This window comes from Dama dama, chromosome 11 (assembly GCF_033118175.1).
Source record: "Dama dama isolate Ldn47 chromosome 11, ASM3311817v1, whole genome shotgun sequence".
Lineage (NCBI taxonomy): Eukaryota > Metazoa > Chordata > Mammalia > Artiodactyla > Cervidae > Dama > Dama dama.
Genome location: NC_083691.1, coordinates 97,031,657 through 98,185,089, shown reverse-complemented (window position 1 = coordinate 98,185,089; position 1,153,433 = coordinate 97,031,657). Strand labels below are relative to the sequence as shown.

The following is a 1,153,433-nucleotide window of genomic DNA, read 5'->3' as shown; positions in this document are numbered from 1 at the left end:
GTAAGAACAATTAAGATCTAGTCTCTTACCAATTTAGATGTGATACAGTATTGTTGACTATGATCACTGTACCATTTATTGGATCACCAGAGCTTATTCATCTTCTAGTTGCAGGACTGTGCCCTTTAACAATATCTCCCAAATTCCCCCACCCACCAGCCCTTGGCAATCATCATTCTACTCTTTAAAAAAAAAAAAGAGTTTGGTGTTTTTATTTATTTGGCTGTGGCGTGCGGCATGTGGGATCATAGCTCGCTGACCAGGGAGCAACCCTGACTTGGGAGTCTTAACCACTGGACCCCCAGGGAAGTCCTGAGTTGGCATTTTCAGATTGCACATATGAAAGATATCATAGTTTATCTCACTCAGCATAATGCCTTCAAGATCCATCCATGTTACTGAAATGACAGGATTTCCTTCTTTTTTGATTTAATTTTCTTAACATCAAAAACATTTAGTATTGGGGTATAGCCAATTAGCAATGTTGTGATAGTTTCAGGTGGACAGCAAAGGGACTCAGCCAGACATACACATGTGTGCATTCTCCCCCAAGCCCCCTCCCATCCAGGCTGGCACATAACATTGAGCAGAGTTCTACGTGCTACACAATAGGCATTTGTTGGTTATCCATTTTAAATATAGCAATGTGTACATGACCTTCCCAAAGTCCTTAGCTATCCCTCCCCCCCCAGCAACCATGAGTTCATTTTCTAAGTCTGTGAGTCTCTTTCTGTTCTGTAAGTTCATTTGTATCACTTCTTTTTCGATTCCACATATAAGGGATGTCATGATTCATATGATATTTCTCCTTCTCTGACTTACTTTACCTAGTATGACACTCTTTATGTCCATCCATGTTGCTACAAACGGGCTTATTTCATTCTTTTTAATGGCTGAGTAAAATTCCATTGTGTGTGTATACATATATGTTATATTATATATATATATATATATATACATACACACATATATATGTATACACACACCACATCATCTTTATCCATTCCTCTGTCAATGGACATTTAGGTTGTTTTCATGTCTTGGCTATTGAGAATAGTGCTGCAGTGAACATTGGGCTGCATGCACTCTTTAGGGCCCTGTCTTTCTTTGGATACATGCCCAGGAATAGGACTACGAGGTCATATGGTAGTTCTAGTTTTAGTTTTTTAAGGAACCTTCATACTGTTCTCCATAGTGGCTGCACCAGTTGACATTCCCACCAACAGTGCAGGAGGGTTCCCTTCTCTCCACACCATCTCCAGCATTTGTTGTTTGTGGATTTTTTTAACGACAGTCATTCTGACTGGTATGAAGTGATATCTCATTGTAGCTTTGACTTGCATTTCTCTAATAACTAGTGATTTGAACATCTTTTCATGTGCTTTCTGGTCATCTGTATGTCCTCCTTAGAGAAATGTCTATTCAGGTCTTCTGCCCATTTTGAGTGGATTGTTTGTTTTGATGCTATTACATGTCATAAGCTGTAAATTTTGGAGACTAATCCCTTGTCAGTGACACCATTTGCAAATATTTTCTCCCAATCTGTGGGTTGTCTTTTTGTTTTGCTTATTGTTTCCTTTGCTATGCAAAAGCTTCTGAGTTTAAGTAGGTCCCATTTGTTTATTTTTGCTTTTATTTCCATTATTCTGGGAGATGTATTTAAAAAGATTTTGCTGTGATTTATGTCAGAGAGTGTTCTGCCTAGGGATTTCCTTCTTTCTCCTGGCTGAATAATACTTCATTGTGTATATATGTAATATACATACATACATATATACATAGTTTATACACACATCTTTATCCACTGACAGACACTTAGGTTGTTTCCATATCCTGGTTATTGTGACTATTGCTGCAATAATCTTGAGAATGAAGATCTGTTTTTGATATCCTGTTTTCATTTCCTTTGGATATACACCTAGAGATGAGATGTCTGGTTCATATGGTAGTTTTGTTGTTGTTTTTTGCTGACCATGCTATGCAGCATGCAGAATCCTAATTCCCTGACCAGGGATCAAACCTGCACCCATTGCATTGGAAACGCAGAGTCTTAACACCAGACTGCCAGCAAAGTCCTCACATGGTAGTTCTGTTTTTAATTTTTTGAGGAAATTCCATATTGTTTTTCACTATGGCTTCACCAATTTACATTCCTGCCAAGAGTCTAAGAAAATAAAAGTGTCAGTTGCTCAGTCTTGTCCGACTCTTTGCAACCCCATGGACTGTAACCCACCAGGCTCCTTTGTCCAAGGGGATTCTCTGGGCAAGATTACTGGAGTGGGTTGCCATGCCCTTCTTCAGGGGGATCTTTCTGACCCAGGGATCAAACCCAGGTCTCCTGCATTGCAGGCAGATTCTTTACCATCTGAGCCATTAGGGATGAACATCTTTTCATGTGCCTGTTGGCCACTCAGATGTCTTTGGACATTTGGGGAAATGTCTATTCAGTTCTTCTGTCCATTTTTAAAATTGGATTGTTTGTTTTCATGTTATTGAGTTAAACAAATTTATAAAATATATTTTGTACATTAACCCCTTATCTGATACATGGTTTGCAACTATTTTCTCCTATTCCATAGGTTGGTTTTTCATCTTGTTGGTGATTTCTTTTGCTGTGCAGAAGCGTTTTAGTTTGATAGAGTCCCACTTGTAGATTTTTGGGTTTGTTGTTTGTGCTTTTGGTGTCTTAGCCAAAAATAATCATTGCCAAGGCTAATGTTAAAGAGCTTCTTCCCTGTGTTTTCTTGGAGTTTTACAATATTGGGTCTTATGTTTAAATCTTTAATCTACTTCAAGTAGTGAGTAGAGTAAGATAAGTAGTGTAAGATAAGGATCTAATTTCATTTTTGTTTTGCATATGGTTATACAGTTTTCCAAACACTATTTATTGATTATCCTTTTCCCATTGAATGTTCTTGGTTCTCTTGTCAAATAGTTGACCATTTATGCATGGGGTTTATTTCTGAGGGATTCCCTAAGAGCTCAGTTTGTAAAGAATCTGCCTGCAATGCAGGAGGCCCCAGCTCAATTCCTGGGTCAGGAAGATCCGCTGGAGAAGGGAAAGGCTACCCACTCCAGTATTCTGGCCTGGAGAATTCCATGAATTGTAAAGTCCATGGGGTCGCAAAGAGTTGAACACGACTGAGTGACTTTCACTTTCACTTCACTTCACTTTATTTCTGAGCTCCCTATTTAATTCCATTGGTCTATGTGTCCAGCACCATGCTGATGTAATTATTAGTGGTTTGTAGTATAGTTGAAGTAAGGAAGTGTGATGCTTCCAATTTTCTTCTTTCTTGGGGCACTTTGGCTATTCAGAGTCTTCCATGATTCCTTACAAATTTTAAGATTGTTTTTTCCATTTCTGTGAAATACGCCATTGGGAATTTTGATAGAATTTCATTAAATCTATAGATGACTTTGGATGGTATGGACCAAACACAAAATTTAAATCAATGATAATAAAATTTTAAAAGAGGTCAGTTATGTTTCTGTATACTAACAATGAAATATGTCCCAATTACAATAGTATAAAAAAACAATACTTAGGAGTAAATTTAATCAAGGGAGTGAAAGATCAGGAAAATGAAAACCACAAGACTTTGAGAAAAGAAATTTAAGACAATGTAAACAGATGGAAAGAGATCCTGTGTTCATGTATCAGAAGAATTAATATCGTTAAAGAGACCTGGTTTTGATCCCTAGGTTGGGAAGATCCCCTGGAGGAGGGCATGACAGCCCAATCCAGTATTCCTGCCTGGAGAATCCCCATGGACAGAGTAGCCTGGTGGGCTACAGTCCATGGGGTCACAAAGAGTTGGACATGACTGAGTGACTAAGCACAGCACATAAGTGATATAATATAATATTTGTCTTTTTCTTTCTGACTTATTTTACTTATCGTGAGACTCTCTGGATCCATCCGTGTGGCTGCAAATGGCATTTCATTTTTTATGGCTGAGTAATATTCCATTACACACATATACCATACCACACACACATATACTGTGTCTTCTCTATCCATTCATCTGTTGATGGACACTTAGGTTTCTTCCATGTTCTGGCTATTCGAAATAGTGCTGCTTTGAACATTGAGATGCAAGTAATTTCTCAAATGAAAGTTTTCATCTTTTCTGGGTATATGCTCAGGACTGGGACCTGGATCATGTGGTAACTATGTTTAATTTTAGTTTTTTAAGGAGATTCCATACTGCTGTCCATGGTGGTTACACCATTTTACATTCCTACCAATAGATTGGGAAAGTTCTTTTTCCTCTAGCATTTACTATTTGTAGACTTCATAATGATGACCATTCTGACTGATATGAGCTAATACTCATTGTAATTTTGGTTTGTATAATAATTAGAGATGTTGACCATCTTTTCATGTGCCTATTGGCCATCTGTATGTCTTCTTTGGAGACATGGCTATTTAGGTCTTCTGTCCATTTTTTGACTGAGTTGTTTGGTGTTTTGATATTGAGTTGTATGAGCCATATGTGTATTTTGGAAATTAAGCCCTTGTTGGTTGCACTGATTGCAAATTTTTACTTCCAGTTCATTGGTTGTCTGTTCATTTGTTTCCTTTGCTGTGCAAAACCTTCTAAATTTGATTAGGTCCCATTGGTTTATTTTTTATTTCTTTTGCCTTGGGAGATTGACTTAAGAAAATATTGCTATGATTTACAAAACATTTCAAAGAATGTTTTACTTGTGTTCTATTTTAGGAGTTTTATGGCATCATGTCTTATGTTTAAGCCATTTTTAGTTTATTTTTTGTGTATGATGTGAAGGAGTGTTCTAATTTCATTGATTTACATGCAGCTTTCCAGCCTTCTTAACACCACTTGCTGAAGAGACTATCTTTTCTCTATTGTATATTCTTGCCTCCTTTATTGAAGATTAACTGACCATAGGTGTTTGGGATTATTTCTGGGTTCTCTATTCTGTTCCATTGATGTATATGTCTATTCTTGTGCCAATACCATGCTGTTTTGATTACTGGAGCTTTGTTTATTGTCTAAAGCCTGGAAGGGTTATACCTCCAGCTTTGATCTCTTCCCTCAAGATTGCTTTGGCAGTTTTGGTCTTTTGTGTTTTCATATAAATTTAGGAGTATTTGATCCAGTCCTGTGAAATATCATGGGGAATTTGATGGAAATCACATTAAATCTGTAGATTGCTTTAGATAGTATGGCCATTTTAACTATATTAATTCTTTCACTTCAAGAGCATGGGATATATTTTTACTTCTTAAGATCATCTTTGATTTCCTTTATCAATGGAAACATAATTGATTTCTGTATGTTGATTTTTATATTCTACAATGTACTAAATTTATACAGTTCCAGTTTTTTTTTTTTTTGATTGACTTTTTAGGATTTTCTTTATAAGAGATCATATGTGCATGCTCAGTCATATCTGACTCTTTGCAATACCATTGACTGTAGCCCGCCAGGCTCCTCTGTCCATGGGATTTACCAGGTAAGAATACTGGAGTGGGTTGCCATTTCTTGCATCTCCTGCCTTGCAGGTGGATTCTTTACCGCCTGAGCCATTGGAGAAACCCACAAGCGATCATATTGTCTATGCTATGCTACTGTGTTCAGTTGCTTCAGTTGCTTCCAACTATTTGTGACCCCATAGACTGTATTCCACCAGGCTCCTCTGTCCATGGGATTTTCCAGACGAGAATGCTGGATGGGGTTGTCTGTTCCTTCTCTAGGGGATCTTTCCAACCCAAGGATCGAACTCGCGTCTCTCACATCTTCTGCTTTGGCAGGTGGATTCTTTACCACTAGTGCCTCCTGGTAAGCCCCATATTATCTATAAATAATGACTTTACTTCTTCCTTTCTGAATGAATGCCTTTCATTTCTTGCCTAATTGATCTAGCTAGGACTTCTAGTATTATGTTGAATAAGAGTGGTGAATGTGGGCACTTGTCTTGTTCCTAATGTTATAGGAAAACCTTTTTTTTTTTTTTTTTTTTTTTTAAGCTTTCAGTCTTCCATCACTGATAATGATGTTAGCTGTGGGCTTGTCATATATGGCCTTTATTATGTTGAAGTACATTCCTTCTATACATAATTTTTTTGAGTTTTTATCATATGCTTTTATTTTTCATTCTATTAAAGTGTTATTTCTCATTTATTGATTTATGTATGTCAAACCAGCCTTGCATCTCAGGTATAAATTCCACTTGGTCATGGTGTATGATCCTTTTAATGTGCTATTGAATTAGATTTCTTAGTACTTTGAGAATTTTTGAATCTATATCCATCAGGAATATTGGTCTGTAGTTCTTTCTTATAGTGTCCTTATGTGGCTTTGGTATCAGGGTAATGCTAGCCTCATAAAATGAGTTTGAAAGTGATTCCTCTTTGATTTTTTGGAAAAGTTTCAGAAGGACTGGCACTAATTATCCTTTATATGTTTGGTAGAATTTGCCAGTAAAGCTTTTTTCCCTCTGGCTGTTTTTAAGATTCTCTTTGATATATGACATTTTCATTGTATCTTAGAGAAGAGGTTAGGGGAGAAAAAGAAAAAATAATGCGGCTAGATCATTAGACTTTCCTCATTCTATTTTCTTTGTTCTCCACTAACTGTGTTATTTCAGAGTTCCAATCCTTTGGCTCACTTTTCCTGTCTTCCATTAGATCTACTTTGCTGTACATGTTTTATATTGCATTTTTTATTTTGTTCATTGATGTATCACCTCCAGAATTTGTCTGGTCATTTTTAATGATTTCTGTCTCTTTGTTAAATTTCTCATTTTTCATGTATTTTCCTGATTTCACTGAGTTGTCTGTGTTTTCTTGTAGTATACTGGATTTTCCTCAGAACTGCTGTTTCAAACTCTTTATCAGCTTGATCTCAAAATTCCATGTCATTGAGTTCAGTTACTGGAGGATTACTGTTTTCTTTTGGTGATGATACATTTCATGCTCCTTGGAGGCTTGCAGCTTTTGCACTGAAGTAGTTGCTGTTCGGTGGCTGAGTCTTGTCCAACTCTTTATGACTCACAGCTTATGGCGAACCGTGAATGCTGCCGCCAGATTCGTGGTCTTCAAAGGAGATTTAACTCCAGGACCAAAGAGAGTCTCAGTCACTCAGAGCTTTTTGTAGATTTTATTCAAAGTGAAAGTGGCAGAAAAAGCTTCTGACTTAGACATCAGAAGGGGGCAGGAGAGTACCCGCCTCACTAGTTTAAGTGGGCCTTATATACTTCTCAACTAGCTGCTGAGAATAGGTTAAAAAATACCTCAAGACTGTGAGAATTTTGCCCAGACCCTCTCCTGTAACATACATCCTGGGATGACATCAGCACGAGATTAGCCAGAAGGAACAGGTTAACCCAGAGCTCAAGGCTGTGGAAGTTTTAACCCAGAACTTCTCCCATGACATACACCCAAAGCTCAAAAAAAATGGAATGTCCTTGAACAAGAGATACTGCTGCCTACGAGGCCTACTTGTCTAAGGCAAAAGAATGTGAAAAAGAAAGAATGTTTACCTCCTCCTTAAAGGGGCCTTGGGCTTGGACTCCTTGTCAACCTGCTGAAGTTAACTTTCTCATGACCCCATGAACTGTAGCATGCCAGGCTCTTCTGTCCTCCACTATCTCCTGGTGTTTGCTCAGATTCATGTCCATTGAGTTGATGATGCTATCTAACTCTCTCACCCTCTGCCGCCCCCTTCACCTTTTGCCTTCAGTATTTCCCAGGGTCTTTTCCAATGAGTCGGCTCCTCCCCTCAAATTCACCAGTCACCTTCAGGTTGGATATACTGTTCATTGTCCTGTTACATCTGGATTTTCTCTGACCCTGTCTGGGTGCACCTGCTCCACACTTCTTTCTCCCTTTTGTGATGGAATTGTTAAGCTTTTATGCCCTCTCTGGTTCTTACAACTCATCAGGTTGACCTCTGGAAACCTTTCTTTGTTTGCCAGAAGGTGGCACTACAGCACAAGATTGAGGTTCTTGTCCACAGACCCTGGTCAGATTTTTCTGACTGCAGTCAGTAGCACACACAGTGTCCACGGCAGAATAGGGGTGGAGGGGGGAGTGTGAGTCTAGCACTCAGGGCTTTGGGGCTACCTGCGGGTCCAGTGGGGAGATCTTCAGGCAAGTCTCCCAGAGGCTCATGAGGAGACTTCCTGCCGGAATCCTGAGCACAGTCAGTGGGAACCATGTCCCTTTAATGCTGTTTGATACTCTTAAATTTTTTTTTATTGGCGAATAGTTGATTTACAATGCTGTGTTAGTTTTGGGTGTACAGCAAAATGAATCCATTATACATATACATATATCCACTCTTTTAAAGATTCTTTTCCCATATAGGTCATTACAGAGTGCTGAGTAGAGTTCCCTGGGCTGTTAGTGCGTGTGTGCTAAGTCGCCTCAGTCGTGTCCAACTCTTTTTGATGATATGGACTGTAGCCTGCCAGGCTCCTCTGTCCTTGGGATTCTCCAGGCAAGAATACTGGAGTGGGTTGCCATGCCCTCCTCCAGGGGATCCTCCCGACCCAGGGATTGAACCCGACTCTTAGGTCTCCTGCATTGGCAGGTGGGTTCCTTACCACGAGCCCCACAGTAGGTCCTTATTAGTTATCTATTTCTGTTTAATATCCTTATCTGCCTCTTTTCTGATTTCCTTCATCTCTCCTGTCCCGGAGGCCCTGCCTCAGCACTCGAGGTACTGCTGGAGAGAAAGGGGTTTGTCCAGCAGTGTCCCGCACAGCCAGGACACCCAGGCGCTCACGCACTGCTCTCCTTTCCCCTGGGAGAGAGGCTGCTGTTGGTTAGTTCAGCCCTGCAGGGCACTGCTTTGGGAGGGGCAGCACTGGCAAAATTCTTCTCACCCCCTCCAGTGCATCCAAATCCATCCTTCTTTTCTTTTTTTCCCTCCAGCAGTGTGTTGGACTCTCTCCTCTGGAAGGTTGGACATCCGTGGGTATCTGCCCAGGTCAGCACTCTGCAGGTCTTGCCTGACCGTGGCTGGGAGGGGTTGGGGCACGTTCCCCAACTCTGCTGGCTCCACGGCCTGTACCAAGGTCTGCCTATTACCAGATGCACGGGCAGCGAGACTCCTCCTGGATCCCTTGGCTTTCGGTGGTGGAGCCCACAGCTCCCACAGAGGTGCTTTTGTTTATGGATGGATGGGTAATTAGCTGTTGTGATTGTTTTTAAGTTCTTTTTTTTTTTTAGGGTTTATTTATTTGGCTGTGCTGGGTCTCTGTTGCTGCTCAGATTGCAGTGCACGGGCTTCTCATTGCACTGGCTTCTCCTGTTGTGGAGCACAGGCTCTAGCGCATTCAGGCTTCAGTAGCTGCAGCATGTGAGCTCAGTAATTGTGGCTCTCAGGCTCTAGAGTACGGGCTCAGTAGTTACAGCGCACTGGCTTAGTTGCTCCATGGTATGTGGGATCTTCCCAGACTCGGGATTTGAATCTGCGTCCCCTGCATTGGCAGGTGAATCCCTTACCACTGAGCAACCAACGAAACCCAGTTGTTTTATAAAGGAACAGAAAGGAGGGACATCTTATACCACGTAATGCTGAGGTCATTTCCCATTTCCAGTTTTCACAATCAGGACTTCTCCCTTACGAGATTCAGCCTGCTTTAGTTTTATTTTTGTCTTTCTGAAGGACCACACTCTTCTTTTTTCTGTGCAATTTGAAACACACAGTTAGAAAAACAGAGTTGTAAATAATGGGTTTCTTTACAAGGATGGTAATGACTAGCACAAAATTATTTAAGTCAGATGGCTTAAAAATACATGAAACAAGAATTTATAACATATGTAAGAAAAAGGGCATACCCCTCATTACACTTAACGGAAGAAAGATTAGAAAAGTCTAAGAGAGTCTCATGAAGGGGGGAGTGTATTAACTTGTTTGCTTGGAGGGATCTGGAAAGAGGACACTAAGGAAACTGGGCCACTCACAGAAGGGGTGCGAAGTGGAGAGGAAAGATCTTGGCAGTGATCTGAGGGTAGGGAAGCCTTCTAACAGACCTGCACTGTCCAAGAAACCCAGAGAGCATGTGTCCTCTCCTACCTTACCAACGCCTTCCCTCCAAACCAACATATATCCCTTACTCTGTTGGCTGTTTTCCCAATCACTTGAAATATGACACTTTAAAATTGGAAGTACTGGAGAGCTTTCTTTCTCAGTCTTGACTTTCTTATTAGGAAAGGTAAATTCAGTAATGCTTCTATCAGGCAATTAAAAACTTAAGATAATCTCTGAAGACTATTTCATAGTGTATAATATGTGCTTTACATTTTTATGAGCATACAAAACCTGGTACTTTTCTCAAGATTGTTTTTACATGGAGATGTCATTTAGAGATTTGGTTTCCTCTTCCTTAAAAATAATTTTTAAAATTTATTTATTTTTGGCTGTGCTGTGTCTTCATTGCTTCAAGTTTTTCTCTAGTTGTGGCAAGTGGGGGCTACTCTCTAGCTATGGTGGGGGGCTTCTCACTGTGGTGGTTTCTCTTGTTGTGGAGCACAGACTCTAGGGCGTGCAGGCTTCAGGAGCTGTGGCACATGGGTTTGGTAGCTGCGGCTCCCCGGCTCTAGAGCACAGGGTCCATAGTTGTAGTGAGTTGTGCACGGGCTTAGTTGCTCCGAGGCATGTGGGAGCTTCCTGGACCAGGGATCGAACCCGTGTCTCCTGCATTGGCAGGTGTTCTTTACCACTGAGCCACCAGGGAAGCCTTCCTCTTGTTTTATGAAAAAGAAAGAACAACATTGTTGAGGTTTCTGGCCCAGAGCAGTCCACATTTTATTTCCTATAAAGGACTTGCCCTGTGCCATTCGTTTCACAAGATGAGAATTTGCAGGGGGTGTTAAAAAGAAAGGGGAGGGTTTTCTGGTTCACATTTGCCTGATTAGGAACCATTTTCATATGCAGCTTCTGTACAATAGAAGACTTTGTATTCATTAGAGAGACAGGTAGCTCTGTACATATCACTATGGGACAATGTTCAAGCTAGTAGTTAAGTGTGTGTTTGGGGGTGGGGGGAAGAGGAGTCCATGTTGTAGGAGGCTGTCCTGACTTCAGATTCTTATCACCGAGAACAGTCCAGTTTGCTTGCTAGTGACAACATAGAGTAGCTTTTCTGTCCCTTCTAGGCTTTTCTAAAATTATTCATATCCCTTAACTTTCCCTTCTGTCTTTGTGACCCCATGGACTGTAGCCCGCCAGACTCTTCTATGATCTATGAAAAATCATGGGATTTTTCAGGCAAGAATACTGGAGTGGGTTGCCATTTCCTCCTCCAGGGGATTTTCCTGACCCAGGAATGAACTTATGTCTCCTTTGTCTCCTTCACTGCAGGCAGATTCTTTACCCACTGAACCATCAGGGAAGCCCCATGTCATCCCTAAATTCCCCAGTATTTGGCTTCTGTCCCAATCACAATGGTGACAATACAAAACGGGGTTTTACACTTAGGAGTTTGATTGCTGAGTCACGTGGTGTTTCTGTTTAACTCTTTGAGGAGCCCAGAAAGTGTTTTCCATGGCAGCTACACCATTTTATGTTTCACTGTTGAGTTACAAGGGTTCCACTCTGTATCTATCCTAGCACCTGTTCTCTTTGAATTTTAATTAGTCATTCTAGTGGGTAATGAAGTGGTATCTCATTGCAATTTTGATTTGCATTTCCCTGATGACTTATGTTGATTATTTGTATATCTTTTTTGAGGAAATATCTATCCAAGTCCTTTGCCCATTTTTAGATGGTTTGCCTCTTTAAAAAAAAAAAAGAGAAATTTACTTGGCTATGCCAGGTCTTTGGTGCTTCACATGGTATCTTTAGTTATGATGTGGGAACTCTTGGTTGCGGCCTGTGGGATCTAGTTCCCTCACCAGGAATTGGACCTGGGTCCCCTGTATTGGGAGTGCAGAGTGTTAGCCACTGGACCACCAGGGGCCTCCCTGCCTTTTTGCTGTTGAGTTGTAATTTCATGTGAATTTGAACCGGTCTTTCCATTTTTGCAAAAAAAGGCCACTGGAATTTTCATAGGCATTGTATTGAATCTCTAGATTGCTTTTGATAGTATTGTTATCTTAACAATATTGTGTAACTCATGAACCTGAGATATACTTGAATTTTTAAAATAAATATTCATTTACTTCAGTGATGTGTAGTTTTCAGTGTACAGGTACTTAATTTCCTTGGATAAATTTATTCCTGATATTTTATTCTTTGGATGCTATTGTGTGTGTGTGTGTGTGTGTGTGTGTGTGTGTGTGTGTGTGTGTGCTTGCTCAGTTGTGTCCTATTCTTTGCAACCTCATGGACGATAGCCTGCCAGGCTCGTCTGTCCAAGGAATTCTCCAGGTAAGAATACTGGAGTGGGTTGCCATTTCCTACTACAGGGGATCTTCCTGATCTGGGAATCAAACCGTCTGTCATGCATCTTCTGCATTGGCAGGTGGATTCTTTACCACTGTGCCACCTGGGAAGCCCCAGATGCTATTGTAAATGGCATTATTTTCTCAATTGTTTTACTGCTTGTTCCTTGCTAGTGTATTGTAAACACAAAACTGATCTTGTGTGTTCATTTTGTATGCTGCATCTTTGTCGTATGCAAACTGAAATTCATTTATTCTAGTAGTAAGTTTTCTCTCTGTGTGTGTTCTTTGGGATTTTCCATTTACAGGAGCATATCATCTGCAAGCAGAGGTATATTGATTCTTCCTCTCCAGTTTCGATGCCTTTCCTTTTTCTTACTAAATTACTCTGGCAAGAACTTCCAGTCCAGTGTGGAATAACAGTGATGAAAGTGGGCTTCCTTGTCTTGTTCCTGCTCTAAAGGGAGAAACTGTTACTGAATATGAAGTTAGTTAGCTTTGTGGTTTCAGCTGAATCATGAGGAAGTTCTCTTCTATTCCTAGTTTTCTGAGTGTTATTATCCTGCAAGGATGTTAGATAATTTCAAAAGCTTTTTCTGCATCTGTGAAGATGATTATGTGGGTTTTTCCTTGGTTCTATTACCATAGTGGATTATATTGATTTTTCTTATTTTGAACCATCCTTGCATCCTAGAATAAATCCTATTTGGCCATAGTGTATAATATTTTTGATATGTTGTTTGATTCTATGTGCTAGTATTTAATGAGGATTTTGCAACTATAAGTGATACTGATCTACAGCTTTCTGTTCTTTAGGTACCTTTGTATGGATTTGGTATTAGGGTGATATGACCTCACAGATATTAAGAAGAGGTGGCAAGAATACACAGAAGAACTATACAAAAAAGATCTTCACGACCCAGATAATCACAATGGTGTGATCATTCACCTAGAGCCAGACATCCTGGAATGTGAAGTCAAGTGGGTCTTAGAAAGCATCACTATGAACAAAGCTAGTGGAGTTGATGGAATTCCAGTTGAGCTATTTCAAATCCTGAAAGATGATGCTGTGAAAGTGCTGCACTCAATATGCCAGCAAATTTGGAAAACTCAGCAGTGGCCACAGGACTGGAAAAGGTCAGTTTTCATTCCAATTCCTAAGAAAGGCAATCCCAAAGAATGCTCAAACTACCGCACAATTGCACTCATCTCACACGCTAGTAAAGTAATGCTCAAAATTCTCCAAGCCAGGCTTCAGCAATACGTGAACCGTGGACTTCCAGATGTTCAAGCTGCTTTTAGAAAAGGGCAGAGGAACCAGAGATCAAATTGCCAATATCCGCTGGATCATCGAAAAAGCAAGAGAGTTCCAGAAAAACATCTATTTCTGCTTTATTGACTATGGCAAAGCCTTCGACTGTGTGGATCACAATAAATTGTGGAAAATTCTGAAAGAGATGGGAATACCAGACCACCTGATCTGCCTCTTGAGAAACCTGTATGCAGGTCAGGAAGCAACAGTTAGTACTGGGCATGGAACAACAGACTGGTTCCAAGTAGGAAAAGGAGTACCTCAAGGCTGTATATTGTCACCCTGCTTATTTAACTTCTATGCAGAGTACATCATGAGAAATGCCGGGCTGGAAGAAGCATAAGCTGGAATCAAGATTGCCGGGAGAAATATCAATAACCTCAGATATGCAGATGACACCACCCTTATGGCAGAGAGTGAAGAGGAACTAAAAAGCCTCTTGATGAAAGTGAAAGAGGAGAGTGAAAAAGTTGGCTTAAAGCTTAACATTCAGAAAACTAAGATCATGGCATCTGGTCCCATCACCTCATGGGAAAATAGATGGGGAAACAGTGGAAACAGTGGCAGACTTCATTTTTTTGGGCTCCAAAATCACTGCAGATGGTGACTGCAGCCATAAAATTAAAAGACACTTACTCCTTGGAAGGAAAGTTATGACCAACCTAGATAGCATATTAAAAAGCAGAGACATTACTTTGCCAACAAAGATCCGTCTAGTCAAGGCTATGGTTTTTCCAGTGGTCATGTATGGATGTGAGAGTTGGACTGTGAAGAAAGCTGAGTGCCGAAGAATTGATGCTTTTGAACTGTGTTGTTGGAGAAGACTCTTGCGAGTCCCTTGGACTGCAAGGAGATCCAACCAGTCCATCCTGAAGGAGTTCAGTCCTGGGTGTTCATTGGAAAGACTGATGCTGAAGCTGACACTCCAGTACTTTGGCCACCTCATGTGAAGAGTTGACTCATTGGAAAAGACCCTGATGCTGGGAGGGATTGGGGGCAGGAGAAGGGGACGACAGAGGATGAGATGGCTGGATGGCATCACCAACTCGATGGGCATGAGTTTGAGTAAACTCCGGGAGCTGGTGGTGGACAGGGAGGCCTGGTGTGCTGTGGTTCATGCGGTCGCAAAGAGTCGGACACGACTGAGCGACTGAACTGAATTGAACTGACCTCACAGAATACATAAGAAATTGCTTCCTCTTCTCCTTTTCAAAGAGTTTGAAGGACTAGTGTTACTTATCTAGACGTTTGGTGGAATTCACCAGTGAAGCCATATGGTCTTGGATTTTCTTTCCTGGGTGGCTGCTTCTTTTTAAAAAACTAATTCAACCTCTTTATTCACCATAGGTCTTTCAGATTTTCTATTCCTTCTTGAGTCAGTTTTGGTAAGTTGTGCCTTTTCTAAGAGTTGGTCTATTTCTTCCAGGTTATCTAATTTAGTATACAGTTGCTCATAACATTCTTTTATAACCCTTTCTAATTCTGTAAGGTCAATAGTAATATCCCAGTTTCATTTCTGATATTAGTTGTTCGCAGGTTTTCTCTTTCTCAATCTAGCTAACAGTTTGCCATATTGGCTAACAGTCTCAAAGAACCACATTTGGTATAATCAATTCCTTTTAAAAAATTTTCTATTTCATCTGTCTCTGCTTTAATCTTTATTAGTTCCTTCTGCTATATTTGGGTTTAACTTGTCTTTCTGTCTTCCTTAAGATACAAAGCTAGCTTACTGAGATTTTCCCTTTTTAAAAAATATACATTTTTAAGAGCTGTTTTCAGTTCAGTTTAGTCGCTCAGTCGTGTCCAGCTCTTTGTGACCCCATGGACTGCAGCTCCCCAGGATTCCCTGTCCATCACCAACTCCCAGAGCTTGCTCAAACTCATGTCCATCGAGTCGATGATGCCAACTAACCATCTCATCCTCTGTCGTCCCCTTCTCCTCCTGCCTTCAATCTTTCCCAGCATTAGGGTCTTTTCCAATGATTCATTTCTTCACATAGGTGGCCAAAGTATTGAAGCTTCAGCCTGGAAGCTTCGATCCTTCCAATGAATATTCAGGACTGATTTCCTTTAGGACTGACTGGTTTGATCTCCTTGCAGTCTCCAGCACCACAGTTCAAAAGCCATCAATTCTTCAGCACTCAGCTTTCTTTATGGTCCAACTCTCATATCCATACGTGACTACTGAAGAACCATGGCTTCTGCTGTTTTAGGTTCATGGGAAAATTGAGTGCAAAGTGCAGAGATTTATCATATATTAAATGCTCCCACTCATGCATGGTCTCCCCCATTCTCAACATTCCCAACCAGAGTGGCACACTTGTGACAATTGGTCACCTACCTACCTTGATGCATCATTATCACTCAAAGTCCTTAGTTTAGGGTTCATTCTTATTGTTGCTGTTTTGGATGTGGGCAAATGTGTAATGTAAACATGTATAATGACATGTATCTGCTATTACAGTATGATTCAGGGTACAGATGTCCCTGACCTGTGATGATTCAACTTAAAGATTTTTTGACTTTATAATGGTGTGAATGTAAATAAGCATTCAGTAGGAACTGAACTTTGAATTCTGACCTTTTCCTGGGCTAGTGCCCTGTTGGACAGAACTCTGGCAATGCCAGGCAGCAGCAGGGAGCCACAGCTCCAGTCAGCACATGATTACCAGGGTAAACAACTGACATGATTATAACCGTCTGTACCTAGACAACCATCCTGGGTTTTTTCTCACTTCCAGCACAGTATTTAAATTACATGAGATAGCCAACACTTTATACAACAGGCTTTGTGTTGCATGATTTTGCCCAACTGAAAACTAATGTGTGCCCTAAGCACATTTAAGGTAGGCAAGGCTAACCTATGATGTTTAGATAGGTTAGATGTATTAAAAGCATTTTTAAGTTATGGTATCTTCAATTTATTGTGGGTTTATCAGGCTGTAACCTTGTCATGAAGTCCGGAAAGATCTGTAGTTTCACTGCCCTAAAAACCCTATGTGCTTCAGCTTTTCATACCTCACTCCACTTTAACCCCTGGCAACCACTCATCTTTTCACTGCCTCCAATATTTTAAGATCTATTTATTTTTGGCTGCCCTGGGTCTTCGTTGCTGCATGCAGGTCTTCTCTAGTTGCAGTGAGTAGGGGCTACTCTTTGTTGCAGTGCACAGACTCTAGGGCATGGGCGGCAGTGATTATAGCATGCAAGTTCAGTACTTGTTGCTTGCTGGCTCCAGAACGCTGGCTCAGTACATGCCGTGCATGGGCTGAGCTGCTCCGCCGCGTGTGGGGTTGTCTTAGGCCAGGGATCGAACCTGAGTCTCCTGGCAGGTGGATTCTTAACCACTGGACTAGCAGGGAAGTCCATTGCCTCCAATATTACCTTTCCTAGAATATCACATAGTTGAAACCATACAGTATGTAACCTTCCAGATTGGTATCTTTCACTTTGTACCATGCATTTAAGATTCCTCCATGCCTTTTCAAGTCTTAATAGCTCATTTATGTTGAACACTGGATACTATTCCATTGTCTGAATGTACCACAGTTTACTCCATTCATCTACTGAGACATCTTGGTTGCTACCAAGTTTAGCAATTATGAATAAAGCTGTTGTAGGCATTCATGTATAGGTTTCTGTGTAGAAATAAATTTTCAACTTATTTAGGTAAATATCAGGAGTGCAATTTCTGGATCATCTGGTAAGAGTGTTTTGTAAGTAAGAAACTGCTGAACTGTCTTTCAAGGTGGCTGTACCATTATTACCAGCAATGAATGGGAGTTCCTCTCCCTCTGCACCCATACCCGCATTTGGCACTGTGGTTTGCGTCTTTGGTCATTCTAATCGGTGTGTAGTGGTATCTCAATTGTTTTAACTTGCATTCCCCTTGTGACATACAATGTGGGGCATATCTTCATGTACTTCTTTATCTTCTGCATATATTCTTGGGTGAAGTGTCTGTTCAGGTATTTGGCCCATCCTTTGAGTTGTTTTCTTATGGGTTGTTGTCTTGTTAAGTTTCAAGAGTTCTTTTTATATTTCAGGAGTCTCTTATTATATTTTGCAAGTATTTCCTCTCTATGACTTGTCTTATTTTTTTCACATTTGTTTTCACAGAGCACAAATTTTTATTTAATAAAGTCCATCTTAGCCATTCTTTCATTCAGGGATTTTGCCTTTGGTGTTGCATCTAAAAAGTCATCACCACACATACCCAAGATCATCTAGGTTTTCTCCCTAAGTTATCTGCTAGGAATTTTAGTTTTCTGCTGTTACACTTAGTTCTAAAATCTATTTTGAGTTAATGTTTGTGAATGGCATAAAATTTGTCTGAATTCTTTTTTGGGAGGAGGGCATGCGAAGGTCTAGTTGTTGTAGCACCATTGTTGAAAAGGTTATCTTTGCTTGCCTCTGCTTTTCCTGTCAAAGATCAGCTGACTATACATACAATATGGGTTTGTATCTGGGCTCTCTATTCTATTTGTCCATTCTTCTGCCAACACTACACTGTCATTGTTGTTGTTGATCAGTCACTAAGTCATGTCCAACTCCTTGTGACTCCATGGACTGCAGCATGCCAGGCTTCCCTGTCCCTTACTAACTCCTGGAGTTTGCTCAAACTCATGTCCAGAGTCAGCGATGCCATCCAACCATCCCATCCTTTGTCAGCCCCTTCTCCTCCTGCCCTCAATCTTTCCCTGTATTAGGGTCTTTTCCAATGAGCCAGCTCTTTGCATCAGGTAGCCAAAGTATTGGAGCTTCAGCGTCAGTCCTTCCAATGAGTATTCAGGGTTGATTTCCTTTAGAATTGACTTGTTAGATCTCCTTGCTATCCAACTGACTCTCAAGAGTTTTCTCCAGCACCACAGTTCGAAAGCATCTATTCAGTGCTCAGCCTTCTTTATGTCCCAACTCTCATCTCCATACACTGCTACTGGAAAACCCATAGCTTTCACTATACAGATCATTTCCAGCAAAGTGATGTCTCTGCTTTTAATATTCTGTCTAGATTTGTCATAACTTTTCTTCCAAGGAGTAAGCATCTTTTAATTTCATGGCTGCATTATCCATGTCTTTTTGTGTGTGAAATTTGAAGAAAATATGTACTTTCATTAACACTGTATCACATTAATTTCCTGGTTTTTTTGGCAACATATTATTTCTTTATATTCTCAGAACTGGATTAGAAGGGTCAAGCATCAAATTCTTTTTGAAAATCATTAAGGTAATAAAATTTCTAGACTTTTAGCAGTAATACCAGATGCCAAAATACACAGAAGTATATTAAAAGTTTTGAGTGAACATAAATTAGAAATCTAGCATTCTATTCATCCTAAGTCAAACAAGTGGAATCACAATGCCATAAATTTCTTACCTAGGCAAAAATTCTTAAGTTTTCTAAAATATATATTACATTATCAGTTCAGTTCAGTTGTGTCTAGCTCCTTGCGACCCCATGGACTGCAGCACGCCAGGCTTCTCTGCCCATGACCAATTCCCACAGCTTGCTCAAACTCATGTCCATAGAGTCAGTGATGCCATCCAATCATCTCATCCACTGTCATCCTCTTCTCTTGCTTTCAATCTTTCCCAGCATCAGGGTCTTTTCCAATGAGTCAGCCCTTTGCATCAGGTGGTCAAAGTATTGGCACTTCAGCATCAGTCCTTCCAATGAATATTCAGGGTTGATTTCCTTTAGGATTGACTGGCTTGATCTCCTTGCAGTCCAAGGGATTCTCTGGAGTCTTCTCCAACACCATAGTTCAAAAGCACCAATTCTTTGCTGCTCAGCTTTCTTTATGGTCCAACGATCACATCCACACATGCCTACTGGAGAAACCATAGCTTTGACTATATGAACATTTGTTGGTAAAGTAATGTCTCTTTTAATATGCTGTCTAGGTTTGTCATGGGCTTCCCTCGTGATTCACAAGCTTCCCTTGTGGCTCAGCTGCTAAAAAATCTGCCTGCAATGCAGGAGACCTGGGTTTGATCCCTGGGTTGGGAAGATTCTCCCGGAGAAGGGAAAGGATACCCACTCCAGTATTCTGGCCTGGAGAATTCCATGGACTGTATAGTTCACGCGGTCAGAGTCGGACACGACGTAGCGACTTTCACTTCAGGTTTGTCATAGCTTTTCTTCCAAGGAGCAAGTGTCTTTTAATTTCATGGCTGCAGTCACCATCAGCGGTGATTTTGGAGCCCAAGAAAATAATGTCTGTCATTGTTTCCTCATGTATTTGCCCATATTACATTATACCTACTATTTATATATATGTGTATAGAAAAGCTCTTCTACTACATTTGAAAAACAAGGAGGAAAAAAAGATGGAGAAATTGGAAAACATAAACTAAATGAAATGAGAACGCTGAATATGAAATAGAAGTGAAACAAACTAGATTAGATTTACCAGAATTATGTTGGAAGTTTTTGAAAAATATAAATGCCCAGGTATTGCTTTTTTTCTCTGAAGTTCCAGATGTATTTCTAACTAGCACTCATGTTTTAAAAAGTGCTTTTTAAAAGGTATGATAAAAAGATATGATGATCTTTTATTATAAGTCTTAAAGTTGGGTAACGTCAGTCTTCCAATTTTGTTGTTCTCCTTCCATACTGTGTTGGCTGTTCTGAGCCTTTTTCTTTTTCATATAAACTTGAGAATGTCAGTATCCATGAAGTAAGTTTCAGGGATTTTGACTGGGATTGTGTGGAATCTATGAATTAAATTTATGAACCTGTGAATCAAGTTGACTGTAATGATTAACTGACATCTTAAATATTGAGTCACCCTATCCCTGAACATGGACTGTATCTCCATTTATTCCTTAATATCTTTCACCTGTTTTGTTTTTTTCCCTCAAGTCTTATACATACCTCATGTCCATTTCATTTCAGTCAGTTCAGTCGTGTCCGACTCCTTGCGACCCCATGAACTGCAGCACACCAGGCCTCCCTGTCCATCACCAACTCCCAGAGTCCACCCAAACCCGTGTCCATCGAGTCGGTGATGCCATCCATCTCATCCTCTCTCGTCCCCTTCTCCTGCCGTCAATCTTTCCCAGCTTCACGGTCTTTTCAGGGTCAGCTCTCTGAATCAAGTGGCCAAAGTACTGGAGTTTCAGCTTCAACATCAGTCCCTCCAATGAACATCCAGGACTGATCTCCTTCAGGATGGACTGGTTGGATGTCCTTGCAGTCCAAGGGACTCTCAAGAGTCTTCTCCAACACCACAGTTCAAAAGCATCAATTCTTCGGTGCTCAGCTTTCTTCACAGTCCAACTCTCACATCCATACATGACTACTGGAAAAACCATAGCCCTGACCAGATGGACCTTTGTTGGCAAAGTAATGTCTCTGCTTTTTAATATGCTGTCTAGGTTGGTCATAACTTTCCTTCCAAGGAGCAAGTGTCTTTAGTGCTAATGTAAATGGTAGCATCTTTTAATTTCAAATTTCAGTTGTTCATTGCTGCTGGTATAGGAAGACAATAGACTTTTGTACATTAACCTTGTATTCTGCAACTTTTGTTGTATCTTTCATTAGTCCCAGGAGGGCTGTGTGCTTGTTTTTGTAAATTATGCTGGACTTTCTATTAATACATAATCATGTCACTTACAAACTAACACAAGTTTACTTCTTCCTTTTCAATCTGCACATATATTTTTTCTTTCCTTTTTGTATTAGCTAAGAGTTCCAGTATGATACTGAAAAGCAGGGATGAGCTGGGAAAGACAATTTGCCTTGTGTGTGATCTCAATTGGAAAACTTGAAACCTCTCCCATTAGGTGTGATATTAGCTATAGGTATATTAGTTGTAGGTTTTTGTAGATATTTTTAAAAAATCAAGTTGAGGAAATTCCCTTCTATTGTTTACTGAGTTTTAATCATGAGTGGTATTGGATTTTGTCAAATGCTTTTTCTACCGATAAGGTTATGTGATTCTAATTCTTTAGACTGTGATTACATTGACTTTTCAGGTATTGAAACAGCTTTGCATACCTGGGATAAATCTCACTTGGTTGTGGTGCCTGGTTGTTTTTTGTATACTGTTGGACTGATTTGCTAATATTTTAAGGATCTTTGCTTCTGTTCAAGACAGATTCTGGTCTGTAGTTTTCCCATTTTTGGCATCAGAGTAAAGCTGGTCTCAGGAGTTAGGAATGAGACCTAACTCATTCTGCTTCCATCTTTTGAAACAGACTGTAGCGAATTAATAAAACCTCTTCATTAATTAATGTTTGCTAGAATTCACCGGTGAACCCACGTGGGTCTGGTGCTTTCTGTTTTAGAAAGCTAGTAGCTGTTGATTATATAAAATAGGTCTATTCAGATTGTCTATTTCTTGTGTGAGTTTTAGCAGGATCATGGTTCAAGTACCACAGAGACTCACTATTCTTCCCAAGACTGAGTATTTTCTTGAGTGTTTTTTGTTTGCTATATGCTCTTATGACAATTCCCAGAGACTTTAATTTTTAAAAAAATATTTACCAGTTATGGTTGTTTCACTGTAGATCATGCTGCCATTCCCAAAGTGCTTCTTGCCTGATTAATGCACATCTTAAAATATAAGCAATCAGGACCTTTAAATAAGGCAGTATGTTCACAACCTGAAAAAGCTTCCTGATGCCATCAGCTGGTTCAACAACACCAAGCAGCTTACAGAATAAATAAACAGTTCTTTAATAATTATTTAAATATATTCCAGAAGTGATGAGTGTTTCTAATTCATTTACAAGTGCTATCTGTTACACCAGTAAATGTTACTTGACCTCTTTATAAAGTAAATAATGCTGCGTAAGAATGAGTCCTGGAATAGTGTGCTGAATTTCTATTTTCAATTCAGTAGATTAAAAACACAATTGTGAATGGTATAAAAACGTAAGAATCATTGTGATAAAACCAATCTCAAAAATAGAGAATCCGGACTCTCCTCAGATTATTTTAGAACTCAAGACGTTTTCTTCTATTTAAACACAAGCTCCACATAGAAAATATTAAAGATGTTTTTCAACATGATGCCACTGCATAAAACTCTAGAATGTGACCATCAGGAGATGAACATACTGAAATCAATGGAGTTTAGAAAACACATCTAATTGTGAAGTAAGGAGAAATAAAAAGACGATTTACAAAGAATTATAACTGATTTCTAATCATCATCAGAGTCTGAATCATATTTCTTTCCTCGAATAGTTTTCTTTTCCAGCTTTGTGAAGTTTGTTCCAAATTTCTTTTGGCTCTGAAATGGTGGCTCCATTAAATTTCCACTAAAAAGAAACAAATTTGAAAAACACTTAATTCTCTATGATTTAGTACAGCTGGTATACTAAACTACACAAAAATCTATCTTCACTGTAACACATGGAATAGAGTAAAATTTTCTTTATAATGCTGGTGTTGAGGAAGAGGTACTGAAAATTAATACTGAGAGTTAATAGTTGATAATGATAGTTAGCAGTTTTAAACCTTACTTTGTACTACTAAATGCTTTTGACTAGCATTTTATTTTCTTATCGTTAATTACTGATTAGCATTTCATGGAATGTACCAACAAAATCTCTGATTGAAAACCACAGGAGGAAATCAGTTATTTTCATGTTTTGGGTATGCCGAATCTGTATTAGATTCCTATCCCTGTGAGAATGACAGGAAAATCGTGCTCTATTTTCGATAGCCTGTTACGGCCAGTTCGATCCTATTTAACATCTTTTAATGTTTAGATCACTAGAGACAACAAACTCATGGAACTCATTATCATTAACCCTGAATTACTATGGAAAGCTTTTCATGATACCTGAAAAATAAGATCTTGGTTTTGAAATATCATTTGTCACTGAAGGGAATCATGGCTTCTCGGAGATAAAGTCAATTCCTATGGAGAGTACAACACAGGTCCCCCTAAAAGATCTTACCTGCACCAGAAAGAAAGTGCTCAAAGGATTATGGGGACGTGTCAAGAACACACAGAAGTCAGTATACAAGGCTCTCACTGGGCAAACGTGAGGCAATCTGAGCTTCAAAGTAAATAATAACAGTAATATTCAATAATATATCCCATTGAGCAAAACAATCCATAGCCCATTCTAATACAAATAAATGAAAAAGTAAACTAATGTGGGATCTGGAAAAGGTCTTCCTTAAATTACCAGTTGGCTTGGTAGACAACTGATTAGCCAGTGCTCAGATAATACTGCCAGTAATGTGAGAAACCACCCTAGGTCTCCTGATATGGTACAATGAGAAAGAAGAACACATTGCTTCCATATTACACCTGTGGAAAAGGTGCAAAACCTGACTCTAACTGTGCAACATTAGATGAACCCAAACTGGGAGATGCTCTATGAAATAACTAGTTTGTTCTCGTCAAAAGTGTTAAACTATCGGAAAACAAGGGGAACAAGTTGCTACAGGCTAAAGGGAACTAAAAAGTCACAGTAAGTACTTGTGACTCATTTCTTCAGTAAGGAGGATATTATTGGGACAATGATGGACTTTGAATAAGGCCTGTAAACTATGTATTTTGTGTTTTAATAATTTTACTGTGGATGTATAAGAATGTCCCTTAGGAAATGCAAACAGAAATATTTAGGAGTAAAGGGACAATACATCTATAATATCCAGTCAAATGGTTCTGAAAAGTTTATATATACCCAGAAACAGAATGATAAAGCAAATATAAAATATTGAAAATTGGGGGATACAGGTGAATGATATATGAGAATTCTTTGTACTAGTTTCCAACTTATTTAAAATTGGAAGTCACGATTTAATATTAACATTTTACTTAAGAAAACAAAACCTGGAACTTCAAAATCAATTTCTACAATATAGGAATGACTTATACACATGTAGGAGAGATTCAGAGAAAAAGGAGGAAGGAAAATAAAAAGATGAGGGAATTTTCTACTTATTGAGAGGTACTCTGGAATAACTGGAAAATTTAACCTATTATTTTTGCAAATAAAAAACAGATACATAAGATGATGTGCTCTAATCTGTGAAATTAGATAAACTGCCTGGAGAAGTGAACAAAAAGATGAGTGGAAAATGGAAGTTGGATTTTAGATCATTTTCTATTGAGACTGTTCTTTATAGGTAAGTAATTTAAGCTTAACATAGAAATGAGATGTGATATAGTTTATCAGAGTCGACAAGTGATACAGGAATAACTACATTAAAAATCTAATGTTTGAAAATAAGTCATTATCAATTTGAGTAAGCTGGGTTCAAGCAGGAAGGAGTCAATTCTTCTGGAGTGTCATCCTGGGTTTCCAGATGAATACCCAATTAGATTTCATAGGATCTGTTTGAAAACTTTTAGAGTTAGGTGGACTCTAGAACCCAAGATCAACTTTATTTGGAACTCTGATTTTGCTGTAAGATCATACTAAGGTACACTTTAAGAGATACGCTTTTCCTGTGTGGCAGTTTTTCTTCATCTCCAGCTTCAAGATAAAGCTTATAGAAATATTTCCATAAAATAAATATTAACATTAAAAAATTATCTAAAAACTTCAACTGAATATGGCAGTTAAAATAAACTGACAGTTTGCTGAAGGTTACCTGTAATTAAGAATATCAGCACAACCCAGCCTCCACTCCAAGGTTTCTGTGGTGAAGTCATCTGTATTTCCTAGGTCAGAAAATCCAACAACAAAATCCTGTGTTTTTCCATCTTTCACCAGTGCTAGTGTGGGGATGACTTTGATACGCAGTCTCTCACAAAGGAAAGGTGCTTTTTCCACATTCAGTTTCAAAAATTTGGTCTCAAGATGTTTCTTGGACAATATCACCAAATGTCTGTCTAGTATTTTACACCTGTAAGTAACAACACATAGAAAACCAAAAGCTAAAAATGACAATTTCTTTATCAAAATAAATATTAAGGCACATCTTAGTTTTTACTTTTTCTGAATCTCATAATCTGCCAGTCAACCTATATATCTATCAGATAACCTTATTTCCATTTCATAGGTTAGGTACCTCTTTTTCTACCTCTTATGATACTGTAGTCTAGAAGGTTGGATCTCCCTTAATGATAAATATAAAGAACAAAGTATTCAACATATGACTTAAGTCTTAAGTGGCTCACAAAGCTGTCATGTTCATTGTTAAGAATAAAAAATAGTCATTTTCCTTATGCATATTTCCTGCCATTTCATAGAAAGAGAGAAACCTGAACTTGACAGAGCTCAGAAGACACCTCTCAGAATTAGAAATATACAGGTGGTGGTGTACTTGGAAGTCACTAGGAAAGACCAAATGTGTCACTGAGAAGGAACCTTTCCAACCGTACAAATTCTGTTAGTGTGAAGTCTGTCAAGGTTAAGGGCTACAAATATATGGTCATTATGGTCCTAAAGAAGTGCAAAATTCCAGCAGTATTTTTATTAAGCCACCTGAAAAGGAAAAGTGGTATTTTCTTTAAATTATACTTTAAACTGGCCAACCCTTTAGTGTATCTGAGAGATAACTTATAGTTGAGCAGTTGTTCTTACCCAGAGGTGATTAGTACAATCAACTTTTAAAACATACAGATGAATCAAAATTCTCTGGGACTTGAGCTGAGAAACATGCAGGTGATTCTCACGCTCAGTGAAGTTTGATAACTACTCTGCTTTCCATGATTAAGACACCAAATTAAGACACCAAAATCATAGCTGATTTTACCAGCAGGTTTTTGGGGTACTTCTTGGTAGTTTTTCCTGAGTTAAGTTCGGGTCCACTGAGTTTCTTATAACCTTGATGCCTCACCACCTCTGAGTGATTCTTTTTATATATCACTCATGCAGTGCAGCAATGGGATTTTATTAATAGTGAAAACTGTCAGGAGAGAATATGTGGTTTCTGAATGAAGCTCCAAAGCAGTGACAGATCATTTGGAGAAATACGTTCTTGAGGATTTCTACATCAATCAACTCCACGGTTTTACTGGAATAATATGGAATCTATTTTAAATAAGTATGTCCCATTGGCCAATTAATCCATTTTTTAATCGAATTTTAAATCCAATTTAAACCCAGAGGTAGCAGTCATGATGTAGTTAAAATAGCATTAAGCTGGGCTCAAATCTGCTTTTATCATTTAGCAACTGAGTGACATCAAGCAGGTCACTTAATTTCTCCAAGTCTTGGTGTCTACACACAAAAAAGCATGGGGATTATAAAGTGCTTACCTCAAAGGGAGACTGTGAATGTTCCAGGATCTTATATCGCCTGAAGCATCTAGCATTACCACATGCTAAAAACTTTGATATCTACCTGTCTATATTTATATCAATTCATTCAACCTTGACTTTATTTTCTTTCATTTGTATTCTATTAGTTAATAAATCCCAGGCATTAATAACCACGTTGTTGGGTGAAGAGGCAAAGACAGGTGCCAGGCAGACTATGGAGATGAGAGAAGAGGGCAGGGTTGGGGGAGACTCTGGGTGGAGTGTGAGTTTCCACAGGAGCTACTCAGCATCAGCAAACTGCTTTCATACAATTCTAGGTCTGTTATCACATCATCTGATGTTGGCAACTATTCAAACTTTGGAGCTAGGAAAAAAAAAAAACAGGCTTGAGCCATCTGGTTTAAGATATAACCTCTACTGGGGCTATTTTTACTGTGAGGGATCTGCCTCCAAAGAGAGGTTGGCAGACCTGGGCTCATCTAAGAGAAATTACTTTCTCTACCTTCCAGCCAAACCTGAAGTCCCAACTCTGCTTCTGGAGAAAGGCCTCGTCAAGCCATCATCCCCCTGTGAATTGCCAGTTAAGAAGTGACTGAATTCAAACTTGGTGTTCAGGTGTTGGCCCCATTTCCAACACTGTGGCTGTATTGTAATAGTAGGGACAAAAGCAGAACTCTTGGAATTGATATTAAAAAAAAAAAATTTAAGTGCTCATTGCTAAGATGTTTCTAAAATTAGCTAGCGAAAATATCATTCAGAAAATAGCCACTTCTATGAAAAAACTGAAATCCAATAATTTATACTTTTTTATGTCACTGGTTTTTAAGTTAATCTTTGATGACTGCTTAATTTTAATATACAGACTTCCAGTACAAAGGGACAACTAAGGAATTAGTTCCTTTCACATTTTTCTTAATTTCTCTATTAAGTCAGGGTACCTATTCAACAATCTCTTCATGTTTAAAAACAGTCACTGAGGGGAAACAAAGTTACCTGAATGTGGAGTCTCTGTAGAAATGGCAAACCACTTTTTTACTCTCCTTGACCTCTTGAAAAAAATCTCTTTCACTAGGGATTTCTCTGTACTCCCCATGTCCTTTTGAAAGCCATTCCTAATTTGAAAAGAGAAATATCACACATTCGAAATCTCTTTCAATGTCACTTTACATCTTATATCCAAATCACTAAATTATTTTGTAATTAAGTCGATTTTATCTTAGAAATGAATTCTTCTTGGTGATGTACTTTCCTATCTTTCTAGTGTCAATGCAGAAATAGTCTGTGGGCCACGACTATCTCCACAGCATGGCTTGTAATTATCTTGTCTTTGTAACTTGAAACACATGTTTTCCTAGAATTTTGAAAATAAAAATTTAGACCATAAAGATTGAGAATGTAAACATCTACTTAATTTCTTTGCACTTAAACTACTAAAATCAAAAGAATCTGATCCAAGTTACTACAAAGCTTTAAAAAAGAACAGCTGTGAGATAAAGCCAATTGATTTTTGGGGAGGGGGCGGGTACTGCAGCTTTGAAGCTGAGGAGCCCTGTGTACTTTTGATGACCACCTCAGAGACAGCACTCTTCTAGCCCGGCCACCCACGGATAGTATCCAGTGAAGAAAAAGGGGTTTTCTCACATGGTATCCAGAAAAAGGGACCCACAAGTCCATCTAATCCAATTCTCCACATCACTGTCTCGGCCCTCATCATCCATGTTGGACAGGACAGGTATTTCAGTTTCCTGTACCTTTCCCGTGGCAGGAAGCTGACTGCCTCAAGTGGAAACTTGTTTCCTTTCTCAAGACTTCTACTGTCACTTAACCTTTTTTTTTTTTTCCCCCTCTATTTCTTTGCCCTTCTCAAGACTTGGTTTTAATAAAAAGGAGGACTGGACTTGCAGACAGAAGGACTTGAATCACTGCTCTACCACTCATTAGGCTGTGAATTCTCATAACCTTTCTGAGTCTCACATTCCTCATTTGTAATGTAGAGATCATAAAACTATCTCACTGAGCCACTGTGACAAGACAACATGAAAATAACAGACTGGCTGGCACATCACATGTGCCTGAAAAGCATTAATACATGCATTCTCTAGTTCTCAGAAAAGTCTTCTCACGCTGACTGAAATATATCCTGACCTTTCGTCTGTGGATCCCAGCCTGGACCTCAAATGAGAGAAGTTCTAATCTATCTTTCAGGTCAGCCCTTCAAATATCACATGATGCTTACGTCTGTCCTCTTCTACAGGGAACATTTCTGTTTGCTTTTGACTTTCTCATATGAAATGACTTTTAGACGTCCTCATCCTCTGAACGCGCTCTAGAAAGGGGCAGGAGCGCAGACTGCATCCCTAGTTTTCCTATCTGTTTCATGTTGGCTTATGCGGAGCTACAGGAGGCCCTGGTATTTTTACCTTATTTCTTTGATAAAGCTTCCATAAAGAGTTTAAACTCCTTAATGACCCACTTCCTTTGAGCACAGACAAATCATGATGGGCTTTCTCGTAACTCTACCTGAAAGGGAACCTGCTGATCCCTGTTTCTCCCAGTGTTCTTCCTCATCCATACTCTCCTCAACTACACAAATCTGAGCTCAGAAAATTATCCTGGGCCAGGTGTTTCTTGTATTTGACTGAATTAACACTGAGCAGGCTAACTCGGAATGTGTCTTTAAAAACTATCTTTTCCCCCAGGGAAAATTTTCACTGGCATTAGGTACTTTTGAGGCCAAGCAACCCTAAAGACTGAGGACTGAAATGTGACTACTGCGGCACGTGTATATAGAAGTGGTTAGAAGCATACTGTGAGAGCAATTTCAGAAAGCAGGGCAGAGAGGTTACTTGTTTCTGCTGTTGAGCTTTCTTCAGAGCCTCGAGTCTCTTTTCTTTGAGGCGTTCCAATTCATCCTCATCCATCTGATCTAGTTTCTGAATTTCCGAATCCAAATGTTCTTCCACTAGTTTGGTGGTTTGAAGCAACTGATTCTCTAGGACTTTTGAAAACATGTCAACAGATGCGTTCGCTTCCATTCTTCTAAATGGTACGGTACAGCCTTGACGCTGGGGAGAAGGTTTACAAAGTTGGAGAAAAGAAAAAAATAAGACAGGAAACTTTTCTCTTAGTTCCCAAAATGCTAGCAAATATATAATTTGGAGTTCACAAAGTGTTCTGCTGACAACCAACCACGTCATGTTAAGAATTTTTACTTAAATGTTTTAAAATTTAATTTTCAACAGGTTATAGTCACTCTTGTGTGGTTAAGTTGCTTCAGTTGTGTCTGACTTGTTGCAATCCTATGGACTGGAGCCTGCCAAGCTCCTCTGTCCATTAAAACTTGTGTAAAGAACTCTGCCTGGTGTTCCCTAAGCTCTAGTTTCCAATTCTGTTCTCTCAGTAACTAATAGTCTATAAGCCCACAAAGATTGACACTAGTATTGATTTAGGGACACTCAGTGCTTGTAACTTTGATGTCAAACAACATAATACTCCAAATATTAAAAGTATATTGATTTTACCATCACTCCTCTATGTAAGATAGGAGTTTAAAAAAAAAAAAAAAAAAAAAGATAGGAGTTTAAAAATACTCTAAAAATAGACTCTAATTCAGATTAGAAAGGCAGATCTCAATGACTTAGTCTATTTATTTACAATTTTTATTTTATATTGGCATATAGTTGATTTACAATGTGTCAGTTTCAGGAATATAGCAAAGTGATTAATTTATACATACTCAATTACCTTTTCAAATTCTTTTCCCATTTAAGTTATTACAGATTACTGAGTAGTTTTCTGTGCTATACAGCATGTCTTTGTTGGTTATCTACTTCAATTGTATATTTTAAAAGAAATTATTTTCTACCAGCAACAATTAGATGGTGATTTTATGTGTACTCCTAGGTTATTACCACAGAAATTTATAATTTTTCTGTCAAAACAGGAGTCTGTTGATCTCAACTATGATATGTTTCAACTACTACTGAAGCACTTTAAAAAAATCTGAATAAACTTGTGAGCTCACTTGCCCAGCTTCTGACACACAGCCTGGCCCACCAGACCCCCTATTAACTTTGAACTGAATTGAAACAGTCTTTCTGCAAAATTCGCCTCTGATTCCACTTGTTTCCCCCACATGAAAAGCAGTCGAAAAGCACACTGGATTTTATCTGTATTCCTGGAGCTAGCAGTGTTGGGAACACTGCAGGTGCGCAAAAAATATTTGTCAACGGTAGAAGTAGCATGTGTCTAGCTATTGTTCAAATTATGGTTATGTTTCAAAAGTATTTCTGGGTTTTAAAAACCAAAATGTAAGTTCCCCATATGCGATAAAATTTTAAAGGAGCTGTATTTCAAATACAGGAAATGAATTTCACACTCCCTACTTCTCAAGAAAAATTTAAGGCTATGACGCTCAGGATTGGGGCCGGATGAGACAGAAAAGTATTCGTTAAACACTGACTTGCTTGTCAGACCTTGTTCTTTACAAGGGGCGTAGCGGATGCTTGTCCCTGGAGTTTTACAGGCTGAGCTCAGAATTTAATTCTGGGATAATTGGGAGGAGAAGCGATTAACAAGAGCTGTTGTGGGGGGCAGGCTGTGCTGGTCATCGCCTTCACAAAGGGGGGAAGGAGATGGTGCAGAGATAACTTCATTCTCCAAACCACAAGCTTCTGATTCTTTTTTCAGTTTAACTGAATGGTGGGCAGGGACGTGTCCTCAAGTTACCTAACCATTTCCGCGATTCCCCTGCGAGCACCCGCCAAAACAAGCAGAGGGCCTCACCGTTAACCGCACGCCAGCCGCTTCCCAAAAGTACCCTCGCCACTCCCCGCGCCCCCGGGGACAGACGAGGGCAGAGGCGAGGTGGCCCCAGCTTCAAAGCCTCCCCGGGCGCATGCGCCAAAGCCTCCTCCGTGGCGGGGACTTCGGAGCCCGAGCCGCGCCCCTCCCCCGCCCAGGCAGGATGCTGAGCACTCGGGTGTCCGTTAGCACCAAGATGCATGGGCGGTGTTTTCACACCACCCTCTGCCTCACCTGAGCTCTCGGCGACACCTGAGATACGAAGACACAGCTTCTCCAGAAGAGCAATCCTCTCTGGCTTCAGCCTCCAAGCAGCTGCGGGTAGCTGCGAAGCGGCCGTCACTTCTGCCTCCTCATTGGCCGCGGTTCTCACGCGATAGTATCTGCGACGTCCCAGGAAGTGGAGGTAGTGCGGGGGAGGGGGGAGGGAAGTGCGCGCGGCGAGCGCTTCTGCGCGTGCGCCCTTCTGCACCTTTCCGGCGCTCCAGCGCTCCGAACGCTTGGCCTAGGAACCTTTCCCTCCCTCCGAGTAAACAGCCCAGAGGGCGGGGGAGCGAAGTACGCTGGAGATTGTAGTTTCTTCGTGCTCAGCCTGGAGTTGACGTTCTTACGCTCTGACACATGTTACATCAGAAAGGGAATAGCTATGCTCCTGCTCGGGAGTGGCACTCCAATGTTGTTTCCATTCGGTTTATTGAACAATTCCCACCTTTAAAAAACAATTAAAGTATAACTTACGTGTAAGTTTTTACATAGTTCACACATAGTGTCGTTGTCCAGATCCGGATATAAAACACTTTCACAACCCTAGTATGCTCCCTTCGCAACTTCCCTGACATAAATTTTCAGAGCTTGTTCTCGGTTTGAATGTAAAGATCATGATCTATTTAGGAGAATTAATGGGTGTGTCCTTTTTAAAAGAATGGTTTCTGTTTATTTGTTTCGGTAATTCGTGGACATGACTACGAGGCTCAATATTGTGGATTTCTCTGTCTCCCTTTGGAACACCCAGACGGCTCACCAGTGGTTCACTGTGCTTCTTTATTGAACTTGACGCAGCTGAGTACAAAGGGACAGAGGTTAAAGGTGGAAGGGAAGCCCAAAGTCTACTTTTGAACTGAGATCCAATTCCCCAACTCTGCGTCCCCCTGCAGGGAGAGGGGCCGACGGGGGAAATTTTCAACCTTATTGTCCACCCCCGGGTTCTAGAATCTTGAAACCTCGCGGACCTCGGAGCGCCCCTGACGCTTGCCGGAAGAGGGCGCTCGGGTTCCCGCCTGACGGGCGGGGTCACTAGAGACGCTCTACCCGCGGCGCAGCTCTCGATGAGCCGCGCCCTGCGTCCCCACGCCGAGGCGGCGGGGCGATGCGCTTGCGCACTCGGAGCTCACACCATATGTGCCCTGTCCCAGTGCGCGGGTCTGTGGAGAGCCGGGTGCGAGAGGCGGCAGCGCGAGGGGGACGGAGCCGAGCGGAGACCGAAGTCAGCCGAGGGACAGCGGGTCTGTGAGGGACCGAGTCGAGGGGCTGGGGCTGCGAGCGCCGCTGACACACGATGGGGAAGAAGCAGAAAAACAAGAGCGAAGACAGGTAGCTAGTGGCGGGTTCTCACGGCGGCGGCCGGCGCGGCTCAGGGGATCGCGCGGGTCCCGCGGGCGCGGGGCGGACTCGGGTCGAGGCTCGAGAGCGGCCCCCCGAGGCACAGGCCGGGACCCAGAGTGGGCAGCACGGGCCCGAGACCCCAGTTCCCGGCGGGCTAGGAGGGCCTCGGCGGCGAGCGGGTTCCCAGCCGAGACTCCGTCCCCTCGCCCGGCTCGGGAGAAGGTCTCCGGCTTGAGGAGCCCGGAGTCGTTTTGGGTTTCGCGGTCCCGTGGGGCAGGGCTCGGGCGGCCTCACGGAGCCGGGGGCCGCTTGGCCACCGTGGCACGGGCGGGTGGGAGTTGTTGCGGCGCTGCTTTTGGCGGCGGTCTGGAAGAGTTCTTTTTCATGCCTGTGTACCTATGAATTCTTGGGGAGAGAAGGGTTTGGAATGCGATGTGTCTCCAGCCAGGTGTTCTCACTCTCGGAGCCTCTCAGGCACGTTAGAGACAACGCGAAGAGCGTAGCAGGTTGCTCTGTCTTAACTTCATTTAATTTGGTTCAGCTTTCAATTACTTACGGGCTGATTGTCCAGACTCCATGCTTTTCGCGTTCCTTCTTCCGGCCTTTTGGTCATTTCTTTACTCGCTAGCACCTCCCCTAAGAAAGGAGGAGATGAAACAAACCAACCAGGGTCGCTCTTTTCTAACCACTTAAAAAGGCTTTGGGGGCGAGAGAGCTTAAGGATGTATGTAGAGTTGAGTACCCCGAGATTATTGTAACATTCCTGGGTGTCATATTCGGTGGAGTTCTTTACCCCTCTTCATGGAAAGGGCTTACTTCCTGGGAGTGAACAATATATGTTATTTTTCACCTTTGTAAACTACTCACCAGACTTAGTTCAAATACTGGGTGTAGTAAGAGGAATTCAAAAGACAAAAACAACAACCTGTGATAGTTCATTTTGACTCAAAACGGATATTTGCTCTTGAAGTTTGAATAAGTTGTGATTTGGAATCCTGGGTCGTTTCCTGACCTGGCCCTCACCTAGCTGTTGAATGGAGTTAAAAAGACACCAAGTGTCTTGTATTTCAGTTAGAGGTCTATTGGAAGAAGTTAATTGGTTTGAAGAGTAGCCAGATAAATAAGAAAAAATAAGAAGAATTCTGGGGTGATTTAGTGGGCAAAAATTTCTATGCTTTTGACAGGATGTTTTGGTGCCTGAGATACTTCTTTTTCTTCAGCCTTACACAAGAAATGGAGAGATGAGTGTAATAAAGCTTCCTGTACCAGTTACCCAGCTTCAGCCATTGTTGTCACGTGACTGGTCCTGTTTCATCTACCTGCTGGATATTTGAAAGCAACTCTGAAAATCGTTTCATGTGTAAATCCTTTAAGTGTATCTGAAAGGTGAATCCTTGAGGGAAAAAAACCACAGAACACAACATAAAGTACAAACACAATGTCATTAAACCCAAGGAATACTAGCAATGATTTCTTAAATACAGTCAATTGTCAGTTTTCTAATTTCACTGATCCTTATTTTAAGAAATCTTTTTTTTTTTTTTTTATTTAAACAATTGGTTTGTTTGGATCAGGATTACAGAACTCTATAGATAAAAAACATGTATATGTTATCTTAGTTTTTTTACTTTTCAAGCTCTTTTGCATTAGAAAAAAGCTATTCAGAAGAGAAATATTTATTCTTGTGTGTGTATTTTTTAGAGAAAAGTGTTACTGATTCACAACGTTGTTTACGGATGACATAAAGTTTAAATTGCAAACACTAGAACCTGTTAAATGATTGGTTTGATAGTATAGAAAGAAGGCTGTTGGATTTTTTTCCCCTCAGACTAAATCTGCAGGCTTTATTTTTTGGCTCTTGTTGAAGGAAAAATGGTGGCAATGTCAGTGAAAAACACATTTTCTCATAAACCAGTATCCAGTTTCTTTGTTTTTTAACGCTTTGTGGAGACTTCCCACCTCCCCTTTCCTTCCCAGTTGTCTTAAGCCAAACATGTTTCTCCTCAGGAAGAACTGGGTGAGAAATGAGCACCTGCTCATTAGCTATCAAGTTAAGGCATTGGGCCACTTTTCAGTTACTGGAAAGAACATAAAATACGTGACTATTTTAATCCTTATATTGTTAATTTTAAATTTTTAGCCGCTCAGTGTTCATTTAAAATTAGATTTTACTATCTAATCTGAGGGCTCCCAGGTGGTAAAGAATCCACCTGCCAGTGCAGGAGACACAAGAGATGTGGGTTCAGTCCCTGGGTCGGGAAGATCCCCTGGAGAAGGAAATGGCAACCCACTCCAGTATTCCAGCCTGGAAAATTCCGTTGACAGAGGAGCCCTGGTGGGCTACAGTCCATGTGGTCACAAGAGTTGGACGTGAGTGAGTGCGCACATACACATCTAATCTGAGGGATCTTATTTGGATTACATATGTTTTGTTATATCAGTGACTGACCTTTGTTTAAACATAGAGTTCTAGAATTTTGTTTTAGCTTATGAAATTCTGAGTGAGATTTTGGTAGGTGTTAAGTAAGTTTCCTTTTTCAGTTGACTGGGGTAAGATTCAATATTCACAGATCATACAGACAAAATACATGGCCAATATTTTCGTTTCTTCCTGGGCCTCCCTGGTGGCTCAGATGGTAAAGAATCTGCCTGCAATGCAGGAGACCCACATTGAATCCCTGGGTCGGAAAGATCCTCTGGAGAAGGGAATGGCAACCCACTCCAGTATTCTTGCCTGGAGAATCCCATGGACAGAGGAGCCTGGCGGGCTACCGTCCATGGGGGTCACAAAGAGTAGGACATGACTGAGCGGTTAACACCCACACATAGAACTTTCTGGTCATCAGTTTATGTGACGGGGCTGCATCTCACGGTGCCTTGTGTGCTCTAGCAGTGCCCTGCTGTTTCCATTTACACAGCACATCTCTTTTTAGTATGTGCAGAGAAAAAAATGATCCTGATTATCTAATTTTTCACAGTTAATCTCCAATTCATCATTTTAATCCTTTTTTTAAAATCCCCCAAGTGTGGTAGTTGTAGTTTTCAGGTTGTAAGGAATGTGTTCTGTTGCCTTATTTAGAAAGATTAATACATTTCCATTCCGTCACACAGGCTGTAGAGCAAAGAAAGATCATCATTTCACTTATCTCACAGTCAGACATGAAGATGGGGATGTCATTCAGGAATTAGGAGTTGTTTCAGAATTGAGTGGGATTCCCTTGTGGCTCTGCTGGTAAAGAATCTGCCTGCAATGTGGGAGACCCGGGTTCGATCCTTGGATTGGGAAGATCCCCTGGAGAAGGGAAAGGCTACCCACTCCAGTATTCTGGCCTGGAGAATTCCACGGACTGTCTAGTCAATGGGGTCACAAAGACTCGCATGTGACTGAGTGACTTTCTCTTCACTTCAGGATTGAGTGCAGTTGTGGGGCATCTTCAGCTCTGACTGTTTGCTGGTGGTGAGGTAGTTATTGTTGTTCATTTACTAAGTTGTGTCTAGCTCTTTTCGACTCCATGAACTGCAACGTGCCAGCCTTCCCTGTCCTCCACCATTACCTGAAGTTTGCCCAAATTCACTTCCATTGAGTCAATGATGCCATCTCATCCTCTGTTGCCCTCTTCTCCTTTTGCCTTCAGTCTTTCCCAGCATCAGGGTCTTTTCCAGTGAGTTAGCTCTTCACATCAGGAGGCCAAAGTATTGAAGCTTCAGCTTCAGCATCAGTCCTTCCAGTGAATATTCAGGGTTGATTTCCTTTAGGATTGACTGGTTTGCTCTCCTCGCAGTCCAAAGGACTCTCAAAGAGTCTTCTCCAGCACCACGGTTCGAAAGCATCAGTTCTTTGGCTCTCAGTCTTCTTTATGGTCCAACTATCACATCCATACATGAGTACTGGAAAAACCATAGCTTTGACTAGATGGACCTTTGTTGGCAAAGTGATGTCTCTGCTTTTTAATAGGCTGTCTAGGTTTGTCATAGCTTTTCTTCCAAAAGCAAGAGTCTTTTAATTTCGTGGCTGCAGTCATCGTCCACAGTTATTTTGGAACCCAAGAAAAGAAAAGTCTGTCACTGTTTTCACTTTTTCCCCATCTATTTGCCATGAAGTGATGGGACTGGATGCCATGATCTTCATGTTTTGAATGTGAGTTTTAAGCCAGCTTTTTCACACTCCTCTTACCTTATCAAGAGGCTCTTTAGTTCCACTTCATTTTCTGCAGTGGTATCATCTGCAGGTCTCAGGTTGTTGATATTTCTCCTGACAGTCTTGATTCCAGCTTGTGATTCATCCAGCCTGGCATTTTGCATTATGTACTCTGCATGCAAGTTAAATAAGCAGGTGAACTAGTACAGGAGCTCTTTGCTTTTAATGATGTATAATGCTCCTGTCATTCCTGGCAAGATTCCTGCCTTTAGGGGAGTTCTGGCTATCTCTGAGTCAACTGTCTATGTTCTAGACTTTTGTCTTGGTTTCACACATTCACCTTACTCAGGTATGATCACAGGGTGGCGGGTCCCTCCCCTGAGATAGAAATGTGGTGATCTGCTTAAGGAGCCTGTGAGCATAGCAGGTACTCCAGAGCTTTCCAGAGGAAGTAGTCCAGTTCAACAAAGAAATTTACCTCTCATTTGTGTATTTTTTGAATTAACAATAAACTATTTGCATACATTAGATCAAAAAAGAAAAAAAGACCATTCTCTTGGCATACCTTGTTCCTGTGCTGATACTTCAGGTGATTGATACCTGAAAGGAGGGGAAGATGTCCTAGTTAGTCATAAATGGATAAAAAACGCAGATAATAAACTTGTGAGGTTCTGGTAGCCTCTTCAGCCTTCTATACTGGTGATCTCTGAGGAGCTTATGTAGGGTGCTTTTGATGTTGCTTACCAGCTAGTTGGACTTGACTTATCCTTCTGGGTTTATTCCAATTTGGCAGTTGGGCTGTACATTGGGCAAAGCATTGTTTAACTGAGGAATGGAGTGTCTGCTTAGGTTAGAAAAGCAGTTCTCAAACTTTCTGGTCCTAGAACCTTCTTACACTCTTAAATTACTAGGGAACCCAAAAGGCTTTTCTTTATGTGGGTTATATCAATGTCTCTGTGTGTGTTAAGTCACTCAGTCACATTCAGCTCTTTGTGACCTTATGGACTGTAGCCTGCCAGGCCCCTCTGTCCATGGGATTTTCCAGTGGACAAGAATACTGGAGTAGGTTGCCATTTCCTCCTCCAGGGTATCTTCCCTACCCAGGGATCAAACCTGCATCTCTTGCATTGGCAGGCAGATTCTTTACCACTGAGCCACCTGGAAAGCCCATATTATTGGATACCACATTACAAATTAAAACTGAAAAATTCTTTGAATATATTGATTTAAAAATAAAAACAATAAGCATCACATATCAACGTAAAATAACATTGCTGAATAATCACTTTCAAAAATTAATGAAAGTAATGGTGTTAAATGGTTTGTAAACCTCCACAGTCTGGTTTAGGAGAAGATAACTTGATTCTTACCTGCTTGTGCATTCAGTCTGTAGCAAATCACACACCATGTGGCCTCGGGAAAACACTACTATACAGTCGTGAGGAAATGAGAATGAAAAAAGGCCTCCAAGTATTATGTGGAAAATAGTTATGATCTCTTGATTTAGTTTAGATGCCCTGAATAAGTCTTGAGGGGAAGCTACCTTGAGAACTGTTTATTTAGGGCTTCCTAAACTTAAGAGTTAGACATTTGTGAGACATTCTGCAAGCTTTTTGACTTCCATTAATGTTTGTCCAACAGGTGCTTAGAATGCTTGAGTATCACTCAGAGGAAAACTTAAGATATTTGTGGGCATGTTCATGCTCTTGATAGTTTAGGCATTCATAATTTTATTTTTTTATGTAATAAGTGAGTTTATCAAGGTCTATTAAAAATCTCTTGGGACTGATTTTAATTAGGAATCTCATTACGTTTTTAAATTATGTGGTACACTTTTATCTTTCTGGTATTGAATCATTCCCTTTGAGAAATACATTGTCTTAAGTTTTTAAATGCCAAATATAGTGCTGAAATATAGTGATAAACAAGTTAGTAATAACATTCTTCTCTGGTTAATTATCAGCAATATTATTTTCTTCATTTGCACCTTTAGGATATTTCTTGTTTGGTTTCTTTCTAGGTATCTTGCAGTTTTGGTTGCTGTTAATATATGAAAACTTCTTGAGATGATCTGACCATCTTTGTGAAGGATGAGGCCTTCACTTCTTAGTTTGTGATAATATGTGATAGAGGGAAGAGCAAGGAGAAAAAATTAACATAACAGCACAAATGACTCCTTTTCCCCTCCCTTTCTAACTTTTATTGTTGTTCAGTGGCTAAGTTGTGTCTGACACTTTTCAACCCCATAGACTGCAGTACGCCAGATTCCTCTGTCCTTCACTATCTTCCAGGGTTTGCTTGAATTCGTCTCCATTAGTCGGTGATGCTGTCCAACCATCTCAACCTCTGCCTTACCCTTCTTTTGCCTTCAGTCTTTCCCAGCATCAGGGTCTTTTCCAGTGAGTCAACTCTTTGCGTCAGGTGGCCAAAGTATTGGAGCTTCTAGTGATTCTAGAGCTTCTAGCTTCTAGGAGCATCAGTCCTTCTAGTGATTCAGGGTTGATTTCCTTTGGGATTGATGGTTTGATTTCCTTGCAGTCAAAGCGACTTTATCTAAAGTCTTCTCTAGCACCACAGTTCTAAAGCATCAGTTTTGCTGTGTTCAGCCTTGTTTATGGTCCAACTTTCACATCCATACCTGACTACTGGAAAAACTATAGCTTTGACTATATGGACCTTGTTAGCAAAGTGATGTTTCAGCTTTTTAATACACTGTTTAGGTTTGTCATTCGCTGTCCTTCCTTTTGTCAAATATGTACTGTTAAGAAATTTTAAATCAAGTAATTTGAACTGTTGTTAAACAATATTGAAATAAACACAGTATAGTACTTGCCCTAGCAGTAATCACAGAATTTACATAATTTTAATAATGAAAACACTTAATGTAGAGGCAGTAAGTATGCTGTAACTAGTTTGAGAATCTGGAGGAAGGGAAAGGTACAAAGAGATAAGAACTACTCTGTAACAAGTAGTGGAGGAAACAGATTTAGCATAATAATGTGCTTGCGGCTCACAGCCTCTCAGCTGATAAGGCAAATGGGACTCCAGAACCTGTGGTTAAGTGTGCCAAATTTCTTTCTTACTTAACTTTAATTGAATAATTACCTGTTTCATAGTCTGTTTACCATGAAAGCTATGATGATTTGATGTTTCATTCCTTCCCATTTCAGACATGATACAGAAATTTTCAGGTGTGTTTTTTCAGAGGAATCCCTACTTTTCACCCAGGTAGCAGTCCTTTTTTAGAATCATTTGTTTTCAGACCAAATACAAAATATTTGTTTTTTCTGTTTTTGAAACTTGTTTCATACCATAAACTTCATATGAGCAGTCTCCAAAAACACAGTAAGTACTGTTTCAATGAAATTAAATTTGTGTCATTAGGTTTTAGGTACCGAGCTCTGGTGAAACTAGTAGATGTCATTGATGATACTGTAGTAGTTGGAATTTAAGTCTAGAATCACATGCCCTCAGAATTCATTGTATGAATGTGCCACATTTTATTAACCCATCCATATATCAGTTAGTGGAGATAGGGGTTTTTCCCACTTTTTGACTCTTTTGAATAATAACCATTATAAAAATGCGTGTTTAAGTTTTTGTGTAGGTGTATGTTGGAGAAGACTCTTGAGAGTCCCTTGGACTGCAAAGAGATCCAACCAGTCCATCCTGAAGGAGATAAGTCCTAGGTGTTCATTGGAAGGACTGATGCTGAAGCTGAAACTCCAATACTTTGGCCACCTCATGCAAAGAGTTGACTCGTTGGAAAAGACCCTGATACTGGGAGGGATTGGGGGCAGGAGGAGAAGAGGACGACAGAGGATGAGATGGCTGGATGGCATCACCGACTCAATGGATGGTCATGAGTTTGAGTAAACTCTGGGAGTTTGTGATGGACAGGGAGGCCTGGCGTGCTGCAATTCATGGGGTCGCAAAGAGTCGGACACGACTGAATGACTGAACTGAACTGATGTCTAAGAGTGAAATTGCTTGGTCATTCTAGATTTAACTTTTTCAGAAACTGTTGAGTAGGTTAACTTGTTTTCCAGGAAGTGTCAAAGCTGCTGCTCCGTTTTTTATTCCAACCAACAGTGTATTAGAGCTTCAGTTTCTATGCATCTTTGTCAGCACTTATCATCTGACTTTTTGATGATAAGCCTTTCTAGTTGGTGTGAAGTGGTATCTTATTGTGACTTTTGGTTTGCACTTGATGATGGCTTAAGGTGTTGAGTATCTTATGTTTATTAGACTTTTGTATTTGTGTATCTTGTTTGGAGAACTATCTGTTCAGATCCTTTGCTCATTTTAAAATTGAGTTCTTTATTATTGAGGAATAAGAGTTCTTTGTATATTCTAGAAAAACCACTTTATCGGATATGGCTTGCAAATACTTTCTCTCCTTCTGTGCATTATCCTTATTTTTCTCCCATAGGAAGTTCTTTCAGTTTCTTGGTGGTGGTGTTCGTAGCACAGAAGTTTCTAAGTTTGATGAATTCTGATTTATCTATTGTTTTGTTTAGTTGCTTGTGCTTTTGGTGTCAGATCTAAGAAATTATCACAAAATCTAAGGTCATGAAATTTTACTGTTTTCCTCTAGGAGCTTTATAGCTTTGGTTCTTACATTTGGATCTTTGAGCCATCTGGGGTTAATTTTTTTTCTGTTGTCTGAAATCAGCAGTAAAGAATCTCAACGCAAGAGACGTGGGTTCAATCCCTGGGTTGGGAAAATCCCCTGGAGGCAGAAATGACAACTCACTCCAGTATTCTTGCCTGGAAATCCCTTGGACAGAAGAGCCTGGTGGGCTACAGTCCATAGGGTTGCAGAGAGTTGAACACGACTGAAGTGACTTAACAGCAGCAACAGGGAACCAGGTTCATTCTTCGCATGTGGACATTCAGTTATTAGGTTAATAACATTCAGTTATTCAGTTAATAATAGGACAGACAGCCCTATTATTTATTTTATTAAAACTCATTCTTTCTCTAATTCCTTGTTCACATCAGTTGACTGTGTGTGTCGTGTTTTATTCTGGGCTCAGTTCTGTTCCATTGGTCCATGTGTCTGTCCTTATGGCAGCGTCACACTGTTTTGATTACTACAGCTTTAGTATTAAGTTTTGAATTTAGAAAGTGATTGCTCTTTGTTCCTTTTGGAGCTGTTTTTGGCTATTCTGGGTTCCTTGCATTGCTATACAGATTTTATGGTTAGATTCTCAATTACTGGCCCCCTCCACCCCCCGGCCAAAGGAAAAAAAAAAAGAAAAGGCAGCTGGGATTTCAATTGAGATTGAATTTCTTCTGTAGATTGATTTTGGGAGTATTGCCAGTATTATGCCTTCAAATCCATGTACATGGAATGTGTTTCCATTTATTTAGGTCTTCAGGTTTTTTCCATTGATTTTTTTTTTTTTTGTAGTTTTCAATGTATAACAATTGCAACTCTTTTTAAAAATCATTGTGACATTTAATTTTTTTATGCTGTCATAAATGGGATGATTTTTAAATTTCATTTCCAGATTGTTTATTGTACAGTTTAAATACAGTTGATTTTTATATATCAATCTGTTGTTCTTGCAAGCTTACTGAACTCCTATATTATTAATAGCTTGAATGTTTGTTGTGTATGTGGATTTCCCTGGTGGCTCAGTGGTAAGGAATCACCTGCCAATGTAGGAGACCCAGGTTTGATCCCTGGGTGGGGAAGATCTTCTGGAGAAGGGGATGACATCCCTTCCAGTATTCTTGCCTGGAAAATCCCATGGACCTTGGAGCCTGGTGGGCTATGGTCCATAGGGTCTCAAAGAGTTGGACACTACTGAGCAAGTAAATAATCATTGTGGATTCCTTAGTATTTTCTGTGTATGTGGTCATATCAGCTACAAGTCCAGACAGTCTGCTCTTTCTTTTCCATTCTTTTCCTGTCTCAGTGGTTTATAGTTCTCTGGCTAGATCCTGCTGTCCACTGTTGGATAGAATGGGGAGAATGGGCATCCTTGTCTTGTTTCTGATCTTAGTGGGGGAAAAAGGCTTTCAGTTTTTCCCAAGAATGGCTGTTGGATTTTGTTAAATGGTATTTCTTCATCTGTGAGATGATTATGTGATTTTGGTCTATTACCCTACTTATACATGATGGATTACATTAATCAGATTTCATGTGTTGAACCAACTTGCAGTCCTGGGATAGATCCCACTTGGTCATGGTGTGCAGTCCTTTTTATATGTTTCTAAATTTGGTTTGCTAGTGTTTTATTGAGAATTTCATTTTTTTTTCTTTTTTTACTTTTAACCTTTCTATGTACTTGTTTGAGTTCTTTAGAAAAACCTCATAGAATTGAAATTTTATTAATACAATTTGATAATATCTCTGAGTTACTTATACTTGGCTTGTGATTATACATCCGTGTTAGTGGCTCAGTTGTGTTCAACTCTTTGGAACCCCGTGTGGTGTAGCCCACCAGGCTCCTCTGTCCACGGAATTCTCCAGGCGAGAGTAATGGAGTGGGTAGCCGTTCCCTTCCCCAGGGGATCTTCCTGACCCAGGGATTGAACATGGGTCTCCTGCATTGCAGGCAGATTCTTTACCATCTGAGCCCCAAGGGAAGCCCGATTAATGATATATTTGATCTTATTTCAGCCATCCTGGTTTGTTTTTTGTTTGTGCCAGTTCTGCAGTTCTTTGTTTCTATTTTTACCCCCTCTTATCTTGGATTAGAATTTATACATGCTGTTTCTATTTTTTTTTAAGTGATTTGACTTAAAATTTTACTTTGGTTTGACTTAAAATTTTGCCTTGCATATGTATATAAAGCCCTGTAAACCTATAAAAAGGTAGATTGTTTCTTCCTTTTGGCTGTTGAGGGTTTCCCTGGTAGCTCAGTTGGTAAAGAATCCACCTGCAATGCAGGAGACTCTGGTTCAGTTCCTGGATTGGGAAGAAAAGTGCTGCTCTGAACATTTGTTTGTGGTTTTGTTTGGTTTTGAGTCCCAGTTTTCAGTTCTTTTGAGTGTAGTATACACCTGGGAATGGAATTGGTAGGTCACTCAATGTTTAAGTTTTTGAGGAACCACCAAACTTTTCCACCACAGCTGCACCATTTTACATTACCACCAGAATGTACAAGGGTTTTGATTTCTTCATTTCATTGCCAACAGTTCTGTTCCTTTTTTGTTGTTGTTAATAGCCATCCTAGCAGTTGTAAAGTGGGGTCCCATTATGGTTTAATTGGCATTTCCGTGGTTACTGATGAAGTTGAACATCTTTTATGTATTCACTGGTCATTTGTATTGTTGTTGGTTAATCGCTAAGTTGTGTCCAACTGTTTGCGACCCCATGGATTGTAGCTTGCTAGGCTCCTCTGTCCATGGGATTTCTGAGGCAAGAATACTGGAGTGAGTTGCCATTTCCCTTTTCAGGGGAACTTCCTGACTCAGGGATCAAACCCAGGTCTCCTGCATTGGCAGGTGAATTCTTTACTGCCAAGTCACCAGGGAAGCCCAGTCATTTTTTGTATCTTTGGACAAACATCTGTGAAAGTCCTTTACTCATTTTTTTTTTTTTTTAAAGATTTATTTGGCTGTTGTTCAATCTTAGTTGTGCGGCGTGGGCATCTGCAAGATGAGGCATGTGGGCTTAGTTGTCCTGGGGCATGTGGGAATCTTAGTTCTCAGACTAGGAATCAAACCTGCATCCCCTGAATTGCAAGGTGGATTCTTACCACTGGATCATCAGGGAAGTCCTACTCATTTTTAAATTGGCTTGTTTCTCTCAGGTTGTAAGAGTTATTTCAGGATGCTTGATCTTTAACAGATTTGTAAATACTTCTGCCGTTGTGGGGGTTATGTTTTGACTGTATTGATAAGGTGTCATTTTTACAAAACTTTTAAAAATTTTAATAAAATTTAGTTTTCTTTGCTTGTGTTTTGGGTATTCCTTGCGTATCAAGGAATCTACTGCTGAGTCATACCAGGTCATGAGGATTCACCTGTACGTTTTCTTAAGAGTTCACTTGTTTTAGCACTAACATTTAGGTTATAACCCATTTTGAGTTAGTTTTTCTATGTAGTGTGAGGTAGGGGTCCAACTTTATTCTTTTACGTGTGGAAATCTAGTCCCAGCACCATTTGTTGAAAAGACTGTTTCTTTCCCTAGTTATTGATTTTGGCACTGTCACATCAGTTGACCATGGATAAATGGGTTTATTTCTGGACTAATGGTTTTATTCTTTTGTTTTTTATGTTTATCCTAATAACCAGTACCACATTGTTTTGGTTACTGTGGGGTAAATTTTCTTAAATAAAGAATTTCAACTGTATACAGAAGTAGAACAGTTTAATGAACACATCTGTCCACCACTCACCTTCAAATATTATTGATTCACAGATTACTTTGTTTCATCTACATTCTACTCATTCTTCTCCTCACTCTACCCATTATATTGAAATAACCCCAGACATGTGTAAATATTTCAATAGGTTATATAATTAGAAAAAATTATATATTTATAGGAAAGAAAGCTTTACATCTTAAATATAATTTTTAAAGAATGGTATGTTTTCATTCATATGAAAAATTCACATAGAGTCCTTGCCTGTGTTAGATAAATGAAATATTGTGGTTTTCTCTCAGTGGGATTTTTAAATTGTTGTTTGAATCTGTTGTCTCAGAAAATTCAATTTGGAAGTTTACAGTGATCAAAATACAGTAATTGTTACGCTGGTAGCAAGGTTTTTATTAAGCTCAAGTGATGAAACTGGTGAGGCTTGCCTGTGGTATGCAAATTGTGGTAGCCATTCCAGAATAGGGTTTTTTCTTTAATAGTGTCTGTTAGGAATGTGTTACATTCCCTGCTGGTTGCAAGTTGTAAAAGGTAGGGAGATGAATTGAGCATACAAAAAGACATTTTGTGTTTTCAGAGGACCTTACATTTTAATATAGCAAATAGGCACAATATAGTGAGGAGATCTCGAGTTGCTTCACTGTTGCCTGTACTCATGTGCAGCCGGACCATTCTAATGATGGTGGTGGTCAGCACATGAGAAGTTCTGTCTCCTGAGAGTAGTTACCTACATCGAAATTTTATTAGTATTTGATTATGCCAGGTGAGAATAACCTTTTAACAGTGATTAAGGACTAGAGTTCTTTTACAAAGAGATTGAGTTTGCTATCTGTGAATGCTGAAAGTATTCAATTCAGTCAATTAATTTTGAGCATAAGTTGTGTCCTTAAGGTGTTAATTGAGAATGTCGACTTAAATTATCAACACTGCTTATATATATATATATCTTCAAGCTCAAAACTAAGTATAAACTCTGATGTGGTTTGAAATTGTAAATACTCATATCAAATAGAAACAAAGGTAAAAGTTTCTGACATTCAGATTTGCAGCATCAATGTGAAGAATGATACTTTTGTTGATTCTAAACCAGTACTTCTGATATTCTAATGTGCATGTGATTCACCTGTAGGTCTTGTTAAAATGGAGATTTTGATTCTGTAAGTCTTGAGTGAGACCTGAGATTTGGCATTTCCAACAAGCTGATGCTAATGCTGCTTATCCTGGATTTGTTCTTTGAGTGGCAGGATCTGAATGACCATTTTATTGTGAATGTATTGCTTCCTATGATGGCAAAAGTTCAAAACCTAAACTTGAGTTCAACATGCCTATGCTAGTAAAGGCTCATTTTTTATGATATCTTTTTCAGTATGAAATAATGACTTTCAGTTTTGCTTTATAGCACTGTCTTGGGAAAAATGTTTAATTTCCACATTAAGTTTGCTTCTGATCTTTTACAGTAATGTGAAACAACTTAGTAGAGGTTTGTAAACAAAAGCCTTGGCTGATGTTCTGTGACAGTAAACTGTGATAAAGTGGCAATCCATGTAATTCATGGAATGTTCAACTAGATAAAAGTCACTGGGGACAGTTTTCAGATTTCTCAAATTATCCACAACCCTGCATTTCCCCATCCTAACCCATCCCACCCAACCCTCCTTTGAGGGTACTTGTTTCAGTTTGAAAAAGCTGCCCTAAACTGATGACATAGTTGGACATATTGGAATCCATAATAATGTGTGAACTTAGATATGTATGTTTGGAAGGCTACGAGATGGTGCTTGTTCTTGCTTTTGCTTTTGTATTCTTACTACTTCAGTTATGAGGCATTTAGAAAGTGGAGAATTAGGCTGCATTTTGTGGAGGGTAGTAAGATACATTCTGTTTGCTTGCATTGTGTGACGCGGTATGGTTTCATATCCCTTTGAAGGGCATCAAGACTCAGTGCATAAGGAAATTTTAAGGTTGGAGGGGCTTTTCGTTTTTCTCTAAGACATGATTAGGTACTTCTGAATTTATTAATGAGTTTTACCTAAGATAGAACTCCATTGAGGGAGTGGAGAGTGTTGGGTTCTGTGGTTGTGCAAGTGGCGAGAGGTAGTGAGGAGCAATGACTGCTGGACTTTTTCTTGTTTTATCTTTGTTTTTCCTGTTTGTAACTGTTGTCAAGGAGTGCTTGACAGGTGTTGAGATAAGAAGAGATGGAAGTTGGAGGAAAAGAAATCTGAAAGGGGTCTTAAGGAGAAGGCAGGACTAGATTTCCCTGTTTTCCTTATTGGTAGTGGTACTGCCGAGATAGAGTTGGAAATGAAGAAGGGAGTCTTTATGGTTTCTGTCTTGTTTGCTCTTATTCATAAGCTGGTTTAATGGGAGGAGCAGAAGCCAAAGTAAAGTGAAAAGGGTTAGTGACCACTATGCCTGCCCTCAGTACTTATAGATTATGAACTTTTTTTTTTCTTTCCACCTGGGTTTGGGGGAGGGTCAAGTTCTGGGTGGGGAGAGGAAGGACTGGTGTGGTTTGGATTTTACCTTCTTCCATCACTCTGCTTTCTACTTATAGGTCCTGGTATCCTATTAGGAACAGAAAGAAACATGTGAGTGCTTCAGTTATTATTGTATCCTAGCAAGTCATTCCCATACTTAGTGGTTTAAAACACTGAAAATAATCGTCTCTCTTGGTCCTGAGGGTTGACTGGACTCAAATGGGTCTTGCTTGGAGGTCTCCATGTGGTTGCAGGTAAACGATGACTGAGATGGAGTCATCTGACAGTCCCCTCACTGGCCGTTGCTTGCTTCTGGTAGTTGATGGTAACTGTTGGTTGGGATGTCAGCCTGAACACCCACCCTTGGCCTCTCTATGTCGTCTGGACATCCTCATTAGCTTGGCAGTGAATATCTCAAGAGCCAGGAAGTAGAAGGCCTGGGCTCAGAAATTGTAGCATCATTTCTGCCATATTCAGTTGAGCAAACATACAACCGTGTATTAAAAGGGAGGGGCATAGATCCCTCTTAGAATGTCAGAGAAATTTTGGGCCAGGTTGTAAGACCTCCACAGAGGGTAAAATAAAGAGGCGCTGGAGAAAGGGGATTATAGTAGGAGAGAATCCTTGGGAGCTGGCAGATTTTGAATTGTGGACTAATTGGGAGGGGATTGGATTTCCTGTGTTCTTATCTAACTTAGACAACTTTTTAGTGGAACATACATGTCATTAATAAATCGAATTTGCCCAGTTCAAAATTGAGAGATTTGTAAATAAGTTAATTTTACTTCTTCACAGTAAACTTTTTTGAGTGGGGTTATATTGTGTATAATTAAAAGGCCTTGGTGTACTGATCTCAAAGTGAAGTGTCTCATTTTAAATTTTTATATGTGTTTTTTGACTATTCCAAAAAGCCAAGCACTGAAGTTGATCACATGCTTTTACATACAGTTAATAAATAACCATGTTTTTTAAAAGACTCCTTCACAGTAATATCATTTTGGTTACATATTACATTGTGCTAGTAGAGATTAAGGTATTATAAAAATATTATATGTTGATTTTTTTTCATAACTTATAAAAATGAATAAAATGACATATTATATATATATATATAATTTTAACTTCACTGTTTTCAGAAAATTGATAAATCCATTCTGTATCCTCTCAGCTGCTTTTATAGCATTCCTAGAGATTTAAATTCTCCTCTTTGAGGTATAATTGACACAAAATAAAATACACAGATTTCATATGTGGAGTCAATAAGCTTTGGCAAATTATACAGTTGTGCTTCTTCACCAGGGCTTCCCTGGTGGCTCAGACAATAAAAAATCTGCCTGCTGTGTGGGAGACCTGGGTTCAATCCCAGGGTTTGGAAGATTCCCTGGATGATATTTTATATTTTCATTAGCCCTAGAAGTTCATGACCCTTTGTAGGCAATCCTTTCAGGCTAAAAATAACTGTAGCTTTTGTTTTTTTTTTTTTTTTGTGGGGGGACGGTTATTGTAATTTTCCCTTTTCTAGAAATTCATGTAAATAGAATCAGAGGATGTAGCCTTTATTGACTGGCTGGGTTTCTTTTAAAGCAGTACTTTTGAGATTCATCTGTGTTGGTATGTATAATATTAATTCTTTATATGTTTATTATTGAGTAGTATTCTATTATGTGGGTGCCGTGCCATGCCTAGTTGCTCAGTCATGTCTGACTCTGAACCACATGAACTCTAGCCCACCAGGTTCCTTTGTCCACGGGGATTCTCCAGGCAAGATTACTGGAGTGGGTTTGCTATGCCCTCCTCCGGAGTGTCTTCCCAACCCAGGGATTGAACCCAGGTCTCTCGAACAGTAGGTAGATTCTTTACCATCTGAGCCACCAGGGAAGGGTAGCTGGATATTTAGTTTTTATTCCAGCTTCTTGTGATTACGACTAAAGCTGCTATGGACATTTGAGTACAAGTCCTTGTGTGGATGTGTGTTTTCGTTTCTCTTAGGTAATACCTAGGATTGAGATTGCTGGGTCATATGGTAAGTGTGTATGTTTAACTTGAAACTGACAAACTCTTTTCCAAAGTGACTGTGCCATTTTTGCATTCCCTCCAGGGGTGTGTTCCAGTTGCTCCACATCTTCTCTCAACACTTAGTATTATCAGTCCTTTTAGTCGTTCTGGTGGTTGTGGAGTGGCGGATCATTGTGATTTGACTTATGTTTCCTTATGAGTTAATGGTACTGACTGTCTTGTCATGTGTTTGCCATTGTTATATCTCATTTGGTTAAGTGTTGAAATCATTTGCCTGTTTAAAAATTGTGATCTTTAATGTTGAGCTGTAGAAATTTATTATAGACAGATATTTCATTAGATATATTATTGCAAAATCTTTTTCTCAGTATAAGGTTTGCCTTCTCATTTAAACAGTGTTTAGTTTTGTTAATTAAACTTTAAAGATTATTGTCCATTCACATGTAGTTGTAAGAATTAATAGATTCCTGTATCTTTTAATCAGTTTTCTTTAATAACATCTTGCAAAACTGTACAGTATCACAACCTGAATATTGACACTGATACAGTTCACTGATCATATTCAGATTTGCCCAGTTTCACTTGTACTAGCACACGTGTGTATGCTTGTGTTTAGTGTTATACAGTATTACCACATTGGCAGATTTGTATTTTCATTGCCATAGTCAAAATACAGAACATCACTGCAAGGATCCTTCATGTTGTTCATTAGTAACCATAATCATCTCCTTTCTGTGCACCTCCCCCTAGTAGCCCCTAGTAACCCTGAGTCTGTCTATACTTGCATAAAATCTTTTATTTTCAAAAATTCATATAAGTGGAGTCATATATGTATATAACCTTTGGGAATTAGCTTTTTTCCACTCAGTCTGATTTTCTTGAGATCCATCCAAGTTGTTGCATGTATCAGTGAGTGAAGTGAACGTCGCTCAGTCATGTCCAGCTGTTTGCGACTCCATGGACTGTACAGACCATGGAATTCTCCAGGCTAGAATACTAGAGTAAGTAGCCGTTCCCTTCTCCAGGGATCTTCCCAACCCAGGGATCAAAGCCAGGTCTCCTGCGTTGCAGGCCGATTCTTTACCGGCTGAGCCACAAAGGAAGCCCGCATGTATCAGTAGTTCATTCCATTTTGCTGCTGAATAGTATTCCACGGAATGGGGTGAACCACGGTTTATTTAACCATTCACCCATTGAAGGACATACGGGTTATTTCCAGTTTTTGTTTATGCAACAAACATTTGTCTGCAAGTTTCTGCATGAGATGTATTTTTTGTTACTCTGGAATAAATGAGCATGAGTGCAGTTGCTGGATCATATGGTGAGTACGTTTTTAGTTTTACAGGAAAATGACTGTTTTCCAGAGTGGCTGTACCAGTTTGCCTTTCCACCAGCAGTGTGTGAGTGATCCAGGTCCTCTATGTCCTCAACCACTATGGTTATTATCAGTGTTGTTTGGAGAGAGGACATTCTGATGGTGTGTAGTGATAGCACATCGTGGTTTTAGTTTGCATTTCCCAAACAGCTCATGATGTGAAACATCCTTTATTTGTCATCTGTAAATGCTCTTTAGTGAAATATCTTTTCATGCCCTTTGTCCATTTTCTTTGTTTGGATTTTTACTGATGTGTTTGGAAATTTCTTTATATAGTTTAGATACTAATTCCCCTCCCTCCGCCCCGGCCCGGATATGTACTTTGCGAATACTTTCTTCTACTTTGTAGCTTGTTTTTTTACATTCCCTTCATGTGGTCTCTTGCATAGTAGATATTTTAAATTTTGATGAAGTCCAGTTTTTTTTTTTTCCTAAATTGTACTTTCAACTTCATAACTCCATGCTTAGTGCAAAGAACTAATAAGCGAATTCAGTAAGTGGGTGGTTGCAGTATACCAGATCAGCATAAAAAATTCAGTCACATTTTTGTGTATTAGGAATGAGTATGTGGAAACATATACTGTGTGGATAAACATATAAACGCATAAACCTAGACTGTGTGGATCACAACAAACTTGAAAATTCTTAAAGATGGAAATACCAGACCACTTTACCTGCCTCCTGAGAAATTTGTATGCAGGTCAAGAAGCAACAGTTAGAACTGAACATGGGACAACACACTGGTTCCAATTTGGGAAAGGAGTACGTCAAGGCTGTATGTTGTCACCCTGCTTATTTAACTTATATGCAGAGTACATCATGAGACATGCTGGACTGGATGAAGCACAAGCTGGAATCAGGATTGCCAGGAGAAATATCAATAACCCCAGATATGCAGATAACACCACCCTGATGGCAGAAAGTGAAGAACTAAAGAGCCTCTTGATGAAAGTGAAAGAGGAGAGTGAAAAAATTGGCTTAAAACTCAACACTCAAAAAACTAAGATCATGGCATCTGGTCCCATCACTTCATGGCAAATAGATGGGGAAACAGTGGAAACAGTGACAGACTTTATTTTGGGGGGGCTCTAAAATCACTGCAGATGGTGACTGCAGCCATGAAATTAAAAGATGCTTGCTCGTTGGGAGAAAAGCTATGACCAACTTAGACAGCATATTGAAAAGCAGAGACGAAGATGGCGGAGGAATAGGATGGGGAGACCACTTTCTCTCCTACAAATTCATCAAAAGAATAACTGAATGCAGAGCAAACTTCACAAAACAACTTCTGATTGCTAGCTGAGGTCATCAGGCGCCCAGAAAAGCAACCCATTGTCTTCGAAAGGAGGTAGGACAAAATATAAAAGATAATAAGAGAGACAAAAGAGCTAAGGACGGAGATCCGTCCCGGGAAGGGAGTCTTAATAGAGGAAGTTTCCAAACACCAGGAAACCCTCGCACTGGCGGGTCTGGGGGAAGTTTTTGAATCTCGGAGGGCAACCTGACTGGGAGGGGAACAATAAATAAAACCCACAGATTACGTGCCTAAAAGCAACTCCCAGCAGAAAAGTACCCCAGATGCCCGCATCCGCCACCAGCAAGTGGGGGCGGAATGGAGAGGAGCGGGCGGTATTGCTTAGGGTAAGGACCAGGCTGGAGTGCCCTGAGGACAATCGGAGGGAGCTTTTGTGAGTTACCAACTTAAACTGTGGGACAGCAGAAGAGAGAGAGAAAATTAACCGGCCGGCAGTTCCGGCCGTTCGCAGAACAAAGGGACCAAGCAAGTCCAGAGAAGAGCTCGAAGGCTTCGGACCGGCCCAGCCCTGCCTGAGGCTGGAAGCATGGGGGAGGGGAAAGGGGCAGGCTCGGGCCCCGAGGACCGCATCCCCTACTGCATGGCAAACAGGCCTCCAGTTTCTAATCAAAGACCTCCTGAGATTCTGGATGGTTGACATCTGCCGGGAGGGTTGCAGAGAGACACAGGGCGCAGGCACCCGACTAGCGCGGGCGGGGACTGGGGCTGTGGACACAGGGCAGAAAGCGCATGCACCCGACTGGCGCAGGTGGAAACAGAGACTGGGACCGCGGAGGGGAGAAGGCGTACCGCACCCGGGGAGAGTGCACCAGTCAAGCTCCTGGCTGCCTGAGCCGCTCTGGCGGGGAAGGCACAAAAAGCAGGCGCAGCTTTTTGTTCCGTGCTTTAGTGGAACACCCTAGGGCTGGAACCGCGCGCAGCGCAGGGCACGCTCCATATAGAACTGCCGGGAGCCTGAGCAACGTAGACGGGGGAAAGCAGCGCCAGCCCCTCCCCGCAGCGCGACGGAACTAGCAACCTGAATAAGAGTCCAGCGGGCGGAAGTTGGGCACTGAAGAGACCGGCAAACAGAAGGCAGATAAACAAAGGGAACCGCTTCAGAAGGGACCGGTGCAACAGATTAAAATCCCTGTAGATAACACTGACTACACCTGAAGGGGCCTGTAGATATCGAGAACTGTAAGCTGGAACAAGGAGCTATCTGAAACTGAACCGAACCCACACTGACCGCAACAGCTCCAGAGAAATTCCTAGATATATTTTTACTTTTTTTTTTTTCAAGTAAGAAACCTAACCCCCATTACTCCTTAACTTTCATTTTCTAGATTTTTATGATTTTTTTAATTAGGAAAACTTTTCTTTTCCTATTTTTTTTCTTTTTCTCTTCTATTTTCTATTTTTCTTTTTCTCTTATTTCCTTTTAAAGTCCTCTATTACTCCTCTACTACTCCTTAATTTTCATTTTCATTACACTATAACCTTACAAAAAAAAAAGAGAGAAGCCCTATTTTTAAACCAAACTTCATATATATTTCTAAAATTTTTTGTGTGTTTTGGTTTTTGTTTTTAATATAGTATTTTTAATAGTCTAACCTCTACTCTAGACTTTTAATCTTTGTTTTTCAGTATATGATATAAATTGTGGACATTTAAGAATCCAATATTCAGTTCCCATTTTTATTCAGGAGTGTGTTGATTATTCTCTCCCAATCTTGACTCTCCGTTTTCTACCTCAGAACACCTCTATTTCCTCCTTTCTCCTTCTGTTCCCAATCCAATTCTGTGAATCTTTGTGGGCGTCTGGGCTACAGAGAATACTCTGGGAACAGACAACTGCGTAGATCTCTCTCTCTCCTCTTGGGCCCCCCTTTTTCTCCTCCTGCTCATCTCTATCTCCCTCCTCCCTCTCCTCTTCTTCATGTAACTCTGTGAACCTCTCTGGGTGTCCCTAACGGGGGAGAATCTTTTCGCCATTAACCTAGAAGTTTTATTATCAGTGCTGTATAGTTGGAGAAGTCCTGAGACTACTGGAAGAATAAAACTGAAATCCAGAGGCAGGAGACTTAAGCACAAAACCTAAGAACACCAGAAAACTCCTGACTACATGGAACTTGAAGTAATAAGAGACTGTCCAGAAGCCTCCATACCTACACTGAAACCAACCACCAGCCAAGAGCCAATAAGTTTTAGAGCAAGACATACCACGCAGATTCTCCAGCAACGCAGGAACATAGCCCTGAACGTCAACATACAGGCTGCCCAAGGTCACACCTAACACATAGACCCATCTCAAAACTCATTACTGGGCACTCCATTGCACTCCAGAGAGAAGAAATCAAGTTCCACGCACCAGAACACCGATGCAAGCTTCCCTAACCAGGAAACCTTGACAAGCCAATCGTCCAACCCAACCCACTGGGTAAAACCTCCACAATAAAAAGGAACCACAGACCTCCAGAATACAGAAAGCCCACTCCAGACACTGCAATCTAAACAAGATGAAAAGTCAGAGAAATACCCAACAGGTAAAGGAACATGAAAAATGCCCACCAAGTCAAACAAAAGAGGAGGAGACAGGGAATCTACCTGAAAAAGAATTTAGAATAATGATAATAAAAATGATCCAAAATCTTAAAAACAAAATGGAGTTACAGATAAATAGCCTGGAGACAAAGATTGAAAAGATGCAAGAAATGTTTAATAAAAACCTAGAAGAAATAAAAAAGAGTCAATTAAAAATGAATAATGCAGTAAATGAGATCAAAAACACTCTGGAGGGAACCAAGAGTAGAATAACGGAGACAGAAGATAGGATAAGTGAGGTAGAAGATAAAATGGTGGAAATAAATGAAGCAGAGAGGAAAAAAGAATCAAAAGAAATGAGGACAACCTCAGGGACCTCTGGGACAATGTGAAACGCCCCAACATTCGAATCATAGGAGTCCCAGAAGAAGAAGACAAAAAGAAAGGCCATGAGAAAATACTCGAGGAGATAATAGCTGAAAACTTCCCTAAAATGGGGAAGGAAATAGCCACCCAAGTCCAAGAAACCCAAAGAGTCCCAAACAGGATAAACCCAAGGCGAAACACCCCAAGACACATATTAATCAAATTAACAAAGATCAAACACAAAGAACAAATATTAAAAACAGCAAGGGAGAAACAACAAATAACACACAAAGGGATTCCCATAAGGATAACAGCTGATCTATCAATAGAAACCCTCCAGGCCAGAAGGGAATGGCAGGACATACTTAAAGTAATGAAAGAGAATAACCTACAACCTCGATTACTGTACCCAGCAAGGATCTCATTCAGATATGAAGGAGAATTCAAAAGCTTTACAGACAAGCAAAAGCTGAGAGAATTCAGCACCACCAAACCAGCTCTTCAACAAATGCTAAAGGATCTTCTCTAGACAGGAAATGCAGAAAGGTTGTATAAACATGAACCCAAAACAACAAAGTAAGTGGCAACGGGACCACACCTATCAATAATTACCTTAAATGTAAATGGGTTGAATGCCCCAACCAAAAGACAAAGATTGGCTGAATGGATACAAAAGCAAGACCCCTATATATGCTGTCTACAAGAGACCCACCTCAAAACAAGAGACACATACAGACTAAAAGTGAAGGGCTGGAAAAAAGTATTTCACGCAAACGGAGACCAAAAGAAAGCAGGAGTTGGAATACTCATATCAGATAAAATAGACTTTCAAATAAAGGATGTGAAAAGAGGCAAAGAAGGACACTACATAATGATCAAAGGATCAATCCAAGAAGAAGATATAACAATTATATATGCACCCAACATAGGAGCACCGCAATATGTACGGCAAACGCTAACAAGTATGAAAGAGGAAATTAATAGTAACACAGTAATAGTGGGAGGCTTTAATACCCCACTCACAACTATGGATAGATCAACTAAACAGAAAATACAAACCTTAAATGACACAATGGACCAGCTAGACCTAATTGATATCTATAGGACATTTCACCCCAAAACAATCAACTTCACCTTTTTCTCAAGTGCACACGGAACCTTCTCCAGAATAGATCACATCCTGGGCCATAAATCTGGTCTTGGAAAATTAAAAAAAATTGAAATCATTCCAGTCATCTTTTCTGACCACAGTGCAGTAAGATTAGATCTCAATTACAGGAAAAAAATTGTTAAAAATTCAAATATGGAGGCTAAATAACACGCTTCTGAATAACCAACAAATCATAGAAGAAATAAAAAAAATCAAAATATGCATAGAAATAAATGAAAATGAAAACAACCCAAAACCTATGGCACACTGTAAAAGCAGTGCTAAGGGGAAGGTTCATAGCATTACAGGCTTACATCAAGAAACAAGAAAAAAGCCAAATAAATAACCTACCTCTACACCTAAAGGAATTAGAGAAGGAAGAAATGAAGAACCCCAGGGTTAGCAGAAGGAAAGAAATCGTAAAAATTAGGGCAGAAATAAATGCAAAAGAAACTAAAGAGACCATAGCAAAAATCAACAAAGCTAGAAGCTGGTTTTCTGAAAAAATAAACAAAATTGACAAACCATTAGCAAGACTCATTAAGAAACAAAGAAGAACCAAATTAACAAAATTAGAAATGAAAATGGAGAGATCACAACAGACAACACTGAAATACAAAGGATCATAAGAGACTACTACCAGCAGCTCTGTGCCAATAAAATGGATAACTTGGATGAAATGGACAAATTCTTAGAAAAGTATAACTTTCCAAAACTGAACCAGGAAGAAATAGAAGATCTTAACAGACCCATCACAAGCAAGGAAATCGAAACTGTAATCAAAAATCTTCCAGCAAACAAAAGCCCAGGACCAGATGGCTTCACAGCTGAATTCTACCAAAAATTTAGAGAAGAGCTAACACCTATCTTACTCAAACTCTTCCAGAAAATTGCAGAAGAAGGTAAACTTCCAAACTCATTCTATGAGGCCACCATCACCCTAATTCCAAAACCAGACAAAGATGCCACAAAAAAAGAAAACTACAGGCCAATATCACTGATGAACATAGATGCAAAAATCCTTAACAAAACAGAATCCAACAACATATTAAAAAAATCATACACCATGACCAAGTGGGCTTTATCCCAGGAATGCAAGGATTCTTTAATATCTGCAAATCAATGTAATACACCACATTAACAAATTGAAAGATAGAAAACATATGATTGTCTCAATAGATGCAGAGAAAGTCTTTGACAAAATTCAACACTCATTTATGATTAAAACTCTCCAGAAAGCAGGAATATAGTAAAGTTGCAGGATATAAAATTAACACACAGAAATCCCTTGCATTCCTATACACTAACAATGAAAAAACAGAGAAATTAAGGAAACAATACCATTCACCATTGCAACAAAAAGAATAAAATACCTAGGAGTATATCTACCTAAAGAAACAAAAGACCTATACGTAGAAAACTATAAAACACTGATGAAAGAAATCAAAGAGGACACAAACAGATGGAGAAACATACCGTGTTCATGGATTGGAAGAATCAATATTGTCAAAATGGCTATTCTACCCAAAGCTGTCTATAGATTTAATGCAATCCCTATCAAGCTACCAATGGTATTTTTCACAGAACTAGAACAAATAATTTCACAATTTGTATGGAAATACAAAAAACCTCGAATAGCCAAAGTAATCTTGAGAAAGAAGAATGGAACTGGAGGAATCAACCTGCCTGACTTCAGACTCTACTACAAAGCCACAGTCATCAAGACAGTATGGTACTGGCACAAAGACAGAAATATAGATCAATGGAACAGAATAGAAAGCCCAGAGATAAATCCATGAACCTATGGACACCTTATCTTCGACAAAGGAGTCAAGGATATACAATGGAACAAAGACAACCTCTTCAACAAGTGGTGCTGGGAAAACTGGTCAACCACTTGTAAAAGAATGAAACTAGAACACTTTCTAACACCATACACAAAAATAAACTCAAAATGGATTAAAGATCTAAATGTAAGACCAGAAACTATAAAACTCCTAGAGGAGAACATAGGCAAAACACTCTCTGACATAAATCACAGCAGGATCCTCTATGATCCACCTCCCAGAATATTGGAAATAAAAGCAAAAATAAAGAAATGGGACATATTGAAACTTAAAAGCTTTTGCACAACAAAGGAAACTATAAGCAAGGTGAAAAGACAGCCCTCAGATTGGGAGAAAATAATAGCAAATGAAGCAACAGACAAAGGATTAATCTCAAAAATATACAAGCATCTCCTGCAGCTCAATTCCAGAAAAATAAATGACCCAATCAAAAAATAGGCCAATGAACTAAACAGACATTTCTCCAAAGAAGACATACAGATGGCTAACAAACACATGAAAAGATGCTCAACATCACTCATTATCAGAGAAATGCAAATCAAAACCACAATGAGGTACCATTACACACCAGTCAGGATGGCTGCTATCCAAAAGTCTACAAGCAATAAATGCTGGAGAGGGTGTGGAGAAAAGGGAACCCTCTTACACTGTTGGTGGGAATGCAAACTAGTACAGCCACTATGGAAAACTGTGTGGAGATTTCTTAAAAAACTGGAAATAGAACTGCCTTATGACCCAGCAATCCCACTCCTGGGCATACACACCGAGGAAACCAGATCTCAAAGAGACACGTGCACCCCAATGTTCATCGCAGCACTGTTTATAATAGCCAGGACATGGAAGCAACCTAGATGCCCATCAGCAGAAGAATGGATAAGGAAGCTGTGGTACATATACACCATGGAATATTACTCAGCCGTTAAAAAGAATTCATTTGAATCAGTTCTAATAAGATGGATGAAACTGGAGCCCATTATACAGAGTGAAGTAAGCCAGAAATATAAAGAACATTACAGCATACTAACACATATATATGGAATTTAGAAAGATGGTAATGATAACCCTATATGCAAAACAGAAAAAGAGACACAGATGTACAGAACAGACTTTTGGACTCTGTGGGAGAAGGCGAGGGTGGGATGTTTTGAAAGAGCAGCATGTATATTATCTATAGTGAAACAGATCACCAGCCCAGGTGGGATGCATGAGACAAGTGCTCGGGCCTGGTGCACTGGGAAGACCCAGAGGAATCGGGTGGAGAGGGAGGTGGGAGGGGGAATCGGGATGGGGAACACATGTAACTCCATGGCTGATTCATGTCAATGTATGACAAAACCCACTGAAATGTTGTGAAGTAATTAGCCTCCAAGTAATAAAAATAAATGAAAAAAAAAAAAGCAGAGACATTACTTTGCCGACAATGGTCCGTCTAGTCAAAGTTATGGTTTTTCCAGTAGTCATGTATGGATGTGAGAGTTGGACTACAAAGAAAGCTGAGTGGTGAAGAATTGATGCTTTTTAACTGTGGTGTTGGAGAAGACTCTTGAGAGTCCCTTGGACTGCAAGGAGATCCAACTAGTCAATCCTAAAGGAAATCAGTCCTGAATATTCATTGGAAAGACTGATGCTGAAGCTGAAACTCAAATACTTTGGCCACCTGATGTGACGAACTGACTCATTTGAAAAGACCCTGATGCTGGGAAAGATTGAAGGCAGGAGAAGAAGGGGATGACAGAGGATGAGATGGTTGGGTGGCATCACTGGTTTGATGGACAAGAGTTTGAGCAAGCTCTGGGAGTTGGTGATGGAAAAGGTAGTCCTGGAGTGCTGCAGTTCATGGGGTTGTAAAATGTCAGACACGACTGAGTGACTGAACTGAACTGATGTGGAAACAAAAATACCAGTTCAGATTACTTTAAAAATGAAATACATACACTGATGAAAAAAATCAAAGAAGATTTAAATAAATTGAGAAATACTGTGTTCACAGATTGGAAAACTGAACATAGTAAAGATGTCAGTTTTTTTAAATTCATGTACAGTGTATGCAGTTGCTATTAAAATTACAGCAAGAATATTCTAAAATTTATTTGAAAAGTCAAAGGAATTAAGAATAGAGAGAGCTATTCTGATAATGAAGGGAATCATTCCATTTCATTTCAAGATTTATAGCTACATTAATCATGACAGTTTAGTAGTGTCAGAGGGAAGGACACATCAGTCAATAGAGCAGAATAGAGGGCTTAGAAATAGCCCCATCCGAGCACAGCCGAGTGGTTTCTGACAAAGGTGCAAAGGCAATTCCATGTTGAATGGATAGTTGAAATGTTGCTGGAGCTGTTGGCTACCCAAAGGCAAAAAATCAATTAAACATTGAAATACCCAATGTTTGGAACACAACACAGTTAAAAATCTTCAGGACCTAGGAGTTGGTGAAAAGTTCCTTTTCATGACATCAAAAGCATAAAGAACAAACTTGATAAATGGTACCTCATGAAAATTCAAAATTTTTGCTCTGGTTCAAAACCCTGTTAAGTGGATGGAAAGACAAGCTACAAATTGGAAGAAAGTATATACAAACCATATGTAAAAGAGTTCTGAAAACTCAACATTAAAAGAAAATCATTACAACTAGAAAATGGGTAAAAGAAATGACATTTCACTGAATGTGTGTGAATGGCAAATACATGAAAAAATGTTTAACTTCTCTAGCCTTCAAGGAATTGAATAGGAAGACTTTATCACCACACATCTACTAGAGCAACTTAAAGGAAGAGTAGCTATAATACTAAATAATAGGCTGGCGTGTGGGAGAAAATGTATATCTCTGTGGAGATAGTGTGGATATTGGTGTATGTATGGAGATACATCAATATTGTTGGTGTGAATATTAAATGGGAAACCACTTCAGAAAGTGGTTCAGCTGTTTCTTGAATTGCACATGCAATATTGTTAATAGCTTCAGTATTTTAAGGCCATTCAGTTGTAACATTTTTTCTGTCTTGACAGAGGAGTGTGGCCTCTGAAAACAGTGCCTTGATTGAGTACCATGGAAAATTGCCTTTTATTTCTGGAATTTTGCAGTAAGTTTGGAATAAAAGATTAGGAGCTATAGGGGAAATATTGGTAGGAATATTGGTAGGAAGCTTTAATAAAGGAAAAAGTGCTCTGCGGAAAGATATACCTACGGAAAAATACTCTTACAGATTCCTTAAAGATTTTAAAGTGTTCATTATCAGCATGACTGGATTTTAGATTTGACTCTTAGTTCATTAAAATCTTCAAGCTGTAATGTGTATGGACAGGTAGAAAAGTAGGACTGAAATGTAGACCGTATATAGAGTATGATTTAAAGTTTCAAGTTAGATCACTGGCACTAACGTCACTTTCATGTCTTGTAATAGGATTGACATTTTAGGACATTCTTTTGAATCAAGGGCAGGAAGTTCTGTATACATTGAAAGAATGCTTTAAAAACCACAGTAATGAAGACTGTTAAGCATTGCTATATCATTGATATATTTTGTAGTTGTATTTGGATTTCTCAGATACTTTTCAGAAACTTGATTACTGAATTTCCCATTTTCTAGGAAGTCACTACAGTTTTGGTGTCAGATTTGGGCTTGAGTTCCTGGTGTGTGAGTTTCTAGCAGGATGCTTTTTATAAACTGTCTGTCATCGTGAAGCTTAATTGAATAGAGTTGTTAAGGAGTATTAAATGGCATAACAAATAGTGTGTCTGGTGACTGGGTCAGCGCAGTGCCTGAGACACAGAAAGCACTAAGAAGCCGTTAATTTCTCTTCCTACCCAGGAGCAGCTTTTCAGACTCAGTGGCATACAGATGTAGTTCTGTGTTTTGTTATTCTAGAGCTATTTGTTAATGAATATTGTGGCAGTATAGCCAACCATAAGCTGCTTTGATTAGATGAGTGAGGGCTGACAGTTGTGGAGGTGAGGTGCCAAGTTACAGCATTAATCGCCTTCACCTTCCCTTCTCACCCTGTCAAACTTCTGTTTTGTGAAATGTTGGCAGGGCTGCCTTTGGAGATAGTGCTGCTTGATCTCAAGCTGGGCCAGATGGCTGATGCTGGGCCAGGCTTAGGTTCCTGTTACCTGATGAGACCTGAGATTTGTCCTTGATTCTTCCCTTCCCCTTTTTGTATACATTCAGTTGGTCACTGTGTTGCTGATTGATCCCCAAGTATTTACCTGACTCATATGTCTTCATCATGCCTGCCATTGCTGCATGTCAGGAGTTTGTCATCCCAATTAACTGTAAAAGCTTCCTACCTTCTCTTGCTTCTTAACTAGTTGGGATTCTGCCCTGTAATTTATACCAGAGGCAGCTTTCTAAAATGCGAATTTGATTATGGCAGCAGGGTTAAGACCTTCAACTTCAGAATCAGAGCTTCCTGGGTTCAAATCCCATCTCTGCCTTGTCTAATTCTGGACAAGTTCTCTGTGCTTCAATTTCTTCATTTACTAAAAAAGGAAAAACAATTCAAATCTGACTTGCAGTCACCTGGAAAGATAGCTAAATGTACACTGCCTGGCTCCCACCCTAAATTCTGGTTCCCTTGAGAAATTAATAGCCTGTAAAAAGCTTCTCAGTTGATTCAGATGCCCTTTTTTGAGTCCTCCTGAGGCCCTGTGCATGGTATCACCCTTAGGCTTTTGTGCTCATTGTGTCTGATACATGAGCCTCCTTTGCCTGGTTAACTTCTTTTTTCCTTCCGAAACTCGGGTCAGAGTTTCCCTCAGCTGGGAAGTGTCTGACTTTCTCTTTCTTGATTTGGTGCTTTGGAAAGTCACCTCCAGTACAGTGGTTTTGTATTCTATGTGAAGTCACTCAGTCGTCTCCGACTCTTTGAGATCCCATAGACTGTAGCCTACCAGGCTCCTCCGTCCATGGGATTTTCCAGGCAAGAATACTGGAATGGTTTGCCATTTCCTTCTCCCTAATCTCCCTCAAATACACTGTGTAAAATATAGGACCAAAGAGAACACATTCAATTCTAATGTGTCACTTAAAGGCATTAAATTATTTTGTGGCATTTAGCATTTTGCAGTTCCTGATTTACTCATTTTCTCTCTCTCTGTCTCTCCTTGAAGCTTCTTGAGTATAAATTCTGTGTCCTCAGTGTCTTATTACATAATCTTAAAATTTGTTGTTGTTTAGTTGCTAAGTTGTGCTTGACTCTTTTGTGATCTCATGGACTGTAGCTCACCAGGCTCCTTCTTTCCATGGGATTTCCTAGACTAGAATACTGGAGTGAGTTGTCATTTCCTTCTCCAGATCTTAAAATTACATATTTCATATTAGGAATTGTTTTTGTTGAAGTGAAACACCTTTGCAACGAGGCACCTACCAGTGGAGGCCATGTTGCATGAGGCCCTTGTTTTCTTATTGCATCATTATTTGAATTCATACACCTTTTCTACTTGTGTGTTTCAAACTGACCTCCTTTGTTTCCTGTAGGTTTTAATTGAATTTAGTTTGTTTTGCTCTAAATAAAATAATATTGGCAGATGAAGATGTTGGGGGATGGAACCAGAAACGAAACCAGGAATGTAAAAGACTGTGAGCAGGTTTGGTTCTGGATTTGGGGGCTGTTTTATGTGTTTTATTTACTCAGTCATTCCTATTTAGATTTGGATGTGTGGTCATGAGTTGCTGAAAGTACTCAAACTTTTTGCATCTTTGTTTCCCCTCAGTGAAACTTCCTTTCAACTCTAAAAATTTCTACTTTTCCAAATAAAGCTACAAAGATTTCCAAATATTTAGGTTTTACTGATAATCAAATAATAGTATTTTTCTCTTTTAAGTTCTTTTCATTTTATAAATAACTCCATTCAGATATTCACACACACAAAAGAAACTTTGGTGTCAGCAAAAGTGAGTTTTCTTTTCTTCTTTAGGGTTACTTGAATACAAGCATGACTTTCCTTTTCTTGATTACCTAGATTTTCTCCCTGGAGCTCCTCATTACAACTCTTTCTGGGTTTGAGTGTAACTCAGACTTCATTGAAGATGCAGAGAGTCTGAATAAATACAACCCAAGTGTTGTCATGAAAGAACTTGTCAAGTGAATTTTTTTTCACTGGGCTGCCAATGCATGAAAAATGCTAAAATGAAAAGAAAAAATGTTTTCTGTAAGTGAATATGGTAGATTTATTATTTTGGTCTTGAGTAACACTTGGGTCTCCTTTGCTTTCATTTAAGTGCCAAGGATGATATTGATCTTGATGCCTTGGCTGCAGAAATAGAAGGAGCTGGTGCTGCCAAGGAGCAAGAACCTCAAAAGGCAAAGGGGAAAAAGAAAAAGGAGAAAAAAAGACAAGACTTTGAGTAAGTAGATTTTAAATATATTTGATTTTTCTTAGCTTTGGTGCTAAATTTACTTATTAAACTGAGTCAGTGTCTCAAACTGTATTTTAACCCATTTCCAGTGAAGATGATATCCTGAAAGAACTGGAAGAATTGTCTTGGGAAGCTCAAGGCATCAAAGCTGACAGAGAACCTGCTGCGGTAAAGGTGAATACAGATCACTGTTACTTGTTCATGCTTCTTCCTAGCTCCATTTTTAGGGACTGCCTTTGGAAATTTGTGAGCAATATATGTATGTTGGTTAGAAGTTTCTAGCTGATGCCAAAGGGGGAAAACAGTTTTTAGGAAAGCAATAATGAATTTTGAAGTCTTTCACAGATATAAAGATGTTTTATTTCGGAATCTAAAGCTGTTTCACTTTATATTGCCAGTTTATAAAATTGGTACATTTGGAAATGCAACATTTCACAACACTACCTCCATATTCTATATTATTTCCTTTCCATCCTTTGAAATTGGATAAGCCTCAGAGTAATGAGAGAGGGGTAGATACTTTTTCTTTCAATTTTCCCCCTTAGGTTTTTTTAATGCCATGTGAAGAAGGTAGTGAGGTGGACTGTGATTAGTGTCTACTTCAGAGCACCTGAGTTCCAAAACTTACAGTGACTGTGAGATGTGCTTGAGTCCTAGGCCAGCTTCTGGTACTTGCTTGAGTTTTATATTCTTATGAAAGAACCATATTTTAAAATTCTTTTGATAGTTTTTTCCATGTGTACTTAATGAAGTACATGACTTTGAACAGCTTCAGTTATTAAAAAAAATAAAATATAATGCTGTTAATATTTCTAACAGTGGACATGTTTTAGCCAACAGAAAATAATGAAGATGAACCCATCTCAAAACAAGATAAGAAAAAGAAAGGACAGAAAGGCAAAAAACAGAGTTTTGAAGATAATGATAGTGAAGAATTGGAAGAAAAAGATTTAAAATCAAAAAAGACTGCAAAACCCAAAGTGGAAATGTACTCTGGGAGTGATGATGATGATGATTTTAATAAACTCTCCAAAAAAGCAAAGGGGAAAGCTCAGAAATCAAATAAGAAGCGTGATGCATCAGAAGAGGATGAGGATAACAGTAAAAGAATTAAAGAGCGTATGAGAGCACATTCTTCTGGTGAAAGTGGTGATGAATCGGATGAATTTTTGCAATCCAGGAAAGGACAGAAAAAGAATCAGAAAAACAAGCCAGGTCCTACTGTCGAGAGCGGGAATGAAGATGATGACTCCTCCTTCAAAATTAAGACAGTGGCTCAAAAGAAGGCAGAGAAGAAAGAGCGTGAGAGAAAAAAACGTGATGAAGAAAAGGCAAAACTGCGGAAGCTGAAAGAAAAAGAAGAGCTGGAGTCTGGTAAAAAGGATCAGGGTAAACCAAAAGAATTTCAGAGGAAACTTGAGGAGGAACCTGTGAAATCCAAAGTGACACTTGACTCTGGAGCAGCTCCTGCCTCTGAAGAGAAAGGAGAGGGTCCCACAGGCGCAGAAGGTTGGTAATAATACTGACGGAAGGGTCAGAGGCTTGGATTCATAGTTAGTTCCTTTATTTGCTGTGCTGGGTTTTTGTTGCTATGCACAGGCTTTCTGTAGTTGCAGTGAGCGGGGGATACTCCCTTATTTGTGGTGCATGGGCTTCTCATTGTGGAGGTTTCTCGTTGCAGAGCTCAGGAGGTTCTAGGAGCTTGGTTGGGCTCAGTGGTTGTGGAGCATGGACGTAGTTGCCTCGCAGCGTGTGGGACCTTCCTGGGCCAGGGATTGAACCCTGTCCCCTGCATTGGCAGGAGGATTCCTAAACACTGGACCACTGGGGAAGTTTCCAGTTAATCTGAATTTTGATTGTTATGCTCCAAAGTCATTTTGTTATTTATCTTTGGTTATAAGGGTACTGAGTTGTAAGATGCATTAAAAAAAATTAGTCTGAGTACTCTTTTTAAATTGATTTTTGTTGTTAAACATGTATACAGTATAAAATATCTTTCAAATGAGTTGTACACAAAGTAGGATTTTCGTGGAATTTTACTTTGGAAAACAACTTTTTGCTGCTGATGAAGACTGGAAGTTGCTTAATGAAAAATTTATTGTTCCTTTTGATAACTCAGTGTGAGATGATACCTGAATTCTCTCCTGTTATTAAAAACCTAATTCAGGTTTTCAAATGAAAATGAAATGAAAAAACAATATACTAAAATTAGTTAACGTCTTTTAAGCAATAGTGAGCCATGTTTTTGTACTGGAACCAATTAACAAAAAAAAGCTATCTAGCTAAACTTCCCCCTCTTATTCAGAATGAAAACAAAGAGCAAATGATTTACATAATTTTTCTTTTAGACTGGAAAACTTTTGATGGGAAGATTGGCATAGCTTTTTAACCTCTCAAATTCTTATTGTCTGGGCATCTTTGAGGAGAACCATCATGAATGTAGCTTCAGAAGCTTTAATTCTTTAGTATAATGCTGTAGAGTTCTTGGAACATATTTGTATTTTTGTGTTTTATCCTAATATCTGTCCCCTTAAGGTAGACTTCTTATCTCCATCCTACAGAAGCATTAGGTACGGTGTATCTTCTCCCTTCTGACAGCATCCTGTGTCTTCTTGAATCCGTTAGGATAACTCAGAGTAACACCAACATCATAGGCTTCTAAGGAAGCCAGCTGGGTTGTTCTGAGCTACTGGCTACTCCCAAGTGCTCAGGAGGCCTTGATGCCTAAAGACCTTAGTCTGCTGCTGGCCCATTGCAGTCCCTGGATTCTAGGGTTTGCTCACCACTGTTGTAGGAAATGACTTAAAAATACTCTGCCTCTTTTTTTTGTAGATGACAATGAAGGAGACAAAAAGAAAAAAGATAAGAAGAAAAAGAAAGGAGAAAAGGAAGAAAAGGAGAAAGAAAAGAAGAAAGGGCCTAGCAAAGCCACAGTGAAGGCCATGCAGGAAGCCCTGGCTAAGCTTAAGGAAGAGGAGGAGAGACAGAAGAGGGAGGAGGAGGAGCGCATAAAACGGCTGGAAGAGTTGGAAGCCAAGCGTAAAGAAGAGGTGTGTTTTTGTGAAGCTGCTGACATTGACACTGTGTCACTTAAATCCTCTTCTCATGACACATCTCTAGCATTCTAATTGTAAAACTTTCTTAGTTGCATGGTAGTTCAGTTACATTATTGTTCAGATATAGATAATAAGATCAGTACAGAAAATCCTGCCTTACTTCCTTGGGTACAGACAGGAGTTGCTTTTGCATCATTACCAACACATAGTCTACCCTCACGTGATACTAATTATGCTCATTATGTACAACATTTAAAATACTTTCATTTGGAAGTTCCTACCATAATACTCTGCATGTATCTCAAGAGCTTTGTTAGAAATTTGGCATGTTTGCTTTTAAATTTTGTAATTTGTTAAGCCAATACAGTTTTGTCTGCTACGTTTTCTTTTATAGGAAAGATTGGAACAAGAAAAAAGAGAAAGGAAAAAGCAAAAAGAAAAGGAAAGGAAAGAACGCTTGAAAAAAGAGGGGAAACTTTTAACTAAATCCCAGAGAGAAGCCAGAGCCAGAGCCGAAGCTACCCTTAAACTTCTACAAGCTCAGGGTAGGTTGTGTTCTTAATTAACTGAACAGTCCAGAGAGTTCTCTCAAGCAGTTATCTCTGTAGTGGTCAAAAGGAGAATTGAATTGAGACAGAAGAATGTCTGTGAAAAGGCTGTGAAAAAGTCCAGTAGTGTAAGTAGGTGAGATAATTTCATTATTTCAGGAGATGAACTCTATGCTGTGATAAGTTTGCATGTAAGTGATAGTATTTCCGTAAATGAAAGTACAGAATAGTGAAACGAGTCCCCATGTATGCATCACTGTTTTAACACTTAACCATTCTTGTTTTGTTCCCCTCCCTCACCCAACCCCAGAGTATTTTAAGGTGAATTCCAGAAGTCAGTATTATTCTACTCACAGTTTACTTTAGTATGTGTCTCTAACAGATCAAGGAGATTTTCCTTTTTAACATAGTATAGTGTGTATTATTATATTTAACAAAGTTCCTTGATTTCTTGATTTTGTCCATGTCTGTTTGTTTTTTTTTTTTACTTGTCTCCAAAACATCGTTTATAATTGATTTGTTCAAATCAGGATCCAGATTAGATTCAAGTATTGCATTTGGTTGGCATGTCTCTCATTGATACTACTTCCACCCTCTGTTTTTGGCATGGATTGATTTATTTGTTCAAGATACTGGATTTTTTTTCTAGAATTTTCCCTGTTCTGAATTTATCTAATTGCATTCTGCTGGTGTTGGCTAATTTATTTCTCTATACCTTATAATTTTTTAGATCTAGTAGTTTGGCTGCTACTTAGCAGTGCTGTGTGGCACCGAGTGCCTCATGTGAGTAGGCGTATGATCTGGTTGTCTTGCTTCTAATGATGTCAGGATTGATCATTGAGTTTAACCTTTGGTAGCCTTGTCCATTACAGAAGTACTTCATTGACTTTTCATCTAATAATGTAAATTCCAATTGGTGATCATTGCCTATGTCTTGTATTTCATTAGGAATTGCAGAATTGTGATAGGAAAATCAGGAAATATGCTTAATTCTTTCCCTTTCTTTACTGACTTACAAAATAATAATTTGCAGTCCCCACAACCTCCAAAGCTAACCAATGAGTTTAATTTTGTTTTGGATGTAGAACACTTCATCTTAATGGAATTTTATGTATTTGATATGTTTTCATCTCCTGAAGTTATTTACATTTTGGATATTCTAATTAGATGCTATCTTTGGCTCGGAGGAGGTCAGTCAGGTTGGTCCCTGTGACTTTTTCATTTGACTACAGTGTTCTTGGGCCCTTCCTTGCTTCTTGACACCACGAGATATCTCAAGTTCACCTTGTAGATGTTCTTCTCTAGACCTTAAAATCAACGGTTTACCCAAGGAACTTGGTTCCTTTTAGTTTAGATTCTATAATATGAACATTTCATTAATTGTGCCTTTGACAGGTAAGATGATTTAAAACAGTGTCTTTGCTCCATTGAGAAGAATGTTTTGGGATTTCTCTTTATGTCCTGCATTCCACAGCTTTTATATTATAGTAATTTTGGTGCTTATGCTATAATTAAAATAATAGCTACCATTTATTAATGTATTTAGTATATAACTGATGCCATTTTTGACATTATTTCTTCATAAAAGTCTTCATTTCCATCATATAGATGAAAAAATGGAGACTCAGGAAACTTGAACAGCTTGCCGGAGGTCCTGGAGCTGAGGTTTAACTTATCTGTGGGACTTCCTCTGTGCTATGTTCAGGTGGAAGCAGTAAATTTGGAGAAGCACAGGACTGAGATCTCAGAAAGTTTTATTTTTAACTGGTGATAGAGCTTTTTAAAACATGAAACTAAAGAACAGATTCGAGTACAACTAGCAAATCCAAATATTGGACTTAACCGATGGCTGTCTAACAGACTGGAAGACAAACTTCTCATGGAGAAGTTGGGATGGGGCCATGCAAAGAGTAGTATGCCAGTCTCGGAAATGCTATTTTATGGAGTAGTTTGACTTGTGTCTATAAGATGAAAATTAAAATTATGAACTTGGCATCTGTCTTCAGGACAGGCTTGGAAGAGGTGGTGTCTCGTGTGGCATCTCTAGCCTCAGTCTCCTTCTTTATTCTTCATAATGTTGCCCAGTGTTTGCCTTTGTACGGGCTCTGTATGGTCTGTTAATAAAAAAAAACCCAAACTTCCTAGCCTGGGATTAAAGGTCCTCTACAAGTCTGCTCATTGAGTCACTTCAAGGAAGAATTACTACATGTTATGTCTGACCATATCTTTTGAAGCCACCTTGTTAGATAAATATTATTTACTATCTTCATTACTTAGAATAATATATATAAACTTATTCATGGAGCTCAAAAATGTGTTCTAAGAGAGTATATCTGCAGTTATTTTCAGATAATGACCTTGAATTGTGTAGCAGGTTACCTTTTTGGTCTGTTCCATAGCCTTTAGCCTCTAACTACTGAGCGTATAGCAAGTACACATTCCTTAAAAGACACAAACTACCAAAACTCAAATACATAACCTAGATAGTCCTATATCTATTTAAAAACATACTGATACCTATTTACATTTTAGCTTAGCTAAAAATTTCCAATAAAGAAGACTTTATGCCTCTATGATTTCACTTGGGAATTCTAACAAATATTTAGGTAAGAAATATTGCCAGTTAGGAACATTATCTTCTAGAATCACCCAACTCATGAGGACAGCATTATCCTTATGTCATAGTAAGACTGGAGAAGGCGATGGCACCCCACTCCAGTACTCTTGTCTGGAAAGTCCCATGGACGGAGGAGCCTGGGAGGCTGCAGTCCATGGGGTTGCTACGAGTCTGAAAACAGCTGAGCGACTTCACTTTCACGCATTGGAGAAGGAAATGGCAACCCACTCCAGTATTCTTGCCTGGAGAATCGCAGGGACGGCAGAGCCTGGTGGGCTGCCGTCTATGGGGTCGCACAGAGTCAGACACGACTGAAGCGACTTAGCAGCAGCAGCAGGAGCATAGTGAGACAAAGGCATTACAAGAAGGGAAATTGTAGATCAATATCCCTCAACAGAGATGCGGATTTCTCAGCAGAGTATTAGCAGTGTGATTCCAGCAATGCAGTTGCCCCTTGTGCAATCTAGGAGTCAGAGGCAGCTCTCCATGCAGTCACCAGTGTGTGGACATTTATAGTTGGCCCTCTGTATCCACGGTCTGTATCCACATACTGAACCAGCAGTGGATCTTGTAGTACTGTAGTATTTAGTGAAAAAAATGTGAGTCCAAGTATCCATGTAGTTCAAACCTGTGTTATTCAAGGGTCGACTATATAAATATATGTTGCATATATTTATGTATATATTTAGGGACAGTTTGTCATGACCAAGGATTTTATCCTGGTAGTGCAGGGGTGTTCAGTATTTAAAAATCAAGAAATAGTTCACCTTATTAATAGACTAAAGAAAATCTACATGATTGTCTCAATATACAGAAGTATCATTTCACAAAATTCAGTATTCATATATAATAAGAATCCACAAACTGGGGATAGAAGGGAACTTCCTTCCCTGATATAAGACATTTACAAAAAATATGCAATTACACTTACTTTTAAATGACTGAAAACTAATAAACTCTAATATTGTGATTAAGGCAAAGGATATGCACTCTCATCACAGTCATTCCATATTGGTCTGGAATGTCGTGATTCAGGCAATTAGGCAAAAAATAAGGCCTGCAGATTGGAAAGAAACAAACTGTCTATTCATAGATGCCAGTTGTCTACGTAGAAAATTCCATGCAGTCTATCCCCCACAAAATCCTATAGTTAGTAAGTGAGGTTAAGAAGATTATAGATAGGCCAGTATGCAAATATCAACTGTATTTCTGTATGCTAGCAATTAACATATAAATACTAATAGTATAAAATAACAGTGCTATTTGTAGTAGCGCTCACCCATAAAAGAAATTGAAATACTTGGTTAAAATTCTAGTATTTGTGGAATCTATATGCTGAAACCTGTAGAACACTGATGAAAATAATCAAGGCCTGTGTAAATAGAGAGATGTTGCTTTCGCAGAGCCAAAGGTATGATATTGTTAGGATACCAGTTCTCTCAAACTGATTCATAGATTCAGTGCAATCTTAGTCAGAATTATAGCAGAATATTCTGTGGATATCTGTCAGCTGTTTCTAAAATGTATGTGAAAAGATAAAGGAATTAGAATGACTGAAGTATTTTTGAAGGAACCTTGGAGGACTCGCAGCATCCGCTTTCAAGACTGACTGTAAAACTACAACAATCACAGTGTGATGCTGGTTAAAGGGTAAACAAATCGGTCAGTAGGACAGAACAGAATAGTCTGTCTGGTCAGGTTTTCTTTGTGTCATCAGTTCCGTTCAGTTCAGTCACTCAGTCGTGTCTGACTATTTGCGACCCCATGGACCACAGCACGCCAGGCCTCCCTGTCCATCACCAACTCCCAGAGTTTACTCAAACTCATGTCCATTGAGTTGGTGATGCCATCCAACCACCTCATCCTGTCTTCCCTTTCTCCCACCTTCAATCTTTCCCAGCATCAGGTCTTTTCAAATGAGTCAGTTCTTTGCATCAGGTGGCCAAAGTATTGGAGTTTCAGCTTTAGCATCAGTCCTTCCAGTGAATATTCAGAACTGATTTCCTTTAGGATGCACTGGTTGGATGTCCTTGCATTCCAACGGACTCTCAAGAGTCTTCTACAACACCACAGTTCAAAAGCATCAATTCTTCGGTGCTCAGCTTCTGTATAGTCCAACTCTCACATCCATACGTGACCACTGGAAGAACCATAACTTTGACTAGATGGACCTTTGTTGGCAAAGTAGTGTCTGCTTTTTAATATGCTGTCTAGGTTGGTCATAACTTTTCTTCCAAGGAGCAAGCATCTTTTCATATCATGGCTGCAGTCACCATCTGCAGTGATTTTGGAGCCCCCAAAAATAAAGTCTGTCCCTGTTTCCACTGTTTCCCCATCTATTTGCCATGAAGTGATGGGACCGGATGCCATGATCTTAGTTTTCTGAATGTTGAGCTTTAAGCCAACTTTTTCACTCTCCTCTTTCACTTTCATCTGGAGGCTCTTTAGTTCTTTGCTTTCTGCCATAAGGGTGGTGTCATCTGCATATCTGAGGTTATTGCTGTTTCTCCCAGCAATCTTGATTCCAGCTTGTGCTTCTTCCAGCCCCGCATTTCTCATGATGTACTCTGCATAGAAGTTAAATAAGCAGGGTGACAATATACAGCCTTGGTTTACTCCTTTTCCTATTTGGAACCAGTCTGTTGTTCCATGTCCAGTTCTAAGTGTTGCTTCCTGACCTGCATACAGATTTCTCAAGAGACAGGTCAGGTGATCTGGTAGTCCCATCTCTAAGAATTTTCCATAGTTTCTGGTGATCCACACAGTCAAAGGCTTTGACGTAGTTAATAAAGCAGAAATAGATGTTTTTCTGGAATTCTCTTGCTTTTTCGATGATCCAGCAGATGTTGGCAATTTGATCTCTGGTTCCTCTGCCTTTTCTAAATCCAGCTTGAACATCTGGAAGTTCATAGTTCACGTATTGCTGAAGCCTGGCTTGGAGAATTTCGAGCATTACTTTACTAGCAGGTGAGATGAAATGCAATTGTGCAGTAGTTTCAGCATTCTTTGGCATTGTCTTTCTTTGGGGTTAGAATGAAAACTGACCTTTTGCAGTCCTGTGGCCACTGCCGAGTTTTCCAAATTTGCTGGCATATTGAGTGCAACACTTTCACAGCATCATCTTTTAGGATTTGAAATAGCTCAGCTGGAATTCCATCACCTCCACTAGCTTTGTTTGTAGTGATGCTTTCTAAGGCCCACTTGGCTTCACATTCCAGGATTTCTGGCTCTAGGTGAGTGATCACACCATCATGATTATCTGGGTCATGGAGATCTTTTTTGTACAGTTCTTCTGTGTATTCTTGCCACCTCTTCTTAATATTGTCTGCTTCTGTTAGGTCCATATCATTTCTGTCCTTTATTGTGCCCACCTTTGCATGAAATGTTCCCTTGTATCTCTAATTTTCTTGAAGAGATCTCTAGTCTTTCCCAGTCTATTGTTTTCCTCTGTTTCTTTGCACTGATCACTGAGGAAGGCTTTTTTTATCTCTCCTTGCTATTCTTTGGAACTCTGCATTCAAATGGGCATATCTTTCCTTTTTTTCCTTTGCTTTTCGCTTCTCTTCTTTTCACAGCTATTTGTAAGGCCTCCTCAGACAGTCATTTTGCTGTTTTGCATTTCTTTGTGTCATAGGAAAAGATGATTCAGTAGATAAAATACAGTGTTTGCTACAAGTGATAGTGGAATAATTAGACATTTATGTGCAAAAAATAAAACTCAAAATGAAAAACCTAGCCCTCAGTCCCACTCATTATATAGAATTTAACGTGTAATGGATTGTAGATTTAAATGTGAAATATACAACTGAAGAACTTTCAGAGGAAAACATAGAAACTATGAGTTTGTGCTAGGCAGAGAGTGCTTAGTTACAACTTCAAAAGCATAATCCATAAAAGGGATAAAATCATAAAATTGAGGAAGTCCAGTTAACAGCTTCTGCCGTTCAAGAGACCATTGAGAGAATATCAAAGATAATACCTAAAAATCACACATTTGAAAATTGTGTGTGTGTGTGTATATATAAAGATAACTCAGAATTCAACAAGAAAAGCAATCCTATTTGAAAAGGGGCAAAAGGTTGAAGAGATACTTCACTGAGATACTATAAGCATGTTGAAGGAATGCTCGACACCATTGGTGGTGGTTTAGTTGCTAAGTCGTTTCCGACTCTTGAGACCCCATGGACTGTAGCCTGGCAGGCTCCTCTGTCCATGGAATTCTCCAGGCAGGAATACTGGAGTCGGTTGCCATTTCCTTCCATGGGATCTTCCCGATCCAGGAATCAAACCCTAGTCTCCTGCATTGCAGGCAGATTCTTTCCTTACTGAGCTATGAGGGAAACCATTAGGAAAATTCAAATTAAGACCACTATGAGGTATCCCTAACCATTTATTAGAATATGTAAATTTAAAAAAACCCAGCATTTGTCTCTGCCAAATGCTGGCAAGAGCAGTTGGAAGTCTCATATGCTGCTGGTGGGAATGCAGAATTGTAAAGCCACTACAGTTGGCAGTTTCTTACAGATTTAAATACAGTTGACCTCTGAACAACATGTATTTGAATTGTGAGGGTGTTTTTCAATAATAAATACTACAGTACACGATCTGTGATTGGTTGAATCGAAGAATTCGGAACCATGCATACAGAGGGCTGACTATAGGTTATATGCAGATTTTCAGCTACATGGAGGGTTGGCAGCCCAGACCTACATGTTTTTCAAGCGTCAATTGTATGTATTTAATGTCCCATCCAGTCCACAATGTGTATCCCAGAGAAACATTCACACAAAAATCTGCGTGCAAATGTTGATAGCAGCTTTATTTGTAATGTCAAAAACTAGAAATGACTCATGTCCTTTAGCTGTCTATTGAATAAACAGACTGTGGTCCGTCCATAAGTTGGACTACTATTCACCATAAGATGAAACGAAGTATTGATACATATAGTAACGAGGATGATTTGGATCCATTATAATGATAGCCAGACTGTAAAGCTTTATTTCTGTGACTTTCTGGAAAGAGAACATCTTAAGGGATAGAGAACAGATCAGTGGTTGCCAGGGGCTTAAGGATGTGAATAGTGACCTCCCAGAGCAGTCTGGGGTGATGGAACTGTTATGCATCTTCATTATGGTGGTACTTGTGTAACTACAAGCATTTGTCAAAAGTCAAAGAGCTAGACACCAAAAAGATGAAATTCTAATGCATGTTTAAAATACCTCATGTTGAAAAGAAGGTTTTCCATGAATGTTCTTTATATTTTAGGGTGTGTATCTCTGAGGTGAATAAAATGTTACCTTCTTAAATAGTATTTCTTAGGTGACAAGCAAGTAGTATAAACCCTGAACTTTTCCAATTTTATCCTTCAGGTGTTGAAGTGCCATCAAAAGACTCTTTGCCAAAGAAGAGGCCAATTTATGAAGATAAAAAGAAGAAAAAACCACCACAGCAGATGGAAAATAAAGGTTTGCATACAAAACCTGTGATTTAGAAACAGTTTTGCTTGCCTTTTCCCCATAACCTTCAAAATAGAAGTCTTAAAAAGAAATCAAATCAGAATTGCATATTGAAACCAACTTCCTGTACCTTGTTTCATATTAATATCATTCTCCACTGATTCAAATGACAGGTTAATGAAAAAGGACATCTGTTTGTAAAATCTGGGTCCTATGCTATGAATAACTGTTCTTGACTGAAAAAGCATAATTATCATTTTTTTTTCTTTTCTGTTTCCTTCTCAACCTTCTGTAATTATATAGTCTTGTCAGAAAGAAAAACTAGTTTCCGGTTTGTAAAAAACCATAGCTGGTATTAAATGTTTTGTAAACTTACTAAAGAATTTAGATCGTGCTACTGGTTTTTATTCAGTACTTAACAGAGTATCCTAACAGAAAATGCACTGAAAAGTATTGTTACGTTGGTTTCTGTTCCTTTTGTCAGTTTCTGAACCAGTGGAATTAAGCGCTACTGTAGAAGCTGTGGAGCAAGGAGGACCCGAAAAAGAGGAGACACCGCCCCCTGTTGAACCAGGCCAGTAGTGCTCCTGTGTCATGCTTGTCTTGGCTATCACTAGTTTGCGGAAACCAGGTGTCTGGCAGAATGGCCTTCTTACTTTATAGTTCTTTCTTTAAATTATTTCATTTCCTCTGAAAAAATTGTATCGGTGAGACTTGAATCACTTTTGTTGTTTACAGTAGTGTTGGAAGTGTTTTATAGAAAGGATAGAGGTATTTGGATTTTCTCTGATGTTTTTATTTATGGGTCAGAATTCTTAGGTGGTACCAAAAAGACCTAAAATTCTTTGTTTAAATCCTTTGGAAGCAAATTGGGAGCACTTTTGATTAGACCTTTTACTAAGAATCATAAGAATTGGCATTTTAAAATCTTTAGAGGTCAGCTTCTGTTTACTAAATTAGTAAAGAGGATTCAGTTTACTCATTCTATGTGTGTATTTTGAGATTAGAGAACATCTCTGGATTTTTTTCTTTTCTTTAAACATTGTTCTAATTCATGAAACTAGGTGTTGCTGGGAGAGCCAGAGGCTGGCTAAATTGTATGTTTGGTAAAATCAGGAGAATCTCTGGTGTTTACAGATAGGAGTAGGAGTTCCTTTAGAGAACGTTAAGACTGACCCAGACTGGGGAGAGTCTGGGGGAGAGTGGATTCATATATATGCATGGCCGGGTTCTTTTGCTGTCTTGAAACTATCACAACATGGTTAGTTGGCTGTGCCCCCAATACAAAACAAAAAGTTCTATCTTTTTTTTAAAAGATTGACCTACACTTGTGAAAGATACTGGGTTGGCCAATAAATTCACTCAGGGTTATTTTAAGATGTTAGGGAAAAACCCAAATGAACCTTTTGGCTAACCCAGTATTACTGATCCTTTTTTTCTTCCCCTCCTATTCTCAATGTAAAAAGGATTATTTTCCTCAACACACCTCAGCTTAACCTGACATTAAACCTGAGATCAAAGACATTCATGTTGATAGACTTAATGGGAGTTCACTACCTTAGGTGGCAATTTGTAGCAGTAGAAAGAGTTACTAATTTAGGAGTTGTTTAGGGTTCATGTTTCTGACTCATTTCCTCCTCCTCAGGAAAATGTATCCAGGCTTGTTGGCAAGCAGTAATTATGACAGGGAAACAAATACCCCATGTTCCACCCTCCTCATCCTTTCATTTGAGAATAACTTTGCTTGACTAGATCTAAGTAAAAAGAGAGTCATTTTTGTTAATAAGGAAAGTTTATAGTCTTTAAATTCAAAATTATACCTTTCTGGCTATTTTGGGGTTATAAGCACAACATGCTCTTCTTACTTTCAGCTGGAATAGAACTGTAGATTTGTACCTCCAACTGTGTAATTTAAGTAGTACTTGTATGTATTTGAAGAGGTTAAAGCTAAATAAACAGTACAATCTTATGTATATAGTTTGAAGATCAAAAAGAAGATATATGCGAAATTCCATTTGTCCTCAAGAAATGAATGCCATCATGTACCCTCTTCAAGATCTAAAGGAACATTTCAATGAGTTGCTAATATTTTGGACACGACTTAGCGACTGAACAGCAATATTTTACCTCAGATATGAAATCTGGGTTAAGTTTAATATATTGTATTCAAAACATGAGGAAATTGTGAAGCATTTAGTGACAGTAAAGGATTTAGCATGCTAGGTATGTTGAAAAATAGTTGCAAAGAATGAAATTATATACATCTTTTTATAACTAAAGCATTTTTTAAATGTCAGTATAGTTTTCTGCATTTGTTTTTCCTAAAAGCAATCTTAAATGTCTAGATAATTTTTATGTCCTTAATGAAAACTTTGATCCACAGAAGAGGAAGAAGAAACAGAGGATGCTGGGTTGGATGACTGGGAAGCTATGGCTAGTGATGAGGAGAGAGAAACAGGTGAGTAGCTCCTAAGTAAGCTACTGGTAAGTCCATTGGCTCTTGGTGATGTGTCTGTATTTAAAGGAGTAGTCTGTTGATTGTGAAAGCTGCACGCACATTCCTGGAGATAGAGGACAGTCTGGCTCTTTCCATTGCCTTGATTCCTAAATCCTCCACTGGATCCTGATTTTATTAATAAATGGTTTTTCAGAAAGTGACTTGTAGGATAGTTGCCTAGGATTTAGAATGCATTTTGTCTTAGAATGGTGATTTTTACAAATGAGAATAGGTTATTAAAGCTCTTTAACTTAAAACAGAATAATACAAAGATAATACAGACAAGATAGTAGAGTTCCTCTTAATCACTATGAACAAAAAATGATTTTCCTGGTCATTTCTTCCTGGCTTCTATTTTAGGGTTTTATTTGCTGGCTTTCTCCTAACTTTTTGAAGTGACTATTTGGCTCTTTGTTTTTTCAGTCTTTTTTTAAAACTACATATTTTTCTCTAAGCCTGGCTTTAGCCAAATTCTCTAAGTTCTGATATATTGATATTTAAAATTTTCTATTTTGATATTTTAGCCTGTAATTTACTTAAAGTTTATTTCTTAATTTATGAAAATGAGGACTTTACATATCTTTGTTATTTCTTTGTGATCAGAAAAACACATGTTTCTGTCCTTTGAATTGTGTTGACTTAATTTACAACCCAACAAACGGGTGGTTATTTTACATATTTCATGGGACTGGAAAGAATTTATATTCTGCATTAGTTGAGGGCCTTATTATCTATATTTAGTTTGCTAGTTATCTTGTTCAGCTTCTGAGTTTTTTTTCCTGGTATACTTTTCTCTCTCTTGCTGAGGGTGGTATACTTAAATCTCCCATTGTGCTTTTTCTCTGAGATTGTCTTTTTCTCTGAGAGTTATGTTAATTTTTGCTTTATGTATTTTTGTGCTGTATTATTAAATGAATGTAATCTTACATCTTTCTGGTGAATTGACTTTTATCACTTATTTCTAGTAATGTCTTTTTTCTTAAAGTCTACCTTATCTGATGTTAATATAGCTATACCAGCTTTAATTTACATGATTTTTTCTGTCTTTATTACACTTTCTGTATCCTTACACAGCATATAGTTGAGATTTTTAAATCTAGTTTGTCACTTTTTATTTTACCTGGTGTACTTAGCCAATTACATCTAGCATTTAATACAGTTAATGAAGTTTAGTGATTTTATATTTATCATCTTACTCTTCTTAATTGTTCTATTTCTTTTTCTCTCCTTTCTAACTATTTTTTTGGATTATTTGATTTTTTTTTTTTTTAATTCCTTTTTTTGCCCTTTCATGAGCTTGGACGTTTTGTACTTTTCTACTTACTTTTGGTGGTTACTCTAGACAGTTTTAACGTGGACTTCTGAAGTATCAACGTCTATTACCTTCTTTCCAGGCAAGATAAAGACCAGAGAATACATAAATTACATTTGAACAGTTCTCAGTTTATATACCATTGTTCTCATTTACTTTAATTCTCGTTTTAAACGCCAAAAGCTTTAAAACACACACACGTTACAACAATGGGTACATATTGAAGTTTACTCACATTCTTAGCTTTTGTGGTGCTTCTTTTGTTCCTCAATCTCTGACCTTCTGTTGGGGTCATTTCTTCCAACCTGAAGAGTATCTTTTAGAATTCCCTTCAGTATGAATCTGCTACAGAGACTGTCCATATTTGTTTTCCTGAAAAAGCTTTATCTCATCTTCATTCTTTTTTAAAAAAATGTGTTTTCGGCTGCGCTGCGTTTTCACCGCTACATGGGCTTTTGTCTAGCTGTGATGAGCAGGGGCCAACTCCAGGTGGCGGTACACAGGCTTCTCACTGCGGTGCCTTCTGTCGCGGAACCTGGGCTCTAGGGCATGGGGGCTTCGGCGCTTGGGGCTTCTGATCTTTGGAGCACAAGCGTGATAGTTGGAGCACACAGGCTTAGTTGCTCTGCGGCATGTGGGATCTTCCTCAGTCGAACAGAGATCGAACCCATGTCTCCTGCTTTGGCAGGTGGATTCTTCACCTCTGAGCCACCAGGGAATGAATCCCTCATCTTCATTCTTGAAGGTGACATACTAAATGAGAAATTCTTTGTTGTAATTTTATTAATACTTTGATGATACTAGTCCCCTGTCTTGGCTTTTATTGTTTCTGTTTAAAAGTCAGGTGTTGCCCTGAAGTTTCCATGTGTCTTTGTTTTCATCAGTTTTGTTATGATACAGCGCGGTTTGTTTTTATTTTCTCCTGAGTTGTTTGAAACTGTAGAGATAATTTGATAGCAAAGTTGGTGTTTTCTTACTCCAGAGAGAATTTATATGTACATTTACCAGGAGTCTGAGTGAACTAGCAATATAGAATCATCTTATTCCACATTTGGAATTTAGAGAACCTGGAGGTGATCCGTCAGTGATGGGGAGGTCCTGTTTACTTCCTGTTTATCTTTACTTCCACAGTCGAGTTTTTCAGGATTTCACCCCACAGTAAGGACATTACCCATTGTTCGTCTACCTTGCCCCCCTGAAATCCTTGGTAGGCCTGAACCCCCAGTGCCTGGACCCTTGAGCTTTGAGGGGCCTTTAAGAGCACTGCATAGCCTTTCAGCTGCCTCCTCCAGGGCCCGCAGATGACCCTGGGAGGGAGGAAGTACTGAACATTGTGTCCCCCTCCCTGGGTTGCCGTCCTCTCTGGGACAGTGTATCCTGGCTGTGTCCTGGCCAACGATGCTTTGCTTTTTTTATTAGCTTAAGTATGGTTAATGCATTAAATTTTTACTGTTAAAAGGCAGCCTTTACTGTAGTATGTAGACAAAACACTTTGCGTTTATGATGTATGAAAACATTAATTTGGAATTATATAGTAAAATGTTACTGCCTTATTTAGTACAGTTTCGGTATTATTTTGTCTTTAAGGTCTCTATCTTGATAGAAACCTCATTTTTAACTTTGGTTTATTTTGAAATGTCTTTTCCTGAAAGAAGAAAACACGGTGCATATAGAAGTAAAAGAAAACCCTGAAGAGGAGGAAGAGGAGGAGGAGGAGGAGGAGGAGGAAGAAGAGAGTGAAGAGGAAGAGGAAGATGAAGGAGACAGTGAAGGCAGTGAAGGTGAAGAAGATGATGAAAAGGTGTCAGATGAGAAGGATGCTGGGAAAACATTAGATAAAAAACCAAGTAAAGATGTGAGCTCAGAATCTGAGTATGACTCTGATGACGATCGAACTAAAGAAGAACGGGCTTATGACAAAGCAAAACGGAGGATTGAGGTATTCATTTTTCCTCTTCTCTAACTTCTTTCCTCCCCTTTCCTCTGTGATCATTAGAACTTTACAACTAAGGCTTCTATTGAGGAGCAATTTAAAAAATAGTCTTGTATTGGTATCTGTTCAGTTTTTGTGATGCTGAGACATAATAGGTCCTTGACACTGGTCTAACCCAAGGACCTCACTGTTTGCTAAGATGGAATGATGACTGCTTTATCAGTTTTTCCTTTTTTAATCCAAATTTTAGTGTGCTCTTTGAGAGATTTTTTTATAGGTTTACAGAGGTATTCTGAGCTTATGCGCTCTGAGTGTTTGCCTTATGTTTAGTCATTCTGACGCATGTAGTCCCTTCAGTTGTTTAAATCAGGTGGGTTAATGAAGCTTCCGTTTAGTCAAGTTCACATAGCCTGCCACTTACTGTTTTCCCTTCTTAATGCAGTAGACTTCTGCTACTACTGCTAGACTTCAAGAGAAAGTTTTCTCTAGTTATGTCAGCTTAGCATAAATGATACACTAAAAACTAATTTGCTTTGAGGAGGCTAAACTATTTTAAAACTAAACATTGTTTTTAGCTTTCCTTAATTTTTTCATGTGTAATTCTAGCTTTCAGTTTGTGTTTTAATACCTCTGTGTCAGTATTTGCCTTTTCCTTCTGTAAAGTTTAGTTAGGAATACATTTTCCGAATTTCTAAAGGACTAGCAAAGTCTGTTACTGTTAATTGGGATTTCTCAGCCTCAGCACTATTGACATTTTTGGGCCTAAGAATTCTCTGTTGTGGGGGACTGTCCTCTTCATTTTAGGATGTTGAGCACCCTCTAGATCCCCTCCCTTCTGCTGCTTGTGTCTGCTTCTTCCCACAGCACCTGCTTTGGCCAGACATTGTATACTGTGCTTGATGATTTACAAATAGAATGGGTATAATCAGAAAGTAAGAGTTCCCTATTTCTCACTCCCTAGTGAGATAGAAGAACTACCCTTGGCAGTGAATCTGTTTATGAACCTCATGATTTTTTTTTAAATAATTAAAAATAAAGTAATAAATTTAGTGGATGCATTCCACCTCCCGACCCCACCCCACCCCCCGACATTTAACAATATGCTCGGGTCCTCTTTAGCTCAACAGTTTAAACATCGTTCTTGGCTGCACTGGGTCTTCGTTGCTGTGCTCAGACTGTCTCTAGTTGCAGCTCATGGGCTTAAGCTGCTTTGTGCCATGTGGGATCTTCCAGGACCCGGGATTGAACCTGTGTCTCTGCACTATATGGCCGATTCCTCTAGACCCCCAGGGAAGTCCTAGCCTTTTTTAAACGGCTTGGTTGAGATGTGATTTACATACTGTAAAATTGACCCATTTTAAGTTTACAATTCAGTGACATTTTGTAAATTTACAGAGTTGTGCAACCACTCCCATAACTCAAGTTTTAGAGTATGTTCATCACCCCAGAAAGATCCTTGTACCAATCTCCAGTCATTACCCATTCCTGCCCCCAAGCGACTGCTCACCTGTTTTCTGCCTCAGGAGAGCATCTTCTCCAGAAACTTCTTCATAAGTACAGCTTTATATTATGTGGCCTTTTGTGTCCGGCTTCTTTCACTTGAGCCTGTTCATTTGTGTTGCTGTTCTGTCAGTACTGTGTTCCTTTTAACTGACAGTAGTCTGTTACATATAGATATTACCACATTTTACTAGTGTCCATTCACCAGTTAAAGAACATTTGAGTTGTTTCCACGTTTTGGCATTTGTACTGCTGTTACAAAATGGTCTCATAGGAGTCTGTGCGTGGAAATATATTTTTATTACTTTTGAATAAAAACAATTTTTAGGAGTGAATTTTTTAAATCCTAGAAATTTAGCAATTTCTAGGAGTGAAATTGCTAACTCACGTAGTAAATTCATGTTTAGCTTTTTCAGAAACTGCATTTTCAAAGTGGCTCTACAATTAAAGATGCTAACCACTTGAGGGTTCTAATTTCTCTGCATCCTCACTAATACTTGTTATTATCTGCTTTCCCATTGTAACCATTCTAGAGGGATGTGAAGCAGTGTGTCTAACTGTGATTTCAATTTGCATTTCCATGATGTTAATCATTTCTTTGTATGCTTTTTGGCCATTCCTATAATCTTAATTGTTGAAGCATCTATTCAAACTTTTGTTCATTTTTAAATTTTGGAATTTGTCTTTTTATTATTGTGTTGTAAGAGTAGTTCTTTTCATTTTTAGCAGTTTCTTTTTGAAAGGCATACATTTTTAAGTTTGATAACATCTAATTTATTAAGTTTTTCTCTTACTAGAGCGTAAGTTATTCTTCTGGTGTTGTATTGAAGAAATCTTTGTTGAAACCAAGATCATGAATAGTTTGTCCTGTGACTTTATTCTTACAGATTTATACTTTTTGTTCCTTGTATCTTTATGATCTATTTTAAGATAATTTTTATGTAGGGTGTAATGTAAGGACTTAGGTAATTTTTTTAATGATAACTAGCCCTGTTGGTTTAAAAGACGACTCTTCCCCTCTTTGTGTTGCTTCCTTGTCTTTGACAAATCAAGTGGCCAGAAGTGTGAGGGTTTACTTTTGAACTTTCAGTTCTGTTTCATTCATCTGTACATCTTTTCTTGTCAGTACCACACTGTCTTGATACTGTAGTTTTTATGATAAGTTTTGAAGTTGGGTAATGTAAGTCTTCCAACATTGTTCCTCCTTTTTTAGATTGTTTCAACTTCCTAGGTCACTTGCTTTTCGGTTCAGATTTTAGAATCAGCTTGTCAGTTTTTGCAAAAGTCTTCTCATACTTTTGATAGAGACTGCATTGAATCTATAGATCAATTTTAGGGAGAATTACCATCTTATTAATACTGAATCTGCCAATCCATGGAAATAGCTGTCTCTCCATTTATTTAGATCCTTTGAAACTTCATCCAGCAATGTTTTGTAGTTTCAAGAGTATAGGATTTATTTTTCTTTTGTTAAATTTATTGTCACATATATTGTTTTTTTGATGCTCTTGTGAGCAGAGTCACTATTTAATCTTCCATTGTTAGTACAAAGAAACGCAGTTGATTTTTATAGATTGATCTTATATGCTGCACTACACTGAAATTTTTTTACTCCAGTAATTTTTCATAGATTGTAACTAAGCTCATGATGTTTGCTTTTGAGTCATACTTTTTTTTTTTTTTTTAAAGATTTTTATTTATTAGTTTTGGCCGTGCTGGGTCTTCATTGCTGCACACACTTTCTCTAGTTGCAGCGCACAGGCTTCTCCTTGCGGTGGCTTCTCTTGCTGGGGAGCAAGAGCTGTGGGTACATACGGGCTCAGGAGTTGTGGCATGTGGGCTCTAGAGCACCAACTCAGTAGTTGTGGGGCATGGTCTTCGTTGCTCTGCAGCACGTGGAGTCTTGCTGGACCAGGGATCAAACCCTTGTCCCCTGCATTGACTGGTGAATTCTTAATCACTGGACCACCAGGGAAAGTGAGTCATAAATACTGTGAAGCTGTTGTACTGCTCTTTGCTAGTAAACTGCATCTCTTTTTTGGCATTCCAAAATATTTTTTCATTACAGTTTCTATAGAAAGATTCAGTGTCTGATGCTAGAAATGAGAATGTTCTTACAAAAATGGTTTATTAGACAGAAAATAGTTTTGTAAATGACATTACTTCAGACTTCTTGTAGAAGTCCTCCTTCATTTGCATGCCAGCTTTACTTGAAAGGCTGTCGTTTTGAAGAGGAACTGCTGCCTTGTGTTTTTGTTTGGTTCTCAGAAAACTGAAGTATTTAGAAATAAATGCTTCAATAAACACATTGTGGTTCAAGAGGCTTTCTCGTGCTTAGAGGTACCTTAGGAAGGTGGGAAGTGTCATCTGGGTGTCTTAGGCTGAAGCTTGCAGTAGCTGTGTACATTTGTACACTGGATAGAGTTTTGAAATACATTGCTTTAAAATTTTTAACAATTTGAAGTGAAATTTTTTTGAATGCTAGAGTATACCTCTTTTTATATACAACCCCCCCCCTCCCCCGCCCCTCCACAGGGCTTCCCTGGTGGGTCAGCAGTAAAGAATCGACCTGCGTTGCAGGAGACATAGGTTCGATCTCTGGTTTGGGAAGATCCCCTGGAGAAGGAAATGGCTGTCCACTCCAGTATTCTTGCCTGGAAAATCCCATGGAGCCTGGTGGGCTACAGTCCATGGGTCATAAAGAGTTGGACATGACTTAGCAACTAGACAACAGAAAAACAACAACATAAGTTAGAGGTTTTACTGTATAGTAAGTGTGAACAAAATATTTATTATATTCCATTAAATTAACCATGTACAAAAGTGTTCAGGAAGTTTGAGCCAGTATTTTACATCATTCTAATCCATAATTAGCAGTGCTGCTCTGAAATCTAAACAGGTGTCTCCTTGCTCAAAGACTGTAAAGTTCACATTGTAAAATGCAGTTACATGTAGTTAAATCAGCAAACAACTTGTATGCAGGTTGTGGCATTCTCTTGCAAAGGCAAACTAAAGGAAAATGGTAGTGAAGGTTTGAAATATTTAATTTTGTGTGTGGTTTTTTTGTTGTTGTTCCTAGAAACGGCGACTTGAACACAGTAAAAATGTAAATACAGAGAAGCTGAGAGCTCCTGTTATTTGTGTACTTGGACATGTGGATACAGGGAAGACAAAAATTCTAGATAAGGTAAGAAAATGTTGTGTGCCTTGATACATAACTCTTTGAATAACTGAATGATACCTTATGAAAAGCTAATAGAAACTATAGCACACATGGGCAGTTCTGTTTACAAAAAGTAAGCTGCTGTTTTACTGCTTTTGCTTCTTTTTGCATTTTGAAATTTGACTTGGCATCTGCTCTCTTATCCCAGCTCCGTCACACACATGTACAAGATGGTGAAGCAGGTGGTATCACGCAGCAAATTGGTGCCACCAATGTCCCTCTTGAAGCTATTAATGAACAAACGAAGATGATTAAAAGTGTAAGTGCACTATATTTCGTGTGTCTTAATCTCTGACAAAAATTGTTATAAATAATTTTACATATAGAAAAAGGAACAGAATAGTATCACAGACCCATAAGCTCACCGTTCATAAGTAACAAATGCCACGTTGCCCTTCAGGTCTCTTTTAAAGACATAAAGTATTAAATATTGTAGGAATCCTCCTTCCCTCTTGCTCCAAGAGGCAGTTGCTTTTCTCTGTTAAAAGTATGCCATTTCCTTGTTTTAATACTTTTATCATGGGTCTCCATGTTTAAACATTGTGTTTCCTCCCCCACTCTTCTGATTTTATCTCCTATTTCTCAACTTTGGAAGTACTCAGTTTTTATTTATGTTAAATATAATACGAGAGAAAATCACATAAGATTAATGTAAAGCTTAGTGAATCAAACATCGTTTGTGTTACTCAGCTTCTGGGCAGAACCTTGCCAGTTTGTTCAGAAGCCTTGTGTCCCTTTTCAATCCGAGTCTTCCTCTCCCACCCAGGATTAGCTTTTAAAGTCATCTCTAAATGTTGATATTCCAACCCCATTATTTGATTACTTCTGCAGAGTCCTTATCTACTGTTCGGTTTCAGAGTGATGGGATGTGGGGGAAAGGCCTGATCCTTCACCTTTAAGTCCCAGCTTTTCAAACAAAGAGTGGTTTGGTTTTATATTATTATAAACTCATGGATTTCAACCTCTTTATACTGTGTTTTAATCCATTTCAGTTTTTACTATGCCAAGGTAGTTCCATCGTTCCAGGAGTGATTGGCTTCTGTGTTTTTGATACTGTTCAAGTGGTCATATTTGTCTTTGGTGGCCTCCATGCGCTCTGACGTAACACAGCGTGTTGTCACGTGCTGGGGTCTGTCTCCACTCTTTGCTCCATCTCAGCTCTGTGTTTAGAAAGGCTCTGAGCGGGTCACTGCAGTTTCTGTTCTGTTTGTTGGAAGTGGTTTTATGAAGCTTCTTTTCTGGTAGATTCCTAAAGGAGTAATGGGAGTAATATTGCTTGAGTTCTTTGAACATTGAAGCGTTACTTTGTGGCTTTCATCCTGGAAAATCAGTTGGCTGCATGTAAATCCTTGGTTCCCTTTTTCTCTCCTTAAATGTATTGACTGTTATTCCAGTTTCTTCTCACATAAAGCATCACCTTTCTTTTTTTTTTTTTTATTAAAAAAATTTTTTTTCCATTTATTTTAATTCATTGGAGGCTAATTACTTTACAATATTGTAGTGGTTTTTGCCATACATTGACTTGAATCAGCCATGGATTTACATGTGTTCCCCATCCCGATCCCCCCTGCTGCCTCCCTCTCCATCCCATCCCTCTGGGTCTTCCCAGTGCACCAGCCCTGAGCACCCATCTCATGCATCCAACCTGGGTTGGTGATCTGTTTCACCCTTGATAGTATACTTGTTTCAATGCTGTTCTCTCTGAACATCCCACCCTTGCCTTCTCCCACAGAGTCCAAAAGTCTGTTTTGTACATCTGTGTCTCTTTTTCTGTTTTGCATATAGGGTTATCGTTACCATCTTTTTAAATTCCATATATATGCATTAGTATACTGTATTGGTCTTTATCTTTCTGGCTTACTTCACTCTGTATAATGGGCTCCAGTTTCATCCATCTCATTAGAACTGATTCAGATGAATTCTTTTTAATGGCTGAGTAATATTCCATGGTGTATATGTACCACAGCTTTCTTATCCATTCATCTGCTGATGGGCATCTAGGTTGCTTCCATGTCCTGGCTATTACAAACAGTGCTGTGATGAACACTGGGGTACACGTGTCTCTTTCAGATCTGGTTTCCTCGGTGTGTATGCCCAGGAGTGGGATTGCTGGGTCATATGGCAGTTCTATTTCCAGTTTTTTAAGGAATCTCCACACTGTTCTCCATAGTGGCTGTACTAGTTTGCATTCCCACCAACAGTGTAAGAGGGTTCCCTTTTCTCCACACCCTCTCCAGCATTTATTGCTTGTAGACTTTTGGATAGCAGCCATTCTGACTGGCGTGTAATGGTACCTCGTTGAAATGCAAATTGATTTGCATTTCTCTGATAATGAGTGATGTTGAGCATCTTTTCATGTGTTTGTTAGTGAGGTTGCCTTTTAGTCTTGACTCTGGAGAAAACTTAGCTCCTTAAAGCATCACCTTTCGAGCTTTAATATAAGCTGGCTTTCATCCTCTTATAAGCTGTGTGGTCTTTTGCATCTTGGTATGGTTGTTCTGGGTCAATTTTCTAGTTATATGGTGTTCCTTTTTAGTATATAGTTGAAAATTTTTATTTTAGGATAGTTTTCTTGAATTGCAGTTTTCTGAATTTGTAATTTAAATTTGATTCTGGTGGTGTTTATCTGTTACCTGTCTGCGTTAGCTCCTGAGGAATTATAATAGCTTATTCCATCAGTTTTCTGAACCTGAAACCTGGTGTTATTTCAGAACATAGTTAAATAGCATGATTTTTATTAGGTCAGTATTAAAGTTCTCAGGATAACCTTTATATGACAATTGTAATTATATTGTTTGTATTCCAGACAGTGAACTGAAAGTAATCATGGCACATTTTGATTTAAGACCACCAGAATGCAAAATTGAAATGTTTTGTATTTGATTCATTTTGACCTAGATCCCTAGATAAGGTTTTGGAAAATCATTTCAAGATGGACAAAAGTATAGATAAGCAAAGTGAAAAAAGTTCTGTGTGTGTGTGAGTGAGAGATTTGTTGGTCGGAGCTACTGTTCAGGTTAAAAGAGGATGTCCATATCTCAGTTCAGTGCAGTTCAGTTGCCTAGTCATGTCCGCCTCTTTGAGACCCCACGGACTGTATCACACCAGGCTTCGCTGTCCATCACCAACTCCTGGAGCTTGCTCAAACTCATGTCTGTCAAGTTGGTGATATCATCCAACAGTGTCATCCTCTGTCATCCCCTTCTCCTCCTGCCTTAATCTTTCTCAGCGTCAGGGTCTTTTCTGATGAGTCAGCTCTTCACAGCAGGTGGCCAAAGCGTTGGAGCTTCAGCTTCAGCATCAGTCCTTCCAGTGGATGGATACTCAGGTGTAATGCTGTTTCCATTCGTTCATGGACTTTTGTTCAGAAAATCAAGTCTTTATAATGACGTTTGAATAAAGCAGGATATGAGCGTAATTCTTTACTGTTTTAATATACTAATTTTCTTTTAAAACATACTTTGGGGTGTTTTTCAGACTTTATAATTGCTCTAAAATTGGACCAGATAAATTTTCCAAACACTGAGAACCTCTTCTGTGTCAGCTTTTTATAGATAATCACTCTCAGATGACTCCTCTGTCATTTGTTCCTTACGAGTAATCTGTTCAGTTTTAGACTACATCAAAGTTAACTTAACAAGGGGACTTTTTCTCATTTCACTTTTTTTCCTGCAAAACTCCTTTTCATATTAATGAAAATGTTAACAGTTGTGCTTTGCTGGTTGACTCACTATTTTAAAGCAGTTCATTTGGAAAAGGAAGTGCTGTTATTTTGAAGTTCCTGGCAGAATAATTGTCTTGTAAAGATGCTTTTGTTGTTTTGGTTCTGTGTTAAGTAAGCTCTCCACTTTTCCTACTTTTTCTAGTTTGATCGAGAGAATGTACGGATTCCAGGAATGCTGATTATTGACACTCCAGGGCATGAGTCTTTCAGGTAAGAGTGATTTGTGTCTTTTGTCAGCAGGCACACTGCTTGAAACCATTAAGTCTCAACACTCAGTGAGTGAGGACTTCTAACTAGTCATTAACCTTTGTGTGCTACTTTGGTTCTGCGGTCCCTGTAACTGCCAGCCCTCACAAGTCAGTGCGTCACTCACTTGTTAGTAGCACTTTATTTGGGTACTTGTTTTTTGTAGAGAGAAGTCTTTTCCATTTTGAAAGAGCAAATCTTAGTACATGCCTGGTCTATCTCCTATGAAACCTGTTACAGGTGGAGTTTTATTCTGTTGCCTCTTGACCATGTTCCTTAGTGCAAAAAACTTGGTCAGTTAAACTGGCAGAAATAATGGAGTAATTTCTGAAACTAAGTCATTGCAACTGATGGTCAGTTCACTGTCAGATAAGCATTTCGCAAGTTAAGGGCTAATGCCACTTGAATTTAATGCATGTACTTCATTTTGTTCTTTTTGTGTAGGTTTTACAAATAAGTGAAAATTTTAAATTTCTTGGAGTAAAAGTATTTAATTTCAAGATTTCTATTTATGTGTCCTTTTCCAACAGTAATTTGAGAAACAGAGGAAGTTCTCTTTGTGACATTGCCATTTTAGTTGTTGATATTATGCATGGTTTGGAGCCCCAAACAATTGAATCTATCAACCTTTTGAAATCTAAAAAATGTCCCTTCATTGTTGCCCTCAATAAGGTAAGCTCCTCTTCTGAAAAATTAAGTCGTGAAAATGTGCTTATTTTTTTATGGTTAAAATAACATAACTTTCATATAAGAAAACACACTCATGGTAAGTGTACAGTTCAGTGTATGTGGACAAAATTACACACACATACAGCCACCATCATTTAGAATATAGACTTAATGTCCATATTCCCAGAATGTTCCCTCATGTTCTTTTAAGTCAGTGCGCCCCTTCTACACCCCTGAACACCAGCCTTCTTTCTGCCACCATAGACTAGTTTCGTCTGGTTTATAGTTTCATGTTAATGGAACTACACAGTGTGTGACCTCTTTATCCATGTTGCTACATAGGCCATAGATTGTTCTTTTTATTGTTCAGTAAGATTTTATTACCTGGTTAATAACGTCTTCACCATACTTCATCCATGCATCTGTTGAAGGATTCTTGGATTGATTATAGTTTTAGGTTATTAATGAAGCAGCTATGAACATTTTTACACAAGTCTTTGTGTAGACATTTATTTTCCTTTACTTGTTGTAAATATTTAGGAATAGAATTGCTGGGTCATATGGTAGGTATATATTCAGCCTTATGATAAAATGACACATTTTCCCAAAGAAATGGTACCAATTTACATTTTTTAGCCAACAGTTAAGAAGAGTTTATTTCTACACATTCTTGCCAACACTTAACCCCTGCCTGCTGCCACTCTGATAAGTGTGTAGTGCCAAAGTGTACCGTTTCTGTTTGCATTTCCATGATGACTAATGGCATCAAACATCTTTTTGTATACTTACTTGATTTCTCAAGTATCTATTCAAAATCCTTTGCTCATTTTTTATTAGATTGTCATCTTGCTCAGTTTTAAGAGTTCTTTTTATCATTGATATAAGTCCTTTGTCAGTTGTGTGTGTTGCAGATATATTCTTATAGTCAGACTTCATAGTTTTTTTTTTTAATGATGTTTTTTGAAGAGAAGAAATTTGTAGTTTTAGCAAAATTGATTTATGAGAAAATTTTTTATAATTTGTTGTTTGTATTCTATACAGTAACCTTTTCCCACCCCAAGTTCATGAAAATTTTTTTCCAGTGTTGCTAGATACTTAGCATTTAGATCTGTGACTTTAATTTTGCATGGTATAAAGTAGAAATCAAAGTTCACTTTTTTCAAAATGTATATCCACCTCAAAATCCCCTTGTGACAAGGTTATTCTTCCCCCATTGAATTACTTTGCAATCTTTGTTAAAAATGACCAGGTACACATTTGTTCTTAGTATTTCTCTTCTCTTCCACTGACCTCTATGTCCCTCCTTACGCCACTGCTTCCCTGTCTTGATGATTGTAGTTTCATAGTGATGTCATGAAAGCAGATGGTGGTTAAGTTCTTCAACTTCTTATTTCTCAGATTTGTTTTGGTTATTTCAGGGTCCTTGAATTTCCATATAAAGTTTAGAATCAGCTTGTTATTTTCTGCAAAAAACCTTCTGGGATTTTTATTGGGGTTGTATTTGTAGGTAAATTCTGGGAGAATGGACATTTTAGCAAAGTTGAGTCTTCCAGTCAGTGAACACGGTGTCTGTCTCTCCAGTTACTTTCTCTCAACAGTATGCTATAGTTTTTTATGGTCTGTGTGTTGGTCATATTTTACTAGATTTTCCCTAATATTTCATGCTTTTGGTGTTACTGTAAATAGCTGTTTGGATTTCTGATCATCAGTTTTAAATAAAAATACAGTTGATTTTTATATATTGACCTTTATCCTGTGACCTTTTAAATTCAGTAGATTAGGCCTAGGGGCTTCTTTTGTAGTTCATGTGGAATTTTCTGTAGTTTGCCAAAAAGTTCATTCAGGTTTTCCAGGTTTGGGGAAAACCCAAATGAACTTTTTGGTCAAGTCAATACATGATTATGTAATCTGCTGATGAAAACTTTTATACTTTTTCCCTTATCTGTATCCTTCATAAATTTTTTTCTTCTGTATTGCACTAACTGGATCTTCTAGAATATTGCTGAATAAAAGTGATGACAGACATCCTTGTTTCTTCTCCATCTTAGGGGAAAGTTTTCCATTTTTTACCATGAGGTAAAAAGGACATTCCCTTCTATTCCTAGGTTACTTAGTATTGTTTTTTGTTTGTCTTGAGATGGTTGTTGATTTTTGTCAGATGCCCATTCTCTGTCTCTTGATAAGCTCATGTGGCTTTTCTCCTTTATTCAGTAACAGTGAGAATTCCTGTTGATGTGGAGATTGGGGGACTTGACTTACTTCTTGTTATTAAAACTTTATTATTTTTAGAGCACTTTTAGATTCATAGCAAAATTGAGGGGAAAGTACCCCTGTCTTCACACATGCAAAGCCTTCCCCATTATTGACACCCTGCACGGAGGAGATACCTTTGTTACAACTGATGAGCCTCCGCTGACGCATTATCACTCAGACTTCATGGTTCACTCTTGGTGGTGTTATACTCTCTGGGTTTGGACAGAGCTGGAGGAGACTGACCACTAAGCCTTCTTCACAGACCCAGCCTCACTAGGTGACATTTGGAAACTGAATTCTAAGTTCATCACTTTTTTAGAAGAGATATAAAGATTCTCATTAAGCTCTGATCAGTACCAGTTGTAAGATGGAGTTGTTTTGTATCTTTTCTAAGTCATAAATCCTGTTAAATAGTAACAATAAGAATTTAGTGAGTGCCTGCTGCATACCCAGCCCTTACCATATATTCCAACCACTGTGTTAATTTTGGAGAAAGACTGTTTTGTGGGTTGCTTAGTTCAGTTTGAACTTACAATAGTGTCCATGTCTTTTACTGTATAATGTGCACACCTGATAGACCATTTCCTTCCACTTCATTTTGTTAGTTTTTTTCCTTCTAGGAGTTTAACTGTGTTTAATCCAATTTCCTTAATTTATTAAGGTCATTTGAATGTTGCTTTGTTCAAATGCAGGCAGGTCCTCCCTTAGGAGTTTTCTCCCAGACCGTACAAGCCTGTGCTTTTGACTTCTCACCAGAACGTGGTTTGGCCATTGGTGGGCAAATCTGAATTAAGCAAGCACAGTGACTCTGGTCTTGTTGTGTCCTGGAAATCTCTATTTGCTCCTTACTCCTAGAACTTTCCTAGAAAAACTGACAATCTTAACAGGACCTCAACCTGCTCTTCTGCTGTAGGCACCACCTTAGTCAACTGACTGTGTTTTGTTGTTTTGTTATTTCTGGAGAAGCAGCATCCTGAGAGCTCGGAATTGCCAGAGTGGGACAGTGGTTAAGAGCTTGGCATTCAGGGTTTGAATCCTGGGTTCTTATCCTGGCTTTACCACTTCAGACTTAGAAAAATGGCCTTAATTAGCCTCTTTTTGCCTGCAGAATAGAGCATTATTGAATTTTTGTAAGAATTAGAGGTGATAAAATATGTCAGGTCTTAAGACTAGTATTTTATCAGAGTAAGGTTCAAAATAGGTTAATTATTATCAAGTGGAAAAGCTGTAACATAAGTATTTTTATTCTTTCTATAAATTTGCTTTTTCCTTATTTTTAAAGTGTTAGTCATTCAGTTGTGTCTGACCTTTTCAACACCATGGACTATAGCCCGCTAGGCTCCTCTGTCCATGGAATTTCCCAGGCAAGAATACTAGAGTGGGTTGCCATTCCCTTCTCCAGGGGATCTTTCCAACCCAGGGATCAAACTCCGGTCTCCTGTATAGCAGGAGGTTTCTTCATTGGGCCACCAGGGAGGATTGAGGTAAAATTTATATACAGTGTGAAATTGAGTTTTGATAAATGTATTCATAGATACTTATCTGTTTTTCTTTAGTCACTAAGTTTTGTCCAGCTCTTTGCAACCCCATGGACTGTAGCCTGCCAGGCTCCTCTGTCCATGGGATTCTCCAGGCCAGAATACTGGAGTGGGTGCCCATTCCCTTCTCCAGGCATCTTCCCAGCTCAGGGATTGAACCCAGGTCTCTTGCATTGGCATGTGAGTTCTTTACCCCTGAACCACCAGGGAAGCCCACATCTTTGTTAAATAGCCCAAATTAAGACATAAAACTTTCCATCACCTCAAAAGTACTAGCGTGCTCCACTCTAGTCTAATTCCCAGCCCCTTATAGCAATCACTGTCCCAAATTCTATGTCCATTGATTAGTTTTGCCTGTTCTTCAATTTCATGTAAGTCAAATTTGACAAAATACAGTCTTTTGTATCTGGCTTTTTACATTTAGCATTATGGTTCTGTGAATTCATCCATGTTTTTTGAGGGTGTGAGAAGCTTATTGCTATTTTTAAAATAAGTCTTAATTTTTTAGAACAGTTTTAAGTTCACAGCAAAACTGAGGGGAAAGTAGAGATTTCTGATACACTCCCTGCCCCCACACATGCATAGCTTTTCCCATAGTTGTTCCCATGATCAACATACCCCACCTAAGTGCTACCTTTGTTGCAACTGATGAACCTGCGCTGACACACTCAAGAGTCCATAGTTTACCTTAAAATTTACTCTTGTTATGGTGCGCGCTCTGGGTTTGCACAGGTGTGTCGTGTATCCACCAGTATAGAATCATACATTGTTTTCACTGCCCTAGATATCCTCTGTGTTCCACCTGTTCGTCCCTCTGCCTCCCACCCCTTGTCAACCACTGATCTTACTGTCTTCCTGGTTTTGCCCTTTCCAGAGTAGTCATATGGTTGGAATTCTATAGTATGTATGTAGTCTTTTCAGATTATCTTCTCTCCGTTAGTAATGTGTTAAAAGTTTCTTCCATGTCCTTTTTCTATGACTTGGTATAGTTCTTTTCTTTTTAGCACTGAATGATATCCCATTGTCTAGATGACCCATAGTTTATTTATCCATTTACCCGCTGAAGGACATCTCAGTTTTGATAATTAGGAATAAAGCTGCTATAGCCATTTTGTGTGTGCATAAGTTTTCAACTCTTGGGTAAATAACAGTGGAGTGTGATGGCTAGGCTGTTTGGTCAGAGTGTTTAGTTTTTGTAGGAAGCTGCCTAACTGTCTTCCAGAGTATCTGTAGCATGTTGTATTTCCACCAGCAGTGGAGGAGAGTTCCCATCGCTCCTCATCCTCACCAGCCTTTGGTGTTGTTTTGAAATTTGGCCATTCTAATGGGTGTGTGCTGTGCTTCGTCGTGTCCAAGTCTTTGTGACCCCATGGACTGTAGCCCACTAGGTTCCTCTTTCGATGGGATTGTCCAGGCAAGAACACTGGAGTGGGTTGCCGTGCCCTCCACAAGGGATCTTCCCCACCCAGGGATCGAACCGGGTTCCCCTGCACTGCAGGCGGATCTTTACAGCTGAGACACCAGGGACGCCCAGTAGGTGTGTAGTAGTGTCTTGTTTCAGTTCGTATTTCACTGGTGACGTAAGATGACATCTCTTCATGTACCTGTTTGCCATCTGTGTATCTTTTTTGGTGAAGTGTTTGTTAAGCATTTTGGCCCATTTTAAAAATTGGATTCTTTGTTTACTTACTGTTGAATTTTAAAAGTTATTTGTATATTTTAGATATTGTTCCTTCATCCACATGTTATTTTGCCAATATTCTCTTCTTTGTTATCTGTTCTTTGTTATCTCACTGTCTTGACTCTGTTTCACAGAACAAAAGTTTTTAATTAAGTCTAGATTATCAGTTCTGTTTTTCATGGATCATGCCTTTGGTGTTGTATCTAGTCATCACCATGGCCAAGGTCATCTGGGTTTTCTCCTGTTTAAAGAGTTTTAGAGTTCGGTGTTCTACATTTAGATGATCCCTTCTGAGCTAACATTTTTGTGAAGGGTGTGAGATTTGTGTGTCTCTTCAGTGTTTTGCCTGTGGACATCCAGTTGGTCCAGCACCATTTGTTCTTTACCATTGCCTTTTTAAAACATTAAACCAACTTTTTCATTACTTGAACAACACCCATTTGGTCATAGTATATTTTTTATGTTTTGCTGGATTTGATTTGCTAACTTTTTTATGTGGGAAGATTTTTGTGTCTGTCTGTGAGTGATTTTGATGTATAGTTTTCTTCTAATATCTTTTGTCTGGTTTTCAGAATAATGACCTTATAAGATGAGAAGTATTTCCTCCTCTGTTTTCTAAAAGGGTTTGTATAGAAATATTATTCTTTAGGTATTTGATAGCATTCATTAGTAAAGCCACATCAGCATGGAGTTTAAGTAAGCTGAGTTTATTTATTTTTATACTTTCCTTTTGTTAGTATAGAAATCTGTGTCTTTCAGAGAACCAGCTTTTGGTTTTATTGATATTCTGTACTGTTTGTCTGTTTTGTATTTCATTGATTTTAGGGGTAGGTAATTTTTATCATTTTTTTTTTCTTTCTGCTTACATTTGTATTCATTGTTCTTTTTCTGGCTTCTTAAAATGGAAGCTTTCAGATATTTTTTTCTTTTCTAACACAAGCCTTTAAAGATATGCTTAGATGTACTGTGTTTTTATTATCACAGGTAAAAATATTTTACAAATAGTTTTGTTGATACAGAATTCTAGGTTAAAAAATTTTTCTTGCCCTTCATCATCATCACTTTCTGGCTTTTATCTCTACTCATTCTTTGTTCCGCAGTGTGTAATGTGGGATTTTTTGGATTGCTTTTTTTTTTTTTTTTGGAAATGAAATTATGGTTTGTTAATTTACATAAAAATATACATTAATGAATAAATTTTCAAATTTTTAAAAAAACAAAGTCTGAAGCTGTCATTATTGGGATTGCTTTTAAAAAGGCTTTTTAAGAATTTTGTCAGTGAGATTATGTAATAGTTTTCTTTATCCTTCAGTCAGTTTGATTTCCTTAGAAAGTTCTTGGTCATTATTTGTGCAGTTATTTTTCTGCTCTCTTCTCTTATTCTTTAAGTGTTTGATAGAATTCTAGAGCTTCTCTAGACCCTGAGTTACTTCTGTTAATATTGTTTTATAGAAGTTTTCTTTTTCTCCATGATTTTTTTTCTATGTGCCTCAGTTGGGGTAGTTTTTATTTGCTATATCTTATTTGCTGATCTTTGGCATTGTGTCACCTGCTTCAGTTCAATCAGGGATTTTTTTTTTTTCTTTTTAGTTCAGATTTTATATATGTATATATACACTTTTTAGCTCTACGGGTTTCCTTTAAAGTCATTGAGTATATTTATAATAACTGTTTTAAGGCCCTTGGATGCTAGATGGGGGGCCTCCCTGGTGGCTCAGAGGTGATGCTAATTATATTTCATCGTTGTCATTTCTGGGTCTGTTTCTACTGATTTTCCTTCTTGTTAACATTCAGATTGGTCTGCTACTTTGTATTATCACCCTAGACTGAGCCAACATATGATGGTTTTTTTGTTTTTACTGTTAAATAATCTTCCTCTTTATACCCATTTATCACTCTTGAAAAGTGAGAGAACATAGATTATTAAACAGATTTAACCCTAATTTGAGCAATAAAACAGGTAATGGTGGAGTGTTCTCTGAGGTAGGAAATAATTATTGTCTATTTTCCATGTTTTTCATATGTCATTTTCCTGGTGATGTACTTGGCTATAATTAATACTTTTTTCTGTCAGCTACTTAACCATTTTGGAATTCCAGCATATGTTAATGTTCCTAGGATATTTTGGAATAAATGGCAGCCTCTCATGAACTGGTTGGAAGCCAGGGCAGTGTGGTACTTCAGTTTCTCATTAAGAGGGGGTGCAGCTAAGCACATGATTGAGACTTTTGGTTCCATGAAATGTCTGAGTAGTACACACTCTTCCACATGTGTGTGATACACATTTGGATTTCCTGGAGCTTTTACATTAACCTTAGTTATTAACTTGCTGAGCTTTGTGAGTGCTTTAGAAATGGTTCTTACATAAAAAAATGTTCTAGATCGATAGGTTGTATGATTGGAAAAAGAGCCCTGACTCTGACGTGGCTGCTACTCTGAAGAAGCAGAAGAAGAACACCAGAGATGAATTCGAGGAGCGGGCCAAGGCGATCATTGTGGAGTTTGCACAGCAGGTCAGAAAGCTTCCCTTCTTTACAAGAGAGCACATCATAGGAGATTTTTTCTTCTTTTGCCATGTCTTTATAATCAGGCCAGTACTTTGATTGATACTGGTTCTGTTTCCCTATGAATGGCATGTAGCATTTTTCATTCTCTTCTCTTCTCCAGTCTCCTTTTAAATTCTTTATTTCAAAGACCTCTCTTTGCAGTCTGAATTTTTAACATTTAAATAAATGTTAAAAACCAAGCTGATTGGAAAGAAGCTGCTTTTCTGTACGATGATTAATACCTCCAGGGTTCATGTGATCCAGGTGTTGGTGAGGAGTTTTCAGAACGAAGAGCCATTGTTCATCCAGCTTCCAGCTAGTGGTTTCTGTTCTGGAGACCTTCCTCCCCAGCTTGGCCTGTACCAGTGACTTTGCTTTTATGTCTAGGGGCTGAATGCAGCTTTGTTTTATGAGAATAAGGATCCCCGCACTTTTGTGTCCTTGGTACCTACCTCTGCACATACTGGAGATGGCATGGGAAGTCTGATCTGCCTTCTTGTCGAGTTGACTCAGACCATGTTGAGTAAGAGACTTGCCCAGTGTGAGGAGCTGAGAGCCCAGGTGATGGAGGTAATGCCAGCTATTCAGTTTAATCCACCCCGCCGCACCCCCCGCCCCCAGCAGGGGTTTTCAGGTGGGGCCGTGGACTGCTCTCGATTTAATCAGTGTGGTTCATTGTAGCCTGTGTTTCACCCCATTTACAACAACGTCTCTTAGGTTAAGGCTCTCCCGGGAATGGGCACGACTATTGATGTAATACTGATCAACGGGCGTCTGAAGGAAGGAGACACGATTATTGTTCCCGGAGTAGAAGGACCTATCGTCACACAGATCCGAGGCCTCCTGTTACCTCCCCCCATGAAGGAGTTAAGAGTGAAGGTGAGTCAGGGTGGTGAGCATCGGCACACAGGACTTGCACAGAGAAGTTCTGCTGGGGTTGTTCCTCCCTTTGAGAGCCACCTACTTTAATACACACACACACCCCTCACTGGTTAAATTCCAGGTGTCTTCATACAGAAAGGACCTTCTATTAGAGTAGAGATTTGAGAAAGTTCTTACTTAACAGCAGAGTTCCTCATAAAAATCACAAGCATGTTGTTTTGGTTCCACATAGCTGCTATCTAGTTACTAGCATTAACTAGATAAGTAATTAGCAGTAAGTATTGTGGCATTTTCTGCTGTGACTCGTTTGTTTACTCATTCTGTGGTATCTTTGGAATCAGCTTACTTAGCTTTAATGTTGACTTTATCAGTCTTTGATTTGTATTTATTTCTTTATGCATGTACGTTAGCAAACTCTTCCTGTCCCAAAGTCATGACAGTATCATCATGACAGTGTCCTTGTTCCCTGCTAGCCACCTTTCATGTAAATGTAGTAACAACTGTTTTGATCTCTGTAGAACCAATATGAGAAGCATAAAGAGGTAGAAGCAGCTCAGGGGGTAAAGATTCTTGGAAAGGACCTGGAAAAAACATTGGCTGGTTTACCCCTCCTTGTGGCTTATAAAGAAGATGAAATCCCAGTTCTTAAAGTAAGTTCATTTATTTCTTCCTCCAGTGATGTTTTGTGTTGTATATTGTGTGAGGAGGGCACATGCTGAGAATGAAGAATAAAATAGGCACCTTTGTCTTTGTGGAGACTTCTCTGGGCCTCTTAACAAATGGTTGATGGTTTAGAATTACTTCCGTTCGTATAATCACAAATTGGCATAAATGATCATTTATATACATTAAAGTTAGAACATTTTATTTAAGAAATGAACCAGGGACTTTCCTGGTGGTCCAGTGGTGAAGACTTTGCTGCGGGTTCAATCCCTGGTTAGTCCCACATGCCTCATGGCCAAAAAACCAAACATAAACCAGAAACAGTGTTGTAACAAATTCAGTACAGATTTTAAAAATGGTCCACATCCCAAAAAAAAAAAAAAAGAACCAGAAACTGGAAGTTCTCCATTCGTGTTTATTTTTTTTAAGATACTCAGTTATATAGACTGGGCTTCCCTGGTGGCTCAGATGGTAAAGAATCTGCCTGCAATGGAGGAGACCTGGGTTCAATCCCTGGGTTGGGAAGATCCCCTGGAGAAGGGAATGACAACCCACTCGACTATTCTGGCCTAGAGAATTCTATCCACAGAGGAGCCTGGCGGGCTACAGTCCGTGGGGTCGCAAAGATCGGACACGACCGAGCCACTTTGACTCAGTCGTAGAGACAGAACTAACGGATCTCTGACTGGGTTCTAGAGGTCCTTTTAAAGCCCGTCTGCCAGGTGGCGCACCTGAGCCCAGCGGGGCTTCACAGAAGCAAATGCTGAGACATGACTGTTCTCTCATGAAGAGAAAAATCCCCTGTTGCCCGCACAGGGCTCCCGTGTGCTGGGGCCGCTGTCCTTGAGGCAGCACCCAGGCACTGTGCTCAGTCAGTCGGCCACTTCAGGGCCAGTGAGGACAGGGCGTCTCTCTCGCCAGTCTCCGGGAGGCCATGGACGGGGCTTGCGTGACAACGACAGGGTGGTTTTACTGACCTCTGGTCAGAATCTCTTCACCTTCTAAGGAACAGTGATGAAATAAAGGACTGTTGAGATGAGGGGGTTTGACCATCAAACCCGCTGGGCTCAGGACTCCTTACCACATTACATCAGTACTTTTATCTTCCAGAAGATTATTATGTCATTCCTTTCATCCATCTGCTTTATATCTACTCTGCCAGGGTACCCTGGTGCAGAGGTTTCACACGTCCCAACATTAATCAGCCTAACAGCCCAGGTCTGCACCCACGTCTCTTCTTCCCTTCCCGCACAAGTTTACCATGCCTTGCCCGCATTCAGCCTTGGGTTCATATTTTCAGATGAACACTTAATCAAAAAGAGAAACAGTTTAATTCTAGGCTGCTGAGATAGTGGCTTATTTATAACCTTGTCAAATGTCGTTTATTCTCAAGGATGAGCTGATCCACGAGTTAAAGCAGACACTGAATGCTATCAAGTTAGAAGAGAAAGGCGTCTACGTCCAGGCCTCGACCCTGGGATCTCTGGAAGCTCTCCTTGAATTTCTGAAGACATCAGAAGTGCCCGTAAGTCATGGGGCTGACTGCCCAGAACTCAGTGGGAGGCGCTGTCTGGGGGGGCTGTCCCATCACCTAACATAGGCATCTGAACTGGGAAACCCCCTTTTTACAGTATGCAGGGATCAACATTGGGCCTGTCCACAAAAAAGATGTCATGAAGGCTTCAGTGATGCTGGAACACGACCCTCAGTAAGTCACTTCTCTGCGCTGAAGGCTTGCATGCTGCCTGTTTGATTGAGTAGGACTGTTAAGACACGATCTGTATTTCATCAAATAATCCTTGATGTGTTTTAACCTTGCAGGTATGCAGTGATTTTGGCCTTCGATGTGAGAATTGAACGGGATGCACAAGAAATGGCTGACAGTTTAGGAGTTAGAATTTTTAGTGCAGAAATTATTTATCATTTATTTGATGCCTTTACGAAATACAGACAAGACTACAAGAAACAGAAACAGGAAGAATTTAAGTAAGTTGGTAATTGTACCTACTTTGGATCTGTGCTAACACAGCTGATGATGTGACTGTCTACAGTACCAGACAGCTATGTGTGGGCAACAGAAGCATGGCACTTGATCTCCTGGAGGCTGCGTCCTGCGGAGATGTGTTAGCACAGATCAGGCCCACCTGAGACGCACAGTGTGTGAACCCACGCTCTCTTTAACGTTTCTGTTTAGTGTTTGGTTTTCCAGTCGGCAGACCTAGGTTGCATTAACGGGCTGGGGATGCATCTTGCTGGGGTCCTCATCTGGGGTCACGTGGACCAGTGTGAGTGGGGAATTAGAAAGTGAAGGAGCCCTACTCCTCCAGCAAATCTCCAAGGGCGACCCTAGCAGGTCCCTTCTCTTGGAGCTCAGGGCTAAGACAAGCAGAGAACACGGGAGAAGCTGGGAGAAGCAGGGTAAAGCAAGGAAGGGCCTCAGGCGAGCTGAGGTTGACAGTGTGGCTGGGGAGGGGGCGGCGGGGTGAGAACAGCCCTGGCCACCAGGATGAGTGCTGGGGTGGAGGCACCGGTGACCTCGGGGAGAGCGACGGGAAGCACGTGCAGAGAAGCGGGCAGTCCGCGTAGTCCAGGCGGGACGTGGGTGGGGCTGGCCAGCAGGGCCTGAGTGGGGGCCAGCCTACCTGCTGCCCTCCCCTGAGGGGAGGGGACGTCTCATGGTCACCTGTGCTTGCTTTTTCTTGCATCTTAAGTGATTCTGTAAGCTCAAAAATTCTTGGGTTTTATTCTTTTAGGCACATAGCAGTATTCCCCTGCAAGATAAAGATCCTCCCTCAGTTTATCTTCAATTCTCGGGATCCGATAGTGATGGGTGTGACTGTGGAAGCAGGGCAAGTGAAGCAGGGGACACCCATGTGCGTGCCCAGCAAAAATGTAAGTTCTGGGTGTACTTAGAAAAGTCTTCTCTTAAAGCAGTCCTGGTAGTTCGGGAGTGACGACAGAAAGCCCAGCAGAGCCTGTCCCTCACTGTACGTTATTCCTTGGTGCCGGTTCCTTATCAGTGTCAATTCTTAGCTCCTGGTGTCAGTGCTTGAAGCAACGAAAGCTGCAGAATTATCAACCTTGATACTTCTAAGTCTGGGAGAAAATTCAGACTAGACTAATGAACACGCATTCATCTTTCCTCTGGATTAGGGTCATACCTAAGGAAAAGTAACATTGAGTAAAACCCTGTAATTCACAGTTCTCATTCATACTTCACCAATAGTGCCCAAAATGTCTTCGGTCATGTTGTTTGCTGATCCGGCCCAGGGCTCCGTCCAGAGGTTCGGGGTCTGGTTATTAGCACTTCGATCTCAATCAGGAACAGCCCATCATCCTTTCTGAAGAGTCCAGACCAGCAGTTTCACAGAGGGCTCCTCAGCCTGGATTTGTCTGGTGGTTCCCATGTGGCTGGGTGCAGGTTACAGTGACTGGGAAGGCCACTCAGCATCTCCGTCGGGGACAGGTTTGCCCCACTTAGCACTCACTGTCCTCCCCTGGGCAGTGGTTATGCCTTCTCCCCACCCTGGACTTTGCTTCAGGCATCTTGTACAAAGGGTTTGTCTCCCTTGGTACCCCAGTTATCCGGTGTTTGATCCTTGTGTGCTTGCCCTTGGCACTTGGAGCCTTCTCCCCCTTGCTGGTGCACTAAGGTGCCCCAGGAGGCCTGGCTCCCGAGTGGGCGGGGGACCTGCCGTCCTCTGCACACCGTGACTCAGCTGCTCCTCGGGGTCATTGCTCCTGCACCGTCTCAGTGGGCTGAGCTGGACACTTCCTGGCAGCAGGGGCCCCTGGTGTGGCTTTAGCCAGACTAGACTCCGTTTTCACTCGTGTTTTCCTGGGTAGGGATCCAGGCAGCAGAGTGGTGCTGTGGCTGCCCTCACTGTGGCTGAGGGCAGCTGGCTCAGCGCTCGCCCCACGTGGGCTCCTGCCCCTCACCCCAGGCTTGTTTCTATCCCCCCTCCTCCGGCAGCTGTCACGCAGAGGGCAGGGTAGAGACAACTCAGTGCCTCCGCTCACACTGCAGTTTCTGTTCTTTACAGTTTGTTGACATTGGAATAGTAACAAGTATTGAAGTAAACCATAAACAAGTGGATGTTGCGAAAAAAGGACAAGAAGTCTGTGTCAAAATAGAACCCATCCCGGGTGAATCTCCCAAAATGTATGGACGCCATTTTGAAGCTACAGACATTCTCGTCAGTAAGGTAAGCCGCTCACTCAGCAGTTGAGGGAGGGGGCTGTCAGCTCTTCCGATGACTTTACTCGGGAGCGGAGGGCGGATGTTTAGAACCTGAAGGGACTGGATTCTTCATTAAGGCTTGGCCTGGCGTCCAGCCGCCTCAGAGCATCTGCTCGAACATCTAGGTTGGGTCCCCTCTGCCCGCCTTGCCGAGCAGAGTGGGGGGCACTGGGCCTCTGCCTTGGTTAAGTTCCGCCTGAGCTTTCTTGGTGACGACAGCAACTGGCACTCGTCGGGACGTGGTTTTGTTTACTGTCTACCTCGGGCCTTGCAGATCAGCCGGCAGTCCATCGACGCCCTCAAAGACTGGTTCAGAGACGAGATGCAGAAGAGTGACTGGCAGCTTATTGTGGAGCTGAAGAAAGTGTTTGAGATCATCTAAGTTTTCCACCCCGGGCAGGAATTGGAGTCAGCGTAATAATATGTGGTAATATCACCAAGAAAAACAAGGAATGGACCTGTCGGAACACTGATTGACCTTAAGTATAGAAGGAAAAAACTAGGTGTATAAAATGTTTTCCATGAGAAACCAAGAAACTACACTGGTTTGACAGTGGTCGATACACGTCCCCACAGCTCCGACGTGCCTGTTCACTCGCCCACGCCCTCCCCAGCCCCTCTCTACTGGCTGCTGTTTTAAAGTCTGCCCTTCCTTCCCCAAATCTGGATTTTTATTACAGATCTAAAGCTCTTTCAATTTTATACTGATTAAATCAGTACTGCAGTATTTGATTAACCAAGCTTCTGCAGATTTTGTGATTCTTGGGACTTTTTTGAGGTAAGAAACACGTCTTTATTTATGCATATCCTTCCCAGTGATTCTTCCAGCGTTCTTCTGCCATATGCCCTTAGGAATTTTTTAAAATAGAAAATTAGGCTTTCTTGATATTTCTTTATCTGCTTTGTGTGAAACCATGGTGTCAAGCATCGCCGGCTGCCCTTTACTGCTTGTGTGGTCATGAGAGTCCACAGTTCTCAGCACCGTCCGCAATTCCAAGAAAGAACCCAGAGGCTGCATAGTTGCTCTCCCAAGTCTCCTTCTGGTATAGCACGTTCTCTCAAGGACAGGAACTGTCTGATTAACTGTTAACATGAGGGGTTTTTATACATCAGTCTGGGTCTGTTTTGTCCTAGCAGGTTCTATCATGCATACATTTTCTGATGAGACAATCAGTAGGGTGTTGATTAACTGTCTGGACTTTGTAACAACTTAGAAATACTGAGACATAACAGTTTCTTCATATTAGTAATTTGGTGGTAGCTAGTCCCCTAAGGTTTTCCTGAAGAATATGGGAAGTGGGTCCCTGAGATAAGCAGTCTGTTAGCATCAGACTAGTACCTGACTACCTTCTATAGCACAGTGTTGAATGAAGTCAGTGTGGGTGTTGGATAGCAGGTGTTCCCAAGTATTCACTGGCATAGAATTATAAACTATATTTTTAAAGTATTATAACATATAGCATAGACGAATACTTTTATATACATTTGAAAATCTGTACCATTCATTCTTCATTATTATTAAAGTTTCTCAAGGGCCAGTAGAGGCAAAGACAAAAAAAACCTCTAAACCATCTGGGGGACGTGATTTTCCCAGGAAAAACTTAGTCTTCATTGTGTGTGTGTTCTAATTCAGAATATGTAAATTCCTCCACTTGGAAGAAGTAAAGGAGATTTTCTTAACATGGTCCTGTGTTGGTGCTTTGGGTTAGGAGTGAGTGCACGCTTTCTTTACCCTTGCTTGGTTGGCACAAGTAGAACGCCAGTCAGAGCTCTCAGGGATTTCAGAGCTTAGCACGGAGCCTGTAACCGTCCGGCTGGGAGGGTTTTCAGCCTCTTTAAGTAGAATAGTTCAGGATTTGCTTCCTAAAGGAGTCACAAAAAGGAGCCTGTACAAAATATACATACAGTTCTTTATTAAACAACTGTAAACACTTCACTGTAAAAATCCATAAAACTTTATAAACAAACATTTTGTAAATAGAATCTATGCTACAGTAAAAGAACACAATTATTTACATGCAATACTGACAAATTTGGCACTTACTGAAAAGAAATGTACAAAAACACTTGGCTTAAAAAGAAATTTAAAATTATAAAACTCAGAGCATTACTATCATGCACTTTGCAAATACCTCACGAGCACTTATGGCACAGCTAGTGGAGAGCGCCAGGCTCCCTGGTAATTCATCTTCATGTGACTTTTAATGTGCTTCCGTACGTTTGCTGTAAAACCACCTGAACATTGTCGAGAATAAAGTCAAATGCCATATTCCAAACCGACTCCACCGACTGCTGCATCAGCCTACAGGCAGGAGAGGAGAGGTTAGCGTATATATATGAAGGTTAAGGGCTTTAACGTCTTCAGTATAGACTTAAATTTGAGAGGAGGAATCTCGTTTTGACCCCTTTTACTCCCCAGTCACTATTAGCTGGTGTTCAAAATGAACTTACCGCTCTCACATCAGTACCTCCGAGGAGCACAGTTATTAACCTAAACCTACGTGATGTCCAGAAGGAATGCAGCCTGCTTGCGCCCCCCTGCCACCCTCCCCCGCCCCACGAGCCGTGGTGACAGACATGTTGGTAAAATCCTGAGTAGTTTACCTTTTCATGTATTTTATAACGAGGTCCAATTTTTCCAAATCCTTTTCCTCTATTAGATCAGTGCAGTATTTTACAACTTGCAGAATGTCTTCCTCCATCGGATCTAGAGCGGGGAGAGCACGTGTGAGGACCAGCTTGTCCTTCTGAAGGGGAAGGCCGCACTCAGTGGGGACGGTGGGGAGCCCTCACCCCGGGGGGGCTGCAGTGAGCGAGGCTGCAGAGCCAACCCCACAGTGCAGAAGACGGGGAGGTGGGTGTCAGAGGCTGGCTTATCAGACCTCGGAAACGAGTCCCTCCCTCTAGCTGAGTTCATGCTCTGCACGCCTGCGAGGCTGGCACATCTCAGGACCAACACCAGCGCCACCAACCTGAGATGGTGGTGATCCACTCTCTGAGCAAGGTCTTCACGTCACTGAACTCCACGGCTCCAGCCAGGTTGGGCGCGGGGGGCCTGACACTTGTGGACACGTCAGGCTGCAACCCAGAAAGGCCAGCAACACCTGAAGTGGAAGCAGAGAGTTCTCCCTGTTAAGAAAACAAATGATAACAAGTGCTGGGTTTACATAACATCCGGTACAGGAGGAGCTGATGAAGGAAGGGGTCAAGGTTTAAAAAGTGCAGAGCAGTTACCAGAGCTTTCTCTGATGTGGAACCTTCCTGTTTTAGAAACCCATCAATGAGCTTCTGGGGACTTGTGCAGGCCCCTGGCTGGGTCTTCGCCGGGCTGTTAACCAGCGTGGTTTTCAGAGGGCTCTGAATCTTTCTTTGGGGGCTGAGGGGACTTTTCTTCTTGTTTCTTTTCTTGTCTTTCGCCGCTGCTGGTTTTAGCTGCAGTAACGGGTTCTTTGGCACTAGAGGAAGATGGATGTAAGACCCTCAACAAACATGCCAGAGGGGGGAGCGCCGCAGGCCCCTTTTCTGCACGTGCAGCCCTGCATGCAGGTGTGGCCCAGCCTGAGGGCGGCCGCTGACAATGGCCCCAGTTCCTAGGGTTTGCTCAGCCCGGTGCTCACGGCCTCTGCTTATCTATCTGGGGGCTCACAGGAGTCAGTGAAAACAGGTGAATTACTTCCAACAGTTCAGCAGCACTACCATTCCGTTTTCATTTTAACAAGTTCTTATTGAAATGACTTCTGACCAGAGACTTAATGCCTTTTGTTATTGGAACGGAATGTTACTGGCCAGAGGTATTTCAGTGTTCACTTACATAACAAATCACTCACTGCAAAAATCCTCAGGTCAGTGAGGTGTTAAATGTGGTGTTTGTGATGCATGTTCAGAAAACCTTCAGATTCTGTGCTTTAAAGCTACATCCCTACAAGGAGCAGTCTCAAAGGATAACAGATAATTCAGAAGATTTCCGGGTGGTATCTTATTCAGATGTAAGAAGTTCCAGGTACGAATCCGCCTGGGACTCTGCGGCCTCCCCCGGACCACGTGCTAGTCCCTAGTCCTGTCTGAGGTGAGGAGCATGAACAGCACTGACCGACTGCCCCAGGCCCTCACACCCGCCAACCCAACCACACGCTCACTTCTCCCAGCCTCACTGCTGGCCCGGGAAACCTGCACAGCTCACCGGGGGCGCCGGCCGGCTGCTGGGGAGGGGCGTGCTCGCCCTGACGCTGCCTTTGGTCGTAGGCTGCTCTCAGCTCCTTCTGAAGCTCCGCAGGAAGAGCCGAGAACACCTCTGGATCCACCTGGCGGAAAGGAGAAGGTTCAGTCAGGCCTGGGCTGGCCACAGGCAGCTGGTTTATGTTCTTCACTAAATATTTCAAATCATACTGTTCTGATCTGTATGAATTCTTAATAGGTCCTCACTATCAAAGCTCATTACATTCTCACAAAGTTTTAGGCTGAGAATAAGGAATACAACTTTGAATATGAATTGATGAACAAAAACAATCAGGGCAAGAAGCATTAGTAGAAAAAGGGGAGCAAACTGCAAGAAAACAGGTGTGTGTAATGCTCCTGAAACCTCAAACCCTGACTGCTGTCGTCCCTGGTGCTGAGGGGGCCCAGGAACAGCAGACTGTTCTTTCTTTGGGGGGAGCTCTGGGCACCCCCACACCAGAGCCCCCCTCCTCTCCGCCCTGGTGTCCTGGCTGCTCTGTCAGCATCTGTCCCGCGGGTGATGTGGAGGCCGGCCGGGCTCTGCTTGGGAGGGGCAGAGGAGAAGAGAAGTGCTTGGGGCTGAACGGCCGCAGAGACTCACCTGGGAAAACGCCGGAAGGGCTATTAAGTTAATCCCCGTGTCGCTGCTAGGGTCTTGAGGTGCCGGTATCTGGAGCAGCACAGTCCCCACGGGCTGCGGCAGGATCCCTGTGCTGCAGCCGTTGATGGGCTCTCTCAGCCGCTCGCCCCGCGGTTCTGCCTGCTGCACCGCGCACGCCTGCTCCACCTGCTCCCGGAGGTCGGGCGGGAGCGCCTCCAGGACGGAGCGATCGAGCTGTGAGAGCAGACATGCTCAGAGACCACATCTCCTCTGGACACGGGCAGCAAACGCGAGGTACAGGTGCCCGGCTAGCAAGGCCACCCCCCAGACAGACCAACTTCTGCAATGTCTGGGATTTCGGCCATTGACGCCCGGCTCGTCCGACGTGGACTCGATATGACCAGCGCGGGCCCCTGGCTGGTTCCCAGGGTCAGCTCTGCCCCACCTCTTCACCGGACATCCTGCTCAGGGGCGGTCGTAGACCTTGCCCTGGAAATAGCCAGAGCCCAAGGCACATAGGCATTTCTGGGATGGGTCAGGAGTCAGAGGTTTGAGTTTCAGACAGGAGACTGCCTGCCTCACATCTATTTGAGAGCAGCAACCTAGAAAAAAAGGATTCTAGAAGCTTAACTCCGCTCCAGCCTACACACCAGAACCCCTGCCCGTCCGTGACATCCCCACAGGAACATGACTGCAGACACTGGGCAGGCCAGGCTGCCGTGCTGGGAGCCACTCCCCGGGGAACTCACCAGAAACCCGAGCCCTCCCCCGGCCCGTCACACCCCCTTTCCCTGGCCTCACAGCCCCCACTACTCAGGGGAACAGAGAAAAGGGATTTCCCCAACACAGCTTCCAAACAGCAAACACACCAATAGCATACCCTGCTTACAGCCCACATCAGCTGAGTGAATAGCTTGTGTGAGGAAAATCATCCACCCTACAGAGCGAGCTGCTTGCTAGGGCTGCAAGAAAAACCTCTGACATAAGGCCTCTGGAGCAAAGCTGTGCTGTTGACCAGGGTGAGTCACCACGATTACGTCTGGTGGCTGCTGATGGCGACAGCTCAGGAACTGGCTTTCATCCGTGCTGCATGACCTGCAGAGCGGCAGGTCTCCACGGGAGCACTCCTGCCTCTTGGCTGTTTCCCACTGGAACGAGCAACTGAATCCTCCCCGACAGGTAGCCCTTTCTTGGCCGTTATTGGTAAAGAAAACTCGCATTCCTGCTGTAAAGCTACTCGGGCTGACCTCACGTCGACAACCCTGAGCACCCACCTGGGAAGGTGACGGGACCTCGATGCTCAGGTTGAGTCTTGACTTGAAGCTGACGGGAGAATGCAGCCCGTTCCACTTGCTGGCACACTCGGCTTTGCTGGCACTGACAGGCGCGGCGCCCGACGTCAGAGGCAGAGACGGCACAGTGCAAGATCGAGAGGCAGCTGGCACTTCCAGATCCACAGCAGCCAGAAATACTGGAAATACAGGAGAGGTCATAAAATAGCTTCTTCACGCACAGAAGGCCTCATTACTCACGTAACTCGGCGTCAGGCTGCTGTTGAGCGTCGCGTGGAGCCCGCCGGCAGCACTGACCTTGTGCGGGCTCCTCTTCGGGGGGCTGCCTCGCCCGCTGGGCCTGCAGGAGCTCCAGGACCGAGGGGGCCCCGCCTGAACCGTGGCTGGGCTGGGCTGCTGTGCGGCTGAGGCACGCGGGAGGGTTTGGATTCGTTGGAACCAACTGATTCACATGAATCCCAACCTGGAACCAGAATGAAACAGGTTTCTAGGAAGAAAGGTTAAGTGAAAAGTATTCAAGCAGCCTTTTATATCATTTATTCCAAAACTACTTCTGCAGTAGCTGGTGAGCAGTTGAGTTCAACAAAATTTAACTAGGGGGCAGTCTCCTTGCAGCCCGACTTCATCTCTCATTTTTGGGGGGGCGGGGAGTGGGTGCACTGCAGGGAAGTGCAGGTAAGCAGCCCCGCCCTGGGGAGCACTCATTCAATTACTCCAGTGCTTGGGTGTGTGTGTCGGGGGGACTCTTAGCACCCCTACGGACATTTCAGTCCTTCCACAAAGCCCACACCATGCCACTAACTACTGTTGACTCACACGTGTGCACACACAACCTACAAAGGTTAACCTTTAAGAAAATTGAGGTTTTTACATCTAGATGCCCTCTCACCATCTGTTCTCCAAAGGTATCTTCACCTGCCTGGAGTAAAGTCTCCCTGCTAGGTGATCAGACCTCAGAGCAAATTTCTGACAAAAAAGGACCTCAGAGGTCAGAACATTTGCAGCCTCACAGTCCCCCCGGCCCTGCCCATTGCAGGGACCAGAGCAGCGGTCCCTGACTGTTTAACAGAAAAACGCTTTGAAAATTCAAGACCATGAGTGGGTGAAACCCTACACCGCACCACGAGCACCCTCAGATGAACCCTCAAGTAAGAAAAACGTTCCAGTCTAGGGTTTTACCTACTCACCCCTCGCATATCAGATATGTTGAGTTTCATCGCATGAAACATGTTCAGCGCGGCCGTGCCAATTAGTTTCGCACTGTCTGTTGCCTGGTCAAGAGTCACGGTCCTGCAAGTGATAGAACCAACTCTTTTGAAGAAAAAAAGCTACATTCCATATGTGTTCCCTAGTACGTATGTGGTACAGAACTGTTTTAAAAGATTAAAGTTGTAAAGAAAGTTAGCAGAAGCTTTAAGTAAATGGGATCCTTAAAAAGGAAGGTGTGTCTTCCTTCAGTGAAGGCAATAATGTGAAATCCATTATGCTGGCAACAAGGGGGAAAGGAAAATCAAGAACACTGGGACTTTCAGAGACCTGGTCAACTAAAAATACGCAGAGAAAAATGTCTCAGAGAAACTGTATTTTAATGTATATTTAATATCGGCACATGGTGCTGCTTCTAAACCATGAGTCTAAGTACAACGATATAGACTGCAACAGAGCTTTTAGGTTGCAAGACTATCTATGCTGACTTACGGTTACTACTCACGAGAGAAAGATGACTCCTGGATTCTCCTGACTGTTTTCAACATGTGAACATGCCCAACATAACTGTCCTTTTCTCCCAGAGGGTCTCCTAAGTGGACACAGAATGTGTGGACAGCTCTGACAAAGGAAGTGTGGTGGCTCCCTGTCTAAAACCCAGACTAGATTGTATAATTCTTACATCTAAAGACTCCTCAAGGAGGACCAGAGAATGTGCCAGCATTGGTGGTGGTGGTTTAGTTGCTAAGTCGTGTGCCTCTTGCAACCCCACAGCCTGCCTGGCTCCAATGTCCATGGGATTCTCCAGGCAAGAACACTGGAGTGGGTTGCTGTTTCCTTCTCCAGGGGATCTTCCCAACACAAGGATCGAACCCAGGTCTCCTGCACTGCAGGCAGATTCTTTACCAAGTAAGCTACGAGGGAACTGTGCCAGCATTATTAGGTGCCAAAAACTACCTTTACTCTTGATTTTTTCCATACCATGAATGCATCATGTTCTTATTTAGGAAAAGTCCCTGTTTCTTTAAAGAAACACATTTGCAAAAAATTTCCACTGATTACCTAATGGTAATCTTAAATGTATTTCACACAAATCAATAGAGAATAACTTAAAAGCAAAATTTGCAGGGGACTGTGGTGGTTTAAACATGTTTCTTTCCAAAACAACACTAAAACGGACTTGAAATTCCTTCCGAATGGTATAAACTCTTGAATACTGAAAGCAAATCAGTAAGTGGTAAGTTACCAAATGCCTGTTAAATGTGTAAAGCAAGGCACCCACTTTAGAAGCCAGTTCACAGTACAGAACCTCGGATGGCTCAGCAGAGGTATGTGTGCGGGGGGGTGCCTCCTCCCCTGACAGCTTCCCAGAGACGGGGATGGTGACACAGAAGCTACAGACTGGGGCACAGCGAGGAGGAGCAAGGCCCCTCTGCAGCACAGGACGCCCCCCGAACCCCTCCTGAGCACCCAGACACCAGCTGCATGGCCCACCTTCTCGCCCACCCAGGGCTGCACGGCTCCCAGGAAGGATGGCAGACACCGCGCCGCCTGGTGAGTGACCGAAGACACGGCCCTCCATCGGCTCTCCCTGGCTGCGTGTCCTACTGAGAGTCCAGAGGCTCCCATGTTTCAGCAGTTCACTTACAGACGGTCAACAGCTATCAGGTAAATGCTTGAAGAAAATCTCTATTATGAAAGACAGCAACCGAAACTGGAATAAAAGGAACTTAAGAAACAGACTGATACTGGAACTAGAAGAATCTCCAGGAGGTGAGAGAAATTCTCTCTGTGAAGAGATACTGTAAATACTTAAGGTCCAAAGAATAAATTTAAAAACTAAAAATGTTAGTAGAAATGAAAAGTTTAGTTAGTAGAGATGAAACGTTAAAATCCACTGACAAAGTATGGGGCACAAAGACAAATGAAGACCGCTCCAGGACCCCTGTGATAACGAGGCAATCGGGGCAACCGCACCCCGAGAAGACGGTGGCAACGGAGCCTTTCTGCGTCTGAGGGAGGACAGCTGCTGGTCATGTCTATACTTCCGGTCAGCAGACCGCCGAGTACGAACAGAGATGGGTGTAACCCGTGAATTCTTGCTCAAGCTCTGAGCAGACCAGGGGCCCAGGGAGACGGATCCACACAGAAAAAGGACATCTCACAACTCCCAACTGTTCAGCAACTCTTAAAATGAATTCCGACTGGAGTAGCAGGCTGGGCTGCCCCGAGAGACAGGCCAGTAAGAAAAGACGTCAAAACCAGTAACGGACCTGCTGATGTGCTGATACAGAGTCACACTGGAAGGGAATTTGGGGGTACACTCAGCGGTAAATTCACAAAACAGCAAAACCAGATGCTCAGTAACTCGAGGAGAAACCATCAAAAGGAAAGAGAATGTTAGCCTAGTGGACAGTGTGGGGTATGTACAGTATATGCACGTCCTAACAGTGGAACACTGGATGGACTGAACAAAACCCACCAACTCTAGCAGGGGCAAAAGAAAAACACGTGCGAACAGCAAGAGGCGACGGAAGAAAGTGATCCGCTCTCTCCTACTGCACAGCCAGCTGACATTTTGGAAAACTATGGATGTGAGCATCAGAAGAAACCACGAAAGCACAACGGTGCTCGGAACCAGGGAGAAGAAAGGGGCAAGGGGGCTCGAAGCTGTTATTTGACCTTTTCAATTAATCACTTTTAAAAATACATATACAATTCAAAATAAAAACATATACACAAAAGAACCCCAAGAAGGAAAACTTCTTTTTCCAAAAGGAAAACTGTTATGAGAAAAATTTCCCTAAGTGGTAATGAAGTCACAGATCTCAATCTCCACGCGGCTCTCTGGCTTATGAAACTTTTGGCATTGCATTGACAGTGTCCTAACACATCTGTGAGTCACGAGACTGCAGGGAGTCTGAGGTCACAAAACGATCACTGAATTTAGCAGGCACACAAGACTCCAAACTGCAACCTTGTGGGAGCTTGCACTCTGCCGTCTCTCACATAGCCTCTATTTTACACAGCCTTTCAGATAAAAATCATTCTTCGTTACCACAAATCAAGTAAAAACAGGCCACAGGCTGGATGTGGGCCTCAGGAAGTAGTTTATCATCCCCTAAGTTAGAGGAAATACAGGATCAGTATTATAATATTTCAGAAGCTCTTACCTAAAGCTTCTCTTAGGCAGTTATGTTAGGCTCCCAAAATGTTAGGCTGAAATTAATGGCTTACAATTGACCAACATCTTATATTTATAAAATGACACTACTTTCAGTTAAAAAGTGTAATTATCATGCATTATCATGTCTTACACAAAGGTGAGGGCCAAGTGAAGCCCCCTGGCCTGCGTGTCCTACTAAGAGTCCAGAGGCGCCCGCGTTTCAGCAGTTCACATACAAACAGTCAACAGCTATCAGGTAAATATTTGAAGAAAATCACGTCTTACCCAAAGGTAAAGGGCGTGGTGAAATGAGCACTTTATTGCCAGCAACGCAGGCAGCTTTTGAACTGTCCTGTGTTTACTAAACCAGGGTCTTGTCAGAGATAGACACCTAGATACCCGTGGAAGAAACGGTCCGGTCTCTGAGAGTCACTTCAGAATAGCTGGGGACAGGGGAGGGCTGGTGCAGGAGCCCAGCAGCGACCATGGAGCTCAGGGGGTGGGGTGTGGGTTCAGGACGCTGCTCTCTACTTACACATGCATACATTTTCCAAAATAAAACTTTTCAATAGGACAAAAATGAACAAATACCAGTAACAGCAAGCAGATAAGTGTACATCAAAAATGCTGAATGAATATTATTGTTGAACTGGAGGGTGGGCTTATAGTTATATAGTTATAGTATAGTTAAAAATCCCATTTTTTTAGTGTTGTGTTGGTAACTAGATTTTTTGGAATATCTGGATTTTCCAAAAAGGCTTAAATGAAGGCAGATTTTCTTACTGAGCTTAGACTCAGCCCCTAGGTACACCAAAATACAGAGTCCTAAGAAACTGTAAGGTATTTAAAATTGAGTAGAGAGCAAGAAGAAACTACTACAGTGTATTTTAATTTACCCATCAGTCAGCCAAAGCTTTACAACAGTGTCCTGTATAGTATAAGTGGCACACAAAATTAGGTGTTTTCACACTGGCCGCAGATCTTACATCAGTCTTATATTAGTGGCCCTCACATTAAAAAAAGATAGGGTTTTAAAATGCTTTCTACCAATTTCCAGAGACTATCATGATTAATCTTTTCACAAAAAGGAAATCACACCTCCCTAAATGAAGTCAAGTCCTCACTGCAATCATTTTCTGAATGACTGATGCTTCCCCACGGGACCTTCCCACCAAGCCCACAAGCATCCCCCTTCCTGTCCCCGCACCGAAGCCCACGGCCTGCAGACCCCACGGACAGGACAGCCTGCCCCGTCGGGACACGCCGACAGGCTGGGGCAACCTGGCCCGGCAGGGCCGCTCCACGGCAAGGCCCGAGGCCTGGCTCTGCACATCACCCAGGAGGGTCAGTGTCTGCAGTTCTCTGGGCACACTTTTCCTTGGGTTTTTTTTTCTTTCCCATTTTCCATTCATTACAATGACCTGTAATGAAATATTGATATCTAATGTCCTTTTTATTAATAAGCTTACCTGGTGGTGATGTCACAAATGCCATGGCCTCCGTATTTGGCCGTTTCTACAGGGGCCCCCGGCTTCCGTACCATGATTTTGAGAGTCAGGCGTTTGCCCTTCATGCCCACAGCTTCAAGGCGCCGCTGAATTTCTTCTGAAAGACTCAGAAGAAAAGCTTCTGCTTCTTTTGGCTACAGAAAGACAAACATAAAAAATACCCATGTTATTTTCCTCCGCGCCTAATGGTTCTTCTCAAGTATATTAACCTTCCAGTATTTAATATGTGATTTACTGCACTGTCTGCTCTATTTAAGAACATACGTTCTGCCAGCTCTGGGAACAGCAAGGGTTTTAAGGCTTCATTTTAAGTATCAAGAGTCACGGTCTAGCTGGAGAGACAGGACTATGTGCAAATACGAAAAACAGAAGCTGAAACCTGTGAGGAGATCAGTACCTGGGAAAACCTTATTCCATAGTTGATCTCAGCTGAAACAGATTTTCTTTCCTTTTCAGTGCGAACTGGTCTGTCGTCCAAACCTCGGCAGAACCTATAAAGCATCTGACCAGTTTTGGGACCAAATTCTTTCTGGAGTTTGGCCATGGTCATATACTGCAAGTCTCCACACGTCCTAATCCCCAAAGACATCAGCTTGGATTCCATTGAACGTCCAACTCCTAGGAAAGGGACAGTTCCTTAATTCTGCATGTAAACTGTTAAAAACAACTCAGCGACACAAACTGCTAATGCACAACTAGTTTAAAATAATCTCCCTTATAGTTCTGAAGTGACATAACTGAAGCATCTCATAGATTAAGAATGTTTTTTAGTGCAAATCGTACTAGGAAAGTTATTTCTGGACACTGCTTCTCAATTTGGACTCCCCCTACAGGTGCGCCAGAACTTCTCAAACGGGTATTAGTAAGTTTTCCAAAAAATGTGATTTATTTTTATTACTGAGTAATAAAGTTTTCTATCTTAGTCACAAAATCAACGAAGTTACACACTGGCTTGAGGTGGTTCACAGCACGACTCAGACATTCTAGGAGACCAGGGAATGTGAGGGACTCTACCATGATTTCGGCGGTGACCAAACTTTGCAGTGGCTTCAGCCACGTTTTCTTTGAATGGGAACTAGAGTCAGAAGTCATGACAGGCCCATGCCCACATGCTCTCATACCAAACAAGGTGGCACAAGTGATGTGGGATAGTGTTTCCTGAGCCAAGTGGCAGCGAGCCGAGGACAGGCAGAAGTCTTCTACAAACGAGAACTATCTCCCTAGATAGGCAGCCAGTGTCCCGCGGCCAGCCCGGCACCCAGCAGCCCCCTCGTCACTGTCTGCAAGGTGGAGCCTCAGCCGAAGGGTGCTGGGCTCCTATCAATGTGGTCTCCACGTGCCGAGGTCAGTGAGCCCCTCAGAGACTCAGACTGAGGTTCCGGTCTCCTGGCTCCAGTTCTGAGTGGCCTTGTGGAGATAAGCAGTCCGTCCAGGTTCTGGAGGGGAACCTCTTATAGCTGTTGTGCGGACACATGGCTAGGAGGGAGGTGGACAACCTGATAAAAGGTATACAGCCACGGAAGGGGGAGGGGGACAAGTTTAAGTCAAGAAAATCTGTCCCCTGATGGAAGTCAGACGAGAGGCGCTAAGGGCGCTGCATCCCATTTGCGCCACTTTAAAGTTCAAGTCAGAACAGAGACCAAGCACAGACAGCAGGGTCTCAGTCAACAACCGGAGGAAGGGCAAGTTACACACTGCGCACCCTGTGCGCAGAAAGACAGAATTTTAAGTGAAACCTAACTGAATATAAGGGAAGGTTGCCGTTCCCTTCTCCAGGAGAGCTTCCTGACCCAGGGACCGAACCCTCGTCTCCTGCACTGCAGAAGGATTCTTTACTGATGAGCCACTGGGGAAGTCCTAGAGAGAGAAGGATCAGGCAGCAGCAGGCAGTGCGTGCGTGTGCGCCAAGTTGCTTTAGTCGTGCCCGACTCAGGGGCCCCATGGACTGTAGCCCGCCAGGCCCCTCTGTCCGTGGGATTCTCCAGGCAGAAGACTGGAGTTGCCAAGTCCTCCTCCAGGGGACCTTCCCAACCCAGGGATCGAACCTGCGTCTCTTGTGTCTCCTGCACTGGCAGGTGGGTTCTGTCCCACTAGTGCCACCTGGGAAATGACTAATTTTTAACAAGATAAACAGCTGCTTCCTTGTCAGAATTTTCAGAAACGTTTACTGCCTAGTCTCCTGTACATATGTGAAACCCATTTCCAAAGGAACAGCTCATATTTTAGATGGGTTACCAGCTCAGGGCAGGGATAACCACCGAAAATGCTGACATTTTACATACTAAAAAGTTCTAAAACCTGTCCAATAATAAATTGGGGACTTTTATAAAAGTCAGTAGTGTTATATGTCAGAGAAGGCAATGGCACCCCACTCTAGTACTCTTGCCTGGAAAATCCCATGGATGGGGGAGCGTGGTAGGCTGCAGTCCATGGTGTTGCTAAGAGTCGGACAGGACTGAGCGACTTCATTTTTCACTTTCATGCATTGGAGAAGGAAATGGCAACCCACTCCAGTGTTCCTGCCTGGAGAATCCCAGGGATGGGGTCGCACAGAGTCGGACACGACTGAAGTGACTTAGCAGTAGCAGCAGTGTTATATATAAAAATCTCACTGACAATTCTGGGTGGCCACAGCTGGCTACAAGCCGGTTCTGAAGGAGAGAGGAGCAGTGTGAGAAGGTGCTTTGTGGGAAGAAGTCCATCCTGGCTGCCAATGCTTCCCCCACATTTCAGCTGCCTCTTAGGAAATTCAAGGCTGTGCCAAAGGATTCAGCCAGGACACATAACTGCACACTTGCCCTTCAAAACATCAAGTCCTTTTGACCATGAAGCAAACGAAGGTGAAAGGTAAACTCTCTATTTCTGTGTTTAAAAAAAAAACACCCAAACCCAACAAATAAACTTAACAAAAAAGATCCAGTATGAAGATGGTGCTACGGATGGAACTGCATCCAGAATCTCAGGATTGCTATGCTGAAATCTTAATTCCCAGAATCTCAGAACACGACTAACTGGAGAAAGGTCCTTCATAAAGGTAATTACGGTAACAACAGGTCACACACGCGGGCCCTAATCCAGCATCCCTGCTGGCCCTGTAAGAGACCGGGACACAGACACGGAGAGTGAGCACCACGCTGAGAAGACAGCCACCTACAGGCCAACAGAGAGACCTCGAAGAAACCCGACCTGCTGACAATTCAACTGTGCACGTCTAGTCTCCAAGATCTTGAGGGAATAACTATCTGCTGTTTAAGTCACACAACCTGTGGTATTTTCTTATGGCAGTTTTAACAAACTAAAATAGATAACCAGTATCATAATCTTCAACTCTTAGATTTCACAGGCACTTTAAATATACTGGTTTCTTCTTATATATAACTGCAATAAGATGTGTTAGAAAAATGCTAAACTGTGTTGTCTAATAAGGTAGTTTGCTAGCATGATTTTATAAGGCTAATTACTCTTCAAATTTAACCTCAAACTGACCACCACAATGTTGTATTCCACGTTTCTGATACTAACACATTCTTCAGTTCACTCAGTTGTGTCCGACTCCTCATGACCCCATGGACTGCAGCACACCAGGCCTCCCTGTCATTCACCAACTCCTGAGCTTACTCAAACTCATGTCCATCCAGTCAGTGATGCCATTCTCTATCGTCCCCTTCTCCTCCCACCTTCAATCTTTCCCAACATCAGGGTCTGTTCTAGTGAGTTAGTTCTTCCCATCAGGTGGCCAAAGTATTAAGAGTTTCACCTTCAGCATCAGTCCTTCCAATGAATATTCAGGACTGATTTCCTTTAGGATGACTGGTTAGATCTCCTTTCAGTTCAAGGTACTCTCAAGAGTCTTCTCCAACACCACAGATCAAAAGCTCAATTCTTTGGCACTCAGCTTTCTTTATAGTGCAATTCTCACATCCATACATGACCACTGGAAAAACCATAGCCTTGACTAGACGGACGTTTGTTGGCAAAGTAATGTCTATGTTTTTTAATACGCTGTCTAGGTTGATCATAGCTTTTCTTTCAAACAGCGAGTGTTTTTTAATTTCATGGCTGCAGTCACCACCTGCAGTGATTTTGGAGCCCAAAAAAATAAAGTCTCTCACTGTTTTCACTGTTTCCCCATCTATTTGCCATGAAGAGTTTGGACTGGATGCCATGATCTTAGTTTTCTGAATTGAGTTTTAAGCCAACTTTTTCCCTCTCCTCTTTCACTTTCATCAAGAGGCTCTTTTGTTCTTCTGCGCTTTCTGCCATAAGGGTGGTGTCATCTGCACATCTGAGGTTATTGATATTTCTCCCGGCAATCTTGATTCCAGCTTGTGCTTCCTCCAGCCCAGCATTTCTCATGATGTACTCTGCATATAAATTAAGTAAGCAGGGTGACAATATGCAGCCTTGACGTACTCCTTTTCCTATTTGGAACCAGTCTGCTGGTCCTCGTCCAGTTCTAACTGTTGCTTCTTGACCTGCATACAGATTTTTCAGGAAGGTCAGGTGGCCTGGTATTCTCATCTGTTGAAGAATTTTCCACAGTTTGTTGTGATCCACACAGTAAAAGGTTTTGGCATAGTCAATAAAGCAGAAACAGATGTCTTTCTGGCACTCTCTTGCTTTTTCAATGATCCAACAGGATGTTGGCAATTTGATATCTGGTTCCACTGCCTTTTCTAAATCCAGCTTGAACATCTGGAAATTCACAGTTCACGTACTGTTGAAGCCTGGCTTGGGGAATTTTAAGCATTACTTTACTAGTGGGTGAGATGAAATGCAATTGTGCAGTAGTTTCAGCATTCTCTGGCATTGCGTTTCCTTGGGACTGGAATGAAAACTGAACTTTTCCAGTCCTGTGGCCACTGCTGAGTTTTCCAAATTTGCTGGCATATTGAGTGCAGCACTTTCACAGCATTATCTTTCAGGATTTGAAATAGCCCAACTGGAATTCCATCACCTCCACAAGCTTTGATCGTAGTGATGCTTCCTAAGGACCACTTGACTTCGCATTTCAGGATGTCTGGCTCTAAGTGAGTGATCATACCACCATGATTATCTGGGTCATGAAAATCTTTTTTGTATAGTTCGTCTGTGTATTCTTGCCACCTCTTCTTAATATCTTCTGCTTCTGTTAGGTCCATATCATTTCTGTCCTTTATTGTGCCCATCTTTGCATGAAATGTTCCCTGAGTATCTCTAATTTTCTTGAGGAGATCTCTAGTCTTTCCCATTCTATTGTTTTCCTCTATTGCTTTGCACTGATCACTGAGGAAGGCTTCCTTATCTCTCCCTGCCCTTCTACGGAACTCCGCATTCAGATGGGAATATCTTTCCTTTTCTCCTTTGCTTTTCACCTCTCTTCTTTTCTCAGCTATTTGTCAGGCCTCCTCAGACAGCCATTTTGCCTATTTGCATTTCTTTCTCTTGGGGATGGTCTTGATCCCTGCCTCCTGTACAATGTCACAAACCTCTGTCCATAGTCCTTCAGGCTCTCTGTCTATCAGATCTAATCCCTTGAATCTAATTGTCACTTCCACTGTATAATCATAAGGGATTTGATTTAGGTCATACCTGAAAGGTCTGGTGGTTTTCCCTACTTTCTTCAACTTAAGTCCAAATTTGGCAAAAAGAAGCTCATGATCTGAGCCACAGTCAGCTCCCAGTCTTGTTTTTGCTGACTATATAGAGCTTCTCCATCTTTGGCTGCAAAGAATATAATCAATCTCATTTCAGTGTTGACCATCTGGTGATGTCCATGTGTAGAGTCTTCTCTTGTGTTGATGGAAGAGGGTGTTTGCTATGACCAGTGTGTTCTTTTGGCAAAACTCTATTAGCCTTTGCCCTGCTTCATTTTGTACTCCAAGGCCAAATTTGCCTGTTACTCCAGGTATTTCTTGACTTCTTACTTTTGCCTTCCAGTTCCCTATAATGAAAAGGATATCTTTTCTGGGTGTTAGTTCTAGAAAGTCTTGTAGGTCTTCATAGAACCATTCTACTTCAGCTTCTTCAGCATTACTGGTTGGGGCATAGACTTGGATTACTGTGATATTGAATGGTTTGCCTTGGAAACGAACAGAGGTCATTCAGTCGTTTTTGAGACTGCATCCAAGTACTGCATTTCAGACTCTTGTTGAATATGATCGCTACTCCATTTCTTCTAAGGGGTTCTTGCCCACAGGAGTAGATATAATGGTCATCTAAGTTAAGTTCACCCATTCCAATCCATCTTAGTTCACTGATTCCTAAAATGTTGATGTTCACTCTTGTCATCTCCTATTTGAGCACTTCCAATTCACCTTGATTCATGGACCTAACATTCCAGGTTCCTATGCAATATTGTTCTTTACAGAATCAGACTTCACTTCCATCACCAGTCATATCCACAATGGGGTGCTGTTTTTGTTTTGGCTCCATCTCTTCATTCTTTCTGGAGTTATTTCTCCACCGATCTCCAATAGCATATTGGGCACCTACTGACCTGAGGAGTTCATCTTTCAGTGTCCTATCTTTTTGCCTTTTCGTACTGCTTATGGGGTTCTCAAGGCAAGAATACTGAAATGGTTTGCCATTCCCTTCTCCAGTGGACCATGTTTTGTCAGAACTCTCCACCATGACCCATCCGTCTTGGGTGGCCCCACACGGCATGGCTCCTAGTTTCATCAAGCACATTCTTAGATTTATTTATTAGGGAGCCAAGTGGCTTTAGAACTAATCCATCATAAAATGGCATTTGGGTCCTTTAATAACTTTGGCCTATAACAGATACTTTTATGTTAGTTCAGGTATACTTTTCTTAGGCTCAGGAACATGCATTCAAAAACACCACTGAATCTACTTTCAACAAACATTCACTAAAAATATACTGTCTTGAATGTTCATACTACAAATACACAGGAGTTTTGTGAAGCTAACACAAGCTGCTTTACAAAAACTGGAGAGGATAATCTGAAATGGAATCATGGATTACTATAAGGTTCAGAGAAATTTTTTTTTAATTTATTTTTTAATTGAAGGATAATTGCTTTACAGAAAGAACTTTGTTAGAAAGAGGCATCACCATAGAAAGCAAGTCTAAATATTTAGTAAAAGTGAAGTGAATTCCCTACACACAAAATTTACACCTGATCAAGGGCCCCAAAGGGCAATGATTTTTCCGTTATAGTCGATGACACTTGATGTTTTTCCATAGAGAAAGGCCTCTGCATGCCAGGTGAGCTAGCCACACTACACAAAACAGTAAAACCACTAGCCGTGCTGCCCAGGAGGGGAGAAAGGTATGCCCCTCTAGACACTTCACTCCTGCCTGAGTTAACAGAACAGAATACTTCAGTTTAGGTTTTCTTCTTCCTGATATGCTTCAAACATTTTCTACTTTTAAAACAACTTGCTGACTAAACTCAGAAACATATCACTAGCTTGGCAGGACAATTTTGTAAACAGGGGAATCAACTGTCAAAACTTTATCTTGGGACTAGATGTACATTATTTCAATTCTGATTTATTTAAAGGATCAAAAGTCAGTTTCATCATATTCTTTTATATATGTCTTCTTAGAACTCCTTGACCTTGGTACTTCAGAAATACTTAAACACTTGAAGTAAAACACATGAGCAGCAAAGCTAAAACATTATATCAAGGTTCTGATAAACAAATCGAAGGGGTATTTACTGCAGTGTTGTAAATTTTGTTTACCATGGCACTCAATAAAGATTAAAAAAATTTAAATCATGTTTTGGAAAAGAGAGATACATTATACATCTATACAAAGCACCAATGAATATTTACAACAAATAAAAGAAAGAAATGCTCTGTATTTACCTGGTAGGTTAGTAACGAGCTGACCTCTGATAAAATCATCTACTTCTTCCGGTTTTAAGTGGTATTGGCCATCTGGTTTTGCCTTTCTAGTTGCCATTCTAGCCAGCAGAATATTAGAACCTATAAAAATTTGTTTTTAAAAAACAAAGAAGTCATTTAAGAAATAGTCACAATTATTTTCAAAATTTCCTAACAAAGACATCTACAGATAGGTTATCTATCAAGTTTCTAAAAAGAATAAAAATAATCTGCAACTGTGGTAACTTTGAGTTGCATCTCCCACCCAGGTGAAGGAGTAGAGAAAATAATCCTAACCAAAGATGAGAGGGTTACAGGCAGGCAATCATCAGCAATCAGCTCATTTTACCAAACAATCTTTGTGTTTCTGGCCACACCATGCAGCTTGCAGGATCTTAGTTCCCCAATCAGGGACTGAACCCGGGCCCAAGGCAGTGAAAGGTCAGAGTCCTAACCACTGGACCACCAGGGAAGTCCCTCATTTTACCAACCAGTGAATCCACACTAGGGAGAAATAAGGCCAAAGAAATGCCATTGGACTTGGGGTGGGGGGGAGCCCCAAGAACCAGATGTCTCACTATATGATCAGAATACGGGTGCAGAACTGCAGGCGTGAGTGTCTTAGAAAAGAAGGCAGATAGGGAGGTCCAAGGTGTGTGAGTGGACACAGATGCTAACGCAGAGCAGACAGAAGGCTACCGGCGCCAGAGAAGGTGTCAGGCAGCTGAGAAACATCTCAACGCGCGTCAGATGAACTTCCATGTAAATAACAAAATCTCCACAAACTACAGAAGACTTCTATAAAGGACATATATCTTAGTTTTATGGGAAGCTTATTTAAAAACAATGTGTTTTCCTAGGGTAAATGTAAAAATATTCATTGAAGAGAAAAAGTACTGCAACTTCACACCAAAATGATAAAAGTGGTAAGTTGTGAAGAAAAAGAGGGCTGAGAAGTAGAAACATCATTTGGGACTTTTGTCTTAATAATGTGCTTGAACTTAAAAGAACATATTCATATCATCCCACTTGTAAATTTAAAATAAATACAATTAAAAACGAAGAACTAAGCCAGTGCCTGATAGCAGACTCCAAGAGGCAAGTCCTAAACGAATGCTGAGGGGGGTCTCCAGGCCACACCCAGGAGCCCAAGAGCAGGCCTGCTGGAAAGCGGAGGGATGCTGTTGACCTGCTCTGCATTGGGCGGGCCAAAAAGTCTTTTCAGGTTTTCCTGCTACAGCTTATGGAAAAACCCACACAAACTTTCTGGGCAACCCAGTATCTTCTAGGGCTCATGATGTTCTGACACCTTAGAAGTCCCGCCTGACGGGAGCACCTGCCCTCCCAGGGCTGGTTCACTCCTGAAGATGGCAAGCTGCTTCCGGTTCCTGGGAGCCCGCCTCACACACCCGGCAGAAGCTCAACCTCCTAACCACACTCACACAAACCCCAGCAGAGGCTCCACCGAGGAGCCTGTTCCCTCCCACTCTGCCTCCAGATGGAGACCTGGTGCTCCGTCAGGTCACCCTGCGAGGGCCACACAAGCAGTCGAGGTCTTCAGTCAGCAGAGGCACTGGGTGCTCAGAGAGGGGCAGGTAGGCAGGGGAGCCGAGGGCGACACGGGGGACTCAGGGCACACAGCGGGGGAGTCCAAGGCAGCACAGACGACCGGGGTGGGGGCAGCCAGCGGAGGGAGGCACACGTCAGCACTGTGACTTCTGCAGACCGTGGAGGCAGGGCTGGCTGAGGGGCCCGGGGAGCTTCGGAGGGTAATCGAGTCCCTACAAGGCTCATCAACACGGAACTCCAAACCCAGCCCCGCTGCACGGCTTTAAACACAGCCTCTGTTCACGTGAGAAAAATAACATTGCTGACCAATACTGAGTTCAATTCTCTCCATTTCTGAGGGAAAAGAAATATTCCAACTTGTATACTCTACAGATGTTATCAACCATTTACTAACACTTCCATCAGTTTGATCTCGGGCTTTGCCTGTGAGCCATGCTAAGTACCGTCTCAGAAGTGGAGGTCTATACATGAAAGTGATAAAAACAAAACCTAAAAATTACTCCTAAAGTTAAGTAGGTTTCAGTGCTCCTAGAGCGAGGCTCTGACTAAAATGAGCAGTACGAGAGACGCCGGCTACTGACCGATCCCCACAGAGGCAGCACATTTAGTCTGGTCCTTAATCTCCATGCGGACAGCGTTGGCAAACTCGTCAGGCGTGAGCCTGGTCTCCGCGAGGATCTCGGTGATGTCCACCAGGGCCTCATCACAGCTGACGGCTTCGATGTTGTGTGTGTAGCTGCCGACACAGAGCAGACGCGCGAGTCACAGCCGTGCTTAGCGTCACGCAGGCGCGCCCGGCCAGCAGGCTTCCCACAGCCGCCTTCCCAACATCCCCTGAGACTGAAGGTGCTAGAAGTGCTACCATTGAACTGAGCTGGCTCAGGTCACTTCACCTCTAACTGCAAAGTTAGTTCATCAGTATTTTTTTCCATATTAATTACCAAAAATACAACAGAAATGATCACTTCAATTTCTCTACACTGAGAACACCTCCATAAACCTTTGAATATCTGCAAAGTATTGAGTCAATTAGAACTGTCACAACATTTAATTTTAAACATATTCAAACATGTTTTACCAGAATCCCTGAGGAAGAAAAACCACACAAATCAAACAAGCAATTGATGGTCTCCTGAATACAAATGCCCGGGACAGAGCAGGATATGACGGCCGGTCAGCCACGTGCCCGTCTAGAAGGACACCGGTGACATTCTCTTCAGATGGAAACACTTTGGGCTTTGGTTTTGGTTGTTGCTGTTTTTGGTCATGATCTACCTACACAGAGCACTGTTTCAGTTCACCAGAGGAGAGGAAAGGGGAGAGAAGAGTTGTTGTGTGGCTCTGATGTTCATTAAATACGTGGACCACAGGCCAGCGAAGGCCTCGGGACGAGAAACGGATCTTCAAACATCCACCTGGTGAAGTATCAGGGGGCCAGCCCTCCACCTCTCACCCCAACTCACTGCAGGCTGTAGATCAGACTAATTACTACCAACAATCATTTAAGAGATGAGTGGTCTGTCTTGGATTAACTCCAGGGAGCCATCTATCAGAGCAGAGTGTGTCCTGATACTAGAGCTGCCCTAAGGCGGGATTTCCAAAGGTGGCAGGAGAATAACGAGGAATCTTTTGTTCAAAGCACAGCCACATGGCCACTGAAAATGTCTCCACCAACCAAAACTGCGTGACCGTGTCCACGAACCGTGTCCACGAAGTCCCCGCCCTGCGGTCCAGGCTGCTGGCCACTCCGGCTTCATAACCACAAGCAGCAGCACCAGCTCAGGCCCACCTCCAGCCCCCGCGGGCAGCGGCCGACCACAGCTCCGGAGGGGACCCAACAAGCGCACACCCCACCTGCTAACAGGGCGGGCCCGTGTTTGGGGTCTTAGGACAGCTGTGTGAGAACGGCTTGTCCCTCAGCCCTAAGTCCACACACTGATGGCAGAGAGCTTCCCTGGCCCTCTCAGGTTCTCTCTCCGTTAGAGGAAGCCCCCCAAAGGCAGGGCTTGGATCTGACTCCTCTCCTGCAGGACTGGCAGCATCGACAGTTGTCTGCACGTGGTAGATGCCCTGTAAGCAGGCGAGGATGAAGTGACGAGAGAGGCGAGCATCTCCCTCAGAACTCCTTCAGAACATCGGTACAGCCTAAGGGCTGGCCGGCGTCCACTCACACCTTGCCCGCGGCGGCTCCCGCTGCCCTCAGCAGAGCTCAGAGGCTGGGACGATGACCTTACCTGGACTTTTATAGAGAGAATATGGCAGGCCCACATACTTATTTAAAAGTTTGAGTTTTGAATTAACATTAAATATATGTATACTGTAAATATTCAAAAAACAAAATCTCCTTTTCTCAAGCCGTCTAATCACCTATCTTGAGACTATGGGCGACCCTTGAACAACAGCGGTGTGAACCTTGAGGGATGGCTCATGCATGGGTTTTTTCAGTAGTGAATACGAAGAGTGCTACGTGATCATGACCACGGAGAAGCCAAGGGTACAGACAGCTGGCTGTGGGCTACACACGATTCTGCACCTCGTGAGCACAGCTCCCCACTGCCACCAAGTCGTTCAAGGGCCAGCTGCATCACTAAACGTTTTTATAAAAGCTAACATCTGGCACGCCTAATGATTTCAGAGGACAAAGGATTCGAAAGAGTCTCTACTTGTGAACCTACAGTTCTAATTTTCAACAAAACTATAGCTCGTATGTAATAAAAGAGAATAACCAGGTTAAAAATGCCCATCTTGCATCCGTCTGGTCCCATGAAGGGAAACTGGAGCCACTGAGCAAACGCCACGTGGACAGAAGGTGAGGCCCGCGGCAGCACCGGCGAGCGGCTCAGGCCCTGCCGCACAGAAGTGTCCCGCGGCCCGAGCCTCGCCCTGGGGGTGCGCACGGGAGGAGCGGGCCGGATGCTGGCGGCGGAGGAGTGGGTTTCCACCAGGCCTGAGGCAGCGGGTCCGTCCTCAGGATTAGGTCTGAGCAGCCAAGGGACAGAGGAATGAGCATGGCGCACATACCTGGCCAGCGTCTCGTACATCGTTCGTGCAACCTCTTTATACGCATGGAAATCGTAAGGGACCGCCTGGAGACTGGGACAAAGCTGCTTGGCTTGCCCGAAAAACATTCCATTCCTAATGCCAACTTGTCTAGAGAAAGAACAGAATACAGGGGAGGTTAGACCTGAAATTTTTAAAAGTCAAATCAAGTATCAAATATTGCTATCTCCCCAAGCCACTGACACACAATTTTCATTTAACTCCCCTCTCAGGAGACGTAAAAAACAGGCAGTGAGAAAGCTTACAAGTTTGTTTCCCCACAAAGGAGAATCCCACAGTTGTCAGGTAAGTGTAAGTGACACAGCAGACACACACAAATATGTTATTCAAAGACACCTCCCAGGCCTCGTACCTCTGACCCCACTGCAGATGACAGAGCGTCCCCAGCCATGCCACAACCACCACAGAGCGGGACCGTGCTATGGAGGTCTGCTGCCCCAAAAGAGGGCCTGGCTCAGCCACGGTTCATCCCCCAAAGACAGAGAACCACGCAGGACAGTGAGCGCTGCGCGACAGGCAGGCAGGAGGCACTCATCCCGTCACCACCCAGCTCCCCCGCGACCGACTCCAAGCGCCTGTGTGGGTTCCACGGTGGCCGAGATGCCGACAGCGGTGGCCACGGCGGGACGTCACCCTGGCAGGAGCCGGGGTCCACAACCGTGAGGGACCTGGTTGAAAATGGTACATCTCAAATCTCCTACATGTCTCTGTGCCCCACATCACCTTTGATATTTAGAGCATTCAGCACAAAACTGTAATTATGGGATTATGCACAAGAGTAAAATTCCATGTTACTACTCTGCAATGGATCAAGAAAAAAAATCTTACAGTAAAAACATAAGCAGATGACAATAAGCAGTGTTTCCTGAGATTACATACTTGTAGGTAAATGCATCACATGGTTACGTCATGTTTCCACTCAATAAACACGTACTCACTCAGTACTCAGTATTTAGTACAGAGGTGTCCCTGTTTTTAAGAAACACGGTCTTCAACAAGCAGAGGCCTGCGGCTCCCTGACTATCCCAGACCAGCAGTGAGCAGCAAGGAGGAAAAGAATCCTCCAAGCTACTGACATGAAATGACATACTTTTTAAATGTATATAAAACAGTAACGGATGATCAGACTGCAAAGCCCAGAGTGGATGAGAAGCATCTCATAGGAGGGAAATGACAGGAAAGGACGAGACGACTAACGAGTCACGGGAAAGAGAACAAAGCTCTCCTTCATTCAACAAAAATCTGTGTCTCAGGCACCATGTGAAGTGGTGGGTAGAAAACAGTGAACAAAACGGACCCCATGACGTCCACGAGGATGACCCGCAGAGGCCCACGAGAGAACGGGCTCGAGCCCACGGGCCTTATTATGAGGCAGGGAAGTGCATGCATAATAGTTTACAAGGCTACGTAGAAGTACACAAATAGTTTAAAACATGATAGGTAGATTCAACATGTAAAAGCTAAACTTACAAATTAAAGGCATGTGTTACATAATTCCTATAAGTACTATATTCTTATATTTACAGTACTTTCATTTTCAAATTTTTTACCTACACAAAAAATTCCACAGGCATATTACTTAGAAAATTATATCAACTTACGTACGCAGGCATACCTATGTCCCAGCGAGAGATGCTTGGGGATCACTAGACACTGTGAGGAAGTTATGAACAAAAAAGGAAAAACCTAAGAGGCCTCCCACAACTAAGGGAAGTAAAACGCTCCTGGTCGGTGGCTGGGAAAGGAGGCTTGTTTCATATAAAACAAATGCGCAGGACTTCCCTGATGGTCCAGTGGTTAGGATTCAGCGTGCTCACTGCCAAGGGCCCGGGTTCAATCCCTGGTCAGGGAACTAAGACCCCACAAGCCATGCAGCATGGTCAAAAAGTAATAACAAACAGGTAAAGACAATTACACGGTGACTTCACCACACTGACATCTCTGCCCACCAGCTCAAACACCAAGCAGGACCAACACCAGGACTTCACAGGCGCCCACTGCTAGGTTTACAGGGAAAGCAGCACATGCCGTCTTCTCTGTGCTATGTGCTCAGGCAAGGGTACCTGGGTTGCATTAGATAATGTTAAAAAAAACCCAGCTATTAAATCGCTGTCATTGTCAATTCAATATTCTGAAGGACATCCACATCACTAATTCAGGATTGTAAAGGGTGAAAACGGAGGTTTAGAAATTATTTGCTCCTTAAAATCGCTAACTGTAGGATATATGTATATCATTACCTATCCATCCACATATCTGCCTTCTAACTTAGTTATGGATAAAGCTATTACTAGTTCTCTATGGTGGTTTAGTCACTAAGTTGTGTCCAACTCTTGAGACCCCATGGACTACAGCCTGCCAGGTTCTCTATGGTAAATATAAGTAAAGATAACAGGCATGCAAATCTCGACTTGTGGAATTAGATTCTACCTTCCTATGGCTTCTACGGTCATGTTCCATACTTAGCTAACCCCATTATTATAAGAACCATGTCTACTGAAAACTCTCCAGTGCCTAAAACTGGGATGACTGTCCCTACAACCTAGTCTCCAGTCCAAGTCCAGAAACATTTCTCTGATGCAACTTTGTATACATTCATTAAAAAAAAAATCTCACTGAAGGAAAATATAACTGTTAGATAGCCTTTAAAAAATAGGATATCCAAGAGACTCTCATTAGGAGTAGCCTAGAAAATGAAAAAATTACAATTAAAGGACAAAAACCCCATTGTTGTGGGTTTCATGTTTTCTTTCCCCCCAACTTACACTCAAATTCATTTTCACCACTTTTCGCATCTCCTTCAACATTTGCCATCTAAGTGACCCTTAAATGGCTTGCTGCACAGCATTTGGCCCTCATATATCATCACTCCAATTATTCTGTAACATATTCAGCTTGACAATCACCATCTGTGGTACAATACAAATGCCCTATCCAAACACCAACAGAGGCCTGGAGTCCAAAACCACCAGGAGCTGGCAACACTCCTAACTCTGAGGCGACCTTGGCACTCACTCCCCAGCCAGCATCCAGCAGGGGGCGCCGGGTACGGGGGGAGACCCGGCAGAGGCAGCACAGGAAGGCGGCTCCCACGTCACCCACAGCCAAGACCAAAGACTGGGCAAGCATCCCTCACAGCTTCGAGATGCAGAACACGACGCCCAGTCACCAGAAGCATGCCGTCTGTCACCACCCGTAACTCAGCAGGGGGAGAAGACTAGCCCACTGCACAGAATCAGCTCTAAACTTCCTGCACTAATGAAAACATAGAATCCACAATGCATTCAGATCTAATTATCTTTTTCATTAAAGAAAGTTTCAATTCCTTGGCGACATGATCAACGAACAATGAAAAAGATTAAAACATAACTGTCAATGAAAAAAGCAAAGTCAGTCGGGGAGTAAAGCCTGGCGTGTCATAAAGGATTTGAATATAATCCTTTTTTCTTAGATATCCTTTTAATAAAACAATTGGCAAGATTTTAAGCAAACTATTCTGGTTAGATGATGATGTGTCAAGATACTTTTTTGATCAGATTAGACTTGCTTGAATAACTCCAACTTTAAATCACGACTGAAAAATGTAATATATATATCAAGTCATTGTTGTATACTGTTAATGTTACATGTCAATTATATCTCATTTTTTAAAAAGCATGAATGACAAAACCATTAAGACACTACCAAACAAAAACAGGACTGAAAAGTGTGCCCGATGTGACCTCAGCCTGCTTCTGTAATTAGTAAACACTCCCACACTTGCCAGCGGTGTGTAAGTTAAGTGCTTTGCTGTTGCTGCTCCGTCGCTCAGTCGTATCCGACTCCTCATGACCCTACGAACTGTGACTCACAGGCTTCCCGGTCCCTCAGCACCTCCTGGAGTTTGCCCAAGTTCATATCCACTGAATCAATGACGCCATCCAACCATCTCATCCTCTGTCACCCTTTTTCTGTCTTCAATCTTTCCCAGCCTTAGGGTCTTATCCAATGATTCACCTGTTCCCATCAGGTGGCCAAAGTACTGGAGCTTCAGGTTCAGCATCAGTCCTTCCAAAGAGTATTTCGGATTGATTTCCTTTAAGATTGACTAGTTTGCTCTCTGTGCTGTTCAAGGGACTCTCAAGAGTCTTCTCCAACACCACAGTTCGAAAGCATCAATTCTTTGGTGCTCTGCCTTCTTTATCGTCTAGCTCTCACATCCATACACGTCTAGTGGAAAGACCACAGCCTTAACTATGTGAGCCTTTGTCAGCAAAGTGATGTCTTTGCTTTTTAACACACAGTCTAAATGCTCGCTGTGTTATAAAGTGTCTGTGTTCAGTTAGCAAGGAAGAAAAAAATAATGAATGCTCTTTAAATTAATCACTTAATCATTAATCACGACTCCATTTTTACAACCCGAATAATCGATTTCTAAAAACATCTTTCTAAACTAGGAGGAACGTGTGGGATGTATCTGTTTCCTCCAGAACTGACACAGCCGGCAGTAATCAGGCTTCGTGCTGGCAGGCCAGAGCACTGCGACTTGAAGTGAGCAGATGACCAGGCGTGCCAGGGCGGGACTGCTGGGTTGTGACCTAACAGGCAATCAGGTTTTAACATAACTTAAAAAAATGCTGAGTACCAGGTTTAAATAACAAGAGATATTTCCTGGCAGAAAGAAATAACGATCAGAGTAGATGACCCTAAGGCCCTCTTCCACCCCAAAATATCTAATTCTTTAATCTTATGCTTTGAAAGACGACTGAAAAATGACAATGTCCAGCTTCTTTTGGTTTTCATCACAGAACCTATTGCTTCAGCAGGACACTAAGGTATTTATTTAAAGTTACTGAGCATTTGTGAAGGCAAAAAAAGGAAACGGAAGGGATTAAGGTTAGAAAGACTTCTTTCTTTATTTGTTACATTCAAGTCACAGGTTTGACTAACCCATCTAAATCCACTTCAAAAGATTATATAAGAAATGAAGTCAATTAATTATTCAACAACATCTTTAATGCCTACATACCTGGCTTCATAACTGCAAGATGCGATTTCAGCCTTTGACAAAACAGAATCAGTTCCATTTATCTGTGCGGAATCTTGACTCTCCCACGTTGATGGATCTGGTATTTCTGCTTCAAAAATAAAATTGAATGATTTTATGTTAAAAATGATTTTCCTTAACTTTCATTCAAGAAGTTTGTTTACCATTCATTTCATATACAAATGTTCAATAAATTCCAAGTAAACTGACATTTACCCCCTAATCATTTAACAAAAGAAAATCTAAAACTCTAAAATAGCTTACTTTCAGTATATCCTTTACTAGCAATCAAGAACTTATCATAATACATACAGTTCTATCTTAATAACAGTTTGAAGAGACATATACCGAAGGATAAATATAAACCATCCCTTAGGTCTCTGGAGACGCACAAGAATAATGAACCCCTTCCTACAGCCGCAAAAGGATGACACAGCTCTCCCAACTTTCAGCTTCACACAAGAACACCAAAGCACACAGTCTAGACAGCCTATTGACTGCCCGTCCTATGATGTGACCAGCAAGTGAGAGATGGGTTAAAACACAACTTCAGTTACGTCTCTTGGGACACCACAGAATTCCCAAAAAGAATATGCTCTAAAAAAATCTATTCTCATGGTTCTACTATTCTGAACAAAAAATACCATGAGTCAGTAAAATATGACTGAGAGTGCTTGGGCTAATTCTAGACAAATACATTAAGAGCACGACGTTAACAACATCACTAACAAGCTCAGGATCTCTTTCCTATTTATTTCAGAGACATAACATTCCATGAAAAATCAGCCAAGTGAAAAGCACTGCCAGGTAAACAAAGATTTATGAACAACTCCTCCTGATCTGACTTCGGTGATCCTCAACACATGTCACCCAACTATGCAACACATACAAGTAAGTCTGGGTTCCAGCACCCACATACATGAAGCATAAATGCAAATCAAAGTCTGAGGACTGGCATATTCATGGGGTCAAATTCCACTTGCATCCAAATTAAAAACAGCAGAGCACACAACCTGAGTCATGATTTCTGATACAGCATGAATAACATGTGCTATACTAGGACAAATTAAGGGCAGAATGCAGAGCAGTCGACCCAGTGTCCTGAAGGGGTTTGGAAGGCTAAATATCAGCTTTAATAGTCCATTATTCCAAGCTGGAAATCTGTAAGGATTTCAGGGTTGTTAGTATGACAGTTCAACGGTGGCTGCTACTAACCCAAAAGAGAAGAGCTGAAGCCGGAACAGCCACAACCAGCTGCCTTTCAAAGGAGCACCCATGAGCTATGCCTTAAGAGCTGGGGAGTCAGGGGACTTCTATTCCAAGGGCTAATTAACCCACCTACGGGAAAAGTCCCACTGCTGCTGAGAGCACTGTCCATGGCTCCTGCTCCCAGCAGCCTGCCGGGGGAACCTTGCAAAGTTCTCTCCGCTGGGTGGACTGACCCAGTCCACAGTGTGCCAGGGCAGTGCCTCCGCAAGCGGAGCGAGCTGCTCCGTGGGCGGTGTGGGGAAGTGCAGGGACACACTGTCCTCTCCTCCCTGGAGGGCAAGGGAGAAGGCGGCTCGTCAAGCCCTGACAAACCAGATGGGCACATGGAGTACGCGCAGGGATGGCTGGAGAAATCAGGAGAGGACCCACATCTGTGAAAAAGAAATCGCTGAGAGTAAGTCTATGACTAATACAATTTAAAACTTCGGTCGCTCTTTAGAACGAACACTGAAGTTGCTGATGGGATAGGAACACCTGCATTCTGGAATCTGGGAAGGGAGAAAAGGCCCAGCCAGGAAATCGTAGTATACACAGATTCCAAGTTTAAGACAAGGCCCACTGCTGAGTATGGCTCAGGAGAAGCTGCAAAGAAGCCAGGGGTGGAGACCCTGGTCACGCTGGTCTGATCAGACAGAGTCCCTGAGTATGACAAGAAAGAAACTGAGGTCCTATAAAAGGCTAATGATGTGTTGGCTCTAATACCTCGCCTAGATGTACAAGACAAAACATTAGAACTGAGTTTTATTTTTTCTAAGTTATGGTACAGAAGGCAAAGATTCTAATTCCTAAATTGATCCTCAATGTTTTAAAATTTGGTGTCGTATCTAATAACAGGACCCAGGGAAAGAAAGATCAAAGAATAAAAAGGAAAGAGGAATGAAAGCACTGGAAAAACAAGTTCCAGGTGTGAGCTTAACTGCAACTGCACTAACAAAGGCCATCTATTCACATTATATGCAGCAAATATTGTTAAGATCCTAACAGGTCAAAAGGTTCAGGACACACATAAAAGTGAACGATGTCAAGTCAGAGAGAGTGTAAAATATAAAGTATCGTATTCTCTTTTTCTAGTGACAGGAAAATCTAGTTTTGACAGTTTTCAATGGCAAGTCCAACATCAATACTTCTAATATTTACCTCTGGTTTACCACTCATACTTAAAGAGGCAGAGAGAATGTGAGCTATACAAGCTTATGAAAATCCAGCAGCTACACCGAGGAAGACAATTAAGTTATTACAAAGGTCAGAATTCTGCTTACAAACTGCTTATGGTCAGATCATTGGTGACAGGAGGAAAGACGTGAGAGAACAGCTCTCCACTCACTCTGAGGAAGGCATGCTTGCCAAGACCAAACCTCTGGACGTACACTGCATAACAGGGGCAGACACAAGTCTACCCACAGGAGCAGCTCTGAGCACCGGGGAACTAAGAGATGCTACGAGCAGCGTGCACAGGGCATCTTCCCTCTTTAAAGCTCATTCGGTATTTACTGAGCGCCCAGTGTGACAAGTGCCGTGCATTCTCTTAAGCTACTTGTTTACCAGAATCTTAGATTTCATCTTTAACACCACACAGAAAAGACAGAAAGGAAAACCAACCTACCACAAAACCAAGCTACCAATACTTCAGCTACCCACCTTGTCAAATACCACAATACAACTAACTCTCAACAAGTTCAGAATACCAACCTCAAGATCTACTCACTTCACACAAAACACTAGAATCTCAAAAACTCTCTTATTAAATGACCAGGAAAAGGTTCAGGAAATCTGGAGAATACAAGTACACATGAAGCATCAAAATGTAGCTATAGATATTCTCCTTTGTATCCATGGCATGTAAACAGATGATCACAACCAGCAAGAAAAATGTAATCCCAAGAAGGTCCTCCGAGACATCTACTGGCGTTCCTTTCATCTTAATTTCATTGAGGTCATTTCTAAAATAACCCCCAATTTTTGTAACTGAAAACTAAGAACCTGAAGTAACTGGGACGAAATTTAACTGCAAGCCTTCCAGACTACTACATATCTAATCTCTATTTTCTGAAAAATTAATTTTAAAAAATTTGCAGACATCCATGAGAAAACTGACCAATGTCAAATAATTACTTAGTAATTACTAAGCAAATATTTCTCAGGGAAAACTGTGGGGTGGGGGTGGGAGGAGGAGGGGAGAGACATGAAAATCTTAAACAGTAATGTGATTAGTGTAATTTATATAATTTTTGCTTATTAACAGCCAAAATTTAAAAGCCAAAGAGGCAAGAAAAAAGTTTCCCATATGGAACAGGTGCAACAAAGATGTGGGGGATGATTGCTGGCTTTATCTTCTCACTCCAGTAACTAAAACCTTAACTGTTCTTCAGTCCACTGATGCATACACATCTTCAGAAAACAAACTTCAGTGTCCTTACTTGGATCAGAGCCCAAAACAACAGGTAATTAACTTTCAAGTCTAGAGGTTCCTACAAAATGATGTCCATGATTTTCCTCCCCAAACTAAATCTATACAATGCAAGCTAATCATGCCTTTTAAACATTCTTCACTCTCTTTCCCAGGAAAGTATCATTATCCAATTCAACAAAGCCTAAGTATAAACCACTCATTTGTATTATGTTCAGATTTTGCTTTAAGATGTGACTGACGCCCTTAAAACCACTGCATGAAAAAGCTAATTGTTTCAACTTTGCTTTTATTTCTGTAACAACAGAACCAAAGCAAAATGCAGAAGTCTTCGACAGGTGCACTAGGACTTTGCAGCTTGTATCTGTACCTGCTTTGCCTCTCAGGATCTTATTCTGATAATACTGCCACTCCAACTGGGGGTTAGCGCCAGGACGCAGAGGGGCCCTGCCGGTGCCCCTGTTACTTGTAACAGCCACTGGTTTTCCTGTAAGAAGAGTACGATTAGTTTTAAACCTAAGTACAGGAATGTTAACAACAGTAAAAAACATGTAATGGAAAATTTTTCAAAAGACGTAAAAAAATATGACATTTTTCTTTAGCTTTATTCAGGCATTAGTCCCTAACGGAGACAGGAGCTTTAAAGATTATCAACTGCTATGCGAAAGTCATCTAAGAGTCTCTGCACCCCCCAAAGTAAACTATTCATGACAATTTTGATGCATTTATTCAATTTAAAAGCAACACTATCATAGCTTCTCGTTGTCTCTCTGGTTTCTTAAAGTAGAAAATAGGCAACACAGAACCTCAATTAAGAGTGGCAGGGTGAGGAGAGAAAGAAAAACTGTATCTAGGTTTTTTATAATTCTGGTATCAAAAAGTAAGGTAACATCTAAACTAATCTTTATTTTTACAGCAAGAAAAAACTAATCAAAATATATATGCAGAGGAATCACAACCTGACCTACTACAGAACAAAGGTGAGTGTATACGGTCGCGAAATTTTTGGTTTACAAAATCTTTCACACACCATTTCCTTGTATGCGTATGTGTCAGAAGATAGCTCTAACTCTGTAAACCAACAGCATGGATAATTCATGTTTGTGTGTGTGTATAAAAATATATTTCACTGAATGCATTTGTAGTGAGGACAAAGAAAAAAAATGCATCAATAAGCCAGTATGGGCTAAAATCAACTCTTTACAATCTAAACACCTCTATCGGAGCTCAAGCAGCAACTACTTGTGATAAAAATAAAGCCCTATTTTTATCCCCAGAAGCTTCTGTGCTTCTCTTACACGAAAAATACTCTTGGAAGAAAAGGCTAATAGTTATCTCTTTCAGATCTAAACTTCTGAAAAATCCAGAACAAATATTTCCAGAAGTACTGACAGGTCACAAATACCTAAAATTTCCATTAAAACAAAGACTGCACAGAGGACAACATTTTAACAATGTTCAATAACACAAAATTATTCTACAACCAAAAAACTTAGAATGTCCCCTAACAGAAGGATAGTTAAGCGATTCACTCAGGAGAAAGCATGGTGACCCAAGTTGCAAAGACATAAGCTGCCATAAAATTTCCATTTATTGACAAAAAATAATAAATATAGGTTAAAAACATAGAAAATGCCCTAATCTTAGATGATAGATCCTTCAACTGAAGAGGAGTATTCTTCCCTGGGCTTGGTCTCTACAGGGAGGAAAACAATTTTTTCTAACTTCCCTCAATCTTTCTTTATTATGGAGTACAGAAAATTTGGAAGCAGTAACTGATTTTGCCAAGGAAAATCAGAATGAATATTTCTTAAAGAGTATGTTGTGATCCCTTAGAATATATATTTGTAACAATATATCAATTTTCTTAATACATAAACAAGAATACAGACCTTTGAGATCTGGTCTATTTCGTATACCCACTGATACAAAGAAGCAATCCATATCAACATGCATTATACAGCTCTGATGTCTGGGTGAACTCAATACTGACATATTTCCTAGAAGGAAAAAAAGAACGTTCAAACCCCAAACTCATCAATACTTTTTAAAATATCAGGTCTAGTTAACTTTAGAAATTATATTCCTAAATGCTTACAAGCAGAATAAAGTTTTTAAAACAATACAGATTCTATAATTGATTATTTATATCACCTCAAGAGAAATCAAAGTTCAGTTTCTTTGTCTCTAAAAATAATTCAGAGATACAAATTTAGTTTCCAAACATAATTTAAAATCAATCGTGAAGACATCATGTTTCCTAGTCTATATTCTAACAAATCTCTCAATCTGTCTAAATACCTATCTCAAAGTTATTTCTGTGTGCTGAATGGTATATAAAAATGTACAGAGGTGTGTTCATGTATTTAGCCCCAGGGAGCTAAGTAACTTTAGCGGGCACTACTCCACGTGGTGACAACACTCCTTGGTAGGACAGCCATAAACACGGCTACTGTTATCCAATGCTTAGCAGTAGGTGTTAGGCACTGTTTTAAGAGCTTTACATGTATTAATTTAAACCCTCACAACAACATTATGAAAGAGGTGGTAAGATTATCCCCATTTTTCAGAGTAATAACTTCAGTCACACAGCCAGTAGGAGGCTGAGCTGGTATTTAATCCCAGGGCATCTGATTTCAGAGCCCACAGGCCACCACCCTTGTAAAAAGCATGCTCTCATAAAGGAATTTTCCTCTGATAGATTTAAGAACAACTGTACTGAGGTTAGTCTTCATGACAGGCTCCTAAAAACTTACAGTTAGTACCCAAAAGGTTGAGACAACTCTATTTAGCAGACTGTGACTATGAGCACGTTTCCCTTGTTCCCACTAGGGCACAGCATGGGGCCTTGCTCCTGCCACCCTCCTGGACCATCACTCGTCAGCCAACAGGAAACAGGCTCAGAGAGTGAACTCACACGCTACTTCCCGAGAAGGGTGCAGCCCGGCTACGCGCGACTACCTGACTCCAAAGCCTTGGACTTCCCTGCTGCTCTCCCTGTTACCTCAAGAAATAACTTATAAATCTTTATTATAATCCTGCTGGATAAGAAACTATCATATAAACATAATGTAAACAACTCAAAATAATGGTTTTAAAGATTCAAGTCATATGGAAGGCACGTACGAAATGCCCACTGAATGCTTTCATACAATATAAAAATCTCTCATCTTGGAAAATTCCCACTCATAGAAATGATTCATAATTGCTTTTGGAAGCTTTCTAAATTAAATGACCTTTAGGTAACAAGACCAAGGCATGATATAAGGAAAATCTAATACCTATAACCATTATTTTGAACTATTTTATAAATAACAAAAAGCACCTGGAATAATTAAACAGCAAAACGTAACAAAAAATCCACATGTAGCGGCTCTACCAGTCTGGGAGACGTGAGCTGCTCTCTGCACCTCACCTTCCACGGCTATAAACGAATGGTAGTATCAGCTCATCTTCAGGGAGGAACCATGTAAGCCACAAAAAGCAACGAAAGCCTCACACTAGATACCAAACACACTGACAGGCACAGAGATACAGCCTGTTACTGTGGTTTTGTTTTTGATGACAAGAGAAATATTGAAATATAATATACAATTAGCCAATCTACTTATGTGAAAATACTTAACCTCACTAAAAGTGTACCACTATAATTACAATAGCTATTATGTCAAAGTTACTGAAAGACTTAAAAATCATTATGACGCAAGCTTTTAAAAATTAACAGTTACTCTTATCAAACCAATTCATTTTTACAGGAGATTAAGCACTGAATATAAACTATGCTATATTTTACAGTTCAAAACTTCAACAACTGATAAAGTCTACAGGAAGAATGAATGCTCAGAACCCCAACCTTGGACCTATTCAAATTACTTAAAGATTTTCAGTTAGCCACACTCAAAACTAATTTTGTAAAAAATACTTTAGTAAGAAAGCTTTTCATCATGTGTTATACTTACTGTTACTTACATAACCCGATACTCCTCAAGGCTGCCATGTTACAAGAGCTTAGTACTGACCAGAACACCAGTGACAGATTAAGAGCAAAACGGTAAGCATGACTGTTTCTTAGAAAACGATTGTAGTTGAGTATCTACCTGTGTCAGTTACAACAAGTGCAGACCTGCCTGCTTTCATTTTTTTTAACTTTTCCCTTCCTGGAAAGATACCACTATTCTGCCTCTGCAGCATATTGACAAACTCAGTCAGTTCACACTTCCACGTGGATATGTGGTGCAGTCTGGACCGGGAGTAGAAGTCCGAGATGAAGTTGCAGTCCGAGGGTCGGGGCGGCCCCGAGGGCGACCCCCTGCCCGGGGCAGGTACTGACGAAGTGCTCTTTGTGCTTGAAGGCCCCTGAACGGTGGAGTGGTGAGCACCGTTGACTCGAGGGTTGCTGTGCAAAGACGGCGAGGAGAAGGGCTTAGTTCTGTGTGGGTCCCGCAGAGCGTCCGCGCTGCAGGTGCTCTGCTGGGCCGGCTGCACGGCGCAGTCTCTGAAGGCGCCGCGGCTCCTCTCGGGCCCAGCGGCCTCCTCCCGGGCGGGCTCTGCGGACAGCCTGCTGGAGACACCGCTGCCCGGGGGCGCCAAGCAATCCAGGCTCTTTAAGGCACCGTGAGAGCTGTGGGCGTGCCCATTACAAAGGGCACGGCCATCTCTGGGATGCGGAATGCCATTCTGTTTCCTTCCTGGGAACACAGGCTGCAGCCCCACAAAATCAAAGTCATTATCTGCAGCTTCCTCATTCCAGCTGTTCACTCCATTGACTCGGACTTCACTTTCCGTCTCGATTTTCTTAATTATGTGATTTCTAAAGCAGGAAAAGAAAAAAAATTTTGTTTAAATGAATAGTGTCTGACTTTCAAGCTGAAACAATTTTTCATGTAAACTTTCTTACTGATACACACTTTAATATCCCCCCACCCAAATCTGAAAGATTAAACCATGACTTGAATTACTGCTCTTCCAACAGAAGATAATTCTTTGCTAAACTGAGGGAGCAAGGTACTAGGAAAATTCTAGCATATTAACTAACAGTCTTTTAGGTTTTGTTTCCTTTTTAAAAATTTCAGATACTCCCAAAGAAGAAATAGAATGGGATATTCTTCAGATTGAAGAAAAAACCAAGAAACAATTTTCAATTATTTTCCCATTAAAAATTGTCATCTATTGATATAAGTCTGAGTCACAGTGCCTGGCATACACTAGTAGTCAAGCATTTGCTCAATTAATACAATATGAATAATTCCTGTAAAAATGGGTAAGAAACCTCATGTGAATTCTTACTGCTATGTTTATTTTCAGTTTTTTATGTAAGGTACTATTCAACACATTAAATCCAATACTGCTGCCCTCCTGAGGCTGGTTACTTTCCCTCAGGAAACAACCAACATACTATATTCATTAATCCATTAATAGGGTCAACTGGTGTAGATAAAAAGTAAAAAAAGAAAGTCAATGTGTAAGGTTAATTCAATGAAATTTATATCTAGAAAAATGAGGATGTTTGCCCTATTGACAGGGAATTAGTGTTTCGATTCTAAGAAATGCATTATTTAGATGCCAGGGTGGTAGGTCCAAGGCAGTCTGGACCCAGTGCCCTGATGACAGATTTATAAATGCAGGAACTATGACAAACGTTACACTAAATTAATCATTCCTCTAATGATTCCCGGTAATGCTCTGTAATAAAGAAAACAATAATTTGTATTCAAAAGGATCATCTAAGTAACAAAAACAAGAGTCTGAACCACAAAGCCGTAATTCACTCTACTTAGGAAAGCCCACAGCGTTAGCCCAGTTACAGTTCAGGCTCCAGATGAGGGCATGCACAGCACCAAGGCACATGTTAGACTACCACCCCATCAACAGGTTTAATCTCAAGTTTCTCCTCCTAATACCAACTGGGTCTATTAGTAATGCCAGTCTGACTACACAGGAAAACCACACATGAGCTGGATCCAAACATCACCTCCCATTTCTGGGTTGGCTCTGGCTGATCAGCTTGTGGAATCTGACCGCCAACTCTGGGCAGGTCCAAGCCTCACAAGTGAGCACACCAAAGAGAGAAACAGAAAACCAGCCAGAGACGATTAAGAGAGGAAGGGAAGAAAACCTAAAGCGAGGCAAGACAGAGAAAGTCTGGCCCCTGAGACAAAGAACAAGGGAGCAAAAGGCGACATAAAGGAGCTTCAAAAAAAATTTATAAAATGCACGGAACATGCCAAAAAATCATCAAGAAAGAAACAAAAGTGCAATCAGAAAAGCCTTAGATCTCATTTTCTGTGTTATAAATACTAAGACTTTAAATTAATACTAGCAACACATGCAATAGAAATGCACACACTGGCAATAAAACACTGCTCACGGCCCTCTTTCTGCACTGCGGTGTTCCAGCCTAGGCAATCGGACATCTAAAGTGGCTGGACTGGAAATACACCATGAGTGGATAATATATTCACTAGGCAACAACATAAATGGATCAATAATTAAAATCTAATAGGCAAATTCTTCCTAAAATCGACACAGAGAAGAATTTCAAAACACACACACATAGATATTTTATTAGTGGAATAAGAGAAAAAAAGATGAAGTTGTGCATTCAGAAAGTTTTCTGATATTGCCTATACACATTGATGGTACTAAAAAAACAAAATTAGAAGTTTTAGGTAACATGAAAAGCAACTTATGTAAGGGAACACAAGTTAAAGAACAAACACCAACAAAACTACTGAAGGTAGTGACATCGGATCCCCCCAGTGCAATTAACACTCCTGGTGTTTTGGGAAAAAATATATCCAACTCCCAAAGCAAGCAATTTAAATAAATAAGGAGAAGGCTCATGATAATGAATCATGATGATAAACCACCTGATATACAAGTTAAGGCAACATACCAATTAACTATAGAGCCAATTTACCTAGGGTTACTGCAATTAAAACTTAAATCAAAATATTTTAAAAACACATGGAATAAGGCCTAGATTCATCTCTAATTCTATAACCTTGAGGGTCATCAACTAAATTTTCACCAACATAAAATATTTATGTTTTTATATTGTTACTGACTTAGAATTTTTCAAAAATAACCTAGAAGTGTTAACATTTTATCTATCTTTCTGTGTAACAGTGCACAACAAATGTACAGGTGGCATAGCTCAGTTTTTGAGAAGGTAATATTCTACAGCAAATTACTTGTGTCAAAAATTATTACTACCATGGAAAATCCATGAAAAATTTTACTTCTAGTAACTTAACAGCCATTGGTTCAACATGGAAATCTAATGTGAGTGGAAAAGTTTTCTTGTTTACATTTTATTTATGAAACTGTCGTGATAAAAATAATTTTTAGCTAAGACACCCACCCCTATACTTCGACAGCATTAACACAGACGAGTAACAAGGTTTCACGTGTGCCTCTAGCTTGCGTAGAGCAGGGCCATGCACTGCCACACTCCCGCTCCGCAGTCTCCCAGCCCAGGCGCACTTACACCCTGTCGCTGAGCTGCTGGGCGATGCTGCTGGGGCCGGGGAGGGGGTCCTCAGGCTTGCACACAGGACTGAAGTTGAGGCTTTTCTGCACGGAGGACTGCTTGCTGTACAGCTGATACGGAATGTAGGACAGCAGGCGTCCAGCTTTGATGCTGAAACGAAAAAGTCAGACCAGTTTAAGGGTTTAATACTGGGGTACACGAGCTTCACAGAAAATGAACGTTCTCAAGCACAGGAGTGTTCCACCAACAGCATGCCACTGCTCTTTCTAGTTTATTCCTTCCTCCTTCGTTTTAGTGGTCCTAACACAATATAATTTTAGTTAAACATGAAGAGATGTGTCTGAAACTTTAAAAACCAGTGGCCAACAATCTCACATTGAGGAAGGGAAAACTAGAGAATAGGATGAGAAAAGTTTAAATACAGAGCTGGACTAGTCAATATTTTAATCATCATGACTTTAATATTAACCACAATCTTTCCCCAAAATTGCTACAAATGGTGACTACAGCCATGAAATTAAAAGCCTGCTCCTTGGAAGAAAAGTTTTGACAAACCTAGACTGCATATTAAAAAGCAGAGACATTAGTTTGCCAACAAAGGTTCATATAGTAAAAGCTATGATTTTTCCAGTAGTCAAGTACGGATGTGAAAGATGAACCATAAAGAAAGCTGAATGCTGATGAACTGATGCTTTTGAGCTGTGGTGTTGCAGAAGACTCTTGAGAGTCCCTTGGACTGCAAGATCAAACCAGTCAAACCTAAAGGAAATCAATCATGAATATTCATTACAAGGACTGATGCTGAAGCTCCAATACTATGGCCACCTGATGGGAAGAGCCGACTCATTAGAAAAGACCCTGATATCAGCTGGTAAAGAGTGAAGGCAGGAGAAAGGGACGACAGAGAATGAGATGGCTGGATGGCATCATCGACTCAATGGACATGAGTTTGAGCAAACTCCAGGAGATGGTGAAGGGCAGGAAGCCTGACATGATGCAGTCCATGGGGTCACAAGGAGTCGGACACGACTGAGCCACTGAACAACAACTACAACAACAACCTTTCTCCAGTTCCCACACAATCATCGAGGTTTTCTCAACCCATCTCACATGGGTTTCCCCAGTGATCCCCCATTCCTAAGATTCATGTCAGGTCTATTACATGTGAAAGCATGTAATGTGAAGGCCAAAATAAAGAACCTCAACTTTAAGAGAAGTAACTTGTACTGTTTTATATGTATAAGTGTGGTAGAGACAAGGCCACTAGAAGACAGGAACTAAGAGCAGCTACCATATACATCTAGGTATCCTCTTCCAAACGCTCACTATCTACATACCAACCACCACTGCGGTCAATCAGGGGGCGTGAGTAGTATGATGCTAGACAGCCAGGCCCATTCACAGACATTCCCAAACACCTGTTATAACTAAGAACTCAAACCAAGGTCGTTAAACTAATATTTGCTCTCTAATAAACTGAGTTATATATGGTAACTGTGCCTTTAAATATATCATTTTCAATTCAAAATTGAAACATTTCAAAGCACGTGTGGCTTTAAACCTAAACTACATATTAAGAAAGCCACCCTTCAATTATTTAGGAAAAAATGAATAAAGAGTAAAATATTTTTCTTAGTATCTGACAAATTCAAAAGTTTTGACGTTTTCCTCAAAGGGCACTCCACAAAACTTAAAAAAAAAAAAAGTAAGAAATTACTGAACTGGCTTAAACAAACCATTTCAAAATATTGAGTCAACAATTGTGAATACTGAAAAACATATGATGATATCCTAAAAATGGAAATATGCCATGTTACAAACTAAGTCCTTTATGTAATTATATCAGTATATAATGCCCCCATAACACCTTCAGCTTTAGGTAGCATTACTAAATATGCTGAAGTACTAAATTACGACAGTGGAGAACATTACTGCTGACAACACAATTCTCATTTACCAAAATAAATTTACCATCAGGCTAAAGTTAGTTTTTATCAAGACGACAGATTACATGCAAATAAGAGAATGAAAATCCTAAAACTGGACTATTTATTAATCTCCTTTATTCTTCTTCAAACTAATTTTGCTTCCTTTAACAACTGGTCTCCGCTGCCTGGCCACAGATCTTTGTCTTCTTAGCCTCTCCTGTCCTACCTGCTCCCCCAGCCCCAGCAGCGGAGGGGCTTGGCCCTACCCTGAGCATCTGCCGGCTCCATCACACACAGCACAGCTGGGACTGAGGGCTGAGTGGAGATTGAAACGGTGCCCGATGTGCCAGGGGCACGTCAGGAGGAAGACCCAGGTGCAGCAAAGCCAGGACATGCCCTGCTGTCATGCTGGCTTCTCCCAGCCTCCTGACAGTGTGCTGGCTGACCAGACCCTGGAGGTGCTATCTGTGGTCGACACTGATCACACACGACCCCTGTGAAGACTGCGGTCACCTGGCAGAGCCTAAGGCCTATATAACTCAGCCCATGGAGGCTGATGAGAGACAGCCAATTTTAATACTGCAGGTTTCTAACCAGACATCCTCAGAGATGCCCAGTAAAAGCAACTAACACCCAGCACACTATAATAATGTTAGACAAGGAATTTTTAAAATTTCAAACCCAAACCACTACACATCCACTGTACACTCCTAACTGTCAAGACTTACCCATCTGTCCAACTACAGACATGGCAGAAGCATTATCTGAAGGAATGTTTTTAAAAGATCTTCTTTTAAGAAATCTCTCAGGGATTAACTTGTAACATTTTCTAATTTCACTGCTTATCCTAAGCACAAAGAAGCTGTATATTTTCTACTATTTTTAAGAAAAAAAAAAAAAAAAAAAGCTGAATACCAAGTATCAAAATCCAAATTTCAAGATCAAAAGGAGTTTCACTTTACCAAAAGATATTACTACATGATTTCTTTAAACAGTGGACTTCCTTCATACACTGAAAATAGACTCTGGTATATATGAAAGAGACTACATTCTAGTCAGTGTATCAGACGCATGCTCATTGATATGAAACATTCACTTACTTTGGGGACTCTTAACTTGGTTTGTCCTCTAGCCCCAGTAAACTTATCTCTAAAGTAGAACTTTGCTTCTAACAATCCTCTAAATCATTTCCTATGCTGACACAATGAATTTACACTGACAGTTATAACCAGAATCTGGAAAATTTTGTAAAAATCGAGATATAAAAGTCACTACGTTGATTTCTATTTCAAACTCTGTAGTATCACTGTAGCAATACTATCTTCTTTAGAAATGCAATTCTGCTCATCAAATGTCATACGGTTCCAGTCAACATCCCAGTCATTCTCTATTAGAAAACCCCTAACACTGTATATTCATCTGCCCATCCAATTCAGGCATCTGTCTTCTTCCTCATTCAAAAGTAAATTTAAGGCAAGAAAGGAGTGAATTATGTGCTAAGGAAAAACAGAACTGTTTTGCCTTATATTCTACCACTAAACAAAAATTCTCCATTCATTCAACATTAAATTTCCTCTGTCCCCACCTCCCTGATCACCTAAGCTTTCCAACCACTCACCAAGATCGTACAAGCTCAAAAAAGGAAATAACAGGTATGAACACACACATATATATATAACTTGTTGTCCTTTATCCTACAGGGCCCAAACTGCTTTTTATTTTTCACTACAAATATTGAGAGTTAAGCTATTCACAGTCATTCTTTAACTCCTGAAAACCAAGAATATCAGTTCAGTTCAGTTGCTCAGTTGTGTCCGACTCTTTGCGACCCCATGAATCGCAGCACGCCAGGCCTCCCTGTCCATCACTAACTCCCAGAGTTTACTCAAACTCATGTCCATCGAGTCAGTGATGCCATCCAGCCATCTCATCCTCTGTCGTCCCCTTCTCCTCCTGCCCTCAATGTTCCCCAGCAGCATGGTCTTTTGCAATGAGTCAGCTTTTCACATCACATGGCCAAAGTACTGGAGTTTCAGCTCCAGCATCAGTCCTTCCAATGAACACCCAGGACTGATCTCCTTTAGGATGGACTGGTTGGATCTCCTTGCAGTCCGACGGACTCTCAAGAGTCTTTAACACCACAGTTCAAAAGCATCAATTCCTCGGCGCTCAGCTTTCTTTATATTCCAACTCTCACATCCACACATGACCGCTGGAAAAACCATACCCTTGACTAGATGGACCTTTTTTTTGGCAAAATAATGTCTATGTTTTTTAATGTGCTGTCTAGGTTGGTCATAACTTTTCTTCCAAGGAGCGAGTGTGTTTTAACTTCATGGCTGCAGTCACCATCTGCAGTGATTTTGGAGCCCAAAAAAATAAAGTCTCTCACTGTTTCTCTATATATTTGCCATGAAGAGATTGGACTGGATGCCATGATCTTAGTTAATGAACGCTGAATTTTAAGCCAACTTTTTCACTCTCCTCTTTCACTTTCATCAAGAGGCTCTTTAGTTCTTCTTCACTTTCTGCCGTAAGGGTGGTGTCATCTGCATATCTGAGGTTATTGATATTTCTCCTGGCAATCTTGATTCCAGCTTGTGTTTCATCCAGCCCAGCGTTTCTCATGATGTACTCTGCATGTAAGTTAAATAAGCAGGCTGACAATATGCAGCCTTGATGTACTCCTTTTCCTATTTGGAACCAGTCTGTTGTTCCATGTCCATTTCTAACTGTTGCTTCCTGACCTGCATACAGATTTCTCAGGAGGTAGGTCAGGTGGTCTGGTATTCCCATCTCTTTCAGAATTTTCCACAGTTTGTTGTGATCCACACAGTAAAAGGCTTTGGCATAATCAATAAAGCAGAAGTAGATGTTTTTCTGCCACTCTCTTGCTTTTTCAATGATGCAACGGATGTTGGCAATTTGATCTCTGGTTCTTCTGCCTTTTTAAAATCCAGCCTGAACATCTGGAAGCTCACAGTTCACATACTGTTGGAGCCTGGCTTGGAGAATTTTAAGCATCACTTTACTAGCACGTGAGATGAGTGCAATTGTGCAGTAATTTGAGCATTCCCTGACATTGCCTTTCCTCTGTATTGGAATAAAAACTGAACTTTTCCAGTCCTGTGGCCACTGCTGAGTATTCCAAATTTGCTGGCATATTGAGTGCAGCACTTTCACAGCATCATCTTTTAGGATTTGAAATAACTCAACTGGAATTCCATCACCTCCACTAGCTTTGCTCGTAGTGATGCTTCCTAAGGACCACTTGAGTCCGCATTTCAGGATGTCTGGCTCTAAGTGAGTGATCACACCATCGTGATTATCTGGGTCATGAAGATCTTTTTTGTCTAGTTCTTCTGTGTATTCTTGCCACCTCTTAATATCTTCTGCTTCTGTTAGGTCCATATAATTTCTGTCCTTTATTGTGCCCATCCTTGCATGAAATGTTCCCTTGGTATCTCTAATTTTCTTGAGGAGATCTCTAGTCTTTCCCATTCTGCATTCAAATGGGAATATCTTTCCTTTTCTCCTTTGCCTTTTACTTCACTTCTTTTCTCAGTTATTTGTAAGGCCTCCTCAGACAGCCATTTTGCTTTTTTGCATTTCTTTTTCTTGGGGGTAGTCTTGATCCCTGCCTCCTGTACAATGTCACAAACCTCTGTCCATAGCTCCTCAGGCACTCTATCAGATCAGATCCCTTAAATCTAATGTCACTTCCACTGTATTATCATAAGGGATTTGATTTAGGTCATACCAAAATGGTCTGGTGGTTTTCCCTTCAGTTCAGTTGCTCAGTTGTGTCCGATTCTTTGCGACCCCATCAATCACAGCATGCCAGGCCTCCCTGTCCATCACCAACTCCCGGAGTCCACCCAAACCCATGTCTATCGAGTCAATGATGCCATCCAACCACCTGATCCTCTGTCATCCCCTTCTCCTCTTGCCCTCAATTTTTCCCAGCAGCAGGGTCTTTTCCAATGAGTCAGCTTTTCACCTCAGGTGGCCAAAGTATTGGAGTTTCAGCTTCAGCATCAGTCCTTCCAATGAACACCCAGGACTGATCTCCTTTAGGACGGACTGGCTGGATCTCCTTGCAGTCCAAGGGACTCTCACGAGTCTTCTCCAACACCACAGTTCAAAAGCATCATTTCTTCAGTGCTCAGCTTTCTTTATAGTCCAACTCTCACATCCATACATGACCACTGGAAAAACCATAGCCTTGACTAGACGGATCTTTGTTGGCAAAGTAATGTCTCTGCTTTTTAATATGCTGTCTAGGTTGGTCCTAACTTTCCTTTCAAGGAGTAAGCATCTTTTAATTTCATTGATGCAGTCACCATCTGCAGTGATTTCGGAGCCCAAAAAAATAAAGTCAGCCACTGTTTCCACTGTTTCCCCATCTATTTCCCATGAAGTGATGGGACCAGATGCCATGATCTTAGTTTTCTGAATGTTGAGCTTTAAGCCAACTTTTCACTCTCCTCTTTCACTTTCATCAAGAGGATCTTTAGTTCTTCACTTTCTGCCAGCAGGGTGGTGTCATCTGCATATCTGAGGTTATTGATATTTCTCCCGGCAATCTTGATTCCAGCTTGTGCTTCCTCCAGCCTAGTGTTTCTCATGATATACTCTGCATATAAGTTAAATAAGCAGGGTGACAATATGCAGCCTTGACGTATTCCTTTTCCTATCTGGAACCAGTCTGCTGTTCCATGTCCAGTTCTAACTGTTGCTTCCTGACCTGCATACAGGTTTCTCAAGAGGCAGGTCAGGTGGTCTGGTATTCCCATCTCTTTCAGAAGTTTCCATAGTTTATTGTGATCCACACAGTCAAAGGCTTTGGCATAGTCAATAAAGCAGAAGTAGATGTTTTTCTGGAACTCTCTTGCCCTTTCAATGATCCAGCGGATGTTGGCAATTTGATCTTTGGTTCCTCTGCCTTTTCTAAGACCAGCTTGAACATCTGGAATTTCATGCTTCATGTATTACTGAAGCCTGGCTTGGAGAATTTTAAGTATTACTTTATTAGCATGTGAGATGAGTGCAATTATGCGGTTGTTTGAGCATTCTTTGGCATTGCCTTTCTTTGGGATAACCAAGAATATATTTTCTTATAAATATTATCTACAACATGGGGTGGGGGGGACTGAAATGTGTGTACTGGGTAGTTGGCCAAGTAAAAATAATTTGAGAAGAATTCTGTAGTGTAATGAGAGAAAAAAGTAAACACTCAAGGTAAAAAAAATTTTTTAAATGCAAATCTAGACTAGAAATGAGAATCATGCATATTTTCTATTAAGAATTGAGGCAAGACACAGAAACATAAGGGGGAAATCATGAGATAAAATTGCAGCCAGCTTATATTTGATCTCAAAAGGCACTCTAATAATTACGTTGAGTGTAATTAGAAACAGTTTTATTCCACATGAAGCACGAGGGCTTCATGGCATCGCAATTATGTGACAGACACACAAGCATGTGACGCTCAGGAAGGGCGTGCTGCCTGGGAGCCAGTTCCTCCCATGAGAAGACCCTGTGGGCTGGCATGAACAGGACCCTCTCTCCTCGCAGCCCAGCCCGTGAGAACCAGGCTCTCTCGCCATGGAGACTTGATGCAAAGTGGACGACGAGAACAAAACCATGGTTTCTACTGTGCTGCGCCCTGATGAGTCAGAGGGGTGACCAGAGCGGCTTCTGTAACTACTTCACACTTCAAATTTCCACATCAAATTTCCACATCAAAGGGATTAACAAAAATGTGAAAATCACAGACTCATACTATACCATAAACAACCGTAAGATTCACAAGGCAAAGCCTTCAGTAACATAACTCAGAACTTAAACTAATGCACACAGGCTTCTCATTAAAGAACTCCCCTGCCTCTTCGAAGTCGTGACCTCGTAATCATGCCTGTATTAACTCAGGTTTAATGGCACCTACACAGGCACCAGGGAATTTGAATCAAAGTAATCAACCTGCACACTTAGAAGTGTTAGTCACTTTTCAAACTGCTCAAACCAAAAACAGGAAAACCAATTATAGAAGAGAATACCACATATCACCCTTTAAATAGCTAATATAATGTTCAAATTTTTAAGTATAATAAACTCTCATTAAAGCACTGCAGAGGACAAGAGATGAACAAGGCTGGGATTAAGAGTGTGGAAGCAAACAGCTCTGATTTACCCTAGAGAAGCCCGTGCTTATGACATTACAGACACCGGGCATTTATGTCATCTATTAGGGCACAGCGCCGACTGATCCATTTCTATAGAGATGAGTGAGCCAGTTCTCCTATAATGACTTAATTAAATGGCAAAGAGCAGACCCAATGATGAGTCAGGAATCTGGATTCTGAATTCTGTCACTTGGGCAAATTGGTTAACCTTATCTGTCCTGCCTTCTCATCCACCACATAAAGCAAATACACCACATAATCATGATTCCACAGTCACTTCAGTTATTTAAAAACAGATCATTAGGTCTGAAGGTGTATTTTATAACTTGTAACTGCCTCAGCTGCATTTATTATTGAATTACCCATCTAGCTGCATTCAGCAAAAAAGAGTCATTATAAAGAAAGAGCTGTCATGAAGAGCACCATTTTCTAAACACATCAACTTACACCCAGCCAGGGCCCTCTTCACCTCCCTTTCCTATCATCCACAATCTCCCCTATTCCTCCCAAAGCCAAACTAACACCCCCAGATCAAAATTCCAGCCCCAGCACAATGAAATGACTGTGTATAAGTGCCCACACACAGTGGAACTCTGAAATAAAACTAACCTCTTATAAAAAAATTTCACAATCCCTTTTTAAGAAGACACACCACTAAAACCCATGTGGATAAATCCTATATAATGAACAGTGACTGGGTCCTCGGAACACAGCACAAACATGTTCCAGGGATGAGTCTTCAACTCAATACAGCAAGACTTAAATTAAAAAACCCCCAGTTTATATGAATAATTTGGCTTTCTGGAAGCCAAATGCACTTTTTCCCTAAATGTACCTTTGAGCTTCTGGAATTCATTTTTCTAATACTTGGTCATGTTTATAGAGTAAAAATAAAATAGCACAGCAGCAGCAGCTTCTTCCGTATTATGCCTCTGTAATATGTGAAGCATTGTGCTAGGTAGTTTGCATGAATTATTTCTAGTTTTCACATAACCCTAACAGGTAGACAGTGATCTTCTACAAATGAGGAGACAAGGTTCAGAATGGCGACACCCCCGCTCCTGTTACCATCCAAGATGCAGGAACCCTGAATAGCTGAGCTGGCACATGAACCCAGGTCTGTTTCCAGAGCCCAGCACAGCCTTTCCACAATATACTGCCTGGTGTGAATCTATGCTGCTGGATCTGCGATACAGAAGACCTGAACAAGTCTAAATCTACCAAATAAATTAGTTTATGGTGTCAGAATTAATGAAATTTGGGTAAGAAAAGCTTTGGCAGTTGACTTAAATAATTTCTAAGTTTGTGTCATTAACACTCCACTATATAATCTGACCATTCTCTCATATACTGATTACAATCCATTCATGCATAAAATTATGACTTTAATACTTTCACTTTTAACTTTTTTTTTTTCACTTTTAACTTTCAATCACTCATAAATTACATGTGAATCACTTAAATTCTAGCTCATCCTCAAATTTCAGATGATGTATTTTATGTTAGGAAGTTACTAAGAATGGCCACCACTGATTTAGAACACACCAGTTCCAAACAATAGCCAAGGAACTGGAACAACTGAAAAATAGGTATTAATAATACTGCAAACTGCTCCCCTCTCCAAGAACTTCAGGTCCACATTATCCTCATCTTTTCCCCCTTAGCATGTACTAAATTTTAACATATGATATAAACTTACTCACATATTGTTTATTATCTATTTCCCCCAGTAGAATGTAAGCTCCAAGAAGTAGGGGAGGTACTCTGTTTTGCTCAATGATGTATTTCCCAAATACAAAGAACACTGCCTACTGATAACAGGTGCACAAACATTTGCTGAATGAGTAACATGCTTCATCAAGCCCTTCCATCACTGTCTCCTGCTCTTCCTTGAGTCGTCTTCCCTAAGTTCGGGGAGCTGAGGATGCAGGAACACTGACCTCAGACCACAGGCACCTGAACTACTATGCAAGGCTAAGGAGTACAGTTGTTCAGTTGCTAAGTCATGTTCAGCTCTTTTGCGACCCCAGGGACTGGAGCCCACCAGGCTCCTCTGTCCATGGGGTTCCCCAGGAAAGAATACTAAACTGGGTTGCCATTTCCTTCTCCAGGGGATTGACCTGACGCAGGGATTGAACCTGTGTCTCCTGCATTGGCAGGCGAGTTCTTTACCACTGAGCCACCCAAGGAGCAGAGCCGTGTTGTTTAAGACATTGGTTACTCTTCACCCTTAAGTTAAAAGGCACCGCAGGTTAGGTAAGGGTTTATAGTACAAATAAGCATTCCAATTTCTAAAAATGGTTTAATTAAAAATTAAACTTACCTTTCCACAATCCATTCTGGTCGAATTACTTTTTCTCCCTTTAACTCTTTGATTTTGGCATTAGGAAGATTTGTGGCAATGATGTGTGTTGTTTTGGATCTGGAATAATACACGTGATATTGGCCTCCATGCAACATCATTAGCTTTCTCAATTCCTCAGCAGATGGGTCTGTAAAATTAATAATAAAACATGCTGAAAGTTTTATACCTAAGAAAGTAGAAGTAGAGCACTGGCTGAACAATCCCTTCAACTGGATGATTTAAAGAACACATCACTGGTTCACTTTCTCCTCAGCTGTGCTGTGATAGAGCTATTTTGCATTATTCAGCACAGCCTGAATTCTGATTCTCCTGGCTACTAATAGTCAACCAACACAAGAACATGCACTGCCGGCTTCCTTGGTGGCTCAGTGATAAAGAACCTACCTGCCAGCGCAGCAGACTTGGGTTCGATCCCTAGTCTGTGGTGATCCCACATGCCACACAGCAACTAAGCCCATGTGCCACAACTACTAAGTCTGTGCTCTAGAGCCCGGAAGCCGCAACTACCGAAGCCCGCTCACCCTGGACTCCGTGCTCCACAAGAGAAGTCACCACAAAGAGAATCTGTGCACCACAACTACAGAGGAGCTCCCGTTCAATGCAATGAGAGAAAAGCCCATGCACCAACAAAGACCCAACGCAACCAAAATGAACTATTTTTTAAAAACTCATCCACATAAAAAAAAATCTTAGAAAAGCAAAACCAAAAACATCTACTGACAAGAGATGCCTAAAGAGCAGACAGGCTCCTCAAGTAATGAATCTGATACTGACAACAGTGCAGTATTATGAAACAGTGAGGATTTTTACCACAGCTATATGACCGTGATATTTTTGTTATGCTTAAAAATACTTACTATAAGCAGACTTACTGTAGGGCTTGTTAAGACTTTACTCCTATGAAGCTATCTAAAGTTTTATTTAAGAAAATATAAGAAAAGTTAAAATAATCCTATTTGGTTTCCTAATATGAACTTGCATCAAAGCCAAAAATTAAACCAAACCAAATAAAAAAAAGGAACTGCCAACCAAGAAGCACTGTTTTATCACCAATTCTGTTTCAAATTATTTCATTCTTAGTAAAACTGCAAAAAAATAAATATGATTCAATGTGGTTTATGCTTTCCCATAAAAATGTCTGACTCACTAAAGTTATGTTATGACTGGCATTACTAGTATCACATTAAACTAATTATTTTCAATAGCTCTTCTATTTCTTTTAATTTTTATCCTAAGAAAAGGAAAGGAAAGTGAAAGTCACTCAGTCATGTCTGACTCTCTGCGACCGTATGGACTATACAGTCCTTGCAATTCTCCAGGCCAGAATATTGGAGCGGGTAGCCCTTCCCTTCTCCAAGGGATCTTTCCAACCCAGGGATCGAACCCGGGTCTCCCGCATCACAGGTGGATTCTCTACCAGCTGAGCCATAAGGAAGACTCTGCATCACACCTCCCACAGCAGTAGCTATTGGCGGGGTGGGGGCGGGGGTGATATCCACAGGAAGCTTGCGTATCTTCTTGGTTATTCAAGCAATAAATTGTTTTTAAGCACAAATAATACAAATCCAAGCACTTAAATGAGTACTTTTATTAGAATAACTAATTCGGTGAGTTTGGGTCTTTAGAAGAAGAAACATGTTCCCTTAACAGGAGTTTTGGTAAGGGTTTTTATCATGAACAACCTAACCTTACACCTAAAGTAACTAGAGAAAGATGAACAAACAGAACTCAGTCAGTAGAAAGAAAAAAATCATAAAGACAAATAATATCAGAAATGAAAAAAAGTTAAAATGGACACCATGGAAATACAAAGACTCCTAAGAGACTACTGTGAGCAGCTATACATGAATAAAATGGACAACCGAGAAGAAATGCACAAATTATCAGACAGGAATAATCTCCCAAGACTGAACCAGGGAGAGACAGAAAACATGAACAGACCAATTACTAGTACTGAAATTGAATCAGTAATTTAGAAACTCCCAAGAAAGGCTTCTCTGGCGGTCCAGTGGCTAAGAATCTGCCTCGCAGAGAGGGGACACTGTGAGCCCACGTGCCGAGGAGCACCTGAGCCGGGAGCCACGAGCAGGGAGCCCGCACGCCTGGAGCCCGCGCTCTGCCGGGAGAAGCCACTGCAGTCGACACCCGCAGCCACAAGGGGAGAGCAGCCCCACTCGCTGCGCCGGGACAGAGCCCACCCGACAAGCAAGACCCAGGGCTGGATGGCCTCAGGGGGATCCTACCAAACACCGGGGGAGGGCTAGCACCTGTCCTTCTGAAGGCGTTCCCAAAAACTGCAGAGGAAGGAACACTTCTTAACTCCTTTTATGAGGCCACCATCATCCTGATAACAAAGCCAGCCAAAGGTATCACAAAAAAAGAAAATTACAGGCTGATATCACTGATGAGCACAGATGCAAAAACCCCCAACAAAGTACTAGCAAACCAACTCAAACAATACATTAAAAAGATCACACAACGTGATCGAGTGGGATTTATCCCAGGGATGCAAGTATTTTTCAACATTCAAAACTCAGGCATCAACAAGCTGAAGCATAAAAACCATATGATAAATATCAACAGATGAAGAAAAAATTTTTAAGAAAATTCAACATCCATTTATTATTAAAAACTCTTCAGAAAGTGGGCACAAAGGGAATACAGCTCAACATAATAAAGACTGTGTATGACAAACCCAGAGCTAACACCATATTCAATGGAGAAAAGCTGAAGGCATTTCCTCTGAGATTAGGAACAAGACAAGGATGCCCACTCTAACCACTTTTATTCAATATAGTCTTGGAAGTCTTAGCCACAGCAATCAGAAAAGAAAAAGGAACAGAAGGGACCCAACCTGGAAAAGTAAAACTGTCACTATCTGCAGGTGACAGGACACAATTAGGATGCTACCAGAAAGCTAGCAGGGCTCATCAGTGAATTCGGTAAAGTGGATTACAAAGTCAGTATAATGGAGATCCACTGCATCTCTGTACATTAGGAACAAAACATCAGCAACAGAAATTAACAACCCCATTTACCATCTCATCAGAAAGAATAAAATACCTAGGAATAAACCTACCTAAGGAGAAAGACGACCTGTACTCAGAACACTGTAAGACGCTGATGAAAGAAACTGAAGATGACAGAAATGACGGGATGACACACCATGCTCTCAGTCTAGAAGAATCAATATCAGAGGTGAGACTGGATGATAGTTAAGATCCCTTACAAAGCTATCATACAATTCTAGGCACTAAAACCATTATCTCCAGCAAACAAAATCTGGAGACTAAAAGCAAAGCAGGTCACATTATGCCCAATTTTACAGGTAAAGGAACAGAAAGCAGAATAATGTAAATGATGGAAAAAATACATATAAATTAGCAGGACATCAGAAAAAGTAGGTCAACAACTCACATATCCTGCCTATCGAATAAACTACAATGTCTTATACACTTAACAAGTACAAAACTGAAGAAGTTTAAAGTCACACAACAGAAAGTACTTAAAAGCAAGCAAGGTCTCTACTCGTGGCAACACAATGTGGTACAGGGCAAACAGTGCAGGAAGTGGAAGTCCTGAGTGCTAGCCCGGCTGTGAGAACTAGCTGGGTGACCCCCACACAGGTTTCCCACCATCTGTGGTTCAGTGTGATGAAGGTCAAATGGGATAAATGGAACAAATGATCTCTAGTATTCCTTTCAGATTTAAAACATAAGGAATTTATTTAGCTTTTGGACAAATTCTCTATCATTGCCTCACATTCTGTTACAAATAGATTCCATTACATCAAATACCACCATGGAAAACAAAAATCAGTATTACAAAGTCAATTCTACAACCAAAAAGAAAAAAGTAACGACCTGGTTAAAATAAACCATCTTTTATGATACTTTTTTTCCAGACTCCTGCTTCATTTAGTTTGTCCTCTATAAAGGAAGTTCTCCATCTGATACTATTGCATGTAAATAGTATTTGTTAAGGGGATCAAAGATTCAAGGGGTCTTCACTGATATTATTCCCTCAACAAGCAATATTATCACCATTATCATTACTCTACATGTATTCATTATATATTTAAGTGTGTTTATATGTGTACCATCACACACCCTGAACTGCCAACATCAACTCCCAAACTGTCCACTAAAATATCAGCCAGTAGGGCTTCCCCGGTGGCTCAGTGGTTGCAGAACCCACCTGCCAGTGGAGGAGACATGGGTTGGACCCCCGGTCTGGAAGATTCCACATTTGGAGGAACAACTGAGTCCGTGCACCCCAACGACTGAGCCCGTGCTCTAAAGCCCAGGAGCCACAGCTACCAAACCCCATGAGCCCTAGAGCCCGTGCCCCACCCAAGGGAAGCCACAGCAATGAGAAGCCCTTGAGAGCAGCGAGAGCGCAGGCCCCACTCTCCACAGCGAGAGAAAAGCCCAGGCAGCAGCAAAGACCCAGAGAGCCAAAAAGTAAATAAATAAAAGAATCTCTTAAAAAACAAAAAAAGAAACGATTAAAACAAAGTACCAGCCAGAAGATCAAAGACAGATTTGAAAAGTGTAATTTATTCTTTTCAACTGCAGCTTCACTATGAGGAAAGGCAGTGGTCGGCAAAAGCTACCACGATATATGAGCAATATGCTCAGGAAACCTCTTAAGAAAGCAACTGGGAAATCATGTGGAATTTCACGACTTTTACTAGCAATAATTCTAAATATTTGATATAGAAATTTAAGATCAGTTGACAGTTTCCCTAAGCCATTATATTTAACAAAATGTCTGAACAGCAATTTACACAATACTTTGCATATCCTGAAACAGAGTATGTGCTCTCAATACATGATTTCATGCATGCTAAGTTGCTAAGTCATGTCCAACTCTTTGTGACCCCAGGGACTGTAGCCTGCCAGGCTCCTCTGTCCATGGGATTCTCAGACAAGAATACTGGAGTGGGTTGCTGTTTCCTCCTACAGGGGATCTTCCCAACCAGGGACTGAACCTGTGTCTCCTGCATTGGCAGGTGGATTCTTTTACCACTGAGCCACCTGGGAAGCCCCAATACATAATTCCTGCACAAAATAACAAGGGAACGTTTTTACACATGATCACAGTAAGAATTAAACTTGAAAATATTATTTTTTCTTTCCTATAGTCAGCAGATACTTAACATGTGTCCATTCTAGTAGCACCAACATATATATATATATATATATCAATTTGATTAAAACATACCACCTCTCTGCTGAACAAAATGAAACTGTCATTTCCTGTTTTATAGTCATAAGCAGATAAAAAGAACTGAGGAAAGAGAATTCACATTAATGCAACACCTAGTCAGTCATGTACTTCCACACTCTATCTCACTTAATCCTCACTACTGGTGATTCCAAGATTGGAATTCAACAACAGTCTTGGCATACATGTTCTTTGCAAGGTTATTAATGTCACTGCAATGTTATTCTTACCGAAACCAAAACAACAAGCATGTTCTGGATAATTTGGATAACCATGACTTCTGTGCAGGTTTTATTTATGGAGGTACTGGGAATGCTTTAAACGTCACATGCTAATGAAAAGAACAGAAACCAACGTAAGGTACAAAAAATGCACTTGCATCAAATGAAGACCAAAAACATCAAGGTACACTATTTAAATGTTGATTGTGTAGTGATAGAACAGAAAAAATTAGTGGGGGAAAAGGGTCAATAAAAAACACATGTGGGGATTTCCCTGGTGGCGCAGTGGGTAGGAATCCACCTGCCAATGCAAAGGACATGGGTTCAATCCCTGGTCTGGGAAGACTGCACATGCCACGGAGCGAGTGAGCCTGTGTGCCACAACTGCTGGAGCCTGCACGCTCTAGGGCCCTCGAGCTACACCTACTGAGCCCGTGGGCCCTAACTACCAAAGCCCACACGCCTAGAGCCTGCACTCCACAGCAAGAGAAGTCACTGCAACGAAAAGCCTGTGCCCTGCAACAAAGGGCAGACCCAGCTTGCCACTACTAGAGAAAGCCTGTGCCAAAAAAAAAAAGCAACAAAGACCTAGCACAGCCAAAAATAATAAATAAAAAAACCAACACATCTGCCGGATAGCCACGGGCAAAAGAATGAAGCGACTTTATAACATAACAAAAATTAACTCAAATGGACTAAAGACCTAAATGGAAGAAAACACAGGGGAAAAGCTTTATGACACTGGATTCAGCAATGATTTCTCAGATACAATGCCAAAAGCACAGGCAACAAAAAGAAAAGCAGATAAACTAGACTACATGAAAATGCAAAACTTCTGTACATGAAGGACACAACCTGTGGGACTGGAAGCAATATCTGCAAACCGAGATCACTCTAAGGAGGAGTTAATAGACTATATAAAAAAGAACAGAAATTCAACAAGAACAAAATGTCTAATTTAAAAATGGCCAAAGGACTCTAAAGATGATATACATATGGCCAACAAGCATATGAAAAGACACTCGACATCACTAATCATTAGAGAAATGCAAATTAAAATCCCAATGAAACATCCCTTTAAACCAAAATTCTGAGCTCCTTCAGCATCCTGAAAGATGTTTCTACAAAGGAGACCAACTTCAGGTAAGAGGACTATAACACAGCAACATTTCAAGTTTTAAAAAATCTAAAAACAAGTTCTAAAATGTCTCTTATAGGTTGAACAACATAATACACCTTTCTTTTCTATGTTACATGTATCCCTGCTTGACAAACAAGATACATCAAAGAACATTTGATCAACTAGAAAATAATTTATCTAAGCTATCTATATTTCTCACTAAATAGAATGGCACAATTTTTAAAACTTACAAATATTTTATAAAGAATGCTTTGCAAATCTGTAACAATTATATTCTGTAATACTCCTACTGTTAATTTTACAGAACATTCTTCGGGAATATTCTGTATGCAATCAAAGTTTAACATTAACTAAAACCAACCATATTAAGAAACAACTTAAGCATAGAAAAGGTAAAAGGACCACAGTTTAGGCCTAAAGCTCCACATGTGAAATTCCGCCACAGTAAATGCCATCACGTAACATCAGAACAGCCACTGAAGACCACTGGCAAGTCTCTGGGCACAACTTATAAAAAGGTTGCTCACTCGGCTAAAACATATCCTATAAACAAACACATTCTATAAATTTTAAAATCTTGTACAAAAGTTTTCTTTGATCTTTATTGAGAAAACAGTCTATGCACACCATTTCACTCTGCACATCCAAAGAGCTTGACTAAATACTGGCCGCGTCACATGCAGGATAGGAAGAAGTAAGCCAATAGCTGTTTACACCTCCTATGGTCTTACAGTAGGTAACACCCTTCACTATTTCATTTGAGTTTCACAGTCCTGTAAATGAGAAAGACAGTTTAGCAGTGTGTTGACTGCTGAAGAAATGAGAGGATGTATCCACAATCACCCACCACTGTGCAGACTCTTGGTCTTCTGAGCTCTGTCCATCATGACTTTCTCCAGTAGCCATCCACTCTCCTCAGCAAGTGCATCAGACTTACTACCAAATTCAGCTAAAAGCCACATACACTCAACCAAACAAAAACGGAAGAAAAGTTTCAAAAGCCTAAAGAACCTCTAATAGGAGCAAATACCTTTCAGACTCTGGCAAAATTACAGGGAATGGTATAAACTAACACAGTAAGTCTCTCCCACATAGGAGGTTAAATTCCTCCATTCCTGGATTCACAAGATCAGAGTCCCACAGGAAATGGGAGGAGACAGCATGTATGGATCCACAGAAAATAACTCCTGGAAGGCATCCATTTCAAAAGAATTAGTTCAGAGTATTAAACGGACTCTGTCCCTAAGTCACATTTGTATGCTCAGAAAACATCAATGTTAAGGTTCAGTTTTCAAACAGATCTCTACCACTTAGAACGTCAGTCTGTTGTATGTGTATATGCCCATTTCATTTTGCAGTCATATTTGCAGAATGTCTCTGCCTGCCCCATTTTTCCACAGAATTCAGTAGTGCCAAAGTCCCCAGACCTGGTCTCTGATCCACCTACTGAAAAAGGCAGAAAATTACCCAAACACTTCTTTCCGTATTAACTATCCTGATCCAACCTCACAGAAGAGCAATTACAGCTCCCTATATCTGAAGCACTAGCTGACCCAAGCTTTCACCAAGATAAACACACCCAGGGCCCGTCTCCGAGAGATTACAATCCAGTAAGCCTAGAGTGTGGCCAGTGTCTTATTTAAAAACTAGAGACTTAAGAAAATGGGAGTTGAATTAGCACATAAGTGAACACATTTTAACATTCTGATGTGCAAGCATGACACCCTGGCACTCATTCACACACTCAGCTGATATTTACTGAGATCTCACAACATGCTGCGCAAGCTCCGGGCCCTTGGTACTCCCATTGGAGCTCCACTGGGCAGACAGAAAGTAACTCGGATAAATACCAGTTCAAGTGCAAGGAAATTCTAAGAAGAGCAACATAGCTGGATAAGAGATGAGAAATTTATTTTAGACAAGGCTGATCAGGGAAAGTCTCCTGGAGAAGGTAACATCTGACCGAGGCGTAAATGATCAAGACTTGGAGGAGGAAGGGCTGAATGGAGGCCCAGGGGTCACTATACAAAACGGGCTTTCTGACTCCCCAAAACTTAATACATTTAGAAACCTGACAAAACAAAACGACACTCAGGTGTTTTGTTTTCTAGCCAAAATGCTCTGAGATGTATACACTATGGACCAGCTTAGGGAAGGAGGCAAATCTAATTAATGAATGAATCTGACTCCAGGTTACAGAAGTGAGGCGAGGAGCTATGATCACAGTGACAGCATGAACAGCAGCAGAGGGAACTGAGATGTCAGAACAGCCCTGCTGACCACAGTCAGAGGGTGTCAAGGTGAAAACGGAGGTGAGGGTCAGGACAAGAATGCCTTTACCCAGCTTCATCCAGAAACATCGATTTACCCAGAACCAGTTTAAAAAGTCAATTCTACCTCAAAGGCTTACTTTTGTCTGTGTTGCCACCACTTGCCTCTGTCCATATCTAATGTTCAGAAATTGACTTTTTCATCACAAAATTCATATTCTCCACCATTGTCATCTCTGTTCAAACACAATTCCTAACACACAAGCAGCATAAAAAATATATTTGCTTAATTAATCAACGTAGAGTAAAATGGGATGAAAGGTTTAAAGACTGGAATACTTAACAAGGATGTCAATTCTTCCTAAATTCAACTATAGGTTTAATGTCATTCCTATCAAAATCCCACCAAGGCACCTATTTTGTAGACACAGGAAAAACTTCCCCTAAATTTTATGTGGAAAAGCACAGGCTCAAAAAAATAGCTAGAACAATCTTGACAAAGAATGAAACCACAATAATATACCTGATATTACAGCTTACCATATAGGACCATAATCAAGATTATGTGGAACTGGTGAACAGACAGACGCATATTTCAGTGGGGCAGAACACAGAACCCAGAAATAGACCCACCCAAATACGGCCAACTGATTTTTGAGAAAAGTACAAAACGGAGGAAGAACAGCCTTTTCAACAAACAGTGCCAGAGCAAGTGGATATCCACAGGTCACAAAAAACAGAAATAATCAATATGGTCCATGAGTTTAAATATGAAACATAAACCTGTATAATTTTTAGAAAAAACTAGGAGAAAATCTTTAGGATCTAGGACCAAGCAAAAACTTTTGACTTGAAAGCACAATCCGTAATAAAAGTAGAGGTTGATAAACTGGATCCCATCAAAATAAAAAACTACTGTTCCGCAAAAGACTGTGTGAAGAGCGAGAAAGACAAACCACAGACTGGGAGACAACATTTGCAAACCACGTATCTGACAAAGGAGCAGTAGTGAGAACAAAGAACCCTCAAAATCCAACAGTAAAAAACCAAGCAATTCAACTGGAAAACAGGCAAAGGACACGTACAGACAGTTCACTGAAGGGGATCGGCAGGTGGCAAAGCAACCCATGCAAGGAGGCTCGGCATCACGAGCCAGCAGCAAACACAGACTAAAGCCACGAGATGGACTGCACATCCGTTAGAATACCTACATTAAAACCACAAAAACCCAGCCTATCTTTACAAAATGCTGATGAGGATGTGGAGCAACTGGAATACAGACTGAAACCACAAAGAGATATCACTACATACCTATTAAATGTTTAAAACAAATCACTAAATCCTAACAAGGATGCAGAAAAACGGAATCGCCCATAAATTGCTTGTGGGAATGTAAATCGTACAGCCACTTGGGAAAGAGTTTGGCTGCTTCTTAAAAAAATAAAAACCACGCAAGTTCAACCATATAACCCAGCAACTGCACTCTTATGTTCACACAAAAACTCGTACATGAGTGCTCACAGTCAAAAAGAGGACATGATCCAGACATTCTTAAATGGGTCAATGGTTAATCTGTGGAAACATTCATACCATGGAATACAGCTCGGTAATAAAAAGGATAAAACTAATAATAAACACAACAACTTGGATGACTCTCCAGAATATTATGCTGAGTAAAAAAAGCCAATTAATTCCAGAAGGTAACGTACTGTATGTTCTATTTATGTAACATTGTTGAATTGAAAAAGTACATGAATGGTGGCCAGACTAGCAGTCCCCAGGTGCTTAAGGAAGGAGCAGAGTGGCTACAGAAGTGAAGCACGAGGATCCTTGTGTGAAAAGTTCTGCATCTTGACTGTATCCATATCATCCATACTCTATCCTGGTTGATAACAGTACTATCTTTTTTAAGATATTACACTGTGGAAAAGTGGACAAGAGTCATGGTCTCTCTCTGTATTTTTTCTGTGTGTGAATCCACAGTCAAAAAAATTTTTAATTAAAAAAAAAAGTTGGAAGGCAAAGAAGTGAACTTAGAAGGGAAAAGATGCTGTTTGGGAGGAAAAAGAGAAGAGAGAATAAGTTAACAGAGGCAGAGTATCCAGAAGATGCAGGATCTTCTCTCTAAACTATGTTGGAAGGGATGGGGGTCACCAAAGAGAAGCTCATATGGCAGAACAGGGAGCTTTAAGGAACCAAGGAGACCTGGAACATCAGTTAAAGTCTGTGAGAAGCGTGAGTAAGAGTCAGCATTATCACACAGTCCCCGCTGTCTCAGTGAACCCAAAGCACTGGTCTTCACTTGCTGAGTCACCACAGAGGTCTTAGATTCGGTTTCACCTATGAAGCTGCAAAGCAGTCACTGCAAGCGGGAATTTTTTCTAAAAACAATTATACCACCATAACTTGCATATCCCTATAAAAGTCAACTTAATGGAACTTTCCTTATGGAATTATAATGTAATCCTAACAAAACCAAGAATAAAAACTATATTATTATCCCTATCTTAAAGGAAAGGACAGGGATAATAAAAGGTCCAAATAAGAAAATGTCGAACAGTCACATACAAATTAGTGATGAAAGTAAATTGGAATTCCAAATTGTCAACCATGGTAGTGATTACTACAACATTCATTTTCTTCTCCCTCATACAAAGAATCTCCTCTTCTTCCTCTTATGTAAATGAGGGTGCCTCTGTAAACTGGAGACTTCCAAAACTGGCTAATGTAACAAGTAATGTTTATGTCTTTTTATTAACATCTTCAGTCTTTTATAATGCATCTCATGAAAGTCTGTGGAGTTTGAATGTTCTAAGATGCCTATGTAGAAAAGCTGCATGTGAATTTTCCCAAAGTTGCAGCAGCACTGGCTTTGAGTTAGCATTCCTAGACTAAATTGTCAATGATGTCTGATAAAATGCAACCAGGCAACATTATTGCTTAACTGAAACCTAACTTTAATCAACAAATACCCCAAGTTACCCACAAGACTGCAGGGGCACCAAGGACACAGGAGTAGTGAAATGTGGAAATGGCGCTCTTGCTCCTGTCTGTAAACCGGCAGCTACAGTAAGATCCAATAAACGCCAGGATGTGAATAAACGCAAGGAGCCACCCCCACCAAGAGCAGGGAGAGACAACCAACAGGAATTGGTTCACGGAGACCTTAAAAACAAGTAGCTAACAGCCAACTAAGAAATGGAGGGGAAAAGTGGGCCCTTGGATGGCTGGTAAAACAGGAAGCTGATGGCTGACATTGTAAACTAAAATTCTCAATCTCCTCTCCAACTCACAGAGAAAAACCATCCTGTCCCTTCTAGACACTGGACTCAATGACAACAGGCGTGGCAGGAGGAGAGGAGGGACACAGAGAAGGAAAAAGATACAGCAGGAGAGTAAATGAGATTCTGCTTCCTAAACAGTGAGAACTGGGCCCTCACCTTTCCTGTTGGCAACCAGATACCAGCTGCTGCGTTTACATCCTTCTCAAGACGGGATGCAGAGAGCCTGACACACGCCCCACCCACTCCCCCACCAGCCCCAAAGGACCTCTGGACAATTACAGTTGAAGAGCCCCCAGGGAAGGGTCCCTACAAGGCCCCCCTCTTCAAGGCTCACAGTTTACAAAGCCCCACACGTGTGATGAGCTGTTTAAGCAGGAGGACTACAACTTTTCATTTTAAACTTCATCTGACTTTTAAAAAAACCATGTGCTTTGATAAAAATTAAAATAAGACCATGGCAAGCCGAGGGGAGATGGAAAGAAAGCGTGAGGAAGGAGTATCTAAGCAGAGGGTCTGTCTTCTATCTTTTTTATATGCAAGATAAACAATTAAAAACAGAATTTAAAACAAGTCACCCCAATCCTAAAAAAAGGTACACGCCAAAATGAGATAAATAAAAGGTAAGATGCAGTCAACCTGTATATCCATTAACATAGATGGCGACTCCACTAAAAATTGTTGATGAAGTTCCGTCCTTCTGGATAGCAGCGTCTGATCGAAACTGTTGCTCCAATTTCTGCACCTTGGCGGCCATATACCCACCCTAGAATTCAAGAAAAGTAAACTAATCATAAAAGTTTTATTTCCTTCCCACCTCCCCATTTTAAAATGAAATTAAAATTAAAAAAAAAAAAAAAGTCCTTACTCTGTGACAGTGATCAACATACAAGGATGACATAGGGCATAATGATAACATAAACCATAATTCACGGTTATACAACAGGCAGGTCAAGGGAGACTTTTCCTGTCAACTCGAGTTTTAATAATTCTGTCCGTAACATTGTAAAGCAGTTACCTCCAATTAAAGAAAACTTCTATCACATTCTTACAACAGTAAGTACTATGTTAAAAGAGGAAAAAGGTAAGTCTAGAATAAGTGTAATATCACAGAATATTGCTCTTATCTACAAAAGTTATGACAAAGTTTAAACCAATTAAAAATTTGACAAGTGGTCAATTAAAGAGTATATTTTAGACTGGCTTCCACTATCTTCTCTGTATAGTAAGCTTAACATCAAAAACTTCAAGTAAAATGAAGCTGTTTGACAAACCAACAGAGTTACCCATACATGTGGATAAGAACACAATAAACAATTCAGTGGTTAGGTTCTGGATCTAATCAATCTGATAGTAGTACTAAAATTTATAACACCAACTTAAAAAAAGAATGTAAAAACATTATTACCTCTGCTAAAGACATTTAGAAATCTATGAATTCAGCTATACCTTTCCTGAACACTGAAATAATTAAGCTAAATCTATTAAGACTTATCAATCTCACTTTATTTATAAGTCTTCAAAGTAAAATTGTAGATGTCTAGAAGTGGTATATATTTTTCCCAAAATGGAAATAACTTTTAATACTGTTTTTGATTATTCAAATATCACATGCCATTAAAATTTTTTTTCTTTTCCCAGAAAAGAAGAAAATTTAAATTAGCTGTGATCCATTCAGTGCTAACAGTATGGGATCTTACTTTCAAAGCTTATTTCTGTGCCTCAGAACACAATAAGTTTTACACACACAGGATCACATGTAATACTTCTTTATACCACAAGACCATCCTGCCAGGTTAGCACACAGCTAAATGACGGGTACATACTCTTCTTTGCTACAGAAGATAACTTACACACCCAATCCCCTGTTACTGGATGTCTATGTCTTCCTGTTATCTAGGATTATTAGCAAATCTGTGATAAAACGATGATATAATACATTCTGTGCACTAGAACATTTATTTCCTCAGGACAAAATTTCTCAAAGTTTAAGCTTTCAATATACTGTGAATACACACACAGAGTTGGTATCTAAAGCAATTTACAATTTAGAAAAGACCTTAAACCACATTATAAACTAAAAGAAGAATGAAGAATACCTAGACAGTTCAATATAATTATTTTTATTCTTTTAAAACACACCCATTTTTCCCAGTCATCTTCAGCTCTCTTCCTCCATCCACCTCGTCTCATGGTGGAGCTTCTGTATTAGGGGGGAAGAAAAAAAGAAATACTTCAATTTCTTAACAGACTGTACTACTAATTGATACTATATTTCAATATAAAGAAAAATGAGAAAGTAAAATAAATTCAAATGTTCAATTCATTCAAGTTGAAAGTATAAAACTGAGGAAATTTTTCCAAGGTGTATCATTCTCCTACTTCACCCCAAAACTCCTTGCAGATAAATATCAGGTTGAAATATCAAACTTTAATTACAACTCATTTTTATTTTTGGCCATGCCATGCACATGTGGGATCTTAGTTTCCTGATCAGGGAACAAGCTCGTATCCTCTGCATTGGAAGCACGGAGTCTTAACCACTGAACCACCAGGGAAATCCCTTCAATTTTAACAGGAAAAACTTTTATGCATTTCTGAGCATCAATCCTAACACCCACTTATATAAAGCATCACCAAATCCAACTAATATACTGTGTTTACTTGTTAACATTAATCAGTGTTAAAAGAACCTAAAAAATCATTTCCCTCCATAAACTGTCCTAAAATATGGCTTCTGAATTTTGTATTTTTAAAAAATTTATTATTTTATTTTTTGCTACACCACATGACATGCAGGATCTTAGTTCCCCAACCAGAAATTGAACCTGCGCCCCCTACATTGGGAGTGCAGAGTCTCAACCACTGGACCATCAGGGAACTCCCTTGACTTCTGTCTTTGCTATTACATACTGCACACTTAAGAGTGCAGTCATATGACTAAGCACACACACAAAAAAGAGCGCAGTCCCAGTATAATTCATCAATTATGCAAAAATCCTAAAAGAAGTCAATCAAAGCAGTGTAATTAAGGGACATGATGCAGAAAGATTATCACTGATAATAAATTAGTAACTCTAGCATTTTCCTTAAGGGAACACATGACCAGCTCTACCATAAAGCCACCAAACTGGCTCATCTCAAGTGTCAACCGGCTTACCAGTGATAAAGGTATAAATCAAAGCAGGCACTACATGAGGCTCGTTGTAAAGTCAAATTCTTCTCATTCAAACAGCTACATCCTGGGTGGGACATGACTGCATTATCCTTCACAAAATTAATGTGAGCTCCATTTTTCTCGTTTAGTAACTATATAGGTTAATACCGAATGGTTACCATACACCACTGGAGAAGTCATACAGTATCCAAGTTAAACTGGTTCTGATACGGTTTAAAACAATCTTTTATTGAGTAACATTTTAAAATAGCCACACTTTATCTACATATATCACCTGATATTTTCCTTCAAATATTTCTTTCTTAGTATATACAGGATTTATAATATCTACTTGGTGACTCTGTATTAATTACAAATTTTTACTGCCTACTCTAAAAGGCACCTGAAAGACATGCAGAGATAGTCTCAGAGTTAACTCCAACAGGGGGACAAGGGGCAGGTGGGGAGGCTCTGAGAACAGGAGGCCAAGTGGCTAACCCTGAGCAGGTGCGGTGCGCGCAGGAGGGGAGGGTGGCTGTTTTGTCTCCGACAAGTAAGGGCGTGTGTTCACCCTGAGCGCCGGGACAGCCATCAGTGCTGTTTAATACTTCTTCTGGTCTCAACAGGCTCACTCTGGCCAGGCTGCTCCCCCAAGACCTCTCTCTTATCTTAAAGGAGTCTGGGAAATGTGACCACATAGTTCTTGACTAACTCTGACTCCACACATCTGCTCTTACAAGTGAAAAGTGTGGGCATTCTGGTCACTGTACATTAAGAACGAATAATAACAAAAATTATACAAAACCATTAATCTGTTACACAAAGGTAAGTTTAAGAAAACACATTTAAAAAGTTTAATTCACCTGACCATTTAAGAGCCTCATTGTAAAAGGTCAATACGAAAATCCTTATTGATGGCTTAATGAATGAGATCTCACTGACACAAAATTTCTTTGAAGAAAAGTTTTAAAGAAACTTTTAAGCTTCCCAAATAAAGCTACCCCAGACCAAGTTTTGAAAACAAAAAGCAATGAAGGGCTGAAAAGGTAATTTCATCAAATTTCGAAAAATGTAATTTGACCCATGTACAGCAAACTCCTATTGGCCCAAGATTCAATAAAAACCAAGAAAAGGGAAACGGAAGCAAGAAACACACTTCATTTTATTTTATTTTTACACACTTCACTTTTTACATTCAAATTCTACTCTGAAAAAATTTCAGGACAAATAGTAAATTTGGTTATTTGGACCAACTCCCTGCGGAGGAGGAGCAAAACTAGACAAAACATTGTTTAAAAAGATAGCCTCAAGGCACAGAAGGCCGAGCAAACGATGAAAAATTACTGGGCCAAGACTCGGCAGCTGACAGAGGAGACCTGCTGCATCACATCACCTCCCCAAGCCGGGTGGCCTTCCCCTCTGGCTGGGAACACACAGTGAGCACTAAGGGAGTGCCAGCCGGGGCTCAGGGTCATCCTAGGACAAAGCTCTTCACATCTGGGCTGAGGGTCCCAGGGTCAGGGTCAACTGGAGGCAGGCAGTCCAGAGCACCCTGCCCGGGGTCATCCCAGCCTTAAGAGCAGACCCAGGTGACCTCGGCTGCCCCACGGCGCCTGGCAGAAGGAAATGTGGATGCTCTGAGGAGACAACTTCCTAAACTTCATACATCTCTACACACGAGCTTGCAAATACAGTATCTGGCACATAAAAATAACCAGGCACACAAAGAAATGATCACACGAACCAAGAGAAAAAATAAATAAATAAATAAACAAACCTACCAGATTCTAGGAAAGGAAATTAATGTAGACTTTAAAGTAACCGTGTTTACTTTGCTCAAAGAGGGGAAAGACAAACTTCAGACTATTGGTAAAGAACTGGAAAATATCAGAAATAACTAGACAGCAACTCTCAAGTGAAAAGATAAAATATTAGAAATTAAGAATGTAATGAACAGGTAAAATGTCCAGATATGGAGCATATGGACAGAAGGGAAAGAGATACAGAATATACATAAGAAAGTCTAATTTAAGTAAATTGTGGGGGTAAAGAGGAAAAAGAGAAGTTATGTTTAAAGAAACAATGGCTAAAACATAGTCTAAAACTAATTAAAGATATCAAACTACATATTCAAGAGGCTCAATGAGTCCCAAACTGGAAACAAAACATAAAGAACCTACATCTAAACATATAATAGTAACACTATGAAAAACTAAAGACAGGAAAAAAAAGTCTTAAAAGCTGTCATGGGTGGGAAAAAGAGATCCCGTTCAAAATACGGTAATGAGACAGCTATCTTTTCCACAGAAACAACAGAAGCAGAAGACAACAGTGCTGAAAGGAAATGATGCTCAGAATTCTATACCCAGAGAAAAATTCAGCCAAGAGAGACGAAATACAGGCTTTTTCAGGCAAATAAAAAGAGGTTAATATCACCAGCAAAGTTGTCTAAAGAAAATTAGAAAGTATGTCCCTTAGGTAGAAAGAAAATCCTCTCAGATGGAAGATCAAAAATACAGGAAAAACAGACACACACACAGCAAGGAAAACAGTAAAGAGCTGCATGAACCAATGTCAGAAACTGACTTAGTAAAACCACATGACAATCAGATACTGTCTGTAGCGTAATGGTCAGAACATACGAATCAAAAGATTATGAATGAAAGACTAGGGGTAAGGGACTTATTTCTAATCCAGGCTCTGCCTCTGACTTCATTGACCGCTGGTCAACTGCCATCTCTCTGATGGAGTCTCAATGACTATATTATTGGGGTCTCTTACTACCAGGGGTTCGGGTAGTTGACTACTAGAGTTCCGCTCGGGCGCCCTACAGAAGACACACTAAATAACTATTTTCAGAAATGAAACATAAAAAATTAAAGAGAAACATCATATGACATCCCTTATTTAAAAAGAATCTAAAAAGAAATGATACAAATGAAACTTTTACAAAACAGGAAGAGACTCACAGACTTAAAGAGAAAGAACTTTTGTTTACCAGGGAAGGGATCGTTATCCAGTTAGACATGTACACTGCTATATTTAAAACAGGTAACCAACAAAGACCCACTGTAACTCTGCTCAACGTTACCTGGCAGCTGGACCAGAGGGGAGTTAGGGAAGAATGGATCCAAGTGTATGAATGGCTAAGGCGGAATCACTTTGCTGTGAACTGATACTGTTTCTGCTAACCAATAAGGATCATGGAAAGAGTCTCTGCCTGTGCTCAGAAGCTCTATCATGAAAGGAACTTCCACAGTAGAGGACTGATCTGCTTCTTCAAACAGGACTTTCCCCAGAATGGGAACCTTAGCTTGACAGAGAGAGCAGCCCTCAGACGTAACACATCCTCTAGGTTCCAAGCAACATTCTCAATTACAGTATGTCCTCTCGAGAACACCCTTTAACAAGCCATTCGGTTATCAAGCCAGACTTGTACATAAAAACTGCCTTCTGGTTTTTAAATGAAACTTGCAGACTGGGTTCCCAATCTAGTTCCATTGTACACAGTGGCCTTGAAGAAAGTGTTACACATTGCTGAAACTGTAATGTACAACCTAGAATAACCATCCAACCTTGCCTTATTCAAGCATTAATGTAGAAGCCAATTTCTGGGTTTTTAAAACTTAGTTTAAAAAAATGGATAAAGAATGAATTCATGTATGCAAAAGTACCCTGATCTCTAACACTGAGGGGGTGTGTGCTCAGTCATGTCTGACTCTGTGACCCCATAGACTGCAGCCCCCCAGGCTCCTCTGTCCATGGGCTTCTCCAGGCAAGAATACTGGAGTGGGTTGCCATTTCTTCCTCCAGGGGACCTTCTGGACCCAAGGATCCGGACCCGGGTCTCCTGCATTCAGGCAGAGGATTCTTTACCACTGAGCCCTAGCTATTATTATACAAACCTACTCTACCCAGGCCACAGTGTGAAAATCAAATGAGACCACATATGTGGAAACTGCTTGAATAGCACATGTCTTTCCTTTAAATAAGCTATCTGTGGTCTATATACAACACAGTAGATTTACTGACACGAGACCTGAGCTCTAACCCCAGCCCTGCATCTCCCAACCTGCATTGCAGGAAGATTCTTTACCAGGAAAGACCAAATTCACCTATTAGGCTTCAAGTAATGAAATCAGAAAGACCACACGGGAGGCACCGTGCAGCCCCGCCCTCTATATATGCCAGCAGCTGCCAGATGAGGCAAGTGTGAGGCCAACAGGAGAGCAGCTCCAGGAGCCCAGGAGCCCTGGGTGCCCACGATGCAGAAGATTTCCCGACTCTCTCATGCTCTTACCAGAGATACTCAGAACACTATGAAGAGTGTCAGCACGGTCCTACTTACGAAAATGATACTGAAATGACTGACACACCATTTCACACCTGCCGGAGCACACTGTCGTCAGCTCACTCAGGACTTCCAAGGCGTGTCTTACGAGGCTAGTCAAGTTACCACTGCAAAGAACTTCGTTCTGTCTTCTTTCCTAGGATCACTGGTGGATTTTAGTATCTCCCCACAGGATGATGTTCATCACCAGGAGCAACTGTTTTCAAGCAAAAGTGGTATTTATCTATTTGTTAAAGAATCATTAATATTCTAGATAGTTCAGCACACACCAGCGAAATTCCCACTACATATCTAGAAAATGCCCAAATACATATTAATGTTACTCTACTGGTTACGTATTTGTAACCCTCAAGTATATTGACTATTAAGTCATGAAACTGACATTGAGTGGCTTTTATTCAGTCTCATTACTCTTGCCCCTGGTGGCTCAGATGATAAAGAATCCGCCTGCAATGCAGGAGACCTGGGTTTGACCCCTAGGTTTGGAAGACCCCTGGAGGAGCGCATGGCAACCTACTCCAGTACTCCTGCCTGGAGAATCCCATGGACAGAGGAACTCGGTGGGCTACAGTCCATGGGGCTGCAAAGACTCAGACACGACTAAGTGACGAAGCACAGCACACACATACATGGATAGGTTTATCTTATCTTCATTTAATAGTTACTTAAGAAATAGTTGACAAATGAACTAGAATATACAGATATACAAATGAATACACAATGGATGAATGAATATGCAAATTACAGTAGCATAAGAATCCGTGACTGACACACATGCAGAGAGCAGCCTGTGGCCACCCAGACCGTCACCAGGCAAGGTCAAAATAAAGCGAGTTTCCCTGTGGCTCTCACCATGTCACTGTGCAATGCCTCTTCTCCTTCAGGGCCTCTTTCTTTACGTCAGTTAGCTGTCAATTCTCTGCTTACAATCAACAAGCTGCTTGATAAACGGCTTAAAGTATGACCACCCCAGGGACCTGTGTATTTAAAAGGACTTCCCTGTGACCATTCAAAGGGGGAAAGCACATCTTTCTGATACATGGAGTTGGGATGTTCAGACACCCACATGCAAAAGAATGGACCTTTGTCTTACACCATATACAAAAATTAATGGACAGTGGATCAGACTTTAATGGAAGGCCTAAAACTAGAAAGCTCTTGGAAGAAAATAGGAGAAAAGCTACATGGCACTGGATTTGGCAATGATTTCTTGGATATGACATCAAAGCATAGGTAACAAAAGAAAAAATAAACTGGACTAAACCAAAATTTTAAAATCTGCATCAAAAGGATAAATCAAATGAGTAAAAGGCAACTCAGAGAATGAGACAAAATATTTTAAAGTCATCTATCTGCAGAGGGACTAATAAACAGAGTATATGAAGAACTGCTACAACTTAATAAAAAATACACGGATTAAAAAATGGGCAAAAAATTTCCATAGACATCTCTTTATAAAGAAAATATACAAATGGCCATTAAGCCCATGAAAAGATGTTTAACATCACTAACCATTAGAGAAATGCAAATTGAAACCACAATGAGAACCATCTCATACCCATTAGGATGGCTACTATCAAAAAACCAGAAAATAAGTGTTAACAAGCATTTAAAAAACAGGAACCCTTGTGCACCATTGGTGGGAAATGGTGTAAATGGTATAAAATGGTGTAGCCATTATGAAAAATGCTATGGTGGTTCCTCAAAAAATTAGATACAGCACTGCCACATGATCCAACAATTCCACTTCTGGGTACAAAACCAAAAGGATTGAGATATTTGTACACCCATGGTCATAGCAGCATTATTCTCAAAACCCAAAAGAAAGAAAGAAACCCAAGTGTCGACTGACAGATGAATGGATAAACAAAGCATGATATACATAAAGTGGAACAGTATTCAGCCTTAAAAATGAAGGTGGGCTTCCATGGTGGTCCACTGGTTTAGAGTCGCCTCGTGAAGCAGGGGACACCAGTTTGATCCCTGGTCCAGGAAGATCCCACATGCCTCGGGGCCACGACTACTAAGCCACAACTGCCCTAGAACCTGGGACCCGCAAGTACTGAAGCCCGCACCCAGAGCCTGTGTCCACAAGAGAGGCCACCACAATGAAAAGCCCTCACACAGCAACTGGAAGCCCCTGCTTACCGCAGCTGCAGGAAAGGCCACGTACGACAACGAAAACCCAGCGCAGCCAAAAATAAAAATAAATAAATATTGTTTAAAAGAAGGTAATTTCAACAAATGCTGAAAAGAGGTGAACCTCGAGGGTATTATGCGAAGTGAAATAAGCAAGTCACAAAAAGGCAAATGCCATACGATTTATATAAGGTATCCAGAGTGCACAGATTCACAGACACAGAAAGCCCAACGGGGAGGAGGGGAGCGGGGAGCTACTGCTTACTGCATAGTTTGAGTTATCCCTGGTGAAAATCACTCCGGGAAGACGGACGGTGGGAATGGCTACACAACAATGGGAAGGTGCTTAATGCTGCTGAATGAAGGGCACACTTAAAAATGATTAAGATGGTAAATTTTATATGTATTTTACATACAAATTTAAAAATAATTTTTTAAAAATAAAGAAAGACCATAACACTGGAAATACTCCGCAGGCAGTTGGGTTCTCAGGGACTGGCAAGTTGCAGCGAAGGGTAACAGAATGTCCACTGAGAATACAAAGTCTGGTAATACGAAGCGTTTCTTCTCTGGGAAATCTGCAGAGCATACCTGGGATTCTTTACCTCAGGAGGGCAGTGGGCAGAACTAATTAGGGCCAAGTAGACTTAAATTGAAAAAAGTGGGCTATTAAGGTATGACCTAAATCAAATCCCTTACAATTATACAGCCAAAGTGCCAAAAAGATTCAAGGGATTAATCCGATCTCATAGACAGAGTGCCTGAAGAACTATGGACAGAGGTTTGTAACACTGCACAAGAGGTGGTGATCAAAACCATCCCAAAGAAAAAGAAATGCAAAAAGGCAAAATGGCTGTCTGAGGAGGCCTTACAAATAGCTGAGACAAGAAGAGAAGTGAAAGGCAAACGAGAAAAGGAAAGATATTCCCATTTGAATGCAGAGTTCCAAAGAATAGCAAGGAGAGATAAGAAAGCCTTCCTCAGTGATCAATGCAAAGAGATAGAGGAAAACAACAGAATGGGAAAGACTAGAGATCTCTTCAGGAAAATTAGAGATACCAAGGGAACATTTCATGCAAAGATGGGCTCAATAAAGGACAGAAATGGTATGGACTCAACAGAAGCTGAAGATAATAAGAGGTAGAAAAAATACACAGAACTACACAAAAAAGATCTTAATGACCCAGACAACCACAATGGTGTGATCACTCACCTACAGCCAGACATCCTGGAACGTGAAGTCAAGTGGGCCTTAGGAAGCATCACTATGAACAAAGCTAGTGGAGGTGATGGAATTCCAGCTGAGCTACTTCAAATCCTAAAAGATGATGCTATGTAAATGCTGTCCTCAATATGCCAGCAAAGTTGGAAAATTCAGCAGTGGCCACAGGACTGGAAAAGGTCAATTTTCATTCCAGCCCCAAAAAAGGGCAATGTGAAAGAATGTTCAAACTACTGCACCACTGCCCTCATTTCATATGCTAGCAAAGTAATGCTCAAAACTCTCCAAACTAGGCTTTAACAGTACATGAACCAAGTACTCCCAGATGTTCAAGCTGGATTTAGAAGAGTCAGAGGAACGAGATCAAATTGCCAATATCCGTTGGATCATAGAAAAAGCAACAAAATTCCAGAAAACCATCTACTTCTGCTTCACTGACCACGCTAAAACCTTTGACTATGTGGATCACCTTAGAGAGATGGGAATACCAGACCACCTTACTTGCTTCCTGAGAAACCTGTATGCCTATCAAGAAGCAAGTTAGAACTGGACACAGAACAACAGACAGGTTCAAAATTGGGAAAGGAATACATCAAGGCTGTATATTGTCATCCTGCTTATTTAACTTATGTGGAGAGTACATCATGAGAAATGCCAGGCTGGAGGAAGCAGAAGCTGGAATCAAGATTGCCAGGAGAAATATCAATAACCTCAGATGTGCAGATGACACCACCCTTATGGCAGAAAGCAAAGAGGAACTAAAGAGCCTGTTGATGAAGGTTAAAGAGCAGAGTGAAAAAACTGGCCTAAAACTCAACATTCAAAAATCTAAGATCATGGCATCCAGTCCCATCACTTCATGGCAAATATATGGGCAAACAATGAAACTAGTAACAGATTTTATTTTCTTGGGCTCCAAAATCACTACAGATAATGATTGCAGCCATGAAATTAGAAGATGCTTGCTCCTTGCAAGAAAAGCTATGACCAACCTAGACAACGTATTAAGAGGCAGAGATATCACTTTGATAAGAAAGGCCCATTTGTGAAAGCTATTGTTTTTCCAGTAGTCATGTATGGATGTGAGAGTTGGACCATAAGGAAGGCTAAGTGCTGAAGAATTGATGCTTTTGAACTGTGGTGTTGGAGAAAACCCTTGAGAGTCCCTAAAGGAGATCACTCCTGGGTATTCATTGGAAGGACTGATGTTGAAGCTGAAAACTCCAATACTTTGGCCACCTGTTGTGGAGAGCCCACCCATTGGAAAAGCCCCTGCTGCTGGGAAAGACTGAAGGCAGGAGGAGAAGGGGACGACAGAGGATGAGATGGCTGGATGGCATCATCGACTCAATGGACATGAGTTTGAGCACCCGGGAGATGGTGAAGGACAGGGAAGCCTGGTGTGCTGCAGTCCATGGGGTCGCAAAGAGTCGGACAGGACTAAGCAACTGAACACCCCCACCACCGAGTACTGTCCTCACAATACGAGAAGATGGGACAGTCACTACGAAGTTTAACTAGCTGCTCCAACGGGTTCTCGCTTGTCCTTAAATGGGAAAGGCTTCAACACCAAAGACCTGTTTTGAGGTTTTGTTTTGTTTCTGTTCAACCATAGAGACCCTCATTGTCTAAGGCTATGATCATTCTCAGATCACTGAGGTTATAAGAGCACAATGGAGATTCTTGGAATTCAAAACCCAGGGAAGCAGAACCTTATTCTAGACCCATTAGTCAGGTTGCCAATTTGAAGAGACTCTCACCAATGTTATTAGAAACAAAAATCAGATAACTATGTGCAGGGCATTATTATGTCTTTGTAACACTCTTTTGTCTTCACCATATACTGGCTTTTAGGGATTCTAAATTGAGCTGACAGTTTATATTCTAACACAGCATGTATTTCTTACCTTTAAAATACCTTTGAAAAATATACAGAAACAACATCAAGATATTTAGAACAGATATTACTCCCAATCTAACAGAACTCTTAAAAAATTTTTTTTAACCTGGTCTCTTCACCTTCAGTACAGTGAAAGATTTTCCTATTATCAGTTATTTAAACGTGCAATGAAACAATTCCTGTACTACAAGATACCAGTCTGATCAACACCACACACACACAGACTTCAAAGAATTTAACCCACAAGCAGAAGTGGCTCAATATACAGGCATTCTCTAAACAACAAACTGTACATGTGGGTACAAACGACTTTTCAAGAAGTGGACCTGATCTATTTCTTCTCAAGGCATTCTCTATTACCCTCCAAATTCATGGTTTGTGTTTATACACTGCTTTGTCAGATTGCTTGTATTCAGTTGTGCTAGGTGTCCATTTTCAAAAACAGTTTTTCCTTCTATGTAAAAGCACTATATGTTTACTGCAGAAAACTGAGAAACTACAGGGAGCAAAAAACGGAAGGGAAAATTATCACATTTCTACCTTCTTAAAAAAAAAATCACCTGTTGACTGACACTATTTCCTCTTCAGTATTCCTTAAATTTTTAACATTGAATTTTAAATGTTAAATGTTAAACCATATTATATTAAATGTTATGCTAAATTGTTATTTAAATTTAAATGTTAAAAATTTAAACACACCACTGTATCTTACCACTGCATTTCCAGTGTCTTACTCCCCAAGGAGGTCTGTACATCTCCTATTTATCTTGACAATACATCTATGGAATAGGGAGGCCAAGTACTGATTTTTTCACACACAGGAGCCTTCTAGGTAAAAGGGCTAAAATGTTTGATAAGGCTGCATGGCCGGTTTGTGGTGCAAAACCACACTCATCTCGTACAAATGTACGTCTCTAAATCTCCAATGGAGAAATGAACAATGCTATTAGTGTAACAAACTTCTGAAAACAACACTCCCACTGAACTGAGCCAGCCTAACGCGGTTCCACAACACAAGACGCTTCGACTCGCCCCGTCCGGGTCAGCAACGGTAGCTGCCGGACCTGTGACAGAGGACTGCGGAGGGACAGGCCCCCGGAACAGCCTGCATCCAGACCCCACTGTGCGCCCAGTCACGAGCGGCAGAGGCCCGGGAACAGTGCCCCCTTCAGCTGCTTCTCTGGCCTTAAGCCCTCAGTAGTTCCTGCATCTGTGGACACAGCGGGGCCTGACAAACTCTAGTCTCTGACAGTTTTTAAAGATTATGATTCTATACATCTATCCATTTATTAAAAAGGCTTTTACAATGAAAGCACACGTATTGTGCTACTCTGTTTATACGTCCAGGAAACAAAGGCTGTGCACAGATGTGGCTCTAACAGTAAGTAATGAACCCTGCTCAGTGAGAGGTCTGGCCTTTGCCCCGGCTTGCCCCGCTGATAAATGTCTCCTTTTACCTGAGGGTTAACTGTCACTTCAGGTAGTCTAACAAAAAGATTTACGGTGGAGGCTTCGGGCCATGCGCCACTAACCTTCTGGGGGCTGGAGACAGAAGGTCAACCTCATCTATCTGACCAAACTCCAATAAAAACCCTGGCCACTAGGTGAGCTGCCCTGCTTGGCAACACTTCTTGGGTATTGTCAACTGTCATTAACAGAAGTCACCCCACCTCAGACTCCAGCGGTGCGGCCAAAGTTCCACATGGAACTCCCCCGTGTGGCCCATGCCCTTCCGGCTTTAACCTCATCTGTTCACTGCAATAAGTCACCACCACGATGACCACAGCAGCTCCCACGAGCTCGGAGTCCTTCCAGTGAGCTACTGCACCTGAGGTGGTCCTGGGGACCCCCAAACTCTGGAGCGCCAGAATGACAACAGTCTCCCAGTATTCTTTCTTTTAGTAAAAGAACACCTCTCCTAACCCATCTTAGTGGTGAGCAGGGCTGCAAAGGGAGGCTCCATTTCCTCAGCTCCTTTAAATCAGGAGTGGCCATGTGACTAAGCTCTGGCCCGTGAGATGAGAGCAGAGTAATGTATACAAAACATTGTGCCATTTTTCTGAAAAGAAGTTGTTTACTCTTTTTTGGAATGCAGCTTTGAGGTGACCAAGCTTCAACCAACAGAACAAGGACAGGGGATGGCTAAGAAAACAGAAGGAACCTGGGCCCTCAATGACCTAAAACAAGCAGTCGTCCATCAGCTGTGACCTGCCGCCATCGCAGGGGAGAGAACTGTTAATACTCTGTCATCGCCCACATCACTGCGCTGTAAGTCTCGGCCACAACCTTATACCCTGGTACCGTGTTACCCTGCACCCTAATGAAGGTACCTACACTTCAGTGTTTGGGTATTATGACTGAGAATCAATTATTACAACAAACTACACAGAAATAGAGACAAGCAATAAGATAGAGAATTAAAATTTATGAATATACAGGTTTTGCCCCCCTTTTTTCTAAAGTTTACTTTGCACCACTTTACTCTTATGAAAGACCTACATCAGTACACGTTTTTGCTAACCAAAAGAAACCCCAAGAGGAATTTCACTTTTACAAAAAAACGGGAAAGCAAAAGCAGCATTTGGCTTGCTTTGCAGCAGCCTGTTACCAAGGGAGTGTGCACCCAAGCACTGCCCGGCTCCTTCTCCAGGAACCACGCTCCATATCACAGCATCAAGCCCCCATTGTGATGGACCAAGTCACTGGGTCTGTGAGCATCTGTACTCCATCTCAGTTTATATTTTGCACCCATTGGCAAGACAGTCCTATGGTAATTGTTTCTTTGCTTTTGGCCATTTCAGCTTAAGAAAGGTTTCACAGGGAACACTCTACTCAGTCAGCAGGGGAAATCTGTATTCAAACTGAAAATGGGTAACATATTTGTAATGTCCTGTTTGAGGCTGATCTTGCTAAAAGCAAATTTTCTATCTCAAACCATTCAATATAACAAATTTCTCTCTTATCCTCTTGGTTATCCACAACAATGAAAATACATTCCCCTCCCCCCACAAATGACTGATCTAACAAAATCAGTCATTTGAAAACAAAGTGTTCTAAAAGAATCACTAATAATTTTCTTCCCTGTCATTACAGATTTCCATAGAAGGAAACAAAGACACAGTTGTAATAAAGTACAAAGAACCGCCTCCTCTGGTTTTCAAAGGTGTAGCAACATTAACTGGTTTCCTAATACCCTCCCTCATTAAAGTATCTCCACTAGGAGGTCCCACCTGCTTCTCAAAGTCAGCATGTCCAAAAGTAGGGATCAAGCTACAAAGGAAAATGAAAGAATGTTCTGGAGATGATACGATTTTAGAAAAGAGAGTCAGCAAGGAGTGATTTCACTAAGGAGAAGCTCCAGTCTCACAGGAAAGCCAAACGGACACCTGGAGGAAGTTCAAGGTTGCAGGAAATCAAGCACTCCCAAGGCCACTGCAGAAGGCAGGGAGAGAATTCAGCCAGAGAACAAAGGAGTCCCGTCAGAGAAGAGGGCGGCCTGCACTCACACTGGAGCTTCACCAGCAGCTCCTGGAGGGCGTGTCAAAACACACGCTGGGCCCCAACTGCAAGCTCCTCACTCTGTAGGTGGGTCAGGAGTGCGGCTGGGTACCTGAATTTCTGAAAAGCTCCTGGGGAACGGTGTGCTGGTGTGAGGCACGGGCTTTGAAAGCCACCAGCTTTGCCTACAGTGCACCTAGGGTGGTCAGAGGACAGAGACGAGTGCAAGCGCAGCTCAGCGGTGATGAGACGGAGTCCACCGAGGAGAAAGGATGCCGGGACCATTTGCACCAGTGAAAGAACTTCACCACAGAGTGAATGCAGCTCAGCAAGAGGAGGTCTGGATTAGATTATGGGTAACAAGATCTTTCCTGTCCTTCGCCTGCTCCCTCTCCCCGCAAATTTCAGGTCTGATCCAATAGTTTACTCCACAATCACTGAATATTTACTGTAATTTGCAGTTTTCAAGATGAATAAAGTATAAACCACAATTCAAAATTATCTTTTAGAGAAGAAGGATTTGCACAGACCTGCAATACTGGAGCCAACAGTAGCAGCACCGACAAAAAGCAACAGACCCCCAGGAAGACAGCAGTAGGTAGCGCTCTCGTTGGGGACTAGATCCAAGACCTCACTGAAAAGGCACATATGAGCTGAGGGCAATGAATAAGATTTTAACAGGCAGAGGGGAATTAAAGAGTGATTTCAAGAAGAAGAAAAAAAATGTGTTCAAGGCAACAATCTGGGGCTGACACATGGACAGAGCCACTGACAGATGAACTAACAAGGCAGGTAAGGGAATATTAACAGTAGGCCCTCAAAATCATAAGAAGTCTGAACCTTCCTTTGTGAAAGTGAGGGAAAGAAAAAAGTTAGTTGCTCAGTCATGTCCAACTCTTTGTGACCTCATGGATTGTAGCCCGTCAGGCTCCTCTGTCCATGGGATTCTCTAGGCAAGAACACTGGAGTGGGTTGCCATGCCCTTCTCCAGGGGATCTTCCTGACCCAGGGATCGAACCCTGGTCTCCTGCACTGACAGGCAGGTTCTTTACCATCTGAACCACTGAACCTGTGAGTATCAATGATGGGGAAGGTAACGGTTGCACACAGGGGCGAGGTTCCAGCTACCGAGCCTCCTCTACACCAAGAGCTCATGTTTGCCACCCACACAAAGCATTAGAGCTCCGAACTCATAAGGCAGACGTGGCGACACACACTAGAAACAAATCCTCCTGAGTAACCGCAATTCAAAAATAAGGTCAAACCCACTCTAGTCTAGATCTGCTATCAGTTCCATCTGTCACAAACCTCTTCTCTCACAAATCCTTATGTTAATGCAACTGCAAGTGAAAATAGAGTGCTTAAGAAACAGCCACTGCATTACTTTCTGGCCTCTTTTCTCTTGCTTTGTGACAGGAATTCCCTATGTTAAAAACAACCAAAAACAACTCCACTACTTTCTAGGATGACAGGACATTTTACCAAGCTACTATATTCATCATAAGACACTAGAAGTCTTCCTCAAGACAGTTTATTTAGGTTCTATGCCTGCATTAACAGATTCTATTTCTGAGAAACCCTCAGTGAGCTCCAAGAGGATATAATAACCTTTAAGGGACAATCAGAGATAAGATGTTCCATTGGGCATAAATAATATGCCAAAAAATTAACCTTCAACACTGTAAACCTAGCAACTTCAACTCAAGATCTAAAATTCAAAGTGCCAACCAAGTGGCTACAACTTAACACCTAACAACTCTAACACCACCACTTCCACCTCAGTAACAAGAATCCCGTGTCATAGATTTAGGTCTCTTTTCAGTTAACAATAGTAATAACCTAAGTTTAAAATTACAAATTCAAAAAGAAACCAAGAGTAAACTTTTTAAGAGTTAAAATTACCGTGCTTTTAAAATACCAAAAGGCATGTAGTTTATAACCCTACCTACAACACAATTTATATAAATAAAGTATTTAACTCAAATGAACCCAGGTTTCAAATGCCATTATTTCCATAAGAGAAAATGCTATTTTCAACAGAAGGCAATCTTTCTACATACATAAATACATTCAAATGCAACCCGCCCCCATTTCTAGTACACTGGAGATCTCCAAGTTACCCCTGCAGAGCTGTATCCAAGACTGAGCTGTGACAACAGGGCCTCTGTCCGCACTTCTTGAGTCTGTGAGAAAGAATCTGGCTGGCCTTTGTCCCAGGTTCCTGGGAGACTCTAAACCCCTGGAATTTCACAACTGACAGCAGTCTCTATTACCCACAGCGGACCCCAGGACCACGTCTTTTATATAAACGGGTGACTCCCAGGTGGCCCCTTATTTCAAGCTGGGGAGGCCATGCTGGCAAGGCCAACCAAGTGATTAGAGGCTTGGCTCTGAGCCACACGCCATCAGCCTGACCTCCTGGAAGAGGGGTCTGCAGATGAAATTCGGCCTTGTGGTCCATGATTCAATCAATCGTGCCAATGTAATAAAAACCCAATAAGACCTCTGGACTCTGAGATGCAGGTAAGCGTCCCTGGTAATCATAAACTGACGGGGCAGGAGGGTGAGTCCTGAACACGGAATTACCGGGTCTCCAGTCTCTCTTCATTTGGAAGATGCTGGTTTGTATCCTTTGTAACAATGTTAATTCTAAGTACAGCACCTTCCTGAGTGCTGTGAGTCATTCTAACAAACGATCAAATCTGAGGGGGCAGTGGGAACTCCCAAATATGGGGCCAGGTGGCCACAAGTGCCGGGGGCCTGCAAGCCCCAAAGCCTGCAGCTGGCATCTGAAAAAAGGGGAGGCTGATGCCCTTAACCTGTGGCACCGGGATGGCTGCCCCAGCGCTGGGCTGTTAAGAGCCAAAACCACACGGTGCACATGAAGCAGGACATACAGCCCTGCCCCTCGTCTCAGGACTTAACAGAGGCTAAATGAGAAAAAGTCGAGTGAAAGCACTTTTTAAGGCCTGTGTTTAGTTGCTCAGTCGTGTCTGACTCTTTGTGACCCCATGGACTGTGACCCACCAGGCTCCTCTATCCATGGGGATTCTCCAGGCAAGAATACTGGAGTGGGTTGCCATCCCCTTCTCCAGTGGATCTTACCAATCTAGGGATCAAACCCAGGCCTCCCCATCTTGAGCCACCAGGGATGCCCTTTTAAGGCCTAAAGCATTACAAAAAGGGACTTTTTTGGTTATGTGCTCAAAAAAATTAGAGAAGAAATTATTAAAATATTTTTAAAATTCATGATTCTTCAGCTTAAATTTCTAACAGGCTTAAAATATCAATAAATAGCCAATAAGTTACACAGAAATAAAGTTTACTATAAGATAAAACTGAGAAATTCAATGAAAAGCATTTTAAATCTCAAGTATAGAAACGATGCAGTTTAGAAAATGTGAAATTCAGCTATTATATTCTGATTAAACCTCCCAAAAGCTCATTTTAGCCTTGATTCTGATCAGGCATGATTGAGAACAATAAGCAACATTTTGCCTACTCATATACTGGGCTCAAGCAAAAACTATTTACATCATAATCAACTTTATGCCCATCCCCAACTGATCTTTTAACTTAAGGATAAGACTATATTGGTCTTTAAAAAGTTTCTCAAACCATCCCAGATGCATATAGCAGAATATACCATTCAACTCTACCCTCTTGAACCTAAGATACTAAGCATACACTGGTCTTTGGGTGATGAAGGGGGAAATTTAGGGTATCAGAGAAAAATGGCTTTAGAGTTTAAAGACACAAAAAATATCCCAACAAAACTAGATTCTAGTTCTATTTCTCCCCTCGATCATCAAATAATTCTCTGGGTCTCATTTTTTCTCCAGGAAAATACAAGGCCATGGCCTACAGAACCTTCAGGGTTCATTCTAGCACTGGCGTTCTGAATCGACTTAAGTGTTGAGAAGTCAGCAACTTAGAATTTAGATATTCTTCAAATTTTAAAAATGCCACAAAGTGATGTCAAAAATCATTAAAGCTTACCATGGCGTAAAAATGTTCTACACCAATGTATGCCTCCTTACTAAAAACAAAAATAACAAAGGTCTGCACCACAATCAACAGAAACACATGTATTTACTTGCCATCTGAAATCTATTTTATTTTAGCCTTAAGCAACTTTAAAGACAGTCATATTTTCCTAAATCTGATACAATCTATGACATGCAAAGCCTTTTCAAAGGAACTACAGAGCTGACCTACCAGGACACACACGATGCTTTGCCTTATTGTTAATGACTTAATAATTCTGCATATCGTCACCCTATTAAAATGTTTCACACTTATAAAACACAGACATTTAAGTATAGTGCAGATGGTCCCTAACTCATAATGCTTTCGTTTACAATTTTTCGACTTTCTGGTGATACCAAAGTGACACACATTCAACAGAAACCAAACTTGCCCTTCTGACCTCTCCCGTGTGATACTCTGCTGGTGCTGGGTTGGGGATCCACATTTCCCAATCAGCCACCCAGTCCTGAGGATGGACCACTGACACACTCACAACCTATTTTTCACTTTCAGTATAGTATGGAGGCTTCCCAAGTGGCTCAGTGGTAAAGAATCCACCTGCCAATGCAGGAGATGCAAGAGACACAGGTTCAATCCCTGGGTCAGGAAGATCCTCTGGAGGGAATGACTACCTGCTCCAGTATTCTTGCCTACAGAATTCCAGGGACAGAGAAGCCTGGCGGTTATAAAGTCCATACAGTACATGGGGTTGCAAAGAGACAGACACAACTGAGCACGCTATAAGCTCTACCTAAGAACCACACACATTTTTCGGGTGTGGAACCCATCATGAAAGAAGGCAGAAATTGAACATACTAAAGATGGTGAAAATCTCCCCTTTCCCAACTACAAGACTTGTACTTCAACTGGATCTCAAGGATTTTCCTGTCTTCAGCCTCCAGCAAGTCCTTTCATCACCACAATCACATCTCCAGCTGAACTTCAAAGAAAAAGATATAAAAGCCACTCCAGTGGATGACTGTTGAGATAATCACTCTTAGCATCTTCCACAGATCTAAGAATAAAGCTGACTCACACCTAAAGACCAAATACTCGTCACCATTCTCAGCAGTTTATTTTTTAAATCCATTCTAGACATCCACAAAATGTATTTATTTTAAAGGGAGTTCCATAAATATAACTTTGGTAGCCAGAAAAATTCAGCAAAATAAAGATAAAACTCGATGAACTGCATTTTTACCTCATGCAAAAACACAAAAGTCCTAAGTGAATACTCAAAGCTAATTTCAAGTAGTGGCTTTCAAAACTGTGAAATAGCCCCTTCTAAACACTTTATATATATTAACTTGATTATTTCTTAGCATAATCCTATAAAGTAGGCATTACTGTCCCATCTTACAAGGAAGGCAAACTAAGGCATCAAAAGATATTCCCTTGCCCAAAGCCACACAATCAGTAAATGGTAGAAGCCAGGCTGTCTTGACTCCAGAACTAATGTTTACATCAACTATATACCACTCATTCACTTAACAAGTTTAACTGAGAGCCTACTGTGTGCCAAGCACCCTTCTAAGCACCGGGGACAGAGCCATGAACAAGTCAGACAAGGCCTCTGCCCTCCAGGGGAGAAGAGGTCTTGGAACAAACAAGTCTTATGGGGGAAATGGATACATGAAGAACCGTTATCTTACCTTGTAATAAATGCTAGGAAGAGAGAAAAAAACAAAATGAATCGAAAGTGACAGAGAGAGGGGCTGGCTTCATTTTAAGGGGTGAGAGAAGGGATCATTTTGATGTGATGACATCTAAGCAGCAAACGGAAGACATCTGTCAAGGCAAGATCACCACCAGGAGGAAGAGGCAGGCCAACTTAAAGAACAGAAGATATAACATCCCTAAAACAGGAATAGTGTGATTTGTTCAAGAAACGGCAAAAAGTTCTGATTCAATTCTAAGGGTAACAGGAAGCTTTTGGAAGATTCTGATCAAGAAGAATGATGGTGTGATTTATGTTTTTAAGAAGACCACTCTGTTACTTTGGGATCGGTCAGTAAGACCCAGAAAAACAGGGTCACGGGGGAAAGCACGGTCACAACCGTCTGAGATACCTGAACTAAGATGAGGATCCATGTATTCTTTATCAGTAGACACTAAAAGTGATTCTTTTTATTTTTTAATTTTTTGGCCATGCGGCATGTGGGATCTTAGATCCCTGACCAGGGATCAAACCCACGGACCCTGCAGTGGAAGCCTGGAGTCCTAACCACTGGACCACCAGGGAAATCCCCAGTAGACACTAAAAGAAGAGCATGCAACCTACTCATCCCTGAAAAAGACTTTCTTAAAATAGTCCTCCTTCCTCATCGCCTGTTCCTGACTTTTTTGGGGAAAAAAAAAAAAATCAGTTTTCTAAAATATCCATGTTAATGCTTTAGTGGGTACTGTTTTAGGAGGAAAATAAGGTTAAAAGGTATTTCCTTCACTTACAAACATACTCTTATGATTTATCATATGCCACACACACCATACATTCCTGAAAAGCAGAAACAGCTTTACTGCTCTTTAGTTCAGGGCTTGTTCATTTACTTGGAGACAAGAAGTGGCAGCTCTTCTGATCAGCTTTCTTCTCACACTTCGTCTCAGCACATCCCAGTGCATACTATTAACAGGTTGTGGACTGCAATGAAGTACACCAAAGGGAATAACACGTATTCAGGGAGCACCACTATGTACCATGGACTCACTAGATGCCGCACATTTAAGAACTCATTTAATCCTCAAATACCCCAGGTAGGAAGTAAAGTCTTCATTACACAAAGGAGAGGAAAAAAAAAAAAAATCCGAGAGATCAGTAACTTAAATTGTCCACAATAATAACAAGCAGAGCCAGGATTTAAGCCTACATCTAACTCTGAAGTTCTTGTCTTTCTACTACAGCAGCTATCAAAGACAGGACTATAAAATATATATCACATGTAGTCTTTCTAGCTTCTTATTACTGACTACCTTGTTGGTGGGGCTGGGTTTCTTTTATGAAGAATCTGAGTTTTGAAGTTGGGAGTGCAGAAGATGAAGTGATCTGACATATTCAAATACATTATTTTGAAAAAGTATTTTCCGCTTGAGATTTCAAAGAAATTAATCATAAAGATTCCCCACCTTTAAAAAAAAATATCTTAAATATCAATCGTTTACCATGAAGTAGGAGTAATGCTCTCTGAGAAGTCTGGTACAGATTCTGCCCTCAAAAGACCTACAGATAAAGACAGGAAGCAAATAAAAAGAAAATCATCAATAATACCTGAGAAGTGGCAAAGAGCCTAAGGAGTGAATGAAGAGCCTTCTAGATCAGGGAAGGATTGCTGGAAAAAGAGGGACTCTAGGTAAGCTTCCCTGGAGAAGGGAATGGCAACCCACTCCAGTATTCTTGCCCGGAGAATTCCACGGACAGAGGAGTCTGGCGGGCTACAGTCCATGGGGTCGCAAAGAGTCGGACTCGACTGAGCCAGTAACACACACAGGTGAGCTTCCCAGAGTCTAGCAAGAACAGGGAGGGGGCAACGCTCTAGCAGCACCCGCTCCGCCTAAGACGAGCCTATGTGCAAAAGCAGAGATGGAAGTTTGGAAAGCAGGTAGACGGTACCTAAGGTTACCTACGTTGCACACTAAAGAGGAAAAGGCTAATTCTCGCAGACTATAGTGGACAGGCTCGGCAGACAGACAGAATTAAGAATCAGAATTACCTCAACTCCTTACCAGCTAGTTACAAGCTCTTTTATGGTACGCGCTAGTCTAGTTATTCTCATTTAAATGATACCATCTCTACGCTGGACGTGACCTGAAAACATGCGGAAGGCAGAAATTACAGTAGACTCAACACCTGCAATCTTTTTTTTTTAAACCAGAGGTGGGTGGGGGGGTCAACTAAGGAGTGATACACTAACATTTCTTTCCCAACTGTTTTGGCTGTAAGAGCAGGGAAACATGGAGGGAAATGCCCCTCTCCGTCCACACAGGTGCTGAATCATTTCACAAGGAGTGCAGTGGGCGAGGGGCGCTTGTCAGGACAGTTGGGGACAGGTGCCCGCGTATTAAGGCAACAGATAAGTAACCAGGAAAAACAAGTGAGTAAAAACTGTCTTCGGGGAGTCCGACACCGATTCCCAGGTCCCGCGGGGCGGAGGGGAGACGCCACGGCGGGAGGCCGGGCGGAGGGTCCGGCGCGGGGCCCCGGCCGCCAGCCCGCGCCGCTCCGAGCGCGGCCGCCCGCGCGCACGAATGAATGGCGCGGGGCTGAAGAGCCGGCGCGGCGCCCGCGCAGCAGCCGGGAGTTTGCGGCGCGGTCCGAGCGGGGCCGGCGCGGGGCGCGGCGGAGAGGGCCGCCGGCGCGGGTCGTCGGCGCGGCGCCTCCGCAGGCGGCCGAGCGCGGGCGGCGACGGCGGGCCGGCCGCGCCATGGCGGAGGGGGAAGGGGAGGTCACGCGTTACATAACCCGGCAGCTGCCGCGCTTCGGGCGCCGCGGGCCGCCCAGGCCGCGAGACCAACGGCCGCGGGGCCCGGGCCGGCGCGCCCGCCCCCGCCCCGCCTCAGGCCGCCGCGCCGGGCGACGCGGGGCCGCTCCCACCCCGCCCCCACCCCCGCCTCCGGCCCGGGGTCGCTCACCTTCAGCCCTGCCCCAGACCACCATGCCCGGGCACGGCCGCCTCCTCCGGCCTCGCGGGCCCCGGAGCCGCCGCACGGTGCCCTCGCCGTGGGCGGGGAGGAGGGCCGGCGAAGGAGTCGCACCGCCGCGCCGCGGTCCACGCTCGCCCCACGCTCGCGGCGGCCGGCCTGCGCGCGCTCGGCGCCTGCTCCGCCCCTCCCCCCCGGCGGGCGCGCGCGCCGCGGCTCCGCCCCGCCCCGCCCCTCCCCCTCCGGCAGCCGGCGCGCTCCCAGGCCCCGCCCCGCCCGCGGCTGCTCGCGCTCCGCCCCGCGCGGCGCTGGCGCCCGCGTGGAGCACTGCCCCGGGCGATGCCGAACCGCGGGCGCCGAGCCCCTGCTGTCCCCGGCCGGCCCGCAGCGGCCGCGCCTCCCTGGCACATGACCGTCTCGCTCGCGGGGGCAGAGAGGAGCGCTGCGCGGGCCCGCCTTCCGCATCGCGCCGCCAGCCCTGCACCCCGAGCCCGGCGCGTCTCCCGCTTGGGTCACGTAGCTGTCCTGGCCTCCGGGAGGCCCAGCCCGGCTTTGCGCTCCCCGGTCCGGGAGGGCACAAGTCAGGGACTGACCATGCTGGAAACCCTGGAAGATCCGTAAAACACCGGGGTCCCCCGCCACTAGCCGTTGACTCACAGTGACATCTAGTGACGGAAGGGACACTCGCGAACTAACACTTTGCTGTGTCAGGGGGCGACCGGGAACCAGGGCCCACGGACGTTAGTGGGAAAGAAAGCTGTGCCGCCGGGGGGGTGAGCGTTGCCAGCTCCCTTGGGGGCTCGAACACTGGTCCCTGCGCGACCAGGCTCGCCCTGCATTGCACCTGGATCTTTGTAAACCTGAGGCAGGTGGCCCATCCCACATGCAGCACTGGGGTTACACGTGAAAGCAATTTGATACTACTGTCGAAAAAAAAAATTATATATTATGTATGCCTAAATACAATCATAATTGAGGACCTTCTGGCAAAAGACAAGTTGTTCCATAAGGACCATTTTCCCCCTCTTGGCAATTTTGGTTTGCCAGGAGATCATCCCATATCTCTATTACAATAGTCTTTATTGTTGCAACGCACAAGCATGAAGCGAACCTCCCAGCAAAGGCTCAACACTGTCCATTTATTCCCTTACCTGAAAGACTTGAAGAGTTTGCAAGTGCTTAGGAAACAATTAGTACTCTTTTTCAAAACTGATTTTGCAGAGCAGAGGCTTGTTTACTGGTGATTCAGCCAGTATTCAAATAACTTGTTTCCTTTTTCGAGTCCCTTTGTTTTTGCTACTTTATAGACTTCTATAAATGCACTTCAACTTGAGTATTCTTGTCTAACCTTGCTGAAAATGTTCTTCTGAGAAGTCATATTTTTTTTCATTTATTTTTATTAGTTGGAGGCTAATTACTTTACAATATTGAAGTGGGTTTTGTCATACATTGACATGAATCAGCCATGGGGTTACATATATTCCCCATCCCGATCCCCCCTCCCACCTCCCTCTCCACCCAATTCCTCTGGGTCTTCCCAGTGCACCAGGCCCGAGCACTTGTCTCATGCATCCTACCTGGGCTGGTGATCTGTTTCACTAGAGATAATATACATGTTTCGATGCTGTTCTCTCAAAACATCCCACCCTCGCCTTCTCCCACAGAGTCCAAAAGTCTGTTCTGTACATCTGTGCTAAGACGTCATAATTTAATAAAAACGGCATCATTTCAACAGGACCACAAACAGGTACTTCAGGGTATCACCTCGTGAGATGCCACAGAAAACCAGTGGCAGCCCCTTATTATTTTTTTTAATATAAATCTATAAATGTCAGTATTCTATTAACATGAAATGGTAAAACTCGATTTTCAAATTGAAGAATGACCTGTGAACTCTACAGGAACAATACTCTTATATTTCAATTTTCTTTCCCACTCTCTTCTATCCAAGTCAAAGATTTTTTCCCCCTGTATTTTCTCAAGAAAGAAACACAGACATTGAGATAACTGACCTCAGCAATACCTTAATAGAATATAGTGAAATGGTATTAGCTGCATTTTAGTGCAAATTAGTAGGCAGTCTCCAATAACAAGGGAGAAAAATCAGTTTGCTCTCTAGATAAAACAGGCCAAAAAGAGAGATAAAAAATAGATAAATAAAATGTACATTTTATACCTACACATTTTGTATGCAGATATACACAAACCACAGAATCCTCTGATACAATTTTGTCAAAGTTTTCTTTTGCCCATTCTAGAATATTCTGTTATGCTATCCCATAATATATTGCACAGTGCCTAAAAATCCTTCTATTTCAATTTTATCCAGTCACCTACACTCATTCATTCATTTATTTACTTCCATTTATTCTCATGAGGACTATCTTTCCCAGTCTGAGGAGAGCGGGCCTCACCTTTGGGTAAAAGCAGCTGAGAAGCCCACTCAGGACTCTCTCACATAGGGGAGCCCTTTGGGGGCACTGCACCTCACTCCTCTTTTCTGAAATTTATTAAAAATCATTTTTGAAAGGTCTAATATTAATGCCATCTCAAGATCCTATGAAAGTGTAGACCCCTGACACCTGTAGGGACAGCCCTGGATAAGGACATGACCCTGATATCTTTTAACCTCCATATCCAGCAGTAAGCTCTTCTTGGAAACATCCACCTCTGGTTTCCTCACATGCCAAAAACAGAAAATAAGAACATGGAACCATTAAAAAACACCAATCTGTACTTAAGTCCCTTGGGTGAAATACACACTGTAACTCATGTATATGCTCTTAGGAAAGAGTGATCTTGCTAATTGTTATAAGGCAATATATGCTTTTATGCTATAAGGCAATTTATGCCGAAAGACAAAATAATAAGAAGGAGCACAAGCCCACAGAAATTTTGAGAGGAAATTGGAACCAGAATTGGCTAACAAGACTTAATTCTTCTAAACACAGTATCTGTTTTTACAGAGTAAAGACACACCATGGACAGATATGTATAATATCAGCCCTCCTTAAGGGCAGAATTCCATCTGTAACTGGGCTTCCCAGGTGGCGATAACAGTAAAGAACCCATCTGCCAATGCGGGAGACTCAAGAGATGCAAATTCGATCCCTGGGTCAGGAAGATCCCCTGGAATAGGAAATAGCAACCCACTCCAGTATTCTTGCCTGGCAAATTGCATGGACGGAGGAGTGTGGCGGCCTACAGTCTATGGGGTCGCAGAGTCGGAGACGACTTAGCACACACAGTGCCACTGTAACTGACTGGATCCATCAGAGTCGGAACTGTGGCTACAGCGGCCTGACTGTACCACATTGTGTTATATAAGGGGCTTGGGCCTCTGGGGATGCTGGTATCCGAGGGGTTCTGGAATACATCCAACATACTTAAATAGCATAGTTCACAAGATTCGAGATGATGCAATAATGACTTACGATGAGCATTCTGAGTGCCAGTCACCGTTGTGTGAATGGTGAACATACTGCATGTCCTGCCCTTGACCAGTTTCCGGTGTAGCGAGGGAAGCAAATAAACACCACACACTTGCAGTACAGGCTCAGAGCTGTTGCCAGAGCGTGGTCCACGGAGCACACACGGAGGGTGTCTGGGAGGGTTCCTAGAGAGAAGGACATCCCAGGAAGGACCGAGAGACAAGTGAGATACCATCAGGAAGGACCGAGAGACAAGTGAGATACCACCGCCCATGGAGGGAGCAACACGTGTAACGGCAGAGAAGGGAGGGAGAACAAAGAACATTCCAGAAACTGCAAAGTGTGAAGTACAGAGGGGCATGGGTGGGGGTGGGGTGTGTGCTGAAAAAGGAGGCTGGAGAGGCAAGCAGGGGTCAGGGAAGGGAAGGGCCCCATAAAGTGTATGACTGAGTTTTGACTCTATCCTAAAGGCTTTAAGGGATAGTGTGACTTTAGAAAGTCACTCTGTTTGCTGTATGGAAAACAGGTTGGGGAGGCAGTCAGGAGGACTTGTAATAGCCTAGGTTTTCAGGTGCAGGCTTAGAGGAGGCAGGGGTTGCATCTGGCCTGAGTAGGGATTTTGCAAGGCAAGTATAATGAAGAAAAGGGCAAATGCAAATCAAAACTACAATGAGGTACCACCTCACATGGGTCAGAATGGCCATCATAAAAAAATCTATAAACAGTAAATTCTGGAGAGGGTGTGGAGAAAAGGGAACCCTCCTGCACTGTTGGTGGGAATGTAAATTGGTGCAACCACTATGGAGAACAGTATGGAGGTTCCTTTAAAAACTAAAAATAGAGCTCTGATATGATGGAGCAATCCCACTCCTGGGCATATACCTGGAGAAAACCTTAATTTGAAAAGTTACATGCAGCCCAATATTCATGGCAGCACTATTTACAATAGCCAGGACATGGAAACAACTTAAATATCCATCAACAAAGGGATGGATAAAGAAGATATGGTACATATATACAGTGGAATATTCAGTTCAGTTCAGTTCAGTTGCTCAGTCATGTCCGACTCTTTGCAACCCCATGAACCGCAGCACGCCAGGCCTCCCTGTCCATCACCAACTCCCGGAGTTTACTCAAACTCATGTCCATCGAGTCAGTGATGCCATCCAGCCATCTCATCCTCTGTCGTCCCCTTCTCCTCCTGCCTCTAATCCCTCCCAGCATCAGGGTCTTTTCCAATGAGTCAACTCTTCCCATGAGGTGGCCAAAGTACTGGAGTTTCAGCTTCAGCAGCAGTCCTTCCAATGAACACCCAGGACTGATCTCTTTTAGGATGGACTGGTTGGATCTCCTTGCAGTCCAAGGGACTCTCAAGAGTCTTCTCCAACACCACAGTTCAAAAGCATCAATTTTTCAGCACTCAGCTTTCTTCACAGTGGAATATTACTCAGCCATAAAAAAGAACGAAATAACGCCATTGCAGCACCATGGATGGACCTAGAGATCACCACACTTAAGTAAAGTTAAGTCAGAAAAAGGATAAAATCACATAGTATCACTGGTATATGGAGTCTAAAACAATGATACAAATGAACCTATTTCCAAAACAGAAAGACTCACAGACAGAAGACAAACTTATGGTCACCAGAGAAGAAAGGCAGGGAAGGGATGAGTGAGGAGGCTGGAATTGACAGATACACATTATTACATATAAAATAGATAACCAACAAGGACCTGCTGTATAGCACAGGAAGCTTTACTCAATATCTTGTGATAACCTATAATGGTTAACATATGATATTGCTTATATGTGGAATCTACAAAAAAGGATACAAATGAACTTATTTACAAAACAGAAACAGACTCACAGACATAGAAAGCAATCCTTTGGTTACCAAAGGGGAAAAGGTGGAGAAGGATGAATCAGGAGTTTGGGACTAACATATACACACCACTATATATAAAAAATGGATACACAAGAAAGTCCTACTGTGTAGCACAAGGAAAGATATTCAATATCTTATAGTAATCTTTAATAGAAAAGAAATTTTAAAAGAATGTTTAGATATAACTGAATCACTTTGCTGTACATGTGAAACTAACACAACATTGTAAATCAACTGTACTTCAATTTTTAAAAAAATCTCTTTATGGTCATTTTTGTGAGATTTGGAAGAAATAATGTGTGCTTAAACCAGAAAGTCTCATTGAATTATTTTTAAAATTAATGAATGATTATTTTTCTGGTTTGCTTAGGTCAGTTGTTCCTTCCTGATGTTTATATCAGATGTTTCAGAGCCTGTGTTTTCTATCTGAGATCGATCAATAATCTGAGTGATAGATTTTCTTCCTGCTTTCTTCCTTTCCCTTTCTCTAAATCTCCTTGTGCATGAAGCAATGCATTTTATTTATGAATTGCCTGGGAATACTACCACTGGATACCAGCCAGGAAAAAAAAAGCATGTAAAGAATCTGACTGCAATGCGGGAGCTGCAGGGGACTTGGGTTCAATCCCTGGAATGGCAAGATCCCCTGAAGGATGAAATGGCAACCCACTCCAGTATTCTTGACTGGAGAATCCCATGGACAAAGAAGCCTGGCAGTCTACAGTCCAGGGGGTCACAGAGAGTTGGACAAGACTGAGCAACTGAACTGACAACCACCATTTAAAACTACAAGGAGTGTTTCCTTAGACAGTGTGTGTGAGTGTGTGTGGGTCTTTGTGCATGTTTGAAATATAGGGTGTGCCCTTATGAACAAGTTAGAATCACAAAGAACCATGCAAATGTAATTGTACCCCACCTCCATTTATCTTGGGCCCTGGCTAGGGAGTTTGGAATCAGAACAGAGAGAGGGTATCCCTGGGTGACACAGCCTATGGGGAATTTCTGGGCTGGGTGCCAGGAAGCCTCTTCTTGTGGATTCCCAGAACAGATTCTTAGAGCAAAGCAGCTGCCATGGACAGAACTCCTCTTGGGCTCCCCTTCAGGGCTTTTCCAGGCCTTGTCAGCCCCGGCTCTGTGATAGGCCTGTGTCCTTGAAGCTGATTTCTCTGTCAAGTGTGAGTTGACTCAAGTTGGTTTCAGTAACTTGCAGCCAAGCTTACTAAGGGCTTCTCTGGTGGCTCAGACGGTAAAGAATCTGCCTGCAATGCAGGAGACCCAGGTTCGATACCTGAGTTGGGAAGATCCCCTGGAGAGGGAATGGCAACCCACTCCAGTATTCTTGCCTGGAGAATTCCATGGACAGAGGAGCCTGGTGGGCTGCAGTCTGTGGGTCACAAAGAGTCAGATACGGCTGAAAGACTAACACTTTCACTTTCAAGGATACTAAGATTAAAATCTGTGTTTCACTCATCTGAAAGGTTGATCGGACTCTCTTTGGAGAGTTAAAGCATTTCTCCCTACTAACATCACAAAGAACCAAGGTCAGGGCTTAGGACCAACAGCTCTCAACTCAACTATCCTGGGGACCAGCAAATTCCCATGATTTTGGACTTTAGCAGAACTTGATCTCAGGGACTCACTATGTGCCACCACATGGAGAAAACAACATAAGGACACAGGCTTAATTTATCGGCCTTGCCCTTTTCATTAGAACAGTAAGCAAACCCAAGGAACATTCTAAATTGCCATGAGCCTTGGACTGAGTGGGAGAGAATGAGAAATGTACTCTTAATTAGCACGAGAGGTGGGAAGATCACATTTTTGGAGGAAAATGTGAATGCCCAAAGTGAATGTCCTAAATGATGCTGTATATCTTGTTTTTAAACTCTCCTAGATGAGGTTTTTCTTAGGGTCTGTCTGTAACTGGAATCCATCACATTAGCAAAGCCCAAAGGGAAAATACAACTGAAGTTATATACCATATCGGCAGGAAAGCTGAAAATAAAGCATGGGGACTTTCACTGCCCACTCTGTCAACAATGAGTCAGGGACCTGCAGGGACCTTGAGAGATGGAGTCTGTTTCTGAATTTTATTGGGTGATTTCCCCTTTGTAGGTGTTAAATACCGGAGGAAAAATAATTAATCCACAAGTTGTGAAAATGATGACTTAGGCCGATGGTATTCAAACATAGATGCCACTTTAAATGGAGACTAGGTTTTGTTATAGAAACATCACTGGACCAGAAGATAAGGACCAGGTGTCTGGTTCTGACACCAGCACCAATGAGCCACTTAATCTTGGACAAACAGTTTAGCTTCTCCAAACCTCAAATTCCTGGTCTGTTCAATGAGTGGACTGTGATAAATGGTGTTTTCTCTAGTTCTAACACCCTATGAAAACACTAATATTTTAAAAAGTTTTACTTCATATTGGAGTGTAGTTGACTTACAATGCTGTGTTTTAGATGTTCAGCAAAGTGATTCAGTTATAAATATACATATATATCTGTTTTTTTCCAGATTCTTTTCCTGTATAGGTTACTATAGAGTATTGAGTAGTTTCCTATGCTGGACAGTAGGTCCTTATTGGCTATCTATTTTAGATACAGTTCCGTGTATATGTCAATCCCCAATTCCCAGTTTCTCCCTCCAATCTTCCTCCTTTGGTAATCATAAATTTGGAAAACATTCATATTAAAGGTTTAAAAACTGAAAAAAGTGAATTGGACTGATGGTTGTATTGTGCAGTCCAAAATATTCAAAAGAATGCAATTCACCAAATACAATTTTAAAAAGCTAAATGGTTAAGAAATATATTCAATTAAGGATACAAAGAACAACAGAGAGGCTTTTGTTTCTATCTCTTTTTTTTTTTTAAGGACAAGAGGAAGTCAGAATAGAGATAAGGGGATTATAAAAGACAAGCAGAATTCATCATTATATGAATTTAATCAGAGAAAGATTTTAAAAAACTAAGAGGCTCAATACTGCAAGCAGCATTCATAATCGTTGGCTTTTAAACCACACATACGAGACATCAAATGTTTTTGCATGGGGGGAAGAGTGGCTCAGAGTACAAAAGAAATAAAGACTAGTTTTTTAGAAGACAATTTCATGACTCACAGAGGGAGAGTGAAGAATCGCCAAAATCTAGGAACAACAGTTGATGTTCAGGAGGAGACTGAGTGAAAGGGCATTGGTAGAAATGATTATTAACAGGTGGAATGCATTTCAGCTAGGCAAAGCACCAAGCTCAGACAGTATTGTCTCAAAGGTGTCCAGCAAAGAAACAGAGATATAGATAAAACTTGAAAACAATTATGAAAAAAAAAAAAAACCAAACCAAAACCCAACCAATGTGAAGATTCCAGAGTAGGAAGAAGCACAGTTACCTTGAAGGAAAAACAACAAAAAAACAACTGAAAGACGAAGTCACAGCAGACAATAGTTGGTGTGCATGCGTGCTAATTTGCTTCAGTCATGTCCGACTCTGTGCAACTCTATGGACTGTAGCCCACCAGGCTCCTCTGTCCATGGGGACCCTCCAGGCAAGAATACTGGAGTGGGTTGCCATGCCCTCTTCTACAGGATCTTCCCAACACAGGGGTCAAACCCACTTCTCTTATGTCTCCTGCACTGGCAGGTGGGTTCTTTACCACTAGTGCCACCTGGGAAGCCCAGACAATAGTTTAGGCAAATGCAAAATCTATTGTGGGAAAATGGCCAAGAAGAGAGCTATGGAGGGACTTCCCTGGTGGGTCAGTGGCTGAGACTCCAAGCTCCCAATGCAGGGGGCATGGGTTTGATTCCTGGTCAGGGAACTAGATCCCACATGCCAACTGGCATGCCCCAACTAAGAATTCTCATGCTGCAACTGAATATCCTACATGCCGCAATGAAGACCCAGCACAGGCAAACCAATGAACTAGTTAAAAGAAAGCTATGGAAAAGCAACTTGAATTTTGAAAAGGACCATTTGGTCTCATTCTCAGACATGAGCTTAACCATCCATCACCAAATTTTGGGCATTTCTGGAGGTTACTTCTGTAATGATGAAGTAAAGCTAAGGGTTGGTTCTGTGCACAATGATTTTTAGTAGGGAGTATTTGAAATTCCTGCAGGGGAGATCATTTCAAATGCTGTGCCAGAGGCTAGCAAGTTGCCCCCTTATAAGCCAGTAAGAGGTCGAAGGGTGGCTCATCAGTGTCCTGGAGTTAGAACACCACTGCTCAGAGAGCCCAGATCCCCAGAAGGAAATGGGAAGGGCAGCAGGAAAGAAGAAATGGGTGAGGAGAGGGGCTCTAGGGGTGAGCAGCATCTGTGCAGTTTGGTCCCCTCTGCAGTGGAAGTCTTCTCTTGGCCTCCAGGTCACTGGCCTGCTTCCTCACCAGTGTCACTTAGGGGCACTCTCTCCTTCACCCACCACTCTGCAATCAAACTTTGTGCCTTTCCTCAATTCTACCTCTGGCTCTTCCCCTCTGTCCCTCTGTCCAAAATACTTCCAAGCTCCCTGTGTGGCCAGTTCCTGCCTCCCGTTCAGACCCCAGCTCATCACTCACCTTGGCAGAGTGACCTTCCCAATGACCAGCCTGCCCAAGGTGTTGCCACCATGCTTTCTGTACACTTTCCATCACATCCCTGGCTCTGTTGTCCATCTCCTATCTTATCTCGTGCCCAAATACTCTCCATCTCACTGCCCTCACTGGAGTATGAGCTCTCTAAGAGAGATTTGGTTGTCTTGCTCAGCAGGCATTGGAGGCATTGGTTGCCTGGATAAAAGAATGATAATTACCCAGTTCCCACCAACTTTTCTTCCAAGTGTCCCTTATCTCTTCATCTTTATTCCAATGACTGTAGCTCATCCCTTTCCTTTCAGACTCACACAGTTGCTTCCTAAAAAAATCACCCTGCCCTTTTCTCTGGCCCCTCCCACATGTTAGTTTCAGATGACTCTCCCTAAGATATCATCTTTGTTATGACTCTTCCTATGATGAATTTGTCAGTGCTTGCCAGCCAAGGACCACTGGGGACATACCTGTAGTTAGCAATCTAGTTTATTACTCACTGGGCTTCTCTGGTGGCTCAGTGGTAAAGAATCTGTCTGTTGATGCAGGAAATGCAGGTTTGATCCCTGGGTTGGGAAGATCCCCTGGAAAAGGAAATGGCAACCCACTCCAATATTCTTGCCTGGAAAATTCCTTGGACAGAGGAACCTGGCAGGCTACAGTACGTGGGGTCATAAAGAGTCAGACACTAGCAACTAAGCAACTACAACAACAATTATTACTAGCAATGGAGGACACACAGTATGTGTGTGTGCAGCGGTGGGACTCTCTCAGGAAGACTGAGAGGAAGAATCTACTGTAAGATTTGTCTTTGGGTGGGTGATTTGGAAGCAGGTTTAAGGAAGTGGGGGTACACTCTAGACTGCATGTCAGAAAGCAGGGGTAATTCTATGATTGCTTGTCTTAATAACTCTTACCTGTGGGGAGAGAAGATCAGAAGGAAGACAAAGTTGTAATTAGTAAAGGAACAGAGTCACTCACTTGGTTGAGACAGGAGCTGTTTGGTAATTTTGAGTGGCAGAGTGACCTCGGTTTTTCCATACTTAAGCAAAGCTATGAAGTGACCTTGCTAGGTCTCATTTCATCACGGTCTCAGAGAGACCTTGTCTGAGAATGGGAAGCTGTGAGATGGTTTCTTTCTACTAGAAGACTTACACACCTTGCTGTAACAGGCCAGTTTCTGAATATCACAAGCTGCTCTGTTCTTTTTATTTTTTTCTCTCTCTCTCATTCACTTTGGTCAAGGGCAGATGAAGTCAGGCCATGAAACATCAATCATGATATCCAGATTGTTACCATTGCCAGGTTTTTGTTGATTATGATCAGAAAAGTGTCCTTTGAATGTAGTCTGTCATTAATCAAAGGTTAATCTTTCCTTCTTCTTTGTAGGAGGAGTTGTTGAAATTCTTAAGTGACAGTGGCTTTGCAGAAGCTTTAAAGACTCTGGACAGGCTACATCAGCCAACTGCAACACAGACAATTATCAGAAGTAGCATACTATTAGCCTTTGGAATTGGGTTGGAGCCAGGTCTAGATGATGAGACCCAGGCAATGAAGGTGTATCCCATAGTCCACCAGAGTCTCTTCAAGAGAGCCAGATAGCTTTTTCTTCTAGCTTACTCAAAGCTGTTCTATGTACACTTGTGTTTATACAGGTGCAACCAAAGTATTTGCTATGGCACAAACTTCCCCTTGGCTGGTTAAGGGGAAATCAAGGGCTACATGGTTGTCCATGACGACTCTAGATGCTGAATTAGACTGGCTTTTGGGATTCTGACTACATATATATATACTTTGAGCTGGAAAACATAAATCTAAGATCCAATACCTTGGGGGTTTTTCTGCTATTAACTGACATGGTCCTTTCACTAAATCTCCAGGTCATAGACCTTGCAGAGACTCTTTGCTGTTGTTTAGTCGCTAAGTCATCTCCAAATCTTTTGTGACCCCAGGTTCCTCTCTCCATGGGATTCTCCAGGCAAGAATACTGGACTGGGTTGCTATGCCCTCCTCCAGGGGATCTTCCTGACCCAGAGATCGAACCTGTGTCCCTGATGTCTCCTGCTTAGACATTGAAGCTAATGATAATACTTTAGGTTATGGGAGTTAAGGGTTTCTGAGAGCTTTGCTAATTTTGTTTTAGAATTCCTCTACTCCCATTATTATTATTATTGCAAGAATTCTGGATCATTAGTTTCACACTAGAAGACAAAACTTTATGAAGTTATTTAATAAAAATACCAGTAAAATACATGTCCCTCTCTTTAGAGAAATAAGTGAAGACAAGTTGGGAAAACAAAGCAGGTAATTTCCTTTTTTCTTTTTAGTTCAGTTCAGTCACTCATTTGGGTCCGACTCTATCTGACCCCATGGACTGCAGAAGCCAGGCCTCGCTGTCCATCACCAACTCCCGGAGTTTACTCAAACTCATGTCCATCAAGTCAGTGATGCCATCCAACCATCTCATCCTCTGTCATCCCCTTCTCCTCCCACCTTCAATCTTTCCCAGCATCAGGGTCTTTTCAAATGAGTCAGTTCTTCGCATCAGGTGGCCAAAGTATTGGAGTTTCACCTTCAATATCAGTCTTTCCAATGAATAGTCAGGACTGATTTCCTTTAGGATGGACTGGTTGGATCTCCTTGCAGTTCAAGGGGCTCTCAAGAGTCTTCTCCAACAACACAGTTCAAAAGCATCAATTCTTCGGCACTCAGCTTTCTTTATAGTCCAACTCTCACATCCATACATGACTACTGGAAAAACTATAGCCTTGACTAGATGGAACTTTGTTGACTAAGTAATGTCTCTGCTTTTTAGTATGCTGTCTAGGTTGGTATTAACTTTTCTTCCAAGGAGTAAGCATCTTTTAATTTCATGGCTGCAGTCACCATCCGCAGTGATTTTGGAGCCCAGAAAAATAAAGTCAGCCACTGTTTCCATTGTTTCCCCATCTATTTGCCATGAAGTGATGGGACCAGATGCCATGATCTTAGTTTGCTGAATGTTGAGTTTGAAGCCAACTTTTTCACTCTCCTCTTTCACTTTAATCAAGAGGCTCTGTAGTTCTTCTTCACTTTCTGCCATAAGGGTAGTGTCATCTGCATATCTGAGGTTATTGATATTTCTCCTGGCAATCTTGATTCCAGCTTGTGCTTCATCCAGCCCAGCATTTCTCATGATGTACTCTGCATATAAGTTAAATAAGCAGGGTGACAACATACAGCCTTGACGTACTCCTTTTCCTATCTGGAAGCAGTCTGTTGTTTCATGTTCCCTTGGTATCTTGAGGCGATTTAATTTTCTTGAGAAAATTAAAGGAGATAAAGGAGATTAAAGGAGATAAAATTCTTCTAAATTTCTTGAGGAGATCTCTAGTCTTTCTCATTCTATTGTTTTCCTCTATTTCTTTGCATTGATCACTGAGCAAGGCTTTCTTATCTCTCCTTGCTATTCTTTGGAACTCTGCCTTCAAATGGGTATATCTTTCCTTTTCTCCTTTGCCTTTTGCTTCTCTTCTTTTCACAGCTATTTGTCAGGCCTCCTCAGACAGCCATTTTGCCTTTTTGCATTTCTTTTTCTTGGGGATGGTCTTGATCCCTGCCTCCTGTACAATGTCACGAACCTCTGTCCATAGTTCTTCAGGCACTCTGTCTATCAGATCTAATCCCTTGCATCTATTTGTCACTTGCACTGTATAATCGTAAGGGATTTGATTTAGGTCATACCAAAATGGTCTAGTGGTTTTCCCTACTTTCTTCAATTTAAGTCTGAATTTGGCAATAGGAATTCATGATATGAGCCACAGTCAGCTCCCAGTCTTGTTTTTGCTGACTGTATAGAGCTTCTCCATCTTTGGCTGCAAAGAATACAATCAATCTCATTTCAGTATTGACCATCTGGTGATATCCATGTGTAGAGTCTTCTCTTGTGTTGTTGGAAGAGGGTGTTTGCTATGACCAGTGTGTTCTCTTGGCAAAACTCTATTAGCCTTTGCCCTCCTTCATTCTATACTCCAAGGCCAAATTTGCCTGTTACTCCAGGTATTTCTTGACTTCTTACTTTTGCCTTCCAGTCCCCTATAATGAAAAGGACATCTTTTTGGGGTGTTAGTTCTAGAAGGTCTTGTAGGTCTTCATAGAACTGTTCACCTTCAGCCTCTCTGCATTACTGGTCAGGGCATAGACTTGGATTACTGTGATATTGAATGGTTTGCCTTGGAAACCAACATAGATCATTCTGTCGTTTTTGAGATTGCATCCAAGTACTGCATTTCAGACTCTTGTTGACTGTGATGGCTACTCCATTTTTTCTAAGGGATTCTTGCCCACAGTAGTAGATATAATGGTCATCTGAGTTAAATTCACCCATTCCAGTCCACTTTACTTCGCTGATTCCTAAAATGTTTTTGTCTGATCTTCTTTTCTTTCTCTTCTCTCTTTCCTCCCTTCCTCCATCTCTTTCTCTCCTTCTTTCTCTCTGCCCCACCCTGCCATGGTTAGAGCAGCAGCTCCCAAAGGAGAAGCATTAATCTTTTCTTAGAACAAACAGGCAACAACCAGAATAGATTCACAACCCAGGCAGGAGGCTTTGACAGAAAGGCCATTAGGAGAGTTTAAGGATTCCTGAAGTTTGGTTCCTATCCACATCTGGTCTCCAGAGTTTTGCTAGGATTGTGTCACTAGCTGGTGGGAGGTGTTTTGGAAACTTCCTCATTATAAGATTACCCCACTAATGTTAGTCTAACACCCCTGCCAATTGATTTTTGCTATTATGTATAATACCATAGGACTTCCCTTGTGGCTCAGCAGGAAAGAGCCTGCCTGCCAAAGAAGGAGACATGGGTTTGATCCTTGGGTTGGGAAGATCTCCTGGAGAAGGAAATGGTAACCCACTCCAGTATTCTTGTCTGGGAAATCCCTTGGACAAAGGAGCCTGGTGGGCTACAGTCCATGGGGTTGCAAAGACATGGCTTAGTGACTAAACAACAACATAATATAATAAAACATTTTTGCTAAGCTTCATTAAAATTTTCTTTGGCACAACCAGAGAGGGTGCCAATTTTTTTTTTTTTTTTTTTGGCTCATCCTGAGAGTGCCAAGTATTATCTAATTAGTTAGCATCCTAATTTTTTCCACTTACATTTTTTGAATCAGGGGCTGGTCTCTCATAGCTTAATCACCTCTTTGAATTCCTCCAACACCTATCTTTCCTGTATGAGTGCATGAGCAGTTCTCTTAGATAATGCTGCCCTTTTTCTGGGCATAGTGGTCAGCTAGAGCACTACCGGGAGATTCAAGTTCTTTGCATTTTGAGTGACCTTCCGCTTTTATTAGAGCTATTTCCTTAAGTGAAAGCAAGGCATTAAAAGTTCTTTAATTTGTTGCCAAATTTTTATAAGGGATCTTGCCGATGTAAGAAAGGCTTTCTGAAGCATTCTGAAGTCATAGACTACTCTTAAAAATATATTCATTATCAGTATAACTGTTTGCTCTTTTATTCTTTTTCAGCTGGTAGAGCCAGGTAAGGGCAATTATATCTGAGCTGATTTGATTTGGCAAGTAGCTTCTCTTCCAAAGGTGAATTTGGGTTTGTGGTAACATAACCTCCTCGACAATTTCAGGTTTCTGTTTTTAAATAAGAGCCACCCACCAATAAAATCAGCTTAGGGTTACCCAGAGAATCTGTAATAAATTGGTAGGAGACATAGAAAATTCTTGAAGACACACAAATAATCATAAAGTTCTCCTTTAGGTGAAGGAAGGGGAGAGGTTGGGTTTCCTGTGTTGTAGCAGTAGATAGTAATGTTGAAAGAAAAAGAGTAACGTTTCATTGGATGTGAGGCAGCGAGTTGAGAAACACTGTCTGCTTTCCATATGTAAAGGAGTCTATTCACGGAGAGCCATTAAGTTTGGTGGAGTCCCTACATCTAAGCCAGCTGAGGCTGCCGAAGCTTTGATGCTGCCGCTTTGCTCTTCTGTGTGTATGTGCGTGTTTAGTCGCTCAGTCGTGTCTGATTCTTGGCGACCCCATGGACTGTAGCCGCCCAGGCTCCTCTGTCCATGGGATTCTCCCAGGAAGAATACTGGAGTGGGTAGCCATTCCCTTCTCCAGGGGATCTTCCCAACCCAGGGATCGACCTGGGTCTCCTGCATTGCAGGTGGAGTCTTTACTGTCTGATCCACCAGGAAAGCCCACTCAATTCTTAGATGAGGTAACTGTGTCTTAGCGGCCAGGTCTAAACGACGATTGAAATAAGCTATGGGCCTCTAATGACTCCCAGGTAATCGAGTCAACATTTATGGTTTATGACAACTAGGCAACCCAGGTTTGAGGTTGTTGCGGACCTGTTCTTAGGTGTCAGAAAGTTTATTCATCTTCCAAATATACCTTCAAGGTCTGAAGATTTAGTTCTGAAAAGGAGATTCAGTATTAGACAAGCTTGGCACGCAGTGTCTGCAAGAAACAATCATCCTTGCTTGTTGTTCAGTCCCTAAGTCATGCCTGACTGTGATCCCATAGACTGCAGCGCGCCTGGCTCCTCTGTCCTTAACCATCTCCTGGAGTTTGCTCAAATTCATGTCCATTGAACCTGTGATGCTATCCAACCGTCTCATCCTCTGTGGCCGCTTCTCTTTTTGCCTTCAATCTTTCACAGTATCAGGGTCATCCTGCTGCTGCTGCTGCTAAGTCACCTCAGTTGTGTCCGACTCTGTGCGACCCCACAGACCAACCAGGCTCCCCTGTCAATGGGATTCTCCAGGCAAGAACACTGGAGTGGGTTGCCATTTCCTTCTCCACAGGGTCATCCTAGGAGTCCTCAAAGTTTATTTTAAAAAGTTGGTCTTGGAAAATTCGGAATAGTTTGTCATTTTCAGTGTAGTGAGAGAGTTATCTTCTTGTGATATTGTCTGCCATAAATAATGAACTTGTTGTTGCAAAATTGAATTTCTTTGAAGGGTGTAAGTCTCTTCTGGACTAAGGTCTTTAACAAGTGGTGCTGGGAAAACTGGTCAACCACTTGTAAAAGAATGAAACTAGAACACTTTCTAACACCATACACAAAAGTAAACTCAAAATGGATTAAAGATCTAAATGTAAGACCAGAAACTATAAAACTCCTAGAGGAGAACATAGGCAAAACACTCTCCGACATAAACCACAGCAAGATCCTCTATGACCCACCTCCCAGAATATTGGAAATAAAAGCAAAACTAAACAAATGGGACCTAATGAAACTTAAAAGCTTTTGCACTACAAAGGAAACTATAAGTAAGGTGAAAAGACAGCCCTCAGATTGGGAGAAAATAATAGCAAATGAAGAAACAGACAAAGGATTAATCTCAAAAATATACAAGCAACTCCTGAAGCTCAATTCCAGAAAAATAAATGACCCAATCAAAAAATGGGCCAAAGAACTAAACAGACATTTCTCCAAAGAAGACATACAGATGGCTAACAAACACATGAAAAGATGCTCAACATCACTCATTATTAGAGAAATGCAAATCAAAACCACAATGAGGTACCATTACACGCCAGTCAGGATGGCTGCTATCCAAAAGTCTACAAGCAATAAATGCTGGAGAGGGTGTGGAGAAAAGGGAACCCTCTTACACTGTTGGTGGGAATGCAAACTAGTACAGCCGCTATGGAAAACAGTGTGGAGATTTCTTAGAAAACTGGAAATAGAACTGCCATATGACCCAGCAATCCCACTTCTGGGCATACACACTGAGGAAACCAGATCTGAAAGAGACACGTGCACCCCAGTGTTCATCGCAGCACTGTTTATAATAGCCAGGGCATGGAAGCAACCTAGATGCCCATCAGCAGATGAATGGATAAGGAAGCTGTGGTACATATACACCATGGAATATTACTCAGCCGTTAAAAAGAATTCATTTGAACCAGTCCTAATGAGATGGATGAAGCTGGAGCCCCTTATACAGAGTGAAGTAAGCCAGAAAGATAAAGAACATTACAGCATACTATCACATATATATGGAATTTAGAAAGATGGTAACGATAACCCTATATGCAAAACAGAAAAAGAGACACAGAAATACAGAACAGACTTTTGAACTCTGTGGGAGAATGTGAGGGTGGGATATTTCAAAAGAACAGCATGTATACTATCTATGGTGAAACAGATCACCAGCCCAGGTGGGATGCATGAGACAAGTGCTCCAGCCTGGTGCACTGGGAGGACTCGGGGGAATCGGGTGGAGAGGGAGGTGGGAGCGGGGATCGGGATGGGGAATACGTGTAAATCCATGGCTGATTCATATCAATGTATGACAAAACCCACTGAAATGTTGTGAAGTGATTGGCCTCCAACTAATAAAAAAAAAAGATTAAAAAAATAAATAAATAAATACACACAAATCAATCTTAAAATTTTGCTCATTTTTTGAATGTAGTAAAAGATCATCCACATATTAGATTAGAAGAGAATCACAAGGAAATCTCAAATCTTTAACATCTCAATTAATCTGAGAGAAATAAGAGGGGAGCTTCAGCAAATTTCTGAGACAAAATAGTCCAGGTGTATTGTTTATTTTCCCTTGAGAAAGGAAATAAATATTGACTGTCTAGACCTAATAGGATGCTAAAGAATGAACATAAGTCCATCACAGTGAAGTGGGTGGTTTCGAGTAGTGGTGAAGACAAAATTGAATTGCGGTTAAAGACTACTGGGAAAAGAGGAATCACCATTTTATTTATGGTGGCACAGTCTTGCATAAATCGATATCTATGCCCATGAGGCTTCTTACCAGGCAATCCTGGAGTTTTATAAGAGCTGATGCAAGGAATAATGAATCCCTGATTTATAAAATCTTCTGTACTGGGTCTCAATCCTTCCTTAGCTTCAGGCTTTATAGAGTATTGAGCAAGAACAGGGCAGGGTTTAGAAGAGTCCATTTCTATTTTGATGGGTTTGGTCTTCAGAATTCTTGAGTAGGTCTGTTGGCCCAGAGAAAATTAGGGCTCATATAATTGCTCAAATTGAGATTCAGCTGGATTTGTAGGTATAGCAAGGGTGCCATCTAAATTGCACTATTAAAGGATTATGCATAGGAGGGACTTTGGGTGTTTCCAGCAATAATCTGAGGAACATTTGAATGGGTAGTTCCATTTACATAAAACATCCTTGCCAATAAAATTTACCGGTGTGGTGTCAAAGAGAAGAAAACATGTTGACTAGTGAAGGGTCGAGAGTTACAGTCACAGGCTGGGTAATGGGAAGAGTTTGAGCGCTATTGGAAATTCCTAAATGGTTTGATGCTAGAGACACTGTGGTAGAATTTACATTGACAGAGTAGCACACATGTTTATCAAAAAGATTTGCTTTTGTTTTTTATTATTAAAGATAATTCTCCTGGTTGATTTAGAGGAATCATTGGAAATTGGGGACTACAATGAAGGGACGAGTCCCTTCATTGTTCCTGTTTGGAATAACAAGGGGGCAGTGTAGTTCTGTTTCATTTTTTTTTTTTTTGACCATGCTCTGAGGCATATGGGAATCTTAGTTCCCCAACCAGGGATCGAATCCCAGGCCCCTACTTGGAAGCACTGACACTTAACCACTGGACCACCAGCGAAGTCTCAATTCTGTTTCATTTTAGTTCAGATGGGGTAGATATTTTTTCAGGGCTCCCTTCTCCCTCTCCACTCCTTTATTTTACAGTATTGGCAAGTAGTCGTTGTCAAGGGAAAGTTTTTGTTGTCTCTTGAGGGAGAGGAGGGTAGATTTAATTGCTTTCATCAGAACATTATGTGCTTTGTTTGTTTACTGGTTTATTTTTCTTTTGGGTACCTAGAGCCTTTTCAAAATGTTCAGCCAAATGTTAAAGTTTATGAAAAGGGGTGAACTGCAAGTCAATTTTTTTTAATGAACCAAATCTGCAATTTCTGCCTTTAAATCACCAACAAAGAAAGGTGGACAGGGCATTAGAAATGATATCAGGAGCTGAACCAGGATATTGTCTAAGTATGCTGATTAGTCTGCTGATGAAGACTCTTTGGATTATTTCTTTTGCTATTTGCAAGATGGAATCAAGGTCCGTGGTTTTTTGTTTGTTTCTTTTGTTTTTGTTTTAGTAAGAAAGTCTTGTGTTACAGTTTCCAAAAGGTTCTCATCCATTTGCTGTACTTTAAGATGTCCTGACTGAGTAAAAAGTATCTCATTATTTTATTAAAGTTTTTTTTTTTTTTACTAATAAAAGTATAGATCCTCATGTACTTATAAGAAGTCATACAGAGAGATCCCTTGTATCCTTTATCTAGTTTCCCCAAATATCTTGCAGACTGAGGTACAATTTCTCAAGGATATTGACGATCCACCAACTTGTTCACATAGCCCCCGTATTACTTGTAAACGTTTGAGTGGACATGTGTACAATTTTATACCTGGTTAGGTTGATGTACTCACCACCAACAGTCAAGATATAGAACAGTTCCACATTGCAACAGCCCCTCTTGTTGTCCCTTAAACATTACATCTACCTCCTTCAAACTCCTTTATCCCTGGAAACCAATGATCTCTGTTTCTAAAATTGTGTTTTAGATGTTATAGAAATGTTACATAAATGGAATCATGCAACTTTTTGAGATTTTTTTCCCACTTAGCACAGGTCTCTGGAGATTCAGTTGTAGCAGTTATCCATAATTCATTCATTTTTAATGACTGAATAGTATTCCATTTTCCTCATTCACCCACTGAAGGACATCTATGTTGGGCTTCCAGTTTTTTAGCTATTACAAAGAAAGCTGGTATGAGCATTCATGGACAGGTTTTTGTATGAACACAAGATTTCATTTATGTGGAATAAACACCTGAGTGCAACTGGTGAGATGCAAGCTAATTGCATGTTTAGTTGTATAAGAAACTGCCAGTTTCCAGAGAGACTGTACCATTTTATATCACCACAAACAACGCACTTTGTCCACATCCTTGCCCACATATAGTGCTGTCTTTATTTAGGTGCTTCAGGGTTGGGTACAATTTTGGCCATTCTGACAGGTATGTAGAGGTATATCATTGTGATTTTAATTTGCATTTCTTTGATGGCTAATGATAAACTTTTCATGTTCTTATTTGCTATGTATTTGCCTTCAGTGAAATGTAAATATTTGTCTCTTGTCCATTGTTTGATTGAATTTTTTTAACTGTTAAGTTTCAGGATCTTTATATATTCTAAATACTAATCCACTGTCAGATGTGTCATTTGCAAATATTTTGCTCCCAGTTTGTAGCTTGTCTTTTTCATCCTCTTATCAGAGTCCATCACAGAGAAAAACTTTTAAATTTTGATGAGGTCCAATTTATCAGTTTTTCCTTTTATGGACTGTATTTTTGGTGTCAAATATAAGAACTCTTTACAAAGGTCTAGATCCCAAAGATTCTCTCCACTGTCAGCTCCAGAAAGTTTTCTAGTTTTTCATTTTACATTTAAGTCCATAATTTATTTTGAGTTAATTTTTGTATAAAGACTAAGGTTTAGGTTGAGGTTTATTTTCTTTATTTTGCCTGTGGATAGCCAATTACTCCAATGCTGTTGGTTGAAAAGGCCATCCTTCCTCTATTGAATTGCTTTTGTATCTTTGCTAAAAATCAGTTGAGTGTATTTGTATGGGAATATTTCTGCATTCTAAATTTTAATCCATTGTTCTATATGTATCTCCCTTGCTAGTATCACACTGTGTTTTTTACTCTAGCTGTAAATTAAGCCTTCATATTAGAGTGATTTCTCCCACTGCATTTTTCTTTGTCAAGATTATTTTTGCTCTTCTATAATCTGCACCTTGGTGGCACTAGTGGTAAAGAACCTGTCTGCCAACGCAGAAGACATAAGAGATATGGGTTTAATCCCTGGGTTGGGAATATCCCCTGGAGGAGGGAATGGCAACCCACTCCAGTATTCTTGCCTGGAGAATCCCATGGACAGAGAAGACTGGCAGGCTACAGCCCATGGGACTGCAAGAGTCAGATACAACTGAAGTTTTCTGAGGAACTTCCAATCTATTTTCCACAGTGGCTGCACCAATTTACATTCCCACCAACAGTGTAGGAGGGTTCCCTTTTCTCTATACCTTCTCTAGCAGGATATTGCATTAAGAAAAAAAAAAATTAGAATATACATTCTTTTCAAGTGCACAGGGAACATTCTCTAGGATTGACCACATACTAGGGCACAAAACTAACCTTAACAAATTTAAGAGTACAGAAATTATTTCAAGCATCTTCCCTGACCACAATAGCATGAAACTAGATATCAACCACAGGAAAAGAAATGAGGGGAAAAAAAATGACATGAAGATTAAACAAGATGCTGAAAAGTCAATGAGTCAATAAAAAGGACATTTAAAACATATCTTGAGACAAATGACAATGAAAAAACAACTATTAAAAAATCTATGAGATATAGCAAAGGATGCTCTTAGAAGTTCATAGTGATACAGGCCTTCCTCAAAAAAACCAGAAAAATCTCAAATAAACAACCCAACATACCACTTAAAAGAATTAGAAAAAGAATAAACAAAACCTAAAGTCAACAGAAGGAAGGAAATAGTAAAATAGAGATTAAAAACATGATAGAAAAAGTCAATAAAACCAAGAGCTGTTTCTTTGAAAGGGTAGACAAAATTGACAAACCTCTGGCCAGGCTCATCAAGAAGAAAAGAGAGTGAACCCAAATAAACAAATTAAGAAATGAAGAAGGAGAAATCTCAGCTGATACCACAGAAATACAAAAAACCATAAAAAAATACTGTGAACAATTATATGCCAACCAATTGGAAACCTAGAAGAAATAGACACCTTTCTAGAAACACACAGCCCAACAAAATTGAATCAAGAAGAAACAGATAATTTGAACAGATTGAATACTAAAAATGAAAAAGAATCTGTAGTAATAATAATAGTAAAAACCCCTTAGAAACAAAAGTCCAGGACCAGATGGCTTCACAGGCAAATTCTACCAAACATACAAAGAAGTTGTACTGATCCTTCTTAAACTTTTCTAAAAAGATTGAAGAGGAAGAAACACTCCTCAAGAAAAGTCACTTAGTCATGTCCAACTCTTTAGAACCCCATGGACTGTAGCCCACCAGACTCCCCTGTCCATGGATTCTCCAGGCAAGAATACTCGGGTAGGGTGCCATGCCCTCCTCCAGGGGATCTTCCCAACCCAGGGATCAAACCCAAGTCTCCTGAATTGCAGGCAGATTCTTTACCATCTGAGCCATCAGGGAAGCCTTCTATGAAGCCACCATCACCCTGATACCAAAACTGAAGACAGCACTAAAAAAGAAAATTATAGACCAATATCTTTGATGAATACAGATGTGAAACTTGTCAACAGAATACTCGCAAACTGAATCCAACAACACATAAAAGACCACACACCAGGGCCATGTGGGACTCATCCCAACTTCACAAGTATGGTTCAACATATGCAAATCAATCAATATGATACACAAAATAAACAAAAGACAAAAGCCACATGATCATTTCAATAGATGCAGAAGAAGCATTTGACAAAATTCAACATCCATTCATGATTAAAAAAACCTCACATATATAATTTAAATTTTTCTAGAAATTTTCCACATTTAATAAGTAAAAAGCAGCTGAAATTAGTTTTAATAATATTCTAACCCAAGGTATCAAAATATTATCATTTCAACATACGAGCAATAAAAATGTTAGTTGGATAGTGTTCTTTTTTTTTTTTTTAATGCTAAACCTTCAAAATGTTGAGGGCATGTTTTACTTACACACATCTCAGTCCACGCTAACTTCATTTCAAGTCTTCAGTACCACCCCTTCGCCCCTGCTCTTTTGCTTGACAAATTCTTCCCTTGAGACAATGAGCACAGAATAGCCTTGAATGCTTGAATTCTAAGGACCAGGAGGTGATAAGTTAGAAAGTGGGAAAACAACTGGCAAATATCTCAAAAAGTATTATTCCAGGAAGAAAAGGAAGTCTTCCATTCATCTGAGAACCTTGGCTGATTTTCCGTATACTCTTAGATTTTTAAAATTTGTTCATCCATGATGACTTTTCCATCCCAAATACAAGGCTTAGTTTCCCTGGTGGCTCAGATGGTAAAGAATCTGCCTGTAATGCAGGAGACCCAGGTTTGATCCCTGGGTTGGGAAGATCCCCTGGAGAAGGGAATGGCAACCCACTCTAGTACTCTTGCCTGAAGAATCCCATGTACGGAGGAGCCTAGTGAGTTACAGTCCATGGGGTTGCTAAGAGTTGGACACACTTGAGTGACTAACACACATTTTTTTACACTATACTTTTAAAGGAAGATGATCCCCAGCTCTAGGGAAGCCAGGAGATTAAGAGCCAGTTTTCTGCTCAGAAATGCATCAGCGCAGCCACTTCTAGGAGCCTCCTGCACATTTCCTCCTTTAGGATCTAATGGACAGGACAGAGGAAGAGGAACTTCATTTGCAGCCTTCAAAGGGATGTCGAACCCTTCATTGACAGAGCCAGCAGAGGACCAGAATAGCTCAGAAAGGAATGAGTGAACTGCATGGTCAGAGGGCAAAGGGTGAATCAGGGGTCAGGGCAACTTCAACACCATCAGCAAGGAGGGACATCCAAGAAGGGCCAGTGTTTGAACAAGGACCATCTGGGATAAGCAGTAATCATTGGAGAGAGGGTAAAGTACTTTGCCTGAGATTAAAAAAAAAAAAAAAAATAGCCCAGCAACTGATGTATGTGCTAAGGGCCTCCCTTTATTGATATACATATATATGGTTTTTATGAGGGACCAGCATTTACTTTTATGGCTGAGTTAATGGACTTCTAGAAATAAAAATTGAACGCAGAAAGCAACATTTACTACTCCTGTAACATTAGGAAAATCTCCAGCAGCCTTTCTCCTTCTTTCTGTCCTTCCTTCTCCCCCTGCATCCCTCCCTCCTCTCAAGCTCATTTACTCAGCATCAAGCCAGGTACTGCAGACAAGGAGAGGAAAGACAGGATCCCACCCTAACGAAGCAGACTAGCTCACACTCTGATGCCATAAAAGTCTGCACCACGTAGTGCAGGAAGGGGCTGGGTGGAGCTCTGAGCAAGGTGATTCCAGGGTCCGAGGCTGGCCCCTTTCTCAGAAGTCAGGAGGTAGAGAAATAAATGAAGGTTGTATCTAGGTGGGGGGAGGGGGCAGTGGTGGTCTGGATGATGCCTGTCTGAGGTTTGAAGGCTAATAAGGGATTGGCTGAGTGAATTTGGAGAAAGAACATCTAGGAAGTGGGGAGGAGGTGTACAAAGGCATGGAGGTGCTGGGTTGGGACTTGAATCCAAAGATCTCAAGTGGCCTCAGCATGACTGGAGCCCTCAATGGGGACAAGTGAGAGGGCTGAGATCAGACAGGCCAAGGCCAGATCACTGAGGGTCTTTATATATCAAAGATGCTGGATTATCTTCCAAAGCAGTGGTTCTCAATGTGTGGAGATTTTTCCCGTCAAGAGACTGCTGGTGACGTCTGGAGATGATGTACATGGTCACCACTCGGAGAGCGGTGCAACTGGTATCATTTAATGGGTAAAGGTCGAGAACACCACGAAACATCCCACAGTTCACCAGACAGCTCCCCAGGGCTGACGCCTTACCTTGCAAGGTCCAAACGAGAAGATGACTTTTGATCTAACACACACTGGCCAGGGTTCCCTTTGACCGTGCTATACAAATGCTCGATTAGTTGTGTCTTGGTCTGCTTCCCCCGTGGCCTTCCCTGGTGGATCAGACAGTTAAGAATCTGCCTGCAATGCAGGAGACCTGGCTTCAATCCCTAGGGAATGGCACCCTACTCTAGTATTCTTGCCTGGAGAATCCATGGAGAGAGGAGCCTGGTGGGCTATAGTCCATGGGGGCATGAAGAGTCAGACACGACTGAGACACTTTCACTTTCTTTGCTTTCCCATTTTAAATGTTTGGAGTGAATACATTCTGTTGGAAAGTCTTACTTTCTTGGGGGGGCAGGGCTAGTTCCATGAATTAACAAACTCATCAGAGTAAGAAATATTATTTTTCTAGATAGTAAGTATGTGGACTGAAATGGGTGAATTTAACTGAAATGACCATTATATCTACTACTGTGGGCAAGAATCCCTTAGAAGAAATGGAGTAGCCGTCATAGTCAACAAGAGTCCAAAATGCAGTACCTGGATGCAATCTCAAAAATGACAGAATGATCTCTGTTGGTTTCCAAAGGCAAACCATTCAATATCACAGTAATCCAAGCCCTGCCCAGTAAAGCTGAAGAGGCTGAAGTTGAACAGTTCTATGAAGACCTACAAGACCTTCTGGAACTAACACCCCAAAAAGATGTCCTTTTCATTATAGGGGACTGGAATGCAAAAGTAGGAAGTCAAGAAACACCTGGAGTAACAGGCAAATTTGGCCTTGGAGTATAGAATGAAGGAGGGCAAAGGCTAATAGAGTTTTGCCAAGAGAACACACTGGTCATAGCAAACACCCTCTTCCAACAACACAAGAGAAGACTCTACACATGGATATCACCAGATGGTCAATACTGAAATGAGATTGATTGTATTCTTTGCAGCCAAAGATGGAGAAGCTCTATACAGTCAGCAAAAACAAGACTGGGAGCTGACTGTGGTTCAGATCATGAATTCCTTATTACCAAACTTTAAATTTAAATTTAAATTAAATTTAAATTAAAGAAAGTAGGGAAAACCACCAGACCTTTCAGGTATAACCTAAATTAAATCCCTTACAATTATACAGTGCAAGTGACAAATAGATTCAAAGGATTAGACCTGATAGACTGAGTGCCTGATGAACTATGGACGGAGGTTTATGACACTGTACAGGAGGCAGGGATCAAGACCATCCCCAAGAAAAAGAAATGCAAAAAGGAAAAATGGCTGTCTGAGGAGGCCTGACAAATAGCTGTGAAAAGAAGAGAAGCAAAAGGCAAAAGAGAAAAGGAAAGATATACCCATTTGAATGCAGAGTTCCAAAGAAAAGCAAGAAGAGATAAGAAAGCCTTCCTCAGTGATCAATGCAAAGAAATAGAGGAAAACAATAGAATGAGAAAGACTAGAGATCTCCTCAAGAAAACTAGAGATACCAAGAAAATATTTCATGCAAAGATGGGCACAATAAAGGACAGAAATGGTATGGACCTAACAAAAGTGGAAGATATTAAGAAGAGGTGGCAAGAATACACAGAAGAACTATATAAAAAAGATCTCCATGATCCAGATAGTCACAGCGGTGTGATCACTCACCTAGAGCCAGACATCCTGGAATGCGAAGTCAAGTGGGCCTTAGGAAGCATCACTATGAACAAAGCTAGTGGAGATGATGGAATTCCAGTTGAGCTATTTGAAATCCTAAAAGATGATGCTGTGAATGTGCTGCACTCAATATGCCAGCAAATTTGGAATACTCAGCAGTGGCCATAGGACTGGAAAAGGTCAGTTTTCATTCCAATCCCAAAGAAAGGCAATGTCAAAGAATGCTCAAACTACTGCACAATTGCACGCATCTCTCATGCTAGTAAAGTAATGCTCAAAATTCTCCAAGTCAGTATTCAACGATATGTGAATCGTGAACTTCCAGATGTTCAGGCTGGATTTAGAAAAGGCAGAGGAACCAGAGATCAGATTGCCAACATCCGTTGGACCATTGCAAAAGCAAAAGAGTGCCAGAAAAACATCTATTTATGCTTTATTGACTATGCCAAAGCCTTTGACTGAGTGGATCACAATAAACTGTGGAAAATTCTGAAAGAGATGGGAATACCAGACCACCTGACTTGCCTCTTGAGAAATCTGTATGCAGGTCAAGCAGCACCAGTTAGAACTGGATATGGAACAATAGACTGTTTCCAAATAGGGAAAGGTGTACGTAAAGGCTGTATATTGTCAGTCTGCTTATTTAACTTATATGCAGAGTACATCAGGAGAAATGCTGGGCTGGATGAAGCACAAGCTGGAATTAAGATTGCCGGGAGAAATACCAATAACCTCAGATATGCAGATGACCCCACCCTTATGGCAGAAAGTGAAGAAGAACTACAGAGCCTCTTGATGAAAGTGAAAGAGGAGAGTGAAAAAGTTGGCTTAAAGCTCAACATTCAGAAAACTAAGATCATGGCATCTGGTCCCATCACTTCATGGCAAATAGATGGGGAAACAATGGAAACAGTGAGAGACTTTATTTTGGGGGGCTTCAAAATCACTGCAGGTGGTGATTGCAGCCATGAAATTAAAAGATGCTTGCTCCTTGGAAGAAAAGTTATGACCAACCTAGATGGCATATTAAAAAGCAGAGACATTACTTTGCCAACAAAGGTCCATCTGGTCAAGGCTACGGTTTTTCCAGTGGTCATGTATGGATGTGAGAGTTGGACTATAAAGATAGCTGAGCACCGACGAATTGATGCTTTTGAACTGTGTTGTTGGAGAAGACTCTTGAGAGTCCCTTCGACTGCAAGGAGATCCAACCAGTCCATCCTAAAGGAAATCAGTCCTGAATATTCATTGGAAAGACTGATGCTGAAGCTGAAACTCGAATACTTTGGCCACCTGATGCAAAGAACTGACTCATTTGAAAAGACCCTGATGCTGGGAAAGATTGAAGGTGGGAGGAGAAGGGGATGACAGAGGATGAGATGGTTGGATGGCATCACTGACTCAATGGGCATGAGTTTGAGTAAACTCCGGGAGTTGGTGATGGATAGGGAAGCGTGGCTTCTGCAGTCTATGGGGTTGCAAAGAGGCGGAAACGACGGAGAGACTGAACTGAACCGAACTAAAGTATCTGGAGGGTAGGAATTATCTACAATTTCACTCATTCACTTACTCAACAATGAAGGCCAGGCTCTCTGCACACTTTGCACACATCTGCACAATTCACCATTGCCCTTCACATAGGTTGTGAAGATCAGGATGGTCCACAGAACTTCCCAAAGTCTGAGAGGGTCCAGGATCACCATTCCTCATGCAAAACCCACATCTGTGAGTTTGTTTCCAGGAATCCACTTCCCATTCAGGGTCCTCCCTGCATCATAACTTACTCACGTTCTTAGTTACAGACATCACTCTTCTACTTTCCAGCTGTTCACCTCAGATGCAGAATTTTTCAGTTTACAGAAATGATTTAGAGATTTTCAGAGCCAACCTGTATATTTTCAGAATGAGTCTCTCATGGAAAGATAAAGTGTTAGTCCAGTGGGAAAGGATGGACGGGTATAGATTCAGACCTTCCTCCTTGTCAGACTATCAGGATAGTATCACTGATGGGAGGGACTTCCTTGAAAGTGGGGAAGTTTTTTTGACCTCTGACAGACATTCATCTGAGCATAGCCTGTGGCCCACTCCCCCGAATCTTAATGGATCCATATGAATTATAAGAAGGTAGACAGATATATAGAGTTTATTCAGCTATGCATGTCTCTTCTTCCCTCCTTTCCCCTCCCTCTAGGAATAAGGTGTATGACAGTCAGAAGGCCTCTTCTATGAGCCTGAGTAGGAGGGAAAGAGGCTGGGACCACAAAGAGGAGGAAATGGGAAGAGAATTGATGAAAACCTCCAGCAGCTCTTAAGGTTCCCTGGTGGCTCAGATGGAGAGGTTTTCCATCCCTGAGTCGGGAAGATCCCCTGGAGTTAGGAAATGGCAACCCACTCCAGTATTCTTCCCTGGAGAATCCCATGGACAGAGGAGCCTTGTGGGCTACAGTCTGTGGGGTCATAAAGAGTTGGACATGCCTGAGCAACTAACATGTTCACTTTCCAGCACCTCTTATTTCCTGATCAGTTTGAGGTTGGGTTATGTGGCTACGGAAGAGAAATGGGAAAGAACAGAACCCGTAACTGCTTCCCTTTGTGCTTTCTGTTTGTGTCCTGGAACCTCGTGAGCAGAGGGGAGGAGAGCTGCCGCAAGCACCGCCCTTTAGTTGTGTAACCTGGACGGGTTGACGGCTCTGGTTTCAGACAGGGTACGGAGACCTTAGCACCATGTCCCATGTGTCAGGAGGGCTCAGTCCGTGGCAGGCACATACACATAGATGTATCACACAAAATGCCAACAAGGGACTAGAGGGATCATTTATCCAACTGGTCAACCTCCCAGATGTGGTGGCCATGGCCCAGAGAAGTTAACACAGTTTTTTGAGGGTCACAGGCAGTATGATCCTTGGAACCAGCCTCTGAGCCTCGGATTACTTGGCTGAAATTCTTAATGCCAATCACACCCTTGGAGTGAATAAAGAAAAACCTGTATTCTGTCTTGCAAGTGTTCTTCAGCATCTGTATTGGCCATTGCTGAACTTAGCATTTGAAGCTATCATTTTCATACAAAAGCAAAACGGAATAAAACAATACAACCCATTCACCATGATTTACAAATTGAAGACACCGAATACTAATACCTTGCACTTCCAGAGAGCTTTTTATCTACGGAGCTCTTCCTAGACAATAAGTAATGAATTCTCCAACTCCCCTTAGGAATAGAGACACACATCCCCTCATGCACCAGCAACTTAATTTACATGAAACGAAGGAAAAGACATTCTGAAGCCGTGTTCCGCTAAATCATAATTACAACCCTGAGCCCAAGATAAACATGTTGAACTCTCCCAGGAAGGCAGCGACGCTTACCCATGGGGGACTTTCCTCTTAGATTCCAGCCCTGCCCGTGAGGGGAGGACAGTTTGGGAGTGTCCACATAGAGCTGGCCTCCCTAGGGTCACGGTCTCCTTGTAAAGGCAAACAACCTCAGGCAAATGGCCTGTTGGGGGCAAGCACTGGTGCAGTGGTCGGGTTTGACTTTGGGCCTTCCTCCTCCGCTGAGCAGCCCCCTCGCCTCTGCTGGGCCTCTCTGGCCCTCCCTGGCACCCCCGCCTCTTCATCGTCTCCTCTCGGTAATTGAGGGAACCAGTGTCCAAAGGTGTCACGGTGAGTCAGGGGCTGCCTGTGAGACACCTCGTGGGAAAACAGGCATTTTACAAAGAAGAGCCTGCAAGTGGATGCTCAGGAGCTGTCAGTCACCAAGGGAGGTAGAGTTGTCTTCCCAGCGCCCCGTGAATCACACTATCTGGCTGTCACCTGCCTCCACCTCCCCAAGGAGAGGGGCCTGTGTCCAGGCTCACATGTCCGCCTGTGTGTTCAACCCCCTGGACCTTTTCCACAGTCTAGCCTTACTTACCTTGCTTACTTGCTTTGAGATGACACCAGCCTCCACAGAGGTGTCCCCAAGTCCCGTGTTAGAAATGTCCAGGCTAAATGACTCCTGTAGGGGCGCAGCGGCTGAGTGCCACCTGCTGCCCTCCAGGTCAGCGGGCTCTGTAAGAGTCGTTCTAGTGGGAAGCATGGACTCCCTTTACTTGTCTCTACCCCTCATCCCCTCCCTTCCCATGGCTGAAGCCATGAGACCTCCAACTGCAGGCCACCCACTTCATTCTCTGAGCCGCCCTGAGTCAGGAGCCACAGGTCAGGGTCCAGGCAGCTCACGGGCAAGTTCCCTTGGTTCTGGTCCAGCTCTTCTGTCCCAGCACTGACACCTGATCTCTGCTATTTTTCCCGGGATGGGTCCCTGGTTTACATTCAGGGTAGAAGGTGCTGTGTTGACCAGCAGTGGATTAGAACTGCCTGGTTTCTGGGTGTGGCTCTCTGAAGGCCAGGGTAGAAATGGTCTCCACATGGTCTGTGATGGAGAAGACATCTCTGCTCTGCCTCCAGGGAGCATTGTTAAGGCCAAATTAGGGGTAGGAAAAAAAAGCACCCCATACTAGACTGATGTATATGGCAGAAGCAACAAAGGCCAGAAACAGCCAGTAGGAGGAGGGACCTGCCAGGGGTCCTGCTGGATGTACTGACGAGACGTGGAGAAGAGGCAGCAGGGCTGAACGGCAAAGAGGTTCTCAGGGGAGGCCTGAGCAGTGACTGAGCCACAAAGGCCAGGATAACCAGAGCTGGCTTGCCAAGGAGGTGGCTGCTGGTGGGGCTGCAGCCTCAGTGAGCTCCTAGCAACATGGAGTCTAGAAGTCCAAGGCAATCTCAGAAAGTGAGTTAGATGGAAGAGGGAAGAACGCAGACCACCAACATGTTGAACCACTGGTAAGGAAGCCTGAGCTGCATCAAACCTGTATGAAATGCTCCTGTATGAAATGATCACAGTATGGAAATGCTCCTGCCACTGGGAAACACCCGGGCTTGGTTTTATTAAAGGAGAGAAAGGATCAAGATGGCCAGAGAGATATAATCAGCATCACCACCACCACCATCATCACCACCATCATAATCATCACCATCACCACCAGCACCACCACCAATGCCACCATCACCACCATCATCATAATCATCACCATCACTGCCATCACCGTCATCACCACCACTGCCATCACTGTCATTACCACCACCATCATAATCATCACCACCACCACCACCATGGCCACCACCACCATCATCACCACCACCACCACCATGACCACCACCACCATCATCACCACCACCACCACCACCAATGCCACCATCACCACCACCATCACAATCATCACCATCACCACCACCATGACCACCACTACCATCACCACCAGCATCATCACCATCACCATCACCACCACCATCACCACCACTGCCATCATCATCAAAATCATCATCACAGTCATCTTCATCATCACCACCATCATCACAATCATTTACCACCATCATCACCATCACAGTCATCACCACCATCATCCGCAAACTGCACTAAAAAACTACAAGCAGTGCCTTAAAAGTTCCCGGAACTATGAAGCATCTCTGAGGATGAAAGGATCATCATGAAGAGGAAAGCACAGTTCTGAGGTTGTGCAGAACTGAAAAGATAGAGGGCTGCTCTAGAATGTGATGAGCTTGGAGATCAAGAACACTGGGAGGATCCGGGGAGGGGAGTCACTTTGTTCACCATAGTGGAGCTGCCACCTCTCCACCCTGAAGGTTGAGAAGCTGGCAGTAGAGGTCTCAGTCCCCCAGTATGGAGCACTGGGTTCAGACAGTCATGATGGGGAGGCCAGGTGAGGCCCTGGCAACACCCAGGAGGGATGGAATGCTCTCTACATTCAGGAGACTAGATGCAGTGAGTAGGAATTGGCAGAGAGGCTGAGAACCAGATGTGAAGTGGAGCAGGCAGCCAATGACCCCTAAACATTTGAAAAAGCCATGAAAGAGAGGTTACAACCCCAACAAATGGAAAAGTTTACACCCACAGAGCAGAGTTAATAGAGCAAACAGAACAAGAATTTGGCACATATATAATTAGAATCCTCAGAGAGAAATAAAATGATATTGCACCCATAAAAAGGAATGTTTTAGAGATCTTGGAAATGAAAAATTTGATGATTGAAATAAAATTCTCAGTAAATGGGCAGAAGCACCGAAGCTGATAAGAGAGTAAGTTGAAAGGCTGAGCGTAGGAATGCTCTCTGAATAGCAAGAATGGACAAGGATACAGAAAGGATAAACACCGGTTAAGAGAATGGGAGGACTAACCCCACAGTTGCCAATGTTCATTTAACCGATCTTCAGGAGATAACACGGCGGGGAGAGGTCACTCAGGCAGGAACGGAAGGCAGATCCCAGACTGAGGACAGGTGTGGGTCCTGGAGACAGCTGAGCAGAATCAAGGTCAAACTGAAGGAAAGACTCTTATCAGCAATTTCACAGTGAAATCTCTGAGCTCAAGCATAAAGACCAAACCCTAAAGGCTTCTGGGAGTAGGAGGAGGAGGGTAGAGAAGGGAGCAACTACATAACTACAAAAATAACATTGGATACGAGGAAAAACTAGGGAAATAGCTTCAAACTTCTGAGGAAAATCCTTGGGAATCAGTATCCCACAAGTGTAACAACAACACAAGTGTGAGGACCCAAAATGAGATGTTTTTCAGACATGCAAGGATTCAAGTATTTGACATCTCAGACCTGATCTGAAAGAAGAATTAATTCAAGGAGTATGATACAAGAAGGACTTCCCTGGCAGTCCAGTTTTTAAGACTCCAAGTTGCAAATGCGGGTCAGGGGCAGGGGTTCAATCCCTGGTTGGGGAACTAGGATCCCACATGCTGAAAAAAAAAAAAAAGAAACCACAAAGCAAATGGAGAGTCAATACCTTAAACATAGAGCTATAATTCACATACCACAAGATTTATCCTTTTAAAGGGTATGATTCAGGAGACTTTAGTGTCTCCACAATGCTGTTCAACTGTCCCCAGGGTCTAACCCCAGGACACTCTCATCGCCCAGATAGAAATTCCTGTGCCCGTCAGCGGTCTTGCCCCAGGTCTTCATCCTAATTTAATGGGATGTTGAAATAGGGTTCCTTTCCTCTCTTTTCTGCGGAGTCCTTGAGACAGTAGGAGAAAGCAAAATAAATACCACTTGATCCATCCAACAACAGATAGAAGAGAGAAGCTACAGAAAACTGTGGCAAATGAACACACAGTGAGATGGCAGGTCAGTAAGTCACAACCAATCTGACTCTGTGAAATTCATCTATTAAAAATCTGGAGGTGCTCACAGTGGGTAAGCCCTACATTCAACCATATGCTGTTGTAACCATAGGTGAGGGACAAACCTAAAGCAAAACCACATAGGATAATAAGAGATCCTAGGACGGGAAAAGATACAGGCAAGTTATCATAAATGATGCATTTCCATATATAATATATGGTGCTATAGAAATGTAACATGGGGCAAAATAGAATTTGAAGCAGAAGCTTAAGAAGACCATGAAGTATATTTCATGTAGATAAAAGGAATAAACTGTCAAGAAGATCTATCAGCCATGGATGTTTAAACATCTAAAATATAGATTCAAAATCTGTTCTGTGTCCCCATATACTAGCAATGAAGCAAAACCCACATCCTTGATGATCACAGGAGAATCTGTTAGACTCCAGAGAGATCAGGAAAAGTGACCAGAAAGACATGAACCACGTATGAGGCAAAAGTCCCAGAGAGGCGTGGGGGTCAAGCCTGCCTGTCAAGCACTGGGAAGTCTGGTGGCCTCGGGCAGACCGACCCAGATAGCATCTTTTGAGTGGGACAGAATGGCCAAGGTACCAGGTCCACACTGGGTGCTGGGGTGTCTGAGCCCAGAGCACTGGGGCAGAAAGGGGCAGCAGGACTCTGGAGGCACAGAATGTCTGGAACAACTTTATACCTCTACTGTACCCGCAGAAACACTATTACGTATATCAAATGCTCCAGCTTGGAGCAGGATACCCACATACCAGCCCAAGAACCCCAGTGTGGGCTACATCTCTTGGAGAAGAGGGACTGAGAATGGGCAGGCTGTGGCTGGCTCACGAACCCACTCTGCACTTTTCCTACAGTTCCTTCAGCCATGAGGCTAAGGCACACATTATTTGTTTTTCAACTGGGCTAGATGTCGCCTGATTGAAACAAGTGCATTTACAGGAAGTTTAATTCATAACTGATGGTTAAATAAGAGGCCACTTTCAGCCTATAACAACTTACAAAAGAAGAACAAAGCTGGAGGACTCAGGGTTTCCAATTTTAAAAATTACTGCAAAGTTACAGTAATTGAGACAGTGAGGTGCTGCAAAAGGAAAGACACAGGGGTCTTAAATGGTCTTGTCATCCTTGTCTGAAATCAAGTGATTACACACTAGAAGGTTTATTTCTGGGGGTGAGAACAGTCTTTTAAACAAAGAATACCAAGACAATTGGATATCCACATGCAAAAGAAAGAAGCTGGACCCCTTTCTCATACTATATACAAAAACCATCTTAAAGTGGATCCTACATCTAAATTTTAGAGCTAAAATTTTAAAATTACTTGAGGAAAATAGAAGAGTAAATCTTCATGACCTTGGGTTAGGCAAACCCTTCTTATATATGATATGATGAAAGCACAAGAGACAAATTTCAAATAGATAGCTTGCACCTCATCAAAATTAAACACTTCTGTACCCAAAAGGATACTATCAAGAAAGTGAAAAAATGACCACAGAAGGAAAATATTTGCAGATCTTACACCTGATCAGGGACTCATATCCAGAACACAAAAGAGATTCTTACAACTCAACAAGGCAAAAGGCAAATAACCTGTTAAAAATGGGTAATTTATAGGCGTTTCTCCAAGGAAGATTTTAAAATGGCCAATAAGCACCTCAGTATCAGTCACTGGATTCTCCCTGGTGGCTCAGATGGTAAAGAATCTGCCTGCAATGCAGGTGACCTGGGTTCGATCCTTGGGTTGGGAAGAATCCCTGCAGAAGGGAATGGCTCCCCACTCCAGTATTCTTGCCTGGAGAATCCCATGGACAGAGGAGCCTGGCGGGTTACAGTCCATGGAGTTGCAAAGAGTTGGACAGGACTGAGCGACTAATGCTTTGACACACACACATCATTAGTCATTAGGGAAATGCAAGTCAAACCCACAATCTAACACTTGGTAGAACAGTCACTATAAAAAAAGATGGTAACGTGTGTTGAGGATGTCGAGAAGCTGGAACTCACATATACTGCCGGTGGGAACCTATAACAGTGCTGCTTCTGTGGAGAATGGTTCAAAAGTTCCTTAAAAAGTCAAACACAAGAAAGAAAAGGGAAAAAGAAATGTAGGCTTACGTTACCTTTCAGTTCAGTTCTTTAGTATGGACCATTTTCAGTGTTTGTGCCGTTTTCAACCCTTGTGCAATTTTCAACCATTGTGCCGTTTGTGTTCGAACTAAATCACATAACAGCCAATAAACAAAGCTCGGACATATAAACAAGCAAACAATAAACAACAATCAAAAACTCTCTTAGCAAGATGATTCCAGACTCCGTCACAGGTTGCTTTATTTTTCACTTTGAACTAACACTTAACTTCTCCTGCCAAAAGCATTATTAGATCAGTGCCCCTTTCTTTAAAATGCTTTTATCCATTCTTCCAGTTCAGGGGGCTTCAGACTTTTGTAGAGGAAAAGACAGCCTGTGACAAGTGGATGACATTTAACACAAAATCCTGTAACACAAGAGAAGGGACATTTTACTTGGAAGAGGTTCTAGGAAGAGACAGTAGGATGTTTGTGAGACAGAGTGATGTGGATTTCAAGGTTTAATGAGATATTAAAAAAGTACTTTTCACTGATGCATCAGTTTTTACTGTCAAATATAAGTGCTTATTCTCACAAATCCTTAAGGCTCATTCTGTTAAAGTACAGGAAGACGCTTCCCCATTTCAGAACTGTGCCACACGCGTTTCATGTGACTTACAGACATGGCAAAACCTCCATACAGTCAAATAAATGGCCAACGAATCCATCATCCTTGCTTGTGCTCGTCAATTTAAACTCAGACTAAACATATGATCCTCCAAATCCTTAATATTAGTTGTTCTCCACTCCTTCCTAATATCTTGCCCAAATAAGTCATGATTTGAATGTGTACTTCTGTTTATTTGCAATATGATAAAATACAGCTGTGGGGGGGGGGCAACTTTTTTCTTTAATACAAGAGGGAGACAATTTGCATTTCCGTAAGCAGATCCGAGCAACCAGCAAAGGAGAGAAATTTTACCCTCCAGGACTGTAGACGTCTTAGAAGCAGCTGGGAGATGAGACCTCTCTGGAAAAGACAGAGCTCTTGGTAACTTAGGGAGGGTCCAATGGGATTTCCTTGGAAAAAGTGTTCACGAATTTCAAGAAGAAAACCTGGAGGAGGCGTTCCTTGCTAAAGCCACCATTCTTTGTTAATTTCTTGGGTTAAGATTTAAAAAAAAAAATCACATTATTAAAGATGCACTTGAAAGCACAAGATTTCATCAGGAGTAGGGTGTGTCATGGTGATTCTTAACAGATCATTATGACTACTGGATTAAAATAGTGATGATCAACACAGATCCTGAGCTTTTTACCCATGTCAAATGCTCTCACAAGAAGTCCCAAATGAATATCACATAACAAAAATGAACTTAAGCTCTTTTAATAGTGAACAGCTAGACAAAAATGAAAACAGTATTTGATGTTAATAAATATAGCACTCTATAATCAATGCTACAATATATACATTTTTACAGCATATATTACTGTATAGAACTGTCTGACTTAAAATCCTCTTCAACTGTTGAAATAATCCTAAAACCAATTCCTGTATGAGAAAATGAAGGCCCTTTATTTTGGTTTGGTGGCTGCTTCAACTGGATGGCAGGAGATGTCACCAGGGGATGAGCTGGTTTCTAAGTGGCTGGCAGCTTTCCCAAGACCAAGATGCAGAATTTGAAAAGGTGTTTAGTGTGACACACCGGGCCTCTGATATTCCCACACTGAAATCTTGAATTAGAATTGCCAGCTCCATGAATAAACATCCAAGATGACACAGCAAAAGGAAAAGGGTGGAATTAAAATTCCTGCTCCGGCGGAGGCAAACTGTGTGAGAGCGACTTTGAGCTTGATTTCACAGAACCTTGGCGGTAACCTGCTGTTGCGCTGTAGTAGGCCTGTCTGTTCCTTAACATCCTGCCTGAGATGAGATGAAATCTGAGTGTCTAGCTGGTGAATCTCCACCTCCTCATGCTAATATTAATCTAAACACTTGGAGTCTACCTTGGTGTTGTGCTGCTGGGAAAAGGGTACTGATATTATTTGGGCTTAAATCAGGCTGGGACTTTGATGACGGTCAGTTGTTGCTCTTTTGTCCTAAAGAAAGACTAGGAAAGGGTTTCCAGTGAGTATGACAAGAAGGGGCCCTTCTGAATGAGCGTTTCATGATTGTTTCGGTTAAGCTCAAAGCACTCATTGTGGGACACAAGGAAGCCCCCATGTCTAAATAATAGAAATATTAGGTAAAAGCTGAAAACCTCAACTGAACATTTATGCCTTGACCTCGGTGATGACAGTCAGGTCAATGGTCAGATTTCCAGTCTCTGTCTTGATGCTTGAAGGGAGAGTGGTCATTCTCACAAAGTCACTGAGTTCTCAGGCTGACGCTCCCTCTCCAGGGAGCCTGACTAAGGGTTAGCCTACAATTAAGCAATAACATTGAGGCAATTATCTAGCCCACTAGAGGGAAAACCCCGCCTTTCCTCAGGAGGGGTCTCTGCTTTCCTAAAGCTTGTGACATATCCTTGTGACCAGTCCCTTGTGACAGGTCTCCTTTCTCAGGGACAAACCTCCCAGAGCAGCTGTCCTCCACCCCACCAGCCCCAAACAACAAAAACAATCACCACCAGAGGGGCAGGAGTGTTCAGAGCCTGGTGGTCTAGAGGCAGGCTGTGTTCTCACTGAAGAGGCACCCACGGGGAGCAGGACCCCATGTCCCTCCTTCCCCTGTTTCTTAAGGCCCGGACGGGACGAGGAAGAGGGTGGTGGGATTATACCCCTACCTGCAGGGGACCTGGCATGGACAGACCCCTGCCCCCTCACCAGTCTATTAGAGCCCTGCCTACCAGCAGGTTGGACTCAAAAGTGGTAACAGCAAAAGCTTGGGGGTCCCATGGAGACCCCACTGTCATCCTCTTGGTTCCAGAGAACCGGGTTGGAGCTGGGACCTTGCACATCACACGCCTTTGCATCATGGTACGTAGAGAGACTGGGCTGCAGGTGCCTCTGTTGTGACAGCGATGCTAACTCCAGCTGCCGGCGACAGCTGGGGTCTCCAACTGCTGCTCTAATCTGGTGATCCGCAACTGGGTCTTTGGGACAGCAGTTAATTGGGCTACATTTCACGTAGAGGAAATGGAATTGTGGAGAGGGGCTTTATCCAAGATCCGGGGGCAGCAAGCAAAGGAGGAGTGTGTCTGGGCAGCCTGATTTACCCCTGACCCTTCAAACTTCAACATCATCAAGTTCCAATATTGAATCTGTTTGGTTAAAGTTCCCACTGTCTCTAGTAACTGTTCTTCTAAACAGTCAAGATACAGAATCTGACTGATAGAAGGAAAAAAAAAAAAACACAAACCCAAAGGAACGAAAAAAAATCAAGTCAACTCACAGAGAAGGAAATTTTGGGTTGAGTTGGCAGTGCTGGGGACTTCAGGGGATTCATAACCAGTTTGCAAATTGCTCAGAGGAAAGTGTTAATATTGTTTATTTGCCCTACAAACAGATCCCAGAGATAGCTGGTAAGGCTAAGGAAGCACCTATCACTAAAGATGAGTGTGTCACATGCTTAGGATTTTTGACCCCTGAACTATGTGGCCATACTTCAGCCTTGGTGATCATTCACGCTGTAGATGAAGGTAACAGGAGACTCAAATAATGTTCTTTAAAAAGCCACATACACTTGGCTACTGCAGGTAGACACTGCCCAGTCAAGTAACGCACATTCCTCAGTGGTAAGTATTTTCTTTGCTCATTTGGGCATCTAGAAATAAAGAGAAGATAAAATACTGGAGGGAAAAAAAAAAACCAGCCCTGGTTTATGAAAAACTGAAAAAGCATTGGAAACCAATACAGATATAAGAAAATTGTGATTATTTTTTATAAACAAAGAGCACTCTTTGATAATTCTAAACATTGGCATTATCTTACATCATAGCTGGATGTAAGCATTTTCTGATGAGCTTTTCCTATGTTAGAAATGAGCCTGCTCCGGCTTTTCAGGTCTCAACATTGCTTCCTGATGCTTAAAGACAAATGCTGATCCTTGTGTTGACTGGCAATTAGTACCCTGAATTCATCCCTCAGAGCAGTGTGTTCACAATTGGTCATAAGAGGTGGATTTTCAAAGTAACGCAGAGGGATTTAATCCCTTGATTCCCATTACTACGAGTAAGAGCTGTGAGCCTAAATCCCCTTTCAACTGACCCCAAATTCACCCCATGCTGCCTCAGAGCACCAATTAAATAATAAAACCCAAACCAAACCATGGTCAGATGTGTTTCATTTGAGAACAGAGTTTTATAATTTCCCTTATGCCAAGCAAACAAACCCATCTGATGACATACAGAAGGATTCAGTTTGAACAAAGAGAACACGCATCTCAGAAGTCTGAACATTTCTTGTGCTATTTGTTAGGAAGTTTGTAATGTTGAAAAACTGTGCTCTTCTGGGAATGGGAAGACAAGGAAATAAACTCTGGCTCCAGATTGCTGGAAATGCAGTTTATGTTGTTGGTTTTTTTTTTTTTTTTTTCTTCTCTTTCATTAAAAAAAAGATCTCTTAAGACTCCAGTTGATTCAGTGAAATGTCAGTTGCTCAGTTGTGTCCGATTCTCTGCGACCCCATGGATTGTAGCCCTCCAGGCTCCTCTGTCCATGGGATTCTCCAGGCAAGAATACTGGAGTGGGTTGCCATTTCCTTCTCCAGGGGATCTTCCCGACCCAGGAGTCAAACCTGGTCCCCTGCATTGCAGGTAGATTCTTTACCTTCTGGGCCACCACTTCTTAAAAACAGGATTCTGATGGGAACAGAGTTCAGCTGAGTAGTAGGCTAAACTGCATAAGGGGAAGATAGTTCTTGAAAGACTATTGGACATTTCTTAGCCCAAACCACCTCTGAAAGAGTGCCAAGTTCAATAGTCTCTGGAGCAAGCAAAGCCAAGAACCCCACTCTGGTCATCTTTGAGATGAGGTGGTCTTCATGGTGACCAGAGCTAGGGTTCTGCTGTCGTATTTGAATATAAAGATATAGGCTGGGCAAAGTGAAGTAATTGTTTTACTTCTGTTACTGTTTCTGCTTCTATTTAGTTTAATTTGGGGAGGAGAGGAATGAAAAAGGGGAGAAAGAAGAGTAAAAAAATATGAGGCTAATAAAAAATGCTCTCACATGGAGGAGATATGTATTATGGGAAGCCACTGGTCTAATATCTCTGTCTTTGGTAGTTCAAAATTCTCTCATTTCACTCAATAATGCTGACATTATTCCACCATGTTGGTTAGAGTTGGAAAAACGTGGTAGACACAAGTGAGGGAATTAACTTCTGTCATTATGGAATGTTGAGTAAAACGGTGTCCTGGGGCTGCTGGTTGGACAGGCATCAGTGTAGCTATCAAAATAACCCCTTAAGCTTCCTATTGAGCATTGTCTGGGACACTGTGCGTGTGTTCTCACACACATGTGTATAAATATGCTGGGAAATGGCAAAGACAAGTAGCAAACTATACTTCCAATAATGAAAACATTACCTTTTTCCCCCATGAAAAATATCAGACTTAGTAATGATAATATATTGGAAGCATCATTTAAACATTTTTATGAAACTACAAGGTCCATTCTAAAGAGATTATGAACTGGGGACCAGAATGCTTATTTGAATATATTTTGAGTCTGAAGTTTCCTTGTAAAAATATTCACAGAAATTGGTGGACATTTTTTCTTTTTTTACGTACAACTCGATGTCTCTCATTTACAACATAAATCATTTAATGTAACATTTGCAACCTTAGAAAGGCAGACATAGTTAATCCAAGTCAGTTTATAAATTCCAATTTCACATGGATTAAAAACTGCAGATAAATTAAGTCACAATAATATCCTGTACATGCATTAAGGCTGGTGACTCTAAAGTGTCTTGGGTATCTACAAACAGGAAATCACACACAGATTACTGGGTTTGGAGAGTGTCTACATCATTAAAAAAAATCTTGCTTTTTTTTTTTTTTTTTTTGGTGATACAGATTTCAACAGTAACTCTGGAAAACTGTGAAAAATGTTATTTAAAAATATATATGTATATACTACTGCACAGTTTCAAAGATGTGGTTCATAAATAAGGTTGGCTGCACTGATTAATCTGATAACAATTACTGCACTTCCGAGGTGATTTAAACACGCAGTGACTTATACTCAACATTAGGCACTGGTCATATCCTTCAAGCGTACTACAGTTTTATGGTAGCTGTACTGTACATATATATTTTTAAATGTATGCATTTATACAAACTGTGTATATTATGTATGGGATGTCAGAAATGTACACATCACTGTTATGTAATACACACATCTTTGTTGTAGATACGAGGGTACGTTTTAGTGCAGAAAAGCTCACTGCGTTGATTCCACATGTTCAATCCAATACACAGTTTGTCAACTTTTCAGATTTTTTTTTCCAGTACATTTCTCTTTAGACAGTGGGTCCGACTTTCCGTTTGCAATTTGAAAGTTTCCAGAAATAACGTTTTAACCGAACCTCTCTTCCCAAGCACAACTCTGCATGTAAGTCTGATCTGTGTCGAATTGTAACAAATCCCACACTTTAATCATGAATATATTTGGGTTCCTCTCTTTCAAAGATATTTCTAACAATTGTGATCCAGGTCCATTCAGGTCATGGAGGGATAAGGCCAGTTGAACTTGTACTGAACTTCTGAAGAAATAATGTCTTCAAATAGAAGGAAATGATGATAGACATTCTACATTTAAATGGGAGACTCTCCCGAAGGATATACAGGGAAGGGTGAGCAGTGCTGTCTCTGGGTACTTCCTACTTTACACTTGTCTGTATTGTTTGAATTTTCACCATGACTGTCTGTTAGTTTCATAATCAGAAAACACAAGAAAGCTATTTTTACTTTGAACAAAACTAAAGAAAAGGGACCAGCAATGATCAGAAGAAGATGCTTCCTTATCAAAAGCACTGATGCCAAAGCAAGGAACAACCACTGCCCCGACATGCTCCACCAATGAAATGAGACAGAGAAGAACGGCATGCTGTGACTGCCCCCAGTTAACTGGTTTCACGTTTTGTTGGAAACGACCGTGGCTCACGGCGTTCTGATACAGTGCTGGGGCACAACCAGCCAGAGACAGCCTGTTACATGTGAGCACACCACGTGGACGCCACCATGGGGCCTAGGGCTTAACGGTGGATAAGATCAGAAAGGCACCCAGGGATGCCCGAGGGACACTGGGGGGCCGTCCTTTTATGTGAGAGTCTGAACATTTCATCAGAATTCAGCAACAGTGAGTAGAGCTAAGCCTCAGTCCTCCAAAAAAAAAAAAAAAGAAACAAACAAAAACAAAAATGTCTTAAGTGAGACCCCAATGGGAAGGGGAGATTTAGTAATAATTACTGAAAGGAATGTCAGAAGCACCGCAGTTGGATAAATGTGAAAAAAGAAGTATTGTTAATATTTCCAGCTGCTTAAAGGCCAACACCAAATACAAATTTCACAAAGCCTTCACTTGTTCATTGAATGAATTTCAAATCGCCAAAGCTGTTCAATCACTTGCACAGTTTTGAATCAGTGCTTAGAGCTAGGGGATTACAGCAATCTGATTTCCCACCCACAGATCAGGCTGATGAAAATGTTAACATTGCAACCAAACCAGTGAGACCATTAGCATCTGATATAAATGTTTTACATTACCACCACCTTGAAAAATGGATTATTCCATGTACCCCATCATCTGTCTTTCTCAGGCTGTCATGGGGTAATTTTGTCAAGTGAGAGGCATCAAGGTCATTATTTTTGTTTTTAAAGCATGACAAGGTATATCCTCCTTTCCAGGAGTTTTTCTTTTTTACCAATATCTTTGTATTCAAATATATTTAACAGGAACACTAAATCTAGGATATGACAAGAGACAATAAAAGAAATAAATTTCAGACAACAAAAGAAATTTCAGACAAACACTGTAAACAAAATGTTGAAAAAACTAAAATGTAAACTTAATTAAACAAAACAAAAAAGAATCGGGGGAAGACATACACGTACCAGATGCACGGGGGCTTAAGCATGATGTTCGGGTCGCTGCTACCCCAGACAGAACCGCAATCACTACAGGGATCACCTGCTCTGTGGTGGGCAACCTGCTCATCAGACCCTGACATACATCCCCCCAGGTCAAAAATGCATTCAAGGTCTGCACGGCACTTTGTCCAAAGACAGGATTAGACAGAATCATGGCAGCAAACAGTTCTTGGCCTGACAAAGCAACAGACAGATTCCGAGGGAAGGGACATCCGAGACAATGTCCTCATTTGGCCAAGAACATGGGTAAGAAAGCTCTCAACGGAAAGAAAAGACTTGTTGAAAAGTATCGGCTGACAAACCCACGGGGCTGCACAGCCCCTGGGGTCACAGTGGCGGGAGGAAGGAACACACGTGCCGGGGGGCTCCTGGCATGTGCGGGGGTCAGTTCCTCGCCGAGCCCGGGGACACAGCTGCTGCTGCTTCCATGTGGGTGCGTTTTCAAAGACACAGAGTTTTTTTGTTTTTTTTTATTCCCCACCAAATCTCAGGGTCAGGGACATGGTCATCCTATTTTGGGGGGCAGGGAAGGCCCATGGGAGTCGACTCATTTGCGTCTAACACGTTTAGTTAATAGCAGAGTTAGATAGAGAATTGGATGGAGGAGGGAAGGGACTAGACAAAAAGCAGGGTATTTGGTAACATGCAATCTAGTAAACGTCCAGCACAAAAATAACTGACTTATTTTCATTATTCAAAAACCCATTAATACAGACAATAAAAAAATAATGGGAGAAAAGTATATTAATACTGAAAGGAATCAATAGTATAAGAGCTGGGTTCATCTTAACTGGCAGTCAAGCTTTTGGTGTGCTCTATTGCACCTGGTTCACTAACCCATGAGATTTTGGTTGAATATTCTAAGAAGTCACGGTTGAGCTTTGAACTAGAAAATGTGTGTGTGTGTGTGTGTGAGTGAGTGTGTTTTCTCTAATCAGAAACGTCAGATCACTTTGTCTAGCCTGGGATGCTGGAAGCTAGACAAAGGAGATGTGTTCTAGAGAACTGTTGTGTCTTACACACCTCCACCGGCAGCTTATTCCACACCCACACACACAAACACACACGCCCTGGGAGAACAGACTGCTGTTCGATGCTGAAAAATATTCACCGCCTCTCGAGAAACGCTGCGGCCGGGAAGGTGGGGAGCACAGTGTCCAGAAGCGCTGGGCCGTCCTGGAGATGCGCCCGCCGCGGCCGGGGCGGCCTTCAGGCCAGGTGGGCGCTGTTCCGCAGCCAGTGCAGGCCCTGCTGGGAGTACTGGACCAGGTGCTCCATGCTGCTGTGCAGCGTGACCGGCCCCATGAGCAGGTCCAGGTCGTTGAAGAATTCTGGTGAGACAGACAGGGTCGTCAGCGGGATACACGCTCAGCGCCCGGTCCCGCCACGTGACGTGAGCCCCCCGGCAGAGAGCGCACCTGCGTCCCGAGAGTCCCTCGACTGGCCACTTCTAATTCAAACCAACGACACCTATTCAGCCAGAAAGCAAGGAAAACTGACTTCCCCGGGTGGCATTCTCCTTTCTGCAGTGACACCTCTCACCCTGAACTCGGCCTGAAGCTCTGTCAGCCTTTACACTGTACTCAACTGTGCTAGATGCTGAGCCCCTGGGGGAGTCCGGGGCTCCTGGAGGCAAATCAGGGATGGAATTTTTTTGGCTTTGGGAGCAATCAGCTTGTATAAACTGTCTTTTATTTTTATTCTGTCGGAGAAGAGTTGATTTCCAATGTTGTGTTAGTTTCAGGAGTACAGCATAGTGATTCAGTCATATGTGAAATAACATTCAGCTTCTTTTCCCTTATAGGTTATTGCAAAATCCTGAGTAGAGTTCCCTGTGCTATAGTGTAGGGCCTTGTTCACAGACGGGTTCTGAGACATATCTACTGAGGTTGCCAGCCAATCTGTGAACCTTCTCTGGGTTTGTCCTTGCATTAAACATATGATCACTGCCAAGGCGCTATGCTAGGGGCACAAGGGTGGAGGCAGAGAGGACACCAAGATGAAGAATGCATAGGCTCTGCCATCTCAGAGACTGCAGTTTGGCAGCTGACAGAGACAAATCCATTCACGTGGCTGCCATGGTGCACTGTCCAAGACCACTGAACAGCTCTCTCTGGAAGTGAGAATCTGGGGAAAGTGTCAGGCGCTCAGCCGTGTCCGACTCCTGGCGACCCCATGGACTGCAGCCCGTCAGGCTCCTCTGCCCATGGGATTCTCCAGGCAAGCATATTGGAGCGGGTGGCCATTCCCTTCTCCAGGGTACCTTCCTGACCCAGGGGCTGAACCCCGGTCTTCTGCATTGCACGCAGATTCTTTACTATCTGAGCTACCAGGGAAGCCCGAGGACCTGGGACGAGGTTCTGAAAGGTGCTCCCGGATGTGCTGAGTGAGGTCCCACGAGGGAGGCTCAGAGAAGAGCCAGGGTCCAGGTGGCAGGGAGGGCAGCGTGGCAGGAAGCCAGGAGCAGAGCCGGAGGCGAAGGGCAGGTTGGGGGAAGCCAGGTGGACTTCAGACTGGATGTGTGGCTCTGCTGAGGGCCAGGTGGCAGCTGGTGGCACCATCTGGAGCCTGGCCTGCTCAGGTTCTCCCAAACCGGCCATAGAAACCTTTGTACATTTGTACTTGCTCTTTTATTCACCTGTGATATCCACCCCGACTCCATCTCAGCTACTCGACCACTATCTGCTTTTCAAAACCCTGTTCTGTGCCAGCTCCTCTAGGGAGCCTGTCCTGCTGGTCTTGGCCCCCGGCCCTGATCTCTGTGGCATCCCCACTGGGATTTCTGGGTGCACCATCCCTGAGCTGCTACTGTGTCCCGTCTGGTTACACCATTGGTTTCGTGTGCTCAGCGCCCAGCTGCCTCTCTGCCACTGGTCCTCATCTCACCGTGAACTTGTCAGTCTCAGCCTCAGAAGCATGTTACCATGGGAACAAAGCTCTCACTCAGCACTGGAGAAAGAGCAGGAACTTGGTAGGGAGAAAATTAGTAACATATATACCAATCAGGGCTTCCCTGGTGGCTCAGACAATAAAGAATCTGCCTGCAAAGCAGGAGACTCGGGTTCGATCCCTGGATCAGGAAGATCCCCTGGAGGAGGAAATGGATACCTACTCCAGTATTCTTGCCTGGAGAATCCCGTGGACAGAGGAGCCTGGCAGGCTATAGTCCATGGGGTGGAAAGAGTTAGACATGACTAAGCGACTAACACTTCACTTTCTTTCATAACAATGCATGTCTTAAAGAATCTATACCTGTTGACCTCAACATTCTATTTCTACAACTCCCTCCTGTCAGAAGATAATCAGAAATACGAACAATGATTTCTATGAAGATATCTGTCATACTGTTATTCGTAATAGTGGAAGAAAGTGGAAGTAACATAAATGTTCAACAGCAGGGGAATGGTTTGAGAAACTGTGATACTTTATGACTGTATAAAGTAGCTCAGCTCCCTAGTAGCTCAGACAGTAGAGCTTCCGCCTGCAATGCAGGAGACCACGGCTCGATCCCTGGGTTGGGAAGAGTGCCTGGAGAGGGAAATGGCAAGCCACTTCAGTGTTCTGGCCTGGAGAATCCCATGGACAGAGGAGCCTGGCAAGCTACAGTCCATGGGGTCACAAAGGGGTCACACGACTGAGTGACTAACACACGTGACTGTATAACCACTATTATGACAGTGTTACAGAGCCATCATAAAGGGTGTTTTTGAACTAGTTAGTGACATGAAAATATGCCTGATATAATGTAAAATGAAAAAAAGGATGTAAAACTGTACATACACTATGATCTTATTTTGGTAAAAACCATGCATGTTTGGAGAAGACTCGACGACGTTTCAATAGAATGTTAATAGTGCTATTTCTTAGTGACAAGATTGTTGCTGCTTAGTCGCTAAGTCGTGTCCAACTTAGCGTCCGTGGACTGTAGCCCACCAGGCTCCTCTGTCCATGGAATTTCCAGGCAAGAATACTGGAGTGAGTTGCCATTTCCTTCTCCAGGGGATCTTTCTGACCCAGGGATCGAACCATGTCTCCTGCATGGCAAGTGGGTTCTTTACCACTGAGCTACCAGGGAAGCCCGTGATAAGATTACTGATAATTAAAAAATTTTTTCTCTATTTTCTGTACTTTACAAATTTAGCCATAGTTTACATACATACAAGTTTAAACATGCTTTTATGAGTAAAAACAAACATTATTTAAAAGAAATACAGCTACTGTATAGCTCAGGGAACTCTACCAGGCTCTGCGGTGACCTAAATGGGAAGGAAATCAGAAAAAAAGGGATATATATATCCACACGGCAGAAATTAACACAACACTGTAAAGCAACCATACTCCAATAAAAGTTAATTAAAAAGAAAGAAATACAGCTTACCCATAAAAACCTTTTTTTCAGTAGTAACCAGCTATCATTTGAATAGGAAGTAACATTCACATGTGTGTGTGTGTTAAGGCACTTCAGTCGTGTCCAACTCTTCGAGACCGTATGGCCTGCAACCCGCCAGGCTCCTCTGTCCAGGGATTCTCCAGGCAAAAATACTGGAGTGGGTTGCCACGCCCTCCTCCAGGGGATCTTTCTGACCCAGGGATTGAACCTATGTTTCTTACGCCTCCTGCATTGGCAGGTGGGTTCTTTCCCCTAGCACCACCTGGGAAACCCAGGAACATTCAGATCCGTAGCTATGTTCTAGGCACTGTGCAGGTCTTACGGTTACAAAGTTGAATAAAATGTCATCCCTAGTCAAGGACCTCACTGTCTAAAGGAAAAACATATGTGTGCATATCTTTAAAGCCTGTATCTATGTCATTGGTACCTGTATCATCTCTAACCCCATCTCTATCTCTGATCTTTCCCACAGTAACGATAAAGATAGGCAAAGGCCCTGGAGGTGCTGAGCAGGGGGAGCAGTCAGGGAAAGTTCACTCAGGTGACAGCTTCTACTTCAGTGAATGATAAGGTCTCGCCGGTGATGCCCACGGATCAGGCTGCCTCCCCGAGCTGTGGCTGGCCCGCGCACGCCTCCCCCAGGGTGCACGCACCTCTGTTCTCCTTGGCCAGGTTGTCCGCCATCTCCCAGTAGTCGTAGCTGTGCAGGATGCTGTTGGTGATGCTGACGTGGTTGGCTGCCATCTGGTGGATGCGCTGTGGGATGCTGACGATGGTTGATGGGGACAGGGCGCTGGCGTTGGACAGGCTCCCCTGAGAGCCCACGGAGCCGGTGGGGGACGGGTTGGGAGACATGGGGGATGGGGTTCCAGTGCTCCTGGAAGGGGAGAACATGGAGAAACAGGAGAGGTTAGTACCTGGTGAGGTAGGGCGGCCCCTCAGGGCACTGTCAACTGTAGCGCGTTGCCCAGCTTCCTGTGTGTGTATGTGGGTATGTGTTTGGGCTGGGAGGGCTCAGTCGTGTCCAGCTCTTTGCAACTCCATGGACTGTAGCCCACCAGGCTCCTCCGTCCATGGGATTCTCCAGGCAAGGATACTGGAGTGGGTTGCCGTTTCCTCCTCCATGGGATCTTCCCGACCCAGGTCTCCTGAATATCCTGCATTGGCAGGCGGGTAATTTACCACTGAGCCCCCAGGAAGCCCTTGCTCAGCTTCATGCAACATCTCATTTATCACCTTCACTTTGCAAAAATGAACTTACTTTCCACTGGCCCCCCATGGAGATGGGGCTTGGGCAGCTTTAGATGAATTCTGCAAGAAAACAAAAATGTTGACGGTGAGTACCATCTGCTTAAGTTTAAACAGCCCACAATAACATGTTCTTAGGTGACCGCTGAGAGAAGTAATGGCAGACACTGTAGATAAAATGCAGGTTCAGAGAAACTGGATCTGGGAAGTTATAATTACTAAGCTATTGGCTTCTGGCAACCCCCCTCCCACACATACACTGAGAACATCTTATATTAAATGTAGGGCATATTTGCAGAACTGTTGACATACATTTAATGCCTGAAAATATATGAGACATCAACTGTTACTGTTTTAACTTACAAAGCTTTAAAGTATTTCTCTTATAGGAGAAATTGAACAATAGATTGCTCTTGAACAATAGATTAAATGTATTTCCTTAACAGAGAGTGAATTCAAAAATTCTGTTTTATTTAAATATTCTGATTTAGGATTTGTTGCCTGAGCCAGTTGTTTGCATCAGGCATTTAAAAGACATTTTGCCTTTGGCAAGGAAAGTTTCTAAATGTACAGAAGATTTCCTCCCTGAGAGTCCAATGAAGCTTTCTTGGACATAAGTCTGTGAGATTGTTAAGGAAAAAATGGTCTTTATGATATGGATGTGAATGTTCCCTTCCAGAAACAAGAAAATATAATAGCCTCAGCGTGGTTCCCCAGAGACAAAATGTTTCTTTTGGTTAAAAAGAATTTTATGAAGTGGTGACTGATTTTTTAGCTTTTAGTGGAGGTGTTATCAAAATGGTAAGAAATGGCCTTACCCATGGGAATTGCGCAACATTGCCTTCAGTCCTCTTTCACTACAACTGAGGTCCCGTGGCTATGAAAAACACGCGTGGGGGCAAAGTCCTGTTTTTCAGAGCCAGTTGTACTGATGAAACTTATTTTTTATGAACCAACTATCATTGTTTCCTGCTGGCTCAGATGGTAAAGAATCTGCCTGCAATAATGAAGACCGGGTTCAATCCCTGAGTTGGGAAGATTCCCTGGAGAAGGGAATGGCAACCCACTCCAGTATTCTTGCCTGGAGAATCCCACGGACAGAGGAGCCTGGAGGGCTATAGTCCATGGCATCGCAGAGTCAGACATGACTGAGCAACTAACACTAATCATTGTTTCCTAAAGTTTTCATGATCTTTGAACTTTAAGTAGTATTGAAATAGCCTTTGACTTAGGGTATCTACCAGGAACTTCTGGAGGGGGAGTTCTGATCTTTAAGTTAACGTTCTCTGTTCATTCTGTACAGTTTCACAGACAATCCACATACATTAAGAACTTGGATCTCTTAAAAGTTCTGTGGTAAGCTCTGTGGCTTAGAGTTCGGATTCTTTCTTTCTTTAAGTGCTTTGCTTTACTATAATAACTCCTAAGTAATAGCTCTTCAGTCAGTTCAGTCACTCAGTCGTGTCCAGCTCTTTACAGCCCCATGGACTGCAGCACGCCAGGCTTCCCTGCCCATCACCAACTCCCAGGACTTGCTCAAACTCATGTCCATTGAGTCAGTGATGCCATCCAACCATGTCATCCTCTGTTGTCCCCTTCTCCTCCTGCCTTCGGTCTTTCCCAGCATCAGGCTCTTTTCCAGTGAGTCAGTTCTTCACATCAGGTGGCCAAAGTATTGGAGTTTCAGCTTCAGCATCAGTCCTTCCAATGAATATTCAGGGTTGATTTTCCTCTAGGATTGAATGGTTGGATCTCCTTGCAGTCCAAGGGACTCTCAAGAGTCTACCTCTACACCACAGTTCAAAAGCATCAATTCGTCAGTGCTCAGCTTTCTTTATAGTCCAACTCTCACACCCATATATGACTTCTAGTAAAACCATAGCTTTGACTAGATGGACCTTTGTTGACAAAGTGATGTCTCTGCTTTCTAATATGCTGTCTAGGTTGGTCATAACTTTTCTTCCAAGGAGCAAGTGTCTTTTAATTTCATGGTTGCAGCCACCATTCACATGGCTGCAGTGATTTTGGAGCCCAAAATAGCTCTTAGATTCTAAATTTTTGAAAATGATTCATCTTAAACTTAGGCACCCAAAGTAAAGGGAGATTCTTAGTGTCAGTACTTGTCATTATAACCCATGATTGTCAATGGACTAAGACAGTTACCTTTTTGACTTAGCACCTGGATACTCTACATGCATGGCCAGGCTACTGGATGGACATGGCCCACAGGACCTCCAACACAGCCGGGCTGTCAGAAATCATCTCCAAGAAGTGGAGGTTGGGGATTAAAGATCAAAAATGATGACCGTGGGGACCTCCCTGGTGGTGCAGTGGATAAGGATTCGCCTGCCAGTGTGGGGGGACATGGTCCGGGAAGATTCCTGGTCCGGGCATGGAGCGACTAGAAGCCTGTGCACTGCAGTTTCTGAGCCCGAGCGCTAGAGCCTAGGAGCCGCAACTGCTGAACCTGCATGCTGCTGCTGCTGAAGCCCAGGCGCCTCGGTCCTGTGCGCTCAGCAGGAGAAGCCACCGCAAGGAGAAGCCTGGGCACCTCAAGAAGAGCACCCCCTGCTCGCTGCAACTAAAGAAAAGCCCACTCAGTAACAAAGACCCAGTGCAGCCAAAAATAAATATAAAATGATGGCTGTGTATCTGATAAAGATTGCTGGAGGCAGAGATGGTATAATTTCTTGTTTCTATAGTCAAATGGTCAGTGAAGAGGCAAAAAGTCTCTAATAAATTATGATGTCACGTCCACTTCACAACAGAACACAGAGGTTTTTTTTTGTCTCCCCTCCTCTTTCTTCATTCTCCCAATGAAAATGATTTCATTCCATAAAAAAGCACAGTTTCCAATTCTATCCTTTTATGTGCACAGTGCTATTCTAGTGCCTCTGGGTTCTACCAAGCCATTTCTTATCATTTAAAATAACACCTTTATTAAAAATTAAATTAGTGACTGGAGATAGCAAAGAGGAGTTACTTCTAAGGAGCTACTTCTAAGAGGAAGCTCTGAGTGAACACGAGGAATTTATGTTAGCTATAAAGATGGATCTCCTAGGACACTGGGGTGGGTAACAGGATCTTCTTTCTCTAGGGGCTATAAAAATACTTGGACACAGGCAGGGGGATAAATTAGATGGGTTCTCTGAGCCCTGAAATGCCATGAGTAGGTCGTAAATGGGGTTAGTGCAGATATCAGACGTCTCCTGTATTAGCCCCGAATCAGTGGATTCTACATTGAACATGTCCTTGACAGGGAGAAAACTGCATACAACATTCTGCCCGTTAGCCAGACAGTACCTTGAAATAGTCGATAAGTGCTTTTGAATACTTCACAGCGTGATCCCTTTTGAGTCGAAACATCCGCCAGTACAGAAGAGCCAGGCATCGGTAACTGCGGCAGGAAGAGACAAGTGAGTGGCCCCTGTGCCAACAATCTTGTTGTTCCAATGCACTCAATGTTCATAGCATGATTATAAAAATATTAAGTATTTCTATACATGCATATATGTCTGCAGGTATCTGACCTTCCTATTTGTTTGATGTGATTCAAAACTTCAGTTACTCCATTAAAAACATCACTTCATGTATAAAGAACATATATACATAAATAATATAAATATGAATCAATAAACAATGTGTGTACATATATAAATAAAGAATGGAAGTACAAACAGCTTTATTGCGTCTTCGTTGGGACTAAGCAGCTGGCCATTTTCTTCTTCCACCACTAGAGGGCAGTCTCTCTCCACAAGAGGAGTGAGAAGCTCTAGCACCGCGCTCTGCTTTCTGGGTAAACTTCAGGGCAGAACTAATTTACTCTGATTTTCCTCGGACATCTTGAACTTCTGGCCGTGGGTTTGTTGAAAGCACAGCCCTTCTACCTGTTTTTGTCACCTTCCCTTTTAAGCTGCTTTACTGAGAGAGAATGGATACATGTGTATGTATGGCTGAATCCCTTTGCTGATCACCTGAAACTATCACATCACTGTTAAGCGGCAACACTCCAACATAAAACAAAAAGTTAAAAAAAACCTACTTTACTGGACTATGATTAGTTCAAATAAAGTAACAGATATGAATGTGTTTTATAAATAATTAAAAACTATGTTGGGAGTAGTTATTATTTTTATAGTTTATATCTTTGTTATTTACATACCAGTAATCCCTCTTATATAATATGAACTAATCATAGTTAATTTATTAATCCTAACATGAAAGTTAAAGTTTGAAAAGAGCATAGAAAGCATTTCCTGAGCCATATCAACTATTCCTTGGTGCTTTTCACTCATAATTATTTGCTAACTCAGATATGGTATTGACATAGTAGAATACCAACCTAGAAAATACAACTTAATGGTCTCAAACTTTATCTTTTTATTTAAATTTTAAAATTTATTTTTATACAATTTTTAAAGGTTACTTTCTATTTACAGTTATTACAAAATATTGGCTGCATTCATTCCCTGTGTTGTACTAATACAATGTATCCCTGAGTAACAGCACATCAAACTCTACATGAAGTGGTGATGCAAAACTATCAGAGACCCTCTCCTTTGTGTCTGTCACTGTTACTATGATTACTATTACTATTTCGAGATTCAGTTCTATGACTTGCAAATCCGGTTCTAGGGTGGAGTATGAACCGTCAGAGAGAGACATCTTGGTTCCTTATCACAGCAGGAACTAACAGAGAGGTGTCCTGTAATTTGATAGAGTTGAGTGAGGTGTCCTGAGGAAATGTCATGGGGAAAATTATTATTATAATCACATAATCATTATAATTTCTGTTATTATAGAAAAAACCTATTACATGTTGATTAACATTTAAAAAGTCTTTGATTATCAAAGTGCAAGGAACGGCTCCTCAGGTTAACGTGTTGAGAACATGAACATACCGTCTTGACTCAGCCCTACTAATCCCACACGTAAAGAGACACATGAATCATTTTGATTGCATCCAAAATGTTAAATATGAGAGATTACATTGGGCACAATTCACATTCAAATGATTAAAACACAAACTTACCTGATTTTAACACACACACACACACACACACAGAACGAGTCCTTGTGTCACGGACCTGTTCACTTTTAGTCATGAATTCCCCTCATGCATAGGACAGCAGGGTGCAGGCTCTCCATGGCCACCTCGAGATATGCCATCAGTTTGGTGTTAGAAGCACTGTGAACACGTCATGCACTTTGGGACCAGGTCACCAGGTTCGCCAGTGGAGACGTACAAGGCTGGGGTGGCTATTTTAAGCCGATACGGTGCACTTACCATAATGCAGCCAGCTGTTTATCCTCTGGTGTGGCGTTGGGGCTGGAGTGGGTTTTTAGTCTCATGGCATACCTTAAAAAGAAAAAAAAAGGAAAGAAAAAGAGATAAAGCTTTCTTATTAGCCATCGAACATCTAGGTTGGTGGTTCTCTTAGTTTTTCATGGTGCTTGCGGATTTTATTGTTATTTAGTCACCAAGTCATGTTCCACTCTTTGTGACCCCGTGGACTACAGCCTGCCAGGCTCCTCTGTCCGTGTGACTTCCCCGGCAAGCACGCTGCAGTGGGCTGCCACTCCCTTCTCCAGGGGATCTTCCTGACCCAGGGACTGAAGCCACATCTCCTGCATTGGCACGCGGGTTCCTTACCACTGAGCCACCTGGGAAGCCCTGACAGTTCTTTCTTGCAAGCCAACTGGGGTTGCCCCATTTCGCCTAACCATGACATTATTGTCACAACTAGAACAAAATGACTTTGATGACCATCTAGCTACTTTCTGCTTTTTAACAATACAAGTCCAAATTCTACAGATGGTCAAGAGTGTTACCTATTCAAGCATTACCCGCGTATATGGTGATGCATCCATTTTTACAAATTCTGATCCATGGCTGAGTGGCTGAGAAGATGTTGGTAAAGTTCAACCCTTTTGGACCAATCTCCAGAAAAATGTTTACTCTTTGTCCTCAGATGAATGCGTGGGTTTACCTTTTTTTTTTTTTAATTGTTACAAAACTCTTATTTTGACAGCAGTATCCTGGATGCATAACTAGTAGATTTTATGAACTTTACTCAATCTCACTTATTTCTCTGAACCAGCAGTCCATGGTCATTCCTTTCTCCAATAATACACCAAGTTACTTGCAGATCCTTGGAGAGGCCTGAGGCAGGCTGGGGAACCGTCAGGGAGTTCTGGGTTCAAATCCCAGATTAGTCACTTATTAGTCAGGGGAGCATACACAAATTAACATCTTTAAGCCTCCTTTCCCTTATTTATAAAGTAAGATGAGTACATTACTGCTGATCGCATAGCATTGCTGTAGAGATTAAGTGAAACAGCATCTGTAAAACTCTTAGCATAGTGGGCTGGCTTGTTGCAAGCTGCTCAAGAAATGATACTGTAATAACACTGTCTCCAACACATGTAGATTTGAGGTGCTTTTAAAACTTTTATTTATTTATTTTTTGATAGGTAAGACATGGACTTATTCAGATTCAGAGAAAAGCAGACTGCACAGACAGAGTGTGGGCCATCGCACAGGGCGAGTGTGTAAAAATCTATTCACTTTTAATTGGAGGATAATTGCGTTACAATGTTGTGTTGGTTTCTGCCATATATCAACATGAATCAGCTGTAGGTACACTTACGTTCCCTCCCTCTTGAACCTCTTCCCTTTTCGAGTGTATCCCTTTTGCTTAGTTCTCATAGTTGTTGCTCACAGTTAATTGGTATCAACATTTTCTACTCTGCATGAAGAGTACCAACCTTACTTCCATGTTTATGCCTTTAAATACATTGCCTTGAGCATCCGATGGACTTCCCTGGTAGCTCAGGTGGTAAAGAACCTGCCTACAATGTGGGAGACCTGCTGGGTTCGATCCCTGGGTCTGGAAGATCCCCTGTGAAGGGAATGGCACCCCACTCCAGTATTCTTGCCTGGGAAATCCAGGGACAGAGGATCCTGGTGGGCTACAGTCCACGGGGTCGCAAAGAGTCAGACACGACTGAGCACTAACAAGGTGCACTGATCACAGATGGTGGAATGGTTTTTGTTTCGCTCACTGAGCACTCTGCTTACATAACTTACGAGGAGGGTGGTTTATTGCATGTGCCCACAGTCCGTTGCTTATGTTGCTTTTCCTTTCCTCCTCTTGGTCTGAGATTCCTTCTTTTGCTGCTTCCTTTCTGTTTGAGAAACTTCCTTTAGCCAACCTTTAAAGGTAGGTCTGTTAGAAACAAACTTCATTTTCCTTAGTCTGAGAATATTTTGATTTCCTCTTTATTCCTGAAGAACGAGGTCTCCCTGAATCTAAGTGGTAGTTAGACAGGTTTCTTCTTTCAGCATTGGAAGCACGGCATGCCGCTTCCAGCCCCCATGGTTGCAGGCCGCACGTCTGCTGTTACCAGAACTGGTGTCCCGATAGGTAATGTGTCATTCATCTCTCGTTGCTTTCAGGACTTTGTCTTTGTTTTCAGTTGTCAGAAATGTAGTTTTGATGGTGTACCGACATGCAGTGCTTTGGCTTTAGGCTGTTTGGAGCTTTCTCTGCTTCCTGAACCTGTAGGGTTATGCCTTTTGCCAAATTTGGCAAGTTTCAGTCATTACTTCTTTTAAAAAACATACTTTTATTTACTGATTTTTGGCTGTGCGGGGCCACTTTTGCTGCGTGAGCTTTTCTCCAGCTGTGGTGAGTGGGGGCTGCTCTCGAGTTGTGGGGTGAGGGCGTCTCACTGCTGTGGCTTTTGCTGTTGTGGAGTGCAGGCTCTGGAGCATCTGGGCTTCAGCAGCTGTGGCTCCTGGGCTCAGCTTCTCTGAAGCATGTGGGATCCTCCTGGACCAGGGATGGAACCCATGTCTCCTGCATTGGCAGGGGGATTCTTTACCACTGAACCACCGTGGAAGCCCTAGCCATTACTTCTTTAACATATCTTTCAGTTCCTTCTTCTGGGACCCCAAAGATGACCTGGCAGTTCTATTGTCATTGTGCTTGAAGCTCTCCACTTCTTTTTCAGTCTGTTGTCTTGGTTGCTTAGGTTGGGGGTAGATTCTGTTTCTTGTTCTCAAGTTCATTGATTCTATCCTCTGTCATCTCCTCTCTACTCCTGTGCCCCGCCAGTGAGATTTATATTTCCGTTACATTTCTCAGTTCATAATTTCCACTTGGTTCTTTTCCAAAATAACTTCTTCTTCTTTGTTGAGACTTTGATTTTTTTGTTTCAAGGGAATTTGTAATTGTTTGTTGAAGCACTTTTATGATAGTTGCTTTAAAATCGTTGTCAGATAATTCTAACATCTGATTCATCCTGGTTACTGGTGTCAACCAACTGTCTTTTCTCATCTTGGCTGTGATTTTCTTGTTTCTTGGTATGATGAGTGAATTTCTACTGTGTGTTAGATATTCTGGCTATTATGTTAGAAGATCCTGGGTCCTGTTTAAATATTTTCTTTTAAAAGGAAGTCATCCTGTTTAGGTTTAGCAGGCAAGTCCTAGCCTACTTCTGTGGGTTGTGGTTCCAATAACAATTTAATTTTCAGAGCCTTTGTACTACAATTTTTTCTTAAAATTTTGGCATGTGGGATCTTAGTTTCCTGAAAAGCGATTGAACCCATGCCCCCCTGAAATGAAAGCGTGTAGTCTTAACCACTGGACCTCCAAGGAAGTCTACATGGTGCAATTTTTGGTTTGAGGAGGTGGGGTTCCACTTGCCAGTGTCCCCCAGGCACTTTCTCCTTGGTGGAGAGAGGAGTTCTCTCACACTGTCAGCTGGGCATCTGTGGCAGGACCCCCCACCCCTGCCCCCAACGGTGTTCCTGGCTCCCCAGAGTCTCTCAGTGGGGGAAGGGAGTCTCAAACCTGGTGGGCAACATGCAGTTTCAAGCAGTAAATTAATGTTATCTTCTAACTCAGATAAGAAGAGCTCTTATTTTAGTTTTCAGAGTAGCTTAAGGGACTCGACTCAATCATCTAAAAAATGGACTGTATTCTCCACCCACGCCAAGTCCCATCCCTGGTGAGAGCAGGTGAGCATGTGAGCACCTCCAGTCGTATCTGATGGAATCAGGCAATTACTGCTGTTTGGGTTTGTTTGCTTGTTCTTAAAGTGCGAATGCCTTAAGCAGACCACGTACACTCCAGTTCACCACAGGCCCTGTGACCCGCTGATCTGTAATGTTGACTGAGTGCGTACTATGTTCTGGGAACTCCTCCCGGGGCTATGAACACATTAATGAACAGATCAGACAAAGCCCCCAAACCTCTGTGCTCAAGGCACTTGCGTTCTAGGATCCCCCACAGCACTGTGCCTGTCTGCTTCCTTCCACTTTCTTCCCTGTCTGCCTGTGGGCGTCCATGTCTGTGCCTTATTCAGAGGACGAAACATTAGAAACTAAGGTCTCCATGGACGTGGGTCTAAGCAAACTCCTGGGGACGGTGAAGGACAGCCTGGCACACTGCAGTCCACGGGGTCGCAAAGAGTCGGACAAAACTTAGCAACTGAACAACAACAACAAGATCTCTTAAAGTAATTTTAAGTTTTTTTTTTTTTTTTAATATGGCAATTTCTTTTCTTCACAGTCCAAAATACTGTACCAAATAAGAAGACAGTATGAAGGAATCACCAATGCATTGGTGTAGTAGAAATATTTTAATAAGAAAAAGGGCTGGACAGTGTTGACTTCCAAAACATTCTTGAAAAGTGCATTTTGCAGATGATGTGTTCTTGATGTTGGGATGACAATTTCAAAGACTGTCATCCTTTTCTGAATCCTGAAGGAGAGTGATGAAAAACATCGCTGACTTGGGTCAACGCATACCAAGAAGATTAAATTTAGGATGATTAGAAATCTGCCAGGACTTCCCTGGAGGTCCATTGGTTAAGAATCCGCTTGCCAGTACCGGGGACATGGGTTCCAGCCCCGGTCTGGGAGGAGCCCACATGTAGCAGAGCAATTACGCCCGTCCTCTGAGATAGGAGGGGGCCCTGTGATGAGTGGCCCCACACCCCGTAACAAACAGCAGGCCCTGCTCTCCGCAATGAGAGGAAGCCTGTGCCCAGCAACGAATACCCAACCCAGCCACAAATAAATAAGACATTTTCCATCTGGAATAGTGAGGCATGGTAAAACACAGCTACTCTCAGGTGGCCTAGAATTCCAGAATTAGAAAAATCTCTTAAAGTTAATTTTGGGAAGGGTTATTTCATATAATGCATATTAGACGTTATTCCGAGCAGCTGAACCAGCTAAAGACATAAAACATGACAAAGGCTCTCTCAGAACGATTAATGGATGAAATTCCCTTAATGGTTCATTAGCGACATGAAGGATGTGCCTTTCCACGCAGCCCTCGTGGAAGGCAGGCGTCTCCCGCCCATGGCCCTGCTGTGCCCCTGTCACAAAGCCTGCGTTTGTTCGCCTCGTGGTCCTAACTCAGGCTGGGGGATGGTGCTCAGGTCCAAGTCTTAGACCAGAACAAGCCCAGTGCCTTTTCAGACAGAGTCTCATCAGATGGATTTCCTTTCCGAAAGTCCCCTTGCACCTTCTTTTCCTGTTATTAAATACTCCCGAATCATTTATTGATTGGAGTTAGAATTTAGATTATACAAATCTAAATAATATTGAGTCAGATAATAATAATAAAACCACAGCACAGAGGTGAAAAGAGTTCAAATTCTGCCACTTCCCAGCAGGTGAAGTTGGCAACTCATATCTCCTTCAGACAAAGCTTCCTTCCTGCCAGTGGGGTTGGAGGAGCTGTCCTCCCAACCCTCGCTCACACAGAGATCAAAGGAGGCAGGCGATACCAAAACACATTGCAAGATCGTCCATCTTATTTGGGGGATGAACACTGGCTCTTGGTAGCTGACAGTGTGATCTTTTTTTGTCCCCCAAGAATAATTATAATAGATATTTATTTCAAGTACTACAGTTATAGCACAGATAGTTCTACAATGTACATTTCAGGCTTGAAAGTGAAAGTGTTGATCATTCCATCGTGTCCAACTCTTTGCAACCCCATGGACGGAAGCCTGCCAGGCTCCTCCGTCTATGGGATTCTCCAGGCAAGAATACTGGAGTGGGTTGCCATTCTCTCCAGAGGTCCTTCTTGACCCAGGGACCGAAACTGCATCTCCTGCATTGCAGGCAGATTCTTTACTGTTGAGCTACCCGGGAAGCCCACATTTCAGGTTTAACCAACTTTATAAAGATACTTGAGGGCAGCCACATCCACAGATTTAGACTGCATGATTGTTTCATGATGATTTCTTCTCTCTCTTTTCTTTCCCGAATACCCTCTTTCAGGGTGTGGCTCAGGGTAGAATTTATCCTCCTCGTATTCTGTCACTAAAGGCAAGACCTGTTTCCTCATGCTCAGGTCCAGCGCTCTCTTAATATGTACCCCCTGTCATCACAAAAGCTCAGGAAGCCTTCTCGTGGCTTCTTTTACATTGTGTTTCTCATATACTGTATCAGCTCACAGTAGGCCCAGTGCGCTGAACCCGACAGCATTGTAATACCATTTTCGCTTACCCTCCAGCACCTGCTTGATATTGCAACGGCAGGCCTGCTCACTATTTTGACCCAGATGGTGTGATCTTTTCTGTGTTCACAGTGCTTATACATATATATTCTTCCCTCCACCTCCCTGCACTGCCCCCTTGCAAGAAAATGCAGCGCTTACCTGATGAGCTCAACTGTCTCTGAATACATGGTGTAAGGAGATTTGGACTCCATGGGGCCCTGTTCCATGGCATTTCCACACTCAATGAATGACAAGGCTGCTTCTGCATAGTTCAGAGCCTTTCCAAACTTTTCCACCTGGTCAAGACAGTGAACAGTGTCTTCCTCAAGAAGAGTTTTTCAAACAGCGTTTTCACAAAATCTACATACTTCGAGAAACTCGACTTTGAAGTTCCAAAGTCTTGCGAATGGAGCCCAGAAAAGGTAGAAATAGGGTATAATTCCTTCTCTAGTTATTTTCACAGATTCCTGCTGGTTTAGGGCAAGTGAGTGAATGCTTATACAGAGTTATGCCAAATCCACATCACAATCAGAATTGCACAGAACTTCACGGCTGCTTTAATTTCTATTGTCCTCTTTCTTAACTCCTAACGGTCAAATCAACTTCACCCCTTGGTCCTTGCTGTTGTGCTAAATATTAATATATGTGTAAGGTGATGGGTTTGACTCTATGTAAGAGTTTTCACATTTTTATGGTATACTCCTACTTGGACAATTTAAGGCCTTGCTTATTATCTTTTGCACTGTTTGTGACATCTATTAGGATGGCCAAAAAGTGCATTTGGGTTTTTCTGTAACATCTTACAAAAAAAAAAAAAAACCCCAAAAACTTTTTGGTCAACCCAATACATCTCCATGTCTTCGTGTAGTTATGAATTTTTCAGTTGTTTCATGAATAGGACTCCGCCCTAAGGGTGAGGAAAGAAAGGGAGAGGAGGTAAAGCTCAAGGAATGATATCAGCTTGGACACAATGTTGAACATTAATAGAACTGATTTGGGAGGATTTGTTGCTGTTGTTTAGCTGCTAAGTCCTGTCCAACTCTTTTGTGACCCCATGGACTACAGCCTGCCAGGCTCCTCTGTCCATGGGACTCTCCAGGCAAAGATACCGGAGTGGGTAGCCAATCCCTTATCCAGGGGATCTTCCTGACCAGGAGTTGAACCTGTGTCTCTTGTATTGCAGGTCGGTTCTTTATCGTCTGAGCCACAGGGGAAGCCCTTGCAGGAGACTGTAGACCGTCTAAACTTATGATAATCTTTCCCTATATCAGCTTTACATTCTTAGGTTCTCATAAATCTAAATGTATACATCAGATTCGTGGTTCCATACATTCTTACTCTCGATGGATAACACATTCTAAATTGGGATTGGAAAATCTGCCAGGTTTTCAAACATTCATTCACCAAATAAAACAGAATTACAGAGACTCTTAACTACTGATCTAAGTCTTGCCTCTAAAAAAAACCCTCTCATTATTCATGACACCTTAGGAAACGGAAATGTAAGATAAAACTCTCCTGTGTTAGCAAATCAAGAATTTAAACAGCTTGAAACCTAAGAGGAGTATTTCTTGGCAGTGCTTTTAGATTAAGGAAGTCATTTCTTTCAACAAGTATTTGCTGAAGTACCCGATTCTGTGTGATTTGCACTTGACACACAAAAGCTCCTTCTAGGAACATGTATTTAGAGAGAGAAAAAATGTGCACTCATGAGATAGCTCAAAGTGCAAGGGAGTCCATGATTAACTAGTGAAATGCAAAGGGGTCCAATGCCAAAGGGAGGGCAGGAGGGAGCAAGTGACAGGGCTACAGGGAGGCTGGGTCCTCAGGGAGGAGACCTGAAGGGACCCAGAAGGTGACCCAGGAAGGGAAAGTATGATCTGGTGGAATCTGGGGAGCACACTGAAGGTGTGAGTATGCACGACAGTGAGAGTGTGTATGTGTGAGATACTGTGAGTGTGCCCTCTCCAGGTGCAAAGCCCACCGGCTGGCACAAGTCAGGTGTGCTCAGAGGCAGCAGGGGGCCAATGTGGTTGTAGCAAAGTGTCACTGGGAAAGGCCAGGCTGGGCAAGGAGACACGGAATGAAGAATCCTGGTAAACCTTGGACGATTCAGGCAGGAAACTTCCTGCTTTAAAATTCAATGTGACCATGCATTGGCTTCTACTGGCAACCAGACCTCTCCATCACAGAGGTCCCCAAACTTTTTGGCACCAGGGACCAGTTTTGTGGAAGGCAATTTTTCCAGACTGGAGTCGGGGGATGGTTTTGGGATGATTCTCATAAGAAGGGCACAACCTAGATCCCTCAAGCTTGCAGGTCACAGTAGGGTTCACACTCCTAAGAGAATAGAATGTTGCTGCTGATCTGACAGGAGGCAGAGTTCAAGTAGTAATGAGTGACGAGGAGCAGCTGTAAATACAGATGAAGCTCTGCTTGCCTACCACTCACCTCCTGCTATGTGGTCCGGTGCCTAACACATCACAGACTAGTAGTGGTCTGTGGCACATCGGCTGGGGACCCGTGCTCCATCAGACTGTGGGATTGTGAGGAGGAGAACTCTACCTCCTACTTCCCTTCTGTATTTTCTGATACTCTGTGATTGTTTCCCCTGTATACCAGTGGACCCAGGAATTAGCTTTATACTAATAAATGCTTGGTGGGCAACCTCAGTAGCATTGGGGAGCGTGAGGTTACAATTTATGCACCTGCAACCCTGGAAGAATAATACTCTGAAGGTCATTTGAGAGTCCCTTGGACTACAAGGAGATCCAACCAGTCCATCCTAAAGGAGATCAGTCCTGGGTGTTCACTGGAGGGACTGGTGTTGAAACTGAAACTCCAATACTTTGGCCACCTGATACGAAGAGCTGGCTCATTGGAAAAGACCCTGACGCTGGGAAAGATTGAAGGCGGGAGGAGAAAGGGACAACAGAAGATGAGATGGCTGGATGGCATCACTAATTCAATGGACATGAGTTTGGGTAAATTCCAGGAGTTGGTGATGGACAGGGAGGCCTGGCACGCTGCAGTTCATGGGGTCGCAAAGAGTCTGACATGACTGAGGACTGAACTGAGCTAAAGGTCATTTGAGATGCCTAACTCATCTCTAGTGCCCTGATTTCAGTTATGAACATTGGAGGGGAGCAGAACTGAAATGACCAAGGAAGAAGGGGTCCTTTAGGATGAGACTTTCAGATGGAACCACCATATGATCTCTTACAGAAGAAAATCAGGCCTTCTTGCCTGAAGGCATTAAGCTTTCCCAAATAAGAAAACTTATTCTTTGAAACCATCAAATCATAGTAACTTTATGGTCTTGTGTGTGTGTAATAGCTTCTTGGTTGTCCAGTTTCAGAGGAAGTATTTATTTTGGCAGGTACACATGAAGAACAAAAGTCTTTTTGAAAAGGGATTTGATCCTGGGACCAAGCCAAGGATTGGCTAGGCTAACAAGGGAGAAAAATGTAAACCTTTTTTTTTTTTTTAAGGGAAAAACACCCAAAAACCTACCACCCACTGACTCCATTGCCTCTGGTTCCCATTCAAACTTTAGGACTAATTGAAATATTTGTTTATCCAGGGCTTCCTCCAAGTCAGACATTATTAGTTGAGGTCATAATTTATTGGGCCATGAGCCCTGGATTATATAAACACTTCTGCATTTAACAGACCCAGCCATCCTTGTAATAGATTTTATAATTATCCTGGCTATGCTGCCCCAGCGATGAAGCTGCGGTACAAACGTAATTTGGAGGAACAGATCTGGAGAGAAAAGGTCTTACCATCGCATCTGCTTTATGCTTCATTCGCTTAGCTTCTTGCATAAAATAATCTGCACTCCGTGGCCTACGAGGAGAGAGCGACATGAAATATCATTACTGAGCAAGTGTAAGATATTCAGCAAATATTCTTTCCTTTGCTTAAACTTCAACCACAATTTCAAGACTCTGCTTAAGATGGAATCAGTATTTTTTTTTTTTTTTGCATTTCCAAACTACTGCCGCCTATATGTAAAAGACCACCATTATATTGCTCTTAAGTTAGCAATTCAAAACATGCTAAATATATGTAGATAAGTATATATGTTTACAGTGATTTTTTAACATGGATCCCCAGCGCCTAATTTGTAAATCAGATTTTTTTAATTTCATGGTTAAGAAAATGCAAAATCTTATTTCACATGACACTTACGTAAAACAATCTGTTTTTGGTACAAAGATGGCAAAGATATAATAATTGTATAGATGTACATAGGTGTATGTCTTTGTCTAGCCTTATGAAAATCAGTGTTGTCTGTTTGCATAACTGGTACCTAAAGTTGTATGTGTCTCTATAATTATTTTAAAGCTTTGCAGTGAGAAATGAAAAGAGGTGACGCTGGAATGTTTGCATTCCAGTTGTAATGAAGCTAATTGTAAAATGATGTCTACCTTGTATTCTCTTGAGTTCTGATTAGCTGGCTGGTAAACATTTAATCCCAGGCATGGGCATTGTTAAAGCAATAACCTGACTCTGCTGCAAGATGAAGGTAATTTATCCAGGGACGAATCTGGGAGTGTGAAATGACCCCAAGTTACACTAAACCACTCATCAGACAGCACCTTTAAGTACTTCGTCAGGTGGATTTTTAAAAATCTACATAGTTTAGGAACCATCAGTATAAACCTTTTGTGTATTATGGGTCTTTATGTAATCAACAAACTTGACCTATTCATGAATACTCCACATAAGGCAGCACACCCTGATGGGAGATAAGATGTTAGTAGTGATATTAATCATACACTGTGTAGTCTATTTAACACACTGATTTTGAACTGCCTTCTTTCCGATTCTAATGAGTCTTTTTCCATACTACAATATTAGGTAGCCAGAGCATCCTTTTTTATCTAAGGGGTCAAAATGCTTAAAAAAATCACACAGATCGGGTCAATGATATTACCATCCAAAACTGTGATCCTCATTTGAATGGTTTAATCAGTCAAACAAATGGACAAACCAGGATAAAAGCAAATACTTAATCTTGGGTCACAAATCACAGAAGCAAGAGAAAGACCTTGGTTTTCTGTCTCTTCTTCCCCATAAATTGTCGTCAGCACTTGTGGTAACATGCTGGGAATATTTAACTTTCCCAACAAGGAGATAGGAATGTGGCTGCAGGGCCCTCCTATGTTTATGATGAAACTCCTGTCTCTGGGTCATGATCCCTTCATGTCTTCCCTGCCACACGGGCCTGAGCCCTTCCTTTCATCCTGACGGGTCTGCACTGGTGGGTGAAGCCTGTGGGTTCCTTCAAAGGAAGGCCCAGCTTCGACCATCTCTTCTTTCTCTAATTTATTTCCTCTATGTTTTATTCCATTTAATGACGTTTTGGTTGCTTTTCATGGTGGTTTATTCTTCTTTGTCCACAGATTGACCTTTGAACACATACTGCCTATCTGTTGGGTCTTTGATGCCAACTCTGGCAATTTACATTATTTTTGTTCTTGTTTTTTAATAGACTGTCAAGTTTTCTGAGCAGTTTTAGGCTCAGAGCAAAATGAAGTAGAAAATACAGTAGAAAGTAGAAAAAACCATAAACCACTTGGTTCTACACGTGCACAGCCTCCCTTACTACTAACACCCCTCGATTGAGCAGCCCATTTGTTACAATTGATAAACCTAAACTGAGTGACTTCCTTGATGGTCCAGTGGCTAAGACTCAAAGCTCCCAGTGCAGGGGGCCCAGGTTTGATCCCTGGTTGGTGAACTAGATTCCACATGCCACAACTAAGAGTTTTCATGCTGCACGAAAAGATCCCACGTGCCGGCACAGTCAGATTGAAAAAAAAACAAAACCTAAACCAACATGTCATTATCACCTGAAGTCTGTAGTTTACATTTGGATTCACTCTTGGTGTGGCACATTCTATGGGTTTTGAAAACTGTATGATGACGTATATTCACCATAATAGCACCATACAGAATAGGCTCATGTCTTAAAAATCCTCTGCAATATTTTTTGTCTTTTTGCTGAATGCCCCAGAACAGAAGACCAGATCTACCGCTAGCTGGAAGCCAGGTCTGACTCCTGAGTTCACATGGGGTCCTGGAGCCTACCTGTTCAGGAAAGGAGCTCCCGTACCTCCATCCCTTTCCTCCCTGCTGTTATCACATGCTATGAAGGCTTCCTTGTCAATATCCCCTTCTTTCCTCAAGGACCACATCCACCCAGGTCCAGGCTTTCAATACCTCTCCCGGCCTCAAGTTTCACTCCTGTCCCATCTCTCCTGAGCTTTAACTCTTGAGCGACGTTTGTAAAATATGTCTTTCGTTATATATCACCACCCTACTCACAGATCTAAAATCAAACTCCAGGGCCTCTGAAACTGAATCTCAGTTCCGGTCCCTAATCTTGCCTAACCCTCTTCCCTGCATTACTTACTCACCCAGTCTCTCAACCACAGTGAGTGGTGTCCTCACTGGCTGGTCAACGTTTCAGCCCTGCTCATCCCTTCCCTCATCCCTAGAACACCCTCCTCTCTGCTCCTTCATTAAATGCTTACAGTGAGCCAGATGTTGCTTGTGTCTCTAATTCTTAGACCCTAAGGCCTTTTTGCTGGGAAAGATTGAAGGCAGGAGAAGAAGGCCGCAACAGAGGATGAGATGGTTGGATGGCATGACCGACTCAACGGACACGAGTGTGAGCACACTCTGGGAGATGCTGAAGGGCAGGGAAGCCTGGCGTGCTGCAGTCCATGCAGTCACAAAGAGTTGGACATGACTTAGCGACTGAACAACAACAAAAGGCCTTCTTGGTAATTTTGGCTCAAGCTCAGCTATGTCTTTCCTGATCTCGGATACCGCTTCTTGTTCACACTTCACTTCCAGGCACTTAATTACCTTCTGAGCTGTCCCGGGCTGCAGTCATCGCATGTGTGCAAGCTGGCAGCTACAATATTTTCAGCGTGGGCCCTGCCGTAGACCTCTTTGATCTTTCCACCTTGTTTTAGGTACATGGTAGAAGAGAAATGAGTCCCCCATGCATTCACATTTCGAGTTTAGAAGAGAGAGTGTTGGCTTCTGATGGGGTGCAGCCTCGAAGCCAACGAGCCAGAGAACATCTCCATGGCAACCTGATAGTCTCCGCATCATTATCGGTCCCACACTCGAGTAGAGGAGTTTGGTCATTTTTCTCTTGCCCTCTTTTTTGTAGACCTCTTCACTGACAGATCATCATTTTTTCAAACGCATTTTGTTTTCATGAAAGAATTCTGGTAATAAGCCAAGGCATCTTTGTTTTTACTAGCCTTTTAAGTTATCCCTGGGGTGTCAGTGGCATCGAATTCCCCATATGGATATCGCCATCAGGGCTGCTTTTATGTGTAGTGATTAAATATATTCTTTAAACCTGGGATGGAGGCTGAGTCACAGACTCTCACAATAGCGTATGTGGATAAGTAACACATCTATTTTCTGCCTGTATCACAGGAGTGACAACATTAACCTGAGATGCTGAAGAAATGTACTCTCAGGGCCTGTTTAGGAACACATGAGAATTCTCATCTTTGCATCTCACTGCACTGAGTCACTGGAGACTGCCTGGTGATTGGCCCATTTTCTCCTCTCAGGTGATCTCTGGAGCCTCGGTTCCAGGTCAGGTCATTATAAAAGGCAACTGGATGACGGGACATCACCCAGATTGCCCGGCAACGCCATGGACACGTGCTGTCAGGGAGGCATCACTCTGGTGGTGACCTTCAAGTCAGCAGGAAGATAAAACTGCTGCCACCACTGCGGCAGCTACAGAACGTAAGACTGCAGAGGCACTAAAATGAAACCTAATTATCTCAGTGCTCAAACCGATTTTTCCTCCAGTCTTTTTTTTTTTTTAATTTTTAAATGTGGAAAACCTAGAGTTTTGCTTTTCATTGTGATAATAACATTCTTCACATTGTTTCTCAGGGTGATGGTATTTGATGCTAATCCATGAGAAAACCTAAGAAAAGTACAGTTAAACATCATGCATGTAACTGACCGCATCTCTGGGGCTCTTTAGAACCTAGGCTTGGAGGATCTAAAAACCTAGGCTGAGCCACATGTATGTTTGTTATAAGAGCTCTTGGCACCAAAAGTAATGTGAGCACTGGATCCAGAGAGCAGTGTCCTTCTCTCCTCCCAGCGCCCCCACCAGCACGCCCGTGGCCTTAGATCAGCAGCAGTAGGTCTGAGCCACCCTCATGTTTCTGCTGGCATGGGAGTATCACAGCGCCCTGATGCTTCATTCTCCTGTGAGACCGAGATGGAACTGAATGCCCTCCCACGGACAGGCTGGCAGGCAGCTTTCTGTGACTCCTACCTCTGTGAAACGCCGGTACCCCACCACCACCCCCAACCCGGCAGAGCCAGCCTGTTTTGTGAAAACTGGCAGAGATGGAGAGCCTGACGTGTCTGAACAAACAGGTTCCCTGGCACCGCACAAGTCGAGATAATTTTCTTAGGAAGTTGGAATCCAAACCAGACAACGAGGCAACTGCACACCAGATGAATTCATCATCTGATAGCCTGTCAGCTTGTCATCTGATAAGTCCTGGAGGTGCTACCATGGCCCAAGCTGTGAGGTTCTTTTTTCCCTAAGAACGTGTAAGAAGTGGAGGAACTGTGTTCCACGCACTAGATGAGTGCTGTGGGTGAGGGCACTTCATAGCCAGGGGCCCCGGTGCTGCCATTGGCTTTATGAGTGCTTCCAGAAAGAAGTGAGAAGGATGCTTACAGCTTCCCTTGTGATTCAGACAGTAAAGAATCTGCCTGCAATGCAGGAGATATGGGTTCGATCCCTGGGTCAGGAAGATCCCCTGGAGAAGGGAATGGCTACCCACTCCAGTATTCTTGCCTGGAGAATTTCACGGACAGAAGAATTTGATGGGCTGCAGTCCATGGGGTCATAAAGAGTCGGACATGACTGAGCAACTAAGCACATTAACTTTTAAGCACAAGGATTCAAATGCAGCTTTTGTTTCTATGCCCTTGATGTTGGCTGGGACCCCTAAATCCCTGGCTTCTCAGAAGCACGAGCGATGACTCATCGTTTCTCCCACAGGTCACAGGCTCTCACAGGAGACTCCTCTCCTGGCCACACTTAAAAAATAACACATGCTTTCCAGGATACGCAGGCTAAATGTGCAGGTTTTTGTCATTCTATCGTAAGCAACTTTCTGTTTAAGTGGAAACTCATCAATTTGATTGCTGTTCTTCTCCAGATGTCACAGGTAAGATAAAATCATTTTACAAAGCCCTTAAAAGGATCAGAGGGCTCAGATTTCAATCAGAATGATCTGAAAGGCCCTGTCCACCATTCTTGCCCTCCCAACCTCTGACCAAATCCTTTTGTTCTTTCTTTCTGTTTTGACTAAAAACAAACAAACAAAAAAAAACCTTGGCTGAGAGGGATTTCATAAGGGAAAAAATTCCATATGAAGAAAGAAAGGCGCAGGAATGGTATTATCAGGAAGGGTGGGGCCCAGCTTTGAAGCAATGGGAGGCAGAGGGGCCCCTTGGGAGGGGAATGGTCATGGCCAGCCCACCACAGGAGTGCCTTGCCTTGATCTAATATCACCTACATAAGGATTTCAGTCGGGGTCCTTTGAATAAATCACCTGACCTTTCACATACAGGAGTCTTCCATTGTCTATAAAATTAAAATCCTTCCAGCTATAAGAATGCGGAGTATCATTACATCACAAGTGCCAACCCCCTCTTCCTGATCTGCCAGCCACACGGCACAGGTCGTGGCTTTAGCATCGCGTGGCGTGGGGGTCTTTTCTCAGCGTCTGGAGGTTTCAGTAGCCGGGCTCCTATAATTGATGCCATGGGGACAGATGGGGCGTTTGGAGGCTTGGCTGAATGTGATGATCGTGACTGACTCTTCCTTGTGAAATGTGGGCAAGAGAGTCAGCACATCCTTCTGGAAGCAGCAGGCAGGTTGGCATCCGGGGTTCTCTGGCTCCCCGGCAAAGCAATATGGCACGGGGGAAAGCAGGCCAAGCGCTTCACCATCAGCTGTGCTCAGACGTCTGCACTGAGGCCTTCGTGACACAGCTGTTCTCGAGATTTTCCACCGCCAAGAACTCTCCTGTCACTAGTGATGACACCAAGCGATTTATAGCTCATGGCTTTGCACTAATAAGGTCGGTTTCTAGGCTTCGGGTTGAATGAAGTGCTGTTACTCATGGATATAAATTCCTAACAGATTTTTGAAATAAAAGTTTGGTAATCACACCAGCATCACCTTAAAACCAGAGCTGTCCATTAAAATGAATGAAATAATGCCATTTGCAGCAACATGCATGGACCTAGACATTGTCATACTGAGTGAAGATAGTCAGATAGAGAAGGAGAAATATTGGATGACATCCCTTACATGTGGAATCTAAAAAGAAATGACACAAATGAACTGACTTATAAAACAGAGACTCATGGACTTACAGAATGAGCTCCTGGTTGCCAGAGGGCAGGAGAGGGATAATTAGGGCGTTTGGGATCCATATGTACACACTGCTATATTTAAAATGTTGTGTGTGTGCCTAGTTGCTCAGTCCTGTCCGACTCTTTCGGGCTTCCCAGGTGGCACTAGTGGTAAAGAACCCACCTGCCAATGTAGAAGACATAAGAGACGTGGGTTTGATCCCTGAGTCGGGAAGATGCCCTGGAGGAGGACACGGCAACCCATTCCAGTATTCTTGTCTGGAGAATCCCATGGACAGAGGAGCCTGGCGGGCTACAGTCCATGGGGTCACAAAGAGTCGGACACGGCTGAAGTGACAGCACGCACGCACACGTCCGACTCTTTGCAACCACATGGACTGTAGCCCACCAGGCTCCTCTGTCCATGGGATTTTCCAGGCAAGGATACTGGAGTGGGTTGCCGTGTCCTCCTCCAGGGCATCTTCCCGACTCAGGGACCAAACCCTCATCTCCTGTGTCTTCTGCATTGCACGTATATTCTTTACCCACTGAGCAATTGGAGAAGCCCCATCATATTTAAAATGGATAACCAGCAAGGATTACAGCACAGGGAACTCTGCTCAGTGTCATGTGGCAGCCTGGATGGGGGGGGAGTTTGGGGGAGAGCGGACACAGGTCTATGGATAACTGCCTCCCTTTGCCGTTCACCGGAAGCTATTACAACATTGCGAATCGGCTATTCCCTAACACAAAAGAAGAAGCTTGAAAAAAAAAAACCCCGTTGAGGATTGAAAGTGGCACACGGCTAAACATCACGGGAGGAGGAGGTGCAGTCATACTGCCTCCCATCTGAGCCTGCAGGACAGGCTGATCTGGATCACATTTTTAAAATAAGTTATTCTGTTCAGGTCTATCTGCATTCTGAAGGCACCACCTGGTACCTGCTGAATTGGTAAGTAACCTAGGAAAAGGGGCTGGAAGACTATGAATTTAAATTGACTTGCCTGTAGTAATTCCTTACATTCACGGAAAAAAAAAAAAGGAAAAAAGATGCAGGCACTACCCCCTGGCCCCTGCCAGACAGGCTTCCCTAGTGGCTCAGACGGTGAAGAATCTGCCTGCAATGCAGAAGACCTGGGTTCGATCCCAAGATCAGGAAGATCCTCTGGAGAAGGAAATGGCAACCCACTCCAGTATTTTTGCCTGGAGAATTCCACAGACAGAGGAGCCTGGTGGACTACAGCCCCTGGAGTCACAAAGAGACAAACATGACTGAGCAACTAACATTTTCAACCCCACCCCCCCCAGAATGTTATTCCATTTAGGGTCATTCAACAGTTGTTACCGGAGTGCCTGCTGAATTCTGACTGTTGTCTGAAATGCAAGTTTATTCAACCATTAACGAGTATTTATAATACAAAAGGATGAGTTTACTATTTTTTTTTTTTTTTAAAGCTATGGGATGTGGCTCTAAAAGTGAAATGACAGGGTGGCAACTGTTACTTTGGGGAGTGCGATAACTGGATTTCTATCAACTCTAAATCATTTTGGTGCTAATTCTCTAGTTCCTTCTTTCCTTCTGGTGATCTCTCTTTGTTCATGTCACTGCCTGTTGACACCTCCAGTGAGGACAAGACAAGGAAAGTGACAGGAGCCAGGTCATGGTCCTTGAAGCCGGTGCAGAGCGGAGAAAGCAGGAGGAGGCTGAGAACTGTGATCGCAGAGGAGTTTCCTGCAGAGGCCGCCCATGGACCGCCATCTTCCCTGAATTAATAACGGAATGAATGAAGCATACACCCCCACTCCCCCCCTGGACCTCAGCACATACCAGCTGAACACTTTACACACTTTTAGGTGACTTCCTAGCCCAGTGATCTCTTAAGACCCATATTTTTATTGTTCCGAGGAAGAGACAGTGCCTGTTGTTGCTTTTCAAGCTTGAAGAATTTCCCCATGATTTTCTCAGTTCAGTGGCTGAGTGGCTGTTTGAGCCGCGTGTTTCTTTACTGTCATGGATTTCAAATCAATTGGGACACATGGCAATTGGAAGATGTCTCTCTCTCCATATGATGGATATGTAAGAGGGCTTTTTTTAAATTCCATCTATATCCATAAAAGGAGAAACAGTTTTATTGTAGCTGTCAGCCAGAAAAATCACACAGTTTGCTAATGGGAAGAATGCATGATAACAGCCTCTTGGTTTGATACAGATAGGGACAAAATTATATTAGCCGCCGTCCCAGCAGATTGAGAGACATTTCCTCTTGTAAACAGTCCAAGGAGCTGCGTGCGGGTCCATGTAAGACCGTTTAGCTGTTGCTGTTTTAGACTTAGCTTTCTGGTCTATACATTGGAAAATGCCTTACATGTTAACTTCCCATATGTGTGTGTTTAAGCACCACGCCCTTGATATGTTTGATGATCCAGGTACCTTACTGTTGAATGTGTGTGTACGCTCACTTTGTTAGACTATGACTTCTTCCTCTTCTTTTTTTGTTTCCTATCACCAGATCTTTATTGCACTATCTGCACTATTATAATATCTGCATTATTCTTTTTTTAAATTTACTTTTTATTGAATACAGCTGATTTACAATGTTAATTTCTGCTGGACAGTAAGGTGACTAGTTATGCACATATGTATATTCCTCTTCATATTCCTTTCCACTATGGTTTATCCCAGGATAGAGAATATGGTTCCCTATGCTATACAGAAAGATCTTGCTGTTTATCCATCCTGTATACACTAGTTTGCATCTCCTAACCCCAAACTCTCAGTCTATCCCTCCCCCTCAGCAAGCTTCTTGAGATGGATAGGGGGGGTTTGGGGCCCAAAACCTCAGCAAACTTGGTTTGAATGATGTATAGAGCCACATTTCCATTCTTATAAAGACTTGACTTATAAGACAAGTATAACTGTTTTTCATTCCTCAAGGAACTGAGTTACAAGTTGAAGGATACAGAGGCTGACCCATCTGTATCTACTTTATCTTCAATTTGCTTCTTAATATTAGGGACAGCATCCTTAATTAAGATGAAAATCAAAAGATTCCTACATCTCCCAAATGCAAATTTCCACACTGTCATTAAATACAATTCCAATTGCCTGTTTTTATAAATGGTTAACGCTCCCTTTGAACAATTTACACCACCAAACACTAATTGTACATGGAGTTGACTGTCGGATTGGATTGTACTCCCATTACACGCCCCTCACCCTGGGGGTTAATTACCACTTCTCTGGCTGCCCAGGGCAGTGAGATGAGGGAAAGCGCAGCCGGCGAGGGTCAGGGAGAGCATGTGTGGGGTTGAGTGCAGGTGCGATCACAGGAAGAGGAGAAAAACGCACGTTCTCCTGGGCCACCCTTACGCTTTACTAAACTCAATCATCTGGGAGTGTGTCCAATGAAGAAACAAAAAAGCTGGATTTGGCTCTCAATCCCCGAAGTCTATCTCCTTGTTAGCTTAATGAAGTCCAAGCAGGGCCTGAGGGAGACAACTTGGTATTCCTGTTTCTCAGACATGAAGAAACAGACCTTGTCTACACTTTTGGTAAAGACAGGGTGGGACAGAAGGCTGGGAGGAAGATGAGGGTGAAAGAGACAGCGTTAAACTCTCCAGGTGGTCACACTGAGAAGGGGCCATCTCACTGGGTCTCAGGGGACCCGCCAGGAGGCCAGGGTCATGACTCACTTTTTCTGATTAGGAAGCAGGGACTCAGGGACATTTAGCACCATTTTGGCTTTTGACTGTGGGTGGGGTGCGCGGTTTACAGTCTGTCCCCTCAGCTGGACGGTCAGCAGTCAGGGGGCAGGGGGTCTCTCACTGTTGCCTGCTGCTCCCTGCTGGGGATTTAAGGGCATGACTCCCACAGATACACAACTGTATGCTTGCTGAACAGTTGAAAATGGGATTCAAGCCAAACTCTTGAAACCATATCTCCTGCCCTGGAGGCTTGTCCTTGACACATATTTTTTTCCCTAAGAGCCTAAATAATTTTCAGTATCATTTTATCATTTCTCATGTGTCATTTTTGGCATCTCCCGAGCTTTCCGGGATGCTATATTTATTCATCTTCTTCTTTTGTTTCTCCGCCTCTTAAGTTGATGCTGGGAATGAAATACTTGGGTTTTGGCACTATGATGGGGGGATGGATGACAGGATATTTTTTCCTGTATAAGAATTATTTATACCTTTATAAAGACTACAGCATTTTAGAGAACAGAAAGCTTTCAGGAGCGAACCACTATTTTTCTTTGCCTGTTACAGTTTATAAAGACAGAAACGCCTCTTTCTGGTAGCATACAACCTCAAATGCAGGTGCTCAGAAATATAAGACTCCTTGATGCCATTTGCCTTAGTTTTCTGGCATCCTGGGTTCAACCGTGCTAGCCCTGGTTGTTCCATTCATTCAAACCACTGCCCCGCAAGGGCGCAGGGGGTGCACTCAGCAATTTCCCTTGAGAGGGTGACATTTAACTGACTGGGTCACATGACAGAAATGGCCCCACACTATGGTTTACATGTGTCTAATACAGACATACACATATAAACCATCTCCCTGTTCCCACTTATCTGGGCTTCCCCACATTAACAAGACTCCACACTTACATATCATCGAAGATGAGTTTCTGCCTCTTGCAGTCCCGGTGGCCGTTGGCGCCTGGAGACCAGGGCTCTGTTTGCGGCCGTGACTTGTGGAGAATGCTTTCGGAATTGTTGTGAGCCGCTTTCTAGACAACAAACAAACACACCCACCTTTGAGAAACTGGCCCTCTGGCTGAAGCAGTAACCCCTTAGAATTGCTTGGGTTCTAGGTTAGACATGATAGCGCTTTTTGTTTCAATTAAGAAAGAGAAATACATGCATTTCAGGTCTCAAGCCGGAAGCTTTTACGTGTGTGGTCAGATGTCATCCCCACGACATCACCAGGGAGGTCTTAGTCTTGCTCTCGCACATCCAGATCCTGAACCTGCCGAAGCTCAGACGGCTACTGTGGGTGCCGGCTGCAGGCTAGGACTCAGGCTCCTACTCTTGCCGGTTGCTAGACCCACGGTTCTCCAAACTGACCGCATCAGAATCACCATTAACGCACAGACAGCTGAGACCACGCCAGCATCTCCATCTCCGCAGGTCTGGGGGAGGGCCTGAGAACACGCATTCTGCACAAGTTTCAGAGTGCTGGTCTAGGACCTGAGCTCTCAGAACCACCGAGCTGTGTTCAGGTCATGGTTCTCATCAGCTGTCTGTGCCGGAAAGGAAGAGCCGATGGGTGTTGCAAGAAATTATTTAAAATGTGCTTTAAAAAGGAACACTCTCTATCTGGGGAAAAATTTAAACATCCTTTTTTTTTCTCCTGGAGATACAGATATTTAGGGAGCACCTACTGTGTGCTGATCATTTGGATCATAAAACACCCTGTCTTTGGTTAGGAAATTCAAATGGATTCCTCTGAAGTAATTAAAGTGGACTAGATACCAGTGCTTCTTTAAGTACGGGCTGATTTTATGTGCGGATCAAGCCTCTTTGTTATGAGAGCCTCTAGGACTCTGGGCATTTCTTTTTTTGGCAGGCAGAGTAGTAAATTATGGATGTGTGTGAACCCTGGTCTAAGTGGCTCTCCTCAGCTAGACTGTAAGCTTCCTGCAGGCAGAGATTGAATCTGTTAGATCATCAATGCATCTCTATTGCTTAGCAGAGTGCCTGGGACACAATAAGTACTTCCTTGATAAACACCTGTTCAGTGAAAGAAGGTCTAAATAAAGTCTGTAATTGGCTAAAGATCCTCTGCACATCATAGTTGCTTGTGATAGAAGGATCTAGAGGCAAAGAGAAGTTGTGTTTGGTTTAAAATTTGAATTGCTTGCTTTTTATTTCCGATTTTCCTAATAATGATCTTCTCAGATTCTTGTATCCTAGAACTAAAGAGAATTGCTCTCAAATGAGGGTGCCTAAGAGGCTTAGTTTCCTGATGGTTCAGTAAGATTGAGGCTCTTGCTGGACCTTAATAACTTTTTTTGCCTCTTTGATTTACTGGATAAAGCAGGAAACGCTGCCTCCCCTGTTTGTTTGCAGAGTCCTATTGCCAAGTCTCATTTCTCCCTGCCTCACAAAGCCCTGCTGGTTTTGAGAAGCACAGTGGGGAGAGTTTGAAATTAAATAAAGTACTCAGGGATGCCCACTCTTAGAGAGTGTCCGTAAAGAGGAACTCACATGCAGTGTGAGTGTCCACAGGGTGGACCTGGGGTGTACCCGGGTCCATGCGGGGCCATGGGGAATGCAGGGTGTTGGAATCACCCTTGTTAAGGTCACTAGGAGAGGAGTGGTGGGCGACAGTCTCACACTGGACATCACCTTGGTGACCTTGGGCAGCAGGGAGCCCTGCAGCTTTGGCCTTGAGCTCTAACCCCAGGCTTGACTCTGCCCCAGGGCAAGAAAGATATCAAATGTAAAGACTGGGTGGCCCTAGACTCCCAATTTACTTTGTCCTGGGAGAATTACTTTAGGGTTATTTCTTTTCAGAATGGAAAATGAGGTCCTCCAAAGAGGTTCCTAAGCAGAAGAGGTTTAAAATACCGCCTCTTAGTCTTCGGCCACAGCCTGTGCGAGAGGCAAAGGGCAGCTCTTGCTGGGTCTTCCCAGAGCAACATTCAGGGCTGCCTTGTGGGGCCCGGAGCTGGAGTTTAGACTGAGCTGGGTTACAGGAAGAGTACGGGGTGCTCAGTTTCATTTCTGTGTTAACTGGGACAGGAGGGCATCAACCTACCGTGAGGTCCGCGGCGTGGGTCTGCAGCTGGCTCTCCACCTTATGCTTTTTGTTGGAGGAGGTGGAAGTGAACAGACCGTTGCTGTTGGATCTGCTGGAGGAAGTTAAGTCCTCGCCGGAGAATTTGTGTTTAGATGCGTCGGAGAGGGGTGAGATGGGCGACCGGAGCATTTTTTCATTTTTATTTATTGGTATTGCCAAGCTGAGAAAGGAAGTCACAGTAATGGAATGTCACACACTCAGCACAGAGGAAGGAAAATGTTTTATATATGACCCAAACCTCCCATTTAAAACCTGCTGGTAGGAAGACATTTACTGGGAATTATTATGCCAGGAAACAATTTTATGGCATTAGGACCGTAACAAACAATAAACACATTTTGTTCATTGTTTCTTTACTTATTCTCCCAGAATTAATAGTAATTCTGAAGCTAAACAACTAAGAATAATACTTTCATTTCCCAAGCTTTTCATCCAAGGATCTCAAAATACAGAGCAAACCACTTACTGTTTTCCTAACAAGTGCAAGCAGCAGGTAATGGGAAACTCAATTAAATGATACATGAGATCTCTACTTCCAAAAGGACTTTTGTTAACACCTGAGCTTATATTAATTATTACACAGAGAATAACACAATTGTAGAATAATCAAGCATGAAGCCACCTTCCAATTGTTAGGCAAGCAGGCATTGATCAGAATACAAAGAACTGAAACGGTCGTTAGAAATGACATTTTCTGATTCCTAGTTCCTTATTTTACCTTCAAAACTATTGTCTCTGCCTGAATACATCCCAGCGGACCATCACAGAAGGGAGTCACTTATATCTGGGTCTTTACAATGTATGTAATGTGGATAGGGCTCTCTCTATTACTTCACTTTGAAACAAAAAGAGTAGGAAGACACATTAGCCCAAAATAAACTCAATCATTGCTAACTTGGGATGGTTCTAGAAGTCACCTGGTGGAGTCAGTTAATGTAAGGTAAATTCACTGGACAAAGAGTTAGTCATTATCCCTGCATTTATGACTTCTTCATTGCATGTGCTGTTGTAAACAAGCCATTAAGGTCACTTCTTATTTTTTAAGCAATATCCTTCGTTGGTGGTCACAGTGTAGAAATTACCAATGTAGGCCTCTAGAACAAATGAGAAACCAAGATGCTTAATGCTATGCAAACACATTTGTGTAGGGAGAGAATTTCTGATGACAGCTTTCTGGTTTAAAAAGCACTGTGCATCCAACAACTGAGAAGTGAGAAGCTGTGTTCTAGAAAACTGCCGTGGGCGAATCAGAAGTCGCTCAGCCAGTGAGGATGAAACACTGAAGCTGAAGATGGACGTTAACTGTCTGAACGTAATGGTTCCTTGACACATGAGTAAAGAAACCCTATTTCTAAGTCTCTATTATTTTACATACACTACTCTGGTGGTGCTGTACTGGTAAAGAATCCACTTGCCAATGCTGGAGACATAAGAGACGCCGGTTTGATCCCTAGGTCGGGAAGATCCCCTGGAGGATAAAACGGCAACCCACTCCAGTATTACTACCTGGAGATCTCCATGGACAGAGCAGACTGGTGGGCTACAGTCCACGGGGTTGCAAAGAGTTGGACCTGGCTGAATTGACTTAGCACTCATGCACTCAGTCCAGTCCAGTCGCTCAGTCGTGTCCGACTCTTTGCAGTCCCATGGACTGCGGCACGCAAGGCTTCCCTGTCCATCACCAACTCCCAGAGCTTGCTCAAACTCATGTCCATTGAGTCAGTGATGCCATCCAACCATCTCATCCTCTGTTGTCCCTTGTCCTCCTGCCTTCAATCTTTCCCAGCATCAGGGTCTTTTCCAATGAGTCAGCTCTTTACATCAGGTGGCTAAAGTATTGGAGTTTCAGCTTCAGCATCAGTCCTTCCAATGAATATTCAGGACTGATTTCCTTTAGGATGGACTGGTTTGATCTTGCGGTCCAAGGGACTCTCAAGAGTCTTCTCTAGCACCACAGTTCAAAAGCATCAATTCTTCGGTGCTCAGCTTTCTTTATGGTCCAACTCTCACATCCATACACGACTACTGAAAAAACCATAGCTTTCACTATACGGACCTTTGTTGGCAAAGTAATGTCTCTGCTTTTTAATATGCTGTCTAGGTTGGTCATAACTTTTCTTCCAAGGAGCAACTGTCTTTTAATTTCATGGCTGTAGTCACCATCTGTAGTGATTTTGGAGCCCAGGAAAATAAAATCTGTCACTGTTTCCATTGTTAAACCATCTATTTGCCATGAAGTGATGGGACCAGATGCCAAGCTCTTAGTTTCTTGAATGTTGAATTTTAAGCCATGCACTATATGATTTTATTTTATTTTTTAAAAGACTTTTTGATGTGGACCATTTTAAAAGTCTTTATTGAATTCATTACAGTATTATGTTTTTTTTCCTGCCACAAAGCATATGGGGTCTTAGCTCCCCGACCAGGGAACGAACCCACACCCCCTGCATTGGGAAAGTGAACTCTTAACCACTGGGCTGCCAGGGAAGTTCCTACTGTATTACATGAATATTACATTAAATACTGTCAAGCACATACAATCTTTTCTTCTTCATCATAAGTTTATCTATTGAAGTTGACTAAAGTGATTTTGAAACATTCTTGGGATCATGTCTTTGGGACATGCGATTACCGTATATATATAGCATTGTCTTATTACACTGGTACAGCTTGACAGAGGTAATCACAATTTCAGAGATACACAGACCACTTTGCCTAGAAAAATTCAAAGCTCTTTCATAGCGGCATTGAGTCCCTACTTAACATAAGTGAAACTATCACAGCCAGCAGGCTCTGCCAAGCAAAGGGTCTAGAACAGGGGTCCCCAATCTTTTTGGCATCGGACCAGTTTTGTGGAAGACCATTTTTTCACGGGCCAGGAGCAGGAGCAGGGATGGTTTTGGGATGATTCAAGTGCATTACATTTAACTGTGCACTTTATTTCTATTATTATTACATCAACTCCATCTCAGATCTTCAGGCATTCAACCCTGGAGATTGAGGACCTCTGCTTTTATCCTGGGGTCCCTGAACTTGCATGGAAAAGAAATTACATCTTCACTGTCATTAACCTCTCACTGACACGGAACATTTCCTTTAATGATGAACGAAGGCAGGAAAGCAGAGGAGTGGTTTAGCAGGTGTGCTACTAACAGTACCTGTGATTGTGTCACCGGTGGAAATCACAGATATTTTCATGTCATATCAGTTGTTACAGACATCTTCAAATATTATTTAGACTCATCACTACTAGCAATTATAGCAATTACAGCAGTTACGAGAGCCAGCAGACAGGTTATTTAAGGCATCAACAAAGAAGCACATGTGTAACTCAGCCACACATATAAAAGACACTTTGGAGCCAGATTTTCTCCATTCACACGTCCCCAGTGTTTTGGGACACCACCTGCCGGGCACAGAGGACTGTGGGCTTGGCCAGCTTGTCTTTGCTGCTCCTCCTCACTCAGCCCTTCCAGAGCCCCGGGCCTTCCTCCCCAAGGTGATTCTAACACCGCAGCGCCTGCGCTCGGGCGCCCATGCTCTCTAATTTCCTCTCCGGGCTTTAGTGCTGCTCTACATCTTCTCCTAACCTTTCAGCTTACATTTTTATGTGTTGCACTGAGACATTAATCTCCCCTTAAAAATCCTATGTACACAGTTGGGGAGAGTGAAGAGTGTCTGAGCAGAGGGAAAGTGGTTTCTGAGCTGTGCTGTTTCTAAATGGAAAGAGCTTCTATGACCGATGATGAGCTCCTCGCTTATAATAAATATCTGGGGCCTTGCTTTGCCAGGAAGCCGTTTGTCATGGAGCGGAGTCACTGCCATGCAGGTCCCTCTGGTACCCCTTTGAGGAGGGATGGGGAGGGGCTCTTTCACCTTGGAGACCCCGATCTTGTCTATCACCACAAATTCAGTCCATAGCCAGGATCTTCAGGTGTGTTGTATGAAGAGTCTGCTTATTATACCTGAGTGATAAGCTTAATGTTCTCATGACTCTTAATTCAGTTTTTTGGGTCTCCCAGGTGGCACTAGTGATAAAGAACCTGCCCGCCAATTCAGGAGACGTAAGAGATCTGGGTTTGATCCCTGAGTTGGGAGATCCCCCGGAGGAGGGCATGACAATCCAGTCCAGTATTCTTGCCTAGAAAATCCCACGGACAGAGGAGCCTGGTGGGCTACAGTCCATGGGTCACACAGAGTTGGACACTGCTGAAGTGACTTAGCACACATGCACAATTCAGTTTTTAAATTTTCAGAGTGGAGGGTGTGTTTTTGAAAGGATAGAACGTTCTGTAACTGGTAACTGGTCTTTTGTTACAAAGCAGCACTGCTGGTGCACCTGGAACTGGGGCAAGGAGTGCACGCCCAGGCACGCTGGTGAGCCTCGCGTGTGCTTAGCCACTCAGCCGTGTTCGACTCTTTGCGACCCCTTGGACCCACCAGGCTCCTCTGTCCATGGAGATTCTCCAGGCAAGAATACTGGAGTAGGTTGCCATGCCCTCCTCCAGGGGATCTTCCCAGTTCAGGGATCAAACCCAGGTCTCCCGCATTGCAGGCGGATTCTTTACTGTCTGAGCCGCCGGGGAAGCCCAAGAATACTGGAGTGGGTGATCTATCTCTTCTTCAGGGGATTTTCCCAACCCAGGAATTGAACCAGGGTCTCCTGCAGGGCAGGAGGATTCTTTACCAGCTGAGCTACCAGGGAAGCCCTGTGTTAAACCAAGGGGAGCAGGTCTGCAAGAGACAGGCTGGGACCCTGGGATCCTCTGCTTCAGCGCTTGCCCCTGGACACATGTCTCTCATAGCAACAAAGTACAAAGCAATTATAAAGGACTAAGGGCTTCCCTGGTGGCTCAGATGGTAAAGAATCTGCCTGCGACGCAGAACCAGGGTTCGATCCCTGGGTTGGGAAGATATCCTGGAGGAGGGCATGGCAACACATTTTAGTATTCTTGCTTGGAAAGTCCCCATGGACAGAGATCCTGGTGGGCTACAGTCCATGGGGTCGCTGAGAGTCGGGCACGACTGGGCAACTAAGAGCAGCATGAGGGACTAGCAACAACTGTGAGCGCATGCAGGTGCAGCAAGTTACGAACAACAAGATACAAAGAGACCAAAAACCCAACTGCCAATTTTGAGGAACTGGGAGCAAAAGCAGGTCCTGTACATGCGCCGTGCACACAAGACCACCAAGGGGGTGGGCAGACCACCTAAGTCCCCCGCTCCGGCACAGCCCCTGGACCCACAGCTTCCCTCCTCACATTTAAGGAATGGGCTTGCCCCCATCAGAGAGAGAGCAAGGGAAACTGTTACTTTTCCCTCACTCCTTTAAGCTGCAGCCTGAGCCCCGACAAAGCCTTGGCTGGATTTCTCCTCTGGCCTCTTATCAATTTCTATTGATTAAGGAGTCCAAGAACCCTGGTCTGGAGACCCAGAGCAGAGAAATCATTAAGAAAAATCTGACTCTCCCCCTGCAAACACGTGCCTCTCAGGCCCAGGCATGCCTCCACCAGCCCTTGCCTTCGCAGGAGCGCACGTACCTGTTGATGTTCATGCTGCAATGATTTGCGGGCAAAGCACTGTTGGCAGAGGCGGTCAGTCGTGAGGCGCTCTCCCTCTCTCCCGGGGCCTTCTTGATCTCCCGGTAGTCGTCTTCGTTGTCACACTGCATGGAAAGAAGCAAAAACCAATCAGCTTTGGATTTCGAGGGACCACAGTGGGCTCCCATCCCACCAGCTCAGGGGGCTTCTTTGGACAAGGTCCTGAGCACCGACACGATGGGAACACCCTCAGCCCTGGCCTTGGTTCCCCGTCAGCTCCTCCTCGAACAAGGACGAAATCTGTCGTTTTGACTACTGACAGCTTACTGAGAGGAAAAGTGTGACACCGGGATCAAAGTGCAGGAGGAGATACTGTGACGGATGAAAACTGCTCAACCAATGGGCTGGATTCTACCCTCCAAAGAAGACCTGCTCTGGAGCCTCACTGCAGCTTCAGCATCCCTTTCTTTGGCATTTCTTGGTACCCAAACAAGGTATAGCAAGCGACCTGTCCCGGGCTTCATGCTGTGGGAGCAGTGACAAGCTCAGGCTTTTCTTCTGAAATTCATGGCCTTGAAGGATCTTTTCATAAAACAGCAGTTTGACTGGATTCTTCTTTCCACGATTGTATTTACTTTAGACGTGTAATAGGTGTGATGCAGGCCTCCCAGGTGGCACAGTGGTAAAGAACCCACCTCCCAATGCAGGAGACAGAGCAGACTCAGGTTCAATCCTGGGCCTGGCAACCCACTCCAGTATTCTCGCCTGGAGAATCCCATGGACAGAGGAGCCTGGTGGGCTACAGTCCATGAGGTCACAAAGAGTCAGACATGACTGAAGCGACTTAGCAAGCACACACGCAGGGGTGATGCACGTGCACTCAACCAAGCTGTATTTTTGCTGAGATCGCAGCAACACAGCAGAGACACATTCAGGACTCTCAGTGGTGTTTCCAGGAGACGGGCCCTGGTACTGAAGACAGAAAGACTCTGACCTTCTCTTTCTAGCTGGGATATCACACAGCCTCTGGAGGAAGGACCACAGATGCTCACGTTGAAACTATGCCCCATGGAGGGTCCAAGCCAGAGCTCTGAACCCCCTAGTTCTGGCCCCCAGGGCTCTGGCAGGGCTAGACTCTGCACCCTGGGCAGCCAGGTATATGATGTCCTACCTCCTGCACCCAGAACTGGTGGCTTCACATGCCAGGTGATGAGTAAAGAGTGCTGTGCAAATGCTCTTTCCCTTCTCTATGCATGTTCACCTATGATTCAGTAGATTTCATGAGGAGAGCTGAGTGTTGGGCTGAGTGCAAATGAAGTTTCATAAGTTAAGTTTAAAAAGTCCAAGAATAGTAAAATTACTTAAATACAGAATATGATGAATTATACATGTCTCGGTTTTTGCACATCTCTATTGACATATACCTATGTAGCTATATATATTTCCAATCTCTATATGTTTATCAATTTCTATCTCTGAAACACCTCTCTCTCTCTCTTTATATCAGCCTGTCCATTTATCCATCAATCTCCAGATAACTGATTGATTTACTCATTAATCAATTAATCACCTGGGAGTTGATGGATAAATGAATCTGACAAGTAATGAAGAGGGCAGGGTATGCAAAGGAAAACAGAAGGAAAAGAGGGGCAGGTGTGTAGCAAGCTAACCTGTATTACTAAATTATATCATTTAAACCTAACAACATCCCTGTAAAGATGTCACCAGTTTACAAATGAAGAAACACAGACGGGAAGGTCACCTGATCAAGTTCACCTAGGAGGTCAGGGCTGACCGCATGATTTGTGGGGTTCAGTGCAAAATGAAAAGGCTAGGCCCCTTATTGAAAAAGCTGGAGAAGATGCTCGATGTCAGTCTTGGTGTTGATTTCCTTGGATTTAACACCAAAAGCAAAAGCAACAAAAGCAAAAATAAACAAGTGGGACTATGTTAAACTAAAAAGTTTCTGCAAAGTGAAAGTCGCTGAGTCGCATCTGACTCCTTGCGTCCCCATGGACTATAAAGGCCATGGAACTCTCCAGGCCAGAATACTCTTCTCCAGGCCAGAATTCCCTTCTCCAGGGAATATTCTCAACCCAAGGACTAAACCCAAGTCTTCGGCAGATTCTTTACCAGCTGAGCCACCAGGGAAGCCTGCACGGCAAAAAAAAACCATCAATAAAATGAAAAGGCAATCTACTGAATGTAAGAAAACATTTTCAAATAATATATCTGAGAAGGGGTTAATATTCAAAACACATAAAGAACACTTGCAATTCAACAACAAAGAAACAAACAAAAAAATCCGATTGAAAAACAGGCAGAGGATTTGATTAAATATTTTTTCTAGAGAAGACATACAGATGGTCAACAGACACATGAAAAGACGCTCAGCATCACTAATCACCAGGGAAATGCAAATCAAAACCACAATGAGATATCACCTCACACCTGTTAGAATGGCTGTCATCAAAAGACTAGAAATAATACATGTGTGAGGATGTGGAGAAAAAGGAACCCTACTGCACTGTCGGTGCAGCCACTGTGCAAACAGCATGGAGGTTGCTCAAAAAATCAAAATAGAGCGACTGCATGATCCAGCAATCTCACTTCTGGGTATTTATCCAAAGAAAACTGAAACACTAATTTCAAAAGACCCCCATGTTCACTGCAGCATTATTTACAATGGCCAAGACAAGGAAACAGCATAAATGGCTATGGGTGAAGGGAATTGTGGCATATGTATGTATGCAACGGAAGAAGGGAGTCTGGCCGTTTGCAACAACACGGATGGACCTGGAGGGTATTACGTTAAGTGAAATGAGTGGGATGTGGGTGTGTTAGTCACTCAGTCATGTCCGATTCTTTGTGATGACAAAGATGACAAAGACCTTAGGATCTCACTTAAATGTGGAATCTGAAAACCAAAATCAAACCAGTCTGGGGTGGAGAGGGGGGTACAAAACGAAGGGGTGAAGGAAATCAAAAAGTACAAATCTCCAGTTATAAAGTGAGTAAGTCAAGTGGATGCAGTGCAGCGCTAATAAACAGCATGGTGAGTATAGTGATAATACTGCAGTACACCTCTGAAAGTAGCTAGATCTTGAAAGTTCTCACAAGGAGAAAAAGACATTTGTAACTATGTATAGTGATGGATGTTAGCTGGACTGATTGTGGTCATCATTTTGCAACACAGGTAAACCAATATTGAATCATTATATTGTATAACTGAAAATAATATAATGTTATGTCAATTATACCTAAAAAAAAAAAAAGCTGTTAAAGAGTAACATTATAAAGTACTAAAGTCAGGAACACTTTCCTGTCTTTTAAAATTGGTCTCTTAACCTGTCATAGAAGTGTGTTTATTTGCTGTTTTACATTGTGCTTCTTGAAGCATGGGGATACTTGGCATGTGCTGACTCTCCCGAATGCCAGGCATGCTGGCCTGAGACTGGGCACGTGCATGCAGCCCAGCAAATGGTTTCTGTCACCTGCCAACTGTGGGTGGAGGGGTGAGGAAGTGCAGTCAGGCATCACCCCTCCCCCAAGGCCACCTGGAGTCTCTCCTGGGGGACCCCTCAGTGCCTGGATTGAGGGTGGGGAGATGCTGATCCTGACCCCGGCCCCCTGGATGGGGATGCAGAGCGGGGAGGCTGCTCCCGGCCAGGAATGCAAAGGGGCCATGGGGCAGGCAGAACCCATCCTGGGGAACTGGGTAGGAGGTGGGACCAAGCAAGCGCTGTTGTCCCATCACCTTCAATTACAAAAGACAGATTCAAAGATAAAAGGGAGAATTCCAAGATGGCAACCACAGGCATTAAATTCCGGGCATGGAGTCTTCTGAGCGGGGGCCATGAGGCGAAAGTACTACACAAATCTCCGGCTGGTTTCTTATTGGGAGACCCTACAGCCAGAGACCTGACTTCATTCCCAGCTCTGTCCTTTCTCACCTACACGACCCTGCAGCAAGTCACTTGAGGCTCTCTGAGCCTTGGTTTCCTCATCTGTAAAAGGGGTATGATAATAATATTTGCCTGATAATGTCGTAAGGATTTTATAAATGATTCAGCACCCTCATGGGGACATATACATGTATTAACAGTTGTGAATGATTTTGTCCCAAATTTGGCGCCATCCATGATGACTATAATCTGGTTTGTCACCCATTGTGTTTTCTGCTGTGGTCCTATTTACTTTTGAAGATGTAGTAACAGGAGGCAGTAAAGATTCTCAGAACTGGTTTTAAATTATGATTAAGTGATTCTTGTGCTCAGAAATTTTTTAGAAACACCTGAATGGCCAAGTGTTTGGGTCTACTTCTGGACCCTTGTCCAGCTCTCCCTGCACTTAAGTCCCTGCCCGCTTCACTCTGTTCAATCCCTCTCTGTTCAGCTGGCTTCCCAGCTTTGGCAGCAAATCCTCTGAGTACTCAAAAGTCCCTCCTGCTTAGGGCCCTGTTCCCAGCTTGTCTCCACCACAAAGTCCTGATCAATACCATGGGGAGCACCAGCCTGTGGCTCCCATGCCACAGGCTGGGGTCCCCTTCTGGGGTCCTGTGCCCACGATCCCCACTGGTCACTTCCATATTCATGCCTCACCCTAGTCACAGCCTTTCTCAACTCTATGAGGCAGCTGGCTTCTTAAGTCAATGAATGACCCCACCTCTTCCAGCAAAGAATGGGGTTCACCCGTGTTTAGTTTTCCTCACTGGTCCAGCCTCTAGCTCATTCCCTGAAGACACTCAATGAACATTTCCCAATTGCCTACTTCCACATGCGGTGGGACAGGCCTTAATTATCTATCACATGGGAATAATAGCTGGTCTTCCCACAATGGGCGGTTCTAAGGATGTTTAGTTAATATGTGTCAAGGACTTACACTGGGCTTCCCTGGTGGCTCAGATGGTAAAGAATCCGCCTGCAATGCAGGAGACATGGGTTCGATCCCAGGTTGGGAAGATGTCCTGGAGGAGGGCATGGCAACTCACTTCAGTATTCTTGCCTGGAGAATCCCATGGACAGAGAAGCCTAGTGGGCTACAGTCCATAGGGTTGCAGAATGTCAGACAGGACTGAAGCGACTTAGCAGGCTCCTATGCACTTACATCGGTATCTGTACATGTAAAGTGCTTTATGAACGTTTGCTGAAGAAGGACACATAAACTCCTGCTCCTGGAACATCCCAGACCAGTGGACCTGCCCACAAGTTCGGGGAGGGCCCTCCCTCCCTCTGTGCCTTCAGCCCCTCGGGTTTCCAGGCCTACCTTGCGTTTCCTCTTGGATTTTGGCAAGGTCTTTTCCACGGGCGCCTCGGATGCGTGGCTCGGGGGCGCGCTCTCAGAGTCCTTGGCCGCGGGAGCACTCAAGACCCCCGGCTCCTGGGGCAGGTGTTCAGGGATCCTGGACAGAAGTGTCAGGTCAATTTTGACCCAGAGTGACCGGACCTCGTCACTGTCCTTCAACGGGGAGAGAAGCTCGTTGCGGCCGAAGGGGACCAGTGTGTAGAACTGCTCCTCCAGCTCCTTGGCAATGTCGCTGGTGGTCCTGGCGTTGATGGAGCCCACGGGAGCGCGGGGGCCGCCGCCGCTGATGCTGCTGGGAGCCTCCTTCAGCCTCGGGTCGTTCCCGGAGGCGGCGGCGGCGGCGGCGGCCACGGCCTTGGACAGAGGGTAGTCCTCCTGCTCCGACTCCAGGTCCGAGTCCGAGGAGGAGGACGAAGAGGACGACTCCGTCTCGATGAACTCCTTGGATTTCGGGACGATCCGGCTCAGCCCCCGCGTGCGGCGCTTCTCGCAGGTCACGGCCGAGCGCAGCTCCTTGCGGTGGTTGGTCCTGCTGTTGCCGCAAGGCCGGGGCTTGGGGGGCTCCGGGGGAAGCCCCGCGCTCGCCCCCAGCGCCTCGGCAGCCACGGGCTCCTCGGGCCGGGGGCCGCTGTCGCCGGCCGAGGTCCTCTCGGTGCGCCTGGCGGGCTTCTTGCCCGCGGACCTCCGGGCAGGCGCGGGCGCGCTCTCGGCGGGCGCGCCAGGCACCGCGGGCGGCGGGGCGGCGGCGGCGGCGGTCACGGCCACGGCCACGGCCGCGGGCGGGGACTTCTGCTTCACCCCCTTGCTGCCCGGGGCCTTGTTCGCGGTCCTCGGCCTCTGCTCCTCCTTGCAGGCGCCCTTGATGTCCTTGTCTCTCAGGCCGGGCGGGCAGACGTCGGGGAGCTTCCCGCAGTCCTGCGTGTCCTCCTTCACTGGGGTGTAGTACTCACTGCTCTCCGGCCCGTGGTGGCTTTCATTTTGGATCAGGACAGGGGGCTTGTGGTGATTCACTTTGTTTAGCCATTTATCCAGCTGCCATTTGTTAGAGGACGCTGGTTCCGCCTAAAAGCAGAAAACCCGCAACAAACAAAACATCGTTTAGGACAGACTCACTTAAACGCACCTGGCTGTTTTTCTCTTGACTTGCTCCTCCTCTAGGTGTGTGAGCAGAAACCTGATGGGCTGGAAACTCAAGGATCATGGAAGCAGTGGGTGTGTCCACCCACGGGGCTTCCCAGGCGGCTCAGAGGGTGAAGCACCTACCTGCCAGTGCAGGAGACCCGGGTTCGATCCCTGGGCCGGGAAGGCCCCCTGGAGAAGGGAATGGCTACCCACTCCAGCATTCTCGCCTGGAGAACTCCATGGACAGAGGAGCCTGGCGGGCTACAGTCCGCGGGGTTGTAACGACTGGGACATGACTGAGCGACTAACACTTTCCTGGCCCCCCACACTGAAATGCCAGGGCAGCAGTTTGAGAAGTGAGAGGACACACTATTCCTCAATAGGACCCATTTCCAGCACTTTTGAGTGTTACACGGTGTATATTTTTTGCATTTATACAGACATGCATAAACTTGAGAGCCCATGAAAGTTACCTGGGGTGTAGTTAGGAGACCTTGAGTGTTGAAGTGCACACTTTTTTGGTGAGACTTGTAATTTGGGGAGAAATTAGAAAAGGGGGCCGAGTGGACCCTGCTGGACTTGGTTCGTCCATCCTCAACCTGCCTCCATGACACTTTGCCTGAAATGTTCCAGACGAGGAGGTGATAATGAAAACCTCTCCTGTAAACAGTTTTGCTAAATTAGAGAAAATCCTGGGCATTCCAGGTCTTAAACTCTGACCCACAGACTGGCTCTGGGGGAGGGTGGAGGCCAGTGAATGCCCTGTAACAGAATGTCAAAGGTCATTTAGACACATTTTTGGGAGAGAGGGTCATAGTTTGCATTTACCTCTCTAGGGATCTATGTCTTATTGAAAGGTTAAGAACTGATTCTCTTACAGGGAGTAAATGTTGATTTCTAATAAAAGTCCATTTATCCAGCCTCTCTGATTATTAGTAGAAAAGAGATATATATTGATAAGTACAGAACTTTGTTGTTGTTTAGTTGCGAAGTCATGTCTGACTTTTTGGCAACCCCATGGACTGTAGCCGGCCAGGCTTCTCTGTCCATGGGATTTCCCAGGCAAGAATACTACAGTGGGTTGCCAATTCTTTCTCCAGGGGGTTTTCCCGACCCAGGGATTGAACCCACATCTCCTGCATTGCAGGTGGATTTTTGACTGCTGAGCTACCAGGGAAGCCCCATAGAACTTTAGCTAGAATGTTTTTAATTTGTGAGTTTTAATTTGTGAAATGGGGGAAAATTTTGGCATGATTAAGATGGTGTGTGTTTCCTTCCCTATGTCCTCCACTCTATAAATTCATGGCTTCTGATGACTGGGTGAGGTGGGGGTGGTGGAATTAGATAGATACCTCCTAGAATAAAGAGGAATGGCTTAGCTTTGCATTTCATGTTGGTTTGTTAAAGCCCAGAGCAAGTCAGGCTCCCTTGCAGGAGGAAAAACACTGTTCTTTAACATCATAACTTCTGAATACTTGCTTTTAGGTGCCAAGATTTGGTTTTCAACAAAGAGGTTGGTGTTAAGAGCAGAACTTGGGGCACAGCCTCATGCAGAAAGGATCCAGTGGCAGGGCGGCGAAGTGCAAGGAGGGCAGGCAGTGCTTTAGACCCAGGGGTCCTGGTTGAGTCTGGGGCACAGCTCAGGGAGACGGGAAGCCTTTAATGGGCCAGCAGGGCCTGGGGCCAGGATGAAGAGGCCACAGAGTGTGGACAGCGGGCACTGGACCTGTGGTAGGGACTGTGGACATTCTACTGGTTCCCTCCAAACAGACGAGACCAGCTACACTTCAGGGAACCGCAGCACACGGTGTGGAGGGACTGGGAGCGACAGTGACTGTAAGCAGAAAATGACCCGGCAGCACATCAGTGATCACTCCAGTGACTAAATCCTCCCTTTGCTGGGAAGGCGCCCTCCGGGAAATCTTAGTGGGAGTCTCCTTGTGAGGCATTTCAGCGGAGGCCAGCACGGGGATCCCAGGCCCTGCTCCTGGGGCCATGAGGATGGGGGAGCATCCCCATGGGATACAAGTGTGGAAGGGGGCTCTCTCATGACCCTGATAGGGAGTCTGGACTCTGACTTGATGTTCTGCTGTATTTGCTTTCATGCCACCCATCGGACCAGGGCTCCTGAACAAGAGGCAAAAAAACAAAATGATAAAATCTTTTTTTGGGCCCCTGAGTTTTATTTTGTAAATTCTGACCTTGCTTTAATGTGGCACCTCCAGAGACAGGGAACAATGGAACCTGCAGAGCCCACCTGACCCGGCCCTTCCTGCAACAGTGAAGTGACAGAGGAAGCAGGGAAGCAGGACACAGAATGGCTTCCTTCTTTGCCAACTTCCTTCTTTGCGGAACTCTCGCCCGCCCTGAGGTCAGCTGAGGGTGACCAAAGGCTGCTTTAAACAAATGTATTTATTTATCCATTTTGGCTGCACCAGGTCTTAGTTGCAGCACTCGGGAGCTTCGATTTTTGTTGTGGCATGCGGGATCTCCAGCTGGGGCATTCGAATGCTTAGTTGCGGCATGTGGGATCTAGTTCCGTGACCAGGGATTGAACCCCAGCTCCCTGCATTGGGAGCTCGGAGTCTTAGCTACTGGACCACCAGGGAAGTCCCCTGAAGGCTAATTTGGTGGCAGACACATTTATGGCTTTGGGCTGTCTCCTCCCCAGGCCCATTTCTCTCTGACCCCTGGCTGGGTCAGTGACTTCTGTTCCTCAGCTTCCCCAGATAAACGGGGCCCAGTAATGTGAATGGATACTGAAGGCGCCTTGCAGACGGGGACGCACACTGGCCAGGGTGGACACATTTATGGCAGCATCCGCCACTTACCACCTGCCCTCCCCTCACCCCCCAGGTCATCCTCATCCCCACCGTCCTGAGCCTTCCACACCTCACATCTCTTACATGTGAGAGCACAGATGCTTGCCTGGAGCCAAAACACAGTGGCTTACAGTGAGACTCCTACTAAAACTCCCTGGTAGGGGTCTTCACAGCGAGGGGAGGATTTAATCAATGGGGTAAGGGCCCGCTGCCCTACGTGCCACAGAGTCATTTTTCTGCTCTTCACAGCCAAAGAAATCAGGACCATTTTCAATACATTGCTAAATCACATTCCCTTTCTCAAGGATCTACAATGACCTCCTCTTGCCTCTTGAACAAAATCCAAACTCCTCAGGCAGCCATCATCTTACAGGCATCTTTCATTGCTGGAACACCCACAGTGTGCTCCCATATTACATGTATCATCTCATTTAATCCATAGATCAGAGGTACTATCACCCTTAGTTTTTAGATGAGGCTCAGAGAGGTTATAAAAGCTGCAGAGCTACCAGGCACCAGCAAGACTAAACCCACACTTGTCAAAGCTGAGAGATCCGATTCCCTTCCCTGTTGTGTTGCCTAAGCTCCCATTACTCTCTGGGGAAGCCTCATGCAAAGGGGACCTTGTTTCATTTGAGAAATGTTAGGTTTTCAAATGATAGAATTTGATCTGACTTTTGGAGAAGACACCACTAACTCTCCAGATAATACCTGTTGCCTTCCATTATCCTCAACGGCATCATCTTTTGATATCCACATCTGTTTCATGTATATGAATCTGTGTCTTCAGCAAAGACAAACACTGCTTTCCGGCAGAGGCCAGGTTTCTGCTTCTTTGTATCCCTCGCAGGACCCAGTAGGTGAGGGGCAGCTTGCTATGACCCGGTTGCCACCAATGACTCACAATGAGCTGTCACTCCCTGTTTGTCACTTACTCCTCAGAAAAACCTCACAGATTAGACAGTGTGAGATCATCTGCCATTTGGGGGGATAAAACTGTGGCCAAGGAAATTTAAACAGCCAAGAATTAGGTGGCGGGAGGAGGGCAGACTTGGGGCGTGGAGCTCCTTGCCTGGCAGGCTGCTGGCTCTGGTTTATTGTCTGAGCCATCCAGTGGGGTTCTGCCCAGCGCTTTTGCTTGTCTGCTGGCTTGCAGTGTGTATTCCCAGCCAGGACTCTCCTCTCTGATCAATCTTCCCTCTGATTCATGCACAAGCTCTCCAGGGTATACTCTAGTCTCTATTTCATCTACAACCTTCAGAGCACCCACTGCCACATACCCCATAGATGCCTAATTAAGGAGAAGCTTGTTGAATCCATGAATAACTTGTATTTCTGAAGATTTTCAAGAATGATCTAGGGCAGCATTTTCCAAAATGTGTTTTTAGCCCATGAAGAAAGCCTACCATGGTCGGACATATCTGGGAAACGCCACAATGGAGAACACTGTCTACATGAGTGATGTTGAGGGCTGAGTGATGCCCTGCAGTAGAGAAACGGGTGGAACCTACTTTATCCTGGCTCTTCTCAAAACCCTGTGACCAGGGACTGCCCTGGTGGCCCAGTGGATAAGACTCTGTGCTCCCAATGCAGGGGGACCGGGTTTGATTCCTGGTCAGAGAACTAGGTCCTACCTGCTGCAACTAAGAGCTCCCATGCCACAGCTCAAGATCCCACATGCCTCAACTATGACCCTGTGCAGTCAAATAAAAATAAAGTCCTATGACCAGTCTCTTTCTTGTCCATATAGCAAGTCATCCCTTTACTTGGAACACTGGTCTAAGGAGCCCTGTGTGCTGCTCTAAATGTGCTAATGGAGGGCAAAGCGCCCCCCCAACCCCTTCCTGCTCCCTGGTCAAGCTCTGGTATAGGGGATGTCCCAGACCAAGAAAGAAAAAAGAACTCAAATGAAAAAAATTAGTCTGCTGACAAGCAAGCAAACCTCAGGCCACAGAGATGGGATCTTCAGCAATGGAAACACTGAATCCAGTGTCTCTTCCATGCCCGCTTGCAGACAAGGGGTTTCATTCCATGGTGATGCGTGTGAAAGGCAGTGGCTTTCTACCACCAGGGCCAGAAACACAGCTTGGATGAGACTCAGGAGAGCCAAGCAGGTGCCCAGTGCTGGCACGTTGCGGGGGGAGGGGGGAATGCAGGTGTCTTGGGACATCATGAGGGTCTCCTGCTCTCATATCAGAACATTTCTGGGAGGGGAAAGAGGGCCAGATATGTTTTGCTGCAAAGCAGCAGGAGCAGGTCTCTGTGGTGGAATGGGAGGTGTGTGGCTATGAAGAGCTGGGTGGTCCTGTGGGGACAGGGAAATGGGTCTCCCTGCTCTCTCTCAGGGGACCTGGGCCAGCTCAGGGCAGAGGAGAGCAGGGCTGCCATAGAGTCGGCCCGTAATGCTGCTTTCCCCTCTTTTCAATGTTCATTCTGCAAACTCATTGTAATTCTTTTTTTTTTTTTTTTAATTAAAAATAACATTTTTGGCCATGCCACATGGCTTGTGGGATCTTAGTTCCCCGATGAGACACTGAACCCACAATGTCCTTGGGAGTGCACAGAATCCTAACCACTGGACCACCAGGGAATTCCCTCCTTGTATTTCTGAAGGGCGTGTGTCTGTAGTCATCTTGGGAAAAAATGTTACAAAAGAAAAAAACAAGGCCCAAACCCCTTACTTTTATTCTAAGGAATACATTCCTTTCCAGCAGAGAGAAGTCACATGCTCTGTTGCTACACCTGTCACTTCTGCACTCCCTCTGCAAGGAGAAGCCAGAAGTTGAAACCTACCCTCGGCCTCAGGCAACTTAAACTCTAAGGCCTGTGTTAGCAGATTCCCTTCCTCCTCCTCCTCCTTCTCGGCTGAGGGCTCTGATAGCTGCTGGAAGAAACGACAAGTGCTTCTTTTCATCACCAAGAAGTTTGGGTCTTTGTAATTATTTCAGTGACATTTGGAGGGAGTCTGCTCAGAGCCCTTTTTAAATGTGCTTCTCTGAGGCTGGTTTAAACCTCATCTAGAAACTCCAGGAGTCACATTTCAACATGCAAATAATATTTAACATTCCTGAATTTAACCTTCAAAGTCACGAAGAGCTGGGGATGGGGGCTCTCATTCACAGACCCTAAGGCTTTTAATCCACCGCCACTGTCCCCCTTGGCCCTTGCAATGTCCCTGAAACACAGTTCTTCTACTGCATATTCTGGAGTTTTTCAACAAACTAGATCATAAAGCTGGCTCTGAAGAAGCTTGGTTAATGCCTCTGTTTTTTTTTTTTTTTTTTTTTTGCTTATTTGTTTCAAATTATTTTCATTAGAATATCAGGTCTGTATAGGCAGGAATCTTCTTTGTCAGATCATTGCTGTCTCCCAGGGCCAATCTGTGGCAGAGACTCAGTAAATATTTGTTGGAAAACCATAAATGAGTGAATGAACAGATGAATGAATGAAATGATGGAGAAGGAATAATTTAGCTTCTGGGGGAAGTCAGGGTTATATCAACATGTAGCTTTTATAGGTTAATGTTGCTAAGGGCCTTTCCCTTACTTATACAGGAAGATAGAGATCGCTAGATAGACAGATCAAGAGAGATGGAGGGAGAGAGAGAGACAGAGGCACACAAACTGGAAATGTGAGGCTGGCTGGCCCTTAAAGGTGCTCTCTTTTCACCATCAAGGTTTGCACGTGTGGGTTTGTTTTCATTTTAGAGCTTATTTAGAAATTTGGGCCCCGCAGTGATACAGAGGGTTGCAGGTTAAAAAAAAAAAAAAAAAAATCCTATGACCCTCAGTAATGTGAACTGTCTATACACTTAAGAAGACGTCTATTTCATTCCTTCTTTAGAAATCAAAGTCTTCCCTTACCAACAGAAACTGGACAAGTGTGTTCTCAGTTCTCTCTCAAGGATCCATGCTCTGAATTACTATTTAATTTTCCCCTTTAAAGTAGAAATAGCAATGGCTTTTATCGGGACCATATCATATTTTTATATGAGGCACCTAAATCTTCCACACATAGATACTCATAGATACTTCCACATAGATACTCATCATACCTATAAAAGCTTTCATTATTATTTTCAGGTTCATGCTAATTTTTCTCTGTATATTTTCACAAAGAAAACACAGTTAAAAAGGTTTTATTTATACTTATATCCCGTGTTCTTCTAATCTGTGACAAACTGCAAAAAGGTAAGATTCTAGCCATGTCTAATCCACAAAACTCCTTTCTCCATGATTTACAAGGGCTCACACTTCAGGTTGGAGCTGCCCTCTCTGCTTATTGCCTCGCTGACCCCAATCCTCAGGTTATTTCCAGTCAGCGATGTTTACAGCATGTTTGTAAAGTTCTGGAAGTCAAGATAGAGATTTTCGGACTGTAAGAGATGAAGTTTCTAGATCTCAAAGGAAGCTCTGTAGCTAGGAGCACTTTGAGGAGGAGGTTGGGGGAAATGAGCCCCAATCAACCCTGGCAGGCTGCCTGGGAGTGGTGGCCTGTACGGGTCAGGGCAGCTTGCAGGCCACGGAGGCTGGGGGAGCGGGAGGTGTGAGAACCACACTGGGAGGAGGCCCGACAGTGCTCCCCGGGGGAGAAGAGGCCCACAGGCACTCACCTCGGGACTGGAGTAGTGGGCAGGCTTGCTGCCCTCGCTCTCGCTGGAACTGCTCTCCGTCTCCGAGTCGGACCCCGAGCTGGTCTCCGAGTCGCTGGAGGAACTGCTGCCGCTGCTGCTGCTGCCGCTGCTGCTGCCCTTGCTCGAGGGCGCGGAGGCCCTGCAGTCGGCCGGCTGGAGTCCGGCACTGCCCGCCCGCGAGGAGAGAGAGGGAAGGGAAGCCGAGTGAGCGCACGCGGAAGCGCCGCTGAGCGGGCCCGGCAGCGCGGGGCCGCACATCTGCCGGCCGTCGCCCGGACGGAGCCGGCAGAGCCTCCGTCAAGGTCACAGCGGCCTCCTGGTTAAGACAACGGAGGCACAGAAATAACACTGGGACTGAAGGCTGGTGCCACCTGGTCGCCGGGCACCGGGTGGTGGGGCTGGTCTGTGTGCCCATTTCAGAAAAGGAGGTGACGTCGCTGCAAGAGGACTGTCCCTGTTTTGCTGCTGTTTCTGGGAATGGCTTTTCAAATGCATCCCCGATTCCAATCATCGACCAAAAAAGCCAGGAAATCCAAAATGCTTGAAATACCTTGCAGAACGAAAAGGTCTGTTTGCTTTATTTTAGGAAGTGGGCTGTGAGGAAGGGCGCAGTGTCCTGCTCTGTGCTTTCACGGCCTGCTGGAAGGTTCCAGACACAGAGGGACCGACCAAGTTGTCTGGCTTCCTACCTCTCCCCACCCATAGACTCCAGTGCTGTCGTCTTTACCGCAGCTGGGCTGCTGTCTAAACAGTACTTTTCCTTTGAGCCTTTTATTAGAAAACTGGAGATCCCTCACTCACACAGTTTTTATTTATTCTCACTTTAAAATTCAACTCCAGTGCAGTGGCATAGAGCAATACCACTTCAAATTATACTTGATGTTCATATCCACGCTGAAATCTGCCAGAAAGTTCTATACTCAAATTAGAAACTCAAAGAGAACAGCAAACACGGATACTCCTCATGGCAATTAATTAACCACAAAAATGCAAATAACACACATCCACCCAAACAGTGAGCCATAAAGAAAGTTCTGGTACTCACAAAATAGCCAACATCTTCAGTGTCCGTTATTAATTGCATTGAAACACACCTGACTGTCCTTTTTGAGGTCAAACTCTAAACCCAGAAAATGCAGTGACTACGTTTTTAATGTTGAGTCAGCACATATCGGCTTGCTTCTCCCACTTGTGACCACCATTTCGGCAGGACTGCATGCAAGTGAGCTCGTCAGAGTTTATGGTCTCAAGTGCAAAAGCAGCTAGGGCAAGGTAAAGGATCCTTCCCACCCGCCCCTTAGATCTTTGACAAATGCTTTGCTGCGGGACAGAGTCCCATAAATCCTCAGTGGACGTGCCGGGGGAGGGGGCTAAAATGCATTGGGATCTTGCTTTTCAGAAGAATGATAAGACAAGAAATGATCTTGCCGGGTGGACCTACAAATCAAAGCACTGTTTTGAATTGCAGGTTTAAGGAAAAGGGGAGTTTGAACATAAGCTTCCCCAGGGGTTTTTATTTCTTCTGCCAGTGTCACGGTCTGTACCCAAACAGTCTGACAAAATTCTTCACTGTCAGGCAGCATCTGCGGCTCGACACCTTGCCTGAGCTAAAATGATTCCTTTCCCAGCCTGCTATTTGTTCCAGTGTTGAGTGAGGAATCCTGGATCTTTAGACAGAGGCTGGGAAGAAGCGGTTAGCGATCAAAGGGTTATAATATTTCTTTCTTCCCTTATGAATTAAAATCCATTTTTCCTAGGGGCCGAGTCAAAATGACTACTATCAATGGAATCATTAAAAAAAGGCTGTTAGATCCTGAACTGAACATGAACGTTTGGGATCCATGTTAACGGTTTGTCAGTAGGTCCCCAAAACACTGGGGAAAAACTCCAAAAAACCAAAAACCTTCCCAAACCCAAACCAACACAAACCCAAACCTAAAAACTCCCCAAAGCCAAAGAACACACATTGGAGGAAAGAGATTTGCCTGCCTGCCACACTCTGGAATGACATCTGCTGAAGTCCAGGAAATTAAGAGAAACAGAGAGCATTTTGATTGGTTTTATATGATGGTCAAAGGCTTTGATCACCAGGTAGTACATTCTCCTGCTTTCATCCCCACAACAAAGGACGTGAGAGGCTGGCGCTGTGTGCACCTGGTGTTGTGTTTGCAGCGGAGGCAGCAACGTATGTGGAGTTCCCCGGGGCCTGCACCACGAAGTGGCTGTCTTTTGAGGAGCGGCCCTTTAATTTCTGGGAAAATGTCCATTAAACAGTTACTGTGCCGCCTTCCTTTATGACTGCTGTCCTGTCGTAATGAGACCCACTAGCCCAGGGAGACAGTCTCTGATCTGAATCAGATTGGCAGAAAAGCCTTAAGAGTTTTATGTTTTCCTTCCTTATATTAGGAAATTCACTTAAAATGACAGTTTTACTGGCATAACTATTATTTGCTTTTGAAACAGTCGGGAGAGCCAAGAATTTTAGGTTTTCTTCCTGCCTTGCTTTGAAGGGCTGTGAGGCTCTTGTTGCCTCTGGGGTCAGGACTGAATACATCCGTGTTTCCGTGGTCTGGGTAGAGACTGCATGGCTTTTGATATAATAATCCATATCAAGGATGGAGGCAGGCCTGTCTGCAAGGGCTCTGGAGGCTTCGGTTGTTGGATTAAGGTAATTGCCCTGACCTCCATAAAACCTTCTCCACTAACTAGCCTTTTTGGGGGCCACTGGGGAATGCTGGTCATTTCAGACTCAGTGTAGTGACCGTCTTTGATAAGTGGAAGCCATGGTGGCAGCCAGGGTGGCAGAATAAAGAAGCCGGGGATGGTCATCACAGCAGATGAGAATTAGGGTAGTGGTGGTTTAGTCGCTCAGTCATGTCCTACTCTTATCACCCCATGGACTGTAGCCTGCCAGACTCTTCTGTCCATGGGATTCTCCAGGCAAGAATACTGGAGTGCATTGCATTTCCTTCTCTAGGGGATCTTCCTGATCCAGGAATCAAACCCAGGTCTCCTGCATTGCAGGCAGATGCAAGAGAAGGATGGACTCACTTAAACCAGAGAAGCTCTTTGGAGTAGAAGCTGGAAAAAGACATATTGAGCATACCCTCCTGCAAGAAGACTTCAGGCTTTATATATTTAAAACTGCAAACTGTGAATTTTAGTGTGCTGACTAGTTGTCATGTTTCCATGCCAAAGACATTAACAGTTTTTTCAACTTAAGTTAAAAAGTAACTTTTTCCTGAAATGATAACATGGATCGACTGTCGGTGATGACACAGCATTGGACAATTTTTAGGAGAGTTCTTGGACCCTATGCCATTTCTGGATCATGGTGCCTTTGAAAACATGTGGACATGAAGATATTACTGAGATCATGGAATAAAAGCCTTTGTGTCAACGAACTTCACACAGTGCCTGGGACATAAGTGATCATATGTGACTACTGAATGAAAAAAGTCAATAGAAAAAAAAAGGATTTAACCTTTCAAAAAGGTTACAAACTCATTGGAAAATACCCTGATACTGGGAAAGATGGAGGCAAGGGAGGAGGGGGTGACAAAGGATGAGATGGTTGGATAGCATCACCAACTCAATGGACATGAATCTGAGCAAACTCTGGGAGACAGTGAGGGACAGAGGAACCTGGTGTGCTGCAGTCCATGCGGTCGCAAAGAGTCAGACATGACTTAGCAACCAAACAAGAAAAACAATCTCTCTTCTCTATTTAAAAAAAAAACAACAAAAACAAGTAAGGGGGTTTCAGCCCCTCTCATGCTTCTCCAGTGTTAATACCTCTCCTTGAAGAGAATGTCTTTAAACGTATTCAAAATTTCATTTGCTATGTAATGTGAGCCCAGTTCTCCCCTGGATGGTTTATTTCCTTTTGGTATTTTTATTTCAAGAAATGTTTTGCCTGCTTTGTGGAGTGGCTGAGACCAAATACCCACTTGCGGTGTCTTAGATTCACTCTAAACAAACTGCCTGTCGTGCCCCTTCCTTTGGCTGCAGCGACTGAATCTGGCCTGGGCTGAGTCTGACTACAGACGGTCAGAGACGAGATCTGGAGCCCAGATGCCTAGATCTCACAGCACAGGTCCTCCTGCCAAGGGTACTGTGGGGCCTCCAAAGTCGTTCATGAGCTTTGAACTAACAAGGAACGTGGAGGCTGGCTCTGTGCCTGCTGGGCACTGTGTGGGTCTCTGTGATGCCCAGCATGCCGTTGAGATGGGTTGAAGGATAATAGTTTAGGAGAGGTCCCGCTCCTTCTCACTCAGCATTCTGTAAGAACTAACACACGCTTGATCTCTAAACCGTCATCAGTGCCCTGGCGTTGGTCCTCCTTTACTGATGGTGTCTCTATGGATACCAATTGATCTAAAACTATAACCACACTGTTGTTTAGTTGCTCAGTTGTACCTGACTCTTTTGTGAACGCATGGACTATAGCCTGCCCAGCTCCTCTGTCCTTGGGATTTCCCAGGCGAGAATACTGGAGTGGGTTGTCATTTCCTTCTCCAGGGGAGTCTTCCTGACTCAGGGATGGAACCCGATTCTCCTTCACTGGCAGGTGGACTCGTCACCGCTGAGCTACCAGGGAAGCTCCGATAACCACATTAGGAGAGGTGAACGTGGAAAGGCTGGCCTGAGGAGGTCTGCTGTTGTTGGAATTATCTTCCAGAATATGAAACTGATAAGACTGTTGGTCTTGTACTAAAAGTTTTTGTTAGCTCTGATGCTGGGAAAGATTGAAGGCAGGAGGAGAAAGGGATGACAGAGGATGAGGTGGTTGGATGGCATCGCCGACTTGATGGACATGAGTTTGAGCAAGCTCCGGGAGCTGGTGAAGGAAGGGAAACCTGGCGTGCTGCAGTCCATGGGGTCGCAAAGAGTCAGACACGACTGAGCGACTGAAGAGCAACAAACCTCTGTAACGCCTCTAGGAACAAGTCTTGCATTAAACATGGCTTCTGAAGCTCTTCATGGTCTGGCCTTAATTAAATTTCTGGCAATTCCTCAATGGGTCCATCCCCAAACCTCAGCTATAATAAATCTCATCCCTTTGACAACCTGGGTACACTTGCATGTGCTATTTTCTGTATCAGAAAGCCCTTTCTCCCTTTCTTCCTCTGGTTGCCTCGAACTCACACTCCAGGAATGAGTTGCAACATCTAAAAGTTCCAGGTTGCCAGCTTCTCCAGCTAGTCCAGGCTACATGAGGAATCATGAAAACCCAGAAACCCCACGGACAGAGGAGCCTGGTGGCCTACAGGCCCAGAGTCCTTGGCTGACCTGCCTTCTCTCCCCCTTTCAGTCTTCTTACGATATTTTAAGATATACTACCTGAAGATTTTAGCTATGCTTTGCAAGAGGAATAGAGAGAAGTATACCAGCATCTTATTCCAGAATAGGAACCACTGAATTAACACTTGTCAGGTGGAAGCCAAGACATGGATACAACCTAAATGTCCATTAACAAAGGAGCGGAGGAAGACGACGCGGTACATGTACACAACGGAATGCTACTCAGCCATAAGAAGAAAGAAATAATGCCATCTGCAGCAACGCGGATGGACCGAGAGATCGTCATACTGAGTGAAGTAAGTTAGACAGAGAAAGACAAATATCATATGATGTTGCTTATATGTGGAATCTAGAAAAAAAATAGGTATGTATGAACTTATTTACCATAAGAAACACAGTCACACATGTAGAGAACAAAGGCGGAAGTTACCGCCTATGGTTACCAAGGAGGAATAAACTGGGAGGTCGGGACTGACACATACACATTAAATAAAAGAGATAACTGATAAGGACCTACTGTACCACACAAGGAACTCTACTCAATACTCTGGGAAAACATATGGGAAAAGAATCTAAAAAAGAGTGGATGTGTGTATGTGTAACTGACTCACTTTACTGTACACCTAAACTCACAGCATTGTAAACCAACTACACCCCAATAAAAATTAAATGCAGTATTTATCAAGTCAGAAGGAACCCTTTCTCAGTCCTTCCAAACTCCAGCACTGTTTAACTGTATTAAAAACCGATGTGTGGAACAACAAGCAGGTCTCTTCTACACTCACCGCCCATTCTATCACCCAAGCAAATCAGGCATTCCTTAATCTAGTCAAAAGACATTTATTGTGGAAATTAAGCTCTGATATTAAAAGTCTGTGTACTAAAGCTAGAAACAACATGTACATGGAGAGTCTTGTGAGAAAAACGACTCGAACTGAGATTGTAAAAATGTTAAGGATGAAAAGGAGGGCGTGTCTTTAAATTTATGTTCAGAGTAAGTGGCCTGGGGTAAAGGATGCTCCTGTGTGACCTTTGTTGAGAATTCACTTGGTGCCCGGTGCCGCAGAGCTATAGCGTGTGCGTGTGCGGTCTGGGGAGGAGGGAGCTGACGGACACTGAGCCAGGCAGAGAGCCTACCACAGAGACGGTTTCTCTCAGCTTCTCCAGGGAAGGAAGTGAACCATCGGAAACCGTGCATGTGCGCGTGCCTGCCTGGTCGCTCAGTCACGTCTAACTCTTTGCAACCCAAAGGACTGCAGCCCACCAAGCTCCTCAGTCCGTGGAATTCTCCAGGCAAGAATACTGGAGTGGGTTACCGACCCAGGGATCAAACCCACATCTCCTGTGTCTCTGGCATTGCAGGTGGCTTCTTTACCCGGTAAGTCATCAGGGCCATATAGAATCATAAAGTACATGAAGTCAGCTATAAAAAAAACTGTAATGCAAGTTATGATACCACTTGTTGACAATGCAAAAACTGCATATTTTCCACTAATATACAAAATCAAACAAAGGAAAGTTCTACAAATAAATCAGAATGGAGCACGCAGACCCCAGGGGAGGACAATAGCCATACCCCCAAACAGGAACTCAGGTCTTAAGACCTGAGACCCTGGGTTTTCTTTCAGTTACTTTATGCCTCTGTCTCTTTCTTAGAAGGTGGGTATTATTCTGTCTCTTTCTAGGTAGGGACAACAAAGTTCCTAATAAGGGACAGAGCTGAGATTCTACTTCTAGAAAAGTATCCAAGAAAACAATCAGGGATGTGTAAAACACATATCTACAAGGATATATGCTCTTGTGTTACTTGCAATGGGCTTCCCTGCTGGCTCAAATGGTAAAGAATATGTCTGTAATGCAAGAGACCTAGGTTTGATCCCTGGGCCCGCAAGATCCCCGGGAGAAGGAAATGGAAACCCACTCCAGTATTCTTGCCTGGAGAATTCCATGGACAGAGGAGCCTCGTGGGCTACAGTCCATAGGAAAGAATTTGTAAACAACCAAAATGCCCATAAACAGGAGATCAGTTAAATAACTATACACTCTTATGAGGGAATGTAGTACTATGCAGTTATTATAAACATATAAACATATAATACGCATATAAACATGGCAGAATATTTACTGCCATGAAAAATTCTCACTCTGCATTTGTGAGGCAATGGACTTTCCAGTAGGCCTATCATCTGAGGGCAGAGAAATGGACCAGGAATACCTATGTGCTAACCCTGCTTCTTCCCCTGGAAAAGAGAATAGGGTTTTACTGACTCAGGGTTTTTAAGCTCAAGAATCAGAGGGTCCCACTTGTCTATAAACAGGTTCTGACATGGGTGTATTAAGGACACAGACTGTGTAAGTCTTTTTGAGGGGGTTTGTGAGGCCCAAGCATAGAAGCACTGTGATGTAAGTACTTTGCTACAACCTCCAAGGGCACCTGGGGTGCCCCTGTGATAACTGTGGGGTACCGCTTTCTCTGCTGTGTTTCTGAACGCTTTGCCAAGTCAGTGAAGGCCGTCATCTAACCTCACATGATATATGTCTGCCGTCTTTCCTGGAAAGTCTGCTGGCTACAGAGTAGCATGATCGGAAGTACATAAAATATATACATATTACATATACAGAGCAAAACACTGGAAGGATACATATGCAAATGTTAACCGGATATTTTCAGAAGGCGGAATTATCTGGAATAATATTTTTCGAACATTCCTATTTTTTCCAGTGCTTCATTTTTTCACCAATATAACATGCTTCCTTTTTTTTTTTTTCTTTTTTTAACATGCTTCCTTTTAAATGTCAATTACATTGTGGAACATTGTTCTACTACTATATTATTGAATGTAGCTTGCTAGTATTTTAGTTAGGATTTTGGGAGGACCTATATTTATAGATAACCTTGACATATATTTACATTTATCCATTTCGTGTTTTATGTTCCCTGGTAAAAAAACCTGCTTGCAATGTGGGAGACCTGGGTTTGATCCCTGGGTTAGAAGATCCCCTGGAGGAGGGCATGGCAACCCACTCCAGTATTCTTGCCTGGAGAATCCCACGGACAGAGGAGACTGGCGGGCTAGTCCATGGGGCCACAAAGAATCGGTCATGACTGAGTGACTAAGCACAGCACACAGCATTTCATATTTTGGGAACAATTTTTGGCAGATTTTACATCATGGTGGTTTTAGCTTTAAAAGAATATATTGGATAGTGTTTCACCTTTCATAGTGTCCCATCTACAGTAAAGCTTACATAGTATGAGAATTATTTGTTCCTTGAAATTTTAGAACTTATCACTTAAAACTTACCACTTTTGTAATAACAAAAGTCTAAAAGGGGGTGCAGGGAGGCAGGTCTGTAAATATCACTGGGAAGCAGAGAAGTATCTGCACCTCTTGTTTGAGTATCAGACAGGATTTAAGCTGGGAGGCCTGGTGAGTTAGGGTCTTGGAGGACACTGGGCTTGCCCCTTCATGGAATGCTTCTCCAAAAGCCTGTTGGCTGGGCTAGACCGTCTCTGGACCTTCCAGCTAAGCAAAACCAGCATGCAGCTGCGTTACCGTGCAGCCCTTGGCACCGTTTAAGAGACTTGCCCAGAAACTGCTGCCTTCTGGTGATGCAAACTTGCTCCCCTTTGAGTCAGGTGGGTGGTCCTGCCAGTGAAGCTGAGTTGAAAAATCTTTCTTGGCCCAGAGAGCATTTCAAAGCCAAGAACTCAACATCCTTCTCTTCACAATCGGGACTGGAGTTGCAATGCAGCAACAGCTCACTTTACGGGAAGCCAGAAAGACCCCCAAGCACAATGCCTCCCCTGGCAGAGTTACTATCTGGATAAATTCCCATTTATATTTTATTAATTTATTATTAATGTAAATATTATATTAATAAAATTAACATAATTTTATTACTATCTGGATAAAAGTCAGATATACAATGTGAAAATATTTTCTCCTGTCTGGGTAGTCTTTCCCCTTTCTTGATGATATCGTTTGCAGCAAAACACTTTTAATTTGGATGTAGTTGATTAGCCTATTTTTTTGTGTGTGTGTGTAATAAAGTTTTATTAAAGTATAAAGGAGATAGAGAAAGCTTCTGACATAGGCATCAGAAGGGGGCAAAAGAGTACCCCCTTTGCTAGTATTAGCAATGGAGTTATATACTCTCCAATGAATCCAAAGAATGTCTGGAGGTTGCAAAGACCTCACCAGACCTACTCCCATAATTTACATTTTAAGATAACAGAGTTGGCCAGAAGGTTTAATCCAAAGATTGTCCTCAGGCAGGATACATCCTTGTAAAGACCAGACCTACTCCTATAATTTATGTTTTAAAATAACAGAATTAGCCAGAGGGTTTAATCCAAAGGCTGTCCTCAGGCAGGATACATTATTGTTATATAATCCTAAGGAATGTAGAGGAAAAAAAGTAAAAAAAGTTTGTCCTTTCTTCCTCCTTGAATATCCCAGACCTCTCTCTCCTTGGGGACCCCTAGAAATTAGCCTATTTTTTATCCTTACTTGACTATTTTTAATAACAGATGCTTCAATGTATATGGTTTATTACAATTTTTCAAAGCATTTTCTTTTTAGATCCCTCCCCTGAGCCTCACAATAACCCTACGCATCCCGTCCTCTTTACAGCACAGGCGCACGCTGGGTGGAGAAGGGAGGCTCCGCCCCAGACCCCAGGCTCCTCAGGCTCACCTGTACTCTCTGAGGACCCAGACCTCCTCAGTGACTAGGTTAAATTATCAGCCTTTCTGGCCTCAGGCACATTAGGCACATCTAGAGAATTCTTACCATGTGAGGCAGAATACCGTGTAAACCTCAGAACTGGACAGACCCAGATGGACATCTGACCTCCTCTGCTTGCTCGCTGTGTGGCCTTGGGGAAGTTGCTGACCCTCTCTGAGCCTCTCAGCGGCCTCACTGGATTAAGGGGGTAATAACAGTGTTGGCCTCATAGGGTTGCTAGGTGGACTAGATGAGAACATGCTTGTAATGTTCTTAGCACAGTGCCAAGTATATAGCAAGTGCCCAATACCTAAGGTTAACGCTAGTCTCCTTTAATTTTTAATAACTCTCATACTTATTCCAACATGGCAGCCCAAACAGATAGGAATTCTTCCAGTCTACTGGCATTCTTAACTCATATTACCCATCTCTGGTCATTTCATGGGATTATCAAATGTGTGATCAGGAAGGAACCTGGGAGATTAGCTACTCTGTCTCTCCAGAAAAAGAATGTCGAAGGTGACACAGCAAATGAGCTTTCCAACATGACTTCTTAGAGGTCTCCTATTTCCATAAACTTTGCTGTTTTAGTGCAGAGCTCCAGACAGCTAGGACCTTGAACAAGGTCAAAGGCAGCTCCCAAGGGAGGCTGTTGGGGCCCAGAGAGATTGGCAGTACCCAGTTGGAATCAAGTATGTCTCCTGAAAACCCTCCCCCTCCCCTCATCTCCGTCTGAATACATCAATCCCATTTCTCTCCTGTGTTTAAAGCGAATAAACCAAGCTTCTTAATGTCAGCATGACGTGGTGTTTAATTTGCATCTCACCAAGGAATATAAGACTTAAGAATGACAAGTACAAGCGGTTTTTATGGGAACCAAATGACAGTATGTGGACCCAGACTTGTGGCCATTGCCCACTCAAGCTGTGATCTCGTGAGCCGCTGTCAACCAGGCTGGATTCGCTCCCCGGGTGAGGACTCTCAGGGCAAACGTGTCAAGTATTATTCAGGTGTTTCTGCAGGAAGTGCTCTTCAGAAGGGCCTTTTGAAAGGCTGTGTAACAGAGCAGAGCTGACAGACCACGTCTGGTGACAGGGAACATGGACAGCAATTAAAATAAGCAGAAACCTGGTAAGGAAGGACATGCAGGCCTCACAGTAAGAAGACCCCAAAGAGGGGAGTTTACGGGACCGGCAAATTCAGAGACTCTGAGACCTCAGCAAGGGCCCAGTTTCTTTCCGTATCCTCTCACCGCCTTCCTTGACTTGTCTGCAGGCCGATGCTCCTCTCTGCTCCCAGATGGCTGCTACAGTCATCACACATAGCTGTCCACGTCCACGAAAAGGGATGGTCCTATCTTATTTCCCTCATTGCACAGACTACACCTCATGTCAAGCTGGCTTGAACTGCATCATGTGACCATGGTTAAACCAGTTCCACAGTAAGCATGATAAGACCACAAAGATTGGGTTGGACCAATCAATAGACACTTCTTACGGCTGGCGCCTAACCAACTTCCCCTGAAGAACCTGTGGTTCAGTGTTAGGTGAACTGAACAGAGGGTTCTCTTTGTAAGGAAGTGAAGACCATCATGCAGAAAGCCTGCACTATCCATGTGATCCTGACTTCTCAGATACCTGCCACATGCCCATCAAGGTAAGCTTGATTAATCAATCCAGCTGAGGTTCAGGGAGAGTGGGGCAGCCTGGAAACCTGCAATCCTGGGTCATAGTCATTCCCTGGAGGTCTCCACCTCCCCATTGATTAAGACATGGGCTTGGATCAGATGATTTCTAAGGTTTCTCTCACTACTAATATTCTCTGATAAACCTATAATTAATAAAAAATCCAATGATCCTCATTTTAGTTACTTATCCTGAGAAATGTCTAACAGAATTCTAACGAGATGACATGCTCCTTTCTGGGCTTCCTAGGTGGCGTTAATGGTAAAGAAGCCACCTGCCAATGCAGGAGATGAAAGAGATGTGGGTTGGATCCCTGGGTGGGAAAGAGCCCTTCAGAAGTAGGAAATGGCAGCCCACTCCAGTATTCTTTCCTGGAAAATTCCATGGGAAGAGGAGCTTGGCTGGCTACAGTCCATGGAGCCACAAAGAGTCAGACATGACTGAGCAACTGAGCACACACAGTTCATTTCTATGGAATTCTTTGCCTTTCCCTCATTCAGGATGATGTGCCACAGTGGGGTGGCGGGTAAGAGAAAACCAGAGAACACTGGCCCCAAAGCCACAAAGACTCCTCACGGCTGGTTAGTCCTGAGTGGACTCTAATATGCTGTCCCTGTGTTTTCTTCCTGAACGGGCATGGAGGTTTCTATATAACGGTTGAGCACATGTGAAACACCTACCTCTACAAGCCCAGGTGATCACAGGCATTCTCTTGACGACTATGTACTGAGCCTCTGATACGTTAGATGCTGTGCTGAGGGCTAGAGATTTCTTAGCTTGCTGTGTGTTGACTTCCAGGATAAGCTGAAGGCATTACCTGCCTGAATCCAGCCACATCCAGGGCATCTTCCTCTTGTTTTAGGTCAGCAGGGTTCCTCTGCCATTTAGAGTTTGCCAGGCTCCTTCCTTGCACTGTGGGTCTGCAGCCACCGCTGTCTGGCGTTGTTCTGAGCATGGCGGGGGCAAAATGCACCATGCGAATCCACACCCTCTGATTTGGAGGGCCCAGATCAAGGCTCCAAACAAGACAGTGTATGTCAAGTGTTGAATTGTGTGATAAAATCCTTAGGGCTGACAGTTGAAAGACCAGGGGAATAGGGAGGGCCAGAGTTTTCAGGGGGGTCCCCAGAGAAGTGGGAGCTAAGCTGAGTGCTGAACACAAGGTGGGATTTATCCTCTAGAGCAGAGATGGGGCAAGCCTTGGGCAAGGGGGTCGAAGAATGGGTGTGAAGCCAAGGCCAGCCAGACCCATCAGGGCGGGTATCAGGGCGACCCATCAGGGTGAAGTGAAACAGGCTCACACCGGAAGTGGTACTATTTATCCTTCCTCCTAGTTTCCAGAGTCTGGTATCAAGTAGCCCTTTAATTAATTACTTAATTTACTTTGGTCCCAGGGGCCCGCGCCTGTGATCCTGGCTCTTGATAATTGGGACCGGTGACCAGGTTCGCGGGAAGGGAGGAGCAGAGGCCCTGTGGCTTGCGCATGCGCAGTTCGCTCCTGCGCGCCCTTCCCCCAGGTATCTGGGTTCTCTAGCACCACGTGGACAAGATGGGCTCCTCCCATCAAGCCTGGTTCTGCAGATCTCTGCACTCTGGCCCTTCTATTTAGGCACACGAATGATGATGAACAGTGCTAGAAAAACAGACAGGGACTGACGGATTTCCTGGACTGCAAGAAATGAAATTCTATAAGCAAATGTTCTATGTCATTTAAAAGAGCAAGGCTATTCTGAGTGGGAAGCTCTTGAGAAAAACGCTGGACCAGGGCTCTCCAGGCACACTTCGGTGTAGCCGCAGCTAGAGGTGGGGCATACAGATAGGGAGGTGGGCTCCTCTCCAACCACCTTTACAGTGTGGCCCTACAGATAGACTCTTCAGAGGCGGTGCCCCCAAGAGAACACTGAGGGAGACCTCAAGGCAGAAAGCAACCCCCATGGACAGGGGCAGGGAATGAGAGACACCCAGCTAGGGGGAACACCACAAAGACATTCCAGTCGAGGAAAGACATGTACACATTGGTATATCTGAAATGGATAACCAAAAAGGACCCACTATAGGACGGGACCCCGTATAGCATGGGAAGTCTGCTCACATGGGAGCTCTGCTCAATATTCTGTAATAAGCTAAATGAGAAAAGCATCTGAAAAAGAATAGATACATGTATATGTATAACTGTATTACTAAGCTATTCATCTGAAACTAACACAACAGTGTTAATCAACTGTGCTCTGACACAAAATACAAATTAAAGAAAACACAATTTTTAAATGGCCAAAACCAGCAAAGATGTTCAGGCCATGCCTTTGTTTCTTTAAAGTTAGCTGAACAATGAAAGGCAGTTTCATTGCCACACTGATCGAAGAGGGAGAACAGTGGAGATGGGTAGGTAAGAAAAGGAAAGGGGAATGCAATGAACTAGAATGTGGGCAATATATTATAACTTTATTTGCTTTATCATTCCCGAGTATGGCTTCCCAGACAGTGCAGTGGTTAAGAACCCGCCTGCCAATGCAGGAAACATGGAATTGACCCTTGCCTGGGGAAGATGCCCTGGAGGAGGGCATGGCAACCCAGTCCAGTATTTTTGCCTGGAGAATCCCATGGACAGAGGAGCCTGGTGGGCTACAGTCTGTGGGGTCACAAGAGAATTGGACACAACTGAACGACTGAGCATGCATGCACGCGCGCACAGTGCCAAGTAAGTCCTGTGGCTCTCCAGCGCCGTCCTGGAGGAGAAAGTGAGCAGTCCTGCTCCCCAGATGTGCAGCCCGATGACAGGAAGAGCATCCCCAAACATCGCACCACAGGCCAATCAGATTTTCTCATCCCTGCCCAATGAGATGATTTGTTCTGGGAGGACCTGAATGGGCCTGTGCATCAGCCATGGTTGAGCTAGGCCTGCAGGGCCGCAGTGTGTCCTTTCCCTGGACACCAGGATGGAGGCAGGAGGGGCAGTCTGGGCCCCAGCTCGGCTCTGGTGAAAGGCAGAGAGCCTGCAGCTTGTCCAGGGGAACGGTTCCTGCCAGCAGGGAGCTCCCGCTTCAGACCCGTGTGTCTCCTTGATCAGAATCACTCTGCCTCAAAGGCTGTCTCACTTTTCTTTTCCCAGTGAAGGAAAAACGAGCAAGGGGGATCAGAGCAGGCAGGAGGAAGAGAGGGCAGGAGGAAGGTCTGATGTCAGAGCACGGCTGGCAGCGTGCGCCTTGGGCAAGTCCAAGGAGCAGAGCACATGTGGAACCTCAGAGTGTCACCTGAAAGAACACTCCCCAGGAGGATCTTAGGTTAAAAGATGAGACTTGCCTTATGCTACATAAGGCCAGGACCTGGCTTCCCCAGGCCCTGGAGCCAGGACCTGCCACTTAATTTGCAGGGGCTCACTGCAAAACGAGTATGTGGGCCTGTTATTCAGGAGGCGGGAAACTAGTGTCATCACAACACTACAATACAGCGCCCCTCTTTCCTTCTGTGGCCTCTCAATGGGCCACAGCACTTTCTCTTTGCTATTTCACACCATGCTCTCTGAGCCCGGGGGTACCTGTGGGGTGAATATAAGCCCAGGCACTGGGGGTCTTACCAGGTGGCGCCCTGGCTAGGGGGTTGTGACGTCGAGCCAGGCACCTCCCTCCTCATACGCCCACAACCCCAGCCAACACGGGCAGGGGGTGACCTCAAGGGTATTGTGGCCTGTGCAGCAGGACACATGAGGCACTGGAGTCAGGTTGGGGGAGAGGCTTGCCCCCAGACAGCTGCCCACTGAACAGACCCCAGGGCTGCCAGCTCGGGTGGAAAGGGCTTTGCAGTGCCCGAGGCATGCTGCCCTCCCGACCTAGCTGTGTCCATGCCCTGCTGGGGGTATGAGATGGCAGCAGTAACTGTGCCGAGTGGAGCGGGGAACACTAGGTGGGATCCAGGGAGGCAGACTCTGAGAGCCCGTCATAGGGAGGTGGTCTACCCAGAGCCAAGGGCCCCAAGCCCCTGCTGCATGCCCCATGGTCCCACTGGACTTTGCTTACAAAACACAGATGCAAGGAACAAACTCTTCAGAATTTCAAGAGGACAACTGCAGAGCATTAAACCAAGCGTAGGCAGTCTGAGAGTGGGGCTGAACGACATTGCACGGTCAGTGGCCCGTGATGCTGGTCCTGCCTAGAATGTAGGTTTCTTCCGCCTCTGTCCTCCTCTGAAACACAGGGCTCAATGCACAGGCTGTCTTCCAGGCTCCTGTCAGGGGGTGGGAGGGCAGATCCTGCCTGTAATCTACCGGTAACCGATCTGCTCGAATACCCCTACTTAGCTCACTGCTGTAAAGGTGGAAGAAAATTCTGCAGACTATTTCCAGGTAACCAAGGTGGTGACAGCTTTGGAAGCTCAGAGGAGGCTCTGTAGAGAATGGATTTTTAAATAAGTTGGAGTCCCATGTAATTAAAATAATCTCGAATAAAAATTGCCACTTCAGTAATTGCTTTTATATTATAATATTTACTACTATTGCCGTTGTGTAACTTATCTCATTAATTACATCTGGAAGAAAGTTAGGCAATGAATAATTAATGAGATGTGATAACCAAGGGAGTAATGGGACTTAAGACATAGAGCTTGGAAGTGTCACCTGCACGCGGTCCCATTAATGAGAACCTCGCAGCCTGAAGGCCACATGCTGGCAGGTGATGCTCTGTGCCCGGCCCCCGGAGTTCTTACAGGTCAGCACAGAAATCTCTGTGGCTTCCTCCCAGACGTGGAAACAGGTCAGGAATTCTCCTCAGTGGCAGCAAGAAAAAGCTTCCACTTTATTGAAAACAGACAGTCCTTGGCACAGATAACTCAGCAAAATATAAATCAGAAATGGCACCAAGGGGTCAGCACAGTGCTGAGGCAGCGGTCTGCGCCTTCGATAAAGTGGAGCCTGATGTTCTCCATCAGGACGTGGATGGTGGGCAGGGGATGTGGGGGAGGAGTAGGAGTACAGTCAGATGCCTTTGATCTGCAAGTGGTACCCCCACCCCCCCACATGGATTTCCAAACAGACCAACACTTGCTCCAAGGACGACACACTCCGCAGGCACAAAGACACACAATCGTCTGGAAAATCAAACAGAATCCTTGTGCACCATCCTACTGGGAGTGAGGTGCTTATCCTATCGTCTGAAAAGAGAGAAAATTAGTTTTCAAAGAAGCACTCTTGGAGAGTGAGACAGAATTGTGATTTAAGCTGCACTGATAGTTTGTATGCACGTGGCCCTCCAAGATCTGGACATTTTCTGATGTAATTTTCAATGAACATCAGATAGTTTCACAGATTACTTTTTAAATGGACTTTTGATCAAGATATGCTGTCTGTGGGGTTGCCACATAAAATACAGGGCACCCTCTGAAATCTGAATTTCAGATAAACAATGAATAATATGCAATATTAGGGATATACTTATCCCAAAGTTATTCCTGTATTTTTATTTGCTAAATCTGGCAGCCTAATGTTTGTGATCTTTCTAATCCATCCGATGTAGAAATGTGTGGTGCCAAGCATGGAGGAAACACTCCTGGAATGTCTGTGAATGAATTACTTAAGGAAGATGCATGGTCCGGCATGTCTGGCAAACAGCATCACTATTAAATAACATGTAGGGACTTCCTGCTGAAAGTTGTGCACCGTTTCTTCTGGGTTATTTGGCAGGATCCGAGATGGGATAACACATGAGACGATTAATTACAGTTAATCACAGATTGGGAAGTTGGAGGATCTGGGAGTTCATACTTCAGGTTGCCTAAACTGTATTTTAAGATCAACGTAATACAACAGACATTTTCATGGAAGAACAGTATCAATGAAAAAAAAATGTTGCCGTATCAGTAAACAAAGGGTGTTACAGCCATCAACCATCACATTAGAGCTGTTTCAACCACCCAGAGAGTGCCCCCCCCGCCCCCCCCGGCCCCGAGGAGACTCAGGATGAGAAAACGCAGGATACTGGCTCCAGTTAGCTGAGGGGCACATCAAAGGAGTGATTTCGATGAGCCCCTGACTCTTGTATTTTGCCATGAACACAAAAGTGCTAAATTTTTAAACTTGAGATATCTGATTTTCTTTAATTAAAACAGTAATCTCTTGAAGTTCTGACCACCTGGTCTTTGTTGCAAAAATTCCTATATATCCTGGCTCCTTCCTTAGCCCGTTGGAGCAGTCCCCTCAGAGCTATCTGAGATGCTGTGTCCCGGGCTTAAGTCCTCAGTTTTGTCTGCTGAATAGAACGTAATTCTCAACTTGTAGGTTGGGCATTGGTTTTTAGGAGACCATAGTCAGAAAATAAAAGGATGATACCATCTGTGTCTATTTCAAAGTCACAAAATTCAGGGTTACAATGTTACCTTTTAAAGCTTTTGAATGAGCTGAAAGGGATGAAAAGTAAGCCTTATGTAACCTCTTTCCCAGTGAAGCAAAATTTGTTTACATCTCCACAATTGCAACACTGCCAGCTAACTTAGAAACCTAATGTGGCCATAGTTAGAGATTAGAATTTCTATAAAAAGCAAACGCATTGAACTGGTTTCCAGAGCAGATGCAGAGAGTGTCCACACCCAGGGGCCTTTTGCACATCCTGGCTGACAGGGTTCCCCCGCCTTAGCTGTGTGCTGCTGCAATTGGACAACAGACGGTGGAAAATGTTGTTTTGTGCAACACAACAGGCTTGGTGATAATGTTGGATTTAATAAGTACCTGCCCTCTTTGGGTGTTTCACAGAAAGAAAGTGGGATCTTTAAAGCTAGAGCTGATTTCCCAAGCTTGCGTTCGCTGTTGTTTCCACTTTTAATCTCATACCACAGGCAAGGTAGAAAAGTCCTTTGAAAAGCAATTCTACTCCGTCAGGCCTTATTGGACCTTCCTACTGCCCTGGATGGGCTTCCCTGGTGGCTCAGACGATAAAGAATCTGCCTGCAATGCAGGAGACCAGGGTTCAATTCCTGGGTTGGGAAGATTCCTTGGAGAAGGGAATGGCTATTCACTCCAGTATTCTTGCCTGGAAGAATTCCATGGACAGAGGAGCCTGGTGGGCTACAGTTCATGGGGTCACAAAGAACTGGACATGACTGAGCCACTAACACCGTCCTGGATGCAGCTTACCCTTTTTAGAACATGTAGGGAGGATGGAGAGGTAGGTGAGGTCGACAGCTCACACCAAGTTTCATTCCAGATTCCTCTTAGGGGGCTGCTGATGGGGGCAAGTGACCCAACCCCTCAGAAACTCTACCCTTGTGAGGGGTGAACTCATTAAGACCTGAGTTTCGTGGAGAAGCCTGCCTTGACTAGGGTTCTGGCATTAAGACTGCCAACAGGGACTTCCCTGGTAGTCTGGTGGTTAAGACTCCACACTTGGAATGCAGGGGACTCGGGTTCAATCCTTAGTCAGGGAACTAGATCCCGCATGCCAAGACTAAAGATCCTGCATGCTGTAATGAAGGTTCCATTTGTCACAGCTGAGACCTGGTATGGCCAAATTAAAAAGCAAGAACAAAAACTTCCAACAGATGATCTTCCTCAGAAAGCTAACACTGGAGCTACCATGATGATGCATTGCATGAAGCTTAAAAAGGAGAAGGTTAACAAGTAGCATGCTAAATAGTAACTAAAGTCACAGCAATGGTGATAGCAAATGGAAAATGAACTACAGTGACTATTCACTGCTGGTGTTCAAGCACCTGTCATGGAACCAAAGACATTTCAGATCCCATCGTCATACTTCCCTCCAGAAGTTTATCAGCTAATGAGGAGATGAGGCCAGTGGAGGATGGTGGCCTGGGAGAATCAATGGGAGAATCAATGGGGGCACTCTCACACAGGAGTGACACAGCAGAGGGATCCAGACCTTGAAGGAAAGGTGAGTCCTGGGCTCGCCTCATGGAAGGGCTGACTTTTTAGGGGACCCAGGGTTTCTTCTTTTAATTTCAATTTGCTTGCTTCTTGGAAGAAAAGTTATGACCAACCTAGACAGCATATTAAAAGGCAGAGACATCACTTTGCCAACAAAGGTCCACATAGTCAAAGCTATAGTTTTTCCAGTAGTCATGAATAGATGTGTGAGTTAGACCAGAAAGAAGGCTGAGTGCTGAAGAATTGATACTTTCGAACTGTGGTGCTGGAAAAGACTCTTGAGGGTCCCTTGGACTGCAAGGAGATCAAAACAGTCAATCCTAAAGGAAATCAACCCTGAATATTCCTTGGAAAGACTGATGATGAAGCTAAAGCTCTAACACTTTGGCCACTTAATTTGAAGAGCTATCATTGGAAAAGACCCAGATGCTGGGAAAAGTTGAGGGCAGGTGGAGAAGGGGGCAACAGAGGATGAGGTGGTTGGATGGCACCATTGACTCAATGGCCATGAGTTTCAGCAATTTCCGGGAGACGGTGAAAGACAGGGAAGCCTGGCGTGTCCATGGGATCACAAATAGGAGGACATGACTGAGTGACTGAACCACAACAGCGTTTCATCAGGGATGGTAAAGTGGAAATGGAAGAGGGCATGTCAGAAGGAAGCAGCCACAGGCTAAGTCTGGAGGACAGGGGAGGCCTGCGGGGTGAGGTAGGCCATGGAGGAGGGCTCAGTCCAGGGGCGAAGGCTCCTGGGAGTGGCCTGGATGTCTCAGCCTCTTCCTTGGCCCCCTGATTAGCATTCTAGAAACTGCAGGGAGCCTTCTTTCCCAAAGAACTGCAGCCTCGAGTCAATGAAAGGATGAAGTTAGATTTCCCCTCACTGGTGGCCTGATTCTCGTGTGAACTGCTGCCTATCACCACCCATTCCAAACAAATGCCCTTTCAACTCTTCCCCATCTGCCTTCATAACCAGAGCTCTTATTCCATAGTTGGAAATGAATGGTTTATGTCGAAAATGTTTCCTAACACTGACACATATTCAGAATTAGTTATAATTAGTGTGGATATATAGTTTATGGTCTAAACCAGGATAATTTGTTTTTTTAAAAAAAAATTTGGTAAAATACACATAAAAATAAAATTCACCATCCTATCTTAGTCATTTTAAAATGTACAGTTCAGTAGCAGTAGGTATATTTGCATTGCTTTGCGAACATCACCACCATCCATCTACAAAACTCTTTTCATCTTACAAAACTGAACCTCCATTCCTGTGAGACACGAACTCCCCATCTCCCACTCTTGCAGCCCCTGGCAACCACCATTCTGCTTTCTGTCTGGATTTGACCACTCCAGATGCAGTTTTTATTTTTTTGGAACTTGTTTCACTTAGCATAGTGTCCTCTAGGTATGCAATATCCTCAAGGGACATGTTAGAATTTCTTAGTCTTTTTTTTTTGAAGCTTTTTGGCCACGCCATGCAGTATGTGGGATCCTAGATCCTTGACCGAGGACTGAACCCACACCCCTTGCATTGGAAGCAAGGGGTCTTAACCACTGGACGGCCAGGAAAGTCCAGAATTTCCTTCTTTTTAAAGGCTGATTAATATCCCATTGTGTTACGCAGAGACCACATCCTATTCATCCATTCATCCATCTATGGATATCTGAGTTGCTTCTACAGCTTGGCTATCATGAATAATGCTGCTATGAACATGGGTCTGCATACCTCTTGGGGATCCTGCTTTCTCTTCTTTGGGATACATATCCAAAAGTGGAATTGCTGGATCATGTGGTAATTCCTTTTTCATTTTTTGAGGAGTTGTCATTTTTTTTCTTCTGTAATGGCTGTACCATTTTACAGTCCCACCAAGAGTGTACCAAGAGTTCCAATTTCTCCACATCCTCGACAACACTTGCTGCTTTGTTTTTGTCATAGTGGAGTAGTGGTAACTCATTGTGTTTTAAGCCGGAACACTCTCACCAGTGAGGGAGACACAGCCCGTCACTACCCTGGGGTGCGTGGCGGCTGCAGCTGCCCTCAGCCTGGGGAATGACGCAGGAAGTGCTGCTCTGCTGACCTTGGATCCGGGGGCAAGGAAGCCAGGCTGCAGCGCTCTACAGAAGAGCGCGCGCCAGTCTGCAGAGGGGCCTGTTCCTCCCTGTAATCATCTGCTGGCATTCCCAACTTGCGTAGGTAGAGGAAAATGTTGCAGATTCCTGCCAGGTAACCAAGGCGGTGACAGTTTCGGAAGCTCAAAAAGGCTCTGTAGGGACACGATTTTAAATAAGGTGGTGCCCCTGAGCACTGTTATTGATTGCATAGTAAACACAAAGAAAATTTAGGCTTGTCGAAACACTCTGGTTAGAAGAGTGGGCATTTGGACCTGGCTGGGCTGATAAAAAAAAGGCAATGCAGTTAACTGCTATGCTATACTCACACAACTAGTTAGCTATGTGCTTCAAATAATCCACATCTCTAACTAGATTTATGTATATACCTGGTCATTTGACTTTAGATTAGGGTATTTTATATGATAATTTTTGTTTGTGATGTCTCCATTTATGTGTAAAGATTTATTATGTAGGCCAATATTGATTGTGAGTAAAGCTTTAGAGATCCTAATAAAATATAGATGCATCGAACAGAGAACAAATTAGTGGTTACCAGAGGGAGCAGGGAAGGTGGAATGTAGGGGTGGGCAGAATTTATAAAAAGGGTTATTATTGGATTTATATGAAATCATGTGTGTAAAGCTTTTGAAAACTGTAAAGCACTACAGAATTTAAAAAACTTTTGATAAAAAATTAAAAATAATACAGATACTAATGTAACTACTGAGAAATTAAACAGATGAGTCAATTCTTAATATTGATAAGACTCTTTGCTTTATCAACAACAACAACAAAAAATATAGATCCATAGATTGCTACCTGATGTGAAGAACTAACTCATTGGAAAAGACCCTGATGCTGGGAAAAATTGAGGGCAGGAGGAGTAGGGGACAACAGAGGATGAGATGGTTGGATGGCATCACCAATTCTATGGATATGAGTTTGAGTAAGCTCCGGAAGTTGGTGATGGACAGGGAAGCTTGGCGTGCTGCAGTCCATGGGGTCTCAGAGTCAGACACGACTAAGGGACTGAACTGAACTGATAGACTGCTACAGGAGACCAGCTCATGGGAAAGCTGGATTTAATGAACACAGAAATGGCTCAGGATTAGGTGGCAACATGGTGATCTTGGTGATCCAGGATATTCATGGGAAAAGAGATTATATCAGAGATTTACAAAGATGTTGTTCTTTATCCTGAGTATCTAATATTCCAGGTTCCCATGTCTAGTCTACTAGGTGCGGCAAGTAAAGAAATAGAGTCACAATTTTAATTTAAAATATACAATTTTAATCTTTCCTAAGGAGATGCAAGAGACATGGGTTCAATCCCTGGGCTAGGAAGATCCCCTGGAGTAGGGAATGGCAACCCATTCCAGTGTTCTTGCCTGAGAATTCCATGGACAGAAGCCTGGAGGGCTACAGTCCCCAGGGCCGCAAAGAGTTGGACTTGTCTGAGCGACTGAGCACGCACCCACAATTTACGTATTATTTTTATAACTTTAACCAAATCTACACGAACGAAAACATTTTCAAGGCTTTACAGTGGAGTATTCAGATTCTATTCTAAGTATAGAAAAGGAGGAAACTACTATTAAGGTATTTTTCAGCCAACACCATCCTACTATTAAGAGACAGTTCTGTGAGGAAGGATTGTAGTTCTGACATAGCCAATGGTACTTAGCTATATCACAGCTAAGTCTTAACCACTGGACTGCCAGGGAAATACCCCCAATAGCATTTTAATAACAGATTATAACTATTACTATAATAATTGATGACTTTAGCAACTGGGACAACTAAAACTTTTCCAGAAAAGCAACTGGGTATCAATAGCATCTAAGTATTGGCTTTGGATATATTCAGTTTATGATATACATTTAAAATCATTATATTTGATGTCATGTTTGCTGTAAACCACTTGAAGTAATTCTGTCTCTATTTCACGTGATGGACAGGGAAGCCTGGCGTGCTACAGTCCATGGGGGTGCAAAGAGTTGGACATGACTAAGCGACTGAACTGAACTGATTCAACAAAAAAGGAGAAAAAGTTGGCATAATGGTGAATATTTTTGAATTAAAATTGCCACTTCAGTGATTGCTTTTGTATTAGAACATTTACCACCATTGCCCTTATGTAACTTATTTCATTACTTTTGGAGAAAAGGAGCCGCCATGCCTAGGTTGGGATGTAAAGGGTTAAGGATGAAGGAGGGAATGGGGTTCTTTTGACTTTACCCTTTATTCCTCATCAAGAGCAAGAGCTTTTCAAGTGGCTTTTTCTTTTTCTTTTTTTTGCAGCAACTGTGTTACTAAACAGTGGGCCATTTGTAATCAGTCTTTTTTAACATAGTTCTCTGGCAAAAATAATCTCTCAAAGCCTGACAACAAGGCCTTGAGACAGATAGAATGAGCACTACTATCTCCACTTCACAGAGGAGAAATTAAGCCCCTGTTGGTGTGACATCCCTTCTGATGTCCAGGGAGACCCATGTGGTCTCCACTACCCAGGAACTTCATCTCACTTGCTTGAGGCAAGGAACTTGGAATGATGGATGACCAGTGCCCAAAGGAACAATACATAGTCAGAGAACGCAAGAAATTCAGCAGCTCGTTACCAGTGACGAGGGCCACACAGGAGGTGAGCAGAGGGTGCCATGGGGGCGGATGGCAAAGGCAGCAAGGCAGGGCATTTCGGCAGTGACTAGAAGCATGGATAGGGGTAGCGAGGCGTGTCTGAGGGAGGAGAGCAGAGGAGAGACCCTGTTCCAGGCAGAAGGAACAGCGTGTGTTTCGGGGTAGGGGAATGAAGACTCCTGTGCCTTGACTCTCGAAATGAGTCCCCAGGGGCCCCAAGGCCTCCTGAGAGTTGAGCTCCTGCTGTGACACCTCTGCTTTTTCTTTTCCATTATGCTTTATTATGAGACACTGAATATAGTTCCCTGTGCTATGCAGTAGGACCTTGTTGGTAATTTGCTTTATACACAGCACATTGTGTCTATGGATTCCAAACTCCTAATTGATCCCCGTCCCCCGCCCCGCAGCTTTCATCTTCATTAATCACAACTTTGGTCTCTATGTCTGTGAGTCTATTTCTGTTTTTTAATATAAGTTCATTTGTATCATATTTTAGATTCCACATGTAGGTGATATCCTGGTATATGTCTTTCTCTCTTGACTGACTTCATTTATTATGATCATCTCTAGATCCATCTCTGTTGCTGCAAATGGTATGATGTCATTTTTTTTTTTTTTTTTTTTTTTACTGCTGTGGTGGTTTAGTTGCAAAGTCATGTCCAACTCTTGTGACCCCATGGACTGTAGCCTGCCAGAATCCTCCGTGGGGATTCTCCAGGCAAGAATATTGGAGTGGGTTGCCATTTCCTTCTCCAGGGGATCTTCCCGACTAAGAAATCAAACCTGGGTCTCTTGCATTGCAGGTAGATTCTTTACTGACTGAGCTACGAGGGAAGCCCCGTTTATCGCTGAGTAGTATTCTATTACTTATCTGTTCCATGTCTTTATCCATTCATGTCGATGGACATTTAGATTGCTTCCATGTCTTGCCTTCTGTAAATGGTGCTGCTGTGAACATTGAGGCACACGTATCTTTTGCACTAAGAGTTTTCTCTAGATATATGCCCAGGAGAGGGATGGCAGGATTATATGGTAGCTCTCAAGTTTTTTGAGGAACCTCCATACTGTATTCCATAGTGGCTTTCCACCAATTTACATTCCCACCAACAGTGTAGGAGGAAGGTTCCCTTTTCTCCATGCCTTTTCCGGCATTTATTGTTTGCAGACTTTTTGATGATGGCCTTTCTGACCAGTGTGATACATCACTGTAGTTTTGATTTGTGTTTATCTAATAATTAGTGATGTTGGGCATCCTTTCACGTGTCTGTTGGCCACCCGTATTTCTTCCTTGGAGAAATATCTATTTAGAGCTTCTGCCCATTTTTTGATTGGGTTCTTTGTTTTTTGATTATTCTGTTTTATGAAGTGTCTGTATGTTTTGGAAATTAAGTCCTTGTTGGCATGACATTCCTTTTGATACCCAGAGAGATCTGTGTGGTCTCAACCACCCAGACCCTTCACCTCACTTGACTGAGGCAAGGAACTCAGGACGATGGATGACTGGTGAGCAACGGAACAATATAAGGGCAGGTTCACATTTTAAAGACTCAAGCGAGGGTAGAGAGTTGCTGTCAGGATGTGAGCAAAATTTGGCCTGTATTTTGAAATGTTAGCGAATAGCTAATATTTCTCTGGCCAGTTGGAAGGAAAAAAAAATCTTCAAGAAATATAAGCCTTAGGCAATCATGCTGGCTTGGCTCTCCTTTACTCATCATATAACTCCGTCAAAGCACGACCACAGCGCTTTTCAAGTTTTCCATCATCTTCTATTTTAAGTGCAGGACACAGCAGGAGGTCTGAAATCCCTAGAAGTGCTTGCCCGGAGAAAAGAGAAGTGGATTGAGGTCTGTCCTATGTCCTACCACGCAAGCCCTCAGCGGGATCCTTCGTGGGCCTGTGTTCGTTTCCATTTCACGTGCAAACGTGGAGTGGACAGAGACGAAGCGTGACAAAGCGTGCCTCTTTTCTGACACGTGGGCAGGGGCAAGGGCAGCCTGTGGTCCTGCATGAGGCACTTGGGCCTGTTCCATGACCGTGAGGCCATGGGTTTTGTCCTTTTGGGGATTCTGTAGGCAGAGCAAGGATGAGGCCCTTTGCCACCAAGCAGGTCTGCCAGGTTCTCCCCGCCCTAGGCTATGCTGCCTTCCAAAAACTTGGGCTCCACCCACCTTGGGCACCTGACTCCACCCTCCAGTCCTCAGTTTCCCCACGTGGAAAGTGGGGACAGTGATTCCTACCCCAGAGGACAGTCGGGGGGATGAAGTGGGATGACAACATCAGGTCCCAGCAGAGGACTTGGTGTGGCAGCCATGAGGTTCCCAGAGGCCTGGCGGTGGCCTGAAGACCACAAGCCTTTCTCATTCAGTGTTCTGCTCATCCTCCAAAAACAGCAAAGGCCCACCAGGCTGTCCTTTTAGATTCCACTGAATAGCTCAGTGGCTGGGCAATGACGCAAAGAAAACAGGGCCTCCTTCACCTAGTCCTGCAAAAACTAATAAACACCCCAATTCTCTGAGCCTGTGCAGCATGCATGGCTGAAAGGGCCTCTACACATCCTATCTGCCTTCTCTCCCCGGACCAGGATTCGGCTGGCTGAACAGGGGTTTGTTGTTCAGTCACTCAGTCGTGTCTGACTCTTTGCGACCCCATGGACTGCAGCACGCCAGGCTTCCCTGTCCTTCACCATCTCTCGGAGCCTGCTCAAACTCATGTGCATTGAGTTGGTGATGCCATCCAACCATCTCATCCTGTCACCCCCTTCTCCTCCTGCCCTTAATCTTTTTCAGCATCACAGTCCTTTCCAATGAGTTGGCTCTTCACATCAGGTGGCCAAAGTATTGGAGCTTCAGCTTTAGCATTAGTCCTTCCAATGAATATTTAGCGTTGATTTCCTTTAGGATGAATGGGGATTATGTCTTCATTTTAAGAAGAGGAACCGTGGCCTAAAGAGGCTTGCTGGCTCCCTTATGGTGAACAGGGCAAATGGGGCCACCGGAAGGCCAACTGGGGCCTCTGGACTTCAGGTCTGCGCCGGGCTTCTCAAGTCTCTGTCCAGTTAGCAGCGAGGAGCCAGTAAGCCGGTGGACCTGGTCTGCAAGAAGGAAAAAAGGGCCACAGCCTTTCCCTTCCCAAGTAGTTGGTTTCGTATCAACATTTAACCCAACTGACCTGTACTTAATGAATGAGCATGGACATTCCAAATGCTGCCTGTCAGGATGGAGGAGCAGTGAATACAGGGCAGTGTGAAAAGGGAAACTCAAGGCCAGAGAAAGCTACAGGGAGGGGGAGGAGAGGCTCAGGAAGGCGCTCAGAGTTTGGCAGCAGGTTAGATGGCTGTCCTTGAACAACAGAGATGCAGACGGCCAGGCTCTGATGCCGGCTGAGGAGAGCAGAGGTGGGCACCATATTCTGCTGGCCAATAGGAGGACCCGGTATGACGGTTGGCCTGCCAGCATCTGGCCTGGGAGCCAGCACGGGAAAGGTCAGCCTGCTCCCCTCCAGGGGGAGCACGTTAACCTTTCAACACCAGCAGGGGAGCTCATCGGGCTCCAAAACACAGTCGGCAGAGCCAGCAGGCCAGCCTGCCAATGCTGGCCCAAGGCTGCCTGCGGAGGACGTCAGAGGCAGGAGTCAGAGGAGGTGAGTGGCAGAGAGGGGCCGAGAGTGGCGGAGGGACCGGCCCGGTGCCCAGAGTTAGCAGCTGGCTGGGCAGCTTGCTCCAGCTGGCTCAGCATCCTAGGAGTGAGCAGTGAACCGCCTGGGTGGGGCCGCCTGGCTGCGGGTGGGGGAAGCAGGGAGACAAGGGGGTGGGAGGTGCTGGCCTGAAAGGCTCTGGGAGCAGAGAATGAAGGCTCCAGGCCTTTGGCTAGTTTTCTCCACTAAAAGGAGATTAAAAACAAAACAAAAAACAGCTGTGGTGTCACAATTTAAATAAACTTCCATCAAAAGAAGCTAAGAAGTTTGGTTTTAAATAAAACAAAACCCCACTAATCTACTAGTTTTAAAACTACCCACCCACCACAAAAGTTTCTCCAGCTGGACTTCCACTTATTAAGGGCACAGACACAAGTGAATGAGTTATAAAGACACGGCGGCCTCAGTGCATTAAGAAATATACATGGGAGATTTTGCTGGTGGTCCAGTGGTTAAGGGGCTTCCCAGGTGGCACTAGTGGTAAAGAATCTGCCTGCCAATGCAGGAGACGTGGGTTCAGTCCTTGGGTCAGGAAGATCCTCTGGAGGAGGGCATGGCAATGCACTCCAGTATTCTTGCCTGGGAAATCTCATGGACAGAGGAACCTGATGGGCTACAGTCCCTGGGGTCGCAAAGAGTCAGACATGGCTGAGCATGCACAAGCAAGAGCAGTGGTTAAGAATCCGCCTGGCACTTCAGGGAGCAAGGGCTCAATCCCTGGTCCAGGAGGATTCCACATGCCTTAGGGCAACTAAGCCCACGTGCCATAACTGCTGACCACGAGAGCCTAGAGCCTGAACGCTCCCAGCTACTGAGCTGGCAAGCCGCAGACAATGTACCCTGTGCCCAACAAGAGAAGCCAGTGCAGTGACAGCCTGCTCCCTGCAGCTAGGGAAAGCCCACGTGCAGCAGTGTAAGGGCCCGTGGGCCACGACGGAGACCTAGCACAACCATAAATAATAAATACATAAATTAAACTTTTCTAAAAGTTCGCTTAAAAAACTTCCTGTTACCAGAGGCCCCTCTGGCTGCATCCTCCTGGCTCAGACCTCAGGCGGTGGGTTCGCAGGAACCCGCAGGCTCCCCGCTCCCCCCACCAAGTCACTAAACCACCTTAATGAGTAATTAGTGGTTTCAAACAGCTTGTTATTTATTTACTCGAAAGACCATTAACAGTTTCTTTCAGGCTGCTCTGTTCTGTTGCGTAAAATACATGTTTGGGGCCTTTAAAAATATGCCTTATTTACCTGGTAGGACTGATTGTCTTCTCTGGAGTTGTTACGTTTTATGGTGGCAATTAGTACTGGGGGGCTTTTTAGAAGCTGGTTTTTAGACTCGATGGCCTGCTTCAGCTATGACACTCGTGCAGACAGCTGCACGGGCAGTCAGCGGAGGGCAGTCAGGGACAACCGCAAGACGAGTGTGTCCGCTCCGTGAGTGTCCATGGGCGCCACTGACCCCGTGGGAGAAGAGACCCCACAAAGAGGCTTAGTGAGCACTTTCCCTCTTTCCATGGCCCCCAAACAGATCTCTACTGGGATCCGCCAGGTTACCTGAGAGTCACTGTTTTTGCAATAAGGATGATTTACTTTAAAAATAATAAAATGAATCAAATTCTTTAGAAATCAACTGGGAAAGGTGTCAGGAAATGACCCAGGGTGACTTTTGTAGGTGAGTAAAGTAGGACTGACAGGGGAGGCAGGTGGCAGGCTCCGCAGGGGCCGGGGTGAACTCACCCGGCACCCAGGGACCCACAGGCTTTAGATGGGAGAATAGGCGAGATTAGAACCTAGAAAAAGCTGGGAGGAAATGAGCAATGTAAGGCATAGTTCTTGGGCTTTGTTGATATTTATTTTTCTATAATGTCAAAGTAAAAACATGCTCCATACTATGATTTGTTCATGGTTCCATAAATTAAATCCACTCTGTCATATTTTCCTGTGTTCCTTTTTAAGCTTCTTGGCAGGACTTAGAGAATATCTCATGGTACTTTGATTAGTGGGCTTTCTTAGTGATGCAATAGGGTAATTACTATCATATGGATAGACTAACAAAGCACTTTTTCTATTTATCACCTCATTTAATCTGACCGTAAACCTAACAATGAGGGCATAATTACTATCCTGTTTATGCAACTGAGAAAGTTCAGACTCAGATGGATAAATACTTTTCCCAAATTCCAGCCCAAGTTCAAGGATTCAAAATCCAATGCTTGCTTCATGATGTCTTACAAAAGAAGAGAGGAAGTCAGGGAAAGCTGGGCCAGATATATGGTGTTTCTCCTCCTCCTTATGGGAGCAGAGATGTGTAGCATAATTTGAACTCACGGCCTTTCATGTTTGAAAGGCATTAAGTTATTATTGAGCAGCCATTCTTTTTTCTCTAAATAAGTTTATTTATTTACATTTACTTTTGGCTGTGCTGGGCCTTTGTTGCAGCGAGGCCTTCTCTAGTTGTGGCAAGTAGGAGCTACTCTCTAGGTGTCGAGCACAGGCTTCGCATTGCAGTGGCCTCTCTCATTGAGGAGTGCGAGCTCTAGATCGCTCTCTAACTTGGTGGGGTGGGAGGATGTTACTGAAGCTGCTAAGAGCATCAGCTGTAGCATCAGCTGGAGTCAGACAGGCCGCACTGAGGCTTTTCAGCCGTTAGAGTGTGGGTCAGTCACGTGTCTCTGGAAACCCAGGTTCCCTGGGATTTCAGAGAGGATATGTGGAGAATGAAATGAAATAAAAATTCATCTCTTTAGGCCCTAATGTTGAATTCTTCCTTCTTGGCTGAGTGGAATAACGACAAGTGATACACATGAAATGCTTGGTGTTGTACTTACACATGTCTGTTGTACTAACAAGTCCCAGGACCACACAAGCACATGCCGACATTTAATACACACAGTAGGTCTGCATGTGTCTATGTTTCCTCTGAAAATGAAAGTGTTAGTCACTCAGCTGTGTCCAATTGTTTGCGACCCCATGGACTGTAGCCTGGCAGACTCCTCTGTTCATGGAATTCTCCAGGCAAGAATCCTGGAGTGGGATATCCTTCTCCAGGGGATCTTCCTGACCCAGGAATCGAACCCAGGTCTCCTGCACTGCAGGCAGATTGGTTACTGTCTGAGCCACCAAGTTTCCTGTACCACCCTGTAAACTCCCAGAGAGTGGGATACATGGGCAAAACATTTTTGTGTCTTGCATAGAGACTGACTTGACACCTCACTCATTGTGGGGTCTCTATACTGCAAACGTGCATTGAATGAAGGAAGGAAAACAGAAACACGAAGAATTGGTAGAGATAGTATGGGAGAGCATCTTAAGATGTGCCCATAGTGGGAAGCCTGGCAATGAGGAGAGGGGAGAAAGAGACAGGGAACAGCCAGAGATCATGTCTAGGTATTAACAGAACTATGGCATCCTCCAGTTCTCTCTGGTTACTGATTTCTAATTTAACTCCACTCTAATTGAATTGCACTGGATGGTTTCAATTTTTTGAAGGTTTTTTTTTTTTTTCTGGAGACTTTCTTCCTCCTTTTGGACTGTTTAAAAAAGAAATCATTCCATTTCCCTGTCCCGTGTGGCAGTTAATAGTACGTCTCAATTTTATAGCATCTTTTAGGTGGAGACTCCTTAGTAATAAGCCCCTGACCATTAAGCTCTGCTTCCTGTAGTGCTCTGCTGCCATGGTGAACAGGCACCATTTCAGCAAGCAATTTTCTATTTTAAGCCCAAAGTTGCATTTGTTGTGGTCATTCAGTCGCTAAGTCGTGTCTGACTCTTTGCAACCCCGTGGACTGTAGCATTCCAGTCCTTCACTGTCTCCTGGAGTTTGCTCAGAGTCATGTCCATTGAGTCGGTGATGCTATCTAACCATCTCATAGCATATCAGACACCTTCCGAACTGGGGGCCTCATCTTCCTATGTTGCCTTTTCATACTGTCCATGGGGTTCTCTAGCTAAGAATACTGGAGTAGGTTGTTATTTCCTTCTCCAGTGGACCACGTTTTGTCAGAACTCTTCACTATGACGCATTCATCTTGGGCAGCCCTGCACAGAATGGCTCATGGTTTCACCGAGTCATGCAACATCCTTCACCAAGACAAAGATCCATGAAATGCGCAAAGTTGCCATTGCTTAACCACGAAACGTGGGACCTAATTAATTCATTCATTTGTTCATTGTTTTCTTCATTCATCAAATGACTTCTGTGTCTCCTAGTTGCCAGGAAATGTGCTAGGTGCTAGGGATTAAAAAAAAAAATAGCTAGGCCAGAAATGTAAGGATTATTATAATCATTAGTAGAGACAAAGGATCTACTAATGCTACTAGCTACTAAACAAAGTGCAGATGGAGTAAGCTATTAACATTTGTTAGACTATAAGACATGGCGTGAACCACCAGCCCCTGACCCCACCCAAGCCTGCTTCCTTGCTGCGTGATGGGGATGAGAGAACCTGGACTGCAGTCGCAGCTCTAGCACTTGCTATTTTGTGACCTTGGGTGACTTCATCGGCTGTCTCAGGTTCAGTTTTCTTATCTGTAAAATGGGTCCCTTCTATCTCATGGGGTTGTTGTGGGATCATAAAATCAGACAGTCAACGAGATAGGGTTTCTAAACTCTAGAGCTCTTTAAAGACGTTTTGCATGGTATACCAAAGTGACTTTATCGTAAGAAGCTGTTGCGTTGGAGAGACTGGAGACCACTGTGGGGCTCGAGGGCGAGGCTGATACTTCCCCTCCTGCTGCTTTGTCATTTTACAGCTTGGAAATTTGAAACTTTCTTACAAGCCTCTCCTGCTCCCTTTTCGGACCCTTTGAGAAGAGCCCAATCGTCACCAGTGCCTGGCAACTGTGACTTTCTTCTCCAGATTTCAGGGACGGTGTGTAAAATGTGACCGGGAAAGTCTCCCTGCAGTGCGGGTGGCCACGCCCAGGACACTCCCCTCCGCTTGACCGAGGCTGGTCCACTTGGCGACAGGTCAGGAAGGTGAGGCTGAATGCAAAGTGCACACCCTCCCGCCCCGGGCCGTCAGACACCTGCCCTTCCCTCCCCAGTGGTGCCGTGTCCAGACAGGATCACACTCAAACGGAGGTAAGCCCTTCATTCTAGATGAGTCCTCACTTACCTAATTTCATTATATTCTCCCTAATGGAAAGAGGAGAGTTGATGGGTGAGATTTATTTGAGGAAGGGCAAGATTGAGGCGAGCAGATGCATGAGGCTAATGAGGGCTTTCTCTTCACAAAGTCAGCACCTCTGGACCCTGGACAGGGGGCCCTGAGAGCAGGTGACAGGCTGCTCCTCCCCACGGCCTGCAGGCACCGGCCCAGGGCCCGCTGTGCACACAAGGCACTTCAATAGAGCCTCATGGCACCAGTGAATAAATCAACGGCAGTTGTTGAGATTCCACTATAAATGGATCTTGGACCTGAGATACTGCCAGATGGGCAGACCAGGTTACAGTCTGGTGATGCGTCTCCAAGGCTGTAAAAACGGAGCCATTTCTGGAGTCGCAGGATGACATTTCAGAAGATGATTACATGCACAATTTAACCATACGGCCATTCATGTCCTCCTAGCCCCACGGCCTTAACAACTGTTTTCATGTTGGCTTTCTTGCTTGTTCTTTTTTTTCCCCAAAGTTAAGCACAATCTTTCCCCTGCCCACCCCCCTCCCCCCTGCCAGCTTCTCATCTTTCTTGCTGAATGTGATTTATTCATATGAAATTATGCTCCATTTTTATAAAACCCAAGTTACTGCAAATGAAGCTGGAGGTTTCACAGAAAATATTAATTCCCGATCTACAGCTATAAAGCATCCTGGCTCGCTCTGCAGCGGCTCCGTTGCTCCGAGACGGATGGAAGCGGTCCAAGGGCGTGATTAACTTCTCAGCCCTGCCAACTGCCTAGTGCCCCTCTTGCCCTGGGTTTCCAGATTGACCTCTGCTCCTCTGCCAATGTGCAGTTGCTCAGCTTGATAAATCACTCGAATCCTTTTTCTGATCACAGTTATCTACTATTCACTAGCTAGGAAGGGAAGTTAACGGTATTCAGAGGCACTTTACCTACTGCACACACACCCTGTTTTCTCCTGATAGCACTCTGCATATTCTCCACATTACCGGGGAAGCGGCACCTAAGACGTGCCTTTAGAAATGACCCACTGGCCAATTAATCCCAATTCTTCTCTGCCTCTCTCTGCCCCACCCAGCACAATGATCGGTAGGAAGAAGAGATCCCTGAGAGGCACATTATAAGGAGTGGGTAAGTAAGAAGGAGCGTGTCTCTTTGCAAAGGGTGGTTTTCTTGTCATTGACCGGTTTACCTTGTTGAGAACTTTGCCAACCCTTCCAGATCTTTGCCTTTCCATTATTCGGGGGCATTGGCAGGCCTCTCTAGTAAGCCAGCTGCCTCTCAACAGCATAAAACGGACAGATGAAAAATTCTGTAGCCATCAGGAGAAAAGAACAAAACCCACCCACACCATCTTCACTTACCCTTCCCATCACTGCAGGGGGCACGGATGAACTGGGCCAAAGCCTGTCTGGACTTGTGGAGTACTTGGGGTATTTTCATTCAGCCCTAAATTAAGCCCATCACTCAGGCAAAACCAAAGAAGGCGACAGGTTTTTCTTGGATGTTTTTTAAATTTTAGTAATGGCAATATCACGGTTTTTTGTTTATTTTTAAAATATATTTTTGGCCACCCAGTGTGTCATGTAGGTTCCTAGTTCCCTGACCAGGGATCAAACCTGCTCCCCCTTGCGTTGGAAGTTCAGAGTCCTAACCACTGGACCACCGGGGAAGCCCTGGCAATATTGGAGATTTAATTGATCAACATTGTGTATTGACTGGCTTTCCCGATGACTCTGCAGTAAAGAATCCACCTGCAATGCAGAAACTGCAGCAGAAACAGGTTTGATCCCTGGGTTAGGAAGATTCCCTGGAGGAGGGCATGGCAATCCACTCAAGTATTCTTGCCTGGAGAATTCCATGGACAGAGGATCCTGGTGGGACTGCAAAGAGTTGGACACGACTGAAGTGACTTAGCATGCATGCTCGTGTATTGATTACGGAGAATTCACTGAACTTTAAAGCATTACAGTCTCAACTGTCAGATGTTGGGTTTCTGCTAAAATGTCCCTGGAAACCAGGAAGCTGGAACAATGAAAAGACAGACAAGACTGACCTTCAGAAAACATCCGGATGTCCTCCACACTCTGACATTCCATGTGGATGAGATTTCCACCTGACCTTAGAAAGGAAAGAGCAAAGCCTGTCCCGTGAAGGGAGACTTTCTTACGGGGAAGCAGGGGACAACTGTCTCGCTACTGTGTAGACTCACACCTCTCCAACCCACATCGAGTAAACTACTTGATCATCAGGCTGTTCATCTTGAGGCAAACGACTCTACTCCTGCATCAGAGGTCCCGTGTTCACCAGCTAATGGGATGGACGTGGGATCACAAAGGGGCAAATGAGCAGGACACCTCAGTGTGACGTGGGGGTGGGACACAAACCAGCCTGGGCTTCCTGTCCAACTCCCAGCTCCCAGAACTCAGGAAGCAACTGTGAAGGCCCCCAAAGTGCTTCTTCTAGAACAGAAACAAAAGTGCCTAATCATTATGGAATTTTATATCAAGAGGTGATAACAGGCTGAAAAAAAAAAGTTTAGGAAACCAGAATAGTTTGTGTGAATGGATGTAGAAAAGATCACCATCAGGCTGTAAGGAGTCTGAGGTATGGGGTTAGACCTCTACTTTGGGAAGGTCACAGCCTGGGGTTTTGGGGGGATTTTTACTCAATTCCATTCCCACCCTGAGGCAGTTCTGCAACAAAAGAATTCTAGGCAAGTCATACAGTGGCTGGACCCAGAGTCACATTTCTCATTTTCTAGAAAAGGCTAGTTTATTCCACAGAAGACGTAACGTGACAGAAAATGACATCTGCCATGTGATAAGCTAGCATTCTCTAACGTAAGAAACTGGAAAACATGAGTCCAGTTAATTCAGTAGGTGTTACAAGTCCTTATTTTGAAGAAGGGTTTTTTGACTGTATCTCCCAACAATTACAGATACTTCTCACTCATGGAAATACTCATGTGGCCCTGAATTAACAGAAAACAAAGCAGGAAAAGCACAGAGGAGCAGCTTTACACGACTGCGCTGCTAGAACAGGAGGTGGAGTCAGCTCACTACTTTGAAAGGCCCTGACTTCCTCGCATTGTGAACAGGAAAACTGCTAGATTTAGAGGGAAATGCTCAGTTACATTTGAAGACAGAGAAATTCGTAAGAAGAGCAGTGACAATGGGAACCTCTGTTTCCAGGGAATGGACTTTTTTCCTTAGAGTTTCTGCACTTAGTGGTTATATAACAACAAGGGCTAAGATTCTAACTTACAAGTCAATTAATTATTGGGCTTCAGGAGAAGTTTCTGAGAAGATCAGAAAATGTCAAAGGTACTAGTGTTGCTCATCATGAAAGTCCATACCCATCTTTTACCCAGGACAGAGTCATGTGTCTTTTGGGGAGAAGCCTTAGAATATACCAGTCCTAGTTTCTGATGATTTGTCTTTGTATACACAACCATGTCTTCAAAGGGAGTCCATACTTTTAAAAAATAGTTCTTGATTCATTCTACCAAAGGCCATAAACAGATTTTGTGTCTCTATATAGTCGTTTTATTGAAATGTAATTGATATACCATAAAGTTCACCCATTTAAAGCATGCAATTTGGTTGTTTTTATTATATTTACTGGGTTGTGAAATCATCACCACAATCTAATTTTACATGATTTTTATCATCCCAAAAAGAAACCTTGTCACTACTGGCAATGGCATAGCATTGTAAATTGTGGGCTTCCTCTTGCTTCTCAATGTATTTTGTTGAAGGAATCACTTAAGAAGAAGAGTCAAAGAGAAAAAAGAGACATGTCGAGAAAAGGAATTAATGTGTCAGATTTTAAATGTGTTTTGATCCAGTCTCTCTCCTCCTCCTACCAACAGACTCAGAGGTGGTACAGTTACCAGCTTTTGCAAAAGTCACAGAAGCAACCCCAGAAGATGACGTGGCAGCCACTCTTCGAGCACACAGGCTTGTGTGGTTGTCATGGGGAAGGCTTTTCAGCTGAAGTCACAACACTGCAGCTCAGCCTGCCACCACTGAGAAAATGCTTTTCATCTATGTGCATGGATAATTCGCCTAAGTGACAGATTTTTCCTTGGAGAGGCACTGAACTGAGCTGGTTTACACAGGCAATTACAGCTCATTCCACACACACAAAAAAAAAACTGGGAAGGAAAGGAGTGGGGTGATGGTAGCTAGACAATGCCAAGGTGTCTGCTAGCCTGCTGAGTGGGACGTCTCCTCCAGGTCTTTCTAACTTTGTAAGAACATCACTTGTGGACAGAAAGAAAACAAGGCTTCATCTTTACCACCTGATAGTTCTTTAAAACACACACACACACACACACACACACACACACACACACCCCTTGGCAAATGAGAAATAAAAAACCAACCCAAACCAATAAATGGTCAAGTCTACTCTAGGAAGTAACTTATTATATATCCCAACTCAACTATCTTTACATAGCCTTATAGGCAAAGCAAGATGTGAAATACAGTTTGAATATGTTTACTGATTAGGCTTCCCTATCTCATTCAATAACACAAGTCAGAAAAGACAAGCCAAAGTGAGGGGTAAAAAGTCAGGCACACAGCACGATGAACTAGGTTCCGCGCATAAAGTATTTCGAGAGAGAATCTCATCAGAAGACAGACAGCTCTTGGGGAAGTGATATGGGAACATGTCTGAAGAGAACACCCCAGAATAAATGAAGTACTTATTGTTGAAAAATGAGCTCAGATCTCAACCAATCCCAAACTTCAGAATTTACTGCACCGTTCAGGACTTTCCTTCCACGTTTCTTGTCTCCTGTTTCATTGCACAACGAGGGATTCTCCATACTTTCTATGAAATACAACACGGCGATTTTTGCAGTAATAAACTCCACACATGCATGACAAATCGAAGCATGCAAAATGTTTAACATCCCAGTTCACAGATACTTTAGGGACAAAATCCGATTATGAATTATATGCCACAATAAATAGGGCTCAATGTTTCATAAAGCAATTTATGGTTCATAAAAATGACAAAATGTACCTGTCAGACAGAGCGTGGAGGGCCGTTCTCTGGGCTGCCTGCTGGAAGAAAGGGCAGAGATGTTTGTTTAATATTCTCGCTTTTAAATTATGCGCTCAATCAATACTTAAAAAAAAACCCCTGTGTCACCCACATTTTTTGCCAGGTGGCCAAATATGAAATTACTAGTAACATAGTAGAGAACCCTTTTATATTATTAGGAATATTAGAAAATGAACATTTCTGAAGTTAACTAAAGCCACCCGCTGGGCACACCTGCCACCAGGGGGCGAGCTTGAGGAGGTTGCACATGGCACCAGTCAGACCTATTTCATTTTTACTTCCTGAAATCATTTTTTAACACTATTTTATTCTAGTTTCCTGTAAGAAAAGGATCTGTTTTGGTTCCGTTGCCATTACTTTCCCAATGAAGATATAATTTTACTCCCAGTTTTCAGATTTTTTGATAAAGTCATCACAACTGGATATGGGAACACTGAATGGCTTTGAGATGATATTAGGTGATTATTGATATGTTTTAGACACAGTTAACATAATTTCTAAAGAGTCTTTCAGAGATTCGCATTGAAATATGTATGAATGTAATTACATGATGTTGGGATTTAAAATAACATAACCGGATGGGAGAGAGAGGGGGTGGGCATATAAATGAAACGAGACAGCCTTGGGTTGATGACTCTTGAAGCTAGGTGATGAGCTCATTGGGGGAATATTACAGTATTCTGGGAAATCTTGTATGTGTTTTAAAATTTCCACAATGAAAAATTAAAAGAAAAAAGAAAACAAGGAGGCCTCCACTGCTCCTTCAGATTCTCCCAGTTGTCCACTCACTTTCCCTTTGCCTGTTCTTTTTTCTGCCCACTTGCCTTCCCCTGAATCTATGGAAGGCAGAGAGCACACTGTCTTCTCCGATGAGAAGTCACATGGGGAGGGGATCAAAGCGTGGCCTCGAAGACCAAGGCCTCCTCTGGGTCCACAGAGGAGACAAGCAGTGTACATGGTCCGTCTTCACTTTTGACCCAACAGGTGTCAAAGTTTACTGTTTATCAGAGACAATAACGTCTCCCATGCTCTTCTTCTTCACAGGAAGCAGACAAAATAGAATCTTCAGATTAGAAAAAAGGACACATCAGTACCATTATCCCTATTACAGAAATGAAAGCTACCCCTGGTGATAGTAGCATATCCGTGGATCAGTCAGTCAGATCAACACTCACTGAATTCCTACTACACAGAAGATGACTGCCCTGGGCGCTAAGGGGGACAAAGGCAAAAGCAGAAGAAGTGGTCACTGTCCTGGACAAGCTGAGTCTCCAGACAGAGAGTAAGAATGGAGGTCCAGGGATGACTTGCAGACATTGATGAGATAACATGCAAATAAAACGGTGAAGGTTGTTGTTGCATGGCAGAAGCCAGCCCAATATTGTAAAGTGATTATTCTCCAATTAAAAATAATTTTTTAAAAAAGGTGAAGGTAGGACAGAGCTAAGAAGGGGCGGACATGAGTGATGACTAATGGCTGGTGGATCTTTAGTCACTCAGTCGTGTCCAACTCTTTGTGACCCCACCGACTGTAGCCCACCAGGATTCTCTGGTAAGAACACTGGAGTGGGTTCCTATTTCCTTCTCCAGGGGATCTTCCTGACCCAGGGGTTGAACCTGGGTCTCCTGCACTGCAGGCAGATTCTTCACCATCTGAGCCACCAGGGTTCTACAGATCCTCAAGCAGTGTGTGCAGTTGTTAGCAGGTGCTCTGGGGATATCTGCAGAGGAAACGCCAACGAATACATCCCGTAGGGGACCCTACCCACTGAACTGTGGTCCGGGGGGAGGAGGCGCTGCTGGTCCCGGACTGGATGGCAGAGGAAGGGCCTGTCTGAGCCCAGCAGAGGTTCTCACCTGGGCTCCCCTCTCCCAGTGCCAAGAGCGTCCGGAATTGAGCTGGGGGTGTTTCTGTGTGAACCCCATGAGGGGTTCACTACTGGCATTTAGCGCCTGCCCTAAGGGTGCGAACGGCTTTTAAAAGTCAGGGGCGACCCTGGTAGGATCAGAAACTCTCCCCTTAAAATGACAAGGGTGTCTCCGTGGAGACACTGCAGCAAAGTAGGAATGAAAGGCAGATTTCAAAGGAAGAGCCCAGGGAACATGAGCTCGGGGGCCAAGCACCAGGAACGGAAAATATGATGAGAAACTTAGATAAGTCTGCAAGGGACACAGCCCCAGTGAGTCAGAAAAAAACATCACATCTGTTGAACTGGGAATGGAGAGTCTTATGCCCTGGGACGGGCTCTGCCTTTCATTTATATTATGGACCTGTATTCTGGTCCTCAACCCAGACCTTGGTGTTCAAACGACCCTTACCCTCCCTGAATGGATGCTGAGGGAGCCAGTCGAGGTCCAGGTCCTGGGGACAATCCGCGGGGCAGCTGCCCCTTCCTCCCTTCCTGGATTCCAGGGAGTGAAAGCCTGAGTGTCCTGGCATTCTAGGGTCACATCATCCATTCAAGACGGGAAACAAGAATGTGTGCTGCGCGTTCTCTTCCTGGGGACACGTGAGGGAGCGGAATGAGGCAGCGGGGAGAGGAGAGAGGCTGGCGGAAGGTCTGGAGTCCCGGCTCCCCCTGGGATACCTCAGAGAAGGCACATCCTTTCCCCTCCTCTCTCTCCTTCCTCTGTGAGGGCCGCCCCAGGAGCACATTCACAGATCACCCAGCTGGTGCCAGGCAGCCACCGCTGTTCCCTGGTTTGTCTCCTAAAGGGGTCTCTCCTCACTCAGCAAGATGGTCTGCATGTTGGAAGGTATCCCTGCAAAGAACTTCACTCTCTACTCCTGACTCTGTTTGGCTAAGTATACAAAAAAGCATCTGGAACTCCCCAGAGGAAATATGGCACATATTATTAGCACAGTCTCTCCACATTGTCTCAGTAGGAGGCATTGGAGATGGACTCTTCCTGGAATAACAAAAATCACAGGAGATGTGACTAGAAGTTCAACAGAAATCTCTCTCATGGCATCTGAATTTTCCCCCAGCCCTGGATGTCCATTTTTAAAAAAGTCTATTGATTCCTTTCTCTCCTGCCTGCAAATACTTCCCACTGGCTTTTGTGATAAGGAAAACACAGCGCTTGTTGATATGCAATCTATAAGAAGATGACTTAAGAAGCAGAAGCAAAGCAAAACAAACCCCCAACAGAAAACTCAGATGCCCATCACTAGAATACCTATGAATCGATGCTTCCCAGGTGGTAGTACCTGCTGAGAATAACTCCATAGGACTGATGTGGGCGAGGCCTCTAATGGAAGCTGAGCTGAAGCTGGGAATGAGGGCTGCTTTCCTTTAGCAGATAGACATGATCCTGGGACCAATAGGTCCTTCTAGGATCAGACATCATGCACCTAACCAGTCACTCTGCAGTCTGTCCACACAACTGCCTGCACCACTATTTATAATGCCTGCTTTTGATTGTGTTATTTAATTTGTAGTTATTCTCCATCATTAAAAAGTTAATAGAAGATGGCTCATCATCCATCAAGAAAGGAGATGAGAATATATTAAATGTTTTAAATAACTCCTTGAGGAAAAAAAGCTTATGGCATTAAAACTCTATGTTATATGCCAGAGCAAAGACCACCAACTTTTTTTTTTTTTTTTACTGCATTAAACTTTGGCAGTTGCATACTATTTATTTTATTTTACTGTTGGAAAATAATAAAATAAATAAACATTGGAATTAAACAGCAGAGAAAAATTACTTAGGTGACTCATGATTGAAGCCTGAAAAACTACTCATAGTAAACTAGATGAATTGCCCACTTTCGTTTTCTTAAGACTTGTACATTACAGCAACCGTATTTCTCTCTTCCTAAATCATCTTCTCTTGTAACTTTCTTTTTATTCAGCTCTCAGCAGAATAGATTGAGAGGGTTAAGAGCATGCATCATTGATCTTTCCTGAGTTCATTACTCATTCATGAATGACTCTGAAGGGTAAGTCTATGAGTCAAAACAAATTTTCTGCCAGAAATAATCATTTTCCAGGTTCTCTTCAAGAGATGACATCTTTTCTCTGTCTTTATTATAGTAAGCTGGTGCTTGGGAGCCTAATCAGTAGACTTGCAGGTTTCAATGTACACTAGATGAGTTACCAGTCACAATCTGTTATCGACAGGAAGTTAAAGAGGAAATTAAGTGCTCTTACTGTCACTGGGTCGAGTGGTGAATAAGTTCATGGATACTGGAGTGGGGAGAAAACAAAGGGAAAAGACTGGAATTCAGTGAGGTCTCAGCATGATCCAGTTTCCTTCTTAATGACAGAAACAGAACTAACATGTGAGGAGTACTGTAAAGCAATCTGATGTACCTGTTATGTGCAGGTACTGGGCTTGGCTTGGGTGACAGTCAAAATAGACAAAGCTTTTGCAACACTGTACTTAGAATCTCCAGGTGAGCCAGATGCAAACGGTTAAACACACAGAAGCATTCTAATGACGAGGGCTATGACGGAAGGGGATAGGAGCTGTGAACCAGAATGTGAAGGGTCCTTGTTTGGGATGAATGTACAAGGAAGCCTCTCTAAGCAGGGGTAACATTACTGAATAAGAAAAGTATGAATGCAGAAGGAGGAAGGGACAACTGTTTAGTAGCAGAGGCCCGAGGCAGGTCTGGATCCCTGCTCAGTTGAGGAGCTACAGCAAGGTTGCTGTCAGGCACGTTAGTGAGCGGTGGGGACAGTGGCAGGTCTCAAGGGTTGTGGAGGTCAGGTTAAGGATTTTGGACATTATCCACAGCAACATGAAGTCACTGAAAGGTTTACATGAGGGGAAGCTGAGAGAAGGGTGTGTGGGACCTTTTTGTACATTATTTGCAACTTCCGGTGAATCTATAATTTAAAGAAAAAAAGAGTAGGGAGAAAGGCAATATGACTTACACTTTTCAAATACCCCTCTGCCTTTTGTGTGGCAAATGGATTGGGAGAGGAAGGGACAAAGTTGAAGGTCACTTGCAGTGCTCTAGGCAAGAGAAGTGCATGGAAGCAGTGGAGATGGAGACAGTTCATGTTACATTTTGGAGGCAGGCTTGAGGGAACTGTTGACTGATTGAATGTTGGGGAGGGTGTCAGGAATGAGTCCCAGGTTCCTGGCATGAGCATCTGGTATGGAAGGAGAACCACTGACTTGGACAGGCAAGATGGGGGCAGAAGCAGGACAAAGGCAGAATTTAGGTCTGGGCGTGTAAAAAACTCTAATTCGAAAAGAGGCATGCACCCCAGTGTTCAGGGCAGCACTATTCACAATAGTCAAGACATGGAAACAGCCTAAATCTCCATTAACAGATGAAAGGATAAAGAAGAAATGGTACGTGTATATGATAGAATATTATTCAGCCATCAAAAAGAATGGAACTTTGCCATCAGCAGTAACATGGATGGACTTGGAAGGCATTATGCTTAGTGAAGTTAAGTCAGACAGAGAAAGACAAATATTGTATGATGTCACTTACACATGGACTCTAAAAAAATCAAGAAACTAGTGAATATACTGAAAAGGAAACACACTCAGATATAGAGAACAAACTAGTGGTTACCAGTGGGAGGGAGGAGGGGGATGTATAAACTACTGGGTGTAAGATAGGTTCAAGGAGGTTGTACAACATGGGGAATACAGCCAATATTTGGTAGTAACTGAAAAGGAAAGTAACTTTTAAAACTGCATTTAAAAAATGCTAAGATCTACCTACTGCCCCTCCAAAAGTTTGGGTGTGCAAAGTTCCAGTTGCTTATGGGATGTCAAGAGGAGATGTTGAGTAGACAGTTCGATTTGTGAGACAAAACTGTTAAATGCCAGCTAAGAATACAACATCAACATGTTTTTGGCAAGTGACAATCACAAGGAGAGAGATGGTTTGATTTTCTGGATCTGCATTTTGGTATTGGCCTAAGAGAAGCAGATCTAGACTCCAGCTGGGGAGGACACACTTTTGTCTCTGCACTTCCTGTGGGCATGACCTCCATCTGCTACACAGCATCAGGTTTATGACCAGGACAGTCAAGGAGGTACCACTGCAGCAGTAATTACGATCACATCACATCATTGTGTTAGGGTTGTCTCCACCTTTAATTACTTGAATAAACACGATCGCAGCTAATCTTAGTTCATTTGTGTTTGGCTGTTATTGAAGCAGGCTATGAAATTGACATGGACGCTCACATCTTTCTAGGAATTCTGGCTGGTAAGGCCTAGTGTCTTCTTGCCATTCTTCTTCAAGTTGAAACTTGCATTTGTTAACTTATTTCCCTGTTTAATTTCCTTCTACCTCTATTAGCACATTTTATGTTTCATTAACTTAATTTTTATGCTGTTGTTTTTCATTTTGGTTCTAGTTGATGAGTGTCTTTAACTTTATGTTGTGAGTTTCCATTTGGTGTTTTCCAATCCATTTAGCAATATTTGCATGACAAAGGAAACAGTCTATTTCTTTTTTTTTTTTTTTAAGTAATAATGAGTACTTGGCATTTTTAGATGTCTAGAAATGCTGTCTAGGAAGCATTTTGCTCAGTGGACTTTGACCTTATCCTGTTCTCTACAGGGGTCAGGCAGAGTTAGGCATGACACTATGACTCATCATCCAAATAAGAACAGTTTTGAGAGTGAAAGGGGATGCTAACCAAATGGGTGTCAGGGACAAGAGGAGAAAATCCTGCTTTCTTGGGGCACAACATACGGTCACTTGAATAAAGATGACTCTACAAATATAAACATGATCAGGATGAGCAGCATAGAATTTCAGGAGCTGAGGAACTTGCCAAAAAAGAAAGCCAACAGCTGAATGTGGTCACTTGTGGACAAACTACCCCGACTCTTGGTGTCTCTTTAAATCAAGTCGGTGCTTCTCCTGTTCTTCCTCCAGCTTGTCCTCTGTTTGGAGTCTGCCTACAACCTGAGGGCCTTTTTATGAAGACTGCCTTGACCACTCAAGCTCCTGTTGACCCTCCACTCTCAGAGCTCCTGGTCAGAACATGGCTTAGCGCTGGGTTTCTATTCTTTCCTGGGGGACTTGCCATCTGCTTCATAGGAATTTTAGTTTTGGCTAAAACTCAAGTCCCTTGAAGATCACTAAAGGCAGAGATCTCAGCTCATCCTCACTCTGCTGGAAAGAGCCTCCCTCGGATGGACAGCAGCTGCAGTGGGATTTGAGGTAGGATGTGAGTAGTAACTAACTTCTAGCGATAACAAATGCTACTATGTGCCACGGCTCCAATTTCAGAGCTTTGCTGAAATACACTTTTTCCTCTTAGCTGTATATTCTTTCTCTATTTTACTATCTTGAAAAACTAGGATACACTTTTCTTCAGAGAAATTTTGACTGGTTGTTTTAACTGCATGGCTTTGATTTGCATATGTCTACCAAGGATTTGATACAGATAGCAACTGACACTTATTAGTATTTGTTATATCCTATGGGAAGTGCTGATTAGACTTGATGACACCAGATGGTTTGCTGGATAACATTATCTTAAAATGTGGATTCTGTTACCAACGCACCAATCTGGGGGCCTATTTAAGGTTGGTGGCCATCCTAACTTGGCAATTCAAACCTTCTGAGTGGGATTAAGAGGCACTCTTGTCTTCACTGAGCATTTCCAGGACATTTTACTCTAGAGACAACTCTATGAACAATGGTGACATTTGTCATGCTGCCCCTTCTGCATCCAGGAGGGGTTTGCCATCACAAGAGAAGAGTTGGGGGCAGCTGCTAAGAGTTAGGAGAAAGAAGGGAAGGTGTGGGGATAGTGTGAGCACATGCCCCAGGGGCTGTCCTCCAACTACAGTGACTGATGTCAGATTCCTCCCAGGAGGCGATGGCCCTGGGGAGGGCCTGGGATGATATAGGCACCCAGAGTGATGGGCCATACAGACCACCACGAGGGCAACGTTATGGGTCAGAGAGTTCTGGTAGATTCCTGGAGGAGGTCTGTGTGGTAGAGGGGGTGGTATATGGTGCTAAGAGGTCAGTCTGAGGTGGGTGGGTAATGGCAGGAAGACCCACAGCCATGCATTAGGCTATTAGTGTGGTGGGGCGGTGGGGGGCCAGGCAGAAGCAAGCTGGGTGACACTCAGCTTCTTGCCAGGTCTTGGGGAGCAACTTGTGCTTCAAGAGCTGTGGCATCACTGTCCTAGAGCAAGTAGCCTCTTCTACCTGGGCATCTAGGAATTCGCTCTATAAAGGCTAGACTGAGGGAGGCTAGACACCAGCTCCTTAAGGACAGGAAGTGGGTACCAGTTACATGACTGAGCAACTCTTGGTACAGTACAAGGTCTACCAACAGCACAGGGCACATAGATACTTGACAAATACAATGTCCTGAGGTGACCAAGACATGCTGGTGCCTCTGCCAAAGCCCTGACGGAGGATGGGTTAACTTTCTCTCATTCATTCATTCACTCAGTTTGACTTCATCGCTAGAAAGATTTGTGTCAGAGGATGAGAACTCAAAATCAGCAACAGATTTAAAAGTCTCTCACAGATTTTAAAGTTTATTCACGCTTTTGTTAGTACGATTACAAACCAAAGAGTTTTTTTTTTCTTAATTTTAAAAGAACGAGAAAGTCAGTCTTCTGTGTTTAAACCGGCGTTACCCTTCAATTGCGTTACTCTTTTAGGTAAGCTGCTGTTGTTGTTTAGTCTGTTAAGTCGTGTCCAACTCTTTTGTGACCCCATGGGCTACAGCTGGCCAGGTAAGATGATATGAAAAATCTTTGCTGAACTATTATTTTGTTAAAAATCAAAATGGCATGCTCTATGTACCTGCTTTCTTACAAGAAATTCATTTTGGGGTTTCCTTGCTGGCTCAGTAGTTAAGAATCTGCCTGCCAGTGCAGGAAACATGGGTTCCATCCCTGGACCCGGGAAGATTCCACATGTATGTGCGTGTGTGTACACACTCAGTCACTCAGTCATGTCCAATTCTTTGTGGCCCAATGGACTGCAGCCTGCCAGGCTCCTCTGTCCATGAGATTTCCGAGGCAAGAATACTGGAATGTGTTGCCATTTCCTTCTCCAGGGAATCTTCCCCACCCAGGGACAGAACCTGAGTCTCTTATGTCTCCTGCAGTGGCAGGTGGGTTCTTTACCACTAGCGCCACCAGGGAAGATCTCACATGCCATGGAGCCACTAAGGCCATGTGCTACAACTACTGAGCCTGGGTTCTAGAGCCTGGGAAACACAACTAATGAGCGCATGTGCAGCAACCCTGAGGCTTGCATGCCCTAGAGCCCAGGTCCTGCAACAAGAGAAACCATGCAAGAAGAAGCCTGCACACTGCAAATATAGAGTGGCCCCCACTCGCCACTAGACAAAAGCCTGCATGCAGCAACAAAGGCCCGGCACAGCCAAATAATAAATTAATTACATTTTAAAAAACCTTGCAAATTGACCTTGGAATGAATTAGAATGCTGTAAGAAAATGTATAAATGAACAACATAAAGAAAGTCTGTTCCTCCCCCTTCTTCTTAAAAAAAAAAAAAAAAATTCATTTTTTTCCTTGTGGCATTTTTCAGTAAAAGCTTCTATCAAGGTACTAAATCAGAGATTGTTTTACTCTATGTGACTCCCCATCTCTGGACCCCTCTCCCCCAAATCACCAGCTCACTATTCTCACCTCCTCCCCTGACTTCTAGATCTATTCTTCTATCATTAGCTACTTGCCTTTACTTAGATAAATCAATTTTCTGGCTCCTTCCTGTACTCCTCTCCTTTTATTATCTAAATAAGCCTAAAAAATAATGTAGATGCCAACTTGGAGACTGGGCGAGAGGGGTCAGCTGGGAGAACACAGGAGTCCGCACACTTACCCCAGGCCTCACCCTGTGCATGGCTTCCACTGGACTATTACTCTTTATAACAAAGAGAACAAGCCCTGAGCCATTGGAGTGAGAGCACTGACTCCAAGACCCTAGACTACCAGAGAACTAACCCTAGGGAGTATCAAATAGTGAGAACTCACACAAAGGAAGCCACTTGAACACAAAACCTGGCATCACCCAACCACCAGCATCACCCTGTGAAGGATGCTTCATATGAACGACAAGCAAAACAAAAACACAAATCCAATCATCAGCAGACGCTGAATGAGACACCACTTCACTCAGCCTTGCCCATCAGAGGAAAAACAAACAAACAAGAAAAAACTTAGCACAAATCTCACCCTATACAAAACTTACAGAAACCACTGGAACAAACTTAGGAGGGCAGAAACCAAAAGAAAGAAAGAAAGTATTCAACCTTGAAGCCTGGGAAAAGGAGACTCAAACACAATACGTTTAAAAAAAATAATGAAAAGGCAGAGAAATACCACACAAGTGAAGGAACAAACTAGAAACACCAAAGTCCAAATAAATGAAGAGGAAATAGGCAAACTACCTGAAAAAGAATTCAGAATAATGATAGTAAAGATGATCCAAAACCTTGAAAACAGAATGGAGAAAATGCAAGAATCAATTAACAAAGACCTAGAAGAATTAAAGAATAAACAAACACACAACTACTGAAATTAAAAATACCCTAGAAGGCATCAATAGCAGAATATCTGAAGCAGAAGAACGAACCAGTGGGCTGGAAGATAAAATGGTGGAAATAACTTCTGAAGAGGAGAATAAAGTAAAAAGAATGAAAAGACCTGAGGGCAGGCTCAGAGACCTATGGGACACTATCAAATGTACCAACATTCGAATTATAGGGGTCCAGAAGAAGAAGAGAAAAAGAAAGGGTGTGAGAAAATTTTTGAAGAGATAATAGTTGAAAATTTCCCCAACATGGAAAAGGAAATAGTCAGTCAACTGAAAGAGGCGCAAAGAGTCCCATACAGGATAAACCCAAGGAGAAACACACCAAGACACGTACTAATCAAACTAATAAAGACTAAACACAAAGAAAGAATATTAAAACCAGCAAGTGAAAAGCAACAAGTAACATACAAGGGAAACCCCAAACGTTTAACAGCTGATCGTTCAGCAGAAACTCTGCAGGCCAGAAGGGAATGGCAGGATATATTTCAAGTACTGAAAGGGAAAAATCTACAACCAAGATTACTGTACCCAGCAAGGATCTCATTCAAAATTGATGGAGAAATAAAAAGCTTTTCAGACAAGCAAAAGTTAAGAGAATTCAGTACCATCAAACCAGCTTTACAACAAACGTTGTAAAAGAGAAGAGAAAGATCTGCAATATCAACCCCAAACAATTAAGAAAATGGCAATAGGAACATATATATCAATAATTACTTTAAATGTAAATAGATTAAATGCTTCATCCAAAAGACAGAGACTGGCTGAATGACTATAAAAACAAAACCCATAAATATGCTGTCTACAAGAAACCCACTTTAGACCTAAAGACACATATAGACTGAAAGTGAGAGGATGGAAAAATACATTCCATGCAAATGGGAAGCAAAAGAAAGCTGGAGTAGCAATCCTCATATCAGACAAAATAGACCTTAAAATAAAGAATATTACAAGAGATAAGGAAGGATATGACGTAATCATCAAGGGATCAATCCAAGAGGAAGACAGAGCAATTGTAAGTATCTGTGCACCTAACACAGTAGCACCTCAATACATAAGACAAACACTAACAGACATAAGAGAAGAAATTGACAGTAACACAATAACTGTAGGAGACTTTAACACCCTACTCACATCAATGGACAGATCATCAAAACAAAATTAAGAAGGAAACACAAATCTTAAATGATGCATTAGATGAGATGGATCTCATTGATATCTTCAGGACAGTCCATCCAAATGCAGAAGAATACACCTTCTTCTCAAATGGACATGGACCATTCTCCAGGAGAGACCACATCTTGGGTCACAAATCAAACCTCAGTAAATTTAAGAAAATTGAAATTGTATCAAGCATCTTCTCTGACTACAATGCTATAAGACTAGATATCAGTTACAAGGAAAAAACCATAAGAAACACAAACACGTGGAGATTAAACAATTAAACAATCTAAATAACCAATAGGTTATTGAAGAAATCAAAAGGGAAATAAAAAATTTCTAGAAACAAATGACAATGAAAACATGACAACTCAAAACCTATCAGATACAGCAAAAGCAGTTCTATGAGGGAAGTTTATAGCAATACAATCCTACCTCAAGAAACAAGAAAAACATAGAATAGACAACCTAACTTTACACCTAAAACAACTGGAAAAAGAAGAACAAAACCCCCCAAAATTAGTAGAAGGAAAAAACTCATAAAGATCTGAGCAGAAATAAAAGAAAAAGAAATGAGAGAAACAACAGGAAAAATTAATAAAACTAAGAGCTGGTTCTTTGAGAAGATAAACAAAATTCACAAACCTTTAGCCAGACTCATCAAGAAAAAAAGAGAGAAGAATCAAATCAACAAAATTAGAAATGAAAAAGGAGAGGTTACAACAGACAATGCAGAAATACAAAGGATTATAAGAGACTATTATGAACAACTGTATGACAATAAAATGGATAACCTGGAAGAAATGGACAGATTCCTAGAAAAGTTCAATCTTCCAAGACTGAACCAGGAAGAAATGGAAATTATGAACAACCCAATTACAAGCACTGAAATTGAAGCTGTGATAAAAAATTTCCCAAAAAACAAAAGCCCAGGACGAGATGGCTTCACAGGAGAATTCTACCAAACATTTAGAGAAGAGCGAATGCCTATCCTTTTAAAACTTTCAAAAAATTGCAGAGGAAGGAACACATCCAAACTCATTTTACAAGCTCACCACCACCCTGATACCAAAACCAAAGACAGCACCAAAAAAGGAAAACTACAGGCCAATATCACTGTTGAACATAGATGCAAAAATCTTCAACAAAATTTTAGCAAACAGAATTCAGCAACACATTAAAAAGCTTATATAACATGATCAAGTTGGGTTTATTCTAGGGATGCAAGGATTCTTCAATACATGCAAATCAATGTGATATATATTAACAAATTAAAAAATGAAAACCATATGATAATCTTAACAGATGCAGAAAAAGCCTTTGACAAAATCTAGCACCCATTTATGATTAAAATTCTTCAAAAAATGGGCATAGAAGGAACCTACCTCAACATAGTAAAGGCCATATATGATAAGCTGACAGCAAACATTATTCTCAATGGTGAAAAACTGAAAGCATTCCCCCTAAGATCAGGAACAAGACAAGGGTGTTCTGGAAGTCCTAGTGACAGCAATCAGAGAAGAAAAAGAAATAAAAGGAATCCAGATCAGAAAAGAAGTAAAGCTCTCACTGTTTGCAGATGACATGATACTGTACATAGAAAACCCTAAAGACAGTATCAGAAAATTACTAGAGCTAATCAGTGAATTTAGCTAAATTGCAGGAGACAAAATCAATACACTGAAATCGCTTACATTTCTATATACTGACAATGAAAACTCAGAAAGAGAAATTAAGGAATCAATCCCATTCACCATTACAACAAAAAGAATTAAATATCTAGGAATAAACTTACTTAAGGAGACAAAAGAACTGTACACAAAAAATTGTAAGACACTAATGAAAGAAATCAAAGATGACATAAACAGATGGAGAGATAGTCCATGTTCCTGGGTAGGAAGAATCAATATTGTGAAAATGACTACACTACCAAATGCAATCTATAGATTCAATGTGATCCCTATCAAATTACCAATGACATTTTTCATATAACTAAAACAAAAAAATGTCACAATTCATATGGAAACACAAAAGACCCTGAATAGCCAAAGCAATCTTGAGAAAGAAGAATGGAGCTGAAGGAATCAACCTTCCTGACTTCAGATTATACTACAAAGCTACAGTCATCAAGACAGTATGGTGCTGGCATAAAAACAGAAATATAGATCAATGGAACAAGATAGAAAGCCCAGAAATAAACCTATGCACCTATGGGTACCTTACTTTTGACAAAGGAGGCAAGAATATACAATGCGGCAAAGATAGACTCTTCAATAAATGGTACAGGGAAAACTGGACAGCTACATGTAAAAGAATGAAATTAGAACAGTTCCTAACACCATAAACAAAGATAAAATGGATTAAAGACCTAAATGTAAGACCAGAAACTATAAAACTCTTAGAGGAAAACATAGGCAGAACACTCGATGACATAAATCAAAGCAAGATCCTCTATGACCCACCTCCTAGAGTAATGGAAATAAAAACAAAAATAAACAAATGGGACCTGATTAAACTTAAAAGCTTTTGCACAGCAAAGGAAACTATACACAGTGTGAAAAGACAACCCTCAGAATAGGAGAAAATAATAGCAAAGGGAACAGCTGACAAAAGATTAATTTCCAAAATATACAAGCAGCTCATACAACTGAATACCAGAAAAACAACCCAATCAAAGAGTGGGGAAAAGTGAAAGTGATGTAGTTCAGTCGGGTCCAGCTCTTTGCGACCCCATGGACTTTAGCCTACCAGGCTCCTCCGTCCATGGGATTTTCTAGGCAAGGGTACTGGAGTGGGCTGCCATTTCCTTCTCCAGGGGATCTTCCTGACCCAGGGATTGAACCCAGGTCTCCTGCATTGCAGACAGACGCTTTATCATCTGAGCCACCAGGGAAGCCCAACCTAAACAGACATTTCTCCAAAGAAGACATACAGATGGCTAACAAACACATGAAAAGATGCTCAACATTGCTCATTATTAGAGAAATGCAAATCAAAGCCACAATGAGATACTACCTCACACCAGTCAGAATGGCCATCATCAAAAAGTCTACAAACAATAAATGCTGGAGAGGGTGTGGAGAAAAGGGAATGCTCTTGCACTGTTGGTGGGAATGTAAACTGGTACAGCCACTATGGAAGAAGGTATGGAGATTCCTTAAAAAACTAGGAATAAACCCACCACATGACTCAGCAATCCCACTCCTAGGCGTATACCCTGAGGAAACCCAAATTGAAAAAGATACATGTAACCCATTGTTCCCTGAAGCATTATTTACAATAGCTAGACTACAGAAGCAACCTACATGTCCATTGACAGATGAATGCATAAAGAAGTTGTATTACATATACACAATGAAATATTGCTCAGCCATAAAAAGGAATACATTTGAGTCAGTCCTAATGAGGTGGATGAACCTAGAACCTATTACACAGAGTGAAGTGAGTCAGAAAGAGAAAGATAAATATTGTATTCTAACACATATATATGGGATCTAGAAAAATGGTACTGAAGAATTTATTTACAGGGCAGCAATGGAGAAACAGACATAGAGAATAGACTTATAGACATGGGGATAGGGGAGGAGAGGGTGAGATGTATGGAAGGAGTAACATGGAAACTTACATGACCATATGTAAAATAGATAGCCAACGGGAATTTGCTGTATGGTTCAGGAAACTCAAATAGGGGCTCTGTATGAACCTAGAGGGGTGGGATGGGAGGGAGATGGAAGGGAGATTCAAAAGGGAGGGAATATATGCATACCTATGGCTGATTCATGTTGAGGTTTGACAGAAAACAACAAAATTCTGTAAAGCAATTATCCTTCAACTAAAAAATAAATAAATTAACACAGATGTATAGAACAGTCTTTTAGACTCTGGGAGAGGGCGAAGGTGGGATGATTTGGGAGAATGGCATTGAAAAAAAAAAAACAAAAAAAAAATAAAAAAAACTTCCAGCAATGTAAATAAAGAACATTTGTGGAGAGAAGGGGAAGAGGAAGCAGAGGAAGGGAAGGGGAAGGTGTTAAAATATATAGTTTAATAATTTTATGCAAATATCTATTTATATTAAAATACTTCTAAAAAATTGAAGTATGGGTGATTTACAATAGTATTAATTTCAGGTACACAGCAAAGTGATTCATACACATATATATTTTATACACAAATATATATGCATATATATGTATTTTCAGATTCCTTTTCATTATAGGTTATTACAAGATACTGAATATAGTTCCCTGTGCTATACAGTATATCCTTGCTGTTCATCCATTTTGTATATAGTGGTAAGTGTCTGTTAATCCTATATTCCTAATTTATTTCTCTCCTCTTCCCATTTAGTAACTACAAGATTGTTTTCTATGTCTGTGAGTCTGTTTCTATTTTGTATATAAGTTCATTTGTATCACCCTTTTTTAGATTCCACATGTAGGTGACATCATATGGTATTTGTCTTTCTCTGTCTGACTTACTTCACTCAGTATGATCTCTAGGTCCATCCATGTTGGTTCACATGGCATTATTTCATTCTTTTTAATGACTAATACTCCACTGTGTATATATACCACATCTTCTTTATCCATTCATCTATTTATGGACACTTAGGTTGCTTCTGTGTCCTGGCTATTACAAATAGTGCTGCTCTGAACACTGGGGTGCATGTGTCTTTTTCAATTAGCGTTTAATCTTTTTCAGATATATGCCTAGGAGTGGGATTTTTGGATCATATGGTTAATCCTATTTTTAGTTTTTAAAGGACTACATTCCCACTAGTAGTGTAGGAGGGTTCCCTTTTCTACATACCCTCTCCAACATTTATTATCTGCAGACTTTTTGATGATGGCCATCTGACTGATGTGAGGTGATACCTCATTGTAGTTTTTGATTTGCATTTCGCTAATAATTAGCAATGTTGAGGATTTATTCATGTGCCTGTTGGCCATCTGTATGTCTTCTTTGAAGAAGTGTCTATTTAGGTCTTTTGCCCATTTTTTTTTTTTTTTTTTGATTAGGTTCTTTGTTTAAAAAAATTTTTTTAAATCTACTTTAGCATTTTTGTCTACTGACATTAAGATACTGAAACAGAGGTTCACTAAAGGCTTGTTTGTGGTCACAGAGTCAGAAAGTAAGACAACTGGACATGCACAGTGCCAGAGAGCACCCTGGTCCTGCCTTTGTTGAGCTGTGGACTGTTCAGGGCAAAAACTGAAGGGAAGGGGTCCATATGCATTTTGGTTTTGGGGCAAAGACTGAAGGGAAGGGGCCTAGATATATTTTGGTTTCTGCCCGTCCCAGCCAAGAGGACTGGTGGGACACAGAGTGGATGTGGACAGACCTGGAGATGAGAACTCTCTGGGGACGCTCACACAGGAGTCATCTCTTAAGTGTCTCCCAAAGACCTAAAGATGGGAGGGCTTTATGTTTTTGAGACTAATCTTGATTCCTCAAGAATGGTATGCTAGGCAGAAGCATATTGGTTATTTAGAGCCTGCAAGAAACTCCCCAGGGAAGCACTTCTTTTTAATCTCCAGGGCTCACTGTAACAGGACTGCATATGTAAAGGGGGTGCCTGCCCTTCCAGGTCTGGTGCTGTTGGTCGAAGGTGAAAGAGCCAAGCTCAGTGGTCAATTCTCAGGTCAGTGAGAGCGGCAGAAGCGTTCATTCTGGGACAGTGTTGGCAAGGCAATAGCACCTTTCACATGAGTGAGTCCGTGTGTGTGTGTGTGTGTGTGTGTGTGTGTGTGTGTGTGTGTGCGCGCACGCGTGTGCACGCGCACATGTTTATCAACTTCAAAGTAAATGCAAATAAGATCAACAACTAACTGATGGCTGAGCTGCCCCAAGACCCTCTCTGAGTAGGACATGAATTGCAGTTTCTGGTTCTTGGGAGTGGGAGGCTAAATTGGGAGTGTGCAAGGTGATGCAATCCAGACCTTGTGGGTTCTATGTGGCTGCCTGGCTTTCTGGCCTGCTCTTCAGGGCTTCGGTCAATCATAACTCCTCGAATCTTCACACCAGGCAGTTTCAGTGCAGGCCAGACCTTGAGTGCAGCCAGGATGACGACGGCCCATTAATAACTCATCTTTGGCAGAGTGGGCGGACACTGGGATTGCTCACCCCCTGCTTTGAGGGTTTGCCAAATGCCTCTTGGAGCTTTTAACAGAGTCCTTACTCTACCTTCATTTGATGCTTTGGTGGAGTCCCATTCACACTTCCCCTTGCTGCAGTACATGGTTCGTCACTATGAATGCAACCCAGACCCAGGGGTGCAGAAGATAGGTGTTACTTTGTTCTTGTCTGAAGACAAGACATACATATTTTGATGGTTTTCTTAAAAATGCAACCTGTGCTTGAAGAACCAAAATCTAAGTCTGGCTTTCTGTTTCACAACACATCCTGTTGAATTAGACAAAGTAGCAATATTTGAATGTAAAAATGGGTTTGTCACCATTAGGAAAGAGCCTCATAATTCCACTTTGCAAGCCAATTAGATAACATAAGAGAAAGCTGAAGCACTTTTGATTGTTTTACTATTGGTGTTAGGATTTTCACCTCTCAAGTGACCACTGCTTGATGGTTTATACTTGAAAGTCTTTTCACACATAGCATGTGTAATTGCATCTTTTTCCTTCAACTGCCTCGGACTTTTAAGAATGAAGTCCAGTTAGAGATGAACTTGTTTGCAAAGCAGAAAGAGAGACACAGATGTAGAGAACAAACTTTTGGATACCAAAGGGGAAGGGAAGGTGGGATGAATTGGGATATTGAGATTGACATATATACACTACTGAGACGATGTGTAAAATAGATAGGGCTTCCCAGGTGGCACTAGTGGTAAAGAATCAGCCTGTCAATGCAGGAGACATGAGATTCAGGTTCGATCCCTGGGTTGGGAAGATTCCCCTGGAGGAGGAAATGGCAACCCACTTCAGTATTCTTGCCTGAAAAACCCAATGAATAGAGAAGCCTGGCAGGCTACAGTCTATGGGGCTGCAAAGAGTCAGACACGACTGAGTGAACACCATAAATTACCAATGAGAACTTACTAGAACAGGGAACTCTACTCAATGCTCTATGGTGACCTAAATGGGGAGGAAATCTAAAAATGAATGCATGTATATGTATCAGGGATTCACTCTCCTGTTCAGCAGAAACTAACACAACATTGTAAGGCAATAAAACTCCAATAAAACTGATTAAAAAAGGAACAAAGTCCAGGTAGAAAGGAGAGGCACCCAGAGACGTCCCCAGAGGGAGATTCCGGCGGCCTCGTACGCTAGCACTTTTCTATGAGAAGAGGACCATGTCTGATGACATTTCAGAAACCGTCTGGTCTGCTGCTTTTTTTCTCTCCTTGGCCAGGCCCTGTGGAATGCGGCATCTTAGTTCCCTGGTCAGGGATAGAAACTGTGACTCTGGCTGGGGAAGCACGGAGTCTTAACCACTGGACCACCTGGTAAGTCCTTGATCGGCTCCTTAAAGATCGTCTTGTTTCACTCAGCACAATCTTTCAGCTACAGATCTGGCCAGGATGGAACTGCAAGTGCCCAGGGGCACTGAATTCCCGCGGATGATTTTGTTCCCTGTATTACAGAAACAAGAGCCTAAGACAGTCTCCTGAGGAACGCTGTGCTTCTGAGATAACCGGCCCTACTTGGAGAAGACTTGGAAAAACACAAACACAAATAAAACTTTCCAAGCGCATATCTGGACCAGAAACATGAATGACTGTAGGGAGAGCCTCTCCCATGTGAAGGCCCCCAAGGCTGGGTATGAGTGATAGCGCAGACTCCAGGGAGCATCCACTCTTGAATGGCTGCCCCTCTGCAAATGCTACTGAAGGAAAAAATCCATAAAAGTCACAGGACAAAGGGCTCTCCCTCAGAGTCCTTTGGAGGGAGATTTCCACTTCCTCTGCCAACCAGTGCGGGGCTAGCGACTTCATTTGACAAGAGCATGCCTATCTTCTTCTGTTTTCTGAATGGAGTCTCTTTTGGTGGTTCTGATATCCATTAAAAAAGCCTGGCTTAGTTTCCAAAATGTAGCTTCCTCTGAATTCTTCAGCTTAACAAAGCCATGCTTCTCCATTTTTGTGTTAATTGTGTGTTTGCCCAAATTGAAAGGATCCCCTTTAAATTTCTACATAATTTTCTCATTTTCCAGATACCCACTGAGGATCCTCAGGCTGAAATTAGTCACATCCCATGGTCCAAGCTGAGTGGACACAGCTAAGCTTCCATCAATCTCAGGCCCCCAGAGGAGGTTTGAGAAAAAAAAGTTAGAAGACAAGATTGTGGGCCTTGGTATATCTGAGCTCCATGACATTTAGGTTGGCTGGCTGTTTCAGTTTTGGAAATGCCTGTTGATTAACATAAAACAGATTTAACTACATTCTTGTGTATCCCCATCTATGCTTATGCTGCTCACAAATGATGTTTATAAAGACTGGCATCATGTTAACCAACAAGGACCTACTCTACAGCACAGGAAACTTTGCTTGATGTTATGTGGCAGCCTCGATGGGAGGGGCGTTTTGGGGAGAACGGACATGTGTATATGTATGGCTGAGTCCCTTCACTGTTCTACTTGAAACTGTCACAACCTTGTTAATTGGCTATACTCTGATATAAAACAAAAAGTTAAAAAAAAGAGTGCTATCATATAATAAAACTGGCCATCTTAAAAGAATTTTGCATTTGCTTCTGGTGATAGTAAAATTTTATGTATAAAAGATTACCTAACTAAACTTTAGGGCCATTAAACAAATAAACAGACAAAAACCTCCTGTTGAGCACTGGTGTTTCACCGACTGTGACTGAGGTTTGAATGATGATTACTTCATGTGACCAAGATCTGATCATTTTCAAAGAGAGCTACTGTTTTGTTTCCATATTAACAAGAAACCAATCTATCAGTATAATTAAACTGGATAGTTAGCTTAGGTACAACATTAATGAAAGACTAAAAATAAAAACAAACCTAGACTACTCCTTTTTTCATTTTTGCTGTTAGATTTAATACATGTAATATTTTATATACATTCCCTGGTAGCTCAGATTGTAAAGAATTCACTTGCAATACGGGGAACCTAGGTTTGATCCCTGGGTTGGGAAGATCCTCTGGAGAAGGGAACAGCTAACCACTCCAGTATTCTGGCCTGGAGAATTCCATGGATGGAGGAACTTGGCAGACTACAGTCCATGGGCTTGCAAAGAGTCGGCCATGACTGAGCGACTCTCACTTAATATATGTAATACATACTTTTTTGTATAGTCATTGAGAACAGGGCATTTCCCAGCATTTAAAAAGTACTTTGGAATTTTGAGGTTAAATGATCATAATGAATATTACAAATGTGTAATTCATCAAGACTGACAAGCCAGCATCTTGCATGATATCTGACATTTAGTAGGCATTCAAGATTGTTCTGAGAATGACTTTTATGGAAAAATGTTTTAGTTCTTGTTGGCTACAAATCCCATCTATGATACAGGTCATTTCTAATGTAGCAGAAACTTGATTTTGGAGCCTCAGCCCTCAAACCTGGTCCTGATTACTGCTTCAACTCCTGTTTATATAATTCTACACAATTTTGGCAGGAATCAAGAGCACATACCAGGGTGTTGGCTTTTATGAATCTCCTGAGATGTGAATGTCAAGTTGACTGGATGAACTCTGGCCACAAATCCCAGACAAGCACAATGACTCTATTTATTCAGACTTGGCCGCCTGAATGCAGATTGACTCTGCGGGTAATAAATTTTCACAGGCCAAGAACTTCAGCATCCACCAAGCTGATCCTGAGAAGAAAAATGCACCCAAGGAAGTGGAGCTGGGCTGCAAAAACGTCCTGTATTTTTACTTCACATCTGCATGTCATTCAGCTGATTCATCTGGTGACTGATGGGCATGCCCTGCTGATGGCTTCAGAGGTTCTGAAAAGCTCTGCTTTCTGTTATGCAATTGTCATATTAAAAAGGAACAAGGGAGAAAATGAACAGCGGCCATTACAATTGGCAATCTGCTTTTAATATCACACTCAGAGCTGATGTTACTTACCCAGTGACCTCTACAGTAAAGAGCAGAAAATTGAGATGGGAACGTTCTGCATGTTTCTTCATAAGAAACCAGTGTTAACAAAAAGCAGTAAGAACTGCAATTCGGCACTCAGAGTGGCCTCACCTATAATCCTGATACCTTGATGAGCGAAACTTTAGCATTTTTCTCAGAGGACTAGATTCTTTTTGAGAGAGGTTATTAGCACTCTATGCATTAAGAAGAAGCAAATAACTGGCTCTTTAACTTGCAGATTTATGTTAACTACGTGGACATCTATTAAATTAATTGTGGGCTCTCCAAATATTGATTGAGGATTAAAAGGTAACTTTTCTTCATTGTGAGAAGCAAATGATGCCAATAGGAAAATTTCCCTCTGCAGATTATATCCCATGATCACTGCCTGTAAAATTAAAACTGTCAGTTTAAGTGGATAAACCATGCTCATTTAAAGAGAAAAATGCAGTTATATAATTAAAATGAAAAGACTGCCTAATATGTGTGGATAATGTAATTACTGGAAGCTGCAGGCACACACATAGCCATTCAATTTGGATCCCTCTGCCTTACTTCCCTGAGTTAATGTATTTGTCATCTCTGAAACACTGTTTGCAGTTGACACCATCTCAGCTGCTCCTTGTTGAATGTTTTAATCACGTGGCCTTGTCTTTACATCTTAGCTATAATAATTTCAACTAAGTACTTGCTATGTCCGACTGCCCAAGCTCACCCTCCTCACATGAGAGGCAGAACTCATTTTTTAAACTTGCCTTTTATTTATTTACTTTTATTTTTGACTTCAATGAGTGGCATGCAGGATCTTAGTTCCCCAACTAGGGATTGAACCCGTGCCCCCTGCAGTGGAAGCATGTTGTTTTAACCACTGGATCTCCAGGGAAGTCCCAGAACTCATTTTTTCACTGAATGGGAAGATATGCAATATAATTCATCTCTCCCTTCCAAATCCACCAAAAAATTCCTTTAGTACTTAGTACTTTCAGGAAGCACTTTGTCTTAAATCTTTTAACTCCATCACTTTCTTCCAAAGGAATACTGGTGTCCAGAATTGTTAAAGCCAAGGGTCACAGACAAGGAGGTGCCACACATATTCTGTGTCCTTCCTTAATTTGCCCAAACAAGAAATCTGACTCTCAAATCATCTGTCTTATTTCCAGTTTGAGAGTCAAAAGTATGAGAATTATAAGAATAAACATGAGACTGAACATCCATTTTTCTTAAACCTCCAAATTCATTAAACCTGGTCACAATTCTGGATCTAGAGATTACAGTCAAAATTCTACAGTGTGTGAAAGGGGAGGCTGTGAAGAAATCCATTCTCTTGGTTTTTGGAGATTTCTGGAAATAACTAACCTCAGTATGCCCTGGCACGAAGCTGTAGGCTTCCTAGGTGGCTAAGACAGTAGAGGATCTGCCCGCAATGCAGGAGAGCCGGGTTTGATCCCTGGGTTGGGAAGATCCCCTGGAGAAAGGCATGACAACCCACTCCAGGATTCTTGCCTGGAGAATTGCATGGACAGAGGAGCCCAGCAGGCTACAGTCCATGGGATGGCAAAGAGTTAGACAGAACCGAGCACAAAGCAGTTGCTGACGTTTCTACAGAGACTGGATAAATGTTTTTCTCCTAAATAGGTAGGTGAATTGTGTATTTATCTACAGACAATTTTTGACCTTGGGTCTGTGCTTTTTGTCTTCTTTGTCAACGTCTTTGATCTTCTGATAAGACTAATTTGAAAAATCACAGTGTTTAATAAAAGAAATAGATGGAAAGTCATCCTTGATACTTAACAATAGGCAGCAGGAAGTATTCTTAATTCAGCTTAACATTATGCATCATTCACATATCCATTTAGCAAGTACACAGCACCTCTGCTCTGCCAAATACAGTTCCTTCCCCTCAGGAAACCTCCAATCTGGTTGGTAGAGATATTTTTAAAAGTAAATATAATATATAATTAAAGTTATGATGAGACCTAAGAAGAAAGATTAGGTTATGATGACAGGGATTAACAAGGGGCCCAAGTTAGACTACTGAAGGCTCCCTGATGAAGTGAAATTGATGCTGCACCTCCTAGATGAGTAGGTATTAGCGGGGCAAAAAATGAGGGAGGAGAGGCCTATGGAGGCCCTAAGCCACCTGAGCTCAACTTCCTGGAGGAGCTGAAATAGGACCCATGGAGTGGAAATACCATGCCCCATCTCAGTGTGAAGTGAAGCGGAAGCCCTGAGTGAAGCCAGCCTGTGTAGGGTGCTGTCAGCTACATTATGGGCTTTGGATTGTGCCAAGTGGAATGGGAGATTAAGGGATCTGACTTTGATGATCTGACTTGATCTTTTTAAAAAGATCCCTGTGTATTATAGAGGGGTAAGAAGGGAGATATGCTGGTTCCTACTAAACTGGTTTAGACTAGCCAGGATGGAAAGAGGTAAGATGGATGGACTAACAGCTGTGAATTTATAGGACTTGGAGATAAAACTAACATTGGAGTGAGGAACGGGGGCGTCATCAAGGATGAGTCCGATGTTTCCAGACTTGAACAACTGGGTGTCTGGCAGTTCTAGGTTAGAAATGGAAACAATCACAAGGGAACAGATTTGTGTGTGGGTAGGGAGAGGGGTGGCAAAAACCAGAACTCCAGTTTAGCACAAACTGGATCTGAAATGCCTGTGGAAAAATCAAGCAGGTCTGTGGTTCAGAAGAGAGCTCTGTGCTGAGGATATAACTTCAGAAATTGTGAGCGTATAAAAACTGAAGGTCATGGGAATTGATGAGCTCACCCTGAGAGAGACAGACAGACAGAGGAAGTGGGGAAGATAAATCAGGAATAAACGATGAAAGATTCCAACATTCAAGACTGGCTGGAGGAGGCGCAGTCAGCAAAGGAGTCTGAGAAGAAGACGGGCAAGAAACAAGGAGGGTGTGACATCAGAAACCTCCAGAAAAGTGGAATAACCAACAGTTTTCAATGCTGTAAGTCTCCTGAAAAGAGACTTCAGAAGGAAAAAGCCTGAAAAGAGCCCAGCACATGTGGCTCTGAAGAACCACTGCAGACACTGTGGCCCAGTGAGTGGTTCTGGTGGAGAGCAGGGCAGAAAAGGGTCCAAGGAGTGAGTCCCCAAGCACCTGGGAGGAAATCTTGATAGGAGGAAGGCAGTGTCCTCTTGTAATAGGGAGAGGGGAGGAGATGAACGGAGGAAAAGGTAGTTGTGTCCATCTGGTTACAGGAAGATGATGCTTTCTGGCTAGATGCCAGTCAGCATGGTATGCAGTAGGGAAGTAAAGATGAATAAGGCACAGAATAAGATTCAGGTCATTCACTCAAGAAGTCAGGAAGATAGATAACTAAATCTCATATTATCAATTCTGTGATGGAGGTAATTACAGGATCCTAAGGGAGAAAACTTAAAAATTCCATCACCAGTGAACTGTTACGTTTATATAATGTAATACCTAGAACAGGCACTAAAAAAGCTATATGAAGAGATCCACTCAAAAATACCATACATAAACAGAAACAGAATTCTATAAAATGTTCAGGGAACTTATAGGAATTCAGGAAAAAGAAAACAGAAAAATGAAAAAATAAAGAGAACAAACAGAAGACAAAAAATAAAATGATAAAGATTAAGTCCTGTTAGAAAGTGTTCTAGTTTCATTCTTTTACAAGTGGTTGACCAGTTTTCCCAGCACCACTTGTTAAAGAGGTTGTCTTTTTTCCATTGTATATCCTTGCCTCCTTTGTCAAAGATAAGGTGTCCATAGGTTCGTGGATTTATCTCTGGGCTTTCTATTCTGTTCCATTGATCTATATTTCTGTCTTTGTGCCAGTACCATACTGTCTTGATGACTGTGGCTTTGTAGTAGAGCCTGAAGTCAGGCAGGTTGATTCCTCCAGTTCCATTCTTCTTTCTCAAGATTGCTTTGGCTATTCGAGGTTTTTTGTATTTCCATACAAATTGTGAAATTCTTTGGTCTAGTTCTGTGAAAAATACCGTTGGTAGCTTGATAGGGATTGCATTGAATCTATAGACTGCTTTGGGTAGAATAGCCATTTTGACAATATTAATTCTTCCAATCCATGAACACGGTATGTTTCTCCATCTGTTTGTGTCCTCTTTGATTTCTTTCATCAGTGTTTTATAGTTTTCTATGTATAGGTCTTTTGTTTCTTTAGGTAGATATACTCCTAAGTATTTTATTCTTTTTGTTGCAATGGTGAATGGTATTGTTTCCTTAATTTCTCTGTCTGTTTTTTCATTGTTAGTATATAGGAATGCAAGGGATTTCTGTGTGTTAATTTTATATCCTGCAACTTTACTATATTCATTGATTAGCTCTAGTAATTTTCTGGTAGAATCTTTAGGGTTTTCTATGTAGAGGATCATGTCATCTGCGAACAGTGAGAGTTTTACTTCTTCTTTTCCTATCTGGATTCCTTTTACTTCTTTTTCTGCTCTGATTGCTGTGGCCAGCACTTCCAACACTATGTTGAATAGTAGTGGTGAGAGTGGGCACCCTTGTCTTGTTCCTGATTTCAGGGGAAATGCCTTCAATTTTTCACCATTGAGGGTGATGCTTGCTGTGGGTTTGTCATATATAGCTTTTATTATGTTGAGGTATGTTCCTTCTATTCCTGCTTTTTGGAGAGTTTTAATCATAAATGAGTGTTGAATTCTGTCAAAGGCTTTCTCTGCATCTATTGAGATAATCATATGGTTTTTATCTTTCAATTTGTTAATGTGGTGTATTACATTGATTGATTTGCGGATATTAAAGAATCCTTGCATTCCTGGGATAAAGCCCACTTGGTCATGGTGTATGATTTTTTTAATATGTTGTTGGATTCTGTTTGCTAGAATTTTGTTAAGGATTTTTGCATCTATGTTCATCAGTGATACTGGCCTGTAGTTTTCTTTTTTTGTGGCATCTTTGTCTGGTTTTGGAATTAGGGTGATGGTGGCCTCATAGAATGAGTTTGGAAGCTTACCTTCTTCTGCAATTTTCTGGAAGAGTTTGAGTAAGATAGGTGTTAGCTCTTCTCTAAATTTTTGGTAGAATTCAGCTGTGAAGCCATCTGGTCCTGGGCTTTTGTTTGCTGGAAGATTTTTGATGACAGTTTCGATTTCCTTGCTTGTGATGGGTCTGTTAAGATCTTCTATTTCTTCCTGGTTCAGTTTTGGAAAGTTATACTTTTCTAAGAATTTGTCCATTTCATCCAAGTTGTCCATTTTATTGGCACAGAGCTGCTGGTAGTAGTCTCTTATGATCCTTTGTATTTCAGTGTTGTCTGTTGTGATCTCTCCATTTTCATTTCTAATTTTGTTAATTTGGTTTTTCTCTCTTTGTTTCTTAATGAGTCTTGCTAATGGTTTGTCAATTTTGTTTATTTTTTCAAAAAACCAGCTTTTAGCTTTGTTGATTTTTGCTATGGTCTCTTTAGTTTCTTTTGCATTTATTTCTGCCCTGATTTTTAAGATTTCTTTCCTTCTGCTAACTCTGGGGTTCTTAATTTCTTCCTTCTCTAATTGCTTTAGGTGTAGAGTTAGGTTATTTAATTGGTTTTTTTCCTGTTTCTTGATGTAAGCCTGTAATGCTATGAACCTTCCCCTTAGCACTGCTTTTACAGTGTCCCATAGGTTTTGGGTTGTTGTGTTTTCATTTTCATTCATTTCTATACATATTTTGATTTCTTTTTTGATTTCTTCTATGATTTGTTGGTTATTCAGAAGCGTGTTGTTTAGCCTCCATATGTTTGAAGTTTTAACAATTTTTTCCCTGTAATTGAGATCTAATCTTACTGCACTGTGGTCGGAAAAGATGACTGGAATGATTTCAATTTTTTTGAATTTTCCAAGACCAGATTTATGGCCCAGGATGTGATCTATTCTGGAGAATGTTCCGTGTGCACTTGAGAAAAAGGTGAAGTTGATTGTTTTGGGGTGAAATGTCCTATAGATATCAATTAGGTCTAGCTGGTCCATTGTGTCATTTAAGGTTTGTGTTTCCTTGTTAATTTTCTGTTTAGTTGATCTATCCATAGTTGAGAGTGGGGTATTAAAGTCTCCCACTATTATTGTGTTACTATTAATTTCCTCTTTCATACTTGTTAGCGTTTGCCGTACATATTGCGGTGCTCCTATGTTGGGTGCATATATATTTATAATTGTTATATCTTCTTTTTTGATTGATCCTTTGATCATTATGTAGTGTCCTTCTTTGTCTCTTTTCACTTCCTTTATTTGAAAGTCTATTTTATCTGATATGAGTATTGCGACTCCTACTTTCTTTTGGTCTCCGTTTGCATGAAATATTTTTTTCCAGCCCTTCACTTTTAGTCTGTATGTGTCTCTTGTTTTGAGGTGGGTCTCTTGTAGACAGCATATATAGGGGTCTTGTTTTTGTATCCATTCAGCCAATCTTTGTCTTTTGGTTGGGGCATTCAACCCATTTACATTTAGGGTAATTATTGATAGGTGTGGTCCCGTTGCCATTTACTTTGTTGTTTTGGGTTCACATTTATAAAACCTTTCTGCATTTCCTGTCTAGAGAAGATCCTTTAGCATTTGTTGAAGAGCTGGTTTGGTGGTGCTGAATTCTCAGAAACTATAAAACTCCTAGAGGAGAACATAGGCAAAACACTCTCCGACATAAATCAAAGCAAGATCCTCTATGACCCACCTCCCAGAATATTGGAAATAAAAGCAAAACTAAACAAATGGGACCTAATGAAACTTAAAAGCTTTTGCACAACAAAGGAAACTATAAGTAAGGTGAAAAGACAGGCCTCAGATTGGGAGAAAATAATAGCAAATGAAGAAACAGACAAAGGATTAATCTCAAAAATATACAAGCAACTCCTGCAGCTCAATTCCAGAAAAATAAATGACCCAATCAAAAAATGGGCCAAAGAACTAAACAGACACTTCTCCAAAGAAGACATACAGATGGCTAACAAACACATGAAAAGATGCTCAACATCACTCATTATTAGAGAAATGCAAATCAAAACCACAATGAGGTACCATTACACGCCAGTCAGGATGGCTGCTATCCAAAAGTCTACAAGCAATAAATGCTGGAGAGGGTGTGGAGAAAAGGGAACCCTCTTACACTGTTGGTGGGAATGCAAACTAGTACAGCCGCTATGGAAAACAGTGTGGAGATTTCTTAAAAAACTGGACATAGAACTGCCATATGACCCAGCAATCCCACTTCTGGGCATACACACTGAGGAAACCAGATCTGAAAGAGACACGTGCACCCCAATGTTCATCGCAGCACTGTTTATAACAGCCAGGACATGGAAGCAACCTAGATGCCCATCAGCAGATGAATGGATAAGGAAGCTGTGGTACATATACACCATGGAATATTACTCAGCCATTAAAAAGAATTCATTTGAACCAGTCCTAATGAGATGGATGAAGCTGGAGCCCATTATACAGAGTGAAGTAAGCCAGAAAGATAAAGAACATTACAGCATACTGACACATGTATATGGAATTTAGAAAGGTGATAACGATAACCCTATATGCAGAACAGAAAAAGAGACACAGAAATACAGAACAGACTTTTGAACTTTGTGGGAGAATGTGAGGGTGGGATATTTCAAAAGAACAGCATGTATACTATCTATGGTGAAACAGATCACCAGCCCAGGAGGGATGCACGAGACAAGTGCTCCGGCCTGGTGCACTGGGAAGACCCAGAGGAATCGGGTGGAGAGGGAGGTGGGAGGGGGGATCGGGATTGGGAATACATGTAAATCCATGGCTGATTCATATCAATGTATGACAAAACCCACTGGAAAAAAATAATAATAATAATAAAAAAAAAAAATTAAAAAAAAAAAAAAAAGATTAAGTCCTAACATAATTATCATTAATGTTACATTATGTTACATTAATTAATATTGATTAGTTACCTTAATTATCAACCAGTAATTACATTAAATGTAAGTGGTCCAAATACATTGAATTAAAAGACAGAAGTTGTGAAGAGGATAAAAGGTATGACAACCATATGTTGTCTATAAGAAACTAATTTCAAATATAACAATATAGGTAGGTTTTAAGTAAAAGAATGGGAAAAGTTATATCATGCAAACATTAATTAGAAGAAACCAACAGTTGCCACACTGATATCAGGTAAAGTAGACATCAGTGCAAAGAAATTTAGGAGAGCTAGAGTGGGACATGTGTGCCAAGTTGCTTTAGCTGTGTCCGACTCTGTGCAGCCCTCTGGACTGTACCCGCCAGGCTCCTCTGTCCGTGGCATTCTTCAGGTAAGAACGCTGGAGTGGGCTTGCCATGCCCTCCTCCGGGGGGTCCTCCTGACCCAGGGACTGAACCCAGCTCTCATGTCTCCTGCGGTGGCAGGCAGGTTCTTTACCACTAGTGCCACATGGGAAGCCCAGAGTGGCACTTACATGATGACAAAAGGTCAATCTACCAAGAAGACAAAGCAATCCCAAATGTGTGCGCAAAATAACAGCAGTAAAGCATGTGAAGTGAAAACACTGATGGAATAGAAAGGAGAAATAGACAAACCCACAGTTGTAGTTGGAGGCTTCAACACTCCTCTCCCAACAATGGATAGAGCAACTAGACAGAAAGTCAGCAAGGATACAGAATAACTCAAGGACGACATCAACCAACAGGTTCTAATTGATATTTATGGAACACTCCATCTAATATCAGCAGAATATACATTCTTTCAAGTGCCCATAAAACATATATCAATGTAGACCATATCTTGGGCCATAACAAGTACTCAATATACTTACAAAAACTGAAATCATACAGGATGTATTCTTAGACCACAATAGAACCAAACTAGAAATCAATAAAAGGAAGATCACAGGAATTCTCCAAACACTTGGAAATAAAACAACACAGTTCTAAAAGCATCAGAGAGGATGTCTCTCTGAACTCAATTACAGTGAAGGTACAAACATAGAGAAATTTATGACATGTAGCTACAGCATTGCTGAGAGTGAGACGTATAGCACTAAATCATTATTCTTAAAACAGGACAATCACAAATCAATAATCTAGGCTCCCTCAAGAAAGTAGAAAAAGTAGAGCAAAATAATCCAAAACAAATGCAAGGAGGGAAATAATAACGGCAAGAAATCAATGAAATTGAAAGCAGAAAAATAGAGAATATCAGTGAAACAAAAAGCTAGTTCTTTGGGAAAAGCAATAAAATTGACACCCCTCTAGTAAAACTGACAAAGAAAAGAATAAAGATCAGTGTTAAGAATGAAACAGGGGCAAGGATAAAGAAGTTGTGGTACACATATACAAAGGAATGTTACTCAGCCATAAAAAGAACACATTTGAGTTAGTCCTAATGAGGTAGAAGAACCTAGAGGCTGTTATACAGAGTGAAGTAAGTCAGAAAGAGAAAAAAAAATGTATGCTAATGCATTTATAGGGGCTTCCCTGATAGCTCAGTTGGTAAAGAATCCACGTGCAACGCAGGAGACTCTGGTTCAATTCCTGGGTTCAGAAGATCCTCTGGAGAAGGGATAGGCTACCCACTCCAGTATTCTTGGGCTTCCCTTGTGGCTCAGCTGGTAAAGAATCTGCCTGCAGTGTAGGAGACCTGGGTTTGATCCCTGGGTTGGGAAGATTCCCTGGAGAAGGGAAAGGCTACCCACTCCAGTATTCTGGCCTAGAGAATTACATGGACAGTCCATGAGGTCGTAAAGAGTCAGACACAACTGAGTGACTTTTACTTTCATGGAATCTAGAAAGATGGTACTGATGAACCTATTTGCAGGACAGCAATGGAGACACAGACATAGAGAACAAACCTGTGGACACAGTGGAGGAAAGAAAGGGTGGGATGAATAGAGAGAATAGCATGGAAACATATACATTACCATATGTAAAATAGATAGCCAGTAGGAATTTGCTATATGATGCAAGAAGCTCAAATCAGGTGCTCTGTGACAACCTAGAGAGGTGGGATGGGGTGGGAGGTGAGAGTGAAGTTCAAGAGGGAGGGGACACGGGTATACCTATGGCTGATTCATACTGATGTATGACAGAGACTAATGGCAAACAGATGGGGAAACAGTGGGAACAGTGGCTGACTTTATTTTTCTGGGCTCAAAAATCACTGCAGATGGTGATTGCAGCCATGAAATTAAAAGACGCTTACTGCTTGGAAGGAAAGTTATGACCAACCTAGACAGCATATTAAAAAGCAGAGACATTACTTTGCCAACAAAGGTCCATCCAGTCAAGGCTATGGTTTTTCCAGTGGTCATGTATGGATGTGAGAGTTGGACTGTGAAGAAAGCTGAGCACTGAAGAATTGATGCTTTTGACTATGGTGTTGGAGAAGACTCTTGAGAGTCCCTTGGATTGCAAGGAGATCCAACCAGTCCATCCTGAAGGAGATCAGTCCTGGGTGTTCATTGGAAGGACTGATGCTGAAGCTGAAACTCCAGTACTTTGGCCACCTGATGTGAAGAGCTGACTCATTGGAAAAGACCCTGATGCTGGGAAAGATTGAGGGCAGGAGGAGAAGGGGACAACAGAGGATGAGATGGTTGGATGGCATCAGCGATTCGATGGACATGGGTTTGGGTAAACTCTGGGAGTTGGTGATGGACAGGGAGGCCTGGCATGCTGCTGTTCCCTGGGGTCACAAAGAGTCAGACACGACTGAGCGACTGAACTGAACTGAATGCAATAGTGTAAAGTAGTTATTCTCCAATTAAAAATAAACAAAAATTTTAAAAAAGAGTTTAAAAAAAAGAATGAAACAGGGGCTATCACTATAGATCCAGACTGCAAACAGACAATGAAGTAATACAACTCTACACACATGAGTATGACAATTTAAATGACATCGTGGGGACTACTTCCCTAGCAGTCCAATGGTTAAGACTTCACCTTCCATAAGAATATACAATGGAAAAAAGACAACCTCTTTAACAAGTGGTGCTGGGAAAACTGGTCAACCACTTGACCAGTAAAAGAATGAAACTAGAACACTCTCTAACACCACACACAAAAATAAACTCAAAATGGATTAAAGATCTAAATGTAAGACCAGAAACTATAAAACTCCTAGAAGAGAACATAGGCAAAACACTCTCTGACATAAATCACAGCAAGATCCTCTATGACCCACCTCCCAGAATATTGGAAATAAAAGCAAAAATAAACAAATGGGACCTAATGAAACTTAAAAACTTTTGCACAACAAAGGAAACTATAAGCAAGGTGAAAAGACAGCCTTCAGAATGGGAGAAAATAATAGCAAATGAAGCAACAGACAAAGGATTAATCTCAAAAATACACAAGCAACTCCTGCAGCTCAATTCCAGAAAAATAAATGACCCAATCAAAAAATGGGCCAAAGATCTAAACAGACATTTCTCCAAAGAAGACATACAGATGGCTAACAAACACATGAAAAGATGCTCAACATCACTCATTATCAGAGAAATGTGAATCAAAACCTCAATGAGGTACCATTACACGCCAGTCAGGATGGCTGCTATCCAAAAGTCTACAAGCAATAAATGCTGGAGAGGGTGTGGAGAAAAGGGAACCCTCTTACACTGTTGGTGGGAATGCAAACTAGTACAGCCACTATGCAGAACAGTGTGGAGATTTCTTAAAAAAACTGGACATAGAACTGCCATATGACCCAGCAATCCCACTTCTGGGCATACATACCGAGGAAACCAGATCTGAAAGAGACACGTGCACCCCAATGTTCATCGTAGCACTGTTTATAATAGCCAGGACAGGGAAGCAACCTAGATGCCCATCAGCAGACGAATGGATAAGGAAGCTATGGTACATATACACTGTGGAATATTACTCAGCCATTAAAAAGAATTCATTTGAATCAGTTCTAATGAGATGGATGAAACTGGAGCCCATTATACAGAGTGAAGTAAGACAGAAAGATAAAGACCAATACAGTATATTAACGCATATATATGGAATTTAAAAAGATGCTAATGATAACCCTATATGCAAAACAGAAAAAGAGACACAGATGTACAGAACAGACTTTGGGACTCTGTGGGAGAAGGTGAGGGTGGGATGTTCTGAGAGAAGAGCACTGAAACAAGTATACTATCAAGAGTGAAACAGATCGCCAGCGCAGGTTGGATGTATGAGACAAGTGTTCAGGGCTGGTGCACTGGGAAGACCCAGAGGGATGGGATGGGGAGGGAGGTGGGAGGGGGGATCGAGATAGGGAACACATGTAAATCCATGGCTGATTCATGTCAATGTATGGCAAAAACCACTACAATAAAAATAAATAAATAAATAATACTTAGAATAAAAAAGAAAAAAGACTGCCTCCAACCCAAGGGGCGCAAGTTCAATCCCTAGTTGGGGAAGTAAGATGCCTTGGGGCCAAAATCCAAAACATAAAACAGAAAGACTGTGTAAAATAGATGACCAGTGCAAGTTCGGTGCACGAAGAAGGGCACCCAAATCCAGTGCTCTGGGATAACCTAGACGGATACGGTGGGGAGGGAGGTGGGAAGGGGGGACACATGTATACACATGCCTCCTGATTCATGTTGATGTATGGCAGAAACCACCACAATATTGTAAAGTAATTATCCTCCAATTAAAATACATTAATTTAAAAAAATGGTCCATGTCAAGAAATCTTAAAAAAAAATGACACAATGGATTAATTACTTGAAAAGCACATCCTACCATAACCTACCCAATGTGAAATGACCTAAATAGCCCTTTAACTATCAAGAAAATAGAATATTTAAGTTTCTAAAAGTCTCCAAGCCCACATGGTTTCCCTGGAGAATTCTGACAAACATTTAAAGAAGAATTAACATTAATCTTATACAACTGCTTCAAGAAAAAGAAGAGCAGAAAACACTTAGCAATTCATGTTATAAGCCAGCATTACCCTTATGTCAAAACCAGACACAGACAATACAGAAAAAGAAACCTTTGGACCAATATTCCTCATGAATATAAAAAGACAAGCACGTGAGGAAATGTAGCGCAAAAGGAATTCTGTAACATTGCTGGGGGCAGAGTCAGAAGGTACAACCATTTTGGGAAAATGGCTTGGGATAATCTACTTAAATTGAACATCCTACAGCATTTTTACTCTTGGGGACAGACCCAACAAGAATGTTCCCACATGCTCCCCAAAGACTTGTACAAGAACGTTAGTAACAACACTATCCCAATAGCCCTAAATGCCCTTGTGCCTGTCAGCAGTAGGTTGGGTAAGCAAATGATAGTATATGCACATGATGGATTAGGATCCAGCAATGGAAATGAGCAAACTTCACTTATATGCAATATCATGCATGAGTCTTACAAACAAAATGCTGAGTGACAGAAGCCAGACACAACAGCATTCAGTCAGAATCCTACTGATGTCAATGTGAAAGACAAATGCAGTTATGATATGGTGTTAGAAATCAGGAGTAGTTACTCTGGAAAGAGATGAGGGAGACCCGAGAGACTGGTCATGTGTGTGTCTTGATTTGGGTGCTGGTTACATGGGTGTGGTTTATGAATACTCATCAAGTCATACTCTGAGGTTAAGTGAAAGTGAAAGTGAAGTTGTTCAGTCATGTCCGACTTTTTGTGACCCGTGGACTGTAGCCCACCAGGCTCCTCCATCCATGGGATTCTCCAGGCAAGAATACTGGAGTGGGTTGCCATTTCCTTCTCCAGGGGATCTTCCCGACCCAGGGATCGAACCTGGGTCTCCTGCATTGCAGGCAGACACTTTAACCTCTGAGCCACCAGGGAAGCCCTTATGTGTAACTTTTATGTGCATGAGTGCTAAGTCACTTCGCTTGTGTCCGGCTCTTTGCGACCCCATGGACCTTTGCCTGCCAGGCTCCTCTGTCCATGGAATTCTCCAGGCAAGAATACTGGAGTGGGTTGCCATGCCTTCCTCCAGGGGATCTTTCTGACTCAGAGATCAAACCCACATCTCTTATGTCTCATGCATTGGCAGGCAGGTTCTTTACCACTGAAGCCACCTGGGAAGTCCAACTTTTTGTCTGGTATATTCAACTGTGGTGGTTTAGTCACTAAGTTGTGTCCGGCTCTTGCAACCCTATAGACTATAGCCTGCTGGGCTCCTCTGTCCATGAGATTCTCCAGGCAGTTGATGTAAAAAGAAGGAAAAAGCCTGTTGGACATGGTGATATGAAGGTTACCGGTGAGCACAAGTTGTGAGGAGATGGCGGGCTGTGGGGATCTCATGTCAATTCCAGCTCTGCAATGAGCAGCACTGGACGCAGAGCAGCTCGGGAGCTGGGGCCAGGCTGCAGGGTCGCGGGGGCAGAGCAGGGAGCCAAGGCCAGGGCTGCAGGGCCGCCGGGGGCAGAGCAGGGAGTTGGAGCCAGGGCTGCTGAGCCCGCGCTCACTCAGTAAACTGGCCTGTCTCTGATTTTGAGAGCAGAGAGGCTGCGAGGATAAAGGAACATTAGACAGGAATATGCAAGTGCATCTGAGTCTGAGGCTACTTTCTGAACAACAAACAGCTGGAGCAACTCTGTGCTCTTGTGGGAGCCCCTTTATCACAGCAGCTACACAGGCTGGTGACCGACAGTCACAGGACAACCTGGTGTCATGTCAGAAAAGGCCAAGGATTTCAGTGCACTGTACTTACCAAGGCCGGGAAAAGTTCTTGAAAGATTTTGGGCTAAGGGACAGACTCTGATTATATTTGAAAAACTCACATATGTAAGATGCTTATCTCTCCATGCCAGAGAAAGGCAGATTGTGTATGTGTGCTGTATGTGTGCAAAGCCTCCACTCTTTTAGGGGCACAATCATATTTTGGTCTTGAAGAGAAAACACAGTTCTGTATCATCAGTCTTTATTTATCTACTTTCCTTTTTTTCTTTTGAAAACCTTTATTATTTATTTATTTGGCTGTGCCAGGTCTTAGCTGCGGCATGTAGGATCTTTAGTTGCTGCCTGGGAGATCAAATTTGGGTGCCCTGATTGGAAGCGTGGAGTCTTAGCCACTGAACCACGAGGAAAGTCTCATTAGTCTTTTTTTAAAAGCATGAGAATTATAATTTTGTGATTAGGCCAGGAGATATATATATATATATATATGAAGGCCAAGCTCTACACACACACACACACACATACACACACACACACACACACACACACACACACAAAGGATAACATAATCAGTGTTAGGACAATCACTAAACTGCCATATACAAAACCACTGTCTGGAGTCTTAATTACAAGGGAGGATTAGGATATGAAAATCGTTCATTCTTTCATTGCAAATGACAGGACGATGTATAAACGTAGGGACCAAAAGCAAAAAGAAAGACCTGACCAGTATATTCACAGAACAGGATTTTCCATGGCTACAGAGTGGAAAGGAATAGCTAATAAAGCAAAATGGGTAAACTAAAAGTTTCCACTGCCTTAGACAATTTGTCTGGTCCATCCTTGAATTTTTAAACTGTGTTTTCAGTAGAAATATTTTCTGGAAATAACCCAGGAAATTCTTTCCAAATTAACACTTGCTGAATGAAACAGTCTGTAAACCACTTTTCCAATATGAAGTATACACAATCTACACATTTGCTGTTCATTCCACATTAAGTACATTGTGCAATGTACTTAATCTGAATGTCCACTGGGGAAAAAGACACAAGAGATGAGATCATTTGCTTATAGATACAAAGATGATGACCAACATGACCAACTCACTCCCTAGTTCTGCCAAGATCATCAGGTTGTGGATGTCTGGCCTGCTGGGTGCACCCAGAAACAGATGGATCCATCTCTTAACAACCAAAAGCCTGAGTGGTCCTGCTTGCTCAAAACTCCTTCACGTGGGCCTTTCTTGGCTGGCCCATCTAGTTTCAAACTGCACTGACCTCTGTCTTGTCCTCAGTCCCTTCTTCGATGCCTCACCTTCTCTTATGGGGTGTGAGGCTCTTGTGTGACCCCACAGCTCAGATGCTCTTCCTGGATGTTGCCTTTGACTTTGATCTCTCCTTGGCACACTCTCTTGGTACCTTATTTGCATTTGGATGTCTAGATGGCTGCGTGACCTGAGTGGCATTCCGTGATACCTCTGCATAAAATTCACTATCCCAAGATCAACTGAACAGTGCATGTGTCTCATATCACATGTAAAAATGACACAGAAAACCTCTCTGAATTGTCTTTATACCGATCACATTTACCCCAGCTTGACACAATACAAAATAGGTGATGAGAAAAAGGAAACAGAAGCAGAGGAAAATCTGTCTTCCAAGTTTTCAAACTTGCTTTAAAATACAAACATTTCCTGAAATGCAGAAGTGAAAGTGATGAATGTTAAGTGGGTATTTTTTCACCTTAACTGACTGATCAGAAGAGTATTTATAAACCCCTGACTGATGTCTGGAGCTGATAAATCAACACCAGAGGAGAACGTTTCAAGCACATTTATCACTTAAGACAAACAGGCTATTCTGAGTGTGATTATTTTTTATTCATCACTTTAGCTTACCTCTGCATTTGCTTCTGCTCAGTGTTAATAGTATCTGTGGAAGACTTCTCAATATTTAATGCTACAGCATGCTTACTGCATGCTGATGAGGTGAAACTCACACGTTTGATCTCCAGAAAGCCAGTAACCTTTCCAAAAAAAGTTTCTATCTCACACTGAAGCCTGATCCCAGGTGGCTTCCATGTAAATAGCTGCTGATGGCTTCAACGCCATGAAGATACAGAATTACAGTTTTAAGGGAAATTAAAGGCCAAGATATTTATATTTGAACAGACTTGCTGAACGGCACAGAATCCCATCATCAGCAGAGGACACCCAGCAGCCAAGTGTATTGCAATCCAGCATCCATACGACTCAACACCCAGGACCATCTACTGGGTCAGCATTACCATGTCACATTCAAGGAACTACAACATGAAAGGAAATCTTACCTGTTCATTCTCCTCTTCATCGCTGCTTAGCTTAAGGTCATCCTCTAGCATTCTGAAAGAGGGAACACAAAGGTACAGATACTTAGCAAATTCAAGAGACTTCAGCACCAAAATACCTGTGTTAGGGCAACGCTTCAGTGATGAGTGTAGATTTTGTTGCTGTTCAGTTGCAAAGTTGTCTCCGACTCTTTGTAGCCCTATGCACTGGAGATCAAACCAGTCAACGCTAAAGGAAACCAACCCTGAATATTCATTGGAAGGACTGATGCTAAAGCTGAAGTTCCAATACTTTGGCCACCTGATGCAAAGAGCTAACTCATTGGAAAAGATCCTGTTGCTAGGAAAGATTAAGGGCAGGAGAAGAAAGGGGAGACAGAGGATGAGATGGTTGGATATCATCATCAACTCGATGGACATGAGTTTGAGCAAACTCCAGGAGACAGTGAAGGATAGGGAATGAGTGTATTAGATTTCCTCATTGGAAAAATGTTTCCTTTTGAGCCCTTTACCTCCAATGCCACTTTATGAAAATGAACCCTCAGGACAGCCATAGGACATGACAAGATGCTTCAAGAATATGAGGCTTTAAACAAACAGAATCAAATGGGTGCTTTTCCTTGTGATATTTTAATTCCATAATTATTTGTTCATTGTTTCCCATGTGGCAGAGGCTCGGCCATATCTCTATTATTACTGGCAGGAAACAGAGGAGGAGAGTGGGCAGAACTCTGCCAAGAGCTAGAAAATAGTAAACTTGAGTTCTCGGTGCAGCTGTTTGATGTTCCCCGTTGGAGATCTGGAGAAGAATCACTATCTGACCATCCTCCTGGATGGGAAAAATCAAGTAGCAGGAAACTTTCTGAAATATCTCATCCCTCAGGTGCGTCCTGACAGACCCAGTGGGAAAGCACATTTTTGGGTCCATGAAAGTTAAATCCATGCTTTCAAACTGTGGTGCGGAGAAGACTCTTGAGAGTCCCTTGGACTGCAAGAAGATCAAACTAGTCAACCCTAAAGGAAATCAACCCTGAATATTCATTGGAAGGACTGATGCTGAAGCTGAAGCTCTAATCATTTGGCCACCTGATGCAAAGACCCAACTCATTGGAAAAGACCTTGATGCTGGGAAAGATTGAGGGCAGGAGGAGAAGGGGACGACAGAGGATGAGATGGTTGGTTGGCTGGCATCATTGATTCAATGGACATGAGTTTGAGCAAACTCTGGGAGATGGTGATGGACAGGGAGGCCTGGTGCACTGCAGTCCATGGGACACGTCTTAGTAACTGGACAACAAAAAGTTAAAAGTCAAAAATTAAAAAAAAAACCAACCTGAAAAAGAATAGATACATGTATATGTAAAACTGAATCACTTTGCTGTACACAATATTGTGAATCAGCTATACTCAAACATAAAATAAAAACATAGGAAGATGATAGATATGTAAAAAATTAAATTTTAAAAAGAAACAAAATTCAAATGTTATTATTTCTGATGATGATGAAACTATATTCTTATCAGCATTGCTCATTTATTTCTTTATAGAATAATTGTTTTCACAGGACGTCATTCAAAAGAAATCTCACTAAGAAGCACATCTAAACACAGATGAGTGCGAAACTGCTCTGCCTGAAGCAAGGGGAAGAGTCCATCCTGGGATGGGCACTGGGGCTCCAGGGATCAGTCTGGAGGCCCCTGAGTCCTTGTGCTCGAAAGGCCTCACTGTCCTGTCTGAAGTTACCTCCAAAGTCCAAAGTCTGGGACTCCCCTGGTGGTCTAGGGGCTGAGGCTCTGTGCTCCTGAGGTGGAGGGCCCAGGTTCCACCCCTGGTGGGGGAGCTGGATCCCACATGACACAACTAAGGTTTCATATGCTGCAGCTAAGATCCACTGCAGCCAAATAAAAAGTCCAAAGCCTGACCCCTAAAATGTGCTGTTTCCTTTAAAAGCTAATTATAGGCCTATTGTTGATAAATTCCTCTCAATATTTAAAGATCTCTTTTTTGATAGAAACCATTTAAAAAGTGTTTACTGAATTTGTTACAATATTGCTTTTGTTTTATGCTTTGCTGTTTTTTTTTTTTTTTTTTGGCCATGAGGCATGTGGGAGCTTAGCTCCCTGACCAGGGATTGAACCTCCACCTCTTGCCTTGAAAGGCAGAGTCTTAACCACTAGAAATGGAAGTCCCTTCTGAATATTTTTAGTAATTTCAGTGACTTTTGGGGTAAACTTGGGGTAACGATCTGCCAGGGCAGGGTGTGGGCTCAGTTCTGCCCCAAACAGCCCCTCACCAGCCCCATTTCCCTCTTTGTAAAGTGAAAGGTTATAAAACTGGACATCTGCAAGGTCCAGTACTGCTTTAGATTCTTTGAGTCTGCAAAATGAATTTGCCCCTCATTTCCTAAAGTAGAAAACCTCCTGCATTTGTTCTAAAGAGCACGACTGTGAACTTTCCAGGCAATTTTCCTGTACCATTTAAGCCATAACCATGAGGGCACCAAATCCCCTCCCAGTTATGGCCATTCTATCAGCAGCAAGTGGCATCCTTCTTTATTACCTAAGCCAGAAGCAAACAAGCCAAGTGCCAGCAAAGACTGCACAGTACACTGTAACTGCCTTTACCTCCGTGTGGCTTATCACTCATTTCCCTCGACCTCAGGAATTCGTACGTGGGCTTCACAAAGAAGACACACATTGGGATTTATTAGAGCATTGCTGGGAAAAAACCCAGGAGGGGACTGTGTGTCCTTGGTCCTGGGAACCTAGTGGCCGGCAGGGTGATGGGACAGGGTACAATACCCACTGGTTGCCTGGGCACCTATCACAAGATGATTTTCCTACCTAAAGGCATAATTCCTTTCTGATGAATACGACAGTTTCTGTTCCCCCACTACCTGTCTTGGGGTCAAGTGTCAACTGAAATTTGGTTTAATCTCGAGGACTGCTCTGTAAGCACCGGATGTTCAAAGTGTGCGTGGGAAGGTGGAGGGAAGGACACAGCATCATGGTTAGGAAGCCCTTGTTAGATGGAAGTTATGTCAGGGGTGACTGAGGAGTTCATCTCTGTGTGGACAGCAGTGTGTACACATTTGAAGACCACTGTCAACCAGAGGAAGACACTCTGACACGCCCCAAAGCCAGGGTTTTTAGCTTGATTGCACACCAGTCTTATGTGAGTTGGTCCCTGGGAGCTGTGCAGAGAAAAGAATATGTGGCCGTTTGCCTCTGAGAATCCAATTAAACTTCAGAATGTCTAGGAATAGGAGAAACTGGCAGTGGGAACACCGAGTTCGACAGCTTATTCACACTGCATAGTACCCCGGGAGCCGGCTGCCACCAGCACCTGGGACCGCAGTTCTGTAATAGTCACCACCGGCCGGAGCTCAGATGCCACATGCTGAGGTGACTCAGGCTCAAGGCCCCCAAGAACACGCCCGGCCTTCTGCTTCGTTCTGGCCGCAGCAGAGTCCCTGTGACTGAACTTCCAAAGCACAGCACTTGTCCCTTTCAATGCTGGGAACGTCAACGTGGCTTCTTAGAGAGCCTGAAGAGGAGCTGAAGAGTATCTGAGGTTAGAGAAGAAAAGAGAAAAGCTGGGACCACTTAAGACCCTCAGAACTGTCCCCACTGGGTGCAGACTGTGGCTGGAGGCCACCCTCCACCCACATCCACACGCACCATCAGAGCAGTCTGTCCCCAGCTCCAGCCCACCCATTGACAACGTATTTATCATCTATTTTCTAAAGGAAATAGATGAGCTTAAGCAAGTTAAACAACAATAAATAACAATAAAAGCTTTAAACCAAGAGTGAAAGAAAATGCAAGCTAAGCGTTGGTGAGGACTCAGGGCAGGGGTGAAGGAAGGAAGGCCGACTGCAACACTCTGAAGCACTGAGGTCGGTGACTGGGATGGAAGTATAGACTGCATCTCTAGGCCCCTCCATCTGAGCCCCACCAGGCTCCTCCCTTCCACGTCCCTCGGCTCCTCCCCTATACATCCCTGGGGTGTCCTCCTAGGTGTCCCAGCTCCTGTCCAACAGTAGCAGCTCCCAAGGTGCCAGGCCTGCTGAGCACTTTCTAGACCTCATTCTATCCCACAGCATCTCCTTGAGGTGGATGCTGCCAGGACAGCGGTCCTCAGAAGTCAGAGGTCAGACCACCCTGGGAGGAATCTTGGCTTTGCATTTAGCTAGTCCTTTCTCAGTGGGTTTCCTGAGAAATCATTACACAACCCTTGGAAAGTGCTTAGTGCAGAAGCTGGTCCAGAACCAACATTCAACACATGTTCATTTTTCATGAATATTCCTCTTTTACCTCTGAGGATAAAGCCTTGGAGCATTTAAGAAACGTGCATGTGTCAACAATTTGGGACAGAAGATGTTTCAGTAATAATGCCTTAAAACTAAGCCATTGCTCTATTTTCAGGCCATCTTGAGAAGAAAAGATGATGTTTTCTAGAGATTGTGGAGAGGGAACATATTTTAGGATATAATTGCTGCCATGGTTGATGGATCTGATGTGCCTTTATGTCTACAGAGGGCAAAAAACACAGCCAGCAGTCTGAGTGCACAGGGGATGTGTCCTGGAGCCTCTGGTTGGCCACATGACAGAGTCTCTTAGCAGGACTCACAATCTGATGACAACAGGGATGCTGAAATAAAACAGCTGATAAAGTAAAACGCTGCGAATGAAGGCCAGAGAGCAGAGGTGCAGCCAGAGGTGCAGAGAAACCTGGACTTCACGCCCTGAGTGCCCGAGGAGCTGTCACACTGTGTCTGGGCCACTTCTGATCAGTATCTGGTGGTGACTTCACGGTGGAGTCTGGTCAGACAGCTGAGAACCAGCACCCGGACAGGACTGAGGCAGGGCTTTGTTTTAAACATGCATCTCGGTGATTCAGATTCTATTCATTTCTCACTGGCACAACGTGTAGACAACAGTTTCTGAACATTATTGTCCCAGGAGCAGCTGGTGTGTGTGCATGCTCAGTCGGGTCGGACTCTTTAGCGACCCCATGGACTGCAGCCCACCAGGCTCCTCTGTCCACGGGATTTCCCGGGCACTCTTCCTGGAGTGTTTTTCCTCCTCTAGGGGATCTTCTCGACCCCGTGATCGAATCTGTGTCTCCTGCACTGTTTTACTGCTTTCCACCTGAACAAAGGGTCCTCTGGGGGCTGTGCAGAGAAAAGGGTGTGTGGTCGTTTGCCTCTGAGTTCTGATGGGGCACCCAGTACAAACACTTCCCTCCACAGTTTGCCAAGTACCACCTCGGGTGGACCGCTCTGTTTTTGGAAGTGAAGGATGAGTGAAAACACTGCCTCACCACTGTCAGCAGGATTACCATCCAAACTCCCAATCACCTACTCATTCCATCTTCTGCATTCTTTCGTGGTGGGCATGCTGTCTTCCAGGGCTGGTTCTTCTCACACATTATGTTCAAACCAGTACCAACATTTTTAACGGCCTTAAAATTTTGGAGGTCTGGCATAACTAATTCTCATGGAACTCAACTGCCTCATCTGAAGGTAAGGCTCTCAGAAAAGTGAGCATTTCAATACAACCCTTGCGATTTGGACAGAGGAGCCTGGCGGGTCGCAGTCTAGAGCGTTGCAGAGTCAGACATGACTGAAGTAACTCAGTATGAAGCATGCACTTGCAACTTTAATATTTGAAGATGGTAGCTCTGGCTCAGAGGTAAAGAATCTGCCAGGCAGACCCCTTGGTGGGGAAGATCCCCTGGAGGAGGAAATGGCAACCCACTCCAGTATTCTTGCCTGGGAAATCCTACGGACAGAGGAGACTGGCGGGCTACAGTCCGTGGGGCTGCAAAGATTCGGACACTACTGAGCTCTCACACACACACAACTTTATGTTGTGGCTGCTGCTTATACTTTTGATATCCACAATTCCTCAGGAAGCAGAAATAGTAGCCCACCCTTCACAGATGGCCAGCTGCTCCTAGGGCTCATCTTTTTACACAGGTATTGCAAACAGCCACACTAACTACCTTCAAATATGATGGCAGTCATTTCACACAGCAGTGGTTTTTAATTAATAGTATTTCCTGGAATTGCTTGTCATTTGGGGCCTTTATCAGATCTGAATCCTTTAGTCCTTTAACATTCATTTCATGGTCTTAATGGCTTCTTAAAAATCGGAATTTTAATTGGGCTGTTTGGTTTGCAGATTTGTTTCTATAGCTGGTGCTTCTATGATCTCCACCTGTTTGAGATTTAAAGCCAAAGACAAATGCTTATGACTCCCTATTAAACATATTCATATATGCAAATATCTACTGTAACAATTAGCTGTGGCATGTTAAACCTGCCTGTCATGCAAGTTCATCCCTCTGAAGGAATTCCCTGAGTCTTCCACTCTGCTGCTTGGAACACAGGAGGGGAACTTATGAACTCCTCTTCTTGTTTCTGAAGTCCACTGCTCTGTCAAGGTTAGCGCTACCACCTGCCTGGGCTTATTTTCATAAACAGGTGACACCCTTCCTCTCTGCGTTTGTTCAGAAGAATTCAGCTTGTGCTATTCCCCAGTTAACTGAGAACCCAGGTGGCCTAGGACAGGCTCAGCCAGAGTTGGGGATGTAGTGCATCCAGGTCACAAGTCAGGGAACTTAGTCTGGAAGCCAGTGTAGAGATCAGGAACAAGACAAAGCGTGGTCTATACAGACGGCCTGAGACTTTTCCAACTTTGAGTCTATCCTACCCAGGTGTCATGTCGACATCTTTTGAAGCAATGCTGGTTCATGGGAAGATGGCATCTGCTCATACAAGTCTTCCTGGATCCCCTCCTTCCAGGATTAGTCCTAGCTATTCATGAAATCGCATACTGTCTTCTGAGCTCTTTCACCCATGTTCACTCTGGGGTGAAAGAGTCCTATAGCTTTTCTGTGTATGGCCTTATTTTTTCTTAAGGACATTAAGTTTCAATGGTCCTTTTCTTCTATTGAGTCTACCTGCTGTCTTGATACAGGCCTGTCTTCCCTAGGGGACAGCATCTCATTTCCTACCACTTAAGACCCTTGCAAAAGCCAACCCCATTTAGGAATCCTGCCCGACCCTGGTGAGACACGTTTGTCTTCGAAATCTCAATCAAGCAGATAGTCTCGTGTGTGTGTGTGCTTAGTTGTTCAGTCATGTCTGACTCTTTGCAACCCACAGACTGTAGCCTGCCAGGTCCTCTGTCCATGGGATTCGCCAGGCAAGAATATGGAGTGGGTTGCCATACCCTTCTCCAGGGGATCTTCCTGTCCCAGGGATTGAACCCAGATATCCATTGCAGGAGTATTCTGTACCATCTGAGCTACAAGGGAAGCCCGGGAAGTCTAATATCTAGTATCAATACATAAATATAGAATAAATGGAAATCAAAGGAAGGTGAAAATCAACACGAATAAAAGGACATAGTCCGTGGCACTAGAGTGTGGGGTGGTGGAATGGGGTTGGCCAGCACTGAGTCTGAATTCTGTCCCTAACCAGCTCTGTGAACTTGGGCAAATCATTCACTCATTCTGGACATGGTTTCCTCAGCTCTAAAAGTAAGCTGGGATAAAATGACCTCTACAAACTCCTGTGGCCCTAAATTCTGACTCTCTGCCACTACCAACGGGTGGAAAGTCCAGCTAGACTGGGAGTTTAGAGAGTTCCCTGGATCTGAGTTGACATGACTCATTTAAAAGTAAAACTGCCAGGTTGGAATTTGATTAAATGGCCCAAGTTCCACACTGGAGCCAGGAGCCTGGAGTGAAGTCCAGTTATTTCTTTGAATGCCTACTTTCTCGCATGTCAGGTGAAACATTTCACATGGTTCTTAAATTTACATAAAAATGAACATGGCAGTGCTTTTAGATGGTAGAGTGCTACAGAGTGTTTGACATTTCTAGAAACATCTCAGATATGCAGATGACACCCCCCCAATGGCAGAAAACAAAGAGGAACTAAAAAGCCTCTTGATGAAGGTGAAAAAGGAGAGTGAAAAAGTTGGCTTAAAATTCGACATTCAAAAAACTAAGATCATGGCATCCAGTCTCATCGCCTCATGACAAGTAGATAGGGAAAAATGAAAACAGTGACAGATTTTATTTTCTTGGGCTCCAAAATCACTGTGGATGGTGACTGCAGCCACAAAATTAAAAGGCGCTTGCTCCTTGGAAGAAAAGCTCTGACATACCTAGACAGCATATTAAAAAGCAGAGACATCATTTTGCTGACATAGGTCTGTAGAGTCAAAGCTATGGTTTTTCCAGTAGTACGTATGGATGTGAGAGTTGGATCATAAAGAAGGCTGAGCACCAAAGAATTGATGCTTTCAAATCGTGGTGCTGAAGAAGACTCTTGAGAGTCCCTTGGACAGCAAGGAGATCAAACCAGACAATCCTAAAGGAAATGAACCCTAAATATTCACTGGAAGGATTGATGCTACAGCTGAACCTCCAATATTTTGGCCACCTGATGCCAAAATATTGGCATCACCTTTTCCTCATTGGAAAAGCCCCTGATGCTGGGAAAAATTGAGGGCAGGAAGAGAAGAGGGTAGCAGAGGATGAGTTGGTTGGATGCCATCACTGACTCAGTGGACATGGGTTTGAGGAAATTCTGGGAGACAGTGAAGGACAGAAAAGCCTGGTGTGCTGCAGTCCACAGGGTCACAAAGAGTCAGACACAACTTATCAACTGAACAACAATAAGAAACATCTCTCATGTGATACGGTGTGAAGGACAGAGCCTCACCTGCAAGCACCGGCTACACTGAGTCTGTAATAACTGATCATCTTCCCAGGAACAAAGGCTCTTGTGCCAGGAGGTCACGAGAGCTGGACCGGGAGGTAGTGGCAGCTCCCGACTGGGGCTTGAGACCAGGGAAGTGTTCTTTCTTCTGTTATAAACTAACCTGTTGTCTCTAGATATTTTCTAGATTCTTCCTTATTATATTGGAATGTGATCCCAAACACACATCTAACAGCTCTGGGGTAGTTTAAAAAAACCAGACTCATAGTTTTCTTTTCTCCTAAGGGCATCTACAAAGAAAATCAGATGACACACATGCTAAATGATGAGCAGAGCAGCACAGAAATTTGCCGAGAACCCCCATCAAGCCTTCGCCAAGTGCTCCAGGCTCTGTTCTGTGCAGCACTGGAGGCACACGTCCTCTTAAACACTGTGTCTGCAGGAGACTTCATTCTTTCTAAGGAACAATGTGTCCCCGAGCTCCACTGCAAAGGCACATTTAGGAAAGCACGTGGTCACAGGACATTCTTCCAAGTAACGGGAACAAGGAGCTGGCGGCCAAGTGTACTGAGCCGTTAGCTCCTCACCAGATCGGTCTTCCGGGGCAGCAAGAACCCCGAGGTGCTGCAGCAGACTGTTTACCGAGGAAAGCGGACTCGGCAGGCCGGCGGCTCTGACCTCCAGCGCCTAGGGCAGCAGGAAGCTCCCCGCACAGGAGCCTTGGGAGTCAAAGCTGGACCAGTGGTTCTTAGACACCTGAGGGCTCGTTAAGACACAGGAAGCTGGGCCCGCCTCCAGGTGTGGGAATGGGCCCCCCCATATTTGCATTTATAAGTCCCCGGGTGATGCAGAGGCTGCCGGCCAGAGGCCACACTTTGAGAAGCACTGGGCTAGGCCGTAACCTCCTGCCCACAAAGGTTTATTACATCTCGAGTCAGCCACTGAGCGCAGAGAGCCTGTGGGATGGTCCCTCGAGGCTCCTCTGAGGACTTACTGGGGCCTGTGGTCTGGGTCGGGGGTCCTGCGGCCCTGACACTCAGGCACACCCCAGTGTGGATTCCTCCCCAGACCTCTCCCAGTTTGACCTGGGCCAAAGGGTGGGATCCTAGAGAGAACCAGGGAGAACGCCTCTCACTCACTCCCACATCTGCTAAGGAAAAGAGCTCATTCATCCGACCAGCTGAGCCTGACTCACTGGATACAAGCTCCCAAGGCTCATACCTGCCCTCAGAATGTTGGGTTAGCCAGGCATGGGGACCGGTGACCCAGTGAGCCCCCGAGCAGAGCACTACAGGAGGAGGACTGTGCTGGCTTCAGGCTCGTGCAGGGGTCAGATGGAGTCGAGGAAGGGGATCCCCAGGCCTGGCGGGCCTGGGGGTGGAGGTAGATTATACCCTGCAGGCCCATGGTGCTCTTTTTGAAAAGTGACACACACAAACAGTACAAAACTCCCCCTAAAGATAAACTATCCAGGGAAATGCCTCCCTCCTTCCTGTCCCTACCTACTCACTTCCCGGTCTTGCCCCCCAAAGTCACCACCGTCTGCAGTTTCTTCTGTATGACTTCAGAGCTTCTTTAAGCATTAACCAGCAAATACGAATGCAGCACCACGAGCCCCTTAGAGTTGTGCTTAGTCGTGTCTGACTCTTTGCCGCCCCCTGGACTGTAGCCCGCCAGGCTCCTCTGTCCATGGGGTTCTTCAGGCAGGAATACTGGAGTGGGTTGCCATTTACTCCTCCAGAGGATCCTCCCGACGCAGGGATCGAACCTGTGTCTCCTGTATCTCCTGCATTGGCAGGCAGATTTTTTACAACGTGAGCCACCTAGGAAGTCCCAATTCAAGCCTAACAGGTCATTAAAATGTTGTAGTAGCCATGTTAAAAAAAGTAAAAAGCAGGTAAAATTAATTTCACAATATATTCAATATATATAAACCAATGTTATCATTTCACTGTGATAACATACACATTTCCAGGGCTCAACAATCATATGTGGCCAGTAGCTGCCAGACTGGACAAGATAGGCTCAGAGCTTCTGCAGATGAGGACTGTTTGTATCCCGAGGAGGTTTCACATCCCTGCCCCCTCCAACCTTCAGCTCCTCTTTGCCTCTTTCAGGGGTCACTCTTCTCTACATTTCTTTCCTCACAGGGTACACTGGACAAGCCTGTGAAGCTAAAGACCCTGATAACTCAAGAGCGTGGAGGAGTTGAGCGGAAGAAAGGCCAGGCTCTGGTCAGAACCGATGCAAACGTGCACCCCTGTTGACAATTCCTGGTGGGGTCAGTGACCCACCTTGCTCCCAGTTCTGAGGACATTCTCTGCTCGGGACCTGACACACCACTGCGTCTTATGGAAGACCTGTGAGGAGAAACCAGTGCACAGCTGTGGGCGGTTCACAGAAGGATGTGCTCAGGACGGAGCATTCAGGAGCCACGGCCTTGGAAAACAGCTGTGCAAATGCGCTGCGTCAGATGCTGACCGCCTGGCCAGGGGAGTCTGTCTGCTCTCTCCTCTCACTGATCATGTCCTCGCTTCTCTCAGACGTGGCATGGACCCATCTTACCAAAGTTGTTTGAAATAGCCCAGTTTTTGTTTGTTTTTTGCTTTTTCTTTCTTTTTTTTTAGTTACCTATTTTAAAAAGTGAGCTGGCTGTTCTTTTTATGTGGAATTGCAGTTCTAGCGAGGGGGTCTGGGCAGCTGGGCCCAGTTTCCTTGGTTCGGGCCTCTTTCCACCCAAAGAGTTGTAAGCACACCACACAGTTGGGATGATTCTGAAAACAAGAAAACACTCCCTCTTTTCCCTTCAGGGCACTGTAGATTATAAAGTAGCTTTCTCAGAACTATTAGCCTCGAAAATTGCTTCCTCCTGAAAGAATTACAGGGAAAGAGGGCTGGCTGGACTCGATCATCTCTATCAAAATCAAGCTGGACTTTAGAAAGAGTACTTTAATAGGGAAGGCTTGCTTTTCAAAGCTGGTTTTAAAATTCTCAACTTTGTCTGTTACAAGGACTTTTAGAAAATTAGCTTCTGAACTAATGTTTTTGGTAGTAGAGGATTCTAATAAAGCTATTTCTAATTAGAGGTTTCTAAGGCGTGATGAATTCAAGTTCTGCAGACCTGGGAGAGAGGTCAGGGGACCCTGACTGGGAACTTGGAGTTTCCTGTGCTGCCCAGACTTGACCACGGGCATTTCTTTACATGAACCTCTTAGAAGGGGATTGTGTACCTACCCCGAGGGGAAGGAGAAAAGAGGTCTGCACAGATTGGGCTCCAGTCTGTGATGCCAAATGTTGATGGTCAGAAACTGGGTTGCCTATTCTGTTTCCTAACTAGTGGTTTGCTTATTTCATTCATAACTTTTGACAGGAAGGATGTATTGAATCTGGAAGGGTCATACATAGGGCAGGCAGGTTAAGATGTGTTCTTTTGTTCACAATACCAGTTTTAGCATTTTTGTGGCGATTGCTAATTGACAAGCTGACTGCTGAGACAGCCCCTAATTAATAGATTTATTTGAATAGATATACTGTGAAGGTTAGAAAACAGAGTCACGCATAATCTCCTAATAAGTAAAGGCAGGCAAGCTGAACTACACTCACGTCACATGTTCCCTGAGTGTGGCCTAACACAGTGGTTTCTAGACTTTATTACACAATGGAATCACTTGGGATCTTTAAAAAAAATATTAATGCCAGGCTCCCACTCCACCCCCACATTCTGATGTAATAGATCTGGGATGTGATCTGGGCATCCAGAATTTTAAAAGCTCCCAGGATGATTCTCATTTATAGCCAAACATAGGAACCACCATATAACACAGCGAACTGGACAGTCTGCAGAGGGGAATATCTTGAATAGCTCTGGTCCCTGGAAAAAGTCCCAAACTCTGAGTTTTACTCTGTCCACTAATAAAAAGGCATGAAAGTCAAGACACAAATGAGACGATACAAGTGAATGCACACTGGAAACTGGAGAGCCTCCTAGGGGTTTCTCATCCGTGAGGTCAGCATCACCTGGGTGTTAAAGCACTGACTCCTGGGCCTCTTTCCCAGAGATGCTAATTTAATTGGTCCTAGCTGGGCACCAGCGTCAGTACTCTTGTTTTGTCATGCCGCACAGTATATGGCATCTTAGTTCCCTGACCAACGATTGAAACCGCACCCCCTGCATTGGAAGCATGCTCTTAATCACTGGACTGCCAGGGAAGTCCCAATATTGATATTTTTGGCAAGTATCCCAGATGAATGTACTATTCAGCCAGGGTTGAAAACCACTACCTAATTCCAAATAAATGCTCACCTTTTCATTAAAGCCGTCTGCAATCTCCACATCTTATCTGACTTTGTACGGAACTAGTGCATTGTATTAAGACCATGTATCAACTCAACTGCCTTCACCTTTCCCCCAATTTCCATTTGAATACGAATATTTCCAGGGAGGTGGGCATTTCCTGAATGCCTAGGGTAAGGCACAACTCACCCTTACTAATGAGTTAATGGATTATCATTCTGTGTTTTAGAATTCTTAGTGGTTGTTTTCAGCAATGATGGGCAGTGCTAGGGCATCTGAGATCATCTTCTGGCTTGTTCTTCAGCCTCTGGGATGAAATAGAGATGCTTCCATAGGTTATCCCACCTTCCAAGGTCTCTGGAGAAGTCCCCAAACTTTCTTCAAGACAGTACAGCATAGTTATTGCTGTTGTTCAGTTGCTAAGTCGTGTCTGACTCTTTGTGACGCCATGGACTGCAGCACACCAGGCTTACCTCTCCTCCACCATCTCCCAGAGTTTGCTCAAACTCATGTCTATTGAGTTGACAATGCCATCCAGCCATCTCATCCTCTGCCTGCCTACAGGGCTTTGGGTTAGATGTCACCAGTGAGAGGTGCCTGCATAGGATTTGGAAGGTGGAAGGGTAACAGAAGGTGTTGCACTGGGGCAGTGGAAGCAGGTGTATAAGCTACAGCAGGTGGTAGGTGTAAGGCTCTTCCAGAGGCTTCCAGGATCCTTCTGGGAATAACACCTGCAGATGCCAAGACGTCTGAGATGACTGTCGGCAGCTTTCATCCATGGCTTTCCAGAACTGATCACTGATTTCCAGCTGGCCCCTGAGCTAGCTTACCTAACCCTCCTGATGGACTTGGAGGTCACTCATGTCCTGTGTTAAATGTCTTCCTACTTGAAATACCTCAAGTGGCTTCTCTTTTTCAGATCAAATTCTAACTGGTATGTACAGTAATTACTTACTGGTATGTAAGTAATTAAGGCTTTCTTGCAGTCAGAAAGCCTGATTGATGGATCCCTATGCCTGTTCTGCCACATATGAGCTGTGCACCCTTGTGCAAAGAACTCAGAGTTGCTCTCTCAGTTTCCTCATCTTTAAAATGGACAAACAAACAATGTTCACCTCCTAGGAATGTGGGAATTCTATGGGGGGAAATGCATAAAACATTTTATACAGTGGCTGATATGCAGGAATTACTCAATATTCAATATTACTATTGGAATTTTATTACCCATTCTGTCTTATAATAATACCATGGGATAATGTAAATTCTTTTTATTTTTTCTAAAAGAGAACATAAACTTCTTAATTTGTTGACCACCTCCAGTGAGCCAGGTACGTTCTAGGTGCTAGAAATAGAAAGTTGAAAAGTCTCTGCCCTTATATGGCTCATAAAGGCAGAGTAATAAACCTAGTGAGGTGAGTAAAGAGTGGGAGCACAGATCCCCATCTTTTTTCCTTGTCAGACGGCTCTGCTCCTCTTTTTCTTTCCTCGTAGATTTTATTCTCCCACGTCTCCTGCATTGGCAGGCTGATTTTTTTTTTTTTTTACCTCTGAGCAACCAGGAAAGCCCCAGACAGAGGCTATGATATGAATCTACTCACCCTCTCTGCCACAAACCTGATAAGCAGATCGCTTAAATGTAAGGAGAAGGAAAAGCCATCTATGTTCCATGTTAAAGCATCCTATTATCTGTTCATTGAACTGGTTGGGGGATTGGTAGATGATCGTCAAACCAAGGCATTTAGTGAATTCACCTTTAATGCTACCATTTTCATAGTACTTTGCATAATACCTCTGATGCTTCTAGAATTTTTCACTATAAAACTTATCCAGGTGGTCTGAATACATAAATCAAATAACCTCAATTAAAAAAAGTTCTCATACATACTAAGACTAATTCACCACTTTTTTTAAAGTGAAAAGGGCTGAAAACTAGGTCAAGTATATGAAATGTTCTATTTATAATTTTCAGGTATACACACTGGCTTTCGCAATGGGAACTATGATAACCCATTCAGCATGCATCTCTGGAGTTCCCTGGTGGTCCAGTGGTTAAGAATCTGCCTACCGATGCAGGGGACACCAATCTGAACCTTGGTCTGGGAAGATTCCACATGCCACAGGGCAACTAGGCCCAGGTGCCCCAACTACTGAAGCCCACATACCCTAAAGCATGGGCTCAACAACAAGAAAAGCTACTGCAATGAGAAGCCCTTGGGTCACAACTAGAGAAAGCCTATGTGCAACAACAAAGACCCAGCACAGCCAAAAAAAAAAAAATTAAATAAATAGATCAATATAACCCCTGCATCTCGATCCACCAATGACATCCTTTGGGGAATTGCTCTCATGGTGATAAAAAATGTATCAAACAATCCATGCATATCAAACCCTGTCAGCCTATTGAAAGAGTATGGAGGGTCCTTAAAAAATTGAGTTGCCACATGGTCCAGCAATCCCACTCTTGAACATAGATCCAGAGAAAACTATAACTCAAAACGATACATGTACCCCAGTGTTCATAGCAATTACAATCCAAGACATGGAAGTAAACTAAATGTCCATCAACAGATGAATGGATAAAGAAGATGTGGTACACATATACACAATGGAATATATTTTCAGCCATAAAAAAGAACTAGGAGGAGTTCCCTTGTGGTCTAGTGGTTAAGACTCTGCCTGCCCACGCAGGAGACACTGGTTTGATCTCTGGTCTGGGAAGATTCAACATGCTGCAGGGCAACAAAAGCCTGTGTGCTACAACTACCGAGCCTTCACGCCACAAATACTGAAGCTCGTGCACCCTGAAACCTGTGCTCTGCAACAAGAGAAGCCACTGCAGTAAGAAGCCCCCACACAGCAACTATAGAGTAGCCTTAGCTTGCTGCAACCACAGAAAGCCCATGAACAGCAATGAAGACCAAGTGCAGCCAAAACATTAAAAAAAAAAAGAAAAATGAAGGAATTCGCTGGTGGCCCAGTAGGTAGGACTTGGTGCTTTCACTGTCAAGGGCCCAGGTTCAACCCCTAGTTGGGGAACTAAGATCCCACAAGCCTTGGGAGCCATGGCATAGCCAAAAAAAGAGAATGACATAATGCCATTTGCAGCAATGGAGATGGACCTAGGGATGATCATACTAAGAAAGTCAGAAGGAGAAAGGCAAATACCATATGATATCACTTTTATGTGAATTTAAAATATGACACAAATGAATTTATTTACAAAATAGACTCATAGGCACAGAGAACAGATTTGTGGTTGCGAAGGGAGAGGGATGGATTGGGAGCTTGGACTTCCCTGGTGGCCCAGGCGTTAAAACTCTGTGCTTCCCATTGCAGGGGGCGTGGGTTCAATCCCTGGGCCCCTGGTCCACAAAGTTGTGCATGCCATGCCGGTGTGCCCCCCAAAAATGTACTAGACTGAGTAGTCTGTAGACACAGCTAAGGGGTGGAGCTGCAACGTGTCTTCATGATAGCTACAGGCACAAATCAAAGGCTTGTCATTATCTGTGCAAAAGTGGTTAAATTCTGGCCAAATAGTCATTTTAAGTCCTAACAAAGCATTCATATTCTTGACCAGCAAAAGTAGAATTTTTTCCAGGTGACAGATATCTGCATATGCAGGCACAACCCATTAAGGGTATAGGGGACACCCTTGTTTCTTGGTCTTGCTTGGTCACTCTGACTTATGTGACATTTACGTGATACTCCTTCTTAGAGATGCTCCGTGCATGGCTCTCTGGCCTCTTGAGGGTCTCTTTAACTTTGGACTTCCTTGATGAATCCACCTCTTCTGGCCACTCCTCAGAAGCTGATGCAATGCTAGGATCCTGCCCGCTCCCACTCTCTGATCTTTTACACCCTCTCATCTCTTCATCTGCTCCCAAGGATGACCACTGTGACCTTATCCTCCACCGTGATATGCCCCAAACCAGATCCCACTACCTCCCCACCTAAAATCCAACATTCACTGCTGAATTCCATGTCCACCTGCTCACCTGCATGCGGGGTTTGGCTTCCCCTCTCTCCTCCTTACAGCTTCTTCAGCTTTCTCTTGAACCCATTTCTGTCTCCATCCCTTCTCTCACTCCAGGTCTCACTGTAATCGACTCCCTCCCCCCTGTCATTCCTCTAGATTCCATTTCCCACCTTGCTTCAGTCCATCTCATATCTACGTTCATGGTCCCTGCTGCTTCTAAAGTACACAAACCTCCTCATGGCCTGGCCTCAACTCATGGCAGTTGGCTCCCCTGTACTCACTGGGCGCTGACCTCGACTGTGGCTTAGAGGGCCAGGCCCTCAGAAAGCTGAGGCTGAGCAAGTGCCTTCCAGCCCTGGCAGGCCCCCTCACCGCCCTTTTCCCCTCCCCATCGGACCATCGGAGCCAGACTTCCCTCCCTCCCACCTGCACTGCACTCCCTGTTCCAGGGAGATCTCAGGCTGCCCGATTCCCAAGGCTGGTCTCCCACACCAGAGGCTCCCCATCACAGCTCTGTCCCCCCAGCTGAGTGTGAGTTTCAGGAAATTTTAGAGTTTCGGGGTACTCTGAGAGCTCCATGAGGGATCTTGCAATATATCTGTGCCCAAATTATCTTCACGAAAGATGCAGACACCGTCACGAAACTCCACCTGAGACACGTGTAGGGGCCCGACTCCTGCAGCCTGTGGTCCAGGGCAGGGCTTTATTTTGGAGCATCTGGTGACAGAGTGCCCTTGTGTCCTTTCCCCCCACACCCCTGCCCTGGACTATTTGTCTGCTCCTCTGACCTGCCTTCCCCAAAGACATTTCCCTCAGGCTACAGTTAGGGGACTGAGGCCGTGAATGAACTTGTGCACCAGAGAAATCCTCTGCAGAGGGACTTCAGGGGCGTTGGTGACAACAGACAGCAGTGGTTGATAAGCCGCACTGTCACCGGCAGCCTAGCCCTTTTAGCAGAGGAGAGCCTGTGCAGGAGGGCAGGGCCTCAAACGTCTCAGCAGCCACCCTAGCCCCCAGAGGGAACAGGCTCGTGACAGTGCATGCAGACAGCCCTGCAGGGTCAGGAGAAAACCCGGCTTAAGGGGAAAGCTCCCTAGGACGAGGGCTGTTAGATAAAAAGGTAGAAACTCATTCTGAGGGAGGTTGTGCTTCAGGAGGATGTTTACTTAGCGATAGGGAACCAGGGGTGGCTCAGACGGTAAAGAACCCGCCTTCAATGCAGGAGATGCATGTTTGATCCCTGGGTCAGGAAGATCCCCTGGAGAAGGAAATGGCAACCCATTCCAGTATTCTTGCCTAGAGAATCTCCATGGGCAGAGGAGCCTGGCAGGCTACAGTCCACGGGGTCACAAAGAGTTGGACATGACTGAGTGACTAACAGTTTCTCACTTTCAGGAATCAGGGAAAGGCTAAGTTCATTCAATTAACTTAGTATTTAACATGGGGTTAATGTTATCTAGAATTCAGAAGCCTTTAAGGACATTTCAGCATAGCCTTCTTCCCTTCTCCTTGGGAACTTCTGGAAGCAGTGACTGGTCATCAGTTCCTGAGGCCTGGCTGAGCTTGCTGGAGTGCAAGGTCAGAACAGCTTTGCTGAAACCTAGGGAGGGTGTGGCCATCGCTGCAGGGCCCACACCCTACCTCTCTGGGCCCAGCCTGCCTCTTGAAAATCTCAAGCACTGTTAACTCTTTCCCCTGCAGAACTGAGTCCCAAGGCATGAAAAGTCCCCAGCTGTTAAATCCAATGTTGGCCTCTGTAGAGGTCTCCCATTAGCCCAGGGGGCGCCTCCGGTCAGGGGACAGGACAGTGTTGATTCCTTGGTCTTGATCCCTTCTTCAGCAGCACTGTTCCTTATTCTTGCTCTTATGTGTCATCAACCGCAGTGAGGGTTGGGAAGAGCTTATCAGTTTGTTGTGGTCAGAGGTGGGGATTGTGCCTGGGAGGTACAGGTAGCATAAGGAGGACGGGCTGATGAAGGCCCCGGAGGAGTTTTCAAGGAGAGGGGAGGAGGAGCAGCAAGTCATATCCTACAAATCTCTGGGTGCTGCGTCCTCACCTGCAGCCTGCTCCCAACCTCTGTCATTTGAACTGTACACACCTCTGAGGGTCCACCTCAGATACGCTCCTCTAGGAAGCCACAGGCAGTCCACCTGCTCTGGTCTCCCGTCTTTGAGCACCACCACGGACCCTTGTCCTGGCTGAAGGACCAAGATGATGAATGAAACTCCTCACATCCTGTGGACCAGTCAGGTGGTCAGTACCAGGTGAAACATGGTGCGAGGGGGCTGGAGCTGCTGCAGCTTTGTGGGGGCTCCGCGCCCATCCCGACGCACCCCTCTCTCATGGCTCCTGACAGCTTGCACAGAAATGCTCTCTCTCCATTTCACCCCCTAGCCCCACAGGGTCAATGTCATTTGAGCAGGGGCTGAGAATGTCATATTCCCATGTTCACAGCCATGTCCAGGGCTGAGCATGGGGCCCCTGACAGAGAAGGAACTTAACTGGACAGATTCTCAACTGAACCAAATGAACAGAAATAGACCACTGTGGTTACAGAGGAACAGCTGGGCAGTAGAACAGGAGAAAAGGGCTAAGACGACGTCACGATGAGAATTCCATTCTAACTGCAACTCAAGTCTATTAATTGATAGGAACGTTAAGATCATTACTCCAAATGGGTACCTCTAAATGTGATTGTGCAAGAAAATTGTATTTTTCTCTGTGTATATTTCAATCATATTCTTGGAAAGAAACCTTCTTCCCCCTCTTGGATAGTGCAAAAACCGGATGTGCTCAAATCTAATTTTCATATGGAAAGAGTTTATATACCATTAGGATTTCTTACCTAAGATCATCATTTACAGTAATTCTAAGCTTTTTCTATTAAGGAAAAACACTTAAGCTTTTCCTTTTTTCAGAAGCCAGGGTGATTTCAACCAAAGAAAAATGAAAGCATTAGTGGATATTACATAAATGGCATTGCCTCCTAGATCCTGCAGTTTGTAAGTCCTACGTTTATTGCTGGTTCCTTGACAACAGGGAAATGACTTTTTAAATCTTATGACACCAAGTAAATACTTCCTTCTACCTTTCCCTTATTACTCAAAAATAAAGTCATTAATTTTTTTTTAAAGAATGAACATGAAAAAAATAAAAAAGAATGAACATGAAAGCCAGTGATTTTTGGTGCCTTATTTACATTTAGGTTGGTAATAAGTAAAGCACTCACAATACCTCTTTCTTTTCCCATCATTATTTCCAATGTTAAGGTATCTTACATAAATAAAACCCAGCCTTTTCATTGTGTACATATGTGCTTTTCAGAACTCTGCAGGCAAGGATTTCCCTGGTAGTACAGTGGATAAGAATCCTCCTGCCAATGCAGGAGACAGGGGTTCTACCCCTGATCTGAGAAGATTCCACATGCCTCGGAGCAACCAGTCCGTGTGCCACAGCTACTGAGCCCACACTCTCGGGCCCGGGAGCTGCAACGACCGAGCCCAAGTACCACGACTACTGAAGCCTGTGTGCCTAGAGCCTATGCCCTGCAAGAAGAGAAGCCACTGCGATGAGAAACCTGTACCATCTCAACAAAAAGTAGCCCCCAGCTCTCTGCAGCTAGAGAAAGCAACTAGGCTCCAGCACAACCAAAAAAAAAAAAAAAAAAACCCCTCCGGCCAAGAAATTGGAGACGGGTGCTTTAAACACTCAAAGGATTTTGTGGGCTCAAGGTCAAATTCTGAAGGATGACCCATTTGGTTGTTCTCACCCCACTGATCTGGTGGCTCAGATGCTAAAGAATCTGCCTTTAATGTGGGACACCGAGGTTCAATCCCTGGGTTGGGAAGTTCCCCTGGAGAAGAGAATGGCTAGAATCCCATGGACAGAAGAGCCCAAGAGACCAACTTTTTCACCCCACTGATCAGGCAGCAGGTGTAAACACAGGGCGCTTATGTCAGAGTGGACCCCGGGCAGTCAGCCCCTGGGCAGCCCAGAGGAAGCTAGGGGCTTGGTGTGTAAGCGATTCGACTTCTGGCTCTACTTTCTAGGGTTCTTTACCAGCTTGGTGATCTGGTGGTGATACTTGCTGTCCATGTCCACCTCTATAGAGGAGAATACAAAATACTCTCTCAGAATGGTATATTTGAAAGAAAATATGTTGAACAAAGGCTTCTGTATTCCCAGGAATGAAACATTATCAAAAGTTTATTACTTGGTTATGAGAATTACTAGAATTACTAGTTTCGGATCTAGGGGATTTATCCTCTAAATACTTACGCACAACTGCCCGTCCCCCACGTCCCCACAAGAGGGCATCTCCCTTCATGAGCCAGCACCCTGGATCACTCTTGCTACGCACAAAGTATTTTCAGCCTCCCCTGATCCGCTCTGCCATTTCACATGGTTGGGTCAACCTTTCCTTCACAAATTTGGGGTATCATTTTGATTTTCAGCCTACTTAAGATATATTAGAGAAAGAGGCTAAACGTTGTCAACATTGCTTTAAGAAGTAATAAGAACAGTTGCATTTCTGGGTCAGTTGTGAGCAGGCCTCCACACCTCCTCAATGACCTTCGAATGTTCAACTTATCTCCTTAAAAGAAAGCTTTGAATTCCTCAAGTTATGTATGATGTGAAGAGGAAGTGGCTGACACCTATGCAGGAAAAAGTGCTGTGTCTGGAGTTAATTTTTGACTTTTAACATTGTCACTTACTTACTAGCTCTGTGGTCCTGAGCAATTTAACCTTTTCAGGTCTCCACTTCTGAATATACATTGAGAATAAATAATACACCTCTCCTCAACTTTAAAGGGTTGAGTAAGATAATGTAGATGAAAGTATTCTGTAGATTTTAAATCATAGTATAAATGAGGGTTTTAGTGTAGGCTCGGAGCCTCGTATAGAGTAGGGTCTCAATAAATGGAAACTGCATTGCAGGGTACGAAAGAGTCACCACTAATTCCTATGGCAACTTGAAGAGTAATCCAGGGGTGAGGGCAGGTGGGAAATTCCGTTGGCAGATTATACTTGGGCTTAGCACGCTCCAATCTGCTTTCTTAACTGACACCAGGACGGAAGTAATGAACTTCAACATCTGGTTATATGGCACTAAGGAATCAGTTCAAATGAACAAACACAGGGAATTCATTTAATTCTCGATGGCATGGGCCCCCTGGAAAGGCAGGCAATAGGCCTGCCCTCAGTGAGTATCTGGAGAGGGCAGACGTCCAGCTGAGGGACCGGGGGACTGCACCCCTTCCCTTCCCTCTCCTGTCCCCTCACCCCCATCCTGCACCTGCCCATAGCCTGCCTGCCTGCCTCCTCCCCATGCCCGGGACCTGGGAGCCCAGGCTGGGTGCTTCTGGCCTCTTCCTTCTCTTCTTCTGCTTGTACCTGTAGCTGGTTTCATTCACCTAGGCACTTAATTTTTCTACTGTTCACTATATTTCCTGGAGCTTTACCTCTCTGATTTGAGGTCAGAGATGGTATTTCAAGTGTCTTTTGAGTCCCCTCAGCCCCTGTCTGAGGACCAGGTCTGCAGCAGGTGATAGCTGATGAGGAGCCCAGACACCTGTGAAGGTGCTGGGCTCTGGTCCTGAAGGCTGCGGGCATCCTTCAAAGGACTGAAAGCAGGACAAGGACCTGCCTAGCCCTGTCTTTCAGAAAGATGATCTTTAGGGTGGACTTGATGGGAGGCTGGGAGAGAGCAAAGCCAGATTTTAAGGGAAAAACAGGTCCACAATCCTTATCTGAAACCCTCAGGTCTGCATGTGTTTGGGGTTCAGAACATCTCTGTATTTTAGGAAAGCAAACCAATGCCTATACCGCACAGCCTACACCATCCCAGGCAGGGTCTGGGTGCTCTAATGACTAGATAGTCTCAGGGAGTGGGATAAAAGCTGCACATCACTTTCAATCGGTTCTGCCAGAGGAATTTTTAAGAACCTCAGGTGTTCAGAGCTTTTAAAGTTTATGGATTGAGAGAGAGCCTGTGGGTTGGTGTTTAAAAGAAAGCCTTCTAAGAGGGATGGTCTTGCGGACCAAAGACACTTGTGTTTTGCTGAGTGCCTGGAGTGGATCAAGTGGAGCGGTCAGGGAGAAGCACTGCTCAGCCCATAGAAGGCAGGGTGTCCGGACTGTGGGCAGAGATGGGCAGAGGGCAAAGAGGGGGGCCAGCAGGCTGGTGCGGGGTAGATGCTGAAGCTACCCAAGGAAGCCAGGCAGAAGAAGCTGGTGGGGCAGACAAGGGTTTTTAAGAACAGAAATGCCAAGTCCTCAGTTTTAAATCATCTGCATTGTTTTCCATAAGTCCCCCCACCGTCCGCCCTCACATACCTGATGCCTGCCTACAATAGGACTGTCTAACAGAAGGATCAAGTGAGCCACCTAGGTAATTTTAAAATTTCTAGTAATAGTGCTAAAAAAATAAAAAGAAATAGTGTAATTGTAATAATATACTTTATTTACCCAATACATCCTAAATAGTGTCATGTAATCAATAAAAGGGTTTCCCTGGTGGCTTAGATGGTAAAGAATCTGCCTGCAATGCAGGAGACCTGGGTTCAGTCTCTGGGTTGGGAAGATCCCTTGGAGAAGTAAACAGCTACCCACTCCAGTATTTTTGCCTGGAGAATTCCATGGACAGAGGAGCCTGACGGGCTACAGTCCACCGGGTCACAAAGAGTTGGACACGCCTGAGGGACTAACACTAAAAATCAATAAAAAATTACTGAGACCTTTCACTTTTTATTGGTACCAAGTGTTTGGAATTTGGAGCGTATTTTACACTAACAACCTTCTCAGTCCAGACTCGCCACATCTCAGCAGGCAGCTGTGCCTGGCGGCTCCTGGACTGGGCAGTGCAGCCCTAGATTCCCCAGGGGCCTCAGGGTTGGGTGGGGGGGGCGGGTGGCTCCCAGGCCCTACTCCCAGCTCTGTGCTGGGTGAGTCTCCCTGGTGGGACTCTCATAGATTCAATGCTTCTAGCCCTGGACAATCTGACTCCCAGGGGATTTAGGCCAGGTGCCTTATCTATGAGCACGAACACGTTCTTCTCTAGTTAGATCTTTTAAGAAAGGCTGGAAGCATGCCTTGACACTGCAAGGGAAAATCTGGAGTACGAGTTTTCCTGTAAAAACTCTGATTTTACATGCGTGCCCATAGCTTCAAGGCATGGAGCAGGTGGGACTATCCTTGCCCCCACTCTTTTCATTATAAATGAACACGTTTAGTTTCGACAACCGTAATAAAGAGATTTCTCACACTAACAACAAAGCCCTACATTTTCACTTGTTTTTATTGGTCAGAGATTGGATTTCATTTGTAATGATTAATCCTGAGACTCTGCGAGCACTTATACACACTTGAATGCCATAAAATAAGGGAGCTGATGAAGAAGCTGAAATAAAGTATCTGCAAAAATAAACATCACAGGGTCATTTTTCTCTGGCTCAAGAACTCTCCAGAATCTCTGAAAAGATGACCTATGTGTGTGGGAACAGCCCAAACCATACCAATAAGGCACTTACTAAACATGAGTCATCCAGAACTTGGCCCCGCCGTGGAGGCACCCACTCCTCAAAGCCTGGTGCCCCCCGCCCCAGTTAGCCATCCAAGCCCATTCAAACAAAACTGATTATTTTTTTAGTGAGGGATGTAGATAAAATTCTCAAATGAATTGCCTGAGAAGTCTATTTGACATATGATCACCTAAAATCTTGGCTTCTCAGAAGAACTATAAAAAATTTCATTAATGTCACACCAATCTCCAACGTCCTCCTACCAGCATCTTGTCATTTAACAGCATCAAGTCTCAGGTGGTTTATACACAAGAAGCTAAAGTGACTGCATCTCCGCCAAATAGTATGCAATTATAAACCAAGTTTATCCTGTATGCTGTCATTTAAACTTTAAGTTGCGTTCCATAGAAAAGGTATTATGCATTTCATAATCCAGGGAGTATGTCAGCAACACGCACAGTTACATCTACCCTCACTCTGTTTTCTACAAAAGAAAGAGAATCAAGTTATGCTTGTTACTGTTCTATATTGTTCTCCCTTATGCACCAGGCACGTGGTCTCTAGAAGCCCAGAACTTGGACTAATGAAAGGTCTACATGTGGTATGACACAGTGTGTAATTTCTATGTTCTGGTAGGATTACTGACGGCCGTGGAGAAGAAGGCGGCCAGCCTCTCTGCTCTTTGCTCTTCTCTCCCACCATCTATTTCTTCTGAGATCCCTGCCCTACCATGGAGACTTGTAGGTCTCTCAACTCAATTTTTCTTCCCACCTCCAGGAAATAAAGCCCACCTGGCTCTTTCTAAGTAGAGACTGGAAAAAGGAGGGGAAAGCAGGTGAGGGGTATGTTTCACAAGTTCAGGTCAGGTTCCTGCAGATCTGAGAATACTCACGGCCATGTGGGGTCCTTCCTGCCACATATGCAGCTGAGTAGACCTGTCTGTGGCATGAGATGGCCTTCTGCCCATCCCTGACCTGGGTGTGGGAGTGGCGTGTGTGTGTGTGTTTGGAATTGTGGATATTCTACCTTGAAATAAACTTTCCAACTCAAAGACTGACTGTTAAGAGTCCAGAGTTTTTATAGAGAAAGAAAATATGGAAATTTCAGGTCTACAAGGAAAATGTGGTAAGAAAGAGCAATGAATAAGATGATGAGTTATGCTTCTAGACATACTTCTACTGTAAAGGCTACTTTTGTTTTAGATAAGCAAAGCGTTCTGTTCTGAAAGAAAGGTCCTTGGGATGAAAATAAGAGAAAAAATAGGTCCTAGTAAGGATCCAAGTCCTGATAACTGTTTTCAGGGTCTGGCAGTTCTGCCACATGTTCAGAGCTGATGACTGGTAGATCTGAGGATCTGAATTCTCCTCCTGGTTCTAATGTTAACTATTTAGCCATAAACTTCCTTGTGGCTTCTTTATAATGGGAATAAAGAACCCAATTCCCAACCTTCTTTATAGGTTGTTGTTGAAGAAAATGTGATAAAGTGCTTTGAAAGACATTATTTTATGAACATAAATGCAGTAGTAAACAAATACCTGACTATGAATTTGCATGCCATTAAAAGACACCTACTCCTTAGAAAGAAGGTTATGACCAATCTAGACAGCATATTAAAAAGCAGAGACATTACTTTGCCAACAAAGGTCTGTCTAGTCAAGGCTATGGTTTTTCCAGTGGTCATGTATGGATGTGAGAGTTGGACTATATAAAGACAGCTGAGCGCTGAAGAATTAATGCTTTTGAACTGTGATGCTGGAGAAGTCTCTTAAGAGTCCCTTGGACTGCAAGGAGATCCAACCAGTCCATCCTAAAGGATATCAGTCCTGGGTGTTCATTGGAAGGACGGATGTTGAAGCTGAAACTCCAATACTTTGGCCACCTGATGCGAAGAGCTGACTCATTGGAAAAGACCCTGATGCTGGGAAAGATTGAGGGCAGGAGGAGAAGGGGACGACAGAGGATGAGATGGTTGGATGGCATCACCGACTCAATGGACATGAGTTTGGGTAAACTCCAGGAGTTGGTGATGGACAGAGAGGCCTGGTGTGCTGTGGTCCATGGGGTCGCAAAGAGTTGGACACAACTGAGCGACTGAACTGAACTGAACTGAATATAATATATCTACTGCCTGTATGACAAGGTCTCATCTCTAACATTCTATGTATGTTTTTTCTCTCTAAAACTTCTCTGTATATTCCCAGCCTGTTCAAAATAGAATTCCAAGTGCGTATCATCTGTAGGACTGGGCAATGCTATGTTGTTTCTGGACCTAACCCAAAGTTCCAAGAACCAGACCATCTCTAAACTTCTTCCCAGTTTGAAAACTCATCTAACCTAAGCAACAACAATCTCTAGCCAGGAACCTCTCTTCTTTGCCTTTGGACTATTATTTTAGCAGCTTATTATTATTTTTTTAAAGCTCATTTCTCCATCCCATGGCTACGTGTCTTCTGACACCACTAATGATGGAGTGCTGGGGCCAACCTGGGCATCTCTCCCCTGCTGACTGTCCAAGAGCCTGCCTGTGACTCACGCCTTGGGCTATCCAGCACTGGGGTGCTGGGTGGCTGTCACCATAATGTTTACAGGATTTGGAAATTCCACCTCAAGCTCTACTCCAAGGGTGTTGATCCTGGCTAGCTGCTTTCATGAAAAACAATCCAAGCACCCTGGCTCACTTGGGGAATCTGGCATTCTTGGGCTTTTGATACTGAGACAGTGGAAAACTTTATCAGTATCCATGCTGCCAATAATTTTTATCCATTTGAGCACTTAATCTTTTACACATTTACCCAGCAATTTCCAAGGCTTACTATGGATCAGAGTTAGCACTCTTCTGCTAGAAGAGAATACCTCATGGTTCTGATAGACATGTTCGTAGGCAACATGTGAGAACGTTTTAGACATTTAGGCATCAGCATTTTATAATGTCCATCGCAGAGTCCTTGTACATGTTTTGTTGGAATTACACTTCAGCATTTCATTTTATTTGAAGCAACTGTAAATAGTATTGTATATTTTAATTTGGTTTCTACTTGTGGTCAGCATATACAAGCCTAACTGATTTTTGTGTGTTGATCTTGCATCCTGTAATATTATAGAACTTATTCATTAGTTCTATTTGATAGGTTCTTTGGGATTTTCTATATAGACAAGCATGTTGTCTTCAAATAGACACAGTTTTATCTCTTCTTTTCCAATATATGTCTTATACTTATTTTTCTTGCCATATTTCAGAGGCTAGAATTTCCAGGATGACACTGAATCAGAGTGATGACAGCAAACATCCTCATCTAGCTTTCACTCCTAGAGGGACAGCATCCGCTCCTTCACTATTAAGTATGATGTTAGCTGTGGTTTGCAGATGTTCTTTGCAAGGTTGAGGAAGTTCCCCTAGAGTACTGAGAATTTTTATAATGCATGGGTGTTAAATTTCATCAAATGTTTTTTCTGCATCAATTGATATGATCATATGCCCTTTCTTCTTTAGCCTGTTGCTATAGTTGATTACACTGGTCGATTTTTGAATACTGAACCAGTCTTGCATACCTGGAGTAAATCCCACCTGGTCATGAGCATGGTCTTTTCATACAATGTAAGATTTAAGTTAACATTTTCTTAAAGCTTTTTTTAAATGTCTAGTTTATGGGAGATATTGGTCTGTTACTTTCATTTTTGTCTTCGCCTGGCTTTGGCATCAGGGAAATGGCCTCATATGATTTGGGAAGTGATTCCTCCTTTTTCTTTTTCTGGGAGAGTGTATAAAATTAATGTTAATTCTTCTTTAAATATACGATAAAATTTTGCAGTGTAACCATCAGAACCTGGAGTTTGTTTTTTTTTTTCTTTTTCAGGGTGGAAGCAAATTTTAAACAACAAATTTCTTAAATAGTTACAGGGCTATTCTGTTCAATCCCTGGGTTGGAAAGATCCCCTGGAGAAGGGAAAGGCTACCCACTCCAGTATTCTGGCCTGGAGAATTCCATGGACTATGTCCATGGGGTTGCAAAGAGTTGGACACAACTGAGTGACGTTCACTTCACTTCATTGTGGTTAAGTATTTCAACTTGGCTGAGTTTTGATAATCTGGTGTTTCCAAGAAATTGGTCCATTTCACATAAATCATCAAATTTATGTGTGTAGAGTGTTCATAGGATTATCTTATCCTTTTGACATCTGCAGGGTCTAAAGTGATACTCCCAATTCACTCTCGATACTGGTTATTTGTGTTTTCTCTCTTCTCTTCAATCATGCTAGAATTTTTAAAATTTATTCAAAGAACCAGCTTTTTGCTTATCAATTTTCTCTGTTGTTTTCCTGTTTTTTATTTCATTGATTTCTGCTCTCGGCTATATTATTCCCTTTCTTTTGCGTGTCTTGGCTTTTCAAGTTTCTCAAAGTAGGATTTAGATAATCGACTTCAGATCTTTACTCAATTCTAACATAGTATTTAGTGCTGTGAAAGTGAAGTGAAAGTGAAAGTTGCTCGGTCATGTCCAATTCTTTTGCGACCCCATGGACTATACGGTCGATGCAATTCTCCAGGGCAGAATACTGGAGTGGGTAGCTTTTTCCTTCTCTAGGGGATCTTCCAAATCCAGGGATCAAACCCAGGTCTTCTGCATTGCAGGAGGATTCTTTACCAGCTGAACCACAAGGGAAGTCCATTTAGTGCTGTAAATTTACATATTGGTGTTGTTTTAGCTGTATCCTACAAATCTTGATATGCTGTCTTTTTTGTGTGTATAATTTTTCTTTCTATGTATATTATAAATTTCCTTTGAAATTTCCTTTTTGACCTATGAGTTATTTATTTAGAAGTGTGTTGTTTAATTTCCAAGTGCTTGGGAATTTTCCTGTTGTCTTTCCATTACTGACTTTTAGCTTGACTCTGCTTTGGTGACAGAACACACTATGATTTCAATTCTTTTAAATTTGTTAAGGTTGTTTTTTTTTTTATGTACCAGAATAAGGCTCATCTTCATGAATGTTCCATGGGAGACTGTGTATCCTACTGTTCTTGGGTGAAGTGTTCTATCAATATCAATTAGATCCTGTTGTTTGATGGTATGCTTCAGTTCATCTATATCCTGTCTAGTAGTCTATTAATTGCTTAAAGTAGGGTTAAGTCCTAACTATAATTGTGGATTTGTCTATCTATCTTTTCAATACTATCAATTTTTGCTTCAGGTATTTTGAAGTGCTATTATTTCTTCATACACATTTCCAATTGGTATATCTTCTTAGTGGGTTGACCCTTTTATCTTTATGTAATTTCCCTATTTGTCCCTAGTAATTTTATTTGCTATAAAATCTACCTTTTAATATTAATATAGCCACTCTTGATTTTTTAAATTAATTTTTACATGATGTATTTTCTGATATTTTTACTTTCAATCTACCTATGTCACTATGTTTGATCTGAGTTTCTTGTGGACAGTAAATAGTTGGGTCATTAAAAAAAAATCAACTCTACCAATCTCTATCATTTAGTTTCTGTATTTAGACCACTCACATTTAATGTGATTATTGAAAATGTTAGGGCATAATTCTGCCATATTGTCTATTGTACACTGTTTATTCCTTTTGCTTCCTATTCCTCTTTTTCCCCTTCAATGGCTCACTAGTACATTTCTCGGAGCTTCATTTTGATTTATTCATAGTGTTTTTTTAATATGGTACTTTGTATAGTTTCCTTAGGGGTTGCTTTAAGTAGTGCCATACACTTAGATAACTTATCAGTCTACTGGCATCCACTTTGAAGTGTAGAAACTTTACCTCCATTTAAGTCCCTTTATCCTACAGTTTACCCTGGGATCAGAATATAGCTTTAGAAGTCTGGGTCCAAAATATGAGGCCCTGTGGTTCCTGAACTTGAGGTGTGACCTTGAGGTCTCAAGCCATTCCTGTACCAATAACATCTTATTTGTATAGGCACTGGGCTTGCAGGTACTTCATGTAACATGAATTTAGTTTAAAGAAACATAAGAATATAACCATTCACTATAGCTCAGATCTCAGATGTCTGATAAAAACCCTAGGCAGATGGTCAGATTCAATATATAGCATCATACCTGTGGCTATAATTGGGTAAAATGAAGTACTGGTCTCAGAAGCTGTGGATCCCACCATGAATAGCCACTCCACTTTTAGGATTTGTTTTTACGCTAAGTCACTTCAGTTGTGTCCGACTCTGTGCAACCCCATCGACTGCTGCCTTAAAACCAACAAGCAACTAATCATGTTTCTTGCCCTTTATTGCTTTTCAAGCCCCTAAATCATCCAGTTAGTAGAACAAAGTACACAGTTCTAGATCATGGAATGTATTATGTTTCCAGGTCAGTGTGCTAATCCCTGGCTGACTCACATTTTGGCATGATCAGAAATGTACTTTAGATAAATTAATCATATAGTTGGAATGAAGAAACTGGTAGCAGGAAGATCATGCTTCTATAGAGACCTGGGAACAAAGCAGGGAAGGCCTGAACAAAGGTATGGCTACAGAGACATAAAGGAATAGAATTATTATACGCAGGAGAAGCTGTGGAAGTAGAATGTGAAAGGATACAGCAAGTGACTGGGTTCTGGAGCTAGGGAAGGAGACAGAGTCCATGGTTTTGACTCTGGGTGGCAGCACTAATGAAAGAGAAAGAGCCAAGGGGTGTGGTGGAATGGAGAGGAATGTGAGGTTCTGAACACATAAGAGTGTGCGGTCTTGGTGACTGGCTGGAAAGACTGGTTAGGAACTCGAGGAAGACATCAGAGTTAAGGATCTTGATTTGGGAGGCTCCTGGACAGAGGTGAGAGTAAAAGATGTGGGAATGGATGACATCACCATTAGGAGGCTGCTGAGAAAAAGAAACATATCAAAGATTGAACGTTGGTAAGAAAAACAACAACAACAAAACAAATCAAGGGAGTGTAGCTGGATAGCAAAGAGCAGATGGTTCAAAGCAGGCATGAGCTGCAGGCATAGTCTGCAAAGACGCCAAGAAAGTCAGGGACTGGGAAAGGGCCACTGGTCGGGCCCAGGACACGGAGGTCATGGCGGCACACAAGTCTAGATGCCAGAAACCAGACGTAAGGGACAGGAAGGCAGAAAGGAGGGCCCACGGGAGGTCTGAGGATGGGAGAGAAAGAACAAGCAGGAGAGCCCGGCAGCCACAACGCTTGACGGGTGTGGCTATTTGGTCTGGTTTGGGAAAACACCAGAATGTTGCAGGCTGGGAGGAAGAGTACCTAAGGAAAGAATGAACCGGGGCTGGAGAAGGACAGAGGGAGGAGATGAGGTCAGGGAATCAGAAGGGAAATGGATCAGGCATTTCTTCCTCTGGGATGGGAGGAAGCAGCGGGGCACAAAGGTAGGGAAAAATTTAAGGTGGAAACAAAGCAAGTACAGGATGCTGCTCCAAAGCCTCCGAACACACGGTTACTCTTCTCTTTAACCTACGATGCTTCTCTTGTTGAAATCTGTGTGATTCCGCTGGGGCCTAGGGGGTTTCCAAATCTGACTAATCAGCAACATTAACTGGGAAACTTAAAAAATACAGATTCCTAGGCCCAAACCCAGCCCCAGTGAATAAGAATTTCTGGTGGAGGGGGCCTAGGAATCTGCACTGTAAAGCCTCCTCAGTGATTCCTATGGTGATCTGGGTTTGAGACCTCCAAGCATGTTTTTAACCAAAGACGCGTATCAGAATGACAGGGGCAGGCGCTGAGTCCTCAGCACAGCTACTGACATTTCCAAAAACTCCCCGGGAGATCTGGTGCGCACCCTGGTTAAGAACCACAGTGAGGAGATGGGACTGAAAAAGCAACCTGGTCAGGAAGAATACTGAAGTCACCATACAGACTGCTTCTCTGTTCCTGACATCACCTGACAATTTCCTGTGGACATTTTCCCTATCAAAACAGCGCCTGCTCCCAGCCTGGCTGTTGCAGGTGGACTCATATGATTGCTTGCGACTTGTCAATGCATTTCCGAGGCAGCCAGGCCGGTGGGGAAGTCAGCTCTGCTCGTTGGAGAGAGACTGGCTTTGGAACTGTTTTTGCAGCTCCTTTAAGTGAAAGCATATAGAAAAACATTGCTCTTTCTCTGAACTAACCACACACTGAACCTTATGAAAGAAACAGTAAGATGCAGAACAGAGACGAGGTGGCAGAAAGAGCCACATTTCACTAATTCAAACAAAAATCTGATAAGTAGATTCACAATTAATTTGGTCTGAAAATTCCTTGCCCTCTTCTGTTGATTTTTTTTTTAAAGCAGCAGCAACAATACAACAAGTACAGAAATGAGAGCCTGACACATGCTTGTCTGGCTTTGAGAGAGGCTGCAAGCCCAGCCCTTTTAATACCTCCCAGAGAAACATTTTCTTTTATCCAAAATGGTGGTGTGATCCAGTCCCTGCTCCAACAGCCCCAGTGCCTCATCTGTCGGAGTCTTTTAAGTTTACGGCACAGACGGAAGCTGTCAGTTTCTCTCTCTTTTTATAGGACATTCACATTTGCATTCTCAACAGACAGTACACGCCTCAAAGGCCATATTCCCCCCAACATAATAATCCTACGCTTGAAATATGAACAAGATAATAGTAGCATGAAAATATTCTTACCCCGATGAAGGCTGGCTCCAGCTGTGGCTTAGTAAGTCAAAAACTAGTAAACTTGCTTGTAATAACATCCTAAAAATTCCAAAGGTTATTTTCCCTCATCCACAGTTAAAAAGCCATCTCCTACAGAACAGTGTCATGTCTGTGACGTGTCCAGGATTAAGGCAAGAGAGTTCTTGGTTATAGTAATTTGTCTGGTTAGAGATTAAAGAAAAAAAAAAAAAAAAAACTTGACTTGAGCTGTCAGTTAATATTTTTCACTTAACAACAACAACAACAAAAAAGCCATTTTCACGCTTCACAGAAGAACTGTGTGATTTTTAAACAGGTAAATTCTCCTCCGTCTCTGGCATCTGATAGTTTTTTTGCATGTCAGCGTAAGCAAGCAAGCAAAACACGACCGATGAAGTTTCAAACGCGTCTTAGTTACATAAACGGAAGTTAGCTTTCTTAGATATAGAATTACCGAGGCATCTCACTGAAAAAGCAAAATCCTCCTTGCAATTAATAAAGAACTGGGGTATTCTAACCAAGCTGAAAACTAAGAACCTTCAAATTCCAAATCTTTCCATTCCTGGATGAGCTTTGGTATTCACATGTTAATAGGATGCCTGCTTTTTTTTTTTTTGGCCAATGTTCAGGCCAAAGAGTCTGTGAAACAGACTTTTTCCATCTTATGACCTGTTTTAGAATTTCTTTCTTGCAAAATGTTAGTTATTTTGCTTGGTAGATTGCCTGAATTCATTCTTATTTTCTCTTTCTCCTATTACTTTATCTCCCTCCTGTCTCTCTTTTCTCCCACCTTTCCTCTCTTTTTCTTCTATTCTTTGATAAATTATATATTTAAATTAGAGTCCACTTGGACCTACAGTCTATGTCTGACTTGGCAGGGTTGCTAGAGTTAGCAAATAAAAATACATAATTCCCAGTGAAATTTGAATTTCAGGTAAAAAATACGCACCCCCCACCCGTTTTTTTGTTTTGTTTTGTTTTTTTAAGTGTAAGTATGTCTCAAATGGGGCTTTCCTGATAGCTCAGCTGGTGGAAAATCCACCTGCAACGCTGGAGACCCTGTTCGATTCCTGGGTCAGGAAGGTACCCTGGAGAAGGAACAGGCTATCGACTCCAGTATTCTTGAGCTGCCCTGGTGGCTCAGCTGGTAAAGAATCTGCTGCAATGCAGGAGACCTGGGTTCAGTCTCTAGGTTGGGAAGATCCCCTGGAGAAGGGAATGGCAACCCACTCCAGTATTCTGGCCTGGAGAATCCCCATGGACAGAGGAGCCTGGTGGGTTACTGTCCATGGGGTCACAACGAGTCGGACATGACTGAGCGGCTAAGTCTCAAATACTGCATGAGACATACTTACACTCATAAACTATTCCTCATTCATCTGAAACGCAAATGGAACTGGGTGTCTTGTGTTTTATCTGGCAATCCTAGTTTAGAGGTTAAACAGAGGGACATGAAACAACAAAGACTTCCATTTACAACTCCTGGCAGAAGAGACATTTCCACTCCTGTCCTTCTGAATGCCTTTGGTCTAGGTACAGCCTTCTCCGTGGCATTACTTCAGTTTATTTTTGATCAACCCAGTTTGAATAAAAGATCCACAGGGGGTACCACATCCTGACACTGAAGGAGTCCACTCAGAGCTCCAGGGCTGACCCAGTATCACCGGAATCCAGAACTTGTGAAACTGGTCCCTCAGGCAACACGCGATCTTAGTGCAAGCAGATACCATGCAAACACTTGAGTTTTAATGGCTCACTTTTCTTCCAAGTTTGAACCTCGCATTTAATGCTTTCAAAGGCACTGGTTTCTGCTGTTCTGACTCTGAGACTGTACAGCATGATTGGGAACGGTATGATTAAAAAAAAAAAAGAAGAACAATTCAAATGTACTTCAAAATGTAATGAAATGATCACCTCTTGGACATTCTGAGGGGAAAATAAAAATAATGATATGTTACAGACATTTAAAGATAAGATAAACACATTATGCTAATTCTTAATTCAAGTGTATTTCCCAACATCTAAGTACTCCCAGGGGTATCACACAATTTAGAAATGCTGTTATCTAGTTTATAGACACAGTCATATTCAGTATTTGGAAATAATCTGAAGTCTAATAGCGGAAATGAAGGCTGTAGAGAAGTGCAGTTAAAAGCATGAGCTCAGGTGGCAAAATGAGTTGAAATCCCAGCTCTGTCACACAATGGCTGTGTGACTCTGGGCAAATTACTTACCCTCTCAGCGCATCATTTCCCTTATCTGTAAATGGGGATAACCATCCCAGAGAGCTGTGAGAATAACATGAGTAAAATCTTAGAACAGTGCCTAGCACATAGTAAATGCTCAGTAACTTTAAGGGGTGACAGTCATACGACCTAGCCAAAACTGTCAGCAGGAAAACAAAACTCACAAAAGTAAGAGACTATCTCCATTTTCACAAGTGACTAGTGAGAAAAAAAAAGATTTTTTTGTTTTTATTTTTGTGGTCAAATGGATAACATCTATTTTTTCAAAATTAAAAATAAAGATATTTTATGCATTTACTCATTAAAAAGTCCTCTGTTTTTAGAGGAATCTGCTTCTGAAACTAGCATCACCCTGTTTCAAGAAGTAAGGCTGTAGGGTCACCAGTTCTACCCAACTACTGGTTGTTCTTCTCGTCTCACCCTGCTTATTAATTTTCCTTACTTGCCAAAACTCCAAAAGCAAATGAATAATACCCTCTCCCCCATCCCTACAATCCAATTAATCTAACTCAATCCTCTCAGTTTAGTGTTAGACAGACTTTCAAATGAAACAGTCCCCAGTTGCCGGGTTTCCTGCCATCTGGTGACGCAGAACTTCATTTGTTTGTGTTTGGAAGCGGCGGCTGAGCCCGTGTGCTGAGGGCTCCAGCTCAGCCCGTGCTTCTGCAGTCTGAGGCGGTGTCAAAGAAAGGGTGCCTTCAAGTCTGACACTTGCAGGGGAATTTCCTTGCTGGGTCACGCTACCTGTGTGAGCTCTCTGAGCCTGGGTTCCTTACCAATAAAAAGGGAGATTCTAATGCTGTCAATGTTTTCGAGTTGCTATGAGGATTCAAAGAACCGACTCGCCTACAGGGTGATCCTGTGTTCAGTTTACGCCAGCTGTCCCTGCATCACTGTTATATATTGTACAACCCTCCGAGTTTTAGAAAGCATCAGCACGCAGTCTGGTCTACAGTTAGTGTTCAGCATTTGTAACCTCTTCATCATGATAAATATATACCCCCATGGTACTATTTGAAAGAAATGCTTTACATCCTGCAGAGCCGTCATTTTTAAAGCAGGAATGGCCTTCTTCACACAGAAGGGTGAGTGCATATGTGTGAACATTTTGTCACCTGTCCATTATTCCTACAGTCCCTGTCCCTTTCTATGTGTGTATGTGTGTGTGTGTCTGTGTGTGCATGTTCAGTTGTGCCTGACTCTTTACGACCTCATGGACTGCAGCCTGCCAGGCTCCTCAGGCTCCTCTGTCCATGGGATTTTCCAGGCAAGAATACTGGAGTGGGTTGCCATTTCCTCCTCCAGAAGATCTTCCCAACCCAGGGATCGAACCTGTGTCTCTTTCATCTCCCACGCTGACAGGTGGATCCTTTTCCACTAGCGCCACCTGGGAAGACCATTTGTACTGCTCAGTCATTTAAGAAGCTCAAAGTGGAGATGGAATTCTCTGTGGCAGAAACTTGAGGGCAGAGGCTTAAATACTTTACATGCTTCAGGGGGATCATGTGAACACTGCTTTACCAAGACACACTCTGCCAACAGCAGAAGGCCCTTTGAGGTGAGCAGGTGGGCCAGGGCTGGGGAGCTGTCCTTTGATGTCTGCCAGCTTCTTGGACTGTCAGATGAATTCCAGACTCCAGCCCCTGCTATTTCCAAGACCTCCATCGCTGTGCAGAAACACCACCGTGACTCATGGCCTGTAACCAGGCTTCCTCCTGACTCTGCCCGCAAGCCTCCTCTGGGCTCTGGGGCTACAGCGCTCTAAACTGTACGGTGGGAGAGCAGACAGTCAGGGCTTTTAGGGAGATGCCGGCCTTTTGCTCAGAAACAGGATTTCTTTCTTCCTATCCTACTTCATGAACTCTCTGCACCAGACCTAAAGCAGTGCCTCCAACAGGGATCTCAGCTCTGTCACTGCCAGCTTGGGAGGTCTCACTCGCTGAGACCTTGCCTTTCCCATCTGTAATATGAGATGTAGTAACGTCACTGGACTGTTGTGAGACTGAAATAAGACAACGTGTCCGGCAGAGTGCTTGGCACTAAACAGCCACTGAATGCATGGGAGTATCATGTTGGCACCAGGCTGCCTGAGAAGGGACCAGCGTTAGAGAGAGGCATGGAGTGCAAAGAGAATCTGTGATCTGGGGGTGGGAGGGATGGGGAAAACTCAGGTTGTAAATATACAAGCTCTGCATTTTGCAGATTTACATTTGATTAAAATCCACAGAAAAGAAAGAGCAAATCAAGCTAATGGTATTTCTGAAAGAAGATATACGAAATACACAGTGGATGTATTCAAACCAGCCTCTCTGTTACCCTACATTTATTCATTTACTCACACTAATAATCTTTTACTGAATAAGTATTATGTTCTAAATGCTGGGCCGGGCTTCAACACAAGAATGTGAAGCAGCTTTATGAAAGAAAACATTTGGATGAAGCATAATCACTCTGTTAATGTCAGGCAATATTTATTGATTATGTACTGCCATCAATACATATGGTAATATTTATTGATTTACCACAGTCTCCCTTGGCCAGAGTGACTCAGAAAAATACTGCCATCTGCTACAACCACACTGAATACAGAGACGCTCCAGTTTACTAATGAATGTCTCTTTGGACTGAATGAGCTCATTGCAAAGGTGCCAAACTCACTTCCACAGACTGTCCACCTTAATCATCAAGTGAAATAAGTAGTTGCTTCGCTGGTTGAGTTAGAGGTTGGTGAAAAATAACCCTTCCCGTACAGCATTCACCCCAGATACATGCTCCGTGAGGCTGTGAATGGGTCCTGAAATTTTCTGAGTTGTCACTCCCTTGAGTCAGAGTTTTCTTTGGCTCTACTACAATGCCTCGGGTTCTCTGAGGGGAGTCCTGCAGGGCTCCCTATAAACTAGCCTGTCAGGCAGGGTGGGCCAGAGAGAGGCCCCCCAGCAGACAGACTCCGTGGAGGCAGATCTTTAGACAAGCCTGGTTTCCTCCCCTGTACAGTGGGAAGGAAGAACTCTCTCTCCAGGCTGTGAGGAGGCTGGAAGAGCTCACCCTCATCAGTGACGAGCCGGGGCTACAAACACGGCATGTCCTTTTCTTCCCTCACCCCCTCGGCACAAGTTATTAATATCTCGTTTGTTGGTCAGTAACCTTTACTATGCTTTGTGAACCTGGGTTGACAAAAATGAATTTGTGTGGTTTGACTTGCATTAAAAAAAAAATACTAAGAATAGAAAATGTCAGTTTCATGGCGGGTAATGTTCTGTGACACTTTTGTTTGAAACATACACTCTCACAGGATGTGATGTATGGCTGACTGAGAAGGTTATGTTTGAAAATTTGAGATGTGTGTATACTCCGAAGAATGAAAGCAGGAAGGGATATTTGTATACTCATGTTCGTAGCAGTGTAATTCATAACAGCCAAAAAGGTAGATACACTTCAAATGACTATTGATGGATAAATGGATAAATAAAATGTCTATACACACGATGGAATATTATTCAGTTTTAAAGAAAAAGAAAATGCATTTTTAAAGAGGAAGGAAATTCTGACACATGGTACAACACGGATGAACCTTGAAGACATTATGCAAAGTGAAATAAGTCAGACATGAAAGGACAAATATTGTCTGATTCCACTTCTATGAGGTGCCTAGAGTAGTCAAAATTATAGAGACAGAAAGTGGAGTAGTGGTTGCCAAGGGCTAGAGGGAGGAGGAAACAGAGAGATATTGGCTACAGCAATTTATTAATTTGGTATTAATGAGAACAGAGTTTCAGCTTGGGAAGATGAAGACCTCTGGGAATACTTGGTGGTGATGGTAGCCACAGAAATGTGAATGTACTTAATGCCTCTGAACTGTACACTTCAAGATGCTTAAAGTGGTAAATTTTATGTTATGTGTATTTTATCAAAATTAAATTATAAACCCTTTAAATTACAAAAAAAAAAAAAAAAAAGCTTGAGAAACCCTGACCTAGTTGACACCTTGAGGAGAGATATGCTTGGATGAAATCCAGGTATAGAGAAAACAGAAAGCATGAATCCAGGGGAACCAAACAGGAGATGGGATCAGACTTCCTATTTGGTCGAAGAATTTTCTTTTATGATCTCTGGGACTATGGGCCTTTCAGTCTGGTGTAAGGATATGGAAGTTAAGGTTTGCAGTCTTGTTCTGGGATGGCATAAGTTCCAATCTACATTTCTGGATTCATTTAGTATTTTAACCTGAGAGTACAACTAACACAAAGTGAAAGTGAAAGTGTTAGTCACTCGGTTGTGTCTGAATCTTTGTGACCCCGTGGACTGCAGCCCACCAGGCTCCTCTGTCCATGGAATTCTCCAGGCAAGAATACTGGAGTGGGTAGCCATTCCCTTCTCCAAGGGATCTTCCCGACATCCTCTGGGATCACAAAGAGTTGGACATGACTGAATGAATAACAACCAACACAAAGCAACATCTAATTTCCTTCTCAGGTAGAACAACTTCCTGACCCCTCCTCCCCTTCAGCAATGTTGCCCATTCCCAGTTGGACCAGTTGGTCCCTGAAGGCCGGGTCAAGATCTTCCCTCCATATCCACGGGACACACCACACCCCTCGAAGGCCTTCAATCTAATTTCATCTGTGTAAGGAGGGAGTCCAAGGAGCCCTAAACGGCCTTCCAAGGTTATTTTTCATTCTGTGCCTAAGAGTTGGAGAAACGGGATCTGGCCACTTTTCTCTAGACAAAGGGCCTATACTAGATTTCTCATTTTCCTAGCAGACAGGATCCTGGCAAATGACTTAAACAGATATAGAAAGGAAGTCTCTCGGGAAGGTACCTCATGGGCTAAAAGAACAGTCACAGTTCATCATTTTAGACACGGACTGCTACAGCCAAAATAAATATCAGGAAGGTTTCAGATTTCTCTAAAAAGAAAATAACCTCTTTTGGTAACAGTTCTCAAATCGACTTTGATCTCTCAAATTCCAAAACCTATTATATGATTAGTTTCTATAATCTTATTATTAAAAGCACATGCATAAGTGAGAGATCTCTTCATACGTTTAGCACATAACTGTGCCTTTGTATATTTTTCCTCCATATTTAACATTTTCTAAGGTAATTCTACAACGGGCATAAGACATGTTTATTAAATAACTATGGGCTGTGTCCCCTCTCCCAAACTTATATGTTGAAATCCTAACCCTTTATGTAATGGTATTAAGTGGTAGGCCTTTGGGAAGTATGAGGTCATGAAGGTAGAAGCAGCACGAATGGGATTAATGCCCTTATAAAAAGAAGAGACACAAGAGAGTTAGCTTCCTGTCTCTCCATTCTTTGCAGTGTGAGGACACAGCAAGAAGATAGCCACCTGCAAACCAGGAAGTTTTGGCTTTGGCACTGAGCCTGCCGGCACTTGATCCTAGCTTTCCTAGCCTCCAAAACTATGAGAAATAACTTTCTGCTGTTTATATGCCGCTGAGTCGATGGTGGTTTGTTATACAGTAGCCTGAATTGATGGAGTTGATATAAACTCATTGATATAACATGGGTCACCTCTCACCTTTATAAACGACTCACAGGTACACATCAGACACCTGGAAAGGAGCTCTGGATATCATTTAGACCCACTTTGTTCCACCTGTCTGTGATACCCAAGTCTTCCAAGATGTTTAACATTAGCAGCAGTGGAGGTGAATTCTCCAGCCAACTCCTGGCTTGGAGTTTACCTCTGGGGAGAGGTAAAGCCATGAACTGTTGGCCTCTGGTTCTGTAGTCTGAAGGCTGGGGGAAGAGCACATTCCAGCTGACATTTCTGGAGAAAACTGACTACTCAGCCTTTTCTTCACAGCCTCAGCTTCACCAGGAGAACTTTGTAAACTTCTTGCTGCTGTTCAGTCACTAAGTCATATCAAACTTTTTGCAGCCCATGGACTGCTTTCCTGTCCTTCACTGTCTCCCAGAATTTAAGTCAAATTCATGTCCATTGAGTCAATGATACAGCTAACCATCTCATCGTCTGTCACCCTGCTTCTTCTTTTGCCTTCAATCTTCCCCAGCATCAGGGTCTTTTCCAGAGAGTCAGCTCTTTGCATCAGGTGGCTAAAGTATTAGACATTCAGCATCAGTCCTTCCAATGAATATTCAGGGTTGATTTCCTTTAGGATTGACTGGTTTCATCTTGCTGTTCAAGGGACTCTCAAGAGTCTTTGTAAACTTAACCCTTTCTAATTGTGTTATCTTTTTAAAAGGAGAGATGAAAATTCTCATTAAGCGCTGATCTGTACCAACTGCAGAGATAGGGTTGCTTTCTCTCTTCCTCTCTTTTCACCTTCTCTCTCTGTCACATATGATTACTGCTGAATAGTAATAATAAGGATTTACTGAGTGCCTACTAGGTAATGGGCCCTTACCATATATTCCAACTACTGTATTAACTTTGGAGAAAGAAGGCTTTGTGGGTTGCTCTAGTTCAGCTTGAGCTCATAATAGTTTCCCAGTCTTTTATTGTACAACGTGAACACTGGGCAGACCACTTCCTTCCACCACATTTTGTTATTTCCTTTTCCTAGGAGTTTAACTCTTTGTGTTTAATCCAGCTTCCTTAATTTATGAAGGTCATTTTGAATCCTCATTTATTCTTTAAAGTTATCACTATTTTGTTCAAATGCAGACGGGTCCTGCCTTAGGCCTTTTCTACAAGCCTATGCTTTTGACCTCAGACTTGAGCATTGATTAGTCAGTGGTGGGCAAATCTGGATTAAGCAAGCACAGTGACCCTGCCAAACTGCAGTCTTCATTGTGTCTTGGAAATCTCCAGTTGCTCCTTATTCCTAGAACTTTTCTAGTAAAGATGTAGAATCTGAAAGGATTTCAGTCTGCTCTTCTGCTGCCCGTACCGCCTTAGTCACCTGCTCTAAAAAGTCATCAAGGTCATGGAGGTTTTTTGTTTTTCTTTTCTTTTGGCTGTGCCATGCAGCATGCGGGATCTCAGTTCCCTGACCAGGGATCAAACCCATGCCCCTGCACTGGGAGAGTGATGGAGTCTTAACCACTGGGCCATCAGGGAAGTCCCCATGTAGGTTTTCTTCTATGCGAACTTCCAGGAGTTTTACGGTACTGTGTTTTACATTTAGGTCTGTGATCCATTTTGGGTTAATTTTAGTGAGCACTGTAAGGCTGTGTCTGGATTCATTTTTTAATATGTGGATATACAATGTTCCACCACCATTTGTTGAAAAGAGCATCTATATCCATTGTACTGTCTTTAATCGCTTTTCTGAGACCAGATGATTATATTTATGTGGGTCTGTTTCTGGGCTCTCTGTTGTGTTCCATCATATACTTATCTATTCTTCTGCTAAATACTGTAGCTTTATAGTAAGTCTTGAAGCTGGGTAGTTTGTGTCCGCCAACTTTGTTCTTCTTTCTTATTGTATTGGCTATTCTGTTATCGACTTTAGAATCAGTTTGGTGATATCCACAAAATTACTTGCTGGAATTTTGATTCAGATTGCACTGAATCCAAAGATGATGTTGGGGAATTTGTTAATTTTTTGTTGGAAGTATTCCATTATGTTCCCAATACATTGGAAAGTATTTCAGTATTCCAATATGCCAGAATTGTTTATCCATTTACCAGTTGATGTATATTGGGGTTGTTTCCAGTTTCTGACTATCAAGAATAAAGCCAGTATTAAAATTCTTGTACTGATATTTTAAATGACATATGTTTTTCATTTTTCCCATGTTAATAATTACAAATGGAAGTGTGTGCCTAATTGCTGGGGAATGCAATAAATGTGTGTATAAGAAACAGTTTTTAAAAATGGTTATGTCATTTTACACTCACAACAGCAATATACAAGAGTTTCAATTGCTTCATAACCCGTGACTATTTGGTGGTGTTGGTCTTTTCAGTTTTACTCATTATAGTGAGTATATAGTTGTATTTCACTGTGGCTTTAATTTGCATTTCCCTGAAGATGAATATTATTAGTAAAATGAATGTTTTCAATTCCTTTTTGGCCACTTGTATATCTTCTTTTGTCTGTTCAAGGCTTTGCCCATTTAAAAAACCTGTGTTTTCATCATTTTGTTATTGAATTGTCAGAGTTCCTTACATATTCTGGATACAAAGTATTTGTCAGGTATATGTACTGTAAATACGTTCTCCCAGTTTGTGTCTTGTCTTGTCATTTCAGTGACCATAGATTTAGAATTTTGATGAAGTCAAATTCATCAGGGTTTTCTTTTCTATGGTTTTGTGGTTTCTGTAAGAAATCATTGCAGGTTATAAAGAAGTTTTCCTATGCTTTCTTCTAGAAGCTTTGCAGGTTTGGGCTCTTTATTGAGGTCTGTGGTCCATCTCCAGTGTGTCTGGTGTGAGATTCATGTTTCCCCAGCAGCTGCTCAAGTACCATTTGTTGAAGACTTGGCTTTCCCCACTCAACAGCTTAATGTCTGTATCAAAAATCAAGTGACCATATATTTGTGGGTCTATTTCCAGACTCACTTCTGTTCCATTGATTTATTTATCTGTCTTATGTCAATGCCACACTATCTTAATTACTTTAGTTTTACAGTAAGCCTTGAAATCAGATACTGTAAGGCCTCCGAATTTGCTCTTCTTCAACACTGTTTTGACTACCCAGATCTTTTGCTTGTCTATAAAAATTTGCAAGGCAACTTGTCATTTTCTATAACAGTGTCCTATTGCACTTTGATTAACATTGTGTGTACTAATATGAGAACTGACATATTAACACTCAATTAGCCTTCCAATTTATGAACTTCTCTCCATCTATCTAAGTCTAAAATTTCTCTCCTCAAGGTTTAATGACTTTCAGTATATAAGTCTTATATGTCTTTTGCTAAATCTATTAAGCATTTTATATCATTGTAAACAGAGTGGCTTTTATTTTATTTTACGATTATTTACTGTTTATTGCTATTAGAAACACAATTGAGTTTTGTAAACTGATCCTTCTAAATTCATTTATTGGTTCTAGTGCATGTGTGCTAAGTTACTTCTGTCATGTCCAACTCTTTGGACTCTGTAGACGGTAGCCCACCAGGCTCCTCTGTCCATGGAATTCTCCAGTCAAGAATGCTGAAGTGGGTTGCCATGCTCTCTTCCAGATCTTCCTGACCCAGGGATTGAACCTGTGTATTTTATGTCTCCTGCATTGGCAGGCGGGTTCCTTACCACTAGCGCCACCTGGGAAGCCCTAGTAGTCGTTTATTAAATTTCTTAGGATTTTCTCTGTAAGCAATCATTCATAAAGATTTTTCCAAAAGATTTTTCAATCTTTATGTCTCTTATTTCCTTTTCTTGCCTTATTGCACTGACTAGAACTTCCAGTGCAATGCTAAATAAAGGAGATAATGCAGACATTAATGCTATGTTCTTGATCTCAGGAGGAAAGTGTTCGGTATTTCACCATTAAATATGATGTTAGCAGGAGTTTGGGAGCAGATGCCCTTTGTCAGATAAAGTAAGTTCTCTTCTTGTCCTAGTTTGCTGAGAGTTTTAAAAGTCATAGGTGGGTGTTGAATCATATCAAATGCCTTTTCTTCATTTATTTAGAGGATCATATGGTTTTCTCCATTATTTTATTAATATGGTGGATTATATTAATTATGTTTTCTAATGTTAAGTCAACTATTCATTCCTGTGATAAACACTACTTGGTTATAATGAATCATACCCTTCTCGTGTCTCATTGGATCATACATACTAATGGTTTGTTAAGAAGTTTAAGTTCTTAATGTTTATAAGAAATATTGGGTGATACCTTTCTTATTGGTGATAACTTTTTTTCTTATAATCCTACGTCATATTTTGGTATCAAGGTTATACTGACTTTATAACAATAAATTCAGTAGATTTTCTTCCTCTCCTATTTTCTGAAGGAGTTTGTATAAGACTAGTAGTTCATTTGTTGGTGTTTCATTGGTAGAAACATTTCTTACTTAAGTTTTGATGGAATTTGCCAGTGAAACCACCTGGCTCTGGAGGAATTTTCTTTGTGGAAAAGTTTTGAATACAAGTTCAAATTCTTTAATAGTAATAGGGTCATTCACATATTCTATTTTTTTCTCATGACAGTTATGATAAATTGCATTTTCTGTGGAAATTGACTATTTCATCTAAGCTATCAAATTAATTAGCAGAAACTAGTTCATAATATCCAGCTACTACTGTTTAAATTTCTGCAGGATATGCAGTGATGACCGCTTTTTCTTTGCTAATGTTGGTAATTTATATTTTTTCTCTTTTCTTCCTTGATTAGTCCTGTCAGTGTTTTCCTAATTTTACTAAATTTTTAAAAGAAACAAATTTTGGCTTTCTTAATTTTCTCTATTGTTTTAAAATTTCTACTCCTATTGTTATTACGTATTTCTTCCTAATTATTTGGGTTTAATTTATTCTTCCTTTTCTAGCTTCTTAAAGTGGAAACATAAATTACTGATGTTCACCTTTGTTCTCTTCTAGTCTAGCCATGTAAAGTTATACATTTGTCTTTTGCTGTGCATATTGTTTTAGTGAATCCAATAAAAGCTTATAAATCGTACATGCATTTTCATTTAGTTAAAATTATTTTCTAATTTCCTTAGTGATTATTCTATTTAGGAATGCTATTTAACTTTTAAATATTAGAGGTTTTCTGGAATTCCACTGCTATTGACTTATAATGGAATCATGTTGTGATCATAGAACATATTCTTTAAGATTTTAATCCTATGGAATTTATTGATACGTCTTTTACTGTGCACAATAAGGTCTATCTTGGTGAGTGAATCATGTGTACTTGATTAGATTATATCTTACACTTTTTGGGTAGTGTTTTATAAATTTCAGTTAGAACAAAGTGGTTGTTAATGTTCAAATCTTCTATATATTTCCTAATATTTTGCTTATTTTTTTATCAATTACTGAAGAAAGAGATTTAAAAAATCTCTATTTCTCTATTGTTGTTCTGTCAGTTTTTGTTTCATATATTTTGATGATCTATTAGTAAATACATACATATTGTGACTGTTATGGTTTCTTCATTAACTAACCTTTTTAGAATGGGAAAACGCTCTCTTTACCTCTTCTAATACTTTTCATCTAGAACTCGATTTGGTGGTTTAATAGGGTCACACTAACCTGCTTACACCTACTATTTACACAGTCTACCTTTTCCTCTTGGCTACAACCTACTGGTTTTTGTATTTAAACTGTATATCTTAAAGGCAGTAGGCAGCCTTTTAAATCCAACCTATTTTGGTATTTTATTTTAATGCCTCCAATGACACTTATGCTCTTTTGGATATTTTTTAGTGGTATTTCACTATGCATCCTTAACTTACTGCCAGTCTCCTTGCATTTAATATTATTATATATCACTTCACATGAAATGTAAGAATCTTGCAGTCATGCAGTTCCATTTACCCTCTCTTATCCTTTGAGCTATTTTGTCATATATTTTATATTTGCATACATCATAAATTCCATAAAACAGTATCTTGTTTTTAGCATTAAATAATCTTTTATATTTACACATATCTTTTTCATTTCCTGTAAATACTTCCTTCATGTAGGTTTGAACTTCCACATGATATTATTACCCTTCAGTCTGAGAAATTTCCTTTATCATTTATTGTAGTGCAGGCCTACTGGAGACAAATTCTCTCAGATTATATAACATCAAAAACAACTTTATTTTACTTTATTTTGAAGGATATTTTAGCTAGATTTATAATTCTAACTTGACATTTATTTATCTTCTTTTTTTTTTTTTTGTCTTTCAGCACTTTAATGATATCTTTGCTTGTATTCCAGCCTCTGTACTCTGTAGTAGGAATCCTTTGGTTAACTGCATCACTGATACCTTAAACACAGTATGTCATTTTTCTCTAGCAATGTTTAAGATTTTAAAAATCTCTTTAATTTATGTTTTAGCAATTTTACTATATCTTTCAAGGTGTGGTTTTACTTTTCTTTATCCTGTTTAGAATTTGTTGGGAGAAGGAAATGGCAACCCACTCCAGTGTTCTTGCCTGGAGAATCCCAGGGACAGAGGAACCAGGTGGGCTGCCGTCTATGGGGTCGCACAGAGTCAGACACAACTGAAGCGACTTAGCAGCAGCAGCAGGATTTGTTGAGCTTCTTGTAAGTTAATGTTTTCAGCCAGTTTAGGAAAGTTGCAGCTATTAGTTCTTCAAATATTTTTTCTGATCTACTTTTCTGTCCTCTCCTCTGGGACCCCAATTACATGTATATTATACTGCTTGGTACTGTCCTATCTGAGGCTCTGCTCATCGTTTCTAACCATCATTCTCATTGTTCTTCATATTAGATAATGCTTACTGATCTGAAGTTTATTTACCCATTATTTCATCATTTCCATTTTTCACTTAAGATTATCCAGTGACATTTTCATTTCAAACATGTTACTTTTCAGTTCCAGAATTTTCATTTGGTTTGTCTTAATCATTTCCATTTCCCTGCTGAGAGTCCTCTTCTTTCACTTATTATGACCATGTTTTTGTTTATGTTCTTGAACATATCTTAATATCTGCTTTAAAGTTATTGTCTGAAAATCCCAACATTTAGGTTACTTCAAGTTCTATTATAGTAATTACTTTTTTTCCTTGATTATGGATAATAACAATTTCCTATTCCTACACATATTCTTTAATTTTTGGTTAGGCAATAAATATTTTGAATGGTACGCTATAGAGGGTTTAGATTCTGTTTTATACCTTTAGAGTACTAATATTTTTGTTCTTTCAGACAAATCACTAGCTGAATTTGTGAATACTTAGGATTACATTTTGTTATGATCTACTTTGGTTTGCCTTTAAGTTTTAGGGTGAATCCTTTATTCTTAAAGGCAAGGCCTTTCTGAGGTTTCAAGCAAAAACCCAAGTGTTTGCCAAGTGTTTGCAATGATTTACATTACATTCCCTATAACTTGGGTGAGATTCAAATTCCATACACTATAGACAGTCGTTGTAGGCAGTAGACAGATGTTGAAATCTCTGATCAGCTTTTCAGTGGTTCAGTTATTGTTTTCCACTGGACTCATGGGCCTTTTCCCCATACATATGCAGTTTAGAAGTCATTCAAGCATGACAGGGAATTTAAATACAAAAGTGGAACTCTCTTCTGCATGGCTGCCTTCTCTCTGGAATTTCCTCCCTTAAATCCTAGCCACCCTTGAACAGCCTTGAACTCCATCTTCAGACACTTCAAGATTATATGATTATGGCCTTGAATTGCAGTTGCTCTTTGTGGAATGTGGAGTGCCCTCAGGGGAGAAGCTGTATAAATGTAGATCTCATGCTTTCCAATTTCTTTCTTTCAAGGGTCAAATTGCCAACATTTTCTGCCTTTTCTCGATCAGACTCTAGTGTATTCAAATTTTAAGTTTTGTTTTTTTAAGAATATTTCATCTGGAGTTTTCAATAGTTATCAACAGGAGAGTTAATCCAACATAAGCTTCTCTATCACTGAGAACACTGGCACCCTATCACAGAAATTTTAATTTGTGTGTGTGCTAAGAATAAATTGTACCTCTCATCCTTATGAATACTCAGAAAAACCATTCAATAATATATCCTGAAGGGATCCTCAGGTGTTATCCATACTACTGTGTCCTATAAGGCAATCCCTATACATGTATTACATATTACGTATCATGTATTACGATTAACCCCCTGCTCTTACTTGTTTCAGTAAGTAATGCTTACTGATGTAATGTTAGTTACTAATGTTTCAGTAATGATTCCATACAAGTATATACTGCAAAATGATCACCACAGTAAGTCTAGTTGACATCTATTACCACACATAGTTACACTTTTTTGTGTGTGTGATGAGAACTTTTAAGCTTTACTCTTAGCAACTTGCATATACTTAATACAGGATTATTAACTATAGTCATCATGATTTACATTACATTCCCAGGACTTTTTTATTTTATAACCAGAAGTTTGTACATTTTGACCACCTTCACCCATTTTGTCCACGCCTCACCCCCAGCCTCTGGAGGCTACTAATCTGTTCTTGGTATCTATCAGCACTGTCTCTCTCTCTCTTTCTTTTAAAGATTCTACGTATAAGTCTGGTCATATGGTATTTGTCTTTCTGTTGGACTTATTTCACTTAGCATGATGCCCTCAAGGTCCATCTATGTTGTCACAAGTAGCAGGATATCCCTCTGTTTAAGGCTGAATAATATTCCATTGTGTACATATACCACATTTTCTTTATCCATTCACCTATCAATGAACACTTAGGTTGCATCCATGTCTTGGCCATCACAAATAATGCTAATCTCCAGCTCAGTTGGTAAAGAATCTGCCTGCAATGCAGGAGACCTGGGTTCGGTTCCTGGGTCAGGAAGATCCCCTGGAGAAGGAAATGGCAACCCACTCCAGTATTCTTGCCTGGAGAATCCCATGGATAGAGGAGTCTGGCGGGCTACAGTCTATGGGGTTACAAGAATCAGACATGACTTCGTAACTAAACCACCTCATTTTTAAAAGAGGCCACTGGAAAATTGACAAACCGTTAGCCAGACTCATCAAGAAACAAAGGGAGAAGAAACAAAACAACAAAATTAGAAATGAAAATGGAGAGATTACAACAGACAACACTGAAATACAAAGGATCATAAGAGACTACTACCAGCAGCTCTATGCCAATAAAATGGACAACTTGGAAGAAATGGACAAATTCTTAGGAAAGTATAACTTTCCAAAACTGAACCAGAAAGAAATAGAAGATCTTAACAGACCCATCACAAGCATGGAAATTGAAACTGTAATCAGAAATCTTCCAGCAAACAAAAGCCCAGGACCAGATGGCTTCACAGCTGAATTCTACCAAAAATTTAGAGAAGAGCTAACACCTATCTTACTCAAACTCTTCCAGAAAATTGCAGAAGAAGGCAAACTTCCAAACTCATTCTATGAGGCCACCATCACCCTAATACCAAAAGCAGACAAAGATGCCACAAAAAAAGAAAACTACAGGCCAATATCACTGATGGACATAGATGCAAAAATCCTTAACAAAATTCTAGCAAACTGAATCCAACAACATATTAAAAAGATCATACATCATGATCAAGTGGGCTTTATCCCAGGAATGCAAGGATTCTTTAATATCCACAAATCAATCAATATAATACACCACATTAACAAATTGAAAGATAAAAACCATATGATTATCTCAATAGGTGCAGAAAAAGACTTTGACAAAATTCAGCATCCATTTATGATAAAAACTCTCCAGAAAGCAGGAATAGAAGGAACATACCTCAACACAATAAAAGCTATATATGACAAACCCACAGCAAGCATTACCCTCAATGGTGAAAAATTGCAAGCATTTCCCCTGAAATCAGGAACAAGACAAGGGTAACCACTCTCACCATTACTATTCAACATAGTTTTGGAAGTGTTGGCCACAGCAATCAGGGCAGACAAAGAAATAAAAGGAATCGAGATAGGAAAAGAAGAAGTAAAGCTCTCACTGTTTGCAGACGACATGATCCTCTACATAGAAAACCCTAAAAACTCTACCAGAAAATTACTAGAGCTAATCAATGAATATAGTAAAGTTGCAGGATATAAAATTAATACACAGAAATCCCTTGCATTCCTATACACTAACAATGAGAAAACAGAAAGAAAAATTAAGGAAACAAGAGCATTCACCATTGCAACAAAAAGAATACAATACTTAGGAGTATATCTACCTAAAGAAACGAAAGACCTATATATAGAAAACATTAAAACACTAATGAAAGAAATCAAAGAGGACACAAATAGATGGAGAAATGTACCGTGTTCATGGATTGGAAGAATCAATATTATGAACATGACTATACTACCCAAAGCAATCTATAGATTCAATGCAATCCCTACCAACAGTATTTTTCACAGAACTAAAACAAATAATTTCACAATTTGTATGGAAATACAAAAAACCCCGAATAGCCAAAGCAATCTTGAGAAAGAAGAATGGAACTGGAGGAATCAATCTGCCTGACTTCAGGCTCTACTACAAAGCCACAGTCATCAAGACAGTACGGTACTGGAATACAGACAGAAATATAGATCAATGGAACAAAATAGAAAGCCCAGAGATAAATCCACGAACCTATGGACACCTTATCTTCGACAGAGGAAGCAAGACTATACAATGGAAAAAAGACAACCTCTTCAACAAGTGGTGCTGGGAAAACTGGTCAACCACTTGTAAAAGAATGAAACTAGAACACTTTCTAACACCATACACAAAAGTAAACTCAAAATGGGTTAAAGATCTAAATGTAAGACCAGAAACTATAAAACTCCTAGAGGAGAACATAGGCAAGACACTCTCTAACATCAATCACAGCAGGATCCTCTATGACCCACCTCCCAGAATATTGGAAATAAAAGCAAAAATAAACAAATGGGACCTAAAGAAACTTAAAAGCTTTTGCACAACAAAGGAAACTATGAGCAAGGTGAAAAGACAGCCTTCAGAATGGGAGAAAATAATAGCAAACGAAGCAACTGACAAAGGATTAATCTCAAAAATATAGAAGCAACTCCTGCAGCTCAATTCCAGAAAAACAAATGACCCAATCAAAAAATGGGCCAAAGATCTAAACAGACATTTCTCCAAAGAAGACATACAGATGGCTAACAAACACATGAAAAGATGCTCAACATCACTCATTATCAGAGAAATGCAAATCAAAACCACAATGAGGTACCATTATACGCCAGTCAGGATGGCTGCTATCCAAAAGTCTACAAGCAATAAATGCTGGAGAGGGTGTGGAGAAAAGGGAACCCACTTGCACTGTTGTTGGGAATGCAAACTAGTACAGCCACCGTGGAGAACAGTGTGGAGATTCCTTAAAAAACTGGAATTAGAACTGCCATATGACCCAGCAATCCCACTCCTGGGCATACACACTGAGGAAACCAGATCTGAAAGAGACATGTGCACCCCAATGTTCATCGCAGCACTGTTTACAATAGCCAGGACACGGAAGCAACCTAGATGCCCATCAGCAGACGAATGGATAAGGAAGCTATGGTACATATACATGATGGAATATTACTCAGCCATTAAAAAGAATTCATTTGAATCAGTTCTAATGAGATGGATGAAACTGGAGCCCATCATACAGAGTGAAGTAAGCCAGAAAGATAAAGACCAATACAGTATACTAACGTACATATATGGAATTTTAAAAGATGTTAATGATAACCCTATATGCCAAACAGAAAAAGAAACACAGATGTACAGAACAGACTTTTGGACTCTGTGGGAGAACGCAAGGGCAGGATGTTCTGAGAGAATAGCATTGAAACAAGTATACTCTCAAGGGTGAAACAGACCACCAGCCCAGGTTGGATGTATGAGACAAGTGCTCGGGCCTGGTGCACTGGGAAGACCCAGAGGGATGGGATGGGGAGGGAGGTGGGAGGGGGGACGGGATGGGGAGCACATGTAAATTCATGGCTGATTCAGGTCAATGTACGGCAAAAACCACTACAGTATTGTAAAGTAATTAGCCTCCAACTAATAAAACTAAATGAAAAAAAAAAAAGAAAAAAAAGAAACAAACAAACAAAAAAATAAAATAAAAGAGGCCATTGAGGAAAGATGCTTCCTTGGAAAATGAGCTGTATGGAGGCTCAATTTTATACTACAATTTAAATCCATAAAATACATTTAAATAACTCACAGTTCATGGAACTATACAGACAAAGGGATGTAGAGGCATTTTGGAAGTTGACATTTTCCCACCAAACCACAAATGTGGAAGATATATCTTTCCCAGTGCCTGTGTCGATGTTATTGACAGTTTTCTTTGCTCTGTTTCACCCCTTCAGTTCCCATGGAGTTCATAATTTTGGTCTGTTTTATCAGGTTATCTCGGCTTTCCTGGTGGCTCAGATGGTAAAGAATCTCCCTTTAATGCAAAAGACCTAGGTTCAGTCCCTGGGTGGGGAAGATCCCCTGGAGGAGGACATGGCAACTCACTCTAGTATTCTTGCCTGGAAAATCCCATGAACAGAGGAGCCTGGTGGGGGTCACACAGGGTCGGACACGACTAAGGTGACTTAGCAGATACACATCAGGTCCTCTCAGCTTGCTCCATCTTTTGGCATCTGTATACTCTGATTCTGCTGAACTGGCTTCTAAATCACTATGATTGTCCTGACCCTTAATGTTGAGTATCCTCTGAAAATCCACATGTTGAAGCCCTAACTTCCAGTACTCCAGAATGTGATTTTATGCAGAGACAGTCTTCACCAGGGTAATGACATTAAGATGAAAACATTAGGGTGGGCCAAAATTCAACATAACTAGTATTTTTATAAAAAGGGGAAATATGGACATACAGACAAGCATAGCAGGAAGAGGATGTGAAGAAACACGGGGAGAAGATGTTTATCCACAGAACAATGAATAAGACCTAGAATAAGATCCTTCCTTCAGAGTAGAAAGAAACCCTAATGATAATATTGGGTTTCTAGCTTCCAGAACTCAGATAATAAATTTCTCTTGTTTATGGGACCCAGTCTGTGCTATATTGTTACAGAAGTCCTAGCAAACTAATATGCTTACCATTTAACAAAGAAATAGATCCCCATTTTTATACTTGGTTTGACTTATGACTTTGTCTCCTAAGATCCACTCACCTCCTCATCATGGTAAATAGCCAAAAAAGCAAAATATCCTAAGATTTGTGTCCTATTTTTATCACTTAAATTGAATGACTCTTCTGATCCTTAGATTCCTTATATAAAAAGTAAGGATACTATCCCTGCCCTACTTATCTGTCTACATAGATAAAGCTCAGACAGGGTACCACATAGAGACTAAATCTCTACCCAAGTCTAAGACAGCCTGAGTCCTGCTCTTTATTCGTAATAAGCTATTCCTCTTGCCTAATCATAACAGAACAGAAAGAGCTAGAGGGCTCTTTGAGAGGATCAAGCTCAGAAGTCTCCACTTTTAATAGAGATCCAACCTCAGACTTTATTTGTGCTATTTCCAGTTCAAGAGGCAGGATGTGAGCAGATGAATACGGAACTGCTTTGTTCAGGAATGAGGTGATGCTTCAAGCTTTCACTATTCACAAATCTCCGGAGGGTTTAAAAGTAATTTCTCCGACAACACGTTGATTTTGTTAAGGTAATAAGTTATAGAAACTAAGACTTTTCAGAAATATATAAGGGAAGGAGAACTTTAGTTGCACATCAAACTGTGTTAACAAAATTTGAGTCTATCGAATGTGGTTTTTCTTTTTCGGTTGCTCTGTGAAGTTTGTGGAATCTTAGTTGCCCAACCAGGAGCTGAACCTGGGCCCTGGGCAGTGAAAGTATGGAGTCTTAATAACTGGACAGCCAGGGAATTCCCATTGTATGTGATTTTAAATTTGAAAAAATTAAATGTAGGATGCTAGCTGCTTTCCAGCATATTTTGTATGTATCTTTGTCTGCTTTTAAAATGATTTTGTTGAAAAATGGTTGCTTCTATAATAATTAACATTTTATAAAACTAATTATAAATATATAACTTACTCTCAAATAGTTTACATTTTAGTTGCATAAATTTTTTTCTAGTCTCAAACGATGCTCAAAAGAACTACATTTAAAAAAATGACTCTACCCTTTTCAGTTCTCTAGAATGCCTCCAGATGGCATTAAAACCCTTTCCTATTTTATATAGTAAAAAAATTAAAAATTAGTAATATTTTAACAATTTAAAACCAGTCACATTCATTATATCATTAGAAATCATGACAATAGAACCATTTATAACTTTTAGGATAATATCTTAAGAAAGACCAGCAAATAATCACAATCGTTATGAAATAAATAGTCATCCTATGCAAGCCAAAGACTCTTCCTAGACTGAGAAACACATCTTGGACAAATACACTCAATAATGTTATATCACAAGCTGTCATTTCTAATGGCTAGAAAGCACTTTAAATGCTTAGTAAGAAGAACACTGGTCCAAATATAAATATATTCACAAAACTGTCTTATAATAAGAAATCACATCTAACTCCTCAGAAATGATAAAATTAATGATTTTTAAGAAAAAAAAAACCTGTGACTAATTACTATTCAGCCAAAATAATTTGTTAGCTCATGAGTTATGTAAACTTTGGCACATAAATTTGGCATCAAATTAATCATCAAAACATTTTTCGACTGCTTGAGTATTGAGAGGAGAAAGATGAAATGTGGAATGAAGAACGTGTTTAAAAAGAGCCCTTTCTTATCTTTTTACAACTGTGTTTGTTAACTCAGGAACATGAATAAACCCTTCATGGTCCAGAGGTGTCTATAATTCTATGTTTCACATAATTCAGAGGTGAGGTTGCAAAGGGTGGGCTTTAAAATGACCCTGGTACTTCCCAGGTGTGTAGGACAGACAATCTCCCAGTATGTGAGAAATGTTCTTCAATTATTTATGACAGTGATAGAAGTTGCTGAGCAAGTTCCAAAAGCTATCCTCTCCTCCTCCACCCCATAATACCATCAAATCTCATTACATCTGTACATTATAAACAGGAGCCTTGTGTTTTCAAGATTACTCTTACTGGGCTAAAGCATTAGAAAGACCTCAAAATGCAACTGCATCCAAAAGCATTTAAGCAGGCATTATCATGAGAAAGAGAACCACAGACTTCCTTCCATTATTATTATTACTATAACAAGATATTTGTGCTGTTTTGTATTATAAGCGTATTAAAGAACTTGGGATAGAAACAGGAAAGAGACTTACGATGTATTCGATGTGCAATTGTCTGGACTCTCTGGCTCGGCATCACCTTTCTCTTAAAAAAGGAAGCAGAAAAAAAAATACCAACATATGAGTGTTACAGCCTTTAAGATTTAAGAGAGATTCAATATTAACAATCATTCAAAATGTGCAGCAGGAGGCTTTAAAAAAAATCTTTTTATTGTTCAAGAACTGGATTTGCAAAATAGTTTCTTCTCTGTAATACAATTGCCTGGGCATGGATCTATGAATAGGTGCGAAGGAGCTGTTTGCAAACAACCAGGGCTCAGAGTGGAGACCCTGCCAAGAGATGAATCTCTTACAGATGCAACCTGTTTTCTTCCCCTTCATTTTACAGAAAATTTCAGGAAATAAACCCCATTAGCATTCTAGATGCAAGGCACTTTGACCCTTTCTGCCATATGTGTGCTCAGTCACTTCAGTCGTGTCTGACTCTTCGTGACCCTATGGCTCCTCTGTCCATGGGATTTTCCAGGCAAGAATACTGGAGTGGGTTGCCATGCCCTCCTCTGGGGGATCTTCCTAAACCAGGGGTTAAACCTGAGCCTCTTATGTCTCCTGCATAGGCAGGCGGGTTCTTTACCACCAGCACCACGTGGGATGGTGGCGTTTAGCTTGTGTTTAGCCCTAACACAAGCTCAACCAGGTGGGCACACCAGAGCTTGGACAAGAGTACTGTACACAACACTGAGGTTGCACCCCCACTTATGAGATCCCCAAGAATGACACTCCACAGATAGCCCTGGCAGCAGATTCTGGGGTCACCCTGTTAACGCAGAGTAAGATGCAAATCAGAAATCCTTCCTGACCATCTGAGAGGCCACTTAAGCCACATTTCTGCCGTGTGTAGTCAAGGATTGAATGGGTCCATTTTTTGGAGTTTTAAAGGGCAAATTCCTCTTACAGTAGATATAATTCTTAGATCCTCAACCACTGATGGTTTGAAACTATACATCCTCATATTACAAGGTGCTTCTTTTTATTTCCTTGAGGCTAGGAGATAGAAGAAGGGCTTCCCAGGTGGCTCAGTGGAAAAGAATTCACCTGCCAAGCAGGTGACATGGATTCGATACTGGGGTTAAGCAGATCCCCTGGAGCAGAAAATGGCAACCCACTCCAGCATTCTTGCCTGGTAAATTTCATGGACAGAGGAAACCTGGCAGGCTATAGTCCACAGGGTCACCAAGAGTTGGACACAACTGAGCAACTAAACAACAACAGAGGAGACAGAAGGTCATGACTGCCATTGTGAGTTAGCTGTGGTTATACACCGCTAATAGTTTAACAAACCCCAGACGAGATTATGAGTTGCAAGAGATGGGACTGAAGGTGGCAACTTGCTTTATTTTGCTATATCAAGTCAGGCCTGGAGACCTCATAGAATCCCTCAGTCTATCATTAAGGACTTCAGGTTTATGCCCTGTACCAAGCCCCTTTTTGACACCTAGGCTCAGGAACGACCTCCTAAATCACATGATGAACACATTCCAAAGACACTGTCCAAGCTGAACTCAAAAGTAAACTTCTTTTTTCCTTACAGGAAAAGGAACAGTTGTGAGAGAAGGAAGACCGCTATATATGGTCCACGCATCTATCTCAGATGTGACTGCGCTAACGAGTGCCCACATAGTGCTTTGGAGCCTCCAGGAAGGGCAGCCACCTTGTAAAAATGCCACAACACGTGTTTACCTGCCTCAACAGCAAACACTGGTCAGACAGAGCCCCAAACACAGGAAATCACGGTGAAGTAAAAGTAGAGGCAGCAAATTAATAAACTTTGAAGCTCATATTTCCGTATCATATTTTGTCTTCCAGGCCAGATCTGTTGTGAACTCATTGAGAGACAGGCAAGACCTTGTCAACTACTTTCATGCTAGAAAATAGCCTAATTTGGTAGCTTCCAGAATTACTTTCCAATAAGTAACCACAATTCTTGCCAGAATCCCCAAATACAGAGTTACAATAGCTGCATTAACTAAGACAGGTAGAAACAACTAGCTGCTGCTGTTGTTCAGTTGTGTCCAACTCTTTGCGACCCCCATAGACTGTAGCCCGCCAGACTCCTCTGTCCTTATCAAGATTGCTGGGTGAAACATCAACAACCTCAGATATGCAGATGATACCAGTTTAATGACAGAAAGTGAAGAGGAAATAAAGAGCCTCTGGATGAGGATAAAAGAGGAGAGTGAAAAAGCTGGCTTAAAACTCAACGTGAAAAAGACAACTAGATGGAGGTTTAATTTTTCTTAAACACAGTGACTTTTCCCCCTTTCATTTGGAGAAACTGGTTATGTTTCCTGGTCTGCAGCCACCAGAAGTCACCCCATGTCTCATCATCATCAGGAACATGAACAGCAGGCAACAGTAAACATTTCTGAACAAATTATGTAAAAAAAAAATCAATACGCTATATGAAGACATTATTTGGATGCTTGAATAAATATGTTTTACCTTGATCAACAATGCTGCCAGATAATCCGTGGGCTGGGGGACAGAGGCCTTACTGCACCTGGGATCTGGGGGCTGCAGAGATCGGGGGCCGGATCAGCGCAGGCACAGAGCTGCAGCTGATTACCTCTGCTCTTAGCAGCACTTATGTTGTGGCAACAGGGAAAACAGAACAGTTTCTGGCAAACAGGAAGGATGCAACAGGGCCAAACGAGGCATTTGTGAACAGTCTGGGAGTGAATGTTCTCAGCTGATCATGAATTAACCTTTCTGGGGGAAAAGTAAGCTCAGGATAGGGTCAGGAATGAAAACTATGTCTGTTCATCAGAAAGAATGAAACACAAAATTCTCCCCCAATATCTGGAAATTTTAGGTGATGCAATTTCTGAAGTTAACTTGAAATGTCCTACAAGCCAGGAAGAATCATAGGCTCTTTACCAGGACCCAAGGGAAACATGATGAATGTAAGCCAGAAAAAATGCTCAGGAAGAGACTTTTCAGTTGGGTGCTCAGGAGACGTTTCCTTGCCACCACCAAAGAGGACTACTGGGGGTTGTTCTGACTATTTCAGCTGATTTCACAATAGATTCCACATTGCTGTCCTTTGAAAGGGACCTGAATTGATCTTTTGAAGACACTAGGCATAAGAGACAGACTCAGGTGCACCATGGTCATCTTGATGAGGAAATACAGTTACAGATAGGAAGAGAGAAAAAAATGAGCCATAGGAAGAAAAATTACACACACACACACACACACGTGTATACATATTTATACTCACACATGTAAATAGGTATGTACATGTGTATCTATATTATTTGTGTTTTTTCTTTTTAAATATATTTTTAACTTTTTATTTTATGTTGGAGTATAGTTGATTAACAATGTTGTGTTAGTTTCAGGTGTATAGCAAAGTGATTCAATTATACAGATACATGTAACTGAAGCTGAAACTCTGGCCACCTGATGTGAAGAGCTGACTCACTGGAAAAGATCTGGATGCTGGGAAAGATTGAGCGCAGGAAGAGAAGTGAGCAACAGACGAGACGGTTGGATGGCATCACCAACTCAACAGACATGAGTCTGAGCAAATCCGGGGAGACAGTGAAGGACAGGGATGCCTGGCGTGCTGTAGTCCATGGCATGACAAAGAGTCGGACATGACTTAGCGACTGAGCAACATTCTTTTTCAGCTTCTTTTCCTGTTTAGGTTGTTACATAACGTCGAGTACAGAGTCCCTGTGCTATACAGCAGGCTCTTGCTAGTTATCCATTTTCAATACAGCGATGTGTCCATGTTAATCTCACATGTGTTCTTTCAGCTTGTTGCTCTGTATTTGTCTTCCACAGGACCAAGCACATATTACACACTCAGTCTATGTCCGCTGTCTGATGACCTTTCATTAGTCAGAATCCCACGCTATAGTGGGAAAGAGGGGAGTGGTGCACCCGCATGTTCCACTGAGGTAGATACAGACTTCCGCGTGTGAAAGTTTCGAATCTCCAATAGGCCACTTGAAAAGTTACAGAAGCTACATGTTTAATCCAATAAATGTACCAAGGGCTTAAATGGTGTGTACTCTGTCTGGGAAGATAGATAGTATCTAATTTAACTGAAAATGACTGCACTGTTGGAGTGCTGCACTCTACATAAGTTGTACTGTGAAAAGGAAATCAAAACAGACCTGGGCTGCATTCTGCTTGGAAGGAAACTTATGCTACATTACAACATTTCTTTATAATAAAAGTAATCTGTGCTCATGGTAACAACCATTATGCTAAATAATACGCTTATTTTTAGATGAATCAACTTCAGAGACTACATAATAATTTCTAATATGAAAAATGAGAGAAGATATTTAATATACTTACACGACCACCTCCCTTCTTACAGTTGTTGCCAGTTCTTTAACTATTTTTAATGTCTGTGCTGTGCTTAGTCACTCAGTCGTGTCCAACTTTTTGTAACGCCATGGACTGTAGTCCGCCGGGCTCCTATGTCCATGGGGATTCTCCAGGCAAGAATACTAGAGTGGATTGCCGTGACCTCCTCCAGGGGATCTTCCCAACCCAGGGATCAAACCCAGGTCTCCTGCATTGTTTTACCATCTGAGCCACCAGGGAAGCCCTTTCAATGCCTTCCAGGGAAGCCCTTTTAATGTCTAGTGGGTATTTTAACTTTAAGTAAATTTAATCTTCTATTTTTTGATTAATCAGCTTCTGACAGTACTTTTTCTTTTATACTATGTGAAGTGGAGAAGCTCCCCCCATTTATTCTTCCCTCCTGCTCTCCCCTCTCTCCATCACATCCTACTCTGCACAGCTACACCTTTCTTCCTGCATAGCTGAGGTTTAAAATATTTATACTCTGTTCAGTATTATTGAGTCATCTCATTAATATCAATTTAATTAATAATTTAATTTTGGGAAGTGCCTATAGGCCAATGAGAAAAATTATATATGATAATGGAATTTACAATATTGTAACAATATAAATATTAGTGTCTAAGAAACAGTTAAAAGACTGGACCTGTGCAGAAGGACTGCCACTAAACTTGAATGAAGGCAAGGGTTCCCAGCATCTACGTCAAATGGATTCTCATTCTTATATCTCACTGTGGCATAGATTAATCTGTCTCAGACAAAGGCTATGCTTTTCCTAAGAAGAAGTTCAATAGAGCATGCATGTAATGTGTGTAAAAATGTGTGTGTGTGTGTATATATAGGCTTCCCAGGTGGTGCTAGTGGTAAAGAACAAACCTGCCAATGCAGGAGACACAAGAGACGGATCCTTGGGTTGGGAAGATCCCCTGGAGGAGGGCATAGCAACCTATTCCAGTATTCTTGCCTGGGAAATCCCATGGACAGAGGAGCCTGGTGGGCTACAGTCCATGGGGTTGCAAAGAGTCGGACACAGCTGAAGCGACTGAACACACACACACACACACACACACAGTTTTTAAAAAGTAAATTGAGTTAATTGTGAAAGCACCTTGCAAGCCTAGAAATAGGACATTGACAAGAAATAACCCAGAATGCTCCTAGGCCTGCATCCTATTGAGTTCCAGTTATCGAGTGGTGGAATCTTGCATTAATATTCCAATTTTTCTTGACAGTTTTGGCTGTCCTGTATTTACTTGTAAACAAAACAGTCTTCAGTTTTTCCTGATTTTAAATTTCACATGAATGGAATCGTACTGCATGCACTCTTCTGGAACTTACTTCTGTCATTCAATAGTATGATTTTTAGATTCGGCCAACATGATGCACCTAGCTTTGGTTCATTCATCCTCACTGCTGTGCTGCATCCCTTTGTTCAGTTCAGTCACTCAGTCGTGTCCGACTCTGCGATCCCATGAATCGCAGCACGCCGGGCTTCCCTGTCCATCACTAACTCCTGGAGCTTACTCAAACTCATGTCCATCGAGTTGGTGATGCCATTCAACCATCTCATCCTCTGTCATCCACTTCTCCTGCCTTCAGTCCTTCCCAGCATCAGGGTCTTTTCCAATGAGTCAGTTCTTCACATCAGGTGGCTAAAGTATTGGAGCTTCAGCTTCAGCGTCAGTCCTTCCAATGAACACCCAGGACTGATATCCTCTTTAGGATGGACTGGTTGGATCTCCTTGCAGTCCAAGGGACTCTCAAGAGTCTTCTCCAACGCCACAGTTCAAAAGCATCAATAAAAATCTGCTATTTTCCTTTATTTGACACTTCCTTTTGGTGTTTTACTTAAGAAATATATCAGAAAGATATTCTCTATACCCTTTTGAACATGTATAATTTTACTTGTCACATTTAGGTCTTTTACAAATACCTGGAATAGTTTCTATATGTGATGTGAGGTAGGAGTTAACTTCCTTTTTCTCCCTGTAGATTACCAGTTATTTTGGTATCTTAATAGAAGCCCATTCTTTCTCCATTGATCTACATTGTTAGCTCTGACATGAATCTAGTTTTCATATATCTGTGGGTCTGTTTCCCCTATACTGTTTCACTGCTCAATTTGCCTATTATTATCTTCATTACTTAGTTTTGTTGTTGTTCAGTCACCAAGTCGTGTCCTACTCTTTGCAACCCCATGGACTGCAGCACGCCAGGCATCCCTTAGCTAAAACATTCATTCATTCATAATATTGGTAACACAAGCCTTCAGCCTCGCTCTTCTTCAAAAGAGTATGAGCTATGTATTTTTGGCCCTTTGTAATATCGAATAAATGTGAGAATCAACCTTGTCAGTTTCTACATACAGAAAAATGAAGTTATAATTTCATTGTCTCCTGGTTCCCACAGCTGCTGTCAAAAGTTAACTGGAAGTTTAACTGTTGCTTCCTTATTAAATGGTATTTTAAGAATTTTTCTTTATTTATGAGGTTTGCAGTTAACTACTATGTGTCTAGTGTGGACTTATTTTTCTTTATCCTGCTTAATATTCATTGGATTTCTTGAATCTGCAAGGTACAGTCTTTCACTTGTGGAAAAATTTCAGCCATCATCTCCTTTAACATTCCCTCTCTTTCCTTATCTTTTTCTGGAATTCTAGTTAAGTATATGTTAGACCTTCTTGCTTTATATCCCAGGTCTTTAAACTTCCTTTCTTGACTGCACTCTAGGTAATTTCTTAAGTTCAATTTCCCGACTCATTACTTTTTTTTCACCTATATCTAAACTACAGTTAAACCTAACCAAAGAAATTTTAATTTCTGTAGAGGTTCTGATTAGTATACTTTCAAATACTTTTGCTACCATATTTTCAATTTTCTCATTTTTGAAAATTAACGTAAACATTCTTATTTTATGTTCTGGGCTTGGTAATTCAAGTATCTGAAGTCCTTGGAGGTTTCTTTAATTCTTGGCTGTCTATTGTTTTTCTTTGCTTTTGTTCAAGGTCTCTTGTTTTCTTGCATGTAAATATTTTTGATAAATAAGCTCTCATTTCCCTAGGGATTCTCATTCTATTATTATTTGTTCTTCTCTATTTTCTTTGTTTTCTTTTTGAGGTATATTCTAAATAGCCAGGTTTGATCTTTCCATTATGACTAATCTTTATGTACCTTAATTTCCTTTCATATTTTTCATCTGTCTTTTGCTTTATATTCAGAAAAAAAATGTTATCAACCTTATATTTTAGACCTCAGCTATTATCTATCATTTCTATTAAATTTAAAAATTTTGTCAACTTTATCTTTGATTCTCAAGTACTCATTTGTTCTATAACTGCTTCTTTTTCATACCAATCTGTTCTTTTTATTTGATGCAAATAATTTCAATTGCTTCTAAAGACTGCAGTCACATTTGAAATTTTTTTCTTCTGTTTCTTGAATTAAGTAGATTTCCTCTGGGTCAGTGTTTTTCTTTGTTGCTCATGGCTATGTATTCACCTCTTTGAATGTGATTTCAAACTGGTTAAAAAGGTACTGGTGTGGATTGTCTGTATTAGTATATGATCCATTTTGCTAACATATGTCTCCCTTGTAGGGAGGGGCTGATTTACAGCTTTTTCTAAATGGACAGAGTATGTTAATTAGAGTTCAAGAGAGAAGAACTCTCAAGACAAGCTGGGAGGCCTGACTGTCCTCTGAACCCCTAGCAAAAATAGGAAGTAGTTTATTCTGGGTGTACAGCATTTTGGTTTATTTCCCTCTTGAGAAAAACTTACTTTTCTTCCACCAACCTTAGATGTTGGAGAACTCTTGAGAGTCCCTTGGACTGCAAGGAGATCCAACCAGTCAATCCTAAAGGAAATCAGTCCTGAATATTCATTGGAAGGACTGATGCTGAAGCTGAAACTCCAATACTTTGGCCACCTGATGCAAAGAACTGACTCACTGGAAAAGACCCTGATGCTGGGAAAGATTGAAGGCGGGAGGAGAAGGGGATGAGAGGATTAGATGGTTGGGTGACATCACCAACTTGATGGACATGAGTCTGAGCAAGCTCCAAGAGTTGGTGATGGACAGGGAAGCCTGGCGTGCTGCAGTCCATGGGGTCACAAAGAGTCAGACATGACTGAGTGACTGAACTGAACTGAACTAAACTATGGATGTCTATTTTTAAGGTTTGGTATTATCTCAGAATCTACTCTGCTTCTCTCTTAGATGCATGCATGTGAGTGTGCTTAGTCACTCAGTCGTGATAGACTTTTTGTGACCCTACGGACTGGAGCCTGCCAGACTACTCTGTCCATGGGATTCTCCAGGGAAGAATACTGGGGTGGCTTGCCATGCCCTCCTCCAGGGGATCTTCCTAACCCAGGGATCAAACCCAGGTCTCCTGCATTGCAGGTGGATTCTTTACTGTCTGAGCAGGCAGATTTTTTATTGTATGAGCCACCAGGGAAGCCCAAGAATCCCTTCTCCAGGGGATCTTCCTGACCCAGGAGTTGAACCAGGGTCTCCTGCATTGCAGGCAGATTCTTTACCAGCTGAGCTACGAGGAAAGTCTCTCTCTCTTAGGTACCAGCTCCCAACTAGAAGTTCTAGATAACTGTTCACTTTCTTGGCAAATGTTACTTTTTTTTTTTTTGTACTTTGGTGTCTGGGGGAGGAAAACCAGACTGACAGCTCCTTATGAAAACCTGCCAAGATGGGAGTGGAGGAGAAAAGGGTGGAAGAACAGGCACGTACCCATCACAGTTTACAGTCCACACTTCTTTGTTGGTGTTGAGAGGGAATTGAGTTTCTCCTGAAGTGAGCTCCTACGGACATTCCCATCACCACTATGGCTTGTTCCTGTTTGTTTCATTATTTTCCTTTTTCTGAGCCATCACCTTCCCTGCCCAGGATTATCTAACAGCACAGTCCCGTCCAATCTCCATTTTCCAGAAACTCAGCTGAATTTCTGGTTTGTTAATGAAATCCTTTCCTGTCCTCAGGGCTATTATGGATTTCCTTCCTTCACTACTGCTTTTGGTTATTTCAATGCAGATTCAGAAGGGAGGGGAAGAAGTGCTTATGCTCAGTCTGACACACGAACGGGACATTCTCACACCTTTAAGAAACTATGAACATGCATCTCCTATTTTAATGTTTAAGTTTCTCAGTACTCAATAAGCTGCCATTTTATAATATTAAATTAATTGGTAATCAGCAAGCTTGCTAAAGCAGCTCTCTTTTAAAAGATTTGGATTAAAAAATAATTTTGTTTAATTTTTACACTCTTTTCTCTTAGTATCTATGTAACATAGTTTTCTAATTTCAAAAATAAAAAAAGCACTGACCTACAGTGGGGAAGATCAGTCCATCAAGACACATTTTGTTTCTCTGAAATTCAGTGTTTTCCTATTTTCTACATACTTAGTGGAGTCATGATTCCCCAAACTGTAATTATTTCAAACCAAATGCAAGAAACAGCACAGGAAATGCTGGTAGGACCAGCTCTGAAAAGTTTCCAGTATGCTATAATCCACAGAGGACACTCTGATTTTTATTTTTTTCCATTATGATTTCTTACAGGATTTTGAATATAGTTCCCTTGTGCTATCCAGTAGGATCTGTTGTTTGTCTATTTTACATACATAATAGTATCTGCTAGCCCCAAACTTCTAATTTGTTTCCCCCACTTTCCGCTCTGGTAACCATAAATTTGTTTTCTATCTCTGTAACTGTGGTTCTGTTTTGTAAATAGGTTCATTTGTGTCATATTTTATATTCTACCCATAGGTGACATCATGATATTGCTCCTCTGTCTGACTTACTTCACTTAGCACGATAAACCCTAGGTTCACCCACGTAGCTGCAAATGGCATTATTTCATTCTTTTTTTTTTGCTGCATAGCATTCCATTTTGTGTGTGTGTGTGTATGCACACACTTGTATACATATACATACCACATCATTGATTTTTAAATAATATTATCTTTTTTTTTTAATCGGGGAAGCTTTATTTGGAGAAAAAAAAAAAACAAAAAAACCTTACCCCTAGAAAAGAGAAAGTCAATGACAAATATCCTTAGATGATGAATTGCCAGAATGTGGTTTATGCCATATCATGCAGGTGCCACTCACAATTCCAAAGAAGGTAGGCGTGCTTACATAATCTCAATGGTAGGATCAGCAAGTGAATGTTACGCCGTGCCAAAAAACAGGCCAGATGTAAACAAGAATCTTGGACAGGAATTTAATCTCACACTGAAGGGATGGAAGCAACCTTTCTGGGGTCAAGGTTATGGGAGGGAAAGCCTATTGTCTTTGGGATAGAGATCCCTGAATTCGAATCCTGTCACTGTTTTTAAGCCATGTGACCATGGTCTAGGTATTAACTGCAGAATCTCATTTTCACCCTGTGCAGAATGGGAATGCAATGCCTACTTCATACAGCTATTGTCAGGATTAAATGAAAGAGCAAACATAAAGAAGCGACTAAACACAGAAGGGACTGAACAGCTATTTCCTTTGTTCTTCTTTATGTCAAAGACTCCAAGCTGAGGGGAAGTACATTTATTCTATTATATCTATTGCCTGCTCCCTTTACCCTGAACTGTGTAAGTTGAAATGGAAAGAAATGGTGAGGAAAGCAAAGCCAATTCTGTATGCTCGCGTCTTCATATGATGCCGATGCCTGCACACCTCACGAACTTAACCACGCGTCTCCTGATTCCTTTCCTTACTATTACATTAATTAATTTCTATAGATTTCAAGTCCCTTAGAATTTCACCTATTCCCTGGTGCTTGTGCTCACAGCACATTCCAACAGAGGGTGGGATAATTAATGAGATTGCCTATGCACCATTATGCCACCATCCCCCTCCCCTGACCTTCCTCTAGCTGTGCATTAAAAGTCTAGGGCTTCCTAATGCATTTGTTCCGATGTCTTTCCTCCATAATCTTTCTGCCCTCACAGATGCTCAGTGAGTGAGCCCCAGACACATCTACTGGCTCAGAGTGATTTTCACGTTCAAACATAGCTTTGAAATTTGCAAGCAATGCTCTTTAGCCAACTGGCTGGTCAACAGACTAACAAAGCACAGTCTCCGTGGGTGTGATTACACGACATGGATGGAGTGGCTTATGCATTTTTAATGCTCAAGAAAACATTAATACCAATTAGCCCTGCTGAAGAAGAGAATTAAAACAATACTTCATGGAATGATATTCTCTGTTTGGTGATGAAGCCCCAGTGTTTTATTAGACACTGGGTTCAACAACGAAATTCCTTCCAGGACACTTTAGTTTGTTTCTCCCTAGAAGAGGGCATGGTTTCTTCGTGGATTCTAAGAACATTTATCATGAGACCTTCTGATTGTTCTCTTTGCCCACCTATTTTCTTTTAACTTAGGTAACTCATTAGTTGCCTTTAAAAATATTTTCCCCTCATACACACTAGAGGCCAACTGTAAGAAAGGATGGTATTCCTTCCTCCTAGGGCTACTTCGAAATTCATCATTTTATATTTTGGCCCTAAGTAAAAAGTGTTGGTTGCTCAGTTGTTTCTGACTCTTTGCAACCCCATGGACTGTAGCCCACCAGGCTCCTCTGCCCATGGAATTCTCCAGGCAAGAATACTGGAGTAGGCTGCCATTCCCTTCTCCAAGGGATGTTCCTGACCCAGGGATCGAACCCGGGTCTCTTGTATTGCAGGCAGCTTCTTTACTGCCTGAGCCACCAGGGAAGTCCATATTTTGGTCCTGCTGCCCTTGAATAAAGATAGAACATTCAAGGTCACGATGTACCTTATCCGTGTGGGCAGCACTTTAACAATGACCCTCATATCCCCACTTGATTTTGTCCTAGTGAAGTTCATTTAACCCTATTATATATTGCATGCACGCCCACTCTTCACCCACTCCCACCCCCACATATGAAGCTACAGAGAGAAGCATTTCTTACTTGGATTATTGTGTCCAGAGGAGGCAAGCTGAGAGTCCTAAAATAAAACAAGAATTATCAATTAATTTTCTTATTTTTTTCATTAGACTTTGTTCTTCATTTCACTAACATTTTAATATTGATTATGTATTGAAACAATACTCTTTTGTTTATATGAGATTACAAAAATTACATGAGAAAATTATTTTTACATCTTTATTCTTACAGTTTCAATGTGGCTACTATGAAATAAAAAATTATATGTGTTTATATTATATATCTGTTGGACAGCACTGCTTTTGAGGAATAACAGAATGACTGGATATCTAATGGAAAAAAATAACTCTGACCTTTATATGAATTAATCTTAAAATCACTCTAATCAAATCATAGATCCATGTGTAAATACCCAAACTATAAGAGGTCGAGAAAAGTAATCTTTTTATTTTGACTTTCAAAGTGAGATATATTATTGGTCGTTCAGAACCTAATCACTGATCATAATCGCTATCAGCTACCATAATGAAAAACATTTACATGTTCCTTAAGCAGTTCCGGTATACAGCTCATAATCACTTCTATGTTGTATTGTGGACTTGTTTTGTTCACTGAAGTGAAATTCCTATCACAAAAAATCAAGCACTTTAAACTGAACAGTTCAGTGGCATTGCGTACAGTCACCATGTATTAAACCACCACTTCTAATTGCAAAACATTTCTATCATTCCAAAGTCAAATTCCTTACCCACTCACCACTTTCCCCATTTCCCCTCTCCTCAGTACCTGGTACCCAGCAGTCTATATCCTGTCTTTATGACTTCTTCTGTTCTGGGCATTTCACATTAATAGAATGATACAATATGTCACATTTTTTGTCTTGCTTCTTTCATTTAGCTTAATGTTTCAGAAGTTCACCCATGTCATAGCATATGTCAATGTTTCATTCCTTTTTATGGCTGAATAATACCCCATTATATACGTATACACACACACAACAATTTGTTTATCCATTCATCTGTTAATGGACACGTGGGCAGCTCCCACCTTTTGACTTGTGAGTAGTGCTGCTAAAAACACAATTGCACATGTACTTGTTGAATCCTTCTTTTTCAATCCTTCGAGTATACATCTAGGAGTAAAGTTGCAGGGTCACATGCTAATTCTACACTAAACTCTCTGAGCAACCACAGTGGCTGGAACGTTTTGAGTTTCTACCAGCAATGTATGAATTTCAATTTCTCCACATCCTCATCAAAGCTTGCTATTTTCTTTTAATTAAAAAAACTTATTATAGGCATTTAAGTGGGTATGCATGTAGTAGTTTCTCATTGTGGTTCTGACTTGCATTTCCCTAATGACAATGATGCTGAACATCTTTTCATATGCTTTTTGGCCATTTGTATACTTCTTTGGAGAAATGTGTATTCAAATACTTTGTCCATTTTCTTGTTTTCAAGAGTATCAAAATTATCTTTATTTTTTCATTGAAGTATAGTTGATTTACAATATTGTATTAGTTTCTGGTGCACAGAAAAATGATACAGTTATATATATATATATATATATATATATATATATACACACACACATATTCTTTTTTATATTACATTGTCCATTTTTTAATTGGGTTGTTTGCCTTTTTGTTGTTGAGTTAAAAGAGTACTTCATATATTCTGGATACCAAGATAAGTGATATGCAAATATTTCCTCTTCTTCTGTCAGTTGTTTTTTCACTTTATTGATAATGTCCTTTAACACACAAAACTTTTTAATTTTGATGAAGTCCAATTCATCAATTTTTTTCTTTTGTTGCCCATGCTTTTGGGGTCATCTCTGAGACTCCACTGTTAAATCCAAGGTTGGAAATATTAATCTCTATGCTTCTTCTGTGAGGTTTATGGTTCTAGTTCTTACACCTGGGATCTACTGTGTTAGTGGCTTTTAATCTAACCCTTCAGTATCACCACCCCTTTCTGCGGATGAGGCTGGCCACCACCCTCGGGGACGTCCCCCTGCACAGCCGCTGCTGGTTTCACACCGGTGGACAGGAGATGACTGCAGCTCTCCACACGCCTACAACGGCAGAACGCCAGTGCTATGCAGGGTCTGATTTCAGTTACTGATCAGGTAAGCAGTGAGTGAACCTGGTTTTATTTCCACTAAAGTGAAATGCTAAATTCTGTTTTGGGAATTTACACCCTCTTTCCTGGCAAAGGGCTTCCCGGGTGGCTCAGTGGTAAAGAATCTGCTTGCCAATGCAGGAGACTCAGGTTCAATTCCTGGGTTGGGAAGATTCCCTGGGGGAGGAAATGGCAATCCATTCCAGTACTCCTGCTTGGGAAATCCCACGAACAGAGGAGCCTGGTGGGCTATAGTCCACGGGGTAGCAAAGAGTTGGACACGACCGAGAGACTGAGTACCTCCCTTGCAAGATTCCTATTTAATATGAATTATAAAAGGGAGTTATAAAACAATGCATTGAGATGGTAGGAATGTAAAAAACCCATAAAGTCCAGTGAAACTCATTTATAATTTTAGTGTGTGGGACAAAAATCCAATGAAATGAAGTTAACTTCTATTTTACGGCTTCTTTATTATTTTAAACAGCAGTGAACATTTTATTTATTCTTTTTTATTATTTTAATTTTACTCAGATTGGTAGGTGGGGGTTGGGTAAGAAATTTGGATTTCCACTCTACTAAGCAGACTGAGTCATACACAGATGCCTTTAATGTTAATGTTGATAGAAATGAGCTATTCACCTGAAGAAAAATAATAAGCTCAACTCTCAACCCAAGCTTCGGCTTTTGGAAACAGTGTATTAAAGATAAAATATGGTTCCTGAGATGATGGGCTAAAATGTAATCCTCAGAAATGATTTTGGCCAATTTGATTAGGTTGCTGTTACAAACAGGACATCCATAGTTAACTTCCCCAAATGGACTGAGATATTTCTCACTCCTTCTAACTAATGTAGAGTTTACATCTGAACATGAATTAGTGTGAGCTCTTATACGTGAAAAATACTTTGAGTCTCATGTAGTTGAGTCCCTTGAGCCACCTGCAGATTTTGGCATTTTGGAGATGTCTTGTACCAGAGTGGTGAAGACTCATTTACTGTCAGATGAAGAAGAATGGTAACTGAGATAGTTTTCAACATTATGGCCATTCTTGGGGGAAAAAAAACCCCCAAAACAGTACAAATTTTTGTGAAATTGCTTGCTGATGTTATTGGGACATAGATCATTTTATAGCTTGATGCACTGCAGACATCCACAAACCCAGATGATGACCACTGACCACAGGCTCTTGAGACCTGAAAAGAGCTTACAGAGAACCTGAATGGTAATTACACACTGCAAGAACATGTGTTTCATAAGCAGTAAATTTCAAAATTTAATGAACACATCTGTGTCATTAATGATGATAATTTCTGTTTTGGATGGGGGAGTGAAAAGAGGCAGAAAATGGTTAACGTCATTGGTTTAAAAAAAAATCACCATCGAAATCTGCTGTCTGGAGAGAAAGAGACTTTTGGAGAGACACAATAAAGACTCTGCCCCTGATGTGTCATCTCACGTCTCCAGCTGACATCCTCTGGATGGTGGTGCCCTGACCACAAATGGAGCCCGTGTGCCTAGACTGGACCACGCTGTGGGTACAGATGATGCCCCATTATCCTTCTTACTGATCTGGAGAGTGCATCACTTGTCTGCTGGTGGAAGGTGTAATGAGGCTCCTCCCAAGTTTAGGTCACAGGGCCCTGGCTGCATTCTCATTAGTTCTCTGCTGCCAATGACAGGGCCCATGGTTGCTGCCTCTTGAAGCAGTACTTCCCTGCCCAGCCGGCTGCAAGACTGGCGGGTGGAAGCAGGGGCAGAGGGCACAGAATATGCAGATCCTTCACCCCTCACTGAGCCAGAGCCTGGCTGGGCTCGGAGGGAAACCAGCTCCAGACACTGAAGTCCTCTCCATTTTCGTGTCTCCTGCTGCCCAAGTCAGACACTCAGACGCGCTTACAGCTACAGCTTCCGTCTCAGAGGCTGCTTCTCTCTCTGTGAACACCATCCCTGGGGAGCTGCCTGGAGAGTAGTAAACGCTGGCCCCATCTGGGCACTGTCATTTCAGCCTCCTCTGGGAGCATTCCACCAGACCTGCAAGGCTCTCTGTCAGGTCCTCGGGGGTTACAGAAGTGAGGGTACAAAGTCCCTGCCTTCCCCGCCTGGGAGCCCGGTGAGTGGAGGAGATGCCCAGGGAGCAGAGGAGATGATGTGTATACAAGTTCTGATAACCCAGGGCGGAAAGGCACGTCATGACTGCTGTGTGGGAGTGCTTTGAGTTTTTAGAGGCCGTCCTCATCCTTGGGTGTGTGTCCTGCCATCTTCTGTTTTCTGCCTGGAAACTTCATTCTCCCCTCAAGGCTCAGAACAAAGGAGCTCAAGGGTATCTGTTCTTTGAAATACTCCTGAATCTCAGAAGGACTTATTTGCTTTATGCTTTCACTACACAGTGTCAAACTTCCATTATAAAAATTGTCTTTTTGACTATGACTCCTGTTTTAAAAATAAAGCTTTATCAAGGTATAAGTGATATAACATAAACTGTACATATTTAAGGTATTCAATTAGATAATAAATATATAATAAAAGAATGTTACTATTATTATCTTGACCCAAGGATGGCTCCATCTTATTAAATAGCATTTGCTATTTAAACAACAGCAGTTTCCTAAAGGAAATCAAACCTGAATATTAACTGGAAGGACTGAAGCTGAAGCTTCAATATTTTGTCCACCTAATGCAAACAGCTGATTCATTGGAAAAGACTGAGGGAAGGAGAATGGGGCAACAGAGGATGAGATGATTGGATGGCATCACCAACTCAGTGGACAAGAGTTTGAGCAACTTCCGGGAGATGGTGAAGGGCAGGGAAGCCTGGTGTGCTGCAGTCCGTGGGGTCACAAAGAGTCGGACATGGCTGAGCGACTGAACAACAATAACGAAAGTAACATTAAAGAAAATTCAGGAAAACAGGAAAGTATAAGAAAAATTTCCTGTATTCCTATAACAGGACATTTCTGAGGTTACTCTGGTGCTTTTAGTTTTCCACATTCATTCATGAAGCATTGTCACTCTGACGGTCATGTGCACAGAGGGGAGAACTACCTCTGGTTCCTTAGGATATCTACCGCTGGAAACTTAGGCTTCTCCATCTTTAAATCCTGAATTCCCAACACCTAAACTATTGCTGGGTACAAAGAAATCCCAAAACTTCTTTAAAGGTGGTAATGAGTTGGGAAGTAAAGTTTGTACAAATCATTTTGCTGAAGACAGAAATAGCTGAGCATACTAGTGGCTGAGAAAACCATTCGAGGAAGCATTATAATAAATGCCATATTTCATCAAAGGTAGCAAAACTGTGTAAGGCTGCATTACCTCATGCATTACTGTTGAAGAGAATTGCTGCCAATTAATTGTAAAATGCCATCAATGTAAAACACATCCTGATACTAGGATCTTAAAATGTGAAAAAAAATATGCATGTTAGACCAATAAAATACAGCTGTTCCTAAGCTATGTTGCTGATGGAAGGGAGTCCTTATCCTGTGAAGACACTACTGGAAAGTGATTTTGGTCTCTACTCCTGCCCTGAAAATACGTTTCTCTGTACCACTTTTCTAGATTTCATACTATACTCGTTGTTGTTTTTTTTCTGACTTACTTTACTCTGTATGATGGTCTCTAAGTCCATCCACATCTCTACAAATGATTCAATTTCATTATTTAATGGCTAAATATATATTCCATTGTATATATGTACCACATCTTCTTTATCCATCCATCTTTTGTTAGCCATTAAGGCTGTTTCTGTGGCCTGGCTATTGTAAATAGCACTGCAATGAACAGCGGGGTACATGTGTCATTTTGAATTATGATTTTTTCTCAGAGTACATGCTCGGTAGTGGGAATAACAGCAGAAACTAACAGAACATTGTGAAGCAATTATACTCCATTTTTTAAAAAAATGGCTTTTTGGAACCATCTGAAGACTGCTGTCCTCATATGTCCTCTTGCTTGTCCATCGATCCATCATAGGAATTATAAAAGACAAGAAATGGAAATACAGCTTCTTTGCTTTTCAGACCCCCACATAAAGCTAGTTACTAGAGGAAAAAGAACACTTGCTGTGGTTTGGTTTTCCTTCTTCCCCACCAATCACCTTCTTTTCTATGAAGCTCAGAACAACTGAAATAATGCAAATTAAAATCAATTTAAATGTTTACTTTGAGGTAATGAAGTAAAAGTGAAGTTTTAGCCCAAACATTTTGTGGTCATTTCTAAAGCATGCCAGGAACCCAAAGAGAGATATAGATCATAAACTTTTCAACTTCAAAGTGCTTTCCTTCATGCTTGCTGGCTTTCATTCTCCTTGTACTATATAGAGAGAAAGGCAATAGGGCTCTCATTTCTCCAATCATGCTAGAACTCTTCTGCCTAATGCTTTAGAAACTGATCAGCAAGAACAGTTTCAAACCAGATCTGATCCCATCAGTTTCGGCATTCATTGCCATGTGAAATGTTTGCGAAACGCCATTAGATTTGCACAGATGCCTTTTGGGGATGAAGAAAGTTCTACAATTTTAGTTCCCTATTTGCATTTCAAAACTTATTAGACTGCTCTGGAAATCAAGGGAAAAGGACAAAACAGATTCTTTTTTTTTTTTTTTTCTTGGTTGAAATACCTGCTAATGGCATGCATTCTTTACCAAATTCAATTACTTTTGAGATTTGAAGAATAAGGCAGACACGTCTGGTAGTGTTTGTCTAGGGAATTGTGACTCGAAATTAAATCTTCAGAGAATAGAAAAAACATCCAAGTTCAGTATCAATTGACTTTATTATATGTTATGTCCTTCAATACCCAGACAAATGGGGGAAATTCTCGGAAGTATGTAGCTAATTAATTTAGCGCTACTGGTAACTCAGAAAGCACATTTAAATCGACTTTCCTTTGAGATCAAATTGCTCCTTTAATCTCAATAAGGGCTTAATTTCATTATTTATTAGTCATTTTGGAGATTTTGCCCTGCAAGTTCCATAAACAATTCTAGCTCCTACACACTAGCAATCATGATAATCCCAAACATTAATAATCTAATTAATGAACTGCAAGCCTCCAGCTGTCAGAATACTAATTAGTGGAGATACAGGTTAAAAGAGAATTAGTGAGGTCTTTGCAGTAGGCAGGACAAGGGCTCCTCCAAAGACGTCTGCATCTTAATTCCCAAGCCCTGTGAGTATGCTACTTCTCATGGCAAAAGGGACTTTGCAGAAGTGATTAACTATTTTGAGACGAGAGATCATCCTGGACTATCCAGGAGGCCCAGCATCATCACAAAGGGAAGGGAGGTGGCAGGAGAGTCAGGGAAGATGTGACAAGGAGGTTAGAGGTCAGAAAGACGAGAGCCATGAGCTAAGTAACAGGGGCAGCCTCTAGGAGCCAAGAAAGACAAGACAGCAAATTCTCCCTTAAAACATTCAGGAGAAACAAAGCTCTGCTGACACCTGGATTTTAGCTCTGTGAAACTGATTTCAGACTTCTGACTTCCAGTGTTGTAAGATAATAAATTTGCGTTGTCTTAAGTCACTAAGTTTATGGTGATTTGTTATAGTAGAAATGACACTAATGCAGTCTTATTTCATTGGCATGAGATAAATCACCAATACTTATTGTGAAATGTTTGAAAGAAAGGCATTATTAAAATCATGCAATGTTCCTACACTTCACTTATTTATTTAATTTTCGGGGCTGTGCTGGGTCTTTATCACTGCGCGCAGGCTTTCTCTAGTTGCGGCAAATAGCGGCTCCTCTTCAGTTGCGGTGAGCAGGCTTACTGCTGTGGCTTCTCTTGTTGCAGAGCATGGACTCTACGGTATGCGGGCTTCTGCAGTTGTAGCACACGGGCAAGGTAGTTTTGGCCCATGGGCTTAGCTGCTCTGTAGCATGTGGAATCTTCCCCGACCTTGGATGTATGTCCCCTGCGATGGCAGGTGGATTCTTAACCACTGGACCACCAGGGAAGTCCAATGTTCCTACACTTTGTAAAGTCACCTATTCTTTCTTGAGAAAAACCAAAAGATCTAGAGCTGAAATAGCTCCCCCAAAATTCTATAGTAATCCTAGAGAAGACAGGATTGCCCTCTATGATGCGATGATGGGGAGAAACATTTAGATTCTAGACATATTTTGAAGGTAGGGTGGATATGATTTAATGAGGGGTTGGATGCATGCCATGAGGGAAAGAGAAGAATCAAGGATGGTGTTGAAGAGCGTCCCCCAGAAGCTCGTGTCTGCTCACAACCTGTGAATTTGACCTTATGTGGATAAAGAGTCTCTGCAGGTAAACTCAAGTTCAGATGGTTGCTGAGGGTGGGCCCTAAATCTAGTGACTGCCAACCTTGGAAGAGGAGGAAGACTTGGGGAGATGGCCTCATAAGTGTAGAGGCAGACATCAGAGTGATGTACCTACAAGCCAAGGGGTGTGACCTGCTGTCATCAGTCACCAGAAGCTGGAAAAGGCAAGGAAGGATTCTTCCCTCGAGCCTTCAGAGGTAGCATGAACCTGTTGACACTTTGATTTCAGACTTCTAGCCTCCAGAACTGTGAGAAAAATACACTTTTTCTATTTTAAGCCACCTGGTATGTGTACTTCATTACTGCTGTTGTTGTATAGTCGCTAAGTCATGTTCTGCTCTCTGGGACCCCATGGACTGCGGCATGCCAGGCTTGTCTGTCCTTCACTATCTCCCGGAGTTTGCTCAAACACACATCCATCAACTCGGTGATGCCATTCAACCATCTCATCCTCTGTCATCCCCTTCTCCTCCTGCCTTCAATCTTTCTCAGCATCAGGGTCTTTTCCAATGAGTCAGCTCTTCCCATCAGGTGCCCAAAGTATTGGAGTTTCAGCTTCAACATCAGTCCTTCCAATGAATATTCAGGGTTGATTTCCTTTAGGATTGACTGGTCTGATCTCCTTGCTGTCCAAGGGACTCTGAAGAGTCTTCTCCAGCACCACAATTTGAAAGCATCAATTCTTTAGCACTCACCCTTCATGGTCCAACTCCCACATCTGTACATGACTACTGGAAAAACCATAGTTTTATAGGTACCTTAGAAAAGAAATAGAGATGGCTCCAAGATTTTGACCTGTGCCAACTGCAAAAATGAAGAAACCACTTATTGCAAAACACAAGATAGAAGGTTAGTGGGAAGAGTAAAGGCTCAGTTTTTGATATGTCAAGCTTGAGATGTTTGTTAGATCCCCAAGTGGGGATGTTGAGTAAGTAAACAGAAACACAAGTATGGAGCTTGGGGAATGGAGAAGGAGATAGAGATACAGATTTAGATGTCAGCTAGCTGAGCATACAGGGTATTTAAAACAAGAGACCAAGACAAGAGCGCCAGGAGAGTGAACCAGCAGAGAGGAGGGAAGTCGAAGGACTAAAGGTAAGAACAAAGAGTGATAATCAGAGACTTTGGATCAAGACTGGACCGGAAACCTGATAGAAAATACACCCCAGCAACACAATAAGCATATCTTAACAAGCAGAAGATTTGAGACACAATAAACCTTGATGAATTAAGAAACTGACAAGTCATTGTGAAGGCATAATGCTAAAAAATAGTTACAAAATGATTGCTTGAAATACTGTCCACTTACTGCTACTGTTGAGAAAAATTAAAAAAATCTCTATATGCTCACTTGGAAAGACTTCTAAATATACCTTATTAAGAGAACTAAAAGTCAACTTTTAGGACAGAGTTTACCATTGTGATAATTATAATGAACAATTATTTTGATAATTTACTTTAGAAAATTGTGATTTAACATTTAGCAATGACATTTGTGCATTGTGTGTATCTGGAAAAAAACCAAGTTTTAGAAAAAGTACTTTTAGTACTATACCATTCAGGACTTAAAAAAAAAAAAACTGCATATACACAAATGTGTATATAATGCACAAGAAAAAGAACTGAAATGGTATACACCAAACTCTTGATGGTAATTTCTGGGTAGGGAAATAAAATCTGGACAAGAATGTGATAAACTTTCATATTTTGCTTCTTCTATTTGTATAATTACAACTTTATAATGAGTATATAATTATGTGTTGGTTATATGATTAAAAAAATCAAAACTTGTTACACTCATGTATAATTGAAATACATTTTGTGACAGATATTTTGTGTCTGCTAGATCTCAGAAAATCTTTTTTATTAAGTCCTAGAAAATATTTTCAGCTTTATAAAAGATAACTAAGAAATTATATACTTCATGTCCTTAATTCTAAGACACTGATTTTAAGATACATCATTAATTTAATAACAGCTTTTCAGAAAGAAAAACAAGGTATACAATCACACTGAATGCATAAAATGATTATAAGATGCATTTCAACTTCACAAATGTTTCTAGATAAAATGATAATTACAATATTCATCATGTTTTGTAGGAAGTAGGAAAGTGGAGGTAAGTATAATAGGACTGTAAGCTTGATATTATCCCTTGGATGAACAGACCTACACTTGCAAATTGTTGAAAATCAGATCCATGTGCCCCTGCCAGGAATATTTACACAGGGAAAGACAATAAGGGAAAGCCCACTGTTCACTAGAAATCTTGGGTGAGTAAAGTATACTCATCCTGAGTGATGCAGGATCTCACCTTATTTGGAAATGGAAACTTGCTTGGTTCCACTTTGCCAGGTGGTTGAATAGCAGCAAGCGGTGGAGGCCAGGTCATCTCCTAAAGGGAGGGAGAAAAAAACAACACTATCAAACAGAGAGCATTTGAAGTAGCACATAAAACAGTTTCACAAGCCGGTCTTAGTAAGGCATGGGAGGGATAAGGAGTGAACAGAGATAAATAATAAACGAAAGGAACTTTTTTTAAAAAAGATCTGAAACACACTTTTATGATTTCTTTCCCTCATCTACCAATTCCTGGTTCCATGGCTATCTCCATCAGTGCTTTCTACCTTAGAAAGATCTACTAGGCTATCCTATTTTCATTTCATTTAAGCTCCTTAGTAAAGGGATGACCCACTGGTAAAGTTCTACAGAAAACACCATACAAAGGGGGCTGCTTCCAACAAAGTTCACAGGGTGTTTCTGAAGGAATGCACAAAACACAGAGATCATTATTTAGAGGGGCTATTTATTTTATTAGGAGCAGTATAAGTTTCCAGTAAGTCCAAAAAATCATTTTGGTCTTCATAGAAATGTCATTCATGGAGAAGTGAAAAAACAAAGAATACAACTTTAGCTCAACATGTAATAATACTTCATCTGCTTTTTGACATACACCCTCACTAAACTGTGAGAGACAGAGAGAGTGCAAGGTGACAGGGGGACGGTGTTTGTTTCATTCATATCTGGTATTTTTCTCCAGTTCCATCTCCTGGAAAATATTTGCATTCACTAAACGATTGTGGAATTCAATTGAATCCATTTCTGATTACCAAGAAACTGACCTGGAATTTACAAATCAGTTCTGAACCCTATTTCTTGATTCCTTCCACTTCCAAACCTAAGTGACAAGCACTGAGGCAAGAGGTGATTTATTTTGAGAAATAAACTCAACATTCAGAAAACTAAGATCATGGCAGCCGGTTCCATCACTCCATGGCAAATACATGGGGAAACAATGGAAATAGTGAGAGACTTTATTTCTCTGGGCTCCAAAATCACTGAAGATGGGGACTGCAGCTATGAAATTAAAAGACACTTGCTCACTGGAAGAAAAGCTATGACCAACCTAGACAGCATATTAAAAAGCACAGATATTACTTTGCCAACAAAGGTCTGTCTAGTCAAGGCTATGGTTTTTCCAGTATGACTGTATGGATGTGAGAGTTGGACCATGAAGAAAGCTGAGTGCCGAAGAATTGATGCTTTTGAAGTGTGGTGTTGGAGAAGACTCTTGAGAGTCCCTTGGACTGCAAGGAGATCCAACCAGTCTATCCTAAAGGAAATAAACCCTGAATATTCATTGGAAGGACTGATGTTGAATCTGAAACTCCAATACTGTGGCCACCTGATGGGAAGAACTGACTCATTGAAAAGCCCCTGATGCTGGGAAAGATTGAAAGCAGGAGAAGGGGATGACAGAGGATGAGATGGTTGGATGGCATCACCGACTCGATGGACATGAGTTTGAGTAAGCTCCAGGAGTTGGTGATGGACAGGGAAGCCTGATCTGCTGCAGTCCACGGCGTCACAAAGAGTCAGACACGACTGAGAAACTGAACTGAACTGAACTGATTTTGAGAAAAGCAAGAAATTCTCTGTTTAGGTGAACACATTTTCTGGAAGTCCCACCCTGGAAGGACTTACTGACTCTATGTCACCTCTCACCCACCGTGACACATGTGCCATGGGGCGGGGGGACGAAACTCTTGCAGTCAAGGTGTCCCTTCTCTATCCTGCTGTTACCAAGGTTTTCTAAAAAAAGCAAAGGAAGACCTAATGTCCCCTTGTGACCTTCTCCCCTCTGTTCCCCAAGCATCTGCCTGTCCTATCATGTATCAAATCATGTTATCTCTTTTAAAGAGATTGCAAAGCAACACTGCTGAATTTGTGTCTAGGGACAGCATCAGTTCAGTGCATTTCTTAATTCGTATTCTTGCAACATATCCTTGCAACATCTCAACCTTTCCACTTACCTGAACTACCATTCTAATCACACCTTCACTATTTTTAACCTGAAAGATGTTAATGCTTTCTGATGGTTCTTTCTACTGTTGTTATTAATCCTTCCCACACATCTCTGCTGAATTAATTTTTCTGAAGTGCAGATCCACAGGAAAAGCTCGCCTGGTTCCACAGTCTTCATATACCATCACGGACACAGCCGGAAGGGCTTCCCAGGTGGCACCTTTGGTAAAGAACCCACCTGCCAATGCAGGAGACAAGTGACTCAGGTCCAGTTCCTGGATCGGGAGGGTCCCCTGGAGCAGGGAATGGCACCCCGTTCCAGTATTGTGACCTAGGGAACCCCATGGACAGAGGAACCTGGTGGGCTGCAGTCCATGGGGTTGCAGAGCTGACCACAACGGACAGACTGAACACACACGCACATAATAGAGCTGCTGGTGACGCCACGGGCTGTGCTCCACGGTTTCCAGGGTGCTAGCTCCATTCAGGTTTACACGCAACCCTGAGCGTGATGATTACATCCCCATGTTACAGGTGAGGAAGCCAACGTTCAAAAGGATTCATTGCTTTGCCCAAGTTCAAAAATGCCACCGCTGAAGTGCGCACATCTGTCTCCTTAGCACAAATCCAGTATCTGTTTTCACTCTACCGTGTTTACTAAGACATCATCCCAGTGTTCAAACCTTCTACAAAAAGATTCCGATTTTCAGCCTTGTGCCTTTTTGTTAAACCATGCACACTGCAGACAGGACGAACTACTCTCTCTGCTTTTACTTACAGCATTCTCTTCGTGTGTGAATGCCCTACCACCACATGCTTTTTGGATTTCTAGCCACGCGTGAAGGCTTGTCTTAAACATCACCTCTGTCATGAGGCCTTTGCTGATTCCCCTTCTATTCCAATACGATAAGAGAGCGCCCTTTTCATTCTCCTCCAAGGCACTTTTCTCCTCTCTCTTTTTCATAGTAACTGTTATGTTCCTTTTTGTGTTGTAGTTTTGTGAGTAAACTCCTCAGTCTGCATTCAACCATTTTCCCCTCTTCTGATACCATTCTCCCAATGGAGAATAAAAATCATGCTGAGGAAACCTAATGTCTTTCAAGAACAGTCTTCTAAAGAAGGACCGAACATTTCTTTCAATAGGGATACTGTCTACTCATCTTTGTGTGGACTAAGTAAAACACCTTGCTCAAAATTACCTTGTTGAGTTGAAATGAGCACCTATATGTCAATGAAAAATTGCTTGCTAACATTAATTATAGTTAAATATTTCCATGTGATTTTTCCACCTAACGAGTACCACTAAATTTACGAAGGAATAGTAAAGATAATAAGTCCATCCGACTCTTTGCTACCCAATAGACTGTAGCCTGCCAGGCTCCTCCATCCATAGGATTCTCTAGGCAAGAATACTGGAGTGGGTTGCCATTTCCTTCTCCAGGGGATCTTTCCAACCCAGGGATCAAACCCAGGTCTCCTGCATTGCAGACAGATTCTTTACCATGTGAGTCAAAACGAAAGTCCAAAACAGTTTATTAGAATTTCCCTAAACATTTAAATATACTTGTTTTTAATTAATGTGGAATGACTTTCTAAGACTGATTCATTATATTAAAATTCTCCATTAGGGTTTCATGTGAAAATTGAGGGCAAAAGACTATTTTCATTTCCTCTTCAGCCACTTACTAGCTCAGTGAACTAGTAAGTCACGTCTTCAGCCAGTTGTAGTGATTTCAAACCATCAGTTTTGGAAGCAACCAGATCTCAGCTTGTGGTATCTTTGAAACAGAGGGAATAGAGATGCTAAGTATTTCATGGTTTAATCATGAGGATTAAATGAGACTTTATAGATATAATATGTGTGTGTGTATATATATATATCATGAACTCTACATGTGTGTGAGTGTGTATATACACATATATGAGCATGGTTCCCTAATGTTTAATCATTCAATAAAAACAGAACTGATGCTGATTAGTAGCAAGCTGAGTTTCAGAATTCTCTCTAAAATGAGAGGTAGAATTTCTCTCTGTTTTAGATGTCGGAAATCTGAGATGACAGAGTATCTGGGAAAGTGTTTTTATAAAAGAATGAAGTATTGTGCAAATGTAATCTATAATTAAGTTAGCAATGATTAATAGAAACTACATAGTACTAAAACAGAAAGTTATTTAAAGAGATTATTATGATTCCTAAGTATGATTTGTACTTTATACTGGAGAAAACCTCCTTAAGCTTTCTCATCAGAATAGATCTCTGACATAGTAATAAAACCAGTGGGAAAAGATGTGACTTTAAGAAAGTGTTTCATTGGTACCTTATTTCTGGGAGTGATTTAGATGTAAGCAAAGGCGTATTTTCTCATAACTGCTAAACATTCACTTAGTATGCCTCAGATTATTTTCTCTACAAGGAAAGGACGCTATGTCCCATTGCCAGACCATGGACCATGGACCCCACGCCATTGCATCCAATAGTCCTCAGCCCTGCCCTGCCCCAGACCTCCACACCTCAACCATCCCTTCATCTTCCCATCCTCACCCCCACTCAGCTGTTCTTTACCCACTTCCTGGACCACAGATAAGACAGGAAGAGAAATACAAAGCTTGAAGCCAATTACTCCAAACTCTAGCCAGGTACTTTCTGATAAACTTTTCTGCTACGGCTTGCATCTGTCTACCTTCTTTCCTTTCTGATTTTCCTGTCACTTAGGAATGACATCATACCCTGTTCCCCAGTAGCTGGGAGGTCCTCAGTTAAGAGCCTATGCTTCTTAGCCAACTGATGGGGTAAAGAATCTAGAAAAATGATACAAATGAATTTATTTACAAAACAGAAGTAGACTCAGAGACATAGAAAGCAAACTTGTGGTTACCAAAGGGGAAAGGTGAGGGGGAGGGATAAATTAGGAGTCTGAGATTAGCAGATATTCACTACTATAAATAAAAGAGAGAAACAGTAGAGAACTACTGTATAGCACAGGGAGCTATATTCAATGTATTGTAATAACCTAGCATGGAAAAGAGTCTGAAAAAATTATTGTATATGTGTGTATATAACAGAATCACTTTGTGGCACACCTGAAACACAGCATTGTAAATCACATATATGTCAAAAAATTTTTTGAAGGAAATCTGCTTTACGTTTTTTGTTTTATTTTTTAATGTTTACAATGCTGTGTTCGTTTCCGCTGTACAACAATGCAAATCAGCCATAATTATACATATATCCCCTCCCTCTTGTACCCTCCTCCCCACCTCTCCCCTATCCCATCCTCTAGGTCATCACAGAGTGCCAGACTGGACTTCATGCGTCATATAGTGACTTCTCATCAGCTATTTATTCATGTTTTACACATGACAGTCTATATATGTTGAAGCTACTTTCTCCATTCGTCCTGTTCTTTCCTTCCCCCACAGTGTCCACAAGCCCCTTCTCTACGTCTGTCTCCATTCCTTCCTTGCAGATAGGTTCATCAACACCATTTTTCTAGATTCCATAGATATGCGTTAATATCCCAATGTTCACTGCAGCACTATTTACAATAGCCAGGACCTGGAAGCAACCTGAATGTTCATCAACAGATGAATGGATAAAGAAGATATGGTATATATACACAGAGGACTATTACTCAGCCATAAAAAGAACGAATTTGAGTCAGTTCTAGTGAGGTGGATGAACCTACAGCCTGTTATATAAGAAGTAAGTTGGAAACAGAAGAGCAAAAGAAATTTTAAGTATATATATATATATATATATAAATTATATATATAAATTACATATATATAAATATATAATATATTTATATAATATATATATACATTGGAAACATATATAAGAAACATATAAAGAAACATATATAAGAAACATATATTGGAAACACATAAAAATATATGTTGGAAACAGAAGAGCAAAAGAAATTTTAAGTATATATATATAATTTATATATATTTATATAATATATAAATAAAATATATAATATATATTTATATAAATATATAAATTATATATATATATGTGTATATATATATATAAAAAGAATCAATGTATCTGTGTTAACACAGCCTCACCAGTCCCATCTCCCAAGGGAAGATGTCTAGTTACCCAAGGGATATATATCAGAATATCTTCTTATTTCCTAGACAGACTTTAAATGTCAAGTCTCTATATAGCAAATATACTCACTTCTGTCCTAAATGAATGAACAGATAAGGTTAAATAATAGGAGTGTAGAAGGTTGTCTTTCATGAACTGTCCAGCCTTTTCTCTCTCCTCCATATACCAATCTACAGAAGCCAGGGGTTACACAGGCCAGTTTCCATGTTCCTGCCTATTAGAGAGCAAGACTGATCATGGGTCCCAGGACTCTGCAGCGTCAAGGTGAGAGGACGCTCATACACGCATTCTGCACCCCTGCCCCCCCACCACCATGTAGCTTCCACTTGCACTAATATCACCTGTATCAGCCCATCTCAGGACAAATGGCGGGAGACTTAAAGCGTCCATTCAATAAGTAGCACAGCTCATTATCAAAAGAGAGAAGAAACAAAAATTTGCATTTTACGCTGAGGTCTAATAATCTTAGAGTTCAAAACATGCAGTTAGGAAGACCTGCAAAGTGTTGAGCTTGCAAAAAGATGAAACTAGAAAAAATTTAAGCTGTATCTTATTCCTATTAGATGCATTGAATAGAAAAACAACTTTCCCTGGTCTCTGTCCCTGGTTACTGTTTCCCTGTGCAATCTACCTCGGTCACAGGCACAGAAGTGTTTTATCTGAAACTGACCATGCCACATGGCTTCCGGGACCTTGCTCCACACACTCAGGATGCCCCATCATAGGATGCTATCAAGGCACACTGCAGTGTTACTCTACATTGTCCTCCTCTAAGGTTGATGGACTTACTTCCTGTCCTGTCCAAGCTTTTCTTGTTCTGAGTTCTTTCAATTTTCATTTCATGTTATTCCAGCCTCACTTACCTCTTCATTCTCTCTCACCCCCACCTCTCTTTGAATCAGGTCACTGACCAGTGCTGTCCTCAGCAAGGGCTGCCCGGCCTCCTTTCTCTCACCCATGATTTGTGTCATTTCTTTATGGTTTACAGGCTACTTGGGGCTGAGTTTTCCTTTTATGGGTTATCACTATCAGATTGTAAACCTTTTATTCCCTACCAGAAGATAACCTCTTGGAGGGAAAGGATCATGTCTGGTAACTCCTTCAATGCCTACACAATGGGTAAAATAATAGGAATCTATTTAACCTCTCTGAGATTCTTTTTTGCCTGTAAAATAACAACAATAAATTATACTTGTCCTACCAAACACATATGACTGCTGCCAGGATTGCTGTTCAATTGCTAAATCACGTCTGACTCTTTGCGACCCCAAGGACTGAAGCATGCCAGGCTTCCCTGTCCTTTACCACCTCCTGGAGTTTGCTCAAATTTATGTCTATTGAGTTGAAGATGCCATCCTCTCATCCTCTGTTGACCCTTTCTCCTTCTGCTTTCAATCTTTCCCAGCATCAGGGTCTTTTCCAATGAGTCGGCTCTTCGCATCAGGTGGCCAAAGAATTAGAGTTTCAGCTTTAGCATCAGTCCTTCCAATGAATATTCAGGATTGATTTCCTTTAGGATGGACTGGTTTGATCTCCTTGCTGTTTAGGGGACTCTCAAAAGTCTTCTCCAGCACCACAGTTCAAAAGCATCAATTCTTTGGCACTCAGCCTTCTTTATGGTCCAACTCTCACATCCATACATAGATGAGAGAGATTAAATTACATTAAATTAAATTACTTATTTCTCTCTCTCAGCATAATGTCTCCACGTTTGCTCCCAACGGAGGGTCCACCTCTACAGGCCTGGCCAATGACCACAGTGAACTCCAGAATGCTTTGGGCTCAGCAACTGACTCTTTACAAAATAAAACACTGGGTTAATCCTGTCAAACGCTAAAGGGCAGAGTCGATTTTTATCTGTGGCAGGGGCTGCTGCAGATCAGAGCATGATTTTATTTTCAGTTTCCATATCAGAATCATCACTCAGCATTGCAGTTCTTTCACACATATTATTCATGGTATTACACTCTTATCAGGTAAGTGCCACCAGCAATGGAACCTGGTAATTTTGATTACACTTGCATATGCTTTTAATGCTGGAAGCCAACAGGAGCACCGTATCTGGTGAAAGGGAGGCGTTACAGCTGGCCTGTACATGGCAGACCTGGAGTTAGATGAAGTGGGAAAACCATGCTCCTTCCTGGACAGAACTAGAAAGAACTTTCTAGTTGACAACCCATTCCTGGACTGTAAACACAGACTCCAGGTCAGACTTGAAGCCTAGGCAAGCTTGAGCTTAGAACAAGGAGGTTACTGTCAAAATCACCAATTTGGGCTTCTCTGGTGGCTCAGACAGTAAAGAATCTGCTTGCAATGCAGGAGACCTGGGTTCGATCCCTGGGTCGAGAAGAACCCCTGGAGAAGGGAATGGCTACCCGCTCCAGTTTCCTGCCTAACTGCAGAATTCCATGGAGAGAGGAGCCTGGCAGGCTACAGTGTATGGGATGGCCAAGAGTCAGACATGACTGAGCAACTAACACAACAACAACTCAACAAATCTGCAAAAAAGCCAAACACATCTTCATTCTGTTACTACAGCAGAGGGACCTGTAGTCTGAAAAATAATAGGAAGTACAGTGCATTCAAAACAACCGATGGAAAGCTTTCGGAAAAGCAGTAGCTGCTGAAAAATAAAAATACTTTTCTTATTAAGACTTTTTACACCTATTTTTCTTTTTCAAAAAATGTATTCTATTGAAGTATAGTTGATTTACAATGCTAATTTCTGCTGTACCGCAAAGTGATTCAGTTATATATACATATACACACACACACACATATATATGAATTCTTTTTCATACGCTTTTCCATTTTGGTTTATCACAGGATATTGGATTTAGTTTCCTGTGCTATACAGTAGGACCTTGTTGTTTATCTATTATATATATGTATATATTTAATATATTTATGTATAGTGTTTGCATCTGCTAATCCCAAACTCCCAACCCATCCCTTCCCTCCCTTTCTTTCCCCATGGCAACCACAAGTCTGTACTCCAGATCTGTGAGTCTGTAAAAACCTATTTTTCTTAGTACAACTCAGGCTACTAAAATTAAAAATATGCAAATAACCAATGGAAATCTGTAAAAATAGGGTTACCAAAATCATCATGAAATCTCGTTCTTTTAAACTGAAAACCCAGGCATATGTCCAATATAAACTAAAACTGGCCTGAGAAGGGGATTCCCAGTTGGTGTATGTGTATTATCTGGTCTCACACACCCTCCCCCACCAGGGGGTGGGTGGGAGACTCTGACTGGAACACTGACTAATCTAATTCACTGCAATGCAGAGCTTCTAAACTTGTCGCTGCCCTCTGTTCTCAATGAAGTTAATCACCAGTGGATACAACAGAGGGTACACCATGTAGGTAAAGATTAATGGAATCAATTCAAGAAGCAGCTTTTAATTCAGGTTTCATAGACTGGAGAACACGTGCATGAGAGGACAATATAATCCCATGGGCTTTCAGCAGGAAGGCAGGCATTGGGCACTGACAACAAAAGGAAACCTTCCCAACTGGAAATTCGAAGGGTGCCTTAAGACCTGAGCCACACACTCACTCCTATAACTCCATATGACTTCCAGTTCTCACAAAGCTAAGCCCATGTGGTGTATGGCCTTTCCTTATTGCCTTCACACTGTGAAAAGCGTTATTCATTGTAAGGCAATCAGGCCCATTTGCTGGAGACCCAGACCCCTCACCTCTCTGACTTCAGCTGTCCTTGAAAACTCTGAACTCCTTGTGGAAAGGATAAGAGCCTTGACTGAAGTTTATATAACTGTCACTCTTGAAAAAATTATCTCATGCTGGAAAGTGAAAGTGTTAGTCACTCAGTCATGTCCAACTCTTTGCAACCCCATGGGCTGTGGCCTTCCAGGCTCTTCCGTCCATGGAATTCCCCAGGCAAGAATACTGAGGTGGTTGCCATTCCCTTCTCCAGGGGCTCTTCCTGACCCAGGGATTGAACCTGGGTCTTCTTTGCAGGCAGATTCTTTACCATCTGAGCCACCAGGTATATAACTATCATTCTTGAAAAAATTATCTCATGCTAGATCCCTGCATTTTGGACTTTTCTGAAGATTTCTTGTTCTAGATGCAGTTTTGCTGTTTTCTTGTTTTATTTCGGAACAGGAAGATGGACATGATCTGTCTTATTCTCCTATCCCTTTGTGTTAAGTGCATTCCCCATTCTCTCTGTGTATTACTTGGGACCTTCCAGAACAATAAAAACCAGTTACTTCTAAGGTTCATTTTAAATGAAATCTATTCACTTAAGATGAATATATTTCAAGTTTATTGTCATTCCCATTCTTTGATTTGGGGATAGCTTCTAGGACCTAAGAGTGTGTTAAGATGTGAAAATCTACATCAGGTTCTCAGAATGTAAAGGAGATGGTTTGATGTTGAGTGCACAACTACAGAAACTTCATGGCTCTTGTTAAACCCAGGTGACAGTTTCACCCCTGAATTCCTGCTGGCATCACACAAGTAGATACCTGCTAGCTTTGTGCATTCTTACAAACCCTGCGCTCCAATGAGAAGCACTCACAGGTCTAATCATAAATTTAAAAGACGTTTTCAAGGAGAGACTGAAGCATTTGAGGAGCATTAAGAGGGTTTCCCACATTTGGAATCTTGGGCTGGTATTTTCCTGCACTCTTTCTGAGAATAAACCATATTAAACCTAGGTTTACAGGAAGAGGGCCACATTTCTGACCAGCTCATGAGAAAGGCCATGTTAGTAATGACGCCACTGTCACCCTATTTCTGATCTACGTTATACCTCTTATTGGAGATGCAGACACTCAGAAATTAGCCCTGGGAAAGACATATAAATTATAATTAATCTCTGAAATAACTGTGGTTTGCAGTAATCAAGCTGCTCTTTCACAGTGGCTCAGTGGTAAAGAAACCACCTGCAGTGAAAGAGACGTGGGTTCGATCCCTGGATCAGGAAGATCCCCTGCAGAAGGAAATGGCAACCTGCTCCAGTATTCTTGCCTGGAGAATCCCATGGACGGAGGAGTCTGGCAGGCTACAGTCCATGGGGTCACAGAAGAGTCAGACATGACTGAGCAACTAAACAACAAAAACAAGGGGAAAGATGCTATGCTCTGGGACAGAGAGGAGGGCGGTGAGGTTAGAAGGAGAGGAGAGTCATAATTATGTTCTTGGCCATGTTTTTCACTTTATGTGTTCCGAACCACTTTCCACAGACAGATAATCTGGAAATGTACTTTTGATGAAGCCTGTGTCCCAGTTATAGAGAAGCATAATGGTGGAACAGAACAGACTCCAAGTTGGCATTTAATATTGGCCAACCTTGCCTAATACTTGCCCTGCCATGGACCAGCAGGACGACGCTGGGCAACTTTCCTGTTTTGATTATTGGTGTCCTCATCCACAATTGGTGTTAATAACCTTCTCTTGCAGGATTACTGAAAGGATCAGTGACAGACACACAAAGTACCTAGCGTAGGGTCTGGCCTGGAGTCGGTGCTCCCTGGAAGGTATTCATTGCCGTGTCGCTAACTTTAGGATGCGTGTTCCAGCTTTTGGCGTAGACTTTGTGAAGGGATGGGATGAATACAGGAGAAGACATTTATGAGTTTTTTTTTTTAATCTATCTTACTTTGTTAATTACTTAATATTTAACTGGTTAATTATTCCCAGTCAAATAGAAGGCATAAAGAACATGTGCGTATTAAACAATAATTTGCTTCCCTAACTCCCTTGCCACTAAAGCACCATGCCCACGGGGGATGGGCGGGGGATGTGCCATGTCAGTGACTGGTGTTTTTCCTAAATGGGACAATTATGAGTAACCAGGATGTGTCCTGCTTCCAAAAGTTGGTTTTGGGTTCCAAAGAGTTCAGACACTTTGCCTTTGTGCCTACAGATTCCTCCCGGGACAGCAGTGAGGGTTGTCCAGCTGGCATGCTGGCCTGAGAGCTCATCTCAGATGAGTTGCAGGATGGAGTGGGGAAAGTGGACATAAAGGAGGAAAGCTTCTGTGGGGTGGGGGGCAGGACTTAGCATCCAGGCAGGGCACATGCAAAGCGGGCCAGAATGGACAGCAACAGACCCTGGAAGCCACTGAGGTTAAGATAAAAAGTCTCTGGTGTGGCAGGATTTCTGGTTCACCAGAGGGAAAGCAAATCTACTGCTTCACTGCTGTGAACCTAACCCTGTTGAAGGCATGCGTCTTTCCCTCCTTCAAGCCCTATCCCAGCTAACTTCCTACCAGACACCAGGCTCCTGTCTATGAACTTCACTCAAATATCTCTTCTCAGGTTGAAAAGTGATTTATAAATCACTGGTTGGCACTGCCCAAGACCAGCCAGATGCTCCTGGACTTAAGGATGAATGTGAAAAGCAGGGTGACTTCATAGGAGACAGAAAATGTCTACTGCAGTGCTCCATATATGGGCAGTCAAATCCAGAGACTGGGAGAAAGCCGGTTAGCTCCAGAGAAACTTTTCTTTTTTTTCACCATGAGGCTAAAATATCCTTAAAAAAAGGAGAAGCAAAAGATTAAAATGTTTTCCCTCAGAAGTTCACAGGTCTTCAAGAAGAAGAGAAGTTGGGGTCAAAAGAAAAATAGGATAACAGTTACCTTTATTAGAAGAAAGGAACAACAAAAAAGACTGAGCTTAGTATAGCCTGATAAGAAGCTTACCCCTTGGGAAAAAATACTCCGTGAAAACAGAGAAATAAAGATAAAAGAGGAAGACACCAAACTAATGATGTCTAAAAAAGATAAGATTCAGAGCTCAGTTGCTAAATGTGTCTTTACACGAGGAAAGGAAGAAAAGAATTTTAGGAGGAAATTAGAAAGCAAAGATGATCTTGCAGCAGTCTCTCAGGAGGGGGAGAAAGTGAGAAGGTTCGGAATACACAGGGCAAATGGATAATTTACAAATTTCAGACAGATGTTTCTCTTCTTTGATCCCCGCTGACAACACACAGCTCCATGTCAGGAGAAGGGGTCTCCAATCAGCTGAATAGTTTATGACTCAGTAAAGCCAGTCGGGTCAGTGTCTACTAATGCACCCAGATGCGAACTCCCCCAGACACATATTTTAGCCTCACACTATGTGCCAGGTGCTACTTTAGGTCCTGGGAATACAATGCAACAGACATGGCCCCTGGCTCTTAGGAAACATGAGCATCCGTGGGAGAGCCAAGTAATGAACAATGAACAAGAAATATAACTACAGCAGGCCCACACTCCTCATGCTTGCCGAGTTTTGTTTTGTTTTCTGATAGGGCCACCCCAGTCACCAGTGCCCATCCTGCCTTAATGGGTGCTGGTTGAGAAACCGTATTCCTCAAGCTTGCTGCATTGATCTGATGTGTCTAATTAAAAGAAAAGCATGAGAGGAGTCAGGATTGCTGTTAACAGACATCTGAGGGGCCACCTTGTAGAAAACACATTTTGTGTGTCCTATGGAGACAAGAAGCACGAATGGAGTCAAAGCTATAGGAAGGAGCTTGGTTTTTTATAAACTTTCTAATGAATCTGTCTCTGGTGCTAAATATTCCACAGGTGCTTTGTGTTAATAAGCCCTGCTGTAAGAGCTGGAAATAAAGCTGAAAATAAAGTCAACATCCTCATGGAGGTCACCTTCTGGCCAAAATGAGACAATACTTTGTAACACCGTACAATAAAACACAGTGTAACTTAGCATAATGTAATAGCATAATAATGAAACACAGAAACTATTCAATAATAGCTGGCCATCTTAAAATAGTGAGCTGCTTATCTTGGAAGTTTCAGGATCATACAGAGTGAGAGGTCTCTGGGAATTCAGTCTGGAGCATCTGCTCTGTTCTGGCTTTGGTGGGACCACAGCCGGGTTTGGGGCAACCCCTGCCCCCTCCATTTGTCTCTGATTCCTGACTCAATGAATTCTTAACTATCTATGTGATCACTGAAAGGCTGGGGATACATGATTCTGTTTTAATTTTTGATTTAACTGAAAAGTATCCTCACTACATCGTTTGGCTTACATAAATAGTACATGATTTTTGTTAAAAAGTTAAACACTGCAAAAATACAAAATGCAGGAAAGTGAAAGCCAGCCAGGATCCTAAGATGTAGAGATAATGCCCACAGTAAACAGTTTTAAGCCCTGACTACTTATCCAGTTCTTATATACATATACTAACAGGGGGATTATATGTACACTTCTAATAAGGTCACACTGTCTAGTGACTTAATCTTTTTCATTTTTCATTTCTTCTTTCCCCAAAGAACGTATAAACCTACCATCTTTTTAAAGGCTGCATAGACCATTGCATTGCCTGGAAGAACTATAGTTTATTTAATCAAGTGATGTAGAGTTAAATTGTGGCTAGTTTTCATTACTACAACCATGCTTTGGCAAAAATGCTTGTATATTGATTTTTTTCATGGTTCTGTATTTCTTCAATAGGATTAATTCCTGGATTAATTGATTTTCTAAGTTAAATAACATAAATATTTTAAATTTTCATATATTGTCAAATTGTTCTCAAAAAAAAGGCCTATGAATTTATATTTCTCCAACAGTATATGAGTTCCTGTTCCTTTACTAATATTCTTTTTTTTTCCATTACTCTTTTTTTTTTTTTTTTCATTTATTTTTATTAGTTGGAGGCTAATTACTTCACAACATTGCCATGGGTTTTGTCATACATTGACATGAATCAGCCATGGAGTTACATGTATTCCCTATCCTGATCCCCCCTCCCACCTCCCTCTCCACCCGATTCCTCTGGGTCTTCCCAGTGTACCAGGCCTGAGCACTTATCTCATGCATCCCACCTGGGCTGGTGATCTGTTTCACCATAGATAATATACATGCTGTTCTCTTGAAACATCCCACCCTCGCCTTCTCCCACAGAGTCCAAAATTCTGTTCTGTACATCTGCGTCTCTTTTTCTGTTTTGCATATAGGGTTATCATTACCATCTTTCTAAATTCCATATATATGTGTTAGTATGCTGTAATGTTCTTTATCTTTCTGGCTTACTTCACTCTGTATAATGGGCTCCAGTTTCATCCATCTCATTAGAACTGATTCAAATGAATTCTTTTTAACGGCTGAGTAATATTCCATGGTGTATATGTACCACACGACTGAGTGACAGAACTGACCTGAACTGAGATAGGTCAAAATAACAGTCATAAAGATGCTCACCAAGGTGAGGAGATCAGTGCGTCAACAAAGTGAAAATTACAACAAAGAGAAAATATTAAGAAGTGTGAAAGACAATTTGTATGGAAATACAAAAAACCTCGAATAGCCAAAGCAATCTTGAGAAAGAAGAATGGAACTGGAGGAATCAACCTGCCTGACTTCAGACTCTACTACAAAGCCACAGTCATCAAGACAGTATGGTACTGGCACAAAGACAGAAGTATAGATCAATGGAACAGAATAGAAAGCCCAGAGATAAATCCACGAACCTATGGACACCTTATCTTTGACAAAGGAGTCAAGGATATACAATGGAAAAAAGACAACCTCTTTAACAAGTGGTGCTGGGAAAACTGGTCAACCACTTGTAAAAGAATGAAACTAGAACACTTTCTAACACCATACACAAAAATAAACTCAAAATGGATTAAAGATCTAAATGTAAGACCAGAAACTATAAAACTCCTAGAGGAGAACATAGGCAAAACACTCTCCGACATAAATCACAGCAAGATCCTCTATGACCCACCTCCCAGAATATTGGAAATAAAAGCAAAAATAAACAAATGGGACCTAATGAAACTTAAAAGCTTTTGCACTACAAAGGAAACTATAAGTAAGGTGAAAAGACAGCCCTCAGATTGGGAGAAAATAATAGCAAATGAAGAAACAAAGGATTAATCTCAAAAATATACAAGCAACTCCTGCAGCTCAATTCCAGAAAAATAAATGACCCAATCAAAAAATGGACCAAAGAACTAAACAGACATTTCTCCAAAGAAGACATACAGATGGCTAACAAACACATGAAAAGATGCTCAACATCACTCATTATTAGAGAAATGCAAATCAAAACCACAATGAGGTACCATTACACACCAGTCAGGATGGCTGCTATCCAAAAGTCTACCAGCAATAAATGCTGGAGAGGGTGTGGAGAAAAGGGAACCCTCTTACACTGTTGGTGGGAATGCAAACTAGTACAGCCACTATGGAAAACAGTGTGGAGATTTCTTAAAAAGCTGGAAATAGAACTGCCATATGACCCAGCAATCCCACTTCTGGGCATACACACTGAAGAAACCAGATCTGAAAGAGACACATGCACCCCAATGTTCATCGCAGCACTGTTTATAATAGCCAGGACATGGAAGCAACCTAGATGCCCATCAGCAGATGAATGGATAAGGAAGCTGTGGTACATATACACCATGGAATATTACTCAGCCATTAAAAAGAATTCATTTGAATTAGTTCTAATGAAATGGATGAAACTGGAGCCCCTTATACAGAGTGAAGTAAGCCAGAAAGATAAAGAACATTACAGCATACTAACACATATATATGGAATTTAGAAAGATGGTAATGATAACCCTATATGCAAAACAGAAAAAGAGACACAGAAGTACAGAACAGACTTTTGAACTTTGTGGGAGAAGGTAAGGGTGGGATGTTTCGAGAGAACAGCATGTATATTATCTATGGTGAAACAGATCACCAGCCCAGGTGGGATGCATGAGACAAGTGCTCGGGCCTGGTGCACTGGGAAGACCCAGAGGAATCGGGTGGAGAGAGAGGTGGGAGGGGGATTGGGATGGGGAATACGTGTAACTCTATGGCTGATTCATATCAATTTATGACAAAACCCACTGAAATGTTGTGAAGTAATTAGCCTCCAACTTAAAAAAAAAAAAAAAGTGTGAAAGAGAAATCACAGGCCTGAAGAATATAATAAATATAATAACATGGACTGTAACTCACCAGGCTCCTCAGTCCAAGGAATTCTCAAGGCAAGAATACTGGAGTGGGTTACCATTCCTTTCTCCAGGGTACCTTCCCAATGCAGGGACTGAACCTGAGTCTCCTGCATTGCAGGCATTCTTTACCATCTGAGCCACCATGGAAGTCCCAAAAAGTTCAACAGAAAGATTCAAAAGCAGACTAGATGAAGTGGAAGAGAGGATCAGTGAACTAGAAGGAAGGGCAATGGAATTCATCCAGTAAGAGGAGAAAAAAAAAATATTGAGAACGAGTGAAGACACTTATAGGACACTAACAAATGGAACAGTATATGCATGTGGGGATCCCAAGAGGAGAAGAAAGAGAGAAAGAGGCAGAAAGCTTTTCAGAGAACCTGGGGAAGGAAACAGACATTCAGATCTAGGACTCTCAGAAAGCACCACAGGAGACTCATACTGAGATGTTTTACAATTAAATTGTCAAAAGTTGAAGACAAGGAGAGAATCTTAAAAGAAGTAAGAGAAATGCAACCTGTTTATGCACAAGGGAGCCCCTTGAGGACTGTGAGCAGATTTCTCAGCAGAAAACTTGCAGGCTGGAAGGTAGTGGGATTATGCCCAAGAACACAATACCCAGCAAAGCTGTCCTTCAGAATTGAAAGACATATAAAAAGTTTTCCAGTTAAACAAAAGCTGAAGGCGTTTATTACCATTAGACCAGCTTTACAATAAATGTTAAAGGGACTTCTAGGAGTTGAATTCAAATTAGTAACAAAAAACATATGAAGGTGTAAAAGTCACTGGTAAGAGTAAATATATAAATCTGTAATACTCTAATATTAAAATGATGGTGAGTATTAACAAGGGAGGGGATAAATAACTTACAACTCTAATATAAAGATGAAAAGAAATTATTTAAAATAACTGTAACTATAATAATTTGTTAATGAATATACAATAGAAAAATATTTAGATTGTTACATCAGAAACAAAATGTGGGAAAGGGAGTGTAAAAATAAGCAAGCAGGATATCAGCCAAAAACAATTCTGCACAGCATAGGAAACATCAACAAAATGAAAAGTTGACTCATGGAATTGGAGATTTGCAAACCACACATCTGATAAAGGGTTAACATCCACAACAGACAAGGAACTTATACAACTCAATAGTAAAAAGCGAAACGACCCAATTAAAAAATAGGCAATGGGCCTGAAGACATTTTTTCCGGAGATGACACACAAATGGCCCACAGGTACATGGAAAGGTACTCAACATCACTAAAGGGTAAGGGGAATGCAAATCAAAACCACACACACCTCGGAACTTCCCCTGGTGGTCCAGTGGTTACGAGTCTGCCTTCCAACGCAGGAGACATGGGCAGGGAACTAAGGTCAACGAGTACCCATCAGGTTAATTCCCAGCTTAAAACAATTGCCCTTTGTTGAGAAGAGCCCCACCCACAGAGGTGGACCTGGAGTAATGATGTGCAAGGTCCTTGCAACTTAACCCTGACCTCTGGCCACTTACTAGGGGTGGACAACTGATCTATGCTGGACCGAGATTTGAAACTTGAACAGAGAGACTGAAGCTGGCTGAAGCTGGTACCTGGATGGCAGTGTCCACGTACTCCAGTTGCTAAGGCCTCCATAGTCTGCTACCCATGAAGCGGACTGCCATTACATTGCAGAGGCAGGGGTGGGGAAGGGGTTCCCACTGTCTCAAGGCCTGGGACCAGCTAGCTGGCGGCTGTGATGAGGGCTCTGGAGCCCTGCGGGACACAGCCCTCAGCCTGTCCCCGGCCCACAGCTCACCCACAGGCCCCGAGGCTGGAGGGCCCGTAGGGTCCCAGGGAGCAGGCTACCATCCACCTCCCACAGCACCCTCTGTCACGAGGGCAACCACGAGGCTGACCACGAGGCTGACCCTTAGCAGAGCGGGACCTCTAACTGCCGCACTCACTCTCGCGATAACTGTCCTGTGCTAACAACTATGCCCTGACCTGCCCTGTTACAGAACTACCACCCGATCCAGCAATCCTACTTCTGGGTATATATCCAAAAGAAACTAATCATCATCCCAAAGAGACATGGGCACTCCCAAGTTCACTGCATTATTCATAACAGCAAAGGTACGCAAAGAACCAACGTGTCCACTGGCAGATAAATGGAAAAACAAACTGTGATATATATGAATGTTATTTAGCCTTAAAAAAGAGGAAAATTGTGCCACTTTCAACAAATGGATTGACCTTGAGGACATTATGCTAAGTGGAATAGGTCAGACAGCAAAGACAGATACTGTGTGGCATCACTTTCTGTGGAGAAAGAAAGAGGAATGCTGACCGCCTGGGACTGGGGGGTGGGGTAAACAGGGAGAGATTGGTAAAAGGATGCAAGTGAAAGTCATTCACTTGTGTCCAACTCTTCGAGATCTCATGGACTATACAGTCCATGGAATTCTCCAGGCCAGAATCCTGGAGTCAGCAGCCTTTCCCTTCTCCAGCGGATCTTTCCAACCCAGTAATTGAGCCAGGGTCTCCCACACTGCAGGCTGATTCTTTACCAACTGAGTTATCAGGAAAGCCCTGAAGGATGCAAACTTTCAGTTAGAAGAGCAATAAAGTCTGAGGACCTAAGTATAGCTGATAATAAGATACTTACAGTTGTAATGATTCTGCTGTACTGTACAATTGAAATATGACAGAGGAGCCTGGCGGGCTACAATCCATGGGGTCACAAAGAGTCACACACAACTCAGTGACTAAACCACAACCACGACTGAAGCTTGCTGAGCAGAATGGAAGTGTGCTTACCAAAATAAGGAAGATAAATATATGAGGCGGTGGATGTGCTAACTACCCTGATGGTGGGGATCCTTTCACAATGTATCTCATACCATCATGTATACTTTAAATGTATTGCAATTTTATTTCACTATACACAATTCATTATACCTCAATTAAATACATTTTTTAACTCACTGCCAATTTCACAGGAGAAATGAACTGTTGCTTTAATTGCATCCCTATTAGTATAGCATATTTATTAGATGCATTCTTTTCCTATTTCTAGAATATCTGTTTATATCTTTGCTCACTTTTATATGAGAATATATATTTTTATTATTGTTTAAAGAGTGCTTTGGTTATTTGGGAAATTAGTTCTCTACCTCACCTCTTAGGTTGTCCCACAAATATATTTACCATATCACATCTCTATGGGTAGAATTCCTGAAATAAATAGGAACAAGAAAACTGGAAGGAAAAGCAACTTTTTAAAAGAAAAGGTGAGCCATAAAATTTTATCTTTGAAGAGTATTCCATATAATCATTAAAGTATGTGGCGGACAACTTTTATTATATAGCAGCAAACTTTTCTAAATGTTGAAACCTTATTGCTAAAAATATGTTGTTGTTTAGTTGCTAAGTCACATCTGACTCTTTGCAACCCCATGGACTGTAGCCCACTAGGCTCCTCTGTCCAACAGATTCTCCAAGCAAGAATACTAGAGTGGGTTGCCATTTCCTTCTCCAGGGATCTTCCTGATCCAGGGATCGAACTGGTGTCTCCTTCATGGCAGGCAGATTCTTTACCACTTCCCCGTTAAAAATACGTGTTGTACTAAAAGCCTAAATAGGGCAAGGTATCAATATTCTAGTTGAACCATCCAATGTATAAGAGTGTGTGTGTGTATATATCTGTGTGTGTGTGTGTCTGTGTGTGTGTGAATGTTTCTATATAATGGGTATGAGGGATCTTACTGGGTTGATGCAATCTTCTAAAACTATATTATGATGATGGTTGCACAAATCTATAAATTTACTACATATCATCGAATCGCACACTTGAAATGGGTTAGTTTTTTGATATGTAAATCACACCTCGATACAGCTGTTAAAAAGAAGACCTAGAGATTGCTCAATTGCATGTGCAGATGGTGAGTGGCAGAGGGGTTCTGAGACAATGAATATCCTCTGGACTCAGGGAAGGAGTAGTAAGCTTCTGATGAAGGGTCCAGACCCTCCTCAGCAAGGCCCTCCTCCTCAGAGGACCCCAGCTAAATGTTCTTATCATTCTTTGACAAACTGAAGGGATACTGAAGGACACAGAAGCCCTGGTTTCACATTCCAGCTGAGCCCCAGAAGGACTGCTGGCTTTGGGCAGACAACTTCTCCAGGTCAAGACCTCTCATGTGAAAAGTAGTAACACTGCTCACTACAGTGGCCTCTGCCCCCAGATTCCAGGGTTCCCCGTGGCCCTGGGACCAGACTCACCACTTCCTCATTCCAAGTCCAGGGCTATTCCTACTTCCTTACACATAGTTTCGTGTCTTTGGGGGCCCTGAAATACTGGGGAAGGCATATTTTTAAATGCCAGGTGCCTCTGGGCCTAACAGCACATGTCCTGATGCCTGCCCCAGGAGCATCTCCCTGGGGTTCAGGCAAGCTGGGTTCCCACTGCTCCCACAGGAAGGAGGCTCATGCACTCGCCCCCCACTTGAGGCTGCCCGGATGTCTGACCTCTGTCGTCATGTCTCTGTCCACATCCTATCCTTTCATCACATTCTAGCTCATGACCCCAATGGTTCAGGAACATCTCACAGCCTCCTTCGTTTAACTCTCCCTTTCTCTGAAAGCCTAGAGCACTAACAGTTTGTAACTCAGTCAATATTGACTGAGACCGCGGTCAAGCCCTCTGAGGGCAGAGACCCCCACCTTGTGTTCATGACTCCATCCCCAGGGTCTATCTCAGCGCAGTGCCCAGGCCAAGTACTCAGAGAACGGTTGCTCAACAAGTGAGGTGTGATGCTGTCCTGAAGCTGTTGTTACAACCTTGCTAATTCAACACACATGTGTATCATTTGTTGTTGCTGTTTGGCAGGTGGGTCTTTCTTTCCACCAGGGCTGGGGCAACTCAAGATCATTCTGAAATTCCTCTTTGGGAACTAATGCCTCTACATCACAGGCCTCTGAATTCCTGGGGGATGAAGGGTTGGGCGTGTCAGCGTTAACTCTCTCAGAGAGAGTCGGAAGTGGTTCAGAGTCAAGCTTCAAGAAAGTGAATGAGTAAGCTAAGGAGAGCCATTCTGGGTCATAACTCAACTCAGAGCTCATCCACTTCGTTCTCAAGAAGAAAGTAGTTCTAGGAATACTTGTGAGATGACGTTACTAAATCGAGTTATTTAGTGTCTCAAAATGACTTTTTGAGGGACAGTGAGTAATCCCTTTGAATGCATTAAAAATACTCCAGATGTGAGTATTTCTTTTAAAAACAAATCTAGCAACTAAACACACAGTAGGAACTAATTCAACACTGACTGATCTCGTCTTATTTACAGTTGTGGCAGAACACTAGTTTGGTTCTGAGCAAATATGAACTTTGAAATAAATTTGACGTTGAACAAAAACCCAGCATCTCCAGTAGAACAATAAAATAATACAACAGTAGGGGACACAGAAAAATACATAATGACCTCTCAGAAGGAAGGAAAATGTGCAGAACTTGCAAATTACGACTCTCAGAGGGGTTTCAAATAACACTGGGCAAAAAAGAACACTCTAGTTGTTTCTGGAGTTCCTTATAATTGTGTATTTTTGGCTCCTAACAAAGAATCAGCAGCAGACTATGGATTATTCTGGATAAATTTCAAGAAATTAAAACAAAGGTTTAAAAAAACAGTAAGAAGAATAGAGGTCAGTCTGTTTACCTAGCACAGACAGATGGCTGTATTTATGTAGTTAGAGGAGTATGGCAGAGAGACTTCCAAAGTTCCATGAAGCACATTTGCCAAGAAAATGCTTCAGGTTGGCAGAAGGTAGAAACCCAGTATTGGGTAAATATTTAGCAACACTGACGAATTTTTAACACTAATATCTCTTGTGCAGCAGAACGTGCTTTATAGTCAGAAATCGCTCTCTCCATTCTGTTTTGCAAATGATGATACAAATCAAAACAGAGTCACCTGTCGAGGATGAATCCTGCACCTGTGAAACTGTATTTCAAACAAGCCAACTTCCCAATTACAATGGAGAGGAGCTGGCAGCATGCGCGCTCCCTGCTCCTGTACTGGGCTCCTTGCTCTCACACAGAAGGGCTGTTGGTGCCACTATGAACAAACCACTGAAATCACCTTTTATTACTGCTGTCTGCACAACCAGTGTTCTGTCTGGGCTCCGTGGCAGACTCTGGCCCAAACCCGAGAGGGCTCCACTCTGAGGCATCCTCAGTGGCTCTGCCTCGGGTAGAAACCAGACTTCTGGGAACACCGTGAGAACAGTCTCCAACCTGGCTTCAGGGCGAGGGAGTGGCCCTGAGCTGTGCTCGTCAACGGGGCACAGAGAACAGGGGTCCTGGAAGGGAGCTTACAGGACAGCCGGGGAGACAGGAATCCGCAAACGCATGAAGGCACAGGAAAACAGTCCTTCAGGCATGGCTTGCAGTTGCTGTTGCTTAGTCACTAAGTTGTCGTGTCCAACTCTTTGTGACCCTATGGACTGTAGCCCACCAGGCTCCTCTGTCCATGGGATTTCCCAGGCAAGAATACTGGAGCGGGTTGCCATTTCTTTCTCCGAGGATCTCCCCCACCCAGGGGTTGAACCCATGTCTCCTGCATTGGCAGGCGGATTCTTTACCACTGAGCCACCTGGGAAGTCCTCAGACATGGGCAGCAGATTCCAAATTCAGGGCCATGCAGTGACGCAGAGCTCACCATAAGCTGGCATGGCCAGGGCTGCATGAATCTATTGTCCAGAATTTACAACAGAAGGTGAGAGTTGGGTGACCCCAGGAACAGGCTGGTGGGATAGTCTGAGCTGGGACAAGGGAATGAGTAGAGAGCAGAGGAGGGTAATGGGCAAGGTCTACAAGGGAATTTGAATGTCACCTTGAGACATGGAGGGTAGGGTCTGGCAGTGGGTGGGCAGTGAGGGTCTAAATGTGGAGGGTCACACATATCTGGTGCTGCTTTAGAGTGACTTGGCAACAGTGGGCCAGACAGTCTGGATGAGGGGACAGTGGAAAAGAAGGTGACCTTTTAAAGTGATGAGAAATACAATTACAGGAAGGAGGAGATGGCAGGCTCTAGGAAAAAATCAGATAATTTGGCATCAGAACAAGGAACTGGTTTTAGAGGACAGAAGAGTCTGCAGGGCCAGCTTCTGATCTCAGAACAGGTTTCTTTGGAGGTAGCTGGAGCACCAAAGTGTCCCAGGCCCAGAAGAATGACTTGGGGGCGGCCATGCTCCACCTCAACTCCTGGACCCCTTCTGTGCCCCGCCCTGTCCAGCCTAGGCACCTGCAGGACACAGGGAGCCCCCTTCACTCTTCTGAATTCTCCGTCACTACAGCAGAGAGAAGGGAACCTGGTCAGTGTGCCCTCAAGTTAAACAAACGAAAACTGTGTATCGACCCACCTGATTTATCCAACTCAACCTAGAGTCTTCATACAGTCTTTGCTCAGCTTCTGACCATATAGAAGACATCAAAACCACAGTCTTTCCCCTCAGGAGAATCACGGTTAGAAGTGAAGATGTGGGACTTCTATGGTGATCCGGTGGCTAAGACTCTGAGCTCCCAAAGCTGGGGACCTGGGTTCAATCCCTGGTCAGGGAACTAGATCCCACATGCTGCAACTAAGACCCAGAATAGCCAAAAAAAAAAAAAAAAAAAAAAGTGGAGACACAATGCATGCATGCTCAGTCATGTCCTTTCTTTGTGACCCTATGGACTGTAGCTTGCCAGGCTCCTCTGTCCATGGGATTTTTCTAGGCAAGAACACTGGAGTGGGTTGCCATTTCCTCCTCCAGGGGATCTTCCTGACCAGGAGATCGAACCTGCATATCCTGTGTCTCCTGCATTGCAGGCAGATTGTTTACTGCTGAGCCATTGTGGAAGCCCATGATGAACACATATGAATTAGTGAGCATCACAGAATGGCATGTAATTCGCATTTTTAGAATGGCAACATTATGCATTTTAGATCACAAGGGTTAGATGAGTTGAGAGGCATTTACAATCAATGACTAAATAATTTCAAAAAAGCGTAAGAGTCTGAAATGAGCACAGCAGCCTTGCTTTAAAGGACTCTTGCTCTTCCTTACTAAGGATGACTCTAAGACAGAACGAATGCTGGGCTTTGAGAAAGAGAGAAAATATCTGCGTGGATGTATGAAAATTAAACAATGACCAGCGTGATCACCAAGTCACCTTTAACTGGAAATTTCACATTTAAATCTCAGTTCAAGTGTGAGACTAGCTGATTCAGTTCCTTGGGCTACTGCTGATCAGAGCATGGACACCTAATACATTTTCAAAGGTGTTGAGTATAGAACACACTCGCCCAGGTCTCCTTCTGCATGGCTCTTGCAGTCCTTAGAACAGCATGAGGTAAGTGCTACAGACCCATTTTACAGATGAGGAAACTGAGGACTTGAGAAGTTAAAGAACTTCCCCAAGGTCACACGGCCAGGAGGTGAAGGAGCCACACCTCCACCTGCCTCTGAGCCACCCTGTCTCTATGCTCACCTTCACGGGGAAGGGGCTGCTCAGTTCCCACCCAGAGGGACTGGCTGCCAGAAGTGCTCCCATGCCCTCAACAAGCACCTTCTGCTACTGACCAAGCCCTGGACAGAGCAGTAGAGCAGAGCAAGGCTCTCTGAGGTTCCATGAGAAATGCTTCCAGAGGGGATGCAGGCCCTGAGCTGCTGCTCACTCTCTGAAACATGGGTAGTTTGACAGTGCAGGGGAAATCTATTTTGCACTAGTATAATTTCATAGGCATAACTAGTTGCTGAGAACTGGGTATTTCCAGATAGACTGTTTGCTGGGGTGGCGGATGTGATGGTAAAGGGGGAGTCCTCGCCATAAAGTAATCTTTGGCCCAGAGCAAGGCCTCTGATAAGGGGGTCTATGCTTTTCTTAAAAACAAACAAACACACCAACAATAATAGACAAACAAAAAGCACACCATTCAGGCTTTCAAGTCAGTTGTGGTTTTAAACAAGCATCTACGGAGAGCCTCCTGCGTCCACGCAGAGTCCTTACACAGGTCCTGTCACGGACCTACGTCCTTCCCAGGCACGTCTGAGGACAGTGCACCAGGCATCTGCTGTGCTTTCCACACAGAGGAGGCCTCTGTTCCTCCAAAAGCCTTGTCCTGGTCCTTCCTGACCCAAGCCCCATCCCTCGCGGGCCTTAAACCAGCTGATGGCAGATGGTGGCTGGGATGAGCCCAAGGGCCAACTGCACACAGCAGTGGGCCTCAGACCATGGGGGTCTGCGGACAGACCAGGTGGGGTCCCTGGCTTGAACTCTGAGTCCTAGGGATGACTGGCCAGGGGAGACACCGTCCTGGCTGCCTGGGTCTTCGCTTCCTGCATGGGTTTAGGCATCCCACTGCCTGGCCTTCTACGCTTCTCTCGCAGATGTAAGTACACAGCTCCTCATTACGACTCTCTCAAACCCCCTTATTATAACTCATCAGGATGCTAGCTCGGCAACTCCAGCACCTGGCAGGCTCTCTACTCTGTTCCTGTCCTTTTTGAGAACATGAAACTGCCCTGGAAAGCTGGTCTCTGCCAGGCTACCTCCCTGTAGCCTGAAGGGCTACTGAAGGGAGGCAGTTCCCTTCAATAGCTCCCCAGGCTGCCCAGAGGAGAGGCCCAGCGCTCCCCCAGCAGGCCCCTAGGGTTACTCTACAAAACCCACGTCTGGGAAAATTAGTTCCAGCACTGCTGGTTCAAACAGGAAGCTGGTATGGCCCTCTGACCTGGTCCCTACAGGTCTGTGTAATAAGGACAGATTGGCTTGTCCCAGGCTTGAGGGGTTCTGCAGCAACCCGTGTGCCTGCCTTGTGTCCTTGGCCAGAGCGGCCCGGTGCTCCGGCGGCTTGCAGCTCACTTCCTCTTCCCTGGCTTCTGGCCTCCTCTTCCAGCTCCTCCTGCAGGTTCAAGGCCATTATCCGCAGCTCACGCAGCACTGGCACTGAGCTTGGGGGCATATTTGTTCAATGAATAAAAGGATGGACCGTGGATCTAAGGAAGGGGTGAAGCCGTGGGTGTCTCAGACAGACAGTGACTGGGATGGGAGGTGGAGGAAACAGGCGGCTAAGAGCAGATTAGAAAGCAGAAGAAGGATCATGCACACATATGCATTCCAGCATGGTTCCCCTACATGCATGCTAAGTCACTTCAGTCATGTCCAACTCTTTGCGACCTGACTGACTGTAGCCTGCCAGGCTCCTCTGTCCATGGAATTCTCCAGTGAAGAATACTGGAGTGGGTAGCCATTTCCTTCTCCAGGGGGTCTTCCCAACATAGGGATTGAGCCTGCATCTCATATGTCTCCTGCACTGGCAGGCAGGTTCTTTACCACTAGTGCCACCTGGGAAGCCCCATGCCTCCCCTACTCTTAAACAATAACCAGCCGGGGCAGGATCGAAGTCTGCCTCTCCTGCTCCCACATCCATTTCCCTTTCGTGTGAGCATCACTGGGATCCACAGGGAAGCCCCTCTGTCTAGGTATCTATGTATCCATCTGGCAAGTGTGTTCTTGCCATACATCTCTGTGTATGCTGTACATGTGTGTCCGCCCCCACTCACCACACATATAAACATGGAAAGAAGGAGCTCAGAGAAGTCATCTCCATTTAAGTGGTCCCTCCTCAAAAATTTCAATATAAGGATAACTTTTGGAAGTCAGAATTTGGTAGACTTGTAATTTTTAGGGTATAGTGACCGTGAAATGACTAAAAAAGTTATCCTAAATTCAGTATCACCTTTAAATGAACACACCACATTTAATAATCAGGAAACAATGACATTTAAAAAAAAGTATAGCCCCTCCTTGGGCTTCTAAGGTGGCTCTCCAGGTGAAGAATCCGCCTGACGATTCAGGAGAAGTAAGAGACTCAGGTTTGACCCCTGGGTCAGGAGGATGCCCTGGAGAAGAGCATGGTGACCCACTCCAGTATTCCTGCCTGGAGAATCCCATGGACAGAGAAGCCTGGCGGGCTGCAGTCCATGGGGTGGCCAAGAGTCGGACACAGCCTCTCCTTAGGGATCATCATAAACGTAATGATGAGAAAAAGAGACGAGAAAAATTCTCACTGGACTCTCACTGATGGGAAAGTGAGATGAATTATAGACTCTACTGGTGGATCTTCAGATATTCAGCGATGATGATACTAAGATTTTCAGTTATTTTCACTTCTAATGGCTAGAAAAACATGTTGATTCATGATTCCCAGAACTTGAAATGTAGATAGGCTTTGGAGAAAGAAGAAGATAACGGGGCTTTAACACTACATTGACTACTATGTTAGGGTAATAGGCATGTATCGCAGAACTTGACTATATTTCCTATATGGAAGCTCTTTTTTTAAAATCTAAACTGTCTACTTTCACAATTTAAAAAAATCTTTTCCTTTTAAAGTTTTTTTTTATGTGAACCATTTTTAAGTCTTTATTTAATTTGTTACAATATTGCTTCTGTTTTATGATTTGGTTTTTTGGCCTGGAGACATGTGGGATCTTTGCTTATCTACCAGGGATCAAACCCATATCCCTTGCATTGGAAGGCAAAGTCTTAACCATTAGGCTGCCAGGGAAGTCCCCTACCCTCACAGTTAAAAGAAAGAAAATAGTAGGAAAGAAAGACATCTGAGTTTGTGTGTGTGCGTGTGGATGAGTGGGTACGAACGTGCTAAGAAGATGCTTCTTGTGGAGAACCTGGCCACTTTCCAATAAGGTACATACTACAGTTGTATTTTTCTGGCACCTCAGAGCCTAAAATCGCTATTGCATTATTTTTACTAGGAACTACAAAATCACTTTCTAAAAACTGACATAAAACTCACATAATATAAAATTCACCATCTTAACCATTTTAACATGCACAGTTGAGTCGGTTATTAGTTATTCACAATGCTGTACAATTGTCGTCCATTTCTAATTCTAAAACATTTCCACCATACTCAAAAGAAACCTTGTACCTTCCAATCCCAGGCTCCTCCCACCCTCTGGCAACTCCTGCCTACTTTCTGTCTCTATGGATTTACCTATTCTGGACATTTCATGTAAATGGAATCATACAATGTTTGGCCTTTTGCGTCTGGCTTCTTTCACTTAGCATAATGTTCCCAGGGTTCATCCTTACTGCAATCTATGTCAGTACTTCATCCCTATTTATGGCCAAAAAAGACTTCATTGTACCATAATTTGTTTATCCACTCATCAGTTGATAAACATTGGGGATGGTTTCAACTTTTTGGCTATTATGGATAATGCTGCTATAAACATTCATGTAACAGTTTTTGTGTGAACATGTGTTTTTAATTATCTTGGATATATACTTCAGGGGGAACTGCTGGGTCACTGGTCACTTTATGTTTAATTTTTTGAGAAATTGCCAGCAGTTCTCCACAGCCCCTGCACCATTTTATGCTCCCACAGCAATGTATGAGGTTTCTGATTTCTAAACATTGTTGCCAATACTTCTTTTATTTTTCCCTCATGGGGTATGACGGAGAAGGCAATGGCACCCCACTCCAGTACTCTTGCCTGGAAAATCCCACGGATGGAGGAGCCTGGTAGGCTGCGGTCCATGGGGTCGCTAAGAGTCATACGTGTCTGAACGACTTCACTTTCACTTTTCACTTTCATGCATTGGAGAAGGGAATGGCAACCCACCCCAGTGTTCTTGCCTGGAGAATCCCAGGGACGGGGGAGCCTGGTGGGCTGCCGTTTAAGGGGTCACACAGAGTCAGACATGACTGAAGCGACCTAGCAGCAGCAGCAGCAGCAGCCTGGGATATGAAGTGGTAACTCACTGTAGTTTTGATCTGCATTCTGCTAATGGCTAATGATAAGCATTTTTTTTCATGTGCTTTCTGACCAACCATTTGTAATCTTCTTTGGAGAAATGTCTATTCAAATCCTTTGCCCATTTTTTAAAGTTTTTTTTTTTTTATTGTTGTAGTCTAAGAGTTCTTTATAAATTCTGGATAACAGATCCTTTTTAGACATATAATTTGCAAATACTTTCTTCCATTCTGTGAGTTGTCTTCTCACTTTCTTCATAGCGTCCTGTGAGGCACAAAATGTTCAGCTTTTGATAGGTGCTAATGTAGCTATTTTCCCTTTTGTTTCTTGGGCTTTCTGTGTAATATTTAAGAAGTAACTGTCTAATCAGAGGTCACAAAGATTTGGGCCTATATTTTCTTCTAAGACATTTATAGTTTTAGCTCTAATGCAGATCTTCAGTCCATCTGGAGTTAATTTTTACTTAAAAAAAATTCTTTATTTACTCTTGGCTGCACTTGGTCTTCACTGCTGTGCCCGGGCTTTCTCCAGGTGCAGCGAGCAGGGGCTGCTTCTCCTGCTGTGGTGTGCAGGCTTCAGACCGTGGTGGCTTCCCTTGCTGTGGAACATGGGCTTGGTAGCTGTGGCCCGTGGGTTTAGTTGCCCCGTGGCATGTGGAATCTTCCTGGATCAGGGATTGAACCTGTGTCCCCTGATTTGGCAGGTGGATTCTGGAGCATCAGAGAAGTCCGAATTAATCTTCATATATTGTGTGAGGTAGCTGACTTCAGTCTTTTACATGAGGTTGTTCAGTTGTCCCAGGACCATTTATTGAACGGACACTTCTCTCATTGAACGGACCTGGTATCCTCGTCAAAGATCAACTGACCATAAATTCATGGGTTTAGTTTTGAACTCTCAATTCTATTCCATTGATCTATATGTCTATCCTAATCTCATCACCACAGCACCTTAATTAAGTATGATTGTTTTGTAGTAAGCTTTGAAATCATCAAGTGTGAGCCTTTCAACTTTGTTCAATATTTTCTTTAGGCTTTGGAGGTCTCTTGATTTCCGTATGAATTTTAAGATCAACTTGTCCATTTTTGTAAAAAGGGAAGTTGAACTTTGATGGGGATTGCACTGAATCTGTGAGTCAGTTTGGGGAGTACTGCCGTCTTAATGTTATTCTTCCAGTCCATGAACACAGGATATCTTTACATTTATTTAGACCTTGAACTTCTTTCAACATTGTCTTCTAGTTTTCAATGTACAAGTACTGCATTTCCTTGGTTAATTTTACTCCTAATTTTATTCTCTTGATGCCATTGCAAATGGACTTCTTTTCCTAATTTCACTTTCAGATTGTCCATTGCTAGTATAGAGAAATATTTATTTTTGTATAAGATCTTATATCCTGCAACACTGCTACTTGTTTATCAATTATAATAGTTTTGTGTACATATATGGGGGCTCTTTAGGGCTTTCCATATAGAAGATGATGCTATCAGTGAATGGAGATGGTTTTACTTATTCCTTTCCAATCTGGATGCCCTTTATTTTGTTTCCTAATTGCCTTAGATAGTACTTCCAATACCATGTTGAATGAAGCAGTGAATGCGGACATTCCTATATAGTTCCTGGTCTTAGGAGAAAGTTTTCAGTCCTGCACGATTAAATATGATATTAGCTGTAGGTTTTCCATAAATATTCTTACTGGTTGAAGAAGTTCACTTCTATTTCTAGGTTGTTGAGAGTTTTTATCATGAAAGGGTGTTAGATTTTTGTCAAAAGCTTTACTTTTTAATCTATTAGATGATAATAGGTTTTTAAAGATCATTTATTCTATAGTTATTACATTACTTGATTTTCATTTGTTGAATCGATTTTGAATTCTTCGGACAAATTCCTAAACAAAAGTTTTAAAACAGCAGGAATGTGATCATTATGCTTATAGTATCATGTACCAGTGTTGGTAATTCACATTTTCATGGGATTTTCACAAACAAAAAATCCTGGGAAAGTGACCACACAGTTATTATTTTTAATCTTCATTTTACAAGTGAAGAAACTGAAGCTTAGAAACTTGCCTAGAAGACCATGCTGGCATATGATACAGATATTGAACAAACTTGTTCAAATTAATGAATGAATACATGAAAGAGGAAAAGAAAAAAGCAAGGAAATGGGGTGAAGAAATATATCAAAAGGGTATTTGCATTTGTTAGCAACTTAACCAAGTCTAGCAGAATACAGAAAGGGATTTGAACTTAACAAAATCCAAACATATGTAACATATATTTTATAATTCTCTTTCCTGTAAGCTGGAAACACAATGCATTTTCTTTGATGTGAGGAGAGAGAAAGGCTGAGAGGGATACTGGGGGCCGACATGTCATTTAAACTCATGGAGAACTTTATTACTTTGGAGACTTCATTCCAAATAATCAAACACACACACACACACACACACACACACACACACACACACACACACACCAAAAACTACTGCTTCAGAAACCTAAAAGGAAAGTTTTTTTCCTTTCTCTTCTTTAAATTATTCTGGACAATGTTTTGATTTTTCATTTCCCTTTGGGCACGAAGACAGTTGTCTTTGGGATTTAGGGTCTTCACATTGTAATAATTGTAAACAGAGTGCACTTGAAAGGCTTAATGTACACGTTACCAAAAGCCCTGTAGCCCAAACATCTGTAAATGCTAGTGAACATTATAAAATAAAGAAACAGAATTCCAGGTTTATGATGCTATTTTTCTAAGGCACTAATTCTGAGAAAAAGAGGGAGGAAAAGAGGGAGAGATAAAGGAACACAACCTGAAAGGTTAAGGTAAGCATTAGAATTTTAAAAGGCAATACAGTGTCCCCACTGAACACTCAGGGGACATCCTGCCTGACCATGACCTTTGCTATAGCAGTAGGACTGCCACTGACCCTGCCAAGGTTTTCTGAGGTGATCTATTTGAAGCTGCTCCTGAAACTTTTTATTTATTTTTTATGAGTAGCATATTTTAATTTATTCCCTTAAATTCATTAAACTGAGTGGACTAAAAGACATATAAACAGAGAAAATCTTAATAATATGATGTATGTAGCATATCTAATTAACATGCACTGAGCCCTAAATTTTTTTTAAATTAATTTATTTATTTGAATTGAAGGCTAATTACTTTTCAATATTGTAGTGGTTTTTGCCCATACATTGACATGAGTCAGCCACGGGTGTCCATGTGTTCCCCATCCTAACCACCCCCCGCCACCTCCCTCCCCATCCCATCCTTCTGGGTCATCCCAGTGCACCAGCCCTGGGCACCCTGCCTCATGCATCCAACCTGGACTGGCGATCTGTTTCACATATGATAATATACATGTTTCAGTACTACTCTCTCAAATCATCCCACCCTCGCCTCCCACAGAGTCCAAAAGTCTGTTCTTTACGTCTGTGTCTCTTTTGCTGTCTCGAATATAGGGTTGTCATTACTATCTTTCTAAATTCCATATATATATGTTAATATACTGTATTGGTGTTTTTCTTTATGACTTACTTCATTCTGTATAATAGGCTCCAGTTTCATCCACCTCATTAGAACTGATTCAAATGTGTTCTTTTTAATAGCTGAGTAATATTCCATTGTGTATATGTACCACAGCTTCCTTATCCATTCGTCTGCTGACGGGCATCTAGGTTGCTTCCATGTCCTGGCTATTATAAACAGTGCTGCGATGAACATTGGGGTGCACGTGTCTCTTTCAGATCTGGTTTCCTTGGTGTGTATGCCCAGCAGTGGGATTGCTGGGTCATATGGCAGTTCTATTTCCAGTTTTTTAAGGAATCTCCACACTGTTCTCCATAATGGCTGTACTAGTTTGCATTCCCACCAACAGTGTAAGAGGGTTCCCTTTTCTCCACACCCTCCCCAGCATTTATTGCTGGTAGACTTTTGGATAGCAGCCATTCTGACTGGCATGAGATGGTACCTCATGGTGGTTTTGATCTGCATTTCTCTGATAATGAGTGATGTTGAGCATATTTTCATGTGTTTGTTAGTTATCTGTATGTCTTCTTTGGAGAAATGTCTGTTTAGTTCTTTGGTCCATTTTTTGATTGGGTCGTTTATTTTTCTGGAATTGAGCTGCATGAGCTGCTTGTATATTTTTGAGATTAATTCTTTGTCAGTTGCTTCGTTTGCTGTTATTTTCTCCCATTCTGCAGGCTGTCTTTTCACCTTGCTTACAGTTTCCTTCATTGTGCAAAAGCTTTTAAGTTTCATTAGGTCCCATTTGTTTATTTTTGCTTTTATTTCCCTTACTTTGGGAGGTGGGTCATAGAGGATCCTGCTGTGATTTATGTCAGAGAGTGTTTTGCCTATGTTTTCGACTAGGAGTTTTATAGTTTCTGGTCTTACATTTAGATCTTTAGTCCATTTTGAGTTTACTTTTGTGTATGGTGTTAGAAAGTGTTCTAATTTCATTCTTTTACAGGTGGTTGACCAGTTTTCCCTGCACCACTTGTTAAAGAGATTATCTTTTCTCCATTGTATGTTCTTGCCTCTTTTGTCAAAGATTCCTGAAACTTTTTAAACCTTGACCTGCAGTGATTGTTCTCAGGAGCTCCAACTTCAAATGCATTCGCTCTGGGCTTTACTTTTGGTGTTAACATCCAAGGACTGATCGGGCCTCACCCGATGTTTGTTTAAACGGATAGTTACATTTGTGGACAAATACTTCTGCTCTGGTGTGCACCCATGCGTGCATGCCCCCCACCACCATCACCACCACACCCACTAATGGCAAAATCAGAGGCAAGACTTCTGAAGGTAAAATTAGTGCTCCAAAGCCCCATAAAAGACTCAAAATATTTTAAACTCATGACATTTAGGTATCCAGAAGTGAAAAAGACATAAATGCTTATTCTGGCCCACGAGTGCGTAGAGGGTCCATTTTCTTAAGTTTGAATATTTGTCACAGAAATAATTTTCAGCATCCAAAAGTTTGTTCTGCTCTGCTGTTTTTAGGCAAGTGCCTTGAGTTGCAGGGAGTTACGTGGCAGGCAGAGACAGTGAGTGGCTGCTTAGAACCTGGGCCCAACCCGGCTTTCTTTTCTCTAGGTACTTCTTTTGCAGAAGACAATGATGGCTAAAATCCATCCCTCACAGGAGGAAAATGGACAATGAGCAAAGATTTCCATGAGAAAACTTCGCTATCTACCCAACTTTGAAATGGACAGAAAGCTTTGGCTCTATCTCCAAGTTTTTCATAGCTGCCATCTGTTGCCAGTTCCTCCTTCTAAACCACCTCCTCTTAATACCCTCCTCCAGACTTTCAGGATGGACATTCCCTCCATGCTTGGCCCCAAGCGTGGGAATCCCGACACACTGGGGCCTCTAACCTGGAGTCCGGGTGCTCTGAGGGGGCTGGTGTGTTGTCTGTGCCCAGGGCTGCCAAGGGAAGGTATAAATGTCAACTCTGCAATTTCATGCCAGTAGCCAAGCTGCCCTGCAGCGTGAGAGAAGCCGCACACCCTCAGAAGGTGTCACTCAGGACTCTGCTTCCCAGGGCACTCAGTACCTACTCAGCAAAGATGCCATGTGACAGCAAGGACTGGACGACCTGAGAGGGTTCCTGTCAACCCCACACTGTCCTAAGGATGAAGTCCAGCTTGGTCACTGACAAAACATGCGTTCTTTTTGAAACCAAAACATTATCTGTCATAAAGCATTTAGCCTGACTGTCTTTCTAGAATCTAGGCATACTCTATGATGTGGAAGGCTGTCATTAGGAGGAACTTTACTCCAGAAAAAAAAAAAATGGTGAGAGACCTCCCTGAAGATCTAACACCGACCACTTTCCTAAGGTATTCTGTTTTGCTCCGACTGCACCAGAGAGGGAGCCCTCGTAGCGAGGGAAAGTGACCGGGGAGGGCATAACGTGTCTGATTAGAGGACCCACTCTGTACCAAGCTCAGACTGTACTCTGTCAGCCAGACATCACTCATTGCAAGAACCCGGGGCAGCTGCATTCACTCTGATCTGCTTTCTGGGTGCACCCAGGCATCCCCCATAGCACCAAAGAAAACACTCGAGGAAACCTCCTTGTATGCCTGGCTGAGAAGCAAGGACTTAGCTCACCAGCTGCTCTGGCCCGAATGATTAGCGAGGGATTTATTTAAGCCCTCAGCCCCTTAGGGAACTGGATTCAGTCCAGAGAATCTGGAGGCAGTATCTGTTGATCAGAACCAGGCCCGCACAGCCCGTGTTTCCAGGACCCCGTCCTCTCCAACACCTCCCTGCCTGGAAACAAGACTTCATCGGGGAGCTGCCCCTGGTCTGCAGTCTGGGATGGTGTGTGTGTGTGTGTGTGTGTGTGTGTGTGTGTGATGGTGTGTGTGTGTGTGATGGTGTGTGTGTGTGTGTGTAGTAATACCCTGTCCAGCCTCAGCAGTGTGTGTGTGTGTGTGTGTGTGTGTGTGTGTGATGGTGTGTGTGTGTGTGTGATGGTGTGTGTGTGTAGTAATACCCTGTCCAGCCTCAGCAGTGTGTGTGTGATGGTGTGTGTGTGTGTGATGGTGTGTGTGTGTAGTAATACCCTGTCCAGCCTCAGCAGGCTCCAAGTCTGACAGATGCAGACTCATACCAAGAACCATATCACAGAACAAGTATGACAGACAGACAAGGCCTGGAGCTTCCATCTCTGCAGGGGCTGGGAACAGACTTGGAGCAAAGAATAGATAGAAGGCCAAGGCACTGGCCGACAGAGCTACAGACACCAGGAGATTCTATTCCTGCACACGACATACGGGGCTTCCCTGTAGGCTCAGATGCTAAAGAATCTGTCTGCAAGGCAGGAGAGCCAGGTTCAATTCCTGGGTCAGAAAGATCTCCTGGAAAAGGAATGGCTACCCTTCTCCAGTATTCTTCCCTGGAGAATTCCATGGACAGAGGAGCCTGGTGGGCTACAGTTCTTAGGTCACAAAGAGTCGGACACGATTGAGTGACTAACACCTCCACACTTTTCACATGACATATGAGACGATATTAGGACAGGAGAAAGCTCTGTGCAGTACTAAGACACTGCTTCTCAGCTTCAGAATCTTAGGTTGTTAGCATGTGGCAAGCAAGCTCTACATGGCATTAGACATGACAGCAATTTTCTTCTATTGAATAAAATGAGCTTCAATCCTCTTAGATGCTTTTTATTTTGGGATCTGATGTAAGAATATATCCATGTAATTGTTACTGTCCTCAAATTCAGTCCATACTCTTTCAATTACCTTTAGAGGCAGTTTCTATCATGAGTACATGCTAAGTTATTAGAGTATAAAAATTCATAATGGTCCCATCAGACGGCTATATTAGTTTTCTTCTTTGGAAATGTGCTCTCTGTACTCTCTCTGCATATCTCCTCAATCCTTAACCTTAGCTCTGAAATCGTTGAGGGAATCCTAACCACAGTGTGGGAAGCTGCCTGTGTCTTGTTTGGTGGGTACGCACGGAGGTAATGCGAGTACCTTCTGAGGTTTTCTCTACTTGATCCTCATGTGCAGCTCTGCTTGTGTCCTGACATCCAAGAGGCTGGAAGATGCAGAATGAGTCAGATGCTGCAGCTCAGCGTGAACTGGTTTGTCTGTTTGTAACTCAACACAGGAGGCCTGGGTTTGACCCCTGCATCGGGAAGATCCCCTGGAGAAGGGAATGGCTACTCACTCCGGTATTCTTGCCTGGAGAAGCCCATGGACAGAGGAGCCTGGTGGGCTATACAGTCCATGAGGTCACAAAGAGTCGGACTCAACTGAGCAACTAACAGACACACACAATCAAAGTCTCGCTAAGCCACCTCAAGCCCTAATCTATGTGGATCTGTATAATAGCAAGAGAGAAAAACAGAGGATAGAGGGTTACAGTAAGACTCTATGACTTATGAAATTATGTATCACTGGGACTTTCCTGATACTCCAGTGGTTAAGAATCCACTTTCTAATGCAGGGCTGTGGGTTTGATGTCTGATCTGCGAACTAAGATCCCACATGCCCGGGGGCAACTAGAGAGCCCTCTCGCCACAGTTACTGAGCCTGTGTGTTCCAGAGCTTGCGCACCACAAAAAGAGAAGCTGTGCATTGCAACAAAGATCCAGTGCACCCCAAAAAAAAAAGAAATTATACATCACTACCTTAGTGCCCACTCATATTAAACAGCCATTTCTAAATCTAAAATAATAGCACAGAGGTAGATTCTATCTGCCTGTAAAAGGAGAGTGCTAGTTCAAAAACTATATTCAAATCTCCAACAATTACCTGGAAAGGTTACAACTGCTAAAGATAGGATGACTGACTAGCTTAGAAAGAATACAACTTTACTGTTGTCTTATTCCTTTCCTCTCTTTATAATGGAATCTTATAAGTTCTCTAAGGGCAGTAAAAGGGGACATCTCCTTTCACTTCAGCTTTCTGGGAGACAGTTAAGCTAAAAGTTCTTAAACATATTGCAGATGAAAGGTTCATTTGCTGTTTCTTATTCTGTGATAGACAAGAGTTTAGAACTCGTCAGAAAACTTCCAACTGTTTCCATATTACTCAAGAAATTCTGAGACTTGGAGTCAGTGCAAACATTTCAGTTCTTTAAGACGTTATAGTCTTTAAGAAGTTACAGTCTCTTCGCTCCATCCCACGGATATTAATCAAGTTCCTGCATTTGAATTTCAATTGAGTTTCACTGAGTGACATGTGACACCCAGCCAGCACAATGTCTGATATGTTTTGCATAAGAACCACAGGAGGGAAGAGTCTGGGCTTTGTAATGTGACCCTGGTGGGTCTGAATCTTAGCTTGCTGCCTGAGCTCTGCCTCCTATGGAGCCTCTGAGGTCCAGTTTCCTCATCTGTAAATGGGGATTGATGACCATACTTGACTCAGGGGGCTGATGAGAGGCTCAGATAAGACAGGAGCACCAACGCTCCCATCAGCGTTGCATGAGCTCCTTGTGTCCTTAAATCTCAGTTGCGGCCAATGAGATTTTGTGGGTTTTTTTGGGGTAGATGCTTTCTTTTCTTCAATTAAAAAATTTTTAATTGGAATATGGTTGATTTACAAAGTTATTAGTTTCAGCTGTAGAGAAAAGTGATTCAATTGTACATATATATGTGTGTGTATGTATACATATATTTCAGATTCTTTTCCATCATAGGTCAAGAGTCACAGAGAATTGGACAAAACTGAGCAACTGAACAAAAAACATGATAGTTATTATAAGATATTGAATATAGTGCCTTGTGCTATCCAGTAGGTTCTTGTTGGCTATCTATTTTATATCTAGTAGTATGTATCTGTTAGTCCCAAACTCCTCATTTATCCCTCCTCTGCCTTTCCCCTTTGGTAACCATAAGTTTGTTTTCTATGTGAATCTATTTGTGTTTTGTAAATAAGTTCATTTGTAGCAGTTTTTTAGATTCTAAATATAAGCAGTATCATATGATCTTTGTCTTTCTCTGTCTGACTAATTTCACTTAGTGTGATAATCTCTAGGTCCATCCCTTATGATGTAAATGGAATCATTTCATTCTTTTCTACAGCAGCAAACAGGGCTCAGATGGTAAAGAATCTGCCTGCAATGTGGGAGACCTGGGCTCAATCCCTGGGTCGGGACAATCCCCCAGAGGAGGGAATGGTAACTCACTCCAGTATTCTTGCCTGGAGAATCCCATGGACAGAGGAGCCTGGTGGGCTATAGCTGATAGGGTTGCAAAGAGTCAAGTAATATTTCATTGTATATATGTGCTGCATCTTCTTTATCCATTGAAATTATCATTAAGGATAAAAACAATATATCATATAATAATAATACTCATAAAGTGAAGGATATAGTATTGGACAGTCAGATTAAAAAATGTTTCATCTTCAAAATCACAAATTTTTTTTAAAAAAATTTAAGCTTCCCCACACTCTGTTTCTTGGTCCTCTGGGATAAAAACATGAGTGTAACTCTGCACTGTGATCAAGAATCAGGCAGGTAAGTCTCTGATGCTGCCTAGAAATTGGGGGTGCTGGAGCCAGAAAACAGAACAGATACTGGAAAGCATCTGTGGTTTTTATGCCACAGTGCTATAAAGGAAGATAATAAAAATATAAACGCTAACTCCAAATTAATCCTTTTACACCAACTTGCTCTAAAATATTTAGAGGATTCAGGCTGGCTTTCGTGATAGATTTAACGTGTCAGTGGAACTCTGTCCTTTCCGGTGCTTTTAGCTCCAGTGGCTGGATTCCCACCATACCATCTGTTCCTGACACTTGGTCTCATTAGCACGACTATTTTTATTGATACGCACAGCAATGCATCTCATACCATCTTAGCTAAGCATTATTTATTGTATCTATATATACAACAATATTAACACAGTCAAGCACCAGGATCGGCCCTTGAGGGCATCATTAAAATCAGCCAGTGTTCAGCGAGAGATTTAATGATGGATTTAATGGTATTAAATGGGAAAAAATGCCCTTGGCCTTTACATTCTCATTTAAAAACATATAAAAGAGCAGTAATTCAGGCAGTTATACTTCTCTCAAAGATTTTGCTCTAAATCACAGATGGCCATGGGAGGCCGTGGCGGCGGCTGGCTCACACCCACGCACTCGACTGCAGCCAGAAGTGCCTCGTTGGGTCATAATTAGCAAACTGCCTGCAAACTCAACTCTTTAAATCAGAGACCAGCAAGTGCCAGGCTTAAGCACAGAGGGAAGAAAATGAGCAAAAACGACCTTCTTGGTATTCTCGGGAAGCTTCCTTCTCTGGATACCTGCAACCCTTCATTTCACACTCATGCCCTGCAAAGTGGTGTATTTGCTTTGTAAGAAAGCCTCATGGTTTGGCTCTTTGCTTAAGGACTTCGAGGAAGTATGCTTCCCTGGACCAGTTCCTGTCCACCCCTCTCCCAAGACAGGTTACAAGTTTATATTTCAGAATCACATCACTTGACCAAACTCACTATCATTTCCATAGGATTGGGTACCCTGGAGAGCTCTGATCAGGGGCTGCTGGTCTGAAACATTTCTGATTCGACCATTTGTCTGGGTTTCAAATCTGGATGGAGATGGTTTTGGTAGAGCAGGAAAAAAATCCTAAACGTTACTCAGAGGATTGGCTTTGCATTTGCTGGGTTCTGAACCTGCTCTGTGACCGGGGCCAGACATCCTCTGAGTCTGTTCTGTAAGACTCTGTTATCTGTAAGATGCCTCCCAGACCTGGTATGATACGTCTCATAGAAAACAACTCTCATAAAACAATTAGCTAACACTTGCGAAATGCTTTGTATAAAGCTTAATATTTTATTTCTTACTAAAACACTCAGAGTTTTAGTAAGAAATTGCTGGGACTTCCCTGGTGGTTCAGTGGCTAAGACTCGGTGCTCCCAATGCAGGGGGCCTGGTTTCAATCCCTGGTCAGGGAACTAGATGCCACATGCTGCAACAAAGATCAAAGATCCTGCGTGCTGTGACTGAGACCTGGCAAGCCAAATAAACAAATAAATAATAAATATTTTTAAAGAAACTGTTGATGAGGGGCTTTCCCAGCGGCTGAGACGGTAAAGAATCTGCCTGTAATGCAGGAGATCCAGGTTCCATCCCTAGGTCAAGAAGATCCCCTGCAGGAAGAAACGGCAACCCACTCCAGTATTCTTGCCTGGAAAATCCCGTGGAGAGAGGAGCCTGGCGGGCTACAGTCCGTGGGGTCACAAAGATTCAGATAGGACTGAGTGACTAACACTTCCACTTTCAAGCAATAAGTATTGCTTTGTTTTCTAGAGGCCCTAGAAACCCTGGAAAGTGTGCCCAGAATGACAGTCCGGTTGCCCTCTCTTGGAACTTCCATCAGGCCTCTCTGATACCAGCTGGGATTAACAAGCAGTGGGTGGCAGCTGCATTGCTCTTGCCTCTGGAGTCACGAAAGACTCATTTTGGAAATCCTGCAAATCAGCACGGAGAATGGGTCCTGGGGGAGAAGCCAGAGAGGAAACTGCCCAAGGACTCCGGCTGCCTCAGTGGGAAAGCTGCAGCGCTGGGTCCTGCCCACACGTTTTACAGTCTTGTCAGGAAAAATAAACATTAGTGGCAGAAGCCCAAGCTCTGCAAATTAAAATACAGCTACAAGAGGATCTCCTTTGCATTTTAAAGCCAATTACAGAATCATTCAACTAATTTCAACAATGAAAGGAATGTAGATCCCATCAAAATCTCACACACACACACACACACACACACACACACAGACCCTGGTGATGATACCTAAAATTAGATTCTTGGGGGCAGCTCCTGCAAAAATAAACACAAAGCGATTGCTCATCAGAAAATACATACTTTCCCATGCAAAACTCTTTCGCCTGTGATAAATTCCTCCAACAAAATGACTACTCAAGCATTTTCAACTTGCTTTGAAAAATACTGCAAGCTAACGTTTCTTGTCCAAAATGTGTACACAGCATGGAAAAGAGAAGAAATGTGACAGCAACATCAGAGTCTTGAACTGTGTGAAAGCCAATACATAAAAGAAATGTCACCAGAACTGGTTGAAATTGACTAAGAACCAGGTAAACATGGTAACCATGGTGTCCAACAGTTGCAAAACAAAACCTCTAAAAACCTATTAATAAGCATATTACCATCTTCTCTTCACCATCAAGACACAATGGGCTTAACGCTTTGGAATTTTTGAATAAAATACACTAAATAGAATCTTCTGTGAATGAACGAGACACCAAAGATCTGCTTCTCCCTGGTAAAGGAACTCTTAAGAAATACTCATCTGAGGATAAAATGCTTCCTTCAGGGAGCACTGTTTGCTTTTAGAGTTTTAATTATCAACCTGCACTAAGTCGCCGCCAAATTCTATAGTAGTTTTCAATCCGGAACAAGGTCTGAAGGCATTTTTTTCATTGTCACAACTGAGGGGGTGCTACTGGCCTGCAGGGGGCAGAGGCCAGGGGCGCTGCTGAACATCCTATGATGCGACGGGCCCTCAGAACAAAGAGTCCTCTGGCCCCAAATGTCAACAGTGCCAGGGCTGATAAACAGACAACCCAGAGATTCCCTAGGTATTTACCCAAGATAAACAGAAACACATGTCCACAAATCAAGAGCCATGAATGAATGGACACAAATGAATAGCCAGATGAACAGATGCATAGGATGAGGTCCAGAAGATCCTGAGGAGGAGTTTCGAGTGAGCCACCCTCCCAGCACATGGATAAGTTCTTGTTCACCAACCTGGAAGGTCCCTGAACCCCATCCCTCTGGAGTTTTCTAGAGGCTTCATTTTGTAGGCATGATTTGTTAAATCATTGGTCATTGGTGATTAATGCAACTTTTAACCTCAGGACCCTCCCTGGTGGCCAGGATGTAGGGATGGAAATTCCAAGCTCTTAATGACATGGTTGGCTCAGTGTTTAAGAATCTGCCTGCAGTGCAGGAGACATGGGTTCGATCCCTGGGTCAGGAAGATCCCGGGAAAAGGAAATGGAACCCACTCCAGTATTGTTGCCTGGAGAATTTCATGGACAGAGGAGCCTGGTGGGCTATAGCCCACGGGGTTGCAAAAAAGTTGGAAAGAACTGAGTGACTAAACAACAACATAATGATAGTAACTTTCTGTCTACTTGTTCTATCAAATAAGGAGAAAAAAGTTTTGAAATTTACAACTAAAATTGTGAATTTGTCAATTTCTCCAGGCAATTCTACCAGTTTTCACAACATACAATGTAAGCTCTTTTATTAAATATATACATATTTGAGGTTATTATGCACCTTTGATAACTTATTATGCAAACTTTATCATTTTAAAACACACCACTACATCCTGGCAATATTATTCTGAATTCTACTTTGGCTGATATTAATATAGACCCTCAGTCTTTCCCTAGATTAATATTTGAGTATATTTTTCATCCTTTCACTTTGCCTATCTCTGTTTTTATATTCCAGCAGTGGCCACGGGACTGGAAAAGGTCAGTTTTCATTCCAATCCCAAAGAAAGGCAATGCCAAAGAATGTTCAAACTACTGCACAATTGCACTCATCTCACACACTCAAAATTCTCAGTCTTCAACAATACATGAACCATGAAATTCCAGATGTTCAAGCTGGTTTTAGAAAAAAACAGAGGAACCAGAGATCAAATTGCCAACATCTGTTGGATCATCAAAAAAGCAAGAGAGTTCCAGAAAACATCTATTTCTGCTTTACTGACTATGCCAAAGCCTTTGACTGTGTGGATCACAATAAACTGTGGAAAATTCTGAAAGAGATGGGAATACCAGAGCACCTGACCTGCCTCCTGAGAAATCTGTATGCAGGTCAGGGAGCAATAGTTAGAACTGGATATGGAACAACAGACTGGTTCCAAATAGGAAAAGGAGTACGTCAAGGCTGTATACTGTCACCCTGCTTATTTAACTTATATGCAGAGTACATCATGAGAAATGCTGGGCTGGATGCAGCCCAAGCTGGAATCAAGATTGCCAGGAGAAATATCAATAACCTCAGATATGCAGATGACACCACCCTTATGGCAGAAAGCTAAGAAGAACTAAAGAGCCTCTTGATGAAAGTGAAAGAGGAGAGTGAAAAAGTTGGCTTAAAGCTCAACATTCAGAAAATAAAGATCATGGCAACTGGTCCCATCACTTCATGGCAAATAGATGGGGAAACAGTGGAAACAGTGTCAGACTTTATTTTTTTGGGGCTCCAGAATCACTGCAGATGGTGACTGCAGCCATGAAATTAAAAGACGCTTACTCCTTGGAAGAAAAGTTATGACCAACCTAGACAGCATATTAAAAAGCAGAGACATTACTTTGCCAACAAAGGTCCATCTAGTCAAGGCTATGGTTTTTCCAGTAGTCATGTATGGATGTGAGAGTTGGATTATAAAGAAAGCTGAGCATGGAAGAATTGATGCTTTTGATCTGTGGTGTTGGAGAAGACTCTTGAGAGTCCCTTGGACTGCAAGGAGATCCAGCCAGTCCATCCTAAAGGAAATCAGTCCTGAATATTCATTGGAAGGACTGATACTGAAGCTGAAACTTCAATAGTTTGGCCACCTGATGCAAAGAGATGACTCATTTGAAAAGACCCTGATGCTGGGAAAGATTGAAGGCGGAAGGAGAAGGGGATGACGGAGGATGAGATGGTTGGATGGCATCACTAACTCAATGGGCATAAGTTCGAGTAAACTCCAGGAGTTGGTGATGGACAGGGAGGCCTGGCATGGTGCAGTCCATGGGGTTGCAAAGAGTTGGACATGACTAAGCGACTGAACTGAACTGATATTTTTCATCCTTTCACTTTGCCTATCTCTGTCTTTATATTTAAAGTATGTAGACAGAATATAGTTGACATAGCTTCTACTATATTCATTTAAAAAATCATGGTCAAAAAAAAAAGAAAATCTTGGCCTTTTCATTTAATGTAATTATGAATTACATTAATTTAATGTTACATGTACATTATCTTGGACTTTTAAGTTTATCTTGGTAGCTGCTTTCTATGTGCCCTGTCCTTGGTTTCTTTGCTTCTTTTTTCCTGCTTTCTTTTGTATTAATCGTGGCTTAGCTGGTAAAAAATCTGCCTGCAATATGGGAGACCTGGGTTCAATCCCTGGGTTGGGAAGATCCCCTGAAGAAGGGATAGGTTACCCACTCCAGTGTTCTGGCCTGGAGAATTCCACGGACTATATAGTCCATGGGGCTGCAAAGAGTTGGACACAACTGAGCAACTTTCACTCTCATTTTGTATTTATTGAATCTTTCTTGTATTTCCCCCCCCCCTTATTCACTTATTTGTGATATTTCTGTTTACTTTTAAATTGCTGCTTTTTAGTTCATGATGTGTATTTTTATTATGGCCTGTCGTAAAGTAATATATCACTCTATTTCCAATGTAAGAACTTTATAGTAGTACCCTTTATTTCCCTGTTCAGTCCTTTGTATAATTGTTGCCATTCTTTCTATTTTTACACAGACACTTGAATAAATTTCTATCTTTGGTTTTAGATTACCAGTTATCATTAACATAGAATGAAATTAGGAAAAATATTTTATATTCAATAACATATTTAACATTCCTGGAGCTCTTCACTCTTTATGTATTGAGTTTCCCTCTGCTACTATTTTTCTTAAGCCTAAAGACACTTCTTTAAAATTTTTTTTAGTCCAAAATGTTGGCAATGTCTCACCTTTTGTTTCTTTGAAAAATTCTACTTTCCTGCTTTTTTGAAAGATATTTTCATTGGATATTTATTTCTAGGTTGATTTATTTTTCTTTCAACCCACTTTGAAAATGTTATTCCATTGTGTTATTGTTAGTATTATTTCTGGTAATAAGACTGTAGTTATGTTTTTATATTTGTTCCCCTGTATATAGTGTTCCTTATCCTTCTCTGTCTAAGACTTTTCTGTTACTCATTTTTAGCATTTTGATATGATCTACTTTGATTGTTATGTTCTTTGTATTTATCCTACTCAGGATTTGTTAAACTTTCTGGATCTGCAGGTTTATAGTTTTCATCAAATATAGAAGATTGTAAGCCATTATTACTTCAAAACATTTTTTTCTTAATCTTTCTCTCTTCTCTCCTTCTGGAATTGCCTGGTAAACTTACACTAGCCACCTAGATAATGTGACACAGACCACTGAGTCTCTGTTTTATTTCTTTTGTAATCCTTACGCTTTATTTTGGATAGTTTCCATGGTGATATCTTCCGTTTCACTGATTTTTATTTTCTGAAACATCAAATTAATGGTAAGTCTATTTGGTGAGTTTTAAAATTCAATAGTATAGTTTCAGCTCTAGAAGTTCCATTTTTATATCATCAGTGTGTTTCCTTATTGTGTTATATCATCAACATTTTATATCATCATCGATTTCTTTCCTTATTGTGTTAGTCTTTTCCTTTAAATCTTCAAGAGCATTTACATTAACTGTTGGAAAGCCTTTATCTGATAATTCCTTAATATTTTCACTTCTAGGGATGTTTCTATTGACCAATTTTCCATTCGTTAAAGGTCACATTTTGCTTCTTTTTATGTCTAAACAATTGGAATCAATACTTAACATCATAAATGTTACACTGATAACAGTTTTAACCTTTTTTTCTTCAAAGACAGGTGAAATTTGTTACTAGTGAATAAGGTGTATCCTTCCAAGGATTAATTTTAAAGATTTTAGCATGTGTCCAAAGTAACCTTTACTCTGGGGATATTTTATCCTTTTTACTAAGGTATGACTCTTCTGGTGTCTCCAGTTATTGGTGGCCTTTTGATTTTTCTTTTAAAGAGATTTCTCCATTACGGTTTGTGAGAATTCAAATACACCTCTGCCTTGTATGAGCTTTGGGAATTGTTCAGTTTATAGCTCCATGGAAATCTTTATTTGCATGGCCTGTGGAGTTTCACATTATGTATGCAAGGATTAGTATTCAGTCAAAGACTCAAGGGATTTCCTATGCAGATTTCTGAAACTCTTTCTTTTAATGCCTCTACTTTTGTATTCTGCCTTGCAAATTCCTGTTCCCTGGGCCTCTCCAAAGGTTGTTCTCTCCTCTCAACTTGGCAAGACTTCCAGATTCTGCTTGAAGCTACCTCTCTCTACTGCAGTCTGGAAAGCACTTCTGAGTATAAATTTGAAGTGGTTTCAGTAGTCACCTAATTTATTTTTCCTTCTTATAGAATCACAAGTCTGTACTGACGGTGTTCCAGTGTCTAAAAATAGTTACTTCATGTATTTTGTGCAGTGTTTAGTTATTTATGGCAAAAGGACAAATTTTATGCTGTTTATTACTTCATCAGTGGAACCAGAGTAATCATTCCAAAATACAAGCCTGATGATGGCACTCTCTGACTATATAACTTATTGTCCACATTGAGAGATTTTGGTAGTGCTAAAATACTAATCAAAAGGGGGTTTTGTGATAACTGGCGTAAAGGCAGATGATCACAGGAAAACTATAACACTCTGCCATTGTCGTGCATCTTGGCTTAGCTTCCGAGCTCTTATTACCTCTAACCAACCTCCTTTTCCAACAACATTTATTCCTTACGCTTTACTAACTTGATGATGCTCTTTCTTTTGCTTTTGACACCTCTCTTCTCTTGTCCAACTAGTAAATTATTCTTCTGCCCTCCAGGTGGTAGAAACACTATCTTCCTCTAAATCTACATAGGACATTGTACCTTATTTGGCAGGTACCTCATGGCATTGCATTAATTTGTTAACATTTTTCCTCCTCTCATGAGCTAGACTTTTGAGGAAGTACAAAATCAAGAAATATATCTTTGAAAAATTAATCTAGAAGCAGTATTTGTGAAATATTGGATAAAGGAAAAGTGATATGGGTAGGTTAGGAGATAGTTCAATATCTATAGTCTGAAGTTAAAGGGCTTCTGTTGTGGTTTAGTTGGTAAAGAATCTACCAGCAATACGGAAGACACAGGTTCTATCCCTGGATCTGGAAGAATTCCTGCAGAAGGGAATGGCTACCCATTCCAGTATTCTTGCCTGGAGAATTCCATGGACAGAGGAGCCTGGAGGGCTACAGTTCATGGGTTCGCAAAGAATTGGACAAGACTGAGCAACTAACATTTTCACTTTTTGAAGTTAAAGAAGCTCAAAGGCCTCTTAGCACCAAATCATTTTATTAATCTTAGACTCTGAACAACAGTCAAAATCTGTTTAGAAAGTCAAGATTTTAAAACCTGAAAATATCAGTATAGAGGTTCTTTATAGTTTATGATCTAAGTAAACCTGCCAAAATTTGATGAGTTTCAATGTTGGGAAAATACCAGCAATTTCCCCACTGTACTATATTTAATAGTCTACTACAGTACCTACTGCAGCTGACATACATAAACTATCATGCCCATAATCTCACTATTTGATGCAAAGTGAAAGTGAAAGTTGCTCAGTCGTGTCTGATTCTTTGCGACTCCATGGACTATACAGTCCATGGAATTCTCCAGGCCAGAATACTGAAGTGGGTAGCATTCACTTCTCCAGGGGACCTTCCCAACCCAGGGATTGAATCCAGGTCTTTGATCCCTGGGTTGGTACAAGACTACAGTTAAATATGGTGTCATGAATTTTTTTTCCCTTTTATGAACATTTATTTTAATTCAAAAAGTTTCCCAACTGGGACAAACACATAAAACAAAGATTTTTAAGACTCTTGACATTGGACAACCAACAACACTGATTCTTAGGAGATGGAAAAGAAGTAAGGTAAAGCTGTGCGTTACGCCAGGTTCCTGTACTGAAAGTTTCCAGACTATGGAATTGAGAGGATAATTAGAGTTATCACTAGTCCAGTTAGAGCCCAGTGACCATCCTGAGCTGAGACTCTGGGAAGACAAGTCAACCAGAGGTTGTAGGACAGGGTGCCAGGGAGGAGACTGCTACATGCAGAGAACCCTGAGACCTGAGGAAGGTCCCCTTGAGGACTCAGAGTCCTGTGCAACAGAAGAGTGAGGAAACAGCGTGAGGCTGGGGAAAGAGTCATCTGAAATGAGCAGAAAGAAAACACCAGGGGTTCACAGAGAGCCAGAAACAGCCACTGTTCTCACTAGCTCCAGTGGAAAACCTCATCATGAACAGGGCATTGGATATCGCATGCGAAAGAATCTTGTCTCAGCTCCGGGGAGCAGTCAGCCACAGACTAAATGCTGCTCTGCTCTCGCCTTCAAAGTTGCAAAAACAAGACCCCAAATGATCAAGTTGTTTCCAAGTAACTTGACTGCACCCTAGAACAAAAGCTCAAGAAGATGCATAGAAATACAAAAAGGCAGAGTTCTCACTGTCTAATATGCAACTAAAGACTACTAGACCTACAAGGAAGCAAGACAGTGCAACCCACAATGGGGAGAACAGACACCAAAAGCAATGCAGAACTGACAGGTATTAAAATTAGCAGCTAAAGATATGAAATAGCATTATAATTGTAATCTATATGTCCTCAAAGTAAGACACAGAATATATACAGACGACCCAAATCAAACTACACAAAAATGAAACACAGACCAAAAAAAGTGGTTAAAAAAAAGTAAAAATAGTATCAATAAACTATAGGATCACTTCACAGATGTCTTAATGTACATGAAATTGGAGTTCCTAAAGAATCAAGGGATGAAAGGGATAGAAAATATGCTTAAAGAAATATAGAAAGAAAAAATTCAAATTTGATGAAAACTATAAATTCAAACATTCAGGAAACTAAATGAACACGGAATCACAAAGAAAGCTATGCGAGGACACAGTGTAATCAAGTTGCTCAAAATCAGTGATGAAGAGAAAACATTAAAGCAGCCAGAGTAAAATGAAATGCAGATTTTTGTCAGATTACAGCAGATTTTTGTTGTTGTTGTTGGAAACAATGCAAGTGAGAAGAGAGTAGAGCAACATCTTTAATATGTGGAAAGTAAAGAGATACCAACTCAGTAACACATAACCAGCAAAAATACCTGTGAAAAACTAAGGTAAAATAAAGACATTTTCAGACATATTGAAACTAAAAGAATTCATAATCAGTAGACCGGCATGTCAAGAAATGTTAAAGGAACTCCTATAGGCAGAAGGAAAACAATAGTAGGAGATATAGACACACACAAAGGACTAAAGAGAACTGGAAATGGTTAACTTCAGAGGTCAAGATATAAAAATATATTTTATTATTTAAATGTGTTTAAAATATAATTGTTTCAACAAAAATAATAATTAATGCGGAGTCTATAACATATACCAGCAAGCCACATAACAACAATAGCATAAAGGTGACTGGGAAGTGAATGCATCGTATTGCAAAGTTCTTATACGGTATATGCTTGCTAAGTTGCTTCAGTTGTGTCTGACTCTTTACCATCCTATGGACCACAGCCCGCTGGGTTCTCTGTCCATGGCATTCTCTAGGCAATAATACTGGAGTGGGTTGTCATGTGCTCCTCCAGGGGATGTCCCCAACCTACATCTCTTACACCTCCTGCATTGGCAGGTAGGTTCTCTATCACTAGCACCATTTGGGAAGCTCCTATACAGTATATGAGTAGCTTCCCTTGTCTCTCAGTTGGTAAAGAATCTGCCTGCAGTGCAGGAGACCTGGATTTGACCCCTGGGTTGGGAAGATCCCCTGGAGAAGGAAATGGCAACCACTCCAGCTCCATGGACAGAGGAGCCTGGTGGGCTGCACTCCATGGGGTCACAAAGAGTTGGGCACGACTGAGTGTCTAGGCTTAACCTTAATACAGTATATGAAGTGGTATAATATCTCTTGGAAGTAGACTGTGACAAGTTGAAGATACAAACCCTAAAGCAACCATTAAAATGACAGAGTTATAGTTAGTAAGACAGCAAATAAAAAAAAATGGAATAATGAAAGAATAAAGAAGGCAGAAAAAGAGGGAAGCAAAACAAACAAAAGACTGAATGAATAGAAAATAGCAAGACAACAGATTCAATCCTACACATATCAATAACTACATTAAATGTAAACATCCTCAAGTCTCAACTGAGAGACAGAAATGATGAGACTGCATAAAAAAGCATGACCTATTATAGGCTGTTTATAAGAAACACACTTTAGGGACTTCCCTGGTGGTCCAGTGCCTAAAACTCTGTGTTGCCAGTGCCGGGGGCCCATGGTCAATCCCTAGTCAAAGAACTAGATCCCACATGCTGCAATTAAGACCCAGCACAACCAGATAAATAAAAAATTTAAAAAGAAACACACTTTAAACATAAAAAACAAAGAGATTAAAACAAAATGACAGAAATACATATTACATGCTAACATTAGTCAAAAGAAAGCTAGAGAGGTCATATTAATATCAAAGTATATCTCTGTGCAACTAGGGAAAAGATGGTTATATATTAATGTTTAAGGAATTCATTCATCAATAGGACACTACAATCTAAATGAATGCATACCTAATAACAAAGGTTCAAATGTATGAAGGAAAAGTGGATACAATGGCAAGAAGAAATGAACAAACTTCTAATTATAACTATATTTCAATATCCCTCCCTTAGTAACTGACAAAATAGGAAGAAAATCAGTCAGGATGCAGAAAATCCAGTAGAATCTACAAAATGCTAGTAAAATTAACAAGTTAGTTTCACAGTGTTGCAAGATAAAATATCACTAAACAAAGATCAATTTTATACCTATATGCTAGCAACTAATAAACAGAAATGGAAATTAAAAAAACAAATGCCCCTTTACAATGGCAAAATACTAGGGACAATTGTGATAAAAGATACTCAAGTCCTGTACACTACAACTGCCAAACATTGCAGAGAGAAATTAAAAGAGATTTAAATAAATGGAGATATATACTGTGATCATGGTTTGAAAGAATCAGTATTGTTAAGATGTCAGTTCTCTCCAAACTGATCTGCAGATTCAATACAATTCTGATAAACATCCCAGCAGGCAATTTTTTGGGGGGTACAAATTGACAAGCTGATTCTGATATTCACAAGGAAATGCAAAGGTGTTAAAATAACAAAACAGCTTTGAAAACCAAGAACAAAGTTGGAGAACTAACAGTATGTGATAGGAAATCTCATTATAAAGCTACAGTGAACAAGAGTGTGTGATATTGGTGTAAAGACAGAGATAGGAAGAAAATACAGAATCCAGAAATAGACACATGTGGACAACTGATTCTTAGCAAAAGTACAAGGATAGTATTTTCAACAACTGGTGCTGGAACAAGTGGATATCCATGTGCAAAACCTGAACTTCTATCCATTATTTTAAAGTATGTAAAACCTAAATTGCAAAAATTTTCAAATATAACATAGGAAAAAATCCTTGTGACCTTGGATTAGGGAAATGTTTTGCAACTATGACATCTAAAACATGATACATAAAAAACTGATAAACTGAACTTCATCCAAATTAGTTTTTTAAAATATCATCTTCAAAAGACATTGTTAAAGTAAAGATGAACTCCGTACTTACAGAAAATATTTGCAAAGTATGTATCTGCAAAGTATGTATACATATAAATACTTTCACGTATATAAAAACTTTCAAAAATCAATAATAAGAAAAAAATCAATGCAATAGAGAAGTGTAAAAGTTTTAAACACTTTGGCAAAGGAGATATTAAAAGATGCTTGCTCCTTGGAAGAAAAGCTATGACAAACCTAGGCAGCATATTAAAAAGCAGAGACATTACTTTGCCAACAAAGCCCATATAGTGAAAGCTATGGTTTTTCCAGTAGTCACGTACGGATGTGAGAGTTGGATTATAAAGAAAGCTGAGTGCTAAAGAATTGATGCTTTTGAACTGTGGTGTTGGAGAAGACTCTTGAGAGTCCCTTGGACTGCAAGGAGATCCAACCAGTCCATCCTAAGGGAGATCAGTCCTGGGTGTTCATTGGATGAACTGAGCCACTGAGCAACAGAAGAAGATATATAGATGAATAACAAGTGCCTGAGAAGATGCTCAACATAATTAGTCATTAAGGCAACATAAATTAAAACCATGAGATACCATTACAAACATCAGAATGTTTAGATTTAGAAAGACCAAGTGCTGGCAAGGCTGTGGGGGAGCTGAAACGCTCACACCGCTGTTGGGAATGAGAAATAGGGTAAGTGCTTTGGCGGACAGCTGGGGAGGTTTCCTAAGATGCCAAATATACTGCTGCCAGTTGATCCAAACACTCTACCCCTGGATATTTACTCCAGGGGGGAAAAAAGCACAATTCTACTAAAAGACATTTTGTGTGTTATAAACATGTGCACAAATGTTTATAACAGATTCATTTGTAATAGCCAAGAAATAGAAACAACTCAAATGTCCTTTAAAAGTCAATGAATAAACAAATACAGTAAATCTATACATTGGAATTCTGCTCAACAGTAAAAAGAGAATGAATTATTGATACAAGCAAAAAGACAGATGAATCTCAAAATAATTATGTATAGTGAATGAAGCCAAACAAGAAAGAATACATACTGTATGATATTATGCATATAAAACTATAAAAAGAACACAAACTCATAAGGAAATGATACTTAATACCATATTCTAACACATATATACGGAATCTAGAAAAATGGTACTGAAGAATTTACTTACAGGGCAACAGTGGAGAAACAGACATAGATAATAAACTTACGGACACGGGGAGAGGGGAGGAGAGGGTGAGATATATGGAAAGAGTAACATGGAAACAAACAAAAAAACTAATGAAAATACAAAAACCTGGCTTTTCTATTAAAGAAAAAAACTCACAAAAGTCTGGTAATACTGAATTGATATCTTCATCAGGTATCTGTGAGCTGGAGCTGAGTAACACCTGACTTTTTAATAAAGATGGGTCAGGAGAGCTTTCCACTGGTTTGCACACTTATGTTACCCACCAGGTCCTATAAGCATTTGCATAATCAAAATCTCTGTCTGAAAGAACTTGAAATCTGATCTAGGAATGGAAGTAGTAGCAATAAAATTAATATCAAATAAGAAACTCTTTTCAGACCCTGGGATACTTCCTTTTACTTAATAAAGAGGTTTATGGTGCGTGTGTGCTAAGTCACGTCAGTCGTGTCCAACTTCTATGCAACCCTATGGACTGCAGCCTGCCAGGCTCCTCTGTCCATGGGATTCTCCAGGCAAGAATACTGGAGTGGGTTACCATGCCCTCCTCCAGGAGATCTTCCCGACCCAGGAGTTGAACCCATGTCTCTTATGTCTACCTGCATTGGCGGGTGGGTTCCTTACCACTAGCACTCCCTGGGAATCCAAAGAGGTTTATACTACATTATTATTTCTTTTTAGTCAGGCTATCAGAAATTTTAGATGCAAGTATAAGCAAAACAGTATACTTTCTAATTCACTAGAAATTGTATCTATGCCTTTAATTGTAATATTTCTATAAATTTTGTTTGGAAAAGGAAAAGAATAAAACATGACTCATAAATAAAAGTTAGCCGATGGTATTTTGAACAAATAAATAAATAGAACACAAACTCATCTATAATGACAGCAAATCAGTGGTGGCCTGGGGATAGGTGGGACATGCAGAGACAGGTAAGAGGGGTGAATGAAAAGCAGAAAAATCTGGGAAGTGATGGATATGCTCATTATCCTGATTGTGGTGATGCTTCTACATGAAAATTTATGAAGCTGTCATTCTAAACATGTGCAGATTATCGTATGTCAATTACACCTCAGTGAAGAAATGCAAAAATAATATTTCCTATTTTTCCCCAATTCTATGCAATTGAGACTTCACACATGCCATCCTTGCTATATGCTCCAAGTAGTATCTCTTTCATCAAAACAAGCCCAATAATTTTCAAGAAAATTTTCAGAAAATCTTCAAGTATGCTAACTTCAGTTATTTCTTGTCATTTTATAAGTTAACTTTATCCTTTAACCTTTTTCTAAATGTGTTGAAAGGTATTTTCTCATGTTTTCATTAACCTGGTCTTCGGTGTCATAGACTCTGGTGATTGTGGATATTTTAGGTCAAGAAAATGAAGCCAATGGCATTGTTGATCGGATGCCTAAGTAAGGCAGCCACTGACCCGGCAGGACACTCCTGAGCTGGGCGTATAGCAAGATCCTGCTGCTGCACACAGAAACTGGGCTTCTTTTCTTCAGAACACCTGCATGAAGGCGGCTGCTCTGCTGAAAAGTCTTCACCAACTGTGCCCCTGTATTAACACCTGGTTGTGGGATCTCTCACCTTCAGCAACCCCCCGCCCCCGTGCTCCAGTTCTTCAATTTATGCATTCCCTCTGATCATAAAAGCAGTTGTGAACACACACGCCATAGCATCAGTGCTCTCTATATTATTTCAAGTCATTAATTAGCCAAGTTCCTTTATTTTCTGTAAGTCAATCCTTTTGCGGCCCTTCCCGTAACTACCTCCCCTTAGAACTATTTCCTTTGTTAAATATGTGCTTATACAAGTTTCTGAATGTGTATTATGTATCAATTATATAATTACATAATTACAGTAATCGGATTTAACTGCATAATTAGAATGTGTAATTACATAATTAAAACATGCAATTACCAAGTTAAAAAAATAATATGGAAATTATTTTTTAAATGAATAATGCATGTATGAATAGGCAGCTCTCAAAGTTCACTACTTTAGCGTTCTAAAAATCATTTTAGCTAGAAACAAACTTAGAATCCAGCAAGCAGCTATTTCACTCGACGGGTTGAATATTTTCAAAAAATGTAATAGATTTTGATTTTATTAAAATAGTAAAAACATTTAAGAGTTCATAATTTGGATGCAGGAGAAAGACAAAATAGTAAGTAGTGATAACTGAGTACGAAAGTCGTAACCCAGCTGGGATTTTGGTGAATCCATGAGACAGTATTTCTGATTCTGTCCCAAAATTCTATGCTTGGTCTCAAAGGTACAATGCTAATTTTAAAAATAAATGTTGATTATACATGGGCTTCATAATAAGAAAAATCTACCTCTATCCATTTAATTTCAACTTGAACAAAAATTTTTTTTAAATCTAGAAGTGTATTGTCTGAGTGGTATAATGATGATGGTTCAGCTATGCTAGGTTGGAGATGCAGAGAGGGATCAGATGAGTTCTCCAGATTTACGCTGTTCAGACAGATACCTAGCCAATAAATAAAACACAGAGAGAATATGGGCAGTAACAGCTTTAAAAGACTTTAAAAAAAAATCTAATAAGTCATAATTTGGTGCCTAAGGAAATAATCCTCATCGTCTAAACCGGCAATCAATTGCTGATTTTTGTGATCCAAATCAACACAGCAGTTGATTACTTTCTTCACAGGAAAAATCCCTAAGTCCTCTTCAGGCCCATAACACTTTGTACATGCTTAATAATACAGCACTTAATCCCATTATCTCATAATTATGTTTACGTCTGCCACTTCTTCAGAATGTGAGTTCTAGGAGAGCAATCACTCAGCGCAGGAAAGATTTCTCACACATGTTGAATGCCTGCAGGAGTCTTCTACACACAGATACATACACAGGCACACATACAATGAAGGCATATTTGCCTGTCTTTTTCATGGGGACACAGAATGAATCTGTCTCTTGACAACACATGTCACCAGCACATCTTTCAAAACCCAACAGTTTCACTTGCAAATACTGCTAAAGATCATTCTCAGATGACAACTTGTTCTTGGACAGAAAAGGAAACACAAACATGAAATAAGAGTATGTTGCACAGAGATGGCAAGAAAAAATTAGCAGAATAGTTACAGTAAATCACAGCCTAAAGCTTGATATTTTGCATCACATGACGTTAGAGGACCATTGTATTAGTAAGTGTGTATCTGTTGGATCTGATCAGTCTGGTCTTCACAGTTGCCCCATTTCAACAGACAGCTCCATCACTCTTCACCTTATGAATTCATCTGCAGCAGTTTAATGTTCAGTTCATTAGTTCATTATCTGCAGCAGCATTTCTTGGACTTCTGTTTACTTTATGTGAAGCAGTGTGCTGGTATGAAAGATGCAACAAAGAGCAGGAAGTAGCAGCCCCCGCCCTCACGGAGCTCATGCTCCAGGAACAGGACAGACGCAGAGGCAAACGGCAGTGCACATGCTCAGTCTGCGGTCAGAGAGTGTGCCAAGACCCAGGGAGTGTGGAGAAGAAGAGCGCACCGTGACAAATTCCGCACATGGCCTGAGGGATCGAGCTCCTTGGACCCTAACCATTTCAGAGCTTTGCAGATAGTCCAAGTTGAACTTCATACACCAGAGCAACTGGCTTAGAATGACTCCAACATCCCAGATCCTAGAGTTGGAAGATTCATTAGTCTCAGGAACCCCATTCTCTCTAAATACACCCATCCCCAACTCATCCACCCTCACTCCAGGGTAAAAACTGGCAAGCATTGTTCTCAGTCTGTTTTTGTTGGCAAACAAATCAGTAGGTTGGGGTTCAACATGTGTGTGCATGCGTGCATGTTAAGTTGTCTCAGTCATGTCCAACTCTTTGTGACCCCACGGACTGTAGCCCACGAGGCTCCTCTGTCAATAGGTTTCTCCAGGCAAGAATACTGGAGTGGGCTGCCATTTCCTTCTCCAGGGGATCTTCTTGACTCAGGGATCGAACCCGCATTTCTTATGTCAGACAGACCCATTCCCCCAAAGATGTCACGAAACGCAGTGTCCTCTGTCCCACAAGTAGCTGTCTATCCACACCTACTGGAAGTTTCCTGAATCAAATGCCCTATTCAGCAGAAAATAGTTTGTAATGTAATGCATGCATGCTGTTGCCTCAGTCATATTCTACTCTTTGTGACCCTATGGAGCCACCGGGCTCCTCTGCCCATAGCATTCTCCAGGCAAGAATACTGGAGTGGGTTGCCATGCTCTCCTGGGATGCTCCAGGGGATCTTCCTGACCCAGGGATTGAACCTGTGTATCCTGCACGCCTGTATTTCAGGTGGATTCTTTACTGCTAAGCCACCACAGAAGCCCCTTGCAATGTAATACATGGCCCTAAATGGAGGAGTTAATGATCCTGCCTAACAGCAAAGAAGAAACTTGCAAAAATCATGGAAGCATGCAAGTTCACAGATATTCACATAAATACAGTTCAGTGTGGTGTGAGGCTAATCGGGAAGGTTTGGGTTTTGTTTCCTTGCTTTTTTTGAGGAAATAGGTTCCTCCTCAGCTACTTGGGACCAAGTAGCAGCCATCTCGGAGCCTCCTCCACAGCTGGATGTCGGTCACAGCCAACCAAGAGAGAGGTGCCCGGTGACTCTGAAGACAAATCCTGCCTTGAATTTCAGCCTCGCCACTGACTAGCTGAGCGATTCTGGGTAGAGCACCTATTCTCACTGAGCCTATTTTCTGTCTCTATTAAAGCAGGATGAGCTCAGTCTGACTCTTTGTGACCCATGGACTATGGCCCATCAGGTTCCTCTGTCCATGGGATTCTCCAGACAAGAATACTGGAATGGGTTGCCATGGTCTCCTGCAGGGGATCTTGTCCACCCAGGGATTGAACCCAGGTTTCCTGCATTGCAGGCGGATTCTTTATTGTCTGAACCACCAAGGAAGCCTACAAGGAGGATGAAAGGGGACAGTATATGCGAAGCCCCCGCTTGGTGCGCACATGCCCCCCTCCCCACCTGACGGAGCAGCGGCCACAGTTAGGAGTGAGGGTCTCAGCTGGCCGCTAAGAGTTCAGCACCTCAGAAGCTGCCTTTTCTTCTCCACTAGCCCTGCCGTCATTCTCCCTTTCTGCCCTGCCTTCACTCCCATCTCCAAGGTCAGACCTTGGAACCTCAGAGGTTTTCTGACTTCCAGAAGCTTCCTTCATATTCCAAAGAAAAAAATTTTAAAACTCATCATGAAACACCAGTGTTTCACGTTAATTTCATCATCTGTCTTCCCTTTAAAAGCCCCACATGAGACCACTTCTTGCCTGGTTCTCTCACCTTTTGTAGGAGAATTTCCATGTTTTAATTCACTGCCTTTTCTATCTATTGAGTTCTCCTGCCCAGGCAGTGAACCTGTGAGCTTAAAATGGAAACAGAGAACCTCCTCCCTTTTCTGCAGCTGCCGCTTCACTAGTAGTCATTAAGTAGAGTCAGTGTTTTAACGCACTAACAAAAACACATGATTGTTTAACAGAGTATATTATGGAAAATGGCAGTGTTAATAGTCTCCGTGGAGTTCTAGTTGGGGAAAAGTACATTATAGCCTTGCCAAGGCAGGGGGCTGTTTTTGTACGTGAAAATAAGTTACCGACATTGTATATCATTTTTATATCTTGTTGCTAGGCAACATCTAAGAATGTGGTTATTGCAAATGTGTCTGCTTTCTTGTTTAAAAAAAATCCACTTCTTAATTCTGTTAAATTAGCCCCGTTATTGATTCTGTGGTCTTTACTGAGTATATTGATTGAGGTTCATCCATTAGCTTGGGGTGAGAGGCGGGGAGGGCAAGGCAGGCTGGTGTCTGTAACTAGAACACAGACATTAATACTAATCATTAGTTCTCTTGTTTGTCACTCTTTGTTTTCATACACAGACAGGTAGAGTTCTGGTACCCAGAGATGCGGTCTTCAAAGGACGAGAGGAAGATGGGGACAGAGTCTGCCAGTGAATGAGGTAAGTAATTACATGTGTTTTCTAGAGTAGGCTTCCTATCACCGATGGTCCTGAGGCCCCAGAGTATTCCTTTATTTTCTTTCTCTTGAAGTGTGACTCTTGACCCAGCCTCTGTTTACTCATTCTTGCTTCCTGCTGATGTGGCACATTAGAGCCATATCCCCTGTCACTTAAGAGAATGGGGGAGGGGTATTCAGAGGGGGTGGAGAGGGTAAGGAAAGGTGACTGGTCATTTCCCATGAAAGCATTCTCCTGGCCTCTCTCTCACCCACTCTTCCTGGACTCCTGCTAACGGGAAGTGTCTTCTCTTCACCCTGCTGGTGAGGGAGGGACCCTGGCCCTACAGTGATGGGGATGCAGAGTGTGGTTTTCCCGAGGCTAGGCAGAGGCGATGGGCAGCAGCTTATCAGTCACATTTATCCTCAGCTTGGGGAGAGGCTCTCAGGGCGTAGAGTGAATCAGCAGGGGCTGTGGGAGGCAGGCAAGAGGATAGGGTGACCCTACCGGGGGGACCTTGGCTTGTTCTACTAATTCCACAGGCTGGCAGGGAACTAGACTCCTTCCGTGGGGATGAGCAGGAAACTTCGATAAGGAGGGCTGTTTGGGTAGGAGACCTTAGCCATGAGGATGGGATAGGTGGGAGCTTGTGGTTAGATCATGTGAAGCCCTCCTGGTTTCACCAGCTGTCAAGGGAGCACATAGTATTGAATCTCAATCTTAGTTAGTCCATCACAGAGATAGACGATTAGATTGGCTTTTCCGATTTCAGGGCAAAAAAAAAAAAAAAATCCAGGACCGAGAAGTCAAACTCATAGTTGCGGCTGATCAGGAAGACCTTTCTATCAGCTGAGAGACCAGAAAACTAAAGGGTCTCTTTGGGTACATCACAGCTCCCCACCCAAGAAAGAGCAGAAACTTTAGCAGGGGTTAAAGTTTAGCAGGGATTGCTGCCTTCTTGCATGGAAAATTCCATGGCCAGAGGAGCCTGGTAGGCTACAGTCCATGGGGTTGCAAAGAGTTGGACATGACTGAGTGACTTCACTTTCCTTTCCTGCCTTAGGTTCATGGACAGTCCTTCTAAGGGGGATTCTGTGAACTTTGAGGAAAGAACCAACAGACCAGGTAGCAACCCATATACCAAGCCATTTTCTCTCGCCTGTTTTGTGTTCTCTCCCCTTCCACCAGGATCCTAATTCCTTCTGTGACTGTTGAGGGTGCAAGAAATAGCCCTGAAGGTACCAGTCGCCCCATCCAAACAAAGCAAGGAATGTTTGGGGGTTAAACTAAGATTTAGGCCTCAGCTGAGCTTTGAGCCCTTAAATATGGCTTTGATAAATTCCTGAGGTCATGATCGAGTCCATGATCTGTGAGAAACCAAGAGGTTTCCATGGACTACTACATTCCATCAGTATGTCTCCCAGATTCATCTATATCTCTCTTTCAGAAATGATGAAAAACTACTGAAATAGAGAAACCCACTTGAATGTATAAGAGACTATAAGAGACACCCACGTAAGGATTCAGCATTCAAAATGGAATGCTTGTTACTATTTGCAAGATGGTATGCTGGACCCCAGGCTTCCCAGGTGGTGCTAGCAGTAAAGACCTCTCTTGCCAGTACAGGAGACATGCACATCTTTGGGGGAATGGATCTGTCTGATTCATGGTGCTGGCTTCAGTACATGTGCTGAAACAGAGTAAGCGCTCACTGACTTTGTATAAAATGAACTTTAGGCACTCATGAATTTCAAGGCTTCCATAATAGGCCAGTGATTTTTCACTCATGAGCCTCTGGAGTTTGACTCAATATTCATCTATCTATCTATCTATCTATCTATCTATCCATATAAAGCCCAGGATGAGAAAAAGGTCTGTTATCCCTGGAGGGAATCTGGAGTGGAATGAGTTGTTTACTGGGAAGGGCAGTGACTGTAGGTGAGGATCACTCCAAGGCAGCTAGGCATCCTTCAGTTGCTATGCAACCCCAGGCATTTTCCCTCATCTTACCTGGTCTTTCTTACCTCACCTGGTTTCCTGTCTAGGAAATAATTACAACACTTACACTGTCAGACAGTCAAGACGTAGTTATGGAATACCCACAGGGCACAAAGCAATAAACTTATTGCTTATTTAAGTCAGAAAATAAAGCTAAAGCAAAGGACAGGATTAGGCCAAATACCTGGGCAAACCAGGCTCAAGTAGGAGCATTAGACTCTTACTGCCTCCAGGCAGTCATGGTCATATGCAGTCTTGGCTTTGGGGTATTTAAGAGCAGTGTTTGAAAAAATCTCATCTACCTACTTTTGTCAAAATCTGTTTATATGCTTGTGTTGGTTTTTATTATTTATTTTATTGCTGCTGTAACAAATCACTTCAAAATTAGTGGAATGCGAGTCATTCCACTCCAGATTCGCTCCAGGAATAACAGACCTTTTTGTTTATCCTAGGCTTTGTATGGATAGAGAGATAGAGAGATAGAGAGAGTATTGAGTCAAACTCCAGAGGATCATGAGTGAAAAATCACTGGCCTATTAGGGAAGCCTTGAAATTCATGAGTGCCTAAAGTTCATTTTATACATAGTCAGTGATTAGTGTGTGTGCATTTATTATCTTACAGGTCAGAAACTTGGGAGCCCAGAATTGGCTAGAATCAAGGTAGTGGCAGGGTTGTGTTCTGTTTTGGACGCCCTAGTGGAGGATCTGTTCCCTGCCCCTCCCAGTTTCTAGAGGCTGCCTGCATTTCTTGGCTCATGGCTCCTCCTTCCATCTTCAAAGCCAGTAAAGGCTTTTTCACACCCCCATCTCTCCGGTTTTCTCTCTTCAGCCTCTCTGTTCCACTTATAAGGGCACCTGTAATTACGCTGCACCCACCCAGATAGTCTATGATCTTTCACCATCCCAACATCAGCTGCCTAGCAACCTAATTCCTTTGTTCCCCTAACTCCCCTTTGCCACATAACACATTCCTATATTCTGGGGATTAGGAATGTAATTCTAATTACATTAGGCATGACTCTGTCCCCCACAGTGTATGCATATGATTCATTATCTGCCTATCAAGAGCAATGACGAGGACTTCCCTGGTGGTTAAGAATCTGCTTGCTAGTGCAGGGACAAGGGTTCGATCCCTGGTCTGAGAAGATCCCACACACCACGGAGCAACTAAGCCCATGTGCCGCAACTACTGAGCCGATGTACCTACAGCCCATGCTCTGTACCAGGAGCAGCCACCGCAGTGAGAAGCCTGCACTATGCAACTGGAGAGTAGCCCCTGCTCACTGCGACTAGAGAAAGTCCATGTGCCACTATGAAGACCCAGTGCAGTCAAAAATAAAACACACACATACATAAAAAAAAAATTTTTTTTTAAAGACTAATGATGGGTTACGAATTCTATGGGTACAGCCCAGCAACCTGTTCAAGGCTGTTTATCACCTTGAGAACCTTGCATTCTAAGGAAGGTAATGCATAAAGTATTAATTACCATGAGAAAAGAACCCTAGCATTTATAACATGATTTATAGTTGCCAAAAGACTTGGACATATATATTTCTTATTAAATCCTCATCACTACTTTGCAGGACATGTAAGGAAAGTATTATTATCTCTGATTTACAGGTGAGTAAACTGAGGCACGGAGGAATTTTTTTTTTCTCTTAAAGTCATAGAAACAGCAGATTTAAACCTGTGTGTGCAAGTGTGCTATGTCGCTTCAGTCATGTCCAACTCTTTACGACTCCATGGCCTATAGCCCGCCAGGCTCCTCTGTCCATGGGATTCTCCAGGCATGAATACTGCAGTGGGTTGCCATGCCCTCCTCCGGGGACTCTTCCTGACCCAGGGATCAAAACCATGTGGGCGCTTTACCACTAGTGCCTCCTGAGAAGCCCCGATTCAAAGGTAGATGGGCAGAATTCCAGCCCAGCAAAACCTATTCACGCTGCAAAACCCTGACAGGATACGTCATGTCAACATCTACTGCCCAGAGAAGTGGGAAGAGATCCTATTTCTACTGTATGAAAGGAAGCCCAGGTGTGGGGCTGTCCAGAAACTTTATAAGGAACACAGAGTACGCCTACACCTCCCGCAAAGCCGACCTTCTCCCTGCATCACCCCAGAACTTATCCTGGGTCCTCACTGTAGACAGTGATGTAATGATGAAGGGCTACGTAGCCAGCCAGCATGACCACAGGGCTGAGGAGCAGCAGGGCAACGTGCGTACTTCACACCCAGAGCTGCAAGCGGCTACTGGCGTTAGTGTTCTGTGTATTAATCAAAGCAGCAGCTGTGAATGGCTGCAGCCTGCCATGCCCGCTGGCAACTAGGTACCTGAACACATATAACCAGGGAGGTGGAGGAGTTTTGTTAAAAATCTGGCATTCCTGCCTGCCACTCTAGGTTCTTCTATTCTCCAAAAAGGTACTTTTTTTTTTTCATGGAGAATCCAAGGTCAGAAACCTGTTTGCTTTAATGATCTCACAGATGGGTTCTGATGTCTTAACTTAAAAAATAAAGGGACTGATTCTCATGCTCCACCAAAGAGATGGACGTCTGTGAAATGTGGCCCCTCCATAGACCATCTATAGTGACTGCTTTTTGGTCACCATCGCCCACTCTCCCCACCTGGAGGCAATCCACAGAGGCCATGAGAAATGAAATCTTTTCCCGGGATCTTTGAAGAAACCCCTGTAGGTTAAAAACTAACAGAAGCTGAAAAGTCATGCTCGCCTGCTGGTGGAGCCCCGGAAAGTCTCAGGGAGCACACTGGGTGTCCCGTTGTAGCATCCTCTGGAGGTAAGACCTGCCAGGTCCCAGACTGCTCACTGGCCACCACCTTAAGACGTGACTTTGATGGTTAAACTGGTAGAGGGTGAGGAAAAAGAGAATCACTGGTAAAGGAAAACACACAAATTCGAAGGCATAAAGGAAGCCCAGAGTGACTCCCTTTCTTAATTGCCTAATACAATTCCCACTAGATGCATAAATTACAGTTCCTATTAACAGCTCTATGAATAATAATCAGTTTACTTTCTGACTTGTACCTAAATATACTTTCTATATGATTTCATCTTTTATTCAGCTGTTTAAAAGCAGAACATCTAATTACAGTTCCTATTAGTCAACATCATTTTTTTTTTCGTCTTTGCCATGGAGCATGTGTGATGACTGATTTTCTAAAAACAGAATTCCTTAGCATATGGAACAAATCGTGTTATTATTAATGCATCCCCAAATGACTCTGCATTTCAATTCCCTTAATTATTTAGTCATTGCTGATTATGTCTTTTTACAATTCATTATCGCATTTCTCGCAACATGAACATTTTAGTCATTAAGTGTCAAAATGAACGGTTTGACCTCATAAAAAAGACAGTTTTAAAAGTCCGTGCTTCTTTTCTTTAATGTTTTCATGCTATATGATAACGTGGCACTAAACAGAAAGCTTTTTTCAAGGACACTGTAATATACACCTAATCTGTTTACAGTGACAGCCGTTGTTGTCTGACCTTGAGGGGAAGTGAGGAGGTGGGCTGTGGAGCTGCCCCTGGCACATCTCTAAAGATCAATCCAGAATAAATGAGGAGTTTGGGATTAACATATACACACAACTATCTATAAACAGATAATCCACAAGAACCTACTGTATAGCACAGGGAACTCTATTCAATGTTTGGTACAACTTATTAAAATTCTCCAAGCCAGGCTTCAGCAATACGTGAACCAAGAACTTCCAGATGTTCAAGCTGGTTTTAGAAAAGGCAGAGGAACCAGAGATCAAATTGCCAATATCCGCTGGATCATCGAAAAAGCAAGAGAGTTCCAGAAAAACATCTATTTCTGCTTTACTGACTATGCCAAAGCCTTCGACTGTGTGGATCACAATAAACTGTGGAAAATTCTGAAAGACATGGAAATACCAGACCACCTGACCTGCCTCTTGAGAAACCTGTATGCAGGTCAGGAAGCAACAGTTAGAACTGGACATGGAACAACAGACTGGTTCCAAATAGGAAAAGGAGTACGTCAAGGCTGTATACTGTCACCCTGCTTATTTAACTTATGTGCAGAGTACATCATGAGAAACGCTGGGCTGGAAGAAGCACAAGCTGGAATCAAGATTGCCAGGAGAAACAGCAATAACCTCAGATATGCAGATGACACCACCCTTATGGCACAAAGTGAAGAGGAACTAAAAAGCCTCTTGATGAAAGTGAAAGAGGAGAGTGAAAAAGTTGGCTTAAAGCTCAACATTCAGAAAACTAAGATCATGGCATCTGGTCCCATCACCTCATGGGAAATAGATGGGGAGACAGTGGAAACAGTGTCAGACTTTATTTTTTTGGGCTCCAAAATCACTGCAGATGGTGACTGCAGCCATGAAATTAAAAGACGCTTACTCCTTGGAAGGAAAGTTATGACCAACCTAGATAGCATATTAAAAAGCAGAGACATTACTTTGCCAACAAAGGTCCATCTGGTCAAGGCTATGGTTTTTCCAGTGGTCATGTATGGATGTGAGAGTAGGACTGTGAAGAAAGCTGAGCACCGAAAAATTGATGCTTTTGAACTGTGGTGTTGGAGAAGACTCTTGAGAGTCCCTTGGACTGCAAAGAGATTCAGCCAGTCCATCCTAAAGGAGATCAGTCCTGGGTGTTCATTGGAAGGACTGATGCTGAAGCTGAAACTCCAGTACTTTGGCCACATCATGTGAAGAGTTGACTCATTTGAAAAGACCCTGATGCTGGGAGGGATTGGGGGCAGGAGGAGAAGGGGATGACAGAGGATGAGATGGCTGGATGGCATCACCGACTCTATGGGCATGAGTTTGAGTAAACTCCGGGAGTTGGTGATGGACAGGGAGGCCTGGTATGCTGCGATTCATGGGGTCTCAAAGAGTCAGACACGACTGAGCGACTGAACTGAACTAAACTGATTTGGGTAAAGAGTATGAAAGAGAATAGATGTATATGGATAACTGAATCACTTTGCTGATACACCTGACACTCACATATCATTGCGAGTCATCTATACTCCAATATAAAATAAAATTTTAAAAAAGAACCCTAATTCAATCACACTGGGATGTGCTCATTTTAAACAAACATACTATCTGTGTAAGAAGATTGTTGTACTAGTTTTATTCACAAAGCTAAAACCAGCTTTTTGGGAAACTCCGGATAAGAAACATTTACTAAAATGAGAACTGACTCTTAATAAGAATTAACTGTGCCTTCTGGATGATCCTCCAGAACTTATAGAACCAGATTCTGACCTGGACTCTTTAATAAGGCTTGGGCACTAGGACCCCCATGCAGATGTTGGCTCATGATTTCAGGGAGGTCCGTATACCTAGTCTGAGGCCAAATTCACTGTAAAATTTTTTTAAAAAGGCAAAGGGAAAATTGGAGAGGATTAAGAAGGCTGAGAATGTGAGGGAATTAAAGGAAAACAGACATGCTTATTTCCACCTGGCTAAAGCCTTGTCTCTGAGATGTGAGATTTTCTTAGATTTGTAACCTAGATGGTAGATACTACCCTAATGTAAGGGCTCTCCTGGTGGCTCAGACAGTAAGGAATCCGCCTGCAATGTGGGAGACCCGGGTTTGATCCCTGGGTCAGGAAGATCCCCTGGGAGGAGGGCCAACCCGGGGATCAAACCTGGGTCTCCTGCATTGCAGGCAGACACTTTACTGTCTGAGCCACTAGGGAAACCAAGGCCATGGCTGCCCACTCCTGAATTCCTGCCTGGAGAACTCCATGGACAGGGGAGCCTGGTGGGTCACAATCCATGGGGTCACAGAGAGTCAGACAGGACTGAGCGACTAACAAAATGGTAAACCTTTTCACTAGGTACACTTTCTATTTCAGCAAGTACCTCCTGGTCATGCTAACACTGAGTCCTACTGAACGGGACGTGACAATGGAACTTGTTTTTGTCTTTGTCTTTTGATTTAGAACAAGCAACAGATGCCATATTGTCAAAGGGAGGTGTGCCTAGACAGGGCAGAGCTCGAATCAAGTGACAATCCTTCATACATGGTATAAGAATATCAACCCATTTCCTTTCTCATTTCTTCTTTTAAGGGTCCATGTGGAAGCTGGAGATTTTCTTTTCTTTTTTTTTTTTTTGATACCCCTTTAAAAAATTCTTTCTTTCCTTCTTTATTTTTATTTTTGTTGGCTGTGCTGGGTCTTTGTTGCTGTGTGCCGGCTTTCTCCAGTTTTAGAGAATAGTTGCCCCTTTTCACTGCAGTGTGCGGGCTTCTCACTTGATGGTTTCTCTTGGTGCACGGGCTTCAGTAGATGTGGTGACAGGCTCAGTTACCCCGAGGCATGTGGGATCTTCCTGGACCAGGAATCGAACCCATGTCCCCCCGCACTGGAAGGAGGATTCTTAACCACTCAACCATCAGGGAAGTCTGAAGTTGGGGATGTTCTGAACCTACCTCTTTGAAGACTCCCGCTACTTTAACTGTTCCTTCCAAGCCCAAGTAGATTTCTGTGTTTCACACTGCTCACCTCAGTTGGATACGTCTTAACGTGGGTTGGATTTATATTTAAGTAGGAGGGTTCTATGTCATTTGCCAATAAGACAGCTGCTCCAAGCAATCTACCAAGTTTATTCCGATGTGAAAATACCGCTGTAAGTTAGAAGCTATGCATAATTTTTAATCCTTTGTGAGCTCTGAGAAGGAGTCCTTAGAAACACAGTAGACTAGAACATATATTATAAAAACTGCTTTGCCTGGGTAATCTGATTCATAATTAGGCATCATTGGTATAACCATATACTTGTAAAAGCAACGAAAGGGGCATAAATCCACACAAATGAATGTAGTATTACCATAACTAAGAAGGCAAAGAAATTTAAATGAGCACTTTAACTGTACTTAAAGAGATAAAAAACCATCAACCACCTACAAACAATGTTCCACCAGGGGGTGTAGTCTGCATTTACTTGCTTTGTGGCTGCTTTGCAAATGTATGCACCTGAACAGTTGTTTTAAAAGACAGAATTTTTGTAAAGTGATTTATAATGTCCCACTGGCTTTGATATTTATTCCGAGGAAGTATTGTCTTTATATTGTATTGTTTGCCGATCAAACTCAAAGTGATTCCAATGCTTTTGTTTTCTAGTAATATTACCTTGTAAAAAAAGCTGTAAGCAGACACCTAGACTCTGGATATCTAGGGGAATTTACTATTAATCCTATATTAATCCTTTCCTGTAGGCAGGACTCCTTCAGCAAAGCAATGATTTCCTAGCTATAAAGATAATCTCATCAATACTCTACAACTGGATTTTACAGATGGATATTTCCTTAAGTGAACCTCATCTCTAATGAATTTGAAACTACTTGATTATCCTAACGAGAATAATAGCAGCTAACAGTCATCAGTTTCAAAATAAACTGTTTATCTCAATCACAGCTTTGCAAGATTGGTTTACCTCCAGAACTGTGTGTGATGAATGAAAACATTTGGTTAGACATGTTGACTCATGAAGAAGTGTGTATCCACAAATTTATCTGGCAATAGATGTTACAACCACATCACATAATGAGTGAGAACAATGCCTTTCTTCTCTGCGAAATGCACGCTGTATTGAAATCTCTATTGACTGGCTGTCACCAGGCTGGTCAGTGGCAGAGCTGTTGTTGAACAGAGTGTCTGATGCAAGAGCTCCAGCTGCGGTGAAAACTCACACCCTGGCCGGCAGGGGTGCAGGCTGTGGCCAACTGGACCTCTTGGGGCCTCTGACGCTCCATCTTTGTCCACCCCTCTCCTGGAGAGGAGGACAATGTTGACTGCTGGAGCTCTTAGGAAGAGTAATGTGGGCAGGTGGTGTCAGTAACAGAGCTTTATGGAGGGAGGCAAGACACAGGCTGATGCAGAAGAGCCCTGTGCTTCAAGATGCACTACTCATAACTGGGCAATGCATAAATACATGCTAGAGACCAATCTGTAAGGAACTATCAAATGTTCTTTTTGAAAAAACTTATGTGTTTATTTGTGGCTGCGCTGTGTCTTCATTGCTATGCGGGGGCTATCTCTAGCTGCAGTGAGCAGGGGCTGCTCCCTGGCTGTGGTGCACGGACTTCTCTTGTTGTGGAGCACAGGGCCCTAGGGCATATGGGTTTCGGGAGTTGTGGTGCATGGGCTTAGCTGCTCCATGGCACACGGGATCTTCCGGGCCCAGAGATCATGTCTGTGTTCCCTACATTGGCAGGTGGATTCCTAACCGCTGTACCACCAGGGAAGTCCCTCAAAAGTACCCCTGTGCACCCCTTTGTGCCACATGTCAGGTATCAATCCTCAACCAAACTGCTGGAAGCCCTGTACAACTTCTTCCCACTGAAGCAACAGTGGCAGCCACGAGCATCCTTTCATATCCTCGAGGCCAGGAGAGAGAGGTGATACAAACACAAGAGTCCAGATGCATCCCCACAAGGAGAATTTGCCTAGTCTTATGTATTAAAAAATCACTCTATCTGGTTTATGAACTTAGGCTCTGGAGTCTGGAGTTTAAGCCCTAACTGTGTCTATTATTTATTATGTGTTCCCCTCCCCTTATCTCAGTTCCCTGCTCTGGAAGGTGAGGATGACTTCATCCAGGGTTAGAATGAGGATTAAAGGAGAGAGCACAGAAAGCCATCGATGCGTGACACGCCATGCTACCGTCATTGCTTCTGTTGCTTTAGTTCATGCAGTCTGCTCTGGTCCACAGAGTCTATTCAGATCCCTGCACCTTCAAGAAAAGGAGGCTGTCATGCAATGTGACTCTGATGGGCTCTTTATCATTTTTGGTAATAAAAGTTCCAGCACATGTCCTGCAAGTTTTCACATCCTGAGTTTTCCCAGCACTGCTAAGATCTTGGGGTGGGGTAGGGGGTGGGTGGGAGGTTGGGTGGGCAGAAGGAATGCATTTAAAAAATGCTCCAACCAAAGTTATTGCTAATCTTATCTCCAAAACATGTGTTCTAATACACCAAATATTTTGCCCACTGCTTTTTCTTTCCATTTTCCCCCATGAGCACGTGCTTGGCTTTTGATGTGGCATGCACTTTAAAAACACATTATTAAGCATACAAGTCGGTCACCCCTGGAGCTGACACTCTGTCCCCTGCTTATTCTTAACAAGTCTCCTTTTGTGCTGAAGTAATTAATCATTTCAACTTTCTAAGGATTGCTGATGGTCTTTCGAGATGACTCCAGTTACCAAGGCCCCCCACCCCCATCACCATCTACACTGTTCTGCACATGTCAGGAATCTGCTCCTGGGTCTGTATTCACGTCACAGTGGGCTCCTCATCTCATATAACAATAACCTCCAACGTCCAAAAGAACTTAGCGTTCACTTGCCTTTATCCAGAGTCTGGGCTTGCGGTGTGGGTGGAGGTGTGAGTGAGAGACTTTGGTGAAAAAAACAAGGAAATAGAAAGGGAAAAAGAATGGTCAGCGCTGATTTTGCAGCCCAGAGGGGAGGTTTTCATCTCGGGGTCCTGGAGGGAATCTCTTAGGACACCACCTTCTTCATGCATCGTGGCTGAATTTTCTTTCTCCCTTTTTTCTCTTTCTCTCTGGTTTATTGGCAGCTGAGTTTTCAAAGGGCTTTCCTGTTTGAAGCTGAGTCTTTGACTCACCCGGGTCAGAGAATGTCATTTGGTTTCCAGGGTAGGTTGCGGGGGAGTTAGTCATTTTTTAAGATGCTGTATCAACAATTTTAGCTAAATTTAGGTTCTATTTTTAAAAGCCTACCCTTTCCTGTCCTCCACCCAGGTATCCACTGTTAAACTGAATTCAAAAAACAGGTTTAAAAATGACCAAAAACACTATGAGATCACAAGTTATTGCCAGAGAAGGGAACACAAAAATGATTCATAAATTAAATATGCAGATATAAATATACCAATAATGTTGAATTAATTAATATAGATTCCCAGGGTGATTTTTAGAAAATATGCACTTTATAAACAGAGAAAAATCTATATTTGAGATCATTAAAAAGATATTTATGAGTAACTAAAGAATAGAGATGTAACTGAAGAATAGAGAAGTAACTGAAGAATGATCACATGGACCACAGCCTTGTCTAACTCAATGAAACTAAGCCATGCCGTGTGGGGCCACCCAAGACGGCCGGGTCATGGTGGAGAGGTCTGACAGAATGTGGCCCACTGGAGAAGGGAATGGCAAACCACGTCAGTATTCTTGCCTTGAGAACCCCATGAACAGTATGAAAAGGCAAAAAGATAGGACACTGAAAGATGAACTCCCCAGATTGGTAGGTGCCCAACATGCTACTGGAGATCAGTGGAGAAATAACTCCAGAAAGAATGAAGGGATGGAGCCAAAGCAAAAACAATACCCAGCTGTGAATGGGACTGGTGATAGAAGCAAGGTCTGATGCTGTAAAGAGCAATATTGCACAGGAACCTGGAATGTTAGGTCCATGAATCAAGGCAAATTGGAAGTGGTCAAACAGGAGATGGCACGAGTGAATGTCGACATTCTAGGAATCAGCGAACTAAGATGGACTGGAATGGGTGAATTTGACTCAGATGACCATTATATCTACTATTGTGGGCAGGAATCCCTTAGAAGAAATGGAGTAACCATCATAGTCAACAAAAGAGTCTGAAATGCAGTACTTGGATGCAATGTCAAAAACAACAGAATGATCTCTGTTCTTTCCCAAGGCAAACCATTCAATATCACAGTAATCCAAGTCTATGCCCTGACCAGTAACACTGAAGAAGCTGAAGTTGAACAGTTCTATCAAGACCTACAAGACCTACTAGAACTAACACCCAAAAAAGATGTCCTTTTCATTATAGGGGACTGGAATGCAAAAGTAGGAAGTCAAGAAACACCTGGAGTAACAGGCAAATTTGGCCTTGGAGTACGGAATGAAGCAGGGCAAAGGCTAATAGAGTTTTGCCAAGAGAACACACGGGTCATAGCAAACACCCTCTTCCAACAACACAAGAGAAGACTCTACACATGGACATCACCAGATGGTCAACACCGAAATCAGATTGAGAATATTCTTTGCAGCCAAAGAGGGAGAAGCTCTATACAGTCAGCAAAAACAAGACTAGGAGCTGACTGTGGCTCAGATCATGAACTCCTTATTGTCAAATTCAGGCTGAAACTGAAGAAAGTGGAGAATACCACTAGACCGTTCAGGTATGACCTAAATCAAATCCCTTATGACTATACAGTGGAAGTGAGAAATGGATTTAAGGGACTAGATCTGATAGACAGAGTGCCTGATGAACTATGGATGGAGGTTCGTGACATTGTATAGGAGGCAGGAATCAAAACCCTCCCCAAGAAAAAAAATGCAAAAAAGCAAAATGGCTGTCTGAGGAGTCCTTACAAATAGCTGTGAAAAGAAGAGAAGTGAAAAGCAAAGGAGAAAAGGAAGGATATTCCCATTTGAATGCAGAGTTCCAAAGAATGGCAAGGAGAGATAAGAAAGCCTTCCTCAGCAATCAATGCAAAGAGATAGAGGAAAACAACAGAATGGGAAAGACTAGAGATCTCTTCAAGAAAATTAGAGCTATCAAGGGAACCTTTCATGCAAAGATGGGCTCAATAAAGGACAGAAATGGTAGGGACCTAACAGAAGCAGAAGATATTAAGAAGAAGTGGCAAGAATACACAGAAGCACTGTACAAAGAAGCACTGGTGTGATCACTCGCCTAGAGCCAGACATCCTGGAATGTGAAGTCAAGTGGGCCTTAGGAAGCATCTCTACGAACAAAGCTAGTGGAGGTGATGGAATTCCAGTTGAGCTATTTCAAATCCTGAAAGATGATGCTGTGAAAGTGCTGCACTCAATATGCCAGCAAATTTGGAAAACTCAGCAGAGGTCACAGGACGGGAAAAGGTCAGTTTTCATTCCAATCCCTAAGAAAGGCAATCTGAAAGAATGCTCACACTACCGCACAATTGCACTCATCTCACACGCTAGTAAAGTAATGCTTAAAATTCTCCAAGCGAGGCTTCAGCAATATATGAACTATGAACTTCCAGGTGCTCAAGCTGGTTTTAGAAAAGGCAGAGGAACCAGAGATCAAATTGCAAACATCCACTGGATCATCGAAAAAGCAAGTGAGTTCCAGAAAAACATCTATTTCTGCTTTATTGACTATGCCAAAGCCTTTGACTGTGTGGATCACAATAAACTGTGGAAAATTCTAAAAGAGATGGGAATACCAGACCACCTGACCTGCCTCTTGAGAAACCTGTATGCAGGTCAGGAAGCAACAGTTAGAACTGGGCATGGAACAACAGACTGGTTCCAAATAGGAAAAGGAGTACGTCAAGGCTGTATACTGTCACCCTGCTTATTTAACTTATGTGCAGAGTACATCATGAGAAACGCTGGGCTGGAGGAAGTACAATCTGGAATCAAGATTGCCAGGAGAAACAGCAATAACCTCAGATATGCAGATGACACCACCCTTATGGCAGAAAGTGAAGAACTAAAGAGCCTCTTGATGAAAGTGAAAGAGGAGAGTGAAAAAGTTGGCTTAAAGCTTAACATTCAGAAAATAAAGATCATGGCATCTGGTCCCATCACTTCATGACAAATAGATGGGGAACAGTGGAAACAGTGTCAGACTTTATTTTTCTGGGCTCCAAAATCACTGCAGATGGTGATTGCAGCCACGAAATTAAAAGACGCTTACTCCTTGAAAGTAAAGTTATGACCAACCTAGACAGCATGTTAAAAAGCAGAAACATTACTTTGCCAACAAAGGTCCATCTAGTCAAGGCTATGGTTTTTCCAGTAGTCCTGTATGGATGTGAGAGTTGGATGGTGAAGAAAGCTGAGGGCCGAAAAATTGATGCTTTTGAACTGTGGTGTTGGAGAAGACTCTTGAGAGTCCCTTGGACTGCAAAGAGATCCAACCAGTCCATCCTAAAGGAGATCATTCCTAGGTGTTCATTGGAAGGACTGATGTTGAAGCTGAAACGCCAATACTTTGGCCACCTGATGCGAAGAGCTGACTCATTTGAAAAGACCCTGATGCTGGGAAAGATTGAGGGCAGGAGGAAAAGGGGACGACAGAGGATGAGATGGTTGGATGGCATCAATGACTCGATGGACATGGGTCTGGGTGGACTCCGAGAGCTGGTGATGGACAGGGAGGCCTGGTGTGCTGCGGTTCACGAGGTCGCAAAGAGTCGGACACGACTGAGCAACTGAACTAAACTGAAGAATAGAGTTTTAAATTAGCACATAATGTATCAATAATAATGCTGATCTAAGGTTTTTTTAATCAGGTTCCAGAAGCCTAATCAATGTTCACAGAAAAAATACCTTTTTTTTTTTAAAGGAGTAGAATATAAAATGTTTAGTAGTTTTAATTACATAGAACCACAGAATTCTTGTTATTTAGGACAACATAAAAATAAGGCATTAAAATGAAAACATTGTTGTGAAAAAGTTGTACTAATAAACATGGGTAATAATAAACCACCCATGAGTTACACTCCTATAACTTTTTAGGCAATTCAGGGGAGAAAGATATCCATTTGGATAAACAGATACACCTTTTTAGTGGGAGGCTAAAGAAGAGGAAACTCTAATAAATAAAATAGGTCATCTAGTGTCAGAATACCCTGGTGGCTCAGTGGTAAAAAAATTCTTCTGCCAATGTAGGAGACGAGGATTCGTTCCCTGGATCGAAACTATCCCCTGTAGTAGGAAATGGCAACCCACTCCAGTTTTCTTGCCTGGGAAATCCCATGGACAGAGGCTCCTATAGGGCTACAGGCCATGGAGTCACAAGAGTCAGACACAGCTGAGCGACTAAAACAGTAACAACAGTGTCAGGATATGACAAATAGTTTCCAAACCAAAACAGCAATCCCCTCTTATCTACGGGGGAAACATTCTAATACCCTAGTGGGCGCCTGAAACCACAGAGAGCAATAAACTCTGCATACATTATGTTTCTTCCTATATATGTTAATACATAAGTATGGAAAAGTCTGGGCTTCCCCGGTGGCCCAGATGGTAAGGAATCTGCCTGCAATCCAGGAGACCCAGGTTTGATCCCTGGGTTTGGAAGATCCCCTGGAGAAGGGAATGGCAACCGACTCCAGTATTCTTGCCTGGAGAATCCCATGGACAGAGGAGCCTGGTGGGCTACAGTCCATGGGGTTGCAAAGAGCTGGACACGACTGAAAAACTAACACACACACACACACACACACACACACGGGATAAAGTTTAGATATAAATTAGGCACAGTCAGAGAATATCCGAATTGCTAGTATCTACCCTTACACTGTTGGGCCATTATTAAGAAAAATTAGAGCCACTTGTGTACAAGTACCGAGACACCAAGAAGACTCCAAGGTCACTAGCGGGCAGGCTGCACTGGCCGAAGAGATGGTTCGCATCCCAGGTGGGATGGAGTGAGGTGGTGCAAGATTTCATCACGCTGTTCACAATACCATGTGATTTAAAATCACATGGTAAACAAATTGTTTATTCCTGGAATTTTCTATTTAATCGTTTCAGACCTCAGTTGACCACAGGTAACTGAAACTGCAGATAAAAGAGGACTGCTGTACCTGGAGAGACAGAAAGGGGTGTCCTTTCCCTAATTTATCAACAGAAATAAAAGTGTTAGGAAGCAGGCTGAGCACAGTGAATCTCCAGAATTTCTCGGCTACACGTGGGCCCAGGAACGGAGCCACAGACAAATGCGAAAACGCCTCATGTGCAAAATTCAGTTAATTTGGAGCCTAAAGAATGTTGAGACTGGATTTCCTATTCTGACATTGCGGCTGTGTGTGTGGACAGCTTTCAAAATCAGAACAAAATAACATGTAGATAAATAAGGGCGCATGTTCTAAAAGTCATGAAAAATGTCCTGAGTCTCAATCCCTATGTTTTTACAATACTTACATCTCACTGCCTCCAACAACTATTAAAAAAACAAGAACTGCACAACTATAAATCAAATATGTCAGAATTTACAAGACAACATACACATGAAATGGCAAAAAAAAAAAAAATCAGGTTTCTGTTTTTTTTTTTTTTTTAATGTTATAATGTCTACATGGGCTTCCCAAGTGGCACAGTAGTAAGGAATCTGCATGCCAATTAGGGGACTCAGGTTCAACCCCTGAGTTGGGAAGATCCCCTGGAGGAGGAAATGGCAACCTGTTACAGTATTCTTGCCTGAAAAATCTCATGGACAGAGGAACCTGGTGGGTTACTGTCCATGGGGTCACAAAGAATAGGACACGACTGAGCACACACAGCAATGTCTAAATAATTATGAGTGTAAGAACTACAGGTAATTATGTCTTATTTAAAACACGGATGGACCTGAAAACACTATGGTAAGTGAAAGAAGCCACACACAAAAGACTATATACTATTTGATTCCATTTCTATGAAATGTCCAGAATAAGCAAATTTATAGAGACAAAAGGTGGGTTAATGGTTGCCTAGGGATGCAGCGGATGGGGAAAGAAGAGAGGTGGGGGTTATTTTTTGGGGGTAATGAAATGTCCTAAAGGTAACTGTGGTGAAGGACACACAATTATATGAATGTACTAAAAGCCAGTGGATCGTAAATGTTCAATGGGTATGTGAATTATTCTCAAAAAATTTGTTTAAAAAACAAACAATATGATTAATATCTAGATAGATGTTCTAATTTTCCAGGCCTGGATCTTGTCAATCCTCAAATGATCATTTTCGATCTTAGAAATTATTTAAAACTTTCTGGTGAGTATGTAATAGTAATGTGCAGCACATCAGTGTAATATTACAACTCTGCATGTGAAATAAAGAACACTGTGTGTGATTTTCATGATAGTAAGTACAGTCTTAAAATGCACTTCTTGAGTTGATAACTTTGGGTAGATGTGCTTTAATTGTTCCACGAATGGCTTTAGATGGAGCATATTAGTCATGGAAATAGCTTTGACTTCCCTCTCCCGATGCCATGATCAACATCTTAATTAACTGAATTATCCCTGCAAATTTATTACCTTGATTTCTTCAACTTGTAGATTCATCAGATATCAGAACAGAAAACTCAGTCTCATGAAAGATCATCAGACTACAGTTAGCAGATGTTACACAAAAGGTCGGAGCTTTTCTGGTGTGGACATCAGTGCTATGTCCTTTCCACTTCCAACCCTCATGAGTTATTAAGTGAATTCTCATCTCTCTTGAATGTATCCCAATTGAAGAATGTTTCCTAATGCTCCCAGGTAACCCAACAATCTTGACTGTCTTTGGAGAGCTTATGTTTCAGGTTATGCTTCAAGCTTATGCTTCAAAAAAGCACTTCAGTCTTTTTGGGGAAGGACAACAGGGTAGAGAGCAAAAACAGACATTGAGCAAAAGGTCAAAGTCATTCATTCATTCATTATTCCTTATCCATTTATTCAGCATTAATTAAATATCCATTATGTGCTAGTTGCTTGCTAGCCTGGAGATAATGGTCACTGCCTAATGGGACTTAAGAAAGACCATATGAGTCCATACAATAAGAGCTGTGATAAAAGTAAAGGGTCCCTGCAGAATATAGAACAGGAGCATGTATTCAGATTCTGCCAATCAGGAAGGCTTCCTGGAGGCAGTGGCATCTTAAGTGAGGCTTAGAGAAAAAGAAAGAAACACTTGGATGTTTGGGGAGTAAGCCTGGAGGGGAAGGAGACGGCTGTGGTATTGCTTACACAGAAGTCGTGTACAGAATGGGAGGTGGCCAGCGGGGAGAGATGAGGCTGAACACCCCAGGAGCCGGAGCACGTGTGGCTCTGTAGACCACATCCAGGAACCTGACCATGTCCTGAGCCTGGGGAAGCCACTAATGTGTTTCCAGCAAACGTTCTTTAGAAAACTGATTCTGCCTGCACTGGGGAGAGCTAGGGGGAGGCAGGAGACCGGAGGCCAGAAAGGGGGTCTCTGGAGTAATCAAGGTGGAAAGGGATGGTGATGGGGACAGGAAGAAATGGACCCATTAGGAGGAGATTCAGGAGACAGCTGGCAGAGAAAAAGCCAACTGTAGTGAGAGGCGACCTCAAGGCAGAGATATTACGACACATCTGGTGGGGCGACCTGGGAGCATGGGATAGGTGAGCATGAAAATCAGGAAACAGAGCTTGATAAATACACCTGATACCCATCTCAGCACAGATGTGAACGTGAACCGAGGAAAGCAGCCTGTGAGAAGGAGAGCGAGCCGGGGCAGGAGACCTCCACCTAAGGGACAGTTACAGGGAGAGACGTCCATGGAGGAGCCTGGGAGGGAACGGCCACCAGGATGGGAGTAAACCCAGAGGGACGCGGTGTGAGAGATGGCACGTTGAGGTGGGAGTGGTGGTCAGTGGCACTGAATGCCCACCAAGGGCTCACAACAGTGCAGTGGTAAATCTCATTCATGGAAAGAGACCAATAAGGATTTGCACAGGTGCCAAGTTCAAGTGCTTATCTTTATGAGAATGAAGACCCACTGAAATATAAAGAAGCAAAATACTCTGAGACGTTGTGAAAACAGGAGCAGACACACAGCGCTGTGTAACCCAGTGGACCCCGCGGCTGGCTCCGTCACACCTTCTACATTCTTGTGTCGCTGGGGCTGAACCACGCATACCGCCTTTCAGAGGAATGCATCTCTGTTTTCTTGTCCACATTCTCTCTCTGTAACCAACTTGTCCTGTAAGTGCGGGCTGAGCTCCTCCTGTGAGTCTGGCTGGCGTTCTAAAGCACCGAGTAAATCTGCTTCTTTTTGAGTCCCATTCAATCTTATTACCTTTCTGGCTTTGTGGATGTACCTTGCAAGGCTAGAGCAACAGAAAACTTTAAAAATCCAGTCTATTTAACGCCCTGGTCCCCTCATGTAGTGCTGAAGTTCTCCCAGTATCCTGATGTGAAACGAGGAAGCTGTGTCTTTGGCCTTGTTGGGAATCCCACCATCATGCAGTCTGGCTACTGACATGCAGACCTGGCCCAACCTGGGCACTGCAGGAGGCACCAGCGCCCGAGCTTCCTTGACAGCCCGTAGCGTCCAGCTGTTGTTACTATTTGTGGACCTGCTCCTTTCCTCCAGGTGGCCCCGTCACAGCAAGATATTGACAAACATGGGAGCAAAGCTATTGACTATGGTATCAGAACACAGCCGGGACTGTGAGGGTAGAGAGTGTATTCCCACACACCGCTGGGCCTGCTAACATCCCCTTGTGCTTCTCCACTCCTGGTTCTGTAAGCCTCCGTGATGTCTAACCATGCACATGGACAGGTAAACACAGAAAGCCAAAGTCATTCACTCCGGACAGGAGCCTCCAGACCCCCGAGGTCCCTCTGGCCATTGCCCCGAAGCCTCTGGGCTCAGAACAGATTCTGAATTACAAAATTCTCACCCCACTTCTGTTAGAAACTAAAGAGTTTTGGCATCCCCACAAAGCCTACAGAGTATAGCCCAATAGCCCTGAAACTAGCAGCAGGCTGCTGGATATCCCTCATAGGCACCAGGGTGCCTCAGGCAGAGACATGGAGCCACTTAAGTAGGGCTTCTGGTTTCAGCCAAAAGGACTAATAACATCTAGCAAAACTGCAGCTTCAGATTAAAATAAGATATTTTACATGGTGTTTGTGTCTCTGTCCATCCAGGGCATCACTGTTCAGTCTCTCAGCTGTGTCTGACCCTTTGTGTCCCATGATTACTGAATGCCAGGCTTCCCTGTCCTTCACTAACTCCCTGAGGTTGTTCAAATTCATGTCCATTGAGTCGGTGATGCCATCCAACCATCTCCTTCTCTGCCGCCCGCTTCCCCTCCTGCCCTCAGTCTTTTCCAGCATCAGGGTCTTTTCATCCAGGTGGTCAAATGAAAAAAAGAAAAATCAAAACAAGACACTGCCAAGTGAAACTCACATATCTTGGATAAGACATGCAGTTTGCTTGGTGAATTTCTCCAGACCTCCATCACTGTTACTTTTGCTTTGATTCTACTTTACTATACCACGTAATGGGATATGTAAATGGGGCTCCTCTGCAGTTATGCCCAGCCTGATTTTGCCATTTGTGGGCTTCATTTTGTCATGAATAAAATCCTTCCTACTTGAAACAAATGAAATAATTTACAAAGAAAACAACACGAGGCAGAAAATGCCTGTCTGGTCGGAAACAGGGCAGATCTGACCTCGTTCCAGTTCTGCAAATGACCCAAACAGATCATTTAAAACAAGAGTTTCTTTGTTTTCTAGTTTCTCCAAGAGGGGTTAATGCATTTTTGTGGCACAGTGGTAAAGAATCTGCCCGCCAATGCAGGAGATGCAAGAGATAGGTTTTATCCTTGGGTCAGGAACATACCCTGGAAGAGGAAATGGCAACCCACTCCAGTATTCTTGCCTGGGAAATCCCATGGATGGAGGAGCCTGGCAGGCTATAGTCCATGGTGTCTCAAAGAGTTGGACACAACTGAGCACATACACACACATGTATTTTCATTTGGATTAAGGAGCATGTAGACATTTGAGCATCAGGTTTCTCTTGGCACACCAATCAGGGCCTGGTCATGTTGAGGTGGCATGATGATGTACTTGGTATGTGATGGTAACCTCAGCTCTCTCCTCTTTCACAGACCTCCCAGAAACACAACAGAAAATCTTGTTGAGGAGGCTTCTTAGTTTCTAGAAAACCAAGGAAATTGAGTTCCCTCTATTTGCTGGACACCTGACCACCCACAGTGTCAGGAAATTGGTATAGGTCTCCAGAATTTAAACAAGTCCCAGTTACCCACTTCATACAGCAGAAAGGCAACTCTACGTACATATCCACCATGAATATTTCGCAGGAAATTGGAATTAAATTAGTGACTAAAGATGAAAGCCAAGAAGATAATCTGCTCAGATGGTGCCCTGAAACTGTCTGTAAACCCATCCTTTATATCCAAACCAGATCTTGAACACGGGTCTCTTATTACAAAAGCTCCCTACATTATGAAGGGTGCCTCTAAATAACCACCATCTAAAGCTGTCTGGCATCAAATCTGTGCATTCTAGTTTCAGCCCCGCATGACCCCATTACATTGTAAATGGATTTTATTTGCTGAACAAATGTTAATGCCATTCTATGTGAATGGATAACGCTAGGAAAAGCACCTAAGTATTACAGCACTGGAGCCTTTAAGGATGAAATACAGTGTAACTTAAAAAACTGTCTGTTAAAAACATATGTCAAGCCAGGAGGACTCTCAGCCCTTGGAGCTCATCTCCATAGAACTCTGTTATAATTTGTCTCTTGGTTAAATGAATGTTGCCATAATACATAGATTTACTAGGTCCCAGGAATGAAATTCTCTGAGTGAGGATAAAAAATAATTGTACTTGAGAACATAATGTAATATTCAAATGACTGGAAAACAGTTACCTCAGCAAAAATAAGAGAAGGGAGAGGAAAAAGAAGTTTAAAGGTGAGATAGCTAATGTTGGCCATAAAACCTCCGTGAGTTCAAGTGCACGCACGCGTGATCAGGCGCTTTTGGATCACAAACACGTGGGAGCGGGAAACCTCCCTTTTACGGCAAAATGCCTGAGTGGCTTCATGAATGAGCCGGGGCGGGGTGGGGGGGTTGCTTCTTGCTTTAATAAGACAGCACAGCGGGTGGGGGCGGTGCTGGTCCCAGACAGACCTGGTCAAAAATCCCAGCTCTCCTGCATGGCAGCTGTGTTTAACCTCCCTCTGCCTCAGTTTCTTCCTCTGTAAAATGGGGATGATAATAGTTCCCAACTATACAGAAGGCAGCTGTGATGGCCCAATGAGAAAACATAGGCAAGAACCTTAGAAGATGTCTCAGACATAGTGAAAGAAAGTGAAGTCGTTCAGGCATGTCCGACTCTCTGCGACCCCATGGACTGCAGCCTACCGGGCTCCTCCGTCCATGCGATTTTCCAGGCAAGAGTACTGGAGTGGGTTGCTATTTTGTTCTCCAATAAATGTCAGCCCATCCTTGTTGGTGGTCTTTATAGAATTTGGGCTTCCTAGGTGGCACTAGTGGTAAAGAATCCACCTGCCAAGGCAGGAGACGCAAGAGATGCAGGTTTGATCCCTGGGTTGGGAAGATCCCCTGGAGGAGAGCATGACAACCCACTCCAGTATTCTTGCTTGGAGAATCCCAGGGACAGAGGAGCCTGGAAGGCTACAGTCCATGGGGTCACAAAAGAGTAGGACATGACTGAGCAACTGAATACACACTCACATAGAATTTAGTGGAAATGAAGAGCATGAATGGAAACCAAGGCCTCTCCTCATGAGTGGTTTCTAAACTCAGGGACCCCACCCCAGTTTTCTCCAGTCTGGACTCTGCCCCCTCTCCCCCACAGAAACGCACCCCAGCAGTCCAGTGGTTGACTCCAAGCTTCCAATGCAGGGGGCACAGGTTCAGTTCCTGGTCGGGGAACTTTAAGATCCAGCAGGCGGCATGGTATGACCAAAAAATAAATAAATGAAAATAAATTTAGAAAGAAAAAAGAAACAGCACTCCATAAGGTCACCCATGACCTTTCTTTCCAATCCTTTGGGTGGTCTTCCACCCTCCTCTCTCTTTTCCTCTGAGAATTTCTGAGCCCAGTTGAATGGAAATTCTCTTGGCTTCAACTCTGTGACTTTTCAGTCATGATTTTTCCTAAGGTTCTCTGCTGACTCCCTCTCACATGCATTTGCCAGTGGCTATTCCCTTGCCTGGCCTTGAAATGGTAGACTTTAGGTTCTCATTGCTTCTCAGCCTGTAGTTCCTCTCCAGGCAAATGGACCCATTTCTGTAGTTTTACAACCAATGTGCTAATTCATCCAAAATGTTGGCCTGCCTTTCAGACCTCTGTTCTGAGCTTATGCACATTCTCCACATCTACCTGAATATCACAAGGCACCTTAAACTCAGGATATCTGAAAATGATCGTGTGATGTACTCCCTCTTCTTGCCCAACACTTAAACGGGGCAGGACCCTATGGTCCTTGCCCACTCCCCACCCCACCCCACCCCAGTCCTCTGCTTGCCTTTTGCCTGTGGAAAACTTTAGTCAGAGAATAAGCTTAATCAGAGAAATGAGAAATGCAGAGACAAAACAAAGGAGACCAAATAATAATAATGTAGTCATTAAGCACAGTCAAGGACTTTTAGCTCCTTCTCAAGGGCTATAGATAATATTCTGAGCCATACACTCTGAGCTGTCTTATAGATACTGAAACCCCAGGTAGAAGAAGCTAACTACATAATGACCGGACTATACCCATGACATTACATTAGCTGACACAATTCTGAGAACCGGCCTCAAAGAAATGGGGACAAACCAATCGTAGAACTGAAGATTAACTGTACCTAAAACAACCAAGATGACGCTGGTCAGACCCCCGATGACCAATTTAAAGATGACTGTCAGAGCTGACTGTGCTGTTTCTGCATGTACACCCCCTCCCCTGCTTCTGTCTATAAAAACTCCTGCCTTTGTACAGATGGCAGCCCCCCTCTGCCAGTTGCCAACATCTAAAATAAAGCAAACTGTCCTCTCCACCAGCCTGGCCTGTTTATTGGCTTTCAGTAACCACTCTTTTGGTAACAGCATCAGCCTCTCCCTCCATCTTCACAGGTCTCTACCCAGCATCACTGCCCTGGGACCTGCAACAGCCTCCCCGTCCTCCTCCCTCTCCTCCCCATGACAGCCAGTCTGATCACATCCCTCCCAGCTCCGATCCTTCACCGGCTCCCTGGTGCTTAGAGGTTCCTGAGTGTGGTTGAGAAGGTGCCGAACGAATGGCCTCTCCTGCCCGGCTTTTCCCATCCGCCCTCTGGCTGCACGGGCCTCCTCTTTCCTTCCCAGGTCCCTGACAAGCCGAGCTCTTCGCCCCTCCTGATGGGAAGCCCCACCATTTTCTTTAGGTTGCTTTCCTATTCATCCTCCAACTCTCAGCTCACAGGTTGCTTCCTCAGGGACACTATTCTTGATCACAAATTAGGTAATAAATGCTAGAGAAAATGTTCAGGAAACCCTGAGTATTTATCACAAATAGCAGGACAGGTTTATTTAAGAGATTTAAAAAATAATGTAGCATCTATCTCTTCCAGCACACTGTTGCTTCCAAAAGGGCCAGGGTCACATCTGTCTGAAACCTACCACTGATGCCCAGTACCTCCCATATGGAAAGGGCATGCTAACGCTTGTTTAATGACTATCTCAATTTTAATTATTTTAAGGCATTTTTCATGACCCTCTTCTTCCTCCACAAGAAAAGAAGCCACTGCTTTTCAGACTGAGATGCCTGCAAATTATAATTACCTCTGGTGATCTTGATGACATCAGGTTTGCCTGAGTTGATCCCAAGGGGAGAGAACCTGGTAAGGAAAACTGGGCTCCACAAAGAGAGTCCATAGTAACCCACCATTAAAAAGGCCAATACACCTCTTTTTTTAAGGGGGAGGCATACAGCATGTGGAATCTTAGTTCCCTGACCAGGGATGGAACCCATATCCCCTGCTTTGGAAGCTCAGAGTCTTAACCACTGGACTACCAGGGAAGTCCCATCCAATGCATCTTGTCCATGATTTATAGTGAAGGGAATCTGCTTGTGAGCCATCACACTGATGCTCACCATTCTCCTTTAGAGTATTCTTTCACTCACTCACTCATTTATTCATTCATCCCACAAGATCATGAATTCTAAAGTCTAGACACTGGGGCCGCCATGTGGGAAGGACACAGATATATGATGGACACACAACCAACCCAGCAGGCTGTACCTGAGAAGGAATCGTGCATGTGTCTGCAGGAAAGGAGATGCTTAGAAGAGGGCAAGAAGATCCTGGGGATTCACGCTGTGAGAAGCAGGTGACGGCCAGGAAAACACTCCAGGCAAAGCTGGGAATACCCACATGCTCTTCGAGGAGCTCCCGAAGTACCACCGGCCACTCTAACACCTTAGACGGCCAGATAAGGGGCAGGAAAATGCTCCCAGGACAGCACCAGCACCACTAGCACCATCTACACTATCTCCTCACTGGTTGTTCCTTGCGGCCTTTAGGAAGTGCATGACCTAGAGCTCAGCTGTCTTCCAGGGAAGGCAGCGTCCCCCACCCCTGACCCTGCACATGTGCATAAATCAATTATCTCATGGGTCCAGGCTTTCCCTCTTGTTCCACACCTGATCTGAGATGGGCAGGGGAGGCACCCATGGCACGATGGGTTAGGGGTCAGTATTGTAGGGAGGCAGGAGTGAGGCGAGGCTGTGAACCTCAAATCAGCCCTCTTCAGAAAAAAAAAAAATGATGGTTTAAACACTTGACTGCAGTATCCAGTTTTAAGTGATTTTCGCATTATCTAACACATATCCTTCTGGTATGAGAACTACTCAAGCTCTTTATGAACAAGCCTTGCCTGGACTATAGAACAGGCAGGTCCAATGACAGAGCTCTTCCACATCCTCAGAAAAGACAAGAAAGGATCAGAAGCGGCAGGATTTTTAACACAGTGAAACCAATAAGAGGACTGGTATGTTGTGATCTTCTCATTTTTCAGACAGACGCCAAAACCAATTGAAGGAAGATGGCTTCAACACTGAATACTGGGACCCAAAACATGAAAGTATGTTGAAAGAGAAAAATAGGACAAGTACATTAGCATTTTACACTATTTGCATTTAGTCTGAAACAAGGCCCCAGGAAAGAGAATTTATATATAAAATACAATGTGCATTTTATTCAACATATACTTAAATGCCAGGAATGAAGCTGCCACACTTTTCTGATAACTGTTTTCTCTATAAACCTCTGCCACAAAAACAAAAATCATTACAAATTCAACAAACCAAATTTCAATTTATTATTTTCATCAATTCTACAGTGAAGAGATTTGTGAAATAATGCTTTCCAGGAAGAAGAAAAATATTCTACCTCTGAAAATGATTTGACAGTCAATGTAAAATTTTAAACCAAATAATTGTATTATTGTAGTTCACAAGCAATTCAAGAAAAAATATGTAAGGTGTCCAAACATTAAAAATATATTAAAATAAAGTTATTTTTTTATTTATAGGGAATTGCCACACCATCTGGTCTGCTTTATCCTGGTGTTTTGCCCAGTGTAATATCAGCTTTCTGAGAGCCATAAATTATTAGGTTATTCCAATGAAAAAATCTGAGTGAAGAAAAAATATAGGTTGAAGAGGACATCCTGGTTATAAGTCTGAATACTCAGGAGAACACTAACATGGCAGAACAGCCCAGCCTAAGCGAACCTGTGCATGAAACTAGTTCACAGAAGGTGTGCGTGTGAGATGATGATGATGAAAAGGACAGGCTTACAGAGAGGACCAGGCGAAATAATAATGTGCGTAACAATATAGAAATAAATCTTCAGCATTGAGCATTACCTCTTTGTCAGAGTGCTTCTGATTCTAATTAAGTTTGGGAGAAAAATAACCAGGCAACCCCTGACTGACTGGGAAGCATGGACTATTAAAAGACGCTTTTAAATAGTAGGGAGATGAATGGGGGCACCCAAACGTGAACACGGCCATATTTTTCATCTCAACTCTGCAGCTCTATCTTCCAGCTGATCCCCTTCATACAGCGTCACCTCAGCCTGTGCAAAGGGACCAGATGGAGGTGGAGCTCCTAGGTTTCTAAAGGAAGCATGGTTTTGTAAAGTCTTATTTAGGCAACTTGGGTGATTACCCTCTGAAAGGGTAAAGATCAAACAACACACGAACAATGGGCTCACTCTGATACTAGCTGCACACCTCCCTCTGTTTAAAACCTACATCAACCAACTGGTAAAAATTTTAAAAGAGTATCCTTACCCGAATGATTTCTTCAACACAGCTGTTCGTTTCTCCAGATCGACTCTCCTGCAAGCAAAGGGTAAAAAACTTTAGGCCTGATAGAACAGTCTTATGGTTACAATGAAAAGATGGCACGTAAGCCTCCAAACTGAATAGAGTTTGGACAGGGTGCCATGCCTCACAGGGGACTTACAGATGAGCTCTTTTCCTTAAGGGGACAGCACCCATCACAGCTGAGACCACCCCCTTCCCCAACTGCTGCACCATGGACAGGGTGGCCAGAGCATCGCACACGCCCCAGAGTTGCAGCATTGGACCCCCCAGCCTTGTCAACTCTAAGCAGGGCAGGATCCTCAGGAGCACAGCACACACCTGGCAGGTGTGCGCTCCGTGCACCTGGGGCTCCATCAACGTGTGGAAGGAAAGGTGGCCTCTGCTGCAAAGGTGCATCTAGTCCACCCACTGGATACATGCAAGGGCCCTGCCAAACACAAGCACAACTCTGGTAGTCGTATCACTCCCAGAGCCTAGATTTCCAGGGTGATGGGCTGCAACCCGAAAGACCAAAAGGAGACACATCCTGCAAGGGCAGGCTGGCTGTCACATCACCCACACTGCCCTGAGCTGAAGACGGTACAGGCTCCAAGGAATGGGGACGTCAGGTCACAGCCGACTCTGGGGACCATTCTAAGCTTCAGAGATGCTGTGGGGTTACTACTGGGGAACATACTCCCAGAGCACAGGAGGTGGTTTTATGGGGACGTGAAAGCAGCGTTTGCTGGCAGAAGTGCCCACTGTGGTCTCAGTGAGACACTTCTCTGGCCTTTGATTCAATGACATTGACCAGAACTCGGCATGACCTCCCAGAATGAGGCTTTCTTCACGATGTCTTTCCCAAGACTACTCTGTTCTCTTTCCTTCCCACGGTTCTTTCTCCCCGACGAAGGCTGACTTGCATATTGCTGGTTTTCCTCGTTTGCTCTAACTCATCCTTCAGAGGGCAGGTGTCAACCGTGACTTCCTCAGAGTAGCAGCCCTGGCCCTGGGATATTCAGCCACGCAGCACTTGCTTCTTCTCCAGGGCACTCAGCAGGATGATAGTTCACACAGCACTGACTCCCCTTGCAGTGTGCTCACCATGATGGCAATTTATGGACAGGCCCTGGAAAGAGCTCTCCTCCCTCCAGGACACATACTCCACCCAGCTGGGGGCTCTGAGTCCTTCGGCACATGCTTCATATAGCCTTAAGCATCTGCAGTGAACCGGGATCTGTCAGGAAGGCACGAATGAATCTACTTCTTGCCATTCCCGGGGATAGGAACGCTTACCACAACCCACTCGAGGACTTTCCAATATTACAAAGGTTCTACCAAAAAGTGTACCTTCAAACCCCAGACCTCCATGTATGCCCCCCACTTTCTCTTCCTGGTGGTGGAATATTTTATCAGAAATATTCCACACTTCACACTAGGTAAGGAGCATGGGTGAATGAAAGTATGTGAGGCTTGAAAAGGTCCTATACATGATTGAGATTTTTCCTACTCAGATATAGATGATTTGTCCGAGGCTCCCAACTGAGGCACAGGTTTACATGACTTGCCCTCAGGCCACAGAACAGCAGGGCTTGGACCAGGAAACAGGACTCCCAATCCTCAGCTGTGTACAGAAGCTTTCCCCGATCCCAAAGGCTGTGCTGGAAATATATCCATTCCCAAACCTGAGCTCACGTGTTTGTCAAAGGTATTTCATCAGCATGGTTTCCAGGAGTTTTCTATAGCTTGCAAACTTTTTTTTTTTTTTTTAAATTGTGGTAAGGTAAAATACACATAAAATAAGTGATTTTAACCATTTTAACTATATATGGCCTTTAACCATTTTAAGTATATAAGGCCTTTACTGGCCTTAAATGCATTTATAATGTCACATCTGATTCTAGAACATTTCTGTCACCCTGAATGGAGACCCCATGCCCCTTAAGCAGGAACTCTTCATTCCCCCCTCTCCCCAGCCCCTGGTAACCACTAATCTTTTTACTTTCCATCACTATGGATTTTTCTATTCTAGATATTTCATATAAATGAATTATACATTATGTGACCTTTTGTGTCTGGCTGGTTTGTTTCACTTAGAATAATGTTTTCAAGGTTCACGTACGTTGTAGCTTATGTCAGTACTTCATTCCTTTTTTGTGGCTAAATAATATTCCATTGTATTTTAATATTATCACATTCAATTTATCTATTCTTCAGCTGATGGACATTTTGGTTTTTCCACTTTGACTATTGTGATAGCAGTTCTATAAATATCTTTGTACACGCTTTTGTTTGAATACTTGTTTTCACTTCTTTTGGGTTATAGACATAGGAGTCTAATCGGTGGGTCATATTGCAATTCTATGCCTAGCTTTTTGAGGAACTGCCACAAGGTTTTCCATAATGGCATTTTACATTCCTACCAGCAATGTATGAAGGTTCTAATTTTTCCACATCTTCACCAAACACTTGTCATTTTCTGGTTTTGTTTTGTTTTGGATAATAGCCATTCTACTGGGTTGAAATGGTAACTTATTGATGTTTTAATATGTATTTTCCTAAGGATTAAAGAGGTTGAGCATTTTCATGTGAATGTTGGCCACTTAAGTTTCTTTGGAGAAATGGCTTTTTCCCAGTTTTTCATTGGGTTGTTTGATTTTTTTATTGTTTGGTTGTAGAGTTCTTGATATATTTTGGATAAAGACTCATATCAGAGACAAGATTTGCATATATTTTCACCCATTCTGTGGGTTGTATTTCCACTCTTCATAGTGTTCATGGACACACAAAATTTTTAATTTTGATGAAATCCAATTTACCTTTTTCTTTTTTACTTTGCTGTTGAGGTTATTTCTAAGAAACCAAAGCCAAATCCAAGGTTATGAAGATTTCCCCATGTGTTCTTCCAAGAGTTTTACAGTTTTAGTTTTTACATTTAGGACTTTAATCCAATAGTTTGAGAATTTTTAGGTGACGTTTATTTCCTTACAAATTATTTGCTAAGTTTTAGTTAAAATAGGAACACTATTTTAGTTAAGATAGGAAAACTATCTTTGTATAAATGGTTCCTTTCTAGTCGCATCATTAAAAGATCGATAACAAAATGTGTAAAGCACAACTATTGTGCTAACAGTGAATTAACATAGTATATATGTCTATCCCTGTAAAAAGCAGTGGTAAATATCAAGATAAGATTAGAAGACCCAATGCTTTCACTAATATCTCATTCTTCTTTCCTATATTCATCCCTTCTTCTGTTTTCCCAAAAGTTCTCTTTTGGCAAAACACATTGACTACATCCCACAACTTCCATTTCCAGTGCCTTATCCCAGGACTGCTCTGGAAATGTCACCATCCTGATACTTCAGTCAAATTAGATCAGAGAGTTCTTTTTGGAACAGACCTAAACCCTATGTTCTTTCCAGGGCAGCCAGAGGCAACCATCATGAAGGCCTCAATGGTCCTTTGAACAATGATCTCCTTTGGAGTTCAGGTGAGAAAGAATGGATGCATTGGAAAATGTATCTTCAGACCCATCAACCACTCCTCTTATCCCACTTCCAAATTCCAACCCTAAATTGTCAATGTATTTGCTATTTTCCACCTTAAAATCAAACAGCCAAGGAAAACGTGACTTTACACTCTCCTGGTGGACTCACTGAGGCACACAACTTATTACAAAAACTCTTTCTATGTTTGGTTCCTTAAAGTTAAGCTTACCCTGAATACCACACTTTAATTTCATTTGAAGTGATTTATTTCAATGACAGGTTCCCCTTAGTATCTCACCTCATAATCCTATAAATTTCCACTACCCTTCTCTGAAAATAGAACACCCGGAGAGGGAAACAGTATAGAAGCCTTGTTAAATACTTCCCTTGTCAATGTAGATGAAGGACATAGGATTATTACATTCAGTCATCTCAATGGGAACTCCAACTGTGAGCTCTGAGGGTCTGGCCAAACATCAAGTCCTTCCTTCCTGGGAGGGCCTCTCACCCAGCTGAGAAGGTGCCAGGAATGAGGCCAGGACAAAGGCCTTCCAACAACAGTCTCAGGGAGTCCTAGCTTTAAATTACAGTGCTGGAGGGGCTTTGGCGAGGAACACTTGGAGCTTTTTCTGGAACATCTCTGACTCTGGGGGGTCCCAAAGGAAGGCACCACATCGGGTTTGAATTTCCCAGATCCTATGTGGATTGGAGTGGATCCGTGAGGCACGATATTGTAGACAGTTTGAAATGGAAGGAACCTTAGTGCTTTTTTTACCCAGTTGGATGACTTCAACAGATGAAGAAACTGTGACCCACAGAAGTAGAGAGTCTTGCCCAAAATCATTTTTGGCAGCAAGGGACAGTCAGGGTAGAACCTACACACATCTGTTCAACACCAGTTTAGTGAATTTTACTACCTCATGCAATCTCACCAAGCTCAACCTTCAGAACTGGCTCAACTTGAGGTCACCATCATGCTTACTGTATAGAAATGAAAGAATCTGGACAGTAGTCAGGTAAATTTCCTCCTTTCTTCCCATGCTGCAAATTATCCAGTACTTAGTCACTCTGGATCTTACTCATTAACCTCAAACATCACATGGATAAACCAAAAGTGGAAGAGACAGGAGAGGAAGTGGAGAAAAAGGGTTAATACAACTATTTCTTCTGTGACATTAACACATCAGAGACAAGGATTTGTGCCCTCAGAAACTGGAGGACAGAATTCTACTTCACCTTTTCCAAATCTACAAAGATTGGGGTGGGTATGTAGGGTTGGAATGAGTTAGGCATGGGAGTTAGGGAGACTGGGGGAGCCTTTTACCTGCTTTCTTTCTCAAAGTCTTTCTCAAATATGGTTTCAGCTGCAGTTGTACACTTTGATTATATTTACATTTTTAAAACTTTCAGTGTTTACGAACAAGATTAAAACATGCATGTAATTTACATCTCCAAAGTTTTGTTTATATTTTTCACAATAAAGTCATTGCTTTCCTTGGAAAGGTACCCACTGAGGAGCACGGCTGCACAATGAAAATTTGAATTACTCTGTATTTTGTGAGGGTTTGGAGCTGTTACTTCATGCTGGGTTGCTGAGCTGTTGCTCCCTATTTACTCTGACTTTGATGAACCCACGCCATTTTCCTATCATTACATTTTGAAAATCTGTCATAACAGCCTCACCTCATTGAACCTCCAACTAAACTTCAATTAAAAGCGAGCAACCCCAGCTGATTCTTCTTCTCGACAGTGTTGTCGATCACGTTCCTTTTTCACAGAACTGCTTTCCTCAAATCTTTACTGCTTGAAAACACACACCACACACTCCCAGCACAACGTGAGGGACAGAGCTGTGGGTAAGGAGAGCTCAGCAATATCCAGGAGCATCCCATTTCTGAGAGCCTAAGCCCCTAATTACCATGCCAGGCACACAGCCCTGGAAGAAGCAAGCCGAGCTGTAGGAGAAAAGGCTCGAGCCAATCAGTGGGAAATGGCATTTCACTACGGAGGAGATGAAGCTGTACGCATCCTATTTTCAAAAATAGTTTAACTCTTCATCAGACGCATCGAAGGAGGAACTTTCATTCTAAAATAACACTGTTTTAAAGTCACAGTACCTCTGTCTGCAAGCACTCAAAAGGTCCTCAAACATTCAGGAACTGTTCACCACATGCAGAGTATTAAATACTTCTACAAAAGTATTCTTAAATGTCTTATGGTTTTTTTCAGAGCAGCATTTTGCATATATTTTATTTTGCTAATGTTTTTTTAGTTGTGGTAAAAGTCACATAATAGAAAACCTACCATTTTAACCATGTGGAACTGTACAGTTCAGTGGCACAGTGTACATTCACAGTGATGCAACTCTCACCATCATACACCTCCTGAATTTTTCACCTTCTTCTAAACTGTAACTCTGCCTCCATTAAACACTAACTCCTCTTGCCATTTAACAATGTCTTTCTGGCTATGAGTTTGACTGTTCTAGATACCTTGTAGAAGACTAATCAAACCTGATTCAGAGGGAAACTGAGATACAAAGAAAGGACGTGTCCTGTCACTGCCACCAAAGCAGGGACAGGATCTGAGCTCGGACCCAGGGGTGTTCATGTTCACACATCTGTGTGAAGCCCCACGCTCTGACTGTATCCCTGGCCAGGCTCATCCGAGGGCAGAGTCACCCAGCCCGTGCTCTCCTCAGCAGGTCTTACATCAGACCTGGCACCACCCCTTTCAGGCTACCCTCTGCTCCAAGTCACCCGTGGGAGGCTGGCCCCATCCCTCCTGGGTGTCCCTCCTGATATCCTGGATGTGCTCAGCAGATCTGTTCACCTCTTTTTCTGCTGCTGATATCCCCCTGTTCCTCTCAGAACTCCGGTCACCACCATCACTGAGACATTGACTCATTGAGGGGAAAAAAACACAGAATAATAAAAATAGAAAGCTGTATTTCAAGAATGCAAACAAAATGGCAGCAGATGGTAGCAGCATTATTTTCAACTAAAGGACAGTTCATAAGAAAAATAGAGCATCAAAATAAGGTACGCTATGAAAGAGAAAAAATAGTTATTACGGTTGGATGTCTTTAACCCACTTCTGTTTTCCCTAATAGACAAAGGATACCAAAAAGAAGACCCCAGCTATATAAGGGGGGATAGAGAATTTGAGAATAAAATTAAATAAGGCTAAACTGAGAGATATAATGAACCTAGACAGTTATGAGGAAACCCCAATGTTTCAAGTATATGTGAGATGGCTACTGAAGTGGTTACACTGTGAGCTACAAAAGAGCATCAGAAAATTCCAAAAAGCAGTTGTTTTATAGTCCAGACGCTACAGTCTCAAGTTATCAAAACAATTAAGCTACAAATTAAAACAGTAGACATAAAAAACTCCTAGAATTCTTGTAATAAAACAAATACCACACAACTATAAATAAATCTTCACATTTACAGGAAAATAAAATTATAATACTGCAAAGCAAAATAATGGGGTATTATTAGAGCTAAATTCATACACTAAAAGCTTTCATTCTTTTTTAAATAAAATGTATGTGCTAAGCAATCAATTAAAAATTTAAAATAAAGGAGACATACAAAAGGAAAATAACAAATAGAGAAAACCAATGAAATATTTATAAAACAAAAGTCACAATTTATAAAACAAAAATATAATTTCTTAAAACAAAAACACATTACTCAAAACTATAATAGAAAGTCACTTAGAAATCTATTCAATAAAAAAAGCCCAAATAAACATAATGTGTTATAAGAAGGAGATAAAATATATGGAAGGGCTTGTAATCGTAAGAAAGCATTGATGTTAACATTAATATAGAAAATAATACTAATAAAGTTTGATGAAGTTGGTAACTTTCTGGGAAAAAAGCTGATATAAGAAATAAAGAAAAATGAGGTTAGACCTATAAATCTGAGAATGCAGATTAAATTAAAAATTATCTTCAAATAAGGCTTTAAGCCAAATAGTTTTAAAGTGAAGGACTTTAAACTTTCAAGAAAGAACTAATTTCCACGTTTATTCTTCCAAAGTAGAAGGTAATGGAGAGCTATGTGATTTATTTTATTAAATTAGTACAAAAACCTCACATAAGAAAATAAATCAATCCTCATCTCAAAATCTGTGTAAAATCCTTAATGGATTATTTGTAAATATGATTCAATAAAATATTTTAAGAATTAGTGGAAACTTAGTGGGCTCTGTCCCAGGAATGCAAAAATAGTACAATCCTGCTGCTAAGTCGCTTCAGTCATGTCCGACTCTGTGCGACCCCATAGACGGCAGCCCACCAGGCTCCCCCGTCCCTGGGATTCTCCAGGCAAGACCACTGGAGTGGGTTGCCATTGCCTTCTCCAAGTACAATCCTAGGGCCTCTTTAAAGTAATGTATCACTAGGGAAAACATGTAAAACTGTGATCATCTCAGGTTTTTTTTCTGACCTCAAAAGACTTTTTGATCATATATCTAGAAAAGTCCAAAGGAGTCCACTGTTACTGTTATTTAAAAGGGAGGTTTAAAAGTGGTTGGCTATTAACAGTCAAAGCTCAATAGCTCTTCTGTGCAGCAGCAATAAACACTTTAAAAATATGAAAAAAAATCCCACCCACACTATCAAGAAAAATAAATGAGGAATAACCTTAACGAGACATGTTGAAGATCTGTAAGAAAAATTTTCAGAATTCTACTGAAAGATGAAATGCTTGGAAGAGACCGCTCCTAGCTTCTCCAACACCTTTCAACTCTATTAGACAATACAAAGCTAAATAAATGTGTCAATTAGGACAAACTGCAAAGTGTATTATCTAAAAAAAAAAAAAGGAGGTGAATGTCATGTAACAGAAAACTAAGCATTTTAAAGTGTACAGTTTAGTGGCCTTTTATATATCCATAGTGCTGTGAGTCATAGTCACCTCTGTTTAGTTTCAAACGTTTCCATCATCCCAAAGTGAAACACTGCATCCATAAAGCAGTCTCTCCTCAATCCCCTTCATGCTAACTTTTCACTATGATTGTAGTAGAGTAATGAATACCATACTGAATTGAAAAGAACAAAATGAGAAAAATGTTGATGAGTATCATTTACTTGTATTAGCAGATTTTACAACTGGATATGTTATCTCTCATTTATGTGTTTATGACCAGTTTCTGGCAGAGTACTTGGCACAACAGAGTAAGCACTTGAAGACGTTTGTTGAATGAATAATAAATGGCCAATGTACTAAAAAAAATGAAAAGACTATTAAAAAAATTAAAGTCTTACACTTTAGTATGATTGGTCATCTATATTACAATGTCTTCACTTTAATGGGAAAAAAAACCAGAATTACCTTAAAGACAAACTCTTAAAATATCAACATTTATATACTTTTTTAAAATTAAGCATATACCCATTAATAGAGAAATCATTAACAAGTCATTTGGCTTCCCTAATCTCCACATTTGTATCTGTAAATTAGGGAACAAGTATTAGCCTTCTATTAACAGGCAAAGTTGTTAAAGAGTTAATAATTGATTTTTTCGGTCAGATTCCTAGCCACAGGACAAGATCTTTCAATCATGTTGCTATTTTTATAATGAGAATTAGTGATCTCAGTGAGAGCTTGTAGTTAAAAATGCATTTGGTTTTCAGGAAGTTAAGTGGTCTGTCAGTGCACTGACCTTGTCAAATGCCTGCTGATGGCACAAAGAGATTAAAACCAGAGACAGTGGTTTTACATCCTGATCACTAATTGATATTGAGTGCTTTTCCAGGGGGTCATGTCTCAGTACAGAGCCCTGCGCTGTATACCAGGGCCACGCTCCACACTGTCCTGTCCTAACTGGGGACAGAATTCACAGACAGAATTCACATGCAAGTCCCACCTGCGGCCTGACTCGGACAAGACCACTCCAAGACTGTTCTTCTCTCTGTGTTTCCTCATCCACAACTGTGTGGTCGTTACTTTTAGTGAGAGGAAGACCACACAGGCTCAGGTAAGAGTGACAAGGCTGAAGGTATTTGACCCTCCCATGTCAGGCATTCTTCACAGAGACTTCTAAATGCACCATTTCCTTTTTAATCCTGAATCTCATCCAGCATTCCATCTATATATTGTTGACTGCTGAATAACATGGGTTTGAACCATCTATATGCCTATTTTTTCCCAATAAATATAGTAACTGTGTTTTCATTTTACATATCTTTAAGTGAACTGAAGGTAGGGGAAAGTATGTGTTTGGAGAGAGATCACAAGATGTGGAATTCAAAGAACCCAGAGCCGAGTCCTGATTCTATCCACACTGTTTCCTGTCCTTGGGTGATTCATTCATCAATTCATTTGTTTCAGAGGCAGAGATAGCAGTAAGTGAATTCTGGATTGTTCAAGGGTCAATTGTAATCTAATAACACATGTTATTTGTAGGTAGCAGAAGGCTTACTAATAGGGTAGTCCTATAATCTATCCTTTTTTTCCCCTTAAAAATGGAATGAAATGTACAAGAAAAAACATTTGATTACTGTGTACAGTGAGAACATGGTTTTTGTTTCTAGTCATGAAATTCTGAACACAGAAACCTGTAAGATGGAGAGAGTAATCCAGAGGGCCTGAAGAAATTAACCGATTAAAGAGACTTAGGGCTGCTCTGATTTGTGTCCGGTGGTAAGATGGATAATCGATTCTCTTTTAGCACTGAACTGAAATGACTATCGGAAATGGTAAAAGTGGGGCTAAGTATTTGGCAAAATTCTATGTGACACAGTCTATTAATTTTACCTAAGCATTTTGCTAAGAGAAAGAGAGATTCACAAATAACTCTTAACTCATTACAGACCAGGGGATTTTTGCAAACTTAACACCTGTGGCCGGCAATTTGTATTCTGGCCAGTCAAAAATTAATTCTACTACTTCACTAATGGTTTGCCAGTTATCACATTCAATAGTTACACCTGACACACCTGTAAAGTCTTCTCCAGAAAGGTGAGTTTCATTCTGACTTTCCATATCAGAATCAATCACTAAGGTTTTTTGTCTTTTTGGTGGTCTAAGACTTACATCATCTGAATCAGAACTATATTCTAAAGAACGATCATCTTCTGAGACACTAGTATATATGTTGCTTGGACAGTCAGACAAAGTATCTGCATAAATTCACTGAAAAATTCTTCTTCACTCAAAATGTTGCAATGCATCATCTTTGAAAATTTTACAGTAATAAACTTGCATTTATAATACACACAAGGTTGGAACAAAAATCTAATGGAGCAAAATGTAAATGATAACGACAATCATAAGTTGTATAATGAACCTTTCATCCATTTTAAGCTTTAACAATTTTGCAAGGTATTGTTAATTGTATCACTCTTTAAGAATGTACTGATACATCTCTGGTTAATAATGTGTAATATATTAAAGTCCCTCATGAGTTTTTCTCTGCATTATCATTTCACTTTTCCAAAAAGGTTTCATGTCATCTGGCCCTCAGAACAGGGTTCATCCTGTGTGTACACTTAACATAAACTCTTTCTATGTATGCTCTTGGAGGAGATATGTTATAGATATGTGCTGAATTAAGATACCCAGCTGAAATCAGCTGGGATAGGGGAGAAGATTCACCTGCCAGGAGGAAGCAGGTAACCTTGGAGAACATGAGTAAGAGATCAGTATGCATTTTGATTGGCTGGTGAGAATTTTTTAATACTAGGAAGTTTTCTTTTCTTAAATTCTATTCTGTAAATCTATCTACAATGCCATGCTGCTGCTATTTAGCCACTAAGTCGTGTCTGACTCTTTGCGACCCCATGGACTGTAGCCCGCCAGGCTCCTCTGTCCATGGGATTCTCCAGGCAGGAATACTGGAGTGGGTTGCCATTCCCCTCTCCAGGGTATCTTCCCAACCCAGGGATCGAACCCATGTCTCCTGCTTGGCAGGCAGATTCTTTACCACTGAGCCACCTGGGAGGCACCCTACAATGCTATATTTAAAGGTTTTCTTCTTTTTTTTCATTTATGCATATTTAACAGCATTTTCATTCTTTCTGTTAAGTCATCCTTTTTAAAAAATTTATTTTTATTTTAATTTATTATTTGTTTATTTGGCTGTGCTGTGTCTGAGTTGTGCCATGTGGGATCTAGTTCCTGACCAGGGATGGAACCCTGCATCGGGAGCATGCAGTCTTAGCCACTAGGCCACCAGGAAAGTCCCAGCATTTTCATTCTTGAGTCTGCTGATGTAGTTTTACTGGTCATCTTGGAACATATCTGCAGGCTATTGCAACCTAACAGTCACAGTAGGTTTTATCTTTTCCCTTCCACTGCCATAAAATGCTTAGTTACTTCAAAACCTGTGTGTGTCACAGGGTAAGGCAGAGTGAGTCCATTGGCCTGTGCAACCATTGGTGCCTGGGGCTGAACCTGGATATGAGTCCAACCGTTTTTCCTTTCCTTTACCAGGGCAGGTCTCAGAAGGCCCCTGGCAGTGCCTGATGACCACTGGATTTCCACGTGAAATATGACCAGACAAAGCCATCTTCTGGTGACCCTCGCTGGGCAACTCAGGAAGACAAGAGGCACATCAGCTCCTGTGCCCCTATAATGCGGGGAGGAGAGCTGGACTGTTTGCCATCCCGAGTCCAGGGCCTCTGTGGGGCCCAATAGGAGGACAAACTCTCCATCTTCATTCCCTCACTGGGTCACAAAACCCCTTGGAGTTATAAGCTGAAAGGAGAAAAACAGGGCTTCCCTGGTGGCTTAGTGGTAAAGAGTCTGCCTGCCAACACAGGAGACACAGGTTTGATTCCTGATCTGGGAAGATCCCACAAGCCACGGAGCAATTAAGCCCATGAGCCACAGCTACTGAGCCCAAGCTCCAGAGCCTGTGCTCTGCAACGAGAGAGACCACTGCGGTGGGAAGCCCGGGCACTGCTACCAGAGAGCAGCCCCCACTTGCCACAACATGAGAAAAGCCTACCCAGCAACCAGCAACGAAAACCCAGCACTGCTACTGCTAAGTCACTTCAGTCGTGTTCGACTCTGTGCGACCCCATCCCTGGGCTTCTCCAGGCAAGAACACTGGGGTGGGTTGCCATTTCCTTCTCCAGTGCATAAAAGTGAAAAGTGAAAGTGAAGTCGCTCAGTCGTGTCTGACTCTTCGCGACCCCATGGACTGCAGCCTACCAGGCTCCCCCGTCCATGGGATTCTCCAGGCAAGAGTACTGGAGTGGGGTGCCATTGCCTTCTCTGAAGACCCAGCACAGGCAAAAAGAAATAAATAAAATTATGGAAAAAAACAAAAGGAGAAAAAAGATTTACAAAGCAAAAATTTGATAATAAGTAAATACCCCATTTAAACTATATCGTGATTATTATGGCAAGATGCTACCTGGACAGAATGCGGATGGCCCCTCTTCACTGTTGCCTGACACCATGTGTCAGGTCTTCCAAGTACAAGAAAGAATTGGAGAGAAAACCATTTGCTTAGGTCCCCTGCTGGTGGCACAGACTTTGACTTTTTTGGCTTCTCTTGTTAGGATGTTACCATATTTGATCAGAAGGCAGATTTCTGAATCTAGAATCTCTCTTTCCAAAGAAGAAATTTTTAACTGTGTTTATTGAAAAAAAATAAAAGGGGCTGAAATCTAAAGAAAACACACCCATGATTATATTGGAACAATTTAATGATAAAGAACATTTTGTGATAAATGCCAAGAGCAGTCAAGTGAAGTCAGAAAGTGTAAATGAAAATTAGTCAAGGCTGTTTTCTATCTAACACTATGGCTTAAAGGTTCACAGGAAAAAAAAAAAATCACCAAGTGATCTATTAACCCTTCTCTCTAACATAATACCAATGAATAACAATGTTTGAATATTGACTTGATTTCTAATACTGGGAAAGTAAATGATTTTTGAATCTTTTAAAATTAATTCTTATTGGAGTTGAGTTGCTTTACAATGTTGTTAGTTTCCGCTGTGGAGCAAAATGAAACAGTCATACATATACATCATATATCTCCTCCCTTTTAGGACCAAAATGAGGCCACACGTATGAGGCATTTAGGAGAGTGCCTTCCACCTGACAGCCGATCAGTAAATAGGCCCAATGATTTTATCTTAGAGAATATTTCAGTACTTAGGAAAGAAAGCAATGAACACTAGGGACCAGCATGAGGATCACAAAGACCAGATGATGTTCTCACTCCAGTTTCCTCTGGGCTTTTTTTTTTGAGGCTGTGCTACACAGCCAGCATTCGTGATCCCAGTTCCCGCACCAGAGACTGAACCCACACCCCCTGCAGTGGACCACCAGGGAAGTCCTTCCTCTGGTCTTGAACATAATGTATCTAGATTTCTTTCAGGTATCTGTCAAGGACTTAAAAGATCTCCCAGTAGGTGAGCAGCAAATGTATGAATTGGTTGTTAACATGGTTAGGTGAACTAGTACACAAGGAGTAAGTATTGTTCAAAAATTACTTATTGCATTTACTATGTGGCCAGCATGTTCTAGATGCCAGGGACTCGTAACTGAATATAACAGGCAAAAATTCCTGCCCTTGTCATGTCTAGACTCTAACGAAAAGGAATGGTAAAAAGATCTCAAACACCTAAACTGAAGATCCCGTGTACCACAACTAAGACCTGGCATAGCCAAGGAAATGTGCAAAATAAAAAACTGAGCTAAAAATGGCAAACAGATAAATCACATAGTATCTTAGAAGGCAAAACGTTAAGGGGAAAAACGTGCAGAGCAAGGGGACTGGGGCTGTGGGGTAGGATAAGCACGTGGCTTATCTCACGGGCCACTGTCTCTGCAAGCAACAGAGTCTGAGGCCTGGGCTGGGGGAGCTCCCTCCCCACCGCCTTCCCATCTCTATACCTGCAGCACTTTCCCTTCCCGGTGAGAGCCTCGTCACTCTTAGTCATATTTGTCTTTAGTGCTTCCGTTTGTTGCTGAGCTGAAAGCTCCAGGTGTCTATAAAAGAATGACAAGACGGAAGGAGGTCTGAGCCTCTGAGGAAGAGCTGGAAGGAGTGGAAGGACAGGAGTGGAGTGGGCCGCAGCAGACACACAACACATTTCAAGGCCACTGCTCTGGAAAAGGGTTGGAAGGAATTCCGGGTCACTCCAGACGGTGGAGTTTGACCAATGGGTCAAGTACAGGAGTCAATCTAGAGTCCTGAAAGTTCTTTAACAAAGAAATATTCAAATAGAATGATTAATTACATGTTCAACCAGAAATTAAGGGACTGAGTGGAAGTTAGTCCCTAAGAGTCGGACATGACTGAGTGACTAACATACACACACACACACACACGGAGTGGAAGTCAGTTGTTAAAGTCACACCTCTAAGGGTGAGATTCTCGCTAACTTTAAGACTATAATTTTGGTCACTACCAACCAATTTTCAATCAATAAAATGTTGCATAAGTTTTCTTCCACTTTAAACATTTTTTATTGAACTATAGTTGAGTTATTATGTTGTGTTCATTTCTGCTGTAGAGCAAAATGATTCATGTATATATACATACACACACACACACATACACATATATAATTATCTTTAACATTCTTTTCCATTACAGTTTATCACAGGATATTGAATATAGTTCTCTGTGCTATACAGTAGGACTATGCTGTATTTTTTTTCCTTTTATTATGCACAGTAAATTTGTTTTTTATTGTTTTTAATTAATTTATTTTAATTGGAGACTAATTACTTTACAATACTGTGGTGGTTTTTGCCATATATTGACATGAATCAGCCACCTGTGTGCAGTTTAGTTACAGTACTACAAGTCTGTATGAGTTATTTGTGAAGAAAATCCATAAAGAGAAGAAAAAGAATATTTTAAAAGCACTAATCTATAAGTATGAAATAAGAATTATTACAGAACCCAATAAATTAAGTGGATTAATTGGGTAGAGATTTGAGAGATTTTAATGAACAATTAATCAATAAAAGTATTCAATGTGAAAATCTGTTACAACCCTGTTGACATTATTTAACTTCAAGCACTTGAGTTCTGTGTGCTTGTAATTAGCAAGCTATAAAAGATGCCATCCATAGGAACATAATGAAAAAAAACTGTTTATAATGATAATTAGTATTCGTTTTCACAGAGAGGCAGGTCACATGACTACAGGCTGCAGCAAACAGAGGGATAAACTCATGACTGAGGAAAATACTACACTTAGGCAGTGTTCCTTAACCCTACAACACAAAGCCCTGCCTTAGAAAATACATTATAAATAAAGCTTCCTGCTAAGACAGGTGAGATTTTCCAAAGTGAGGGAGAAGTTCAGCGAAGCCATACATTAATACCTTCACTGAACGAAATGAACTCTACCATGTAGGTAAAGACTCAACTATAGAAGCTGACTTTTGTCTTCTCTCTTTGGTTCCTCAAATCTCACCTGCATAAATGTTTCACAGAATATATTCTGTGTATTGTGAAAGCCAAGGGAAATTTTTTTTAAAGATTTTTTTTTTTGATGTTGATCATTTTTAAAGTCTTTATTGAATTTGTTACAATATTGCTTCTGTTTTATGTTTGGGATTTTTGGCCGTGAGGCATGTGGGATCTTATATCCCCGACCAGGGATTGGATCTGAACCACCTGCATTGGAAGGCGAATTCTGAACCACTGAACCACAGGGAAACCCCCTTAATTTTTATTTTATATTGGAATATAGTTGATTTACTTTTGATGCTGTGTTACAGCAAAGTGATCCAGTTATATATATACATATATCTATTCTTTTTCAAATTCTTTTCCCATTTAGGTTTTTTCCTGCATTTGGGCTGCGGAGCTGACCTCGGACAGGACTTAATCTCCTACTCAGCACGGAGGGGGGCTTCCATGGGCAAAATCTAGGCTCAGAAGCGGGAAGTATAAATGCACAGTACAAAGACGCTCACGTTTGTCATTCTGGCTTCAGAATAATCAAAGTTTTCATTCAGCAGAGATGAAGCTCTGCTGCCTTTTCACAGAAACTCTAACATCTATAGAAACCTACTCGGTGAAGCCCAAAACACTTTCCAGACACACGGTGAAGTAATCAAAGTGTCCCCTCACCTCTCACTGTACCTCTGAGCTGATAAAATCTATTAATCTTCTGACAAAGAACCTGCCAACACTTGGCAATAATTAGAGACAACGGTCCTCTTCTAGACACAGCAAAGAGTCACTGTCAATATTAAGTGTTTCCTCTATTTGTTCCATATGTGCGGCTCAGTTTGTATGAACCTTAGAAAGATCCCTAGCCTGAAGTCAGGGAGACATTCAGTTCAGGCCATGGGCTGGGCAAATCCAGATTCGCACGGACAGTAAGCCAGTCGTCGGACAGTGCAGCCCACGGCATGGACCCCCTGGGCCACACAGGTCCCACAGCAGACCTTATTTAAAAAGAGAAAAATCAGGACTTCTCTGGTGGTCCAGAGGTTAAGAATCTGCCTGCCAATGCAGGGAACACTGGTTCGACCCCTGGTCTGGGAAGATTCCACAGCTAGCCACAACCACTGAGCCCTTGCTGCAACTACTGGAGCCTGCATGCTCTAGAGCCTGTGCTCCAGAGAGAAGCACTGCGATGAGAAGCCCGCGAGCAACTAGAGAGTAGACCCCACTCGCTGAAATTAGAGAAAGCCCGTGCACAGCAAGGAAGACCCAGAACAGCCGAAAATAAAGTTAATTAATTAATAATTTTTTAAAAAAAGAGAAAAATCTAAGGACCTTAATAGAGACATGGCGGTGGCGGAGGCGGGGGGCGGGCGGGGGTGTACTTTTCATCATCACATGCCTTTGAAAGGACAGGCCTTGGGGCAGCTCTGATCAATACAGCCTTTCTGGTGTCCTGTGTCTTTTCGATCTGAGAAGCAGGAGGATGCCTTGATTCTGGCACTAATCCCATTGTGCCCCTCATGTTAAAAAAAAGTCTCTGAGGACTCCTCTGGTGGTCCGGGGTTAAGACTCAGTGCTCTCAATGCAGTGGGCCCAGGTTTCATCCAGGTGGGGGAACTAGATCCCACATGCTGCAACTAAGACCTGGAGCAGCCAAATAAAATTTTTTGAAAAGTCTCCTGAGGGACTCTTTATATACATACATTTTTATTAAAAAAAATCATATATTATTTTTTTAAAGCATAAAAACAAGGAAGATTATGAAGATATCACTTTTGGACAAACCCTTTTGCAAACAGACTTGAGTAAAATAAAAGCTAAGAAGACTAGAAAAGCAATTATGTTCAGGGACAGTATCTAGAAGGTCCCTTATCAATGACTTCACTCATACATTTGTCCACAGGTGATCAATGTGGACCAAGGAAACAGACAGGGTCCTGAGTCTCATGGAGCTTATTCCATCCTCTGGCAAAACAGGGCAATAAACCAACAGGACAATTTCAGATAGCAATGAGAAAAGTCAACAGAATGGCATGAAAGGGTGACGTGTAATCATTAAGATTCCTCTCAGCACGGATACTACTGTATTTTTACTCATATCATAAAGGTATAATGAGGACTTTTAGTCCTTTGGGTGAAAGGGGCAGTTTGAGATGAGAGTGTGTACTAATAACAGTAGGTATAAAATCCCAAAATACAATCACATAAAACTGAAAAGAAACAGCAACACGCGGTCCCAATTTCTACCACATCCCCAGCACTCTAGGAAAGAACCTATTTACCGTTTCACTGCAGCCATACTGAAAAGGTAGAAAAAGAATCACAGGTTTGTGATAAGAAATTTTGCAAATAACATGGCAGGATTACAGAATGCAAATGTACATGCCATCACGCCATCTGTTCAATGTGATGACAACATTGGGAAAAGGCCCTGAAAGAAATGATGTTTGAAATCATTAAAAAAATAACATTTCAAGTTTAAAATACTCAGGAATCTTAAAACCAGCATCAACACATTCAGCAACCATATGGCTCTACAGCAGGTTACAAAAAAATCACCCTGCTTGCATTTTCTACTTCAACCCAATGGTTTCTAAAACAGGTTCCTTTTTTTCTGTTGAATTCCTTGGTATTTACAGCTTCTTGAATTATACCTAGAATCACAATATTCATTTCACTCTTCTGATGGAGTAGACAATATAGTGAGGAAGATTAAAGTCAACTGTTCTAGAAAAAGGAACATGGAGGTGACTACATATAACTTAATGAACACACACTTGTTTTAAGTCTATTGGTCTCTGCATATTGATCTCACAGTCTCAGAAATAATAGCCAACTTCATTGAGTGTCTAGGCGCTGTGCTTTATATTCATCATCTATTCCAATCATCACAGTTTTACAAAGTGGATACCACTATTATCACATTTTGTAAAAGAGGAACTTCCTCAGTGTCACAAGACTAGCATGTGGCAGGACCATAGACCAAACCCAACTTTGCAGGCCAAGAACGCATTCTCAACTACTATTCCATGCCATACATCAGTATTCAGATATTTCTGTGGACCAAACAGAGTTGACTTTTCAAGCTTAAGAAATGAGCAATGTATGTTTAAGTGTATTAGTTGCTCAGTTGCGTCCGACTCTTTGTGACCCCATTGACTGTAGCCCACCAGGTTTCTCTATCCATGGAATACTCCAGGCAAGAATACTGGAGTGGCTAGCCATTCCCTTCTCCAAGCGATCTTCCTGACTCAGGGACCAAACCCAGGCCTCCTGCATTGCAATCAGATTCTTTACCGTCTGAGTCATCAGGGAAACCCAATGTACGTTTAGGGTCAAGCTAGCTTTCTTGTCTCATCAATAAGAGATTCTTAGAGAAGTGCCTTAAACTTTAAAGAATAGAAGGGGTGTTCTACAGTAGTCTACAGGAAAATGGTTGCAGAAGCAGAAGACAGAAGGACAGTCACAGAGTGGGAAGCCCAGGACCAAACGGAGGACAGTGCGTGAACACTGCCAATGCACTTTTTGAGAAAGGCATTAGAAGAAGATTAACATCAGCACAGCCTACCTCGTCTCCCACAGTAAGTCGGAGACCTAAACTTTTCAACCTAACTTTTGAAATGACATCTGCAGTGGGACTTTCCCTGGAGGTTCAGTGGCTAAGACTTTGAGTTCCAATGTAGGGGGGTTGAGGGTTTGATCTCTGCTCAAGGAGCTAAGCTCTCACGTGCCCCATGGCCAGAAAACTAAAACATAAAACAGAAGCAATATTATAAAACATTCAATAAAGACTTTAAAAGTGGTTCACAAAAAATATTTTTTAAAAAATGACATCTACAAAGCTGTTATTTCCATTGTCAGTAACAGACGATGCACCCTGCTATATAACCCAAAGCACTCACCACTAGAGAAGCGACTTCATCTCAATCAGAGAGACAGAGTGCAAATAAGCATAAGCCTTCCAGCATCCGCCTGAGGACATGCCTAGTGCACCTAACACAGTGGCGGCCAGCACTGCAGAGACGTGTGTCCATCAAATTGAGCAAAGCATTTGTGATAAATAGTTCAAGTGGTGAGACAGAAAAGCAGCCTGAAGTTCACTGGTTGTATTTCAGTTCATAAATCATCTTACAAGCTAATTCCAATGCCTGGTAAAATTTACAAAATTTATAAAGGCCTAGAGAATTAAAAATTTACAACAGAAATCCTTGGGGTTTCAAAGGAATTAAAAAGGCGTTTCATTCAACTTAACAGTTTCACAAAGTATCTTTCGGATACAGTGGGAACCTAATTCTTGATGACTGAATAGCACTTTTAATTCACATGTAAAAATCAGAATATAAATGCCTCATTCTATGGCACTTCACTTTTCTTTGCTTTATAGATAGAGTGATTTTTTACAAATTGAAGGTCCGTGTCAGCCCTGAGTTGAGCAAACCCATGAACATCATTTTTTCCAACAGCATTTGCTCACTTCATGTGTCTGTGTCACATTTTGGTAATTCTCAAAATATTTCAAACTTTTTCACAATTATTATATTTGTTATGTTAAGCTGTGATCAGTGATCTTTGATGTTACTATTGCAAAATATTACAACTCGCTGAAGACTCAGATGATGGCTTTTTTTTTTTTTAGCAAGAAAGTATTTTTAAATCAAGGCATAAAACACTGCTTGTTTGTTTTTAGAAATAATGCTATCACAAACTTAATAGACTACAGGATAGTGTAAATATATCTTTTATATGCACTGATAAACCAAAAAAAAAAAAAAATCAGGTGACTTGCTTTCTGAACTGAACCTGCAATCTCTCTGAGATAAGTCTCTATTACCTCAAAAGGCTGGGGTCTGGTGAGTATATTTTAAATGCTAAAGTTACTTTTGTATCTAGAAGACTTTTTAAAAAAATAACAAAACATATTATTATTTTTATAATAGTCTGGCTTGTCTGGCTATTATTTACAATCTGCTCCATGGAACAAATATTTATTTACCCATTTCTGATTTTTAATGAGTAGTTTTAGTTAATTATTTTAAGTGTATGTTTTTGTAATAAAATATAAGTATGCAAAAAAAAAATAACAAAACATATTTAAACAACTTGATGAATAGTTTAGGGAGAGCTCAAAGGAAGTCAGACAGTAGGAACATCTCTTAAACATTTAAGTTCTTTGGAAATGAAGTTGTAACTGTAACCTCACAAATGCAAAAAACTGTACAAGGCTAGATGTGAGGTACTCAGTGACTTCCAGCAGTCCGCAAAGGTACACTGCCCTTGAGTTACGTCTACAAATCAGCCAGCAAAGAAGTTATTGATACATATGGCCACGGGCATTCATGTTGCACAGAAAGCTATGTGGTCTCATAAAACTCTTTCCCAAAACTTTCACTTCACACTCACCTCTTTTGCTTTTGTCTAATGCTTTTATTTCCTGACTTCTTAGCAATCTTGACTGTGTTTAGCAGCTCTTTAAATCTCATGTAGCCAAAGAGTAATAACATAAAGAGAACCAGAACAACAACTTTGGGCAGAACAAGAAAACATGACAAGTTTGTAACTACAACTGTCTATCAGAGAAAAAAATCCATATACCCAATTCACATAAACACATATACATTAGTTATAGCTCCCAGCCTCCTATCACTTTTGCCTCTTATATTGAAATTCTGCTAGAAATTAATGAACTCTGTTTTTATTGAGTCCATCTCTTTAAATTCTTCAGTCTTTTCCTAGAAAGAATCGGAGACTAATTAATAGGACTCTAATTTTTATCTTTACTTATTATTAAATTATTTGGAGAGGGACCCATGTACATAGATTTCAAGATTGTCCGCATGAATATTTATTTTCTGAAGGGGAAAACTGTGAAACTAATCTTCTTTGATTCTAAATAAGTGAGTAATCATAATTGGTGACTATGTTTGGGAGCTCGTTTGCAAACTGTTCCTATAATTGTGTCACTCATTTACAAGCACAATTGATCGAATCAGTACATAATACTGCATCCTACTTATTTGCATTAATTGTGATCAATTGTCACAGTTTGTTAATAAGACTGAATAATTTTTAATCCTAAAATAACTATGCTGATTATCAAATGATTCTGTATTATTTAGTTTTTCTTTGTAACAGTTAGAAATTGTTTAATATAATCACTGCATTCTTGGATTTTTGAACCACAGGGCCTTTTTATTTTACTGTGCTTGCTTTACTTCCAAGAATTTAGAGGTTTTTCCAAGCCGTTCTGTCAACAGCTCATTAGCAAACTAAACTAGGGTGAATACATGTTGTTATTTTTAAGCATAAAAAACATTAAGATATAGAAATGTAACATTAGTACGTGTGTGCCTAGGCGTTTCAGTTGTGTTTGACTCTTTGCGACCTCGTGGACTGTAGACCACCAGGCTCCTCTGTCCACGGGATTCTCCAGGCAAGAATACTGGAGTGGGTTGCCATGCCCTCCTCCAGGGGATCTTCCCGACCCAGGGGTGGATAGTGTCTCCTGTGTCTCCTGCACTGGCAGGCAGATTCTTTACCACTGAGCCACCTGGGAAGCTGGAATTATATGGCACATCTCTCTCTGCTTTCCCCTCAATTTTCCTTAAAGGAAAATTTTACACTTTAAAATGTTTACACTTTAAACATCTCTGGAAAGATAAAGTCAATAAAATGTTTAAAAAATTTAAAAATGTGAGGTTTCATCCTTTATGAATATATCTGTGTTAAATTATATTCTGAAATAATCTCCAGAATAAAATATTGTAGCTGTGTATTTCCCACATCCTAAATACAGTGTTAGATTGAGATTGGGTTGCTTTCCTATATTGTCATTATCTTACACTTGCCTACAGTAAAGCTAATGTCTCTCTTTACTGCCCACTCAGTCTTTGAAGATTCTCCTGGGAGTTTTCCTGACCGTGCTGTTCTTCAGAAGAATTGTGAATCTGCAAACATGTTACTCTGCACCCTGTTTTCTAGAATCATATCATTTTTAGTATGAACTGTTGGGGGGCAGTGAGGAGAGGAACATGGTCAGAAACCATCCACAGCACAATCATCTAGAACTTTTGTTAAAATTACCAATTATTGGGCCAGTTCCAGACTTACTGAATCAGAATCTCTGGGGTAGGATCCAGGAATTTACATTTTTAACAAGTTCCCTGGGAAATTCTCATATTACAACCAAGTTTGTAATATACTTGCATACTTAGGAATATGGTAACTAACTAGATCCCAAGCTAATATTGAGGATAATCCTAGCGGAGTTACATGATTATCTATCATCATCTAGAAATATACCTGCTTATCCTTTGTTTTCTATATGATCATTTTCTACCTACTTCAAAACATTGCTTTTTCTTCCTTCCACGTCTCCACCTTTAATCACATGAAAGCTCAGTTTTATTTTTCTGTTTTTTGTTTGTTTTAGTAATCTTGGTACAGAGTGTTTTTAAAGGCCTTCTGATAATCTAAGTGAATTTTTCAATGGCTTCTCTCTATTAACAAATTTATATCTTCTCTCAAAACTGTGGCTTCTGGGTCAGTCAAGATATTCCCTATGGAAACCACATCCCCACCCCTCCACGTGTTGCCTGGCATTTTGCACTCAGTGACTCTCTCCTTTAATGATGTTCACTGGCTGGCCTCTTCCGGAAATGACTCATAAATATTAATTCATTAAATTCCTGATGGAAACAACTCAACTGGTCACCAGGCTTTCAGCAATTTGCCAGTTAAATGATGGGTTTTGGTCAACAGCTCCAAAATCAATGCTGCTGCTGATTCGTTTCATTTGTAGTTTTGTACCTCTCTGATTCAAAAGACAGTTTGAGACATACAGATGGTCAACAGGCACGAGAATGATTCTCAACATCACTAATTATTAGGGAAATGCAAATCGAGACTACAGCGAGGTATCGCCTCACATTGGTCACAAAGGCCATCATCAAAATACGTATAACTGAGTCACTTTGCCGTACAGAAGAAAAACGACACTGTAAATAAACCATACTTCAATAACGTTAAAAAAAAAAAAAGACAATTTGATCTTTTCCAAGAGCCAATACAGGTTTTATTTAGTATACTACTATGTAGGTGGTACAGAAAAGAGGCCAAGAGCAGTGCCTGGATTTGCACTGTAGTCACACTGTGCGTCTTAGTTCCCACCTCTGTATAAATGGCCATGCCATAGTAGGACTTCCCTGGTGGTCCAGTGGTTAAGATTCTGTGCTCCCAATGCAGGGGGCCTGGGTTCAATCCCTGGCCAGGGAACTAGATCCCACATGCCGCAGTGAAGACTCAGCAGTGTCAAAAAAATTTTTTTTTAACTTCTAAAAAATGATCATGGCAATAACATGTTACAGAGGTCAGTGTATTACATGTATTACACTGAAAAGTGACTGAAAAGGGCCTGGCTCCAAAGACAAGATGTGAGGTCATCATTATTACTTTGAAATCCTCAAGTGTATTCTTGGCACTGTTATAAATCTTAGGCTCCTGGGTCCTTAACCCACTCCTCGTTCTCTTTCTTAAATGTTTTACTTCAAAATATGTCATACAGGACCTGCCTGGGGGTCCAGTCATTAAGAATCCACTTGCAGGGGACACGAGTTTGACCCTGGTCTGGGAAGATCCCTGGAGAAGGAAATGGCAACCCACTCCAGTATTCTTGCCTGGAGAATCCCATGGACAGAGGAGCCTGGTGGGCTACAGTCCATGTGATCTCAGAGAGTCGGACACAACTGAAGTGAGTCAGCACCAATGCCGGGAAGATCCCACATGCCTCGGGGCAATTAAGCCTGAGCATCACAACTCCTGACCTGAGCTCTAGAGCCCATGTACTGCACCTACTGAAACCCATGCACCCAGAGCCCATGCTCTGCAACCAGAGAAGCCCCTGAGATGAGAAGTCCGAGCACCGCAACTAGAGAGCAGCCCCTGCTTGCTGCAACTAGACAGCCAGACCCAATGCAGCCATAAATAAATACCTATCTATCTATCTATCTATATATATATATATAAACACATACAAAAGTGTGTTCATAACACATACGCATGCTTTAAAGAGTAACAGTAAAATGCCTATTTGTATATCCAAACAGCTTCAGATATAGAATTAAAATATATTTTCAGGTCCACTGTGCTCCTCACCTCATCACCCACCCTTCCCCATCCCAAATGGTGTGTCTGTCATTCCCTTGCTTTTTTAGAGTTGTACTACCTTTCTGTTTAATACAATTTTTAAGAAAACTTTGCAAGTTGCTCATAAATCCTTTTATGACCTATTTTCTTGTCAACACTTCCCATCTGCCACCTTTTTATTAAGCTCTCCTGTTCTCTTAAAGTGAGGACTGTCACAGACTCTGAAAGCTGTTTTGTTCCTCACAATGGTCCACTTCTTTCTTCACTGCCTAGCTTTTGAAGGCTTCCTCTATCCCCCATCCTCCCCAAGACTCCCTCATTTAACGTTTTGACATCTAGCCATGTTTATGCATCATTACTCTGGCCCGGGTACCATGGTTCTGTGGTCCTGACACTGGCCTAAAGTACTTAGGCAGGGAACGTCCACAGTCTCGAATCATCCCTTATGCTCTTTACCCTGTGTAACAGCTGAGTACAAGACAATATTTTACAAGCATAAAAGGGATCTCTGAGACCTTTTTGGTGTGTCAGCATGCCAAAGGCAAAAGCCTCATGAAAGGAAAGGAACTAAATGAGATTGTGATAAAATGTACTCAGTTTTCTGGTCTAAATTAAATTTCTGTGCTGGATACCAAAGGTTTCCTCTTTGTGTCCTTCTTTTAAGTAGTTCTGATGGCAATTAAAAAGAGCCCTGTGGTCACTACACTGTGCTCTATTCTAACCACTTCTATCATCTAACGATGCTAGTTTGGCCAATGAATATTATAACCAGGATTTTTTATTAAAATAAATAGTTTTAAATGGAAATACTCAATAAAAATCTCAACAGATTTTTTTCTGCAAAGGAAATGGAACCACAGAATTCAAAACGAATCCATCTACCTTGCTCAATAAAGACTCTGCTGTTCGTTTACTGTGGTCATTGATTTTTGCAGGTAATAACAGAGGTTGAGAAGAAGTAAGCTTTTAAAAACGGGGATGTTTTTGTCTTTCAAAAAGGAGCTTTTGCTCCTTTTTTAGAGGCAAAAAAAAGGGTAAAATTGCCTATTTCAGACAAAAAAAGTTAAAAATGTATCTTGTGCTAAAAGGATAACTATTTCAGAGTAAAAGTAACACTTTTGTGCTATGGAGATGACTATTTCAGTGTAAATATACTATTTTCTCATGGGCTATGAAGTTAGCTGATGACTGATTTAAACTGTATAAACATTAGAGTCAGACTGTTCTATTTATTTTGTCTTCACTTAAAAAAAAATTCAGGAAAGAATTCACACAACCCTAACCCTAATCCTTTAGCCTCCAAATAAAGTATCTTAAATAAATAAAAGTATGATTTAGAGACACTGGGAAATATCTGAGTTCCTCCACTGATTTATGTTTCTTACATGCCATGTTATAGAGACCACTTCTAAAAATCAACTAGTAATGTACATATTATGTTTTTATCCAAAGACACAAAAATATGATTTAGTGGAGACTAATTTATCCACACAGTAGACCCATTCTTGACAAGGTGACCCAGAGGTTTTGGGGCTGTGTGTGGCCAGGGTGTGTGAGTCAGTCAACAGCATCCTAACTGAGCAACTCTGAGCCAGACGGGGATGGAAGCACTGCATGAAAAGTAACATAGCAGGTTCATGGTCAATTTTCACCTGAAATCCACAGGCCACAAAGATGTTGCTTCTTTGCCAAGGGTGGAGCAAACACGCCACATTGGAAATGACAGAGAAGGGGATAAAAGAGAGACATTAATGAAGAACTTCCAAGCCATGAGGGTACCAGGAAGATGCAGCAGAAACCACCTATCTCTCTGGCACTTCAATTCCTCTGAATCACCTTCCCAAGGGAACCTGAAGAAGTCAGTTGTTGCCGGGGGCCTCAAGAGAATTCACTACTGTTGTAACATCTGACTAGTCTAGCTACTGCCCAATCTCACCCACTGTGGTCTCGCAGAATTACAGTTTATGTAGCTTTTATTTGATTTATGATACAAAGAATCTGATGATGGCTGCATAACCCAGACAGAAAACAGACAGGGGATAAGATCAAAGTCTCTACTCTGGGTCTGTCACTTTTATCCAAGGTGTGTGATATCATTTGGAGTTGGATTCTAAGGTCTTGACAAGTTCATCTGCTCATAAAAATCCACACATCTTTAAAAGTCCACTTAACCTTTCCATGATCATGAGGGATGGAGTAAAGCAGAGTTCCACAACAGTTTCTATTTTGTTGGATCTACTTCATACCTTTTTTAAGCATAAACACAGATCTGGAGATTGGGATAACTATGAACCCAGTCCTTTGAAAGAACTTCTCAGTAGTCTACGAATGTCAGGAGAATCCTACAATCAGCCATTCGATCAGCCATGTGACCCGCTATCCGAAGGCCGCTCACTCCGCAGATACCACGACCACGCTGCTGGTACTGCCCCTCCCGTGGGCGGGGAGAAGCCCGAGTCTACAAGCTGGTCGATGCCAGGGAGACCTGCAAGCAACCCGAGCTGCATCAGGGAAAGTGAACCGGGCAGCTTTGCCTGAATGTGGCTCCACAACCTACTACATTCACTGAACACGAAGCTGAATGTGACTCAGGGCTGACACGTTCTTCGGGAGCGTGACAGACAGCACTCAGCACCATCAACACCCCACAGAACCCAAAAGGAAACAAAAGGCCCAAGAGTTATGCCTTCTGTGCCACTGGATACTCAGAGGTGACAGGGCGGTCACATGTTGCTTCTCAGGCATTTTAATCAGCGTCCTGTAGGAACCTTCTTCAGCATTAAATAGAAAGGAGAGATGCTAAGAGACAATTTGAGAACACTGCTGAAAACATGTGGGCACTGATGACCTCAGGCAACAGCTGCATGAGCTGCTGAACGGTCGTCGACACGAGCTGCGGGTAGGTGAGTGCTGGAAGGGCAAGTGGCAGAACTCTGATTGCTGTGGGCCAGCCGTCAGTGCCGGCGGAGACAGCAACAGGGACCATCCCAGCTGGTGGAAACGGGACAGCTTCTCTGGGCTGACTCTTTGGAAGCCTTTGATGGAAAAAAAAAAAAAAATACAACTGGGCAGGCAGCTTTGACCCATGAGCAATGAGCTATGGAAACAAAGAGTGATTAAAGAGTAAACCAAGAATTATTTATATGAGCACAGAAGGTCCTGGCTGTCACATTGCTTATTTTAGCCACACATACTCCATATGTTTGATGCCAGAATTAGATTCAGAAAGAGCTCATTAAGCAGGATGGGCCATTCTAACAGAATGGAATTTAATAGAGATAAATGAATATTATATTTAGGGCCAAAGATACAACTCCAAGAACATATGAGCTGGAGCTTAAGCAGCCTCCTTTGTGTACAACTTAGAAGTTACTGGTGGGAGTTGACAGTGAAGCAAAGTTGACTTATAAATTATTATTATTTTTTTTGCAGGAAAAAGGACAACCTTGCTCTGGATCAAATAGAGTGCCCTGTGCTATGTTCCAGAAGCCATTCATTAGAAAGGCACCCAGAGAAGAGGAACATATGATGTCACTGAAAAGTCAAGGATATCCTATAGCCCTCACATTTCTGAAAGGGAAATTAAAGCCAATGAAGGGCACACGGTTCATTCACTCAAACTCATTCAACAAACTGGTATTTGTTGAACCCCTACTACGTGTCAGGCATCGTGCTCGGCAGTGGAATTGCAAGATAAGGTACATCTCTTCAACACTCAGATCTTCTCAGAAATTGGCTAGAATATACAATGACTACAGGGTCTCTGAAGATATTAAAGCCAAGCCTGGAAGCTACTTTTCCATCTTAGACTGACCGGAAATGGAATAGGTGAATTGTAAACTCCTAACTCAGAGCATTTTATGACCACCTACCAGTTACACTATGTATTTCTCTTTATTAGTTCTTCCACATTCTATGAGAGAGGCTAACTATTCAATGTGGCTTTTGGTAGAAAGCCACAGAAACCAATTCTAGTGAACTTAATTTGAAATGGCATTTATTAAAGAGAATATTGGGTTTCTTACAGACACCGCACGAGATCTGGGAAGCTAGGCTTGAAGACCTTAAAAGACAGAGAAGGTGCAAAGCGTGCATGGCTGGGGTCTGAGGAAGATGCCTCTCTGTAATTGATGGGCCCCATCCCTATCAGTGGGCACTGGGTGGCGGGCACTGGATGGTGAGCACTGGGTCGTGAGCACTGGGTGGCGAGCACTGGATGGTGAGCACCGGGTGGCGAGCACTGGATGGCGGGCACTGGGTGGTGAGCACCGGGTGGCGAGCACTGGATGGCGGGCACTGGGTGGCGGGCACTGGGTGGTGAGCACTGGGTGGCGGGCACTGGGTGGTGAGCACTGCATATTGAGCACTGGATGGTGAGCACTGGATGGGGACACTGGGTGGCGGGCACTGGATGTTGAGCACTGGATGGTGGGCACTGGATGGCGGGCACTGGGTGGTGAGCACTGGATGTTGAGCACTAGATGGCAGGCCCTGGGTGGCGGGCACTGGGTGGTGGGAAAGTGCTACAAGGAAACAGCAGCCTGGAAACCCGAGGACACTGTCTCCACTGTCGACATCCTTACTGGATGGACTCCACACATTCCCTACATCTTTGGACCACAAGGCTCCCACCAGGTATCTGGAGGGGATGAATCAAGCTGGCAGAGTCTGTATCATGAGCTTAAGCCCCAGTTTCAAAGGAGGCTGGAGAATCAGCTATCCAGCATTTTCAGTTTCTGCAGCTTGGCTCTGCCTCATAAGGCAGAGGATTCTATTAGGATGATCAGATGCTGAGTTCTCCTAAAACTAATAAAGATGTAAAAACACTCAATGGAAGTTACAGCAATTCTTCTCCCAATAATATATTAATGAAACCCAGTAACTGAAAGAGAAGGCTAAAAGGTGAGAAAATGAAAGCTGGTAAAGTAGCTTCTCTAATATGAGAGGGAGTATTTGCTTCCCAGGTGGCACTAGTGGAAAAGAACCTGCCAACCCATGCAGGAGACAGAATAGACATGGGTTCGATCCCTGGGTCAGAAAGATCCCCTGGAGGAGGGCATGGCAACCCACTCCAGTATTCTTGCCTGGAGAATCCCATGGACAGAGGAGCCTGGCGGGCTACAGTCCATAGGGTTGCAACTTAGCACACACACATTTGCTCCTCTAAATCCCAATTTTATGGAAGAATTCTGTAAGTCATGGCCACTCCTAAACATGGGTAGCATTGTAAACTGTCATAGTAAGTCTGAATGGAACTGATAAGAGGAGAAAAACCAAAGAGAAAGCAGGGAGTTCCAGGCTGCGGCTCAGGCAGTAAAGAATCCGCCTGCAATGCAGGAGACCTGAATTTCATTCCTGGGTCGGGAAGATCCCCTGGAGAAGGGAATGGCTACCCACTCCAGTATTCTTGCCTGGAGAATTCATTCTTCAAGAGCCATCTCAAATCTATTATGGCAGATGAGGTTGAAGTCAGCCTACTGGAAAACTCATCACAGCAACAAGACTAGAATAACCTACTAGTATCATGGGACTGGGAGCAACCTCTAGCAGCCAAGGAACCCATCATATAGTGTCCCCGGGCCTGTATTTCCAAAAAGATTGCTGGCAGCCCCCGTTTGCCAAAGGGTCTCTAGAGAAGGTCATGTGATAACTTCTGTAGATAAGACAGAGGGCTTCCCTGTTGGCTCAGATGGTAAAGAATCTGCTTGCAATGCAGGAGACCCGGGTTGGATCCCTGGGTCGGGAAGATCCCCTGGAGGAGGGAATGGCAACCCACTCCAGTATTCTTGCCTGGAGAATCCCATGGACAGAGGAGCCTGGTGGGCTACAGTCCATGGGGTCCCAGGAGTCGGACACGGCTGAGTGACTAACACTTAACACGAGTAAGACAGTACTGCAGAAGACTTCCATCTCATGCTCAGAATGTTCTTGAGTAACACTTTGCTCTTTCCATCCAAGTTCCCCCTCCAGTCCCCAGGAGTGAAAACACAGACAAGGGGCTCACCATTTCTTCCATCAATTTCACTGTGGTCTCCACAGGACAGTGCTGGGTGCGGGGCACCGCAACCTCACATACAATACGGGAAAGCGTCCTCTGGGGCATCTAGACACTAGGTGACACCTCTGAATGCCAAACTCCCCCCAGGAAATGCGAGTGTGCTAATCACACCACTGGGACAGGTGGGCACATGGAAAAAGAGACTAGCCTCCTCACAGCTGTCAAGCTGGGGCCTTCTCATTAACACCCGCGTTTCGCTTTCTTCTCTACTTTTTTTTTTTTAAGGTCTTTTGTCTGCAGCTTGTGTACTTGAAGCATGTCACTGAGAAATGCACAGATGGGATCTACCAGCTCATGAGAAGGCTCTCACAGCTTCTGAAAGCATGCTTGGTTTCGTTCCTTAGGAAGTAAAAGAAATCCTGTGTCTGATGTCTACGCATATCCCACACTCTCCCTGCTTCAGAGACAGACTATTAAAAAAGCCAACATTCCAAGCAGTCCTAAACAATAGGGCAATAATTAAAATTGAGTCCTTGTGATTTCTTTTTTTTTTTTTTTTTCAAATCTTAAAGCGGCTAATTGTATCTGCTAATCTTGTCTGCATAGTTCACAGAGAGGGCACAGCACGGGAAACAGACTCAACATTAGCTGGAATTGACTGAAATTCAATGTTAGGCTGGAAGGGTAGACAGGACAGGCAGGGGGTAGGGGGTGGAGGTCTGACAGGTGGTGCCCTGAAGGGATATGTGTCCTGAAGCAGGAAGGTCTTGAAGGATGGGCCTTTTATCTTGTTAGGAAAGTTCTGGAGAGAGGGGGCTGGGAGTTTCAGTACAGAAGCAGGAAGGGGATGAGCACTGCAGGAAGAGTTCTGAGAACCATGAGTCTGTCTGGGATGACCCTGCGACTTGCGCATTTTAATAAGTAGCATCTCGGATCCTCTGAACAACATCAAAGAAGCAGAGAGGATAAAGTTACTATTCTCTGGCTGGACGCTGTGTTCTCTTTGTAGGAAGCTGTCTCTTTATAGAAAGAAGAAAGGGAGCTAGGCCAAGATCCAACAGTCCGATCTTGAATACAAGTTCCTAGTTCTGGACTTAGAGATGGCCCTGGCCACCCCCACCTGGCCCCAGCCAGCTCACAGGTCTCAGCGAACTGTCTCCCAACAAAGGGCCCCCTTCCCCGTGGGAGTTGGTACAGAGAGAGCGGTAGTCGATACATCCAACACATGCCCAGAATTTGGAAAGGATGAGATCAGCAATCTTCCCAGAAAATACCCAAAAGAATTTATTTGGCTGATAAAATTATAGGACTTCTTCAATCTCAGCAAAGCCATTCCATAAAAAGAAGGCACTGGCTCAATAAACATTTACTCAGCACCCACTATGCCCATGTGTCAGCTGCAGGCCTACAGGGTAGGTGTGGGCAGATGGGAGGGAATTAAATATGACTGGGATAGGCTTTCTACTGCAGAGAACCCACAGTTTAAAATATCACTGATACAACCTTGGAAATGACAACATCTGTCCCCAGGAAGTGCTGGCTCTGACCTAACTGAATAATAAGAAATGCCGAACAAGTAGCACAGTAAGTCCTCTACATACGAACCTTCAAGTTGCAGACTCTCAAAGATGCGCCTGTGCATTCCATCAGCGTCAGGCGTGCGTGAAACTGCAGCCCGCCCTCCGTCTCCCGTTGCTGATGACCTTCAGCTCTTCCGTCTCCCACCTCGTCTCCCTCCCCCGTCAGTGACCCTCTGCCTGTGCAGTCAACGCCAGCCCCTGGATGCCACTGTGAACCTCACTACTGTGCTTTCCAACGCACTACACTGTTAAAAGTCAAAACATTTTGTTTGTTTTTTATGTATTATTTGTGTGAAAAGTATCATAAACCCGTTGCAGCACAGGACTACATAGCTGACTGTGTTAGCTGGGTACCCGGGCTAACATTCTGGACCTACGAACAAACTGGACTTAATGAATGCACTCTCAAAAAGGAACTCGTTCGTATATAGGGGACTTACCATATTCAATTGTATCCATTCTCTCCAGCCCAGCAGGTCCACCACCGTGTGTCCTTTCAGAGGACATCAGAGTAACACAGCGTACCCCGTGTTACCTGGGAGGCATCCCAGTGTACACAGTGATGTGCCGGCCAGCCCGTGAAGCCAGTGTGTAACGACAGAACCTTGTCACAGAGGATCACTTCGATGGGAGGATTTAGGAGGGGAAAGTCATATATTATTAAAAAATCTTGTCACTAGTGGAGGAACTCAAAATTCTGCTCTTCTCTGTGAGTTAATTTCACACTATTCCTAAACATTCAGAAAGAGCAGGAACGTGTGCGTTCAGTGAGGGGCTGGCTGGATAACAGGGAACCTGTATTAGGGAATTCACCAGGTCCAGGTGAGCCGGGCACAAAGGAGCTAGTGGCAGGGATGCTGGCCGGGGTCAGGCCCTGGTGAGGCCTCAGTGTATCTGCAGGGACCCCGTGAGAAAGTTTGTAGAAAATGAATACACTGTGAACTTGGTGGTCCTGCAGGTAGGCCTCACTTCAAGGCTACTGCTTCTACCTAACAGAGCTGAGCAACCTCCAAGCCTCTCCCCAGCCTCCGCCTCTGGACCCCCGTCTTGGCCACCCTCTGCTTCCAGTTGGCATCTTGTCACTGAGCAGCCTTGAGCTCCCAGACCCAACTGGATCACCTCCCCAGCGATCTGCATTCACCTCCCAAACCTCCTCCCTCTGAACCTAGACTTCTGCCCTTATGGCGTGGGCCTGCAGGGTGTGGGCGCTTCCCCAGTTGGCAGAGCAGAGTGGGAGGACGTACCTGCTACCCTCCCCAACCCCACACACACAGAGTTGGCCTCTGTGGGGGGTGGCACCCTGGACATCCCAGCCCAGATACTTCTGCTCACACAGGTCCCCCACGCCCTATCCCTGTGACCTCCTGGAGGACCACTTCCTACACTAGGACAATGAGGAGGAAGGTGACCTCTTGACTATCCTTCACAGAGGTCAGGCTACCCTGTGGGCTGGGCCAGGACCCCAGAGAAAGGCTGGCACTCTGGGACTAGGAGCCTCCGGGAGGGAGGTTTTAACCACCCTGGAAGCCTTCTCCCCTAAGTAGAGGGAAGAGCAGAAACAATGCAGCTTTTTGCAGGAAAAAAAGGGTCAATAATCAACTGTAAGAAGCATTATGTGCAAAATTATCAATTCCAGAAAGAAACCACTCTGTCAAATTGGTTAAATTCCCTGAAAGGTAATTAAAAATGTGACCCCTGGATGTGGATGGCCTCAGTCTGAATGCTGACTTTGTCATTTGACAGTTACATAACCACTTTGTATCTGTTTCTTTACCTATAAAACGTAAGACCAGCTGCCTCACAGAGAATGTCTCAGTTCAGTTCACTTCAGTCACTCAGTCATGTCCGACTCTTTGAGACCCCATAGACTGCAGCACGTCAGGCCTCCCTGTCCATCACCAACTCCTGGAGTTTACTCAAACTCATGTTCATTGAGTCAGTGACACCATCCAACCATCTCATCCTCTGTCACCCCTTCTCCTCCCGCCTTCAATCTTTCCCAGCATCAGAGTCTTTTTCAATGAGTCAATTCTTTGCAACATCAGGTGGCCAAAGTATTGGAGTTTCAGCTTCAGCATCAGTCCTTCCAATGAATATTCAGGACTGATTTCCTTTAGGATGGACTGGTTGGATCTCCTTGCAAAATGCCTGGCACATAGTAGCCACCCACTCTGGTGGCTCAGTGTAAAGAACCTGCCTGCCAATGCAGGAGACACAAGAGTTGTGAGTTCAATTCTTGGATCAGGAAGATCCTCTGGAGTAGGAAATGGCACCACATTCTAGTATTCTTGCCTGAAAAATCCCATGGGCAGAGGAGCCTGGCGGGCTACAGTCCATGGGGTCACAAAAGAGTTGGACATGACTGAGCAGCTGAGCACGCACTCTCCATAAATATCAGCTACTAAGTGTCTGTCTACATCATAACACTACGCTCTGTTCTATTCCACTTCTTGACGAAGTCTCTCTGACCCACCATAAAACATTAAAAACTTGGGTAAGTTGAATAAAATCCTTAATGATAAGGAAAGGCTCACAAAACTGGCTTATTTTGCAGATGTTTCTTCAAGGTTGACTTCCACACAACAATTAACTGAAGGCAATGTTGTGAAGATTTTTATTATCACAGCAACAATGTTTTGAGAAATGAGAAAGGTTAGTTGTAAGGTGAATTCTGAAATCATAGCAATGACGTTTTCAAATGTCATTGCATTAAAAGCCATTGGTTTATCTGGCACTTTGAAAAATCTCCTACACATGCATAATATGTATGCATGGATGTGGAACGGGATGCATTGATAATTTGGAAAATACCGGTTGGTTGAATTAAACAGATCTTCCATATGCTAACACATTTCATTATAGAACATCAAGAAATCACATTTATTTACATCACCACCAGTCTCATCAAAAAAGATCTTAAGAGTGTAAGTTAATGTAGCTGTCAAGCTCCTAAGTGGCAGATACAAGTGTTTTCTAAAATTCTAATTTTTACTTTCAAAGCTCAAATTTTATCATTAGCAACAAACACTGTCAATTGTTTTCCTGGAAGTGACAGATTCACTACATTCACTTTAAAGAAGCTGTCTGCCAAACACCCAAGTTTTAGAACCACTGGGTGTCTCTCAGGCATTCTTTAAAGTAAAGTCGCGTTCCATTTTCCTTTTGTACCACTAAGTAGTTTTTCTCAACCTATCACCCTATGGGGGAGACAGAAATGCCTTATACATACTCTTCACTTAGAAAGTATTAGAAAGACATGTATTCAGCTGTTGAAATCTAATAAAATGAATAATTTCACTTTTTCATCAAGGACATTCTTAAGTGAAACTGGCAGGTTTTCGGTTTTTTTTAAACTGTGAGTCCATGGCTGTGAATGCAGTTATTTACGGTAAGAAGCCGGTAGTTTTATTCTCCCATTGTTTTCACACCAAGTGTGACCGTCAACACAGTGGAAAACAACAAAAAATAGCTGTTATCTCAACATTACTGTGAAGAGAGTTTTGGCCTTGGGGACCCACCGTAAGGGTCTCGGTGCCCTCAAAGATTATGTGGTAAGAACTTTACCTCTCTGTCTCAGTTTTCCTATTTGTAGAATGGAGATAATGCACAGGACAAATCCCACAGGGTTGCTGTGAGAACTACATGGAATAAACCATGTTAAGAACAAAGCTGGCTGATGGCAGGCACCATCTAAGGATGAGGTGAAAGGACAGTAGGGACCAACTGGGAGCTGTGGCCCATTTTCAGTTCAGTTCAGTTCAGTCGCTCAGTCGTGTCTCTTTGCAACCCCATGAATCGCAGCACGCCAGGCCTCCCTGTCCATCACCAACTCCCAGAGTCTACCCAAACCCATGTCCATCGAGTCGGTGATGCCATCCAGCCATCTCATCCTTTGGCCCATTTAGGCATGATCAAAACAACCAGCTCAGTGATTTAACAAAAAGGAGAACATTCATCAGTCATTTCTGCTGAAAGAGTTGTTGGTTGAGTATTTCTCTGAGATAGTGATATTGGATCACGATCAGGGGGATATCAGTATCATGCTTAAAAATGCCAAGCCAATGACGTGCTCCTTCCATTTGTATCTACCTTTTGGGAGCTTTTTTTAAAAAATTAAATTATAGCTGTCATTTAAAATCAAATGTCAAAATAAATTGAACTTATAGCCAAATTTTCAAACAACTGATTACAGTATGCTAAACTAAGAGTTTTCAAAAAATATCTCATGAACATTAATAAATTAAACTTATTTAAAATGTAAAAGATCAACAAGTCAGTCAGTGAGTCAGTCAGTTCAGTTGCTCAGTTGTGTCCGACGCTTAGCGACCCCATGAACTGCAGCATGCCAGGCCTCCCTGTCCATCACCAACTCCCAGAGTTTACTCAAACTCATGTCCATTGAGTCAGTGACGCCATCCAACCATCTCATCCTCTGTCGTCCCCTTCTCCTCCTGCCCCCAATCTTTCCCAGCATCAGGGTCTTTTCTAATGAGTCAGCTCTTCACATCAGTTGGCCAAAGTATTGGAGCTTCAGCTTCAGCATCAGTCCTTCCAATGAATAATCAGGACTGATTTCCTTTAGGATGGACTGGCTGAATCTCTTTGCAGTCCAAGGGACTCTCAAGAGTCTTCTCCAACACCACAGTTCAAAAGCATCGATTCTTTGGCGCTCAGCTTTCTTTATAGTCCAACTCTCACATCCATACATGACTACTGGAAAAACCATAGCCTTGACCAGACGGACCTTTGTTGGCAAAGTAATGTCTCTGCTTTTTAATACACCATCTAGGTTGGTCATAACTTTCCTTCCAAGGAGTAAGAGTCTTTTAATTTCATGGCTGCAATCACCATCTGCAGTGATTTTGGTGCCCCCCAAAAATAAAGTCAGTCACTGTTTCCACTGTTTCCCCATCTATTTGCCATGAAGTGAGGGGACCGAATGCTGTGATCTTAGTTTTCTGAATGCTGAGCTTTAAGCCAACATTTTCCACTCTCCTCTTTCCCTTTTATCAACAAGTCAGGGACTCCTTCAAAGGCCCTAAAAAACTCTAACTGCTGGCCTCCCCTGTGTGGCCCAAGCACCTCGCTTGGGGTTTGCCAGCCAACTCCTCAAAGCACTGGGGAAAAGCTGACACTTATGCACATCTCTCAGTAAACTCTGAGAGACAGTAAAAGACAGGGAAGCCTGGCGTGCTGCAGTCTATGGGGTCGCAAAGAGTCAGACACCACTGAGCAACTGAACCACCACAATATACAGGATAGTCCATTCTCCATGCTCTGATCTTTAGAGGTATAACACTTTTGATTCATACAGAGATAAAAAGTTGCAGAATGGAGAATAACATTTGTCTTATTGGAGGTTTATAAGAACAGTGCAGCCAGACCTATGTGGACAGCTGCAAGAAAAAAAATAACTCAGACAACAAGAAGTTTGCAGCAACCAGCCACACCCCCTGCCCTTTTAGGATAAAAGAAGCCTGAATTCTAACTCAGGTAAGATGGTTCTTTGAAACACTAGTCCACCGTCTTCTTGGTCTGCTGGATTTCAGAGTTAAGTTGCTATTCTTTGGAACTCATCTCTCCATTTATTGGCCTAGCTCATGGTGAATAGTACCAGTCTGGACTTGGTGACAATTTCATGATAAGTACACTTTAGTAGAAATGAAGTAAACAAATTTCTGTTCTGTCAGTAAACACTGACATATTTCTTTTCATTGTCATATTCTCTGAGGCTAGCCTATCAAAACTGATACAGTCTAAAAATAATCAATAATAAGTGCAAATTTAAGAACATGTAAGACATTTCAATCAATTAATTAGAAAAACTATCCCTAAATTCTTGATTTAGCAATGGGACATCTCTCAAGTGAAAGACAGGTGATTCCTGAAACCTGCCAACACGGTTTGTTTTTGCACTCTTATTTTAATAGTACCCTGTCACTGGACCACTTTTAAGCAGTAATCGCACACCTTGACTCTTTTAAGTCTATGGAAAATCTTGCAAATATCTGAATTAAACATGGGCAGAGGAAGGAGAAAGCTAAACAACTTTAAGTCCACAAAATCAGATCACTCTGGAGGAGATACCAGGTTTTCTTTGTCTGCATAAAGTCTGCACTTAGGGCAGCCCATGAATCTTGGGTAGAGGCAATGAAGTAATAACTCATAGGGCTGAAAGAAAAAAATTCCCAGAGCTGGTCATGGTGAGGGAAACACAAGAGTGTGCAGTTCTAAAACTGTTTTCCAGATTGTATTCTTTAACAAAGATACCTATTATTCATGCTTTTGAAAAAAGTCAGTCACTTCCGTAGGCAGTCCATAACGAGTTCTGCAGATTCATGGAATTCCTTTCTTGAAATCATTTCCTTTACCTGAATTTTTATGTTTATACTATCTGTCTCCAAGCTACTTAAATTCAGCTTGTGAACAGGGACCACGTTTATATCTTCTGAGCCATGCTCATCAACCTCTTAGCAGCTCCATAAATGTCTAGATAACAACAATATTAATAATATTAATGAAGCATTACATACTGCAGAGTGGGTATCAGTTTTTCTTCCATTTCCTGTGGGTGAAGAGAGCCACCTCTGTAAAATTTCTCTACTATTACCTCATGGTAGAAAAACAGTCAGAGGTTCTCTGCAAAGGCAATTCTGAACTGTTGGAAAGCTCAGAGTCGACTGGGAATAAACAACTGGTGGTTATTTTGCAAAAAGCAGCAAAAGAAATGGGTTATTATTTCATATGTGGCCAGATTCACAAGCAATCCGGTCTTGCCAGTGTGTCTGAGGCCACAGTTGTGCTCCTGTCCTAACTATGAAAACACTGATCTTAAGCTTTCTTGAGTCTTTAATGCTCTTTTTGATTATTATTAGTGTCCATGGGAGTAGACACAACAGGTACCCCTTTTAAGTATAAGGTAACATCATTGTAACTTTTATTTAAAAAATTAAAGTAGTTAAGGACCAAAGAGAAATAGTCTTCCTTATTGATATCATTTAAAAATGCCAATGACAGGGGTATGATGGTTCCATGTTCATTCAATTGCCAATGAATCCAGACCCATAACTCAAAGCTGGATTCTCTGCAGAACATGGGTTCGAGGTATCAACAGCCAAGATCATTTGATAAATGAGATTTAAAATTTGTATCAGGATTTTACTTTCCAAGAATTCATCTTTCAGCTTTTGTTGCTGGTTGTTTTATTTCCAGCCTACTGGGAAAGGTAAGACCATCTGAAGTAGGCAGACGTTTGAGCCTAGATGCAGGAAGGAGATGATGAAGAAATCTTTGCACATCCTATGAAACCGGAGGGGCCCGCACTGCACCCTGCCGCGTTCTAAGTCAGGCGCCCCAGGAGGGCCCTGCAGGAGCTGCGGAGCCACCTCCTGGGACGCGGCTTGCTTGGAGGTTCTGACTCACTGTATCAGGGCTGTTTTTCCTCTTGGGAAAGATTAGACACTTGCCCTTTATAAAAAAAACCTCCAAGATGAGTCACAAGGAAAATGAGTTGGCATTCTGGGGTGGCGTGTGGCAATCAAGGCTAGAAGCGAGGCCGTGCACGGGCAGAAGGATGCTGCGACCGCTCACAGTGCTGTGCGCGGAGAAGCCCTAGCTCCAGGGTTCCTGGCGTGGACCTCATCATGCTTCTAGGACTCCCACTCGATTTCCAAAGGGTGCTACCCACCCTGGAAACAAACCTGGTCCACGGAGGAGATGGGAAGATCCACAGCCAGGGGAACAGATGGCCTGGGGAGAAGCAATCCGGAATGATAGTGAGGTGTGGGAGTCGACATGGAGGCTGGGAGATCAGAGAAGGGGCCTCGGTATGGTGACAGATGACGGAGTGTCGTTGGGGAGGAGCAGTTGGGGGAGGCGAGGGAAATGGAAGTGATGTATTTATGCAGAAGGGTTGCAGGATAATTAGGAAAAGTCCCCTTCTGTCGACTCGGCCAGTCCTGCATGGTTCAGACTGAGTGAGCACTGGCCTCCTGGAGGAAGCAAAGGTTACAGGCTCTTCCAGTAGACATTCTATTTCTGATGGAAACAAATCCAAACTGAGCTAATTTGTGTACAGCTGCGGGCAGTACAAACATGGCTGTGTGGAATTCTTTATGGAGTAGAGGCCTTTGTACTCCATACTTCACTGAAGTTAATAAGTAGGTGTCAAACTCTGAATTAAAATTCCCAGAAGAGGACACAGCACAAAGGACAATAAAAATGATTTTTAAATAATCATAGGGATAAATAGCATCCACTTCTGACAAATGTAAGTGCTGGCATAAAATGTTATTAGGCTACAGAGATCGTCTTTTGTTCAGGAAGTGTGTTTTATTCTCCAGCCATGTCATTCATCATCCTAATGACCCCTCAAAATGTAAATTAAATAGCAAAGATGGATTCATTCGAAAAGCATCTTTGTGCTTGGTGTTAAACCATTTTTCTACTTTTATTCTTATGTATCAGTTCATTTTTTCACTGGGGGAAAAAAAGCCCTCAATCCGTGAACACTTTATAGGGTAAGTTCATGTAATTCATATTTTCAGTAAACAGTTCATTCATTCTTTAGTACTCTGGAATTTGCGATTAAAAAAACCACAAAAAAAAACCCAAATCACATTTTAAAATGCTGTGCCCTGTAAAATTATGTCTGATTCAGAAAAATCTTAGAAACCTGTGCGTGCGTTTGCTTTGTTTTATTCAGAAGCGATCTGGTCTGGGGAAGCCCTCAATAGGAAAGGATTAGTGAAAATTTCAAACAGCCTGAGTTTACTGAACCGAATGCATTAATGGCTAGGCAAACACCATTTCAAACATTAATGATAAAAGAATAAGGTCATGAGCCAAATTAGTTGCAATTTCTTGTTCTGTATTGATAAGAACGTTCCCCATTCCTATGATGAATAGAGAAATCAGGGTTTTGTACTTGACCTGAATTTATGCATGAGCACACACACGACAGGAGTGACGGAGCAGCCCTGCTCGGGAGGCATCCAGGAAAAATACGCCGGGAGAGGAATACAGCAGCAAATCATGTCTCATTTTGGCATGATTGGTCCTCATTTGCCTCTCTCTGTCTCTTTTTCTCTCTCCCTCCCCAGCTACTCTCTCCCCACCCCTCCCCAGCCTAGCCTCTCTTTCTGCAACTTATAAATCATTCTTTGGCCGTTCCTGCTTATGGGAGAGCTCAGCTAACCCATGTCTCTCTCTAGCTCTCAGCTCTGTGTGTGACTGAATGTATATAAAATGAAGGTACAAATAATTGCACTGCTGAGGTTTACCTGATGTCCAATGGACACCCATTAATCTGTGCAAGGGGGTTTCTACAGCCCCAATCTGCAGAATAAATGATCATTAACCAAGCTAGGTATTCTAGAGACTTTCTATTTTATGAGGTCAGAATTGTTGAAGAGAGATCCCAGAAGGGCGGCTTGAAACCATCCAGCTGGGAAAGAAGCAAGCTGGTAGGCAGCATCACAGTGAAACCTAGGCTCTTGCAAGGGCTAGGGACCAACTGCTGGCCTGGCTTGAGGGACATCCCCAAAGCCTGTGTGGTTCGTGGGGATTGTTGCATCTTAGAAGCTCCCATATTTAGTAGCAGCTCCTAGGGAGGGTCCCCCTCTGGTTGAGGGTCACCTCCTTCTGAAGGTTTGGTTGATGAAACAGCCCATTAGGACAAACAGGGGCTCACAGGAAGATCCACATATTCCACCCCACATCCCGTGGGTTATTGTTAATGGAGAATGTTCCTTACAACATGACAGAGCTGAATTCAACACAAGACAAGACTGTTAACATGACCGTTGGCCACATAAAGAGACTCTGTCTTCTGAACTCAAGCAATGGCCGTTTCACTTCTGCCCGTCAGTTCCCTAAAATGCACATTTTGATGGGCCCATGGATTGGTATATGATCTAAGAGCAGCATTAACGGGTGAGAAGGACGCTAACGCCACAGGTGCACAGGGTCTTGACAAGTCCTGATGGGAAAGGAACAAGAAGATGGGGAAGGGATGTAGTCTCAGCGATAAAGGAGGCATTACTCCTGACAAATTAAACAAGGCATGGCTCTACGTAGACATTTAACTCTAATAAAGTACTGTACATCGAGAGATGTATTTTTAAAATTTATTTTTAGTGGGAGGATAATTGCTTTACAACGTTGTGTTGGTTTCTGTCGTACATCAACAAGAATTAGCCCTAGGTGGGATTTAACTCTCAATCCCTAACTAGAGTCTGGGTAGATAACCGGTTAGGATTCAATAAATTAATTTATTTTTTACCCCAGACAGGAAAAACATTGTCCAGTCCAGGAACAGGGAGATTCCCTACTGAGGAGAATGTGCCTTTTAAACTTTGCAATCTGATAATAACATAAATCCACACCAATATGGTACCTCCTTAAAAACACAAAATGTGCACACACAAAACCCTTCAAGAATAAAAGAAATAAGCTCCTCCCCTAAATGTTTTCGGAGCAAATTCCCAGTGAAGAAGGATCTCACAGTTTGAATGCATAGACTTTTAACCAGATCTAAAATTCCTGCAAACAGGCCCCTTTATAAATGACTGACAGTCTCACTAGGAACTCCACAAAATAAAATCCATGCTTCATTAGTCCTCCAGCTGAACTCAGAATCCTCTGGCTTAGAATAAATCTCAGCCTTTAAAAATAAATTCTCCTCTGAATTAACATCTCAGAATCATTAATCTTTGGAGTGACCCTTCCATTTCATTTGGAAGAGAACTACCACATTTCACAAAAGGTCTTTTTTTCTTTTGGCAGACCATGATTTCATGGCGAGAAGGAAAATAGCATGGCTTTTTTCTTCTTATCACTTCCCCATTCTCACCCTCAAGGTGGCTGCTTTTTCCCTCTCAACCGAAACACCCTAAATCTAAAATTAAGGGGCAGCTACAGACTGGATCAGGAAGGGACTAAAATTTAAGGTTAGGTCTGTGGGAAAATAAAAACAGGCTAAAGGGAATAATTATACATTTTAGGGAGAAGGAAGCATTGCAATTAAAAAAAGTTTAGTAAATTCACAAGAGCTGGGATTTTATTCTTCATTGCGGGGATCTGGTTTGTCAAGAAGACACAACTCTGCTTGATTTTCCACAATATAACCCCATGGAACATGAATTATGTTAATGTAGTTTACAAGTCAAATGAAGAGATGAGGTCTGTGTGCAGTCAGGAGAGATGCTGCTCCCTTTCACCCAATGTGTCAGATATCAGAGGAACAGAAATCAAGTTTTAAATACATGTGGAGGCCTTGGTCTACAAGGTAATTCTTACTGTAATTCCCCCTGAGGAAGAGATCCATTTTGGAAAGTAAATAATTGTTCATTTATATGCTGGTGTATGAATCTAGATTTTCAAAGCTGGATGTTTACCAAAAGCAGAGTATGCCATGCTGCCGGCCAGCTTTCACCATGAAGCCCACACAAGCCAGGTCTCAGAGGAGAGCCTTTCTGGCATAAGGACTGCTGGGTTCACTGTATTTCCTTCTCTTATCATCTTCTGTCTTATCATTGGGCTTCCCTTGTGGCTCAGCTAGTAAAGAATCCACCTGCAATGTGGGAGCCCTGGGTTTGATCCCTGAGTTGGGAACATTCCCTGGAGAAGGAAAAGGCTACCCACTCCAGTATTCTGGTCTGGAAAATTCCATGGACTGTATAGTCCATGGGGTCGCAAAGATTTGGATGTGACTGAGCAACTTTTACTCACATCATCCTTCAACCTCAGTTCTTCCCTCTTTCAAGGATATTCCGTGGAACCATCTGTGTCTTTCCGTATTTTGGGATTCTTCAGCCAGAATTATTCCCTGGTGGCCTCAAAGGGTAATTCTTTCTTTTCCTCTGACTGCAATGCGGGAGACCCAGGTTTCAGCCCTGGGTCAGGAAGATGCTCTGGAGAAGGAAATGGCAACCCACTCGGGTATTCTTGCCTGGAGAATTCCATGCACGGAGGAGTCTGATAGGCTACAGTCCACGGTGTCGCAAAGAGTTGGACATGACAGAATGATCTCTGTTCGTTTCCAAGGCAAAACATTCAACATCACAGTAATCCAAGCCTATGCCCCTAATAGTAATACTGAAGAAGCTGAAGTTGAATGGTTCTATGAAGACCTACAAGACCTTTTAGAACTAACACCCAAAAAAGACGTCCTTTTCATTATAGGGGACTGGAATGCAAAAGTAGGAAGTCAAGGAACACCTGGAGTAACAGGCAAATTTGGCTTTGGAGTATGGAATGAAGCAAGGCAAAGGATAATAGACATTTCCCAGGTATTAGGTCTACAGATTATAAATCATTTTCATAGGAGACATTTTTGTACAAATTTTACATGTATTGAGGACGAGGTCATAAACTTTTTTAACAGGGTGGCAGGGTGGAGGAACAGGGGGAAAACAGCATTTTTGTGTACATCTACTTGGAAGGAGTAAACAAGAAGAGAGTAAACCCTACCACTTCATCATCTATAGCAAATGGTTTAAGAAAAACATCCTCTCAACCTTGGGTATCTCTAAAAGCCACTTGCTAGCTACTAGCCACTCCAAGCCAATTATTTAAAGCTATTTCACTTGGTATATCTTTTATGTCCACTGGGTAAATGATTCATTATGCTCACTGCTGCAGTACTCATGAACCAACACTCCTGCATGAAACACAGCATTCACCACTCAGCTCTCCATGCTTACCAACTCTGAATGGCTCTCCATCACCGAGAGGATAAATGTACAGCCTGTAGAGCCACGGGCTGCCCCATCCTAAGCTTTCCTGTCTGGTTCATTTGGGCATTTCCTTCTGAACAATCTCTCTAGTAGCATAAATTGGGACTGGTACTGAAATGCATGTAGCCTACCTATAACATGAGGGGCTTCCCTGGTGGCTCAGCTGATGAAGAACACTCCTGGCAATGCAGAAGATGCAAGAGACATGGGTTCAATCCCTTCTCCCCCAGGTGGGAAAGATCCCCTGAAGAAGGAAATGTCAAAGCACTCCAGTATTCTTGCCTGGAAAATTCCAGGGACAGAGGAACCTGGTGGGTTACAGTCCATGGGATGGTAAAGAGTCAGACATGACTGAGCATGTGAGCACACAGACACACATACCTATCACAGAGTGCCTTACCCAGAGTAAAGACTAAATGACAACTCAATCATCTCCAAAGGAGTTTGAGGGAAAAATGAGTCTCAGAGAGATATTCTCACTTCTAAATGTGTGTTTGTGCCAGTAGTTGCTGGTTGCAGGGATGAGGGTGCTGGGGCTTTGAAGCCCTAAAAATTCCATCCTTGGCTTATTATAGGTTCCAGAGGTAGTTAAAGGTATGGAGCGCTTTGGGTCCTTGTCAGTGATCACTGAGTTGTTAGGTATGGAGCCTTCTGGGGTCCTTGTCAGTGATCACTGAGTTATTAGGTATGGAGCCCTCTGGGGTGCTTTTCAGTGATCACTGAGTTGTTATGTATGGAGCCCTTTGGGTGCTTGTCAGTGATCACTGAGTTGTCATGTATGGAGCCCTTCAGGTGCTTGTCAGTGATCACTGAGTTGTTAGGTATGGAGCCTTCTGGGGTCCTTGTCAGTGATCACTGAGTTGTTAGCTATGGAGCCCTCTGGGTCCTTGTCAGTGATCACTGTGTTAGGTATGGAGCCTTCTGGGGTGCTTGTAAGTGATCACTGTGTTAGGTATGGAGCCCTCTGGGTCCTTGTCAGTGATCACTGTGTTAGGTATGGAGCCCTCTGGGATGCTTGTCAGTGATCACTGTGTTAGGTATGGAGCCCTCTGGGTGCTTGTCAGTGATCACTGTGTAGGTATGGAGCCCTTTGGGTGCTTGTCAGTAATCACTGAGTTGTTAGGTATGGAGCCCTCTGGGTGCTTGTCAGTGATCACTGTGTAGGTATGGAGCCCTTTGGGTGCTTGTCAGTGATCACTGTGTTAGGTATGGAGCCCTCTGGGTGCTTGTCAGTGATCACTGTGTAGGTATGGAGCCCTTTGGGTGCTTGTCAGTGATCACTGAGTTGTTAGGTATGGAGCCCTCTGGGTCCTTGTCAGTGATCACTGTGTTAGGTATGGAGCCCTCTGGGTCCTTGTCAGTGATCACTCTGTAGGTATGGAGCCCTCTGGGTCCTTGTCAGTGATCACTGTGTTAGGTATGGAGCCCTCTGGGTCCTTGTCAGTGATCACTGTGTAGGTATGGAGCCCTTTGGGTCCTTGTCAGTGATCACTGAGTTGTTAGGTATGGAGCCCTCTGGGTCCTTGTCAGTGATCACTGTGTTAGGTATGGAGCCCTCTGGGTCCTTGTCAGTGATCACTCTGTAGGTATGGAGCCCTCTGGGTCCTTGTCAGTGATCACTGTGTTAGGTATGGAGCCCTCTGGGTCCTTGTCAGTGATCACTGTGTAGGTATGGCGCCCTTTGGGTCCTTGTCAGTGATCACTGAGTTGTTAGGTATGGAGCCCTCTGGGTCCTTGACAGTGATCACTGAGTTGTTAGGTATGGAGCCCTCTGGGTCCTTGACAGTGATCACTGAGTTGTTAGGTATGGAGCCTTCTGGGGTCCTTGTCAGTGATCACTGTGTTAGGTATGGAGCCCTTCGGGTCCTTGTCAGTGATCACTGAGTTGTTAGGTCTGGAGCTCTTTGGGTCCTTGTCAGTGATCACTGAGTTGTTAGGTATGGAGCCCTCTGGGTCCTTGTCAGTGATCACTGTGTTAGGTATGGAGCCCTCTGGGTCCTTGTCAGTGATCACTGTGTTAGGTATGGAGCCCTCTGGGATGCTTGTCAGTGATCACCGTGTTAGGTATGGAGCCCTCTGGGTGCTTGTCCGTGATCACTGTGTAGGTATGGAGCCCTTTGGGTGTTTGTCAGTGATCACTGAGTTGTTAGGTATGGAGCCCTCTGGGTCCTTGTCAGTGATCACTGTGTTAGGTATGGAGCCCTCTGGGTCCTTGTCAGTGATCACTGTGTTAGGTATGGAGCCCTCTGGGTCCTTGTCAGTGATCACTGAGTTGTTAGGTATGGAGCCCTCTGGGTCCTTGACAGTGATCACTGAGTTGTTAGGTATGGAGCCCTCTGGGTCCTTGTCAGTGATCACTGAGTTGTTAGGTATGGAGCCTTCTGGGGTCCTTGTCAGTGATCACTGTGTTAGGTATGGAGCCCTTCGGGTCCTTGTCAGTGATCACTGAGTTGTTAGGTCTGGAGCTCTTTGGGTCCTTGTCAGTGATCACTGAGTTGTTAGGTATGGAGCCCTCTGGGTCCTTGTCAGTGATCACTGTGTTAGTTATGGAGCCCTCTGGGGTGCTTGTCAGTGATCACTGTGTTAGGTATGGAGCCCTTTGGGTGCTTGTCAGTGATCACTGAGTTGTTAGGTATGGAGCCCTCTGGGTCCTTGACAGTGATCACTGAGTTGTTAGGTATGGAGCCTTCTGGGGTCCTTGTCAGTGATCACTGAGTTGTTGGGTATGGAACCCTCTGGGTCCTTGTCAGTGATCACTGTGTTAGGTATGGAGCCCTTCGGGTCCTTGTCAGTGATCACTGAGTTGTTAGGTCTGGAGCTCTTTGGGTCCTTGTCAGTGATCACTGAGTTGTTAGGTATGGAGCCCTCTGGGTCCTTGTCAGTGATCACTGTGTTAGGTATGGAGCCCTCTGGGGTGCTTGTCAGTGATCACTGTGTTAGGTATGGAGCCCTCTGGGTGCTTGTCCGTGATCACTGTGTAGGTATGGAGCCCTTTGGGTGCTTGTCAGTGATCACTGAGTTGTTAGGTATGTAGCCCTCTGGGTCCTTGACAGTGATCACTGAGTTGTTAGGTATGGAGCCTTCTGGGGTCCTTGTCAGTGATCACTGAGTTGTTGGGTATGGAACCCTCTGGGTCCTTGTCAGTGATCACTGTGTTAGGTATGGAGCCCTTCGGGTCCTTGTCCGTGATCACTGAGTTGTTAGGTCTGGAGCTCTTTGGGTCCTTGTCAGTGATCACTGAGTTGTTAGGTATGGAGCCCTCTGGGTCCTTGTCAGTGATCACTGTGTTAAGTATGGAGCCCTCTGGGGTGCTTGTCAGTGATCACTGTGTTAGGTATGGAGCCCTCTGGGTGCTTGTCCGTGATCACTGTGTAGGTATGGAGCCCTTTGGGTGCTTGTCAGTGATCACTGAGTTGTTAGGTATGGAGCCCTCTGGGTCCTTGTCAGTGATCACTGAGTTGTTAGGTATGGAGCCCTCTGGGTCCTTGACAGTGATCACTGAGTTGTTAGATATGGAGCCTTCTCGGGTCCTTGTCAGTGATCACTGTGTTAGGTATGGAGCCCTTCGGGTCCTTGTCAGTGATCACTGAGTTGTTAGGTCTGGAGCTCTTTGGGTCCTTGTCAGTGATCACTGAGTTGTTAGGTATGGAGCCCTCTGGGTGCTTGTCAGTGATCACTGAGTTGTTAGGTATGGAGCCCTCTGGGGGTGCTTGTCCGTGATCACTGAGTTGTTCGTGCTAGATCTGCCCTTCACTGCATCTCACTCCTGGGTGAGAGCGAAATTTGACCACTCACTTGGGCTGTTTGAACAAGGTCATTTGGAGGGCAGATCTCACTTCTGGGCAGATCATACTGACAGGACCAGCCTTGGAAGCTATCACGAGATGGAATGTCTCTGTATACCCTCTCCTGTTACATTATAGGCTATGGAGCTTACCTGTTATCAGCTAGTTTTATTTCACCCCCTGCTGTCTGGAGACATGCCAGGAGCTACTGAAACAGGAGAAATGTAGACAAGTGAAAGCTATGGATCCAGTTGACTTTTGGTGATGAATCTGGGTGATGAGGAACTAGGTCTGAACCCAGTGTGCAATTCTTTTTTAAGTCCTCAAAATACATAAACAAACAAACAAAAAACCTCCTTTCAAATGCTTCTTATTCATCCTCCGCCTGTTATCCAGCCCTGTTCATGTTTTATTCAGTTCCACTGTGCCTTTCAGATTTATGATCTTGTTCCTACTTCAGAAAGGTTTACATGACCCTAAGCTGATGCTCAGACTCATGCTTGCTGGATCTTGTCATTACTTTCCACCCACACATCACAAATTGGGAGGACACTCATCTGAGCCCCCGGCCAGGTCTTGCTGGGGAATCCTTTCTTCAGATTGGCTGCAGCCTACCCCGACACATGGATGTCCCAAGATTCCCACAGCTAAATTAAAATCAGTACAGTAGAGTCATTAAAGAAAAATGTTTTTTTCCGGAACAAAGGGGGGACATGCAAAGGTCAGACGGCCTCCTTAACAGGAGATGGACAAGTTCCCATGATGTCAGGCCTGCGGGCAGAGCTAAGAGCACATACAGTCCCCTGCTGTCTCCCCTCCCTGCCAGGAAAATTCAGAGCATGCAAGTCTGCCATCAGGACAACCTTTGATTGCTTTTGGACTAGTTTAACTTCAAGTCCATTGGATTAAGGTCCTTTAAAAAGGGTCTGTATTCCACGCTCCATGGAAGAAATTTTATTAGCCAAATTGAAAAAAACTGAATGACAATAAGGCAGACATATATTACATCAAACTGAAGGCTGCAGAAGAAATTCCATTATAATATTTGATTTGTAGATTTCTTAACCGGAAAAAGAACAACAGTATTCATGAGGAAATTTTACTGTATTAATTTGGGCTATTTTCTTACAGGCTTTCTTTTTTAATTAAGGATAATTGCTTTACAATACAGCATTGGTTTCTGGCAAATGTAGGAAAAAATATTTAAAATATGTTGACTTCAACTTTAAGAAATAGTACCTTTCTCTGAATTATATTTCCAGTGAGTCCTAACTTGTAAAATACCCTCACTTGTCCTCTCTCAACTTCCCGTAATGAGATAGTTGCTCAAGCTCACCCACCCAAAATCATGCTCTTGAGTCATCCCCAAACCATCCCCCCACTCCAGTCTGCGGAAAAACTGTCTTCAACGAAACAGGTCCCTGGTGCCAAGAAGGTTGGGGCCTTCTCGTCTAGATCTTCTGCTATGAGGGGAGGAGACTGGATTCAGCCTGGTTTGTCCAGCTCCAAACAGGAACATAAGTAAATATCCATGACCACATGTGATTCTAAGGGATCCTTCTCCGCACTTACTATTTGTAACCAAAGTCAGCAAGTGTTGCACTAATAATTTCACAGAGACTGTGACACATAGTCAAAACTACGCATGGAATTTTTTAGTAATGAACCTAATACGAATACTTTAGATAAGGCCAAAGCAAGAGAAGAAAAAGTATATCCCTAATAGCATATTGGGGATGGGAACTCAAAAAACAAAATATAGTGAAATGTCACTGTAATTTGAGAACAAACGAGAGAGCAGGTAATGGGCGGATTGGGATAAATTAAATAAATCTTGCCTATAAAGCATAGACATTGATGACATTATATGAAATTTCAAGTGAATAAAAACTGTCAATTAAACAGAAGCTTTAGTATATGTATAATGTTTGAACTTTGCCATTTTAAAATAGCATTTTCTATATTATATTTCAAAATCACATCCAGGATTTCAGTTACAAGAGTAGGAATGTTTATTTAAATTAAATGTTATAATTACTCCAATGCTTGCAGATAATTTTCTTAGCTCTTCCTTTATTGTTTCCCACTTTGTCCGTTTCTTTTTAAAAACTGTGCTAGTGTGGATTTTGAAAAGTTACTATCCTACGACCTTTGTTCTTAAGTATTTCAGATGGACATTCAGCCGAACATAACTTTAAGACATCTTTCTCTTCTGTGCATTGTCATCCATCACTTGTAACTTCTGAAAAGACTAAAGCATGTATGTCCATACTGTATCTTTTTGAAGCGTGCAGCTGTCTTTGTCAAAGCGTTGCATCTTTTCAAGGAAATGTCAGCAATGTTATTGTTGGGCCTCCCTTTGCCCAAGAGGCCAATGAGGGCTGAACCACGAAGCCAACAAGACAGTTAAATCAATAGCAGTCACCGCACCATTGTTCACCCAGCAGAATCTTCATTTACAATGAGGTTTTTACATCATTAAAGCAAGAAACAGGACTGTCGATCTCTACTGGTTTCAAGTGCTAGATGAAAGAATTAATTTGACTGTCATAAAAAATATGATGTAACTGTGTGCCTCACACCTTTAAAAATTCATGTTTTGGTTTACAATCTAGAAGGACAGATGTATTGCCTAGAATTAAAAACTCGGATTTATCAATTCTTTCTTTTTCTCATAGTCTACATAGACTTCAAACAGATCTAATCTTCTATAGAGAAAAGCAAAAGGTTTCAATATAATTCCTTTAAGATGTCATGAATAATATATTTGAAATACATTTATGTTGACACATCATAACACATGCTCTATCATGACAGACTTCTTTGAAAGGAATGAAAACATCCCATAACACCCAAGCACACCTTCTCAGGGGCAGATGTGGGTTTTGGGAGCCCCTGGAGGAGATCACTTAGAAAAGAATGCAAAGTAAGGAACACAAAATTAAGTACAGGGTTTTGTAAGAGGACAACGCAATCCAAAAGCCCTGAAATTGAAGCTTGATTAACTGAATGGTAAATTTGCCCCTGCCTCAACCATTGAAAAGCACATGTATCCTTCTGTTGTCCACTGACAAATTCTGAATGAACTGGGCTTCTAGCTTGGTCTTGTTCTCACAGCAGCCCCCCCAGAGGTCCCCTGGATATTCTGTCTTAGGGCTGGGAGAGAAGGCATGGGTATGTGGGCTCAGTCCACAGCATTCTGTGGACAGCCTGAAAAACTGCCGGTGGCCACTCCCACCCAGAGAGACAGCGGCCAGGGAATACTTTCTGAATTTTACACAATTTAGGGGGCTGGACAGGCTTGCCAATAGGTATAAGCTTATAGGTTTCTGAACTAGCTTTATATATGTACATGTTTTGTTTCTAATCATTTATTTTTAGTATGGATTTTCAATGGAAAATTAATCAGAAAAGCAATAAAGAAATTCAGTAAAGAACATCATCTACTGGAGTCAGAAAAATAAATGTATAGTTACAGAACAAATCTCACTGTATGGTATACATTATGATGTACAGCATGATTTTAAATGGTTATGATACTGAGAGATTGGAAACACAGTATTACTTCACTCTTTTAACTGGTCTTCTGTATCGTATACTATGATTAATGGGTCAAATCCAGCCCTCCACCTGTTTGTACAAATAAAGTTTTATTGGAATACAAGCATACTCATTCATTTACGTATTGGCCATGGCTGCTTTCATCTACTTTGCCATGGCAGACTTGAATGTCTGCAGCAAAGACATTTAAGGTCCCCAAAGCCTTAAATCTTTATTATCTGGCCCTTTATAGAAAAAAGCTTGCTAAATTCTGTTCTGTTCTGTTCCACTTTAATTTGCAGAATTACCTGTAGAAAATTAGAGACTGACATTCACACTTACTGATTTTTTAAAAAACTTTTAATTTTGTATTGGGGTAAAGCTGATTAATAATGTTGTAACAGTTTCAGGTGAATAGCGAAGGGACTCAGCCATACATACACGTATGTATATCCACATTCTCTCCCAAACTCCCCTCCCAAGTAGGCTGCCACAAAACATTGAGCAGAGTTCCCTGAGCTATACAGTAGGTCCCTGTTGGTTATCTATTTTAAATACAGAAGTGTGTGCATGTCCATCCCAAACTCCCTAACTACCCCTCCCCCCAGCCTTCCCCCAGGCAACCATAAGTTCATTCTCTAAATCTGCGAGTCTTGTTCTGTTTTGTAAGTAAGATTATTTGCAGCAACATAATGGACCTAGATACTGTCACACTAAGTGAAGTAAGTTAGCGAAGGAGAAATATTGTATGACACCCCTTATGTGTGGAATCGAAAAAGAAATGATACAAATCACACTTACTGATCTTAATACTGTGATGATCTTAATTCTGCGATCTAGACTTCCATGATCTTGGTTCTCTGAGGTCATTTTTCCATTTTCCTCACTGTTTGGAATTTCCTTTCAACACTGTCTGCCTGAAGAAAATGGTTCCTGCCTTCTCCCTGAGACGGCTGCTCTAAAAGTCATGTCTTGGTAACTTGAACACATTCTAAATTACTTGCCTCTTCCTTATTTTTCTAAGGATCCAGTGTAACTACCAATGTTTCATCACACCTCAGATCTCACTGCAGCATCTGATACCTATAATGCTACAGTGTATGATCTCACAGTTTTAAAGAAGGTGAGAATATTCAAACACAGGACAGATTTCTAATGGAGTCTCTGGGATATTTGTGAAGGAGTTGGCAAGGTCTGGGAGTCAGCTGTCCTGAGACTCTGACCACATTCTCCTTTTGCTACCTGGGCAATTTAACACAAATTTAGGGTACATTAGTTTAGATAAATTAGAACTAGGATACTATTTTCGAAGTAAACACATCCTCAAATGTAAATTGCTTTTGAATGTGAAAAAGGAAAGTCTGTATTATTTGATGTTATTTATGTAAGTCTCTTTGGAGAGACTCTTGGACTCATAGAGCCTCAGAGAATATTATTTGGGCATCACGATGAGGAGACAGCGGAGCCTATATGCTGCCATCCGTCCTCTGTTAGTTAGTCAGCATCTGTCATCCTCCCTCCCACCCAATTCTTCCTAAAGCCCGTGTGTTCCTTCTGTCTGAGATGGGCTGGGACCAGGGACCTGGGACCTTTTGCTGCAGTGCCTGCACCTGGACAAACATCTCTCCAAGCAACAGAACACAAAGAAATTTGAAGGGACTAAAAATAAATCGACGCCTGGGCAGTTGGGGCAAATTGTAAATAACAAGACACAAAAGATCACAAACCCAATTGCCACTATTGAGGTATCAGAGCAAAAGCAGGGACCCGTGCATGATCCTGCACACAGCACCACCAAGAGGGTGGGCAGACCACCCAAGCCACCCCTCTGGCCTGACCCATCACCCCATATAAGAGACCAGCTTTCCCTCCCCTCCTCAGGGAGCAAGCAAGGAAATCTGTTCCTTGTTTTCACTCCCGACGGCTGCAGCCTGAGTCCCATTAAAGACTTGTCCGAGTTTCTTCTCTAGCTTCTTATCAATTACTATTGATCAATGAGTCTAAGACCCCTGATCAGTAACATATCCACATCAACATTCTGAGCATGGAAGAGAATCTCGTGAGATCAACAACACGGAGAATCACTGCAGGATTTCCTCCCATATCTGTTGTGGGGATCAACATTCCACACTATGATCTCTCCTCCTCAAACAGCTCAGACGGAGGGTGTGGACTTGTGGGGGGAAGATGGGAGTGATGCCCCGTCCCGGACAAGAAAGAGGACATGGTCACTTATTTCTCCTCACCCTGAGGCTGACGCAGACTTGCTCTGTGACCCGTGAAGAAGAGAAAAGCCATTCTCACCATCTGGATGGACATCATAGAGGGAATCAGCTTTGGCCCTCCCTGACTTTTTTTTTTAATCCAAATAAACCATTTTGTTCACCAGGGCTGGGCCTGTCTACTTCCTGGGGCTGGTTAAGCTTTCTTTTCACAATGAAGATGATCAGAGCCTCCTCAACACCTCCCACAGCAGGAATAATTTCTCTTAAGGATGTATCTGAAGCACTTCAGAGTATGCGACACAGAGCAAGTATTTAATAAATGTTAGTGATGTGCTAATTTTGACAGTCCTAATTTAGACAGTGCTACTGACTGAAAATTTGTCTTCTCCCAAGTTTATATGTCAAAGCCCTAAACCCTGATGTGACAGTATTTGGAATTTGGAGGTGGGGGCCTTTTGGAGGTAATCAGAGTTAGAAGAGGTCATGATGGGGGGAGTCCTCCTCACAGGATTAGTGCTATTTTAACACATGTTGACTGGAAACATATTCATATGTCTTTTGCTACCCAAACATTACTGACCAGACATATACATATGTTTTTAGACAGTTATAAACTAACATTCCGTTCAGTTCAGTTTAGTCACTCAGTCGTGTCTGAGTCTTTGCGACCCCATGGAATGCAGCATGCCAGGCCTCCCTGTCCATCACCAACTCCCAGAGTTTACTCAAACTCATGTCCATTGAGTCAGTGATGCCAGCCTTCTCATCCTCTGTCGTCCCCTTCTCCTCCTGTCCTCAATCTTTCCCAGCATCAGGGTTTTTTGAAATGAGTCAGTTCTTCGCATCAGGAGGCCAAAGTATTGGAGTTTCAGCTTCAGCATCAGTCCTTCCAATGAACAACCAGGACTGATCTCCTTTAAGATGGACTGGTTGGATCTCTTTGCAATCCAAGGGACTCTCAAGAGTCTTCTCCAACACCACAGTTCAAAAGCATCAATTCTTCGGTGCTCAGCTTTCTTTATAGTCCAACTCTCACACCCATACATGACTACTGGAAAAACATTAGCCTTGACTAGATGGACCTTTGTTGGTAAAGTAATGTCTCTGCTTTTCTATATGCTGTCTAGGTTGGTCATAACTTTCCTCCCAAGGAGTAAGCCTCTTTTAATTTCACGGCTGCAGTCACCATTTGCAGTGATTTTGGTGCCCCCCAAAATAAAGTCTGCCACTGTTTCCACTGTTCCCCTATCTATTTACCATGAAGGGATGGGACCGGATGCCATGATCTTAGTTTTCTGAATGTTGAGCTTAAAGCCAACTTTTTCACTCTCCTCTTTCACTTTCATCAAGAGGCTCTTCGTTCTTCTTTGTTTTCTGCCATAAGGGTGGTGTCATCTGCACATTAACATTACTGCGTGAAACTGTTAGAGTTTAACATTGATCAAGGTTCACTATACAACTTAATGTTATTGTTATGACTCACCTATTGATCCATTAGGTTTTTTTTGCTAACCTTGTGTATATTATAAACACAAAATTTTCCAAAAATGATACAACATGAAATTTTGACTGAAGAAGAGTTTTTCAGTGAACTTGGTGCAAATACTTTATCTGACTATCCAAACGACATATACACTAGTGTCTCAGAAGATGACAGTTCTTCAGGATATAGTTCTGATTCAGGTGATATGAATATTAGACCAACAAGAAGACAAAAATCCTTAATGATTGATTCTTTTTTTTTCAAAATTTTATTTATTTATTTTTTTCCAGTGGGTTTTTTTTTTTTTTTTCATGTTTTGTAAATGCACCTTTACTGTAAGTCATATTTTGTTTTTAGCGAATATGAAATTTTATGGGTACTTTTGCTTATTCTTTTTTTTTTTTTTTTTTGTTTTTTTGAAACAGACTTAGTTTTTTTTTTTTTTTTTTTTCCCTTGTATAATATATATTATTATTATTTTTTTTTTCCAGTGGGTTTTGTCATACATTGATATGAATCAGCCATGGATTTACATGTATTCCCAATCCTGATCCCCCCTCCCATCTCCCTCTCCACCCGATTCCTCTGGGTCTTCCCAGTGCACCAGGCCGGAGCACTTGTCTCGTGCATCCCACCTGGGCTGGTGATCTGTTTCACCATAGATAGTATACATGCTGTTCTTTTGAAATATCCCACCCTCACATTCTCCCACAAAGTTCAAAAGTCTGTTCTGTATTTCTGTGTCTCTTTTTCTGTTCTGCATATAGGGTTATCGTTATCACCTTTCTAAATTCCATATACATGTGTCAGTATGCTGTAATGTTCTTTATCTTTCTGGCTTACTTCACTCTGTATGATTGATTCTGATACATAAAGTCAAAATGAGACTCATGGTGCTGGAGAATGCTCCTTGGATTCTGCAGAAGAGTGGACTGAAGACAATATTTCATGAAAATGAGAAGACTTCACAGGTGCGTCAGGCCTAACTACTGAATGTAATAACCCACAAAGTGTTAATGAAATAATATAATTAATTTAATATTATTAAATTTAATATTGATTAATATTAATTTAATATTAATCAATTAATAGAGGCATTGATGCTGTTGAACTGTGGTGTTGGAGAAGACTATTGGGCTGCAAAGAGATCCAACCAGTCCATCCTAAAGGAAATCAATCCTTGAGTGTTTATTGGAAGGACTGATGCTGAAGCTGAAACTCCAATACTTTGGCTACCTGATGCGAAGAACTGACTCATTTGAAAAGACCCTGATGCTGGGAAAGGTTGAAGGCAGGAGGAAAAGGGGATGACAGAGGATGAGATGGCTAGATGGCATCACCGACTCAATGGACATGAGTTTGAGTAAACTCTGGGAGTTGGAGATGGACAGGGAGGCCTGGCGTGCTGCAGTCCATGGGGCCACAAAGACTTGGACACGACTGAGCGACTGAACTGAACTGAACTGAGAATTAATTTTTGACTGGCCAAAGGAAAACTCGCCAGCCACAGTAGCTGGTTTCTGTTAAAGTCTCCCAATCAGTAATGGGTTAAGAAGAGACACCAGAGCTTCCCCATGAGGAATCTCCCAACCACATGAGGACACAGAGAGAAAGGGACAGTCTACAAGCCAGGAAGACGGCCCTCACCAAAACCCAACCATGCAAACATCTTGATCTATGCCTTCCAGCTTCCAGAAACTCAAGGATATAAATGTTTGTGGTTTAAGTCACCAGTTCATGGCATTTTGTCATAGCAGCCTGAACAGATGAACAGAGATAGCTTTATGGGGCTGAGAAAGAGCATCAATTAACATTATTTCATAAATTGAGACAGATAAACGAGACAGAAAGATCCAGAAATTACTAATTACCTTTAATCATTATCTCCAGCTTTTGACTTGAACTTTTTATCTATTAACATTTAAAGGATTCCAAACTAAGAATCTAGATTCAGACCATTAGAATTTATATCCTGTTTTGCCACTTTCTCATTTGTAAAACTCTTCTCTCTAAACTACAGAGGGATCTTATCTATGAAAGAGAATTCATAACAGGGTTAAATGAGAAGTTCCATATAAAGTGCTTAGAAAAGTCATGACCTGCCCATACAGTGAAACACCATGCAGGTGTGTAATGTGCTAAGGAAACTTCTAGAGAGAGAGATGTCCAAACAAATTGGTGAGTGAAAAGAAAAGATAAACAAGGAAGAGAAAATATACATTGATATGTGTCTTCTGTAAAAAGAAACAGAGAGAGAGAGGGAGAGGGGAGAATGGGGGAGGAGGAAAAATAAGGAAAATATTTATTCCTATGTGATTGCATTGGCTCAATGAAAACTTTAGATGGATCCACAAGATAATAAATACAGTGATCAGAGCATTAGGAGAGCTTCTGGCTTGGTGAACACCTGGAGATGTGGGGAGAGTGAGCAGCGCACCTGAAAAGAGCCTGGAAGTTTCATGTCCCATCCTATTCACTTTTCTCTCTGCATCTCGTCCATCTGGCTATTCCTGAGTTACATCCTCGTATAATAAACCAGTGATCTAGGGACCCAGGTTCGATCCCGGGGTCGGAAAGATCCTCTGGAGAGGAGAATGACTATCCACTCCAGGATTCCTGCCTGAAAAATCTCATGGAGAGAGGAGCCTGGCGGGCTACAGTCTATGGGTCGAACACAATTGGGCAACTAACAGACAACAGCAGAACTAGTAGCTGTGACTCAGTGAGATAAAATTCTCTTAATCTGAAACGTGAATGGCTTAATACAAGAAGCATTTACATTGCACATAAAGTGGATGAGGCTGGCAGGGACTCCCTGCTGTCAGTTGAAGTAGAGTTCCAGGCTTCCAACTCTTGTACGTCCACCATCTCAAGACAGGTTCTCAGCAGGAGCTAAGGTGGCGGAGAAATAGGACGGGGAGACCACTTTCTCCCCCACAAATTCATCGAAAGATCATTTGAAAACTGAGCAAACTCCACAAAACAACTTCTGATCGCTAGCAGAGAACGTCAGGTACCCAGAAAAGCAGCCCATTGTCTTCGAAAGGAGTTCTGTATGGATGGAGAAGTCTTGAGGCTACTGGAGGAATAAGACTGAAATCCAGAGGTAAGAGGCTTAAGTCCAAAACCTGAGAACACCAGAGAACTCCTGACTACAGGGAATGTTAATTAATAAGAGATCATCCAAAAGCCTCCATACCTACACTGAAACCAACCACCACTCAAGAGCCAATAAGTTCCAGAGCAAGACATACCACGCAAATTCTCCAGCAATGCAGGAACATAGCCCTGAACGTCAACATACAGGCTGCCCAAAGTCACACCAAACCCATAGACCCATCCCAAAACTCACTACTGGACAGTCCATGGCACTCCTGAGAGAAGAAATCCAGCTCCACCCACCAGAACACCAACACAAGCTTCTCTAACCAGGAAACCTCAACAAGCCAATTGTCCAACACCACCCACTGGGAGAAACCTCCACAATAAAAAGGAACCACAGACTACCAGAATACAGAAAGGCCACCCCACAGCAATCTAAATAAGATGAAAAGGCAGAGAAATACCCAGCAGATAAAGGAACATGAAAAATGCCCATCAAGCCAAACAAAAGAGGAGGAGATAGGGAATCTACCTAAAAAAGAATTTAGAATAATGATAATAAAAATGATCCAAAATCTTGAAAACAAAATGGAGTTACAGATAAACAGCCTGGAGACAAGGATTGAGAAGATGCAAGAAATGCTTAAGAAGGACCTAGAAGAAATAAAAAAGACTCAATTAAAAATAAATAATGCAATAAATGAGATCAAGAACACTCTGGAGGGAACCAACAGTAGAGTAACAGAGGCAGAAGATAGGATAAGTGAGGTAGAAGATAAAATGATGGAAATAAATGAAGCAGAGAGGAAAAAAGAAAAAAGAATCAAAAGAAAGGAGGACAACCTCAGGGACCCCTGGGACAATGTGAAATGCCCCAACATTTGAATCAGAGGAGTCCCAGAAGAAGACAAAAAGAAAGGCCATGAGAAAATACTTGAGGAGCTAATAGCTGAAAACTTCCCTAAAATGGGGAAGGAAATAGTCACACAAGTCCAAGAAACCCAGAGAGTCCCAAACAGGATAAACCAACACTGAAACACCCCAAGACACATATTAATCAAATTAACAAAGATCAAACACAAAGAACAAATATTAAAAGCAGCAAGGGAGAAACAACATATAACACACAAGGGGATTCCCATAAGGATAGCAGCTCATCTTTCAATAGAAACTCTTCAGGCCAGAAGGGAATGGCAGGACATACTGAAAGTAATGAAAGAGAATAACCTACAACCCAGATTACGGTACCCAGCAAGAATCTCATTCAGATATGAGGGAGAATTCAAAAGTTTTACAGACAAGCAAAAGCTGAGAAAATTCAGCACCACCAAACCAGCTCTTCAACAAATGCTAAAGGATCTTCTCTAGACAGGAAACACAGAAAGGGTGTACAAACGCAAACCCAAAACAACAAAACAAATGGCAACGGGACCATACTTATCAATAATTACCTTAAATGTAAGTGGGTTGAATGCCCCAACAAAAAGACAAAGACTGGCTGAAGGGATACAAAAGCAAGACCCCTATATATGCTGTCTACAAGAGACCCATCTCAAAACAAGGGACACATACAGACTAAAAGTGAAGGGCTGGAAAAAAATATTTCATGCAAATGGAGACCAAAAGAAAGCAGGAGTCTCAATACTCGTATCAGATAAAATAGACTTTAAAATAAAGGCTGTGAAAAGAGACAAAGAAGGACACTTCATAATGATCAACGGATCAATCCAAGAAGACATAACAATTATAAATATATATGCACCCAACATAGGAGCACCGCAATATGTAAGGCAAATGCTAACAAGAATGAAAGGGGAAAGGAATAATAACACAATAATAGTGGGAGACTTTAATACCCCACTCACACCTATGGATAGATCAACTAAACAGAAAATTAACAAGGAAACACAAACTTTAAATTACACAATGGACCACCTAGACCTAATTGATATCCATAGGACATTTCACCCCAAAACAATCAATTTCACCTTTTTCTCAAGTGCACGGAACCTTTTCCAGAATAGATCACATCCTGGGCCATAAATCTAGCCTTGGGAAATTAAAAAAAAACTGAAATCACTCCAGTCATCTTTTCTGACCACAGTGCAGTAAGATTAGATCTCAATTACAGGAAAAAAAAACCATTAAAAATTCAAATATGGAGGCTAAATAACACGCTTCTGAATAACCAACAAATCATAGAAGAAATCAAAAAAGAAATCAAAATATGCATAGGAACAAATGAAAATGAAAACACAACAGCCCAAAACCTATGGGACACTGTAAAAGCAGTGCTAAGGGGAAGGTTCATAGCATTACAGGCTTACCTCAAGAAACAAGAAAAAAGTCAAATAAATAACCTAACTCTACACCAAAACAACTAGAGAAGGAAGAAATGAAAAAACCCAGGGTTAGTAGAAGGAAAGAAATCTTAAAAATTAGGGCAGAAATAAATGCAAAACAAACAAAAGAGACCATAGCAAAAATCATCAAAGCTAAAAGCTGTTTTCTGAACAGATAAATAAAATTGACAAACCGTTACCCAGACTCATCAAGAAACAAAGGGAGAAGAACCAAATCAACAAAATTAGAAATGAAAATGCAGAAATTACAACAGACAACACTGAAATACAAAGGATCATAAAGAGACTACTACCAGCAGCTATATGCCAATAAAATGGACAACTTCGAAGAAATGGACAAATTCTTAGGAAAGTACAACTTTCCAAAACTGAACCAGAAAGAAATAGAAGATCGTAACAGATCCATCACAAGCATGGCAATCGAAACTGTAATCAGAAACCTTCCAGCAAACAAAAGCCCAGGACCAGATGGCTTCAGAGCTGAATTCTACCAAAAATTTAGAGAAGAGCTAACACCTATCTTACTCAAACTCTTCCAGAAAATTGCAGAAGAAGGTAAACTTCCAAACTCATTCTATGAGGCCGCCATCACCCTAATTCCAAAACCAAAGATGCCACAAAAAAAGAAAACTACAGGCCAATATCACTGATGGACATAGATGCAAAAAATCCTTAACAAAATTTTAGCAAACAGAATCCAACAACATATTAAAAAGATCATACATCATGACCAGGTGGGCTTTATCCCAGGAATGCAAGGACTCTTTAATATCTGTAAATCAATGTAATACACCACATTAACAAATTGAAAGATAAAAACCATATGATTATCTCAATAGATGCAGAGAAAGCCTTTGACAAAATTCAACATCCATTTATGATAAAAACTCTCCAGAAAGCAGGAATAGAAGGAACATACCTCAACATAATAAAAGCTATATATGACAAACCCACAGCAAACATTATCCTCAATGGTGAAAAATTGAAAGCATTTCCCCTGAAATCAGGAACAAGACAAGGGTGCCCACTCTCAACACTACTATTCAACATAGTTTTGGAAGTGTTGGCCACAGCAATCAGGGCAGACAAAGAAATAAAAGGAATCCAGTTAGGAAAAGAAGTGAAACTCTCACTGTTTGCAGACGACATGATCCTCTACATAGAAAACCCTAAAGACTCTACCAGAAAATTACTAGAGCTAATCAATGAATATAGTAAAGTTGCAGGATATAAAATTAACACACAGAAATCCCTTGCATTCCTATACACTAACAATGAGAAAACAGAAAGAGAAATTAAGGAAACAATACCATTCACCACTGCAACAAAAAGAATAAAATACTTAGGAATATATCTACCTAAAGAAACAAAAGACCTATATATAGAAAACTATAAAACACTGATGAAAGAAATCAAAGAGGACACAAATAGATGGAGAAATATACCGTGTTCATGGATTGGAAGAATCAATATTGTGAAAATGAGTATACGACCCAAAGCAATCTATAGATTCAATGCAATCCCTATCAAGCTACCAACGGTATTCTTCACAGAACTAGAACAATTATTTCACAATTTGTATGGAAATACGAAAAACCTCAAACAGCCAAAGCAATCTTGAGAAAGAAGAATGGAACTGGAGGAATCAACCTGCCTGACTTCAGGTTCTACTACAAAGCCACAGTCATCAAGACAGTACAGTAATGGCACAAAGACAGAAATATAGATCAATGGAACAAAATAGAAAGCCCAGAGATAAATCCACATACCTATGGACACTTTATATTCGGGAAAGGAGGAAAGAATATACAATGGAAAAAAGACAACCTCTTTAACAAGTGGTGCTGGGAAAACTGGTCAACCACTTGTAAAAGAATGAAACTAGAACACCTTCTAACACCATACACAAAAATGAACTCAAAATGGATTAAAGATATAAATGTAAGACCAGAAACTATAAAACTCCTAGAGGAGAACATAGGCAAAACACTCTCCCACATAAATCATGGCAAGATCCTCTATGACCCACCTCCCAGAATATTGGAAATAAAAGCAAAAATAAACAAATGGGACCTAATGAAACTTAAAAGCTTTGGCACAACAAAGGAAACTATATGCAAGGTGAAAAGACAGCCTTCAGAATGGGAGAAAATAATAGCAAATGAAGAAACAGACAAAGGATTAATCTCAAAAATATACAAGCAACTCCTGCAGCTCAATTCCAGAAAAATAAATGACCCAATCAAAACATGGGCCAAAGAAGTAAACAGACATTTCTCCAAAGAAGACATGCAGATAGCTAACAAACACATGAAAAGATGCTCAACATCACTCATTATTAGAGAAATGCAAATCAAAACCACAATGAGGTACCATCACATGCCAGTCAGAATGTCTACTATCCAAAAGTCTACAAACAATAAATGCTGGAGAGGGTGTGGAGAAAAGGGAAGCCTCTTACACAGTTGGTGGGAATGCAAACTAGCACAGCCACTATGCAGAACAGTGTGGAGATTTCTTAAAAAAACTGGAAATACAACTGCCATATGACCCAGTAATCCAACTCCTGGACATACACACCGAGGAAACCAGAACTGAAAGAGACACATGTACCCCAATGTTCATTGCAGCACTGTTTATAATAGCCATGACATGGAAGCAACCTAGATGTCCCATCAGCAGACGAATGGATAAGAAAGCTGTGGTATATATACACACAATGAAATATTACTCAGCCATTAAAAAGAATACGTTTGAATCAGTTCTAATGAGATGGATGAAACTGAAGCCCATTATACAGAGTGAAGTAAGCCAGAAAGATAAAGACCAATACAGCATACTAATGTATATATATGGAATTTAGAAAGACGGTAACAATAACCCTATATGCAAGACAGAAAAAGAGACACAGATGTACAGAACAGACTTTTGGACTCTGTGGGAGAAGGCGAGGGTGGGATGATCTGAGAGAATAGCATTGAAACATGTATATTATCAAGTGTGAAACAGATCACCAGCCCAGGTTGGATGCATGAGAGAAGTGCTCAGGGCTGGTGCACTGGGCAGACCCAGGGGGATGGGATGGGGGTTCAGGATGGGGAACACATGTAAATCCATGGCTGATTCATGTCAATGTATGGCAAAAACCACTACAATATTGTAAAGTAATTAGCCTCCAACTAATAAAAATAAATGAAAAATAAATAAATATAGCAATATTTATAATATTTAAATAAATATTGGAGGGAGATGGAGTGGGACGATACAAGAGAGATGAGGATGAAGGTGGAAGTGGAATTTTATTGTATACTTTCTTAAAAAGTGAAAGTGAAAGTCACTCAGTCGTGTCCAACTCTTTGCAACCCCATGGACAATACAGGACAGAATACCGGAGTGGGTAGCCTTTCCCTCCTCCAGGGGATCTTCCCAACCTAGGGATCAAACCCTGGTCTCCCAGATTGTAGGCAGATTCTTCACCACCTGAGCCACAGGGAAGCCCTTCAGTATTATTTAAACTTGAAAAATTAAGAATGAAGGAAAGAAACAACAAAAAAAGAAAGAAGGACTTTCTCTGGCATGTAGCATTTAGATTGTTTGACAATTTTTCTGATGAATGTCAGGAAAACATTTTTAAAATCTTAGGTACATAATACATAAGCACACACTTTTAAAAAACTTCACAAAGCACAAAAGTGCACTATTGCTAATTGGTTATTTTCGAAGAGAGATACAGACTGGCAAAAAACAAAATGGATTAACACTTTAAAATCTATGTACTTTTGTGCTTCCCAGGTGGCGCTAGTGGTAAAGAACCCACCTGCCAAGACACAGGTTCGACCCCTGATCCAAGAAGATCCCATATGCTGCAGAGCAACTAAGCCCCTGCACAACTACAGAGCCTGTGCTCTATAGCCCAGCAGCATCAACTACTGAAGCCCATGTACCCTAGATCCTGTGCTCCACAACAAGAGAAGCCACCTCAAAGAGAAGCCTGCACACTGCAACAAAGAGTAGTCTACCCCCCATCCCCACTTGCCACAACTAGAGAAAAGCCTGTGCAGCAATGAAGACCCAGCACAGCCGAAAATAAATAAATAAAATTATAAAGATAAATAAATAAATAAAAAGAAAAGTAGAATCAGGCCCATATACTTGTTTTGCAACTGCTTTTCATTGAACTTTTTAAAAGTTCTTTCATCAACTACAGATTGATACATAGATCTTCTACATTCAGCATATGTAGATTTGCATCAGTTGTGTGTCATTGACATATGATAATCCACAATATTTTTATACCCCAATTTAACGTCTTCCCTACAGGAGACATTCAGGTTGTTGACAGTTTTTCTCTGTTACTAGTTCTTTGTGCACATGTGTGGATATTTCTGCCGGAAATATGCTCAGGAATGAAACTTCCAGCCTAAAGGGCTCATATACTCATATGGGCTCATATTCTCAAATACTGGTAGCTACTGCTAAATTGCACTCTGAAAATACAATGCCAGTTTACAAACTCACCAACAGAGTACTTCCCTATATTTGAGAAGAAAACTGATACAAAGACTGATTTTAAAAATTTAAATATTGCTTTTGAAGCTGAACTGTATTTCAATAACACAGTGTAGGGACATGTCTTTGATTATAAAAAAGATGACATGTGGAAATTCAGACAGGCTAAAGCAGAAGATGCTGAAGTTGAATGGTTCTATGAAGACCTACAAGACCTTCTAGAACTAACACCCAAAAAAGACATCCTTTTCATTATACAGGACTGGAATGCAAAAGTAGGAAGTCAAGAGATACCTGGTGTAACAGGCAAATTTGGCCTTGGAGTACAGAATGAAGCAGGGCAAAGGCTAATAGAGTTTTGCCAAGAGAATGCAATGGTCATAGCAAACACCCTCTTCCAACAACACAAGAGAAGACTCTACACATGGACATCACCAGATGGTCAATACTGAAATCAGATTGATTATATCCTTTGCAGCCAAAGATGGAGAAGCTCTATACAGTCAGCAAAAACAAGAACGGGAGCTGACTGTGGCTCAGATCATGAAATCCTTAATGCCAAATTCAGGCTTAAATTGAAGAAAGTAGGAAAAACCACTAGAGCATTCAGGTATGACCCAAATCAAATCCCATATGATTATACAATGGAAGTGACAAATAGATTCAAGGGATTAGATCTGATAGACAGAGTACTGAGAACTATGGACAGAGGTTCGTGACATTATACAGGTGGCAGTGTTCAAGACCATCCCCAAGAAAAAGAAATGCAAAAAGGCAAAATGGTTGTCTGAGGAGGCCTTATAAATAGCTGAGAAAAGAAGAGAAGCAAAAGGCAAAGGAGAAAAGGAAAGATATACCCATCTGAATGCAGAGTTCCAAAGAACAGCAAGAAGAGATAAGAAAGCCTTCCTCAGTGATCAATGGAAAGAAATCGAGGAAACAATAGAAAGACAAGATCTCTTCAAGAAAATTAGGGACACCAAGGGACTATTTCATGCAAAGATGGGCACAATAAAGGACAGAAATGGTATGGATCTAACAGAAGCAGAAGACATTAAGAAGAGGTGGCAAGAATACACAGAAGAACTATACAAAAAGGATCTTCATGACCCAGATAATCATGATGGTGTGGTCACTCAGAGCCAGACATCCTGGAATGTGAAGTCAAGTGGGCCTTAGGAAGCATCACTACGAACAAAGCTAGTGGAGGTGATGGAATTCCAGTTGAGCTATTTCAAATCCTAAAAGATGATGCTGTGAAAGTGCTGCACTCAATATGCCAGCAAATTTGGAAAACTCAGCAGTGGCCACAGGACTGGAAAAGGTCAGTTTTCATTCCAATCCCAAAGAACGGCAATTCAAATAATGTTCAAACTATTGCACAATTGTACTCATCTCACACGCTAGCAAAGTAATTCTCAAAATTCTCCAAGCTAGGCTTCAACAATAAGTGAACCATAAACTTCCAGATGTTCAAGCTGGTTTTAGAAAAGGCAGAAGAACCAGAGATCAAACTGCCAACATCTGACGGATCACCAAAAAATCAAGCGAGTTCCAGAAAAACATCTATTTCTGCTTTATTGACTATGCCAAAGCCTTTGACCATATGGATCACCACAAAATGTGCAAAATACTTAAAGAGATGGGAATACCAGACCACATGATCTGCCTCCTGAGAAATCTGTATACAGGTCAAGAAGCAACAGTTAGAACTGGACATGGAACAACAGACTGGTTCCATATTGGGAAAGGAGTATGTCAAGGCTGTATATTGCCAACCTGCTTATTTAACTTACATGCAGGGTACATCATGAGAAACACTGGACTGGATGAAGCACATGCTGGAATCAAGATTGCTGGGAGAAATATCAATAACCTCAGATATGCAGATGACACCACCCTTATGGCAGAAATCAAAGAAGAACTGAAGAGCCTCTTGATGAAAGTGAAAGAGGAGAGTGAACAAGTTGGCTTAAAACTCAACATTCAGAAAGCTAAGATCATGGCATCTGATCCCATCACTTCATGCCAAATAGATGGGGACACAATGGAAACAGTGACAGACTTTTTTTCGGGGGGGGGCCTCCAAAATCACTGCAGATGGTGACTGTAGCCGTGAAATTAAAAGACGCTTGCTCCTTGCAAGAAAAGTTATGACCAACCTAAACAGCATATTAAAAAGCTTTGCCAACATTACTTTGCCAGCAAAGGTCTGTCTAGTCAAGGCTATGGTTTTTCCAATAGTCATGTATGAATGTGAGAATTGGACTATAAAGAAAGCTGAGCACCAAAGAATTGATGCCTTTGAACTGTGTTGTTGGAGAAGACTCTTGAGAGTTCCTTGGACTGCAAGGAGATACAACCAGTCCATCCTAAAGGAAATCAGTCCTGAATATTCACTGGAAGGACTGATGCTGAAGCTGAAACTCCAATACTCTGGCCACCTGATGCAAAGAACTGACTCACTGGAAAAGATTCTGATGCTGCAAAAGATTGAAGGCAGAAGGAGAAAAGGATAACAGAGGATGAGACGATTGGATGGCATCACCAACATGGTCATGAGTTTGAGTAAACTCTGGAAGTTGGTGATAGACAGAAAGACCTGGCGTGCTGTAGTCCATGGGGTTGGAAAGAGTCGACCATGACTGAGTGACTGAACTGAACTGAAAGCAGAAGATATTCTTGTGGAATAAGGATCATTGCCTTCACTTATAATTGCTTCTCTTCACAGAACTCTTGAAATCAGCTTTATAGAGGCCCCAGAGCTCACAGCAGAGAGGACCGTCACCCGTGGTCAAGCCTGATCTCTTACACAGATGTAGAACCTGCTTGCCATGGCCCATTCCAGCAAAGGCATGGACTGTATGCTCTGTCTGTGCTGATGAAACAGAAAGAACAGTGCATCAGACACTTGGTGTAAGTGACTTAGAGTAATAAAGCATATTAGTAGCTGCTTGTATACTGTAACCCACTCCAGTATTCTTGCCTGGAGAATCCCACTGACAGAGGCACCTGGCATGGCCTGGGATGGCAAAGAGTTGGACACAACTGAGTGACTAACACACATATACTATAAAAGGGCCAATTCTTTTCTTTCAATTTCTTGCATCTCCACCTCTACTTCTTCCTCCTCCCTTTTTTTTTTAAAACTAAATCTCAATTGAGAAGTCATATAGCCATAGAAAACAAGAAAACTGTTCACCTTAGGTTTCTCAAGTAAACAGGTAGGAAGACCCAAGGCGGTTATATGATAAACACAACACACATGGCTCAGATGGTAAAGAATCTGCCTGCAATGTGGGAGACCTGGGTTCGATCCCCAGGTTGGGAAGATCCCTGGAGGAGGGCATGGCAACCCACTCCAGTATTCTTGCCTGGAGAATCCCATGGACAGAGGAGCCTGGGGGGCTACAGTCCATTGGGTTCAAAGAGTCGGACACAACTGAGCAACTAAGTGTACACATACATATGATTTTATAAATTTAGATGAAACTGTTATTATCAGTTCAGGGAACACCCCACCAATACCATCTAAGTGCTCACCTATTACCTCCAAATTTCAGAAACAGAAAAGCCCATTCTGACCTACTTCCTGCCATAGCCACCTTCCCACAATCTACTCCTGTGACTTTTGCAGGCATGTCTGACTCTAGAAGAATTTTCCAGGGTCAGTACTCAATATTTTTTGCACAAAACTTGACCCAAGAATCTGTTAGAAGTTTCCATTTGAAGTGAAGCAGAGTTAAGTCAAGGTGCTTTAAAGTTGCTAGTCAAGATGTTTCATTTGGTCATCTTTTCCCAGTCAAAAATACATTCTTACTCAATAGTTCTCTACCGAAGGGGTTAATGAACTCTTTTTCAAGTACAGCAAAACTTTTAAATCTTAAAGAAATGATTTACTTTTCCTTGAGTTTTTAAAAAGTCTTTTTCATTATTTTTTCAATTGCACTGTGGAGGTTTACTCAAAAATGGAAAATGGTTGGTCACTTTACCTTCCAAAACTAAATGAGGCAGATATTTATTACAAAGTCAACAGAAAATTGAATTCAACTAATTACCATAGGTATGATCACCATTTTAGGACAATAAAGACCAACATTTAAACTCCATTTCAGAAGTTTTATTTCAGCAACAGATAAAAAAGAAATTGGACTGTAAACATATACACTTTTTATGGTTGTTGTTCAGTTGCAAAGTTGAGTCTGACTCGTTGTGGCCCCATGAACTGCAGCATGCCAGGCTGCCTTGTCCTTCACTCTCTCCTGAAGTTTGCTCAAATTCATGTCCATTGGAGTCGATGATGCTATCTAATCATCTCATCCTCTGCCACTCCTTCTTTTTCCTTCAATCTTTCCCAGCATCAGGGTCTTTCTAATGAGTCAGCTCTTCCCATCAAGTGGGCAAAGTACTGGAGTTTCAGCATCAGTCCTTAATGAATATTCAGGGTTGATTTCCTGAATAGTTATGTGCAATTGATTTATTTTGTCATAAAAAACAAACTCCCCTGCCCAACCCCCATCCCCTTCTCTAGCAAGACGTTCAACAGATTCTCAGGAGAAACTTAGGAAGGAAAGCGTCTCACTGTCTACACCCGGCTGCCTCCTCAGAGGCCAGTTTCTTGCCCTTTGTGAATCCTCTCCTGATGATTTTGGTGCATATCTAACTTCCTTCAACTTCTGGAATGTGGACTGTCCACACCACTTCTTGTCTTTTTTCATTTACTTTGTTATATCACACATCTTATGCCTTTCTATTTGTCCAGACTAGTGATGAACATAGAGTTGGCAAATGCCAGTAAATACTGAATTGAAATACTTAGTTGAAAAAAAGTGATATAGATACAGCTGATGAATATGATTCATTTAAGAGTCCCTGAACTCCAAAGCAGACTAATGATCTGCCAATTTGATAAAAAATATATTAATTGTGAAATGATAACAAAGTCCCTAATGAAATGAAGAAATGAAGCCTCCCGAGAAAATGAAGCCTCTCAAATGATTAATTTTTAGAATATCCTGGAGAACTTATCTGATAAGCTGGGTCAACAAGACTGAAGACTTCTCTATTTTCAACCCTCTCTGCAATTACTGCTGAGGACATTATAAAGTTACACACAGAACCCAGACAAAAGTGGGTTCTCTTCTCTCTTGTTAACTAAGAAATATGTTTGCAAAGAAAATTTTGTGCTCTCATCCCCTTTGCTTTTCTTTCAATTTTCCTGAGATGTAACATTTCCCCATAAATTTTGAAGTAATGACTACATACATGTATTGAGAATCTACACTGTATCCAGCAGAGCGCTCAATGCTTCAACTGAACCGTCTCATTTCATCCTCATATGAGGACACTGAGAGCAGCTCAAGGCCAGCATTCCCCATCTCCCTTGGATTCCAAAGCCCTGGCTCTTAATACTGACCACAGCACTCCATGACCCCACACCGGACAAGCTGTCATCTCCAACTTCAAGAGCAAGCTTGCAATCTCAAAGAGCACATCCTTAAACAACTGCATCATGGACACCTTCCCCTTCACTGTCTCCTCTTCTCCCGGGGGACACCTTCCTCAGTCCTGCATTTGCTTCTGCCAACACTTTCAATCCCCAAATGCTGCCTCCAGCCTGTGACTGTTCCCTCAAGAAGCTTCTTCCATATCTGCTCTGCCCACCTCCTACCCCCAGACAAAGCTTTAATAATATATTTTTGGAATATTAAAAGCAGGGAAAATGTGTTAACAACTGCTACACGCGACAGCATGACTCACACATCTGACGTCAGCTGAAGAAGCAAGATAAAAAGAGAACACAGTCTGTATTTCCAAATTAGAAAGATAATTCACGGTGACCTTTGGGGAGGGCACGAAGGCCATATCAAGGTTATAGGTTCTGTTCTGTTTCTAGATCTGGGTGCTGATTACATGGGTTTACTTAGTAAAATTTTATCAAGCCATACACTCACGATTTACACATTTTTCAGAATTTGCTGTATTTATTTAAAATGTGTAAAATCATAGTTTTACTTTTAGTAAATTGATATGACTTCATTACATTTTGAATACTAGAATACAGTGTGCAAATTTTCCAAGTTTCTCTCCCCTAATGTAAACTGGTACAACCACTAAGGAGAACAGTGTGGAGCTTCCTTAAAAAACTAAAAATAGAACTACCATATACTCTAGCAATCCCATTCCCAGTTATATAACCAGAGAAAATGATAACTCAAAAAGATAGATGTTCATAGCAGCATTATTTATAATAGCCAAGACATGGAAGCAACCTAAATGTCCATCAGCAGAGGAACAGATAAAAATGTGATGTATGTATACACACACACACAAACCCAACACAATGGAATATTACTCAGCCATCAAAAAGAATGAAATAATGGCATTTGCAGCAACATGGACGGTCTAGAGATTATCATAGTAAGTCTGACGAAGATAGACAAGTATCATATAATATCACATATATATGGAATCTAAAAAAATGATACAAATGCACATATTTACAAAACAGAAGCGCTCACAGACTTCAAAAACAAGCTTACAGGTACCAAAGTGGAAAGGTGGAGGGGAGGGATAAGTTCGGTGTTTGGGATTAACATATATGCACCACTAAATATAAAATAGACAATCAACAAGGACCCACAGTACGGCACAGGGAACTCTGCTCAGTATTCTGTAATAACCTGTGGGGGGAAAGAATCCGAAAAAGAATTGATACATGTGTGTGTATAACTCATGCACTTTGCTGGACACCTGAAACTATCACAACATTGTAAATCAACTACTTTCCAGTGTAGAATAAAAATTAAATTTAAAAAAGTTTCTTTCCCCAATCTTTATTAAAAAACAACATGTGCAGTGGGAAAAAAAATACATTTTCATCTCAGCTTAAAATTCTACAATGGGAAAAAGAAAAAAAATTCTACAATGGGTCCCACTGCCTCCAGACTTCAAAGCCAAGGTCCCGCTGACGGCCTCCTCTTGTTGGTCAACTTCACGTCCCATTGCTGCCCTGCTCCCTCAGGACTGTTTGTCTCCCCTCTGGTCCAGCATCCCCGCCTCCTTCCTGCTTTCTGGTCTCAGCTCCTTGTCTTCTCTTTACATCTCTGCTTAGGCTAACCTCACACCTTCAAACCCAAGAACTGTTCAAATACCATTTCCTCTAGAGTCCATCTTGCAGGACTCAGCATGATGTTGTCTTTAATAAATCCTGTGGCTTTGGAATGCCTGGGTTTGCTCACACACAAAAAAATGCAGTGTATTGAAAACAAAAAAGCCCACTTATGAAAAAAAAAAGCCCTCTTCATGGTTTCTTGTCTTTCACCCCACATTCACTAATATACACAAGTCCTTTCAACTCCCGTAATCTTGGCAAATTGAAACTGCAGTTTTCTGAAACAAAGGTCACTTGCTCAGCCACAGATAAATAAAAATTCACAAGCATCTTCAGGAAAATCAATACAGGTACTAAAAAATCCAAGTTGATAATAAATTTTAGCTCCCCTTGCACATTGCTCACAAATGTCACTATTTACTGGAACTGCTGTAATATCAAATATTTCAGAAGGTTATTGATTTTGCCACTGAAGTGTGACTAAAGGGATAAATAAACTGTTCCTGGGGTCAATCGATCCATTTATCTTCACTGGTATTTTATAAAAAGTCAAAGTAGCATAAACTTTGATAAATAAATGTTATCATGAAAGAAATATCACTGACATAAGAACTGGAAGGAAGAAAGAACAGACAATTCTGATTTCTGAAAGACAAAACTGGTTTAACATTTTCACAAACACAGAGTCAAGAAAAATAGGACCTAGAAATCAAGTCCTCATGAAATAGGCATGCAAATTAACAAAGGGTTTGTTTTCTTTCTTCTTCTTCTTCTTCTTTTTTTTTTTTTGCTTTTTCATTCTGCTAATCGGAAGGTAACTGCTAGAAACTCTAAGGAAGAGAAATGTCTGAATATTTTGAAGGTATGTTTGGAAATGGCAGTCTATTTAGATTAAAAAAACATCAGAATGGAGTACACTCTGAAGTGGCTTTTGAAGGCTTTACTGTTAAATCAGGCTGTACCAATAATCACTTACCTGCACCACAACGATCCCATAAAGATTTCAACACAAGGCTGTGATGAAGCCACAGCACGGTGGTTGTAAGAGGACATTAAGGTTTCCAAAGTGAAAGTGTAGTCAGAGTGTTATTCACTAAGTCATGTCTGACTCTTTGCGACCCTGTGTAGCCCAACCAGGCTCCTCTGTCCGTGGGGATTCTCCAGGCAAGAATACTGGCATGGGTAGCCATTCCCTCCTCCAGGGAACATTCCCGACTCAGGGAATGAACCCAGGTCTCCTGCATTGCAGGTGGGTTCTTTACCATCTGAGCCACCCGGACATTAAGGCTTCCAAGGAATCTTGACTCAAGTCCAGGAAAAGTGGGAACCCTGCAAAGTGGCTATAACATACCATGAGAACTTAAACTGGCAAGAAGATTTTACTGCAGTTGTGTGAAGACAGCATTACCACCCTGTGATGGAACAAGTTGATGATGATAAAAGTACACAAGTTGATGCAGTCATTTCAGCCCAATCAGGACTTCGGTCAAACCCCACCCCCCAAGGAGATGCGCGACTCTTGGAATGCAGAGACTGATTATGAACTTGGTTTCGGTGTCCTCAGAAAAGGCACTCCCGACTTAACTTTCCAGTCCAAGGCTGTCAGATTTGAGCCTGCTCTGCTTCTCTTCTTATTAGTACCAAGACCCCTTCAAGAACGCCTGAGTTTTTTCCTTTCCATCACACAGACCGTGGCCATCTTCAAAGACTCCTGCCTAGAAAGAGGCTTTTCAGGGTCCCGTTAGAGAAAAGCCCATTCAGCATTAGGCGAGGTAGCTAAAAGCAGGGTCTCTCCCCTGGGGGCTGGTGTGATGCCCACAGGACATAGTGGGCGCTGCATACAATGCTATTTACTGATGGCAAGTGTCTGGATGGCTAGACCAGGCCTGGGATTCCCTGAGGGTCACAGGATGCTGGCAATGTGGTTCTAACAGCTGCGCAAGCCACCCCAGGCAAGGACAGAGCGGTAGCCATGGGTACAGTCAAAGGGGGAAAGGCCCTCAACAAGAGGCTGTCTGGTAGGGCTGGATGCTCTCCATGAAACAGGCCTGGAACATTCTCATGATGACAGGTCACTAGAAAGAGTCCATGGACTGTACAGTGCTACTCAGTTTCCATCCCCTAAACAGCTCAAAGTACAGGATCAGCGCCAGACTTGCAGAAATGCACGTCCCTGTCCAACAGCAGCATCCCTCCTGGTCATTTGAAGGAACAGGCTATGTGTGTGCATGTGTGTGTACTTGTGCAATCATGCTTGGGTGTATATGCACACATGCCATCCAGCTATAAATTTACTGCAGTAAATCTCCCTGGTATGATGGCACTAAAGAAATTAGTGGGAGGTGTCTTCTCTCTTCCCCTCCTTCCCAAGTACCTCTGAGGCATACTGGACATGTCTTCCCAATGCATTATAGCAAGACCCCTACATATGAACCTTCAAAGATGCAAATGTATGTTTGCATGTCCCATCACATACATTAGCTCACATGTTCACATCTGGCGTACACTGTCACGTGCCTGCGTCCTCCACAAGCAGTCGTGCTTTTGTGTATTTCACTGTACAGTACACTGTAGAGGACAGTAGTACCATGTCTTTATTTCAAGCCCAGGAATCCAGAAGCAAGCATAAAATCAGCAGTGATGTAGCTGGTACTGCTAAGAAGTACCAAGTGATAACAACGGAAACAAAAGTGAAAATAATGGAAAGAGTGGAAGGAGGAAAAAAAATGTTTTTTTTATGTATTATTTGTGTGAAAAGTATTATAAACCTATGACAATACAGTAGTACACAGCTGATTGTGTTAGCTGGGTATCTAGGCTAACTTTGTGGGGCTTATGAGCCAACTGAACTTACAAATGTACTCTCATAATAGAACTTATTCGTACGTTGGGGACTTACTGTAGAAGAAAAAGAAGACTTCACTGTCAAATCAATGAGATCTTCCCTTCCTCTACCAGGATGCCATCTACACATGGGTGATGTAGCACAGCTGGAGAAAATCTGAATGCAACCTGGCAGACTGGGCCCTGTCCTCAGACTTGGCCATGCAACCTGTGTTTCTCCGTCCAGGCTGCTCCGAGTCTCCGACAAGTTCTGCCAAACTTTGCGGGCTCTGTGGCCAATGGGCTCTCCACTTGGTCCACCTTGGTCCCCTGCCTTCATCTGCTTTGCTTCGCGTATTTAGTTCCTCAAGGAATAACACTGCCACCCTTCTGACTGCTCAAGCTGGAGCCCCGGAAGTCAGCCTCAACTTCTGTCCTCATTTCACCCACAACCAATGCATTACAAACTCTTCCTGAGACCTCTGTCCTCTGCATGTTCCTCTCCATTTCTGCAGTATTGAGTCTGTTCCTGCTTCTGATCTTTCTAGTCTGGCTGCAGCAGTTGCCTCCTGACACATCTTCTGGGGTCCCTTCCGACTCCAGGGGCTTCTCCTACTGCAGCTGCAGTCATCTCTCTAAAGCAGCAGCAGAGCCGAGTCACTGGGAAAGAGCCTGATGCTGGGAAAGATTGAGGCGAGGAGGAGAAGGGGGCGACAGAGGATGAGATAGTTGGATGGCATCATCGACTCAATGGACACGAGTCTGAGATAGTGAAGAAGATAGTAAATGACAGGGAAGCCTGGCAGGTGGCAGTCCATGAAGCCAAAAAGAGTTGGACACGACCAAGTGGCTGAACAACAACATGACCTCTCTCCCCTGCCCGAGACACTTCGATGGCTGTGCCCTTAGAAGCGAAGGCCAGCTGCTCATCACAGCTAGGAGGGCATTTCATGATCTGGCATACATGCACCTGCTCAACTTCTTCCACAGTTCCTCCTTCCAGCCTTGTTCAGCCTCACCTAGACATCTAGGTTTTACAAATCTGTTTCCCCCTGTCCCTCTGAATCATCTACTTCTCTGCTTGGATGTAATTTTCTCCTCAAACCGGAAAGGGAGGTTCCTCCTGGGTGTTCCCACAAAACTCTGTGTGTGGTGGCCATTAATATTGCTCATGAAATCAAGATTTTACACATATATGGAACTGTATTTGCACATGACTGTTTAAACTGTAAGCTCATGAACTAAAAAAATATAAACTTTAATAAACAGTATAAATAATTTATAGTCCTATAAATTTTTAAAATCTGGAAGTCACGTGCTGTAATTAATACTGACTTGTTCTGCATACACAGTGAAGGAAATAATCTCTTTCTACAGTCAGAGAAATCAAACATTTATTTAAAATCAGTAAGCAATAAATTCTAATTCCCAGTGGGGGACTTTTCTGAATAATGCTTAAATACACACATATGCAGCATACTATGTGTCTGAGTATAGTTAGCTGAATTCTGTTGACTCAGCTCAACAATGCAGGTGTACCTCATTTTACATGATGGGCATCCTTTGATAACTGTGTGCAAACTAAACTTCTGTGAATCAAAGTTTATTTTAAATGTTCCAATAAGCAAATTCTATGTAATTCCATGTTCAAAGGGAAGAATCATGTCCTAATTTAACTTTCTTGAATAATCCAGACTTTTATAATTGGATCTACTTATAGCAATATTATAAAGTAATTAAATTGATTATCATCACAGAATAAAACACGAAGAAAAAACCCAGTAATATAAGATATGTAGCTACCTATTACCAACATCCTACATAATACCAACACTGAGATGATTAAGCTGTCTTAAAAGCCTCTCATGCATAATGAAGGAAGAAATACAGGAAAGTTTAGTATTTATATCCTTCTGAATCCCATTTGATCTACTAATTTCAATTTTTTTTAAAACTCCCAATTTACAACTACCAAGAACACACATGGCATTTTAGAATAGAGGCATTTTTCCCAAAGGCACAAATATTGGATTCTTAGAAGAATTATCTCAATTTTTAAGTAAATAAAGACGAAATAGCTTCTTAGGCATACCAATATACATACACATGTAATTGTATCATTACACTCTGTTTCAACAATTATAAGATGCTGTCAACTGTGAGATGTACTACAATGCTGTGTGCTATTGAGAAAGAAAAGCTTCTGTCAACCACATTATGATTCATAATAGATTGTAAGACACACTCTAATTTCAAAGATGTTAAAATGTGAGAAAATGTGCGTTTTGAAATCACTGATATATAGGAATAGACTCCTTTCTGCTTCTTCTCCAGCATTTTGGAACACTGCTTGGCAAACAGTAAACACTCTACAAATATTTCTTGAGTCAAGGAAAAAATAATAATATTTAAAACATGGCAAAATAATATCTTGCATATAGGAAAATTATATAAATTATGGACACTGATCAAAGGTTTTAAAAAATAACAGTTGTTTTATATACCAATTGTCTCTCCTTTTAATTGCAGCTCAGGAAATTAGAACATAAATATAACTCTTATAAATGTCCATTAAATAGATGACAATCAGGTTTAAGACATGCAAAAAAAATCACCTATAAATTTTATGAGATTCTTTTTTATAACATTTTAAAATGATCACCCTGCTATGCCACTTTGATAATAGTTTGCAATAGACTGTCCTTTGAATTTTACTTTAAGCCCATTTATTTCAGACTTATCTCAAAGGTCTGAGTTATCTTAATGTAACCAAATACCCCTTAGATTATATCTTAAATCCTGTCAATATGAATGGGAAAGTGCCCTATTTTACACCTGCTGACAACTTGCTGATGCTGCCAATTACAAACTCCTAAGTGTATTTCATGAACAGTTCTTCCTTAGTATATTTCTCTTCTGTTAGCTGACATTCTTTTGAGATATTACCAACGGGGAGCACTTTTATAAATGAAGAGAGTTCAATAACTTCTCACTTTTTGCTTAAATTGGCTAAGTGTTAGTTCATCCCTTTATACATCTTCTTTATGGATTTTCACCTTCATCTGAAAACTTCCCTTTTCTTCCTGGTTGTTTTGCCTCTATGGGCTTACAAGTATGAAAATGGGAACTGGTAATGTCATCTTTAATGGTTTTGCCATCTGATGGCCCACTGGGAATGGAAGCTCTGGATTCCCCAAGCCTTGATCTTCATGTAAAAATGCCAGGTCCACTGGGTCTGAAACATCTGTACTCAATAAACAGTGCAAAACAGGGTCTGGACTCTGGAGAATAACGAACCAAGGTCATCGTGTTCTGTCTTCACAACGAAATGCACATCTCCTATTAAACGGCAAATCCTTCGCTTCCAAAGGTTGAATGGGACAGTATTTATAAAAGAATTCCACTTGGTAAAATTTAGAGTACAGGAAAAAAGTCCTATCCAAAGATACACTCTGGCTTGGGGCCCTTTTTGTTTGATTTTGAATTAACTTATTTTACACTTTTTTCTCTCAATATCTTGGAAGGCAAACACTGGTAGATACAGAAGTCTCAGGCCCTGAAATCTAAAATACTTTCCCATGCTCCTTTAGCTGCCTTGTCAAGTTTTCAGTTACAAGAGGGCTTTCATTTTTATTGATACATTTTTGGTGCAAGCGATACTGGTGGCAATGTTCCCCTATCTTTTCATTGTTTTGTTTCTTCAACAATCAATTTTGCCTTGGCCTTGTTGCCTAGGCTCCTTTGGAGGGGGAAAGAAAATTCCAAATGACTGTGGCCAGTTCTATAAGACTGTTTGGATCACTAACATAAAGCGTCTCGTCCTCTTTCCTAGATGTCTTTTAGGGTTTAGAATTATAGCCCTTCCCACACCCCCAGGGCCTGCCTTCCTGCCTGTAGCCATGTTGGCGGGTTGCTCCATAATGATGCCCAGGTAGCTGGTGCCCCACAGGCCTGCCTTCCCTTCCCTCCACTCTCCTCTTCGCTGGTGCTGCCTCTGGCTTCTTCCCTTTCCCTCCATGCCCTCTGGCCTCCTCCTCTTTGCTGTCACTCTCCTGCATTTGCTCCTCCCACTCTACCACTTTGGTCTCCATGCTGGGGAAGTCCATAAACCGTGCTCCCCCATAGCCAGCATTTCAAGGGATGGAACTGTGCTGCCTACAACTCTGCAGGGCATCTGACAATGGTGTGCCATCCAGGAAGCTCTCCTGTTTCTTCTTCCAGCTGGCACCCACATCTTCAAGGAACTGCCCTGAAGATGCTTGCTCAAGTTTCTGCCAGCCTTACTCTGCTACCTTGGGGAAAAGCTTCCATTGAAATTTACATAATAGCACTCTTAATTCTTGGTAACTAAACTTCCACATTAAGGACAAAGTCAGTCCTCAGCATCCCTGCCTGGCATTCTTGGGCAAAATGCTTCTTGCCTGCCCCTCCACCCTCCCTCCCTCCCTCAGAAATTAAGGTCATCTAGTCAGTTACTGTTTCTGCTCTCACCATCTCTGATGTTGGTTGTCGTGACAAGGAGGAACAGCCCCAGTGCATTGCTCCCTTTCTCCTGGGTATTTATTCCCAGCTTCAGACCCACAAGAACAGAAGCGTCATGCACTCCATGACATGGATACGAACTGCAATGTAAGTCCTTTGTTGCCATTTTATATTTTAAAAACTATAACAGATATTCATGAGTTTAATTTAACTGTCTACTTACAACCAGCCATGCTTGTTAAGGGCTGCAATAAACCAACAGAAAAATTAAGCGCTCCACTTCCTCACATCCTAAGTAATAGATTATTTGAAGAGTTCCACATTACAGATTCAGTTGGTGCTCATACCAGCAGCATAGATCCTAATGATTCCATTTGGTATTCCTACAGACGTTATCATGTATCACGCCTTCCGCTGCCATCGCAGAATCAGGCCCATTCACTGTTGGTTTTTTTCTTTTTTTCCAATTCCTTGTGTTTGATAAATAAGCTGATAATCTTTGTGGTGCACAATAAAAGAATATTAAAACCAGGCCTGACTAATGTGTGTCTGGAGATATAAGAAGGAATAAACTATTTCAAGTCCCAGCACCAAAACACTCCAGTCCAGCTTCTTGCCTACCACTCCATCCAGCTGACTGTTAGGCATTCTTATATTTCCAGATGTGATTCCAAACAATGTGAAAATGAAACTCTCTAACTTTACTCGGAAGCCTTTAACTGTATTCTTTCATCATGCCAGATATTCATGTGATTGGCCCAAGAACCCCACAAACTCCACGTTATAGACAAGGAAACTAGAACAAAGACAGTTTAGAGGGATTCCCTGGTGGTTCAGTGGTTAAGTCTGCAGGCGATGAGGGCTCCAGCCCTGGTTGGGGAACTGAGATCTCAGATGTCACAGGGCAACTAAGATTGCTCACCACAATTAAGACACAATGCAGCCAAATAAATAAATATTTTTTTTTTAAAGGAAGAGTTTAGCAAATGCACTTGGTAGGCAGAGAACTAAGACATGGTGGACCTGGGCTTTAGACATACACCCTGTGACATCCAAGTAGGTGCTTGAAGTTCTGCATGTTGGCCTCAAACATAATCCTACCCTTGTCTGTCTGGGGTCGTCAGATGTATGTGTCAGCTTAGCTAGGCTAGAGGCCCTGGTTTCTCAATCAAACGCTTACCTAGGTGTAAAGGTATTCTGTAAAATGCTGTTAACATCCATAATCAGGTGGCTTCATGCAAAGGGCATTATTATTGTGGATAATATAGAATTATCCTTGAATATTCATTGCAAGGACTGATGCTGAAGCTGAAGCTCCAATATCTTGGCCACCTGATGTGAAGAGCTGATTCATTGGAAAAGACCCTAATGCTGGGGAAGACTGAAGGCTCAGGAGGAGAAGGGGGCAACAGAAGATGAGATGGTTGGATGGCATCACCGATTCAATGGACATGAGTTTGAGCAAGTTCCGGGAGATAGTGAAGGACAGGGAAGCCTAGGGTGCTGCAGTCCACGGGGTCACTAAGAGTCAGACACAACTGCGACTGAACAACAACAATCTAATACATATATATTATATTATGCATATAATATGTATGTCTTGAAAGGTAGGGCATGTTGAGGCATGCCCCAGAAAAGTGCCGCAGGCAAGTTCCGGAGGCTGGCTAAACTTCCAGGGGCCGGCCCCCTGCAGCCTGGTCTAATCGGGTGCCGACACGGAGCCCTTGGACACCAACCGCCGCTGTAGCCCGCGCTTTCTTCCTTATATGGGAAGACCTGGCTTGGACGCCGGGCCCTGACTATAAAACCCCTCCCCACCCCTCATACCTCGCAGACTCCCTTTGTCTACTCACTCACCCGTCCCCGGGAGTTCTGCCCGAGAGCGATGCTTAATAAAGGCCTTTACCACTGGTCCTTAGAGGCGGCTTTTTCCCTCCCGCGGCGTTTTTTCTAACATGTCTCCTTCTGTTTCTGATCCTTTTCCGGAACCTTGACTGCTTCACACCTAAGAACTCTACTGATGATTAAGGAACTATCACATGCCAATACTGCACAGGGCCCTCTCCCGTGACAATGTTCAGCAAGTCATATACTACGTGCCAGGCAAACATCTAATGCACTCTATTCCTAAAAATCAACCTACCCCAATCCCTTAGGGACAAGCAATTTAATTCTATTTTTCCTTTTGTAATTCAGGACTCCTCTCTCCTTAATGGAGGCGTATCCTTCAAGGACATCCTACTCAGGTACTTGGAGTCACTCACTCATATATTTATTATGTCATTGACTAAAAGATGTCAGAATTATGTAAAATCTGTGTACGCTGCCTAACACTAGCTCAATTCTGTTGCACTGTGTACAATTTTACCATTTTACATAATTAACGAGTTCATGCAAAACTCAGTCATTCTATGCGCAAGATTAAAGTGAAGTATTCCTAGTATTACCAAAATATTATTCCTTAGATACTAGTTTAGAAAAGCCCATTCTTCTCTTCAGGTTAAATAACCACATTCCCTGAATGCTTCACAGTGAATCATGCATCCAGTCTGGCAATTACTTCACTTGCTTGCCTGTGGAGCTTTTGCTATTCATTCTTTCTCATCCTAAGTAGCTAGCATTTGATTCTTTCTTCTGATAAGGGATTCTGAATTGCTGAGGAATGCTGCTCTTATTTGGAGGAGGAAATGGCAACCCACTCCAATGTTCTTCCCTGGAAAATCCCATGGACAGAGGAGCCTGGCGGGCTACAGTTCATGGCGTCACAGAGTCAGACATGACTGAGTATGCATGCACACTACTCTTAATATGAAACAAATATTTACCACATGAATAGAAACAAAGGTCAGGTAGGCAGAGAGATAAGCTGTAAGCATCACATGGTCAAAAGTCCAGTCCTCATTCATTTGATTCAAGATGGAAAGTAAAGAACCAAGTCCCTCTCTGCTAAGAACAAGAACGAACAGGTGAATAATAGTATCGAAAGGTCTTGGATTCACTATATTCATCCTTTCGCTACTACAGTTCCCCCATTCATTATTAAGGGAAATGGAAGAAAATGGGCAAGTACAGATCATATGAATAAAAACAAAGATCAAGCAGGCAGAGAGATAAGTCGTTAAGCATCACGTGGTCATAAGTCCAGTCTTCATTCATAATAATTTTGAATCTCTGCTGCCCATTCTACATCTTGTCTACTGATCTAAAAACCAGTAAGAAGTCATTTATGTGTCACTGAAGCTAACTTTCAACCTTCACTCAATGTCACTGATGAAAAAATGTTTAAAAATGATTTCTTCATATACAACAGGGATAGGTTCAATCTGAGATGAACTCCCAAATATAAAATGTACTGATTTAGATTAAAAAGAACACAACCACAATGCTATGCTCTGCCACAGAGACTACTCACTAAATATTAATCACAATAAAATGACTACTCAGGAGAAAAGCACTCTCAATACTTGATTTGGGAATTAACATAGCTCAGGCAACAATAGAAAACTATCCTCTCATTATTTATTCACTAACTATCGTTAGTTAACAATTTTATTGTTCATTTATTTTCAATTCCAGGCCTATTTTTTAAAACTATATCTGATTAATAATTAAAAATACTGTATTATGTAGTAGCATTTGGATATTATATTAAAACATTAAAGAAAGCTCTAGAGATAAAATAGCAATCTACTCATCCTCTACCACCCTTGTGCTATATTTTAGCATTTTGATCATGGTATGCACAAAGGGATGCACCAAAAACACCTAGATGAAAATTCTATAGTTATTTCAAGGATGTTATAAACAATCTTGTCATCTGTATCACTGTCTATGAGAATACTAAGGAATAAAGTCTTTTGGATCACAATGAGGGAGGACTCTGCTTCTCCTAAGTAACTGAGTTTCTATTTAAGGACAACACGAACTTTTTTCCTTTTTTTTTTTTTTTTGGCCACACTCCATGGTATGTGAGATCTTAGTTCCCTGACCAGGGGTCGAACCTGCATCCCCTGGACCATCAGGGAAGTCCCAAGGACAACATGACTCTTAAAGTCTCTCGAATGTCCCTGTTCACTTTCACGGCTAGGAATCTCAGCATCAATTTACAGGCTACTTTTACTTACCAATAATTGTACGAATTTTGGTAAGTTACCTAATGTCCTTTTCAGTATAAGAGAACTATGAGGAGCAGTGTGGTTTGGCAGACGAAGTTAAATATCATCATTTCAGGAACTCTGGGTGGCTTTGCTCTTTGGCTGGAGCAAATCACTTAATTAAAGCTAACATCACGTATTTCTCCAAATTCAGAATTAAGGATGCTACAATTCCTTCCTCCTTATCCAAGGCTACTCTGATGATTGGTGAACTTGGTGAACTTTAACTAAAAAATCTTAAAAGAATGCTTGCACATAAATGTTAAGAAAAGTATTTTTTAAAAAAGCTTTTGATTTGTGTGCACAGTATAATAACCCAGCGCAGTGTCTGAGTCAGAGCTGTGGGCTCTGGGCTTCCTGGAGTGGAGCATATTAGTCCATTCATCCTGCCAGCTGTCTGATGCTTTGTCTTTGACGGTGGATTGGCCCGTGCTGCGGGAGGTGCGGCCTCACGCCCCGGTCCAGGCGGTTTTGTGTGTGGCTATCACATCCCAATCTCTTTCAACCACTGATCTATTATTTCTATGTGTTCCTTTTCATAAGACTGAGAATGTACCAAGATTTAGTGCAAAAATAATTTTTTTTTTTAAGAAAAAGAATACTCTCAAAACTCAGTAGAAAATGGAAATTACAGACTAGCTCCCTCAATAGATCAAACTGGTTTTGTCGAATATTCATGACTGTTTCAAGATTTGCACTTTTTATGTTCTCTTAGATCAGCAGGGCAAAGGGTATGGGTATTGCAGCTAAGCAAGTTCTGACCCCTGTGACATGGCAAAATCCAAGTAGGAAGGTCGAGGAGTCCTGGGGGCTTTCTGTGTCCCAAGATTCATATTGAAATTTACTGATTAATGCTTTAAACTGAACATAAAAACAGATTGTAAGTGATGTGTCACGTATTACTGCAAAATGTTTCTTTAAGAAATAAGCTGCTTTACCCGGCAGCAGCTGCAATTATCCCCCTGAACGGATGCCGACTGGTACCCAAATGGGGTCAGCTGAGTCCCGGCAGCCAAGGGGCTGGAAGTGGAGACCTGTATACCTGTGGCAATGTGGCGCCAGGAAGACAAAACCCAACACCAGGCTAGGCAGTGAAGGACCCCCATGGTGAGGGCTGGGAGGTGAGATTCCAAGCCCTGGGTATCTGAAAGCCACTTAACATTTTAAAAGCTCTGAACGGTAAAGGTTAACCTCTCTATTGATTCACCAGTACTGTCTTGTTGAGATGCTAGAATTTACAAGTGCAAGGGACTGAGTCCCAGTGAAAGAGAGAGACAGAATTCATCTGCAACAAGGACTGGAGCCTCAGACACATATTGCATGGCACACGGAAGTAGTTCAGAGATAACAGGACAACAGATTGCTCTTTAGCACCAAGGAGAGCAAGGCTACATTCACATCACTGAGGAACAGTCAGCCCTGGTTTCTCCCAGTGATTGACCTATAAAGGGAAGACTGCTCTATTTATTAATGTAAGAATCTAGCATTATGAGAGGCTAAGGGCAAAAACCTACTGTGACCCATGGGAAAACGTTTGCCCAGGAAATGAACAATCAATAGTTCTATATTATATTTAGCTAAATTTTATGTGTGATGACAAACACAGTCCATAAATGTCACTTGGTAATTTGCATGGGCAAAAATTATTAGCCAAAAGTCACACATGGGGCATGTGTGCTTCCAAGTACCACATAACTGATTACAACAGGTCTTCATATTTACAACTATGCTGTACGTCCCTATTAAGACCCAATAAATTACATCTCTGCACCACTGATTATGAAGATCTTTCTTCATTAGGGTAACTTCCAATCACATAGAGCTTTCAAAAGGTCGTATTTTTAACCTGAATAAATGTAGTTGTATTTCTCACAAAATGATCCCTTCAAAATCAGAAATCACTAGGGTATGGAAGAGACACAGGGCTACATATTTAATCAGGAAACCGTAAATATAATGAAGGACAAAACCTCACAGGGTCGTACATCCCCAAATGATAACACAGGGAAACAAATTCTCAGCTTATTGTTTCTGTATTAGAGATTGATTTTTGCTCTGCCAAAATCACACATTCCACAAGGAAAATAAATTATTCTCGTTATTTTAAGCCACTAGGTTTCGAGGTGTTTTGCCATGCAGCAACAGCTGACACAAAGACTCCTGTAAGAAGCGCACAAAGGCGCTTATGACGGCTCTTCTCTTTGTAGAGGCAAATGCTAAGAGGCATGGAAACAGGGACGAGAAAGGACAACCCTGATCTGAGCTCAGCACCTCCTTCCCCACCAACTCCACACCCTGTTGTCACCTGGGCTCTCCAGCCCTCACTGTGTTCTAACAAATATTGGAGCAGAACCAATTCCACCTCACCCCTTCCGCCCAGAGAGGAGGAGAAAGAAGAAAAGTTGAAACTGAAGTGACAAGGACAGTGTCTTATCTAGCTATACCTACCACTGTGCCTAAGGCAGTAGGAACTTTACTTAAGTAATTATATTAAATATTGAACTTCTGGTAGTATTTTTTTCTCACATGTGTATATATTATCAATGGTGAATTTTTGTGTGTGTATGTTTGTGTACATTCTAATATTGAACAAATAAGTAAATAGATTGTGGATAATAAGAACAAGGTTTCTCTCTGTCAGAAAAGGCAGTTATGAATACAGAAAGAGAATATTAGAATGATCTCTGTGAAACTGTATTGGAATTAGAAGTATCAGTATGAACCCTATTTTTTGTTGGATAAAAAGGAAGATAAATAAGATATATGGATGTATGAGAGATGTTAAATAGATACTTATAGTAGTTACAGATGGATGGATTGTATATATGTATTTTATATGTACTACATGACCTATCTGTCTTATATAGTATACTAAATATATGTATATTTATGTATATATATACATATATATATGTATAAATATATGTATATTTAGTATACTATATAAGACAGATAGGTCATGTAGTAGCTTTGTCCAATGAAAGGGCCTAGTAGCAATGAGCACACACACAGTGTTTGCTAAAAACCAATTCTGCGATAAGTGAAACCAGGGCTCCCTGAAGATGGCTGATTCTAGGTCTGGCATTGTAAACCATTGAATAAAATAAAAATTCATGAATTCATATTGGTTAAGTAAATCAAGTAGAAGGTAAACTCTTCCTTACAGACGAATGCTGACTAATAAATGTAAAGGTAACTATGTAGTTAGAAAACCACCATCTCAAGCATCACTATAGTAACTGATTCAGGCAAGAATCATCAATGAATGTTAAAACTATTGAGTGAAAGTTGGATGATAAATAAGGTGTTGCAATAGCTCAAAGATTCTTACTGATCAAACTCATTAGTAATTTCAGTGGAGGAACCTGACAGACACCACCTTAATCAAGTGATGATGTTCACAGTACCAGCAACAGGAGAAACTGATATCATGGGCCTCCTGACATAATGTTCTGAGAGAGATCAGCACCCTTCCAGGGCCCAAAATGCAAAACTTGAATCTTCTCAGTTCTGTCCACCTCTGAGACCCCATGGACTGTAGTCTGCCAGGCTCCTCTGTCCATGGGATTTCCCAGGCTAGAATACTAGAGTGGGTGGCCATTTCCTTCTCTAGGGGATCTTCCCAATCCAGGGATCTACTCCAAGTTTCCTGTGTCTGAAGCATTGGCAGGCAGATTCTTTAACACTGTTCCACCTGGGAAGCCCCAGAAAACATCAAACAGACCTAAACTAAGGAATAGACTATAAAACCATGGTCTCAAGGCCTCAAAATATGTCAAGGTCACAAAAGACAGGGAAAACAAGCCCGAGGAACTGATACCTATTACAGGAGCCTAAAGAGAGATGTCAACAATGATTTTAAAGTGGATCCTGGACCAGAAAAAGAAAGAAAGGAATCATTAGTACAATATGAGAAATTAAAGTAAGGACTGGAGATTATAACATTATAGTAATTATTAAATCCCTAATTTGTATCACTGTATGTACTGTGATTATGTAAGAGAATGTTCTTGCTTTGGGGGGAAATATACTGGAGGTGTTTAGGAATAAATAAGCATCATGTCTGTAACTTATTCTCAAATGGTTCCAAAAAATTATATGTACATATGCTAATATATTTTACATTATATACACATAAAGGAAGCAAAGTAAGGAGAAGCAAAAGAAAGAAGAAGGGAGGGGGAGGAGAGGGAAGAGAGGAGAGAAGAAGAGAAAAATAAAGCAATGTGTTTAGTATTTGGGGAATCTGAGTAAAACGTGTAAGGGAAGACTTTGATTCTTCCTGCAACTTCTAAGGATGAAATTATTTCAAAGTATCTTAGAATTATACAGATATGGAAAGATGAAAAAATTCACTTAATAATGAAACAGGGTAATTAAAATGCTACATATTAATTCTAACAGTAGTTAACATGAAAAAATACGGAACAACATGGACCAATAGGGATAGATGCTGAAACCATGTCAAGTGAAAAAGGCAAGTTAGACAATGTCATGGACAGTTCAGTATCATATGCAATTTAAAACAAACATGGGAAATATTACCATAAGATATTTGGTGAAATTCTTAGTATTTTTTTAACATGAAGATCCCACATTTTCATTTCTGACTGGGTCTTAAATTATGTGCCCCATAAATTATTGTAATATTTTATTTCTTTCATAACAACCAAAATGAATTAGCTATTTCTGGATAGTATATATCCAGGTGTTCACTATATTATTCTATGTACTTTTCAGTATTTCAGTGTTTTTTCAGCTTATAAAGGATCTTTCCTTAAGTTCATTCCTTAAGATGTTAATATAGCTTTAGTCTGGGGTGATAAAACCAGAAAAAAAGCAGAAAAAACAATCCAGTATTCAACATTTCAAAGTCTTTTTTAAGGTTTGTTATATTTTTCTATAATTTTCATTTAAGGAAAAACAATGTCACCTATATAAAAACGTAATTTCATGATAAACCCCCTGATTTTCTCTTCCAACCAAATTGCTCTCCCTTCTTTCCTATAAATAGGGCATCCCACGTGGCTCAGTGATACAGAATACGCCTGCCAACGTAGGAGATGCAGGTTCAATTCCTGGGTCGGGAAGACCCCCTGTAGGAGGAAATGGCAACCCACACCAGTATTCTTGCCTGGGAAATCCCACAGACAGAAGAGCCTGGCTGGTTACCGTCCATGGGGTCGCAAAGAGTCGGACATGACTGACCCAGCTGCACACACACACACATAACAGATTACTAGATAGACCATCAAATTTTCTGATACTAAAACACAACCCAAAAGTAACAGAAATTACAATACTCTGATTATATGTGATAGCAATGGATATCTATCTCATTAATGGTAGCCCGAATTCTGTACCAACTAATATGTATTTCTATACACGATACAACATTATTTGGTAAGGAAAGTAAATGATGAAAGTATCTTGCTATGTGACAAGGAAACTGTATTATCTGCTCTACAAAACAAAACCCACAAAAATTTGTGTGTATTTATTACTTGGCCATTATATGAAAATATTACAGAAATAAAAACCCCACGAAGAGAAAAAACCCCCAATGAATTCTTACAGAATTGAATAGTAATGTGCTAGTGCATGACCAACTCTAACACCAAAAAAAGGAAGAAAGAAAAACCCAGTTTTTCTCTTTCAGTGTAGTTTTCAAAAGGGAAAAAGTAATTTACCATTCCTTCAACCAAGCAGTTCTCTCCTATTATTTGAAAATATATTCTAGTTGAAGAAACAAAATAAGATACAGATTCCAGTTCTTATTTTTTGTACTGGCTTGCCCTTTGCATTGCTGGGTATCTTTTAATGATGAGCATGATAATTCACAAGTCACAGAGGAAGTTTTCAGAGCATCATCATCTAGCTTTAGAGACAATGAGGAAAAGGCAATCAAAGTTGGAAATACCCTGGGAATTTCTTGGGCCATTTAAAACAATTTAAATTAGACCACTACTTCATTACATTTGTTGTTCTTAAAAATCTACTAACAAACATCTCCATTAACCAATTCCTAGCTCTTTAGACACTCTGTGCGTCAGAAGTACTAAGTCCCCACATGCCATGCTCCACTCCTGCCTTCCACAAAGATGGTGCCACCGTTAGAAAAGCATCAGTGCTTGCAATATTAAATGTGCCAATCTTTAATTCATTAACAACTCTGGGTTGTTGCACTCATTCATTCTGACAACAAATATTTATAAGGTGAGATGAACAGACATAACCCAAATAAGCATTAAACAACAGGCATAGGAAGTGCTAACCTCAAGGCTACCTCACAGAAGTCATGTGCCAATGGAGCATGAAGAATAAGTACAAGCGTCACTTGAAATCAAAACCTAATAGAAGCAGCCTCCATGGGCCAACTTTATATATGCTGCAGTCTTGTTTTCAAAGATTTTATGAAAAATAACAGCAGCTACAAAATTCAGTAGAAAAGTTTCATATGAAGACTAAACTTCAATGTCAGTCCCTTCTTTGTCATCCAAAACTGCTTCTACACAAAACTCCTATATCCCCCTATGGCCCCATAAAAAAGGTACTTTTCATCAGGGGCATGAAAAGGCCTGGTTATCATGCTTTGAAGCAGGAATTATTATTAATCCTAATCATTATCTTTATTGCTTTATGGTATACCTTAGGTTACTGTTTGATTTTTATGAACATAGACAATAATCATTAATTCTTAGTGTAGTCTGGAATCATTTCCCTCCACAGTTAATGTTCTTCCCCATAAATGACATGGATGAAAAACATCTGGGGCACCTAATGCTTTTATGGAGGATCCATGAGCATAAAGCTATTAATGTTTATCTTTTAAGTGTAATTACTATATTTCTCACGTAAATGCTCATGGTTGAACACATCAATTAAAACTAGATTCATAATTTTCATGTTTCAAATGAATTTAATTGTGTGAAGAAAATCTGTTGTATGCCCTCTTGTATAGGTCTTTCAGGAGGCATTACTTCGCCAATTCTAGAAAAGGTTGTGGAATATGGGATGATTCCTTCTGTGAACAAGTCCAATTCTATGGGCAGCTGCCATCAATTGGCATACATGCACTACCGTGGGTAAAATAGATAGCTAGCGGGAAGTCGCTCACCGAGGGACCTCAGCTTGTGCTCCGTGATGACCTAGAAGGGGGAGATGGGGTGGGGTGGGGTAGGAGGGAGGCTCAAGAGGGAGAGAAATTATGTATACTTATGGCTGATTCATGTTGGTGTACGACAGAAACTAGTACAACATTGTAAAGCAACTATCATACAATTAAAAATAAATTTAAAAAGACTGGAGCAGCCATGCTTATTCAGATTATTTTAGGTCTAATAGATAAACTTTGTTCATGTTTAGAAAACTAAATTCAACTTACCTGTAATATTTTTAATTGAAAAAAATCCCTATTAAATTTTTTTCACACAAATTAATCTTTTTTCTTCTTATTAATTAGTAATACTAAGGATAATGTTAAAAGTAACAGTTTCCCAAATTAAACCTGGAGTTGAAAATGACAAATATGAGAGGTAATTAATGAAATAGAAAACTGACAAACAGAAAAAGAATCAACAAAGCTGGAAGTCAGTTCTTTAAGAAGACTGAAAAAATTGATAACCACAGAGCAATACTGATCATGATGAAAAAAAGACAGAGAAAACATAAATTATCAATATTAAGAAGAAAACAGTGACCATAATTACAAATTGCATAAAAATGAAGAACACGATGAGGGGGTAGCATAAACAACTTTAAACCAATAAATTTGACAACCTGGATGAAACAGACAAATTCACTTAAAGATACAACTTACCAAAATTGACACAAAAAGAAATAAAATCTAAATAATGCTGCATTTGTTAAAGAAACTGAATTCATAATTAAACAATTTCTCAGAAGAAAACTCTAGAACTAACTGTCTCCACAGCTAAATTCTTACAAAAACTAATAAAAGAACTAAAACCAGTCATACACTTTTAAAAAATAAGGAAGAGAATATTTCCCAGCTCATCATATGAAGTCATTATAATTTCGGTACCAAAATCAAAGATAAGAAAAGAACATTACAGGTCAAAATTCCTCAAGAATAGCAATATAAAAAAAAATCTTTAAAAAATATCAAATCACTTGGAAATATATAAAGAAAGATAATATACTATAACCTGTAGAATTTACTCCATGAATTAAAGGCTGGAAATCAATTAACGCTGTTCACTGTAATAACAGATGAAAGGGGGATACTGAGGCGATCATTTCAGTAGATGCAGACAAAGCATATGACACATCCATTTATGTCCAAATACATAACCCATTTGTGTTATATCACCCACTTAAGTGAAGAACTTTCAGCCTGCTAGGAAGAAAAGAGAACTTCCTCAGCCTCTGTGTGCACAAAGTATCGACAAGACTTTGGTCCGAGCTGTATCTGTGATGCTTAGCAGAACTCTGATTATCAATTTCTAGAAATAAGCTTTCAATAATGAAAAACATATGGGATAGCTAGAAAGAATAGGCTTTGGGCTTCAGAATCAGCAAGTACTTTATTTCACATTCTATCCAAAGTATTCCCAAGATTCACAGTTATAAGTTCTATAAATTTAGGAGATGATTCAAAGTTTTGCAGAAGGACCAATTAGAGATAATTAGGATCTTCTAGACAGAGAGCCTGATGAACTATGGACGGAGGTTCGTGACATTTTACAGGAGACAGGGATCAAGACCATCCCCATGGAAAAGAAATGCAAAAAGGCAAAATGGTTGTCTGAGGAGCCCTTACAAATAGCTGTGAAAAGAAGAGAAGCAAAAAGCAAAGGAGAAAAGGAAAGATATTCCCATTTGAATGCAGAGTTCCAAAGAATAGCAAGGAGAGATAAGAAAGCCTTCCTCAGCAATCAATGCAAAGAAATAGAGGAAAACAACAGAATGAGAAAGACTAGAGATCTCTTCAAGAAAATTAGAGATATCAAGGGAACATTTCAGGCAAAGATGGGTTTGATAAAGGATAGAAATGGTATGGACCTAATAGAAGCAGAAGATATTAAGAAGAAGTGGCAAGAATACACAGAAAAACTGTACAAAAAAGATCTTCATGACACAGATAATCACCATGGTGTGATCACTCACCTAGAGCCAGACATCCTGGAATGTGAAGTCAAGTGGGCCTTGGAAAGCATCACTACTAACAAAGCTAGTGGATGTGATGGAATACCAGTTGAGCTATTTCAAATCCTGAAAGATGATGTTGTGAAAGTGCTGCACTCAATATGCCAGCAAATTTGGAAGACTCAGTAGTGGCCACAGGACTGGAAAAGTTCAGTTTTCATTCCAATCCCTAAGAAAGGCAATCTGAAAGAATGCTCACACTACCGCACAATTGCACTCATCTCACACACTAGTAAAGTAATGCTCAAAATTCTCCAAGCCAGGCTTCAGCAATACGCAAACCGTGAACTTCCAGATATTCAAGCTGATTTTAGAAAAGGCAGAGGAACCAGAGATCAAATTGCCAATATCCGCTCGATCATCGAAAAAGCAAGAGAGTTCCAGAAAAACATCTATTTCTGCTTTATTGACTAAGCCAAAGCCTTCGACTGTGGATCACAATAAACTGTGGAAAATTCTGAAAGAGATGGGAATACCAAACCACCTGACCTGCCTCTTGAGAAACCTGTATGCAGGTCAGGAAGCAACAGTTAGAACTGGGCATGGAACAACAGACTGGTTCCAAATAGGAAAAGGAGTACGTCAAGGCTGTATATTGTCACCCTGCTTATTTAACTTATATGCAGAGTACTTCATGAGAAACGCTGGGCTGGAAGAAGCACAAGCTGGAATCAAGATTGCCGGAAGAAATATCAATAACCTCAGATATGCAGATGACACCACCCTTATGGTAGAGAGTGAAGAGGAACTAAAAAGCCTCTTGATGAAAGTGAAAGAGGAGAGTGAAAAAGTTGGCTTAAAGCCTAACATTCAGAAAACTAAGATCATGGCATCTGGTCCCATCACCTCATGGGAAATAGATGGGGAGACAGTGGAAACAGTGTCAGACTTTATTTTTTTGGGCTCCAAAATCACTGCAGATGGTGACTGCAGCCATGAAATTAAAAGACGCTTACTCCTTGGAAGGAAAGTTGTGACCAACCTAGATAGCAAATTAAAAAGCAGAGACATTACTTTGCCAACAAAGGTCCGTCTGGTCAAGGCTATGGTTTTTCCAGTGGTCATGTATGGATGTGAGAGTTGGACTGTGAAGAAAGCTGAGCGCCGAAAAGTTGCTGCTTTTGAACTATGGTATTGGAGAAGACTCTTGAGAGTCCCTTGGACTGCAAGGAGATCCAACCAGTCCATCCTGAAGGAGATAAGTCCTGGGTGTTCATTGGAAGGACTGATGCTGAAGCTGAAACTCCAGTACTTTGGCCACCTCATGCGAAGAATTGACTCATTGGAAAAGACCCTGATGCTGGGAGGGATTGGGGGCAGGAGGAGAAGGGGATGACAGAGGATGAGATGGCTGGATGGCATCACCGACTCGATGGGCATGAGTTTGAGTAAACTTCGGGAGCTGGTGATGGACAGGGAGGCCTGGCGTGCTGCGATTCATGGGGTCGCAAAGAGTCAGATACGACTGAGCGACTGAACTGAACTGAGGATCTTCTGAATTCTGGCTGAGTGGAGAGTGAGGCCCAACAAATTCATTAAAAAGAGACAAATCACAGAGACAACAGAGGTTCAATGGTGTAAAGCACACCTATGATGCTGCCTGCAATAGAAATTCATAATTTCGCTTTGGGAAAAACATACTCTCCAAATAGAAAATTTCTACCTCCTTGGTTTCTAAGATCTACAGAGCTTTAAAAAAAAAAAGGAAAAAGAAGATGCTCTGACCTACACCAGTATGCATGTACTGTACTAAACATTAAGTGTGCTTATGTCTCTCTATATTCATAACATGGAATGCATTTTTAATGTTACAGTTCTTACCATGATAATTAAACCAAGGTCAAGAATAAAATTGTACATAAAGGTTCAGAAAATTCCACTTTAAGATGGCTCTCTGCTTTCTGACTGGAGAATGGAGAGAATCGGAGTAGGTAGCTAAGTTCAGGTCTATGGAGAGGACTGCCCGTGAGGACTGTCAGAGAAGGAGCACCATTCATGTATCCAACTCAAGCCACTCCTCCTAGTTTGTTGTAATACCGCTCCCCCAACCCTTAAGTTTCCCAGCCCTGTCCTTCCTCCAGCAAACACCACAGAACAAACTTTTGCGCCCTACATCAGACTGAGGACCGAGGGAATCTTAGGTGTTTCGGAAAGAACACACACACAGAGACCAGTCAACAACGCACACCCTCCTCCCTCTTCAGCAAACACAGATCTCACACAGCCGTCCAGGTTCCACTTGCAGGTCACTTCCTGTGAGTTGCTTTCCTCGAGCCCGCAAAGAAACTGACCTTCTTCCTCCCATCACTGCCCGTGCCCCTGTCATGGCTCGCCTGTGATCCTGTGGAGAGCTACGGTTTACCTCCAGGGCGCGTGTGGTATTCGCTCTGGGTCTGTCTATGTGGAGGTCTTCCCACAGGGGTCAGCACAGACCCTGCAGGCAGCCAGTGCTCACTCAACAAGAAGAGCTGCCCCCCGGCCTTTTCATTTCAGTCAGGAATGTGAGAGAGGACCATGGCTATCAGAACGTCGAGGGAGCAAAAATCCCGCTCCTTGTCCTTCCATCCATCACATTACATGTGAACCCAAACTTCACTTTACCTGTGCTTATTGCTATAAACTCAGCATTGATATGGCAAAAATAGCAATGTTATGAGGACACTGTATCACATGCTAAGCTTCAGATTAGAAACTATTAAGATGACACATTAAAACCCAAATGCCATTTCATCAACTTAATTTTCCCATGTCGCATACTTCAAAAGGGAATTTCTATTTTAGAACCACAGCATCAAATGCAAATGCTAAGGTTTTTATTACTACTATTGTTATTATTGCTATAACTATCAACATGATTATTACACCAGATTTTTCTCCTTTTGCTCCTACTGATTTGTTAAAATTTACTTCAGTTTTGGCATCGATGATCAATGTCCATTTTCAAGCTCAACACAGATATTTTCCTACAAACTATTCCCAATGGCTCAGGGGTAAAGAATCTGCCTGCAATGCAGGAGCCGCCAGTTCAATTCCTAGATCAGGAAGATCCCTGGGAGAAGGACATGGAAACCCACTCCATTATTCTTGCCTGGAGAATCCCATGGACAGAGGAGCCTGGTGGGCTACAGTTCCATAGTGTCACAAAGAGTCGGACATGACTGAAGAGACTTAGCAAGCGCACGTGAATGCATGCTTATTATTATTGATGAATGCAAGCATATTCAAGGAATAAATCAGATTACCACCGAGCAGATACTGGAATTTACATGTATTGCTTTTGATCTCCATGAGGTCAAGGACCACACATGAATGTCACATTTGTGTTCTTAGCAGACAGCAGAGCGCCTGGCACATAGTAGATACCCAATCAAAGTTTGTGGAATGGATGCCCTTCAGTTAGTCTTGGGCAGATGAAAAGATGACTCAAAACTGAAAAAAGGAACGTGCTGATATCTCAGCTTTTCACAACCTCTGACCTTCCTCGCTGGGCTTCCCTGGGGTGCGTGCCTTTGCTGAGCCTGTTCTGGTAGATAGAGAAGTTCAGAGGTTAAGTGCAAGTGGAAGGGCACACACAGAACACATCTGCAGACCCTTGCACCACTCAGCACACAAAAAGACAAGCAGTCAATGTTTGTCAGTTCAACAGTGCATATTGTTCTGAGACCCACTAGCTGAGCTTTCATTCCTGGGAAGCTGTTAATTATCAGGGAATCAACCAAGGCCATAACTATGGATCAGGAAATGATAACATTACTGGGTAAGCTGATGTCCCTTTCATGCCTCAGACAAGTGTGCCGTCTTTGCAGACATTTTAATTAATATCTGCAAAGGAAAATGAAGTCATCATTCACACATCTCAGTAACATTTATTGAGCCCCAATTCAGCTGCGTAAGGAGTTGAGTATACAAAAATGAATAATTTACAATCCTTCATCCTCATGGGGCTCCCCACCATGGCGTCACTGTTGTAACGTAAACCAGTAAGTACAACACCAGAATCCGAATATCTATGCCTGGAAAAACAATGGAGAGAGCTAGTGAGAGCCAGGGAGGAAAGCACAAATGCATGGGTTCAAGAGCATGACAGTCACTGAGGCATCTATCGCTTCCAAGGGCCATGTCTCTGCTATAAGCACGCATGCCCAGAGTGTCTGGACTGAGGCAGGACCTGCTGGTCCATATGCAGGTCTAGGTTCTTTATGTTTCTCATTTCGCCACACTGAGTTGGGTTCTACTGTTTACAGACATATGTTTTTTATACAACAACCAAAAAGCAACCTAAAGCACCTACTTCCTGCATTGTTAACTTATGCATACATGGTATACATACATAGGTGGAGGACCAGCTATGTTAGAACAGGCATAAACTGTTCTGTATGGGCTTCCCAGGTGGCTCAGTGGTAAAGAATCCACCAAAGCAGGAGACACAGGAGATGCAGGTTTGATCCCTGAGTTGGGAAGATCTCTTGGAGAAGGAAATGGCTATCCATTCCAGTATTCTTGCCTGGAAAATTCCATGGATAGAGGAGCCTGGAGGGGTACAGTCCATGGGGTCACAAAGAGTCGGACGTGACTGAGCTTGCACGCACATGGTGCACTCACAAACTGTTCTGTAGGGGAGGCTGAGAGCATTTCAAGGGCAATCTTCATCTCGTACATGGACTAACCCCTCCATCAGATGTGCAAAGCGCTTTAAACACACAGGACCTGGATGAAGGGGTAAGCCTGATGCCATGCAGGCTTGCAGAGGATGTAATACGGCCTGTCCTTTTATTATCCAACAACTTGTTTCCAACATATCATACACACTGAACAATGCTTCTATCGATCTCCTGCTAGAAACCTGATTTCTTTCCTCTGCTTATATTAACAGATTAAATACTTTTTCAAATAAAATCAAATCTCTGAAGTCAAACCAATCAGGATGATGCTCATATATGTAAACCTCCAAAACCTCTAGATAAAAGCATCTTAGTGGATATGCCATGCGTGCATGCTCAGTCCTTCAGTTGTGTCCAACTCTTTGTGACTCCACGGACTGTGGCCCACCAGCCTCCTCTGTCCATGGGATTTCCCAGGCAAGAATACTGGAGTGGGTTGCCATTTCCTCCTCCAGGTGGATGTGCTGATCCATGTCAGTTTCTACCCAGTTTCCCTCTGGCTCCTATGGGCTCCATGCTTGGGGTATAAGTGACATACAAGGTTGTCCTGGACTCTCTTGAGTGTGGTGGACATCTGCTTCCTTGAAGGAAAGTGGTTGAAACCTACACCTCTCATCTCCCTACTTTTCATCATGCCCCTGCTTGTGTAGAAAGATACTGGCTTAGGGGCAACAGCTAGAAGGAGATGAATAATCAAATAATTTTCATCAGAAGGAGATGAATAATTAAACAATTTTCCAGAGGATACCAAATTAGAAGCCTCTGGGTTGGATGGAGCTGGAAGCAATCCAGCCTTGGAGCCTGTCCAAGAATCTAAACCTTCAAAATAGGAAATATCCTGATCAGAGAACCATGGATGTACACAGAGATGCTACAGAGAGCATGCGAGGCTATTTCATGCTTCAGGGTCCATCAGGCTATTGTGGGACAGATGTTCTAATGTGAGAAAAAACGAAAGCTTCAGGCTACATAACTTCACGAAAACCTCAAAATGACAGTAAAATAGCATCATGTCCATCTTTTTAGTATGCACAACATGAAACCTGGGATCCTTCCTAAACACAAGTTTCCTAAAGTTCTTTGTCCACACAGATATTTGTAAGTGATACTTACAGGTCATCTTCACACAGAATGTACTCATCTAATTTTATTTACAAAACTAGAATAAACTAGACTTTGTCTGCCAGTATCCAGAGAAACTTGAAAGTCTCTGATAGATAAAATAACCTTGCTTTAAAAGTTCAGTGACTGTATCTGCATAAACTAAATGAGGTTACTTTTTTTTTTTTATCATCACTCTTTAGATAAACAAGGAAAGTCCAATGTGTTCTTCAATAGGAAACACAGAAAGAAGTCAGAAAACAAGACAATTTCTCTGACAGGATTTGGTGATTTGCTGGGTAATACACTAATAACTCTACTGTGGCTTGTGATGATCCAACCTATGTTCCTAGCTATGACAAACCCAGACAGCGTATTAAAAAGCAGAGACATCAGTTTGCTGACAGAAGTCCAAATAGTTAAAGCTATTGTTTTTCCAGTAGTCATGTATGGATGTCAGAATTGGGCCATAAAAAAAAGCTACGCACCAAAGAATTGATACTTTTGAACTGTGGTGTTGGAGAAGACTCTTGGGAGTCCCTTGGACTGCAAGGAGATCCAACCAGTCCATCCTAAAGGAGATCAGTCCTGAATATTCATTGGAAGGACTGATGCTGAAGCTGAAACTCCAATACTTTGGCCACCTGATACGAAGAACTGACTCATTGGAAAAGACCCTGATGCTGGGAAAGATTGAGGGCAGGAGGAGAAGGGGACGACAGAGGATGAGATGGTTGGATGGCATCACCGACTCAATGGACACAAGTTTGAGCAAGCTCGGGAGTTGGTGATGGACAGGGAAACCTGGTGTGCTGTAGTCCATGGGGTTGCAAAGAGTCACATGACTGAGCAACTGAGCTAACCTGAAGACATTTTGAGCTATGATTTAAGAAACAGCATGGGTAAATGGAAGTAAAAACTCTGCTTAGTATGAGAAAATTCATAACCAATTATGTCACATAATTGAAATTAAGTCCATGGATCAACTCAATTCAAGAAGAAATCATTGTATCATTAAGTCTTGACTGCTACCTCCTTTCATATAACTTTACACTAACTTAGGTTGACCTCATTTATTTTTTAAAAAACCAATCACTTTCTTATTTCTGGGACTTCTACTAATCATCTGAAAAACCACTTTACTAAAAGTGTAGCTTCCAAATGTCCTCTTAGAACAAAGCATTTTCTGATATCACATGGCTTTGTCTTCACTTTACTTAGATTCAAGTTCATAGTGCAATGAAATAAAAAGCAATTGAAAACTTTTAAAATAAATGTGTTTGGGTATAATATTTTACAACCAAAATAGCTTTCAAATAGCATTTCTAAACAACTGAAGAGGCTGGAATGCCAAAAAAGAGCAGAGAATGAGCTTCACTTTCAAATACAGTGTGGCACGTTCAGTGAAGGGGAACCAGAGGCAGACGCACTATCATACATTTAGAATTTTAATTTTTTTTAAAATGAGCATATAACTTCTTTATATGTTTCAAATTCAGGAAAAGCAGAACATCCTGAGATATTCACATAGATAAACTACTTTCAGGATTCCACAATGACTGCCACAGACCTGCACACCAGCACCTCTCTAAACTTCAGGGAAATGTTGACTCTGAGCTAACAGTGTTCGATGCCCAGGTGAGGTCGATAGGATGAGCTCAGCTTACCCAAACCCTGCCCCCTCCCACCAGGAAAGGAAAAAAGGATGGTCCCTATCTGAAGAATGAAACAAAATCATTCTCTTCCCAAGGATTGCAATCTGTTAATAAGAAAGACAAGCAGAGCTGAACCAACAGCTGGTTCCCATGAAGGGCCGTGCAGCCCACCCAGTAATGTGCGGTCCAAGTTCAAGGTCAGCTGCATTGTCAGCAGTGTCTTCAATGTGGCTGCTGCATGCTGGTCCCACACTCGTCAGAGTCCAGCCTGAGCCCTGACCCCACGTATGGATACCATGTGGTCACCTGAATGTGCCACGAACTATTTTTTAAGTGTTTATTGGCATATAGTTGGTTTACAACATCGTGCTGGTTTCTGCTGCACAGAAAAGTGACTCGGCCACACATACACATAGACCCCTCTCTTCTAGACTCCATTCCCACATAGGTCGCTCCAGAACACCTAAGGATTCCCTGTGCTATAAAGTAAGTTCTATTACTTATCTTTTATATATAGCAGAACTTGTTTTGAGAAGGGAGAAGAAAATTCTCCAGCAGGTGAGCTAAGCTCCTCCCCCTCCCTCCTCCTTCCATCCCCTTCCTCTTTCGTTCCCCCTCCTTCCCTCTGTCTCTCCCTCTTTCTCTCTTTCACTTAACTCCTACATTTCTGTACTCTGGGACCAACGAGGCTTCCGATCAAAGGTGATCTGTGACTGGGGTTCCAAAGTGTTGATTAATGCTTGTACCTGCTATGCAGATCCATGGAGGGGAGGGGAAGACCAGCCTAAGGGTTTTCATGTTTCTTTAAAGTGCCAGCATTTGATGGGCAAAGTTTCCCACTGGGACCTTAGAAGTTAGCTTCAAAATGCAAGCTCAAATGTATGTAATTTCCAATCTACATTCTCAAGGACATGCCCCATGTCTAGAAGGCTTTCATGAGACCTGAGAGGTTCATGCTTATAACTGTCCTCACAGCACATCTGGGTATGATTTAGTAACCTGCCTAAGCTTTTGCACACTCAGGTTCCAACTCAAGTTTAAGATCTGGAATTGAAATTCATATAAAAGAGCATTTAAAGTTACTGAATGAGTTTGCCTTTTTTTTTTTTTTTAAACCTCACAATTTTGGCAATGGTTCACAGTTTCAAGACACTGAATAAGTATGGATTATCATGATCCCAGGATCAGCCTGCTTTATAACAAATCAACAAAATTAGAAAATAAACGCAATGGTGTCCTCCCACCTCATTACCTTTGGTTGGTTTAGGCCTTGAGTGCATGATGCGTCAGGTGCTAAGAAACTCCATTCACTGAATAGCGTTGTTTTTGTCGTTGCTTAGTTGCTCAGTTGTGTCTGACTCTTTGTGACCCTATGGACTATAGCCCACCAGGCTCCTCTGTCCATGGGATTCTCCAGGCAAAATATTGGAGTGGGCTGCCATTTTCTCCTCCAGAGGATCTTCCCAACCCAGGGATCAAACTGGGTCTCCTACACCTCCTCCACTGGTAGGCAAATTCTTTTTCAATGAGACAACAGGGAAGCACATTCCTTGAATAGTTGTTGAGCTCAAACCACTTGCTGGGATATCAAGCAAGGCAGTCTGCATGCTCTGTTCACAAAGAGCTCTCAGTGTGGCCAGCAAGGAAAGCCTCAAGGCACAGCGCCTTTGAAGGGAGAGTCAGGAATTGGTTTCATGACTAAGAAGAGACTGGATCTTTCTGGCTACCAACCCAGAAGGACCTCAGCTATGAGGACTGGTTGAGATGCTGGAAGACCTCCCATGGATTCTTTGCTTTTCTTTTTCATTTCACTGAGTGCTTCATTAAAGCCACAGTTATTTACGTACACTGTTTAGAGATCATTGTGATACTTTTGTTGTTGTTTGATTTATAGAAACACACTTTAAGTAATTTGTATCATGAGGTTTGCTATGTACCCACTTCAGTCCATGGGAAACGAGATGTTCAACAGCGCAGTCTTTGTAACTATAAATTAGGTGCATTTATCTTCCCTAATTTAGCATTACAATCAGTGCATAGATGATACAGCTGACTCTGCTCATTTTTCTCTTTGAGAAAGTGCATTTCAGAAGATAGTTCTCCTCATTCCAGATTTTATGCTGATTAAGAAAAGAAAAAAAACACCAAGATTTGGTAACGGAGCACTCTCTAGTTTTATGGGGCAAGTAGCAAGCACTGCCAAGAGAATGTTGCAGTGCAGAGGCATCCTCTGTATTTATGGCCTTTCCCACACCACACACACCAGAGCACTGCCTGCAGACTGTGCAAGGGGCCTGCTGGATGGTGCTGACTTTCCCTGCTCAGGGACAGTACTACACACGGGACACCATGCCACCTTATAAACTGTGAGAACTAGGAGGGCAGGGTGTGTGTATCACTCAGTCATGTCTGACTCTTTGCGACCCCATGGACTGTAGCCTGCCAGGCTCCTCTGCCCATAGGATTCTCCAGGCAAGAATATTGGAGTGGGCTGCCATTTCTTTCTCCAAGGAGGGTAGGGACTGCACCTCAAAAATTCATCCCTGTGTGGCACACACAAAACACCCATCAGTGTCAGCTCCCCACTCTCAGGATCAGAGAAGGGAACTTCAAGAGTTTAAAGGGCTACACAGAAAGGCAGCAGGGGAAACAGCCTCCATGTGACCCTCTGGACTTCTGAGTTAATCATATTTTCCAATTAACTTTTCCATTGTGCTACACAGATTGTCTTGTTCTATTCCTGATCATAACGTACAGTTTCAATAATGTGGGTTTTTTTTTTATTGATGTTAAATATGCTCCTAGGAGTTGCACTGCAATGAAGTAATTTCATAGAAAGGCAAACCAGATTTGCTTGTCAGATAATAAATATATATGTTCATAATTAGAACAGATTTATATTTCCAGCAAGGAGCATAATGGAAAGAAGACGGCGGTATGGAAATTTCGAGCCCTGCAACAGTGGTGATGTATTTCGCCTGAGATCGCTTTCAGACAGACACAACATTCTGAAAATTAAAGGTCTGGGGAGGAGTTGAAGAAAGTTCTTTTGAGGACTCATCAAGAAAGCAATGATCTTAAACCAGAGGTGGTGGTATTTAGGGTAAGCAGTTGAAAGAGTCTTAAACATGAGCTTTGTTTGTAGGGCAGACAACTAACGGTGGCTGGAGGTGCTAGGAATAAGGGAGTCCCGGGAAGGAGGTAGGCTTCAATACCCGTGTCAACCCGGCTGAGCATGCTGAACTCCCTCGGGTCTGAGACCTCCACAAAATGCTCAGCCGGCACTCCAGGCTTGGGGAGGAAGCCCCAGCATCTCTAGGGAGCCAGTCGCTCCTCTGGAATGGTCAGAATGATCGCACACGGAGCTGAAAAAGGCGGACGTACAGGACACAGCAGACTGAGGAGCACACGCCCTGCTTGAGGTCTCCCCATCAGAAGCTGGGCTTCTACCTCCCAATGCTTCTCCCAACACATCGTTAGAAGGGACAGTGATGCCTGGATCAAGCCTGTGGCTCTCTTTTAGTCCTATGGGTTGACCTTTGACACGGATCTATCAACTGTACATTTTCAGGTCTAGAAGGTGAATACATTTACGTGAGTTTTCATGAAGTGCTGAATGTCAAAAATGGTTCTGAGAAGGGTCCTCTGTGACCCAGCACGTCAGGAGCTACAAAGGCAATTCTCTAAAACAACAGAGGGATCTACAGGACTTCAGAGGGGCTGCATGTGTATCTATAAGGGCCCGCTCACAGGAGCCGAGGAGCAGGGCAGGTCCGAGGAAGCAAGTCCTGGCCAACCTCCACCCACAGGACGGGGCAGGGGAACAGTGGGCTTAGCCTCACAGTGAGGGCAGTGCTGGCCCAGGGACAACAAGAGAATAGATCCAGAGACTTTCTAGATGCCTTGTGCTAACAGTAGATATTTACATACAGATGGTTACCTTTTCAGAGCTCCCCTCTTCTTTTCGATCCAGAGGAGAAGAGGCCTGCACTCCAGTGCTCAGAAGGGACCCGATGGGAAGAAGCACTTTCAGCCCCAGGCAGGGGGGCCCTCTGTCTGTTACTGCCTAAGGGAGATGGCCCAGCGCTTGGCTCCAAGTCCTTCTGGTACTTTCCTTTTGCTCTCCCATCAGACAGGAAGCTTTGCCAGGCCTCTCAGGGAAAGCTGTGGCTTCCAGCATCACCCAAACCTGCTGGAGTTGGAATGTTTAATTCCGGGGAGAAGAGACACAGATGGAAGACCACCTTCTCTCATCCTCTCTGTCAGCTGAGCTTTCCACCTACATCTGCTGCTTATATCTTACTTCCCAACTAGCTCTGAATCCAGGATAGGAAGAGACTTTGTAGCCTGCCTAAAACCTGACACCTTCATGTCTGGAAAAGGGAGGTCACCCAATGCTGAGGATTGGCACAGCGAAGGCAACGGCCACCTCCAGCACGGGTGGCATCTTTTGCTCCAGAGCCGTGGAGACACCTCAGAACCCCCCGCACCAGGGTGTCTGCAGCAGCACTGCCACTGAACCGCCTTTGCAACATGAACTGTAACCTGTTTGCTATTCCTGTTCCTGCATACTGGACATGGGTTGTGTTTTCTAGAAGAAACTCTTTCTTACCATACTCAGCCAGATGGCTTCTCTCTCTCACTCATTTATTCATTCACTGTACAAATATTTAATAAGCAATTTATAACCAAGTGGGAGAGAAAGCAGCAGATATTTTCCTTAATGAACTTCTTTAAAAGAATTAAGTACGGAGCATAATATAGTACCATGAGCCCGACTGAGAAGACATATTCTCACTACACTCATGGCTACAATTTAAAAAAGAAAAAAAACTCAAATATTCTCTGACAATTGCAGGCCATGCCCCACGAATGAGGGTGGTGGCTGTATGTCCCATCTGATGGCGGAGAACTCTGAGGGATCCTAGCACCACCATGGGTGTTCCTAGGACCCTACAAATAGCCCCATACTGGAAGGCATATAGTCTGTTCCCAAACTCCATCACCACGCCTTTATTCTGAATACACTTGGGATTTGAATACAGTTCAGTTTTTCCCTTTCCACTGAAGGTTATCAGAGAGTAAGATATACGAGTGCTCAACAACATGGAGGAAGGAATTGAGAACATTTGCTTGAAACAATCCAACTTCGAATACTCTTCCCAGTAAAGAATACAGTTTCCTCATCCTTAATCAATAGAAATGAAAGGAAGGAGACGGGATATAAGACTATGAGTTCAAACAAAAACAAAAGCGGAAATAACTCCAAAATCAGGAAAGGAAAACACACATACTCATTGACTGATCTTGGAGCATAGATAGATAGGTAAATTGACAGATCAATCAATAGATAGATGAATGTCCAGGGAGAGAGCTAGAGAGAAAGAATTTTCTAAGATACTTGGAAGGAAAAGTAAGCAAAACCCAACAGTCCTGTGCTTTTCTTTCTTTCCTTTCCCCCTTCTCTTTCTTTCTACTGCTCAGAGATCACAGCCTTTTGGGAAAGGGAATTGAGTATCAGCTGGGTATTAATTAGAGGACTTGAGTTCACTGGTACAGAAGGATTAGCGCGAGCCAGCCACACGATGCTCGGCTAATCCCTCACCTGAGGCACCGGAGCCGCCAGGGCCTGGTGGGGCTGTGTGGGCAGGACTTCCCAGGAAATCAGAGGATCACTTCCTGACAGCTTCATCTGCTGAGTGCCAGCACCTGGCCTGCTTTGATGATGGGTTTTACCCTAATCAGACCACCCAGGAACTGAAGGGACAAGGAAGCCAGCTGAGCTTCTGAGAGATGTCCATGCTGCTACCAGGAGGATTACAGAACCAAGGCATTCTTGTTATCTGTCAAATCCGTGTACATTCCTACACAGATGGGAGGAAATGCCATTTGGGCTTGTGCCTGTGAAGTTTATAGCCTTGTAACTTCATGTTCTAATTTTTTTAGAACACTAAGGAGAAGTTCCACAACATGAAAGGCATCAGGTCCAACCTCAACTTCAGAAGTCTCAGGGAAAGGAAAGGGAATCAGGGGTCATCCATTCTGCCTGCAGATGCTGGCTCACGGGGAGAAATCACCGGACTTACAAAGTGTAAACGCACTAGTCAGAAAGGCAAACACCTTAAGGGACTAATGACCTTCATCAAGAAAAAGTCTCTTCCTTCAATAATTATTGGCATGTCCCGGCCAGGATGGCTGCTATCAATACATCTACAACCAATAAATGCTGGAGAGGGTGTGGAGAAAAGGGAACCTTCATACACTGTTGGTGGGAATGCAAACTAGTACAGCCACTACGGAGAACAGCATGGAGATTCCTTAAAAAACTGAAAATAGATCTGCCATATGACCCAGCAATCCCCCTGCTGGGCATACACACCGAGGAAACCAGAACTGAAAGAGACATGTGCACCCCAATGTTCATCACAGCACTGTTTACAATAGCTAGGACATGGAAGCCACCTAGATGTCCATCAGCAGATGAATGGATAAGAAAGTTGTGGAACACATACACAATGGAATATTACTCAGCTATTAAAAAGAACACATTTGAATCAGTTCTAATGAGGTGGATGAAACTGGAGCCTATTATACAGAGTGAAGTAAGTGATAAAGAAAAACACCAATACAGTATATTAACACATATATATGGAATTTAGGAAGATGGTAATGATGACCCTATTTGCGAGACAGAAAGAGACACAGATATAAAGAACAGACTTTTGGACTCTGTGGGAAAAGGTGAGGGTGGGATGATTATAGAGAACAGCGTTGAAACATGTATATATGTGAAATAGATTGCCAGTCCACGTTTGATGCATGAAACAGGACACTCAAAGCCAGTGCATTGGGACAACCCAGAGGGATGGGATGGGGAGGGTGATGCGAGGAGGGCTTCGGGATGGGGGACACATGTACACCCGTGGCTGATTCATGTCCATGTATGGCAAAAACCACCACAATATTGTAATTAGCCTCCAATTAAAATAAGTAAATTAATTAAAAAAAAATAATAATTATTGGTGTCTATTTTCTGCCCTCAGTCCAGACATGAGCTCGAGCTGGATCTCTGTGTGGTATCGTCCACAATCAAAGTCAATGCAGGACATCTCAGTCTAAGCAGACCCTCAGACTCTCAAGCATGATCCAAGGACACCTATGATTATTTAATGGGCCCCAAGCCCAAAAAGTAACATTCTAAAATGATTATCTATATTCAGGAAGGAAAGAGGAGGAAAGTACAGTGTATTTCAGGGTGCTTGGCCATAAGAACCGTGGGGTGTTGGTCTGACAGGCAGGGAGACAAAGGCAAAAGGCAATTCACACAGATATACAGGAGCATAAGAAGAGATGAATGTATAAAGCACATATAATTTAGTGAAATGAAGGTTCTTATCAGAAAAGATTTGAGAACAGTGATAGCCTTTATTTGTGTGTGTGCTCAGCCGTGTCCAACTCTACCCCACGGACTGTAGCCTGCCAGGCTCCTCTGTCCACGGGACTCCCCAGGCAAGAATACTGGAGTGGGTTGCCATGCTCTCCCCCAAGGGACCTGACCTACTCAGGGATCGAGCCTGTTTCTCTTGTTTCCTGCACTGGCAGGCAGGTTCTTACCACTAGCGCCATATATACTTTTGGGAAGTGCCATATATGCTTTCAATATATATAATATATATTAATATATATATACTATACTCTCTCTACATGTGTACATACGTATGTATATGTGTGTATAAATGTACACACACAAACATGTATGCACACACCCTATTGGTTCTGTTTCTCTGAAGAACCCTAATATAAATGTTAGCCTTTTATTATTACTTTATGGCTAAGAAAGATGAGACATGCAAGGGATCAATATCACATGCAAGATTTCATCTTGATTGACTGTTTCCACAAGGATCGTCCTGTTTGATCTTGGATCCCAGAGATCTCAGGCAGAATGTCAAGAGGATGATCTACTTAAAACATATACCTAGTTGTTTCCTTTCCATCACAAAATAAATATAAATGTTTAGTTTAGCTTAAATATAAATGTTTAAGATGCATTTAAGTAACATTTTACATTCCTGATCACAAAGGTCTTTACACTTAGCTCATCTACTCAGATAAACGTAATGACTAAATTCTGTGATTTAGAAGAGAAAAGGGCTTCTCTTTTACGTTTTTGGTCCTCTTTTTCACTTGGTTAAAGAACCTAAGCCCCTTTCCAACACAATAGTTTCTTTCTGTTTAGGTTGACACTGTACCTAAGGAGCATTTAAATATTTGCAACAAATTGGAATGAATTACCCAGAAACATCCAACTACGTGCAGCTTTGAAAAGGCTATGCTGTATTAAGGTAGAAACTAACAATTTTCTTTCATATTTCTTAACTTCAGACAGGGACAAATAGACCTATTTGTTAAAGCTAAGCTTCCGGAAACATTTGGTATTCTACCTACTTCTTCTGCATTAATGAAACACTTGAAATACAAGAAGTGAAATTTATATTTCTTTCATTATCTGTTTATGGCACTAACAAGAATAACTTTGCTAGTGTGTCAATTTTCTCTTGAGGTAAATTTAAGTTGTTAAGGTACATAAAGGCTTTATATTTAAGTCTTGTTCTAAACGATGACTATATTGTTCTGATGGGGTCTGCAGCATTGAGATGACAGTCAGATGTGCTCCAGTGTACTGAACTAAAAGCTAATTTAGGGAAAAAATATCCCTTCTTTCACAAACACTGAGATCTTAAATTGCTCATTAGAGTTCACCTGCAAATACATATACATCTGACATGGCAGATGACTCTTGCTATCTATTTTTTTTACATTTTTTCCAGTTTTATTGAAAAATACTTGACATACATCACTGTAAAAATTTACAGTGTATAGCATGATGGCTTGATTTACATCTATCATAAAATAAACCACAATAGGTTTAGTGAACATTCATCTCTCACATGGATATGATAAAGAGGAAAGAAAAGGCCTCCTGTGATGAGCACTCCTTGGTGGCTCAGTGATAAAGAATCTGCCTGGAATGCAGGAGATGTGGGTTCAATCCTTGGGTTAGGAAAATCCCCTGGAGAAGGGAATGGCTACCCATCCTAGTATTCTTGCCTGGAGAATCCCATGGACAGAGAATCTTGGCAGGCTACAGTCCATGGAGTCACAAAGAGTCAGACACAACTGAAGTGACTTCACACACACATGATAAGAACTCTTAGAATCTTCTAAACAACCTTCCATCATGTGGCAACTCATGCTACCATATAATCTTAAATCAGGAGACCCTGACACTCCAGAGCTTCTATGTTTGCAAGTGAGTGCTCAGTGGGTATGTGCATGCTATTCCATTTAATCTGTTACATGGACTTTCCTCTGTGATTATAAATTTTTTTATCAGTTAAGTAATTAGAAAAATATCCCTCTTAAGTAGATAGAATTTTCCAGTTTTCCAAATTATCTTCCAGATAACTTGTTTCCAGAAACCAAAACTAGAACTAGAACCAAGAGGCAATTTCACTTTGTTTTGTTTTCTGTCTGTCAAATCCCCACCTTTATTTCCTAACCACTGCCTCCTCACTCCCTTTCTTCATGCTCCAGATTACTAGGTCCTTATTAAAGGGAATCAGAAAAGGTCTGCAGAGGCTGAAGACTCATCAGTGGAGAATGAGCATTTCCGGAATGTTGCTATGAAGCCCTGAATAGGGAAATGAACTTTTACTTCTATGGAGACCAAATCAGGACAGTCACACCCCCTCTCTCCAAGAAGGAGGGTCCCAGTGAGAGCCAGTCATCAGGGTATGGACGGTGGATGGGAGTTCCTCTGGCAATCAGAGCAAAAGAAACTGGCTCAGCGCTGCTCTAAATTCAGAGGAACTGCCAAAAATCCCTTAGAAGATTCAGTGGCCATTCCTGCTACGAGAAGCTTTGCCTAAAAGATTTCTGTAGGTAGAATCTTTCAGGCAGTCTACTAAGTTACCATGCCATTGTTATGTTATGCTTACTAGAGCTGCCTTGCAGGCCATGTGCAGTAAACCTTCCAATTTTATATAATCTCAATTACATGTAGTGGCAGAGATAGCTAACTACATATTACTATCCACTGTCCCCTTCCTCTTTACTAACAGCACCCAAATTTTGTTGGATGAGGCAATGTACTCACTTGATAAGTCATATTTCCCAATTTCTGCTGTGACTACTCATGTGATTTAATTTCTTTCAATGAGATACAAGGAGTTATCTGTTGGGGCTTCTGAGAAAGTTCCTTAAGTAGAGTTACTCAGCTGGCAGCCCCTCTTCTGTCCATTCCCCTCCTTCCTAGCAGGGAGAGCAACATGATGGCTGGAGATGCAGCAGCCACCTTGTGACAATGAGTAACTTCGAGGAAAGAAGCTACACACTAAGAATCCGCCTGCGATGCAGGAGACCCGGGTTTGATCCCTAGGTTGAGAAGATCTTCCAGAGAAGGGAATGGCAATCCACTCCAGTATTCTTGCCTGGAGAATCCCATGGACAGAGGAGGAGCCTGGCGGGCCACAGTCCATGGGGATGCAAAGAGTCAGACACGACTGAGCGACTAAACACTACTAATACTACCAAGGATGGTAACAAAGAATGAGCCTGAGGCAATGATGACATCATGGCTAAATACCCTGTTGAGATCAATCAACTGGTCAATCTTTTAAAGATACACATAGCTTATCTTTCAGGTACCTTGGTCACCCCTTTCTCTAGTCAATTATTCAGCATCACTGAGTGTGCCAAGGACTGAAGATACAAACGTAGGTGAGATGTAGCTATAATAGTCTACTGGGGGAAACATTCAGGTAAGCAGCAGCATACATTTTATATTACACTAAGATGCTTATCATCATTCATTTAAAAGATGCTTTCATATAACATATATATGTGAAACCTAGAAAAATGGTATGGATGATCTTATTTGCAAAGCAGAAACAGAGACACAGATGTCGAGAACAAACGTGTTGGCACCAGGTCAGGAAAGGGGTGAGGGCTGAATGAACCAGGAGATCGGGACTGACATAGATATGCTATTGATAACACACATGAAATAGATGATGAATGAGAACCTACCATACACAGCTCAGGGAACTCTACTGAATGCTCTGTGGCGACTCAAATGGAAAGGAAATCCAAACAGAGGGGCTATGTGTATACACACGGCCAATTCCCTCTGCGGTACAGCAGAAACTAACGCAGCCTGGCAAAGCAACTGTACCCCAACAAAAATTCATTTTAAAAAGTAAAAAAATAATAATAAAAGATGTCTGTTAAGTACTTGCTAAGTGCTAGGTGCTCTCCTAGCAACATATGACAAAGAGTTTATACTCCAGGTGGCAAGGGGAAGAGAAAGAGAGGAAACAAAAATAACAAAGAAGAAAATTAATGAACAAGGCAGCTTCAGAAAACATGGGTGCTGTGATAGAGGGACTGCTGAGGGGCTATTTAGATACGTTCCAGAAAAGACCTCTCTCTAAAGATAATATCGGAACTGAGATTCTGAGCAAAGAGGAAGAAGAGCCCTGTGCAGAGCGAGAGAAGGAATCTTCCTGGCGAAGGCAGAGCAGATGCAAAGGTCCTGGGGTAGGTATACAGTCAGCACATTAGAGGACGATACTGATGACCCACACAGAAGCCCTTAGCTCTGACTAGGGGAAGGGAGAAATCAAGGAAGCTTTCCAAGTTGGCCTTGGCTACACCCATGCCCTCCTCCTTTCTAGAGCAAACGTATTCCCAACAGAGAAGAAGCACAGTGACTGGATCCCCTCTCCACCCATGCCCACCACACACCTGGCCCAGTGACACCACCATCTGTGTCTCGCTCCCAACAGATTTTACTTCCCTGAGAAACAGTCATGTGAGAAAAAAGCAGAAGAAACCCATCCTTCTCCTTCCCTGCTGGAGGACCACATTGTTGGCAGCATCACCACATCAACAGCAGTTGTCGTGAATAAGACCCAGCCTGTTCCCAGACTAACGGCCATTCAAAAGCTCACCAAAACCCCACCCCTGTTCAAAGTTTGCCAGTGACCTCTGATTGAAACAGTTGACTGTATCTTCCCTGACCATTTGCCAAGCTGTCATGGAAGAGAAACTGCCCCCCTAGGACCTCGAAGCTGCAGAGAGAACACAGCAAGTAAAACACACAACGCAGCCCCTTCCTCCAAAGCCCTGAGGGAGGACCCAGGGATGGTCTGCAGCCCTGAGGACCCTTAAGCGGCTCCAGGACAAATACTAAGAAGAGGGCGACAGCCCATTATTTGACCCCTGAGGAATGTAGAAACACACTAGTCCACTGACTTTAGAAGATTCACAGGTGATGTATTCGGTTTTCACTGGATGATGATATTATTACATGGACAATAATTCTTTGATCTTTCAAAGAAAATGTGGCACTGTCTACTTCTCAAACCCAAAAGAGCTCTTTTCCTCTGGGGAAAAAAAAAAAATGTGAGCTTTTTGAGTGAAAGGGTTTTTCCTCATTTTAGTGAAGATCCTTTCTCACTTTTCATAGATTTACTGCCTTCCATACCTGTCAAATTATTACCTGGTGATCTATTTCTAATGAACTCAACTTGGTTAAAAAAAAAAGAACCCCAGTGTGAAATAATAGTTTCTCATCAGCTTCCTATTACCCCTCTGCTGACTGTTCATGGTCTCTTGTGTAATAACGAGCTGAGGGCAATCTTTGCAGAGTCTTCTGGTGCTTCCCTTCTTGTATGTTTCTCTCAGATTAGTACTTTATTTAAAACTGGGACCAGTAGATCATCCTTCCCACTGAAGTCTCTATTTGCAACTTTTGCTTAGATGTTCATCAACATGAGACTGAATGTTGGCTTTCAACCTGACCCACTTCTGCCTTCCATGAGTTCTCTGTATTTAAAATAAGTCTACTTGCATTAACTTCTTGTTCTAATGGCCACAACTGGTGTTGGGGTTGATTATCTCGGGTTAGAGTTGATTATATTCTTTGCATGTTATCACAAGGGCCTCCCAGATGGTGCTAGTTGTAAAGAATCTGCCTGCCAATGAAAGAGACGTAAGAGACCTGGCAACCCACTCCAGTAGTCTTGCCTGGAGAATCCCATGGTCACAGCAGCCTGATGGGCTACAGATCATAGGGTCACAAAGAGTCAGACATGACTGAAGTGACTTAGCATACATGTTGTCACAATGTGAATATTTCTCACTAAAACTTAAAGCTATTTAAATGTACTCGCAACTGCCCTATCAGTAATAACATCCATACTCAGGAATGTCTTAATAAGTAAAGTAGGGTTGATCAGACAAAAACTCAACTTAAGGCAAAGCAGACTCATGGATGGTGGAGAATCTGAATTCCTGCTTCTTCAGAAATCCAGAGTTCTTGGTGAAAGATTCCCAGCCACATCAAATTACACCACCTGACAGGAACTCTGACCTCAAGAAAATACCAAGAACCAGCCCTTCTCTCACTGCAGGTTGAGAGGTTGACATCCTACGGAAGAATCAACATGCTCTACTACTTACTGTTCCTTGGCCTTTTCAGCACTTAATGTGCCATGAGCCATGCTTGGCCTGGCTGTTCAAAGAAGGATAAGACTCAGCAGTGGGTTCCAGAGCGGCCAAGGAGCTGCCCTCTACCCAGGGTGACATACGGTCAATAACCCACAGGATCCGAGTCCAGAAAGAGATCTCTTTTTCAACATGAACTATAATAATCACGGTTTAAAACATACATTATTTTACATTCAATTAAGAAAAGAAATGGACCTCAAGATGTTATCTCTTGGGTATTTTTTTAAAACAGACTTTTAGAGAAAATTCAGTGCTAAGGAGTTTGGATGCTTCTGTGATGTATGCTCTTTAATGTGATTCCCCCATTCAAGCATGCCACAGAAAACTACACTAAAATTCCACACCACTGCACTAATGCCACAGGAACAAAAGCAAGACCTGACCCTCCTCCTGAGGTGACCTCATCCTCAGAGATGAGGTCAGAATACAGAGATCACTCTGCATACAGACCTCATCCTCAGAGATGAGGTCAGAATACAGAGATCACTCTGCATACAGGACAATGAGGGCTGGTGCAGAGATAGGGACCAAGCACAGAGGAATCAGCAGTCAAAGAATGGCCTTTAGCTGGTTCTTGGGAGACAAATATGATTTCTAAGACCTGGTATCCTTTGAGTAAGAATTAGTTTGGGATTTCTACTCCTCCAAAGCAACAGTGTCTTTTTCTCCCACTGTTCAGACACCACCAGGATCATGTAAATACATGGATGCAGAAGACACAAACGCATGATTCCCTGCTTGTCTAGTTAGCAAAGCAAGCAGCAAGAAAATAATTCTTTGACCAAATAAAACTCCTAGGCTCATGGAACTCCGAGGAAACCATCTACATCTTCCTTGTAGACCGGTGGCAACCATGACTCCCTCTCCAGAGACGGGTGAAGGGCAGAGATCAGATGCCCCATCGAACCTTCTCAGTTCCCATTACACCTTCTCACCTGTGAAGTCAGACCACTCATGCAGGCTTCCCAGTGGTCCCCACCAGAGGGGGTGGAGTCCAGCCCTGACTGCTCTTCATGAAGGCTACTGGGGATGGTTTCTGTTTTCCGCTTGTTTCACTTCTGTCCCATGCTGTCTAGCCAGGGACAATGAGGACCTCACCATCAGTCTTATCCTCACCGGGGAAACTATCTGTGATCCAGATTACGCAAATATTGATTCCTTCAATTGGCTTCTTGCTGACTAAAGCCTAGTCCACAGGTATGTTACACATGGCTCAGCTCTAAACTCTGGGAAAAATAATCCCTAGAGAAGTCATGTTCTCTGAAAGTAAGCCCTGTACCTGGAAGATGCTTGGGGTTGGAACGCAAAGGCTGTAGACAGAAATCTCAGCACCCACTCAGCACTTCTCAAGAAGAATGTGAGGGATGTGACAGAGGGCTCTGCCCCACGCCGGCACAGGCCTGGAGGCAAACTGCTACATACATGATGGATAAACAAGAGCCTACTGTATAGCATGGGTAAAACTCTACTCAATACCCTGTGATAAACCATATGGAAAAGAGTTACAAAAAAGAATACATAAATATATGTGTGTGTGTGTATAACTGAATTATTTTGCTATATAGCAGAAATTAATACAACACTGTAAATCAACTATAGTCCAACGAAAGTGAAAGTGTTAGTCAATCAGTTGTGTCTGACTCTTTGCAACTCCATGGACTATAGCCCGCCAGGCTCCTCTGTCCATGGGATTTCCCAGGCAAGAATACTGGAGTACCATTCCCTTCTCCAGGGAATCTTCCCAACCCAGGGATCGAACCCAGGTCTCCCACACTGCAGGCAGATTCTTTACCATCTGAGCCACCAGGGAAGCCTTTATTTTCAATAAAAGTAAAAAAAAAAAATGTACTGAATGATTACTATAAATGACGACATATGTGCAAAGCCAGTTGCTGAATTTTGGACAGATAGAAATTCTTCAGTTACCTACTTCAGTGATTTTCTAAACGCTTCACATATGTCCCCTGTGAATCCTTCTCCTAAGCTCTGAGAGACACGCATAACCCCTACCTCACAGATGTGTTTCTATCCTGCAGCATGACAGGGGGAAGGATCATGAACTCAAGGTATGGTAATGGTCCAGAGAGAGGCTCTGACCTCCTGCTGGGGGATCAGGAGGCACCAGCATCTCCAGAATTTCTCCATCACACACCTCAAATTCAGACATGATGTTTCCCTTGCAGACTGACAGTTATCAAGAATAGAGGGAAGCCAATTAAGGTGGGTCACCCTACTTAGAAATCAATAATAGATGAATAAAAACTAAGTCAAAGTTTATTTTTTGATACTTGGGTAAAATGGTTTGTTAAGAAAATAATACTAAGAATGGGCATGTGGGAGGGTCATTTATAACTTACCTAGGAGGCTAGACTATCTCAGGCTGCTTTAATCCCTAATTACATATAAATGAGTAATTAATCACCAACCTTTAAGCCATGACTGTGCCTTTTTATTTGTGCATTACCCAACAGGCCTTGCCTACATCTGGGATGAAAGCATCCTTTTGAAGACATGTCACTTATAGGTTTCTATTTGGCAACATTTTGTTGCCCGCATGACAGTGAATGTGTTATTTGATCTATTCAGTCATTAGGTAAATATTTATTCTACACCTATTATGTGCATAGCCCTGTATGAAGTATTGTGTGTGTGTGCACGCACACATATGCTAGTCTCTCAGTCGGGTCTGAGTCTTTGCAACCCTATGGATTGTAGCCCACCAGGCTCCTCTGTCCACGGGATTTCCCAGGCAAGAACACTTCCTTCCTTCTCCAGGGGATCTTCCCAACCCAGGGATCAAACCCGAGTCTCCTGCATTGCAGGCAGATTCTTTATTGTCTGAGCCACTGGGAAGCCAGATTGGAAAAATAAAAAGACATCTAAACAAGTTCATGGAATAGATAATGAAAAAAAGAGGTATGTATCGATGAACTGCATGAAACTTCCACAGGAAGTGGAAGTGGCATCTGACCAAGGGAGATCACAACGGGGGGTCTTTAGGACTAGTTGGAGGGTGGGGTGTGGGTGGAGATTGTAAATCAGCTAGGAGAGGTGGGAAGCATGCCTGGGGTGCATGGGGAATACTGAGACATCCAGTTTTTTTCAGTCTTGGAGTCAACCAAAGGACTAGTGGAGGATAAACCTTGGAAGAGAGCTCAGGGAGTCGGAACAGAGCATCCTTCAGCCGCAATCAAGCATCGAGACTGAGGCTGTACACAGTGAGCGGCTGGACTCCTTTACAATAGGGAGATCACGACACTGAACGTAAGGGCAATAAAGCCAAATTACTTTTCCAGTTCTCTGCAACACAAGGCCCTCTCACTTGGGCTGACTGGCCTCCCTCCCCCATGCTGGTCTGCGTGATACAGATCCCTAGTCCGAGCCTCGGAGTTCTGTGAGCTCTGCCTTGAGGAAGGCCTGGCAGTGTCCCTCCTGCAGTGTTCAAATTCTGTACTGACAGAGGCAACAGACAGAACAGGCTCCATCTTGGGCCAGACTGTGGACTTTGAGCTCTATGCCCAGTATCTATGGAAACAACACACCAACCAGAAAACCAGCCCCCCCACCCCATGCAAGAGCCCCAGGCTCGTACCTAGACTCTCCATCCCCTAAAAGAATACCCGAATTGTCTGTGTAACTGAATAGAATCATAAATTCTATTATGCTTATTGGGGTGTGACCACAGGCCTATTGATAATTGTCCACTGTTAACCACCTAGACTTCAGGCATACGAATCACGGGTTAACTTTGATTGTATATTTCTTTTCCTTTGTTCAGACTAGTTTCAGAGAATTTGGGGAGGTGGGTTTGAGCACGTACACTTAGGGTATCCAAGGTTTTCACAAAAACTGGTCGGGGTCCTTGGCTAAGAGGAGACTGCCTTGGGCCCCGCCGCTATAATAAACTGCACTCCACTATCTTCATTGTCCTCCTGGGTGAGTTTGTTTCCTGGAACGCGTGGCTACAACAATTACCACTCTTTCCTTTGAGAATCTCCCGGTCTCAGAGACTCTTCCAAATTAAACACTGCAAAAGCTCCCCACGGTGCCTTGCTGCATCTACCTGCTGGGCCTTCGCTGGGCTTTGTATGCATGCATTTTTCTTGCAATTCCATTCAATTCTGTTCCACATGGAACAGAAAAACTCAAAGGAAAAGGAAGACGAAAGAAAACAGTGGAGAACAAGGGCCTTATTAAAGAGCACATCTCTCCCTCACAAATGAGCTTCTCCTGTTGTCCCCAAAGGGGCCCTCTGCGTAATCCTGAGGAAGAATTTAAGTCCTAAAGACACAGCCCGGGAAATCTAAGGCAGAGCCATCACCCTCTATTCCAAACCAGCAGTTCCTCCAGGAAGACATCTGACAATGAAAAAGGCTGGGTCACAAACAGAAAACAAAAAGCAAACAAAACACAGGAAAAAAATAGACACGGGGGTGAAAAAAAAACACCTCAAAAATGAGACATCATCTAATCCTCAACTAGAGGGAGATGAATTGGGTGGGAGTGGGGGGGGCGGAAACAGGTGGGAAAGCTCTGGATGTGTCCTGAATTTACTTGCTCCAAATAAAATTTTAGTTGGGAGAAAAGTCCCTTTCTAGGTGACCTTGAGCAAGTTACTCAGGTTTCGGATTTCTCATCTATAAATTGGGAAAATAATAGTACCAACCCGATGGGGCTGTCAAGAATTAAGTGAACTAGTTCATGTAAAAGTACTCAACACACCCACTTTGGATACCTTATTGCTGCTAATATTTATGTATCAAAACCGTTTATTTATTTAACTGTTTCCATTACAAGTAAAATATCTTTCCTTTCAGTTTCTCTAAAGACAGGAGAAAAGATAAACTTTGGGGGAAGTGTATAAATGCCAAGTGTACAAATGCCACTTGGTACTGAATGTCCTACAACACTCACAGGCTTCTAAGTATGTCTTTTAAAGCTCTTAAATAATAATTCAGTGACAAGAAATAGAATAAAATGTCTTTTTACACAATAACCATGAGGTGATATTTTTCACTCTTTCCAAGTACTTAAAAAAAAACTCTCTATTTTTCCTAGCCATTATAGAGAAACTTTTACAATCAAATCTCTAATATTAGCAATTTGATTTTATAAGAGACAAACAAAGCACTACTAACAGAGTGATTTTATAGCTAAATCTTAATTACATGTTCAACTGTGTCAAGTAAGTGTGAACAAAGAACTTAACTGTGAAATTACATGTACCCTAACAGTAAGATTAAGTGAATTTTCTTTCCGTTTTTTCTGTTCTCAAGTATTTCTACATTTGTGGTTACGTTCCTCAAGTTTTGTTTTCGCTTTTTAATCCACCCAAAAATAAGAGGGGACGCAAGATAAAGTAAAGTGGGGAAATACGTGATTGACATTCCAAGAGAGGAAAAATGAAATTATGTGTTGAATCTCAATATTCTCTTTGGTAAAAGAGATATAAAGTCACAGTATTCTGGACTCCAATACCTGGGGTATCGGAGACAATTAACTGTTTCTTCTCTTCTTTGAATGATCACAAGAAATCATTAGTACTAGAAATAATGAAAATAATATGGCTGAACAAAAACTGAGTGGGTTTTGCTTTGGTGTGTGCTTTGAGTGGATTGCTGTATCTATGAAATCATTTTATTTTACAAAATTAAGATTAAGAGAATAGACTTAGCCATTTTAAACTCATAGATGGAGAAAGTATGCATCAAACTAAGAAAACATTTACTAACTTGTAGTTGAGCATTTTACCATTCTAATTTAATATCCACTCTGTCATGGGTAAAGAATGAATCAAGTCATAATTACTCTTCAAAATAATGTTTCTGACAAAAACTGAATGCCTGTCCTTGAGAACATCTTTCTGAGTTTCAATCCATAAAGAGGATTCCTTTGCAAAAATAATTTAGAGGGTCTGTGATTCTTCCAAGGATTTCTCTTTTCAAAATACCTACCAGGCCATCATCCTGGTTGATTTTTTTCTCTAATTACTAACTTGTTTAACTGCCAAATGCTCACTTGCCAGTGGCACTCTGCCTGTGACTCGAGTAGTTCTTCATCACTCTCACTGATAGATGAAATTTAGATGTGTGTGTCCCATTTCCAAGTGTGGTGTTAGCCACGCAGTTGTGTCCGAATCTTTGGGACTCCATGGACTACAGCCTGCCAGGCTCCTCTGCCCATGGAATTCTCCAGGAAAGAATACAAGTGGGTAGCCATTCCCTTGTCCAGACCCATTTCCAAACTGATGTGTATTTGCAATTTATTGTCAGATGTTTACAATCACTTTGTGACAAATAGGATGGGCAGACACAGGGTCAGAAAAGAGACATCTGAATTGAAATTAAAGTAACAAACGGTGAGTTCACTTGTAAATATTGTCATTTGCAAATCTGGAGTGACTCGGTTCTCTAATAATTAAAAATGAGATACAAACTTGCCTTGTTTAGAGACAAGAGGTACCAGTGGAATTCTTCCATTCCAGAAAAGTCCTGGGCTTTCTAAGACTGAAACCCTCAGTTGCTTCTCTGTGTCCCACTGCCCCCATCCTGAAGATGCTCCCCTTGACCTTCCCTCCAGTGTTCTGCTTTTCCTCCTTCCCTGATTATCCAATCCTGCATATTACTATTTCTAAGCTTTATTAGGAAAATAGCTATCTAACACACTGGGCTGGCCAAAAAGTTTGTCATTACGGAAAATCAAATCAACTTTTTGGCCAACCCAATAAAAGCCTTATCTGACGACATCATTTGTGATTAGAAATGGTGCAAAGACAGAAGTCCTTTCCTTTGACACACTGCCCTTTACCAGGACCCTTCTGTTTCTTCCACTGAGGACTGACTAATCCCAGGCACGTGGACCCTAGTGGTTGGGAACGTGGGTGCTGAGAACAGACAGCTGGGTGCAGACCCTGGCTCTCTAATTTACCATGTGACCCACAGTGAGTTGCTCATCCTCTCTGGGCTTCAGTTTCCTTACCTGTAAAATGTGGGTAGTAATGGTGCTCAATTCAATAGAGTCAGGAAGAGGATGAGGTGAGACAGTGTAGGAAATGTGCCGACACAGTGCCTGGCACCCAGCAAGCACTGAGTAAGAGCTGGTCATTACTGGGTACGTCAAGTACCATCCAGGGCTACACTAACAAGAGGCATCAGGGTCCATGCCTGAGCCCTGAAATCTGAAAAGGGGTCTGTAAGGTGGGAACTTCAAAAGGAAGCATCACATTCATGGCTGTGTAATTTAGGACCATGTAAGAAAAATGATACTGTGAAAGTGCTGCACTCGATATGCCAGCAAATTTGGAAAACTCAGCAGTGGCCACAGGACTGGAAAAGGTCAGTTTTCATTCCAATCCCAAAGAAAGGCAATGTGAAAGAATGGTCAAACTATCGCACCATTGCATTCATCACACACACTAGTAAAGTAATGCTCAAAATTCTCCAAGCCAGGCTTCAACAGTATGTGAACTGTGAACTTCCAGATGTTCAAGCTGGTTTTAGAAAAGGCAGAGGAACCAGAGATCAAATTGCCAACATCTGTTGGATCATCGAAAAAGCAAGAGAGTTCCAGAAAACATCAACTTCTGCTTTATTGACTATGCCAAAGCCTTTGACTGGGTGGATCACAATAAACTGTGGAAAGTTCTGAAAAAGATGGGAATACCAGACCATATTACATGCCTCCTGAGAAACCTGTATGCAGGTCAAGAAGCAACAGTTAGAACCAGACATGGAACAACAGACTGGTTCCCAATCGGGAAAGGAGTACATCAAGGCTGTATATTGTCACCATGCTTATTTAACTTATATGCAGAGTACATCATGAGAAATGTCAGACTGGATGAAGCCCAAGCTGGAATCAAGATTGCCCGGAGAAATATCAATAACCTCAGATATGCAGATGACACCAGCCTTACGGCAGAAAGTGAAGAAGAACTAGAGAGTCTCTTGATGAAAGTGAAAGAGAAGAGTGAAAAAGATGGCTTAAAGCTCAACAATCAGAAAACTAAGATCATGGCATCTGGTCCATCACTTTATGGCAAATAGATGGAGAAAGAGTGGAAACAGTGACAAGACTTTAATTTTTTTTTTTGGGGGGGGCTCCAAAATTACTGCAGATGGTGACTGCAGCCATGAAATTAAAAGATGCTTCCTCCTTGAAAGAAAAGTTATGACCAACCTAGACAGTATATTAAAAAGCAGAGACATTACCTTGCCAACAAAGGTCCTTTTAGTCAAAGCTGTGGTTTTTCCAGGAGTCATGTATGGATGTGAGAGTGTGGCCACAATGAAAGCTGAGTGCCAAAGAATTGATGCTTTTGAACTGTGGTTTTGGAGAAGACTCTTGAGAGTCCCTTGGACTGCAAGGACATCCAACCAGTCCATCCTATAGGAGATCAGTCCTGGGTGTTCATTGGAAGGATTGATGCTGAAGCTGAAGCTCCAGTACTTTGGCCACCTGATTCGAAGAGCTGACTCATTGGAAAAGACCCTGATGCTGGGAAAGATTGATGGTGGGAGGAGAAGGGGACAATAGAGGATGAGATGGTTGGATGGCATCACCGACTCAATGGACATGAGTTTGGGTAAACTCCGGGAGTTGGTGATGGACAAGGAGGCCTGGCGTGCTGCGGTTCATGGGGTCGCAGAGTTGGACACGACTGAGCGACTGAACTGAACTGAACTGAGTAGGGACAGACATTCAACACCATCTGTGCATCCTGGCAGTTGTGTGACTCTAGACTGAATATCTAATATATCATTAGACTTTCCTTGACTGTAAAACATGAATACAATACTCCCCAACACATGATGGTTTTTTTTTTTTTGAATTTTTTTAATATGCAAGATGTGTTCGACAAAGGATCAGAAGCAGACTCACACAGTTACTCACAAATGTTCATTTCCCTTTCCTTCTTTAGAACAAAGCCCCTCTATTGAATCTGCAAATACCTGAAGAGGATGTGCCGTGTAAATAAAAGTGCATTGTGGTCAATTTTAAATTGTTATATGTCCAAACCATAAGCCTTTGAAGATGGAGGATCAGGAATAGCTGTAACTTTTCAAAGTCACCAAAATCTATCATTTCATCCTGTACAGAAGAGGCTGAGAAATGAACTGAGAAAGTTATTTTATAACATCCTTTCTGGGGCTGTGTTTTATACAGAAGCGGTGTGGTGCAGCAGGGTGGGGCGGATGCCAGTTGTTAAAAGTGGTCAGGAAATGGTGAAAATGAGAGACAAGGTGATGGATGGTTCTACAAACACAGTGAGCGGACAGCATGGGAGAGAGGGTGGCAGACCAGCCTGTGAAGGACCTAACTGAGGAGCTGGCTGCCCTCTACAGCCGCAGTTCCCGTGATCCTCCACTACCTCCGGAAATGGTCCACAGCTGGAAACAGGCAGCTCTCACCCATACGACGGTGACAGTCATTACGCAGACGTAACAAATGATGAGTGGATATGACACTGTGTCTGGTGGGTCTGACTGCGTGCCCAAGGTCATGGATTAACTTAGGGGCTTCACGGCTTAACTGACCTTGTATGCTAATTGCAGGGTCTTATCGTGCATTTGTGTGAACAGATGACAGAGCTTTACCTCTGCTGCACACAGACCAAAATCCCCAAAACATGTCCTTCTGATACAGGATCAGTGACATCTTTTCCTGTACATTTAGAATTATATAAAAGCAGGGAAATTAAAATTTTAAAAATACAAAAAACATAATAACCTGCTTAAATAACAATTTGCCACACTGACAATTATACACAGAAGGTATTGCTTGTTGGGTTTTTTTTCAACCCTCATTCACATTGTAGGGCTTTTCCAACTTGTAAGTGGAGAGAAGATAGATTTCAAATATTTTCCAGTAAATGGTGATATACCTATCTGTCTCTATACAGGTACGTGCATGTGTGCTCAGTCGTGTCTGGCTCTTTGAGACTCCACAGACTGTGTGTGGCCCGCCGGGCTCCTCTGTCCATGGAATTTCACAGGCAAGAATACTGGAGTGGGTTTTCATTTCCTTCTCCAGGGAATCTTCCCAACCCAGACATTGAACTTGAGACTACTGCATCTCCTGCATTGGTGGGCGGATTCTTTACCACTGAGCCACCTGGGAATTCTCTCTATATAGATATCTACCTATTAAAACTTTGTGGACATGCTAACAAGGCAATAGTGCACACAATACTGTCAAGAACTACAGTGCTTACAAATGCTTCAATTATCACCAAGGTGATGTGGTAAAGTAAAAATGATAAAATATAATTAAACATTATTTACAGAAACTATAAAAAAAATTGACTTGTACAAACCCAGAACTCATATGAAAAACAGAAACTGATGGATAATAAAATATACTGTATTCTCTTCTCTAGACATAATTACTTCAAGGTAGCAATTAAAGTTATAGAAAGCTGTTAAGTTTCTTTTGTGACACTTTACTACTGTGAACTCAAGATACTTTAATGGAGAATTGCCTCCAAAAAATTCTTATGATGGTGGAACATCTTAATAGGGACTCAAAGATGTGTGTTATAAACAAGTAGAAACGAATTTTGACACAGTCAGGACTCAGCTGAACTTGTCATATTTCTGGTGCCCATGAGACAGACTTTTGCTCCAATTAGAAATGTCCAATGCTCTGAAAGCCAAGGCTGAGCACAGTTTAATATTAAGAAAAAATTAAATTTTAATGCAAAAATAATATTCTGCAGAAAGACTGGCAGAAGAATATATTTTTACTAATGATGATCATGTCAATTTTTTTTTTACACATTTCTTTATCATTTAAGGAAGTAGGACAATGTTCCATAAAGCCATTCCAGTGTCCTTGTGGGAAGCATTCAGTTTTTAAAAGGGTATAAAAAATCCCACCTTTCAGTCTTTACAGCATATTCAGAGTCTAGAGAATTCTCTGTATACATAGGCACATGTAAACATAAACTCTATACTACTGCAAGGGATGGGGGGAGAGGCTAAGATTTCAAATGTTTTTATACAGATTTTGTAACCACTCAAAAATGAAGATGTTTTACTAAAAAATAGTCACAGTAAATTTGAGAATTGTATATATGTACATCAAACAGCTATCAAGAATCCAACTGTATTTAATTTTTCATCCTCTAATACTTTCCTTGCCCACAAAAGCTGCTTTTTAAAAATATATAGTTTCAGTCCAAACATATACAAGTGAAGGTAATACAGTGGGACATTAAAGGAAGGATCGACTAATGTGCTTTCACTGAAAGAACAGCTGAGTGTGAAACCAGCAGCAGAGCAGGAAGACAGCGGTAGCAAGCACCAAGGCCCTCCCACACGGCTGTGAGAAGAAGCCTGAGCCATGGGAGTGAGTGTCTCCCGAAGCAGAACTGAAATGCAATCATGACAGACGTGGAATGGAAACCACTCTGTCGGAAGCCACTCAATCAGGGGCTGTTTGTTACCACAGCAGAGCTTAGCTTAAACTGGTTGACATGAAGCCTGCATCTGGTTTTCATTAGCAAGCTGTGGTTTGAGGACCTGTTTTTACTCTACCACAAAAGTTATCCCTCTCCTGCAAGGCCTTGTTTTTACATAAAAATAAATGGAAACGATTTGGTGACATTCCTTAAAGATGCCTAATTTCAACCCTTCAGTATTATGCCATGAAAGAAATTTCAGGAGCACTTGTGTCCATCATCCATTCCTATTCATGACAGAATATCTCAGCACTGCTGAACAATAGGCGACAGATTATCCCTGGAGAGTGGTGACAGACAAGCCTCTCCTGAGAGAGGAACAGAAGGTGGAATAGGAAATAAGGAACTCATTGGTATTATATGATGATTCATTACCATCGCCTCTGACTGAGGGGGAAATGGAAGCTTCATGCCCTAAGAATCACAGCGTAAAAGTAGGTTAAGTATAAAGCAAAATATTATAAGTACCTACCCACCAAAGTTACAATTTAGAGCAAGTTCAGCAGAAAGGACTGGGCATGGTGCTCAATAAACTCAAGCCCTGTGTCTGAGCCCTGGTATGAAGGGACAACACACTTTTCCTTGCCCATGGGATCTGAACAGGGGTCTCCAATGCAAAAACCACACAGGTCCCTCACATTCACAGACCGCGCGTGTGTGTGTCCCTCTCTACAGGGCCAGGTAGAAACCTGCTACATACCTTACTTAATTAAAGCTTGACCCTAAGAATTGGGGAAGGCATTCCAGAGTTATTTTTCCAATGTGTCACTCCTTTACAGGGAAGGGAGTCATGCTAGGCACCTCAGAGTTGCCAGCAGAAAGAGATTAAAATCAAAGGAAAACAACCCCATGTGATCGTTCCCTTAAGTTTATCTCCACAACCTGTCATGTCAGAACATTCATTTACGTTTGCGTGTGGGATGTGGAAGAATGGGAGAGGAGATGGGAGTAAGCTAGTATATCTCTTTATGGAGTGAGAAAGATACAGGCCAGGGTCACAGAAAGACCGGCTTCCTGGTTGTCGGCCCCAGCCAGGCGTTCACAAGGCAACACTGTCTCCAAGGGTGGTGTGAAGGTTCTGCAGGACCAACCGGATCCTCCAAGTTAGAGAGATCTTTCAGACGGGGCACATGCAATGAGCAAAAAAGAAGCAAACTCTTAAGATCCCTGGAAGATAAGGACAGGTTCAATCTTTTTCAGCAGAAAAGCCACTCAGTGTGTGGAAACAAAGGGTTGTGATACTGTTTGATATATCCTTAGCGTCTAAACGGAGAAGGCAATGGCAACCCACTCTAGTCCTCTTGCCTGGGAAATCCCATGGATGGAGGAGCCTGGGAGGCTACAGTTCATGGGGTCGCAGAGAGTCGGACACGACTGATGTGACTTAGCAGCAGCAGCATTTAAAGCAAGAGAGGTGGGCCTTTCAAGAGGGAATAGCCACAGGACCTGGGTTGCCCTGGCCACAGGCCCAGCAGCATGGCTCACGGCCACTTGGCCCACAAAGAGTTTCTGGCTGACTTGTGCACATGCTAAGTCGTTTCCATCATGTCTGACTCCTTGTGACCCCATGGACTGTAGCCTGCCAGGCTCCTCTGTCCATGGGATTCTCCATGGAAGAATACTGAAGCAGGCTGTCATGCTCTCCTCCAGGGGATCTTCCCAGCCCGGGGATTGAACCCACGTCTCCTAAAGCTCCTGCACTGCAGGCAGATTCTTTACCATTGAGTCACCGGGGAAGCCCTGGTTGACTTGACTTGCCCAAGATAATTAAAGCAAAATGTCCCTCATGTCCCTAGGTGGGTAGTTTTCCACCTAGAGCAAGGAAATTGGTCATCATGTTGTCCTCGGCACCAGTAAGAGCTCTGTTTTCAGTTCTAGATACACGGTTAGGACAAGATCCAAACAGGAGCAAATAGAAAGACAACAGCTTTGGAGATCAACCTTAAGAACTGAAGATGGAGAGCGAGGAAGACTGGTGGAACAGAGTCAATCCTCAAAGTATTTGAAGGTTTGCTATCTGATGCAGTTCAGTAAATCTTCACTAAGGAACCCTCATGTGGATGATCCCAGGAGTAACACTGACTGTCAAAACAGTCCCTGTCTTTGGGGAGCTTGCAACTCATTGTAGCCTGGGAGGTTAGAAATTACTAGTAAGGACACAGACGAGTGTGAGGAAGCCCCACGGGCCCTGGGGACTCATGGGGGTGTGGCGAGGTCATATTTCACTAGAGCGCTTTGTGGAGGGATGATGAAGTGCAGAGCCAGACTCTCTGAGTATAAGGTAAGAAACAGGACATTACCAGGAATAGGACACACAGAGGTTGGTGTGGAAAATAAAATGTCTGAGGGTGGAGGGAAGAGTCTGGTTTTGTCTGGAAAATACAGAATGATGAGGACAGTAATGGAAGACTGGTGTGTAAACATGTATTTCCCAGGCATATTTATATTCAAAGAGAATTTTTATCACATTATAAAAATACTCTTATTTGAGTGTTAGGAAAACAGAGAACAAATATCCTTCCCTCACAACCCCCTAGCTCCAGGTAAAACTTTTTGGTTCAACACATTGTAAACACTCAACAATGGACTACTGATTTGAACAGGAAAATGAAATTATGTTTTTTAAAATAGTGTAACAGGATAAATACAAATGAGATTATTGGCATTTTTCCTCCTAAAATTAGTCATAGATTTCTTTTTCCCTTTCTGTTTGTCAACACAGCCCACTCATGTTAAAAACCACCTTACAATATCGGCCCCCCTTTTAAATCCCTAAATTCCGTATCAATCTCCTCTAGACACAAACGGAGTTCACACCCCTCCCTCCCACACCCTTCGCTTCCACATCCCATCACAAGACCGTAGATATTTTCAACAGTGATTTAAGACGAAACAGACATGACCAGGGGCTCTTGTATGTGCCTATAGACTAGAACAATCCCTGGTACATGGTCTGTGATCAACAGTTTGTTGTCAAATAAAGCAAACAGATCTTTAACTTATGTAGAATAACCCAAAATAAAATTATGTGTTTAATTGTTTCTTTGCTCCTTAAAATTATCCATGATACCAACAGAGTTTCCAACACAGTCCTGATTTCGCACTAAATGAAATGTGAATGTGCAGACTTTATTTTTTATTTTTATTTTTTAAAATTTTTTTATTAGTTGGAGGCTAATTACTTCACAACATTTCAGTGGGTTTTGTCATACATTGATATGAATCAGCCATGGATTTACACGTCTTCCCCATCCCAATCCCCGCTCCCACCTCCCTCTCCACCCGATTCCTCTCGAAACATCCCACCCTCGCCTTCTCCCACAGAGTTCAAAAGTCTGTTCTGTATTTCTGTGTCTCTTTTTCTGTTTTGCATATAGGGTTATCATTACCATCTTTCTAAATTCCATATATATGTGTTAGTATGCTGTAATGTTCTTTGTCTTTCTGGCTTACTTCACTCTGTATAAGGGGCTCCAGCTTCATCCATCTCATTAGGACTGGTTCAAATGAATTCTTTTTAATGGCTGAGTAATATTCCATGGTGTATATGTACCACAGCTTCCTTATCCATTCATCTGCTGATGGGCATCTAGGTTGCTTCCATGTCCTGGCTATTATAAACAGTGCTGCGATGAACATTGGGGTGCACGTGTCTCTTTCAGATCTGGTTTCCTCAGTGTGTATGCCCAGAAGTGGGATTGCTGGGTCATATGGCAGTTCTATGTCCAGTTTTTTAAGAAATCTCCACACTGTTTTCCATAGCGGCTGTACTAGTTTGCATTCCCACCAACAGTGTAAGAGGGTTCCCTTTTCTCCACACCCTCTCCAGCATTTATTGCTTGTAGACTTTTGGATAGCAGCCATCCTGACTGGCGTGTAATGGTACCTCATTGTGGTTTTGATTTGCATTTCTCTGATAATGAGTGATGTTGAGCATCTTTTCATGTGTTTGTTAGCCATCTGTATGTCTTCTTTGGAGAAATGTCTGTTTAGTTCTTTGGCCCATTTTTTGATTGGGTCATTTATTTTTCTGGAATTGAGCTGCAGGAGTTGCTTGTATATTTTTGAGATTAATCCTTTGTCTGTTTCTTCATTTGCTATTATTTTCTCCCAATCTGAGGGCTGTCTTTTCACCTTACTTATAGTTTCCTTTGTAGTGCAAAAGCTTTTAAGTTTCATTAGGTCCCATTTGTTTAGTTTTGCTTTTATTTCCAATATTCTGGGAGGTGGGTCATAGAGGATCTTGCTGTGATTTATGTCGGAGAGTGTTTTGCCTATGTTCTCCTCTAGGAGTTTTATAGTTTCTGGTCTTACATTTAGATCTTTAATCCATTTTGAGTTTATTTTTGTGTATGGTGTTAGAAAGTGTTCTAGTTTCATTCTTTTACAAGTGGTTGACCAGTTTTCCCAGCACCACTTGTTAAAGAGGTTGTCTTTTTTCCATTGTATATCCTTGCCTCCTTTGTCGAAGATAAGGTGTCCATAGGTTCGTGGATTTATCTCTGGGCTTTCTATTCTGTTCCATTGATCTATATTTCTGTCTTTGTGCCAGTACCATACTGTCTTGATGACTGTGGCTTTGTAGTAGAGTCTGAAGTCAGGCAGGTTGATTCCTCCAGTTCCATTCTTCTTTCTCAAGATTACTTTGGCTATTCGAGGTTTTTTGTATTTCCATACAAATTGTGAAATTCTTTGGTCTAGTTCTGTGAAAAATACCATTGGTAGCTTGATAGGGATTGCATTGAATCTATAGACTGCTTTGGGTAGAATAGCCATTTTGACAATATTGATTCTTCCAATCCATGAACACGGTATGTTTCTCCATCTGTTTGTGTCCTCTTTGATTTCTTTCATCAGTGTTTTATAGTTTTCTATGTATAGGTCTTTTGTTTCTTTAGGTAGATATACTCCTAAGTATTTTATTCTTTTTGTTGCAATGGTGAATGGTATTGTTTCCTTAATTTCTCTTTCTGTTTTTTCATTGTTAGTATATAGGAATGCAAGGGATTTCTGTGTGTTAATTTTATATCCTGCAACTTTACTATATTCATTGATTAGCTCTAGTAATTTTCTGGTAGAGTCTTTAGGGTTTTCTATGTAGAGGATCATGTCATCTGCAAACAGTGAGAGTTTCACTTCTTCTTTTCCTAACCCTTTCCTTCCTTGACGGACTACCAGATTGATCATCGCCCCCCACCCCAGTACCCACCTTTAAATATTTAACTGTATCTAAACAACAACAGTAATGGTGCAGGTTTCTCAACTGTGATATTTAGACTCAACTAAAAAATGCTGGGGGCTCCCCAGGTGGTGCTAGTGGTAAAGAAACCACCTGCCAAGGCAGGAGACATAAGAGACATGGGTTCGATCCTTGGGTCAGGAAGATCCCCTGGAGGAGGGCATGGCAACCCACTCCAGTGTTCTTGCCTGGAGAATCCCATGGACAGAGGAGCCTGGCGGGCTACAGTCCATAGGGTTGCAAAGAGTCGGCATTCAACTGAGCAACTGAGCATGCATGCATAGAAAATGCTGACCTCATATGTTCTCACGCTTTCATAACTATTACAAGGAAAGTAGTCACTCTGATGTTTCATCTAATATTACTACTTATGATTATTTTTTATGTTTACTGAAAAAACTGCTAGTACCTTATGGACTAACTCAGATAATCTGCTGGGATGTTGTATTTTATGAACAGTATGCTAAATGCTATCAACCTTATAATAACCCTCCTAATACTTCTCCTCCTATCACCTGCTGAGCTTCAGGCTGCAACCTTTGATTTAAAAAAAAATCAAGTATGCCATCTATGTTGAATTATTTTTCATCTCTTCCTCCCTCCTCCCTCCCCTCCTTCGTGCCTATACACTACCTAGCACAGGAACCCTGAAAACTGGACCAGGAGCTTGGAGCACCTGAGGAAGGGACACTGGCAGGTTCCGAAGGGGAGTGGGTACCAACCACAGCACACATCAGAGCGTGGGCCTCCCAGGCCCCCCGCTGAGCACTCTGGCAGGCTAATTCAGGATCCGCCCTCCACCTTCTGCCAGCCCCTGCCTGGGCATGCCGTGCCGTTTGCTCTCAGCCTCATGGACACAGCTGCCAAACCAGTGACCTACTTTCTCAGCGCCCTGTGCTCCCGGCTTTCCCCGCTGACACATGTCCATCCATACAGAGGGCTTGCTACCTGTTTTCTCAAAACTGGAAATCCCACTGACCCAGCCAGACACCTCTTTCACTTTTCAATCACTGCCTTCAGGGTTTTCGTCACCACATGCAGGCATTCATTATGAAAGCCATTCTCCCAAAGTCTTCCTCATCACCTCTCTCCCACTGATCTCTGCCTGCCCCGGTTCCCACTCTCCCAGGATATGGTAAAGCAGGGACCAGATGACTTGGGGGCGGGGAGGTATCTTGCTTTAAGATGTGACTTTTTAGCTCTTGTTTTCATATTACCAGTTAGAAGCCTCTTTAATCTTAAGATCATATCCTATTGGCATTGTGACCATTGAAAAACTGTGGTTATGAATTGCGGAGATCAGACTCGGAGATATATTGATCTTTCCTCCCTTGGAGTCCCCAATGTTTCCTGTCTATATCATTCACTTGGCAGTTAATCACGTCTTGCTTTGAGACACAGTGGTTTCCCTTTTGCCATTTGCCATTTTCTTTAACTCTTTGTTCCCAACTGGCCAGTCTGTTTGACAGAGAGGTTATATGGATTATACATCTCTGCATTTTTCATAGGCTATGCAAACTGGGTCTCAAACATATGTGTGGAATGACTTGTGAGCCTCAGTTCTGAAGAGGGATGGTGACAACTCATTTCTCCCTGTTTCTGCTAAGCGCAGCAATGAACCCTGGAAATAACACAAAGAACAGCTGAAGGAAAAGTCTAAAAGGTGTCAAAGGTAAGGTGAACTGGCCTGGGATCCTAGGTCCTAAGGTACACAGAGAGACAGCATCTTAGAACTGCCTTATCCAACCCAAGATGATGTCTCAGACCTGGCATTCCTCGGCCCATAACCTGCAGGAACAGAAGGCAGCCAGGTAGACTCATTCCTTTTGTAAACTGAATGAGTCTTAACCTACCCAGGTGGTGCTAGTGGTAAAGAATCCTGCATTGGCAAGAGACATAAGAGACACGGGTTCAATCCTTGGGTCAGGAAGATCCCCTGGAGGAGGGTATGGCAATCCACTACAGTATTCTTGCTTGGAGATGCCCATGGACAGAAGAGTCTGGCGAGCTACCGTCCATAGGGTCGTAAAGAGTCGGACACAACTGAAGTGACTTAGCACACTTAATCCACAATTGCACATGAGGCAGAGCTGGTACGGGGGGTGGGTCCCACGCCCCACACACAGACTGGTGTCAAGAGGTGTTCTGCGTGAGACTGAGACAGCCCTCCTCGCCCGGACACACCACGGAAGGGGGCTCTGCCACCACAAGCAGGTGACCTCACTGCTTAAACACCCCACTTCCAGCGACAGTCATTGTTGTTCAGCCCCTCAGTCACGCCTGCCTCTGCGACCTTATGGACTGTAGCCTGCCAAGCTCCTCTGTCCGTGGGATTTCCCAGACAAGGACACCAGAGTGGGTTGCCACAGAACTGCTAAACAGAACATCAAGAAGAATGTGGGAGAGATGAACAGCACAGATCTCACTGACATATACAGAAAACTCCGCTCAATGATAACAGAACTCACATTTTTTTTAAGTGCCCATGGAATAGTCAACAAGACGGAGCATTTCCTGTGTCAGAAACAAACTTCAACCAACTTAAGAGAACAGAACCGAAATCATACACAGACCAGAAGGAGACCGGACTACAAGTCAGTAACAAAAGACAGTAACCTCTAAACCCTTGGAAGTCACACAACATACTTCTCAACAATTCATGGATCAAAGAGGAAATCTTAAAGCAAATAAAGAATCCACACAACTGAATATGAAAATATAACACATTCGACATTCAGGACAGGCAGCTACGGCAGTACTGAACGGGAAATTGATAGCGCTAAAATACTTGCATTAGAAAAAAGGAAAGATATCAAGTATTAGAGACAAAGAAAAAAAAACACCTCAATAAAATACTAGCAAATCAAATCTAGCAGTGTATAAAAAGCATTAAGCACCATGACCAAGTAGGATTTATTTCTGGAAGGCAAGGACAACTTGAAGGAAATTTGTAGTGATGGAATTCCTCTGATGTTGACTGTGCTGCTGTCAATATCCTGACTATGATATTCTACCAGAGTTGCAAGATGTTACCCCCTGGAGGAAACAGGTGAGGGGTACCTGGGGTCTTTCTGTATTATTTCCATAAACTGCCTGTGAATCTGCAATGATCTCCAAACAAAATGTGTAATTAAAGCATCTGTGGCTGCTGGATCTAATGCAACTCAATCATTCATCTCTAAGAGATCTCCATTATTATGGAAGACGGAGTGACATGGTGGTTGGCTCTTAGGGGTTAAAGAAACCTCAACTTTATGAACGACTCAAAGTGAATGCAAGACAAAATATAAAAATACATTAAAAAATTACTATGAATGCTAGACTTAGAAGACAACAGCATAACCAGACTGAAGCTACCTAACTAAAGAAATGCCATGTGACTCAGAAGTATGGTTGAGGTGACTGACCATCCCAGTCCTTTCCAGGGAAGAAGCCTTAGTCAAATCTATCACTAAGATCCTATTAATAAGGCATTCACACCATCGGGATGGAAGCGCAGAATTGTCCTTACTGGACTTCAAATATTCCAGTCCTATTCTCCTTCCTAGGGTGCATGGCAGATAAATCAAAATATTTAGAAATCCATAGTAATCCTGTATCTGCTGACAGTAGCATACATGTCTATCTTTTGCTTTTTTCCCTCGAAGCCAGACAGATCTCAAACCTATATTCTTCCCCAAATTTGTAATCTTTTCCCCACTTTAGTGAATAAATTGACATTCTACTTCACACATCTTGATAGTTTAATTTATGTGAGTACAGTTTTCAGACTCTGGATACAAAATCAGGTTTCTGAGCCTATGGACTGAAAGGCACCACCACAAATGACCTCTTAAGAACTGGGTTGACTTTCACAGCCAATGTCATTCCCTCTGTTTGTCTTGGGGGCTCTGATCTTTTTGAACCCACTAGTCATTCTTCTTGCCCAAGATATCTTTTTTGCGGTAGCTTGAGCATTCTTTGACTTTGCCGTTCTTTGGAATTGGAATGAAAACTGACCTTTTCCAGTCCTGCGGCCACTGCTGAGTTTTCCAAATTTGCTGGCACATTGAGGGCAGCACTTTCACAGCATCAACCTTTAGGATTTGAAATAGTTCAACTGGAATTCTATCACCTCCACTAGCTTTATTCATAGTGATGCTTCTTAAGGCCCACTTGACTTCATATTCCATGATGTCTGACTCTAGGTGAGTGATCACACCATCGTGATTATCTGGGTCGTGAAGAACTACTGCACAATTGCACTCATCTCGCATGCTAGCAAAGTGATGCTCAGAATTCTCCAAGCCAGCCTTCAACAGTACATGAACCATGAACTTCCAGATGTTCAAGCTGGTTTTAGAAAAGGCAGAGGAACCAGAGATCAAATTGCCAACATCCTCTGGATCATCAAAAAAGCAAGAGAGTTCCAGAAAAACATCTATTTCTGCTTTATTGACTACACCAAAGCCTTTGACTGTGTGGATCACAACAAACTGTGGAAAATTCTGAAAGAGATGGGAATACCAGACCACCTGACCTGACTCTTGAGAAACCTGTATGCAGGTCAAGGAGCAACAGTTAGAACTGGACATGGAACAACAGACTGGTTCCAAATCGGGAAAGGAGTATGTCAAGGCTGTATATTGTCACCCTGCTTACTTAATTTATATGCAGAGTACATCATGAGAAACGCTGGACTGGATGAAGCCCAAGCTGGAATCAAGATTGCCAGGAGAAATATCAATAACCTCAGATATGCAGATGACACCCTTATGGCAGAAAGCAAAGAAGAAATGAAGAGCCTCTCGATGAAAGTGAAAGAGGCAAGTGAAAAAGTTGGCTTAAAGCTCAACATTCAGAAAACTAAGATCATGGCATCTGGTCCATCACTTCATGGCAAATAGATGCGAAACAGTGGAGACAGTGACAGACTTTATTTTCTGGGGCTTCAAAATCACTGAAGATGCTGACTGCAGCCATGAAATTAAAAGATGCCTGCTCCTTGGAAGAAAAGTTATGACCAACCTAGACAGCATATTAAGGAGCAGAGACATTACTTTGCAAACAAAGGTCCATCTAGTCAAAGCTATGATTTTTCCAGGAGTCATGTATGGATGTGGGAGTTAGACTATAAAGAGAGCTGAGCACTGAAGAAATGATGCTTTTGAACTGTGGTGTTGGAGAAGACTCTTGAGAGTCCCTTAGACTGCAAGGAGATCCAACCAGTTTATCCTAAAGGAAATCAGTCCTGAAATTCATTGGAAGGACTGATGGTGAAGTTGAAACTCCAATGCTTTGGCCACCTGATGTGAGGAACTGACTCATTTGAAAAGACCCTGATGATGGGAAAGATTGAAGGCAGGAGGAGAAGGGGACAACAGAGGATGAGATGGTTGGATGGCATCATTGAGTCAATGGGTTTGAGTAAACTCCGGGAGTTGGTGATGGACAGGAAGGCCTGGTGTGCTGCAATCCATGGGGTTGCAAACGGTCAGACATGACTGAATGACTGAGCTGAACTGAACTGAGTCATTCTTCAATCAATAAAACCAAATTCAATATGGCACTTTGTTCTTTGATTATATTAACACAATTGTTGCATGACAAATAGAAATATACATGAGAGTTTTACTACTGCTTTGACTGGCAAGTGAAATAATTTGTTTTTGCTTATTTTAAAGCACTATGAAAATTCAAAATTTAAAAATGATTATAATAGAGGCAATGAAATTAATTTCTCCCAATTCCAGGCTTGAAGACTCTTATTAATTAGCTCCATTAGGCTTATGATATGGAAGATTAGACAAAGACCTTTACAAACACTTCATCTTTCTCCATCAGGACCTCCCCCTAACCTGGTCTCCCTTACGTGAGCTGTGGGCTCATGTAAACTGGTAGGAGAAAGCAATCATTTTAGATGAGCTTGTTGGGTTTGAACTGATCCTTTTGAACTGTGGTGCTGGAGAAGACTCTTGAGAATCCCTTGGACTGCAAGGAGATCAAACCAGTCAATCCTAAAGGAAATCAACCTTGAGCATTCATTCGAAGGACTGATGTGGAAGCTGAAGCTCCAACACTTCGGCCACCTCATGTGAAGAGCTGACCCACTGGAAAAGACCCTGAAGATGGGAACGATTGAGGGAAAGAGGAGAAGGGACAACAGAGGATGAGACGGTTGGATGGCATCACTGACTCAATGGACATGAGTCTGAGCAAACTCTGGGAGATAGTGAAAGACAGGGAAGCCTGGCGTGCTTTAGCTCATGGGGTTGCAAAGAGTCGGACAAGACTTAGCAACTGAACAACAATTGGGTTTACATTTGAAGACAAAGTAAAACATACATGGCTATAATGGCCAAAGACTAAAATTAATACGGATGAAATACTGCCTAAGGAGATCACCTATTATTAATGGTTAAAAAAAAAAATGACCAAGGGAAACTGGACTCAGAAACGATGGTCTCAAAAGAAAATGTACGAGAAAGGAATAATCAGTAAAACTCAATCGAGATTTTTTTAAAAAATCATTGATAAATCATTACCATGTTATTTATGAGGAAAACCATTGATCCTGATTTAAATAATTTCATTAAGCTAAATATGAAAATGAGAAAAATTGGAAACAGATTAACAGTGCTCTATGGAAAATTGATTATGGGAAGGAATTAAATTGGCTTAATGATGTTCCCTCAGGAACTTCATGAAAATTAATTCATGCTGGGCCAATTCTGATTAAAATGTTATGCTCATAAATTGGAGTCAAAACATCCTATGCTCTGATGACATCATTCTGCAGCTTGAATGCTTTGCTGTCTCAGATGCTCCTAGGTTGCCTTCTCCTGACTTTCCCCCATGCCTGCTTTCTCTTTCCCAGGCCTTCACTTCCGTTTATTTTTTCCCACATCTCAGCCCTTATACACAGGTCTTCCCCTGGACTCAGCTCTAAACCCATGTCTGTAAATTCTCTCTCCCTCACTCCCCCACTCTTCCCAGTCTCCTTCCCTTTCTTCCTCCCCTCCTCATCCCCAGAAAGTTCAAGACTTCAATCTCCATGTCTCCCCGCCCTCTCTCCCGAGTGCCAGCTATGAGTTTCCAATGCCTGCAAGACTCTTTTCATATAGATGTTCTGCTCATGCATGACATTCAAACCATTCCCAACTGGATCTAGTGTCCTTCTCCACAATCTACTGGACACAGGCATGTGCTGGGGCAGGCTCCAAGCAGCTCGTGCTCTGACTGGTCCCCTCTTCTCAACTCCACAGGTAGTGAGTGACACCATCCCGGTAGGCAGAAATCAGCTTTGGAGAAAGTGTCTATGATGTGAAAATTGGCAAATGGCCCGTCTCCGGATTATTCCTCCACATTCCACTCAGTGCCACTGCCTAATGCAAGCCATCATTGGTGTGCATCTAGACTACTGCAGTTGTTTCAATTGCAATTGATCCCCTTGACTTCCATCTTTGATCATACAATCTGTCCTTCTCACAGCCACAGGACTCTACCCCTTATAATAGAGTTTTGTACCTTCAATTCGCTTCCATATCTCACTATTTTCTAAGGAATTGAGTGCAAAACACAGTAGATCATCCTGTGTTCCCAGAACACGAGAAGTACCTGAACATGTACATCTGTGACTTTCTCTTGTAGTCCCTTAACTTCAAACGTTCTTACCCTCATCACCCTCATCTCAAGGTTCACTCAGCTGAGAAGCCCCCATCCTGATTCTCCCCAGAAAGTAGTAACCCTTCCTTCCTTTGTGCCTACATAACCTTTGTTTGATTACAATTTCTTCTTCCCTCCTAAGCTTCAATGTCTTGTGGGTGAAACTTGGCAAGCCATTGACTTCACTTCTATCTCTTTTTAAAACCTCCTTTTGCTCTGAACTGACGGAGATTCCATGTTCCTTTCAACCATGGATTTCCTTCATTTTGCTTTCCTAACCCAATTTATTATTCCTCAAACCATAAGTATTTACAGAGTTAAGAATGTCTGGTCTGTCTCTCACAATCATGCAAGATGAAAGGATATTTAACCCCAGGCTGGGTGTTCCAAGTGCCTGCAATTAAGTGAATCTTTCTTCCTCCTGTTGGTTGACTCTGTGATTAAGAAAGAAAATGATTTCATTAGAGATAATTTAGTTGACATTTCTGCTTTGGTTCAACTTGGAGTTGCAATGGCTTCCGCTGCCCTGGCATGATTTAGCATGCAATGACATCAAGAAACAAGGAATGGGAATGCCCTCAATGTATTCGAGTCATGGGTGAAACGTGGAGTGAACAGGAAGAGACAGGGACCCAGAGGAGGTTTGATTTGTCATAAACACCCACGGGGAGCCACACTAGCTTCTGGCTGGCTGGAGAGGTTGTACAATTTCCCATTATCCTTCCTTTTTCAGCTTTACTTCCCTTTACCTCTTCATTGCCCACATCTAAGGCAACTGAAGCAGCATCCTCTTAATTACGTACCAGAATTCAGTATTGTGCAATCGCAAAAGAAGACATTCACAGATGTAGGGTCAAAAGTTGTTTTTCAGTTGCTCAGTCGTGTCCAACTCTTTACGTCCCCCTGGACTGCAGCACACCAGGCTTCCCTCTCCTTCACCATCTCCCAGAGTTTGCTCAAACTCATGTCCATTGAGTCAGTGATGCCATCCAACCATCTCATCTTCTGCCACCCCCTTCTCCTCTGCCCTCAATCTTTCCCAGCATCAGGGTCTTTTCCAATGAGTCAGCTCTTCAAATCAGGTGGCCAAAGTATCGGAGCTTCAGCTTCAACATCAGCCCCTCCAGTGAATATTCAGGGTTGATTTCCTTTAGGATGGACTGGTTTGATCTCCTTGCTGTTCAAGGGTCTCTTAAGAGTCTTCTCCAGCACCACAGTTCAAAGGCATCAATTTTTTGGCATTCCGTCTTTTTTAATAATCCAGCTCTCACATCTGCACTTGACTACTGGAGAAACCATAGCTTTGACTATATCGACCTTTGTAGGCAATGCATGAGATAAAAATGAAGAAAAAGGGAGGTGACACAGGCTCTGGAGTCAGAAGGAGCAAACGTGCTCATTCTGAGACCCATGGAAGGAAGGAAGGAAGGAAGCGTGGCTATAGTTTTTGGATTTCTGCTCTCCCCTCTGCTGGGGTAGAAGGGTGAGGCACTTACACCCACAGCCACGCGGATGAGGAGATGCTCTCCTCAGGTGGGCATGTGACATCTCCCTGCCAGACTCCCCAGGGATGTTGGGACCTGGGACACTCCCCTTGCCTTAACACCCTCACCGGTGACACTAACATTTATTTTGTCTTTTGGTGACTGGCGATCCCAGTCTGCCTTGAATAAAACATACTAGTCGGTAGAAAGATCTATGTTTGGATAATGCTGCTTTCTCTGGGGGAGAAAAGTGAAAGAGAAAGTGTTCCTCAGTCACATCTGACTCTTCGTGACCCTGGTGGAATTCTCCAGGCAAGAATACTGGAGAGGGTTGCCATGCCCTTCTCCAGAGGCTCTTCCTGACCCAGGGACTGAACCCAGGTCTCCTGCATTGCAGGTAGATTCTTTACTGTCTGAGCCATCAGGGAAACCCTTTACGGGGGAAGGGTCAACTTAAACTCTCTTATGTAAGAAGAAAGATAACTTTATTAATAGAAACTTATAAACCTGAAAATCCATATGGCTTCTACCAGATCCATTCTTAAAAATTCATAGATCTCTACCAAATAAAATGATTTTAGTATTTCTAAGCCTGAATATCTATTTGCTGTCATCTTTTATACAGAATAGTTACAACAGCACTATACATTTATATAACATTCTTCTCTCAAGAAATAACATTCGCCAAGGAATAACATTGTCCACCTCAGCCTCAATTTTTGTCCTGCTCTTTGAACTGAGAAAAACACAATATTACCTAATAGCCTACAAAAGGCGCCTCTTCTCTGGGAGAGGCAAAAACATTTTCAATAAGTACTAAAAAGGGGAAAAACGGCAAAAGGCACAGACCTGAAAAGATGTCCCCATAGTTTTTCTTTGGGGTACTTCCTCTTTTTTAAAATTTGTATTGGAGCATAGTTGCCTTACAGAGCTGTGTTCGTGCCGACTGCACAGCGGAATGAACCAGCCTCCATGTACATCTCTCCTCCCCCTTCCATTCACCACAGTGCATCAAGCAGGGTTCCCTGTGCTACACGATACGTTCTTGTTAGCTACTCTATATATAGTATCAGTAACATATAGGTGTCAATCCGTATCTCCCAATTCCTCCCACTTTCCCCCTTCCCCCTTTGGTATCCATATATTTGTGTCTCTGTTTCTGTTTTGCAAATAAGATCGTCTCTACCATTTTTATAGATCTGATATACATGCATTAATATATGATATTTTCTCTGTCTTACTTCACTCTGTATGACAGTCTCTACATATATCTGCAAATGGCACTATTTCATTCCTTCATATGCCTGAGTAATATTCCATTGTATGCATGCACCACATCTTCTTTATCCATTCATCTGCTGATGGACATTTAGGTTGCTTCCATGTCCTGGCCATTGTACATATCAGGGCAATTACTCTTAAATGACAACACACCCAAGTCACCTTCCTGATGTCCTGAAGAAAGAAGGGCCCCACCTTCTCTTGAGTAACCCTCCACCTGTGACCCAGAGAGCATCCTTGGTCATCCTGAACCTCTCCTCCACCAACACCAACTTCCCTCCCCTTCCAACAACCACAGCTCTTCTATAGCCTGAAAAACCCACTGACTGATCCTCTTGCTTTCCTGGAAACCTCCTTCTCTCTCTCCATCCTTCCATCATTCTTCATTACTAAACATAACTTAGAATCAAAATCTCTATTTCATCGTCACCCATCCACTCACTTTGAAATCTTTCCCCACCTGGCTTAGGTTCTACCAAACTGTTTTCCTATTTTTATTGCTTTCACAAAAGTCAACAAGGACCTTCTTTGGCCACAGAAATAAACTTTCTTCCTAACTTCCCAAGGCATGTAGACAGGAGACACCTGCTTCTCCCCTCGCCCTCCTGACGCACTGCCCCTCCTTCCGCTCCAGGACACTCCACATCCTTCTCACGCGCCTGCAGCTGTTCTCTGCTGGGGTCTTCACTGCGCACTAACGGTGCTGGGTTCCCAGGGCTGAGTTCTGAGACCATGACGATTCTTCTTTCTCTCAATCTCCTTCCCAAAGAGACTCACTTACTTGTTCCATTCACTGAATTCTCATTTCTAGGACTGCTCTCGCAAGCACCTACCTTACCTCTCTAAATGCCTCAGAATTCCACTTAGATTTTCTGCCATCAACTCAAATTCAACACATCCAATGAGAAATTATCACATGCTGGAACAGATCCCAGAGAACCGAGACTGCTTGTCAGTGTCTCCACGTTTATGACCCACGTGCCTTGCATGGATTAAGCTTTCTGAATATCTACATCTACAACACGAGAGTCAAAAATATCTTTCCTGCCTGGTTCAGAGGGTTGTTGTGATGGTCAAATGGTTTTTACACCTACCGAACACTGTAAATGCCTACAATAGAGTCTTGTAATTTCTCCTACCTTCCCCATTGCTCTAAGGAGCCCTTCCTAAGTCTCAGAATCAGTGCCTTCTCTTCCATGTTCTCCCTTCTCGCACCACCCTTCTTGCACCTCTGGGTACATCCTCACGTCCTGCCCCTTCGAGGCATCCATCCTTCTCATTCTTTCAGTCCAGACCTTCACCCGTCCCCCCAAGTATTGGGTTGACCCAATAGTTCATTCTGTAAGATGATACAGAAAAACCCAAACTTTATAGTCAACCCAATACTTACTTTCTGCAACAGTTTCCTAATTCAGATATTTCCCTCTTTTTCTCTTCTCTATCCATTCTGCTACCTCCTCACCCCCACAACAACCTTCCTAAGTTTTAACTCCCACAACATCTCTTCCCATTTCCTAAACTGATAATGGTCCCCACTCTGCCCAGGAAAATATCCAAACTCTCCTGGCTGACTTTCAATCCCCCTGGAACATAACCTTTTCTGTCCAATCAAAAGGATCTCCAACAAATCCAAAACCAGAACCCGCGACTCCTAAATGTAAACGCCTTGTCTCCCCTCAAGGCTGAAAGCTCCATGAAAATATACCAACATTAAAGAAACATGTCTTCAATTTATTTTGTGTAACCCACACTGCATAGTCCATAGTGACTGAGCATGTGGTGTTGGAGCCAACTTGCGCTGAAAGCGCTAAGCAGGGTAATATGATCACAAAATCATATGGAAATGAAAGCCACTGCAGTTTCAATAATAACATCATCCAGCCCCACACTGGGGAGCCAGGCCCAGGGCCAAACCAAAAAACGAGCAACAAAAGTCAGTGTATTAGTTGGAGGTTTTAGCACAGTAAGACTGATCTAGAAACATATCCTGAGGCCCAGTTAACAAAACTTTATGGTGGGAGGGAAAAAAAAAAAAACATGGATGATTCCCAGTGTCTAAACCATGAGCAGGAAACCAAAAGAATCTGACATGTCTGTGCACTGCAAAGACAGAAGCAGCCTCGATCCCTGAACAGGTAAAATGAGTCAGAACCGCTTCAAGCCAGTGTCCTCTCCAGGGGCACAGCAACCTTCCCGTTTAGGGGCAGATGACCATCTGCCGGAGGACAGCGGCTCTGATAAGTCCACCGGCTCTAAGAGCATGGAACTCTGCTCCTGGGCATCAATCAGAATAGATCCCCCAACTCCACAGAGAAGGCCAATGACGGTCCAGTGCAGAGGCCACAGGAGTGTGGCAGGCTCAGGAGCCACGGGCTGGCTTTCCAGTTACCCTCTGTTCCCAGAGACCACGAGGAGGCCACCAGATCTGTTTAGCAGGAAGATCTGGACAGGAGTGCATCCAAGACAAGGTTTACCTCTAGGGCTGCTATAGTTGGTGAATTCTGAAGTCAGGGAAGCCTCAGGCAGTGTCCTTTCTTATCAGTTTATGGAAATCACGTGGGGGAGGGGGTCAATGACAACCAGTGACACCATGCAGAGTTTCATGGAATATTCTGGTTAATTTTCTTTTCAAGATGGATGGTATTTTCATTAACTCGACGACCAGTTATGGGCCCTTTATAGGATGCTAGGCACTGCTGGGGGTTCTCACGATACATCAGTAAACAAAACAGACATGGTACTTAATATACTGAGGAGGCAGGCAATGAACCAGAAAGTGACAAAGGGAGCTGCAGACACTAATAAGTGAAATGCAGCATTCTTAACAGGCTGGAAAGGATGCAGAATACATGTAGGTGGTCAGGGACCTGAGGGAGGCAGTCAGTGGAGGCCATGGGACAAGGATGTGTCTCCAACTCCTTCTCACCACCCTCCCCTGGCTCCTGGAGTCGGAAGCCACCTCTCAGCCAGAGCTTTGTCTCCACTCCTGCCTGGGACAAATAGTACATTGCCTCTTCACTCCTTTGTGAAGCCCGGCACCATCATAACAAAGCAATACCTCCATACCTACACGTGGTCAAGTACATATGGACACGTGAGCTCTTTCCTGGTTGTTTCATTTCATGGCCAAGCATGCTTTTGGACATACTTGACCTGATCAGAAATGGACCCTAAAACAACACACGATCCCTTTCATTTATTTTCCTGGAGATCTTATATAATTTCTGAACATTTCCATTCCCATGACGCTCAGTTGTTCTGAATGGAGTGTTCACTGTGGATACATTTGTTGTTCTCAGCATTCCTGGGTCACACTCACCTCTCACTGACCTGTGCATGATGCAGCCAAAGGCCAGGCCAGCTGCTCACAGGAAAAACACCTGTTTGCTAGGAGCTGACAGGAGGAGGGAAAACAGGCCCTCAGGACTTGCGTCCTTTGTAACTTTACACCGGTGAAAACTGGGGCCAACGAGGTTGCTCTCCTGGCCTTACTTTCTCACGACCTGCATCAATTCAGAATACTTCATGAGTAATTTTTATCCATCCCTTCAGACTAGCACTTAGGATGGAGGGGTTTGTTTCTCTTATTTGATTATATGCACAGAGGAGGAAAAGATCACTTAACTTGGACCCACGTTTCTCCTAAGTTTCACACCCTAAGCCTGTGCCACAGGGAATTAGACCCAAATTAGACATTTGGGTCCATGGAAATCATTCTCACTGTTTGGAAGTGGGTGTATAACACTGTGGGCTTTTCAGGGGGCTCAGTGGTACAAGAGTCCGCCTGCCAATGCAGGAGACGCAGGACACCGTGGTTTTGGTCCCTGGGTCGGGAAGCTCCCCTAGAGGAGGAAATCGCAACCCACTCCAGTATCCTTCCCTGGAGCATCCCACGGACAGAGGAGCCTGGCGGGCTGCAGCCTGTGGGGCGGCGAAGAGGCAGACAGGACTGAGCAGGCATGTGCTCCGTGCAGCACGGCATGGCCTCCGCCCACTGCCTAGCTCTCATTCTTAATCTTCTCTCTGATCCAGGTGCAATTTTTAAAAGATAAGACCTTTGATGGCAAATGATTACTACAGGTCTTCTATTTCCACTTTGCATCTGCAGCCATTGTTTTAACTAGTTTGTGTGCTGGTGGGCTGGCCCTTTGTTGTGGCCTGCTCTGGGGCGTGGGGGCCTGCAGAGGGGTCTTCTGTTGGAATGTGGGTCTTAATGAGCCATTTCAGAAAGACAGCCTTCTGCCGAGCCAGGAGCCAGAGCACCCGAGATGCCCCCAGGAGAGGATGGCTCATGAATTTCTAAGGTTGCCTTTCTCATTTGCATTTAAACATAACTCCGGAAGAAGAACAATTTCACCAGGGATTTTCTGAGCTGGGATGTGAGGGAATTTAGAGGTTGAATATGTACAAATTATGTTAATACAACAGAGGTAAATGAAAGTCAAGAGCATTGTCTTGTAAAACATATACCTGTTATCTAAATGCCTATTTTCTACCAAAGGTTGCTCCTCCCTCCCCGCCCCCCACCTTTAGGTAAAGTGTGATGGAAAGGTTTTAAAGCAAGTGAACCTTTAAAATTCCTACTTGATTAAAACCATATGAAGATTCCCCCCAGTCCTGTAACCCGCTTTAGAAACGGGCTTTAGAACGCTTTAAGGGCTTTAGAAACCTTAACAAGAGGAAGAATAGTTGGTGCCTGATGACTCCGTACAATGCCTTGAAACCAATCTAACACCTGTGCGTGTGTCAATAAGTGTCCTCCAGCTCAAAAGTTAGCATGGTGCTGAGCGATTTTGCCACTGACTGCATGACAACCACAGACCCTGTACCCAAACACTGGCAGATAAGAAGCTAAGCGCAGGGACGGAAGGCGCCTGGCCACAAGCAGGCATCATCACAGCCCTGATCCACAGACAGCCAGCCTGCTCGCCTTGACCACCGGGGCGCTCCGGCATTTATTTGAAACCCCTCGACCTGGTCTGACCACCTTTTGTCTCTCTGACTAATGAAAAAGGGTAATGGTCTGACAGTGCCGCCCCTGGACGGTGAAGGGTCTCTTGTTGAGCGTGAAGTAATTCAGAAGCTGACATTGGTGATCACACCGCAGGGCTGAAAGGTTATTGAGTGGGATCTGTCTGAATCCCTTCTCCCCATCCACCCGTTGGGTGCCGATGGAGACCATGGACACATCACTTTCTAAGCGGTGATACGACACACGTGTGAAGCCATCCCAGGCCAGCAATGATGCAGCCCTGTGACGACATGGTGACACAGAGGAGTCCCATAAGCAGGCTGTAACAAGGTCATTAAAAATGTGCTTCCTGAAATACACAGCTTCCACCACTAAGAGGGTGTTAAGAAGACTGTCCACTTTGTTTGGAACTTAAAATAACCAAAAGAACCCGCAGTATGTGGGCCAACCATAAGGCCTGCCAACCTGGAAGGCTTCTTTAACCTGGGACTAGCATTCGCCTGCCCTTACTTTTCGGTCAACTTGATTTTCAGTCTCGCCAAGCTCTTTGGGTCTTTTATCTTGACAGCAGTTAGGCTAGGGAGCACGATGTGGAGTTTGAAGCCAGAATCCACTCAGACTCACTGAATTATTTAACCCCAATGAATTGGGGAAGAATTGGGTCTTCTTCAGTATCACACAAAGCAGGAAAAAACCTCAACAATCTATCTAAATTATCCAAGAGTTTGAACAACTTTACTTGGGTAAGACACTGATGCTGGGAAAAATTGAGGGCAAGAGAAGGGGGCGACAGAGGATGAGATGGTTGGATGGCATCACCGACTCGATAGGCCTAAGTCTGAGCAAACTCAGGGAGACAGTGATGGACAGAGAAGCCTGGCATGCTGCCATTCATAAGGTCGCAAAGAGTCAGACACGACTTAGTGACTGAACAACAACCACAACAAGCTATTCCTAGACGTGAAAGTGCTTGTCGCTCAGTCGTGTCTGACTCTGGGACCCCAGGGACTGCAGCATATCAGGTTCCTCTGTCCATGGAATTCTCCAGGCAAGAATACTGGAGTGGGTAGCCATTTCCTTCTCCAGGGGATCTTCCCGACCCAGGGATCAAACCTGGGTCTCCTGCCTTGCAGGCAGATTCTTTACTGTCTGAGCCACCAGGGAAGCCCAAGATATACCGAGACAGTATATTAAAGAGCAAAGACATCACTTTGCCAACAAAGGTCTGTATAAGGAAAGGTATGGTTTCTCCAGTCATCATGTATGGATGTGAAAGTGGACCATAAAGGAGGCTGAGTGCCAAAGAATCGATGCTTTTGAACCATGGTGCTGGAGAAGACTCTTGAGAGTCCCTTGACAGCAAGGAGATCAAACCAGTCAATACTAAAGGAGATCAGTCCTGAACATTCATTGGAAGGATTGATGCTGTAGCTGAAGCTCCAGCACTTTGGCCATCTGATGCGAAGAGCTGACTCATTGGAAAAGACTCTGATGCTGGGAAAGACTGAAGGCAAAAGGAGAAGAGGGAAGCAGAGAAGGAGATGATTAGATAGCATCACCAACTCAATGGACATGAACTTGAGCAAACTCTGGGAGATAATGAAGGACGTGGAACTCTGGGGTGCTGCAGTCCACGGGGTCGCAAACAGTTGGTCACAACTTAGCGAATGAACAACAACACAACAAAAGATACACCTGCTTCTAAAATATGAATCACAATGGCAGGGAAGTCTTCTGATTTCAAATCTATGGATGCCAATGTGGACCACGGAAATATATTTGTAAACGAATTATCTGTAAACCAAGACACTGACTTTGGTATTTTGCTAATTAGTGAGAATAAAATGGAGAAACTATTCAGGAAATCTGGATTCTCATACACCCTGTATCTTTAAAGCGCACTCCTGGGCTGGGAGTGAGAGGCATTACAAGACCTTTGGAACCCAGCTGGCTAAGGTAGGACAAGTGACACATGTGCTTTGATGAGCACTTGTGGCCACCGCCCTTCCTGCCAATATCTCGTCATAGTTTTCCTTCCCCTCTTTGTTTTTTTTTTTTTTTGCTAAACCACCCTAGATTATAAAAGTGATGCATCAAAGAATATCTCACTAAATTGTGGAAAAGCACAGCCAGGGAGATGGAGAGCTAAAATACAGAAAACGAAGCTAAGAAACAGATTCTGAAAACAGTATTCTACTGGTAAGAAGGACCAAGAAGGTGCCAGATGGACCCAGGTCCATACAACCAGCCAAGGGCTGAAGCAGGATATTTTACTATCCTGGTGCCCACCCAGGGTTTTTGCACACAGTTCACTGCACTGTAAGAGGAGGTTAATACCAACTCTTCTTCAAAATCAAATTCTATTAGATATGGATTTCTGATGGGAATACTTTGGAAATTAAAAAGCATTTTCAATTTAAATTAAATATCTAATTATGTCTCCAAGAATTCATACCTCAATAGGAATCTGTTTTACTTCACCCTTTTATAAAAAGAAAAATTCCCTTTTTTCTTTCTGGTCATAAATTAAGAGTTCTGTGCAAAATGATTCATTTTCACCTCTGATTAAAATGCAGCCTATTAAAATAGGTTTGGGGATTAGAATCTGAGGTCCAGGGATTCAGTGAAATCATAGGGACTAGTTCCTGGATGTACATACAAATATTTTTCTAGGAAAATGTTCTTAGCGTTTATCAGATTTTCAAATGGATCTAGGACTTTCCCCAAAGATGAATAACTTCTGTTCCAGAGAGGGCTGAGGTTTTGGCAGAAGTAAGGAATCTGCACTCTGGAATCTTGTTTCTCTCAATAGCTTCTAAATCTCTTTGATTCGCGCAATTGCTTTTAAATTCACAAAGGAAATCCGTAAGACCTACAAAGAAAAGTCAACTCCAGCTCTCACTGGAAGGGAAACGGGCAGGAACTGATGAATTCTGTACTGATGAAAATTTAATATACAACTTTTTACTTCATTTCAGGTAGCCTGAATTTCAGATTGGATAGTGTCAGCAGAGAAACCATTTCTTTCCCTTTTTTACCCCCTTATCTCCTAGTCTTTTTACCTTAAAAAAGAAAGGCTTATATTTACTTGACTTGAATTTTCCTACCGAGCTTTTTTCTTCTGTATTCAAGTGACTGGAACTGAAATTATTCCACCTGGGGAGAAGAGAAAGCTGAAAGCCAATTTAATATTGGTTTTCAAATACATGAAGGGTACTCAGATGGAGGATGATGGCCCAAGGAAATGGTCTTTGAACTAAACTATGAAGAATCTGAGTTTTGCTCTGAAGTTAAAGTTCCTGACATAAAGAGTTCATAACATTAAACTGAGAGACTTAAGTACTGTTTTTGGAGACTTTCTGAATAGGATAGATTCTTTAAAAGTTTGGGATGGCTTGGATGTGGTCTTGCCTGACGTCAGGAGGGTGAATTTTGCCCCCCACAGTCCCTTCCTAGCCTGTAAATGTAAGGATATGGCTGGTGTATCAGAAGTTCCAACACTCACCCTGGATGTCCAGCTCTGTAACCTGGGCTGGACAGTCACCAACCAATAAGTCCCACATACCAGTCATCTTTCAGCCACTATTGCCCACTTGGGGCCTGCTTCTGCCTGAGGCTAGGGAGGGGGTATCCAACAGAGGGGAAAGTGCTGTTCCCCAGTTTTACCCTCAATCTCCACCAAGCCTCAGTGAACCTAAGTTTTCAAGGAAAACAGAAGTATTGGGTTGCCCAAAAATTTTATTTGGGTTTTTCTGTAAGATCATACAGAAAACCAGAATGAACTTTTTGACCAACCCAAAAGATCTCAGGTGTGATAGCAGAAACTCACATGAACATCAGTTTTGTTTAAATCCATATTTAATTTTTCAGCACATCTTTTTTCTTCTCTTGGCAAAAAGCAGAGCCTGGCTCTGCTACTGAAACACCATCTCTCCAGCTGGGCTGGTTTCTGCCTCCCTATTTGCTGGACAATCCTGCCCCCACTTAGAAGGGAGGAGATGTCTACTGTCTTAGACTTTCAGATCGGCCTCAAAAGTCTTAATGTGAAACCCAAAGTGGATACCAAGGGGACACAAGGGTCTGGAAACCCCGCTCCCCCAACTCTGATCAGCCCATCCTCACAGGCTCAGAGACCCTGAGCTGTTCAGGGAGCCTGGAAGACATCTGGTCAACTTCTGTCTACAATGCTTGCCCCTCGGTCAAGGCTCCCAAGTGGTTCACCCAGCTCCAGCCAGGGCGCCCCCAGGAGGAGGAATCGTTACTTTCAACCCAACCATCCACAAGTTGGCCTACTCTAAACGAGACAAAGAGCTGGGCTGAAATCTGCCTCTTTCTCTGGTCCACACGAGTCTGTGCAATGTCACTCAAAGATCTAAATGCAGGACTTTCACCTGGGCAATAAAGCCCAAGACAGCTGCAGTGTACGTGCCTTCAGGTACGGGGTTTCAGGGTTGTTTTGTTTTTATATTTTGTATGCTTTTTATTTGCTTCAGATGTAGTTGAACTGTCACTTGCTGGCACCCTGGATTTTTTCTTATCCCCCTGCAAGGAGACCTCAAGTCAGCTAATGTGAGACACTGGGAACAAAGACCCCTTATCCTGCTGTCTCACTGAGGGGATCTCCTTTTCAAAATAGAAGACAAAAGGTTATTGCATGAGCCTGGGCAGATCCCACTCTCAGCTTTCCATGGTCGCGATCACAGAACCTCAGGTTCAGGAGCAGAATTCCTATGAGGTTAGTGCCATCTCTTCTTTTCGGAAACAAAATAACTTGAAAAACATGTCTGAGGCTTCTTTACAAGTGAAGAATCCTCACAGAACTCCGATCCACAGGAAAAATCTCAACATGGTATACTGTAGCTGCCTAGTACAGAGTTGAAAACCCAGCAGAAACCAAGAGTGGCTCAGAAGTTCAGTATGGAAAACATATTTAGAAAATGCTCACAGTGTGGTTTTATTAACATTAGTAACACGGTAATATTAAGAGTTGGACACGACTGAGCAACTGAACTGAACTGAACTGAACTGAATATTAATGTGGTACTACGAATACATCAACATTGCATGCATCCGAAGTCACTTCAGTCATGTCCCGACACTTTGCAACCTCGTAGCCCGCCAGGCTCTTCTGTCCACAGGATTCTCCAGGCAAGGATACTGGAGTGGGTTTCCACTTCCTCTCCAGGTATCTTCCCGACTCAGGGATCGAACCCATGTCTCACATCTCTTGCACTGGCAGGTGGGTTCTTGACTACTAGTGTCATCTGGGAAGCCCATCTCAACATTACTTATTGATGAATAAAAATGTCAAAGTGTCGACGAGAATAATATGAAGGGGAAAGTCACTGGCTTTTCCCGAAGCACACGGCCTGAGCAGCCAACATGGCAGATGGAAATCATCATCCAGAGGATGGGGGCGTCCTCCTTCTCCTCCTGGAGGAGGGGACAGCACATGAGCATGCATGACACAGCCAGGAAGAGATGAAGAGCTAACAGGACCAAGAGTGGGCGGACAAGGCCTGAGAAAGCATCCTCCAACTGGGAGAGACCAACTCAAGGAGGGAAGATATTTTAAGCCTCTCCAAAATCTGAAAAAAGCAGGGAATATCTGACTAACAAGCACATCTGTCTGCCTCCCTCCTGCTCTCAAAGACAAAGACTTGGACTAAGTTATTCCGAGTGACCCTGAGGCTCTCCAGGGCCTTGCGCACTCTAGGTGTTTCTCACACATGTATACCGAACGGACTGCATTTTCTCCAGGCGAGAGTCCCAGCTTGAGAACTAGCTCGTTTCAGTAAGAGGCGCCATGTGAGAGGAGTCTCTGTAGAAAAGAAGTAGGCTGGTTGGTCACAAGCTCAGAACAGCTGTGGGGCTGAGGCTGCGTAAGAACAAATCAGGGAGAAGTCTCCTAAGCCATGAAAAGCCACCATTCAGAGTCCAGTGGAGAAAAAAAAGCTCAGTGTATTTTTAGGTTTCTTTTTTCTATTCTTTATTTACAAAAATAAATGACTTCTTAGTTCTGCTATCTCTATATTAAATGTTTTCTTTCCTGCTGCAAATTCACTATTTGAACTCTGAGCATCATTAACAATTTGAATTCCGTAGAGCCAAGCAATGCAGATAATGCAAACGCTGTTCTGAGTATCGTATCATGCTGTCTACACGTCTCACCATCTGTGGTTTCCAACAACTACACTTCTTACCATAATCAGGTGCCCTTAATTAAGTTTGTTTCTACCCAATTTTTTTTTATAATGTAAAAATTCCCAACAATCTCCTTGGACTTATGGCCCCATTATGGCTACAGCACACTATTCAACCCCAGGGACTGCTTGACTTAAGTTAATAGAGGATTGTGAGTTTCATATTCATCGTCATAATGTTGCTTCTGGAAATACACATTATGCTGCTTGCCTTCCCCTGCTGTTCCGCAATCTCGTTTCAGCCTGGAAGGCTGTGGGGCACACTTGGCCCCTGGGCCAGGACAGAAGACACAAGAGAAGCCCTAACAGACCCTATGTCACTGTTCTCGCTCCTCTGACTGCCGCTATGATGACCCTCTGGCACAAACCTGCACGAGGTGGCAGTTAGAGACGGGGCACAGCTCAGAAACAACCGGACCAAAAAGAGGGAAACGAAGAAAGGCAATGAGTTCTCTTTCCCAAGAGGTGGCAATTTTTAGATTTCAAAGGAATAACAAGACAGACGCACTAAGAACTGGACTTGTGACAATTGCTTTTCTTTTCCCGATTCCATTAATGCCAGGTTTGTTGACCTGAACCATGAGACCATGTATTTTCTTCTTATTTAATACTCCCTGGGCAGCAATTACCTGGATCAATTTTCTTTTATCCAGATTGATTCTATAAAAAAATATGTCTTTCAGTCATGGTATTGTATTTACCAAAATATGTGTTGGCATAACACGTTTTTCATAGTCAGTCTAAGAAAACTTAAAGTAAGAGAGTTATTGTTAAATTTTAGGAGTAGTTTCTTTAATTATAAAAGTAATCTATGTTCATCGTGAGAATAAAGTAAAAAAGAGTAAAAATATTAAATAAAGTCACAGACCAAAATGATCTCTAGTAACAGTGTATATTCATAAAATTGAGATCATCCCCTGCATGCTGTTTTATACACTTATTTTTCAGTTAACATATTATAAAATTTTCTCATGATACTAGTGATCTTCAAAATTGTCTTTTAATGTCACCTAGGGCAAAGGAATTTTTTCCAATTCCTTCATGCATTAAATGAAACTATGACACACATTTCTGTAGATACCTTAAATTTCTTTACTCATGCTCAAAATTGCTCTGTAGAAAATTAACAATTTAAACCTCTAAAAGGATATGACAAGAATGTCTGCTCCCAATCCTTCACAGTCTTTAATTTTTTGCCAATGTGATGGGGGACAAGCCACGATACTGATATTTTCATTTGTGTTTTCCCATATGGTTTCCTAGACAGTTTGACACTGTCTTTTGTGAACGGGCTGCCCAGGACCTTTGCCCACTTTTCTTTTACAACCCTGGGTCTTTTCCTGCGTGTGTGTGCCGAGTTGCTCAGTGGTGTCTGACTCTTTGCAACCCCATGGATTCTAGCCCGCCAGGCTCCTCTGTCCATGGGGATTCCCCAGGCAAGAATAGTGGAGTGGGTTGCCATGCCCTCCTCCAGGGGATCCTCCCAACCCAGGATCGATCGAATCCAGGTCTCCTGCATTACAGGCAGATTCTTTACCGTCTGAGTCACCAGGAAAGCTCGTGGGTCTTTTCCTAATTGACACTTAACAGTCCTTTATGTTTTAAAGATATTAACAAACTAAAAAATTGTCCCAGTTTGTCATTTGCCTTTAAATCTGAGATCATGTTTTAAAAAATCAAATGAATAGGAATCTGTATCTGTGTCATTTCCCAGGGGAGCTTCAAGGCATCATTGGAAATGACTCCATTTATAATAATCAGATACAGGTGATGCTCTGAACTTGTCCACTGGCTGCTAACCACATAAAACAGAAAAGCACTTAAAACATTTTGTAAAAAAGAGAGCCTTGACAATTATCAGAAGACAAGTGCCAATAGCTTCCATTGTTCTTTTGCCATTCATGAGATCAGGACCCAGCAGTATCCAAAGACCCCATCCCTACAGAAGGCTCTTTCCAAGCACAGGAGCCACACGCCAGCAGGCAAAGGCCGTCCAGGCCAGTTGTCATCCTTTGGAATGCCGCCTGGAGTTTAGAGGAACCCAAGGAACATACACTGAACAAAATAAAGCACCCCAGTTTGAGCAACCACACTCACTGAGCCACTTGAACTCCTGAGTCTCATTTTGGCAAGTTAACTACAGGAAATATTCCTCAGGACTCTGGTGCGTAGACCCAGGACACTAAATTTACTAGAAATATGTAGAAAACATTCAATCCAGAGCATTTAATTCAAAATGCAACCGAAAACGAGGCAATCAAGAAGAGGACTAAGATTAAAACTAATACAGAAAATCAGGACAGGAAAAAAAAAAAAAAACTTCCCAATTATAAATAGTCAGAGAAAGAGAAAGACCATATGATACCACTTACATGCAGAATCTTAAAAAATGATACAGACGAACTAACGAAACAGAAACAGACTCACAGACTTGGAAAATGAACTTACGGGTGAGGGCAGAGAGGGACAGTCAGGGAGTCTGGGATGGACACGCACCCACTGCTGTATTTAAAATGGATAACCAACAAGGACCTACTGCTGTACAGCTCAGGGAACTCTGCTCAATGTTATATAACAATCTAAATGGGAAACATTTTTTGAAAAAGAATAGATACATGCATAACTGATTTACTTTGCCATACACCTGAAACTAACACAACATTGTTAATCAACTATACTTCAACATAGAGCAGAGAGTTAAAAAAAACAAAGTGTATGATAGGTCTAAAAACATACTTCGTAATTAAAGACAGGGGAGGATTTAACAGTGGAGGAAACAGAACATTCTGGGCTTTAGGAGTTAAGTTCACTCTTCCACAATTACTCAGTTAATTACCACATACAAGTAATCTCCCTGATGGACAGGACACTATCTTTATCATAGTGTGTAAGCACTCATTCATACATAGGATAATCCACAAACCCTTAATAAAGACAAAAATCTCAGACCCTTAAAGAATTATTCATGTGCCTGTGGCTGATTAGAATTCAACCATAAGAGATTAGAAATATATGAGAGGAATTAGAAGTTCTGCTTCATCAGATGAGCCTGTTCTTCACTCGACCCATTGCCTCCACTCTGCTGTGAGTGGTTTATAACTTTTCAGTCCTTCGCACAAAGGATGCCTCCCACAGTTCTGCGTCACCTGTGTTTTCCTTCATCTGTGTGCGGCTGCTCACTCAGTCAGGACCGACTCTTTGCGACCCTATAGACTGTAGCCCACCAGGCTCCTCTGTCTGTAGGCGTCTCTAGGCAAGAATACTGGAATAGGTTGCCAGCCCTCCTTCAGGGGATCTTTTCAACCCAGGGATCAAACCCACGTCTTCTGTGTCTCCTGCATTGCAGACAGATTCTTTACCCCTACACAAGATGATACAATTCACTTTCATTTTTTCGTGGCTCACTCGTGAATTATTTTTTAAAGTCTTTGTTGTTATTAATATTAATAATACTAGTATATGTGTGTTTGGTCGTTAAGTTGTGTCTGACTCTTGCCACCCCATGGACTGTAGCCTGCCAGGCTCCTCTATCCATAGGCTGAAATAATATCAAATACTTGACAATCTCAAGTGTTTTGACCTTCAAGGGTATGGCATGGTTGGCCACCTGAGAGGAGAAACTGCAGAGAACCAGGCCTGGAATCTTATCTGATTGACCTCAGAAGGGCCAGAAGTCAGAAACATAATTATCTGGACAATTTGGGTGAGAAAAACTCACTTTTCCCTGAATTCTTTGTTTAAAGAGGCTTTAATGGACTGAATTACTCAGATAATTGTTCTGCATTGGTTTGCCTGTAATTAAAATCAGGAAGGGAATAATTCTGCCAGGCAAGCAGTGTGGTCTGGTTTAGAGTACCGAGGACTCGCTTCAAGGGTTAATGCAATGGTTGTACTACACAGCTCCAGAAAGTGCCAGCTGAGTAGAAAAATTCATTCAAACAACATTAGTTCTAATTTCACTAATTTCATAAGAAATCTACTTCACAAAGCTTATATATAGAACCATGGTTTTCAAGCACGAGAAAGAAAAGCTCTTTCCTTTTTTTTTTTAACATAAAATAACCCAAATTATAAAAGTGCTTTCCTCCCAGTTTGTCAAGACTTAGCTCTGTTTTTTTCACTTTTGTAATCTTTCATTTTTTCAACTTTATCATGGATTATGAAAAAAAGTGAGTAGTATTCGCTCAGTCGTGTCCGTCTCTGTGACTCCATGGACTGTAGCTTGCTAAGCCCCTCTGTCCACAGAATTCTCCAGGCAAGAATACTGGAGTGGGTTGCCATCCCCTTCTCCAGGGGATCTTCCCAACCCAGGGATCAAACCCAGGTCTCCTGCATTGCAGGCAGATTCTTTACCATCTGAGCCACCAGGGAAGCCCCATAATCGAGTATAAGTTGCCACTATTTTTTAAAATGTCAGGCTTCACGTGTTGAGGTGATTATGCCAAGAGCTGAAATACTATGGATAGTGAACAAGGCACACTGCATCAAAGGCTCACATACAGGGATCCATCCTTCCAACTACACAATTCACTGGTTTTTGTATACGAAGGGGATGTACGAAGCTTTTAAGCTTGGCCCCAGGTAGAAAATTTTCATAATGTAAGATCTTCACTCAGCTTCCATATCCCATTTAGTCCAAAGTCCTTATCTCAAGTACACCATGAAATACCTAGAAAAATTAAACATTGGCCCCTTCTGTGAGGGCCTGGGCTGAGAATTAAGATCGCTTAGAAATAACCTGAAAGATTGTCTAAATGTGTTTTTGCTTTGTTTTGGTAACTTACAAGATCAGAAATATGCTACAGTCCTATGGATGTAAAAATAACTGACTAGAGGGACTTCCCTGGTGGCCCAGCAGTTAAGAATCCACCTGCCCTGGCAGGGAACTCGGGTTCCATTCCTGATCCAGGAACTGAGGTCCCACATGCCTTGGGACAACTAAGCCCAAACACCACAACTACTGAGCTTGCTTGCTCTAGAGCCCAAGCACCATAACTACTGAAGCCTGGGCACCTCAACTAGATAGTAGCTCCTGTTCACCGAAACTAGAGGAAAGCTGCTGCTGCTAAGTCGCTTCAGTCGAGTCCGACTCTGTGCGACCCCACAGACGGCAGCCCACCAGGCTCCACCGTCCCTGGGATTCTCCAGGCAAGAACACTGGAGTGGGTTGCCATTTCCTTCTCCAATCATGAAAGTGAAAAGTGAAAGTGAAGTCGCTCAGTCATGTCCGACTTTTCACGACCCCATGGACTGTAGCCTACTAGGCTCCTCCGTCCATGGGATTTTCCAGGCAAGAGCACCGGAGCGGGATGCCATTGCCTTCTCCGAGAGGAAGGCTACCTGCAGCAATAAAGAGCTGGTGCACCGCAATGAAGACTGCACAACAAAAAATACATTTTTTAAACTTAAATAAGATTCCCAAAGTGCAAATATGAACTACTGTTTAAAAAACATAACTGGCTTGAAATGGGAAAAGGTATGTGAGTAAATCTACAAACCTAAAAACAAAATAGTATCTGAATACTATTGCTCTAGTTCTGGACCATCCAGCTCTACCCCCACCCTGCCCATCAGGAGGACCCAGTTAATTCAGGAGAGCGGCTTGCTGCCTGAGATTCTTGCCAGAACACTTAACAGGCCCCTCATTTGTCGGCTGGTTTTATAGGTCTCTGGTGCCGAGCAGAGGTAAGGACAGCTGGCGGGGCAGGAGGAAGACAGATAAAACCCCCCCGCTGTGCAGACTGAGCCCGTTCGCACTGGCTCTCTTACAGAAAACAAATTGCAACCTCTCACAAAGGGGCTCTTTTCTGCACTAGCAACCCTGAAAAATGCAGGCAAAAAAAAAAAAAGTGAGTAAATCAGGCAACTTCACATCAGGAGGAAAAAAAAAAAAAAGGCTACCACTCCAACAGCTGCTCTCATAATTAAGAACAGATTTCATCACTAAACTCTTGCTAGTTTTGTCTGCAGCAAAACAAATACACAGATGTGAGGCATTCCATACTGGAAATTTTGTACTGGGTAACCAAACCGAATCACCTTTTCTGCCTTAAAATCTTCTCTTAAAATATAATCCAAAGAGAAAAGCATACGCCAATGTTCAAACCTTAAGTACAACTATATTTCTGTCATCATCTTGCAACTAAATTTATTTTGGCATTCTCCCAAACTCACTTTCTTTTTACATATTCAGAACTGCAATGGGCTGCCATGGACATGACCTCGCTCAAATAATGAAAGTGTGCCACCAGCTTCTTTTACTCATAAAATTGGCTCAATTTATGGCTGCCTCATTTATCCACGTTTTAAAAGATTGCATGGCACATGCAGTAAAAAGAATAGCATTTGACCTTTTTAAAGGTAAATTGGTGTGCTGTTAAGTCAGAGAAATAAAATTAATGAAATGATAAAATTATAATAAAAATGGGTAGGTGAGGGCAAGTTAATGGAATTCTCTGCTGCAATGAGAAATCTACAGTTCACATAGTATGTGTGATTCTCACAAACAAAATGCTGAACAAAAGCAGCCAATAATATAAAGTACAAAAATGGGCAAAAATGATTTAAATCAAGATACTAGTCAACCACGGGTGGATGGGGCAGGTGCTGGAAGGGGGTTATCAGAGGGTTTCTAAGGGTCAAGTAGTGCTCTCTTAATCTGGGTGATGGTTACACAGATGTATTCAATTTGTAAAACGTCTTCATACTAAATACTTAGGATTGCTTTTCCATAAATAAAGGGTACTTCCACAAGAAGCAAAAAAGAAATTAAATTTTAAAAATACTCAAGGCGTGCACTAAATTTCCAGATTCTCAATCACCTGCTCACCAGTTTGAGCCAGAACCTTTTTACATGACCCAATCCACTCAGTGATCACAAACTTCCTGACACTATTACAACAGTGTCTTGATTAATAATCTTCATCAAGTCTTAAGTTACACTTTTTGAGTGACTAAGTTGGCCATATGTTTTGGCTTCAATGTCCTAGGACAGCTTATTTAATAAATTAAACTGATCACCACCCCCAAAAGTGTGGATATTAAATAATTTTCTGTTGTGCATTTCACTATGACACCTATAATTCAAAGCAAAGGAGTTCTAAACATGTCATTTTCAGTAAAATGTGGTTCTAGGAGCACTTCTTTTAAGGACATGTTATCACACTATTTTTTGCCCGAGGAACAATAATCCTTATAGAAAGCTACCAATGTCAATAAGCTAAGGAAAATGTAAGATAATGCCTACCCAAGTTGACATAGTACTTTGCAAGAGTCCAAATACTTAAAATTAGATTTAAAACACTACAACCACCAAAATACCCAACATGTAGTTCAGTGATGTTTGATTAGTAGATTAAAGAGCGGTGGAGTTTTCATTTGGAATTGCAATTTCAGAAGCTGACATCAATGCTGTAAATAATCTTTAAGACATGAGAGGACCTGGATAAGCTTACTAAGTGAGTTGTGGGGTTGTTCACGAGGGTGGCATTTTGCACGCTCTCTCCTCCCAGTTAGGTCTTTGATGAACAAAAAGGCTGATCGTTACAAACATAATCACACACGCTTTACTTTAAGTGGCTTCACAGCTGCACTTCTCAAATGGTGACCATCAATGCATGAACCAGGGGTCAAAGGCATAAAGAAGCTTTCTTTGCACTGAGAGGAGGGGCTCTCTGACCCGTCTCATTATGTTTGTTCATCTATTTCAACACTGTTGCCAAGGCTGAATTCTCTTCTGATAGCTTGATCCCACCCAGTAATTCGTGTCAAACCTAAAAGAAAGGGATACAGGACACTTCATCTGTAATCTCTGGTGAATCACTCTGGGGTCCACACGGAGAAGGGAAACCTAAGAGACCCTGTACCCGGCACAATGAAGCTCTCCATAAACTGGTTGTCTGCTGCAATGAGCTGAAATAGCTCAGCGTCTGGTTTTGCCTTCATGGGCAACGATCCCACAGACAGACATATCTTCAAGCTACTGTTAGTGTAGATGCAGCCACAGACCCTTCCAAGTGCACGTGGTTCTGAGACAGAGCTGCAAACCCAGGACGGGGCAGGGTTCACCTCACTTATTCTCAGCTTTATCTAGGGTAAGAGATGTGACTTGGACTTTGAATATATCAGACTATGAGCATTAACTTGTTTCAAAGAATTCTTCCGCAGCCAGAATTTAAGGAAACTAGATCTGTATCCCAATGAAATTATAGATTTCAAATGTGGACACTTACCTACCAATTATTCGCTACCTCAAACGAAGGTTTCATACACACAGTTTAATCCTGCACTACCCACAGCTTTTGAAAATATATTCTCTAGTGTTTAAAACTTAATGTCTGGCCAGAATTCTGACAAGATGTAGGATATAAAGTATGCTGTTTTCTCAATCTCCAGCCTGGGATAATGTTTTCTTATAAAACTGAGTTTTTTGTTGGGGGGTGGGGGGGGATGCTATGTGATCTTTTTTAAAGATTTTCTTTTAAAGCTTTAAAGAATTTTTAGTGTTAAATTTAACCTTTTAACTGAACATTACTTTGTAAAGCACCTGCATGGTAAGCAGGGTACTTAGTGCGCAGGATATAAAGATGAATAAGAAGGAGTGTCAGCCTGACTGGGAGCTCACAGGCCGCAGCTCACTGAAAAAGTGAATCTGTGGATGGAAGGATGGATAAAACAGAGAGACGAGAAGTGCCGCGAAGGAATAGAGAAAGCAGCTCATTCTGTGAGCAGAGGTTTCACAGAGATGATAAAGAGGTTTAGTGGCAGAAGCCCAGTGGGGCAGGGGTGAGTGCAAGCAGCAGATTTCTGGTAGGGAGCGTGTGTGTGTTCGGTTGCTCAGTCATGTCCAAGTCTTTGTAACCTTAGGGACTATAGCCTGCCAGGCTCCTCTGCCCATGGGATTCTCCAGGCAAGAATACTGGAGTATCCCAATGAAATAATAGTTTTCAAATGTCAACACTTCCCTACCAACTATTTGCTACCTCAAACGAAGGTTTCATACACACAGTTTAACCCTGCACTACCCACAGCTTTTGAAAATATATTCTCTAGTGTTTAAAAACTTAACGTCTGGCTGTTTCCTACTCCAGGGGATCTTCCAAACCCAGGGATCAAGCCCCCATCTCTTATGTCTCCTGCGTTGGAGGGCAGGTTCTTTAGGAGCAGTTCACTATAAAACATGGAGGCCTGAGCATGCATGGTGTGTTGTTCTGAGTGGCTAGAAAAGAGAGGGCCTGGCTCAGATCCTCGGGTGAAAGCCAGAGCAGGAGATGAGGGAAGATGGTGAGGTTCTAGACTTTTATCTTCTAGGTTAGTATTTTCTAGCATGTTTCTCAGAATGCTAATTCCATGAGTTTCTCTGAAAAAAAAAAAAAAAAAAAAACAGAAACAAAACAACAACAACCAAAACACTGTTGTAATCAAGTGAGCTTAGAAAATGCTGCTCAGAATAGTCTCCTTTCAGAGATTCATAATATAACCTTTGGTATAAGAGAAATATGAAAGTAAAAACCCATGTAACTCAAACATCATTTTCATGGAGCTACTGATAACCTACCAAACTAACTTTCTGCAGAATACACTTGGGGGATGCTGAAAGCTGCTCTAGGAAGCCAGGTAAGAAAAGGAGCTCTGGAGCAAGAATGTAACATGATCAGACTAGTGTTTTCCTTTTTATTCCCTCTATATTAGAAAAAATTTTTAGTTATATATGTCTGGTAGTGAGTGGATGCTGAGCTACATTTGGAAGAGATTAATGGCAAAAAGCCAAGAGGTGATGAAACCCAAGGATGAGGGATTCCACTCAAGAGACTTTCAAAGGTAAAATTAAAAGGAATTAACAATGAAGTAGAGGTCATATGTGAGTGTGTGTGTGTGTGTGTGTGTGTGTGTGTGTGCGTGCACTCCTGTGTGCTCAGTCATGTCCAACTCTTTGTGACCCCCATGGACTGTAGCCCACAGGCTCCTCTGTCCATGGGATTTCCCAGGCAAAAGTACTGGAGCAGATTGCTATTTCCTTCTCCAGGGGATCTTCCCAACCCAAGGATCAAATCAGGTAGAGATAAAATGATGTAAATAGCAAACAACTTCGAAGGTTCTAGCTTAGAACCCAGAGGAAAGGCCCTCTTTTAACCAAGACATAGAATTTCAGAAGAGAAGTCCTCTGCAGAGTTATTGGTGCTGGTCATTTTAAATATGGGGTGTCCACAAAAATATCCACATGCGCACATCAAGAAGCTGTTAGAAATATGGCTTTTTGGCATAGAAGGAAGTCAGGACTAAAGAAATATATTGTAAACATACAGATGATATATGAAGTTACTGGAATGATAAAGCCCTTCCCCCACCCTCATGGGAAAATGTGTAGATTGAAAGAGCACAGAACCAAGAATATCAACACTGCAATATATAAAATACAAATTAATTAATCAGCTTTATGCAACATTTTGGGGTAGTTTTAATCCTAGGGGTTTTATTATAATTTATTGTAAAGTTTTATTATAATGTAAAATGTTCTATTTTACATTATCTAGAACAGAAAATTCAGTGCTGAGGCTGACAAGGTTGCATGTTATATTTTTCACTTTGGTCACTGGTACAACATGTAAAGGAACCAAAATATGTTTGGAACAGAATAGGGTGTAATTTAATACGCCTGAAGGCCAGAGCAATTAAGAGACCTGACAGGAGTCTTGGTACTGGTTAGTCTCGTTGGTGAAAAGACCAATAAAGATTTTTTAAAAAGAATCAGGTCTGGAAAGGAGACTGAGAAATCCATCTGTGAATTTTAATCAAAACCATATATTTTTTAATCCTATGAAATGAGAAGGTTGAAAATTAGTTCAAAATATGCTTTCTTTCATTTTACTTATTTCTAAGGTATGTGAGAATGCAAATAAAATCAAATAATTCACTTGAATAAGATCATTCACAGATATTAAAAAGGCATCCTGCTACTTTCACATGTTCTTTTCATAGTTTTAATTCCTTATTTGAGAGTATCAGCAATATTAACTATTCTTTTTCTCGATGTAGTCAAATTGTGTTTCAGTGTGTGTTAGTCGCCAACTCTTTGTGATCTTGTGGGCTATAGTCCGCCAAGCTCCTCTGTCTATGGAATTCTCCAGGCAAGAATACTGGAGTGTGTAGTTATTCCCTTCTCCAGGGGATCTTCCCAACCCAGAGATCGAACCCAGATCTCCTGCACTGCAGGCAGATTCTTTACCATCTGAGCCACCAGGGAAGCCCAATTGCATTTCATTGTAACATCATGCAATTAGCCTGGCTTATTGGGAGGGTGATGAAGAAAGGCAGTATCCTTTATCGACAATGGTCTTAACATCCCACACAGTCAATCAACAAACAGTCCCCAAATACCCAACATGAGTGAGACACAGTCCCTAGTCACTCAGGAGACACCAGCAAAGGAGGAGGGACCAACACAATCATAACTGATCTCCAGGAAGGTCCCAGGAGCCACCACTTAACTGCACATAATGACTGTAACTGACTGGCATGAAGTTCTTCAGCTTTAAGTACAGAATACTTTGAAACCTGTGTGAGATATAACAAAATTTCAGCTCTCTTCAAAATGAGGGGGATAAAAACCCTCAGGAGTTATGAGATACTGCTGCACTGCAGTAGGAGTGCATTTAACACAATTGAGCTATATTTTTAAAAATGCTTAAGATGGTAAATGTTATGCTATGTACTTTTTTACCACAATTTTTAAAAAATTTAAAGGCATTATGAAATTAAATTATCTTAAATTTGTCCATGAAATACCCGTTCTGTATCACACAGATATACTTCCCCCCTGTTCGCCTGCAAGGATTTTGAGGTGGGGAAGAAAGAGGAGAAGCTGGACCTTTAGAAGGATTAATCAGATAATGCTCTTCAGGGTTTGTTAAAGAGAAGTGGACCTGATGAATACTCAAAAGCTAGAAAAGCTAGTAGTTAAATAGAAAGTAGCACTAAGATTTAGGTGACTCTTTGAGATTTTTGGAAAGAGCAATCAACAAGATATGGTATAAAATAAAGAACCCAAGATGATTCCAAGAGTCCCAGTGAGACCATGGCACAGGCTGTGGTCAGCTTGAATTTAAGCCATTGGAATGAAAACATCCAGAAAACATTTGGTTAAAGGAGACTACAGCTTGAATGCTGTTTAACCATCAAGGCCCAAAGATACCATCCAGAGATACGTGCCAGAAACTCAAACCAGGAACTCGGATGAACCCCAGCTCACCACAACCTTCCCATAACCAGCTGAGCCATCACTTTTTGTCCCAGGGAGGTTATCCTACTCACCTATCCCTACACAGTCTTCACTTGAAGTTAACCTGGGGAGGAGAGGGATTAACAGAGAGAGGAAACAACCATTTCATTTTCAATTTGAAGGAACTGAAGAAACTTCTGGAGGGTGGAAGAGTCTCTTTCTAAAACTTTGCTGAGCTCTAGGGAACAGAATCTAACTGAGAAAAATTAAACCTTTTATAGATTTTATGCCTTTAGGCAATCTGACAATTGATCTTCCTTTTGTTTGGATCCTATTTCTTTTTTTTTTTTTTTTTTTTTTAGTTGGAGGCTAATTACTTCACAACATTTCAGTGGGTGAATCCTATTTCTGCAGGCAACTTGGAAACTCTCTTCTGATCTGATCAAAAGGTCATCTGGCATTTCCAGATCCATCTCTGTGATGTTCCATTCACTGAAACAGCAGATTACATTAATCTTGGCTGTTCAATATTCATAAGGCCTACAATCTCTCCTCTTCATTCCAACACATGGGCGGAGGTGGGGGGGGTGGAGCGAGTCAGAAAGCCATTATATTTGAGTGGAAGAATCTTACCATAGAGTGGGGTATTGAAAAAAAGAAAAAAGGAAAACTCAACTTTTTAATTAAAACCTATGGCTGATTCATATCAATGTATGACAAAACCCACTGGAAAAAAAAAAAACAAAAACCTTCACAGCCTTATCACAAAATGTTTCAGCCTTTGCAGATTAAACAGAATTTTTCCACTTAAAAGAAGTATAGTCAATTTCTAGGGGGTGGGGAAAAACAGTGCCTGGAAAAGCAAAATGTACTTTTTTCACTGGAATGGATATATTTAGACAATCTTGCCTATCTCTATCTTTTAAATTTAAGCTCAAATATTTGTTTTCCATTTTAAAAGGAGGCATATTTTAACTTCTAATCTAAGGTTATTGTGGTCTACTAAATATATCTACTAAATATTTTATTTGTACTTCTGCTAGATAATTAATCTGTGAAATACAGCTCAGAAAAAAAAAAACGCAGTCATAAAACCTGTTGGTATAAAGATAAGCAGTTTATTTAATATCTAATTAAATGTGGTCACCAGAGAAATCACAGCTTATGAAACTTTATCAGAAAAAGATTAATCCATTTCAGGCTTAACCCAAATGTCAGAAGAGAACTCATGAATTTAGATAGGAATCCACATATTAGCCAATGAAATTTTCATATTGAGTAGAAAGAACCTATATTACTGGCTATATTTATACTTACTTCATCAAATTTATATACTTTGTAACTATCATTGATGTCAGGGGCAATTATCATATATAATAATATAATAGGGAGCTTCTCTCTATTTGTCAAAAATGTCCACAATGTCCTTAAACACTTTATGAATTTATAGATCCCATTCATCCAGAAATTCAGAAAATTACATAGACTGTGTCATCCTAATTCAAAAACAACAATTCAACAAAAACGCTGGACTCAAACACTGGAGAAGTGAGAAAGGAGAAAAAGATTCCTTCCTTTGAAGGGCTCATGGAAACCATGAGAACTAAACCTTTAAACGAGCAACCACTGATATAAAGTAGTAGCTACTATACAGGGACTGCTTGCTTTCCCCCAGTATCTATTCATGTCTTCTTCCAGAATATAAAACTTTTCTCAGGGCACACGATGACTCAGCATAAAGACTGGACAATTTTTCTCAGCCTTCTTTGAATCTCAGAGAGCTGAGTGACTAATTCAGGCCAATGGAATATGAAAGAAAGGGGTTTGCACTCCTTCCAAGTTGAACCTCTAAAGGGCAGGACACACTCCCCACCTTTCCCCTTCCATCTTCCCAGTCTGGAAAGGAACACGGAGCATCTTGGATCACATGTATGAGCCTAACACTCCTACTGATCATAGAACAACGGGATAGAGGAGCCTGAGTCCATGACTGGATATCACAAAGCAGAACCAGCACACCATCTCAGATTTAAAATGAAAGAGAAATGAACTTTTGGCTTGTTTTTAAGCTGCTATTTTTGAAACCTATTATAACAATGTGCTCTAATTAATTTATAATAGAGATGCTTCTTTTTCTGAGGATTATGTTACAGGAAAAATGGCCATTAAAAGGAAGAACCAAAATTTAATAGTGTGAGTAAAGGAAAGTATGATTTATAATTTTTTCATGAAAAATAAAACCCTGAACTATGGCAATAAATTAATCTTATAATCAGTAAAACAGAAATGAGAAGTATAATTTTATAAATTCTTGGAAAAAAATGACAAGTAATCACAGGGAGGGGGCATAATCTCTTTTTTTTCTCCACTAATGTATACAATCATGTGATACAACTAATGAAAAAAAAATCAGAGACTGTAAGAAACAGAATGGAAACTGTTTCTGAATCACTGACACAGAGAAAAGGATTAGGAAAAATAACAGTGAATTCAGGTGAAAAAATACAGATCAAAGCAATTAGAAAGAAATTAGTATTAATAGGACTGCAAAAAAGACCAATCTGACTCAACATAAGGATAATTCAATTAAAAGGCAAATCAAAACCAATATGTGCGAACACTTAATATAAAAGAAATTCCCTGAACTAGAAAAATGAACTAATCTTGAAAGACTGAACAAACACCCCATGTTTCAGGAAATGCTCAGTACTGAAACATTTTCATTAAGCTACAAAATTTTAAAGAAGTAATTCTTCAGGTATTTAAGCAGAAAGAACAAAACATTTACAAGAAATAACAGATGGGCATATCAGAGGAACATATGACAGAACTCAAGAGCGTTCTGTGTTTGATGAATCTAAAGAAATGTAAAGAGAGAGAAGGAAAAAAGTGTTATCTGGAGTGAAGTTCATCTTATATTTTTCTTTTTCTGGATGGTGGGATCTGAGCTGGTTTTAAACTTTCATTGTTCTTCATTATTTAAATTGTTTAAATGAACATGTGGCCTGTTAATGAAAACAATGAGTGATGAAACAGAAAAGTATCAGGAATAAGATGGAGGGACTTCCCCGGGAGTCCAGTGGTTAAGATTCTGTGCTTCCAATGCAGGGGGTACAGGTTCAATTTCTGGTTGGGGAACTAAGATCCCACATGCCACGTGGTAGAGTGGCAAAAAAAAGAGAGAGAGAATAAGATGGAAAGCAAATGTGCCAATATATCAACAATGTTCAATTCTAAGTGGTGACTTCCTAACTTCCAAGTATTATTGTTACATTTTTTAAGAGGAACTGGCCTGGGAAAAAAAGAATTTGGCAGGCAGACTAGGAAAGGACAGCACTCCAAGCATAAACAAAGAAAAGAGTGAAAGAAAATGACATGCTTAGGACCAGCAAGAACTCTAGTTAAGCAGATGGAGATAAAGCCTGGGTCACATTACATGCTATGCTTGAACTTCATTCTAGTCTTTATTTCTGTCACTAAACCACAGAATACTATTCAAACCAACTAAAGTAGGTCTGTCTCTATTTACCAGGTGCAGAAATGCAATGCCCAGACCTCAGGAACAAAATAATTCAGTATTAGATCAAACAGAATCCTCATCATTAATGCAAATATAAACGAGAAGGGAACCCTGATGTCAACATATTTGTGAAATCAGATGGACAAGATATTTGTGAGATCAGATATTTGTGATACTTACAAGATATTTGTGAGATCAGATGGACACAAAGAGAAGTAAATAATAACACACGGTAATAGAGCACCATGGATGGCAATACTGACTCAGTTTGAGCAAACTCTGGGAGATGGTGAAGGACAGGGAAGCCGGGCGTGCTGCAGTCCACAGGGTCACAAAGTCAGACACGACTTAGTGACTGAATAACACAACGACAATACATCACACGTGGACATGATGGGAATTTAGAAAAGAAGTTCTTGGACGCTTGAAGCAGGCTGCCAAAGTGGTGGGGGCTTAGTGGTAGGTTTTGAAGAAAGGATGGAGTATTTTAAGTCTTCCCAGTTTTACAAGAAATTGTATCATAGGATCCCTACCTACAGCTGGATCACACTTTCATAAATATGAAATATTTGTCTTTTTTCTTACTGAACTTATAGTGAAAAGATACACTAATTAATCAGTTATACTGGACTTTGACTATTTGAAAAAATAAGTAAGCAAAGCTTCACCTTACAGCAAAATAAGTTCCTGATAGATAACTTTTCATCTAGTTCGTTTATGGGTTTCATGTTAGATTTAACTCTTCAATATACCTATGGAAATAGCTTTGTAAACCATAATTACAAAGAAACACATCACAGGAAGGATACAAAATTTAATTTCTCTACTAAACAAAGTTAATCAAAAGACTAAAAACTGCTTACAATATATTTAGGAAAGGTCAACTTTAAAGAACTCTTTCTGAACCCAGGGTTGGGAAGAACCCCTGGAGAAGGGAAAGGCTACCTACTGCAGTATTCTGGCCTGGAGAATTCCAAGAAATGTATAGTCCATGGGGTGACAAAGAGTTGGACATGACTGAGTGGCTTTCACTTTCATTTTCTCAGTAAGAAAACACAAATACTTCAATAGAAAAATAAGTAAAGGACACGAACAGAAGATTCACAAAAGATTATATATGAGAAGCTCTTGTTCATTTTGGAATCATAAACTAGATGTCTAAGAATTTTTTCGTGGGAAATATTGTATCAACACAAAATTTATTTATTAGGACACTCATTGCAGAATAATTTACAATAATTAAAAAAAACCCGAAAACAGCTTCAGTGCCCAAGAAAAGGATTATATAAATAAATTGTGGTACCTCCACAGGATAAAACCACTGAAGAAGTCTCCCAAACAAATGAGATGCAAAAAAACAGGCATCAAACGCTGTCAAAGACTGTTCAATGACATAGTACAGTGTTGACGGTGTGTTAGAAAAATGAATGGGATAATGACCAAATCTAACAGCTTCATCCCAATTCCATACAGGAGGAAGTATAGGAAAAGTCCAGAAGGATCCATACCAAATATAAATTGTGATTTTTTTTCCAGATTGTGGGATAACAAGGGATTTTTTTTCTCCTTTGTGTTCTTAATATCATCCAAGTTTTTACAGTGAAGACATGCTATTTGTAAAATCTTTGCTGATCTTTACAGTAAAACTTCTGGAAAGAGTTATCTATACGTAATGTTTCTAATTCCTCTGCTTGATTCTCTCTTCAAACCAAACAGGCTTTGGCCCCAAAACCCTTCTTCCATGTTACTAAATCCAGTATCAGCAGAATTGACCCTGGTGATCATTCCTTTCCCATCTTGACACCTTCTCTGCTTGTGGCTTTTGGACGGCACATGGTTGTCCTCCTACCTACTGATTCCTTCTTCTCTGTCTCCTTTACAGCTTTCTTCTACCCATAACCCCTTGCCCTCGGACTGCACCAGCACTCACCTCTTTTCTTCAGCCACATTCAACCTCTGGGAGACCATCCAGCCTCAAGGCATGCGATACCACATGTTTGTGGAAAACTCCCAAATCTCCATCTCTGGCCCAGATGTAGATTTTCTTCTCTACTAAACTCCAGAATTGTCACTCCAATCTGTGTGCCCAATTATTACCTCCACGCAGATGTCTAACAGACATCTCACACTCAATAAACCCATGAGCTTCTGCTCTTCCCCCCAACCCTGCTTCCCATATGGCTTTCCCCATCTCAGTTGACAGCAACTTCCTTCCAGCTGCTCAGGCCAAAACCTGACCTCTGTTCCTCTCCATCGGCTCTCCTTCCATGTGGATCTAGAGTGCAACCTCATCATGTTTGCCACCGCCTGATCCCCTGGATCAGGGCAGCACTCTGCCAGCAGAGTTTCTATTCCTGCCTGGGTACAGTCTGCTCTTGACATGACAGTAAGACCGGTCTTCGGACCACCTAAGTCAGATCCTTGTAACACCTAACTCAGATCACGACACCTGTGCTCCAAACCCACCAGTGGCTCCCCATTCTCACTCACTGTCCTTACTGTGGCTGAGAGGGCTCAGATGGTGGGCTTCCCCTCCGGTCTTCTTCTTCCCCATGCACTCTGGGGCAGCGTAGGCCTTGCTGCTATTCCAGGGCGAGGGCCTCTATCCTACTCTACCTGACACTCTCTCAAGCTGTCTTCCTGGCAGACTCCCTCACTTTCTTCTTGCTCAAATCTCCCTCACTCAGTGAGGACTGTCCTGACCACCCTTTCTACACTGCAACCCAGTCCCTACCCGACATCACATGCACTCCCTACCCCTTACTCTGCTCTGCTTTTTTCTTTTTCCCTAATACTTACCACCACTTATGAAAGGTTAAAGAGGAGTGATAAAACAGGCCATGATGAAGCAAAGAAAGCTCCTCTGAAAACTCACACTTAAATGGACTATCAGGAAAGGGTGCTATGATCCTGCAAGGAGCACTGTCCAGAAGGACATGGTGCGGATTTAACCTACAGGAGTTAATAGTTAAAAAAAGAAAGAAAGAAAGAAAGAAAACAAAAAAAACAGAACTGAAATAGACCACCACCGAAATTCCAGGAAACAAATCTAAAGCCAAGAAGCCCAAGTGGCAGGTTGATCTGCAGGTCCACATAGGAAGGGCGAGAGCATCCAAAGATGGGGCGGCGTCCCTGGAGGCTGCGAGCTGCCTCTAGGCTGTGCAGTTGGAGGAGGAACCTGTACGGGGCTGTCAAGGGAGGAACCACAGAGGTTTGGAGAAGACCTTCCATCACCAAGGCTCTCTGTGAGATTTTCAAGACTTCTGAGAATTAAAGGGAGAGGGGAGGGGCTGATACACTGCTGAATGTGTACACCTTTCTATTTTTCACTGTTTATCCTCCTGGTCACACACTTAAATGGGTCTGCCCTTTACTGCGTTGACCCAAGGGCTACATAGACCTGAATGCTATGTAACCAGCAGTATTACTGAAGGATGTGTCTGGAAGATGACAAATAGACCTGGATGTGGATTATGTTTGTGTAAATTATGAAACGGTGGATTACCTTGAGTAACTGGAATAGGACTGTGACAGAAACACAGACCGACCCCCAGAGGAAAGGGCCGTGGGACATTCTGGGACTCGGCGCTCACTGGCGGGGGCCTCTAAGAACCCTGTATCCTAGGCTCTTTCCAGCACATGAACACTTGATTCTCATGGCAGAAAGTGTGAAGGGGCGGGCGCTGCCCTGCGCCCCCAGCACCCGCATCGCCCTGCTTGTTCCCACGTCTCACATCACGTGGCTGGAGACCCGAGGAATCACAAACACAGCCCAGCACACGCCCTGCCCCCCAGCCAGGACTTCTGCTCACGGAAATCAGACAAAGGAGAATAGCGAGAAAGAGGCCAAGCCCATACACGGCACCCCCGGCAGAGGCCCGGCCTGCTTCGGCTTTTGTTTCCAAGGCCTGCATATAGCTCCGTGGTTTATTTCACTTGGGCTGTGTTTACATACATCAGTAAATATGGTTCCCATTGCCCTTCGGCACAGCGGCTATAAATTACTTGTTGGAAGCATCAGCCTCCTTTCTTCCCATAAAAGGCTCGGCAGAAATGACTGGGGCCCCAAAGAGAGGAGGTCAGTGGTTGGAAGGGAGTGACTTCCTTCACCCACGTCCTTACATTAATCAACTGATTCAACAAATATCTAACTGAGCCAGGCTCTGTCAGGGGTGCTTCCATAAACACAAAAGTCAAAACAAAACAGAAATCCTTGCCCTCACAAGGCACTCCAATTCTAGTGAGCTTCATCCACCTCATCTCAATTTCCAGATTCTGAGCCCTCAAACCATCTAGGGGTGAGCACATCAGGAGGGACATGTGAGCAGCCAGAGCTACTATGAACAAGTATAATAATAACTTTAGCTGTTTTTTTAGTGTGGATATTTTGAGTGTTTACCATGTGCCCACCCCTGTTCTAAGCACTTACATCACTAACCTATCAAGCCGTCATAAAAATGCTATCAGTGGGTACTGTCGCATTCAACTGTGATCCTCACAGTTTTAAATTTTAGATGGAAATAGGGTCTTGGCAAAGGCAACTGGGTTAAAATTTTAGAGGCCATCTGGGCGGGCTCTAAGCCAAAGTGACTGATGGCCTTACGAGAGGAGGAAAATGGGACAGACACAGGGAAAGCGAGCAGAGACACCATGAGAACATGAGGAAGACGCTGCCACCTACAAGTCAAGGCAAGAAGCCCGCAGCAGCACCCCCTTCACACCCCGCCAAGGAAACCAACTCTGTTGACACCTTGCTTTCGGGCTTCCAGTCTCCAGAACTGTGAGACAATACATTTCTGCTGACCTATGCTAACCAATTTGTGAAAGTGTCTGCTGGTCCTGAAGCCTGACCTGGGTCAGAACAGAAAACCGCCGTGTCCAGGGGTGGCCGGCAGGCCATCGGTCCCCCGCGCAGCCCCGGATGGAGTGTGTAAGCAGCGTGCACACTACAGAGGTATCACTAATGCAGCTCCCTCACGTGGGTGAGCGATGCTGCCGCTCAGCTCAATTAAACACGCTATTTAATACTCTGTGCCTTCAAAGAGATCTGTTTCAATGAGTCATTCTGAATATGTGCCACCTGAACATTTTAACGTTTCTTCTCAGCCCCAGTCTTGTTGATTTTGTATTTCATGGAACTGGAAATAAAACTCAAGAATGAAGTGGTCCACGGCAGATAATAATAGCTCAGAAAAACCGAAAACATAGACTGAGAAATTCCACGCCAGACTCAGCAATGAACTCTCAGGACGGGGCTAAGAGTTAAGTAAGGGAGACTCATGTCACTCAGGCTTTTTTGCTGTATTAATCCAGGATAATCTCAGTCTTCACAACTGCAGTGACTTTTAACAAATAAACACAAAAGAAATTGTAGGATTTCATTTTTCTTTCTCCTCCCACCTCTTGTCACGGGGCCACTACACCTCCAACTCACACACAAGCAAAACCACTTTCAATAACACCCTCATTTTTATATTTTGTTAGCTTTTGTTGTTTCAGGGGCATTTCAAACAAGAAAAACGTAGCCAGTAATTTTTGAACGCTTACCATGATATCACCATGCTAAGCACATTACAGACTTTATGTCATCTACCCTCTGGTAACTCTGTTGAGCAGATATGATCATTCGCTCCACTTCATAAGAATGGAAACCAAGGGGAAGTTAAAGCCCTGGCTCCTGGTGACATGGCTAACAAGTGTCAGAGCCAGGATTGAAACCTGGTCCTTGTGGGTGTCCAGAGACCTGGTCATCTCACTGAGCCACGTGCCAGCCCGGTGTGTCTGAAAGCCTGTGATTTCTGCCCAAGAGAGGATGAAACACATAAGAAGAGGCTTTCCTCCCTGGACTGTGCAGGGCAGGGGAGATGCTGGACTACCCAGCATCTTTTCAAGTGACTCCCAACTCCCAGGCTTCAGGCTCTCAGTCCCAGGTCTGGAGTAACCCCCACAAGGTTGCATTTAAGGGAAAACAGACCCATCATCTGTCCAGATGATATCTGGGACGGGAAGCTTTATGAGAACTGAGAAAATATATGGGGAAAATAAAGTGGCTTGCCACCCGCCTCTATCCCTGTCTTGCCTGCAATGCCTCCATCACTGGGAGTAGCTTCCCACCTCATGGCTAGAAAACTCTATAATGTGAATCTAGAGAAGCCAGAGGGGAAGGGGGGATGGGAAAAGATGCCTACCTTCTCCCAACAGGTCACATTTTAATATGCTTTCTCTACCATTTTCAATATAAGATTAGAGCAACTGAAGTCATTTTAAAGTGACTGAGTGCTTTACCTTTTAGGGTAAATGTAAGAGTACCAAAACAGGCTGGCTGAACATAAGAGTACCGAAAACTACTGAAACATTTCCACTTGCCAGCCTTTGCTGTGACCTTCAGGACGACCCACCTGGAAGACGGAAAACAAGCGCTTTCGTCCCACCATATCTGAGATCAAATTTGTGAGTCTTCACTTCTAAGTCTAAGCAGTACCAGTTCTTTGAGGCTTCCCAAGAGAAAAGAGGATGCATATCTTGTGGAGAGGAAGAAGCAGAGTGTAACCATCGATGCCGTTGCTAAGCCACACTGGGGGAGGATGGAGGCTGTCGTGATAGGCAGGATGAGGCCAAAACAGAGTGGGACCACAGGCTGGCCACACACCCTCTTTCCATCAGGGAGCAATCAGAGAGCATCCTTTGATTTGAAAACATTAAGCAGCTCAAATGTAATTAAGAAATTTAGCCTGGTATGAATATGTAATGTACACACTGCTTTGCAGACGCCTTCTTCCTCCGACAGGCTGGTGCCGACTTTCATTTGGAAGAAATCCATTTTCATACAAAGGTAACCGAGAGTGACAGGATATAGGAAGCCTACCTCATTTATCTTCTGTGAACTTTAAAGAAAAAATCAGTTAATTGCTTTTCTAGGAAGCTGTTTTATGAAATCAAGGTGCTTTATCTTTCTGCTCTTATTTGTGGTATAAATGGTGATTTTAAAATGCCCGTCATGAAAATGCTATGATTAATCAATACATCTTAAGGGATTTAATGACTTCTTTTAAAAACAGAAATCTGATCAACCAAAAACGGTCAGTCTGTTCTTGTAAATGAATTATCAACCACTAAGAAAACTCCTAACATACAGTCTACTAAATGATATTCAAATATAGGTGTCTCTTTCCCCGGGGAGGGGCAGTAGTCACGGGTTTCCTGACTTTGCAAACGCGTTCTTTTCCCAGCCACTCAAGCCCTCTGCAAGAGCAGTGTAAGTTACTGCCATTTATTAAATTAATAGCAAACAGAAACTAAAACGTGAATGTTTTAGGATGCCACCGCTGAAGCTGTAGCGGGCCAAACAAACTGATTCATAAACTAAGGCTCATATTTTGTCTCCACTGCACTACATATTAGGCTTTTCTATAGCACTGCCCAATTTTTGTTTTGCCTACAGCACCTAGGATGAAAATATGTATTTTTTAATTCTACCAACTTTGAGACTAATAGTGAAGCACACTTTTCCAATCTGAAATTAGATAATTTCACCTCTTATTTCAAATAACGGTGTCTTATTAGCCCATGAGCCAAAGACAGGCACTGTGAAACTAATGAAGCATAAGCTTCAGGGGCTCTGGAGCCAAGGTTCCTCCCAAGGTCCCATGAGGAGCCCCAGTAATGTGTTTTTGCAAATATTTCAAGTGTAAAATATTTTCCTATTCTTTTTTTTCCTAAACAGGACCTCTAAGACAGTATAAATGTTAGGTCTCACAACCTATATTTGCCCCCTCTAGGCTAACAGTGAATTACATGCTCCATGTTAAAGGCAAAATATTAATTGTGTATGTGTGTGCAGGAGACAAAAAAATAATTCACTTCCACCAGAAATAAGATTGAGCGTGCCTGCCTTAGAACACTCCAGGACTCCTGCCTCAGCCATTCCTCAAGGCCCCTGGCTCCTATAGGAGCCACCCTTCCAAGTGGCACCCGGGGAGGGCTCACTTAACGAGAGGGAGCATCCGGAGCGAAAGTCTTGGCTATAACAACAAAAATATGTTTTTCATTAAACACAAAACTGAGCTGGGAACAGCCAGCCGAGAGGCAGGTGTATCAGTGAAGGAAGTCCCTTGAGCTCTCTCACTTACACATCAAACTGCACTGAAATTTCTCTGCACTAATTACCTATTATTGAAGATGAAAGAATGGTAACAAATAATTCGCCACGGCAGCAGATAGGGTGCACATGTTGGAAAGAAGTGTAAGATCAGACAAGAGAGAGTCTCAAATTCTCAATTTTTAAAAGCAACAAAGAATTTTTTCTATTCTAAGGATTATGAAGTTAAGGGAATTTTCCTAGGGCTAGAAGCCCAATTTTAAATTTAGTTTGGACTATAAGTGAGAGAAATGGCAAATTAAAAGTGAAGTGCTGGAATCTCCTTCCTTTCTTGGAGGCAGAGATCAGGTTTTAAAACATTTTTTTTTTTTTTTAATCTCTCACACCACATTCCACCTAGCTACTGATTTGCTTTTCTTACGAGGAACGGCCCTTCCCAGTACCATACATATAGTTATATTTTCACTTCCCTGGTTTTCATGTCATTTTTACCCAACACTTCTTTTGAGTCTCCAAATTCTTCACAGTGTCTTAAGTTTTGCTCTGTAGCTAACATCTTGAAAAAGTGTAGTCAAGTAATGCAAGGTCCCTTCAGGTCATCTCCTGTGTCAATTTTCCTAAGAAACATATGCTCTATCTCAGTGAAAATAACATCAGTACTACTGAAAGGACATTTCCATAGAGCTGGTATCTGTGTAAAAAAATACAAAGGCATTAACATTTATTAAATGGTTTGCTACCCTGTTTTATTCCTTCCAAAAAATTAAAGCAATACCTTCAAATCCAACTAGTTGATAAAAGTCTTCAGTTTCTATTATGACTGTGCCTTTATAGAAATGTCTTATAAATATTGAATGATAGGTCTGCAAAGGGTATTTTTTAAATTCTTGGGGATACTGTAAAGAAACAAACCAACCACCAAACCCTTTGAGCTTGAAGGACAGGAAGTGGAACATTCACTTACAGGTTCCACCCTGCTGCCCATTGGAGAGTCATGTTATAACAGCAGACGGACTGAGCACACGAGAGTTACATGATCCAAATTACCAGAGTCCCTAGTATGCAAAGCTTTTTGCTAAAATAAGGACTATACCCTCCCCCACCAAACAAACAAAACATCCCATCAATTTTAACTTTGTTCTACAAACAACTTTACCTCTTTTCTTCAATGCATGATTGACCTCTTTGAAATATACCCTGGAGAAAGTTCAATGTCATTCCACGTGGGGGAGATGAAACACTTCTTATATAAAAGTTCTCATTTCTCTTGGTCTGCATCTCTATCTCAAGCATTTCCCCCTTTCTGTGAATACCAACACTTGCACAGGGTGTCATTCTCAATCTGGAATCTGAGATAGGCATCATGGAAGCATCCACGTGATCAAGGACATACCCAAAAGCCCAGTGAAAACTGGAGAGTTGTCCACACAAGGCTGCCCTGGTTGTCAGAAACAGACTTTCCACCAGAGCTTTACCAAGCTCATTAGGTTCCAAAGTAAATAAATTGTTACCCAATAAATTTTAAGTTTCTTTGGTGCATAAAAAAATAATTTTAACAAGGAATCACTGGGAATTAAAATTATGAAGGGATTCCTGGTGATTATGGTCACCTCTGTTCAAAAATAAGTCAGGCTTCACTGGCTGGTACAGACCATTTATTTGATGAGGATAAGAAAAATCAAAGAGCTGGATGAATTCAATTTTGTCAGCAAGTATCTAGGTATGTTTCCTATAGACGTTTAGAAATGTAAATGCTTACAGAAGTTACATTTTGCTTCCATTAATTCCTAATAAACACTTTTTGGAATCATCATAAATGAATAATCAAAAAGTTATTGGTATGCACTTAATTTCCTCATGAGAACCTGTGTAAACATCTCAGAGTAATAAATGTGTCTTCTCGAAGGGGAATACACTCATCTCTCAGTAGCTATCTGGTGCTTTCTGAGATGAGAAATCAGAAATGTACAAAAGAGCTGACAGTGGCTCAGTCTTGTCGGACCCATGATGAAAAATGTCAAATCATCTGTTTCACTTGGTTACTAGATCAAGTTAAGATACAAAGAATATTATGGCCATACTGTTATACCATCTTTTGAAAGGAATATGTCAAAAAAAAAAAAAAACCTCCATGAAGAGTCCCTAAGTATAATGTTCTGGAGCTTACACTGTATTTTAGTAAGTATACCAAATCACAGCAAAACAAACAAAAAATGTACAGTCATATTTCTCCTTCATGTGATCCTAGCAACTGTTATCTATTTGGAATAGAATACGAGACGTGATCTTCTCAAACACAACCTCATCTTCCACCCAGACTTACTATTCAAGTGACTAGCCGCAGCCCCTCTGCTAACTCCGATTAGGAATTTACTTGTTTTAAAGTCTAATATTCCATATATTCATCCTATATATTTTGTCATGCAATAAAAAAGCACTTTAGAGTAAACTCAACATGCAAACCAGAAGATCCCGAACTAAAAGATTTCACTCTCTTCACATTACCTAAGATCACTTCCATAGGACAAGGAGAATTCTCACTTAACATCAGTGAATCCAGATCTCAGATATTATAATACGGATAGGACACCTGAAACATTTGAATAATCACCATGTTCAATACTGAATCACTTAACAATTACTTTAGAAAACATGATGAGGCCTGCCTTGTGAAGTTTCTCCTGGAACTTTTCAAAACTGTCAAAAATGTTGAATTTCTGAACTCTTTTACATACAAATGAACCTCTTTACATACTAAAAGCTTTGACATACTTTTTTCCAGTATACAAAACCTCTGACAACACTGTCTTGTTCACACACACACACACACACACACAAATCCCTTGAACTATATTACTTCAAGGCATTCCTTCCTGAACTAGCAGACATGCCACAGCTGCATACGCTGGTACTTAAAAATATTCTTATTATAATCAACTTGAGATTTTAAGAGTCATTATGGCTGCATATACCCTTCTGTATTGATGGCTACAAATCCCACCACGTGACATTAGTCACACATCGACATAAAGAAACAGAGAGGGAAACTCGGAGCTGTCAGGTCAGCCCTCGGACGACCCAGATGCGCGTACGTGGCGTTGAGAAGACTCACCTCTCCTTGTTTGGGGATGCTGAACTTGGAGAGTTTGGCCTTGGCTCTGGCTGACTCTGACTTGGCAGCCGGGACGCCCCTGTACAAGCAATGCACGCCAGTCTCTGTAGACGACTTCAGCTTCGGAGACTCATCAGGCGCCTGATCCTGGCCATCCATGGGCCGCACATAGGCGGTAGGCTTCTGCTGGACGAGGCTGGGTTTCGAAGCCAGGGAGGGAGGAAAGTTCTGCACGCAGTGGCCACTGCTGCTATGCTTGGCTCCCATGGCGGGGGGCCTGTCCTGGGTCTGGAGACCCACCTCGACATTGCACACTTGTTTGGTCCGCGGCTGCTGTCTGCCAACGCCATCGCCAAGCAAGGTCCTGAGAGCGCCCTGTTGTGCTGAGTTGGAAGAAGAAGAAGAGGAAGATGAGGAAGAGGGGCTTGACACACTGGGGCTGGGGTTTTTATTACGATTTTCTGGGTGAGCAGATCTGTTCAGATCAAGCGTCCTGTGTCCGTGCTTACTTGCTCTCTGTTGGCCATCGGACGGCGGGTGCCCAGCCTTCTGCCAGCCCACGGTGCCCCGTTTACTCTGCTGCCCGGGCATGGCTGCTGGGGCGGATGTGGTGCTGCAGACGGATGCTGGTTGAGTCTGGGTTCTTGAATCTGCCACAAAATGTTCATCAATCTTGGTCACGGGAGCCTGAGGAACCCCAGGTTTGGGAACACCCACAAGATGACTCTGGTTTGATCGATCCGTGAGAAAGTCTTTCATTTCATCGTAATTGCCTAAAGTATTCTGGAGCCGGTTGGAGAGCTCATCCCCCTTGTTAGTCTAGAGAGAGAACACAACACCCACACTTCTGTTAGAGATCACGGGAACACAGGGGGATGATGGAAGAACAGGCCCTTATCACTCAAAGACACAGACCTGCCACATTCAGAAGGAGAGCAGGAAGACTGGATCAGACTCGGTGCTTCTGAAGACATCTGTCTACTCTCTGCATCTCACCAGAGCTGGACCACTGCTACCGGCCTCAGCACGCGCGAGTGAAGCATCTCTCCTTGGTCTTGTGCCGCAGCCAAGGAAACCAGGAAATTTACTATCACCATGTCACCAAATAGTCTGGACTAAGGCTTTCCTTAGGAGCGGATTTCCTTTTCCTTTCTTTTTTTCATTCCACTATAAGTTTTCCTTGAAAGTCCAGATTTGGCTCAAATTGTTTCACTTCCAATGTCTAAATATAGAATTATTCTCATCAGAAGCCCAGAGGGACAGACAGAAGGAGCCAGAGAGCACAGCACCATGTCTGTCACCCCGCCAGCAGTCCCTGGGCAGCAGACTAAGGGGGCACCAGGGTGCTCAATCTGCCCTAAGCCCCCGGCCTGAACTATGCTCACTTCCAAGCAGCCTGAGATATGAGTGAAATCTGGGAAGAGAACTTCATTTTGGAAGCAAGGTTGTACTTCTGGCCTTCAGCAGAAATAAGAAACAACCAACAGTTCTTTTCTTATGAGCCATATCAAGTACCCTGTTCCTAGTACAAGCTGCATGTGACAAATACAGAACCCAACCTCTGTTTAGTGCTTGCTTCCTAACAGTTTAGAAAACATAACAAACAGCACCGACTTTGCAAGTCAGTGCAGAGATGAAGTCAATTATGGATAAAAACCACAGCATGCAGACGTCCATCTTCAACAAAAGTTGTACTTCACTGAGGGACCAGACAGTAAGGACACATGAAAGAGACACCAAAATTGGGGGGGGGGGCATGTTTAGGGGCTGAGATGTCTCAAGTTGGGTTGGCCAGCTCCTGTAGTCAAAACTGCCATTCCATGGGGTTAAGCAGGAGGAAAGAGGGGGTGAAGAAGAACAAGTGGAAACCACCTACCTTGTAGGGTTCACTAAAGAGGGAGTAACTCGAATTAAATGTGCCATCGTCCTGCTGAGCTTCCTGGTTTCTTCTTTCTCGTTCTTTCCTCCGTAACACGTTTCTATCTGGTTCGTAGACACTGCATAAGGGAGAAAGAAGAGGATAACCACACACACAAATTAAATGTAATGACCAATGTAACATTCACCTGAGTGCAGAGGTCTGGTTCACCGGGAAATGATGATGGTGAAGGGGAACATGGACCAGATGAAAGCCAGCCTAGTCAAGCAGTATGGTGAGGGTGTTTTAGAATTCCATTCTTCAGGAGGGAAGAAAAATCTTCAGGACAAGTTGCAACCAGTACTAGACCTCTCTCCTAACACGTGAAAGAGGGAGTACCTATGCAACTTTGACAGGAAAAGACTGAAAATAATCTTAAAGCAGACGGTAATTACAGCAATGTGTAAATAGAAATTATGAGTGTATTTCCTCTTATGACATAGCTCCAGAATGTTATATGGGAATGTGTCTGCTCTTTCCTTTCTCCCCCGCCTTTTTTTTTCCATGGCTGTGTTTCTGTAGTGATTCTTTCATTAACTAGATCCCCAAAGAGCTGTTAAAACTCCATGCTGCAGTGGTTTTCACGGTTATGAGCCTTCTTCTGATCTCTGCTAATCAGTCAAGTCGTCAAACCCCTCCCGAATCCATCCTTCCTTCTGATATATTTGACACGATCACTCTTCCTCACCATGAAAAATGTGCAAAGAGGAAGGGATGCAGGCAATGACAGAGAGGACGGAAATTGAATCATGGTGTGTCATCAAGGAACTCGGGCTTTTTGTGCAAGAAAATTAATATCTATTCCCTCAAGATGTAATTATGAAGTGACCAGAAACCTGATAACTAGAAGGACTAAGGAAAAAAAAATAGTGTTTCTTCCTCTTAGTGAGGGGAAAATAAAGGGGCTAATTCAACTAATAATAAGGAAGTGACTCATTAAGTGATGGAAGGAAACAGACTTGTTTTTTCAGCTCAGTAGACAGAGAAATCTGGCCGCCATGTAGACAACAGAACTACCCATTGTAAGGCACTACCACGTCCTCCAAACGAGTGCTGTGTGCATTTCCAGCAGTTAATTTAAGTGACCTTGTCGTCATTTTGCTCAGACCTCCCTCTCAGTCTAGAAGACAGAGGCTGGAGTTGGAAGCCAGGATGGCCACCTCCTGACCGCGATCCTGCCGTAAACCAGTGATGTGATGACGGAAAAGCCATGCCATCGCTCTCTCTGCAGCTCTCATTATAAAACAGCACCTTCATGGTACTGTCACAAGGGTTAAACATGAAGGAAATCTCCAAAAAGGGCTCTGTAATAGCTTCGGGTGCCCAAAATCCAATGTACTGCTATCAAATGTTGCTATAATGAGAGGATTCGAGGGTTCAAAGAAGCAAAAAAATAAGTGAGGTTTGGGATATTTTTTTAGCTAAATTGCTATCTCGAGTAAAAGAGCACATGCACGTCATGTTGCTGTAAAGGATGCAAATAAAACGATCATAAAATAAATATTGCTTATCCTCCCAGCTCTGCCCGTGAGACCAGGATGTATTTTAAATTTGCTGTCAAAGGGGTGATGTTCAATGTGCTTCTGGCAAGACTTGGAGAGCACCTAAGGCATTTCATTTAAATTTCAGATCAGGGAAGGTTAAAATACCCAGAACATGTAGCCTATTAGCATTTTAATACATCCTTAGTACATTACCCAAAGTTATTCGGTTTGGGAGTCCAAGAAGTGACCTTCACGTAAGGGAGGCTGGGACCCTAGTCTTCCCACAGTGAGGCTCACCACTCCAACCCTATAGTTACTGGGGACTCCTCAGGGTGGCTTTGGTGACAGTGACGGGCATAAGGGAGGCACGAGATGGGAATGACACTCATTCACACAACCAGGTTTCAGATTCACAGGGGAGAGCAGACACCTGGGCCTGACTTCTGTGAACACACCATGGATTTCTGATGGAGGCTGCTCTGAGGACACACAACGCATGCTATGGATGGGCATGAAGTGAGTGGGCTGGAGCCAAGAGAGGCATTGCAGGTTTCCAATGAACTGGCTCATTTCTGGACCAGCACTGGCATTCAGAAACACAAGCCTGCATCACATGCACACATCCATGGGTGAAGCACCTACTGTGTGCCCCCCATGCACAGAGATTCCCACAGACATGCTTGTTGTCTTCAGCCAACTCAGGCTAACCAAACACACAAGACTGGTGGGAGGCATGAGGTGGACTGATGTAACACAGAGCAGGCAGGTGGTCATTCAGGATGATTCCCCGGGCTTCTGCAAAGCCCCCATACCCAGTGTGATACCTCCTGCATCTGCTGGCTGACGACTGAAACTCCACAACTAGAGAGTCATTCCTCTGGTTTAGGATGTCTTCACCCCTGTAAGAAATGCAGACACCACAAGGAGGGAAAACACTTTACACCTGATCAGCCCTCGGTGCCTAGGTGCGCATGCCTTTGTCAGCTTTTCCCCAGAGGCTGGAGGAAAGGACACAGGACATCACGGTCCAAGGGGAGTCCAAACAGGACCTGTGATGCAATGTAAAGGTCAGGAACAATGCAGAGTGTAGCAATGACGATACAGAAGTTACATTTCAAGGGACTTCCCTGGTGGTCCAATGGTTAAGAATCCGCCTTGCAATGCAGGGGACTCGGATTTGATCCCTGGTTGGTGAACTAAGATCCCACATGCCACAGAGCAAGTAAGCCCATGTGCCACAACTAAAGGGTCCACGCACTGACACAAAAGATCGCACACAATGCAATGACGACTCCGTCTGCTGCAAAAGACCCGATGCAGCCAAATAAATAAATATTAAAAAAAAAATCCTAGAAGGGGGATTTGATGTTTGGCTAGCATAAAAAAAAAAAGATACTTAAAAAAAAAAAATGAACCATACCTATTCTGCAGCGAGACTTGGACGTTTAAGAAAAAGGCATTAAAGGAACTTCTCTAGTGGTCCAGTGGCTAAGACTCTGCACTGCCAATGCAGGGAGCCCAGGTTCAATCCCTGGTCAGGGAACTAGATCCCACAGGCCACAATGAAGAGTCTGCATGCCATAACTAAAGATGCAGCAAAATAAATTAATTTAAAAAAAAACAAAAAGGCATTAGGATACAAGCCACATCGATGAAGCAGGTATCCGACTGGCTGCATTTCTGGGCTCAAGGGTCACTCCCAAATATGGAGAAGAGGGAGGTAAGACGCTGCACTCCTCCTTAAGCAGACCTGCCTTGTTCCCAAGCACCTTGAAGCGTAAAGATACCCAAAGGCGCTCACAGATGCAGGCTGCCACTGGCTGGAGTTCTCTAACGAGGTCCCGCAGGCACGCCCAGCCTCGGCTTTCCTACAAGGAGGACTAAATGCCCTCAGGACCTCCTCCACATAAGCCACTAACACAAACACACTGGCCACCTTTCGTGGGACACCATGAGGTACCCTCCACGCCATCAGATGAAACCAGAGTGACCCAAGATGACACCTCCCCCTCCCCTGAGAGGAGGGCGGTGGAAGCCTCACAAGGGAGGCAATCCTTGTTGGCTGCCTTCCCTCAGGTTTCTCTTCTCCACCTGGGGAGGGAAGCACTGCTTCCACTGCTCATTCAGCATCTCCTACCAGGAACCCACCTCCTCCTCCCTTAATCCTGAACTGGAACCACAACCCCCTCGTCACTGACAGAGGTCATGGGAACAGAAAGTCTGGAGCCGCCAGCCCTCACCTCTCCCTAAGCGTCTGCACTTCTCTCTCTTCTACCGAGACTGAGTGTCTGACTCATAGACAGTACCTGCCCAGTGGTGATTCCACCATTCCTCTAACACAAGCCTGGGAAGGCTCTGACAACCCCGGAGAGCACATTGCTCTTGATGTCGCACCAATAAAATTCAGCCCTCTTCCCCACTCTGCCATCCAGCAACACTAGGGTCGGGCCATTTGCTTTTCAAGCAAAGGAGCCTTCCTCCCACTTGCCAAAAGCCAGGTCAGCCTCCCTGGGGACAGTCACAGGGAATTCCGATGCTTGGCGTGTCAATACAGAAACTCCGTAAGAGCCTCATGGTATGTGTCACGTCTCTTTCTTACCAGCAGACGGTAAAATCTCTATCATTTGTAAGGCGGTTTCTTGTTTCCCTGACATTTACAGGAATTATACTCCTCAAATGCATGTCACCAAATGTATTTATTTATTTTGCATGAAAGTAAAGGCAGTCAACTGCTATGATACTATTTATTACTTATTGCCAATGCATATCATTCCCACAAAATGAAGCTTTTTAATCAACTTCTTCTAAAAGACATACTTATTTAAAAAAAAGTCAATGAAAAATGCTGTTAAAAACATATCTGATAATTTCCCATATATTTGTTTTTAATCTATAAATTGAAGGATTTTGTAGGGCTCTGGTCAAAGCCAATTGTGCTGCTTAAGGAGGAAAAGATGCACCAATATGACATTATCATTTCCAAAATTAATGCATCCTCCATTACATGGTGACAGCATGGAACTAAGCAGCAGTAATACCTTTGAGCCTCAGGCTTCTACCCTCCACTGAGCTCAAAGCATATCACATACATATCCTTTCATCCTTACAATGTCCCTTGGAGAAAGACAGGGATGGAAGATATTCCTAGGTTCACTTTTTTAAAGATCGAGGAACTTAGGATAAGAATTTGATTGTCTAAACAGTGTCATGAAGAAGACACCATGTGGAAGAACCTACGTCCAAAGTACTTTCTTCATGTCCATCCATGGAAGAGGACCTATCTAAGAACCAAGAAGTGGCCACATTTCCTAAACCCTGGTGTCTGCAAGCCCAGGGTCAAGCAGCTGGGAACATAAGCAGCAGCAAAGCAGAGCAGGGCAAGTGAGACAAAGGGAGGCTATTTTCTCCTTCAGACAGTAGTTAGAGGTCCCCTTCTAGCAGAGGACATTGACATCCTGTGATCGGGGCACTTGAAAAGGAGCCAGGATCGCTTCCTGTATGAGATCTCCTTCGAGCTGGGTCTCAAAGGAGCAGATGGAAGAGAGGGAAGGGAAGAGGACCAGGAAGTAGAAGACCCACGAATGAGAAAGGGGCCTTTGACAGTGTTTGGAGGAGGTGACATTTGCCTTCACCACACCATCTTTAACCAGATGGAATTCCACATTCAAAGTTTCGTTTATTGGCTTTGCTCCACTGCTAAGCTACCTCACCCTAAATAAGTTTATTTGATCTCTTCCTGAAAGCGGGCCTGGTTGGGAGTGAATAATGAACGGTGGATGCAGGGGAGAATGAACGGGCACCCAGACTCGCTAGCCCTTTCTTTACAGTTTGCATCAGGGCCTCCCTCAACCAGCTGGACCACAGAGGAGACAGTCTTATCTGTCCAAGGATGTGGACAGCCCTGGAATACAGGGCTAACACGCCCCCGGGCGTGGACTGGAGGCACAGGGTCAACGGGAAGAAGAAGCACCAAGCGAAGGGGGAAGGATGTTCCGCAGACACGCTCCTGCTCTTCAGAGCAGCAACATCAGCTGCTCTGTGTGTGACTAAGGAGGCTAAACCAAGCTCCAAAATTATAACAATTGCTTTAAATTTAATGAGTCTAATTAACAGCTCTTGTTATTTATAAAACAAATACTAAAAGATCAGTAATCCTTCCTTAAATCAGAGAAAAGCAAGGTTGCTGAAGTTTACTTGCAAAATCCTTTCTTAGTCTGCAGTCAGAGCTGGTGGACTGAAGGGCAGAAAGGTGGTCAGGGAGTGGGTAGGTGATAGAGGCAAGTCAGGCAGAAAAGATGTGGCTGGAGACAGAGATGGGTAAGAAAGCAAGGATCCTCCCAAACGGGGTACAGGAAGGCCCTGAGTTATTGTAGCTGCTGTGGTGCTGGTGGTGTTGATGGTGACTCTGACAGTTGTGACTGTAACGGTGATAACTGTGAACATGGTGATTGTGGTGCTGACGACTGGGATGGTGGTGATGGTGGTGATGGTATCGATGGTGACTGATGGTGGCGGTGATGGTGGTGGTGATGGTAATGACGGCGACTGCGATGGTAATGGTGGTGACAGAGGAGATGATGATGGTGATGACAGTGATGCTGAAGAATGTGATGGTGATGATTCTGATGGTGAGGATCATGATGGTGGTGATGGTGATGATGGTGACTGATGGCGAGGGTGGTGGTGATGGTGATGGCAATGACGGTGGTGACTGCAAAGGTGATGGAGGTGATAGTGATGATTACAATGGCAATGACTGTGATGGTGATGATGGTGGTGACTGATGGTGGTGACTGTGATGGTGGCAGTAGGTGGGGGTAGTGATTAAAGCCCTGCTGGGGAATGAGGACTGGTCAACAGTGCATACTATGAACCCTTAAACCCTGAAGAACACTCCTATGACCCTGCTCACCAATACTAGGCTTTTCACTTTGAGTCACTGAATCCCAGTTCCCATGCCTGTTCACCCTACTTTCCCCCCACAATTCTGTGCCTGGCTCACCACAAGCTCTGTAAGTATAAGCATCAACCCCACAATTATTTCTACCATGGATATTTTGAAAAGGTCAGCCCAACCTTACTTGTGTGTCTCTGACCAAAAAGGCTGTCTCAATTTTAATTCAATCTTGGAACTCTGAGAGAATTTACAGATCTCTGCCTTAGGGCTGCCAGCCTGTTCTACGAGAAGGGGAAGAGATTTGGGGCTGGTCTGTGCCATAATCTCTCCTGCACCACAGCTTTTGTGAAACTAGAAAATTGAAGGGAGTCAGAAAGTAACGGACACTCACAGAAAAATTTAGCCAGTAAATATTTCAACAAAAACTAGCCTTTTGGGATGACCTGTACCATCATCTCAGACCCATTAGGCCCAGATTAAATTTTGCTAATACCAATTCCCCTTTATTACTCTACACAGCCACTGTAGGAAGGACTTCACATGCATTATTTCATTTCATAGTCTTTAGAATCCCAAGAGACTTCTCCATCCACCCACGAAGAAACGAGAGGCTCAATGCCCCTAGCCGGTGAGCAACAAGGCCTGGGTCTAAAGCCAGGCCGTCTGGCACCAGAGACTGACTTCTTCGACTCAGCTTGCATGGCTCCCCAGGGAACTTACTCACTGACAGACTTTGACAAATGGTGCCCCCATCTTTTGTTAGTAAATGTCAGGCAGAAGGGTGTTCATTTTCAGATCGTGACAATTTCAGTTCATTCTTCCAAGATCTGCTAAGCCCCCTTGGTGGTTATGCATGAACCATAAGAATTCTTCTAAATCCTATAAAATAGAACTGGAATAAGCAAGTCAAATGAGTCAGCACCAGCAATTAACTAATACTCCAGCTGATGAATTCTGTACTGCGAGCTCCTTGAGAATTACAGAACACCACAGTGAGTGCGTTTTATAACGGGGCCAGCAGGGCCAGGTCAATGCTGCAGGATGGGCCTGGACACTGACTGTTTCCCAACTATTTACTGAATCCCGACTCCATTTCAATCTTGGTGGAAATGACGACTGCTCCAAATCTCTCTCGTAAACATGCTCCAGTGAGTGTTCAGAGAGATGACAGATAAATGACAGCTTTGCATAGCCAAGGGTTAAACGCTTTTCCTGAGGGATCCTCAGTCTTGGTGCCACGAGAGCAAGTGTCAGGTTCTAATGGAATTGTTCCGTGATAAACCACCGGGCTGGATGACAAGCAGCTTTCAAAGAGGCTCTCCGTATAGTATCCACAGCCCAAGCTAATCTGAGTTTCTTAACAGGACCTCTTTGCTTTACAATATAAAAGTGCCTTGGGATGAAGCAATTACACTGATTTACCATCTTCTCCTTGGTAGACTATAAAGACATGGCAGAACCTCGCAAAAGCCGTAACTTAACCAAATGAGGGCCACCTGCGAAGCCCCTACTATGCCATTTTGAAGAGTCCACTGCAGCCCGAGGCATAGAGCCAGCATCCATCACAGGTGTCCGTGGTGAGCAAGGATGCCTACTCCCAGGGCTTCTCATGTTAGAGCCCATAAATTACTCTTCCTTCACCAAATGCTCAGTTAAATTTCATTTTCACTTTACAGCATCAGTTGCTAAACTTCAGCTCCAAGGGATTTTAAAGCCACTCCCAGGGAGGGCTCTATCTTCCAGCCTCTTGTAACCAGGATGCTCTCCCAAACAGCCCCTGTGTGGCCACTCAGGCTCACGGGCCAGGGTGCCCATGTGAAGGGCAGAAGAATGACTGGGGTGCCTCATCTAACTTCCTGATGTTTTCAACAGGTCAGGCTCCCGGACAAGGAAAGCTCTGGGACCTTAAGCATCAACCATTAAGGAATGGCTCACCTTCTTCCTAAATCCAGCTCTTCACCTCTGCATCCACCCAGAAACAGGATTGAGATAAGCACTGACCTGCGGACATGGGCCCTGGAAGAGGAAACGGCAACCCGCTCCAGTGTTCTTGCCTAGAAAATCCCATGGACAGAGGAGCCTGGCGGGCTGCGGTCAGGAGGTCACAAAGGGTCAGACATGACTGAGCACACATGCATGCTGACATGAATACTCTGAAGATGAGCAGCCGTTAGCGTGGGCTGCTGCAGTGTGAGGTCCAGAACCAACCCTGGGCTAGGAGGACGACATAGCGCTCCCGCTGTGGACAGGCGGCATTAAAGGGAAACTGGGGCTGACATATGAGCACTGCCGTATGTAAAACAAACAGCTCGCGGGAAGCTGCTGCATAACAGGGAACTCAGCTCGGGGCTCTGTGATGACCTAGAGGGGCGGGATGGAGCGTAGGATGGAGACAAGAAGAAGGGGACATGTGTGTACTTATAGCTGATTCACTTCGTTGTACAACGTTGTAAAGCACCTATACCCAAATTTAAAACAAAATTTGACCTGTATACATTCCACAATTTGAACAAACAGAATGAAAAATCCATTCAATTCCTGGATCCTAAAATATTTTTAAGGCTACAGAATATAATAATGAGAAGCATAATAATATCAATATTGGACAACTGTCGTGTTCAAGAGTTTCTAAACAAAGTTGTATTTATTATCTTCTTTATCCCTCTCAACAAACCTGTTATGTATCCTCTGTTTATGCAAAGCACAACATCATAATGAATATATATATAAAATGAAATAAAATCTGTGTGCCATAAAGATTCTTATGCTCATTTTACAAATAGACACCCTTCTTCAACGAAAAGGGCTTAGGAAATTTAAACATAACTCTTAGTAGTAACCATTACTATTAAATTCTAAGTTCTGTATAAGTTCTGGATATTAAATACAATTTAAGTTTTTAAAATAAATTCTTATTCAAAAAATGCTCAGCTAATACACACTCTATACAGACTGCCAGCTAGTCTGTGGCCCCACCTTGACACAGAGACTCCTGAGGATGTTTCTCCATCTTGCTGGGGTGAAAATTCTGTAGTCAATTATGCTTGATGTAGAGGAAGATGTTGAAAATTATGAATTATTTGAACTCTACGGTTCTATAATTCATTCTGTGCGAGTGACACTAAAGATGATTGATTCTAAATATCCATATAACACAGTGTCAGAAAACCAAGGGGTCCTCCCATGACTGATGCATCACTCACACATTTCTCCAGTTCAACCAGACATGCCATTGATCATAAAACTGTTTTATTTGATCCCTAGAACATTAAGATATTATATATTATGAGGCTGCCTACACATGATGATAATTATCCCAGTTCTCCAAGAAACGTTTCAAAGAGGGCACTCGCTAAGCCTTTTCTGACAACATGCTCGCTTCATGTTTTCTTAAAATGTCACCTCCTCTTCTTTCCTCTCCTTCCCCAGCCCTTGTTGTTGTTGTTTAGTTGCTATCCTGTCCAAATCTTTTGTGGCCACATGGACTGTAGCACACCAGGCTCCTTCCGTCCACGGGATTCTCCAGGCAAGAATACTGGAGTGGGTTGTCATTTCCTTCTCCAGGGGATCTTCTCAACCCATGGATTGAACCTGCATCTTCTGCATTGGCAGGCAAATTCTTTACCACTGAGCCACCTGGGAAGCCCCTTCCCCAGCCTTTAACTCTTTTTTTTATGTTTCCCACATACACCCATATACAAAGTAAGCCCAATGTCTTAGGCAATGTAAGGAGGTTTGATATTAGGGTAAGTTTACTAATGTCTACACCTCTCAGAATAAACTGACAATGCCTGGCTCACAAGAGGCACTCAATGACCATTTATCTGTTCCATGAGCAGAGGAACAGATGGATGAATGAATCACTTTCTTTTTCACTAATCCCACCTTCAGTGAAGCCAGGGAGGAGAAGCAACACTGGGAGTGGATCTGTCTGGTCTTCTCAGGACAGTAAAGCACATGCTCCAATAAACAAAGCCTTTTCGGGTACTTTCTGAAAGCAGCAGCTTCGAGGAGCTGCTGAAGCCAGGCTTTAACAAATAATTTTTTTAAGATTTGCACAAAGAGACATGGAAGTGTCATGATGTCCTTTTGCAATGAAAAATCTACATGCATTTATGGAACATATTGTATTAATAACAGGTCAGTGGAAAACAAACTGGAAAATTACTGAACTCGAAGCCTTCAGTAAGAAGAAAATGAGTGAGAGTCAGCTTGGAATTACATGGAAAAGACACAGCAAAGCCTTCCACTTAACAAGACCTTAACTTCTAAGGACTGTCCTCTCTACATTCAAAGGCATTACCGCTGGGCCGGGAGTGAGAAGACTCAGAGGTGATCCAGCCACAGACAAGCTGTGGACTATTCTGTCCTGCAGGCTCAAACATGTGAACCAAAGCAATCCATACACTGATCAGTGAGAAGCACAGAAGGTACTTGAAAATGTTAACATGTTCTGCCAAGGTGAAGTGTCATGAATAGCTGGATGGAAGGTGATTAAAATACCTACCACGCAGGAAAAAATATGACCCCTTATCCATCCCAGGTAGACGGCCTGAGAAGGCCATCACGAAGAGCTGGCTTTAACCCAAGAATGTCCTAACTAGGCATATACAATTCGTACTTAGGAGATCACTGCAAAGCAAATTATGAATTAACTTACAAATAAAATTTAAACCAGTTAAATATCATTTCAAGAAGACTGGCTGACAAATTACAATACTTCATCCAATGCAAGAGTATGTAGCCATGGGATGGCATGGATCTAAATGTGCAGATGTGGAAAATATCCAAGACACATAAACCGAAAAGAATAAGTTGTAGATAGGAAACGACATAATCTCTTTTACATAAAATACCCTGTGTGTTTATGGATATATGAAAATGTTTAAATATTTATCTCTGAGATGAATGATGGAATGGTGGGGAGAGAAGGGAATTTATATTCTTCTGTCTTCTTTGAATATTTTATAACCACACATTACTTGTGGAATAAAGAGCATTGTGTTTTAAAAATATTAACAGCATCTTTTTTTACCTTTTTATTTTATATTGGAGTACAGCCGATTAACAATCTTGTGATAGTTCCAGGTGCAGAGCAGAGCCATACACGTCCATGTAACCACTCTCCCCCAACCTCCCCTCCCATCCAGGCTACCACATAATATGGAGCAGAGTCCCCTGTGCTATCAGCAGGTCCTTGTTGCTGCCCATTTTAAATATAGCAGTGTGTAGTGCGGGCCTCCCGGGTAGCTCAGTGATAACGAATTCACCTGTCAATGCAGGAGACACAAGAGCCTTGGGTTCGATCCCTGGGTTTGGGGAGATCCCCTGGAGAAGGAACTGGCAACCCACTCCAGTATTCTCGCCTGGGAAATCCCATGGTCAGGAGATACTGGTGGGCTACAGTTCATGGGGTGGCAAAAGAGTCAGACATGACAGCACACACATGCAGGGGATCCCTTTCTGAACTGTCTATAAACATGCAAAATGTAAAATTAAGGCTGCACTGTGCTCAGTCACTCAGTCGTGTCTGACTCTTTGTGACCCCATGGACTGCAGCTCACCAGGCTCCTCTGTCCATGGGGATTCTCTAGGCAAGAACATTGGAGTGGGTTGCCATACCCTCCTCCAGGGGATGTTCCCAACCCAGGGATGAAACCAAAGTCTCCCCGCACTGCAGGCAAATTCTTTACCATTTGAGCCACCAGCGAAGCGCATGAATACCGGAGTGAGTAGCCTATCCCTTCCTCAGCAGATCTTCCCAACCCAGGAATCGAAGTGGGGTCTCCTGCATTGCAGGCGGATTCTTTACCAGCTGAGCTACCGGGGAAGCCAAAATTAAGGCAGTGATTAGTAAGTTTGGATTTACTAAGCAGATTTCGTGCTGCCCTCTGCCAGGACCCTGGCTCTCTCCACCAGGCCAGGCCAATTTTCTCCTCTACTCCTTTTCTGCTACTGACCACCCTCCCCAAGGAAACACTAAACCAATCTCTCCACCTATCTTACCTACTGACTTCAATCCAAAAAAATTCTACATCAAGCAAGAACATTCTGAATTTCCCAGTATTTCCCCTGTAATTACACATGTAAAAAAAAAGAAAGAAAGAAAGCCACCATATTCATCTTGAGAGCATCTAACTTCTCACCGCACCTACTCCAGTATCATTTGGGCCTCAGACAAATAACATGCATGATTCCCAAGGATAATTCAGAAGATACCAGGTCATTTGACAGCAGCTCTGGGAACTTCTCTTTGGGAACTCAACTTGTCTGCTTCCTCCAAGAGACACAGAACCACAAGATTATGAACCCTAGGTGCAGAGGCATCTTGGACATTGCATTTATAGTGAGACAACATTTTACATCAGAAAGGGGCGGCTGGACTGCCAAGGCCTTTCAGTAACTCTGAACCCTGCTCTCCCGGCTACAAATTAACTGTCCATTCCCTACAAATCTTTCCTGCCTTCTAATTTCTCCAGGACTCTTTTCCAGTTTTTATGTGAAACTGACTCATCTTTCATCTCATCAAACTTTGTTTGCTGTTTGAGAAATACTACTTATGATATTTCTTTTCAAGTTTAATTTTAGATAAAAAAATAATTTTTCTTCAGATTATGTTGTGTGTTTCCTTTGTTTCAAATATTTACGTTTCAAGCAGTTGTCTCTAACTAGTATTTGCAAGTCTTATAGAGCAAGAAAATTATCATTAATAAATGCAAAACCACCATAATATTAAATTAGACATATCACATTTTCTTCAACGTTAAAGGCTATGACTAATGGGATTTCTATTAGTATCTCTAAAAATATTAGTAAGCCTGCAAATCCAATGTGCCATTTCCTAACCATGTCAATTATTTACCAGGTATATTAAGAAAATATATAAAAGAAATAATAATAAATATGTAAAAATTGCATATCTCCACTAATAATTTAAGAAATGCAAACTATATCAAAGTGAAATCATTTTTATCTGTCCAATTGAAAAAAAATTTTTTGAAAACAAGGTAGAAAGATAATATAACATTCAATCCCATTAAGTGTTGGGTGACTGGGGTGTCTCCCCTGGGGCTGGAGGGAGGACAGACCAGAATAAAATTCCTGAAAACAACTGTGCATTTTGTAGTACATATTTGGAAACTTTAAATAGAATTGTTTACCTTGCTAATCTCCTTCTAGGAATCTGGCCAAAGAAAACTGTCAGAAATGCAAAGATTCACGCAGATGAAATTTTTATCAGACTATTGTATATAAGGGGGCTCCTCTTATAGCTCAGTTGGTAAAGAATCCACCTGCAATGCGGGAGACCCCAGTTTGATTCCTGGGTCGGGAAGATGAACCGGAGAAGGGATAGGCTACCCACTCTGATATGCTTGGGCTTCCCTTGTGGCTCAGCTGGTAAAGAATCCACCTGCAATGCAGGAGACCTGGCTTTGATCCCTGGGTTGGGAAGATCCCCTGGAGAAGAGAAAGGCTAAGGTACACTCCAATATTCTGGCCTGGAGAATTCCATGGACTTGGGGTCCTTGGGGTTGCAAAGAGGCAGACACAACTGAGCGACCTTCACTTTCACTTTCCTTGTATCTAAGAGGGGGAACTAGAAGCAACCCTGTGTGCAATGATTAGAAAATAATGAAATCATTTGTATGTTGTAGCCACTCTACTCATGTGTTCAATAATATTTAATGACACAGGAAATACCCACAATGTAATATGAAATAAAGAAACACAATAAGAATTATATAAGCAATGTGATTAAAATTCCATTAAAATTATCCATAGTCACATGTGTGTATGTATGTGTGCACATATACATGAATATATATGTAAAGAATCTAAGAGAATACCAAGATGTTAACATTGGTTATTTCTTAGTAACAGAAAAAAATAACATTTTATTTTTCCTTTGCTTTTACTTAGTATGTTTGATGCTGTGTATTAAACATTTATTATTCTTCATACATATTAGGATAGGTACTCTCAAAAAAAACACAGAAAATATGAAGTTACCCAAAATATTCTTTCACATTTTTCTGTACGATGTCATGGAAAACCCTGAACGAATTTTTGGCCAAACCAATAACAAGTGTTGGCGAGGATATGCAAAAGCTGGAACCATGTATACACTGCTGGTGGGAATATACCAATACAGTACAACTGTCATGTAAAAGAGTATGGCACTTCCTGAAAAAATGAAAACTAGAATTGCAACATGATCAAACAGTTCTACTTCTGGTCATATCCCTGTAAGACTTGAAAGATGGCCTCAAAGAGATCAATGTTCACAGCAGCACTATTCACAACACCCATGAGGTGGGAACAGCCTGAGTGATGAGTGACTGGGTAAACTAACTGTAGTCTGTACATGCAATGGAATATTACTCCGCCTTAACAGGAAGGAAATTCTGACGTGCACTACAATGTCATGGGCTGAACTGCGTCCCCCGCACCCCGCCAATTCCTATACTGAAGCCTTAACTGCTAGTGCCTCAGAATGTGACTGTACTTAGAGATAGGGTCTTTAAAGAGGTGATTAAGTCAACATGAGGTCATTAGGGTGGGTCTTAATTCAATCTGACTGGGGTCTTATGAAATGAGGACACATGAAGGAGAAATCAGGAAGGCCTGTACAAAGACCACAGGAAGATCTCACAAGAGCTTGTCCTCTGCAAACCAAGGACAGAGGCCTCAGAAGAAACCAAACCTGCAGATACTTTGACCTTGGACTTCCAGCCTCCAGGACTGCAAGAAAAAAAATTTCTGTTGTTTAAGCCCCGCCAAGAGCAAAAAATAAACATTCATTATTAAAAAAAAAATTCTATGGCCCTAAAAATTCTATGGCCTTAGTGTATGAGGAAGAGTTAAAAGATGTGAAACTAACTGGATTTATTTTACACATCTGAGGTATGACAAGCTTGCACCTACATACTCACAAACACAAATGTGGGCTACATGAATCGTCAAATCTGTATGAAACATCTGAGTTACTTGCAACTCTCTAAAATTAACTCAAATCATTTACCAGATGGCAAATTCTGGAAATAAATTTAAAATATGCAAAAAAATACTATATGACTTTTATATGAAACACAGAGTACCTAATTATAACTTTGTATTTCAATTTTGAGAAGAATTTTTATTTCTAATATCAGTTCTGAATGATAATCAATTCTGATTTGCAAAAAGGTCTATGTTTTGTAAGCAAACAAGTATTTCCCACTTGCAATTTTTATTGGACAATAAAGACCATATGGCTAAGACTTCATCTGAATAAATAAAAAAAGAGACAAATTTTTATAATACAATGTGCCTCTAAAACTTTTTAAGAACCTCTGCAACAGCTTTTTGTGTGTCTCCAATTAAGATTTACTACATAATAAAATGATGTAGTAATAATACACAACCTTTATCTAAAGTCGTATTATTCTTCGATATTTACCCTTGCTACACCACAGCACATAAATCATGCAAGGGAATTCTCACGATACACATTATTTAGGGCACAGAATCATTTTGATTTAATTCTCAATAAGTGAAGCAGTAACTTGTTACTTGAGACTGGCAAATCAATATCAAATGCTTGTTCTAAGATTGCTTATCACTCTAGTCATGCAAGTAGCTTGAAAAACTGAAGTATTCTCATTGACAAAGGGATTGCTCTATTTGTTTTCTGAAAGCTTTCCCATATGACACTATACTTAGTTTTACAACCAAGAAAAAAATCAATTTCTTTCTTCAACTTGTCAATCAGAAAACACATACAGAAACAATGATTTTATTAGAACACATAAAAGTACACTGAATAATAATGTAAGATGCAATGGAAATATAAAACATTACATATAAAATATACACATATAAAATAGAATTAACATACACATAAAACAGAATGAATATACATATGAATAGAGACTTAAATGCAAAAAAAATTAAATATGGAAATTAAAACTAAGATGACAAAACTCAGTTGGACAGACTTACTCTTATCTTTGGTTTTCAAATATACCCATCTCTTTTTCAGTTCAGAATTCAAAATAATAAATAAAATCATTAGAACAACTACCTTTTCCCATTACCATGAAAGTCAACTGAAACCTAATTTTGTTTTGTTTTGTTTTTATGTATGAACACTAAACCTCCTAGGGGGTGATAATGCTGGCACATTCATATCAGAGTACCAATAAAAAAAATTTCTCTTTAAAACAGAGTCTGAGTGACTCTAAATTATACTTTATACAATAAAGAACTAAGAAATACAGATGTCTATCTGGCTTTTGATCTAGTGCCTATAAAGACTCCTAAAAAGTTATATATGGGCAACTACCTTAGGTAGATAGCAACATAATACACTGATTTAATTATTATCCACATTCCCTCATTACATCAAGTCACTCAAACTCACCATATATGAAGTAGTAAATGCCACCCATACACATTGCCTCATTTAGTTTTTTTTTATTTTAACGTGTTGTTATTGTTGTTCAGTTGTGAAGTTATGTCCAACACTTCGTGACCCCATGCATCCAGGCTTCCCTGTCTTTCACTATCTCCCAGAGTTTCAAATTCATGTCCATAGTCGGTGATGCCATCCAGCCATCTCATCCTCTGTCGTCCCCTTCTCCTCCTGCCCTCAATCTTTCCCAGCATCAGGGTCTTTTCCAATAAGTCAGTTCTTTGCACCAGGTGGCCAAAGTACTGGAGTTTCAGCTTTAGCATCAGTCCTTCCAATGAATATTCAGGGTTGATAGTCCTTAGGATTGGCTGGTTTGATCTCCTTGCAGTCCAAGAGACTCTCCAGAGTCTTCTCCAGCACCACAATTCAAAACAATCAATTCTTTGGCACTCAGTCTTCTTTATGGCCCAACTCTCACATCCATACATGACTACTGGAAAAACCACAGTTTTGACTATATGGACAGTTGTTGGAAAAGTGATGTCTCTGCTTTTCAATACACTGTCTAGATTTGTCATAGCTTTCCTTCCAAGGAGTAAGGTATTCTAATTTCATGGATGTAGTCACCATCTGCAATGATTTTGGAACCCGAAAAAATAAAAACTGTCACTGTTTCCACTTTTTCCTCTTCCATATTTTAATGGATGGTTATTGCCAAGCACCAAAGGTTGACTCTTAAAAGTGAAGTCTGCTCCAAGAAAAGTCATTGCTTGTTCCAGTGTCCATTCCCTGGGAGGGGACTGCCCTGTGCCCTACCTGGGCGTCCTCAAGGTCACCAGCAAGGCAGTACACTGCTCCATGGCATCTCATGATTAGCAATACACGGCTGAGGGCCCAACGGGGCTCTCTTCTCTACAGCCAAGGCCGACTCCCTCCATTCAGACTTCCATCTTTGGGAACCCATGGAGCCACACTGTAACAAAGTGGAGCCTGCTTGAGAACTGCTCACACCAAGAACTGCCCTTGTGCGTGCATGTGTGTGAAGTCACTTCAGTCATGTCCAGTTCTTTGCAACCCTACAGACTGTAGCCCACTGGGCTCCTCTGTCCATGGGCTTCCCCAGGCAAGAACACTCGCAGTGGGTTGCCATGCCCTCCTCCAGGGAATCTTCCCAACCCAGAGATCGAACCTGAGTCTCCTTACATCTCCTGCATTGGCAGACAGGCTCCTTACCGCTAGTGCCACCTGAGAAGCCCAAGAGCTGCCCTTACTTTACCCGAGCTCTGTAAAAACAAGGATGCTTATGAGGTCTATTGCACCCAAGGATCAGCGCCTACATCAAGCTTAAGAAATCCTCACTGAATTAGGCAACCTTCTGTCCAGGAATGCTGCCAGCGTGCTGGGACCCTCCAAGTGTGGATGAATCACATTTAGTTGAAGCAGTAACCAGACACTGCAACTATGAATAAAAATGACTGCAGCAGAGGATGATGGCTCTTCAGCTGACCATCCAGTCCTGACAAATGAGGACAGCCAAGCACTTTTGGCCAGTCTTGGCCACAAAGCTTACGGGTCCAGGAACCAGAAAATAAACTGCACTGGGAAGACTCCAGCTTGGAAACACAGGATCTGGGTTCTAGCTCCAGGGTTACCTTTTCTTTCTCTCAAGCACTTGAAGAGCAAGACCTCCCCTTTCTGAATGAAATAAATGCAATTTGCAGCAACATGGATGGACCTAGAGATTATCATACTAAGTGAAGTCAGTCAGACAAAGACAAACATCACATGATGTCATCTACACGTGTAATCTAAAGTACAACACAGGTGAGCTTATCTATAAAACAGAATTAGACAAAGAGAAGAGACTTGTGGTTTCCAAGACAGGTGGGGTGAGGGAGGGATGGATTGGGAGTTTGGGATTAGCAGATGCAAACTATTATATATAGGATGGATAAATAAGGTTCTACTGTATAGCACATGGAAGTACATCCAATATCCTAGATAAACAATGATGGAAAAAAAAATATACATATATATATATATACACACACACACACACACACATATATATATATGTGTGTGTGGTGTGTGTACATATGGGCTTCCCTAGTGGCTCAGATGGTAAAGAATCTGCCTGCAAAGAGGGAGACCCAGGTTCATTCCCTGGTTTGGGAAGATTCCCTGGAGAAGGAAATGGCAACCCATCCCAGTATTCTTGCCTGGAGAATTCCACGGACAGAGGAGCCTGGCAGGCTACAGTCCATGGGATCATAAAGAGTCAGACATGACTGAAGTGACCTGGCATGCGTGCCTGTGCATACACACACACACACACACACGTAAATAATTAAATTGCTTTGCTGTACAGCAGAAATTAACACAATGTTATAAATCAATTAAACTTGAATAAAATAAACTTTTTATGAAAAGAATTTCATTTATGTATTCTCAGGATCTAACAGTGCTCAGCATAGGACCAGCCCCCAGTGAGTGCTTGATCAATGAAAGAGCAAGAGAACACATCTTCTTTGTGTCCACCTTAAGCCCCTCATGTTTCCAAAGTTTTTAAAACAAGGACATCTCAACACCTATAGGACTTTACATCAGATTGTTTTGAAAACAGGTGAACTAATACAAACAAAAATTGTCTATTAACCATAAAAGTAAGTTAAACAAAGGTGACAACGTTTATAAAGGTAAGTTCTAAATAAAGATGCATTCTTGGGATGGGTGTGGTGGCTGTCAGGAGGGTACTTCAAGGAACAATTGTGAATAAAAATAAAATAACCTCCAAAAGCCCAGATTTCTCCTCTGTCCCTAAACCACTTAATCCACCTCTTGGCTTCAGAGATGTTCAATCTACCAAGAAAAATCACTGATACGGTTCTAACCAAACCTGTAAGTGTGTGCCAAAGTCTCTGCTGACGAGCTTCTCCCCTCATGAATTTCCCACTTAACATAGATGGCACCACTGTTACAATGCCTTAGGTTTGAAGTGTCTACCATTTATCTATCACATTCAATTCCTTTAATTTAACAGCTCCAGGATTGGCCCACACAATACCTAAGGTCATTATTATCCTACTAACTTTTAAAAAACTAAACTCATATCATTACACATGCTTGAAGAAAAAAATGCTTCTTCAATAATCCCCCTTATGAGTTTTGGAATCATAGGTAAAGTATTTGGGGAAAAAATTTTAGCTTACCTCATAACATATTCAAAAATAAATCCCAATAAATTAAAGAATCATTTTTAATGAAGCTATATACCAGGAAGAAAATAAAAGTAAATATTTAAGTGATCTTGGAGGGGACTAGGACTCTTAATCACTAAAGCAATAAAAGAAAAAAAACTTGCTGTATTTGACCATGTAAAAACTATATGTTTATATACATCATAAAATCTCCAGCTAAAATATTAAGAGAAAAAATTTAAAGGATATAAAACATATAAGAAAAGGGATAACAGTATTATTTCATGTGGGGTTGACAAAAAAGTTCATTGAAGTTTTTTTTTTTTTTCCCATTTGTTTTTATTAGTTGGAGGCTAATTACTTTACAATATTGTAGTGGGTTTTGTCATACATTGACATGAATCAGCCATGGAGTTACATGTGTTCCCCATCCCGATCCCCCCTCCCACCTCCCTCTCTACCCGATTCCTCTGGGTCTTCCCAGTGCACCAGGCCCGAGCACTTGTCTCATGCATCCAACCTGGGCTGGTGATCTGTTTCACCATAGATAGTATACATGTTTCGATGCTGTTCTCTCGAAACATCTCACCCTCACCTTCTCCCACAGAGTCCAAAAGTCTGTTCTGTACATCTGTGTCTCTTTTTCTGTTTTGCATATAGGGTTGTCGTTACCATCTTTCTAAATTCCATATACATGTGTTAGTATACTGTATTTAAAGGATATAAAACATATAAGAAAAGGGATAACAGTATTATTTCATATGGGGTTGACAAAAAAGTTCATTGAAGTTTTTCCAAAACATGTTACAGAAAAATCTTAACAAACTTTTTGGCCAACTCAATATATAAAGAGTTGTTAGAAATAAAGAAAATGGTTTAAAAATAACAGATAAAGTGAATCAGGATATAAAAAGCAAGTCCAAAAATAAAAAATGAAGAGAAAGAGAAAAAACTGAACATGTTAAGAATGCAGATAACCAGTAATTTTACAAAAGGGAAAAAGAAAGAAAATCACCTTCCATACCAAATAGACAAAGTACTAAAAGTATAATCTTCAATACAGACAATGGTACAGGGCAGTCTCACTCACTCCTGCTGGGAGCTAAACAGGTCAAGTCTTTCCAAAGGGAAATTTGACAGTATATCAAAGAGTGTATTAAAGCTCACAATCTCCAAACAGGAAATCCATTTTTAAGAATTTTTGCTGAAGGAATTACCAGTGATATCTGCAATGTCTTCTGTACAGGAATGCTCACCATAGCTCATGTTAATGTAACAGCTAAAATATTATGAGGAAAAAGAATGTAAAGGTCTGATAGAAAAGGGCTAAGTAAGTTACGGTGCTTTCATGTAACTGAGTATTATGAATCTGTTTTCAAGGAAAATATCATAATATTTAATGATAAATTCTTACAATATTAGTGCAAATGCAAGATTCATAATTATATAGGGTAGGATCCAAATATGGGGGGAGGGGCCAAGAGGAATACACATTATGGGCACTTGGCCCCATGAGAAAAGCAGGAACGGTACTCTCAGCTTGAACCTGGAGTGACTTGGTGCTTTTTGTTTGGTTTTTAAGTGTGTGATTTGGGTTTCTGTTGACTCTGAAATGGCATGGATAGAAAGAAAGACTCAAAATCAATATTTCAAATTATAAAACTCTTGGCTTTATTTCTTCTCACCTGAAAAAAAAAAATCCCCATCAAGTCATTAAATGAAGAGGGGGGAAAAAAAGAAAGGAAGAAAAGGCAAGGACAATACAGGAGTCATTCCTCTGCAATGAAGAGAAGCCTCTCCAGCCTCTGTGTGCTCTCCAGAGGACACAGGACACAGAGGGACCCATGAACACTTGAGCTGAGCAAGTGGACCTACAGATGTCTGCGTTCCCACCACGCAAAGGGTACTGGGTGGTCTCCACAGATCTGAGCCCAACAGACCTCCTGGCCCCTTATCTCATCCTCTCCAGGATTCCAACCTTCCACAAGTCGACTTACACCGTCTTCAAATTTAAAAACTACAACAACAACAAGTGGTGATATCAATAAGCCCCCAGAATGATGAGCAAGTGTGTACATATCAGAAGGAAAGAAAAAGGGCTGCAGAGAGCAAAAAATGTTTTACAGCAAGCCACAGAAAAGAGTAAACTATCTCAACCATTTTGAGAACCAGTAATACAAAGAGAGCTTTGATTTTATTTCTCATATATTTCATAAAAGCTGGAGAGAGAGAGTGAAACACATCACAGGGCTTGGCGTTTTGGGGGAAGAGGCTGGGTACCAGGCCAAATCTTCCCGTGACTTTACCCCTGACACATAAAGACCACAATGTAACAAAGCATTCAAGTGATGGAATCTGTACCTAAGGGTCATGAGGCTAAGCAACATGTTTTATTTTCTTCTTTATAGTTCTTCTACCTTGAAATGTTCCTGAAATTAGTCTTACTTTTACAATGAGAAAAGACTTTTATAACTGTGCTTAAAATGTTAATTAGTTAAATGAAATGCCACCTTCATTATGTCAGCTTCCTGCTCAAAAATCTACCACAGCTTCCTAGGGATTAGTAGCTATCCAATCAAACTTACTCTCTTTCCAATATTTCCTATCAGATGTGATGATGTCCAGAATCCTTAGCATGCCATAAGAATTCTCCCTAGCCCCCTGCCCTACCCAATGACCCACCTGCCTCCCCACCCCTAACCAAGTTACTCTGCTACACGCACTCATATTCTTGAAAGACCAGGTTGCTCCCCACATATCTTAAGGTGCACACATCTTAGCTGGCATGAAATTCTGTTTCTTGACCCACAACTCATTGCTGGAAGGTTCCTCCTCTCCTCTAGGGGGCAGTCTCTCCCATAACTAGCTGCTTGCTCCAGGGGCCTAGGACTCACATCGAATACAGATAGCTTTCTTCATCCTCTCCCCCACCCAAACTCTGCATTCTCAGGCAACTCGTTTTTGCTCTCTTAGAACCCAGCTCCATGCATAGCTCCAATGGGGCACTGAATACATGTAAAATTGAGTCCTCTCAACAGACTCATTGGAAAAGACCCTGATGCTGGGAGGGATTGGGGGCAGGAGGAGAAGGGGACAACAGAGGAGGAGATGGCTGGATGGCATCACCGACTTGATGGACATGAGTTTGAGTAAACTCCGGGAGTCGGTGATGGACAGGGAGGCCTGGTGTGCTGCGATTCATGGGGTTGCAGAGAGTCAGACACGACTGAGCGACTGAACTGAACTGAACTGAACAGTTCTATGTCTTCTACATTACCAATACAGCAAGCACCTGCCTCACCACTTCAAATCCAAGATCTCTACCTGCTCTGCTTTCCCCCTGGAATTTCATGCTCTCATGACCCATAACATTTCTCCTTCCTCATGACTCTTGTCATTCTTTCAAGTGGAGCTTCTGCCCCTGGACCCCACTCTGTTGACCTCCTCCATATAGTCTTCTGACCTTATTTTTCTCTGGGGGCCTTCCTAAACACGTAGCTGTTTGGACCCTGTGTGCCCAATGTTACTAAGGACAATGACAATCATAGCTTGTTGTTTAGAAGATAAGTCATATCTGACTCTTTTGCAACCCCATGGACTGTAGCCCACCAGGCTCCTCTGTCCATGGGACTACCCAGGCAAGAAGGCTAGAGTGTGTTGCCATTTCCTTCTCCAGGGGATCTTCCTGACCCAGGGATTGAACATGCGTCTCCTGTGTTGGCAGGTGGATTCTTTACCACTGAGCCACCAGGGAAGCCCAATTATAGCCAACAGCCTTTCCTGAGAGCTCAGCTGGTATAGAATCCTCCTGCAATGCGGGAGACCTGGATTCAGTCCCTGGGTTGGGATGATTCCCTGGAGGGAAGGCGTGGCAACCCACTCCAGTATTCTTGCCTGGAGAATCCCCATGGGCAGAGGATCTGGGGGGGCTACAGTCCATGGGGTCCCAGGAGTCAGACACAACTGAGCGACTAAGCACAGAACAGCACAGCCTCCACATCAGCCTGTGATCTCTCTAAAGAAAGAAAACACGACAAGTTACTTGGAATTCCATTTCTCCTGAGTTGCTGACACTCTACACAGAGTTCTACCTCAATGACTAGAGTTTCTTTGCTCCAAGAGTCTAATCCAGCTGAGATGCAATCATCTGACTAACCCAGCTTGTATACGGCACTGAGCTTTTTCAAAGGGTCTGAATGCTCCTGGGGACCTCCGTCCTGTCACTAAGGGGGAGAGGGAAAGGAAGGTAAGGGACCCCCTTCCTTGCCATTAGCGGCAGGAGAACATGTCCTGGTTTCACAGCCAACCGATCCCAGCAGGCGCCCACCACGAACCCCCGGGGTGAACAGATGATAGGGTGGCCACGAACACTGGTGTCAGCTTCTCCTGCTGTGGCCCCTGCCTGGTGACGGTGTCCAGGGCTGGGCACCTGCTCCCTCGCCTGACGCTCATAGGCCTGCCTTTTCTTTGGAGCATTTTCTCACGGACCATCACAAGTGAAAGCGGTGTTTGAAAACAGTTTCAGGGCTGAGGGAAAGTGCTGTTTTGTCAGACTGGGTGGGAAGTCGGACTGGACAATGATGGGAAGACCCCCCTGAGGGAACAGAGTCCCCACTTGGCTAAAGTCTTGAAGGAAAACCAGGATGTGAGACTAAGGGATGGAAACCCCCGTCAGCTGGGGGATGTACCTGTGACAAGAGTCAAGGAGACCTGTGGTCTGATTGCAGTCTGTCACATCCTGTGGCACGGTTATCAACCTTGTTATTTTTCCCCTTTAATTAGGATTGTTAAAGTAAAAAGAAATGTGAGAGCAGTTGTCAGTAAAAAAAAAAAAAGAAAAGAAAGAATAGAAATGTTGACATATAAAAAAAAATTATAACTGTCTTTTCATATACCCTCTTCTTGTTGCTGTTCAGTCACTAAGTCATGCTGGACTCTTTGTGACCACATTGATTACAGCACACCAGGCTTCCCCGTCCTTCATTATGTCCTGGAGTCTGTTCAAACTCATGTCCATTGAGTCGGTGATGCCATCCAACCATCTCATCCTCTGTCGTCCCCTTCTCCTCCTGCCCTTAATCTTTCCCAGCTTCAGGGTCTTTTCCAATGAGTTGGCTCTTCACATCAGGTGGCCAAAATATTAGAGCTTCAGCTTCAGCATTAGTCCTTGCAATGAATATTCAAGGGTTGATATCCTTTAGGATTGACTGGCTTGATCTCCTTGCAGTCCAAGGGACTCTCAAGAGTCTTTTCTAGCACAGAATTAGAAAACATCAATTCTTCAGCACTCAGCCTTCTTTATGGTCCAACTCTCACATCTATACATGACTACTGGAAACATACAGACTGAACACAAGTAAGAACTAAACCTTACCAAATTCTAGTCTATGAATTCTAAAAAAGATACAATTCAATAATCTCAATACACATAGCTCTTCATCCTGAAGAGGACTGCCTCCTCCTTGATCACATTACCTTCCTATGAAACCAGTGCCAAAGGAATATTGAAATACTCTAGATAAATTTTTATTACTGCATACCCTTTCTTAACCAGAAAAAAAGTTACACTTACCAACTCTGTAATTTAGTGATTTCTTATCAAAAACTGGAAGGCGGCATGGAAAAGAAGCACAGAGCTTAAGGTCTGCATTTCTGGGGGTGGGGTGGGGGGGTACCCAGCTCTACACTTGCCAGACATCCACCTCTGAGAAACAATCAATGTCTTTACCCACAAAGCGAGACAATAAGGCTGATATCCCACATCCTCTTTGTATTTTTGGAAAGCAATATAAGACATTGCTCCTCTACTATAAAAGAGTAATTCAAGTAAGAAAGCAGTTTATTAGTAGCAGCACCAAAGAAAAACTGATGCTGATAACATAACATTAAAATCTGTAGCAGAGTTGAATTTGTCTCCACTACTCCTAAATTTTATTACTGAGCTTCTTGAAAAGTCATCAACTTTAAGAATTTGAAAGCACATCTGAATTAAGTTTGAATGTGTCAGGAGTGTTTATGCGATGGATGCTCCAAATGGTGGTGAGAGTCTGGAGGATCAGTTAGGACCTCTGAAGCTTTCTCTTACTCCCAAAAGGTGAGGAGTGTATAGTCTCAACACCAGCTCATCAGGACAAAGGCCCCATCACCCCAGCGCGCCAGCCCTGTCAAGTCCTCCTCCAGGTGATGGCTTCTTTCTTCATCACCTGGAAAGTTGAGCCAATCCAGGTCCCTGAGTTTTCCAAACGTGCCAACACTGAGCTAAAACTATATGCAAATGCATCACCTCAAGACAAGGAAAGTCACGTGGGACTGATGGTTCCATCAATAGCACATCTGCAGAGAAGTTCAAGTAAGTCTCCTAAGCCTCTGGTGGAGCTCCTCGTTTCAGCAGAGTAGCCAACAGGTCCTCAGACGAGCCAGGAAACCGGCCTCATCCCAGAGGCGTGGCTTCAACCATACCCTGACTTCAGGGAGCAGAGTGTTTTTGAAACACACCTTGGAAAGACCCTCACTTGTAAGTATTATATATGCCAGGCAGTGTCAATGCTTATTTGCAAGACATTGTGAAAGTGAAAGTGTTAGTCACTCAGTTGTGGCCCACCAGGCTCCTCTGCACGGGGTTTCCCAGGCAAGAATACTTCAGTGGGTTGCCATTGCCTTCTTCAGGGGATATTCTTGACCCAGGAATCAAAACTGGGTCTCCGCACTGCAGGCAGATTCTTTACCAACTGAGTCACCAAGGAATAGTGTAACACTAGGCAAAATATTCTGTTAACAATAAGAGAAGTATCATGATTTTAATCATGGAGTGCCAAGTCAACTCAACTTCAATGTGTTGTGTTCAGATGACTGGCAGGCAGCTGATGCTAGAGTTAGGCTTGTCCAATTAATCAAATAACCTTCACGCCACTTACCCTTGGAATTGGCATTAGGAAAGCCCCTGTGTGCCCCCAAATCATATAATTCCATGGCATCCTGTTCATTAAGTCCAGGTTGGGCTAGGCTGGTATGTCATATTTTGACATGTAGCCACAAGGGATATACAATCACAATTAAGAGGAGACCTTAGCTAAAATTGACATGCCCTGCTCGAATGAACAATTTATGCCTGCACAGGGGTAAAACCACATATAGCTTCTCCAAGTGATGAATATTAAACTGTCAGAAGCACAAAGAGATATAATTCATTTATTAAGTTAGCATAAGATGTTTCTTTTTGCTTCGAACCAAACATAGAGAAGAAGTGTTTGAATCATGGCAAGTACACAGGATGTTATTAATTGCATACAGGCTGTCAATACTAAGACTATCGTGATATTTATTGAATAAACCTGCAGCGTTCATAAAATCCTTTTTCTCTCGCATTTAACCCTACCCTGGTTTCCCTCTGCATTTAGAATAAATGCCAAACTCCTCATCATCACTTGGAAAGCTCCAGCCTGCACCCCCTCTCTGAGCCCATCTCACGCCCCCCACCCCCACCCCACTCCACAATCTATCCAAGCCCCTGGCCTGACTTGTGCTTCCCCTGGCAGGCTGGCCCTCTTTGTTTTCTGTCCTGTGATGAGTGAGCAGAGAAGCCCTTGTCTTGCTTCTTCCCTTGCTTAGAAAGCTTTACGCCCCTAAACCTCCGTGTGGTTAACTTCTCGGTGTGTGTTAGTTGTTTAGTCATGTCCGGCTCTTTGCAACCCCATAGACCATAGCCCACCAGGCCCCTCTGTCCATGGGATTCTCCAGGCAAGGTCACTGGAGTGGGTTGCCATTTCCTTCTCCAAAACGAAGTATAGAAAGAAAGTGAAGTCACTCAGTCGTGTCCAACTCTTTGCAATCCCATGGACTGTGTGTAGCCTACCAGGCTCCTCCATCCATGGAATTTTCCAGGCAAGAGTACTGGAGTGGGTTGCCATTTCCTTCTCCAGACCTCAGGTCAAATGTCACCTCACCGGTGTGGGGGGGAGGTTCCTCCTGCCCCCTCAATGAGGGATGCCTCCACCTACCATCATTATCACGTCCCCTGGCACCCATTTCATTTTCTCTGTTGTATAACTATATGTCAGGCTGAAATTTGCCGTCCACTGATTATCTGGCCCATTGAGATGGAAGCTCAGATTGGAAAGCTGTTTCCTCTCTGTGGAGTTTCTAGAACATTGCTTGGCACACAGTAGGTCTAGAATAGCTATAGGTCGCATAAATAAATGCTGTGCTAGGAAATGGACAAAGCAAGTTACAGACATGATGATCCACACCGCTGAAGATATCTAATGATTGAGAATTAAATGGACTAAGAACAGCCAAAAAACATTTAAAACAAAATGTAGCAGTTTCATACCCAACTGAGATTAAGCCATCAAAGTGAGCTGACTGTATTCAATTCAAACAAATTATTTAATCAATAAAATAAGGACGATCACACATAAATCCGAGTGGTCCAGGCTGGGAAGGTGTTGCGTGAGGTTTGATAATGAAGAATTTGGTGAACGTTCTAACATGGTGTTACAGACTGAATATTTGTGTCTCCCCCAAATTCATGCTTTGAAGTCCAGAATCTCCCTTGACGTTGTGGTATTTGGAGGTGGGGGCCTTTGGAAGGTAATCAGGTTTAGATGGGCTGCCCTGGTGGCTCAGTTGGTAAAGAATTAGCTTGCAACGCAGGAGACGCAGGTTCAGTCCCTGGGTGGGGAAGATCCCCTGGAGAAGGAAATGGCAACCGACTCCAGTATTCTTGCCTGGAGAATCCCATGGACAGAGGAGACTGGTGGGTTATAGTCCATGGGGGTGCAAAGAGTTGGACGTGACTTAGTGACTAAACCACCACCACCACCAGGTTTAAAAAAGGTCATGAGGATGGGGTCCCCTGATGGGATGAGTGTCCTAATCTGAAGAAGAGACACCAACATCTCTCTCTCTCTCTCTCCTCACCACATTCCATCACCACCACCACCACTGCCCCCCTCCAGCCCAATGTGAGGACACAGCCAGAAGGCAGCTGTCTGCAAGCCAGGAAGAGGGCCCTCACCAGAAACCAAATCAGCTGACACCATCATCTTGGACTTCCAGCCTCAAGAACTTTGGGTAATAAATGTCTGTTGTTTAAGCCCCAAGACTCTGTATTTGTCATAACAGCCTGAGCTCACACACATGGTGTGTCTGATGTGGTACCCACTGCCTGGAACATCAGAATTGCTCAATAAATATCATTGAATTGTGAAATATTTAAACCAAGAAAAGTCTGGAAGGTTACTATAGCTTTCTCAGTGAATCGTTTTAAAGACCACTTTATAAAGAAATGTCTCTATAATCTCTAGTGATCTTTCCAGCATAAATACGGGACATGTGGATATTAAAATTAGGCAGGAGAAAAATCATCTATGAATGCAGAGATGACAGAAACCAAAATAATTTTTTTTTAAGTAGGGAAGACTTATTTTCTTTAGCCTCACAAATTTCAAAGAGGCTCTGACATGCAAACAGACTCTAGCTTTTCCTCGTTCCTCATGCCCAGAAGCTGGGACGTTCAGATGCCAGGAACTTGTTCAATATCTAAACCATGTGATAAGCACACAGGAGAAACTCTCAAACAACCATGAGAACTTCTGTGGAGCTGCCAAAAGGCCAGATGCTTCCCTCTAAAGACTACAGATTTGGCTTGGGAAAGAACCTGCAGCCTCAGCCTCCAACAAGAAGGGCAGGTGGAATGATGCAGTGTGCTGTGTGTGTTCCCGGCCCCTCCACCAGCCTCTCCCCTGACAGCAGCACTCTGCCACCACCAGGCTTGGTGGCCCATGAGGACATGTGGCTCTCCCGCACAGGAGGGCAGGGCTGGGAGATCTGGTCTGGGGCTGTGCAAAGCGAATCCTGTACAGTTACGCAGGGAGAATGTGGCGTTAAGGGCTTCCCAGGTGGCACTAGGTAAAGAATCCACTGCCAATGCAGGAGACACAAGAGACACAGGTTCGATCCCTGGGTTCGGAAGATCCCCTGGAGAAGGGCATGGCAACCCACTCCAGTATTCTTGCCTGGAGAATCCCCATGGACATCAGAGCCTGGCTGGCTACTGCTCATAGAGTCACAAAGAGTCGGACACAACTGAAGCGATTTAGCGCGCGCACACACACACACAATGTGACATTTAAAAAGACGTAAAATCACTTCACTGCACCTGAGATTTTTATTTTCAGAGAAATTGAATACAGATGAAGGGAAAAAATAGCTACATTCAAAAAAAGGTTCCATGATCAAGAATATCAGAAAATAAAACTTCTTTTTAACCAATATGCACAACAGAGAGCAGTTATTTTTACTACTGCCATCTACTAAACCATCAGCTGTGTGATCTTTTGCCTTAAATCTGAGCTTTTAAAAGATTCTCCTCATGTGCATTCATTGTCACACTTGCAAAACTGGCATGAAGATCTGGCTTGAAATAATTATTCCAGAGGGGTTTTGTAGCTGTTGTTGAGAGGTTTTGTGATTTTTTTTTTTTTTTTTAAGAAAGCCTAGACTTCTTTTTCTACATTTGTAGCCCTGATGGAACTCATCTGAGCTTAAATTTGCTGCCAAAATAATTTTCCAATATCTGTAACACTGGTGGGCCTCCAGAGAGCATGTGTGCCCTGGGCTTTCATAATTAGGCAGCTCACACCTGAGCGTCTCGCCTCCGGTAATGAGATCTCGTGGCACAGCTTCCTTCCCATCTGGCCATGGGGCCAGATGAACCCAGCGTGCCCGTGACCATGAGCAGTGTAACCACCTGCCCTCCCTCTCCACCTTGAGATACCCAGGCTCTCCTCCCCTCAGTCAGGCCTGGAGGGCATCTTCCTCTTCTCTCTCCACACCTAGAAGAATCCCCTGTCGTGGAAGACGCTTCATAAACACTCATTTCCTGGCAGTAACAATATCTATATAGTCATAGACAATGACACATTTCCAGTGAAAATAGCTCTTTCTGTTTTCATTTGCCTCTGTCCTCTAAGACAAATATTGGGGGTGGTACAAAGAAAAATCTCTAGATGAAAATATTGAATTTATGCAAGATTGCCTCTTCTCTCGCCTCCTTTGTGTCTGTCTAAATGAGTTAGAGAGTGCAATGATTCTCAGTGTTGTTTTTCAAGATTTTTTTTCATTCTCAACACACCACAGCAGTTCCCTTTCCTGAATGGACACAGTAGCCAACCGCTAAGAGAGTCAAATCCCTACCACAATAAACAGAAACACAGACTATCTCATTTTCCCCTCTGTGGGTTGGCCTGCTGTTTGCTGGCTCACTGGCCGATGGATGTTTGACATGACATTTGATCTTGGTTGACCCTTGAGATTTTAGTTTGGAGGAAGTTGATATGTTTATATTCCTTCAAAACTAATCCATAAATGTGCCAAAGAGGAAACAGAAAACATTCTGTCCATTCAGAGGCCATGGACTCTCTCTCTTCTACTGCTGGCTCACTGTCCAGGAGCTCCCACCACATTAAGCCCTGAAGCAGATCTGAAAGCACTGATAGGAAAAGTCTGCTAGGAGCAGTACGGGATGACCATCTTTGCTGGGAGAAAGAGCCACGGCCCAGGGGCTCTCAAGCACCTCCCTCGCCTAGCCAGCCATCCTCCTACAGCTCAGGGTTGGAAGAGCTCGGGTCTGAAAGGAAGCAGGAGAAACCAACCAGGGCAATGGGTGGTGGGGCGAGCATAAAGGCAGGTGGAGGTAGTTTCTTTAATCAAGAACTGTTTTCTTTAATCAAGTGGCCAGTGGTAGCCAGAGAAGATGTGAATTCCCCTCAGCAAAGCCACAACTTATGAGCTAGTTGTTGTTCAGTTGCTCAGTTGTGTCTGTCTCTTTGCCCCTCCATAGCCTGCAGCACGCCAGGCATCCCTGTTCACCATCTCCAGGAGCTCGCTTAAACTCATGTCCATTGAGTCAATGATGTCATCCAACCATCCCCTCCTCCGTCATCCCCTTCTCCTCCTGCCTTCAGTCTTTCCCAGCATCAGGGTCTTTTCTAATGAGTCAGTTCTTCCCATCAGGTGGCCAAAGTATTGGAGTTTCAGCTTCAGCATCAGTCCTTCCAATGAATATTCAAGATTGAGTTCCTTGAGGATGGACTGGTTGGATCTCCTTGCAGTCCAAGGAACTCTTAAGAGTGTTCTCCAACACCACAATTCAAAAGCATCAATTCTTAGCACTCAGTTTTCTTTATAGTCCAACTCTCACATCCATACATGACTACTGAAAAAACCATAGCTTTGACTATACAGACCTTCGTTGGCAAAGTATTGTCTACTTTTTAATACACTGCCTAGGCTTGTCATAACTTTTCTTCCAAGGAGCAAGCGTCTTTTAATTTCATGGCTGCAGTCACCATCTGCAGTGATTTTGGAGTCTAAGAAAATAAAGTCTGTCACTGTTTCCATTGTTTCCTCATCTATTTAATATTAATTGATGGGACAGGATGCCATGGTCTTGGTTTTTTGAATGTTGAGTTTTAAGCCAGCTTTTTCACTCTCCTCTTTCACTTTCATCAAGAGGCTCTTCAGTTCTTTTTCACTTTCTGCCATAAGGGTGGTGTCATTTACATATCTGGGATTATTGATATTTCTCCTGGCAATCTTGATTCCAGCTTGTGCTTCATCCAGCCTGGCATTTCATATAATGTACTCTGCATATAAGTTAAATAAGCAAGGTGACAATATACAGCCTTGATATACTCCTTTCCCAATTTGGAACCAGTCCACTGTTCCATGTCTGGTTCTAACTGTTGCTTCTTGACCTGCATACAGGTTTCTCAGGAGGCAGGTAATATGGTCTGGTATTCCCATCTCTTTTAAGAATTTTCCAGTTTGTTGTGATCCACACAGTCAAAGGCTTTAGTGTAGTCAGTGAAGCAGAAGTAGATGTTTCTCTGGAATCCTCTTGGTTTTCCTATGATCCAACAGATGTTGGCAATATGAGCCAGGCAGTGGCTGGATGGCACAGTCCCCATCCATCAGCAGCTCTCATGTTCTCACTAGGGCTCTTGTTTTGCCTCTAAGATGCCTAGAGAACAACCCAGCAACTGCAAACTTACTTAAGAAGAACAGAGATCATTACTGAGTTCTCACTATATATCAGGTGTTCTGCTAAGAACTGCCTGAAAACTTCCCTTCAAGGGTTGTGGTTGTCAGTCACTCAGTCGTGTCCAACTTTTTGTAACCCCAAGGAGTGCAGCATGCCAGGCTTCCCTGTCCTTCACTATCTCCTGGAATTTGCTCAAATTCAAGTCCATTGAGTCACTGATGCCATCCAACCATCTCACCCTCTGTTGCCCCCTTCTCCTCCTGCTCTCAATCTTTCCCAGCATCAGGGTATTTTCCAATGAGTCAGCTCTTCACATCAGGTGGCCAAAGTACTGGAGCTTCACCGTCAGTTCCTCCAGTGAATATTCAGGATCAATTTCCTTTAGGATTGACTGGTTGAATCTCCTTGCAGGCCAAGGGACTCTCAAGAGTCTTTTTCAGCATCATAGTTCAAAAGCATCAATTTTTCAGTGCTCAGCCTTCTTTATGGTCCATCTCTCACAACCGTACACTACGTAAACACACTACCTTGAAGGGTGCTGATATTTATTATTCTGGGTGGATGTGTGTACACACACACACACACACACATATGTGATTTCTAAACTACCCTACAATCCTATGTTGGTGTGTTAACCACAATTCAAGGGACCTCCCTGGCAGTCCAGTGGTTAAGACTGTGCATCCAATGCAGGTACCTAGTTGGGTAACTAAGATCCCACATGATGTGTGGCATGGCCAAATTAAAAAGAAAATAAATAAATAAAAATTCAATCCACAGTACCCATACTCGACAATTTCTTCTTAAATTCAGAGTAATTAAAATCTTGAGTTAAAAAAGAAAAATCAACTGTGAGATCTAAGCCGATGTTTATCATGGCCATAACACTTAAGTTCTTCATTCAATCATTAGCGTACTGATGAAATTCTCTGTAAGGAGTAAAACATCGTGTCCTTGGTGACATATTAAGCTGCAAAGCTGTTTCCTCTGTTCTCTGGTTTCTCACTTATATTAACGAGTGTCATAAAAGAAAACCTTTAAGATAATATTTATTTGCAGAAACAAGCATTGATTTGGAGCACTTAGAGGCACATATGTGCCTGGAGGGGAAACACTCGAGGGAATCCTGATGTTTTATCACGTCGTGGATGTTATTACCCCGTACCCGCACACCTCCACGCTCGGCCCGCTCTCGGCACTTCATGCCTACCTCTACCCCGACCAGGGCCCTGCCAGTGGCACACCTGCACATCACCCTCATTCACAGCACCAGTAAATAACACGGTTTACCCTTTGTCAGAACTGTCTAAGATTAAATAAATGCGACATATTTTAAGAAGGAGTGTGTCTCTGTTGTTTACAATTTAGCAAAGATAAAGCCATGACAAATACCGTAAGCCATAAATCAAGACATCTACCGTTGCACTGCTCTTATTCATCTCCGGGTTGAACAAATGTTAATTATAGGGAATTTGAAAATGAGACTTGTTAATGTCATTTTTAATTTAGCATGTTACAGTGTAAATGTTTTCCATTGTGTTAATTTACACCTGTTATCACAAGCTTCATTATTAGGTTTATGGCGGAGCAGTTCTTTGTGACTCTGGAATTTGCTTAAAATGGCAGAAACAATTACTAATTAGAAGGGCATGTTTACTTTAATTATATTTATTTCCTAGTCTAGTTTTATATGTAATGTACTATGGAAGTGTATGATTTAATTAGTGGAACCCATTTATCACAAGTAATTTCTCAAATGAGAACTGCTTAAAAAACATAACAGATTCATTCAGAGGATGATAAATTCCTTGGATGATAGTCCTGCAGAGTGACCCATCTCTACAGAAATCTTTCGCTCATGAACTCAAGGTATTTTCCCACTTCTGTTCCAAATACTATAATAATTACCAGTAATAAGACTTCAACTCTAAGATTTTAATGCAAATTTTAAATGGGTGTCCAACATTTAGAAATTTATAAGCTCAAAATTTTAAAACCTGTAATTCAAAATTAACATAGGCTTCTATTTATTGACATGCACACTGACAAATTTCATTTAAAACTCTAAGTATAGAAAAAGCAAATTCCTTTTGTTTTTAATAAAAGGACATGCCTTTTTTTCCCCTTGAGTCATTTCTCTGGCACCCAAAGTATAACTGACTTTTCCCCTCCAGATATTGGGGCATAGTTTACTACCAATGGAATAATTAATTCAGGAAAATACTATCAGTAGATGTTCAATTCCTGGGAAAGATGGATGGAGAACAGGACACTTGGTCTCAAACGACCAACCCAAAGGCTCTTAATCACAGAAGGAAGTGCCTTTAGGGCAGAGAAGTCTGGTGGGCACCTGAAACATGTGACCAAGAGGCAACCCCACAAATGCAGCTTGACCTGGTGCGCCTCACCCAACCACACCTCCAACACAGCTGACCTGATGTGCTTCCTAAGGACCACGTGGGAAGCAGCTCTTCCTCAGGTGGCCTACTTAACTCTTACAACAGGAAATTAACAGATACGGACTGCAGGACACTCCACAAGAACTAGACTGGACTTCTCCAAATGGTCTACATCACAAAAGACTCTGAAAAAGCCAAGGGAGTATTCTAGATTTAAAAGAGACTAAACAGATGTGACAACTGAATACAATATGTGATACTTGACTGGGTCCTGGATTAAAAACAACAATAGCTCTATGGAAAATTATCGCGACAACTAGAACCTGTGCACTAGAATATGGACTGGGCACTATATCATCATATCAAGGTTACTTTTTCCTGGGGTTTTAATAGTAACGGATTGTGTAAGAGAATCAACTAATTCCTCAGAGACATACCTGAAGTGGCAGGATGAACTGTCATATCTGCAACCTTCTTGGAAATATGCAAAAAATGACTAAGACCCCATACTTCCAATGCAGGGGGCCCAGGTTCAATCCCTGGTTGGGGAACTAGATCCCACATGGTGCAACTAGGACTGGGTACAGCCAAATAAATATTTTTTAAAAAATTTTTAATATATTAAAAACAAAGTTAGAGCCAGGAAGGAAATGTAGCAAAATGGCAAGTGAATGGGGTTAAGCTCATCACAACGTCTTTCCACTTTTCTATAAACTTGAAGTCACAGGTTGGGGAAGTATAACTAATCCAATGGGCTGGGTGGGAGGCCGAAGGAGAAACACTCTTTCTACAACTTCTCACATGCAGACTTTCATGAAATACTGTACTCCTCTGTGTGCAACCTTTTCAGCATGACGATTAAACCCATTAAAATGGCAGTTACCCTTAGAAATGGCTTCACAGTCATGCTTCCATATACACACAGGAAAAATTCCCATAAAGTACATTCTAATCACCTGACATTTTCCGACCCCAGAAAGGATCCATTCTGCAGAGCAGCCAAGACATTTCCCATAGAGAAACACTCTTTCATAAATCCCACAGCCCGAAGAGAGAGCCAGTTCTCTGTTCGGTTCTGTTATTAAAAATCCAGATATACTGGTTTTTCCAGTAGCTATGTATGGATGTGAGAGTTGAGCCATAAAGAAGCCTGAGTGCCAAAGAACTGATGCTTCTGAATTGTGGTGCTGGAGAAGACTCTTGAGAGTCGCTTGGACTGCAAGGAGATCAAACCAGTCAATCCTAAAGGAAATCAGTCCTGAATATTCATTGGAAGGACTGATGCTAAAGCTGAAGCTCCAATATTTTGGCCACCTGATGTGAAGAGCCAACTCATTGGAAAAGACCCTGATGCTGGGAAAGACTGAAGGCCAGAGGAGAAGGGGACGACATGCTTGGATGGCTGGATGGCATCGCCAACTCAATGGACATCAGTTTGAGCAAACTCCAGGAGATGGTGAAGGACAAGGAAGGCTGGTATGCTGCAGTCCATCAAGTTGCAAAGAGTTGGACACAACTTAGTAGCTGAGTAACAACAATTCTTAATAAATAAAAGTAAGCATTTGTACGTGGAGATTTCACCCAACTAAGAGAAACCCCTCAGAACACTAAAAGGCCGAGTGTAGACCGCTCATCTCTAAGTAGAGCCAGCTGAGTATTTCCATCCTGCTTCTGGACCACTCCCGTTCACCCCCAAACAGCAGGCAATGCTGACTGTCTCTTCTGGAGGATGCTCACTGCTCTTGGGTTGCTGGGGCTTAATAGCCACCAGGATCTGCTGTCGCAGGACCTGCAAAACGACCCGTCATTCCACAGCCCCTGCCTCCAGTCCTCCCTGCTCAGAAAGAGGAGCACACGTGCTCCCTCTTACTCCTTGCACGTGCGTCCTCAGTCGCTCAGTTGTGACTTGGGAACTCCATGGACTATGCAGTCTGCCAGGCTTCTCTGTCCATGGATGAGGGAGGTCAAAAGATGTTTCAAGAAAGAGCAGGAAAATCCAGGCAGAGCCCATGTGATGCCTCTGAGGCAGGTGCAGAAGGCTGCTAGTGAAGAGCTAGTGAGGTCACCGATACCTCGGTAAACCTTCAGCTGGGTGCTGAAACGATGGCCTCCAAACCCACTGCGCTTGCACATCCCCAAATGGAAAAGTCTCTAGGGTCTTCCATCTCCAGAAAAGGAAAGAACTGGGATGAAGCAATGCTTGTAGGAGAGACAAGAGACCAGTAGTGACCCTGCCTGGGCAGCAGCATCTCCCCACCCCCTCTCTGCCAGGCTGTTAAAATCTAACCTGACTCCTGATCTACTGTTTATATAGAGTCAAAGCTAAAGCCCAGGGTGCTGGACAGGCACAGACTGCATTGTGTGTGTCTGCATGTGTGCTCACTTCCAAGTTCACACATATACTACATACACTGCACCATGTGCTTCAGGAAGCAACAACCCCTTAAGGAGAGGCTGCTGAAGCAGGTAAGTTTCAGCCAAACGTAACCTTCGCCTTAGAAACCAGGAACTGGAGTAATTAGATTACCATCTTTCCAACACTGTGGGAGAGATGTGATCAATTGGAGCCAAGATCAGTTACATTATTTGGTTTACCTAAGTAATGGACCCTTAAATGCAATCAATACTTCTCCAGGCTGTGAGCCTTCAAGACCTGAGATGCATTCAATAGAAATGCTGATGCATTTTCAAAGAGCCTTAGGATGTTCAGGCATGTGGGAGGGGACTGCAGAGACTCGGGGGAGAGAAGAAAAGGTCATCTAAACATAGGGTCTGCCTCTCTTTCCCTCGTTCATATGCTCTTTTTACATCTGTTTGTCTGGACGGTTCACATATGAGCTATATGAATTACATTAGATATCATTATATCACATCTTTCACTGAAGATCCTAATCTTGGGAAGAGCAGCTGTGCCACTCAGCTTCTTTTTAAAGTCTCAGCACTGAAACTTCTTTACAGGATCAAGAGTAAAATTAAGATCGCTACTGATGTTCAAAGAAATTCACAAACTTAAGTAAACTGTGAAGTTATGGGAAAAAATAGCAGAGGCAGCGTCACATCTTCTATCTTACCCCACCTTCCCTCCAGGAATGGATCAAGGGATGGGCAATGTGGGTATCATAGGCAGTGTGTGTGGGGACCACCCAGTGCTGTTGTCCTGCCTTCCAGGACGACACTTGCTTGGGCTGGATCTATAACGTCCCTGTGTGTGTGTGTCTGTGTGTCTGTCGCTCAGCCATGTTCAACTCTTTGTGACCCCATGAGTTGTAGCCTGCCAGGCTCCTCTGTCCATGGGATTCCCAGGCAAGAACACTGGAGTGGGCTGCCATTTCCTTCTCCAGGATAACTTGATAACTTCCCTGTGGTAACACCATACTTCCCAACTGCCTACACTTCCTGTCCCCCCTCTAGTCCGAGTGCAGGAGCTGGGTCTAGTGACTGTCATTCAACTCGGCAGGTCCATATATCAATTCTTATGGTTTAAAGCCTAGGCTCCCCAGGTGGTGCTAGTGGTAAAGAACCCACCTGTCAATGCAGGAGACACAAGAGATGTGGGTTTGATCCCTGGGTTGGGAAGATCCCATGGTGGAGGAAACAGTTGGACCCCATGCCAGCATAGTGAAAGCATACCAGACATATCTAGGCTTTCAGCTCAAACATTTTCCTCCAAAATGAAGAAAAGGCACCTGGAGCTCTGTCTTCTCATCTGTGCACTGGGGGTAATTAGGAGCCTGCACAGCTTGTCTGGGACTAGGAAAAATAACGGGGCATCTAGAAGCATCTTAGACTCAAGGTAAGTGCCTTAGCCTGTTATGACGGTGTCAGGAGCAGCACCCTACAGGAAGTTCCCCTTTGAGGGTCTCGCGTCTTTCTGGCCACATCATCTGCTGATTCAACAAGAGGAGCCCACGTGCCAAGAACACTCAGGGAAGCCCCCCAGTGGAGCTTCTGATAGGGGCCTTGAACTCACCTAATCCTGCACACCCTCGTGAATTCTGCCCGAAGAGCCCTCTTCCTCATCCTCCTGACAGTATTAAAGGATTAACGAGCACTTGGGACTCCTTGAAGAGGCCTGAAGGGTGTTTATGTATGAAATCCATGTACCTAAGCCCACAGCTGTCCCCGGGGTGCCCACTGACCGCCTCCGTGTATAGTGGACGCACCAGCTCCTCAAATCAAGCACTGAGCTTTCCAGGGGCTGTGGGCTCTGTCCTGGTGAAGGTTCTGACTCCAAGGCATGACTGCTTCCATTTCTTTTAAAAACGTCAGTCTAACCCTGAGGATTGCAGAGGACCCTGTGGTCACTAGCACTAGGGAAACAGAATTCTTTCCGCCTGAGGCCCTGAGGCTGGGACATGGGCTTTTTCCTGCCTTCAAACTTGAACTGAAACATGGACCCTCCCTGGGTCTTGAACCTGCAGGCCTTCGGACTGGAACATATACCGTCGGCCCTCTTGCTCACCAGTCTTAGAACTCAGACTTGAAATGATGTGCTCTTCTGAGTCTCTGGTTTGCTGACTGACCCTGCAGAGTTTGGGACTTGCTGGCCCTTATAATCACATAAGCCAATCCCTTACAATAAACCTCTCTGTATAAACACACACAGCCTCGTGGTTCTGTTTCTCTGCAGAACCCTGACTGATACAATCACCAAGGGCCTCTACAATTCTAACCTATGCCTGATGGTCATCCAGTCTCTGCTCACACACCTCCCACGGCAGCTCATCCTGTTTTAAGGAGGGTGGTATGTGGGAAGTACCACCTCTGGATGAGAATCTAAAGTTGAATCAGCCACACTCTCAGCATAGGGAGCCTGCAGCTAACAGGTGTGACATGACCTGAGCAGAGTACACACAGGGAGCCTTCTATCCTTGTTTCCATTCTAACCACATTAACACAGGTCGAGACTGCCTTGGCTGGTACTGTCAGTTTTGATTCCTTTTGATTTTCCTGGCTATAAATATAATGTTGGTAATATTGAGTCTGCAGGGAACCCTCAGCCCATTTTCACATACATCATAGTGAAGTGAAACCACCCCCCACCCCACCAATATCCTGTTCTGCCAAGGACCCTGAGTGCAGAAGTGAGGGACTTCACATTTGCTACAATAACCAACATCCTTTTGTTACCTTTGGGGCACAAATGGTGGAATTATGATCTTGTCATCTACAGAACCAGCTCTTCCGCTCGCCTTCCTGTCATCCAGAGACTGGATTACACATCATTACCTCCAGCAGGAAACAGGAGATGGTTTCCGGGTCCCACGGTACTCCCTCTCCTGTCCCCTCTCCTGACCAGAGGCCACCAGCCCTGACAGCACATTACAATCAACTGGGAACCTTCAACATGAATGCCAGGCCCAAGCTCAGAGATTCCTATTCCGCTGTGAGTGGAGGGGTGGAGGTATTAGTAAGAAATACTTAGGTGATTCTAACACACAGCTGATCTGAAAGCAGGCCTCTGTCTAGGCCAGGGGTCAGCAAATCTTTTTCTGTAAACAGCCAGACAGCAAACATCTTAGGCGCTGTGTGGGCCACCTGGTCCCCAAGGCAGCTGCTCATCTCTGCTCCGGCAGCACAAAAGCAGCTGCAGACACACGTAAATGAGGGTCTTGACCGTGTTCCAATAAAACTTTATTTACAAAAGCAAGCAGTGCATTGTAGTTGGCCCACAGACTGTAGCATGTCAATTAATCCATTCCTCATCCAGTTTTTAAAGGGTTGTTGCACCAAATACAAACTCATTGAACTGTGTTATCACCCAGCTCACATTTTTCTGTCTTGCCATGCCACCAGGGACTCTCAGATAGCTTGGTGAGATCAATATTCACTGTCCATCTGACATTCCCTTCCTGTATCGAACTAATAATCCCATGCAAACAGTAATAAACTTGTTCTTTGAAGATCCTTTCTGTCTCCCAGTAATCGCTGCTGCCTTTTAGATGTTCACAAACATCTGTTCAAGATTGCTTCTCGAATTTCATCATAAACTGACTTAAGCGCACCCATCTGAAGGTTTTAAACTATGCTTTCCCCCCACTGAAAACCAGGACATGTTCACTGAAATCATTTACAATCTCCAGGCATTGCTCTTTTTCTTGATTCACAAAACAATATCTACAGTGGCTCCACAATCCTATCTGCAGGTTCTCTTGGTGCCCAGGAGACCTATATTCTCTATATAGCGGCTCTCATTCTCTCTCCTATCTTGGGCTTTAATTTCTCCCAACCATGTTTATTCTACCCTTTCCCCATTTCAAGATCATTTTTCCTGATAAATATGATAAAGTCAAAACCGGAGTCAAGCAGCTCTGCTCTCTCCGTGACATCTGTTTGCACTATACCATCTGTTCTAAATAAGGCTCTGCATTCTTCCTCTTGGCTCCAAATACAATTGCTCTAAAATCTCTATCCAGGTGGCTGTGCATTCTGGGCTGCCTGGGGCAGTCAGGTATCTGTCTTTGGCCCTGAGGTAAATAAATGGTAATAGAGCCTCTTCACTCCAAAACATTTTCAGTCTGAACAGCTGGTTCTGTACAGAAAGCAGAGGAAATGGAGGCAGACAGTATTTCATAGACTTGGTGGCTTCCTGGGTCTCTCACACACTCAAGAAGAAGAGGAAAACATCCCTGCTAAAGTTTCTAGCCATGCTGGGTTCTCCTCCTGGATCTGCTATTTACTAGCTGTGTGACCTCAGTGAAAGTCAATCAATTCCGAACTCTCGACTTGCTGGAATCTTTGTACCTATTAAACTCATGCATGCCTGATTACAGCATTTAGCACAGCACACAGGTCACAGAGTAAATGCTCAGTGTGACCTGCTATTACTATGAGTATCATTAGCAAAGATATTCACCCCCTCAACTCTACCCCCCCACAGTCTCATAAAATCTCTCCCACCTTGCTGGAGAAGTCTTTTGTCTTCCCTGGAAAGTGGGGCTCCTCAGAGGAGGTTTCTCCCCTAGCAAAGAAACAACTTGCATTAATAACCTACATAACTCGTGAGCTGCTCTGGCAGGAATGCAAACACATATTCCACGAATCCCTGAGCATCTCGAGTCCCTGGAATCAAGATAAACAACACTCCTGCATAGTTCCCCTGGGAACAGCAACCCCCCTACACATACTGAAACTTGGGAGATTTCAACTCCCCAAGAACCAGAGTAAATCATACCAGCTAGAAAACACAATGACTACATTAACTTCCTGAGAAAAAAGACTGACCGAAGCATATTCAAATAAGAGCATTAGAAAAAGGACCACACAGGAAAAAATGAGTGATAGTGGGTTTCAGCACCAAATATAAAAATAGCAACCCTTTACCAAGCGACTACCGTATGCCAAGAAATGACATGCTAGGCATTTCATAAATGTTATTTCATGCATCCCTCTCAACAATTCTTCTGGGGAGTGAGGCTCAGAGGACTCGATGGGTGCATAATTAGTAAATGGCAGGAACAGAGTTCACCCCAGGTCTCCTACACCCAAAGTTCAGGCTCTTTCAGATACACCATGCAATTTTTTTTATAAAGACAATCCAAACCTGGTTTTAGAACTTAAAAAGCAAAAAAAAAAAAAGCAGTTTATGGCGTGTTGCAGTTCTTGGGGTCACAAAGAGTCGGACATGACTTAGTGACTGGAAAACCAACAAAAAAAAGCAAAAAGCCTTCATGATAAAAAAGCAAAATACTATTTACTTGCATTTTAGAGAAATCTATAAACCTCGTTGATTAAGTGGATAGATGACTTTTAGTCAGCAATTTGGATGATGAAAGTCAGATACCCCAGGTGCTTTTTACCCAAGACATATAAAATATACACAAGGCCAGTAGCCTGAAGCAGGTCATTACAATGAATTATTTACATCCAGCAAACTCAAGAGAGGCCTCATTTTGACACATTCTATGTACCAGAGAGAAAGTGAGTAAATACCATGAAGTGGCCCAGAATTTAGAAGATGGGGTCCTATTAATAATGGACTGAACGTTATATGGAAACTCTAACCCCAGTGGGATAGTATTTGGAGGTGGGCCCTTAGGGAGATAATAAGGATTAGCTGAAGTCATGAGGATGGGGCTCCTATGATGGAATTAGTGCCCTTATAAAAAGAGGGAAGGACCAGAGTCCCCTCTCTCTCCACCAACTGAGGATTCAGCAAGAGGACATGCAGCCAGCAACCAGGAAGGAACATCAGCTGGCACTTGATCTTGGGCTTCCCAGTCTTCAGAACCGTGTGGGATAAATGTCTGTTTAAGCCACTCACTCTGTAGTAGTTTTGTTAGAAACTGCCTGAACCGACTAAAATAGGTCCCTATCATAGTCCACATACTGGCTACATGAATGAACTTGTATTAAATGTTTGGTGTCCATGAGCTTGAGCTTTCAGCAGTTAAATTTCTCTTTGAAACTATGTCTTCTTTCAACAAACGATGCTGGAGCAACTAGATATCCACGTGCAAGGGAATGAAATGGGACCCTGTGTTGGGGAGCCCTAGGGCCACCACCATGCTCAGATATTTGCTGAAAGGACAGGGACTCAGCAGAGTTGTAACAGATGTATCACAGCCATGCAGTAAGGATGCAAAGCTAAATCACAAAGGAAAAGACATATGGGAATCTGGAGGAATCCATGGAAAGTCTTCCCTTTCTCTCCTTTCTCTCCTTTCCCTGAGGGTTTACACTGATCACACTTTCCCCCCAGCAACAAAAATGCAACAACACGGATACAACGTTTCTGCCCAGGAAAGCTCATTAGAGCCTTGGCACCCCAGGTTTTTATCAGAAGTTGGTCATGTAACTCAAACCAAAACTACAGACACCCCTCTCACAGAAGGAAAGCAAGAGGTCTCTTCCTCACATCAAAATTAACTCAAAATCAATCACAGACCTAAATGTAAGAGCTAAAACTATTTTAGAATATAGAGGAGTAAATCTTCATGACCTTGATTAGCAAAGCTTTCTTAGATATGACACTAAAAGTACAAGTAACAACAAAAAACAAAGTAGATTTAATCAACATCATAACAAGAGCTGGTGAGGATATGGAGGAATTAGCACCCTCATACACTATAGGTGGGATATACAATGATGCAGCCACTTTGGAAAACAGTCTGGCAGTTCCTCAACCAGTTAACCATAGATTTAAACATCTCAACCAGCAAATCCCCTCCTAGGTATATACCCAAGAAAACTGAGAACATATACACACAAACCTGCACACAAATGCTTGAAGCAACATTTCTGTAATAGCCAAAAAGTGTGAACAAGGTGGCCTGTACATTCAGTCGAATACTATTCAGCAATAAAAAGGAATTAAGTGTGCTACAATGTGGATAAACCTCAAAAATGTTATGCTGAGCAAAATAAATCAGACAGAAAAGGCCACATATTGTATAATTCCATTTATATGAAATTGAAATCTATAGAGAACAGAAGTGGTAGGTTTATGGTTTTTCCAGGAGTGGGCTTAGTGGGGAGCTGGTCAGGGATGATAGCTACAGGGTACACAATTTCTTTTGGAGGTCATGAAAATGGTCCAAAATCAACTGCAGTGAGGACTGCCCAGTGTGAAAAGACTTTGTACGGATGAGTTGTATGGTAAGTGCATTATATCTCAACGAAGCTATTTTTCTTAAAGTGTATATCTGTACTATACCAAGGTAAGTTAACAAAAGGACAATGATAAAACAAAAGCAAATTTTGACCCAGAGCCACATCAATGCTCCCACCCATCTGAAGAGTCAACCAAGAAGCCAGATGTCAGACCTGGAAGAAGGTGGCCCAGGGCCTGGCCCTGATGCCTTGCAAGGGCCTCTGAAGAGGACAATAGAAGTGTTTTTGCATGAAACATGGCAATATCTACAGGACACCTTTTATAACCCCGACCATATGATGTGCTTCCTTAAAGCCATAAATAACATTCTGCATGGCCACAATCACAAAACACCCGTGACTAAATGTACTCATCTGATCCATTCATCAATCATTAAAGAGCACTTAGAGGGTACAGGAGATACAAGTGATGACGCCAGGATAGAAATCTGACAGAAGGGGACACTGAGGCACAGCAGTGTTAACGGCCCTGAGGTCACACAGCTGCAAGGAAGGAAACTGGGCTTTAAACCCAGTTGCTTTGGCTCCAAAGGCTGTGCCCTTAATGGTGCTAAGTGCCATCCACTTAACGGTGCTACCTGTCAGCCACAATTTCCCGTCCCCTCTAGAAGCTGGTCAAAGGTTTTGCTGAGATACAGACAAACCACACATTGAATATCTCTCAGAGCTCTTAGGAAAACTATTTTGATAGCCATTTTCGTTTACTTATATTTATTTAAAATTTTTGATGGAAACACCCTTTTGGTTTTACGCCAGTTTTAGAGGTAAAGAACAGCGGCACAGACAGGGCAGAGTCATCTGCATTCTCCACCACCCCGTTTACCCCACTGTTCGCCTTTCACATGACTACCTTTGCCACGAGGAAGGAACCGACCCCGGTTTACTGCTGCTAACGAAACGCTGCACTTCCTTTTAATTCCACAATTTCTCCCCCACCATCCTTTTTTTCTTCCAGGGTCCAACCACATTACAATGTGTAGTCAGGGCGCCTTCACCTCCTCCAGACCATGAAAGTTTCTCAGACTGTCCTCATTTCTGATGACCTTGACTGTCCTGAGGCGTATCAGTCAGGCATTTTGTAGGATGTCCCTCAGTGAGGGTTTTACTGATGCCTTCCTCATCCCTGGACTGAGATTACAGGAGAGGACCCCAGGGGTGAAGGGCCCTTCTTGTCATGTCTCATCAAGGACATGTGCTATCACACGCTCACCACTGCTGACACGGACCCTGACCCACTGGCTGAGGAGGCGTTCACCAGGTGCCTCCATCAAAACACACTCCCCCCAACCTCCACCACAAACGGCTCTTGGGAATAAGTCACAAAAAGCAGCTCACACTCCAGGGATGGAGAGTTAAACTCCACTTCCTCGGTGGGTGTAGCTATATAAACAGAACTGTATTTCGAAGTGGGTTTAATCTGTCCTGGCGTTGAAGCATGTCCTGCCGTGCTCTGTCTGTAGTGACCCTGTCAGGGTTCTGAGGCTTCCCTCTGTTCTTCCTGTGTCTCAATATCAGTGAGGAACAGGTACTTTCTGCAAGGCAAGGAAAAAAGTGACCCAATGAGCTTGCAAAGAGAAGCCGGAAATCTGTTCCATTCTAGAGGATGCTTAACAAACAGGAGGTGAGAGGAAGGGGAAAAGTTGTCCCGTGAGAGAGGGGGTGACACAATTTGTATATGTTCGTATGGACGTCTTGCCTGGAAAACCCCACGGACAGAGGACCCTGGTGGGCTGCAGTCCCTCGGGTCGCAGAGTTGGACACAACTGAGTGAGTAACACTTAACGCTTTTCATATGGACAGCTATTCTTTTAAAATACATTTTTTAATGCGGGCCATTTTAAAAGTCTTTTTTGAATTTGTTACAATATCTTTCCTGTTATCAGTTTTGGTTTTTTGGCTGCAAGGCATGTGGGATCTTAGACCCCTGAGCAGGGATCGAACCCTCCTGCATTGAAAGGTGAAGTCTTAACCACTGGACCACCAAGGAAGTCCCGTATGGACAGTTATTAAAGTGCAAGCTTCCAACGAGCTCTCCAGTCACAACAGGTGTAAACATAGTTCCAAAGTGTGGTCAGGCTTCTCAAAGGAACTTTTCAAGGTTAACGTATCACAACTATTTCATGACTGTTTATACCCTCTGCCCACTCTAAATTAAAAAAATAAAATAAAATAAAAGGAGGTCAAGAGAGAATTTCTTTCTTTCAGGAAAAAAGCTGTGCTGTGATTACCATTGCCGCTGGGGTCGGGCTGGGATAGCAAGTGGGTGGAGTGCCCACTCTCTCCTGAGTCTCGTGAGAGAAGCTCCAAGAAGAAAAGCACTGCCCTCGACTGGGCTGCCCTAGAGCCGAAGGCCGCCGGGGCTGGGCGGGAAGCCGACCCCCGCCTGGAGGCCGGTGCGGACACAACTGCTCGGGCAACACCTGCACCCTGGTCCCCGCTCAGGTGAAACAAAGGGGGCTTGACCTGGGGAGCCACACGCAGAAGGTATGGTGGGGATGCCGCCCGGAGGTCACCCTGCGGCTTCTTCCAGGGGACGAGGTGACCCCAACCGGGTCTAGATGGAGCAGACTATCTGTGAGGGCACTTGGGTGCAGCTGAAGGAAAAGGCTGCCCTGGCAAGGGGGCAATTCAGACAGACAAGGAGGTGAAATACAAAAGAAACATTAACGGATATGGAGGATATGATGAAAGGGTCTAAAATAAGTCTAAACACAGTTCTTGAAGAAAAGAATAGAAAAGATGGAGGGAAGGGGATATGTATTCAAGGAAATAATAACCGAGAATTTTCCAGAGGTGATAAGACATGAATCCACAGATATACTAATTGGGGTAAATAAAAAGAAATCCAGCTGAGACACATAGTAAAACTGAAAAGCACCAGAGATAAAGACAGAACAGCCACTTAGCCCAGAAAACACAGAGCCAGCTTCTAATCAGACTGGGCAGGTGGGAAATCTTCTCTATTTCTCACAATTAAATTACCGTTCTTTCTTCAACTGCTTTTCTTTCTCAACACAAGCCCAATGAGAAAGGGCAGTGTGAACACAGGGGGATGATGAAAAAGGCACCAGATACACCTCCTCCTCCATTATCAGGGTGGATGCCCACAAGCATGCCTCAGGCAGGAAAAGTCTTACCTTTGGAGGAATGAAGTCTCTCAAGTTTTTACTAACGTACTAATTCTTTGATGCTTTCAAACTGTGGTGCTGGAGAAGACTCTTGAGAGTCCCCTGGACAGCAAGGAGATCAAACAAGTCAATCCCAAAGGAAATCAACCCTGAATATTCATTGGAAGGACTGATGCTAAAGCTGAAGCTCCAATACTTTGGCCACCTGATGCGAAGAGCCGACTCATTGGAGAAGAACATGATGCTTGGAAAGATTGAGGGCAAGAGGAAAAGAGATGATAGAGGTTGAGATGGCTGGATGGCAACACCATTTCAATGGACATGATACTTGGGCAAACTCCGGGAGATGGAGATGGTGAGGAACAGGGAGGCCTGGCGTGCTGCAGTCCATGGGGTTGCAAAGAGTTGGACATGACTTGGAGACTGAACAACAACAATACAGTTGATCGTCTATTCCAACTGCTACTAATTTGAGACAGTGTGTTTTCTACTTAACCCAAATGTCCCCTGTAAAAACAGACTCACGGGTGATCCCTCCTCAATGCAAGTGTTAAATTCCTGTGACTTCTATAGTGCAAGCGGCAACACAAATCACGACTATCTCTCACCATTTGTTCTCCCAGGAATGGAAACCACAGTTGGCTTGATACATGTGGCCTGTGTAAACACAGAAACAATCACCACGCCGCAACAATGTCAATGCCTGCACTTACCTCCATTCCAATTTTTAATAAGCAAAATATTAACCTGCCAACTTGTTGACAAAAGCATCTATTCTTTTATGAATACTATAGATGCCTTATGAGATGCTCTTCTTATACATCAGCTGACCAGAAAAGAGGATGAGATAATGAATAATTCCCAAGAGAAGGAAAAATCCCCTCTTCAGCTGGTTTAAGTCTTGCCGATAATGTGCACACAGCATTTCACATTTACCATAAAGCTCTTCAATTAGTTCATAGACAAGTTAACCTCCTCACTCCCAGAAAATATAATTCAAACACACTTTATACCTTGCAGTATTCTGCTGGCTATTATCCATCATTTACAAGTGCTATTTGTCTATAAAAATGACACTAAATTTTTGAAAAATGACACTGCTCTGCCTGCTTCTAGCAATGTTTTAACAAATGGTACCCCTGCAAAAGGCTTTAAGTTGGATAAGAAACAATTAGTCAAAGAAGCAATAAATATTTTTTAAAAGGATATAAATGATTGCTTGTCCAGATAGCCAAATGTCTAAAGGCTGATACACAATAAAATAAGGGTTAATGTAAAAGAGTCCACTTGATTATTTATGGTTAATAAAGTTAATCAAATTCAGTGCTTCTTACTCATGCATGCATTTAAACAGAAACACAAGTATGATATGCATATTTATGGAAAGCAGCCCAAAAGATCATTATCTCTAAAAGAAATCCAGCAAAGAAAGAGATGCCTAAAATGTTGTTTCCTCTCACAACATAAACTGTTTTGCTTCAAACACAAACATTTATTTTAATTAAAATGATTAAGCCAAATAATATTTTCCACAACTGACAACCATGACTAAAACATGAATTCCAGGATTAAATATTAAAATAATTTTTGGAGACATAAAAACACTCAGTCAGAGCCCTTCAATTTTCCTTTTTCCGGTATCTCATCCACCTATCCTCGAATATTTTTGTTCCTCCACTCAAAACTCTAGTCTCCAAAGATATATTAGGATCTTTTTAAAACAAAATTAGATAAGCATAAGCTCATCAATCAGCAATTTCTAAATGCGTTATCTTCAAGTGGTTGGGTCTTTTAATGTCACTTATCTGCTTAAAATTAAGTGTAAAAGAGTTCCCAAGAAAAGAAGATAGAAAATTAACTTCATTTCATAATAAGTTCTCCAATCATGTCAGCAGACAGCTGACATTATTACAGCTCACACTTATAAATCAGTGGTTACGTACACTGGTTAAGCAAGAAAAGAAATGAAGAAGGCAATTATATAGTGGTGAAATTCCCATGTGGCACATTTGCAGTACATATTGCTAAACAGGGGTTCACTTGTACTTTAAAAAAAAAAACATCTCCAGACATTTTGGGGGTTAGTCATTTTTGAGGGGAAGAAAGTAGGAAATCAATGCAATTTGTCTTACAAGAAAAAAAAAAGTTAGCAAGAAATCAACAAATAATCATTATAACTCATTTTATTGTTTATTTTGAAAGTGAATTCTAAAACTTCCACATATCATAAAATGACAAAACAGTGCTGAATTAAACTGACAGTAGAACATTTTGGGGGAAGGGGTGACACACAAATAATACAGACATTTAGTGACAAACGAGCCACTGGCAAACACACAGGGAAGAACCCAACTTGGGTTTCCCATCTTTCCAGTCCTGTGCCACATGAAGAGGGGCCACAGTGCCATTCCTAACCTTATTTTCCATTTCTTGGGTGCTTTATTAACTCTTCTTTTAATGCACAGTTAAATATTCTAGCCGACGTGCTGTAGACACACAGTTACTAGATGTTGGTTAGACTGTAATGTGTTTGTAATGGTCTGCAGTAGAAGGTCCTGGCAGACCCAGTGAGGGCTCCTTGATTTCTCCCCTTATGAAGTGTTAGTCACTCAGTCATGTCTGATTCTTTGCGACCCCATGGACTGTAACCTGTCAGAATCCTCTGTTCATGGGATTCTCCAGGCAGGAAATACTGGAGTGGGTTGCCATTCTCTTCTCCAGGGGATCTTCCCAACCCAGGGACTGAACCTGGGTTTCCTGCATTGCAGGCAGATTCTTTACCGTCTGAGCCACCAGAGAAGCCTTCTCCACGTTAATATGTGATGGCCTAAGCAGTGCATCAGAACAAAGCCGTTCACATCACTGCAAGAGGAGAAACATCCTTTCTTCCATCTTCTTAAAATTACTTGAAAGAAATGAGAGCTCTTTTCTACACACTCCAAATGAGGACCAAATAATGTTTATCATGTCTGAGGCACCATTTGATTTTCAAAGCATTTGCTAGAGATCTATTCGTTAACCCCCACAGCATCTCTGCAAGGAAAGCCAGAGAAAATACTGTCTGATACGGATATTTTACAGAGGGGAAGACAGGAGAAAAATCTACAGAAAACTTGATGACAGTCTGAGAGCGTCAACAACTAGAACCTAGAGAAGATAACTTATTTGTATCTTCCACTCCAGGGTCACCTATGACCTGAAGGCAGTAATGCTCTTGACAATGGGCAGCTGCAGTGACTTGTATCTTCAGCTAAACTCTCCTTCCCATAATTCTTTCCCTCTCAACCAGGAAACGTGAAGATCTGCTCATACTTTCACTTGGTTAAAAGTGGTGCTGCTCAAAGAGCCAGATGAATAATCCTAAATCCTCAGAGAGATGTAAAAAGTTGACTTCTTGGAGTCTAGTCTACAGCCAAGGAAAGAACTGGGTGATCTGCAGGGGAAACAGTCTTATCTGTTTCCTTCCTGAGAACAAATGAAGCCAGCAACAGATCCGAATGTGCATGTGTGTGCGCACACACACCCTTCTCCAAGCTCATCTGAGCTCAATTAAGAGCGCTGTTTCTGAGTGATCTGCTCCCCGCAAGGTCAGAATTTTCTGGTAAATATTTCTGACAACTCCACCCTGTTTAAGAGCAACAGCAAAATAAGAAAACAGCCCACTAGAAAAAGAGTCTGAATTCCTCGGAGAAGTCAACAGTGGTGTTAAGAAGAATGGCAACTAAACAGCCACAACATTTGTGGCCTTTATGTAACCCATACATCAAGACTCTGGCTAAGCAATATTTTTAGCTTCCCTCCTCACAAGGTAGGGCAAGGATGCTTATTAACCCTATTTCAGAAAAGAACTTTGGCCCAGAGAATTAAAAGACTTGTCTGGACTCTAAATGGGTGACAAGGTAGAAAGACATGAATTCAGGTCTCCCAACTCCTGGCTAACTAAATGACGGACAGCTCAGAAGAGTTATAGAAAAGTCAGCACAAACAGTGTCAGCTGTTATTTACACTGCCTATGATAAATGTTTGTTCCAGGAAAAAAAAAAAAAACACTTCAAACAAGATGGGAAAGAGTTTAAACACAAAGGGCTAAAGGGTTTAATATAGGAGAAAAATCTTTGCTTTACCTCCAGGGGAGGAGCTGGTCAGGAGCAGCCTGTTCTTCTGGGAAAGGTTGGCCCAGCACAGCCAGGGCCACCAGAGCCCAGGCCACGTGGACCTGAGATGCATGCTGCTTCGGCACAGCCAGATTCTCTCTTAACGTTCCAAGTTCTGCTCTTTTAAATCCTGCCTGTCTTTGACCTGGAATGTCAGTGATCTCTTCTGACAAGCCAGACTCAGATTTGTGTTATAAACAATGACCAAGTGTCCAAATTCTGATGTGGAGCTAAGGGAGAAAGGAGGAAAAGAAAATTAACTGTGGGTCTGCAGAAAGCGAAGTGATGATCCTATCCTGGAAGGAACAGACACACTGTACCCTGCCCATTGAGCTGGGAGGTTTCTGGGTTGTTTTTGGGGGTAGTATGGGATTTCCTTTGTGGGGGGCTCACAGTTAGCTCAGAGTAGGAAAGTCTCAATAGGAAGAAGCTGGGTTGCTTGGAATAGCATAAAGGCTGTCATGCCAAAGAAGGACTACACATGCGCAGAGCATTGCTTACTAACAATCAAGAAGGGATCAACCATGGCGAAGGCCGACCAGCAAACCGGAGGCTCATCTGCCTCCCACAAAAGCTCAGATGCCCTCAGTCAAAGATGTTGGGAGGAGACTTTCACATGAAGAAAGATGTCAGACACAATGAAAGCAAGGACTCCTTCAAATGCTAAGTTCTGACTGTTGTTGTTTAGTCGCTGAGTCATGTCTGACTTTTTATGACCCCATGGACTGTAGCCCACCAGGCTCCTCTGTCCATGGGATTTTCCAGGCAAGAATACTGGAGTGGATGGCCATTCCCTTCTCCAGGGGATCTTCCCAACCCAGGGATTAAACCCACATCTCCTGCATTGGCAGGCAGATTGTTTATCACTGAACCACCTGGGAAGCCTGCTGGGATTTGACTATGGTTTCCAGATGATTCTGCTCAGGCCCTCACAATGGTCACTTGCAGAGGATGAGCCCTGGGGTCACGGACTGAGTCCCAAGGTTGACACAATCATCTCATAACTGGGTGACACGAGGTCACTCTTCCAGCCAAGTGTGGTCCCCAAATTGTGGTGTTTAGTAAAACCTACTAGTGAACCAACTCAACCATAAAGACATTTCTATCTATTCTCTACAACTTCTAAATCCTACTCTACAGAAGTGGATCCAGGAATCTCAGTTGTTAAAAAGCCTTCCAGTTTGCAGAACCATGGATAAACTTTTTAGCCGACATCTTTATCTGTAAAATAGGATGTTAGCTTTTGCCTAAATGAGTCATGAAGATATGTAAACAAGATGACAAATGTAAAGCACTTAGCATGGCCTGTATCTAGTAAACACCCAGTCCCTTAAAAAATGTGTTCTCTGTAGCGCAAGATCAAGCTCATAAGCATTCATTGACTAAAAATGAGGACACCGTGGCTTCCATAAAGTGTATGTTCAGCCATCTCCTATGTTCCTATTTTCCTGTCCTTCCAGGCATGAAACCTGGATGAAACTGGATGCAACAGTATTTCAATCAGTCAGAAAAAATGCCTTAGACACGCAAACATTTGTTGTTGTTGAGTCACTAAGTCGTGTCCAACTTTTTGTGACCCCATGGACTATAGCACGCCAGGCTCCCCGGTCCTTCATTATCTCCTAGAGTTTGTCCATTGAGTCAATGATGCCTTCCCAGCACCTCATCCTCTGTAGCCCCCTTCTCTTTCCCTCAATCTTTCCAGCATCACAGTCTTTTCCAATGAGTTAGCTGTTCGCATCAGCTGGTCAACTACTGGAAAAACCACAGCTTTGACTATACAGACCTTTGTTGCCAAAGTGATGTCACTGCTTTTTAATACGCTGTCTAGGCTTGTCATAGCTTTTCTATTGTGAACATTACCTTAAGTTAATTTAACATAAAGACGCCAGGAAAAGTTTAATACAGTACTACATACAGCCTTTGAATTTTTGCTCTTTTATAACAATTAGAAGCTTAAGCTACAAATTTTGTACAACGTTGAAAACTCATATTTCCTCATACTCAGGTGAAACATAGACTCCATTTCTCTTCTTCCTTTTATCAGGCAGTCACACTCACTCGTTTAAAATTCTGCAAGGCACTGAGGTGGAAGAATTATCCTGTTCTGACATTTCTATTGCCACAAATGGCTCCCATTCTTTAATTGTAAAGTTGCTTCTAGACACTAGGGTGAGCATTAAAATACCCCCAGACAGAAAGGAAGAAAAGAGGTAATTGGAGCAATTTATATCGAGTGAAAAGACATCTCCTGGGTCTCTGCATCTCTCATTGCAAGTTATTAGACTGTTTCTGTTTGGGTGGTTTTATACAAAAAAGTGGTAAAGCATGGTTGTTTCAGCACACCTAAAGGTTACACTCCAAGCAGCTGATCTGTACGTGAGAACAAGGAGCTGTCAAATACTCTGCCTTCCAGCAGATTAAAACCGGCTGACTAACAGATGTGAAACTGTCGTTGCTGAGTTGCTGTGAATAGAAATCTGAGCATTTTCGGAAGATACATCACTTTTTAGAGCAGTTGTCTGATGCCTCGGGTCCATTATCCTGTTCATGACTGAGACAGAACCCCTGTCTTTCATTTATGTTCACCCTCTGGTTCTCCTGAAGGACGGCACGGGGTTCGGCATTATTCTCCAGCTGTGTTCTTGAAAAGTGATATGTTGGTTTCTAATCACTGGTGATATTCTCACCTTGTTTCACACATGATCACTTTAGAAACACACTGTCTTCATCTCTGACTGACCCTAAACGGCCGTGGCCCCGAGAGTCTCTGTGCCCACATCTGTCACATAGGAAGCCTCTGACTAAGTGTAGATGCTTAGTCAAGATTAGCTGAATGAAGCAACTATCCTTAACACCTAAAGATCTATGCCCTCCGGATGGTTTTTGGCAAAGTCTTCATATTGCAAATCGCCATCTGTAGTAAACGTGTCTGATTGTTCTTAATTTTAATAAATGAAGTTTTTCTTAAAATGGAATATATTGTTTCTGGTTTTCTGTTTTAAAGTTATTGATAGAAATGAACATTTTGAGAGTACACAATAGAATAAAATTACACTTATATTCTTGTCCAGCAGAGCGTAGGTGTTCAAATATTGTTCAAAAAGACTCTACATTTTAAAAGTTATAGCACTGAAACACTGGATTTGAAGTATACTGCAATTTAACAATGTAAATTTATTCTTTTTGATTGTGGTCTAATAGTATATGACCTTTTCTAAAAAGAAAAAAAACAGAATGTGTGTAAAAGCTTAATGCTGGAACTGTCATCACATAAAATAGAGAACGTTTCTAAAAACAAAAATGATTGACAGGAGAAAAGTCTGAGATATCTTTCAATGAAAGTATAAAAATTACAGGAGGGGTTAAAAGCTCCAAACTCTAGGTTTTCATGTAAAGAGTGTACAGAACATGAATTGTGATATGTACGCTAGACTGTCTATGAATGAGATGACTCCATGAGGCCACACTATACAAATATGGACTTCAGTTTGAAGTAACAGTCCCAGGCCAAGAGGGAATACACATTTATTGATCCTCGAAACACATTTGGAGGGAGGGGGTGCAATTCTGTAAGACTCCCCATCTGAAGAAAGCAAGCTCCAAGCTTTGGATTCAACCTAAAGAGGACCGGTGAGAGGGCTCCATGTCAGGGTCTTCCTTCAAAGGGTCTGGCAACGTGCAGATGTTAGAAGGCTCAGGCAGAACGATCCACGAACACCAATGACGCAGTAAGCAGGCTGGGCCTTTATCTAAGCACCATGACTGTGATGTGCTTCTCCTTTTTCTCTGCAAATCAGCTGCCTGTTTCCTCGGGAGATACTCTGCCCATCTCAGAGCCCCAGTGAGTACAGACTCCAGGCACCCTCTGCATGGCAGAGGTGGTTATCTGTGGGTAGGACAGTCTGCAAATCCAGCTTGTCCAACTAATCACCACTGCTCCTGTATTTTTATGCCTTCTGACGCCTGTTACTAAACATAGACCCTAGGAGAGTCGCTAAAAAACTGGAGCTTTCTAATCTACAAGATGGGGTGGCCAAAAAGTCACTTCAATTTTCACCACAGAAGGAGACATTTTGGACTCCCCGCAAGATGTCCTCCAAGTGACCCCCTGGCCTTCAAGGGAACATGCTGTGGACCCATGTGGAGCAGGAGCCATGGAGGGGGAGTCCTCAGCCGGCTGAGGCAGACTGCTGGCTAGGCTGCACTGGGAGGGGGCCCTCCTACTGATAAAGGCTGCAGTCCCAGGAAGTGCCCATTTGGGACCAGGAGGCAAGATGTCAGCAACAAACCGAAACACCGCCAAAGTCATCCCGAGTGCTGCACCTTTGTTTTTTCTTAAGTGTGGGATTAATGCCATGAATGCTAAGAATCCACCTGATCACAAACATTGACTTTTTGGTTTTTATTACAATAAAATATGCTTGGCCCACTTCATAGATTTTCTGCACCCAGAAAATTCCATCTGAAACATGCTCCCCAAATAACTATCGCGGCTGTCTCTTATTTGTATTTTCTTTCTTTATCTTTGACATTTTGTCACTATTTTCTTTTTTCCTGCCATCACTCTTACTTTTCGGAGTCCTTTTGTTCCTGATGTCTGTTCCCATATTAAATGACTTGGCTAGTGAATTTACAGATTTAAACACGAATATGGTATTGCTGGACTTCAGTGAAATGTCAATGACAGCTTCCAGCACTTTAAAGTCTGAATGTTGAAGACAGATTCCCTAATCTCAGTCTTGGAGAAACTTCCTCTGCTGTAATTTGTGTTTCCCAAAATTCATCCACTGAAGCCCTAACCCTGAGGCACTCAGAATGTGACCTTATTTGGAAATAGGGTCTGTGCAGATATAATCAGTCAAGATGCCACGCCAGAGTAGAGTGGGCCCCTAATACATTATGACTGATGTCCTTACAACAGGGAGACATTTGAACACAAACCTGCACACAAAGGGTCAACTGAAAGTAGAGATCAAGGTAAGGTGACCGCAAGCCAAGAACATGAAGTGTTGCCAGCAAACCAGGAGAAACTAGGAGAGGCATGAACAGATTGTCCCTCCCAGCCCTAAGAAGTCCTGCCTACAACTTCATCTTGAAGTGCCAGCCTCCAACAAGATGAGGCAGAGAATTTCTGTTGTTAAAGCCTTCCGGTTGGCGGCACTAGGTCACAGTAGCCCTAGGCATGCACTGTCTCTGTTCTCCAAGAAGCTCAACTCAACACAAAGTCAGTTAAGCTTAACACAACATGGAGTTCAACACAACACAACAGTCAGTCAAACTCAACACAACATGGAGCTCAACACAACACAGAACAGAGTCAGTCAAACTCAGTACAACACGGAACCAGATACACAAGACACTAACCTTTTCTCAAATAAAGGCAAGTTCATGTATCACGGTCAGAAGTTAAAAATTAAAAGTATCACTGTTGCCATCTACAATTCAAAGGCTGCTATCAAGAGCTTTCAGATGGCCGCTTCATGGAAATCAGGGGGGTTTTGTTTTGTTTGGGGGTGTGTTTTTCCCCACACTTCAAGAACTAAAGAATAAAGGCCCCGGAGAGCGCCTACTGACATGGTTTATCCTGATTACACCAATTCTGCCCCCGCAGAATGAAGCAGGATTTTGGAAACAGCCACTGCCTCTCAGAAGCACACTGAAGCCCACCTTTAAGCCCTGGTAGAGAAATGGCACCCCACTCCAGTACTCTTGCCTGGAAAATCCCAGGGACGGGGGAGCCTGGTGGGCTGCCGTCTATGGGGTCGCAAAGAGTCGGACACGACTGAAGCGACTTAGCAGCAGCAGCAGCAGAGAAGAAGGTAAGAAGAGGCAGCGGGATGCCTGAATAGATTTTTTAAATTCTAATTCAAATGTTCAAAAGGACCATTATAGGATCTTAACTCCTGCCAGTAAATAGAGCACTTAATTACATGACAATGAGCTATAAATATAACCCCTCCAGAAAGGAAACGCAGGGCAGAGTTCTCTGGGCTCTAGGGAGTGTCCTGTGCTTTTACGAGAATGACCTGAGCTAATGAGTTGTGTTTCTCGGTGGGGGATGAGAGGACTTCAGAGAAGACCACACAGAAGCTAGCCTTGGATGAAGTTCAATGTCAAGGATCCCAGGTAAAACATGGCAAACACCCCTAGCTTCCCAGCCCACCTCTTCCAATACCCTCCCAGGAAACACAATGATCGAACCTTCACTAACAAACAAGTCCTCGAGCACAACAACAGAATCTGGGGCCACAGTTTTGCCCCTCCAGTGAAGGGGGCCCTTCTTATACTAGAGCTCTGAAAACTAAAAGGAAGAAGCATATGACATCAGGCATAATGCATTAGAGGCCCACAGTCAGAGGATCGTCTGGGCTGTTTGCTTCTCTGACTCTCCGTCAGGACACTCTGTCAGGATGCTGTGCTGAAAATACCCTTCCATGGAGCACAACTAAAGCAGAGCTTGGAGGACTAGCAGCTACACCTCCTAGAAATTGTCAGACCAGAATAATCCTATTTCTAGACGTGGCAACAACAGTAGCAAAAAATATATACAAAGCAAAAAAGAAAAGAAAATTAGGGAAATAACCAAGGAAATTTCAATATAATTAGGGAAAATCTCAAACTTGGATATTTTATAAATGTTTCAAGCTTTCGCTCTTCCTTACAGGTTCTAGCCAAATCCCCAGTGTGCATCTGTCTGCGGATGTTTCATATGATGGTGAACACAGAAGACCGTGTTCTAGTTGTCTTGCTGGCTTCTCTTCTGAGAGAGGTTTCAGGCCTTGCAGGCACTGCACGATCAGAATATCTTGGGGTCCCCATTATGGAGCCCTGGTACCTCCTGACTAGCGGGACACACCCATAGCCACACAGCCCGGAATCTGCTCACCCACCAATCACAGCGGGTAATCTGGTTTGCAGGCCAGCTGGCAGGCCTCCACCAAAGCAAATCAGAAAATCAGAATGGACTAGAGAAACAGAAAATTCTCCTGGCCCGACTGAGTTTCTTCTGATGACATGGATGCAAAGTGGCTGCAGTTTATGGGGGAAAAGTTGTGTCTTCAGGGTCACTGAAGTTTGTTCCCTCAAACTCTGTATCGTCCCCCATCAATTACATCTCTAACGACAAACCGAGATAAGTTCTTATCTAATGCAGTGACAATTAAAATGTCCCCCGAGACGCAAAGAACACACATTCACCACAACTTCTGCTGCAGCAAATGATCAACACTGTCTGTGTCACCTTCACACTAAATACAGGAATTGGTTTCCCATAGAGAATCCAATAATTTCCCAGTGCTTAAAAAAAAAAAAAAAAAAGCCTCGCCACCAGAAAGTAAATACATGTGACCTCCACATCAAGTGCAAGAGTGGTCACTGCAGCTGAGCTCCCAGAGAAGCAGAAACCTCATACCCCACACCTAACTTCCTAGGAGAACAGCCTCAAAGTACCTGTGGTTCTGGCCCCGGGAAATTCTGCCTTTTCCTCTGCTCGACTGAGTCAGTGTACCTCCTAGATGCTCCTTTCAGAGGCTTTGCCTTTGACTCTGAGATGCTAAAAGCGTCTTCCAACAGTGTCATTCTTTCTCCATTGTTTCCCCTTTTTCCTTTTAACAAACTTCCTGTTGCAGCCCAAGAGGCTGGAACAGTGCAGGCGTAGCTCCTTCAAGGATGCTAAAGATGATTTAATCCGTTAGCAATACCTCCTCCATGGGAGGGAAGCCTGGTCTCCAGTGCCAGGGCAAGGCCAGCAACACCAGGGTGTGTGGGAGGCAAGAACATGGCCCCCAGAGATGGGGATGGTCCTAGGGACCTGGGAATATGTTACGGCACGAGGAAAAGAGGTTTTGCAGGGGGATTAAGGTAGGGAGTTCAAGCTGGAGATATTTTCCTGGATGATCTCAATTTGTGCATTAGTCACTCAGTTGTGTCCAACTCTTTGCGAACCCACAGACTGTAGTCTGCCAGGCTTCTCTGTCCATGGAATTCTCCAGGTGAGAATACTGAAGTGGATTGCCATTCCTTTCTCCAGAGGAACTTTCCCAACTCAGAGATCGAACCCTGGTCTCCTGCATCGCAGGCAGATTCTTTACCATTTGGGCTACAGGGATGATCTCAGTGGACCCAAACTAATCATAAAGGTTCTCAGAAGCAGGAGGCAGGAGGGTTGGAGAATCAGGGGTTTTGGGGGGCAGCTGCTGGCTGTGAAGATGCAGGAAGACACCAGGAGTCAAGAGTTGCAGAGAGACTCCAGCAGCTGGACAAATCCTCCTGACAGCAACAGATTCTCCTGACAGCCTCTAGAAGGAACACAGTCCTGTGGACACCTTGATTTTAGCTCAGGGAAGCCTGTTTCAGTCTTTGGACCTTCAGAACTGCAAATAAATGTGTGCAATTTCAATCCACTGAGTTTGAGAAAATTTGCTCCAGCCATGCCACCGAATCTAATCCAGCATGTTACCTCCCTCCCTCCTGATCTAATCTGACCTGGGAGTTTGGGGAAGCAAGTAGGTAGAAAATACCTAGCAGGCCTCCAAACTCTGTCCTCAGCTACCTCCACTCCCCATGATGAGCTGTTCCATTAACAGAAACTAACCAGGCATCATTTCCTTTCCTTGAAGACTACTCAGCATTGCAGAATTCTTAAGGCTGCACACACAATCTGATAATTTAAGCCAAACCTACAATTTTTATCAAAAGGAAAATTATTTTCTTTTTACCAAGAGGTAAATAAGAATGCAGAGAGTGTCGAGGAATGCCCAGGGACATCCAGTCAACTGGTAACTTCTGCTGATATCGTAACCCAGTTTTCCAAATTTCCTATCTCCTGCTTGTATTGTCAACAACTGGGTCTGTCAGAAACACAGACTTTCTTCCCTAAGTGATCCCGTTGGCAAACTTCTCCCAAATAACGATTTCAGTTAGTAAAATGTACATATTTTGCATGTTCGCACAGACAGCTCAGAGAACTACAGTGCACAGCATCAGGCACAAGCTAGGACAGAGGGCGCTAGCCTGGTCGTGATCCTGAAGCCAGGTGCCCTCAGCTGCTGCTGACACATAAAGGCTATAATAAATCGATGTAGAAGTCTGTCAAGCTGCAGGTTCTACAGATGCCATCCAAAATACTTATATGTGGGATCCAAACTATGACACAAATGAACTTATCTATGAAACAGAAACAGACTCACAGACACAGAAAACAGACTTGTGGCTGCCAAGCCAGAGAGGGAAGAATGATGGATTGGGAGTGAGGGATTAGCAGATGGAAAGTATTATGTATAGAATGAATGGACAACAAGGCCCCCACCTGCAGAGCACAAGGAGCTATACTCAATGTGACAGTGATAAACTATAACAGGAAAGAAGATATATATATATATGTATATACACATATATATAATGGAATCACTTTGCTGTACAACAGAAATTAACACAACATTGTAAATCAACTATGTTGTTGTTCAGTCATTAAACTGTGCTTGATTCTTTGTGACCCCATGGACTGCAGCACGCCAGGCTTCCCTGTCCTTCACCATCTCCAGAGTCTGCTTAAACTCATGTCCATTGAGTCGGTGATGCCATCCAACCACCTCATCCTCTGCCACCCCCTTTTCCTCCTGCCCTCAATCTTTCCCAACTTCAATAAAATAAAATTTAAAAATACAAAAGAGTTTTTAGCACCTGAAATTTGTAGCTTTTTACAAGGCTTGTTTTTATTATTTTGAACCAAAATAATCTGTTTAGAGCTGGACGACACTTAAGAGACTATTTGTTCCACCTTTCACTGAGTCAGAGAATTCTCTCAACAGGAGTATGTACACATGACATGGTCCTGACTCAGAAGTGCAAACTAAACAATGTCTCAGGGGGCCTTCTCCCAGCTGCATCACTGAGTCTTGTTTTTAATCAGTGTATAAATGATGACACAGGGCACAGGCTCATTGTGCTGCAGGCTGAACTGGGTTAAGTGGACTTGCAAACATCTCCCAGTGAAAGGATCAAAAAATCCAATTAAGAATAATATTACGTCAAATGGAGTTAACTGTTTTACACAGAGAGCACACTTAATGTCCTGGGCATATTTATGGAGAAAACCATAATTCAAAAGATACATGTACCCCACTGTCCACTGCAGCACAATTTACAATAGCTGAGACATGGAAGCAACCTAGATGTCCATTGACAGGAATGGTTAAAAAAGATGCAATGTATATTTGTGTGTGTGTGTGTATTATACACACAGTGGAATATTACTTAACCATAAAAAAGGGTGAAATAATGTCATTTGCAGCAACATGGATGGACCTAGAGACCATCACACTAAAAGAAGTCAGAGAAAGACAAATATGATATCACTCACACGTGGAATCTCATTTTTCAAATGATATAAATGAACCTATTTACAAATCAGAAACAGATTCACAGACTTCAAAAACAAACCTACGGTTACAGAAGGGAAAACATGGTGGGAGGAGCCATCAATTAGGAGCTTGGGATAAATACACACTCCTATATATAAAAATAGATAATCAACATGAACCTGCTGCAGACCACAGGGAACTCTACTCAACGCTCTGTAATAAGCTATATGGGAGAAGAACCTGAAAGAGAATGAACGTATGTATAACTGAGTCACTGTACCGTACACCTGAAACTCACACAACATTGCAAATCAACTAATACTCCAAAAATTTTTTCAAAAGGTTAACTAAAAACTAGCACACGTTTCTCAACTACGTTGTCAATGCCCTGGCTGACCTGCCTGCCACACTGCCCTTCTGGTCTGCGCCCCTTGTTTTACAATGGGTGGCCCACCAGGACACGGTGAATTCTACAGGCATGAGCAATTCCTGTTCAGCCCTCAGAGACGGGCAGACCCTCCAGAACACAGGAGTTTATACTATGAATTGTACTTCCTTCCAGCCCTTCAACAGAACTCAAAGGCCCCAGCTTCATAAACACTTGCAGATATAATCTAAACATTTCCTCCGGGCCTAGTTCCTGGAGCAGTGTTTGCTCCTTGGTTTGAAGTTTATTCTCAGTTGGGACTGAAGTCAGCCTGATGGATGCCAATGTCGTGCCTGAGTGCTGGCCGAACAGGCTGCTATCAGACTCGCTGGAGGAAAAGATTAGGAAGCCAGTCTCCCTGAAGCTGGTCCTTTCCTGAGTTCCTAGCCATGAAGACAGGACACCCAGGTGCTTCTTCTCCTTGCTCTTGACTACTGAAGCATGTACGTCAACATTACTTACATAGTATGTAAACTACTATGCCCTGCCCCCAGCCCTCTAGCACAGCGGCCTGACCAAGAATAAGAATTAAAAAAAAGTTTGAAGGCTGCTATATCCTTTAAAAGAGAGAGACAGAGAGAGAACCTGTTTTGCTTTAAAGTTGGAATGATGCTATGTCCAATGTCATAACTGGGCTTCAACCTCAACTATGCCTTGCCTTTCATGTCTGCCAGCCGGGGTAGGTTATTGTGAAGACTAGAGACAGTGTGGGTGAGATGCCCTTAGTGATGAGTAGCTCTTGTTACTATCATTTATTGCTACTGGCAAAGTACTTCCTGCATGTTCATCACAAGTTTGTTTAGCTCTCTCAAAGAATATTGGGTTGGCCAAAAAGTTCATTCACATAAGCTGTTATGGCAAAACCCAAACAAACTGTTTGGCCAACCCAATATATTACTTCTAATTAAAACATGACTACAGTTCATTTTGAGGGCTTTCTTTTCCTTTACATTATCATGCAGGGCCTGATGGGTCAACCCCCTTGTACATCACTGTTCCGAAACCCAGAGACAAGACGCAAAAGTAAAGCCAACCGTCTCAGATCATAAAGAAGGGGATGGAGGAAGGAGTCGGGAAGGAGAAGCAAGAAGGTTCTATCACCAAAAAAAAAAAAGAGGTAAAACTCTGGAGGAAAAAAAGCATAGGCATGCACCAAGTGCTAACAGGTTTGCCTCAGATCTTCTCCTTGAAGGGAAAATTCTGTATTGTTTGGGGTACGTGGTCAATCACACAGATGAAGAATCAGTACAATGTCGGTGACTTCTCAGCCAAATCTCTACTTCAGGGCTGAAGAGCACTGTTGTCCTCTTCTGGGGACTTCTCCGCCTGTCACATAGAACTAGGGTGCACCCCTGGCACACCACTCACCAGCTGCCACACTCAGGTATGAAGTTAACGCCTCTGAGTCCCGCTGTGCCGGCTGTCAAGAGGGAGAGGACGAATGCCTTCCAAGCAGAGCTAACTGGCCTGTGACAAGCGCCTGGGTGAAGCCTGGCTCACCCACCTTTGTCTCTAGGAAACCAGGGTGCTGCCAGAGGACCTGCTCAGTGAGCTCTGCACGTCTCCAAAAGAGAAGGCCTTTGAATTGGTCATAACTGGGCCTCACTGCTACTGGCACTGGAAACCCAGGAGGACGGTCAAGGCAGGCTGGGGACCAAGGCGGGGCCTTTGCTGGGCCAGGAGCAGAGGTAGGCGGGGAGGCACCCAGAAGTTTGTAATCAGGATTAAGGGTTGTGTTGCATTAGTTGCTCAGTCGTGTCTGACTCTGCAATCCCGTGGACTACTGTCCACTAGGCTCCTCTGTCCATGGAATTCCCCAGGCAAGAATACTCCAGGAGTGGGTAGCCATCCCAGAGCCAGGGATCGAACCCAGGTCTCCTGCATTACACGGATATTCTTTACCATTTGAGCCACCAGGGAAGCCGATCAGGATTAAGGAGCTGGCTAAAAAGCCAGGTGACAGTAGAGACCTGGGAGCCACATGGAAGCCAAGAAAAAGCAGGGCCCCGAAACCAACCAGACTGCCTAGACAGAAGTTAGAGGGCAGCACGGACAAGACCTCAAGCTCCTGGGTGTCCCACTGGGGGAGGGGCCAAGCCCACCATCCACAAGCACAATGAGAAAAACAGCCCTCGGGCGGTAGGGTGATTATGGTGAAATGGATGAAAAGATCTTGATACAGAGACCTGTTTTCTGTCTAACCATGAAGTGGCTTCCAAATTTCAGGAAGTGGATTTGTAAAAACTATTCTCTCCCCTTCATTCAGATCTGAAGACAAGGAAGAAAGTTCTGGGAGCCACGTGGAACGGAGCTGGGAAAGCTTGAAACTCCCACCTGCTTACATGTTGAGCTCCCCCACCCCCAACCCCAGACAGGTTCTGCTTCATCTCCACACTCTGCTCTGCCTCCCCGATTCTCCTCGCCCTGCACTCTCCTCCCTCACCTTGCCCAGGAGCTGTGTGTTCTAGATTCTCAAAGGAACAGAAAGCAGGGGGACCCTGAACAGGATGCAGGCCCCAGCAACTGACTCAGACTCACCTCTGTTCCTTCAGAGGCACTGAATCTTTGGGGGTAAAAGAGTTATGATTTACTGAGTGCTGAGTGCAAGACTCTGTCCTGGGTTAACTGTCAGAATTCATTCATTTAATTCTCCTAAGATGGGGCAGTAATAGCATGCCCACTTTATAGATACAGAAATTAAAAATCAGATGCTAACCTTAGGCATAGCCAGAAGAAAGACCACATTTGGTCTCTTGTGAACCAAATGTGCTCCTGTAATGGTCAACAGGCAGCCTCTGTAAAGAAATTATGTCTACTGGAGGTAAAAATGAGATGGAACCACACAGAAAGCTCTTGTGTATAGGCTGTTTTGTTATTATTATTACTTTAAGGAAAAGTTCCTATTGATGTTTCTTTCCTTCATTCAGTTAATTTTAATATCTGGTTCCCTGAAAAGCCCTTTAAGAAAGTTTAGCCAAATTATAAAGGCTCTAATGTCTTCTTAACTTTAATTTTTCATTATGAGTCTTTCTCATCAAAAATGGTTCAGGTCGTCCTATAAGCAAACACAATGTCAGGAAAAATTAAGATGTATTGAAATATGAAATGAATGGATGAGCAAACACACTTCAGAAGAGACAAGAGGGCAGCACTGTTCTAGATGCTTAAATTGTCTAATTCCAGCAGAACTGTGACTGAACACTCACTAAAGCACAACGACCGGACCACCCCATGGTGGTTTCTGGATTCTAAATATAGACCATGTCCAAATTCCCCAAGTCTAACCCCGGCTTTATCACACACACTTGGTAAAAGAATGTCATCCTGATAAAGCCCTTCATGGCTAATTCAATGCCCCCAACATAAACTTGTCTTCCCCAACTGCCAGGGGAGAAATGGATCGCCTCTGTACTCTTGGTGTCCAGCCAGACTATATTAAAAAGTCCTTGATCTTGCCACAGCCAATAAAAAGTGCCTCACCATCAGTTATGAGAAAGCTGTCATGTGACAAATTTGAATACTACATCGTGGAGGGGAAAACATCAAGGGCTGCATGACACTCTCAAAGTGACACGGGAAGCTATTTGGTCATGACTTTATCATTGAGTGAATGATCTTCAGGGTTAACTCAGGCTCCAATTAACACTTGAAAAGCCCTTAAGAAACAGGGTGATATGCAGTCTTATAAAATGGCTCTATAACAATGCATTTGAATTCCTGAGTCCTTATGCACAATACTGGTCTCCTTAATTTTCCTTTAGTCACAGAACACCAGCGTTTTTCTTTTATGAGTTAGGCCTACACTATGAAAACGTCTACATAATCAACTTTTGCAATTAAGGCAAATCGAAGGCAGCAGACTCCCGTCATGTCCTTAGGAAATGACAGGTGAAGCAAGGCCCGCATAGCCTCTGAGTCCTTACTGGCTGACTCTCCATGGCCCACGCTGTCCCTCTGCCCCAGCTGTGTAACTCCAAGCCTCCTGCTTGTTCAGACAGTTCAGAAGAGACTCAGCTGTGCCTTCAGGATGCAATCATTTTCACCCAGCAACACAGCTTGGCCAGGCCTCCCTCTGAGCTCGCCCTCTTTCCTCTGCATCTGGAAACACTAACAGAGGAATACAGTTCTTCTCTGAGTGCCAGCTCAGCTTGTGCTCAGGGTAGAAATCGGCTGCTGCCAGGGCCATGTCCACCCTCGTGGAAAGTGGGGTCACAGATGCCTCTGGGAGTCTGCTGAAGCTGGAGGCTCTCTTCTCGGGAAAAGAAAAATGCACAGGTGATGTTGGCGGGGGCGGGGGGGGGGGGGTCCCTAACCTCCAGTTTTCAAGGCTAAGAGAGGAAGATAGGGGTGAGCACAAGCAGAGAGAAAGAGATGAGGGTAGGGGAGACAGAGAAAGAGAGAGAAATGGGTGGGAGGAGGAGAGAGGGGAGGAGTCAGAACAAGTGACAGACATTGAAGAACGTGCTGCAGGAAAGAATCGACTCTCTTCTCTCTTTGCCTGGGAGTCGTCTAGGTTCTGGTTGAGGTTCTAGCTTCCCAGTGACCTTGAGCGAGCTCTTGGAATAAGCCCCAGATTCTTCCGGTGTACAAGGAGGGGCATTAACTACATAACCTCAAAACAGTTTATACCTATGAACTCATTTAACCGTGACAGCGATCCTTTGTGGTGGGTATACTTTTTTCCAAGAGTTCACAATTGACAAAATAGCCATCCATGGCCAGTGAGTAGCAGTGGCCCCAGGGGGAGTGGGGGTGGCGGGGACTCAGACCACCTGATTAAGAGCAACGCTCTCCAACATCGAGTAGGTGGTTCCTGCCTTCCACCGACTCACACACCAGGGGAATAGTTTCAATACAAAATATATATACATGCTCAATATTTTGACAGTGAAATGAACATAGCTATAAACGATACGTAAATATGCAGTGGACAGATTTTCTTTTTTTTTTTTTTTTTACAAAAAAGGGGATCAGTGTCTCACTAGACATACTGGTTAGACACATTAATTTATTATGAAAGATTTGTATCGATAAAATATCATGTATCTTTAGTAATATTTAAAATGTCATCAAGCTTCCAACTAATAAAAATAAATAAAAGATGCTTCATTTAAAAAAAAATGTCATCAAGATAACTCACTTTCTTCAGGACATAAAATTATTTTCAACAAAGGATAGTTTATAAATGCTCATGTTTTCACTGCTTGTCCATAGCACACTTCTTTATGCACACATTTATTAGCATAGTGCGTATCAATTACTTTATGACCAATTGATACAGCAACTAACACACAAAATTATCAGTGTTACTCTAAAACCAATTTGGGGAAGGCACTGAAGACGCAGGTGACCCTCAGTATCCACAGGTTCCGCAGAAGCAGAACTCAACCAGCCAGGGATCCTTGGATATGGAACTTGTGGATGTGGAGGCCGACCTGCTATGCCATTTTATAGAAGGAACTTGAGCATTGGTGGATTTTGGCATGCTCAGGGGTCCTGGAATCAATCTCCCATAGATACCAAATGACAAGTGTATTAACCATGACACTAATGATAAACTTGAAAAAAATTATGCTTAGTCAAATACAATGAATTCAGGTTTGCAGAATTACTTGTAATGCAATCAAATACTTTCTTAAAACCTGCCACACACACACACACACACACACACACACACACACACACACACACACACAAGTCAAAGTGACATCAGAATGTCTTGAGCCTGTCATAGCTCTTTGTCAAAGCAAAGGTATGAACGCCCCTTCAGCCCCTTTCTATCCAAGAGGCTGGTCTGATGTAAACATCTTTCTTATCACTGTAGCCACGCCAGTTCCCAACTCCACACCTTTCCCTAACAGCTGTCCTATCCCTTGACCGCAAACATACAAGTCCTCCATCAGGGCCTTTGGCCTTTCACTGAGATTTCTATACCCTAAACTCCAAAACCTCTCCCAGCTGGACCATTTCCATTCCCAAATCCATGCAGCAAACTGGCTATGCCCAAATCGCCTGAGACTGTAGGTGTTTCATACGCCAGTACAAATCCCTGGTCCCCCACCCTAGAGACTCTGAATGTCTAGGTGATTCTGGGAAGCAGCTAGATTTAAGAACTCCTGGACTACACCATAGATATTAAAACTGTGTATGGGATCGATGTTCTTCACTGTACAGTGAGGAAACTGGGCTGCAGAGATGATCCCAAGTCTCCGTCCACACGGACCTAATGGTCTGGGAGTCTAGCTTCTAGAGCTACTTCAGGGATACTGGTTTCTCTCCAACCAGACTTCATGTTTTTCAGAGTAGAGACCACATGACCTCTTCTGAGTGTTTCGTGCACAGTTCAATAACGTAATCATGAGCTCCTACGACTATGTCCTGCCAATTGAGGAGATAGACGCTGCTGTGGCCAGGCAAATCTTGTGCAGAGTCTGATCCACAAGTTACATCCTGCACCAAAAGAACCTCCCACAGAGGCTTCAAGATATTGGCACTTGATTTACTGCCATCCGCAAACTACAGAAATCACTCTTTCAAATACCAGAAAACCAAGAAAGCTTAAGTTTTGACTTTCTGTCTATTTGTTAAGGAAACCACAGAAAACTCTTACAGATTCCATCTCTGGTTTGTGAGAATTATAAGCCATATTGCTGGTACTGTCGAAAGTGTTCACATATCTAAGAGAAAGTAATGGTGAGAAAAACAAGATCATAGTTCTTTTTACTGCAATGCCAAGAGGAAAATGCAGGTAACAATTCAAGTCCAGCAAATATATCAAATGGACTTTGCATCTATTACCAAGCTTATACTATTGAAAGGGGACTTTACTAGCTGGCCTTTTGGAGTTTTCCAGTGTGTGGCTATGGAGTCTTCTTAACAAGAAAAGTATCTTTGTTGAAAAGCTAAGATTTACAGAAGCAGAAAAAAAAAAAAAACAATAGTCCTCACATTTATATAGGCTTAATCCCAGGTGGCTCAGTGGTAAAGAATCCACCTGCCAATGAAGAGAATACGGGTTCAAGCACTGGATCAGGAAGACCCCTTGGCAACCCACTCCAGTATTCCTGCCTGGAGAGTCCCACAGACAGAGGAGGCTGGCAGGCTACATACAGCCCACGGTGTCACAGAGAGACGGCCACAACTTAGCAACTAAAGAACAACAACAATGTAAACGACAATAGTGTTCAGGTCATTTTCACATGCTATCTCATTTCAGCCTCTCACAACAGCCCTTGGAGCAGGCAAGGTGTACATTATCTGCATTTTTACAAATGAGAAAATAAAACAGAGAGGTTATGAAACTTCTCCATGGTGGAGCTAGAACCAGACACCCAGGGTTCACGCTCTCTTACTGTTTCTACCAGGAATCCCACAGAGGAAGAAGATGTGTGATGTCTGGCCAGGTCAGTGGGGGGTTGGTTTGTTTCATTCATTTTATTTTAAATGTGAAGGTCCTGAAACAAGGTGTCAGAGCATCCAACTGGCCACAGGCTCCATCACGTCTAATTATGTAACTGTTTCAGACAAGTCTCCTTTGGGGCTTCCCAGGTGGTGCTACTGGTAAAGAACCCATCTGCCAATGCAGGATGCATAAGAGACGCGGGTTTGATCCCTGGATCAGGAAGGTCCCCTGGAGGAGAGCATGGCAACCCACTCCAGTATATTCTTGCCTGGAGAATCCTATGGACAAAGGAGGCTGGCTGGCTATAGTCCATTGGGTCACAAAAAGTCTGACACAACTAAAGCAACTCAGCACATTCAGACAATTACTGGGTCTTCCTGGTCCCTGAAGGTATTTGAGTTTGTGAACCCAGTGCTAAAAAGTTACATTGACATACTTAAGTAAATGTAAATAATTCTATCCTAACATCACATAATATCTTAAGAGCACATTCACAGCATACGTTTCACTTGCTTCTCATATTCCTATTTCCTGATTAGAAAACTAAGCTCAGTGGGGGAGGGAGAGCGTGGAGAAAGCAGCACCAACGTATACACACTGTCAGGCGTAAGATGGAGAGCTGGTGGGAAGTTGCTGTGTAGCGCAAGGAGCCCAGTCTCGTGCTCTGTGATGACCTGGAAGGATGGGATGGGAGCAAGTGAGGGAGGCTGGGGAGGATGGGGATGTATGTATAATTATGGCTGATTTGCACTGTTGTATGGCAGAAATCAACACACATTGTAAAAAAAAAATCTAACTCAAATTAAAAAAACAAATTAAAAAAAAAAAAAAGAATTCAGACCCAAAACAAACAAACAAAAAAACTGAGTGACTTTCACAAGGTCAGGACCTAAACTTTGAATGTGTCAGGCAAGAAATAACATGGTGTGGGAGTTTCTTAAGCAAGTTTCAAGGTAAAGCTCTTCAGATAACCATCATATAAAAGTTTCTGAACTTGAGTACTCAGGTAGGCATATTTTGAAATTTGATTATCACTTGAAGGACAGTCATTAACAGTATGAGCAGAAATGAAACTTCCATATTTCCATTAAGGAGTCATGTACCAACATTTTTCTCCCCCGTATTCATGAGCTTCTAATAATAAAAAAGAAGCTGACAAAATGTCTGTATTTTTTAATAATTCAACAAAATTACTAGCAAAAAGAGTCCAGCATTGTACAAAAAAATTATACACCATGACAATGTGAGATATTCTGGGAATGCAAGGTTGGTTCAACATACAAAAATTAGTCAATGTAATAAATCACATTTACACAATAAAGGACAAAATTCACATGATCAGATCAATAGATGCAGAAAAAGCCTTTGACCAATGAAACACTTTCATGATAATAACATTCAATAAACTAGGAGCAGAAAGAAACTTCCTCAACCTGATAAAAAGACATCTATGAAAACCCACAGACAGCATCATACTGAATAGCACACGCCTAAACGTCTTCCCCCTAAGATCAGGACCAAGTCTAGAATATCCATTCTCACCGCTGATATTCAACTTTGTACTGGGGGTTCCAACAGACCAGTCAAACAAGAAATAAAAGACATTCAGACTGAAAAGGAAAAAGCAAAACTATCTCTATTTGCAAATGAGCTGATCTTGCATATATAAAATTCAAAGGAATACATACATACATGCACACAAACACACCACTACCCAACTATCAAGACTAATGAATACATCCAGCAAAGTTGCAGGTAAAGATTAATATACAAAAAATAAAGTACAAATTATTAGTCATCCACATTTTCATCAATATATAACTAATCACAACTAAAAAGGTTGCTCTTTTATTTTTATTCATCTCCATCTGAGACGTAAACATATAAAATTCAGAATTTATTTTAGATGTTTCAACTATCCGTTATTTAAGAGATATTTTCTTGGAATACAGTTCTAGAAAATGTGAAAGGAAAAATCTTTTGTTTATATAGCCAAGAAGGTTAAGTGATGAGAATTAGAAAAGATATTGAAGAAACAAAGATCTTCTGCTAGGCCCATTGCTGCTGCTGCTGCTGCTAAGTCGCTTCAGTCATAGACGACTGTGCGACCCCATAGACGGCAGCCCACCAGGCTCCCCCGTCCCTGGGATTCTCCAGGCAAGAACACTGGAGTGGGTTGCCATTTCCTTCTCCAGCTAGGCCCATTAAAGAACACTAATTTGTTCATGTTTTAATTCTCTAATGGGTCTTGTTGTAATTGGTTCAAAATATTGCATCTTGATGCTCACACAAACTGAAAGTAATGACTACATTTTCACTTATAAAGTTTATATTTTTACTTTGGGCCAGTCTCCTGGAGATTTTAACCACCATTAAGCACATCACAATATTGGTGTGGACTCTCTTTCTTCAATTTCATTAGAATTAATGTAGAAGAGTATCTTATTCCAATAATAGTGAACATGTTTCTTAAGTAACATAACCCCAAAATACATAGCAAGCATTATATTTAGCTCTTTTCTAAAGATCTGAATATGGACCCTGCCTATTCTAAAACCCATAAGGAAAAAAGTGGGCTTTATATATAATAAAGTATGACTAAGCTCTGAGAAATACTATGAAGATCCAGGAAATTCCCTTCATACCTTCTGCTCTAGGACCCCAATAAACACACACTCATTAATTCACATCAATGGTTATTTATCATTCCCCATGTACTTGTAGGTTCACACATCTTCTTTTGTTACTTAAATTTTTTTCAAACATCAAAACTAGGTTCAAGCTATATGTAAAGCTTCAGTTAAAGAAGACATTAATGAGACTTTTTCTGTAAAGCAGATAATTTATTGCCTGATTCCCTTCCAAGGCATATGGATTTTGCTCCTCATTTACAACTTGATTATAATTAGTGGCAAGCAAAGTCAAGTTATTAATTTACAAATCAGGACATAATAATTGAATAACAGTATTCTTTTCTACATGGTGGAGGCAAATTATTTAGAGATGAAAGTTTAACTAAACACATATTTTTAAAAACAATTTCCCTAATGTTATAAGTCTGTAACACAGAAACTTTGGACCTTTGGATGAAAACATCTCACTAGGGTTTATCATCTGTCCCTTTTTTTCAAAGTGTAAATTCAAAAGAGATGATAAATTCCAGTAAAAAGAAAACCACAGGCCAAAAGACAGAAATCTTCTATAACATAAAAGGATACGTACCAGACAGTTCTATAAACTCTTTTTTGAATCTTGCTATTTTTCTTTAATCTAAAAACACTGATTAACTATATATACATATATATATGTGTGTGCGTGTGTGTATACACTTATAAACATTTATACACACATACATGATGCTGCTACTAAGTCGCTTCAGTCATGTCTGACTCTGCAACCCTATGCATTGCAGCCCACCAGGCTACTCTGTCCATGGGACTCTCCAGGCAAGAGTACTGGAGTGGGCTGTCATACTCCTCTCCAGGGGATCTTCCTGACCCAGGGCCTCCTGCATTGCGGGCAGATTCTTTACCACTGAGCTACCAGGGAAGTCCACATACATACATACATACACACACACACACACACACACACACACACACACACACACATATGACTCCCCCAGTGCAGAGGTAAAGAACCTGCCTGCCAATGCAGGAGATGTAAGCGATGCAGGCTCTATCCCTAGGTCTGGAAGATCCTCTGGAGAAGGAAACGGCAACCCACTCCAGTATTCTTGACTGGAAAATTCCATGGACAGAGGAGCCTGGCAGGCTACAGTCCATGGGGTTGCAAAGAGTCGGACACGACTGAGTGACTAAGCATGCATGTATGCATACATACACACACACACACACACACACACACACTGATTAATTACATAGTAGGCTATTCCACTTTCCACTTTTTCATCGCCCTCCCTTTAAGAGAACATGGATCCCTGCTGACCGGCATGTCACCTGCAGTACTGCTTTGGAAAAGAGGGATACTTTCCCTTCCAACTGATGTCAGGCTTGACCTTTCAACTTATTAAGCCAATGACATGGGAGCCATATGACAGACTCCACATCCAGCAAAAGCTCTCTGTCCCTTCTATCAGAGGATGGCAAATTTCAGAAGCATGCTCTCTGTCAGGCTGCGTCTGGGAATGAAAAAGACACGAATGCGCAACTGACCTTCACCTGCCATGTAACACGGACAAGAACAACAATTTGCAGCTATAAGCCAGGGGTCTGGGGGGTGTTTGTTACCAGAGCATCACCTGACAAAAGCTGCCAGATACAAATTACAACCCTAACATTTAACCTGCTTCACCAATTTAACTTATTTGCAGGGAGACAAACCTAAGAGATGTCATAAACAACTCCTAGGGGAGGTTGATTTCACATTTCAATATGAAAGAAATACTTCATGACTCATCTCCAGATTTGCCAGGATCCAGCAATATGATGTAAAGCTATCCCACGATCTACATCAGTGATTAATGCAGAGATGAAAGAAGAAGGGGATCAAGAGAATGGAAAGCAGGGGAATCTAGAGTCTATAGAAATGAGGACTGCATGACTTCGGGTCACTGTACCAAAAGCACAAGGAACAGTCATCCCACTGGAGAATCTGGGGTCATTCTATGACCGAAGACTGGGGAGCAGGCATACGGGTATGGACTGAAGTAGAGATATGAGGTCAAGGTATAGTTATCCATCTGAAATAATGATCTGTTTGTACTGACAGAAAAGAATATAAACATTTCCATTTGGGCTATCCATAGTCATTGCTCCTAAGTCCACCTCAACTGAACAATAATATAATTGCTTCACCAATTTTGAAGTTCCGGTTTTAATTGTTCTCTATCTTAACTAAAACACATATAATAAATTTTTAAAACAGGTAATTCTTAGCACTCACAATGCACAGGGCTCATAATGTTTAATATTAGCACTGAGGAGCCAGAAGAACGAATCCTTGCCCTCTAGAGAAAAAAGTATTAGACCATCTTCTAAGCCTATGTTCTGCAGTCATCAGATAAACACAAGCACAGGCCTTTGGGGTAGGGGGACGATATCAGCTAAAAATTAAGATACAAACTGACTCTGAGTTTCTGAGTATCTTTTCAGCCACAGAATGGATACAATCATTGAATACAATTGCTAATCAAAACATTAAGTAAAAAAAAAAAAGTAACCATGAGAGGGAAAAAAGAATGAATAATAAAGTTAGCACTTCTTGAGGACCTACTGTGTGCTGGGCTATATTATCTTATTTAATCTGCATAGCAAATCAGTTGCATAGGCATTATTGCCTATTTTATACATGAGGAAACTGAGATTAGGAAACAGAGAAGTTAGGTTACTAGTCTAATGTAGTACACCTTGTAAATGACATAGCCAGAACCCACCACATGCTGGTTCAAAACCTCTGCCCTTCCCATTATAAATGTCAGTGTTCTGGAATTTTATCAGCCAAGCAGATTTTTTTTCCTTAAAATTTAAACTGTCTTATTCAAGGATTTTTAAAGGAGGCATTCAAAGTTATTTTTGTCACCTGTTTCAACATGTCACAATTCCTTATGCCAAGAATCTATTAACTTTACTTCACCCAAATATCTTGTGACACAAATTAAGCCTATTTACTCTTTCCATGTCATCAAGGTAACACTTTTTATAGACGCAGTAACATAGCTTGAAGAGACAGTCTGTCTTTATGTAGAAACTAAGAAGAAACTGCAGGAAAATGTGTATGAAAAAGAATCACTTACACAGTTTCAAATTACTTTCATAAGGTAGTTTTACTAATTTGTCTACTGCATCATTATTGTTATTAATAAAATTACATTTAGGTGTTGGGGTAGATTGGACCAGCTGGGGTGAACAGTTGTGACTATTTCTTCATGCATAAAACTTGTCAAATGAGTGGTTTTACGAGGATACAAAGTTTTTATATGTTTGAAATGCTGACAAAAAGAGCAGTACCTAAAATGACAATGAATTTCAGACAATCCTAACATAGGAAAGCCTGTTTGATCAGAATTACATTTATCTGAAATATACAATAATTGGACACAGTATACTATTCATCATGAATTTAAAAGCTGAAAGTAAATCTCGAGATGCCTTTCCATATATACCTTATTGTACCTGTTGGAGACCACACACACACATGTATGTGCATATACACATAAATTACAAATATCTTAACGTCAGAAGGGACCTCAGAACTCATACCCTATAAGTCTGTCATTGAGAGATATTGAGATAACTTCTGATAAGATGATGGCCACAAGGAAGGACCTTGGAGCCAGACCGCCTGGGCTAAAACCCCAGCTCTGCCTGCGCTGGCTGTGGGCCTTTGGGGCTTTGGGCAAGGTACTGTTTCCTTCTCTATAAAATTGGGAATAAGAGAACTGACCTCACAGGTAAGGAAGATTAATTGAGATACCATACATGTAAAAGGATCACTGCACTTCCTTATGAAGAAAAACTATGAAACCCTGAGGCCAAATGGGCTGATGAGCACCCTTCTAAGGAGATCCTGCTGTTAAATGTCAGAGCAATGTCCCAGGGCACCTGACTCTGTCAGTCTTGTCTATTTGAAAACATTTTTAATAATCCATGTTCAACAGTTCACCGTGAGAAAAGTCCACTAATTTTTCCTGGCAATGTAGCCTCATCCAATTCCTTCTGAATCAAAAAACCACCCCAGCCTCCTCACACTAGGTGACTCCTCTAAAGCAGCTGCCCACTGGAGCAGGCAGGGAGGAGGAGGGATGCACTGTGGGAACAGATGCAAACTAGCATAGACAGGATGGATAAACCACTAGGTGTCTCAGATCGTAAAGAATCTATCTGCCCACAATGCAGGAGACCTGGGTTCAATCCCTAGGTCAGGAAGATCCCCTGGAGAAGGAAATGGCAACCCACTCCAGGATTCCTGCCTGGAGAATCCCATGGACAGGGGAGCCTGGCGGGCTACCATCCACGGGGTCGCAAAGAGTCAGACAGAACTTAGTGACTAACAGTTTCCGTCTCAAACCAGAAGGTCCTGTTGGGTAGCACTGGGAACTATACTCCACACTGTATGCCAAACCCTAATGGAAAAGAATGTGAACACAAGTACATACACATGTATAACTGAATCGCTTTGCTGCAGAGCAGAGATGAACACAGCATTGTAAACCAACCACACTTCCATAAAACAGAGCAGGCAACCACGAACACCTCTCTCGCCGGGCTTCCATCCCTCTGACGATTCCGTCAACCTCCTGCTCAGGCTGGCCTTCCAACCCACTGCTCCTCGGAGTCCTCAGCCAACGTATTCTCCCCTCTCTCTTCCTAGGTAATCCCGTCCAATCACGTGACTGTCACTAGCACCTATATATTGATAACTCCCAAATATTTATTTTGTCCTTGCCTTCTTTCAAAAGGTCACTACCACACGGCAAGCTTGCTCCAGGCAACTCTACCCGGATGGTCTGCAGGGATTTCAAACGGAACACTTTAAGATCCAAACACTCCATCCTTCCCCACTCAGCTTGCTCCTCCCCCTATACTCCCACCTCACCACACAAGCCAAACATCCTCAAAGCATCTTTGTTCCTGACCCCAGTCTCCCTCATTCCCCTAACAAGTCAATCAGCAAAATTTCCAGTGTAATTCCCTACAGACTTCTCTAGTCCTCCTCTTCCCTCTATCCCTCCTGCCTGACCTGATCCTCCAGACGTGGCCCATCATGGCCTCAAGACTCACCCACGCCAAATGCCTTCTAGAAATAATAAAACCTAAGTGGGACCATTTTGCTCCCCTGCTCACGCAGCAGTCCACTGCCTACTGGAAAATGTCAAAGCTCACTGAAATGCCAGGTGGGGCCCTCCGCACCCCAGCCTCCTCTCCGGCTGCTCCCTGCCTGGGGTGCTGCAGACCCACAACCTACCTGCACGTGTCACAGCTGCTGTCCCCACACACCGCCCCGCACCCCTCCACCTTACTCTCACTATTGCACCTGCAGCACCCTCTTCTCCTAGCCGACCTCCAACTCATCCTTCAAAACTCAAACAGAATGTCACTTTCCCCAGGAAATCTTCCCTGAAACTCTATAATGGAGAGGGTACTCTTTTATGTACTCCACTGGGTTCCCTATTAAAACAGGTACAAACCCTACTGAGATTATTTGAAATAATCTGTTTGAAGCTTAAACACCAAGGGCTAAAAATGTGGTGCTTATTTCTGTGTCTGGCTTAGTAATCTCAAGCCAGAAACCTATAAATCTATAGAGAAAGAGGGATATGAAGAGCAGCTTAGGCATACATATTGTGTTAGATATTGTATATACTATTTCAGGATGTTAAAACATTACTTTTATCCTGCTGAGGGATAACAGTAAAGAAAAGAATAGAAATCAATTTATGTAACTAATTATCTACCTAAATACTAGAAATGATATTACCATACTTTCTTTCTTTTTCTACTATAAATATTTAATTTCCATATTCAGAACTTGTTAACTCAGCCTTGAAGTTTTCATTCAACTTGCAGGGTGGGAGGGGAGAGGCGGGGACTAAAGTGATATGTGAAATTCACTGCTTTCCCATAAGATACTTTTCTCAGATACTCTGCTCGTACTAAAAGATTAAAGTCTACTTACTGAAAAATACACACACACTCTGAAGGAAAGTCACCTAAAAGATTTAGTTCTCAGAAGAAGCCATGCCATATTCTGGGGAGGGATCTACCTTTGATGAACACGCACACACACACACACACACACACAGAGGAAAGTCCAGCTGGGCCGCCCAGTCTGGCACATGGAGGCGATTCTGAGAAGGACTCAGCAGCCTCTGCAGGCAGCGTCTGTCGTGAGCACCAATATCATGACCAGCAGATGATCAGGGCACTTGGGAATAGCATGGGTGTTCCCTCCTCACCCCAACATGAGCCCAGACAACGGGAGCCAGGCAAAGGCTTCATCCTGAACTTCCACAGCCAGCCATACAACATAGCCATACAACTATTAACTGTTCAATTTTCCACCAAAGAGAGAAAGCTGTTAACATATGGAGGTTGTTGAAGAGGTATGGTTTCCCCATCACTGCTGATGCTACAGCCTGCTCCCTCAGGATGACAGACAGCTTACATACTTGGCTCGGAGGGTCTCTAAAGTTACACCCTCCTATCCAAGGAATCCTCATTTCCACTGCTGCTATGGACCACAAGAGGGGCTAAGTGACACATTTCAGAAAGTGGATGGGCCAACCCATTCCAGACCCTAAGCCTCTATTTCAGTGAACTGCAGAGACAGGCCAGCCTATCTCGTCAGTCAAGCCCCACTTCTGAATTACATAGCCAAAGTCCAGAATTGGCCCACCACTATCAATTGCTTTTTTTATTCCAAAGGAACAGCTGGGTGTTTCTTCTTGCTGTTGCTGTTTGTTGTTCAGTCAGAAAGTCATTTCAGACTCTTTGCGACCCCACGGACTGCAGCACCCCAGGCTTTCCTGTCCTTCACTCTCTCCTGGAGTTTGCTCAAACTCATATCCATTGAATCGGTGGTGCCATCCAGCCATCTCATCTTCTCTCGCCCCCTTCTCCTGCCTTCAATCCCTCCCAGCATCAATCAGGGTCTTTTCTAATGAGTCAGCTCTTCGCATCAGGTGGCCAAAGTACTGGAGCTTCAGCTTCAGCATCAGCCCTTCCAATGAATGTTCAGGATTGATTTCCTTTAGGATGGACTGCTTTGATCTCCTTGCCGTCCAAGGGACTCTCAAGAGTCTTCAGCACCACAATTTGAAAGTTATCAATTCTTGGGTGCTCAGCCTTCTTTATCATCCAACTCTCATATCCATACATGACTACTGGAAAAACTGTAGCTTTGAGTATACAGACCTTTGTCAGCAAAGTAATGTCGCTGCTCTTTAATATGCTGTCTAGGTTTGTCATAGCTTTTCCTCCAAGGGAAAGCATCTTTTAATTTTGTGGCTGCAGTCACCATTCATAGTGATTTTGGAGCCCAAGAAAATAAAATCTGTCACTGTTTCCACTTAGGCCCCAGCACAGCAAACCAGTGACTCTGAGAGCCTCCCCTCCTTGACTAGGGAGCTGTGCAAATCACCTGGCTATTCCATTATCTGTATCATTATTGGTAGTCATTAAATAATGTTTTCTCCAAAGTAAGAGAAAATACATTAATTTGATGATAATAGTATAAATCTAAGCAATAACCAAACCCCTGCTTCCTTCTGATGGGCCTGATCTATCTCCATGCCTGGGGGCAGCTGTTTCCCTCTCACTTATTCCCTATCTAAAGGAGAAGTTACACAGAATCTAATGTTGCCTATTACAGGAAATGGTTAAATGCAATTGGATAACAATGGATTATGAGGTAGAAGGCAATATTCCAGCCACTAAAAGCACAAATGCAAAGCGCTGCCCCAAACAACGGGCTAAAAGCAACGGTGAGCACTTCCTCTGAGGGGGTCACATGTGTCTCCAGGCTGCACAATTTAAACCAGTCACTATCATTCCTGAAAAGTCGGCTCTTTTTTCCAAATCTGAAATAGTCACAATTGCTAAAGCCCAATCTGGCTTGCTCCTATCAGCTTCACTCTTCCATGCCTATCTCAGAGAACGAAAATCTGTGTGTGTGTATGTGTGTGCATGCACACAAACCCTCATTAAGAATATAAAGTAAATAAATTTCCCGCCAAGCTCACAGTACACTCAAAGTCAACTGTGCTGTATTTACTCACATAATCAGTCTCATCTGCACTTATTTTTCTAATGAAACAGGACTGGATATTAAACATGGCTAAACAGCAGCTAAGTCTGACTGCCTAATGGACTCGGGCACTCTGCTGAGGGAGGGATGGTCCCCCCAGAGGCTCTGAGCCCACCTTGGGTTCCACCTGGAGCTGAGTTGTGATTTCTTTTAGGACACTGGGAGAGGTGCAGTTTGCAGCTGTGGCCACAGGGCAGTGCAGTAATTCTGCAAATAGTTACCCCCTCCCCCATCACTGCCACCTCCCTGCCCCGCCCCACCCCTAGTTCCTTCTTAAAGAGAATGGGACCATTTGGTCTGAGTCCTGGGCACCGATAGGAACGTTTGTGAGATTCCTGAGAAACCCAGAGTATTTGTAAAACTCCAAATCCAGTCACTCTAAGCACTGGCTCCTAATGCAGGACTCTGTCTCTGAAGGGCTGACAAGAACTGTAAAGCTATAAAAAGTGATTAGCCTATTTATTACAAACTTTGTTTACTTAGGTTTTTATGTTTATTTCCCACAATATCCCCACTAGAATACAATTAACCACCCCCTCACTCATCAAAATTGTATTAGGAAGACTCACAAAAATAAAATAAATGCCACATCAAAATGTAACCTCCCAGCACTGTGGAATTATAATGTTATCATGCAGAGCCTTCTCAAAACAAAAAGATGATGCAAATTTTTTAAAGAGCTTCTTTTCAAAGGAATGTTTATTCTTTTACTTCTTGCTACTCAAGGTTTGGTCTAAGGACCAGCAGTTCTATCTGGGAGCTGATTAAAATTGCAGACTCATAACCCTACCAGGGAAACGGGGTGTGCTGCAGTCCATGGGGTCCCAAAGAGTCAGACACGGCTGAGTGAGTGAACAACAGTAACAACCCTGCCCTGTACCTACTAAATCAGAATCTATATTTTATCAAGATACAGTTTATCTAGATGCAGGTTAAAATTTGAGAAGCACTGGCCTGAGTGATAGGTAAATATATGGACCTTTATACTTCAAAACTATTTTCTAAGCCCTAAGTCCCTTCTTCCTCAAGATATATTTTATAGAAAAATAAATATACCTTGAAATTCGAAAACAAAAGCAGACAGATTATTTCCCAGAACTGCTGATGATCGGCTAGAATAAAGCCTTTTGCTATCTAAACTGCCAGGTAACTAATTATCATTTCAATGAACGCTGACAGAAAATTTGGTCTGTCATTTCATAACTCAGGTAAACAGTGCAGGTATGACAAGAAAAATTTACCTAAGACTAACAGACTCCTATTACAACCTCAAGAGGGTTTTCGGAAACTAATTTCCTGTCCATAAAAAAAGGAAAAATAAAATTATTTCAGTTCAAGTTAAGCACATAACTCTAAACTGAGTTGCTATGTTAGTGTGGTCACCAAATTACAGTCACTGTTGTTTACCTCAGCTAACAACGAGCCTCCTGGGAAGAAATTAATGTGAAGAAGACTAAGTACCCTCCACGCCTTTCCCCACATGTGAGTAGAGAAATTGCAAAGGGTAAAATACACAAGTGAACACAATTAATGACTTTGGCTCTCTTTGATTCCTGCTCGCATGTGATAGGAATGATCACAGAATTCTGAAGCTGGAAGGACTCAGAGATAACTTCCTGCTGCCAGTCCGCTTACTCTGGAAACTCATTCTACAAAGTCCCTGGCAGGGGGTCTCAGCCTCCTAGGGACAGGTCGATACTCTCTGAGACAGCCTTGTCACTCACACCCACTGACCTTAATGACACCCTTGGACAACCCAGTGAAATAGCTGGGAACTGTCAGAGCCCCTATCATATCCCCAGGTATTTCACGTCCCCAGGTATTTCGTTTCCATAGACTAAAACCCATTAAGTTCCTCGGATGGTGTGGTACCCTCTCATCCTGGAATAACTGTGTTATTTTGTTTTTACTGAAACTAAATTATGATTAGCGTGACATAATTTAATGAGACCCACAGAGCCAAATGAAGTCATTTGATGTAATGGGTGGTAATTCAATACATTCTCAGTGAAACATCAAAGATTATGTAATGGTTAATATATCTACACGTTACTAGCACAGCTGTAAGTAAGGACGTATTTGTCTGCTCAACCATGATGTACAACTAAGAAAAACTATTGACCTCTACTCAAAAAGGTCCCTGGGTCCTACTGCCAGGGACAGAACTCTGCACCAGATGGATGACCTGACCCAACGTGACCTTTCTGTATCCTTCCCTGTTTATGATAAAGAGACATTTTGAAGGAAGTAAAGGGTATAAAAGAACTGCGTTTGGCATTCATGAAGCAATTGACACTTTCATTACTTAACATCACAACCTTATGAGGTAGGCCGGTATAAGTGCCGCCTTTTTATAAGTGATTAAACAAGACTGAGAATAGGAAATGAGAAAGATTGTGAGCTGCCCAGGGCCAAACAGAAAGCAAGGTTGGAGCCAGCTGGGTTCAGAAACCTCAATTAAATTCCCAAACAAAAGAGAACAGGCAACACTAAAATAAGTTTTATGGGTTCCACTTTGAAACAAAACAAGGAAACATTATGTTATCATTAAATGATATTAAAATCGTCTTTTATGGCCCTTATTTTGCCACCAAGGCTTTATTCCCCCCCCCCCCCAAAAAAAACCCTGCATTTTTAGGGAGTTTTTTCTTAATTTGACTGTTATTTTAACCAAAATTATGCCAAAGGGCCTCGTTCAAGTTGCTAAATTTAAAGTGCCATTGATTAGATCCATTCTGGTTCACAAGGACATTCTCCCGAAATAGACTTTTAGCATTTTATAACCCTCCTACATTTTCACAGAAGAGAATCTGGAACACAGGAAGGAATCATTTCCTCACACACAAGACTCATTTTCATCGTCATCAAAAGGCACTTGGTTAAAACCCTTGGTTAAAGCCCGTATGCACATCCAGCGCAGATCCTCCCCATTATCCTGACACCCAGTTTGAGGACCCAGGGCCCTCAGCTTCAGCGCCCTGAATTAACCAGTCCCCCCCCCCAACCCAACCCTGGCTTCCTCCAAGATACACCACTCACGGAACCACAAGGGGAGGCACCCCTCGGCTCCCTGCGCTCAGCACTGCCCTGATTCCCACCTCCCACTTGCCGCCAGCCCCTCCAAGGCGCAGCCCTCCCGCCCTGGCCCTGGCAGCCACTCAGCTGTAAACGTTCTCATCCCGGCACCCGGGGAGGCCCTTTTCCACGCGCTGTGCCTGCGTGCTCTGGGCCAATGATGGCCCCCGCAGCCACCCATCCTCCACCTTCGGCCAATGAGAAGGAGCGCGGCCAACAGGACTGCTCTGGACCAACGGGCTCCGGCACGCCCGGGCTCAGGCCACGCCCAGTGGAGGTGATGGTACCAGTTTCACCTCTCCTTCTGGTAAACTGCTTCCAACAGTACAGAAGGAATGGGGATAGGCCTGAAAATGTTTGCTTTGTTGGAGATAGAGGAAAGGGCTGAGGGTCAAAATCAGGAACGAGGGGCCGTTTTCTGACCCTACCATGGGGGGAGCCTAAGGAGGCCTGGAAGAAGGTGACTGACTTTTAAGACAACCAAATGGGCCCGCTGGCGCTCCTGGGGAGCCTTCGGCATGGGGACTACGTGGTTAGTGGCTCCTCCGCTTGGCTCCCCGCCCCCCACAGGGGTGCAGTCCATCCCCAGCTGAGTTATTAATAGTTAATAACTTCATCCAACAAGCTCCACGCTTTATTCCCGCCTTATTTCTAGTCACAGCTTTCCCTCCATATGCACTTCCCTCCCTGTCACCTCCTCCTCCTGAAAGCCCACTTCTCCAGGATGCCTTTCACAGGCCCCTCTGCCCTAAAAGCCTCTCCCCCAACCCTTGCTGTTGTTGCTTAGTCGCTTAGTCGTGTCCGACTCTCTTGTGACCCCATGGATTGTAGCCCCCAGGCTCCTCTGTCCTTGGGATTTCCCAGGCAAGAATACTGGAGTGGGCTGCCATTTCCTTCTCAACCCAGGGGATCTTATCGACCCAGGGATAGAACTCACGTCTCTGCTTTGGCAGGCGAGTTCTTGACGGTGGAGCCGCCAAGGAAGCCTGTCTCCTCCTCAACGGGGCAGCCTCAGCTTCTTCCTATAGCAAATACCGACCTGGATGGCTTATTCTCCTTCAAGTTCCCTACAAATCCAATTTCCTTTGCATTACTACAGTAGGTTTTATTTTTTTCCTCCTAAACTACAGGTTTCAACCCATGGATAAGCAATTTTTAAAAAACAGAATATAAAATATCAAAGTGCCTCTCCCATAATGCGGGCAAGTGTTACTTGTGACAGTAGTTTCAGTTATGAGTCTGTGTGCACACAAATGATGTGGTGGGTTGCAATGTTAACCATACTTGCTACTGTGAGTCATGGTAGAAAACGTTTGAAAGCAACTGCTCTCTGACACCTAACCTAGAGGCTGCCTAATGCTCTGTGAATGCTCATTGAACAAATTGATGAGTATGATACGATCCATTTATTACAACTTCAAAGGTTCCACTTGGAAAGAATATAAAGTAGAAAGCCTACTGGAACAAAAAGAAATGGATTCTGGGCCATGTGAAGCTATGGGGCGGAGGAGTAGGAGAGAGGGATCTGAATATTTACTATTTTATTCCAACAGACTTTCTCCCCAGTAACTAACATGTGTCTATATTTAAGGGAGATTAGATACAATTTTGACTTAAATTCACTGTGGAAAGCTTATCTCGGTCACCGAAACCACCTCATGATTACAGAGTTCTGAATCTTTAAAATATTTGGTATAGGTAATTCCACCATGACTCATAAAAGGATCTTTCAGAGACACCATGAAAGCCTTTGTTCCAGTTCTTTCTTTGCCCAAGATGCGGCTATGTCCTCTCAATACCCCACCCCCACCGTCTGTAAAAATCCCATTCATCTTTCAAGGCTTAGTTCAAAGGCCACCTTTTCCACGGAAGCCTTTTTTTTAAAACTCGATTTTTCCTCTTTCCCTCCTCCACCACCCACCCACCCTGGTCCCAAATATGGCCTTTTTCACTTGGGAATCACCAGTGTTGAAGCCTTTTTAACACGTGTGTTCTTGTCTCATCTCCACTAGACAACAGCACGCACAACTCACGGTTTACTCTTCTCTGCATCCCCTGTGGTAACCAGCACGAGCTCTTGTCTTTAAGAGATGATCAATACAATGTGTTAAGTGAATAAATGAAAGCAACTGTTATGCCATTCAAAGGGATGGTCTTTATTTTAAAGGCCCTGCGGAATGGCATACATGGCCAGCAGCTGATCAAAAGCTCATGGAGAATTGGAAAAAGAGGGGACGGAGGGGACAGAGGTGGAGTCTGAGAAGGGGCTCAGCTTCTCTAGGCATCTGCTCCTGGAAATTTACTGAATCCCCAGCTCTTCAGGGATTCAGCTCTAAGAATGAAGCTAGGGAGCTGGGCACAGGATGCATGCCTTCACCTGCTCCAAACTCTCCACTCTTGCTTCAAACCAGAAATGAGAAGTAGAAGTGGGAATAAGGGCAACCCTTCTCAACTTTAAGGTTTGGCTGAAAAGAAAACTGAAACTGCTATCCGGATGATTCAGGTTCAAAATCTCCACCCCACCCCCCACCTTGAGAAAAAAGAATGGGGGTTTCTGGAGGGAAGGGGAGGAGGGGAAAGGGTGTGCAAGGAAGCAGAGGAGATTAAATTCAACAGTACTGAGCTCTTTAGTTCATACTGTCTCTACAGTCATTTGGGGATGCTCCCAGTGACCACTAGACTAAGCTAGCTCAGGTTCAAAGGCACAGTCACAACTAATAAACTGAAATTTGTTTTATTGGAAAATGATATCCAGCAGTGAAAACATTGTTTGTTAAAATCCCATTCTCTTTTGCCTTAGTACCTTCTCCCCCACACACACACACTCCACCAACTCCACCCCAAAGAACAGTGTTTTCCTAAAAGGGATTAAAGAAAGAAATTTTTAGTGGTCTCTATTTTAAATTTAAATACATTTTATAAGCTAATTCAAATAGGGCAGCAGATGTAATTTCCTAGATTATGGTATTTTGTTTTCAAATCTTTTAACTTTAAATTAATATAATTAAGGGCTCTGACCTTCTCTTTAATATTATAGCAGAATCTTCATCAAGATTTTGTTTTGTAATAAATTCCAGACCTGCCCTCATAAAACGGGAATACATCTGTAATACTTTAGAAAATACACTTGATTTAAAATCAGAAAAGTTGAGTTTTGAAATTAATGCTTGGTTCAAACATGGCTCCTCCACTTCTAGATGTGTGACCTTGGGCAGGTCTGCTAATCTTCCCAACCCTCAATTTCCCAATCTGTAAACTGGGAATAAAAACAGCACCGGGTTGTTCCCTAAGGTTGTCGTGAAAATTAAATGAGTTAAGACATGTAATGTACTTAGAAGAGAGTTTAAAGATGCTAAGTACGTGCACTGTACTTAGAGCATGTCTGGCTAAGGGTCTGGTAAATGTTAGCTTAAAAATTCTGCTGTCATTTGTTTTATGGTCTCAGTAAAGTCATTCTACAGTTCAAGGCCTCTATTTCCTTATCTGTAGAATGGGACTACTACCACTTACCACTTCTGGGATTGTTATGAGATTCAAGTAAGGAAACAATGGATATGAAAATGTTTTGACCCATAGAAAATACTCAAATGTTAGTTATTTGGGGTCACCTATAAGCTTAAAAGTAAACTTAAAAACAGAAAAATGTAAAAGTCAACCATTAAACTGAGTTAGAAATTAGCATCCATTCCATGTTAGAAATGTATACTTAAGGAGTTTGGTTTCACCTTAACTGATCAGAAATATATAAGCTCTTAGAAGATGTAACTTCTGCATCTGCAAACTAGAAATGCTCCCTCAGTCAAGCCAAAGTGTTCTACTATGTTCTAAGCAAGAAAGCCTGCACAGTTTCATAAGCCAAAGAGAAACTGATGGATTGATTAAAATCTGACTGCATGTACAGCAACTTAAAAAAAAAAAAAAAAAACGCTTATAATTTTTTTAAATAATAAAAGTACTGTAGCTAATGTAAATTTCAAGTCAATTCAACAGACATTTTTTGTGTAACTGTGCTCCAGGTAACTCAGCCAGAAACTAAAGATGCAGAGGAAAAGAGAGCTTAGGCATGTGCTGGAAAAGTCAGATTATGACTGATAATTTCAAAATATCCCTTGTAAGAGTCATAAGGGGGCTTCAGTTTTGAGTCAGCAAGCAGACAAGCAGCCTAAAACCCCACCAAAACAAAAAGTTCTTTCCTTTGACTGAAAAACTGCCTTTTAAAAGCAAAAGTCATTTTTAAAGCAGTTTCTATCTCCAAACCTACTGAATTTGTGCCAGAAACCAACATTTCAAAGTGTAAACCTGTAAAGTAATAAGTATCTATAAATGAAAGACTGAAAAAACCCCAGAAGCAACAACACAGTAATTAGTGACTTTTATAGAGTAATAACATGTTTCATATTCTTTCTACACTGACTCTCTGAAGTTTCCAGTGTAATATATAAAACTTTTATTACATTAGGGCCCATCCTTGTGTATTTTATGGGTGCCAGCATTATGCAGAGCAAGCTGCACTTACTCAACCTCGGATCTCTTTTAAGAAACTGTTTTGTGTCCAGTTTAGTTAGTTACACCTGGTTTTAGACGGAGTAGTCACTGGAAGCATGAAGCAAGGGAAACATACACATATCCACAAATCATCTATATGATCTATAAATCAAATAGCAGTTTAGCTTTAAAACTGCACACTGCATATTCATGTGCACACCACTTGCAGTTTTAGACACATGTGAACTCTTTACTGAATTAAAGAAGAAAAGGGAGGGGTGGGGGAAACCAAAGCTCAGCTCTACAATGAGCCATTTCCAGAGGCAGAACAGAATGCAGTTAATATGCTTGTTCCACAGATGTTCATTCCCTAAATATTAAACATAACACAAGTTCCTCCAGGAATATGCCCGCAGTAATTTTACCACCTGAATAGGGCTGGTTGGAAACATTTGGGAGATGGGGGGGAGGCGGTGGATAAGAGGGATGTGGCAGCAGCCAATGGGATTTTTAACACACCCGAAACTAGAATTAAACTGTTTCCAGCGGCGCTTTACCTACAGCAGCTCCTCAATGTGAGAAGCCCGAGCCACAGAGGGCTTCCGCCAGGCCGCCCGCTCCCCAAGCTGCGAGCTGTGAGCGCGGAATAAGGGGACACACGGGGCGCCCGTGGGCTGGAGCGGGGACAGGAGGAGTGTGGCCAGGCGAGGTGTGAAGAAAGTGCCCACAGGGATTGCGAACCTCGAGGAAATGAGTCTCCCAAGGCCGGGGCCTCCGGAATTCCCGCACGGAGAAGCACTCGCCCCACTGCCCTCGGGTTCACTTTCTATCTCGGGTGGGAGTGGGTGGGAGAGACAGAAAGGCTGTGGCCGCCAGGACCCGGCGCCGGCAGGCGGGAGGCTGGAGCATCCTCTAAGGGCACTTGGCTGCAGCCTCAACTCCAGGGGGTCGCTGATGTGACGACGGGGTGCGCAAACGGAGGGAAGGGAGGTGAGAGGTGCGGAGGCGCGGTGGGGGAACCGAGGGGTGGATCCCCGGCACTAGTGACACGTTCTAGAAATCGGTGCATTACCAAGGCTGCGCTCTGCCCCTGGCTCCCCCAGGTCACCGGCCCCGGGGCTGGGGGCCAACAGCACCGTGCGGAGGAGACGGGAAAGGGGGCCGAGAAGACAAGCGGGCGGCCGGGCCTCCCCCCGGGGGAGACGGGAAGGAGCCGCCGCGGCGGGCGCCCCGGACCCTCCCCGCCCCCACGGTGGCTGGTCGCCGGAACCCCCGACCCAGGTGAGGGCGCGCGGGCCGCCACGGTCTCCCCTCGCGCTCGCGCCCGCCCAAGCGGCGGGCACCAGGGACTCACCACAGCGACTCGAGGTCCCATTCCTGGAGCAGGGCTAAGTCGAAGCTGTCCATGGTGGGAGGTGTCAGCGCCTCCGCCCGCCGTCGCCGCCGCCGCCGAGGATCGGGCCGCCCGCGCGCTGCAACGAAAGGCGCCGCTCAAGGTGCATCCCGGCCGCGCCGGAGGGGCCGCCGCCCGCCCGCCGCCCGCCCCCGGCTCGGGGCTCCCGGCGCCCCCCTCCCGCCTCGGGGCTGGCCGGGCGGCTGGCGGCGGCCAGCGCACTCACCCGCTCGCCGGCTCGCGCAGGCACACTCCGCAGAGAGCGGCGCGATCGCCGCCGCCGCCGCCGCCGCCGCTGCCGCGTCCTCCTCCCCCCTACCCCGCCCGCCCCGCGCCCGCCCCTCCTCCCGCCCTCGCGGCGGCCCGGCCCGGCCCGGCCCGCTGCAGCCGCCGCCGCTCCGAGCCCGCCCGCCCGCCTTTCTCCTCCTGGAGGCGCGTGTGCGCGGGCGAGGCCGAGACGCGCGCGCGCCGTGAGCCCCGCGCCGCGCCCGCCCCGCGCGCCCCTGCGTTCCCCGCGCGGCTCCCCCGGGTCCCGACCGCTAGCAGGCCGCGCCACCCCGCCCGCCCCGACCCCCGCGTACCGCTCCGCGCCGCGACCCCGGCCTCCCGGGGGCGCCCGGCGCGATCCGGCCACCCGGGCCGAGGGGCGGGCGGCGGCGCGGAGGGTCGGAGATGCACAGCTCGTCCCGGGCTGCCGCATCTTCTGCCCCGGCCCCGCCCGGCCTCCCGCCCCCCCATCCCTCACCCCCGGATGCACACACTTCTTGGGGGGTCCGGTCTGCAGCTGATCCGGCCGGGCGCCCCCCGCCGCGGGCCGGGCGATGGGGCGGCTGCCGACCTGAGTGGGTGCTGGGAGATGCCCTGGCCGCTCCAGGCGCCGAGCGAGTTGGCGGTGCAGCCTGCAGTAGCGCCGTAAACAAACCGCTTAAAATATCTGGAGCCAGTAAGTTACGTTAAATCAAGGGGATCGGGGATGAAACCTCTTCTGAGGGGACCTGCAGTTTGAGGAAGGTACCGCCATCCCCAGTGCTTCAGCTGGCCCGACCCTGGAAACCCGTCTCCTTTCTATTTCTTTCAGGGAAGGCGGACAGGCCTCTGGGGGTTGACTGCAAACTTCCAGCCCTATCTTCTGTCTGACAGAAGAATGAAAGAGTGTCACTGTGCCTCCTAAAAATCCAAGTTCTTATTATTATTACTACTTCCTGGATTTTAAAGATCACTTCCCCCTCCCTTGCTTTTGTGTAAGGGATGAGAAGCCGGCGTCTCCATCAGTGCCCTAGCCCTGTTTGTTTCTCCATAGCTGGCCAAAACCCAGAACCTCTCTTTTGTCTCCTGACTCTCCTGTCCTCTTGGCCACAGCGCTGGGAGCCTGGCCCAAGCTCCCAAAGACTTCCTGGAGAGACAGTACCGGGCAGGGTAAGACCCATCCCTTGCACCCAACCCCCCAAGGCCCTGCCATAGGGAGCCTTCTGGCACGCTCCCCTTTTGTTCATTCTAGACAAGAGGAACCACTCCCGGAGGCTGCCAGAAATCTAGACCCTTGGGTAGAAGTCAGTCACAGGATCCCTCCATCTGGAGGCAAGCCTAGGAATTATACCCTCCTCACCTCCCTGACCTCTGAATGAGGATTAACAAACTAAGTCTGGAGCACATGCAGGAGAAGAAAGGACCAAGGAGAATTCTTTCCTGTTTGGGGTTGGATTACAAAAACGCTCAGCCCCCTGCTGCCTTCCCCCAGCTCTGATATAGTCCTTCCTTTATTAGCATCCATAACTAATGTGCAGAAGGTAAAACAGTAAAGGAAGGCAGAGTCTGACAGAAAGGAATTTCCCTCAACACAGTTTGAGGGAAAAGAATTGTTATTTTACAGGCTGATAACTCCCAGCCCCTAAAGACCTCCCTCATTAGTTGAAGGTAGTAACAAGGCTAGGAGGAACAAAGAGAATGTGAATATGGGGGAACACATAGGTGTGAAGCACTCTTCCCAGGACCCAGTCCAGGGTGTATTTGGAGAGACTGGGAGGGAGGGGGAATCTGTCTTCTCAACATCTCCTTAGCATAAGCCTTGCTGCAAATGTTTGCTCTGGCAAAAGTGAGATGGCTGAAGCATCCAGACAGTGTTCCCAGGAACAAAGGCGGAGGGGCGGAGGGGCGGGGGGCATTGTGGAGGGTGGAGGAGAGCTCAAGAAAACAGCCCCACTCTGGAACAACTGCAAGTTCCACTCCCCAACAAGAGGAGCGTCTTGTCCCTGGGCTAAGGGCTGCCGGCTGCCTGCCGGGAAGCTGCTCCAGAAAGACCTCCCACCCTTCTCAGGGATCTGACTTCCCTTCCCTTCCCTTCCCACATGTCTGTTTATACAATGGAGGAAGGCTGAAGAACAAACAGAACCATGTTCACTGGGACTCCCATCCTGGGCTTAAGCTCAGGATACAGAATTGCCCACACCATGGAAGCTTATAGACTAGACGGTCCTGGAAGAGGGAAAGGAGAAAGCCCTAGGGGTATGGAGCTGGCAGAGTGGTTCCCTCATAAAAGACCTCTTCCCCCAAAGCCACAGAGGAATGGGTAGATAGATTTCTATTTGAATTTAAACACGGAGTCTCTCATGCTCACGCGTAGGTAAATTTGAGCCTAAAGCAATTTCACCGTGGGTAGTAGGCATTTTTTTCTTCAGGAATAGCTCATGTTTTCAGTCTGGGGCCTCTAACACAGGGGAAGTTACATGAACACTTTTATTTCCAGTTTTTGTGTATAGTCTCCAGTGGGACAATAAGGCCTTTTGAAAAAACTCAAATAATATTGTATCAATAGATGCCAGCTTTGCTAAGTTGTCATGGAAAGAAATTTATATCATTCACAGGTAAAATGTAGAACAGTTAATGAGAGCTTTTATAGTGTGGTCTTATTATTATTATTATTTATCAGGTTTATTAAGCTGTTCTTACTATCCTCCAGCCAGTGGTATGTTTTGGTACACATACCAAAGCAAGCACTTATGTCAAAATGTTCAATCCTTAATAAAAAGCACCAAAAAGTGTGTGGGGGGCGGGCGAGAGGGGGGAGGGTGGTGCTTGGACACCCTGGGATTCAAATGCCAGAACTAAAAGGGAGGATTTTTTTTTTTTTTTTTTTTGTAAAGGAGTAAGAGATAACCTTTGTTAAAAGTAAAAATAAAACTGGTATTTCCTATGAAGCTGATGTAGTTTCTGTGCATAGTAAAGGCAGTCAGGCTGGATGGGACTTCTCTCTCTCTGGAGATAAATGAGACACTACTACAGAAAGCTCAACAAAAGCGCCCAGCTTCAGAAAGCGGCCAGGGGAGGCAGCTATGTGACAGGGGCTGCTGGTATCCTAGGTCAGGTTTGTTTGTTTAGGCCACGTCTCTGAATGAAAAGGACCCAGAAATGAATGCTACTCAGTCTGGGGCAGGCATTCAAGGAGACTTAGCTAGGGCCTCACTCACATTCTGCCAACCTGGAACTGGAAACCTCCTAAACAGACCCAGAAGTAAACCTGTGGTATCCGACTAAGATCACCTTTTGGATACGAATTGAGAGAAGAGAGCCCTTACATGGCTTTATTAATTCAGGCCTTATTCTGAAGACCTGGCTGCAGCTCAGAGGTCTTTTGTGACCAGGTGGGAGTTTTCCTTTTCCGATCCCACCATTCCTCTGGAAGGATATGCCTGGCCAAAAGTCAGCGGTGCAGGTGGTCCTGCAGGAAGGTGGTGGGCGCCCTGCCCCGCCCCCGCCAGCACTGTGGCTCACCACAGCCTCCCTCCTGTTTCGGCCAGACTGCGGATGGCACCGCGCGGTGATCAGTCTGTGTCTCCTTCCTGAGGCTTCTTGGATGCCTGTGTTTGTCTGTAGGGATGGCAGGGTCAGCCCTCTAGGCGTTCTGCTTGCAAATGACATGCTAATATGTGAAGCCTCCCCGGACAGCTCCAGTTTTAATCCACCTGGGAGTTCAAGAGTCCTCCGGGCTTTCCTCTCCGCTGCTGTCTTAGAGTGGCTCTAGCTTGGGATCTGAGGTGCCTTTCTTTTTCTATCTTTTTCATCATTCACCGGGTCCTGAGCAGATGGTGTGGCTGTGCTGGCTGTCATCACTCCTCCTATGTTTCCATGGAAACCTGGGGCATAGGGACCATCTCTGCCTTGGGCTCTCTGGCAGTATCCTCTGGCCCCTCCCCCTTGCCTGCCCACGTTCTGAAGAGTTGGAGAACCTTCTGCCAGGGTCATTTCCGAGATCATCTAAGGACGTACTCCCCAGGAGTGGTTGAGGACTGACTAGAAAAGGGACGGGAGGAGAGGGAATGCCAGTACCCCAGTTGTGTGGCCGAGGCCAGTTTGCGATAGGGGCATATTCAGACTATGTGTCCCTTCAGCCAGGTTCCATAATGGCCGATTATTGCCCACATGTCAGAAGAGATGCGCCTAAGCTTGTCTCTGCTCATCAGGCAGCAGATATGTAATGAGTGTAACAATGTTACTGATAGTTTACCTTTAACTGACATTCTGCCCCCTCCCTGAGCAGCCTTCTGGATTTTTTTTTTTTTAACAAACCGTGTTTTCCCTAAGGAATGTACCTTCCTCAAAGTTTCCAACATCCTCCTGCCTACATAATTCACTTATATAGCTACTAAGACATTAATTAGATTCAGAAGTCTGTGGAAACAGCAGAGCTGGGCAGGTCAGAGGCCAGGCAGGGCAGAGAAAAGAGTGGGGGAAATGACCCTTGGGAGAAGGGAGGGAAGCAGAGGGAAATTTTTCATGCCATTCAAGTACCAAACAAGGCAATCAAAATGTGGACAACTACTATAACATTGTTTAGAGAATTAAAGTAGTGTCCAATTAAAGATTACTTTTATTAAAAAAAATTGATTTGCATAAGAATTCTATGGATATATGTCTTCGGTGTTGTTCAGTTGCAAAGTTGTATCTGACTCTTTGCAACTCCTTGGACTGCAGAACTCCAGGCTTCCCTGTCCTTCACTCTCCTGGAGTTTGCTCAAACTCATGTCCATTGAGTCAGTGATGCCATCCAACCATCTCATCCTTTTTGTTGTTAGTTGCTCCTTAGACATCTGCTACAAAAGACTATTGTGTCTGAAGCTCACCACAAAATTTTTTTAAAAAAAGAAACAAAGCATGTGTACTGAAAATGAAAATGCAGACAGGAAAAGCATAGGCAATTCAAAAAGTGGATCAGAAAAGTAATTCCTATCACATTTCATGTAGTTCACACCATGCTGACCTACTTGGGGGATAATCCTTTTATTTGTGATGCGAGAAGATCCCTTGGTACTGCTAACAAGAACCAACCGTCCTGACTTAAAATTTAATATTCCCATTGGCTGTTTGTTGTGCTTCTTTGAGATGTGCACTGACCATCGTGTAAAGACTCAAGGACTCTAAACCTTTGAGAATGTGTGCATGCAACTCTTTGCAACCCTATGGACTGTAGCCCACCAGGCTTCTCTGTCCATGGGATTCCCCAAACAAGAACACTGGAGTGGGTTGTGATGCTCTCCTCCAGGGGATCTTTCTGACCCAGGGATTGAACCTGCATCTCTTGCATTTCCTGCATTGGTGGGTGGGTTCTTTACCACTAGCTCTACCTGGGAGTATGGCCAACATTTCTATGTTATGATATACTGGGTTCTATCAATTCTGTGTATTCCTCCTAAAACCACAGGAGGTATGTTACCATTGTTTTCGTTTTACAGATGAGTAAAAAAGAACAGCTATGTGTCACAAACCAAAGAACGCAGATTGGATCTAGTGACCAAGGCTGGGTTGGACATTTTTGTCTCTAACAGCCCTGAAATGTTGGAGTTCTATCTTCAGCTGTCCTCCTGAGCACTGCCAGACAGAACTCTCTGGAGGACAGCAGGGGAGCCATAAATCTTCTCCTGTGTAAATGGAGGCCCTCCTCCTTGGCTTAAACAAATCTCAAGGTGTTGGCCTGTTCCCAACAGGAGCACCTGCTGTTTGGTTAGGTGTTGACAGACAGCAAGAGTAGCGTCCAGGGGGAGGAGATGCAGCTCAGGTCTAGGGGGAAACGTGGTAAGGAAGTCATCACATGACTTCATGTCAGTCTCCTTTCTCTGGGGCACCAGAGAGCATTCACGTGGAGAGCTAATGATCCCCACAGAGCCTCAGAGGACACTGAGGTCACAGGTGGGCCAGTTCTGGCTCATGTCCTAAAGACACAGACATTTCAAATATACGTCTTGATAGTTAAACATTGATGGGCCAAGGACAGCAGTATAAGATCCTCACAAAGTCCATCAGGTAGCAGCATCTCCAAACCTCAAAGTTCATAGCAGAAGTGCTCTCGTCTAGAACTAGAAGACACAGAGAGAGCAAGGCACTGGGAGCTTGGAGCAAACACGTGATGGCAGTCGCTTGCCTACCCAGTATCTATCTGCCCTCTTTGTCACTAAGAAAACCAAAGTTTGGGGAAGTGATGACCCAGGTGAAATAATTATATTTTCTAGGCGCTCTCACGGCAAGAACTGGGCATGGAACGCAGCTCAAGCCAATGAGACAGAAGCCTAAGTCGGCTGGAATTTCTTGGCAAGTTTCACTTTCCTGGAGTAGGCAGACTTTTATCCTCTAGGTCAGTTCTTTCTTCTTTCTTCCAGAATGCAACTGCAGGCCTGAGATAGAACTGCTGCCTTGGACCCTGCAGGCAAAACCCACAAGCTAAAGTCGGCAGATCTGAAGTTAGAAGGAGGCCATGCCCTTGTTGGTGTCTTCACATAACTGTGCCGTCTTTGAACCACCACCTAGCTCAAGACTTTTGGGGACAAAACAAGACTCTGTTTGGCTGAGCCACTATAATCATTTTTGACTGTTACAGTAAGGTCTATGAGGTGTCCCAGACGATGTGCCCCAGGGGCTTCCCAGGTAGCTCAGTGGTAGAGAATCCATCTGCCAATACAGGAGACACAGGAGACTGGGGTTCGATCCCTGGGTCGGGACGATCCCCTGGAGAAGGAAATGGCAACCCACTCCAGTATTCTCGCCAAGAAAGTCCCATGGACAGAGGGGCCTGGTGGGTTACAGTCCATGGGGTCACAAAGAGTCAGACACGGCTGAGCACACATACACACACACACACGCTTGCCCCAAAGGCAAAGCCTATATTTTCTCTCTTAAATACAATCTTGCCTTCTGGGTTCACTCCAGTTGTAAGATCAGTTAACAAGAAACCCATGCAGCCTCAATTGTCTGAAGACTGATTAATCCAGCTCCAGCATTTTTTTTAATATTCCATATTAATAACTGTTTCTTTATTTCCATGTTATTTATTAACCTGGTTAAGTGACTGTTACATCCCTCACAGGGATACTCGAAGATCTCATTTCTGGAAAATAGTGTAGGAACAATAAGAGTCAGCCCTTCTTGTGTCCTTGCCACATATGCAAAAAATATGCATGTTTTAGGCTCTGCCATTGTTTCTACCAATAAACTAATTACCACTGTATGAAGCTGATTTACTTTAGAAGGAGTTCAGAAAAACAACTAATTAAGAACAGGATTTTGAAATATAAACTGTATTACAAGGTTAGAACTCTATAATGAAATTGTAGAAGCTTGAAAGTCGGGAGGAACCATGGAGGCACTCTTTCACTAACCTCCAACCCCAGGCAGGAATTCCCTCTCTGTTAGCTCTGGTGTGTTCAGCCCACTCGTGGAGATTTCTAATGATGAGTGGTGCACTCTGTCAAAAGGCTTCCTATTCCATTTTTAATGGCGCTTAGCTCTGCCTGAACAACATTCCTCTTTATATTTATGAATCCCAAATTGATCTCCCTGCAACTTCCTAGCATCTCACTGGCTTACAGTAAGCACAGTTACACTCAGCTCCACTGAACCTCTCTTGGTCCTCAATACCTGGAATTACTTGCAAGCTCAAGTAGTTTTCCTTGGCACCTTTGGCAGAGGGATCTCCTTGTTGGGTTGGGAATCCCTTACAATGAAGCAGAGCCCGTCTCTTAGAAGGAGGAAGTAGACAGGGGGTGAAAGAAACTCCGTCTTCTTCCACCTGGTCGTTGGTCTCTTGGAAGAAGGGAGCTTCAAAAGGCAGGAGCCACGAGCAAGAAAATGGCCACTACAAGAGAGGGAGGCAGGAACCTTCCCAAAAGAAAGCTACATCCGCCGGGTTTTTAAGGAGGAAGCTGGACAATGAGAAGTAGAAAATGGGGGCCCAAAACCCTGGGAGAAGGGTGAGAGTGAGGCCAGGAAGGAGGCCTGAAGAAAGCACCAAGGCCTCAGGGCCAGACCCACCCTGCCGTCAAGACAGCAGCTTTTTCAAGAGCTAGTTCCCAGTGTTTTTCCTAAGTTCCAACTCTCCTGTGACGCATATTATAATTCCATATACTTGGCACAGATAGTTACATTTTTATGAATTTAACATTACTTTCTGTCACTCTCTAGACAACAATATGAAGTTTATTACAGCATAAAGGGAAATTCATCCTTTTGGGCCCAAGTGAGTGGCAGCCCGGATCCCCACATTGTCATCTCTGTCATCCTTCTCTGAAGGATGCGACCTCAAGTCAAGGGTGGGGTTACTTAACCAAGCCCAGGTCTCGGGCTCAGGACCCAAGACAATACTCTCAATGAGCACATAAATCATTTCATATATATATATATATATATATATATATTATATATATATATAAATGAACAAACATTATTGAGCATCTAGCACATGCCAAGCAGTGCATTAAGAAGTAAGGAGAGAGACTTCCCTGGTGGTCTAATGGCTAAAACTCTGCATACCAATACAGGGGGACCAGGTTCGATCCCTGGTCAGGGAACTAGATCCCACATGCTGCAACTAAAAATCCTGCATTGCCACAACTAAGACCCACTGCAACCAAATAAATAAATGTCCTTCTGCTCAGTCATGTCTGACTCTTTGCGGTCCCATGGACTGTAGCCAGCCAGGCTCCTCTGTCCATGGGATTTTTTTTCAGGCAAGTGTATTCGAGTGGGTTGCCATTTCCTTCTCCAGGGGATCTTCCCAACCCAGGGATCGAACCCATGTCTCTTGCATCTCCTGCATTGACAGGTGGATTCTTTACCACTAGTGCCACCTGGGAAGACCAAATAAATAAACAAGTAGCTTAAAAAAAAAAAAAAGGAGCGATTATATTATAATGTGATTAGTGGTATGTCTAGGGAAATGCAAGTACTTAGGGAGTTCTAGAAAAAATGACTGACTCATATTCTAAGTCAAGAACTGACTCATCCAGAATAAGGTGTGTGGCAGAGGATGGAAGAGGTCTGTATGCCATGCTGAATCACCTGCTATGACAGAGGTATGTCTTCAAAGCTATAGGAGCAGGAGCAAGGGGGTGATGAGTCCTGTCTGAGGCTCTCATAATGCAGAAGCCAACATGTGGGTTGGGCCTAAAGGAATGAGAGCCAGAGTGTAGCTGAAAGTGATGGGAAAGCATTCCAGGCAGAAGGAAAAGCACAGGATGGAGCACAAAGGCAAGATGCAGGTCACATCCTGGTGACAGGGGAGGTTCTGTGTCATCAGAGTGTTGCTTTGGGGAGGAGGGCTGGAGCTGTCAGTGGGTCGTGTTCAGGGTGGGAGCAAAAGCAGAAGAAAAAGGCGCCAAGGCCAGGGCAAGAGATTAGGGCCAGGTGGTGAAGCGCCGCGTTCGGCTGTTGTGAAAACACTGTAAGTGGGCAGGAAATGAACATCAGAGATTCAGTAAAGCAGCACTCATACACCCAGCTGCTAAACCCAAGGGGATAACTGAGAATCGAAAAGAGGAAATGGTTTCTGAGAAACTAGAGAAAGTATTGCACGGAGCACTCAGCCCAGAGGCTTTTTTTTTTTTTTTTTTTTTTTTGCTATAAAATCGAGCAAGCCCTTCCTGCAGCACAGGGCTGACCGCATCATCTGCAGGGCCCAGAGCAAACTGAAGATGTGGAGCCTCTTGTTCATAAATGATGAAGAATTTCAAGATGATGAGAGGAGAGCATTAACCCAAGGGCAGGACCCTTCTAGGTGTGGGGCCTTGTGTCACTGCCGAGGTCACAGCCCACAAAGCCAGGGTTGCTGAGGTATTGGTGCTGAAGGGCACCTTGTCGCTAATAGGGTGAGTGTTGGGAAGCCTGCCTCACAAGGCTGGTTGAGAGGCACCTGGGGAGCAGAGCCTGCGTTCACACGGTCTGTACCACAGTACTGAAAACGTTCAGTGGGAGATAATCCAAGCCATGCACAGCAATGTGATGGGGAAATCTTAAATTAAAAGTAGTCTTAGGACGTCTCTAGTGGTCCAGGGGTTAAGACTCTCAGTTACCACTGCAGAGGGCATGGGTTTAATCCCTGGTCGGATCCTGCATGCTGCCCAGCACAGCCAAAAAAAGTACTTTCACTTTATAAGAATGAGTCCTCACAAAGGTTTCTGTTTGCTAGGCAAGTGATGATAGAGCTGTTAGGGAAACTGAGGGAAGGAGGAAATTGTTCTCCAAAAGAAAATAGTAATAACAGGAATACAGGAAGAAATGAAGAGCTTGGCTAGAGGCAGAAGGAATGGGAAGGGGCCACAGCTTAAGGGAGTAGAATTTGGGGCAAAGACAGAAAATCTAAATGGGATTTCAGAATTTTTTATGATATGATATACCCGACCAGTTTTAAATAAAAAACTGCAATGCTCTTCCACTCTTAGGAAGAAAAAGGTGTGTGTGTGTGTGTGTGTTGGGGGAGATGATTTTCAAGCCCAGTTGCAGATTAGAATCGCCAGGGTGAGTTTGAAGAGCCTCTGAATCAAGGGAAGCCGTCACACAAGTGGCCAAGATTAGGTATGTCTTCTGGCCCTGGTTCAGGCCATTTTCTCTGGTCACCCTGTCATTTCCATTGACCTGTTTGTCTCTCTTTGGGCCAGTACCACATTTTTAATAACTATAGCTTTATAATAAACTTTGATGGCTCCTAGAGGCAGCGACCCTCACTTCTTTGTTTTTCATCATTGCTTTAGAATCAACAAATTACACACACACTCACACAAAAATCCTCTTATCATTTTTATGGAAAATGCTTTAAATATGTAGATCTGTTTGGAGAACTAATACATCAGTAATACTGTCGTCTGATACCTGAACATGCTATGTTACTCTGATTATTTAGATTTCTACTTAGATCAGTTAATGTTTCATATTCATATCCATAGAGATCTTGCATATTATGTGTTAGATTTTGCCTTTGATTAAACTACCCTATTTATTCTAATAACTTGTCTGTAGCTTTATTTCCTATGTACACGATAATTCAGCAACATCATCATGTGATTTAGGGATGGCTTTTTCCCAACCACTGCAATCCTTACACCTTTATTTCTTTTCTTAACTTACCAGCTAGAACTTTAACTACAATGTTGAGTAGAAACAGTAATGGTGGGCATCCTTGTCTTATTCCTGATTTCAAACTAGGGTTTTTTAGTAGATCCTTTATCAGATTAGGGAATTTTCCATTTATTCCTACTTTGTTAACCTTATAGCTATTTTGTTTGTTGAAATCATGAGTTGTAACTAAAATTTATAAAATGTTTTCTGTGGCCTGTTGATTGTATTATCTAACTTTTTTTTTTCTATTGATGGTTAATGTAGTGAATTACATTGATTAATTTTCAAAAGTCAAACCAGCCTTGTATTCGTGGAGTAAATAAAAGTCAGTGGTAATACATTACTTGCTATAGATTCAATGTGCTGTTTTTTTGTGGGGGAGGGGAATTTCTGCACCAATGGTCATGAATAAGTGAGTAAAATTTTCCTGTTTTGAAGTGAGCTCATTAGCTTTTGCTAAGAAAGCCCTTGGAAACGAACTGGGGACATGTACCTCTTTTTCTTTTTATTCTCTGGGAAAGATGGTGTAATCTTGGAATGATTTCCTCTTTAAGAATTTAGTGGCATTCACCAGTAAAGTCATCTGAGCTTAGACATTTCTCTGAAGGAAAAAATTTTAATTATGGATTTGACTTTTTTTTTTTTTTTGTATTTGACTTTTAACAGTTTTAAGTCTACTTTCTGTCAATTTTGGTAAGTTGCTTGTTTCTACAAAGGTATCATGGAAATCATGAAAAATTTCAAATTGAGTGGGCTAGTCATGATGTTTACTTATTTGATGTCTTTTTAGTAGCTGTAGGGTCTGTAGTTATTCCCCTCTTCATTCCTTACATTGCATATTTATGGTTTCTCTCCCTCTCTCTTTTTAAGTCAATATCACCAGCACTCAATTTTATTATTTTCACAGAACAGCCTTTTGTCTGTTTTGCTTCCTCTCTTTTCTACCTCATTCATTTCTGTTCTCATCTTCGTCATTTCCTTCATTCTAATTTACTTCATTTTGATTTGCTGTTTTCTTCTTGAGTTGGATGCTTGGCTCTGATAGTTGATCTTCCTTCTCTTCTAATTTGTGTATTTAGTGCTACATGTTTTCATGTAAGCACAACTTTAGTTGCATTCTATAAGCTTTAATGTATAGAACTGTCATTATCATTTAACTCAAAGTATTTTCTAATTTCCATTGTGATTCCTTCTTTAACATGCTAGTCACTTAGAAGCATATTTCTTTGCTTCCAAACATGTGCAATTATCTAGTTAACCTTTAGCAGTTGACTAGTTCAACTGCACTATGATTGCAGAAGGTACTCTAGAATTTTAATCTTATGAAAAATTTTGAGACGTACTCTCTGGTCTTACATATGATCAATTTTGTAAATACTTTCTGTATGCTAGAAAAATATGTGTATTCTGCTACTGTTGGCATAGTATTCTCTCTCTAATACATATGGGCTTTCCTGGTGACTCAGTGGCAAAGGATAATGAAGCTGTTTGCCAATGAAGGAGATGCGGATTTGATCCCTGGGCTGGGAAGATCCCCTGGAGAAGGAAATGGCAATCCACTCCATTTAATATCCAAGTATTCTTTTCTGAGAAATCCCATGGACAAAGGAGCCTGGTGGGGCTACAGTCCATGGGGTCACAAAGAGTCAGACATGACTTAGCAACTAAACACCACAATATATACATATGTGCATATATATATAATATCATGTTTCTGATATTATTGTTCAAAGCTCTTTATCATTATTGATATTTTTTCTGCAATCATATCTAAGAGACACGTTAACATTTCCCACTATAATTAAGAATTTACTTGTTTCTTCTTATAATTCAAGTTCTGCTTTATATATTTTGAAGCTATGTTTATTAAATGCATAAATATTTAGGACAGTTATATCATCCTGGTGAATTGATCTTATTAAAAGGATGATGTCCCTCTTAATCTCTAATGATGATTTTTGCCTGAGAAGACATAGATAGGAAAATACTGCTGAGATTAGTATCAAAGAGCATATCACCAATGTTTTCTTCTAGGACTTCTATGGTTTCAGGTCTTACATTCAAGTTTTTAATCCATTTTCAGTTGATTTTTGTGTATGGTGTAGGGTATAGGGTATAGGGTAGTGGTCTAGAGTCTTCTTTTTGAATGTGGCTTTACAGTTTTCCCAAGCATCATTTATTGAAGGGACTATCTCCATTGTATATTCTTTGCTTCTTTGTCATAAATTAATTATCCATATATGTGGGGATTTATTTCTAGGCTTTCATTTCTATTCTATTTTTCTACTAATACTGTGTTGTTTTGATTATCAAGGCTTTGTAATTATAGTTTGGAATCAGGGAATGTGACTATCTCTAGTTTTATTTTTTTCTCAGGATTGTTTTGGCTGTTCAGGGTCTTCTGTGGTTCCCTATAAATTTTAGATTTTTTTTTAATATTTCTGTGAAAAAATGTCCTTGGAATTTTGATAGAGATTACACTGAGTCTGTACAGTAGTTTAGGTAATATGGACAAGAATATGGACAAGGAAAGAAAAAACGCAAAAAAGCAAAATGGCTGTCTGAGGAGGCCTTACAAATAGCTGTGAAAAGAAGGGAAGTGAAAAGCAAAGGAGAAGAGGAAAGATATACCCATTTGAATGCAGAGTTCCAAAGAATAGCAAGGAGAGATAAGAAAGCCTTCCTCATTCATCTGCTGAAGAAGGTTTTCTTATCTCTCCTTGCTATTCTTTGGAACTCTGGAAGCTGTGGTACATATACACCATGGAATATTACTCAGCCATTAAAAGAATTCATTTGAATCAGTTCTAATGAGATGGATGAAACTGGAGCCCATTATACAGAGTGAAGTAAGCCAGAAAGATAAAGAACATTACAGCATACTAACACATATATATGGAATTTAGAAAGATGGTAATGATAACCCTATATGCAAAACAGAAAAAGAGACACAGAAGTACAGAACAGACTTTTGAACCCTGTGGGAGAAGGTGAGGGTGGGATGTTTCGAAAGAACAGCATGTATATTATCTATGGTGAAACAGGTCACCAGCCCAGGTGGGATGCATGAGACAAGTGCTCGGGCCTGGTGCACTGGGAAGACCCAGAGGAATCGGGTGGAGAGGGAGGTGGGAGGGGGGATCGGGATGGGGAATACATGTAACTCTATGGCTGATTCATATCAATGTATGACAAAACCCACTGAAATGTTGTGAAGTAATTAGCCTCCAACTAATAAAAAATAAAAAATAAAAAAAGAAAGCCTTCCTCAGCGATCAATGCCAAGAAACAGAGGAAAACAATAGAATGGGAAAGACTAGCGATCTCCTCAAGAAAATTAGAGATACCAAGGGAACATTTCATGCAAAGATGGGCTCAATAAAGGACAGAAATTATAGGGACCTAACAGAAGCAGAAGATATTAAGAAGAGGTGGCAAGAATACACAGAAGAACTGTACAAAAAAGATCTTCATGACCCAGATAATCACCATGGTGTGATCACTCACGTAGAGCCAGACATCCTGGAATGTGAAGTCAAGTGGGCCTTAGGAAGCATCTCTATGAACAAAGCTAGTGGAGGTGATGGAATTCCAGTTGAGCTATTTCAAATCCTGAAAGATGATGCTGTGAAAGTGCTGCACTCAATATGCCAGCAAATCTGGAAAACTCAGCAGTGGCCACAGGACTGGACAAGGTTAGTTTTCAGTCCAATCCCAAAGAAAGGAAATGCCAAAGAATGTTCAAACTACCGCACAATTGCACTTATCTCACATGCTAGTAAAGTAATGCTTAAAATTCTCCAACCATGAACTTCCAGATGTTCAAGCTGGTTTTAGAAAAGGCAGAGGAACCAAATATCAAATTGCCAACATCTGCTGGATCATTGAAAAAGCAAGAGAGTTCCAGAAAAACATCTATTTATGCTTTATTGACTATGCCAAAGCCTTCGACTGTGTGGATCACAATAAACTGTGGAAAATTCTTCAAGAAATGGGCATACCAGACCACCTGACCTGCCTCTTGAGAAACCTGTATGCAGGTCAGGAAGCAACAATTAGAAATGGACATGAACAACAGACTGGTTCCAAATAGGAAAAGGAGTACCTCAAGGCTGTATATTGTCACCCTGCTTATTTAACTGATATGCAGAGTACATCATGAGAAACACTGGGTGGAAGAAGCACAAGCTGGAATCAAGATTGCCAGGAGAAATATCAATAACCTCAGATATGCAGATGACACTACCCTTATGACAGAAAGTGAGGAAGAACTAAAGAGCCTCTTGATGAAAGTGAAAGAGGAGAGTGAAAGAGTTGTCTTAAAGCTCAACATTCAGAAAACTAAGATCATGGCATCCGGCCCCATCACTTCATGGCAAATAGATGGGGAAACAGTGGACACAGTGGCTGACTTTATTTTTTTGGGCTCCAAAATCACTGCAGATGGTGATTGCAGCAATCAAATTAAAAGACACTTGCTCCTTGGAAGGAAAGTTATGACCAACCTAGATAGCATATTAAAAAGCAGAGACATTACTTTGCCAACAAAGGCCCATTTAGTCAAGGCTATGGTTTTTCCAGTGGTCATGTATGGATGTGAGAGTTGGACTATAAAGAAGGTTGAGTGCCGAAGAATTGATCCTTTTGAACTGTGGTGTTGCAGAAGACCCTTGAGAGTCCCTTGGACTGCAAGGAGATCCAACCAGTCCATCCTAAAGGAGATCAGTCCTGGGTGTTCATTGGAAGGACTGATGCTGAAGCTGAAACTCCAATACTTTGGCCACCTGATGCGAAGAGCTGACTCATTTGAAAAGACCCTGATACTGGGAAAGATTGAGGGCAGGAGGAGAAGGGGACGACAGAGGATGAGACGGATGGCATCACTGACTTGATGGACATGGGTTTGAGTGGACTTGGGAGTTGGTGATGGACAGGGAGGCCTAGCGTGCTGCGGTTCATGGGGTCGCAAAGAGTCAGAAACGACTGAGTGACTGAACTGAACTGAACTAGCCTTTTTCTCGATAGCTTTTAGTTATTGATTTTGACTCATTCTCTCTTTCCTTTTTTTCTGAGATTCCAATTTCATGCATGTTAGAATTTCTCACTGTCTTCTCTTCTATTTTCTTTCAAAATTTTAATTTTTTGTCTTTAAATCTCCTTTCTGAATATTTTCTTCTAATGTATTTTCCAGTTAACTAATTCTTTCTTCAGCTGTTTATAATCTGCCTTTTAAGACATTTACTGAGTTCTTGATTGAAATACGTTTTTTCATTCTAGAGTTTCCATTTGATTCATTTTCATAGTTTCTCATCTTCTGTTAAAATTCTCCATCTTACCTGTTTTCAATTTAGACATCATAGTTATCTTAAAGTTTGTATCTAATGATGACTTTATCTGGAGCCCCTATACTTCTACCGTCTAATTTTTTCTGCTGACAAGTCATTCATATTTTCATACCTCCTTCTATAAATTTTTTTTCATATGCTGGACATTGTTGTAAAATAATTTTCAGAAGTAATTTGAGGCCTATAGTGATATTATTTTTCTCCAGAGAAGTACATCCCTATCTGCCAGATTTTTAGGCTCATTAGCAATTTAGGATTACCTTTATATAATTTCACATACTGGGGGATTTTAAATGATAGAAAAGTACCTTTAGGGGCATATAGTTTTCATTTGGGGGGTATACACTCCCCAAGATTCCAATCCTAATAATGGGTGTTCATTATGCTTAATTTTTCCTTTATGGACTTCTGTCATCACCTGAGCCCTAGAGGGCTGCCAACAGCCTGTGTTATCCTCTTATCACTGCCTTCAAAGTTGACCCTCAGACAAAAAGCAGTCCTAGACACCAAACACACGTCCCTTAATTTCTGTTTTCTTCTGGAGCATGGCTCTGCAATCCTTCACTTAACTTTTAGATCTCTAATGCCTTTACATTCTAATTATTCAAAAAGTTCTTCCTTCAGATGCACTGAATAGATGCACATGTGCTACGAGAAGCAAAGCTGTTCTTGGATTTGGGTAATTTGCTCTGAAAATGACCTTCACAGGATGGCTGTGAACTGTCCTTTGTGTTAATAGTTAACAGCACAGGATTTGGTTCCAGCAAATCTGGTGCAAATCTTTGTTTTGTTTCTGTTAGCAGTGAGATTTACAGCAACTTAATTAAACTTTCTGATTCTCACTTCTCTCATGGGCAAAATGTGAATGATGATTACAGCTCCTTTGCTGACAAATAAATAGAACAATATTGTAAAGATATAATACAGAGTTGGCATCTAGTGTAAGGACCGATCAAATGGCAACTATTCTTATTCAGTATGAATTATTTAAATATTTCATGAGTCAAACATAACTATTATTTTAGATTTAAGATGTTTATAATTATGGGATTATTTTTTCTGGTATTGTATTTCAGAAAGAAACTCTTAGGTCATGTCTCTGGGGTCCTGGAAATACTTGCTTTGTAATTTTTTCATACTCAAATCTCAGCAGTGTTTATGCTGTAGAACTCAGGAACCCAGTGGAATACTTCCTTGCATTGTGGGGTCAATTACAAGCTCCAATTAAAGCAAATCTGGCTTTGCCTACATGTAATGTTGAAAAGTATACCTCCACACAGAGATGTATGAGATTTCTGCTTATGTGTCTAAGTTTCTACAATTGCTCCAACTGTTTTTATGCCTCTTCACCCACAGGTAAGGCCAAAGGTACATTAGCAAAAAGTCCCTGTGATTACCCTCAGGGGCCCTGTTGTTCTAGCCCTACTTTTAAACCACTTGGCCTTGTTTTATATGTCTAGAGATTATCTACTCTTCAGGAGACTATTCCTGCCAATTCTGCCTGTTGGGCACTTGAAAGCAGGTTCATCTAAACATCAATAACTAGGAGTCTTCATTGACCTCATGCTGCTTAATTCCTAACCTAGTCTTGACCCCAGAACAAAATCTTGTAAAAAGTCAATAGAAGTAGCAAACAGTGTTATGTTATCCTTGGCAGACTTTGCAAAACAATGATAGGGTTTAACAATAGTTCATCACAGGCTTAATAGTTGCTAACAATATTGAGTGTTTACATGCACATATGCGCTCACTGGATGCACAGAACAACCAAATGAGGTAGGCATTGTCATTATCCCTATTTTACAGGAGAGGAACTATGGTAAGGATATCCAACCAGTCCATCTTAGAGGAAATCAGTCCTGAATATTCATTGGAAGGACCGATGCTGAAGCTGAAACTCCAATACTTTGGCCACCTGATGCGAAGAACTGACTCATTGGAAAAGACCCTTAGGCTGGAAAAGATTGAAGGCGGGAGGAGAAGGGAACAACAGAGGATGAGGTGGTTGGATGGTATCAGTGATTCAATGGACATGAGTTTGAGTAAACTCCAGGAGTTGGTGATGGACAGGGAGGCCTGGCGTGCTGCAGTCCATGCGGTCACAAAGAGTCGGACACGACTGAGCAACTGAACTGAACTGAACTATGGTTTACAGGGGCAGAGTATTTAACCAAAGGCCACAAACCATCAACTGGGCTCCTATCAGTATCTCCTGGAGTCTATGTGCTGCCCCTGTAGAATCTTAGACTGAAAAACTGAGACTTAGTGTATCACAGAGGAAGCAGCTGTGAAGTTTTGAAGGAATGACCAGAGAATTAATAGATCTATAGTTATTCTGCAGAATTGCTCTGTTAGAATGGGGTAGAATATGCCTTTTTTGGGGGGGGCAGAAGAATAAACCTTTAGTTTTCAAGTACACATGGAACATTTCAAAATTTGACTATGTACTTCACTAATGAAATTAAGTTACAAACCAATAACAAAGATAACTTAGAAAGAAAGCATAGGAGTGCTTTCTAAGCAGTGAGAAAATGAGACAAAAATCATAATGATATTAGAATGTTTTTATACTGAATGATAATATAAATGGCACATATCAAAACAAGAAGGATATAGCAATACTTAAGGGGAATGTATGTGTGCTCAGTCATATCTGACTCTTTGCAACCCCTGGACTGTAGCCTGCCAGGCTCCTCTGTCCATGGGATTTGCATACCCTTAAATACATTAGAAAAAATAAAGTCTCATAATTTATTTTTAATTGAAGCATAGCTTATTTACACAATGTTGTATTAGCTTCGGGTATACAGCAAAGTGGTTCAGTTATACATACATATATATATATATGTATAATATATATAATACATGTGTGTATACATATATTCTTTTTCAGATTCCTTTCCCTTATAGGTTATTACAAAATATTGAGTATAGTTCCCTGTGCTATACAGTAGGGCAGTGTTGGTGGACTGTGCTTTTTAAGACTATCCTGATGAGAACAGAGACTAAGGATCTAATTAAAACAAAATAGGTTAGCAAATATCCAAATCAATCCATCAGAACAGGGTGAGAGGATTCTGAAAGCAAAGGAGAGCATCTGGCCATGTAAGTGGTCATGTTCAATACATAATCCATTAGAGGAGGCATTAGCAGATCCTGAGAAGAAGCTTCTTAGAGACACTTACAATGGGCTAAGTGAGAGGCAATGCTCCTGAAAGTACAGCTGACCCTTGAACAACACAGGTTTGAATAACTGTGTCCACCTAAATGTAGCCCTTATTCAACAGTGGATACTGCAGGGTACAGGATGGGTGGTCAGTTGAATCCGTAGACCTATGGATGTGGAGTAACAACGGTAAGTTCAACGTGAATTTTCCACTCTGTGGAGGTTGGTACCCCTAACCTTTTCATTGTTTGGGGGTCGACTGTTTAAGCCTGTGAAAAATTAACCTTCTAGTCACTGGATTATGTGCTTCCATAAGATCTCTGACTAGAACCATTAAGTGGGTAACCAGGTTACAACGCTTACCCTCACTAAGGATTCTAACAGCCCAGCCCAAGGCCCTCCACACAAGTCTTTGTACTTGAGGATCTTTTATTGAGGTGACATGAAGTTAGAGTAAGAATAAAATTGCTTAGTGGTCCTGCTGCCCTGACTACTAGTTTTGTTGTATCCCTGTGAATACTTCTCCAACGAGAAGCCTGAAGCCTGGAGGGTAAGGACCCCACCAACCCAAATAGTTCTGACTACCCCCACTTATCTGAGAGGAGGAAATAAACTTCTCCCTTAACTTCTTTTGTTTTTTAAGTCACGCCTTGCAGTTTGCAAGGATCTTAATTCCCCAACCACGCATGGAAACCATGCTCCCTGCAGTGGCAGTACAGAGTCTTAACCACTGGACCCCAGGGAATCCCCATTCCCCTTAACTTCTTGAGACAAATTAAAATGTAGCTTCAGAAGATTATCATAAGATTGAAGGGTTCTTCCCTTCACCCCAGGCTTTCAACCTAATAAGATGAGTCTAAGTATGGATAGAAATAGATTTGGGAATTGCTAATATTAAAGGGCTGGCGTGAAGGTGAAATGGCCTGTGACCTGTGTTCCAAAGATGGTGGAGATGAGGGGAGGGCAGTCATACAGGCTATAGCAGCGGCTTCCCAACTGAAGATTAAAAAAAATGAAGTTCACATAGGTTTGCTCTGTATTCCACTAGTCATTAATCCTGGATAAGGCTTGGGCCACTGAATCGTAAAAGAATGCTGGTTCTGTGGATACATTTATTTAGAAAGTGCCAGAGCTGGTCAAGGCTTTGAGCCAGATCTTAAAGGATGGATTTGGTCAGTGGAAAAGGGGTTTGTTCAAATCAGGAAAGCCAAGGGGTGAGGATGACTCTGAAATTCTCACTCAGACAAATGATGGGCAGTGCTGCCAAAATAATGGATGGAGGAGGAGATGTCAAAGTCATAACAAACATGGTATCTGGCCACACATGGGAAATCCTTCATCAAGACACTGGTGGACCTTAATCAGAGTTACTGTCTCAATCTGCCTTTCTCTGTATTTATACAAATTGCAATCCTCCTATAACTTTCTTATGGGTACATTTGTGATTATCCTAGAGCTTCAGTCTTTATATATTTTTCAATATGTTGTTGATTATAATGGGATGTCATCTTCTGAGGGCTGAGATGATCAATCCCAAGAGAACTCTCCAGAAGCAGGAACTTTATTTCAAATGCTTTACTGTCAGCTTTAGATAATAGGTAGGCTGCAATCTTTCTTTGTCATGGGGCTTCCCAGGTGACTCAGTAATAAAGAATATGTCTGCCAATGCAGGAGATACAAGAGACAGAGGCTCAATCCCTGGGTCGGGGCTTCACTATTTTGCCGGGAAAATCCCATGGAAATGGACAGAGGAGCCTGGCAGGCTACAATCCGTGGGACTGCAAAGAGTAGGACATGACTGTAGCAACAGAACACACACATAATCGTTCTTTTTCATGTCTCACGAACACCTAATGAGTTTGTGGATTCATATTTTGTACATGAGGACATCAAGGCATTAACATATAGCATCTTCAAGGACATAAGGAATGGTTGCAAAATTAAGAGGTAGTCATAGCCCAAATGCAAAGAACAAAAATGAACACAGCAACGAGGTTACCCAACCCAAAATAAAGACAACGTGACCTGGTCATGGAAAACTACATCGCCGTACATGTGGCCTAAAGCTGAGTAACTGAGAACATGTTTCTGAAGGGGAAAGGAAAGCAAAATGGCTCTTTAATAAATTAAATCAATGTCTTTCAAATTATGTGTTTTCTAAATTGAGCATTTCCCAAAATGTGCTTTTCTCAATGCCTGTTACCAATGAAAGGCTCTGAGAACAGCAGCTGCAAAGGAAAACTAACTTCATTTAATCCAGAGCTGATCAAACTTATTTGACCCGGGAATGCATTTTTCATGGAATATTTATTGTCAAATCCCTAAAAGGTGTGGGTAATGTTGAATTAAGAAACCAATTCATGTGGTGCAACCACTGTGGAGAACAACATGGTAAACTAAAAATAGAGTTGCCATATAATCCAACAATCCCACTCTTGGGCATATATCCAGACAAAACTATAATTCAAAAAGATACATGTATGCCTAAGTTCATAGTAGCACTATTCGCAAGGGCCAAGACATGAATGAATAAAGATGTCTATCTACCATGAATGAATAAAGAAGATGTGGTATATACATTCCATGAAATATTAGTCATTAAAAAAATGAAATAATGCCACTTGCAACAACACAGATGGACCTAGAGATGATATACTAACTGAAATAAGTCAGACAGAGAAAGAGAAATACCATACGATATTACTTGTATGTGGAATCTAAAATATGACACAAATGAACCTATCTATGAAACAGAAATAGACACAAAGATATAGAGAACAGACTTGAGGTTGCCAAGGAGGGGAGGTGGGAGGGAAGACTGGGAAGTTTGGGATTGGCAGATGGAAACTATTACATATAGAATGAATAAACAACTAGGTCCTACTTTGTAGCACAGGGAACTATATTCAATGAGCTATATTCAATATCCTATGATAAACCATAACGGAAAAGAATATGAAAAAGAAAATATGTATGTATAACTGAATCACTTTGTTGTATAGCAGAAATTAACACAGCATTATAAATCAACTATACTTCAATAATTTTTTTTAAAAAAGCACAGGACAACATATGTTGTCATTGTCTTCACTCAACATGAGAATCTCTGATGCTTAACAGAAGGATTTTATCCATTAAAAAAAGAAACCAATCCATGGTTTAATGTCATGGTGTCTGATGTAGCAAAGTGATCCATACATGCTTATTTTTTAATTTTCAGAGAATTTTTTTAATAACAAAGTCATTATTTGTCATCGAGTTTTTAAGTAGATTTTTTTAAAAGTGAAGAAGCAGTGATCTTTAGAATCAGGACAAAACCTTAGAATTAGGAAGAATGTGGCTTTCTTAACATCCACTAAAAATAATTTAAGAAATTTCTACCGTCTCATGACCTGCCCAACCCAGGAATAAATTATTCCCTCTAGCTCCTCAGCTCATAGTTCCTCTGAAACTGTTAATTCTGCTTAGATGCCTTCTGAGTGTGAGTGAAATTTAATTATCTCATTTTCTTTAATAGCAGAGTGCAGATTAATTGCTTAAGAGGAAAAGATGGCTGTTACATGAGAGAAAAGGTACAGAGTCCTTGGTGCTCAAGATGTGACCATCAAGGTGGAAGCTTTAGTTGTAGAGCATGTGAAAGTGTATATTTACAGAAAAGACAGAGCTTTTATTCATGCAACATGATTTTCCCATTTACGTTAAAATTTATTTGGTTTTGTGGAATGAGAATAAAAGTGTTCATCCGGCAAACAGCAGTTTAAATTTTGGCTTCATCACTTACTAGCTATTTAACCACAGGCAGGTCTCTGAGCTTCGGTTTCCTCTTTTTAAAATGGCATTAATAGCTCAGCAAAAAAAAAAAAAAAAAAAAATAGCTCAAAAACTAGAATAAAGTCTTTGTCATTTTAGCATTTAGAAATCTTCAGGATGATTGTGGCTCACCATCTTGCTACCCTCAAGCAAAGCTTCCTAGCAGACACCCACCCCCATCCCACTCACAGTTCTCAAGGAGAGAGATCCAGTCAGAAAATAGATCTGCTGACAATAAACAAATGAAATACACACACTCTTTCCTTCTCTCTGAAATGGAAATGCAAAACTAAGAATCACCAGGCATACAAGGAGAACATGAAAAAGAAAGATCAAAAGAAACAAAAACTGATCCAGAAAAAAAAGAAAGATAATTAGGGAACAGAAGACAGCATTAAAAACACTCTAACTAGACACAAGTGTAGAGAACAAACATATGGATTCCAAGGAAGGAAGGGAGGAGGAGGGGGATGGGAATTGTCATACATACCCTAGGCTGTGCTGTGCGGTGCCAAGCCACTTCAGTTGTGTCTGACTCTGCAGCCCTGGGGAACGTAGACCACCAGGCTCCTCTGTCCGCGGGATTCTCCAGGCAAGAATACTGGAGTGGGTTGCCATGCCCTCCTCCAGGGGAATCTTCCTGACTGAGGGATCAAACCCGCAGCTCCTGCATTACAGGTTTCTGTAATGAAACCTGTGAGAATCCTGCAGATTCTTTACCGCTGAGCCACTGCGGAAGCCCCTGTATATACACTACTATGTATAAAGCAGATAACTAATGAGAAGTGATCACACAGCACAGGGAACTCTATTATGCTCTGTGGTGACCTAAATGGGAAAGAAATCCAAAAAAGAGGGGATATGTGTATTTGTATAGGTGATTCACTTTGCTATATAGCAGAAACTAACATAATACTGTTAAGGAACCATATTCCAATGGGAAAAAAAAAGACTCTAATTAATATGCCAAGACAATTTTGGAGAAAATATAATATCCTTAAAATGAGAACAAAATGCTAAGAAAAGAAATGATTAGAGAATAAAAGACAGTATTTACAGATTAAAAAAAATAAGACTGGTTAAAAAAAACTTTTTAATTAAAGAAAAACTAGAAAATAAACCCAAATACTGGACTCTCTTACAGTATAAGGGGAAAAAGACAAGGAAATTTAAAACTATGAGAAAGAAAATTAGTCTAGAAGATTTCGCATATAGGGTTAGAGATGAAAAAAAAATTTTCTTAATAGTTGAAGAAAATTGTCAAAGTTTAAGAATAAAATTCTTCAGGATTAAAAGAGTTTTCTGAATGTCCAGAACAACTAAAGAAAAGAGAGCCATACCTAGACACACCTCTGATGTGTTACCTAGACAGTACTCTGATGAGTACTGAGGATATAAAGAAAACTTTGTCTAAAGGGTTCTATGCCCAGACAGGCATCAGTCAAGCATGAAGGCAAAGCAATATTTTCAGACAAATACATATCAGAAGGTTTATTTCCTTTATATTCTTTCCTTTAAAAGTATTTGGAGATATATCTAGAAAAACAAAGGGTAGAATAAGAAGGATATTATGGGGTCTAGGAGTCTGTGGTTCCAACCCAGAGTCCTGACAGCAGTGGAAGAAATTTGCAACCTAAGAGTTGCATAGCAAGCTTAGAGGAAGGAGCAGAAGGGTGGTGGGGAGATCAGGGGCGGAGGTCTCCAGGAGAAAAGGGGGACTGAAAAGAAAAGACAGACTTGGGGAAAATTAATCACAAGGGCAAATAATGTAAGAAAAACAACAGCCACCAGGGATCAGTGGTAAGGTGAGGAATGTGTAGTACAACTGAACACATAATGAAACCATAATTCACACATGAAGTAAACTAAAGTGTGGCCATATTGGTGGATATAAACAAAAAGAGAAGATTCATGACCCTTGATTGTGGGAACATCAGCTCTTCACTGGCCCATGGGTTAGGATGTTAACCTTCTTAAATGACTTAATCAGTGGATGGAGACATGGAGACTTGGCTGTAACTACAGGACCAAAGTGTACAGTCAATGTTTATCCCAAAAAGTGGAACATGGAAGGTGGAGAAAGTGTAGGGGCACCTTCATCTTCTAAAGTGAGGAATAGGAGAGATAACACTAACAAAAGTTGAAAAAAGTGAAAGTGTTAGTTGCTCAGTCATGTCTGACTTTTTGGAACCCCATGGACTGTAGCCCGCCAGGTTAATCTTTCCATGAAATTCTCCAGGCAAGGCTACTGGAATGGGTAGCTATTCCCTTCTCCAGGGGATCTTCCCTACCCAGGGATTGAACCTGGGCCTCTTGCATTGCAGGCAGATTCTTCTCTATCTGAGTCACCAGGGGAGCCCATCAAAAGTTGATAGACTGAGAAATGCAGAATTAGTATAATACTGCAAAATACAAATAAAAACACAGGAAGAACAAAAATAATAATATGCCAAACACTCTGAAAAAGAATATATATATATATACTGCTAAGTCACTTCAGTCGTGTCCGACTCTATACGACCCCATAGATGGCAGCCCACCAAGTTCCCCTGTCCCTGGGATTCTCCAGGCAAGAACACTGGAGTGGGTTGCCATTTCCTTCTCCAGTGCATGAAAGTGAAAAGTGAAAGTGAAGTGGCTCAGCCGTATCCGACTCTTAGCGACCCCATGGACGACAGCCTACCAGGCTCCTCCGTCCGCGGGATTTTCCAGGCAAGAGTACTGGAGTGGGGTGCCACTGCCTTCTCCGTATTTATGTATAACCAAATAACTTTGATGTACACCTGAAACCCACAACACATTGTAAATCAACTATACAATAAAAAAAGTAGTCCTCTGTGATCACCGACTCAATGGACATGGGTTTGGGTGGATTCTGGGAGTTAGTGATGGACAGGGAGGCCTGGCGTGCTGCAGTTCATGGGGTTGCAAAGAGTCGGACACAACTGAGCAACTGAACTGAACCGTGATGACCTAGGGTGTGGGACGGGGGTAGGGATTTTATATGACAACCAGCAATGATGAGTTCAGCTGTTGGACCAAGAAGAAGCTCCAAAGCACTTCCCAAAGCCAAATTTGCATCAGAAGAGATCATGGTCACTGTTTGGTGGTGTGCTGCTGGTCTGATCTACTACAGCTTCCTGAATCCTGGCAAAACCACTCCATCTGAGAAGTATGCTTAGCAAATCGATGAGATGCTCCAAAAACTGCAATGCCTGCAACCGGCATGGGTCAACAGAAAGGACGCAATTCTTCTGCATGACAATGTCAGAGCACATGTCCCACAACCAAGGCTTCAGAAGTTGAATGAATTGGGCTATGAAGTTTTGCCTCATCCACCATATTCACCTGACCTCTCACCACCCAACTAAGCCTTCTTCAAGCATCTCAACAACTTTATGGAGGGCAAACGCTTCCATGATGAGCAGGAGGCAGAAAATGCTTTCCAAGAATTCATCTAATCCCAAAGCATGATTTTACACTACAGGAATCAGCAAACATTTCTCATTGGTAAAAATGTGTTATTTTAATGGTTTCTATTTTGATTCATAAAGATGTGTTTTAGCCTAGTTATAATGATCTAAAATTAACAGTCTGAAACCGCAATTACTTTCACACCAACCTAATCATTGTAATGGTACTCAGAAGAATAGAGGTGGTCACACGGAGTGGTGATTTCCCTGGGGACGTGACCAGCAAGAGGAATCTGAGGAAGATCCAGCCAGGTGAGGGGAGAGAGCTCCAGGCTGGGGAACACAGGCGCAATTTCAGGCAGAGGAAAGACCTGGTGGCTGGGGTAGACTGGGATGCTGTAAGGAAGCTCCACGTGAGCCTGGAAAAGGGGAAAAGCCAAGTCTAACAGGGCTTTGCCGGCCGTATTTTAGGACGCTGAGAATTCACTCAAGAGATGCCGTGTAAGCGTGGTGACTTGTCTGTTATTAATATCACGCTTCAGCCTGGGATCTCCTGGCTCTGGGCATGCACCTGAGACAAGAGCTTCCAAGTAGGCTTCCTGACCTCTCGGGAAGGGACCCGGCTTGTGGGTTTGCTTTTCAGGATCTAATAACTGCGCTACCAAAGCAGAAGAAAACATTCTCAGAAAACAGTGGAATGCGTGTGGGCATGCTCAGCTGCTTCTGTTGTGTCTAACTATTTGTGACCCCATGGACTGCAGCCCACCAGGCTCCTCTGTCCTTGGGATTCTTCAGGCAGGAGTACTGGAGTGGGTTGCCATTCCCTCCTCCAGGGGATTTTCCCAACTCAGGGATCGAAACTTCATCTCCTGAGGCTCCTGCATTGCAGGCAGATTCTTTATTGTTGAGCCACCAGGAAAGCCCCTGAGAAGAATCCACTTATTCCACACACTGTGTGCTAACTTGCAGACCCCTAATGAGAGGAGCTGAGAGTGCTGAGGGAAATGGCTGGATGTCCCCGTCACCAGGGTGCCAGTCCTCGTCAGGATGCTGGGAGCCCATTTCAGCAGGAAGCAGAGGAACATGCTCAAGGCCACTGAGGCAATGATCAACAGCAAAGTGCTCCATTCAAGAAGCTGGAGGTGCGTTTACGGGGCTCTCCGGAGCCTGGGGCTGGGCCAGATGCCAGCAAGCCCTGTACAGATACGGGCACTGCCCCAGGAAGTGCCTGTTCTAGGAAGACAGAAATAGATGTGGGTGAACACAGATCCAGATTCTCACAGAGCACAAACGCTGCCCAGGGATTAGGCTCAGCACTCCGGGAAGCTGAAAGAACTCTTCTAATCCACTGGGGTCCTCGTTAGTGCATCGAAGCAGTAATTTAGTCAATGACAAGGGTTCACGGCGTTTTCTAAGGCACTTAACTTACTCCCAGGATGTTGGTGGCACATCAAGGGAATCCAGCGCACTAATCCTTAACACTTGTCATAATTATTTCTCCTTCCGTAATGCTATTTTCCCCCTGAGAAATGCAAAATTATTACATAAGAAATGTAGAAATATAAGTCTGTGTTTTTTTTTTTGTTTCTTTTTTAATAAAATGTAGTCAGAGACCCCGGGGGATTTTTGTAACAAAAGCCTCTCAAATCAATTATATTTTCTCATTCCAGGTTCTGATAATTGGATATTTTATTTTGATATTTATTTAATTTCCTTCCAAATGAAAAGGTGGAGTTCTGTTGACACTCTGAGAAGGGAGGGTATTATTAATTAAGGTTGTTTAAAGTCGAAGATGAAAACAGTGCTGGCGCATATAAATGTGCTTCAATGAGCTGTCAGGATGCTCTGGGAGGTTGTCAGGACCTCGGGGGTGATCCTGCTTGGAGGGACAGTAGTGCTGTGTCCCCATCCTTGGTAGGAGGTCACTCTACATTCACAGTTCATCAAGTCAGAGAAAAAGAACCTGATGCCCCCAGCTGGGTGTAGTGATGGGTAAGGGGCACCAGGTTCAGAAAGGTTGAGGACACTTTCCCAGGACCATACAGCTGCTTGGTGGCAGAGCCAGAACCGGATGAGGGTCTTTGATTCCTGGTGGCACTTCTTTCTATTTATTTTCTTATTTTCATCTATTTGGCTGTTCCAGGTCTTAGTTGCAGCATGAGGGATGATCTTAGTTGCTGCAGGCAGGATCTTTAGTTACGGCATGTGGGATCTAGTTCCCTGACCAAGGATCGAACCCAAGCCCCCTGCATTGGGAGCGTGGTGCCTTAACGGCTGGACCACCAGGAAGTCCCCACAGTGGGCACTTCTAACTGACACCCTGACCCCGGAATCTACTCGGCCTGACCTCTGAACGTCAATTGATGCTTTCCATCCCTGCTACTGCACAAATGTTCTGAACGTCTGAATAAACAAGGCCTGCCAGAAGCAGCCCAAGGAGGGTGGTCCCCCGCTCCCAGCTTGATGCTGGTGAGTTACCCAGAGACTGGAGAACTCCAGGCTGGGGTGCAGCTGAGGGCGGGGCCGGCATCAGTCAGCAAACGATCATGGGGCAGGTAGATACCTGAGCCTCTCTTGCTAGCTCCCTGCCTCTGCTGGGGACGCCTTTATGATAGGTGTGAACGATACCCCTCCTAGTTTCTCTCACTCATTCTCTCTCTCTCTCCCCCCACCCCCCTTCTTTTGCCCATTCTCATGGGAACAACTATCCAGAGGCTTCTGGTGTTTTTAGGGGTTGGTTAAGGATGACCAGAGTGACCCACTCATGAAAGGTTAATTTCAGAGTTCAAGCAATGAGTTTTCCAGAGCCTGCCTCTTCCAACTGGTGCCATGGGAGATAAGTAAATGATACTTATTGTTATTGGGCCCAAAGGATGCTTTGAGTACAGAGAACTCTGATCTGTCTGCCTAAGTCAACCTCATATTCTTTTCTTTATTCCCTGTGATGCCGGAAGGCAAAATGGGAAACAAGGGCCAAATTTACAAAGAGACCAATTTTGCTTTGAAAAGAAAGATTTTCAAGTCATTGAAACTCTTTGGAAAGAAAGAAATGGCAATATTCAGGGACTGTGAGCTTTCTGTTGTCAGAGATAGTTAAAGAGAGTGAACAGTTCCTTATCAAAATATGCTGGAAGAGGAGAGTATGGTTAGAATCTGTGACCTCTAAGGTCTCAAGGCTCACATATCTAATTTGTTTATCCTTCCTATGGACACATTTCTGGAGTTTGGTCAGAGGTCAGGGGTCAACAGTCAGGCACCTCCAGTCCATCTGTCGCCTTGGCTAACCCAGGCTGCTCATCCACTCGGTCCAGCCAGGAATATGCCGGCTGCAGCATCGAAGAGGACAGCTGGGAAGAACACGTGCTAAGGGGTCAGAGCTCCCTGATTTCAGCTACACCATCACCGTGCACAAACTTAGCAGCATCAAGCACTTAACCAAACCAAAGGATTCATTTTGATGAGATTCTAAAACAAGAATCCCTAATGATTCCCCCACTTAGAGTCACAGGAAAATGTGGCAGGCATGTCATCATATCATTTGAATGTGTACCCACTTGCCAGTTACTCTGGGTTGATGCTTCCTGATGTAAACAATCAACTGAACATAAAATCCAAATCATACATTTGACACTTTATCCAAGACCAAAGAAGATTGACTATTTCAGCAAAAACATCAGCCTCATAGTTTTCCTGGCAAATGTGCTATTACTAAGTGGATATGTGTGTGTGTGTATATATATATGTAACAGTTGACATTATGAGCAAGTAATGGTCAGGCCATTCCAATGGGCAATTTACTCTCCAGGAAAGCAACAGGGCTGGTGCTAGACGCACGCGCTTTTCCAGGCTACTCAGAGCCATTTAAAAAAATCACTATTATTATTCACAAAATGCTCCACCAATGTGAGGAATTAACCCTCTTCCCCAACATGTCTCAATTATTTGTTCTTCAAGTAATAAGCATGTTAAAGCTGAGGTGAGTCCAGTGTCTAAATAGTAAAAAAAAAAAAAAAAAAAGTTACTTTTTACTGAGAGCTTGATATGTCCCAGGCACTCTGTGTGTGTGAATAGGGACTGAAGTCCAGCCTCCTTAAGTCCTCACAGCAGCCCAGATGTGTTAGGATCCCTGTTTTAACAGAAGAGTAAACTGCGTCTCGGAAATGAAAGTCACTTGCCGGTCAGAACAGCCATCAGAAAGTCTACAAACGATAAATGCTGGAGCAAGTGGGGAGAAATGGAACCCTCCTGCACTGTTGGAGGGAGTGTGAACTGGTGCAACCACTGTGGGGGACAGTATGGAGGCTCCTTCAGAAACTAAAAATAGAACTAGGACACGACCCAGCAGTCCCACTCCTCGGCACACACCCAGACAACACTATAATTTGAAAAGATGCCTGCGCCTCTAAGTTCATACCAGCACTATTCACAACAGCCAAGACGTGGAGGCAACCTAAACGTCCACCAACAGAGGACTGGATACAGAGGATGTGGTACATGTATACCATGGAACGTTACGCAGCCAATAAAAGAGGCAAACAATGCCATTTGCAGCATCTTAGATGAACCTAGAGGTTATCATACTAAGTGAAGTAAGTCAGACAAAGACAAATACCACATGATAGCACTTGGGTGGAATCTAATTTTTAAAAATGATACAAATGAGCTTATTTACAAAACAGACACAAACGTACAGATACTGAAAACAAACTTATGGTTATCAAAGGGGAAATGTGGGTGGAAGGAATAAATCAGGAGCTTGGTATGAACATATATACACTACCTGACCTGCCTCTTGAGAAACCTGTATGCAGGTCAGGAAGCAGTTAGAACTGGACATGGAACAACAGACTGGCTCCAAACAGGAAAAGGAGTACATCAAGGCTGTATATCGTCACCCTGCTTATTTAACTTATATGCAGAGTACATCATGAGAAACGCTGGACTGGAAGAAGCACAAGCTGGAATCAAGATTGCCGGGAGAAATATCAATAACCTCAGATATGCAGATGACACCACCCTTATGGCAGAGAGTGAAGAAGAACTAAAGAGCCTCCTGATGAAAGTGAAAGAGGAGAGTGAAAAAGTTGGCTTAAAGCTCAACATTCAGAAAACTAAGATCATGGCATCTGGTCCCATCACTTCATGGGCAATAGATGGGGAGACAGTGGACACAGTGGCTGACTTTATTTTTCCGGGCTCCAAAATCACTGCAGATGGTGATTGCAGCCATGAAATTAAAAGATGCTTACTCCTTGGAAGGAAAGTTATGACCAACCTAGACAGCATATTCAAAAGCAGAGACATTACTTTGCCAACAAAGGTCTGTCTAGTCAAGGCTATAGTTTTTCCAGTGGTCATGTATGGATGTGAGAGTTGGACTGTGAAGAAAGCTGAGCACCGAAAAGTTGATGTTTTTCAACTGTGGTGTTGGAGAAGACTCTTGAGAGTCCCTTGGACTGCAAGGAGATCCAACCAGTCCATCCTAAAGGAGATCAGTACTGGGTGTTCATTGGAAGGACTGATGCTGAAGCTGAAACTCCAATACTTTGGCCACCTCATGTGAAGAGTTGACTCTTTGCTGGGAGGGATTGGGGGCAGGAGGAGAAGGGGATGACAGAGGATGAGATGGCTGGATGGCATCACTGACTTGATGGACATGAGTTTGAGTAAACTCCAGGATTTGGTGATGGACAGGGAGGCCTGGCGTGCCGCGATTCACGGGGTCGCAAAGAGCTGGACACGACTGAGCGAGTGAACTGACTGACTGATACAAGATAGATAACCAACAAGGACCTACTGTATAGCACAGGGAACTATACTCAATACTCTAATAAACTATATTAGAAAAGAATCTTAAAAAGAATGAATGTATGTATTATTGAATCACTTTGCTGTATACCTAAGACTAACACACATTATAAATCAACTATACACTCATAAAATTATTCTTTAAAAAAGGAACATAATTTGCCCATGGTCAAACAGCAAAGTACTTGATGAGTGATCCTTAACATCCCTTCTACTGGGAGGCAGAGCCTGGAGGGGCCTCATGTTCATCAAAGCCCTTACACTTGGCCTCTCTGTGGTTCTCCTATGAATTGTACCGCTCAAGAGAAGGAAGTGGGTCATGGCCACGTGTCACTGGCAGGAATCCTTGTCCTAAGGGAGCCATACTGTGTATGTTACACTTTCAGGAGCTCCCTATCATTTAAGAGCATGTAGCACCCAAACAAATGATTAAGATGTAGTCTCCCAACTTGAACAGGTGTGCAGAAAAGATTCTAGACATTCACCAATACATTCAGTGTTCATGGCAGCCATGGTTAGATTCTCTGCTGCACATGTCATCATTTCTAAAGCTGACGTGCCCAAGGTTGCTGTGTGGGCAAGGCTCCATGCCAGCTCTCCATTCCCCGGCACCAGAGATTTATGCTGCACCAAACACTGCCCTCATCCAGGCCTGGCTGGTGTTCATGCTTAAGAGACGCCAGTTCCTAAGGGTGCAGCCCCGTGGACACCAGGTTTGGTGAGACACTGGGTCCATCGTGAGAACTGAGGAAAAGGTATCTGTTCCTTCAGGCAAATGGTGTCGGTGGGATTTTCATCCCTGTTCACACACTCAGCAGTGTGACCTGTGCAGGAGGCTGCTACCCACAGAGATTTTCCTACAGTGCAAGCTGTATTCACTGCCCCAGAAATACAAGTCCTGCATACCACAAGTTCCAAACAGCAGTTTCCAGGAACGTCAGGTTTCCTGGAATCCTTTTAGGAGGCTTGTAAACAAAATCATTGATGCAGTTTAGAGTGGTAAGATTGGTGGGCTATCTTGCAGCTTCCTTGAGCAGGTACTGCCTCAAGGAACAACCCAGCTTAGGCACCATCAGGACCACAGAAGTGTCCATGGAGGGGACAGAAGAGTGTTTGTTTGCCAGTCTAAAACACTAAGCACTCTCTTTTTATTGCTAAACAAAGATTGTCGAGCATCTCCTAAAGTACAAAAGCATAATTTCAGGCCAGACAACAAAAGGTTGAATAATAGACTCATAGGGCCTCCCCAGTAGCGCAGTGGTAAATAGTTGGCCTGCAAAGCAGGAGACGTGGGTTTGATCCCTGCATCAGGAAGATCCCCTGGAGGAGGGTGTAGCAACCCACTCCAATACTCTTGCCTGGAGAATCCCATGGACAGAGGACCCTGGCGGGCTACAGTCCACGGGGTCACAATGAGACAGACGCAACTGAAGTGATTGAGCACATACTCACACATACTCATAAAATTAATGTCCAGAAATTCCACACCAACGTTTTCAATCCAGAGTTTCTCAGACCCCAGACGGTAAAACATGCTACTTAGAAATCAAAAAGATGGACTCAAGAACCCAGTTCCCCAACATCCCTGTTCCTTTAGGAAAAGGGAGGCCTACTACTTCTGTGACATTCAGGCCCCCCGATCACCAAAGGGAGGAACCGTTCTCTCAGCGTGTCACTGGGGTTTCCTCTGCCCTTAAACTGCTCAGATGAGTATGATTTTCAGGTTACTGTTATTGATATGATGTAAGAGCAATTTTCCTGGGCAAGGCTGTCTCTTTAAATAGATTTCTTGAGAATGAGAATTAAAGGTCTCCTGCAGCACCTTCTCTTTATTATGTTTATGAGTCAGTGAGGGAAGAAGGCAGAGTGCAGTCTGTGAAGTGGTGCACCCCAGGGAAATAGTGAATGAATGGATGGATGAATAGATGAATGAATGGATGGATGGATGGATGGATAAAATAATGAATAAACATTTAAAAGCCCCATCTGTATGTCATGTGTGGAAACATAATAATATTAAAAGTTAATGGTTATCTCAGGGTGTATGCCCAGTAGTAAGATTTCTGGGTCATCAGTTCAGTCCAGTTCAGTCACTCAGTCGTGTCTGACTCTTTGCGACCCTGTGAATCGCAGCACACGAGGCCTCCCTGTCCATCACCAACTCCCGGAGTCTACTCAAACTCATGCCCATTGAGTCTGTGATGCCACCCAGCCATCTCATCCTCTGTCGTCCCCTTCTCCTCCTGCCCCCAATCCCTCCCAGCATCACAGTCTTTTCCAATAAGTCAACTCTTCCCATCAGGTGGCCAAAGTATTGGAGTTTCAGCTTCAGCATCAGTCCTCCCAATGAACACCCAGGACTGATCTCCTTTAGGATGGACTGGTTGGATCTCCTTGCAGTCCAAGGGACTCTCAAGAGTCTTCTCCAACACCACAGTTCAAAAGCATCAATTTTTCGGCACTCAGCTTTCTTCACAGTTCAACTCTCACATCCACACGTGACCACTGGAAAAACCATAACCTTGACCAGATGTACCTTTGTTAGCAAAGTAATGTCTCTGCTTTTTAATATGCTGTCTAGGTTGGTCATAACTTTCCTTCCAAGGAGTAAGCATCTTTTAACTTCATGGCTGCAGTCACCATCTGCAGTGATTTTGGAGCCCCCAAAAATAAAGTCTGACACAGTTTCCACTGATGATTCTAGGTCATAAGGTAGTTCTATTTTTAGGTTTTTAAGGAACCTCCATACTGTTATCCATAGTGGCTACATCAATATATATTCCCACCAACACTGCAAGAGGGAAAACCATAATTCAAAAAGACACATGCACCCCAGTGTTCATCACAGCGCTATTTACAATATCCAGGACATGGAAGCAACCTAAATGTCTATCAACAGACAAATGAATAAAGAAGATATGGTACTTATATACAATGGAGTATTACTCAGCCATAAAAAGAAACAAAATTAAGTCATCTGTAGCGACGTAGCTGGACCTAGAGTTGTCGCAGAGAGTGAAGGAGGCCAGAAAGAGAAAAACAAATATTGTATATTAACGTATATATATTGGAATCTGGGAAAGTGGTACAGCTGCATCTATTTGCAGGGCAGGAATAGAGACACAGACATAGAGAAAGGGCATGTGGACACGGGGGAAAGGGAGGCTGGGGTAAACGGGGAGAGGAGAGCTGACATATATACACGCCCATGTGTAAAATAGGCGGCCAATGGGAAGCTGCTCAGCCCAGTGCTCTGTGATGGCCTAGAGGGTGGGAGCGGGAGGCGGGAGTGAGGCTCTCGAGGGAGGGCACACAGGCGTATTCTCCACGTGGCAGATTCACGTTGTTATACAGCTGAAACTAACACATTATGAAGCAACTACACTCCAGTTTAAAAAATAAATAAAGAATTTAAAAAGCCCCATCCAAAAGTTATACATGGCACTAGAGATAGTAATATGAAAAGCTAATGCTACTAACCACCATCATATGCCTAACAGTTTTCTAAGAAGGCTGTGTATATTTGCTCCCTGAATCCACCTGGTTTCCCCTCTTACAGAACTGAGTAACTCGCCTGCCAACCACACAGCTGGTGAGATTTTTCTTCTGAAAAGCTTACTAGGCTTTTGTATTTTTTTTTCTTTTCTGAATTTATTTGACAGAGCTCTTTATATATTTGAAACAGTATTTGCTCATTATATATTGAAGTATTTTTCCAAGTTTGCTGCTCATCTTTTGTGTGTTTTTGACAGAGTCAAATCTATATTTTTATTTATACTTCATTTATTCAGTATCAGGCTTACAAAAACCTTTCTCACCACAAGATTATTTCATCTTCACCTGAATTTTTCTCTAGCAATTTTCAAGCTTTATTATAAGACATTAAAATCTTTCTAGAACATATTTTGGTTTAATGTACTATGTATGTCTACCTAGACAGCATATTACAAAGCAGAGACATTACTTTGCCAACAAAGGTCCGTCTAGTCAAAGCTATGGTTTTTCCAGTAGTCATGTATGGATGTGAGAGTTGGACTATAAAGAAAGCTGAGCACAGAAGAATTGACGCTTTTGAACTGTGGTGTTGGAGAAGACTCTTGAGAGTCCCTTGGACTGCAAGGAGATCCAACCAGTCCATCCTGAAGGAGATCAGTCCTGGGTGTTCATTGGGAGGACTGATGCTGAAGCTGAAACTCCAATACTTTGGCCACCTGACGCGAAGAGCTAACTCATTTGAAAAAACCCTGATGCTGGGAAGGATAGAGGGTAGGAGGAGAAGGAGACGACAGAGGATGAGATGGCTGGATGACATCACCGACTCAATGGACATGGGTTTGGGTGGACTTTGGGAGTTGGTGATGGACAGGGAGGCCTGGCGTGCTGCAGTCCATGGGGTCGCAAAGAGTCGGACACGACTAAGCAACTGAACTGAATTCATGCATCTAATTTTATTCTCCTCCCCACCACTCCAACAGTTAAGACAGTGTCCCAGTATCATTTAATGAAAAGTTACTTGTCGAATCATTCATTTACTCAATGAATATTTATCCAGAACCTACCATGAACAGACATTTTTCTAGGTCCTGGTGATAGATTACATTCTAATGGGAAGAGGCAGATAACAACAACTAAACATACAACACATTAGATGGTGTTAAACACGACAGACCAAGAGGGGCTGGAATGGCTTTCTTGGTCAAGGGTGATCAAGCAAAGTCTCTCTGAAATGGAGACATCTGGGTGGAGACCTCAAGGAGGTAAGAGATGACCCAGGCACCCAGGCAGGGAGTGCCAGGCAGAGGGGACCACAAACACTGGACCAGGAGGTGGGATTACATTTGGTGCAAATTGTAAATTACATTTACAAATCATGGCAAAGAGGTCACTCAAACTGAAGCCATACCACTAGTTAGGGAACAGGAGGCCAGAAGTCAGAGGGGTGGCAGGAGTCAGGCTGTGTAGGACCTGACAGGTCATGGTAAACACTTTGAATTTTGGTGATGGCTGAGTTGAGAGGATTGCATTTCCAAATATGACCTCAGCAACATCCTCTGCATGCTTCTGCATGGCCACATTGCCCTGCCCCTGTCAGGAAAGGCTGTCTCTCAACCTCTCTGAATCTCGGCTGGCTTGCTGACTGCTTTGGCCAACAAAATATGGCAGAAGGATGTTGTCCCAGCTCCTTCTTGTGTGGCAGCTTCTTCTTCCTGCCTCTTAGAGACCATCACAAAGGGAAGTGTGCACGAACCTCAGGACTGGTCAGACCACATGGAGGGCCCTGGAAGGAGAGAGGTCACCAGGTGCCAGGATGTGAGTGAAGAAGCCACCTTGGAAGGGGCCCTCCAGCCTAGCCCACACTAAACTGCCCCCATTCATGAACCACAAGATTTTGAGCAAAATGGAAAGGCTGTTTTAAGCCACCATGTGTTTTGGGGGGTACTTGATTATGTAGCCTGAAACAGTGAGGTAAGGATGCCATGGGAGGGTTTTGAGCAATTATCTGATTTGACTTCAGTTTTACAAGAATTCCTCTGACTCTGTGCTGAGAACAGAATAAAGAAGGGAGCATGTTTGTGGAACAGGTGAGGGACCCAAGAGGTTGAGTGCTAAGAAGGGATTAAATCTGGATATATTTCAAAGGACATGTGGATGGGATCTTCTGATGGATTAGATGTGGGTTGTGAAAGAAAGAAGTAAAGGATGGCTTCAGAGGGCGGGCCTGACCCTGGAAGAATGAAGTGGACTTCTGCTGATGTGCAAGGAAACCACAGGAGGACCGGGGCTGGGGCTAGGGAGATCAGGAATTCTGTGCTAGACCTATGATGGCTGTGAGGCTGGACATACATTCAAGGGGAGATGCTGAGTGGTAATGGAGAGTGAGGTGTCCACTCAGAAAGGAGCTCAGGGCTGGGAGAAGTCATCTCAGATGTCGCTGGTGTTTCAATGGTGTTACTGGACCAGATCACACGAGGAGTGAATGCAGACACAGTAGAGATGCTGGAGGTCTGAGCCCTGAGCACTGAAGCATCTTACACATGGAAGAGTTGGAAAAGGAATCTAACAGGAGAACAGTGAGACAGGATAAGGAGGAAGAGGAGGATGTTCTGGAGGTAGAAGAAGGTATTTCAAGAAGAAATGAGGGACTTCCCTGGTGGTCTGTAGTTCAGATGGTAAAGAATCTGCCTGCAATGCAGGGGACCTGAGTTTGATCCCTGGGTGGGGAAGGATCATGGCTACCCACTCCAGTATTCTTGCCTGGAAAAGTCCATGGAGGAGGAGCCTGGATTGCAAAGAGTCAGACATGACTGAGCAACTAACACTATATCCGATGGCCTAGTGGTTTAAAATCCACCTTGCCATTCACGGGACATGGGTTCAGTCCCTGGTTGGCAAACTAAGATCCCACATCCCATGGAGCAACTAAGCCTGCATGCTCCAACTATCATGCCTGTGGGCTCTAAAACCCACCACGAAGACCCAGCACACCAGAAAAAAAAAAAAAAAAAGGAAGAAATTACTGTGTTAAAGCTGCTGAAGATAAGCCAAATGAGGACTGACCATTGATTCTCAATATGACTGTCCTCACTCTTGCTATTACTGATTCCAAAAGGTGCTTTTATCACCCGGTACATTTGCATGTGTGTGAGAGCTTGTGTGCGTACTTTCTCTTCTCTCCCACTGATCTATTTATCCATCTGGAACTATGTGACCACTGAAACTTTCATAGCTGACAAGACAAGCACCATGCCTGTCCCCACCTTTTCTTCAAAAATACCATTGCTATTCTTTAGAATTTTAGATTGGAATTTTACCAAGTTCCTCCCCCTACCAATGCACTGGAAATTTTTTTTTTACATACTTTTTGCATACAAATTAGGTTGGTGAAAGTTCATATTGCTTATCTAGTCTCCATATGCTATGTATTTCCAATTATATATTTTATGTCCCTAAGTAGATTTTTTTTTTTTTTTTTGGTAAAGGTCTCATGTGTTTTAAGTTCTTTTCTAGATATTTATACTGCAGTGACTTTTGTGAATTAAATCCCTTCTTACTGGCTGTTTTGTGCCTTAAGAAACCTACCCATTTTTGTATAAAGAATTCTCTTATCATTTCTAATGATTTTACAGGTGATGCAGACAGATTTCAGCCCTTTCGCTATTGTCATGGGCGAGACAGCTTTGGAATCACAGAGCCAGTGGATAAGACTGTCTGACTTTCTGTTGATAAAGTCACTCCTAGTTTGGAGAACGGGATGTAATGTGTCAGGATTTCAAAGTGTTTCCCAAAGAACTCCATGATCCCCAGGTACTCTGAGAATGACTGTAGCCATACATCTCAAACTGTCCCAGAGAGCCCCAATTTCCAATATTTTTTTCCCTTTGTTAATCCATGAGTCAGACCATATGTCCTTTGATCTTTGCTTCAGAAAATATTGCCACAGTATTTAGAAACAGGGACAGCCCAGACAAAGTTAGAACATATGGGATGTTTTTCCTCTGAAACCCTAAGTTTCCTCTTAGAATTCTTCCTGGTGCTGTGTGTCGGGTGTGTGCATGTGCGTGCACACACGCACACACACACTCACACACACAGTGGTGTCCTAGAAGAAAAAGATTCCATTCAAATAATACTACGCATGCTGCTTCTGTGCAGCCTGGACTCAGCGTAGCCCTAAAGCCAGCTGGGGGAAGGTTTCAGAGCTGGGGAGCCTGGATTTGAGCCCCACATCTAACTGTGTGCACTTGGTGGACAGATTGCTTAACCTCTTGGAATTTCCATCTTCCATATGTAAAAGGCATGTGTAATATTTAACATTGTGGGACTGTTGTGGGGACTCAGAAAATGACTCTAAAGTGCTCAACACAGGTTGGAGCTAGGGAGATATACCTATTCCTTTGATTTGCAAGGAGGTTCCATATTATTGCTCAAATCCTTAAGGAAATTCCCTGGTCTCCTACTCTATTCCCTGATGTAGAAGCAAAGTGACCAGAATAAATGAGGATGCAGGAAGAAGTGGGGCTCAGTTTCCTGATTCTCCCTGGCGTGCCCTTGTCTGTACAAGCAAACCACCAAAGGCTCATCTCTCCAGTGACAGCCAGCCAGCTTCCACTCAGAGCCTGCTGTGTAAGAACCACTGGTCACTTCTCACTGTCACCATTCAGCCACCCACCCCTTCCTATTGTGTTTCCAGTCTTCCTCTGAGAGGCCTCCCTGTGCATAGCTTGGAGTCAAATGGATGGATCTGACTTTCCCTGGGGACGCACATGTGACTGACACACAGCTCATCACTGTCCCCTTCCTGGGATCCTATATTTTATATACGTGGTGCGCCAACATGGGAGCAGTTGAGGTCTTGTCTGCTACAGCGATGGCTACATTATGTGGCCCAGGCCATACCCACATTTCCACTGCCACGGTTCTTAATGGTATCTTACTGGTTCTGGCTGCCTGGCCTTCAGATCTCCTTACTTGCTGTTCTTTAAGCCTGGTCAGCCTCCAAAACTGTTACAAAAGATGGCCTTTTTGGAATGAATAAAGAAGTGGTACATTTATACAATGGAATATTACTCAGCCATAAAAAGGAACAAATCTGAGTAGTTGAACTGAGGTAGACAAAGCTAGAGCCTGTTATACCGAGTGAAGTAAGTCAGGAAGAGAAAGACAAATATCATCTATTAACACACACATATGGAATCTAGAAAAATGGTACTGATGAGCCTATTTGCCAGGCAAGAATAGACACATAGAGGAAGGACTTGTGGACACAATGGGGGAAGGAGAGGGTGGGATGAATTGAGAGAATGGCATTGAAATATATACATTACCACAGGTAAAACAGATACCTAGTGGGAAGTTGCTGTATATCAGAGGGAGCTTAGCCTGGTGCTCTGTGATGACCGAGAGGGGTAAGATGGGGGAGGGGGCAGGGGGGAGAGAGGCTCAAGAGAGAGGGGATAAATGTATACATATGACTGATTCATACTGTTGCACAGCAGAAACCAACATAACATTGTAAAGCAATTATCCTCCAATTCAAAAAAAAACAAACAAAAATAAAAAATAGATGGTCTTTTTGTTCGGCACAACTCAATGTGGTTTCTCTCCCTTGCAACAAGAGCACGGTCTGATGCAGCCACATTCCCCAAGAAAAAGAAGAAAAGGAGGCTCAATTCACTCCAAGAGTTTTCTCTTACTGTGGTCAACATCCAGGACTTGGGAGAAAGGTGAAATCTTAACACATCACTAAATGGGACAGGACCACTGAGCTGAAGTTAGGCATCACCATGCTGGAGAGAATCTGGGAGTAGAATGTCTTTTTATCATCAAAAAGGGCAGGAGGACGGAGGTGCAGAAGAGGGGTAGCAAACAGCAAATTGACATAACTACCAATACAAACTCCTGTATGCTTTCAGGAGAACTTGAAGCAATTTCTTTGGGGGAGATGGGGGAAAGAAAATGCTCGATTGGCCCTTTCTCTCTTACTATCCATCATCTCAGCATTGCTCCTCAGCCCCGAGAAAGCCGCCCCAAAGTGTTTTACTAGTTATCTGATTGTCATCCTACTTAACGCGCTTCGTGGTCTGCCGGCGGATGGTAGTTTAAGCAGAATCTAATTGGTAACATATTGTCGATTGAATTAAGTGCCATATGATAGAGATTTAAATCCTGGTAATTTTTCCAGAAAGAAAAAAAATAACCTGTCAACGGGCTACAGCAGAGGAACAGCAATAAATCAAGTTGTCATGTTTATTAGTTATTGCAGGAGTCTGGTTGTCTTGTATTCATTATAATCCCCCATTTTTAGCACCGATAAAAACTATAAAGAGAAATACTTGTGCAAGGTGCTTTTTAATAGGTCTATGTTTGCACACAAATACCTGCTTGTATTTTAATCATGAGAAAAATGAAGTTATTTCACTTTAAAAGGAATTCTGACTGTTTGCTAGATGAAGGATAATGTGTTTCATCTTTTATGAAGCTATGTTTTAAAACATTGGGATTCAACTCACTAATCATCAAGAAAAGCAAATAAAACCAATGGAGTAATGCCATTTGCTTATCAGGTTTGCAAAAATTAAAAGAACTGATTAAAATGACGGCAGTAAAGGATTTGTAGAACAATCACTGCAGTTTAATTTGGAATATTTAAAAATGGAAATAAATTTATTTTCCATATATGAGTCTAGTTAAATGAATTACAGAATGTCAGTATCAGAGAGTGCAAAGGAGCCATTTGAAAGAATAAGTTAAATCATACTTAATGATGTATTATGAAGAATCAGCATCACTTATATTTTCCTTTTCTTTTGACCTTACTGAGTGTTGCTTTCAACATTTTTTCTTACATGGATCAGAAATATAATAGCTATAGAGTTATCAGATAATTCAGCAATCTGACCCCTGGAATACATCAGGAAAAGATGAAAACTCTGATTTGAAAAGATACATGCACCCCAATACTCATAGCAGCACTATTTACAATAGACAAGACAAGGAAACAATGCAAATATCCATTGACAGATGAATGGATGAAGATGTGGTACACATATACAATGGAATACTACTCAGCCATAAAAAGAATAAAATAATGTCATTCGCAAGAACATGGATGGATCTAGAAGTTATTATACTAAATGAAGTAAGTCAGACCAAGAAAGACAAATATCATGATATCACTTAGATGTGGGATCTACAAAAATGATACAAATAAACTTATGTCCAAAACAGAATTAGACTCACAAACATAGAAAACAGTTTATCATTACCAAAGGGGAAAGGAGAGAAAGGTCAATTAGAGTTTGGGATTAACAGATACACACTAATAGATAAACAAGGACATACTGTAAAGCATATTCAAAATCTAGTAATTAATAATAGAAAAGAATCTGAAAAAGTGTATGTGTATATATATGTATGTAATACATATATATATATGGAAAGAGAGAGATACATATATAACTGAATCTTTCTGCTGTGTGCCTGAAACAGTGTAGATCAATTGCACTTTACATAGCATTTACATATGTAGCATTTTACAATTTAATAGCATTTTACACATGTAGCTTTGCTGAAATCTCATAAAACCCTATAAACTAAGTAGAGCAGGTTATTTTACCCCCTTTACAAAGAAAGATACCAAAGTGTGGAAGAAAAAATGACTTACTGAAGGAGTCCCACGGCTGTCAACGTCAAGAGGCTGGGTGCAAGCCTGGGGGTTCTTCCCCTGAACCACAGAGCAGAACAGAGGGTCTGGAAATCAGAGACCAGCATCCAGCTCCTGCCACAGCTTTAACTCTCAGGGTGACTTTGAATCTGGTTCTTAATTTCCTGGGACTCAGCTTCCTCACCCATCACATTCCATAACCACTGCACTCACACTGCAGAGGCGACACGGGGAGCTAGGAGCAGAGTCTGCACGCTTAGACCAGCGCTCAGCTTTCTCCTTCAACAGGCACCATCACACAGGGATCTGAGCAACAATGTGAGCAAGGCGTGTAACATGGGAGCACACGCCTTCCACAAGAGAGGCACGAACACAGGCCATCTACCACCCCTAGGATGTCAGTTACACCCGTGTGCCTTTGGCCGCTGTGCGCATGGACACACAGCATGTGGAAGAGCGCATGAGCTCGTGGAATCAAATTCGCTGAATTCACGTGCTTGTCCCTCTCGCCAGGGGGATTTGTGGAGGGCTGCCCCTGCTCCTTCTCCATCTCCTGCTCACGACACCCTGCAGGTAAACGACTGCATGTTGGTGTCATTGCTCTGACTTCTTATGTGTCTCCCCAAACACCCAACCACACAGCCCCCTCTCCCACTACTGACCTTTTCCTCCTACCATTTCCCTTCACATCTGAAAGCTTAACTGCACAAACCGTGGAGACAACAACAACAACAATGCTGGCCACTAACACTGATGAGGCCTTTTCAATGCATCACTCTTCTAAGCACTTCATATGTATTAGTTCATCTAACCCTTATTTAGATGTAGACTATTATTAGAGACTACTACTGAACCCAATTTACAGATGCAGGTGTAGCGACTTGCCCAAAGCCAAAGGAAGTTAGAGTTGGGATTTGAACCCAGAAGTCTAGCCAATGAGCAATGAATATATTTTCCATTTCCAAATGCAAAACAAATAAAAATATGCATGACGTAACTGAACACAAAGTTTGGGTAATGCCCACAGCAAGGGAACAGCAATACAGAAACAAAACCAAAACCTTAGAATGTTGAGTCCTTATGCTACTATTACTATAAAACCCTCACTATCATGAGATGGGAAAGCTTGAAAGCCCTACGTAAGGGAGGGCACTCTTCTTCAGTTTTGCACCCACAGCCTGATATTTGGGGCAGAGAGCATAATTTTCTTACCTGAGGGTTCAGTACACTCAAGACTCAAAGAATGAGCATATACTGTCTCTTTGTTATGTGGGTGTGAGTTAACATCTAGCCTTTAGCTAATTCTTGCTGCAATATCAGGCCCCAGACTACTTGAGCAGTTCCCATCCCCTGGGATTTTTACCCCTTCGAATAAAAGGGATTATAAAATACATACCCAAATATGATTTCACTTTTATATTTGTAAGACCTGAATAGCAAGGAGTTCACATCTTAGGGAAGAAAATCCTTTATCACACCATAAACTCTCTAGTTTCAAAAATACAGTTGCTATTGCTATTTTGTATTATATATGAGTCTTTATGTGTCACATGTGTGTATGCCTGTCTCTAAACATAATGCTGCATGTACATGTGCATGACGGGTGTACTCACATGCACACACATATACAATTCCATTATCGCTTAGCTCACACTGCAGAGGTGACACGGGGAGCTAGAAGCAGAATCTGGACACAGACTCCATTCTGCACACTTAGACCCGCGCTTAGCTGTGATAATGTGCTGTGCAAGAAATACACAGAGTGCTGTCGGCCCCCGCCCATGAGGCGGCCTGAGCCATTCTTCAGGGCTGGCGGTGGCCTCAGAGTGCGCCCTGCCTGCACACTTGATCCCTCCTGGGCCCAGGTCTCTGAGACCGCTCATGGGCTCTCTATCTGAGGTGGAGCCAATGGCCTCCGTGGGATTCAGACACACTCCTCCTGACGCCCACAGGCCCAGCCAGCACCACAAAGGTGGTTCACACGCTCAGACCCAGGTTGTGCATTCTCTACAAGCTCCCCCCATGTGAATCCTGCGACCTTTCTGGACTACATTCCACATCTGCTTCCCCAGTAGGGGCGGCCACTCACCGAGGCTGGGTTCTGTCTATGGGGCAGGTTGAGAGTCCCCACTACTGGATCCGAGGAGCTTGGGCCAGGCTCCTCTGAGTCACCCCCTGAAGGGTGCAAAGGGAGAGTCACTTCTTTTCCACCCAAGGTGGCCCAGAGAGTCAGACCTCCTTGGCTTGATCTTACCTCTCAACACACACGCTCTTTTTCTTTTTCTCCCAAATTAAGTTGCTCAACGTCTTCCTTCTGAGGCTGAGGGTGCAACTCCCTTCTCCCTGGCAAGCTTTCTGAATGGCACTTTCCGTATAAACAGGAAGAGTGCGTGTGGTCACCACTGAAGTGTGCAGGTGTTGATAGAGGATGTGAAAGTGTGGAGGCGAGTGACTAAACCAGCCAATGGCGTTTCCCCCCGAGGCATGCAGCCAGCCTCCTCTCACCCACAGCAGAGCAAGGTCAACCAGAAGGCTGGAACCAGCAGCCTGGGCCCCCTTCTGGGGGGCTGCTTAACACAGAGCAGAACATGGTCAGGAAGGCCAAGGCAGAAGTTCTCAGTTGCTCTGATCCTCTTCCTAACTCTAAATAAACTCTTTAAAAGAATCCCAGGAATAGCTTTGAATCCCTTAAATATATTCTTGTCATCAGGTATGGTGACTTAGATGGGATACTGAACTGAAACTCTGCTGGTTTCCCTAAATTTCCTGGGCACCCAAGAGATCACGCCAAAAGCTGTATCCTGCCTCTGGACTGTAACAAGCCTTCTATAACTTTCTAGGGCCCAGATGCACTGGCAGAGAAGAAAGAACACTAGATAAGGAATCAGACAACCCAAGGCTGTGTACTTGAAGGGTTGGTACCTCCTCATCTCCACCAGTAGGGTTTCCTGCTCCATGCCCTTGCCTCTCTCTCTCTGCCCCCGCCCCCACCTCTAAAGTTACTTTCACTAATGTCACCAGGAAGCTTAGACAAGAGACACTTTTTCAGTTCCTGTCCCTATTTGTTCCCCAGGAGTGTTGACACTTGTGCCCACTTCTTTACTTCTGGAACTTTCCCTTTGCCCCGTGACTCCCAACTCCTGGTTGTGGTTGGTAACTTCTGTCACTGTCAGGCTTCCATTCCTCTGCCATCACGTTTAATTCTGTCCTTCCCCGGGGCTCCATCCTCAGTGCAGTGGTTCGCATTCTCCTAAGTGGCCTCTTCTGCAAACGAGATACTGCTTTCCAAAGCCCATGTCCACCTATTCCCATCTCTGCTGCTCTCCCAGGGCATCTCCCAGGCATCAGATTTGACCATTTGAATGAAATTCTGGTCTGTAAACTGCATCTGCATCACTTTCCGTGTGGCTTGTGAAACCCTTCCTGTCATCTTCCCAACTTGCTCCTTGATTCCTGCTCCTGAGTTTGCCTCCGTCTGGCTTTTTGCTCTGACCTTGGCTAATATGGCTTTTTCAGGCTAGACTCTCAGTTTCCTTATCAAACAGAGCCATCCATCCATATCCTCAGGATGGATAAACTTCTGGACACACGTAGACACTGCCCTACTCACCCCCATGCCGATCCCAGTATTGGCCACACCAGTTCAGTTCAGTCACTCAGTCCTGTCCGACTCTTTGCGACCCCATGGAATGCAGCACGCCAAGCTTCCCTATCTATCACCAACTTCCAGAGCTTGCTCAAACTCATGTCCATTGAGTTGGTGACGCCATCCAACCATCTCATCCTCTGTCATCCCTTTTCCTCCTGCCTTCAATCTTTCCCACCATCAGGGTCTTTTCAAATGAGTCAGTTCTTCGCATTAGGTGGCCAAAGTATTGGAGCTTCAGCTTCAGTATCAGTCTTTCCAATGAATATTCAGGGTTGATTTCATTTAGGATGGACTGGTTGGATCTCCTTGCAGCCCAAGGGACTCTCAAGAGTCTTCTCCACAGTTTTTGAACCACAGTGCAAAAGCATCAATTCTTCCATGCTCAGCTTTGTTTATAGTCCAACCCTCACATTCATACATGACTACTGGAAAAACCTTAGCTTTGACTAGACAGACCTTTCTTGGCAAAGTAATGTCTCTGCTTTTTAATGTGCATCTAGGTTGGTCATAACTTTCCTTCCAAGGAGTAAGTGTCTTTTAATTTCATGGCTGCAGTCACCAGCTGCAGTGATTCTGGAGCCCGAAAAAATAAAGTCTGTCACTGTTTCCATTGTTTCCCTATCTATTTGCCATGGAGTGATGGGACCGGATGCCATGATCTTCGTTTTTTTGAATGTTGAGTTTTAAGCTAGCTTTTTCACTCTCCTCTTTCAATTTCATCAAGAGGCTCTTCAGTTCCTCTTTGCTTTCTGCCATAAGGGTGGTGTCATCTGCATATCTGAGGTTATTGATATTTCTCCCAGCAATCTTGATTCCAGCTTGTGCTTCATCCAGCCCAGCATTTCACATGATGTACTCTGCATATAAATTAAATAAGCAGGGTGACAATATACAGCCTTGATGTACTCCTTTCTCAATTTGGAACCAGTCTGTTGTTCCATGTCCAGTTCTAACTGTTGCTTCCTGATTTGCATACAGATTTCTCAGGAGGCAGGTCAGGTGGTCTGGTATTCCCATCCCTTGAAGAATTTTCCACAGTTTGTTGTAATCCACACAGTCAAAGGCTTTAGTGTAGTCAATGAAGCAGAGGTAGTTTTTTTTCTGGAACTCTCTTGCTTTTTCGATGATCCAGTGGAGTAGATGTTGTCAATTTGATTTCTGGTTTCTCTGCCTTTTCTAAATCCAGCTTGAACATCTGGAAGTTCAGGTTTACATACTGTCGAAGACTTGCTTGGAGAATTTTGAGCATTACTTTGCTAGCATGTGAGACGAGTGCAATTGTGCAATAGTTTGAACATTCTTTGGCATTTCTTTTCTTAGGGATTGGAATGAAAACTGACTTTTCCAGTCCCGTGGCCACTGCTGAGGTTTTAAGATTTGCTGGCATGTTGAGTGCCGCACTTTCACAGCATCATCTTTTAGGATTTGAAATAGCTCACCTGGAATTCCACCATCTCCACTAGATTTGTTTGCAGTGATGCTTCCTAAGGCCCACCTGACTTTGCACTCCAGGATGTCTGGCTCTAGGTGAGTGATCACACCATCGTGGTTATCTGGGTCATGAAGATCTTTTTTGTATAGTTCTTCTGTGTATTCTTGCCACCTCTTTTTAATATCTTCGGCTTCTGTTAGGTCCATACCATTTCTGTCCTTTATTGTGCCCATCTTTGCATGAAATGTTCCCTTGGTGTCCCTAATTTTCTGAAGAGATCTCTAGTCTTTCCCATTCTGTTGTTTTCCTTGATTTCTTTGCACTGATTACTGAGGAAGGCTTTCTTACTCTCCTTGCTATTCTTTGGAACTCTGCATTCAGATGGGTATATCTTTCCTTTTCTCCTTTGCCTTTTGCCTCTCTTCTTTTCTCAGTTACTTATAAGGTTTCCTCAGACAACCATTTTGTCTTTTTGCATCTCCTTTTCTTGGGGATGGTCTTGATTCCTGTCTCCTGTACAATGTCAGAAACCTGTATCCATAGTTCTTCAGGCACTCTGTCTATCAGATCTAATTCATTGAATCTATTCGTCACTTCCACTATATAATCGTAAGGGATTTTATTTAGGTCATACCTGAATAGTCTAGTGGTTTTCCCTACTTTCTTCAATTTAAGTCTGAATTTGGCAATAAGGAGTTCATGATCTGAGCCACTGTCATCTACCAGTCTTGTTTTTGCTGACTGTATAGAGCTTCTCCATCTTCAGATGCAAAGAATATAATCAATCTGATTTTGGTATTGACCATCTGGGGCCGTCCATGGGTAGAGTCATCTCTCGTGTTTTTGGAGTGTAGTTGATTAGCAAAGTTGCACTGGTTTCACATGTATAACAATGTGATTCAGTTATACATATTCGTTAGTGTTTAGTTGCTAAGTCATGTCCGACTCTTTGTGACCCCGTGGACTGTAGGCCACCAGGCTCCTCTGACCATGGGATTTCCCAGGCAAAAATACTGGAGTGGGTTACCGTTTCCTTCTCCAGGGGATCTTCCCGGATCAGGGATTGAACCTGTGTGTTCTGTGTCTCATGTATTGGCAGGCTGTTCTTCATCACTGAGCCACCTGGGAAGCCCCATTTATATATATACATGTATCTATTCTTTATCAGATTCTTGGGATTGACATGTATACACTGCTATATTTAAAATAGATAACCAACAAGGACTCACTGTATAGCACAAGTAGCTCTGGTCAATATTATGTAACAACCTAAATGGGGAAAGAGTTTGAATTTGGAAAACCTATTCCTTACCTTCCCAGTCAACATGCATTGTTCTCCTTCCATGTGCCTTGCCCAGCCCAAACTGGCACGATGTGTAGGAAAAGTACTTCCTCTGTCACAATACCCAGCACACTTCATTACAATCAGTGGTTGTTGAAGAAGTCCACAAGGTTATTACACTGCAGTTGTGTGAAACCAGTTATGGGCCCAAGTCCAGCTGCATGTCAGCCTTGCCACGCTGTATAGCCTGGAGCCAGGCATCACATCTTGGAGCTGCAGCTCCCTCATCTGTAAAATGAGAAGCACAAGACGTGTCTTCCCGTAGGAACAGGGTAGTGGCCAAAGCAGGCTGTAAACTGCAGAGCCCCTTGTGAAAGTGATGCGGCCAGGTGTGTTTGGAGCTGGAAGCAGGAAGGGAGAATAGAGGAAGGAAGATGACAGAAGAGAAGGGGGGAAATGCTCTGCACCCAGCAGGACATCAGCTGGATGCCTGGCCAAACATGCTGCTTCTCCAGCAGGAGAAAGTTGGGGCTTCGCCTCTGTCCCAGGAAGGGCTGTGTTTGATGCCTCACGATGGGGAACAAGAGCACAGGAAACGCAGCTGGTCTTGTCTGCCGGCCTAGGAGACAGGCCCCCGAGGGGCTGCATGCGAGAACCTCTCCGTGAGGCGGGGTGGGGAGACGTGTCTGGGAATCCTGCACTTCTTTGCTGGGCAAACAGAACAGCGCAGGTGGTCAATGGGTGAGTACGGGCTGGTTGGTGCCGACTGAGTCCGTGCCATCGTTCCCGACCAGTGGGTGTGGGCAGCCTCCCCTGCCTCGTGCCAGTTTCGGTATGGAGACCGGGTACTAAGGGAGGGGCCCATCGGCTCCTTACTCGGGAAGACTGCACAATCATGAATGCACATCTGAGAAAGCGCCCATCTCCACACCACTCTGAGCGCCCTAGCGAGGCCTCCTGCACACAGCTATGCTATGAAATTAGGTTGACTGAATAGAAGGATCTAATCTAATTGATACCTCTTTGTACATGTTTATATTTATTGTGGGGTTTCCCAGGCAGCACAAGTGGTAAAGAACCTGCCTGCTAATGCAGGAGATGTAAGAGACTCATGTCAGGAGGATCCCCTGGAGGAGGGCATGGCAACCCACTCCACTATTCTTGCCTGGAGGAGAATCCCAGGGACAGAGGAGCCTGGCAGGCTACACTCCACAGGGTCACAAAGAGTTGGACATGACTGAAGCAACTTAGCACACATACATATCTACTGTGTGTCCTGTGTGATAATTAAAAATAACTGACATTTATTGCATTCAAGCTTACAGTGCCCCAAGAAGCACTCTGCATGTATTCATTTACTTAATCCTCCAAAACCCTGTGAAATAGATACGATTCTTAACCTCATTACCAATGTGGAAAATAAAGTACAGAAGTTAAGAAACTGTCCAAGGTCACACAAATAATCAATGATAAATCTAGAGTTCAAACACAAGTATTACTATTTCAGGGCACATACAGTTTCTACACACACACACATGCACGCACACACTTTATTCACATACTTTTGTACATATGTGTAAAACCAAGTCTACATACTGTATTCATATGTAAATCTATACGCATAATGTTTATTCCTGGCATGACTGTCCCACATGAAATTTTCATTAGATTTCTCAGCCTTCCTGAGCAACCCCAAACGTACACATGTATATAAAATCATTTTACTGGTAGTAGTAAATTTCAGTAGCACATATATCAAACTGAGGGAGAAGAGGGATGAAGCCAAGTTAGTTAGTGGAACAACTTATCTGTCCTAGAACCAAAGGTTTCCAGATGAAACAACAGGAGGAAACAATCCAAAGGCAGAAGGAACAAGCCTCACACACGGGTTTAGAAAGTGATGGCAAAAGGGGAACGAACACATCAAGGGGAGGGAGGCAAAGCGTCCTGCCACACAGAAGAAAGATTGCTGCGGAGCCACTCAGTAATTCATGACCGGAACGCGAAGCAGGCGCTGCGGCAGGGATAAAATAAGAAACAAATAGGGTAGACAGGGATGGAACATAATTACAGAGCCACTCAATCGGCTGGCACCGTTTACCGGGGAATAAGTTGCCTCCATGAGAATTTGCATACAAATGAGATGCTGAAAGCACAGGAATGGGACGGTGATAAGACCGCATACATGTTATTAAAGCATGTCAGTAGGGAAAAAATCATTCAGTTGATACCGTGTAGGTTTAACGACATAACATGACCAAAATAAAATTCAAATGGTATCCTTGGCTTCAAAACAGGTATGCGGCTCTCAATTCAAAATGCTAACAGATATTTTGTGTGTCTATCACATTCATTTTCTTTCTTCTCTTTTTAAAAACGTTTACTTTTAAATTTGAGGCATAGCTGATTTATCATGTTGTATTAGCTTCAAGTGCGCAGCACAGTGATTCACTTACACATATATACATGTACGTATTTATGTATGCGGCTTTCCTGGTGGCTCAGATAGTAAGGAGTCTGCCTGCAGTGTGGGAGACCCGGGTTTGATCCCTGGGTTGGGAAGATCCCCTGGAGAAGGAAATGGCAACCCACTCCAGTATCCTTGCCTGGAAAATTCCGTGGACAGGGGAGCCTGGTGGGGCTACAGTCTATGGGGTCTCAAAGAATCGGACACGACTTAGCCACTTCATTTTCACTTTCACTTTATGTATGTATATTCTTCGCCTCCTGTATTTGAAGTATCATTTTAGGAACAAATATTTTAAAATAAATATTGAAGTATCAGTTCTCCCACTGGTTAAATGTATTCATTCCTTTATTTTTTAACTTTCATGAACACTGCTGTATTCTCTTGTTCTATGGTGCATCTAATTCCTAAACAAGACTTTTGAAGAATAATTTCTGCCAATCTTTCATTGCTAATGTTGACACAATTTTCCTTTATGGGTAAGACAATAATGTTGTTGAAAGTCGCTCAGTCATGTCCAACTCTTTGCGACCCCATGGAATATACAGTCTATGGAATTCTCCGGGCCAGAATACTGGAATGGGTAGCCATTCCCTTCTCCAGGGGATCTCCCCAGCCCAGGGATCGAACCCAGGTCTCATGCACTGCAGGTGGATTCTTTACCAGCTGAGCCACCAGGGAAGCCCAAGAATACTGGAGTGGGTAGCCTATCCCTTTCTCCAGCGGATCTTCCCAACCCAGGAATCGAACCGTGGTCTCTTGCATTGCAGGCAGATTCTTTACCAGCTGAGCTACCAGGGAAGTCCTGAAACTGAATCACTGTACTGAATACCTGAAACGAACACAACATTGTAAATCAACTATACTACAATAAAAAATTATATTTAAAAAAAGGCACACCTGCCACAGAGCATCCACGTCACAACAACAGCGATGTGGATGCAAGTCCCGGCCTGGTCCCTGTTCATCCTCCTTAACTCCCAGCCAGGTGCTTGCTATGTGACTTGCTCCTTGGGCCCCCTGCCTGGACTTCCTGTCCCAGGACAGGCAGTGAAGACCTTTATGCAGGTGGCTGCTGAATCAGATGCTCAGGTGGCAGACACTTCCTTGCCCATGCTCCGTGGACTGGGGTACCGCAGACAAAGATAGATGTCGCGTATCGTATTCTCTCTCTGGTCTCAGGGACTGCAGGCCACGTGGTCACACACAGTCTGCTTAAGCAGTTCTCTGAGAAGTACCAAGAAAAGCTGCTCAAGGCGGACCAAACTGAAGTGTTTGGCATCCCTAGGCTCCTTACACGACATCCTGAGCTCCTTAAGGGCTCAGAGGTCCTCCAGCCCAGGAGTGCTTGTGGGTTGGTTGGGAAACTCTGCTCTAAGGTACAGAAGCTAAGAGAGGGTTATGATTTCCATGCCCTGTAGGCCCTTGGCTGATACGTGTGTTACTGCATCTCTGCATTTGGGGGTTTTAGTTACCAATTTGATTGTCTTAAAATTTTGCCTTTTCGCTATCCAATACTATGTTTCAGGGCACATTAATGTTCCTGCTTGTTTTAATTTTGTTAGTAATTATGCTTTATACCAACTTATGAAATTATTCCATTTCTCATTATAATTACAATTTTAAATTGACTTAGACTTTGTGTGAATATAAATACTGCCCCTCCACCTCCTTTATGTTTTGCACATTCCTGAGAGTCTTTATTTATTCTTTTTATATTTCTTTGTCATTTTGATTTACATATTAGGAGCCTAGAAGCTTAGTTAGAGTTTATGTTTCAGCTGGTATTTTGCCCTTTAGAAAAGAAATTTTCCCCTATTTATTTTTATTGTCTTAATTAAATTGCCTTTTCTTGTTATTTTTCAGGGTTCTCCTTTTTTATATTTCTATGTAATTTATGTGTTCCTTTCTTTGAAAGGTAGAGATCCTGTTGTAATTCCATTGCCTTTTATTCTCTAAACCTTGTCATTTTTAAACTGGTAAAAACATAAGCAATATTTACTGTTTTAATTTTAGTAAACTGATATAACATCTCACAGAGAAGCCTATTAAATAGAGCTACTAATGGCACAATAATTTCAGTAATTATGGTGGGAACTGGTGGGAACTGAGTGTGTACCACATACTAGAAACCTGGGCTAAGTGCTTCAAAGATGTGATACAGGGATGGAGTTTCCAAAGCTGAGGGCCTGGCCAAGGCCAAAGGCTAGCAGAGTTGAAGCTGGATGCTGAATCCAGGCTGTGTGATCCCAGAGGCCAACCTCAAATCCAAAGGGATGCCCTCAAGAATCACCTAAGGAACAGTCCCTTCTCCCTGAGTGGCCTCTGCAGTTCCTCCAAGGATGTTCAGAAGGTCCTCTTAGCTAAAGATCACTGGGGAGAAAGAATCATCAGGATTCACTTTGAGTGAATCCATTTCATGTGGAGAACAAAACTTGATACTCAAGAGAGAAACAAGAAGTTTGATTGCCAACCCGCCTGACTTCAGGCTCTACTACAAAGCCACAGTCATCAAGACAGTATGGTACTGGCACAAAGACAGAAATATAGATCAATGGAACAAAATAGAAAGCCCAGAGATAAATCCACACACCTATGGACACCTTATCTTCGACAAAGGAGGCAAGAATATACAATGGAAAAAAGACAACCTCTTTAACAAGTGGTGCTGGGAAAACTGGTCAACCACTTGTAAAAGAATGAAACTAGAACACTCTCTAACACCATACACAAAAATAAACTCAAAATGGATTAAAGATATAAATGTAAGACCAGAAACTATAAAACTCCTAGAGGAGAACATAGGCAAAACACTCTCCGACATAAATCACAGCAGGATCCTCCATGACCCACCTCCCAGAATATTGGAAATAAAAGCAAAAATAAACAAATGGGACCTAATGAAACTTAAAAGCTTTTGCAAAACAAAGGAAACTATACGCAAGGTGAAAAGACAGCCCTCAGATTGGGAGAAAATAATAGCAAATGAAGAAACAGACAAAGGATTAATCTCAAAAATATACAAGCAACTCCTGCAGCTCAATTCCAGAAAAATAAATGACCCAATCAAAAAATGGGCCAAAGAACTAAACAGACATTTCTCTAAAGAAGACATACAGATGGCTAACAAACACATGAAAAGATGCTCAACATCACTCATTATCAGAGAAATGCAAATCAAAACCACAATGAGGTACCATTACACGCCAGTCAGGATGGCTGCTATCCAAAAGTCTACAAGCAATAAATGCTGGAGAGGGTGTGGAGAAAAGGGAACCCTCTTACACTGTTGGTGGGAATGCAAACTAGTACAGCAACTATGGAGAACAGTGTGGAGATTCCTAAAAAACTGGAAATAGAACTGCCATATGACCCAGCAATCCCACTCCTAGGCATACACACTGAGGAAACCAGATCTGAAAGAGACACGTGCACCCCAATGTTCATCGCAGCGCTGTTTATAATAGCCAGGACATGGAAGCAACCTAGATGCCCATCAGCAGATGAATGGATAAGGAATCTGTGGTACATATACACTATGGAATATTACTCAGCCATTAAAATGAATTCATTTGAATCAGTTCTAATGAGATGGATGAAACTGGAGCCCATTATACAGAGTGAAGTAAGACAGAAAGATAAAGACCAATACAGTATACTAATGCATATATATGGAATTTAAAAAGATGGTAACAATAACCCTATATGCAAAACAGAAAAAGAGACACAGATGTACAGAACAAACGTTTGGACTCTGTGGGAGAAGGTGAGGGTGGGATGTTCTGAGAGAACAGCATTGAAACAAGTATACTATCAAGGGTGAAACAGATCACCAGCCCAGGTTGGATGCATGAGACAAGTGCTCGGGGCTGGTGCACTGGGAAGACCCAGAGGGATGGGATGGGGAGGGAGGCGGGAGTAGGGATCGGGATGGGGAACACATGTAAATCCATGGCTGATTAAAAAAAAAAAAGAAGTCTGATTGCAACTTAATCTTTAAAAATCAAGAGAAGAATTAAGAAAGTAAGTTTATCTTACATTTACGAAAGTGTCGGTTATCACTATAATTACATTCTCATTCTTAAGGCAAACAAGATTGCCTTAAACTAAATATTCTTTGGGTGGCTTTTGGGGGCAATATTTCTGGAGAAAGAGTAGGATGGCACATAAGGACACCCTTCACTTCACTGGTTTTATGACAAAAGCATGAAGAAAGTGTCTCTTGTATTTAAATTAAAAAAGCAACAGCAACAGCAAAGGATTTATGTATTTGCTTAATGTCTCTCTTAATCCTTGACATTAAAAATCACTCTCTTTTGAAATGCCTAAGTGTGGATTTTCTCTTCAATTTTTAACTAGAGAAATTCTGCTAAACTGCATTAGATAATAGTTTTAAATGTGATTCAAAGAGCTCTCCAACACCACTTTTATCCGCTTCATGAAATCCCACCCTCTCTAGCAAAATGGATCGATTCACTTTGCGATGGACTTGCACCACCCGTTCACTGCATTGCACTGTCCTGTTCTGCTTCACGTCTGACCAGTGACGAGGGATACGCTGTACCAGTCTTGGTCCCTGCAGGAAACAGATGGCCTCCTCACTCAGATGGTACAATGGAGGAGAGTTTAATAAAGAAAATTTTAAAATGTTGTTGGGCAGGGCTAGGGGAAACCAGGAGAGGAAGTTGCAGGATATCTGGGTTAGCAAAGTCAGGAAGCCATTACCAGTCACCCTCATTCCTCAAACCGCCTCCCGTGAGCCAAGGAGCATAGCTGGTGCTGCAGGGCAGGGATGCTTTGCAGGAGCTGTTGTTTAGATAGAAGGACACAAGCCGTTTGCAGTGACCCAGCCGACAGGGAGCCGGGGGTGTAATTACCCTGACATCACTCTTGTACTGTCTTCTGCTCTCCTACTAGTGACACCCATTGGCCAAACCCAGTGGAATCCAAAGAACAAGGGAGGGACTTCCCTAGCACTTCAGTTCCTAGCCAATGCAGGGAAGGTTCAATCCCTGGTCTGAGAGGATTCCACATCCCACAGGGCAACTAAGCCTGCACTCTAGAGCCTGTGATCCACAAGAGAAGCCACCACCACGAGAAGCCTGCGTGCCACAACTAGAAAGTAGCCACCCCCGACTGCAACTAGAGAGAGCCAACACGCAGCAAGCAAGACCCGGCATAGCCAAAAATAAATAAAAAAATAAATAAAAATACAAGGTAAGAAAAGCAAGGGAGCCCACTGACTACATTTATAAAGTTCAGGCTCTCGGATCACAGCGTGGGAAAGGAGAAATTGAACATGAAAGTGAAAGTCACTCAGTTGTGTCTGACTCATTGAGACCCCAAGGACTGTAGCCCGCCAGGCTCCTCTGTCCATGGAATTCTACAGTCAAGAATACTGGAGTGGGTTGCCATTACCTTCTCCAGGGGATCATCCCAATCCAGGGATCGAAGCCAGGTCTCCTGTATTGCAGTGGATTCTTTACCACAGGGAGCCAAAAAAAAATATCTATCATTCTGACATATTTTGCCACCCCACAGGCTGTAGCCCACCATGGGCTACAGAAAATATCACAAATATTTTCTGGCATTTTGAGTCCAAGAGGCCATGTCTAAGTTTTCAAGCCTTAACTTAATCACCAGTTTCATAATCTCACTTGATTTATAAGGTTTAATGAGCAAATGGAAGTTTGATAAAGGAATTAAGAGGGAAATCACTCCATACTGTATCATACTTTGAACGACTTAAGAAAAATTTGAAAAGCAAAGTTACTCCTGGCCCCTTTTTGAACACATTCAGAAGATCTGAAATGAATGTCATCTAGAATAATCATTAAAATCTATTTGCTTCTATACATTCAGAATAGTTGCCCTGTTTTTGAACATGCTGATGGTTAACACAGGGCAAATAAAGGCAGAAGGAACAGAATACCTCAAAAAGCTTTGTCCAGGCTACACTTGCAGACACAAGCACTTGTTTCTAGCCAGTGAGTCATTTACTTACTTCCAAAATGTAGCTTCCCACTATCTACCCAACTAGGAGACAGACATTCACTAGTGTAGAAGATTCCTTTCAATTTAACACTACTTCAACAAGCATTCTGCGAGGCTGACCATGCCTCATGGTCCACAGACCTCATGAATCCTGTCTTTCATCTCTGGAGGCTCGTTATCTCCTCTGGCTACTGTCTGGGAGCCAGGATCTAGAGCATCTGTGTGAGGCTAAGCCATGTCTTTGGTAAAGTCCCCCAGAAATAGGCTCTTGAGATGAGGATTCTAGTGCAAATCGTTTCTTTGGGAGACGAAGTAAACATCAGTAGGGTAGTTGGGTAGAGAGAGACAGGAAAGGGAAGGCATCCAAAAGAGGGCGATATCAAGCCACTGTGGCCAACTGGAATTTCCCAGAGGAAAATGAATAGGAAGCCATGTAGAACATACAACTCAGGAGCTAGGGATTGGAGTGTTTACATAACGACCCCTATCTGTCATTGGTTGAAAGCTGCTTGCTGGAGAGACTACTTGGCTGAGACCTTCAGTCTGCCACAGCTGAAAGCAAAATGAGGTTTGAAAGCTAGAGAAAATCCTCAGGCATGGAAGTGCAGGCCTTGGCAGCTGGCTGTCAGATTGGCATATTCTAAGGTATAGCTGGGGCCAGGGGGTTGGGTAACCAACGGCGCCTGCTATACCACAGCTCTCTCTCCCGTCACTTTCTATCACCACCAGTTCTGGGGAATTATGTTCTTGTCTTGAAGCAGGGAGACCTCTACTGTCCCCACCCTGTTTCTCTGAAGAGTTTTGTTGCGCCTTCAGACTTAGAGAACAAATTTATGGTTGCCAGTGGGGGGAGTGGGGCGGGGGAGGATGAGGGGAAGGGACAGTTAGGGAGTCGGGGATGGACATGTGCTCACTGTAGTCCTTAAAATGGGTGACCAAGGTCCTACGCTAGGGCACAGGGACCTCTGCCCAGTGGGATGTGGTGGCCTGGATGGGAGGAGACGCGGGGAATGAGTACATGTGCATGTCTGGGAGTCCCTCTGCCGTTCACCTGAAACTATTATAACATGGTTAACGGGCTACACCCCAATACAGAATAAAAGGGTGGGGGGGCCTTCCCAGGTGGCTCAGTGGTAAAGAATCTGCCTGCAAATGCAGCAGACGCAGGGGGCGTGGGTTCGATGCCTGGGTTAGTAAGATCCCCTAGGGAAGAAAATGGCAACCCAGTCCAGTATTCTTGCCTGGAAAATTCCATGGACAGAGGAGCCTGGTGGGCTACAGTCTGTGGGGTCATAAAGAGTGGGATATGACTGAATGACTGAGCACAGCACAATATAAAAAGGTTTTTTTTTGTTGTTGTTGTTGAATCGTCCCATTCTCTAAGCTGTTCTGAAGTCCTAGGCTTTTGGAATACCAAAGTCAGCAACTGACATGCCTCCTGACTCTCTATAGTCTATCCTATTTTCACATGAAACAGTGGACACAGAATGAACTCTCAGTAGAAATGGGTAAAATTAAATGGAGGGAAATCTGGGAAGTTTAACATCTCAAAACTTTCCTCTTCCATAGACCCCACCACTGTTATTTCATTAGATATTTCATTAGATATTTCATCATCCCATGTACAACAGAAAATATTACCATGAAAACACTCACAAACACTAGTACTAGCAAATTTGAATAAATAGAGTCAAATAAAAAATAATATATAATCTTTGGCATCTGTATGTTCACAATTCAATTTTTTTTTTAATCAAATTTCTAGAGAGTATTTTTCTTTAGGCTATGATGATTCTATCATTTGTAGTAGACAAATGCTTCAGCTGAAGACAAGCAGACAAGAAAATACACAATAAATTTGTTTGAGGGTCCTGAAGAGATGCTGGGACAAATGCCAGCACTTGAGGGGCCAAAGCTCTCGAGAAAAAGGAAACCCATTGAGAAGTCAACTATTTTCATTTTTCTTAGGACATTTGTGGATTCCTGACACAGAGAGAAGGTTAAACTGGGCAGAAGAATGTCATGAAGAATCAGAAAAGCCAGAAGAGCTTTTGCTAATCTCACAGGGATGCAAAGGCAAAACGGGAGTTTGGGGTTGCCAAGGCAGCAGAGACTTGAAGGGCTCAGTACACAAAAGGAAGAGAAACTCAGGAAAGTGAGTCTGACACCCCATAGCAGTTTCCCCCTTGAAGCACTTCCTGATTCTTAATTTCTGTAATACAAAACGCTCAGAAATCTATAAAAATATAGCTGGAAAGTACTGCAGATATTTTAGTGCTCTTGTATATCTGGGGAGAGAAAAATTGTGAGTCCAGCACCCTTCAAGCTCTAGTAAACACCCACACTCTCAGCTGAGAGTCTGAAGTACATACTAAACGTAGTTCAATCAGAGACAGACAGTCTTACGAAGTCTATAACATAGGATAACACTAATCCTCTCTGAAGGAAGAAAATAAAACATACTCAGTCACCTCAATTTTCACACATGATATTTGACACTTAATTAAAAATATCAAGTATACAGAAAACAGTTCAGTTCAGTTCAGTCACTCAGTCGTGTCCGAATCCTTGCGACCGAACGAACCACAAATAACAAAATGGTGAGGATATGGAGAAAAGGGAGCCCGCCTACACTGTTATTGGGATTGTAAATTGGTACAGCTACTGTGGAAAACTGTATGGAGGTTTTCAAAAAACTAAAAGTAGAGCTGCTATATGACTCATTGATTCCACACTTGGGTATTTATTTATTTTTAAAAAAACACCCAATAATCCAAAAGATACGTGCACCTCAATGTTCATACCAACATTATTTACAGTTGCCAAGATATGGAAGCAACCTAAATGTTTGTCAACAGATGAATGGATAAATATAGATATATATATATATATATATACCACTTAACCACTTCCATTTAAAGGCACAGATTGTCAAGAACAAATGGGATTTAAAACAATCAAAACCCAAGTAGATGCTGCTTATAAGAATCTAATCAAAACATAGAGACAAAAAGGGGCTAAAAGTAAAAGAATGGAAAAAAATAAACCGTGCTAACACTAGTCAAAAGAAAGTTTGGCTGATGTGTTACAATCAGGTAGAGTCAATTTCAGAGCAAAAAAATCACCAAGGACCAAGAGGGTCAATGATGATGGTATCTTATAATGATAAACAGATCAATTCATCAAAGGAACATACAATTCTAATATTTATGTTTCTAAAATATAAAGTAAAAATTTTAAAAACTGCAAGGAGAAACAGAGAAATCCACAATTATGGTAGATGTCACCACCCATCTATCCACAATGGAGAGAACAAATACACAGAAAGAATCAGAGTTAATATAGAAGATTTGAACAACCCTATCAATGTAACTGAACCAATTTACATCAAAAAACACTCCACCCAACAACAGCAGAATGCATTCATTTTTCAAGGGCACGTGGAATGTTTGTCAACATAGGCCATGTTCCAGACCATGAAACCGTTCTCAGTAATTTATAAAGGGATGATGTCATCCAAAGTATGCTCTTTAGAATGGGATTAAATCAGAAATAAATAATAAAAATTCCTAGAAAATTCTCAAATATTTAGAGGGAGGCCTGGCGTGCTGCAGTCCATGGTGTTGCAAAGAGTTGGAGACAACTGAGTGACTGAACTGAACTGAAGAGACTTCCAAATAGTCTATGGATCTCAGGGAAAAAAACACTAAGTAAGAAAGTATTTTGCACTGCATGAAAATGAAAACACAACCTATCAAAAATCTTCAAGATGCAGCTAAAGCTATATTTAAAAGGAAATGTAAAACGCCTATAATAGAAAAGAAAGAAATTTTCAAACCAAAGACTATCTTAAGAAATGAAAATAAGAGGAGCCAATGAAACCTGAAGTAATCAGAAGAAAGGAAATAATAAAGGTCAAAGCAAAAATTTATGTAATAGAAAAACAAAAGGGAAATATTAACAAAACAAAAACTAGCTTTTTTGAGAACAATAAAACTGATAAACCTCTAGTTAAATGGCTTCACTATGATTTTCACTAAACATTGTTTCAACGAATTGTGGTATATCCATACAATGGAGCACTGGTCGGCTTTTAAAAAAATGAAAATATGGCACAATATGGATGAGTCTCTAAATAACTATGCTGAGTAAAAGATGACAGACAATAAAGAGAAGAGACTGTGGGATTTACTTCTGTAAAATTTGAGAAAATGTATGGAGAAGGAAATGGCAACCCACTCCAGTGTGCTTGCCTGGGAAATCCCATGGACAGAGGAGCCTGGCGGGCTCCAGTCCACAGGGTCGCCAAGAGTCGGACCTGACTTAGCAGCTAAATGCCATCAACGAGGCAAGTGAGGATGCCATCGGGCCGAGACTGCAGAAGATACCAAACGCGTGCCGAGTAACCAGGCTCGCCCCACTGGGCCGCTGACACTGTGCTCACACTGAAGAGCTCTTTCTTCAGCTGCCACAAGTTCCCGATATTCAGGCCCCATGGGTCAGTAAAATGTCCCCTTCCCTCCTCACCAAAATAGTAAACCTAACGATTTAGAAGGTTGGCCCCCAAAAAAGACATTAATAAAGCAACTTACCATTAATTATTTAAAAAAATTGTTTTTGAGAAAATGCAAATAATCTACAATGGCAAAAGCAGATCAGTAGTTGCTGGGGGGTAGGGATGGGGAGGGTCAGAAGGGAGGTGGTAAGAAGGAGTTCAATGAATCTTTTGGAAATAATTCTACCTCTGGTGAGGCTTCCCAGGTGGGACCAGTGGTAAAGAAACCACCTGCCAGTGCAGGGGACGTAAGAGACGCAGGTTCAATCCCTGGGTCGGGAAGATCCCCTGGAGGAGGAAATGGCAACCCACTCCAGGATTCTTGCCCGGAATTCTTGTCTGGTATTCTTCCATGGACAGAGGAGCCCGGCAGGCTACAGTCCACGGGGTCTCAAAGCAGAGGACACGACTGAGCAATGAAGCGCACACACACACATCATCTCTGCTGCATGTTCTCATTTTGTTTTTTACAACTCTTGACAAAAGCAAAAACCATTCTTAGCTGGTGGGCCATACAAGGGCAAGCTGGGGTGGACTGTCATCTGCTAGTCCCTGCTTCAAACCACTAGCAAGGAACATGTTACTCTATATGCAATAAAATGAATACATTGCCTGAACACAGCTTTGCATGAGAGAACCCATTCATAAAAGTGTATATACTTATAATTCTAGACAAAACTGCTGCTGATAAAAGTCTTGATGATGGTTACCTTTAGGGGTAATACTAATGATGAAAGCAGACACTTTTATATAGACACTTTTAAATAGGGCTTCTGAGGGGCCAGTAATAATATTGTTTCTTGATCTGGGTAGGGGCTACACGTGATTCATTTGTGGAAACTTCCTTGAGTTACATATTTATAATCTGTACCATTTTCTGTATGTGTGTTGTACTTCCAAAATAATTTTATGAAAATACTACAGGAACTCCCCTGGTGGTCTGCTGGTTAAGAATCCACCTTCCAACGTAGGGGATGAAGGTTCAATCCCTGGTCAGGGAACTAAGATCCCACATGCCATGGGGGCACCTAAGCCCAAGCGCTGCAACTAGAGAAACCCACATGCTTCAACAAAGACCAGTGCAGCCAAAATTAATGTTTTTAAATTAAAAAAATACTACAAAATCATAGACGTCCATTTTTTTTGCCCCACAAAACTTATTTTCTTCTCATTGCCATTTTATACCAGTTTCTTTTCAGCTGTCTTAATTAGTAAGAAGCATAGCCCACCCAAGTTTCCACTTCTTCTAAAAAGCTTGACGATGGCCCAGAAGACTGTTTTGTGACAAAGGGCCACTGTAATGCTACTAAATAAGAGTACCCCAAACATTGACTTTCCATGTCATGAGTGAGGTGGGAGGGAGGGAGAGAGAGAAAATGAGACAGAGTCAGAGAGAAACAGCATAGCCTCTCGAGGGAAGTCACTCCAAGTACAGAAGGACAATAGTTTCGTCATCTGGCCTGCGGTCATTCTCCCTGATCAGAACACATTTCAGTAGAAGAGAATTAAGAACACAGTTTAACCCAAATCAAAAAGCCTCACTGAACATGTTTTTCTCATTTGTGCTTTATCCTAAACATTTGTAAAGATTTAGCAGTACACCCTTGCAAGCCTTTTTAATCCACATTCCAGTACAAGAGTTTTCACAAAAGCTTCTCAAGGACCTTTTTATTTCCAAGCTTCAACAGAGCCAAGTTACTTCATTCTCTCAGGTGGCTTGGGGAAACCTTGAGATCATGACCCACAAACAGGACAGACAGGAAGGTGACTCATGCAAGTAGGGAGTTCTCATATCTGCCAGTGTCACCAGGATGGGGCTAGGAGGGCAAGCCCCAGGGGCCAGACATAAGCAGAAATACAAGAATGGTCAGACTGATCTTCCACTGCTGGGAGGTGCTGCTGTGTCTCAAGTCTGGGTTGAAAAAATAATGTGTGCTGACCTGGCTTTCAATTTGTAGTTGAGCTGATATGCAGTAAGGTTGGGTTTCTTAAGCAGAAAATGAGGCTTTAAGAAAAGAAAGGGAATGACTGTGGGGTATTAAATGGAAGCACAGCATCTGGGAGCTTGTGACCCCAAGAAGGGCAGGAAAGTGTTTAAAACTGTGAGCGCAGACAGAAATGTCAGCATCAGAAGTATGTGGCTAGGCACGGATAGGAAGAAGGTAAAAATATCGGTTGAAAATGGGGAAACAGAAATAGAGTAACACAGAGACGTGAAAGGGTAGAAAGAAGATGAAAGGATGACCAGGAAATGTGCCAGGGCTGGTACCTCTTGATGCCTGCCAGTCAGCAAGAGGTGAGGGTAACTCAGATGCTGGTGACCCTTCAAGCTAGCCTCCCAAGGAAAGAATTAGCCCTCCTGGACCAAATGACCCAAGCCTCCACTCCACTTTATTACACTATTCCTGTACATGGAAGAATTTGGGAACTAAGGGAAGAAAAAAGAACAACAACACGTGATTATAAATGATGGGGGCTCAGATGACTGCTTTTGATAGTTCTAAGGAGTCTGTGTGGGAAAAGACAAAATCAAAAGAAAACCCACAGCACTCAAAGGTCAGAAGATCTTTATGGAAGCATTGGAAATGTTTCTCATTCTTATAGCTGTAGGGCAGGCATAGCTGTGGAACAAGCTTAGAATCTGGTTATAGCATGTGGGGTGTTGCTGCATCAATTAAGCACCCCCCCCCCCACCAGGTCTTGATCCCCAGACTTCTCCTATCACTGTGCTTTTGTTGTTGTCCTTCTGTCGTTAAGTCATGTCCGACTCTTTGCAACCTCATGGACTGCAGTGCACCAGGCCTCTCCGTCCTTCACTGTCTCCCAGAGTTTGCTCAAACTCATGTCCACTGAGTCGGTGATGCCATCCAACCATCTCATCCTCTGTCACCCCCTTCTCCTCCTGCCCTCAATCTTCCTGAGCATCAGAGTCTTTTCCAATGAGTCAGTGCTTCACATGAGGTGGCCAAACTAGTACATTGCTGTACTAGGCCATCACTAGCACTTTAGTGCTAGGACATACTATTAATAGTACATCAGTCTACTAGGACACTGTAAAGAACAAGATGTGTCCTGAGAAGTAGGATGCAGACATCTGGGCAGACGGGAAGAGGCTGAGAGTTTTGAACTAGCCAAATTCCCCTTAATCTTTTAGTAGTGGAAAGAAGACCTCACATCCTCCCAAAAAACTTTCCCTGAAGCTTTTCAATAACTGTGGCTGAGCAACTGTATCACAAGACCCTTGGCCATCAGCCCTCATCACCTCTAGATGCTAAAGACAGCTCCATCCCCATGTACCCCTGATAAATTTACAAGACCTGCTCTGGAAGGTAATAACCTGTTTGGCTAAGAGAGAATGACAACAAACTAAGAGAGATTCAGAGCTTTGCTGAATTGTTTGCTGAGTATTGTTGGCAGTTTACCCACACGGAAAGCATATAATGGAAGTGAATTCTGAGGATGTAAAGCCAAGGAAGAAGAAATACATAATCAGGTCAAATCAATTAATTTAGTATACTCACTTAGGATTTTGGATTTAAAGTGCTGACTTTTGCACCTGAAAGTGACAGCAATTATTTGCTGGGATTCGTTGAAGCCTAGACTCAAATCCTGGTCTATAGTCATTGAGGTTGAACACTCCTGGTAACGCTTTGCACAATCTGGTGAGTTTATTAAAACATTTTCCTGGGTAGCACCTCCAGAGATTTTGATTAACTAAGTCTGGGTTAGAATCTGAAAACCTGCATTTCTAAGATGCTTCTAGGTGATACCTATGCTCTAGGTAGATCTGGGGTAGCATTCAAACAATACCTGAAGAGGCAAGTGTCTGATGATGAAGGGTGATGGCAGTGATGGGATGGATGTGGTAAGTACAACCTGTTCAGATGTCTCCTGACTTTAAGCCATGGGAGGACCATCCTTTCCCCAAGGCTGTAAGAGGTGAATCAGTGAAAAGGGCCTGTGATCGTTGAAAAGCTCTGAGGTGGCTGTCTTTTGAAGGTTGGGGATATTGGTGTGGTCATTTATTGAATTTTCTTTTTTATTTAACTAACTCAACTGTGTTATTTCACTTCTTTTAAAAATAATTATTTTTGACTGTGTCGGTCTTAGTTGCAGCGTGCAGGATCTTTCGTTGCGTGTGTGGGTTTCATAGTTGTGGTGCACGGGCTCAGCTGTTGCAGTGTGTGGACTTAGTTGCCCTGCAGCATGTGGGATCTTAGTTCCCCGAGCAGGAATCAAACTCATGTCCCCTACATTGGAAAGCAGATTCTTAATCACTGGACCATCAAGGAGGTCCCCATTTATTGGATTTTCTGATCTCAATGGGAACTTGACTTTGTTGGCCTGGAAAGACCAAGGTTGATTACCGAGTCCAAGAAGCCTGGCTGTTCATGTTGGCTGCTGACGAGGAGATTGACTGGGGCTGCTGACCAGAGTACCTGCCCATGGGCTCTCTGTGAGATGTGGGCTTTTGACAGCATGATGGTTGTCTTCCAAGGAGGAAGGAGGGAAGAAATGAATGCCACCAGCCCTTTCAGTGTCCAGGCCTAGAACACACAGTGGCACTGCTACCAAATTATTTTCTTGGTCCATCAATCTAGTTTCAAGGAGAGAAGAAATAAACTCTACCGCTCAATGGGAGAGAGTGACAGACTTTGCTGTCATGCGTAATCCACTACAGATACCAAGAGACAATACACTCTGGACTGGCTTCCTGAACAAGGTATTATCTGATGTATCAGATCATAAAAAGGGACATACATAATAACATTCCCTTGTCAAATGCAAAATGGCAAATGTAAAACTGAGTCAGGGCAGGTCTGGAAGGCATGAATACACTGCCCGGGCCAATGGATCATAGTCATATGCTTCCTGCTCCTATTTCCTTCTTCTCCCTTGACCCATGACTTCCTGAGGTGTTCCTTAGGATCAGTAAAATGGGGATGCTAGGAAAGCAAGAAGTAGATGGGGTTAGTACTACAGTCCTTTTTGAAGTGGCCCAGAAACTCAATGGTGGAGTAAGTCCTCCCAGGGGCAAAGCTTCAGGTAACACATCTTGTTGACCACTTCGTGTGGAGAGAGACATGGCCTGAAAAGTGATTCTACACTTATTTAAGTGAAGGGGCTGTTGGTTCAGCCAGTAGGTGAAAGATGTTGAAAAACACAGGGTTGAAAAGTTAGTGACAAGGAGGTCTGGGGGAGAAGTGAAGACTCTCTCAGAAGACATCTATGCCCGGTGGGCCCCTGCTACAGAGGAGGCTCTGCAATTTCAGTGATTTGTTGAATAAAGTATCTGACCAGCATGCTCATAGAAGTTTTGATATTTGAAATCATATTTTATATAATTACTATTCATAATGTGATCATGAAGAAAACCACACATAATTACCTTTTAGAAGTGATTTTTTTTCCTTCCTAAAGACCTACCTTTAAATCTGTGTGGAGATGGTCAAAATATTCTGCCATGCTCTCTGGGATGAGCTGGAGACCACAGTTCACCATGAATAACGTGTATGTATGTGCATGTATGTATGTGTGTGTGTGAGTGTGTGTATGTGTGTATCATGTAGGTATGTGTGTGTGATATGCATGCATTTGTGTGTATCTATGTATGTGTTTGTGTGTGTATGCATGCACACCTGATGTGTATGTGTATCTGTGTATATCTGGGTGCACATGTGTATGTGTATTCATGTATATGTGTCTGCATGCATGTGTGTATATGGTGTGTATGTGTGTATATACCCATGTGTATTTATGTGTATGTACATGTGTATTTTTTATCTGTGTATATGGGTGTGAGGTAAATGTGTATATGGTGTATGTGTATATTTGCATGTATATGTTTGTATGCCATGTATGTGTATACGTGGTGTGTGTACATCCATGTTTACACACATGTATATGTGGCAGTGTATATAGCTGTGTGTGTATGTTTGTGTGTATATACTGGTGTATGTGGGAGGTGTTTGCTGTGGGGTGTGTGTGTGTGTTAGAGGGGCAGCTAGAATCCTAGAGCAGAGACAGAAGACGGTAGGTCTAAGATGTTTTAACTACATGATGAGGAGAGAGCTTGGGCCAATGGGCTCTTAGGAAGCTAACTGATGCCCTTCTCTGAGCAGTAGAAAGCAGAGGCAGCCAGAAGAAACGGAAAAGTTCCAGACCAGTGCAGGGTGAAGAAGAAGAAAAATCACACTTGAGGCCTACTCAAAGAATACAGTGTTTAGTGACTCAGGAACTATAACAGTTAAGTGATGACATGAGGCTTAATGTATACTTAGGAGTTATATTCAACCCTTGGCAGTAATTCAGGGCTCATGAAAAGAGAGATAACAATAATAAGGATGATAACTGAGACTATTAAGCACTGACTGGGTGCTAGAGCTGTTCTAAGCCTCTTGCGTATTAAAAGAGTTCTGCAACCAATTCCACCATGGTGGGGTGTGTATGTGGCGGGGCTTCCCCCCTACCACCACCAAGCAGGCAATTGTCTAATCACTTGCTGGGGATCGTTTAACTTGACTTAACCCTGACACAGTCTACACAGAGGTGGCCTCAGGTCCAACAGCCCAGGGCCCAGGTCCACGAGACCGCCCCTACGTCAGAGACCAAGCCCAGGCACTGGCCATCACTGTGCTCCTGACGGACTGGCTATGTCAGAGGTTGGTGTTGGTTAATTTGCTAGAGCAGCTCACAGCACTCGGAGAGCCGTTTTACTTTCTCCATCACTGCTTATTGGGCTTTCCTTGTGGCTCGGCTGGTAAAGAAGCCGCCTGCAGTGCAAGAGACCCGGGTTCGATCCCTGGGCTGGGAAGATCCCCTGGAGAAGGGAAAGGCTACCCACTCCAGTATTCTGCCTGAAGAATTCCATGGATTATATAGCCCATGGGGTCACACAGAGTCAGACATGACTGAGCAACTTTCACTTTCCCTGCTTATTATAAAGGATGTGACTCAGGGACAGCCATATGGAAAAGATGCACTGAACAGGGATGGGGAACGGGTGCAGAGCCTCCACGCCCTCTCTGGGTCCATTCTCCCCACATCTCCACGTGCTCACCTACCCAGAAGCTCTCAGAACCCATCCTTGTGGTTTTCATGGAGGCTTCATTACACAGGCAGGATTGATTTAACTCACTGGCCACTGGTGACTACACAAAACCTCCACCCTTTCTCCCCTCCCCAGAGGTCAGGGGGTGGGACTGAAAGTTCCAATCCCCCAATCACAGGGCTGGCTCCCCTGGTAACCAGCTCCCAAGCTTAGGTTCAGTCCAACTTGCACCTCATTAACATAACAAAAGACACCTTAATTGCACACATCACAAAAAAGTCCCTAAGGTTTTAGAATCTCTGTGTCAGGAAAGCACAACAACCAAATATGTATTTCTTATAAATCACAATATCACACATGTATTAGCTCCTTGAATTCAGATAACAACCCACCGAGATGTGCTCTATCATCACTTTATAGACAAAGTCATCAAGGGACAGAGGGAAGGGGCGACAACTTGCCCAAGTTCATACAGCCTGGAGGTGGTGATGCCAGGATTCAGGTCCCAGTAGCCTGACTCCAGAGTCACTGGGGTCCCCGGCTAAGCAGGTTCACAGGTGGTTTTCTTAATATTTTTACGTCTGTAGATAAAGCTAGAGGAGTGAATCACCCATTAGATCTTTGCTACGCAGTTCTGAAAAATGTAATAGTTTCTCTTATACTATCCTAAACCAGCTACTCTGATATTAACTAGAAGTAGGGTGACCAGCCACCCCAGTTTGACCAGGAGCTAACCAGGATGGCTAGTCATCCTAAAAAGCATGCTATTATAAAAAGAATAAATTTATTTCTGTGGACTTCCACCAGTTTATTTTAATAAAGTCACAAGGATAATTTTTACATGTTGTGTCTGGCATCTAGGAATAACTATTAATAACTTATTAATAGGCAGGTAGGTCTTCATGTGGTTTTTCATTGAGTAGTGGCTTTCTTCCCAGCATCCTGAGATGCTGGGTGAAAGGGAGGGGGCAAAGGGACCCCCGGCCCACTGAGCAGGGCTCAGGCACAGCTAGGTAGAGGGAGCGCTCCCCTAAAGGAGGGACAGGAGTCCCGGGATGGTGGAAATCTCCCAGGAGGCCCAGTCTCTCTGATCTGCAGGGTCACTCTCCCAGTAGAGCACAGATCAGTCAAGACGCCCACGCACACCACCTGCATCCGTAAGACGGGGCACACTGGGCCAGCCTTTCACTCTGCAGAAGATCTGAAACTAGTGTCGGGTGCATGGCTGGTCAATGCCTTTGATGTCTTTGTAGTAACTGGTTGATTGTCAGCGTTTCTCCCACCTCTTCACCTTGCGGCCTCAGAGGGTCGCTCCCATTGGGCCTTTAGTTCTCTTTGTCCGTTGGCCCCCTGCCATCCGCTGGAATCTTTTCCTTGAGCAACTGGGGAAACACATTTACCCCAGTCTCTCTGGTGAGATCTGACCGCCTCAGCTCAAAGCACTGTCTCATTTTCTGTAAGTTCAATATCCCAGTGGGGAGAAAACCCCCCACCTGCCCTGCTCTGTCTTATCAGACCAGTCAAAGTAATGTGACAAGTGCTGGAGGGCCTTCATTTCCTGAGCCTCCCTTCGCACCCGCTAATGATCTGCCTTATCTGGGCTGAGGCGTGTAGACTGGCAAAAATAAATCCTAATGGGTGATCATTTCAAATGGCATCAACAAAGTCACTCAGGCAGAAAGGGGTTTCTGTGGCATGGATAACCTGTGACCAAGACGCTTTTGAACTCAATTCTTGCTTAAAAGTGAGCGACAAACAATCGAGAAATGAATAACATCGGATCTGGGATCATTTGTATAAAATTTCATATGTATCAAAAGAAACCTGTGTGCCAGAAGCAAAACCCTGGTCATTGTGCCTGACAACATCCTCCCGAGTGGTGATCACTAAAATGGAACTCTGCATAATTTCCTGACATTTGCGCATCTCTTCTGCATGAGAAATCAGTTCTGAAATCCAAACAGCTTCTCAGGAAAAAAAAATATTTGAAATATGAAAGGAGGTTTCATTTTCTCCCGATCTCTAGAGATTAAGTGGCACCACTTCAAGAGGGACACAATTCAATCATTTAAACCTCTAGTCTTAATCTAGCATCACACTGTAATCGTACAGTTCTTCCCGGGGGTAAACAAAAGCTTGCTTTAAGGCCCTAGCTTATAATTATTTTACCATTAGAAGCATAACCATATTTCAAAAGCCTGGTGTTTACTGTTCTGATCTATTTGCTTCACTCCCAATGATCAGCTGGTTCCCAGTTAGAGAGATGAGCCTGGAAGGAAATGAAGGTCTTTCTAAGAACTAATAAAAGACCATCTCTTCTGCAAGTGTTGTTTATGTTTGTCATCGTTTGCTGGAAGACACTCTAGGAAATAGGAAGGATATTATTATACAAGAACACATCTTGTAGGGAGAAATAAAGCTGGGCCTGTCGATTCTGCGTCCTATCCCAGAAATTGGGCGATGCAGTTCCAAGATGCTCAGTGATGTTCTTTTATTTTGCTTTGGAGCGAGAGAGAGAAAGTGAGCAGCTTGGCGCTGGGAAGCCAGCAGTATTGTGCTGGGCCCCGGCATGGCACTGGGGCAATTGCTTAAGAGCCCACAGTTAACTTATCATTAAACATACGATGAAATATGATATCACTTATATGTGGAATCTTGAAGAAAGGTACAAATGAACTTATCTACAAAAGAAAAGCAGAGTTACAGATGTAGAAAACAAACTTATGTCTTCCACGGGTAAGATGGCAGGGATAGAGAAACTGGGAGATTGGGACTGACATATACATATTCCTATATATAAAACAGATAACGAATAAGGACCTATTGTCTAGCACAGGGAACTCTATTCAGTACTCTGTAATGGCCTACATGGGAAAAGAATCTGAAAAACAGTGAAAATACATATATGTATAAATTACTCACTTTGTTGTACACCAGAAACTAACACAACATTGTAAATCAAATAAATACCCCCAACGAAAATTTTTTAAAATGCAATGAAAAAAGAGTCCTGACATTGCTGGCCAATTCTCCAGTCTAAAAAAGGAGATGGTTTTCTTTCTGTTGCTTCGCCTAAGGACCCAAGAGAGTATGCAAGAATCCCCGATGACCCCAGTGTATTTAAGGAGTCCAGGTTTAAGGAGTGCAAAAAGGATACAGTCTAGTGCATTAATCTCTGGGCTTATTTATTCCCTGCTCACTCTTTTTCCATGGACCCTTTATAGCTCTGCTCTGAACTGGCAAGATGGTGGGAAACTCTGAGTGACATGAGGATGCTATGGAGCCCAGGGGTGGAAGGGAATAGACTGGCCCCTCTGTGTCTGTCTTCCTTTGCTGACCTTGGTCAGTTTCTCAAACAAGCCCCACCTCCCCAGCTAGCCTCCATGCGTTCTGTTCGCCCAGAGCCTTGAGCCCAGACCTGGCTTCCTCCAACCACAGCCTCCTAGCACAGGCTACTTCCCATAACAGCCCCACTCTGCCCTGACCTGTGTGCCTTGCCAGCTGGACTCTCTTCCCTCATCAGATTTTCAATGTGAAGTTCATTCTACCCATAAACTGAGAATATTGCCTTATTGGCTAATATGTTAGGAAAGTACAAACCTAGCACCATTTTCAACCCCAATACAAGGCAGCAGTGGTACCAACATACCCTCTGGCTCTACCTCTTGACTCTGGGCAAAATAACAATCAGTATTGATTACTGTATGCTGATGCTCAAATCTTTCTCAGCACAGCCCTCTGAACAGCTACAAGCTACTGCTGTGGGTTAGCAAGCAAGATCTCTCAGCAAATGAATATTTGTTGAAGCCTGTCATAGCCCACGTACCTCTCCCAGGCCCTGGGGACACAGTAGAAAACACAGCAAATGACATGCCCTCATAGAAGACAGATAAATAGATACATACTTTAATAATGTATTGAAGGAAAATTAAAGCAGAGAAGGAGACGGAGTTTCCTGGGGTGGGGTGGAGAAGGGGGTTATTCTGCTAATGGTGGTCGACTCTGATCATATGAAGAAGACATCTGAGTGGAAGGGAGGGAGTTGAACCTGCAAATTCGTGTGGGGAAAAGTCTTCCAGGCAAAGGGAATAGCAAGTGCAAAGGCCCTGGGGTGGGAGCTCCATTCACCGTCCCATACTTAGCTCTTTATTTTATTCAGTGTAGGCTTGTTTTGTTTATTCAAATAAGCAAAACAAGATCTGAGCAGCCTAAAACAATAATGATGCAATTCCTGCCATGTTAGTTGGGCAGCACATCTCCAGAGGGAAACCCAGGAAGGAAGGACCTTCCATTAAGGCACAGTCCCTTCAACCCAAGGCCTGGGAGGGCAACCTGGAAGGGCAGAGCATGCAGAGGATCCCACTGGGATGCTCCAGGAGCCAGGCCTGAGGGCATGCACCTAATTTCTGGCCATGTTTCCAGAATCACCCACCCAGCCCTACTTATTTGCCAGGGACACTGGGAAATGTAGCCTGGGAGGAGAAGGGACCCATATGGGGTGGGGGTTGGGGGTGGGAAGGGTGTACAAGCACTGTCTCTGCTCCATCAAAATGCTGCCTCATTTTGACTGTATTTTGTCTCTCTATTTCCGTGGATGCAGAGAAGTAATAAGGGACCTCAGAGGTTTAACTGAAGTATCTCATTTCACAGATGAGGCAAGAGAAGCAAAGTGACTTGCCTGGTGCAGAGTCTAAACTAAGAACCCTGCTCTCCAGATTCCTTCCATCCTTCCTGCCTTCTTCCCTCCCTCCTTCCTTTCCTTCTTCTCTTTGGGTTATTTTATTTACTTAGGTATAACTTATATACAATAAAAGTCACCACTTTCTAAGTATGTCATGTGATGAGTTTCAACTACAGTCATATAATCACAGTCATTACACACAGAATATTTTCATCACACCAAGAAGTTTCCTCTGGCCCCTTTGCATTCAGTTTCCTCTCCTATCCTTGACCTCTCAAAATCACTTTTAAAAAAAGATTCCTGCTCCAGTGCTCACAATTCTCCCCAAGCAATACTTTTACTTGACCAAGAAGCTACACATTCATTGAGGTTAAGAATTAGGTCTCTAGTCCCAGCTCCTAGAAGAGGACTGGACAGGGAGCAAATCCTAATAATTGATCAGAGGTGAAAGTGGTACAACTTTTTCTCTTCAAATGTGAATCTGTCATTTGAGCCTTTCTCATATGGAGGGAGGAGGTAAAGGAAAACATATGGCCATATTTCACAAATCTAGGATGTCTGTGACCACAAGATCGACCATTGTTTCACATACCAATGAGAAAGGAAAATGCTATCAATTAATTCTGGCTAAATGCTCTCTTACCACTTAAAGATATTAATTTATACTTATTAACAGAGTTTATACAGGTTTAATAAGATATAGATTTCCATTGTGGTAAATATACAAAACATAAAAGTTACCATTTTAACCATTTTTAAGTGTACAGTTCGACAGCATCAAGTGCATTCGTACTGTTGTGCAACCACCACCACCATCCACCTCCAGAATCCTCCATCTTTCCAACCTGAGCCTCTGCACCCATTAAACAGTAACTCTCCCCTAACCATGGTCCCTACTATTCAACTATCTGTCTCTATGAGTCTGACCACTCTTGGACCTCATATAAGTGAATTCATACAATGTTTGTCCTTTCATGACTTATTTCACTTAACAATGTCATCAAAATTCATCCAAACTGTAGAATGTATCAGAATTTCACAAATTTTCAGGGCCAAATAATAGTCCATTGTACGTAGAGACCACGTTTTGTTTATCCATTTATCTTTGGTTGCTTCCATCTCTCAGCTCTTGTGTGTAATGATGCTCTGCATGGGGCTTCCCAGGCGGCACTAGTGGTAAAGGGCCCGCCTGCCAGTGCAGGAGACACAAGAGACACATGTTCAACACCTGGTCAGGAAAATCCCCTGGAGGAGGGCACAGCAACCCACTCCAGTATTCTTGCCTGGAGAATCCCATGGACAAGGGAGCCTGGCGGGCTGCAGTCCATGGGGCTGCACAGAGTCGGACACGACTGAAGCGACTTATCACACACGCACAATGCTCTGAACATGAATGTATAATTATCCGTTCAAGTCCCTGTCTTCAGTCCTTTGGAATTTATACCCAGAAGTGGAATTACTGGATCATATGGTAATTCTATGTTTGATTTTTTGAGAAACTGCCATCCTACAGTGGCCACACCATTTTACTTTCCCATCAGTGGTGATGCACCTGGATTGCAATTTCTCCACATACTCATCAATATTTTTTATTTTCTGATTTTCTTTTTATAATAGCCATTCTAACTAGACATAGATTTCTATCACATATCACTCTTGTGCGTTCATAAAAAGGAAAACGTAAGTGAAATGAACAGTTCTAGATATCCCTAAAACTTCATATTTAGTCTGACCTTCTGGAGTCACCATATGACTCAAAGAGGAGGGTTTCCTGCCCATGTCACGCTCTGGGATATAGGAGCATCAAGCTCATTGGTGATGTGGCACTTTTTAAAACGGTCCTAAAAACAAGCCCTAGTGGACTTCACAGGTGGCACTAGGGGTAAAGAACCCACCTGCCAATGAAGGAGACGTAAGAGACATGAGTTCGATCCGTGGATTGGAAAGATCCCCTGGAGGAGGGCATGGAAACCTACTCCAGTATCCATGCCTAGAGAATTGCATGGACAGAGAAGCCTGGCAGGTTCTCTGCGGTTGAAAAGAGTCAGACATGACTGAAGTGACTTAGCACAAGAGCAACTGGCGCTGGGCCCCTCAGCTCTGCTGCTCTTTGTAGAGTCAGCCGACCTGTGACTCTTGCTTTGAGAGTGTTGCCCCATAGCCTGGTTCAGCACCTCCTCCCCCACACCAGCGTGTCCTGTGACCACTCTCTACAGGGCTACACTGTGACCTCAGGGTTTTCTTCCAGGTCAATGATCTCCATTCTGCAAGTTTTGATATTGGTGTTTCCAATGTCAACGCCGACTTGGGCAATGGCAATGATGTTAAAACCTTGACGAAGAATGTAAGATGTCATGGATTGCAAGACGTATCTTAATTCCAGAAAGGTTAAAATTTAAAAAAAATTTAAATTATGTGTATGGTGGCCAGAACATGGAAGCAACCTAGATGCCCACTGACAGGCGAATGGGCAGAGAAGCTGTGGTACATGTACAGTGGAACACTACTCAGCCACAGAAGGAAACACACCTGAATCAGCTGGACTGAGATGGATGAGCCTGGAGCCTGTGATACAGAGTGGAGCAAGTCAGAAAGAGAAAAACAAATACCATGTATTAACACATATATGTGGAATCTAGAAAAATGGTACTGGTGAACCTATTTTCAGGGTAGGGATAGAGACATGGACGTAGAGAACAGACTTGTGCACACAGCGGGGTAAGGAGAGGCTGCGACAGGTTTAGACAGTAGCATAGAAATATACACGTTACCACGTGCAAAACAGATAGCTGATGGGAAGCTGCTAGGTACACAGGGAGCCCAGGCTGGCACTCTGTGATGATCCAGAGGGGCAACATGGAGGAGGGCGGGGGAGGGAGGTTCAAGAGGGAGGGGATATATGTATACTTACGGCCGATTCACACTGTTGTACGACAGCAATCAATACAATACTGTAAAGCAACTATCCTCCACTCAAAAATAAAAATTTTAAAACTTATGTGTACTGTTGAATGATGAAATTTATTGATAAAGTGTGATGGATTTTGCACGTGGATCACTTGATATGAAGACTCTGCTGTAATCCAGTCCCCTCGCTGGAAATGACCATTTAACAACTCAGTTAGGTGGGCAAGGAACACACAGCACACCCACCCAATGAGACCAGAGCCCATTTCAACCTGGATCCTCAAGGCACAAATAATAGTGCTGCCCACACAGCTAGAGGCGGCACAATGGCGCCACACCAGCGGCATCAGGATGCATGACCTTCCGTTAAGATGCCTGCCAATCCTGTTACTCCAGGAAAGGGAACTCTTCTGGTCTTTAACTGGGAAAAAAAAAAGACATCTCCATGGAGGAAATCCCGAGGGTCTCTTTCTGCCATGAAGGGGCAGAATGGACACTTGTTTGTTTAGTCACTAACTTGTGTCTGACTCTTCGTGACCCCACGGACTGTGGCCCGCTTTTCAGCTAAAAGGATTTGGTTGCATTCTCTTGAAAATTGAAATGAAATTGAAAGTCACTCAAGTCGTGTCTGACTCTTTGTGACCCCGTGGACTGTCCATGGAATTCTCCAGGCCAGAATACTGGAGAGGGTCGCCTTTCCCTTCTCCAGAGGATCTTCCCAACCCAGGGATCAAACTCAGGTCTCCCACATTACAGGCAGATTCTTTACCAGCTAAGCCACAAGGGAAGCCCAAGAATACTGGAGTGGGTAGCCTATCCCTTCTCCAGGGGCTCTTCCTGACCCAGGAATCAAACCAGGGTCTCCTGCAATGCAGGTGGGTTCTTTACCAACTGAGCTCTCAGGGAAGCCCTTCTCTTATATGTGATATAATTCTTCTAAGTCTTGGCATAACACTTCTGGGAAAAGTTAACTCTTTAATTCATCCCTGAATGCTGTTCCCATTTTCCTTATCATTGGCAGGATCATGAAAAAGTGTATACCCCATCTGGAACTTACAGATCTGAATTACTTCTGAGAAGTGAGAAGGGAATAATTGGTAATGTTGAAACACCCAAAACAATCATGGAAACAGAGAGAAAGTTCCCAGGAGAGGGCAATTTAGAAACTTTATTAGACTTACAATGAATTTATCTTCATCATTTACTTAAATTTTTATAGTTGGAAAACATAATAAATATAGGTTGGCAGAAGTGCATAAAAACATAAATTTGCAATAAATGTAATTATAAAGTTGCTTAAGTCAATAATAATTAGAATCTAGGCAACCCCCCAGGGCCTCCCTGGCAGCTCAGACAGTAAAGAAACTGCCTGTAATGTAGAAGACCTGGGTTCGATCCCTGGGTCGGGAAGATACCCTCAAGAAGGGAATGGCAACCCACTCCAGTATTCTTGCCTGGAGAACCCTATGGACAGAGGAGCCTGGTGGGGTACAGTCCAAGGGGTTGCAAAGAGTTGGACATGCCTGAGGGACTAACACACCCATAGCCCCCTAGAAACCTAGCCCTGGGCTCCCCTCCCCATTGCACACTGCTCGCCTTGCTGTGAACATCTCAGCCAGAGACTCTAGGCTCCAGGCAGCGCCGCTTCATGGGTGCCAGCTGCGTGGCTTCACGAAGCCCTACACTCAAACCAGTCCCAGACGTGGGCTTTAACGCTCTGCTCTCACCATCTTTGCATTCTTAGTAACTCTTTGAACTCGTGGTTTTACAAGTGAAGTCAATGGAGTATGCACATGAGCAAAGGAGATATATGTATACTTTATATTTTAGTACTATTCCCTTCCTTCTTTTGGACAAAAGATCCGAAAAATTCATGGTGTGCTGGTCTAGTAAATTATGTAGCTGGTTGCAGATAAAGGAATGTTAAATGCAAAAGGAAGAAAGAGAGAAAGGAAGGGAAGGAGGGAGGTAAGGAAGAAGGGAAGGAGGGATGAGAGGGAAGGAGGAAAGAGAGGAAGAAAGAAAGGAAGAAAAATGTTAACAGGCAATTTTTGGCAGGAAACCTATAGGTACTCATATGTGACACAGCTGGAGGGTGACCTCCAGCTGTTCCAGATGTAATAGAAAGGATATAATCACTCAGCAACTGACCTCATTCCCTGAGCAGACACTGAGTGCCAACCATATGCAAAGCATTGCAGCAGATTAATGAAACACCATTCCTACCCGCAGGGGATCTCGCGTTTCCTGGGCAAAATGAAACATACATGTTCCTTCCTGGCTCCAAACATTTATCTTCACCGCAGCCAGAGTGATCCTTCTAAAACACAGATCTGAATATGACACTTTTGTCCTTAAAACTCTTCTTTGGCTTCCCAGTACCCTCAGAATAAAGCTCCAACTCCCTGACTTGGTAATTTACCAATAAAATTCATAAAGGGCCAACTGTAAGACAGCAGACTACCTTCCATAATGAGAAGTCCTAGGAAGAGAGGCCTGAGAGCTAGTCAATTCATCTGGCCAAAGACCTCATTATAAAAGCGGGGTCTCTTCATCTGACTGCTCTGGCCTGTCAACAAACTGATTTGTTCTCTGGAGTTGGTTTATCTTTTGATCCCCAAATGGCAAGTTATATCCACAGGGGCAAGAAAAAGGGAGTGATGCGTTTGCTTCTTTGTGACCCTTTTAATGAGCATGGAAAGCTTTGTGGAAAACACTCCTCCGCAACTTTCTCCTTGGCAAGTACTGCATACTTGCCAAAGTTACCCTTGTCCCTGAAAAGGGAATGGGATGACCATGATCTGCTTAGACCCTGGTCTGGGGAGGAGTGGTCCTCCTCTAAACCACATCCTGCCTAGCAGCTGAACAACATAGAGATTCCAGGAGCAAAGAAGGGTGGCTAATAATGGCAAAGCAGTCATTAGTGCCCACCACCTCAGGCTCATGGGACCCTCCATCATCTGGTCCTGCCCACCCAGCCTCATCTGTTGCAATGTCTCTCGCCCATTCTCTTCTTCAGCTGCATTAAATGTCCCCACCTGCCAGGCTCTGTTCTTGTTCTGGGTATCTGCTTATGCCATTCTTTTACCGGGAACCCTTTTTCCACTGAAGCACGTCCTCCCAGACTCCAGCGTGAATACACATATACATACATACACACACACAAACACAATTTACTTGGTGAATTCTGGCTCATTCTTTTGAGCAGTAGTTTTATCCGAGTGGGAAGCAGGCAGTATCTGATCTATTGATACATTTTTTGTGTTTCCTTTTGTCTTTTTATATTTTTGCATTAGTTCTGGACATTTAAAAACAAAAATCCAGCTTATTGATTTCTCTTGAAAATTGGGAACACTGGCCCCACATGGCTGCAGGACTCCTTTCATTTAAGCCAACCACTCCAGTTCATTCAGCCTCTACATGGCTAGATTAACTCTTTTTTCGGGCCTGCTTGGCCCTGTAGACATACGAGGTTGGGAACTGGCTTCCCTGGTGGCTCAGCAGTAAAGAACCTGTCTGCCAACACAAGAGGCACAAAAGTCATGGGTTCAGTCCCTGGGCTGCAGAGATCTCTCGAAGAAGGAAATGGCAGCCCACTCCAGTATTCTTGACTAGGAAATCCCATGGACAGAGTAGACTGTCGGACCGCAGTCCATGGGGTCACAAGAGTCAGACACGACTGAGCAACTGAGCGTGTGCGTGCGTGCACACACACACACACACACACACACACACACACACACACACACACAGCCTTGGTTTAGACTTCCCCTGCCTGCCCACTCCCAATCTGGTTTGGGTTGTTTACCAGGCCCCCTTCCATGTCCTTGTCAAAGCATTTCCACATACTATTGCAACCAGCCATTTTCTTGTCAGCTCCCTCAATACTCCTTCAGAGAGGAGCTTCCTTGAAGGCCGTGAGTGTGTCTGTCATGTTCATGATTCTGGCTTCATCATCTGGCCCAAGGCCTGGCAAGTAGCAAGTGCTTAATGAAAGTGAAAAGTAAACAATATGCTGTTTGTCTCAGGAGAGCATTCAGACCCTATTTGTTTAACCTGCAATTACATGTTCATTCAAGCAGTATCAACTAACTGCCCATTTTAGGTCTGCTAGTATGCTCAGTGCTAGGAATGGGAGGTAAAGAAGTCAGCCCTGAACCTCAATGAGCTCGCAGTCTTTAACAGGGAGACTGAGAGATATGTGAAGGTTACGGTGGAGATGGTAAATGGTATCAGAGAAGAATGCAGAGGGGCCCTGAAGAGTGTCGTTGACTGTCTTCAGTGGTAAAGAAAATTCAGCTCATCAGGGAAGGGAGGAGATGCAGAAACAGGAAAGGAGCAGTCAAGAAACAGTAAAGCAGTCTTGGGACAGGGCCTTGGTTCCCGCTCAAGGAATATACATGACAAAACCTTCCAGTTCTTCTGTAGGTACTAGAGTCCCCACCCAGGCGGAGGATGGTAACTTCAGGCTGAGCACTAGACTCCTAGAGCACTGCCCTGTTACCTCACCACTAACCAATCAGAAGAAACTCTGAACATGGTGGAAGATAATGAATGGCAGAGAAGCCCCAGCAAGATGGTAGGCACTGGAGCAACAGCTGCGTGGCAGTGCAGAGGAGGCTGCGTGGCGCTGGAGCGACTTTGAGGAGATACCCCACATCCAAGGGCAAAGGAGAAGCCCAACAAGATGGTAGGAGGGCCGAAATCACGTTTAGAATCAAACCCCATACCTGCCAGAGATGCTCAGAGGGCTCAAACAAAACTTGTGTGCACCAGGACCCAGAGACTGAGCCAGAACTGTGTCAGAGTGTCTCCTGAGGAGGTACGCGTCAGCAGTGGCCTGCTGCAGGGGCAGGGGCTCTGGGTGCAGCAGACCTGGGTGTTGCATAAGCCCTCTTGGAGGAGGTCGCCATTAACCCCACCATAGAGCCGCCAGAACTTACACAGGACTGGGGAAACAGACTCCGGGAGGGCACAAACAGAACCTGTGCACACCAGGACCCAGGAGAAAGGAGCAGTGACCCCACAGGAGACTGACCCAGACTTGCCCGGCAGTGTCCAGGAGTCTCTGGTGGGGGCGTGGGTCAGCGGTGGCCTGCTGCAGGGTGGGGGGCACTGAGTGCAGCAGTGCATGATGGGACCTTCTGAAGGAGGGCGCCATTATCTTCCTTACCTCCACCATAGTTTAGCCCCAGGTCAATAGCAGGGAGGGAACACAGCTCCAGCCATCAACAGAAAATTGGATTAAAGATTTACTGAGCATGGCCCCGCCCAGCAGAAGAAGACCCAATTTCCCCCTCAGTCAGTCTCTCCCATCAGGAAGCTTCCATAAGCCTCTTATCCTTCTCCACCAGAGGGCACAGAATGAAAACCAGAGTCTCAGAAAACTAACCAATCTGATCACATGGAACACAGTCTGTCTAACTCAATGAAACGATGAGCCATGTCATGTAGGGCCACCCAAGACAGATGGGTCATGGTGGAGAGTTCTGAAAAAATGTGGTCCACTGGAGAAGGGAATGGCAAACCACTTCAGTATTCTTGCCTTGAGAACCCCATGAACAGTATGAAAATGTAAAAAGATAGGACACTGAAAGATGAACTCCCCAGGTCAGAAGGTGCCCAATATGCTCCTGGAAATCAGTGGAGAAATAACTCCAGAAAGAATAAAGACAGCCAAAGCAAAAACAGCACCCAGTTGTGAATGTGACTGGTGATAGAAGCAAGGTCCGATGCTGTACAGAGCAATATTGCATAGGAACATGGAATGTTAGGTCCAAGAATCAAGGCAAATTGGCAGGTCAAACAGGAGATGGCAAGAGTGAACATTGACATTTTAGGAATCAGAGAATTAGGACTGGAATGGGTGAATTTAATTACATTACATCTACTACTGTGGGCAAGAATCCCTTAGAAGAAATGGAGTAGCCATCAATAGTCAACAAAAGAGTATGAAATGCAGTACTTGGATGCAATCTCAAAAACGACAGAATGATCTCTGTTCGTTTCCAAGGCAAACCATTCAATATCATGGTAATCCAAGTCTATGCCCCGACCAGTAATGCTGAAGAAGCTGAAGTTGAATGGTTCTATGAAGACCTACAAGACCTTCTAGAACTAACACCCAAAAAAGATGTCCTTTTCATTATAGGTGACTGGAATGTGAAAGTAGGAAGTCAAGAAACACCTGGAGTAACAGGCAAATTTGGCCTTTGAGTACAGAATGAAGCAGGGCAAAGGCTAGCAGAGTTTTGCCAGGAGAATGCACTGGTCATAGCAAACACCCTCTTCCAACAACACAAGAGAAGACTCTACACATGGACATCACCAGATGGTCAACACCGAAATCAGATTGATTATATTCTTTGCATCCAAAGATGGAGAAGCTCTATACAGTCAGCAAAAACAAGACTGGGAGCTGACTATGGCTCGGATCATGAACTCCTTAATGCCAAATTCAGACTTAAATTAAAGAAAGTAGGGAAAACCACTAGACCATTCAGGTATGACCTAAATAAAATCTCTTATGATTATACAGTGGAAGTGAGAAATAGATTAAAGGGATTAGATTTGATAGACAGAGTTCCTTAAGAACTATGGATGGAGGTTCATGACATTGTACAGGAGGCAGGGATTAAGACCATCCCCAAGAAAAAGAAATGCAAAAAGGCAAAATGGTTGTCTGAGGAGCCCTTACAAATAGCTGTGAAAAGAAGGGAAGCGAAAAGCAAAGGAGAAAAGGAAAGATATACCCATTTGAATGCAGAGTTCCAAAGAATAGCCAGGAGAGATAAGAAAACCTTCCTCAGTGATCAATATAAAGAAGATGAAAACAATAGAATGGGAAAGACTAGAGATCTCCTCAAGAAAATTAGAGATACAAGGGAACATTTCATGCAAAGATGGGCTCAATAAGGAAATGGTATGGATCTAATAGAAGCAGAAGATATTAAAAATAGCTGGCAAGAATACACAGAAGAATTATACAAAAAAGATCTTCATGACCTAGATAATCAGAATGGTGTGATCACTCATCTAGAGCCAGACATCCTGGAATGTGAAGTCAAGTGGCCCTTAGAAAGCATCACTATGAACAAAGCTAGTGGAGGTGATGGAATTCCAGTTGAGCTATTTCAAATCCTAAAAGATGATGCTGTGAAAGTACTGCACTCAATATGCCAGCAAATTTGAAAAACTCAGCAGTGGCCACAGGACTGGAAAAGGTCAGTTTTCATTCCAATCCCAAAGAAAGGCAATCGCAAAGAATGCTCCCACTACTGCACAATTGCACTCATCTCACACACTAGTAAAGCAATGCTCAAAATTCTCCAAGTTCAGTTTCAACAGTACGTGAACCCTGAACTTCCAGATGTTCAAGCTGGATTTAGAAAAGGCAGAGGAACCAGAGATCAAATTGGCAACATCCATTGGATCATCAAAAAAGCAAGAGTGTTCCAGAAAAAAAAAAAAACCTACTTCTGCTGCATTGACTACACTAAAGCCTTTGACTGTTTGGATCACAACAAACTACGGAAAATTCTTCAAGAGATGGGAATACCAGACCACCTGACCTGCCTCTTGAGAAACCTGTATGCATATCAGAAGCAACAGTTAGAACTGGACATGGAACAACTGACTGGTTCCAAATAGGAAAAGGAGTACATCAAGGCTGTATATTGTCACCCTGCTTATTTAACTTATATGCAGAGTACATTATATGAAATGCCAGGCTGGATGAATCACAAGCTGGAATCAAGATTGCCAGGAGAAATATCAATAACCTCAGATATGCAGATGACACAACCCTTATGGCAGAAAGTGAAGAATTAAAGAGCTTTGTGATAAAAGTGAAAGAGGAGAGTGAAAAAGCTGGCTTCAAACTCAACATTCAGAAAACTAAGATCATGGTATCTGGCCCCATCACTTCATGGCAAATAGATGGGGAAATAAACAATAGAACAGTGTCAGACTTTATTTTTTGGGGTTCCAAAATCACTGCAGACGGTAACTGCAGCCATAAAATTAAAAGAGGCTTGCTCCTTGGAAGAAAAGTTATGACAATCTAGATAGCATATTAAGAAGCAGAGACATTAGTTTGTCAACAAATGTCTGTCTAGTCAAAGCTATAGTTTTTCCAGTAGTCATGTATGGATGTGAGAGTTGGAATATAAAGAAAGCTGAGCATGGAAGAATTGATACTTTTGAACTGTGGTGTTGGAGAAGACTCTCAAGAGTCCCCTGGACTGCAAGGAGATCCAACCAGTCCATCCTAAAGGAGATCAATCCTGGGTGTTCATTGGAAGGACTGATGCTGAAGCTGAAGCTCCAATACTTTGGCCACCTGATGCAAAGAACTGACTCATTTGAAAAGACCGTGATGCTGGGAAAGATTGAAGGTGGGAGGAGAAGGGTATGACAGAGGATGCGATGGTTGGATGGCATCACTGACTCAATGGACATGAGTCTGAGTAGGCTTCAGGAGTTGGTGAAGGACAGGGAAGCCTGGTGTGCTGCAGTCCATGGGGTCGCAAAGAGTCGAACACGACTGAGCGACTGAACTGAACTGAATAAATGACCTACTCCGCCAATTATCCCCCCTTTAAAAACTTTCATGATTGAGCAGAATCTTCAGAGTTGAATTTTGGACATGAGTCCTCCTTCTCCCCAGGTTGCTGGCCTCCTGAATTATGCAAATAATTCCATTCCTACTAGTCAATTCTAAAGGAAATCAACACTGAGTAGTCATTGGAAGGATTTATGCTAAAGCTGAAGCTCCAATACTTTGGCTACCTTATGCAAAGAGCCAACTCACTGGAAAAGACCCTGATGCTGGGACAGATTGAAGGCAAAAGGAGAAGAGGGTGGCAAAAGGATGAGATGATTAGCTGGCATCACCAATTCAATGGCCATGAATCTGAGCTAATTCCAGGAGACAGTAAAGGACAGGGGAGCCTGGTGTGCTGTAGTTCACAGGTCATAAAGAGTCAGACACGACTTAGTAACTGGACAACAACAACAACCAGTCCTACCAACACTGGTCTCTAGAGTTTTGACTTTTGAGCAGCAAGTAGCCAAACCTGAGTTTGGTAACATTCTTGTTGCAACACTGGAAGCCACTGCCCTGCTGGGACTGAGGGGCAAGAAGAAGAGACAGTACAAAGGAACAAAGGAGAGCTGGAGTTCTGGGGGCCTGATCAAGAGGAGAAATCTGGCCCCACTGCAAGCAGAAAGAGAGTCTCCAGAAAAAGAGAACCAGGCACCACTTCCTTGACATAGCAAAGCCATTTTGGTCTAAGCCATTTTGTGATCTAACACTGGCCACAAAGCTTGTCCTTACAAGTCTCAAAAATCAATGATCTTAAGGAAAGTGAGACAAGGCAGGGACAAAGCGAAAGCAGTCAAGAAACAATAGTTCAGTGACAAAACTGAACCCTAGTTCCTCCTCAGGGAATATACACAACAACCTGACACAGTCTTAGTTCTGCAGGAATCAAGCCCCACTCCCAGATGGAGGATGGAAGGATGGTGTTGACCCTCTTGACTTCAGTCAACTAAAGCTTGGACTCTGTTGACCTTTGCCCTAACTCTATGTGAAATTCTCCTCTGCTCAAGCCCCTTCGTGAATATGCAGGTAGCTTAGTTTAAAGCTTTCCCAGTTTTGTTGTTCGAGAAGATACTTCTATGGGAAAGGTCTCCGATATTCTCCTTACTTTTTGCAGATAACAAATCTTTACTTCTCCCCATGTTTGGCTTGGTTGTGTCTATTGGCTCAACAGCCACCGAGAGGCAAACACAGCTTTCAGAAAATACCAAAGTATGGAGTAAGGAAGAACTATCCTCCCTCCTGCCAGCCTCTCCCACTGGCTGCATCTCACCAGGAATTGAGTGGACAGGGTGCCAGGTGACATGTTCCGCACACGTCAGCCTCCTGGGGCACAGAACAGGGCAGAGGAAGGAAGAAGGGAGAAAAGGACAGGGGGCAGGGGTGGGGAGACAGAAAACACCTGATATAGAGACTTTCCAAGACGAGATCCCCCAGGAGCTGAGCATAAAGTCAGGAGGGAAAACACTGTTTTCGGGATATTTGGTTTCATTTATTTTAGTTTTGTTTTATTGTTGTTCTTGGTCTCTTTGGTTTATTTGTTGATTATTCTTATATGTATGGATGTTTTCATCTTATGTGCAGTTATTATCATATGGAAATGAGTTTGCTGAGTCAGCTACCCTTTGTAAGCCCCGGTGACACGTTCATTCACTAAGGCAGAAGTTCTCCATTTAAACGGTTGGCCTTGGAAATAAAAATCTAAACAAAAGAACTCAAGAATTTGGGGGTTTGGTTTTGTTTCTTCAATTACCGACTATATCAGCTGGAGTTCAGGCATTGGCAATGGCATTGTATTCAGTGCTATAGAGAAGGTTGGAAACCACTTCTGTGATCAATCTAAATTTCCCTGTAGCTCTGAAATAAATGGAAAACTTGCCTTAATGTCCTCATCTCAAATTTTAATTCCCTTGAGCTCTCTTTGCTCCTTCTCTTTGCTCAAATAAAAGAAGGAACATTTATGAAAGATTTGGTTTCTCCATCTATTTCTGCCCTTAAGGGAATAAAAATGGTGGTGGATTGTCCAAGTTGAGAATGAAATCTTTGGAGCAGATTCTTCCTTGTGATCCAGTTAGGAATTTCTCAAAGTCTGTGTCTACACTACATGGACCAAAACATCTGGCTGAAAAATGAGACCAAAACAAAGTTGTGTGTTTCATTTCATTGCCTCCCTAAGGAAAACCCAGGGTCTAGGCATTGTGCAGGTTCCCAGCAATGGCTTGGCAGAAGACACACCTGCTGACCACGTGGAGAGGGCTGAGGGCCACGCTACTTACAACTTACAGCTCATGGAGGAGATGAAAGGCAGTTAAAGTTCTGAAAGACTGCAAAAGTCCTTTCCGAAAGTCTTTAAAGGGAGTTTACACTAAAGTGCTTTGACCTGGCAAGTTGATTGATTTCTGACCCTCCAATGGTTTGTGCTATCAATACTGGGCATTCTTATGGAAAATATCCTCTATACACTGCAAACTTAAATTTTATGCAGGTTTTTAAAAATTTCCATTTCAAAAGGAGATTTTGAAAATAATTCCAACAGGATGTCTACATCCCAACGGTTAGATGGGCAGGAGGGGAATTGGGGGACCTGTGTTCAGGACCTTTTAACCCCTGGCAAACAGCTGAGCCTCTTGGGGCTTAATTTCTCGGTGAGTAAACAGAGACAAACACCTCTGCCTCATTGTCCCATTGAAGCCTGACAGGGAACGAATGATAACTTGTTCTGGTGCTTGAAGGAGCACAGAGCATCATCGAAAAGCACAGTACCACCTACTCGCCTTTCTGGCTGCTTGCCAAGCACTCGGGCTACAGTCGGGCTTGGTCCCTGGTGGGGAGAGAGGGAAGAGGTGGTCACTGTTCCCCAGCAGTGTATTCGCTGCCATGACTGCAGCGGGTTTGGGCTTGGTGGGTGTCAGGAGGTGGGTTTTGGGCACACTCCCCAGACAGAGAGGTCTGCATGTGAGGTCTAAGATGCTCTGAATGCTTCACCCACTAAAGGGGGCATGTGGTAAGGATGAGGGAGTCCCCAGGACTACAGGAACCTCTGCTGTGATGCTCTGCTTCCATTCTAGGGGCCTGATGTAAGAAGGTGTGGGTGGGGCTCTCAAACCACAGCTACCGGGAAGGTGTGGTCAAGGGAATGTGGGCCTGCTGGGTCTTGAGCCTGCCATCTTCCCTCCCCCAAACACATGCCAAGTCCCTCTAGAGTCCTGCCACAGCTGTGCTCCCTCACTTGTGTGTCCTTTGGGAACACCTACCTCTGCAGTCAGGAGCACCACTCTTCCTCACTCACCTGTCCCCGGGGGGCCAGGGACACTGTGTGTCCCTTGTGAGACTCTAGGATTCATGACCTTGAGCTCCGTTTTTAGGGAAATCAATTTAGTCACCTCTGATTGTCAGGGTTGAACCCCCTCTTTCCCTCCACATGAGTCTGGGCATACCCTTTGGGTAAGGCAAGGGCTTGCCATCTAACTGTGACTCACAGAAACAATTGAGATCTGTAAATAGGGAGACTTAGAGTCTTATAGTGACCCTGGGGTAACAAATTTTCTCTTTCTTTATTTTTTAGTTCAGTAGAGTCACTTCCCCTCCCTTGCCACTTGGGCCTTCATTAGATGCCCCAGGGGCTAAGTTCAAAGTCAGCGCCTTCCATCTATGCTGACTGGACATCAAAAATGGTGTTCCCAGGGCCTCAGTGGGCACTCTTCCCCCATCCATTCTGCTTCTGGGAAAGCTGAGGGAAAGCCCTTCCCTTCTCATACTACCTGCAACCCAGAAGGACCCTGTGGGGCTAATGGGCCCAGAAGCCATTCAAAAAGTTGCTAAGCAGGGAAGGGAAGGGATACAGAGACAAGGGAGGAACAACCAAGAAATAACAGTGCATCCTTGGGGCAGGGTCCTGGTTCCCCCTCAAGGGATGCACATAACAATATCTTTAAACCCTTCTGCATAACTGAAACCCCCACCAAATGGAAGATGTTCCAGAGAGAAGCTCATCAGGAGACTACCTGAGGCCAAATTAAAGGAGTGCAGGCCCCAACACACCCCATCCTTATCAGCAAGCCTGCCCTTGAACCATTGCTATAAAACTCCTCACCAAATCCCCCAGAGTTGGACACACAGTTTTGAGAGGCTCAAGCCCACTGTGTCCCCCTTTGCTGGCAAAGCAATAAGGCTATTCTTTTCTACTTCACCCAAAACTCTGCCTCCAAGATTCAATTTGGCACAGATGCAGAGGCTGAGTTTTTAGCACTGCCAGGACACTCAGGGTCCAGGAAACCTCTCCTCCACTTGGGGAGTCTCAATACACAGCATTGGACAAATATGCTGTCCTTTAAACTTATCCTGTAGATTTAACTTCAGACCAAGACAAATATGGAGTTTTGAGCTCAAATGTATTAAAGGGATTTATGCCTGACTAAAAATAGAGAGAAATTCATTACATTCTTTTCTTGTAAGAAGCTGGATTTACTTTGCCAAATGTGTCTCAGAAAGTGCATCTTTTTTTTTCCTGTCAATAGTTACATCTGCTGCTGTTCCCAGCAGGGCAGATTGTCCATTAAATAATCACAATATAAGGGAATCCTTTATGAAATACAATTTTAACTCAGGAGGACATAGGTATGCCATGCTTTAAAGGATAGAGATGTTCTTCAAAGTGATTTTTCGGTAAAGCAACTGAGAAATACCAGAAATGCACCAGAAGGGAAATGAAAAATGTGGCTCAGACTCCAGACAGGAGGCGAGGTAGGGGTGGGGGGGGTGGGGGGGGTGGGGGGTGGCAGCAGGAGTGGTGGGGGAGGGGCGCAGCCTCAGTCTGGCGGGGAAGGAGGGCTGCTGCTGTCTCGGCTAAGGTCTGTGGCTCCAGGAAGCCAGAGACCCTGGCTGCCCAAAGGGCTGCTGCCAGCAGCCCCAGGAGCTCTGGCTCCCCTCCCCCACTCCCTTCTGGTCTGCTTTGCACCATGATCAGGCCCAGGCAGAAACAGCCAGGGATGGGCCATGCCTTGGAGAGGACCCCGGAGCCAATAGGAAAAGAGCTTTCACTTCGTGGACAATTTACAGCGGTTTCTGAAGCACAGTGGCTTCTGTGATGCAAGGTACAGTGGGTACAGCTCTGAGGAAGGCATTTTATGTCCTAGAGATGTTCTGTGCCTGTCAGAGATGCTGCCTTTTAGGCAGACAAATTGCTGATCTAACTCAGATGTCTGCTGAGGCCTCACTGACCCTGGAATTGAGGGAACCTTGGCTTCTCAAGCCCGCGGGGGCCTTCTGATGACTCCTGAGCACCCTCAGATTCACTCTCAGTCTGGACCTTGCTCCCCACACCCTGTCTCCCACATCTGTCCTGATGGGGGTGAGACACAGACCCCTCTTGGATCCCTTGTAGGAATCCCCTTACACAAAAGCCTAAAGGTTGAGGTTGGGGCACATTTGGGGGTCCTATCATGCCCTTGCCTGCTCACAACATCAAAACCTCCCCCCAGGGTCTTCCTTGGGGGTGATGAAGATGCTTTGGAGCTTAATGGAGGTGACGGTTGCACACCACTGTGTGTGTGTTAACACCACTGTAAAGTGGATCACCTACTGTTCTGTGAATTTCACCTTAGCAAAAAGCAAACACCATCTGCGCAACATGGATGCACCTAGAGATTACCATACTAAGTGAAGCAAGTCAGAGAAGACACACACATGACAGCGCTTATGTGTGGAATCTAAAATACGACACAAACGAACTTATTTACAAAACAGAAACAGACTCACAAACATAGAAAATCAACTTATGGTGACCAAAGTGGAAAGATGGGGAGAGATAAGTTAGGAGTTTGGGATTTACAAGTATACACTATGATATGAAAAATAGATAATCAACAAGGGTGCACTATATAGTACAGGGAACTACACCCAATATCTTATAATAGCCTGTAATGAAAAAACATCTGAGAAAGAACAGATAGATGGAACTGAATCATTTTGCTCTATACTTGAAGCACTGTAAATCAACCATACTTCAATTAAAAACAAAGGAAAAAACAAACAAAAAACTCCAAACCCCAAACTCCCCCCTCCAGAGTCTCCTTCACTTGGAGCCCAGCTGCTCCTCTTCCCTCACCTCCCCTCCCTCAGGCCAGGCCAGCCTTCCCTGCCCACCATGGTGCCTATACTTGCCCTCACAAGTGACGCCAGGGTATCTGCTTTCCAGGGCCTGGCCTGGGCCCATCTACCCTCCAAAAGCTGAAAAGAGTGACATTTCTCTCTGTTTCGCTGACTTAAGTGAGGGGTTGTCAAGAGTCAGTGGGCGCAGAGGAAGGTTTGCTTTTTAATGACCAGTAGCATCTGTGACATTCCACCCCTCACATAATTGGTCCCCCTGAGTAGATTCCCAACTCTCCCAGCCCTACAGAACTCCTCAAGAGCTCAGAGAGTAGAGACAAGCTGTCCACAGCCGAGTGGTCAGACGCTGACCGGCAGCCTGCTTCTGCTATTTCCTTGCTCCCTGACCTTGAGGGGCCCTCCAGCCTCTGTGCACTTTGATCCCTTCACTGCTACAAGGGGGTCATTGCAGTGAAGCAGGAGAGAAGGGGGCAGGGCACAATCTGTGAAAGAATGACATAGCCTGAGGACAGGACATAAACTGATTAGGACCAAATACATCCAATATGGCAGACAAGTCTACCTCCACTAAACCTTGAGCCTCAGTACAGCTCATCATAGGTAACATGTCAGCAAGCTAAATGACACCCACAGGCGCCATGACAGTTCCAAGGCCAGCCATATAGGTCAAAAGGTGGGTGATGGCCCAATTCCTAGAAATGTCCCCTTCCCCCAAAATAGCTCTTCTACTCATTAAGCCTATGAAATCACCCAGCCCTATTAAAAACTGCTGACCCCATACTGTGAGGCCACTCTTACCTTCTGAGATGGCCCACTCTCTGTCTACAGAGTATGGTGGTCTAGTCGCTGGGTCTGTCCGGCACTTGTGACCCCAGGGACTGTAGCCTGCCAGTTTCCTCTGTTTATGGGATTCTCCAGGCAAGAATGCTGGAGTGGGTTGCAATTTCCTTCCCCAGGGGATCCTCCCGACCCAGGGATTTATCCTGGGTCTCCGGCAGGTTCTGAGAGAGTTGCAGGCAAAGTCTCTACTGACTGAGCTACAAGGGAAGCGGTAGCTTAGAGTATGAAAGTGAAAGTGAGAGTCTAAGTTGCTCAGTCTCATCCGACTCTTTGCAACCCCATGGATAGAATTCTCCAGGCCAGAATACTGGAATGGGTAGCCTTTCCCTTCTCCAGGGGATCTTCCCAACCCAGGGATCATGTCCAGGTCTCCCACATTGCAAGTGGATTCTTTACCAGCTGAGCCACAAGGGAAGCCCAAGAATACTGGAGTGGGTAGCCTATCCCTTCTCCAGCGGATCTTCCCAACCCAGGAATGGAACCAGAGTCTCCTGCATTGCAGGCGGATTCTTTCCCAACTGAACTATAAGGGAAGCCCGTGTTTCTTTCTAAATATATCCACTTCTTACCTTTCACTTTGTCTCTCACTGAATTCTTTTTCTGTTGAGACTAAGAACCTGAGCTTCATTAAGTCCTGAGACGAGATATGTGATCTCAGTTAAAAGGCCATGGGTTTAAGCCCCAGTGAGAAGTGCATGGTTTCAGCAGGACTTACTTCATCTGGTCATGAGAAGTGCTAGGTCATGAGAAGTCACCAGCCTGCAGTGGTGATGGTGACAGTTAATGTTAGAGTCTGTGGCTCCTGGCACCTCAGAGCACAGCCAACAGAAGGACTTGCCTGCGTGGAGTTTTGGCTTGGTGATCCTGTATTCCAACTACCTCCACTTTCATTCTTCACCTTCCCAGGAAACCTGTCCGTGTGGACTCAGAAATTCTGGGGTCCCTGGGACTGCAAAGATGCCTGGAAAGTGGGTGCTTAGGCATAAGGGTGTCACATTTCAACTGGAACTTGCTAAATTGCTTATATTTGTATTAATTACAGTTTACAAAACACCCTCACAATAATTTTCTCACTTGTTTTCACAACCACTATACAAAGCAGATTTTTCCCTATCTTCCAAGATGAGAAAGCTGAGATTCAAAGAGGTTAGGGGACTTGCCTAATGTCACAAGGCAAAGGGTAGCAAAGAGTCAAAACCAGGAGTTCCAGTGGAAGCCCTGTCCACAAAGCCAAGGTCTTCCTCAGCTGAGTGCTCCCACGCGGCCAGCATGGGCTAACAGCTGGTGGGCAGAATGAAAGAAAGTTCACACAGGTCCGGCCTGTCCCAGCCAAGCTTCCATTCTACATGGGGACAACTGAAACTCTACAGTCCCTGGTCCATAGGGTGGCCAAATCTCTAGGACATTGTACAAGGAATTATTTTTATTTTCTTAAAGGACATATTGTGATGATGAGCTGTGCCTCTGGCAAGCATGCATGTGGATGCAGTGAGGAAAGCTTTGTGGCTGGTTCTCAGCTTGGGGAGGGAGGTGGCCTAGCTGAGGGGACCCTTGGTCCAAGGCAAAGTCAGGGGACTTTGTCACTGGGCAAAGCAGTCCGGGCTCACCTAGACATGACTCAGTTTTTTAACTCGTCAAAAGGGGATCATCAGAGTACCTGCCTCTTAGGGTTATTCCGCAAATAAAATGAGACGATCTATATACGGTATTTCAGGGCGTCCCTGGTAGCTCAAACAGTAAAGAATCTGCTTGCAATGCAGGAAACCCGGGTTTGATCCCTGGAGAAGGAAATGACAACCCATTCCAGTATTCTTGCCTGGAGAAACCCATGTACAGAGGACCTTGGCGGGCTACAGTCCATGGGGTCACAAAAGAGTCAGACACGACTGAGCAACTAACACTTTAACTTGCTTTCATATAAGATATTTAGCATGTGTCCAAAATTATCAATATTATCTACCCAAGCAAGCTCTGTTCCACTTTGACTATCATTAGTATTAAGCAAATTCAACATTAGCTGATGCCACATGCTTTGTACAAAGATTGGGTCATATCAGATTAACTGCAATTAACCACTCCAAGTTGGATATTCTTTATTCCTCATAGATTATACATAGACTTGAAATCCAGGGAGCACTAAAAACATCACCACATTGAATGGCAGAGAGAAAAATTATAGTCCGAGAGTTTTTTTACAATCTCAGTCGCAAAAGGGGTTTTGGAGAGAATGCTCCATCATAAAGACATTTTTTATGCCTACTATTTCACTTAAATGTCAGATTAGAGAGTAGACTTTAATTAAGGTTTTTAATAAGTATGTTTGATCTCTATTTCATGTGTTTAGGAAGTTTTGTAAAATCTACTAAAATACAGTAAAATAGATTAAGAGGTGGGATGACGTCCTTTTTAAAAATTTTTTGAAGAATATATAAGAAATGGCAATTTCCTAGTCTTATTATTTTGTTCATTTTCAAAAAACAAGAACTTAAAATAAAAAGATATTCAAGAGAAGATTTTCTCAAATACTGAAGGTAAACTATTTTCACATTGTGATGGCAACTTGGGTCACTCATCATTTTTAATAAACTGATTAATGACTGAGAGTGAACAAAATAGGGAAGTGAGTAATCAAGTGGAATTTATGTTATTTTAAAGCTGGAATAAAAGTCTATGGGACGGAAAAAAAAAAAAAAAAGCCTTTGGGGGCTTGGCCAAGTTCTTCTATCAGGAGGCTGAGCAGAATGGCTGCTCTTAGGAATCAGCATCCGGGCGCACAGACAGAGCCTATTAAAAATTAACAAAATAGTTTGGATGACTATTTTAAGCACTGTGAATTGGCAAATGGTAAGTACCTAGCTGAACAGATGACGGGTTTGGATTCTTAATAGCCAATTGTGAAGGAAATGGACCACAACAGGCTTTCAGACACAGAAGTGGCCCACGACACAAAGACTGAGGCTGGGGTACATCGCAATGTGTGATCAGCGATTCCCCGGGGAGCAAACAGGAAAAGCCCAGTCTAATGTCCCCTCAGTTGCTGAGAATTTTCTAGGAAACTAAGGGTAAATCTGGAACTGGGGGTGGAAACATCGGTCACCTGCATCGCAGTGGGCCTTAGGAGCGGGGACACCCAGTAACAGGCAGAGGCTGACTATCACAGGCATTATGCAATGGTTTAGTAATCTGGATGTATGTGTATGTGCGTGTTTTCTGATGTTCTGACACCTTGGGGCCTGGCTATACCTAGAGAGAATGGCCCCTCGAGGGCTGTCAATTTCCGGGTCTTTGAGCTTGCCTCTCATATGCAAACCAACCCATTCAACCCCCTCCTCCACCAGGCTCTTACATTCAGGGTCACTCCTCTCCTGCCCTAATCACCTCAGGACCAGATGCCAGACAACTACCACAGCCCCCATTCCTCCCTTACCTGAATAATAATAAAGCAGCCACGCCAAGTATTCCTAGCTTCAAAGAAGCCCCACCAAAATGTCATATACCCGGAAAAGGCCGGGCTGAGGAAGTGAGTCTGAGTTTAGAATGAGGGCCCCTGTGCCTGCAGGAGTAACCTGAACTTTATCCTGCAGACATCAGAGAACCTCTGCCACCTCCTGAGCCAAGGGCAAACTGTCCTGGAGGAAGATGGATCTGCTCTGGGCTGCAGTACATGTGGTGGAGGCAGGGAGGCCGGTGAGGAGGCTGGAGTAGCTGCGTAGGCAAGAGGGCTGGGCCCAGGGTTCTTGGCGAGCGAATGAAAAGTGCAGTGTAGATCACAAAGGGCAAGATCTGCCAACCAGCAAAGTGCGGTGAGCAGGAGAAGAAGAGAATGATCAGAGCTTCCAAATGCCAGCCTCTCCAAAGACAGGGGCAGGAATAGGAGTGAGGAAAAGAGGAGAAGTTTGGAAGTTAATTGGCTTCTTCATTTCCTCTTTCAAACAAGGATGCTAGTGACCATCATGTTTGCCTTCATCCCACAAGCATTGACGGGCCTAGCACCTCCCAGGCCCTGTCCTAGGTGCTGAGGAAAAAGCAGGGAACGAACAAACCCCAACCAGCCACCTGCACAGAGCTTATATCCCGGTGGGGAAGATATTTTACAACATCGTGCTGGGACTTCCCTGGTGGTCCTGTGGTTAAGAATCCACCTTGCAATGCAGCAGACGCGGGTTCAATCCCCAGTGGGGGGACTAGGATTCCCACGTGCCATGGAGCAACGAAACCCGAGGGCTGCAACTGCTGAAGCCCATGCACCACAGCTAGAGTGTCTGTCTGCTGCAACGCGAGATCCCACATGATGCAGCTAAGACCCGACACAGCCAGTGAATTAAATAAATAAATAAATATTAAAAAAACACACTGCTGCTTCTTTAAGGAGCATCATAAGCCAGGAGCTGCAGGCCAGACTCAGCTGCATGCCCTTCTCCAGTGACTTGCTGTTCATTTCATCCTTGAAAACACGTTCACATCTGCCTCATCAACCTCATTCTTGCTGACATGAAGATAGCATCAGGGCTTTTAGCGGACAAGCCAGAGTCAGTTACACTAACTTAGAAATCCATATTTATTTATTTTCCCCTTCAGTGTATCCAATAAGTGCTAATAAAAAGAGATGAAGGAGTCACGTGGGTACTCCTTCACACTCCACATGGGTGTGAGCGAATCTCCCAGCCTGGGGAGGGCAATTCCTCAGTTATTGCCCGATTCTGTTTCTCCCTGGAGGCAGGAAAGTCCTCTCCATTGGCCAGGATGGTCCTCTCCATCCTTCCCAGGGTGCAACAATCAGCACTGCTTATGTCTGACTTCTACCTGCAGAATGATCATTTTACATCAGATTCCTTCTCCAGCACCAAGCCTGGGAGCCACAGACCAACAGCAAAAGCCACAGATTAGACACGGAGAGACAGGCACCAGGCGGGCGAAGCCATGCGGTGTCCCAACAGCAGGATGCACGCTTCCCACCTGGGTGTCACCTCTGCCCTCTGACATCTCCCCTGGCTGTGGGTAAGAGCGCTGTCCTTCCTCGGTCTTAGGCAGCTCAGGCTGCATCAAGTAGCAGCTTCAACCACAGACAACTACTCCTCACAGTTCCAGAGGCTGGGGCCTGACAGAAAGCTGCCGGCCAGCTTCCTTCCTGGTGAGGGCTCTCTTCCCGGCTTGCCGGCGGCGGCCTTCTACCATGTCCTCACGTGGTAGAGAGAAGATCATCTTTCTCCTGTCTTTCTTTATAAGGGCACCAAGCCCATCACAAAGTCTCCATCCTTACAACCTAATTCCCTGCCCCAGGCCCCATCTCCAAATACTATCACATGGGGGTTAGGGTTCCAATGTCTGAATTTGGGGGGGGAACCCAATCATTCAGTCCATAGTAGCTTCCTTGGCCCAAAGGCCATGAATGAGCCCTTCAGTTTCTCTCATCATGGATGAATTTGTGTCGACTTTTTTTTAAAGCTAAGCAGAAGGTAAAAGGTTTTACTACTTAATAACACCAATTTTATCATCACTTAGCATAACTTCCTTCTGACAATTTTATCATCACTTACAATAACTTCCATTAGGGTAATAAGGCATTAAGTAGATGTTGATTGCAAATAATCTGCTTACATTCACTAATTATATGGAGACTGATTTTTTTCTCCTGTTTAAAATGTAATTTTAAAACATCAATACTTCCTAAATACAAGACTTACCAAAGTGAGGAGACACTTTGGCCTCAGAGATAGAAAATGAGATTTTCATATATTTGGCAAGTGCCCGATTACAGGATGAACATCAATGAAGGATTCATCTTCAGCAATAATGTAAATGACTCACTCTAGCTGATTTGCTCTCACCTTCTCTCCCTTGGGGTCAAATTAATATGTTTACTCCCGACAAGCCATTTTATTCAGCAGAGAATATTGATGCTGGCTGCCGTCTCACAGGGTGGGGACGGGGGCAATCTAGCACGTGGTCTTTACAGAGATTAAGTATAAATTGCCAGGCTCTGAATTTTACGAGACTTCCATAGCTGCGAAGTGCTAGTTTAAGTGAGGTGTAGAGGGGCTCTGGCTACATTATATTTTTATTTAAGGCTGCTATAAAGTTTTGTAAGGCTATCCATTACAACCCTGGCTTTCAGGTGGCTATCATAACTCAATGGGAATAATGATACTACTATTACTATGACTACTGGCAAATTGCTACCTGAATATTGGCAAGAAGACAGATTCTAATTATTTGTTCTCAATCTGATAAAAATAACCTTTGGTTATTTTCAAGTTTATAAGATCAATAACGCCCAGACCTGGGTTATCAGAGACTTCCTTTAAGGTTCTTCTGCAATCAGAAATGATTTCATCAACGAACATTTTCTAACCTCTTTTTCAGTAGTATATTCAGATCTCGTTAACTCAGTGGGAATAAAAAATAATTCAGATTTCAGTTAAAAAAATGACAATGATAGTTTGCACTGTATAATATTTTTAACTATTTAAAAACAATTTTCTTCTCTCATGCTCTCTTTAGAAGATCCTGAGCATTAGTTGAACACATCTTATGTGTTATATTTTATGGATTGGGCAGGTATTCCCTGTTTTATAGATAAGGAACCAAGGTTTAGAGAAATCAAGTGACTTGCTCCAGGCCATATGAGTGACTTTCCACAGTGAGAACAGAAGGACTTAGGTGTCCTGATCAATAGCCTTTCAGCTACAGAATGTGAGATGCCTAAGATGACAAATGTACACACACTCTTTTTAATGTACCTTCATCACAGTACATCCTTTGCAAGGGTTCAAATGAATAGATGTAGGCCCTGCAGGCCCAACATTGACAATCTTTATATTTACAAGAACACAGGTCTAATTGTTACAAATTCTGCTACAATTAGGCCCAAATGTTCGATTTTCCACGTGTTCCTCTTAATTAAAAATGAAATGAAAAAGAAACCATCAAAATTATATAAATAAAAGCAGATGGAATGCAGTATGGGAAGCTCTTCTATGATAACAGTCCCTTCAATAAAATCCATTGGTTAATTTGGTTGATAAAAGCAGTGTTACAATTAAATAAGAATGAACATACACTGGGTAAATATTTGTGGTTTCCAGCCTGTGCTACCATGATAAAGGTAATTTAGCTTAAAAGCAGTCATCATCTTTCTTCATAACTAATAAAGCATTACTAATTGTGTGTGTTAATATGATACAATATGGAATTGAATTGAGATTTTATCTTAATAACGTCTCCACTAAATTAAAGACGGCGTTGGATGACAGCAAAGATAAGTCTGTTTATCTCCTAGTATGACATAAAAAAAACTGTGAAGAGATGGTCCGGTGAGTATGTTCTCTATACTATTTTAGCTGCTAGTTGTATTACATTTATCATCACTGTTGTAAACAACACTTTCTGGAGGGATAATCTAGATAATGTTTTATGGAGAAAAGTAATACTTTAATTATGATACACAAGATACCAATCTTTTCCTTTCCATGTCTGATAGGATATTTCTATAAACAAGATGCTGGGTGGAAAATGATTCGACTTGGCTGCAAGGAAATAAACATCCTTCACAGCTATTTCACCACCTCTGAGACTCTACAAGCACGAGACGGGCAGACAGGGGTTGCCACAGAGAGAACTCCCTGCTTTGTGGGAGCGAACGATAATGATTTAACTGCAAGAATGCTCGTGCCATGGTTCCCATTCGTCCCTTCCTCCAGACCCTGAGCTGTCTGTCAGCGTGTGGCTGGGGTGTGCATGACCTGGGGAGGCTCTCAGCTGTGTCCCTGCCTGACTGGACATGCAGGACTCCCTTCGGGGCACTGTCTAGCTGGAGGCCCGAGGCCTGAGGAACCCAGCTCCTTTCTCCACCTGGACCTGGCAGGCCTCACCTGATGCATGCATCACTGCCATAGCCCTGGCTGCCCCGAAGGACCCGGAGAGGTTTTGAATGACAGTTGTTTAGTCTGTGAAAGTGTTTGTCTTTACAAGCACATGATGCAAACTGCTGTGAATTTACTGTGAGCAAAAGACTCCCCCCGCCCCTCCCAGCCACACATCTCTATGTGGCCTAGTGCCCTGTCGTCTCGCCTCTGGGGGCAGACAGCCCAGCCCCCCACACATGTGCAGACTTATCTCCTCACTGCCGATTTTCAGCACATGTGTCACACAGTCGTGTCTGATACAACACAAGTGTAAACAACCAGAGTTGTTATCAAGTTCTGGCTGAGAATGAAAGCAGTTCAAGAATAAATACAAACCTCCCCCCAAATATGTTGTTCACAAAATCAGCCTGCAGGAGTGGATGCCAACCCTATTTTTATATTGACCTGATGGAATTCTTAATACTCAGCAAAAAAGAAAATCAGAGTTTAACATGAAGTAGGAGAGGTAATAAATAATGAACAACACTAACAGCTTAGCATCCTAAGGAAACAGATGGAAAACTTCTCTCCCGAGATCACTGCTTCCAAAACTAGAGAAAGGGCTTCTGGATGTGTTCAGGGTGGAGAGTTCAAGCCTGAATTTCAATGAGGTGGGAATACTTTTTAGTAGGGATGCAAGATTTTCCGGTCTCCCTTTTAGAAAACACAGAACGGATGGCATTCATCTGCTTTACCCAGGACTCAAAGGCAAAACCTCAGGCTCTTCCAGAATGTTGGATTCAATTAAACCAGGGAAGATGCTGCTGGGGCTTTGTTGCCTACAGAAGTGTTACGATGCCATCGTCTGTCCAGGAAAAGAAAGGACCACCCATCCACATGCTGAAAGTCCTCAGAATACCAGAGCATCAGGAATACAGGAATCCTTTCCATGAGGAAAGCCTGACCAGCCACGGTTTCTTAACGGGCTAAAAGGCCAGTGACCTTTCTCAGGGACCCTGAAGGCCTGTCTTCTGGACCTACAGCTGCAGCAGAGTGGACACCGTGCCAGTGGAAGAGTGAGGGTGAGGCTGGACCGTGCCACCCGGCTCTCTGCTCTGAACTACCTGGGAACAGCACACATGCCTAAGTCCCTCTTTACTCCCTTTCCAGGAAAGAAGCTAGAAAGAGGTGTGCCAAAGCACAGGTAATCTTGGGGGAGCTCGTAGGCCACCAATCCCAGTCCCTCTGGCTCTCCAGAGTACCCCCTTCTCCAGCTGCCATCTTTAGGAAGTTGCTTGACTGTACCACATCCTCCTGAGAGGCAGGTGCGTGCCTGTGACCTTCTTGTCACTGTTCAGGAAACCCCAGGTGGGCTCCAGCCCCTTCTGCATCAATCCCAGTGATAATGAAGTCCTTCTTTAGACTTTGGCTTTGCAACTGATTCAAAGCACCTCTGCTAGTATTGTCATCATCTCACCAACACATTCTAATGGCTCTCAGAAATTGGTGAGAGCAAAATTGGCATAAACAGATGATCCAAAATACTCTGGTTGGGGCTTGGGGCCATGCAGAACAGTCTGGCTGTTCTGAGAATGGCTTCACTGGGAGACTGGAGCCTGATGTATCACTAGGTATCCTGATCCCAGCAAAACTCCAACAGGCTCTTGACTGAAATCTTGAGTCTAAAAACCATGAACTGGGGACACTGCAGATTGTGAGGTGTTCCAGTTTCACCACAGTGGTTCTGAACTTTTCAACCCATGACACAATGAACACAAATGGATGGTCAAGCCAAACCCAAGTTCAAAATGTCAGAAAATAGGAGATAAGGTAACTTTCCTCAGTTTCAGGAAAGGATAGGAAATGATGAAGTCAAAAGCATGTTTTTCAAAACCATAGCAGCTTCTCTTTTCAAAACCAAGAAGAACTTTCCTGTCCAGTGGTTAAGACTCTCTGTTTCCACTGCAGGGGGTAGGGGTTCTATCCCTGGTCTGGGAACTAAGATCCCACATGCTGTGTGGAGCAGCAAAATAAATTTAAAAAGAAAGAGGTCATCGGTCCTGCCCTGTCTCAAGGGAAGAGGATCATACGAGGCAAGAATACGAAGGAGTGGGGTTTATGGGGGACACCCTATGTGTCTTCCTGCCATAGCACATGGTTACCAAAATCAGGAAGTTGATGCTATCCTTCTCAGGGGACCAGAACCTGATGTCAGTTTGTCCCATCATTGATGATATAAACTCTGATCTACTAGGTTTCTCATCTGTAGTAAATTTACCAGTTTCCCCTTTGTAATTATTAAGTCATAACCTGTTCTTCATCAAATCTTTACCCAATAATTTTAGCAAAATTAATGATCTTTGTCTGATTCAGCTATTCCCAGGATCACTGCAAATTTTGGAGGCTTTGTCAATTCCATCCTTCCATTTTCCTTTTATTAGCTGGCATTCTGCATCCTCTCTCCCTGCATGTATGTGGGTATCTAAGTATGTTTGCATGTGGGTTTGTATGTCAGCGTGGACTCATGGATTCTTATTATTTTAGTGGTTTAAGGTCTATTACTGTCCTTATTTATTCTGATGTTCAAATTGTCCCAAGCTTGGTCAGAGGGAACACTTGCATGCTGGCTCCTATCTTTTAAGTTCTTCTAACATCTCCCCATCATTCTGTGCATGCTTCCTTACTTTCCAGCACAACAGTGATCCAGGTCCACCTTGTACGCTCCTGGCACAGCCCTGGAATCAAGTCATTTTTCTTGGGAGTGCTGGTTCCTTGTCTTGGAGAATGGCATGTAGAAACCAAGATCAGTGTGCGTGACAGGCTTTCAGATAAATATATGGATGGTAAACATGGAGAGACCACTGTAGCGACTGGAACAGTGGACACCAGGAGTGCTGTCGGTTAGAGACCAAGAGCCCCACCGTAGACAGCCTGTCTCTTGCCCTGAAGTGTTTAGAACCACACCAGACCCTTAATGGGTCCCCCACAACTACCTGGTTGATTGATTTATCCATCCACTGACCATATTTATTGTTCGATAATAGAGCTGAAGTTACTTTTGTTGTTCAGTCGCTAAGTCGTGTCCAACTCTTCTAACCCTGTGAACTGCAGCATGCCAGGCTTCCCTGTCCTTTATTATCTCCAGGAGTTTGCTCAGATTCAAGTCCATGAAGTCAACAATCTTACCTAACTGTCTCATTCTCTGTCACCCTCTTCTCCTCTTGCATTCATCAGGGTCTTTTCCCACAAGTCAGCTCTTCACATCAGCTGGCCAAAGTATTGGAGCTTCAGCTTCAGTCCTCCCAATGAATACTCAGAGTTGATTTCCTTTAGGATTGACTAGTTTGATCTCCTTGCTGTTCAAGGGACTCTCAAGAATCTTCTCCAACACCACAATTTGAAAGCATCTTTTCTTCAGTGCTCAGCCTTCTTTATGGTCCAGCTCTCACAATAGTACATAACTACTGGAAAAACCATACCTTTGACTATATGGACTTTTATTGGCAAAGTGATGTTTCTGCTTTTTAATACACTGTCTAGGTTTGTCATAGCTTTCCTTCCAAAGAGCAAGTGTCTTCTAATTTCATGGCTTTATTAGATGTATTTTCCTGGACTTTTGCAATAGGTAAAATCCAGTGAGTGAGCAGTTTGGAGATCATCTGGGCCACCCCTCCATTCAGTTAACAAGGCCTCTTGGACCTCAGGGGTCTTCCCAGGTGCCTCAGTGGTAAAGAATCCACCTGCCAAGCAAGAGATGCAGGAGACACAGGAGACTTGGGTTTAATGCCTGCATCAGGAAGATCCTCTGGAGGAGGGACTGCCAACCCACTCCAGAATTCTTGCCTGTTAAATTCCATGGACCGAGGAGCCTGGCAGGCTACAGCCCATAGGGTCACAAAGAGTCAGACACAACTGAGCACACACACGACACACTTGGACCTCACCAAGGGAAATGCCATCTCCACGTCACACGGGTACATGGCCAGCAGCAGAGCCAGGCCTGGACACCAATCCTCCTGGCTCCAAGCCCTGCATGTCACACACCTCTCATGAGAACCATCTGCAATGAGGCACCAAAAAGAATCCTTTCCTTTGAACAGAGAAGGTTTTCTCAAGCCTCTCCCCTTACTGCCCTAATGTGGCCTGGCCTGGGAGCCATGCCTCCTTCCTAAGCCCACACTGGCGACCACTACCTGGATCAAGGTAATGGGCTTCAGCAACATATGTTTAGGGAAGTCACACTCCACGCCAAGCACTGCAAGTTCTGAGCACACACACTACTGGCTTTCTTGACCATCGAGACCACCTGCAGGGCTGTAAGGAGGGTGGTGACTCGGGGAGGGACATGGCTTCCCATCTCCGCCCTGAGGTCTTTGGTGTCTATTGCGTGGCAAGAGTATGCTGTGTTACTCCTTATTCATTAAAAATACATACAATTTTCTAAAACTCTAGATGAAACTATAGCTGCAGGTTACTCAGACCTTCTTCCAGGCCCAATATCTTGCATATTTCCTCTGTCGTCAATACAAACACCTTGCAAGGAAGCTATAATTAGCTCCCGTTTTTCTTTGGAAAAACCTGAGGCCGAAGAGGTAAGCAGCCTCATCTAAGGTCACACAAAAGGGGTGGAGGTAAGAGGGCTGGGGGCTAGCCCCCTCACCCACAGACTCTGAAGCAGGACGTCCCCCTGGACAGAGGTATTCGAAGGGGGTCAGAGGCCAAAAGGCTGATGTGCATGGCTGGGTAGCCTGTGCTCCCAGGAGGGGGCATCCCCTGGGCCTTTGCCCGACTCCCTTCACCAGGCTGTCTCCCCAAGCCCCAGCCCCGGGCAGGCTCCTCAGGCCAGGCTCCAGGCTGCCCTCTCTCTAGCTGGGGCATCTTCACTAGCTTCTTCCTTCCTGGAAGGACTTAGTTCCAGTTCTCAGCTTTTAAGTCCCCGAAAGTCTTCTGGCAGGGCCAGCCCATAAATGTCCCAGCTTGGCCGGAGACAGCAGTAAGCCACACCGAGGTTTCCCTCACATGACTTGGAGCTTTGCCTGGACTGCTCTCTAAGGGAGGGCGGCAGTGTGGAGATGGGATTTGTCTGGTGCAGAAAGAGTTCCAGGAAACACTCCTGGGATAGGACCTGAGATGGAAATAGAACCTATTGCTCAGGACTCTACTTGGGAAGCTTTGCCTGAAACACCTTAAACAAGCAGTAATTTCCACCATGAGACCAATACTCGAATGAAAAGGTGCTAATGACTCCAGATGGTGCAGGCATCAGGGTTTCCAAGAGCAGCTAAGAGTCTGGATCTTTTGGAGTTAGATCTGGATTCCAGTGCCAGTTCTATGGGTTACCAGCTGTGGGACCTTGGGCACATCCCCTTAACCAGAAGAGAGACTAAACATGTCATCCCCTCCCAGGGGCCTGTCTGGCCTAAAGTTAATGAAGCCTAAGATTTACGTGTAGTTGTAGTTTTGTGTCACTTGTTTGGGAGGAGGTGCTCTCAAAGTGTAGTAGGGAAGAACCTCTATTCTTAGTCACTAAAGGGATGCTGCCTATAAATTGAAATTGTATATAATGGCCCATCTCTGGGAACCCTGCCTCCCAGGTAATGATCATTAAGCTAAAAACTTTTCTGTTTAGCTCACAGGAGACACACTGACCAGACTGTGTGAAAGACTACAGGAAGGAAGAAATAAACATATCCCTTCTGGAGACTGAGCTGAACCAGAAAATAGTTAACTTCATTCCCTCCCCTTTTAGTACAAAAGAAGCCTGAATTCTAACCCAGGCAAGATGGCTCTCTGGGACACAAGTCCACCATCTTCTCGGTCTGCCAGCTCTCTCCGGAATAAAGCCACTATCCCTTGTCCCAACAACTCATCTCTCGATTTATTGGCCTCACTGTGTGGTGAGCGGGGAGAGCTTAGACTGGGTAACAGAACTGCATACGCTCCAAAGCCTTGACTCCACTTCTGCGGTTGCTATGGGCCATTTATGTGTTTGGAGGGACAATCCTTACTCCCTAAGGTGTAGGTGCTACGGGAGAAGCAACAGCATTCAGAGCTTGGGGCCCGAGCACAGCCCCAGGAATCTGTGGACTGAAAGCGACACCGTCCATGAGGCCTCGGCTCTGACTCCTCCCCTTCTCCCCATCTGCCTGCGCTGTGCAGATTCTCCAGGCAAGAGTACTGGATTGGGTTGCCATTTTCTCCTGCAGGGGATCTTCCCAACCCAAGGATCAAACTCTCATCTCTTAAGTCTTCTGCATGAGGCAGGAGGGTCCTTTACCACTAGCCCCACCTGCCTGGGTCTCTTGAAAGCATGTACCTGAAAGCACCTGGAACAAAAAAGTGCTATTCAAATGTCCAAGGTGAGCATGTCCTGCCTTTTTCAGACCTTGCCCCCTGGCACAGAGGATCCCCAACTAGCATACGCTGGCATCACAAGAGGGATCTGGGGAAATACAGATATCTGGACTCTACCCCAAGCCAATTAAATCAGAGACCCTGGGAGCAGAGCTCAGGCATGGGCTCTGGGTTTTTGTCCCTCAGCTGCTGCTGCTGTGTATCCAAGGTTGGGAATCACCATCTCAGAAAGCCTTCCTGTTCCTCTCAGACCTTGTATTTCTGGAACATTGATCCCAGAATACTTCTCTTCGCCATTCATTTGTGCTTAGCATTCACTTCCTCGTACTGTCACTTGTCATTTTGTTTCTGCCTCCTAGGGTAGGTGGTGAGTATCTTCACACCCTCCCCATCTTCCCCTTGTCCCCTTAGCACACCACCCCCGCCAGCTCTTGGTATTTAAATATACCTCCAGGTGTGAGCAGGAGGAAGGAGCTGGTTGTCTGCTGTGCACCCAGGGACAGTTAATCTACTGGAAGATAGGAGAATAGCCACCACATGTGTCACTTTATGTGCCAGAAACTTCCATGCTAGGAGCCCCATAAGGTGTTAAGGGGTCTGCTGGAGAAGGCGCTGATCAGTCCCAGTTTACAGGTGAGAGAGGTAAGGCTCACAAAGACGCAGTGGTTTGCCTGAGGTCACAGGGCTCCCCAGTGCTGGTCTGTGGCTCTGAAGCACAAGCTCTTCTCTGAGCAGGCTGCCCCAACTATGGTCTCATTGATGCAAGGGTTGATCAGAGAGAAAGTGTTTGGGTCCAAGACTGGGTGCCAGCTCAAGCAGAGATCAAGAGGACAGTAAAACTGAGACTCGAATTTCACTGCACATGTTCCTGATATGATTAATACTTGTTTTGTGTGGCCAGGCTGAGAACCAAATGACTAACTCAGCTATGAAATCTGGGTGCTTTCCTGAGTTCCTGGGGAAATAAATGAATAATAAGGTAACCTATAAATATTTAATTGTCGATTAGAGGTTTTTCCTTTTTTGGACGGGAATCAACATCCTTTGATAATTGCACCTGAAAGCTGCAAATAATCTCTGACCCTCATGCTTCTTGGTGAAACCTATGTAAATGATCTCTTCAAAAATAAATCTATTTGGAGTAGAAGACCAGGTGGGAAAGATGAAGAGTGAAACCATTCTAACTTGGAGGTCATTTCACCACGAGGGTGTGAGGACAGGGCTGGAAGCAGGCAGGCAGTGGGTGCATAAGTGAAAGGCTTACTCTGTCTAGGCTGCCCCCTGTTCTCCTTTATGCCCAGGGGGAAAAAAAAAAAAAGGTGAAAGTTGTTAGTCACTCAGTCGTGTCTGACTTTTTGCAACACCATGAACTGTAGCCCGCCAGGCTCCTCTTGTCTGGGACTTCCCAGACAAGAATCCTGGAGTGGGTAGGCAATCCCTTCTCTAGGGGGTCTTCCCCACCCATGGATCGAACCCAGGTCTCCTGCATTGGCAGGCGGATTCTTGACCACCTGAGCCACCAGGGAAGCCCTATACCCAGAAAAGCACCCACCAAATCCCACGTTGATCTCAGATGACTCAGAATTTCCTGCCCTGTTGTATGGTTACTGGAGCCAAAAGCACGAGGCCCACCCGCTAAGGCAGTTGTTCCTCCTCAGTGGTTAGAAGTCTGATCCTGGAGCTATTTCTAAATGCAGTCCAGAAAGTCTGGTTCTGTGGGTCCAGCTGGGGCCAAGGGAGGGCTCAGGAATCTGTCATCTTAGTGGACATCCCAGACTCATCAAGGCTGTGAGATGTAAGCTTAACATCACAGACTCAGGATGCCTCAAAGGTCACTCGGTTCAACCTCCCCTTTTTGTCTTATCCCCCATCCCATCAGGGGTCCCCTGTACTCCTCTCTGGGCTTTCAGAATCAACACCTGTGGAAAGGAAGGGAGGGGAGGAAGGCAGGATTGGGCCAGGTGAGAAGCCTGGCTGCAATGCAGACTCAGTGAAGGCCCACTCAGCTCCACAAGGGGAGTTCTGCAGAAGGAAGGGCCATTCAGAGAGGTCCCAAGCCAAGTGAGTGGAAAGATCCGTGCCTTTGTACCTCTGCACACAGCAGTTATTCCTGAAGAGGGCTGACAGCCAGGTGACATCTCCAGCAGCACTCCAGCATCTAGGGGAGGGAGTGCTGGTGGGGACCTGCTTGGTCCCACAACGTCCACCATGGTTCTCTCTACTACTAATTATCTTCCTCCTCCAGGACTTTGACAACTCAGGACTATAACCTCCTACACATGCTGGGTGAATAATCAGCTGAGGAACTCTGTAGCTTGTGAACATATTCTTTCTTTGAAGGCACACAACATGCTTTAGCGGCTCTCCCATATAACGGGCAGGCAGGTGGCGCTAGTGGTAAAGAGCCTGCCTGCAAATGCGGGCTGGATCCCTGGGTCAGGAATCCCCTGGAGGAGGGCATGGCAACCCACTTCAATATTCTTGCCTGGAGAATCCCACGGACAGAGGAGCCTGGTGGGCTACAGTCGATGGGGTCGCAAGGAGTCAGATACACCTGAGCAACTTAGCATGTGCGCACAACCTTCATACAGAGGCAAAGTCAAGATGTGCCAGATGCAGTCCTGTGGGCCCCTCTAAGGACACTGTTGTGGTCATGATTCATTGCAAACATCTCTGTACCCCAGATCCTCTGCTTAGAAAATATCCACAAATTTAGCCCTCAAATAAATCCATGAAGCGGGACCTACAAAATCATTGTTCTCATTTTACTGATGAAGGAATTTTGAGATGTTCAGAGCAATAAATACATTGCCTGATATCCCATGCAGTTGGTGGGTGAGCCTGAATGAGAATTCAGGTCCCCTGGCATGCTGCTCACCAGCGTTAAAAATATTCACTTTGAAGGCTGGGTCCCAGGCCACATCTCCGAAGGGGAACCAACAGAGAGCCACGCACTGCTTCTGGGGTTGGTATTAGTGAAACCTCATCTGGCAGCCAGATGTCAGCTGCCCCTCTTAGATGCAGAGTCCTTGCTGTGATCATCCACACGGCCTCAGCCAAGGTCTTGGCTGCTCTCCCTGTGACCTGTAGCCTCCTCACGCCCCAGGCTTTCCTAAGCAGAAGAGGGTCTTCAGGGAATCCCTTAGATATTATTACATCAACCAGCCTAATCCTTCCTCACTGATAAAGGGAAATGACGTCACGTGGCTAAAATCACTTTATATGATTGTTCTTTTCCACTCCTTGGCAGTCTGACTCTTTTAAGGTATATGTTTAAAAACCATTCAGATATTTCAATAAAAATGTAAAACACACACATTCCTTTCTTTCCCAAACAGGTTTTTCTCTAACTTGAATGTTTTAATAGGAGCAGGTGGGAAACCCTGAAATCACAGAAAAACTAATTAATAGGCATGGGGGGGGGGTGGATGACATCATTCAGCGTCCTCATCAGCAGAGTCCTAGCTAGGGTGTCATCGTCAGCATCCTACCTAGGGTGTCCTCATCGTCAGCATCCTCGTCATCAGAGTCCTACCTAGGGTGGAGGACCCCAGGCTTCACCTCGAGGCTCCGAGGTACAGAGATGCAGTTGCATTGCTAAACAAACACAGTGCTAGGTCATCCCTCAGTGGCACCCCCAAACTCAACACACACCTATCTAGGCTCCATGGGGGCCTGCTCCTGGCCCTAAGAGCCCCCTCCCCACCAGCCAGAGAGAGACAATGAAGGTGACCAAGGCCTCCTGACATGGGAGTGCAGTTCATGTTTGCTTCTGAAGTCCTGGAAGATCCCTGTTTTATCAAAACGCCCCACCTTGACTGGGGGCAGGGAGAGACCGTCCATGCTTCTCTTAACATGTCCCAACGCTACTGCTTCCCAGGAGCAGGGAGACCTAGGACAGCATGCTCTCTCCTCCTCTCTCTCTCCCATCCTACACCCCTGGGTCCCTCCCCTTGCAACAAATACAGCCACTTGTCAGCCACCAAACCCCTGTGTGACAGAAACACGTACAACTCTGATTCTCACAGCTGCAATATCAACCGAGAGCCCTTAGGTAGGCACTGACCTACATAGAGTTTAATATGGAAATATAAGAATGTTTATCTTCAAAAAAAAATCCCTGACCCACTTTCAGGCCACCAACACAGGTACTCCCGGGTAAGGCAGATTCCTGTTGACTCCTACCCACACGAGTGTTAATATCACTAGCATTTCTCCTGGGGTTTAGAGTAATTCAATCAAAGCCCCCTCCCCCTACCCAGCAAGGGCCAATTCTGAAAAGTGCCTTAATTTATTTGTCAGAACACACGGATGCCGCTTCGAGGGCCTGAATTAAAACAGTGAATTCTCAAACACAGGCTCACAGCCTAGCAGTTCTATGCATCCTTCACAGGATGGGGCATTTGGGGGAAGAAATGAAGCTAAAGTATCGTAGTGATGAATTTATGAAAGAGTGCTTGTCGTTCTTCTTCCCTTCACTTTTCAGTTGCTCTAAGAAACTCCTTTAAAATTATTTTAAAATAATTATTGTGTTGCATTAAACGGTACTAGCTGAGATTTAAACTCTCTGGGGAAAGAAACAGAATCGGCTCCATCCACATTAGCATAGTTGAAAGAACACATGATTTGGAATTCATAGACCTGGGCTGAAATTCTGGCTCTAGCATCTAATCACAGCATGTCCTGGGGTGGTCCTTACCTTTATGTTCTATTTGCTTCTTTCGGAAAATGGGAACCACATTTACACTTATTTCATGAGTTATTTACTATAAAGACCAAGTAAGAGCATGCATGTGTTTTATCAGCTATAAAACTTTTCCTAGGATAAGGCATCTTCCTTCATTTTACATTCACTAGTAGGAGGGGTAGGGGCTTCCCAGGTAGAAAGAATCTGCCTGCCTGGGGGAGAATGGATACATGTATATGCATGGCTGAGTCCCTTTGCTCTTTCCCTGAAACTATCACAACACTGTTAACTGACCATTCTCCAGTATAAAACAAAAAGCTTAAAAAAAAAACAAAACTAACTAACAGCAACAACAAAAATGAATCTGCCAGCCAATGCAGGAGACGCAAGAGGTGTGGGTTTTATCTCTGGGTCAGGTAGATCCCCTGGAGGAGGAAATGACAACCCACTCCAGTATTCTTGCCTGGAAAATTCCATGGACAAAGGAGCCTGGTGGGCTACAGTCCATGGGGTCACAAGAGTTGGACACTACTGAGAGACTGAGCACTCTTGTAGTAGAAGGGGTAAAGTGAACACTGAGAATCAAGAAAAGTTCTTTTCTAAATCATGATTTGCTTCCCAGTTTATCCTGGGACCCTCAGAGGTACTCAGTCTCTGTGTTTATCTCCACATGTGGCACAAAATTAATTATAATTCATTCATACTAAAGTGTAAACATCTCTTGCAGGAACCAAGACTTTAATCGGCATTGCAAAGTTCTCCGAGTGAGGAACTGAGGATCTATTAATAATTTGGGGATAGGAAGGCATATTGGATATCCCAAAGTCCACTAATAGGGAATCCTACTTGTCACTGGAAATATTAATTTTGAGGAGATCACAAGCTGCCTGCTTGTGGATACTTAAGGACACCACTGTGAGTGGCAGAGATGTGATCTGAAATGAGTCGTTTTCCACAAGAACCCAGGGTAACTGTTACCAATCTCTTAATCGGCACCACCACACACTTGTCACGAATAATCACCTTCCTGGGACCCCTTGCAGCTGTGGTCCTGACCCAGGCTCCTCATGCTGTATTAACACCCAAACACCAAGAATATAAGAGGCTCTTCTTTTAGATGCTAATATAGATGGAATTGTTTTCCGATTTTTGTTTTTTGATTGTTCATTGTAAGTATATAGAAATAATTGCTTTTTACATATTGATCTTTTATTTGCAATCTTGATGAACTCATTCATTGGCTTTCATGGGTCTTTGAGTGGATTCCTTAGGGCAGGGGTCCCCAACCTCCGGAATCTAACGCCCGATGATCTGAGGTGGATGATCTGAGGTGGAGCTGATGTAATAATAACAGAAACAAAGGGCACAATAAATGTAATACGCCTGAATCGTATGGAAACCATCTCCCTTCCTCTGTCTGTGGAAAAATTGTCTTCCACAAAACCAGTCCATAGTGCCAAAAGGGTCAGGGACCACACTGCTAGGGTTTCCTATATGCACGATCATGTCATTGGCAAATAGATATGTTTTATTTCTTCCTCTGCAATCTGATGCCTCTTATTTCTTTCTCCTGCCTAACTGCACTGGTTAGAACCTACAGGACAATACCGAGTAGAAGTGATGGAAATGACAGCCTGGTCTTGTTCCAGTCTTAGGGTGAGAACATTCAGTCTTACTTCTAAGTATGGTGTTTGCTGAGGGCTGCTCATGGTTGCCCTTTACCTGGTTGAGGAATTTTCCTTCTAATTCTGGTTTGCTGAATATTTTTATAACTGATGTTTTGAATTTTGTCAAATCCTTACCTCTATTGACATGATCACGTGGGTTTTTCCCTTTATGCTATTAACGTGGTGTATTATGGTGATCAACTTTTGGGTGATAAATCAACCTTGCATTTCTAGGATGAGTTTCACTTGGCCATGGTGTATAATCCTTTTTATATGTTCCTGGATCTGATTTGCTAGTATTTTGTTGAGGATTTTTACATCTGCATTGATAAGACATATTGGTCTGTAGTTTTCTTTTCTTGTGATGGCTTTGATTAGGGGATTAAGGTTATACAGGCCTCATACGATGAATTGACGGGTGTTCCTTTCTTTCCTGCTTTTTGAAAGAGTTTGTAATTCTTCAAATGTTTGATAGAATTCACCAGTGAAGCCATTTGGGACTGGACTTTCCTCAGTGCTTTTTATATTATTATTATTAATTTAACCTCTTTGCTTGTTACAGGTCTATTCAGATTTTCTTTTTTATTCTCTTACCTAGTTCTTAAAGGAATCAAGTCACCCTAAAGTGAACAGGCTCAGAGATGCTACTGAGCTGATGCTTGCAACTGAGTCCTTTTCCTTTATCCAAGCAAGGAGACTGTGGCAGCAATATCTTGAAACTTTTCTTGAGCCAGTTTAATTTCCTGAAACATTTGGTCCAAAATATGGGCTTGTGAATGAGCAAAAGCATGCTGGAACTAAATCCCCATCCTTTTGCAGTCCAACACAAAATGCAGCAGGTGTTCACTGAGATGCCCATAAGCTAAAGCTGGAGAAGGCTGGCTAATATTACATGACTTCTTAGAGGTGGTCAGTTCCCAGGAAATGCATTTTAAAAGAAACAACATGCTTTTCTCCTCTTCCTCTTGGATAGCTCAAAGGCCTCTGAAGAGTTATTGTCAACAACCACCCCCCACCCCGGAGGACCAGAGCCCTTCAGAGTTGCCGCCATGAACTCAGTTTCTAGTGATTGCTTTTCCATTTCAGCCCGGCTCCAAGGACGTGAGTTTCCCAGACTTCATTTCTAGGTGTATCCGAGAGTCACTTTCATTGTTATCATTTTTGTTGTTACCAATGTTTCATTGTTTCTATAATTACATAGGAATGGAATTATGGGCAAAACTAATACCTGCGGAGAACTTGTAAGACTCAAGAAATCCAACCACGTTCTCACAGTCATTCTTGGACCACACTTTTTGGCTTCCTTCCTGCATGGAACCCAGAGGCTCTTATTTTTCACTTGTTCTCTAAAATTTACTCCTGAGAAGAGAACTTGTCAAACTGCTCCCATTAACTAGACTCCCTTTGTATCTAAGTTATGTAAGTCTCTTCCTTCACAGAGTCTGCAAAAGTAGGATGAGACCCCCACAAAAGCAGTAAGTGGCTATTGGGACGTCCACTGAGAGCCAGGCCACCATTTCCTCCTCTCTGGGTGATTCCAGGACCTCCTGCTGCTCTTCCTGCTTCTTCCCACCCACCAGGGTCTACACTCACCCCAGGGGCAGAGTGCCCTTGTTAAAACATAGTCAGAACATGTCACTTCTCTGCTAGGATTAGTCCAATAGCTCCCAATCTCATTCAGAAGATGAGCCAGTCTTTACTGTGACCTACGAGGCCCTCCCTGATGTGGCTCCCCACCTGTCTCTCTGCTCTCATATCTGTACTCTCCCTGGCTCTCTACCTGCTTCTGTTTTGTGGTCTCCTTAAACATGCCTGTGTATCTTCTCTTCCTTCTGCCTGCAACAATCTTCCCCTAGAGAGTCACAGGTTCACCCTTTTTCCGTCTCTAGGTATTTACCCAAACATCACATTCAAAGTGAGGATACTCTGCCTACACGTGGTTGCCAAGGGGGAGTGGGACAGGGGAGGGATGGATTGGAAGTTTGGGGTCAGCAGACACAAATTGCTATATTTAGAAAGGAGAAACAACAAGGTCCTACTGTAGAGCACAAGGAACTCTATTCAATACCCTATGATAAACCACAATGGAAAAAAAATGTTAGAAGAATGTATATCCATGTATAACTGAATCACTTTGCTGTACAGCAAAAATAAACACAACACTGTAAATCAACTAGGCTTCAGTTTAAAACAAAGGGGGGTATTATAAACAGTGCTGCGATGAACATTGGGGTGCACGTGTCTCTTTCAGATCTGGTTTCCTCAGTGTGTATGCCCAGGAGTGGGATTGCTGGGTCATATGGCAGTTCTATTTCCAGTTTTTTTAAGAAATCTCCACACTGTTCTCCATAGTGGCTGTACTAGTTTGCATTCCCACCAACAGTGTAAGAGGGTTCCCTTTTCTCCACACCCTCTCCAGCATTTATTGCTTGTAGACTTTTGGATAGCAGCCATCCTGACTGGCGTGTAATGGTACCTCATTGTGGTTTTGATTTGCATTTCTCTGATAATGAGTGATGTTGAGCATCTTTTCATGTGTTTGTTAGCCATTTGTATGTATTCTTTGGAGAAATGTCTGTTTAGTTCTTTGGTCCATTTTTTGATTGGGTCATTTATTTTTCTGGAATTGAGCTTCAAGAGTTGCTTGTATATTTTTGAGATTAATCCTTTGTCTGTTTCTTCATTTGCTATTATTTTCTCCCAATCTGAGGGCTGTCTTTTCACCTTACTTATAGTTTCCTTTGTTGTGCAAAAGCTTTTAAGTTTCATTAGGTCCCATTTGTTTAGTTTTGCTTTTATTTCCAATATTCTGGGAGGTGGGTCATAGAGGATCTTGCTGTGGTTTATGTCGGAGAGGGTTTTATGTCGGACATGGAAGTGTTTATGTCAGAGAGTGTTTATGTCGGACATGGAAGCAACCTAGATGCCCATCAGCAGATGAATGGATAAGGAAGCTGTGGTACATATACACCATGGAATATTACTCAGCCGTTAAAAAGAATTCATTTGAACCAGTTCTAATGAGATGGATGAAACTGGAGCCCATTATACCGAGTGAAGTAAGCCAGAAAGATAAAGAACATTACAGCATACTAACACATATATATGGAATTTAGAAAGATGGTAACCACAACCCTATATGCAAAACAGAAAAAGAGACACAGATGTACAGAACAGACTTTTGAACTCTGTGGGAGAAGGTGAGGGTGGGATGTTTCGAAAGAATAGCATGTATATTATCTATGGTGAAACAGGTCACCAGCCCAGGTGGGATGCATGAGACAAGTGCTCGGGCCTGGTGCACTGGGAAGACCCAGAGGAATCGTGTGGAGAGGGAGGTGGGAGGGGAGATCGGGATGGGGAATACATGTAAATCTATTGCTGATTCATGTCAATGTATGACAAAACCCACTGAAAAAATAAATAAATTAAAAATAAATAAATAAAAGTCAGCTCCTCAAAAAAAAAATAAATAAATAAAATAAAACAAAGGGGGGTTGTTCTTGATCACTCTTTAAAATTTCATCTCCACCCCTACCCCTAAAACCTCTATCTTCCTTACATTTAATGCATCAGTTCTGTTACTGTCTTTCTCTCTGCAAGACTGTGAGGTAGAAGTTTTCTATTTGTTCACTGAAGGGATCAGGGTGGAGGAAGGACACCTTTTACACAGCTTAACATCCCATCACCCAAGCAGGTACCGCGTTGTCCTTAAAGACCTGGTTGACCCTGTAACAGAGTTTCCTGTGGATCCATTTAACTGGCTGTGTGAAGCCAGGACCACCATGCTGATTAGACAACTTATGGGAAAACTTTTTATCCTTCTTTTCCCAAGTAGAAAAATAAAATTCAACACCCAGAGAATTATTACCTCTCCTTTTAAAAAGATTAGTTCACTTTTTTCCTTTACCAAAGATATATAAAAATACATATGCATATAAACATATACTTATATTGGACACAACTGAGCGACTAAGTACTGCACATACATAATATATTTATTATGTGCTGTTAGGGTTTCAACATATGAAATTTGGGGGGACACAAGCATCAGTGCATGCACATGCTACGTCGATTCAGTCGTGTCTGACTCTGCGATCCCATGGAATGTAGCCTGCCAGGCTCCTCTGTCCCTGGAATTCCTCAGGCAAGAATACTGGAGTGGGTTGCCATTTCCTTCTCATGGGGAGCTTCCTGACCCAGGGGTCAAACCTGTGTCCCTTTATGTGTCCTGCATTGGCAGGCAGGTTATTTACCACGAACACCACCTGGGAAGCTCACAAGCATAGTAGTGAAAGTCTCTCAGTCATGTCCAACTCTTTGCCACCCCCTGGACCATACAGTCCACGGAATTCTCCAGGCCAGGATACTGGAGTCGGTAGCATTTCCCTTCTCCAGGGGATCTTCCCAACCCAGGTCTCCCGCATTGCAGGCGGATTCTTTACCAGCTGAGCCACAAGGGAAGCCCAAGAATACTGGAGCAGGTAGCCTATCCCTTCTTCAGCAGATCTTTCCAATCCAGGAATCGAACCAGGGTCTCCTGCATTGCAGGCGGATTCTTTACCAACTGAGCTATCAGGGAAGCCCAAGTAAATTCTAAAAACACTTTTAAAAATCACAGAACTCTATGGCTGATTCATATCAATGTATGACAAAACCCACTGAAATGTTGTGAAGTAATTAGCCTCCAACTAATAAAAAAAGAAAATAAAGTGATAATATAATTGTCATAAGAAAAAAAAAAATCACAGATATATAAACATATATATGTACCTGTAGATAGACACACAGATATACATAATATATATATTACGTGCTGTTAGGATTTCAATATACAAATTCTGGGGGAATACAACTGTCAGTAGTTATGGTAGATGCTAGAAACAACAATTTTTTACCTCAGATATACAAACGTATATATGCAGTATACATATATTTTATGCGATCAGGATTTCAACATATGCATTTGGTGGGGCGGGGGGGACACAAGCATCAGTAGCTGTGGCAGCTTCTAGAAACGCACGTTTTTATACCACAGATATAACGAGCACACACGTATATGTAACACACACGTTATGTGCTAGGCGGGTGAGGCGGGCCGGTGGCCGGAAGCGGAAGTGCGTGTCGCGCATGCCGGGCCTACCCGCAGGGTCTGAGGCGGGACGTCTCCTGCAGGGGCCGCTTCAGGGTGTTTTTCACGTCCACAAGCTCTGAGGGACGGTGACAAAGCAGCAGCTAATCACTCGGGGAGAAGGTTCTTCCGACTGCGGTCTGGGGGCCATGGCCCCTTCCGCGGTCTGGCAGCTCTTTGAGGACCCGAGTGGAGAATCTGACAGAAGCATGTTCTTTGGGAGAGTTGTCTCAGCTCCCATTGCGGAGAGGACAGCCTGCGTCACAAGCCAGAAGACAGAGCAAAAGCTGGTGGAAATGGACAGGGTCCTGCAGACCGTTCAGCGTCTCATGACGGCTTGCTGAAGGAGGGTGGGGTGATCCAGCGGGCGTGCGCTCAGGTGTTCCCGGGACGGGACAGCGGGCCGGGAGGCTCCTCGCCCTCCCCTGGCCTTGCAGTGTACACCTGCCGCTCCTTCCCACGGCGGGAGCCACGGACACAGCTCCCTGAGCTGGGAGAGCAGGGTGCCGGTGAGACCCTTTGGGGGCCGTAGGCGACTGGCCCCCACAAAAGCCTGTCTGTAAACGTGAGATCCTGGTGAGCAAGCGTGGAGATCTGCTGCCAGGATGAGCAAGTAGCATGTATAAAAAATATATACATAATTATAATAAAAGTTGATATCATTTTAAAAATAAATAAAAAATAGATCAGTTCTCTCCTGATCGTCAATCTTTTTTATTTTTTTAATGTGGACCATTTTTAAAGTCTTTATGGAATTTGTTACAATATTGCTTCTTTTATTTTTGTTTCTTTGGCTGCAAGGTATGTGGGATCTTAGTTCTCCAACCAGGGATCAAAGTTGCACCCCCTGCATTGGAAGGGTGAAGTCTTAACCACTGGGCCAGGGAAGTCCCACCCTGAGCTTCATTCTATCCACTCCACTGAATGCTCTAACCAAGGTCTCTGCTAACGTCTTCCCATCAATCCTAGCTCTCAGTTCCCAGTTCTCATCTTATTCATCATGTCTTCCTTGAAACTCTTTCTTTACTTGGTTTCGAGGTCACCATCGTCTCTCCTCTCCCCTCCTATCTCAAGGCACCTTCTCAGAGTCTTTGGCTAGTTCCTCTTCATCAATCCAACCTGCAGTGCCCAGAGCTCGGCTCTCAGATCTCTGCTTCTCTCTCTCCACATCCACTCCCTATGAGGTATCGCTGCTTCTAATTGCTCAGGACCGTGGAATTCACACCTCTAGCCCAGGTCTCTCCCAGAAAAGGCAGATTCATAGCCAACTGCCCACTTGACATCTTTATGCAAATTAAGCATCATCTCAAGTTCACTACATCCAAACAGAACCTTGGAGCAAACAGGAGGTTTTCCATTCTAAATGAGTGGTACTTTAAACCAAATGACCTTTGAGTCATCCTTGGCTTCCTTTTTCTCCCATGCACCACCCAATTCTTCAGACTATGTCTAAAATTCCAACCTTTTTTCCCCTACCATCTATACCATAACTTTACCAGGATATTTCAGTGGCCCAACTGACTCCCCCTGTTTCCTTTTTCTCCCCTTTACAATCTACTCTCTATACAGTAACTTTTGTTATTATTGTTCAGTTGCTCGGTCATGTCCAGCTCTTTGCAACCCCATGGACTGCAGCATACCAGGCTTCCCTGTCCTTCACCATCTCTTGGAATTTGTTCAGACTCACATCTATTGAGTCGATGATGCCATCCAACCATCTCATCTTCTGTCATCCCCTTCTCCTCCTGTCCTCCATCTTTTCCAGCATCAGGGTCTTTTCCAATGAGTCGGCTTTTTGAACCAGGTGGCCAGAGTATTGGAGCTTCAGCTTCAGCATCAGTCATTCCAAAAAATATTCAGTGTTGATTTCCTTTAGAATTGACTGGTTTGATCTCTTTGCTGTCCAAGGAACTCTCAAGAGTCTTCTCCAACACCACAGTTAGAAAGCATCAATTCTTTGGCACTTAGCCTTCATTAAGGTCCAACTCTCACGTCTGTACATAACTACTGGAAAAAACATAATTTTGACTATATGTACCTTTGTCAGCAAAGTGATGTCTCTGTTTTTTAATATGCTGTCTAGGTTTGTCACAGCTTTTCTTCCAAGGGGGCCTTTAAAAAATATGTAAACCAATATCATCCCTATCATTCCACTTACATGCCCAAGTCTTTCCATCTCACTCATAGTTTCATCTGGTTACTAGCAATCTCTACAACCTCATATCCCCTCATTTCCTCCTAACTCACTGCATGCCAGCCACACTGGCCTCCTGTCCTTTCTCTAATACATGCCTCAGGGCCTTTGCACTTGCTCTAAACTCTGTCCAGAACACTTCCTGCCAGATATCTGCCTGGCTTGCTCCCTACTTCTTCTTGGCCTTTTAGCAGTTAGACCTCTGAACACTCTCTATCAAATAGCAAAGACTCCACACACCCACCCCTCTCTTCCCCTCACCCTTCCTAGCACTTCAGCCCTGCTGGCATGTAGTACACTTATTGCTTAGAGCTTGTCTCCTCTACCTACATGCGTGCATGCTAAGTTGCTTCAGTTGTGTCCTATTCTTTTTGACCCAGTGGACTGTAGCCCGCCAGGCTCCTCTGTCCATGGGAATTCTCCAGGCAACAATACTGGAGTGGGTTGCCATTCCCTCCTCCAGGGGATCTTCCCAACCCAGGGATCGAACCTGCGTCTCATATGTCTCCCACATTGGTAGGCAGGTTCTTTATCACTAGTGCCACCTGGGAAGTTCTTCTACCTACAGGGGAAAACAAACCCCTTTGACTGGTTCACTGCTATACAGTCAGTGACACATAGAGCACACTTTTGCATCTTTGTAATAAAAGAATTAATTTATAATAGTAGATTTCAGAAACAATATGCATCCAATAGCAGAAAAATGATTAAGTCAATTAGTTTCACTTCTCAATGGAATTTTATGTAGTCAATAAAATCAATGGAATCGCTCATAGATATTACTCAAAGGACACAAACGATTTTCAAAAAGGGCTTCAAATTGTTAACAGACACACAGGGGGAAAGTATTACTCCCCCTCACAACCAAGAAAAAGCAATTTAAAACAATGATGGGATACCATTTTCCTGTTATTAAATTAGCACATGTTTCTCTTTAAAAGTATATCACTGGGTTTTGGAAAGGCTTTCCAATGGCGAACTCTATTCTAGGGGATGTAAATTTATACACCTTTGGAAAAAACTTTTGGACAAAAATGCATCATATTACATCAAGATGTTCATTCTTTTTCATCTGGTAATTCTGCTGGGAATATAACATAAGACCATAATAAATACCATGGAGATATATTTATATTTCCATGGTATTTTCTATATATATATTTATATTATGGCGTGTGTGCATGCTCAGTCACTAAGTAAGTCATGTCTGACTCTTTGTGACCCCATGGACTATAGCTCACCAGGCTCCTCTATTCATGGGATTTCCCAGGCAAGAATACTGGAGTAGGTTGCCATTTCCTCCTGCAGGGGATCTTCCCGACCCAAGGATCGAACCTGTGTCTCCTGAGTCTTCTGCATTGGCATGTGAATTCTTTACCACTGACCACCTGGGAAGCATCTGTTGGTGTGTGTGTGTACACATATTTACTTACACACACACACACATATATATATATATATCAGAAAATCTACATGTCTCATGGTTAAGAAAATGATGTATCTACCTCATTGAACATTATAAAGCCACTAAAATGATGCTCATTAATGGTTTTACTGACTTGGAGAAATGTTTATAACATAACATGATACTAATTAAAAAAAAATCAGCACCAGGTTATCTAGATAAAGAGTGTAGAATGTCCACAGAGTGTCTTTAGGAACCTGGAGAAATTTGACTTCTTCGTAGAATTAATGACTTGACATTTTCTCTTTGTATTTTCAAAGTCTTAATTAAACTTCTCTTCAGTTATGCTTTGGCTGAGCTCTTTTTAGTTACAAATAAATGATAAAAATTTCACTCTGCCTTCCCTACTGCTAACCTCCATTAGTACTACACATAATTATTCAGGTTTATCATGATAGAAATTTTGTGCTTAAATTTTAACCATAAAGAATTGTTAGCATTTTAGTAAGTCATAACATTTAACATCTATTAATGAATATTAATATATCAGTTAGCCAGAAAGTTCATTCGGGTTTTTCCACAGGATATTAAAGAAAAACCCATACAAACTTTCTGCCCATCCCAATAGAAACTGATTTTCTTTTTTAACTACATCTGTTTTTCTCATCAAAACAAACAATAACAGGGAAATAATACCTCTAGGAAAACCCTTCCAAGTTCTCTCTTTTGGAAAAGACTCATTGATCACCATGGTGTGTGGAGTGTTGGAATCAGCTGTACTTGGAAAAGAAGAACTGACCAAGAGGGACTTTATCTAGTGGTCTCATCACCTGCTACTCAGAACCCAGGAGGAGAGGGGGAGGACAGCAGAATTGCCAGTCAGCCGCGTGGAATTCACCAAATAAATTTTAAACCCTGTTCTCTGTTGCACACCTGGGCTCCTGCACATGCAGAGCTGGCCTACAGCTGATGCAAAGAAATGAATGGGGACTTCCCTGGTTGTCCAGCAGCTAAGACTCTGAGCTCCCAATACAACGGGGCCCAGATTCAATCCCTGGTCAGGGAACTAGATCCCACATGCTGCAACTGAGAGTTTGCAAACTGCAATAAAGACCCAGAACAGCCAAGTCAATAAATTATCTTTTAGTGTTAAAAAAAAAATAAGTGAATGCCTTTCTAAGTTGAAACTTTTGAAATAGCTGTAGATGCAGAATAACACAGAGACACACCTTTACCCAGTGTCCCCCAGCCATAATATTTTGCAATACTATAGTACAATCCCACAACCAGGATATCAAACGAGGTTGATACAATCCACCGATCTTATTCAGATCACCCCAGTTTTACTTGCACTCATGTGTGGGTGTGTGTTGAATTGTGCACAATTTCATCACAGGTGCAGTTTCACGCTTTCAACACGGCAGTCAAGATACAGAGCGGCACCCTCACTACAAGGACCCCTCTGTTGACCTTTTACAGACACCCACTTCCTTCCTCTGACCCTGGTCTATTCATAACCTCGAGCAACAACTAATCTGTTTTCCATTTCTACATTTTTTCATGTCAACAAAAATTATATAAATGGAATTATACAGTGTGTAAGCTTTGGGGATTTTTTTTTTTTTTTCCACTCAGCATAATTCCTTCTAGACCCATCCAAGGGGTTCTTCCAAGTAGCTACATGTGTCAATTCGGGTTCCTATTTATTGCTGACTAGTATACCATGGCCTGGGTGCACCACATTTTGTTTAATCATTGAAGGCTTTTAGAGTGTTTCCAGTTCTTGGCTATTACAAATAAAGCTTCTACAAGCATCCATGTAGTTTTTTCCTATGAACTTAAGTTTTCATTTCTCTGGGATAAATGCCCAAGAGCACAATGGTAAAGAATCCGCCTGCCAAGGCAGGAGGTGCAAGAAACACAAGTTTGATCCCTGGGTTGGGAAGATCTCCTGGAGAAGGAAATGGAAACCCACTTCAGTATTCTTGCCTGGAGAATGCCATGGACAGAGAAGCCTGGTGGGCTACAGTCCATGGGGTCACAAGGAGTCAGACATGACTGAGCGACTGAGCACACATGATAATTCCATTCAGTGTTATAAGAAACTGTCAAACTATGTTCAGAATGGCTGGACTATTTCACATTCTCTCACTAGCAATGTGTGAGTGATCCAGTTTCTCCACATTCATACCAGCATTGGGTAGTGTCATTATGTTCTAACTTTAGCTATTCTGATCAGTTTATGATCACTTTCATTTGCATTTTCCTGAAAGTCAATGATGTTAAATATCTTTTCACGTGGGTTTGTTTTTTTTTTTTTTTTTGCTATTCATCTGCCTTTTGGTGAAATGTCTGTTCGTGTTTTTTACCCATTTTATGATTAAACTGTTGTTGTTGTATTACTATTGAGTTTGTTTGTTTTTTTTAAGAGTAGCTTTTCGAAGCAGTTTCAGGTTCACAGAAAGTACATGTACTCATATATGCACACCCTTCCCTACTATCAACTCTCACCACCTGGAAGTGAAAGTGTTGGTCGCTCAGTCATGTCCAACTCTTCGAGACCCCATGGATTGTAGCCCACTAGGCTTCTCTGTCCCTGGAATTCTCCAAGCAAGAATACTGGAGTGGTTTGCTATTTCCTTCTCCAGGGGATCTTTCCAACCCAGGGATCAAACCCACATCTCCTACATTGCAGGCAGATTCTTTACCGTCTGAGCCACCAAGGCTCTACATATACCCCCCACCTGAGTGGCACATTATTACAACCCATGAATACACACTAACGCATCATCAGCCAAAGTTCAGGGTTTATTTTAGGGTTCACTCGCAGTGTTGTACATTTTATGGGTTTGGGCAAATGTATAATGGCATGTATCCACCACTGTAGTTTCAGACAAAATAATTTCACTGCCCTAAAAATTCTCTGTGCTCCACTTATTCATCATTCCCTTCTCCTTAACCCCTGGCAACCACTGATCTCTTTTACTGTCTCCAGTTTTACCTTTTCCAGTATGTCATGTAATTGGAATCATACATGTAGCCTTTTCAGATTGACTTCTTTCACTTAGTAATATGCGATAAGGATCTTCCATGTCTTTCTATGACTTAATAGCTCATTTCTTTTTAGCACTGAATAATGTTGCATTGTCTTGCTATATCAGAATTTATTTATCCATTCACGTATTGAAGTATATCTTGACTGCTGCCAAGCTTGGGTGATTATGAATAAATCTGCTATAAACATCCATGTGCTGATTTTTGTAAGGACATAAGTTTCCAATTCACTTGGATAAGTCCCAAGGAGCAAAACTGCTGGAATGTAGAGTAAGTTTGGTTTTTTTAAACTGTCTTCCATGTTAGCCATACTATTTGCATTCCCACCAACATTGAATAAATTCTGTCATTCCACCTTTTCACCAGCATCTGCTGTTGACAGTGATTTGGATTTTGGCCACTTCAATAGGTGTATAGTTGTATCTCGTTGTTGTTTTAATTTGCAAATACTGAATGACATATAATGGGGAGTGTCTCTTAATATGCATTTGTGCTATCTGTATATGTTCTTTGGTGAGATGTCTGTTCAGGTCTTTGCCCAATTTTTATTCAGGTTGTTTGCTTTCCTATCATTGAGTTTTAAGAGTTACTTGTATATTTTAACTAACAGTCCTTTCTCAGATGTGACTTTTGCAAGAACACTTTGTCTGGCCCTAGGCCCCAAATATTTTTGCTTTAATGTAAGAGGCAACTAAAGAGAGCTCTGAAAAATAGAAAGAGGAAAACAGAGAGACTGAAAAGTGGAAGAACAAGGCAACATGGCTGTGTTTTTCTTCTTTCATCCCCCGACCCATGAGATGAATGTGACACAGCCTTCTTATTGGGCAACTCCCAATTCTGCAATAGAAAATGACCAAGGTAACACTCCTTCCCTGGATAGAGCAGGAATCCTGCCCCCCAAATACCAGAAGGGATGGATCAGGAACCCTGCCTACAAAACAAGGCAAGGGAAAGTGTTCTTTCCTTCTGGCTTGAGACCCTCCTCCATCTAGAGATACCAGGGAGCCAGAAAGTCCTGGCAAGGGGGCTCTTCCATAGGAATTTCTGAGCCAAGCAAACATCTCTGTCTCCTGGTAAAGACTCCAACCCAGAGACATCAGGTGCAGGGCAGCATCAGCAAGAGGGAAACTGCCACAATAAGCACCCATCCCAGGAAGTGCTCTCTGCCCCCAAAGGCAGGGAAGAGCCTGCCTAGGAGTCACTTTACTTCCAGGACCTGCAGTGTCCCTTCCCTCGTTTACAGGCACCAGCTGAGAAGTTCCCTCCACCCCCTGTGGCAGCACAAGGAACAACCAGCAGAAACCTCAGCACCAGATAAATCAAACAAATCAAAATAGCACCAGGAAGGCTGTGAAATTTAATTGTTTTTGCAACCTTAGCTTACGAAATTAGTCTGGATGCTAAGCCTAAAAAGACAGTCACTTAACATTATAGCTAAAATGTCCAGTTGCAGTTTAGTCACTAAGTTGTGTCCAACTCTTGTGACCCCATGAACAGTAGCCTGCCAGGCTCCTCTGTCCATGGGATTCTCCAGGCAAGAATGCTGGAGTGGGTTGCCATTTTCTTCTCCACTAAAATGTCCAGGATACAAAAAAAAAAAAAAAAAAAAAATCACAAGTCATACCAAGAACCAGAAAAACCACAACTCAAGTGCAAAAAGACAATCCACTGAGGGCAATGCTAAGAGGAATCAGACATGTGGGATTATTTAACAAGAGTCATAAAGCAGTCATATAGAAATGTTTCAACAATCAATTACAATTCTGTTGACACAAATGAAAGAAATTTAAATCTCAGCAAGAAACGCAAGTTATTAAAAAAGAAAGAAAAAAAAAAAAGAACCAATGGGGGACTTATCTGGTGGTCTAGTGTGTAAGACTTTGCACTCCTAATACAAGGGGCCCAAGTTCAACCCCTGCTCATGGAACTAGATCCCACATGCTACAACTAAGACTCAGCACAGCCAAAATAAATAAGAATCAGTGGGAAATTGAAGAACTGAAAAACCCAATAACTGGAATTTTTAAGTATTGGATAGGGTCAATAGTAGAGTGGAGATGTGAGATGATCGAATTTGTAAACTTGAGAAAATAATAATAGATTTTACACAGTCTGAACAGGAGAAAGAAAAGAAACTGAAATAAAACAAAAGAAAACAAAAACAAAAAAAAGAATTTCAAGGATCTGTGTGGCAATAATAGAAGATCCAACATTTGCCACATCAAAGTTTCAGAGGAGAAAGAGAGACTATGGCCGAAAGAGGATTCAAAGAGATAATAACTGAAAACTTCTCAAATGTGGTAAAGGACATCAGCCTACAAATTCAAGAAGCTGAGTCAATCCCAAACATGATAAATCCAAAGAAACCCATGCCAAGACACATGACAATTAAACTTCTGAAAAAAAAAAAAAAGAAAAAAATCTTGAAAGCTGCCAGAGGAAAACAACACATCACCAAGATATGGACAACAAATTGTATGAGAGCAGGCTTCTCATCACCTGGAAACCACAGGTACCAGAAGGCAGTGGGATATTTTTTAAGAACTGAAGGAAAAGGACTGCTAACACACAATTTCTATATTTAGTAAAACTATCCTTCAGGATAAAGAGGAAATAAAAATATCATCAGTCGGCAAACACAAAATTTGCAGTTAGGAGACCTACCATTAATGAATGGCTAAAACAAGTTCTACACAGAGAAAAGTAATAATGAAAGACAGAATTTTGGAACACCAGGAAGGAAGAAAATAACAATGGAAAGAGAACACTTATGGAAAAATACGATAGGCTATCCTTTTACTCCTAGGTTTCATAAATCATATTTCACTATGGAAACAAAAATAACTATCTGACATTTAAGTCAGTGTAGGGGAGATGAAGGCACTTCAGTGGAGGTAAGATTTCCAAGCACCACTTGAAGTGGTAAAATGCTAGTAATAGTAGATTGTCATAAGTCACATTGTTTATGGTAACAGAGTAATCACTAAGAAGCCTTTTCAAAAGGATACACTCAAGAACATGAAAAGCAAAGAAAAATGTATTCTAAAATTTGTGCGAAGCATCTGTAGGGAGACAAGGAAAAAGAAACAGGCAAATGAGAGACAGAGGAAAGAAACAAATGACAGACTTAGTTCTAACATATCAATGTTTAAATATAAATAGTCTAAATATACTTAAAAGCTTTTGGGAGGAAACCATCAACAAAATAAAAAACAACCTACTGAATGGGAGAAAATACTTGTACATGATGTGATCAATAGGGGGTTAATATCCAAAATATATAAATAGCTTATATCTCAATATAAAAAAATTTAACAGGCAGAAGAGCTGAACAGTCTTTTTTCCAAATATGACATCCAGATGGCCAACAGGCATGTGAAAAGATGTTCAACGCTGCTAATCATCAGAGAAATGGAAATCAAAACCACAGTGAGATATCACCTCACACCTGTCAGAATGGCTATCATCAAAAAGTCTACAAATAACAAATGTTGGTGAGGATATGGAGAAAAGGGAACCCTTGTATACCATCAATATGAATGGAAATTGGTGTAGCCACTATGGAAAATAATATTAAGGTTCCTCAAAAGACTAAGAATTAAACTATATATGATCCAGCAATTCCACCCCTGATATACATACCACGAAAATGAAAACACTAATTTGAAAAGACGCATTTGCCCCAATGTTTGTAGCAGCACTATTTATTTTACAATAGCCAAGACATGGAAGCAACCTAAGTGTCCATCAACAGATGAATGGATAAAGAAATTATACACACACACACACACACATACCCTCATGAAAAAGAGTTGAATTCTGACATTTGCAACACTATGGATGGACCTAGTACAGGATATTATGCTAAGTGAAACAAGTCAGAGAAAGACAACTGCTATATTTGTATGTGACGTCTACCTACCCACCTAGCACCTGTATGTGAAATGAGACCTACCACATTCTGGGTCATAAGACAAATCTCAAAAGATGTAAAAGCACTGAAAAAATGCAGACCTTGTTCTGTGTCATAATAGAATCAATTAGATTAGACCTCAATAAGATAAAGAACACAGGGAAATCTCTAAACACTTGGAAGTTAAACAATATACTTCTAAAAAAAAGTCTGGCTTTCCTGGTGGTCCAAGGGTCAAAGAACCTGCCTTGCAGGGCATGGGGCACCGTTTGAGCCCTGGTGGGGGACAATCCCACATGCTGGGGCAATTAAGCCCAGACGCCACAGCTACTGAGCCTGCGCTCTAGAGCCTCTGCTCCCTGAGAGAAACCACCGCAGTGAGAAGCCCGCGCTCCTCCCTAAAGAGGAGCCCCGCTCTCTGTAACTAGAGAAAGCCCGCACACAGCAACAAAGACCCGGCAAAGTAAAAAATAAATAAATTGACAAATTCTCATTTAAAAAACCTATTGGCCAAAAATGGAGTTTCAAAGGGAAATCTTAAATGTACACAGAACTGCATGGAAATGCTCACCAGTTATTAAAAGTTTGAAAGGTTTATAAAAGAAAGAACTTAGCTTTCTTTTTTTAAGTCACTCATCAGGCTCTTTCCTCCCCTGGCTGAGTTATTCCAGTGTCTAACCATTCCATTTTCTGACTCCTCAATGAATTTTCAGTCCTTTGCAACACAATCTCTCCTCACCGATCACAGCCTTCTCCAAGTTTTCATTCATATTATATGGTCCACAATATTCTTCTGCAGGTAGGAAAATTTAAAGGAAGGAATTTTTCCTCTCATAGATGCTGTCACAGAGCAAATGTGTTCAAAAGTGTTAATAAAGTCTTGATTTTAGGAATGGCTCCTAAAGAGAGCTGGAAAGGCTCTAATGGGGTATAAAATCTGGCAATTAAATCCTGAAAGAATGCCTGAAAACCTCTAATGAGCTTTGCATGTTTCCTCTTTTTTTAAAAGTAGGGTTGAACGAGTTACGTTATTCACACTTGAAAGTGTGAAGCTTAGCAAAAGCAGGCTTAATGACGTTTCGGCCAAGTGCTGTGAGAGCAACATGGTACTCAAACACTAATCTTCAGAAATTATAAAGAAATATACACAGTGCTACAAATGGAAGCATTTTTCTTCTTTTAAAAAAATCAGATATAAGTACATGAGTAGACATAGTTTTGCCTTCCATCAGGCAGGGACCCTGGCGAGGGTGGTGACAAGTTAATTTCAGGAGTATGTGTCTGAGAGGAGAAACACAGCACTTGCTTTATGACAAGTTTCACTTGGGGGCAGAGGTCCAGGCTGGCTTTGGGGGTGGTCTGAGGGCCACCTGGACAAGTCAGGTCTCTGGCTTGTTCTAGAACTGGCTCTTTTCCAGGCCTCATTAGGCAAGGTTAAATTGAAGCCGGTGGGTGGGGGGGTGGGAGACAGGTCAAACCACCTGGGGAATCTGGACAGTACACACTGGAGCCCTTCAGATTCAGGACAGCACCAGACTCATCCACGCTCATCATGGGTAAGACTTGGAATTGGGTGGGTATCGAATGAGGATAAGACCTGATCTTTGCCCTCAAGAATTCTACAATCTCCACGTCCACGCCTTTGTTCCCGAAAGTTGACTTTCAGTGGGACGTCACACTCTGAAAGCTGGTAAAGAGCGCTGCTTGACTGTCTGGAGAAGAGCCACCTTCCTATGAAACACAACCACCCTCGGATGCTGGCAGCCCCTTTGCGATCATTCTGTTCCATCAAGGCCGCAGGAAAGTATCTCGGTGACGGGATCTTATGACAGCATGCCAACTCCTGGCTGGGCTAACGGAAGCCTGTGCTGGTGAGTGAGTGCTGCATGCTCAGTCGCTTCAGTCACGTCCGACTCTGTGCGACCCTGTGGACCGTAGGCCCGCCAGGCTCCTCCGTCCATGGGATTTTCCAGGCAAGAACACTGGAGTGGGTTGCTGTGTCCTCCTCCCGCGGATCTTCCCGACCCGGGGATTGAACCTGCGTCTCTCATGTCTCCCGCATTGGCAGGCAGGCTCTTCACCACCAGTGCCACCTGGGCAGCCCGTGTGCTGATACCTCTGATCTAAAAGTCACAATCTCTGCTCTGAACTTAGGGCATGAATTTGCAGCTGCTTTGTAGGCTCTGCTGAGGCTGCCACTAAAATCCACGGGCATTTCCCAATCACACAAATGTGAAGGGGTGAGGAAAGAGCCAAGGAGCAGATTGGCCAGGAGGAGGAAAGAGCCCAAGCCTGGGAAACCACTGGCATGACTTTTTTCAGGAGATAATCAAGCCATGTGCACTAAACTGCAGTGACCTAGTGTTCCAGCGACCAGATTGCTGAAGCCAAAAACGGGCCATTAGAATCAGCATTGGTGAGGGCATAGGAAATAAATGGATGCTGGCGTCCATGGCTGACGAGAGTATAAGTCAGTACACTTTTTGTTGTTTTTGTTCAGTCACTCAGTTGTGTTCGACTCTTTGTGACCCCATGGACTGCAGCACACCAGGCTTTCCCTGTCCTTCACTATCTCCCAGAGCTTGCTCAAGCTCATGTCCATTGAGTCAGTGATGCCATCCACCCATCTCATCTTCTGCCGTCCCCTTCTCCTCCTGCCTTCAATCTTTCCCAGCACATCAGGGTCTTTTCCAATGAGTTGGCTCTTTGTATCAGGTGGCCAAAGTATTGGAGCTTCAGCCTCATCATTGGTCCTTCCAATGAATATTCAGGATTGATTTCCTTTAGAATCGACTGGTTTGATCTCCTTGCAGTCCAAGGGACTCTCAAGAGTCTTCTCCAACACCACAGTTCAAAAGTATCAATTCTTTGGTGCTCAGCCTTCTTTATGCTCCAACTCTCACATCCTTACGTGACCACTGGAAAAACCATAGTTTTGACTAGACAGACCTTCAGTGGAAAAGTAATGTCTCTGCTTTTTAATATGCTGTCTAAGTTTCCCATGGCTTTTCTTCCAAAGAGCAAGCTTTTAAAAACATATACACTTTTTAAAATAGATGTCTTTATTTATTTGACTGCACTGGGTCTTGGTCATGGCATGCCGGATCTTTAGTTGTGGCATGCAAACTCTTAGTTGTAGCATGCGGGATCTAGTTTTCCGACCAGGGGTTGAACCCAGGCTCCCTGCCTTGGAAGCACAGAGTCTTGGCCAGTGGAACACCAGGGAAGTCGCAGTACACATTTTTGACTTGTAATATCTATTGAAATGTTTCAAGGTCATACCTCTTGACCTGGTATTTCTATTTAAACCTCTGAAACCATTCTATAAGTGCTCTGAGACTCAGGAATGTTCCTTGTGGCTTTGCTTAAAAACTTAAAAGTATTAAAAACATACAAGTAACCCAAGCGAATTCTAAAGAAGATTAAATAAATGTTGGCACCTTCACACAGTAGAATACTGTACGTGTCTTAAGAGTGAATTAGACCTCTTTATACTGATGTGGAAAGTGAAAAATGCAAGCTCAGAGCAGCTTGGCTCATGTGAGTCCACATCCGAAATAATCAATGGCAACAGTAATAGAGTTAATATCAGTGTGAAAAAAAAGGAAGGTAGAGAATTAATTACCAATTTTTGGCAGCCTGTCTCTAGAAGGGAAATAATGCACATTCCTGGAAACTTTGGAATTTTAAGTAACCTGGAATCATTTAATCAGCAAAAAAGAAAAACAACAAGGTCCTACTGTATAGCACACGTAACTCTATTCAATATTCTGTGATAAACCATAATGCAAAAGAATATGAAAAAGAATATATATATGTTCAGTTGAGTCACTTTGTGGTACAGCAGAAATTAACACAACATTGTAAATCAACTACACGTCAATAAATTTTTTGAAGAAAAGAAAAAAAATAGGACTGTGTTGCAGTACAGTTCTGAAACACATCTCAAGCCAGTGAATATTAGCAGGAGTTACTCATGATGTTCTTAAACACATGAACATAAGAAGTGATACTTCACAGAGGACACGGATCCCCAGTGTGAATAAACAAGGGGAGGTACACCCAAAGCCACGTCGCAGGTTCATGTAGATTCCACATCACATCAAAGATTGCAACTGGGAGACTTCCCTGGTGGTCCAGTGGTTAAGAATCTGCCTGCCAATGCAGGGGACACAGGTTCTATCCCTGGTCTGGGAGGATCCCAAATGGCATGAGGCAAATAAGCCTGTGTGCCACAACTACTGAAGCCCGACCTCTAGAGTCCATGCTCCACAAGAGAAGCCACTGCAGGGAGAAGTCAGCACAGCCTGACAAAGAGGACCTCTGTCAGCCACACTGGAGAAAGCCTGGGCTAGCAGCAAAGACCCAGTGCGGCCAAAAGCAAATAAAACTTTAAAAAGTGCAGTTGGAAGCATATACACAACCACATGTAAAGTAGATAGCCAATGGGAATTTCCAGTATGAGTCAGGGATCTCAAACGGGGACTCTGTGACAACCTAGAGGGGAGAAATGGGGTGGGAGGTGGGAGGGAGGTTCAAGGAGGGGACATATGTATACCTATGGCTGATTCATGTTGATGTATGGCAGAAAGCAAAGCAATATTGTAAAGCAACTATCCTTCAATTAAAAATAAATTTTTAAAAAAGTGTGCGGTTGGTTGTGGGTTTTGAGTGAGCAGTTTTTAAGTCTCTTGAAGCCTCAGTTGGGTGAGAAGTCCTTTTTAAGGTCTGATTAAGAAGAGCTCGGTGGGCGGGTACGGAAGTGCAGGTGAGAATTTCTGCTGGCCATGGCACATGTGCTAGCACCAGGGCAGTGTGAGCTGGCTGACCACCACCAATCTAGCTAAACACAGACACTTCCAGAATAACCTCAGTGGACCCTACCACTCCAATACTTTCTCTCTTTCATCTGAAGCCTCCGCTTCCCCAAGCTACTCAACTGAAGAAAATCAGAAAAACAGAGACAGACAGAGAGAAATGCATTAGGAAGAAGAAAATACGAGTGATGATGGGGACTGTCTGGAGGGAGGGCCATTGCAGATGAGTTACTGGAGGTGCAAATCACACTCACTAATGTGTGCAAAACCAACCAGGACCTCAAGCGGCAATGACGGACCCCCAGTCCCAGAGCCTGCCTTCCGGCTGCCCCAGGGGAGCCTGCTCCACAACGTGGCCATTGATCCAGCCCAGGTGCACGTAGCGCTGGCCACCCCCATTTCCCCTTCCTACCCACAACCTCCCCACTGCTCCGGAAGCTGTGAGGTCCCTGCTGCACATGCAGAACTCAGCAGCAGCTCAGGAGCCCAAGGCATAAAGAGGTGGGGAGGCGGGTGGGGGACAGTTCCAGGCCGATTCTCACCCTGAGAGCAGCTCTTGTGGCAAAGACAAGCCATCAAGTGAGCTTTGGGATAGTCTTGTAGGGTTTGTGCCTTTACTGCCAGCCAGGGTTGGACCAGGGAGAAAGAAAAAGCCACCAACAATACTGGAGCCGTTACAATGCATTTTGTGGGCCCCTTGGGCCAGCCTAGACTCCCCAGGTGGCATCAGTGGTAAAGAATCTGCCTGCCAGTGCAGGAGATGCAGAAGCCTCAGGTTCGATCCCTGGGTCAGAAAGATCCCCTGGAGGAGGAAATGGCAACCCACTTTGGTATTCTAGCCTGGAGAATCCCACGGACAGAGAAGCCTGGTGGGCTACAGTCCACGGGGTCACAGAGAGTCAGACACAGCCGAGCACGCATGCACACACTGACCAGAGCCTGGCAGTAACGGTTTGCAGTGCACAGGTGGAGGGCCACGGTGCTAGAGAGTTAGCTGAAGGTTGAGCATGACTGAAATCTCTCCTGGGCTTGACTGCAATCAGGTGAGATTCCTGAAAACCAAGAATCTCCAAGATGCAATGAAAGAAGTCTCTAAGGATGTTTTAGTCACCCATGGGGACAGGCTTGGGAAGACTTCAGACCAGGAAAAAACACATCTCTGTAGTTTAAGACACCAGATTCTGGACTTTGTGCTTGTTGCCTTTGAAAACAAATACAACAGCTCATTTTCAACATCCTGCTAAAAGAAACCCAGCCTGTCTACAACAGTTCCCAGGGTAAGGCTACACATTAAAATACAGCAAAGCTGGAATTACATGCTTTCAGCCTAAACTAGGGCTTCCCCAGTGTGCAGCTAGAAAAGAACCTGCCTGCCAACGCAGGACATGCAAGAGACAGGTTCTATTCCTGGGTTGGAAAGATTCCCTAGAGAAGGAAATGGGAACCCACTCCAGTATTCTTGCCTGGAGAATCCCATGGACAGAGGAGCCTGGTGGGCTACAGTCCACGGGGTCACAGAGAGTCAGACACGACTGAGCACACACACAGCCTAAAATAGGATCACGGGCTTTCCGTGAGACTTCCTCACATCTCAGGAAACTGTCCAAGAACCATCTACTTATCAAGGGCAGTGCCACCTGCAAGGGATATTTGTGTTCTTAACTGACATATTGTAAACACACATAAAAAACCAGAGAGCTGATACCCTAAGCACAAAGTCCTAAATATTCGATGAGAATTAGATTAAGTGCATGTTGATTCCATTTAACCCACTTAACTGTGTTTTAGTCCTCCATATAATTGTCGACTGGAAATCTATGCATGTGAAAAAGCATCTAGCTTTTCACTTACTATCCTTACATGTTTATAACACACAGAAGAAAAACATCCATACAATATGGGCTCCAAAACAAATGGAATCAAACCAAGATGTTCTTTGTTTGAGGGACGTTTTCCGAATTAGGGCCATGAAAACATTCATGATTTTGTGGCAATTTCACAAAATAGGATTTACCTTGATGACTTTGTAGAGCCTTGCGCTGTAATTTTATCTACAGACATTTCTGATTTTTCTGTCATCTGATATGCATTTTGCTGGATGAAGACATAAACATGAATTCCATTTGGGATTGTTTTCTTCCTCATCACTGGTAACTGTCACAGCACACCCATAGACAGTCAGGACATCAGCTCACCAGAAGTGGAGCCGGGGTTCAATCTGCCTCAGGCACCACTAGCACGGCACAGCATCACACTGCATGGACAGTGCATAGTTCATTCATTCATTCAACAAACACGCCCCTCCCCGGCTACTGTGCCCAGCGTCCTATAGGATGATGAGGAGCCCTCCAGAGTAAAACAGCCCATCCTAGAAGGAAAGCTGCTGTTGCTATTTAGTCGCTCAGGCATGTCTGACTCTCTTGTGACCCCATGGACTGTGGCCCACCAGGCTCCTCTCTGCCTGGGATTTCCCAAGCAGGAATCCTGCAGTGGGCTGCCATTTCCTTCTGTATGGGGTCTTCCTGACCCAGGGATGGAACTCGCATCTTCAAGCCCAGGAGGAAAGTAGTATAGAAGTATTTTTTCTATCTACATTAATGTAGTCTATACTCATGTCTATTCACCACCTTGTTTAAAATTATTTTTGGCAAACCCCACAGGCCAGTTTTCTGTTTGTTCTCTGAGGGCCCTGGAAGGTCTGTGCTGGCAGCAGCAGGACATAATCAGGTCTCGTGGACTCCTTCCTAAGGAAGGATCCTGGCCTAGGACAGGGAGGAGAGGGCGATACAGAATGTCATTTCTAGTTTACTGCTTTTGACTAAAATAATAACATTCACTCTGACATAATGACTGCACCAATTAGGCTTAAGCAAAGAAAAAACTCCAATGGAATAAATCTAGTTGTGGGAGTGGAAACCTCCCTAGCAGTCCCTGCAGTAATTTTTCCGCATCCTCCCAGGGGTTGGTGACAGGCATGGTGCAGGCTGGACAGCCACAGGGAGGCTAAGCTTCCGAGCTGGGGGCGGGGGCTCCTCCCCAAGACCAGCTGCTTGCTGGGCACTGCACCGTCTCTCCTGCCTTGCACCCCCAGCACAACCTAGTCAGGGCAGGGGTGCAGAGGAAACAGGGAGAGCTGGACAGCAGGAAGGGCCTAAACAGTACTTGGGCTAAAGTTTCCAGGATCCTGCCTTGAGTGGAAGCCCCCAACGACAGGGTCTCAATTCATCTGACTGTGCACAGAGCAAATAAATACCAAATGAAAGAATGGTTGGATCCTATTTCAAGGACATTCAAATAAAAACCACTCTTATAACAGCCCATGTCCTTTCTCTGGGTGATGGTGTACAGAGGGCCTCCTCCCACACAACCCCCTTTGTGTGTAGGAGTGGGGTGTAGGACTGTGGTCATGATTTCTTGGGGTACTGAACAACAAATCAAGAGACTAGGAGCATTTAGACTTTAAGAACAAACAAAATAAAATGGAGGTTCCAATAGAAAGTCATTTTGAGTAATTGTTCAAAAGTACAAATGTCTCTCCGCCACGGCCAACAAAAACAAGTGTTTACTCTGTTTTGCTTTTTACATGAAACTGTCAGCCAAGTTGAAAAACCCTTTTCATCCCTGGCTGCCGCCTACGAGGACACCTGATGCTGTGCATTTGTGCAGACGCTCACTCGGCAAGGCCGAAGCCCCACCCAAGGAGGCTGTTAGGATCCTGGGTTCTTGCAAAGACAGGGAGACATGAGAAGCTGATTACTATTCAGATCAGCAGCCAGGCCTGGCTGTCTGGAACTGACAACGCCAGGTAAATAAAAGGGCATTCACTGCAGATGGAGCAGGTTGTCACCTCCACCGTGGAAGGGGGAGATGCCTGCACCCACGGCATTTGTGGCCCCCATGTGGATACGTCTCCAGCCCCTCAAATGCAGGGGTCATGCTTTGTACACAATTATACATGCTTTGTGTAATTTATTATTTCATGTCACTTAGCACCCGCTCCATCCTCAACATCCTTAGCCAGCAAGTACCTGGACCACTAGTTGTAGCATCAGGCGGGGATGGATCACAGCCTGGGGTCTGATTCTTGGTCCCTTCACTCACTTCCTGGGTTGTGGGTTCTCCACATAGGACACTGCCCACTTGTCAATCATGACCTTTATCAAACCACAGCAGCAAAGCCATTGACTCTGTGGCTTATGTGTGTGTGTACGTGCTTTGTCACTCAGGTCGTCTCTGACTCTTTGTGACCCTATGGACTGCAGCCCACCAGACTCCTCTGTCCACGGCTTATGTGGATTAGCGAAATGACCTCATAATAATAGCTAACTTGTATTGACCTCTTTCTCTGCACCCGAGACAGTGCTTCATACTCATTATCGCCCAACAGCCCTGCAAGGCTGTTAGTACCCTCCTTTTCCAGCTAAGGAAGCTGTGCACAGAGAGCTTAAGTAACTAGCCCCAAGTCACACAGCCAGCAAAGTGAGGTAGCTCAGATGCCGAACTGCTCTGTTCCTGACTCCAAGCCTATGCCTGCTCCTCCACACGGCCTGGGGGGTAGACATAGCTCCCGCCTCCCTACTCCCCTCCCTCGAGAGGGCTATAGCACCATGCTTCAAGTTGTGGAAGGCAGTTTCTCAATCACATGCAAATTTGATTTGCCTTAAGTATCAACCCCACTTTATCTAAAAACCCATCTTCACATGAGCTTGCAAGGAGCTGAAAGGGGCTGTGGTGACTCAGGAGTTCAGGGCCTCTCCTGGGAATGACTGTGGTAAGACTACACCCTGCCTTATAAATCTTGTCCAGGAAAAGAAAAGAAGCCAGACTGCAGGCATAGAATTACTCCAGCTGCCGGGACCCCCGGCTCCCAGACTCCGGGAGATCAGAGGGGAGCCAGGCCCATCGGATGCCTGGCCTGGAGGGCCGTGTTTGAAGCGAAGACTCTCAGGTTTCCAAGGAGGGAAGGGTTGCTGGGGCTGAAGGATGAATCCGCGCTGTGTGGCTCCTCAGATAAGTTGAGGGCGGCAGACAGGATAATGAGCCAGACTCCTCTCGAGCTCAGATAAGATTGAGGCCCCCGTCTCCAACCATGTTATTAATACTCGGCTTGCTCTGCTGCCTGCCCAGGCAGAAAGGAGAGAGAGCTATTCTCTCCCTGCAGAGTCAGAACAGGCAGGGGCTTCCCCAACAAGGGGGATCTCAAGGTTAAAGACCAAGGAGGGTGGTTACTGACGGGGCCAGGCCAACCTCATCTGGTCCCATCCCTGCATCTCAGGAATTTGGCTCCATCCCAGAAGTGAGGCTGTGGCCATGACCTCCTTCTACCTCTCAATGTAACCACGTTTACTAAGACATGGATGTGGCACAAAGGCTTCCCAGGTGGCGCTAGTGGTAAAGAACCTTCCCACTAATGCAGGAGACATAAGAGACTTGGGTTCGATCCCTGGGTTGGGAAGATCCCTTGGCTATCCACTCCAGTATTCTTGCCTAGAGAATCCCCACGGACAGAGGAGACTGGCAGGCTACAGTCCATGGGGTCACAAAGAGTCGGACATGACTGAAGTGACAGCACGCATGCATGGATGTGATACAACAAATACTATGTTTTCATAAATCTGTTTGTGAGATCAGCAGAGTGCCAGAGACGATGAAATATGCATCAAAATCTATGACAGCATCCTCTGAGCATTTCAGATAAATCTTTACCTGTGAGAATATTGTAGGGCTAAATTTGCAGGACCAGGTGACTCTCAAAGCTTCTTCTCCATTACAGTGAGATGTCAGCAAAACTTTTTTTTTTTTTTAAATGGACGCTTATCTCTGGGGTCCCCGTGTCCTGCACTTTCACCCTAGGAAACACGTGTTTCCATCTGCATGCACCACCACTGCACCTATCCCCCAAGCTCCTCTGTGCTGGTCCCACCTGCCAGGCAGCCACCCAGACCCTTGGGTCCATGCGAGCCCTAGGGTCAGCACCTGCAGCTGGCTTCCTCATGTGTCCTTCTGAGAAGATAATCAGTATAAGGCATGTGCCTTCCCCAAGCTCCCACCGTGGTCCTTCTGTCTTCCAGCATCCAGTAAATCAGGGGTCCCCAACCTCCAGGGTCTAATGCCTAATGATCTGAGGTGGAGCTGATGTAAAAATAACAGAAATGAAATGCACAAGAAATGAAATGCCCTTGACTCATGCCAAAACCATCACTTTCTGGTTTAAGGAAAAATTGTCTTCCACAAAACTGGTCCCTGGTGCCAAAAAGGTTGGGGACCACTGCAGTAAACATTTACATACAGAGAATGAGTCGATTCCACTAGAGACCCTCTCTCCAACACACACCCATATTCTCTCTAACCTCTTCCTCTTCCTCATTCTCTTGAAATTCATCGGAGTTTCTTCAGGAAACACCCTACCCACCTCCTAACCCTCTTTCCATTAGGGAGCCAAACGTGAACCAGAATCAGGGGTGGATGGTGCACAAGTGGTGGTGGGGATCTGGGTCCACCCAGAAGAGACGTGTCCACCTTTGCCATGGAGGCAGATGCAATGACACCCCCAGAAGTGCTGGCTCCTCTCCAGGAGCCCCTGACTACTCATTCTATTTCTCCAAGGAAACCTGCTTTCCTCAAGCACTAGCATTCAAGATGAACTTCACAAACATGATTTCCTGCAATGCGATTTGTTTGTATGTTGTCTTCTGCAGAGAGAGCCTTGATGGCATGGCTATATTTCCCTGAGCAGTGCCTCCAGATGCAGCCCGAGTTGCCCGTGGACTGGCCCACGGGGTCATCTAACCTCGTTTTTGTGCAGTGTGTTCTTGATGGAGAAGTGTGATCTGAGTACCAACCGTTCACCCTGCGCCTGGGCGGGGGTCACCTTTGGTGAATCACTTCAGCTCCCATCTGCCTCACCTCTTGTTCCAGCCTCTGTCCTGGGGACCAGCTTCATGCAGGTGTGAACAGCTGGCTTCTTGCCTCACCACACCCACTTTGGGTCTTCTCTCTGATGCTGAGGATGCCCGTGGAAAATGTCTCACCCGCACATCACCTGAAAGTGCAGAGTTAATGCCTGTGAGGATGGGAGGAGAGGCCATGCTCCCCTCTTCAATGCTCAGGTTCTGAATCTTATTCCAGAAGGTTCTTCAGAGCCCAAGGAGCAACATCCAGTGACCCTTTGCAGCACCCAGCTGGATCACACATCTCTCCGCCTCCTGCTCCCTCAAGCCTGCTTCCTGGGACCACTCAGTTTATTTATCTGGCCCAAAATAAACCAGTCATATCAGACCTTGTCTCAGGATGTATCCTGCTGGGAAACCAGGAAGAGACTGCTTCTCCGTGCCCCGAGCCACACATGGACTAGCTGAGAACCAGGCAGGAAGGCAGCTTCTCAGCACATCAGCAGGCATGCACGCTCAGTCTCTCAGGCATGTCCAGATCTTTTTCGACCCCATGGACTAAGCCCGCCAGGGTCCTCCATCCATGGGATTTCCCAGGCAAGACTACTGGAGTGGGTCACCATTCCCTTCTCCAGGGGATCTTCCCGACCCAGGGACTGAACCTGAGTCTCCTGCATGGGAAGGTGGATTCTCTACCACTGAGCCAACCGAGAAGTCCCTTAAGTGTGACTGTGGCTCGTTTCGTTGCTCTGAGCACCAAAACCAGGAACCTACTTGTGACAAGCCCCAGAAGAGCTTCCAGAACACAGGATTGCACAAAGACAAGGGAAGAGCCGGTTCTTGCTCTAGAATGAGACATAAGGCAATTTCTTATATACTTAACTTGAGCGTAGACACATAAAACGATCTCCAGGTAATATAAACAGATTCTGACATAAAGTTTCAACTGTCTGCGCTGCCAAAAGTAAGAACGTTTTTAATGGCACGTGGAGAAGAGCTGGTCTCTGCTCTAAGCTGAGCCAGATCCCTTGGCTTCAGCATTTTCTCCTCTCTGGATTTTGCTTATCCTGCAAAGTTTGCGCTGGGACATCATTTCTGCCACCAGGTTCAGAGCGAGCCTCAGCAGTTTTATGGGAGGGACTGCAGAGAAGACTTGGTTCCCCCTAAGACTCTGCTAAGTGCCTCCCTCCATGTGGAGCTCCCAGTCCTGGCGACCGGACAGCCTGCACAGCCTGGGCCCCTGGCTCTCATGGTCTCTGATCCCTCGTTCCCCACCTGAACTGTGGCCAAGGCTCCAGGTTCATCCTCCGCCTCTTTGGAGGGAAGAGTGTCTTCCTGACCAGGGTCTGAGTTAGGAGGGATCCCCCCGTGAGCAGGGGTGGATCTGTCCTCTCTCCCACTGTGCTCAAATCACCTTCCCTGCCCGCCACAGTGAGGACTGCATCTCAGGACTTCCTGCCCGAGGTCCTGTGAGCTACAAGGAGATGGAGGCAGCCCTCCCGGGGCATGTGGGTCCCAGGGCACCACGTGAAGCGAGCTGATGAAAACAACGTGAGGTGGGATAAAAGGCGGGGCGCGGGCAGGGGAGGATGGAGCTTCAGGCAGCCAGTCATTCCTCTCTGGCTCTGTAGACAGCCTCGTGCAGGTGCTAGAACAAGAGAGGGTAGGGGAGAGGAAAGCGGAGATGGACAGAACTGACCCTCTTATAAATGGTCTAGTTCGGCCGGCTAGAAAGTATGTAAGTTGTGAATTGTTTTACGTGAGTAAGATAAAAACCCCGTTGGGGACGCAGCCTGCAGGTGGCAGAGTGCTTTCTTACCCCTCTTCACCACCCCCTTCCCCCGCCCCCTGCACTTCTAGAAAGCTCGACCTTGGAGTTTCCTAATTGCCTGGGGGTGGGGTCACCTGGCTCTTTCCAAGGTAGAAGCAGGACGTTGGCTTTAGAGCGCCACCTGGAGGCCGAAGGGGCTCAGTACGCAGAGGGGCTCGGGTTCACTTATCAAGCTCTCTGGGGAGACCAGGGGCTTCAACCTCACCATCGCCCCCCAACCTCCACCCCCACCCCCAGGACAGGCTCAGGCACAGCCGGGGCCCTTTAACATAATCCGGACTCAGTGAAAGGCCAGCAACCCCAGACCTCTCAGAGCTTCCTCTGGAATTTTTGGATTCTGTTTTTCCTTCCCATTTAGTCCCACCAAATGCATTCCAACCTTACAGACTCTTCCAACTCAAGGCAGAGTTGCTTATTTTTATGAACTGAGTCAACACAGAAAAGTGGAAAACCCACACTTCTTAACCCAAATGCTATTGCTTCCCTTGATTCTTTTAAGGAGATTGTTGGGAGAAATATCAACAACCTCAGATATGCAGATGATACCACACAGCCGAAGCGACTTAGCATGCATGCACACAAAGACTAGCTGAATTCCTGTCTTTTGTACATGTTCCTATGGTGCTCTGAAACACACACACAGAGGTTGTTCACGTTTCCGCCTTTGTTTAACATCCACCTTCCCATAGACTGTAAATTCCTTGAAGGCACGGCCATGCCTCATCCACTACTGTTCCCAGGCACTTGCACACTATCTGCGTTGGTTTTCAGGACCAGAAATGAACAGAATTGGTATCAGGTTTTCAGCTGATCACAGGAAGGGACACGGAAGAATTTCCAGGGGGTTGAAACTAATTTAGGGTGTACCTTCATGTGGCTCCCTCACTCCCGCCTCAGCTTTTTCTGATCATGCCCCTCCTTGAGCTCTTTAAAGGACAGGCCTTCATACTGGTCAGAATGGCCATCATCAAAAGGACCACAAATAACAAATATTGGTGGGGATGTGGAGAAAGGGGAACCCTCGTACATCGTTGGTGTGAATGGAAATTGGTACAGCCGCTATGGAAACAGTCCAAGAAACTAAAAGTAGAATTACCACATGACCCACAACTCCACTTCCAGGTGTATACCTGGAAAAAAGGAAAACACTGACTTGAAAAAATACATGCACCCCAGTGTTCATAGCAGCACTGTATACAATTGCCAAGATATGGAAGCAACCTAAGTGTCCACCAACAAATGAATAAGTAAAGAAGATGTGGCAGATACACACACACACACGTGTATATACACACACACATGTATAATACACATATATGTGTATTACATGTATATTTTACACACACATATATATAAATATACATATTTTTATATATAGGCTTCCCTGGTGGCTCAGCAGTAAAGAATCTGCCTGCAACGCAGCAGACCCAGGTTTGATCCTGGGGCGGGAAGATCCGCTGGAGGAGGGCATGGCAACCTATTCCAGTGAATCCCATGGACTGAGGAACCTGAAGGGTTGCAGTCCGCAGAGTGGCACAGAATCGGACACAGCTGAAGAGACTAAGCATTATACACACACAATGTAATACTACTTAGCCATAAAAAAGGACAAAACGTTGTTATTTGTAGCAACATGGATGGACTTGGAGGACATTATGCAAGTAAAACAAAAGTCAGGTGGAGAAAGACAAACACTGTATAATATCACTTATAAGTGGAATCTAAAAAGTACAACAAACTAGCAAACATAACAAAGCAGCAGCAGACTCACAGAAATAGAAAACAAACTACAGGTTACCAGGAGGAGAGGGGAGGGGCAATATAGGAATAGAGGATAGGGGTGCAAATTATTGGGTATAAAATGAGCTATAAGGATAGATCATACAACACAGGGAATATAGCCAATATTTTATACTCCATAGAGTATAACCTTTAAAAATTGTAAATCTTTATATTGTATACCTGCAACTTATATAATGTTTCTGTACATCAATTATACTTCAATAAATTAAAAAAAGAAAGGGAGTTTCTTTAAGTTTTAGGAGGCTGCCCTCCAGGGTTGACCCTGGAATACTGGGAGGATTCAGAGCCTTGGGACAGGGCCGATCTTAGGGGTGAATCTAGAGTGAGAAGAAGCCTAGTTTTCCAGGCAGAGTGTGGCCACTGATGGGGGGGACGCAGCTCAGAGATGAGTGGTCACCCAGCCCAGGTTAGGAGGCTCCTGGGCATCTCAGGTGTCCTGACAGCTGAGCAGAGCGTGGGGGCAGAGAACGCAGAGAGGGCCCTCTGCAAACACTGACTCTACGGCAGTTGGTCAGCTAATGGCAGGAGCTCACCCACCAGCTGGTGGGGCAGGTGGTTCCTCACCACTTCCTGGGGCTCCACACCACACAGTGCCCCACCACATCACACATTATCCACCAGCTAAGACATGCATTCGCGTGACATTTTCTTCTTTGCAGTCATTTGCAGGTACTGTTTATACCAACATTTACTGAAGCTGCAGTATCTTAGCAGAATTTATGCCAGGCATTGCTAACATTCTCCCTCTCGCCCCCTGGAGGTCCAGCCTCCCCTCAAAGACCAGAGAGCGTGGAAGGTGAGGACTTGAACCTCTCAAGGCAACAAGGAGGGCTCCGTACCTAAGCCAGGGCATCTGAGCCTGAGACACTAACGTGCCTGCCTTCTTGAGGAGGAGAGCTCTAACGGGGCTTAAAGTGTGTTTGTGTGTGCTGTGTATGTGTGTGTGTGTAGGTTGTGAGTGTGGGAGACCATGTGTATACGTGTGATTGCTAGTGGTGTGCTGTGTGTGTGTACATGAGTGTGTGAGCAGTGAGAGCCGTGTGTGTGTAGATTGTATGTGAGACCACGTGATGTGATTGTGTGTCTGCTGCATGTATACATGAGTGTGTGAGCATGTGAGAGCCGAGTGTGTGTGAGTGTGAGAGACCAGGTGATGTGATTGTGTGTCTGCTGCATGTATACATGAGTGTGTGAGCATGTGAGAGCCGAGTGTGTGTGAGTCCAGGTGATGTGATTGTGTGTCTGCTGCATGTATACATGAGTGTGTGAGCAGCGAGAGCTGTGTGTGTGTGAGTGTGTGAGACCAGGTGATGTGATTGTGTGTCTGCTGCATGTATACATGAGTGTGTGAGCATGTGAGAGCCAAGTGTGTGTGAGTGTGTGAGACCAGGTGATGTGATTGTGTGTCTGCTGCATGTATACATGAGTGTGTGAGCATGTGAGAGCCGAGTGTGTGTGAGTGTGAGAGACCAGGTGATGTGATTGTGTGTCTGCTGCATGTATACATGAGTGTGTGAGCATGTGAGAGCCGAGTGTGTGTGAGTCCAGGTGATGTGATTGTGTGTCTGCTGCATGTATACATGAGTGTGTGAGCAGCGAGAGCTGTGTGTGTGTGTGAGTGTGAGAGACCAGGTGATGTGATTGTGTGTCTGCTGCATGTATACATGAGTGTGTGAGCATGTGAGAGCCGAGTGTGTGTGAGTCCAGGTGATGTGATTGTGTGTCTGCTGCATGTATACATGAGTGTGTGAGCAGTGAGAGCTGTGTGTGTGTGTGAGTGTGAGAGACCAGGTGATGTGATTGTGTGTCTGCTGCATGTATACATGAGTGTGTGAGCAGCGAGAGCCATGTGTGTGTGAGTGTGTGAGACCAGGTGATGTGATTGTGTGTCTGCTGCATGTATACATGAGTGTGTGAGCAGCGAGAGTCGTGTGTGTGTGAGTGTGTGAGACCAGGTGATGTGATTGTGTGTCTGCTGCATGTATACATGAGTGTGTGAGCAGTGACAGCCGTGTGTGTGTAGATTATATGTGAGACCAGGTGTATGTGTGTGATTGTGAGTGTATGTGTGACTGAATTGTGTGAATGTGTGTGTATGAGAGTGTGTGAGGCCGGTATGTGAACATGAATGTGTGTGTAAGTATGTGAGCTCGGGGCGGTCAGCCAGGGCCCAGGCGCCGGCCCTCCAAGGGGCCCCTCACAGCTCCTTGGACTGGCCAGCCCCGCACACCCACTCCATGCCCAGGACGCAGCGGAGTCCTGCGCCCCGGGGGCGCCAAGCCTGGCCTCGCCTCACGCCTCCTCCAGAGAACCTGGATAAAGCACCAAACAGTCAGATATTTCCCTTTTCTGTCATCGCTAAGGATAGCTCCGCAAATTCCCAGATCACTGCGTTCGCTCATTGCCATAATTAGCAATTTTCTGATATCATGCAAGCACTGGTTAATTATTTCCTAGGAGACAAAGCAAAGTCGTGGGATGCTGCTGTGCAGTGGATACATTCTGCTCCCGAGAGACACCCGGCGCTTATGTGTCAGTCACCCCACAGTGCGGGCCCCAGAAGGGCACGGGGACCCCAGGCGGGGCCCAGGGTGAGGGGGGTCCCAGCCCCGCTGTTCACCGATGCATCAGTCGGGTCCACAACATCCCTGGCCAGGGTCCCAGTAGGAAGAGAGGACACTTGTCCTTACCCCCTCCCCAAGCCACCTGTGCGTCCAGCAGCACCCCCTCCCACCACTCACCCGTCTTCACCCTCCTCCTTAGGACCCTGCTCTCTATCTGCTTCTCCCCTCGGGGACCAGGGGACTTGTAATCCCCTCCTGAGGGCAGGGCCTCCGGCAGGGGCAGGGGTCCGGACACAGGCCCCCCCACTCCCGCAGGGCCCCTGAGAGTTCTGGGGCACGTGGTTACACGGGACGCACTACAGACCCTCTCAGCAGCTGGCTCGGCGAAAAGAAGGAAAACCACCTAGGAGGCTATTTTTGGCCGGGGTAATTCTAGAGACTGGAGCGCACACTGGCTTTTCTTGCCTGCATTACTCAAATAACAACCCCAGTGGCGTCTTCCTTTTGTGAGCGAGAAAGTCCCTTCTGGGTGGGAAGTTTGGGCTTTTCTGTTCCCAGAACCCAGCAGGGGCCACAGGTGTGTGGTCCAGGTGCGTCCAGACAGACGGGATGCTTTCCTCTCCCCCTGGCTCCCCCTCCCCACTCCCCTTTACATAGGGCTCTGAGAGGGTCTCTTGCCGGCCACATCCTGTTTGGTCAGGACGCCTTCAGCTGAGCCCTGCCCCCCAAACCCCCTGGAGCCCCACCTGGGATGTTGGGGGCCACGCTGGGCTGCTTCCATGTGACCTGTGTCCCAAAGGGCCAGGCATCTGGCTGCTCCATGACAGTCTGACCGCATGACCCGGGTTGCTGGGACAGCCCCGGCTGACACCTCCTGTCCGGGATGAATGGTTAAGAACTCCAGAGTGTCACAGTTTGAACCACAACGACGGTCCCCCTACCCGGTAAAAGGGGGCTTCCCAGTGGGAAAGAACTCACCTGCCAATGCAGGAGATGCAGGTTCGATCCCTGGGTGAGAAAGAGCCCCTGGACGAGGAAATGGCAACCTACTCCAGTGTTCCTCCCGGGAGAATTCCGTGGACAGAGGAGCCTGGCGGGTTACAGTCCATGGATTCGCAAAGAGTCGGACAGGACTTAGCAAGGGAGCAACAGCGGCCTGATGAGGAAGCTTTGAGCGCCAGCAGCATCTCCTCGGCCCCTAAAGTCTGGCCAGCCTGCAGGACCTCCACCCCTGCTGGAGAGGGCCTGGAGTCCTTCTGGAAGCCCGAGACGGGCTGCTGTGGGCTGAGGAGAGCAGGCCACCCCCGGGGCAGACACCCGAGAGGCATCGCTTCATGCCCGGCGTCTGTTCAAACCCAGTCAGCCCTCTCGTGACTCCGAGTCCTGGAGCCCTGCTTCTCGTCCCCAGCTGAGCGCCCTCTCTCTGAGCCTGCAAACCCAGCCTGAGCTCCTGTCGCCTCCCTTGGCTGAGGGGCAACGTGACCCCAGGCAGGTCGCCTCCCTGCACTACGCTTCCCTTCACCCACCTGTAAAGCTAGAGTGCTAACTGCGCATGCCGCGCAGGCTCCTCAAGAGTGAGTGAGTACACCTGAGGCCCAGGCAACAGGGTCTCACGTGGGTGTTTGCTCTTAAGTTCACAGTCTTCCCTTCCCTTTCATGCAATCCACGGGGCTCTCCAGGCAAGAATGCTGGAGTGGGTTGCCGTTTCCTTCTCCAGTGGACCACAATTTGTCAGGAGAGTGAAAAAGCTGGCTTGAAACTCAACACAAAAAAAACAGATCATGACACCCAGTCCCATCACTTCACGGCAAATAGAAGGGGAAAAAGTGGAAGCAGTGACAGATTTTATTTTCTTGGGTTCCAAAATCACTGCAGATAGTGACTGCAACCATGAAATTAAAAGATGCTTGCTCTTTGGAAGGAAACCTATGACAAACCTAGACAGCATATTAAATAGCAGAGACATCATTTTGCTGACAAAGATCCGTATAGTGAAAGCTATGGTTGTTCCAGTAGTCATGTACGGATGTGAGAGTTGGATGATACAGAGGGCTGAGTGCCAAAGAATTGATGCTTTTGAACTGTGGTGTTGGAGAAGACTCTTGAGAGTCCCTTGGACAGCAAGATCAAACCAGTCCATCCTAAAGGAAATCAACCCTGAATATTCATTGGAAGGACTGATGCTGAAGCCAAAACTCCAATATTTTGGTCACCTGATGTGAAGAACTGACTCATTAGAAAAGACCTTGATGCTGGGAAAGATGGAAGGCAGGAGGAGAAGGGGATGACAGAGGATGAGATGGTTGGATGGCATTACCGACTCGATGGACATGAGTTTGAGCAAATTCTGAGAGACAGGGAAGGACAGGGAAGGCTGGTATGCTGTATAGTCCATGAGGTCGCAAAGAGTCAGACATGACTTAGTGACTGAACAACAAGTGCTCCCTTCCACTCTAGACTGTAAGCACCTTTTCTTTAAAAGGCAAAACCCAAAGTTATGTGTTGAGTAGAGACTACACACCAGGTACTTCACAGCCGCGTCACCAATGCCCAAGCCGCCTCAGAGCTGGGTGTCATCAACCCATTTTCTAGGTAGAGAAGCAGAGGCTCAGAGGTTAGCTTATTGGCCCAGGTCACACAGCTTAGCAGTTAAAAGATCAGGGATGATTTTGAACACAGGCCCTTCCTCCAGCTTGTCACACAATCCCATCTCCCTCCAGAAAAACCTCACAATGACAAACAAACCTTTGTTCTGAAATCTACTGCAGGTTAGCCGTGAAAGTGAAAGGAAGCGAAAGTCTTAGTTGCTCGGTCGTGTCTGACTCTTTGTGACCCCACGGACTGTAGCCCACTAGGCTCCTCTGTCCGTGGAATTCTCCAGGCAGAAAGACTGGAGTGGGTTGACAGACCCTTCTCCAGAGGATCTTCCTGACCCAGGGATCGAACCTAGGTCTCCTGCATTGCAGGCAAACTCCTTACTGTCTGAGCCACAAAGGAAGCCCAAGGTTAGCCATGGAGGGGTACAGTGGATGACATTTAAAATCAGCTGTGCTCTTCAAGAAAAATCGAATGGATTCCAGGCATCACCTGAAGAGAACAATCATTTACACACACCAAGAAGCTTTAAGAGCTTCAGCCAAAATCAATAGGTCACTGCTCCCTATCTTCTGCCCTGAATATGTGCCGTTGAGTCTGCTCATGACCGTGACTTCTGGATCGAAGATAAGATGTTCCAACATGGTTTGCTATTTGCAAAAAGGGCCAAAGGATGTTGTTTCCAGGTACAAGGACTTGTGCGTCCAGAGAGGAAGTCTTGCCAGTCCATCCTCAGCTTTGCCACCTCCCCTCTGGGCCTCAATGTTCCCTGTGCAATGGGCCTGGAGGAGGTCTGCTTCAGGACCCCTCCGGTCCCTCCTCTCTGCAGGGACCGCTGAGTCACACATCTTAGATGCTCAAGGTTTCTTCTGCTGTCTAGAAGGTTTGCATGCGCAAGTAGTAGTATAGATTGATCGGTCCCTCCCCAAAGATAAGTCCACATCGTAATCCCCAGACCCTGTGAATGTGACCTTATTTAGAAAAAGGGGAGTTTCCCTGGTGGCCCAGTGGTTAAGACTCTGAGATCCCAAAGCAGGGGACTCAGGTTCGATCCCTGCTGGGAGAACTAGATCCCACATGCTGCAACTAAGAGTTGGCATCTTGCAGCTAAGACCTGGCACAGCCAAGTTAAAAAAATAGAAAAGGGTCTTTGTGGATAAATTAATTTCAGGATCTTAAGATTAGATCATCCTGGATTACCTACTGCTGCTGCTAAGTCACTTCAGTCGTGTCCGACTCTGTGCGACCCCATCCCTGGGATTCTCCAGGCAAGAGTACTGGAGTGGGGTGCCATTGCCTTCTCCTGGATTGCCTAGAGGGGTCCTAAATCCAATGTCAAGTATCTTTTAAGAGACACATAGAGGAGAAGGCCACGTGAAGACTGAGGCAGAGGCCTGGCTGATTTGGCCATGGATCAAGAAGCATCATCAACCCCACCCGAAGCCAGAGGAGGCAGGGAAGACAGTCTCTCCCATGGCCTCCAGGCCGACCCAGCCCCACGACACCTTGATTCTGGATTTCCGGTTTCCAGAATTGTGAGAGAGTAAGTTCCCGTGGTTTCAGGCCATCCGTTTTGGGGTAACTTGTTATGGGAACCATTCAGAAAATGAATGCCAAGAGTCTGCTATGAACACAACCTGAGGGCGTGCGTGTTCTCTCCAGATATTGGTACAAGTCGGCTCCACGTGTAAAGGTTTCTGAAAGGAACTGCTGGGTGGAACCACTGACTGAAATCAAGGTAAGCCACTGCCTGTTAGAAAACCAGAGGATGGTTTCCAGTAAAAGGCACAGGGGACTGAACAAGTCCCTCCAGCCACTGGGTTAGTTCCCACCTTCCCTGAACACTCCCACCACCCACCGTCACCGGGGAGCCGGCCCTGGGCTCCCCTCGGACGGCTCAGTGGTGTCTCTCCTGCCTCCCCTGCTGCTCTGCGGGAAGCCCCGCCTGCCAGCCCTGCTCATTCTCAGCCCAGCTCCTGTCCAGCACAGCAGGCCCTGCCGACCCCTCCACCCAGGTCTTTGGGGGCTTACGGCCAGAGCCCAGGTTCTCTTCACCCAGTTCCCTCCCTCCTTTCTGAAACCCCCGGGTCCGATGACATGACCCTCCCTGACTCTCAGCTGACCTGTCTTCAACCACCTTCCCAGTTTCCATCTTTTCTGCTCCCAGCATGGTCCTCTTGGGCCTGCCCAGCCTCAGACTCACCTGGGCCAGGTGAGGGATTATTTTATGTCACCCTCCCTGGGCCATGGGGTGTCCAAACATTTAGTCAAAATTCCATATTTATATACACATGTATATATACAAAATATGTATATATGTGCATATATATGTATATACACATATATTGTGTATATGTATATACATATGTTGTAGTCAACTTCCCTCATGGCTTAGATGGTAAAGAATCTGCCTGTAAGGCAGGAGACCTGGGTTTGATCCCTGGGTCAGGAAGATCCCCTGGAGAAGGAAAAGGCTACCCACTCCAGTATTCTTGCTTGGAGAATCCCATGGACAGAGGAGCCTAGTGGGCTACAACATGGGGTTGCAACATGGGTTTGCAAAGAGTTGGACATGACTGAGCGACTAACACTTTGACTTCATGTATGTGTGTATACACAACGTATATGCATATATTACATATAATGTTGTGTGTGCTTAGTCACTCAGTCTTGTTTGACTCATGGACTGTAGCCCACCAGGCTCCTCCATCCATGGGATTCTCCAGGCAAGAATACTGGAGTGGGTTGCCATTTCCTTCTCCAGGGGATCTTCCCAACCCAGGGACTGAACCCATGTCTCGTGCATTTCAGGTGGATTCTTTACCAACTGAGCCATCGGGGAAGCCCATATATATAAAATCAGGAGAACCATGATGTCGGTAGTCGTTACAATGGGGATTCTCGAGCGCTGCCTCAGACCTAATGAATCCACATGTTTGGAGGCGCCCAGGAGTCTGCAGGCACTTCGGCAGCTTCTTATTCTCCTGTGAAGGAAAGCAGCTGAGCTTCGTGGCCAGCAGGGGGTTTCAGGGCTCAAGAGCCCCTCTTTCTCAGTCAGCAGGGTCACAGTCCCCTGCTGGCCCCTCTTCCTTCACCCAAAGAGGCCAGGATGGGGTCCCCAGGAGAGCAGTTAGACTCTTCCTGGCAGGGCAGCCTGGGCCTGGGGTCTGCAGGCCTGGCTTCCACTCAAGCCCCTGGGGCCTCCAGTGGAAGTCAAGAGATGGCCCATCTCTGACACTTTCAACAGGTTTGCTTTCTTCCTGCTGACTAGACTCTGCGGTCATTAAAACCAGCCTTCCAGGAACACTCAGCCAGGTGGTAACACTGCCAAAAGAAAAAGACTCTTCTTCTTGTGGGCTCTTAGAATCTGCTTGATTGAAGCCAAATGCTGCCACCACCCACCAACCCTGCCCTAGCTCATTTCTTAAGCACACAGGTGAGGCCGATGTCGTCCACACCTGGGCCAACGGGCCAGGCTCCCCGCTAATGTCTGGGGCTGAGTTTCTTTCTTTCTAATTTATTTTATTGGAGTTTTGTTGGCTTGCAATATTGTTAAGTTTCTGATGCACAGCGAAGTGATTTGGTTATACACGTATGGATGTTCTTGTTCATGTGCTTCTCCATTGTGGTTTATTGCAGGATATTGAATATAGTCCCCAGCACTGTACAGTAAACCTTGTTGTTTATCCAGCCTATACGTAAGAGCTTATATCTGCTGACCCCACATTCCCGATCCATCCTTCCCCAACTCACCTGCTCTTGGCAACCACAAGAGGTTGCCTCCTAGAATTCTCCACCTGGATGCTCAGCCTGCATTCCACTCCGCATGTCAAAACCCACTCTATCAGCTCCCTCCCCACGCTCCTATCCGAGTCTATACCTTTGGTTAATGAGAGCACCAGTCACCCAACTGTTCCTGTTAAAAATTCCATTGACATATCTTCTTCCCTTCCTCTCTTACCTCCCCCCCTGGCTGGTTACAGGATCCTGTCTCTGACCCTGCCACAGCCAGACTTGGCTCAGTGCCCGTCACTTTCTGCCTGGATTCCCTATAAAAAAGGAGAGCTCTTTAAGAGGTTGTAGGTAGAGATCTGGGCTTCCCCAGTAGTTCAGGGGTAAAGAATCTGCCTCCAAGGCAGGAGAGGCAGGAGATGCGGGTTCGATCCCTGGGTCGGGAAGACCCCCTGGAGGAGGGCACAGCCATCCACTCCAGTATTCCTGCCTGGAGAATCTTATGGGCAGAGGAGCGTGGTGGGCTATGGTCCACAGGATCGCAGAGAGTCACACCCGACTGAAGAGACTTAGCAGGCATGCACAGGTAGAGTTCTAGCATCAGACTAATCTAGGTTCAAAGCCCAGCTCCGCCACTTACTGTGTGACTTTAGATGGGCCAGCCAACTGCTCTAAGCCAGACAATTTCCTTCTGTGGAAAATTCCTGTTTCATAGGGTTCTGATGAGGGTTGAATAAGATGACATTTAGCTTAGACCCTAGCACAGTGAGTCCATTCAAGGAACACCTGCACTCAATACTATCATTTCTCCTGGGTAGACAAGGTCTCCCGCAGCCTGGACGTGGTCCTTCACACTCCATTTGGGCCCCCCATGCATTTTCTCACACTGCTTTTCTCTCTGCCTGGAGCATCCACTCCTTTGTTCATCCAGTTAACGCAGATGTGTCCTTCAAAAACATGCTTGGGTGTCACTTCTTTATGACAACATGTCAGTAGCTTGAAATTGACTGGGCTGGGAGTATTTACACAAAGGAAATTGGCAAACACTGCAAACCAGGGGGTGATTTATTATTTGCATGATTGTCTAGACTGAGAAAATACCAACGAACACGTTATTAATGCAGAATAAATGTAAAAGAGGGTTGTGCCTGTAACAATTACACTGCAAACAGCTCAAAAACTGAGCAAATATTCTTCCAGTATTTGCAAACTGTTATCTAAATCAGCAAAGAAGTTGCTTACATCATTGACAAATGAGTGACATACATCTTTGTTGGTTCACTTTGCCTTATAAACAATAGACATTTATGGTGAGGTTTTATTCATTTAGAATGATATGAGTGAGTTCTCTGTCAAATCAGATTGTATCATGCACTTATCTGTAGTGTGATTTTGTGACACTATTGTCAGTGATAAGATGATAAAGACTAATAGATTTTGCAAGAAATAGTGAGTCACTGAAGTTACAGGTATAAACTGAAAAATAAAGTTGCTTAAAATCTATATCATTTCTAAATGTAAATAACAAGATCACAAACAGAAAATTTTGTAAATCTTCAATTGGTCTCATGAATTTCACTCACAATGTAGAATTATTTTTCAGTTTCTAGTCCCCAAAATGTCAAATGACATGGGACTTCCCTGGTGGTTACGACTCTGTTCTCCCAATGCCGGGCTCAATCCCTGGTCAGGGAACAAGATCCCACATGCTGCAACTAAATATAATGCATGCCACAAGGAAGCAATGAAAATCAAAGACGCTGAGTGCCCCGAGTGCCACAACTAGCACCCGGAAAGGTCAAATAAATAAAATCTTTTTTTAAAAAAAGAAAAATATTTTTTAAAATGTCAGATGACAGAGAAATCGGCTAAGCTGTTTAAATGCAAGCAAGATGAAAAGAGAAAATAACAAGAACAAAAATCATGTGACGCATTGAAACCCCTCCATTTATCGCATCATCATTGAGATTTGACCATGGGGTGGCTAAAGGTACAAGAGTTCCAGAAAAACATTCTTGGACGTCTGTGTGGACCCATTAGCTGTGTAGGTTCTACGGTAAAGAGTGCCATGCATTTTATAATTCCCTGTAGACTGTGTGCTGGGCACCCTCACATGCGTGAGAACTCCTTTCAGCTGTGTGCAGCTGCCAGATTTTGTACTGGGTGGTATGCATTCCTGGGATGCCTTTTATAACTTTTTACACAGAGGGAAAACACAAATGCAATAAGTTACACAAAGTGCGTTGAACTTGAGTATAGTCCTCAATGTACTGGGTTGGCCAAAAAGTTCGGGTTTTTTCATTTGCTGTTATGGGGAAATCCGAACAAACTTTTTGGCCGACCCAATATAATCTATTCATACGATGGAATACTACCAGCAGCAGAAAGGGCAGGAAGCCCTGGGCAGAGAAAGACGCGACTGTGGCGCAGATGTGCAGTGAGTGGGAGGACTGGCACAGAGGCACACGTCCTGCGCCATCATCTGAAGCTCACCGGCCTATTTCCTGAAGAATATAACGCTCCTGCCGAGGTCCCAGGTTCCAGGCAACATGCCGCTGACTCCAGGGTTTCCATGAAGTGACCATGCCCGGACGTCTGTGGCGGCAGAGGGTCCACGGCGAAGCGACCAGTGGAACCCGCCGGGTGGGAACTCAGGCTTCATTCACTGCCCGCAGAGGCCACCTGGGTGAGGATTCGCCACCGGGACCCTCAGGGGAAAAGTCCGGCTGGGACGCCCAGGATGCAGCCTCCACTCCTGCCGTCCATCCATGTCTCGAAGGGGAGTCCCCAGACAGGGGAGGGAAGAGAGCACAGAATGGCCGGGAAATGACTGCTGGACACGCTCATGTCCCTCTTCTCCACGTCTGACCTGGGCAGGAGGGCAGAGAACCGCGGGGGCGACTTGGGCTGCATGGTTCCGTGGCTGACCCCCATCTGTCCTTCCCAAGTCTGGGCAGGTCCTCAGAGGGAAGGGCCCACCTGGTGGGAGAGCTGAGCATGCAGAGCCCTCGCTCCCCAGAATGCGGGTCTTGGGGAGCAGCGGGCAGGTGTCCCACGAGGTCGGATCTCACCTTTCACCGAGAAGAGACAGGAGGTCACATACTGCTACCGCCCAGGGGCTCAGCTGCCTCCGGCCCCTAGTGAGAAAGGGCTGCTCTTCTGTGTAGGCGCTCGATGCCTGGGATACTGCAGCCCACAGCCCAGACTGACCTTGAGGCCAGCTCCTTCACCGGAAGGAAGCAGCGTGTGCTTGGAAACGAAACAGTGCAACCAAAGGCAGGAAAGCCAAGGAGCGCCTGCCAAGAGCCAAGCCTCTGGTGAGGACGGCTGGCTCCGCAACCCGCCCGCCCCGCCTGCTCTCATCACTCTGCTGGGAGCAGGCTCCTGCCTTTGATTATGGGCGCCGAGACACAGTAGAGACACTCCTCTTAGCATCTACCCTTCCACCCTAGGAGGCCAGCATTCTGTTTGTGCTTTTGTACCAAAGAGAATTTGCTCCCCTGGGGAAAATGGCCACGTGTCATCAATATTTAGAGCTAAATGGTACATCCCTGTGTCCTATTAAAAAACAAAATCAGGGCTTCCCTGGTGGCTCAGCGGTAAAGAATCTGCCTGCTAATGCGGGAGACACGGGTTCGATCCCTGGTCCTGGAAGATCCCACATGATCTGGAAGATCTTCAGAGCTACTAAGCCGGTGGACCACACCTATTGAGCATGCATGCCCTAGAGCCTGTGCTCCACAACAAGGGAATAGCCCCCCACTCGCCACAACTAGAGAAAGCTGGTGCAGAGCAACAAAGACCCATCACAGCCAATAAATATATAAAAATTTTTTACAAAACCAAGCAAACAAAACATCTCTAAGTGGTAAGGAGCTCTAAGCAGCCACCAACTTGACTGAGACTCATTCCACCAATGGGCCAAGGCTTTGGGGTTTGTGGGTTCAGAAGCTACTCTACACGTCTGGCTATTGAGCCCACGAAGGGTGTCAGGTCCCAGTGGAGATGGGTGTTGATTTTAAAATCCATACTGGATTTCAAAGACACCACACACACACACACACACACAAAAGTGAAATAGCTCATTCTTAATTTTATATGGATGATATATTGAATTAACACACCAAGCTAAATAAACTATATTGTTAACACTTATTTTGCCTGTTTCTTTCCATTTGTTAACAATATGACCACCAGATTACCCATGACTTGTACTGTGGCTGATATTCTATTCCAGTTTTAAGGGAACGTTTCCGCACATATTCCAAGGGAATCAGGTTTTAAAAAATAACCAGAATAGTAAAAAACCAAACCACACACTTTATTTCGATGACCTGGCATTCTAAGGGCTTCTCACCGAGGATGGCGGGAGTGGGGGCCCTGGCGCTCGCAGCAAGGGATGCACTGTCTGTGGAGAATTTATAACAGTGACAAACTCTAACCAGAGATCAGTCTGCTGTTTATTATTGCTACTATGTTGCTCCCGCAGTGACAGATGGTTCCCAGAGTGCGGAGCCCTCCCCCAGCTGCACTTGGGGACTTACCTTTGGGACACTCAGTTCTGCTGCCCCCCTTCCCGGGGACCCCCCTGCCACGTGGCACACAGCCTGCCCCTGCTTTGGTCAACAGCGACAAGGATCAGTACCCAGTCTGGGCCCTCTCGGGGACCACAGGCTGATGCCTCTCCGCTTCACCCGGACACTCACTGGTCAGGCACTCTCGTCCTGCTCCCAGGGCCTGTACCCCGCAGGGGCCGGGGAGGATCAAATGCCCTTCTCAGGGGCGAGGGTCCACTGCACGGGGACCCCTGGGCTCACGAATGCTTCTGTTGCCCCCATGAGCTGGGGCTACACCGAGTGCCCTGGAGCTGCCGAAAGCATAGACTTTACAAAGCGTTCCACTAGTAGCGGGGTTCCCCGCAGGAGCAGAACCAATAGGATGTATACATGTATAGAGGGAAAGAAAGAGGCTTATTAGAAAGAACTGGCTCAGATTTCCCTGGGGATCAAGTGCTTAAGAAGGCTTCCCAGGTAATGCTAGTGGTAAAGAACCTGCCTGCCAATTCAGGAAACATAAAAGACACGGGTTCAATCCCTGGGTCTGGAAGATGCCCTGGAGAGGGGCATGACAACCCACTCCAGTATTCTTGTCTGGAGAATCCCCGGACAAAGGAGCCTGGCGGGCTACAGTCCATGGGGTCACAAAGAGCCAGACACAGCTGAAGCGACTTAGTGCACACGCATGTAGTGCTTAAGAGTCCACCTGTCAATACAGATTCGATCCCTGGTCCGGAAACATCCCACAAGCCACGGAGCAGCTAAACCCATGCACCACCACACGAGGCCACATGCTGCGACTACTGCAGCCTTCGAGCCCTGGAACCCGTGTATAACAACAAGAAAAGCCTCCGCTCGCTGCAGCTGGAGAAAGACCACACGCAGCAACAGAAAACCAGTGCAGCCAAAGACAAATAAAAAACAATCTTTAAATTATAAAATACAGAATTGGCTTACGTGATACTGGAAGCGGTCAAGCCCAAAATTTGCAGACCCACTGTCCTAGGTCAGGTCCAAAGGCTATGTAGAACCAAGAGGAGCTCACGTTCCAGTTTGAAGACTTCAGGTGAGAGGCAGTCTCTTTCACTGGGGGTGGGGGTTGTCTTTTGTTCTACTCAGGCTGCAGCTGATTGGAGGAGGCCCCCCTCAAAGAATGAGGGCCCCCTGTTCTACTCACCATCCATCAATCAAATGTTAATCTTGTCCAAAAACACCATCACAGACTCACTCAGAATAATACCTGGGCATCATGGCCCAGCCAGGTTGACACGTCAAATTAACCCTCATAGCTCCTGAGTGCTGGAGAAGACTCTTGAGAGTCCCTTGGACTGCAAGGAGATCAAACCAGTCCATCCTAAAAGAATTCAGTTCTGAATATTCATTGGAAGGACTGATGCTGAAGCTGAAGCGCCAACACTTTGGCCACCTGATGGAAATAACTGACTCATTGGAAAAGACCCTGATGCTGGGAAAGATTGAAGGCAGGAGGAGAAGGGGATGTCAGAGGACACGGTGGTTGGGTGGCATCACTGACTCAGTGAACATGAGTTTGAGCAAGCTCCAGGAGTTGGTGATGGACAGGGAGGCCTGATGTGCTGCAGCCCATGATGTTGCAGATTCGGACACGACTGGGTGACTGAGCAGCAACCCAGCTCCTTAGAGGTGAGCTCCAGGGAAGAGATGAGGGAAGGAAGAGGCAGCTTCAGGGGCTCGGATGCTGAGCGGCACCACTCCCGTTGCACAGCCTCCCTGGGCTGGTGCCCCCTCCCACAGACCACACCCACCTGTGGAGCAGCACCCGCGCCATGCTCAGGGCCACCCTTGGCACCTCACCGCTGCCACCATCAGCTCTACACTGAGGCTGGGACGGCGGTCCCGGGAGCTGAGGAGCCGGAACGAGAGAAGGCTGAAGGGTAAAGCAAGGAAGGCGCCTCGGGAGAGGCAGACATTCTAAGTAAGCTCAACATCTCTTCCCATGGCTTTGTGGCTTATTTTCTTTCATTTGCCTCTTGACATCAGATCCCCAAATGAGTGCAGACCTGCTTTTCCTGGATTAACCCCAGTTCTGCGGTCGGGCAGCAGCGGGCCGGGAGCACCCCCCCCACCAGGCGGGTACTCCTCTCGCCCCCGCGCCTCCCAGGACCCAGGGCCTTCTCAACCTGTGTTTGCTCCGGGGCTGCTGAGCTCAGGTCATCTCGCAGCTCTAATCTGAGCCCTTCCCAGCTGAGTGTCTGAACTGATTCGACACAGCGGCTACACACAAGCACTGAGGCTAAAAATAGGCATCTTTTCAGAGCGAGAGGAGGCAGAGTCCTTAGAAGCCACACAGCAGGAGAAACGCAAGCCCTGGTCCAGGCCCCGGGGCCTTGGGTGGGTGAGCACTGGGGTCCAATGTGTATTTATGGAGCACTTCCTGCACACGGGGTACTGGGGATGGCAGGAGGCTAGTTCTTTCTTTCCTTGGGGTTCGGGGAGGAAGGATTCTCCCATCCCTCCCCAGGCTCCCTGACAGACTCACTGGTTAGGACTTAGCATCCACTGGGGCGCGTCCAGCAGTCACTGTGCTCCCACCCCCTCTTCCACTCCTCGGTCCCGAACTCTAATTCTGCCCCCTGAGCAAGTGCACGGAAAGTCACCCAGTAGTGTCCGACTCTGGGACCCCATGGACTGTAGCCCTCCAGGCTCCTCTGCCCATGGGATTATCCGGGCAAGAATATTGGAGTGGGTTGCCATGCCCTCCTCCAGGGCATGACTCCTGACCCAGGGGTCAAACCCGAGACTCTTACCTCTCCTGCATTGGCAGGCGTGTTCTTTACCACTAGCGCAGCCTGGGGAGCCAAATGCAAACACGCCCATGCTCAGATTGAAATGGGGCGGGACCCTATGGTCCTCGCCCGCCTCCCCCCGCCCCACCTCACGTCCTCAGCCTCCCCTTTTGTCTGTGAAAAACTTTAGCCAAAGAATAAGTTTAATCAGAGAAGTGAGAAAATGCAGAAACAAAGGAAAACAGTCTAAGAAGACAAAATAATAGACGAAATAATAACAGTCATTAAGCAAAGTTAAGGCCCTTCAGTTCCTTCTCAGAGGCTGCAGACAATATTCTGAGCCACACCCTGGGAGCTGTCTTGTAGAGACTGAACCTCCACCAGAGGAAGAAGTTAACTCCATGATGACCGGATTACAGCCATGACCTGAGCTGCCACAGCTCCCAGAACTGGCCTCAAAGAGACGGGAGCACTGACCCTGGAACTGAAGACTAATTGTCTTCAGTTAGTAAAAAAAAAATGATGACTGGTCAGATCACTGATGCCCAGTTTGAAGATGGCTGTCAGAGCCGACATGCTGTTTCTGCATGTACCACCTCCTTTTGCCTATAAAAGCTCTTGCCCCTCGATTGGGGGAGGGCGGGGTGGGATTGGGGGAGGCTGTCAGCCTTTGGACATGAGTCTGACCTCCCCCCCAAACTCTCCAACCCCCACGCATCAGAGTCAGACAGGACTGAGCATGCATGCATCCCCTGGGCTGCAGGCCTGTGAAACGAAACAAACTTTCCTTTCTACCAACTTCCCCTCTTTGTTGGCTTTTGAGCTGGGAGAAGCCAGACCCCACTTTTGGTAACCACGTGGCAGCCATGGTCTCTCCTTCCTGAGTGCCCAACCTGGGAGGCACATGGTCATCTACTGATGACTTTCCACGTGCTTTAGCAACTTTAACTCCAGACCAAGGTGGAGCTCAGCGTTCCCATTTTATAATAAGAAGAAAATCAAGTCTCCAGTAAGTGAAGTGGGCCATGTTGCCAGTGTGGGATTCAGAGCCATCTGCAGTGGCTCTGTGGGTCTTTTCATCCACCCAGCAGGGGGCGATAGAACCTAAACTTACCATCGGGACCCTCGAACCACAGGCTTTGGCCTTGATTTATCCTAGTGGGTATTTGATCTTTTCAGAGAGAGGGCGGGGTTTCCCAGGTGGCTCAATGGTAAAGAATCAGCCTGCCAAGGCTGGAGACATGGGTTTGACCCCTGGGTCGGGGAAGATCTCCTGGAGGAGGAAATGGCAATCCACTCCAGTATTCTTGCTTGGAGAATCCCCATGGACAGAGGAGCCTGGCAGGCTACAGTCCATGGGGTCACAAAGAGTCAGACCCGACTGAGCATGCATGCATGCGAGAAAGGATCTATAGCTTTCATCAGCTGTGAGCCAGAAAAGATTACACAAGAATTCCAAAATCCTATAACGATGAAAGCAGAAACAGTAAAACCCTGCAAGCTTGCTTTTTGGGTCAAAGACAACACGAAGACTCTCCTCCTGGCTGCAGGGGAGGCTAAGCTGTGCAGAAAAGAGCATCTTCCGTCCCTTCCAAGGGTAGCTCCGTCCCCAAATCCATCTCTTCATTTCTGAGCCCACAGCGACACCCTGTGGCCATTTCTCAGTACAGCGTCTTGCTGCTCTGGTTTTTCATTATTTAAAAAATCACCAGATTGGTGTTTTTGCTAGCCATTTTCCTTCATCCCACTGCACAGGAGAGCAACGGAAGCAGCTCCGACTGGGTAGAGGTCAGCTAAGCTGATGGGGACAAACGTCCTCCTGACATGCTGGCCGTGGCGACACCAGCTCAGGAAGCCGGCCGAGCGCGACCCCTTTGGCACTGTTTGGGGGGACAGCAAGGTGGTGGTGGGACCTCAAGGTACTGAGCTAACCTTTAACCCCAAGGTGAGCTGCTGCCCTCTACTGGCCCCTCCACCTGCCCCCTGCTTCCCCGCCTCCCACCCCGCCCCCTAGCCCTCACGAATCCAGGCTGCTGAAACTTGGTGGAAAGATCAAGGCGAACAGGTGAAACCAGGGAAACTGCCTTGGTATAACCTCCAGCCTCAGGAGGTGGAAATGGGGGCTTGTTACGTGAGAGGGGAAGGTCCGGGGACAGACCCCTCCTTTATTTTATTAAATGTTAAGTGACGGAAACGACTTTCAAAGGTCTCCCCTGAAGGAACTGCATATGGCCGTACTGGGAAATGGCCACACGGGGGCGCTGCCGGCATAGAGATGATGGGATGGGCGCCGGCAGGAGGGTAGAGGGCGGTTGTCTAAGTGGCTTTGGATTTGAAGCAGGATTTGCCCCTGGAAGGGATGGAAGACGCTGCTTTCTGCACAGCTCAGGCCCCCACTGCAGCCAGGAGGCGAGAGTCTTAGTGTTGCCTTTGGCCCAGAAAGTAAGCTTGCAGAATTTTCCTGTCACTATTTCCATTGCTATAGGATCTTGGAATTCTTGTATAACCTTTTCTGGCTCACAGTTGATGAAAGTTGTAGTGCCTTTTTTTCCCTCTGAAACCCACTATGAAAAATCAAGGCTGTGGCTAACACGTGTCAAGGCATGGTGGCTCAAACAAGGTGGGGGGTGTTTTCTCACATAATCTGGAGTCCGATAGAGGCACAGGTGACTCAAGGCGGCTGTGGTGACTCCACCATTATCCTGAGACCCTAACCGCTCTGCTTTCTGCTTCATCAATCCTGAAGTATGTCTTCTATCCACAAGGTTACATTATGGTCACAATGGGGTTGCTAGAGCTCCAGCCATCAGTTCTGAGTTCCAGGCAGAAAACAGAAAGAAGTCTCATCTGTAACTAGCAGGGACAACAGCTTCTATTCCTCCAGTGCCCACTGTGTCTACATGCACTGTCTCATCCATTCCCATAATAGCCCTTCCAGATGGTGCTTATCAGTCCCATTTCACAGGTGAGGGAAATGAAGTTTACTAAGGTTGTTGCTCTTGTGCTCAGCCGCTTCGGTTGGGTCCAACTCTTTGTGACTCCAAGGACTGTAGCCTTGGATTCTCCAGGCACGAATACTGGAGTGGGTTGTTGCCATGCCCTCCTCCAGGGGATCTTCCCAACCCAGGGATCGAACCTGTCTCTTACGTCTCCTGTATTGCAGATGGATTCTTTACTGCTAAGCCACCAGGGAAGCCCAGGGAGGCTGTTACCTGCACTCTGTAGTGAGTGATGGAGACAAAATCTGAACCTAGAACTGACTTCAAACTCCAAGGTGTTTACACGAGCACCAGTTGAAGGGGAAGAGCCACAGGACTCAGCCAGGCATTTTGCTCCAAGGGCCACCTTTCAAAGCTCCTTGCTTGGCATAGTTACTAATGATTCTTAATTGTAAGCAGAGAGAAACGACACCAAGGCATTCTTTTTGAGGAGGAGGTTGTTGCTGCTGTGCCACCGTGGGGAAGAGCGGGGAGCATTAAACAGAATGGTCTGCTGCAAAATCAGCAACTTGGCCGGGTACGTTTCACGGAGAGCTTTCGTCCTTCTTCTGCTCTGCTGCTGACTTTGTAGCCACAAGTGAGACCTTCTACGTGACCCTGGACTGCTCTGGTTGAACATCCCATCCCAGTGTCATCTTTCACTATTTGTACAGTTAGGTTCAGAATTCTGTAAAACTCATTTAAATGTGTCCATGTGTGTGTTCAGTTGCTTCCATTATGAACAACTCTTTGTGACCCCATGGACTGTAGCCTGACAGGCTCCTCTGTCCATGGGGTTCTCCAGGCAAGAATACTGGAGTGGGTTGCCATGCCCTCCAAAAGGAAAATCCTTTTATTTGGTTAAAAACAACTTACTCCAAGGTTCCTTTGACTGATGCTCCAGTATTTTTAAATACATTTTAAAGGATTAATTTGGCAAAATGGTTTCCCTGGTGGCTCAGCAGTAAAGAATCTGCTGCAATGCAGGACACCCAGGTTCAATCCCTGGGTTGGGAAGATCCCCAGGAGGAGGGAATGTCAACTCACTCCAGTATTCTTGCCTGAAGAACCCCATGGACAGAAGAGCCGGCAGGTTATAGTACATGAGTTTGCAAAGAGTCAGACACAACTGAGCACCTCATTGCTCAGAAGTCAGATTCAAGAAGCACCTGAATTGTGTTCTGCTGGTCTGCAAAGTGGAGGAGGCTTATAGAGGAAAAACCCACAAAATACATAAGCTGTCAAGAATAATAACTAGAGCTGGCAAGAAGGGTGGGCACTCACTGAGCAAGGGGTCTGGAATGGTTGTAGTTACAAGGGTGAGACCTTGAGGCCTTAAGACCTTAAGGCTGCAGGTGGGAGCTGCCGGCAGATGTTTTGGGAACAGCTGGTGGTGTCCTTGAGTCTGACACAGTTCAGGAAATCTCGGTTCTCAGAGAGGCAGGAATGTGCTTGAAACCATATCCACAATGGCCACCTGGCTTCATTTTTGATGCCTGAACCACAGTGACTCCATTTTTATTTCTTAAATGCATTCTTTCCTTTCATAGTTAAAGCAGGTGTACAATGCGTGTTTGATGGGCCACAAAACTGTTCAGTGAGCATAAAGCTCCAGTTACCTCACGTGTAAGTCAGAATGACTTATCCCACCTGTCAATGTGAAAAGTCCTTCCGCCAAGGTCAGATGTCACATAGGTCTCATGGGGCTAAAATCAAGGTGTCATCAAGACTATATTCCTTTGGAGGATCTGGGGGACAATTTGTTTCGCTGCCTTTTCCAGCTTCTCAAGGCTGCCCACACTCCTTGTTCATGATTCACTTCCATTTTCAAAGCCAGCTATTCTATTGCTCTGACTTCTCTGACTTCCCTGTCTCTCTCTCTCACTTTTAAAGACCCTAGTAACTGTGTGGGCCCATCTACATAATCCAGGATCATCTCCCCATCTCAAGGTGTGTGTGTGTGAGAGAGAGAGAGTTGCTTAGTCATGTCCAACTCTTTGTGACCCCATGGACTGTAGCCCACCAGGCTCCTCTGTCCACGGCATTTCCCAGGCAAGAATACTGGAGTGGGTTGTCATTCCCTTCTCCAGGGGATCTTCCAGACTCAGGGATCGAACCCGGGTCTCCTGCATTGCAGGCAGATTCTTTATCATCTGAGCCACCGTTTAGTCTAAACTGCAGAGCCCCTCTTGCCCATAAGTTAACATATTCACAGATCCTGCGGGTGAAGACATGGGCCTCTTGTTGTTCAGTTGTCCAGTCATGTCCGACTGTAGCCCGCCAGGCTCCTCTGTCCATGGGATTTCCCAGACAAGAACACTGGAGTGGGGCGCCATTTCCTCTTCCAGGGGATCTTCCTGACCCAGGGATCGAATTCATGTCTCCTGCGTTGGTAGGCAGATTCTCTACCACTGAGCCACTGGGAAGCCCACGGGCCTCAGAGCCCTTCTGCCTACCACACAGGGCCTCAGCACTCACCCAGCTTGCCCGTGGCCACCTGGACTGGCCCTGAGCCCTCAGGCTCCAGGTAGCAAGGACTTGGGAACCCAGGCAAGGCTTTCCCGCATGGCCCAGCCAGGTCTCTGGGTTTGGAGAAACTATTGTTGGCCAGGGGAAGTCCACCCACCCCTCCTTGGGCCCTTGGTCTGTGCCCAGCTGCTAAGAGGCTGACATGCTCATTTGCTCACCAGATGTGCTGCCGCCAGACACAAGCTTCATCACTAACACGTCCTGCAGCCGTCCATTCTGCTGATATGAGGGGTGCTGCAGGCTGGGTTTTGGGAAACAGACTCTGAGATGGAGTCTGGTGTGTGGGATGCTTAAGAAATGCTCTTGGACATAGGTACACCTATGGTTAATTTATGATGATGTATGACAGAAACCAAACCAATATTGTAAAGCAATCATCAATCAATTAAAAGTAATTTTTTTTTTTTTAAAAAGACATGCCCTCGGAGTCAACATCTACCGAAGGGAAAGGCAGGAGGCAGAAATGGGCAGAGCAGCAAAACCACAGGCTGGGCTGGCCCCCCGGGGAGTGCTGGAGCTGGAACAACCTCTCAAAGGTGTCCTGGGCTAGGCTACAGTCACTCCCGGGTCTGAGCTACGGGAACTCTCTGCAGTTAGGCAAGCCCAGAAGGGGCAGAGCTGAAGGCTGGGGGCTGAGAGCACTTCCAGCCCCCAAAGCAACCTGTCCTTTGCCGAAAGGGGCCTGGGCAGCAGCACATGGCAGAGGTCACCACAGCCACCCTGTGCCTCTCAGATACACTGCTTCCACCCCTTCTTCCACTGTATGTTCTAGAAGCAGCTCCTTCAAGATTCCCATGGGCCTCTTTCCCTGGGGACACTTTAAAGGATGTTGTGTGTGTGCATAAAATCACTCAGTCACGTCTGACTCTTTGCGACCCCACGGACTGCAGCATGCCAGGCTTCCCTGTCCATCACCAACTCCCGGAGCTTATTCAAACTCATGTCCATCGAGTCGGTGATGCCATCCAACCATCTCATCCTCTGTCGTCCCCTTCTCCTCCTGCCCTCAATCTTTCCCAGCAGCAGGGTCTTTTCCAATGAGTCAGTTCTTCACATCAGGTGGCCCAAGTATTGGAGTTTCAGCTTCAGCATCAGTCCTTCCAGTGAATATTCAGGACTGATTTCCTTTAGGATTGACTGGTTTGATCTTGCAGCCCAAGGGACTCTCAAGAGTTTTATCCAACACCACAGTTCAAAAGCATCAAATCTTCGGCACTCAGGTTTCTTTATGGTCCAACTCTCACATCCACATGTGACCACTGGAAAAACCATAGCTTTCACCATGCGGACCTTTGTCGGTAAATGTCTCTGCTTTTTAATATGCTGTCTAAGTTTGTCTAAGTTATGAAGCATTTCTTCATAAGATGTAAATAAGACCCTGATGCTGGAAAAGATGGAAGAAGAGGGTGGCAGAGGATGAGATAGGTAGTATCACTGACTGAATGAACATGAAATTGAGCAAATTCCAGAAGATAGCAGAAGACAGCAGAAGACAGAGGAGCCTGGCATGCTGCAGTCCATGGGGTCGCAAAAGGTCGGACACAACTTAGCAACTGAACAGTAAGATGCCTCTGGTGCTGCTCTCAAGGCCACATCTGATAACCATGGTCTCCCTCCTGGACTTTCCACTCCAGGCTCCACTCACCTGGGCTAGCAACTCTGCTGGTCTCAGTGGCTTAACCGATGTGATGACCCAGAACCTCATCTCTGAGACATATGAGCCCTAGGCTACATGCCCTTCTCAGGCTGGAGCTGTTGCTTGTTCATTTACATCAACACTAAGCAAGGGGGTTCCAAGAGTCTCCCATCCGCGTGCGTCACCCGGCTTCACATACATCCCCTTTCTCCCCCGTGTGTGGCAGCTCTGCCTCCCACTCCTGGGCAAATATCCCCATCAGGATGTGACTCTTCCTGCTTGCTGGTGACCCTGACGTGTTCGGATACAATGACGGCTTGTGTTTCAGTGAGTCTCACATGTTCCCAGGCAGAGATCTACCTTTGAGGACAAGGACATCTGTCTGCAGAGCTTAGAATTAGGAGTTTGGTTTTTTCCCCTTGCTACGATTTCAAGGGGCTTCTCTGGTGGCTCAGTGATAAAGAATCTGCTTGCCAATGGCACAGACACGGCTTCAATCCCTGGCTTGGGAAGATCCCCTGGAGAAAGGACTAGCAACGCACTTGAGTATTCTTGCCTGAAGAATTCCACGGATGGAGGAACCAGGTGGGCTACGCAGTCCACGGGGTCACAAAGGGTCGGTCACGACTGAGCTACTACAAAGCTCTTTCAAGACCACCCTTGACTGTAGGAGTATAAAGCTGCCATCTGTTTTCAGCTTCCACATGTGTACCAAGCCCACATGACCATGAACTAGACTTGGACTTTTCCTTCCTCCTTTGCCTGGTCGCACACAAGCTCCCAGTCTCAGGAAGGCACTGAGGAGCTGCGCTGGCGGGAGAACGGTGGAAGACAGAGACCTGGGCTGTGAGTTGTCTAGTTTACTGTCCCCTCTGATCTGGCTTGTTTGACTGTAGACCACGTCTACCGTAAAATGAATCTTTCTGGGCCCACCCAACCTTGTCCTGGGGCAGGGGGTATCAGAACCCAGCTTGTCACGGTCATCTGTATAACCACTATATGCCCCATGGTCAAGGGTCCCATCTCTACCAGCCTCCTGCAGCACACTAGAACTGTTTTCTTTTTTTTTAAAGATATGAGAGGCACAGGCTTGCTCTGCAGGGCAAAGGAGTGTGTGCAGTGCTTCTCCTATTGTGATTTTCCATAAAGTAACACAGCTCCTCTCCCATCGACGATACCTCTGCCAGGTTACACAGCCCAAATGCCAGGGATCCTTGTTCCACAGCCCAGACCTCCCCACAAAGTCTGCAGGCATCTGTTTCATCTTGTCTGCAGGTGGGAACTGAATCCCCAGATATGGAACCTGCTGCTTCCGAACCCAAGGAGGGTAACAGACACTGTGCTTCTTTCTTCACTGTGGGAGGTGCAAGATGGTGTCATGCATCCTTTCCATCAGGTGGGCTGTCCTGCTCCAGCACGTCTCTCACCATCAGACTGAGGTGGCAGGCCCTGAATCCTCAGAGGGTTTATCTTCCACCTTCTGCAAAGTTTTACCCAGACCTCCCGCACACTGGCTGCTTCTTGTTCACCCAGGTTAGGTTAGGATGCTCTCAATGGTACAGTGGATGAATGTGATGTTCTGCACAACTTCCACGTGGTCCAGATCTCTTCAGACCTTATAATTATGGTGGGCAGGTCAACATTAGTCCTGGGACAAAACCCTAAGTGTGTATGTTTGTTTCATGTGAATGCAAACTGCCTCTCTTCTGATAGGAAATGCCAGTGTCTGCACATCAGCTGCCTCAGTCCAAGTTCCTATGTCCTGGCAAAGAAACAGCAGACTGGTACTGCAGACTGTGATTGGGGTGAAAGCTCATTTCAGTTTAAGAGCATCTACTCTCATTTTCCAGGATCCACTGGGATTTTTTCAAGGGCTTGACTAGGAAGTTAAATGGAGAGACGGTGGGACCACTACCTCTGCATTCTTTTGACACTTAATATTGATTTCTCCCATCCACAGTATTGTTTCAATTCGCCATCTGATTAAGGGAGGGGGATAGTTTCAGCAGTTTCTGATTGCCCCTCCCCGCTATCACAGCTCTTACCTCTCAGGCCAAAGAGCCAACAACAGGTCTAATCTGATCACACGTTCAGGAACCAGGGAAATGACCACCAGGGTGGTGGGAGGCTGTGAACCAGTGGATCCAGAGGGAGCTGAGTCCCGACCAGGACTGCACACAGCCCACTGCAAAGGGGTGCCAAGGCGACGTCTGATGCACCTGGACAGGGACTTCCCAGGGGGCACTGTGGTAAAGCACGCCTGCCAATGCAGAAGACGCAGGAGACTGGGGTTCCGTCCCTGGGTCGGGAAGATCCCCTGGGAGGAAATGGCACCTGCTCCAGTAATTCTTGCTTAAAAAGTCCCAAGGACAGAGGAGCCTGGCAGGCTACAGTCCATGGGGTCTCAGAGTCAGATACAACTCAGCGACTGAGCACACACACGTGCACACACATACCCGGACAATAGAAATATGGATCCTACGTGCAAGGGTCTTTAAAATGTGAGCTGCTACTCTGCCCCTGTTGCACTGTTAGCTGAATGACTGGCTGAAGGAACCTCTGCAGAAAGACAGGAGAAACTTACCATGGTGTGATGGTCCCCCTCTTTCCATGGAGCTGATCTCTTCTTCATTCAGCAGGTTCTGGGTATGAACCGAATCAGATACAGAAACTGGGCAAAGGAATGTGAATTTCTATTGGGGCAACTCCCCTTGACCTCTTGGTCACTGCTCCTGATTCCCCTGAGTGGTACAGACTGAGTCGCTCCCGTCATGGCTGTCCACCTATTTTGCCCCAGGGGACCCTCTGTTGTAAGAACCATCCTTGTAGCCCTCTGCGGTCAGCAGCACCTCTCCTCACTGTGACGGCCCGCCTCCTGCTGGAAGGTACGTGTGTTCTGTGGCCTCTCCTAAGAATTCTCTAATCCCAAGTGCCATCGGCAGCGTGGGTTCTGTAACACACGTTCCCACATTGGCCTTGGATCATGATGGATTTTAGGATTTCTGTACTCCCGTTCATCAGGCCACTCTCCCACTCTCCCTGGAGTCCTTCCAGCATGTTAAATAGATCTGGAATCCCAAGAGATTGAGCCCACAGTCATCAGCTCTCTCTTACTCAACTTTATGCTCCAATCCCTTTGTTGAAGTGCCCACATAATCCCACTCCACGCACTGTCTTCTGCCTTCTGCTGGTATACATGGATGAGGTCTTGTCCCTTCTTGGGTTTTATAGTGATTTTAACCCTAGTTATAGGCTTACTGGGGCTTCCCAGGTGGCGCAGTGGTAAAGAACCTGCCTGCCAATGCAGGAGACACAAGAGATGCAGGTTCGATCCCTGGATTGGGAAGATCCCCTGGAGAAGAGAATGGCCACCCAATCCAGTATTCTTGCCTGGAGAATCCCATGACAGGGGAACCCAGTGGGCTACAGCCCACAGAGTTGCAAAGAGTCGGACACGACTGAGCCGCTGAGCACACAGGCTTAGTGACAGGAGGGTAGGTGGGGGTGGATTCTGAGGGGCCCATGGTGTCAGCTGCTATAGGAAGGAGCACTGGCATCATCTTCAAGCTACTTTTGTAGGTTCACGAGGTCCAGGAGGAATTCCCCAGGGATTTTTATTGGCAATAAATTGTTCATAGCTTTTGTCTAGAGCATCCATCAGTCTTATCAATAGCTACCCAATTCTATTTCTCAAAGGCCTGACAGATGGCATGAACTGGTGCCTTTCCTTCTGCTAGGACACAATCTCAGTTCATCACCAGGGAAGGTTTTCACAGTTAGATGGTCACTTCATGCAAGGGGCTCTCCAGCCAGGGATGGGGATCTTACTGCAAGAAAGTGGTGAGAAATCCAGCTCCAACACCTCATTTTAAGACTTGATTTCCTGGTCTGGTATGAAACCACTGCAGGCTGGCTCTAGGGAAGCAGGCTCTGAGACAAGAGTGTGTCCTGCAAGGCATTTATTAAGGCAGGCCTTGGGAACAATGCCTGTGAGATCCACACTGAAGGAAGGAAGGGGGAACAGGCAGAGGGGGAAATCCAGCCGGACTGCAGGTGCAACAGCAGCCTCAGCTGGGCTCCCATGGGGTCCCTCTGTTGGGCTGACGCAGCTGGACCCTTTACCCTATCACTTTGATCAGTTGCTGAAGGTGAGTCTCCCCAGGAAAGGATGAGACCTGGTGGAACATGACCATCTGAAGAGGCCGACAGCCCGATACTCTCCCAGCAGAAGGCCGCCAGTCTCGCATTAAAGAGGACCTGGGCCACACATCACTGGTGCCCACCATGCATGAATATGACACGTAGGTAAAATAAATAAATGACAACCTTTGCCATTTGAAGACAATGAGGTCTGGGGGCATGCTCGTTACTGTAGCATCACGTGGTCTATCCTGACAGATATATTGAATCTCTGCTTTGAAAGAAGCCTCAAGAATATGCAAAAGGAGCTTGTTCTAGAATTCTAGTCTTTTCTTTATTAAACATGGTGATTCAACAGTCATTCTGAGCACACAAAGGTGAGTGAGGGAGACAATTTTTTTTGTACCTCCACATCCTTGGTTGGTTTCACCAAATTCACTGGCTCAGGTCCCCAGTCTGCTGACAAAGTCACTGGGTCTGGAGGGAGCACACACAGAGGTGGGCCCTGGGGCTGGAAGGGGCAGATTTCTGGGTGAAAAGCCAAGGGTTAAAATAGAATTAAACAAAAATTCAGTTTCTTAGCCACACTAATTACACTAAGTGCTCAATAACCACTTGTGGTTAGCAGCTACCATATTAGCATCAATAAGCAACATTTTCATCATCATAGAAAATTCTGCTGGACAGTGATGAAGGATTTAAGATTAGTCATCATTATACCTTGATAAAGGCCTGAATCTTACAGTTCAGTTTAGGCTTTCCCAATTATGACAACAATCCTAACAATTTAAATAACATTACCAGTAACTATTTATGAGGACTGAAAGTTCTAAATTGTGTTTTACAACAACCAAGCTACAGACAGAATTTAAATATCACTGAGAAACTAACATAGTACAAAACTGTCTCAAGGAGGAGGTGGTCAAAGTATATGGAACCAACTAAAAAGGGAAGGAAAAGTATCAAAAAGTAATAAAAAGAGCTTATAGTGTTTTGTGATGAGTGTGATATGCCAGCTTTATATTTTTTTAACTTACTTCTTTAAAAATTCTAAATAAATATGCATTATCATACCTAGCTCTGTACCTAGAATTTTATATTCCTTAAGAAACATGACCCCCTATCCCTGAAAAAAAAATAAGCTCCAGTTTCTACAAAATTTTTCTCTAAATTCTATAAAATAAAATCTTATCTGCCTTGGACAGAACTGATTTTAAGAAGCAATTTTTGTTTTTAAAGCAAAGTCACTGATAGCCTCTTCTCTGATTTTTCTACTCCTGGATTAAGGTGGAATAGTTCCACATCTGTGCTGAGTTGGATAGTGTTCCTCCAAATTCATGTCCAACTGGAACCTGTGACTGTGACCTTCTTTGGAAACTGGATCTTTGCCAATGTAATCAAGTTAAGATGAGGTCATGCTGAAGTGAAAGTGTTAGTTGACCAGTCATGTCCGACTCTTTGCGACCCCGTGGACTGTAGCCCTCTAGGCTCCTCACGGAATCAAGTTAAGAAGAGGTCATGCGGAATTAGGGTTGGCCCAACAGCCAATGACTGCTGCCCCTCCGTAAGAAGAGGGAGATTCAGACACACAGACACACACAGTGAAGGTGGGCATGCTGCGGACACAGATGAGCTCTGCTGCCCACAAGCCCAAGTGTGCTGGCAGCCACCAGGAGCTGGAAGATGCAGAAAAAGTTCCTCCAGAGGGGTCTCTGGAAAAACCATGACACTGCTGACACCTTGATTTTGGACTTTTAACCCCAGGAACTTCAAAATGATAAAATTTCTGTTGTTCACCACCACCAAGTTTGTGGTAACTGTTGGACAGCATCGATGGAAAATCATACAATATCCTGCATACTGATTCAATCTAATTTCCAGTCATTCTATCCTATGACTCGGGTACAATTACTTTTTAAAGGACATTTACAACGCTTTTATTTACAACAAATACCACATGTTAGATATACATTTCTAGTGAAAGAAAGTAAATAGCATAAGAATACATGAAGTAAACATCACAACACTGAAGTCTGGTCTCTCTAAGCAACAAGAAATGTCAAATATTGTTATTACACCTTGAATTCTGATTTGAACTTAGGAAATAAAAGGAAAGCCAGAGGAATCATCTACATTTTATGAATATGAAAACACACTGCCAATCTCTAAACAGGAAAAAGCATGATTTTTGAGTTTATCTTCATTGACTTATGTTCAAACCTGCCCTTCTGATTAAATAGAAAAAAAAATACATATCAAATTCTTAACTGTAAAATCATTCCAAAACAATCACACTGAGATGCTATAATGACACCATCCTCTGCTAGCATGAAAAAAGCAATATACAAATAGAACTCTCTGACCTGCTAAGTTTTTTTCCCCAGAGTTCAGGGGGAAATTGTGTGGATGGGACAGGGGTGGGGTCAGCAGTATGAAAGAAGATAAGCCAGTGGGAAACTCAATCAAACTATTCACATTACAGGAGCATATTAAACAATGAAGGTCCACCTGCAAGGTTTTAAAAAGATTCCCAGAGGTAAAAAGTTAGAGGTAATCCATGTTGCAAACTCCACTTCTGCCCGTAAGGGCCACAGATGCCAAGTCAGCCTCATGAGCCAGGCCAGCTTCCTCAGTGTATTCTACTGTTATCAGGCCCGATCTTTCTACCTGAGGACTGTCACCTGCCCAGGAGCACCCCGCTCTGCAGAGCTGTCTCTTTGCTCCCCAACTGCAGCAGTGGGTCTGCACCCACAGAGAGGGGTGGCCCCAGGCTCACCTCCTGCAGAGAAATACTTACTCATTTTGAAAGTAAAAACCTCTAACAGAGGCTGTAGCCAGAATGCTACAATGAGCTTGTTTAATCATATTTTTCGTATTTTGTGACACTGACATTTTGGGAGCCTCCCTGACAGGGAAGAGCCCTCCCTTGGCAGCAAATTCTATTTTTTTTTTTTTTTTGGTCTGAATTTGTGTTAAAGTTTTTTTGTTGTTGTTGTATTGGGATATAGCCAATTAACAATGTTGTGATAGTTTCAGATGAACAGCAAAGGGACTCAGCCATGCACGTACATGTATCCATTCCCTTGGCAAGCAATTCTCAAAGACAGCACCAAGTACCCAACAAGAACCATGACTTCCACAGGAAAACCAACCAACCCAGCAGCCACACTCTGAGCCACCTCCTTCAATGGCTCTTACCTGCTGGGAGGCAAGATTCCGCTGCCCGAGTCACCCAGGGCCAGTACCAGACAGCCGGGGACCAGCCTGCAGCCCAGGGCCAGGCCCCCGACACTGTTCAAACCGGTCCGTGCCTCCTGTCTCCCTGCCTTCACAATGCAAGCTCTGGCCCCCTCTTCCCCATGCCAGCCCCTGCCTTCCGACTGGAGCTGCTGCTTCTCCCTGTGGCCCTGGGTGGCACGGCATCACCCTCTTCTCACTGTTCCTCAGTCACCTCCGTAAGTTAAAGCTCTGTGGGCAGGGACTTCCCAGGCGTTCCCGTGGGTAAGAATCCACTTTGCCGGCTTACCTGGTGGTCCAGTGGATAAGAATCTGCCTGCCAATGCCGGGGACACAGGTTCAACCCCTGGTCTGGGAAGATCCCACATGTCTCAGAGCAAGTACACCCGCACACAACTGCTGAGCCCACGTGCTGCAACTACAGAAGCGCGTGCCTAGAGCCCGTGCTCCACAAGAGGAGCCGTGCAATGAGAGACCGGGGCACCGCAACCAGAGTAGCCGCCACTCACTACAGCTAGAGGAAACCCTCATGCAGTAAAGAAGACCCAACACAGCCAATAAAAAACTTAGAGAAATCCCCCCGAATAAATAAATCTTGAAAAAAAAAAAAAATCCCAGGGGACTTTCGTTCTATCTCTGGTCAGGAACTGAGACCCCACACACTGCGGGGCAGCTAAGCCCTCACGTCACGCCTAGAGAGCGGCACTCTCCTCACGTCACGCCTAGAGAGCCGGCGCTCCCCTCACGTCACGCCTAGAGAGCGGCACTCCCCTCACGTCACGCCTAAGCCGGCGCTCCCCTCACTTCACGCCTAGAGAGCAGCACTCTCCTCACGTCACGCCTAGAGAGCGGCACTACGCTCACGTCACGCCTAGAGAACCTGCACTTTCCTCACGTCACGCCTAGAGAGCGGCACTCTCCTCACGTCACGCGTAGGGAGCGGCACTCCGCTCACGTCACGCCTAGAGAACCTGCACTTTCCTCACGTCACGCCTAGAGAGCGGCACTCTCCTCACGTCACGCGTAGGGAGCGGCACTACGCTCACGTCACGCCTAGAGAACCTGCACTTTCCTCACGTCACGCCTAGAGAGCGGCACTCCCCTCACGTCACGCCTAGAGAGCGGCACTCCGCTCACGTCACGCCTAGAGAACCTGCACTCTCCTCACGTCACGCCTAGAGAGCGGCACTCCGCTCACGTCACGCCTAGACAGCCGGCGCTCCCCTCACGTTACGCCTGGAGAGCGGCACTCCCCTCACGTCACGCCTAGAGAGCCGGCACTCCGCAAGGAAAGATCTCCATATGATGCAACTAAGACGCAATGCAGCCACAGACATCTTTGTAAAAAATCCTGTGGGCACGTTTTACCACAGCTGGTGCAGCGAGCGGGGCGACTGTGCCCTTGATAGAGCGGCATGCCCATGCCTGCGCTTGACTTACTCGACACCCACACCGACTAGCCCACGCTGCCTCTGGGGGCACGGCCGGCTGCCATCGCTGCCGTGGCTTTCCAGCCTGAATTGCAGGGGGACCCCAAAGCCCGGCCCTCTGCCCCCCTCACTCACTCTTGGGTGCTGTAGTCCAGGCTGATATAATGGTAAACCCCTAGGTGGCCCCCTCTGGGGCACCTACCGCCCCATGTGATTCTCTACCCAGACAGCCTCACTTCTGGGCTGGAGACCCTGGGGGTAACTAGGATAACGGCTGACAAGGCAGCCTCCTTCCAAAAGGAGTGAGGGGCGACCTCCTTGAGCAGTCTGTGCTTGAATCTGAGTTTCAGCAACCAAGGTAACAGCCCAGCTAAGTCACCCCCTCCCCGTTCTGACCGACGGGCCCCCTGGCCTGCCCTTCCAGGGGGTGTCCCCAGCAGAGAGTCCAGGTGTTGGTCCCAGAGTGGTAAAGGCCGACATGCTGCGAGGAGCCCCCCTCAAGGAAGCCACAGAGCTGAAACGTGTACAGGCTGCTTCCAGAGTAAACCTCTGCTGTTGCCTGCCTGCTGCTCTGCGGCTTGCCCCTGACCCAGTGGGATGTGACAGACCCCTTCTGAGGAGACCGGCAGCTCAAGATCCGGTGCTCTGTGTAAACTATAACTCAGTTTATGAATATGAAAAGCCCATGTATATGTACTTTCTTTAGTTTAAAGAAAGGAAAAGGAAATGGGGAAGGAGTGCTTTGTCCTCAGGCCCCCAGGACCTGAGGCTGTTTCTCAGCTCATGCCTGCGCAGTCGAGCTCTGTGTGACCCTCTGGACTGCAGCCTGCCAGGTTTCCTCTCTGCATGGACTTCTCCAGGCAGTAACGCTAGAGTGGGTTGCTATTTCTTCTCCAGGGGATCTTCCTGACCCAGGGATCGAACACACAACTCCTGTGTCTCCTGTACTGGCAGGAGGATTCTTTACCACTGAGCCACCTGGGAAGCTTCTCAGCTCATAGGAGACGGCAGATCTCTGGGCACCATGCGTGTTGCTGCCTATGAAGATGCTTCGAGCTTCCTCCCAAATCAGGACGCTGCACCTCTGCTCTCCTGGACCAAAACCAGCCCCTGTGATGTGGCCTGGGGTACCCTAGAAAGAGGGCCTCTCAAGACCATGAGGAGCTATCAGGCCACACCAAAGGAAAACAAGAGAAGAAAAAGTCATGCACTCTTTTTTTAAACAAAAGAGGAAAAGAACAGAGATACAAGCCATCATGAAAAAATATAAAAGAAAAAGGGGTAAAGGGGATGGATGATGCTACAGTCAGCAGCTGTACTGGCGAGAGGCTTCTGCCTGAGGCTCCAGGTTTCCTCTCTGCTCGCCTCTCCCTCCGGTCAGACAGAAACTAAAAACCTCAAGTTCAGGGGCTAAAGGTTTGAAACAGAAAACAATTTTTAAAAAAGAAAAACAGAAAAGGAAAAATATATCCCTAGACACAGGGGAGAAACTAAAGATAACTATATCTACCTATATGTGTATGTATATGTATATGCATTTTTGCATTAAAATTATACATAATTATATATTAATTATAGGACTCCCCTGTAGCTCAAATGGTAAAGAATCTACCTTCAACACAGGAGATCTGGGCTTGATCCCTGGGTCAGGAAGATCCTCTGAAGAAGCGAATGGCAATCCACTCCAGTATTCTTGCCTGGAGAGAAGCCTGGAGGGCTACAGTTCATGGGGTCACAAAGAGTCAGACATGACTGAACAACTAACACTGTATATTAATTACACTATAAATATTATATCATATATAATTTCAACGCAAATAAAATATATATAGTGAAAATTTTTAAAGGGACCCCACTAAAATGGAGTCAGGAGGCCAGAGGGCTGCTCATGCCCTACCACCCCGACATTAATTACAGGAAGTGCCATCAATTACAAGCCCCAGCTGGGAAAGATGTACCCTGCATCTCCTACCAGAAATCAACTACAGTAAACCACAGTTGCTGATAAAAACCCGATTTTATTTTATATGTATCACTAATACATATACATGGGCTTCCCTGATGGCTCAGTGGTAAAGAAGCCGCCTGCCAATGCAGGAGACATTAGAGACGTGGGTTCAATCCCCAGGTTGGGAAGATCCCCAGGTGGAGGAAATGGTAACCTGCTCCAGGATTCTTGCCTGGAGAATCCCACAGACAGAGGAACCTGGTGGGCTACAGTCCATGGGGTCACAGAAGAGGATACGACTTAGCTACTGAACAACAACAATACACATGTAACTACGCTAAAACAAACGTCTACAACTTGATCCAGCTGGAAATCCAGAATCTATACACTAAAAGTTTATATCACAAATTATCCAATTAGCGGTATTTGGTCCTGTCCAAAACATCCATGTGGACATCTGGTCCACACTCAATGGTCCCTGATGTTTAGTCTTGTCAAAAAACAGGCTTAGGAAACATCCCTGGGTTCAAACAGCCAGTAACATTTCTTTATACTTTTGGTTTACAGGATTAATACATGAAAAATACTATCATGTTTCATTAGTCCAATAATTGTGCTGTAGCTCTATTGCTAACAGTAACGCTTCTTGCTCAGTAGCCTAGCTGGTAACAGCACATGGGGTCAGGGCTCAAACCCTGCAGTAGAGGGGAACGGAGGCAGAGTCCTACAGTTACAGAACTGCACAGAGGAGCTGAGACTGGGATCTCATGACACATGGTGAATTAATACGTCACTGGGCTATTTTTTATTTTTGGCATTTCAATTGTGTTTTTACTTTTCTTGAAATAATAAAGCATAATATGCTGAAAACGTTGCTTTTTCTGTGATAAAGAACCCATCTGCCAATGCAGGAGAAATAAGAGACGTGGGTTCGATCAGGAAGATCCCCTGGAGGAGGGCATAGCAACCCATTTCAGTATTCTTGCCTGGAAAATCCCATGGACAGAGAAGCCTGGGGGGCTATATAGTCCATGCAGTTGCAGAGAGTCAGACACCACTTAGCACGCACACAGAAATTCACTAATTTCAATACTCTTTTTTAAATGCATGCTGATATGACAGCTGTCACAATACCATCTAACAAAATTATTCTGAATGAAGTTTAAGACAACTAGAGGCTACCTGCATTTGCATGGGAAAGAAATCACAACATTAACCCTTTATTGTGCACGACAGATCTCAAGATTGTGAATATAAATGTTACTAGATGACTCCTACCAAATACAGAAATAAAAGGATGCTTGTTTCACTGTCACAATCATGTTGGTAAAAAGTATCTTCTTTGGGTCTAACACAAGAATACATGACAACAGAAAGACACCTGTAGGTGATTGGCAACTTCCACTTATGCCTTTAGAAGATGTGAATGAACCTTTGAGTATACTGTGGAGAAGGCAGAAGAAAATGTCAGTGACTGAATGAATTAAGTTGAAAGAGTGTACGTTTGTGGAAGGCATGGCAGAGACAGAAAACCAGAGCTCCAGGATTTCCACTAGAAACTTGCAATGTTTATACATCAGGACTGAATGGTGATCAAAGGAAAAATGAGACAGTGGAAGGCTGGCAAAGCACATTTCAAAAGCTGGTGGCAGTGCATCATCCTTCAATGTAGAGATTTACTGAAGTTGAAAAGACGAACAGCAAAGCAACGAACAAGTCATCACCCAGACTTTTGGTGGTCACACTCAAATACGGGCATGAACTTCATAATGATACTAACAAAATCAAGTTCATATAACCAACATTTTTAACATATATAACTAACATAAAGCCAATAATCAGGTCAATATGTGCATGAGAACAGCAACTGTTCATCCACTTTAGAATAACCCTGCTGAACTACATGACGAGGAAGAACCAGAATAAATGTGAAATCCAAAATTCATCATCAACTGTAATAAAAATAATAAAACTTTAACAAAATGAAATGTTTGCATTATTTAACAAATCATAGACCAAATGTCTCAAGGGATATTTTGTTGTTGACGTTTAGTTGCTAAGTCGTATCTGACTCTTTGCAGCCCCATGGACTGCAACACACCAGGCCTCCCTATCCCTCATTATTTCCCATAGTTTGCCCAAGGGATGTTTCAAACAGGATCAAATGTTCTGCAAGGGGTCTCTGTCATTACTGCAAAAAGCCAGGACCTTGAAAGAAATACTGCTCCAAGTTTAAGTGCTCCAGGTAACAGCCCTTCAGCTAGCCTCTTCAATGTTCTCCTGTCCCCAGTGACAGGTCTCCTGAAAGACTCCAGGGGCTCTTCCCAATCCTTCTCCCAACTGTCTTGGAGAAACACCACTCTCCAGACTGGGAAAGATTCTTTCTGTCCCTACTGACACCAGAGCTACACTCTCAGTCCACAACCCCATTACCATTCAACAGTCCCTGCTTCAGAGTTCTAAACAGTTCAAATATTTGGGTCTCTAAAAAACCTCAGCAGCTTTCTAGCTCTAAATTTACCCCCTTTGCTTAGGCCCTTTTGGAGATACCCATCCTTTTCTCCTTAGCTCCTCTGCTCTTATTCATTTATCTGGTTGAGATTTAAGAAAAGTATAACAGAATATTCTTCTCCCAAAAGGTGGAAATAATGCTAAAATTTGACAGCAGCAACAGAAATAGCCAATTAGGTGAATCAAATGTCCCTTCAATATCTTTTATTTGCTCTGTCTCTGATGGCCAATTCCAAGAACACTAATCATATATCCCTACTGGATCAGCTACCACCCTCCTTATGGACAAAATCCTCAAATGATATTGGCAGAATCCACAGTGCACCTCCTATGGAGATCCAAATAGATCCCTCAAAACCTTTCCCCAGAATTAATTAGTATCTTATAAATAAAGAGGCCCTTTAAAGACATTAATTCAGGAATATGAGACTCTAAAGCCCAGGGTCTCATTATCCATTGCACCATTCTCCACAACACTATTTCACCTGTGAAGAAACCAAATAGCCAGCAATGCAGGTTCGTCCAGGATCTCTGAGACATAATCAATATTGTTGATTATGATACTGCTGTCCTCAGCCCCACACTTTTATCAGTTTTCATCCCTACTGACAACAATATTTTTTCTGTGACTGATTTACATAATACTTTCTTTAGGACCCCAGTAGATAAAGTCAGACAGTATCTTTTCACCCTTACTTGGGAAGGACAGCAATACACCTGGAGGGTAATGCCCCAGAGGGTCACTGCAAGCCCTTCTGATTTCTCACAAACTTTAAAGGCTGATCTGTAAGATTATCCAGGATAAAAGGAGTGTTTCAATTTAGACCCCTTTGCTGGCATTCTAGCCTGCTTGGCAAATGCATACTAATGCACACGACTGCTCACAACACCTTAATCATAAACAGCATAAAGAACCTGATCACACAAAAGGCCCTAATAGGCACAGAGCCCTTCAGGCGGTGAGAAAGCCCTATTAGAGAACACAAAAATATTATTCTAAAAGTGGTTATTGGGTCAATGCTTGCTTGCTGTGTTTTTGCTCTTAATGTGCTGAGGTTGTGCAGTGGAAACTATTGTTAATATAGTTAAGGATTTAGAAAAATAAGAGTTTAGCCCTAGTGTGGAAACAATAAGATAACTGTTAATTTTAACCAGGAATGCTAAACAGGGGCTGCCTCACCAGAGCTGCAGAGTCTTTGTGTGGTAAACGTTTTAGATAAATTTAGCTGAAAACTTCTGCAAAAAGACTGACCTTTGTGTTAACAGGATTGTATTTCTACTATGTTGCAACCTGCTGTACCATGAGACTGCCACTTTTCTGTTTTCTGCTAAGCTCAAGGCAAAAGAGAACAATAAAAAATAGACTATGGAAAACAGCCTTGAATTCACCTAGGTCATAAACTGGCAATGGGCCCCAAGACCAGAAGATAATGTACACAAATCTACTATGGAAAAAGACTCTCATAAGCAAAGAAATATGCAGAAAACATCCTGGTCTCGTAAAGGGCAAACTGACGTAATGTTAAACTAACTCTGTATGCTTATCTTTCACCTCCCCTTAAAAATGTACTAACTTAGGGTATAAAGGCTACAGTAAAAAATAAAGCAACGCCAGACCCTGCTGCACACCCCAGTCTGGTCTCTCTTTCTCTTGCTGATGCCGTTCATCCTGAGGGTACCCCTGGATCCTGCTGAGGCTGGACCCTAGCAGTTCACACTCAAGTTCACTATTTAGGACATTTAATCTCAAAACAAGGACTGCATTTAGACAACTTCACTGAATCCTGAATGCCCAAGGTTTTCCAGGATTGGCAGGTAACTGTCACAACTGGATCCCAAACTTTCCCGTTATGAACCAACCTTTATATACCTTGTTAAAAAACTACTGCAGTCGACCTTATCTTCTGGGAAGATTCAGATGGCATGACTTTTCAATTTTTAAAGGAATGTTTAATAAATCCCCCTGCCCTTGGATATCCCAATTATCAACTTCCTGTGAGGAAGATACCCCACGTCTGCTGCTTTGTGCTGAAGCAACTGTGAGGAGATACCCCATGTCCACAGGCAGAGAAGCCTCAACAAGACGGCAGGCGCTGGACCAGCAGCTGCACCGGTGCCAGAGCGACTTTGAGGAAATATCCCACATACAAGGGCAAAGGAGAAGCCCCAGCAAGACAGTAGGAGGGGTGAAATCACGTTTAGAATCAAACCCCATACCTGCCAGAGATGCTCAGAGGGCTCAAATATAACCTTGTGCACACCAGGACCCAGAGACTGAGCCAGAACTGTGTCAGAGTGTCTCCTGTGGAGGTATGGGTCAGCAGTGGCCTGCTGCAGGGACAGGGGCTCTGGGTGCAGCAGACCTGGGTGTGGCATAAGCCCTCTTGGAGGAGGTCGCCATTAACTCCACCATAGAGCCGCCAGAACTTACACAGGACTGGGAAACAGACTCTTGGAGGCACAAACAGAACCTTGTGCATACCAGGGCCCAGGAGAAAGCAGCAGTGACCCCACAGGAGACTGACCCAGACTTGTCGGGAGTGTCCAGGAGTCTCAGCAGAGGCATGGGTCAGCGGTGGCCTGCTGCAGGGTGGGGGGCACTGAGTGCAGCAGTGCATGATGGGACCTTCTGAGGGAGGTCGCCATTATCTTCATTGCCTCTACCATGGTTTGGCCCCAGGTCAAATAACCTGGAGGGAACAGGGCCCCGCCCTTCAACAGAAAATTGGATTAAAGATTTACTGAGCATGGCCCCGCCCAGCAGAACAAGACCCAATTTCCCCCTCAGTCAGTCTCTCCCATCAGGAAGCTTCCATAAGCCTCTTGTCCTTCTCCCTCAGAGGGCAGACAGAGAACCACAGTCACAGAAAACTAACCAACTTGGTCACATGGAACACAGCCTGTCTAACTCAATGAAATTAAGCCATGTCGTGTGGGGCCACCCAAGACAGAGGGGTCATGGTGGAGAGGTCTGACAGAATGTGGCCCACTGGAGAAGGGAATGGCAAACCACTTCAGCATTCTTGCCTTGAGAATCCCATGAACAGTAGGAAAAGGCAAAAAGACAAGACACTGAAAGATGAACTCCCCAGGTTGGAGAAGTGAAGTGAAGTGAAGTCGCTCAGTCGTGTCTGACTCTTTGAGACCCCATGGACTGTAGCCTACCAGGCTCCTCAGTCCATGGAATTTTCCAGGCAAGAGTACTGGAGTGGGTTGCCATTTCCTTCTCCAGGGGATCTTCCCAACCCAGGGATTGAACCTGGGTCTCCCACACTGCAGACAGATGCTTTACCGTCTGAGCCACCAGGGAAGCCCCTGGTTGGCAGGTGCACAATATGCTACTGGAGATCAGTGGAGAAATAACTCCAGAAAGAATGAAGAGATGGAGCCAAAGCAAAAACAATATCCAATTGTGGATGGGACTGCTGATAGAAGCAAGGTCCAATGCTGTAAATAGCAATATGGCACAGGAACCTGGAATGTTAGGTCCGTGAATCAAGGCAAATTGGAAGTGATCAAACAGGAGACGGCAAGAGTGAATGTTGACATTCTAGGAATCAGGGAACTAAGATGGACTGGAATGGGTGAATTTAACTCAGTTGACCATTTTATATACTACTGTGGGCAGGAATCCCTTAGAAGAAATGGAGTAGCCATCATGGTCAACAAAAGAGTCCGAAATGCAGTAGTTGGATGCAATCTCAAAAACGACAGAATGATCTCTATTCGTTTCTAAGGCAAACCATTCCATATCACAGTAATCCAAGGCTATGCCCCAACCAGTAACGCTCAAAAAGCTGAAGTTGAATGGTTCTATGAAGACCTACAAGGCCTTTTAGAATTAACACCCAAACAAGATGTCCTTTTCATTATAGGGGACTGGAATGCAAGAGTAGAAAGTCAAGAAACACCTGGAGTAACAGGCAAATCTGGCCTTGGAGTATGGAATGAAGCAGAGCAAAGGCTAATAGAATTTTGCCAGGAGAACGCGCTGGTCATAGCAAACACCCTCTTCCAACAACACAGGAGAAGACTCTGCACACGGACATCACCAAGTTGCTTCCCCTGCCCTGCCTGGCCTTGCCTGCAGAAATCTCAGTACAACGAAGGCCCTGCCACATGCTTTCCCTTCACTCCTGTGTCTGCCTCCTTGACTCTGCAGCTCCCCCAGCGCAGAGTCTCATCTCCAGCACAACCATGAACAGTGAAGTTTCCTCAATGGCACTCACCCTCTCAGTATCGTCACCCAGTCACGGTCACAAATTAAGACCTGGGCCCAATCAGAGCTACTGCTCCCACATGGCCAAGTACAACGGCAGCACTTCTGTTTCATTATTTTACTCTGCTGAAATATCCTAATATGCAATTTTTGTTGTTGTTCAGTTGCTTAGCTGTGTCCGACTCCTTGCAACCCCATGGGCTGCAGCATGTCAGACTTCCCTGTCTTTTACCATCTCCTGGAGCTTGTTCAAACTCATGTCCATTGAGTCCGTGATGCCATCCAACCATCTCATCCTCTGTCTCCCCCTTCTCCTCCTGCCCTCAGTCTTTCCCAGCATCAGGCTCTTTTCTAATGAGTTGGCTCTTTGCATCTGGTGGCCAAAGTATTGTCTTTTTGATACAGACTTAAGATTCACTACTGAAAGCTACTTTATAGGATTCAGCAGATTTGGGTACTTTTTTTTTTTTTTTAGCGCTAAGTTGAGAGGTGAAAGTTCAGGTAAGGATTTGTGAAGGTGAAAAGACCTTCTAGGACACAGAAGTCAATGGCTGAGAATTAGGCATCCAGGCCTAGCGGAGAGGAGGTGATATCTGGTAACATTCAGGGTTCACTTTTGCCTGTGTGGCTGGTACAGATGTCTCTACCACTCGAATCTGGCTCCCCTGGTGGCTCAGAGGATAAAGAATCCTTCTGCCAGTGCAGGAGACATGGGTTCAATCCCTACATCGGGAAGATCCCCTGTAGAAGAGAATGGCAACCCACTCCGGTATTCTTGCCTGGAGAATTCCGTGGACAGAGGAGGCTTGCAGGCTACCATCCATGGGGTCGCAAAGAGTTGGACACAACTGAGTGACTAACACTTTCCTTGGGAATTAGGTGTTGATGAACCACAGAATCAGAACAGGGCCTTTCAGGAGGGATGGTGTGCTAAACACAGAGCTTCTTCCTGCAAGCTGCCACTGCTACCCATGTTAAAATGGGAGAAGGGAAACCTGCCTATCTGACTCCATAGACATAGCTGCGTAAAATGAAACCCGTGCTTTACACAAAAAGAAACCACCCTCATTTATTTTCCTCCTAATGAGCTATGTTCATTCTTCTTCATATTTTTTAGATTTCTTTATTATTTGAATGACAGCATCTAAATTTTAAACAGCAATTTAAGTGGTGGGAGAAAATACAAAGAAAGACAGGAAGGAGAAGAAACAGATGAATATTTTTTAAAAAGCAGGTCATCGATCCGAATGACTTTGTGTAATACAGCTAGGTCAGGGTATTTTCATTGTATCAATGGCCAACTTTCAAATAATTTTATGACAAAATGGTAATATCATGATTCACAGCAATTTCACCATCTATAAATTTGAGTTCTTTGATAACTGAAAAGCCTTGTCTTAAGACTTGACACATGTTAAAGGTTGAGTTACAACTTACTAAATGTTTTCTTGACATTTTCTTGGTTTGGGTGAGAGAAGCAGTTTAAGCAAAGACATCTCTTTGATTATAAGGATGGGATCCTTATATATAAAATGGGATCACCCTTCAAAATTTGGCATGTGAACTGGTTAGAACCTATGGCGGTTGCATGGATAAACCTTGAAACTTTAAAATTTTTTTAAATTTGGAACTTTAAAAAAATATTCTTTCAATTCAGATGACAGGGATACATAGGGAACAAGATACCCACCCTCCAGCCCAGTAAAATCACCTGGATTTTCAGAATACTGTCTATCAGGGTATCAGTTGCATTTCAAAGACAGGCAGGGATGGAATTATGAGTCAAGTCACTCAGGAGAGTGACTGGAAAAATACCTAACAGAGTGTACTGTGCTTCCAGCGTCAAATTTAAGGAAGAAAAGTTACTCCTCCACACTTTTATCACTTTAAGTAGATTTTGTTTTTATTCTAATGTAACTAGAGCATTAGGACCAGAAAGTTTTCAGTGAAGTTAAACTGGGATGCTCTGACTTTGAACAAGGGATTATGTTATTTTCTGAGATATCCTTAGACATGATTTCTCTATCGTAGTAAAAAAGAGGAAGGCAGGAACAGGGAGGCATGTGAACTGCTCTGTTTTAACTAGACTTGTATCAAACCAGAGGTGGGATTCCTTGAAGTTTGTAAAAGGAAGCTTTCTTCCTAATATGACTTGGGATATTGTTTCTTTCATTCGGCTTCATGATAAATAATGTAATCCAAGTGCTCAGGAAGCACCCACCTCCTTCTGTTTTGAATGATGTGGAGGTGTGAGGCTAGACAGCATGAAGCGACTACAGTCCCTTCCCTTTGGTGTCAAAAAACAAAAACAATAAAAAAAAAACAACTTTTGACTTAGAAAATGGACTTATGTTTGCCAGGGGAGTGGATAGTTAGGGATGGACATGTACACACTGCTATATTTAAAATGGATGACCAACAAAGACCTATTGGATAGTACAGGGAATTCTGCTCAATGTTATGTACCAGCCTGGATGGGAGTGGGGTTTGGGGGAGAACGGATACATGTATGTGCATGGCTGAGTCCCTTCAATTTTCACCTGAAACTATCACAACATTGTTAATCTGCTACACCCCAATACAAAACAAAAAGTTCAAAGTTAAAAATAAAGGAAAAAATTTCTGATGCTCTAGTCTGCATCATCACTGCTGACTAGGCTTTTATATGAGAACATTCAGAAGGACAATACGGTTCAGAAAGGGCCAGACAGAATCAGGAAGAGGTAACAATGATTCTGGTTAAAGAACTGCGTAAGTTGCAACATTTCAAAAGTGACATTGAGAAAGCAATAGCATCCAACTGTTAGGAGGAATCTCTTATACTCTGAGCACAGAAACTTAACTTCAGGACATCTCCTGGAGAAAGCAGGATCACACTGTGGAACAGCAATGATATGGCTTTAAGGTAGAAAAGATTTTCCAGAAGAGAAAGACCACAGTCAAGGTACACCCATGACGGTCAAGAACCACTTCTAACAGAGGTTTCTGGTATACCACAGTTTTGCTTTCTTTTAGGTCATCAGCTTAGGCTATAATGTCTACAAATGGTGACATCTACTGTCAATGCAGGGGCTTTCCAGGTGGTGCTAGTGGTAAAGAATTCACCTGCCAATGCAAGAGATGCCTGGGTCAGCAAGATTCCCTGGAGGAGGAAATGGCAATGCACTCCAGTATTCTTGCCTAGAAAATTCCATGGACAGAGGAGCCTGGCGGGCTACATATAGTCCATGGCATTGCAAAGAGTCAGACATGACTGAGAGATTGAGCACACACGTTGTCAATGCATGAATTAGTAACATATTTTAGAAATCACTTGGCCAAATTGCCTTTAAGCCATGTTTAAGATGAGATTTGAGATACACAGTATGTGAGGCACTGGAAACAGTGACGGGAAAATACCTTCAAATTTTCTCTTTGTGATTAAGTTAAGATTAGTATTTGCTCACTCCATAATGAAACTGAGTTTCAGCCACTGAAACCTCCCACAACTAAAAACAAATATGACTATGAAGTCTTTCTAATAAAAATGCTTGATGGATTGTGAACCCACCACCACTGGTCATCATTAACTACATTTCCTAAAACTCAAACATCACATACCTTGAATGAATAATAAAGCAAAACTCAAAGCTGTGATTAACTCTCTAGTCTGGTTTTCATCATCTCTTCATTAAAAACATCTACCTCACAGACCAAGAAGCCACCTAAACATACCAGCTTTCAGGCCAGTGAGGATGAGTCAGCACATCAGGTTCAAATGGTTATTACAACTATCATCAATATGCACTAGGGGGTTGGAAGTTATACACTGTATTTAACTAGTCTGATCATAGTAAAACTTAAAAAAAAAAGAATTTTTAGGCTGCGTTTGGAAAAAAAAAACTTGCTAAATATTTACATCCCATACCCACCTCCCTCTCTTTGTATATTGTCCTGGTATGCTTTCCTGGGATAAATAGATACTGAATTCATAGCATCTTTTTAATGTCTATCAGTGGATGGACAGTGAGCTCAAATTGACTGATGGGTCTAACATCTAATGCTGATCTGAGTAGAAACATGACATTTTCTAAATGCTTCACACCCACTGAATTAATAAGACATTGTGTTTCCAAGGGGTTCTCTGCACTATTTTGGTTGTATTCTTAACATCCCAATATGGGTAGAGTTTTAGCTCCCTTTATTCATCCTGTACTGTGTGGGTGTGCATATGCACAAATACATATCCTAAATCAACTACACTGTTTTCAGGCTTTCTACATCGAAGGTACACCTTCTTATATTTTGATATTCATTTATTTAAAATATGCAATTTACCACATTTGAACTACTGCAGGACACAAAAACACAGCTCTATTTGCTTCTATGCTACTTCTTGGATAAGGACTAACTTCACCCCCCACACTGAACAACGGTTTGACTCCTCCATTTCACAGTGACAGACAAAGCCTAATAAGCATGTTTCCAGCTAGCCCGGACTCTGAGAAATATGCTTCCAGATAACAGGGCAGTGTCCTTCTTCCTATCCACGCACCCAAGCGAGCTGTTCCCGTCTGGAGAAGCAAGACACTTCACTGGGAAGGCAATCTTCTTTCTAGCAAAACCTAAACCACTTGTCAATCATCTTTAGTGTACTGAGCACTGGAGCATGTGTTCCAGAGAGATTTTTTTAGGTTGTTTTCCAACCATGGGATCCATTCAGATTTCAGGCTCACCTTGTACGGAGTCAGATTCCACCTAGCACAGACTTAACTTCTGAGTAGGAAACAACATCTGCCAAGTGTTCCATTCTGGAACCCTATCAACAAGCATGTTACAAAGCATGATGGATGGATGTTAACTCATCCGTGCCTGGCACACCTCATAAAAACTCAAGTCCTTCCAGAAAGTTTGACAGAAATCAACTGTTTCTCTCCCTGCTATTAATGAGCTCTTGCCAGCTATTCATCTCACGCGTGATGATGACTAATATTCGCCTAATGGCAAGCAGGCACTCCTTCAGCGAGATCATGCCCAGTATGGCCAGTTGAGCCTTCTGCTCCAATGGCAACACTGCCAGCATCCACCAGGACCACGCGGGACCAATAGGGTTACTCTGCAAAAGAAAGGAAGACAAAATTAGCACCTCAAGTACAAGCCTATTCTCAATGTGGTCTTCTGTCTCATCAACACGAGCAAGAATTAAATGCTGCCTTCTCTCTGAGGTCTACTACACCATTCATGCAGCCCTAAAGCCCAAAGCTTACTTTTTAAAAAGCTTTTTATCATTTATTTATTTATTTATTTTTGGCCGGGCTGGGTCTTTGCTGGTGTGTGGGCTTTCCTCTAGTTGCACAGACTGGGGGCTACTCTCTGGTTGCAGTGCACAGGCTTCACATTGCTGCAGCTTCTCTTGTGGAGCATGGGCTCTAGGGTGCACAGGCTTCAGCAGTTGCAGTTTCCAGGCTTTACAGCACAGGGTCAATTGTTGGGGCGCACAGGCTTAGCTGCTCTGTGGCGTGTGGGGTCTTCCTGGATCGGAGATCGAACCCATGTCTCCAGCACTGGCAGGCAGAGTCTCTGCCGCAGAGCTACCAGAGAAGCCCCGACGAAGCTCACTTGTATGTTACACACTTAAATGGGGGAAATTCACAAAAGGAAGAACCTGCCAAGAGATGCATCTCCCACAGGAAAACGCTTCATGAATTAGTTGTTCTTATTCTCTTGAAGCTCTAGTTCACAATTCCCCCGGTGGTTCAGTGACCAAGACTCCGTGTTCCCAATACAGGCGACCTGGGTTCAATCCCGGGTCAGGGAACTGGATCCCACATGCCACAACTAGTAAGGCCAAGCACAGCCAAATTAATAATAATAAAGCTCTAGTTCAAAGTCTATGGCCCATTAGAAGAAGCAATCATAATTTTTATCTCTACTTTCCAATGTTCTGTTATTGTTTTTTAAACATGCTCTACAAAGCAAAATGTTTATAAAGAAACAGTGTAGGTACAAATTTGACTGTTACAAATCTTATAATAAAGTCAATGAGACAAATATACATATATATGAAATAGCTATATATATATGTTACTATTAAATATATAAATATATGTGTGGTATCATGGTTTAGTTGCTAAATCGTGTCTGACTCTTGTGACCTCATGGACTGTAGCCTACCAGACTCCTCTGTTCATGGACTTTCCAGATAATACTGGAATGGTTAGCCATTTCCTTCTCAGGGTATCTTCCTGACCCAGGGATCAAACCCAGGTCTCCTGCATTGCAGGCGTATTCTTTTACCAACTGAGCCACCAGGGAAGCCCATTTAATGAGTTACTATTAAATATATATATATGAATTATTATGCCACCTGATAGCCTTTATTTCATAACCAAACAGGCACTTCTGGATTGAGCTCTGAGCAAAAGGTAACTACAGAGTTGTTTTCAATATTCCTGGAACTGAAACCAAGATACCCAGATCTCTGCTTCTCCTCCATCCCCACTCCAGAAGCAAGCAGAATCCAAACTGGGAACCAGGGAGGGTGGCTCTGGGCTCACCTTAGCTCAGGGTGAGAGATGAAGAATGGCACCAAGGTCAAAGTGGGCAGCCCAGGTCACTGTGCAGAAGGCACCCACCTCCCCTCCAAGGGAAGACGGCACAGCTGTTGGACAAAACACCATACTCCCTTCCCTCCTCACTTTACAGAGTAGTGAGAAACTGAGTAGCAGGCTTAATGGGAAAGCCTCAGCATAAAGGGGCTTCCCTGGTCACTCAGACGGTAAAGAATCTGCCTGCAATGGAAGAGACCCAGGTTCGATCCCTGGGTAGGGAAGATTCCCCTGGAGAAGTGAATGGTTACCCACTTCAGTATTCTTGCCTAGAGAATCCCATGGACAGAGGAGCCTGGCGGGCTACAGTCCATGGGGATGCAAGGAGTTGGACACAACTGAGTGACCAACACTTTCACTTTCAGCATAAAAATACCTCCCACACTGGACCTAAAATCCTCCGCAGTGGGAAGACAGGCGGTCTCCCAAAGGTGTTCACCTTTTGGTTCCCGAAGCCCGTAACTAGGCAGCTTACATGGCGGCAGGGACCCTGCAGATGTGAGTGAGTCAGGGACCTGGAGAGGTGCAGAGATGATGCTGAATTGTTCCTGGCGGGTTCAACCTCATCACAAAGTCCTTCCAGCAGAGAACTGCTCTGGGCTGTGGTCAGAGGGGGGTGTGAATTATGGAAGAAGGGTCAGAGGTCAACACTGCTGGCCTGGAGGAAGGAAGGAAGGGGCCAGAGCCAAGGAACTGTAGCCTGTCAAGCCCAGAGAAGGGGAGGAAACGGACTCCCCTTCAGAGCCTCCAGCAAGGAATCAAGTCTTGCCGTCACTTTGATCGCAGCCTGGAGAGACCTGTGAGCGATTTCTAACCCCCAAACTGTACAATAATAAATTTCTGTTGTTTTTAAGCCAGGACAATCATGCAATGTGTTACAATTAGAGGAAAATTTGGGTTAATAAGCAAAAACACCTAGAAAAAAAGGGTAATTCATACTGTCATCAAGCTAGCCTAACCACCTTGCTTTCTGAATCTGAGCTACAAAACAGAGAAGGAGCAGAGATTATAATAGAGCAGAGGGTGAGGAATGCTTGAGGGTGATTTTTCACCGAAAGCATTTTCCTGGGTTTGGAAAGGACAGAACTCACATGACAGTAAAAGATACAAGCCACCAAGAGACACGAAAAGAAAGGAAAATTGATGGAAACAATACCAAAGACACTTCATCTGACCCTAAACCTGCTGAGACCTGGCCCTGTCCCCTCCCCTGTCTCCAGGACAGGTGAGTGGGCCCAGCCGGGGGAGCTGCAGGCTCTCAGTCAGAAGCCCGCACCATCCCCTCCTGGCTCTGTCGTCCAAATTCGGGGGAGACAAGCCATTTGCACTTAGCAATGCTTCACAGACCTGAAGCCTGTTCATCACTGAAACACAACGGAATATTACTCATCCATAAGAGGTACAAAACTGGGTCATTTGGAGTGATGCGGCTGAACCTAGAGTCTGTCATACAGAGCGAAGTCAGTCAGAAAGAGAAAAACAAATACTGTATATTAACACATGTACATGGAATCTAGAAAGATGGTACTGATGGACCTATTTGCAGGGCAGGGATAGAGGATCAGACTTAGAGAACAGAATTGTGGACACAGAAGGGGAAGGAGAGGGAGGGACGAATTGAAACAGTAGCATTGAAATATACCCACTACCATGTGTAAAAATAGGTAGCTAGTGGGAATGTGCTATATAATACAGGCGCTCAGCTCGGTGACCTGTGATGACCTAGAGGGGTGGGATGCCATGGGAGAGGGAGGAGGCTGAAGAGGGAGGAGACATATGTATACATGTGACCGACTCACTTTGTTGAACAGCAGAAACTAGTGTAACATTATAAAGCAACTATACTCCAATACAAACAAAATCCCATGATAAACCATAATGGAAAAGAACACTAATAAAAGAATGTATACATAGGTATAGCTGAATCACTTTGCTGTATAACAGAAATTAACGACACTGTGAACCAACTATACATCAATAAAAATAAATAAGAAAAAAAAGAAAAAAAACAGCATCACTGAAGCATGCCTGGGAGCAGAGAGAAAGCCCCTGAAGATGGGACAGAGGACTAGGAAAGCTTCTAAATTAATGACAGAGAATTTTCTCATTTATTCAACGCCCGTTCATTAGGGGTAAGGCAGGATTAGGTACAAAACATGGAGTCTGCCCTGCAGATGGACGGCAGTTACCAAATCGGCTGATGTTGGTGAGAGAAGTACAAAAGAGGACAGCCAGTCAGAGTAAACTGATTTCTGACAGAAAACACATCACCTTCACGTAGCATTTATCACTTTTGCTCCACAAGGCACACGCTACTCTATCAGGTGCTTCTCTGGGCTGCTGATACGTGACGTGGTTCACAAACGGCCGGGACGGAGCAGGCGGCAGGGCAGGGCTGCCACGCTCCGCTGGCTGTGACGTCCCAGCACACGGTGGCAGGAAACATCAGCAAGAGAAGCCGCGCGGCAGGCCCGAGGCTCAGGTTCTCTGTCCGGCGGCATTAACCCAAAGTGGCTTACACTCTGCTCTTCCGTGGGAGCCTGCAGTGAGGCGAGCCGGGACGCAGGCTGCCGATACACTGGGTCGGGCAGCATGCCGAGCTCCTCGTCCTCTGGGCCTTCCACCTCGTCAAGGAAGAGAGACAGCCTTCTCATCGGTTCATCAGCATTGCATTGAGCACTTCAGTAATTCATTAGCCTTTCATCAACGGACAGGTGGCGCTGCTGGTGAAGAATCTGCCTGCCAATGTAGGAGACGTGGGTTCCATCCCTGGGTCGGCAAGATCCCCTGGAGAAGGAAATGGCAACCCACTCCAGTGTTCTTGCCCGGGAAATCCCACGGACAGAGGGGCCTGGCGGGCTACAGTTCGTGGGGTGCAAAGATGGGACAGGACTGAGCACACACGCGGGTACACAAGCTCCATGTAGAAGCCTGCACTCTTACACAGTGGAGCTGAGTCTACCCCATGTCCATCAGTAACACCCAGATGTTCCTCTTAGTATCTTGATATAAAGATGTATCTGATATTACCAGGAATCATTTTTAATGGCTACATGCAATCCTCTATTTGAAATATACCATAATTTATTCAACCATTCACATAAGATGTATTTTATTAATAAGATAACACAAATAATATTAAGTAATTATGCAAAGTGGTTTTTTTCATATGTGCATGAGAAGGGGCTGTCACTGCCTCAGGATACATTCCCAGAAGCAGAATTATCAAGTCAAAGAGTTATTATTTAGTTGCTTAGTTGTGTCTGACTCTTTGTGACCCATGGATTATAGCCCACCAAGCTCCTCTGTCTATGGGATTTTCCAGGCAAGAATACTGGAGTGGGTTGCCATTTCCTTCTCCAGGGGATCTTTCCAATCCAGGGATGGAACCCTTGTCTTCTGCACTGGTAGGCGGATTCTTTTACCACTGAGCCACCAGGGTAGTTCAAGTCAAAGAGTTACAGCAGTTTAACACCTGTATTCCATGCCCCCAAACTATATTTCAAAAGATACGCTATAGCAACAGTGCACGCATGGTCTGAGCCTGATGCCAAGAGAGATCCTATGGCTTTAGAAGGACACACCCTGCTGCCTGGGCCCCTCTCACTGCCCAGCAAGGCTCCGTCCTACGTAGGAACACTGAGCAGAAATAGCTCCAGGCAGGGGCCAGGGGCCCGGGTTCTTCTGGCTTCCTCCCTCCCTCTCATGTGGGAATGCTAGCCAGTTGCTCAGTCACGTTAGGGTACAACTCCCTCATCTGTAAAATGGAAATAAACCACTAAGGTCCTTCCTGACTGCAAGACTACAGCATTTACTAAAATTGAGGTAGACTCTGGAACTAGATTATAACTTACAACCATTCTTAATTTGATTAAAAAGCAAAGATATCATTTTGCCAACAAAGATCTGTATAGTCAAAGCTATGGTTTTTCCAGCAGTCATGTACAGATGTGAGAGTTGAACCATAAAGAAGGCTGAGCGCCAAAGAATTGATGCTTTTGAACTGTGGAGTTGGAGAAGACTCTTGAGAGTCCCCTGGACAGCAAGATCAAACCAGTCAATCCTAAAGGAAAGCAACCTTGAATACTGTTTGGAAGGACTAATGCTAAAGCTTAAGTTCCTATACTTTGGCCACCTGATGTGAAGAGCCAACTCATTGAAAGAGACCCTGATGCTGGGAAAGATTGAAGGCAGGAGGAGAAGGGGATGACAGAGGATGAGATGGTTGGATGGCATCACTGACTCAATGGACATGAACTTGGACGACTTCCAGGAGATGGTGAGGGACAGGGAAGACTGGCGTGCTGCAGTCCATGGGGTTGCAAAGAGTCGGCCACAACTTAGCGACTAAACAACAACAAAAACAGAAGAGGAACCCAAGAGCCACCACACTCAGTCATCATCTTCAAACCAGCTCCCTGTGCCCCAGACCTTGCCATTCACCTGGCTGCATTCTGCCCTCTGGCCCGTGAGGCCTGGTGCCCACAGGTGAGCAGAAAGAGCGGCTGGAGAGGAGATGGAGCTGGCACTGCAGGTGGCTACTCACCCTTTCATCTTCCAAGTATTCAATGTCCGCTGTGTTGTAGCCGTCTCTGTGACGGTGGCTCAAAACCCGGAAGCGGCTGATCCCCGAGGCGTCAACGACGGAGCTGCTGTCGGGGAATGTCCTGACGTCCTTGACTTCCTGCACGCAGCCGTACTCCGAGATCCTGGCGGGACAGGTGGGAGAGACAGCCGAGAATCAGCAGGTGTGATGTTCAAGGCAAAGGCGTGGGAGACAAGACCAGAATGAAAGGTGGAGTCACAACACAGATGTCCCCAGGCTTATACTTCATTTTGTAATAGGAGCCACTAGAGATTACCAACATCATCTTAAGTTGTTCTCCAAGAAAAATGAAAAATGATGCATTTAATTATAAGCCCCCTCCTCTTTTTAATCTTTTGGCTGCACCACCCAGCATGTTCACAATTACATAGTGTTAGTCTCCCAGTCCTGTCCAACTCTTTGTGACCCCATGGACTGGACCGCGAGGCTCCTCTGTCCATGGGATTTTCCAGGCAAGAACACTGGAGTGAGCAGCTGTTTCCTTCTCAAGGGGAATCTTGCCAACCCAGGGGTCAAAACCAGATCTCCACATTGCAGGCAGATTATTTACGATTTGAGCCACCAGGGAAGCCCCACCACACAGCATGTGGGATCCTATTTCCCCAACCAGGAATCAAACCTGTACCCCCTGCATTGGAAGCATGGAGTCTCAACCACTGGGAAGTCCCCAGAACCTTTTCTTTGAATACTGATAATTCTTACTCCGTGTGCTCAGCAGATAAACACATGCCAAACCGTTTGGTGCCCGTTTCCATGCATCTTCGTATCATAAGCCGATAGCGGGGCTCGAAGACGTGGAGCAGGCAGGATACGGTGGGGAAGGCCATGGCGCATGCAAAGATGGGCACATCTCTGGTCAGACTGCGGGGTAAGAGGAATGTTAACTAGGTGTGGGAGCTGTCAGACATGGAAGGGCGTGACAACCGTGGTTCTCTTAATGACAAAACCCTCAGGCTTGCCTAAGCCTTAGGTGGGAGAAGAAAGTCAACAGTCACAGCATGAAAAAGTTCTCAGCCAGCCCTCTTATTTAATCTGATGAGAGAACATGCTTAAGATCACTATGAACACATTCTCACGACCTTGAGGGCACAGTGCTAAGTGACGTAAGTCAGACAGAGAAAGACGGAAACTATATGATCTCATTTATATATGGCATCTAAAAACAAACAAAACCAAGTTCATAGATACAGAGGACAGGCAGGGTTACCAGTAGTGGGTGTGTGTCTGTGTGTGTGTCTGTGTGTCTGTGTGTGTGTCTGTGTATGTGTGTGTCTGTCTGTCTGTGTATCTGTGTGTGCAATCCGTGAAGGGGGTCAAAAAGCACAAAGTTCCAGTTATAAAATAAACAAGTCCTGGAGATGCAATGCACAGCATGGTGACCATAGTTAATGCTACTGTATTGCATATTTAAAAGTTGCTAAGAGAATAAACCTTAAAAAGCTCTTATCACAATAAAAATATTGTAACTTTGTCTGGAGACAGATGTTAACTTAGATTTACTATGGTGATCATTTCACCATATACACAAATATCAACTCACTCTCTTGTACACCTAAAACTAGTATAATGTTAAACGTCAGTTACATCACAAGAAAAATAAGAAAAAATTCTGATGAAAGCAAAAATGACAGATGTCAAAAGTAATGAATCTACTAATAAATAAAAAAGACTAGAAGAATGATAAGATCTCAACACTTACAGATCACTACAACACAAAACTTTAATCACTTTAAAAGAAAAAAAAAACAACTGTCAAACCTATTTTGAGGGGGAAAAAGCCTGTTTTCAAACACCTTCTGTTTTTAATGAACTGTGCCTTTTCAGTTCTGAAAAATTCAGTATTGCTTATTTAGACATAAAAAGCAACTATATATATATATAAAAAAGCAACTATATGATTTTGTCAAAACATACTTTTGGAATATTTCTTACAATCTTCTTCAATTAAATTCCATAAACTCTTTGCAATTAATTTTTTCTTTTTTGAGGCCAATTTCTCTGCCAAAGAGGGGGTAAAAAAAACTGAGATAGAGCTGTGAGGTTAGCCAGGATTTTCTTCTTTAACCTCCATGCAGCACGAAGTACCTAGAGCATGAGGACTTACTGTGACAGCTCTGTCATTTCTTCATCGTAGATTCTCTGTCAGACAGCTCATCTGAGAAATACCGAAATATTAACTCTTCGGCCAGAGCAGTTGTATTAAAATTTCTGCTTGCCAACAACTGTAACAAAACAAAGTTAAATAATACTGCCTGGTATTTAATTCTTTTTTTTTTTCTTTTTAAGATTTTTCTTTTTTCTTTTTTTTTTGACGTGAACCATTTTTAAAGTCTTTATTGAATTTGTAAAAATATTGTTTCTGCGTTTGGTTTTTTGTCTGCAAGGCATGTCAGATCTTAGCTCCCTAACCAGGGATGGAGCCCACACACTCTGGAGGGGAAGGTTAAGTCTTAACCACTGTACCACCAAAGGAAGGCCCTATGGTAATCAATGCTTAAGGAAAAAGGGCTCTCTTTTGTAGGGAGCTGGGGTCTCAGAAGACAAAGGAACTGAGGTGAGAGAGATGGAAGGTCAGCCCTGTGAGGGAGGGGCGGGCTGTCCCTCCCCCAGGAAAGCAGCTCAGCAGACAGGGTTTGCCTGGAGGAAGGAAGAGGCAATTAACATCTTGCTGGCGTTTGTCTATACTCTCCATGGAGAATCTGGTCAGGGAGGGGAGAGGGAGTTGAGTAGCAGGTGGTGGAAGACAAGAGAAATATCAAAGAATCGCCTTGGAGGGTGAAAAGCTGAAGCTACCGGAGAAGAACAGCAAAAATGACTAATGGTATTTCAAGTCTCAGATTTCAGATTATGAATTTCAACTGAAATTTAATCTTCCCTACTTTGTGGGTTGACTCTAGCTTTGCTCTCTACTTATATAGACACACACAAAAGCAAAAAGGGCTGACTTTGTCAGGACTGAGAATGGGAGCTAAGGCACCAAGCTGCATGTGAAGGGAAAGAAGGTGGAGGCCAAATTTTAAAAGTGCCAGTGTTAGGGGAAGCACACTGATTGAAACCGCTCACCCTGGCCAGGCACCATAGTAACCAGTTGCATGAGTTGTTTTATGACAGGAGATCCTGATAAGGAATATGGAACTAATAAGCCACCACCAACCCACCAACCGGAAGAGTTCGGGAAAGGTCGAGAGGAGAAACCGCGTGTCCGCCGACTTCCCAGGATCCCTCTCGCTAGCATCCATCTTGGCTGAGCGATGCGTGGGCCACCAGGAAAGACTCTGAATTAGAATGATTGGCCAAAGACCACCCGGAAACTAATCCCATCACCATAAAACCCAAGACTGCGAGCCACGCGGCAGAGCAGTTCTCCTGGGTCCCCTCACCTACTGCTCTCCACCTGGGTGCCCTTTCCAATAAAATCTCTTGCTTTGTCAGCACATGTGTCTCCTCGGACAATTCTTTTCCGAGTGTTAGACAAGAGCCCGCTCTTGGGGCCCTGTAGGGGGCGTCCCCCTTCCTACAACACCCGGATAAGTCATTTCCAGAGAAATACCTACTTCTGAAAGTTTTTCTTTGCACACGGGACAATGTAGGGCGTGGTCCAGGCAGAGCTCCTGGCATTTCAGGCAAAAACGTGTGTCCACAGGGCATAGTCACAGGTTCAAAGAGCAACCTGCAGAAACATCTGGGTTTTCAGCAAGACACGTCCACAGTAGGCTTTCAAAGAATCTGTTTATACCCATTTTCCGTATTTATCTTATCAGATTTTTAGAAAATAAAGCAATTGTTATTGAGGTGTATGCAATTTCTCTGACAATAGGAGACACAGAGGTAAAGAGCAGACTTTTGGACTCAGTGGGAAAAGGAAAGGGTGGGATGATTTGAGAGAACAGCATTGAAACATACGCACGATCGATGTAAAACAGATGACCAGTGGAAGTTTCATGCATGAAGCAGGGCACCCAAAGCCGGTGCTCTGTGACAACCTGGAGGAATGAGGTGGGAGGGAGTTGGGAGGGGGGTTCAGGATGGAGGGGACACAGGTATACTTATGGACAACTCATACAGATGTATGGCAAAAACCATCACAATATTGTAATTATCCTCCAATTAAAACAAATAATTTTTTAAAGCCCATTACGTTTAGGGCACAAAATTCAGAAAGGCTGGATTTTTCACAGTGGTGTAGATGCTGTGTCACCACACCTCACGCAAAGGGCACACCCGAAGTCAGCCACCTCTGTGGGGAGCTCTTCACTTTCTCCTGTGTTAGAGTTCACATTTCTTTGGGGTAAGGAGTCTGCCTCTGAAAAAATTTAAATGCTATAATTAACACTTGCACATCTGGGTAAGTTCAATTTAGTCACTCAGTCGTGTCCGACTCTTTGCGACCCCATGAACCGCAGCACGCCAGGCCTCCCTGTCTATCACCAACTCCTGGAGTCCACCCAAACCCATGTCCATTGAGTCGGTGATGCCATCCAGCCATTTCATCCTCTGTCGTCCCCTTCTCCTCCTGCCCTCAATCTTTCCTAGTATCAGGGTCTTTTCAAATGAGTCAGCTCTTTGCATCAGGTGGAAAAAGTATTGGAGTTTCAGCTTCAACATCAGTCCTTCCAATGAACACCCAGGACTGATCTCCTTTAGGATGGACTGGTTGGATCTCCTTGCAGTCCAAGGGACTCTCAAGAGTCTTCTCCAACACCACAGTTCAAAAGCATCAATTCTTCAACACTCAGAAGCGATAAAGTGTATTTCCTCTGGCTAAAGTGTGTTACAGGCTCCTCTGGTGGCCCAGATGGTAAAGAATATGCCCACAATTTGGGACATTCAGATTCAATCCTGAGAGAGAGATCCCCGAGAGAAGGGAAGAGCTACCCACTACAGTACCCTTGCCTGGAGAGTTCCATGGACAGAGGAGCCTGGGGGGCTACAGTCCATGGGGTCACAAAGAGTCGGACATGAATGAAGCAACTGAGCACGCGCTCAGGGACACATTTACTTATTTATTTTTAAAAATATTTATTATTTGGCTGCTTGTGGAGGGGGGCACACAGAATCTTTGATCTTCATTGTGGCATGTGGGAACTTTTAGTTGTGACATACAGGATCTAGTTCCCTGACCAGGCATCGAACCCCGGCCCCTGCACTGGGAGTGCAGGGTCTTAGCCACTGGACCACCAGGGAAGTCCCGCAGGGACACATTTAAATGAGTTTTAAATTTCCTTGACAGTTCCAGGACTCCCAGGGACGCCAAGATCCCTGATGCTGGATGGCGTCCCTTACAGAAAATGGTGTGGTGTTTGCATATAACCTAAGCACACCCTCCCAAACACACAGGCACAGCCTAGAGGTATCTCGGGGTCAGTTCCAATCCACCGCAATAAAGTGAATACCACAATAAACTGAGTCATACAAATCGTTTTTGGTTTCTCACTGCAGATCAAACTTGTATTTGGGCTTCCCTGGTGGCTCAGGGTTAAAGAATCTGCCTGTCAATGCAGGAGGCATGAGTTCGATCACTGACCTGGGAAGATCCCACATGCCAAGGAAAAACTAAGCCTGCGCACCACGACGACTACTAAGCCCGGAGCCGCGACAACGGAGCCCGGAGCCGCGACTCCTGAAGCCCGAGCACCTAGATATCCCGTGCTCTGCCGCGAGAGCAGCCGCGCAGGGAGCAGTCTGAGCACCGCGACAGAGTAGCCCTCACTCTCCACGCTAGAGGGAGCCCGCGAGCAGCAGCAAGGACCCGGCACAGACAAAAATAAAGTTTAAAAAAACACCTTAGGTTTACGCTATATTGTGGTCCACTAAGTGTGCAGTAGCATTATGCCTAAGAAAACAATGCACATATGTTAATTAGAAATAGTGTTAGTCGCTCAGTCGTGTCTGACTCTTTGTGACCCCATGGACTATAGCCGGACAGGATCCTCTGTCCATGAGATTCTCCAGGCAAGAATACTGGAGTGGGTAACCATTCCCTTCTCCAGGAGATCTTCTAAATCCAGGGATCGAAGCTTGGTCTCCTGCTGAGCCACCAGGGAAGCCCTAATTAAAAATAATTTATTGCTAAATGGGATAACCATTTCCTGACAAGACAGGTTTGCCACAAACCATCAATCTGTTAAAAAAATAATAATCATCATCATCTGCAAAGTACAATAAATGAGGCATGTCTATACCTTAAATCATCTCCAGATTACTAATAATACTCATAGCAATACATGTAAATGTTATGTAAATAGTTGCTACACAGGGTAAAAGCAAGTTTTACTTTTTGGCACTTTCTGAAATTTTTTTCCCAAATATTTTTGATCTGTGGTTGGTTGAATTCACATGTACTGAAGCCTGAATGTATATAGCCATCATTTATCTATAAAGCATGAATAAAAGTTAAAAGTTATACCTAAATTTCTCTGTGTCTTTTAGCTATGAAGTCTTTATAGAAGTAACCACTGAAACTGGCCTATCATCTGAAAGGTGATATATTCATTTCACTATTCATCTTAAACTGCCTGTATAAAAATTTAAGTATATTAAGCATCAGCCAGCAGTCTATCACTCTACAGTCACATACTCCATGACAAACAGCCTACTAACCTTTCTTGAGAAATTTCCCAGTGGCATTCACATCATGCGCATCCTGAGTCATTTGGAAACTGTCTCTTTAAACCAGTGCTGGGCTCCGTTGGAAGGATGTCGTCTAACACCTCCTGATCCTCTTCACAGTGTAAGCCCAGTATGAAATGTAAAACTGAGGAACTGCTATTTCTAAACACATCAGGTTTCTCAGATGGATTCTGATAAAGTAGGAAAAAAGAATCCTGAATATTAGCATAAGAAAAAAAGTTCAGGCAATAGCCTTTCTTGGGAATCTTTGGAAAAAAAGAAGGCTTACACTTTTCCTTCATAATGGGTTTCATCTATTAACTGTTGAGATGAACTGTACAGTTTTCATGGTAGAATATAAGGATAATTTCTTCCTGAGAGAGCAACTGAACACCAGTATTCATATATTCAAATTATCCCTGTGCTTTCTTTTCTCTAAGACAAAATAATTTCAAGTCTCCTGAGGTTTGGGGTGTTTTGGAATGTTTTAGAAGTTTCTTTCAATCTTCAGCAATTTTTTAAAATATTTTATTTATTTACTTGGCTGCGCCAGTCTTAGTTGCATGTGGAATCTTTAGTTGCAGCATGTGGGACCTAGTTCCCTGACCAGGGATCAAACCCAAGCTCCCTGCATTGCAGGCACAGAGTCTTAGCCACTGGACTACTAGGGAAGCCCCATCAATCTTCAAAGCTTTTCAGTACTTCCACCAACATCCTTTGAAAGTTTTAACTCTCAAGAGGAGAAGCCAGAACTGGTCTTGAGAAGTACTAGCTAATGGAACATCAACATCTGAATAACTTGTAAATGTTCAAAACTACATTAAGCTTAATGGAGATAATTACGACAGCGACTCCGCTGGTGGTTCAGTGGTTAAAAGAAGCCACCTCTCAATGCGGGTGATGTGATTCCACCCCTGGTCAGGGCACTAAGATCCCACATTCCCTGGAGCAGCAAAGCCCAAGAGCCACAGCTGGGGAGTCCATGTGCTGCAACAAGAGATCCTGCATGCTGCAACGGAGACCTTACGCAGCTAAATTTAAAAAAGAAAAAAAAAGAGAGAGAGATAATATTGACAAATACGTGCACTTCCCACCTTAGACCTTCCTGCACTGCCACCGTCCTCCACAGGACCCTGGCTGTTCACACTCTCTGACATTGAGCCTTTAATCTCGTGTTCAACAGTATGTTTGGGTGGAAGATGTTAAATTCTGAGGCACATTTTCTGAAGCTGGGAAAAACACCTCACACAGTACCTACAAAACTGCCAAGAGGAAAAAGAGGAAAAAAAGTGTTCAAAAAAACACTTTTGAAAAATACATAACAAACCTAAAAGATTCACAGAAAATGTAAAAACAAGAACTCATGGTCACTGGAAATGCTTAGGCTGTGTAACTACCATACAAGTTTTTTTAATAGGGTAGGTCCTTACACCAAGTGACTTGATGACCTCTAATAAGATTAGGCTAAAGATCTGCATAAAAGAGCAGGTATTTCTGCATCTTGTTGGAGAAGCTTTGCTGAAAATTTCAAGTCAACCTATGTAGCTGAATTTATATATTTTGCATATATCACAATGTCTTTTATGTGGCTCCTGCACAAACTATAACATTTGAATTACAAACCCCAGGATAAATCACCTTGCATCCCCAGCGTCACACATTAACCTTGTCTCACTGATACCTGTCATTAGTTCAGCAGAGGTGAGATATATGTGCCCCTGACTCGTGAGACGTGCTGCATTATTCATAAATGAAGGTTATCAAATGCGTGAACTCATCATTATCACTGTGCATTTTAAATCACACTGTCATGAATATTCAGAGCTACATTTCTCACTTATTTTACACAAAGGAGCTACTCAGCATGAACACAAAGGCAGAAGGTAAGACTCAAAGAAGCAAGTCATTGAAGGGGAATCACACCTTCTGGGCTTCTTTCTTCACTGAGTTACATTCAGGATTTAGAGCAAGGCAATAGAGAAACTCCTTCAACGTCTCCTTACTTCTTCCCAGGCCAGAGAGAGCCTGGGCTTTCACATGATGCCCCTGGATGCATCCAAAGACAAACATTTGAAAAAAACAGTGTGATGATACACTTGCATACAAACAGCCCTGAAAAAAATCACTGGAACTGTTTTATTTTCATATCAAATAGAATAAACACAAGCCCACGGAGCATGGCTTCAGATCGACCATGTTATAGAGCCGGCAAACCTGAATGTCCCACAAGTATGATCCACGATCAGAACACCAGAGTCCGCACGTGGAGTCTGATCCCAAAGCAGGTGCAAGGGACCGGCTAAGAGAGAATTGGATGTCTGGCCCTTTAACTCACTCAGTAATCAGAGGTCACTACCATGTTCCTGTCTTCAAGGTGCATACGGTCTTGTGGGAGCAGACACACATGATAGAAGTAACTATAACAAAGTGTTAACATACAAAGTACCACAACAGAAATGAACAGAACACAACATGGATCAGTATTTCCCAACAGCATTTTGTTTTTGCTTTACGGATGCAATATTTTCTCAAATCACTATATATTGTGGTTTGTTTGTTGGACTAGTTCACGTGTTATATTTCCATTGGAGTCAGTTGTTTCCATCATTTAATCTTTCTCTTCTTGCGCTATTGAGTTTTTTTCTTGTTGGTCCTCAGTTCTTCGCTCATATTTAAGAAAGATGAACTGCTTTCAGCAGGTTTCCTCTGACACTGAGTCAGTTAGATTCTAGGATGACTGGATGGATGGATGACTGGGTGGATGGATGGATACTGGATAGATGGATGGATGGATGACTGGATGAATGGATGACTGGATAGATGGATGGATGGATGACTGAATGGATGGATGGATGGATGACTTGGTGGATGACAATATAGATGGGTGGATGGATGACTGGATGGATGGATAACTGGGCAGATGGATGACTGGGTGGATGAGTGGACAGATGGATGGATGGATGACTAGATAGATGGATGGATGAATGTCTGACTCGATGGATGGATGGACAGATGGATGGACAGATGAATGACCAGATGAATGGATGGATGGATGGATGACTGGGTGGATGACTGGATAGATGGACCATTGGAAGAATGGATGACTAGATAGATGGATGGATGACTGGATGGATTAATGATTGGATGACTGGATGGATGAATGACTGAATGGATGGAAGACTGGATGGATGGATGGATGGATGGATGGATGACTGGATGGTTGGATAGATGAATAGATGACTGAATGGATGGATGACTGGATAGATAAAGGTAAAAGAACAGGCTACATATTGTCTATTAACCTGGGTTAATGTTTCTTCAGTGTTTCTAAAACAAATGTAATTAGAAAGTAATACAGCAGGAGGAAAAATATCTTAATTATTAAACAGAGAATGCTATAGGTGTTTATCTCATCACAAGTTCTTTAAAACTTTAAAATCTCTTAAGGGGTTTAAAATTCAAAGATTCATGAAAAAAGCTACACCTTTTATTCTTTGGCTTACAAATCTTCTCAAGGACAATTTAAGCTATCATTGTTAGGTCAGCCAACCTTAATTTGTATCACAGAGAAAGAGACATTGGAACTTTCCAGCTAAGACACAGAGATTAAAATTATTCCAGAATACATACAAAGTGCACCCTTTTACCAACATTGCCTATATTCACCATGTATATTAGGGCTCTACTGCTGGTCATGATTATTACATGATCTTCCTATTTAAACTGTCATCTTAAACATTTCTTTTAACTCACAAATTTATACAGTTCTATTATTTTGTTTACATGTTTGTTCACTGCATAAGGCATATTATTCAGTTAATCATCTACTAAGAGTAATCTAAATTAGTGTTTCTGTTCTGCCCGTAGTCCACGTCCCTGGTCGGGAAAGAAGACTCCTCGAAACAATGCAACTTGCAATAGTGGAATTTATTACTGACTCGAGCCAGGGCCTCCCACCCTCACCAGGTGTGTGAGGACGAAAGGCCCTGAGCCCCAGTTCTCTCGGGTATTTATTAGGTCAAAATAAGCAGCAGGTAGTTGGTGCAATCGGATTGGTTACACAGTGGGTAGTTGGCGTAAGCGGATTGGTTACACAGTTGCAAGGTAATTTTTGTTGGCCCAAAGTGGGGCTTTCAGCTTTCCCCTGATAGGTTCCCTTTTTTCTGGCTAGGCATATGTTGATTGGCTGGCTCCAGGAGGCCTGATAATTATGTTACCCCTGGAAACCAGGCCTATTCCTAATCTAGGCTGCCTACCATGGCGTTAGCCGTGACAGCCTCACATTTCTTATCTAGATCCAGTTGGAAACTTGGTCTTTCAACTGTGCTGGATTACTATGAAGTGGATTGTGACATTTAGACTACCTATAAACTGAGAGAAATGTACACTGTCTATAGCTGCCTGATCACAATAGTCTTATTTAATAATTTATTAAGAACATTCCACAAATTTACATTTATTATCTCCAAAGCCGACCCATACAAATACCTTAGGCAAGAGAGGTTCATTCTGACAAACTTCACCAGCATCCTGCAGAGCCTGCTCACAGTTCTTCATGGATAAACACAACTCTGCTTGCAGCAGCAATAATGAATTATCACCAGGAGCTGAAAGACATTAGGAATGGAAATAAACAAACCTGACTGCATTTTAAAAAATTATCTTTAAGCGATTAAAAATATTAAACTAGAAAACAAACATAAAGGTAACCCTACTTTGTTGGTGGGAATGTAAACAGCCACTGTGGAGAACGGTATGGAGATTCCTTAACAAACCAGGAAGAAAACTAACATGAAAGTGAAAGTGGAAGTCACTCAGTCGTGTCCAACTCTGTGTGACTCCTTGTGATTGTTCTTTTTGTCACTTTCAAGATTTCCTTTTGCATGAGTACTTATATGAATGTTTATATGATTGTGTGAAAGTCGCTCAGTCATGTCCGACTCTTAGCGACCCCATGGACTGTATAGTCCATGGAGTTCTCCAGGTCAGAATCCTGGAGTGGGTAGCCTTTCCCTTCTCCGGGGGATCTTCCCAACCCAGGAATAGAACCCAGGTGTCCTGCATTGCAGGTGGATTCTTACCAGCTGAGCCACAAGCCCAAGAATACTGGAGTGGGTAGCCTATCCCCTCTCCAGCGAATCTTCCCAACCCAGGGCTCAAACCGAGGTCTCCCGCGTTGCAGGCAGATTCTTTACCAACTGAGCTATCACAGACAACTAGGAAACTACAGTTCATAAAGACATGTATAGAACCCTGGTGGTCCAGGGGCTGAGACTCCAAGCTCCCAATGCAGGGGGGCCCAGGTTCCACCCCTGGCCTGGGAACCAGATCACATGCCACAACTTAAAAAAAAAAAAAAAAAAGATCCCACATGCTGCAAGGAAGATCGAAGATCCCACATGCTACAACTAAGACCCAGCACAAATAAATTTTTTTAAAAAGACACATGTATCCCAATGTTCTCTGCAGCACTATTCACAATAGCCAGGACATGGAAGCAATCTAGATGTTCACTGACAGATGAATGGATAAAGAAGTTGGGGCACATATATACAATGGAATATTACTCAGCCATAAAAAGGAATGAATTTGACTCAGTTGTAGTGAGGCGGATAAACCTAGAGCCTGTTGTACAGAGTAAAGAAAGTCAGAAAGAGAAAAACAAACATATTAATGCATATATATGGAATCTAGAAAAACAGTACTGATGAACCTATTTACAGAGAAGAAATGGAGATACAGATTTAGAGAATGGACTTGTGGACACAGTAGGGAAAAGAGAGGCTAGGAGAAATTGAGAAAAAAGCATTGACATGTATACAATATCATATGAAAAACAAGTAACCAGCAGGAAACTGCTGTGTAACACAGAAGCCCAGCCTGACACTCCGTGATGACCTAGAGGTGGGATGGAGGCAGGAGGCGCAAGACAGAGGGAACATTTTTATAATTATGACTGGTTTGCACCGATGTATTGCAGAAACCATCACAACGTTGTAAAGCAACTGTCCTCCAATTAAAAAAAAAAGGTAAAACAAACAACTTCTTCTCAAATCATATGTAGAGTTTCGTAATTTGGTAAGTCTATTTTACACAGCTTCTCTCAGGCAATCAGAAGAGAGAATGAGTGATATCTCAAAATGCATCAGGAAAACAGACTGCTACACACACACTAGCTACAACATAATTTCCACTGAGTAAACGCTGAGCCATCTTAATGTTGTAGCTAGGCATATAAAAATAAAAGATTCAGAGTAATTTTCTTGAAAGTACACAAGGAAATTTGCGCTTAAAAACAGAATAGTAAAACATAATTTGTTTTTCTATACATCTGAGTGGGTGCAGATTCATGACCATAACTGTTCTCATAATATGTTCTCTTAAGTGGGAAAAGAAGGGAAAAAAATCTTTTCCCTAGATTCTTCAAACAGAAGAGATCTTGAGAATTACTCATATGCTACCAAGGACCTAGGTCCAGCTACACAGAAGCCAAGAGAACTAATGGCAGTGTATGGGATTGCCGAGAAGGCAGGGTACCATGGAAATACGACAAAGTCAGAGCTCATGAAAGCAGAACCATTACAGCTATATCTTACGCTGCTGGACATAATTCACTCTACCCATACTCATGGTAGGATCTCTGAAACAGGGCTGAAGTGTGCCTTTTAGTTGATTGATAAATATTCGGGGCACCTAAGATGTGTTCTCATCTCTCCACTTCACACATGTTTTCAGCTTGCTCAAAATCCTTGAGCTTGACTTTTTCTCAAAGTAAGTACTTGGTGCTTTCCAAACCCTACTCTGTATCTTCTTAGTTTACACAGTTAACTGGGAAAACACGCATAAAAGAACTCATGCAAAAAGATAACTGTATCAAGACACGGTGAGCAGACACTGCTCATAAATGTGTTATTGCTACAAGTGTATAATACAGAGAAGGGTATGACAGGGGCAAAAGGGGGCAAGGGGAAAGGGACAGCAGGAATGGAAAGCCAAACAAGAAAAAGCTGAATTTTTTAAAAAGACATTAACTAGCTACAATAGAGATTAGCAACTTTTTTTTTCTGTAAAAGGCCAGGTATTAAATACTTTAGCCTTTGCAGGACAAGAGGTCAACTCGAGGATATGCAGGTATTTATATAACAAGGGAGAAAAAAATTTTTATAACTTATTTGTTAACAAAATTCAAAATATTTTTGTAATATAGGTCCACGGGGTCACAAAGAGTCAGACATGACTTGAGCACATACATACACAATTAGAAAAATGCAATTCTCTTCCAGAAGGTAAAATTTTCTCAATTCAGGTTCAGAGTTAGTGTCCCCTGTCATAAAAATCAACTGAAAATGTTCACCACCTGATCTATAGTGAAATTTTACATATTCATCTTTGAAAATGCTCACAGGTCCTATGCAAAACTGATGTCAGTCCACAAACGTGATTTTACTTAAAATTTTTTTTTGACATGGACCATCTTTAAAGCCTTCATTGAATTTGTTACAATACTGCTTCTATTTTATGTGTTGTTTTTTGGCCACCAAAAAACTACATGGGTAGTTCCCCCACCAGGTATTGAACCCAAGGCACTGGAATTGGAAATGTTGAGTCTTAACCATTGGACCACCAGGGAAGTCCCAAACATGTAGATTTTAGTTGAGTATTTCACTGCCTGGAAGGTGTTCATAGAATTCTATTATATTTGTCTCATGATATTAGCCTCTGTAGTCAGTCTGTACTGAACATAATTGCAGATTAATCCTTTCCAATCCAATACCAGGTTAAAGTGCCTCAAGGGCACAGTTAAATGCATTTTGAAACACAGAAATCTTTAGAGATTTTTGGAAATACAAAACAAACCAAAAAAAAAAAAAGAGAGAGAGAGAGAGAGAAAGAAAATGCTGCTGGAAATATATTCTGAGCTTGGGAAATATACCTACTGAAAATCTCCATGAAAATGGACATTTCCATCTTGTTCCCACTTTGCTACAAGCTAATTCTCTGGAATGCTCTAAATAATCACACCTGATTTAAAAAATAGCAGACTCTTGCATTCTAGTATTTGTACTGTTTCCTTTGACCTGGCAACAACAGCGGTGATAGTGAACATTTTTCTCTTATTCTTGAATCTTTTAAAAAAAAGTGTTTAATGTTTTAACATGAAGTATGTTTGCTAAAATCTTCTGAGAGGGAATATTTATCAAATTAGGTGAAGCTGCCTCTTATTCCTAGTTTCTTATAAGGGCATTATAATACGCGTGTATGTTACATGTAGTATGTCTCTCCCCTGGTGTTACAGTGCATCACACTGACTGCTTTACCTAATGTTGAATTACCCTTACATTTCAGGGATAAGCCTTCCCTCTTGACCTTAACTCTTACTACATAGCTGGATTCAAAATACTAAGAAATTTAATTAAAGTTTGGGCATCTATGTACCTATGTAATGTGATGGTGATGGTGTAGTCTCTAAGTCCTGTCTAACCCTGCGACCCCAGGGACTGTAGCCCGCCACACTCCTCCTTCCATGGGGTTTTCCAGGCAAAATTACCGGAGTGGGCTGCCATTTCCTCCTCCAGGGGGTATATAACCACCTGAAAAGCTAATTACACCGTAACAACACCTAACGGCCTTTGAGAGAGGAGGGAGGTCAGAGCCTGACTGCAGTGTAAGAGCATCCTTCCTGAATTCACCAGCTGAATCCCCAAAGCAGACCCGGCCCCACCACACGGCTCTCTTCTGCGCCCTGCCCCAGAGCGTGAGCCGTCTGCATTTCCCTGCACGACCACCGAAAACCCTTCACTACACCTCCACCCCTTCACTCCTAAGACAGGGTGAAAAAGCAGTCTTGGCCTCAAAAGACGGTTCAGCAACGCCGCGGAGGTCCTGGAAAGACCGCCCGCGGGTGCACCTGGCCTCTGCTCTTCGCCTCACCACCTCCAGAAAGCAAGTTCTCCCGGCCCGGGCCTGCGGCTCAACAGGCGCGCGGGCAGGCGGCCCTGCGCCCGCGCCCACTTAGCCAGGTCCAGGGCTTGGTGACACCCGGCCAGCGCGGCCTCGGGCTGCCGCTGGCGCTGCAGGTTCCGCGCCTGGCCCGCCAGCCTGCGCGCCCGGGAAGCACTTCTCCAGCAGGCCGCTCAGCACCACGCTGACCCGGCGCCCGGGCGGCCGGTCCGGGCCCGGCTCGGCGCAGCGCCCGCACACGGTGAGGCCGCACGGCAGCGTCACTGGCTTGTGCAGCAGCCGCCGGCAGCGCGGGAAGCCCAGCAGGTCCCGGGGCGCCTCCCCAGGGGCGCGGCCCGGGCTTTCCCGCAGTTCGCGCGGGCCCAGGGCGCGCGCCAGGCTGGCCGTCGGTTCCCCCAGCTCGTCCGGCCGCAGCGTCCCCAGGCACTCGGGGAGGCGGCCAGCGCGCCCCCAGCCGCAGGCACAGGTCGCGGTCGGGCTGCGCCAGGCCGGCCAGCGCCGAGCGGAAGAGCTCGGCCGCCGTGTCGTACTCGCCCGCGCGGCGTAGCGTGCACGCGTGGCGTACCGTGCACGGGAAAGTTGTTAAGAGAGCAAATCCAAGAGTTCGCATCACAAGGAGAAATTTTGTTTTTCCCTTCTTTCCTTTCCTTTCTTTCTATTGCATCTATAGGAAAAGATGGAGAAGGGAATGGTTACCCACTCCAGTATTCTTGCCCAGGAAATCCAAAGACAGAGGTAGCCTAGCGGGCTGCAGTCCATGGGGTCACAAAGAGTCGGACACGACTGAGGCGATTTAGCCGGCACACAAGATCACATTCTGTTTGAGAGGAACTTAAGGCATCACAGTGGATGTTCCCAATTAGGAGAGGTCAGTCAGGTTACACAGCATGAACATAGCCAGGGTCAGTGGGCTTGATCCCTCCACACAGTCTGGGTGGAGCACTGGTTGAGCACTCTAGGGACAGATGGGTCATGATGGGTTCCTCAGAAGCCCACCTTTAAGACCATTCTATTGAGTTCCATCACCTCTGCATTGTTTGGGGACCACATATGGATTATCTATTGATAATGATCAATACATAATTGAGGCTCCAAAGGATCTCTGCTGCTGAGTGCTCAGGGCCAGTCCCAGCTCCTCCCAGAACAGCCTGGGCTGGCTGGGCTTTAGGTCTTACCCCCACCCCCATTCTAATGAACTGCTGCCTAATTGTCAACCTAATTAAGGGCACTTGCTGGGGAAATCTGCCCCTCTGATCCAGGCTCCTGTTGCACTGGTCACAGTTCTTTTGTCCCTGGATGATCAAGGGCTGACTCGGGTCTCGTTTTCACCATGATGTTTGGTTATCTAAGTTGGCCTCCACTCAGTCACCTGGATAATCAGGAGTAGACTGTGCTGTGGGGCGGCGGGCACAGCTCCCAGACGTTGCTGCTCTAAAGATGCTCTGCCAGCCAATGGCACTGACATCACCTGGAGTTGATTAGAAAGGAAAGATCTGGGGCCCCACTCAGAAGAGGCACTTTAACAAGAGCTGCAAGTGATAGGACATGCATTGCTCAAGACCCAGCTGTACCCCTCAGAGGGCAGGGGAGGGGGAGCCACCTTCGGGCATTTACCTTCTCTGGAGTGAAAAGGAGACCAAATGAGCAGCAACCAAATTGGAGGAGTGAAGGAGAATATAGGTACCTGATACTACCTGATAGACTGACCCCAGCCCTTGATGGACACTAAGTATATTGTTGTTTAGTTGCTCAGTGGTATCCGACTCTTTGCAACGCCATGGACTGCAGCCTGCAATGCTGCTCTGTCCATGGGATTTCCCAGGCAAGAATACTGGAGTGGATTGCCATTTTTCTTCTCCAGGGGATATTCCTGACCCAGGGATCGAACCTACAGCTCCTGCACTGGCAGGCAGATTTTTTTTACCACTGAGCCACCTGGGAAGCCTGGGCACTGAGGATGCTTGTTCCTTATTTTCACAGTTAATATTCACGCTACCATTATATTGAGAAAACATGGTGATATTCAAATGAGTTGTTGTTCAGTTGCTCAGTCGTGTCTGACACTTTGCGACCCCGTGGACTACATCACGCCAGGATTCCCTGTCCTTCACCAATTCCAGGAGCTTGCTCAAACTCATGTCCATTGAGTCTGTGATGCCATCCAAACATCACATCCTCTGTCATCCCCTTCTCCTGCCTTCAATCTTTCCCAGCATCAGGGTCTTTTTTAATGAGTTGGCTCTTCACGTCAGGTGGCTAAAGTATTGGGAGTTTCAGCTTCAGCATCAGTCCTTCCAATGAATATTCAGGGTTGATTTCCTTTAGGATTGACTGATTGGATCTCCTTGCTGTCCAAGGGACTCTCAAGCGTCTTCTCCAACACCATGGTTCAAAAGCATCAATTCTTTGGTGCTCAGCCTTCTTTATGGTTCAACTCTCACATGCATACATGACTACTAGAAACACCATAGCTTTGACTATACTGACCTTTGTTGGCAAAGTAATGCCTCTGCTTTTTAATATGCTGTCTAGGTTTGTCATAGCTTTTCTTCTAAGGAGCAAGCATCTTTTAATTTCATGGCTGCAGTCACCATCTGCAGTGATTTTGGTGCCCAAGAAAATGAAGGCTGTCACTGTTTCCCCACCTATTTTCCATGAAGTGACAGGACCGGATGCCATGATCTTAGTTTTTTCAGTGTTGAGATTTAAGCCAGCTTTTTCACTCTCCTCTTTCACTTTCATCAAGAGGCTCTTCAGTTCCTCTTTGCTTTCTATCATAAGGGTGGTGTCATCTACATATCTGAGGTTATTGGTATTTCTCCCTGCAATCTTGATTCCAGCTCCAATGAGTACGACTCTCTAAGCACTGGAGCTAAATGATGGATGTGGAATTCCTTTAGGATGGTGAAGTGAAACTGTAGGAGACATCAGTGTTCCCTGACCCTATATACTGGCCATGGGCAGACAATTTTTAAAAAATCAGGCACAGACACTACAGGATTCATGAAGATAAAAATAAACTATTGGAAACTTTCCAGCCATCTGTGACACAGATGCACAGTGAGCAGGCGATGGTGTGCCTTTCTGCAGCCCATCAGTCATTTCTTAAAACTGGAAACTTCTTGCTGAAACTTGTTGCTGAAAGCGGAAACAAGCCATCATTAGCGCTAATGGAGTTACTGGCTGACAGGTAATGAGGCTACTGATCAGATAAAAGCTCTGTGGCCTTTTTCCCCCTAGGAACTCCCTGATCCTGAGCGTGTGCAGTATTACAATGGAAATTCCTCTCAACAAGTCCTTTCCACTAAGACCCAATAAATCTTCACAAAGTTGTCCTCAAATATACAATTTAGTTTCATATATCATCTAACTATGGTTTCCACTGTCCAGAAACATCTGGTGAAAAGACAAGCAAGTAGGCTAAAAAGAAACTCAAGGCATAAAACCATCCTACCCATTCTGCATTATCTGTATTCACAGCTCATTTCTTAGGTTCCCTCATATACCTTCCTGCTCTTCACTCTTGGCTGTAAAAGATTGTACCCACCAAGGTCTCCCCAGTGACTATGTTCATTTGTGGGTTCCCACCTATATTTTTAATGACGTTTGCCATCCATACAGGTAAGGCAGAAACAAGATGCTTTGGCTTCCCTGCACAGGACAATTATCTCAGGTGATATGGGTTGAAGCTTGTCAGCGAAGTATGTACAAAACAGGGCAAGTTTTTCCAGTAGTCATATACGTATGTGAGAGTCGGACTATAAAGAAGGCTGAGCGCCAGAGAATTCATCCTTTCATTGATTGTGATGCTGGAAAAGACTCCTGAGGGTCCCTTGGACTGTATGGAGATCCAACCAGTCAATCCTAAGGAAAATCAACCCTGAATATTCATTGGAATGACTAATGCTGAAGCTGAAGCTCCAATACTTTGGCCACCTGATGCAAAGAGTAGACTCTTTGGAAAAGACCTTGATGCTGGGAAAGATTGAAGGCAGGAGGAGAAGGGGACAACAGAGGCCAAGATAGTTAGATAGCATCACTGACTCAATGGACGTGAATTTGAGCAAACTCCAGGAGATAGAAGAGGACAGAGGAGCCTGGCACGCTGCAGGCCATGGGGTTGCAGAGAGTCGGACACAATTTAGCAACAACAACAATGGAAATTTCTGGTCAGTCCCAGTGAGGTAGCTTCTGTCTCCCATAGGCAGCTTACCTAAGCCTGAAACAATCCACTCTTTGCCTCTGTCTGCTTGTAACAGCCTTGCATTTTATACAGCTTCTCAAAGCTCTGCTCTGCTTGCTAGAAGGAATGCTGCCCAGTTCATGAATCATTTAATAAAAACCAATTAGACCTTTAAATTTTACTGCTAAATTGTTAACAATATGTGTGTACAGACAGACACACATGCACACACACACGCCTGTCGCACCCAAAGCTTTTCCTGCATATCTTGATTTTACTGTTTGCTGAGTATTAAGCAGGAAAAACTTCCTGTAGAATAATTAATTGACCTGCAAGTTCAAGCAGTTGTGGAATAGAAAACTTGATCATGAAAACGTTATACTCTTGGGTTTTGTTGATGCAGGAAGGGAATAGGGAAGATTTCTTTTTCTGCAATTCCCACCAAAGCCCCGAGGAGTATTTAAGGTCCAGGTGGGCTGAGTCCTCCGTGGTACACGGTGGCTGGTGAGGACTGCCCCTCGCAAAGAGAACAGCTGCCTTGGGCTCACAGCAGGTCCCCATTCCCTTCAGAACTAGAGTTAGCTGGAGTTGCTGCCACTATCACTTGAGGCAAGTTTCAAGAAAAGTAAAATTGGGTGACATCATACAAAGGAGCTTCCCTGATGGCTCATTGGGTAAAGAATCTGCCTGCAATGCAGGAGATGCGGGTTCAATCCCTGGGTCAGGAAGATCCCCTGGAGGAGGAAATGGAAACCCATTCCAGTATTCTTGCCTGGGAAATCCCGTGGACAGAGGACCTGGCGGGTTAATGTCCAAAGGGTCACAAAGGGTCAGACACGACTGAGGGACTAAACACATACACACAAAGACCAAAGCAAGAAGTCCCAGTCTTTTACTAAGAATTATCTTCTGGAATGGAAGCTTTCTGTTTTAGAGCTTACGACTTAATAAAATAGACAAAATTTCCATTTCCACGGCTCAGAGACTTTTGGCACTCTCTCTGTAGACTTCGTTTGATTTCCTATCTTTTACCTGCTCTTCTGCAGAGAAAAATCTGACCATGTACGTCCTGGACCTAACTTCAGAGGAGTGGTGTTTTGTAACCATCCTTACTGTAGCTTCTAAGCCTACCTCAGTGAGCTTTCCTGTGTACACCAAGGGAACCCGGCTTTAGCGGGTGCTAGAAGAGACAGCGCCCCCTGGAGGAAGATGGGGAACAAAGCTGGCAGAGAAACAGATGACCAGAAGGCTTAGAATGACCCAAGGGCCAAGGGCCCCCTTAACCTGTGCACTTTTGATGTCCTAATGTAAAATGGATATTCTCACCGTCCTCGCCATGGGATATGGAGGGCAGCAAGGAGAAAAGGTGACAAGGAGAAAAGCAGCTTAGTTCATGACTGGCGGCCCACCAAATGCTGGGAGCTGGGGAAGAGGTTCCCTGCTGCTTCAGTGGTGCGGGGTGTACAACAGATGGGCAGCCACAGGGGTAAGCGAGCATCCCCACAGAGAAACGCCACGCTCAGAGTGACCCGGCCAGGTCGGGCAACGTCCACTATCTGTGCAGGCTCAGGATCTGTGGGTAAATGCAAACACTTCCTGCTCATGAGGGTCACACGATCTTGGGGTTGGGAGTGGGGGGGTTGGGGGAGAGGGGCGTGCGTAGTAGGAGGTGAAAGAGAGTAGGACATATGAGGATACAAATCCATTTAAAACATTCTTTCCTATAATAGATCACTGACCTGAGGCTTCCTTGCATGGGGAGGAGTTAGTTTTATTTAGTCCAATATTCTGTTGAACGTCACAGCAAGCCCTCAAGGACCTGCAGGAGAAGCGGGCCTCATTTATCCCCTTTGACATAAATGTTGGCGGTGTGTGGAGGCTCTGTTTTTCCTAGCAACTGAACTTGGCTCTGTAAGTAATTCACCGACGGCATGTGCTGTGGGAAGAGGACACGCAGATTGAAGGTGAAGAATGAGGGGTCACTAGATCCTCATTAGTTGTATGATCTTTGTACTTAGAGTGGGTTTACTGCACACAACATGTACCTGGGGCTGTTTTTTTTATCCACTCTGTCTTTTAATAAGCATATTTTGACCATTCACATTTTTTTCCTTTCTAGAAATTTTTATTTTTAATTGCAGGATAATAGCTTTACAACACCGTGTTGGTTTCTGCGATACAGCAATGTGAATTAGCCTTAAGTATATGTATGTCCCCTCCTTCTTGAATCTCTGTCACACTGGATTTCCAGCATTTCCTTTTGATTTTTCTTAGTTTCCATCTCTCTGCTTTTACTGCTCATCTGTTCTACATGATGTCTACTTTTTCCTTTAGAGTTCTCCACATATTAATCAGTTATATTAAATTCTCTGCCTGATAATTCCAACATTTGTGTCATACCTGAGTCTGGTTCTGATGTGCTTCATATTGTTTTTTCCTTATCTTTTAGCATGTCTTGAAATTTTTTTTGTTGTTAAAAACCAGACATATCAGGTAATAGAAGCTGCAGTAAAGGCCTTTTGTGTTATGATGTTAGCTGTCAAGGGGCTGGGCTGTTTAAGGTTTGTCTTTTAAAGTGCCCGTCTTTTAATTAGTGTATCTTGACCACGTTTTCCCCTTTAGAAATTTTGTTTTTAATGGGAGGATGGCTGCCTTTAACTACTTAGCTGGAGACGCTCCCGCCTCCTCCAGTGTCCTTGCTGCTGCCCACTGTGTTGTCTCTGGGCTTCCCTAGTGACGCCCCCTCACACGGAGCCTGCACTTCGCAGCTCTTCCAGCTTAACTCACTGCTATTATATGTGATTTCTGGTGATGTGGTGGCTAGGTGGGGGGGGGGGGGGGGGCGGCAGCATTCTATAATCGTGTGATTAAATCTGTTTCTCAGTGGGCCTGTGTCTCTGGGCTGTGACCTGTTTTTTCACCCTTGAGGTGAGACAGAAAGGCTTGAGGGGGTAAATGCCTGTCTCCCATGGATCTGGTAAAATCTTTCTCTGTAGAGAGTAGCCCATGTTATGGAGGATATTCTGGGCATATTTCAAAATGGTTAGCTTTTGCATCTACCTGGAGAGCCAGGAGATTTTTCTTGACTCTTCATGGTAACAATGCCTGGTAGCTCACAGTCAACGTCCAGCAATTTGTCAGAATTACTGTATAAGTGATCCTACTGGTTCATGTAGGGCATTTTTGAAATATGCCCAGAACACCCTCTAGAACTTAAAGGGTTCCCTTGTGTCTCAGAGGGTAAAGAGTCTGCCCACAATGCGGGAGACCTGAGTTCAATCCTTGGATCGGGAAGATCCCCTGAAGAAAATGGCAACCCACCCCAGTATTCCTGCCTGGAAAATCCCATGGACGGAGGAGCCTGGCGGGCTAGTCCATAGGGTCACAGAGAGTCAGACAACTGAGCGACTTCACTTTCACTGGTTCATGGCTCTGGGGGCTCTGCTACAGGTAAGCTGACCTCTGCTGAGATTGTGTTCACCCATTTCTCAATTCTCCGATGAGTGTAAGGTGTTGGTTTTCAGTTTTTTCAGCGTTTTTGTTAACAACAGGAATGACAACTTCCAGGCTTTTCACACACTGGACCTGAAACCAGAAGTCCAGCTGTATTACCTAGAGCAAGTTAATCCCTGTGAAATCATTTCTCCCTTTATGATATGATGTATTATAAGCCCCTTAGGCCTATTTCATGTCATTATTTAAATTAGACAGTAAAGCACTATCCTTCCATAAGGATTATTATCAATTTATCAACATTCACTGCAAACTTGTGGAGTTGTCACCAGGAAATGTCTATCAAACTAGGAATTGCATTTCCCAGTTCCAGTGAAATTGCTTGGATGCTGTGAAAGACACATGTCCAGTTCCATGACTGGTTCATGATGATGCCCCCAGTGGTCCTCCTCCCTCCTACTCTTCTCCTGGAAGCCGAGGACCATGTGACCTTTGGGCATAATGGAATCACAAGAAAGAAAACTCCCTGCTCATGAGGGAACAGACCATTGGGTTATTGTGCGTGCAAGAAATAATCACTTTATTGTCATTAGATGCTGAACTTTGGTTTTTGTTAGGACAGCTGATGTTACCCTAGTTAACAAAGAAACAGTCATCCTGCTATTGGGGCTGCAGTTGTTTTGTGCTAAGTTGCTTCAGTTCTGTCCGACTCTTTGCAACCCTATAGACTGTACCCACCAGGCTCCTCTGTCCATGGGATTCTCCAGGCTAGAATACTGGAGTGGGTTGCCATGCCCTCCTCCAGGGGATCTTCTCGACGTGGGTATCTTCTGGACCCAGGGATCGAACCCATATCTCCTGAGTCTCCTGCATTGGCAAGTGGATTCTTTACCACCGAGTTACCTGGGAAACCCTTTCACTTTTAGGCTGAACTAATATGGGGCTGCAGTTACAGAAACCTAAACTATGTGGTTTTCATATTTCATATTCAGTGTTTAGGAGCTGGGTGGCTAAAAATATAGGTATGGTAGGCTGGAAAGATTGAGACTCATGCAATGCTGCAGTGGGGTATTCAGTGAAGTCACCTGTGACAACATGAGTGACACAGAGGAGAGAGAGACTGTTGGGGAAAGTGGAGGGAAAGGGACAAAATGGGAATGTGTACTAACTATTCCTCTCTATATTTTCCAAGCAGAGAGAGGTGGAGAGGGAGGACTGGCTAGTTGAAAGTGGCAAGCACAAATGAAAAGTCCAGAATTTTCTTGCTGTGTCATAAAAATTGAGTTTATAGATTCCAAGTGATAGGGTATAAGACTGAAGGCGGCTCTGTGCAAATGCCCATGGTGATTTAACAGGTAAACCGACTCGGCCTTGAGGACAGCACAGATTATGAGTATGATGTTGTTGTCCAAGTCTTGGTTTAGACAGTTTCAAGATAACTGCTATTAACCAGACAGGGAGACTGGCTTGAAGGCAAGGAAACAAACATATTATTCCTCCTGTGTACTAGCCACCCCTTCCCAGCCTCTCCTCTCCTGTGAGGAGAGGGTTCTGCTTAGCTCTGGAATCCCACAACCCTGGGGCAGGGCTTGGCATGTCCAAGGGGCTTGGAAAATGTCATGTGAAATACGTATTTTATGGCAAGACAAGAAAAATTTAAACATGAAGTATCTTCTCTGCCATCATCTCTCTCCTCCACTGTGCACTGTGTATCTGCACTGGGCATTGACCACACCTCCCCATTTGCAAAAATACCTGCTCAGCCATGAAGAGCAACTTTCTCCCAGCTTCATCAAGAAGGTTATCCTTAAAAAGATAACATTCCTTCTTCATCTTGCCAGGGGTCACGATGATCCAACACTTTGTACCTGAAGATCTGGATTGTGTAAACTGTCAATAATATGTCATTTAACGTGCAGCCTGCTGTCTCAAAAACTTACATAACTGTGCTTTGACTTCTAACATGGGGAACAGCTCTGGGAGTTTTTTGAGGTTGTTCCCAGGTTATGTCTGATTCCCTGGTGGTTCAGTAGTAAAGAATTTGCCCTGGATCGGGAAGATCCCTTGGAGAAGGAAATGGCAACCCACTCCAGTATTCTTGCCTGAGAAATCCCATGGACAGAGGAACCTGGCAGGCTGGTACACGGGGTTGCAAAAGAGTCAGACATGCCTTAGCAACTAAACAACAATCATTCTGTGCATCAGGCGTGAGATGATTTCAACAAGACTTTGCTAAAACTTGACAGAAAAATGGTGCAGGTGACAGGCCATCTTGTGGGCTGCCCCTTTGTCAGCGCTGTGGGCGGGCACATGCCCTGCCCTGTCACCAGCCCTCGGGACGCAGTCCACGCGGCACCTCCCTGGGAACCACAGCCCACGTCAGGTTGGCACGTTTTTTATTTCGTGTTACCTTCACATTTACAAACTCAGGAAGTCACACTGAGGAAGGGACGGCAGGGGCTGCCTGGAGGAAGAGCTGGGCTCCCGAGCCCTGTGCAGCCTGGTTGGACACTGGGGACTTTCTGCAGGGAGACTGTCCCAGACCTCAAGGGGCCTCACTGTCGGCCGGCACATGAAGTGGCGAGTGTGGTCCGCTGCTCCTCAGTGCCTGGAAGATGTGTTACATGGGCTGCCTCGGCCCAGGGTTTTATTGCTGGTGAACCTGATTATCCAACGTGGGTCAGGATGACGGCATCATCAGAAATGGGCCCAGTGGGACATGTCTTGCTGAGATGAAAGGAGACTAAAATGTGCACACTGCACTGATCTGGTGATGCTGGCATGCTGCCTGTGCCTGCCTTCAGCCCCCAGGAGGGACTGGTCCTGGAGGAGACGGGTGAAGACCTCTGTGCCTACCCACGTGAGTCCATCAGAGACAAGAGGCAGAAAGTCACTGGGAAGGACGTGCCCAGGTCCAGGGCAGCCTGGATTCCGGCACCCGGCCAGCCCTGCCCCTTCCCAGGCCACGCTCCCGTTAAGGCCCCCAAAGATGCTCCCTTCCTCAGGTGGGAAGAATGGACACTCCCTCACTACCCAACACTGGGTCTCGTGGACTGAATGAGATAATCACTTGGCAGGTGAAGGTGTGGAAATCCAGCAGAGCAGCACAGAGTGTGTATTCTGAAAAGGTGAACGGGGAGGAGCACCCTCGGGTCATTCCTGAACTTCTCGGGAACTAGACAGCCATGGAGAGAAGGGTCTGCCTCTGCGATGACAGCGGCGGCCAAGATGAGAGCCAGAAGATGACTTTATTACTCAGATGTGATCCCGTCTCGGCCCCCGGGGATGTCTGCAGGGTACCGTTGTCTGCCTCTCTTCAAAGTGCTGGGTGCCATGCCTGCTGTCCCCTGGCGACAGACAGCACTGCCCTGCCCTGAAGGTGTCTGATAACTGAGGGAGAGGATCAAGGCTGTCTGATTTTCCCCCTGGCTCTGTCTGACTGCAAATGTTTAATGCTATCCCCACCACCCGGGGAGAGCAGAGGCTCAGTGGCACTGGAGGGTGGGGGCCAGGACCCTCCATGCACCTTATGCGCAGACTATGTCGTAACAGTCAGGGTCCAGCTTCACTGGGCAAGGTGCACCCCGGTCCTCAGGGCGTGGCAGTCCTCAAGAGGAGTGAGATGGAAGAAGTGTCATTTCTGTGCCTGAGCTCCACCTGGTTAGCCTCTGGTCTAACAAAGATATCTGAACTCATGGTCCTACACGTTAGTTTAGCAAAAACTCTGGTTTCTGGTACCCAAAGAGCTTAAAGTCCCCCTCAAACCGCGCATACAGGCGCCGGATGTCTCGTTTGCTGATGCCCAGGAAGTAGCGCTCGACCTTGGTTCTGTTGTACGCAGTGATGCCGAGGGGGATGGTGGGGTAGGACACCAGGTGGTCGATGCCCGCCTCCCTGAGGATGTGCGGGGCGTCGTCCTCCAGGGTCTCGTGGTGCCCGACAACGCTGTACGTGATCTCGCAGGGTGCGCACAGCTCCACGTACGTCACCCAGTGGATGATGTGGTCCCCAAACTGCAGATCCAGCCACCTGTGGTTGGGGTCACCCAGGTAGCGCACGAAGTCCTCAAACTGGATGCCCCGGGTCTCCGTCCGATTCCTCCTGTACTTTCTGATGATGCCAGGGGCGATCTCGTGCTTGTACCAAGGCTCAAAGCGGGGGTTGTGGACAAACTTATCCTTAAACGCAGAGATCAGTCTCTCGAAAGGATCTCTTACGATAAAAAACTTGAAGTATGTTTTCAAGCTAAGGAAGAAGATGGAAGACAAAGAAGAGGTTAACCCAATGCTGCTGGTGGTGCTGGCTGCAGGTTGTGAGGCAGGGAAGAGTGAAGCGTGATGGCTGGAGCAACAGCAGCCACCAGGCTGGGCCCTGCGCCAAGGGCATTGCACACAGTTCTTACTTAATTCATGCAGCCACCCTTGGAGGCAGAGCCTCTTGTTAACCCATTACCCCATATTAACTTCAAGAATGTTTTTACAAGTTTTGTTTGGGGGCAGAAAACCAAAAGAGTAGAAACCTGCTTAATCAAGTGAGGAATAGGTGAAGCCAGGGGAAGTGAGTGACTCTAAAGGTGCACCTTTAAAAACTCAATTCAAAATTGCCAGGGGAAGGAAAAATGGGGGGTGGGGGGAGAGAAGAGAAAATGGGAGGTCACCAGGCTCCAGCTGGCAGTAAGAGGGTCTGGGGGAGCTGCCAGAGGGGGCGGTGGTGGCCCGGGGTGCCTGTGTGAAGAGCCTGTGATGATGACACTGCTGTCACCCCATGCACTCCCCCAGGCCAGGGACCCTCAGTGCTACAGGCCTCAGTTCGGCTGCTCTCACAAAAGCCCCACAAGGTCACTGCTGAGGGGGTGACAGGACCACCTGCCCCCAGGACAGGCTCTGCTCTGGCATTTGAAGCTGTACAAGCTGCAAACGGTGACTAGCCGGAGCCGGAAGCAGTGGAAGTGAAGTAGCTGAGAAGCAAGGAGCTCAAAGACCATTCAGTGCCCTGACACTGGCCGGCATACTATGCACTTGTTCCTTTTAAACCTCGTCTCACAGGGCCATTTCACAGCTCTCAAGATAACTGTCCGGTCAGCTAAGGAATCTTCCCCCATGCCAGTCTCCATCCTGGCTGCGGTCAGCGAGGCCAGTCTCCCTCTCCCTCTGCTGGGTCTAGCCCACCCGGCCACTCATCAGGGGACTGCTGCCCCAGAGGCCACGCAGCACCTCGGGAGAAAATGGGAAACGAAGTGGGGTCTACCTGCAAGCCAAATCCCTTTCTTATGAAACGAAGGTCATGCTCAGAAAGAAACCCATAAAACATAACCAAAGCAAAGCAGAACAAAAATGACAATTTTTACTAAGACCGCCATGTAACTTTCATTTTGATGACCTGTGTGAAGGTTAAGGTGGAGAAATTTGGAAATTCTCGTGAAAGATGTGAATTTAAATGCGACAAACACTGGGTTGTGTGCCTGGGTGCCTCTCACCAACACAAATGAGCAGCTCTTGGAGCTGTTTGGGTAACAACAACGAGTAGAGGAGTGGAACCTGGGGTTTTTATCAGCGTCCCTCTTTCCCCACCCCTCCCCATCCTCCTCCTCTCACCCCTCCTCATTCTCCTCCTCCCCATCCCTCCCCATCTTTCTCCCCACCCTCCTCCCCACCCCCATCCTCCTCCTCCCCATCCCTTCCCATCCTCCTCCCCACGCCTTCCCCCCACCCCTCATCCTCCTCCTCCTCCCCACCCCTCCCCACCCTCCTCCTCACCCTCCTCCTCCTCCTCCTCCTCCCTGCCCCACTCCTACCGCTTCTGGATTTCGGCATCACTGAAGGAGGAGAGGCGTGGGAGGCCGTTCTTCTCATGGTCGTGCACCACGTTTTCAGGGATCTCCTCGATGGAAGGGAAGGCTCCTGGGAAGCAAACAGAGGGTGGGGTAGGGGGAGAAGGTGTGTTGGTCTGGTCGCCTCTTAAGTTGGCCACTGCTGCCCTTAAAGAGAGATGCCCATCTCAGAATGCAGGTCCACACTCCCCGCAAACCATCCCCCAGTATCCACGTTTAGGTCTCGACTCCCGAATTTCAACTGCTTCTGTGGCAGCGTGAGACTGAAGAGAAGCTTTCGGTGACCCAGGAGCCAATGGGAGGAAACGCAGGAGTCTGGAAGAGGGAGTTAGGCCTACAGGTACGAGCACCTGAGTGAGGCTCAATCTGCCACGTTAAGAAAGATCACTGCCCGCAAGCAGGACGCCTGAAACCCTGGAACACTTCCTCTCCTCTGAAACTGGGGTCAAACATCAGAGAAGCAGGACCATGGAGCACCCAGCTAATCCGCTCCATCGCTCCCAGCACCAGAGCACCAGGGCCTCAGAGGCTTCTAGGTAACCTCACAGCATCCCAGGCTGGCAAGTGCCCGCCACGCTTGGCGATGGATCAGTCAGGCTGACGCGCTGGGGGAAGTGACACAGAGGAAGCAGGGCTTGGAGGACAAGGAGCATCGGAGGAGGCGGGCAGGACCAAGAGCCACAGCGCCGGGTCCAGGCCGCCGGATGGAACAGGCAGCCCCTGTGCCACTGGGGGGCTCCTCCTCGGGCTAGGGGGTTGGGTGGGTGTTCACTCATTTCTCAGCTCAGGCAAATGGAAATAAAGTGCCAGTGTGCTGGGGTGCTAGTCAAGGCCTCGCCACCCCTCACATCCGCCTGTGTGTTAATCCTTCCCTGTTAGACTCAGGGTCTGGCAGGGAAGGGTCTCTGCTGGGCCTTCAAAGCAGGGGCTGCAGTCTCTGCAGAATATTTAAGCCCTGATCCGGGACCCTGTGTTAAGCACTGAGAATGGACGGTTGTAAATGAGCAAGATGTCCCGTCTACCCCCAAGGGGCTGACTTAAGGGCCGGCTCTGTGGATCTGCACCTGGACCTGCTCTGGTACCTGTCGCCTTGCAGGCGCATCCAGGGACAACAGAAGGCAGCCTCAGGCCTGTTGTCCTCCTACTGTGCCAAGTCACTTCAGTCCTGTCTGACTCTTTGCGACCCCACAGACTGCAGCCTGCCAGACTCCTCTGTCCCTGGGATTCTCCAGGCCAGAGTACTGCAGTGGGCTGCCATGCCCTCCCCCAGGGGATCTTCCCGACCCAGGGATGGAATCCATCTCTCATGCTCCTGCACTGGCAAACTGCTCCCATTTGAGTCCTGCTCTCATCAACGGATTCTTCTCCTTCAAAGACAAACGCTTCATACTGTGACAGCAAATGTGTAAGACTTTCGTACATCTGTTGTTTTAAATTTGATCTGTAACCTCATTCTCCAATGTTAAAAGCCAACAGACTGTCAGATTATTCCAGAAGCACGTTGATGACCACCAGAAGATAAAGCAAGTATCTCCTTTCCTTCCCCAATCAGCCAGTGAAAAGGTCAAATGACACCAGCTCCACCCACCACCTCTGAGAGCGGCAGTAGGCCCAGGGGGCAGGGGGACGCAGACCCCAGGCCCACATCCCATGAGGCTTCCGAGGTCTGATTCTTGATTCGGGAGTCACACTGCTGTCCACTATGATTATTTTTATTTTGAAGCTGAATTTAATAGAGCCCATAATTATCTTGGGTCAGTTCAGAGTAACTAGAGTTTAAACAAACACAGCATCTGAAAACAGTGGTGAGGAATCAAAACAAGCAGAGCATGAGGGCACTTTCCAGTGATCTAATCTGCTCCCGAGTAAACTACATTTCCTGAAGCAAGTCAATTAAACCCTCTGAACATGGCTGCTCGTTACAAGAGGGGGTTGACTGTGGGTGGGGAGACTCCAGACCCACCGGCAGGGGTCACCCCCACCCCCGGGGCCCTGGCTGTGGGTCCTTCTCCGCATGGGAGAGCAGCTGAGAGGGCAGCCGCCAGGTGACTCAGTGAGCGCAGAGCCCTGAGCTCCTAAGACAGAGCAAGAGACCCGTAAGAATCAATGCAGTGACCGTGAGGGAGAAAAGGAATCAACCTGGGAGGCAGGGGCGGCAGGCAGAAATGGAGGAGCGGGAAGGCCCTGGTGCTGGGTGCGGACTGCCTGGGTGGACCCTGCCAATACCTAAAGTGAGACAGGAACAGGGTAAACAACAGGGAATTCCCAGGTGGTCCAGTGGTTAAGACGCCTCACTTCCACTGCAGGGGGCACGGGTTCGAGGCCTGGTTAGAGAACTAAGGTCCCACGTGCTGCGCAGCGTGGCCAAAAAAAGGAAAAGCACCAGCGAGCTGTCTGTGAGTTGCCGGCCCTCCCAGGTCTCCCTGGCTGCCCTCCCCAGCCCTCCCGACCCCCTCCCCGCAGGCCCTGAGGTCCGGGCGGGACGGGCACACACCGTTCAGCACAATGAGCACTTTCTTCCACTGGGTGTTGCCCACTTTGGGGGTCTGGCAGAAGAGAATCTTGTGCTTGTCACAGACGAAAATCCGGTCGAGGACAAACTTGGAGACGGCGGTGTGGGACAGGTTCCTCAGAGCATCCTCTCTGCACACGTTCCTCATGAGCTCCAGGCGCTGCGCGTAGACCAGGGGCTCAACCAGCATCTTCCCCGTCGGCTGCAGGGAACAGAGGCGGAACGGGCACCGGGGTGCCGTGAGTGCCTGCGGGAGGAGCCCTGCCCTGACCCCGTGCCGGGCGTTAACTTGCGGAGGACGAGGCCGCCCGGCAGAAATAGCTGGACAGCAGGTGTGAGTTTCAGGGGCCCGGGGTTCAGGCTGTGGATGGGCCAGACGACCGAGCAGCCAGCGGCCACTGACGGTCTCTCCTCAACCTCAGCCTGGACACCCGAGGGGCCGGGTGGGCTGTCTGTCTGCCTGGCACTGTGCCGACCCACCGCAAGCGGGCCCCTGATACCCTGGCAAAGGCAGGGGCCTCGTCACTCAGGAATTTTAGGGAGGCCAGCTCTGCCCCTGCACTCCCCACCTCCACGTAACCGGAGTGTAAGCCTGTGAGCCGCACTAAGGACCCACCGTCTGCATAGATGGTGGCTGTCTAAGGTAATCCGGTACCCTGGTGTGTCTGCACAGATCGTGGCTGTTTAAGATGATCCAGTACCCTGGTGTGTCTGGTTTATTAATTTAAGAAAATACCTTAGGCCACGCAGTATGGGTTTTTCAAAGGCAGGAGCCATCATTCCACTTCCTCAGTGCTGAGCACACCATTTTGCTTCTCTGAAATGCAGCCCGAGACACGTGGAAGGCAGTGCCTGGCAGTCACATCAGGGTACCAGAAATTTAGCCGCCGTGAGCAGGTAATGGAGCTCATCGGCCCTGGCTCTGTTCTGAGTCTGATGATGGAAGACCCGCTTGGGGCTGCAGGAGGAGGGCAGGTGAGAGGGAGACACTCTGGGAAGAATGGGCCAGGGGTGGGGGTGTCAGCGCCCGGGCCTGGCTATGCTCACCTTCAGCTCCTCAGGGAAGTGTGTCTCTCCTGGCGACCTTCCCACATCAGGCACGGCAGTCAGGAACAGAAAGTCCTGCTTGGCGCTGTAGGCTAGGAGACAGAAAGGTTCAAACGTCTTCCCGCGGAGGGGCAGAACACAGAGCAGTCAGCCCAGAGACCCCAGAGAGAGACCCAACAAATGCATCTCAGTGGGAGCTGACAAGCCGCGCAAGGAGCACCTTCTTAGCAAATGGACCCAAGGGCCTGGACGCCCCGAGCACAAAAGGAGCACTTCCCTGAACCTCAGTCTTATCCAACAAACTCAATGGATCAGCATTAAAATGTGAAACATAAAACTAGAAAAGTTCTGTAGAAAGCATAAACGTAAATCTTCGGAAAAATTGATAAACTGTCTCTCATCAAAACTTAAAACTTTTGCTCTGTAAAAGACCGTGAAGAGGATGGAAAGACAAGCTACAGACTGAGAGAAAGTATCTGCAAACCACACATCTGACCGAGGACTGGGATCTAGAATACAGAAAGAACTCTCAAATCTCAACAGCAAAAAATGCAAACCATCCAATTAGAAAATGGGCAAAACAGGAACAGACATTTCACGAAAGAGGCCCTGCAATGGTAGATGAACACAGGAGAGGATGTTCAACAGGAGAGGATAGCCATCAGGCAAATGCAAACGCAAACCACAGTGAGATACCGTGACACCTACCAAAATGCCTAAAACAAAAAAGTGAAAACCCCAAATGCTGGTGAGGATGCAGAAAAATGCAAAAAGGTGCAGCAACTCTTAAAAACTAAGTCTTCAACTACTGTATGACCCACTCCCAGGCATTTATCCCAGAGAAATAAAAATTTATGTCACAAAAAACCTATACAAGGGACTTCCCTGGTGGTGCACTGGATAAGAACCGCCTGCCAATGCAGGGGACACAGGTTACATCCCTGGTCAGGGAGATCCCACATGAGACGGAGCACAGAAGCCCATGCACCATGACGAGTGAGCCCGTGTTCTGGAACCTGAGCCGTAACTACTGAAGCCTGGGTGCCCACAGCCCACGCTCAGCAACAAGAGAAGCCACTGCAATGAGAAGCCCGCTCACTGCGACAGAGTAGCCCCTGATCGCAGCAACCAGAGAAAACTTACCTGCAGCAACCAAAATCAAGCACAACCAAGACAAAACACATGCACATGTTCACAGCAGTTTTATTTATAACAGTCCCAAACTGAAACAACTCAGTTCTCCTTTATTTTTTTCCATTTATTTTTATTAGTTGGAGGCTAATTACTTTACAATATTGTAGTGGTTTTTGTCATACATTGGCAGGAATTAGCCATGGATTTACATGTATTCCCCATCCCGATCCCCACTCCCACCTCCCTTTCTACCCGATCCCTCTGGGTCTTCCCAGTGCACCAGGTCCAAGCACTTGTCTCATGCATCCAACCTGAGTGGTGATCTGTTTCACCCTAGATAATATACATGTTTCGATGCTGTTCTCTTGAAACATCCCACCCTCGCCTTCTCCCACAGAGTCCAAAAGTCTGTTCTGTATTTCTGTGTCTCTTTTTCTGTTTTGCATATAGGGTTATCATTACCATCTTTCTAAATTCCATATATATGTGTTAGTATACTGTAATGGTCTTTATCTTTCTGGCTTACTTCACTCTGTATAAGGGGCTCCATCAGTTCTCCTTTAACACGTGAGTGGTTAATCAGAGACTGGTACATCCAAACCATGGAATACTGCTTAGCACTAAAAAGGAATGAACTATTGATACACACAATAAGCTAGATGAATTTCCAGGTAACCATGGTGAAATAATCACAAAAGGTCACATATACAATATTCTTGAGAGGACAAAATTATGGAGAGGAGAACAGATTAGTGGTTACCAAAGGTGGGGGGTGGGGGTGGGGAGAGAGGCTGGGAGTTGGGGAGAGGGGAGTGGCTATAAAAGGACAACTCAAAGAATCTGTGGTGATGAAGATGCTCTGCATCCTTGTCAATACCCCACCTGTGACTCTGCACTATGGTTTTGCAACGCGTCACCCCCAGGCAAAAGAAAAAAGGGTGCAAAGGACCCTCTGTCTTATGTACTTACAACTGCGAGTGACACTACAGTGATTTCAAAATTAAAGGTTTAATTAGACAAAAGCCAAGTCAGCAGTCAGGTTAGTGCTTACACATTATTTCTGAAACTTATGGGAATTGATGATTTCCCTGGTGGCGCAGTGGTAAAAAACCTCCTGCCAGTGCAGGAGACATGGGTCCAATCCCTGAATCGGCAAGATCCCCTGGAGAAGGAAATGGTAACCCACTCCAGTATTCTTGCCTGGAAAATCCGACAGAGAAGCCTGGTGGGCTACAGTCCACAGGCTGCAAAGAGTCGGACACGACTGATCAACTATACAATATGGGAATTGATATTCAACTAAAGGAAATCTTACAAAATGCTAGAGCACAATAATCACTTGCAACAAACTGATCTGGGGGAAATCTGTGGGTAGAATTTGAAGAAAATTTTCAAATCTCTACAATCAAAGAAACATTTGCTTTCAAAATTTTGCAAAGCCTGAATACAGAATTAGAATGAAAAAAGTAGTTATCAAATAAAGGCATAGAAATCAGCCTAATAAAGTATAAGCAAAGGCACATTTCACTTTTGTTATAAACATCAAAACCTCCTCCTCTTGGGTCATTACCACCAACACTCTGCAGGCTTCACTGCAGCCCCTACTTGAGTCTGGCTGTTAAACTGCACCCCAACTCTCCGCTTCACCCGCAAGTCCCCACCTCCCACTCCCCAGCCAGCACCGCTGAGAACAGGTACCAGCCTGACATCCTCCCAGCCCAGCGGGGAGAAACCCATCCTCCCGGAACCCCACCAGTGATAATAACCCATCTCCCACCCCTCACGCCTCTGAGCTCTCTGGCTCCAGTAGAAATCTCCAGCAGAAATCTTGGCCACACACCTCTGTGAATCCCGAGGAAACTGTGTCTTCCTTTCTCCTGCGTTTGAGCTGAAATGCAGCCCTGACCAGAGCTGTGCGCAGGAGCCACTCTGCACCTGCTCTGAGGCCAGGGACGGTATGAAGAGAGAGGCAGTGCCCTGGGCCACCAGGCTCTGAAATGCTCCGTGAGGGCCAGGAGGCCAGCGCCTGCCCTCCCCGTCCTCCACAGCCTCGCCTCCAAGCACCCACGTGCTCAGGGGAACGTCCCCTCCCACTCAGGTCCGGTCACCTCACGTGCCCACGTCCGTGAGCCGCACGGCAATGCTCGGCTCTGCCACGGGCCACGTGGGTTCCTAGAAACCTAAGCTTCCTCAGTGACATTCTAGATGTAAGATGTAGTCTGAATTCTAAACAACTGACTTACTAGTGAATTTCTGAAAAGTGTCTATTTCACACACTCAAGAGCATCAAGAATGACCCTGGGAGCTACGGGACAGCTCACATGCCAGCCACACACACTGGCCAGCCATCCACCAATTCTTAACAACTTCTTTTACTGTGAGCTCCTGGTATTTGCTCCCCAACTTTCCTCAAGCGCAATTCAACTAGATTCTAATAAAACCGACAGCACAACTTAATGTCCGGCTTTGCTTTTCAGTTGCTCTGCCCACAGCTGTTTATTTTCACTGGATGCCCGCTGTCACACTGTGGCCAAAGATCACACCCCTCCCCAACCCTTAGGGGCAAGGCACCAGCGCCAGGCCCGAGGGTGATCAACAGGTATGACCAGGCGTCAGAACATAGGAGCTCACTTTCCTTAGAGGCATCATCATATCTGCTTTACAAAATGTCCCGACATTTGCCAGGTACAGTACTGCCTTGTTTTTCTAGATGTGACCCCATCCCCTCGTCCCGACTTCTGTGTGCGTCCAGCTGCCCAGGATACCCACTGCATCACACGCCGGATAGAGGGCATGCAGGTGTCGCATCATGGGTTCTGCCCTTAAGCGGCTGGCAGCTGAGCTGAGGCAGAAGATTGGAAGAAGCGGTCAAACAGAAGCAAGAAAATCAGCATCTACACCTACCCACCAGATTCACAAGGATGTCGCTTCTGAGATCAAGTGTCCACATACCATGCCGTCAGTTTTCCACCACTGAATGGGATTTATTTCCCTAGGACAAAGGCTAGTTCAGAACAGCACTGAAGTCTGTTAACCACATTGAGTCATTGCCACAAACATCACTGTGGCTTCACTGCTGAGCCAAAGAGAGACACACGCGCACGCACCACCCCCCGCCAACCAGCTTTAAACCACAACTGAAGACAAAAGTGCTCTTCCTATTCACTGCGTGGCTGGGAAGTCATTAAGAATAGGGAGGTACAGGACTTCCCTGGGGGCGCAGTGGATAAAAATCTGCCTGCCAGTGTAGGAGACATGGGTTTGACCCCCTGTCCAGGAAGATCCCACATGCCATGGAGCAACGAAGCCCCGGTGTGACAACGTGTGAAGCCCGCGTGCCCCAGAACGACAAGGAAAACCACCCCAGTGAACAGCAGCCCCTGCTGGCAACGAGAGAGAAACCTGCAACACAAGGAAGACCCAGACAAAACACACAATTAAAAACAGAACAGGGAAGCCAGAAGCAAGCCCCTCACCCGCTGACTGGGAAGCTGGGACAAAGCTCACCTCCCGGGGACAGAGCTGGAAGGAGCCGCCCGTGGACACGGAGCACCCCGGCTCCCTGAACGCCGGGGCCAGGGATCGGGACACCCCTGCACCTCGGTGACGCCCTAATGCCAGCTCACAGTGCGCTCCTCGGTCAAGAGCAAAAACACTGAATGCGGGTGAAATAAACGCCAACCCAGGACAGAAACCGCCAGGCTGAGAACCCGCTGGGGGCTAATTTCAGCGCCTCCTTCTCTTGCCGGCCTTCCTACCTTGCGCCTCTACAGGGAGGATGGAGGCAGGGTGGGGCGTCGGCAGCCTCTGCGCAGTCAGGGGCAGCCCGGGGGGCTCTCCAGGGTGGGCAGGGCCCGGAGCCCGCTGGCGGGAATCAGGAAAACCACCCCTGGGATCCTTTTCTACTCCCCTTCCCTAAGGGCCACACCTGCAGGTGGCCAGGTCAGACCCTGCGTGGAATGAACACAGCCTGCAATTCCTCCCTGCCAGGCTGCTGTCCCCAGGCCAGTCCACGGCTGCTCAGGAGCCCTTCCCAGGCACCAGGCCTCCCACCATTGTGCAGGAGTCGTTGCCTTGGGGATCAAATGACCATCCCCGCAGCTCCTCAGTCATGCCCAGCACCTCCTCACAGGTCACTCTCAGGGCCTCACTGTGCTGGGGTCAGGCTTGGAGCTGTCAGACAGGGAGGACGCTCACTTCACAGAAAAAAACAGTAAGGCCCAAGCAATGGGCAAGGGCGTGAGCCAGACACAGATCTTCAAAGACCGGGTTGGGTGCTCTTAACGTGTCCTCGTCTGACATCGAGTCAACGGGAGTTAAAAATCCCAGCACACATCTATTTACACCAACTTCCTTCCGGAGCCCTGAAGGTGACCTTCAAACACGCTGCCCCCAGCAGGCAGCATCTCACCAGGACACTGAGCAGGCCCCCAAACCCGGTGCCTGAGAGCAGGACACAGAAGAAGCCCCTAAGGAAAGTGTGTTCCCCCGCCCCTAGGGGAGGCATAGGCGAGGACCCCTTCACCCCTGTCCACCTCCCCTCTCGAGCCTCGGCACATCACTTGGACACAACAACCTCCTTCTGGCGTGAGAGTCCTTTGATTCTGTGTCACTACTCATCCGGGCAGGTACCCAGAAGCAGTATCACTGCAAGGTCTGAATTCACCAAACCCATTCCACGAGGCAGCATACCTACCGTCCGGGTCTTTGAAGGTCAGTGTGATGAACTTGCTGGCCACCATGAACATGAAAAGCACCCAGAAGCACGCGGCCAACAGAAGCCACTGGTGGTGCATGTTGTCAAACGTCAGCCATTCAGCGATTCTTCCTGGAAAACACAAGCCAAATGACCCTGCTGCTTATACACAAATCAATTACGCCAAAGATAATAAAAAGAACAGGCTATTTCAGTTAATAGCCTTGATACAAATGTTTAAAAATTTTTTTTTATTGTTTTAAAATTTTTTTCTATTGATACCATGGGTATTTGAACTTGGTAACATTATATTTTTAATTAATAACAATTTATAAAGTTGATGGGCTTCCCAGGTGGTGCTAGCAGTAAAAGATCCCCCTGCCAATGCAGCAGATGCGAGAGATGCAGGTTTGATCCCTGGGTCAGGAAGATCCCCTGGAGAAGGACACGGCAACCCACTCCAGTACTCCTGCCTGGGAAATCCCATGAACAGAGGAGCCTGGTGGGCTACAGTCCATGGCGTTGTAGAGTCAGATATGATTGTGCATGCGTGCAATATAAATTCATAATAAATCAAACTTTAATGGAAAGGAACCATTTCTATTTGGTTTTAGAACACATGGTAAGACTTTACTGCTGCATTTGAGCCTGCTGACTCTTTGTGGCCCAGGCACCTGCCAATGCCTGGAAGCCAGGGCATGAGGGGCTCACTTTGGCCTCGACTTTTGCTGTGGCTAATTCTCAGAGGGCAGACACCCTCCTGAGGAAATACCAGCAGGCTCTGTTTACAATCCCCTGTTGACAAGCTTCAGCCACACCTATGGAAATGAAGTGTGGTGCATGCATGCTCGGTCACGTGCGACTCTTCTGTGACCCCACAGACTGTAGACCGCCGGGCTCCTCTGTCCATGGGATTTCCCAGGCAAGAAAACTGGAGTGGGTTGCCAATCCCTTCTCCAGGGGATCTTCTCCACCCAGGGTTAAACTTGCACCTCCTGCGTTGGCAGGTGGAGTCTTTATCACTAGTGCCACCTGGGGAGCCCTACAGAGATGTGGAGAACCTCTGCAACCCTAGAAATGAACTCTGGAGTATCCAGCTCCATGCACTTGCCTGCCAGGGCCTGGGAGGAGCCTTGTGGGTGGGCACTTCTCATGTTATCGCCACCTGGGAGCGATGTGGGCCACTTGGGTCCTCAGTGGGTCACATGAGCCACATGCTGCTGCAGGGGACACAGACTGGAAGTTGCACTCAATTCTTGGCAAGAGAGACAAAAAAGTCTCTTTATTCACATGTCACCTTTAACACAGGACTTCTTGAAGCCAGACCCAGCCACATAGAAAGACCACACTAGGCTGGGTTAGTTTCCATCAGCTGACAGGCCCGTTCATCACTCCCGGGCAGCAGGGAGGTGGTCTATTCCACACAGACCATCTGCTGATGGCAGACGACTTCGGAGAGCCTGTGTGCGCGGGTGGACCGTGCTCACCACGGCCCAGGTGTCAGCTCTCCGCCTGTCTGCATGACAGATCCCTGCCGCCTAGACCTCCTTGCGACTCTGAATACCTACCCCCAAGGGGCTCTCCAGCTTATGAGGGGGGTTCCCCCTGCCACCTGGCCTGCATCTATACTTTCACCCTCAAGTTCCCACAAAGCAGGTGCATTGTTTTCCTGGAGTCCCCTGGTAGAAACAGATGGGGAAAAAATGGAAACAGTGACAGACTTTATTTTCTTAGGCTCCAAAACCACCGTGGATGGTGACTGCAGCCATGAAATTAAAAAACGCTTGCTCCTTGGGGAAAAAACTTATGACAAACCTAGACAGCATATAAAAAGCAGAAATGTCACTTTGCCTACAGAGGTCTGAATAGTCAAAGGTATGGTTTTTCCAGTAGTCATGTATGGATGTGACAGTTGGACCATAAAGAAGGCTGAGTGCCGACGAATTGATGCTTTCAAACTGTGGTGCTGGAGAAGACTCTTGAGAGTCCCTTGGACAGCAAGTAGATCAAACTAGTCAATCCTAAAGGAAATCAACCCTGAATATTCATTGGAAGGGCTGATGCTAAAGCTGAAGCTCCAAAACTTTGGTCACCTGATGTGAAGAGCTGACTCATTAGAAAAGATCCTGATGCTGGGAAAGATTGCGGGCAGGAGGATAAGGGGACAAAAGAGAATGAGATGGTTGGAAGGTATCATCAAATCAATGGACATGAGTTTGAGCAAATTCCCAGAGAGAGTGAAGGACAGGGAAGCCTGGCTGCTGCAGTCCACGGGGTCACAAAGAGTCAGACACAACTGAACAACTGAACAACAACCTAGCAAAGCTGCCAGATTAAATAGATGAACACATAGGACGCTCCATGAAGTTTCAATTTCAGATTAAATACTGATTTTTCAGTTAAATTAAACCCTCTGTCCATGGGATTCTCCAGGCAAGAATACTGGAGTGGTTAGCCCTTCCCTTCTCCAGGGGATCTTCCCAACCCAGGAATCGAACCCAGGTCTCCTGCATTGCAGGCAGATTCTTTACCATCTGAGCCACCAGGGAAGTCCCAATTTTTCAGTACTTTAGTATAAATATGCCCCTGATACTGCATGGGACACACTTAATACTTTAAAAAGTTACTTGCTGTTTCTCTGAATTTCCAGTTTACCTGGGTGTCCTGCGCTTTCTCTGGCACCACCCAACAAGAGGAACGCGCTCCCTCTCTGACCTCCTCAAGCAGCTTGTCTATCTCCACAGGGTCTTCCTGTCCCCTCCTGCCACTCCTCCTCTGGGACCTCCCAGCACAGAGCCCTGCAAGGTCCCACCACTCGCCAGCTCTGGGACTTGCAAGGTCACTCACCCTCCCTAAGCTGTGGCTTCCCGTCTCTGAGACAAGGCCCTCCTCCTTCCAGGATGGTCACGAGGATTAGATAAGAAACTGCACCAAAAGGACCAGCTGCCCAGGAGCAGACCCTCTAAGAACAGAAACTGGCCAGTCCCTCGGCATCCTTTGTGACCTTCCTATTTAATCTCCACACATCCAGAAAGGTGGCTCAGTGGGAGAGAACTGCCTGCCAATGCAGGAGACTCGGGTTCAATCCCTGGGTCGGGAAGACGCCTGGAGGAAGAAATGGCAACCCACACCAGTATTCCTGCCTGGAGAACCCCAGGGGCGGAGGAGCCGGGCAGGCTGCAGTCCATGGGGTCACAGAGGGTCGGACACGATGAGGGACTGAACAACAAAAGGAGAAGCAGACTCGGAAAACAGACGATTGGACAGGGGCAGGGGAAGGAGAGGGTGGGGTGAGTGGACGGAGTAGCATGGAAACATATACGCTCCCATATGTAAAATAGACAGCCAGTGGGATCTGCCATGTGACTCAGGGAGCTCAAACTGGGGCTCCGTCACAGCCTAGAGGGGTGGGCAGTGGTGGGAGGTGGGAGGGGACACATGTATACCTATGGCTAATTCACGTTAATGTATGGCAGAAACTAACAGACTATTGTAAACCAGTTATCCTTCAATTAAAAATAAGTGAAAAAAAAAAAGCTACAGCAATGTCTTGGGCCCCAAGAACACCTGAGCCAAGACAGTGCAGACCTGTGGCAAACGATGCAAGCAAACCGGCGAGGATGAACCTGGGCGAACCATTATGTGGGATTTGCAAGCATCTGATAAAGCTCGACGTAGGATTAAAGAGGTTTGCTGTTGTTCAGTCGGTAAGTCGTGTCCAACTCTCTGTGACCACATGGACTGCAGCACTCCAGGCTTCCTTGACCTTCACTGTCTCCCAGAGTTTGCTCAGACTCATGTCCATTGAGTCGGTGATGCCATCCAAGCATCTCATCCTCTGTCACCCCCTTCTCCTCTTTCCCTCCATCTTTCCCAGCATCACGGTCTTTTCCAACGAGTCGGCTCTTGACATCAGGTGCCCAATCAGTATTAGTCCTTCTAATGAATAGTCCAGGGTTGATTTCCTTTAGGACTGACTGGTTTAGTGAAAACAAAGACCTCCCTGACATAGATACACTACCATGCATAAACCAGACAGCAGCTGTAGGTCACAGGGGGCTCAGCTCAGTGCTCTGAGGCGATCTAGGAGGGAGGGAGGTCCGAGAGGGAGGGGATATATGTACACTTACGGCTAGTTCATGTTGTTCTGCAGCAGAAACCAACACAACATTGTAACACAATTATCCTCCAATTAAAAATAAATAAAAGTGGTAAATACAAAAAAGGACCTCCATCACTGTTCCCATTTACTCCTGTTTTAGCCTTCCTAGCTATAGGTAACTAGCCCCTATAGTTGGGCTGACCTTGGAAAAATCAGCATAATTTGCCCCATTTTTTTAACCAAAAAGAAAGTCATTCCAAATTCCCATAGTCCCAACTCCTCTCGGCATGCCCACCACCTGCAGTGTTTCCATGAAAGCACAAACTCCCCACAGGTCTGCTTCCTGTCCAAGGGCGATGGGCTCAAGGCGCACCATTTCTGTCTGCAGAGAGGCTGGGGCCTGACCCCACAGACAGTCCTCTCCTCGCCCCTGAAGTCAGGGGACAAATGGCCTTTCAAAAGCCGGACACTTTCTGTATTTAACTCTCCTTTGTTCAAGGAGCCAAGACAGCTCCCAAGGTACCTCTTGCAGATAACAGAGGTGAGTTTGAGTGTGCACCCCAGTGCAGGAAGGGGCAGCCCGGCTGTCTGTAGAACCTCCCTACTTCAGACCATTATGCGGGATTTGCAAGCATCAAGGTGTCGGGTCAGGAGGCCAGCTCTTCGAAAACCCATAGGGCAGAAGTGGAGGATAAAGAATGATGGACACCTTGCTTATAGTTTCCTTTGTTGTGCAAAAGCTTTTAAGTTTCATTAGGTCCCATTTGTTTATTTTTGCTTTTATTTTCAATATTCTGGGAGGTGGGTCATAGAGGATCTTGCTGTGATTTATGTCAGAGAGTGTTTTGCCTATGTTCTCCTCTAGGAGTTTTACAGTTTCTGGTCTTACATTTAGATCTTTAATCCATTTTGAGTTTATTTTTGTGTATGGTGTTAGAAAGTGTTCTAGTTTCATTCTTTTACAAGTGGTTGACCAGTCTTCCCAGCACCACTCGTTAAAGAGGTTGTCTTTTTTTCATTGTATATTCTTGCCTCCTTTGTCGAAGATAAGGTGTAAAAGCTTTTGCACAGCAAAGGAAACTATAAATAAGGTGAAAAGACAGCCTTCAGAATGGGAGAAAATAATAGCAAATGAAGAAACAAAGGATTAATCTCAAAAATATACAAGCAACTCTTGAAGCTCAATTCCAGAAAAATAAATGATCCAATCAAAAAATGGGCCAAAGATCTAAACAGACATTTCTCCAAAGAATACATACAGATGGCTAACAAACACATGAAAAGATGCTCAACATCACTCATTATCAGAGAAATGCAAATCAAAACCACAATGAGGTACCATTACACGCCAGTCAGGACGGCTGCTATCCAAAAGTCTACAAGCAATAAATGCTGGAGAGGGTGTGGAGAAAAGGGAACCCTCTTACACTGTTGGTGGGAATGCAAACTAGTACAGATGCTATGGAGAACAGTGTGGAGATTTCTTAAAAAACTGGAAATAGAACTGCCATATGACCCAGCAATCCCACTCCTGGGCATACACACCGAGGAAACCAGATCTGAAAGAGACACGTGCACCCCAATGTTCATCGAAGCACTGTTTATAATAGCCAGGACATGGAAGCAACCTAGATGCCCATCAGCAGATGAATGGATAAGAAAGCTGTGGTACATATACACAATGGAATATTACTCAGCCATTAAAAAGAATTCATTTGAATCAGTTCTAATGAGGTGGATAAAACTGGGGCCCATTATACAGAGTGAAGTAAGCCAGAAAGAAAAACACCAATACAGTATACTAACACATATATATGTAATTTAGAAAGATGGTAACAGTAGCCCTATATGCAAAACAGAAAAAGAGACACAGATGTACAGAACAGACTTTTGGACTCTATGGGAGAAGGTGAGGGTGAGATGATCTGAGAGAACAGCATCGAAACATGTATATTATCAAGTGTGAAACAGATCGCCAGTCCAGGTTGGATGCATGAGACAAGTGCTCGGGGCTGGTGCACTGGGATGACCCAGAGGGATAGGATTGGGAGGGAGGTGGGAGGGAGGTTCAAGATGGGGAACACATGTAAATCCATGGCTGATTCATGTCAATGTATGGCAAAAACCACTACAATACTGTAAAGTAATTAGCCTCCAACTAATAAAAATAATTGGGGGAAAAAAAGATACAAAAAAAAAGAATGATGGACAGATGGGGAAAGCAGGACCAAGGATGCAGGAAGATCACTAAACATGCAAGAAATACTAACCTGTTTCTCTCTCTCTCAATGACGAGGAAGACAGCACACATATGACACATCTGTAGTAACTAACAATGACTCTGGGGCTATTGCTAACTCTGGTGCAAATTCTCCCTCCCCTGCACTTTCAAAAAGATGCTGTCTAAAAGCATCCATTTTTTCAGCTGCCAGTGGCTCCCCCCACACCCTGTCTGAGCTGTCATCCAAAAGCAGTCTTTCTGAATTTGTGCTAAAGAGTCTGACTACCCCTTCCCCCTACCATCTAATTCTACCTGTTTTTTTTCCTAGTTCTACTTTTGCTACACACAGTCACTCATCCTGTGGTAAATAAGCCCATTTAACTTTCTAAAACAGTTAAAAATTTTTCAAAAGCTATTGCTCCAGACAGGGCCGAGTGTGCACACAGTAACAGATAAACCTCAAAACCGCGGTGCAAAGGGAATACAGTAAGAATAGGATGAGCTATATGACACAGTGCCATTTACAGGCGCTGAAACCAAAAATAACATGTTCTATGATAACACAGAGAAAGAAAGAAAAGGATGACCTTTCCAGTGATTTCTTATGTGGGTGGGGGAGGGTAAATGAGCTTGAGGAAAGGGAATGAGAAAGGAATCTCCAAGTAAGCAAAATGAGAGAGGGGCCCTGGGGACATCAGAGACAGTAACCCAGGAGTTAGCACCCTTTCAACTCCTTGAATGGGAAGGAGACAGAGGGATGGACAACTAGACAGAGGAAGGAGATGAGGTTTAAAGAGACCACAAAACAGCTTTTCCCCAAATGTCATTCATTCAGTTACATTTACCAAGGGCTTTCTCTGAGCCAGGAGCCATTCCAGGCTCTGGGAATCCAGCAACCAACCTACCCTGCTCTCCTGGTGCTTTGTTCTAATAGAAGCAGATGCGACATAAACAGAGCCATTAACATCCACGATCACACAGGCGCTAAGTGACATGGTTAATAACACCTAAGGGTGAGGGATGAAGGGGGACCTGGGAGGAGATGATGTTGAGAAGATGCTCAAGAAAGGGAGGGGACCCATCACGGAGCACCTGGGAAGCTCAGTCTGGGTCCAGAATCACCAGAGCGGCAAGGAGTGAGCAAGAGGGCAGGGGAGTGGCCCAGATGAAGAGTCCTGTCCAAGGCCCTTTACTGAGATGGAAACTGACTCCTGGACCCCCACTCCCATCACACGTGTACCCTGAGGAAAGGATTCCCTGTCCGGGGCTCAGTTTGTAGAACACTCATTCAAAACCTATCCACACACTAAAGGAAATGTCACAAAAAGAATTTGGCCATGCACAATTTCCTGTCTCAGAATGATTGCTCATCCTTAGTGACCCGGAGGGAAACACACTCTTCTTCTCTGGCAGATGGAGAACCAACAAGAGGTGAAGACAGTCTCATTAATGATGATGACGAACAGCAAACACATCTGCAGAGGGCGCCGCAGGCCATGCACTGCTTTCTCCAGATACTAAACTCACCTAATGCCCTGCCTAAGTTGTGTATGTGCATGCGTGCATGCTCAGTTGCTAAGCTGTGTCCAACTCTTTGCAAACCCATGGACTGTAGCCCACCAACCTCCTCTGTCCTTGGAATTTTCCAGGCAAAAATACTGGAATGGGTTGCCATTTCCTCCTCCAGAGGATCTTCCCAACACAGGGATTGAACCAGCGTGTCTTGCATTGGCAGGCAGATTACTCACTACCACACAACCTGGGAAGCCCCTGCCTAAGACGGCACTCCTATTATCATTATGGGTAAGAATACATTTCTAAGAATACATGCACAAACTCCTGTTTATGAGTTGAAGCTTCTGAAAATCTCCATATGAGCAAGAATGGAAAATGCTACTACATGACATGGATTTCAGATAACTGGTGAGGTGTCCATACCTTCTGAGCCTGATCCACATTTCCTTGCAGTGTCTGCTTTGCCTGAGGTTCTCGGCTCCTCCTGTAACTGTATGGAACAATTAAAAAAAAAAAACAAAAAAAAACAAGCACCATTAAAAGTTACAAGATCAACTTACTGAACACAACTTGCTTTATACTTGGGAAACAGTTAACCAGTATTAACAGCTAACCACTTAGATTATTTGAGTATATTTCGCATACCAGGTCTCTTACAGAGAGGGGTTATCTTTGGGGATGGCTTGGTAAATGAATAAATTATTCTAAATGTACCAAAAGAGCTAGCTGTTTAAAAGATTCTTCCCTGTAATTCAGTATGAAAATGAAACCATTTTTGGAGCAAAAATAATAAAATCCTATTATGCCACTTTTATGTTTGATATTGGGTAAAGGATTTCTGTATAAAATGATCAAATCTTTCAATGCAAGACTTTCACTGGGTTTTGTATTTCTTCAAGCTTTAACGACCTGGCAAACGCTATGCAAATGTCATATCATGAATGAATAACTGGGAACAAGCCAAACTCATGGAGTTAGAGAGATTACAGATTTAATAGAGCTGGCAAAATAAACATCCAACTCATGGAAAACACAATGCAGCCCAAGCAGTCTGGGATGCTCAGAGAAGTCTAGCTATGCTTTCTTTTATACTTATGAACTCAATATTAAAATGAAAAGCAATTTCATATTACAAAGATGGAAAGATTAAGCTTTATGTTCTCACATGCAAATTCTTCTCGACCTGTACCAAGACAAACTGCTCTCTTGGCTTCTGTAATCCTTTAGGCCCTTTTCCCTCATCCACCTTTCTCCCTTGTTTCTATTCTATCATATAACCTCAAACATTTGAAAAATGATCTAAATGTAACTGAGAATTGTCCAGGATAGTAACTAATTTCTCCCTTTCTTTGTTCAGTTCTGCAAGAAGTCCAGTTTCCATTCCAGGGAAGAAGAGAATTTCTCTCTCAGGTATTTCTTGGAGGTTTTTATTCTTGAGGGTCAAAAGCAAAGATGGAAAGATTTTTTTTTTTCCATGCTGAAATTCCTATTTCAACCAACATGAAATATGCCCTAATTATAATGGGGGAAAAAAAGAGAGAAGACCATTTCAGTCTTCATGTCTCTTCTTAACCCAGCCAATGAAAAGACTGAATAAGCCTGGAGCAGAGCTGCCTGGTTTTTAGAATATCTGAGACATTATTCACTCTGACCCTGAAAACTGACCAATGACCAACTCTTCAGGGCCCAAAATCCGTGACTTCGGGTTTTTCAGACAAAAAACCCCTTTGTGAAGATGCTCGGGCTCAGCTAACCAGAACCTGGCTGTACCATTTTCCACTCAGTGGCTGGCCCTTTCTCCTGCCTTTCGCAGACTTGGAAAATAACAAGGCAGCTTTTGGAAGATCTGGTTCATCTTCCGGGCCAGACGTGCAGAAATCTATGCCTCCACCTCCAACTTCTGACAGGCCCCTTTTATGCCCAAATTTGAGCTGAGGGCACCCTGGAGCCTAGCTGGCAGGACACACGTATTTCCAACCATCCTTTCCCCTCCTACCCACCAGTGCGAGCGTGCTCAGTCGCATCCGACTCTTCGCGACCCCAAGGACTGAAGCCTGCCAGGCGCCTCTGGCCATGGGATTCTCCAAGCAAGAATTCCCTCCTCCCGTCCACCCACCGGAGACGTACTTAACTGTGCACTTAGAAAACTGCACATGCTCCTTCTTTCCTGGCTTCTCCTCTCATCTCTGCATGCCCCCTGTGCCCAAGCGGAACATTTTCTTCCTCTTTCCGCTCCCAATGACAAATGCAAATTCTCAGGCAAGGATTTAAGAAGTAAACTATGGATCACCGAGCACCGGTGATGCTGCGACTACAGCATCCCCAGCAAAGACGCTGCCTTACTGCATAATTAACGTGATGAAGGCTCTCCCCTTTCATTCCACGAACGAGGGAGGCCTCAAGTCGCCGAAACACACTGGGATGTCGCTGGCAAGGAAAAGCCGGTTCTCTCCGTTTTCCCGTCCACCCGGGATGGGGCAGGGGTAGAGCAATGTGACGCCCACCCCCCGCTTTCGCGCGTCCCCGAGCTCACCCTCAGCGGAGCCGGGGCTGTCGGGGTCCTCGGGCCCTTCCGCGGTCTCGGGGGCTTAGTTCGGCTTGGGCCTCGCGGGCCTGGGGGCGAGACGCCAAGGGCCCAGGCGTCCCGGGAGCGCGGGAAGCCGGCCCGGAGGCCAGGGCGCCGCCGCCGGCCCTCCCGGCCGGGAATGTGGCGGCGGCGGCGCCGGCGGCGCCGGAAGGAGGAAGGCTTACTCGCGAAGCTCTCTCTGGGGGCGAGGCCGCCGCCGCCCCCGCGCCGGTCAGCGCCGTGCGCGCTCCTGCCCGGCTCTGCGCGCCCCCGCCCCGCCGTGCGCGCCCCCGCCGTGCGCGCGGCGCCGCGTCGACCAAGGGGAGGCGCGGGGAGGCGCAGGGAGGCGGACCAGAGACCCCAGGACCCGGCTCCACGCCTGGCCTTTGCGGCCGAGTTCCAGTCCCACACCAACCCACTCCCCAAAACTCCACGAGAGTGTATCCCAGGAAATGACAGAGAGACGTGTGGCCAAACCTTTTCCCACCAGGTTACCATCCATAAAACAGGCTGGGTGTTTGAGAACGAAAAAAAAAACCCCAAACTTGGAAAAATGAAAGAAAAAAATCCCAAAGTAGAAAAAGCAAAAGTGCTTGAGTTTGGGGTGCCTCCCAGCATTCCTAATCAGCCTACCTGGTTAAAAAAGAGAGAGAAAAAACAGAGCCATCAACAGCGGCCCCCCCCCCCCCCCCCCACCTTGACTAACAGTCTGGAGGATGTCGCCTCCTTGTCAAGGTATGAAAAAAAAAGTGAAAGTGTTAGTTGCTCAGTCTTGTCCCGATATTTGCTACCCCGTGGACTGTGGCCCAGCAGGCTCCTCTGTCCATGGGGTTCTCCAGGCAAGAATACTGGAGTGGGTAGCCATACCCTCCTCCAGGGGATCTTCCCGACCCAGTATAGGGGTTCATAAACAAGACATAAAGACCAGGTCAGATTACAGTCCAGTAGAACTGTAACTTCTTAACCTGAGCAATGTGGTAAGGCTTGGAGTTTTAGGGAAATCCTTTTTAAGATTTTTGGTGACGTAAGCCCCAAAGGTGATGAGAGTTTTATTGCACTAGAAAACATAAACCAGTTTAGTTATGCTAAAATCTACATGTTTGTTAACTACCTAAATATATATCAATTTAGCAAACAGGGTAATATAGATATGTGTGTACACATATGCATGCACATGGACACATAAAATTTTGTCAGGCTTTTCAGGAACCAGGTTTTTTTGTTGTTGTTAGTTTTTTATTTACCCTGTTGATTTCTTCCTTAATGACTTAAATACAATATTGATGGGGTTTAGTATTATAGAATTTCACTTTTAACGTGATTACTAACCACCCATGACTTAAAGATGGCAAGGCGGTTTAAGGGCGATTTGCTAGGTTTTTTGACCACTTGTTCAGATATTTATTAAGCCCTTTCTTGGGGCAGTACGTTGACAAGAGACATTTGCTTTCTCCTTGAGGATTTGAATGGAAGCACATACATGACAGAAGCGCAATAAAGGAATTTGGAGCCTAGATGTGACATTGAATAATAGGCAGGGTTAAGGATCCAAGCTCTGGGGGTTAGAGCTTGTGGGTTCAAGTCTTTATTTCACCACAGGAAGCTCGTGACCCTGTCGAGTTCATCTGTCTCTCTGTGCTCCTCGATTCCTCATCTACAAAATGGGAATATTATCTAGTATTTACCCTGGAGTTTGATAATAAAGAATAATAGAAATAATTCATTTAAAGTACATAGCATGTTTCTCCCCAGTAATAAACATTACAGTAGACATAAACTTTCATTATTATTGCTTACTTTTTATTGCATACCTAAGATGCTGTTCAAATAGTAAAACACACAGTTCTTTCAAGAGGCTTATGCATTAGTGACTAAGGTAGCTGAATATTTTTTGGGGGGTTTTCCAAATTATTCTAGTTCTTCTTTTTGTTTCTATAAATGAACTTAAGGAAAGTATTAGTATTCAGTCTTTATAACAGCAGCGTAGTTCCTAAAATAGCAATTCTCAGAATGTGATCTGTGGACCCCTGAAAGTCTCCAAGATTCTTTTAGGGGATCTGCAATATCAAAACTACTTTCAAAATAATATGAGAACACTATATGTCTTCATTATTTTTTTTAACATTTTCAAAATTGAAGTATAATTAATTTATAAGGTTGTGTTAGTTTCAGATGTGCAGTAAAGTGATTCTGTTATATATGTATACCTGAATATATATATATGTTCTTCTTCAGACTCTTTTCCATTATAGGTTATTATAAGATATTGAATGTAGTCCTCTGTGCTATGCAGTAGATCCTTGTTCTTTATCTATTTTACGTATGTGCTCAGTTGCTCAGTCATGTCAGACTCTTTTGCTATCACATGGACTGTAGCTGTCCGGGCTTCTCTGTCCATTGGATTTTCCAGGCAAGAATACTGGAATGGGATGCCATTTCCCCCTCCATTTTATGTAGTTTGTTCATCCTAATTTCCTAATTTACGCCTCCACTGCTATCCCCTTTGATAACCAGAAGTTTGTTTTCTATGTCTGTGAGTCTATTTCTGTTGTTTTTTTTTAATTTTACATCAGAGTATAGTTGATTAACAAGATTGTGTTAGTTCAGGTGTACGGCAAAGTGATCCAGTTATACATATATATGTATCTATTCTTGTTCAAATTATTTTTCCATTTAGATTGCTACATAATATTGTTAGCAGAATTAATAGCAGAGTTCCCTATGCTATACAGCAGGTCCTTGCTGGCTATCCATTTTAAATATAGCAGCGTGTACATGTCAATTTCAAACTTCCTAACTATCTCTTGCCCCCACCCTTCCTCCTACCATAAGTTCCTTCTCTGTGAGTTTATTTCTGCTTTGTAAATAAGTTCATTTATATCACTTTTTAAGACTCCACATCTAAGTGATATATATTTGTCTTTTTCTGACTTACTTCACTTAATATGATAATCTCTAGGTCTATCCATGTCACTGGAAATGGCCTCATTTTATTCTTTTTTTATGGCTGAGTAATATTCCACTGTATATACACGTGTGTGTGTGTGTGTATCACATCATCTTTATCCATTCATCTCTTGATGGACATTTATGTTGTTCTATGTCTAGCTGTCTTCACTGCTTAGACATTTGCTCTGATGGCACAAAAGGAATGATGGCTAAACCTGATGATGCATAGCATGCATCCAGGCAGTGGTACAAAGCTGGGTTGTTAGTCATGTTCATCACCATCATGCACATGCAGCAAAAACAAACATGCAAACAAAAAGCGCCACTGGAGATCGAAGCAGCTCTCCTTTTTGGGATTCGATGCAAAGTGCACAGGAGCGCTCCTGGGTATGGTGATTGTCTGGAACCAAAGCTCTGGGGCCATGATTTGCAATTCAGAACACTGAGCTGCTTTTTTTCATTGAGCACTATTTTTACTTGAAGGAAGAACTGACAGACAAACTGTCATTTCACAGGCTTGAGGATTTGGCAGGCATTTTCTCTGAAATGAATGAAATGAGCCTGTCACTTCAAGGAAAATAACTAATAGTATTGGTTGCCAATGACAAAATTCAGGCTTTCAAGTGAAAATTCAAACTTTGGGAAAACCTGTATCTGCCACTATGAGTTTGACAGCCTCCCAATACTTGAAGATTTTTCTGATGAAATCAGGGGTGATATTGACGGTCATTATTATTATTTTTGTACTGTAGACTGATAGACTGATTGTGGCACAGTAAGAAATGTATATTTGGCCTTTTCCCTGGTTCTTGACAGAGATTCTAAGACCTTTGAAATTTCTCAAATAATAGGGATGATAAAGCATCTTTTTTTCTAATACTTGGCCTTTGTTCTTGGTTCTTGACACAAACAGCTTAAATCCTTTGAAATTTCCTGGTTGATTGTTGTTGTTCGGTCGCTAAGTCATGTCCAACTCTGCCACCCTATGCACTACAGTATGCCAGGCTCCCCTGTCCTTCATTATCTCCTGAAGTTTGCTCAGGTTCATGTCCATTGAGTTGGTGATATTATTTAACCATCTCATCCTCTGCTGCCCTCTTCCCCTTTTGCCTTCAGTCTTTCCCAGCATCGGGGTCTTTTCCAGTGATTTGGCTCTTCAGATCAAGTGGCCAAAGTTTTGGAGTTTCAGCTTCAGCATCAGTGCTCCCAGTGAATATTCGGGGTTGATTCCTTTAGGATTGACTGCAGTGGGAGCGGCTTTGTTAAGCCTATGGAGTCTGATGGTAACTCTGGGTGACGTCAGAATAGAATTGTAGGACATTCAGTTGGTGTCTGGGGAATCTAAGAGTTGGTGGTTGGAAAACACGCCAAGGCTGATGAATTTTAATATAAGAGTACAGAAAGTCATTGATAGGAACTTGAGTTCTATGTTGTACCAAACTTTAAGAAACTACCACTTGCTGAATTGGGGTGTAGTATTAAAGAAAAACGCCAAAAAGTATCTGAAAAGATGATTGAACTACTTCCTCCTTTTCTACTTATCTGCATGAGGAAGGATTTTCTTCATATTCTTTGGCCAAAATAACATTGCAACAGGTTGACTGCAGAAGTGTATGAATCCGGTTGTCTTCTAAATTAAGCACTATGTTAAGGAGATTTGCAAAAAGGTAAACAATGCTAAAGTTTTCTTTTGGAAAATGCAGTCATTTTTCCTTAAAAATGTGTTATTATGGTAACATACAATGCTAATATCGTTATTTTCATATCAATTAATAAGAAAATGTTTTAAATCTGTCAGTTTCAATTACTAATATTGTCTGTGTGCATGCGTGTGTGTGAAGTTGCTTCAGTCACGTCCAACTCTGTGCGACCCTATGGAGCCCGCCAGGATCCTCTGTCTTTGGGATTCTCTAGGCAAGAATACTGGAGTGGGTTGCCATTTCCTTTACAGTTCAGGTTAACAAAAGCTATTTGTGTTTCTTGATCATTTTAAGAGTTCAAATGGATCCTCGGACCAAAATGTTTGAGAACTGCTGTTCTAAAAGAAACCCTCATTCTTGAAAGAAGAGTATACCAGATCCTCTTACCCTCCACAGTCGCCAAATGTGCATCTTTAAAGTGAAGGCTGGGGGAATTACAGAATTTAACCATTGACCAAAACCTATTTCTATCTGTTTGAACCAAACTAGTGAAATAATGAAATAGATACATTTAGAGAAAACTAGATGCCTCTTACCGGAGAAGGCAATGGCACCCCACTCCAGTACTCTTGCCTGGAAAATCCCATGGACGGAGGAGCCTGGTAGGCTGCAGTCCATGGGGTCCCGAACAATCGGACATGGCTGAGCGACTACACTTTCACTTTTCACTTTTATGCATTGGAGAAGGAAATGGCAACCCACTCCAGTGTTCTTGCCTGGAGAATCCCAGGGATGGGGTCACACAGAGTCGGACACGACTGAAGTGACTTAGCAGTAGCAGTAGCAGATGCCTCTTACAGGGGGTGTGGGTTATATGGAGGGCCATCATCCTGTAAGAGTAGGAATTTGCCAGTTCCTCTAAGCATTCTGTGGTATTGAGATTTCATAAATTTCTCTCCAGTTCTTCATTTTTGGTAGATATGTACGGACTTGGAGTTCTTCAGTGCTGGGTGCCAGAATCGACATTGTTTTCTTTCTTGCCTCTTTCCCACTCCTAACTGTGCCACAGAGAGGCCCCTGCATTCCCCATGTTAGCCAGGGCAGGAGACAGTTCTCACGTTACTGCCCTCCCCTTTCTGACCTCACATCTCAGTATATACAGTGGACACCAGCCCCTTGCGGACTTCCTTAGAGTTTCTTCAAAATAAAGTGGGTTTGGGGCTTCCCTGGTGGCTCAGTGGTAAAGAATCCACCTGCCAGTGCAGGAGATGCAGGAGATGTGTGTTCGATTCCTGGGTGGGGAAGATCCTTTGCAGGAGGAAATGGCAACCCACACCAGTACTCTTACCTGGGCAATCCCATGGACAGAGGAGCTGGTGGGCTACAGTCCACAGGGTCACAAAGACTTAGACACAACTGAATGACTGAACACGCACCATGAACACCACCCGGAGCCTTTTTAAAAGGATGCCTAAACGGACTTGACACGGACTCAGGACCTAGATGTATACCCTCTGATCGGTATAGTGGTGTCAGATATCACGGCTGGGTAGCTATAACTGCAATAATTCTGTGGCTGTCTCACAGTAGAAAACTGAGTCACTCCATGAACTGGTCAGTGGACTTTCCAAAAAGAAAATTACTCGGATGAGAAGAGAAGGAATGAATGTATCGTTCCAGCCCGGTTTTACTTCCAGTGAACCAATTGCTTTCTCCGCAGTGTCCCTATGCCTCTGTGCTCCTGTGGTATCATGATGGATAATAAAAACACTGACTTCTGTGGAGGAGCACTGCTCCATGGTATTAAAATATGGCCTTGGGATGAAAAGAAACGAGCTTGTGACATCTGACTAATAGGGAGATGAAGCACTGTGAGAATTATTCATAGTGGGTCATAAAATGGAAAGGCTAGGATGGCCGCAGAGCAGGGCAGCCAGCAGTGCTCAGGGGCTGTCTGCTTTCTGCTTCTCCAAATGACAAATTCTAGTCATCTGAGCCTTCCTGAAACTTCCCATCCACCAGGGCTTCTTAGGTTAGTGCATGCATGATGTTTTTACACATGCGGGTGACTGGGCACAGGTCACGCGGATGCTAGCAGCTGTGATGGAGCAGGCTGGGGCACAGATCACTCCAGACATTCCATGTGGTTTCCAGGGAGTCCTGTATTAATCTGTTTATTTTTGGTACAAGATTTGTCTGTCTGTACTTTTACAGAAAAAATATAAAAATATCTTTGTGTGTCCTGAATCCAAAATGGGCTGAGAATGAGCTACTGAGTAAACAAAGGAAATCATCTACTTAAAATTTTTTAAAATTTAATTTATGTATTAGTTTTTTGGAGAGATAGGGGTTTCCTTGATGGCTCAGATGGTAAAGAATCTCCCTGCAATGTGGGAGACCCAGATTCAATCCCTGGGTCAGGAAGATCCCCTGGAGGAGGGAATGGCTTCCTACTTCAATATTCTTGCCTAGAGAATCCCATGGATGGAGGAAACTGGTGGGCGGCAGTCCATGGGGTTGCAAAGAATCGGACATGACTGAAACGACTTAGCACGCACTTGTTTTTTTGGTTGCGCTTGCAGGCTTTCTCTCGTTTTGGTGAGCAAGGGCTGTTCTCTAGTTGCCGTGTGGAGTTTTCATTGTGGAGGGTTTTCTTGTTGCAGAGCACAGGCTGTAAGGCATGGGGGCTTAGTTGCTGCTTGGCATGTGAAATTTTCCTGGGCCGTGAATCAAATCTGTGTGCCCTATATTGCAAGGCAGATTCTTAACCACTAGACCACCAAGGAAGTCTCAGAAATCATCTACTTTTGTTTGAACTGAGATTCTTAACCTGTGGCCCCTGAACCCATCTCAAACTCAGAGGGCAGCAGAGGCCTCTGAGAAGCGGGTTTTCAGTGTCGGGTTCCGTGTGCCACACCTGGTGATCCTGATTCTCAGGGTCCAGAACAGGGCCCACGAACCTGCATTTTTCATGCACACCTTGGGTGTTTCTGAAGCATGTGGTCTGGGGGTTGCATTCAGAGGAATCCTCTCCTGAGGGTGGGTGGGTGGTCGTGGTGAGGTTTCATGAAAAAGGACTGTAGAACACAGAGAACAAATTGTGGCTACCAAAGGGGAAAGGATGGGGATAAATTGGGAGTTTGAAATTAACAGATATAAAGTACTATATAGAAAAGAGGTAAACAAGGTCCTACTGTATAGCACAGGAAACTATATTCAATATCCAGTGATAAATCACAATGGAAAAGAAAATGAAAAAGAACATATATATATATATATATATGTATATATACATATACATATATATATATAACTGAATCACTTTGTTACATACCTGAAACACTGTAAATCAACTATACGTCAATTAAAAAAAATAAAACAGACACACACACAAGGTAAATGATAACAAATTGTGCTAGATCCACATAAAGGAATAGTGGTGGTTTAGTCACTAAGTTGTGTCCGACTCTTTGCATCCCCATGGACTGTGGACTGCCAGACGCCTCTGCCATGAGATTTCCCAGGCAAGAATACTGCAGTGGGTTGGCATTTCCTTTTCCAACAAAAAGGAATACTGTTCATCAGTAAAAAGGAATGAACCCCTGATACATGCAACAAGGATAATGCTAAACAAAAGTCAGATGCAAATAGTATGTAAAGTATGATTTCATTTATGTGAAATTTTAGATTCAGTTCAGTCTCTCAGTCGTGTCCGACTCTTTGTGACCCCATGAATCACAGCACACCAGGCCTCCCTGTCCATCACCAACTCCCGGAGTTTACTCAAACCCATGTCCATCGAGTCAGTGATGCCATACAACCATCTCATCCTCTGTTGTCCCCTTCTCCTCCTGCCCTCAATCCCTCCCAGCATCAGGGCTTTTTCCAAGGAGTCAACACTTCACATGAGGTGGCCAAAATATTAGACTTTCAGCTTCAGCATCAGTCCTTCCAATGAACACCCAGGACTGATCTCCTTCAGGATGGGCTGGTTGGATCTCCTTGCAGTCCAAGGGACTCTCAAGAGTCTTCTCCAACACCACACTTCAAAAGCATCAATTTTTCGGCACTCAGCTTTCTTTATAGTCCAACTCTCACATCCATACATGACCACTGGAAAAACCTTAGCCTTGACCAGACGGACCTTTGTTGGCAAAGTAATGACTGCTTTTTAATATGCTATCTAGGTTGGTCATAACTTTCCTTCCAAGGAGTAAGCGTCTTTTAAATTCATGACTGCAGTCACCATCTGCAGTGATTTTGGAGCCCCCCAAAAATAAAGTCTGACACTGTTTCCAGTGTATCCCCATCTATTTGCCATGAAGTGGTGGGACCGGATGCCATGATCTTAGTTTTCTGAATGTTGAGCTTTAAGCCAACTTTTTCACTCTCCTCTTTCACTTTCATCAAGAGGCTTTTTAGTTCACCTTCACTTTCTGCCATAGGGTAGTGTCATCTGCATATCTGAGGTTATTGATATTTCTCCTGGCAATCTTGATTCCAGCTTGTGCTTCTTCCAGCCCAACATTTCTCATGATATACTCTGCATATAAGTCAAATAAGCAGGGTAACAACATACAGCCTTGACATACTCCTTTCCTGATTTGGAACCAGTCTGTTGTTCCATGTCCAGTTCTAACTGTTGTTTCCTGACCTGCATACAGGTTTCTCAAGAGGCAGGTCAGGTGATCTGGTATGCCCATCTCTTTCAGAATTTTCCACAGTTTATTGTGATCCACACAGTCGAAGGCTTTGGTGTAGTCAATAAAGCAGAAATACATGTTTTTCTGGAACTCTCTTACTTTTTCAATGATCCAGTGGATGTTGGCAATTTGATCTCTGGTCCCTCTGCCTTAGACAGAACTAATCTACAGTGACTGACAGATCAGTGGTTTCCTAGGGCTTGGACTTGGTGTGGGGACCAACTCCAAAATGAGGAAAATTTGGGGGGTGATGAAAATGTTTCAGATTTTGATTTTAATGCTGGCTATTTGGGTGTGTTTAGTTGTTCAAAATTCCTGGAAGGATACATTTAATATGGGTGCATTTTATTATATGTAAATTTTAACTTGATAAAGATAAAGGGTGGACAATACCATGTGCCTGAATCTCTGAAATGCTATGAAAATTGGGCATCCACATGTGTCTGTGCATTTTTCAGAGATGAGAATGCACAGCATCCCTCACATACCAAGAGACATCTGTGTCCCCTTAGGAGTTACAATCCCTGATAGCACATGGTCCCCATGAAACTAATGATTGTAACATCTTATGGTGAACCCAAATGAAGTTTTTGGCCGACCCGATAAAGCACAAGACACTCATTTCCAACTACATCCTGGGCCCCTCCGTTTGCATCCTCTGCAGGCCTGTAGCCAACACATCAACCCAGCGCCCTCCTGCCAAGCCTGCATCCCGGTCTTAGTCAGGGCTGCCACTCTGCTCTCCATTGAAGACCTCACTCCCTGAAGGCCTCTCAGCTCCTTGCTTCCCTTCAGCCTCCAAACACGCCTAACTCCTGTCAGTTCTCCAGTTCAAATGTCTGAATGCGCCACCTCCTCTCCATTCCTGGTAACACTCCATGGGCGTGGTCCTCACTGTTCTTCACCTGAAGATGACTCCACCTCCAGATCCCAAGATCCTGCGTTCCAACTGTGAGAATGTCCTGATTCTTACCTAATACATCCCACTCCTGATCGGCATAGCAAGCTCCTCAAGTGCAGCGGCAGCCTTCCATGCCGACCTGGTCACTAACCAGTGTGCGCCTCTCCCTTCTCACTTCCCTTCCTTCAGGAGGAGGCCAGGTTCTACCATCCAAAGATGCCCAGCTAGTGGTGGGCAGCTACATTTGCAAATGGAAAGAGTAAGCAGATAAAAATGACATTACTTGTTGACCACTCTCTCTACAAGTCTGCAGACTGATAACCTGTTGCCATTGAACCCTTCATTCTGCTTCCCCATCATCTTTTATATTAAATATTTTATTTTCCATTTTATTTAATATCTATTTATTTATTGTTTTTGGCTGTGCTGGGCCTTTGTTGCTGGAAACAGGCTTTCTCTGGTTGCAGTGGGTGGGGTCTCCTCTCTATGTGACGCCTGTGCTTTTCATTGCGGTGGCTTCTCGGGTTGGGAGCACAGGCTCTGGGCGTGTGGGCGTCAGGAGTTGCAGCACGTGGGCTCAGTAGTTGGCCCCGATTCTAGACTGCAGGCTCAGTGGTTGTGGCACAGGGGCTTAGTTGCTGCAAGGCACGTTGGATCTTCCTGAACCAGGGATCAAACCCGTGTCCCCCGCAGTGGCAGACGAGTTCTTATCCACTGTACTTCCAGGGAAGTCCCTCCCCATCATCTCCGACACAGTCCCCACGACCTCTCCAAAGATACCACTGCTCTCCCCCCTCCCTCTCTAGCTATCAGCCTCGCTTCTGTCCCCAAACTCCACTCTTCTCTGATGCTTTCTCGCCTCCACACCTTCTACCCTGCCCTTACCTGCCTGCTCTGCTCCACAAACTCCACCTGTCTTTCAAACCCCTATCAAAGCCAGCTCCACTGTACAGTCTTCCCTGTTTGGGGTTTTGTCCAAGAGCGATTTCCAATCAATTATTTACTCTGTTTGTTTCTAATATAGCATTTTATATGTATGTGTGCACATTACATGTGTATGTTAGGTTTAATTAATTAATCCTCTGAATTTTATTTTAAATTATAGTCTGAAAGAAGGGATTTTTCCAGATGGATAGCCAGTTGCCCTAACCACCGTTTATTGAGTAGTTCATTATTTTTACACTGACTTGAAATACCACCTTGAACTGGTCTGGGACTTCCCTGGCAGTCCAGAGGTTAAGATTCTGCACTGCCAATGTTGGGGGGGGGGGGGTGCAGGTTTGATCCTTGGTCAGGGAACTAAGATCCCACAAATTGGGAAGAAATATTTGTAACATATATAATAAACATTTTTTGAAAAGCTGATCTGCTTCAATACTCTCTTTCCATTGATCTGTTTGCCTGTTCATGGATCATTAACAAAATGACTACTACAACATAATTACTATTGCTTTATAGTACGTTTTCACATTAACAAAGTATGGTTCTTTTTAAAAGAAATTTCTTGCATACTCTTGAATATTTTCTTTCCCATATTAATTTCAAAAATCAGTATTAAGATTCTATGAAAAGTCATTTTGGAATTTAATAAGAATTGTGCTGACTTTATAGAGTAATTTGCAAGCAGCTGAACCTTTAACAACATTGAATGTTGTCAAGGATCATGATGTACCTTTTTATTTATTTATATATTCTTTTATGTCCTTCAGTAAAGTTCTGTACATTTATTTTCTCATATATTCCATATTTATTTTTTCATTTAGTTCTCAGTATTTTATAGATTTTTAAGCTAGTTACATTTTCTAATAAATATTTTTGAATTTGTTTTCACTTAAGTCTAAGAAACAAACACATTTTCTTTCTAAGGAAAGAAAATTGTTCCTGAAAATAGTTTTCTTTAACTCTGGCTATTTCAGTAAACTCTTATTCATTCTGATAATCTGTCAATTGATTCTTTTGGATTTGGGGGGTGGGTAGATAATCACATCGTTTTAAACCATGAGAGGTTTCATCTTTTGCTTCAATTTCATTATCTTATTATTGGGTTTCCATGATGGCTCATAGTAAAGAATCCAGCTGCAATGCAGGAGACACAGGAGACACAGGTTCGATCCCTGGGTCGGGAAGATCCCCTGGAAGAGGAAATGGCAATCCACTCCAATATCTTGCCTGGGAAATCCCATGAACAGAAGAGCTTCGTGGGCTATAATCTGTGGGGTCACAAACAGTTGGACACAACTGAGCACACATGCATTTATTATTATTTTCTGTTTGTACTGAATTGGCTAAAAATCTCTCTCTTTGTATCAGTTGGTTTGGGCTGTCATAACAGAAGATCACAGACTGGGTGGCTTAAACAGCGGAAATTAATTTTCTTCCAGTTTGGAGACTGGAAGTCTGAGATCAAGGTTCCAGTAAGGTTGTTTTTGACAAGACCTTTCTCCCCTGCTTGCAGACAGGGCCTTCTTCCTGTATCCTTTTCCAGCCTTTTCTCTGTGAGCACATAACGGGGTGGGGATAGCAGGTTAGTGTTCTTCCTTCTTATGAAGGACACCGATCCTGTTGGCTTAGGGTTCCATCCTTATACCTCATTTAACCTTAGTTAGCTCCTTAAAAGCTGTTTCCAAATAAAGTCACCTTGAGGGGTCAAGGCTTGAACACAATTCAGTCTACACCAATGTTGTTGAATAATATCAATGCAGATTTTTTTCTCGGTTTTTCCTTTTCCCATTTCTGAATTATTATTAAAAATAATTTTTTATCCTGAATATGAGAAACAGTGAATTCAAAATATGCAAAGGAAACAAAATAAATTTGATACAAGTCAGTTATCCTATAGGTTTATTTTTAAAATATATATTTGTGTATAGAGCACCCAGTTGACTGGTAGACACAGGCCAGATGTTCGAAAAGTAATTGTTGACTGATGCTTTATAGAACTTTGCTTTTATAGAATTTATAGAACACAAATCTTTGCTATTATTTGTGCGTTTTGTGTCTATAATGTCCATAAGCAGTTGAATTCAATATGATACAGATAAGAGGTTTATGTTCAAAAAGCAATCACTCATTTTTTTCTTTCATTCCGTAGACTTGCTGTTCAACTGTATTTTAATACAAAAGACATCTTCTCTCTGTGATGTTTAAAGACTTTGGTTGTTCTCCTTGAACCAAAGTGTCAGATACTGTAATAAATAGAAATCTGTATTTCTCATTGGATCAAAAAAGTTGGCAAAATATTATGGCTATAGTTTATAATTCCACTTTGTTATGAATTAGAAACTTTTTGACAAAAGATCACATTTTAAGTCATAAATAAATAGTTCATGCTGAGCAGCTTCCACCAAAACTTACTCTCCTAATCCTTAAAAGCAAAAATTAAAGACAAGCATGGTGAAAAAAATCCTAAAGCTGTTTTGTATCTGCCATGTATGTTACACTTTTTGCAAGCTCGCTGACTTCATTTTTCTTCTATCTCATATCCAATCTCAAGGAGGCTCTTTTTAGAAAAAAATAACACATCAACTAAAATCCCACCCTTGAATCCAAATCCCTGGTTTGCATCCTTGATGGCTTGGTGATCTTAGCAAGTTCCTTAATCTCTCCCAGCATCAATTTCTCCATTCATAAAATTAGGAAAGAAACACATTCCTTATGGGTTTCCTGCAAGATTGCATAAAATAACCTATATGGTATCCTAAATGAAAGCTTAGTAGATGAAGTAATTTTGCTATTATTATTATTAAACACTGTCATAATTTCTTTAATACTGATTTAATTTGAAATACTTTACCTGTTCATAGAAATGAATCTGAGGAAATGTTAAGAAGTCTAATTTCCAACCATACTTAATTTTTGAAAAACCCTAATTGAACTTCTGAGTTACTTGTAAAGTTATATCCAGGACTCCAAATTTTGTTCTCAGATACAGCAAAGACTATAAAGCATCCTTTGTTAATGGTGGAAAATAAACAGCTTCTTACAAAACAAGACTTCATCGTTCAAGAGTTTATAGTTCTATGCCCAGTGCTTTGATTTTAAAAAAAAGAGAAAAAGCCTTTTTTTTTTGAGTCAGAAATGTTTCTCAAACCACTATAGAATAGCAATTATGACTCTCCACTTTTTATTTTTATTGCTGGTTTGAACAGATGACTCTACAATGCCTACATACACCAGGAAGATATTATTCTACAAATAAGGGCCCAGCATGACATTTACGAGAAAGCCAGTCCTCCTGCGTAAAGCTGATTGGTGCTCAGCCCATGTGCTCCAGGGCACTGCAAATAAAGGTACCTTCTCCACCCAGCTGTCCAGATGCGTGGTGAAGGGTTGTCTGTGCCGGTGGAATTTCAGGAAATGCTCAGCTCCTGTCCTGGCAGAACACATCTGTGGCCAGCAAAGAGAATCTGGACTTTGAAGATGAAATGTCTTGCCCAGTTCCCATCCATCTTGGCCATCTATTGCTTCTGCCTGCTACAAATTCCTTCCTCAGGTAAGGGGACCCCTTCCAGGAGACCCCAGCTGGTCTGAGCTCTAAGGAAGACTGGGACAGACCTTGATCCTTCAAGGCACTTCTGGAAGGACTAGCTTGATCTCCTCACCCACCCTCTAGAAATGGCTTCCATCAGAGAGGAGGGACAAAGCGAGATGCCACAGCCTTTTACCTAAGGAGGTTACTTTCCATGTGGAACTGCCTTTAAACAGCTCCTGCCCTGGGGCTGGCCCCAGGATGTGCCCCTGAAACTGTGAGGAATACGAGTCAGGGGGCAACTCCAACGTGTTAGTCATATGTGGTCTTAGAATTCTGAAGACATGAGAGCAGAGATGGTAATACTGAACTTACAGTCCCAAAGACTGAAGACTGAGGGACAGTTGGAGAGAAGCAGTGTAGAAGTGAACGCAGGAAAAAGGAATCTTTTCATAGTCTTTCCTCTGGATTGGACAGGGTTGTTGAGAGGGGTGGTGGCGGGGAAGTGGGGTGGGGGCAGCGTCCCAAGAAGCTCCCGTCTTCCAAGTCTCGGGCGCTGTCCGAGGTGCTGACGGGACTCGGGTGGTCGCGTCAGCAACTGGGAATCAGTGCTTTTGTAGGGAACGAGGGTTAGGCATGGGGTTCGTAGTCAAAATTTCTTACCCATCTCCACGTAACTCGCTATATGATACAGGAAGTGGAAGGAGGAGGTGGAAGCTCCTGTTGGAAACACAGTTATTTCAAAATTTTAGGTTTTTCCATTAAAATTTTGGTTTAAGGAGCAGAATATCTTTGAAAATATATTCGACCAGAAAATACATTTCAAATAGCATATTTGTTTTTCCGTGTTCTGCGGTGTAATCACAAAGCCTGGGCGTTGCAAGGAACCATGGAATTTATCTACTTTAGCCTTTCAGAAAAGCAGGGATCATCTCTATGGTTTCCCTATTTGATTACTTTCAGTGACGCTCAGCTCACTGCCAGACCAAGTCAGCCAATATCTGTCTGCCCTGGTTTTCAAAAGCATCTTATTAATACTACAATGTCTTATTACCTTTTATTTATCTGCTTACATATTTATATCCACCTCCCTCTTTTTATAATTTAATTTTCTGTTCCCTGAGTATGGGGTCCTTATGATCTTTATCATTGTAATGTTAACACAGAAACTCTTAATAAATCCTTAGGGGATAGTTTTGAATTACTTTGCATTTTTTAATACATCCAGTCATCAAAAACTTTTTTTACATCAAGCTGCAATATGATCACATGTAATTTCTAGCCATTAGTCTTAGATCTGCCCTTTGGGGATAAACAGAATAAGACTAATATTTCTTATGACAGTTCTCAAAATAGTTGAAGGCAGTTAACACATACTTCATAATTTTTCTCTTGGTGGAAGAAACCTATGCTCAGTTCCATCAGCTCACCACATATTCTATCATTTCAGGTAGAACTATTACCTTTCAAGGTTGGGACAGTATTATTTGCATACAGTATTATTTTCTTGGCTCATAGCAAGACTGCAGAGAGCAAAATATCACTTAATATTAAAAAAATACTACTCTTGAGCCAGATATTCCCTGCCTCAGATTAAAAAAATCTGAATTGAGCATCTCATATTTATCCCATTTAATTTCATCTTGTTGGTTTTGATCTATCCTTCAGCTGATTCTTTCAGTTGCAGTATTAACTAATTTTTCAAGTGTTGTGTTGTATGCAAATGAGATGAAGACTTCATTTAGGTCAGATAAAAATTGACAGGCAGAAGGTTCAGGTACATGCCAGTAGCAACTTTCCCCATAATCCTACCCCTGAAGTGTCTGATGAGGCAGAAAGACAAATGGCCATATTTATTTAAAGTTCCAAGACTAACTCTGTTGCACATGCTTATTTTTTTAAAACAATGACTACATTTTATTAATATAACTAGGAGAAAAATAAAAAATGAAGTAGAAGTGTTTTGTAGAGGTAGATACAAGGTTTTGAGGAGGTTGCTTTTTAAATTAATTTTTATTGGAGTATAGCTGATTTACATTGTTGTGTTAGTTTCTGCTGTATAGCAAAGTGAATCGGCTGTATGTATACGTATATCTCCTCTTATTGACACCAGTTCTTGATATCCTGTCCTTACACATTCCATCTAAATACAAATTAAGCTATTACCTAGGTGTTTTTTCTCTTCTTTCCTGACTTGCTAACTCTTGGTAAATATGAAAAACCATGCAATTTTAAGTTAATTTTGGCACAAGCCTGAGATTTGCTAATGGTAAGTAGAAGTGTGTTTTCTTTGTCAGTCCTTTTAACAACATCATATTAATAGAATCACTGTATGTTTTTCATGGTAAAGATTGAAAAGTTGATGTTACTACCTCTTTTTTCCTAATGGAGGTTTTTATGATTTCTCACAATAGGATTTCCTCGACCTTTAGCTGATGCTTCAGATGGCCTGGATATTGTGAAGTTTGAGGTACACCATTGTTCAGTAATGTGAGATTTTTATTTAGTCTTAACCTTGAAAATATCATGTGAACAATGTTCACTGAAAACTGTCTTCAGATCAGATTCTTGGCTGCAGCAGAAACTCTCTGCTGTCATTTTCATGGCCGCGTCTAAGTTATCTTGGGGGTTGTGTTGAAATTCATGGCCGCTGTGTGAGAAGATAATGCAAGGTTCATAAAGGAAACAATTTTAGAATTTAATTTTAATTCTATTGATTAAGGAATTTGTACTTATCTTTGAATCATTTTCCTCATTTTTTTTAGCGGATGGCATATTGGGCAAGTCTTTCTAGACAACCTAAGGTAAAAAAAAATTTTATGTATGTAAGATAATTCTTTTATTTATAACAGTGCACGTGTTTATGCTGTAATCAATATCTGTAAATAAGCACTCTTTTGCAACCTACAGAATTCTGTGTGTATGCATTGTGTGTATAAAAGTATGGTTTTGGGAAATAACAAGTGAATCTCCTAAGTAGAAATGACCATAAAATATTGGTAGTTCATCTGCATTCTTTCAATTATCATAGTCACATATACATACCATATACATAATCACATGCTGGGCTATGCTTAGTCGCTCAGTCATGTCCAACTTTGAGACCCCATGGACTCTAGCCCACCAGGCTCCTCTGTTCATGGGATTCTCCAGGCAAGAATACTGGAGTGGGTTGCCATGCCCTCCTCCAGGGGATCATCCCAAGCCAGGGATCAAACCCTGGTCTCACAAATTGCAGGCAGATCCTTTACCATCTGAGCTGCCAGGGAAGCCCAAGAATACTGGAGTGGGTAGCCTATCCCTTCTACCGGGGATCTTCTTGACCCAGGAATTGAACCAGAGTCTCCTGCATTGCAGGTGGATTCTTCACCAGCTGAGCTACCTGGGAAGCCCACGTAATCACATATATACATATAATTGCATACTATGTGGGGATATAGTACTGATCCAAATGGACAGAATTACTTGCTTTCATGGAACTTATATTCTAATTGGGGAAATAGTCTACAAGATAGTTAACTAAAATTTTAAAAAACTTTTTTTTCTCTAAAAAGAAAATAATAAAGCAGGAAAGTGCATATTATCTTGAGGGTTGGAGTTCATCACCTAGAAAATCATCTTGACATTTTTTTTAACTTGGAAAGTAATGGTATAAAGTTGATAAATATGGTAACAAAAATATTGTTTACCTGATATGTGTCCAGAACATGCACACACATACACACACACACACACATACCACACATACACAACACACACACACTTCTATGAACAGAAGCTCACAAGAGACCAGGAGTTGTAAAAGTAGTAAATACTTTCGACTGATTTAGAAATGGTGATGGTAAGGAAGTAGAGAGTTAATGTCCATTGAGCCTCTGCTGTTCATAGTTTAGGTTCGTTTTTGTGTGTGTGTCCATATGCATGTGTGTACGTGTACATGCATAACACAGAGAGAAAGAGAGAATTATGTAAGTATTGGTTACTGAAGAAACTCTCCACAGTTGGTAGGAATATCTACTCACAGCAACAAAATCGAAGTGTTCCTAACAACTTTCGTTTCTGTCTTGATTGAAGTTTGAGCTGACTCAACAATGTTTATAAATGAGATGAGATCAGTCAGTATTATAAATGAGATGAGACCAATAGTAACCAGATACTTGCAAGATCATTCACAGTACCTCTTTGAGTAGGATTTGCTGCCAGTACAGCTTTTCCTGGACTGTCATTCATGCAGACAGAACAGAACAAAGTGATGCTCTAGCAAGGATTTAGAAATTAAAAGCTGGGTTTTCTGAAAAAACAGTGAAGATTCATGCAGAGAGATTTTAGGGGGAGAAATTGGGCTATATGAAGCAACCCTTAAAAAAATGAATTCTAGCATATGCCCAGGAGCAAATTAAAAGTTGCAACCATTATTTTATCCCACCTCTTAGTCAGATGGCTATCTGGGAAATGATTAGGGTATTGCTTCAGTGCATTATAGCGTATGTTTTCCCCTGAAGAGCGAGAGGGTAAAATAAGATTAAGTTTTAAAGTAATGCTATTGCTGGCAAATTTCCTTTTTGCAAGATTCCACATCAACTGCAGCTGTATTAAGGTGATAAAATGATTTCCTTTTAGATTGCCAATTTATTTCATAATATTCAGGTAAGTCAAGAAGGTACCTGCTATAATTTCTACTGGAAACCTGCCCTAGTAATATTCTATGTGACATCCTCACTATTCTTTTTTTCAGGATAATCAAGACATATACAAAAGGGTGAGTACTACCAACCCAGTAACAAAGCATGTGATTACTACACTTTCAGCAAGTGACACTTAGAATTAAAATCAATCTTTCTTTCCCTCTTATTTAGTTTTTATTTCACTACTCCAGAACTCAGGAGCCGACACATCCAGTTAAAACAGGGGTCAGTATTTTATCATAGTCATCTTTTGGTAAAAGTCACTTTCCTCTGCCTGCCTTTGTCCTTCTCATTTAATATAGGCAGATAGGGACTTCCCTGTGGTCTTGTGGTTAAGACTTCACCTATCAATGTAGGGGTTGCAGGTTCGATCCCTGGTCAGGGAACTATGATCCCACATGCCTTGGGGCCAAAAAACACAAAACAGAAGCAATATTGTAACAAATTCAATAAAGACTTTAAAAAATGGTTCACATCAAAAAAATCTTTAAAATATGCAGATAAATAGAAAAACAGGGGACTTACAGACACTCTTGGTGCTTTTCCTGAGGACTACAAGGATCATCTCTCTCCCTTTTTGGGGAAGGGGCCAGGGAGGTTGAGAGATCTGAAAAGCTAGAGGACACATTACAGAAAAGGAAAAATTAGTGAGAAATCACTTTTTATTATGCACTTAAACAGAGGGACGAGAAGAGCCTGGTAAAGACTGAACTCTATTTACATTGCTCATTATTACCTTTTGTTTTTAAATTTTGGAAAACTATTTCGTTAAATGTAAAGTGCCGTATTCCCAAAAGTGATCCATGAGTGTATTTTATCACTGTCACAGTGTAATATGTGCTGTGGGAATTAAAAGCATCATCTCTAATTTTCTTATTAGAAATTTGAGTTATCCTCAGGGAGAGATTGTTGAATTTCTACAGGGTATGATTTGGAGAATATTGGGAAGATCACAGAATAGAATTTTTACTAGAATTTCAATCCAGTCACAATGATTGAAATTATACTATTAGAAAGTTGCTTATTTATTTAATCAAGACTTTCCAAGTCTTCAGGAAGATCCTTAAAAACAAGCACACAAACAAACATACAAATACCAAGCAAAATGTTCTTTTTTCCTTAGAGGCAAAGACTCAAGAATAGTATAGATTTGGTCATGGGGATCAGGTAAGGAGGGGGATATCGTCAAGTCAGGCCATGGGCACTGCAAGTGGAGTGATGTCAGTAATGGAAGGGGGCGCCCCTGGCAGTCCAGTGGTTAAGACTTTGCCTTCCAATGCAGGGGGTGCAAGTTCAATCCCTGGTTGAGGAGCTAAGATCCTGCATGCCTCACAGCCAAAAAACCAAAACATAAAACAGGAGCAATATAGTAACAAATTCAATAAGGACTTTAAAAGTGGTTCACATCAAAAAATCTTTAAAAAAATAAAAATGGGAGGGAAAAGATAAATTCCATGCCTATGATGCAAGTTAACTTTTATTGTTGTTGTTCAGTCACTAAGTCGTGTCTGACTCTTCTCTTTTGTGACCCCCATGGACTGTGGTTGACTAGGCTCCTCTGGCCATGGGACTTCCCAAGCAAGAACACTGGAATGGGTTGCCATTTCCTTCTTCAGGGGATCTTCCCAACCCAGGGGTCAAACCCATGTCTCCTGCATTGGCAGGTGTATTATCTACCACTGCACCACCAGGGAAACAAAAATTAAGCTTTACTCTGGGCCAAAATACCTGGGGAGAATTCACAGAACTAGATAAGGTAGGGTGTGTTCATCTGAGTGTGTGCTGGGCAGTCACAGATGAGGCATTCAGGGAAATAACATAGTTGGGTGGTGGTGATGAATGGCACCTTTTAGCCTGTCCCTTGGAGGAGGAGAGCACATCTGGAGTGCCAGAGAGGATCCTCACAGAGATGTTTCTGTGAGATGAAGTACTCCACAATGGGACAAATGCTTGGGGTTAATGCAGATACAAGTCTGATTTCCCCTAAGGGAATATTTTTAAGTGCTGTGTTGGAATGAAATGTGTGAGCCAGGCAAGCGATTCTTTATTGATAACATAAAACTTCAGGCTTAGGCTTGGAATGGATTTTACTCTGAAAATTAAACCCATTTGTAAGAGGGTGAGCAGACAGGATTGCGCATAGCCCTGGGCTCCGTCCTGGCACTATCTGACCCTCACCTCTTCTTTGCCAGTTTCCGCCCGTGCACCCTCTAATGCGTCTGGCAGCCAAGCTTGCTGATCGAAGGATGAAGACATTTTGGCGGCGCGTATGTACTTTTTCCATCCACCATACTGTTAATGCTGATAAAAGTTCACTTCACCGTGGTAAATGCCTTTTGTTGCTTTGGGTGGTGCTCACTGGCCTTTTCTCCATGTACAAGCTTCACACGGTGGCTGCAGGGCTGGGGTTGGGGAGGGGCTGTGGTCCAGCTTCGTGACCATCCTCTCCTCATCTGTGCTCTTCATCCTTTTCCATTTTAGTTTTTGTGCCATTTTTTTCACTTTCCCTGCCCCTTCTTATTCCTTCTCATGACATAGACACCTGCCCTGGTCATATACACTGCTTCCCATTGTCCCACCTGCCCTGGTCATATACACTGCTTCCCATTGTCCCACCTGCCCTGGTCATATACACTGCTTCCCATTGTCCCACCTGCCCTGGTCATATACACTGCTTCCCATTGTCCCACCTGCTCCTTTATTCCTGTCTCTTTGTTTCTTTTGTTTTTTTAAATATTTTTATTTATATTTGGCTGCTCTGGGTCTTAGCTGCAACACCAGAGCTTTGTTTCTTAAGAAAACCTCTGATACTAACGCAATGTTGTAAATAAACTATGTACTAATATGAAATAAATATTAAATTTTAAAAATGAATCATTTTGATTCAAATTTTTTAAGTTTAGCTATGACTGGTTCCAATAATGGGCTTCCCAGGTGGCACTAGTGGTAAAGAACCCACCTGCCAATGCAGAAGACGCAAGAGACATGGGTTTGATCCCTAGGTTGGGAAGATCCCTGGAGAAGGGAATGGCAACCCACTCCAGTATTTTTCCCTGAAGAATCCCACGGGCAGAGGAACCTGGTGGGCTATAGTCCATCGGGTCTCAAAGAGTCAGACACGACTGAAGAGACTTAGCATTGCATTGCAGTTTCAGTAATAGCTGAACCTGTTGAAAAGGTCCATCAAAGTTTTGTTGCATGGGAGCAAAACAAAGAAACACAATTTTTGGACAATATGAGTTCAAGTAAGATGACCAACTCTTTGCAGTTGGCCCAGGACATTCCTAGGTTTAGCTCTGAAAATGCCAAGACCCCAGAAAATTGCTCACTTCCTGAGAAGCCAGTTGGTCACCCTGAGCACAGGCCATCACAGTCTATCTGTTCAGATGCTGACAGCAGGCTTCCAGCTTGAGTCAGCCTCCACTAACAGGCCAGATTTACTGGCAAAGATGAGCTGAAGAAACTGAAATGGTTTATCCTTGGAAAATATGCCTATGCCAGGAGTCAATTTCAAGTGGAGGCGGTTGGGAAGAACAAGCAAGTTTAACATTGTCCTAGACCTTAAGGCAACACCATCAAGAAAACATCCTCACCTTCCAGAATAAGAAACTGTAATTGTCTCCAAGGTTAGCTGTCTCCTTGAATGACTTTTTTGCATCTGACTTCTGATTATCTTTGAATGGAACCAGGGAGGGGCCAGGTCATAGCACCACTGCAAGTCAGGGAACAGGGGGTGAGTTTCCTATTAAATGAACCTGGTCCTCATTCCTTTGCAGGATTCCAGGGCCACTGCAGCGGATTTTACCAAAAAGGTAGGTAAACCTTACGGCAAACGCCAACCCCAAAAAGAAAGATCTGCATCTCCTAGAGATGGGGGAATATTTGCAGGCTCTTTGGACCACTTCTGCAAAGAACTGGCCTCACACTATGCTCTGGAATTCTCTGAGGCTGAGCATCTAATTTGGGGTTTCCCTGGGCTTGTCCTGGAGCAGAAAGGAACCAAGGAACCACGCCGCAGGAGGGACTATTTCATGTCAGTTCTTACAGATGAGTCACGTGGGGCCATCTGCTCCTGGAGATTTGTGTTCTGGCTCAGGGACCCACAGGCCATTGTGCAAATTTGGGGAGGGATGCTGTAGGTGGTATGAACCCCATGTGTCAATACCTGTGCTTCTTCAAGTTGACCATGAACCATAAGAACCTGGAACCTTGTCAAAATTCAAATGGCTGGGCCCCAACCCCAGAGAATCAGTGGGCACCTGAGGTTTTGCATCTCTAACAAGTTCCCAGGTGTCGTTGATGTTTTGTGTCTGGGGACCACACTTTGAAAACTACTGCCATAGACATCTTTGAAAGACCTTTGGCACAGCCTGATCGGGTAACGGTTTGTGTTTTTATCTTGCAGGATTACACTGCCACCTTGGGAAGACCGTTTTTCCTTTTCAGGGTAAAGCATGTTTCTTCTTTTCTTTTTTTCACCCTGATTCCGTTCTGCCTCCCCAGTTATGAAGTTATTACTGAATGAGCCCAGCCAGGGCCCCATGGGGAACTGGTGATTCACTGAGGGAACTTTCTCACCCTTAGGGTGTGAGTCATCACTTGTAAAGGCAAAGGTCCAGCAGAACACAGGCTGAGGACACCAGGGCTCTGGGAGGAGCTCAGGGGTGGGAGGCAGGAGCTATGTCGATGGACAGATGCGGGGACCAACCACAGTTGGAGTCCATTTTCCCTAGCATGAAGGTCCAGAAAACTTGGCCCTCTCCTGGGAATAGTAATCTACTGGTCCTTCTCCCAATGGGACTTGAAACCTCTTGCAAAAGTCACATATGGTCTTTTAGTTCTTGATCGATCTACCACTCACTAGCTGTTTCACCCCTTAGATCTTCAGTGTTTGCATCAGAAAAACATGTGAGTCAGACTAAGCGTATACTCCTCCATCTTCATTCTGTGGTCACTGGTGCTAAGAGATGCTCTGCAAAGATCAAATACGGTCAAAAACACTGCACCTGACACTCCAATGTTTACAGAACACACTTCCATGTCTTCAGGAAACAAGCTCTTTAATGTGGCTCAGTCACACATTTCCAAACTTACTTAACCACAGAAATTCTTCCCACCTCCACAACACCCCAATTACACCTTTTAAACCTGCATGCCCTATTGGTGGTTGTTCTCTGGAAAGTACTTGCAGAAACAGTTGGTCTGGGTCTCCATGATGTCTTTAGGATGAGAAATCTTGTGATGAATGGTTTGGGGATGGTCCTGCCATATAAACCGAGGCTAAGGGATGGACTGGTGGGGTGGGGGACAGTGTCAGGGCTGTAGGAGCAGCAGGGGTCCTGGGGCACTGTCCAGAGGACCCACAGACCCACTCCCAAGCTGAGCCCGCAAAGAAGCTGCTAATATCCCAGTTAGGAGAACAGAAACTTAGGGTAGTAGAGAAAGAATCTAGAACCACTGCAGATTCCAGGCAGTTTGGTCTCAGTGCTATAAGCAGCTCCATTTTTTTTGTTTTGTCTTGTTTTGTTTCAGCCAAGGAATGGAAGAAACCTTGACTTTGACAACTCATAGGATTGTCCAAGGTCAGCCTCTCTGCAACTCTTCTCCAAATAAATGTTTTATGTCAGACATGGGGGAGTGAGAGGCAGCTGGAGGGGTGATAGTTCCAAAAAGTGGGGACCATGTGGAGCCCCTAAGGACCTCTGCTCCCTCCCTTTTATGCTCTCATCGTCACAGAGACCCCACTGCAGCCTGGCATTGTCCCAAATAAGGCAGTCTTTGCAGGTGTGCTGTCTCCAGCAGCAGCTGTGAGGAGATAGAAGCTTTCGGGACTTCTCACTGGGCCCTTGTGATGAGGCAAATCCACGTATCTGGCATGCTTGCTGGGGAGGAGTTTTCTATAGTGGGAGCATTTCCGACTACAGCCAGGCCAGAGTATTCCCTCCATTCAATTATGCTCAGAGACCCCGAGGTGAAATCTTGGGAGATTTCTCGGCTTCTGGCCTGTGATGGTGTTGGGGGAGTCTGCATGTGGGCAACTCTGGACCTTCTCTGTCTCTTATAATGATGTGTTTCAAGGAACATGAGGCTGCTGTCCTTCAGGGACGCCCCAGCCTCCCTCCTGGAGCACAACCTGGACCAGCCAGCAGTGACTGAGGCCGTGGCAGGCCAAAGTGTCTGAGAGCTCTGTGCAGATGCTGGGGCGCATGCTACCCTGGCCGTACAGGGGAAGCTGGTCCCTGAGGCCATCCCCCTCACACTGACATAATGGCCTGGTCAGTTACAGCAATAACACATCTCATGAGTCCTGATTATGGGCATTTACGCCATGTCAAGATGAGGCGTTTTTAAATATGTTATGTAATAACATGTCCCTCTGTTTTGTCTCCATTCTGATAATGATTCCATCTGACCTGTACATTTTTCCTTTTTCTTTTCAGAATTCAATGGCAAAGGGAGTCTGGATCAGGCAACTGAGCAATTGCTTTGAACAAACGTCAAATTTCTTTCTATGAACACTGTTTAAAAAGAATTCTCTTGGTCTCTGTATTCACTAGACTATTCAACTGTGTAAAAAATAAAGTAGCATTGACATGACCATTTTCATTTCTTATGGAAAGTGTTGAGGGAAGGATTGGGTATATTTTTAAAGTGTACGTGTGTTAGTTGCTCAGTCATGTCCAACTCTTTGCGACCCTATGAACTGTAGCCAACCAGGCTCCTCTGTCCATGGGATTTTCCAGGCAAGAATGCTGGAATGGGTTGCCATTACCTTCTCCAGGGGAATTCTTCCTGACCCAGGGATCGAACCTGAGTCTCTTGCATTGCAGGCAGATTCTTTACTGTCTGAGCCACTGGGAAAGCTTTAAGATACATATGTTTAAAATGTGCTGGATTTGGTACTGTTTTAGCATATCTTGACGACCTTGTTATTATTGAGAGTTGAAAGCACAGGCTTGGGAGCGTCTGACTGGCTTCAGATCCTGATTTCACCTTTTAGCTGGAGGACTGTGGGTTGGTCACTTTCATGATAAAACGGGGCTGGTAATAACAGCATCTTCACATCATTTTTGTAATGACTGAGTAGATAGTCCACATAAGGGGCTTAGAGTGGTGGTACCCAGTGAGCACTCAGGGAGTATTAGCTCTAAGTATGCTTTGGAGATGGGTTTTGTTATACAAATGGTACCAAAGGGACTTGCCCTAATGAGAGCTGCTCCTATATTGCTGACCAGGGGCTCAAAGTTACAGCATCAAGTTAACACATACCAACTCCAATATGATCCAGTAATCCCACTTCTGGGCACTTGTTCTTGTTCAGTTGCTCAGTCGTGACCAACTCTTTGTGAGCCTACGGCATATATCCAGAGAAAATTATAATCCGAAAAGATACGTGCACCTCTGTGTTCATGGCAGCCCTATTTACAATAGCCAAGACATGGAGACAATCTAAATATCCACTGATAGATGAATGGATAAAGAAGATGTTGTGCACATACACAAAGGAATATTACTCAGCCATAAAAGAATGAAATAATGTCATTTTCAGCAACACAGATAGACCTAGAAATTAAAATGATTCTACTAAGCAAAATAAGTCAGAAAGAGAAAGATAAGTACCATATGCTATCACTTATGTGTGAAATCTAGAATATGACACAAATGAACTTATCTACGAAACAGAAACAGACTCATAGACATAGAGAACGGACTTGTGGCTGCCAAGGGGCGGGAGAGGAATAGACTGGGAGTTTGGGATTAGCAAATGCAAGCTATTCTGCATAGGATGGATAAACATCAAGGACCTACTGTACAGCACAGTGAATTGTATTCAATGTCCTGTGATAAACCATGATGGAAAAGACTATGAGACAGAGCGTATATGTGTATAACTGAATCACTCTGCTGTAAGCAGAAATTAATAACCACATTATACGTTAATAAAATTTAAAAACAAACAAACAAACAAAACCCATAAAATCCCACATATCAACTCTAGACTCTTCAAGAAGCGGTGAGCACCTGGCCTTTACCTTCTCGGGTGCCTCCTCTGTAAATGACATTTGAGGGTTCCCAGTGATACATGACCATTGGAAAAACCATAGCCCTGACTAGACAGACCTTTGTTAGCAAGGTAATGTCTCTGCTTTTTAATATGCTATCTAGGTTGGTCATAAATTTGCTTCCAAGCAGTAAGCGTCTTTTAATTTCATGGCTGCAATCACCATCTGCAGTGATTTTGGAGCCCCCTAAAACAAAGTCTGACACTGTTTCCACTGTCTCCCCATCTATTTCCCATGAACTGATGGGACCAGATGCCATGATCTTAGTTTTCTGAATGTTGAGCTTTAAGCCAACTTTTTCACTCTCCTCTTTCACTTTCATCAAGAGGGTTTTTAGTTCCTCTTCACTTTCTGCCATAAGGGTGGTGTCATCTGTGTATCTGAGGTTATTGATATTTCTCCTGGCAATCTTGATTCCAGCTTGTGTTTCATCCAGCCCAGCGTTTTTTATGATATACTCTGCATATAAGTTAAATAAGCAGGGTGACAATATACAGTCTTGACATACTCCTTTTTCTATTTGGAACCAGTCTTTTGTTCCATGTCCAGTTCCTAAAGGAGATCAGTCCTGGATGTTCATTGGAAGGACTGACACGGAAGCTGAAGCTCCAATATTTTGGCCACCTTATGCGAAGAGCTGACTCATTGGAAAAGACCCTGATGCTGGGAGGGATTGGGGGCAGGAGGAGAAAGGGACGACAGAGGATGAGATGGCTGGATGGCATCACCGACTCGATGGACATGAGTTTGAGTAAACTCTGGAAGTTGGTGATGGACAGGGAGGCCTGGCGTGCTGCGATTCATGGGGTTGCAAAGAGTCGGACATGACTGAGCGACTGAACAGAACTAAACTGAATGATACATGTCATGAACATAAACTGCACTCAACCTTCTGTCTTTGAAGTCTCTCAAGCTTCTCATCATATTTAAGAGTCCTCATTTTAAACTGTCATTTAGCCATCACACTTCTAGGATTCAGTTTTTAGTTTTTTATTTTATAATAAAGGTTATCTTCACTTTCATAAGCTTTTGCAATAAGTCTAAATCCTATTTTCTCCAAAAGAATATTTTAAGACCTATCTGTAGACCCTGCCATGCTGGATGAGTTAAGCGAGTCTACTTCCACGAGATGTTGGGCTGTGTCACTAAATGGTAGAGTCAGAATTCAAACCTAGGTTGAAACGACTCCAATACCTATAGCTATTTACCATCACAGGCCACTTCCCAGAGACTTAGAATTAGCCGTTGGCCAGGGTCAAGACTGAGGTGATCTTCCTCACTTGATATTTTAAAGGCATTGTGTCTTCACAGTAAGAGTTACACAACCACACATGATATTGTTTACATCAGCCCTTTTGTTGGAAACTTTGGACCTTTAAGAGAATATGGTTAAAGTAAAAAGAAAGAAAACAACTTTCAACTCAGTGATGAAAGATGAAAGACCAATAGTAAATGAACTAAATAAACTGGGTAACTAGGTAATTTTTAGATGTAATAAGAAGAGTGTCCAAACTGCCTTAAAAATGTCCTGAGTAGGACTTCCCCAGTGACACAATGGATAAGGATCTGCATGCCAATGTGGAGGACATGGGTTTGATCCCTGGTCTGAGAAGATTCCACATACTGTGGGGCAGCTAAGCCCGTGCCCACAACTGCTGAAGCCCGCACACTCTAGAGCCTGTGCTCCACACGAGAAGCCACCACAGCGAGAAGCCCCTGAACCACAAGGAAGAGTAGCCTCCCCTCTCTGCAACCAGAGAAAGCCCGCACAAAGCAACGAAGACCCAGCACAGCCATCCTGAGGAGGATTTATTTTTGAAATTTAAAAACCACACTTTAAGGGCTTCCCAGGCAGCGCTAGTGGTAAAGAACCTGCCTGCCAACGTAAGAGTCATAAGCGATGCAGGTGTGATCCCTGGGTCAGGACAATCCCCTGGAAGAGGGCATGGCAACCCACTCCAGTATTCTTTCTGGGAAAATCTCATGGACAAAGGAGCCTGGTGGGCTACAGTTCATGAAGTCGCAAAGAGTTGGACATGGCTAAAGAACACATGCTTTAATATATATTTAAAGGGATTAAAATCATCAGATCAGAATGCAATATCAAGACATGATTTAGTTAAAAAGACATTTCCCACTAGACCTTATTCCTGCCTTCCATACACTGATGGCTCCACTTATGATCAGATCACGTTTTCTACCCAGAGTCCCTCCATCTAGAATATCTTGTCATCATTATGTTTTCCTTTAGTGCTGGGACAGTCAATGTTTGTGAATGTTTGTTAAAAGACTGATACATCTTTATTAAAGTTAGACTGAAATGAAAAAATAGGAGTGAGATGAAATGCAGGTACAAGGTTGAGTTGCACATGAAGTTACAAACCTACAAACCCTGCCACCTTAGCCCTTGACTCAGGTGGGGATGGTGTTCCTGGTGCGAGAACAAGGTGAATCGAGAGTTCACCATGGTTGGGACTTCTCTGGTGGTCCAGTGGCTAAGACTCCCCATTCCCAATGCAGGGGCCTGGGTTTGATCCCTGGTCAGGGAACTAGAACCCACAGGCAGCAACTAAGACCTGGTGCAGCCAAATAAATCAATTTAAAAAAAAAAGAAGAAGAAGAAGAAGAGTTCACCATGGCCAGGGCTATAGCGGATTTGAGACCAAAAAGGGATCTGGATCAATCAGGGGAGGCTAAACAGGGACCCTCCCCCACCTTTCCTAGGAGATAGGAGATTCAGGTGCTTTTCCAATTCAACATGTTTAGACTCTCTGGCTTTCTTAATTTTTATAAAGTTATTCATCTTGTGTGTCTCATTACCTGACCTGAAAGGAACATTTTCCTGGCCCAAATAAACCACATCCAAAGACGCTGGAAAAATTCCACTTTGGGAAAGGGTTATTTTTTTGCTCAATTCTCTAATCTCTTTGCTGACTCTTGGTATTTCAGTTTAATATTAAAACCATCAATTTGCCTCAAGAGTTTAAGCCAGGATCAATAGAAACCATGAAGGTGGGGTGGTAGGTGTTATTTTATTTATACTCTTAGTCTTTGTCTTCCAGACATCAGTGAAACAGAACTTGGAGGGTGACTGTGATAAAGCAGAACCCAGGGGAAGAAGCTTCCCTTCACAGCAGCTGCGGAGATGCTAGGGTGCAGGACAGCCAGCTGGTAGACCATATGTCCACACACTTGGAGGAGGCGTGGTCCAGGGAAGAGCTATTGTTTGTCACCCTCCTGGGGAAAACTCACCTTGACCTGAAATGGGTGAAGAGTGAGGGGTGTCTGTGGGGAGGAAAGCACGCGTGCCAGCTGCCTTGGCGTCCACTGATGAAGCAACGAGTGCTTACCGACCTGAATCCTCCCGGTCTAGCTGCCTTCCACTGCCTCCCTCTCCGCTAATGGACGCCTCTCCGGACTCTCTGAATCGCGCTAAAACCCCTCTTTATCCACTGTCTCTTCCCTGGATGCTGAACCTCTCTTCCTTTCTCTTCCTTGAGGACCTGGGAAGTGGTGGGAGAGGAGGCTTGGGAGGCTGCTCAGTGTCCTGAGGACCAGAGATTCTGGGACACCTTGGATAAGGGGTTGTCTTCACAGCCTTGATATTCCAGGTCAATCGTCCTCCATCCTCCCCAGAGATGCCACGCTTCTTGGCGGCTCATTTCTTCTGGCTAAGACATCTTATCCCTTCTCCGTCCTGTTAGCCACATCTATGCTACACCCACATTAAGGAATGTGGCAATTCATCCAGGGTCCTTCTCCCCACCTGTCTCCTGTCCTCCTGCCTCAAAACCCCTGTGAATATCTGTCTGACGCGCTGGGCCTAGAGTTCTTGACCTCTGCATCCACAGAGCTTTTCCTCTCTTCTCCTTAGCTGCCCCCTGGGTCCCTCTCCAGGTCAGCATGAGCTTCCCGAAGGCAGGAGCCATAGCTCATTCATTTTTAAGTTCTGAGGCCTAACACAGCCCTTAGCTTAAAGTAGACTCTCCAAAAATGTTTGTGCAAATGAATGGATAAGTGATTATGTAAAAGATAAGTTCCAGGTCCACATCGGGCATTATTTCATTCTCTTTACGACTAATAGTCCATTGTGTGTATGTACCATGTCTTCTTTATTCATATCTTTGTCAATGGAGGTTTAGGTTGCTTCCGTGTTCTGGCTACCATCAACAGTTCTGCTATGAACACTGGGGTGTATGTATCTTTTCAAATTAGTGTTTTCATCTTTTTAAGGTATATGTCCAGGAATGGGATTGCAGGATCATATGTCAACTCTATTTTTTAATTTTTTAAGGAACTGCCATACTATTTTCCGTAGTGGCTTCAACAATTTACATTGCTATATTTATTCTCTGTACTATCTCCACGACTCTACTATTCATCTACGACTGTTCTGAAATAAAAAAGTTACTTTTAAGTATACATACACATACACCCACTCACTAAAAGAAAAGAAAAAAATATTCTCAGATGGAATTTCAGAATGTGGGAAGAGCCACCTCTGGTAAGAAGACACACAAAGAGGATTCAAGGAGATACATTTAGTGCCAGAATAAGAATTTTATCAAGCTCACTTTTTCTTTTACAAAGAAAAAGGAAGAAAAACACAACTCCTCCAGCTATAGAGACTCTTTAAGTACCTGAAGCAGGAGACATTCAACTGGACTCATTAAAGAGAAGTGGATGAGTTAAAAACTAGATAACTATTACTTTATCAAACTCTACATTTTATAATTAAAAAAATCTTAAGTAATACCAGTTAGTGTAAATAAAAACTCCACCACTTAAAATTTTATGGTAAAGTTAGAGTTTCAGTATATCAAGGTGAAAGTGGAGAGAGCTAGGGATGGGGAAGAGAAAAGCTAAATATCCCTTGGAAGGGAGTTCCTGGTTACTTTATGCTCAAGCATCAGGAAAAGAATGAACACAACTTGGGCTTAATTAAGTAGGTTTAGAAATGGAGAAGGCAATGGCACCCCACTCTAGTACTCTTGCCTGGAAAATCCCATGGACGGAGGAGCCTGGTAGGCTGCAGCTCATGGGGTCGCTGAGAGTCAGACACGACTGAGCAACTTCACTTCCACTTTTCACTTTCATGCATTGGAGAAGGAAATGGCAACCCACTCCAGTATTCTTGCCTGGAGAATCCCAGGGACGGGGAAGCCTGGTGGGCTGCCATCTATGGGGTCGCACAGAGTCGGACACGACTGAAGCGACTTAGCAGCAGCAGCAGCAGAAATGTAACGAAGTCCCTGGTGGCTCAGATGGTAAAGAATCCGCCTGCAATGCAGGAGACATGGGTTCCATCCCTGGTTCGGGAAGATCCCCTTAGGAGAATAAATGGCAACCCACTCCAGTATTTTTGCCTGGGAAGTCTCATGGACAGAGGAGCCTGGTGGGCTACAGCCCACGGGATGACAAAGAGTTGGACACGACTGAGGGATTAACAGACCGTTATAGCACTGACATCAAATTCTTGTTGCTAAAGAGGAAATCCAAATGTATGGCTTATCAATCTTTCAGGAGACTTGACAAAAGCCAAGAAATGCATTAAGGCTGGTAATTATTCATTTACTAATTTACCACTGCAGACCCATCACGAGAGAATGCATGCATGCTTATTCAGGTCTACCTGACAGCCCCATAAAGGCACCTGTTATGAGTAAGTCAAACGGCACCTCCGCAGCCATAAACACCCAAGGAAACTCCGAGTCTCGTGCTATACTCTGCGCCACCCACCTCACAGTCTTCAGCTGACCCCTCCCTGCACCTATCATTAGATCCTCACTCAGCGCCAGAAGAAAAGGCCTGGAGACAAGGCTCCAAACGCCAATACCCTTAGATGAAAAACCTTATTGTGACTGTGAGCTTTATAATTTTCAGCTGCTAAAGAGAAAGTGCCGAAGGAACCCACCGTCAGTCTTCTAGCCCCTGAAACAAACTTGACTTACAAAGCACCTGGCTGTTGAGAAAGGCAGACTGTAAATGGATTCTTCCTGGGAGATCCATTCCATTTGTCCAGGACACTGCATTAGGAAACTGGAAATACTTGATACAACCCATGGAGTCACAGGATTAGGAGGGGAAAGGCTTACGGCAACAAAATGGAAGGCCCCACAGAGATTGGTTACTTGGTGGCCCTTTTTTCCAAAACTCTGCAGCGCTCCTCCAAATCTAGGCAGCTCCTTCTGCTGCCCGCCCCCCCCCCCCCCCCCAAAGAGATGAACAGGACCGATAAGGTGTCTTCACAGGACTTGACAGCACACCACAGTTTGCTCTTGCTAAGAAGTTTAATCCCTCAGGAACTTTATCTGTACATGACTTACAAATAACAGAACCACCATTGCCAAGTAATGATGGCAAAATACACATCCAAAATAGCAGCATCCCCCCAAAAAGGCCTTTAGACAAAAACCTTCAGGGGAAAGTCATCCAGCCCTGGGGAAGGTGGTACTCAGCTGCCTCTGCAAGGAATCTCTTTCGGACCAACCTCGTGCAGGTCCCCCTGGGTTAATGCCAGCGTTTCTTGGGTCTCTCTCAGTATGTCGAGAAGACGGTCCCTCTCTTCCAGGATGGAGATCATCAACTGTTCAAAATGTGAATCTGCATCTGGCTGCGAAGGGGAGCTGGACCCTTGGCTCCCACTTCCTCCTGGGGGGCCTTCTGCTTCACTGATGGTCGGCATCACCTTGGACGTCATCTTGCTCACTGGCGGGAGCAAGAGAAGACGTTCCCCCAGTGGCTGCTGGCTCCAGACGAGCTCCGGGCACGAGGAAGGCAGCCCGCCGCCCGCCGCCTGCCCTGCACCTCCAGCCCCGCGATTCCACGGCCCCGGGCCCACCGCCCCCAGTCACTGAGGCCGGCCTGTGGCCGGACACTCCAACAACACAAGAGAAGACTCTACACAAGGACATCACCAGATGGTCAACACCAAAATCAGATTGATTATATTCTTTGCAGCCAAAGAAGGAGAAGCTCTATACAGGCAGCAAAAACAAGACCAGGAGCTGACTGTGGCTCAGATCATGAACTCCTTATTGTCAAATTCAGACTTACTGAAGAAAGTAGGGAAAACCACTAGACCATTCAGGTATGACCTAAATCAAATCCCTTATGACTATACAGTGGAAGTGAGGAATAGATTTAAGGGACTAGATCTGATAGACAGAGTGCCTGATGAAATATGGATGGAGGTTCATGACATTGTACAGGAGACAGGGATCAAGACCATCCCCATGGAAAAGAAATGCAAAAAGGCAAAATGATTGTCTGAGGAGGGCTTGCAAATAGCTGTGAAAAGAAGAGAAGTGAAAAGCAAAGGAGAAAAGGAAAGATATTCCCATTTGAATGCAGAGTTCCAAAGAATAGCCAGGAGAGATAAGAAAGCCTTCCTCAGTGATCCATGCAAAGAAATAGAGGAAAACAATAGAATGGGAAAGACTAGAGATCTCTTTAGGAAAATGAGAGGTACCAAGGGAACATTTCAGGCAAAGATGGGCTCAATAAAGGACAGAAATGGTATGGACCTAACAGAAACAGAAGATATTAAGAAGAGGTGGCAAGAATACACAGAAGAACTGTACAAAAAAGATCTTCAAGACCCAGATAATCACCATGGTGTGATCACTCACCTAGAGCCAGACATCCTGGAATGTGAAGTCAAGTGGGCCTTGGAAAGCATCACTACAAACAAAGCTAGTGGAGGTGATGGAATTCCAGGTGAGCTATTTCAAGTCCTGAAAGATGATGCTGTGAAAGTGCTGCACTCAATATGCCAGCAAATTTGGAAAACTCAGCAGTGGCCACGGGACTGGAAAAGGTCAGTTTTCATTCCAATCCCAAAGAAAGGCAATCCCAAAGAATGCTCAAACTACCGCACAATTGCACTCATTTCACACGCTAGTAAAGTAATGCTCAAAATTCTCCAAGCCAGGCTTCAGCAATATGTGAACCGTGAACTTCCAGATGTTCAAGCTGGTTTTAGAAAAGGCAGAGGAACCAGAGATCAAATTGCCAACATCTGCTGGCTCATCAAAAAAGCAAGAGAGTTCCAAAAAACATCTACTTCTGCTTTATTGACTATGCCAAAGCCTTTGACTGTGTGGATCACAATAAACTGTGGAAAATTCTGAAAGAGATGGACATACCAGACCACCTGACCTGCCTCTTGAGAAACCTGTATGCAGGTCAGGAAGCAACAGTTAGAACTGGACATGGAACAACAGACTGGTTCCAAATAGGAAAAGGAGTATATCAAGGCTGTATATTGTCCCCCTGCTTATTTAACTTCTATGCAGAGTACATCATGAGAAATGCTGGGCTGGAAGAAGCACAAGCTGGAATCAAGATTGCCAGGAGAAATATCAATAACCTCAGATATGCAGATGACACCACCCTTATGGCAGAAAGTGAAGAGGAACTAAAAAGCTTCTTGGTGAAAGTGAAAGAGGAGAGTGAAAAAGTTGGCTTAAAGCTCAACATTCAGAAAACTAAGATCATGGCATCTGGTCCCATCAGTTCATGGGAAATAGATGGGGAGACAGTGGAAACAGTGTCAGACTTTATTTTTGGGGGCTCCAAAATCACTGCAGATGGTGATTGCAGCCATGAAATTAAAAGATGCTTACTCCTTGGAAGGAAAGTTATGACCAACCTAGATAGCATATTAAAAAGCAGAGACATTACTTTGCCAACAAAGGTCCATCTAGTCAAGGCTATGGTTTTTCCAGTGGTCATGTATGGATGTGAGAGTTGGACTGTGAAGAAAACTGAGCGCCGAAAAATTGATGCTTTTGAAGTGTGGTGTTGGAGAAGACTCTTGAGAGTCTCTTGGACTGCAAGGAGATCCAACCAGTCAATCCTAAAGGAGATCAGTCCTGGGTGTTCATTGGAAGGACTGATGCTGAAGCTGAAACTCCAATACTTTGGCCACCTCATGCGAAGAGTTGACTCATTGGAAAAGACCCTGATGCTGGGAGGGATTGGGGGCAGGAGGAGAAGGGGACGACAGAGGATGAGATGGTTGGATGGCATCACCGACTTGATGGACGTGGGTTTGAATAAAGTCTGGGAGTTGGTGATGGACAGGGAGGCCTGGTGTGCTGTTGCAGGGGGGTTGCAGAACGTGACAGCTCAAACACGACTGAGCAACTGAACTGAACTGAAGTGAACTGAGGGAATAACATTTTCACCTTTTTCTTTTTCATAGCCGATTAATAATGTTGTGATGGCTTTAGGTGACAGTAAAGGGACTCATCCATCCACACACATGTATCAATTCTCCTCCAAAGTCCTCTCCATCCAGGCTGCCACGCAACACTGAGCAAAAAGTTTCATGTGCTGTATAGTAGGTCCTTGTTGGTTTTCCCTGGTGGCTCAGATGGTAAAATGTCCGCCTACAATGCGGGAGACCTGGGTTCAATCCCTGGGTCGGGAAGATCCCTTGGAGAAGGAAATGGCAACCCACTCTGGTATTCTTGCCTGGATAATTCCATGGGTGGAGGAGCCTAGTGGGCTACAGTCCACTGGGTTGCAAAGAGTCGGACACGACTGAGCAACTTCACTTTCACTTTGTTAGTTTTAAATATAAAACCAACATTTTAAATATAACAGCAAACACCGTCTTCTTATAAGGATGCTTGTCATGTAGGATTGGGCTTTCCAGATAGCACAATGATAAAGAATCTACATGCCAATGATAAACAAACCAGGAGACATGGGTTTGATCCCGAAGTCAGGAAGATCCCCTGGAGGAGGAAATGGCAACCCACTCCGGTATTCTTGCCTGGACAATCCCATGGACAGAAGAGCCTGGAGCGCTACCGTCCATGGGGTCGAAAAGAGTTGGACACAGCTGAGCACACACGCACACGTATACGATTAACTCTTAGTTACATCCTCAGACGCTGTCACGTTCTGAGGTGCTGGGGATTACGACTTCAACATATGAATGTGGCAGGGGATACAGTACAGCCCACAATCCTTTCCTGCACCCAGTGCAGGAGTGAGGAGACACGCTGGGAAGCGAGGAAGGGAGCCCACTGCTAGGCTACCACTCTTCCTCCCTAGCAGCACCTCACTCCTTCTGGGCTGGGGTTGGCAATGGCCGTGGAGGACAGAAGGGAAACCGTTTTTTGCTGAATAACCAGCAGTTGGTGTCTCTGCTGCTTTTCTTGCCACAGTGGCCTGGTCTTGGTCTCTTCAGGAAGGGGTTCCCCAGGGAGCTCCTCAGAGGTCTGTGTGAGCAGTGTTCCTGCCCAGCGCCCCGGGAGCCAATCTCTTCACCTCGGTAGAAGCCTCAAGTGCCAGAGACCCCTCACCGGACACCAGCCATCTCTGAGAGCATCAGGCACGAGGGTCCGCGCTTGGCTATTTCTAGACTTCTGGAAAACATGTTTCCTTGGCAACCAAATGATGGCAGGGTGGGCTGCTCCAGTTCCCTACTCAGGGTGGCGTGGGGGCAAACCGCTTGTCACCAGCAGACAGCTAACTAGGTAATAAAATGCAAATACATTTGTGTGTGTGTGCTCAGTCGTGTCCAGTTAAGACCCCACGGACTGTAGCCTGCCAGGCTCCTCTGCCCACGGGATTTCTCAGGTAAGAATACTGGGTTGCCATGCCCTCCTCCCAGGGATCTTCCCGAGCCTGGGATAGAACTGGTATCTCTTGCATCTCCTGCATTGGCAGGCAGATTCTTCACCACTGCGCCACCTGTGAAGCCCAAAGACAGGTAACCTACATCTTAGAAAGTCCAACAGAGGGCCCTGAGCTCAACTGATCAGCCCTTTAGAACAAGAGGAGCTTACTTCCTTCTGGCCTTCTCTGGGCCTGAAGCACCAATCCCTAGACAGGTAGAAACAGGACTACCCCCCTGCCACCAGCATGACCACTGCCCAGGGAGCAGCCAGGACCCAGCACTCCTTGTTCATCCCCAAGGACTGTGAGTCCTTGGGAGTCCAGAAGGTGAAAGTGAAAGTGTCAGCTGCTTGGTTGCGTCCAACTCTTTGTGGCCCCATGGACTGTAGCCCGCCAGGCTCCTCTGTCCGTGGGATTTCCCAGGCAAGAATACTGCAGTGGGTTGCCATTTCCTTCTGCAGGAGATCTTCCTGGACCAGGGATCGACGCTGTGTCTCCTGAATTGGCAGGTGGATTATTTACAGCTGAGTCACCAGGGAAGCCTTGGGAGTCCAGAGAGGTCAGTTAATAAGGGATTAGTGCTGGGGAGGAGTTAAATATGGGAAAATCTGAACCATATTTTGAGACTGACTTACAATAATGATTTCTGAATCTCTACCTTCTTTACCTCCATCCTACCATGACTCATCTTGATATTTTAAGTCACTCATTTCTCAGGGCTCAGTAATGGACTTGAATGCACTCATGAGGCTTCAAAAAGCACTTGATGTGACAAAGGAGCCTGTGTTCATTATTACAAAATGGATTCTAGATTCTCCCCCGACCCAAAAAACCCAGACAAGGCTTGCCTCTTTTCTTATATAAATGTGAGCCAATAACAGATTTCATGGAGAATTTCAGTGACAGAACCACTGCTAAGAATAACCCTGGACTTGGTTTCAGGAGGCCTTGATGTATTCCTCCCAACCTCCTCTCTTCTGTCTTCCACTGTGAGACATTGAGCAGTAATCCAATAAAAGGAAAATATCTACTATTTCACATGGTTGCTATTACATGATTAGTTGGTAAAATGCATTATTTGGTACATTAGAAAGAAAAGAAATCCATCCCAGTGATTTCTGTCATTGTTCTCCCTTCAAATCCGAGCTATATTTAAACCTGTGTCTCTGAAATTTTCTCAGACATCAAAATTGTGTTCAGTACCCTTCAACTGACAGGTTATAAAGCACAAAGTCAAAATAGTCGAGAATTTTGAAAGTACAATGAAATCAATTTTATTATGTCAAGTATCTGTATGTGTCATGGAGAATGGCTAATTTAATCCTATAAATTAGAGAAAAAAAAAATAGAACCAAAGTAGGGTGGAGGTTAGGGCTTCCCTGATGGCTCAGTGGTAAAGATTCCATCTGCAATGCAAACGTTGCAGGAGATGCAGGTTCAATCCTTGGGTCAGAAAGATCCCCTGGAGGAGGGCATGGCAACCCACTCCAGTCTTCTTGCCTGGAGAATTCCATGGACAGAGGAGCCTGGTGGGCTACAGTCCATCAGGTCACAAAAAGTCAGACACAACTGAAGTGACTTAGCATGTATACAAGCAGGGTGGAGGTTAAGCATGTGCGCTGTGGAGCCAGACTGGTAAATTCCAGCTAGGCTACTTACTAGCTGTGATACCTTTAGCAAGTGATTGAATATCTCTGTATCTCAGTTTTCTCATCTGTAGAATGCACTGATAGAATCTTTGCCTTTTGTGAGGATTAAAGAAATTAGCACACAGGAAACACCCATGGCACAACAAACTCAATCAGTATTAACTATTGTTATCAAAGGCAGATACTCCTGGAGGAAGGGATGATGGACCAGTTTCCAGTTTAAAGAAAGTCCACGAGATCATTCCTGAATATAAGTTTGAAGAGAATGAAAGTAGAGACCCTGCGCATGTGGGTGTGTGTACTCAGTTGTGTTGGACTCTTTGAGATCCCCATGGACTATAGCCTACAAGGTTCCTTTGTCCAGGGAATTTTTCAGGCAAGAATACAAGAATACTGTAATGAGTTGCCATTTCCTACTCCAGGGAAGCTTCCCAACCTAGGGATCGAACTTGAGCATTGGCAGGCAGATTCTTTACCACTGAGCCACCTGGGAAGCCCCAGAGGGCCTGGGCATATGATGTGTCCAGAATCCCCTGGTGGGCTGGTTAAAATACCGGTTTCTAAGACTGCTCTGCAGGCTTGGAATTCGCATTTCAAACAAGTTCTCAGATGGCGCTGATGATGCTGGTTGGGGAATGCTCTTTGAAAGCCTGCAGCCATATTCCTCACAGGGTCTGGGGGCTGAACTGGATTTATCAGGAAGATATATAAGTCCCTGTGGCAAACACTCCACCAAGAGAGATCTCAAAGGGAAGGACAGGGAAGTGCTTGGGGCCAGGCTGCCCTGCAGCCCTTCTAGAATACTGCTGGAAAGAATTGGTCTTTTCTGGAAAGAACTGGTATCTCAGCATGACCCTGAAAAATCTTCTCTGAGGCTGAGCATGAAATCTCATGTTTCCCTGGACTTGTCCTGGGGAAAAAAAGAATCACCGGCCTATTACTGTTACTGTGCTATTACTATGCTACCACCCTATTGAAAGGTCGGGGCATGCCCCCGGGAAAAGTGCTGCAAGGCAGATTCTGGAGGCTGCCTAAACTTCCAGGGGCTGGCCCCCTGCAGCCTTGTCCAATCAGGTACCAACATAGAGCCCTCGGACACCGCTGTAGCCCGCGCTTTCTTCCTTATATGAAAAGACCTGGCCTGGACGCCAGCCCGGACTATAAAACCCCTCCCCACCCCTCATACCTTGCAGACTCCCTTTGTCTCCTCACTCACCAGCCCCCAGGAGTTCTGCCCAAAAGCGATGCTTAATAAAGGCCTTTACCACTGGTCCTTAGAGGTGGCTTTTTTCCTCCCGCGGTGTTTTTCCTAACATCTGGCGCCCCAACGTGAGGCCCGAGGTGAGGGCCCTCGGCACTCGCCGTTGAGGCCCCCTCGAGCTCCACCGCCACGGAAGCCTCGGACCCAGGCGGCTGACCAACCCCCCGGACGGCAGGATACGGAGTAAGTCCCTTCGGCTTTGGGGCCTGCATTCCCTGACGACCACCTCCTAGGGCCCCGTAACAAGTGCGCACTTACTGGGCCCTCCCGGTCACCAGCTGGTGGAGAGACGTCCCCAGCAGCTGAGTAGACCTCCGGCTTCGGCCTCCGGCTTCGGCCTTTCCGGTCACCAGCTGGTGGGGAGACGTCCCCAGCGGCTGAGTAGACCTCCGGCTTCGGCCTTTCCGGGTCCCTGCGGTCGTGAGGAAGACGTTCCCCGCGACTACATGGACCTCCAGCTCCCCTTGACTCGTCCGAAGATGTTCGGACAGCGGGGGTTGCCTCCACGCCCCGTGGTCGCCATGGGATCGACAGCCTCCAAACCCGATCCCCAATACTCCACCCCCTTAGAGTGCCTGCTGGCTAACCTGCAGACTCTAAGGCTAAAGAGAGATATCCGCCCCAAGCAGCTCACTTTTCTGTGCTCACAGGTCTGGCCTCAGTATTCCCTAGATAATGGCTCACAATGGCCGGCCACAGGGACACTAGACTTTGACGTCCTCCGTGATTTAGATAATTACTGCCGGAGAACAGGAAAATGGTCTGAGGTCCCCTTTGTTCAGGCCTTTTGGGCGATGCGCTCTCGCCCCTCCCCCTCCTCTCCGGCCCCTCCTAACCTCTCCCCCTCTAACCCTACTCCGGCCTCTTTTGTTCCTGTTCCCGCCCCTGAGGCTTCACCACCGGCCCCAGATCCTCCGGCCCTTAACCCTATCTTGTATCCTCCCCTTTCTCCCATCACTCCCTCCTCTTCTCCGGTTAGCTCCCACACTCGCTCCCATAGCAACCCTCCAGGGGCCTCCCCTCCCCCTCCCCCAGCACAAGTAACAAGTCTAGCCCAGGTTGCCTCCCCGCCCCTCCCCCAGCCCCGCTACTCTCTCTGCGACAAGTAGCCGGAGCTGAGGGTCTAGCCCAGGTCCACGTCCCCTTCTCTCTCCAGGACTTAGCACAGATTGAGGCCAAGCTGGGATCCTTTTCCTCCAACCCCACTCAGTACATTAAGCAGTTTACTGGCCTGACCCGCGCCTACGCCTTAACATGGCAGGACATATATGTCATCCTGGGATCTACCACCACCCCTGAAGAGAGGCAGGCCATTTGGACGGCAGCCAGGGCTCAGGCCGACCAGCGGCACTGTGCCAACCCCTCCCCCGAGCGCCCCCCGGGAGCTCAGGCAGTTCCTGACACCGACCCTGATTGGAACTACCAGGAAGGGGGTGGCGGCCAGCTGCAGGTACACTATATGATAGAGTGTCTCCTCGATGGGATGGAAACGTCCTCTCATAAGGTTGTAAACCTCCTCAAACTAGATGAGGTGACTCAGGGGCCCGACGAAAACCCAGCCATGTTTCTTAATCGGCTGACTGAGGCCCTTGTTCAATACACCAGACTGTCCCCTGAGTCCCCCATGGGGGCAGCTACCTTGGCCAATAATTTTATCTCCCAATCCGCACCTGACATCCGAAAAAAACTGGCCAAGGCCGAGGACGGCCCTCAGACCCCTATTCGAGACCTGGTAAAAATGGCCTTTAAAGTTTATAACGCCCATGAAGAAACTGCTGAGGCCAGCCAAAAGGCAAGGCTCAAGCAAGAGGCCGAATTTCAGGCAAGCCTCCTAAACCAACAAACCCAGGCCTTGATAGCGGCCCTGCGGCTGGTGGCGGGCTCGGGGTCCCAAAACCCCCCTCCGGGGGCCTGCTTCAAGTGCAGCCAAGAAGGACACTGGGCCAAGATGTGCCCCAATCCGCGGCCTCCTTCCAAGCTGTGCCCGTTGTGCAGACAGCGAGGACACTGGGCTAGTGACTGTCCCCAGGCCTCTCGGGCCCCGACCTCTAGGGGCCGGGGACCAGAGCGCCCCAGGGAGACCTCCTGCCCTCCTCCGGCCTTCGAGCTGCTGAGCTTCGACGATGGCTGACATTGCCCAGACTCGGGAACCCCGATAACCCAAGCCAAGCCCAGGGTAACGCTCCAGGTAACGGGTAAAGTCTGGTTAATGCGGGGGCTACCTATTCGGTCCTTCCCTCTTTCAGGGACACTTTACGTCCTTCCCAGGCTTTGGTTATGGGCATTGACGGCCAACCCTCATGTCTACTCCAAACCCAACCACCACCCTGTCAATTAGATTCCTGCCTATTTACCCACTCCTTTCTGGTCATCCCCTCCTGCCCTACTCCTCTCTTAAAAAAAAAAAAAAAAAAAAAATATATATATATATATATATATATGTATACTCTCACAGATCTCCCAGCAGGTGGCTACGGCCCTGGACATCGACTGGCATCTCCACATCCCCTATCGGCCCCAACCGTCAGGCCTGGAACAAAGGCACAGACGGCTCCAAGAAAGCCCCCTCTGGACCGGACTCAATGGTTTACTCCCATACCTCTTGCCCTTTCTAGGCCCTATACTCCTGCTGGTTCTGGGCCTCACCACAGGCCCCTGCCTCGTCCAACTTATTCTTCGCTGGGTCCAAAAAATAGCGCAGGCTGCGACCGGACGGGCCATGCTCCTAACAGCCCATACTTGACTCAATCAAAAAGACATAGACCCACTTCACAATCCTGCACAAGCTGACCTTTCGTCCCGGCTGGCCCCTACCCCTCGTCGCCCCGTTCAGCAGGAAATAGCCAGAGAAAACCGGCGCCCCTTGTCCTATAACAAAAAGGCCGGGATGAAAGGTCGGGGCATGCCCCCGGGAAAAGTGCTGCAAGGCAAATTCCGGAGGCTGGCTAAACTTCCAGGGGCTGGCCCCCTGCAGCCTTGTCCAATCAGGTACCAACATAGAGCCCTCGGACACTGACCACCGCTGTAGCCCGCGCTTTCTTCCTTATATGAAAAGACCTGGCCTGGACGCCGGCCTGGACTATAAAACCCCTCGCCATCCCTCATACCTTGCAGACTCCCTTTGTCTCCTCACTCACCAGCCCCCGGGGAGTTCTGCCTGAGAGCGATGCTTAATAAAGGCCTTTACCACCGGTCCTTAGAGGCGGCTTTTTTCCTCCCGCGGCGTTTTTCCTAACACCTATAAGTGCTAACATATAACATATACAACACTTGATCAAACTCACTCCTTTAGCTGACTGCCTATTCAATAGCAAGCACCTTAAAAGTAGACATTCTGTTTTATTCATCTTTGGACGTTTAGCATCTTCCACTGAACAGAACATGGTAGAAACCTGATAAATGTTGAGTTCAATAAATGTTCATTATGTTTCTAAATGAATATTGAAATGTCTAATCACTTAGCTATTGATTAGATGATTTGTTATACAAAGATGAAAGACAGCATGCGATGCTTCTTCTTTTACCCTACATTTCCAGATTTCATTTTCTACAAAAGATATAAAGATTTGTGGGGAAATGACCCCATTATGGGTTTGGTTATGTCTATTCTGTTCAGCCACACTTGTACCGTATCTTTGGGTGTTCCCAGGTCATTGTCCAGGGACATCACAGAAAAATATGCTGTTGTCATTGGCATATTGACTCAGGAAGGACAGTCTTCCTTCCTTCAAATCACTGGATCCTCCCTTGGTATCAACTCCCCCGAGTTCACACACCCTTTGACTGATGCTGCTGACCTTGGCTCAGACTTCATTCCACGGAGCACTGCGGCTGTCCACGGCCCCTCTGCCCCGTGTACCATGGACCACAGAGTGGACTAGAGGCAACAAGCTTCAACACTTGACTCAAGGCTCTGCCTGCCTCAGACCCCTGGCCGCTGGACACAAATGTTCAGAATAGAGACATGGAGAATTCCAAATCTGGCTCCCTTAACTTCACTTAGGGCTTCCCTTGTGACTTAGATGTGAAGAATCCGCCTGCAATGTGGGAGACCTGGGTTTGATCCCTGGGTTGGGAAGATGCCCTGGAGGAGGGCATGGCAACCCATTCTAGTATTCTTGCCTGGAGAATTCCATGGACAGAGGAGCCTGGGGTGGGGGGCGGTAGGCTACAGTCCATGGGGTTGCAAAGAGTCAGACATGTCTGAGCCACTCAGCACAGCTAGCTTCTTTTAAACAGAAGTTAGAGGTGACAAATGTTTGTTTTGAAAATGAGCAAATTTTATCTTAATCTCCTAGACTTACTTTATTTTGAGAAGCATAGAAATTAGCTGTAAGAATATTGAGAAAAATTTCAAATGTTGATGTGATTAGTTCACTTCCTTCCTTCACAAACGCAGCTGAACACTTTTCCTTATTGAATATGAACAAGTGTGAGGACAAATAGAGAAATTTAAGTAATTTTCCCAGTAAAATGAAATTGCAAAGCAAAACAAGGAACATGGTTTATTGAAAGTGCCTGCAGGAACTATGAAATTCCATCAATTTAAAAGCCTCATCTGAGATGACTGGCACAGGGGAAAGAGCTAGGTTACCTTCATGTTTATCTTGAACAGTGGATGCACTCAGTTCAGTTCAGTCTCTCAGTTGTGTCCAACTCTTCTGACCCCATGGACCACAGCATGCCAGGCCTCCCTGTCCATCACCAACTCCCAGAGTTTACTCAAACTCTTCTCCATTGAGTCAGTGATGCCATCCAACCATCTCATCCTCTGTCGTCCCCTTCTCCTCCTGCCTTCAATCTTTCCCAGCATCAGGGTCTTTTCAAATGAGTCAGCTCTTCCCATCAGGTGGCCAAAGTATTGGAGTTTCAGCTTCAACATCAGTCCTTCCAGTGAACACTCGGGACTGATCTCCTTTAGGATGGACTGGTTGGATCTCCTTGCAGTCCAAGGGACTCTCAAGAGTCTTCTCCAACACCACAGTTCAAAAGCATCAATTCTTTGACACTCAGCTTTCCTTATAGTCCAACTCTCACATTCATACATGACTACTGGAAAAGCCATAGCCTTTACTACATGGAACTTTGTTGGCAAAGTGATGTCTCTGCTTTTTAATATGCTATCTAGGTTGGTCATAACTTTGCTTCCAAGGAGTAAGTGTCTTAATTTCATGGCTGCAGTCACCATCTGCAGTGATTTTGGAGCCAAAACAAATGAAGTCAACCACTGTTGCCACTGTTTCCCCATCTATTTGCCATGAAGTGATGGGACCAGATGTCATGATCTTAGTTTTCTGAATGTTGAGCTTTAAGCCAACTTTTTCACTCTCCTCTTTCACTTTCATCAAGAGGCTCTTTAGTACTTCTTCACTTTCTGCCATAAGGGTGTTGTCATCTGCATATTTGAGGTTATTGATATTTCTCCCAGCAATCTTGATTCCAGCTTGTGTTTCATCCAGCCCAGTGTTTCTCATGATGTACTCTGCATATAAGTTAAATAAGCAGGGGGACAATATACAGCCTTGACATACTCCTTTTCCTATTTGGAACCAGTCTGTTGTTCCATGTCCAGTTCTAACTGTTGCTTCCTGACCTGCATATAGGTTTCTCAAGAGGCAGGTCAGGTGGTCTGGTATGCCCATCTCTTTCAGAATTTTCCACAGTTTATTGTGATCCACACAGTCAAAGGCTTTGGCATAGTCAATAAAGCAGAAATAGATGCTTTTCTGGAACTCTCTTGCTTTTGTGATGATCCAGCAGATATTGGCAATTTGATCTCTGGTTCCTCTGCCTTTTCTAAAACCAGCTTGCACATCTGGAAGTTCATGGTTCACATATTGCTGAAGCCTGGCTTGGAGAATTTTGAGCATTACTTAGTGTGTGAGATGAGTGCAATTGTGCAGTAGTTTAAGCATTCTTTGAGATTGCCTTTCTTAGGGATTGGAATGAAAACTGACCTTTTCCAGTCCTGTGGCCACTGCTGAGTTTTCTAAATTTGCTGGCATATTGAGTGCAGCACTTTCACAGCATCATCTTTCAGGACTTGAAATAGCTCACTGGAATTCCATCACCTCCACTAGCTTTGTTCGTAGTGATGCTTTCCAAGGCCCACTTGACTTCACATTCCAGGATGTCTGGCTCTAGGTGAGTGATCACACCATGGTGATGATCTGGGTCGTGAAGATCTTTTTTGTACAGTTCTTCTGTGTATTCTTGCCACCTCTTCTAAATATCTTCTGCTTCTGTTAGGTCCATACCATTTCTGTCCTTTATTGAGCCCATCTTTGCATGAAATGTTCCCTTGGTATCTCTAATTTTCTTGAAGAGATCTCTAGTCTTTCCCATTCTGTTGTTTTCCTCTATTTCTTTGCATTGATTGCTGAGGAAGGCTTTCTTATCTCTCCTGGCTATTCTTTGGAACTCTGCATTCAAATGGGAATATCTTTCCTTTTTTCCTTTGCTTTTCGCTTGTCTTCTTTTCACAGCTATTTGTAAGGCTTCCTCAGACAACCATTTTGCCTTTTTGCATTTCTTTTCCATGGGGATGGTCTTGATCCCTGTCTCCTGTACAATGTCATGAATCTCCATCCATAGTTCATCAGGCTTTCTGTCTATCAGATCTAATCCCTTAAATCTATTTCTCACTTCCACTGTATAGTCATAAGGGATTTGATTTAGGTCATACCTGAATGGTCTAGTGGTTTTCCCTACTTTCTTCAGTTTAAGTCTGAATTTGGCAATAAGGAGTTCATGATCTGAGCCATAGTCAGCTCCTGGTCTTGTTTTTGCTGCCTGTATAGAGCTTCTCCATCTTTGGCTGCAAAGAATATAATGCATTCTTATATTATAAGTTGATGCATTAAACACTCCTTAATATTTAACTGCCTCTTCCTCAGTGCCTATGCTCACCCACCAGAGTTCTCTGTCTTCCTTGGCACAGATGCTTTGTATGTTCCTATATCTCATGTTCCCTTAGTCTGCAATTTCTCATTTTCCATCGTATTATGTTGAGCATATCTTCGAAATCTGTCTTTGGAGGATGAAAGGTAAAAATCCATCCAATTAGTGATAGCAGCTAATACTTACAGAATTAAGCACCAAGGACTGCCCTAAGCATTCACTCAATACTCAACAGTGCCTTTATGAGGCAGCTACTATTATTATTGTACCTATTTTGCAGATGAGGAACCAGAGAAGCTAAGCAGCTTGCCCAGGGTTACTCTGGCAGTGAGCCTTCAAGCTGTAATATGTTCCCAGGTGTTCTGGTTCCAGGCAGGCGATAGAACTGTGTGTGCATCAAGGAGGGAAGGATGCTGGATAGGTGAGGATCCCTAGGTTTCCAAGAGAACCTCAGTTACCTCAGTTGTTGTTATGTGAAGAAAGCCTTAAGGTGTGTGTTGGGGTGTGTTAGGATACATGCATGTGTATTTGTGATGATACAGTTTTAAAATTGGGGTAGAGTTACTTTTCAATGTTGTGTTAGTTTCTGTTGTACAACAAAGTGAATTAGTTATATATATATACATACATCCCCTCCCTCTTGGTCCTTCCTCCCACCCTCCACATCCTACCCCTCTAGGTCACCACAGAGCTCTGAGCTCAGCTCCCTACGCTATACAACAGGTTTGGACAGCTACATGTAAAAGAATGAATTTAGAACACTCTCAAAAAAAAAAAAAAGAACACTCTCTAACATCATTGTTGTTTAGTCACTCAGTCATGTCCAACTCTTTGCGAGACCAAAGACTGTAGATCGCTAGGCTCCTCTGTCCATGGAAATTCCCAGGCAGAAATACTGGGGTGGGTAGCCATTTCCTTCTCCAGGGTAGCTTCCCGCCCCAGAATTGAACCCACATCTGCTGTGTTGGCAGGCAGGTTCTTTACCACTGAGCCACGTGGAAAGCCCTCTCTAACACCATACACAAAAATAAACTCAAAATAGATTAAGGACCACACTATGAAACTTTTATAGGAAAACATAGGAAGAACATTCTTTGACATAAATCACAGCAAGATTTCTTGAACTCACCTCTTAGAGTAATGAAAAGCAAAAATAAACAAATAGGGCCTAATGGTACAATATTTAAGCAAGACGCCATTGGGCTGAGGTGGCTCTAATGCCTCAGTAGCCTGTGCAAACAACCTAAAACCAAGGAGTGCTGAAGACTGCTCCTGTGTCCGGATGAAGCACTGGGATGGAACAGGACCGCGTGGCCCTTGCCCCCACCCCCACCACGTTCTCTGCCTGCCTTTTGCCTGTGGAAAACTTCAGTCAAAGAATAAGTTTAATCAGAGAAGTGAGAAATGCTGAAACAAAGGAAAACAGTCAAAGGAGACTAAACAATAATAATAATTAAGCACAGTCAAGGACCTTTAGTTCTTTCTCAAGGTCTGTAGGTAATATTCTGAGCCATAGCCTGTGAGCTGTCTTATAGATACTAAAACCCCAGGTGGAGAAGTTAACTGTACCGAGGACTTGAGCTGCCACAGTTCTGAGAATTGACCACAAAGAAAAGGGAGCAAATGGACCCTGGAACTAAAGATTAACTGCACCTAAAATAATCAAGATGATGCTAGTCAGACCACTGATGACCAATGTGAAGATGATGGTTAGAGATGACTGCACTGTTTCTGCATGTACTCCCCCACCCAACTCTGTCTATAAAAGTTCTCACCCCCTGCTAGTCAAGGGCTTCCCTGGTGGCTCAGAGGGTAAGGCGTCTGCCTGCAATGTGGGAGACCTGGGTTCGATCCCTGGGTCGGGAAGATCCCCTGGAGAAGGAAATGGCAATCCACTCCAGTATTATTGCCTGGAGAATCCCATGGACGGAGGACCTGGTGGGCTACAGTCCATAGGGTCACAAAGAGTCAGACACGATTGAACGACTTCATTTTCTTTCTTTCTTTCCTGTTTGTCAAGGGGGGATTCAGCATTTGGACAGATATCCACCACCCTCCGCCCGCTCCCCCCTCCCCCCCCCCCGCCACCTTCCCGTCAGTTGCCAGCATCTGAAATAAAGCAAGTTTTCCTTTCCACCAACCCAGCCTGCTTATTGGCTTTGGAGCAGTTAGCAGCTCGACCCCCCATGCATACCTTTGTAACAGCAGGGCTGGGGGCTGCCTGCTGAGACCCCAGAGAATAGCTCTGTGGGGTTGGAAGCAGCTGTGAGGCCTCAGGTCTCCCTGGTCTGTGGTTATTTGGGGACCTCTCTGCCAGGCATCAGCTCCTGTCCTACAGGGAGGGCCAGGTCACCAGTGAGGACCATGACCACCACCGTGGCCCCAGCTGCTCTCTGCGCTTCTGGAAAATTCCAAGGATTCTTCTTCAACCTGAGGAGGGCAAGTGCAGGAAAGAGGTTGAAGTCCCTCTAGCCAGAAGTCAGAGTAAATTTGACCTGGAAAATTGAAATAGGTGTCATTTCTTACACTGATTTAAAAGAGAAAAGAAAAGAAAGAGACATGAGACAAATGGACTTATTTAACAAAACAGACTTACATACTTAGAGAATGAAGTTATGGTTACTGGGGTGGGGAAGAATGGGGATAAGAGATAGTTAGTGAGTTTGGGATTGATATGTCCACACTGCTGTATTTAAAATGGATAACCAACAAGGGCCTACTGTAGAACACAGGGAACTCTGCTCAATGTCACGTGGCAGCCTGGGTGGGACAGGACTTTGGGGGAGAATGGATATATATAAATGTGTGGCTGAGTCCCTTTGCTGTCCATCTGAAGCTATCACAGCATTGTTAATCAGCTATACCCCAACACAAAGTAAAAGTTAAAAAAAATAAAAAATGCATGTTGATACCTTAAAGAGAAAGAGGAGAAGAATTGCTATTTGTGGGGTTTCTTTATTTTTACTGAATTCATAAATACAACTTAATTAGACTTAGATGAAAAGCTAATCAAATTAGGTGAAACAGCCCTAAAAACCTAGCCTGTGCCACCAAATCATGGGGAGTGAGAAGGAGAACCTCCCCTCTCTTGAGGGGGTTTCAGAACCATCAGGAGATGCAGCTGTGGGGTTTTCAGACTTTGATCTGCTTAGAAGGCAGAGGAGAGGCTCCTGGGGGTTTACCAGAGGGCGAGGCAGGACCCCAGGCTCAGATGGGGAGAAGACTCTTCTGAGTCTGGAGAAGGCTGAGCCAAGGGTCTCTTCACAGTACCTTCAACCTGCATGGGAGAGGGGGCAAAGTCTTCCATGTTACAACCAAGCCTGAAAGCTGCTGTCCCTTTAAATTCCCATCCTCCAAGAGCATGATGTGCCAAGTACCGCTCTTGGCTGCAGCAACACAGCTTCAGTAACAAGCTCATCATTAGCGACAGGACAGTAAAACACAGTGGCCGGTAAGTTCTATGAAGGCAAGTAAAAGGGGGTCAGAGTGACATGGAGTGGGGAGGCTGCTCCTTTTGAAGGAGCCATGAAGAAGGCTTCTCCAGGGAGCTAGCTGAATGGAGAACCCAAGGACATGAGAAGTGACCCCCACAGAGATCTGGGGCCAGGGTTCCAAGCAGAGGAAACAGCAGATATAGACACCCAGGCAGGATCATGCTTGGCATGCCATCAGCGCAGCAGGAGGCCAGTGTGGCTGGAGCATGAGGAGGAGGAGAGCAACTGGGAAGCCGGGGAGGGACCTGAATGCATGGAGACTCTGGAGTCTAGTCTCCATCATGATGTGGAGCCACAGGAAGGTTGACAGAAATAACATGATCTGAAATCCTTGTTGGACAGTGGCTTTTATTCTCTGGGGAGAGCTGACAATGGTGGGAAGTGGAGTAGAGAGGTCTACGAGGCCATTGCTGCATCTGGCAGAGCATGAAGGTGGCTTGATGGGAGCGGGAGGGGATGACAGAATGTAACACTGGATTTCATGCCAGGTATCAGGGAAGTGGATGCATGGGGCAGGGCCCAGTGATACCTGGATAAGAACACTGGAGTGTGTGTGTATGTGTGGGGGGAGACTTCCCTGGTGGTCCAGTGGCTAAGACCCTGTGCTCCCAACGCAGGGGAACCAGGTTCGATCCCTGGTCAGGGAACTAGATCCCGCGTGCTGCAAGTAAAGATCCTGTATGCCGCAGAGAAGACCTGATGCAGCCAAACAAAAAACCAAAAACACTGGAGGGAAAGATTGGGGCTGGGGTAGCCAGAGTACTGGGCTAGTTTATGTTAGATTTGAGAATCCAGACCACAGGTCCATGGATTTAGGAAAGAGTCAAAGGGGGGAAGTTTTGTTTCCAAAACCTTCACCATACTTACGGCATTTGTCTTATAACCATGACCCCTGCTGAGATCACTCAAGAAGAGAGTGTAGAGAAGAGGACTGAGAACCGAGTCCTGGCGAAACCCAAAGCTTTGAATCTAGGAAGAGAAGAAGGATCCAGTGAAAGGACTGAACAGAAGCAGCCAGTGCGGGGGCAGGGGGGGGGGGAGCATCAGGAGAGCATGGGGTCAGGGAGCCAAGCCAAGAAAGAGTTTCCAGAAGCAGGGAACAAACAACCCATCAAACCACTGAGAAGAGAGGAGGAAGCACACAGAGAAAGAGCTGTTAGATTTCCCAACTGGGGGCAAGGGTGACCTCAACAAAAGCCTACTGAAGGAGTGAACAAAAGCCTGACAGAATTGAGTTGAACCTAGTGAGAGGGAGGAGGTGGAGACAATGAATACAGCCCTCCAGGAGCTGGAAAGAGGCTCTGAAGAAGGTTTCTGTAGCCGGAGGGGAATAGGGGGTCAGGGAAAGGTCTTTGTCTTTGGCTTTGTAAGTATGTCAGCCTGTCACATGTTGATGAGAGTGCTCCACTGTGGAGGAAGAAGTCTACAGTGGGAACAAGAACAATGGCTGGAACAATGTCCAACTGTGGACAAAAGACGGCAGGGACTCCATGCATGGAGGGGTGTTTCCTTTTCTCAGGGGCTTGGACAGGACAATCTCAAGCAGAAAGACGAGTCAACATGCATGTGGACAGGTGGAGCTGGTGGTGGGAGCCTGGGACATTCTCTTTTTGTTGCTTTTCTTGATGTAATAAATGCAACATCATTTCCTCAGGGTGCGGGGAGGGAGAAAGCAATGGGATTTTGAGAAGAGAGAAGGTGGGAAATGTTCTCTAGGATAGAGGAAGCGTGAACAACAGGGAAATTTAGTATTGTGAGCCCGCTGGGTGTGTGTGGTCATATTCTAAAAAAAATTTTTTATTGGAGATTAATAGAACAAGTGAACTTATTTGCAAAGCAGAAATAGAGACAGATGTAGAGAACAAATTTATGGATACCGGGAGCGGGGATGAATTGGGAGATTGGAACTGACACATAGACACGATTGATACTGTGTATAAACTAGGTAAGTAATGAGGACCAACTGCATAGCACAGGGAACTCTGTTCAGTGCTCTGTGGGGACCTAAATGGGAAGGAAATCTAAAAATGAGGGGATGTATGTATATGTATAGCTAATTCACTTTGCCATACAGCTTAAAGTAAGACACGAATTGGTTGTGTGTTTCTATAGCCATGTTTACCTGCTCAGGTTGAGGGCCAGTGTGAACAAGGGGTGGGATGTAACTAGTACTGGAATGCAGAGTGCAAGTCTGATGGAAGAGCAGGGGGTCCAGAGGAATCAGAATGAAGGGTTGTGAAACCATTCGCTTCCTCCTTCCAGTCTGAGCAGCTCAAGAAACAAGAGGCAGGTTGGTGGGTCAGAAATGGTTGGTCTGGAGACACTAGAGGGAAGACGTGAGTGGGGCTGAGGGAGAGGAGCTCTTGGGCCGTCTTAGGTCTTGCTTGAGTTTGGGGTGGGGTGTGGGTGAGGGGGCATCTTATCTGGAGCAAGTGACTCTAGACGGACCCTTCAGGCCTGTCAGACAAGGGGAGGCCAAGAACATTCTATGAGTTGTTGCACTTCATGTTTAAGAAGAACTCTGCTTATGTTATGGTAATATAAGTCCTGCAACACAGCATCATAGAGATGGTCCACACTGAACCCTCACCACGTGCCGGCTTCACTGTTCTGAGATTACATGCCTTAAATCATGGACTCTTTTTTTTTTTTTTTTAAGATTCTTTCGATATAGGCCATCACAGAGTATTGAGCAGAGTTCTCTCTGCTATACAGTAGGTCCTTATTAGTTAGTAGGTTCTCATTAGTTATGTTTTATATATAGTAGTGTGTATGCATGCATGCATGCTAAGTTGCTTCAGTCATATTCGACTCTGTGACCCCAAGGACTGTAGCCCACCAGGCTCCTCTGCCCATGGGATTCTCCAGGCAAGAATTCCGGAGTGGGTTGCCATGCTCTCCTACAAGGAATCTTCCTGAGCCAAGGATGGAACCCAAGTCTTCCACGTCTTCAGCATTGGCAGGCAGGTTCTTTACCATTAGCTCCATCTGGTAAGCCCAATAGTGTGTATACGTCAATCCTAATCTCCCAATTTATTCCTCTCCCCCACCTTAGCCCCTGGTAACCATAAACTTGTTTTCTGTATCCATGACTCTATTCTATTTTGTAAATAAGTTCATTTGTATCTTTTTTTTTACACTGTTGGTGGGAATGTAAATTGGTACAGCTGCTATGGAGAACAATATGGAGATTTCTTAAAAACTAAAAACAGAGCTACCATATGACCCAGCAATCCCACCCCTGGAGAAAACCATAATCTGAAAAGATACATGTCCCTCAGTGTTCACTGCAGAACTATTTACAATAGCCAAGACATGGAAGCAACTTAGTGTCCATTAACAGAGGAATGGATAAAGAAGGTGTGGTATGTATATACAATGGAATATTACTCAACAATAAGAAAGAAAAAAATAGGCTTTAAATCATGGACTCTTTACAAAATCCTTAGGAGTCGTGGTCCCCATTTTACAGATGAAAAAACTGGTGAAAGAGATGAGCTGCCCTTTCCTGGGGGTTAATTCTTACACATAAACCAGGATCATTGTTTGTTTGAAGTAGTTTGATAACACTGACACAGCACAAAGCTGTTTCCCTGTGGAGAGGAGAAAGGGGCTCCTGAAAGGGGGAGGCCATTTGTTTGGGGGAAAATTATACCAAGGACATAAAGATGCTATGTTTTAGGAAATACATATTTCTTTGTATTTTCATACATTTTAAGAAATGTTCTTTTTGTTGACCGTAGGATTAGTGATTGATTTTTGAATTTATCAGAATAACAAAGCAATAGTTTCCAAGGAGGGCAGGGACAGCTCCTAGGGAATATCTCAGAAATGGGTCAGAATTGTTTTTGTCACTTTGATGATTAGATGGGATGAGGGGTCTAGGTGGAACTCACGGGTGGAGCTGAGGAATCTAGGACTTCCATGTAAAATCTGTTTAAATTAAAGCATGCATTTTTGTACAGTTTGAAGTGAATTTTTCCAGGACTACTATAAACTTTCTCTTCTTTTATTGGAGCACAGTTGCTTTACAGTGTTGTGTTAGCTTCTGCTGTACCACAAAGTGAATCACCCACATGTACACGTGTGTCTCCTCTTCCTTGGGTTTCCTTCCCATTGAGGTCACCACGGATCACTGAGTAGAGCTCCCTGTGAGTGAGCAGGTTCTCACTGCCCGCATGCCCAGTCATGTCCAACTCTCTGTGACCCTGCAGACTGTAGCCCAGCAGGCTCCTCTGTTCATGGGATCGTCCCGGCAAGAATACTGGAGTGGGCTGCCATGTCCTCCTCCAGGGGATCGTCCCCACCCAGGGATCGAACCTGCAGCTCTTGCGTCTCTTGCATCGCAGGCAGATTCTTTACTTCCAAGTCACTGGGGAAGCCCGGGTCCTCAGTGGTTATCTATTTTACACATACTAGTATTTATATGTCAACCCCAACCTCTTAACTCTTCCTACTCTCTTTCTCCCCTGGTGTCCACATGTTGTTCTCCACTGTGTCTCTGTTTCTGCTTTGCAAACAAGTTCACCTGTCCCACTTTTCTCAGGTTCACGTATATGTGTTAATATATGGTGTTTGTTTTTCTCCTTCTGACTTTCTTCAGTCTGTATGACAGTCTCCAGATAGGACTACAACAAATTTTCTAGATGATCAATTCTCTTTAAAATGGAGGGAAGATTGTACTTTGTTTTTATTGGAATTTTACCAAGTTGTTCACCATTTTAGAAAACCATCACTCTGCCCATAATATCTCAGTTACCATGGCAACACACCTATTAGCTGACATTAGTAGCTGTGTAATCACATGTGATCCTACTTGAGTATAGACAAATATATTTATCTAGCTCTTATTTTTAAATGTTAGAAATAAAGAAAAAGGAATGCTTTTTATTACAATTGGTAAATCATTTGACTACTTGATTTTATATTCTGGTGTGGCTGAACTGAAGGATTCACATATCGAAAATGCATTATTCTACTTTTTAGTTAAGGCACTGTGTTGACTTTTAAAATGATTGTTTGTAGTTATGTTGTCTTTCCCCAGTCATCAAAAACAAGACTGGGAGCTGACTGTGGCTCAGATCATGAACTCCTTATTGCCAAATTCAGACTTAAACTGAAGAAAGTAGGGAAAACCACCAGACCATTCAGGTATGACCTAAATCAAATCCCTTATGACTATAGCGGAAGTGAGAAACAGATTTAAGGGATTAGATCTGATAGACAGAAAGCCTGATGAACTATGGATGGAGATTCATGACATTGTACAGGAGACAGGGATCAAGACCATCCCCATGGAAAAGAAATGCAAAAAGGCAAAATGGTTGTCTGAGGAAGCCTTACAAATAGCAGTGAAAAGAAGACAAGCGAAAAGCAAAGGAGAAAAGGAAAGATATTCCCATTTGAATGCAGAGTTCCAAAGAATAGCCAGGAGAGATAAGAAAGCCTTCCTCAGTGATCAATGCAAAGAAATAGAGAAAAACAATAGAATGGGAAAGACTAGAGATCTCTTCAAGAAAATTAGAGATACCAAGGGAACATTTCATGCAAAGATGGGCTCAATAAAGGACAGAGATGGTATGGACCTAACAGAAGCAGAAGACATTAAGAAGAGGTGGCAAGAATACACAGAAGAATTGTACAAAAAAGATCTTCACGACCCAGATCATCACCATGGTGTGATCACTCACCTAGAGCCAGACATCCTGGAATGTGAAGTCAAGTGGGCCTTGGAAAGCATCACTACGAACAAAGCTAGTGGAGGTGATGGAATTCCAGGTGAGCTATTTCAAATCCTAAAAGATGATGCTGTGAAAGTGCTGCACTCAATATGCCAGCAAATTTAGAAAACTCAGCAGTGGCCACAGGACTGGAAAATGTCAGTTTTCATTCCAAACCCTAAGAAAGGCAATCCCAAAGAATGCTCAGACTACGGCACGATTGAACTCATCTCACAGGCTAGTAAAGTAATGCTCAAAATTCTCCAAGCCAGGCTTCAGCAATACGTGAACCATGAACTTCCAGATGTTCAAACTGGTTTTAGAAAAGGCAGAGGAACCAGAGATCAAATTGCCAACATCCTCTGGATCATCGCAAAAGCAAGAGAGTTCCAGAAAAGCATCTACTTCTGCTTTATTGACTATGCCAAAGCCACTGACTGTGTGGATCACAATAAACTGTGGAAAATTCTGAAAGAGATGAGAAACGTATATGCAGGTCAGGAAGCAACAGTTAGAACTGGACATGCAACAACAGACTAGTTCCAAATAGGAAAGGGAGTATGTCAAGGCTGAATATTGTCACCCTGATTATTTAACTTATATGTTAAATCATGAGAAACGCTGGGCTGGAAGAAGCACAAGCTGGAATCAAGATTGCCAGGAGAAATATCAATAACCTCAGATATGCAGATGACACCACCCTTATGGCAGAAAGTGAAGAGGAACTAAAAAGCCTCTTGATGAAAGTGAAAGAGGAGAGTGAAAAAGTTGGCTTAAAGCTCAACATTCAGAAAACTAAGATCATGGCATCTGGTCCCATCAGTTCATGGGAAATAGATGGGGAGGCAGTGGAAACAGTGTCAGACTTTATTTTTGGGGGCTCCAAAATCACTGCAGATGGTGATTGCAGCCATGAAATTAAAAGACGCTTACTCCTTGGAAGGAAAGTTATGACCAACCTAGATAGCATATTAAAAAGCAGAGACATTACTTTGCCAACAAAGGTCCATCTGGTCAAGGCTATGGTTTTTCCAGTGGTCATGTATGGATGTGAGCGTTGGACTGTGAAGATAGCTGAGCGCTGAAAAATTGATGTTTTTGGACTGTGGTGTTGGAGAAGACTTTTGAGAGTCCCTTGGACTGCAAGGAGATCCAACCAGTCCATCCTAAAGAGATCAGTCCTGGGTGTTCATTGGAAGGACTGATGCTGAAGCTGAAACTCCAATACTTTGGCCACCTCATGCGAAGAGTTGACTCATTGGAAAAGACCCTGATGCTGGGAGGAATTGGGGGCAGGAGGAGAAGGGGACGACAGAGGATGAGATGGTTGGATGGCCACCGACTCCATGGACATGGGTTTCAGTAGACTCCGGGAGTTGGTGATGGACAGGGAGGCCTGGTGTGCTGTGATTCATGGGGTTGCAAAGAGTCGGACACGACTGAGTGACTGAACTGAACTGAACTGAAGGGATATGGGACCTGGCATGGTTGAGAACAACTGTGGCTATGGTAATAGCCAAAGTGTATAAATGACATGAATGTCTGTCAACTGGTGAATCAATAAATGAAGGGTAATATATCTATATGATGGAATTTTATTCAGCCATGAAAAGGAATGAAGTGGTGATGTATGCTACAACACGGATGAACCTTGAAACATTACATGCTAAGTGAAAGAACCCAGACATAAAAAGCTACATAAGTATGATTCCATTTACATAAAATGTCCGGAATAGGCAAATCCACTAAGACAGAAAGTAGATTAATGGTTTCTAGGGTCTGAGAAAAAGGATGGGTGGGGAATGACTGCTATCAGGTGTGGGGTTTTCTGGGGAGATAGAAATGTTCTGGAACTGGATGGTGGTGATAGTTACACAACATTATAAATATACTAAAAACTTCAGGGTTGATGTCCCTTAAGACTGACTGGTTTGATCTCCTTGCTGTCCAAAGGACTTTCAGGAGTCTTCTCCAGCACCACAGCTTGAAGGCATCATTTCTTAGGAGCTCTGCCTTCTTTATGGTCCAGCTCTCACAACTGAATGTGACCACTGGGAAGACTATAACCTTGACCTTTATTGGCAGAGTAATGACTTTCCTTTCAACACCCTGTCTAGGCTGGTCAGAGCTTTCCTGCCAAGAAGCAAATGTCTTCTGATATCATGGCTGCAGTCACCATCCGCAGTGATTTTAGAGCCCAAGAAGAGGAAATATGTCACTACTTCCACCTTTTCCCCCTCTATTTGCCATTAGGTAATGCCTCTTGAGAAACCTATATGCAGGTCAGGAAGCAACAGTTAGAACTGAACATGCAACAACAGACTGGTTCCAAATTGGGAAAGGAGTACGTCAAGGCTGTATATTGTCACCCTGCTGATTTAACTTATATGCAAAGCACATCATGAGAAACGCAGGGCTGGAGGAAGCACAAGCTGGAATCAAGATTGCCAGGAGAAATATCAATAACCTCAGATATGCAGATGACACCACCCTTATGGCAGAGTGAAGAGGAACTAAAAAGCCTCTTGATGAAAGTGAAAGAGAAGAGTGAAAAAGTTGGCTTAAAGCTTAACATTCAGAAAACTAAGATCATGGCATCTGGTCCCATCGCTTCATGGGAAATAGATGGGTAAACAGTGGAAACAGTGTCAGACTTTATTTTGGGGGGCTGCAAAATCCCTGCAGATGGTGATTGCAGCCATGAAATTAAAAGACACTTACTGCTTGGAAGGAAAGTTATGACCAACCTAGATAGCATATTAAAAAGCAGAGACATTACTTTGCCAACAAAGGTCCATCTGGTCAAGGCTATGGTTTTTCAAATGGTCATGTATGGATGTGAGAGTTGGGTGGTGAAGAAAGCTGAGCGTCGAAGAATTGATGCTTTTGAAGTGTGGTGTTGGAGAAGACTCTTGAGAGTCCCTTGGACTGCAAGGAGATCCAACCAGTCCATCTTAAAGAGATCAGTCCTCGGTGTTCATTAGAAGGACTGATGCTGAAGCTGAAACTCAAATACTTTGGCCACCTCACGCAAAGAGTTGACTCATTGGAAAAGACCCTGATGCTGGGAGGAATTGGGGGTAGGAGAAGAAGGGGATGACAGAGGATGAGATGGCTGGATGGCATCACCGACTCAACGGACATGTGTTTGAGTAAACTCTGGGTGTTGGTGATGGACAGGGAGGCCTGGTGTGCTGTGATTCATGGGGTCGCAGAGTCGGACATGACTGAGCGACTGAACTGAACTGAATGGGTGCAGATACCATGATCTTAGTCTTTTTGATATTAGTTTTAAGCCAGCTCTTTCACTCTCCCCCTTTACCCTCATCAAGAGGCTCTTTAGTTCCTCTTTGCTTTCTGACATTAGAGTGGTATGATCTGCACATCTGAGATTGTTGATGTTTCTCCCACCTATCTTGATTCCAGCTTATAACTCATCCAGCCTGACATTTCTCATGGTGTGCTCAGCATATGGATTAAACAAACAGGGTGTCAGAAGACAGCACAGTTGTACTCCTTTCTCAATCTTGAACCAATCAGTTGTTCCATAGGATTCTAACTGTTGTTTCTTGACCCACATACCGGTTTCTCAGGAGACAGGTAATGGTCTGGTATTCACATCTCTTTAAGAGTTTCCCACAGTTTATTATGATCCACACAGTCTATCATCAATTCAGTTCAGTCACTCAGTTGTGTCAGACTCTTTGAGACCCCATGGGCTGCAGCACGCCAGGCTTCCCTGTCCATCACCAATTCCCAGGGCTTGCTCCAACTCATGTCCATTGAGTTGGTGATGCCATCCAACCATCTCATCCTCTGTCGTCCCCTTCTCCTCCTGCCTTCAATTTTTCCCAGCATCAGGGTCTTTTCAAATGTGTCAGTTCTTTGCATCAGGTGGCCAAAGTATTGGCGTTTCACCTTCATCCTTCAGTCTTTCCAACAAATATTCAGGATTGATTTCCTCTAGGATTGACTGGTTGGATCACATTGCAGTCCAAGAGTCTCTCAAGAGTCTTCTGCAACAACACAGTTCAAAAGCATCAATTCTTCGGTGCTCAGCTTTCTTTATAGTCCAACTCTTACATCCATACATGACTGCTGAAAAACCATAGCTTTGACTAGATGGACCTTTGTTGGCAAGTGATCTGCTTGCCAAAAAGCAAAAGTCTCTGCTTTTTATTTTTTTTATTTTTTGCTTTTTTTTTTTTTTTGTCTTTGCTTTTTAATATGCCATCGAGGTTGGTCATAACTTTTCTACCCAGGAGCAAGCACTTTTTAATTTCATGGCTGTAGTCATCACCTGCAGGGATTTTGGAGCCCCTCAAAATAAAGTTTGTCACTCTTTCCATTGTTTCCCAATCTGTTTGCCATGAAGTGATGGACGAGATGCCATGATCTTAATTTTTTGAAAGTTGAGTTTTAAGCCAACTTTTTTACTTTCCTCTTTCACTTTCATCAAGAGGCTCTTCAGTTCTTCGATTTCTGCCATAAGGGTGGTGTCATCTGTGTATCTGAGGTTATTGATATTTCTCCCAGCAATCTTGATTCCAGCTTGTGCTTCATCCAGCCTGGCATTTTGCATGATGTACTCTGCATACAAGTTAAAGTCTGTCTTACATTATTGAGTGCTTATGATCATCATCATGACTGTCATTCTTCAAGGCCATGTGGAACTCCAATGAAACACTGAAGTCAGATGTCACAAAATGTGATCTAAGGACAATCATCTGAAAGAGTTATCCAAAAGGCAGATTGTTGATCTCTACCCCACACCCACAGAACCAGAATCTCTGAGCGTGGAACTTGGAATCTGCATTTTTAACACTCTCCATGGAATTTTTATTTACACCAAGATTGGTGAACACTCCTTACGAAACCCGAAGCTGAAATATTAAGTTCTACCAAAAACTATTCTATGTCAGTTTCAATCTCCCAATTTATCCCTCCCCGTCTTACCCCTTGGTAACCATAAGTTTCTTTTTTACATCTGTAACTCTGATTCTGTTTCATAGATAAGTTCATTGGTACCCTTTTTTATATTTCACATGTGAGCAATATCAGATAATATTTGTTTGTCTGACTTATTTCACTCAGGGTAATAATCTCTAGGTCCATTCATGTTGCTGTAATGTCATTATTTCATTCTTTTTTATGGTGAGTAATAGTCTACTGTATATATGTATGGCATCTTCTTTATCCATTCCTCTGGGACATTTAGGTTGCTTCTATGTTCTGGCTATTGTAAATAGTGCTGCTATGAACACTGAGGTGCATGTATATTTCCAAATTATGATTTTCTCTGGATATATGCCCAGGAATGGGATTGCTGGATCATATGGTAGCTCTGTTTTTAGTTTTCAAAGGAACTTCCATACAGTTCTCCATAGTGGGTGTTACCAATTTACATTCCTACCAACCATGAAGGAGGGTTCCCTTTTTTCCACACCCGCTCCAGCATTTATTGTTTGTACATTTTTTTTTGATGATGGCCATTCTGACTAGCCTGAGGTGATACATTATTGTAGTTTTGATTTGTATTTCTCTGATAATGAATGACTTTTTTAAAAAGCCGTTCTATCTCTGCATTTTGCTACTTTCTCTAGAAAATTGTTCCTGAAAACGAACATCTATAGCTTTCTGGGAAAACAGCTCTTCCCATGATCATGGTCATGGTTACCAGAATTTCCTCCAAAAGTTTCTTTCACAACATATGCCTCCCTGGGGTCAATAATCCTCAAGGTTCCAAAAACTTCTAAATGTTTTCACTGCAGATATCATCTCAGCACCTAGTTTTTCCTGTGTGTACCATCTCTTAATCATCTGACCTTCCGACCAGTCTCACAACTGACAGAAGCTGGCAGCCATGCAATCATCTCCTCTGATCATTTTCCTTTCTTTTTTTCTTTTTTAAGAAAAAGTATGGCTTCCTAGGTGGCTCAGTGGTAAAGAATCCACCTGTCAATGCAGGAGATGCTGGCGATGCGGGTTTGATCCCTGGGTCAGGAAGATCTGCTGGAAATGGGAATGGCAACTCACTTCAGTATTCTTGCCTGGAGAATCCCATGGACAGAGAAGCCTGGAGGGATACAGTTGGGAGATGGGGAGGGTCACAAAGAGTTGGACGTTCCTTAGTGACTAAGCACACAGCACACACAAGCAGAAAATGAGAAGCAATGAAAAGAAGGGGAATTGAGTTCAGTTTTTCACTGAGAAATCACACACAAGCCAGTCTTGGGATGATGGCTGCCTGAAGATCAAATAACAATCAAGTTTGGAAGATGAAATTTCAGATTATTTGGCAGTAGCTGTGGAGTCCCAGTTTTAATGATAGCTCATTGAAATTGCTCTTTTAACCACTCAGCTGAATCTTCATATTCGGGCCTTTGTCTTTGAAAAAGAGGAAATTCTGAGATTATCTGATGATGTGAATCTATTTATCTTCTTCTTCTAGGATGAGAAAGAACAATTGGCTAAAGACATCATTCCTACATCCAGGGTCCTATAAGGCAAAAACTCACAGTCACTATGTTTTGATGCCAATTGAAGCTTTTGCAGCAGTTTGAGCAGGAGTCATTCATACTAGGCATTTTGCTCAGAAAATACCTGTACCAAGCAATGGTAACATCCTTTGTGGTCACATATTACAGGACAATCCTATGTGAAGTAAGTTTAGGTGTGAGTCACATTTTTTTTTAAATGCAGATTCTTGGTATATTCCTATCCATGGGCACTTGGTCTACATGATGGAAGGGACTTTTCTAGTACTCGACTGTTAGGAAATTCATAAGATACGCTTAATTTTAGAATTGGTCTCTCTCTTTTATTAAGTCTGTTCATCATTTATCAAGGGGTCAGAAGATCCCCTGGAGAAGAAAATGGCAACCTACTCCAGTATTCTTGCCTGAAAAATCCCAGGGACAGAGGATCCTGGCAGGCTCCAGTCCATGGGGTTGCAAAAGAGTCAGACACAATTTAGTGACTAAGATGTCATGTCATGTATAAAACAGATAACAAATAAGGACCTAACATACAGCACGGGGACCTCTACTAACACTCCGTAATGGCTTACATGGGAAAAGAATCTATAAACAGTGAATACGCGTAACTGATTCACTTTGCTTCATAGCAGAAAGCAAACAACATTATAAATGAACTATACTCCAATAAAAATTTAAAAAAGAAAATATCAGTTCCAGGTCCCAGTGCTAGAAATTTAATTTGGGGCTGGGACCCCAGGGAAGCTGCATTTTTAGAAGGCTCACAGATAGTGAAGGACAGGGAAGCCTGGCCTGCTGCAGTCCATGGGGTTGCAAAGAGCCCGACACCACTGACTGAACAACAGGTGTTTCTAATGTAGCCACACTTGGGAGGCCGCCTACCCCACACGTTTGTTGGTCTGCGTTATCTGTGTCTGCTACGTCACCACCCTAGCTCAGGCGTCCAGGGAGGGTCACTCAAATTCGGAGTGCTGCATACACAGAAGCCTGAGTCTGAGCTCAGGCTTGCATATTTTTCAATTTAGACTTGCATATTTCTACTCAGTGCCTCCCGAGCTAAGCACTTTGCGAATATGAAACGTCTGGGGCTCAACCAGGTGAAGAGATGTTCACGTTTCTGGTTTCGTTTGTTGCGATTCCCGACGCGTCCGCAGAGCCTAGAACAGTGTTTGGTACGTAGCAGGCGAACTGCTTTATGCGACACTTGAAGGACAGTGACTGAATTCCAGGTAATCCTGCCTCCTTTTGAATCGTAACAACGAATCAGTGAAACGGGTTTCTATCTCTGACTTCCTGGGCCGAGACCGCCGACACCATCGGATCCGTGCCTGGAGGTGACACCTAGCCGCCGGGTACCGCCCCGATTCTGTCCCTCCGTTCGGAGGCCGAAGATGTGCCCTAATAAGGTTCAGTTCAGTAGCGGCCTGGATTAACCCAGTCACACGAGTGGGCGTGTCCTGCCTCTCGCCTGGCGCAGTCTCAGAGGAGAACTCGCCTCCACCCCCCGCCCCGGCCCCGCCCTATTCTCTCCCGGAGGGCGGGGCGAAGGGCAGGCTGGGAGAGGAGGCGAGTGGCGCCTGCGCGCGTGCGCGGTCGCGGTCTCACGGGCCGGGTGGCTGTGGCCGGCAGGGCCTCAGCGATTTGAGGGAACATGCAGGTGAGCAAGCCGCGGGTGGGGCAGGGGGCTCGATGCCTGGAGGCTGCGGCCGCTCGTTTTGCCCGGCTCGGTCCATGCAGGCGGCTGCCTGTCCTTGCCGGGCCCGTGGGAAGTGCCCGGCGCCTCAGGCTCGGGGTGGCCACGCGAGTCAAGGCCGGCGCAGGCGCAGTGCGGACGGGCGGGCGTGGTCCCGCGAGCCCGCGGGTTGGGCGTACCCGCTCCCCTCCGTGTGTCCCAGCCCCGAATCTCAGCTTTGACGGTAGTTCTCCGTGAGGTCGGCTACCCTGGGCCTGTGAAGGCCTCTCCGGATCTTACCTGACAGAGTTGCTTCCTCCTTGTTAACTCTTAGCGAGCACCTGAACTGGTGTGTTATGAACCCCCATCACGGATGCGGAAGCTGAGGCTCGGACAATTGGAGGGTCCTGCCCTGAGGGGGTCGCATAACATAACCCGTGTTCTTGACCCTGCCTAGAGCTGAGTGAGGGGTTACAGCATCCTTCCCTCTCTGCCTTCCAGTGTGTGGACCCTGGAGTCCAGCCTGAGGGTCCCGCTGCCCAATTATTAATACTTTGCCTTTTAAAATGGATAAAACCAAATCCCTCAGTTTTGTTCTTTTATTGTATCAGGAATTTACTAATGGAACTTGACTAAAAACCCATGGAAAAGTGAAAAAAAGAGTTCGTGGACATGGATGCTTGTATGAGAAAATCTCTGACTCAGTTTTGTCACTGTTAAAGGACCCTCCTCCAGAGGTCACTCTGCTGTCTCCTAGATCTCCCTGTGGTCCGGGATCCTGATGAACTCATCTCTGACTCAGTGGCAGAAGGGAAATGGAGTTAGTGTGGGTTTGACTGGGGTTGAGAGGTTTGTTGCTGTTCAGTCTCTCAGCTGTTTCAGACTCTTTGCAACCCCATGAACTGCAGCAGGCTAGGCTCCCCAGTCTTTCACCATCTCCTGGAGGTTGCTCAAACTCATGTCCATTGAGTCTATGCCATCCAGCCATCTCATCCTCTATTGCCCTCTTCTCCTCCTGCCTTCAGTCTTTCCCAGCATCAGGGTCTTTTTCAGTGAGTGGGCTCTTCACATCAGGTGGCCAAAGGACTGAAGCTTCAGCATCAGTCCTTCCAATGAATGAATATTCAGGGCTGGAGAGGATGATCATCTCCAAATGCAATGTATCTCATGAAGAGGAAACTCACTGCTGCCCTGGCCTCCTTTGTGTTCTCTGTCCTTCAGGCCCCTTCTCAAAAATGTCATGTCTTAAGAGGCCTTCCTGACCACCCTGTGGAATGGGATCTGTTTGTTTCTCTTTGATATATTTCAGCAGGACTGGCCAAGGAACTGGGGGTAGAGACCAGTTATCCCAGTGCCCTTTCCACAGCTTCCTGGTTTCACATTCCAGACCTGCCAAGACATGCCAAACCAGGGTTTGGGCAGCTGTGTTCTAAAGCTAGGAGCCCACCTTGGCATTTCTTTTTCTGATAGTTGATCCTGGTAAGTTTGACTTGTTCCAGCCTGGCAATGTCTTCCTTAACGCCATGGCTCTCCCAGGTTTGTGAGGTAACTAGGTGTGTACAGGTGAAGAACTTGGTGGTGTCCCCGGCATGTAGGACTCAGTAAGCATCAGCTATTGTGAACTTCTCCATGGCGTCTCAGCTCTTGCTCTTAGCCTTGGCCTTTAGGGAATCAGTCAGGCTCTCTTGCTTCTGATTGTCTTGCAGCCACTCAGGGCTTTGGAATACTCGGTATCTTGTACTTGGGCCCTTTGCCCAAGCTGGTCCTTCTGCCTGGAAAGTAATTTCCTAAATTTTCACTCCTCTGTTTGGTTCCTTCTCACCCTCCAGTTACAGTTAAATGTCAACTTTTCTAAGAGAATGTCTTTGCCCATCCTGTGGACTGCATGCCCCCTGGAAGTCTAGCTCAGCAGCCTGGTTATTGCATTTGCCATAACATATAATCTATCTCTTTGTATATTTAATTATTCATTGCCTATTTCTTTCTCTCACCTGTAAAACTGGTGACTTTGGCATTCATTATGCTTCCCTACCATCTAGTACAATCATTTATATATAGTAGGTACTTCATAAATATCTGTTGAAGGAAGCACTCCGAGTCATTAATGAAAATTGACCAGAAGCCAGGTCAGAGCCTTGGTGTCAGCATGGATGTCAGTCTGGACATAATAGCCTGATTTTTACCCTAAGACAGGAAGATTGGAACACGGGTTGTGTGTCTTTTGACAGGTTCCCAGAAAGAGACCTCAGAATAATTTGGTGTGAACTCCCCTTCTTACCACTTTCCCTTTTGAACCATTGCCCAACATGGCGCCCTCCACAGTGGACTTGGCCCTCACGGTACCCTTGGTCCATCTGCTCTAGGACCCTAACGCAGACACCGAGTGGAATGACATCTTACGCAAAAAAGGCATCTTGCCCTCAAAGGAAGATTTGAAAGATCTGGAGAAGGAGGCAGAAGAAGAGGAGCAGCGGATCCTCCAGCAGTCCATTGGTGAGCTTACCAATGTGTGTTTGTGATTCTGTGTCTCTCTGCTTAGGAAACACTTGGCAAGCCTCTAACTGCTTCAGTAGAAGGATCCTCTGAGCGAGAGTTGGGAGCAGGGATTGAAATGCTGGGCTGGACACTGCCTCTGGGCCCTCCGGCAGGGCATCTCTGGCTTCATCTTCCTGGGCCGTGGAACTGGGGGCACTTCAGAGGCTCCCTCCATTTCCACACTTTCTTGTCCATGTCAGATCAGCACATGATAACCCTGGAGAAAATATTTCTGAGTCTCCACTTTCTGGTCAGTGATTCAGTTTGGTTAATGTCATGGAAATCTGCCCAGAAGTTTTTACTGTTTGTAGTCCCCTGAGCATATGCTTTATCTTTGTGGTTTGATTGAGAATATTAAAATAGCTTGATTTGGGGAAACATAAGATGCTTGTAGTGTATGCGGTCTGAGGTCTTTCTCACATGTAGGTATACCACTTGAATTGGAATCCCTCGTGGTGCTTGTCAAAAAAACAAGCAAACAAACAAAACACAACAACACACAGTTCCTCCTGAATCAGAATCTCTGGGGGTAAGGCCCAGGAATGTCCATGTTAAGCCAGTGCCCCAGAGAGTTTCTGATTCACGCTAAAGTTTGAGAACCGTGGATCATAGGGGCTAGGACTTCTGTCCCGTGTTGACATGTAAGGGCTGATTTAGAGGAGGATTTATGACACAGCGTTTATCTAGCAAATGTAATAAATTCTATCCAGTTATGGAAGGACTGCTGTGTGCCATGTGTTTTCTAGGCACTGGGGCTTTAGCTGTGCATGGGCCAGCCAAAACACCCTGTCCTCTTGAACTTACGTTCTAAGGGAGGAGACAGACAGCAAATGACACATGAGTGAAATATAGGAAAATAAGGAAGGGGTTGCAGAAGAAAGGGAAAGTTGCTCAGTCATGTCTAAGTCTTTGTGACCCCATGGACTGGGGTCTGGCAGGCTCCTCTGTCCTTGGAATTCTCCAGGCAAAATACTGGAGTGCGTAGCCATTCCCTTCTCCAGAGGATCTTCCCAACCCAGTGATCGAACCCAGGTCTCCCTCATTGCAAGTGGATTCTTTACCATCTGAGCCACCAGGGAAGCCCTGGTGGGTATAAGGTTGGAGGAGGGGTGGGTGTAATTCTAGAGCGTCAGAGAGGGCCTCACTGGGAGTGACATTTGAGCAGACCTGAGCGAGGTGAATGAGCAAGTGGGAAGCACGTTGGAGGATCTGCCAGGAGGCCAGTGGGACTGGGAGACAGAAGCAGGAGGTTCAGAGGGACAGCCAGGGGTCAGACATTTAGGACCTTGTAGCTTCTAGTGTGGACCTTGGCTTCGATGTCTAAGGAGGTGGACATCATTGGAGGTTTGAACAGAGGAGGGACGTGTCCTCTGTGTTGACAGCACCTTCCTGTTGTTGTCTTACTGGGTGCAGACTGTGGGGGCAGGGCAGGAAGTGGGGAGACCACTGCAGTGGTACCCTTGGCAAGTGATGCCATTGGCTTGGACCAGAGTGGTGGGTGGAAGTGGCCAGATCTGGGTGTATTTTGAAGATAGGATCGGCGGGGTTTGCTTATAGATCCTGTGATGGGTGTAAGAGCAAGTAAGGCAAAGATGACTGCCAGGCTCTGGGCTTGAGTGGCCAGAAAGATGGAGTCACCACCTGAGGTGAGGAAGGCTTGGGCAGGAGCAGGTTTGGAGGTGAAGATCAGGAACTCGATTTAGGACCTAGTCACTTTGAGGTTTCTTATTAGACAAATACAGATGGTAGGTGAGCAGTTGGGAATGCTTTCTAAATCAGAAATAAGGGCTAGAGGCCTACATTTGGGAGTTGTCAGCATTTCGGTGAGTTTTAAAACTGTGAGATGCAGTCACCAAGGGAGCGGGATAGGTGAGGAAGGAAAGGAGTCTAGTCAACAGAGGGTCCAGGGGGGAGGAGGAAAAGAGGCCAGAGGAAGATGGACTTTGAGAGAGGAGGCAGTGATGGATTAGGCCAAATATGCTCATCGGTTGAGAAAAGACGTCATTACTGACTTTGGTAAGAGCAGGTTTGGGTCATGACAGGGTGGGGTCAGGGGACAAAAACCTGACTGAATGTCAAGAAGCAAGAGTCTTTATGGCAATAAAAACAAAATACAGATTTTTATAGCCATTGATAAAAAGAGAAGAGAGAGCTGCCTACCAGTCACAAAAGAAGACAGGTGATAATCCCTTGACCTCTAGCAAAGGTACGCTGGGGAGGACCCCAGAGGGTATCCTCCAACCTTCGTGGAGACATGAGAACTGTTAAGCACTTGTCTCTGAGCATCAGTACTTGCAGATCAGGCTACTTGAGCTCAGGCTAATATACCTCTTTCCTTTTATAAACTTGGGAAACTTCCTGTTTGTATCCTTATTGTTGTGTGAAGATAAGAGAGCCAGGCTGGGTGATATCAACACAGTCCTATCTTTTAAAAATGCTCTCCCCTTCTTCGTTACTGTGTAACACCTTGGATGTGTGCATGCATGCTAAGTCACTTCAGTCATGTCTGACTGTTTGCGACCCTATGGACATGTAGCCCACCAGGCTTCCCTGTTCATGGGATTCTCCAGGCAAGAATACTGGAGTGGGTTGCCATTCCCTTCTCCAGGGAGGTCTTCCTGACCCAGGGATCGAACTTGCATCTCTAAACATCCTGCATTGTCAGACAAGTTCTTTACCACTAGTGTAACACCTTAACTACTTTTTATTTTGGTTTCGATGGGCTAGGGGCCTTTTGGTATTGCATGCACTCCTTTAGGAGAAAAGTGAAGGAGAAAAGACCCAAAATGCATCTTCATTCATCTTTTACATTTTTGGTTTTTCACCAACTCAATGACATTCAGTGAAAACATACGAAGACATGACTTTGGAAGAACTGGAGGATAATGAAGACGAATTTAATGAGGAAGACGAACGTGCAATTGAAATGTACAGGTTAGTGCCACCCAGAGGGCTGCTTGGTTTTTCATGTGGCACTATAATGTGCGTCCTTTGAGATAAACCTGGCACATAAGTAAGTAAGCCTGGACCTTTACAGAGTTGCCGTGTGAAAGGGGTGTGTGCGAGCACATGTGTGTAAGATGTCTCTCCTCCTCCTGTCGTGCAGGCAGCAAAGACTGGCCGAGTGGAAAGCAACCCAGCTGAAGAATAAATTTGGAGAGGTTTTGGAAATCTCGGGAGAGGATTATGTTCAGGAAGTTACGAAAGCCGGTGAGGGCCTGTGGGTCATCCTGCACCTTTACAAGCAAGGGTGAGCTGTCTGATGTGCGCGCGCGCGTGCTCACTCACTCAGGCGTGTCTGACTCTGTGACCCTGTTGGGTGTAGCCTACAGGCTCCTCTGTCCGTGGGACTTCCCAGGCAAGAGTACTGCAGTGGGCTGGCATTTCCTTCTCCAGGGGGTCTTCCCGACCCAGGGACCAGACCTGCACATCCTGTGTCTCCTGCTTTGTCAGGGGTGTTCTTTACCTCTGAGCCACCTGGGAAGCCCTGATGCCTGTCTTTAAATATTCATTTGAATTTATGTCTTGAACATCTCAGGCTTACTTCACACCAGAGGCTTTTTTTTTTTTTTTAATTAATGTTTTATGTGTTTTTGTTGCAGATTTGCCCAAATGTTATTGTCTAATTTTTGTCTTAAGACTTTCAGATTAATATTTCTGGCTAATACGAATGCCTTTATTAAATTGTAACACAACAGATTTTTTTTCTTAATTGTAAGTGAATTCCTCAATCACTTGTCCCTCTGAAAAAACTCCAGCGTTTCACGACTCACACGTCGTGAGTCACTCTCCTTGACGGTGCCGGTGACCTTTGTGAGCATTGTCCATGGCGAGTGATGCAGAGAGCCCCTAGCGCCTCACCTTCAGTTTTGCTCCCACCGTGTGGAGTCCAGTGCTTGTGGAGTTTCTTTCAAGCAGGAGGCGCATTCTGAATCACACATTCTAAGCCTTGGATGTTCTCTCCTTTAGAAAAGCAAGACAATTATCTTTTACAATGGAGCTGCTTTTCTGACTTACTCGGTCAGATTAAATTGGACTTTGGCTTTTGAACACTTTGCCCAAACCTATTAGAAAGTTTTTAGAAACCGTTTGTTCATTTTGGCTGGAGTAGCAGAAGCACTTGTGAAGTTGTCATGGGGTTTTCTATGGGGCACAAGGGCGGTTGAGGTTTACTGTATGCAGACACAAACTCACAGTTGCTTCTCTTTATTTCACAGGATTCCCCTCTGTGCTCTGATAAATCAGCACTTCAGTGCACTTGCCAGGAAGTTTCCTGATGTCAAGTTTATCAAAGCCATTTCAACCACCTGCATCCCCAATTACCCTGATAGGAATCTGCCCACGATATTTGTGTACCTCGAAGGTGACATCAAGGCCCAGTTTATCGGCCCTCTGGTGTTTGGTGGCATGAGCCTGACGCTGGATGGTAAGGACTCAGAGGTACACGTGAGGGATGGGGAGGGAGTGTGTCTGCCGTTAAGGGCGCCTGTTTCCTAGACGCAGGTGGGATGATTTGTCATAGAGTCACCTTTGTCCCGTGTGAGTGAGTGTGAAAAGGGAAGAACATTGAATCTGTCATCTTAGATGAGTCATTGGGAGCAATTACAACTGGACTTTCAGTTAAAAGAGGGCAAAATGGATTTTAAAATATTTAATATATTGTCTGTGCTGTTTTAGTTGTCCCTACAGTTGAATGTGTTTGTTCTTTAGTTATAACTCAAGATCACATCATTCATTTATTTAATTCACCCAGACATATTAGTGACATGTTTATATGTAAAATACATAAATACATGTAAATTTATACATATATAAATCTCTATAAAAATATTTTTTCAGTTGAAAGGAAACTTTTAAATGAAAAGTTTATTTAATTCTGCCTCTTAACTCCTAAAGGATATATCTTTTATTTTTTTCTACTTGTGAAATAGGAAGTATTAAAATACATATGCACACATAATATGTGGGAGAGAAGCTAAGGCCTGCGAGCTTCCTACTAGGTCAGATTCTTTATCTCTTTAGTGCAGTGATATGTCCAACTATGCTTTAGTTAGTAGCCTTTAAAAACATGTGTTATATCTACTTTATATAACTATATGAGATATTCAACTGGGAAACATGTAAACAGATACATGGATGCATATATATATTATATCAGTTTTGCTTTATTCCAGTGTTCAAAGACATATGATATTTCAAACTATGTGTTTTGCCTCTTATTTTGATCTTTGAACATACCATTAGTGGGGAGAGAGAGGTGTACAATAATAATTATAGTCTTTGTTTCTAGAAAAAGTCTCATTTGTAGGCCAGGCTCCATGGAATTCTCCAGGCAAGAATACTGGAGTGGGTTGCCATTCCCTCCTCCAGGGGATCTTCCCAACTCAGGGATCAAACCTAGGTCTCCTGCATTGCTGGCAGATTCTTTACTAAGTACATTCTTTATTAAGTACATTAATTTATGCATATGCATGTACATGTGAATCTAAATACATCCTTAAGAATCAGAAATCCTAAGAATTTTTTTTTTTGAGAAATTTATTGAATTTTCTTGGTCATTGAACCAAGATACCTAGAGCTGAAAATACTGATGCTGTTCATCTCCGTGGAACACTTTGAATTAATGCGATTTCAGTAAAATTGGTTTTTAGATTTTTTAAAAAATTTATTGGGCTGCACTGGATCTTAGTTGTAGCATTCAAGGTCTAGTTCACTGACTGGGGATTGAACCCAGGCCCCTTGCATTGGGAGCATGGAGTCTTAACCACTAGACCACGAGGGAAGTCCCTGGTTTTCAGATTTGAATAGAAGTTTCCTACTTAGTAGAGCATCGGCTTAAACTGGACTGTTTGGTGTAGAATCTTTCTGACAGTCTTTCACTCCTGCCTGGGTAGAAAAATATATCACTTGATTTTGCTTCACAGTGTCTCACACCAATATGGATTTTCACTGATTATAAGAAGGTAAAGTATAGGAGCTAAGCCTTTAATCACTGATTCTTTTTTTTTTTTCCTGACACTTTTAAGAATTATTACTACTTGGAACAAATGTATCAATCCTAGCATGTCATCATACATTGAGCCTTTGACTCTAATAGGTTGAGATATTGGACATGAGGTTTAAGAATTTCCTTTTGCTAAATAAAATTGGATTTAATAATTACATTGCCAGCAAGACTGTGAAAAGTATTTTCTTGGTATATTTCATGCTGAGTTCTTTCCTGGGACATTCTGCAAGCCAAGAAGCTAGCTGTGAGGAGATAGGTTTAGTCCTTGGTTTTTTGATTAGTTATCCTGGAGGTTCAAATGTATGTAATATTTCATTTCATCTCTTTTTATGAGAAGTTTTTGCAGTTATTTTGTTTTCTTAAGGGTCCGATTTTTTTTTCCCTTTCTTCCAGGTACCTTATAATTATGACCCTCAAATTGTCATCAAGTGTGGATGGTCATAGTTTCTGCTTAGAAAAACACAGTGGCTTGAGGTTCCCACTCAGGCTGAGTCTTAGGCAATTTGCTTTTTCTTTATCATGCAGAGTTGGAGTGGAAGTTGTCTGAGTCTGGAGCCATCAAGACGAGCCTGGAGGAGAACCCCAGGAAGCCCGTGGAAGACGTGCTGCTGTCCGCGGTGCGGTGCTCCGTCCCCGCCAGGAGGGACAGCGATTCCGAGGATGACTGAGGCCGTGGCCCTGGCAACCTGCTGAACTTTCTCGATGTGATACAGCGTCTGAACTTTTTTTAAAAAAGGAGAAAGTAGGAACGTATACTGTGGTTTTTTTAGTCTTTTATATTATGTTCTGAATCTCATAGATCTCAGAAATAATCATTGCTGGGAATCCTTTTAAATTTCTGGAAACTTTTTAAATTAATAGTATTTCCTTAAGAAAAAAATAAAAGCCAGATATTAGTTTGGCAGATGTCTGTGTTTTCCTCGCTTATATTTTAGGTCAGCTGTAAGACTATTCGCTATTCGTTCACATAAAACTATTCAAAAAGAAATACAGAGGTTTTTTTTTTAACAATGTGAATAAATTATACAGTGGAAAATGGCAAGCTAAGCTTTGCATTTATATTATTTGTTTTTATTCTTTTATAGAGCTAGCAACAGGATTATTAACTCAAAGGAATGATTGCTAGAAAGAAGTCTTAGTATTTATCCTGTTTAGAAGAAATAGGCAATAATTTTTGTGAAGTACTGTCTTATCAAAGCCTAAAAGATTAGGCTTATCAAACTAAAAGATTCTAATTTACTGCCATTTGGGGTCAAATAATTTTTCTAGTTAAGATAATTTTTTGTTTTTAGGCTGTTGAGATGTGAGCTAATCTCAATTACCATAAAAGGTGTCACTTGAAACTCTTTTTTTGGAAATAAATAGGTATAAGCACACACAGAGGTAGACAAAGTGTATCTCAATCAGTAAAAAACATAACAAAATGTTTCTGAACCAGAATCTCTTAGCATTTACCATTTAGTGTCAAATTGACATTAACAGAATAATCAGGGGGACTGTTATTCCCTTATACCTGTGTTGAGTAATGTAGTGCTCACTACACATAGTAACAACAACTGGTTTGAATCTTTAGAAAATGTGATCAGAGAGGGCACAGAACTCCTTCAGATTGTTGTTGTTTATTTTTGCTGTCATTCAGAGAGAAACAGGCAGAAGTGTCTGCATTAGTGACTTTGTTCTTCTGTTCACATGAGAGCCAGCACTTCTGATGGAAACATACCCTGTGTCATAGTCTTCCTTGAAGGATTTCTCATGAGATATTAATTGCAGGGTGAAAATAAGCTTGGTCAGTCCTGTCACTCATCTGCTGGTGTCCCATGGCTTAGATTTTCTGTTGTCGGCTGATAGCAGACTGAAATGCAGTGGTGAAGGTGTGAGTGCCATGTTGGTCAAGAGCTGTGGTGTGTACGCATCCCCAGGGGAGAGAGGTGTGTGTGAGCATTGAGGCTGCGTCTACCAGCACCGGCGGCAGGCCTCATTCCCCTGAGGGGCCCGTTCAGGGTGTCGTTCTCAACGTGCGCTGTGCCACTTTGATCTTTGTTCCTGTGACATCTTTCCTCCATGCCAGACTAAGGTGTTGAGTTTGTGCTCAAAGGCTCAGGTGACTTGGTTCATGATCCCTGTCTGGACATACAGCTCCCAGACCCCAGAAAGCTGTTTAGTCGTGCTGACTGAACTTGACTTAAAAATGCAGAGAAAGAACAGCATCTTTGTCCTAATATTAGAATTGTAATTTTGAACCCAACCTGCAAATTTCTACAGGTTGGTTACTTCTGGGAGACTTCCCTGTATTCCTTACCATTAACTCCTGTTTCATTTGGAGCATTTGTGATGTGATGGAGATGATGTAGCTTGGCTCTGAAGCATTGAGTTTGTCTCGTTCCACAGCAGAAACATACAATGACCAGGGAAAACCGGCAAGAAAGATCTCAACAGTCTGTCTCCTGGTGTTGGGAGGGAACAGTTATGGGTAAGGGGTGTTGAGCAGGTGCTGGGTAACCCTCTCTATAGTGATATTGGTGAGAAATGTTTTCAGGAAGTTGGGGTGGTAAGTAGTTTGGGAAAAATAACATAGTAAAACTGTAGACTCACCCCTTGGCATCCGTGGTAGTTGGTTCCAGGGCCCCATGGGGTGTCTGCAGATCCTCAGGTCCTCGAAGCTGGCTCTCCACGTCATCAGTCCGTGGTTTGTTGGATCCGCAGATGTGGAACCCATCTGCTATGCTATGCTGTGCTGTGCTGAGTTGGGTCCGATTCTGTGACCCCTTGGATTGTAGCCCACCAGGCTTCTCTGTCCATGGGATCCTCCAGGCAAGAATACTGGAGTGGGTTGCCATTTCCTCCTCCAGGGGATCTTTCCGACGCAGCGTTCCAACCTGTGTGCCGTGTCTGCCCTGCATTGGCAGGTGGGCTCTTTACTGCTGAGCCACCTGGGAAGCCGACTGTAATCAAATACATTTGATTTTTCCTAGTTTTCCTTATTTTGTCGAGAAGAAAAAGGATACAGTTAGGATGTACACAACTACCTCATTGCAAACCTAAATTTATGTCCTCCTGTCCTGACATTGCTGAAATGGTGGCTTCCTGGGGCATCGTCTTCCCGAAGTGCCTCAGAGAACTCGTCTTGGATGCAGCAGACACTTTGTGAGAGACAGAAAGGGCTTAGAAGGGGGTCCTTTGTCCCTAATGCCTCAGTTTTCACCATTTATTGCCTCCAGCTTTAAATTTACTCTTCTTACATAACAGCCCCAGTTTTGCCAATGCAGTTTTCAAGTACGACGGGCCAAATGTGTTGTGACTGGGTTGCCTAATTTAGAAACATGCTCTGTGAAAGTGGTTTTGTCCTCCTTGTGAAACCAGTTGTTACTCATAAACAAACACAATCTTTTCAACAGGTGGGTTTTGCCTGTCACATTCCTGATGTTTATATTCACTTTAGCCTGGGGTTCTGGCTTTCCACCTCTGCATGCTGCCCCCGCTCGGTGACTGCACAAGGGACCTGTCGCTCATGTGCTGCTGGGAGTTCCCTGGGCCCATTCTCACCCCCCATCCCTGCAGCAGCCTCGTCTTCCATGCATTCAGTGTCCAGTGAAGATGGGTCTGCCCTCCACAGCCAAGCCGTCCTTCTATACTTTTGACCCCATTTTCTCCCCCGTTCTTTCAGGGCTTTGTTCCAGTAAATTATTGCCTTATCTCAGTCTTTCCCTTGATGTGGAGCCTCAGGCTGTAAGTGTTGGGCTTGGTAACAGAGACTGCTCCCTGCCTGTCAAGGACCAGGGTTCTCCAACTCTGCTCTAGCAGCTGAAGGATTAAACTCCCAGCCTCCGTTGGAGCTGCGGGTTGCCAGAGTGAGGTGGGCAGAAGTTGGCTGGGAGTCCTGGGCACACTTCTTGGGAAGGGCAGCTGCTGTAGATGTGACTGCAGCCGACCTGTGCTGTAGGGCGTGCGTACAGAGCCAGAGCATTGTGCGTGGTATCTTTGACAATGTTGTGGAGCCTGTGTATTCCAGCTCCGACTGCTGTCTCTGGACTCCTTACTGGGAAAGAAGTCGCTTTCACCTTGGCCTCTTTAGAAGCAGAGTATCCTCTCATGCATCTGCTAAAGCCCCCTGCCCGTGGTCTGTCACAGCCACAACTGTCCCAGCTCTCTGCTCTGCGCTTTCAGGCTGCTCAACAAAGCAGAGCAGTGTCTGTTCCCCGCCTCTATGTCATCATCATCATCATCGCCCTTCAGGAGCTTCATGAACCAGACCAGGACTTCGGCTTTCACCTGTGAAAGACCAGATACTCTGAACAGCTACCACCCATCTGGCAGTAACTCAAAGAATTGTTACATTTCTTTAGAAACGTATTGAAGAAAAGAATTGTTTCTTTAACGTTGGTAAATGTGTGGCTGAGCTGTCAAGAAAGGAATCCATTCTCTGAGGCCAAAAAAACGATGTGAAAACAAAACTGCTAGAGACGAGCGAGCCCTCAGCGCATGTACCCCCGGGACTCCTACCAAGTCTTGGTGACTCAGCACCTCTGAGGGTGGGGTTGGGGGTTAGCAGGAGATAAGCTTTCAGGGAGGCCCCCTTGCAAACAGCTGGGCTTCAGCATTGGGGGAACTGGCACTAGTTGAAAAGGAAAACAGTCCCCCTCTGAAGTCACTTAGACACCTTCCCTCCTGTGGGTTTGAGTTCTCCTGGTACCTGTGGACTAAGCATTTCCCATGCGAAATTCTTAAACAGATCCCATTGTAATGCCCCTGGGTTCAAGGTCAGAGCAACTGTATATGCACATGAGAACTCAGCTTTAATTTAGCACTCGAGATACTCTCCACAGGGACATGAGCTGGGAGTCATAAATCACAGGAGGCCTCAAATAAGGCATCTCAGATGAAACCCAGCAGAAAAGAGTGCAATCGTCCTGCAAGAAGTTAAGAGTAATAGAATTTTCAAGACCAAAACGTGAGCACATTTAATAGTTGTAAGTAAGTAAAAGAATAAAGAAGGGTTGCTTATGTAAGTCCCTTATAAAAATAACTAATGGGAGAAAGAATTAATAAACTGAAAAGTGGAGCCAAATAATTACCCCACAGGGAGCACGCAGAGACAAGTAGGTGGAAATAGAAGTTAGATTAAGAGATGTGGAGGAGTGGTGAGAATGCCTAACACATCACTTAAAATTTTAAAAAGCATTAGAAATAAGTAACATTTGGAAAGATGAAGGTAGAATTTCCGGAACTGATGAAAGACATCAACCCTCAGATGCAGAAAGCTATACAAATTTCAAGTGAGTTAAATGAAGTAAATGCGCACCTTCATGTATGTAATGAAACTAGAATATCAGAAAAAATTGTAACTCAGTGGGAAAAGTCAGATTACCTGTAACAAACACAGCAAAAATAAGGCTCACTGCCTTCTCAGCAGCATCAGCAAAAGCCAGAAGACTGCGATAGTATCTGTGGGCTAAAAGATGCATCAACAAAAACTATCAACTAAATTGTTAACACCCGGTGAGGCTCCATTTTTTTAAACTTTTATATTGGAGTATAGCCAATTAACAATGTTATGATAGTTTCGTGTGGACAGAAAAGGGACTCGGCCATATGTATGCACGTATCCATTCTCCCTTAAAGTCCCGCTTCAGCCAGGTTGCCACATAATTTAATGAGGCACTATTTTAGAAGTGAAAATGTCATCAAAAGACTTCACTAAAGGAAATTTAGAGGATTTACTTTGTGCAGAAGGACAGTGATGAAAGCTCTGAGATTCAGGAAAGCATAGTGACCAAAAAAACACTCATGGTTAAATCTGAATGAGCATTAACTTTATAAAACAATACAAATGATGTCTTGTTTACAACATTAAGATGAAATGGAACTGAAAAATAGGACAAATTAGCACAGAAATTGAAGGGGACTTCATTGGAGTGTAAATGTTCTTAGATCCTTAAAAAGTATTCAAGAGGTTGGTGAAAATATGGTTAAAAACCTTCAAGTAACAGTAAAATTTTTTTAAGTACATAATTTTAAAGTAGTGTGTCTGAGGGTGCTCAGTTAATTCAGTAAAAGACTAGATTGAAGAATAAAAAGAAAAGGCAGAACCATAGAAAGTCCAAAGTAAGGTGCTAGAATCTGAACAGTGAGCACAGTAAATTAGATGGCTAACACTAACAGTGCTTTTCACCATATGACCCTGCAGTCATTCTCTTAGGTATTTACCCTACTTACTAAAACTTATGTCCATACAAAAACACAAATGTTTATAGCAGCTATGTTTATAATGGCCAAAACTCAAAGAACCAGAGTGTCTATCCCTAAGTAAATGTGTAAACAAATTGTAATTTGATACAATGGAATGTAATTCAGCGATAAAAAGAAATGAGCTACCAAGCCACAAAAACCACGGGTGCTAGATGAAATAAGCCAGTCTGAAAAGACTATTTTATGATTCTAATTATAAGACATTCTAGAGAAGGCAAAACTGGAGATGCTAAGAAAATCCGTGGGGAGGAGGAGGGAAAGTTAGGGAGTTGTGGGGTTGACATGTTCACCCTGCTGTGTTTAAAATGGATAACCGGGGACTTCCCTGGTGGTCCTGTGGGTAAGACTTTACCTTCCAAAGCAGGCAGTGCAGGTTTGATCCCTGGTCAGGCAGCTAAGATCCCACATGCCCCATGACCAAAAAACCAAAACATAAAGCAGAAGCAATATTGTGAGGAATTCAATAAAGACTTTAAAAAATGGTCCCCATCAAAAACAGTCAGTAAAATGGATAACCAACAAACCCACTGTATAGACTAGGGAATCCTACTCAATTGTTATGTAACAACCTAAATAGGAAACTAATTTGAAAAAGAATAATACATTTTTCTGTATAGCTGAATCATTTTGCCGTACACCTGAAACTCACAGCATTGTTAATCAATTATGCTCCAATATAAAATTAAAGAAAAAGGTCACAGAAAAAAAAAATCAGTGGTTCCAGAGGCTCAAGGGGATGGTGGTTGAATAGGTAAAGCACAGGATTTCTAGGACAGTGAAACTGTTCAGAGGGTGGGGGTATGATGATGTTCATTTGTCAAAACCCACAGGACATTACAGCACAAAGAGTGAATCTTTATGCACATTTAAAAAAATCACATCAGGAGATGCGGATTTTTCTACATGGATAGAAAGACAGAACAACGAAACAACCATATTATAAATGTATGAAACAACCTCGTGGAAGGAATTGAGGGGAAGACGACCTTGGAAATGAGTAACCTTGGACCTACGTAACCTTGGAAATGAGTGGCATCTGTAAGATGAAGCACAAGAGGAACTGCATGAGGACTAGGCTGCAGCTGATAAATTTCTCACGTTGGCCCCTGTTAACAGTCGTGATACTGCTCTGATGCACTAGATTTAAACCAATGGAACCAGGTGGTGGGAGCCAGGCTTCTCTCGTTATTTAGAGTGTGAGGTTACAGAGAGCCCAGAGTGATCCACCTGGAATGGATTAGAGGTGGCCCCTCCCTGCGAACTCATGCAGGCACAGCTAGTTACAGGTTTAGATGGCGTGTATACGCAGGTTTAGGAGGGCTGCTGCGGGGCGCAGGAGGGCTGAGAGGAGCTACTCCACGTTCAAGGTCAGGAGGGGCGGCCATGAGGAGATACCCCTCGTCCAATGTAAGGAGCAGCGGCTGCGCTTTGCTGGAGCAGCCGTGAAGAGAGACCCCACATCCAAGGTAGGAGAAACCCAAGTGAGACGGTAGGTGTTGCGAGAGGGCATCAGAGGGCAGACACACTGAAACCATAATCACAGAAAACTAGACAATCTGGTCACAGGACCACAGCCTTGTCTAACTCAATGAAACTAAGCCATGCCGTGTGGGGCCACCCAAGACAGACGGGTCATGGTGGAGAGGCCTGACAGAATGTGGCCACTGGAGAAGGGAATGGCAAACCACTTCAGTATTCTTGCCTTGACAACCCCATGAACAGTATGAAAAGGCAAAATGATAGGATACTGAAGGAGGAACTCCCCAGGTCGGTAGGTGCCCAATATGCTACTGGAGATCAGGGGAGAAATAACTCCAGAAAGAATGAAGGGATGGAGCCAAAGCAAAAACAACACCCAGTTGTGGATGGGACTGGTGATAGAAGCAAGGTCTGATGCTGTAAAGAGCACTATTGCATAGGAACCTGGAATGTTAGGTCCATGAATCAAGGCAAATTGGAAGTGGTCAAACAGGAGATGGCAAGAGTGAATGTTGACATTCTAGGAACCAGCGAACTAAGATGGACTGGAATGGGTGAATTTAACTCAGATGACCATTATATCTAATACTGTGGGCAGGAATCCCTTAGAAGAAATGAGTAGCCATCATGGTCAACAAAAGAGTCCAAAATGCAGTACTTGGATGCAATCTCAAAAACGACAGAATGATCTCTGTTCGTTTCCAAGGCAAACCATTCAATATCACGGTAATCCAAGCCTATACCAACCAGTAATGCTGAAGAAGTTGAACTTGAATGGTTCTATGAAGACCTACAAGACCTTTTAGAACTAACACCCAAAAGAGATGTCCTTTTCATTATAGGGGACTGGAATGCAAAAGTAGGAAGTCAAGAAACACCTGGAGTAACAGGGAAATTTGGCCTTGGAGTACGGAAGCAGGGCAAAAGCTAATAGAGTTTTGCCAAGAGAACACACGGGTCATAGCAAACACCCTCTTCCAACAACACAAGAGAAGACTCTACACATGGACATCACCAGATGGTCAACACCAAAATCAGATTGATTATATTCTTTGCAGCCAAAGATGGAGAAGTTCTATACAGGCAGCAAAAACAAGACGGTGAGCTGACTGTGGCTCAGATCATGAACTCCTTATTGCCAAATTCAAACTTACTGAAGAAAGTAGGGAAAACCACTAGACCATTCAGGTATGACCTAAATCAAATCCCTTATGACTATACAGTGGAAGTGAGGAATAGATTTAAGGGACTAGATCTGATAGACAGAGTGCCTGATGAACTATGGATGGAGCTTCGTGACATTGTACAGGAGACAGGGATCAAGACCAACCCCATGGAAAAGAAATGCAAAAAGGCAAAATGGTTGTCTGAGGAGGCCTTACAAATAGCTGTGAAAAGAAGAGAAGCAAAAAGCAAAGGAGAAAAGGAAAGATATTCCTATTTGAATGCAGAGTTCCAAAGAATAGCCAGGAGAGATAAGAAAGCCTTCCTCAGCGATCCATGCAAAGAAATAGAGGAAAACAATAGAATGGGAAAGACTAGAGATCTCTTCAAGAAAATTAGAGATATCAAGGGAACATTTCAGGCAAAGATGGGGTCAATAAAGGACAGAAATGGTATGGACCTAACAGAAGCAGAAGATATTTAGAAGAGGTGGCAAGAATACACAGAAGAACTGTACAAAAAAGATCTTCAAGACCCAGATAATCACGATGGTGTGATCACTCACCTAGAGCCAGACATCCTGGAATGTGAAGTCAAGTGGGCCTTAGAAAGCATCACTACAAACAAAGATAGTGGATGTGATGGAATTCCAGTTGAGCTATTTCAAATCCTGAAAGATGATGCTGTGAAAGTGCTGCACTCAATATGCCAGCAACTTTGGAAAACTCAGCAGTGGCCACGGGACTGGAAAAGGTCAGTTTTCATTCCAATCCCTAAGAAAGGCAATGCCAAAGAATGCTCAGACTACCGCACAATTGCACTCATCTCACACGCTAGTAAAGTAATGCTCAAAATTCTCCAAGCCAGACTTCAGCAATACGTGAACCGTGAACTTCCAGATGTTCAAGCTGGTTTTAGAAAAGGCAGAGGAACCAGAGATCAAATTGCCAACATCTGCTGGATCATCGAAAAAGCAAGAGAGTTCCAGAAAAGCATCTATTTCTGCTTTATTGACTATGCCAAAGCCTTTGACTGTGTCGATCACAATAAACTGTGGAAAATTCTGAAAGAGATGGGAATACCAGACCACCTGACCTGCCTCTTGAGAAACCTGTATCAGGTCAGGAAGCAACAGTTAGAACTGGACATGGAACAACAAACTGGTTCCAAATAGGAAAAGGAGTACATCAAGGCTGTATATTGTCACCCTGCTTATTTAACTTATATGCAGAGTACATCATGAGAAATGCTGGGCTGGAAGAAGCACAAGCTGGAATCAAGATTGCCAGAAGAAATATCAATAACCTCAGATATGCAGATGACACCACCCTTATGGCAGAGTGAAGAGGAACTAAAAAGCCTCTTGATGAAAGTGAAAGAGGAGAGTGAAAAAGTTGGCTTAAAGCTCAACATTCAGAAAACTAAGATCATGGCATCTGGTCCCATCAGTTCATGGGAAATAGATGGGGAGACAGTGGGAACAGTGTCAGACTTTTTTGGGGGGGGGCTCCAAAATCCCTGCAGATGGTGACTGCAGCCATGAAATTAAAAGACGCTTACTCCTTGGAAGGAAAGTTATGACCAACCTAGATAGTGTATTAAAAAGTAGAGACATTGCCAACAAAGGTCTGTCTGGTCAAGGCTATAGTTTTTCCAGTAGTCATGTATGGATGTGAGAGTTGGCCTATAAAGAAAGCTGAGCGCCGAAGAATTGATGCTTTTGAACTGTGGTGTTGGAGAAGACTCTTGAGAGTCTCTTGGACTGCAAGGAGATCCAACTAGTCCATCCTAAAGGAGATCAGTCCTGGGAGTTCATTGGAAGGACTGATGCTGAAGCTGAAACTCCAGTACTTTGGCCACCTCATGCGAAGAGTTGACTCATTGGAAAAGACCCTGATGCTGGGAGGGATTGGGGGCAGGAGGAGAAGGGGACAACAGAGGATGAGATGGCTGGATGGCATCACCGACTCGATGGGTATGAGTTTGAGTGAACTCTGGGAGTTGGTGATAGACAGGGAGGCCTGGCGTGCTGCAATTCATGGGGTTGCAAAGAGTTGGACACGACTGAGCAACTGAACTGAACTGAACTGAACTGATACACAGGTTTACCAGGGCTTCCCTCATAGCTCAGTTGGTAATCCGCCTGCAATGCAGGAGACCCCAGTTCTATCCCTGGGTTGGGAAGATCTGCTGGAGAAGGAATAGGTTACCCACTCCAGTACTGTTGGACTTCCCTTGTGGCTCAGCTGGTAAAGAATCAGCCTGCCATGTGGTAGATCTGGGTTCAATTCCTGGGTTGGAAAGATCCCCTGGAGAAGAGAAAGGCTACGCACTCCAATATTATGGCGTGGAGAATTTCGTAGACTGTATAGTCTATGGGGCCACAAAGTCTTTGGGGTTGCAAAGGTCGGACATAACTGAGCGACTTTCACCTTCACATACACAGGTTAGTAAACACATTTCCTTGATCTGTCAGTTGAAGGGGCTTAAAAGCAATGACTCTCCCATTGCAAAGATCACACCTACTATTCAGATACTGGTTTCTAATACCATTTCATAAAGAAGAAACCAAAACTCTAGAGAAGTGGCTGATTCTACCACAGAAGTAGGAAATCGACAAGACCAACCTGGATCATCTTGTAGTGCCAGAAAGGAAAGATGTGCTCAAAACAAAACCAAAAATCACAATGATAGCACTGTGTCGAAGGAATGCAGGAGTCTCCTAATGACTGGACACTTTGGGCAACAAAATAAATACTGGACTCCAACCTAAGTGTAAAGTAAATATCCATGAGTCCGTAGAGATAAATGATGGAACAGACACACAGATTGAAGAGACCATTTCCTGTGCAGAATTTGGAATAATTTATGTAGATACTCCGTCCACATTTAAGATGGTCTACTCTTCAAATGTGGGCTGCACACGGTGACTTCCTTCCAAAGTGAGTAGTGTGAAAAGGGATCAGGGTGGGGAGTAGCTTCACAGAAAGCTGCCAAGCTCTGCCACCCAGGTGACCAAGGTCAGAACCTGTGAGGCATGTTGTTAATAATAGTATGGCCCCTGGGTATTGATGGGGTGAAAATGACACAAGGCAAACTCTTTGATCTTCCTCCTCAAAACCCAGACCTGTACACAGACATCTGACAAATCCCAATTGAGGAATGTTCTATAAAACAGTTGATCAGAAATCTTCAAAACTGTAAAGTTTACGAAAAACAAAGGAAATGTGAGAAACGGACCCAGCCCTGCAAAGAGATCCCCAAGGGGGATGTGACAACGTAGTATAAGACAGTGTCCTGATGGGATTCTAAAACAAAACGAAAGAATTCTCAGTAAAGTGTGGATTTCAGTTAATAATCATGCATCAATATTGTATTGCTTCACTAACTGTAACAAATGTCCCATATTAACATAAGATGTAAGAAGAGAGGAATTGGGTGGAGCTTGCATGTGTACTCTGCTATCTTGTAGATTTTTCTGAACATCAAACACCATGTTGAGAAAATAAAAGTTGATTTTTTAAAAAGTCTGGTGGTTCATGAACCACATCAAACTGGAAATTGTCACTAGTGTAAGCAAGGTGGTGCTCAGCTCTTGATTGTCATCTGTGTGTAATAAAGTGCCAGGATTAAATGGCAAATGTCTTAGTTGGAATCTACCCAAGTGCAGAGCAAGTTGAGGGCTTGGGTGCCAAGTGAGAGGGAGATCTGGGAGGCTGGGGTGGGGGGAGAGGCCAGCATGAGGGTGAGAGTCTGTGGGCAGTGCTGTGGGCAGTGGGAAGTCAACTCCTTAGGATTCTCTGAGAAACCCACAGTGTCTTCCACCTGCAGGGTGGGGGCTAGGCCACTTATCCCCCATCCCTGGCCCCCACTGCTTGAAGCCTGCTTCCAGGGGGGTGAAACCCTGTGCCCTTCTGGGCTGCTTCTGCACCAGGGCCAAGCAGGCATCTATCTGGGAGGAGGACCTCGACAGACAGACACGGGTAGTGTGCCTTTTAGGTGGGAAGCTGGTGGTGCACAGCCAGTCTGAGCTTACCCGGAAGTTCGCTCTACTTTATACATTTAAAGAGCCTGCTTAGACATATTCAGACATAGATTTTTGTCACATATCACTCTTGTGCATACGTAAAAATTAAAGCGAAATAAATCGGTTGAGATAATCCTGAAGTGTCCTCTTCGGAGTCCAGCTCTAATGCGCTGTGCTATTGAACTTGATGCTGACACTTCTCTGATCCTACCAGTAGGTGGCGAGCTAAACCAACTTGATCCCGACAGCTTCCTGGCTAGCAGTCACTTCAGCTCGCACCCTGACCTTGAAAATGTTAATAACGAATGGGAAACGTGCTTAGAATTGATGAAATGAGTTAGTTCTAGTGCCTATGCCTAGTGGATGAAGAAGGCTATTTTAACTTAATCATTTTAGCATTTAATTTTGAAAGCAGATCATAAACTCCAAACCTGTTCATTGACATTTTAAAATGTTGAAATTAACCAGCTTCCCAATAGGAAAGATGCAGCTACTATTCTTTGTATATCTATTAAAGCAAATGCAATATTTTTTAAAAATTAAAGACCAATATTTCTATTTTGTAGGTAACTTTCTCTGATAATTTTTTAAAAAATTTAATCATTTTAAAACATAGATCATAAAAAGTTATAGTTAGTAAAGAGTTGGGTAATTAACAAATCAATCCTTTGCCTTTTGCAAATATTACAGAAAACAACAAAAAAATCTTTCAACTGTTTGTTCTATCCCTTGGATCTGAGATCCCCAAATGAAATAGTGTAATAAACATTCATACACACACATGCACACGCATGCACATACACACACACACACACACACACACACACACACACGCTGTACCGGACTGGTCTATATTGTAACTGCAGTAACTAAATAAAAGTGAGGATAAATCTGTCAGCCTCTTGTTATCCCACTTGCTGACTTTGAGCCCCAAAGAGTTTATGATTCCATTTTGGTTTCCCAATGCAACTGGAAAGAAAATGGGAGTAGCCCAGAACACTTGGCAGATTTCTTACCAGGAATCAATGCAGTTTCCAAACTCTGTGCCAAGGTATCCCAGATTCCCGTAGCAAGTTAACGGGAGGGGGAATATCCTAAGAGGTCAGGGGAAACACAGCAACACTGCGCATTCATAAACACTACAGCAGCTGCCAGCTCCAAGGTGCTCAGAGCCTCGATATTAGCTTGCCCTGCCCCTCTTCCGATGACGTCGTAGCCTTCAAAGCTGGGTTTTGGGCAGTTGCTGTGTTAAAAGCACATACAGCTCAAAAGTCAGTCTGAAACAGGGCATGAGGGCGTCAGTGTCAAATTCCAAGGTGGGGAAGGTGTGCTGTGCCCAACAGGAACCTGTGCTCCATTCATAAGTGAAAAAGTAAGCTTATTTTTCTTTCAGTTTTCATGTGTGTGTGTGTGTGTGTGTGTGTGTGTGTGTGTGTGTGAGCTTTCCTGGTAGCTCAGCAGTAAAGAACCCACTTGCCATGCAGGAGACGCAGGTTCGAGCCCTGGGTTGGGAAACCCCCTGGAGGAGGAAATGGCAACCCACTCCAGTATTACTGTCTGGGAAATCCCATGGACAGAGGAACCTAGAGAGCTACAGTCCCTGGGGTCACAAAGAGTCGTACACGACTGCATGCATGCACATGTGTATGTGCATCTGTGTGTGTGTGTGTGTGTGTGTGTATGAACAGCTAGAAGATTTTAGGATATAAGTGCTTGTTAAGTTGTATGGCCCTAACTACTTAATAAAAGAAAGTGGTACCTATTTCTTTCGGTTTAGGGGCACAGTGAAAAATTTACTGAGCTGTGAACTCATGCAAGGTTGGGAACCCCTGCTGCTGCTCCTAAGTCGCTTCAGTCGTGTCCGACTCTGTGTGCCCCATAGACGGCAGCCCACCAGGCTCCCCCGTCCCTGGGATTCTCCAGGCCAGAACACTGGAGCGGGTTGCCATTTCCTTCTCCAATGCATGAGAGTGAAAAGTGAAAGTGAAGTCGTTCAGTCGTGTCCAACTCTTAGCGACCCGATGGACCGCAGCCTACCAGGCTCCTCTGTCCATGGGATTTTCCAGGCAAAAGTACTGGAGTGGGGTGCCATTGCCTTCTCCGTGGGGACCTCTAGTGAATGGGTATTCTGGTTTATAATGAAGTCTGGATTATAGTGGTCGGAACAAATCCATCCCTGAGACTTTGAGTTAAGGGGTAGTCTTGAATATGTCAGGCTGAGGACCACAACCTGAAGGCTGGTGTGTGACTCCAGATTACCCCTGGGACCAGCTTTCCTGGAGCACACAGCTGCATCTTTTTCACGACCTGCAGCAGAGCTAGTGGCTTCTCATGGTGCCATTAAAGCTTGTTTAACCTCCCTGGCCTCAGTTTTCTCATCTGTAAAAGGGATCCAACCCAGGCAGTTATTACGAGGATTACATGAGCTAAGATTTGTAAAACATTTAGAAGAGTTTGCTGATGTTTTACTGGTGTTGATGTTGTGACAAGAGTAATTGCCGTCACTGGCAGCAGCAGCTTCCTAATTTTTGAAATCACAAAGCCTTTCTCATGAGGGTAGGTTTGCTCATTTGAGATTAATTGCTTAGTCCTAGTGCTTGTGATTATAAACTGGACTTCATATGACCCAGAAATTCTCACAGTAAGTTTGTCAGGACGGTTTGGGAAGAATCTTACATCATATCTCTTCACATTCTTATTTGGGGAATTTCATGTAGTATTCTTCCCATTTTTATTTGCACCATTACATAATCCTTCTGTATAATCTGTTTTCTCCTCCGCCCTTTTACATTCTGCTTAGGGTGTTAGGAAAATACCCATCTCTCTCTAGACTATCCTGTACCTTCTTGTCCTAGTGAGTACAATTCTTAGTCCAAAGCATATGAGACGTTTATGTTTTCATACTGTTTCATTTATCACTTTCCAGGACAACTCTTCTCCACATGGATTAAATGCTGGGAGGCTCTTTGCCTTGATTTGTCTCTTTTTAGAGTCTCTACTAGGGAACAGTCGATTATGTGATATCACGTTATCCCTCAGCCCTTCTAATGGGTGCACCCTCTCAATTACAGGAACGGCGTTGCCATGGGAAGAAGGCCCTGTGCTGGGCTGTGCACCATCTGGTCTGTTCCTGTCCTCCTCCAGGATCCTCCTTGTGAATTCTTTCAGAATAACGTACAGCTCTGAGGCCTGTGACCACACTCACAGACAGTAGGATGAAGATCGCTGGGCTCCAAGGCATGTTTTACATTTTCCGTTGGATTAGAATGAGTCAGAGAGAAATGGCGTCAGCCAGCTGGTCATGAAGCAGAAGGAAGGCCCCTGAACTTGAGAACTTCCCCAGAGGATTCTTGTTTAATCTCCTCTAACTTTTCCTTGGCAGATCCTACCACTGATGCTCAGCCAGACATGTCCTTGGCAATGAGAGGTCTTAGAAGAATGAGCTTTCAGTTACTGGGTACATTTCTATGTTTCAGGCAGTAAACAGTGGTTGAGGGAGTGTGGCACATCTCTTCAAAATGAATTCTGAGTCATATTTGATCTGCTCTTCTAGTGACTTTGAACATGTTATGACATATCCAACAGATAGAAATCTTTCAACACTCTCCTAGCGTCCACTACTCCAAACCCAATAAGTGCATCTTTTAGAGAAACAATGAAGGGAGGGAGGGAGGGAAAGAAAGATGGAAAGGAGGATTGTGTGAGTCACTCAGTCGTGCCTGACTCTTTGCAACCCCATGGACTTCAGCCTGCCGAGCTTCTCTGGCCATGGGATTCTCCAGGCAAGGATACTGGAGTGTTCTTCTCCAGGGAATCTTCCCAACCTAAGGATCGGACCCGGGTCTCCTGCACTGCAGGCAGATTCTTTACTGACTGAGCTACCAGCGAAGCTCAGGAAAGGGGGAGGGAGGGAAGAATTCATGTTATTTGGAGGCCCTGTGTTGGCAACTATTTGTAAGTTAATGAGTTTCCCTTCTCTTTTGTAAATTGAACAGTATGTGGATCAGAAGCTTTGCCATTTTTGTTCAGGGCTTTTATTTGCTTGGAAAGGACCATTGGGAGGGTTTTGTTAATTTTCTTTTGGTACCTAGAGTCAAGGAGACTTCTGTACAGGATTTCTGCATGATTTAATGAATTGATGCTTTTGAATTATGGTGCTAGAGAAGACTCTTGAAGGTCCCTTGGACAGCAAGGAGACTAAACCAGTCAATCCTAAAGGAAATCAACCCTGAATATTCATTGGAAAGACTGATGCCAAAGCTGAAGCTCCAATACTTTGGCCACCTGATGCAAAGAGCTGACTCATTGGAAAAGACCTTCATTCCAGGAAAGACTGAAGGCAGGAGGAGAAGAGGCTGATAGAGAATGAGATGGTTGGATGGCATCACGTACTCAAATGGACATGAATTTGAGCAAGCTCCGGGAGATAGTGAAGGAAGGGAAGCCTGGGAGTCCATGGGGTTACAAAGAGTTGGACACGACTTAGTGAGTGACCAGCAACAGCAATGACACCACTCTCAGTGTTTGATTCCATGGTTCTAGGAAAAAGTTTTAAATAGCAGAAGTAGTTTAAGAAAGAAAGTTTTCACTAAAAATCCACAAATCATTATACTTTATTGACCAGGATTTGCTCGTAGTTATGTATAAATGTTTGCAAAAGCAAAGAAATTCAACACCTCAGAGTTCCTGAAGACCTTCCAAGGCCACTACCACGCAGTGTCCTCTTTTGAAGACGGCAGGCCCACTGAGTCAGCACACTGGAACCCAGGGAACTCTACATATTCCCAGATAAAACAACTGCAAAGCAGGGGCTTTCAGCTCGAGAAGCAATCACTAGTTGCACGTGTGGCTGCAGCAAAGTCAATTAGCCCCTGCCTGGGGCCTACAGAAGAATCAGGTCAGGACCAGGGGACATTGTGAGGCTGGTCTGAACTGCGCATAATGAATTTGGCCTTTCCTAGGGAGAAGGTGTCTTTCTTTCAGATTTTTCTCAAGATGTGCAGAATAGGTGGGTTTCCCTGAAGTATCTGATCTCAACTTAGTGCGGCCAGGCAGAAAGGAACAAAGGATGCTGAGTGGATCCTGGGGCCAGTCCGTGAAGTTGACGCATAAAATTTAAGCTACTGGGATTTGGGCAGAACCAGAGGAACTACCAAGTGGTTGAGGAGAGTGTTCCAGAGTTATATCACCCCAGTCTGGAAGCTACCTTTCCTGCTTGTTTTTTTTGTGACTTTGGGCAAGTTATTTAATTTTTCTGAACTTCAGTTTCCTCAACTGTAAAATGTAGATGCTAACGATATGGACCTCAGGGGTGTTACAAAAATCAATATCATAATTACAGGGCCTCCATGGTGAGAAGTGGTAAATAATCCACCTGCCAATGCAGGAGACACAGGCTCCATCCTTGGTCTGGGAAGATCCCACATGCTGCAGAGCAACTAAGTCCTTCTGCCACAACTACTGAGTCTGTGCTCTAGAGCCGGGGAGCTGCAACTATTGAGTCCATGTGTCACAGTTACTGAAGTCCTAGAGCCTGTGCTCGGCAACAAGAGAAGTCACTGCAATGAGAACGCCACACCCTGCAACTAGAGGAGAGCCCACGCAGCAGCGAAGACCCAGCACAGCCAAAACTAAGTAAATAATTAATGAATTAAAACAAAAAGACCAGTGAGCTCTCAATGGAGGCCATTTTGAATATAATTATGATACAAATTAATGCCTGCATCTTGCTTAGAAGTCTTTGCTCTGATAAGTACCTGGTGTTTATTATGTGCATTCATTAGACCTGGAGATCTAGCTGCTACTACTGCCCTACAACCCATCACAGACCTAGCACATGAACAGTCATCTTTGTGTTAATGCTCATGAGTTCTGTGAATCAAAACCCAGTGGGCACGGCCTTCTTTTACCCCACCATATTGGGACCCTCAGAGATGAAGATTTGTGCTGGGAGTAACTCAGGCGGCCCAGACTGTCACCCCAAGGCTCCTTCACTCACCTTGTGGGGTCTGGTTGGACTGATTTGGAGGCTGGACTCTCTGGGCCCATCAGCTGGTGCCTACTTGGGCCTGAGTCATGCCCTGGCCTTGCCCATCCTGGAAGCTGTATTCCAAGAGAGGTGTCCCCAGGGCATGTGAAGAGAGCCAGAAGGAAGCTGGTGGCCTACTGTGACCAAGCCCCGGACATCACAGAGAGTCACTCCTACCATGTTCTACAAGATGAAGCTATCCCCAGCAGGCCAAGTTCAAGTGACGTGGACTCCAAGTGCCCATGGAATTTAATCTGACGAGAGAGCCTCACCAGCCCCGCCTTCTGGGGAAGCCCCATGTGCATTGCTCTAGCAGACAGGACTGGTGCCCTGGCTTCTTCCAGATGCCCCTGGTTGACGTTGGTCCACCCAGCTGGGCGGGCCTGACCAAGAGGGACCTCAGAATCAGCGTCCTTTTCCCAAGGGACTGAGCGCAGGACCTTGGAGTAGCTCCTGAGGCTCAAAGCCAGGTCAGACCCTTGTTCCCCACTTACTCCTTCCAGCACAGCAGTTGATGGACCCCATTGCCTGAAGTCAGTACCGAATGGCTTTTCTCATCTTATGAGGTTGCCTGTACTCCATTGTTTTAATTACAGGCTGTTACTTCATTTAAAAAATCAGCACTAGGATAAAAGGGACTGTCATTTTAAAAGCCAGACTCCTGGCCTGAAAACTCATCCGTGAATCAGAGGACAAATGTTCCCATTGTGCTGGTTAAAAATAGGAGCTATGGAAAAAGTGACAGAATGAGATGAATGCCATTAAAGTGTAATTACATTTACTGTAAATGTGAGCCTTGGGAAGAGTATTCTAGGCAGAGAAGCTCTGCCAGAGCCCGTGGCATGGAAATCCCAAAGCCTCAGCTGAATGCTGCTTTTATGTTTTGAATCAAAATAGTGTATATTATTGTGGATTGTTCTTAGTGTCCATTGGCCTTACGCGGGGTATTTGAAAGAACCGTGTCACTCCAAAGGGAAGTAAGAACAGTGGAGTTCAGTTCACCTTGAATCTCAGAAGGTAGTTTTTCTGTTCTCACAAGGCCACGTTTCTATACATCTGTATTCTGTGTATCTAACGGTAAAAAATCACCTGGCAATACAGGAGGCTCGGGTTAGACTCCCTGAGTTGGGAAGATCCCCTGGAGGAGGAAATGGCAACCTCCTTCAGTATTCTTGCCTGGGAAATCCAACAGACAGAGGAGCCTGGCGGGCTACAGTCGATGGGGTCACAAAGAGCCAAACATGACTGAGCGACTGAGCAAGTGCTATAATCTATTGACCTTTGTGTTTCTACCTACTTCTGTGTCTTGTCCCTCAGTGCTCAAGTGTGGTAACTGCATTGGACATATTTGAAAAGCAAGTCTTAACTGTGTGGGTGTATGTGTTTTAATTGTGTGTGTTTTATTGACTATGCCAAAGCCTTTGACTGTGTAGGTCACAACAAACTGTGAAAAATATTTTAAGAGATGGGAATACCAGACTAATTACTTGTCTCCTAAGAAAGCTATGTGCAGGAAAAGAAGCAACAGAACTGGACATGGAACAACTGACTGGTTAAAAATTGGGAAAGGAGTACGTCAAGGCTGTATATTGTCACCCTGTTTATTTAACTTATATGCTGAATATTTCATGCAAAATTCTAGGATGGATGAATCACAAACTAGAATCAAGACTGCCAGGAGAAATACCAACAACCTCAGATAAGCATACCACTCTAATGGCAGAAAGTGAAGAGGAACTAAAGAGCCTCTTGAGGGTGAAAGAAGAGAGTGAAAAAGCTGGCTTAAAACCCAACCTCAAAAAAACTAATGTCATGCATCAAGCATTGGGTCCCATCACTTCATGGCAAATAGATGGGGAAAAAATGGAAGCAGTGACAGATTTTCTTTTTTGGGGCTCCAAAATCACTGCTGACCATGACTACAGCCATGAAATTAAAAGACACTTATTCCTTGGAAGAAAAGCTATGACAAACCTAGACAGCATATTAAAAAGCAGAGACATCACTTTGCCAACAAAAGTCTGTATAGTCAGAGCTATGGTTTTTCCAGTAGTTGTGTACAGATGTGAGAGTTGGACCATAAAGAAAGCTGGGTGCTGAAGAATTGATGCTGTTGAACTGTGGTGCTAGAGAAGACTCTTGAGGGTCCCTTAGACAGCAAGGAGATCCAACCAGTCAATCCTAAAGGAAATCAACCCTGAATATTAATTGGAAGGACTGATGCTGAAGCTGAAGCTCGAATACTTTGGCCACCTGATGTGAACAGCCGACTCATTGGAAAAGACCCTGATGCTGAGAAAGACTGAGGGCAGAAGGAGAAGGGGACGACAGAGGATGAGATGGTTAGATAGCATCATTGACTCAACAAACATGAGTTTGAGCAAACTCTGGGAGATAGTGAAGGACAGGGAAGCTTGGAGTCCCAGTCCACAGGGTTGCAAAGAGTTGGACACGACTTAGTGACTAAGCAGCAGCAGCAATGTTATTTGGCTCACCAAATAACATTTTGGCTCATAGCTAAAAGTTATTCTTTTCCATTACTGAAGGACAAATGATCTCAAGCTTAAAAATGTGTACTATGCTTTGATGAGCATGTTGCTTTTGGTCCTTTATGCATTTGGTCAATTTTCTTAGATTTTCCTAGGAAGGAGATTGTTGGATAAAAGATACACACATTTACTATTTTGATATCTTTAGCATCAGATTTCCCTCTGGAAATGTACCAGTCTACACTCCCACAAACACCTTTGTCAGTATTAGGTATTAATATTATACAACCTACCAATCAAGAAGGGCTTCCCTGGTGGCTCAGAGGTTAAAGCATCTGCCTGCAATGTGGGAGACCCGGGTTCAATCCCTGGGCCAGGAAGATCCCCTGGAGAAGGAAATGGCAACCCACTCCAGTATTCTTGCCTGGAGAATCCCATGGACAGAGGAGCCTGGTGGCCTAAAGTCCATGGGGTTGCAAAGAGTCGGACACGACTGAGCAACTTCACTTTCACCAATCAAGAAAACAATTGCATTTTCACATTAGCCATTTGTATGTCTTTGAAAAATTACCAATTCTTTATCTATGTTTATTGAGGTAGTCTTTTTTTATTGACCTGTGACTGCTCTTTGCATATTAAGGGTACTGGGGACTTCCATGGCTGTCCAGTGGTCAAGACTCTTCCACGGCAGCGGGCACAGGTTTGAACCGTGATCTGGGAATGAAGACCTCTATATGCCTTGTAGCCAAAAAAAAAAAAAAGATAATAGCACTTTCTTGTGTGTTTCTTGTTTTTTCTCAGTTTGTCTTTGTTTTGAAACTTTTATTCTTGTTTTGTTTTAGTGCATTTTTGTAACACCAAAAGTGTTACAGTGTTAATCCTTTCGTTGTTATGACTTCCATGGAGCTGCCCTAGGCCCAGGTGAAAATCATCACATATGTTTATTTGTGGTAGTTTATAATGTTTTCATTCTGTTTTGTTTGATATAATTTTATTTTTGATATAAGTTTAGTATAAGAAAACCTCCTCTATTTTTTCTTTCCAAATGGTCATCTGATCATAATTTCTTTATTTTTTATTATTTTTAATGATTTTAAGAACTCATTTTTTTGGCTGAGCTGGGTCTTCATTGCTGTGTGCGGGCTTTCTATAGTCGTGGTGAGTGCAGGCTACTTTCTAGTTCCACAGACTTCTCACTGCAGCAACTTCTTTTACTGTGGAGCATGGGCTCTAGGACTCATGGCTTCCGTAGTTGTGGTGCATGGGCTTAGTTGTCCAGAGGCGTGTGGAATCCTCCCGGACCAGGGATCAAACCTGTGTCCTCCGCATTGGCAAGTGGGCTCTTAACCACTGGACCGCCAGGGAAGTGCTAAGATTTCTTTAAAACTTGGTTGGAGATGTAGATGCCAAAGAGAGCATGAGAAATAGATGGCTTAAAAGCTGGACTGGGTTCTCTGTCTGACCTCTGTCTTCAGCATCCGTTTCTGAAGGGTAGGATGTAAGAAAGCCAGGGCAGCTTTAGGTGTTGACTTTCCAGGAATATTGACCAAAGCCAGGAATAAAATTGGGATGGCACCATCAAACTTAGAATACCAGTTTGCTTTAAAGGGAGTAATCAACAGGATGATGTTATAAGAGGTAGTTTGTATGATAAAGTGTCTTGTTCCCTCAGAGGCCGCCTTCTCACTGCGTCCACGACCATCAGACTCAGTCCTTTCCCCCTCTCCCTGCAGTGGAGTTAACTCCAACACTGATGCCCTGGTGAGCATTCGTCATTGACTGTGGCCCCAGGACCCACGAGGACAGATGCTGAGGTTAACCAGCGTGTCCCCTGCCCTCTCATGGTCCGTGGCTTACAGCTGGCACTTTGAGGGTCTTTTCTGAAAGTTCCCCTGGCTTTGTTGGGCTCAGAGTGGAGATGAGTCTCCACCGGGTGTCATGAGTTGACCAGTATGTGGGCTCAGTGATAAAGATTATGCTCTCATTGTTTTCATATCTGTGTCCACTTTTCCCACAGGTGTGGGCTGAGTGTCTGCTGCGTGCGGGGCCTGTGCAGCGCTCTGCCAGGAGCTCTGATAACAGGAACCTACCTGCCCTGGCCAAGCTGCCAGACACGTGGGGAGAGACCACAGTAGGTGTGGACACATGAGGCAGGCCTGCAAGAAGACAGGAGCGGCTTCCCAGGGAGGTGATTCTAGAACGAGCCCTGAAGGATAAGGACAGGTAAGAATTCCATTCATTGAAAACACTTTCTCCCAGGAACAGAGCGCAGAAGGGCAGCCTGCTGGGTCCAGGTTTTGTTGTTGTTGTTGAGGATGAGCTTTTAAATCAGCCCAGAAACTTTGGCAGAGGTTGGCTTCTAGTTTCTTTACCATCTGGACATCTGTTGCAGTTCATACATTTTTTTTTTTTTTAAAGATTTTTTTTTTGTTTAATATGGACCATTTTTAAAGTCTTCATTGAGTTTGTTACAGAACTGATTCTGCTTTATGTTTTGATGTTTTGGCCGTGAGGCACATGGGATCTCAGCTCCTCGACCAGGGATTGAACCCTCACCGCCTGCATTGGAAGGCGGTCTTAACCACTGGACAGCCAGGGAAGTCCCACAGTTCATGTGTGTTGATACCATCCATCAGTATGTTGCCGGTCCTCTCTCGGGTTCTGAGCACTATTCGGAAGTAGGGCCGGGGGCGGGGCTAAGCGGTGTGGTCCGCGTGCTCAGGCTGCGGCCTGGGAGGCAGAACTGGGCTGGACCAGAATCCTGGGGCTGAGGTCCCCACCGAGGGCTGGAGAAGCACAGTTTCCCTCATCCTGACACTTGGCTTGTGTTTCTGCAGTTTACCATAGTTCTGCCAGCGACCTGGCCAGAGCTGGTTCATAGGGAGCTCTGCCAGCTCAGACGTGCAGGCCTTTTACACAGGGGCTGCTCTGAGAGCCGGAAGCACGCCAGCTCATTTACACACCTTGCTTCCTTTCACTTTATTAAGTCATAGTTAATATGGATGTGGGTCCTGTGTAACAGATGTTTTATGTGTATGTATGAATTTTGAGGTATACTCATCAAGCAAATGGTCTTGAACTTGCTGTGAACACCAAAACTAGAATATCACCAATGTACCTGAAACTGCCCTGTGCCCCTCCCCTACCCGATCCCCATCTGCCCTCCAGAGGTCACCATTCTCCCATTGTCTTGCTCATCTATAAGTATTTAATAGCGTCACTATTTATATATGTACAGGTGAGTGATATGCCATGTCTTTTGTTTGATTGTGAGCTTTATAAGTATGTTGTCTTTTGTGATTTCACTTCCCACTCAACTCGTGTTTCCAGCCGTGTGTTTGCCAGTGGCTGGAATTCATGCA

The 1,153,433-nt window shown here is 43.2% G+C and overlaps 8 protein-coding genes, 1 long non-coding RNA gene, 4 other non-coding genes and 1 pseudogene across 22 annotated transcripts; 7 read left to right on the top strand and 7 right to left on the bottom strand.

The window, feature by feature from the left end:
- Window positions 1-22,335: 22,335 nt before the first annotated feature.
- On the bottom strand, window positions 22,336-32,047 carry TXNDC9 (thioredoxin domain containing 9). Of its 2 annotated transcripts, none has more exons than XM_061155932.1 (5): window positions 31,895-32,047; window positions 29,704-29,922; window positions 27,851-27,969; window positions 25,243-25,497; window positions 22,336-22,946 (listed from the first exon to the last, which is right to left on the bottom strand). In XM_061155932.1, exons 2-5 carry the CDS (start codon window positions 29,890-29,892, stop codon window positions 22,829-22,831), a joined length of 681 nt encoding a protein of 226 aa, XP_061011915.1. In that variant the 5' UTR covers window positions 29,893-29,922; window positions 31,895-32,047; the 3' UTR covers window positions 22,336-22,828. The 2 variants fall into 2 exon arrangements, with proteins under 2 accessions (XP_061011915.1, XP_061011916.1); XM_061155933.1 differs by lacking the exon at window positions 31,895-32,047 and adding an exon at window positions 31,643-31,839.
- A 993-nt stretch (window positions 32,048-33,040) lies between these two features.
- EIF5B (eukaryotic translation initiation factor 5B) lies at window positions 33,041-107,434 on the top strand. 2 transcript variants are annotated; one of them, XM_061155931.1, is made up of 24 exons: window positions 33,041-33,250; window positions 65,033-65,158; window positions 65,260-65,344; window positions 66,004-66,679; window positions 68,003-68,220; window positions 68,621-68,771; window positions 76,761-76,856; window positions 77,332-77,421; window positions 79,231-79,305; window positions 82,312-82,595; window positions 87,169-87,276; window positions 87,461-87,571; window positions 91,179-91,246; window positions 91,813-91,954; window positions 99,805-99,936; window positions 100,357-100,539; window positions 100,687-100,848; window positions 101,370-101,501; window positions 102,908-103,039; window positions 103,146-103,222; window positions 103,336-103,500; window positions 104,268-104,406; window positions 105,558-105,719; window positions 106,029-107,434. In XM_061155931.1, exons 1-24 carry the CDS (start codon window positions 33,216-33,218, stop codon window positions 106,134-106,136), a joined length of 3,657 nt encoding a protein of 1,218 aa, XP_061011914.1. In that variant the 5' UTR covers window positions 33,041-33,215; the 3' UTR covers window positions 106,137-107,434. The 2 variants fall into 2 exon arrangements, with proteins under 2 accessions (XP_061011914.1, XP_061011913.1); XM_061155930.1 differs by having other exon boundaries at window positions 82,309-82,595.
- A 213-nt stretch (window positions 107,435-107,647) lies between these two features.
- REV1 (REV1 DNA directed polymerase) lies at window positions 107,648-194,073 on the bottom strand. Of its 5 annotated transcripts, none has more exons than XM_061155925.1 (23): window positions 193,941-194,071; window positions 171,164-171,224; window positions 169,661-169,787; window positions 156,838-157,006; window positions 146,399-146,551; window positions 143,007-143,719; window positions 140,802-140,909; window positions 139,280-139,396; window positions 135,216-135,324; window positions 130,169-130,297; window positions 127,729-127,883; window positions 125,561-125,680; window positions 118,140-118,360; window positions 117,704-117,876; window positions 113,050-113,152; window positions 112,160-112,325; window positions 111,845-112,041; window positions 110,571-110,804; window positions 109,935-110,055; window positions 108,989-109,209; window positions 108,727-108,883; window positions 108,359-108,461; window positions 107,648-108,056 (listed from the first exon to the last, which is right to left on the bottom strand). In XM_061155925.1, the coding sequence occupies exons 2-23, from the start codon at window positions 171,212-171,214 to the stop codon at window positions 107,945-107,947; spliced, it is 3,759 nt and encodes a 1,252-aa protein (XP_061011908.1). In that variant the 5' UTR covers window positions 171,215-171,224; window positions 193,941-194,071; the 3' UTR covers window positions 107,648-107,944. The 5 variants fall into 5 exon arrangements, with proteins under 5 accessions (XP_061011908.1, XP_061011910.1, XP_061011909.1 ...); XM_061155927.1 differs by having other exon boundaries at window positions 135,216-135,321; XM_061155926.1 differs by lacking the exon at window positions 193,941-194,071 and adding an exon at window positions 176,555-176,698.
- A 40,616-nt stretch (window positions 194,074-234,689) lies between these two features.
- Window positions 234,690-855,221, bottom strand: AFF3 (ALF transcription elongation factor 3). 2 transcript variants are annotated; one of them, XM_061155923.1, is made up of 24 exons: window positions 855,094-855,221; window positions 808,722-808,839; window positions 720,847-720,921; window positions 718,497-718,617; window positions 717,130-717,439; window positions 716,621-717,003; window positions 536,300-536,347; window positions 448,482-448,562; window positions 437,774-437,810; window positions 425,480-425,531; window positions 369,288-369,339; window positions 330,529-330,569; window positions 292,320-292,506; window positions 283,725-284,825; window positions 278,460-278,584; window positions 272,878-273,079; window positions 270,723-270,844; window positions 259,454-259,517; window positions 255,828-255,964; window positions 249,431-249,502; window positions 247,447-247,540; window positions 244,157-244,206; window positions 243,549-243,772; window positions 234,690-239,836 (listed from the first exon to the last, which is right to left on the bottom strand). In XM_061155923.1, the coding sequence occupies exons 2-24, from the start codon at window positions 808,772-808,774 to the stop codon at window positions 239,715-239,717; spliced, it is 3,753 nt and encodes a 1,250-aa protein (XP_061011906.1). In that variant the 5' UTR covers window positions 808,775-808,839; window positions 855,094-855,221; the 3' UTR covers window positions 234,690-239,714. The 2 variants fall into 2 exon arrangements, with proteins under 2 accessions (XP_061011906.1, XP_061011907.1); XM_061155924.1 differs by lacking the exon at window positions 720,847-720,921.
- Window positions 254,360-255,769, bottom strand: LOC133064234 (cytochrome b-c1 complex subunit 7-like; annotated as a pseudogene).
- On the top strand, window positions 325,378-330,554 carry LOC133065156 (uncharacterized). Its single transcript, XR_009694863.1, has 3 exons — window positions 325,378-325,450; window positions 326,570-326,622; window positions 329,366-330,554. It is a non-coding gene; the product is annotated as an uncharacterized LOC133065156 (long non-coding RNA).
- Window positions 366,051-366,122, bottom strand: TRNAC-GCA (transfer RNA cysteine (anticodon GCA)). Its single transcript has one exon. It is a non-coding gene; the product is annotated as a tRNA-Cys (tRNA).
- Window positions 560,392-560,464, top strand: TRNAG-CCC (transfer RNA glycine (anticodon CCC)). The gene has a single exon. It is a non-coding gene; the product is annotated as a tRNA-Gly (tRNA).
- TRNAG-GCC (transfer RNA glycine (anticodon GCC)) lies at window positions 721,493-721,565 on the top strand. The gene has a single exon. It is a non-coding gene; the product is annotated as a tRNA-Gly (tRNA).
- Window positions 855,222-999,737: 144,516 nt separating the features above from the next.
- Window positions 999,738-1,022,210, bottom strand: LONRF2 (LON peptidase N-terminal domain and ring finger 2). The gene is given in 18 exon segments (XM_061156131.1): window positions 999,738-999,932; window positions 1,003,896-1,004,048; window positions 1,005,971-1,006,133; window positions 1,006,733-1,006,891; window positions 1,008,135-1,008,171; window positions 1,008,174-1,008,252; window positions 1,009,585-1,009,659; window positions 1,009,661-1,009,700; window positions 1,010,234-1,010,327; window positions 1,012,631-1,012,677; window positions 1,012,679-1,012,830; window positions 1,013,734-1,013,823; window positions 1,013,825-1,013,893; window positions 1,014,563-1,014,685; window positions 1,017,128-1,017,248; window positions 1,021,658-1,021,744; window positions 1,021,746-1,022,048; window positions 1,022,050-1,022,210. Coding segments are annotated over 18 exon segments (2,148 nt in total).
- A 9,405-nt stretch (window positions 1,022,211-1,031,615) lies between these two features.
- On the bottom strand, window positions 1,031,616-1,055,005 carry CHST10 (carbohydrate sulfotransferase 10). Of its 3 annotated transcripts, XM_061155922.1 has the most exons (7): window positions 1,054,827-1,055,005; window positions 1,052,717-1,052,783; window positions 1,044,456-1,044,587; window positions 1,038,626-1,038,717; window positions 1,037,561-1,037,780; window positions 1,035,031-1,035,136; window positions 1,031,616-1,033,481 (listed from the first exon to the last, which is right to left on the bottom strand). In XM_061155922.1, the coding sequence occupies exons 3-7, from the start codon at window positions 1,044,553-1,044,555 to the stop codon at window positions 1,032,944-1,032,946; spliced, it is 1,056 nt and encodes a 351-aa protein (XP_061011905.1). In that variant the 5' UTR covers window positions 1,044,556-1,044,587; window positions 1,052,717-1,052,783; window positions 1,054,827-1,055,005; the 3' UTR covers window positions 1,031,616-1,032,943. The 3 variants fall into 3 exon arrangements, with proteins under 3 accessions (XP_061011905.1, XP_061011903.1, XP_061011904.1); XM_061155920.1 differs by lacking the exons at window positions 1,052,717-1,052,783; window positions 1,054,827-1,055,005 and adding an exon at window positions 1,045,563-1,045,692 and having other exon boundaries at window positions 1,044,456-1,044,583; XM_061155921.1 differs by lacking the exons at window positions 1,052,717-1,052,783; window positions 1,054,827-1,055,005 and having other exon boundaries at window positions 1,044,452-1,044,588.
- Window positions 1,055,006-1,069,471: 14,466 nt separating this feature from the next.
- NMS (neuromedin S) lies at window positions 1,069,472-1,079,776 on the top strand. The gene is made up of 9 exons (XM_061156130.1): window positions 1,069,472-1,069,544; window positions 1,071,935-1,071,990; window positions 1,072,286-1,072,324; window positions 1,074,256-1,074,279; window positions 1,074,377-1,074,430; window positions 1,076,398-1,076,472; window positions 1,077,982-1,078,017; window positions 1,078,611-1,078,652; window positions 1,079,738-1,079,776. The coding sequence occupies exons 1-9, from the start codon at window positions 1,069,472-1,069,474 to the stop codon at window positions 1,079,774-1,079,776; spliced, it is 438 nt and encodes a 145-aa protein (XP_061012113.1).
- Window positions 1,079,777-1,106,781: 27,005 nt separating this feature from the next.
- Window positions 1,106,782-1,106,854, top strand: TRNAG-CCC (transfer RNA glycine (anticodon CCC)). Its single transcript has one exon. It is a non-coding gene; the product is annotated as a tRNA-Gly (tRNA).
- Window positions 1,106,855-1,119,960: 13,106 nt separating this feature from the next.
- Window positions 1,119,961-1,129,544, top strand: PDCL3 (phosducin like 3). Its single transcript, XM_061155919.1, has 6 exons — window positions 1,119,961-1,120,081; window positions 1,122,460-1,122,589; window positions 1,125,475-1,125,565; window positions 1,125,738-1,125,881; window positions 1,126,849-1,127,057; window positions 1,129,164-1,129,544. The coding sequence occupies exons 1-6, from the start codon at window positions 1,120,076-1,120,078 to the stop codon at window positions 1,129,304-1,129,306; spliced, it is 723 nt and encodes a 240-aa protein (XP_061011902.1). The 5' UTR covers window positions 1,119,961-1,120,075; the 3' UTR covers window positions 1,129,307-1,129,544.
- The last annotated feature ends 23,889 nt before the right edge of the window (window positions 1,129,545-1,153,433 follow it).

Coding starts and splice junctions, on each gene's coding strand:
- AFF3 (XM_061155923.1), bottom strand. CDS start 808,774: ATGGACAGCTTCGACTTAGCCCTGCTCCAGGAATGGGACCTCGAGTCG. Junction 369,340..425,479: donor AATTGCACATCGAATACATC/GTAAGTCTCTTT, acceptor TCCCTCTTTCAG/AATGCTAGAGGATGACCTTA. Junction 278,585..283,724: donor AATCCAAGAGGAAACGCAAG/GTAGGCCTGGAA, acceptor CTTTCCATGCAG/TGTGACAACGAAGACGACTA.
- REV1 (XM_061155925.1), bottom strand. CDS start 171,214: ATGAGACGAGGTGGATGGAGGAAGAGAGCTGAAGATGACTGGGAAAAA. Junction 110,805..111,844: donor AGGTCCCGTCACCTTCCCAG/GTGGGTGCTCAG, acceptor CTGCTCTCACAG/CTCGATCGCTCCGTCCTGGA. Junction 108,884..108,988: donor CCACATCAGAGAAAGCTCTG/GTAACTGCTCTG, acceptor TTTTCTTAACAG/GGAGAACTCTCTGCTTCCAC.
- EIF5B (XM_061155930.1), top strand. CDS start 33,216: ATGGGGAAGAAGCAGAAAAACAAGAGCGAAGACAG. Junction 68,221..68,620: donor AAGCCAAGCGTAAAGAAGAG/GTGTGTTTTTGT, acceptor TTTCTTTTATAG/GAAAGATTGGAACAAGAAAA. Junction 104,407..105,557: donor TGTGCGTGCCCAGCAAAAAT/GTAAGTTCTGGG, acceptor TGTTCTTTACAG/TTTGTTGACATTGGAATAGT.
- CHST10 (XM_061155920.1), bottom strand. CDS start 1,045,609: ATGAGAAGTGCCCACCCACAAGGCTCCTCCCAGGCCCTGGCAGGCAA. Junction 1,038,718..1,044,455: donor GACCTTCAAAGACCCGGACG/GTAGGTATGCTG, acceptor TCTGTCTCCTAG/CCTACAGCGCCAAGCAGGAC. Junction 1,033,482..1,035,030: donor GATGCCGAAATCCAGAAGCG/GTAGGAGTGGGG, acceptor CTTCTTCCTTAG/CTTGAAAACATACTTCAAGT.
- TXNDC9 (XM_061155932.1), bottom strand. CDS start 29,892: ATGGAAGCGAACGCATCTGTTGACATGTTTTCAAAAGTCCTAGAGAAT. Junction 27,970..29,703: donor AAGCTCAACAGCAGAAACAA/GTAACCTCTCTG, acceptor TTTTCAAATTAG/GAATGGCTTTCAAAAGGACA. Junction 22,947..25,242: donor GCTGATATTCTTAATTACAG/GTAACCTTCAGC, acceptor GTTTCTTTTTAG/TGGAAATTTAATGGAGCCAC.
- PDCL3 (XM_061155919.1), top strand. Junction 1,122,590..1,125,474: donor GATCCTCCAGCAGTCCATTG/GTGAGCTTACCA, acceptor AATGACATTCAG/TGAAAACATACGAAGACATG. Junction 1,125,566..1,125,737: donor CGTGCAATTGAAATGTACAG/GTTAGTGCCACC, acceptor CCTGTCGTGCAG/GCAGCAAAGACTGGCCGAGT.
- NMS (XM_061156130.1), top strand. CDS start 1,069,472: ATGAAATGTCTTGCCCAGTTCCCATCCATCTTGGCCATCTATTGCTTC. Junction 1,078,018..1,078,610: donor CAGCGGATTTTACCAAAAAG/GTAGGTAAACCT, acceptor TTTATCTTGCAG/GATTACACTGCCACCTTGGG. Junction 1,078,653..1,079,737: donor GACCGTTTTTCCTTTTCAGG/GTAAAGCATGTT, acceptor GTTTTGTTTCAG/CCAAGGAATGGAAGAAACCT.